Source organism: Chiloscyllium punctatum, chromosome 8 (assembly GCF_047496795.1).
Source record: "Chiloscyllium punctatum isolate Juve2018m chromosome 8, sChiPun1.3, whole genome shotgun sequence".
NCBI classification, from domain to species: Eukaryota; Metazoa; Chordata; class Chondrichthyes; order Orectolobiformes; family Hemiscylliidae; genus Chiloscyllium; species Chiloscyllium punctatum.
This window is the reverse complement of record NC_092746.1, coordinates 86,164,216-87,172,431: the sequence shown is the minus strand read 5'-3', so window position 1 is coordinate 87,172,431 and position 1,008,216 is coordinate 86,164,216. Positions and strand designations below refer to the sequence as shown.

At 42.5% G+C, this 1,008,216-nt stretch overlaps 1 protein-coding gene across 1 annotated transcript; it reads right to left on the bottom strand.

Annotated features, from left to right (window-relative positions):
- Window positions 1–314,236: 314,236 nt before the first annotated feature.
- gpr158a (G protein-coupled receptor 158a) lies at window positions 314,237–984,757 on the bottom strand. Its single transcript, XM_072575980.1, has 11 exons — window positions 983,288–984,757; window positions 861,578–861,683; window positions 620,148–620,250; window positions 530,230–530,444; window positions 512,719–512,787; window positions 435,282–435,391; window positions 418,703–418,941; window positions 387,686–387,824; window positions 348,079–348,184; window positions 326,905–327,051; window positions 314,237–317,278 (listed from the first exon to the last, which is right to left on the bottom strand). Exons 1-11 carry the CDS (start codon window positions 984,163–984,165, stop codon window positions 315,356–315,358), a joined length of 4,035 nt encoding a protein of 1,344 aa, XP_072432081.1. The 5' UTR covers window positions 984,166–984,757; the 3' UTR covers window positions 314,237–315,355.
- Window positions 984,758–1,008,216: the final 23,459 nt, after the last annotated feature.

Sequence of the window (1,008,216 nt, the reverse complement as noted above, 5' to 3'; positions counted from 1 at the left end):
TTAAAAGTCCAGCCTTTTAAATCGTTGGAAAAAATAAGTCTGTAGTGAATGCTATCCCAATGTCTGCTGAGTTATCATTATTACTGGGTTAGTGTTGCGTGATGAATTCTATAGCCACCCATTATCAATGTATTATTACAGTCGAACACTTCATTTTGATTGACAGCTACAAGTGATTTTAGACACGTTACAGTGGAATTATCAATTCCAATGTTATTCTACGTTTGTTATTCGAAGGGATTATGCATTTCAACGAAATACTTTTTTGTTTTAAGGCATTATACCATTAAACAAATGTAAATATAACTTTTATTTTAAAAATATAGTGAGGTTTGTAATAAACACTTAAGAAGGAATTCCCTCTCTAACAGTTGTCCATGTCTACCTTCAGGATCTGGATTGCAGCAATGCCCTTATCCCAAGTGTGAACTGAAACAAAGATCTGAGAGGAGCTAAGTGACAGGGTAAGATTTGTGGTAAAACTACACAAGAAGTCTACTGAGGCCAGCCACATCACTGGGAGCAACTCACCTTTTTATGTATCTCCTGAGTAGTGTATTGAGTTTCTTGATGGCCAGCAGTCAATAATGGGAGAATTATAGCTTGCGAAACAGTTTAATAATGCCACAGCTCACCTTATTAACCATTCAGCTTCTTATATCTTAATAAATGTGCCGAACAAGCTAGATGCCGAGAATTCTCAACACGGAAGTCAAAGCAGATAGGTGATTACTTCAGCTTGTCACTTGCTTCAAAAGGACCTTCATGTTGCATACCGTGGATACAACACCTCAGAGCACACTCCAGGGGCACCACATGTCGTTGGACATTGGCATCTGATGTGCCACCTTCCAAGGGCTGCATTAGCAACTATCATTCTAATGCTGCAGTAAAGACACTGCACTCAGGGGTCATGTGCCCAGGTCGTGGACTGGATCAGGCTGCATGTCCAGCCTGTTCACTTGTTATCATAGCACACACTACAGATGGACTACAATCTGTCAATCTCAGCTTTGAATAATAGTTAGTGACCCAGCCTCGATAGTGCTCAGTGGTAAACAATTCTATAGAATCACTACCTTCCGAGGGAAGAAATTTCTCCCTCTGTCTTAATTGGGTGTCCATTATTCTGAGATTATGCCCTCTGGTCCTAGACTCTCCTGGAAGGGGAACCATCCTGAAGATCTACCCTGTCAAGCTCCCCAAGGATCTTGCATGTTTCAAGAATACTGCCTCTCATTCTTCTCTGGGTCAACCATTCAACCTCTCCACAGCCTCCATACCAGGTATCAGCCTAGTAAACCTTCTCTGGATTGCTTCCAATGCTCGTATATTTTTCCTTAGATAAGGAGAGTAAAATTGTTCACAGTATTCCATCTACAGCCTAACATTTAACCTTGTGATTTAAGTCCGAGGATCCTCAAATCCCTCTGTTCTGCAGCTTTCTGCAATCTTCCTCATTTCTTCTTCTTGCCAAAGTGTATAACCTCACAGTTTCCCACATTACATTCTACTTGCTAAGTTTTTTTGTCCATTCACTTAACCTGTCTATATCACTCTGCAAATTCTTGTCATTCTCACCACTTACCTTTCCATCTGTTTGTGCCATCTACCAATGTGGTGATAGTAAATTCAGTTTCCTCATCCAAATAATAATTACTTACTTTTAAAATTCTGACTCCAGCACAGATCTCTATAATGTTCCACTACTCCTCAAAATGCCTCTATACTTTGTCTTCTGTGAGTTAGACAACTTTCTATCCATGCTAATATACTACTTCCAGTATCATTAGATCTGACTTTATCAATCAGCTTAACATGATTGATAAGAATGCAAGATCTTATCAAACGTCTTCTGGAAATCCAAATCATATTATTTCTATTAGATTCCCATTGATTTATTCTGCTTGTTACTTCGAGAATTTTAATGAAATTCTCAGATATGATTTCCCCTTCATGAAGTCAATGCAAAAACTGAGTATTTTTCTAAATGCACTGCTATTACGTCATTTATAACAGCATCTGTTGTTGGGAAAATGTTAACAATTACTTGCTGGGGAGATTCAAGATGGTGGCAACCCAGCAAGTCTGAGTCTGTAGTGCTCTGCTTAAGACTCGGGCAAAGTGGGCACCCGCCTTCACCTCATCCTTTAAATCATTTAAGATAGCTTTTGCCCAGTATAGTTAGTCATTTTACATTAAACTTGGACAGTTTGGTGTTGTTTTTAAAATGACTAAGGGCAAAAATTCCCGCAGCTTGCAACAGGCAGGGACCCTTCCCCCACACCCTTCCCACAGCAACAGAGATGTCCACGGCCCCCTCAGGGGACTTACCTGCAGAGGCAGGCCTGATCTCTGGGATTAACAAGCTTCAGGAGAGGATCAACGCCTTCATCGAAGAATCCAGGACCAGGTGGGAGTCGTTCTCGGTCATGCTGCAGAAGCATGACTGAGAAATCGAAAAACTTGAACAGAGCATCGGAGGAGCGGAGCAACAGGCTGTGGCCTCGAAGACCGCTGCCGAGTCATCCATGGGTCGGATCCGGGCTCTCGTGCAGCGAATCTGGACGTTGGAGGAGCACATTGACAACCTCACCAACTGGGGCCATTGAAAAAATATTCGGTTTCTGGGCCTTCCCGAACAGGAAGACAAAGACTTTCTCGAGTGATGGCTCCACAAATATTAAAGCTGGAGTTGGGACCAGGCCAGGTGTGGGTGGAATGGGCCCACCAGGTTGCTGTACGCAGGCTCGGGTCAGACCAGTGCCCCTGCCCTGTTCCATTCCTATTCCAATGTTGTAGAGAAAAACAAATACTCCTGGAAGCCTCAAGAGTCCTGGGAAAGGATCCCCAGGCCATGATGCACAGGGGTTCCAGGATAATGTTATTTCAGAACTCCTCTCCAGCTGTGGTCTGCAAGAGGAGGGTATTCGATGAGGCAAAGAAGCATCTAAGAGACCTAAATATTCAATACTCCATGCGTTACCCAGCAATGCTGCACTTCAGCCACAAAGGATCCGTATACAACTTTGGATCACTGGAAAAAGCTAAAGAATTCTTGGACTCTCTTAAATAGACTGCGGGACTTAAATTATATGGATAACAATTTTATTTTGCCTCCCCTTGTTTACTCTCTTTTCCATTATCTTTCCCTGGGGGTGGTGGTGCTGGGGTGGGATTGGGGGGGGTTGGTGTGGGGACTTATTCTTTACTCTCACTTTGGTTTCTTTTTTTTACAAGTCATGCAGCTTAGTCTATTTGTGTGGGAAGGGGGTTTGTTTTGTTCAACCTCTCTTTAGAGCGGGATTTCCTCTTTTGTCATTTTACTTAGTTACCTAATACTTGCTGGGATTGTAACTTTGTAGTTTTATATATTTATATTTTGCATTATGCTAGCTAAACGCACCTACGTGTTGGTGTGGGGTGGGGGGGTGGGGGGTGGGGTGGTGGGGTGGGTCACTCACTTTTACCTCGGCTTTTGAATACTTGAATTTGTCTACTCCATTCTATAATGCCTGGGCCGAGGGCAGGACCCTAGTTAGGAGAGGTTATGGTGGGGTTACTGACAGGTAGTCATGCCCCCGGAAGCATATGTGCTTTGCGTTTTTTTTAAACTTAGGAATAGCTTTTAATTGTGTTGGTGCAATTGTTTTAAAGAATTTTTGCATTTGTGAATTTTCTATGGTTTTTATTCAAGGTATTTTGGGTGGGATTCCTCCTCCTAGGGGGTCTTGGGCTTGCCTTGATGATCATGGCTAGCCATTTGCTTAGATGATGCACCTGGAATGTCAAAGGGAGTAATTCACCAGTCAAAAGGAAAAATATATGATCATGTCTCAAAAAAAAGGGTTGACGTAGCTCTCTTACAGGAGACACATATGCTTGACAAAGAGCTGTAGACTAGATTACTTACAGTGTGGAAACAGGCCCTTCGGCCCAACAAGTCCACACTGCCCTGCCGAAGCGTAACCCACCCATAACCCTACATCTACATCTACCCCTTACCTAACACTACAGGTAATTTAGCATAGCCAATTCACCTGACCTGCACATCTTTGGACTGTGGGAGGAAACCGGAGCACCCGGAGGAAACCCAAGCAGACATGGGGAGAACGTGCAAACTCTACACAGTCAGTCGCCTGAGGCGGGAATTGAACCCGGGTCTCTGGCGCTGTGAGGCAGCAGTGCTAACCACTGTGCCACCATGCCGCCCACTAAAGTCCACACCGACTCTCCGAAGACCCAGACCCATTTCCCTCTGACTAATGCACTGTTGGCAATTTAGCATGGCCAATTCACCTGACCTGCACATCTTTGGACTGTGGGAGGAAACTGGAGCACCTGGAGGGAAACCCACACAGACACGGGGCTGCCACCGTGCTGTAACAGAATGGATTTGATCAGGCTTTTTCTCATCTTTCAGTTCAAAAAGTAGGGGAGTAGTCATTCTCATTCGGAAGAATCTTCCTTTTCAAAGGATAAGCCAGATATAAGGTGAGCCTGGACGGTCCATACTAATCAAAGCCCTAATATATGGAGAGGAATATGGAATTTTGAAACTTCATTGCCCCCCGGCACACACTTTTTAATTTGTAACGGAAGTGTTCTCACAGTTGATAGCTTTTGGGGTCCTCCATACAATTATAGGAGGAGATTTTAACTGTATTTTGGACCCAGAGACAGATAGGTTGCCTAAGAGCATTATGGGCATATCTCTTAGATCTAGACAACTGGCAGATCTGAATAAGGAGCTACGGTTAGTAGATGTGTGGAGGTGCCTTCACCCCCAGGGTAGAGATTTTACTTTCTACTCTAACCCATATACGTGCCATACCAGAATTGATATGTTCTTTGCTCCCCCAACCCTTTTGAATTCCATATTGTCTTGCAAAATAGGTAATATAGCTATTTCTGATCATGCCGCAGAATATATGGAAGTCAAGACTAGGGATGATGGGATAGGCCCCCAATATTGGCATATGGATTCTTTCTTTCTTACTGAAAAAATATTTTTCTCAGGAATTCAAAACCATTTTGGAAATTAATTCAGGTACGGCCAGTATCCCGGCGACGATGTGGGAGACCATTAAGGCTTCTGTGTGAGGTTTGGTCATCTCATATTCTGCGGCCCAGAAAAGACAAAAGGGAGAACAACAGTGCCTGCTCGAGGCTTGCTTGAAAGCAGCTGAGACAGCGTATGCTGATAGGCCCTCTATTACTAAGCTACAAAGGATCACAACCCTTAGGGCAGCCTTGAATACCGCACTTAGCCAAACAGCAAAGAGGGAAGTATCATTTGCAAAGCAAAGACTATATGAATATAGTGACAAGCCTGGCAGATACCTAGCGTATCTTGCTAGGAGAAAAAATGCTCCTCAAGCTATTATGTCCATTAGAGAAAGTGCTGGTAATCTGACTTGTGATCATAAAAAGATCAATTTAGCCTTTAGAAAGTTCTATTTTGAACTGTATAAATTGCAGGACTATGAGGATAGAACTGAGAATATGGAGTCCTTCTTTAAAAACCTGGCCTTTCTGGGCTTAACCTCGGAGCAGGTGTCAATCTTGAATGCCCCCCTGACAATTCGATGCTATTAGACAGCTTCAGAGTGGCAAAGCACCTGGTCCAGACGGATTTTGAAGAAGTAACAAAGAAGATTGAGGGCAGAGTAGTAGATGTGATCTATATGGACTGCAGTAAGGCATTTGACAAGGTTCCCCATGGGAGACTGATTTGATTAGCAAGGTTAGATCTCATGGAATATAGGGAGAACTAGCCATTTGGATACAGAACTGGCTCAAAGGTAGAAGACAGAGGGTGGTGGTGGAGGGTTGTTTTTCAGACTGGAGGCCTGTAACCAGTGGAGTGCCACAAGGATCGGTGCTGGGCCCTCTACTTTTTGTTATTTACATAAATGATTTGGATGTGAGCATAAGAGGTATAGTTAGTACATTTGCAGATGACACCAAAATTGGAGGTATAGTGGACAGCAAAGAGGGTTACCTCAGATTACAACAGGATCCTGATCAGATGGGCCAATGGGCTAAGAAGTGGCAGATGGAGTTTAATTCAGATAAATGCGAGGTGCTGCATTTTGGGAAAGCAAATCTTAGCAGGACTTATACACTTAATGGTAAGATCCTAGGGTTTGTTGCTGAACAAAGAGACCTTAGAGTGCAGGTTAATAGCTCCTTGAAAGTGGAGTCACAGGTAGATAGGATAAATACGAGTTTCATTATGAATTGTTGTAAATCTATTTTGATCATGTACTTAGTTATTTAATTATTCTCTTGTTTATTACTAGTAATGTATGATATCCTATGTTATATTTGGGTTTGTTTGTAGAATAGATGAGTAGCTAGTTGAGTTTTTCTCTTTTTCTTGTTTCGGTTATTATTTATTTGTTCTTTTTTCTTATTTTTTAAAATTTTATATTGGTGTTTAGACTTGTTTATATTACTTTTGTAATTTTGCAATAATGTCTTTAAAAAGTTCCTTTTATCAATAAAAATACCTATTAAAAAATAGTTACTTGCTTTTTGGCTTTTGAATAATATTTTGTCTCCCATTTTGAATGCTACTGTAAGAGTCGCAGACTTGACATCAGAACAAATGAGGCATGGGATTTCTCAATCTCCCCTATCTCCGTTTCTCCATTCACTTTCAGGTAGATCTGAATGATCTAGTACTTGGCTTCTTCTGGGCTGTAAGACCTTTCAGCAAGACAGTGAAGGTCTAAAGAATAAAATGTTACCATGTTCCACAATCTCCCTACTGATCTATATCGGCAACTGGAAGGCTGTTGAGGTCAGCATCTGGTCCCGTGTGTCTTGGGCAAAATCTTTCTCGAAGCTCCAGCCAATCTAGTCTCTGGCCTCCACTTCACTGCTGAGTTTCCCAAACCTTGGGAAACCTGTGCAGTAAGAGTTAAATTCAAGTGGGGCTCCTTAATAGCAATGTATTCATTGCACGCTATTTATACCTTGAATAGGTGTCCCACCATTTCACAGACTCTTAGTTTCTCCCTTTTCATAATGTCATTGTAGCAGTTCGCACACGTAGCCCAAATGGGATTGTATTTCATGCATATACCGGACACCATAACATCCCATTATTGCTCTCCCATTGTCATTGGTTCAGGGAATGGGATCAATACTGTGTTCTTGTTTTTTATTTGCCACTTTGCAATTTAGTTAGTACGAAGAAATCTACACTCGATTAGAAAGTGGCTTAAAAAAATGTACCACCTCCATAACATACATTTAGTGCTATTTTATTTAAAAGTCTTTTAAACACTTCAGTTTGTTCAGATGTGATAAAACGCCTCTGGAACGGGTGGGATTGAACCCAGGCCTCCCAGAATAGAGGTGTGGGTGCTACTATTGCACCACAAATGCTCCTGCAAGAGTTGTCTTAATAACCAAAGAACCAATTAGTCAATTAAGTGGAGAGCCTAATTCAGTCCTGGTGGGTTATTATGTAGTTTCAAAATATGTGTGTCATAAGTCTTAATGTTGCCATGGGACTAAATGCATCAGGCGGGCAGCAGAAAATAATCTAAAATAAAGTACTGGAAGACATATGTTAATAATCCAAAATTAATAGGGGAACATCACGAGTGCTGTACAAACGCAAGTTGATGTGTTCACAGTATTAGAACTGACGGTATCCTTCTGGTATTGATGTCAGAAGCACATTCAATCTGCTTCAGAAACTTTTTTGACCTAATGCCAAGGAGCTTAGTTGAGCACGTGATGTGTAACACCTCCCCCTTGTATTCATTTAAAAAGGGGAGAGCTCTTTCATTATGGTGAAGAGCTTGGTTAAGATTGTCACCTTTAAAACAAGGATGTGAAACAAGGCAAGTACTTTTATAAAAAGTAGTGATAAACAAACAAACAAACAAACAAGGCTTGAAAGAATATAATGTATGGACAGGAAGCATTAATGGATGAACTAAAATAACAGTTGGTGTATTGGTAAAATGATTAGGTTTGTTGTGGCACAACCAACAACAACCTACATTTATATACCTCTTTTAGTGTAATATGTATCCCAAAGGGCTTTAACTTTTTAATTATCTCAAGGGATCAGAAACCTCACGCATTGATACTAATGACCAGTCCAGGCTGATAGATGAAGGGTTTTCCTCTGCATACACTGCTGATAACTCCAGCGAGGCATTCCTGGACCAATGGAAAGGACTGCTCCAAATCAAACCCATGAGTGCACCATAGCTCATACTGAGCACAACATTGGAGTACTGCTTTGACCAGTATGACAGGGTCTGCAATATGTACTCTGAGTATTATTATTAACAGTCATGGTCAGCTGTGTACTGCAACACAACAAAAAAACGTAGTGTGCAAGGAAGAGCAACCTTCTTCAAATAAAAAGGATTTGAAGTAACATAAGGAATAGCCCATGAATCCAAACTAGGTGGAAGTGGGTACTGCAGATGCTGAAGATCAGAGTCAAGATCAGAGTGGTACTGGAAAAGCACAGCAGGTCAGGCAGCATCCGAGAAGCAGGGGAAAAAAAAGTGAAATTTTGGGCAAAAGCCCTTCATCAGGAATGAGGCTGGGAGCCTTGGGGATGGAGAGATAAATGGGAGGGGTGTGGGGCTGGAGAGAAGGTAGCTGAGAGTGCAGTCGGTGGGGGGGGGGGGGGGAAGAGGGGGAGGGTGAAGGGGATAGGTTGGAGAGGAGGGTAGAATGGATAGGCAGGAAGGAAACTTGATAGGTGGGACAGGTCAGGGGGATAGCACTGAGCTGGAAGGTTAGAACTGGGGCAAGGTCAGAGGGAGGGGAAATGAGAAAGTCCACATTGATGCCAGGGGGTTGAAGGGTCCCAAGTCAGAAGATAAGGAGTTCTTCCTCCAGGCATTGGGTGGTGAGGGAGTGGCGATGGAAGAGGCCCAGGACCTGCATGTCCTCGGCAGAGTGGGAAGGGGTGTTGAAATGTAGAGGTATCCTCTACATTGGACACCTTGTAGAGTGCTTCAGAGTCTCTCCACCCCTATCCACTTTCCGCAAAGACTGTTCCCTTCACGACTACCTAGTCAAGTCCACGTCCCCCCCAATAACTCACCATCCCCTACCACCGCAGGAATTGCAAGACCTGCACCCACACCTCCATCCAAAGCCCCAAAAGGAGCCTTCCACATCCAAAGTTTCACCTGCACATCCAATGTCATTTACTGTATCCATTGCGAGAAGGTATCTGGTCTCCCCAGTGTAGAGGAGACCACACCAGGAGCAGAGCACTTCAGGGAACATCTCTGGGATACCTGCATCAATCAATCCCACCACCCCATGGTTGGACATTTCAACTCCCCCTCCCACTCTGCCGAGGACATGCAGGCCCTGGGTCTCCACCAACACTCCCTCACCACTAACACCTGGAGGAAGAACACCTCATCTTCTGCCTTGTGACCCTTCAAGCCTAGAGCATCAATGTGGATTTCACCAGTTTCCTCATCTCTCCTCCCCCTACCTTACCCCAGTTCCAACCTTCCAGCTCAGCATGTCCTCCTGACCTGTCAATCCTCCTTTCCACTCCACACCCCCATCTGTATACACCTACTGCACTCAGCTACCTTCTCCCCAGCTCCACCCCCTCCCCATTTATCTCTCCACCCCCAAGGCTCCCAGCCTCATTCCCAATGTCAGCTCCCTCACCATCTGTTGCAGACCCAGTCTGGCAACAATTTCCTTTTGGACCTGACCAGCTCTATTAGCAAGTATTGTTGCTGAGCCACTTTTGTTGGTGGATGTGGAAGACTCCACCCAGAGTACATGTTGTACCCTTTTCATCCTCCGTGTTCTCCAACATAAAGGAGTACTGAATCATCAGCTGAATGGAAATGGTACATGGTAACCAGCAGGAGGTTTCCTTGCTCCTTTTTGACCTGAAGACATGAGACTTTATGGGGTCTAGAGTTAATGTTGAGGACTCCAAGGTAACTCCCTCCAATGTACATCACTGTGCCCCACCTCTGCTGGGTCGGTTCAGTCATTAGGGCAGGACATATCCAGGGACAGTGATATTAATGGTGTTATAGAGATGTACTGCATGGAAACAGACCCTTTGGTCCAACCCGTCCATGCCGGCCAGATATCCCAACCTACCAGCACCTGGCCCATATCCCTCCAAACCCTTCCTATTCATATACCCATCAAAATGCCTCTTAAAATGTTGCAATTGTACCAGCCTCCACCACATCCTCTGGCAGCTCATTCCATACGCGTACTACCTTCTGCGTGAAAAGTTGTCCCTTAGGTCTCTTTTATATCTTTCCCCTCTCACCATAAACCTCTGCCCTATCGTTCTGGACTCCCCCACCCCAAGGAAAAGACTTTGTCTATTTATCCTATCCATGACCCTCAATTTTATAAACTTCTAAGGTCACCCCTCAGCCTTCAAAGCTCCATGGAAAACAGCCCCAGCCTGTTCAGCCTCTCCCTGTAGCTCAGATCCTCCAACCCTGGTAACATCCTTGTAAATTTTTTCTGAACCCTTTCAAGTTAAACAACATCTTTCTGATAGGAAGGAGACCAGAATTGCACGCAATATTCCAACAGTGGCATAACCAATGTCCTGTACAGCCGCAACATGAACTCCCAAGTCCTGTACTCAATACTCTGATCAATAAAGGAAAGCATACCAAACACCTTCTTCACTATCCTATCTACCTGCGACTCCATTTTCAAGAAACTGTGAACCTGCACTCCAAGGTCTCTTTGTTCAGCAATACTCCCTAGGACCTTACCATTAAGTGTACAACTCCTGCTAAGATTTGCTTTCCCAAAATGCAGCACCTCGCATTTATCTGAATTAAACTCCATCTGCCACTTCTCAGCCCATTGGCCCATCTGGTCACGATCCTGTTGTAACCGGAGGTAACCCTCTTTGCTGTCCACTATACCTCCAATTTTGGTATCATCTGCAAATGTACTAACTATTCCTCTTATGCTCACATCCAAATCATTTATGTAAATGACAAAAAGTAGAGGGCCCAGCACCGATCCTTGTGGCACTCCACTGGTCACAGGCCTTCTGTCTGAAAAACAACCCTCCACCACCACCCTCTGTCTTCTACCTTTGAGCCAGTTCTGTATCCAAATGGCTAGTTCTCCCTATATTCCATGAGATCTAACCTTGCTAATCAAATCAGTCTCCCATGGGGAACCTTGTCGAACGCCTTACTGAAGTCCATATAGATCACATCTACTGCTCTGCCCTCAATCTTCTTTGTTACTTCTTCAAAAAACTCAATCAAGTTTGTCTTGGATATGTCTGCCTGTAAAAGGTATGATTCTGTGATTATGAATATTTTGGGCTGTTGCTTGACTAGACGGAGACAGATCTCCCAATTTTGGCACTAGGTCCAAGATGTTAGCAAAGACGACTTTGCTGGGTTGACAAGGCTGTTGCCTTTCCTCGATCAAATCCCCTCTTAGCCACATTCTTTCCAAAGAATGTCGAAAGATGGACAAAAGAGCAGGTGAGATGAGGAACAGTCCTTGGCATCAAGGTTCCATTTGACCAAGTGTAAGCATCCTAGCAAAACTGGAATCAATGAGTACCGGGTGGAGAAATCCAAACTGTCTGCTGATTAGAGTCATGCTTGAAACAAAGGAAGTTAGCTGTAGTTGATGGGTCTCAGTTATCTCAGCCCCAGGACCCGTCTGCAGGAGTTCTTGCAGGGTAATGTCTTAGGTCCAACCATCTTCAGCTGCTTCATCAATGACCTTCTCTCCATCATAAGTTTAGAACTGGAAATCTTCACTCATGATCACACAAATGGTCAGCACCATTAGTGACTCCTCAGATACCAAAGCAGTACATATTGACATGTAGTAAGATCCGGACAATAAGACTTGGGCTAACAAGTGACAAGTAACATTCAGGCCACACAAATGCCAGTCAGTCAATGACCATCTTCTATAAGAGACAATGCAAGAACAGCCCCTTGGCATTCAATGATGTTACCATTACTGAATCCCCCACTATTAACTTGGTAGGGGTTACCATTGACTAGAAACGCAATCGGACTAACCATAGAAACACAATGAATACAAGAGTAGGTCAGATGCCAGGAACAACCTGACTTCACAAAGCCTGTCCACCATCTACAAGGCACAAAATCAGGAGTGGGATGGAATATTTCTCACTTGCTTGGATGAGTGCAGCTCCAGAAACACTCAAGCTGGACACCATCCAGGACAAAACAGCCCACTTGATTGGCACCACATCCACAAGTATCTACTCCCTCCATCAATGCTCAGTAACAGCAGTTCTAGCCACAAGATGTACTACACACTGCAAACTAGTGTCTACAGAAAAAAAAACAACATATACGGAGCAAATGTTGAACTACAGAAGCAATCATCCCAACATCCACAAACAAAAAAACTGCATTAGAACAGTATTCAATTAGTCACCACACACTGGAGCACGGAGGAACTACGCAGAGCAGAGGAAAATCACCTATACACTGTATTAAAAAAGAATGGACTGTATTCATTGGGTATCCATCGATATCTGAGCAACAATCCAATCAAGCAGACAAAACATGTCCAGAAACTCTAGCCACTCTCCCCCACAAAGACATCTTGGAAGTGACTACCAGACTACTCAGACCCCTTGGCATCATGGTAGCCCACAAACTCACTCCACTAAAACTGCAGCTAATGAACTTGAAAGACCCTATACAGACAACAAGCAAAACTAATGTCATTTACAAAATACCTTGCAAGAACTGTAACAAAACTACATTGAACAAACTGGCAGAAAACCAGCCACCAGGATACATGAACATCAAGTAACCACAAAACATGACCCACTCTATGGATGAGGAAGGATACCACTTTGACTGGGACAACACATTCATCCTAGGACAAGCCAAACAGAGACATGCATGAGAATACTTAGAAGTATGGCATTCCAACCAGAACTCTTTCAACAAACACATCGACTTGGATCCCATTTATCACCCCTGAGAAAAAGAACAGGAAATGACATCAACCCAAGGAAACAAAAATAGAAAGCAGGCTAACCACTAGTGCTTCATTTGGAAGCTCACTGAAGATGTTACCTGGTCTGGTGACGAAACATCTGATAGCAAATGTTTCAGCTCAAACCTTCCATGATATCTACACTTTAAAATTGTAAAATTTAAACTGGTTTGTTGGGCAGCTACCCTTTTAAAACAAAAGAGAATATGGTTTTGGATCATTCCTGCCATTTGCAGCAATGATCTCGAAGAAGCAGAATGGATATTTGTAACATTGGTCTTGAAGGAAACTTGACTAACAATGGATTCTGACTTCAACACTATTGCTACTGACACAGCATTGCCAGTTACCTGACAGGGTCAAGTTCCTTAAAGAGGAAGAGACAATGCTGGGTAACTAGTTTGATGTAACAGGAGAAAGAGCTGAGGAACCACGTATCTAGAATTCTGATATTGGTTGCATCTTGTTCAGCACCCCTCTATGTACATATATAATCTTAAGTAATGATATCCTCACTTTATGGATAAAATAGTGACCTTGTTTTCAACATTTACATGACTCAAATTTTCCCCAAACACCAAAAGTCTTCACCCTTGTTCACTGCTGCAAATTGCCACAGCAATCATGAGTGTCATTTTATGACCTGCAGTGAGAACAAGCATATGAACTCCTGGAATACTATTTCATTTCCATGGCAACCCATCTTTGATTCTGAACCAATTTTATAAAAGTGCTTTAATAACAGCACTTAGACACTTATTGATGCTTTCAGCTGTCTTCTCTTGATGTCCTCCTGTGCAGACATTGCATGGTTGTGCACAAAAAGAAGTCTCAGCACGGCATTCTCAATGTGCAGGTAGGCTCCTGAGAATCTTTGCCAAATTTGTTTCTGTCGAGTGTATAGAATTATTTTACTGTAGACTCTTGCATTCCTGCTCACATCTGAAAATACAAATTGTTTTATCTAAGTCAGTCAACTTAATTCACTTTTTAGGATTACTGAAACTAAATGCAAGCTGTCACTGACAGAGTGCTGATCAGAGAGGGTAGCAGTGACAAAGGATGTAGCAAAGGATTTGCAACGGGATTAACAACTGTCAAACAACAAATGGAATTTAATTCTGATAAACATTCTATGCAGTGCTCAAAAATACACTTGTCAAAAAGTATAATTAATGAAATCGATTTACTTCAGGATGGCTACAGTATAATCCATTCATGTGGAAAACAACATCGAACACGGATGTTCAATTGCACTCCTGTCACTGAATTCCAACATCCTGGGGTTAACATGGACAAGAAACTCTGATTTGCATCAACCATACAAAAGACTATAGATCAAAGTGTAGGACCCCCTAAAATCTGTCCACCATCTTCAAGGTACAAGGAGTGTGCTGGAATACTCCCCACTTACCTGGATGAGTGCAGCTTCAACAATACTCTAGAAGCTTGATACTACCCAAAGCCAAAGCAGCCCATTGATTGGCATCCATCCTGCACCTTGAGCATTCATTCCACTCACCATTGATGTACTGTCACAGCAGTGTGTACCATCTATAAAAGGTGCACTCCAATAACTCAATGCTACTTAACTAGCACCTTCCACATTTGTGATTTCAATCACTCAAAGACAAGGGCAATAAAATGTGTGGGAAGTCCACGATGTGCATATGTTCTCTATGTAAAACACAATCTGACTTGAACTCATTCTTTCTTCACTGTTGCTGGGTCAAAATCTCTCCCTAATAGCACAGTGGGTATACATACACTGGAAGGGCTGCAGCAGTTCAAAAGGCAGCTCATTATCACATTTTCAAGAGATGCAAGGAGGGGCAATCAATATTTATGCTACCCACATCCTATTAGTGACTAAATAAACAAGAGTAGACTTGAATAAACCCTTGCTGTGCTTAAGCAATCCATCATCTAACTGATTTGCTTCATGGGATTTGCCATAGTACTCAGCCAATTAGGGGCAGCAGGAACTTTCCCACTTTTCAAACAAAAAGGTGGAGTAGGACATTTGGCACCTCAAGCTTGTTCTACCATTTAGTAAGATCATGGCTGCTCTGATTGTAACCTCAAATCAATGTTCTTGCTTAACCCTCAATAACCTTGAACACCCTTGCTTACCAAGAATCTTTCTAGTTCTGCCTTAAACCCTGCTTCCATCAAAGGTTCTAGAGGAGACTTCCACGATGCACAAGATAGAAATAAAAACAAACTTTTCATCCTTTTTAGATGGGTCACCCTTATTTTTGAACAATGATCCCTCGTTCTCAATTCTCCCATCAGAAGATGCATCTGCTCCATATCTATCGTATCAAAATTCTTCAAGTTTTTAAGCTTTTAATCAAGTTGTCTCCTCTAAACTCCAGGGGATATGAAGGGCTTTTGCGCGAAACGTCGATTTTTCTGCTCCTTAGATGCTGCCTGACCTGCGTGCTTTTCCAGCACCACTCTAATCTGGGGGATATGAGCCTAGACTGTTGAATCTTTCCTGAAAATAAAACACCACATTTAGTGGTTACTGGTTTCATAAATCCTCTCTGAACTACCTCCAATGCAGGTGCACCCTTCCTTAAATAAGATGATCAATATGGTATACAGTACTCCCAAAAGGTGGTCTCACCAATGGCTTGTATAATGGAGAATAACCTCACTACTTTTGGACTCAGGTTTCCTAGTTATCTGCTGTACCTGCATAATAACCTTTAGAGAGTTATGCACAAGGACACCCAAATTGTTTTGCAGCCGTAGCTCCACAATTTCTTATCATTTAGTTAGTATATTTCTTTTATTTTACCTGTTAAAAATTGATAATTCCACATTTTATTACATTGTACCCTATTTGTCAGATCTTAACCTATCTATATGTGCACTCCTTACATCCTGTTCATAAATTACATTTTATTTCTCTCATTGCATCACCAGCAAAAATCGGCAATCATATCTTTCACCCAAGCCATTTCTACAAATTGTCAACAGTTACTGTCTAAGCACTAATATTGCCAACCTGAAAAAAGACCCATTTATACCTATGCTCTGCTTCCTGTTAGCCAACCAATATGCCCCAACATGAACTTTTATTTTCCATGATATCCTTTAATAAGCCACTTTATCAAATAGGTCTTCTCAAAATCCAGGAATGGAATCTGCAAGTTCCCCTTTATCCAGATCACATATTGCTTCCTTAAAAACAAAACACTAAGAAAATTGGTAAAACATAACTTTTCCCTTCATAAAACCATGTTGACTCTGCATAATTGGCTTGAATGTAAACACCTTACTATAGCTTTTTAAGAACAGTTCCAACATTTTCCTCAAAGGCAGATATAGAAATAAATGGCCTGTACTTTCCTGCTTTCAATCTTCTTCCATTTTAGAAGGAAAAATAAGTTACATTTGCTGTCTTTCAATCAAATGGGACTTTCCAAGTCAAGGGAGTTTTGGAAATTTAAAACAATTTCACTAGTGACTTTTTTTAAATTTCAAAAATATTTTATTCATAAAATACTTTGATGGTCTGTACAACTGGACATGCCATACATATGTAAACATTCCATTTGTTTGCATACTGAAACAGAGTAATCATTCCTATTTACAGGTCTGTACGATTACATTTTTAGCTGAGGCGTCAGCAGAGCCCAAATGACTGCACGGGCCCCCTGTTCTTCTTTAGGCAGGCAGATGTTACACAGTGGTCTTTCCCCACACGCCTTGGCGGCAGCTGCCTCAAGCTTCAGCGCGTCCCTCAACACATAGTCCTGGACCTTGGAATGTGCCAGTCTGCAACATTCAGTCGGGGTTAACTCCTTCAGCTGGAAAATCAACAGGTTTCAGACCACCCAGAGAGCGTCCTTCACCGAGTTGATGATCCTTCAGGCACAGTTGATGTTCGTCTCGGTGTGTGTCCCGGGGAACAGGCCGTAGAGCACGGAGTCCCGCGTCACGGCGCTGCTCGGGACGAACCTCGACAAACACCACTGCCTTCCTCTCCAGACTTCCTCTGCGTAGGCACATTCCAGAAGGTGGTGTGTGACAGTCTCGTCCCCCCGCAGCCGCTTCGAAGGCAGTGTGTGGTGCGGCAGAGAGTCCGGGCGTGCATAAAGGATCTCACAGGCAGAGCCCTTCTCACCACCAGCCAAGCCATATCTTGGTGCTTGTTGGAGAGTTCTGGCGATGAGGCATTCTGCCAAATGGCTTTGACAGTCTGCTCAGGGAACCGCTCGATAGGATCCGCCCTCTCCTTTTCCCGAAGGGTCTCGAGGACACTACGTGCTGACCACTTCCTGATGGACTTGTGTCAAAGGTGTTTTTCTTCATAAACTTCTCCACGAAGGACAGGTGATACGGAACGGTCCAACTACTCGGAGCGTTCCGCGGCAGCAAGGCCAGGCCCATCCTTCGCAACACCGGGGACAGGTAGAACCCCAGTATGTAGTGACACTTGGTGTTTGCGTACCGGGGATCCACGCACAGCTTGATGCAGCTACACACAAAGGTGGCCATCAGGGTGAGGGTGGCATTGGGTGAATGTTTCCCCCCATTGCCCAGATCTTTGTACAGCGAGTCCCTTCGGACCCAGTCTATCTTTGATCTCCATATAAACTGGAAGATGGCCCGGGTGACTGCAGCAGCACAGGTTCTGGGAATAGGCCAGACCTGTGCCACGTATAATAGCAATGACAGTACCTCACAGCTGATGGCCAGGTTTTCTCCCCCCGACAATGGAGAGCGACCGTAGCTTTCATCTGCCCAGTTTCTGCCTCACTTTGCTGATACGCTCCTCCCAAGACCTGCCGCACGCCCCAGCCACCCCCCCGAACCAAATACCCAGCACCTTCAGGTGGTCGGCCCTGACGGTGAAGGGGATCGAAGATTGGTCAGCCCAGTTCCCGAAGAGCATGGCCTTGCTCTTGCCTCAGTTTACCTTGGCCGCCGAGGCCCGTTCGAACTAGTCACATATGCACATGAGTCTGTGCACGGACAGCGGATCTGAGCAGAAAACAGTGACGTCATCCATGTACAGAGAGGCCTTAACCTACAGGCCCCTGCTGCCAGGAATAGTCACCCCTCTCAGGCTCACATCCTTCCTGATGGACTCGGCAAATGGCTCCATGCAGCACACAAACAAGGCAGGAGAGAGAGAGCAGCCCTGCCTGACTCCAAATCTGACTGGGAAGCTGTCTGATTCCCACCCATTGATTGAGATTGCACTGACAATGCTGGTGTAGAGCAGTCTGATCCAATTGCAGATTCCCTCCCCAAAGCCCATTTTGGAGAGAACATCTCTCATTTACCTGTGTGATATCCTGTCAAAGGCTTTCTCCAGGTCCAGGCTGATCAGGCAGGTGTCCAACCCTCTGTCCTGCACGTAGGCGATCGTATCCCTAAGGAGTACAAGACTCTCAGTGATCTTCCTGCCTGGCACAGCACAGGTTTGGTCAGGGTGAATCAACGACCCCAGAGCAGACCTGACCCGGTTGGCGATTACCTTTGACAGAATTTTGTAATCTGCATTCAACAGTGAGATTGGTCTCCAATTTCTGAGTTCCTCCCTCTCCCCCTTCCGCTTGTAGATGAGGGTGATGATGCCTTTCCTCATGGATTCACGCATGCTACCTGCCAGAAGCATACTGACATACACCTCCAGCAGGTCCTAGCCAGTCAAGTCCCACAGAGCCGAATAGAGCTCGACCGGTAAGCCGTCACTTCCGAGAGTTTTATTCTTTTCGAAGGATTCGAAGGCCTTGGTCAGCTCATCCAGAGATAGCGGCTGGTCCAGCCTCTCCCATGTTCTAAGACCTCTGATAGAGGACAGGAATGACTGGGAGGCCGCGCTGTCAGTCGACTTCGCGTCATACAGACTGGCATAGAAGGATTTACTGATCCTCATAATGTCATCTCAGGCTGACGTCATCGAGCCATCTTCTTCCTTCAGGCTGCTGAGCATGGAGCTCTCTTCGTGCACCTTCTGGAAGAAGAAACGTGAGCACGTCTGGTCCTGCTCCACCGAGCGGACCCTGGACCAGAAGATTATCTTGGAGGCCTCCGAGGCAAAGAGCGAGGCTTGCTGGCCCTTCACATCCTAGAGGTCCTCTGTGACATCCACCCCCATCATCTGCAGCAGGAGAAGGTTCTGCATACTTTCTTGGAGTTGGGACAGTTTTCCCCACCTCTCTCTCGCCTCCTGAACACCTTTGAGGATGATGAACCTCTTGATGTTCCCTTTTACTGTTTCCCACCAGTCCGCTGGGGACTCAAAGAGGGGCTTCACGGTTCTCCAACCTGCGTAGTCCCTCTTGAACTTCTCAATGTTTCCCAGGGTCAACAGCTTTGTGTTCAGCTTCCATGTTCCCTTACCAGCCCGCTGCTCGTCCTGTAGGTGACAGTCGGCCAGCAGGAGGCAGTGGTCAGAGAAGAACACTGGCTTGACGTCGGTGGATCTGACAGAGACCTTTTGGGACACAAACAGGTAATCTATCCTTGAGTGGATAGACCCGTCTGCCCGTGACCAGGTGTATCTACGCTGCGCTCCGTCTACAGGGGTGCTGAAGACATCATGCAGCTTGGCATCTTTTACTGTGTCCATCAGGGCTCTGGACATAGCATCCAGTTTACTGTCCCCCCAGCTGGATCGTCCATCTGCATCAATGATACAGTTGAAGTCTCTGGCCAGAATGACCGGCCTGGACGTAGCCAGCAACAGTGGAAGCTGCTGCAGGACGGCCAACTGTTCACTCTTACCCACTGGGGCGTACACATTAATCAGTCTCAGGGGAGCATTCCTGTACATGACGTCGGCAACGAGGTGCCCGCCCACCACCTCCTTAACCGCGGAGATGGTGAAGTTGCCTCCTCGCAACAGGATACCCAGGCCGGAGGCACGGCTATGTTGCCCCCTGACCAAACTGACGGCCCATGGCCCCACAAGCTCGACCATCTTCTGTAGCTGCTGAGGTGCGGTATCCCACACTCCTGCAGAAACAGGATGTCGGCTTTAACATTGGCCAGGAAGGCCATCACAGAAACACATTGGCTATGCAATTTGATGCTCCACACATTGATGCTGGCAATTTTTAACCCCATTTTAACAGTGTCCATTTGCTGCTGGTCTTGCCCCTCTGGGGTAGCTGTGTACATTCCAGTGGTGATGGCAGACTGCTGGACCCTCCCAGGGCTGAGGTAGCTGTCCGGCTTCACGCTGAAGCTATTTCCCCATTCTGGTGTCTTTGGGTCAGGCCCAGGGTCCGCATAGTCTAGTTCTCCATCTGACAGCGGGCTGCTGCTCCCAGTTACCTGGAGCTGTGGGCCGGTGGGTACCTCTTGGTTCTCACCGGGTTAAGGGGGGGGCGGGGGGAGTGGTGGTGTGGAGGCCTTTACCCATCCCCTCAGTGGGATAGTCTTTTCCTGCTTGGGCAGTGCTGCCCTCCTTTTTCCCTGCGGTGCTCTGTTTCTTCCTCTGGTGAAGACCCTCCTTGCACCTGTCCTCACCGTCGGAAGAGCTGCCTGTATTCTCGGTCGCGTGGGTGTCGCTTCCCCCTTCGCTGGGTGGCTTTGGGAGGTTTCCTCTTCCTGCTTTTGACAGTAATCCAATCCTCTGCCTCCTTTGATCCCTTCTCTTCCATTTCCTCCGTCTGTCTTGAAGGAGCTTGGATCGGCTGCTGCACCTCCCCGCTGTCTGCCATCTGCTCTACTACAGCCTGCCCTTCCTTCTGGGTGACCCCAGATACCGTTCCTGTGCTGTTTTGTGGTACCTTGCTGGTCTTAGGCAGCCCACAGCTCGTGTTGCCACCTCCGGCCATCGGTACATAGGTGGCGGCCCCTCGTCTTGGGCAGGCCTTGTACATGTGGCCCGCCTCTCCACACAGATTACAGTTCTTGGCCTCCTTACATTCCTTGGTCATGTGACCTTCCCTCTTGCAGTTTCGGCAGACAGTCACCTTACAATCTGCCGCCATGTGGCCTGACCTCCCACAGGTTCGGCACACTTTTGGCTGCCCTGCATATGTCAGGTAACCTCTGCTTCCTCCGATGGCAAAACTGGAGGGTGGGTGGAGGATGTTCCCACTGCATCGACCCTCAGGGTTACCCTGACCTGCCACTTGATGGTCCAGATCCCGAAAGGATCGACCACATCGGTACTCTCCCTTGACCTGGACGTATCTTCTCAAGAAGGTCAGGACATCTTTATGCAAGAAGCACACCTTTATGCAAGACACACACACACACACACACACACACACACACACACACACACACACACACACACACACACACACCAGGACCGCCGACAAGATGGAGAACAGAGGTTCCCCTTCCTTCTCCCTGAAGACCTTCAGGAGCTGCTCGCAATTCTTCATGTTCCTGAAGGTCACGTCAAAATAGCCTGCCGTAGGGAAATCCAGCAAAATCGTCTTCACGAACACCGTTCGATCGACCGGTGTGTGCTCCTCCACCTTCTTCACAGTCACCCTGACTGTATTGCGAATATGGGCGGCATGGTGGCACAGTGGTTAGCACTGCTGCCTCACAGCGCCAGAGACCTGGGTTCAATTCCCACCTCAGGCGACTGACTGTGTGGAGTTTGCACGTTCTCCCCGTTGTGTGCGTTTCCTCCGGGTGCTCTGGTTTCCTCCCACAGTCCAAAGATGTGCAGGCCAGGTGAATTGGCTATGCTAAATTGTCCGTAGTGTTAGGTAAGGGGTAGATGTTAGGGGTATGGGTGGGTTGCACTTCGGCGGGTCAGTGTGGACTTGTTGGGCCAAAGGGCCTGTTTCTACACTGTAATATAATGTAATCTAATCTGCCCTGGCCTGGGCTGTGAGCAGCTGCTGAGGCCATAGTGAGGTTGGCTGGTACCTGAATTGGTGTTAGGCCAAAGCCAGCATAAAGATCCACCAAGAGCAGGTCAGCACAACCAAACAATCTTTCAACATCCAATCACGATCCAGCAATGGTCTCCAGCAGCTCCGACGACTCACAACACGATCCCCGTGGTTTCTCCCCCACCAGCCCACATCCGCTGCGACGAACCTGCAGCACTCAAGCAGAATCTCTTTCTCTGGTCCTCAGAAACTACACATATTCCAAGCCAAAAGGCAAAGAAGCATTTCACTAGTGACATCTGCAAAAGCTTAGGCCAGAGTCCATCAGGAACCATGCCCTTGTTAGCCCTTAGTTGAAACAATTTGCTCAGTACCCCTTTCCAGGTGAGTGTGATTTTTCACAAGTTCTTCCATCCATTCCATTTTCTAGCTACTGCTGAAATGTTACTTGCACCCTGTATAATCAATGCAAAATATATCTTTTCAATATTTCAGGAATCTCTTCAATATCCATTAGTAATTGGCTCAACTACCTTTCTATGGGATCAATGAAACCTTAGACTACACAAGGATAGGATGGGCTGATCTCAGTGGCAAATGAAATTCTAATCAGGATAACATGAGATGATGCCATTGGGAAGGACAAAAAAGGCAAGGGAATACATAACATTTATTAGAACACTGGAAAGGACCTTGGTGTGAATGTAGATTGGTCCCTCAAGTTACTAGGATGGGTGGATAAAGTGGTTAAGACAGCATATGGCAGGCTTACCATCATTAGTCAAAGCACAGTGATTAAGAGGCTATGTTGGAAGTGTATAACCATTGGTTAGGCCACAGCTAGAGTACTGTGTGCATTTCTGGAATCCACACTATGAGGATACAATAGCACTGGAGAGGGTGCAGAAGAGACTTACCAGGACATTGCCTGTGCTGGAGACATTGACTTATGAAGTTGTATCTCTACTGGACAGATTGATACAATTTTTAAGGGTCATAGATAGGTAGACAGGAAGTAACATTTCTCATTGATGGAGGGATTAATAACCAGGGGCTTAGATTTAAAAAGTCAGGGGCAGAAGGTTTAGAAAAAAAATGGGAGTGAAAGCCTTTTCATCCAGAGGGTGGCGGAAAGCAAACACTTCTGAGAGAGAGATGATGAATCTCTCCATTTATGAGAGGGGAAAAGGATTTTAGAGTCAGAGTCAGAGATGTACAGCACAGAAATAGACCCTTCGGTCCAACCCGTCCATGCCGACCCGATATCCCAACCCAATCTAGTCCTACCTGCCAGCACCCGGCCCATATCCCTCTAAACCCTTCCTATTCACATACCCATCCAGATGCCTTTTAAATGTTGCAATTGTACCAGCCTCCACCACTTCCTCTAGCAGCTCATTCCATACACGTACCGCCCTGTGAGAAAAAAATTGCACCTTAGGTCTCATATCTTGCCCTTCTCACCCTAAATCTATGCCCTCTAGCTCTGGACACCCCACCCCAGGGAAAAGACTTTGTCTATTTATCCTATCCATGCCCCACAATTTTGTAAACCTCTATAAGGTCACTCCTCAGCCTCCTACACTCCAGGGAAAAAACAACCCCAACCTGTTCAGCCTCTCCCTATAGCTCAAATCCTCCAACCCTGGCAACATCCTTGTAAATCTTTTCTGAACCCTTTCAAGTTTCACAACATCTTTCTGATAGGAAGCAGACTAGAACTGCATGCAATATTCCAACAGTGGCCTAACCAACATCCTGTACAGCCTCAACATGACCTCCCAACCCTTGTACTCAATACTTCTGGTGAATCTGTGACATTTGTTGCTGTAGAGGGCTGACAAGGCTGGGTTGTCAAGCATATCAAGGTTGACAGACTGATCTTTTAGTCAGTAAGAGAATCAGGAGGGAAAACAACAAATGTGGAGGTTGAGAGATATTCATTGAGAAGAGGGGGTCACTGGCTAGGCCAGCACGCATTGCATATCCCTAATTGCCCAGAAGACAGTTAAGAGGCAACCACAATGCTGTGGGTCTGGGGTCACTTGTAGGCCAGGATGGCAGTTTCCTTCCCATATTACTGAGCCAGATGGGTTTTTCCTGACAAAAAACAATGGATTCATGGTCATGATTAGACTTTGAATTCCAATTTCTTCTGATCTTATTGAATTCAAACTCCACCTTCTGCCATTGTACCAACTAGTTGTTGGATTAACAGTCTAGTGAGAATACCACTAGGCCATTACGTACCCAAGTGTTAGTGATCTTATAGAATGGCAGAGTAGACTAGATGTGTCAGATGACTTATTTCTGCTCTTACCTTTTAGGGACTTATATTCTAATGGCTACTAGATCATGCATAATTATTTCTTAGTTCACCAGTTTATTTCAAATGTTATGTGCCTTCAGATTTTTCCTTTAATTACTTTGGCAACTTCTGGTCTTCTGTTGGTTTACTCTTAGATTTGTACTCTCTATTCCTACCTATCACAGGATAGGCATTATTTTCTACGTTGATAACTTATTCTTTAGCTTTGCCTCTACACTTTAATTTACAACAACATCATCCCAAATTTGATCGTGATCTCACTATTTAGTTTAATATTCCCTCTAGCTGCCTGGTTATGCAGCTGATAAAAAAAAATCCCAGTCCCAAAGTGGCTCAGATGAAGATTATCTCCTCTGTGAAGATCAGACTTTTCCCCAATGTTGGTGCCAATGCCCCACAAATTGGAATCTGATTCTCTCACACTGATCTGTGGGGCAATGCATTCATCTCTCAAATCTGGTTTTCCCCATGCCAAATTTGCATGTAGCTCCAGCAATATTCAGAGATTTATTGACATGGTCTCACCATTATTTGTCTCATCTACTGCAGCCCCACTTTCACCTTTTCATGAAAAGAACCTCAAACCTATTAAACAATTGCAAAGACTGAAGCTGATCTGTTGCTGTCCTCTAGATCCCACGACCTGGCTCACGCTCAGTCACAAGCTCCTGTTCTTAAGGTCTTGAGTTATGACTGACTCCTGGTACAAATAAGTGAGGCAACATTCCTTTTTTATTCATATATTACAAAGTCAGTAGTGCAGCTTCCAGCTCATAACCTTTGAATTGAAGCAACTCAAACTTCATCACTTGCTGGAGATGTACTTGTCCTAATGGGTGACACGGTGGCACAGTGGTTAGCACTGCTGCCTCACAGCGCCAGAGACCCGGGTTCAATTCCCGCCACAGGCGGCTGACTGTGTGGAGTTTGCACATTCTCCCCGTGTCTGCGTGGGTTTCCTCCGGGTGCTCCGGTTTCCTCCCACAGTCCAAAGATGTGCAGGTCAGGTGAATTGGCTATGCTAAATTGCCTGTAGTGTTAGTTAAGGGGTAGATGTAGGGGTATGGGTGGGTTGCGCTTTGGCAGGGCGGTGTGGACTTGTTGGGCCGAAGGGCCTGTTTCCACACTGTAAGTAATCTGATCCAGAACCTCCCATGTGTTGTCACTGTGGCATATCACAGATCCTACTGTTTTCAATATTTTAATTAACTACTTAATTATTTTGATTATACACATATGTGTGTTTTTAATTATTGTAATAACCTTCACACTTCTTTCTAAACTATTTTGCCACTTAGGAAGAGAATAAACATTTGTTACCTACCAGATACTCAGCAAACAATTAGCTTCTTCTCTGACAGAGTAAGAAGTAATTTTCTGAAATTGGAAAAGTGCAAAAGGAAAGTACCTTTCTTTCCCCATGTCCTTTAATAATCTAACTCCATCTTTTTATTTTAAATAGGAGTCAGTGATAATTCAATACTAATTGGCCTGTTTGACATCCTCTTAACACAAGTGGCCAATCGGACTCAATTACAGAGGAACAGGTTTCAAATACTTGTTTAATTAACTAAGCTTAACTGCTCTTCCAATGGAGCCTTTATTAAAACCCTGCTCATGGCTGGGAACTTGAGAACTAAAATTAAATATTAGTTAAATGATAATGATAAACACAATTATATTTGTACAAGCAAGTTAAAACTTTCTTTGAAACCAATTCCAGAATTCAGTCCTCAGTGTCTGTGTCAAATGAGGGTCAGAAGCATGCTCAGTATGGGAAGCAGTTGCTCAGCAGCATGCTTTTTCCACCAATTAGCCAGTTGGTATCCAGAGAACAGGCTTACCATTTAATTAAGGACAGTGCGATAGTTCCTGAAGCTAGAGCAGCAATAGGAAGCTCTGCAGCACTAAAGAGGCAGTTGGTTCTAGGTAAGAGAAAGAGTGGGCTCCTTAAGATAGATTATCCTCTCTACAGATTTTAACAGTTGAATTTGAAAAGTCCCCTGTGCAGCTGAACTTACACACCGGTGGGAAAACATAGCAGGCTGCAGCCATGGCTGAGACCAGGCAGACATGAAAAGCATCAATGCCTGCTTGGTGTATTGGCTCCTTGACCTGCAGTTGTGAGGCTTCCAACAGGCATCAAGCCTGTTCCTTAACACCTTAGCAAACCCAGAAGCAGATTGAAATATTCCAGGTGACATCTTACAACAGATTTTAATTGGCTTTCAACCAGTGTAAGGTTGCTAACTTGCACTTGCAGGAGGGTTGCCCTGCCATATCATAGAAGCATAGAAGACAGAAGCAGGAGTAGGCCACTTGACCTCTTGACCCTGCCCTGCCATTCAATAAGATCATGGCTGATCATCAAGCTCAATATCCTAATCCTAGCCTCCTGGTTCTGGACTTCCCCATCATTGGAATCACACTTCCTTTATCTTACCTGTTTACTCCTGTTAGTACATTATCGGTTTCTATGAGAGGCCCCTCCTTCCTTGTCATCTCCAGAGAATACAATCCTAATCAACTCAACCTCTCTTCATACATGAGTCCTGCCATCCCAGGAATCAATCTGGTAAGCATTCACCACACTCCCTCTACAGCAACAACACCTTTCCTCAGATAAGGAGACCAAAATTACATGCAATATTCCAGGTGTAGCCTCACCAATGCCCAGTATTATTGCAGCAAGACACCCTTGTTCCTGTACATGAATCTTCTCACTATGAAGGCCAACATACAGTTTGTCTTTTTTACTGCCTGCTGCACCCGCACGTTTACTTTTAGAGATTGCAGCAGGAGGACACCTGGGTCTCATTGAACATCACTCTATCAGCCTTTCAAATAATAATCTGCCTTCCTATTTTTACCACCAAAGTCAATAGCCTCATGTTTATCCACATTATACTGCATCTATTGTGCATTTACCCACTTATTCAGTCCATCCAAATCACACTGCACCATCTCTGCATCGTCCTCACAGCTCACCTTTCCACCAAGCTTAGTGTCATCCGCAAATTGATATATTACATTTAGTTCCCTCATCTCAGTCATATATTGTGACTAGCTGAGATCCTAATACCAATCCCTGTGGCACTCCATTAGTCACTGCCTGCCACTCAGAAAAAGACCACTTTATTCTGACTCTATTTCCTGTCTGCTAACCAGTCTGCTTTCTAACTCAATACACGACCCACAATCCCATGTGCTTTAATTTTATGTATTAGTTGCTTATGTGGGATTTTAGATTAGTTTACCTACAGTATGGAAACAGGCCCTTGAGCCCAGCAAGTCCAAACCGACCCTCAGAGGAGTAACCTATCCAGACGCACTCACCTATATTTATCCATGACTAATGGACCTAAGCTATCAGTAATTTAGCATGGCCAATTCGCCTGACCTGCATTTGTTTGGATTATGTGAGAAAACCCATGCAGACACGGGGAGAACATGCAAACTCCACATGGATGGTGGCCTGAGGCGGGAATCGAACTCAGGTCCCTGGTGCTGTGAGGCGGCAGTGCTAACCACTGAGCCACTGTGCCACCCCTTTTGTCAAAAGCCATCTTAAAGTTCAAATAAACCACATTCATTGGTTCCCCTGATCATTTTACTCACCACATCCTCAAAGAATTCCAGTAGATTTGTCAAACATGATTTCCCTTTTATAAATCCAAACTGACTGTTTCTGATTCTACAACTGAGTGGCCGACTATCAAATCCTTTATAATGGATTCTAGCATCTTCCCACGAACAATGTCGACATCGCTGGTCGATAATTCCCTGTTTACTCTCTACCTGCCTTTTTAAATAGTGGGGTTGCATTAGCTGCTCTCCAATCTGTAGGAACAGTTCAAGAGGCTGAAGAATCTTGGAAGATCACCAATGCATCTACAATGTAATAACTTGAGTACGTCGGATGGATCAGTTTTTGTCCAATGTGTCCAATGGGTTTCCTGACACAATATGCCAAGATCCGACAAGAGGGGTGGGGGCACATTGGATCTGGTGCTTGGTAATGAACCAGGCCTGGTGTTTGATTTAGTTGTAGGTGAGCACTTTGGAGAGAGTGACCATAATTCAATTATGTTTAGTTTAGCGAGGGAAAGGGATAGGTACATGCCACAGGTCAAGAGTTATCGATGTGGCAAGGGCAATTATAATGCAATTAGGGAAGAATTAGGATGCATAGAATGGGGTAGTAAAATACAGGGGATGCAGACAATGGAAATGTGGAGCTGGTTTAAGGAACAGATTTGCGTGTCCCTGATAGATATATCCCTGTCAGGCAAGGAGGAAGTGACAAGGTAAGTGAACCGTGGTTTACAACAGAAATTGCATCTCTTGTCATGAAGAAGAAGGAGGTTTGTGTGTTGATGAGGCAAGATGGTTCAGATGAGGTGATGGAGAGTTACAGATCAGCTAGGAAGGATTTAAAGAGAGAGTTAAGAAGAGCAAAGAGAGGATACGAGCAATCTTTAGCAAATAGACTAAAGGAGAACCCTAAAGCTTTCTATAGGTATGTGAGGAATAAAAGGATGATTAGGGTAAGAATAGAGCCAGTCAAAGACAGAAGTGAGAAGTTGAGTGTGGACTCTGTGGTGATCGGAGAGGTGCTAAACGAACATTTCTCATCTGTTTTCACTCAGGAAAAGGAGAATATTGTAGAGGAGAAGAATGAGGTACGAGATATTAGTCTAGAAAGGATCGAGGTTAGTTATGAACAGGTGTTATCAATTCTAGAAGGCGTGAAAGTAGACAAGTCCCCTCGGCCAGATGGGATGTATCCAAGGTTTCTCTGGGAAGCTAGGAAGGAGATAGCAGAGCCTTTGGCTTTGATATTTGAGTCATCATTGTCTACAGGTTTGGCAATTAGGCAAGAATTCGGATGCATAGAATGGGGTAGCAAAATGCAGGGGATGCAGACAATGGAAATGTGGAGCTAGATTAAGGAACAGATTTTGGAAGATTGCAAATGTTGTGCCCTTGTTCATGAAGGGCAGCAGAGATGACCCAGGTAATTATAGACCAGTGAGCCTTATTTCTGTTCTGGGAAAGGTTTTGGAAAGGATTATAAGAGATGAGATAAGATTTATAATCATCTAGCAAACAACAATTTGATTTCAGATAGTCAACATGGTTTCACCAAGGGCAGGTCGTGTCTCACAAACCTCATTGAGTTTTTTGAGAAGGTGAGCAAGCATATAGATGAGGGTAGGGCAGTTGACGTGGTATACATGGACATCAGTAAAGCCTTTGATAAGGTTCCACATGGTAGGCTGTTGGAGAAAGTGCAGAAGCATGGAATTGAGGGTGATTTAGCAGTTTGGATTAGAAACTGGCTTTCTGAAAGAAGGCAGTGAGTGGTGGCTGATGGAAAATATTCAGCCTGGAGTCCAGTTACTAGTGGTGTGCCACAAGGATATATTTTGGGACCACTGCTGTTTGTCATTTTTATAAATGACTTAGACGCAGGCAAAGGTGGATGGATTAGTAAATGTGCAGATGACATTAAAGTTGGTGGAGTAGTGGACAGTGTGGAAAAATGTTACAGGTTGCAGGGGGATTTGGATAAACTGCAGAATTGGGCTGAGAAGTGGCAAATGGAATTCAATGCAGCTAAATGTGAGGTGATGCACTTTGGGAAGAATAATAATAAGGCAGAGTACTGGGTCAATGGAAAGATTCTTGGCAGTGTGGATGTGCAGAGAGATCTTGAGTCCATGTACATAGATCCCTGAAAGTTGCCACCCAGGTGGATAGTGCTGTTAAGAAGGCATACGGTGTGTTCGGTTTCATTCGTAGAGGGATTGAGTTCCAGAGCCACAATATCATGCTGCAACTATACAAAACGCCGGTGCGGCCACACATGGAATATTGTGTACAGTTCTGGTCCCCATATTTCAAGAAGGATGTGGAAGCACTGGAAAAGGTGCAGAGGAGATTTACCAGAATGTTGCCTGGTCTGGAGGGAAGGTCTTATGAGGAAAGGCTGAGGGACTTGGGTCTGTTCTCATTTGGAAGAAGAAGGTTAAGAGGGGATTTGATAGAGACATACAAGATGATCAGAGGATTAGATAGTGCAGACAGTGAAAGTCTATTTCCTAAGATAATGACATCAGCGTGTACGAAGGGGCATAACTACAAATTGAGGGGTGATAGATTCAAGACAGATGTCAGAGGCAGGTTCTTTACACAGAGAGTGGTAAGGGCGTGGAATGCCCTACCTGCTAATGTAGTCAACTCAGCCACATTAGGGAGATTTAAACAACCCTTAGATAAGCACACGGACGATTTTGGGATAGTGTAGGGAGACGAGCTGAGAATAGTTCACAGGTTGGCGCAACATCGAGAGTTGAAGGGCCTGTTCTGCGCTGTATTGTTCTATGTTCTGTTCTAATATTTCTAGGGCCACTTCCATAAGCAGTCTGGATGTACATTATTGGGCCCTGGGGATTTATCAGCCTTCAATCCCATCAACCTCTCCAATCCCATTTCTCTACTAATACAGACTTGCTTCTGTTCTTCCCTCTCACTGAGCTCTATGTCCTCCTTTGTGAAGACAAAAGCCAAGTATGAATTTGGTTCATCAGGCATTTCTTTGTTCCCCATTACAAATTCTTCTGTTTTTGACTGTAAGGGACCTATATTAATTTGCTCCAATTTTTTTTCTTTTTACATAACTATACAAACATTTACAGTCTGTGCTTATGTTCCCAGCAAGCTTACACTCATGCTCTGTTTCCCCCTCCTTAATTCATCCCTTGGTTAACTTTTGCTGACTTCTCAACTGTTAACAAAGAATAGTACAACACAGGAGGAAGCCCATCTGCCTACCATGTCTGTGACGACCATGTTGTCATTCCAAACTAATCCCATCTGCCTGCATATGGTCTGTATCTCTCTATTCCCTAACTGTTTGTCTGTGTATTTGGATGCCTCTTCAAGGTTGCTATCATATCTGCTTCTACCACCTCTCCTGGCAGCACATTCCAAGCATTACCATCCTCTGTGTAAAAGGAAGTTGCCTTGCACATCTTTAAACTTTCCCTGGTCACCTTAAACCTATGCCCCATAGAATTTGAAATTTTCACTCTGGGGAAAAGTCTCTGACTATCCATTCTATCCATACCCCTCATAATTTAATATACTTCTGTCAGGTCACCCTCCAGCCTCCAACACTCCAGCAAAAACAAACCAAGTTTGTCCAACCTCTCCTTGGGGTTAATATACTCCAATCAGGCATTATCCTGGTAAACCTCTTTTGCACTCTCTCCAAGCCCTGAACATCCAAGAATGATTGGAACTAATCTAGACTAGAACTGTCATAAAACCTCAAATGTGGCCTAGCACAATTTTTATACAGCTGCAACATGACGTGTCAATCATTCTACTCCATGCCCTGATCTATGAAGGCAAGTGTGGCACATGCCTTCTTTATCACCTTATCCAGTGTGTTGCCACTTTCAGGGAGCTATGGACTTGTACCCCAAGATTCCTCTGAATACCAGTCGTCTTAAGAGCCCTGCCATTTACTGTATAACCTCTTCTTGCGTTTGATCTCCCAAAATGCAGCACCTCATATATGTCTGGATTAAACTTCATTTCTCAGCTTAACTTTCCAACTGATACTCAGGCATATTGCTTTATCTTGACATTTTGTCAGCCTCTTTTCTTACAGCTAATACTATTATAACTTCTGTCATTACTGTTGGTCACTGTTCTCTTTGCACTTTTGCGCCAGACAGGAATAAACAAATTTGTAATGCATCCATTTTTGAATGCTTGCTATTGTCTATTCACTATCCTTGTTTTTTGTAACATTTCCCAATCCACTACAGCCAATTCGCACTTCATTTCATTTTTTCAAAAAGTGCAGGGTTGGCACTTCTTCAGTGTGTGAATGGACTAAAGCATGAGGAGCTAAGAGAGAAGGGGAAACAAGAGATGTTTGATTTCATTACCTGTGGCTTGTAAATCAGAATGGAGTGAAGTAAAGGGAGAGTGGAATGTGAGATATAAGCATAAATGAGCAAATTATTATCTTCTATATTTTAGCCACATGGCAGGACACACATTAGGTATAGCCATTCCAATAATGGTGAGCACTGGCTCCTCCATGGGGTTAGGACATAGAGAGTCACCTGTTCCCTGGTGTTTCAGTGCCATTGCATCTGGCTTTGTTTCAATTTGTCCTGCAAAAGAAAGCTGTATGAGTTGGGTGTACAATGTCTTTAGCTGACATTAATGAATAGCTGGCAGCATGTGCAAGCTGTGAAATAAGCTGTTAAATGTATGAAGCTGAGCTGAAGCTATGAAGGTTTTGCATGTGTTGCCATTGACAGAGACTATTGGTGGTTGGCTGATGAGGGTGTAGTACACTGAGCAGTATGTGTACGCTAGTGATACTAATGTGATGCTAGTAGTTGATGAGATTGTATCATTAGAACATAAATTCACTGACCTTGACCTTGTGTGAGATTATTGAACATATTACAGCACTGTATTCAGGTTCTCAGACTAAACTCCTGGCAGTTACAACCAGAGCTATCTGTTCCACAAATTTAGCAGAGTTTGTCTGGAGAATTCCTTGGTTCTCTGTAGTCCTCTCTCCTGCCAAGGCATGAAGCCCAGCATTAGAGAACCTTCAAGTATGGCCCTTAAATGTTATGCTATAATCAGCATGTTTCTTCCTTGTACTTCATTTTATAGCTAGTAGCAGTATCTGCACTTATGCGCAGTTCCTCTTTAAGAGTTGCAAATTGAGTAGTGCAGGCTAAGCTTCAAGTGGAGCTTGTGTCATACAAACTTGAGCCCTGTGCTGTGACATGAATCAACAGTTATTTACTGCTGGCTAAATGCCGTCATTGTGCAAAGTCTACAGGCTGCCTGCATGGGTGTAGGTTAGTTGCACACAGGGCCAGGACAGGGCATACATCAGCCCCTACTAATTGGGACCCAGGTCTTTATAGGTGGGGCTTTCTGTCCTCAGGTTGAGGACTAGAGATGCTTCTATAACGTTAACTCTTCTCTTCATAGATGCTGTTTGACCTGGTGGGAATCTCTAGCATTGTCTGGTTTTGCATAATGCCCCCCAAAATCCAAAATTCGCAGATTGATCTGGTTACATCACTGAAATTAAGCTATGACCAGAATGACATTGTGTCATCTGAATTGATCTTTGCATCTTACCAATAATGATGACAGCTGAAGTTATAAATATTACTGACATGAATTTGAAGTTAACATTGCAGGCAGAAATGTTTCAAATCACATTTTTAAACAAATGCATTAAGATTCTTCCTTGCGTATAGCTTGAAATGCGCATCCCACTTAATGTAGTCAAAAGATTTCAGAAGAATATATATACAATGCATACAAATGCTATACCAGTCATTATTCCAACTTATTACACTTAATTACAATGGTTTTAATAACCCTTTGCATTAGTAAATACTTTCCTATAAACAGAAAATGCTGGAGAAGCTTGGCAGATCTGGCAGCATCTGCAGAGAGAGAGGCAGAGTTAACCTTTCGAGTCCAACAACCATTCATCAGAAGTGAAGATAGCTGAGGAAGGTTAGAATGGATGGCTGGTGAGTGGGGGTGACACAATGCCCAGAAAGAGAGAGAGAGAGACAGAGACAGAGACAGAGACAGAGAGAAAATACTTTTCTATCTAGCTGTCAGCGTGGAACTGAACACCTCATTTGAACAGGAATGGGCTCAATATCGAATAAGACTAGATTATAATTGCAATAAATGTATATCAACTAGTCAAATGCTCAACAACCTATGACTGAAATTCTTAACAGCATCAGTAAAGAAGATATTAACTATAGACTGATCCAGTATCTTTAAGCGGTTAAAATACACAATCCTGCTACGTAGATTACATACATTTTTTAAAACGCTAGCTCAACGCTGATGACGTTTTTTGAGTGCAGGAATACATGGATTTAAAGACTGACTCAGCAGAAGATGCTAACAGAACATGAAACTCACAGTTTGAGCAGATCTTCATATTAACTGCTTGAGCTATTCGTTCACAAAATACTTTGCTATAGTCAAAACAGGGATGTTATTTAGGGATGTCGATGATGGGCCTGATCTGAGCTTATTAAATTATGCATCATTTGAGCCAAATGGTAATCTAATATTATACAATTTGCTGAAATATTTAAACTTGTAATTAGTCTAATGGAGAGATAGGCATTGTGTCAAGACATCAGTGTGAGCCAGGAATTAAGAAAGAACTTTTGTCAGTGCATGATTACACGATCTGTAACACTGGTCCAAGGCATATTATGCTGATCAGTTAATCAAAAATGTTATACACTGCTTGATATTAAAATATGTAAACATAGAGATAAGTGATGAGTTATGGAATAATGAAATATCCTCATGATCAGTTGTTGATCTGCATTAAATCTAAAATAGCACAGGCTTTGTGAGTCTGAAGGCTCTTACAGTCTGCGATAGGCTTCTTTATGTGTTGACAGCTACAGTGTTCTTCACCATCTAAAACACTTAAGCCTTGGCTGCTAGGAGTAAATTATCCTTGACCTTGCTTTAAGAAGATATTTTTAGAAGCGACTGATAAAAGAATCACTGAGGTATTGTCACTCACAATGAAAACAACACATAGAATGTACAATCACATCCAGAAACATGATCAACATCAGGATACTGACATGTTGTCAGGACTATCTATAAATGTGTACATTCTAGCATGAAAATTGAATTAAAATATGAAAGAGATAACATTTTACGCTGTGCTAATATTAACTAAAACCTTTTGTGTTTTCCTGTTGCTTTCTGGCTAGATGGGGTTTAAGCTGAATGCATGCTGCAATGTGACATCTTGCTTGCTTTGGAGGTAAAAGTGGAAAGCTGAAAAAAGAATAAGGGAATAAATATATTTACCTCTACAAAGGAGTCTTGGTACCTGTGGCATTTCAATTCAGCACCTTAACTGAAGTGAATGTTATCGATTCTCCTGCTCCTTGGATGCTGCCTGACCTGTTGCGCTTTTCCAGCAACACATTTTCAGATCAGAGGATTAGATATGGTAGACAATGAAAGTCTTTTTCCTAGGATGATGACTTCAGCGTATACGAAGGGGCATAACTACAAATTGAGGGGTGATAGATTTAAGACAGATGTCAGAGGCAGGTTCTTTATGCAGAGAGTGGTAAGGGCGTGGAATGCCCTACCTGCTAATGTAGTCAACTCAGCCACATTAGGGAGATTTAAACAATCCTTAGATAAGCACATGGATGATTTTGGGATAGTGTAGGGGGACAAGCTGAGAACAGTTCATAGGTCGGTGCAACATCGAGGGCTGAAGTGCCTGTTCTGCGCTGTATTGTTCTATGTTCTATGTTCTATCTATCCTGCCTGTGTCCCTCAGACTCTCTACATTGCAGTCAGACCCTCGGTTTCCAAGAAAGCAATCTCAAACTATTTAATCTCTCTTCACAGCTGACTTGCTCCATGATTCAACAACATAAAATAAGAGCATGATCAAAACACTTGTAAGAAGCAGATTAATACTAAATGAGCAGAGCAAAGCTCACCTTTGTTTGGACAGAGAGTGGTATGCATATGAAATGAGCTGCCAGTAGAAGTGGTTGAGGCAGATAGATTAACAACATTTAAAAGGTATTTGGATAAATACATGGATAGGCATAAGGCCCTAGGGAGTGTTGCTGAACAAAGAGACCTTGAAGTGCAGGTTTATAGATCCTTGAAAGTGGAGTCGCAGGTAGATAGGATAGTGAAGAAGGCATTAGGAATGCTTTCCTTTATTGGTCAGAGTATTGAGCACAGGAGTTGGGAGGTCATGTTGCGGCTGTACAGGACATTGGTTAGGCCATTGTTGGAATATTGCATGCAATACTGGTCTTCTTCCTATCAGAAAGATGTTGTGAAACTTGCAAGGGTTCAGAAAAGATTTACAAGGATGTTGCCAGGATTGGAGGATTTGAGCTATAAGGAGAGGCTGAACAGGCTGGTACTGTTTTCCCTGGAGCGTCGGAGGCTGAGGAGTGACCTTATAGAGGTTTACAAAATTATGAGGAGCATGGATAGGATAAATAGACAAAGTCCTTTCCCTGAGGCCGGGGAGTCCAGAACTAGAAGGCATAGGTTTAGGGTGAGAGGGGAAAGATATAAAAGAGACCTAATAGGCAACTTTTTCACACAGAGGGTGGCACGTGTATGGAATGAGCTGCCAGACGAAGTGGTGGAGACTGGTACAATTGCAACATTTAAGAGGCATTTGGATGAGTCTATGAAGAGGAAGGGTTTAGAGGGATATGGGCCGGGTGCTGGCAGTTCGGACTAGATTGGGTTGGGCTATCTGGTCGGCAAGATGGGTTGGACCGAGGGGTCTGTTTCCATGCTGTACATCTCTATGACTCTATGACTATTAGGGCACATTGTGTGAGCAACAGCAATTGCAGAGAACAAAAGCCATAAAGGATATCCCACCCAATATACTTGTTGCATTCGAATTGTTTAGTCCAAAGGATTTTTCTTTCTCCCATAATAAAGACCCAATTCTGTTTTCAGACCTCAACCTGACTGACCAATTGTACCATTGTAATCAATTACTGGATTAGTGGTGCTGGAAGAGCACAGCAGTTCAGGCAGCATCCAACGAGCAGCGAAATCGACGTTTCGGGCAAAAGCCCGATTCCTGATGCAGGGCTTTTGCCTGAAACGTCGATTTCGCTGCTCGTTGGATGCTGCCTGAACTGCTGTGCTCTTCCAGCACCACTAATCCAGTATTTGCTTTCCAGCATCTGCAGTCATTGTTTTTACCCCATTGTAATCAATGTTTGATCTTCCCCACTTTGCTAACTTTGCTCAAATCATCTGATAATCCTCTGTAATTGAATTGTCTGCTAAACTGTAATAGTCATTAACAAGGGAATCCATGCCTTCCTCAGAACCTTGATTTTTTTTCTGATGAATTTTGTCTTCTAAATTACAATGTTGTGCTCAACCAATAAAACATCAAAGCGCTGATTACATCCTTATAAGTTGTGGTCTTTCTGTTTAGCCCTTACATTGGAAGCACATCACCTGCAATGCTTCTTACTGGGTATATCGAGTTACTGACTTTGATATTTGTTCGTATTTGTAACTAACACTGAGGCATTTCAATAGAAGATGAATCTCTTTCTCAAATTCTGGCATTTTTGTGCCTAGCATGACCAAATGTCTCTCACACCAGCAAGATCTGATCCATGCTCAGGTTTTCACTTGGCACTGTGCTTTTCAATCGTCTAGAGTAATTTTTTTCTGAGCTTTGCCCTGGTCTGCGTGTTCATTAAGAACACGAAATGAGGTTATTCCTGCCATACCAACTCTACCGCTGTTTAATTTTTCACACTGTTTTTGGTCTCTCCACCAATGTTGTTATCAGGTGGAGTTCTGGAGAACATTTGCAGGTTCTTGCTGCGGGTTTTTAAATGGAGTTTACATAATGGAGATTACTTCAATTTGATTCTGCAGATGAAAATATAAGATTCAAATTACACCCTTCCAACTTGGCAGTTTAGATGTTCCTGGCACAACAGAGATATACCAACAAGGTAAGGCTAAAATATTGAGTTGATGAATAATATCAAAGTTTATTGACCTTAAGAAACAACATAAATATTTTAGTGGTTCAATTAATGTATTAAGTACCAAGAAAAAAACACAAATTATGCTTTTCAGAGATACATGACAGATTCCAGATAAAAGGCACTAAAGAAAATCATATCAGATACAAGATAAACTTATGATTCAATTCTGATTTCTATTTGTGGACAGGAAAACCTCTTCTCTCTCTCTCTGAAACACAAAAAAAAACACCAAGTTCCCAAAGACAGAAGTTCCTTACTGTACTATCCTGAAACTTGGTTCCTCAACACCTATGTTTTGATCTTAACAGAAACTTAGACCTGTCTAAATTCTAGATTATCTGAGAAAAAGTTTTCCCACCTTGATTGGACACCCTCTATGTGTTCTTTGTGGAATGTCCTGTCAGTTAAAATAATGTCACTAACCAAGTAAGCACATGGATATCAGTGATTGGGATGGAATGATGTCACTGCAGTTCTGGCATCGCAATGAGAACCTTTTTTGATGGTGTGAGCCAACACAGCCAAAGGCGAAATGATCATATTTGCTGGTGTAGTGTTTGCTTATGTCGATTTTATTTTCTTTGTTGCAGCAAAAATCTTAAACCATGAAATTGTGTCCTTATTAGTAACTGGGAAAGTCTTTAACTTTTAAAAGCTTAATGGCGTCTGTGGGGATTGCAACAAACCGGGGAATCCTGCAGGACCAAATTTCAAGGCTGCAAAATGGGTACAGAGGAATTTTCTAGAGGTTAAGCAAACAAGATTTCACACTTGCTTTTGGCATATTCAGTAAATAATCAACATTGCTGTTTTCAACCTAAAGATGCTTCTCGAGTGAGACAAATTGGAAAGAGACAGATACTGTTTGGCCCTTCCAGCTATCAGGACCCTTCATGATGCAATGTTAGTGTCCTCCAAATGTATGAGAATAGTTCAGTTTTTCTTCACAGCAGCTTTATGCTCTGCACTTTTTAACATTGATAAGTTTTCCATTTATCAAAAACAGTGGAACAAACAGGATTAGAGCCTTTTGACCCCACTCAGAATTGAAATGTTCACCAATTGAGATACATTGGTTAGACAATTGTATGCAATTTTCTTGAAATAAAATAACCAGTGAAGTTCTCTTGCAAGTCTCAAAGGTGTTGATTTATATCTCCGAACATGAGATTATCTCAGTCAGTTTAACCGTGACATCATCACTGCACAATCGCAAGTCACTCAAAAAAACCAGAGAAGTAAATGCTTCTGTTACAAATTTTGAGTTGATTTGTTTTCAATGCAAACAACACCAGCCATATTCAACAGACCTTTTCTTTTACTCGGAAATCTTCAAATCACATGCTGACTAACCATAGATAGTTAACTCTCTTTGAGGGGGAGAAACTGACCTTTATGATCTGTAGTGTGATATACTGTCACAGTCAATAATTTTCTGTGTGTGGACCATTATTTAGAAGGGGTTTATTAATAGATCAATGTCAGGCTTGGATGAGTTTTTGTCTGTGACTTTTGCTGTTAATGCCTATATAGAAGTAGACAGGCAATAAATTCAATATTACGTCGGCTCTATCCCCAAAGCATCCTCTTCATAATTTTATTGACAATCTATTCAATTTCCTGATGACAAGCTCTCCTTACTTGGATATTGTTACTTTAAGAAACTGACTATTTAGCACTTTAAAAACTGCAGGGAATTTGCCAGTGTGGGTTCAGAACCGTCGTGATTTTGTCGACATAACGCTATGGAATTAATTTGAGGTCCAAATTTAAATAGTGTTGTTCTCCTCCAACTCAGCCTTAAATAATTATTGTGACTATATCAATAATTTTACGAGTTTATGTAAGATTTCTAAAGTTACACCAAGAAACTAGTTTGTGTGCTGCTCCTGACTTCTGGTGCTGTTGTGTGTTGGGAATGGCAGAGGAGTTGAGAAAACACTTCGCATCAGTCTTCACAGCAGAGACATAGAAATGTAGAAAATAGGAGCAACTGTAGGCCATGCAGCTCTTCAAGGTGAAAGTGAGGACTGTAGATGCTGGAGATTAGAGTCAAGATTAGAATGGTGCTGGAAATGCACAGCAGGTCAGACTCCCACAGCTACCTGGATTACATCTCTTCCCATCCTACCTCCTGCAAAAATGCCATCCCGTATTCCCAATTCCTCCGCCTCCGCCGTATCTGCTCCCAGAAGGAGCATTTCCACCGCAGAACACACCAGATGGCCTGCTTCTTTAAAGACCGTAATTTCTCCGCCCACGTGGTTGAAGATGCCCTCCAACGCATCTCATCCACATCCCACACCTCCGCCCTCGAACCCCACCCCTCCAACCGTAACAAGGACAGAACACCCCCATCCCTGGTCCTCACATTCCAACCTATCAACCTCTGCATCATCCAGCACATGTTTGCCAGCTACAAACAGATCCCATCACCAGGGATATATTTCCCTCCCCACCCCTATCTGCTTTTCGTAAAGACCATTCCCTCCGTAACTCCCTGGTCAAGTGCACGCCCCCCAACAACCCACCCTCCCCTCCTGGCACTGTCCCCTACCACCACAGGAATTGTAAAATCTGTGGCCACACTGCGCACCCCCCCCAACCCCCACCTCCGTCGAAGGCCCCAAAGGACCTTTCCACCATCAAAGTTTCACCTGCACATCCACACGTCATTTATTGCATCTGATGTGGTATCTCCATGATACCTGCACCAATCAACCCCGGCACCCCGTGGCCAAACATTTCAATTCCTCCTCCCACTCTGCCAAGGACATGCAGGCCCTCAGCTTCCTCCACCACTACTTCCTCACCACCCAACTCCTGGAGGAAGAACGCCTTATCTTCTGCTTCGGGACCCTTCAACCCAAGGGCATCAATGTGGACTTCACCAGATTCCTCATTTCCCCTCCCTCCACCTTACCCCAGTTCCAACTGGCGTCTCATTCCTGTCCCACCTGTCAATCTTCCTTCCCACCGATCCGCTCACCCTCCTCTCCGACCCATCACCTTTACCCCTTCCTCCATCCATCTATTGCACTCCCAGCTATCTTCTCCTCAGCTCCACACCCTCCCATTTATCTCTCCACCCCTGAGGCTTCCAGCCTCATTCCTGATGAAGGGCTCCTGCCCAAAACATCGATTTTCCTGCTCCTCAGATGCTGCCTGACCTGCCGTGCATTTCCAGCACCACACTAATCTTGACACATGCAGCTCTTCAAGCGAGGTCTCCCATTTATTATGATCATGGTTGATTATCCACCTCAATGGACTATTCCCAGCTTTCCCCCATATTTTTGATTCCTTTAGAGATGAGTGAGATCTCAAACTCCTTCTGGAAATTATAAAGTGTATTGGCCTTGACTCCTTTCTGTGGGAGTGAATTCCACAGGCTTAACACTCTCTGGGGGAAGGAAATTCTCGTAATCACAGTCCTCAAAAGTTCACATCTTATTTTTAAGCTATGACCTCTGGTTCTGGGCTCCCCCACCATCAGGAACAAGATTCCTGCATCAAACCTGTCTAGTCCCATTAGACTTTTGTAGGTTTCTATGAGAGCGCCTCTCATCTTCTCAGCTGTAGTGAATACCATCCAAACAGATTCAATCACTCTTCATTCGTTAGTCCCAACATCCCAGGAATCAGTCTTGTCAACCTTTGCTGTACACCCTCCAGAGTTAAAAAGTGTGGTGCTGGAAAAGCACAGCCGGTCAGGCAGCATCTGAGGAGCAGGAGAATCGATGTTTTGAGCATAAGCTTTTCATCAAGAGTGTGGAAAGACCAAAGGGGGCTGGGAGATAAATGGGAGGGGACTGGAGCTGGGGGGAAGGTAGCAGGAAATGCGATAGGTAGATGAAGGTGGGGGGTGATGGTGATAGAGTCATAGAGAGGTACAGCATAGAAACAGACCCTTCAGTCCAACCCGTCCATGCCGACCAGATATCCCAACCCAATCTAATCCCACCTGCCAGCACCCAGCCCATATCCCTCCAAACCCTTCCTATTCATATACCCATCCAAATGCATCTAAAATGTTGCAATTGTACCAGCCTCCACCACATCCTCTGGCAGCTCATTCCATCCACATACCACCCTCTGCGTGAAAATGTTGCCCCTTAGGTCACTTTTATATCTTTCTCCTCTCACCCTAAACCTACACCCTCTAGTTTTGGACTCCCTGATCACAGGGAAAAGACTTTGTCTATTTATCCTATCCATGCCCCTCATAATTTTGTAAACCTCTATAAGGTCTCCCCTCAGCCTCCGACGCTCCAGGGAAAACAGCCCCAGCCTGTTCAGCCTCTCTCTTAGCTCAGATCCTCCAACCCTGGCAACATCCATGTAAATCTTTTCTGAACCCTTGCAAGTTTCACAACATCTTTCCGATAGGAAGGAGACCAGAATTGCACGCATTATTCCAACAGTGGCCTAACCAATGTCCTGTACAGCCGCAACATGACCTCCCAACTCCTGTACTCAATACTCTGACCAATAAACGAAAGCATACCAAACACCTTCTTCATTATCCTATCTACCTGCGACTCCACTTTCAAGGAGCTGTGAACCTGCACTCTAAGGTCTCTTTGTTCAGCAACACTCCCTAGGATCTTACCATTAAGTGTATAAGTCCTGCTAAGATTTGCTTTCCCAAAATGCAGCACCTCGCATTTATCTGAATTAAACTCCATCTACCACTTCTCAGCCCAGTGGCCCATCTGGTCCAGATCCTGTTGTAATCTGAGGTAACCCTCTTCTCTGTCCACTACACCTCCAATTTTGGTGTCATCTGCAAACTTACTAACTGTACCTCTTATGCTCGCATCCAAATCATTTATGTAAATGACAAAAAGTAGAGGGCCCAGCACCAATCCTTGTGGCACTCCACTGGTCACAGGCCTCCAGTCTGAAAAACTACCCTCCACCACCACCCTCTGTCTTCTACCTTTGAGCCAGTTCTGTATCCAAGTGGCTAGTTCTCCCTGTATTCCATGAGATTTAACCTTGCTAATCAGTCTCCCATGGGGAGCCTTGTCGAACGCCTTACTGAAGTCCATATAGATCACATCTACTGCTCTGCCCTCATCAATCTTCTTTGTTACTTCTTCAAAAAACTCAATCCATTTTGTGAGACATGATTTCCCACGCACAAAGCCATGTTGACTATCCCGAATCAGTCCTTGCCTTTTCAAATACATGTACATCCTGTCCCTCAGGATTCCCTCCAACAACCTGCACAGGCTCATCAGTCTATAGTTCCCTGGCTTGTCCTTACCACTCTTCTTAAACAGTGGCACCACGTTTGCCAACCTCCAGTCTTCCGGCACCTCACCTGTGACAATCGATGATACATATTTCTCAGCAAGAGGCCCAGCAATCACTTCTCAAGTTTCCCACAGAGTTCTTGGGTACACCTGATCAGGTCCTGGGGATTAGGTTGGAGCGGAGGATGGAGCAAATAAGTGGGAAGGAAGATGGACAGGTAGGGCTGTTCAAGAGGGCAGTGCCGAGTTGGAGGGTTAGATCTGGAGTAAGTTTAGGGGTGGGTAGATGAGGATACTGGTGAAATCAATATTGTTCCCATGTGGTTGGAAGGTCCCAAGGCGGAAGATGAGGCATTCTTCCTCCAGGTGTTGGGTGGCTAGGATTTGGTGGGGGAGGAGGCCCAGGACTTGCATGTCCTTGGCGGAGTGGGAGGGGGAGTTGAAGTGGTCGGCCATGGGCTGGTGGGGTTGTTTAGTGTATGTGTCCTAGAGATGTTCTTTGAAACATTCCGCAAGTTAGCGTCCTGTCTCCCCAATGTAGAGCAGACCACATCAAGAGCACCGGACACAGTAGATGACATTTGTGGACGTGCACTTTGACATGTGGGAGATGTCACACAAGCCTATAGTTGAGTTTTGTACAAGTTTGGCACTTGGCAATGGTGTTCACTTCATTAGCCAGTGCAGGCACAGTCCGCTCAATACGCACCTTCTGAGCCATAACAATTCTGTGATTCTGTTCTCTTCCTCATTCAGGAACATAGAAGGAACCTGTATCATTGAGCACTTTTGTACACTCCATGCCCTTTATTTACATTAAACTAAAGAATAGAACATGGAACATCCTCCACCAATCACCCATGGCCCCATCTCTGCCACCTCAGGCCCCCTTAACTAATCTCCATTGCCCTTCACAATTCTCTGCCAGGCTATGCACCCTAAATTACCCAGATAGAACAAAGAACAAAAAAGAAGCACAGCACAGAAACAAGCCTTCAGCTCCTACATGGCTACTAATGACCATCTGCCAAGTTATGCCCCTCACAAACTATGGCCACTCATACTCTCCGTACCAGTTTATGTCCCTCTTCTCACCTCATGGCAATTTATTGCCCCTGTACCAACTTAGTACCAATGAATGAGGTAAAAACAATGACTGCAGATGCTGAAAACCAAATACTGGATTAGTGGTGCAGGAAGAGCACAGCAGTTCAGGCAGCATCCAACGAGCAGCGAAATCGACGTTTCGGGCAAAAGCCCTTCCTGATGAAGGGCTTTTGCCCGAAATGTCGATTTCGCTGCTCGTTGGATGCTGCCTGAACTGCTGTGCTCTTCCAGCACCACTAATCTAGTACCAATGAATGTCAACCCATGTTCACCACCTACCAGTCTTTGTCTTTTCATCCAACATGCTAATTCACCTATGGACAGGCCTCAGATGAAACAAAATAAAGTTCTCTGGAATAAAGTATTAAAGGTGGAATATTTCTAATTTTGCATTGTCTAAAAGTGGGAAAGCTTTATGGAGAAAAGCCCACCAGACCTTGCATCAATTAGCTGATTGGCTGCCAATCAGAGATGAGCATCTCCAGAACTTGGCAGCATCACTACGGAGGCCATTACAACTGATGGGCTACCATCACTCAGACTCCCGGTTGTGGGATCAATACTAATAAAGGTAGGTGTTGTTTAATGCGGTGAGGTGCTTTGGGCTTCGGATTACAGACAGATGGAAAGAAGAATAATGAATAATAATAATAATAATAATAACGAAGAAGAAAGAAGAATAAAGATGGAAAGAAGGATAAATCCCATGATACAAATTAGTGCAGGTTGCAGGATGCCCGGCCCAAACTGATAGCCTACCCTCATTGGTTTGCAATTGGTGAGGCCAACTTTATCTCATTCTGCAGAGAACCAAAGTAATTGTAGGACTAACAAGGTGAGGCCTTTAAATTGGCATTAAGTGAATGGCTGGGGCAAGAGAAGGTTGATCACATGTCTTCCTGCCCAGAACTGAATTTCTGAAGTGGTAAGAAGGGGTTGAAGATCTTTCTGGCACCAACCTACCCATCCCATCAGCTTTCCCACTGCCTCTTATGTGGGAAAACCTCTAGAAAAGTGTCTACTGCAGACTTCATTATATTGAAGAAAGAAACTCTTCTTAATAAAGGCCCATTTCTTATATTTATATTTGTTCAACTAAAAGCTTACAGCAACAAATATTTCAATCAAGTGCCATATCCCTTGTAACAAGAATCATTGTAATTCCCAGCCCCAGAAAGACTCTATATAACCACTTGTAACTGCCAATCCAACTGTGAAATGGTAGATACCCTCATGTAATAATGGATGGTTGTGAATACAGAGGTATTCCAATATCAGAAGCTGTAAAGTCCATAGATTGGGCAAGCAAGTATTTGTTTTAACACTCCAAGATATTCTTCCAAAGTTTTGAAGGGCAGGAGCTTTTAAATGGCTTGATAGCTCTCTTTGATAGCAGATACTTTTGACTGCTCATCTTGATGAGGTCCTTAAACAACAGAATTTTACAGAAATAAATTGAGATCATATTTGGGTAATGAGAGGAATCAGTGTCGGAACATTTTCTTTCTCATGGTTAGGACTGTAAGATTTTGATAATGCTACCAATTTTCAGGGTATGATGCAACATTTATTTTAATTTTATTGGTTTGAAGTAACATTTTATGAATTTCCTTAATGTTTTTTTAAATGATTCAATTTGAATTTCTAGTAGTGAAACAATTAACAGGATAACTGTTTGTGAGGAGCTGGTCTTGCTGGCTTAATACAATTAAACATACCAGAGGGACTGGGTTAAGCAATTGTGTTTTTGCATAATTACACTTCATGCAATTCAAGTTCTGTCTATCTGCTTCAAAGAAGTAAGCAAAAAAGTTTGAAATTTGCAGCTTGAATTCCAAAAGGCACTTTATATTTAAACAAGAATCATGTATTTTGTGAAGTTTTAGTTCGCTAACTGACTTGGTTGAATAACTGTAGCTTTAGAACAAAGCATCTAAATTACTATAAAGACGTCCTGATATTCTGCTGGAGACATTAGCTATTAATTCCCTTATAAAAGCTGTAGCAGCAGTAGCAGGGATGGTGACAGCATCAGACAGAAGCAGCATGAATTTATGAAGGAATGTAAGCTTGACTAAGCTGCTGGCGGTTTTTGCGAATGCAGCTAGTAGAATGGATAAGTGGACCCAATGGAATGTGATTTACCTAGACTTTCAGAAGGTTTTCATAAGTTCCCACTAAGATTAGCATTCAAAATTAAAGTGCCTGGGTTGAAGGTTGTATACTAAAATAGATAAATAAAGGGTAGGAATAAACAGATCTTTTTCAGCAGGCAGTGACTGGGGGGGATCCCAGCTATTAACATTATATTCTAATGATTTGGCGAGGGAACTAAATAAAATATCTTCAGGTTTTCAGAAGACACAAGGGTGGTATGCGAGGTATGCTTTGAGGAGGATGCAAAGATGGTTCATTTCAATTTGGACAAGGTAAGGAAATGGGCAAATACATGGCAATTGTAAAACGTGGATAAATGTGAGGTTATCCACTTTTGGTAATGAACTGAGAAAGGTATTGGTGCAAAAAAAACTTGAATATCCTTGTGAAGCTGATGTTGAAAGTGCAGCAGGCGAGGAAAAAGGCAAATTGTATGTTGGCCTTATAGCAAGAGGTCTTTAGCAGAAGAGCAGGCAACAATGCAAGACATTGTTAAATGCAAGTGGAGTATTGTATTCAACGAGATTCTTGGTCTCTGTATCTGAGGAAGGAAATGCTGGGAATTGAGGGAGTATAATAAAGGTTTATCAAACCGATTCCTGAGATGGCGGGACTGATATATGTGGAGCGTTAGGATCAGTAATACCATCAAGACCAAACAAGGAATTAAGAGGGCTAATAGGGGCCATCAAATGTCCTTGTATAATTAAGGAGAATCCCAAGACATTTATACCAGGAGCAAGAGGGTAGCTAGCGAATAGGTAGGTGCAATCAAGGACAAAGGAGGGAATTTTTGTGCGGAGCCAGAAAACGTGGGAGAGGTCTTAGAGTCATAGAGATGTACAGCATTGAAACAGACCCTTCAGTCCAACCCGTCCATGCCGACCAGATATCCCAAACCAATCTAGTCCCACCTGCCAGCACCCGGCCCATATCCCTCCAAACCCTTCCTGTTCATATATCCATCCAAATGCCTCTTAAATGTTGCAATTGTACCAGCCTCCACCACATCCTCTGGCAGCTCATTCCATACATGTACCAACTTCTGAGTGAAAATGTTGCCCCTTAGATCTCTTTTATATCTTTTCTCTCTCACCCTAAACCTAAGCCCTCTAGTTCCAGACTCCCCGACCCCAGGGAAAAGACTTTGTCTATTTATCCTATCCATGCCCCTCATAATTTTGTAAACCTCTATAAGGTCTCCCCTCAGCCTCCGACGCTCCAGGGAAAACAGCCCCAGCCTGTTCAGCCTCTCCCTGTAGCTCAGATCCTCCAACCCTGGCAACATCCTTGTAAACCTTTTCTGAACCCTTTCAAGCTTCACAACATCTTTCCGATAGGAAGGAGACCAGAATTGCATGCAATATTCCAAAAGTGGCCTAACCAATGTCCTGTACAGCCACAACATGACCTCCCAATTCCTGCACTCAATACTCTGACCGATAAAGGAAAGCATACCAAACACCTTCTTCACTATCCTATCTACCTGCGACTCCACTTTCAAGGAGCTGTGAACCTGCACTCCAAGGTATCTTTGTTCAGCAACACTCCTTAGGACCTTACCATTAAGTGGAAAAGTCCTGCTAAGATTTGCTTTCCCAAAATGCAGCACCTCGCATTTATCTGAATTAAACTCCATCTGTCACTTCTCAGCCCATTGGCCCACCTGGTCCAGATCCTGTTGTATTTCACAACTAATCTTGGAGGTCTTTCTTAATGAGTACTTTGCATCAATATTCAGTAAAGACAAGGACATGAATGATGGTAAGGGTAAAGGGTTGATATTTCAGGGCACGTAAATATTAAGGAAGTGACAGGTATATTGAAAAATATTAAAGTAGATAAGTCCACAAGGCTTGATGGGATCTATTCCAGGATACCAAAGGAGGCAAAGGGGGAGATTATTGTGGTTTTAACAGAGAATTTTGTATCCTCATTTGCCACAGGTGATTTCCTCGAAGACTGGAGAATAGTCATTTTGTTCCTTTGTTTAAGAAGGGCAACAGGGATAATCCAAGAAATTATAGGCTTATATCAGTGGTAGGGAAATCATTGGAGAAGATTCTTAGGGACAGGATTTGGAAAAGAAGGACTTACTGGGATAGACAGCATGGTTTTGTGCAATCTCATCTCATGAATTTGACATTTTTGAGGAAATAACAAAGATGATTAATAAGGCTAGGGCGGTGGATGTTGTTCATGTGGATTTTTCTCAAGCATCTGACAAGGTCCCTCATGGTAGGCTGGCCCAGGTGATTAAGTCACATGGGATCCATGGTGAGTTGGCAAAATCAACTTGTTCATAGAAGACAAAGGGTAATTGAAGAAGGGTGTTTTTTGACTGCAAGTCTGTGACCAGTGGCAAAGATCAGTGCTGGGACCTGTGTTGTTTGTAATAAATACAGATATAAATGATCTGGATGAAAATGTAGATGGTCTGATTCGTAAATTTGCAGATGACATGAAAATCGGTGCAATTGAGGATAGTGAGCAAGTTTGCCAAAGGTTACAGCTGGATATACGTCAGTTGGAAAGTTGGGTGGAGAAATAGACGACAGGGTTGAATCTGGACAACTGGGAGATGATGCATTTTGGAAGGTCAAATAGCAGGATCCTTAGGAGTATTGATATACAGAGACTTTGGGGTGCTAGACCATAGCTACCTGAAAATGGCTATACAAGTAGATAAGGTGGTAAAAGGCATACAGCATGCTTGCCTTCACTGGTTGGGAAATCATGTTGCAGCTGTATAAGTCTTTAGCTGGACTGCCTGCCATATTAATGAAGTTTTAAAGTCTCTTGTCCTTTTGAATTGCCCTTGCAATATAGCAGAATCTATTGTGGCAGGGACAGTGAACTGAAAGGATGGCATTGAGTGAGAAAGATGCTGACTATTTGAAAGAGAGTGTTCTTTGTATGGAAATGTTGCAGTTCAGACAAAAAAGATCAGTGAAGCTAAAGTGACAGACAATGTGCACTTGCTTCAAATACTTGACTAACCTTGGTGACTGTTGTGAGGTCATTGAGACTTTGACTGCATTCTATGGGAGATCTTGGACAGTGGAGGATTAGCTCCTTGCTTGCACTACACCTGCCTCACACAGGGCTTATTACCCAAGAACATGCCCTCATTATCCTACTGGAACTCAGTTCTGCCATCAGCATCCTCATAGAAAGTACCCAAATCTGGGAGCCTTTCTCACTGCTGACAATCTGAATCTGCGCAGCTTCTTCTGCCCTTTTGCTAAAAAGTGACTGCCCCATAAGTGGCTGGAATCTTTTTAACTGGTGCATCATAAGCATGTTTTTCTCTTTCCTGGTGGAAGGACAGGCAATAGAATGGCGTTATGGCCTTTAAAACACATAGCATGATGAAGCAGGTTATGGAAAAAATTGAGGAGTGAATGAGGGTCAGATTAAAGATTTAAGAGCAGCTTAACTAAAAACCCACAAAGAGGAGACAATACAGGGGCAGGAAATCTGGCGGCCTTTCTGTCTGGATGCTGTCTTTGGAATGAGATTAAAATTAGAAGCAATTTCAGTCAGTGTTTCTGTGAAGTTCCGATTCCTGGTGATTGGTTCTATCACTTAAAGAGTTGCCAATGCTTTTGCTGGAAATGTGGGACAGCACGGTGGCTCAGTGGTTAACACTGCTGCTTTATACCACCAGGGACCCAGATTTGATTCCATCCTCAGGTGACTGTCCATGTGGAGTTTATACATTTTCCATGAGTTTACTTCAGGATCTCGGGTTTCCTCCCACAGCTGTATGACTCTATTAATAGTAGTTGTCATTTCCTGAGGATGAGGGATTTCAAGACAAGGGGGCACATTTTTAAGGTGAGGGGAAAGAGATTTTTAAAAAATATGACGGGAATTTTTTAACACAGAGGATGGTTTGTGTGTGAAATGAATTTCCAGAAGAAGTGGGAATTATAATTAAAAGGTTTAAAAGACATCTGGATAAGTACATGAATAGGAAAGTTTTGGAGGGATATGGGCCAGGAGTATGCAGGTGGGACTTGTTTGGTTTGGGATTATGGTCAGCATGGACTGGTTGGACTGAAGGATCTGTTTCCGTGCTGTGAGACTCTATGACTCTATGTGCAAGTTAGATGGATTGGCCATATTAAATTTCCCATAGTGTTCAGGGATGTGTAGGCTAGTCAGATTAGCCATGGGATTGGGTCTGGGTGAGACTCTTTTCAGAGAATTGGTATGGACTTGATGGGTCAAATGGCCACAGTCTAGTGATTCTATGATTCAAATGCAATCTCAGGTGACAAAGCAGCATTGGATTTCACAACCAAATGCAAATTTGTATGACATAATTGTTATCTATGTTTACCTATATCAGTGAATGTACTAATTAACGGAGCCAACAAAGGCTATTCATTCCCTCAATGTGCCACTGGTTTCTTTCTTGGCTCATTGAAACACATATTTCTTATTCACCATATTTTGACATAATGTACTTAATGAGATTTTGTATAGCTCCATCGTGTTACTTAGTGTTCAAGTTTCTGACAACATGTAAAAAGTTTCATATACATTCTCCGACATCACATAAAGGTATTGGTCATTTTACGGTGTCATCTAACATATCAAAAAGTCATTAGAAAAGTATTAAAATCAATGCATTCACGATTTCATTTTGACACAATTTTTTTGGAATCAACTCAATAACAAACATTAAATGAGGAAATTAAGTTGTCTGTTTCTTTTGTTCTCTTTCTAAACAGTGTCAAAATGTGTGTTGCTAGAAAATCAAAGCAAGTCAGGCGGCATCCGAGGAGCAGTTTGGGCATAAGCCCTTCATCAGGAATGTCCAGCATATGCAGTCCTCATTTTCTCCTTTTCTTTCTCAACAGTCTATTCAAATTAGAGGTAAAAACAAAGACTGCAGATGCTGAAAACCAAATACTGGATTAGTGGTGCTGGAAGAGCACAGCAGTTCAGGCAGCATCCAACGAGCAGCGAAATCGATGTTTCGGGCAAAAGCCCTTCATCAGGAATAAAGGCAGTGAGCCTGAAGCATGGAGAGATAAACTAGAGGAGGGTGGGGGTGGGGAGAGAGTAGCATAGAGTACAATGGGTGAGTGGGGGAGGAGATGAAGGTGATAGGTCAAGGAGGAGAGGGTGGAGTGGATAGGTGGAAAAGAAGATAGGCAGGGAGGACAAGTCTGGACAAGTCAAGAAGACAGTGCTGAGCTGGAAGTTTGAAACTAGGATGAGGTGGGGGAAGGGGAAATGAGGAAGCTGTTGAAGTCCACATTGATGCCCTGGGGTTGAAGTGTTCCGAGGTGGAAGATGAGGCGTTCTTCCTCCAGGCGTCTGGTGGTGAGGGAGCGGCGGTGAAGGAGGCCCAGAACCGCACCTCCGCCCTCAGACCCCACCCCTCCAACCGTAACAAGGACAGAACGCCCCTGGTGCTCACCTTCCACCCTATAAACCTTCGCATAAACCAAATCATCCACCGACATTTCCGCCACCTCCAAAAAGACCCCACCACCAGGGATATATTTCCCTCCCCACCCCTTTCTGCCTTCCGCAAAGATCATTCCCTCTGTGACTACCTGGTCAGGTCCACACCCCCCTACGACCCACCCTCCCATTCTGGCACTTTCCCCTGCCACCGCAGGAACTGTAAAACCTGTGCCCACACCTCCTCCCTCACCTCTATCCAAGGCCCTAAAGGAGCCTTCCACATCCATCAAAGTTTCACCTGCACATCCACTAATATCATTTATTGTATCCGTTGCTCCCGATGTGGTCTCCTCTACATTGGGGAGACTGGCAGAGCGCTTTAGGGAACATCTCTGAGACACCCGCACCAATCAACCAAACCGCCCCGTGGCCCAACATTTCAACTCCCCCTCCCACTCTGCCGAGGACATGGAGGTCCTGGGCCTCCTTCACCGCCACTCTCTCACCACCAGACGCCTGGAGGAAGAACGCCTCATCTTCCGCCTCGGAACACTTCAACCCCAGGGCATCAATGTGGACTTCAACAGCTTCCTCATTTCCCCTTCCCCCACCTCATCCTAGTTTCAAACTTCCAGCTCAGCACTGTCTTCTTGACTTGTCCGGACTTGTCCGACCTGCCTATCTTCTTTTCCACCTATCCACTCCACCCTCTCCTCCTTGACCTATCACCTTCATCTCCTCCCCTACTCACCCATTGTACTCTATGCTACTCTCTCCCCACCCCCACCCTCCTCTAGCTTATCTCTCCACGCTTCAGGCTCACTGCCTTTATTCCTGATGAAGGGCTTTTGCCCAAAACGTCGATTTCGCTGCTCGTTGGATGCTGCCTGAACTGCTGTGCTCTTCCAGCACCACTAATCCAGTATTTAAATTAGATGCATTCCAGATGACTAAGTCCAATGCTGACTCTGCACACTCTTTCACATGGTGTTTGAAAACTCATCTCTGTTGTTTGAAGATTTATGCCCTCCCTCCATAGACTTCACTTCGAGTCTGTATAATCATGACAAAGTCTCTTGGTGTGTTCAGTCCCTTCCTGAATTCAATGTGGCCGGTTACATGCCAGAATCTCCCATGAGCCACTGGGGACATTTCACCTCTTGAACAGCTTTAAAGATTTTCTCAGCAAGTTGACATGGGAGAGGTTACTTCTATTGGACAACTTTTTAAAATTCGATTTAGTGGATCTTGTCAGGGCATTGCTTCTCCAAAGATGCTTATCCAATTTTTTATGGGGTGCCTGCAGAATGTACCCAAAATATGAAACAATTGAAAGAATCTAAACTCAGCCTTGTCAGGTACAGATTATCACAAGGGGGCTAGCACATCCAAGCAAAATGAAGAAACTTAATAGCGAGTTTGAAGAAACACTGGTGTTAGTGACCCACTTTCTATTTATGTGTTTAGGGTTCCTTGGGTTGGTGATGTCATTTCCTGCATTGGGGATGTTGTTTCCTATTCCTTTTCTCAGAGGGTGGTAAAAGGAGTCCAAATCGTTAAGTTTGGTTGATAGAGTTCTGGATGGAATGCCATGCTTCTAGGAATTCTTGTGCGTGTCTCTGTTTGGCTTGTCCTTGGATGGATGTGTTGTCCCAGTTGAAGTAGAGTCCTTCCTCGTCTGTATGTAAGGATACTAGTGAGAGTGGGTCATGTCTTTTTGTGGCTAGTTGATGTTCATGTGTCCTGGTGGGTAATTTTCTACCTGTTTGTCCAATATAGTGTTTGTTACTGTTATTGCAAGGTATTTTGTAAATGACATTCATTTTGCTTGTTATCTGTATAGGGTCTTTCAAGTTAATTAGCTGCTGTTTCAGTGTGTTTGTGGGTTTGTGGGCTACCATGATGCCAAGAGGCCTAAGTCGTCTGGCAGTCACTTCTGAGATGTATTTGATGTAGGGGAGAGTGGCTCGGGTTTCTGGATGCATTTTGTTTACTTGTTTGGGTTTGTTGCTGAGAAATCAGAGGACTGTTTTCATTGGATACCCATTTTTTTAATACACAGCATAGGTGATTTTCCATTGTTCTTCATAGCTCCTCTGTGCTGCATTGTCATTGATATAATGTTCTAATGCAGCTCTGTTTGTGGGTGTTGGGATGGTTTCTTCTGTAGTTCAGTATTTAGTCCGTATGTGTTGTTTTCTTGTAGAAGCTGGTTTGAAGTTCTCCATCATGTTCACTCTACTGTGACATCAAGGAATGACAATTTGTTGTTGTTTTCCTCCTCTTTTGTGAATTTTATGCCACTAAGGATATTATTGATGGTCTTGAAGGTTTCCTCTAATTTGTTTCATTTAGTGATGACAAAGGTGTCATCCAAGTAGCGGACCCAAAATGAACCTTCCAGCTCAGCGAGCAAACTTACATCCAGAAGAAGCTTATCCTCAAAAGCAGAGAAGTAAACTGTACCCAGGTTGTAGCCCTGAAAGCCTACAGCTGAAGTAATGGCTCTGAGTTCGCTACCTTCCAGATTCCAACCTCAATTCCACACAGAAGCACAGTCAGCAAGCCCTCTGCTTTGACAGGTCTGGTACAAGCACAGAAGTTCATTTGTTATACAACCTATTGAGATAAAGCCTCTTACTCAATGCACTGACCAATAAAGACAAGCATACCGAACACCTTCTTCACTATCCTGTCTATCTGGGAATCAACCTTCAAGGAACTATGAAACTGCACTTCAAGGTCTCTTTGTTCAGCAACACACCCAGGACCTTACCATGAAGTGTATAAGTCCTACCCTGACTTGCCTTTCCAAAATGCAACAGTCAGGTTTATCCAAATGAAACTCCATCTGCCTTGGCCCGTTGACCCATCTGATCAAAGGGCATCTGAGGCTAAGAGGTGATCTTATGGAGGTTTATAAAATCATGAGGATCATGAATAGAGTGGATAGCCAAGGTCTTTTTCCCTGGAGTAGGGGAATCCAAAACAAGAGGGCATGGATTTAAGGTGAGAGGGGAAAGATTTTACAGGGATCTAAAGGGCCATTTTTTCACACAGAGGGCGATGCGTGTATGGAATGAACTGCCAGAGGAAGCAGGGAAGCTGGTACAGTTACAACATTTAAAAAGCATCTGGATGGGTATATGAATAGGAAAGGTTTAGAGCGATATGCGCCAAATGTTGGCAAGTGGGACACGATTAATTTAAGATATCTGGTCAGCATGGACAAGTTAGACCAAAGGATCTATTTTCATGCTGTACAGCTCTATGACTCTTCAAGTGGGAACCCTGATAGAAGGTAAGTGACATATTGATGATATTTCCAACTTATTAATTTCCTACTTAAATACTTTAACCATTTTTTCAAATGTAAGGGCTTTTCCCCTTTGGAAGAGGCCTCAGATTTGTGCATGAATTTTGAATATGTGCATAAAGTTCAAAAGATATGGAAAGCCAGTGCTATGCACCTCAATCCCTTTTCCCTCTGATCCGTGTCTCAGAATCCAAACACACCTTGGGTGATAAGTGGAGGAAAGTTAAGTTCACTGACAGTCGCCTCAGCTTTTTAAATTAATGAATATTTGAGGGGAGGTGTAATTGTGAGACACTCTTACACAGAAGTGTGCTAATAATCTGTTGTTATTCACTCTTGGATATTGCTGTTTCTACCACCACTTCTTATTTTGATGAGAGTTAAATCTTTAAAAGTTAGCTTCTTTTAAAGGTATCAAAAATCACCTTTCAATGTTTGCTAATATCCAATACACTTGTCAGATCAGAAACTACAATTCCAGTTAAACTGTAGTTTATTCATTGAAAGCCACTAGGGAGAAGCTGCAGTATAATTTGATCATAAGACCATATGGTGCTAGAATCCAAGGCATGCCTAGGTTTAACTGAAGGCTTAACATCAGTCTCTTTCATTTCTGTAGCTGCTTGAATAACAGTAAATCCACAGGCAAGCTAGTTGGGGGTAGCACATTGCTGATCAATTTATCAACAAGTCACAACTGGAACAAATCATCTTTCCATGTTCACTATTCTTTTGGACAAATATACAGTCAAAGATTTCTTTATCATTTGTTGCTGTGATCAGGCAATTAGATTAATGTTTCTACTTTCTATTAAACATTTAAAGTAAACAACATCAAACAGATGAAATACAACTAAATAAATTAATATATCCAGATAAAATACAAGTCAATTTTGTGCAATAAACTAATTATACTTTATTATTACTGTTATCTCTACATAGCTACATTGTAAATCGACTCGGAATAATTATTCTTGTTAAGTGAGTCATTTTAATTATGAACTCCTGTAAAGAAAATAGTGATATGACTGAGTAACATACTTTACCACAATAATCTTGAAATGTGAAAATTAAACACACAAACATGTTAAACTAATAATTAATACCTCAAATTTATAAACAATTTGTCAGCTGAGGTAAATTATCAGTTGAACATTTTTAACAACAATCAATACATTGAACTCCCAATAATCAACTCACCAATTCAAGTGAATTGTTAAATAAAATAAAGCAGTCCATTAACTATGTTCAAAAGGCTGCCTAATTTCAAGGATTGTTTGATTAAATAGTGAAACATTACAAAATACCAGAATATTAATAAGTAGAGTACCACTTCATATTTGAAAACATAAAGAAATTGCAGTTCACCCTATACTTAATTTGTACAGTTTCTATAGAATTAACAAATCAACTTGCAGCAGGTATCAGCTGAATTTTATAGGTAGCTGATATGTTGCTGAAGAAGTCCACTCACAAATTGACTTCATTATTCTCTTTCGTAACTTGCATAATTAAATTTGATATATACTTGAAAAGGAAACATTTGCAAATGCTATGGACTAAGAGAAGGGGAGTGAGACAAATTGGATAGCTATTTCAAAGAGCCAGCATAGACATGCTAGCCTAAGTGGCCACCTCCAGTGGTATAAGATTTATGAATATCAGTGACACATACTCCAGACCATTACTTTCCTCTATCATAGCTGAAATGACCGACATCCAATTCCACAAGAAGGCCCTGGCTCCAATCTAATTCGTAACTACAGGTAGTCTGATTCCTTTCATATCTACACAATACTCAAGATTGACAAAAAATACTGTTAAAAATTTCTTGATGGTTGCAACATTAGAAATTTAATACTTACTTATGCACATAGAGATTCATTAATGATAGAGAAATTTGCAAATTCAACCCAAAGTACACAAGCAATCTCTTAAAATTTAAATTTCATTTGAAATTCAGGCATTGTCCTCATCTCAACATGCCTTGAGCCTACGGGTGACTTACTGATTTGGTGATCTTTGACAAATTCCTCCTGGGATGAAGTTACATGATTGCTGGTGACACAGCTTCTTTTCTCCACATCAGGACTATTCTACATCAAGCGATGTGTGCGGGGACCAATTGTTCATATGAAGAATTCTAGCAGAGGAGTGAGCTCCTTTCGTAGATGGCACTGCTGCCATTTCCATGAGCACAAATCTCCCCAGCCCGAGCTGTAAATGCTAGTTGAGTGGATGTGGATGCATTAGTGATAGTAACAATAATGTGAAACATAATGTTGTTGAGTAAGCCGCTTTCAATTAGCCAAGCTGGAAACAATAAAAAGACCCGCCAAGTGACCCTTATTTATTTATGTTTATTTTCTGTACACTCGTGTGGCAAGAGGGTCACTGACTAGCTAGCATTTATCGCCTGTCCCTGGTTGCCCTTGACAAGTTGATGGTGAGCTGCAGTCCACATGCTGTACATAGACCCACAATGCTATTATTCACAGGCAGCAAAGTCAGGTAAATAACAAACTTCATCTTTTGCCTTGTGAAAACCAACAAGTAAACTACTCTTGAACAGGAATATATAATAGAGTGAAGTGTTGATGGAAACCTTGGAAATAGCTAAACAGCTGCCAGCATTTACTTTTTTTGTTGCCTATAACATTTTTACAGGATGTGAAGAAATTAGTCTAAACTGATCTATCGAGGAGAAAGTGAGGACTGCAGATGCTGGAGATCCAAGCTGAAAATGTGTTGCTGGAAAAGCGCAGCAGGTCAGGCAGCATCCAAGGAGCAGGAGAATCGAGGTTTCGGGCATGAGCCCTTCTTCAGAATTCCTGAAGAAGGGCTCATGCCCGAAACGTCGATTCTCCTGTTCCTTGGATGCTGCCTGACCTGCTGCGCTTTTCCAGCAACACATTTTCAGCTCTAAACTGATCTATGCCAGCAACTAAATGGGATCCAAACAAATGGGCAGCCAATTTTCCTCCACAACAGTTTATACATTCCATTGACTTTGAACATATTATCAAAATTTTTAATGTCAAGCCAAGAGAAAGTAAATGAAACTAGGAAACAAGTGACTAAAAAAAGTTTAAACTTCTGTTATGCAAACTTCAGGAGCAAAATATAGTATGATGTAAAACATGTTGGTTAATTTTCCCAAGTCTATGTTATGATGTTGACATAGAATGATGCCATCCCTTTGTCTCCATGTTGTGTAAGTAATGGTTCTGAAGGAGTTATGTTAATGTTGCATTGAGCTGCACCCACACTGTAGGTACATACACAGTCTGTAGGTGGAGACAATGAGTGCTCCACTAGCCTTCATAGGGATCTGGTGCATTCAGTCCAGCTCCTGAGCATCCTATTTATTATGAGTGCTCTTGTAGTCTAGTGGTAGTGCCCCTTACCTCTGAGCTAGAAGGTCCTGATTCAAGTCACACTTATTCCAGAGGTGTGTAATAGCATCTCTGAAAAGGTTGTTTGAAAAAAAGGAGAAACAAGTAGTATTCGTGAATTAAACAGCCATTTCAGAGGGAAGATTGTTTTGGCTGTGGCACTTATAATGTTAAAAAAAAATCTCGAAGAAAATACTTGCTGTCTTAAACTATATAAAGTAGGAAGTCAACCAGTTTCCTTCTGAAATATTGAGCAATCTCCATTTTGGCTGCAGAAATTGGGAATCATGAAAAAGTCAGCTAACCACCATTTTAATCAGTTAAAAAGGCAGCAAAACCCAGAAAAAAGGTGGTAAAATCCAGCAAGCAGTACAGAGATACAATATTGCAAAGAAACAGAATTCTGAATGTTGAAAGCAATAAATCACTACTTGTAGAATTTAATGTTTTGTTGAAAAGATTAATGCAATATTACTGCAAAACAGAATGTATAAAAATTGGCAATACAGGAAATACTTTTACAGAGACTAGTAAACTGTACAGTTATTGAATTTAAACATCATGTTTGAATGCAAGAGTATGAGCTAAGGTACAAAAGATCACAAGTAGTACTAAGATGATACAGAATTAAACCAGCTCTACAAGAATATGAATTAATAGAAGTAGTGAAAAAAAAGATAATGCTTTCACAAAGATTTAAGTTCAGAGAAAGACCATACAGAACACAAGATTGAGGGGCTATAGTTCTTAAGATACACCATTGCCTTGAAAATAAAATCCAAACCCTGAAGCTGAACAGTTAATACATTCCAATATTTAATGGATTCAACTGAAACAATGTTATTAATCAACAGAATATTAGAGAGTACATATGCTAATGTAGATGTCTTCAATTCTAAACAAAAAATATACTTGAAGACCACCATTTAACAGAAGAGTTCAGCTTTTAGGAGAATCTGCCGAAAATTTCATTAGTGACCTTTACCTATTAGTGAGAAACTAAATATGAAGTTTTGAAATCAGAATTCTTAATCCAAAATAGAATAATCCAGTGAGATTACCTATTTTGGCATAAAAGGGCTATTCAATATGCTCAACAAAGTTGTATTATAGTTAATATTCTTTGAAGGATTTCCTTCCCAGTTAATCAGAGGTGGACTGGCCATGTTTCAGGACCTCAGAGCCCTCCATGAATTTGTGATATATAGTGAGAAATTAACTGAACAGGGTGACCAATATCCAAGAGGATGTCTTTGTGCCCTATTTCAGCATTTGAGATTCCTACAGCTCCATACAGTATAGGATTGGCCTTATTGGGAAACAGCTATGCATAAGCTGACTAGTAAATGGGAGTCAGCAATAGACAAAAGCAAAGAACTGCCCACTCTACAACTAGAACTAAATCAGTTAACTGTTCCCTTCCAAACTGAAATAACTGGTCAGAGACTGAAATCCCATCACCATGTCACCCTTTATTTACATGTGCACAGTACACAGGTTGTGACCAGCCAGTGCCAGTCCCTAGATTGAGGAGATCTTCTGAATCTCCTATTTATATCTGTCAGCCAGGGCTCCCTGATTGGCCCAAGTTCACAGCCTCAATCAAGGATCTTGTAGTCAATGGAATCTAATTGGCCATAGTTCCAATCACTGTACAGGCACAAATTGTAATGCAGGGTAAAGCCCATTAAGACAATAAGAAGATTCTTACATGCAGCTGCAAATTCAAATGTAGCAAGTATCTGTTTTACCTATTGGAAATATGCAACGGTTGTGTATTAGGTGTTTCTTCAACAAAGACATGTTTCTCATGACATCCAATAGAGATATTTGTAAGAGCCAGACCCAGTAAAGATCTCATGGTTTGTATCTATTTGGGTATGCATGTCATCGAAACTGAACTCAACTGTACATGTTGCCTTCTTTCTAAGTTCAGCAAATACTGATTCATGAAATGGTGATGTATCCAGATTGGCAAGATGTAGTGTTGCAGTGTAGATGTTTATGGCTTCCTTGAGTGATATGTTTGAGAATAGATTAGCAATGTCAAATGAACATATAGATACTGCATTGATGTTGATATGCTCTTCTTAAGTATAATGTGTAAGTGGAAAACTAGCTCGAAAATGCATATCACAAGTTGCCCAACCAATTGGCCAGTTCAAGTTGTACAAAGCTGGGTCATAGATAATATAGGGCTGAAAAAGACATATTTTTGTGTGAAACAAAACCAGAAATTGCTGGAAAAGCTCAATATGTCTGGTACCATCTGTGGAGAGACATTGAGTAAACCTTTCTGCTTCAGTGACCCTTCCTCAGAATGGCCTGAGTTCTGAGGAAAGGTCACTGAACCTTAAACATTTACCCTGATTTTTTTCTACAGATGCTGCCAGACCAGCTGAGCTTTTGCAGCAATTTCTGTTTCTGTTTCTGATTTCCAGCACCCGCAATTCTTTTGGTTTTTAATTTGATATTTTTGTATGTCTTGTGCAGCCCATACATACTAGGATACAGTGAGCCGTGAGGATAAACTCAATCACATGGGATCATTCAGCAGTCGGTTGACTGACACAAGCCCAACTAATATTTTTTTTTTAGCTTGTTTTCCAGGAAGGTTGTCCAGTCATGCTGAATGGCAGGCCAGATGGATACAAATTTGGACTTGACATCAAGTATGGCATGTATTAGGTATAAAAGTGGGAGAAAGTGAGGACTGCAGATGCTGGAGACCAGAGTTGAAAAATATGTTGCTGGAAAAACACAGCAGGCCAGGCAGCATCCGAGGAGTAGGAGAATCGATGTTTCGGGCATAAGCCCTTCTTAGATATAGTCATGCACATTAAGGATGACTATTCCATTGCCTTTGTCAGAATTATTGGTATGAAAATGCAAGTTGACTTTGAGGCATCATAACAATACTAGACATTCACGCTGCATGTGAAAACTGACAAGTCATTCAGAAAATCCAGCAATAAGCTGGATCTGTGCTAGATCAGTTAGGCACACATTCACGGACTCATCATTTTCAGTGGGCATTGGCTTGTGATGGAATTCCTTGAAGTAGAGGAATTTGTTGTGGGTTGAAGGTACACCAAAATTGAAATGATGTGTAAGGCCAAACTCCTTGGTTTCAGAGAGAACATAGTCAGAGTGGTTTATTACATATTTAGTAATATCATTCATTGTGTGCTAAACTCCTTCCACTTTAGTGAACTTACGGTGTGGGTGTGTTTTGAACAGATTCTGTTTATGATTGAAGCATTGCAGTGGGTCAAGTTGAAAAGTGAAAGAAAATTGCACAGTTCAGATTAACTGTAGTGTGGAGTGGACTAAGCTTTGCACTCTTAACTTGCATAAGCGCCTATTCAATTGTTGGATTCTTTCCCGGTTTTACATTATCAATACATTTCAAAATGAGAACCAGCACAACTTTAGGTTTAATTTCATACGAAGCTTACCTGTTCTTGTCTTATCAACAAGGTGAACTATGACGTTGATATTTCAAATTTGGTTGTTGTACCTCCGTCTCGGGTGTACAAATAGGGGTTTGATTGTACAGAATTAGAGTACTGCTGAAAAAAATACACATTTTTATCTAAGCTTTCATTTTGTGTTCATCAGGACATTTCATAAGAATACCAAAATAAAGGAAAAACCACCATTCATACTGCATGAGTGTTGACTGGTTGACAAGTAGACTCTGATTGGTAGAGGTGTTGCCAGGGCGAATGCACCCATTGTCAGATTTCATGAGAAATATGTCTTCCATTAAATGATAACTAACCTCCAATCTTTCGAATATTCCCAATATATAGACGATTCTTTTGCTATGCTTTCATCTGCAGCTACATGTAAGAATTTCCCTACATTTCTTAATGGGCTCCATCCTGCACTTAAATTCATGCTTGAAATAAATTGGTGAAATGAGCTCCCTTTCTTTGATGTCCCAGTTGAAAAATGGATTCTGTACTACTTCTGATACAAACCTACCTTCAGTGTAAACTTACCTTCACTGGTCAGTATACACACTGGGATTCCTATAGTATCACATCTTGTAAGATTTTTCTTACTGCAGGCCTCATAAATATGCCCGAGCCATTTGTTCACCAGTCTACCCTAGTAAGTTAAGGTACCTATAAGTATGAGCGAGAATTGAAGCTAGCTGTTTCACATTGCTACTATGCAGTAGCAACATCAGTACTATTCGCCATGAACAAGGCGAAACCAAAAAAGACATTCTGCCTATTTTACAAATGAGTGACATAGTATACGTATTTAGAATTCACACAGTGAGGAAGCAGGCCATTCAGCCCAAAAGTCCACATCGATCCTCTGAAGAGTAAACCTGCCAGACCCATCCCCTTATCTTATTACTGTACATTTACCCCTGACTAATCCACCTAACTTACACATCCCTGAACACTATGGGCAATTTAGCACGGCCAATTCACCTATCATGTACATCTTTGGATTGTGGGAGGAAACCGGAGCACCCAGAGGACACCCACACAGACACATGGAGAATGTGCAAACTCCACACAGACAGTTGCCTGAGGATGGGATTAAACCCTGGTCCCTAGTGCTGCGAAGCCGAAGTGCTAACCACTGTGCCGCCCCTTCAACACATAGAATCATAGAGATGTACAGCATGGCAACAGACCCTTCGGTCCAACTCATCCATGCAAACCAGATATCGCAACCTGATCTAGTACCATTTGGCAGCACGTGGCCCACATCCCTCCAAACCCTTCCAATTCATATAGCTATCCAAATGCCTTTAAAATTTTGCAATTGTACCAGCCTCCATCACTTCCTCTGGCAGTTTATTCCATGCACGCACCGCCCTCTATGTGAAAATGTTGCCGCTTTGATCTGTTTTATATCTTTCCCCTCTCACCCTAAACCTATGCACTCTCGTTCTGGACTCCCCCATCCCAGAGAAAAGACCTTGTCTATTTACCCTTTCCATGCCCCTCATGATTTTATAAATCTCTATAAGGTCACCCCTCAGCCTCCGACTCTCCAGGGAAAACAGCCTCAGCCTGTTCAGCCTCTCCCTGTAGCTCAAATCCTCCAATCCTGGCAACATCCTTGTAAATCTTTTCTGAACCCTTTCAAGTTTCACAAGATCCTTCCGATAGGAAGGAGACTAGAATTGCTCATAATATTCCAAAAGTGGCCTAACCAATGTCCTGAACAGCCACAACATGACCTCCCAACTCCTGTACTCAATACTCTGACCAATAAAGGAAAGCATTCCAAACGCCTTCTTCACTATCCTATCTACCTGCGACTCCTCCTTCAAGGAGCTATGAACCTGCACTCCAAGGTCTCTTTGTTCAGCAACACTCCCGATGACCTGACCATTAAATGTATAAGTTTGCTTTCCCAAAATGCAACACCTTACATTTATCTAAATTAAACTCCATCTGTAATCTGAGGTAACCCTCTTCGCTGTCCACTCCACCTCCAATTGTCATCTACAACCTTACTAATTATACCTTCTGTGTTCACATCCAAATCATTTATATAAATGAAGAAAAGCCTTGTGGCACTCCACTGGTCACAGGCCTCCAGTCTGAAAAACAATCCTCCACCACTACCCTTTGTCTTCTACCTTCAACCCAGTTCTATATCCAATTGGCTAGTTCTCCCTGTATTTCATGCAATCTAGCATTGCTAACCAGTCTACCATGGGGAACCTTGTTGAATGCCTTACTGAAGTCCATATAGATCACGTCCATTACTCTGCCCTCATCAATCCTCTTTGTTACTTCTTCAAAAAGCTCAATTAAGTTTGTGAGACATGATTTCCCACACACCAAGCCCTGTAGACGCTCCCTAATCAGTCCTTGCCTTTCCAAATACATGTACATCTTGTCCCTCAGGATTCCCTCCAACAACTTGACCACCACCGACGTCAAGCTCACCGGTCTATAGATCCCTGGTTTTTACTTACCACCTTTCTTAAATAGTCCTTAAAAACCTTTGCTTAACAAAAGTTCTCATATTTAAAATTAACAACTGATGCAGAATCCTCTGCAGTTTGTGGAAGAGAGCTCAAACATCTAACACTCTTGTGCTTCCTAAACAGACTATCCCCAATTCTCAGACCATGCCTCATTCTTCCAGAATCCCAAACAGTGGAAACATTAGATGTGATTCTTCAAATGGACACCATTTGCTAGATAACCTGGAGTGTGCAAATCAATTTTGGATTTTCAGTATGTAGGGCCCTTATTCTCGACCGTCAGAAAGAACATGTATGCAAAGTGCACCCATGTCAACTCCACAAATAGGTGACAGGAATTGGCTGGTTCCTTTAACACAGCTATAACCAGATCAATCAGAGTCAATCTGCCTGGTTTTAAATTTAAACAAAGCCTGGCAGTAGACTGACAATCAGTATTCATGGGTGCATTGTTAATGTAATGCTGCTAACAATCAGAATCCACTTGACAACCACTTCTGGTCAGTGGTGGTGAAGGAGGGCTTCTGAGCCCTGGTCTCATCCCTCTGTCCAAGTTCATTTTTGTTTCTTTTCTTTCTTCTCTCATTTTTTTCTCTCTTTTATTCTATTTGCCTCTTGGTGAAGAGGTCGCTGGTGGTGGCAGCATTGGCGGCAGTGAATGGGCCTAGCAGCACAGATTTGTGGTGGGCGGTGTGGAAGGCATGTTTGGGTCCAGATAGCCTCTGTGTCAAGTGCAGATTCATGGAGGCAGTAGCGGAGGTGGGGTTGGGACCAATATGAGACCCAACGGCATCATCAGCAACAGCATTGTAAGATAGGCTTGAAGCAGAATCATGGCAGCATCAGAGTGGAGTTTGGGATGGTACGATATCCAGTGGCATCGGTGGGGTCTGAATTGGCAAGGTCCAGTGGCGAGGGCATCGGTGGAGACGATGGAGTGGATCCATGCCTGGCCCCTAGCCCCATGGCACCCATCCCCATGCCTAACCCTCAGGCCCATGCCTGGCCCCCATCCTCATGCCTGGCCCCCAGCCCCATGCCTGGCCTCCCAGCCCCATGTCTGGCCCCCAGCCCCATGCCTGGCCCCCAGCCCCATGGCTGGGTCTCCAGCCCCATGCCTGGCCCCCTATCCTCATTCCTGGTCCTTAGCCCCATGGCTAGCCCTCAGCCCCATGCCTGGCCCCTGCTTCCATACCTAGCCCTAAGCCCCAGCCTAGCACTGAGCGCCTTGCCAAGCCCTGAGCCCTATGCCTAGCACTGAGTGCCATGCCTGGCCCCCAGCCCCATCCCTGGCCCACTAGTCCCATGCCAGGCTCCCTCGACCCATGCCTGGTGCCCACCCCCATGCCTAGCTCTTACCCTCACGTGAGGCCCTGAGCACCATGCCTGGCCCTGAGCCCCATGCCTAGCCCTTGGCCCCATGCCTGGCCCTCAGACCATCTGACCCTCCAGCCCCATGTCGAGCCCCCAGTCCCGTGCCTGGCCCCCAGCCCCATGCTTGGCCCTCCAGCCCCATGTCAAACCCCCAGCCCCATGTCTGGCCCCTAGCCCCATGCCGAGCTCCCAGCCCCATGTCTGGCCCTCCAGCCCCATGTCTGGCCCCTAGCCCCATGCCTGGCTCCTAGCCCCATACCTGGCCCCCAGCCCCATGTCTGGCCCTCAGCCCCATACCTGGCCCTCAGCCCCATACCTGGCCCTCAGCCCCATTTCTGGCCCCCAGCCTCATGTCTGGCCCCCAGCCCCATGCCTGGCCCCCAGCCTCAAGTCTGACCCCCAGCCCCATGCCTGGCCCATAGCCCCATGGCTGGCCCCCAGCCCCATTCTTGGCCCCCAGCCCCATGCCCCATAATGGAGCCCTTAAAAAGAATGACTGTGAAGTTTAATACAGTCAATAAACAAATCAAATCAAATCAATTCCTAGCCCCCATTCCTAACCCATTCCTAGCCCCCAGCCCCATGCCTTGTTCCCTCACCCCATGTCTGGCCCCTAGCCCCATGTCTGGCCCTCAGCCCCATGCCTGGCCCCCAGCCCCATGTCTGGCCCCCAGCTCCATGTCTGGCCCCCAGCTCCATGTCTGGCCCTCAGCCCCATGCCTGGCCCTCAGCCCCATGTCTGTCCCCCAGCCTGGCCCCCAGCCCCATGTCTGGCCCCCAGCCCCATACCTGGCCCCCAGCCCCATGCCTGGCCCCCTCGCCCCATGATTGGCCCCCTCACCCCATGACTGGCCCCCAGCACCATGCCTGGCCCCCTCACCCCATGACTGGCCCCCAGCCCCATGCCTGGCCCCCAGCCCCATGCCCCATAATGGAGCCCTTAAAAAGAATGACTGTGAAGTTTAATACAGTCAATAAACAAATCAAATCAAATCAAATCAGTCAGCACTCTTCGTGCATGCAGAGCAAATGCTGGAGTTACCCCAGGGAACAGTTATTCTGCAAATGAAATTCAGGAGATTAAATATTCTCCAGATAAGGCAACGAACAAACAACAGATCTACAGGAAGTGGTGTGGCATCTTATCTTCTGCCCCAGAGTCTGTCACTGGCTGTAAAATCCCTCTTTGAGACGGGTGGTAGGACATTCCTTCTATCGCCAAAGTTCAGGTTTTTCTTGCCACACTTATAGATGCCACTGATCCCTTGTTGAGATCACTGCAAGGATTAGGTTGAGGTTAAGAGTGAGTCTCCACTCAAAGATGCCCAAACTCTCACTGTCAGTGAGGTGAATGGAAAGCACCAGCTCTTACTGCTGATCATGAACATACAGTGTACATTTTGTCCAGCAACATTTTTATGGATTTATGAAGATTTTCTATCTTCATTTCTGAAGTACATCACCCAATGATGTTTTCAATCCTATTGGCACACATATTTGATACGATAGTGTGGTGCTGGAAAAGCACAGCGGGTCAGCCAGCATCCAAGGAGCAGGAGAGTCGACGTTTCGGGCATAAGCCCTTCATCAGGAGTCAGGCCCTTGCCTGAAAAGTCGATTCTCCTGCTCCTCGGACGTTGCCTGACCTGCTGTGCTTTTCCACCATGTGCAGTCTTCACTTTCTCCACACATATTTGATCATCATTCCAGAAAGTAAAAAAAGTTTAAAAGCCCTTGCAGTCAGCAAGTAGTGATGAAACCAAGGGGGACTGAACAGAGATTTCTAGAATATTATGCAAATAAGCAGGAAGGCTGGTTTTTGCAAGCTAGAAGGAATCCTCACCACATGAGAGGTGGCGAGTATGAGCAAAACAGTTTTAACATGTATTCTCTGTTCTCCCAATTGCACAGTAAAAGGAGGGATGGTAGGACTTAGTCAGAGAGCTCGTTGCAATCACCACTAATGAAACAGCACAGCAAGGCTTCGATAAAATATTCAACTCTGTCAAGAAAACCGCCAGGGAGAAAATTGAATTCAGCCGATTGACTATTAAACTCACTGGAAGAGAACCACAGACAGTCAAGGGACTCATAACCACAGAAAAATAAAAAGGCAGAAAAACAGGTGCCAGAGCTGTTTAGCTGAGAAATTGTGAGTGGCTTGATGTCACTGACAATGGAACTCTGACATTCAACAGCATCTTTTCTGTAATATTTTCCCAAAGATAACACGATACCAACAATATTACTCATATCTACTTTGTATGGTACCTCGTCACAAAATATATATCGATGATGCTTTAGTGAATCTATTGTGGTACAGAACTAATCTTCAGCTCCTACAGGATTGTGTGCAACTAATAAATCTTAGTCTAACTTATACAAATAACAAACAGTACTGATCCATGCACCATTACAGATCCTGAGGAACCTGAACTCAGAAATGATTGTGACTCATCACAACACAGACACTCACCTCTCGAGGTTGTCTCTGTTCATTTCTTCAACCCAAATCAAAGAATGTGAAGGGTCAGAACTATTAGAGGGATAGGTGATCAAGAAATCAATTTACCTGCTCCTGATCATGGGAAAACAATGTGCCTCATCCTCCCAGCCTTTGTCACAGCCAGCCACCTGCAATGGTGTCTCTTCATCTGTTGTACTATCTCTTCCAGAGTTCACCAATAATCTATCCTTACCCCTGTACTAATGTGGATATATATTCTGGGCTTCAACAACATCTCCCAAAAAATGGCCAGGGTTCTTCAAGACTGGGCAAGGAAGAGGTGGTGGAACTTGAACCAACTGACTAAGTCTCACACAAGTTGACCATTAGTTGATCATTCTGCAACTGGAGGTAGGACCAGACTTCGGAACATATCACAGAGACAGAAAAAATGTTTAACACACTCGCATGATTAACAGGTGGCCAGAAAGCCAAGGCCCGATCCCAAGGTCTTTCCTCCAGCAAGCCCTAACTGCAATTATCCTCAGAGGAACAATGTCTGTCAGAATCTAAGAGATCAAACATCAGCATCCAGAAGCAAGCAACCGCGTGCTATGCAGGCATCTTCAAGCTCCGTCATCCAGGAGGCATTAGTATCATCCTCCCCTCCCTGTATCCCAGAGACTTTGATCAACCCATTGCTCCAGCGACAATCAGCAACTTCGTCAGCATCTAGTAGTCTTCAATCCCCAGTCCTTTGTGAAGATCCACAACTTCACAGATGTCTTGTCTTCAGCCAATTCAATTCATTCCATATAATAACAAGAAATGGCTGAAGCAACTGCAAAAGCTATGGGCCCTTACAATATTCTTGCTATAGTACAAAAGAATTGTGCTCTCGTCTAGCCAGCTGCTCCAGTACAGTTACAATGCTGGCATCTAAGCAGCAACAGGGAGATTTGTCCAGATGTGTCCTGTCTACAAATGCAGGGCGAATTCAACTCATTCAATTACTGGATTATCAGTCTCCTGACCTCATAACAATCTTTGTTTAAACAAGGCCAAAGGAGCTGAATTCCAGAGGTGAGGTGAAATTGAGTGCCCTTAATACCAAGGTTTAAAAATGTGTTGCTGGAAAAGCGCAGCAGGTCAGGCAGCATCAAAGGAACAGGAGAATCGACGTTTCAGGCATAAGCCCTTCTTCAGGATTCCTGAAGAAGGGCTTATGCCCGAAACGTCGATTCCCCTGTTCCTTTGATGCTGCCTGACCTGCTGCGCTTTTCCAGCAACACATTTTTAAACTCTGATCTCAGCATCTGCAGTCCTCACTTTCTCCTGCCCTTAATACCAAGGCCAGATTTGACTGAGTGTGGCATCAAGGAGCTGTAGCAAAATTGGTGTGAATAGGAAGAGGGAAACCTCTCCATTGGATGGAGTGATAGCTAGCTCTAAAAAGGATGATCATGGTTGTTGGAGGACAATCATCACTGTCTAAGGCCATCACTGCAGAAGTTCCTCATGGTAATGTCTTAGACTTAAGATTTCAGCTATATTATCAATTACTTTTCCTTCCTTAGAGGTCAGAATTGAGCATGTTCACTAATGAATGCACAATGTTCAGTACCATTCACAGCTCCCCAGATACTGAAGCCTTATTAGATTAGATTAGATTAGATTAGATTACTTACAGTGTGGAAACAGGCCCTTCGGCCCAATAAGTCCACACCGCCCCGCCGAAGCGTAACCCACCCATACCCCTACATCTATATCTACCCCTTACCTAACACTACGGGCAATTCAGCATGGCCAATTCACCTGACCTGCACATCTTTGGAGTGTGGGAGGAAACCGGATCACCCGGAGGAAACCCACGCAGACACGGGGAGAACGTGCAAACTCCACACAGTCAGTCGCCTGAGGCGGGAATTGAACCCGGGTCTCTGGCGCTGTGAGGCAGCAGTGCTAACCACTGTGCCACCGTGCCGCCCACATATGTGTGCATATGTGACAGTACGTTACGTTTACTCCACAGAAGTTCAAGTTCCAGCAATGACCATCTCCAACACGAGAAAATCAAACTATTGCCCCTTGAACTTCAGTGGCATTACCATCATTGAATCTCTACTAATAACATCTTGGGGGCTACTGGTGACATGAAACTGAAAAGGATTGGCCACATAAATACTGTGGCTCGAAAAACAGGTCAGAGGCTAGGAATTCTGTAATGATTAACTCACCCCCTCACAGTTCTCAATGCCTGTCCAACATCTGCAAGGCACAAGTCAGGAATATGATATGATTCCAGCTGATGTTATTACATACATGTCAGATGCCAGACTGAAATCTGACTTGATAGATCTTATTTTGTTTCATTTTTATTTAATGTGGTGGTCTTTCACTGAGACACAAGCATGCAATGCTGCAGATTTGGTTTTAACAAAACAGAAAGAATACAAAAGAATACAAACAAAGCTATTTACATATAATAATTTGAAAGATTTCAAAACACTCAATAAAAATCCCATCCCAGCACAATTCCTTTACAGTACTCAATCAGCAGAAAGAATTAATTCTCTTCTCTATCACATCTATTAGTATGAATTAAGTATATCTTTCAGTTCTCGACACTGGCTATAATTTTCCAAATTTTCTTACACACCTGACTGCTGCCAGATGATAAGAAAATTACAAGTGTATACTTTTGGTAAAAAGAGTGTGCAAAGTTCAGCAACGACAAGCAGCATTGCCAGTGAGTATAACCCCTTTACCAGAGAAGCTTTTGGACAGAAGAATTTAGACCACAATCCATAGTCATGTGGGGAAAACATAGGTTTCCAACTTCCACAATCTTTCTTTATAACTGAAGTTCTTCATTGTTGAAGCATTTTCATAAATCCTTTCCATACCCTCTCCAATGACTTCAGGTAATGCACAGTGCCCAATATGCCAAGATTCTTGATCATTAATATATGTCAAAAAAAGCAGGTGTCCTAATGCCATTTGGTGGGGAACTCCACATTAAACCTTCCTTAAATCTAAAAAAACAAACATGCAACCCTTTCTCTACTGCCACTCAGTTAATTTTGAACCATGTTGCTACTGTTCCTTTCATTCCATGAACTCTAACTTTGCTCACAAGTCCATAGTGTAGAATTTCACCAAATGCCTTTTGGAATTCCATGTACACTACATTAACAACATAGCCATCATCATTTTCTCTATTACCACTTCAAAAACCTCCAGCAAGTTAGTTAAACATTGTTGAACCTCAACAAATCTATGCTGGGTCTATTGAATAAACATGTACCATTTTCTCCATGTGACAATGAATTTTGTCCCAAATTCTCCTTTCGAAAGCTTCCTCAGTACCGAGGTCAAACTCTTTGGCCTATAGTTACTGATTGATTTATTGTCACGTGTATCGAAGTACAGTGAAAAGTCTTGTTTATGAGTAGTACAGCCAGATCATAGCCAGCAAGTATGTACAGATCAAAGGTTGTGAAAAGACTTAGACAGAGGCCTACAGGTTACATTGCACAGGGTGTGCGCTACACAAGATTAAAATTCGCAAGGTCAGTATTACTTGAGGCTAGAGAATTCATTCATCAGTCTAATAATGGCCGAGGAGAAGCTGTTCCTGAACCTGCTAGTGCATGTATCTTCTGTATCTTCTGCCTGACGGAAAAGGTTGTAAGAGATCATTGTTGGGGTGAGATGGGTCTTTGATGATATTGGCAGCCTTTCTGCAGCAGCGAACCATCTGAATGGAGTCCATGAATGGAAGGTTGGCTTCTGTGATGGTCTGGACTGTGCACACAACTTCATGTAGTTTCTTATAGTCCTGGGCAGAGCTGTTGCTGTATCAGGCTGTTATGCACCCAGACAGTATGCTTTTGATGGTGTATCTGTAGAAGGTGGTGAGGGTCTTATGGACATGCCAAATTTCCTGAGCCACCTTCAGAAGCAGAGGTGTTGTTGTGTACCTTAGTATCTTCAAATGCAGACAAGTTTTTTGAAACTCTTCAAATGTCTGCATGATCTCCTCTTTCACCATAATCTGTCTAGCATTGTCTTCCTTGAGTTAGATGCAAAATATTTAGTTAATAGCTCATCCACAGCTCTTGCTTCCCTATTGTTGCTCCCTAATTAATTGCAGACCTCCTTTAGCCATCTCTTTAATATTTATGGCAGATCTTTGGGTTCTCCATTACATGCCAGTCACATCTCATATTGTTTCTTTTACTTTTTTTATTTGCTTTTTCAGTTGGAAACATTGCTTCTCAATTGTATTATCCAGCCAACATCTGTCATAAGCACATTTTTCTGCTTTATTCTAATCTCTATCCTTTTGTCATCCAGGGAGCTCTGGATTTGTTTCACTATCTTGTCGTTTCATGGGGATATATTTTAACTTGATTTCAACTGTGTCTTAAAAGACAGTCCATTGTTCAGTTAGAGGTTTACTAGCTAATCTTTGAACCCAATTTATCTTGGCCAGATCCAATCTTGCCTCACTGATGTTGTTTTCCCCCAGTGATTTTTCTTATCCTGGATTGTTTCTTATCCTTTTTCATGGTCTATCTAAACATTATGACATAATATCTTCTAAATATTCCTCAACTGACAATTGATCCACTTCACCTAATGAAGAATCAGCGCTTTGAAGGCTTGTGATTTAAAATAAACCTGTTGAACTATAACCTGGTGTCATGTGACTTCTGACTTTGATCCACTTAAGCCAGTTTATTCCCAAGAACCAGACTGAACTGTGTTTCTCTTCCCATTGGTCTAGATACATAGTGCTGTAGAAAATTCTCTGAACACACTCAAGGAAATCTTTCCCTTCCCTGGTTTAATACTACATTTTAAAAACTTTTTTTGCTCCTTACTTCAAGCCAATGTATAAGTGTATCTGTTATTCTATCTAAAAATATAGTCCACCTACAGGTAACAATTTATAAGTATTTTCTTTTCCTAGCATTTTAAAAAAGTAATCTCCTTTGTTAAAATAGCAGGTGATGTATCATGACTCTGTTAAGCATTTATTCAGTTCTAGTTGCCAACTCTAATTTTCAGCCTATTGTTTTTAAAGCTGAACTAATGGAATGAATTCATTTTATTGGATATTGTCAATCTTACATTTATTGGAGAAAAACCTTGGTGTTAATGTGAAATTCAATATCAAATCTAAGAAGCATAGCTGTTCAATTAAAAAAAAAGCCAAGGACAGTGCTCAAGAAATGTTTATAATGTATCATGCAATTCAGAGATTCATTATATTACTTGTTTATCTAAATTTAATCACATTTTTCAACAAAAGCACCTTTGCTTTATATCAGCCATTGACGAAACAGAAAAGCCTGTGTTCCAAGCCGTTGACCAGGAACTCCCAGATGTGATCCCTAGGCCATGGTGATTTTGCTTCAGTACACCAATGTATTAATGGGGAGGACTGACGGTAGCATTGTGGCAATGTTACTCGACCAGGAATCTAGGGGTTCGGCCTAATGCTCTGGTGTCATAGATTCAAGTCCAGCAGGTGAAAGTTAAATTCAATTATTAAAAAATTCCAGGATTGAAAGATAGTTTCAGTAATGGTGACCACAAAACTATTGTTAATTGTTATAAAAACCCAACCAGGCCCTATTTCATCCCACCTTTGAAGATCCAGTGATCAAAGTAGATCAGTAAAAAAGTCTGGGACTTCAACTGAATTGCCAGACTCTGGGCTGTCACTGATTATTTACGTGGTCAGCTGACCAACATGCTTGGACATGAGAAAGAAAATTGACCTTCGCAAGGGTAAGTCTTGCTGCCTGATGATTCCACAGCTTTTGCTAAACTACTGCATGATTTCTGGGCTATAGCCAAGTTTCAAAGCACGCTGTCAAAAATTCCCCCGACATCAGCATCCTTTTTTCTGTATCTCAACAAGTAACTATTCTTTAGTATCTTTCACATCTTTTTGTTTATTATTTTATGGGATGTTGAAATCCCCATGTTTGTCACCCCACCTTTAATTCCTGAAGAAGGGCTTATGCCCGACACGTCGATTCTCCTGCTCCTTGGATGCTGCCTGACCTGCTGCGCTTTTCCAGCAACACATTTTCAGACCCCACCTTTAATTGCCACAGTCATTTCAGAGTCAACCACATTTCTGGATGTCAGGAGGTGCATGTTGGCCAGACTGAGTAAGGATAGCAGATTTTATTCCATAATGGACGTTAGTGAACTTGGTAGGTTTTTACAACAACCAGTGATGGTTTACATGCCTCCATTATGGCGACCAACTTTATATTCCAGATATATTAACTGAATCCAAATTCTACCAAATGTCACAGGGGGATTTGAATCCATGTCCCCAGGTTCTGTACTTTTGGATTGACAGTGCAGTGACATTGCCACAATCCCATCATCTCCCATAAATGGGCACATTCTTTGCCAGAGAGCAGCTGTGTGCAGTTACTTTATGTTGATGATACTACAATAACATTCCAAACTAAATAAGACCTTGAGCAGCAAACGGACAGAATGGGGAACCCTCCTCTCAGATCCAGAGAATGAGGATGATCCTCCAGTGACAACAGCGCAGAAACCTCTGGAAGTGATCCCACTGGCAACTCCACAACAAGGGCTGCTGTCATCTGCATCAAGAACAGGCTGCCACCATCTCCGCAGCCAAATGTGGGAAGCACTGGGCAGAAAGACTGAGGTCATCATTTTGGGCTAAGCACTGAGTGGGTCAATGAGGCATATTTCCTGGAAAAATGTGCACATTTTCTTTAAAATAGTACAATGTAAATATAGATACATAATATCAGTTGTATGAGCTTCCAATGTTTGATAGCAACATTGGGGGAAAAAAGGATGAGGAGGTGGACAAAAAGCAAGGCTAGTTAAACATTTCAGGCTGCTTCAATGGCAGCTCAGGACCACAGCGGTCTTCTGGGTTAGAAGCACTGGGCTGAAGTGGGCCTGAGTCAGATGATCCCTGAGTTTGACAGTATACAGCTGGCCATCTCCCTATGCAGCCAGGGAACCTCTTGCTGCTTCTTCTCTTGCTGTTCCTTTGGTGACCTGGGTCATTTTAGGGGCTCATGCTCCTGAAGGTACACTCCTCTCTGGAGGACCATGTTACGAAGTGTGCAATGGATCAGTACAATTCAGAAGGCTCTTGCAGGGGTGTACTGCAGGGGGTCAAGTAAACAGTTCAGTCAATCAGAAAGGCATCTTCAGAAGCCAAGTGGTCTGGTCAGTGGTGGTCCTTGTGATGAAATGGTGTCACATCTGGTCCCTCTATGGCTCTGTCCCAGAGTCTTGTATTCCTTCAAGGCATAACCTCTGTTTCCTAGTATCTATCCACAGAGTGGAATGAAGAACTGTGTTGTTTAGGGCTGTTAAAGGATGAAGTAGTATGGGTTGCATTCAGGATAGCACATTGGCTGTGTGGTCAGCACTGTTGCCTCACAGCGCCAGGGAGCCGTGTTCAATTCCACTCTCAGATGACTGTGTGAGATTTGTTCATTCTCCCTGTGTCTGTGAGAGTTTCCACTGGGTACTTCAGTTTTCTCCCAGAATCCAAAGATGTGCAGGTTAGGTGGATTGGCCATGCTAAATTGCCCTGCAGTGTCTAGGGATATGCAGGCTTGGTGGGTTAGCCATGGGGAGTGCAGAGTTACAGGAAAGGGTAGGGGGGTGGATCTAGGTGGGATGCTGTTTGGAGAGTTGAAGTGGGCTGACAGGCCTGCTTCCATGCTGTATGGATTCGATGTATTCTATTCTATTCTAGTATAGCAGCTGCCAGGAAAGAGGGTGAGCACATGTGAGAAACATGTGCTTAGTTGTAAACTAGTTTAATATTGAGGAATGGGAAGCCCTGGGGTTGTTGATGTATCTCACTGGCATGCTACCCAGTACCTTGATGGCCACATCACAGGTGCAATTGATGACGCCCTGTATTTGGCAGCATCCAAGCACATCCATTCACGGCCACGGTAACTAATGGCCATCAGCAGGTTGTATGCTGTTAGGTGTGAGATCTGGATGGACACAGCCTCCTGCAGCAGAGCTAATTCTATCTTCAGCCATGATAACTATCATCAATTGTTGTAAAAGATGACAGAGTGGCTCATTTGTTAGGGAATGAAATCTTCTCTCCTTAGTCAATCTGTCTACTTGTAATCCCAGATCCACAGCTGTGTGTTTGACTCATAACTGTCCTCTGAAATGGCCTTGCAAACCACCCAATTCAAGAGAAATTAGCAATGGACAGCAAATACTAGCCTTACCAGTGATACCCACATCCCATGAAAGAATAAAGAAAAACTAGATTCAATACTGAGGTAATGACTTCCATTGCCTCCTACCTCTCATTCCTCACTGTCATCTTCCTTATCCCTGGCACTCTGTCCTTCCTGAAGAGGATGTTGACATTTTTAACACTGGATCCACTACGCTGCTCAAACAGGTCTAGAACACTTTCTTTTCAACTGGCACACACCCAACAGCACCTGTATGCTAATCACTGAGTGGCTTTTTCAGCCATTCTCCCTTTAATGAGTCCATGTAGGCTGATGGTGTAGTTATGACTGCCTCTTTGCTGCCTTGCCACTTCTGTGTGCCTGATTGGTCCCTGAAACCAAATACAATCTGTTTACTGTGGTAATCATAATGAGGTCAGCCAAGTCAGCCATAGAATATGAGTTCCCTGCTTGGGGCTATTGATCTGGTCCAATCAGGGAGCCCTGACTGACAGAGAAGAACAGGAGTGTCAGAGGTTCTGTACAAAAAAGATAAGAACAGGAGTGTCAGACATCCTGTTCACTCTGAAAGCTGGCTCTGTGGGAGCTGAATCAGTGTCAGGGACACTTCACGTGTAAATAAAGAGAGACTTGGTGAAGGGATACCTGTCTCTCTGAAATCATTTCATTTGCAACAATGGATCCAGGAGTGAGGAACTTTAGCAATGAGAATATATTGAAGTTGGAATTGTTCTTCTTGGAAAGAAGAAGGCTAAGAGGAGATCTGGTATTTGCAAATTCATGAGTGGGCTGTATAGGATAGATACAGAGAAACTGTTTGTGCTTGAAGGAATAAGAGGAGTTGATTTAAAGTATCTGTAAGAGAAGCAAGATTGAAGTGAGAAGAAGCTTCTCCATTCACAGAGTAGTTAGAGTGTGAAAAGCACTGCCTGGTGGTGTGGTGGGGGCAAGTTCAACTGAGTCATTCAAGAGCTCATTGAACAATTATTTGGATAAAAATAATGTGCAAGGGCAAAGAGAAACAATAGGAGATTGGTACTCGGTAATGATGCTCGCTTAAAGAGCTGGTGTAGGCACAATGGGCTGAATGGCCTCCTTCTGGGCTGTAGCCCTTCTGAAATTCTGCCTCTCCACCTGGCCCTCAAAAAGCATGATGCAAAGTAACCGCTGCAGACAACTGGGAAATACATTTAGAAAATTAATGTGTTCCTTGTTTCCATGTTGATAATGGAACATTCAAAAGCTTTATATTTACAATGGTCACCCTAAATTATGATGATAAAACTAACAAGTGGTCATGAGATATCATTTACTTTGGTCAGGGTGGGGTGTGTAAACATTGAGGTCAGCAAACATTAAAAAATCATGCTGGTGTCCTCTGTTGCAGTGCTAGCACCTGACTCTTCTAATTCTTGCACCACTAGTTTATAAATGATTGCAGCAGCTTTTTGCTGTTTAAAGGATTAACAAAGTGAATGGCTTCAAAGGAACACCTAAAACTCTTAATGACCAGTCAGGCAATTTTCCAAGAAAGCACGTCTGTTTGCCAGTGAGTTAGATAAAGATGAGGATCAAAATATTACACTTCACCATCTATCCTCTTAGGAGCAAGCTTTAGTATGAGTGCACAGCAACCAAAGAAAACATATTTTCTTTTCATTGAAAAGCCTAGCAACCTGGCAAAACATTTGGGATCAGGCAGTAATGTCACCGCAAGAATTTATCTGAAATTATCTCGGAGTTACAAAGAGTAAAGCTATCAGCCTTCAGGCCATTGATCCCTAGCTGTTAATCTATATAGAGAATCTGTCAGTACTTGTGTGTCCTATTTCTCAAAGTCTTTCTGCCAAAATAGCAAACTGTGGTCTGTGAGGATCCTCCAGGCCAGGTACAGTGAGCACCTGTTATTAGAGATCAAATAACCTAAGTGATGCCCATGAGCTAATTCCCTTGGTAATACTTCTGCATCAGTGCCACAAACTTGATGAACACTCAGCAGAAACCCAGTCTCCTTTTAAAGGGGCACAAATAACAGCATATGAAATCAATAAAAAATTCAAAGCAAACTTATCAAATTAATACATCGTTTCTTTATCCGTACATACATTCAAGTCCCTACGTTGGCCACTGGTTGTGGGAGGCCCCAACTGCACTGACAGATACTGCAATCTTAGCGCCAAGGTGCAACAGGCATTTCCATCCAACAGCAAACATTAGAACAGCCTGGCAGACAGTGCAGTGGCTTAAAAGACCTGTTTGATGATTCTATTGTGTGCATCCTAAATCCCCAAATCTGCAAGATATTGTGAGCCAGTTTGTTTCTTAAAACTCAAATAAAATCAATGCAAACAGTCCCGATAGGACGCAGTAATGAAACACAAAATGTCAAAGGAAATTTATCAAATTTAAACAAAAGTATCATTTTGCAGGGTGACAATGCCCTGTGGTGCTTACCTGTGATGGAAATCCAATAGTAGGGTCAGTGGGTCAGCCTGTTATTCACTTCCGTAATAGAACTATGTGCAGCTGTTCTCAGAATGAAACAGGTGATATGTAGGGCCCCAAGCATTTCTCCTCCTGTGGCTTTTGAGGGGATGGGTGCTGTATAAACTCTCATCATTGAGACAAAGGCTTACAGCTGGGGAACCAACTGTCTCCAGTACATCGCAGGGGTTAAGTGGGGCCATGAACACCACGTCTTACAGGATAGGGAAACCTGGAAACTGTTTTATGTTAGTGAGTTCCTTGGAGACGGGTTGTCTCTGTAGTAATTTAAAACACAATAGTTAACATTCTAATCCATTAAGAGGTACATGAGTTGCTGATTTGCTGACTTTGACTTCTGAAGATATTTCTGTAAGTTTACTGCCAGTCTCATGATTGTGGCAGCCATTGTTTCTGGGCAGTTAAATGTGTGTTTTATTTTTAAAATACAGTTACTAACTACATCGGAAAATAGAAAAGTCTGTTCCATTTGTGACACCTACAATAAGAAGAGTGTAATGGGACGGTATTTCTGAATGCTTGATGAGCATGGGTAGCCCTGCCACATGGTCAGCCCTTCTGAGAAGGTACATACAAAATGTTGTGCTTCAGGAAGTTTTTCCAGTTAGCAGAATAAGATGGGTGCCAGCCCTTCAGTACACAACATGGTGAGGTGGGCATGTCTATATGATGCAGCTATACAGTGGCAGAATTAGACTGAATGATGGCCATATGACTGTGAAGTGGGAGATCGTCCATTCACTTCCTGTCCAGGATCTCTCAAAACTCCTGCTAGTTTGCTTCATATATAGACAGGGTAGTTCAAAATGTGTTTGGCACACTTGCCTTCATTGCTCAGTCCTTTGAGTACAGGAGTTGAGGTCATGTTGAGGTTGTACAAGACATTGGTGAGGTCTCTTCTGGAGTACTGTGTCCACTTCTGGTCACCTTATTATAGGAAGGACATTATCAAACTGGAGACCATTCAGAAGAGATTTACCAGGATGTTGCCTGGTATGGAAGGTTTGAGTTATAAAGGAGGGCTGGATAGGCTGGGACTCATTTCACTAGAGTGTCAGAGATTGAGAGGCAACATGATAGAAGTGTATAAAATAATGAGAAGTATAGATAGAGTTAATAGTAGTTGACTTTCCCCTAGTACAGGGGATTTCAAGACTAGGGGGCATGTTTTTAAGCTGAGAGGAGAGAGATTAAAAGAGACATGGCAGGCAATTTTTTTTACACAGAGGGTGGTTGGCGTATGGAATGAACTTCCTGAGGAAGTGGTGAATGCAGGTACAATTACAATATTTAAAAGGCATTTGGATAGATACATGAATAGAAAAGGTTTGGGGGTATATGGGCCAGGAGCAGGAAGGTGAGAGTAGTTTAGTTTGGAATTATGTTCGGCATGGACTGGTTAGACTGAAGGGTCTGTTTCTGTGCTGTATGACTTTATGACTCTGCCACTGTATGACTCTGTACAGATGCCTACTCGGAGTGCTGATCTCCAAGCAACTAGACCCACGCTATTTGGCTCTGGGAAGGCTTGTTTTACCTTTCTGATGGGAAGAGGATCTCTTTTCTCACAAAGACAGCTTGGAACAAATCCTCTAACGAGGCATCATTAACTGCAGAGCCATCTAATGATACCAGACAGACATTTTGGGACAGGGGCTGGAGGTTGTATTGAGAGCAATAACCACACCCTGTTCTGGGGTTCCTGGCATGCAGTGAGTGAAGGGGTGCCTGGGGTAATGCGGCAATCTTTGACCCTCAAAGGAGCCAGCAGGATACATTACTTTCTCTTGCTGTCTAAACGTGGTTTGCTGTTTAAGTCACCGGAGAGCCCAGTTGCATATGAAATGAGCTAAAAAGTACCACTCACTCCAGAAAACACATCCCAGTCCATGACAAATGTGACATGACCTAGGACAGACTTTAACTCCAGAATGGAAAATCCCAGTACCGTCTTTTCCAAAGAATTAATACAGGGAGAAAGATGGCAAGCCTCCCTCTTCTTGACCAAATATGGCAGGGTGCCAAATATTGGCCATAACAACAACAACACTTGGCAGATTTGTAACAGCCAGCTCAAATATTCTGGAACTTTCTTTCATTGCATACAACTATGTTGATAGTTCAATACTTCCTGCCAAGCACAGTATGAATAAACACAATTTTATTCCACCAGTCACATACTTACTACATGACAATACAAAACTATGAATCCATTATCAATAAATTCATTGACATGGAATATACTGACATTTGAGAATAAAGATGGAATGGTATTTCCATAAAGATACACTTATTTGATTGACTATTTCACAGACTGTCTGGTAACATTTCTAAATTTGTTCCCTCCAGCCTCATGCCAACTGCTGCAGGTATGAATACTAATGGAGCATAACACTAGCAGATGTCATTAGCTTTCTTCCAGAATGAAGATGAAGACATTGAGGTCATATTCTCTTAGCACGTGCAACTCTCTTAGCAAGTGGCACCTGGCTCACAGCAAGATAAGAGTATGTTGTGCTATTAATTTTTCTTCTGCACATCCTGAGGAACAAAACAAAACAAAACAAGTCTCCCATTAATAAATTGTGACTAAAAGAACATTAATTGGTATCAGTTTATGATGTATGATGCATAAAGGGCACTCATGACAAGAATTCAAAGTATCGCAGGACAGTGTAAGGGAAAGGAAATCACCCAAGTTCTCTGCTTGAAGTTATATCAAAATTGAAACATTAATTCTGTTTCTCACTCCACAGCTGCTGCCAGACCTGCTGGGTTTCTCCATCATTTTCTGATCTTATGCTTCACTCACTTACTTAACAAAAAGATTTGTTTTTATATAACACCTTACTTGAAAGGGTAGATTCATTTTTCTATAACACCTAATTTGACCTCAAAACGCCCTAAAGCAATTTACAGCCGCTGAGGAACCTCTGAAGTGTAAGTAGAGTTGTGGGAAACAGGGCAGCCAATTCATGCTAAGCACGAATCCATAAGCTATTATGTGGTAATGATCATATAATCTGGTTCTTTTAATGAGGTTGATGGAGTGCAAAACACTGGCCATGAAATAGTGCAATGGAATTGTTTGCATTTGCCTCAGAGGGTAAAGAGACACAGACAGCAGTGTAATTGCTCATTGTGGAGGAAAATTTGACATGGTTTGCCTGGAAGCCATTTTCCTATTCCGACTGAGAAACCATTTTGTAAAGCAATAGTAGTTGGTATGTTAGCTGTACATCCCTTACTATGAGATAATGCTAAAAGTAGGCCTTATCTATCCAAGGCCTCTAGCCTGTCGAGTTAGTGTTTTTCCCACTTTGATAGATGGCCAGTCCATGCAACATAGTCAGTCAAGAGAATCAAGACTTGTCAATTAGTCCTGTTCCCCTACGAATTATTACCATTTCACGGTTGCTCAGCTAACTAAGGACATCTCTGCTTTGTGTTAACAGATCTGTGTAAATAGAACACAGGTGATAACATTCATTTTGGTCCACTGTGGAATGTGTTTTGTGGTATTTAGTTTTGACCCATACGGCTGACCCCTAATTCAGTACCATCTTGTAAGCTTCAGTACCGAAGCCTTGTAATTAACGATCAGCTCCTATCGGTTTTCTCTATATAATGCTGTAGTGTTCTGATGTACTTTGGAATAGCACTGAGCCACAGTTAGGACGGTGAATTCCCCATGATATATCGTGTAATAAACTCAATAGTTCTCAACGCCTGTGTCTTAAGAGTTTTTCTTCGACAATTGGTGTATTCGGCTCAGCCTCTAGTTTACAAGGTTCTTGCTGGACCTTCAGTTCCCCTTTATGGACTGGTCTGTCATTGTCTTTTTCCACAAGACAGGAGTTTTAAACTTGTGTTCAATTAGCTGTCAGGGTGTGTGGGACCACTCAAATTTTCTTCAATTGGTAACACACATGATCCTGACCTGACCCTTGGAGGCTGACCCCCTGATGCAAGATGGAATCGGGGAGAGATCACATTAGATTGCTTTGTTTGGCTTAACTTGATCTGAGCTTGCGGGCTGATCCCCTGGGCAAGGCAGAAGACAGGCTGTGGCCCCAGGCACGGCTGCTGGTAGGACCTTGAGGATTGGTTGCAATGCTGCTGTTTGTGTAGTTAGTGTTGTGGGTGTCGGTTGTCTTGCGATTTTTGTTTGTTTGCAGGTGACTGTTCTGTGGGTCCAGGGAGCTGAAGACGGGATTGCGTCAATCTACAGGTCAGACTGAAGCACCTGCCCCGGGACAGGTCAACCTTGTTCTGCTGTGCAGGCTGGACCATATCCTTTTGTCCCCTCAGGGAAGACCATGAAATGCCACAGTAAATACATCCATTGCAAGAGTAAGGTAGGAGACCCTCTCGTTCCCCCAAACTCACCAGTTGGCATTGACTGGAAGGAGACTGGTGACAGCCGGTATGTTATACCCTTCACCTCTGATTTGTATAGATGGTCCCATGGCAATTGGCCTTATGGGGGCTCTTTTCTGTACAATAAGATCGATTACTGGCACGTGGACATAAAGGGTGGGTACTGGGATCCCTCCTGGGATACAGAGTACATGCTTTGGTGTCTGGAGAAGTTTAAGGAAGTTGCTAAAGGCCATCAGTCCCCGAAGGCCAAAAACTGCTATCAGCGTTCCAGTGAAGCTGATGGTGTTTCCACTCCTGCAGACTCCCCTTCCACCGCACCTCAGCCTTATTCTACTCAGTATCCTGAACTTGCCATTCCTAGCTCGGGCCCGGACTCTCAGGTTGGTGAAATTGCTGTTTTTGTGGCCTCTCGGCTGCGCAGGGAGGTTGTGCATGAACGGGATGCTGCTCAGGATTCTGGGGCAGCTGCCCTTCCACAGCACTCAGGTACTGCCTCACATGCTCTGCAGGGTCCTAATGCTTGACCGATAGTCCCAGTGCAAGTACTCCAGGATACAGTTCGGAGATTGCTGTCTCCTCTTTGACTGACAATGCCATTCCTACACAGGGTGGCCATTCTGACATGATTCTCTGTTCCCAAGATGTTGCAAAACATTCTACCCCAGCTCCTCATCTCATGATTGGGCAAGTTCCTGTTGATAAACCCTAGATTCATGCTGAGGTCCGTACTATGCTTCAGGATGCACCTAATCCAATTAAACATCCTGCTTCCTTCTATGGTTGGCTTGTTCAAACCTGTGATATTTACAACTGCCTGCCACAAGATGTTAACACTTTACTGCGTTTGGCATATGTGGCCCGCTAGGCTTCGGTCAAGCGCTCCCTCGTGTTTCCCACAGATCTGTGGGATATTGGGGAGGCGCAGGCAGACTGGCTTAGAGACAAGGTTCAGCCCATCATCTTGGCAGCTGCGAAGCAGCAGACAGACTTCGGTGAACGAGGCAGCAGACAGACTTCGGTGAATGGTACCCAATGTCTGCAGAAGGTTGATGAGCCATTCCCCGATTTTCTTGCCGGCTTCAAGGAGGTTTGAGAATCCTCTGCAGGCCCACTCACAGCCAATGACAAATTGGCCTCCCAACCTCTCATTCATTGCACGCAGCCCCGATATGCCTATGCTTTCAAATCCCTTAACGTTACAGTTAGTAAGTTTGCAGATGACACCAAAATTGGAGGTGTAGTGGACAGCGAAGAGGGTTACCTCAGATTACAACAGGATCTGGACCAGATGGGCCAATGGGCTGAGAAGTGGCAGGTGGGGTTTAATTCAGATAAATGCGAGGTGCTGTATTTTGGGAAAGCAAACCTTAGCAGAACTTATACACTTAATGGTAAGGTCCTAGGGAGTGTTGCTGAACAAAGAGACCTTGGAGTGCAGATTGCAATATTTAAGAGGCATTTGGATGGGTTTTTGAATAAGAAGGGTTTGGAGGGATATGGGCTGGGTGCTGGCAGGTGGGACTAGATTGGGTTGGGATATCTGGTCGGCATGGATGGGTTGGACTGAAGGGTCTGTTTCCATGCTGTACATCTCTATGACTCTATGATTGGCAATCTAAAACTTGGGATCAGCTCCTCACCTCTCTCACTAACATGTATCAGCGGGGTCTTTTTGACTGTCGAAAAGAGAAACAGCCATTTCCCTACTTGACTCAGGCATGGTATCAGGGTGGGGCTAGTGGCCTGAGAAAGTGGGATGGTAGGGGCCGGCAGGGCCGGAAGCAGCAGAGGCGGGAGATTAGTCAGGATCAGTGCTGATCATGTGGGAACTTTGGTCACTGGGCGCAGGACTGCCGTGCTCCACCCCCTCAGCAAGTTCAGCAGCAGCAACCCACTTTCCAATTGCAGTGGCAGCCTTTGCTGGCCACCTACTCTGTCAGCAACCCATTCCCCTCTACCCGACATGCCTAGGGCTGCCACATGAGGGAGGTTTTGCAGGGTGCTTTAATACGGCTCTCCCACTCCCCATCCAAAAACTCCATGTTGGATGTTGCGATGGGGGGGGGGGCTGTGTAGTTTCGGTTCTGGTGGACTCCAGAGCCACCCATTCCTCTGTGCCTCCCTCAGCGGCCCTTCCTGTCTGCTCTGATACTGTTCACTGCATACGTGTCTCTGGAGTACCCCTTGTGGAACCTCTCTCTGATCCTATCCTCACTGGTGTCGATCCGTGCGTGATGCCCGACCAGGCTATAATCTCCCCCGCTTGCCTGGTCGCCCTTCTGGGTCACCAGACATGATGCAAATTTAACGCCTCTATTCACTGTTCCCCGCAGTCGCTCACCTTAGAGCTTCCTGGCTCCAATCTACCCCTTTTGCAGGCCACTATGTTCAATCCATCCTCTCCATCTGACCCCACTCCCTCCTCTTACGCTTGGTTGTCCCCCGACAATCCGGTATGCGTATCTTTTCTCTCCTATCTCCCACCTTTACTGTGCGCTCCACCATCCCCCACAACTTCCTCACTTCACTGGATCCTCCAGACAAGTCATTTTATGCGCAACGTCTACTGTGCTGTGGCGTACTTTGCCTGCCCTGAGTCATCTTATTCCGCTCTTGCGGAACCCTACCTCAGTCTGCCCTCTGCCCTACAATTGACTGGGCTTTATTATGTGGGGAAGTTCTGCCCACTGCTGGTCAGGGGCTGCTGTTCCCCTCTGACCTGGTTTCATTTCCCCACGTCCCGCTCATGGTGAAAGCCCCATCACGTCCGCAGCACCTGGGGCCCATGGTGCGCAAGGTCCAGAGTTTGCCAAGGAAATTTCAGCCCCTAGACCCGTCAGATTCTAACTCCTTACAAACCACTGGTTTAGGATCAGAGGAGTAATGCATTCACTGCCACCCTCTTGTGTGTCTGCAGTCTTTGTCCTACAGACACCACCACCTGCCTTGGCCTATGACAACCCTATACTGCCTGATACTCTGCCTCCATCGTTATGGGCACAACACTCTAATCATGCGGGCCTAGTGATATCAGCCCCACTTCAAACGGTCACTGTGAAACAGGGAGCCACCTTGCCATCTATACGGCAGTACAATTTGTCACCAGCTGCTGCCGAAGGGATTAAACCTGTTATTGATTTCCTTCTGCACCAGAGCATCCTGGTCCCTGCTCTTCGCCCCTGCAACACACCTGTACTTCCTATTCCCAAGCCAGACAAACTGGGCCGATGGAGATTTGTGTAGGACCTGAGGGCGGTTAATGCCATCATTGCCCCCTGCTCCAGTGGTGTCAGATACTAATGCTGTCCTTACAAGCCTACCTGCTACCACTACCTGCTTTTCTGTCAGACCTCTGCCCAGCCTTTTCTCCATTAAATTGTCCCCCTTTTTGCCTTTACTTATGGTGGTTGCCGATATACATGGGCGCGGCTTCCCCAAGGGTACACGGAGAGCCCCACTGTATATGCCTCTGAGGCACCACACCCTGAAAGACCTCTGCCTGCCATGTCACAGTACTTCAATTCAGTATGCCAATGATTTGTTAGTGGCCAAGCTGCACCTGACACTTTTGTGCAGGACACTGTGGCACGACTCCACTGTCTTGCTCAGGATGGACATCAAGTTTCACTGGAAAAGTAGCAGCTGTGCCAGAAGGAAGTACAGTATCTGGGCTATGAGCTTACGCAGAGCACTGTCTCAGGATCACGTTATAGCCATCATGAACCTCTCTCCTCCCACTCCACATACTGAGCTTTTGTCTTTCCTGGGCATGATGAGCTACTGCAGACACTGGATACCAGACTATCGTGTTATTGAGGCGCCTCACCGTGAGGCTTCCTCCTTGAAGCAGCCGGCCCAGGTGACATGGATGCCTGAAATGTCACAGGTCTTTGACACACTTAGACAATGTTTGGCCTCAGCTCCTGGTCTGGGCATACCTAACTATACACTGCCATTTCAGCTTTATGTGCATGAAAAGGAGAGATATGCATTCAGCATTCTGACACAGATGTGTGGGGATTTCCAGCGCCCTCTAGCCTTTTATTCTGTACAATTGCCACCTGTTGTAAGGGGAATGCTGACCTGTTTACGTGCCATGGCGGCTGCCGCTGTAGTGGTAGAAAATTCCACCCCCGTTGTGATGGATTATCCACGCATTATTCTCGTGCCTCATTCGGTTTCCCTGCTGCTAAGTTCAGTGGCTACCCAACATTTTACAGTATCATGGAGAACTGGCTATGAGGTCATCTTACTAACCCATACAAACCTTACACTACAATGTGCGCTCATGCTGAACCCAGCTACCCTTCTCCCAGTCTCCCATGATCCACCCAAGGTGAACCATGACTGCTTGTATGTGATCCAAGAGGTTGTCTGGGGTGGAGGGGGAGGGGGGGGGGTTGTGGTGATTCTCTTTACCAATGGTGCCACTTTTCGGCCCTTGGACCATCAAATGTTAGCTGGATATATGATATGCACACCTTTCCGAACCCTAGAATCAGCTGCATTGCTGGAAGGGACATCTGCACAAGCGGCTGAATAGTTTGCCCTTACCAGAGCCTGTGTTTGAGCTGACAAAAAGTCTGTTAATACTTACACTGACTCCACATATGCTTTTGGAGTGGTACATGATTTTGGAGCCCTGTGGAAACACCGAGAATTCATTTCTTCCTTTGGGTGGCCCTTCCAACATGCTCTGCTCATCAACAACCTCTTGTAGGCTTTATGCTCCCCTCTATTGTGGCTATAATTAAGTGTGCTGCCCATACTGCTGTGGATGAATCAGTCTCCCAAGAGAATGCCTGCATGGACCAGGCAGCTGGACAAGCAGCTGTATATAGAACATAGAACATAGAACATAGAACAATACAGCACAGAACAGGCCCTTCGGCCCACGATGTTGTGCCGAACATTTGTCCGAGCTTAAGCACCCATCCATGTACCTATCCAATTGCCGCTTAAAGGTTGCCAATGATTCTGACTCTGCCACTCCCACGGGCAGCGCATTCCATGCCCCCACCACTCTCTGGGTAAAGAACCTACCCCTGACATCCCCCCTATACCTTCCACCCTTCACCTTAAATTTATGTCCCCTTGTAACACTCTGCTGTACCCGGGGAAAAAGTTTCTGACTGTCTACTGTATCTATTCCTCTGATCATCTTATAAACCTCTATCAAGTCACCCCTCATCCTTCACTGTTCCAATGAAAAAAGGCCTAGCACTCTCAACCTATCCTCGTACGACCTATTCTCCATTCCAGGCAACATCCTGGTAAATTTCCTCTGCACCCTCTCCAAAGCTTCCACATCTTTCCTAAAGTGAGGCGACCAGAACTGCACACAGTACTCCAAATGTTGCCTAATCAAGGTTCTGCACAGCTGCAACATCACTTCACGACTTGAATTCAAACCCTCTGCTAATGAACGCTAATACACCATAGGCCTTCTTACAAGCTCTATCCACCTGAGTGGCAACTTTCAAAGATCTATGAACATAGACCCCAAGATCCCTCTGCTCCTCCACCTGACTAAGAACCCTACCGTTAACCTTGTATTCCGCATTCTTATTTGTTCTTCCAAAATGGACAACCTCACACTTGACAGGGTTGAACTCCATCTGCCACTCCTCAGCCCAGCTCTGCATCATATCTAAGTCCCTTTGCAGCCGACAACAGCCCTCCTCACTATCCACAACTCCACCAATCTTCGTATCATCTGCAAATTTACTGACCCACCCTTCGACTCCCTCTTCCAAGTCATTAATAAAACTTACAAACAGCAGAGGACCCAGAACTGATCTCTGCAGAACTCCACTTGTAACTGGGCTCCAGGCTGAATATTTACCATCGACCACCACTCTCTGACTTCGACCGGTTAGCCAGTTTTCTATCCAACTGGCCAAATTTCCCACTATCCCATGCCTCCTGACTTTCCGCATAAGCCTACCATGGGGAACCTTATCAAATGCCTTACTAAAATCCATGTACACTACATCCACTGCTCTACCCTCATCCACATGCTTGGTCACCTCCTCAAAGAATTCAATAAGACTTGTAAGGCAAGACCTACCCTTCACAAATCCGTGCTGGCTGTCCCTAATCAAGAAGTGTCTTTCCAGATGCTCATAAATCCTATCCCTCAGTACCCTTTTAATTACTTTGCCTACCACCGAAGTAAGACTAACTGGCCTGTAATTCCCGGGGTATATGTCTCATAAGCTCTCAAAGTGGGAAAGTCAGAAAAGATTAGATTTGATTACTTACAATGTGGAAAAAGGCCCTCCGGTCCAACAAGTCCACATCGACCCGCAACCCACCCATTCCCCTACATTTACCCCTTTGCCTAACACTACGGGCAATTTAGCATGGCCAATTCACCTGACGTGCACATCTTTGGACTGTGGGAGGAAACCAGAGCACCCAGACGAAACCCATGCAGACACAGGGAGAATGTGCAAACTCCACACAGTCAGTCGCCTGAGTCGGGAATTGAACCCGGGTCTCTGGCGCTGTGAGGCAGCAGTGCTAACCACTGTGCCACCGTGACGCCCACAAGACTTTAGACCTAGTGGCTGATGGGATACTAGCTGCTCAGCAGGACTCTTCTCAATTTGAGAAAGATAGTTGGGCACATATAGGGGCTAGGGAATCAGGCAGCTTAGGGCTAGTACAACACCCAGATGGTAGAATCGTCTGCCCCCGATCACGTCTGCACGTTTTGGCACTGGCTGCCCATGGAGTTAGCCATGCAGGGAAGTGTGGGATCATACATGCAGTAAAACACAACTGGTATGCTCCCAGCTTGGTGGCAGCAGCTGTCGTGCTAGTATCCTGATGCCTGATATGCCTACAAAATAATAATGCTAAACCGTTGGCCAAGTATGATCACCTGCCTGTCCCTAATGGGCCCTTTCATCACCTGCAGATTGACTTTGTTTATATGCCAACCCAACAGGGCTTTAAATACATGCTAGTTTTAGTGGACATGTTTTCTAAATGAGTAAAACCGTTCCCTACACAAAAAGACGATGCTAAAACAGTGATTAAATGTCTCATGAAGGATGTGATTCCTCAGTTTGATGTCCCAGACAGTGTTAACAGTGACAGAGGCACATATGTCACCACTGAGGTTACTAAAGGTGTCAGTAGAATTCAGGGTATTTCATGAAAATGACATTTTCCATATCAGCCACAGTCTTGGGGGAAGGTGGAGCAGATGAATGGCACCCATAAAACCACCTTAATTAAGGTCACCCAGGACACAGGTTTGCTGTGGCCAGAGGTGTTGCCGCTAGCCCTTTACATTCTCAGAAGGCAAGTAAACCGAACTACGGGACGAACTCCCTTTGAGGTCCTCATGGGTTGCCCGATGCCCACAGGACTCAGACCCCTCAAATTTCCTGCAGACGTGGTGCTGCTCCTCAATCATGAGTCCCTTCTGAACTATGCCAAATCACTGTGCCAGATTATCACACACAATCATGATTTGGTCATGGAGGTCCTTCCCACACCGAGTGATAGCCCCATGCATTCGTTCCACCCAGGGGACTATGTGATGATAAACTCATTTGAAAAGAGTTCCCTTTCTCCTAGGTGGAAAGGCCCATATCTCATCCTCCTGGTGACCCGGACAGCCATCAAGGTCAAAGGCGTACCTGAGTGGACACATACAACTGGTTGCAAGAGGGCAACATCGCCAGAGCAACCTGAGCCGGAGACACCAGAAACACCAGCGTGCCCACCTGCTGCACCATGTGGGGAATGATTGTCCGTCTCTTCACTGTGTCTCTCATGGCCCTGCACACTTTGATAGGGCATGAATGGGACAAAGGGTACAGGGCACGGAACTCTGTTGTTCAGGAATTATATTACTGATACCTTCCTGCACATGACTTACACCAATGCGAAAGATATTAACTGCTCTTGGTGCTGAGTATGCACTCATATTCCCATTCATTCTGAAAGGGGAATCCCCCTCCGACTCATTCCATTCAATGAATCCGACACTGCTGAGTTGTGGTTGGAATGGAATCGGTCCTCTGAAGTGGCCAAGTTGCAACTTCTCAGTGGGTTCGAGCGATTGGGCTTCACCCAAACAGATAACAGTCACCAGTGCTGGAAATCAGCGGGTTATGACTTGAACAAGTACAAGGGCTAGTTCAAACCCTGGTAGAACCTCTTGCATACACCCCCAGCTCAGGTCCTTATGGACACCACGGGCATGGGCACACCTGTGGGAACTATTTGCTTTAGGAGCAGCTCTCCTAGTGGATGGAATGCTGGGTTCAGCAGATGCACCTATTCCCTGCTCCTTACCTCAAATACAATTCAGTCCACAGTGAGGGGAGGTATGCTTAACCTTAAGACTCCCATCAAGACTGCAGGCAACACCACTTTAGAACTTTCCAGACTGGCACCCAGATGGACCGCCTGAGTACCTACATTGACACTTACTTTATTTGCAGCCATAAGGCCTAATCTTGGCTGTCAATCTCCTGGATTGGTAGCTGCTATGTAGGATATGTTGTTCCTTTCATCTACCGCTTCCACTCATCCCCATTTGAGCAGCTCCAGGGCTCGTGCCAAGAGAGATTTAACTGCATTTGAGCAGTTCCTAGCTGTATCCAGCCCCTTTTATGGGACTGCCCATCTGACAATTGAAGCCAGACATCTGGCGTCACTCCTAGAGAAAGTGGCAAACAACACAACCTTAGCTTTTAATGAGCTTAAAGCAGAGGTGGTCACCATTCACATAGTTACCTTCCAGAACAGGATGGCTCTGGATTATATATTGGTTGAAAAAGGGGAAACATGTGCCCTCATTGGCTCTGCCTGTTGCACATATCTCCCTGATGCCAGTGAGAATATCACCAATCTTGCTGACCACATCCAAAAGGCGACCACTAGGCTCCATAATGCCAATTCCCATTGGGATCTTTGGACCTGGATGGTGGGTGGTTCAGGTCTTTGGGGAGCACCATTGTTCAGAATCTTATAGTCCTTGTTGTTGCTCTGGTGATCATCACGCTCCTAATTGTTTTCCTCAAACAGTGTTGCTCATGCTGCAGTTCACTGATACTGCCCTCTGCCCCACCATCTGCCCAGTTGGTCAAAATCCCCCTCCCAATAAGCCCCTGTGCTATCAGTAAGCCTTCAAGTCCAAAACCTATCAAGACTTATGACTCAGATTCCAAGGATTGCCTATCCGATGCGGAGCCTCCCCCTCCAGACTAGCTGTGCACCCCTTACTATGAGGTAATCTAAAAGTAGGCCTTATCTGTCCAAGGCCTCTAGCCTGTTGAGTTAGTGTTTTTCCCACTTTGATGAATGGCCACTGCATATAACATAGTCAGTCAAGCGAATCTAGACTTGTCAATTAGTCCTGTTCCCCTACGAATTATTGCCAAGTCCTCAGCTAACTAAGGACATCTCTGGTTTGTGTTAACAGATCTGTGTAAATAGAACACACGGTGATAACATTCACTTTGGTCCACTTGTGGAATGTGTCATAGTATTTAGTTTTGACCCAAACGACTGACCTCTAATTCATTACCATCTTGTAAGCATGCTGAAGCCTTGTAATTAACGATAAGCTCCTATCGGTATTTTTTCTATATAATGCTGTAGTGTTGTGCTGTATTTTGGAATAGCACCGAGCCACAGTTAGGAAGGAGAATTCCCCATGATATATCGTGTCATAAACTAATCAGTTCTCAACGTCTGTGTCTCAAGAGTTTTTCTTCAACACTCATCCAAAGGATGAATTTGAGGCAACAGTGAGGAATACTAGCTAAGCAGACTAATTAAGGCCATTATTAATAAATGATTTACAGCTTTGCTCCAGAGTTTGCTGTTTCCCATTTATCTTTGTTGTAACTTCCTTCAATAATCCAAGCTCACCTGTGGATTAATGTTTTTCTTTTGTCCTCTGGTGATAAAACACACTTGTTTGAATATTGTTACTTTGTTATTTATTGGAGTATTTTAGTTTTTACTATTCCAGCCACCCACATAAGAACATAAGAAATAGGATCAGAGCAGATATGCCCCTTGATTCTGCTCTGCCATTCAATAAAATTGTGGCTGATCTTCTGCTCAACCCACAAATGTATCTAGGCTGTTATTGATGTAATTTGTTACAGTCAATGCACTTCATCTCACTTTCCTTGTGACAAGGTCAGTGCTGCAGCCTTTGGCAACATAGCTTGGGTCCTTCAGTTGCAGGGAGCTTTAGCTGTATCAAGTACAGACACATCATGTTGACTGTGCCATATCATAACATGGCAAGCTATTTAATGCAACAAACTTCCATTCAATAAATGTCCAAGTCATCTATGATCATGAGTGCCACAATTTAGAGATTGGCACTCAGTCCCTTGGAAGGCATCATGGAACTTATATCCTTGATAACTCTCGGGTTTCTTTTTTGTTTCAAAGGGCAGGGCGGCTGCTGGGAGACAAGCTCTGCAGCCGAGGCTGATGACTCTGCTATGCAACCCCTGCCTGAGGTGGAGCAGAGATAGATTTCCCACCACTGCCTTTGTGGAGCAGACAATCGGCCTCCTATGTTGGATCATTCTGGGATAACTTGTGGTACATTCCAAACATAGTCCCTGCATACTGTGCTCTGCACAACTGGAACAGGCAAAGTGAGGACACCAAAAAACTGGGAGAGCAGCAGTGATCTTCCCAGATGGAAAATGATGACATTGAGCAGGAAAAAAACAACACCTTCAGCACAATAGAACAATGTAGTATCAGACTTAGCAAGCCAGACAGTACCAGCTTCTGAAGTTCTCATAACTGTGGCACTAAGGATGGGGAGTATCTGTAGCTTCATTTATGTTGCAAAGGTTATTTTGACAGTTGATCAGACAAATGATGATTTACAATTGTGATTTTCCATTTGCAATGGAGTTTCATCTCGACATTTATATCCCCTCAGAAGCTTTTCCCTTCCATTTGGTGCACTGTAATGGACTATATCTAGCTGGTATATGACTTGGTGCACAACTGGGTTTAAACATGATGCCATCAATGGAGAGAGTTTTAACCACTAATGAGTACACAATAGTGTGAACACAAAACACTTAGCCAACATTTGGTAAGTTTTAGCACACAGTTTATCTTTCTTTCAGTTATAGCATATATGATATTAAGCAAACCATTCTGTCTTCAGGTCCAATCTTCAAATGAGGAATGCTGCATGAGGGCATTGTTACTGATCATTAACAAGATCAACATACAAAAGTTAGCCTTTTTTCTCATTTTTAACCAGACATTTTTATGTTGCTGGTCAGAAAGATAAATGATATATCTATGGTCTCTGTGGATTTCATATCACTCTTTACTCAGCCTTTACATCAGAAATTATTAAGACTGACAAGTACAGAGGCCAATACTTCTTCAATTCTTGGGAGGTCAGTGAGGGATGGTGAATTTCCATGAAGGAAGAACAGCAAACACCCTAAAGACTTAAACAATGGGCTGCCATAATTGCAAGTTTTCTGTGACCATTCTGCTGGCCTGGCAGGATGCGGGAGAACTTTGAGGAAGACGTACCACTGTGGTGTTTGTAAAAACTACTGTTGAATGTAACAGATACAGGATGGTCAACAGTGTTTGCAACTTAAGGACAACGAGGATGTGAAACATATATTAGTCCTGAAATATAAAGCAAGACTGGCTGCAAAATGGGAACTGTAAAAAATTAGAAGTTTATTTTGCTTTGGAAAACTTTTTGCATTATTACATTGTTACAAATGAATGGCTTACAGATTGACATGAAATTCAAACACACAGTAAACTGCATTTAATAAGTTCCAAAATGCATTTTAAAATTCATTCAATGATAATGGAATGGCAACCTAGTAAATGAAAACAACACAGCTCTCTAATCATTCTGCCATGCTGATGAAAAAGAACAGTAACTGACATTAAATTATGTGACTGCTGAAAAATTAATGCTAAAAGGCCATACTTAGAAGGTTGAATAGTCACTTGCTTTACATAAATACACTTCAGTTCCCTCCATTTGTCTCCTGAAGGAATTTAATCATGCTGGGGTATTGTTCCCTGGATCCTAATGCCCCTCAAGACATCATCACTGTTACTATCCCTCAATTATTTGTTAATCTAGAATTTGACAATTGATGGACATTCAATTGAAGGAACATCATAGCAAAATATAATTCTGATTTTATCCCAAGACCACACATATGCACTTTCCAGTTGGGATCATTAAGAGTGATCAGGATTGGGCATTCTATTGAGAAATATAGGAACACATTAAAAGGGGAACAGAAGTAGGCCTTTGAGCCTGCTTCACCAGTCAATATGATCACAGCTGATCATCCAACTCAGTATCCTGTTCCTGCTTTCTCCCCTTAATGTTAGACATTAGGCCAATAGTTTTTCAATTCTTAGGATTAGTCTAAGAAGTATGTCTCATTTCTTCTTGAAAATATTCAATGTTATGGCCTCAGCCAGTTTCTGTGGTTTGTTGGGTGTTCCCTTCTTTTGCTGGAGATGCTGAGGGCAGTGCAGGCTTCCTATCACTGCGCAATTGAGATTACATTTCTCAGCACTTATCCAAATCAAGTTTATTTTCCAAATTAGAATGGAATGCCTTCATAATGGCAGATTAGTTACCAATTGGATGATCCAATAAAATGATTTAGAGTCAGAGAGATAGAGATGTACAGCATGGAAACAGACCCTTCGGTCCAACTCATCCATACCAACCAGAACTAATCTAGTCCTAAACTAATTTAGTCCCATTTGCCTGCACTTGGCCCATATCTCTCTAAACCATTGCTATTCATATACCCATTCCGATGCCTTTTAAATGCTGTAATTGTACCAGCCTCCACCACTTCCTCTGGCAGCTCATTCCATACACGCTCCACCCTCTGCATGAAAAGGTTGCCCCTTAGGTCTCTTTTATATCTTTCCCCTCTCACCCTAAGCCTATGCCTTCTAGTACTAGACTCCCCCACCCAAGGGTTATGGAGATAAGGCAGGAACAGGATACTGATTAAGGATGATCAGCCATGATCATATTGAATGGTGGTGCTCGAAGGGCAGAATGGCCTATTCCTGCACCTATTATCTACTGTCTATTGTCTAAGACCTTTTCTATTTATCCTATCCATGCTCCTCATGATTTCATAAACCTCTACCTCAGCCTCCAACGCTCCAGGGAAAACAGCCCCAGCCTATTCAACCTCTCCCTATAGCTCCAACCCTGGCAACATCCTTGTAAACCTTTTCACAACCCTTTCAAGTTTCACAACATCCTTCTGATAGAAAGGAGACCAGAATTGCATGCAATATTCCAACAGTGGCCGAACCAATGTCCTGTACAGTCACAATACGACCTCCCAATTCCTATACTCAATACTCTGACCAATAACAGAAAGCATTCCAAATGCCTTCTTCACTATCCTATCTACCTGTGACCCTACTTTCAAGTATCTATGAACCTGCACTCCAACGTCCTTTTTTTCAGCAACACAGCCTCGGACGTTACCATTAAGTGGACAAGTACTGCTCTGATTTGCTTTCCCAAAATGCAGCACCTCACATTTATCTAAATTAAACTCCATCTACCACTCCTCAGCCGATTGGCCCATCTGATCATGATCCCATTGTACTCTGAGGTAAACTTTTTTGTTCTCCACTGCACCTCTAATTTTGGTGTCATCTGCAAACCTATTAACTATACCTCCTATGTTCACATCTAAATCATTTATCTAAATGACAAAAAGTAGTGGACCAAACACCGATCCTTGGGGCACACTACTGGTCATTGGCTTCCAGTCTGAAAAGCAACTCTCCACCACCATCACCCTCTGTCTTCTACCTTTGAGCTAGTTTTCCCTGTATTTCAAGAGATCTAACCTTGCTAACAAATCTACCATGGGGAACCTTATCAAACATCTTACTGAAGTCCATATAGGTCACACCTACCGCTCTGAGGGATTGTGAATGGTGTTGAACATTGTGTACTCAGTATGAACAACCCACATCTGACCTTATAATGGAGGGAAGGTCGTTGATGAATGAGCTGAAAACGTTTGGTCCTAGGATACTACCCTGAGGAAATCCTGCAGTAAATGCCATGGAGCTCAGATTATTGACTTTGAACAACCAGAGTCATGTTTTCTTTAGTGCCAGGTTATGACTCCAACCAGCAGAGAGCTTTTCCCCTCATTCCCATTCACTTCAGTTTGGAAAAGTTCCATGATGCCTTGACATCAAGGGCAGTCACTTTTATCTCACCTCTAATTTTCTTTCCTCTTTTTGTAAAGGTTCACATTTTTGCTGAAGCACAATCTCATATGCATCATCAACCCTTCAGTAACGAATCAAACCTGTCATTTTTCAATTTTTGAACTCCCAGGCATTGGCTTAGATTAGTTACATGATTGTAAATTGGCATCACATCTGAAATTGATCTTCCTCCCAAGGAAGACCCATTGAAAAGCAATAAGGAGCAGACATATTGTTACATGTTGCATTTTTGTGACCTTGTCAGTGAGTTTCCTCATTGAGCCATGTGAGGGGCTTAGGTGCTCTTTATTAATGAGTGACATTTTGCTTTTGTGCACTGATGCCATGTTTGAGATTTCTGAGGCTTTTATATGAAACAAAATGTTTTAAATAACAAGGCACTGATGGGTCTCCATTATTGAGGCATCAACATTGTTGTTGGTTATGCATCAACTAAATATTCTGCCAATGTTATCTGTATTGGGGGAAATGCCATCTTGTGATAAAAGATATACTATCTATTATTATCCTTTAGGATTTGGTTTTTAAGAACAGAGTTAGATGGATTTTGGTGAATTCGTGAAGGTGTTGCTCAGAAAGAAATCATAAAACCATCTCAGCATGCTGAGGGAAAGAAACTGGAAAAGATCAGTTAGAGTTGAAATAGTAATATTTCTGTTGTTTTGAGTATTTATAAATGGATAGCATTGGGAATTAGGTTGAAACTATTTATGCTGTATGTGTTAAGATCTGATGTGTGCTTGTTTCTTTTTTGTAATAAACTTTCACTGTTGAAGAACATCCACAACATCATGTGAATATGGTTCACTGACTGACCACCACAACAATCAAACCCAAACATTAACCTAACATGTCTGATACTACCATGACATTCATGATCACGGCAATCTTAACAATTCTTCCTATGAACAAGGGCATGGAAAAGGCCATTAAGTTCCTCGTCCCTGATCTGTCCTTCAATAAGATCATGGCTGATCCGATGGTTAACTGGGACTTGCTTAGTGCCAGTGGCTTGCATTGGGGTTGGTGGGTGTGTCCAGGACAGTTCTTAGAACAATATGCAAATAGTCAAACTGGGTAATGGCCATTCTAGACCTGGTATTGAGGAATGAATGTGGCCAGGTGATCAAAGTTTCAGAGACAGAACATTTCGGGAACAGTGATCATAATTCTGTAAATTTTAAGTTATTTTTAGATAAGGAGAAAAAAATAGTCCTTGTGTTGGAAGTATTAAATAGGGGAAAGGCTAACTATGACAATATTAGGCAGGAACTGGGGAATGTAGGTTGTGGCAGCTGTTTTTGGCTCAATCCACATCTGGCATCTTTGAAAGGCCAGTTCATTAGAGTTCAGGATGAGCATGTTCCTGTGAAAACAAATGATGCCAAGATTCAGAAACGTTGGATAGCAAGAGAAATTGAGCTTAGTCAAAAAGAGAAAGGAGGGATGCAAAAGATTTAGGAAACTGAAGAAGGAGTCCTTGAGGAATATAAGGATAGCAGGAAAGAACTGAAACAAGAAGTTAGGAGGGCTAAAAGAGGCTGTTAAATGTCTTTGGCAAAAAGGATTAATAAAAATCCCAAGGTGTTTTATACGTATGTAAGGAGCAAGAGGGTAGCTAGGGAAAGGAAAGGTCCACTCAAGGACAAAAGAGGGAATTTATATGTGGAGCTGGAGGAAGTGGGTGAGGTCACACTTTGCATCAGTATTCAGAAAGAAGAAGGAAATTGTGGATAGTGAGTCTCAGGAGGGATATGTTGATATTCTAGAGAATGTCTACATAAAAAAGAGCTGTTGTGTGTGTTTGAAAGTATTAAAGCAACAACTCCCTAAGACCTGATGGGATATATATCCCAGCATACTGAGGGCATTGAGGGAGCAAACTGCTGGGGCCTTGTACAAAATCTTTGTATCCTCTGTAGGGGAGGCCCCAGAGGACTGGAGAATATCCAGATTGCTCCTCGTTTAAGAAAGGCAACAGGGAAAATCCAGGAAATTACATACCAGTGAGTCTTACTTCAGTGGTAGAGAAACTATTGGAGAAGAATATTAGGGACAAGGTTTACTCACATTTGGAAAAATATGGAGTTATTTGCGATAGGCAGCATGAGGTCATGTCTCACAAACTTAATTGAATTTTTTGAAGAAGAAACAAAGGCGACTGTTGAGAGAAGGGCAAGGCATATTGTCTACATGGACTTTACCAAGGTCTTTGACAAGGTCCAGCATGGAAGGCTGATAGAGAAGATGAAGTCACATGGGATCTGTTGTGAGCTTGTAACATGGATATAAAATTGGTTTGGATATAGAAGACTGAGAGTAGCAGTGGGAGGGTGTTTTCTGATTGGAATCTATGAACAAACAACAATGAAAATTTACAACCCAGGAACAGGCCCTTCAGACCTCCAAGCCTGAGCTGATCCAAATCCACTATCTAAACCTGTCACCCAATTCCTAAGCATCTGTATCCCTCTGGTCCCCACCTACTCATACATCTGTCCAGATGTATCATAAATGAATCTACCATGCCTGCCTCTACTATCTCTCCATAAAAAGCAAAACAACTCTTTTCACAGAACCCCTACAGTGTGGAAACACGTCATTCAGCCCAACAAGTCCACAGTGACTCTCCGGAGAGTATCCCACCCAGAGCCATTCCCCTGACTAATGCAACAGGCCTACATACCCCTGAACACTATGGGCAATTTAGCATGGCCAATTCACCCAACCTGCACATCTTTGGACTGTAGGAGGAAACCGGAGCACCCAGAGGAAACCCACACAAAAGGGGGGGGGGGGGGGGAAGATGTGCGTACTTCACACAGATAGTCACCACCAGAGGCTAGAATCAAACCCGGGACCCTGGTGCTGTGAGGCAGCAATGCTAACCACTGAGTCACTGTGCCACTCTTTTATGTTCCTCTCTATTTCACCTGAAACATCTAAATTCTGGAATATTAAACCGCCAGTCTTGTCTCTCTTTCTCAACCAAGTCTCTGTAATGGCTACGACATCATAGTTACATATACAAATTCAAGCTCTAAAATCATCTGTCTTACCTGTCAAAGCCCTCGCTTTAAAACAAATATTATAGCTTTACTGTATATACTACAGGTTCCACTATAGGGCTCCTAAATAATCTACAGGAATTAGAGAAACGAATATGCAGAGAAATTGGGGAGACTTGCAGGAGCAATAGAGTTGTCATAATCGGTGATTTCAATCTTCCTAACATAAATTGGGACTGACAGAGCATTAAGAGCTTAGATGGGGTGGAACTGTTAAGTGCATTCAGGAAAGATTCCTCGAGCAGTATATGGACAGTCCTACTCGGGAAGGGGCTAAGCTTAGGCTACTCTTGGGGAATAGGGCAGGACAGGTGACTGAGGTGACAGTGGGGAAGCACTTTGGGACCAATGACCATAGTTCTATTAATTTTAAAATAGTTATGGAGAGGGACAAAACTGGTCCACAGGGCTCAAGTTCTAAATTTAGGCAAGGTGAATTTTGATGGAATTAGACAGTAGTTTGCAGAGGTTGATTGGAGTTGTTTGTTTGCAGGCAAACGACCCCTGGCAAGTGGGCGTCCTTTAAAAATGAGATTGCTAGAGTTCAAGGTCTCTATGTTCCTGTAAGGGTGAAAGGCAAGGTTGGCAGGAATAAGGAACCCTATATGACAAGAGATATTGTAGTTTTGACCAGAAAAAAGGAGGAGGTATGGCTCGGGTACTGGCACCTGGGATCAAGGGAATCCCTGGAGGTATACAGGGAATACAGGAGTTTAATGAAGAAGGAAATTAGGAGGGCAAAAAGGGGGCACAAGATAGCCTTGGCTGAGAAGATTAGGGTGAATCCAAAGATATTCTTTAAGTATATTAAAAAGAAAAAGAATAACTAGAGAGAGAATCGGACCCCTCAAGGACCAAAGTGGACATGTATAGGTGGAACTGCAGGAGATGGGTGAGGTCCTCAATTAATATTTCCAATATCACATTGGAAGAGGTGTTGGATGTATTAGAATGTATGAAGGTGAATAAGTCTCCTAGCCTTGACCAGATATATCCAAGAGTCAAACACTTTTTGACTCTGATCTCTAGCATCTGCAGTCCTCACTTTTTCCTAGATATATCCAAGACCAGTACAAGAGGCATGAGAAGAAATTGTGGGCGGTGTCTTATATTTTTACATCATTATTAGCCACAGGTAAGGTCCCGGAAGACTGGAGGGTAGCAAATGTTGTGTCCATATTCAAGAAGGACTGCAATGAAAATCCTATAAAATATAGACAAGTAAGCCTAACATCTTTGATAGTTAAGTTATTTGAGAAGATTCTGAGAGATAAGATATACATGCATTTGGAAAGACAGGGTTTGATTAGGAACAGTCAGCATGGCTTTGTGCATGGGAGATTGTGCCTCACAAATTTGTTAGAGTTCTTTGATGAATTGATGAGGATGGTTGACAAGGGCAGGGCAGTAGATGTAGTCTATATGGATTTCAGTAAAGCTTTTGATAAAGTTCAACCTGGTAGGCTGCTCTGAAAGGTCAGATCACATGGAATCCAGGGAGAGCTGGCAAATTGGATACACAATTGGCTTGATGATAGGAAGCAGAGGGAAATACTGGAAGGATGCTTATTGGATTGGGGGCCAATGACTAGTGGAGTGCCTCAGGGGGTCAGTGCTTGGGCCCAATGCTGTATGTTATCTATGTCAATTACTTGGATGAGAATGTACAAGACATGATTAGTAAGTTTGCAGATGGCACTAACATAGGCAGTATCATGGACAGTGAGGAGGATTATCAGAAATTGCAGCAGGAGCTTGATCAGCCGGGGATGTGGGCTGAGAAGTGGAAAACAGAGTTTAATATAAGTAAGTGTGAGGTCTTGCATTTTAGAAAGTCAAATCAAGATAGGAGTTTCATGGTGAATGGTAGGGCCTTAAGGAGTTTAGTGGAACAGGAGGACCTTGGAGTTCAGGTGCACAGTTTTCTGAAAGTGAAGTCACAGGTAGAAAGGGCAGTGAAGAAGGCTTTTGGCACACTGGCCTGCATTAGTCAGGGCATTGAGTATGAAGTTGGGAAGTTATAGTGCAGTTGTACAATAAGTTGGTGAGGCCGCTCTTGGAGTGTTGTGTTCAGTTATGGTCACCTTGCTATAGGAAGGATGGTATTAAATGGAAAAGAATGCAGAAGAAATTTACAAGGATGTTGCCAGGACTCAACAGACTGAGCTATAGGGAGAAGTTGGACAAGCTGGGGCTTTTTTCTTTAGAGCGTAGGAGACTGAGGGAGATCTTTACAGATGTATGTAAGATCATGCGAGGCATGGATAGGGTAAATGCACACAGTCTTTTTCCCAGGATTGGAGATTCAAGAACTCGAGGGCATCAATTTAATGCTTGAGGGGAATGAATAAAAGGGAATGTGAGTGACACCTTTTTTTTGGACAGAGGGTGGTATGCATATGAAATAAGCTGCCAGAAGAAGGGGTTGAGGCAGATACACTAACAACATTTAAAAGGTATTTGGATAAATACATGGATAGGCATAAGGTCCTAGGGAGTGTTGCTGAACAAAGAGATCTTGAAGTTCAAGTTCATAGCTCCTTGAAAGTGGAGTCCCAGGTAGATAGGATAGTGAAGAAGGCATTTGGAATGCTTTCCTTTATTGGTCAGAGTATTGAGTACAGGAGTTAGGGGGGTCATGTTGCGGCTGTACAGGACAATGGTTAGGCCACTGTTGGAATATTGCGTGCAATTCTGGTCTCTTTCCTATCGGAAGGATGTTGTGAAACTTAAAAGGGTTCAGAAAAGATTTACAAGGATGTTGCCAGGGTTGGAGGATTTGAGCTACAGGGAGAGGCTGAACAGGCTGGGGCTGTTTTCCCTGGAGCATTGCAGGCTGAAGGGTGACCTTATAGAGGTTTATAAAATCATGAGGGGCATAGATAGGATAAATACACAAAGTCTTTTCCCTGGGGTGGGGGAGTCCAGAACTAGAGGGCATAGGTTTAGGGTGAGACGGGAAAGATATAAAAAAGACCTATAGGGCAACATTTTCATGCAGAGGGTGTTGCATGTATGGAACGAGCTGCCAGAGGAAGTGGTGGAGGCTGGTACAATTACAACATTTAAAAGGCATTTGGATGGGTATATGAATAGGAAGGGTTTGGAGGGATATGGGCTGGGTGCTGACAGGTGGAACTAGATTGGATTGGGATATCTGGTCAACATGGACGAGTTGGACCGAAGGATCTCCCTGACTCTATGACTCTATAAATGGGGTTAGTGTGAACAGGCATTTTGGTCGGCATGGACCTATTTGGGCCAAAGGGCCTGTCTCCATGATGTAGGACTCTATGATTCTAAATACACCTCAGATCACCAGTCCTGCAGTGTTCGAAACCTCTCGCTGTTTGTTCTTCCTCTTAGCTCTACCAGCTTTCACCTCTGACTCCTCCTCCATTATTTTATTTGCTGACCTGCTGCTCTAATTCTTGCCCCCCACCCCCCCAGTCATATTAGTTTAAGTTCTCCCGAATGACATTAGCAAACCTCCCTGCCAGGATATTGATACACCTCCAGGTTAGGCAACCCACCCTTCCTGGTAAAAACAATGACTGCAGATGCTGGAAACCAGATTGTGGATTAGTGGTGCTGGAAGAGCACAGCAGTTCAGGCAGCACCCAAGGAGCAGCGAAATCGATGTTTCAGGCAAAAGCCCTTCATCAGGAATAAAAGCAGTGAGCCTACAAACCTTCGCATAAACAAAATTATCCACCGATATTTCTGTAACCTCCAAAAAGACCCCACCACCAGGGATATATTTCCCTCCCCACCCCTTTCCACCTTCCGCAAAGACCGTTCCCTCTGCAACTACCTGGTCAAGTCCACGCCCCCCTACAACCCACCCTCCCATCCTGGCACTTTCCCCTGCTACCGCAGGAACTGTAAAACCTGTGCCCACACCTCTTCCCTCACCTCTATCCAAGGCTCTAAAGTAGCCTTCCACATCCATCAAAGTTTTACTTGCACATCCACTAATATCATTTATTGTATCCGCTGCTCCTGATGCGGTCTTCTCTACATTGGGGAGACTGGGTGCCTCCTAGCAGAGCGCTTTAGGGAACATCTCCAGGACACCTGCACCAATCAACCACACTGCCCTGTGGCCCAACATTTCAACTCCCCCTCCCACTCTGCCGAGGACATGGAGGTCCTGGGCCTCCTTCACCGCCGCTCCCTCACCACCAGACGCCTGGAGGAAGAACGCCTCATCTTCCGCCTCGAAACACTTCAACCCCAAGGCATCAATGTGGACTTCAATAGTTTCCTCATTTCCCCTTGCCCCAACCTCACCCTAGTTCCAAACTTCCAGGTCAGCACTATCCCCATGACTTGTCCGGACCTGTCCTACCTGCCGATCTCCTATTCCACCTATCCACTCCACCCTTTCCTCCCTGACCTATCACCTTCATCTCCTCCCCCACTCGCCCATTGTACTCTGTGTTACTCTCTCCCCACCCCCACCCTCCTCTAGCTTATCTCTCCATGCTTCAGGCTCACTGCCTTTATTCCTGATGAATGGCTTTTGCCCGAAACGTCGATTTCGCTGCTCGTTGGATGCTGCTGTGCTCTTCCAGCACCACTAATCCAGAACCCATCCTTCCTGGACAGGTCCCACATGATCAAAATACATGAAGCCCTCCCTCCTAAGCTAGCTCTTTAGCCACATATTTAACTGTACTATTATTCTGTTCCGCAGCTCAATGGCACATGACACAGGCAGCAATCTGAGTAATTACAACTTTAGAGGTCCTTCTTTTCATTTTACTATGGAACTCCCTGAACTCCCTTTGCAGGAGTTACTCATTATTCCTGCCTATATTATTAGCACTGATGTGTACAACAACCTCTGCTAATGGTCCCCCTCCAGAATATCCTGTGTTCACTCAGAGACATTCTTAACTCTCACACCAGGGAGGCAACACACCATCCTGGAATCTCTTTTGTGGTGACAAAAATGCCTATCTGTGCCCCTGAGTATGGAGATCGCTATTACTACTGCTATTCTGTATTTTGACCCTTTGAAAAGAATTGGGAGAAAACCATGGGTTACTCACTCACTATTTTACAGGATGTATTATCTGCAGGAGGCACTCCCCATCAATGGAAGATAGAAACTGGGCTTCTTCATCAAACTCTGTGTTGAACTTAATTTTCTTTTCAATTGTTAGCATGATCCAGATATCCTTCATTCAGGAGAACTGGGCATTTTCCAGTGAGCCTTATCCCTCATTGAAAATGCTTGGGTGATGAAGTGATGCAAGGGTCATTCATGTGAAACAAACAAATCTGTTGCCTTCTCTCTGTGTATTAATGCAGCTTTTTTTAAACAGCTGGCAATAGAGAAACAACGTCATTCTGGAGGCCATTACCAACCTAAGTTAGGCAAATGGATATAATCAGATCCTCTGGGGTGGTAATAGTTATAACAGCCAAATGAAATTACACACATTATCGCCCTTAATATTCTCACATTATAATTTCCTCTGCCTTTGTCAATGACCTACTATGTTGAACAGAGGTGTCTTAGTAAACTGTCTGCAGTGTAATGACTTACATCATTTCCAATGATATGTGGTTCTGATCACCAGTTTAGAAGCTGCATTATCTCCATGACAACAAATAGTTTCATCTATTTTTCCAAATGTCTGACGCTCTAACTGTGGCTGCCTTTGTTAAAATGTAACGCTGAGTTCAGGATACTGCCACAGTTCAGGAATTTTAATGATTTTTTTTCACAAATGAGATGAAGAATGATTTATGTTTAGAGTTTAATGTTTGATAAACATAAACTCATGCTATTTTAAAAAACACAAACTGACATCACTTATAAAAGTGATAAGGAGTAGGTGATAGGTGGGAATAGAGCACAAAGAGAGAGAAGAACTGTTATCCAGACAAAGGAGTAGATAATGATCTGGCTAGGAGGGTGAATAGGTGTGAATGGAGCCTGTTCAACCTGCCCTTGGGAGCAGGAGGTTGGCGCTGGTACAATCATCGATATAGCAGAGGAAAAGGTGGGGAATGGTGCCGGTGCAACTTCGGAAAATGGATTGTTCCACATACCTTGCGAAGAGGCAGTCATAGCTGGGGCCCATGCTGATGCCCATGGTTACCTCTCTGGTCTGATGGAAATGGAAGGATTTGAAGAAGACTTCGTTGAGGATGAGGACCAGTTCTTCCAATTGAATAATTGTGTCAGTGGAGGTTGAATGGTTCATCAACTTCACCAACATGTTCCACCCTGACTTCAAGTTCACCTGGACCATCTCTGACACCACCCTCCCCTTCCTGGACCTCTCCAACTACTGACTCAACGCAGACATCTATTTCAAACCCAATGGCTCCCACAGTGACCTTGACAACACCTCCTCCACCCCACATCCTGTAAAAATGACACCCCTTAGTTCTAATTCCTCCACCTCCGCCATATTTGCTCCCAAGAGGAGCAATTCCACTCCAGGACATCCCAGATGGTCTCCTGTTTCAGGGACCACAATTTCCCCTCCCATGTGATCACCAATGCCCTCCAGCACATCTCGTCCACTTCCTCCACCTCTGCCCTTGAACCCACCCCTCTAACTGCAACAATGATGGAACAATCCTGTCCTCACCTACCACTCCCTGGATACAATGCATTATCCTCCACCATTTCTACAACTAACAAACAGACCCCACCACCAAGAAAATATTTCCCTCCCTACCCCACCTGCATTCAGCAGAGACCATTCCCTCCACAGCTCCCTCATTATATCCAGGTTCCCCACCAACCCACCTTCCACTCCAGGCATCTTCCCTTGCCACCGCAAGAACTGCAAAACCTGCAACTACACCTCCCCCCTCACCTCCATCCAAGGCCCCAAAGGATCCTTCAACATCCGGCAGAGATTTTCCTGCACATCCAAAAACCTCATCTACTATGTCCATTTCTCTCAATGTGGTCTCCTCTACATTGGGGAGACAGGTCGCCAATTCGCAGAAAGTTTCAGGGAATTTCTCAAGGACACACCCATCAAAAAAATCCCATCGTCCTGTGGCTGACCACTTCAACTCCCCCTCCCACTCCACCAAGGACATGCAAGTCCAGGACTTCCTCTACTGCCAAAGCCAAGTCACCCAAAGCCTGGAGGAAGAACGTCTCATCTTCCACCTTGGGACCCTTCAAACACATGGCATCAATATCGACATATAGTTATAAAGTCATAGAGATGTACAGCACGGAAACAGACCCTTCGGTCCAACCCGTCCATGCCGACCAGATATCCCAACCCAATCTAGTCCCAACTGCCAGCACCCGGCCCATATCCCTTCAAACCTTCATGTTCACATACCCATCCAAATGCCTCTTAAATGTTGCCATTGTACCAGCCTCTGCCACTTCCTCTGGCAGCTCATTTCATACATGTACCACCCTCTGCGTGAAGAAGTTGCCCCGTAGGTCTCTTTTATATCTTTCCCCTCTGACTAAACCTATGGCCTTCCTATTCATTCCCCCTATGATTTTATAAATCTCTATAAGGTCACCCCTCAGCCGGCAATGCTCGAGGGAAAACAGCCCCAGTCTGTTCAGCCTCTCCCTATAGCTCAAATCCTCCAACCCTGGCTACATCCTTTTCTGAACCCTTTCAAGTCTCACAACATCTTTCCGATAGGAAGAAGACCAGAATTGCACGCAATATTCTAAAAGTGGCCTAACCAACGTCCTGTACAGCTACAATATGACCTCCCAACTCCTGTACTCAATACTCTGACCAATAAAGGAAAGCATGCCAAACGCCTTCTTCACTATCTTATCTACCTGCGACTCCACTTTCAAGGAGCTATGAACCTGCACTCCAAGGTCTCTTTGTTCAGCAACACTCCCAAGGAACTTACCATTAAGTGTTTAAGTCCTGCTAAGATTTGCTTTCCCAAAATGCAGCACCTCGCATTTATCTGAATTAAACTCCATCTGCCACTTCTCGGCCCAGTGCCCCATCTGATCCAGATCCTGTTGTAATCTGAGGTAACCTTCTTCACTGTCCACTACACCTCCAATTTTGGTGTCATCTGCAAATTTACTAGCTGTACCTCTTCTTCTCACATTCAAATCATTTATATAAATAACAAAAAGTTGTGAACCCAACACCGAAGCTTGTGGCACTCCACTGGTCACAGGCCTCCAGTCTGAAAAACAACCCTCCACCACCACCCTCTGTCTTCTACCTTTGAGCCAGTTCTGTATCCAAATGGCTAGTTCTTCCTGTATTCCGTGAGATCTAACCTTGCTAACCAGTCTTCCTTGTTGAACACCTTACTGAAGTCCATATAGATCACATCTACTGCTCTGCTCTCATCAATCTCTTTGTTACTTCTTCAAAAAACTCAATCAAGTTTGTGAGACATGATTTCCCACGCACAAAGCCATGTTGACTATCCTTAATCAGTCCTTACCTTTCCAAATACATGTACATCCTATCCCTCAGGATTCCCTCCAACAACTTGCCCACCACTGAGGTCAGGCTCACTGGTCTATAGTTCCCTGGCTTGTCCTTACCACCCTTCTTAAACAGTGACACCACAGTTTGCCAACCTCCAGTCTTCCAGCATCTCACCTGTGACTATTGATGATACAAATATCTCAGCAAGTGGCCCAGCAATCACTTCTCTAGCTTCCCACAGAGTACTGGGGTACACCTGATCAGGACTTGACTGTTTTCCAAATCTCCCTTCTCCCTACCTCATCCCAGATTCAACCCTCCAACTTGGCACTGCCCTCTTAAACTGTCCTACCTGTCCATATGCCTTTCCACCTATCCATTCCACCCTCCTCACTGACCTATCACAATTATCCCCCCACCTGCATCCACCTATCGTTTTCCCAGCTACCTTGCAACCCTTCCCTACCCCATCTGTCACTCCCCTAATTCCTCCACATTCCTGATGAAGGGCTTATGCCTGAAATGTTGACTCTCCTGCTCCTTGGACGCTGCCTGACCTGCAGTGGTTTTCTAGTGCCACACGTTTCAACTCTGACTCTCCAGCATCTGCAGTCCACAACTTCTCCTGAAACAATGGGTCAGCCCAGGCAGTCCTGTTTGTGAATTTTCTGAAGGAGGTAGAAGTGAGCTATGTGGGACTGGCGGACTATGAGCACGGTCGCATTGGTGGGGTGGGGGGGGGGCCTTAATAACAAAGTCAGGCTTGGATCTAAGGGAGATCCAAGAGGGAGATAGGTTGGATTGAGTGAGGGGGACACAGAAATTGAGGCAACCAATGTCACATTGACAGTTCTGAATGAACAGATTGAGTGCGGATAAAAGACTAGAGGAAGGGACCAGGTGGATTAGATTAGATTCCCTACAGGTGTGGAAACAGGCCCTTCAGCCCAACCAGTCCACACCGACCCACCAAAGAGTAACCCACCCAGACCCATTTCCCTCTGACTAATGCACCTAACACTATGGGCAATTTAGCATGGCCAATTCACCTGGCCTGCACATCTTTGGACTATGGGAGGAAACCCACACAGACACAGGGAGAATGTGCAAACTCCACACAGATAGTTGCCCGTTGCTAGAATCGAACCTGGGACCCTGGTGCTGTGAGGCAGCAGAGATAACCACTGAGCTACCATGCCGCCCGCTGGGCAAAGGGGTCTGTGGGACTTGGAGAGGACTCTTGTCCAAAGAAATGGGCAGTGAGGCAGAGGCGATGGAAGAAGAGTTCAACGTTGTGCCCGAAATTCATTAAGATGGGGACAAAGATGGATAAAATTGTGACCTCTGCTGAGTACACAATGTTTAACGTTGGAGAGCGGGCAGTTAAGTGGATTATGATTACCCAACAGGAGGTGGGGTTAGAGCTGGGTTGGAGTCAGGGGGAAGGGGAGGGGAGGAAAGTTTCCGAGGGCCATGGATATCTCTGAGTTGTTGCATCTTGTGTTGCTTGATGCCTGAAAGGAAAAGCACATTGAGTTAGTCGAAGGATGAAGTGGAACTGGAGAGCAGTGCAGCTCTGAGCCAGTGTAATGCAGTGCTGTTGGAGAGAGAGGTTGAGTGTGTGCATATGACGTTGCAAGGTCCTGTGTGGGGATCTCCAGATGCGGTGAGAACAGCTGTCTGTGGAACGTTGAACATTGTGGAGATATCTGTGATCCTGGGGGATTGAGGGCACAAGGGATGAAACTTGAGTTGGAATCCACGTGGGGTGAGTCTGAGCTGCAGTCACTGAGGTATGTGATATTGCTGTAGAAATGAGTTTTAGCAAATACTTGGTCAAACACCAGGAGCTACAGTGAAATTAATGTTGGTGGACAAGAAAAAAAGATTTGAACAGAAATTCCATCAGACAGAGGAGTGGAATTTCTTAAAACTGAGCATGCCTTGAAGAGAAGTGGCAGTGAGTAAAATATCACCATGTACCATATCAGAGCAATGAGATGGCTCCAACTGATAAAAATGGGGATACAAGGATAATGATACCGACCAGAAATCATTAACATTGGTTTCCCCAACTAAATCACATCTCTGACCTTTTCCCAATTGGGGAAAGTGCTCTTATAGACTCTATGTAAGCACTTCATCACAATATTTGGAATAAAGATATCTTGCTACAATTGTACAGAGTCTTGTTTTGGACTCAGCTAGAATACTGTGAATAGTTTGCATTCCCTTATATAAGGAAGTATATACTTGCCATCCAGGGAATGCAATGGAGGTTCACCAGATTAATCGTTGGGATGGTGGGATTGTTTTATGAAGAGAGATTAAAGACTGACTCTGCATTTTCTAGGGTTTTATAGAATGAAAAATGACCTAATTGAAACATGCAAAATGCTTACAGGTGTGGCAAAGAGATTGACAGATGTGTTTCCCCATGGCTAGGCAGTCAAAAACCAGGAGACATAATCTCAGGATAAGGAGCAAGCGAAGACGAATTTCTTCACTCAGAGACTGGTGAACCTTTGTAATTTATTACCCAAGAGGGCTATGGAAGTTCAATCATTGAACATGCTGTATACAGAAATTGTTAGGTTTCTGGAAACTAATGGCATTAAGAGATTTGGTGATAGTGTGGGCAAGTGGCTGTGAGGTAGATGATCAGCCATGATGTAATTGAATGGTCTATTCCCGTTTCTGCGTTCCTAGGTTTAAGTTAAAGGTTATCATGTATCAGACATGGGCAAACCACTATCGCGGACATTCAAAGACATATTTCCTGTTCTGTGAATGATCTTTGTCACTGTGGATGTAGGTTCCTCTTCAGCAGCATGCATCCTTCCTATATGTACCACAACTATTTTCCATGCTTGGCAGCAGGAAGGGATAGTTGCATAAATGTGCAGCCTGACTGCAGCAGGCCACCACCAAAGTGGCAGTATTGTATAAAGAAAGAGCTTTGAAAGGGTTAATATTGGATGCTGCATTAAGTTCCACCCAATATGATGATGTCGTGCAAGCTTGGTTTGTAATAAAGCAGAATACCTTCGGATCCTGCCGAGTGCAAAAGTACAGGTCTCCTCATAGTCTCAGTGACAATGTTTCACTGATCAATGTAATTTATATCTGATTGCTAACATGCAATAAACTCCATCTTGCTAAAGATAGGAGTTTTTTCTTATTGAAATAAACTATTGAAGACAATTTCAAAATTTGTAGATTACTTTAAAACTATTATAAACAGTGAAGAGGACTGTGTAAAATTCCAAAAGGACATTAACAAGTTGGTGGAATGTTCCCACCTCAATCACTTCCACTGGCAGCTCATTTCATATGCATACCACTCTCTGTAAACAAGTTGCCCCTCAGGATCCCTTTTATTCTTTCGTCTCTCACCTTAAACTGACGCCCTCGATTCCCCAATCCTGGGAAAACGACTGAGTGCATTCACCCTATCCATGCCCCTCATGATCTTATACACTTCTATAAGAGCCCCCCTCAGTCTCTTACACTCTAAAGAAAAAAGTCCTAGTTTGTCCAACTTCTCCCTGTAACTCAGACCGTTCAGTCCTGGCAACATCCTCATAAATTTCTTCTGCACTCTTTCCGATTTAATAACATCCTTCCTATAGTAAGATGACTAAAACTGAACACAATACTCCAAGTGCGGCCTCACCAATGCGCTGTATGACGACAACATAACTTTCCAACTTCTATATTCAATGCCCTGACTGATGAAGGCCAGTGTGCCAAAAGCTTTCTTCACTGCCCTGTTTACCTGTGACTCCACTTTCAGAGAACCGTGCACCGGAACTCCAAGGTCCCTCTGTTCCACTAGGGAAAAGACCTTTGCTGTTCACCTTATCTGAGCACCTCACAATTTTATAAACGTCTATAGGGTCATCCCTCAATCTCCTACTTTCCAGGGAAAAATGCCCTAGCCTCGCCTTATAACTCAAACCTCTAGTCCTGGCAACATCCTGGTAAATCTTTTCTGAATTCTCTCCAATTTAATAATATCCTTCCTATAGCAGAGCAACCAGAACTGGACACAATACTTGAAAAGTGGCCTCATTGACATTCTGCACAACCTCAGCATGATGGCCCAACTCCTGTGTATTTTGGTAGGAAGACGATAGAAAGACATTAAAGAATAATGGGTACAAGTATAAAGAGGTGCAGGAGCAGAGGTTTCAGGCATGTGTGCACACAGATTATTGAAGATAGCAGGATGGGCAAATAATAAACCACATGGTATCTTCAGCTTTCGGGGGCATGGAGTACATGTTGAACTAATCTAAGACATTTGTTAGACCAAGGCTGGAGAATTGTGTAAAGTTCTGGGTGCTACATTAGAAGAAGGAGTGTAAACATCATGGAAAGTGAGCAGAAGCGATTTACAAGAATGGTTCCAAGGATGAAGAATTTAAGTTATGAGGACAGATTGAAGGAATCGGGACCATTCTCACTCGGGGAAGAAGCCTAAGAGATGATCTGGTCGAGGTTTTTAACAATCATCAATGAACTGAATAGAATATATGGGGAGACATGTATTCACTCATGAAAGGATCAAGAATGTGAGGGCATAGATTTGAAGTGATTTAGAAAGGGAACAAATATAATGAGAAAAAAGATGTTTCCGCATCAATTGGTGAGGATATTGCACTGCCTGGAAATGTGGTGGAAACAAATTCAATTAAGGCATTCAAGAGCATAGTGGATGATTATTTGGATTGAAATAATTCGCAAGAATGTGGGGAGAAAGCAGGAGCTTGGTCATAGGCAGTGATGTATATTTGAAGAGCAAGTGCAAACATGATAGGCTGAATGGCTTCCTTCTGCACTGTGCCATTTCAACATTATATAGAAACAGAGAAGTTAGGAGCATTTAACCTTTCAAGCATGTTCCACCATTCAATATGATCATGGCTGATCACTGAGCTCAAACCCCCCTTCCTGCCCATCCCCATATCTCTTGACCTCTTTAGCCACAAGAGCCAAATCCACCTCCTTTCTGAAAATATAATACTTTGCCCTCAATCACCTTCTATGACAGTGAATTCCACAGTCTCACCACTTTCTGGATGAAAACATTTCTCCTCATCTCAGTCCTAAAAGGTTTAGCGCAGCAGGTCAGGCAGCATCCAAGAAACAGGAGAATAGACGTTTCGGGCATAAGCCCTTCTTCAGGAAGAAGGGCTTATGCCCAAAACGTCGATTCTCCTGTTCCTTGGATGCTGCCTGACGGGCTGCGCTTTTCCAGCAACACATTTTCAGCTCTGATCTCCAGCATCTGCAGTCCTCACTTTCTCCTAAAAGGTTTACCCTTATCCTGAAACTATGACCCTGCCATTGGGAAAATCCTGCCTGTATCTAACCTGTCTAGTCCTGGATCTAACCTGTCTAAGTCCTGTTCAAATTTTATGGATTTCTAGAAGATCCCCCAATTCTTTCTTAAATCAGGTGAACACAATCTTAACCAAATCAACTTTTGCAAATTTCTCAGCCCTGCCATCCCAGAATCTATGTGGTAAACCTTCGCTGCACTCCCTCTACAGCAAGAATATCTTTCTTCAGATAAGAAGACCGAAACTGCACGCAATATTCCAGGAGTGGCCTCTCCAATGTCCTGTATAATTGCAGCAGGACATTCTTGTTCCTGTACACAAATCCTCTCGCTGTGAAGGCCAATATACATTTTGCTTTCTTTCTGGTCTGCTGTACCTGCATACTTACTATCAGAAACTGGTGCATGAGGTCTGGAACTAGGTGTCTCTAAGACCCCGCAGACTCCTCAACCAGTATACACAATATTAATTTACCCAGTTAAAAATCACACAACATCAGGTTATAGTCCAACAGGTTTAACTGGAAGCACACTAGCTTTCGGAGCGTCGCTCCTCCATCAGTTGGTAGTGGAGGGCTCAATCCTAACACACAGAATTTAAAGCAAAACTTTACAGTGTGATGTAACTGAAATTATACATCGAAGAATTGATTGTCTGTTAAGCCTTTCATCTGTTAGAATACCATAATAGTTTCACTTCTTTCATGTGTAAATCACAAAACATTTTTTTAAAAAGTAGCATTCCCGGGTTAGCTGTTAACAATGGCGATAGCTAGACAATATATTGAAGGTGTTGGCCCCCTGTGTTCTCTGTCTATGCCATGATGTTTAGATTGATTACAATCTAAGAAGTGAGATAACGGAGTTTTACATGAACTCATGCAGTTTTTGAACAAAGTACAATGTAACTCTGCAAGTACAAATTCACCCCACAAAATATACCTGTGCATGTGGGTCTTTGTCTGCCTGTGTGTGTGTGTGTGTCTGTCTGTCTGGATTGGGGGTTGTGAGTGTGAGAAAATGTATGTGTGTGTGTAGTGAGTGCAGAGCGTCTTAAGTCTGTGAGGGGGTGCATGTGTGAGTGTGTGTGTCTGTAAGGGTGTGTGTGGGTGTCTGTGTGCGCGTCTGTGTATGTGTGTGTCCATGTGTATGTGTGTATAGGAGTGCCTGTGTGTGTGTGAGAGTGTGTGTGTGTATGAGTATATGTGTGTGTATAGTGCAATGGTGATCACCTGTAATGTGACATGAACCCAAGGCCCCAGTTGAGGCCCTCCCTATGGGTACCGAACTTAGCTATCAGCCTCTGCTGCCTGTCCTGAAGTCCACCTTGGAGGATGGTCACTCCATGGTCTGTGGTTCGAATGTCCTGGACCATCAAAGTGTTCCCCAACTGGGAGAGAACCCTCCTGTCTGTTGATTGTTGTGCGGTGCTCATTCATCCGTTGCCATAGCCTTTGCTCGGTTTCCCCAATGTACCACGCCTCAGGGCATCCTTGCCTGCAACATATAAGATAGACAACGTTGGCTAAGTCACATGAGTACCTGCCACGTACATGGTGGGAGGTGTCCCCACGCGTAATGGTGGTATTCATGTCCACACTCTGACACGTTTTGCAGTGCCTACCTTGACAGGGTTGTATGGAGTTGTCCTGAGGGCAGGCACCTTAGCACAAAAGGACTACACAGCACAAGTCTGCAGTGAGTGAACCAGGTCATAATTTTATTTGAAGACAACAAAGATTAAGATTTAAATTTTACACTTTTAACAACTCTTGCTAACTATCCAATTCTTTAGAAAGTTGAAATACTTCCCAGAAAGTCATAACTTTACTGGTCTGACAAATTATTCAGTCTGTTCTTCTCTTCACAGGTTGACTCTTTGTCTCTCTCTCTCTCTCTAGTCAGAGGACAAACTGCTCCCGTCACTGTGTATCCTGACATGCTTCTCCATAGGCTGGAGAGTGGGGGTCGAAGGTGCAGTCACCTGGGAGAAAGGTGGCAGAGGTCCCCATTTGTAGGGTGAAGGTGGATTGGTGCAGATATGTCATTGTGGGGCCTCTCGTTATCTCCCCAAAGGTAGGATCCAAAGACACACATTGTCCTATTCTGGGTGAAGACCTGGTTCTCTAGGGGCTGTATTTCTTCCTGGCACTTTGAATGCTATATACCAGGGCCAGATGTGCATTGCTCTGTATGCACATTCTTGGACAACCTGTGTGGCTGCTTGGAACTCCCTACATTGTTCTTCCAGCTTGTCAATATATGCTGAGGCTATCCCCTGCATCAATGGCCCTCCTCTCACTAGAATGGGCTCTTTCTAATTATGGCTGCTATTGCTCCATATGCATCAGATTTTCCTGTATTTGGATGTCCCGCTCTTTAACACAAGTTTTAACTTTTCCAACTCATCAGTAGTGATTTCTAATCGCTCCTGCAGCAATCAATTCTCAGCTAGTTGTCTACGAGAGTCTTCTTGGCCACATGCTATTGTTCTTGCTGTGGTTATTGTAGTGGCGTTCTTGCCTAACTTGCTTTGTGTTTCTAGTCCTATGTTTTGGGCCATGGAACCCGTGGTTGCTACAGAATTCTGTCCATTTGGGCCACTTTTTAAGAAAAGGTATTGTCTACGATTGTCCTCCCATATCAGACAAGGGGACACTTGTCCTATTTTGCTCGGAAGCATGTTATTGCTGACTTTTTACTGCATTTCTCTTAAAAGTTAAAGGTTCCTCACTTCTTTGGAACCTAAAGTTCCCTCAGCTGTCTTGAACTCAAAATAAAGTTACTTCAACTCTGAAAAAATGACTTCCCCTCGACTCCGTGCCCACCAAACACTCTTGGGGTAGGGACAACAAGTGGTTGAAATACAGTGTAAACACTCCACTACTCATTCAAACTCAAAGTTAACTAACATTCAAATCTCCCCAGCTCCGGCTCCATCGAACACTCCCAGGGCAGGGACAAGGGTTTTCACTTCATTGTAACTGAAAATAAATAAAGTTCCCCTCACACTGACCCCATCAAACACTTCTGGGACAGGAACAACAGGGGGTTAAAATAAAAGCTGCCTTGGTTTGTTCAAGGAGTCCAAAATATCTCCGGAGTTTCTACACAAGAGATAAACATCTGCCCCCTCTAGGCTGACTTCTTCACAGTTTCTCTATACCCCATGACCTCTTTGCTTGCTCTGGCTGCAGAACACCTGGCTCGTACTATGCCTGTCACAGTTTCAGGCAGTGCTGACCCCGGAATCCGAACGCCCTATTGTTCGAACAAATTGGAATCTGAACAATTATTTTGAGAAAATTTTGCCCTAAAATCCGAACACATTTTCAGAATCCGAACACCACGTACTGTTCAAGTCGCACATTGTTTGTCCAGTTTGTCCAAGGAAGTAGTCATGAAAGCATCTCTTGTGTGCCCATCACTAGTTTACCTCATGTTTTCACCTTGATTTGTGCTTTTTCTTAAATTATCACCCTTGTGCATTCACCATGGCATCCAAGAAGAGCAGTGAAGCAAATAAGAGGAAGAGGAAGTCCGTGAGAATGACAATTGAGTTGAAGAAAGAACTTATCGCTAAGCATGAGAGTGGTATACGTGTGTCTGATCTGGCTGCCATGTTTGAGATGCCGAAATCAACTGTGTGTACGATTCTGGGCTTGGAGGTGAGTGAAGAGGATGTGGAGGAGTTAGTGGAGGATCACAAGAATGAACTCACCACACAAGAACTTCAGCACCTCCACAAGATGCAACAAGAAGAAGTGGCAGAGGAAATTTCTTCAGAGGAGGAAGAGGGAGCAAGTGGGAACATTTCCAGTGCTGAAATTAAGGAACTGTGCTTCCTGTGGTCTAAAACACAGGCCATTGTTGAAAAGTGGCATCCTAACAAGGCAGTGGTCAACAGGAACATAAACATGTTCAATGACAATGTGATTGACCACTTCAGAAAAATTCAGGAAAGTCGCCAACACCAGACAATCTTGGAAAGGTGGTTCTCTAAAGAAAGCCAGCCCAGTGAACCCCAGTCCTCCACAAGTAGTCTGAGTGTTACGGCAATGAAGAGACAAAGGGAGCAAACAGCAGAAGCACAGTTACCTGATGTTATTATGGAAGGTGACTCACCTTCCAAGCAGTAAACCCTGTCCCTCCTTCCTCCTCTCCAGCTTCCACATACACCATTAGCACTCCTCACTAAGGTAAATGAAGTTATTTTCATGTTAGTACATTTATTTCTTGTTTTTATTATTATTATGTCTAGTAAAGAGGAAGAAGGAGGCTTACATAAGGTTGAGGAAACAAGGTTCAGACAGAGCAGTGGAGGGATACAGGATAGCCAGAAGGGACCTGAAGAAAGGGATTAGGAGAGCTAAGAGAGGGCATGAAAAATCCCTGGCGGATAGGATCAAGGATAACCCCAAGGCATTCTATGCATATGTGAGAAACCTGAGAATGACGAGAACGAGGGTAGGTCCGATCAAGGACAGTGGTGGGAGACTGTGTATTGAGTCGGAAGAGATAGGAGAGGTCTTGAACAAGTACTTCTCTTCAGTATTTACGAACGAGAGGGACCGTATTGTTGAAGAGGAGAGTGTGAAACGGACTGATAAGCTAGAAGAGATACCTGTTAGGAAGGAAGATGTGTTGGACATTTTGAACAACTTGAGGATAGACAAGTCCCCCGGGCCTGACGGGATATATCCTAGGATTATGTGGGAAGCAAGAGAGGAAATTGCAGTACCGTTGGCAATGATCTTCTCGTCTTCACTGGCAACTGGGGTGGTACCAGGGGACTGGAGAGTAGCGAATGTTGTGCCCCTGTTCAAAAAAGGGAATAGGGATAACCCCGGGAATTACAGGCCAGTTAGTCTTACTTCTGTGGCAGGCAAAGTAATGGAAAGGGTACTGAGGGATAGGATTTACGAGTATCTGGAAAGACACTGCTTGATTAGGGACAGCCAGCACGGATTTGTGAAGGGTAGGTCTTGCCTTACAAGTCTTATTGAATTCTTCGAGGAGGTGACCAAGCATGTGGATGAGGGTAGAGCAGTGGATGTAGTGTACATGGATTTTAGTAAGGCATTTGATAAGGTTCCCCATGGTAGGGTTATGTGGAAAGTCAGGAGGCATGGGATAGAGGGAAATTTGGCCAATTGGATAGAAAACTGGCTAACCGGTAGAAGTCAGAGAGTGGTGGTAGATGGTAAATATTCAGCATGGAGTCCAGTTACAAGTGGAGTTCCGCAGGGATCAGTTCTGGGTCCTCTGCTGTTTGTAATTTTTATTAATGACTTAGAGGAGGGAGTCGAAGGGTGGGTCAGTAAATTTGCAGATGATACAAAGATAGGTGGAGTTGTGGACAGTGAGGAGGGCTGTTGTCGGCTGCAGAGGGACTTAGATAGGATGCAGAGCTGGGCTGAGGAGTGGCAGATGGAGTTCAACCCTGCCAAGTGTGAGGTTGTCCATTTTGGAAGGACAAATAAGAATGCGGAATACAGGGTTAATGGTAGGGTTCTTGGTCAGGTGGAGGAACAGAGGGATCTTGGGGTCTATGTACATAGATCTTTGAAGGTTGCCACTCAGGTGGATAGAGTTTGTAAGAAGGCCTATGGAGTATTATCGTTCATTAGCAGAGGGATTGAATTCAAGAGTCGTGAGGTGATGTTGCAGCTGTACAGGACTTTGGTTAGGCCACATTTGGAGTACTGTGTGCAGTTCTGGTCGCCTCACTTTAGGAAAGATGTGGAAGCTTTGGAGAGGGTGCAGAGAAGATTTACCAGGATGTTGCCTGGAATGGAGAGTAGGTCGTACGAGGATAGGTTGAGAGTTCTCGGCCTTTTCTCGTTGGAACGGCGAAGGATGAGGGGTGACTTGATCGAGGTTTATAAGATGATCAGAGGAATAGATAGAGTAGACAGTCAGAAACTTTTTCCCCGGGTACAACAGAGTGTTACAAGGGGACATAAATTTAAGGTGAAGGGTGGAAGGTATAGGGGAGATGTCAGGGGTGGGTTCTTTACCCAGAGAGTGGTGGGGGCATGGAATGCGCTGCCCGAGGGAGTGGTAGAGTCAGATTCATTGGCGACCTTTAAGCGGCATTTGGATAGGTACATGGATGGGTGCTTAATCTAGGATAGAAGTTCGGCACAACATCGTGGGCCGAAGGGCCTGTTCTGTGCTGTATTGTTCTATGTTCTATGTTCTATGTTCTATTACTGGATATTTAGGTAATTTACTCATCTTATTTTACCTTAACCATGTGTATTTGCAGTTAAAAGTGTCTTGGAAATGGTTTTTTTTTGGGTCCAGAAATGGATTAATTCACTTTCCATTATTTCTTATGAGGAAAGTAGTTTGGAATCTGAACTTTTTGCAATCGGAATAGCCTCCTGGAACAAATTAAAGTTGGATTCCGAGGCACCACTGTACTTGGTTTATAGCTCAGTTATGGTCAGCGCCAGCATTTCACATGTTCATGGCATGGGGCAGCTACCCTCTTAACAACCAGCTCAGGCTGAACGTGCAAGTTACCAGGCAAGGTTGGCAGTTCAGGTTCGGAGGACCTTAAGGGTCACTGCAAACTGAAGCCTCCGAACAGGGACGTCAAATGTCACCTGCAACAGGATATCTCTAATGGGAAGAAGTCAATGAGGCTGTTAGAGATGTACATGCTGGACACTGAGTGGCAATGGGAGCTGGTTACAATTGGTGATTACAAATAACAATGCCGATACCTGACCCCCACCCCCGACCCACAGCCAAAAGCAGAGCCCATGCACAGAAGCATGGTCAGAATTTTTTTTAGAATTAGAATCCCTACAGCATGGAAACAGATCATTCAGTTCAACAAGTCCACAGTGGCCCTACGAGGAGTATCCCACGCAGACCCATACCCCTATCTCTCTGTCTTTCCCCTGACTAATGCACCAACCTGCACATCCCGGACACTATGGGCAATTTAGCATGACCAATTCACCTAACTTGCACGTCTTTGGACTGTGGGAGGAAACTGGAGCACCCAGAGGAAACCCACGCAGACACAGGGAGAATGTGCAGAATCCACACAGTCATCCAAGCTTGGAATCGAACCTGGGTTCCTGGTGCTGAGAGGCAACAGTGATAACCACTGAGCCACTTGGCCACTTTTATAGCCACCCCTCCCACTTGGAGGAATGAAAGAAGGGGCAGGAGTACACTAAGGAATCCCAGCATACAAGTCCCCTGCCCCCAGAGGTGGGGAACTCCCTCAAATGAACCCAGGACCAGCCATCTCATTCGGGACTTAAAATTCCAATCTGGCACAAGGAAGTTTGGAAAAAGGGGCGAACATCCAGAGTACCATCCTAACAGCACCAGCTGGAATGAAAACAGGCTGTGGCTTATACATTGAGGATGTCAGGGGAAACCCTGTACAGGAAATAACTTTAAAAGCCTCCAGCCACGAGGGCCGAAGCTCCGGTCCACATCCACAGCACATTTATTCAATTGACTCTATTGTTTCTATTTTATAAAAAAAAGGGTGGGGAGTGGCGGTGGTGCCAAGAATGTTTGAAAATTGGAATAATTGGATAATTTTAAAATGTTATATAGAACACAGTGTCAGATATTAGATCAAGATATTCATAGAAATTACTCTTGTGTTTTCTTCAGAAAATGCACCAGAATGGCGACTCCAGGATAGAAATGCAACCACTACAAAGTGTTTATTGTGTATTATGTATCACTGTAATGAGTGTATCCAAAAATGTATTGCAGAACAAAGGTGAACAAAGAACAAAGAAAACTTACAGCCCAGGAACAGGCCCTTTGGCCCTCCAAGCCTGAGCCAATCCAAATCTACTGTCTAAACCTGTCGCCCAATTCCTAAGCATCTTATCCCTCTGCTCTCCACCTACTCATGCATCTGTTCAGACACGTCTTAAATGAATCTGCCATACCTGCCTCTACCACCTCTGCTGGCAACATATTCCAGGCACCCACCACCCTCCGTGTAAAGTACTTTGTGCATCTATCCCCCTTAAACTTTTCACTTCTCACCTTGAAAGCGTGACTTCTCGTTATTGAATCCTTCACCCTGGGAGAAAACTTGTCTCTATCCACCCTGTCTATACCCTTCATGATTTTGTAAACCTCAATCAGGTCCACCTCCCAATCTCCTTTTTTCTAATGAAAACAATCCTAACCTACTCAACCTCTCTTCATAGCTAGGACCTTCCATACCAGGCAACATCCTCCTAAACCTTCTCTGCACCCTCTCCAATGCGTCCACATCCTTTTGGTAATGTGGTGACCAGAACTGTATACAATATTCTAAATGCAACCAAACCAATCTCTTGTACAATTTTAACATGACCTGCTAGCTCTTATACTTAATACCCCGTCCGATGAAGGCAAACATACCATATGCCTTCTTGACCACTCTATCCACCTGTGCAGCAACACAGGGTGCAATGGACCTGCACTCCCAGATCTCTGTGCTCATCAACTTTTCCCATGGCTCTTCCATTCATTGTATAATTCACTCTAGAATTAGATTTGCCTAAATGCATCACCTCACATTTGCCTGGATTGAACTCCATCTGCCACTTTTCCGCCCCTCTCTCCAGTCTATCTATATTCTCCTGGATTCTTTGACAGTCCCTTATGCTTTCTGCTACTCCACCAATCTTCGTGTCATCTGCAAACTTGCTGATCATACCAACAGTGCTCTCTTCCAGATCATTTATGTATATCACAAACAACAGTGACCCCAATACTGACCCCTGTGGAACACCACTGGTCACCTTTCTCCATGTCAAGAAACTCCCTTCAACTACTACTTTCTGTCTCCTGTTGCTCAACCAGTTCTTTATCCACCTAGCTAGAACACCCTCTACACCATGTAACTTCACTTTCTCTATTAGTTTACCATGTGGAAGCTTATCAAACGCCTAACTAAAGTCCATGTATATGACATCAAAAGCCCCTCCCTCATCTATCAACTTGGTCACTTCCTCAAAGAACTCTTTTAAGGTGGTAAGGCATAATCTCCCCTGCACAAAACCATGTTGCCTATCACTTATAAGCCTTTTCTTTTCTAAATATAAATAGATCCTTTCCCTTAGTACCTTCTCCAGCAACTTTCCCATCACTGACGTCAGGCTCACTGTCAGTAGTTACCTGAAATATCCCTACTCCCCTTCTTGTACAGGGGGGCAACATGAGCAACCCTCCAGTCCTCCGGCACCTCACCTGTTTTTAAGGATGCCACAAAGATATCTGTCAGGGCCCCAGCTCTTTCTCTCTTGCCTTCCTCAGCAATCTGGGATAGATCCCATACGGTCCTGGGGATTTGTCCACCTTAATAACCTCTAGCCTACCCAACACATCTTCCCTACTTATGTCAACAATGCAGGCACAAGGGAAAATGATATACCCAGGTACAACCCACTAGATGTCGCAGTATGTTTAGATGGAACCACCTAGCCGTTAATAGGTGAAAGGAAAGGGACTCTTTAATGATCTAGCCACAGCATATGGGGCAGGGGTGCCAGTGGTCAATACCCTTGAAATGGTTAATTTGGAAAATATTTCAGGATCTTGACTCAACAAGTCAAACAAGCCCTAGAAAGACTGAATACATACAATCAACAGGAGACCACCGGATAAGTAGTGCAGAATCCACTTAGTGACCATACTGGAGGGTCATGCCAAGATGATTAACAAGATCATCCAGGACAAAATTCATAAATAATGTTGAGCAGCAAACTGCACCCTGTGCAGCATTTATAGAAATGAGATTATTGAACAGCTGAGGGAGGACCTCAGGCAGACTAGCCAAGTGATGCAGGCTGTATGATTCTATCAGGTAAAAACCATGACTGCAGATGATGGAAACTAGATTCTGGATTAATGGTGCTGGAAGAGCCCAGCAGTTCAGGCAGCATCCAAGGAGCTTCGAAATCGACGTTTCGGACAAAGGCCCTGTATGATTCTATGAACAGCTCAAATATTTGTTCAAGGAGGGAACCCATGCCAATATCTCTAGCTGTCAGTTGCGTGCAGCTCACCAAGGTGTGGTATAATGACAACTGCAAGGACATTCTTGGCGAGGTATTGGGTCTGGTGCTCGGGATTCCAATTATCCCGAGTGACAAAGTTGAGTTGAGGACCTTTGAAGTCAAAAATATTGGAATTATAAAAAATGGTATTTGGATGGGTTACCATTACACCCTTCCATATTCTGTGAAAAGACAGTGGCCATTGATTGGGTCCACTCTAAGTACATGCGAACAAACAGACCATACCATCATCTGCCCCTATTCTGTATATTCTAATGAACATGCTGTCTGTGGTTTTAAAACAAACAGTGATTTAAACTGCACTCTCAAAGCTCAGTCACATGGGTCTCATACAGCAGGAGGGAAATACTGTGTAACAACTTCACTTGATAACAATCATTATGGGCATTCCACCTGCAATATCATAGACACTACTTTTTGTTTCAACCCCCACATTCCTGCATGCATAGGTTTAATAGAGTTAACTGACATGAGACCAGAGACATTCAGCAATACTACTGATGAACTGAGAGACTCTCTCTGGAGATTCTTTGAGAAATATGCCATTGGGATAAACCTCCTACTGGAGGAGCTGGATGAGGTTGAAACATAAGTAGCAAACGTTCACTGGTGTAGTACAGCAAACAAAAAGCTGCAGTATAACATAGACGAGATTAAGTTTACTAATTGGTGAGATGACCTTTGGAACTGGGTCACAAATATACATATCCATCCATGGATTTGTCTCCTCTCTCATCTGGCTATCGTCACAATCATATTGATTCTAGCTAAAAGTCACACAACAGCAGGTTATAGTCCAACAGGTTTATTTGGAAGCACTAGCTTTCAAAGCGCTGCTCCTTCATCAGGTGGTTGTGGAGTACTCCACATGCTCCACAACCACCTGACAAAAGAGCAGCACTCTGAAAACTAGTGCTTCCAAATTAACTTGTTGGACTATAACCTGGTGAGGTGCGATTTTTAACTTTGTACACCCCAGTCCAACACTGGCACCTCCAAATCGTATTTATTCTAGCATACGTCACAGTGATAACTCTTAAGGTCAGGAGTTGGAAAAGCAGATATTTCAACAACTTGACACATTCACCATGGGCAATACACATGACTGGGTTAGAGATTCATAGGACACAGGGAACTGTCAGGTTATTTTATGTTTTCTTTGATATACATATGCTTTACAAATCTATTCCTTCCTGTATTGCTTGGTATTTTTAATTCTAGATTATGTTTACCACAGTGACTTCCCTTATGTATATTGAAATTCAGTCATGTACAGTGTCGCAACAATTTACTGCTGTATGTAACCATGTAACGATAGTGAAGGCGTTTGGTATACTTTCCTTTATTGGTCAGAGTATTGAGTACAGGAGTTGGGAGGTCATATTGCAGCTGTACAGGACGTTGGTTAGACCACTATTGGAATATTGTGTGCAATTCTGGTCTCCTTCCGATCGGAAAGATGTTGTGAAACTTGAAAGGGTTCAGAAAAGATTTACAATGATGTTGCCAAGGTTAGAGGATTTGAGCTATAGGGAGAGGCTGAACAGTCTGGGTCTGTTTTCCCTGGAGCATCAGAGGCTGAGAGTTGACCTTATAGAGGTTTACAAAATCACGAGGGGCATGGATAGGATAAATAGACAAAGTCTTTTCCTTGGGATGGGGTAGTCCAGAACTAGAGAGCGTAGGTTTAGGGTGAGAGGGGAAAGATTTAAAAGAGACCTACGGGGCAACTTTTTCGCACAGAGGGTGGTACGTGTATGGAATGAGCTGCCAGTGGATGTGGTGGAGGCTGGTACAATTGCAACATTTAAGAGGCATTTGGATGGGTATATGAATAGGAAGGGTTTGGAGGGATATGGACTGGGTGCTGGCAGGTGGGACTAGATTGGGTTGGGATATCTGGTTGGCATGGACAGGTTGGACCGAAGGGTCTGTTTCCATGCTGTACAACTCTATGACTCTAATTACTGAAACCTATTCCAGTATCTGCAGGAGAGGAAGAGATAAAAAGCTGGAACATTCAATTTATAATTTAATTTGAAGTCACTTGCTTATTGACTAATGGTGGTGTAGTGTTTAACTAAGGCTACTTCGTGCATTCTCGAGATGTTACCATTCTCATTTCCAGGGAGCTAAGGCTTATAAACCTATTTTATAACTTCACAATAAATGATGATCTTCTAACAACCTCACTACTCTGACTTAAGAATAACTACTGGGTTGAATCAATGTATCTTTAAGATTTGATATAGCAGATGGTGACAAGCTTATTGGTGTAATTTGATTTTTTTTTTCTTCTAGGTAGATTAAGGCTGCTCTCATCTTGACAGATTTTAGGTAAAGTTGTGACTGCCTGTAATGGCAACTGGAAAGAAATACCTCAGACATCAGGTGACATAGTTTGGGACATACATTTCAGTTGATGTGAAATTGGGAAACATTAGTTTCTCTGCTGAGTGTAATAAGGTGGATGTTAATACTGAAACTCCTTACTGTTCCTCCTGCACAGAATATGGGCTGCTCATTGTTGGAAGAGAAAATTGAATATTAAGGAATGTAATCCTATGATTATTCATTGCACTTTATATTCGAAATAATTTTGACCGGTGAAAGTCTCAGGGAGTTGTGCAGGACGAGAGTGATGTTTGAAGTGTTGATTTTTTAGTTCTATCTATTAATTTGGCTTCATTGGAACAAATGTCTGTATTAAAGCTTTTATAAAAGAATACCAACACATATTTCACAATATTATAGCCAATTAATAGGATTTATTACATAGAAACTGAGTAAAAGTAACTATAAATAATAAATGAAGCACAGGTTTAATATTTTGCGAGGTTAGCTACTAACACGAGGATTGCATTAAGTCTTTTTCTGAGGGAATTGAACCATACATTAATCTAAATTATCTCAGTAATATGACAGCATGATTGCTTTCTAATGGTCACTAACAGTTTTGTGCGTGATTTTCCCAGTCATTAACTTCTAAGGATCAGTTCCAAAATATATTCAGAATGCCTCGTGCTTTGAATCAAAAATGTTCATTTTTGATTGAGCTTATTTATTTTCTGTTGTGTTTATATTCTTAGCCTATTTTCGAATATTAATAGGAAAACCAACAGAGGATTGCAATGGATGGAAATAGTGAGGAAATAAATTAGCTTACAAATTACATTGAGTGATCGTATTGTGTGAATAGTAACATTTTCATCTCTCCCCTGTTTTGACTGAGGCATTAACCGGCCTAGTGACCAGTCATATTATAATACTGCTCACAGTCATCTCAAGGTTACCATCACAAAGATTTGAGTAATTATGCCTTCAATGTGGGGAAGATTGGCACACGATGCAAACCCCTGCTCCTTATCTTGCTGCTTCGTGATGCTCATGGGGATAGTGATGAAAGTGTTCGCTGGCATCAGCAACCTGCTTGATCCAAGCATAAACAGCAGAATGCATGATGCTTCTGAAATTCTCTGTGGCACCCTGTAAGGAGCCTGAGACAAAGAAAGGCAGCGCTGCGTGACCTTGATTTGTCATGGGTCGTGCTGTGCTATGTTCCTGCAGAAGAACAAAGCTCTGGTAAAGCCTCTCCCGGGAATCAAACCTATTTCATCAGAGCTGCCAATGTGGGCCTGTAAAATCTATTGGGGTGCAAGGGCTTTTCTAAGTACACATCCTTCAGTTTGCTCTCACCGAATTCTAGCATTGTTTGCTACATATGCTATTGTTCCTCCTCTTGTCATAATGTAATGCCTGGAAGGTATCTCAAGGGGAAGACAGTGAAAAATGAGTTAACAGCTCAGAAATTCCAGCAACAATACAAACACTTTCAAATCAGTTAAGTTGGAAATTCCCATAAAGTAGGACAAAGAAAATAGCTGCAAGCAATCTATTTAGTTTTACGTGAAAACACTCAACAACCTTCTTACATACTGATGGAAATGGCCACCTGTGCTACCTATTATTGGTGGGTGGGAACAGGAATTGAATGAGGAAACATGGGCAGAGAGAAAAGTGACATTATTTAACTGATTTTGATTTTGATTTCCAAATATTTAAAGCTACGTATAAACCTCCTGCATGTTTTGGATCAGTGATAGAGATGGCTAGAGGGCAGGTTGGATGGAGGGCTCACCAAAAATTTGGATGGACATCAACACTGTAATATGTTGGTGCCTTTACCCGTAGAGGAGCTGTAGCAAACAGAAGTCAACTCCATTTCTGCAATAAAAGGAAAAGTTGCAGACTTCATACTGTGTTGGCTGAATGGCAGAGAGTAATAATGAATGATTGTTTTTCAGAATAGAAGAAGTAAATTAGTGGGTTTCCTGGAGTCGGTATTAGAGGTACTGTTTTTCTTGATCTATATTATTAGATTTGGGTCTACAAGGCAGAGTTTCAATTTGTGAACATGAGAGAAATATGAGTGATATCACTGGACTTCAATATAATGTGGACTTTCTGGTGGAATGAGTGGACATGTGGCATATTTGAATTTAATGCAGAGAAGTAGGAAGTAATGCACTATTGTTGAAAGAATGAGAGACAACTTTAACTAATTTCTAAGGAGGGTGCAGTAACAGAGAGATCTGGATAGAGCCAGACAAATCATTTCAGGTGGGAGGACAGATTGAGAAAGTGATTCAAAAGGCATACATTATCCTCGGTGTTTGAAATTAGATTAATTAGATTCCCTAAAGTTTGGAAACAGGCCCTTCGGTCCAACAAGTCCACACTGACCCTCCGATGAGTAACCCACCCAGACTCATTTCCCCCTGACTAATACTATGGGCAAGTTAGCATGGCCAATTCACTTGACTTGCACATCTTTTGGAATGTGGGAGAAAACTGGAGCACCCGGAGAAAACCCACACAGGCACAGTGAGAATGAGCTAAGTCCACATAGACAGTTGCCCAAGGCTGGAATTGAACCTGGGTCCCTGGTGACATGAGGCAGCAGTGCTAACCACTGAGCCACCATGCTGCCCTAAGGGCATAAAATAGAATTGCCTTTGTCCTGAGGTTGCAGGCTTGGTGATAGGGGATGGGGAGAGGGTACCCTTGCCACGTCAGCTCCCTGACACATTTCTGCCACTGGGGAAGGTTATCAGCTGCAGGCTGGAATGGGCATCAGCTACCTGCTGAATCAAGGTGCTATTTCATGGTAATTCCTTCCACTCATGAGCATTGCACTGTCAACAGAGAAGCACCAAAACATCTCCTACCCCACTAGTTTCTTCCACCCACACAACTCCCATACTCACCACATCCCCATCCCCCACCATCTCCTCTCTGTTTGAGTGAATGTGAACTATCTCTAGCTCTATTCACCTCCCCCCAAGGCTCATGTTCTACCACCCTCAAATGGAGATGTCATCTTCCCTCACTCACTCCCGCCAACTCCAATCCTGACAGCACTCACCCTATATACCCTCTGTGGTGCCTACTCACCCATTGAGGATACCTCCCCACCTGCACCAAGGTAACAGCTGTGCCATCCACTTTCATCTCCCTAATAATGAGCGCTCTCTCTCCTCCTTGACCCCAACAGAAGTGAAAGACTCAACACAGCTGGTGGTCTGCCTGACACTGAGCTTCTCACCCCTCATGAGGAACGAACACTGACTCAGACTGCCCTAAGAGACTGACTAACTGTGTCTAAACATCTGGATGGAATTCGGAGGTTGGCCTTGACTTACTGTCAGGGGACCCCCTGAGAGAAGGCTCTCTCCCTTCTCTTGACTGTAGCCTACTGACAACCATGACATGCTTTCTGGCTTATATCTGCACTAAATGACCTGGAATAAATAGAGCTGGCTATCTCTGGCAGAGTGGCAAGGCCCTAAAGGCAAGTCAAAAGACTATAAGAAATAGGAGCAAAATTAGGCCATTCAGCCCATTGAGCCTGCTCTGTCATTAAACCATGGCAGATATACTTCTCAAACCCATTCTCCTGCCTTCTCTTCATAACTCTTGATCCTCTTACCAATCAAGAAACTATCTTGATATACTTGAATATACTCAATGACTTGGCCTCCACAGCTCTCTGCGGCAATGAGTTCCACAGATTCAACACCCTCTAGCTGAAGAAACTCCTCCTCATCTCAATTCTAAAGGGGCACTCCTCTGCTCTGAGTCGTGCCCTCAGGTGCTAATCCCCCTTACAAGTGGAAAAATCTTCTACATGTCCATTCTATCCAGACCTCTTAGTATTGTGTAAGTTTCAATCAGATCCTCCCTCGTCCTTCTAAACTCCATTTAGTACAGACCCCAGAGTTGTCAACCACTCCTCGTGTGACAAGTCCTTCATTCTTGTGAACCTCCTCAGGACTCCCTCCAACAGCAGCACTTCCTTCATTAGATACAGGGCCCATAACAGATCACAAATATTCCAGATGCGGTCTGACCACAATCTCAGACAGTTCAGCAGCACATCTCTGCTGTTCGATTCTAGCCCTCTTGAAATGAATGTGAACATTGCATTTGTCTTCCTAACTGCCAACTGAACATGCATGTTAACCTTAAGAGAAGAAACCTGAACTAGGACTCCCAAGCCCCTTTGTTCTTCAGATTTCCAAAACCTTTCTCCATTTGGAAAACAGTCCACGCCTCTATTCTTCCGAACAAAGTGCATAACCTCACAATTTTATCTACCATTTCTTTGTCCACTCTCCTGGCCTGTTCAAGTCCTTCTACAGCCTTCCTGATTCCTCAACATTTCCTGCCCCTGCACCTATCTTTGTGTCATCTGCAAACTTAGCAACAGTGCCCTCAGTTTCTTGACAGGATTGTTAATGTATAACATGTATGGTTGTGACTTCTGCACTAACACGTGTGGAACTCCATTAGTCACTAGTTGCTATCCTGAAGAAGACCCCTTTATCTGCCTTCTGCCAGTCAGCCAATCCTCTATGTATGCCAGTCCCTTGAATTTGATTCATTGTCATATGTACCAAGATACAGTGAAAAGTATTGTATTGTGTGCTTTACAGGCAGATTATATCATACTAAAGTTCATCTGGGTAGCAGAACAGAGTGCAGAATATATTGTTTCAGCAACAGAGAAGGTGCCGAAAGTGAGATCAAAATTAACATTTGAGAAGTTCATTCAAAAAACCGATACAGCGGGGAAGAAGCTATTATTGAATCTATTCGTAGGTGTATTTGAGCTTTTATAACACCTCCCTGCTGAAAGAGGTAGAAGAGAGAATAACTGGGGTGGGAGGGGTCTTTGATTCTGTTGGTTGCTTTCCTATGGCAGCAAGAAGCATAGATAGAGTCAATGGATGGATAGGGTTATGTTCATGACTCTCTGTAATTTCTTGTGGTCTTGGGAAAACCAGTTGTCATACCACACTGTGATGCTTCCAGATAGAATGCTTTCTATGGTGCATCTATAAAAATTGCTAAGAGTCTTTGTGGACAATCCAAATTTCCATAACCTCCTGAAGAAGTTCAGGTATTGTTGTGCTTTCTTGACCATTGTGTCAGCATGGGTTGACCAGGACAATTTGTTGGTGAACATCACTTGACACTCAACCATCTCTACCTCAGTACCACTGATGTAGACAGGGGCATGTCCTCCACTCTGTTTCCTTAAATTAATGGCCAACTCCTTCATTTTGCTACTTTTGACATGATGGTCTCATCTTATTTAGCAGCCTCCTGTTCAGGACCTTGTCAAAGGCTTTCTGTAAATCTAAATAGATCACATTCAATGCTCTCCCTTGTCTAACTTGCTTGTTACCTCCTTAAAAAATTATAACAAATTTGCACTTGTCGATGCTATGCTTTCTCAGCCCTATTTTATCATGCACTTCCAAGTTCCCCACAATCTTGTCCTCAATAACAGATTCTAAAATCTTACCAACGAGCAAGGTCAGAGTAACTGGCCAATAGCTTTGTAACTTTTGCCTCCCTCCCTCCCTTAGACAGAGGTGATACATTCCAGTCTCTGTAATCCTTCCTGATTCCAGTGATTCCTGAAAGATCACCAACAATACCTCTCAAATCTCCTCAGCTATCTCCTTCAGAACTCTGAGGTGTAGTCCATTTGGTCTGATTGATTTATCCACCTTCACACCTTACAGTTTCGCCAGCATTTTATCCTTAGTGATGGTCACTGCACTCATCTCTATCCACTGACTCTCTTGAAGTTTTGGTATGTTCCTGGTGTCTTCCACTGTGAAAACTCATACAAAGTACCTATTCAGTTCCTCAGCCATTTCTTTGTTCCCCATTAGTACTTCTTCAGCCTTATTTTCCAACAGGCCAATGTCCATTTTTGGCTCTCTCTTACATTTTTGATACCTAAAAATACTCTTGCAAACTTTTTATATTACTAGCCAGTTTACTCTCATATTTTATCTTCTCTCCCCTTATTGCTTTTTTAGTCATCTTCTGCTGTTCTGTAAAGGGTTCCCATTAATCCTCACCATACTGTCCTTTTTCTTTTGCATTTATCCTGTCCCGGACTTCCCTTATCAGCTATGGTCGCCTGGTTCTCCCCTTGGTATGCTTCTTCTTTTGTAGGATGAATTTCTACTGTACCTCCAAAATTACTCCCAAACTCCTGCAATTGCTGCTACACCAACTTCCTTGTTAGGCTCCCTTTCCAATCAAATCTGGCCAACTCCACCGTCAAATACTCTGTAGTTACCTTAACTCAATTATCATATTGTTACATCTGATTCAAGCTTCTCCCTCTCAAACCGCAGGGTGAATTCTGTCATTTTATAATCACTACCTCAAGATAGTGACTACCCCAAGGTAAGCTTCCTAATCAAGTCTGCAGCATTACACAAAACCAAATCCAGAATTGCTGCTCCTTCTTGTGCTCTACCATATGCTGCTCCAAAAATCCATTTCATAGAGATTCCATTAATTCCTTTCCTTGAGGTCTGCTACCAACCTGATTTTCCCAGTCCACCTGTATATTAAAGTCCCCCATGATTATTTTAATAGTGTCTGTCTTACAGGAGACTTGCGATGCAGTGGGTCCAGTCCATGAAGTGGTTGCATATCCCTGAGTATACAGAGTCTTTGCTGCAACATTACAATAATAGTGGCCAGAGTAGCCCAGGATGCAGCACTCAAGTGCAGAAACATTAAAACAAGCCTGAAAGTAAATCAGAGATGTGACATGTGGGTTCTTAGAAGTGTGCACATGGTGTAAGCCAATGTCCAAGGTTGTGATTTGGTGATGCCGGTGTTGGACTAGGGTGTACAAAGTTAAAAAATCACACAACACCAGGTTATAGTCCACCAGGTTTAATTGGAAACACACTAGCTTTCGGAGCGTCGCTCCTTCATCAGGTGATTGTAGAGGCCACAATTGTAAGACACAGAATTTATAGAAAAAGTTTACAGTGTGATGTAACTGAAATTATACATTGAAAAATACCTTAATTGTTTGTTGAGTCTCTCATCTGTTAGAATGACCATGATAGTTTCACTTCTTTCATACGTAAATCACAAAACTTTTTTAAAAAGTTACCTTTTCAGGTTAACTGTAACAATTGGTGTTAGCTAGACAATATGTTGAAGGTGTTAGCCCCCTGTGTTCTTTGTCTATGCCATAATGTTTAGACTGATTCTAATCTAAAAAGTGAGATAACAGAGTCTTACATGAATTCATGCAGTTTTTGAGCAAAGTACAAATTCACCCCACAAACATATATGTATATGTGTGCATCATGTGAGTGTGTGTGTGTCTGTCTGTCTATCTGGGCTCGGGGGTTATGAGTGTGAGAGAGAGTGTATATGTGTGTGTATGTGAGTGTAGAGTGTCTTAAGTCTGTGAGGGGGTGCATGTGTGAGTGTGGGAGTGTGAGTGTCTGTAGGATTGTGTGTGTTTCTGGGGTGGGGGGTTGTGAGTGTCTGTGAGAGAGAGTGTATATGTGTGTGCGTGAGTGTAAGTCTCTGAGAGGATGCATGTGTGAGTGTCGGAATGTGTGTGTCTGTAAGGGTGTGTGTGAGTGTCTGTGTGCGTGACTGTGTATATGTGTGTCCGTGTGTATGTGTGTGTATAGGAGTGCCTCTGTGTGTGTGTATAGGAGTGCCTGTGAGCGTGTGTGTGTGTGTGTGCGTGTGTAGGAGTGTCTGTGTGTGTGTATAGTGCAATGGTGGTCACCTGTAGCGTGACATGAACCCAAAGTCCCGGTTGAGGCCCTCCCTATGGGTACCGAACTTAGCTATCAGCCTCTGCTCAGCCACTTTTCCCTGCTGCCTGTCCTGAAGTCCGCCTTGGAGGATGGTCATTTGATGGTCTGTGGGCGAATGTTCTGGACCGCTGAAGTGTTCCCCAACTGGGAGGGAACCCTCCTGTCTGTTGATTGTTGTGCGGTGCCCATTCATCCGTTGCCATAGCCTTTGCTCGGTTTCCCCAATGTACCACGCCTCAGGACATCCTTGCCTGCAACATATAAGATAGACTACGTTGGCTAAGTCACATGAGTACCTGCCACGTACATGGTGGGAGGTGTCCCCACGCGTAATGGTGGTATTCATGCCCACACTCTGAGATGTCTTGCAGCGTTTACCATGACAGGGTTGTATGGAGTTGTCCTGAAAGTCGGGCACCTTACTACGAACAATGATCTGTTTGAGGTTTGGCAGTTGTTTAAAGGTGTGGGGAAGGTCTTGGCAAGGTGCTCATCCTCATTTATAATGTGTTGCAGGTCACGAAGAACATGGCGTAGTTTTTCAGCTCCTGGGAAATACTGAACAACGAAGGGTACCCTGTCAGTTGCAGCACGTGTCTATCTCCTGAGGAGGTCATTACAGTTCCTTGCTGTGGCACATCGGAACTGGCGATCAATGAGTTGAGCATCTTACCCCGTTCTTATGAGGGCATCCCTGAGTAGTTCCAGGTGCCTGTCACGTTCCTCCTCATCTGAGCAGATCCAGTGTATGCGTAGGGCTTGTCCATAGGGGATGGCTGTTTTAATATGTTTTGGGTGAAATCTGGATAAGTGTAGCATTGTGAGGTTATCTGTGGGTTTGTGGTAGAGTGAGGTGCTGAGGTGTCCATCCTTGATGGAGATGCATGTGTTCAAGAATGAGGCAGATAGTTGAGAGTAGTCCATGGTGAGTTTGATGGTGGGATGAAACTTGTTGATATCACTGTGTGGGGGGGTGCATGTGGTCTGTACCCATAGAATGTGTCTTGAGATGTTGATGCCAGGTATATAACATTATGTAAGTTGGATTCTCCAGGTATCTGCTCTGAGTTTCATGTTGAGAATGATCAATTTTATACATTTCCTGTGCTTGATAATAAGGTAGAAAGCTCTATATTAATGAGAGGAGATATATAGTGAATTAACAAGCAGTAATCTCCCTTAATAAGCAACTAATTGCTGTCTGGCTAGAATCTCATCTCAACATTCAGAACTTAATTAAATCAATGCAATGAATTGCTTTGAACTTTGATAAAGCTCTCACTGGACTTTTCATGTGATTCAACCAGATTTTTCACCAAAATCCATGTTGTACAGGCCCCTAAAAAATTTCAGCCCAGATTTTATTGAAACATAAGATTGTAATTGGAACTAATTTGGAAAAGAATAGCTGAAGGCAGGTCTGAATTATTGGATATGATTTCCCGTTGATATTCTGTGAAGCTGAATGCTCTGATCAGTGGCAAAATTAAGTTGATATGTGTTACATCTTGACCAAGAACCAAAATGAGTGATCTCAGCATTATTGCTTTCTACAAGAAACATGATCAGATGTAATGTATTTTCTCAGCAAGCGGCTTAAACATTGGACAATGAGGAGGTTTTAAAAATTCTATTCAAAACCATGGTCAAACTTATCGGAAGGAAGATCTATTAAATGCTTATGAGGTGTGATCAGACTTCATTAAATTTAAAAGTTTGTTGGTTATTCTTTGGAAGAATTTCTAACAAAATTTAACAATCTATTGTAAATATCCTATTTAAAGATTCCTAACTCAGTGCTTGTTTTTAAATTGTTACACAGTGCTGGGGTGTTGAACATGGATAGACTCCTAGAATTAACTGAAATTTGATTTACAGAAATAAATACATATTTGAAACAAATGACAGAAAGCTTCAAAAAAATTCCTTGGGAAACACTCACTCCCAGCAGCCTCCATGGCTCATATGAGGTTTCCTACAAGCATTAATACAAAGGCAAAGTCATTATTGAAAGGAATGAAAGTAAAGACACTTTAGCACCTTTGGCACATGACAGGAATGGGGGAATTAAAATAGGAGAATGAATTTCAAGAATGTCCAGGTTAAGTTCAACAAGTGTTTCAGATGCAATTCAACATACCATTATGCAATGAGTTGTCCTAAAACAAATTAGCAAAGCTTTTGAACTGATGCATGAAATGGAAGGTTCAAAAGTAGACAGAGAGGCTGATCGTATAGAAAAAAAGCTTTAACCTCATAATGGATGTTCTAGTTGGTTTCACAAAAATTTGCAAGTCTGATGACATGCATAAGAAAGCCAAAACTAAATTTTAATGTGAGGACATGGTATATTACAAAATATGAGGGCAGAAGGAATGGAAACATGCAAGGAAGGTTATAGGTAGCGTGAAAAAAAAAGCAATTTTACAACATGGCATACAAACAGGGTAGTTCATTATTCATTCATAGGATGTGGGTGCTGCAAACTACTCCTCACATTTATTGACCATCCTTATATGCCCTTGAGAAGACAGTGCTGCTGAGCATTGTGCAATCACACTGAAATTTGTTACATTTTCGTCAGCCTTTTCTTTTGCATTGATATGTTGGATTTCTGATCTTTGAGGATGTCCAGTGAGTTGTTTAATTGTCCACCACTCTTCATGACCAGACTTAGTAGGTCTGCAGAGCCTAGATCTGATCTTTTGGTTGTGGGATCTCTCAGCTCTGCCTATTATGTGCTGCTGGGTGCACAGGTAGCCCTGTGTTGTAACAGGATCATTTTTAGGTATGCCTGGTGCTGCACTTGCCATGCCCTTCTACACTTTCCATTGATCCTTGGTCTTGATGGCAATGGTAGAGTCAGGGCTATTCTGGGCCATGAAGTTGCACATTGTGTTGGAGTATAATTAGCTTCTGTTGATGGCCTATAGGTGACCAACCTATTGTTGCTGTATCTGCTTGAAATCTCTCTCTTTCAGTATACTGGTTATAGCATACACCCTGATGGAAGATATCTCGGTGTGGAGGGGGGAAATATTGCATCTACAATAATTCTTTGATAGTCACTACTACAGATATTATCAATGAACAGATGCATCTGCGACATGTAGCTATGTGAGGATGGTTTAGGTACCCTGTTTCCTCTTGTAAGCTCTCTCACTAACTACCACATGCCCAGTTTATCAGCTGTGCCCTTCAGCACTGAGTCAGTTCAAGCAATTGTGGTGTTTTCATGCAACTACTAGTGATGGACATTGAAGACTCCTACTTAGTAGGCATTTCCAACCCTTGCAACCATTGTGCATTAACATGGAAGAGGACTAACTCATCAGCTCAGAGGGTTGGTTGGGGGAGGGTACGGGGCTGGAGAGAAGCAGTAGTAGACAGTGGCTAGGTGGTAATCAGCACGAGGTTTCACCGGATGCCATGAGACTTTATAGGATCCATGAAGAACTCCCAATGCTGCCCCCTCCCACCTGTATATCGCTGTGCCACCACCTTCCAAGGATGACTGTAGTAATTTCGGGGAGTTTGTGACATATGATTCCATGAGTATGACAATGTCAGGCTACCTCATGACTAATCAGTGAGACAGTTCTCTCAAATTTGCCACAAGTGCCAAATGTTAGCAATGTGACAATACTGTGGCTTTAAAAGGTGAATTTTGTCCTTTTTGTTGTGAAGAAAGATTGAGACAGAGGTACCAAACAGTCTGCTTAAAGCCAATAAACAACTTGTGAGGCCTTGAGCTTTTTTTAAAAAAAGTTCGAACAATAGAAGCAGCCTGAATGGGTGGGGTCAAGCTCCCACAAAATCAAGATATTTAGTTTTAGCTTTTTGCAGTTGCTGGGGTCTTGAAGCTATATGCATTATTTTGTTCACCATTTCAATAGTTACGATTAAGCCAATTCTTTTATTTGTATTTTGTCTGTATTTTAATTGTAGTGTAAAAATAAAGTATGTTTTGCATAAAGTTGAGTGGTTTGATGAATTGAATTCCATCTGGAACACAATGCCTTTCAAAGAAGAAAAGGTTGGGGTCTAGGCCTTCTTCTTAATGTATTTTGAGGGTGTTTTGTCTGATCCATAACTGTAAGGAGGATTTTGCAGGATTGGCAGAGCTGTTTTTAATGCTATCATTTCCAGTCCCTGCATCAGTGCCAGGTGTTCCATCTGGTATCATTCCTTTTATAAGGCTTTGAAGCAGGTGGATACAACTGAATGCCTTGTCAGTGTATTTTAGATGACATTTATGAGTGAACCATGTTGTTATGTGGTCTAGACTAGGTGAAGACAGCAGACTTTTTTTCCGTTAAGAACTTTTGTGATCCAAATGATTTTTACAGAAATTGGCACTTGGACTAGCTTTCGTCGTCATTGGACTAGCTTTTAATTCCAGATTTATTAATTGAATTCAAATTTCACCATCTGTCATGTTGGCATTCAAATCCAGGTCCCTTGAGCATTATGAGTCCAGTGACAATATCACTATACCATTGCTTCCAGCCTTGAGTGATCCAGAAAATTTTAAGCTCGTTATCTTTTGCGATGCTTCATATGGCAATTATTAGACCGTGCTTTACCATATGCAAAAACAAAGAACAAAGAAAATTACAGCACAGGAACAGGCCTTTCGACCGTCCAAGTCTACATCGATCCAAATTCTCTATCTAAACCTGTTGACTATTTTCTAAGGCTCTGAATCCCTCTGCTCCCTGCCATTCACATATCTGTCTAGATACATCTTAACTGACGTTATCATGCCTGCCTCCACCACCTCAGCTGACAATGCATTCCAGACACCCACCACCCTCTGCGTTAACAACCCTCCCTGCATATTTTCCTTAAACTTCTCCCCTCTCACCTTGAACTCGTGGCCCCGTGTAATTGAGTCCCAACTCTGGTGAAAAATTTCTTGCTATCCACCCTGTCTATACCTCTCATTATTTGGTAGACCTCAATCATGTCCCCCCCTCAACCTCTGTCTTTCTCATGAAAATAATCTTAATCTACTCAACCTCTCTTCATAGCTAACACCCTCCATACCAGGCAACGTCCTGCTGAACCTCCTCTGCACCCTCTCCAAAGCATCCACAACCTTTTGATAATGTGGCAACTAGAACTGGACACAGTATTCTAAATATGGCCAAACCAAAGTCTTATACAAATGTAACAATTTGGACTCAATACCACGTCTAACCCTTGTACTCAATACCACGTCCGATGGGAAAGCATGCCGTATGCCTTCCTGACCACTTTATCGATCTGCAATGCGACTTTCAGGGTGCAATGGACGTGAACACCCAGATCTCTCTGTACATGAATTTTCTCCAGGGCTTTTCCATTTACTGTATAGTTCACTCTTGAATTGGATCTTCCAAAATGCATCACCTCGCATTTGCCCGGATTGAACTCCATCTGCCATTTCTCCCCCCAACTCTCCAATCTACTGCATTCCCTGATAGTCCCCTTCCCTGTCTGCTACTCCACCAATCTTAGTGTCATCTGCTAATCAGACCACCTATACCTTCCTCCAGATCATTTACGTATATCACAAACAACAGTGATCCCAATACGGATCCACGTGGAACACCACTGGTCACAGTTCTCCATTTTGAAACACTCCCACTACTACGCCCTGTCTTCTGCTACCTAACCAGTTCTCTATCCATCTAGCTAGTACACCCTAGATGCCATGTGACTTCATTTTCTCCTTCAACCTACATGGGGAACCTTATCAAAAACCTTACTGAAGTCCTTGTATGTAATATCTACAGCCCTTCCCTCATCAATCCACTTTGTCACCTCCTCAAAGAATTTTATTAAGTTGGTAAGGCATGACCTTCCCTGCACAACACCATGCTGCCTATCACTGATAAGCCCATTTTCCTCCAAATCTAAATAGATATTATCCCTCAGTATCTCCTCCAGCAGCTTCCCTCCCACTGACGTCAGGCTTATCATTCTATAATTACTTGGATTATCCTTGCTATCTTTTTTAAACAAGGGGATAACATTATCAATTCTCCAGTCCTCCAGGACCTCACCCATGTTTAAGGATGCTGCAAAGATATCTGTTAAGGCCTCAGCTATTTCCTCTCTCACATCCCTCAGTAACCTGGGATAGATCCCATCTGGACCTGGGGACTTGTCCACCTTAATGCCTTTTGGAACACCCGACACTTCCTGCCTCTTTATGCCGACTTGACCGAGAGTAATCAAACATCTAACACTAACCTTAACATCTGTCATGTCCCTATCCTCAGTGAATACTGACACAAAGTATTCATTCAGAATCTTATCCATTTTCTCTGATTCCATGCATAACTTTCCTCCTTTGTCCTTGAGTGGGCCAACCCTTACTTGAGTTGCCCTCTTGTTCTTTACATATGAAGAAAAGGCTTTGGGACTTTCCTTAACCCTATTTGCTCAAGAGCTTTTATGACCCCTTTTAGCCCTCTTAATTCCTTGTTTCAGATTGGTCCTACCTTCCCAATATTCTTCCAAAGCTTCACCTTTTTTCAGTCACCTAGACCTTATGTATGCTTCCTTTTTCCTCTTAGCTAGTCTCACAAATTTCACCTGTCATCCATGGTTCCCTAATCTTGCCCTTTCAGTCTCCCATTTTCACCGGGCATGTTCTCTCCTGAATTCTAATCAACCTCTTTTTAAAAGCCTCCCACATATCGAATGTGGATTTACCTTCAAACAGCTGCTCCCAATTTATATTCCCTAGCTCCTGCCAAATTTTGCTATGGTTGGCCTTCCCCCGATTTGGCACTCTTCCTTTAAGATGACTCGCATCTTTGTTCATGAGTATTCTAAAACTCACAGAATTCTGATCACTATACCCCAAATAATCCCCTGCTGAAACTTTACCCACCTGGCCAGACTCATTTCCCAACACCAGGTCCAGTATGGCCCCTTCCCGAGCTGGACTATTTACATACTGCTCTATGAAACCCTCCTGGATGCTCTTTACAAATTCTGCTCCATCTAAACCTCTAACACTAAGTAAATCCCAGTCAATGTTGGGAAAATTAAAATCTCCTATCACCTTTCCATAATCTGTCTATACATTTGTACCTCTATCTTACACTTTCTGTTGAGAGGCCTGTAATACAGCCCCAACATTGTTACTGCACCCTTCCTATTTCTGAGCTCTGTCCACATTGCCTGATGCTCAAGTCCTCCATAGAGTCCTCCTTCATGGTGGAGAACAATAATAATTATCACCCATTAGCCCAGAATGCTAAGAAAAGTTTAAGAGGAGCATTTCAAAGCATCTTAGTTGCAGAAACATTGGCACTAGTGGAAGCATTAGATATGGGGAGTACTTATCTCACATTCTCAACAAAATCTGATACAAGCTGCAACTTGAGAAAACAATGTCCATAGAATGTTATGTGGATAATTGTTCTCTTTGGGATAATAGTCATTCAACAAAGGATGCTGTAGAAAAAGGATTGATCTTGCTCGTGTGAAAGAAATGTTGGAAAGACAATTGATTTTTAAACAAAAATGTGTTGACACAAGTCACCAATTGTCAGACTCTTTTACAAAGTGAATTACTTGTCCTAAGTAATTGTTACTTGTCCTCAAGGATGGATGCTTTGAGTTACAATAACATTGAAAATTAATTGTTTGAATGTTTCTTTTCATAATTGAGCTTATGATTTCTTTTCTTTAAAGAGAACAGAGTGCATTTTTAAAATTGGCTGAATTAAACTACAAGATATAAAACATGCAAAAAAAATGCTTCTTTTTTCATCAGATTTTATTTTAAGAAAAAGAGAAGAGTGGAATCTTTGATATAATAAATAATTAAAATTACAAAAACAGGATGGCTATTAATTAATAAATTAGTATGTCCTGTAAAGGGGGAACAAGGTAGGTGAGCAGGAGGCTGGAAGGACACAGCAAGCCAGGCAGCATCAGGAGGTGGAGAAGTCAACATTTCAGATGTAACCTTTCTTCAGGTCCAAGCTGGGACTTGCTTGTGAGTCAGTCACTTGTAAATTCATCCTGGGATATGTCTTGTGGTCAATCAGGACAGTCCTGCAAAATCTGTCTGGGATGGGAAGTCAGTCAGGGGAGCAGGCTGCACATAATTCGGGGCATTTCAGGGAGAGTCCATGGTGTTATCAATGCCACAGATAGTTTAAGTCTGGGGATTTGCTTGGTTGCATTTGTTGGCTGAGGAAATGGTCACTGTCATAGGACGCAATTGAATACAAAATGTTGGAATCTGATAAAGTAGGTGAGGGGCAAGTCATACACACTCTGACTTTGATGTGGGGAGAGTGGAGGGTGAAGGATCATTGGGGAAATGGGGATTGTGAAACAGTGTGGGAGCTGGAGATGGGGACAAGAGAGGGCGTGACTGTTGGGGCAGAATCACATGGAGCACATGCTTGGGACATTGGCAAGGTACAGGACGAACCTCTGTGAGAGTTTAATCTGGAGCTTCATGGAATAGGTTTCAGGGCTAAAGTGGCCCTTTATTAAGGCTGCATACGTTCACTTACTGCTCACACAATTCTGCTGAATTTGAAAGATGTATGGCAGAGGTCAATTCTGCAGTTCTTCCTGTGATCATAACACTGCAAAGGGACTGCAGCAGACGACAACAGCAGTAGCTGCCATTGGCTGCCGCACTGCCAGAAAAAGGGGAAGCAGCAGAACAAGAACAACCCATAGAAGAGCTCTTACATGAAACAGAATATACAGGTTGGTGTAGCTATCTGAAGGTGAGTGGGAGCCAGTGCAGAAGATGACTCAGGATGTCCTTGTGGCACATCTATGCCAGCCTGTACCACTCATAGATGCCAACCTCTTTCAAAGGCGCACAGCCCACACATGGATGATGGTTGGACAATGAGAGATGCTCCTACCATGCCCAGATGAGGGTTCCTCTAGGAAACCTCCAACAACCACAACCATGTTCTTATGCATCATGTATGATTCCAATCAGAGGAGTGTTTACCTACTGATACCCATTGACTACAGTTTTGCTACAGGCCCTTGATGCCACATTCGATGGAATGCAGTCTTGATGTCAAGGGGTGAAAAATGTGTTGCTGGAAAAGTGCAGCAGGTCAGGCAGCATCCAAGGAGCAGGAGAATCAACGTTTCGGGCATAAGCTCTTCTTCAGGAATGAGGAAGGTGTGCCAAGTGGGCTAAGATAAAAGGTAGGGAGGAGGGACTTGGGGGAGGAGCGTTGGGAATGCGATAGGTGGAAAGAGGTTAAGGTCAGGGTGATAGGCCGGAGAGGGGGTGGGGGTGGAGAGGTTGGGAAGAAGATTGCAGGTCAAGAAGGCGGTGCTGAGTCCAAGGGTTGGGACTGAGATAAGGTGGGGGGAGGGGAAATGAGGAAGCTGGAGAAATCTGAGTTCATCCCTTATGGTTGGAGGGTTCCCAGGCGGAAGATGAGGCGCTCCTCCTCCAGGCGCGTGTTGCCATAGTCTGGCGATGGAGGAGGCCAAGGACCTGCATGTCCTTGGTGGAGTGGGAGGGGCAGTTAAAGTGTTCAGCCATGGGGCGGTTGGGTTGGTTGATGCGGGTGTCCCAGAGGTGTTCTCTGAAACGTTCTGCAAGTAGGCGGCCTATCTCCCCAATATAGAGGAGGCCACATCAGGTGTAGCGGATGCAGTAAATGATGTGTGTGGAGGTGCAGGTGAATTTGTGATGGATATGGAAGGATCCCTTGGGGCCTTGGAGGGAAGTAAGGGGGGAGGTGTGGGCGCAAGTTTTGCATTTCTTGCGGTTGCAGGGGAAGGTGTCGGGAGTGGAGGTTGGGTTGGTGGGGGGTGTGGACCTGACATGGGAGTCGCAGCGGGAGTGGTCTTTCCAGAATGCTGATAGGGGAGGGGAGGGAAATATATCCTTGGTGGTGGGGTCTGTTTGGAGGTGGTGGAAATGACAAAGGATGATACGATGTATCTGGAGGTTGGTGGGGCAGTAGGTGAGGACCAATGGGGTTCTGTCCTGGTGGCGATTGGAGGGGCGGGGTTCAAGGGCGGAGGAGCGGGAAGTGGAGGAGATGAGGTGGAGAACATCGTCGATCGCGTCTGGGGGGAAATTGCGGTCTTTGAAGAAGGGGGCCATCTGGGTTGTTCGGTATTGGAACTGGTCCTCCTGGGAGCAGATGTGGCAGAGGCGAAGGGATCGGGAATATGGGATGGCATTTTTACAGGGGGCAGGGTGGGAGGAGGTGTAGTCTAGGTAGCTGTGGGAGTCGGTCGGTTTATAGTAAACGTCCGTGTTGAGTCGGTCGCCCGAGATAGAAATGGAGAGGACGAAGAAGGGGAGGGAGGAGTCTGAGACGGTCCAGGTAAATTTGAGGCCGGGGTGGAAAGTTTTGGTAAAGTGGATGAACTGTTCAACCTCCTCATGGGAGCACGAGGCAGCGCTGATACAGCCATCGATGTAGCGGAGGAAAAGGTGGGGGGTAGTGCCAGTGTAGCTGTGGAAGATGGACTGTTCCACATATCCTACGAAGAGGCAGGCATAGCTGGGGCCCATGCGAGTGCCCATGGCTACTGCTTTCATTTGGAGGAAGTGGGAGGATTGGAAAAAGAAGTTGTTCAGAGTGAGGACCAGTTCAGTCAGTCGAAGGAGGGTGTCAGTGGAAGGGTACAGGTTGGGCCGGCGGGAAAGGAAGAAGCGGAGGGCTTTGAGGTCTTTATGATGGGGGATGGAGGTGTATAGGGACTGGATGTCCATGGTGAAGATAAAGCGTTGGGGGGCAGGGAAGCGAAAATCATGGAGGAGGTGGAGGGCGTGGGTGGTGTCCCGAACGTAGGTGGGGAGTTCTTGGACTAAGGGGGACAGGACCGTGTCGAGGTATGCAGAGATGAGTTCGGTGGGGCAGGAGCAGGCTGGGACAATGGGTCGGTCGGGGCAGTCAGGTTTGTGGATTTTGGGCAGGAGGTAGAAAGGGGTGGTGCAGGGTTGTGGGACTATGAGATTGGAGGCGGAGGATGGGAGATCCCCTGAGGTGATGAGGTTATGGATGGTCTGGGAGATGATGGTTTGGTGGTGGGAGGTGGGGTCATGGTCAAGGGGGCAGTAGGAGGAGGTGTCCGCGAGCTGGCATTTAGCCTCAGCAATGTAAAGATCGGTGCACCAAACTACTACCGCATCTCCCTTGTCTGCCGGTTTGATAGTGAGGTTGGGGTTGGAGTGGAGGGAGTGGAGGGCTGCACGTTCCAAGGGTGAGAGGTTGGAGTGGGTAAGAGGGGTGGACAGGTTGAGGCGGTCGATGCCGCGGCAGCAGTTGACTATGAAGCGATCGAGGGTGGGTAAGAGGCCAGCACAGGGTGTCCAGGTGGATGGGGTGTGTTGGAGGTGGGAGAAGGGGTCGTCAGAGGGTGGGCAAGAATCCTGGTTGAAGAAGTAGGCACGGAGACGAAGGTGGCAGAAGAATTTTTCGATGTCTCGCCGCATGTTGAACTCGTTAATCCAGGAACATAGGGGGATTAAGGTGAGGCCTCTGCTGAGGACTGATCTTTCATCCTCAGAGAGGGGGAGGTCTGGAGGGATGGTGAAAATACGGCAGGGCTGAAGAAGGGCATATGCCCGAAACGTTGTTCTCCTGCTCCTTGGATGCTGCCTGACCTGCTGCGCTTTTCCAGCAACACATTTTTCAGCTCTGACCTCCAGCATCTGCAGTCCTCACTTTCTCTGAGTTGATGTCAAGGGCTGTCAATCTCACCTCACTTCTGGAATTCAGCTCTTTTGTCCATGTTTGAGCCAGAGCTATATTGAGATCCGGAGCTGACTGGCCTGGTGGAACCCAAACTCGGTGTCACTGAGCAGGTTATTGCTGAGCAGGTGCTGCTTGATAGCACTATTAATCACATTTTCCATCACTTTACTGATGATGGGGTGGTAATTGGCTGGGTTGGATTTGTCCAGCTTTTTATGTTTAGGACATAACCAGATATTTTCCTTGTTGTTGGGTAGATGCCAGTATTGTAACTGTACTAGAACAGCCTGGCTAGGGGAATGGCAAGTTCTAGAGCACAAGACTTCAGTACTATTGCTGTAATTTTGTCAGGACCCATAGCCTTTGCACTATCCAAGGCCTACAACCAGTTCTTGATATCACATGGAGTGAATCAAATTGGCTGAAGACTGGTATCTCTAATTCAGGGGACCACTGGAGGAGGCCAAGATGGATCACCCATTGGCATGTCTGGCTAAAGATTGCTGCAAAAGCCTTCTGCATCAATGTATTGATCTCTTCTGTCACTGAGGATGGGGGTATTTGTGAATCCTCCTCTAGACTGTGCGGTATTCATTATTATTGATACAGTCATGGACAGATGCATTTGCAATCAGCAGAGAAGTAATGGCGAGGTCATGTATGTTTTTGTTTTAACTTCTGCTGGCTCCCTCACTACCTGCCACAGATCCAGTCCATCAGTCTAACAGTTTTTCATTGCCAGTGTCACCTACAGACAGAAACTACAAGTCTCCAACTCTTAAAGCTTGCAGTTCTTAATGCGACAGTTTCCAAGGGACAAAGCCTTAGTGGCTCAGTGGTTAGCACTGCTGCCTCACAGCACCAGGGTCCCAGGTTCGATTCCAGCCTCGGGCAACTGTCTATGTGGAGTTTGTACATTCTCCTTGTGTCTGTGTGGGTTTCCTTTGGGTGCTCTGGTTTTCTTCCATAGTCCAAAGATGTGCAGGTCAGGTGAATTGGCAAAGCTACATTGCCCCTACTGTTAGGTGCATTAATCAGAGGAAATGGGTCTGGGTGGGTTACTCCTTAGAGGGTTGGTGTGGACTTGTTGGGCCGAAGGGCCTGTTTGCACACTGTAGGGAATCTAATATGTAGCAATAAGGAAGAATAATAGAAAAATAGGGCAGCACAGCTGTCTTACAGTGCCAAGGACCCAGTTCAATCCAGTCTTGGGTGACTGCCTATGCAGTTTGTATCTTCTCCCCATGTCTGTGTGGGTATCTGTCAGGTGCTCCAGTTTCCTTCCACATTCCAAAATGTGCAGATTATGTGATTTGGCCATGCTAAATTTTAGACTCAATGGGCTGAATGATCTCTTTCCACACTGCAGGGATTCTACGTGAAATAACTCCATGGACATCAGTATCCCATCACCAAACCTTGTTTCCACATGCACAATCCATGGACTCTGACTAGCCAGCTCAGGGCCAGTCTGAGAGTAAGGAGATTTTCTGAGACTTCTGTTCATACCTGTCAGCCAGGGCTCCCTGATTGGGTCAGTTAACATGGGCCAATCAGCGAACTCATACTCAATGAGATCCAACTGGCCAACCTCATTCCAATTACTTTATCATGACTCTAAAATGAAGAGAATTATGGTAAAAGAAGAGGGAAACAAAAATAGTAAAATGAATCAACAGTACATTGCCCTCTACTCTCAAAAATAGCAAACAGCTGTTAATAATCAATTAGGAATCCAACAATACCTTTACAGAATTATAAATATTCAAACAGTAGTTACAGTTTTACTTTACAGATCAAACAATAAGCAATTCTGAAGGCATGTCTCTGAAAATGTGTTTGCCATCAGCAAAAAAGGACTTAACAACACAATTAGTATTTCCATGGATGAGCAGGAATGTCCAGAACAGATCTGAAAAGTCCTTGAAGACCAGTTCAAGATATGAGTTAATTTCAGGATATGCTGACTCATATCACCCAGATGCAACCACTACATCTGATGATCAGTTTGTCAGAAGATGCTGCAGCAAAAACCATGAACATTGCTTATCTGAACAGGAATTGCCTTAGGTTAGTCATCACCTCTTCATCAATTAAAGCCTTTACAAAAGTTCTTTTGGAAAAGGAAATTTGCCATGCCACAAACACATTACTTGAGGCTAGGCACAAGTCTGAAGCCACAATGCTAGGCCAATAAAACTGTATGATTTAATAAAGCATATTATTTTCTAAGTGTTGCTATGGTCAGCAAAGCAACCCAAATCAACAAAATCTATATCAGGTGCCATTTGTTGCAAATACTGAAAAACTGTTCAACTTTTCATATCTATAAAGCATAGGGCACCAAAGACACTGAGCATGCATGTGAAAGAAGTTTGACTGCCTGGGCCAAGTCAGATTCTACAACAAAAGACAGGTGACCAACAAAATGGTACAACCTCAAAACATCTCAATCTCTGCAATCTCACCATAAAGGATTGATGACAACAGCACAACGACAAGGATTGCCATTTAACAGCACAAAATGCCAGCTCAACATCAGCTACATAAGCCTCTTTTACACCTTCTGCTCCATCCGTGAAATCCATCCTAATTTGTGGAAAATCAAGGATATTATAAAAAAATGCAATCCTGCAAGGAAAAAAATAGAGTATCAGCAATATTGCTTCAGACTTTTTAAATTTCCACTCGCTGTATAATCCATCTTTGCAGGTATGTTGTCTCCACAGAGAGATTTGCTCCAGAAGGATGTCTGCTTTTTGTTGCAAGGCAATTATCAAAATCCTCTGAAGCAGGTTCCATCAGTAAAACCTTACTTACCGCAATATGACAGCCCCAGGTAAGATATGTTTCTGTGACAGATGCATCACAAAACATGCTGTCTTCTACAAGATGAAACAACATACTGCTTTTTCATGGGTAAACAAATCGTAACAGCAAAAGCATTATGCCAAAGCATTATATCCATGTTTCATGAGAAAAACATGGGTATCAAGCATGCAAGAGTGCTAGCACATGAATTTGTGTCTGACCAGGAATAAACCAAGATGTTCAAAGACTGATGAATACATGTGAGATGTGCCAAACACGGTAAACTCCAAATGAAGTGAGCCTTACACCTATGCTGTGTTCCAACCACTACTTGCATTAAAGTAGCGACAGGCTTAGTTACAGTGTATGAGGAAGATTACATCCTTGTGATTGGTTACTGCTTTATATTTCCCACTGCTTAACTACATAGCAACACAAGAAGCATGATTCTCACTGACAAGTTTTCTCAGTATCTTGTAAGGCATACTGTCTGACAACAGACTGTAGTACACTGACAAACTGTTCAAAGACAAGTGAACCATGTGGGGAGTGACCCTTACTGTACTGTCATCAGACATACAATCACCAAATTAGAATGAGTTGTCAAACCTCCACAAAGTTACCCTGAAGTTTGAATTGTTAGTCTTGTTAGCTCTGTTTTATCTGTTTGCATATTCACCTGTGGAGCAGGTGAATCTGTAGAATTTGAAGAGACATGATCATGGCATTATCACTGTATCATAGTGCAGGACCTAAGGGCATAAAGGTCCCGTAATGCATCTTAACATGGATCACCTGAAGCATGACAGAGTATTGAATGCATGCTGCTCTTCTTATCCGATGTAGTGAATATGACTTTAAACCTTCAAATGCCTGTGAATGTAATGTTTGTAAATAATTGCCAGCTGTAATAAACATCTGTTGGATTAGAGTCATAGAGATGTAGAGCATGGAAACAGACCCTTCGGTTCAACCTGTCCATTCCAACCAAATATCCCAACCTAATCTAGTCCCACCTGCCAGCACCCGGCCCGTATCCCTCCAAACCCTTCCTGTTCATATACCCATCCAAATGCCTCTTAAATCTTGCAATTGTACCAGCCTCCACCATATCCTCTGGCAGCTCATTCCATACATGTACCACCCCTGCGTGAAAAAGTTGCCCCTTAGGACTCTTTTATATCTTTCCCCTCCTACCCTAAACCTATGCCCTCGAGTTCTGGACTCGCCAACCCCATGGAAAAGACTTTGTCTATTTATCCTATCCATGCCCCTCATAATTTTGTAAACCTCTATAAGGTCACCCCTCAGCCTCCGACGCTCCACGGAAAGCAGCACCAGCCTGTTCAGCCTCTCTCTGTAGCTCAAATCCTCCAACCCTGGTAACATCCTTGTAAATCTTTTCTGAACCCTTTCAAGTTTCACAACGTCTTTCCGATAGGAAGGAGACCAGAATTGCATGCAGTATTCCAACAGTGGCCTAACCAATGTCCTGTACAGCCGCAACATGACCTCCCAACACCTGTACTCAATACTCTGACCAATAAACGGAAAGCATACCGAACACCTTCTTCACTATCCTATCTACCTGCAACTCCACTTTCAAGAAGCTATGAACCTACATGTCAAGGTCTCTTTGTTCAGCAACACTCCCTAGGACCTTACCCTGAAGTGTAAAAGTCCTGCTAAGGTTTGCTTTCCCAAAATGCAGCACCTCGCATTTATCTGAATTAAACTCTATCTGTCACTTCTCAGCCCAGTGGCCTATCTGGTCCAGATCCTGTTGTAATCTGAGGTAACCCTCTTCGCTGTCCACTACACCTCCAATTTTGGTGTCATCTGCAAACTTACTAACTATACATCTTATGCTCGCATCCAAATTATTTATGTAAATAACAAAAAGTAGAGGACCCAGCACCGATCCTTGTGGCACTCCACTGGTCACAGGCCTCTAGTCTAAAAAACAACCCTCTACCACCACCCTCTGTCTTCTACCTTTGAGCCAGTTCTGTATCCAAATGGCTAGTTCTCCCTGTATACCATGAGATCTAACCTTGCTAATCAGTCTCTCATGGGGAACCTTGTCGAACGCCTTACTGAAGTCCATATATATCACATTTACTGCCCTGCCCTCATCAATCTTCTTTGTTACTTCTTCTGTTCCTTCAAATTCCATGTTATCCACACTTAATTTCTTATGTTACAAGTGAAAAGAGGATAATTCAACATTATGCAAAATACCCTGCTGAAGACAAGACCCAATTCAGTTTATGAAAGAGCAGAAAATGGTTCTCAGATCAAAAACATGGCAATTATTTGCATATATTCAAGCAGGAATTCAAACAGTATCACTGGCTGTCAGGAGTCATACCTGTCTGAAAATTAGAGTGGACACAAAAAGCAAAAGTGGATGCAGAGAACAAGTTGGTACTTTTTTGTTGCCATGTTACTTTGAGTCAGTCAACAAAATGTGACAAAGAAAGGAAAACAATTGAAGGATTGCAGGGAGTTTGCACTAATTCAAGTTGTTTTCAGGGATTTGTTCCAAACACATTTCATGACATATTAGTGAGGTAATGCAAGGCAGACACTGCAATGTAGAAACTGGAGGGGATATATATCTCTGCATAGAAATTGAAAGAGACACTAGAAAATATGGAATTTCTCATTTCTTTATGGAAAATAAATTAATAAAACTTATGCTGTTACAAGCCACTCTTACCTAAAAAAATCTTTGCAGGTGATATGGCAAAATCACTATCCAGTTATGTTGGATGTAGATTTTTTTGAGTGAAAGAAATAAACTTTCATAAAGATGAAACTCAATTAAATATTTCTCACAAAACACAAAGCTCTGCAACTTATTATATTCAAGATTTAGATTCTGCTGTCTACCTATGAATAATATTTCAATCTTTCCAAAATTTGCCATTGTCTATGTGAATCATTGCTGATTATTCCCACCTCAATAATAATAAATAAAAATGCAACAAGCTCAAGCATTTAGAATTTATTCAAAAAATTAAAGGTTCACTCAATTATTTTAATTTCAATCATTCTCCACTCATTAACTTTCTTCTAATTTGTATCATAATGACCATGAATGTCCTCAGACTCTCTGCTGCTGAACCACCATAAGTTCATGGGAAATCTAATGGGAGCTCTGGGCAGAAAGGAAATTGGCCGCAGTCTTTGTTTTCAAAGCTCCCTCAGAGAAGGTTGTAGGGTACAAACCAAAAGAGAAAATGCTGAAAAATCTCAGCAGGTCTGGCAGCATCTGTAAGGAGAGAAAAAAGCTGACGTTTCGAGTCTAACTGACCCTTTGTCAGTAGGGTACAACTTGTTCTGGTGTTTATCAAATTCTAGTTACTTTCACTATTCCTAAAACATTCCTTGCCCTGTGAGCTTTCACATGTCGTGATTTTTGATTGATGTACAAGTAAGATGAAGAATTTGTGATTTTCACGTCCTAATACTGATCCTATAAAAATCTAGGTGGCTGTAGTCACCTAGATTGCATGTTTACAACTACTGTGCTGGATTTACTCAGCCAAGTGCTACTGTCTCGGGATGCCACAAGCTAAAAGTTCCGGCTTCTCAGACATTAACAAGATTGATTGGAAACATTTAATTATAGAGGGATTATGAAGGGTCCAAAAATACATTGCTATTCCACCAGAAGGTTTGCAATCTCTATTGGGAAACAAACTAACTGGGTCCAGGTTGTATAAAACATGTCTACCACTTTCTGGATAATTTTCACAGGTGAAGATTGGAAAGCATGTGAGAGTAAACCTATGGACAACTGAAGGAGTGAACTTCCAGGAGCTTTCGCACCCCAGCCTCAGGGATCACTCAACAAAGGTGCAGCTCATTTGAAGTTTATTGTCTAGGATTAAGGATGTGCGTTACAGTATTTGATTATGTATTTCATATCTCCCAGATGCAGCAGGTCATTGAGGGCTGGGGGAGAAAAGAAAAAAAAAATCTTCCTCTTTTGTGAAAGACAGGAATCATCCAAAGGAAGAGACAAAGAAAAACTGCAGATGCTGGAATCCAAGGTTGACAAGCAGAGGCTGGAAGAACACAGGAAGCCAGGCAGCATCAGGAGGTGGAGAAGGACTCGTCTGAATCATTGACTTCTCAACCTCTTGATGCTGCCTGGCTTGCTGTGCTCTTCCAGCCTCCTGCTTGTCTATCTGTCATCCAAAGAAAGACATCCATAACTCTATCTGTCCGCAATTCACTAGTCAAGGCCCATCCCTGTGAACATTGGCGATATCAGAGGCAGGGCCTCTGTGTAGTTCCATTGTACAGCCATCTCATTTCCATGTGCTCTCAAAGGCAATTAGGCAGGGGCATCAAAAACTGGATGCCCAGAGATGTCCACATTCCATTACAGAATTTTCTGAAATATCACCAAGTGACTTAGCCTTGAGGAAAATGGTGTACCCAAAGTGGAAGATGAGTATCAATGAGGTGGAGAAGTTATTGACAGTGGGGATGCTTTGACTTGGGATTGGTTGTGGGGAAGTCAGAGGTTACATAACATTAGCATAATGATATCTGTCCATTGCAGCCAATGTCAGGTAAGTGAATAGCCACAGACATCTTTGCGATACCAAGCTCTGTGGTATTTTTCCCGATGAGAATTGCTGGTGCCTTGTGGTAATTGCTCCATCACCTAGTTTGTGGTAATGGATACTGGTTGTCTGAGGTAGTTAGCTGCCATCTGTTGGCCCTGATCTCTCTTGGGCCTATTTGGGAAGGATGTGCCACTGTCAGGCATTTGCAGACAACATGCTATTCTTAGACGGTTTGTAGCATGGCGTTGGTGGGCACAGCTACATTTCATGGGATGTGTTTGTTCAGGGTTGGTGCCTGATCTAGTCTTACACCAACGTGGTTAATTTGTACCTGCCTTCAGAGCAATTTGGCATGGGTAATAAATGCTCGTCTGGCCAGCGACACCCACAGCTGGTGAATAAATTTTAAAAACTGGATCTGTACGCTCATTCCCTCTGTCTTGTCGAACTGCACTCAGCTAAGTAAAGGGCACTATTGCTCTTGCTGTTCCTGTGAGGTCTGCTGCTGCGATTGGTGTTGCTGTTCCTTATCACAGACGCAATGTGTCTTTTTTTTCTGTTTGTTTCCCCTAGCACAGAGTTACCACACTCACTCGGCACTGGTCCCATCTTGTTCCTTGAGTCATTAACATACTCAGCTCTTAAAAACACAACACAAGATAGAACTGCACGAGTTATTCTCATGCTGCAGTGAATGCTGACAGCAATAAAATGCAGATCAATATCAAGAAAGGTCCAAGGTAGCAAAAAGCACCACAAAAGGGTTGGAAATTCGCTCAACTAGTGAAAGCACCATTTCAGGATGAGGAAATGCTTAGGCAGGAAAGCAGCTGCCATTATTTAGCATTCAAAGGCTCTCTGATCTGTCAATGTGCTGACCCTAATAAGCCACCCACCCCACTGCCTTTCTTTGTTGACCCTGGCAACGTTTAGAAAACTTCTCAAGCCCAGTTATTAGCAGGTAAAGCTAGAATGAAGCTAAATCCTCGTTCAATGCTTGTTCTAATCAGCAACTTAGTCATCCCCTCAGGGTTTCCAATGTGCTTCGCAACACTCATTAGTTAAATGCTAAAGTTAGCAGGATTGTATGGATATTTTGAGATGTGGGCACACACTGACATCTTTCCACAACACCTCACACACCCTCATATTGAAGAAACCAAGACATTGCAGAACACCTCCAGTCCAAGGGCAAGTATGACCCCAACTTTCCCATAGCCAGTTATTGTAACACAGCACCCTGCTCACATGCCCACTTGACTGTCCTCAGCATGCTGGAGTGCTCCAGTGAATCATAGCACACACTGGAGGAACAACATCCCATACAGTCATCGAGTCAGAGAGCCGTACAGCATGGAAACAGACCCTTCGATCCAATTTATCCAGGCCAATGAGATATCCTAAATTAATCTCGTCCCATTAGCCAACACATGGCCCATATCCCTGTAAATCCTTCTTGTTCATGTAGCCATCCAGATGCCTTTTAAATGTTGTAATTGTATCAGCCCCCAAAACTTCCTCTGGCAGCTCATTCCATACACACACCAAGCTTTGCATGAAAAGGTTGCCCTTAGGTCCCTTTTAAATCCTTCCCCATTACTCTGTAATTATGGACATCACCACTTCAGAGAAAGACTTTGTCCATTTATCCTATCCACGTCCCTCATGATTTTATAGAGTCGTAGAGATGAAACAGACCCTTCGGTCCAACCCGTCCATGCTGACCAGATATTCCAACCCAATCTAGTCCCACCTGCCAGCACCCAGCCCATATCGCTCCAAACCCTTCCTATTCACATACCCATCTAAATGCCTCTGAAATGTTGCAATTGTACCAGCCTCCAAGTTGCCCATAGGTCTCTTTTATATCTTTGCCCTCTCACCCTAAACCTATGCTCTCTAGTTCTGGACTCCCCCACCCCAGGGAAAAGGCTGTCTATTTAACCTATCCATGCCCCTCATAATTTTGTAGACCTCTATAAGGTCACCCCTCAGCCTCCGATGCTCCAGGGAAAACAGCCCCAGCCTGTTCAGCCTCTCCCTGTAGCTCAAATCCTCCAACCCTGGCAACATCCTTGGAAATCTTTTCTGAACCCTTTCAAGTTTCACATCATCCTTCCAATAGGAGGGAGACCAGAATTGCATGCAATATTCTACTTTCAGGTCAAGCACTTTATAGCTTTCTGCACTTAACATTTAGTTCAGATTTTGAACACACTCCCATTTCTTCCCTTTCTTTTAGCTTTATTTGTTGTATTCTCTGTCACTATATCCTCTCTCCTCCCTTCACTCCAGTGGGACTGTCTGTTATTTCCAATTTGGCAGTTGGACACACCATTGTTCTGCCACTCTCACATTCCAACCACTTAATCTGCACTATCAATGTTCTTTCTCCCCCAGCCGACTACCTCCTCTCTATTTTTGCATAAATGCTGCCCCCTCCACATTTCACGTCATCTCTGATGAAGAGTCACCGAGACTGGAAACATTAGCTTGTTTTCTCTCCATGGATGCTTCCCAACCCGCTGTGATTTCCAGCATTTTCTGTTTTCAGGACTGATTGCAGCATCTCCAGTAACTTACTCCCTCATATTATCCCACCTTGCTCAATTTCCCCACAAGTTAACTACAGCACAGCATTGAAAATGTGAAATAACTGATCTCGTCTGACTGAACTAGGCTGTAATTACTTGGGCCAGATATGGGGAGTTTTCAGAAATGAGATGAATCATGAGCAAAATAAATCTGTTTCTAAGTAAAGCTGAGATAAAGACAAAGGTAACTTTGGAATGGATAAACCTAGATCAGGTCTTTGTATCTTACATTGGATTCTTAACGGTTGGATGGTTATATTTCTCTTCTTTATACTTGTGCGCTCAGATGTTAAAAATATACATAGATCCACATGTAAGGACATATATTTGGTAAAGAAGGATAGATGCAAATTATTTCGACCTTTTGTTGTTGAGCTTAACAAACCCACATTATTGAGCAGCATGTCATCCAATTCAATGAGCAGTACCTCAGGCAATGACTAGTATTGGTCTAATACGTGACTAGTGCTAATTAAAACTGATTGCTGAAATCACAAAGCATGCAACTGACTAATACTGCAGTTCTAGTGACAAACCTGCTGGCTAATAAAAGCCATTATATGATCTGAAATGTATTGAGTATTTGTAGCTAAGGATAAAGACTGCCTCAGGTGAGGAAAAGCTGAAGTAGATTATGATAGATTTTATTTCTATGGGTTTTGTTTTGCAATGGTAAACATTGAGTTAGTTCCCTGAAACCATGGGCAGAATGTTTTGGACCCTTGGGAGCAGACTAAAGAGGTGGGGGTGTAAAATAGTATGCGATGATGGATACTGATACACCCATCATCTTCTAGACTTGGGGAATTTTCCCAGCAGTGGGGAAGTTGGAAATCTACCATCCGAGTCAGAGGCCAATTGAGACCCTTTAGTGGCCAAATAATAAGAAATGCTATTGAGAATTTTTAAGGCGGATAATTGCACAGTCACAGTGCATGGTCCAGGTTCATTTTGATTTCTAAGTTTTGAGATGGCATTGTTCCCTCTTCAATAATACATTTTTAAAAATTGGTCTTTACATTTCTAACCATTATCATTTACGCTTGCCTGAGAGCAGTTAACAATTATTAATAACTAATTGTGAGTTTTTATAATGGGACCCCATGCACATTAATCGAGTGATTGGACTCATAGAGATGTGCAGCACACAAACAAACCCTTCGGTCCAACTTGTTCACACCAACCAGATATCCTAAATTAATCTAGTCCCATTTGCACGCTTTGACCCATATCCCTCTAACTCCTTCCTATTCATGTACCCATCCAGATGTCTTTTAAATGTTGTAATTGTACCAGCCTCCACCACTTCCTCTGGCAGCTCATTCCACACATCCGCCACCCTTTGTGTGAAAAAGTTGCCCCTTAGTTCCCTTACAAATCTTTGCCCCCTTATCTCTCACCCATGCCCTCTAGTTCTAGACTCCTCCACCCCAGGCAAAAGACTTTGTCTAGTTATCCTATCCATGCCCTTCATGATTTTATAAACCTTTGATAAAGTTATCCCTCAGTCTCTGATGCTCCAGGGAAACCAGCCACAGCCTATCTGGATCCTCCTTACAGCTCAAATCCTCCAGTCGTGATAACACCTTGTAAATCTTTTCTGCAACCTTTCAAGTTGACAACATCCTTCCCATGAAAGAGCAACCAGAACTGTATGCAGTATTTCAATAGTGGCCTAACCAATGTTGTTTACAGCCACAACATGACCTCCCAACTCCGATACACAATGCACTGACCATAAAGGAAAGCATACCAAATGCCTTCTTCACTATCCTATCTACCTGCGACTTCACTTTCAAGGAGCTATGAACCTGCACTCCAAGGTCTTTTTGTTCAGCAACACTCCCCAGGACCTTACCATTAAATATATAAGTCCTGCCCTGATTTGCCTTTCCAAAATGCAGCACCTCACATTTATCCAATTTAAACTCCATTTGCCACTCCTTGGCCTATTGGCCCATCTGACCAAGCCCTGAAAGACTGGAGGGTCATGAATTTTGTGCTGTTAATCAAGAAGTGCTGCAAAGAAAAGCCTGGGAACTATAGACCAGTAAGCCTAACATCTGTGTTAGAAAGATATTTGAGAAGATTCTCAGTGATAAGATATACATACATTTGGAAAGGCAGGGTTTGATTAGGAGTCGTTAGCATGGCTTTGTGTATGGGAGATCATGCCTCACAAATTTGTTAAAGTTCTTTAATGAAGTGACCAGGAAGGTTGTCAAAAAGTGTGGTGCTGGAAAAGCACAGCAGGTCAGGCAGCATCCGAGGAGCAGGAGAATCAACATTTCAGGCATAAGCCCTTCATCAGGAACATTGGTGGGAGTGGGGGGGAAGAGGATTGAGAGATAAATAGGAGGGGGATGGGGCAGGTGGAAGGCAGCTTGGAAGATGATATGTAGATGAAGGTGGGGGGTGATGGTGATAGGTCAGAGTGGAATCATCATTCCCCCCCACCTTCATTACCTAATGCCTTCCAGGCTACCTTCACCCGAAGCCCTATCCCATTCCTATTTATATCTAAGCCTCCTTGGGCTAACACCACATTCCTGATGAAAGGCTTGTGTCCAAAACAACGACTCTCCTGCTCCTCGGATGCTGCCTGACTGGCTGTACCTTTCCAGTGCCACACTTTTGACTCTGATCTCCAGCATCTGCAATCCTCACTTTCTCCTGACCAGGAAGGTTGACAAGAGCAGGGCAGTGGATGTAGTTTATATGGATTTTGGTAAGGCCTTTGATAAAGTTCCACACAGTAGGCTGCTCTGGTAGCTTACATTGCATGGAATCCAGGGAGAGCTGGCAAATTGGACAGACAATTGACATGATGGTAGGAAGCAGAGGGCAATAGTGGAAGGATGTTTGTCAGACTAGAGGCCTGTGGCTAAGTGATGCATCCTCAGGGATCATTGCTGGGCCCATTGCTGTTTGTAATCTATATCAATGATTTGGATGAGAATGTACAAGGCATGATTAGCAAGTTTGCAGATGACACTGAAATAGGTGGTATCATGGACAAGGAGGAAGTTTATCAGAAATTGCAGCAAGATGACCTTGATCGGCTAGGGACTTGGACTGGGAACTGGCAAATGGAGTTTAATGTAGATAAGTGTGAGGTGTGGCATTTTGCAAAATCAAATCAAAGTAGGAGTTTTAAGGTGAATGGTAGGGCCTTAAGGAGTGCAGTGGAACAGAAGAATCTTGGAGTACAGGTGCACAATTCTATGAAAGTGGAGTCACAGGTAGACAGGGCAGTAAAGAAGACGTTTGGCATACGAGTCAAGGCACTGAGTATAGAAGTTGGCAAGTTATGTTGCAGTTGTACAGGACGTTGGTAAGGCTGCACTTGGAGTGTTGCATTCAGTTTTGGTCACCTTTTTACAAGAAGGATAGTATTAAAGTGGAAAGCATGCAGAAGAAGCTTACAAGAATGTCGCTAGGACTCAAGGGATTGAGTTATGGTGAGAAGTTGGACAAGCCCAACTTTTTTCTTTAGAGCATAGGAGACTGAGGGGGGATCATATAGAAGTGTATCCTGAGAGGCATGGATAGGGTGAATGCACTTAGACTTTTTTTTTAGATTAGATTAGATTACTTACAGTGTGGAAACAGGCCCTTTGGTCCAACAAGTCCACACCGCCCCGCCGAAGCGCAACCCACCCATACCTCTACATTTACCCCTTACCTAACACTACGGGCAATTTACCATGGCCAATTCACCTGACCTGCACATCTTTGGACTGTGGGAGGAAACCGGAGCACTTTTTTCCAGGGTTGGAGAATCGAGGACTAGAGGACATCTGTGTAAGGCTAGAAGAGAATGAATAAGTGGGAAACTGAGGAGAAACTTCTTTTACACAGACGGTGGTACGCATATGGAATGAGCTGCCAGTGGAAGTGGTTGAGGCGGGTACATTAGCAACATTTAAAAGGCTTTTGGACAAAAACATCCCCTACCGTAACCACCCTATTATTCTTACAGATAATTGAGATCTCCTTTCACATTTGTTTCTCAATTTCCTGCTGACTATTAGGGGGTCTATAGAACAATCCCAATAAGGTGATCATCCCTTTCTTATTTCTCAGTTCTACCCAAATAAATTGCCTGGGCATATTCCCAGGAATATTCTTCCTAAATACAGCTGTAAAGTTATCCCTTATAAAAACGCCACACCCCCTCCTCTCTTGCACCCCCCCCCCCCAATGCTTTCAATCCTTACTATAGCATCTATACCCTAGAATATTAAGCTGCCAGTCCTGTCCATCCCTGAGCCACATCTCTTTGATTGCTATGATATTCCAGTCCTGTGTTTCCAACCAATATCTGACTTCATCTGCCTTACCTGTGAGGCCTCTTGCATTGAAATAAATGCACGTTAATTTATCTATCCTACCTCGTTTTCTACATTGTTCTTGCCTGCCCTGTCTGCTTGACTTACCTTTTTCCCAACTGTACTAGTCTCAAACTGATCTCTTTCCTCACTATCTCCTTGGGTTCCACTCCCCACCCCTTACTAGTTTAAATCCTCCTGAGCAGTTCTAGCAAGTTTCCCCACAGTATAGAAGTCCCCTTCTAAGTCAGGTGCAATCTATCCTTCTTATTCAGGTCACTTCCACCCCAGAAGACATTCCAATCATACAAAAATGTGAACCCTTCTCCCCTGCACCAGCTCCTCAGCCATGCATTCATCTGCTCTATCCTCCTGTACCTACCCTCAAGAGCTCATGGCACTGGGAGTAATCCAAATATTACTACCCTTGAAGATTCCTGACTAACTTATTCTCCTCAGAATCTCCTCCTTTTCTCACCCTATTGTGTTTGTTCCAATGTGTACAATGACCGCTTGCTGGTCCCTCGCCCCTTTGAGAATACTCAGCACCCTCTCCAAGCTACCTTTGATCCTGGCTCCAGGAAGACAACACACCATTTGGATATCTCACTGTCGGCCACAGAATCAACTGCGTGTGCCTCTGATGAGAGAGATCCCTATCACAAATTGATCACTTGGAACCTGGCATTCCCCTCTTTACCTTAGAGCCAGTCTTGGGGTCAGAAAGCTGGTTGTCAGAGCTACATTCCCCTGAGAGTCCACCTCTCCCATACATTTTCCAAAACAGCAAACTTAGAACATAGAACAGTACAGGCCCTTTGGTCCTTGATGTTGTGTCGACCCTTTATCCTACTCTAAGACCAAACTAACCTTCATACCTCACATTTTACTATCATCAATGTGTCTATCCAAGAGTCGCTTAAATGTCCCTAATGTATCTGAATCTACTACCACTGCTGGCAGTGCATTCCACACACCAACCGCTCTCTGCGTAAAGAACCTACCTCTGACATCTCCCTAAACCTTACTCCAATCACCTTAAAATTGTGCCTCCTCGTGATAGCCATTTCCACCCTGGGAAAAAGTCTCTAGCTATCCACTCAATCCATGCCTTTCATCATCTTGTACAAATCAATCAAATCACCTTCTTTGCTCCTATAAGAAATGCTCTAGCTCCCTCAACCTTGCTTCATAAGACATGCCCTCCAATCCAGGCAGCATCTTTGTAAATCTCCTCTGCATACTCTCTAAAGCTTCCACATCCTTCCTATAATGAAGCAATCAGAACTGAACACAATATTCCAAGTGTGGTCTAACCAGGGATTTATAGAGCTATAGCATACCCTCACAGCTCTTAAACTTAATCCCCCTGCTAATTTAAGCCAACACATCATACGGCTTCTTAACAACCCTATTAACTTGGGTGGCAGCTTTGAGGGATCGATGGACGTGAACTCCAAAATTTCTCTGTTCCTCCACACACCAAGAATCCTGTAATCCTGTAATCTGCATTCACATTCAACCTTCCAAAATGAATCACTTCACACTTTTCCAGGTTGAAATCCATCTGTCACTTCTCAGCCCAGCTCCGCATCCTGTCAATGCCCTGTTGCAACCTACAACAGCCCTCCACACTATTCACAACTCCATCAGCCTTTGTGTCATTGACAAACTTATTAATCCACCCTGTCACTTCCTCATCCAAGTCAAAAATCACAAAGAGCAGAGGTCCCAGAACAGATCCCTGCAGAACACCACTGGTCACCGAGCTCCAGCTGAATACATTCCATCTCTTACCACCCTCAGTCTTCCATGGGCCAGTCAAACATGTATCCAGACAGCCACATTTCCCCTGTATCCCATGCCTCCTTACTTTCTGATGGAGACTCCCATAGGGAACCTTACCAAATACCTTGCTAAAATTTATATACACCACATCCACTGCTCTACCTTCATCAATGTGCTTTGTCACATCCTCAAAGCATTCAATAAGGCCTGTGAGGCATGATCTGCCCCTCACAAAGCCATATTGACTGTCTCTAATCAAGCTATGCTTTTCCAAATAATCATGAATCCTGTCTCTCATGAATCCTCTCCAATAATTTACCCACCACAGACGTAAGACTGACTGGTCTCTAATTCCCAGGATTATCCCTATTCACTTTCTAGAACAAGGGAATAACATTTGCCACTCTCCAATCATCTGGTACTACTCCAGTGGACAGTGAGGAGCAAAGATCATCGCCAAAAGCACAGCAATCTCTTCCCTCATTTCCTGTAGAAACCCTTGTCTATATCCCATCTAACACAGGGGACTTATCTATCCTCATGATTTTCAAAGTTCCCAGGCCAACGCCTTCTTAACATCAACCTGTTCAAGCATATCAACCTGTTTCACACTGCCCTCAGAAACGACGAGGTCGCTCTCAGTAGTGAATACTAAAGCAAAGTATTCATTAAGGACCTCCTCTATCTCCTCTGACTCCAGGTACAAGTTCCCTCCACTATCCCTGATTGACCCTACCCACCCTCTGGCCATCCTCTTGTTCCTCACACAAGTATAGAATGCCTTGGGATTTTCCTTAGTCCTATCCATCAAGGCTTTTCCATCCCCCATTTAGCTCTCCTAAGTCCATTCTTCTGTTCTTCCTGGCTACTTTGTAACCCTCTAGAGCCCTGTTTGATTCTTGCCTCCTCAACCTTAGTAAGCTTCCTTCTTCCTCTTAACTAGCTGTTCCACATCTCTTGTCATCCAAGGTTCCCTCACCTTGCCATCCCTTCCTTGCATCAGTGGGACAAACCTATCCAGCACTCGTAGCAAGTGCTCCCTAAACAACCTCCACATTTCTGTAGTGCATTGCCCTGAGAATATCTGTTCCCAATTTATGCTCCACAGTTCCTGCCTAATTGCATTGTAATTCCCTTTCCCAAATTAAGTACTTTCCCATACCATTTGCTCCTATCCCTCTCCATGACTATAGTAAAAGCTGGAGATGGGGATAGCCACAGGAGACTCCTGCTCTACCTACCTCCCTCTCCTACCTTTCTTGGTAGTCACCCATCTACCTGACTGTACCTTTGGTTTACCTCCCTTCCTGCAACTGCCATCCATCACACCCCCAGCTCCTGTAAATTCCTCATTGCCTCTAACTGTCAGTCCAACTGATCAATGCAATCTGATAGGTTTCACAGCCAAGCACACCTTTTGCAGACATAACCATCAGGAACATGGAAACTCTCCCTAATCTCCCACATCCAAAAGGAGGAGCACATTATTCTACTAAAGGCTATATTTGCACCTCAACAATCCACAGACCCTGAAAATAGCACAGACGTTTTGCTCTACAAACACTGTTCCAGACTAGCTTAGTACCTGTGTTTTTGTATTTTTAAAGTTCAATCAAGAGACAGATCTTAATAACAACATATGAAAAAAAAACCTATTCTACTCACTGTTCTAGATTCACAAAAGAAAACCAGTCAGGTTACACTTTAAAAGGCCACTTAGCTGCTCCCCAGCTGGAAGCTCCCATTCACAGGTTTCTCCAAGGTCAGCTATGAATTTTGCTGTTTGTTTGTTTTTCTTGGAATGAATGTCCGTTACCAGAGATACTTGAAAACAGATAGCAAAGGCAGCAGCTATGCAGGTTCCTGCTAGGTCAGACAGCAGTGTATGCTCCTTTCTCATTTGCCCATATGGTCACTGCCCTTTGTCTGTCTTCCCCCTTTTTAAAGTGGATGGCACAGTGGTTAGCACTGCTGCCTCACAGCGCCAGAGACCCGGGTACAATTCCCACCTCAGGTGACTCTCTGTGTGGAGTTTGCACATTCTCCCCGTGTCTGCGTGGGTTTCCTCTGGGTGCTCCGGTTTCCTCCCACAATCTAAAAAATAAAATGTGCAGGTTAGATGAATTGGCCATGCTAAATTGCCTGTAGTGTTAGGTGAAGGGGTAAATGTAGGAGAATGGGTTTGGGTGGGTTACCCTTCGGCGGCTCGGTGTGGACTTGTTGGGCTGAAGGGCCTATTTCCACACTGTAAGTAATCTAATCTAATCTAAAGTGCTATTGCTTTAGTCTTATTTCTCAAAGCTCCAAAACAATGCAACAGCTTATAAAACAGTAATTACTGCTTCTGGAATTAAAAAAAAAGAGCTCCAACACTAAAAATACCTCAAAAAAGGAGCAGCTCTTTCAGCCACAACTTTTCCCTGTCCTCCAACTTGGATTACCCAGAACCCTCCGAGCCCCTTTTACAGAACAGACCTCAAGTTGACAAATCAGCCCCTCTGACAGCTTGACCATGGAAAGCAGCTCACTGGGTCTTATTTTAACTTGAAGACAGATGATTGGTGGAGAGATTTATTCTGATGATATTTTTGGGAACTGTGATATTTTGAGCCCTGATCTCCCCAACAGGTAGATTGTATATGAACTGTCAAACAGCAATCCAGACACTGAATCCATTTTGGCATCTACAAACTGGGTTGGATCTGGACACGGTAGCTCAGTGGTTAATACTACTGCCTCTCAGCATCAGGGACCTGGCTTTGATTCTCCTCAAGTGATATTCGGCCCTTGTCTGTGTAGGCTTCCTTCGGGTGTTCCCGTTTCCTCCCATAGTCTAGAGATCTGCAGGCCAAGTGGACTGGCCTTGGGAAATGTAGGGTAACAGGGAAAGGGTTGGTGGGATGCCCTCCAGAGGGTTAATATGAGCTTGACTGGGGTGGGATGCCCTCCAGAGGGTTAGTATGAACTTGACAGACTGAATGGCCTGCTTCCACACTGTAAGGATTTTATGGTTCATTTGGACATTAAAGAGTGATGACAGTGTTGATAATCAAAAAATACCAGCATAACATCAGGGAAGCCACAATTTCAACTACAGGTTTAGCACATGGTTCACTTCATGGTCTAAGTAATGGATGAGATGTCTTGAGGAATACTTGGAATTGCAAGCAACCCTTCTCCTGATGTTTGGGATTAACATACCCACAGACCAACTAAGTCAAAATTTAATGGGAGAATTAGGACAAACTTCTCTCTCATATAGAACGATACCGCAGATGGCAACAAAGGAGTAGATAATTTTGCAAGACATGCTGAAAAGAAATCAATGTAACAATGTCAAGCCTCCAGTTAGGTAGAGATTTGAGGCAAATCATGTCATCAGTACCATTGGTGCAAGGAAAGTTGATCACCTTTGTGCCCTGGGTCCAATATTGATGTTGTATCACTTATACTTTTATATATTAAGTTTATACTGTAGTCATTGCTTGTAATTGGTAGTAACAATCATCTTTAGATAGGTTAATAAATTTAACGCCATTCCATCCAGTGGCAGAACTCTATTTAATCAATACAGAATGGGCAAGTTTAATTGTACTTGCTTTAAATTAGTTCTAAGTCATTCTGATATATCACAATCCTTATTTCACAAGTTGTCCATTGAGTTCCCTCATTCTAGCATGAATGACTAAACCAATGAATTCTGCTGCACAGTTACTCCCATGCTCTAAAGCAAACAAGTTTGCTTCACTTATTTTATGTGCCCTATTTACACAGCATTTTCTAGTTTGGACAGAGGAATAATGACTATTGTAAAGCTCGTCAGTTTCATGCAAACATTAGATTCTAATGTCCGGCTACTATCCAGTAAGCAGAAGCTTCAGTGATCAACTATTTAATACACAAGAAAAACAAAAACATGGAAGACTAAAGGATAATGTGATCTACCTAACAAACTCTTTCCTCAGGCTACACGAAATAAATCACATCATGAACTTCACTTCACATATCTAGTTATCCAAAGGAAATATTATTCCTAAAAACTATAAGATTTCTAGTCAAGCAAAACTCCAGAATAATTATTTGACCACAATTTCTAATGTTCACTACCTAAAAACTGAAACCAGTCTAAGGTAAATGAAAACATCAGCATTACAATTATGTGATTTATAAGATTTTTGCATTTTGGGATTATAGCTTTAAATTGAGGGTGGGAAATGTTGCGGGTCATGGGACCTGTTTTTCAGCTTACATGACTGTAGGCCTGGATGTTTTGATTGATAGTGATCAGATGAAAACATGGATTGTTTTACTGAGATAAAAGTGTAACGTATTTATGTTTGGAAACTTGAAATGGATCGATATTTGAGTCTTTTGAAATTCCAGAAAGGCATTGGAGATAACGGGTCATGAACAATTACCTATCAACTGCCCATTTACTTCTAAGAGGGAAGAAAGTTGGGTCAAAAAAGTTGATTTCCAGATTCACCTGAAAGCACAGTGCTTCATACTGTGGTTGAGTGAAAGTCATTTTTGAGATCAGTTTACAGGCTTCCCTGCAAATCAATAAAAAATCTTAAATAGAGATTTTGTGTAGGTAGCTCTATAAATTCATCCAACATGATTAAGGGCAAGAACAACCTGACTTAACCACTTTACCCTTGCTGGTGGTCTTAAGAAATTCCCTGAAAACTCTCGAAAGTCTCTGGAAATAGTCACTTACATTTACTACCCAGCATAATGGGAACATGGGCATGTATTTTGGGAGAAAGTAAAGGGATTGTAATTATGTAGACGTGTGGTATGTAATGAATATAAATGATGAGTGTTCCTTTCTGAAGTTTAAACTATAAATTCCTGATATGATAACTTCAAAATCACAGTCTGGTTGAATCATTACAACTAAAGGTGCTTTCTGGAAAGTAATTTAAGGTTTTGGATATCAGCATTTGTGGAAATTCTTATACATGTTAAGGCCTTTCACTATTGGATATTGTCTAATATGCAATAAAGTTTTCTAATTGTCATCTTGTCATTGTCTCTCTTAGAACTTGAATGCATAATCTAGGCTGACAAGTGAATGTGTTGCTGAGCTGTTTTTACCTGTCCATGGGATCCTATTGTACTTTCCAATAGAAAAATATGAAATTCTTCTGCTTACCCAGTCATCCGTCATCCTTGACCAACATCACAACACAGATACGTAATCTTCTTACTGTGCTGTGGGCAGATTGCTCTCATTGTTACCAACATTACAACGGTGATTTCACTCAAAATTAATTCATTACCTGTGACTGTGTCTTGTGGTGTTTGGGGATGATATATAATTGTTTCTACCAATTCAGTCATTTTGCTTTGATCAAAAATCACATAAGACCATAAGACATAGGAGTGGAAGTAAGGCCATTCGGCCCATCGAGTCCACTCCGCCATTCAATCATGGCTGATGGGCATTTCAACCCCACTTACCTGCATTCTCCCCGTAGCCCTTAATTCCTCGAGACCACAAGAATCTATCAATCTCTGCCTTGAAAACATTTAGCGTCCCGGCCTCCACTGCACTCTGCGGCAATGAATTCCACAGGCCCACCACTCTCTGGCTGAAGAAAAGTCTCCGCATTTCTGTTTTGAATTGACCCCCTCTAATTCTAAATCTGTGTCCACGGGTCCTCGTCTCCTCACCTAACGGAAACAATTTCCTAGCGTCCACCCTTTCCAAGCCATGTATTATCTTGTACGTCTCTATGAAGTCTCCCCTTAATCTTCTAAACTCCAATGAATACAATCCCAGGATCCTCAGCCGTTCCTCATATGTTAGACCTACCATTCCAGGGATCATCCGTGTGAATCTCCGCTGGACATGTTCCAGTGCCAGTATGTCCTTCCTGAGGTGTGGGGACCAAAACTGGACACAGTACTCCAAATGGGGCCTAACCAGAGCTTTATAAAGTCTCAGTAGCACAACGGTGCTTTTATATTCCAACCCTCTTGAGATAAGTGACAACATTGCATTCGCTTTCTTAATCATGGACTCAACCTGCATGTTTACCTTTCGAGAATCCTCGACTAGCACTCCCAGATCCCTTTGTACTTTGGCTTTATGAATTTTCTCACCGTTTAGAAAGTAATCAGTGCTTTTATCCTTTTTGCCAAAGTGCAAGACCTCGCATTTGTTCACGTTGAATTCTATCAGCCATTTCTTGGACCACTCTCCCAAACTGTCTAGATCCTTCTGCAGCCTCCCCACTTCCTCAGTACTACCTGCCTACCGCTCGTCACCGGCTGCCATTCTGAAAAAGAACCTTTTATCCCAACTCTCTGTCTTCTGTCAGACAGCCAATCCTCAATCCATCCCAGTAGCTCACCTCGAACACCATGGGCCCTCACCTTGCTCAGCAGCATCCCGTGTGGCACCTTATCAAAGGCGTTTTGGAAGGCTAGATAGACCATATCCACTGGGTTTCCCTGGTCTAACCTACTTGTCACCTCTTCAAAGAATACCAACAGGTTTGTCAGGCATGACCTCCCCTTACTAAATCAATGTTGACTTGTTCTAATCAGACTCTGCTCTTCTAAGAATTTAGAAACGTCATCCTTAATGATGGATTCTAGAATTTTACCAACAACCGAGGTTAGGCTAATTGGCCTATAATTTTCCATCTTTTGTCTTGATCCTTTCTTGAACAATGGGGTTACACAACAATGAAGCAACTTGAATTAAAAAATTAATGAATACAATTGATTGTATTTCATGATTTCAATTTATGTTAAATAATTCAACTTATGTGAATTGAAGGAAATAGATGAATATTGTTTATAATAAATTAACATTTGCAAATGAACATTTAAAATAATTGTTTTACATATTTTTGAAAACAGTGCCTCCACTTCCAAGTATAAAATTGATAAAGCAGATAATGTCATCAAGAACATATTAAAGTAATTTGAACAGCCAGTCTTCACAAATACGTTACTAAAAATTTTGCATCAAACAAGCATTTTTACATTTAAAAGCTTTAACAGTGATACAATCTATAAAGGGTAAACTTTTTGGGGGGTTATTTCAAAATGTGTAATTAGAATAAATATGGCCTTAACTACTAATTAGAATATATTAGCATATAAATAAAATTCAATCTAAAGGCAATATTACTGAGTAAATATATCATAGACACAAACATAATATTTGTTATACAAAAAATCTTTTTTGCAGTACTTTAGTTTGAAAATAACAATACAAAATGATTATAAGTAGCTGGGGTTATGGTAGCATAATGATTAAGTTCCTGGATTGATAACCCATTGATGGAAACAAATGAATCAGGAACTTGTGTCCAAAACCTATGATGGATGGGTTAGTAATTTAAGTTCAATTAAAGGATTAAATAAAACTCGGATTAGTAATGATGCTTACGAAGTTGTTGTAAACTTCCAGCTGACTCACTAAGAACATGTAGGGAAGTAAATCTGCTAGGTTAGTCTACACGAGATTCCAGAAACACACCAATATTGGTAACTTTGAATGACCATCTGAAATAGATGTACTGAAGAGGGTAACACACAAAGAAAGATAAGAAATAAGAGTATCAGTAGGCCCTTTAGCTAGCTCCACCTTTCAATATGACAACAGCTGACCTTTGATCGAGACACCACTTCTCTGCTTAATAGTATATAGAACATAGAACATTACAGCGCAGTACAGGTCCTTCGACCCTCGATACTGCGCCGACCTGTGGAACCAATCTGAAGCCCATCTATCCTACACTATTCCATTTTCATTCATATGTTTATCTAATACCATTTAAATGCCCTTAAAGTCGGTGAGTCTACTACCATTGCAGGCAGTGTGTTCCACGCCCCTACTACTCTCTGAATAAAGAAACTGCCTCTGACATCTGTCCTATATCTATCACCCTTCAATTTAAAGTTAAGTCTCCTCATGCTAGCCACTAGCATCTGAAGAAAAAGACTCTCATTGTCAACCCTATCTAACCCTCTGATTATCTTATATGTCTCAATTAAGCCACCTCTCAACCTTCTTCTCTCTAATGGGCAGCACAGTGGCTCAGTGGTTAGCACTGCTGCCTCACAGCACCACGGACCCAGGTTTGATTCCTGCCCATCAACCAACACCCTCTGTCTTCTTTCAACTAGCTAACTTCTGATCCAATCTGCTAAATCACTCTCAATCTCATGCCTCTGTATTTTGTGCAATAGCCTACCATGGGGAACCTTATCAAATGCCTTACTGAAAACCATATACATCACATCAACTGCTTTACCCTCATCCATCTAATCAAACATCTGATCTGCCTGATCAGTATAACTTATCCTTGAGTATACTGAACAACTGAGCATCTCTGGGAGGGGGGGGGTGTGGAGAATTCTGAAGATTCACAATCCTCAGAGTAAAGAAATTCCTCATTATTTATGATAAATAATTAACCTTCTGCCTGAGACTACGCCCCCTGCTCCTGGCCTCGCTAGGCATGGGAAAAAACTGAATAAAATGCATCAATTCACAGAATACTAGCATAATTTGTTAAATCAATATTTACTGCTTATCCCTAATCATTCTGAGAAAGTGGTGGTGAGAGAGCTGCATGAACCATTGCAGTCCATGGGGTGCAGAACCACCTATTAGGAAGAAAATTTCAGGATTTTGACACAGCCACAGTGAAGGAATGATGATGTAGTTCTAATCAGGATGATTGTGGCCTTGAGAAGAACTTGCAAGTTGTACAATTCCTAAGGTCCTTATGCGATTGTACTTCTCGGGGGATAATCCACTTCTTCATCATTTTCTGACTGGTGTAAATGCTTCAGCCTTTTTTTTGCATATATTTTCCCCAACATTGAGGATGGAGATATTTTCAGAACCTCTACTGCCTGTGAATTATTTAATTCTCAATCACCATCCTTGACTGGTTGTCCAGACTTGCACTGCTTACATCTGATCAACCAGTTGTGGGATAACTTAGCCCTATCTTTTCCACGCTGTCATTTGACATGTAGTCTCATGTTGTAACTTCAGCAGATTGACATCTTGTTTTTCGGTATTCCTGGTGCTTCTGTTGGAACGCCCTCCTGAATTTTTCACTGAATCAGGGGTGATCTCCCAGCCTGATGATAATGGCATATGCCAGGCCATGTGGTGACAGACTGTGGTTGGAATCTCCTGGCCCAAATATCTCATGCCTTAAGTTGCTGGATCTGTTCTATATGTATCCCATTTAGCATGACAGTAGTGCCACACAATATGATGGAGGATAATCTCAATGTGAAGGCAGCATTTTGTTTCCACAAGGATGTATTATGGTCACTCCTACTGATACCATTTTGAATAGATGCATCTGCTGTAGGTAGATTGGTGAGGGCAAGTTGTCATTTATTGTTCCCCTCCTGATGGTTTCTTCACCACCTGGTTCAGACCCAGTTTAGCAACATTGTCCTTCAGAATTCATCCAGCTCAGTCACTAATGCTACTAATGAGCCAAAACTGGGAAAGGATATTGGAAGTCCACCATCCAGAGTACATTCTGCACCATTGACACTCTCACTGCTTCTCCTAATGTTATCACTCTATGTTTACCTAAATGTATAAGACCCCTCCCAACTGCATACTAAACTGCCACCAACTCTGGTGGCCAGAACATTCCTATGGATGGGGAGGGGGACAGGGATGGCAATGTTGGTGTTAAGTCATTATTCGTATGTTATGATGCATTGAGTATGATAATATCCAGCTGTTGCTTGATTAGACTCTACTTTCTCAATTTTATCACAAGCTCCAGCCATTAGTAAGGAGGACTTTGATTGGGCTGGGTGTGCTATTGTCATTTCTGCTGCAAAGGTTAATGCCAAATGGTCATTCATTTCTTTCAAGCTTCTTGGCAGTTTGATAAAACTAAGTAGTAGCTAAGAATCAACCTCTTTGAATTTGAATGATTTATTGTCACATTTACTTTACAGTGAATAGTACAGTAAAATACAGTGAAAAGCTTTAACTGATGCCATTTAGAATAGTTTAAGAATGAAAATAAGGACATACAACTGAAAGAGAGTCCATCTTTGTTCCGCTGCCTTCACCATGATCCCTGAGCCCGATCATCAGTGATATCCACACCACTATCCCTCCTCCACCACCTCACCACCACCTACACCGGACCCACCAATGGACGACTCACCATTTGTTAGGTGCCATCTCTTTGCCACTGGAGCCACCTTGTCAACACCGACACCAATGTCAGGTCCTGTGCTGGACCCATACTCACTCTGCAACCAGGAGCTGCCGACTCCATTGTTGCTGCTACCTTGCTGATAAACGGATTGGAATCAGATGCTGTGCTTGGGAGCAGGACATAGCATGAGGGATTAGGTCAACTGTTCATGGGGATGTTAAGAACTAAGAATCATTCCAGCTGGTCCCAGTGCTCTTAATGGTTTATCTCTCTCTCGTGCTCTTTCACTGTCTCTCTGTCTCCCATCAGGAACAAACCCTGCTGATGGTGTAGCATCACTACTTTGGAATGGCCCGAGGATTCTGGAATCAGACTAAGTGAGCACAACAGGTTTTGTTTTCAAAACGGCATTAACGAATCTGATAAACTTTTATGCCCATTGCTTAGTGTTAACCACTATTTTAACGAGTTCTTCATACTATGATGGGAATTGAAGCCATGTTTCCAGACCATTAATGTGGGCTCCTGGAGTGATATCACTGTGATTCCACCACCTCCCCATCCGATCTGTACTCTAAGAATAAAACTGTTCAATATGACCACTTGCCATTTTTCTAAACTCAACCTCTCATGCTAGAACAATCATCTCATTGAAGGACCCAGGAAACTGAATCTTTGTTGCATCCCACCTGGCCAGGGACAGTCATTTCCCTCATTTCCACACAAAAAAAGAAAGAACTGCAGATACTGGAAATCAGAAACAGAAACAGAAATTGCTGGAAAAGCTCAGCAGGTCTGGCAGCATCTGTTCAGAGAAATCAGAGATAACATTTTGGGTCCAGTGACCCTTCCTCCGAACTGATCGTAGTTAGAAAAAGGTTGATATTTGTGCAGAAGACAGGGTGGAGGAGAGGTCAGAGTAAACAATAGGTGAGCTAGAGTCCAAAGAAATTATAAAAAACAGTTTGACAGCCAAAGGACAGTCTGGGAAAATGAAAAGCTGCTAATGGGGACTATGAGTAACCTGCAATAGGTAGTGTGTGGTAGCAGCCATGGGGTGACATGGCCTGGTGTGTGGGGTTTGGGATAAGGATATGGTTGAAAATGTGTTGCTGGAAAAGCGCAGGTCAGGCAGCATCCAAGGAACAGGAGAATCGGCGTTTCGGGCATTAGCCCTTCTTCAGGAATGCTCTCCTGAAGAAGGGCTTATGCCCAAAACGTTGATTCTCCTGTTCCTTGGATGCTGCCTGACCTGCTGCGCTTTTCCAGCAACACATTTTCAGCTCTGATCTCCAGCATCTGCAGTCCTCACTTTCTCCTTGAAGATAAGGACATGGTCTCAAGCCCTGAAATTGTTGAACTTGAGATTTAGTCCAGAAGGCTGCAGTGTTCCCAAGCAGAAAATAAAATGTTGTCCTTCTAAATTGCTCTGAGCTTTACTGGGGTATTGCAGCAAGCCTGAGACAGAGATTTGGCCAGGGAACAAGATGGCGTATTGAGGTGACAGGCAATCAGAAGCTGTTTTTTTGTGGAGAGAATGTAGTTGTTCTACAAAATGGTCATCAAGTCTACATTTTGTTTCCCCAACGTAGAGGAGACCACATTCTGAGCAGCAAATGCAGTAGACTAGATTAAGTGTAGAACAACCATTGCTCCACCCAGAAGGTGTGTGGGCACTTGGATACTGAGGAGGGAGGAGGTAAATGGGTAGGTATGACACCTTCTGTGATTGCAGGGCAAGGCACCATGAGGCTGTGGGGAAGGGTGGGGGGGCGGGGTTGGAGGGGTTGGGTGGTGAGAGTGAAGGAGGAATGGACCAGGATGTCCCAGAAGGAATGGTGTGTGCAGAAAGCAGACAAGGAAGGGGACGGGTATATGTGTCTGGTGGTGGCATCCGACTAGAGCTGTTGGAAATGGTGGCTAATGATTCTTTGAATGTGGATGCTGGTGGGATAGTGAGAACAAGAGGGATCCTATTACTGTTGCAGGAGGAAAGAGTGGAGATGAAAGCTGAAGTGTGGGAGATGGGTCAGACCAGGCTGACAGCACTGTCAACTACAGTATTGAAAAACCCTCAAATGAGGAAGAAAATGGACATTTCGGAGGCCCCCTTGTTGAAGTTGGAATCATTGGAATGGTTGTGATAGAGGCAGAGGAATAGGCAGAATGGAATAGAGTCTATACAGGAACAAAGGTGTGAGAATAAAGAGTGAAGATAACTGTAGGCATCAATGGGTTTGTAGTGAAAATTGTAGCGGATACACACAAAAAAACCCCACATTTTTGACAATCTTCTCCTGTCTCTGAGATCTATTTTTCAAGTTCTACTTAAAAGTGCATGAGGCGTCAGGATTATTCAGGTGTTGCACTCTTCCATTTGGAAGTCTTTTAGGGTCACAAGAAATGCTACAACACTGATTTCAGACTTAGTTTCTACTTACTGTTTCAGTTACGAATATGACTGATACACATAGCTAGCTGTTCAGAACACGGCAATAATCAATATCTGTCCTGGATGGATTTGCTTTCTTTTCATCAATACCTTTGTGTCAAACTGAATCAAATGGAAAAGGTGCTTGATGGCTATAATTGGTGGTTTGACATGATCACATTAAGCTGGGAAAAGACCAGAAAATAGATAACTTCAATCCCAACAACTAGTAAATCATGATGTTTGCAGAAGGACAGTAATAGCAGATAGTCTCTGTATTGAATGGGTTCTCGGATGCTTTGGAGCACTTGTCTATTTTAACGATATTTGAATAATTTTATATAGTATAACTCCCACCAGTAATCATCTCTACATCCAATTAATTTTTTATAAGCAAAGCCCATTACCAGCAATGCAAACCATCAGAAGTGAGCCCCGGGGGAGGGGGGAGGGAGAGAGGAATGCTATTGAGGAAAGTCACCCTTAATAACTTGGGATTGTCATGGTTTAACCAAGCTAAAGAGCTTATTGTGTCAGTTGTACAATGGGAACTTCCTGTTACTTGGTCAATTGGCAGTCCACCAACTGGAAGTGAGTAGCTATGCCCACTGCCAATCATGCCATCGGGTGTATCCTAAATCAGAGGGACTATCTCTCACCCTTCTCCTGACAACTCCACCATCATTTTACCAGGCCTCCCACCTCCCAGCCAGTCTCTCTATGGCAGGTAAAATACAATCAGTTACCTTCTTAGAAAATTGCCTTCTGAAAAAGGAAACTTTGCAGATCATGAGGAGTGAGCTGAAAAATGGGACTCTGATATCCAGCTCAGTCATGATGAGCCAAATGGTTTAATCTCACACTATAAGAATCTGTAAAAGCTTCATTTTGGAATAAGTGGGCAAAGGGCAGCCAGCCATCAGTCTATACACAACATTACCAGCTAAGTGCAGCAAGCAGCTTTTTGTAAAAATTAGACCCACCATGTTCTTCACATCAGCTGTCAGTCTTTGGAGGGACTAGGTCATTTTCATTGATGCACATTGCACAGATCCTAATTATTTAATGTTCACTGAAAAAGATGGGCAAAGCAACCATCTTCACACCAAATGCCCCCAAGTAGTGCTTCCACGTCCATAAATCACAAGGGTTATCTGCATTTCATTCCTATTATTTGACTTGTTGGGTCAGAGTTGTGTTGTTTTCTTTTCTAATAGCCGTTTTCCTTTTGATAATCGGAGGAATGCAGGAAGTGTTACTTCTGCATCCGATTTCCCCCAAAGGCAGTCGGACTGCACAGGCAACAGCTCCTGTCTCAGAGATAATGATGGCCACATTGAGAAGTTTGGACGTAAACGAATCTGCACAATGCCTCCTGTTTGCCACTGTTCCTGTCTGATTAAAGCTGCCTCCAAATCATAGCAGAAGCCTTTGGTTGTTTTTGTTTCCTCAGTGGCACCTTGATTAGTTTCACAGTTATTAGACTCAGACAAAATGTTGTCGGCATTTTAAACAAAATATTGGATAATGTAATTGGTCAAGAATGAGATTATTGATTGTCACTGTAAATATCGCATGTGAAATGGTAATGATAATAGTGAAAGGAAGATTCTATTATTAGCCAGTGCTGCACATTGCAGTGTACACATTTAAATTGCTGCAATGACTTAAATCTGCATCTCACTGAATAGCAGTTTACCTCATGCAATGTTTTTGAGATGTTTTCCAAGCATGAAGATCAATGGACAACATGCTTCATTTCTCAAAGATTCCTCTCAGATCATAATCTGCTACTTTCAAATTGCTGGACAATTATTTCTTTGGCTCCAAAGTGTGATCAACAGGTGGGAGAAGATGAACCGCGTGCTGATGGAGGCCATCTGTTCACTGCTGATAACAATTTTCTCGGCGTCGCTGTGTTATGTCTTCACCATCGCTGGAATACAAAGCGTCATGTATTCAGTGAAAAGACCCTGAAGCTTGCATTTCTCCCTGATAAGCCTCAGCAGGCAGTGCACACAGGCAGTCAATAGCTTCCCAGCTGTGGCTGAGTCACCTGCCTCACATGCTTTCTTTTTAATTCCTAAAATACAAATTGCTCTTTTCCATTTGAGATGAGCATGACCTAAAGGTCGACTCATATTCCACACAATTCTGTAAAGATGCAAATTACAGAGCAGTCCAATAAAAATGCCAGTACTTTGTCCATTTGACGTTCAAATTGAAAATGACAAAGACATTTGTAACTATGAAATGTATTTCATCCTGATAAATGAAGGTTTATAATCAACATTCATAATATCACGGCAGCCATTTAGACAATGACTATGGAATAACATTTGGAAAATGGTTCAGTTATTTTTATTCAATAGTTGTATTTGATACAGCCTACCTTTACAGAAATAGGGGTCAGTTTTCCCTGAGACCCAGAAGTAGAGGTGCAGATACAATAATCTGCCTGGCTATCTGGAGAGTGAGATCTGAATTTTTAAATATTGCATCTATTTAAATACCCCACTACATTTTGCCAATCAAAGATGCTCAGTATGTCAATACCAGTGTGTAAGTCATTTTTAAAATTCATTCATTAGATAGAGGCTTCTCTGGCTATGCCAGCATTTTATTGCCCATTACTAAATATCCAGAGGGCGGTTAAGAGTCAACACCATATTGCTTTGGGTTTGGAGTCACATGTGGGCCAGATCAGATAAGGATGGCAGTTTCCTTCCCTAAAGGACATTAATGAGCCAATTAAGAATGGTTTCATAGTCATCATTAGGCTCAGCTCCAGACTAGTTGTTGATTTCAAATGCCATGGCAGGATTTGAATCCAGGTCTCCAAATCAGGTGTTTCTGGATTCATTATCTCGCAATAATACCAGTAGGCCATCACCTCCTTGATTATTCACACACTATTTGATTGTTAGAGAATCCCTGAAGCAGCATCATAATGTAATTAATAAACATTCACAGCAAAGTCTGATTCTGCAATCATTGGATTCCTGACCCACTGCTATTCCACCCCCACTGCTTAAGCAGGTCAATCCCATTAAAATTCTTTCCAAAATGGCTATTGGTGTCATTTTAACTCTTACTAGGCACCATTCTAATTGGAATTTAAGCTGATAATTACGGCTAGTGATATGTATGTTCTCCAACATAATCAGAAGTCACACAACACCAGATTATAGTCCACCAAGTTTATTTAAAAACAAAAGCTTTCAGAGCATTGCTCCTTCATTAGGTAAGGTTCAAAACCAATGAGTGGTGAGCATAAACTCCAGAGACCCTAAAGTTCTAGCCTAGCTAGCAGGGAAAGGAAGGTGGGTGATGCCGGGGTATTGGGACCCAATGGGTAGAAATTCTGATTGAGAGTGTAAATGTAAACACTGTTTGTTTTCTGTATGTCCGTAAATAATGTCTAATAGTGGTAATTTCTTCCCAGAGTGTAATTGTAAGTACTAGTGTATTCCTGTGCATTCTTTATAATAACTTATTAGAAGTTACTGAATTTCCAATTTCTTGTGTTATAATTACCTTTTTTTGCTCCTTAAATAAACACAGAGGTTTTTTTGTGCTTAAACACCTGTTTAGTGTCTCTTCATTCACATCCCCATAAATAAGTCCTGTGTCCAGACCAGGGATCTGGGAGCAATTCAAACCACTTAAATATCAGGAAAATAATTGGTGAAAAACCATAATCCTACAATAGTTCATTTAGATGTCTCCTTGTTTTGTCTCCTGTTTGTGTCGTGCCCTGCAAGCTATACAAAACCAGTTGTCCCTGTCTAAAAGATGCCAATGGACTATGACTAGTTACTTATTTTGTCAGAATCTTTAAAAGCTAGATTTCATTCACTCAGGTAAAAAGTGAAACTATGATGTTTTTGTTCACTTCAAAAAACATCGGTAATCCAGAAGGTACTTTTAAAAAGATGTTGACACGGGTCAATTTGAAACTTTCATGACAGAAATCACTCCACTTAATAGATAAGGCTACCAAGAGAGTAAGGAGTAATTTGGGTTGATCAGTAAAGATCAAATTGAATGGTGAAACCTGTTTGAGTTACGATTGGCCAACGCCTGTTATAAATTCATAGTTTTTACTTTAGCTCCATTCTATATTTCTTGTTGCCTCTCACATTGATTTTATTATGATCTTAGATGTTTATGCTACAAGTGCCACACTTTTTCTCCTCAAGAGGACATTAAAATCTAATGTTCAGCATGTAAAATTGTAGCGTCAGAAATTTAAGTTCCCAAGACTTTCTAAAGACCATATCTTTCCAAATTACTATATTTTTGGTTGTGAACAGAAATACAAAATGAGCCATTTTAAAATCCAAGATTTCACATTTTGTAAAAAGAAAATTACCTAACACTTATTGTAAGTGCTGTTTGTTCAAGCACTGGGGTGAGGTTACTGCAGACAAGCTGGAGCTGGGGAGGGGGGTGTACAAAGGGACATTCAGCTTAGAACAAGTAGCTGATTGGTCTGTGGTGTGGTGAATAATTGTCAATGACAAAGGCCTTCTGCCTGGCAACAATTTTGTGATTGGCTCTTGGGTAGCTGAGCGGCTTGTGTGTGTAAATGGTCAGAACCCATCATAACTCCAAAAAGGAAGGATCTATACTTTTCTCTGCAGTAGAAAACACCTCAAGCCTGAAGAAAGCTAGTTAATGCCCCATCATCAGTTGCTGTAACCTGTGGCTCTTAATCAATAAGTCAGAGATTTTATAAATGTGAACCAGTTGTTCTGTGCCTCCTGCAAGCAAATGAAAGTACCTGGAAAGAGAAGACCAAGGTACAGCACGTTCTGAGTGGTCAAAGGGATCAAATCAGTGAACCCTGTTGACATAGACCATCGAACTGCCTTCCTCATTCTTCCCTCTGCCCATTACACCCTGTATGTGATTGTCTAGTCTTTTGTAGAGAAATTTTTATAAGGGTAGTAAATTTAAACTAGTATAAACACATGTTGATGGTTCATAAATGTTCATCTGTAGCTAGAGTCTATTTATTCATGACAAATAGCTATTTGTGTTAAGTATACAAACCTGGCCCATGCATTCCCTCAAGCAGGCTCTAAAACACATATGGCTTGGAGAATACACTGAATGGTAAGGTCCTGGGGGAGTGTTGCTGAAAAAAGAGACCACAGAGTGCAGGTTCATAGTTGCTTGATAGTAGAGCCACAGGTAGATAGGATAGTGAAGAAGGCATTTGGTATGCTTTCCTTTATTGGCTAGAGCATTGGGAGTTGGGAGGTCATGTTGCAGCTGTACAGGACATTGGTTAGGCCACTTTTGGAATTTGCATGCAATTCTGGTCTCCTTCCTATTGGAAGGATGATATGAAACGTGAAAAGGTTCAGGAAAGATTTACAACGACATTGCCAGAGTTGGAGGATTTAAGCTATAGGGAGAGGCTGAATAGGCTGGAGCTGTTTTCCCTGGAGTGTTGGAGGCTGAGAGGTGACTTTATAGAGGTTTATAAAATTGAGGGGCATGGATAGAATAAATAGACAAAGTCTTCTCCCAGGGGTGGGGGAGTCCAGAAGTAGAGGGTATAGGTTTAGGGTGAGAGGAGAAAAATATAAAAGAGACCTACGGGGCAACGTTTTCATGCAGAAGGTGTTGCGTGTATGGAATCAGCTGCCAGAGGAAGTGGTGGAGGCTGGTACAATTGCAGCAGTTAAAAGGCAGCTGGATGGGATTATGAATAGGAAGGGTTTGGAGGGATACGGGCCAAGTGCTGGCAAATGGGACTAGATTAGGTTGGGATATCTGGTTGACATGGACAAGTTGAACTGAAGGGTCTGTTTCTGTGCTGTACATTTCTGTGACTCTGACTCTAAATCTTGTACTTTTGCGATGATTTCAAGAATGACAGGGCTCAATTTCCAGCAAACTACCTCACTGAGGCACAACAACTTCTCAAGAGAAATAATGGGAGATGATTTATCCCTCAGAAAAGAATCCAACCCAACTCTCATTTACTCACTTTCAGTTTTGGTCCCCTTATTTAAGAAAATATATTATTTCATTGGAGTTTAGAGAACATTTACTAGGATGGTTACTGATATGGAGGGAGTATTATGGGAGCAAAGGTTCCACAGTTTTGGACTTTATTCACCGGAAGACTGAAAGATAATCTCATTGAAACATATAGGATTCTTAAGGAGCTTGACAGGGTAAATGCTGAGAGGATGTTTCCCATCATTGGAAAGGCTAGGATCAGATGGCATAGTCTCAGGATAAAGGGGTGCCAATTTAAGATTGAGATGAGGAGGAATTTCTTCAGGGTGATTCATTTGGGGTGAACAACAAGGTAAGGGAACACATCATGAACCGTAGGACCCTGGGAAGCACTGAAGATCAAAGAAACCTTGGTGTGCATGAACACCAATCCCTTAAGGTATCAGGGCAGGTGGATAAAGTGGTTAAGAAGACATATGGTATGCTTGCCTTTATTAATCAATTAAGTCCAGTGAGGTTGTGTTGGATTTATAGGTCAGACCACATCTAGAATATTGTGTGCAGTTGTGGAATCCACACTGTAAGTATGATATGACAGCACTGGAGAGGGTGCAGAGAAGATTTACAACATTGGATGTAAAAATATACGAGCCTTCTGGGGCAAGTGCTGGAAAACAGGATTATAATAGTTAGGTAGCTGTTTCTGACCGACATGGACATAATCAACTGAAGGGCATTTTCAGTGTTGTGGATCTCTATGGTTCTATGACATTAATGTGAGGTTATCTAGTCTGTGGTTTGCTTCCATGTTGAATGCTATTTGAATGAAGTCTTTTTTTCAACATTTCCCCATAGGTTTTGTTGATGGCCACCAATATGGTATTACTAACACTGCCACTGTGGTTTGTGGTCTTGTCTCACATGAATAACAATCAATGTCTCCTCAGGCCTATGAAGTTAGATTAGATTCCCTACAGTGTGAAAACAGGCCCTTCGGCTCAACCAGCCCACACTAACCCTCCGAAGAGTAACCCACCCAGATCAATTTCCCTCTAACTAACCTAACACTATGGGAAATTTAGCATAGCCAATTCACCTGACCTGCACATTTTTGTGACTGTGGGAGGAAACCAGAACACCCGGAGGAAACCCACGCAGACACGGGGAGAATGTGCAAACCCCACACAGACAGTTGCCCGAGGCTGGAATCGAACCTGGGACACTGGTGCTGTGAGGCAGCAGTGATAAACACTGAGCCACCATGCCTGTTCATATCAGGAACCCTTCCCTCTGCTTAAGCGTGACTAATATCTCCAATAGATTTCTTGAAACCTTGACTTAATATACTATAAGACGATCTATATTCTAGGTAAACATATCTCTCTCTAGTACAGACTATTTCTCCATTTTCTCAGACTCTTACATATAGTTGCTAGTGTCATGGATATATCACCATATTGTTATGGAGCAGACCAGAGTGCACCCCTCCACTCTCACCCCCTAAGTATTTTAAGATTGTAAAAAGATTTTGTTCTGTGTTTATATTTTGTATTTTGTATTTATATTTTTCCAGATGTGGTTTGATTGGTTCACCACTTGACTTTATTTAAAATACCCTTTATTTTTCCAACATAATTCAAATACAAAAAAAGGTATAACTTTAAATCTATTGAAATACATTATTTCAACGTATTTCATCAAGTATCATTTAACCACTAATCATCATTTATTCCAATGTAGCAGCATCCCACAAACACACCCTTTGACAAAATGCAATCCAGCAAAACATGTGGTTCTCATGTGCTGGTCTCTCTCCAATCCAGAAGAAAGAAACAATATGCCTCTTCTGATTTTTAAGAGGAAGCCTCTCTGTCTAAGCTTTCATTCCAGCAGCTGGAATTCAAGCTTTTAGCTTGGCAGCCAGCAGAAAGCCTTCTTCTAACTGAAAGCAAAACTAAAAGCTATCCTGGGTCTGTACGAGCCCTGATCCCACTCAAAATTCTTTTGACTTTAAAAAGGAAACATCCAGGGAGAACTCAAAGGCTGTTTATCAATTGCTTGCCTGAAGGAGACATTTTAGCACCACTGTGACAACCACTCACCCTTTGAAAAAAAAAGCAGAGAACGCATCTGTTAAAGGCATAATGCTATCTACTTAAGAGTGACCAATGTTTCCTAAAGATTTCTGTAAAGCTTGTTTTTACTGACTACAGTACATTCTATAATTCTGGTAATTACATCTCTCTCTGTTTCAAACTATGCCTTCTCTCTTCTCAGACTCTTGCACGTAACTGATGGTGTCATGGATGTATCACTGTATAAATCACCATACATTAAGATAGATGTTGGGGTATTGTCAAAAAGACCTTTAAAATGTTATTTTTTAATCTATGGTCATTTGCAACATAATACAGAAATTTGACAATGCACGAACATGATTTTTTTTTCCCAGTTCAGAGAGATTATTCAGAGTAAAAGCAGTGAGCAAGTTTAATGGCTTTACACAGTAAATGAAGGCTGGTATTGGAATATTACTTACATGAACAGAAGGGTCAAGAGTGAATTAATGGCAGAAAAGGGTACAGATCAAGATGATTGCAGAGTTTTTGAATGTTTCATTTTATTTCAGCATTTCTACTGATGGAAAAGTGGAATAAAGAGAAGCAATAAGAGTAGAGCTACATCTGGTAACTTTGTACCTACTATAGTATCATGGAGTTCCATTGAACTACATAAGATATCTCCCATTTTCCCTCATCTAACCACATCAATACAAACTTCTTTTCTTCACAATACACCAAGCTAGGTTCACCCTAACTGCTTCTAAACTATTTAGTCAGTGTTGCTACTATTTATATAAAGAGGTTTCCCCGAGGTCCTTATTTGATTTGTCGGCCGCTCCGTTATAATTCTGGCCTTCGGCTTTTGAAAACTCCTCGAGGAAATTCTTCTCTTTGTGAATGAACACCTTCATTATTTTAAAGATCTCTATCAAGTTACTTGTAAGCCTTCACTTTGCTAGCGAGAAATAATTCGAGCATACTTTAATTTTTTGGTTGCGATCTTTCCAATTCTCATAGCATCCTTTCACATTAAGAAACCAATCGGTGAAAGTCTGGTATCAGACCTGTCCTCTGACACTGAATCACAGCCATTGTACGGTATTTGACAAGTCTGACATTTGGTTAATTAAGGTGGTTGCAAAACAAATTTTAGGTACTATGCATTGTGAATCAAGGTATAACATTAACGGCTGTACACTCCAGTGCCCTTTTATTGCTCACAGAAAGACAAGCAGATCTATTACTGACTGCAGTCATGGATTGAGCCTGCAACCAATTTTTCAAGTACTGACTTTGGAACACAATGATCCCAATGTTAGAGATTCTCTGAGGTGAAAAATTAGTGAACATTATAAGTAATTTAAATTATTAGTTGCTTTAAACTTGTGTTGCAGAGTCCTGTGTTTGTTTTACATATTGGCCTGTGACAAAGAATTATTGTGATGCTTATAGGTTCATTAAATTAGCCATCATCTTTTATTTATACTGAAATAAGAACTTGACTAATGGCATGATAAACATAAACTTAATTGATATTTTATATAAGCCAACTTGCAGTAGTAGCAATTTGAAATCCACAAAAGCAATTATGGGATACTGTTTCTTCCTCTCATTCATCACTTCCTGAAGAATCTTGGCCAGATAGCTATATTTATTATTCATATCTTCAGAATGAGTGAGTCTAAAGGAATGGGCTGAATCATTTCCTGATGCATCTGCAGGTGTGGCAAGTAGCTGGAAATTGCATTCTTGGCTGTCTGCTTTGATGATGTAGGGGAGGTGATGGCCTAGTGTATTATCATTGGACTGCCAATCTGTTAATTTTATTTCAGCATTCCACTGTTAGATCTAAATGAAGAGAAGTGACAACAGTGACACTACATCTGGTCACTTGATGCCTGTCATAATATCATGGATACTATAACAGGTAACGTTCTGAGCACCCAGGTTCAAATCTTGCCATGGCAGATGTTGGAATTAGAATTCAATAAGAACCTGGAATTAAGAGTCTACTGATGACCATAAACCTATCTGGTTCACTAATGCCCTTCAGGAAAGGTAACTGCCATCTTTACCCAGTCTGGACTCCATTTTATTCCAGATCCACAGCAATGTGGTAGACTTTTAACTGTCCCCTGGGGTGGGCAATAAATGCTGGCCTTCAACCCAGGAATTTGGAGTGTCTTTTTTCAGAGTCACTTCAGCACCTGATTAAGGGACCCTGCATTGGGAAGAATGGAGTCTATTGAGTCACCCTCACTGCCTATCCCCACTTCTCCTTCCCTGCAACTCTCACAACACAATGCCCTACCTGCCATCATTCACCTGTACCTCCTCCTTTGCAAGGCTTTGACTGGGTGTTTGACAGACAGGCTGCCGCTTCTTCCCTGATGTTACAGAGAGATCAAGAGAGATCCCCACATTGCCTCCTTTTAGGAAGGTTCATTGCGTCTTGGAGGTAGTGAGGACTGCAGATGCTGAAGATCAAAGTCGAAGAGTGTGGTGCTGGAAAAACACAGTCGGTCAGGCAGCATCTGAGGAGCAGGAGCATCGATGTTGCGAGCATAAGCCTCATTCCTGATTAAAGACTTATGCTCAAAACTTTGATTCTCCTGCTTCCCGGATGCTGCCTGACTGGCTGTGCTTTTCCAGCAACACTCTCATTGCCCCTTGGGCCACTCACATGCCAAATGGGGTCTTGGGTGGTCATGCCACAGCCTAAAGCATTGTGAGGGCAGAAATCCTGACAGCCAAAAACTGCAGTCAGAGGCCAGAAGCTCCTTGATGTTCAACAGTCCCACCTGAGGCCTCACACTGATAGCGGGAAAGATTAGAGTGGGAGATAGAATGGGAGGATTATAGGGGAGGTGATGTAGGGTCAGCAGCAGATGGTTGAAGTTTAGCAGCAAGCCTTTCATAATCAGGCACTGAGTGCCTTTGAATACTGGAGCCCCACAAGCAAACTCTCCATATTCTGCATGGTCATGCCTCCTGCTGGGTGAACCCCTCACCTACCAATGGGTTCATACCAGCAGCAGCTGCAGGAGGAGGCCGTCAGTTCAAGGCTTCAATTGGTGGCCGAGTGGGAGGGCTATCCATGAACCTTCCCACTATTTTCCCTCCAGCCAATCGAAAAATTTCCTGCCACCAAACCCAACACATGGGAAGGCATTTCATTCTGCCTTGCAACTCAGGAAGGCAAATTCACCAAGAAACTTATAGACTCTTAAGGTCTTTGTTTTAACATTTGGGAAGAAGCTTTAGGTATAACAGGAATGCATGTCCAGAACCCAAGGATTTCTTCAAAGGATCTCAGCCAGATTGTGAAGATTTCTTGGGAGTGTCTTTTTCTCCCCTTTCCTCTGGCATCTGTTTCAAAATACCTCAAACCCACCATCACTTCCCAATTGATACGGACTCCAACCACCAGTACGGCTCTGACCTACTGGCCTTAGTGCCATTCCTACAACTTATGGATGGGAGACAGTTGCCAAAATATCAAGATAGGGGCTAACAGTTAAAATTCTCTGAGGTTCATTGCAGTCTTTTCTTCCTGGCACGGATGTGCTCCCCTCCCACCCCTTCCAAACATCAACTACAAAGAGACGAGCCAAAATTTACAAATTAAAATTGATTCTGTTGTCTAACCCATTTCAAACAGGTATGCTGTTTTGGAAAATGTAGAGGGTGATGGATTCTCAGGGGAACATAGCACGAACAGTCAAGTTTCTGGTATTGGGACTGGTTCTAATGCAACAAGGGGTATGTCGGGTTTCAAGAGATCAATTGTGTTAGGGGATTTTCTAGTTTGAGGTACAGACAGATGTTTCTGTGGCCAGCAGCGAAAAGGCAGAATGCTTCCCTAGTGCCAGGATCAAGGATGTCTCATAGAGGGTGCAGAATGTTCTCATGGGGGAGAGGAGCCAGCAAGAGGTCATTGTCCACATTGGAACCAACGACATAGGAAGGGAAAAGGTTGAGATCTGAAGGGAGATTACAGAGAGTTAGGCAGAAATGTAAAGAGGAGGTATTCGAGAGTAGTAATATCTGGATTATTCCCAGTGCTACAAGTTAGTGAGGGCAGGGATAGGAGAATAGAGCAGATGAATTCATGGCTGAGGAGCTGGTGTGTGGGGGGAGAATTCACATTTTTGGATCATTGGAATCTCTTTTGGGGTAGAAGTGACCTGTACAAGAAGGACAGATTGCACCTAAATTGGAAGGGGACTAATATACTGGCAGGGAGATTTGCGAGAGCTGCTCGGGAGGATTTAAACTAGTAAGGTGGGGGGGGTTGGGACCCAGGGAGATAGTGAGGTAAGAGATCGATCTGAGACTGGTACAGTTGAGAACAGAAATGAGTCAAACAGTCAGGGCAGGCAGGGACAAGGTAGGACTAATAAATTAAACTGCATTTATTTCAATGCAAGGGGCCTAACAGGGAAGGCAAATGAACTCCGGGCATGGTTAGGAACATGGGACTGGGATATCATAGCAATTACTGAAACATGGCTCAGGGATGGGCAGGACTGGCAGCTGAATGTTCCAGGATACAAATGCTACAGGAAGGATAGAAAGGGAGGCAAGAGAGGAGGGGGAGTGGCATTTTTGATAAGGCATTACAGCTGTTTTGAGGGAGAATATTCCCGGAAAGATATCCAGGGAAGTTATTTGGGTGGAACTGAGAAATAAAAAAGGGATGATAACCTTATTGAGATTGTATTATAGACCCCCTAATAGTCAGACAGAAATTGAGATGCGAACTTGTAAGGAGATCTCAGCTATCTGTAATAAAAATAGGGTGGTTATGGTTGGGGATTTTAACTTTCCAAACATAGACTGGGACTGCCATAGTGTTAAGGGTTTAGATGGAGAGGAATTTGTTAAGTGTGTACAAGACAATTTTCTGATTCAGTATATGGATATACCTACTAGAGAAGGTGCAAAACTTGACCTACTCTTGGGAAATAAGGCAGGGTAGGTGACTGAGGTGTCAGTGGGGGAGCACTTTGGGGCCAGCAACCATAATTCTATTAGATTTAAAATAGTGATGGAAAAGGATAGACCAGATCTAAAAGTTGAAGTTCTAAACTGGAGAAAGGCCAATTTTGATGATATTAGGCAAGAACGTTCAAAAGCTGATTGGGAGCAGATGTTTGCAGGTAAAGGGATGGCTGGAAAATGGAAGCCTTCAGAAATTAGATAATGAGAATCCAGAGAAAGTATATTCCTGTCAGGGTGAAAGGGAAGGCTGGTAGGTATAGGGAATGCTGGATGACTAAAGAAATTGAGGGTTTAGGGTTTGGTTAAGAAAAAGAAGGAAGCATATGTAAGTTATAGATAGGATAGATCGAGTGAATCCTTAGAAGAGTATAAAGGAAGCAGGATGATACTTAAGAGGGAAATCAGGAGGGCAAAAAGGGGACATGAGATAGCTTTGGCAAGTACAGTCATAGAGTCATAGAGATGTACAGCATGGAAACAGACCCTTCGGTCCAACCTGTCCATGCCGACCAGATGTGCCAACCCAACCTAGTCCCACCTGCCAGCACCCGGCCCATATCCCTCCAAACCCTTTCAAATGCCTCTTAAATGTTGCAATTGTACCAAGGAGAATCCAAATAGTTTTTACAAATATATTAAAGACAAAAGGGTAACTAGGGAGAGAATTGGGCCCCTCAAAGATCAGCAAGGGGGCCTTTGTGTGGAGCCGCAGAAAATGGGGAGATAGTAACTGAGTATTTTGCATCAGTATTTACTGTGGAAAAGGATATGAAAGATATAGACTGTAGGGAAATAGATGGTGACATCTTGCAAAATGTCTATATTACAGAGGAGGAAGTGTTGAATGTCCTGAAATGCATAAAAATGGATAAATCCCCAAGACCTGATCAGGTGTACCCAAGAACTCTGTGGGAAGATAGAGAAGTGATTGCTGGGCCTCTTGCTGAGATATTTGTATCATCGATAGTCACAGATGAGGTGCCAGATGACTGGAGGTTGGCTAACGTGGTGCCACTGTTTAAGAAAGGTGGTAAGAACAAGCCAGGGAACTATAGACCAGTGAGCCTGACCTCGGTGGTGGGCACGTTGTTGGAGGGTATCCTGAGGGACAGGATGTTCATGTATTTGGAAAGGCAAGGACTGGTTAGGGATAGTCAACATGGTTTTGTGCATGGGAAATCATGTCTCACAAACTTGATTGAGTTTTTTTGAGGAAGTAACAAAGAAGATTGAGAGTAGAGCAGTAGATGTGATCTATGTGGACTTCAGTGAGGCGTTCGACAAGGTTCCCCGTGGGAGACTGATTAGCAAGGTTAGACCTCACGGAATACAGGGAGAACTGGCTCCAAAGTAAAAGACAGGGTGGTGGTGGAGGGTTGATTTTCAGACTGGAGGCCTCTGACCAGTGGAGTACCACAAGGATCGGTGCTGGGTCCTCTACTTTTTGTCATTTACATAAATGATTTGGATGTGAGCATAAGAGGTACAGTTAGTAAGTTTGCAGATGACACCAAAGTTAGATGTGTACGGTTACCTCAGATTACAACAGGATCTGGACCAGATGAGGGGCCACTGGGCTGAGAAGTGGCAGATGTGTTTAATTCAGATAAATGCGAGGTACTGCATTTTGGGAAAGCAAACCTTAGCAGGACTTATACACTTAATGGTGAGGTCCTAGGGAGTGTTGCTGAACAAAGAGACCTTGGAGTGCAGGTTCAAAGCTCCTTGAAAGTGGAATCGCAGGTAAATAGGAAGCGAAGGCGGTGTTTGGTATGCTTTCCTTTATTGGTCAGAGTATTGAGTACAAGAGTTGGGAGGTCATGTTGCAGCTGTACAGGACATTGGTTAGGCCAGTGTTGGAATATTGCGTGCAATTCTGGTCCCCTTCCTATCAGAAGGATGTTGTGAAACTTGAAAGGGTTCAGAAAGGATTTACAAGGATGTTGCCAGGGTTGGAGGATTTGAGCTATATGGAGAGGCTGAACAGGCTGGGGCTGCTTTCCCTGGAGCGTCGGAGGCTGAGGGGTGACCTTATCGAGGTTTACAAAAAAAGGGCGTGGAACGGGTAAATTGGCAAAGTCTTTTCCCTGGGGTCGGGCAGTCCAGAACTAGAGGGCATAGGTGTAGGGTAGGAGGGAAAAGATATAAAAGAGACCTAAGGGGCAACTTTTTCAAACAAAGGGTGGTATGTGTATGGAATGAGTTGCCAGAGGATGTGGTGGAGGCTGGTACAATTGCAACATTTAAGAGGCATTTGGATGGGTATATGAATAAGAAGGGTTTGGAGGGATATGGGCCGGGTGCTGACGGGTGGGACTAGATTGGGTTGGGATAGCTGGTTGGCATGGATGGGTTGGACCAAAGGGTCTGTTTCCATGCTGTACATCTCTATGACTCTAAGCCTTGCTGCTTTGAGCCCTGGATAGCATAGCCTTATTTGCAGAACATAATCGTTCTACACTGTTCAGGAAATACATATTGAAATCGTGAGTGTGACTTGGTCCTTTAATTTGCTGCTCAGATTCCACTTTAATAATAACTCCTGTGTGAAGTTGCTTTTGGAAGTTTTGGAATCAGTATCAGTTTTCAAAAGTGCCTAAAGCATTGCAATATGCCATTTACTACATACAATATTGTTAGATTATTTTTTACAATTGCATGCCACAAAATTAAAAAAGTCACACTTTTTTATGTAGGTGCAGAAATGTCAAACCGAAGTCCTGCCCTTGGAATCATTTTGTTTGAAACAGTAATTATTTTCACGAACTGCATCCTCAAGTTGGATCAGCAGTGCTGTGGGAACACAAGCTCATTTTAAAAACATTTCCTCAGGGGAATCTTCCAAACAATATTGTAAATTAGTTCTGCTTTTGAAAGGTTAGAACTAACAGTCTGTGTTCCAATTGGTTTTTGAATCAAGCCGTTAAGAAAAATTGTTCTTATAGTTTCATGGAACATTTCACCCACATTTCAAAAGCAATTTTCTTAATTTTTATTATTAAACTGAGGGATGTTACTGTTGGGCTGACAAATGCAGACATATTTGTTTTTCATCTGCTGTCAAGGATGTTCCCGATCAGGAAGGAACCCATGTTATACAGAGCACTGGCACCAAGGATACAAAGAAAAGGTTAATTACCTTTACTCTGTGAATACTCACTTAGCATGGGCTATAGGAGTCATGTCATTGTAGCATCAGATTGTATGGAATGGGAGCCTTGGTCTATAGGGTTCCAGAAGATGCTCTTTCTTACCAACCTTATTAAAGGTTGTTAATATGCACTAACAAGGCTTTAGATTGTAATAATTGTCTAATTATATTTATAGTAATACCTTTTCATAAAAAGTATGCATTTTCACAACTGCAATGTTTAGAAATAGGATTACCCTGGTGTGGGAGGAGAAGAAAACTCTGTTCCTATCTGGATATAGAAGTTAAAAAGTAATGTGAGTTGACTACACAGCATCCAGCCAGGGGTAATACACTATTTTGGTTTCTCAACTCCAAGAGCGGATCCCAAAAAGTAATGTGGTAAGAGTAGCAGGTACCAATGAATTTCTACATCTGTAATAGTCAATGTTATGGATGGAGCAAAGAAATAGAGACTCCATTAAAAGTATACCAATTCCCCAACACTTCAGGGCATCAAAATGGGACATTCTTCAAAACATGCCCTAGTAGCTTTGTTCCTTGAACCTACAGATGTTTTTCTTTAGAAATGATATAAAGTGTATTATGCCCATCCTGATACAATATTTAATATTTAATGCATATGGACATTTGTATTAAATTCCTATGCTGGAGACTAAGAATACTGTATTATTCTTCAGCATGGAAGAAATTAAACTAGAAGAGTAATCAATTAGGTAAACTCAAACATTGCTCACAAAATAGGTTACATAACAGAAACCACTGGTGTCTCTCCTAGAGGGTGCTGGGTATGCTGCTTTGTGACACGCAGCCAAAGACTGCCATAGTCATTCTCTGCCTGTACCATGTGGGCTTCCACCTAAATTATTCAAAGTAATTTAACCCACCATCTGAGGCATGATATCACTTGTAGCCAGAGCAGAGGGGTCAGTTTCCCTGCTGAGAAAGAAACAGTATGATGGACACGGTGAATAAAGCTGTAGGAGCAGTACGCGTTCCACATGAACTCCCATGCCTGATCCTGCTGATTCTGACTCTGCTCCATTGACCTTAGTATCATTCCTGCTATTCCTGGGTTACATACAGATGCCAAATATAAAAAATGAAGGCCAACACTGAGTTAACTGAGATTCACTACAGTCTCTTCTCTCTTGCATTCCCACCATGCTTAATTATCCTCCAATGCAAGGTGCAAGCCCACTCCAAATTCAAACTATATCTGTATTGTTTCTGCTCCCTCACTTCTCAACAATCTATGCCTTGGAACTTTTGAGCCTTGGATATTGTCTAGCCTTATTTCCACGCTGTAACTGTACTCTGCTACACTGGGCAAGAAGTACAAAAAGTCAAAAGTGAACCAATAAAAAAGCAGCGGAGGATGCAACCATTAATCTTATAATTCATGGTCATCCTTGACCTTTTGTATTTCCTGGCCATTGATCAGGAGTGACATCATCTCCTCTGAATGAATTGAGTTCAATAGAAGGATGGGGGATGGGGGATGGGGGATGGGGGGGTGGGTGGAATCCTACATTGCTGCATTGCTGGAGGTGCTGTCTTTCATGAGATATGAACTTGAGGCTGTGTTTCTCCTCTCAGATCCAGTGGTGCTGTTTGGGGAAGAGTCTTGTCTGAGTATTTTCATTAATGTTTCCTAGACAGTGTGAGGTGGTGGGGGGAAGGATGGCAGTGCAGATACCAAGGATGGTGGGCTGGCTCAGGACTAATGGACTCTCCAAGTTAAATCTTTCTAATTTTTTTTCTTATTCTTAAACTACTCAAAATGTACCGGATCGTGGCGACAGTAGAAAAGATTCTCAATGTATGTTACTGGTTTTCTCACTGTAAAATACATGTGACAACAAAATCATTCATCACTTAACCAAAATCTTTAATAATATAATACCTAGTAATTATTACTTTACTATCTAAAGGGATTTGTTGTGCATAAATTAGTTGTTCTTGTTTCCTATGTTATTCTGGTGATGACACTTCAAATGTACTTCACTCGATGGAGCATGCTGGAACCTGCTAAGGTGTCAAAATAAGCCATCTAAATACGAATTTGTTCTGTCTTTATGATGCTCTGGCCCATTAAACAATACTTTCTTGCCCTCTTTTGAAAGCCTCACCTACCTAGAGACACTGAAAAATGACAGTGATGAGGGAACTATCCACTTGACACCTCCTGAGCCTACTTTGCTTTGGCCACTTTGCTGCGAAGTCATGTTGCCCTGTTGAATTTGTATTCTTTTCAATATTGTATCAGCACTGTATGTTTCTCATTCCCATTGTCAGTAATCCAAGGAAGGGTTTTCTGTATTTCTAAAAGTACTGTGTGGTTAAGAAGATTCTGGAAAGACATTGCAATGGATTAGTAGGTTTTTTTTCACATTACCTTGTACACCCCAACATGAGAGGCCTGTATTTTAAATAACTGTTAAGTCTTTGAAGGTAAAACTGCCAAATAAATGGATAGAATGGCCTGTTTGGGTTTCACTGGATTTCCTGATACAATAATTAATGTAAAAAAAAACATTAGTCGGGATAATATAAACACACCTGGCTGTCAAAAGACTGATTTTGGATTAGTGGTGCTGGAAGAGCACAGCAGTTCAGGCAGCATCCAAGTAGCTTCGAAATCGACGTTTCGGGAAAAAGCCCTTCATCAGGAATAAAGGCAGTGAGCCTGAAGCGTGGAGAGATAAGCTAGAGGAGGGTGGGGGGTGGAGAGAAAGTAGCATAGAGTACAATGTGTGAGTGGGGGAGGGGATGAAGGTGATAGGTCAGGGAGGAGAAGGTGGAGTGGATAGGTGGAAAAGGAGATAGGCAGGTAGGACAAGTCCGGACCCACCTACTCCCACAACTACCTGGATTACACCTCTTCCCACCCTACCTCTTGCAAAAATGCCATCCCGTATTCCCAATTCCTCCGCCTCCGCGGTCTCCTCTACATTGGGGAGACTGGGCGCCTCCTAGCAGAGCGCTTTAGGGAACATCTCCGGGACACCCGCACCAATCAACCACACCGCCCCGCGGCCCAACATTTCAACTCCCCCTCCCACTCTGCCGAGGACATGGAGGTCCTGGGCCTCCTTCACCGCCGCTCCCTCACCACCAGACGCCTGCAGGAAGAACGCCTCATCTTCCGCCTCGGAACACAACCCCAGGGCATCAATGTGGACTTCAACAGTTTCCTAATTTCCCCTTCCCCCACTTCACCCTAGTTCTAAACTTCCAGCTCAGTAACTGTCCCCATGACTTGTCCGGATTTGTCCTACCTGCCTATCTCCTTTTCCACCTATCCACTCCACCTTCTCCTCCCTGATCTATCACCTTCAGCCCCTCCCCCACTCTCACCCATTGTACTCTATGCTACTTTCTCTCCACCCCACCCTCCTCTAGCTTATCTCTCCACGCTTCAGGCTCACTGCCTTTATTCCTGATGAAGGGCTTTTGTCCGAAGCATCGATTTCGATGCTACTTGGATGCTGCCTGAACTGCTGTGCTCTTCCAGCACCACTAATCCAGAATCTGGTTTCCAGCATCTGCAGTTATTGTTTTTCCCTTGTCAAAAGACTTATTTAATACATAATTGAAACTTAATATAGCAACACAGTTCCTGGAATAATTAAGCTGAAATAATAATTCCTTTGAGGCAGAGACATCATTAACCTTTAGGTTTGTTATAAAATAAGGCCATTCCTCAGGGTGAAGTGATAGCGCTGTAGGTGGTGCAGTGGGTCAGTGGCTAGCACTGTTGTTTCAGAGCTTTAAGGACCTGAGCTTGATTCCACCCTTGGCTGACTGTGGAGTTTGCACATTCTCCTGTGTCTGTGTAGGTTTCCTCCAGGTGCTCTGCTTTTGTCCCACAGTCCAAATATGTGCAGGTTAGGTGGATTGGCCATGGGAGATGCAGGGGAAGGTCTGGGTGGGATGCACTTTAGAGGGGCAGTGTGGACTCGATAGGCCGAATGGCCTGCTTCCACACTATAGGGATTCTATGAAGTACATTAACTTGAGTATGTCTATGATTGGCTAAGATGACAATAGTTTAATTAAACTGTTCAGACATGTTGTGGCACATCTCTGGAGTAGGTTGGACTTGAAGCCAGGCCTTCTGGCCCAGAGAAAGAGCACTACCACAGTACCACAAGAACCCAACAAATATTTTTTAATCAACTTGGTTAGAGATGTTACTACACACTTCTGGAGCAAATGGGACTTGAACTGAGCTCTTATGATTTAGAGGCAGGGACACTACCAGTGTGTTACAAGGATCCCATGCTATCAGCATCTTAAACCAGTGGATCTAAGCAACTTGTCAAACAATTAAATACTTAACTAACCGATCCATCAACATTGTTCTTGGAACAGCTAGTGTTATGCATCAACTAAACAATATTATTTTCTAAGGATAGCCAGCTCAGTCAAATGGAAAGTTGGCCTGGCTGCTTAAATCATTGAGTTCCTCACACCAGACTGCTTCCTATGAGCCCATTGTACACCCAAGGTGAAAGTGTGGGCTTTTATTTCTTCATAACATGTGGTTTATAGAGCTCTAAATGTTATACATTTCCAAGCTAAAATGACTAGATCTAAAGTTCAGCAGCAATTTTTGCTAATAAAGAGGTAATGTGAAAAATCTATTTCATGTCGACCAGAGTGGATACAGATATTAAACAGAGAATTTGCATGATGAGAGGTAATTCTTTTTAGAGTTGAGCTGCCAGCATTGTTCTAATATTTTACTGCTGAAAGCAGGAGTAGTGCAATAGAAGTTCAGTAATAATCACAGGTAATGGCAGGACATTCTAGTATAGACTGAATGCATGCCAAAATGATATGCACCTCACCTCAAAATGTCCAAGGTGACATATTCAGAGCAAATCCTGGCATTTAACTCACCAGTTTCTGGAAACTTACAGACATAGTGTTGGAATATCTGGTGAATTTGCAGTTGCTGCTGCTTCAAAAGCAAGTCAATTATTCTGGCCAAACCAGGGGAAGAAGGCTCTTTTGCTTGTTTGTAATATAGACTTTGCATAGAATACTAGCAAGGCAGAATGCTCAGGTTTTCTGATGCCACAATGGAACTTCAGGTAGTCCATCATTCCAAGTCCATATGGAGCTTGCTTGGTCCCTGAGTGAAACCTATGAGCATTGTTAGGCATTGAAGGAAGTATTAACGTTGTAAAACATAAAGTCACAGTTGTACTACCGGGCCATAGAGAGAGGCAACTGGTGGTCATTTTAAATTGAGGGTCGCCATTCCTCAGGCAAGAGGATAGTTTGAGAAGGAGAGTCCTTCACTGTAACCTCAGCCAATTCAAAAAGTGAACCCACACTGCTGGCATCACTCTCCACCACAAGTCAGCTGTCCAAATTTACACACACTGGAGCCTGGCACGGAAACATTTGGCAGCTGACAACAGAACATCATGTCAAAATACAATCACATAGGGTGATGAAAGGTTGGTAAAGTGCACCACTTATCTTAGGCATGTATTGGTCTCGAGTCTTAATAGTAGTTTTATAATTGCTGTAGATAACCTTTCAAAAAGACATTAATTTCCCAGTGTTTAACATAAATTACCAAAGGGCAGGATTTCATGCTTAAGACTTTTTAAAGTAACAAACAATCTAAAAGCAACATATATCAAACACTAGATTAGATTCCCTACAGAGTGGAAACAAGCCCTTCAGCCCAACAAGTCTACACCGACCCTACGAAGAGTAACCCACCCAGACCCATTTCCCTACATTTGCCCCTGACTAATGCGCTTAACACTATGGACAATTTAGCCAATTCACCTGACCTGCACATCCTTGGATTGTGAGAGGACACCGAGCACCCAGAGGAAACCCACGCAGACACAGAGAGAATGTGCAAACCTCACACAGACAGTCGCCCGAGTTTGGAATTGTACCCGTGCCCCTGGCTCACCACTGAGCCACCATGCTGCCCTAAATGGGCAACTAATTCCATCAAACTAGAGAGAGGGTACATTGCTTTGGCTAACTAACATAATTGAGATAAAAGTTACAACTCTTTTGCTGTGCACCTCATTTCAAACAGATATGTTGCATAATTGGAATGGTTTCATTGTACTGATGCGTTCTCCAGCAGCCTTCCTTCTTTCTGCTGCATTAAGTCAAAGCCTCAAGGGTCCTTCAAAAATTGTTTCTCTCAGCCAAAGTCTTTCAGATCCATTTTCACCTGTAAAGTTCACATGAATAACTCACTTTTTACTGTTCCCTGCTTGGTTGTTGACGAAAGGAAACAGTCCTGCCTCTCCACAGCAACATCTGTCTTGTCTCTCTCCCTCACAATATCTTCTTTATCGTTCTGTCTGTCTTTTTTAGTTGCAAAAGACAGCTGTCTTTTTCCTGTGAGTTACTGTACCAATGTGTGAAAACTGATTTCAATGGGCATCTATCTGAGGTTACAAACCGGCTGGTAATCTGATGACATGGACATGTCTTTGAGTTGGGATGCTTCTGGAATTCTTAATTTACTTTGTTATAGGATTATTTTAAAATATAACCATATTGTAAGTCCAACATTTATGACACTCTTGCCTAAAAATGGAAATAATATTACCCTCATAATAATATATTTTTCCTAGCACTTCCAAAATACTACAAATTACAATAGATTGACAATCTTATTTATTACATACAGCATAGGTAACATTCTTTCACTATTGAAGGTGAAGCTTCAGATATGATTCTGCTTGTAAGTAATGTCTAAGACATGTCAATGTGAGGCATTGAATGCCCTTTCCCATTGGTCCTGTCAAATTTACAAATGTAGAAGGTCATCTTCCAATGAACTGATATGATCTTGAGCTTTCTTTGGTGCATATGTAGACCACCATGCTTTCAATTTATTGGAAAGTTGATTAATATATGTCAAGAAGAGTAACATTTCCAGCATAGTTTCCTGAGTCACAACTCTCTTATGAATGAGAAGTCCTTTTACAATTTGTTGTTTCTTTTTTCGATTTTCACAAAACATCATTTCTTTCTTTTGCATAGTCTGTACAGCTTTTTCCATTTCCTTGATTAAAATATTGCCCCTTTGTTTTGTATCTTACATGTTGCTTTTCAAAATCTGTATTACACTGTCTGTACCCCCACACTATTCACACAAATACTATGGCAACAGTAGCATGTCAGGGGCTGCTTAATTCTGTGGTGATTGACTCACCTCTTTGGCCTACAAAGCCTTTCTACCATCTGCAAGGCACGAGTCCTGAGTTTCATGCTGCATCTGCCTGAATAACTGCAGCTCCAAAAACACTCCTTCCATCACTATTGTAACATGGCTGCCTGGTGAGGAACTTCTCATGGTTTCTTCAGCAGCAACTCCCAAATATGTAACATTTACCATCAAGTAGGATGAAGACAGCAGACATGCAGGAACATCTTTCTTTCCATGTTCCCCACCAAGTCCCACTGAATTGAAAATGTAACATAGTTCTTTCATCATTGCTGAATCTAAATCATGGAACTCCCTGCTGAAAAGAATTATAGAGCTTTCATCACACGGACTTTAGTGATCAGAAAGGGCTGCTAAGGATTGTACCCACCAACCTCACTGCCCTGTGGCTGAACACTTCAACTCCTTCCCACTCTGTCAAGAACATGCAGGTCCTGGGCCTCCTCCACCGCCAAGCCGTTACCACCTGACTCCTGGAGGAGTAATGCCTCATAGTCTGCCTTGGGACCCTGCAACCACACAGGATAAATGTGGATTTCAACAGCTTCCTCATCTCCCCTCCCCCCACATTATCCAGTCCCAAGCCTCCAACTTGGCACCATCCTCCGGACCTGTCCATCACTCCCCCTTCTGACCTATCACCTTCTCCCCCACCTTCATCCACCTATCGCTTTCCCAGCTGCCTCCTCCCAACCCCACCCCCTCCCATTTATTTCTCAGCCCCAACCCACAAGCCTCATTTCTGATGAAAGGCTTATGCCCGAAATGTTGATTCTTCTGCTCCCCGGATGCTACCTGACCTGCTGTGCTTTTCCAGCACCACACTCTCGACTGCAAAGGATCAGCACTAACTCTACTAACAGTACCACAACCTGTGAATGAAAATATAACCTAAAACAAAAGATGATAATACGTTTAGTTTGTATAATTATATTCCACAATTTGCAGCTCTGATGAAGCACTTCCAACATCAATTCTCCCACATCCTTTAAAAATAATAGTTGAAGTTATTTAAAATAATCCATCAAACTTACATTTAATTTCATTTAGTTCACTTACTTCTATACTTCATAAAACACTAATTTTAAAAGAAATTATATAGATGCTTTAGAAAATACATTTTTATTGCCTCTTTTAGGTTCAGGATTGCATTGTATAAGATATTGTATAATAATTATAAAGTTATTGTCAATGATGGTGCCTGAGTGAAATTCATCTAAAAATCAATTTCTAATTAAGAACTGAAATATAACAAATTTCATTTATACCTTAGATTAAAGCTACATCAGTTGCTAAATGTCATCTTTAAAAATACATATATGAGTTGGCATTGTGACAAATTCACTTGAATAATTTGTTTTAAATAAATCAATAGAGAAACCATTGGCTAAATTGCATAGAATAAATTGCTGAAAAACAGAGAAATTGCAAAATCTATCTTGCGGTTGAGTTGAGTTTTCTTTTCTTTCTCAGTGCAATTTTACTTTTGGACATCTTTCAAAAATGCCTACTTTCAAATATCAACAATAAAATGATTTTCTATATTTAGTGAGGAGTCCATATCTTGTGATTTATATTTAAAAAGCATAGTCCTTCAGTAACTGAAATGTTATGAGCCAAGTGGCAGTTTGGTGTAAGATCGGTAATATAAACCAGGAAGAGTTAACAATTTTGCTGCTTATCTGCAGTTTGCACCAATTTTCTATTCAAGCAATGTACCTGCAATAAAAAAAACTTGCGAAATTTGAGAATTTATAGTTAAAGTTAATCAAACAGCGATAGTTCCAATGCAAAGATTGGCTGAACATTTTGTCATGATTTGGAGGTGATTTTGGTGAACGAATGGCCACATTTTGTTTTGGAGAGAACTCATTTTCCTTTGTATTCCTAACTCCAAACCATTTGCCTTTAGTCTTTTTGTATAAGGAATCTTGAGTATACAAATCCATCAGTGCTGAGCTTGGTTCCTTATTATGAGTGAGGAGGGGGTGGGTAATTGGATTTCCGAAGGACACCATGTTTCTCTGGTGCTACAGGATTTAGAAGCCAATTACCAGTTTGAGAATTTGAAAATAAAATGCTGAGGTCTGTGGAACATTCTGAAAGCTTTCTGGAACTTATTAATTGTTACTACTAGGTCTTGCATTGGAATGCACTTGTATTTGTAATACGGTGATTAATCCTTGGAATCTGTCCTTTAAAGGGAAGTTGATCCATACATTAAGCAGCACTGCGTGTTTGTTCATGTGGTTACAGTGCTTTTTGTACGTAAAACACAACACTTTGTGATGAAACATGTGTCCAAATGTCCTCTCAGCTGATGATACCTTTTCTACTGTGATTTGAATGGCTCTACCAATAAAAAGAAACCTGGTCTATACACTGAAAAAAAAATTCTAGCCATCTATTCCCTTTACTTCATTGATGGGCATTGTGCTTTGAAATTGAGAACAGCACCTGTTCTTTATATCCCAGTGGAAAGTCTATTGTTTGAACAGATCTGGGTACTTTCATGGCTTTATGACTTGGAGATGTTAGACTGGCGTGTATAAAGTTAAAAATCACATAACACCAGGTTATAGTCCAACAGGTTTAATTGGAAGCACTAGCTTTCAAAGCACCACAACCACCTGATGAAGGAGTGGCACTCCGAGAGCTAGTGCTTCCAATTAAACCTGTTGGACTATAACCTGGTGTTGTGTGAGTTTTTAACTTCATGGCTTTAGTGAGTTTCAAGCATTACAGTATTAGGCTTCAGGGCAGTAGATATCCTATTCATCTGAAAGTGAATGGCTGCTTCAAGAAGGTATAATAACATACTATCTCTTTGTGATTTCTGGTTGTTGATAATAATTGTTAGAATGTTTTCACATGCTGGAATACAATTCTTTTGATCTCTATCAATGATATGGAGCAGTATATTAAATGGCAAGAAACATATTTTCCCCCAAGGAATTATATTGATCTTGCATGGAATTAATATTGATTGGAATCTGTGGACGAGACATATTGCACACTGAGTGTGGCTTTGGAGGTTACATGCAATGTATGAAGATCTGAGGAAGCACTGAGGGTATGTAGGAGCATGAAATGGCTTGGGTTATCTGAGTGGTTGAGAAGGATGTGAGGGGGCATAAGGAGTGGCATAGGTAATCCGACATTCACTGACATGGGCAGTGTGTGCATGGGGAGTGACAGAACTGAGAGGCAAAGTTTTGGGGGCCTTTAAATAGAGTTGGGAGCCGGCGCACTGTGTTGGAGGACTGAGGTTCACCTGCTTTCTGCATTGTCCCTGTACCCATACTCTGCATGCATTGGCTTGCAACTGGCAAACTGTGCAGTAAACCTGATCTGAAAAGACCTGAAAAAAGTTTCAGGTTGTAAGTTTTTCACTGAGCTGGAAGGTTGTAACAAACATTACATCGGACAAACAGACAGAAAACTAGCCACCAAGATAAATTATCACCAACTAGCCACCAAAAGTGATCGTGATGATCATGACCCACTATCGCTAATATCCTTACATACAATCGAGGAAGGACACCATTTTGACTGGGACAACACATTCATTGTAGGACAAGCTAAACAGAGACACACACAGGAATTCCTAGACACCTGGCATTCTAACCGGAACTCCATCAATAAACGCATTGATTTGGATCCCATCTGAGAAAAAGAACCGGAAATAATATCACCCATCTCAAGAAACCAAGACACATAAATGAAAAGCAGGACATTACACCAGCACTTCACCAGAGGCTCACTGATGATGTTACCTCACTTGATGATGAAATGTCTGAAAGCAAACCTTCCAGCTCAGCGAGCAAACTTACAACCTGAACCTCAACCTGAGCTACAAATCTTTTCAAAAATTGCACACAAAAATGATGTGTGAAGTCAGACATGCAGCTACTAGTGCACAGATCAGCTTTTGAGCCCAGAAGAAGATTCATTCCATTGTATCGAACAAAATTTAAAAAGAACACAAACTACTGTTAAATAATAAATTACCTAATTCATCCCATCATATAGCATCAACTTGCATTGATTTAACATTTCATATGTGTTCCAATGTAAACGTGTTGAAAACCCTCATAATTCTGTACTTGGAACGTATTCCTGAAAACTGACAGCAGAGTTTCAGACAAACTGATATGTATGATTGTTCCTTTTGCACAACTCTATTGCCTTGGAAATTCTGGCATAATACATTTTAACTAGGCTTTCTACACTGTTACCTTAACATAATATACTCTGCTGAGAACGTGTATTATTGTGCTGCACCAACTCACACAAAAAAAGCACAAACTATTTATTTATGATTCTTCTGGAGATGAAGATTGGACTCTGGCAGGTTTGTATACCTTTTTAATAGATCAGTCAAAGTGCGTACAGCAAAGCATTTTAATGAGAAAATCACTGGTCTGATTCTAGAATAGCCAGGGGCTTTTTAATTAACAGGTTGATGTACCATTTAGTGTTCCAGCTTCCCTGCCAGTAACCTTACCAGACATCTAGCAAAAGTCACATATATGTCTATGGGCACCACATGTTACAGCAGAAGATTCTCCCAGAAAAATTTGAGTCAATGATTTTTATGCTGTGCTGTCTGGATTATACAAGTTGTTTGAATCATCTACCACTTTATAAGAAAAAACACAATTGTGAATTTTCTGTTTCTAATTTTGTCAAATTTTTTGATTGATTCCCAATTCAATGTTACTTTTTAAAATTTGTTCAAAATTTCATACTCAACATGTCACAGCTGACCACTTTGGAATTGCAAGCAAAAACAACTGTTAAAATGAAACAGAACTGAACCAGTTAAGTAATTCAAGATTTTATTTTTCAACAATGAGAGTTGTGAAAAACACAATGACCTGTTTGAGTTCAGAATTGGGTACAATTTGAGACAATCAAGATTGAAGGCTACAATGTACTGAAGCAAGACATATGTGTGAATATCCTCTGTGCTTCTCTCTTTCCATCTCGAATTAAGAAAGACTTCAGCTGTTTTGATTTTTAAAGCAGCAGATCAAAAGGTCTTCTAAAGACAGCTCCACAATACTAAAGTGATTCTCAAACAAAATACAGGATAAGCAAAAGTGTTTCATATATTTAAAAATAGTCTTACCTATGTTCAGACATTGATAAATGTTGCTATCTTGCTTTGGAAACAGTGTGAAAATAAATAAAAGGGACGCACGCCATCATAACTCACTCCTGTATTGTGCAAACACCATCTTCAGGAACAAGCTTGCGATTTTTCAAGCAGCTGCAACATGAGAAAAAGAGAAGTTTTGTACTACAGTACTGGTCCTTTACCTTCTGGCAGTTTAGACCAGCACAAAGAGCACAGTAAGGGTGAGAAGAGCAAATCTAAGAAGTGCCAACTCAGATCAAGTGAGGATTTTTAATTTCAAAGTAAAAGTTGAGCTTTAGTTCATATTAAGGGTATTTAGAAGAAGTATAAGAAATGAGGTAAGGTCTCTGGTAAATATTCAATGCTCTTTCAACTAGAGAAAATAATCAGAAAGTGAGGAATGTAAGAGTAAGCCATGGTAAGGCAGCTAGGCCCAGTGCAATGCAGCTCCCTTGTGATGTGAGATGTCAGGAACAGTTCCATGCGTCTATGTGTATAGGAAGTGTCTTCAGCCACAGTTATTGAAAACCTGCATTTCAGACCTGGAATGATGACTGGAGTCACTGTGGGGTATCCAAAAGGCTGAGACCTTCATGGAAAACATGTACAGCAAGGTAGACCCACCACCGACAAGAATGCACAGGCAGAAAGAGAATGGGTGACTGTCAGACATAGTCAAAACACCATGTGTGTAATGGAGGGGCCCTGCAGCCATCTCCATCTCTGAGAGAGTTTGCATTTTGGATATTGCCGGGGAAATGCAGTCAGAGGCAAATCCACAGCACCAGGAGTAGCTCACCAGAAGGGGTTGCATTTAGAATAGAGTGTAAGAACAATAATGATAAGAAACTGTATTGCATGGGCAACATAGAGTCATAGAGATGTACAGCATGGAAACAGACCCTTCAATCCAACCTGTCCATGCCAACAAGATATTCCAACCCAATCTAGTCCCACCTGCCAGCACCCGGCCCATATCCCTCCAAACCCTTCCTATTCATATACCCATCCAAATGCCTCTTAAATGTTGCAATTGTACCAGCCTCCACCACATCCTCTGGCAGCTCATTCCATACACGTACCAACCTCTACGTGAAAAAGTTGCCCTGTAGGTCTCTTTTATATCTTTCCCCTCTCACCCTAAACCTATGCCCTCTAGATCTGGACTCCCCGACCCCCAGGAAAAGACTTTGTCTATTTATCCTATCCATGCCCCTCATAATTTTGTAAACCTCTATAAGGTCACCCCCTCAGTCTCCAACATTCCAGGGAAAACAGCCCCAGCTTGTTCAGCCTCTCCCTATAGCTCAAATCCTCCAACCCTGGCAACATCCTTGTAAATCTTTTCTGAACCCTTTCAAGTTTCACAACATCTTTCCGATAGGAAGGAGACCAGAATTGCACGCAATATTCCAACAGTGGCCTAACCAATGCCCTGTACAGCCACAACATGACCTCCCAACTCCTGTACTCATTACTCTAATCAATAAAGAAAAGCATACCAAACACCTTCTTCACTATCCTATCTACCTTCGACTCCACTTTCAAGGAGCTATGAATGTGCACTTCCATGTCTCTTTGGTCAGCAACACTCCCTAGGACCTTACCATTAAGTGTATAAGTCCTGCTAAGATTTGCTTTCCCAAAATGCAGCACCTCTCATTTATCTGAATTAAACTCCATCTGCCACTTCTCAGCCCACTGGCCCATCTGGTCCAGATCCTGTTGTAATCTGAGGTAACCTTCTTCACTGTCCACTACACCTCCAATTTTGGTGTCATCTGCAAACTTACTAACTGATTGATGTTTCTGCATCTGCAGGCATAACACCAGGATGGTATGATGCATCCCTGATGCCAGGATCAAGGGTATCACTGAGCAGCTGCAGGAAAACCAGCCGGGGTTGTGATCTACATTCATTAGGAAAAATCGAGGTCTGCAGATGCTGGAGGTCAGAGTTGAGAGTGTGGTGCTGGAAAAGCACAGCAGGTCAGGCAGCATCCGAGGAGCAGGAGAATCAACGTTTTGGGCTCGAGCCCTTCATGAGGCCCAAAAATATCAACTCTCCTGCTCCTCAGATGCTGCCTGACCTGCTGTACCTTTCCAGATCCACATTCATTGTATCATCATAGACAAAAAGAGGGGTAGGTCCTGCAAGCAGAACATAAAGATATAGGAAATAACTGAAAATTCAGGACCTCAAAGATAGGAATCTCAGAATTATTCCCAGTGCCACAGAGTAATGACATCAGAATAGGACAATAGAGCAATTGCATGTGAAGCTGGAGAAGTGATATGAGGGGGAAGGATTTAGATTCTTGAGTATTGGGATTCATTCTGAAGAAGATGGAACCTGTACAAGTAGAACCTGCACTCAGTAGTCCCACTGCTGCTGGTGCTACATGGGTCCTATTTACCAAAGTGGGGCTGCAGTGGGTGCTGAAGCAAGAGGGTTAAAAAAGAAACTGACAATCTCACTCCCACTACTCTACCTGTTACAGAAGTGTGAATCATGACTGTATTGGAAGGAGTGATCACCACATCGACCTTGTGAAGACCATGTCCCGATTTCATACACAGGATAGTCTCCAGCTTGTTGTGTGGCACAATCCCTGCTCTGAAGGGGAACAGGTTCAGAAGAGATTTAGCAACACAAAACTAGGCATCCATGGCTCATCAGTAACCATCAAATTCTATCTAATCACGTAAAATCAAGCCTTGGAGTCAACCTGGATTCAACGTGGAGCACACCTTAAACTGAACTTGGTGAAGCTACAGCACAGGAGGAGTTGCATTCCAAACAGCTGAAGCAATATGCAGTAAACAGAGCTAAACCGCATCCAACCAATGGATCAAATGAAAGTTCTGCCATAACCAGTTATGAATGGTGGTGGCCAACTAAACAACTCCTTTAGGGGATAAGGCTCTAGGGAGATATCCCCACCTTCAATGGGACCCAATAGTGCAGTGCAAAAGACAACATTGAAGCATTTTCATCTATCTTCATTCAGAAGTGCTGACTGAATGACCCAACTTCGTTATTGACAATGTACATCATGACATTCAGATCAGGAATAAGAGGAGCAGCAATCATTGATATCAACACCAACAACAACAGTAGCTCCAACTGCATTTTTGTCATTGTATGTGAATCCCACAGGACAGGAGGAATGCTCATAGTGAGCTAAATTGAAAGAGCTGACTCTCCATGTACAGTCACAGTGTCTACATGCAAATGGTCAGCTTTATGACAATGGTGAGCACCAGTGACTCAAGAGGCTCAGACTTCCATAGCAGGTTGCTACTGATATATGAAGCTTTCAGGAATAAGACTTCTTTCCAGGTGAACTGAAGGGTCCTGTTGCCAATGCCCAACAGGATGTCTAACACTTGATCTTCCCACCCAATCACTCTGCTCCTTAGTTCTCAGCCTCATCCTGCATTATTGTACTGTCTTCTCCTGCAAGGGAAGAAAATAAAGAGTAGTCCTAGAGTCATACAGAACAGAAACAGACCCTTCTTAGATTAGATTAGATTACTTACAGTGTGGAAACAGGCCCTTCGGCCCAACAAGTCCACACCGCCCCGCCGAAGCATACCCACCCATACCCCTACATCTACATCGACCCCTTACCTAACACTACAGGCAATTTAGCATGGCCAATTCACCTAACCTGCACATCTTTGGACTGTGGGAGGAAACCGGAGCACCCGGAGGAAACCCACGCAGACACGGGGAGAACGTGCAAACTCCACACAGTCAGTCGCCTGAGGCAGGAATTGAACCCGAGTCTCCGGCGCTGTGAGGCAGCAGTACTAACCACTGTGCCACCATGCCGCCCTTCAGCCCAAATCATCCGTGTTGACCAGGTGCCCTAAACTGTACTAGCCCCAATAGTCTGCATTTGGCCCATATCCTTCTAAACCTTTCCTATCCATGTCCCTGTCCAAATGTATTTTAAATCATGTAATTGCACTCACCTCTACCACTTCCTCTGGCAGCATGTTGCATATACACACCACCCTCTGTGTGAAAAAGTTGGCCCTCAGGTTCCTTTTCAATCTTTACCCTCTCACCATAAAACTGTGCCCTTTAGAACAAAAGAACAAAGAACAATACAGCACAGGAACAGACCCTTTGGCCCTCTAAGCCAACGCCGACACATTTTGCCCTTCCATTCTAAAACTGCCTTCACTTACAGGATCCTTATCCCTCCATTCCCTTCCTATTCATGTATTTGTCCATGTGTTTCTCGAATGCTGCTATTGTGTCTGTTTCCACCACCTCCTCTGGCAGCATGTTCCAGGTATTCACCGCCCTTTGTGTGAAAAACTTGCCTCGCACATCTCTTTAAATTTACCCACCCCCACCCCTGCACCTTTAACCTGTGCCTCCTAGTAATTGGCCCCTCCATCCTGGGAAAAAGCCTCATACATTCCATTCTATCTATGTAATTCACAAGCTTATAAACGTCTATCAGGACACCCCCTCAGCCTCTTGCATTCCAGTGAAAACAAACCCAGTCTATCCAACCTTTCTTCATAGCTAAAATTCCTGGTAAACCTTTATCATACACTCTCTAAAGCATCCACTTCCATGATGTTGCAATTTGGTAATGTGTGACCAGAACCAATATTCCAAGTGTGATCTAACAGAAATTCTATAAAACTGTAGCATAACTTGTCTAATCTTATACTCAGTGCCTTTCTCAATGAAGGCAAGCATGCCATAGGCCTTTTTTCCTACCTTATCTACCTGCACTGCCACCTTCAGTGATCTGTCAACTGCATACCCAGATCCCTCTGCATATCAATACCAAAAGGTTCTGCCGTCCACTGTATCATTTCCACCTGTTCCTGACCTTACAAAATGCATTGCCTCACATTTGTCCAGATTAAACTCCATCTGCCATTTTTCTGCCCATGCCTCCAACTGCTCTATAACCTGCTGTATCCGCTGATCCACACCATGGTATCCTCTGACAATCCTCCTCACGATCCGCAACTCCATCAGTCTTCATATTGTCTGCAAACTTACTAATTAGACTAGCTATATTTTCCTCCAAATCATTTATATAGATCATGGACAGCAGAGGTCCCAGCACTGTTATCTGTGGAACACCATTAGTTACAAGTCTCCATTCCAAAAAGCATTCTTCCAGAGCTACCCTCTGTCTCCTGTCTCCTACGGTTAAGTTTAGTGGAATTCCCTACCCTGGGGAAAAGATATTGGCTCGACACCTTATCTGTGCCCCATATGATTTTATAAACCTCTACAAGGTCACCCCTCAGCCTCCTATGCTCCAGCTAAAAAAATGTCCCAGTCTATCCAACCTCTCCACGTAACTCAAACCCTCGAGTCTTGGTAAAATATTTGTAAATATGTTTACACCATTTTCAGTTTAATAACATCCTTCCTATAACAAGGCGATCAGAATTGTATGCAGTCACCAAAATGTGGCCTTACCAGTGTCCTATACAGCTGTAATGCGACTTCCCAACTCCTGTACTACGCAATGCTCTGACCAATGAATGTAAGCATGCCAAACATGTTCTTCATCACCCTGTCTACCTATGATGCCACTTCCAAGGAATTATGTACCTTCACCCCTAGGTCTCTCTGTTCAGCAATACTCTGGGGACCCTACCATTAACTGTGTAATTCCTGCCCCAGTGTGTCTCACCAAAGCTCAACAACTCACATTTATCTTAATTAAAATCAATCTGCCACTCCTCAGCCTACTGGCCCAGTTGATCAAGATCCCATTGTACCCTTGGATAACCTTCAACACCATCAACTATATCACCAAGTTTCTTCAGGGGAGGCGATGGCCTTGTAGAAAATAATCACTGGATTGTTAGTCCAGGGAGCCAGCTATTGTTCCAGGGATCTGGGTTTGTATCCTGCCATGATGTTGCAATTTGAATTCAGTAAAAATCTGGAATTAAAGAGTCAATTGTCAGGAAAACTCCATCTGGTTCACTAATGCCCTTTAGGGAAGGAAACTGCCCTCTCCTTTGTTGGCTTTCGAGATACTGGCTAAAAAAGATCTCCTGGACATAATCTAAGAATTATGTTCCCTCCCTACCTTGCACACTACCTCAGTCAATACATGAGATTTCTTACAGTTTCAGCTCTTTAGATTAAAATGAAAGATTACTACATCAATTGGAGTTTTTAAAATAAATCATCTGCTGGAGTGTTTTGATTAACAGGTCATCCAGTGTAGCCTAGAAAAGACCATGATTACCTCTTCTAAAAGTTCCAATAGATACTTTTGTTGATATTTCTCAAGAGTTCTTGTTACAGCTGAGGTCATCATCAATGCTTAGTTACATTTCAAAACCTACAAAAGCATTCATCTCAGCAGGAGTTTTAGTGTTCACAGTTTGAATATCAACTAATAAGGCTATTAAGAGATTCCTTAACTTCGATGTGGGTACTGAATAGAGTTTTATCAAATATTGTCAAGTGTTCAGTCTATATTTTAAAAAAAACAACTTCAATGGATTTCCTCACTGAGAGTCCTTCCACTAACTTGAATATATGAGAACTGGCATTAGATTGTTCAAAGTTCAATTTTTTTTCATCACATGGCTCCTATGATCTGCTATTGATACCAGTCAATTACTATGGAGGTAGTTAGGTGGCACATGGAATGTTACAGTTTATGAGGGGAAATGGAGGTGAATGATGGGCATGATGAGGTGCTACGGGAATATGTGTGGCATGAGTTTGTGTAAGGGCTTTATTTGGTATGGTAAACCATGCAGCAATTCTGAGCAGGGAGGAATAGAGGACCCAACAGTTTCCAAAGCAACTGGGACTAAGTGTCAGAGAACTGAAGCAGATATACTAATTCACAGAATTCCTACAGTGTGGAAACATGTCATTGGTCTATCGAGTCCCCACTGACCCACTGAAGAGCATCCCACTCAGACCCATCCCCTTCCCTATCCCTGTAATCCTGCATTTCCCATGGCTAATCCACCTAGCCTGCACATGTTTGGAATGTGGGAGGAAACCGGACCACTCAAAGGAAACCTGTGTAGACAGAGGAAGAATGTGCAAACTCCACACAGTCACCCAAGGCGAGAATTGAACCTGGATGTCTAGCACTGTGAAGCAGCAGTGCTGTTATGTCACAGGTTAAACCCCTCTGTTAATTTAAACCTGGACACACAGAGAAGCTCACCTCATGCCATAATCTGTTAAACTTCGAGAGGCAAAGATCTCACTATCTAATGTAAAAATGAACAATTTTATTCTTTAAGTCCAGATGAGAACATTAAAATAACAACAAATATTGGCAACTCCTTTCTATTAAACTTATCTTTTACCTCCCACTCTACAATACTGGTCCAATTAAAAAAAATGTGTTTCAAAACCAGCCAGCTTTATCAATTCTCCTTTGTAGATTTTCCTCTGTATTTTCCTGGGTCGTCTTTTCTTCGATCTTCTGTTGCACAACTTCTCTTCTGGACAGGTACCTTTCAGACAGCTCATTGGCTAGCAATCTGTGTTTGTTGGTGCTCTTTGCTGTTCTCCTCCTAACTGTTCAAAATGTCTGGTTTTATACCCAAAACATTGGATCATGTCATCGGTTTGATGTCATCTCAAACAGTAAAATTCAAATTCGATTGGTGTTTGGTATCTGGGACATAATTTAACCTGATTGGCTGAATTTGAAGTTGTTTTTGTTCCATGGCATTGTAACTCCAGCTGTTTTTTCAACCAAGTTTTACATTTTTAAATTATTCAACACACTGTGCTTTCAGTCAGTCCTTGCTAGCTTCCTCTCTTGTTTAACGGTGCAGTACACACCTACACCTTCATAACATAACCTGTGAGCCATTGTGCCATCCCAGATGAGCCCAGCTCAGCACTTGCCTGCATGCAGAACTACCTACAATCTGCTTCTGAGCTTGACAGGCCAGACTCACCTCCCCAGAGTGAAACATTAGTGTTTTTGGATCCTTTAGAATCATAGAATCCTTACAGTATGGGAGCAGACTATTCGGCCCATTGAGTCCACACCGACCCATTGAAGACCATCCCAACCAACTCCCCCCCCCCCCCCCCCCCCAACCCTTTCCCTATGCATGTAATCCTGTATTTCTCATGAATAGTCCACCTAGCCTGCATATCCCTGGACAGTAGGGGCAATTCAGCATGGACAATCCACTGAATTTCTTTGGACTGTGGAAGGAAACCGGAGCACCCGGAGGAAACACACGCAGACATGGGGAGAATGTGCAAACTCCACACAGACAGTCGCCCGAGGCTGGAATCAAACCCAGGTCCTTGGTTAGGTGAGGCAGCTGTGCTAACCACTGAGCCACCGTGGAAGATCTGTCCAGTCAGGAAATTTCCCAATTCAATTTCCCAATCCAACCACAAGGAAATGTTTGTCCTTGAAGTACCCTCATTTCTTCTGTCCAAGAAGAACAAGTCATATTTTTATTGTAAAATATCCTCAGGCACTTCACAGGAGCATTCTAAAATGCTTTTTCACATTGAGACATTTTAGACTAGCAACAGGAACTTAGTCAGAGATGTAGGTTTTAACAAATGTCTTAAGGGAGAAAGTGAATTTGGGATGTTTAGAGAGGACAGTTCAAAGCTTAGGCAGCTAAAAATAGTGCTACCAGAGGCGAAACATGTAAAACAAGGGATGTACTTACCCTCAGCAACAAATTCAGAAAAGTACCCTCACAATGCCAGCATGATACATCTGTCCATTTTCTGCACAAACTATCCAGTGCCTTAAGGCCATTTGGAATTTGACTGAAACTGCCTGAATACATTTTAAGTGATTGACTTTGAAGAATAAGAATAGGCAATATAAAATGAAGGAAGCAATCATGGGTTGTAGGTAATTGAGGATTATCGGACCAGAAATGATCACGTAAATAATGTAGCAGCCCTGTTTAAAAAGACAGAGGCAGAGGACAGGAACTATAGGCTGGTTAGCCTGATCTTAGTCGTTGTTAAGAATCAGCATGGCTTCATGAATAGGAGGTCATGCCTGATAAATCTGATAGAATTCTTTGAGGAGGTAAAGAGCAAGTTAGACAAAGGATAGCCAGATTTGGACATTTAGATTTCCAGAAGGCCTTTGATAAGATTCTGCAGAGGAGGCTGCTACATAAGATAAACCCATGTGTTTGGGGCAAGGTACTGGCATGGCTATGGGATTTGCTGAATCGACGAAGTCAGAGAGTGGGGATAAAGAGTTTTTTTTCAGGATGACAGCCAATGACTAGTAGAGTGCTGCAGGGGTCAGTACTGGGATTAACTATTCATGTTACACATTAACAATCTGGAAAAAGGAACTGAGGTCACTGTTGTTAAGTTTGCAGATGACATAAAGATAGGTGGAGGGGCAGGTAATGTTGAGGAGGTGGATGGTTTCAGACAACTAGGAGAGTGGGGAAATAATTAGCTGATGGAAGACAATATGGGAAAGTGTGAAGCTATGCACTTTGGTAGGAAGAATAAAGTGAGAAAGTATTTTCTAAATGGGAAAAGGCTTCAGAAATGCGAAGCACAAAGGAACTTAGGAGTCCCATTTCAGGATTCTCTTAAGACAACATGTAAATTCAGTTGGTGGCTAGGAAGACAAATGCAATGCTAACATTCATTTCAAGATGGCTAGAATATAAGAATGAAGGCAGTAATGGACTCAGGGGAACATAGCACGAGCAGGCAAGTTTCTGGTACAGAGACTGGCTCTAACACAATGAGGGGCACATTAGCTTTCAAGCGATTGATTGTCAGGGGCACAGACAGACATTTCTGTGACCGGCAACGAGACTTCAGAATGGTGTGTTGCCTTCCTGGTGCCAGAATCAAGGATGTCTCTGAAAGTGTGTCGCATGTTCTCAAATGGGAGAGAGATCAGCAGGAGGTCGTTGTACACATTGGAACTAACAACATTGGAAGGGAAAAGGATGAAATTCTGAAGGGGGAATGTAGAAAGTTAGGCAGGAATTTAAAAAGGAGGTCCTCGAGGGTAGTTATATCTGGATTTGTCTTGGTGCTCCGAGTGAGTGAGGGTAGGGATAGGAGGATAGAGTTGGAGCCATTGAGCATGGCTGATGAGCTGGTGCAGAGAAGGATTCACATCTTTGGATCATTGGAATCTCCTCTTCTGGGGTAGAAGTGACTTGTATAAGAAGAATGATGGTGTCTGAATTGAAAGGGGACTAATATACTGGCAGGAAGATTTGTGAGAGCTGTTCAGGAGATTGAAACTAGTAAGGTGGGGAGGTGGAACCCACGGAGATAGGAAGGAAAGAGATCAATCTCAGACTGGTACAGTTGGAAAAAGAGCAGGTCAAACAGTCAGGGCAGGCAGGAACAAAGCAGAGAAGAAGGTAGGACTGATAGATTAAACTGCATTTATTTCAATGCAAGCGGCCTAACAGGGAAAGCAGATGAACTCAGAGCATGGTTAGGAACATGGGATTGGGATATCATAGCAATTACAGAAACATGGCTCAGGAATGGACATGACTGGCAGTTTAAGGTTTCAGGATACAAATATTATAAAGGATAGAAATGGGGGGGGGGGGGGGGGCGAGCAAGAGAGGTGGGGGAGTGACGTTTCTGATAAGGGATAACATTATGGCTATATATTCCTGGGAATGCATCAAGGGAAGTTACTTGGGTGGAACTGGGAAATAAGAAAGGGATGCTCACCTTATTGGGATTGTGTTATAGATCACCAATACTTAGCAGGAAATTGAGAAACAAAATTGTAAGGAGATCTCGATTATCTGTAAGAATAATAGGGTGGTATGGTCGGGGAGTTTAACTTTCCAAACATAGACTAGGACTGCCATAGTGTTAAGGGTTTAGATGGAGACAAATTTGTTAGGCGTGTCCAAAAACATTTTCTGATTCAGTATGTGGATGTACCTACTAGAGAAGGTGCAAACATTGACCTACTTTTTGGAAATAAGGCAAGGCAGGTGACTGACAGGTGTCGGTGGAGGAGCACTTTGGGGCCAGCAACCATTATTCTATTAGTTTTAAAATAGTGATGGAAAAGGATAGAATGGATCAAAAAGTTGAAGCATTAAATTGGAGGAAGGCCAATTTTGACGGTATGAGGCAAGAACTTTCAAAAGTTGATTGGGGGCTGATGTTTGCAAGTAAAGGGACAGCTGGAAAATGGTGAGTCTTCAAAAATGAGATAACGAGAGTCCAGAGATTCCTGTTTGGGTGAAAAGCAAGACTGATATGTGTAGGGAATGCTGGGTGACTAGAGGAATTGAGGTTTTGGTCAAGAGAAAGTAGGAAGCATATGTCAGGGGTATAGGTAACAGAGATCAAGTGAATCCTTAGAAGTGTATAAAGGCAGTAGGAGTATACTTAAGAGGGAAATCAGGTCGGTAAAAAGGGGACATGAGATAGCTTTGGCAAATAGGGTTCAGGAGAATCCAAAAGGATTTTACAAATACTCTAAGGACAAAAGGGTAACTAGAGAGAGAATAGCGCCCCTCAAAGATCAGCAAGGCAGCCTATATATGGAAGCACAGGAGGTGGGGGAGATACCAGACAAATATGTTGCATCACTATTGACTATGGAGAAGGATATGGAAGATGTAGATTGTGAGTAAATCAATGGTGACATCTTGAAAAATGTCCATATTACAAAGGAGGAGATGCTGGATGCCTTAAAATGCATAGAAGTGGATAAATCTCCAGAACCTGATCAGGTGTACCCTACAACTCTGTGGGAAGCTAGAGAAGTGACATTTGTATCATCAATAGTCACATGTGAGGTGCTGGAAGACTGGAGGTTGGCTAATGTGGTGCCACTGTTTAAGAAAAGTGGTAAGGAAAAGCCAGGGAACTATAGATCAGTAAGCCTGGCATCAGTGGTGGGCAAGTTGTTGGAGGGAATCCTGAGGGACAGGATTTACATGCACTTGGAAAGGCAAGGACTGATTAGGGATAGTCCACATGGCTTTGTGTGTGGGAAATTGTGTTTCACAAACTTGAGTGGGTTTTTTGAAGAAGTAATGAAGAGGATTGATGAGGGCAGAGTGATGGACATGATCTGTATGGATTTTAGTAAGGTGTTCAATAAATTTCCTCATGGCAGACTGGTTGGCAAGGTTAGAGCACATGAAATATAGGGAAAACTAGTCATTTGGCTAGAGAACTGGCTTGAAGTTGAAGTCAGAAGGTGGTGGTAGAGGGTTGCCTTTCAAACGAGAGGCCTGTGACCAATGGAGTGCCACAAGGATCGTTGCAGGGTCCACTGCTTTTCATCATTTATATAAAACATAGGAGGTATAGTTAGTCAGTTTGCAGATGACACCAAAATTGGAGATGTAGTGGACAACAAAGAAGGTTACCTCAGAGTGCAACGGGATCTTGATCAGATGGGCCAATGGGCTGAGAAGTGGCAGATGGAATTTAATTTAGATAAATATGAGGTGCTGCATTTTGGAAAGGCAAGTCAGGGCAGGACTTACACACTGAATGGTTAAGGTCCTGGGAACTGTTGTTGAACAAAGAGACCTTAGAATGCAGGTTCATATTTCCTTGAGTACAGGAGTTGGGAGGTCATGTTGCGGTTGTACAGGACATTTGTTAGGCCACTGTTGGAATATTGTGTGCAATTCTGGTCTCCTTCCTATCGGAAGGATGTTGTGGAACTTGAAAAGGCTCAGAAAAGATTTACAAGGATGTTGACAGCAATGGAGGATTTGAGCTATAAGGAGAGGCTGAACAGGCTGGGACTATTTTCCCTGGAGCATCGGAGTCTGAGAGATGACCTTATAGAAGTTTATCAGATCATGAAGGTCTTGAATAGGGTAAATAGACAAAGTCATTTCCTTTGGGTGGGGGAATCCAGAACTAGAGGGCACATGTTTAGGGTGAGAGGGGAAAAATTTAAAAGGGACCTAAGGGGCAATGTTTTCATGCAAAGGGTGGTACATGTATGGAATGAGCAGCCAGAGGAAGTGGTGGAGGGTGGTACAATTACAACATTTAATAGGTATCTGGATGGGTATATGAATAGGAAGGATTCAGAAGTGCTGGCAAATAGGACTAGGTTAGTTTAGGATGTCTCGTCTGCATGGACGAGTTGGACTGAAGGCTCTGTTTTCTTGCTGTACGTCTCTATGACTGTGACAAGAGCAAAGATGTCCTGCTGAGGATGTATAAGGCTCTGGTTAGACCACAGCTGGAATATTGTAAGCAGTTCCGGGGCCCCATATCTAAGAGAGTACATGCTAGTGTTGGAGGGGGTCTGGAGAAGACTTATAAGAATGATTACAGGGATAAAGGGTTTGCCATATGAGGAAAACCCTTTTCCCTCAGTGATTGGTTGGGATGTGGAATTTATTGCCTGAGAGGGTGCTGGAGGTCAATCCTGGTGGCTATCAGAAATGGATCATTATTTGAAGAGAAAAGATTTGCAAATTTGCAGGGCAATAAGGAAGCAGGAACACCGATTGTTCTCACAGTGAGCCAGCACACTCCTCTTTGGCCAAACATTCTAAGCTTTCTACAATTTAAGAGAAGGATGTGCAGCATTTGAACCCAGGCCCAAGCTGCCAAGTCTCCACCAAGCTTCCCGGTGGAATTCTATTTAATTCCCCCGAGCATTGGCAGCTTGCACTTTGATGAGTGAGAATTTATCAGGGACCATTTTATCAGGAATGAGCGGAAGGAGAGCACCAACCTCAACAAACACATCGCAGAAACAGCGCTAACATTTCTGGCCCACTCGACAGTGAGTGGGAACCCGGGTACATTCAGGCATGTTTTCCGTCTTTCACACATAACCGCAAAACCGATCCGAGTTAAGTGGCAAGCAAAGTCATTCAAATAATGCTTTATAATTGCCAAAGTACAATTTTTCAAAGCACTGAGCTGTGCTCCTGTGTGAAGATGTGGAACGTTTCAGGCAGAGCAGACAGCTGCCGCTAAACTTGAAATGAGTCAAAGCACTACAAAAAGACTAGCTGCTTGGAGATTAATCATAACCAGCCCACATTTAATCACAGCTTTCAGCACAACCAAGAAATATAATTTAAAGTTGTCTAATTGTCGCACTGGATTCAAGGCACAAAAAAGACACGACGCAATCCGCTTGCCACGTTAGAGTTTAAACCTGCCTGCCCTCGTCACTTTCATGAAACATTCAGCCTCGCCCCAGTTATTAGGGTGAGTCACTGAGCTTCTGAATGATGCAGCTCACCACTGCTCTTGTCAATCACCCATGGATTGGATTAACGATCCATATTTAACATCTCTGCACTATTAATGAAGTGTCCAAGTCAAACTCATTGACATGGAGAGAGATGGGTATGATAAATGAATGAATGCCATTGCATTGACCCCGGTTCCGAGAGAACAATTTGTAAATATTGAGCTTGCAGCTTTGTTCTTCGCCACTAAGTTGCTGCGAGGGACTGACTGGCAACAGGAGCAGAGACAAACCAATGGTTCATCTTCGATGATGCAAAGCGGCAGCAGCGGCAATCATGAGGACTATTTCAGCAGAGGCTGGGATATAATTATGTATTTAATTATTATTTTCTTTCTGGGCAGATGTGACCTAATTTATGGCGATTTTCCCCCTGCACACGCAATGCAATTTAAATTATTTGTTTTTTTGTGTGTGCTGGTAATATGTCTATCTATCTTTATAGTCTGTGCATGCTTATATATACATTACACAAAATTGCATTAACTGTTCTTGCAACATTAAGCATTTCCATTTGAAACATCTCAATTCAAGAAAGAAAAACATTGATAATTGATTCAAAATTGCTATTATGCTTAAATTTGATCAGTACATATTATACCAATGTTGTGGTAACACATTGCATATTTAACACAAAATAAGTTTGATTTACATATTAATAAACTAATCATTACACCATTTTTTTGCTAATAATTTTTCAATAAAATGATGCACATTGAAATCATCCAATTGTGTACAGTATGTAATTATTACATTCATAAAGAGATGGCAGACATTGAGAAAATGTTTCTCTTGGTATTTAGAACAGAATAATTCAGAAGTTGGTCATTTAGGAGAGAAATAAGAAGAAATTTCTTCATTCAAACGATCCTGAATCTCTGGAAATCTGTACCTCAGAGGGCTGTGAATGAAGCAGAGGTTAATAGACGGTTTGGCAATATGCTAAACAAATTAAGGAATCTGGATTAATAACGTTTTATCAATCTGTTCAGAGTGAGGTTATTGCACAGCTCTAGAGCAGGTGAGATATGACCCCAGATCTCAGAGGTAGGGACACTATCACTCTCCCAAAAGAACCTGAAAGAATCTGGATATAGTGCCTGGAGATGTGGTTGGAGTAGAAGACCAGCCTTGAACTTGTCAACAAGAGGGTTCATTTGACCAAAATATCTCCTTTCAGCTACTGTTTCTTATTTTTTTCCCAGCTACCAAAATGCACTACCATAATTCTATAGAATACTGTATTCCTATGCCTTTAGTTACTTTTATCCCAGTCAGTTTCTAAGCCACAACAACAAAATAAGCTGTATTATTTCAAAAACAAAATGCTAAATCATTTGCTATTCCCCATATTTATAGCATTTCATTGCAATTCAGTTTTGGGTAATTCAATTACGGTTTTGTTGACATTATTAAAACTGTTGACCATTATTTTCAGAGAGACTAAAAGCATTAATCTTCATGCAATGTTTATTAAACCATGCAGTTTTGTAGTAAGAATGCTAACCAAGCTCCTTATATAATATTGTTTTAAAAATGACCCTTCGGTGTGTTTATAACAAGGAAATAGCTGATGTTGAATTCCTCCTCCAACCTAGAATTCTCAGCATGTTCTCCTGGCTAATTGATGTATTTGCTGCCATGGAGACAGTAGCTGATTTAGCCTGAATGTGACAACATGTGCATGTCATGGCTGTCACTCTTAACATCTGGCTTTCCAAAAATCTTCAGAGCATTCAATATATTTTCAGTTCTCTGGGCTATCTCTTCTCCTGTGTCATGGTGTGATAGTGGAGGCTGAGTGAAATACAGAAAGAAAGACCTGCATTTTTATAGCATTTTCACAAAATGCATTACAGCCTCTGACAATACTTTTAAAATGTAGTCATTGCTGTAATGTATAATGTGATCATCTGAACCAAATCAGCAAAACATCGCTTTATATTTTCTAGATGAATCAACAAATGCATTCATCTTTTTTTTAGGACAAGGATAAGCATTTTTATATAATAGTCTGTGGCGCTGTGAAAGATTATGTGAATGAAGTAATAGCGTGCCTAGCCCATCAATGCAAAAGGCAAGGCTGAAGCATTTTAAACAATCTTCAGCTGAAGTCTGAATGCATGATCCATCCTGGCCTCCTCTGGAGGTACCAAGATCAAAGCTTTCAGTCTTCAGCTAATTTGATTCACTCCACATTCACCCCAGGAGGCACTGGATAGGCTCTTGGGTGCTGACAATGTTCTGGTGACAGCACTGAAGACTTCTGCTCCAGTCCTTAGGCAACCTATACAAGTTGTGTCTGGTCCAGCACAGCTACAGTAATGGCATTCATCTGGCAATGTGGAACATTGCCCTAGTTATGTGCAGTTACAAAATGTTGGACAAATCCAACCCAGACAATTGTCATCCCATCAGGGTAATCTTGATCATTAGTAAAGTAATGGAGGGTGTTATCAACAGTGCTGTCAAGCTACACTTGCTTAACAATAGCTCACTCATTGACAATCAGTTTGAATCCCACCAGGTCTGCTTAGTAGCTGATCTCGTTACAGCCTTAATAACAATAATATATTTGGATTTCCAGATGATGATTGATAAGGTACAACATGTTAGACTACTTAGTAAGGTAAGAGCCCATGGTGTTGGTACTATTATGTACCCATGGAGTGAACTGGATAACTAATAGAACACAGAAGGTTTGGACAAAGGCAGTATTTGCAGGAAAACAACTTGTGGAGTGCCAGATCAGTGCTGGGGTCACAATTGTTTTTAATATGTATAAATGACATGGATGAGGGAAGTGAATGTACTATAAACAAGTTTCCAGATGACACAAAAGTAGGTGGGAATGTTACTGAGGTTCATTCATTAAAGTTTATTCAAGGTAGAGGTCGACATGTTTTAATCGATAAGGGAATCAAGGCTAATGGGAAAAAGGCAAAAAAATGGTGTTCAGGCTTATCAGATCAGCCACAATCTCATTGAATGGTAAAGCAGACCTGATGGACTGAATGGCCTACTCTTGCTCCAATGTCTTATGGTCTTATGATCTTAGAGTTTAAGTTTGAAAGTCAGGTACACAGTTTGAATTAATAATACGGTGAACTGCACACTCCAAGCTACCCTGAATTAAATAACATATTCCTCCCATATGTCAACTGTCAGTGGGCATGAGCAGACTATACAAAGTATTGGAAAGGATGGAGAAACTAAAATTCAAGTGCAGCAGACCAGGAGGATACAGATTCTGACACTGGAAGAGAACTGAAGATTCTCCAAAAGAGAATTTCTTACTCTGACTCACTGTGGTCTCAGGTCAGATGTTAGTTTTATATTACTTATTATTGAATATTCACAAGCAATTCACTGGATGCCACGTAAGTTTTGTTGAGGTGAAATTACACTGAAGCTTTCACATAAACCTCTTAGCAGAAATCCAAACACGCAGTCCCCATCAATCAGTGTAACCAGTTTGTGACTGGGGCAGGACATTTCCCAATGTCACAAAGGAGGCTTTTGATTGCCAGTATATGAACAATTCATCAACCTTTTCATTCATTCACAGTATGAGGGTGTCGCTGGCTAGGCCAGCATTTATTACCAATCCCAAATTCCTCAGAGAGCAGTTAAGAATCAAACAAATTGTTGTGGGTTTGGAGTCTCAACAAGGCCAGACCAGGTAAGGATGACAGTTTCCTTCCTGAAAGGATGTGAGGGAACCAAATAGATTTTCCCATTGATCAATAATGGGTTCATGGTCATCATTGGACTCTTAATTCCAGATTTTTATTGAATTCCACCATCTGTTGTAGTGGAATTTGAACCCAGCTCCCCAAAACATTACCTGGATCTCTGGCATAAAGTCCACTGGTAATATTACTAGGCCATCACCTCCCCTTAAGCTGACTGATTAGCTGCTATTGCTCTTCTATAATAGCAACCACAACCACAGAGGACACATCTCACATATGCAAACATAGTGTCATTGGCAGTAACATCACTGTCAGCAATACTTCGGAGTGTGGGGCCAAGGTGGAGAACATTGGTGCTCAAATTGTGCATGCGCAGAACATGCGTTTGCTGCATTGTCAGGAATGTAAGAACAGAAGTAGGCCATTCAGCCCATTAGGTTGGTCCACCATTCAATGAGATCATGCTGATTTGTGGCCTCATTCCAGACACCTGCCTTTTGCCCATGTCCCTTATTAGCTTTGCTGAACAAAAAAAATCTATCTCAGATTTGAACTTAACAACGGACCCCACATTGACTGCTGTTTGTGAAAGAAAGTTTCAAATATCTACCTCTTTGTTTATGGAGTATTTTCTAACATCTCTTCTGAACAGTCTGGCCCTAATTTTAACATAATGCCTCCATTTCTAGAATTTACAAGCAGTGGAAATAGTTCTGTTTTATCTACCCTGTTTTTCCTTTTAATATCTTGAAAACTATGATCAGATTATCCTCAACTGCCTAAATTCTAGAGAAAACAGGTCTAATTTGTAGAATCTCTCCTCATAAGTTAACAACTGAAGTGCAGTTATCCTTCTTGTAAACCTATGTTGTACTCCCTCCATAGCCAATGTATCATTCCAAAATTATGATGCCCAGATCTGTTCACAGTACTTCAAGTGGGGTCTAACCAGAATATTTCAAGAACGGCAGCGTACCTTCTGCACCCTTACACTTCCGTTCTCTAGACGACAGAGGGTGGTGGTGGAGGGTTGTATTTCAGACTGGAGGCCTGTGACAAGTGGAGTGTCATAAGGATCAGTGCTGGGTCCACTACTTTTCATCATTTATATAAATCATTTGAATGTGAGCATAAGAGGTATAGTTAGTAAGTTTGCAGATGACACCAAAATCAGAGGTGTAGTGAACAGCGAAGAAGGTTACCTCAGATTACAATGGAATCTTGATCAGATGGGCCAATGGCCTGAGAAGTGGCAGATGGAGTTTAATTTAGATAAATGTGAGGTCCTGCATTTTGGGAAAGCAAATCTTAGCAGGATTTATATACTTAATGGTAAGGTCTTAGGGAGTGTTGCTGAACAAAGAGACCGTGGAGTGCAGGTTCATAGCTCCTTGAAAGTGGAGTCGCAGGTAGTGAAGAATGGTGAAGAATGCGTTTAGTATGCTTTCCTTTATTGATCAGAGTATTGAGTACAGGAGTTGGGAGGTCATGTTGCGGCTGTACAGGACATTGGTCAGGCCACTGTTGGAACATTGCGTACTGTTCTGGTCTCCTTCCTATCGGAAAGATGTTGTGAAACTTGAAAGGGTTCAGAAAAGATTTACAAGGATGTTGCCAGGGCTGCAGTGTTTAAGCTATTGGGAGACTTGAATAGGCTAGGCTGTTTTCCCTGGAGTGTTGAAGGCTGAGGGGTGACCTGGTAGAGGTTTATAAAATCATGAGGGGCATGGATAAGATAAATAGGCAAAGTCTTTTCCCTGGGGTGGGGGAGCCCAGAACTAGAGGGCATAGGTTTAGGGTGAGATGGGAATGATATAAAAGAGATCTGAGGGGTGACATTTTCACACAGAGGGTAGTACATGTATGGAATGAACTGTCAGAGGAAGTGATGGAGGCTGGTACAATTGCAACATTTAAGAGGCAATTGGATGGGTTTTTGAATAGGAAGGGTTTGGAGGGATATGGGCCGGGTACTGGCAGGTGAGACTAGATTGGGTTTGGATATTTGGTCGGCATGGACGAGTTGAATCGAAGGGTCTGTTTCCGTGCTGTCCATCTCTATGACTCTGTGACTCTATAAGGACCAGCATTCCAATTGCTTTATTGATTATTTTCTTCACCAGTTTGTGACATTATAAAGATCTGTGCATTTGTGCCCTCAAAACTCTTCAGATATCCATTGCATTTACCTTTGTACCTTCTTCCCATGCAGAAAAACCTTAATCTATCCTTTTTCATTCCAAAGTAACCTCACCTTTGCTTACATTAAACTCCATCTGCCACAGTTTTGCCCATTCACCTGGTCAACTAATAGGATTGTCACTTTCTGCTCTCATCAATTAAGTGCTTTATGACAGTTCAATATGACACAGCTTCAGTTGGCTTCAATTGCATGGATTTATGAACCAAGAGTGGCCCATGGGTAGAATATTTAGAGTCATAGAGTCATAGAGATATACAGCATGGAAACAAACCTTTCGGTCTAACCCATCCATGCCGACCAGATATCCTAACCCAATCTAGTCCCACCTGCCAGCACCTGGTCCATATCCCTCCAAACCCTTCCTATTCATAAATTTCATATCTCATTAACACTGAATTTAAACCAATATTAATAATGTCACAAACATGTCGTACCAAATTTTCAATGTATCAAAGCAGATAACCCATTGTCAATGGACCAAACCCTAATGGAGTACAATAATGCATTTACAAGTGTGGGATGACTTCCTGGAGCATATCATTCTGGAGTAGGTGAAAGTGTGAGACCAGTTCATGAATTCTGTGGAAAGTTCCAGTTGTGATTATGCATTAATCCAAAGATCTAAATAAAGCTCAGAAGAGATTGTGTGCCAACCATTGAAAGCAGCTACAAGTTTCAAAGACAAAAATCTGCATTACCTACATAAAATAGGTGGTGACTGGCAGTGAAGCTGACGACACTGTTTGGAGATGCAAATAGTTGCCTATGAGGTTTTGCATTTCCACAGATTCAGTGTAGTGTCAATGTAAACAGCATGAGATGGTTCATGATCTTTCCAGAATTGAAGCTGTTGTGGAAGATCTGCTAGTCTATGGATACAGAGACATAATGAAGCTGTAGCTGCAACCAACTTATGTAAAAGCAAATAGGAGAAAGGGAGGACTGCAGATGCTGGAGATCAGAGCCCAGAGTGTGGTGCTGGAGAAACTCAGCAGGTCAGGCAGCATCTGAGGAGCAGGAGAATCGAGGTTTCAGGCATAAGCCCTTTATCAGGAATGAAGCCCTCATTCCTGATGAAGCTCTTATGCCCAAAACATTCCCCTGCTCTTTGGATGCTACCTGACCTGCGGTGCTTTTCCAGCACCACATTCTGGACTCTGATGTAAAAGCAATGCCAAGGTGTGTTGAATTCATCAACTACTTAACAAACCTCTTGTCCAATTTGTCATTGAAGTGTGAACCATTATATCAGCTCAGCACCAAAGGCCTGCAGTGCTATGGTGGATAAAAAGGAAGCAGTATTCACTAAAATCAAGGAATTAGTGATGGCAACACCAGTGCTGAAACACCAGTGCTGAGATACCAGTGCTGAAACACCAGTGCTGAAATACCAGTGCTGAAATACCAGTTCTGAGATAGCAGTGCTGAAATACCAGTTCTGAGATATCAGTGCTGAAACACCAGTGTTGAGATACCAGTGCTGAAGCACCAGTGCTGAGATGCCAGTGCTGAAACACCAATGCTGAAATACCAGTGCTGAAATACCAGTTCTGAGATACCAGTGCTGAAATACCAGTGCTGAAACACCAATGCTGAAACACCAGTGCTGAGATACCAGTGCTGAAATACCAGTGCTAAGACACCAGAGCTGAGATAGATAGAGATACCAGTGCTGAATTACCAGTGCTGAGATATCAGTGCTGAAACACCAGTGCTGAAATACCAGTGCTGAGATACCAGTGCTGAAGCACCAGTGCTGAAATACCAGTGCTGAAATACCAGTGCTGAAACACCAGTACTGAAACACCAGTGATGAAATTCCAGTGTTGAAACACCAGACCTAAGATACCAGTGCTGAAATAATCAGTGCACAACAGACTAAGGAAAAGAACAAAGAACAAAGAACAGAGAAAATTACAGCACAGAAACAGGCCCTTCGGCCTTCCAAGCCTGTTCTGATCCAGATACTCTCAACTTGTCACCTATTTTCTAAGGCTGTGTATCCCTCTGCTCTCTGCCATTCATATATTTGTCAAGATACATCTTAAGTGACGTTATTGTTCCCGCTTCTACCATCTCAGCTGGCAACGCATTCCAGGCACCCACCACCCTCTGCATAAAGAAACTTTCCACACATATTTCCCTTAAGCTTTTTCCCTCTCACCTTGAACTTGTGGCCCCCAGTAATTGAATCCCCCACTCTGGGAAAAAGCTTCTTGCTATCCACCCTATCTATACCTCTCTTGATTTTGTAGACCTCAATCAGGTCCTCCCTCAACCTCTGTCTTTCTCATGAAAATAGTCCTAATCTACTCAACGTCTCTTCATAGCTAGTGCCCTCCATACCAGGCAACATCCTGGTGAACCTCCTTTGCACCCTCTCCAAAGCATCCACATCCTTTTGGTAATGTGGCCAAAACAAAGTCTTATACAACTGTAACATGACCTGCCAATCCCTGTGCTCAATCCCCTTTCCAATGAAGGAAAGCATGCTGTATGCCTTCATGACCTCTCTATCGATCTGTGATGCCACCTTCAGGGTACAATGGACCTGAACACCCAAATCTCTCTGTAGATCAATTTTCCCCAGGACTTTTTCATTTACTGTATAGCTCGCTCTAGAATTGGATCTGGATTTGCTTGGATTGAACTCCATCTGCCATTTCTCTGCCCATCTCTCCAATCTGTCTATATTCTGCTGTATTCTCTGACAGACCCCTTCACTATCTGCTACTCCACCAATCTTAGTGTCATCTACAAACTTGCTAACCAGACCACCTATACCTTCCTCTAAATCATTTATCTATATCACATACAACAGTGCTCACAGCACAGATCCCTGTGGAACACCACTGGTCACAGATCTCCATTCTGAGAAACTCCCTTCTACTACTGCTCTCTGTCTTCTGCTGCCCAGTTAGTTGTATATCCATTGAGCTAGAACACCCTGAACCCCATGTCACTTCATTTTCTCCATCAGCCTATCATGGGGAATCTTATCAAACTCGAAAAGTGTGGCACTGGAAAAGCACAGCCAGTAAGGCGCGGGTAAGTCAACATTTCGAGCATAAGCTCTTCAGTAGGAAGAGCTTCTGTTCCTGCTCCTCGGATGCTGCCTGACCTGCTATGCTTTACCAGCACCACACTTTACGATTCCAATCTCCAGTATCTGCAGTCCTCACTTTCTCACTTTATCAAATGCCTTACTGAAGTCTATGTACATGACATCAACAGACCTTCCCCCATCAATCAACTTTGTCACTTCCTCAAAGAAGTGAACCAAATTGCCATTCCAGGTGCCATTTTATGTACCGACGTACCTAGGTACAAAATCCGAGGTACAAAACAGACAAATAAAGAAATAAGTTAAAGTTCAACATTAGAGTGTATTAAATATAAGGAGATGTTGGACAAATTTGGATTGTTTTTGCTTGAGCATTGGAGGCTGAGGAGTAACCCAATAGACGTATATAAAACTATGAGAGGCATGGATAGGATGGATAGTCAGAGCCTTTTACCCAGGGTGGGGAGTGAGGGAGGCATAGGTTTAAGGTGGGAGGAGGAAGGTTTAAAAAAGCTGTGTAAAACAACTTTTTTTTTACACAGCTCATGCATGGAATGCACTGCTTGAGGAGATGGTTGACGCAGATACGTTAGCAAAGTTGAAGAGGCATTTTGATAGGTACATGAACAGGCAGGGAATAGGGGGATTTAAACGTTATGCAGGCAGATGGGGTTAGTTCAGAACAGGATCATTGTCGGCACAGACTTGGGCCTGTTTCTGTGCTATACTGTTCTATGTTCTAAGTCTATGCTAAATCTCAGTTCTGAAATACAATAACGTAGATGATAATAGTGAAGTCACCCTACAGTGTGATTCCAGTAAGTCAAGATTTGGAACAATCCCAAGGAAGCAAAGGAAATGGTCCCATTTGCAGACAGGCATTAAAACAAAAGGTACAATGCTTTGCTCAGATCAAGAAAGAGTTCCTGGCTATTGTTTTCGATTATAAACATTTTGATCATTTTATATTTGGAAGCAACAAAGTGACAGTTGAATTTGACCACAAACCACTTCAAAACATTTTCCTTAAATAGTTCCTATCTGCAAATAATGTTATTCATGTTACTGTAATACCATCTGGAGATAAGCAAAGGAAACAAATGCCCACTGTGAACATGCTGTAGAGAGCAGGTCTCCCTATGATCCAGAGATACCAGACCCAAGATGAAGCTGCAGACTGACATGTTCTGGAAATCATCAACTCAACAGAGACACTGAATATAACAGATAAACAACTTGCTCATGAGAAGAAGATTATTTTCATAAGAAGCAGCTCTCCAAGGATTGTAAAAGTTAGTGATGAAAGGCTGGTCTGAAAGTAGCATTCACTAACTTGAGCTTTGCAACCTAGAAAGAGATAGAGAGGCAGCCAGAACTGGTCCATGCAGAGTTGGGTAACAGCAGAGGTGCTATTCTTAACAATCTCTGTGCAATTTGGATGAGGGAGTAATCCAGAGGAGAAAGGTCCAGAAGCAAGAGGTTGTGCTGAGGATAAAGATGAAGACCTCTTCCAAGACTGTTGAAAGCATGTGTTTTGTGAGCCCATGTTAAGCAATAAGGAAACTGAGTTAGCAATTCGTTTAAGAAGAGACATTAACTGAAGAAAATAGCAAAAAGTGAATGCACAGAAAGGAACCTGTGCCAAATGAGCACATGGAGATAAGGGTGAATCTTACAAAGAGTAAGTTTTTTTTAACTCATTCACAGGATGTGGACATCATTGGTTAGGCCAGCATTTATTACATACCCCTAATAGCTGAAACAGCAGTCAGGAGTCAACCACATTGCTGTGGGTCTGGGTTTACAGTCAGGCCTGACCAGGAAAATTTGCAGTTTCCTTCCCTAAATGGCATTACTAAATCAGATGGGTTCTTCCTTCAGCATCAGACTCTTTGTTCTTAATTTTTGTTGAAGTTAATATGCACTACCTATCATGGCAGGATTTGAACCTGTACTCTGGATCTCCAGATTAATAGTCTAATGATAATACAAATAAGCTATCGCTGCCCCATATATAGGTGGGATTGAACTTTTGTGCAATAACATTAATGCTATTTTGTTGAAAAGACATTGGTAGCCTTTTGAGAGTATGTTGAGTGACCGACCTTCATGGTAAACAAAAAGAAAAAGTAAACTTATGGTCTATCAAGTCAGGTTCAGGTCTGGGATATGACATGTCCAGTATTACCATCAGCTGGAATGATAAGATTTTGAAACTGCATCCCATCTGACAATAACATATAAATATGAATATAAATCTCCAGCAATCCAATGATTGGATGAATTGGGCCATTATCTTTTACATTATTTCACTGCATTTCACATGTGAAATTGGGTGGAAATTAACAAAGATTCTAGGAACTCAGGTTTAGCATCAGTATTGGGTCTTCAATAACTACCAACATTCCCCAACTCCAGTAGACTTGGACATTAAGATAGCACTTTCCAGGCCTGCTCAACCACTCAGGTGTGCTGAATATGGAACAGATCCATATTACAAGGATTTAAGTGCGGTGATCTCCATACATGCCCTAGAGGCTTAAGCAGATGACTAACAACTGTAGTTTCTTGGGAATAAAAGTCACCATAGTCCAACTGTGTCAGTAGAGAGAGACAGCTGGTGGTGGTTTAACCTGAAGGTCGCTACGTTTCAGGCAAGGAGGGAGGTTAGGACCTTCATGGGCACTTCAGCCACTGTAAGAATTGAAATTATGCGGCTGGCATCACTACGTCACAAACCAGCCTTCCAGTCAATTGAGCTAACAGTTTGGGAATGCTCTCTTAAAGGAATCCTGCATATAGATGAACCCTGAACCTAATGGTACAGTTACAACAACAGCTTGTTTGACCTTTCTGAATGAGCATGGTGTTATTGCAATATATAACATTGTTGATCTTTGAAAGATACTTTGGCAGTTGTCACAACCACATCTGTCAGGATCATATCAAATGAACGTAATGGGGAGTTAAGTTTACGATGGTATATAATGTATACAGCAAAACATATGATTGCCACAAGTCACAAATAACAGTACAGATGAAGCAGGCATGCCTAAACTGCTATTTCTTTCTTTCTTTTTCTACCACTTCTCTTCTTGCGTCGAAATCGTAGAGAAATGTGGAAACATAGAACAAAGGAGCAGGGGTAGGTCATTCAGCTCTGAGCCTGTCGCTATTCAATATGACTATGGCTGGTTATTCAACTGAGTACCCCCATCCTGTTTTATCCCATACCCCTTGATCCCTTTAACCTTGAGAACTATATCTATATCTTACTTTAAAATCTTCAATATTTTGGCCTCAACAGTTTCCTGTGGCAGAGAATTCCACAGGCTCACCACTCCTCCTCTCTGTCCGAACAGGCTTATCCCTTATCCTTAGACTGTGTACCCTGGTCTTGGTCAGTGGGAAAATCTTTCCTGCATTTATCCATCTAATCCTGCTCAAATTTTAAAGGGTTCCAAGAGATACCTCTCATTCTTCTAAACTCCAGTGAATATAGTCCTAACCTATCCAGTCTTTCACCATATTTCAGTCCTTTCATTTCAGCAATCATTCCTGATGAAGGGCTTATGCCCAAAACATCGATTCTCCTGCTCCTCGGATGCTGCCTGACTAGCTGTGCTTTTTCAGCGCCACACGTTTTGACTCTGATCTCCAGTATCTATTTTCTTCACTTTCTCACATTCCAGGAATCAGTCTGGCAAACTTTCTTTGTACTTCCTCAATAACCAGAACATCCTTCTCAGATAAGAAGACCAAAGCTGCACACAATAATCTGGGAGTGGTCTTACCAAGACCCTGTACAATTTGAGCAGGACATCCCTGCTCTTGTATTTGAATTCTCTTGCTATAAAAGCCAATATACCGTCTGCCTTCTTTATTGTTGCTGCTGCATGCTCACTTTCAGTGACTGATATACAAGGACACGCAGATCATTTTTGCACCTTCCCCTTTCCCAATCTATTGCCAGTCAGATAATAATCTGCCTGACTGCTTCTACCTCACACATCTTCACATTAAATACTGCACCTGCCATGTGTTTACTCATTTACTTGTCCAAATCACGCTGAAGCTTTTCTGCATCTTCCTCTCGGTATGCCCTCCCACTCAGCATTGTGTCACTTACAAACTTGAAAATATGTCATGAAGTTTCCTCAACTAAATCATTAATGTCAATGTGAATAGCTGGGGTCCAAGCACTGATCCCCAGTGATCCCTGATTAGTCACAACCTTCCACTCGGCAAAGAAGATGGTTTTTTCCTACTCTTTGTGTCCTGCCTGCTCGCCAGTTCTCAGTCCATTCCAGTACATAATCTGCAGTCTCATGTGCTTGAACTCTGTATGCTCAGCTCTTATTTGGGACCTTATCAAAAGTCTTCTGAAAATCCAAGTAAACCATATCCAATGGCTCCCCCTTATCCACTCAATTAATTACATCCTCACAAACTTGCATCAGATTTCTGAAGCACAACTTCCCCTTAGAAAATCCATGCTGACTCCACCCAATCTTGTCACCATCTTCTAACTGCTTGGCTATTGTATCTTTTATCATGGCCTCCAGCAGTTTTCCCATGTCTGATAGGCAAAAGTGAGGACTGCAGATGCTGGAGTTCAGAGTCTAGATTAGAGTGGTGTTGGAAAAGCACAGCAGGTCAGGCAGCATCTAAGGAGCAGGAAAAAACAATGTTTCAGGAAAAAGCCCTTCATCAGGAATGAAGCAAGGAGCCTCCGGGGTGGAGAGATAACACCATTTTTCCAGGTCCTCGGATGCTGCTTGACCTGCTGTGCTTCCCATGACTGATGTCAAGCTAACTGATCTGTAATTCACTGTTTTCTCTCTGCTTAAATAATAGAGATACATTAGCTGCCCTACAGCCCTTCGGAACTGTCTCTGAGTTTATACTATTTTGGAAGCTGACCACCAATGCAACCATTATTGCTAGGGCCACTTCCTTAAATACTCTGGGATGAAGCTTATCATAATTGTCTCACATCTCATCCCATTGTAATTTCCTATATTTAAATCCGAGTCCCAGAAACAACTATATTACTCTTCATCTTAATGAAGAATTCTATCCTATGGTGGTAACTTTTCCCTAAGGGGCTCACACACAACTAGATTGCCAATTATTTCTTCATACTTACACAATACCCAGGGCGGGATGATGTTTTCTCTCGCTGATTCCTCAATGTATTGATTCATAAAACAATCCCAGATACGTTGCCAGAGTTCTTCCTTTATGGTATTGCTACTGATTTGATTTGTCAATCTTCTTGATTCTCAAAGCTCTTGGAAGTGTTTGAAGGATGTATCCTCTCAGAACTGTTTTCCATTTTCTACAGCACTGAGCACTTCCATATTTCTTACTTTATATCCTTTATTTGGAATGGAGAACTGGATGAAATATTGATGAAGTCTTATGTTCCCATAAAAATTATTTCATTTTGTAAAACTGCATGAAGCATTGTGCACTTTATCAAATCATGCTTTAATTACCATTAGCTTCCTGAGCTTTGGCACTTACCTTCTGAATGTTATCATTCACCCTTACTTCATCCTCTCCTAATCACATCCTCAAGCTGTTCTCCCTGACTGGTATCGTCCTCCCAAGTACCAACCCATCCTGGCATCAAATTAACTCTGGGATAACACCAATAACACATTGCTTTTCAGGGCACACAACTGGCATAGCCTTGCACATTCTTACTCTCAACACTATTTAAGAGATTTTATTTTATTCAATCACAGATAAAGGCATCGCTGACTAGGCCAGTGTTTATTGCCCATTCCTAACAGTTAAGAGTCAAATAGATTGCTATAGGTCTGGAGTCACATGCAGGCCAGATCAGGTAAGGATGGCAGTTTCCTTCCCTAATAGACATTATGATGTTTTTTTTCCTAGCAATTGACAATGGATTCATGGTCATCATCAAACTCTTAATTCCAGACATTTCTTTTCATTGAATTTAAATTCCACCGTCTGCCGTGCCGAGATTCAAACTGCAACTCCAGAACATTGCCTAGATCTCTCGGTTAACTGTTCAGTAATAATACCACTAGGCCATTACCTCCTTAAGTGTAGTTAGCACAGATTGCTAAGGAATGTTACTGATGGTCACAAATTATCATGTGGACATTGATAGAATGGAACTCTGTCTCAGCTGCCTTATGATCTGGGCCTCTCAATGTTATGTTACAGTCTATATACCTTACTCCTCAGGGAAGTCAGCTGTATTGTCAAATCCTACTGAGCCCATCCTGGGAGACATGATGCAACAGTTTATTGGTGAATGGATGAGAGATTCCAGACAGCTCCCCAGTGATTGCTTGGAAGGAACTCGTTGCAGAAAAATTCAAATAAAAGCAAAATACTGCAAACGCTGTAAATCTGAAATAAAAACAGCAAGTGCTGGAGTTACTCAGCAGGTCTGGCAGCATCTCTGGGGGACAAGCAGAGTTAAAGCTTCATGTCCAGTATGACTCTTCTTCTTTGAGAAATCTGAAGAATTAAAATGTTAACTCTGTTTCTCCACAGATACTGCCAGACTTGCTGAAGTTCTCTAATACATTCTGTTTTTATTGCATGAAAGTTCAAGGCAGCTGACACTTTGCTGGCCAAGGGGATAGGATGGCCATTCACCCCTTCAAGGTTGCAGGTTCTGTTCTGGCACCATGCCCCGGCACGCCCGCCATCTGCGACAATACCGTGCCTCACTCATCCAGGAGGAAATGGAATGAGGATGATAGACTCGGGCTCCCCTGTAACTCCTGCCCATCCTAAGGGGTCTTTCAAATGTTAACATTTTCATATGGAAGCTAATCGTAAAGCCTGAGTTTGCTGCTGCATCTGTTCCTCCTCCATTTGCAGGCAGCAACAATGGTGATAACCCTGCTGTGGTTCACCTATCCATCTGGCCTGCAATGATCCTGCATTGGGAACATAAGAAACAGAGCCCGTCCTTTTTAATGTGAGCAGACAGCATTCACATCACTCACTTACTACACTGCTCCATACAGTGGGGCATGGAGCACTCCAAAAAGGAAGACATGAAATTCCTTTCAATGCTGTTTTGATTGCTTTGGCCTGACATTTGGGATGTTGTGAGAGGAGGGGACTACTGACAGTCACCACAACCATGGCCTTGATAGAGAGAGTGTGAATCAGCATAGTGACAGGACTAAACTGTAAAGATGGGAGTCTGGAGGTATGTTTGAGAATTTCAGCAATATCTCCCCAGGTGCTGGGTCAGAACATGTGGCAGATCATTCTGGGTAGTGGCAGGTAGAAAGCAACATGGAGGTTTGTCCCACGGGGGCCTTGAGCCTGCGATGTACTCTTGCACTCTCTTCCTTGCACTGTCATCTCTCACTGTTATATGCTGAATCTCTCCCCTTTTTCATTCGTGACATTGCTGTACCAAGATTTCTGGTTCCAATCCCCAACATTGAGATCCTCCTGTACCTGTCTACACAACCGTCCCCTGGTAAACTTCCTCAAATTTCAGGACTGCTCACAGGGTGGCCCACCTCCCTGACTGACTTGGATGGACAGCTCCAACTAAGGATTGACAATAACTTTGACTGCTCTTTGTGTGGCTCCCTGACTGACAATCCCCTCTTCGCTGCTTATACGAGATTTGCAGGATTGACCCTGGCCCATTCCCCAAATGTAGTGAGATGGAGTTTGACCCCAGGTCCTCCAAGCTCCTGGACTGTGAGCAGTTGATTCCTTCCACTGACTGTACTGGGAGACCCTACTGACAGATGGCAGCCTCTCTTGACTCAAAGGAGCACCATTCCCCTTTGACTTTGAGACATGGTCATTTAGTTGAAGCACCTGCAGAATGCTTGTGATGCAGGCTGCTGGCCAATAATGTGGATGTGGGGTTAATGTAAAACAGTGCTGTACAGTAACATGTCCATCTCCTTGACTGATTAGCGCTGACAATGATGACAAGTTGCTCAGCTTTGTGTTTCCATTATACAGCAAGGCAAGAAAGAAGTCCTTAAGACTTCTGTCCTTAAGATGCTGTCCTTAAGATGCAACTGAGGGGGAAAAGTGGAAACCATCCAGCCAAGGTGAGTCAAGATAGGGATATTTTGAGTAGGTACAATGTGATTGAGTGCCTAGAGAATGAGTAAGCAACCCTGTGATACAAGTTGGTCCAAGCCATGCCTCTGTGCGAAGTATCCTCACAGCAACATTGCAAGGAATGGTGCTCCAAAGTGCAGAGACATTCTGTAAGTGGATTGGAGGTGTGCATAGAGGGTGAAGTGAGGTTGGTATGTGTTGGACACTGAGGTCTGTGGACATAAGGTGTGTGTGAGATCACTGGGCATGGAGTGTTCCTTGAGATGCTGGTCCAGGTGTCCAAGATGGAGGTCTGGAGAAGAAACAATAAATTGGATAACTAGATAACTGCTGACTTTCATGTTGGGAGTTATAGGCATCGTGTTTCCATCCAGCAGGAGGAAGAATTGAAAACTGTTTATTAATAATGCAAGATTAAGTAATAATCAGGCTGTTGAAGAGTGCTAATGTGTGCTAATAGGCCTCTTGCTGCTCCCTATTGAGAATCTTAACTCACCTGGAAGGAAAAAGGGATTGTTTTGCTCTCGACATCAAGAAGGTCCTCACTGAGTATCTTACCTGATTTTTCCAACTTTCTGACCACAGGCCTTTGTCATTCAGGGGCTGGGAAGATTGCACCAATAATAATTCACCAACTTTGTTTTTATGGAAATTAAACTGCGAGAGGTTTTACCAAATAGCTGAGATGCAAGCAGCCTGCAAGACCTCTCATATTTTCTGCTGTATTGTCAGCCTAGACTCACTGGAAGTATAGCAGAAACTTTGGTAAATGCAAGAGAAATTGTAGCCAGTGACTAGATTTTACAAAGTTTGATTGTATATGTCGGGAGAAGCAATAGTTACAACACCAGCTGGCCTTAAGTGATGATGTTCAAAATTGTAGTGGGGTTGGAGATGGGTAGGTAGGCACTGGGAAAAGCACATTTCAGTTTTTGTGCTCATTAAATTGTACGGACTTAATTAGAGGAATATTGTTAGTGTTTGCCAGCAATACCAAAGATGACACTTTGCCAGAGCATAAGCAGGACTGCAAAAGACTTTGGGCAGTCCAGCAGATGACAGATTGAATGTAATGTTTCCAACTGTGGGTTAACACAAATTGGAGCAAAAGTAAGGGTTACAAAAATAAATTCAATGCAAAAGCGTTTGAGGCCATGAAGCAATATGTAGGTCATAATTTGACCTGGTCTGTTACAAATATGACTGAAAAGAATGATGTGGTCAAGTAGTGTACAAATTATTCCAAAACAAAGCCTATGCGTCTGAATGTTTAGAGTAGCATTGTCTTCAAGAATAAAAGTATCAGTGTTTAGTGTTGTTTACATTAAATTATAATTTTACTACTGCCCAGAAACCACCTTATTGCTAGAGTGACACATCATTACAGTTGAAAATGCAGGGATCACAACAAATATACAGTGGAGGACTCCACAAAGTCTTCTGATGGAATGTGCCAAATCCCAATATCTATAATATAAATAGCCAACCATTTGCCATTAAATTTTGCTATTACCACTCTTATTCATAGAGTACTTTACCAGATGTAATTTAGTAGAGATTTGACTTAACAGTCCATAGGAAAATTGCATGGTTAATAAATTGAAGACAAGCTGAGGAGTTAAAATAATCTGAAAATAGTTGTATGTTAGCTTTTGGTAAATAAAGGATGGTTTAAGGACTTGTGTCACATAAATTGAGCAAGTTTTTAATATGTTTGATTTGCAATTAATATTCTGTGTACTTATACTAATATCTTATAATTCATGCTGATGTACAAATCATAGCAGAACTAATCTTTATCTAGCCACTATGGTTGAACAGTTTTGTGTGAGTTAGATTATAGGGTAGTGATTCCCAATATGTGCACAGGCCAGGGAGTGCTTTCACTTCAGAATGGAATAGAGTTTCCAAGGCAACAGAAACGTGCTTTAAAGTTAAAGTGAAATAAAAATGAATTCAGTTTCACGGTGAAAAGCCTGCTCTCATTGAGTGGCAATAACACCATGATAATAAAACTGTATGTTTTGAGCTATTTCATCCTAGAGGTAACAATGTAATGTTTTAGTACTTCTGTACAGCTTTACTTTGTGCGTTATTTTAATCTATTTATGTAACTGATTAAATGGTGACGTATAAATTAATTAAGCAATCGAATGATACCATATATGAAGCAGCTTTATACATCAGTTACCTAAATGTTAAAGGATTTCTGTAAAGGACATAACAACAATGACTTTATTTAGCAACTAAATATTAACATGTAATTTAAACCTTCTGTGTGCTGCTATAATTTGCATTTTGATGCACTGAAGAAGAACATGAGTCTACAAACACGATTCTCAACAAAATGAGCATCACGTCTCCAATCAGATCATTATTTATTGATGAAAAGGGGTGAAAATTAAGGGATAATTCTATGCAATCGTTTAGAAAACTCAGGCACTGTGTCATTAAATCATCTTAACAGGAAGAGCACTGGCATGTGCTGCATTAATTAATCTCATGTGCATTGAGCTTAAGCACCTTTCAGGTAAGGAGTGGAAAGACAAGCAATGTCCTATCCTGCACTACCATCCTTGCAATTTGAATGAGGACACTAATGGTCTCACTAGTCTAATATATTGCTGATGTGCACAGTCCATGTCCATTTGGGTAAGATATTGATAAGGGGCCAGAATCATACTGCATAAAGATGAATTGAGGTCATCAAGGGAGGAGAAAGAAAATGGATGGATGAATTAGACAAAAAAAAGATGCTGGTCTACACCATAGCGCAGTAAATGAAGGTGGTAATCATTCACACTTTAACACTGACTTGTTTCATGGGGGCAGAAATGCAGCTTTGAAGAATTATTCAAGTTGTGACTTCTACTAACTATTTATCAGCATGTGATATAATACCAACATAACTTTGTAATAATTAAACAGAGCAACAAATTCCAAGTTGTACTAAAATCACTTTACAGAATACAGAATTGAGTAAGAAAGGGTCTTCAGTGTTGCACATCAGTTCATTTCATTAGAATATGGAAAAACGTGGAATTTTTTCAATAAAACTTGTTGATCTGTACAATCCATTTCCTCAACAGGCCAGGTCCCACGCTGAAATCCCCATGAACCTGTATAATCTCCTGTGAGAAATACCCAATTCCCTTCTCCTGAAATAATTCCAGTAGTAATCAAACCTCAAAAGCTCAATCACTTCCCAAATGACTCATCAATGATTTCAGCAGCCAGTGGAGTACCAAATTCCTTGGAGAATAATTGAATAACCAAGGCACCTTTAATCATCCATGCCAATGCTTTGAGAGCCCAATCTCATTGACTGAGAAAAGTAAATTCAAACCAGTTCCCCGTTGTATATTATTCTTCTCCACGCTTAGTCTGGATGGTGGCACAGTGGTTAGCACTGCTGCCTCACAGCACCAGAGACCTGGGTTCAATTCCCACCTCAGGCAACTGTCTGTGTGGACTTTGCACATTCTCCCCGTGTCTGCGTGGGTTTCCTCCGGGTGCTCCGGTTTCCTCCCACAGTCCAAAAAATGTGCAGGTTAGGTGAATTGACCACGCCAAATTGCCCCGTAGTGTTAGGTAAGGGGTAAATGTAGGGGAATGGATCTGGGTGGGTTGCTCTTCGGAGGGTCAGTGTGGACTTGTTGGGCCGAAGGGCCTGTTTCCACACTGTAAGCAATCTAATCTAATCTAATCAAACAGAGAAGTCAAGGGATCAAATGTAGGGAGAGAATAAAAATGGGACAAAAATGAAATAGACTAGCATGAAGAGAAGGCACAGAGAGGATGCAATGAGAGGGACATAGCATCATTTTTGTAACCGTGTTTATTATTTCACAATTTCTCAGCTTTTCATTACTTTTACTGATGTTGGCTAGTTTTATACTAATATTGAATGGTTCTGTGATCACTCGCCACATAAATTACCTGCTTTTAGTTTAGCAATAACATGATTCGGGCCCCAATCAATAGCTGCAAATGAGTACAAACAATATTGCACTTGTGTTAGCCCAAAAAGGAAACATTTTCCCCATGTATTTTCAATAATATGCTTTGTTCGTGATCTTGAAGTCTGAGTGATTATTGATAAGATTAATTCAAGAAATAAGAATGAATCCACATGTATTTGGACCCAACAAGTACTTGTATAGTTTAATTTGCAACCTTTTTATTGTGAAGTCTGTGTCTAAGGTTAGTATTTCAAACAAAAATAGGGGCAACTATTGGGATGTGAAAGGTGAGCCTGCTGAAGTGAACTGGGCTACTAGGCTCGCAGAGAGATCAAGAGTGAAGAAGTGACAGACATTTAAGAGGATATTCCAGAACACTCAGAATAAGTTCAATCCAACTACAAAACAAATCTAAGGCAAGGAGCCACCATCAGTGGTTAACTAAAGAGGTTCAGGAAAGCTAAGGAGAAAATGGGCGGCACGGTGGCACAGTGGTTAGCACTGCTGCCTCACAGCGCCTGAGACCCGGGTTCAATTCCCGCCTCAGGCGACTGACTGTGTGGAGTTTGCACGTTCTCCCCGTGTCTGCGTGGGTTTCCTCCGGGTGCTCCGGTTTCCTCCCACAGTCCAAAGATGTGCAGGCCAGCTGAATTGGCCATGCTAAATTGCCCATAGTGTTAGGTAAGGGGTAAATGTAGATGTAGGGGTATGGGTGGGTTACGCTTCGGCGGGGCGGTGTGGACTTGTTGGGCCGAAGGGCCTGTTTCCACACTGTAAGTAATCTAATCTAATCTAAAAAAAAATGTATAATTGTGCAAAGAGGAGTGGCAGTTCAGATGATTGAACAGAGTATAAAGAATGGCAGAGAATGACTAAAAGATTCAGCAGGAGTGTAATTGGAGCACGAGAGTAACAATTTAGAAATGCAAATGCAGATAACAAGAGTTTGTATCTTAAAAAGAAATGCACAACAAGTGAGTGTTTGTCCTCCAGAGGGTGAGAATGAGGGGCTAAAAGCTATTAGAAAGGAAATGACACATGGAACAAACAAATTCCGGTACTTTGCCACAACAATAAAAACAGAAATTGCTGGAAGAACTCAGCATATCTGGCAGCAACTGTGAAGAGAAATCCGAATTAATGTTTCAGTTCGAGTGACCCTTCCTCAGTTCTGCTTTCTCTCCACAGATTCCACCAGGCCTGCTGAGCTTTTCCAGCAATTTCTGTTTTTGTTCCTGATTTACAGCATCCATAGTTCTTTCAGTCTTTATGAAATATTTTGCTCCAATCTTCATGACAAGAAGTACAAAAGCATTCCAGTGATTGCTGTAAATGAAGAAAGTGAGTTTGGTGAAATTCCAATCACTAGGGAAATGGTACTGAACAAACCAATGAAGCTTCTGGTTGACGTGCCCCTAGCTACTGATAGTCTGTATTCTGGGCATTAAAAATATGGTTAATGAGCTAGTAGATACATTGACGCTAATTACACAAAATTTGTTAGATTCAAACCTATGCTCATTCGTAGTGTCCTACTTATTCCCTTTGTTCTCCTTTGCAATTTATTGAGCTTGGTTCACTATTATAATGTGAAGTTTATGTTTGTCATAAATCCACTTTTATGTCTGATTTTCATCTCAGTAATCTAGCTGTGTGTTTCCCCTTTCCTCATATTAATTTCTTTTTGGTGTCAATTCATAGAGATCTCCAGGCATCCAGCAGCAATCGAGTAGTGTAAGCAGCAATTATATTGGAATATTCTCACAGACCACAAACCAGGAAGTAAAATGTATTAACCATCACTCATGTTTGAATAAGATTTGCAGAGAGCAAAACAAAGATTACGACAGCTCCATGAGATTTAGACAAAGGCTGGAAATACCATAAGGAAACTTTAAAAACATTTAATTTTTAAAATTATTTTAATGAGAAAATATCAGGTTACTCAAATATATATAACTAGTTTTTCAGGGATAGAGAGTTGTTGATCAATACTTAATCTGGATATACAGTTAAAAAGCTGAGAAATGTGTTGCTGGAAAAGCACAGCAGGTCAGGTAGCATCCAACGAGCAGGAGAATTGACATTTTGGGCATAAGCCTTTCTTCAGGAATGAGGAAGATGTGCCAAACAGGCTAAGATAAAAGGTAGGGAGGAGGGACTTGGGGGAGGGGCATTGGGAATGCGATAGATGGAAGGAAGTTAAGCTAACGGTGATAGGCTGGAGAGGGGGGGGCGGAGAGGTCAGGAAGAAGATTGCAGGTCAAGAAGGCGGTACTGAGTCCGAGGGTTGGGACTGAGTTCATCCCTTGTGGTTGGAGGGTTCCTAGGCGGAAGATGAGGCGCTCTTCCTCCAGGCACCGTGTTGCCATGGTCTGGCAATGGAGGAGGCCATGGACCTGCATGTCCTTGGTGGAGTGGGAGGGGGAGTTAAAGTGTTCAGCAACAGGGGTGTTGGGTTGGTTGGTGCGATTGTCCCAGAGATGTTCTCTGAAACGTTCTGCAAGTAGGTGGCCTGTCTCCCCAATATAGAGGAGGCCACATCGGGTGCAGCGGATGCAGTAAATGATGTGTGTGGAGGTGCAGGTGAATTTGTGACGGATATTTCTATCTCGGGCGACCGACTCAACGCGGTTGTTCACTATAAACCGACCGACTCCCACAGCTACCTAGATTACACCTCCTCCCACCCTACCCCCTGTAAAAACGCCATCCTATATTCCCAATTCCTTTGCCTCCGCCGCATCTGCTCCCAGGAGGACCAATTCCAATACCGAACAACCCAGATGGCTTCCTTCTTCAAAGACCGCAATTTCCCCTCAGACGTGGTTGACGATGCTCTCCATCGCATCTCCTCCACTTCCCGCTCCTCCGCCCTTGAACCCCGCCTCTCCAATCGCCACCAGGACAGAACCCCACTGGTCCTCACCTACCACCCCACCAATACATCGTATCATCCTTCATCATTTCCGCCACCTCCAAACAGACCCCACCACCAAGGATATGTTTCCCTCCCCTCCCCTATCAGCATTCCGGAAAGACCACTCCCTCCGCGAATCCCTCATCAGGTCCATATCCCCCACCAACCCAACCTCCACTCCCGGCACCTTCCCCTGCAACTGCAAGAAATGCAAAACTTGCATCCACACCTCCTCCCTCACTTCCCTCCAAGGCCCCAAGGGATCCTTTCATATCCATCACAAATTCACCTGCACCTCCACACACATCATTTACTGCATCCGCTGCAACCGATGTGGCCTCCTCTACATTGGGGAGACAGGCAGCCTACTTGCGGAATGTTTCAGAGAACACCTCTGGGACACCCACACCAACCAACCCAACTGCCTCGTAGCTGAACACTTTAACTCCCCCTCCCACTCCACCAAGGACATGCAGGTCCTTGGCCTCCTCCATCGCCAGACCATGGCAACACGATGCCTGGAGGAAGAGCGCCTCATCTTCCGCCTAGGAACCCTCCAACCACAAGGGATGAATGCAGATTTCTCCAGCTTCCTCATTTCCCCTCCCCCCACCTTATCTCAGTCACAACCCTCGGACTCAGCACCACCTTCTTGACCTGCAATCTTCTTCCCGACCTCTCCGACCCCACCCCCTCTCCAGCCTATCACCCTCACCTTAATTTCCTTCCACCTATCACATTCCCAACACCCGTCCCCCAAGTCCCTCCTCCCTACCTTTTATCTTAGCCTGCTTGGCACTCCTTCCTCATTCCTGAAGAAGGGCTTATGCCCGAAACGTCGATCCTCCTGCTCCTTGGAGGCTGCCTGACCTGCTGTGCTTTTCCAGCACCACATTTTTCAGCTCTGATCTCCAGCATCTGCAGTCCTCACTGTCTCCTATACAGTTAAAAACTCATGTACTCAGCAAACAATACATGACTTCAAGCGTTTCAGTGAGACTAGTAGCGTAATGCAGAAATCAGCAATTTTCCCTTTTCTTTACATCCAAAAGTGCTCTTTTCCACAACTGAACATTTTTTTTTCACTCACCAAATTACCCATGATATTTTTAACTCTATTAACTGTCACTAATAAATCACACATGAGAAATCTGCATCTATTCAATGAGTTCTAGTGGATTTCAGTCTATGGGGACATCAGTCGTACATGCTGTGGAGAAACATAGAATCAATGACAACAATGTTTGGATTTCTTCATTTACCTGTACATATGTGAATTTCAGAAATCATCTCACTTTCAGGGAGTGATTGTCAACAGTGCTGACAGTTTCCCATTCATTACTACTGTAAGGTCCGGTCGATATCTTTTTGTATCCAGGGAGCTCCATTTTTGGGTGACCCTTGGTTTTGAGGTGGATCTATTTCTTCTCTGAAGACTTGTATTCTTCGCTCTTTGTTTTTCTTCCCAATCTTAGAATTTTCACTGATCTTAACCCTCCTTCAGTGAAATATTTTTATACTAGTTTATTTCTTTTCTTTGAAACTATTTAAACCTGATAACATTTTGCCTGCTGTTCCCCAAATACTCTCTGACTGAAAAATCCTTAAATTACCCATATCATTCCCCAGAATTGGATCTAGCATTCATTTCAGAAGAAATACAAAGATGAGAAACCTTCCCCTGTAACCATTTGATGAACTCTTACAGTCAAATTCACTTTGTTTCTAAATCATTACAAAATAGACTCTGGTCTTAGCATCTCTGCTACTTCTTCAGTATTTACTCCACCCAATTTCTGTAACCGTTTACATCCCTACCACACCTGAGATCATTGTGCACCAGTTTCCTCATTTCCCCTCCCCCCACCTTACCCCAGTTCCAACCTTCCAGCTCAGCACCGTCCCCATGACCTGTCCTACCTGTCAATCTTCCTTCCCACCTATCCGCTCCACCCTCCTCTCTGACCTGTCACCTCCATCCCCACCCCCATTCACCTATTGTACTCTTTGCTGCCTTCTCCACTCCCACCAACTCCCCCCCCCCCCCCCCCCCCCCATTTATCTCTCCATCCTGGAGGCTCCTTGCATCCATTCCTGATGAAGGGCTTTTGCCCAAGATGCCAATTTTCCTGCTCCTTGGATGCTGCTTGACCTGCTGTGCTTTTTCAGCACCACTCTGATCTAAACTTTGGTTTCCAGCATCTGCTGTCTTCACTTTTACCTTCAAATCTGGCCTTCAATACAGGTCCATTTTATTTGCTGCACCATTGATGAACCATGCTTAGGCCTTAGGCTGTTGAATTCCCTCCCTAACTCTCTGCATTTTGTTCCCTCTTACTGCTTCTTCCAGGCTGTATGAACCATTCCAGAGTCTAAAGAATCTTGACAGAAGAAAACCAATGCATCCACTATTTCTAGGGCAACATCCTTAAGTACTCTGAGTGTAGATTATCAGACCCTGGAGATTTATTTTTTATTCATTCCTGGGTTGTGGGCATTTCTGGCTGGCCAGCATTTATTGCTCATCCCAATTACCTTTGAGAAAGTGGTGATGAGCTGCCTTCATAAACTGCTGCAATCTTCATGTTGTAAGTTGATGCACAATGCTGTTAGAGAGGGAATTCCAGGATTTTGACCCAGTGACAGCGAAGGAATGGCAATATATTTCCAAATCAGGACGATGAGTGGCATAGAGGGAAACACAGTGCTCAGTAAAGCCTACTTCTTTGACTAATTGTTGATCATCTGTTCTATTATCTTTTTTTGTGTCAGTTTTGTTCGCTATGTTGCCCCTTGCAACCTTGTTAATATGTTAAAAATAAAAGCCTTACATGTAAATAGTGCCTTTCATGAACATAGAAACATAGTAACGTGGAAGGTTGGAGTAGGTGTAGGCCATTTGACCCTTCGAGCCTGGTCCACAATTCAATATGATCATGGTTGATCATCAAACTCAAATCCTGCCCACCCCCATGATCCCTTGATCTCTTTAGACACAAGAGGCTTCTTCTTGAAAACACATGTTTCGGCTTTAACCATTTTCTGTGATCGTGAATTATATAGACTCACCACTCTCTGGGTGAAGAAATTTCTCTTCATCTCAGTCCTAAAATGTTTGCTCCTTGTCATTAAACAATGACCCCTGGTTCTGTACCCACCCATCGGGCACATACTTCCTGCATCTAACCTGTCTAGCCCTGTTAGAAAATATCGGTTTCCATGAGACTTCCTCACCCCCCCATTCTTCAGAACTCCAGTGAGTATAAGCAAAACCATCTCAATCTCTCCTCATACATCAGTGCTGCCCACTCACTCAGGGTGGCAACAATTTTGTGAACACTTGCTGCATTCTCTCTACAGCTAAAACATCCTTCCAGCCAAAACTACACACAATATTCCAGGTACGGCCTGTATAATTGTAGCAAGGCAAACTTGCTCCGGTACTCGAATCCTCTCACCATTAAGGCCAAGTTTGCCTTCTTTCCTGGCTGCTGCACCTGCATGCTTACTCTCAATGATTGGTGCATGGGGACACCCAGGGCAGGACTGACATATGAGGAGAGATTGACCAGATTAGGGTTATTTTACTGGAGTTCAGGTGAATGAGAGGGGATCTCATAGAGACTTATAAAATTCTAACAGGGTAGATGTTCCTGATGGTGGGTGTGTCTGGAACCAGGGGTCACAGTCTGAGGATTTGAGGTAACCTGTTTAGGACAAAGTTGAGGAGACATTTCTTCATCCAAAGAATGGTGAGCCTGTGAAATTCATTACCACAGGAAGTAGTTGATGTCAAAACATTGAATGCATTTAAGAGATGGCTAGATATAGCACTTGGAATGAATGGGATCAGAGGTTATGGGGAGAAAGCAGGATTAGGCTATTGAGTTGGACGAACAGAGTCAAGATTAGAGTGGTGCTGGAAATGCACAGCAAGTCAGGCAGCATCCGAGGGCAGGAAAATTGATGTTTCAGGCAGCAGCTCATTCCTGATGAAGGGCTCCTGCTCCTCGGATGCTGCCTGACCTACTGTGCTTTTCCAGCACCACTCTAATCTTGACTCTAACCTCCAGCAACTGCAGTCCTCACTTTCGCCTCGTTGATTTTAACCTTACTGCGAATCATCTTGCAAGGATGCCTACCTTGAAGAAGTTCTCCTCATCTCTGTACAAAGATCTCAGTGAGTTTCTATCTCTCACTGCAACCCCCAGGTCATCTCCTCTGCTCTGAAACTCTTCAACCATGTCCTGAAACAGACTCGCTACCACACCCACATTTGCTTCCTCAGTTCCTGCCTCCACAACCAACTAATATCATTCATGATGAATGGGTCCTGCCCGAAATGTCGATTTCCCTGCTCCTCAGATGCTACCTGACCTGCTGTGCTTTTCCATCGTCACTCTAATCTTGACTCTAATCTCCAGCATCTGCAGTCCTCACTTTCATCTTATTGAGTTGGACGATCAGCCATGATGGTGATGAAAGGCAGGGCAGACTCAAAGGGCCAAGTGGCCTCCTCCTGCTCCTATCGTCTATGTTTCTATGTCTCAATGAACATTCCCCCTCTCAATTACAGCCATTCAAATAACAATTTTCCTTCCTAGTTTTGCTACCAAAATGGATAACCTCACATATATCCTCATTATACTGCATCGACCACGCATTTGGCCGCTCACTCAGTCTGTCCAACACACATTTCTGCAACATTTCTGCATCCTCCTCACAGCTGACCTTTCCACCCAGCTCCTTCTATCATCACTAACATATATTGTGAATAACGGGGGTGCTGGTACTGATCATATGGTACCCCATTTATTTCTATTATTTGTTTCCTGGAATTCCCTCCTTAATGGCATTGTGGTCAAAATGCAGCATGTGGACTTCAGCGGTTCAAGAAGGTAGCTCCACACTGTCTTCTCAAACAACTAGGGACGGGCAATAAATGCTGCGTCAGCTAGTGGCACCCACGTCCCACAAGTGAATAAAAAGAAAATCCTCAGGGCTTGACAATCTACTTAATGCACAGAGGCCTTCAGGAAGGAGATCTAAGAAATGGTAGTCATTTTCCAAGATTCTTTAGACTCAGGAAAAGTTCCTACAGATTTGAAGACAGCTAGTGTAACCCCACTATTTAAATAGGCAGATAGAAGGAAAACAGGAAACTCTAGACCAGTGAGTCAGACATCAGTAGTGGGATGGTGCTCGAGTCCATTACCAAAAATACATCAGCAGAGCACTTAAAAAAAAATTGTGGATTGACAGAGGGAAATTATCCTTGACAGGTCTACTGGAATTCTTATCAGATGTAACTCATAGAATGATCAGGGGAGAAAGTGGATGTGGCTTACTTGGACTTTAAGAATGCTTTCAATGAAGAAATTACTATGTAAAGTTGAAATGCATGGGATTGGGGTTAATGTATTGAGATGGATAGAAGATTGCTTAATAGACAGGCTTTGGAGAGGGAACGGAAAAAGATTTACCAGGATTTTGCCTGGTTTGGAGGATATTAGATATAAACAGAGATCGGACAAACCTGATTGGTCTTCACTTGACTGTCAGAGGCTGAGAGGAGACCTTAAAAGAAGTTTACAGAATTATGAAAGACATGGATAGTCAGAGTCCTTTTCCCAGGAAACAAGTGTCAATTATTAGGGAACAGTTTTAAGGTTAAAGAGGGCAAATTTAAAAAAGGCATGATAGACGAGTTTGTTTTGACAGAAAGGATGGTATGTACCTGGAATCCACTGCTACTGGCGATAATATAAGCAAAGAACAAAGAACATTACAGCACAGGAACAGGCCCTTCAGCCCTCCAAACCTGCACCGATCCAGATCCTCTGCTACCTATTTTCTAAGGATCTGTATCGTTTTGCTCCCTGCTCATTCACATATCTGTCTAGATGCATCTTAAATGGCGCTATCATTCCAGCCCCTACCAACTCTGCTGGCAACACATTCCAGGCACCCACCACCCTCTGCATGAAGAGCTTTCCACACGTATCTCCACTAAACTATTCCCCTCTCACTTTGAACTTGTGACCCCTAATAATTGAGTCCTCCACTCTGGGAAAAAGTTTCTTGCTATCCACCCTGTCCACAACTCTCATGATTTTGTAGGCCTTAATTAGGTCCCCCTGAACCTCCTTCTTTACACTGAAAATAATCCTAATCCAATCAACCTCTCTTCCATATCAGGCAACATCCTGGTGAATCTCCTCTGCACCCTCTCCAAAGCATCCACATCCTTTTGGTAATGCGACAACCAGAAATGTACACATTATTCCAAATGTGGCCAAACAGTATTTTCCAAACACTATTTTCCCAGGCTGCCTTGCTGGTGGGGATCTGGGATTGTTTGGAGGGTGGGGGTGTCAGGTGTCTTTTGAAACTGGTAACTCTGGAGAAGACAATGAATCAAAAGGTGGAGAAACCCTTTGAAAATGTCCAACTTGTTAATGCCTGCCAAGAAGTATCAACATGTGTTAAAATGTGCTTTTATGAGCAAGTCATCATAGAATCCCTACAGTATTTCAAAAAGAATGGAACATAAATGTAGGAAAGTTTACTGTAGTAAACTTATACAATAGCAATGTTTATGAAGCATCTCAACAGGTGCATGAATAGGCAGGGAGTAGAGGTTGCAGACCATGTAGAGGCAAAAAGATTTTAGTTTACAAAGGCATCATGTGTCAGCAAAAGCTCAATGGGCTGAATGGTCTGTTCCTGTCCTGTACTTTTCTTTGTTAAGTGCATCTAAAGCAGAAACTGCTGTTAAGTTCTACTTTGAGATCTTGAAGACAGCTGTAGTTGCATAGGTTTGTGTAAAAGGACAGGTTTTTAATGAGTCATTTGGTTAAGTTGCAAATCAACTGGAAGGATTGATACTGTGAGAAAACCAAATTTGGAGTGATTATAAATCAGTCACAAAAAGCTATTAAATTCTGTGTTCACTAAAACTTTATCAGATTCACTCAGAGGTAAATGATTGAAGGGATTTAGTGTTGTGTTCAACAGGGCTACAAGGACACTGTCTTGACAACTGCATGCTATCTGAACAAAGGAGAAACTAACAGTACCATCCATTATAACAAAATGGTAGTGACAGTGATGAAAATGGGTGCATAGCTGAACTCCTGTTATTTATATAGAGAATCTGGGTTTTCTGTTACTGACAGAAGAACAGGATCCACTCCATCATCAGAGTAAGAACAGTTGACAACCACATATACTATTTTCCCAGGCTGCCTTGCTGGTGGGGATCTGGGATTGTTTGGAGGGTGGGGGTGTCAGGTGTCTTTTGAAACTGGTAACTCTGGAGAAGACAATGAATCAAAAGGTGGAGAAACCCTTTGAAAATGTCCAACTTGTTAATGCCTGCCAAGAAGTATCAACATGTGTTAAAATGTGCTTTTATGAGCAAGTCATCATAGAATCCCTACAGTATTTCAAAAAGAATGGAACATAAATGTAGGAAAGTTTACTGTAGTTGTACAGGGTGTTTAGGAGATCATATATGGAGTACTTTGTATAGTTTTGGTCTCCTTATTTGAAAAAAAATGTGTAATTGCTTTCAAAGCAGTTCACAATGGGTTGACTTAGTTCATTCCTGGAATTAAGCATTAACCTTAGAAAGAAATGCTGAACAGTTTAGGCCTATGTCATTTGGAGCTTAGAATAATGAAATGTAATTTGTTGAAATGAAGATTGCAAAGGACTTAAATCAGGGGATAGGGTCTAAAACTGAGGTGTATAGATGAAGATTGAAAGAGGTCTCTCACAACAGTGATGAAGAGAATTTTATTTTGCTTAGAGGATGGTCAAATTGTGGAATTCTCTTTCCCTTTAAGTTATCTTTATAACTTTATTTCCAGGCTGAGTCAGATAGACTTTGTCAAGGATTATGGGTGTAGAAATGAGATTGCAGATGATACTATAACCAGATGAGTGATGATCTGATTGAATGATGGAGCAACCTCAAAATAACTAATGGAATTCTCCTCACCTTTAGTCTTGTGCTCCTATTACTTTAGCTGCAGTCCAGAAAGCAAGGCAAATTCACTTGATAAAGGTATCTCAATAGCTTACACACAGGAAAATGGTTCTTATAATCTCCATGACATACTATGCAATATGTCTATCTCAATATTGGACAGCAACAAGGTACATTGCAAACCATTGGGCACATACTAACCAAAAGTAATGGGCTGTTAAATCCATTGCACTTTTTCAACTGTCCCCTTGTCTTCTGCCAACGTTACTCCAAGGAACTAATGTTATTCTGGCACATCATATTTCATAGCTCATACTTCGTCTTGCATCAGATCTGATACCGAACCTCTGTTCAATTATATTTGACATTCTGCCGCCTCTCAGCACTTTTCCCTATTACATCTGACATTCTGATCAATCTACAGCAGACTGAGCCAACTTTACATCTCTTAAAAGAAATCTAACCTCTCTGTTCCAGATTTAATATTAATTTTGGCAAAGAATCTCTATTCCTCTCTTCCAGACATCAAGGGACATATTTTTATTTGTTGATTATAGCTCTGTGAAAAGAAGTATTACATGTAAACAATACGTGCCGAGATGTAATATTTTATCCAGCTGCATCCAGTGCTAAATTTGTTCTCATTAAGGCCAAATCATGAACAAATCATGCAAATTACACAACGAGGACTGGTGGGATATAAATGAGAAATGATCAGAATTTCATTTCAGATATTAGTGAGTTTAACTGAAGGAAAGATTTTAACTTTAAAACACAGCTTTAAATGTAAACAAGAGGTCTTTTGGTAAAGTAACAAATATATCAGGAAACAAATTCACCAGCTTATTTTTGAGAACTAGCATGTAAAATGACTTTAGAATTTTATGGTCACTGTGTTGTACGTGAATATATGACCTTTGGTATTCCTTATGTAAAGCAGATGAAGTGTACTTGCCTTGCAGGAGCAACTGTCAAAGCATCATAGCCTGATCTACAAAATCTGTTGGGAGCTTTTCTTCCTCATTTGATAATGCAATGTTTTCTGGCTAACATCTATGATCATTTCAAGTTTACTTTTTTCTGAACAAACCTAGACCAGAATTTCCCCCAACCATGCCCCCTCTCTAAGAGTTGGCTGGGTGGTAGGACATAAACTCAGGTGGGATATGAATATATTGCTGTGACCATTGCCTTCCTGCCTCCACATGTTGGAATTCCTACCGTTACACCCACTATAAGATTGGCCTTATAGTCACCTTGTAAATAGGGCCTGAGTCCTATGTGTAACTGCGCAAACTGAATGCTGAAATATACGAATATCAAAGCCACCTGGCAGGATTCTGGTTACCGTGTTTGGATCATTTCTTACTGTATGTCATGGAAGGTCCCAAGACCATCACTCTTGGTGCATAAGTGCTGAATCAATCTCAGTTTACTCTAAGAGTAAGGTATTTCAAACATATTTGCTCGCTGCTATGATGCAGTACCACCATGTTCACCACTAACAGGATGCTGTCATCAAGCCAAAAAAAATTATTCCTATCACAAAAGTACTACATGAATTTTAATACCTCTACAATACGCAGGTCACACAACCCAAAGACTGGGAGATTGTATCAAACAGCATATCTCTTTAGGCTTCTTGCTACAAGCAATGTTTTGAATGTATTCAACCAGCCTGTGCTTACAAAACTTGCAATACAGTGTCCAAGTTTCAATATAATTCTGCAATTGTACAGCATTTGTTGGATCATCCTGAATGTGTGAGACATTATACTGACAACCAATTTATCATTATCTGTTGGGCTTTCAGTCTAGCCTACATGTCAAGATATTAGTAGTGTAGGAAGAGCACAGCACGTCAAGCAACATCCAAGAGCAGGAAAATTGACATTTCGGGCAAAAGCTCTTCATCACGAGGATGAAGGGCTTTTGCCCAAAACATCAATTTTCCTGCTCCTTGTATGCTGCCTGACCTGCTGTGCTTTTCCAGCACCACTCTGATCTTGACTCTATTCTTCAGCATCTGAAGTACCCACTTCCGCCTAGCCCACTTGTGTCTACTAGAAGATACAATTATGAACATAAAGGGCCCACTTCTGTACTGACAGAAAGATCTGATATATACAGTGCACCTGTGTCAACTCAACAAAATAGATGACAGCAAATCACTGGTTTATTGATGAACAAACAGAATCAATCCATTTGGTTTAAAATTTAAACATAACCCAGCTGTGAACTGTCAATCACAACTAATGGGTATTTTCTCCATAGTAATGCCTCAACTAATCAGGGTCCACTTGTAAAACCAATCAGCACTCTCATCTTATACAATATAAATGTAGATTTTCCCATTGAACTTGTAATCTTGTAAAATGTCCTGATAAGTGCAAGATTAAAAGCTTTGACAAAATTTGTCCTTTTTGGCAAGCACTCAAGTTCTGTACCAAATGACTATTAGTACTTCAGTGTAAAGTGAGTGTAAAACACTTTTGACACATCCAATGGCCTTGGCAGGCACAATGTAGTATGAGTTCATTTTTATTGTGATCCCAGTACAGATGCTGACGGAAATATACATTTAAAGATTGGCACTTCAGTGCTACATCTAATCCCTAATATAAGCTCTTGTTCAGCACCATTTGTTCAACTTAATAAATGTTTTTTATCTGACATTGATATGGTCAACTTTTGAGATAAAAGTTAACAATTTAACAGAATGAAGAATTTTATGATCATAATTTCCAGGGGTTTTGCCAGTCTGTTCAATTTAAGACCCAACAGGGAAAAATTCTTTAAAAAGCCAACCTGAGAATTTTGATTTTGGCCATTTGCTTTTGTGTCTAAATGAATAAGTAAAATACAGATTTCAGGCTTGGTCATTGGCCCATGGTGACAGAAAAGCTAATTTCTGCTTTCTTTGATCAGTAATCAGTGATTAACACTGGAAAGTACAGCCAGTCACATCATTCATATATGTAGCTCTAACCTAGAGGATTAAAGTACACCCCTGATAGCAGGTTAGCTGAACACTGAGAAAGCACCTTGGAGACCGACATGTACAATTCACAGTCCAAATCCTGGAGATGAAGTATTGACTACACTTTGAGTAAACCTTTGGATGCAGTACAAGCAATAATTTGCATTTCCATTGCTGACTTGTGCTCAATTAGAAGTATGGCTCAATTCTGCATCAGTGTTGTGCTCTAACCCGGACCCACACTCCCTTTGAATGTGATCAACTTTTGCAAGCACTGAATCATGGAACTTATCCAGTTTCGTCAAGATAACAAAAAAATCTCCATATCATTCTTAAATAATCTTTACAAGTTTCAATCTATTGTTTTGTAAATTTATATCTGGCATTCTGTAATAGATATTTTGAAATATTATGAAAACTAAGAAATCTGTGTTTAAGGAGAAAGTGAGGACTGCAGATGCTGGAGATCAGAGCTGAAAATGTGTTGCTGGAAAAGCGCAGCAGGTCAGGCAGCATCCAAGGAGCAGGAGAATCGATGTTTCGGGCATAAGCCCTTCATCAGGGCTCCTTCCTGAAGAAGGGCTCATGCCCAAAATGTCGATTCTCCTCCTCCTTGGATGCTGCCTGACCTGCTGCGCTTTTCCAGCAACACATTTTCAGCTCAAATCTGTGTTTAACCAATATATCTACAAAGAGAATTTTTTATCATCATTTTAATTAGGTTAGTGAATAGAACACTCATTTGGTGGTACTGTCTTGGGGAAGAAGGGGAGAATTGGGAACTGCGTAGAAATGAGATGAGATTGATTTTTAATAGCATACAAATGCATGTGCATAAGTTAGTCATCACTCATTAGTGAGGTTCAGAACTCACTGGTTCAGTTATAATAGAAAAAAAGGATCTATTTTTGTCAACACTGAGAATCTGATTTTTCCATTTTCACCATGTTTTCTCAATATTCTCACTGTTCCCCATGCTGCATATGGAGCAGAGAATTCCAGCCCCTTTCCTTGTTTCCTGATTTGGTTTTAATTTTAAAGGTCTGAAATTTCTCCAATCTTCTTACTGATGTTCAAATACGAACTGAGTTCTAACGCTCTGCATTCTTCTTCAATAAGGTTTTAAATTAACTTTCACATATGTCAGACACTACTAACAATTGTCACTTTAAGTGCTGACACCCGACTGAGAGCATACATCACTATAACAACATCTTCAAGCTGTACCTCCAATTCTCACCTTTTTATAATTAACTATTAGACTTTAACTATCAGATTGGGCAGATGTGCCAGTACCGTAGGCTTTTTAAAATCATATTCTACACTAAATGTCCATGAATTGTGGGTTTTATTACATAGTTATCCTTATTCTCTCGTGACTATGAAAAGAGGTTTATTGCAACGACTGATTCCCAAGTGGAGTTGAAGATGATTTTTAAACAATATTTCCACGTCAGGAGGTGAGTTACTCGCTGCATGATTCCCAGCTTCAAGCTAGTTCTTGTAGCCATTGTATATGGTGAGTCCAGTTGAGTTTCTGATTAATGGTAACCCCCCCAGGAAGTTAATAGTGGAGGATTCAGTGGTAGTTATACCATTGAATATTAAGGGGCAGTGGTTAGATTGTCTCTTAATGGAGATGGTCATTGCCCAGCATTTTGTGTGGCACAAATGTTACTTGCCACGTGTCAGCCCAAGCCTGGATATTGTCCGCATCTTACTGCATTTGAACATTGGACTGCTTCAGTATCCAAGAAGTCCAACCAGCAGAGAATTTGCCCCAAACCCCATTGATTCCAGTTTTGCTAGGGCTCTAGATGCCACACTTGGTCAAATGCAGCCTTGATGTCAACAATTGTCACTCTACCTCATTTCTGGAATTCAGCTGTTGTGTCCATGTTTAACCCAAGGCTGTACTGAGGTCAGGAGGTGAAATATGCTGGCAGAACCCAAACTGGGCATCATTGAACAGGCTATTGCTGAGCAGGTGCTGCTTGATAGTGCTGTTGATGACATCACTTTACTGATGTTCGAGAGTAGACTGATGGGGCAGTAATTGGCCCAGGTTGGATTTGTCCTGTTATTTGTGTACAGGACATACCTGGACAATGTTCCACATTGTTGGGTAGATGCCAGTGCTGGAAGAGCATGGCGATGGAAGCTGCAAGTTCTGGAGCACAGGCCTCCATTCCTAATGCTGGAATGTTGTTGGGGCCTATATCCCTGTGTGTGGAGGCATATTAATACGGTTGTACTGCCTTTGGGACCATAAGATGGCTGTCTATTCTAACCTGGTCACTAAATCTTTAAAAATCTTAATAAAGTAGAATCTCATCATAGCACTTTAATAGCAAAACACACTATCCTACCCTGGTCTGCTTGTATTCAAAGGAGCCAATGTCACATATTCATAGAGAAAATTGAGTTGCTTTTGATTTGAAAGTCTCATCAGTCTTATTTAATACAGTGACAACCTGTTTTCTGGATAGTGCTTATCAGAGCTATAATGTATAAAGCATAATGATTTGTGTTGGTAGCATTTATTGGTAACAATGTCAGCTTCTGCTACCTGTCAAACTTGAAAGAATGCCTTGGCCGATTTCTCATCTACTATCAATTTATCACTTTCCTTTTTAACCTTCGTTGCCTGCTGCCAGTAACTGTTAACATGAATTCTCCACCTTCATATCAGAGCTCTCTGTTATTAATTTGGCCATCACTTTTAATTTTTGACATCCATGGTGCATTATATTGAACGAAAAACTGAACATTTAAAATCTGAAACAGAAACAAAAAAGCATACCTCTATATTTCCAATTTGTATTCTATTTCCCACCCTGTATAACCTATTGAGCTATATAAAAGTCAACCTTGTCACGCATAACTACATCTCCTGATGTAAAAACTACACAAGAGCTTATTACTTACTAATTCACCGTAGTAACCAAAGACAATACATCAGAGGCAATATGGAGTAGGAGTTGGGAGTGGAAACCTTGGTCATGGAGTGTGTAACTCCACCATTCAGACTAAGGTGCAGTAGATTGGTGACTGAGGAACCCACTAGATGCAGACCTGAGCTTCAGGTTAGCGTGAATCCGTGGATGATGATGGAAAAAGAATTTTGAATTTTAAATCAGGTCCTTTATGGAAGCTGCCATCATTTTCCTACCAGGTCAAAGCAAAACAACAGCTGTCAGGAGGATGAGTGACCATTCAAAGCAAGCAAATAAGTGGTAGAAGTGATCCTCTGTGTCCCATAAGGATGTATTCTATTAGTCTGGCATTCATCCTTCTTTCCCACGAAACTCTTGTGCCATTACTTACTGGCAAAGAGTTTTCTTTTTTTTAGAATTCCTACAGTGTGGAATCAGGCCCTTTGGCCCAATAAGTCCACACCAACGCTCCAAAGAGTATCCCACCCAAATCCATTCCCCATCATTCTACATTTACCCCTGACTCATGGACCTAACCTACATATCCCTGAACACTATGAGCAATTCTGACAGGCAAATATTAATTTGCATTTGGAGAGGCAAAGATTAATCAAGAATAGTCAGCATGCTTTTATTACAAGAAGGTCATGTCTGATCAACCTGAATGAATTTTTCAAACAGGTAGCAGGGTGTGTTGATGAGGACAACAATTCGATCTTGTGATTGGCATCATATCCACAAGTATCCATTCCCTTTACCACTGATGCTCAGGAGCATCAGTGTGTACAATGTACAAGATGCACTGCAGAATTTCACTTAGACACCACCTGCCAAGCCCACAATCATTTCTATCTGAAAGGAAAAGGGCAGAAGATATCTTGGAACACCACCACCTCCAAGGTCCCCTCCAAGCCACTCATCATGCTAACTTGGAGGGGACCTTCACCTAACTGTTCCTTCACTGACAAAATCTTGGCATTCCCTCCCTAATGGCATTGTGGGTCAATCCACAACAGGTGGACTGCAGCGATTCAAGAGGCAGCTCACCACCACCTTCTCAAGAGCGACAAGGGATGGGCAATAAATGCTGGCCAGCCAGCAATTTCCACATCCCGTAAGTTAATTTTTTTAAAATTCTACTTGGACTTCAGCGAGACCTTATATAAGTTCCTGCATGGCAGTGTGATAGTGAAGGTGAAAGCCAATGGGATCCAAAGAAATTTGTCTAACTGAACCTAGAGTTGGCTGAGTGAGAGGAAGCAGGAGGTGACGGTGAAGGATGTTCTTGTGACTAGAAACTTGTGTCCAATGGGATTCCGCAGTGATGAGTGTTGGGACCCTTGCTGCTTGTGGGATATATAAGACAAAGGAACAAAGAAAATTACAGCACAAGAACAGGCCCTTTGGCCCTCCAACCCTACGCCAATCCAGATCCTCTATCTAAACCTGTCACGTATTTTCTAAGTGTCTGTATCCCTTTGCTCCCTGCCATTCATGTATTTGCCTAGATACATCTTAAATGACAATGTCATGCTCGACTCTACCACCACCAGGCCCGCATCACCCTCTGAGTGAAGAACCTGCCAACCCTTGTACTCAATACCACGTCCGATGAAGGAAAGCATGCTGTATGCCTTCTTGACCACTCTATCGACCTGTGTTGCTACCCTCAGGGTACAATGGACCTGAAAACTCAGATCTCTCTGTACGTCAATTTTCCCCCGGACTTTTCCATTTGGAATATTGCATGCAATTCTGGTCTCCTTCCTATCGGAAATATGTTGTGAAACTTGAAAGGGTTCAGGAAAGATTTACAAGGATGTTGCCAGGTTTGGAGGATTTGAGCTATAGGGAGAGGCTGAACAGGCTGGGGCTGTTTTCCCTGGAGCGTCGGAGGCTGAGGGGTGACCTTATACAGGTTTACAAAATTATAAGGGGCATGGATAGGATAAATAGACAAAGTCGTTTCCCTGGGGTTGGGGAGTCCAGAACCAGAGGGCAAAGGTTAAGGGTGAGAGGGGAAAGATATAAAAGAGACCTAAGGGGTAACCTTTTCACGCAGAGGGTGGTACGTATATGGAATGAGCTGCCAGAGGAAGTGGTGGAGGCTGGGACAATTGCAACATTTAATAGGCATTTGGATGGGTATATGAATAGGAAGGTTTTGGAGGAATATGGACTGGGTGCTGGCAGGTGGGACTAGATTGGGTTGGGATATCTTGTCAGCATGGATGAGTTGGAGCGAAGGGTCTGTTTCCATCCTGTACATGTTTATGACTCTCTGGCTCTATTTACCATATAGTTCGCTCTTGAATTGGATCGTGCAAAATGCATCACCTCACATTTGCCCGGATTGAACATCATCTGCCATTTCTCTGCTCAACTCTCCAATCCATCTATATCCTGCTATATTCTCAGACTGTCACCTTCACTATTTGCTACTCTACCAATCTTTGTGTCATCTGCAAACTTGCTAATCAGACCATCTATACTTTCCTCCAAATCATTTATGTTTATCACAAACAACAGTGGTCCCAGTACAGATCCCTGTGGGACACAACTGGTCATAGTTCTCCATTTTGAGAAACGCCCTTCCTTTACTACTCCCTGTCTCCTGTTGCCCAACCAATTATTTATCCATCTAGCTAGTACACCCTGGACCCCATGCGACTTCACTTTCTCCATCAGCCTATCATGGGGAACCTTATCAAACCTTACTGAAGTTCATCAATATGATATCTGCTGCCCTTCCCTCATCCATCAATTTTGTCAATTCCTCAAAGAATGGAGGGGGTGCATATAAATGGTTTCAACTTGAATGTATGAGAGTTGATCAGTAAGTTTGTGGATGATGACAAAGTTGGAAGATGAATAGTGAAAGAGATATCTTTAGACTACAAGAGAATATAGACAGACTGGTGAGGGGTTGATTAGTGGCAAATGGAATCCAATCCAGATAAGTGTGGGAGGATGCACTTGGGCAGGGCAATCAAGGTGAGGGAACACATGATGAACAGTAGGACCCTGGGAAGAACTGAGGATCAGCAGGATCTTGATGTGCACATACACAAATCCCTTCAGGTACCAGGATATGTAGATAAAATAGTTTAGAAGGTATATAGGTTACTTGCCTTTATTAGCTGAAGCACAGTATTTAAGAGTAGGGAGGTGAGGCTGGAACTGCATAAAATGTTGGTTTGGCGACAGCTAGACTATCTTGTGCAGTTCTGTAATGCACATTATAGGAAGGACATGATTGCACCGGAAAGGATTAGGGGAGATTTGTCAGAATGTTGCCTGAGCTGGAGAGTTTCATTTATGAAGAGGATAGACTGAACTTGTTTTCCTTGGAGCAGAGGAGATGAAGGGGGGGGGGGTCATGATTGAGATGTACAAAATTATGAGGGACATAGACAGGCTAGATAGGAAGAAACTTATTCCTTAATTGAAGACATCAATGTCCAGAGAGGATAGATTTAAAATAAAGGGCAGGCATTGGCAGGGATGTCAGGAAAAACACTGTCATCAGGCAGGGAGTGGAGGGAATCTTGAAGGATGGCAGCAGAAACCCTGATAATGTTTAATATGTATTTTGATGTGCATTTGCAAAGCCAAAACATACAAGGCCATGGTCCGAGTGCTGGCAAGTGGGAGTAGAGTCATAAGATGGTTGTTTTCATCGATAGATTGTTGAATCCCTACAGTGCAGATAGAGGTCATTCAGACCATCAGATCTGGACTGATTTTCTGAAGAGCATCCCACCCTATCCCCATATTTATAATAGTTAACCCACCCATCATGCACACAAAAGGGCAATTTAGCATGGCCAGTCCATCTAATCTGCACATGTTTGGACTATGGGTGGAAACCCACACAGACCCAGGGAGAACATACAAGCTCCAACAAAGACAGTCACCCAAGGCTGGAATCAAACCTGGGTCCCTGCCACTGTGAGGCTGCAGTGCTAACTACTTAGCTACTGTGCTGTCCAATACAGACTCAATGGGCCAAAGACCTTTTTCCTGTGCTATAGATTTCAATGATCCTATGATTTAAACCAACTATCTCTCTTTTCCCATTTGTTTTTATTTCACCATTACATAACTTGATTAGACTCCCCACAGTGTGGAAACTGGCCCTTCAACCCAGCCAGTCCACACTGACCCTCCGAAGAGCAACCCACTGATACCCATTTCCCCTCTGACTAATGCACCTAACACTATGGGCAATTTAGCATTTCACCTGACCTGCACATTTTTGGACTGTGGGAGGAAACCCACGCAGACTCGGGGAGAATGTGCAAACTCCCCACAGACAGTCTCCCGATACTGGAATCGAACCTGAGACCCTGGTGCTGTGAGGCAGCAGTGCTGACCACTGAGCTACCCTGCCGCCCAGATATAAATAAGCATTCTGAAAAGTAAAAAGAAACATGTATGATCAGAAAATCCTCATATAATTGTGGGCTAAACCTCACATAACGTCAAACAAGTAACTATGATAAAAGTTTAAACATTCTCTTCAGGATAGCTGCAGTCATTTTATGGTTCATTTTTCAAGAACTCACTGCTAACAATTCCTAATTCTCCTTTGACACACCAGCATAGTGCGACAGGTATCTTGTTCTTCATTAATTTCATTCCCTTTTCATGATCAGTAAAAGTTGTCATGTTTCCTCTGTTATTCGCATCATTCCTGTGTTACCACAGGTATAAACCAGAATTTAGCAACTATTGATAATTACCATTTCCTACGGTAATCAAGTGGACCTCAGGAACAGAGTATATGCTGTCACATGGATAGCTTAACATACAATACTGAAGGTGCATTTCCATTCTAATTCACTGGCTGTCTGGTTGGCAGTGTGATTTCAGGTAGTCTAGTCTAAATATTAAAGAAATGAACAACACAAGGAATAGGAGCAGGAGTAAGTGATTCAGCTGTTAGAGCTTCTTCCACCATTCAGTAAGATCATGGCTGATTAATGACCTTATCTCCATTTTACTGCTCAATATTGAGCAGTGTTTGAGTTCACAAAAATCTAATTATCTATCCTGGAATATATAGGATAAACAGAAATCAATTTGTGACTCTTTGTTTCATCACCTCTAGTGCAAGAAAAGACTCATAGAGCTGTATGGCACGGAAACAGTCCCCTTGGTCTAACTTGTCCATGCTGACCAGATATTCCAACCTAATCTAGTCCCATTTGTCAGCATTTGGCTTATAGCCCTCTAAACCTTTCCTGTTCACATACCCATCCAGATGCCTTTAAAATGTTGTCATTGTACCAGCCTCCACCACTTCCTCTGGCAGCTGATTCCATGCAAGCACCACCCTCTGTGTGAAAAAGTTGCCCCTTAGGTCCCTTTTAAATCTTTCCCTTCTCACATAAACCTATGTCCTCTAGCTTTGCACTTCCCCTTCCCTGGGGAAAAGACCTTGGCTATTTACCTTATCCATTCCCCTCATCTTTTTATAAATCTCTATGGTCACCCCTCAGCCTTCGACTTTCCCGAGTAAAAAGCTCAGCCTATTGAGCCGAGACAGATCCTGAAACTCTGCACAGTACCCCAGATGTGTTCTCTCCAAAGCTCTGTACAACTGAAGAGAGACTTCTAATATTTGAACTGCAAACCCTCTTTCAATAATGTTCAAAACACCATTTGCCTTTGTTACTGATTGTGCCGCCTGCTCCATTTGTACTTTAAATACAAACAAACCCAAATCTTTGAGCAATAACATCCAATAAATCTCACCATTTAATAGAGTCACAGAGTCATAGAGATGCACAGCATGGAAACAGACCTTTCGGTCCAACCCATCCATGCTGATCAGATATCCCAACCCAATCTAGTCCCACCTGCCAGCATCCGGCCTATATCCCTCCAAACCCTTCCTATTCATATACCCATCCAAATGCCTTTTAAATGTTGCAATTGTACCAGCCTCCACCACATCCTCTGGCAGCTCATTCCATACGCATACCATTCCTTGTGTGAAAAAGTTGCCACTTAAGTCTCTTTTATATACTTTCCCTCACACCCTAAACTTATGCCCTCTAGTTCTGGACTCCCCAACCCCAGGGAAAAGACTTTGCCTATTTATCCTATCCATGCCCCTCATAATTTTGTAAACCTCTATAAGGTCACCCCTCAGCCTCCGACGGTCCAGGAAAAACAGCCCCAGCCTGTTCAGCCTCTCCCGATAGTTCAAATCCTCCAACCCTGGCAACATCCTTGTAAATTCTTTCTGAACCCTATCAAGTTTCATAACATCTTTCTGAAAGGAAGAAGACCAGAATTGCAGGCAATATTCCAACACTGGCCTAACCAATGTCCTGTACAGCCTCAACATGACCTCCCAATTCCTGTACTCAATACTCTGACCGATAAAAGAAAACATACCAAATGCCTTCTTCACTATCCTATCTACCTGTGACTCCACTTTCAAGGAGCTATGAACCTGCACTCCAAGGTCTCCTTGTTCAGCAACACTCCCTAGGACCTTACCATTAAGTGTATAAGTCCTGCTAAGGTTTGCTTTCCCAAAATGCAGCACCTCACATTTATCTGAATTAAACTCCATCTGCCACTTCTCAGCCCATTGGCCCATCTCATCAAGATCCTGTTGTAACCTTCTTTGCTATCCACTACATCTCCAATTTTGGTATCATCTGCAAACTTATTAACTGTACCTCTTTAATACTGTTTCATGATTTTTCCTGTTAAAGTAAATAACTTCACATTTTTTGCATATTCAACTTCATTGCACTTGCCTGCTCGTGTAATCTGTGTATCATTGTAAATCCTGTGTGCTCCTCATGATTTAATTTCCCATCTGGCTTTTTTCTGTCTGTTTGTTCCTTTGTTGTGAGATAGGCCCATCAAATCTAATAAAACTCAATTTAACTGTTAGACATGGTCTAAATCTCAAATGTTGGAATTTAAACACAATTTAAAGATTCCAGTTATCTTTTATCACCAGAATATGAACAGGCTAGGGAGACATCTGCTGTTTGATGCTGGTAATGTTCTCATTTTATTTTATTTGAATTGTTTTGGGATAAGATGCTGCAGCTTTCAAATTCTGATGAATACAGTTACATTGACTCCTGAGACTTTGAATATAAAATTACCTCACTAGTTTGAATCTATACAAACTTACATGAAATATGTTCAGAGATGTCTCTGTAAGTTAATCTGATTTCCATATTTTTGTATCTGTTCATTATTTTGTAAGTAACATTTTGCACTTCTTGGAAAAACCAGCAAAAGATTAACACTCTGAGTTAGACAAAGTGTCTAGGCATCAGAAAATAGTTACAATAAATTGGATTCCAGTTTAAAGTCTACACCTAGGGAGAAAAATGTTTGTCATCGTTATTATAGGTTTCACTGTGTTGTAACAGCTAATTTTAATTCCGCTGGCCAACTTAAGTTAATTCATCCATTTATATAAAAGCCATTTTAGCTTAGTAAGGGTATAAATCACTTTACTCCTTGAAAGACGCACTCATTACATCCCTGTACAATCCCAATCCCAGCCTGTGGTGGCGGTGAAAATTATCCCAAACCCCTGCTTGTCTTCAACACTGAAATTCTCTTTAAAAAACCTTTGATATTTAGATCACTCAGCATACTTGGAAGTTACAAAATACAACACAGTAGATTTGATAGTCATTATAGAATGCAATAGACTCTGGAGTAGATTGAAAAAGATCTCAGAGACAATAATCCCATTGGATTTTGAATATTCGGTTCAATGGAGAGTGCAGCAAGTCATACCAGGAGCAGCACCATAGTGTTATAGATGCCTACAGCACAGAGACAGGCCCTTTGGCCCAAACTGGTCCATGCTGACCAAAATGTCTGTCCATGTTAATCCATGTCCATTTACTTGACCCATATCCTTCTATGTCGAGAGTGTGGTGCTGGAAAAGTACAGCAGATCAGGCAGCATCCGAGAAGCAGGCTAATTGACGTTTCGGGCAAGAGCCCTTAATTAGGAATGAAGGTTTTTGCCAAAAATGTCGATACTAGTCTGAAAATGCCCAATCTTGTCTAATCTCAGAAGCAAAGCAAACTCGGGCCTGGTTAGTAGTTGGATGGAAGACCGCCTGAGAATACCAGGTGCAGTCGGCTTTTTGGGGTGGCATGAAGGCTCAGTAGTTAGCACTGCTGCTTCACAGCACCAGGATCCCAGGTTTGGGCAACTGTCTGTGTGGAGTTTGCACATTCTCCCCGTGTCTGCGTGTTTGTTTCCGTGAATATTTCCTCCGGGTGCTCCGGTTTCCTCCCACAGTCCAAAGATGTGCAGGTTAGGTGAATTAGCCATGCTAAATTGCCCACAGTGTTAGGTGCATTAGTCAGAGGGCGTTGGGTCTGGGTGGGTTACTCTTCGGAGGGTTGGTGTGAACTGGTTGGGCCGAAGGGCCTGTTTCCACACTGTAGGGAGTCTAATCTAATCCTGCTCCTCGGATGCTGCCTGACCTGCTATGCTTTTCCAGCATCCCACTCTCAACTCTGATCTCCAGCATCTGCAATCATCACTTTCTCCATAGCCTTCTAATCCTTTCCTATCCATGAATTTATCCAAATGCCGTTTAAATGTTGTTAATGTACCCACCTCAACCACTTCCGCTGGCAGCTCATTCCATATGCGTGCCACCCTCTGCGTAAAACAGTTGCCCCTCAGTTCCTGGAGGCAGTCGGAGAGGTCACAAGGTCACATAGTTGGGCAATTGCTTTACCCGAAACACTACTTGAGTCGTGTCTCCCACCCATCCTTCTCCTCTGAGCAAAAATAAAGTTCTGTGCATAGGTTGGTAAGGTAACAAGTGTTTTCTTTTGTTATTGCTCTTCAGGGGGAGCATGGCTAAACTAGTGCAGCAGGGGGATGGGAACCTGAATTGTAATTCCATGTACAGGAGGTTAATAGACAATAGACAATAGACAATAGGTGCAGGAGTAGGCCATTCAACCCTTCGAGCCTGCACCTCCATTCAATATGATCATGGCTGATCATTCCTAATCAGTATCCTCTTCCTGCCTTATCTCCATAACCCTTGATTCCACTATCTTTGAGAGCTCTATCCAACTCTTTCTTAAATGAATCCAGAGACTGGGCCTCCACTGCCCTCTGGGGCAGAGCATTCCACACAGCCACCACTCTCTGGGTGAAGAAGTTTCTCCTCATCTCTGTCCTAAATGGTCTACCCCATATTTTTAAGCGATGTCCTCTGGTTCGGCACTCACCCATCAGCGGAAACATGTTTCCTGCTGCCAGAATGTCCAATCCTTTCATAATCATATATGTCTCAATCAGATCCCCTCTCAGTCTTCTAAACTCAAGGGTATACAAGGTTGAGGACAGTGTGGTCAGGGATAGGTTTACAAGGTCATGAGACGGCACACCAGCAATCAGGATGTTGGTTTGAAATGTGTGTACTTTAATGCCAGGACCATCCGGAATAAGGTGGGTGAACTTACAGCATGGGTTGGTACCTCAGATTTCGATGTTGTGGCCATTTCAAGACATGACTAGAGGAGGGACAGGAATGGTTGTTGCAGATTCCGGGATTTAGATGTTTCAGTCAGAACAGAGAAGAAAAGTCGGGGGTTGGGGGAGGAGATGTGGTGGTATTGTTAATTATGGGTAATGTTACAACAGCTGAGATAATGTTTGAGGATTCATCCACTGAGGTAGTTTGGACTGAGGTTAGAAACAGTTCAGGAGATGTCACACTGTTGGGCGTTTTCTATAGGCCTCTGAATTGTTCCAGGGATGTCGAGGAATGGATAGCAAAGGTGATTCTAGATAGGAGCGAGAGTAATGTTATGGGGTAGCTGTTATGGGGACTTTAACTTCCCCCAAATATTGACTGGGAATACTGTACTTCAAGTAGTTTTGATGGGTCAGTTTTTGTTCAATGTTTGCAGGAGGGATTTCTGACACAGTATGTAGACAGGCCAACAAGGGGTGATGCAAAACTGGATTTGGTACTGGGGAATGAACCTGGCCAGGTGTTAGATTTGGAGGTAGGTGGTCACTTTGGCGATAGTGACCACAATTTGGTTATGTTTACAATAGCAATGGGCAGGGATACATATATACTGCAGGGAAAGAGGTATAAGTGGGGGAAAGGCAATTATGACGCAATTAGGCAATATTTAGGATGCATAGGTTGGGAAAGGAAACTGCTGGGATGGACACATTGAAATGTGGAGCTTATTCAAGGAACAGCTACTGCAGGTCCTTGATAAATATATACTATCAGCGAGTTTTGAGAAGATCTGTAGCTCAGGTTGAGGTTCTGCATGTAGGTTTGTTCACTGAGCTGAGGTTCAGTTTCAGACGTTTCATCACCATACTAGGTAACGTCTTCAGTGAGCCTCTGGACAAAGCATTGCTGATGATTCCTGCTTTCTATTTATATGTTTGAGTTTCTTTGGGTTGGTGATGCCATTTCCTGTGGTGATGTCATTTCTTATGGTGATGTCATTTCCTGTCCTTTTTCTCAGGAGGTGGTAAATCGGGTCCATGTCAATGTGTTTATTGATAGAATCCCGGTTGGAATGCCATGCTTCTAGGAATTCTCGTGCGTGTCTCTGTTTGGCTTGTCCTGGGATGGATGTGTTGACCCAGTCGAAAACTAGCCACCAGGATACATGAACATCAACTAGCCACAAAACGACATGACCCTCTCTCAATAATATCCTTACATATAGATGAGGAAGGACACCACTTCGATTGCGACAACACATCCATCCTAGGACAAGCCAAACAAAGACAAGCACAAGAATTCCTAGAAGCATAGCATTCCAACCAGAACTGAGTTGGGCCAAAAGATTTGTTTCCATGCTGTATGATTCCATGACTCTGTACCTGCTATCGGTGGCAGAGAATTCAATTTCAATTACTCTCTGAGTGAAGACCTTTCTTTTCAACAGTTTTAAATAACCACCCTATTTCCTTCAAGTGTGACTCCTGGACACCCTTCTCATCAGGAACATCCTTCCTGCACTTACCCTGTCTAGACTAGATTACTTACAGTGTGGAAACAGGCCCTTCAGCCCAACAAGACCACACCAACCCGCCGAAGTGCAACCCACCCATACCCCTACATTTACCCCTTACCTAACACTACAGGCAATTTAGCATGGCCAATTCACCTGACCTGCACATCTTTGGACTGTGGGAGGAAACCTGAGCACCCGGAGGAAACCCACGCAGATACGGGGAGAACATGCAAACTCCACACAGTCAGTCGCTTGAGGCCTGTTAGAATTTTATAGGTTTCTATAAGCGACTCCCCTCTTCCCATTCTTCTAAACTCCAATGAATATGACCCTAACCGAAGAATTCTTCCTACATTCATCAGTGCTGCCATCCCAGGAATCAGTCTTGTAAGCCCTTATGCAGTCCTTCCATAAGCAGAGCATCCCTCCTCAGGTAAGGAGGCCAAAACTGCACACAATACTCCAGGTCTGGTCTTAACAACTCCCAAAATAATATCAGTGAGATGTTCCTGCTCCTGTACTTGAATCGTCTTGCTATGAAAGTCAACATGCTATATACCTCCTTCACCGCCTACTGCACCTGCACTGCTTACCGACAGTGTCTGGTGTGTGAGGACACCCAGGGCCCGTTACTTCTCCTCCCTTTCCAATCTATCACCATTCAGATAATAAACTGCTTTCCTGTTTTTGCTACCAAAGTGGAAAACCTCACATTTGCCCACATTCTACTTTATTTGCCATTTATTTGCCCACTCAATCAACTTGTCCAAATCACACCTAACCATCATCTCAAAGATCACCCTCCCACCCAGCTTTGTATCACCTGTGAACTTGGAGATGTTATGTTTAGTTCTCTCATATATATCATTCGTATATATTAAGGTCATGTGTGGTCAAAGTACTAACCACCGCAGTACCCATTAGTCACTCTCTGCTACTCAGAAAATGATTCATTTATTCCTACTCTTTGTTTTTTGTCTGCCAACCAGTTCTCTATGTATGTCAGTACACTGCCCCCTATCCCATGAGCTTTAATTTTACATGCTCATTTCTTTTGTGGGACCTTATTAAACACCTTCTGAAAGTCCAAGTAAGCCACATCCGTTTGATTCCACTTATCACCTTATATCCTTGAAAAATTCCAGTAGATTTGTCAAGCATAATTTCCCTTTCATAAATCCACACTGACTCTGTCCGATCCTGTCACTGTTGTCCAAATTCTAGGCTATTGCATCTTCTAGAATAGACTCTAGCATTTTCCTAAACTGATCTATTATCCCCTATTTTCTCTGTACCACTTAATTTTTAATTCATCAGGTTTCATTAGCTATCCTTCAATCCACAGGAACTGTTCCAGTGTCTGTAGAGTCTTGCATCCATTATTTCTTGGGCCACTGTATGAAATATTGACATTCATGCTTCTTATATCTCTTCAAATTGGCAAGTATAAATGCTCACAATGCTGTTAAGAAGTCTACAGAGGGGTATAGACAGGGTTAAGTGAATGAGCAAAATGTCAGCAGATGGAATAAAATGTGGGAAAATGTGACAGGAAGAATAAAGGAGCTGCGTATTACTTAAATGGAAAGAATTCCAATTTAATGACCCAGTAACAGTGAAGAAGCAGCAAAATGTTTGGGTATTTGTTTCAGGATTGTGAGTAGCTTGATGGGGACTTGCAGGTTGAGGTGTTCCCACACAACTCCTTCTCTTGTTTTTCAAGGTGATAAGAGTTTGAAAGTTTGGAAGGGGCTGCCAAAGGAGCTCTGATGAGTTGCTGCATTACATCTTGTAGATGTCTCATACTACTGCTACTACATGTTGGTGGTGAAGGGTTGTTCATAATATTGTAAGTGTGATCTAACTAGTGGTGTTGTCAATTGTCAGAAAAAATCATCTGGTTCACTAATGTCCTTTATGGAAGGGAACTGCCATCCTTATCTAGTCTGACTCCAAACCCACATCAATGTGTGGTTGACTCTTCACTAATTTGGCTGAATTAACTACTTTGGCAGGTAGGGCATTCCACGCCCTTACCACTCTGAGTAAAGAACTTGCCTCTGACATTTGTCTTAAGTCTATCACCCCTCAATTTGTAGTTATGCCCCCTCGTACAAGCTGACGTCATCATCCTCGGAAAAAGGCTTCCACTGTCTACCCTATCTAATCCTCTGATCGTCTTGTAATTGTCTATCAAATCTCCTCTTAGCCTTCTTCTTTGCAATGAGAACAGACACAAATCTCTCAGCCTTTCCTCATAATACCTTCCCTCCAGATCAGGCAATATCCTGGTAAATCTCCTCTGCACCTTTTCCAATGCTTCCACATCCTTTCTGTAATGGGGTGACCAGAATGGTACACAATATTCCAAGTGTGGCCGCACTAACATTTTGTATAGTACTTTTCTCTTATAATAGTTATTGCATTTATTTTTCTTCCTTTTGCTGCTTGGTTTAGTATTTTTGGAATGTCTTCTACTGTGAAGATTAATGCAATATACTTATTGAACTTCTCTCCCATTTCCTGGTTCTGCCTTATATTTCTCCAGCTCCATCTCCAAGTGATCGATGCTCACTTTGCCTCCTCCTTCCTTGTTCAAGATAACTATTGCTTGGCACTTGTGTAATCTGAAGGTTACTTGCCACTGATTAGCCCAAACCTGGAATTGTCCAGGTCTTTCTCCAAATAGACATAGATTGCTTCAGTGTCTGCAGAGTTATGAGCAATGCCAAACATTACACAATCATTGGCAAACATGCCTGACATTAGGGCAGAGGGCAGGAAATAGATGAAGCAGCTGAAGGTAGTTTGGCCTAGGACTGAATTCACTGAGGAATTGCTGCAGTGATGTCCTGGGGCTGAGATGATTGACCTCCAAATACCTTCCTTTCAGAAGGGCAAGTTACTTATGACTTCTCTATTGAATGTTAGAAATAAGTAAATCTTTTAAATATTTTTTTACTAACTCCCAGTTTCATGCCCGTTATGGTTCCACCACCAATGTTAGTACATCAGCTTTTACAAGCAGTCACTGATATCAGAGCCTCTGAACTTGCACACTATGTATTCTGGTTACATTATAACTAATTTACAAGAGTTCACCCTTAGACACCCTTAGGTCCTTCCTGTGCCTGAATGCAGATGCCTAATACTGTATTCTGTAACTGGTTGCAATGTTATTTATTCTGCTGCAATTTAAACATTGTTACCTATCAAATAACATTGGTGATTACATTAAATATTCATGATCTAGAGAACTCACTTCAATGAATGGGGAACAGTTAAGTGGTTAAGATAAAGTTGGCCAAAGTGGAGGCTGACACCTTTTTGATTAACGTGACACAGAACTAACAATTGCATGTCAACTTGCATACTAAATTATTTGGTTTGATCTGTTGTTCCTTAGTGCCATCTAGAGGTGACTAAAGCAATATCTGTAGCCTTGATGCCACAATATTGTCTGATCATTGGTTCAAAAGTGCAAATAGTTTTTTCTATCTGTGTATGGGACATGGTCAGATAAGCCTTTCCCCAGGGGCTTGTGGGCCCTACTATTACTGGAAGAAAGGTTCCTGCAATGTGATGCTTGCCCTGTTTGGCACAATAGCCAAGCACGAGATCTACTCATTTTACAACTAATAGAAAAAGAGATGAGGGGAGTGGGTCAAGGATGGTTACCTTAGCAACTCTGTTTAATGGTGATTCTCTTTTGACACTAGCTTGAGTGCAGTCTGGAATATATCTTTCACAAAAGAAATTGCAATTTAAAAACATGACATATAGATAAAACAAGACTTTCGGATTTACATATGCAAGACTAATGACTAACTCTACACAAATGTTAAGCATATGAATTAAAATATGATTCTTCATTTTAACAGATTAATTTCTCAAGAAGATATCATGACTCAAATCTTCTGGTCTTCGGAACATCTAGTAATTCGGGGATGGATGTTGGGACCCTGCAGATGTCCTGAGAAGAGATAAGAGATTAAGTAATAATGAGGATGATAATGATTGATGACCCATGTTAATAGATCTCTTGTCAGTCATCATTGAATCATATAGCACAGAAACAGACCCTTCAGTCCAACCATTCCATGCCTAACATAATCCTAAACTAAACTAGTCCCAACTGCCTGCTCCTGGTCCTTATCACTCCAAACCTTTCCTGATCATGTACATATCCAAATATCTTTTAAATGTTGTAATTGTACCCATGTCCACCGCTTCTTCAGAAAGTTCATTCCACAAATGAACCACTCTCTGTGTAAAAGATTTGCCTCATATCTTTTTTAAATCACTCTCCTCCCACCTTAAAAATGTGCCTTCTAGTCTTGAAATCCCCCATCCTAGGGAAAAAAAACAACTACCATTGACTTATCTATACCTCATTATTTTATAAATTTCTTCAGGTTGTCTCTCAACCTCCGATGCTCCAATGAAAGAAGTCCCAGCTTTTCTTTATAATTCAGACCTTTCATAGAATCTCTACAATGTGGAAACAGGCCATTTGTCCCAACAAATCTACACCAATCCTCCCATCCAGACCCATTCCCCCTAACCTACACACCCCTGAGCACTATGGGCAATTTAGCACAGCCAATTCACCTAACTTGCACATCTTTGGACTGCAGGAGGAAACCCGTACAGACATGGGGAGAATGTGCAAACCCAGGCAGTCGCCCAAGGCTGGAATCAAATCTGGGTCCCCAGTACTGTGAGGCAACAGTGCAAACCACTGAGCCAACATGCCACCCCATACCAGGCACCATCCTGGTAAATCTTTTCTGAACCCTCTCCACCTTGATAATATCATTCCTATAACAGGTTGACCAGAACTGGTCTCAGGACTCCAGAAGAGGCCTTACCAATGTCCTGTACAACTTCAACATGACTTTCCCAACTCATATACTCAAAGGACTGGGCAGTGAAGGCAACTGTGCCAAATGCCTTTTTAGCCATCTTGTCTATATGTGACACAAACTTCAAAGAATTTTGTATCTGCAATCCTAGGTTTCCCTACATGAAAAATAACAGGGGCGTGCACTTGTCAATGGATCAAGATTTCCAGGTGGCCAAATCAGCAACTACTCCAGAGATCAAAAGACTCTGCACATATTACCAGTTCCAAGTTCCTTACTAACCCAGTAAATTACAATTTACTCGACCTTGCATTTTGCTCTGATCCATTTCTGATGAATAATTAGAAACAGGTAAGTTGAGTAGATTTTGAAAATGTGTCTGCATTCATTGTCAATGACCATGTATTTTGCCAGTGGATGGTGAAACATTAATGCTTTTCATCTTGTTGTATTCACAATGTTGCAAACCTCTATTGAAGTTGAAACCAAAGTAAATGCAAGTAAGTGTGATGTTTGAGAATAATAATTGAGCTGGAAAATAGTGGGTGCACCATGGAATTGTTTGTCTCAATGAAGTGTGCCTTGGTACTGAAAAGGTCTGGAACCACTATGCTCTTGTATGCCTCAACCCTTACTGCATTTCTAAATCCCATTTCATGGAATCCCTCCATGCCAGTTAAAAACTTTGCCCAAAACCTTTGTTACATGATAAGTCCAGTCACTGATCCCAACCTGGTTCAAGTTGAGCCCACCCAATGGATTCACTCTTCCCTACATACTGATGATAGTAGCCCTTGAATCAAAACCACAGCAATTTAAGAGACATTCATTTAATTCTCTGATTGGCAGCCCCATGCCACCTTCCCCAGCCCATAGGTGTGGTGGGGAGTCATGTCAGGACCAACAGTGGGTGGGTGGGCTGCTGAGTCCCTGGAGGAAGGAGGTGTAAGGATCCTGGAAGATACAGGTTATCAGGTCCAGGGCAGACGGATGGTGTCAGGTCAGGGTCTGGGGCAAGATGTAGTTGAGGGTGTAGTTGGCAGGTGGAATAGGCAGCAATCCAACAATGAGTACTTCTGATGCTCTGCATTTTAATTTGGAGCCTCCAACTTAATGGAACATCTTTCTTGATTCTGCCTACGCTATTGGTTTCCATGTCTATCACGACAGCTAGATTCTTCCCCCTTTCACTCCAAGCTCCTGTTAAGCTGCAAGGAACATAAGAATTGGGAGCAGGAGAAGGTAACTCAGACCCCCAAACATGCTCCATTATTTGGTACAATCCTAGCTAATCTCATCTCAGCCTCAACCCCACTTTCACTCCCTATAGTCCTTCAGCCCATTATTAATTCAAGCTGCAAACTAATTAAAATCTCAACAAAACATTTTCTTTTATTCAGGAGTGTAACTGTGCACCTAAAAAAACTTAAAAGTATGAGCAAATCTCTAGAAAATGTAGATACATTCTTGAAACTAAGAGTAGCTCTCAACAAAATGCAAATTTCAGAAAATCAACTTTGTACCAAGAAATCAACAGTACAAGCAAACCACTGGAAAATGCAGGGAACGGCTTCGTTGAAGCAGAGTACGTCTCAGCAAAAGGCATTAATGCAGGCAGAAAAGCAAATTTTCACCTGAAAATCAAAACCTCCGGAAAAAACACTTACCTTCTTGAAATCAAGAGTGCACCATAACAAAATGCATATTTCAGATTGGGAAGCAAATTTACATCAAAGAAACAAAGTTTGAGGAAACCTCTGGAAAATGCGGGTAACCTTCTTAAGTATTAATCAAGAGGACATTGCAACAAAGTGCATAACCTAGTCAGACAGTCAACATTGCACCAAAAAGAAACAATGAGCAAACCGATGGAAAATGCGTGTACACCAACAAAATCAATAGTACATCTCAACATAATGCATAATTCCATCAGACTGCCTTAAACTGACACTAAGCAGGCAACACAATCTCTGGACTCCCTAGTAATGTTTGCACAGAACAGTAGCTATTCCCCACATCTTTCATGTGGACGTTCCTCTCACTCCACTTAAACAGAGTCCTAAGCCATAGCACCACAGGCAATCAACTCATCCAGCTTGTCGTCCTCCTCCTCCTCCTCCTCACTCACACAGGTGACAAACCAATTAGGTAAAGACCGAGACTGATGTTCCTCCATCTTGATTTACTTGTTGCCCAAACCAGTGTTACTCTCATCACATACTCCTGTACCTGACCATAGACCAATTCTTAAGGTTTACTTAATCTTAAGACCGACTGCCTCCTGGAACAAAGTGTCCAAGTCACTCTGTCCCTACCTGAGACCCGGCAATATCAGACACCAGCTCAAAAAAAAGAGCTACAGTTGAAACGCTGTACATGCTTACTGCAGCTACGTTTCTGAGATTGCAATGCCTTTTGCAAATCCTCACATACTGCAGTCAGAGCACATCACCATCCCTGTCAGGTCTGTCTAACCATATTAATTTAATGGGTCATTTAGTGAATAATTTACAAATTAAACTAAGAGCAAGTGTCATTCTCCCAGAACATAGAGCAGTACAGCACAGAAACAGGCCCTTCAGCCCAACATGCTTGTGCCAACCATGATGTCATTCGACCCTAATCCCATCTGCCTGTACATGGTTCATATCCCTTTATTCTGTACCTGCTCATGTATCTATCTAAATGCCTCTTACATTTTGTTATTGTATCTACCACTAAAACCTCCCCTCGTAGTACATTCCAGACACCTACTACGGTCTGTAGAAAAACAATTCCCCCCTTACATTAAATCTATGCTCTCTAGTATTTGACACTTCCACTCTGGGAAAGAGGGTCCAACTATCCCCTATCCATGCCCCTCAATTTTATATACTTCTATCAGGTCGCTCCTCAGTCTCTGATACTCTCGCGAAAGTAATCCAAATTTGTCCAACCACTCCTTATAGCTAATATATTCTAATCTCTACACCCTATCCAAAGCCTTCACATCCTATGGCAATCTGAAACCATGCACAGTACTCTAGATGTGGCCTGAACAAAGTCTCATACAGTTAGAGTATGATTTGCCAACCTTTACACTGAATGCTCTGACCAATCAGACAAGCATGTAGTATGGCTGCTTTACCGACTTATACACTTGTGTTGCCACTTTCAGTGAGCTATGGGCTTGCACACCAAGATCCCTCTGTATATCAATGCTCCTAATGGTCCTGTCACTTCCTATTTACCTTCTTCTTGCATTTGAATTCCCAAAATGCATCATCTCACCCTTGTCCAAATGAAACTCCATCTGCCGTTTCTCTGCCCAACTTTACAGCTGATCTATATCCTGCTGCATCCTTTGATAACCTTCTTCACTATCCACAATTCCACCAAATTTCATATCATCTGCAAAACTATTGATCAGACCACTGACATTTTCATCCAAATCAGGTGTGTAAATTACAAACAGATTTTCTGGCACTGATGCTTGTGGATCACCACTGGTCACAGATCACCAGTTAGAAAAACATCCCTCCACATCTCCCCTCTGTCTTCCATGGCCAAGCAAAATTTCTATCCAATTTGCCAACTCACCAGCATGGATTCAATATGATTTGATCTTCTGGACCTGCATGTTAACATGAAGGGAATCCTGAGCTCAGGCTCCTAAGTCCCTTTGTACTTCAGATTTCCAAAGCCTTTCCCTATTTAGAAAATAGACTACGCCTCTGTTCTTCCTACCATAGTGCATAACTTCACACCTTGCCACATTGCTTTCCATTTCTCACTTCTTTTCCCACTCTGCTAGCCTGTCCAAGTCCTTTCAAAACCTCCCTTATTCCTCAACACTACCTGTCCCTCCACCTATCTTTGTGACATTCATAAATCTAGTAACAATGCCCTCAGTTCCATTGCCCAGATCGTTAACGTATAAGCTGCATAGTTGTTGTCCCAACATTGATTACTGCACTAATCACTAGTGGAACTCCGCTAGTCACTGGCTGCCATCCTGAAAAAGACCCCTTTAACATGTTCTCTGCCTTCTGCCAGTCAGTCAATCTGATATCCATGCCATTACCTTGTCTCTAACAAGATGAGCTCTTATCTCATTTCGCAGCCTCCTGTGTGGCACCTTGCCAAAGGCCTCCTGGAATAGATCATGTCTCTGGCACTACTTTGTCTAACTAGCTTGTTACCTCCTCAAATCATCCTCACAGATTTGTCAGGCACGACCTGCCTCGTTGAAGCTAAGTTGACTAAGCTCTATTTTATCGTGCGCCTGGCATCCACGAGGTGCTGTGGGCCATCGATAGCAGTAAAATTGTATGCCAGCACAATCTGTAATATCATGGGCTGGCATATCCCCTACTCAACCATTAGCATCAAGCCAGGGGATCAACCCTAGTTCAATAAAGAGTGCAGGAATGGATGCCAGGAGCATCCTGAAAATGAGGCGTCAACCTAGTGAAGCCACCAAACAAGACTCCACACAGCATAAGCATTAAGTGATAGACTGAATTAACTCTGCAGTCCTGCCACATCCAGTCGTTGAATGGAGGTGGATGATTAACTAACTCACTGGAGGAGGACGCTTCACAAATATCCCTGTTTTCAATGATGGAAGAGCCTAGCACATCAATGCAAAAGATAAGGCTGAAGCCTTCGCAGCATCTTCAACCAAAAACATTGAATGGATGATCCATCTCAGCTTCCTCCAGTGGTCTCCAGTATCACAGACACCAACCTTCAGCCAATTCGATTCATTCCACGAGAGATCGAGAAATGGTTGGAGGCACTGGATACCGCAAAAGGTTATAGGCTATGACAACATTCCGACAATCGTACTGAAAGCTTGTGCTCTAAAACTTGCTGTTCCCCTAGCTGAGCTGTTCCAGTACATTACAACACTAGTATCTACCCAACAATGTGGGAAATCACCCAAATATGTCCTGCACATAAAATGTAGGAGAAATCCAATCCAGCCAATTACTACTCTCAATCATCAACAGTGCTGTCAAGCACCACCTGATCAGTGACGCCTAGTTTGGGTTCTGCCAGGGCCACTCAGCTCCTGATCTCATTACAAACTTGGTGCAAACATGTACCAAAGAGCTGAACTCCAGAGGTGAGGTGCTAGTGACAACGCTTGACATCAAGGCTACATTCAACTGATTGTGGCATTAAGGAACCTGAGCAAAACTGGAATCAATGGGAATGTGGGGGAACACGCTCCAGTGGTTAGAGTCATACCTGACATATCAGAAGATTATGTGGTTATTGGAGCTCAGTCATCTCAGCTCCACGACATCTTCGCAGGAGTTCCTCATGGTAGTATCTGAGGCCTAACCACCTCCAGCTGCTTCATCAATGACCTTCCCTCTATCATAAAGTCAGAAATGTGATTATTTGCAGATTATTGCACAATGGTCAGCACCATTCACAACTCCTCAGGTTCTGAAGCAGTCCCCATTCAAATGCAACAAGATCTGCACAATATCTAGGTTTGGGCTGACAAGTAACATTTGCGCCACACAAATGTCAGGCTATGACCATCACCAATAAGAGACTATCTAAACACTGCCCTTTGACCTTCAACGATATTACCATCACTGAATCCATCACTGTCAACATCCCGGGAGTAATCATTGACCAGAAACTCAACTGGGCTCACGACATAAATCGTGGTTACAAGAGCAGGTCAGAGGCTAGGAATATTGAGGAAGGTAACTCACTTCCTGACTCCCCAAAGCCTGTCCACCATCTACAAGGCGCAAGTTAGGAGTGTGATGGAATACTCCCTACTTGCTTGGATGAGTGCAGCCCCTACAACACTCAAGAAGCTTGACACCATCCAGGACAAAATAGCCCGCATCCACTCCCTCCACTGACGATCAGTGGCAGGAGTGTGCACTATCTACAAGATGCACTGCAGAAATTCAAGGATCCTTCGATGTACCTGCCCGACCCACAATCATACAGTAAAACAAGGGCAGCAGATACATCGGAACACCACCACCTTCAAGTTCCGCTCCAAACCACTCACTATCCTGAATTGGAAGTACATCATTGTTCCTCCACTGTCACTGGGTTAAAATCCTTGAATTCCCTTCCTAATGGCATTGTGGGTCAACCCACAGCAGGTGAACTGCAGCGGTTCAATAAGGCAGCTCACCACCACCTTCTCAAGGGCACCTTGCTGGCCAGCCAGTAATGCCAATATCCCACAAATGATTTTTAAAAAACTTCCAAGTACTCCACAATCTCATCCTTAAGAATGGACTCTAAAATCATACCAATAGCTGAGGTCAGCCTAACAGTTTTCTATCTTCTGTCTCACTCCCTTCTTAAACATGGGTGTCTTATTAACCATTTTCCAGTCCTTTGGGACCCTTTTGGATTCCAGTGATTCCTGAAAAATCACCCCCAATGCCTGTACAACTTCCTCAGCTATCTCCTTCAGAAATCTGGGGTGTAGTCCATAAAGTCTGAGTCACCAATCCACTTTCAGACCTTATACCTTCTCCAGCACCTTCTCCTTAGTGATGGTCACGAAACTCACCTCTGACCCCGACTCTGTGGAAGTTCTGGTATACTGCTGGTATCGTTCAATGTGAAAACTGATGCAAAATACCTATGCAGTTCCTCTAATATCTCTTTATTCTCTATTACTACTTTATCAGCCTCATTTTCCAGTGGTCCAATGTCCATTCTTGCCCCTTATATATCCAAAACATCTTGCAATCTTCTTTTACATCACCAGCTAACTTACTCTCATATTTCATCTTCTCCACTGAAACAACTCTACAAGGGATGGTATCCAATCACCCTTTACACATGCACTGTGGATGACACTGATCTAGCTACCTCAGCGTCATCTCCTAGACTGAACAGAATCCCCAACACTCCTGTTTATTTTTTTTCCCCCAGCACCCATGTTGTGTGTGTGCAGGTGTGAGACACAGTGAGAGACACAAGGTGTACGAATCTTTATTCAATTTCCACCACCAGGAAGATAGGAAAACACCTGAGTGGCCAGTGACAAGCACTGCCCTTCACAAAAGGCAATGCTGTGTGATCAAACAGTGAAGGGGAGGGTAGGGACTAAATAAAAATAGAGTTGGAGGGGGAGATAATGCACACCACTCCCTGCGGCACCCACCTCTCCCTGAACAACTCCAGGGTGTTGGTGGAGACCGTGTGCTCCTTCTCCAAGGACACCCGGGCCCTAACGTAACCGCGGAAGAGGGGCAGGCAGTCGGCCCTAACGACCCCCTCCACGGCCCGCTGCCTGGACATGTTTATGGCCAATTTGGCCAGGCCTACACTCCTGTTTATATCTGTCAGCCAAGACTCCCTGATTGGACTAGAATAACATCCCTAATCAGGGAACTCATATTCTATGACGGCCACCTGTTTGACCTCATTCCAAACATTAATCTACCTCTATTGATTTTCAATTAGCCTCTGCTGGCTTTTAAAGGGTCCCAATCCTTTGGCTTTCCACTGATCTTCACCACATTGTCGGCTTTTTCTTTCACTTTTATGCTGTTTCTGACTTCCGTTGTTAGCCATGATTGCCTTGCCCTCCCCTTAGTATGTGTCTTTGTCCTTGGGATGCATTTCTGCTGTGCCTCCCCAACAACCCCCACAAACCCCTACCATTCCTGCTCAACCATCTTCCCTGCTCAGCTCCCCTTTCAATCAACTCTGGCCAGCTACTTCCTCATGTCTTTGTCATTACCTTGCTCGGTTATATTGCCATTACATCCAATTCCAACTTCTCCCCCTCAAACTGCAGAGTGAACGCTATCATATTATGATCATTTCCCACTAGGTGCTCCTTCACCTTAAGCTCCCTGATCAAATCTGCTTCATTACACATCAGCAAATCCAAAATTTCTGTTCTCTAGTGATTTCTATCACAGTTGCTCCAACAAAACCCATCTCATTAATATTCCACAAATTCCTTTTCTTGAGACCCACTACCATCCTGATTTTCCCAGTCCACCTGCATTTTGAAGTCCCCCATGATTATTGTAACAGTGCTTTCTTACACGCCTTTTCTATCTCTTGATTTATTTTCTTCCTCACATCCTAAGTATTACTAGGAGGCCTGTACATAACTCCTATCAGGATCTTTTTCCATTTGTGATTCCTTATTCTATGCCTTACCACTCTATATCACTTCTGGCTATTGATTTAATTTCATTTCTTAATAGCAAGGCACCCCGCCACCTTTGCCTATCTGCCTATCCATTCAGTAGAATACGGGTCCTTGCATATTTAGCTGCCAGCCCTGTTTGCCTTGTAGCTACATCAATATAAACATCATAATTATCAATGCCAATCTGTGGTACAAACTCATTTATCTTGTTTCCTGTCCTGTGCGTGTTTAACCCACAGTCCTAGATTGGCTGCCCCCTTTTCATTGTTGTCCTATTATTTGCTGTGCCAACCCTGACCCTTTTGGGGTGGCGTGGTGGCTTATTGGTTAGCACTGCTGTCTCACAGTGCCAGGGACTTGGGTTTGATTTCCTACCTACGGTGACTGTCTGTGTGGAGTTTCCACATTCTCCCTGTGTCTGTGTGGATTTCCTCCGGGTGCTCCGGCTTCCTCCCACAATCAAAAGATGTGCAGGTCAGGTGAATTGATCATGCTAAATTCACCATAGTGTTAGGTGCATTAGTCAGCAGTAAATATAGGGTAGGGGAATGAGTCTGGGTGGGTTACTCTTCAGAGGGTCGGTGTGGACTTGTTGGGCGGAAGGGCCTGTTCCCACACTGTAGGGAATCTAACCTTTCTATACTTTCTGCCTTACTGCTTGTTCTGGAAGTTTTAATAACATCTGCTGAGCCCTCCACACCTTTGCATTTATAACTTATCAACTTAATACAAGTCGCAGTTGTGTACTGGGCTGTGGGGAGGTAGTCTATCCAGGATGCTTCCCAGCCAGGCTGCTCCATTGAACGGGGAAAATTCACTCCATTTGGAGTGTGATTCTGAGGTATTCGGTCTGCGCAGACCATGGCCATCTCATATTTTTTCTCAGTGGTTTTGTCACTCAGCAGCCAAGGCTACTGAGTTTACCAGCAGGGCCAATGAGGAGGCACCACACAAACTATGCGCCAGAAATATGTCAAAACATCATAGTTACTCCCGCTGTGACAATAAATTAAATTCAAATTCAAATTCCAATTCACATTTTAAAGTTTTCCGTAACTTTCCATGCAAATGAACTCATCCCTCTCCTATTTAGTTCAAAGCCCTAGCCACAGCCCTGGTTATGCGATTCATCATGACTCTGGTCCCAGCGTGATCAGGTGGAGTCCACAGCTCCGAGCTTCTCCAGTACTGATGCCAATGTCCCAGGAATTCAAACCTGTTTCTCCCTTTAACAATCTTTGAACCACATGTTTACCTCTTTATTCTGGTTGACCCTATGCCAATTAGCTTGTGGCTCAGATACTAATCCAGAGATAATTACATTTTTGGTTCTGCTTTTTGAATTAAGGCCCGAGCTGCTCTTATTCCCTTAGTAGAACCTCTTTCTACCTGTATTGTTGGTACCTGCATGGACTTTGACAGCTGAATCTTTCCCCTCCCATTCCAAGTTCCCTCACAGCCCCGATCAGATATGCTGAACCCAGGCAACAGACAGGCAATTCAGCATTCAGGGATCTTGATCCTGGCCACAGAGAACAGAGCCTATTACCCTGACTCTACTATTCTTGATTACAGCTATATTTTTCTCCACCCTCTTGAATGGCTCCCTATTTTACGGTGCTAGAGTCAGTTTTCTCATTCCCTCCTCCTGTCCTCTCTCTCTCATTCACACAGGGAGCAAGAATCTCAAACCTGTTAGACAAGCTCAAGGGCTGAGGTTCCTTCAGTAGTGTCTCCTGGATCCCTCTATCTGCATTGCTCATTGTCACACCCTCCTGTCCCTGACCACTAACTAAATTCGAAGTAGTTAATCTAACAGGTGTGACTGCCTCCTGAAACATAGCATCCAGGTAACTCTCCCTGTCCCTGACGTGTCGCAGTATTAAAAGTTCAGAATTCAGCTCAACAATATTTTTACTTGCAAGAATATACTTTATCCATAATTAACCTTTATATACATATGCAGTAATTAAAGCATTTCTGTACAGTCTTTGCAACATGTCGACCAAACAAACATTGACATTTGGCATTCCCTGAACTTCCAAAAAAAAGCTTAAGACATTTCTTACTTATACAGGACTATATTTACATACATTTGAGGTAATGAGAGGATCTGATAACTAAATGGACCCCTATTGTAGTTCACCAGAAAGACCTCAGACTGTTGTCTTTCCCCACTGGACTTTGGCAGCAGCTGCCCCAAGCTTTAGTATGTCTCTCAGGACATAGCCTTGCTTCTTAGATTGTACCAATCGGCAACACTCGGTCAAGGTCAACTACTTGCTCTGGAAAATTAATAGGTTTCGGGCAGACCAAAGGGCATCTTTCACCGGGTTGATGGTCCTCCAGATGCAGTTAATGTTTGTCTTAATGTGCATCCTGGGGAACAGATTGTAGAGTACAGTGTCCTGTGACACAGAGCTACTCGAGATGAACCTCGACAAAAACCAATTCATCTCCCTCTTCTGTGTAAAGACAAATTCCAGAAGGAGATGTCTGACAGTCACTTCCATCCTGCAGCTGCCTTGAGGGCAGCATGCAGTGCTGCACAGAAACTGGGCATACAAGAAGGATCTGAAGGGCAGTGCCCTTCTCACCACCAACCATCTACATCTTGGCACTTCTGGTGATGAGTCCAAATGACTTTTACAGTCTGCTCAGGGAACCGCCCGACAGGATCCACATACTCCTTGTCCCTCAGGATCTCAAAGAAACTATGGTCTGACCACTTCAAGAATATTAGCATTTCACAAAACATAGGCAGAAAGGAATTGGAGGTGGTGTACTGTCATTCATAAAGGGATATATCAGTGTGGTGGGTGAGTGGTGATTTCAGTGCAATACATCCAAGATGTGGAATCAAAAATGAAATCAGAAATTGCTTGAGAAACTCAACAGATCTGACAGTATCTGTGGCAAGAGAAACAGTTAACATTTCAGATCCAGTGACCCTTTTTCAGACTGAAGAGGTCTTCCAGTTTCTCTGGCAATTTCTGTTTTTGTTTTGGATTTCCAGCATCCACAGTTCTTTGTTTGTTCTTATGATGTGTAATCGCTTTGGGTGGAATAGCAGGGGAAATACATCTTGGGTGGGCATTCTCTATAGGTCTCTAAAGAGTTGGCTTACTCTAGGACAAAGTATGCATCAGGAAATAATAAAGGAGTGTAAGAATTGTCAAGGAAGACATTAATATTCACTAGACAAATCGGACGGGCAACAATAACATGGAAGAGAAATGTGTAAAGTGAATCAGGGATTGTTTCTTGGAGCATTACATTTCAGGGATCAGAGTATTTTAGAACTGTGAATAAGGAATCTAGCATCCTCATCTTCATTAGTAAAGGCATGGAGTACAAGAACAGGAATATTATGGTAAGCATAGAGGAACACTGGTTAGCCTCCGCTGGTGTATTGTGTACAGTTCTGAGTGCCAAATTTATGAAAGATGGGAATACACCGGAGACAGTGCTGAAGAGAATTGTGTAAGGAATAACTGGTAAAGATGAGACTGTTTACCTTGGAGACAAAAATGCTAAGATAAAAGGTTTAAAATCATGAGGGATCCGGACAGAATGGATACAAATAAACTTCTCTTGCTTGTCACCAGATTGAAAAATAGAGGGCACAGTTTTAAACTGTTTTGCAAAAGAAGCAACTGTGAGGTAAGAAAAAGCCTTTTTGATACAGTGAGTAGTTGGGATATGGAATACACTGCCTGGAAATGTGGCAGAAACAGTTCCAACAGGGAAATTCGAGGGGTCATTGGATGATTATTTAAACAGAAATAATAAGCAGGATTACTGGGAAAAAGTAAGAGATTTGCATGCAGTTCAGATAGCCAGCATAGACACAGTGAACAAAATGGCCTTCTTCTGTTCCATAACAATTCTCTGAATCTGCATTTCTGGGTTCTATGACTGAATGGATTAACCTTTCAGGTATGTGCCCATTATTTCTGGTTCCTCTGTATTTTTGTGTTGTGAAATTCCTCCCCTTGCAGATGACCCTCCGAGCCAACACAACCCAGATCCCAACAAGATTCCTTCAGCTGGCACTGTGGGCTAAGGAGGACAATACCATCACATCCCTGGCAGACGCCAAACACAGCAGACACTACATGCTCATGTTCCCATCATTGTGGTCAAATTGATAGTTCATATCCTGACTGACACTTGCAGAAAGTACAAAGTTCTTCAACATTTGCTACCCTACGACCAGGTCATAGAGTCATAGAGATGTACAGCACGGAAACAGACCCTTCGGTCCAACCCGTCCATGCCGACTAGATATCCCAACCCAATCTAGTCCCACCTGCCAACACCCGGCCCATATCCCTCCAAACCCTTCCTGTTCATATACCCATCCAAATGCCTCTGAAATGTTGCAATTGTGCCAGCCTCCACCACGTCTTCTGGCAGGTCATTCCATACACTTAGCATCCTCTGCAAGAAAAAGTTGCCCCTTAGGTCTCTTTTATATCTTTCCCCTCTCACCCTAAAACTATGCCCTCTTGTTCTGGACTACCTGACCCCATAGAACAGATTTTGTCTATTTATCATATCCATGTCCCTCATAATTTTGTAAACCTCTATAAGGTCACCCCTCAGCCTCCGATGCTCCAGGGAAAACAGCCCCAGCCTGTTCAGCCTCTCCCTGTAGCTCAGATCCTCCAACCCTGGCAACATCCTTGTAAATCTTTTCTGAACCCTTTCAAGTTTCACAACATCGTTCTGATATAAAGGAGACCAGAATTGCACGCAATATTCCAACAGAGGCCTATCCAATGGCCTGTACAGCTGCAACATGACCTCCCAACTCCTGTACTCAATACTCTGACCAATAAAGGAAAACATTCCAAATGCCACCTTCACTATCCTATCTACCTGTGACTCCACTTTCAAGAAGCTATGAACCTGCACTCCAAGGTCTCTTTGTTCAGCAACACTCCCTAGGATCTTACCATTAAGTGTATAAGTCCTGTTAAGATTTGCTTTCCCAAAATGCAGCACCTCGCATTTATCTGAATTAAACTCCATCTGCCACTTCTCAGCCCATTGACCCATCTGGTCCAGATCCTGTTGTAATCTGAGGTAACTCTCTTTGCTGTCCACTACACCTCCAATTTTGGTGTCATCTGCAAACTTACTAACTGTACCTCTTATGCTCGCATCCAAATCATTTATGTAAATGACAAAAAGTAGAGGGCCCAGCACCAATCCTTATGGCACACCACTGGTCACAGGCCTCCAGTCTGAAAATCAACCCTCCACTACCACCCTCTGTCTTCTACCTTTGAGCCAGTTCTGTATCCAAATGGCTAGTTCTCCCTGTATTCCATGAGATCTAACCTTGCTAATCAGTCTCCCATGGGGAACCTTGTTGAACGCCTTACTGAAGTCCATATAGATCACATCTACTGCTCTGCCCTCATCAATCTTCTTTGTTACTTCTTCAAAAAACTCAATCAAGTTTGTGAGACATGATTTCCCGCTCACAAAGCCATGTTGAGGTTTCACAGATCATCCTACTGGCACTGCCTCTGGGCCTTTCGTTTTCCCAGAATTCCATTCATAATTGGCCATTTAAATTCTGGATGATTTTAGATCCTTGTGGAACAATGGGACCAGGTGGAAGAGGACAAGCTATTTCTACCTCAACACCCTCTTGCATTACATAAAATCTAGGTCAAAGAATCTGCAAAGGAATTGAGATAAGCTACATGGGTGGGCATAAATAGCAGATTAAGTGAAATATGGGAAAACTGTGAGGTTGTTCATTTTGGCAGAAAGAATATTAGTTAAATGGAGAGCGTTTGCTTCATGCTGTAGTACGGTGGGCTCTAGATGTCCTCTAATCACAAAACATTGCCAACTTCTCTCAGAGTGTCATTAATCTTTGAATTCTCTACCTTGGAGACCAGTGGAGACTGGACTATTGAATATATTCCAAGCTCAGTTAGACATATTTTTGATCAATAAGAGAGTCAAGGGTTATGGAGTGCAAACAGGAAAATGGACTTAAAGCCGCAATCAGATTAGTTATGCCTTATTGGCTGATGGAACAGACTCAAGGAGCCAAATGGCATACTCTACTCCTATTTCTTAATTTCTTATTTTCTCAAGCAATCTACATTTGGCTATGGAGTCAACAAACATTACTGCATTTGTTGGCATGCGAATTATCTACTGAATTCACGTATTGTATCAAGAATTCTATGTTTGACCCTGAGCATACAACAGTCATCTAAACATTGGACCATTAAGCATATGCACCAAAAGCATGTGCTCAGTGGTGATGTTAAGCCCAAGAAAACAAAATGATATTAAAGCCAAAAATGTAACAAGCTGTACTTATTCAATTGATGACATTCTCAATCTAGCAGTTTGCATCTTGTGAACCATGCACTTGATGTAATCATAAACCTGTGGTATAATTGGGCACATTGTATATAACTGTGTCTTCTCTGCTCACTCGTTATTTGGCGTTGAGTTATTCATCACTTATTTGACTATTTTTGCCTTAGAGCTGAAAATGTGTTGCTGGAAAAGCGCAGCAGGTCAGGCAGCATCCAAGGAGCAGGAGAATCAACGTTTCGGGCATCAGCCCTTCTTCAGGAATAAGGAAAGTGTGTCCAGCAGGCTAAGATAAAAGGTAGAGAGGAGGGACTTGGGGGAGGGGCGTTGGGAATGCGATAAGTGGAGGGAGGTCAAGGTGAGGGTGATAGGCTGGAGTGGGATGGGGGCAGAGAGGTCAGGAAGAAGATTTTTGCCTTAAACAGGTTTGAGCCTGAATATAATTTATGCACATCATTAATTTTTTGGAGTGTAACTAATAGAAAATGCTTTCCATTGCCTAGCATTGGAACAATTGAAAAAGAAAGAACATATACTAATTGAAAATCTCCATGTTTTAACTATAAATCAGAATCAATAACAAGATAATTTGTCAATTAGAACTTTTCTGAACAAGGCTGCAGTATCCAACATATTCTGACAGAGGGCCCTGTTGTACACTGATTCACACTTCAAACATGACAATGTTTCCTTGCTGAATTATCTATCGGCCGCTTAATGATGTCAAGTTTACTTTGCAAAAGTATTAAGTGAAGGGCTCAAAAATGAAGATGAAAAATGTGTTGCTGGAAAAGCGCAGCAGTTCAGGCAGCATCCAAGGAGCAGGAGAATCGACGTTTCGGGCATAAGCCCTTCTTCAGGATGCTGAAGAAGGGCTTATGCCCGAAACATTGATTCTCCTGCTCCTTGGATGCTGCCTGACCTGCTGTGCTTTTCCAGCAACACACTTTTCAGCTCTGATCTCCAGCATCTGCAGTCCTCACTTTCTCCTCAAAAATGAAGACTAATGTTTTGTTAACTTTGTCCGGTGGATTGCTGACCTTTGCAGAGGCTGGTACTGGGTGGTCAAAATGTTTCGCTGTTCAAGCAGTAGGACCTTCTTGATAAGCCAGTTAAATGAAGTCTTCAAATGATTCTCAAATGCAATTTCAGGATAAGACTAAATAGAACATCAGTTTTGAATTCACTAACCCATTTTACTGGCAATAAATCTGATAGAACCCTGGGGTAAATGTAAAAATATTCGGTGCATCCAGGAGGGACAGGAGTATCTTATATTCAAGCCAATGGCAGTACAGCCAGAAACAAGACCAGAAATTGCTGGAGAAACTGACAGCATCTCTGGAGAGAAATCAGAGATAATGTTTCTGGTTGAGTGATGCTTCCTCAGTACAGCTATGTTAGACTAGTCTGAATCTGGCAAACTGGATCAGGTTTTGCACCTCAGCTCCTATGCTGGTGCCCCAGATAACCTCAGCACCTAAATGGGTTGGTATGCTTTGCTAAATGGTATTAGTAATTACTGATGACTAAAAAGCTCTTTAAAAATGAAAAGCTACAGATGTCGAGTGTTAATTTTAATAAGCAAATGAAGAGACAGCGAGGGAAACCTATCAGCTGGGCAGTTACAGTTGGCAAAAAAAAATGTTGTTGGGAAATACACAGCAAACTATATTAATACAAAAAAGTGCAAACACAGGATAAATTCAATGACTTCAAAGATGAAAGTAGTTTAACACACTAATTATGAACTGGGAATGAAATAGAGAATGCTGATGCTGTTAATTGGGTGTGTCATATTGCATGGTGTGTGCAACTTTAAAGTAACCTTCTAGTTGGCCGTATCTCTGAAGGGAATTTGTGAATGTTGGTGAATCCAAAGCAGTTTTATTTGAAAATCCCAGAGGACAGTTACCTGACCTGAGGACCCCAGCAGGAAACAACACTTGCATACAAAATCAGGAGGATGTCTGTTAAGGAATGAATGGAAGTTTGTGCTGTAAAGGGGAGTTTGTATACGCAGGAGTAAATCTTGTGAGATCACAGATAGGAAGCTTATTTTTTCCATTTTTATACCAACAAGACTATAGTATTGAGCTTTTTAAGCCATTTATTTTTCTACTTCTGTAACTAAGATTTTGTAACTAGGTACTTTGTACCTAAGATGGCGCTGTGTGAGGCAACATTGTACACTTTTTCACTGTAGACTCCCTCCAATGTGGAAACACGCCCTTTGGCCCAACAAGTCCACACCGACCCTCTGAAGAGTAACCCACCCAGACCCATTCCGCCTCCCCTATATATTACCCCTGACTAATGAATCTAACCTGCATGTCCCTGAATACTATGGGCAATTTAGCATGGCCAATTCACCTGACCTGCACATCTTTGGAGTGTGGGAGGAAACCCGAGCACCCAGACGAAACCCGCAAAGACACGAGGAGAATGTGCAAACTCCACACAAAACAGTCACCCAAGTCTAGAATCGAAGCCGGGTCCCTGGCACTGTGAGGCAGCAGTGCTAACCACTGAGCCACCGTGCTGCCCCAATGCATGCAGGTATGTGACAATAAAACCTAAATGTAAAATCTAAGCCGGGGTTCTACTCGACACTTGCAATACATTACCTCCCAGTTCTCTGGAATGAATTCAACAATGGCCCTGGTCATTGGTCATCAGGAATTGCTAGTAGCCTTCACATAGTTGAGCAGGCTGTCTCAGCAGGAATAAACCCCTCAGAGTGTTGTCTTTGCATACACATTGCACAAGTCAAGAGTTGAATTGTCATAAAGTCAGGTTTCAGACATCCAATGCACTACTCTGTCACTTGTTTTGTTCCCTTATCTTTGAAGTTAGACAATCATGTTTGATATTATGGTCTCACTCCAACTGAAATAATTCTCAGAGTCTCGCCTGCGCATCAAAATCATGTCACCCATGGTCCTGTGGTTACATTGTCAGCTCATTTTGTGAGATTGTGTGCTTGAGCTCAGCTGCTGCAGTTTCATTCATGGTGCAACCTCAGCAGTTAAGTATTTTTTATTAAGTTTCTCTCCCATGGTAAAGTGGTTAGAATAGTTCACTTCATATGTTTTATTTATGTTTCCTTTCCTGTGCATCCCCTCCTTCCACTCACTTCCAATACATCCATCACAATATCCAAATGAAATCCTGTCAGTCACTCATTCCCTACAACACATTGTCATGATTGCCCTTTTCCCGTATTCCACACCCCCCCACCCCCAATTCTGATTTTCCTTCTCTTCATAGCCTTTCCTTCATCTTTAAGAACTTGTCTTAAAGCAGAGTATGAAGCAGCCCAAACTTCCAATGGCTTTTCTCTTCTCAGGAATCATTATGCCCATTGGAAAGAACATGGTGGAGAGAGTGCAGAAATATCTTACAAAAACAGCTCCAGGGATCGAGAGCTTCAGTGATCAGGATAGATTGAAGAAGCTGGGACTGTTTTCCATGGAGGCTGAGGGGGTCTGATATATGCCCTTTTTTTATCATGATTGCATTTGAGTAGAATAAATAGGGAGAAACCGCTCCCACAAACAAACAAAAATGAGAGGGAATGGATTTAAATTCATCGGTAAAAAAAGCAAGAGTTAAAATGTGAGGGAAAAGAGTCATTGGGTATAGGCTTCACTGCCTGGACATTTGGGTAAGGAGGTTTAATGGAGGCATTGAAGAGACAATTTGATGATTATTTAAATCAAAATAATTTTCAAGGGCATGGGGACAAGGCAGAAGATAGGCACTAGGTAATGATGCTCATTTAACAATCCAGTGCAGGCACAATGGGCTAAAAGGCCTCTTTCTGTCCCATAACACTTCTGTGATCTAGCTGTGATCATGTCTAATTGCACGTTCAGGTGCATAGATTGTGCCCAATTCCCATTGGTAGCTAAGTGTCACTGTCCAGGACATTATGTCTGGATCTCAGTGCTCAAAATATTAAGTTAAATAAGCTCCAGATTTACTTTGTTGGGCAACATGTAAAAAAAGGAGAACTTTTTTAATATATGGTAACTTTAAATGCAATGAAAGTTCAGAGAACACCATTACCCAGGCTAGAGAATGCATCTAAAATTAGCCTCATAACAATTGGAGAAAAGCTTCTTTTAAATGTATAAAAGGAGCAAAGAGTTCAGTTCCCTAATATGTTATTAATGAAACCTGACTTCAGAAGCTTACCATTTGTTATTTCCAATGAATACACACAATGGCTAGACTAGTTAATTATAATATTATTTAATGAATGCTGCCTGAGAACAAGCCTGGGGTCAGTCTGACAAAGAATGATGTGTATGCTTAATGGTTCCAAGTTTTAGCTTCTTGGAGGCTTCAGAATACTTTTATACATTAAATAGGGCTATGTTATTTTTAGCTCCTTCACATTATATTATGAATATTGTATCCTTGGTAAACAAAATGCGATACACGTCAGCCAGGAATGACTGTTCTCTGGTGGTGGTTCTGAATCTAACAGATTGGACTGGATCTACATCAGTAGCCTGAGGGAATACCTCCATGAGCTGTAGATTTTAACCCTGAACAACTGAAGGCTCTGAAGGCTCAGTTAGGCATCTCTTGTGTAAAAGAGCAAGCTTGGGGGAAACCAGTGATGTAAGGTTATTGGACTTTGCATACTTAAATAATGAAGTAGCTCCCAATTTCACAGCAGTTTACGTGTTCATGGATATTCAAGAACTCTTTTTAAATTCCTATTGGATTTATTGAACAATCTAACTTCTATAGTATTTGAAAAACACCTACAAGTAAGTAAGATATTATTTTGTATTTCACAGAATAAGATCTGCAAATGTCTGCTTCCTTACCCACAGAAGATTACCTCTGTCATGCCATGAATAGAACATTTGTCTTATTGCATGGTATTCATGAAATGGCCAAAGGCATTCTCTTTTTCTTTTGCATTAATGTAGATGCTCACTTATGTGAAATATTCTGCATGATGCAGTTTGACATGCCACTGTAGACCTCAAATAGTGGATTAAATATATCTTCTGCTGAGGTGCACTAGTAGGATACAAATAATAGCATTTTACTACATGTTCAATGAATATTATTCAGTGGTGTGTGTGGTCAGTTTCATGATTTATTCGGGAAAAACAATGACTGCAGACGCTGGAAACCAGATTTTGGATTAGTGGTGCTGGAAGAGCACAGCAGTTCAGGCAGCATCCAAGGGGCAGCAAAATCGACTTTTCGGGCAAAAGCCCTCCTGATGAAGGGCTTTTGCCTGAAACGTCGATTTTGCTGTTCCTCAGATGCTACCTGAACTGCTGTGCTCTTCCAGCACCACTAATCCAAAATTCATGATTTATTCGCCAATTCTCTTCATTCCTCTCTGGAAGCAGTGACCCGTGCAGAGTTAGTCTCCATACTTGTTGGCAGATTTACACAATTTATCCCATTAGTCCCATCACTGTTTGTGATGCTATCTACAAGCTTTTCAGCAATGGAGAGCATTACTGACAAAGCCCAATCTACTGTCACACTGTATCTGAACAAAGTAATTTTTGCAAGTTTATTTTTAACCACCTTTATTAATATCTACACTAATGACATTTCTCACTGTAATATTCTTCAATTGAACTGTTCCTCTGACACCATCCAAAAAGAACACCTTCAGTTCCACATGTACACTGACAATACCCAGTGTTACTTCACCACCACCTCTCTTAGGAGACAGAGAGGTCTGCAGATGCTGGAGATAAGAGTTGAGAGTGTGTTGCTGAAAAAGCACAGCAGGTTAGGCAGCATCCAAGGAGCAGAAAAATCAATGTTTCGGGTCAGAGCACTTCATCGGGATGAAATGTTGATTTTCCTGCTCCTCAGATGCTGCCTGACCTGCTGTGCTTTTCCAGCAGCACACCCACCACCTCTCTCAGTCCAGCTCACACTAAATACTGTATTAGTAGAACAAAACCAAGAATATGACATTTTCCTTGCTGTTACAGAGCCAGTGGCCTTCTTGAGCTCAAGTAATGAGGGTTTACTCTCATTAATGACAGATAGCCGCAATATATCATCAAATACAGACAGACAGATATCCATCTCAGTGTAACTGAGGGTAGTGCTTGATGAAAAAGGCCATTTGCTAAGTCCTGTCAGTGGGCCCTGCTCAATATGTGGATTTTACAAGAGATAGTGCATGAGTTATAGTGGTACTGAGTGTTCCTTTGGTACAGTTACCATTGTGATGAGCAGTTTGTATTTCTGAGACAAATTACCCAAAAGTATCTAATTAACTGAGGTGAAATAATTGTTGATATTATAAACAATGTGTACAATATTCCTGATCTTCACTCTTGGTGAATGTCACTTTCCTGAATGTCAAGATAAAAGGCATACAAACCTAAAGTACTGATCATTTTCCACTCTTAGGTTTCCCTGAAGTTTCTGGAAACTTCTCTGAAGGGACAATGCTCATGTCTGCAATAGACTCAGGCACAGTATCAGGTTGGGCATCAAAGGTCTGATTCCGACCTAACTTCCCCCTGTTCTGTCCAATGGGATGCCAAGACATGGGTTATTCAAGAGGCTGTTGGAATAAACCTTGTCAGGAACCTCCACAAGTCAGAATGTCTGATGGGGATGACATAGTAGGTAAGATTTGATCTGAGTTAAGGAAGTGACTGGGCCATGTTAACATTGCGTTCAATGCCAAACCCATCCATAGGTTAGTTCAATACAGGCAAAGCAGATTTCTGTAGCCTTCTGACAAGAGGACATCAGCAAAATCTGACTGTTCTCAATGGTTCAGTTGAGATTCACCTTCATAAACCTATTTTGATTCCATTAAGATACAAGCTGTTCACAATATGCCGACCAGCAAATAAAGAAAAGTACGATTTAACTTTGCTGAGAAAGTGGCTGAAAAAATTAAATATGTTTGCCATTTTGGGCTGGAATTTTCTGTTTTTGGCCAATTTTAATTAAGAACCGTATTCATGGAGGTGTATAAATATCGGACAATAATTTATTCCATACAATAATAGCGTCAAATTGACCAGCCTGAAGCAGCCATCGTGAACAGCTTTCCCACCAATTGTGGTGATAAAATGCCGTATTTCTATATGAGATATGGTACTGACTGTTGCCATGCCGATAATTTCCCACCAATGCTGTCATCTTCATCCTAAAACATAGCATGCTGTGATCTTGGTTTTGAACTAATAAAACTTCAACAATGAGACGCATGGAATGGTTTACCAAGGTAACTGCTCTGATACTGAAACAGAGTCAGACTGGATCATACATTGTTCAGTTTGGAGCACCATATTCTGAGTCTGTTTTCTCCTGCTTTCATTGAGCTTTATCATGCTAATGGCTGTGTCACAGGGTTTTGCAAATATCTCAATCAAGATGCCTTTGTTTGAGAATGCACAAATTAAAAGTTGATCAGTTATTTATTCAATAAAAGTCGCACCAACATTGATTAACCCAATAAAATCAGAAAGTATTGAGAAACTCTGCAGATCTGGCATCATCTGTGGAGATAGAAACAAAGATAATATTTTGAGTTCAATATCTGAAATGTTAACTCTGTTTCTCTCTCCACAGATGCTGTTGAGTTTCTCCATCAATTTCTAATTTTATTTCAGGTTTCTGGTATGCAGAATATTTTGTGTTTGTATAGACTTACTCAATCCTGCTTCCATGAAGTATGTATATGCTGACTGAGATTTGCCAGAAGTGATTATGCTTCAACCTTAAGAATAGGATGATAATGCTGGTCATTTTATTTTACCCAGTTGGCTTAAAGATAATGGACTGAAGTGCAATGGACCTTCTAATGTTGGCTAACACAGCAAGGATCAGAAATGAAGCACAGCATCTATTTTGCTCGGGGATGGAGTGAGAAGGCACCAAGCAAGGTGGCTGGACCAGTTTATTTTTAAGATTAGATTACCTACGGTGTGGAAACAGGCCCTTTGGCCCAACAAGTCCACACTGACCCTCTGAATAGCAACCCATCCAGACCCATTCCCCTACACCTAACTATAAGCAATTTAGCATGGCCAATTCACCTGACCTGCACATTTTTGGACTGTGGGAGGAAACCGGAGTACCCGGAGGAAACCCACGCAGACACGGGGAGAATGTGCAAACTCCACACAGACAGTTGCCTGAGGCGGGAATTGAATCCGGGTCTCTGGCGCTTTGAGGCAGCGGTACTAACGACCATGCCACCATGAACAGGTAAAAAATTAATCTTTGGGGAAAGAGGTTTTAATGAGAAAAGGATCACATAAAAAAAGTTGCTTCTTTAATTAGATGTAAACTATAGGCTTGATTCCATTGAAATGTTACATTTTCTACAGGCAATCTTAATTTCCCTTCATATTTGTAATATCCCGATGCCAGTGGAATAATGTATTCCTGCTTCATGCCCTTGGGGTTGTCCTTGTGTTTAAATGTCAAGTCATATTTCAATAGGTTAAAAGAAACAATACAGAAAGAAGTGCCTACCAGATTATTTTTGGACCATGGATGCATTAATATTGTTAGCCTCATGTTGGGGCCATTTTCTTCTCAATGTGTATAAATAGTGTGGGTTTGGGTCTGGAAGCAAAATATCCAAATTTGTAAAATTGTAGGTTTGCTTGATACTGAAAATCACTATAACCAATTCAAGAGGTCAGGAATGTAAGTCCATAAAGAGGGCAGCTGGACATTGGATGAAATTGCAAGGTTGCACATTTTGGGATGATACATAAGGAGAGTAAATACACATTAACATTTAAATTGAATTCATGAATATGCTGCTTGTGCCAGTGACATTATTGTGTCCATGGTTGGAGGAATGGGAAATACAGTCACCAACAAGATATTCTGGACAATGATAGATAGGTCAAAGGTTACAGGCTATCTAGCATTACATGAAGAAGACTATGTGCAGATATTCTGACAATTGAGAACATAGAAGTGGTCACATAGAAGTTGCATTATCTCATTCCAGACGTGCTGTGGCTCAGCATCTCTTGAAACAATTACTTTCTGGGCTCAACAAAAAAAGTGAATTTCCATTTATATTGCAACATTCAAAATGTACAATCATCACAAAGCACATTACAGTCATGGTAGTGCCTCAGAGGTGTGGAGACACTGCAGTGTAGGAAAGGGCAGCTAATTTGGACATTATAAGCTCCGAGACAGCAGTGTGGTATTCTGTTCTGATGATGAGGTCTGAGGGATAAATCCTGGTGAAGATAGCAGGGTAAATGGTCCAGCTCTTCCATATATTAGTGTTGTGAGATCTTTTCAGTCTGCCTAGTCATGCCTTGGTTTACTGTCTCAACCAAAAGACAGCCCTTCTAAAAATACAGCATTGCCTCACTGGAATATTGATTATATGCTTGAGCCGTTGAAGTGAAACTTGAATCCACAACCTACAGACAGAGAGGATAGGTTGCTGCCAACTGATCCATAGCTGACAATCCTGAAGCATGAAAAATAAGTAAGGTACCAGAGGGACTCTGACAAGAACAGAATTGCATGCCTCTTTCGGAATAGGACAGGAAAGAAGAGAATCTGCAATTATTTCATGAGAATGTAATAATCATTGGTGACTTCGCACAGTGTGATGTTGAAGCTTTGGAAAAAGTGCCAATAAATCTATTCCAAGGTTAAAGCATCTCAGTTATCAAGATGGTATGAAAGAACTGAGACGACACTTCAGAGAAGCATTGACTTAGGATGGAACTAATTAAGATTTATAAGATGGTGAAGGGAATAAATTGCACTTGAGTTGGCAGTTTGTTCCAAGTAAATAGATTATGGAGTACCAGGAGTCACATCATATAGACAGCAATATATAAGAAAAAGCATGCTGTCACACAGTAATGAGTGGACTCTGCATTGAATAAACCACCCTCAGGGAGCCCTGTACACTTTGCAGAAGCTGTCCTGTTTTGTGTAGTCTGGAGAGTATGGCACAGCCTCACCATGATAAGGGCATGGCCCTTACTAAGAGATATACCATGAGCAGTCAGAAGGGGGAAGGAAAGGGGAAAGGAAAGTCTCAGTGAACTCAACTCCAATTCCACTTATCAACAGGCCCACAGCTTCCCACTCCTGTTTCACTGACCATCACTATCCTGAAACAAGTCATTATAAAACAAACATGCCAAATTAGGAACATAAGTCAAACCAGCTCATATACTTCACTCCTTTTCTTCCATCTACCTTTACCTGGCTCAGTGCTACTCCAGTGATTGCAGTATGGCTGGTGGATGGTGGAACGTTGTTGACTTTCACTGGGGGAAACTGCAGATAGCCTTGCAGGATAACCCCGAGCAGCTCTGGATCTTGAAGGTTCAGCTTTGGAATGTTGGTTGGAAGGCAATAGCAAGAGCATGGTTGGCTGGCAGTGATGGGCATGTCAATATGTGATAGGCTGGCAGGCATGTGCTGTCATCCTGAGCGAGGACAACAGTTTTGTGCTGCACAGATTCACTGCCACATCCCTGGGGTGGTGCCTCAGCACTCCAAGTAATGCGTTCAGGGACAGATTGCTGAGCTGCTGTGAGATCCTGCAAGCCCCTTTGAACACTGGTATCCACAGGCAGCATGGTAGCAATCTAAATTTGCAGAGCAGCTAGCTGAGATTTCAGTCTGAGCTTGGACTGCAGCACCTGAATACCATGTGTCTTCACTTTTGCTGCAATGGATATTGAGACATCAGATAGCACATATCGTTGGGTCCACAAGTTTTCATGGAGTTGACCAGACTTCCAGTCTGCAAAATATGGACTTCAATCTTGTGCCAAATTCAAGTTAAACTTCGCCATGTCTCTTGGCGCTCGGAACTGGCTTTTGGCAGGCATGCTAATATATCAAGCATTTCATTGTAGAAACCCATTAGCTTTATTTATACACCATCCATAATTGGAACCATCACATGTATCCTCTGCAGCAAAACTCATATGTGCTCTCAAGTTAAGACCTCCACAATGCTTTCCCTGTGTTCACCAGCTCGCAGGACATCAGTGGTCAGTGTCTCACTGTACAGAACCTGCCTCTAAGCCACTTTCTAACACATGTATATTGTCTGGATATGAGCTGGTGACTTCAAATGTTAGATTGCTTCATCATCAGTGTCTTCAGTCCCTTCCACTTCTTCCTGCATGACTGTTTGGCTGGGTTCAGTTCCTGGGAACCTATAAAGAGAAAGACACAAGGGTAGAATTAAGCAAATGGTGAGTCAAGGGGCAGAGGTCCATGACAGAAAGATGTAAATCAGGAGAAATTGTGGCATGGATGATGGTGAGAAGAAGGATTAGGTACAAGCATGCATTATCTTTAATACTTAGTCTGATTACTGGCCTGAGTCCTGTGCACTCCAATGATAGTGAGTGCTGATGCCTCCATGAAAGTGAGCATATTCAATTGATCACTTCCCAGCTGTCTATCATTGCCTTTCATGGTCTAGCATCTTGTCCTGCAAGGGAAAGGACGGTGCGCCTGTAAGTGTGTTGCTGTGTGCTTGGCTGATAATCCTGTCGGACTTGAATAGCTCGTAATGTACGCAAAGTATTGAAATATGTGTATGGAGCTAGAGTTCCAAACACTCACAACCTTCTGAAAAATTAAATTGCTCCTCATCTCAGTCTTAAATGGTGCCCTCTGGCCCTGGACTCTCCCTTGAGTCTCACCATTTACCTATTAAACCCCTTAAGAATCCTATGTGCTTCAATGAAGTCAATTCTCACTCTTCTGAACTCCAGTACAGTGCCAACCTGTTTAACCTTTGCTCATAAGACAATTCTTTCATCCAGGGATCATCCTAGTGAACCTTCTTTAGACTACCTCCATTAAAGTGATAACCTTTCTTTATAAGGAGACCAAAACTGTCCAAATAGTAGTTTGGTTGAAATGATATGACAACTGAAACTTTGTACAGTGAACTTGTCCACTTTATGTGAGGCCATTGAGTTTGCTTGGCAATACTTTCCTGGCATTGACTGCAATAGTTGTCAGTTCCCACTCTCTTTGCAATGTCTCAATGGGTAGAGGACCCCTTTCCTCAAGTGTACCTGCAGGACCAAGGCCACCAGAGCAACGTTGGAGAGTTTTGAGTTGGCACTCTGCCCTGTTGTGTCTCTCTGATGAATTTGACCTGGAAATACAATGTTCTACAATGATTTCTAGTACCTGCTCTAAATTCATGCCAGCTCCTAATGATCTTGCATCCCCTACTTGGACATACAACCATTTAAAAGTACATTTAGTGCTGGCGGTATGCTGCCATCATGTGACTGCATAGTCCGTGTGGCATTTCCATATTATTTGCTTTGGAGAAAATGGCACAGCCCCTAATCGCTGGTCAAAACCCTGGACTCCACTCCCTAACGTCTCTGCTGGTGCCCCGGCACTGCATAGATTGCAGTGATTCAAGAAGATGATTTGGCACCGCCTTCTCAATGGCAATTAGAAATCAGCTAGTGACATTGATATCCTTAGAGCAAGTCTTTTGAAAAGAAAACACGTACACGATCCCTGTACTGGCTTTCAGTGGTTATCCAATTTAATACTTGTTGACATTTTCATTAGCAGTCAGAGCAAAATACATTAAAATATTTGGAAGTCATGTTCAAATAAGACTTAGTACAGGATACTGGTAAGACCAGCGTATGATGTGCTGTGCACAGTCTTAGTCACCTTATTTAAGAAAGGGTGAAAATGCATTGGAGGTAGTTCCAGAGGTTTACCAAACTATTATCGGAATGGGTGCTTTCTCTTATAAGGCAAGGTCGAATAGACTAGACTTGAATCCACTGCCATTTAGAAGTGTAAGCAGGAACTTGAATGAAACATATAAAAGCCAGAAGGATTGCCTGTGAAACAGCGATTACATTAATTTTTGTTTCTCTTAGAAGTTCATGAGCCTTTGTAAGGTTCTCTCTGAGAAGGTGATGGAAGTGGAGTCCTTGAACATTGTTAGGACAGAGGTAGATGAATTCTTGTTAAGCAAAGTGATGAGCAATTATTACTGGACCAATATGAATGTGAATGTGTGGTTACAATCCAATCAGCCATGATCTTTTTGAACGAAGGAGCAGGCTAAAGGGGCTGAATGGTCTCCTCCTGATTCATTTGCCTGCATGTTTGTAAGAATTCTTTTAACATACATTGTTTCTTTTAAGAACACATTAGACCTTTGCTCATGTGGCAGCTGAAGATGCAAAGCTTTACTTTTCATAAAGACGTAGAGTCTTGCAGTATGGTAATGGACCACTGGAAGCAATCAGCTCTTCTTTTCTGTTCTTTCTCCATAGTGATGTATTGTTTTTATTTTCAAATATTTATCCAATTCCCTTTTGTAAGTTACTGTTGAATCTACTCACACTATCCTTTCAGGCAGATCACAATAAAGTAGTCTTCATGGGTGGCAATGGTGGTTAGTGCTACTGCCTCACAGTACCGGGACCCAGGTTCAATTCCAGCTGACTGGAACTGGGAACATCAGGGCCACTGTCTGTGTGGAGTTTGCACATTCTCCCTGTGTCTGCGTGGGTTTCCTTTTGGTGGACTGACTTTGTCCCATTGTCCAATGTTATGCAAGTGAGATGTATTGGACTTGGTAAATGCAGGGTTACAGGCACAGGGTGGGGTTGGGCCTGGGTGTGAGGATCAGAGAATGGGTGTGGACTCATTGGGCTAAATGGACACAATAGGGATTTTATGATCTCTTCCATGCCAATCACCTTAAACCTATGCCCTCTGATTACCCATCAGTGAAAATACTCTATCAAAGTGAGCCAGATTTGCCTTAATAATAGTTTCATAATGAGCAGGTAACGTTGGGAAGATGGTTTCAACACAGGCCTCATATGCTTCAACAAAGAAGATACATATCCTTTTCTATTAAGGAATTAGTGCATAGTGCTGCAAAAGCAAATTGACTCAATCAAATGTAGTGTAATAAAATGTTTGAGATTGTAGGCTTAATTTCTTTTCAGGACAGAAAAAAAAGCAGATTTTAAATGTGCCTTCATTAAAAGGAATTAAATTAGCAGCCTTAAAGTTTCCCATATGGAGTATTTGATTTAGTGTTCAGCAAACCACTGGAACTGATTAGCAAACAGTATCTCACTTGGGATCTAGCGATAAGCACACAGTTAGATTTGGTACATACGAAAGAAGAAAGTACAAAGGAAAATTGCAAAGCATTTTAAAAAGGGAGCTTAAGTATTTCCCATTGGAAGCATTTATCTAAAGTAAGAATATTAACAGTATCAATGAGGGGATCAGATAGAAACGGAATGTACAGTTCAAGGAATTCAACCCAAACAATGCTAAGTCCCACAGGTTACGCATGTGAAACATGTGGACAAAAGAAAGATAATTATAACTAAAGCTCAATGTAAGATGATGTTTGGGACCAATAGACAGGCTAATGTTTTCCTTTATTACAGTGTGCCAAAACATTGACTATTTAACTACTTTATAATAGCAACTCATTAAAGAATGGTGGGAACTTACAGACATGTCAGACCCAAAGACCAAAAGCTGTCAGAGCAAAAGTAGGCCATTCCTCCCATTGCATCTGCTCTGACTTTCAGTGAGATCATGGATGATCTCATAATCCTCAACTCCACTTTCCTGCTTTTGCCCCATAACCCTTGGTTCCCTCACTGATTAAAAATCTGTTCGTCACAACCTTAGATATACTCAATAGACCAGCCTTTGCAACACTCCGCTGGTAAAGAATTCCACAGATTCACTACCCTCGGAGAGAAGAAGTTCCTCCTTATTTCTGTCCTGTCTGGGCAACCTCCTACTCTGAGATTATGCCTTCTTGTCCTGAATTCTCCCACAAGGGGAAACAACTTCTCTTCTTCTGCCCAAGAATCTTGTGTGTTTCAATAAAGTTTACCTCCCATTCTTCTCAATTCCAATAAAAACAGTCTAACCTACCCAACCTCTCCTCAAAAATAATCCCTCCATTCGTGAGATTAAATTAGTGAACCTTCTCTGGATTGCTTGCAATGCCAGTATACCCTCCTTAGATAAATGGACCAAAAAGTTTGGAAAATCAAGCTTAATTTGAGATCTTCATACCCCTCAGAATATGAATTAAAGAATGGAAACTCTAATGTTTCCATTAGAGCAACCTATGGTAATATATTGAACAGTGTTTATTGCTCCATATATATATCAGTTAATCCAAATTCCAACAACTGCTTACATTATTGATTTTAACTATAGTGTGGGAAGTTTTTGCATCCAAGTGAATATATGATCGAAAATTGACCTAAATTTTTGACACAGAACATGGAACATTGCAGCGCAGTACAGGCCATTCGGCCCTCGATGTTGCACCGACCTGTGAAATTAATCTGATGCCTATCTAACCTACACCATTCCATTATTATCCATATGTATGTCCAATGCCCATTTAAATGCCCTTAACATTGGCAAGTCTACTACTGTTGCAGGCAGGCCGTTCCATATCCTTACTACTCTCTGAGTAAAAAAACTATCCTTGATATTTGTCCCAAATCTATCACTCCTCAATTTAAAGCTATCTCTTCTCGTGTTAGCATTCACCATCTGAGGAAAAAAGTTCTCACTCTCCATCATATCTAACCCTCTGATTATCTTATACCTCTTGATTAAGTCACCTCTCAATCTTTTTCTCTCCAACTCAAACAGCCTCATTTCTCTCAGCCTTTCCTCGGAAGACCTTCCTTCCATACCAGGCAACATCCTAATAAATCTCCACTCAACCCATTCCAAAGCTTCCACATCCTTCCTAAATGCGGTGACCAGAACTGTACGTAATACTCCAGGTGCGGCCTTTCCAGTGTCTTGTACAGCTGAAGCATGATCTCATGGCTCCAAAACGCAATCCCTCTGCCAATAAATGTCAATACATCATATGCTTTCTTAAGAACCCTATCAACCTGGGTGGTAACTTTCAGGGATCTATGCACCTGGATACCGTGATCTCTCTGTTCATCCACACTGCCAAGAAATGTATCATTAGCCCAGTCCTCTGCATTTCTGTTACTTCTTCTGAAAAGCAGAACCTCACATTATTCTGCATTAAACTCCATTTGCCATTTCTCAGCCCAGCTCTGCACCTTATCTATGTCCCTCTGTAACCCACACATCCTTCAGCATTATCCACAACTCTGTTTACCTTAGTGTCATCTGTAATTTTACTAACCCATCCTTCTATGCCTATGTCTAGATCATTTATAAAAATGACAAACATAAGTGGTCCCAAAACAGATCCTTGCAGCACACTACTGATAACTGAGCTCCAGGATGAACATTTCCCATCAACCACCACCCTCTGTCTTCTTTCACATAGCCAATTTCTGATTCAAACCTCTAAACCACCTTCAATTCTGAAACTCTGTATTTTGTGCAATAGCCTACTATGTGGAATCTTATCAAATGCCTTACTGAAGTCCAGATACACCACACCAACTACTTTATCTTCATCCATCTGTTTTGTTACTTTTGCGAAGAAATCAATAAGATTAGCGAGGCACAACCTCCCCTTCACAAAACCATGCTGATGATCCCTAATCAAATTATTCTTTTCCAGATGATTATAAATCCTATCTCTTATAACCTACTTCAACATCTTACCCACAACCGAAGTAAGGCTTACTGGCCTATAATTACCAGTGTTTTCTCGAACATTTGCTATCCTCCAGTCTTCTGGCACTATTCCTGTAGACAATGATGACATAAAGATCAAAGCTAAAGACTCTGCAAACTCCTCCCCAGCTTCCCAAAGAATCCAAGGGTAAATCCCATCTGGCCCAGGGGTCTTATCTATTTTCAGATCTTCCAAAATTGCTGAAACCTCCTCTTCATCAACTGAAATCCCATCTAATCTAGTAGCCTGTATATCTCTGTATTCTCACTAACATTGCTCTTTTTCAATATGAATACTGATGAAAAGTATTTATTATGTGCTTCCCCATGTCCTCAGATTCCACACACAACTTCCCACTACTATCTTTGATTGACCCTAATCTTACTCTAGTCATTCTTTTATTCCTGATATACTTATCAAGGACCCGAAGTGGCTGCTCCTTGAATAGGCTCCACATTTCAAGTGTGTCCATCCCCTGCAGTTTCCTTCCCCATCCTATGCATCCTAAATCTTCCTAATCATAATTGCCTTTCCCCCAGTTATAACTCTTTCCCTGTGGTATATATACCTATACCTGCCCATTGCTATTGTAAACATAACCAAACTATCGCCAAAGTACACACCTATCTCCAAATCTAGCATCTAGCCAGGTTCATTCCCCAGCACCAAATCCAATATGGCATCGCCTCTTAAGCCAGAAAACCATACTGCACACATTGAACAAAAACTGATCTTCCTAAACTACTTGAACTATAGTATTCCCAGTCAATATTGGGGAAGTTAAAGTCCCCCATAACAATTGCTCTGTTACTCTCGCTCCTATTGAGAATCATCTTTGCTATCTTTTCCTCCATATGCTGGAACAATTCAGAAGTTTATAGAAAACTCCCAACAGGGTGACCTCTCCTTTCCTGTTTCTAACCTCAGCCCATACTACCTCAGTGGATGTGTCCTCATGTGTTATATCAGCTGCTGTAATATTACCCCTGATTAACAATACCGTACCCTCACCCTTTTACCATCTTCTTTGTTCTTACTGAAACATCTAAATCCTGGAATCTGCATCAAGCATTCCTGTCCCTCCTTTAGCCATGTCTCTGAAATGTCCACAACATCAAAATCCCAGGTACCAACCCATGCTGCAAGGTCACCCATTTTATTCCGATGGTCCTGGCATTAAAGTACACACATTTCAAACCAACATCCTGATTGTTGGTGTGCCGTCTCGCGACCTTGTAAACCTATTCCTGACCACACTGGAATGACAATTCAGGTTCCCATCCCCCTGCTGCATTAGTTTAACCACCCCCCCACCCCCGAAGAGCATTAGCAAGTCTCCCTCCTGGAGATTGGGACCCCTCTGGTTCAGGTGAAGACCATCTTGTTTGTAGAGATCCAACTTTCCACAGAAAGACCTCCAATTGTCTAAGAATCCAAAACCCTCCATCCTGCATCATCCCTGCAGCCATGTGTCCAGTTCTGTGCTCTCCTTGTTCCTCACTTCACTAGCATGTGGCACAGGCAACAAGCCAGAGATAACAAATCTGTTTGTTTTCGCTCTAAGCTTCCACCCGAGCTCCCTGAATTTCTGCCTTAGATCCCCACCTTCCTTCCTGTCTATGTTGTTGGTGCCGGTGTGGACCACGACTTGGGGCAGAGAGATCTGGGTGACCTGGTGTATGAATCACAGAAGGTTAGCTTGCTGGAAGAGCATGTAATTGGGAAAGCTAATGATTTATTGCAGGAAGAATTGAATGCAAGAGTTGGGAGGTTTTGCTCCAGCTATATAAGACATTGGTGTGTCTGCATCTAGAGTGCCATCCTGGTCACCATATGTGGGGAGGGATGTTAAAGTGCTGGAATAGTTCAGAGAAGATTTAATGAGTAATACCTGGATTGAGAAGATCGTCTTCACTGGCAACTGGGGTGGTACCAGGGGACTGGAGAGTAGCGAATGTTGTGCCCCTGTTCAAAAAAGGGAATAGGGATAACCCCGGGAATTACAGGCCAGTTAGTCTTACTTCTGTGGTAGGCAAAGTAATGGAAAGGGTACTGAGGGATAGGATTTACGAGTATCTGGAAAGACACTGCTTGATTAGGGACAGCCAGCACGGATTTGTGAAGGGTAGGTCTTGCCTTACAAGTCTTATTGAATTCTTCGAGGAGGTGACCAAGCATGTGGATGAGGGTAGAGCAGTGGATGTAGTGTACATGGATTTTAGTAAGGCATTTGATAAGGTTCCCCATGGTAGGCTTATGCGGAAAGTCAGGAGGCATGGGATAGAGGGAAATTTGGCCAATTGGATAGAAAACTGGCTAACCGGTCGAAGTCAGAGAGTGGTGGTAGATGGTAAATATTCAGCATGGAGTCCAGTTACAAGTGGAGTTCCGCAGGGATCAGTTCTGGGTCCTCTGCTGTTTGTAATTTTTATTAATGACTTAGATGAGGGAGTCGAAGGGTGGGTCAGTAAATTTGCAGATGATACAAAGATAGGTGGAGTTGTGGACAGTGAGGAGGGCTGTTATCGGCTGCAGAGGGACTTAGATATGATGCAGAGCTGGGCTGAGGAGTGGCAGATGGAGTTCAACCCTGCCAAGTGTGAGGTTGTCCATTTTGGAAGGACAAATAAGAATGCGGAATACAGGGTTAATGGTAGGGTTCTTGGTCAGGTGGAGGAACAGAGGGATCTTGGGGTCTATGTACATAGATCTTTGAAGGTTGCCACTCAGGTGGATAGAGTTTGTAAGAAGGCCTATGGAGTATTATCGTTCATTAGCAGAGGGATTGAATTCAAGAGTCGTGAGGTGATGTTGCAGCTGTACAGGACTTTGGTTAGGCCACATTTGGAGTACTGTGTGCAGTTCTGGTCGCCTCACTTTAGGAAAGATGTGGAAGCTTTGGAGAGGGTGCAGAGAAGATTTACCAGGATGTTGCCTGGAATGGAGAGTAGGTCGTACGAGGATAGGTTGAGAGTTCTCGGCCTTTTCTCGTTGGAACGGCGAAGGATGAGGGGTGACTTGATAGAGGTTTATAAGATGATCAGAGGAATAGATAGAGTAGACAGTCAGAAACTTTTTCCCCGGGTACAACAGAGTGTTACAAGGGGACATAAATTTAAGGTGAAGGGTGGAAGGTATAGGGGAGATGTCAGGGGTGGGTTCTTTACCCAGAGAGTGGTGGGGGCATGGAATGCGCTGCCCGTGGGAGTGGTAGAGTCAGATTCATTGGCGACCTTTAAGCGGCATTTGGATAGGTACATGGATGGGTGCTTAATCTAGGATAGAAGTTCGGCACAACATCGTGGGCCGAAGGGCCTGTTCTGTGCTGTATTGTTCTATGTTCTATGTTCTATGTTCTATTGCTTTATGAGGAAAGGCTGGACAGGTCAGGCCTGGATCTTCCGAAGTTCGGAGGAGTCTGAGTTGGCTTAATTGAAACATACAAGATCCTGAGAGGACTTGATCAGGTGGATGTTGAAAGCATATTTCCTCTTGTGGAAGAATCGAGAATTAGGGTTAAAATTTTAAAAATAAGCGGGCATCAATTTAAAACAGATACAAATATGGAAACTTATCTTTAATCTCAGAGGGTTGTGAGCCTTTGGAATCCCCTTCGTGAAAAGGCTGGGGATACAGTATTTATAAGACAGGAAATAGAAAGGTTATCGGGGCTATGCAGGAATGTTGGATTGAGGTTAAAATCAGATTAGCCACAATTGTATTGAATGGTGGAGTTGGCTCAAAGGGCTGAATGGCCTCCTCCTGTTCCTTGTTTATTTGTTCTTTTGTTCATATTATTTCCAAGCATGAGCTCTTACTTTGTGCAGGAGCCTTTCATGTGGCACTTTATCAAATGTCATATGGAAATCCATTGGTTCTACTTAATCCACTTGTTACATCCTCCAAGAATGTGAGTAAATTTGTCAAACATGATTTCCTTTCCACAAAATCATGCTGACTGCCCAATTGTATTATAATTTCCTCATTGCCTCATTTTTAAATTCAGATCAGAAACCTTTACTGAAAACTTTGTGACAACTGGTTTCCAGATACAAGATATTATTAGTTTCAGATACATTTTTAGGTCCATTTAAGTTTGTTCAAGTGAAGTTTATTTCCAAAGGGCCCAACTCTGTGTCTCTACAGGTCCACTTTTGAAAAGACCCTTCATTTTTTGGTAATTTCAGTTTCTCAATGTGCAGATAAAGGATATCAGACCGACAATGGATTTCAGTATTTTCCCTGTTATAGATGTAATGTGAACTGGTCTATAATTTCCTGCTTTCTATCCCCCTCCTCTCTTGAACAGACGTCCATTCTGTTGGGTCCATTCCAGAATCCAGGGAAATTTGGAAGATTGAAACAGTTAAATCTGCAGCCACTTCTAGGAATTTGTAAATTTTTCGTCCCATCAGCTTGTCTAATATTTTTCAGTATTGACAGAGAGTATTTAAGTTCTCACTTTCCTCTGTCCCTCTTTCCCAAACATTAGTAGGATGCTTTCAGTCTTCTATACCCTTCTGTCATATAGGCAGATATAAAATATTAAGGTAAAAACAATGACTGCAGATGCTGAAAACCAAATACTGGATTAGTGGTGCTGGAAGAGCACAGCAGTTTAGGCAGCATCCAACGAGCAGCGAAATCGACGTTTCGGGCAAAAGCCCTTCATCAGGAATACTGAATTCCTGATGAAGGGCTTTTGCCCGAAACGTCGATTTCGCTGCTCGTTGGATGCTGCCTGAACTGCTGTGCTCTTCCAGCACCACTAATCCAGATATAAAATATTGCCACACCTCACCGAGGTAATGTACTGGATATCAAGTCCCACTATTCCCAGTATTGTCGGACAAGTTAAAAATTTTGAAAAGTATGCAGAATTCTCAACTTACATGGCCTTCAGATCTCAATTGACAGAAAGCCAGGACCAGGTTTCTGTACTTAACAAGAACTATTGTTTATTACAAGTAAATCGGCTTTAACTAAGGGTAAGTGAAAGTGAGAACTGCAGATGCTGGAGATCAGAGTCGAGAGTGTGGTGCTGGAAAAACTCTAATCCCCTTATAAATTCCCCATCACACTCATGGACAGAAGGACAGACGACAAGGGCAGTTGATTGGTTGCTCTTCACAGCTTGCTGAGCTGATTGTTATAAATTTTGTGCTAGTCTAAATGTTGCTTTTTGGTCTTCCTTCTCTGGATCATTTCACTGGTTTACAGCAAGTACCGGGGACTAATTTGTATTTATGGAAAGGTCTTTGACTTATCAATTAAAGTCACAACCTACAGCAATGGCTGAAGGAAAAACTCTGACTTTCTTCGGACTTAAAGTAGGTTTTGCAGCAGAGAACAGAGACAGCCTCTGAGTAGGTGGTGACCAACTGACTTCTCTGTGTCTTGGTCTAAGTCTCTGGCTGTTCAACTATCTGAGAACCAATCACATAGTTGTAAGCCCTTTTGTCATCGATAACTGGTCACAAGTCTACAGATCAATTATTTACTTGCTGCCAATCGAAGATCCATTTGGACCCAACCGTTCAGCTCCAGCTCATCTGCAAACTACACATAAGCAACTTGTGGACCAGCAGCTGTGTAAACAGTGAGTCATGTTACTTGATTTCAAAAATATGCAGTGATCCTCCAGTAATCTTTAAAACAGTACGTTCCCAATTCAGTCTACAATTAAAAATATGGAAAAAAAATCTTTATATTATGTGTTCATATTCTTTGTCCTTTCCTAGTTTTCCATTTTTATTTTCACAATTCCATCCAATAAGGAGACAGCATTTACTTTAGCCACTCGCTTCTGTGTTGTATACCAATGAAAGCTCCTTTTTAAAAATCCTTTTTTGCTAGTTTACTGCTTTTATTTATTTCTCCCTTTTAGTATTTTAAAGCATCCTTTGCTGGTTTTGAAAACACAAACTGAACATATATTAATTGAGAATTCTAAAACAAATGTTAAATGTTTGCTCGAGTTTAAGTGCAGTCTTTCTTGTCAAACTATTTTCTATTATATTATTACCGAGTTTTTCGCCGCACCTCAACCAATACTATCCTCCTAACTGTTGAATTGCCTTCGTTTACGATATAGATATTAGTTTTGAATAGAAATAGAAGATCCTTTCATGCCGCATGTACAGTACAGAGCGCATAAGTACAGTGAAATGATTTTACAATGACTACCTTCAAATGGTGGTCTCTGGATTATTGGTGCTGGAAGAGCACAGCAGTTCAGGCAGCATTCAAGGAGCAACAAAATCGACGGTTTGGGCAAAAGCCCCTCGGCATCTTAGTAATAAATAAAAATCTTGGATAAAAAAGCCGATTAAAAGGAAAAGAACTGGCATTATTACGGTGTCTAAAATATAGTTAAAATAAGATAGTTATAACAGAGTTAAAGGATTGATGTTGCAGTCCAGGAAATAGTTTCAAATAATAGCACTTCAGCATCGAGTCGGACTGCCTGCACCTGATCCTCCTCCAACAACATCCTTGTTCCTCCCCCGCCTCCAGTCCGCTATTCACTGCCACTCAGCAGCACAAGGGACGTCCACGCTGCTCTGTGATTCTGGTTACCCCCTCACCCCGCTCCAGTACTCGGGTTAGCCCCCTCACCCCACTCCAGTATTCGGGTTACCCCCACACCCCGCTCCAGTACTCGGGTTACCCCCTCACCCAGCTCCAGTACTCGGGTAACCCCCGCACCCCGCTCCAGTACTCGGGTTACCCCCTCACCACGCTCCAGTACTCGGGTTACCTTCTCACCCCGCTCCAGTACTCGGGTTACCCCCTCACCCTGCCCCAGTACTCGGGTTACCCCCTCACCCTGCTCCAGTACTCGGGTTACCCCCTCACCCCGCTCCAGTACTCGGGTTACCCCCTCACCCCGCTCCAGTACTCGGGTTACCCTCTCACCCCGCTCCAGTACTCGTGTTACCCCCTCACCCCGCTCCAGTACTCGGGTTACCCCCTCACCCCGCTCCAGTACTCGGGTTACCCCCTCACCCCGCTCCAGTACTCGGGTTACCCTCTCACCCCGCTCCAGTTCTCGTGTTACCCCCTCACCCTGCTCCAGTACTCGGGTTACCCCCTCACCCCGCTCCAGTACTCGGGTTACCCCCTCACCCTGCTCCAGTACTCGTGTTACCTCCTCACCCCGCTCCAGTACTCGGGTTACCCCCTCACCCCGCTCCAGTACTCGGGTTACACCCCTCACCCCGCTCCAGTACTCGTGTTACCCCCTCACTCTGCTCCAGTATTCGGGTTAACACCTCACACTGCTCCAGTATTCGGGTTAACCCCTCACCCTGCTCCAGTACTCGGGTTACCCCCTCACCCCGCTCCAGTACTCGTGTTACCCTCTCACCCCGCTCCAGTACTCGGGTTACCCCCTCACCCCGCTTCAGTACTCGGGTTACCCTCTCATCCCACTCCAGTACTCGGGTTAGCCCCCTCACCCCGCTCCAGTACTCAGGTTACCCCCTCACCCTGCTCCAGTACTCGTGTTACCCCCTCACCCCGCTCCAGTACTCGGGTTACCCTCTCATCGCACTCCAGTACTCGGGTTAGCCCCCTCACCCCGCTCCAGTACTCAGGTTACCCCCTCACACTGCTCCAGTACTCGTGTTACCCCCTCACCCTGCTCCAGTACTCGTGTTACCCCCTCACCCCGCTCCAGTACTCGGGTTACCCTCTCACCCTGCTCCAGTACTTGAGTTATCCCCTCACCCTGCTCCAGTACTCGTGTTACCCTTTCACCCTGCTCCAGTACTCGGTTTACCCCCTCACCCTGCTCCAGAATTCGGGTTACCCCCTCACCCCGCTCCAGTACTCAGGTTACCCCCTCACCCCGCTCCAGTACTCGTGTTACCCTCTCACCCCGCTCCAGTACTCGGTTTACCCCCTCACCCCGGTCCAGTAATCAGGTTACCCCCTCACCCTGCTCTAGTACTCGTGTTACCCCCTCACTCTGCTCCAGTACTCTGGTTACCCCCTCACCCCGCTCCAGTACTCGGGTTACCCCCTCACCCCGCCCCAGTACTCGGGTTACCCCCTCACCCCGCTCCAGTACTCGGGTTACCCCCTCACCCTGCTCCAGTACTCGTGTTACCCCCTCACTCTGCTCCAGTACTCGGGTTACCCCCTCACCCCGCCCCAGTACTCGGGTTACCCTCTCACCCCGCTCCAGTACTCGGTTTACCCCCTCACCCCGGTCCAGTAATCAGGTTACCCCCTCACCCTGCTCTAGTACTCGTGTTACCCCCTCACCCCGCTCCAGTACTCGGGTTACCCCCTCACCCTGCTCCAGTACTCGTGTTACCCCCTCACTCTGCTCCAGTACTCGGGTTACCCCCTCACCCCGCTCCAGTACTCGGGTTACCCCCTCACCCTGCTCCAGTACTCGTGTTACCCCCTCACTCTGCTCCAGTACTCGGGTTACCCCCTCACCCCGCCCTAGTACTCGGGTTACCCTCTCACCCTGCTCCAGTACTCGGGTTACCCCCTCACCCCGCCCCAGTACTCGGGTTACCCTCTCACCCCGCTCCAGTACTCGGGTTACCCCCTCACCCTGCTCCAGTACTCGTGTTACCCCCTCACTCTGCTCCAGTACTCGGGTTACCCCCTCACCCTGCTCCAGTACTCGGGTTACCCCCTCACCCCGCTCCAGTACTCGGGTTAGCCCCTCACCCCGCTCCAGTACTCGGGTTAGCCCCTCACCCCGCTCCAGTACTCAGGTTACCCCCTCACCCCGCTCCAGTACTCAGGATACCCCCTCACCCCGCTCCAGTACTCGTGTTACCCTCTCACCCCGCTCTAGTACTCAGGTTACCCCCTCACCCTGCCCCAGTACTCGGGTTACCCCCTCACCCTGCTCTAGTACTCGTGTTACACCCTCACTGTGCTCCAGTACTCGGGTTACCCCCTCACCCCGCTCCAGTACTCGGGTTACCCCCTCACCCCGCCCCAGTACTCGGGTTACCCCCTCACCCCGCTCCAGTACTCGGGTTACCCCCTCTCCCTGCTCCAGTACTCGTGTAACCCCCTCACTCTGCTCCAGTACTCGGGTTACCCCCTCACCCTGCTCCAGTACTCGGGTTACCCCCTCACCCCGCTCCAGTACTCAGGTTACCCCCTCACCCCGCTCCAGTACTCAGGTTACCCCCTCACCCCGCTCCAGTACTCAGGTTACCCCCTCACCCCGCTCCAGTACTCGGGTTAGCCCCTCACCCTGCTCCAGTACTCGGGTTAGCCCCTCACCCTGCTCCAGTACTCGGGTTACCCCCTCACCCCACTCCAGTACTCCGGTGACCTGATCATGCACCGATCTGGTACTTCGGCCTCCCGTACTCGCTGCTCCAGGATTCAGGTTTCCCCCGATGCCCCCAAAAAAGGAAAAAATGGAAAGTAAACAAAAAGAACAGACGAGGCAGAGGAGTTCCAGTTGGAACATCCTACTCTGCCGCCATCTTTCAAACATGGTTTTAAACAAAGTTTCTCACCCCTTCATCACTTCCTTGGAGCATGTTTGACTATAAGGTCATTCATTGATCCTGTCACATTATACATTCCCAGATCTGAAGTGGTCTATTGCATTGTCGGTTCCTAGAGTGATTGGAACAAGACTGGCTTGGTGGATATAATTGAGTATGAGTTCCCTGATTGGGGCTGTTAACTGGACAAATCAGGGAGTCCTGGCTGACAGAAATAACAGGAGTCTCAGGGATTGTCCTCACTCCAGGGACCGGCACTGGGCTAGCAGGTCAGAGTTCATGTACTGTGCCTGCGTAAATAAGGGGTGACTTAGTGATGGGATACTGGCCTCTGTGGAGTTATTTCAGTTCCAAACATAGTTCAGCATCCAAGTAATCTCATTAACAGTGTTGCATTACTGTACATCATATTGACGTAAGACTAAAAAGTATGCAAATACCTATATCTGTTCTGTCACCATTGTTTGCTTGAGTACTGATGGTTTCACAGAAGCTATTTACTAAAAGGAAGAACAATATGCTTGTCATGATCAGTGACAAGGCACAGAGCCACTATTGTGTAACTCAAAGGGAAAAGGTTTACAAATTGTCTTTCCTTGTTGTCTGATTTTGCATATACAGTCTGACAAGACATTTAGACTGACAGCTTTTCATTCTTGTGCATGAAGTGGTTCTCTGAAGTTTCAACCAGACTGTTGCAAGCTTGGTTGGATAAAGTATTTAGGAGTAGGAAATTCAGTATAATTTGTTCTTAATTTTTATTTATATTAATTCTATTTTCACATCAGCACATCTGCATCCATTTAATCGAGCTGGTGTTTATTCCTAATAATATATTCATTATTTATTCACTGTACAGCACTTTGGAATGCTGTTAAGTCATGCAAGACGCTGTCTAAATTAAGTTCCTTGCTTCATCTAAAAGTTATTGGGAAACTCAGGATTTGACTTTCTTAAATGGAAATCCTAACAGCATGACTTTGAAAAGTCAATAATGTATTTATTACTGTTTCCATTACCAATTACTCTCTACCCAATTTCCTTTCTCTTCATCCTCCTCAACCTCTCTTTAGTTCATTGACTCCTTGCTGGAAGAAGTTTCAACAAGGTCACAAACTCAAAGGTGAAAAAAATTGCAAAGCCCTAAATTTCAGTACAGCTTTTGCAGACATCTAGCCATGAATGCAACAGCAGGTCCTGGATACCCTGGAGAAATGGCATAGTCAAAATGTTTCTTTTCACTTTTTTTATCACGGGGTTTTTCAATCCCTTGCATAGGCACAGCAGCAGATGGCAGCAGCTCTCTTGGAGTTGTTACAATCCAGCATTACTTGGTATTAGGGGAATTGGATTGTCACATTAAGGCAGCTTCCCATACCACTCCTGATTAGGCTATGGTCAGGCTTTCAGTACGGGTGTTCTTGGTCAGGGGGCAGTGTCTTTGTAGTCCGGGGAACCAGTCTGGGAAGCAGGGATAGCATGGTCTAGGAGATGTGCAGACATCAGTCAGGGGCCTGGGCATTTCTCATCCAGGGCTGTCAGGTTAGATCGCTCAAATAGGTGGTCAACAATCAGTCCATTGGGCCCACCCACAGAATCCATGGTTGGTGGGGACAAGGGGACAAGGGGAATCACTGGTTCATGAAAGAGACTGAGCAAGTTATTTTTCAGGACTGGGAGCTGCAGATTGGAGGTAAGTAGGTGTGACATTTGTGAAGTGGGGGGCAATCGTTTCTGCAAGGGTACAGTGTTGTGAAACATGGATGGGAAGGGGGTTATGTGGGAAGGGGGGAGTTAAAGATGGTTTTCTTTCCAGAAATCATGAACAAGCACATGTTGAATTTGTACAATATAAATGTAATTTTATTGCAGATAAGGTAACTTTATTTACATGCTGCCACAAACCATAAAAGAGATCTATCAAATATTCCCTGGTGGATGCCAGAGCTTGTCGGTAGATAGAACAAGCACAGAATACAGTGTACAGGATACAGCCTCACTCACGATACAATTCAGTACAGTCCAAATGCTAAAGGTCAGAGGTTTAGCAAGTCGTCAGTCCTACCAGTAATTTTGCATGCAGAACACAGAAGCAAATATATGAGCTTACAGATTTGATCTTTTTTGGGTGCCGAACACTGCAAAGCTAAGGATATTTGAAATCTATGATTCAACACATAATGAGTTGTTGTTCAGAGCTGTAATACCTTTAAATAAATGTGCACAAATAAGTGGATTTAAGAAGTGTGAACTAAGGATTGTCATGTAATACAGCAAATCTTTGTTTTTAAGGATTAAGCAATTGGAAAGAATCAGCTAATATAAAGAAGCTGAAGTTGGTTATATTTCACAAAGCTAGGTAGGACCACCAATTCCATTATTACAGTGGCTATATGTGCACTAGGAATCATCTTTGGAAAAAAAAAGACACAGAAACCTACTGTTTGATATATCAAAAAACTTTCAACAGCTATTAATACCAAACTATAATTCTCAGGGAGTACATAAGAATCTGTAAACACCAGTCAAAACAAATGATCCACAATATAAATCACACTGAATACAGTAGTATTTCAAAAATGTTATGGCTTGCAGGCCAAATTGAAGCTCAACGTTGTCATGTTGGTTAATAAACAGAAATAAAATGGTTTCTATTACTTAGATAGGTGCTTCAGGTTGGTGTAACAGTACATGACCATTGCATAAAATAGAGTGGTTCTGTCACATAAGTGTTTCTAAATACTAGAGCATTCCAGAATGCAAAATCTGACAGAATATGTTCTCATTAGAATTGTATGCACATGAAAGAAAATTGATAAAATGAAGGCCGTCATACAAATTGGAATCTTAACTTGAATCCTGCTTTCACTGTTTCTATGTATTGTTTATATGAATTCTTAGTTTCATGATATGAAAACTTTGACTACTGTCAACTCAGATTGACTAAATTTATTGTCACACATTTTTTCCTGATGTTTGATCATCAAAATCCCAAGGGCAGATTGAAGCCATTTTTGTTGTGTTTACATCTGTGCTCTGCGAACTTTTATTGTCCTTAGTTGCAGCTGTGTTTCTTTCTGCTACTTGTAGAATAGGACTACTTCCCTCAATGTCCCACGGACATATTTCAGCACGTTTTTCTCTTTCTTTTCCTGCTCCATTGTTGTTTATGTTTTTGCTCTTTCCAATTGCAGAACCAGGCACTACTTTGACCTCCTTAGGGCAGCTTTCAGCCATACTGGATTTGTCTACCGGATTTTCATCTTTCATGTCCTTCTCCTTGTACTTTCCCTTCACTTTTACCTTGTTATCTTTCCTTTCTTTTGCTTTCTCTGTCTCTTTCCCTTTCCCTGTGGATACCAATGTTTTCATAGACAGCCCAAACCCTTTCATCACTGATTTTTTCTGGGGAATACTGCTTAATAAAGAGGCTGAGGCAGCTGGTGCTGGGCTCTGCTCTGATTCCGGTGACTCTGATGATTCAAATTCCCAAGGACAAACGTTCGCTCGATGAGCAGAAACTTGCTGTAGGCTACTGCTTGACGTTATATGTTCTGGCATGCTCCCTTTGTCTTTCCCATTTCCCGTCTCTCCTTTCTTCCCATCCCCTTTCGTACTCTGGCTTGTCTCTAATGCCTTGCTTGGCATTTCCTTGAGGTCCCAAGGGTGACTCTCACAAACCTTAGTTATTTGATTTGAATCCACATCTTTCGAAGTGGAAATAGTTTCAGACTGCTGAGTTATAGTTGTGCTACCCTCTGGGAGGCTTCGTTGTGTCTCCTCAAAATCCCAGGGGCACACTTCTGATATTTCAAGACTGCCTTGTGTTGCTTGTTTTTGTTTCACGACATTTTCCCCGGGCTTGTGTTTGTTGGTGTTCTGAGCCTTCACGCTTGAATGTGAACTGTGTATATTTTGTGATTCCATTGGTGCAATAGATACATGTTTTTGGATTCTTGACTCTGAAGGAGTAGGTGGCTGGTCTTGTACCTCCCAGGGACAGACTTCAGCTCTGTCGAATGGATCACTCAGTTGAGAGTTTGTTGTATCAGGGCTAACTGTGGACTGGCTATTAATGTGTTGCTTCATTATTCCAACTTTAGGACCTCTTCTTGCCTCTTCAGAAATGGAAGAGTGGCTCAAAGAGTTTTTTGGTTGAGATGGTTCCATTTCATGGTTATCTGCTGAGGGATAACTTTTGGTCACCTCTTTGCTTCTTTGCTGTGGTTTATAGTGTTTGGTGTGCTCATCCATGCTTTGTGTTTTGCCAGTCATTGCCAAAGTCTTCTCCTTTGCACTCGCGATGACACTGAGGGATTTCTGCAACATTGATGTTCTCGGATGCAAGGGTTTTTTGTCTGCACTTAAGTTATGTGCACTAGCAGATTTGCAAACTAATGGGACAGATTCTGTAGAAATATTGTCTGTCTTCTCAAGTGATTTTTTGGCTAACTTTTTCCCCATGAGTGAATCTAAGAGTCCAGCTTCTGTGTTGGAAACTTCAACTTTATTTGCCACAGAGATGTTGGAATCTTCACCTTGATCTGTCACATGGTCATAGCTACTGAGAGATTTTTGCAGCAGTAAGGCTTTACTTTTCATAAAGTCTTCTTTTGCTTTCACACTTGAGCTGGTGGGATCAAATGGATTCTTCCGAGCGATACTGATGCTGTTCCGGGCTATCGAAAGCTCTGAATGTTCCTTGTCCTCTTTGCTGCACTGTCTACTTACTGTCTCTGGAATTTCAGTGATGCGTCTCATAATTGATCGTCCTAACCCTTTCTTAGAGCTTCTCTTCTTTTGCAGATGTGGGTTATTAGCGGTCATCTTTTTTCTTTTGTAAATCTCCAGCTGTGCATATAGCTTCTTCAGTTCATCCTACAAGCAAACAATGGTGTGTTTATGTTTGAGTGCAATTTCAACAGCAATCTTTTATATCATGCAATAAGTATATGATCTGCACAAATTATACAAATGCTTTTAAATGAGTGACAACTCAGCAATGAAATCCAGGATTATTGAAAACTTAAAACAAACTGTATCCTGTTTTGGGAGTTTATTAATTACTGTTAGAAACTATTGGTATGTTGACTTAGAATGTTGTTTCCTTTCTTTAGCCTTTCTATGAAGTTTCACACAATTTCTTGCAAAGATTAGTCATATTTCAGTATTGTAGTTACTAACTGTGATGTAAGTATCATTTCAGTAAAATTGGAATTCATTAGATAAATAATCTGAAAAATTTGCATTTGTGTTAAATTTATATCAATATAAATGTAGATTAGCAAAAAGAAAATTGTTCTTTTACATTAATTATTCTTATAGTAATTTGTTCAAAGTAGAAATTTAAAAATTAAATGATGAGCAATAGTTAGTTTTACTTTTAAGGGAAGACATTGCTGCTTTGTGTTATATTGATCCCAAGCCAGTTAGTGAAGTATGAGACTAGACATTAGTGCTTTTCATGATAATGGGTTTTATTCACTGAATGCAGTCTTACATACGCTGGCTTGAGACTTGCAAACTCAGTGTAATAAATCACTTAACCCAGATGAAGCCCAATAAAAACAAAGTGAACTAAATGAACAGGTGACAGCCCCATCAAAATGTGCACAGTAACACATTGAAATTTAATCATGAGACCAGTTATAAACTTCAGCTCCTGTGGTGCTCAACTATCATGGGAAATCTAAAAAGTAATAGTGGACATTGCATACTTCTTTACCCAGCATACATGGGAGTGATCGTGACTGAGAAAGAGAAGCAAGCAGTCAGGTATAGTAACTTCTCCATGGCTCACTACCTAAACTTGTACATGCCTTCATCCAGTTCCTCCAAATTGCTCACGTCTTTGTCAATACAGTGTGCCCAAAGATCAGAAGCATGGGCTGAAGTGAAGTGAAATGCTGACCTAGCTAGTGACACCCTCATCACATGGATGAATAAAAAGCAATAATAAATTTGCAGACCAGACCTTTCAAATAATGATAAAAGGTCTGCAACCTTACACACTCAGTATTAATGTGGGATAGGGAGCAGTTTCTCCTGAGAAGGACTCTAAGCACTTAATTAAACAACGTATTTAACTTGTGTATCTTTACACTATAATTAGCATGCAATTACCATTTAGACAGGAGGTTCTATCTATCCTGGAGAACAAATGGGTCTCATCATCAGAAATTGTTCAAGACTCAGTCTGCAGTGAAGGAGCTGTTGAACGTAGACAAGTAATCTGGCCCTTGCTGATAAAATCAAGATATCTATTTGTTATTGGGAAACTCCTCTGAAGTCCATGGATCAATCTCGACCAACCTTTGTGGGATAATATCTTGGACCCAGGGGCATTTTATAGAGGAATTGACATCTAACCAGCCACACTGGAGATGAGGGATAGTCTGGTAGTTGCTTTGGTCTGCCAACAGGAAGCCTTGCCACTCTATGGACAATGTGTCATTGTTGTCAACAAAGAATACAATAATGTTGCAGCATAACTCCCAAATTTTTATTCCTATTTTATTTGATTTTCACATATTTTGCTTCATATATGTCATATTCTGGGACACTAAGATTCACTATATATTATTATTTGGAAATGTATGTGCATAATCGAGGACCATATATAATTGAATTTGATGTATTTGTATTTGTGTGTGGGTTAAGACTTAGTTTTAGCTTTGAGTTCTTTGTGTGTTAAAGGGTGTCTCGAAATATATTTTGCATTTAAATAAGGCTGTAAAAATCCTTAAGGTGAAGAGCTCAATGCTTCAGAAGAATAAGGTTAGAAGAAAGGAAACAATGGGCTGTTGCCGAGCAACAATGTGTCCTATGAGATAGAGTCATTAAGTCAAAGAGATGTACAGAACTGAAACAGACCCTTCAGTCCAACTCGTCCATGCCGACTAGATATCCTAACCTAATCTAGTCCCATTTGCCAGCACTTGGCCCATATACCTCTGAACCCTTCCTATTCATATACCCATCCAGATGCCTTTTAAATGTGGTAATTGTACTAGCCTCCACCACTTCCTCTAGCAGCCCATTCCATACATGTACCACTCTCTGCATGTAAACATTGCCCCTTAAGTCTCTTTATATCTTTCCCGTCTCACCTTAAACCTATGCCCTCTAGTTCTGGACTCCCCCAACCCAGCGAAAAGACCTTGTCTATTTATCCAATCCATGCCCCTCATGGTTTTTTAAACCTCTATAAGGTCACCCCTCAGCCTCCAATGCTCCAGGGAAAGCACCCACAGCCCAGTTAACCTCACCTTATATCTGAAATCTTCCAACCCTGGCAACATCCTTATTAATCTTTTCTGAACCCTTTTCAAGTTTCACAACATCCTTCCTATTGCAGGGAGACCAGAAGTACACGCAGTATTCCAGAAGTAGTCGAACTAATGTCCTGTACAGCCACAACATGACCTCGCAACTCCTCTGCACAATGCTCTGTATATAATGGAAAGCATACCAAATGCCTCCTTCACTATCCTATCTACCTGCAACACTGCTTTCAAGGAACTATGAACCATGAAATCCCAGATTATGGGCGGCACGGTGGCACAGTGGTTAACACTGCTGCCTCACAGCGCCAGAGATCTGGGTTCAATTCCCGCCTCAGGCGACTCTCTGTGTGGAGTTTGCACGTTCTCCCCGTGTCTGCGTGGGTTTCCTCCGGGTGCTCCGGTTTCCTCCCACACTCCAAAGATGTGTAGGTCAGGTGAATTGGCCATGCTAAATTGCCCGTAGTGTTAGGAAAGGGGTAGATGTAGGGGTATGGGTGGGTTGCGCTTCGGCGGGTGCGGTGTGGACTTGTTGGGCCGAAGGGCCTGTTTCCACACTGTAAAGTAATCTAATCTTTGTTCAGCAACACTCCCAGGACCTTACCACTAAGTGTACAAGTTCTGCTCTGATTTGTTTTTCCAAAATGGAGTACTTCACATTTATTTAAATTAAACTCCACCTGCCACTCCTTAGCCCATTGGCCCATCTGACCAAGATCCTATTGTACACTGAGGTAACCTTCTTCGCTGTCCACTACACCTCTAATTTTGGCGTCATCTGCAAACTTACTAACTATACATCCTATGTTCACATCCAAATCATTTATATAAATGTTGAAACGTGGTTGACCCAGCACCGATCCTTGTGGCACCCCACTGGTAACAGGTCTCCAGTCTGAAAAACAACCCTCCACCACCAACCTCTTTCCTCTACCTCTGAGCTAGTTCTATATCCAAATGACTAGTTCTCCCTGTATTCCATGAAATCTGACCTTGCTAACCAGTCTCCCATGAGGAATTTTGTCAAATGCCTTACTGAAGTCCATATAGATCATGTCTACCATTCTGCCCTCATCAATCCTCTTTGCTATTTCTTTAAAAATCTCAATCAGGTTTTGAGACATGATTTCCCATGCACAAAGCCATGTTGACTATCCCTAATCAGTCCTTGCCTTTCCAAATACATGTAAATCCTGTCCCTCAGGGTTCTCTCCAACAACCTGCTCATCACTGATGTCAGGCTCACTGGTCTATAATTCCTTGACTTTTCCTTACCACCTTTATTAAATAGTGGCACCATGTTAGCCACATCTAGTTTGCGGGCACCTCACTTGTGACTATCAATGATACAAATATCTCAGCAAGGGGCCCAGCAATCACTTCCATAGCTTCCCACAGAGTTCTAGGGTACACCTGATCAGGTCTGGGGGAATTATCCACTTTTATGCATTTCAAGACATCCAGCACCACCTCCTCTGTAATATGGACATTTTTCAAGATGTAACCATCTATTTTCCAACATTTTATATCTTCTATGTTCTTCCCCATCGTAAACACTAATGTAAAATACTCGTTTAGTATCTCCCCCATCTCCTGTGGTTCCACACATAGGCTGCTTTGCTGAACTTTAAGGGGACCTATTCTCTCCTAGTTACTCTTTTGTCTTTAATGTATTTATAAAAACCCTTTGGATTCTCTTTAACCCTATTTGCCAAAGTTATGTCATGTCCCCTTTTTGCCGTCGTGATTTCCCTCTTGTGAAAACGTTTAAAAAGAGAGAACCATCCAGAAGGTTTAACAGTGTGCAGGTTTCTGTCAGACAGAACAGGTCAATAGCAGCAATGAGCTATTTGCCCTGCAGTCTTCAAAACTACTTTGACGAAAAAGAAGTCCTGAGTAGTTTAATATCAGTGAGAGAAATCTCCACAAACTGAAACAGAAGGCTATTGAAAATGAGTTTTAGGAATCCATGTTAAGAAATAAGTGAGCTGTGTTCGCAGATTATTTATGGGTCTCATGAAGAAATATTAACGAAAGGAGCTGACAGTCAATGAATGCATATATTTGGGGGAAAAAAAATCAAAATATAACTGTGCCAAGTGAACAAGGAAACTGGAAACTAGGTGACCCATCACTGAGTTTTGGATATCTGTAAGTTGTTGTTGAGGATAAAAGTATTAAATTTTTATTTCTGATATTTGTAACAAGACCATTTCAACTAGTTCTTGTGTAATGTAAAGCTGTTAGTGTTTTTTCCTTCTGTATGTAAAAAGCTTTGATGCAGTTTCGTTAAAATTACTTTGGGAGCCTGTTGTGAATATATTCAGTGACTTATCACCACGGTAATGAAATTATGAAAATAAAACTTATAGTCTATCAAGAACTGGATTTATTCTGGAATCTCTTTATCTTCTGTTTCCATAATTGCTTTCTATCAATTTTCAGTCTTTTTGTGCTGATCTCTTCATCGACTCTGCATGCTGTCTGGAACTTTCTCTTACCAAATAAATTGTTCTGAGGTCAGTTCCAGGAGAAAGTTCCAGGCAGCATGCAGATTCGATGAAGAGGTCAGCGCAAAAAGATGAGAAGTTGATAGGAAGTAAAGGTGGTAGTTACATAAACAGAAGATAAAAAGACTGGAGCAAAGGTTTTCAACTGCAGCAATGCAGCAAGATGCCATGAAATTCTCAGCAGCCCCTCCAATCAGTGTAGTGGCTTCTGATACTCCACATGCTTGGAGATTTGGCACCTGCACGCGAGCTGCACCAAACTCGCTCTGAGAAGAAACTGAGCATGTGCAGTAAAGAGGGGTACAGCTGAGATGGTTTTTGAAGTGGCCTGCCCACCTGGACATATTTCGACATTAGCTTGGATTTTAAAGTGGATGTTCTTGGATTTTTTTTTTAAGTTATTCTGTCTTAGTTAGTCTTAGATTCTAAGAAGAAATGTATACGTTTCTTGTCATATGAGGCCATCCCTCCTCTACTTCAGTTGATGAAACATCTAAACCGAAAGGAACAAAAAAGGAATGTCTGTTCAGAGACAGTGCAATGAGTATATCTGAGTGTCTGGTCTTCAGAGAGAAGTTGATGAGCACTGTAAAGGTATCAATCAAGTTAAGACATGGATGAAACATCCATCTGTTGTGAACAAACACATCTAGCACTTAAAGAACTTGAGCGAACAAAATATCAAGCAGACACAACATCTGATGGACTGTGCATGGGTATTGAATAAAGTTCAAGAGTTAAGTTACCTGGTGGCAAAATCAAAATAACCAAATACCATTGTCAAAAACTTAATCATACTTGCATGTAAAAAATCTCAGTGTGATGTTAGGAGCTGATGCTGCAAACAAGACTGTCAAAATTCCACCCTCTAATAAAACGTTGAATTGATGACATGTCAGCAGAATTGATGACATGGCTACAATATGCTGCTGTAAGAGATGTTCGCTACTCATGGGAAGTTTGCTTTCCGGATTGGTAAGTCCTCCGATATAAGTAGACAATGCCCACTGTTGGCCATCCTTTGGTATGTTGATAGGAACTCCATTTAGGAGTACGTTTTCTTTTGCAAGGAGCTACTGAGCCATGCGACTGGTGAAGAAATATTTTGGGTAAAAGATACCTTCTCAAGGTAAAACATGTGTTGGACATGTGCACTGATGGAGCAGCCTCCATGACAGGGAAGTTGAAGGGTTTGTTAGTAAGGTGAAGGAGTAAAATCCTGACATTCCGATCACCTACTGCATCCTCTACTGTGAAGCTCTTGTAGCCAAAGAATGCCACCGGAGTTAGCTGCAGTACTAAACAAGCTATGATAATTGTGAATTACATAAGAATCACGTGTTCACTATTGTGTATACAGAGATAGAGGCTGAGCATCAGAGTTTACTGTTACACACTGAGGTGTGATAATGATCACTGGGTAAGGTTCTCTCTTGTATTCACGAGCTCAGGAGAGAACTGACAGAGTTGTCAACAACACATGAACTGCCTTATAAAGAGTTACTATCTGGTTATAGTTGGCAGGATAAGCTGGACATGTTCAGCCATCTGAGTGAGATGAATATTAAAATGCAGGAGAAGAATGAGATATACCTTACCATCACAGAAAAACTCCAAGCTTTCAGTTCAGAGGTGCAGAAATCCCATCTACAGTCAAGTAATAGCCAATGACTATGGAGTGTATTTTTAGATGATGGCGTAGCACCACAATAAAATTGCATCCTGTGACTTCTTAAGGCATGATCCACATTAATGATCCTCATCATCATTCTGAGTCAGACCCAGAATATGACATTTACAGTAGATTAAAGGGAGGTGAATACAGCGGTGGAACAAATTGGAAAATAGAAACACCATCATGTGTTGTAAATGTAGTCTCTTTTTCTTAGACAATCCTTTGAGATTAAGAAGAATTATTTTCCCCTCTGGAGCAGTGGATCCTGAGGTGACTAATGGGCAGATACATACATTCTGCTACAACTGGAGCACCTGGTGCTTGTAAAGGTGGGTGCATGTGATGCCCAGGTTTTCACACACTCCTATTCTTTGTGCTTGGTTTTCACCTGGGCGCATTGGATCTGCTCAAGGTGCTTGGCACCTTCACAGATGCATCATTTCTTGTTTGCTTGGTCATTGTCAAGAGATTCTCATGAGTCAATGGGGATGTTATGTGTTCTCATGGAGACTTTGAGGATATCTGACCAATTGGTTACCATTTGATCTGCAGAAGCTCAGAGTATCAAACTCATTTTGCAAATCTTGTGTCCAGCATATGGATTATGTTGCTCGCCAATGTAGCTGATCAACAATAACCAGTGCCTTGATGTAGGATAACATCTTGAGAGAGGACATTAATATTGGAATGCCTATCCAGCCAGTAGATTTGCAGAATTTTGTGGATGGATCAGTGGTGATATATCTCCAGGAATCTAAGGTATCTGATATTGATTGTCCACGTATCTGTTGCCTAAATGGCAGGTAGCACAAATGACCTGTAAACCTTGAGTTTGGTGCTGGGTTTGAGGTCTTTGTCATCAAACACTTGGTTCCTAAGATGATCAGAAGATCAACTGTTGCCATGAAGGCTGCATTTCATCCTTGATGTCTGCTTCATTTTAAAAGGTGCTCCCAAGATATAAGAGTTATCCAACAGTTTGCCTTGGATCAATGGGGGACAGATTGATAGGAGACTCTGTCATCCAGACTTTTTAGCCTATGGCCTAATCTCTTTCTGAATATTTCAAGGATAATTTGGAGCTCAGCCTTTGAGTGTATGCACACAAGAATGTCATCTGCATATAGCAGCTTGATGACAGGTTGGAGTGAACTTGTCTCTGAGCTGCAGTGGTTAGCACTGCTGCCTCACAGCGCCAGAGACCCGGGTTCAATTCCCGCCTCAGGCAACTGTCTGTGTGGAGTTTGCACGTTCTCCCCGTGTCTGCGTGGGTTTCCTCCGGGTGCTCCGGTTTCCTCCCACAGTCCAAAGATGTGCAGCGCAGGTGAATTGGCCATCCTAAATTGCCCGTAGTGTAGGTAAGGGGTAGATGTAGGGGTACGGGTGGGTTGCGCTTTGGCGGGCGGTGTGGACTTGTTGGGCCGAAGGGCCTGTTTCCACACTGTAAGTAATCTAATCTAATCTAAACAGTTTCCTGCTTATCCAATAGAGAGGCTTCACTCTGGCAGTAAGTTTTATGGATGTATAGTGAGGTTTTGCCAGGAGGAAGACACTAAAAAACATTGATATGATAACATAGCATTGTTGGACCCCAATTTTTACATGCACTGGTTCTGTGGTGGATCGATTGATGAGGATCACAGCACACATGTTGTCATGCTACAGGCAGAGAATTGGGACAAACTTCTGCTGATATACAACTTTGAGGAGACTCCACAATCTATCTCAGTTGACATAGTCAATGTTTTTTGTGGCTGAGAAGAAGACCATTCCTCTTGCTGCTCCATGCACAGTTCTTGAAGATTGTATGCAAGTGTCAAGGATTGGAGCAAGCGAATTGCTATAAGGTTTTGTATTTGTCTCTCATGAATTAAGGAGTTTGTAATAACCAGGTCATGGCTTAGGTACAAAGGTGGTGAGGACACAGTTGGGGGCATCAGGAAAGAACAAGGTCGGCTGTGGAGGATATAAAAATGGTAAAGTACAATTTTCACCCTTAAGTGAGCTACCTGACCCATAGAGCATTCTTGTGGGAACTCAAATCATTTGTGAAAAATATCAGAAAATATAATAATGGAATAGGAACACCAAGAAAATGCTCAATTTTGGCTCAAGAAGGAAGGACTTTTAATGTAGTCTATTATGAAATATTCAAATCTGGCTTTTCACAATGATGAGAGCATCTCATTGTAGAAAGAGAGAATAAGGCCAAAATTGGAAGTCCCACTATAGAATGGCATCTACAGTTTTTACAGGGGTGAAATGAGTGAGAATGATAATTTTGCGTGAATTTAGATATTTGTGTTTCATAGTTATGGGATTAAAATTCTTCACAAAAATGATTGTCTAAAACAAGACAATTAGATAAAATTATGAATGAAATTTGCTGAATGCAAGAAATCTCCAAATGTTCAAAGAAATATTTTGTCCTCTAACTTTTCAGTGGAATACACTACTTAGTCCATATGCCTGGAGGGCCAATTTTTCATCTTATTACTTTGTAAAATACTTTCTCATTACCTTTCTTTTTAAAAGTTATTTTTAACTCACTTGCTATTATTCCCTGGTTCGGAACAGCAGCCCAGCTATTATTTATCAATAAGCACTTCAGAGTTCCTAACAGCACAAATTATTAATATTGCTGGCTTGATTGGTTCGGTCCAACAAAAATAAATGAGCATGGTATTCTGTCTTTCATCTTAACTCTGACATTCCCTACGTTTATTCTAACCCGCACCCCTTCCTGAATTAACTGTACTTTCTAAAAACCCATCGCTCTTTTAATTTCTACCAGCTCTGAACAAATGTCATTGACCTAAAGTTTCCACTCTGTTCCTCTCTCTTCAGATGTTGCTAGACCTGCTGGATATTTCCAATGCTTCTATTTCTGTTTCACAATTCCAGTATCTACAGTAACTTGCTTTTGGGTGAGTATAACTTGATGTTTATGTGGAGAAAGTAATCTATCGTTCATGTTGCAATAAAAAGCAGAATTAGTTGCAGAATGTGACAACAAGAAAAGTTCATTGTTTTTACCCTAATGTCATCAGGATCAAGGCTGTGTTCACTCCAGGCTGAGGTGATGCTGCTGTTCAGGTATGACCCTGATCTGCCCATGTCCAACTCATCTTCGTAGGCCTCTGTTGCTATGTCATCTCTGGGATTGATACCTGCTTGAAGGAACTAGAAGGAAAGAAAAAAAAGAGAATTATACTTGAATCTTGTCAAATTGGTTTGGTTGAAAACAGATAGTAGAATCTTTCAAATGCTGGATTTTGTTTCAGCCAATGAATTCTCTTATACTTAAATTGTTAAAGGTCACTTAAATTCCAGTAATGAATGCTCCAAAACCTGCTCCTAATAATTACATATCCTTCCAGCAATTTTCAGGTCGACTTCAAATAATAAAATGTAAACACATTTAGGTAACAAACTGTAGGCTCAGATATCCTTGTAGAATGCCATCAGTATGGAAACAGATTTTTGTATTCATCTCGTGGTGTTATGACTTCAAATGTGATCAGTAATGTCCCATCTTCAGAAAGAGCAGCGGGTCAAGAAAATGTATTTCAACATTGTGTTTCCAGTCTGCTGTAATGTCAATGGAAAGTCTTCAGATTTTACTAGTTTTATCTTCCTTTATGGCCTTTAAAACAAAATCCGGCAGCTTTTCATGGCCTCGCCATTCTCTCTGATTTCAAATACAACCACCATAACTTCTCCATTATAGAAGCTGCCTCTTAGAAACAACTGAGGAGGAATTTTTACCTTCTGCCACCATATGGGAATACTGATCAGAGGGATTAACAGGAAATGAGACATCATTCTGGCCTGGGTTCACTCCATTTACACAAGCCATCACTTCCTCTTCGCTGATTCAAGTCAGGTGAAGCTCCCACTATAAACAACTAGAGAAGGATGGCAGTAAGCAGCCAAATGGTCAGAAGAGGTCAAGATAAATTTGTTTTAAATTTCAGAATTGAATTCTATCTTAAGAAGGGCTTGTCAGTTTTTCAACAGAAGTTTTACAACATAAGTTTTGATCCTATTCTTTAATTTCTGGTAAGTTATAGAAGGAAAGATACAAGAATACTGAAGAAAGTCTGTGACTTTTGTCATCCTTTTCCTTTCTTTATTCTATGTGGTATATTGGAGTTATTTGCAAGGCAAGCGTTTGTTGCACAAACCAAACTGACCTTTTACTGAATGACTCACTCAACCGTTTCAGAGTCAACCACATTGCTGTAGTTCTGAAGTCAGATAGGGACCACACACTAAAGGCCAAAGTGAGGACTGCAGATGCTGGAAATCAGAGTCTAGATCAGTGTGGTGCTGGAAGAGCACAACAGCACAACAGGTAAGGCAGCATCCGAGGAGCAGGGAAACCGACCTTTCGGACAAAAGCCCTTCGTCAGGACTGAAGGCAGGGAGCCTCCAGGGTGGAGAGATAAATCGGAGGGTCGGGGGGTTGGTGTGGGGAGAAGGTAGCAAAGAGTACAATAGGTGGATGGGGGTGGGGATGGAGGTGATAGGTCAGAGAGGAGGGTGGAGCGGATAGGTGGGAAGGGAGATTGGCAGGTAGGACAGGTCATGAGGACAGTGCTGAGCTGGAAGGTTGGAACTGGGGTGAGGTGGGGGGAGGAGAAATGAGGAAACTGGTGAAGTCCATATTGATGCCCTGGGGTTGAAGTGTTCCAAGGCAAAAGATGAGGCGTTCTTCCTCCAGGTGTCGGGTGGTGAGGGAGTGGCAGTGGAGGAGGCCCAGGACCTGCATGTCCTCAGCGGAATGGGAGGGGGAATTGAAACTTTGGGCCACGGTGTGGTGGGGTTGATTGGTGCGGGTGTCCTGGAGATATTCCCTAAAGCGCTCTGCTAGGAGGTGTCCAGTCTCCCCAAAGTAGAGGAGACCACATCAGGAGCAATGGATACAATAAATGACATTGGTGGATGTGCAGGTAAAACTTTGATGGATGTGGAAGGCTCCTTTTGGGCCTTGGATAGAGGTGAGGGAGGAGGTGTGGGCGCAGGTTTTGCGATTCCTATGCTGGCAGAGGAAGGTGCCTTCCCTCAATACACACTAAAGGTTATTAGTGGTCAATCAGTGATGCTTCACAGTCACTAATTTTCAACTGCTGACTTGTTAATTGAACAGGTGGATTTGATATTAGCCTACACTTCTGGATTTCCAGTCCAGTGAGATTCTCACTGTGAACTTTCTGATGAATCCTCCTACATTCAAGTCTAAATCATTTGTACAATACCACAAACAGCAAGAATCCCAACACTGACCCCTATGCGACCCCACTGGACACAGACTTCCAGTCATAAAAAAAACTGTCCTTGACTATCACCCAATGCTTCCTACCAGTCAGTCAATTCTGGGTTTAATGAGCCAAGTTTCATTGAATCCCATGGGCTCTTATGCCAAGGCATACCAGGCTTTGGGTCAAGTGCTGGAAAATGAGATTAGAATTGTTAGGTTTCTTTGATCGGTGCAGACTCGATGGGCTCAAGGGCCTTTTTGTGCGCTATCGAGCTCTATGTTGACCATACCACTACACAATTGCCCCCTAACTATGGTGTGGCCATGAATGCTGTCAACTAAACTATCTATTCTCTACCTTAATGTAATAGCTTCCCTTCAAACATTCCCTGCTGAGTTCACACAATACTGTATAAGGCATTCTAACCAACTTGCTGATGGTCTGCCAGGAATTACCACCAACCCTCTGCTGGCAATCCTGTGGATGGATGCATCAGTGCAGGCTGAAAGGGAAATCGAGTGGTGTGCTATTCCCAGAGTCCCTCTCAATATTAACATGGGATGGGGTGCTCAAAGGGAGTTTAGTTGCCTTCTCTATTGGTGCACGCATTGAAAAGGAGGTGCCGATGGTGGACTGGGGTGGACAAAATCAGAAGACAAATCATACCAGGTTATAGTCCAACAGGTTTATTTGAAATCACAAGCTTTCGGAGCGCTGCCTCTTCATCAGGTGAAGTGGAGATGAGAGCACAGGCACAGAATTTATAAACTTAATGTCAGTGTTAATATGCACAATCTCCTTAGGGATTCTCTCCATGATGTGGAGGTGCCACTATGATAATAGGTCTTGCGCTCTTGATTTTCTGCTAAGAGACACCCTATTTCAGGACCAATCAGTTGCCTTACTGCTGGCAACAACACAATGCAATTTAACAACTGGATACACATTAATGATTTTGGATCTATTTCCACTTATAAATATCCAACTATTCTACCTATAAATATTTCAAGGACAACAGGGATTGTCACACGATTGTACAGTTTGGCTGTGGAAATTATTTTGCTCTCATGCTCTCAGAGGTCCAATTTAAATTGAAAAGTCACAGCTTGATGCGGTTTTGAGTGCAGCAACTTGATTTTAATGGAGACGCAGGGGAGGCTTGAGCTACGTCAAAGTTGCCCAAGGAACCTCAGGGTATTTGTTGGGACGTTAAGGGGAGCAAAGATGCTTCTTCAGCCTGCAGAAGGAAGCTTTCGGCCTCCTCGGGCCTGATCCTCCTGACACCAGCAGCTCTTTGGAAACCCTGCCTCTGGCTGGACCCAAGCAACCAATGCAGAGCTATTTCGGCCTGCTGCCTTGACACTATTCTCACCAGCACTGAGCAGGAGATCAAGTTCAAAAGCAAGCAATAATCAGCTCAACAGTGAAAACTGTGGGACCATAAAACTTTCAGACATCAAGAAGCACATCCATCACAAGACCACTGCACAGAAAACCTGCAGGTATTAAAATCAATCCCAACAATTCTGCTTCTTTAACCATTCAGGACTATCTGGTTATAAATTCTTTTGTTTTGTGTTTTTAAAAACTGAGGACTGAAATGAGAAAGAGCTGTATTGGAACTAGCGTTTGAAAGGGTGGCTGTCTGTTTTGAAAAGCAAAGTAATCTGACACCTATATAATATCAAAATACTATGATCGCTGAAGCTAATCTGAAGCAAACAGACAGAAGGTGTTGGAGAAACTCAGTCAATCTGGCAGTGGCTGTGAGTGAAAGAGAGTTATTGTTTTGAATCCTTCTTCAGAACTGACATGCGGGCAAGCATGGTAAAAAAACAGTTGAACAAATGGTAATTAGACTTTAGGTTTCAGACAATGTGGTGCCAATGCAACTTTTACTGACAACAAGAAGTTGATTGGATGTGGGACAAATCAATGACAAAATTCTTTTTATCTACCAACAACTGTGAGATTGGTTCTCAGGTAACTGAGCAGCTTGGAACTGGGAACCAGTTATAGAGAGAGAAGTATTCAGTTCTCCTCCAGCTCAGCAGTGCTCCCTCTGTTCTCTGCAGTCAAAACTCATTGTAAACCAGAAGAAAACCGGTTTATCTTCCCTGCAAGCAATTGCTATAACTTGTAACTGATGAGTTTTTTATGCATGAACCAGCCACCTTGTGTCTCTCACCAACCAACTGAAGCATCCTGAGAGCAGCAACTGAAGCAGCATGCTGCCCAGCAGGAATGGCAAACAGAACCTGGAACCAACTGATACAGGGAGATGAACATAGAGGGTGTTGATCTCAATTGTTGATGATGGCAGCATCCTGTTCTTAATCAACGTGTGAGCGAATAAAGAACTGCGGATGCTAGAAATCTGAAACCAAAACTGAAATAGCCAGAGAAACTCAGCAGGTCTGGCACCATCTGTTGACAGAAAGCAAAGTCAATGTTTTAGACCCAGTGACCCCTCTCAGGAACCATATGGAGAGAAAGCAGGGTCAACGTTTCAGATCCAGTAACCATGCTTCAGAACCCAAAGGATCACTGGACCCGAAACATTGACTGCTTTCTCTCCACAAATGCTCATGGCCCTGCTGAGATTCTGCAGCATTTGTTTGTGAAGACGCTCTTCACTGAAGCTTTCTTCCCCTCAATTCTAATTCATCTTCAATCTGAATAAGGTGCTGTCTGGTGACAAGCATCACCTGACTGCCCTCTTTCTCTGAGCACTAAAGGCTGACAGTTTATGCTCTGTTAATCATCCATTTGAACCATCCCATCCAATAAATATGGGGCATGTGTTAGTATAGTCACGTCTCTCCTTACCCACCTTCTAGCTCAAGGTCCACTTACATTCTACCAGGAATATCTCCTGGCTCTTTCTACGAGGGCTACAAAAGCTGCCATCCTAGCATCATGGAAAGTCAACCTGGACCACCGACAGAAGTAACCCAGATGTTTCCTATGTCTGATTTTGAAACTGTCCATATTTTTGCAGAGAGAGAGAATCAGTGCTGTAAAGGGTTATTTCTTTACTGTACCGTTTATTAGGTCTGAAAGTTTCATATAGAATAAACAGAAAAAAATACTATTTCACCAGTTGAGGGGTTTATGAAAAGAGGGCATAATAGAAAAATTTGAATTGGACCCATTAGGAGTGAAATTAGGAAACACTAGGGTTGTAAAAGTTTGGAACCTTCTTTTGCTATGCCAATTGATGCTCATTTGATGATCAGTTTATCAATGAGATAAACTGATATTGTGAGCTAAAGACTTGAAGGGATATCGGGAAAAGATGCAGCTACTTGAAGATCAGCCATGATTTCACACTGAACGTCAAAGGAACGTGCTTGATGGCCTAAAGAGCCTGCTCCTGTTTTTAAAATGTCTCCCATAGGTGAGACAGAAGGTCTCAGCTCCTAGATGAAGCAAGAAAGCAAAACCCACAATTTCCTCTTAAGAACTAATGCTGCTCCTTTATTAAAGTGGACTGATCTGAGGACTTCAAGCCAAGCTGGGTATTATCTTTCAATGAAAATTGCATATGCTATGCGGTAAAAGAAAATCAGGCTGTTTCATCACAGAGTGAAGAGGGAGCAAGAAAGTGGACTAAAAAGCAGGATTGATGGATTCACATGACTAAGTATAAAGGGAAAAAGCCTTATGACCTTATGTAATGGCTATTACCAGGTAAAGTCTTCATAACAATTGTGAAGTCTTTACAATTATCTCCATTCTATGTTGCATTATCTTTATTCTTGACCATCTGTCTACAAATCCTCCAGGTTTCCATCATCCCTATTCTCTGTAGATCACTTCTTCTCTCACAGTAAGCATGTCCAATGGTCCACAGTCCTAAGTTAGTAAAAGCATCCTTACTGTATGATCCAATCTCTTTCAGATCAGTCCTGCTTTTCCTGCAGTATCCCCCTACTGGATGTTTGCATCGCAGGGTGGGGAACACTAAATCCAAACCCTCATCCAAATCAGGTACTGTGTTACAAAAATTCAGGTGCATTGTAGTCCAAAATGAGCTGGACATGGAGAAGCAGCAATCGTAAGTTCACACCAAGATTTATGGCCTAGTTATACATTGTAACATCCCATCAGAAAAATAAATGATTACCATCAGTTAACTCCTTTCTATCTCTTTCCTTACAATGTCTTTTTACGGTCTTAGACCTTCAGGCTTGGATTTTGTTGCTGTTGCTGACATTCTAATATGGAAGCATTTTCAGGAACCAGGAAATTGGAGTGTGATGTGAATCAGCACATCAGGTTCACTGCCATGATATCCATTCCATGGTGGACAGGAAACATGATTATGAAGTGGGAGATAGACGTACAAGATAGACGCATCAGCCATCAAAATGGACACAGCCAGAGAGTGCCAGGTCTAAGGTAACAGGCATTCAGATCATTAACCAGTCAGTCCATTATTTGAGATTGCTCTGGGCTATGTGCAAGTCTCTGCAGATCATGCCAGGAGGAACCTTTCATATCTGGAAAGAGGTAAGGGGAAGCAAACAATGGAGGCATAGTTGGAGGTTGCCAGAGTGGTTAGCAGTTGCAAGCTGGTGAGCAGGACATAGCTTCCGAGACTTCCTGAAAGATCTGGCAAACCGAATAACATACATAACTAAGGTGTCAACCAGGAAGGTCTTACAAAGATGGCACGCCCATAAACAGCAAGACTTCAAACCAAATTGAAAAGGAACATCGAGATGTGAGAGAAGGGAACAAAATCATGGAGGTATAAGAGGATGGTCTTGTATAGTTTGGTGAAATGTCAGAAGAATCATATCAGACTATGGATCATTTTGGCCAAACAGGAACTGAAATCTTCATCCTTACATTACAGGAGGAAAGGTCAAATAATGCCTGCAAGAGGTGTCCTTCTGCGATGAACTGGTCAACCTAGCGATATCGATGACCTTGGAGAAGGATGCTCTTGATATCAGAAGGGTGGTTGGAGCAGCTAAAGGTGAGATTGGTATGTGGCAGACAGAAGCTGAAAATGTATTAAATGTTCCATGAATAAGCCTTGGAGCAGCTGTCTGCATTACGTATCCAGGGATTGCCACTTGCTGTGCTGCTTGAGGTCTGATGAAGTAGCTGTTGAGGTGACCTGTCACCTCAACAATCATTGAAATATGCTGTCCCCTGAGCCATCAATGATAGATTGCATAAATTGGCCTCAGTTTACCATGATAGAAACAGCCATCAGCAGTGTATAGCATTGCTGTTCTGACATGCTGAGACCTCCCAGCTCTTCCTGCCCCTCTTGCCCCTCAACCAGCACCACTGCTTTCATGTGAACCTGCTGATCATTTTGGCCAAACAGGAGCTGAAATCTTCATCCTTACATTACAGGAGGAAAGGTCACATAATGCCTGCAAGAGGTCAAAGAGTCATACAGCAGAGAAGAGGCCATTCGGCCCATGCAGACTGTGCCAACCTGCTAATGCTAATCCCATGCTGCAGTTCTTGGCCATAGCTTTGAATGTTATGCCATTTCAAGTGCTTATTCACATACCTTTTAAAGGTTGTGAAGTTTTCCACCTATACTACCTTCCCAGGTGGTGCATTCCAGATTGCCACCACCATCTCAATGAAAAAAATCTTTCCTCAATTCCCTAAAACATCTCCTGCCCTCATTATTGACCATTCAACAAAGGAGACATCTGCTTCCTATCCATCCTGTCCATGGCTCTTCATAAGCTGATACACTTCCATCAGGTTCCCCGTCAACCTTCTCTGCTCCAAGGAAAACAACCTGAACTTATCCAGCCTCTCTCCATCGCTGAAATGCTCCATCTCAGGCAACCTCCTGGCGAACCTCCTCTGCAGCCCCTCCAGTGCAATCACATCCCTCCTGTAAAAAATATTCAGAACTGCACAAAGTACTTCAGCTGTAGGCTAAATATAGCTTTGGAAAGTGCTGTCGAAGTATCTTTGGTGAATTTCCACAGTGCATCTTGTAGATAGTACATACTGCAATGCCTGAGAGTTAATGGTGGAGGGAATGGATGCTTGTGCTTGTGGTGCCAATAAAATGGGCTTCTTTGGCCTGGATGGTATCAAGCCTCAAGCTCCACTCATCCAGGCAATGGGGAGTATCCCATCACAGCCCTGACTTGGCCTTGTAGATGGTGGACAAGCTTTGGGGAGTCAGGAGGTGAGTTACTTGCTGCAGTATTCCTAGCCTCTGCTCTTATAGTCACTGCATATAATGGATGGTCCAATTCAGTTTCTGGTCACCAGGATGTTGATAGTAGGGGATTCAGCAATGGTAATGCCACCGAATGTCAGGGCCTGTGGGTAGATTATCTCTTATTTGGTGGTAATTGCCTGGCATTTGTGTGGTATGAATGTTACTTGCCATTTTTCAGCACAAGTCTGGATACTGTCCAGATATTATTGCAGTTAAACATAGACCTGAGGAGTTGCAAATGGTTCTGAACATTGTGCAATCGTAGGTGAATGAACATCCCCACTTCTGACCTTATGATGGAGCAGCTGAAGATCGATGGGCATAGAATACATCAACCTTATCTGCAAACTAACACAGGGACATACTTTGAAGAATCTTTCAGGATTCAACTGAAGTCTTGAAGTTAGATAGCATGTTTCTCTCATAGATACTTACTGTTCTATGATTGTGCCATGTCTGGGTAGTCCTGTGTAGTTATCACCATATCTACTTTAGAGTCCTATCAACATTAGGTGGTGCTGTTGCTCCTTCATGCATCTCCTCCCTCATCTGCATTTCTTGGTGGCACTGACATAAATGTTGAGGTTTTAATTGAATTTTATTCCCTGGGCCAAATAAAACTACATTTTCAATTCAACAAATCCATCCACCTTCTAAGGCCTTTGGGGATCCTGAGGTGAATGATAATATAGAAATGATGCTAAGGAGATCGATAGAGGAGAGTGAGGAAGGGGACACAGAGATGATAGGAGGTGAGGGTGGTGGTGGTATAGAAGAGGGATGTGAATGAAGGAGAGCAAAAGCTGATGGGAGATGGGGGAAGCAAAAGGTATGGATTGTGTGTTCAGCTGTGACTTAGTTGTTGGTGCTATTATAAGGTGGGGCTGCTTGTGGAGTTACAAGGTTTTGGTTTCTAATCTGTCTCCAGACCTTGAGCTCAGAAATCGAGGTTGATGCTTCAGTGTAATAGCGAAGATTTGCTGCAGTTGGAGGTAATGCAAGGCTGTATAACCGACCCAAGACAATGACTTTAGGGGAATGTGAAGGACTCACATTTCCTATGCTATTGTTGCAGTTAAACATAGACCTGACATCAAGGATATTCAGCTGTTGTGGAAGGACTTTTAAGGCTAACTTGTTGGACAAGGGGGTCTTGCTAGGATTATTTCCCAGGGATGAGATAATCAAGTCACCATTAAAATACATAGACAATCAGCTTATTTGGATACTCTGGCAATTATAATGGAAGGACACATGACATGCCAATCCATTGTACATTTTACATGTGGTGTCTTAACAGAGACCAAGCAGCTGAGAAAGTAAAAAGGATGGCAATCCACTTAATTGGCAATTCAATATCTTTTTTCAAATAAAATTAAGTTCTGTTGCTGTCAAGTAAGGACAGGGTAAAGACTATGCATCACATAGTCAGTAAGAAACATGGTCAATGTAAGTGGAGACTTTGTCTAAGTGAGAAAAAGTCTGAGTGAGTGAAACTCAAAATCTGGTTCACAGTGGGAATTCAATGCAAAGGGAGACAGAAGGTACTTTAACTGGAATTTATTGTAAGAAGTAAATTCTACAAGTAAGAGATGAGTGGGATTGGATAGAAAATGTGATTGAGAGCCTAGTTTGCAGAGATGTCACAAACCACTGTGTGACGTGTTTGCAGGAAAAGCAGCTCAATTGTTTTTATTACTAATCTTTATGATATAAGTAAGGTTTTCAGTTTGTGTTTAAGACTCTAATGTCTTTCTTCTCTCCTCTCATAAAGGAGCTTGTTAAGTATAAGATTGATAATAGTGTTTTTCTCATTAAAAAATTACAACAGATTTTACAGAGAAGGGAACTGAAAATTAAATCAAATATGATAGTGATGGCATGACGTGTGATGTGTTGCTCCTGTAACATGTGGAAGCTGCTGGGAGCCAGTGTGATCCAGAGTGAACATATTTGGAGTAAGTGCTTGCTGCTTGAGAAACTCTGGATCTGAATTGAGGAGCTGGAATCCGAGCTGCAGACATTGACACATCAGAGAAGGGGAAAGTTACTTGGACACTCTGCTCCGGAAGGCAGTGACACCCCTCAGAGTAGGTAACTCAGAGACAGGAAGCTGTGACTGCAGGTGAGGTGGATATGAAGACACTGCATTTGTCTAACAGTTACGAGGTTCTTTCAAGCTGTGCAGATTAAAGTAGCGACTGCATAGAGGACATAGGACCACAGTAGTTATTAGAGAAAGTGTAATTGGGAAGACACATACTGTTCTCTGCAGCTGTGAGCAGAAGTCCTGAAAACTGTATTGCCTGTCCGATGACGGATTAAGGACATCTCTTTGGGGCTGAAGAGAAACTTAGAGCTGGAGGGAGGGATCCAGATGCTGTTGTATAAGTTGGTTTCAGTTAGTACTGGAGTAGAAGGGTGCTATTCTGCTGGGAGGGGCTTCACATGCACTGTGTTGGGATCAATGTTCAGGTGAATTGAAAACCAAGGCCTGCAGAAAGGATAAATCGGGAGATGAAGCCATGTAACCATGGGTGACGTTAACCTTCATATAAATTGGGAAAGGCAGATTTGTAGAAATAACTATGAGCAGGAATTCATAGGTTCTGTTTGGAGCAATTTTGTAGAACAAAATGTTGTGGATCCTATTAGCGTCAGTGCAATTGATGAAAACATAGAATTTCTAATGTGCCTTTGTTCTGGTACATTGCATACTTCAAGTCCCAAATTCTAAATAAATATTAGTCTTTTACATTGCTTATACTGAAAAGTTGCTAAATTTGAATATACCTTTTCCAAAATTATTTTTTATCGTCCATAAAATCAAACTGAAAACTCAGACTGACTAGTAAATTGCCTCATCAATATTCTAGATGAGATCAATGAGTTATGAAGTGCTTCACTTTGTATCATTAGAATGCCCAGTAGGAGAAATACTCCCCTTCTGAGTTGAATTTATGGATTTTTAGCCATTCAACTTGGTTTTACAGCCATTCAGGTCTTTACATTTGCTTTTTTTCTCTCCTTCCTTCATTCTCATAATATTTGCAGATGGGATGGGAACAACTTTAAACAAAAAAGCATTATCATTGGTTAAAAACAGACCCTCAGGCACGCATGCAGTTGATAAGTGCACACACTATCAGCCTCCTAAAGGTCAATAGCTCAGCATGTAGTGACAACCACAGTCAAATATTAATTATCTATTGAGTGAATACATTTTTCATCAGCAGCTGTTAGATGATCTATGGTAATTATGTAAGGCCATTTTTAAGATGAATTCTCTCATTAAACAAATTGATGTGGAATTAAACACAATCTGTGTGTGAATGGAGTTGGGTGGAATCCCTACCAAACTGCACGGATCTATTCTTTCCATTTTAGTCACAATCACTCATTTGGCACAGGAAACATACTTAGAAACCTTGATCTCTGTCTGTCTAAAAACTAAATCTGGCCTCTTGTGGCCTGCTCTTGGTGATGCTAGTAAATTGTTTTGGTAGAAGTGTGTTGATTTGTAACTTAGTTTTCATGTTTCAAGAAAGAGATAAGGAAGTCTAAAGCATTGTATTTGCAATCAAGCCAAAGGATGATGTCCTTATATTGTCTTGCCCTCCCTCTCCTTTTTAAGAGTTGAATAAGCAATATCCTCACAATTCAGAAGTATTCTCCTCTGGAAGAGCCAAATAAGGGGCATGGAATGGTTTGACAAACATTTGACATACATCATTAGTGGTATTCCATGGAATAGGCAAAATCAACTCTCACATTACACAATGAATAACTATTGCTATAAAGTAACTCAATGCCCCTTGTAAGAATGTTAAACTATAATTTGATTCTGGTGGGTGGTGGCGGCATGAGTTTGAATTTGATGGCGCACTGAGATGGGGAGAATGGGGTATGAGTTCAAAAGCATGAGGGAAATCAGTAAGTGATCGCAGTGCTTCAGAACATGTGTCTTCACATCACTAATTGTAATTTTTGATCATAATTTCTCTAACTCCTTTCTCTGTCACTGTCTTCGCACCTTGCATTCACCAGTGAGTTCCAGGAAGCCATGGAAACTGGCATTCCCATATCTCAAGCAAATATCACACAAAACTGAACTATTATTAGACTGAATCAAACACACGAGCTTTCTCAAAGGAGTTGCTCACATAGAGCCTAACATTATAGTTAAATGAGGACATTCACAAGTTTTGCCTGATTTTCAGTTTCAGCACTTGTAACACATACCTCCATCCACTCCCAAGCCTACTCTTGCACATTTTAATTCTGCCCCCCTCCTTGTCATTTATAAACATTGCTTCCTCTAAGTTAAGCTAAGAAAATATTACATTATGGCGATATTCAGCATTGTATATCCTTGAATGAGTGACAGCAGAGTCTGTCCTGTATATCAAGTGAAAAACGATTTATCCCCTTTGTGCTTTAAATAAAACTTGCTCAGCTTGATGACAATTATGACTCAGGCTTGACATGTAACCAGAATACACCTGGACTGGACAGACGCATGTTATTTATAACTTGACCAAAGCCTCAAATGTTAACGCTATCCTCTCTCATTTGATTATTTTCTACAATTAAAAAATTATCAGCAGATAAACCCTGCCCCAATGTCTACAATATGTACAGAATCCTGACAAATGTAGAGTGTTTGTCCACAGGTTGGATTCAATTAATACAAAACTGCTATGCTTAAAAACATAGGTTAAGTCTCTTCATGTTTTGATTTGAAAAATCAAACATTGTCAATTGACAAAAGTACAACACCAGTCTGAAGACCATACGACAATCTGACAAACCACTGTGAGAATCGGGTCTGAAAATGCAGCAGATGGTTGGTGCACCTCATGCATAATTTCATACATGTCTGAAAGAAGTATGCTTCATTATGCTTCAAGCCAATTACAAAGCCACTGATTCACATACAGAAAAAGCACATCATTAAAATATATAGTATTAAAATAGCGCTACAAAAGAAAATGACGCAAGGATAGATTTTCTAGTTCCCGCAGTGGTGGCACTGTTTATGAGCCCATGCTCACCTGACCTTGCTAAATCTAGTGAGATTGACCTGATTAATTTTACACAAGTTGCTTTTGATCCTGATTGGAATTGTTGTCAGCAATTGGCTACCGATGGGATGTAGGATGAGTATGCAGCAGCTGCTGCTGTTTAAAGGAGCTTCATCCTTCTTACTGTGCAGCAAGCTGGAAATGGTGGGCTTATGTTGATGAGAAAACTCTGATTCTTCAAGCACCTTTGCAAGTGTTGCTGCAAAAAGCCCAACAAAGGAGGATCATGCTAAAAGGGACTTCAAACTGTTCTCTGTACAGGATCAGCATATGATTTGCTTGGTGCAAGGGATACATCTTCGTGTGTCAACTATACTGCAGAAATGATACTTCAACACTAACTGGTTAATAACTTTCAAATTTCCAAAGAATTGCATAGAATTTTTGCAGGACTAGAACAAGCCATTAGATCCAACTAGTCTGTACCAACATTTCTGACCCACCAGTCTCTTCCTACCTGCCTTTATCAAGCCCTGCCAGCATAGTCTTTTATCCTTTCACAATCCTGAACATACCTATATTTTCCTTAAATACATCAATGCTATTTGCCTGAACTATTCCATACAGAAGTGAGTTTCACATTGTCACAACTTGGAATCTCATCTGAACTGTCTCTACTACCTTAATATCCTGAATAAATGGAGCATCCAAAAGCAGACAAAACATTCTAAAATAAAAATTACATATTAGCATTTCTACATCTGAAGCCTAGCCTTCCTGCTTATCAGTCCTTTTAAATCAATGAAATGTCTTTTCCGCAAAATAAATCACTTCAAATTGTTCTGCATTAATTTTCATCCAAGTATTTTCTCCATCATTGTTGAAGCTGCTTATATTTTCCTTGACACTCAAGAAATTTCTTTATTTTTGTATCATTTGCAATATTTAATATTCTGTCCCCAAACACAAGTCCAGATCATTTAATGTATGTTAAGGGAAATATGTCCCAACAGCGACCTCTACACCACAACTAACCTTGCAATCTGATAAGGATTCATGTTCTTGTCCAGCTTTCTATTAATTTCTTATCCAGTCGGCTAAGATGGTCTTGAAGATTCTAATGGGTCTGAATTCAAAGAATTTTCAGTTCTATCCAGATTTCTGAAAAACTGTCTCCAGAGGATTATAGTGCATTCGATGGTTACCCAGAATGCAATGTTCATGTCAATGTCATCATGAGCAGAATTCTGGTTTCCAGGAAGTTATCTGTCATTATTTCAAGCAAATTTGCTCAGATTATCTTAAAATGATGAGCACAGGAAATTAAAGAAATGACCCTTATTTCAATATGTAGATCAGAAACTTCAAATGTAGTTCATGATTAGTTAAAAGATTTTAACAATCTGTCTCCTCCAGTTGCTACAATTTTCCCAACAGTTAGAAAATTCTGCAACTTTCTGTTAGTTAACTTTCAAGTTCTTTTTGAAGCTGAATTTCCAACTTATTAAATATATTGGAAAGAATAAGTACATGGGAAAATAAACAAGATAAATTGAGGACTGCTTTCAAAATGGAGTTGCTTAAGGTTCAACATCCTGTTTCTTGATGCAGCGTTGTGAAGTGCAGTCAGACACTTCCCACCAGGTTATGGTGTGAACTACAATGTTTGTGTGATGCACACTATTTCAGTATGTGGGTATTACATGGGTAGAGGAGTCACATAACACTACCTCTACCAAGCAATATAGGTTATCTGAGAAAGTGGTTTAGTGTTTGAGTGGGATTAACCTTATGGCTTATTTGCTTGTGGGTACAGTGCAAGTGTCTGGGAATTGTCACTAGATCTGCACTGTCATGAATGACTGGCTGTATGTATTACCTTAGAGCAAGTGGCAACTCCTCTGGCATTCTACAATGGAGCCCTCCATGGTTGAGGTTTTTGGTGAAGTTGGAGCTTACCTTATGAATGCTCATATTGTTGCCATGCAGCCTAAATCCTAAAGATGCTGCCTCAAGTAGTGAACAAGTAAAATCTTATATAACATTGTTATCTTGCTTGTTTATTTTGTAACACATCGTGGGATTGATTTTAAACTCTCTTTGGCTAATGTCAGCAGGTCAACAAATCCCCAAAAATGGGATCATCAATTACACTCCAGTGGTATATTTGGCTAGTAAAAATAACTTAGCTCGAGCTGTCTAAAAGGTCTGGCTGTTTCAAGATCTAGGTTTCAAATAGGCCTCTGAATGCCATTTGCGATTATAAACAATCTGTAATCAGGTTCACATCAATTCAACAGGGAATTGAACCAAAAAGGTCCATCAAAGGGATTAACAAAATTACAAAGTCACCCAAGTTTTAGTTTCAGCAGATCTGTTGAGGGTGTTCCCTCCACCAGAGATATGCCAGAAATAGTCAGAAATCAGACAACTAACGCTCTAACTAATGCTACATTTGATTATCAAATGTACGAGTACCAGTGCGAGGAGAGGCACAAGAAGTAGGAATGTAGTTCTGATTGTGGCTAATCCAAACAGACACCTCAAGGAAATTTAGGGCTACCAAAGTCTTAAATGAAACCTTATGGACAATTCCTGTATTCATACTTTATGAAAATGAATCACTTAAAAGAAATCGGTCAGGTGTCATTCCTTAGGGAAAAGTACTGTCATATTCCAGTATATTATGAAATTCAAATTTATAGTTAATATTTTGAACACAAACTGTTTCTTAAAATGGCCACTGCAAATCATGTGACCATTAGTCTTGAGTCTCAAGTGATTCTTATTTAATTTTGTATATTCTCAACCTTTTGAGGATTTCACACTCGCCTTTGTTTAAGGATGGACCATAAACCAAATGAACTGTGGCATTCTAATCATTATAGCTTTCTGTTTCATCATCGACAAAAGAAATATTGAAACTCAATACACGATAGAGAAATGTGAATGGATACCATCGATGTAGCATTGCAATATGATTGCCCTAATCAAGTTGGGCTGAGTAAATCTCAAAGTTCAAACAACAATCCCAAAGATGTTTAACCAATGTACCATCACTTTTTGGAAACAGGCTTCAGGACTTGTCCATATGTGTGTTCATACATACGTGCACTCACATAGATATCTCACTGACACACAACGGCAACAGTGTGGACCACCTGAAAAATGTAGTATAACAATTCGCCAAAGGCTCCTTCCAAACATGCAATCTCTCCCATCAAGAAGAACAAGAGCAGCTAATGCATATTCGCCTCCAAGCCACATACTATCCTGACTTGGAATTATGCCATTGCTCCTTCACTGTCATCTACAAGTCACATGAAGAGTAAGCCAATTTGTTGTTGCATTTATTTATTTTTATTCATTCATGGGATCTAGGCATCGCTGGCTAGGCCAGCATTTATTGCCCATTCCCAAAGGCCCAGAGTGTAGTTAAAAGTCTGTAGTTGCGTGTGAGGACAGCAGTTTCTTTCCTTAAAGGACATTGGTAAACCAGGTGGGTTTTGTTTGATAATTGACAATGATTTCATGGCCATCATGAGACTCTTGACTCCAGAATTTTATTGAATTTACTATCCACGCCAGTGGATTTAATCCAAACCATGCCAGTATATTACCTAAGACCCCTCCCACCCCAGTTATAATCTGTTGCAACCTCTTCCATCAGCTGGAAGACACAAAAGCTTAAACACATGCACCAATAGGTTCAAGAACAGCTTCTTCCCCCCTGTTATTAGACTATTGAATTGACCTCTCAAATTTCAAATCTAATGTTGATCTTGCTTCTTGTGCACCTTCTTTGTGGCCATAACTTTGTATTCATCCCTGTGTTCTATCACCCTATGATCTTTGTATGGTCTGATTTGCCTGTACTGCATGCAAAACAAAACTTTTCACTGTATCAAGGTACATGTGGCAATAATAAATCAAATCAAAAAGGTTTCTGGATTAAGAGTTGAGCAATAATTCCATGAGTCTATCACCTCCCCAGAGCAAGAAACTGTTTGCAGAGTCCCATTGAAAGCTATTAAACATGAGTTTTTTTCCAAGCTATTCCAACTAGAAGTTTATAGAAAATCAATCTCCTGGAAGAGAATCCTCTACTTTACAAAGTCTTTTCTTCAATTTAAGCACCTGCTTATTTAAGAAACTACATTTCTGTAATGAAAGAGACTGAGGCAACATTAAACTGTAATTATGCTTTCTTTCCCTTCATCTGGATTTAATCATTGCATGTGTGAGAATAAGAGAGTTGGGTGATTGAGGTATTGCATGTTTCAAATCTCTGGGGCAAGTGTGTGATAATGAGTAATCCTTTTAAAACTCACAAAAATGCTTGCTGCAGGAGTTTTTGAATTTGGAACAATCACTCTGAGGGATAAGACAACACTCAATCAAACACATTCTTCATGGGCAGTAAGAAAACTTTTTTGTTTCTGTGATACTACAAAAAGGATGAAATAAATGAGGTATTTCTGATTTATGGTTCTGAGGCATCTGGAGTGCTACATTAACACCCCAGACATATGTTTGATAATCATTCCTTTTGCAGTGTGCATACGCTGCTTCTGTCTGTGGTTGGCATAAAAGTGGTCATATGCCTTTCTTTCAGAAAGTTGCCAGTATCTTCCAAGAATCATCATTTCATTGTTAGTCCAAATAATGGTGCTGCTGTTATGAATGCGAAGTTTATAAGATGATGTTTTGATATTGTCACTTTAATTTAAGGTAAAAATATCTTCACGTGATCTGTGTTGAATTCTATTTAACAATAAGCCTCGGTAACTTGGTATGCATGGGAACAGAGGGAGTGATGTTGACACTTATTGGGAGCAAGGTTCATGTTGTTTAGACTTGAAAACACAGGCAGAAGCTAACTGTGGATAGCCATTTGGTCTCCAGATGTTTGGACAGAAAAAGAGAGAAAGATTTAATGGAAACCAAGGTTGCAGCCGGTGAGCTCAGCACTGAGGAGAAGGTTACTGGTGCTCTGTGAGTAACCAGGCAGAACGTGGGAGGAAAATAGTCTCTGGCTAAAAGAGATACAACACTTATCAACCTAAAGAGTCAACAGATTTGTTTTGTTGAAGCCAAACTACCAGTTTGGAAAAGCTCCAAAAGCTGAGGTAAGAACCTTTTGATGGTCACTTGACATTACTGTAGTGTGCAATCGTTCCATTGTCTTGTTTTCAGTTATGTGAGTCTATTAACTGATCTATGCTCACTGTGCTTGACTGGTATAGTCTGAACGTGGTTTCAGAGAGTAAAGTAAACAGACACCATAGAAAGGCCTGGAATCCTGAGTTTCAAGAATATATGCAGATAGTTAGTGTTTGCAGAGTATTTAAAAACTTTAGTCGCATCAAGTCCACACCACCTGTCCAAAGACATCCTACCCCATCCCTGTAACCCTGTATTTCCCATGGCTAATCCAATTAGCCCGCACATCCATGGACAACTTAACATGGCCAATCCACCTAACCTGCACAACTTTGGACTGTGGGAAGAAGCCGGAACAAATGCACACAGACATAGAGATAATGTGCAAGCTCTACACAGGCAGTCAACTGAGGCTGGAATTGAACCCAAGTCCCTGCTGCTGTGAGACTGCTAACCACTGAAGCCACCTTCTTTGAGAAGGTGACCAAACAGGTGCATGAGGGTAAAGTGATTGATGTTGTGTATATGCATTTCAGTAAAGCATTTGATAAGGTTCCCCATGGTAGGCTATTGCAGAAAATAAGGAGGCATGGGATTGAGGGTGATTTCGCAGCTTGGATGAGAAATTGGCGAGCTGAAAAAAGACAGAGGGTGATGCTTGATGGGAAATGTTCATCTCGGAGTTCAGTTGCTAGTGGTATACCACAAGGATTTGTTTTGTCATTTTTATAAATGACCTAGACGAGGCCGTAGAAGGATGGGTTAATCAATTTGCAGTTGACACTAAAGTCATTAGAGTTGTGAACAGTGCAGAAGGATATTGCAGGCTACAGAGGGACATGGATAAGCTGCACAGCTGGGCTGAGAAGTAGCAAATAGAATTCAATGCTGAAAAGTGTGAGGTGATTCACTTTGGAAGGAGTAATAGGAATACAGAGTACTGGGCTGATGGTAAAGTTCTTGGTAGAGTGAATGAGCAGAGAGGTCTCGGTGTCCATTTGCATAGAACGCACTGCCTGTAACAGTTGTAAACTCGTCAACTTTAAGGGCATTTAAATGGTCATTGGATAAATATATGGATGAAAATGGAATAGTGTAGGTTAGATGGGCTTCAGATTGGTTTCACAGGTTTTTCAACATCGAGGGCCGAAGGGCCTGTACTGCATTGTAAGTTCTATGTTCTATTCCACTTTCCTGTCTGAATGTTAAGCCTGTATCTGGATATTTTCCTCAAGGAAGTGGTATATCTGTTACAGACTCTATAAATACATTCTACCTGAAATTTCCTTGGTAGGGGTAAATTATTTGCATTGTACATTGATGGGGTCCAACATGCCATCTGACATAATTGGTGGCCCTTTCCTGCACTTCCTGACCCTTCTTTGTCAATTGCAACCTAAAACCTATACAGAGTTCTCACATGTGAGGCACTCAGTTATCTGCTACAATGGGATGAAGAGTCTGGTAATCTGATAAAATTGTGTAAAAGGTGATGCTGGCAACAGGGAGGGTAACAAATGCTGGTCTTACATGACAGAAGAAGAGAAGTATCCTATTATATTTGTTGAATAGTGAAACTGGAATGAAACAAGTTGTCAGTCATATTTCTTTTATCCTGAAAACTATTTTCATCAGTCTAGATTAAATCAATAAAGCTTAATTCATGTTTTATTTTCAGTAAACAGCATAAAAATTCCCATTGTCTTAAAACAACCGAAAGAGCAAAGGTAAAATTGAAGATGAAACGGAAGATTATTAGGCCTGACCTTTAGTGTTGAGCTTCAATGACTTCCAATCTATCCACATCTTGAGTGTGTCAGCAAATGTCTATTGAAAATCACTTTTAAGTTTATCCCATTACAACTTATTTCAGAACCAAATGATTGTAAATAACCCCATATTATAATTTCAGGAACTGTGGTTTACAATCTCAGACATTAGAATATTCAACTTGTCAGATTAGATTACTTACAGTGTGGAAACAGGCCCTTCGGCCCAACAAGTCCACACCGACCCGCATACCACCCAGACCCGTACTCCTACATTTACCCCTTCACCCAACACTACGGACAATTTAGCATGGTCAATTCACCTAAACTGCACATTTTTGGATTGTGGGAGGAAACCAGAGCACCCGGAGGAAACCCACGCAGACACGAGGAGGATGTGCAAACTCCACACAGAGAGTCGCCTGAGGCGGGAATTGAACCAGGGTCTCTGGCGCTGTGAGGCAGCAGTGCTAACCACTGTGCCACCGTGCCGTCATTTGTGTGCTTCTTTTTCTTTGATGTAAGCAAGAACAATGTGAAAATTATTTTGCAACCGTTAGGGCAACATATATTTGATGCAAATGTACATTTGTATTGGTGTGCCTACTGGAGCTGCCATTTCTTTTTGTGTCCAACAATCTAAAACCATCAACTAATCTGATTCTGATTTGATATCTATGACATGATAACTGAACCATGACATTGGTCTGAACCACATAAATGTTATGTTTGAAAAGCTTTCAGTAGCAGTGTTTGAGGAAGACTGACAGTACCTTTGGGATCAGAAGCAAACCCAGAGTGACAGTCACAGTCAAGTGGGTGTGAACAAAGAACAACATGAGCATCCAATCACTGTGGAGACTTGAGGCCAGTGTAAACCTGCAAAGAGAAACACAACATTACAGATAAATCTTTCAGATGAAACATGATTTAACCTGAAGTAGGTTCAATTGCTATTGTATGATTTAATGTAAAGATATATGGCATATAGCTAAACCATTAGACATTGCCTTGCATTTTATCAATTACTCATGGGCAAATATTAAAAACACTGTAAGCAGGCTATTTAACAGGTAGATTTCTATAGGGATAGGGATAGTAATAAAGAGTGAAGTTTTGTGTTGAACAGTTTGTTTTACAACATCTTTTTTTCCTAAATTGCTACTGTCCATGAACATACTGTCTTCTCATGAATACAATACCAAACTTTCCTGCAAATATATTTATGCACTGCTACTAAAATGGTATCCTCCGTGATAATCATTAAAATATGTCCTCTCTTAGTAGGCCTTAGCTTCCACATGTACATGGATAACACCCGGATCCATTTCTCCAGCACCTTATTCAGTACTGCCCCTCCCTCTATGTTGTCAAATAGATTGCCAATGAGTTGGAATATCCAGCAAGAAACTTTAGGAACCTAAACATTCATCCCATCCCACTGTCCAGCCTGTTAGTTGAATGACAATAGGGGAAAGCAGCAATGAATTTCCAAAGAGCAAAGGATCCACTATAGATAACTAACAAAGTAATAAAGTTGGAAACGCACTGCTTTTCATGAGTTGAGTGGTGGTGGAGAAATAGTGACAGGATGGGAGTGCAGATGTTAATTTAAAAATTTGGCTGGATTGGGATGCAGTTTGCAATACCTATCAATCTCTACCATCTCATTTTTGATTTTTTGTAATTATCTCTCTGCCTTAATTAATCGGATCATAGGTCATCCCGTCACTTGCTATTCAGCTGTTGACGCTTTACTCACACCGTCTGACACTTTTGATCACCGAGGAGAAAGTGAGGACTGCAGATGCTGGAGATCAGAGCTTATAAATGTGGTGCTGGAAAAGCACAGCAGGTCAGGCAGCATCAAAGGAACAGGCAAATCGACGTTTCGGGCAAAAGCCCTTCTTCATTCCTGAAGAAGGGCTTATGCCCGAAACGTCGATTCTTCTGTTCCTTTGATGCTGCCTGACCTGCTGCGCTTTTCCAGCAACACATTTTTAAACTTTTGATCACCTGCAAAGACTTGATACAGGGGAACCTCAATTATCCGAATGTGATGGGCGGGCACTATTTCATTCGGATAATTGATTATTCGGTTAATCGATAAAGTGCCTTTGCTCTGGGGCGTGGAGTTTTTAAAGTTTGCTCTCAGTTCAGGAGACTGCAGCAGCACACAGCGCGCGAGCCCCACCCCTCGCCCCAGAACCGCCACCTGCACCCAACCCTGTGCAACACCGTCCCCTGACCCCAACACCGTCCCCTGACCCCAACACCGGTCCCTGCCCCCAACACCGCCCCTGTCCCCAACCCTGTGCAACACCACCTCCCGCCCCAACACCGGCTCCCAGTCCACAACACAACCCCCAACCCCGTGCAACACCGCCCCCTACCCCCCTCAACCCCAACACTGCCCCCACCCCAACACAGGCCCCCAGTCCACAACACAACCCCCAACCCCGTGCAACACCGCCCCCGACCCCAACACCGACCCCCCCCCGACCCCAATCCTGCCCCCGACCCCAACACCGGCCCCTGACCCCATCACCGGACCCCAGTCCACAACACAACCCCCAACCCCATGCAACACTGCCCCCCAACCCCAACACCGACCCCAACCCTGCCCCTGACCCCAACACCGGCCCCCAGTCCACAACACAACCCCCAACCCCGTGCAACACCGCCCCCGACCCCCCCCCAACCCCAACACTGCCCCCCACCCCAACACAGGCCCCCAGTCCACAACACAACCCCCAACCCCGTGCAACACCGCCCCCGACCCCAACACTGACCCACCCGACCCCAACCCTGCCCCCGACCCCAACACCAGCCCCCAACCCCAACACCGGACCCCAGTCCACAACACAACCCCCAACCCCATGCAACACTGCCCCCCAACCCCAACACCGACCCCACCGACCCCAACCCTGCCCCTGACCCCAACACCGGCCCCCAGTCCACAACACAACCCCCAACCCCGTGCAACACCGCCCCCGACCCCCCCCAACCCCAACACTGCCCCCCACCCCAACACAGGCCCCCAGTCCACAACACAACCCCCAACCCCGTGCAACACCGCCCCCGACCCCAACACTGACCCACCCGACCCCAACCCTGCCCCCGACCCCAACACCAGCCCCCAACCCCAACACCGGACCCCAGTCCACAACACAACCCCCAACCCCATGCAACACTGCCTCCCGACCCCAACACCGACCCCCCCCGACCCCAACCCTGCCCCCGACCCCAACCCCGACCACCCCGATCCCAACAACGGCCCCCAGTCCGCAACACCGCCCCCAACCGCAACACCGACCCCCTGACCCCAACACTCCCCCTGACGCCAACACTGCCCCCCAACCCCAACACCAGCCCCCAGTCCACAACACAACCCCTAACCCCGTGCAACATCACCCCCCCCGAGCCCAACAGCGCCTCCCCCGACCCCAACCCTGCCCCCGACCCCAACACTGGCCCCCAGTACACAACACCACCCCCAACTCGTGCAACACCGCCCCTGACCCCAACCCCACCTCGACCACAACACATTCCCCCACCCCCAACACCGCCACCCGACCCCAACACTCGCCCCAGTCCACAACATCGCCCCCCCCCGACCCCAACACAGACCCCCCAACACGTACCACCACCCCAACACTGACCCCGACACCAACACCTCCCCCCACCCCAACACCACCCACCCTGACCCCAACACTGACCCCTGACCCCAACACCTCCACCGAACCTCAACACCGCCCCCAATACCTCCCCCCAACCCCAACACTACCCCCCCGACCCCAACACCACTCCCTGATCCAAACACCTCCCTGCAACCCCAACACCACCCTCCGACCCCAACACCGCGCCCCCCCGACCCCAACACCGCCCCCCCACCCCAACACCGCCTCCGATACCAACACCACCCTCGAACCCCAACATCGCCCTCCGACCCCAACATCTCCCACCGACCCCAACACCACTCCTCTGACCCCAATACGGCTCTCCCAACCCCAACATGCCACACCGACCCCAACACCTCCCCCCGACTCCAACACCTCCCACGACCCCAACACCACCCCCCGACCCCAACACCACCCCCCGACCCCAGCACCGCATCCCCTACCCCAACACCGCGATCCAAACCCCAACACCACCCCCGACACCAACACGGTCCTCCGACCCCAAAACCTCCCCCCTGAACCCAACACCTCCCACCGATCCCAACACCTCACCCCGACCCCAACACGGCTCTCCCGACCCCAACATGCCCCACCGACCCCAACACCTCCCACGACCCCAACACCACCCCCCGACCCCAACACCAACCCCCGACCCCAGCACCGCACCCCCGACCCCAAAACCTCCCCCCTGAACCCAACACCTCCCCCCGACCCCAACACTACCCCCCGACCCCAACACCGCACCCCGACCACAACACCACTCCCCCGACCCCAAAACCGCTCTCCGACCCCAACATCACTCCCCCGACCCCGACACCATTCCCCGATCCCAACACCATTCCCCCGACCCCAACACCTCCCCCCGACCCCAACACTGCTCGCCTACCTCAATCCCGCCCCCGACCCCAACACCTCCCCCCAATGCCAGCATTCCCCACGACCCCAACACTGCTCCCCGACGCCAACACCTCCCTCCGACCCCAACACCGACCCCCCAGACCCCAGTACCGACCCCGCAGACCCCAACACCAACCCTCCCGACCCCAACACTGCCTCCTGACTCCAACACCACCCCCCGACCCCAACACCACCCTCCAACCCCAGCACCGCGCCCCCGACCCCAACACCGCGACCCCGACCCCAACACCGCGACCCCGATCCCAACACCGCGATCCCGACCCCAACACCGCGACCCCGACCCCAACACCACCCCCGACACCAACACCGCCCTCCGACTCCAAAACCTCCCCCCGACCCCAACACCGCCCCCCGACCCCAAAACCGCCTCCCGACCCTAACACCGCACCCCCGACCCCAACACCGCTCTCCGACCCCAACACCCCCCCCGACACCAACATCACTCCCCCGACCCCAACACCATTCCCTTTACCCCAACACCATTCCCCTGACCCCAACACCATTCCCCCGACCCCAACACCATTCCCCCGACCCCAACACCATTCCCCCGACCCCAACACTGCTCGCCTACCTCAATCCCGCCCCTGACCCCAACATCTCCCCCCGATGCCAGCACTGCCCCCGACCCCAACACTGCTCCCTGACGCCAACACCTCCTTCAGACCCCAACACCGACCCCCCAGACCCCAACACCTCCTCCTGACCCCAACACCGCCTCCTGACCCCAACACCACCCCCTGACCCCAACACCACCCCCTGACCCCAGCACCGTGACCCCAACCCCAAAACCGCGACCCCGACCCCAACACCACCCCCGACACCAACACCGCCCTCCGACCCCAAAACCTCCCCCCTGAACCCAACACCTCCCCCCGACCCCGACACCGCCCCCCGACCCCAACACCACCCCCCGACCCCAACACCGCACCCCCGACCCCAACACCGCACCCCCGACCCCAACACCGCACCCCCGACCCCAACACTGCTCGCCTACCTCAATCCTGCCCCTGACCCCAACACCTCCACCCGATGCCAGCACTGCCCCCGACCCCAACACTGCTCCCCGACGCCAACACCTCCCCCGACCCCAACACGGCTCTCCCGACCCCAACATGCCCCACCGACCCCAACACCTCCCCCCGACCCCAACACCTCCCACGACCCCTACACCACCCCCCGACCCCAACACCAAACCCCGACCCCAGCACCGCACCCCCGACCCCAAAACCTCCCCCCTGAACCCAACACCTCCCCCCGACCCCAACACCGCCTCCCGACCCCAACACCGCACCCCTGAACCCAACACGGCCCCCCGACCCCAGCACCGCACCCCCGACCCCAAAACCTCCCCCCTGAACCCAACACCTCCCCCCGACCCCAACACCTCCCCCCGACCCCAACACCGCCCCCCGACCCCAACACCGCACCCACGACCCCAACACCACTCCCCCGACCCCAACACCGCTCTCCGACCCCAACACCCCCCCAACACCAACATCACTCCCCCGACCCCAACACCATTCCCCCGACCCCAACACCATTCCCCCGACCCCAACACTGCTCGCCTACCTCAATCCCGCCCCCGACCCCAACACCTCCCCACGATGCCAGCACTGCCCCCGACCCCAACACTGCTCCCCAACGCCAACACCTCCCTCCGACCCCAACACCGACCCCCCAGACCCCAACACCTCCTCCTGACCCTAACACCGACCCCCCCGACCCCAAATCACCCCCTGACCCCAACACCACCCCCTGACCCCAGCACCGCGACCCCGACCCCAACACCGCAACCCCGACCCCAACACCACCCCAGACACCAACCCCGCCCTCCGACCCCAAAACCTCCCCCCTGAACCCAACACCTCCCCCCGACCCCAACACCGCCCCCTGACCCCAACACCTCCCCCTGAACCCAACACCTCTCCCCGACCCCAACACCTCTCCCCGACCCCAACACCGACCCCCGACCCCAACACCGCCCCCCGACCCCAATACCGCACCCCCGGCCCCAACACCGCTCTCCGAACCCAACACCCCCCCCGACACCAACACCATTCCCCCGACCCCAACACCATTCCCCCGACCCCAACACTGCTCGCCTACCTCAATCCTGCCCCTGACCCCAACACCTCCCCCCGATGCCAGCACTGCCCCCGACCCCAACACTGCTCCCCGACGCCAACACCTCCCTCCGACCCCAACACCGACTCCCCAGACCCCAACACCTCCTCCTGACCCCAACACCGACCCTCCCGACCCCAACACCGCCTCCTGACCCCAACACCACCCCCTGACCCCAACACCACCCCCCGACCCCAGCTCCGCGCCCCTGACCACAACACCGCGACCCAGACCACAACACCACCCCCAACACCAACACCGCCCTCCGACCCCAAAACCTCCCCCCTGAACCCAACACCTCCCCCCGACCCCAACACCGCCCTCCGACCCCAACACCTCCCCCTGACACCAACGCCGCCCCCTGACCCCAATACCTCCCCCCGACCCCAACACCACTCCCCGACCCCAACACCACTCCCCGACCCCAACACCTCCCTCCGACCCCAACACCTCCCTCCGACCCCAACACTGCCCCCCGACCCTAACACCTCCTCCTGACCCCAACACCACTCCCTCGACCCCAACACCTCCCCCCGACCCCAACACCTCCCCCCGACCCCAACACCACTCCCCTGACCCCAACACCACTCACCCGTGCCCAACACCACTCCTGACCCCAACACCGCCCCCTGCCCACAACACCGACCCCCACCCCAACACTGATCCCCGCCCCAACCCCATCCAAAACCACCCCGCTTGCCCCCCCTGTACACACCCGTCCCCTCTCCGGGGCAGCTGGTCTGGACACCAACAAGACTGCTGCTGCTGCTTTTGTCGGGTTAGTCTCCAAAAATGTGCGCGCGACACACACACACACACACTCAGCAAGAGGCCCAAATCCAACACTTCCTCCTCTGTAATCTGGATATCTATATCTTCCATATCCTTTTCCACAGTAAATACTGATGCGAAATATTCATTTAGTATCTCTCCCATTTTCTGCGGCTTCACACAAAGGCCGCCTTGCTGATCTTTGAGGGAGGTCATGTTGCGGCTGTACAGGACATTGGTTAGGCCACTGTTGGAATGTTGCGTGCAATTCTGGTCTCCTTCCTATCGGAAAGATGTTGTGAAACTTGAAAGGGTTCAGAAATGATTTACAAGGATGTTGCCAGAGTTGGAGGATTTGAGCTACAGGGAGAGGCTGAACAGGCTGGGGCTGTTTTCCCTGGAGCATCAGAGGTGACCTTATAGAGGTTTACAAAATTATGAGGGGCATGGATAGGATAAATAGACAAAGTCTGTTCCCTGGGATCGGGGAGCCCAGAACTAGAGGGCATAGGTTTAGGATGAGAGGGGAAAGATATAAAAGAGACCTAAGGGGCAACCTTTTCACGCAAAGGGTGGTACGTGTATGGAATGAGCTGCCAGAGGATGTGGTGGAGGCTGGACAATTGCAACATTCAAGAGGCATTTGGATGGGTATATGAATAGGAAGGGTTTGGAGGGATATGGGCCGGGTGCTGGCAGGTGGGACTAGATTGGGTTGGAATATCTGGTCGGTGTGCACAGGTTGGACCGAAGGGTCTGTTTCCATGCTGTACATCTCTATGACTCTACCTCTTTTGGATATTCGATTTTCGGATAATTGGTATTCGGATAATTGAGGTTCCTCTGTATTCAGCCTGTTGATACTCCACTCACACTATTTATACTATCTTTTGACACTCTTAATTACCTTGAATTATCTTGCCATTGTCTCTCAGCATATAAATTCTGTGCCTGTGCGCTTCCCTCCACTTCACTTGACAAAGGCACAACATTCTGAAAGCTTGTGATTTCAATTAAACCTGTTAGACTATAACCTGGTATTGTGTGAATTCTGACTTCCTTTGTAAAGCTGGTTTTCTTACATTTCAGCCCTGACGAGTGCAAGATAAAAGGTTTCATATTAATGTCTTTTTTAGCAATGTTTAAGGAATACATGCATTAAAAACTAAACATTGGAGCAATGCAGGAACTACTGAAGTTCACTGTGAAAATGAGGCAGGACAAACTCATGAAACAGAATGGCAGGAATTAAAGGAAGGAATGAACAGACTACAGTCTTGTCTCACATGTGAAGGTTTGACAGTAGTTTGAGTGTTACAATCACTGCTGTATGAGCTCCAGAAAACTTAACGCAATTAGAAGTAGAGAGATTCACCTGAAGATGAACATTGCTGCAAATAACTCATTCCCAACAATGTGTGGCCTGGTCATTACTGCTTCATGATTCATCTGGACAAATTCTGTTTCACATTTGTCCTTAATTTTCAGGTCATCATGGAGGAATTGTTCAGGCATCAAGAGGAGGAAGCAAAGGGGTTTCCACAGAAAATCTATGCTCTGTTTCACAACAAGATTATCTGAATGATATGTAAAAGGAACCTGGCATCACAGAAGAAGATAAGTCACAGAGCACTGTCAAGCAATGGTCAGAGATTCACACATAAAGAAATTATGCTACAGAAGGAAATGAACATCCTCCAGAAGATCTGTAAATGCTATCTCACAACAAAAGAGATCTAAAGTATATAAGGGAGTATGTTTGAACGAGTATTTGATGAAGTACTGAAACTAGGAAGAAACATAGAAGCATAGAAAGTAGGAACAGGAGTAGGCCATTCAGCCCTTGGGACCTGCTCCACCATTAAATATGATCTGGCCTAATGCCAGAATAACTGTCGAGGGGAAAATATCTAATGCTAACATTGTACTTTCAATAATATTGCTGAGGAGTTTCCTATAGATTTGAATCTCGATTTAGTTGTCCAAAAGGTCCTTGAATCTTTAAGTTTACTCAATTGTTGGTTGTGGTGAAACCTTATTTCCTGCTGAAATTCCCAAGAAGTCATTGTTTACAGAGAAGTAGGAGCAATAACAGCAGGAGGAGGATGGAATGGCATGAGGACATTAGCAAATGCACAGACAGATGCTCATGATCACTGGGGACAGCCAGATGCTAACAATTCAGTGAGACAGATACACTGCACTCATCTCACAGCCAAATTCTGAACAGACATGGTACCAACCCCGAACAAAGCAGTCCCAAATTCAACAGTTCAGTCCTCTCCATATGATTGACAACCATTGCTTGTCTTTAATTCCTGTTCAAGCAATCTTTAACATAAAAAAAATGATTTGACATGCACAGGCACAAATGGTAAATGTGAGAAAAATGGATCAAACAAAAAATTGAATCAAGTAGAATAATGAAACACCAATTGATCATGTGCATATCCCTGTGCAGTCCGATTTTTTAACTTGTGTTTTTACTTCTTCATGGTGCAATCCCTGTGGCTTCAGTACAGGAAGAGGCAAACTACACAAAACCTGCTCAATTGCTCCAAGGGGTGGTCCTTGGGTTTAAAGCCTGTCTAACTCCTGCCCTTGGCTGCTCTGCCTTTACGTACACAGGAGCAGACTTGGTGCTTAGGATAGGACACAGCATGTGGGATTGATTGAGGAGAGGAAAGTGGAAGAGAAGTGGAAGCACTTTAGAAGATGCCCCTCTTCCATGTCCCATTCTCTAACTTCCCTCCCACCCACGCCTCCCTGCTGTGCAAATGCACCAAAGTCCAAGCCAAGGTAAGATCTTCACTAATCGTGTTGAAGATGGCATTCAGAGTGGGCAAGCCATCGTTGAATGCCAACATGCACTCAGACAGTTGCCACGTCTGATGCTCCTCAGAACATCACTCTTTTTATGGACATAGACGTCAAACCTGGAATATCAAGGTATCCTGGAGAAGCTCATAGGACTTTACACATTTGTGCTTCCTGCTCCAGAAATATAACTTGCAATAATGGCTATGGAGGCCCAATATCCTTTCAATCTGAGCAACGTTTAGACTTTTCCATTTTCCATTACTGTCCGTGTTGCCTCCATTCTTGTTCACTGGTGGCCCAATGTAAAAACCTGAGTTCCTGGTGAGCTGATAGATGTTGTGTCATGGTGGATCACTATCATGAGTGAACCTCCTCAAAGGAGCTATTGTTCTTCTGCTACACCATGTCCTGTAGGATGCCTGTCATAGATGTGAGTCAAGATTTCGAAATGTCAAGTTGCTAAGTAATTTTTCTGCACTTGTTCATTTTTCAATGGTTGTTCACATCAATTATTGGTCAGAACATTGAGTATAGGAGTTGGGAGGTAATGTTGCAGCTCAACAGGTCATTGGTTATGTCTCTTTGGAATATTGTGTGCAATTCTGGTCTCCTTCCTATAGGAAGGATGTTGTGAAACTTGAAAGGGTTCGGAAGGGATTTACAAGGATGTTGCCAGGGTGGAGGGTTTGAGCTTTAGGGAGAGGCTGAATAATCTGGGGCTGTTTTCCCAGAGCGTTGGAGGCTGAGTGGTGACCTTATAGAGGTTTATAAACTCATGAGGGGCATGGATAGGGTAAATAGAAAAGGTCCCTTCCCTGGGTTGGGGGAGTCCAGAACTAGAGGGCATAGGTTTAGGGTGAGAGGGGAAAAATATAAAAGGGATCTAAGGGGCAACTTTTTTCACGCAGGTGGTGGTACGTGTATGGAATGAACTGCCAGAGGAAATTGAGGCTGGTACAATTACAGCACTTAAAAGGCATCTGGATGGGTATATGAATCAGAAGGGTTTAGAGGGATATGGGCCAAGTATTGACAAATGGGAGGAGATTAATTTAGGATATGTGGTCAGCATGGACAAGTTGGACCAAAGGTTCTGTTTTCGTGCTGTACATCTCTTTAACTCTATGACTTTAAGTCAATATGAGTGAGTGTTATATGCCTTGTGGCTGTGTGATACTTGATTCTTTTACCGAGTAGATCAGACTCCCCTCCCTCCACGTTCACTAGGTTTATCTCCAACAGCTTTTCCTCTGCAATTGTCAGGAACAGATATGGCAACCAATTCTGGCTCCTGGGCTTAGATTTCATGTTTCCTTGCCCACAGGTTTGAAGGCAGGTAAGTAGAATCTAGTGGGTGGCCTTCCTGCCACCTAGAGACCTGCCCCCAAGCTAACTGGCTGTGAGTGAGGCATTAGGATGCCTGCTTTTACTTGGGCCTATTGAGGTCCTTAAATGACCAATCAAAAGACACTTAAGGGCCTTATCCTGCCACTATTATTATGTTGTCGGAGTTTGAAGGAGGATGCAAAGAAAGCAGAATCATTTCAAACTTGTCAGCAAAAGAACACAACTTTGTTCATGTGTGACAAATCTACTGGAACTAATTGAGGATGTAATGAGTAGAACAATCGGGGATCTGGGGATGTGGTTTATTTAGGATTTCAGAAGGTTTTCAACATAAGAGTTAATGTGTAAAATTAAGGTGTATGGGATTGGGGGATAGTGTATTGAGATGGATAAGAAATTAGAAGACAGGAAACAATGACTAGGAAGAAATTTGTCTTTTTCTGAATGACAGGCAGTAACTAGTGCGGTACCACAGGGATTGGGACTAGCATGCCTGCTTTATATGTTAATGACTTAGATGAGGGTACCAGGTGAAATATCTTAAAATTTGCAAGTGCCACAGAGCTGGATGGAAAGATGAGCTGTAAATTGAAAGAGGGGAATGGTCAATGAGCCCAGCGTGTCCTCATACACCAATTGCTGATAGTAAGCGGCACGGTGGTACAGTGGTTAGCACTGCTGCCTCACAGCGCCAGAGACCCGGGTTCAATTCCCGCCTCAGGCGACTGACTGTGTGGAGTTTGCACGTTCTCCCCGTGTCTGCGTGGGTTTCCTCCGGGTGCTCCGGTTTCCTCCCACAGTCCAAAGATGTGCAGGTCAGGTGGATTGGCTATGCTAAATTGCCCGTAGTGTTAGGTAAGGGTTAGATGTAGGGGTATGGGTGGGTTGCGCTTCGGAGGGTCGGTGTGGACTTGTTGGGCTGAAGGGCCTGTTTCCACACTGTAAGTAATCTAATCTAATCTAATCTAAGCATGCAGGCGTAGCAGGTGGTAAAGAAGGCAAACTGTGTGTTGGCCTTCATAGTGAAAAGATTTGAATGCAGCAACAAGAATGTCTTGCTGCAATTATACAGGGCATTGGTGCAGCCAGACCAGTTTCAGTCTCCTGATTTGAGGAAGAATGTTCTTGCTTTAGGGGAGTGCAGTGAAGGTTTTTGCACATTGCTTCTTGGGATGGCAGGGCTGATATATGAGGAGAGTTTGAGTTAGTTAGGAATCTATTCATGCGAGGTTAGAAGATTGAGGTGGACCTCATAGAAACCTAAAATTCTTACAAGAATAGATAGGTTGGATGAAGGAAGGATGTTCCTGATGGTCAGTGAGTCCAGAACCAGGCTCATGGTTTAAAAATTAGGGTTAAGCCTTGTAGGACTGAGATGAGGTGAAATTTCTTCACCCAGAGAGTAGTGAGCCTGTGGAATTCACTATCACAGAAAATAGTTGAGACCAAAACATTAAGGTTTCTCAATAAGGAGGTAGACACAGCTCTTGTGGCTAAAGGACCCTAAAGAGGGGAGGGTAGAATTAGGTTATTGAGCTGGAATGACTAGCCGAGATCATACTGAATGGCAGAACAAGCTTGAGGGGTCAAATGGTCTAGTTCTGCTCCTATCTTCAATGTTTCTATGTTTATTTCAGGGCTGATGTTCAGGATAGGCTGTGGGACAGTGAAGATTAGAATGGTGCTGGAAAAGCACAGCAGATCAGGCAGCATCTGAGGGGCAGGAAAATCCATGTTTCGGACAAAAGCCCTTCATCCGGAAAGTCTTCATCAGGAAGGTCTGTGGGAAGGTAAAATCAGAGGGATTGGGGTCTGATGTACACCAGGATGTACACTAGTTCTGAAGAATACAGTGAAATTATAATGTTTTGGTGGAGGCTGCTTATTGCTTGCTATAAAGCTTCCTTTCTTGATGCTGGCAGGCTTTTCTTTAGATACATATTCAAGTATTCTTTTTAGAGAAACAAATTTTGACCACATTAAACCAAATTTAAGTAACATCACCATATTTAAATTGATGTACCAGGACGTAGTTCAAAATTTGAAGGGAACTTTAGAGAGTGGGGTGGCTCAGTGGTTAATACTGCCACCTCACAGCACCAGGGAGCTGGGCTCGATTTTAGCCTTGGGTGACTGTCCGTGTGGAGTTTGCATGTTCTCCCTGTGTCTGCATGGGCATCCTCCAAGTGCTTCAGTTTCCTCCCACAGCCCAAAGATGTGCAGGTTAGGAGTGTTGGCCATGCTAAATTGCCCCAGGGGGTTCAGGCACATACAGGCTCGGTGAATTAGACATGGGATATGCAGGGCCCGAGAGATGAGGTGGTTCTTGCAGGGATGCTCTTCAGAGGGTTGGTGTGCAGGCTGAGTATCCTGTTTCCACATGGTAGGGATTCTATGAATTTTAAACTGAAATGTCTATGGAAGAGGAAACAATGGCATCCTAACATCCCCAATGTCCAATGGTTACAAATAATCTATACACACCTAAGTATATTTAACAAATCAATATCTAAAACCTTGTTCCCTCCAACTGCTAGGGATTCAACATCCATCAACAGAACTTATTAAATATTAACGACATACTTGAGTGTAACATTTATATTTAAGGTTAAACATTGTTAATAAATGTTGTTAGTTGTGGACAATCAAAGTAATATGCATTTCTTGTATCATGCAATGTCTCTGAATGGATGGCATACTCTGATCAAACTTCTATTACTGATAGTTTGAATATTTCAATTAAGAGGGAAAAAAGGAGGATCTTTTACTGAAATATGCAGAAGAAATTAGTAAAACAGGAGCCTTATGAAGGAGCAAGCGAAAAGACAAATAATATCATTGAATACAGGTAAACAAACACAAAGTGAGAACAAAGCACTGGAGAAGTAGAGGGTGAGGGAAAAGGAGAGCATATGTTAAGGGAGTTATCCTGCTGCAGCAAGAGAAATACTGCAGGATATCCACAAGTTAACATAAAATGCCTTATTACATTTGTTACATTGGAATAGGCAACCATTGCTGAAACATGGTCTGAAAACACTTTGCCATCACCCCCATGCTGGTATTCCAATTAATCCCACCATCAACAGCGTCTGATGCTGGCCAAACAAAGTTATTCCTCTTACATGCCATTGTTCATTTTAAAATGCCAATTGGGCTCTTCAGCTGTACATACAACTCTGGCTGCCATTTTAGGGAACAGCTATCCAAATTGTGCATGATTACACTCCTGTGAAGCATCTTAGGATGTATGGCCATTTTAGAAGCACTATATAAATACAGGTTGTTGTTGTTGAATGAAGTGGGCTATCAGATGTAACTGGATTATATTTTTGGGGAGCAAAAGCAGCTTTAGTGGCTTTTTCAGTTCCACAAAAATAATCGTTGCCATCCCAGGCTCACTCCCTTTCACACGCTCAAACCCCCACTTTAATCACTGCACCTATTTTGCTGGCAAGGAGACCACCTGATATTATTATGCCGTTCTATGTTTTGTGTCGGCCTTTCTATCACTTATTACTCAATCCTTTTAGCTGTTCACACTCTATCTGTGTGAAGGCTATGTCTTATTTCTTTGATTTCTTGTCTCATGCTAATGACACTTCTGTCACTTCTCCTGCTTTCCATTTAAATGCCTTTACAAATCATTCTATTTCTTTTCCTTTCTTTATACATGCTGAATGTGTCTTGTCATTCTCAATCCAACTCAACCATTACTAAAGACACCATTTGGCATCTGTCCCAATGCAGCTCTGCTCAAGGAGTGTGGCAGATGGTGTTAGCACAGCTGAATAGAAGGGATATGGAATGTAGAGATGATATTACTTTGATTGTCTGCAATTAATGAGCTAACATGCCATGCATACATTGAACAGGTAACACAGACTTACAAGTGCAGGTTGAGAATAAAGCATCAAACAGTTAATATCCTACATAAAGCAATATGTTTCATTATTGCCGGTAACTGATTACAATAGAATAGTTATAACTGAACCTAATGAGTTATTAAAGTCTGATTTAGATTTATAGACATTCCCTAAATCATAATCAAATTGTGACATGAATTGTAATGTAGAATGAAATTTTGAGACTATATTGCCCAACATCCAGCAAACTGTACTCACAATTATGGTCTCTTTCCTATTGGAAAGATGTTGTGAAACTTGAAAGTGTTCAGAAAAGAATTACAAGGATGTTGCCAGGGTTGGAGGATTTTAGCTATAGGGAGAGGCTGAACAGGCTGGGGCTGTTTTCCCTGGAGCATCAGAGGCTGAGGGGTGACCTTATGGAGGTTTACAAAATCATGAGGGGCATGGATAGGATAAATAGACAAAGTCTTTTCCCTGGGGTCGGGCAGTCCAGAACTAGAGGGCATAGATTTAGGATGAGAGGGGAAAGATATAAAAGAGACCTAAGGGGTAACTTTTTCATACAGAGAGTGGTACGTGTATGGAATGAGCTGCCAGAGGATGTGGTGGAGGCTGGTACAATTGCAATATTTAAAAGGCATTTGGATGGGTATATGAATAGGAAGGGTTTGGAGGAATATGGGCCGGGTGCTGGCAGGTGGGACTAGATTGGGTTGGGATATCTGGTCGGCATGGACGCGTTGGACCGAAGGGCCTGTTTCCATGCTGTACATCTCTATGACTCTAATATACTTAAAATTTTTAATTTGTCATTTTAGGCAGGGTTTGATTTAATCGGCCTGATTCCCAGGCAGGTCAGCATAAATCGGTGTTGGTGCTACTCTTAGGTTAGGTTCGAGGGGTATACAAAAGTTGGAGGTACTATCTGAACAACTGAACTAACTTCTGAATAAGTATGAGTTTGATTGTATTTCTGTACATTTAAAATGTACTTCACCTCTCAACTAAAATAACAAAGGGGGAAAAAAAAGTTGTGGTTAAATTGAGTAGAATTAGGTTGGAAGGCCGAAATAGAAAATGCTGTTCTTTACTCATGACACATGATAGTTAAGACCTTAGAGTGGTGGCAGCAGGATATGCTGCGTTGAGACATATAATGTTATGTCTGTGTTTTAAAAAAAAACGAAAAAAAGTTGCAGCAAAGTTTCTATAACTACCATCTTCCACCTATTGTTAACCATCCAGCCTAATTTACTTACTTGTCCCTACTTTATTTTTGTCCTAGTCTTTTGGCTCCATCCTTTTCTGACTTACTGCTAAGGTACAGTTCCACTCATCTTATAGTGCAACACTCAGATGTACAGCAAACCTGCTCAAGCAAAATGAAATGAATCTGGAAGCAGCAGAAGGCTGTAACCAGAAGTACCATTAAGGTCTGTAGTAGCTTTCATGATAGGCAAGGGTGTAATAACCTCACCGAATTGTTCTTTCTCTCAAATGACAGTGGAAGAGAGCTCCCAAATGGGTTTGTGAAGTAGTTTTCAAGGATCTAATAAATTTCTGTATTAAGCTGTGACTTTATTTTCTCCTTGGTTGATGGCTCAATCATCAGTGATTGTAACCAAGATCTAGGGCTACCTCTAATTTGTGTAAAACAATGAAGATCTACGCTTGCTATGATTGAAAAATATGATTGTAAATCTATCAAAATTCATTGATGAAGTACCACAGTGAGTAAACACTTTGTAAATGATTGGACAATGTACTTCTCTGCATGTAGAACTACAAAGTGGCATTGGTTATAAAAGCCCTAAAGCTTCAATGCAAAAACTGCAGGTCCCCACTGACCTGCTACGCAAGTAATTCCCTATGATGTTGATGCCTGACACTGTTGAACTTAGCAAAGCTACTGCCACCTGCAATTTGTCACAAGCTTCAAAATTTCCAAAGTTCCAAGGTTGGAGCAAGGTATGTGGTGAAACAGTAGCTCTGAAGAATTTTTTAAAAATTCACTCAGTATTTATTGACTGTCCCCTTGATTGTCCCAGTTGCCCTTGAGGAGGTAGTGATGGGCTGCCTTTTTGAACTGCTGCTGTCTACGTGCTGTAGATTGACCTATAATGTTCTTAGCGAGAGAATTCCAGGATTTTGACCCAGCGACAGTGGAGGAATGGTGATATATCTCCAAGTTGAGATAGTGAGTGATCTGGAGGAGGACATGCAGATGGTTGGTGTTCACATTATTCTACAGCTTTTATCCTTCTAGATAGAAGTAGTCTTGGTGTTTGAAACGTGCTGTCTATGGGATCTTTGATGAACTTCATGAGATGCTGCAAAGGAAGGTGGTCTTTGTTTAGAGCAAAAACTCTTACCTCTCTCAAAGCAGCAAGAACAATAAGTTGTATCTGCACAATGCCTTTAACTCAATGAAATGGCTCAGTGTGTTTCACAGGAGTATTACTAAACAAACTTTCACTACATAAGGAAGTTGACATATTAGAGCTGGTGATAAAAAGCTTGGTCAAATAGGCAGACTTTAAGGGGATGTTAAAAGAGGAAAAGCTGGTAGAAAGATGGAGATGTTTAGGACATTGGCAGCAGACAATACAGCAAGTATTGGGGAGTAATTAAAACATCATCATCATCAGCTGCTAGTTTTCTTACATTTGGCACAACATCCTGATATGGGACCATATCACTGACCCTTCACTCTCACGGAGTCAACGTTCTGGAAATCACTTTTTAAGAACACTATGGATGTACCTAGACCACACAGGCCTTTAGGAAAGTGGCTCACCACCACCTCTTCAAGGGTACTTAATGACAGGCAATAAATGCTGGACAGGCAAGAGGCAGCCATATCATGTGAAAGAACTTTTTTTCAATTCCAGATGCTCAAGAAGCCCGAATTGGAAGTATAGGCACCTGAGAGGGTTATAGGATTAAAGGAAGTTACACATAGAGGAGACTAGGATTTTCAAATCACATGGTTGTTTGCTGATCTATTCCCACCAGATGGTTTGTGCACCTTCTTCTTCATTGGCAGTCCCTCATATCCAAGGACGACTTGCTTTCACTTGGGATGAGGGTGCGGGGTCAAGGTCAAGGATTACTTGCTGGTTTTGATGGTTGGGTGGCCTGAGGGGTTGCCCAAGTGTTGTGGCAGGAGCGGGCAGAAACAGAACCTGCCTTTCTGGATTTTGAGTCTGAGGCCCATTCTCTCATACGGCTCACTGAATGCGTCTATGATGGTTTGTAGCTTAGCCTCTAAGAGTGAGCACCTGTAGGATGTGTACTGCAGCTCGATGAAAGAAGCTGGGGTGGTTTTTGGTACTGACCTGGAAGTATTGAAGGTTGAACAGGCTGTTGGTTGCTCCACTTCAGTGGGGAATTTTGTGGTGAATGGCTGGAGTATTACAACAAGGAAGATGGAGAAGAACGTCAGCACCTTTGCTCAAAGACAAATCCTTACCTAAGTCAGCCAGGAGCCTAATGTTACTGTTCAAGGCGTGATGATATATTGTGGATGACTGAACATTTTAGTGATACATTGAGCAGGGTGCACTTGGCAGATATTCCACTCAGTAAAAACCAAGTAAAAAAATAAAGACCACCAAAGTTAAGTTTTTAAATTGACCATTATAGGGTTAGAAGGAAGATGACTTTTTCCTAAGCCCCACAACCAAAGTCTGGACTCCCAAATCCCATCCTTGGAACCTTTCTGAATAACCCCCAGTAATTTAACTGAGCACCAATTTAACAGTTATTTGATTCTGCTTTCCATTTCAGGCTAGTTGCATTCATTTTGAGTGGGTAGGATGTATATAAAGCCTGAGATTAAATATTATCTATGCCAGGGTAATTTTTAAAAAATATTATCTATGCCCCTGAGGCAACTCCAAGCTGGGAGGTCCACCTGACTTTTCATCAGTGAGTTAAAATTCTTCCTCTAATCAACTTATCAAATTCTGCTGAAGGATTACTGGATGAAAAACGTTAATTCTATTTCTCGCTCCAGAGATGCTGCGAGACCTGCTGAGTTTCTCCAGCAATTTCTGCTTTTGTTTCAGATGTCCACCATCCACAGTCCTTTATTTTATATAAAAGATTATTGCTCATCTTGCTCAGCACAGGCCTCACTAAAACCGGCCACAGCTTGGTTAAATATATTTTTTGAAATGTTACCAAGAAGGTTATGTGAATTCCTTCTGATACTTATGATGAATTAATTCTGAAATATGGATTTTAATGGGATCGACAGGATGGGCCATGGACCTTTCTGATTAACATGCCATTATGCTCTTGTTCCTAATAGACTCCATGGTTAATGGGCCTCATGAGTTTTTTTCCTGATATCTTTTATTCAGTTCATTTAACTGGAAATTATGAAGTTAACTTAAATTTAATAGCATTGCTCAATTAACTATTCTTCATTTATTGCTCTAGTTGCCTTTCAAACTAACTAAATGTCATTTCAGATTTATTAAACAACACAAAGTTTGCCTGATATTTAAGTCAGCTGAAAGATTGCCAAGTAATGAGTGCAAGTTTATTTTGCAGAAATCCTTGGATAGGTATGCTGCTGGAATGTGTGCCTGGCGGAAACAATTGATGAAGAATAAATGAAGGACGAAGATTTACTTTGGTTCTAAGTTGATAGAACGAGTGCCTTATTGCAATATTCATATCATAGAATCCCTACAGTGTGAAAGCAAGGCATTTGGCCCATTGTGTCCACACTGACCCTCTGGAGAGCATCCCACCCACTTGCCCTATCTCTGTAACCCTGTGTTTCCCATGGCTAATCCACCCAGCCTGTACATTTTTGGACTGTGGAGGAAACTGGACTACCTGGACGAAACCTAAGCAGACACGGGGACAATATGCAAACTCTACACAGTAGCCTGAAGGTGGAATCAAACCCAGTCCCTGGAGCAGTGAGACAGCATTGTTAACCACTGAGCCATCATGCTCCCATATAGTGTAAATATAACCAGTAAACATAGAGTCATAGAGATGTACAGCACAGAAACAGACCCTTTGGTCCAACCCATCCATGCCGACCAGATATCCCAACCCAATCTAGTCCCACCTGCCAGCACCCAGCCCATAACCCTCCAAACCCTTCCTATTCATATACCCATCCAAATGCCTCTTAAATGTTGCAATTGTACCAGCCTCCACCACTTCCTTTGGCAGCTCATTCCATACACATATCACCCTCTGTGTGAAAAGAATGCCCTAAACCTATGCCCTCTAGTTCTGGACTCCCCCACCCGAGAGAAAAGACTTTGTCTATTTCCCCTATCCATGCCCCTTATAATTTTGTAAACCTCTATATGGTCACCCCTCAGCCTCCGATGCTCCAGGGAAAACAGCCCCAGCCTGTACAGCCTCTCCCTACAACTCAAATCCTCCAACCTTGGCAACATCCTTGTAAATCTTTTCCGAACCCTTTCAAGTTTCACAACATCTTTCCGAAAGGAAGGAGGCCAGAATTGCATACAATATTCCAACAGTGGCCTAACCAATGTCCTGTAACAGCTGCAACATGACCTCCCAACTCCTGTACTCAATACTCTGACCAATAAAGGAAAGCATACCAAACGCCTTCTTCAGTATCCTATCTATCCGCGACTCCACTTTCAAGGAGCTGTGAACCTGCACTCCAAGGTCTCTTTGTTCAGCAACTCTCCCTAGGACTTTACCATTAAGTGTAAAAGTCCTGCTAAGATTGGCTTTCCCAAAATGCAGCACCTTGCATTTATCTGAATTAAACTCCATCTGCCACTTCCCAGTCCATTGGCCCATCTGGTCAAGATCCTGTTGTAATTGGAGGTAACCCTCTTCGCTGTCCACTACACCTCCAATTTTGGTGTCATCTGCAAACTTACTAACTGTACCTCTTATGCTCGCATCCAAATCATATATGTAAATGACAAAAAGTAGAGGACCCAGCACTGATCCTTGTGGCACTCCACTGGTCACAGGCCTCCCCCACTGACACCTCAGTCACCTTCCCTGCCTTATTTCCCAACAGTAAGTCAAGTTTTGCATCTTCTCTAGTAGGTACATCCAAATACTGAATCAGAAAATTGTCTTGTACACACTTAACAAATTCCTTTCCATCTAAACCCTTAACACTATGTTTGGATAGTTAAAATCCCCTCCCATAACCACCATATTATTCTTACAGATAGCTGAGATCTCCTTACAAGTTTGTTTCTCAATTTCCCTCTGACTATTAGGGGGTCCATAATACAATCCCAATAAGGTGATCATCCCTTTCTTATTCCTCAGTTCTACCCAAATAACTTCCCTGGATGTATTTCCAGGAATATCCTCCCTCAGCACAGCTGTAATGCTATCCCTTATCAAAAACACCACTCCACTTCCTCTCTTGCCTCCCTTTCTATCCTTCCTGTAGCATTTGTATCCTGGAACATTAAGCTGCCAGTCCTGCCCATCCCTGAGCCATGTTTCTGTAATTGCTATGATATCCCAATCCCATGTTCCTAACCATGTCCTGAATTCATCTGTCTTCCCTGTTAGGCCCCTTGCATTGAAATAAATGCGGTTTAATTTATTAGTCCTACCTCGTCCCTGCCTGTCCTGACTGTTTGACTCGCTTCTGTTCTCAACTGTACCAGTCTCAGATTGATCTCTTTCCTCACTATCTCCCTGAGTTCCCCCCCCCCCGCACCCCCACCCCTGACCTTAATAGTTTAAATCCTCCCGAGCAGTTCTAGCAAATCTCTCTGCCAGTATATTAGTCCCCTTCCAATTTAAGTGCAATCCGTCCTTCTTGTAAAGGTCACTTCTCCCCCAAAAGAGATTCCAATGATCCAAAAATGTGAATCCTTCCCCTATATACCAGCTCCAAAGCCTCCCATTCATCTGTTCTATTCTCCTATTCATGCCCTCACTAGCTCGTAGCACTGGGAATAATCCAGATCTTACTACTCTCGAGAACCTCCTTTTTAAATTTCTGCCTAACTCTCTGTAATCTCCCTTCAGAATCTTAACCTTTTCCTTTCCTATGTCGTTGGTTCCAATGTGGACAATGACTGACAGTTTCAGTTAAATTCGAGGCTGACCCATCACAGTTCTGTGTAAGAAAAGGGTGATAAGAAAAAGTGCAGTCAGCAAAGGTACATGATCATTGTGAAGAGAGACATTGCCTGTGTGAGATAGAGGCCAAGTGGGTATATCTGGAAATTTGGTTCAAAGTGGCAATTCAGTGCATACCAAGAAGAAGCTCTTTAAGTAAGTAAAGTATGCTGAGTGCAGAGTTTGGTGAAGGTGTAGGGAAGAGGTTTTTTTTAACATCTGTTCTACTTACAGTCTCCAGCATTTGATGTCCAATTTTGAGTAGCAGAAGAAGCAGGCAAATCAACTGTACAGTTATAAACAGTGAAGCTTCATCAGTATAACACTGTTTTGTTTTATTTGTATTTTACTGGCAATGCAATAGCATATTGAGAAGTGTGGGCTGTATTAATTATAGATTAATTCTGAGGAAATCTTTAATTAATGAACACCTATTAGAGATGGCAGGGCAGGTGATGTGCTGCAAATGCAGGTTTTGAATAGCTACAGGATGCTGGTGTGATCCAGGGTAAAATTTTTTAATCAACCTGTTCACAGATGTTACTACACACCTCTGGAGCAGGTGAGACATGAACCCAGTCCTCATGGACCAGAGACAGGGACACTGTAACTGCACTGCAGGAACCCCATTTGATGCAGGAAAAATAGTTAGGTATAAGTGTCTATAGCTGCAGGAGGCTGTCACACCCCATAGAAGAGGGTCTTCTGGTTTGGTTAGTGGTAAAAACAATGACTGCAGATGTTGGAAACCAGATTCTGGAGTAGAGTTGTGCTGGAAAAGCACAGCAGTTCAGGCAGCAACCGAGGAGCAAAAGCCCTTCATCAGGAATACAGGCAGAGTGCCTGAAGGGTGGAGAGATAAATGAGAGGAGGGTGGGGGTGGGGAGAAAATAGCATCGAGTACAATAGGTGAGTGGGGGAGGGGATGAAGGTGATAGGTCAGGGAGGAGGGTGGGGGAAGGTAACAAAGAGTACAATGGGTGGATGGGGGTGGGATGAAGGTGAAAGGTCAGAGAGGAGGGTGGAGCTGATAGGTGGGAAGGGAGATTGGCAGGTAGGACAGGTCATGGGGACGGTGCTGAGCTGGACGTTTGGAACTGGGGTGAGGTGGGGAAAGGGGAAATGAGGAAACTGTTGAAGTCCACATTGATGCCCTGGGGTTGAAGTGTTCCGAGGCAGAAGATGAGGCGTTCTTCCTCCAGGCATCAGGTGGTGAGGGAGCGGCGGTGAAGGAGGCCCAGGACCTCCATGTCCTCGGGTGAGTGGGAGGAGGAGTTGAAATGTTGGGCCACAGGGTGGTGTGGTTGATTGGTGCGGATGTCCCAGAGATGTTCCCTAAAGTGCTCTGCTAGGAGGTGGCCAATCTCCCCAATGTAGAGGAGACTGCATCGGGAGCAACAGATACAATAAATGATATTGATAGATGTGCAGGTAAAACTTTGATGGATGTGGAAGGCTCCTTTAGGGCCTTGGATGGAGGTGAGGGGGGAGGTGTGAGCACAGGTTTTGCAATTCCTGTTGTGGCAGGGGATTTTCCTGCTCCTCGAATGCTGCCTGAACTGCTGTGCTTTTCCAGCACCACTCTACTCCAGAATCTGGTTTAGTCAGTGGTTAGGGACTGTCAACAAAGCAGGTATGGGGAGCCAGAGGGCAAGAGTGCATGAGCCTCAGAATTTGCAATTATCCAAAAGGTTTAAGAATTTTTAAACTTGTTTGAGACAGAATGATATAGGCAGGGTGGGGTTGAATTAATTGACCATGGCACTATGGTACAGGAAGCCATTCACAAAATGGTAGGGAAAAGGAATGTAGTGCTATAGGGAACAGGTGGGTGACACTGTTCTTTAAAGCAAAATGCATGAGTCCAAATAGGCTGTTGTCTGTCCTATGCCAGTATTCAGAACATCTACTTTGGGCTGGAGAAGAATTTGCAGTGAATGGGGTCCAGTGATCGTGGTACACCTTCGTATCAATGATATAAGCAGAACTAGGAAAGAAATTCTGCTGAAAGAGTATGAAAATTAAAATGCTAAATTAAAAAGCATCAAACTGAGGGACAGACCATATAATTGTACAAAGGTGAATAGCAAGACAGATGATAGCTCAGAATATTAAGATTAGTAAACAATGACTAAAAGTTTAAACAAGACAAATAAATTAAAGTATAAGGGTAAGTCAGTGAAAATTGTAAAAACAGATAGCAAGAGTTTCCTTGGTAGACTGGAGGTTGGCTAATGTGGTGCCGCTGTCTAAGAAAGGTGGTACGGAAAAGCCAGGGAACTATAGACTGGTGAGCCTGACATCGGTGGTGGGCAAGTTACTGGAGGAAATCCTGAGGGACAGGATTTACATGTATTTGGAAAAGCAAGGACTAATTAGGGATAGTCAACATGGCTTTGTACATGGGAAATTTTGTATCATTAACTTACTTGAGTTTTTTGAAGAAGTAATGAAGAGGATTGATGAGGGCAGAGCAGTGGATGTAGTCTATATGGATTTCAGTAAGGTGCTCGACAAGTTTCCTCATGGGAGACTGATTAGCAAGGTTAGATCATGTGGCATACAGGGAGAACTAGCCATTTGGATATAGAACTGGCTCAAAGGTAGAAGACAGAGGGTGGTGGTGGGGGGTTGTTTTTCAGACTGGAGGCCTGTGACCAGTGGAGTGCCACAAAGATTGTCACTGGATCCACTGATTTTTGTAATTTATATAAATGATTTGGATGTGAATAAGGAGGTATGGTTAGTAAGTTTGTAGATGACACCAAGATTGGAGGTGTAGTGGACAGTGAAGACGGTTACCTCAGAGTACAATAGAATCTTGATCAGATGGGCCATCAGGCCAAGGAGTGGCAGATGGAGTTTAATTTAGATAAATGTGAGATGCTGCATTTTGGAAAGGCAAATCAGAGCAGGACTTATACACCTAATGGGAAGGGCCTGGGGAGTGTTACTGAACAGAGAGACGTTGGAGTGCAGTTTCATATTTCATTAAAAGTAGAGTCTCAGGTAGAGAGGATTGTGAAGAAAGCATTTGGTACGCTTTCCTTTATTAGTCAGAGTATTAAGTACAGGAGTTGGGATGTTATGTTGCAGCTGTACAGGACATTAGTTCGGCCATTTTTGGAATACTGCGTGTACTTCTGGTCTCCCTGCAATTGGAAGCATCTTGTGAAACTTGAAAACGGTTCAGAAAAGATTAATAAGGATGTTGCTGGGGTTGGAGGATTTGAGCTATAGGGAGAAGCTGAAAAGGCTGGGGCTGCTTTCCCTGGACTGTCGGAGGCTGAGGGATGACCTTATAGAGGTTTATAAAATGATGAGAGGCATGGCTAGGATTAATAGACAAAGTCTTTTCCCTGGGGTGGGGTAGTCCAGAACTAGAGGGCATAGGTTTAGGGTGAAGGGGAAAGATTTAAAAGGAACCTAAGGGACAACCTTTTCACACAAATGGTGGTATGTGTATGGAATGAGCTGCCAGAGGAAGTGGTGGAGGCTGGGATAATTACAGCATTTAAAAGGCATTTGGATGGGTATATGAATCGGAAGGGTTTAGAGGGATATGAGCCAAATGCTGGCAAATAGGACAAGATTTATTTATGATATTTTGTTGGCATGGAAGAGTTGGACCAAGGGGTCTGTGTCCGTGCTGTACATCTCTATGTCTGTCTGAAATGGAAAAGTGTGAGGGCTAGTTCTCAAGAGGATAAAAATGACATTAATAGGAGATAATAAGGAAATAGCAGATGTATTGCTTCTGTCATGACTATACAGGATATAAAGGGCATCTCAGTAAGAGCAGTAAATCTGCAGGTTGAAGAAAGAGGGGAGGTTGGTGAAATTATAATCACTATAGGATCAGTACTGATAGAGCTGATAGAGCTGCAGAATGATAAATCTCTAGGTCCTGAGGAACTTCAGTCTAATGTTTTAAAAGACATGGCAAATGAGCTAGTGTGTCTATGAATAAGGTCATTGAGTCAGAAAGTTATACAGAACAGAAAGAGACCCTTTAGTCCATGCAGCCCAGATATCCTAAACTGGTCTTGTACCATTTGCCAGCATTCGGCCCATATCCCTTTCAACCCATCCAGATACCTTTTAAATGTTGTAGGTGTATCAGCCTCCATCACTTACTCTGGCAGCTGTCGGATTGCCTGTCGGGTCCCTTTTAAATCTTTCCCCTCTCACCTTAAATCTGAGCCCTCTCGTTTTGGACTTGTCTACCTTGGGAAAAAAAGTATTTGGCTATTTGCCTTTCATGATTTAATAAACTTCCATAAAGTCACTCCTCAGCCCCTGATGCTCCAGGGAAAACAAGACCTGGTCTATTCAGTCTCTCCCTATGGCTCAAATCCTCCAATCCCAGCAACATTCTTACAAGTCTTTTCTGAACCCTTTCAAGTTTAACAACATATTTCTGATAACAGGGAGATCAAAATTGAATGCAGTAATCTAAAGGTAGCTGTAACATGACATTCCGACTCCTGTATTCATTGTACGGACCAATGAAGGCAAGCATGCCAAATACTTTCTTCATTACCCTATCTACCTGTGACTCCACTTTCAAGGAACTATGAACCTGCACTCTTACATCCTTTTGTTCAGTAGTACTCCCCGGGACCTATTGTTAACTTTATAGGTCCTGCCTTGATTTGCCTTACCAAAATGCAACACATCACATTTATCTAAATTAAACCCCATCTTCATCTCCTCAGCCCATTGGCCCATTTGATCAAGATCCCATTGTACTCTGAGATAACCTTCTTCACTGTCCATTACACCTCCAATTTTGGTGTCATCTTATTAACTATACCTCCTATATTCACATCCAAATCATTTTGCAAATGATGAAAAGCAGTGGACCCAGCACCGACTCTTGTGACACACTGCTGGTCAGAGGCCTCCAGTCTGAAAAGCAACTCTCTGTTTCCTACCTTCAGACCAATTTTGTATCCAGTTGGCTAGCTCCACTGGATCTAACCTTACTTACCAGTCTACTGTGCGAAACTTTGTCAAATACCTTGCTGAAATCCATATAAATAACGTCTACTGCTCTGCCCTCACCTATCTTCTTGGTCACTTCTTCAAAACTCTCAATCAAGTTCGTAAGGCATGATTTCCCACAGACAAAGTCATGTTCTCTCTCCATAATCTGTCCTTGTCTTTCCAAAAGCATGTGAATCCTGTCCCTCAGAATCCTCTCCAACAATTTACCCAGCACTGATGTCAGGTTCACAGATCTATAGTTTCCTGGCTTTACCGTACCACCTTTTAAAAATAATGACACCAAGTTAGGCAACCTCAATCTTCTGCTACCACACCCGTGGCTATCAATGATACAAATATCTCAACAAGGGGCCCAGCAATCACTTCCTTAGCTTCTCACAGAGTTCTGGGATACACCTGATCAGATCCCAGGGATTTATCTACCTTTATGCATTATAAAACCTCCAGCACTTCCTCTTCAGTAATATGGACACTTTTTAAGATATCACTACTTTCTTCCCCAAGTTCCCTAGCTTCCATATCCTTTTCTACAGTAAATACTGATGCAAAATACACATTTAATATCTCACTCATCTCCTGTGGTTCCACAAACAGACAGCCTTGCTAATCTTAAAGTGTCCTATTATCTCCCTTGTTACTTTTTATCCCTTAACGTATTTGTAGAATCTCTTTGCATTCTCCTTAACTCTATTTGCCAAATATATCTCATGTTCCCTTTTTGCTCTCCTGATTTCCCTCTGAAGCATACTCCTACTGTCCTTATAGTCTTTCAGGGATTCACATGATCCCCACTGTCTCCACCTGATAAATGCCACCTCCTTTTTCTTGACGAGAGTCTCAATGTCTCCATTCATCCAGTGTTCCCTACACCTATCAGCCTTGTCTTTTGTAATAACTGGAACATATTGTCTCTGGACACTCGTTATCTAATGTTTAAAGACTTCCCATTTTCCAACAGTCTCTTCACCTGCCAATAGCCTCACCTAATCAACTTTGGAAAGTTTTTGTCCAGTACCATCAAAATTGGCCTTCCTCCAATTCAGAACTTCAACTTTTAGATCCTGTCTATCCTTTTCCATCACTACTTTAAAACTAATAGAATTATGGACGCTGACCCAAAGTGCACCCCCACTGACAACTCAGTCACTTGCCCTGCCTTATTTCCCAAGAAAGGGTCAAATTTTGCTCCTCCTCCATTAGGTACATCCACACACTGAATAAGAAACTTTTCTTGTTCAATTCATTTCCATCCAAGCCCTCAAAACTATGGCAATCCCACTGTCTGATTGGAAAGTTAAAATCACCTACTATTACATCTCTATTATTCTTACAGATATCCGAGATCTGTTTCCATGTTTGCTCCTCAATTTCCCACTGACTATTGGAGGATCTACAGTGCAATCCCAAAAAAAGGTGACCACCCGTTCCTCATTTCATAGTTCCACACGAATAATTTCCCTGGATGTATTCCCAGGAATATCCTCCCTAAACACAGCTACAAAATTATCCCTAATCGAAAACTCCCCCTCCTCTCTTGCCACCTTTTCTATCCTTCCTATCGAATTTATTACCCTCAAACGTTAAGCTGCCAATCCTGTCTTTTGCTGGGCCACATTAACTGTGATATCCCAGTCTCGTGTTCCCAACCACGCTCTTACTTTATCTGCCTTACCTGTCAGGCCTCTCACATTGAAATAAATGCCTTACCTCGTTCTCTGCCATGCTCTTGCCTGCATTGATTATTTAATTTGATCCTCTTTTGTACTTGCCTCAGACTTATCTAATTTCTCACTATCACTTTGGATATTCCCCTCCTCCTTACTAGTTTAAACCCTCCTAGCAAACCTCCTAGCATTGCTCTAGCAAACCTTCATGCCAGGATGTTGGTACCCTTCCAATTCACGTGCTACCCATGTTTATACAGGTCACTTCTACCCCAGAAGAGATTCCAATGATCCAAAAACATGAAGCCCCTGCCCCAGCTCCTCAGCCACTCTCACTAGCACAGGGCACCAAGAATAATCCTGATTTTACTACCCTCGAGGATTTACATTTTAATCTCCTGTCTAACTTCCTATATTCTTTCTACAGAATCTCATCCCTTTCTTTTCCTATGTCATTGGTGTCTTTGTGCACAACAATCTCTTGCTGGTCCCTCTCTCCTTTGAGAATATTCTGCACACTCTCCAAGAATTCCTTGATCCTGGCATCAGTAAGACAATACCCCATTCTGATGTCTCACTTGTCCCTGACGAGAGAGTCCCCTATCACAATTGGCCATGTGGAACCTGACATACCCCTCACTACAGAACAGCCAGTCTCAGTACCAGAAACCTGGCTGTCAGTGCTATATTCCCCTGAGAAGCCATCATGCCTGACATTATCTAAAACAACATACTTGTTTGAGCTGGGGATACCCACAGGAGACTCCTGCACCAGCTGCCTACGCCTCCCACCTTTCCTAGCAGTAACCCATCTACCTGACTGTATCTACATTTACTTTACCTTCCTGAAACTGCCATCCATCACAACCCTGGCTCTGATAAAATCCTCATGGCCTCTAAAGTGCTGCTCCAACCAATCCACCTGATTCAATAGGATTGGCATCCAAACACACTTGCTGCAGGCATAATCTCCAGGAACATTGAAACTCCCACATCTGACAGAAAGAGCACACCACTCAACTAAAGGCCAGCTCTGCACCTTAAACAATCTACAGACCCAGAATACACCCAACAAAACACAGTACACTTTCTGAAAATCTCAGCATTAGCACAGTCCTACTGCTCAAAAACATTGCTCTAGAATAACTTAATATCTGCCTTTTACATTAAAAATTTAATCAAGAGACAGATCTCAGTAAAACATAAAATAAACCATCGCCCTACATCCTATTATAGACTTACAACAAAAAATTAAGATTTATAAGTTTTAAAATCAAACACTTTGCTGATGAGGATCTGAAATCACTGATCACTCCCACTTGCTGTGTGTAGTTTGGATAATGAGGTCTCCTGAGGTCAGTTGTGAAACTGCACTTCACTGTTTTTCTTTGATTAATCTCTAGAGACATTTGTTATTTCACAGTCAGTCAGCTGTGAAAGTCCAGTGCTTGGTTCTTTTGATGTATTCTTGTTGATTCTCTATAGCCATTCTCTGACCTCTACACATGGTCACTCTGCTGGAACTTCACCTCCTGTTCTCTCTCTCTTTCCTCTTGTTTCAAGTATCATTGTTTTTGATTTTCTTTTTAAGTTCCAAAAAACAATGCAAAACTTACAAAAACAGTAACTACTGTGCAAAGGAGTTGAGCAAATCACCTCCAGCACTGAAAAAAAACTTAAGAAAAGGAGCAGCATTTAGAGCCAGGATCCTTATCCATGCACCATTTGTTTTTTAAGTTTCCAACATTAGTTTGATTCTGAAAAGGTTCCATGAGACTGGGAAGTAGCAAACATAACCTCACTATTCAAGAAGAGTGGGAGGCTGAAAACAGTAAACTATAGGTGAGTTAGCTTGATTGATGTCACGGGGAAAATCTTAGAATTGGTCGTGAAGGAGGTTACAACAGGTCACATGGAAAATCTCAAGGTAATTAGAAAGTGCCAGCGTGGTTTTATAAAAGACTGTCTATTTAAATAGTGGTGAGAGCAGGAGGAATGTTTTATAAAGTCACTACCAGATTCCATGACACACTTTATGTCCAGTCCATCTCAGCTTGCCACTCTCTTAGGCTCTTTTTGTGTTGCCCAGGCCAACTCCCAATCTACCCTGCTCTCCTGAACCAACAATGGGAAGTGTGGGCAGACATTTTAAAAGGTCAGGTCAGTGAAGCTGGATTTTCTCCCTATTCTGTGCACTTGGCCCAGGAAAGAGAATTACAACCTCAGAATCAGCACAGACCCAACAAGACTGATTACTTCCATCTGCCCTGTAAACCTGTATGGTTCTACATCAGTGGTTAAACATTTGAGATTTTGAATTCCAATTGTGATAACATTATATCCAATTATACTGAAAGATGCAGGCACCTAAGTGAATCAGAATCCAAAATAAATACAATGGCAAGTTGTCTTACATGATGGAAAACAACATTTTGTGCTATTCACAAATGTCTAGAAGAGACAAGTGAATGGGCCAAATCTAATATTTACTCAATCTGCTTGAACAGAGCAACTTCAACATGTAGATTTACATAACATTGTATCTATTTTGACAGTTGCCCATTGCAGTACTGTATTGTAAGCAGTTTCCATTCAGATTCACTCTGTTTTATGGGCAAAGCTTACTGAAGAAGCCTGTGGTCACAAATATTTTCTTTTCCCTGCCAGCAAGGTTAATTGGCAGCTATTAATGTGACAATGATAAGTTTAATAAAATCAGCACACCCCATGTTTAGATTGAACTGTACTGACTGCTAATTAACTGCACACATTTGAAGAGCTGTCCTTGGCAGAATACTTGAAGTGCTTCTCTGCATTACAAATATGCAAAATTTGATTCAGTTGACCATTAATGGTAGATTATAGATGTAACACTTCAGGCTGCATTTTTCAATGTGGCTGTTATTCATTCCCAAGTGAGAGGAAAAGGGAAAACGACAGGGAGTATGATGGTAAATAAAAAAGTATGCAGCAGGTTAGCAGGTGTGCAGAAGGGTTTAATTTCAAGGCAGACTATGAAAGAAGCAAAAAAACGAAGGACAACTCAGGAGATATTATTGGAGATGTTGGACATCAAGAGCGCAAGAAAACTAGTGTAAAGGCACATTACCTGAATGCTTGTAACATTCATAACGACGATGAGTTAACGACACAAACCATTATGAATGAATATGATTTGGTAGCCATTACAGAGGCATGGTTACAGGATGGTCATGACTGGGAGTTAAATATCCAGTGTATCAGACTATTTGGAAGGACAGATAGGAAGGTAAGGGAAGTGGTGCAGCTCTGATATTCAAGGACAACATCAGGGCGGTGCTAAGAGATGACATAGGTTCTCTGGAGAATGAGATTGAATCCATTTGGGTGGAAATTAGAAATTCTAAGAGGAAAAAGTCATTGATAGGCATAGTCTGTAACTCACTAAATAATGACATCACACTGGGGTGGGGATTAAACAACAAAATAACAAATGGCTGTAAAAATGGTGTCATAATTATCATGGAGAATTTTAATCTACATGTAGATCGGTCAAACCAGCTCTGTCAGGATAGCCTTGAGGAGGAGTATATTGAGTGTATCTGTGGTAGTTTTCTTGAACAGTATAAAGGAAGTGACGAGAGAGCAAGCTATCCGAGATCTGGCCCTGTTCAATGAGACAGGAATAATTAATAACCTCATAGTTAGGGATCCTCTTGGAAAGTGTGATCACAATATGGTTGAATTTAGAATATAGATGGAGAATGTGTTGATAAAATCCAATAGCAGGGTCCTGTGCTTGAACAAGGGATCTACAATGGAATGAGGGAGGACCTGGCTAAAGTAGACAGAGAACAAAGGTTTTATGGTGGGACTGTTGACAAGCAGTGGAGGACTTTCAAAGCAATTTTTCAAAGTGCTCAGCAAAAGTATATTCCAGTGAAAAGGAAGGACTTGGGTGTCTAAGGAAATAAGGGAGGCTATCAAATTGAAAAAGAAGGCATACAAAGTGCCAAGAACAGCATGAAACTAGAAGATTGGGAAAGCTCTAAAGGTCAACAGAAAGAGCTATAAAAAAAAGGTAGAACATGAGAAAAAACTTGCACAGAATATAAAGACAGATAGCAAACGTTTCTATAAATAAATAAATAGATAGAGAAAAAACAGTGGCTAAAGTAAATGTTGAGAAGTGGAATTTAGTTATGGGATGTGATGAAATGGCCAAGAATTTGAACAAGTATTTTGTATCAGTCTTCACAGTGGAGGACATTGATAAACAGACAAAGGGAGATGAGGAACTGGAAACAATCATTATTATGGAAGAGGTAGTGTTGGGCAAGCTAATGGAGCTAAGGATAGACAAGTCTCCTGGCCCTGATGCATCCCAGGGTGGTAAAAGAGATGGCGGGAGAAATCGCAGGTACACTGGTGGTGGTTTTCCAAAATTTGCTAGACTCTGGGGTAGTTCCAGCAGATTGGAAAACAGCAAATGTGACACCACTGTTTGAAAAGGCAGGTAGACAAAAGATGGGGATTTATGGACCGGTTAGTTTAACCTCTGTAATGGGGAAGATGCTTGAATGTATTATCAAGGGAGGTCTGGCAAGGTATCACAATAGAAATTGTCCCATTGGGCAGGATGGGTTCATTAAGGACAGGTCATGCTTGACAAATCTTTTGGAATTCTATGAGGACATTACGAGCAAAGTGGACAATGGGGACCCAGTGGATGTAGTGTACCTAGATTTCCAAAAGGCCTTCAACAAGGTGTTGCACAAGAGGCTGCTCTATAAGATAGAGATGTATGGTGCTATGGGTAAAGTATTAGAGGATTGGATGACTAACAGGAAACAAAGTGTGGGGATAAATAAGTGCTATTCTGGGTGGTAATCAATAACTAGTGATGTACCTCAGGGATTGCAGTTGGGACTGCAATTATTTACAATTTATATAGATGATTTGGAGTTGGGGACCATGTGTAGAGTGTCAAAGTTTGCAGATGACACTAAGATGAGTGGCAGAGCAAAGTGTGCAGAGGACTGTGAAACCTTGCAGAGGATACATTGAGTAAGTAGACAAAGGTCTGGCAGATGGAATACAATGTTAATAAATGTGAAGTCGTACATTTTGGTAGGAGTAACAGTAAAAAGGACTATTAATTGAATGGTAAAAATTTGCAAAATGCTGCTATGCAGAGAGACCTGGGTGTCCTTATGCATGAATCACAGAGGGTTGGTCTGTAGGTACAACATATAATTAACATGGAGGTCCTGGGCCTCCTTCACCGCCGCTCCCTCACCACCAGACGCCTGGAGGAAGAACGCCTCATCTTCCGCCTCAGAACACTTCAACCCCAAAGCATCAATGTGGACTTCAACAGTTTCCTCATTTCCCCTTCCCCCACCTCACCCTAGTTCTAAACTTCCAGCTCAGTAACTGTCTCCATGACTTGTCCGGACTTGTCCGACCTGCCTATCTTCTTTTCCACCTATCCACTCCACCCTCTCCTCCTTGACCTATCACCTTCATCCCCTCCCCCGCTCACCCATAGTACTCTATGCTACTTTCTCCCCACCCCCACCCTCCTCTAGCTTATCTCTCCACGCTTCAGGCTCACTGCCTTTATTCCTGATGAAGGGCTTTTGCCCGAAATGTCAATTTCGAAGCTATTTGGATGCTGCCTGAACTGCTGTGCTCTTCCAGCACCACTAATCCAGAATCTGGTTTCCAGCATCTGCAGTCATTGTTTTTACCAAATAGAATTTTGTCCTTTATTGCTAAAGGGATTGAGTTTAAAAGCAGAGAGATGATGTTGCAGCTGTACAGGGTGCTGGTGAGGCCACATATGGAGTACTGTGTGCAGTTTTGGTCTCCCTACTTAAGAAAGAATGCACTGGCACTAGAAAGAGTGCAAAGGAGGTTCACTAGGCTGATTCAGGAGTTGAGGGGGTTGGCTTATGAGGAGGCTGTGTAGACTAGGATTGTATTCATTGGAATTCAGAAAAATGAGGGGGGATCTTATAGAAACATATAACATTTTGAAGAGAATAGATAAGATAGAATTGGAGATGATGTTTCCATTAGCAGGTGAAGCCTGGACAAGATGGTGTAGCATCAAGATTAGAGGAAGCAGGTTCAGGACTGAATTGAGAAGGAACTTCTTCACCCAGAGGGTTGTGAATCTATGGAAGTCCCTGCCCAGAAAAGTAGTTGACACTATTTCCGTAAGCATTTTTAAAGCTAAGGTAGTTTTTTTTGAACAATAAAGGAATTAAGGGTTATGGTGAGAGGGCGGGTAAGTGGAGCTGAGTCCACAAAAAGATCAGCCATGATCTAACTGAATGGCGGAGCAAGGCCGAAGGGCCAGATGGCCTACTCTTGTTGCTAGTTCTTATGTTCAAGTGGTTGGAAATGGGTGCAATGCTGCCCCGATGTGAAGTGGGTGAATTACATGCAATACTTGAGTGTCAACACATTATCATAATATTGTATAGCTCCAGCTAAAGACTTAGAGATGTGCTGGGACAACTCTAATGTTGGATGTAAAAAATTGCAATGTAGGTAGAATTATAAGTGCTTGGCTTACTAATATGTTTGCAGCCATCTCACTCTGCTGACTCCTAATCACTCTGTTTTGAAGTTTCACACTGACGGTATCATATATTATAACTGGGAGGTTTTCACAGAAATATCTAGCAGCATCATCAGATACAAGCAAACATATCTAATTTATGTAATTTTTATTCACAGCTTCATTTAGAATGATGGATTTTGCATATACCTTAATGAGAATTAGGGACACTAGCCCTGAAAACCCCAGGGAGAGAGTGAGAGAAGCACAATAGTAGGGATGGGAACCCCAGATATTCCAAGGATTAGATGCAGATGTCCAGCGTAATTTAACAACAGGACCTCCTTATCATTTTCTTCTTCTCTTTCTGGTGAGGTGGTTGGCAGTTATGAGAACGAGGCATAAGTTTTTGTGTAGCAAAACCAATGCACTTTCTTTATTAACAGACTTTTAATTTTATTGTGCACCGCACGTAGAGAACATGTTTTCCTTGTACAGTTAAATAATTGGAATTTGGAAAGCAAATAGGGATAACTTTCACTCGGCCTTATCCTTTGAGTCAGCTGTGTATAGATCAAGTCCTTTGCCCATTTATGAAACATGACAAGCCACTTGTGTTAATTTCTGTGATGCTGTATTGGAGGGGGAGAAATAAATTGGAATTGACTAGTTACATGTGATATGAATATTATATGAGTTCACTGATTGGGAACAGGACAGGAAATCTAATGTTCCTTCTTAAAGGGGAGGGCTTCTGTCCCCTACATCGGAGACATGAAATGATTGAAATCAAGAATTAGACTGTAAAAAGTATGATTACTATGTAAAAGTCATTCCATGTTTCTTGATTATATTATCAATTTTGCTTCTATTGGAAATATAACTTTTGTTAACTTATGCCATGATGTGCTGTTCAACCTATTTTCTGTCTGGTTGACCTGTTGAGAGATGTTATTATACATCTCTGGAGTATTTGGGACTTGAACCCAGGCTTTCCCAGCCCAGGGATTGGGACACTACCACTGTACCATAATGGGGCCCTTACATCCTGCTGCCAATGAAAGTGTGTGGGTTATTTATATTCAAGCTGAGGGGCCGAATACTGAATCCCTGCTCGGAGGATACTGCTAACATTGAAAAGAATGAATAAGATAAGAAAGGTGTGGAAATGGTGATATCGGTGACACAAAGCTTCTTAAAAAGTCAGGATTGTGGAATGAAAAACAATGGAAGGCTGTGGGGTTGGTGAAGGTGGAGTAGTGGAATTACGTTGACAAAAATGAAGGGAAAGAACATTTTAATTGCACATTTCGTGTCCTTAGAAATTGGAGCAGTTCAGGTCCATGATACTAATTTTCCCATTGCCTGGGATACTGTCAGCCAGATCCTATAAACATCCTTCAGTCTGTCATTCCTTCCTTCAAAACCTCGCAAAACCTAAATCTTTTACTAAGCTTTTAGTCACTTTTCATAATCTCCCCTTCTTTGCTTCAGTGTCAATTTTTGTCTGATTACACTCCCACAAGCACCTTGGGATGCTTTTCACATTAGATGTGCAATATAACTGCAAGTTGTGGTTGCCATTCTTGAGTTGCATTCCACAATTTGTCATTTTAACCTTAGATTTAGTTTCAGCTTTAATCATTTCTAAAAGCTTCTGTGCCAGATTCAAAGGAAAATGATGAGTAAAATTAGATTTCTTGCACCAGCTCCTCGCTGGTAGAATTCTGTGGGGGGAAGAACCTTTTTATATATTATATATGTAGTCAGCTGTAAAAGTAATTGCAATTCAGATGAGGCAATGTTATTTAATTCAACTATTAAATTGCACTGACAAAATCCTGAACAGAAAATTTAAACAGCCAGTGAAAACAGATTAACTATATTTGAATAAAGTGGAAAGAATCAATGTCTGCATATGTTTTTATTCCTACAATATTGTAACAGCTCTAATCCTGCAATCTGTCAGGAGCTAAAAGCTTTATATTTGCAACTCTTGGCTTGTTGAACTGAAGAAGCATGTGCAAAATTCATGAATTACACAGCTCACATGCATGTACGGAAAGTGGTATTGGAGCTAATGTACACGTGCTAAGGTGCAACACATACTGTATTATAGCAGCAGGTGATTAGACTTGGATTACCCAAACGTGTAACGGTAATTATCGAACTAGAAAACATGGAAACAGGGATTAAACAGTTTACATTTAGGTATGTGGTTATTTCTGTGTCACACAACTATTTGTTCACATGATGGATTCCAATTATTATTGTCATTTCAGTGTACAACACAGAGAAATTGCGCCTTAAAAATGATAGTGATTCACTGCAGTAGGATGTGCCATGCAGGGTTAAATTTAAGGGAGACAAGTTTATAATAAACCAAAGATTAAAATAGTGCTATCATCGTTCAAAGAAGTGAACAGAATATTCTGCTTGACCAAATGCTCACTCATAATTTCACCCCTAACAAAATTCCAGGGTCATTCAGTTTGAAACCAAAATAAAAGATGATTTTTTTTTGTTTCTCTTCTAAATGTGTTCCTGAAAAGCCCGCAGAAACGAAAGTTGTATTTTCTATAATGAAACAAAGAACTGCATATGCGTTTTATTTTCTGTTAGGGACCTTGAAGCCTTCAGGACTCAATTCTGAGTTCAATAATTTTAGTACCTGAACACCTTCTTCAATGTCCTTTACCCACCCCCATAACTTGTCATGACATAGGCTGCTTTCAGCGTAGCCATTCCATTTTTGCCTATTTATGGTCCCCATTATCAGCTTTTCTTTCTTAGTAGCATCCTATCATCTATCCCTGTGCCTAACTGTTGTTCTCCATTCTGGACTCCATCTCTGCCTACCTGCTTATTCCTTTCCATTCCTCCCATCACCCTTCTTCAGCTATATACCATCTTTTCCTGGCTACATCATCTCCGAAGAAGGGTCACTGACTCAAAATGTTAAGTCTGCTTTCTCTCCACAGATCCTGCCAGACGTGCTGAGTTTCTCCAGCAATTTATGTTTTGGGTAAGCATTTATTTCACTGCTTCAAACAGAGGTTTGATACAACAGGTCTTCTATAACTTGTGGTTAGTCCTGCTGTTATTTTTGCACAATTCTCAATTAGATTGGACAGTTTAGAAAGAACTGAAGAACATCAGAGATTGAAGTGACACCACACTGTGCTAATAATTAAGGCATCAGAACGAAATTCTTCAGTAGATGACTTTGGTAATATGTTTAGAGCAAAGAAAGTAAGCACATTAAAAGCTTCATTAAATTAGTGGATTAAAGGAAGCTTACATTCAAGCATATGTGTTCCTCCCCATAGCACACAGTGTACATTACAGCTTTACTGATGACTACTCTCATAACACTACTGTGGACAATCAACATGGAAAAAACTAACAGTGAGAAAGGAATTGTTCTGGCTACATTTATTGAGTCCTTTTCATGATGTTGCTCTATATAGCTACCAGTGCAATACAAATTCCCTACTGTTATCACCAAAGCAACTAATCATAAGTTATAATTTTAAAAATTAATTAGTTACAAGCAGGGTCATGGTGTCCTAGTGATAATGTCACTAGGTAATCCAGAAGCTGAGTCTAACACCTGGGGATATGGTTCAAATGATGATGTAATTTGAATTTTAAAATGTCTGAAAAAAACAAAACTAACCTGATGATCTTCATGCAACCTCTGTTGTCAAAACAAAGCCCAACTAGTTCCCTAATACACTTTAGGGAAGGAAATCTATCAATCTTAGCAGGTCTGGTTTACATTCCAGACCCACAATATGGTTAAAATATAGAATCTAGGATAGACAATTTGGCACTTTGAGCCTTCTCTTCCATTCAACATGATCATGGCTGATCCTACAATTCAGTGCTGTATTCCTACAATCTCCCTAGACCCTCTGATGCCTTTAATATCCAAAGATTTAGCAATCTCTTTCTTAAATCTTCACTGCCCTCTGGGCAAGTAGGCAATCCATTTTGGCCTTACTAGCAACATTCACTTCCCACAGATGAATTTCAAAATGAAATGAGATGAGGGTGCACATGGTTGCTTGTAATATTTGTGCAGGGAATCTTCATAAAACCAGGCCACATGCCACAAGGGGGTGTTCTGGCTGTGACCAGTGCATGAAATCAGGGTCATCACAGCCTGTGCTGTAAAGTCTCATACTCCTGATCTTCAGTGGCAGTCCTCAAGATATGTTACTGCTAATACCAATAGACCATTGGTTTATTAGTTGACTGCACTACAGCTCAAAGCTACCTTGTGTAAGGAAGGTTAGTCAAAAAAACAGAAGGAACCGGAATGAAAAAGGCATTACAGATAAAGCATTTGTGTGGCATGAATTGGGTAAATACATGAAGCACTTTTGCAAGAATTTTCCTCTCACTCCAAACATTTTGAAAAAAGGAATTAAAAAGTACATCCCCGGTCCTCACCTCCACAACTCCCCATGTAGCTTTTAGAAATTAGCTTTAAGAGCTAGCAGTCTTCTTACCTGATGGTATGGAATACAGCAGATATAATGAGTTCATTATGGACAGCTACAGCCATATAGCGTGGTTCATGAAATGCTGATGGGACTGTCCGTACTGCATAGCAGAGATATACCCCCCAGAGGAGGAATAGAAATTCAGCTGCAGAAGAAAAAGCAGAGAAGGAATGGAGTGACTTTGAACTTCAGGCATAATCTGAAAATAAAGTAGAATAAGCCAAGCTATTTTGCATATAACTCAATATGCAAGATTTCAAAACACAGTAAAAATATAATTCGATCTATCTAATGCATCACAGTCCTCAAACAACAGGAAGAATTAATTCCTTTCTGTATCAAATCTATAGGATTGAGTTTCTTTCAACTCCCAATCTTGAAAGTTTCATTGCCTCTTTCTTCACTAGTCACACAACTGAGCTTAGACTTTCTCAGCTCCAAATAATCCTTTCTGGGTTCCAACCAAACACTTCCGATCTTGAGATTTCACACTAACACCCTCAAAGTGAGATCATCTAATTCCTAACAGTTCTAAAATTTCTCCTTTCTTCAGGAAACAAAATACATTATACTTCTACCAGGAATTAATGATTTTCAAGTTATGGATTTTTTTTACTTTCGCGAATAAAGCCTGACCCTTCAACATGAAAAGCAACCTAATGCTCCTTCATGTTTACAAAAAGGAGCAAAGTAATGATTTTTAATGAAGTTTAAATTTGCATAGGCACTTGGAAAAGAACTGCTTAATAAAATTGAAGGGAAAATAATCACAAATTTGAATTTCAACACATGAAATGATTGTATATCTCTGAGAATGGGTATAATCAAAGGGTCAGTGTCAGTGCAAGTGTTAATGCTGAGCTGGCTCAGAGTTCAGGACACTCTTTCAGTGACATCTTGTATTCTTTTTATTCTTAAACTATTCAAAGTAGCTCCAGATTATGGCGACTGTTGAAGCTTTTCACTGTATTTAACTGTATTAATCATGTAAAACGCAAGTGGCAATAAATACATCTTTCTTTAATTCATTCATTCATGAATGAGGACACAGTCATTGGAACGTCAATTCATATTGCTTGAGGGCAATAGGACAAATTCACTTCCTTGATTCCTGTACTGTGATTTCCTGCTCTCAGATTCACAGGCAGGCTGTAAGTGGAGTTAGCTGTCTCAGTGCAAGAAGAAAGAGGACATTTGGAGGGACAGGAATTACACAGTTCCTTTATATTCATCTGATAGTAATCATGGACTTGAAATAAGCTCATCTCCAAGACAGGACCATTAATTTTCTGTTGGTATGTAGAGTTAGGAAAGTATCTACTCCAATTAAACTCATGCTTATCTGAATTTCTTGCATGAGGGATCATTTAATCATAGTGCTGAGGTGCAGCAGTTTCTTGGAGGGATTTTTGCTGTAGGGCTGAGCAAGAGTTCTATACCGTATTTTACCAAAGTTACCTTATGAACGACATACTCTGCCCCATGCTGTCTCTCTAGTCTGATTTCTGCCCTACCTTACCACATGCCATTCCAGTAACAACTTGCCACTCAGCAGATATTCCAGAATTCACTGGCAGCCGTTGCACTTGCACCATCTTTAAAAATATAATGTGCAACCAGCCAAGCACTGTCAGTGCAGAGCAGTCCTGTACATATCCTGATAATTGCCTGTGACATTACAGACATAAGGAAATTAGTGCTCCAGTCTGCCATCATGTTCCTGAGACTCGAGCTGTAGAGGATGGCGATGATACAAAACCTCCTCCTCCCAGTGAGCCAGCAGTGGAGACACCAGAACATCAAATAATGCCAGCCTGGTCAGAGGCTTGGGTTAAAGCAATTTCAAATTGTCTGCATGAATGCCCAGCACTACAGGAAGCAGGCCAATATCCTTATCCAATCTACCAGGGTCACTTCCAATATCTTCTCTCTGATACCTAAATGCTCATTCAAATTCTGCTATTCTACTCTCCTCCCACCAAAGCTTATGCTCTACCACATTCACTTTTGCTTGCATCAGATTCCTCACATGGTATCACCCATCACAAATCCCAACACTATTAACCATATATGCTCTCTGTGCTAGACAAAAGTGAGTACTGCAGATGCTGGAGGTTAGAGTCAAAAGTGTGGTGCTGGAAAAGCACAGCAGGTCAGGCAGCATCCGAGGAGCAGAAAAATCATCGATTTTCCTGCTCTCTGTGCTGCCCACTCACTCATTTAGGAAACTTCTACACTTGCACCAACAGTAATAGCCGAGCCACTTTCATTTCACATAATATGTATCTCAGTCTCATTTCAGGGGGAAATCAGCCACATAGGTTAGTAAAAGTCTAGACAGGTGATGTTCTGTTCCTCATTTGGCTCCTCACCTCTTATAAAAAGAGCATCCTGACTCTGACTACCTTTAGGAGGGCCCAGACTGGTACCAGAGGCTATCTTTGACTAAGTGCGCCAGGATCCTCTCTGTAAAGGCTTTTTTTGTTTTAACAGAAGCCTTGTAACAACCATGAGAAACTTCCTGGCTTTGTATCTAGACTAAATGGCATGGCAAGATAGCAGTACTGTCAGGCCACAGGATATCATTAAATTTGAGAGGGTTCAGAAAAGATTTATTAGGATGTTGCTGGTACTGGAGGGTTTGAACTATAAGGAGAGGCTGGAAATGCTGGAACCTTTTTCACTGGAGCGATGGAGTTGAAGGATGACCTTACAGAGGTTTTAAAATGATGAGGGGCATAGATAAGGTGAATAACAAAGGTCTTCTCCCTAGGGTAGGGTAGTTCAAAGCTAGGAGGCATTTCTTTAAGGTCAGAGGAGAAAGACTTAAAAGGGACGTGATGGGCAATGCTTTCACACGGGGATGGTTCGTATGTGGGATGAACTGCCAATGGAAGTAGCAAATGCAAGTATAGTATCAACATTTAAAAGACATTTGGACAGGTAGACAAATAAGGAAGACTTAGAGGGATATGGGCGAAACACAGGCAAATGGGATGAGTTTTGCTTTGGGAAACACGGTTGGCATGGATGAGTTGGGCCGAAGGGTCTGTCTCCGTGCTGTATGATTCTGTGACTCTGGGGTGGGATGCTGGGACAATCCAGGTAGGTTCAGATGGAGTGCGTGTGGTGAGAGCAACTGGGCTAATCCACGAGCTGGGTGTGTGTCCCTGAGTACACTGTTTGTATTTTTCTTTCATTTGTGGGATCTGTTTGTCGCTGGCTGGGCCAGTATTATTGCCCATCCCTATTGCTCTTGAGAAGGTGGTGGTGAGCTGCTTTCTTGAACCGAGGCAGTCTACATGCTGGTTATAGGCCCATAATGCCATTAGGGAGGGAATTCCAGGATTCTGTCCCAGTGACATTAAAGATGGGAAGGCAGATTAGCGGTTCAGCTACAATCTCATTGTTTGGCGGAGCAGACTCATTGGGACGACTGGCCTAATTCTACTCCTATGACTTATGATCTTTGACAAATGAAAATTTGTTGACATAGAGCCAAATTGACATCTGTCCTCAGTGTTATGTGATCAGTATATGAACAGACACATTTGGAGCAAGTGGAAAGTGATCAACATTTTGAGTCCGCTCCACCATTCAGTAAGTTTGTGGCCGATCTGATTACTCCTCATATCCCCTTCACTCTCTTACTTACTAAAGAATGTAACTACTTCTGCCTTAAAAATATTCATAGTCTGTTTCCACAACATTTTTGAAAGAGAGTTTCAAAGCCTTGTGAACTTGTTTTAGAACAACTTTCTCCTCATCAGTCTTAAGTAAGTGAGCCCTGATTCTTAAATAGTGACCCCGAGTCAGCGATGCCCAAAACCTCAAAATGAATAAGATAAAATTATATTTTGAAGCTTTAATATGCAAACTATTCAATAAAGTATAAGTAAAAGAATCTGACTTTTATAAATTAGTGAGCGTGTGCTCAGAGGCAAGGTGGAAGTGGGTACTGCAGATGCTGGAGATTAGAATCAGGATTAGAGTGGTGCTGGAAAAGCACAGCAGGTCAGGCAATGTCCGAGGAGCAGGAAAATCGATGTTTCAGGCAAATGCCCTTCATCAGGAAGGGCTGATGAAGGGCTTTTGCCTGAAACATGGTGCCACTGTTGAAGAAGGGCGGTAAGGACAAGCCAGGGAACTATAGACCAGTGAGCCTGACCTCGGTGGTGGGCAAGCTGTTGGAGGGAATCCTGAGGGACAGGATGTACATGATATTTGGAAAGGCAAGGACTGATTCGGGATAGTCAACGTGGCTTTGTGCGTGGGAAATCATGTCTCACAAACTTGATTAAGCTTTTTGAAGAAGTAACAAAGAAGATTGATGAGGGCACAGCAGTAGATGTGATCTATATGGACTTCAGTAAAGCATTTGACAAGGTTTCCCATGGGAGACTGGTTAGCAAGGTTAGATCTCATGGAATACAGGGAGAACTAGCCATTTGGATACAGAACTGGCTCAAAGGTAGAAGACAGAGGGTGGTGGCGGAGAGTTGTTTTTCAGACTGGAGGCCTGTGACCAGTGGAGTGCCACAAGGATCGGTGCTGGGCCCTCTACTTTTTGTAATTTACATAAATGATTTGGATGCTAGCATAAGAGGTACAGTTACTAAGTTTGCAGATGACACCAAAATTGGAGGTGTAGTGGACAGTGAAGAGGGTTACCTCAGATTACAACAGGATCTGGACCAGATGGGCCAATGGGCTGAGAAGTGGAGATGGAGTTTAATTCAGATAAATGTGAGGTGCTGCATTTTGGGAAAGCAAATCTTAGCAGGACTTATCCACTTAATGGTGAGGTCCTAGGGAGTGTTGCTGAACAAAGAGACCTTGGAGTGCAGGTTCATAGCTCCTTCAACGTGGAGTCGCAGGTAGATAGGATACTGAAGAGGGCATTTGGTATGCTTTTCTTTATTGGTCAGAGTATTGAGTACAGGAGTTGGGAGGTGATGTTGCGGCTGTACAGGACATTAGTTAGGCCACTGTTAGAATATTGCATGCAATTCTGGTCTCCTTCCCATTGGAAAGATGTTGTGAAACCTGAAAGGGTTCAGAGAAGATTTACAAGGATGTTGCCAGGGTTGGAGGATCTGAGCTACAGGGAGAGGCTGAACAGGCTGGTGCTGTTTTCCCTGGAGCGTCGGAGGCTGAGGGCTGACCTTATAGAGGTTTACAAATTTATGAGGGGCATGGATAGGATAAATAGACAAAGTCTTTTCCTTGGGGTCGGGGAGTCCAGAACTAGAGGGCATAGGTTTAGGGTGAAAGGGGAAAGATATAAAAGAGACCTAAGGTGCAACTTTTTCATGCAGTGGTTGGTACGTGTATGGAATGAGCTGCCAGAGGATGTGGTGGAGGCTAGTACAATTGCAACATTTAAGAGGCATTTGGATGGGTATATGAATAGGAAGGGTTTGGAGGGATATGGGCCGCGTGCTGGCAGGTGGGACTAGATTGGGTTGGGATATCTGGTCAGCATGAACAGGTTGGACCGAAGAGTCTGTTTCCATGCTGTACATCTCTATGACTCTATGACTCAATAAAGAGGCAGTCAGCTGCTGGAAAAAAACACAAGCATATATTCAATTTCAGCAATCAATTGGCTGATTGCTGTTTGTGACTGTTTTGCGAAATTCTCCTGTTTATGCCTCCAGGCAGACTTTTCATTACCACAGCATTGAGTAGGAAAGCGAATGGGACTTTGAAACAGTTTGCCACCTGGCAGTATAGCACTGCTGGGGGATATGTGAAAAAAATGATCCACTCCTGTTCAGAAGATAAATGAAGCAATTTTGGTCCTGCCCACCTGGTGAAAGCTGGCTGGCAGGCTATCTTAAAATAGGCTGGAAAATACCTCCTCATGTCTGCTCCCTTCAGACAGTATGTAATTTTAATCCACACTTCTGAGCAGGCACAAAAATTCCCATTTGTAAGTTGTGGGGTTCTTTGTAATGTTAAGAATGAACTATGACTACGTCATTGAGTCTTTATTATGATTTTAATTTTCAGACTGGGTGGGGCAGCAGTTATAATTTTACCAACAGATGAGGCTTGTGGGAAGCAGGCTCACAATAGAGGTGTATTTTCTAGGTTTTTTTATCAAACTTGCCTCATGGGACCAGCAGCAGTTTAAGTCCGTGAAAGAAATTTTAGATTTTTCATACGTCAGGTATCTCCCTATTTCTCATCACCTATACCGTCCTCAGCCTCCCTTGTAGTCGTTAGCTGAGACTTTAAGTAGTGGACATGAAACTTTTTAAATCTCTTGTGGGATGTGGGCATCACTGGTTGGGGCTGCATTTATTGTCCATCCCTAGTTACCCTTAGGAAAATCATATTGTAGAATTCCTACAGTGTGGAAATAGGCCAACAAATCCACATCGACCCTCCGAAGAGTAAACCACTCCCTACCCTGTTACTCTACATTTACCCCTGACGAATACACCAAACCTATACATCCCTGAATACTATGGGCAATTTAGCTTGGCCAATCCACCTAACTTTGAACATCTTTGGACTCTGGGAGGAAACTGGAGCACCCGGAGGAAACCCTCACAGATGCAGGGAGAATGTGCAAATTCCACACAGATGGTTGCCCGAGGCTGGTATCGAACCCAGGTCCCTGGCACTGTGAGGCAGCAGTGCTAACCACTGAGCCACCCTGGTCGTCCTGCATTCAATGTGCTGTAGGTTGACCCACGATGCCGTAGGTAGGGAATTCCTGGATTTTGACCCCAGCGACACTGAAGAAACAGTGGTATATTTCCGAGTCAGGATGGTGAGTGGCTTTGAGTGGAACTTCCAGGTCATGGTGTTCCTGTCTATTTGCTTCTCTTGTCCTTCGAAATGGAAGTGGTTGTGGACTTAGAACGTTCTCTCAAAGGATTTTTGGCATATTTCTACAGTGCATCTTGCAGATAGCACACATTACAGCTACTGAGCATCAGTGGTGGAGGGAGTGGATGCTTATGGATGTGGCGCCACTCAAGTGGCCTGCTTTGTCCTGGCTGCTGTCAAGCTTCTTAGATATATTTGGAGCTGCACTCATCCAGGCAAGTGGGGAATGTTCCATCCTGTGGATGAGTGTCATATCAGCAGTGCAGCATCAACCAAGGAAGAGAGAGGATTGATCTAAACAACTGTTAGTTGGCCAGTTTGAATGGTGTACTCTCATTGCTGCAGTTTTGTCACTTGCAGACCTTATTTCTGTCCCTGGGTTAATATTAATCCAACTAAATTCTCAAAGACTATTCAATTACTCTGAAAATTTAAGAGGCAAATGACACCAGAATGGGGATAGAGCAGGGCAATGAATCTAAGTCTGTTAATGTGGCTTTGAAGGGCTAAATGGCCTCCTTTTGTGCTGTCCTGTTCTATATTTTCAGGGTATTGCTTTTAGTGAATAGACTGACAATGAAATTGCATATACTGTCTGTGTTATTTTGAAAGATGGCTAGTCTTAGCAGCTATTCTTAGTATTTTAAGAATTTGAAACAGAAAACATAAACAAAACATTGAAATCCAACTAATCCTTGTCTTCCAGCAAACACTGTGTTCCAGACCATTGGCATGCATGCCAAGTGCAGAAACTCATTAACAATATAAATAGAAATAATACTGCTTGTGAGGCAATTTATTTCTCTCTGCATATACCTTTCTTCACATTATAACCTATAGCAGCTTTATCTAACAAAATTGTTCTTCTATTCTCTTTGCTGGTTCATTTCTAAAGCAAGCAATACCTGTCAAAATGAATTGAGGCTCAGTCTTGATCGGTTATATACTGTTATTATCCATGGAGCTGGAGGCACCACCTTTTTAAAGCATCACCCTTTCCTTGAATCAAGATTACAGTGCAACAGTATAAATTTGATTGTTTCAGTTCTATTGACTAAAGTGGAGAAAAGCATCCATAGATTAAAATAAATGTCACCTAAAATGCTTTGCTGAGGAGATTTAAGGAGCACATTTACTTTTTCAAAAACATGCTTTGTATTTACAACTGCACTAACAATATTTAAAGAATAAACAATCAGCAAATTGCGGTGAAAATTTGCTAATTTGCATAAAGGTCTTCACATTTTGAGCTGAATGGTTTTAATGTATAGTCCAGTTTAGGTTGACATGCAGGTGTATTTAATTCAGATTTTATTTGGTATTTATTTGAGAAGAACTTTTATTACCCTGTGACACAGCATCAGGAATGATAGTTCTTTAGTCAAACCTAACGGTTATGAGACTGTATGTCTTAGGTTATTACAGTTAAGCAAGTGTTTTGGTTGGTTTGTGGCAATTCACTGCGGTGAGCTGTGCTGCTGGAAAGCAGTCTAACGTTTAGTTCAGTGAAACACTTAGCTTTTTATCACACTTTGTTATTATAGCATAATATGTCAAAAAACTATGAAGTGAGGTAAAAGGTCGTTGTGAGGGAGCACTGTTTGGAGTACACAGAGTGTGGGAGTCTGTGGGAGAGATTACGGCCCAGAATTAGTCCTACTGCTTGCACGTTACTTTCAAACTAATTAAAGAGAGACAGTGGGTTAAGACAAATCAAGGTTCAGAAATTTAATGACATAATTCAATGATGCAACAGTAGTAGACTTGCTTAAGGGCATTTAAATGGTCATTGGATAGGCATATGGACGAGAATAGCATAGTGTAGATTAGATGGGCTTCAGATCGGTTCTGCAGGTCGGCGCAACATTGAGGGCCAAAGAGCCTGTACTGCGCTGTAATGTGCTATGTTCTATGTTCTACCTTTGGAGAAGTTCCTGGAGAATGAAGGATGGCAAATGTAATCCCACTAATTAAAAAGGGAGAGAAACACACAGAGACTTACAGGCTAGATAACCTAACATCAGTAGTGGGGAAAATGCCAGAGACTGTTCTTAAAGACACGGGAACAGAACATTTGGAAAGCATTAATGGGATTGGACAGAGCTAGCATGGGTTTATGAAAGACATACTTAACAAATGTATTTGAGTTTGTTGAGGATGTAACTAGTAGAATAGATAAGGGAGAACAAATGGATGTGGTGTATTTGAATTTTTAAAAGGCTTTTGATGAGGTCCCTCATATAAGGCAAAATTAAAGCATATGGAAAAGGCAGTAATGTGTGATTGGATCAAGAATCGGTTAGCATTCAGGAAACAAAGAATAGGAATAAATGGGTCTTTTCTCGAGAGTGGCAGACAGTGACTAGCGAGGTCTGCAGGGTCTGTGCTTAGGCCCAGCTATTCAAAATATTGAAATGATTTGGATGAGGAAACCAAGCACAACATTTCTACGTTTGCTGGTGACAAGAAAACTAGACAGAATTATGAACCGTGAGGAAGATGCAAGGTGACTTAGAAAAATTGATTCAGCGGGGAACACATGGCAGACGCAGTACAATGTGATGAAATGTGAAGTTTTACACTGGTGTGAAAATGTCATTGCCAGCAGCTTTACAACACCCCACCACACCCACTTCCCCATCCCCTCCCCCAACCCCCACTGCCATGAGCATAATTCAAATATAGAGGTTTAGTATTTTCACAAGAGCCACACCAGTGAGTACAATTCTTTATCTCTCCATCTCTCATCAGCATCACCTCTGGCTCCTTCCATGCCCTCCAACATGATTTTCAACTTCTCTCCTCTATCACAGCCTTCAACATATAATTCATGTTGGTACTGTGCACGTTACTGCGCTCGTGATACAGAGGCCCAGGCTGACACAGTCTACATTGCTTCAGGTGGAACTTAGAATCAATTAACAAGAATTTGCATTATTCAGCATATCTCAGTGATGATGAGCATACCAATTTTGTTAAAAATTACAACTATAGGGAGGGAAGTTAATCTTTATTGGGTCTGACCTCCATGTGACTCTAGGCTCATTGTAATATGATTGACTCCTAACTTCCATCTGAAATGGCCTCACAAGCAACTGAGGTAAAGGGCAACTGTAAATGAGAAACAAACATAATCCTGGCCAGAGAGATGAGAGATGCTCCCATCCCAGAGAAATGAAAAAAATGGAGTAGGAATAGGCCATTATACTCTTCATGCCTGCTCTCCCCTGTAATTGTCCTGTTGTTTTCCTTTCTGCACAAATCATTGGCAATGATTTAAATTTGGTCACAATAGGACCTTAAAAATATTGGGATTGTTCAAAAGATAGAAGCGTAGGTTTTATGCCTCCTTACATGCTGACATTGGGGTGGAGGGCATTATCCAAAACTGGGAACTCTACCCCATTTCTGCTCCAGAACTTTTTTCCAACTGCAAGGTAAGGATGTTGGTAGCGGACCCAAATGTTGCATTTGTATATTAATAGTTCTACTACAGGGGTGGGAATTTGAGAGCTGCGCCCCATTGTTTTCAAGAAATTTGGCCCATTTTGTTCTCATTGTTCACTGCACCTCAGAAAACATGCAGCTCGTTGGAGATCTGTACTCTCAGGTCAGAAAAAAGAACAATCACTTTGAAAAACATTGTTCTTCTTACTTCATCAGAAATAGATAATAAAGCACAAGCAGTAGAAGTCCCTCTTAGGAAAATTCAACCAAATTCAATGTACCAACAGAAAACTGGCTAGCCAAATAGCCTTATTATGAATGTTTGGCTGAACTCCAAGAACAAATAATGGACCTTGCCCTGTAGAGATATATTTGCTTCATTGCTAGTTTTGTAAGACTGAAATTTTAATTACTTTGTAATAGCCTACATATGAACATACAAAAAAGGAGTGGTATACTTTTCAGCCTCTCAAGCTTTCTCCGTCACTCTTGGCTAATGTGCTGATGTGGTTGCGCTTTGCATTCCACATTACCATCCAACCTTGATAACATTCACTCTCTTTCCCTTTAAAAGATTTTATGACCATACCTGCAATGCCCACTGAGGCAGACAATTGTTTTAAGAGAAAAAGAAATTCTCATTTCTGTCCAAAAAGGGTGACTCTTAACTTTAAAACAATACCCCCTAGTTCTGGATTCACCACAAGGAGAAACATTACCTCCATGTCTACCTTGTCAAGACCACTTGGCATCTTATCTACTTCAAGCAAGTCACTCTTCTAAAATTCAATGGAACCTGTTCAGCTATTTTCATGAGATAACCCACTCATTCTCATGTTTTTCAATCCAGTAAATGTTCTCCCAACTGCCTTCAATGCATTTATATCCTTCCTTAAATAAGATCAAAATGGCACACAGTATTCACAATATGTTCTCACTAATGCTCTGTATAACTGAAGCATAACATCCTCACTTTTATGTTCAGTTCTCTCTGAATAAAGGATAGTTTCCCATTAGTCTTCTTGATTACATGTTGTACCTGCATACTAGTCTTTTTTTGTGATTCAAGCATCAGGATACATGGATCCTGCTGCATCTTGGAATTCTGCACTTATTCCATTTAAATTATCCTCAGATTCCATTTATTCTTCCTGCAAAAGTGAATAACTTCAAATTTTCCTACATTTTGTTCCATCTGCCAGATCTTTGTCCAGTTGTTCAACCTATTTATATCTAACTGCAATTTCCTTATGCCCCCTTCACAGCACATTTAGCTAACCATGCATTCACTTCCCTTATCTGAGACATTGATGTAACTGGGGAAAAAGTTGAGGCTCCAATATGGACTCCTGTGAGATTATGAACGTCACATCCTGCCAATCAAAGACCCATTTATGTATACTCTCTGTTTTCTGCCAGCCACCCATTCTGCTATTCATATTAATTTTGCTCCCCCATCCATACCATGAGATTTTAGTTTTGCAACAGCCTTTGAATTTGGCATCTTATCAAATACTGTCTGGAAGTCCAAGTATGGTAGACAATCTGCCCTTTACCCATAGTGTATATTACTCCCTCGAAGAACTTCTATAAATTGGTTAAACATGACTCTCCCTTAATAAAACCTGCTGACTTTTCCCGATTATCATGAGTTTTTCTGTATGCAGCCATAATCCATTTAATGATCGATTTGAATATCTTCATCATGTGAGATGCTAAGCTAAGTGGCTTATAGTACCCTCCCTCTCTTCTTGAATAGAGGGGCTTATTTGCTACTTTCCAGTCTGCAGTAACCTTTCCAGTATCTAATGTATTTGGGAAAATCAGCATCAATATGTCCACTAGCTCACTAGCTACTTCTTTTAAGACCCAAGGGTGAAGTCCATTTGGACACTGAGACTTGTCAGCTCACAGCTCCAATGATCTGCTTGAGGTTTGGTGGTTGTTTAAAGACGAGAAGTGGAGGCATGGAAAAGGTCTTGGCGAAGTGCTCATCCTCATTGATAATGTGTTGCAGGCTGTGAAGAACATGGCGTAGTTTATCAGCTCCTGGGAAGTACTGGACAATGAAGGGACCCGGTCAGTTACAGTTCGTGTTTGTCTCCTGAGGACATCATTATGGTCCCTCTCTGTGGCGTCAGAACTGACAGTCGATGAGTTGAGCATAGTACCCCGTTCTTATGAGGGCATACTTGAGTACTCCTAAGTGTGCATCACAGACCTCCTCATCTGTATGCGTAGGGCTTGTCCGTAGCTGATGGTTGTTTTAATATGTTTAGGGTGGAAGCTATGGAAGTGTAGCATTGTGAGGTTATCTGTAGGTTTGCAGTAGAGTGAGGTGCTGAGGTGCTCATCCTTGATGGAGATGCATGTGTCCAAGAATGAGACAGATACTAAAGAGTAGTCCATGGTGAGTTTGATGCTGGGAAGAAACTCGCTGATAGAAAATGTTGTCTATCTATCTGGTGTATCGTGGTGGTTGGAAGTCCTGCATAGAGAAGAAGTCTTGTTCAAACCTGTGCATTGAATGTTGGACTAGTGGTTGGCAGCAAAGTACCCGGCCTTCACCACAACACCATACAATCCTGTCTCGCAGACAATGCAAGACATGTCAGAATGTTGACACAGTTACCACCATTACACGTAGGAACACCACCCATCAGGTTTGCGGCAGGTACTCATTGGACTCAGCCAACGTTGTCTATCTCATATACTGCAACTGAGCAGACGCTACGACAATGGATGAATGGACACCATACAACAATCATCAGGCAGGAGTGTTCCCTCCCACCTGGGGAACCGTTCAGCAGTCCGAGACATTCGGCCTCGGACCTTTGGGCGATCATCCTCCAAGGCGGACTTTGGGACAGGCAACAACGCAAAGTGGCCGAGCAGAGGCTGATAGCCAAGATCAGTACCCATGACTGGCACACCCATCAACTGGCACACACACGCACACACTCCTACAGACCCACACGCTCATGCAGACATCTCTCATACACAAGGTGTCTCTCAATGCTCACATATCCACCCTCCACACTCACCTCCACACATGCACCCTCTCACAGACTTATACCCCATTACACTCACACACATACACACACTCTCTCACAGACATTCACATCCCCCAAAACATGCACACACTCATCCAGTCTCCCCTGCATGCGCATACATATAAGTTTTATGGGGTGAATTTGTACTTGCAGAATTACATTTTATTTTGCTCAAAAACTGCATAAATCTATGTAAGATTCTATAAATCACACTTTAGAAACAGTCAAAAATCACACAATACCAGGTTATAGTCCAACAGGTTTATTTGGAGGCCCTAGATTTTGAAGCATTGCTTCTTCATCAGGTGGTTGTGGAGCCGAATCATAAGACACAGACTTTATAGCAACAGGATTGCAGTGTCATGGAATGTAATATTAAACAAATTTAGCTTAAGTCTTTCATCTTTTAGAATGATCATGTTAGTTTTGGTTCCTTCATATGTAAGTCCCAGAACTTTTTTAAAGTTACATTGTCAAGATAGCTTTAATAATAGGTGTCATCTCAGCTCAGATGATGCATTGAAGGTGTGAAGTTAAAGTCTGTGTCCCAATGTTAGGTCAGACTGACTCTATTTCTAAAGTGGAAGTGAAGGAATTGAAACTAACTAAAAGATGAAAGACATAAGCTAAATTTGTTTAATATTACATTCCATGACACTACAATCCTGCTGCGATAAAGTCTGTGTTCTTCTCCACAATCATCTGATGAAGATGAAAATCACACAACACCAGGTTATAGGTGAACCAACTGATGAAGGAGCAGCACTATAACCTGGTGTTGTGTGATTTTTAACTTTGTCCACCCCAGTCCAACACCTCCACATCATGACCTGATGGAAAAGCAGCACTTCGAAAGCTCATGCTTCCACATAAACCTCTTGAACTATAATCTGGTGTTGTGTGATTTTTAATGTTGTCCACCCCAGTCCAACACTGGCAATTCCAAATCACAGCTCCATCAGAATGCACAGAACCACTTCTCTTGATGCTATAATTTCACTAAATTCCTCTCTCCCTTCCATTTATAGCAATTTTTTTTGTATTTTCTATTGTGAAAGCAGAAGCAAAATATTTGTTCATCCTTATCATCTGCTATTAACTCCCCATTTTTACTCTAAAAGACCAACACTCATTTTACTTACTCTCTTCATTTTTAAAAATGTTTGAAATTCTTGCTCTCCATTTTCACACCCCTAATTAGTTTTTTGTCATTCTGCTTTCTTCTTTCTCCAGACTAACCTGTAGTGTCATGGAATGTAATATTACTCATTCTCTGTTGTTCTTTATTCAAATCAACATAATCATTTTGCGCCTTTATTGCTTTCTCCATTGCTTCTGTGTTTATTAAGAGGTGTGAAGTGATTTGGAGGCTTTCTCTATTGAACCTGTGTTTCTTGTGTCTGGTTATTATGAAAAGTTAAGAAGGGCAAAAAGCACGGCGAATAGCTATTTGTTTTCCTCTTATGTGCATTTCAAAGACACGCTATGGTATTACCTGGCTCAGAGTTTGTGCACATAGTGGGCATGGAATAAATATGATACGGTCATAGGAGATATGAGAGGTACAGGAATAGATCATTGCTTTTGCCCCATTAATTCAAAAATTGCAGCATAAAATGAAAATACCTTTTTCAGTTACCATGATGACCAATAAATTCCTTGCCTATGCCAGATTTAAACAAGAAGATATATTAACCAGGTTTATTCATCAGGATAATTATGAGTTTATGAGTTTATTATCCATACAAAACCTATTCAATAAAGGCGCAATAATTTGTTCACATACACAGTCATTGATATAGAAATATAATTGCTCATCCCTATAAAATGCTCCAAAACACAAGCCACCCACACACCCCACACACACAGAAAAAAGAAAACAAAAGAGATTTTCTACAGAGATTGATTTTCTGGGAAAAAAAAAACTTTGACCAATGGGTCATTCTTGAAGTCAAAAGGAGAAAGCATTGGATGTTTCAGAATCTTTTGTTCTCAGGTTCGGGCATGTGTGGCCTGACCGTTAAGGGTTGGTTGTCTGCATGATTGTCTCTGAAGTTCAGATGTTCTTTTACTCACTATTTCAAAAGAATAAATAGTTTTAAATCCTGAACTGATGTAGGAGGTTCTCAAACTCATAGAGACATTGAGTCATAGAATCATACAGCACAAAAGATTCTTCAGCTCATTAAAGCTGTGCTGACCTATCTACACTAATCCCACTTTCCAGCACTTGGCCAATAGTCCTGCACATTATGAAATTTGAAGTGCTAATCCACATACCTTTTAAAAATTTTGAGGTCCCCCAACTCTACATCTTCCTAGTCAGTGTATTCCAGATTCCTTCCTCCTTCTGGTGAAAACATTTTTCCTCAAGTTTTTTCTACATATCCTGCCCTTCACCTTAAAGTTAGGTCCCCTCAGAACTGTATTTTCAACTAAGGGGAACAGCTGCTTTCTGTCCACCCTGTCTATTTTCCTCATAATCTACTACACCTCAACCAGATTCCCCCTCAATATTCTCTGCTTCTGAGAAGCTAATATCCATGAAGAACCTATTGACTCTCACAGTTACCTTGACTATACATCCTCACACACTGCTTCCTGTAAAGACTCCATTCCATTCCCCCATGCTTTCCATCTCCATCTGTTCCAGTGATGACAACTTCGACAAGGGGGCCTCTGAAATGTCCACCTTTTTCCTTAACTGAGGTGTCCCCAGCATCATCGTTGACAGCACCCTCAGCTATGTTCGACCCACCTCCTGCACTTTGGTCCTCAGCCCTTCTCTTTCCTCCCACAACAGCAATAGGGACCCCTCATCATCATCCTCATCCACTATCCCACTAGCATCTATATCCAAAGGACCATTAGCTGCCAGTTTCATAACCTCCAGTGGGATGCCATCACTAGACACATATTCCCCTTCCCTCTCTTGTCAGCCTTCTGCAGAATCAATTCCCTTTGGTACACCTCCCTCCTCCACCTCCCACATGCCCATGACACCTTCCCATGCAAATGCAAAAGGTGTAATACCTCCCATTTACTTCCTCCCGCTTCAGTATCAAAGACCCCATGCACATCTTACAGGTCATGCAGCAATTCACCTGCACCTCACACATATCCACTACTCACAATGTGATTGCCTCTACATTGGGGAGACAAAGCACAATCTTGTGACCGCTTTACAGAACACCTACACTGTGTCTGCAAAAATGATTCTGAGCTTCTGGCTGGTGGCCATTTCAACATACTTGTTGTGTTCCCTGGCCAATAAACCTGTCTACAGTACTCCAGTGAAGCTCAGTGCAAGCTGGAAGAACAGCATCTCACTATCTCCTTGGGAACCCAGCAACCTTCAGGACTCAGTATTGAGTTAATAATTTTATGGCCTAAGCACCTTCTCCCATGTCTTTCTCCCAACCCTCATTCCCAAGGCCTTGTCATTGCATGGGCTGTTCCCACTTACAAATCATTAACGGCTACTAATGGTCCCCATTAGCAGCTATTCATTCTCCAAAGTTGACCTTGACCCAATCCTTTGTCTGCCTAACCATTTTGCTCATTATCCTAGCTCCATCTCTACCTATCATTTAATCCTTCCCTCTCTCTCCACCCATCTTTAGCATATATATCAAACTTTCCCGAGCCACAATAAATTCTGAAGAAGGGTCACTGGACTCAAAACATTAACTCTGCTTTCTTTCCACAGACGCTGCCAGACCTGCTGAGTTTTTCTAGCAAATTCGCATTTTGTTTCTGAGCATATTCACACACTCTTCATAGCTAAAATGCTCCATCCCAGGCAACATCCTGGTGAATCACCTCCACACCCTCTGCCATGCATCACATCCTTCCCATTGCAGTCGAGCAGAACTGCACACAGTACTCCGGCTTTGGCCTAACCAAAGATTTGTTACAGCTCCAACATAACTCCCCTGCTCTTATAACCCATGCCATGACTGATACATGTGTGTCTAGTATGTCTGTCCTGTTACCTGCAAGATCTGTAAACAAGCATCCCTAGATTCTCTGTTCCTCTGAGCTTCCTAGTGTCTTGTAATTCATTGAGTACTCCATTGTCCCTTATTTTCAGGTTAACTTCCATGTCCCTGATCTGCCCCTCTAACCTCCCCGCCTACATCTGTCTTTTGAGAAACAGGAGAGATCAGCCAGGCAACTTATTCATAGCCAGCCTTCACCAGTCCAACTGGTTATGAGAAGGTTTTTCTATCAAAGAAAGCAGACCAAACATGCAATTTCTCTCAGCCAGTCACTGTTCAAAACAGATCCAGTAGTGTCTACAGCAAAGCAAGCAGCCATTAATCATGTGATTTTTTGGAAGCCTTGTTAAAGATAAAGTGAGAGTGACAGCCCTCGACACCGAGGCGCACTCAACTGAGTGTGGCATCAAAAAGTCCGAGTAAAACTGGAATCAATGGGATGATAGTACACACTGCTGCTACTGAGCTTTGGCAGTGGAGGGAGTGGATGCTTGTGGGCATAGTGCCAATCAAGTGGGCTGCTTTGTCCTGGAGGGTGTCAAACTTCTTGATCGTTTTTACTGCTGCACTCATCAACTAACAGGTATCAAACGGCTAACTCTCCACTGGTTGGAGTCATACTTGGCACATAGGAAGATGGTCATGGTTGTTGGAGTCATCTCAGATCCAGGTTGTCTTTGCAAGAGTTCCTCTGGGTAGTGATCCAGACTCAATCATCTTCATGACTTACCCTCCATCATAGGGTCAAAAGTGGGGATGTTCACCGATGATTGCACAATGTTCAGCACCATTCATGACTCCTCAGATACTGAAGCAGTCCATGTTCAAATGCAACAAGATCTGGACAATGTCCAGGCTTGGGCTGGCAAGTGGCAAGTCACATTGGCACCACAACAATACCAGGCAATGAACATCTCTAATCACCAACAATCTATCCACTGCCGTTTGATATTCAATGTTTTTACCATCACTGAATCCTCTGCGATCAACATCCTGGGGTTACCATTGACTAGAAACTGAAATTGACTTGCCACATCAATATAATGGCTACAAGAGCAGGTCAAAGCCAAGGGCTACTGCAGTAGTCCTCACTCCCCAAAGCCTGTCCATCATCTACAAGGCAAAGGTCAGGAGTGTAATGGAATACTCCCACCTGCCTGGAAGGGTGCAGCTCCAACAACACTCAAGAAGCTTGACAGCATCCAGGACAAAGCAGCCCACTTGATCGGCACATACATCCACAAGCATCATCCACTCCCTGTACCACCAACGCTCATTAGCGGCAGTATGTATTGTCCATAAGATGTGCTGCAGAAATTCATCAAAGATCTTTAGACAGTACCTTCCAAACCCAGGACCACTTCCATCTCGAAGGACAAGGGCAGCAGATATGTGGGAACACCATGTCCTGTGAGCTCACCTCCGAGCCACTCACCATCCTGACTTAGAAATACTTCACTATTTCTTCACAGTCACTGAGCCAAAATCTTGGAATTCCCTCCCTCAGGGCATTGTGGGTCAAATGATAGCATGTGGACAGCAGTGAATCCAGAAGGCAGCTCACTACCTGCTCAAGGGCAACTAAGGTAGGCAATAAAGGCTGGTCAGTCAGTGATGCCTTCGTCTGACGAAAGAATAATAAAAGAATTCTAGTTTCCACAGTGAACTTTCATTGACATCTTTTAAAGAAACAACTCCAGGTGTGACAGAAAACTTGAAATTAATTTGCTTTTTCACAATCCTTCAAAAGTTCTCAAAGTATATAAATTATAGAGCATTTTCTGTAAATTGCTGTTCCCAGCAGGTAACCAATCTAGCTGGATACAGGGTTTCATTTCAATAATGCTCTAAAATTTGATGTGTGTCATACAAAATGTAAACCCTAAAGAGTTCATTGAGTTTTTGAACTTGATAGATTAGAGATACTACTGTGATACATATATAACAAGAATTAGTCTTAACTTACTTGAAGCCAAGGACACCTTAAGTTAAAGCACGGTTAAATTAACTACATAAACCTGCTCTCATTATACATACTGGGAGGTATTGGAAGCTCTGTCAGGCTTAAAAACAGATGAATCCCCTGATCCAAATGAACTTCATCCCAGACTGCTGTGGGAGGCAATGCAGGGATTTGCCAGAGCTCTGACACTAGTTTTTAATTCCTCTATGACCACAGGGAAAGTGACAGAGGACTGGTGGATAGCTTGTTGGGGCAGCACGGTGGTGCAGTGGTTATCACTGCTGCCTCACAGCGCCTGGGACCCGGGTTCGATTCCAGCCACGGGCGATTACCTGTGTGGAGTTTGCATATTCCTCCATGCACTCTGGTTTCCTCCCACAATCCAAAGACGTGTAGTTTAGCTGAATTGGTCATGCTAAACGTGATGTAATTGTGTTCAGGGATGTATAGGTGTGGTGCATTAGTTAGGGATAAATCTGGGATAATAGGTTAGGGAATGGGGCTGGGTGGGTTACTCTTCGGAGGGTTGGTGTGGACTTGTTAGGCCGAAGGGTCTGTTTCCAAGCTGTAGGTATTCTATGATTCTATACTTTTACATATCCTTCCACTCTGTGACTTTTTCAATTTTTTTTCTTTCTTTGATGCATTTTTAATGTAAATTCCAAGATATATTGAATAATGTAATATTATTTATGGACATGGACAATTTACAATTTAAGGCAACAAAAAAGCTTCATTTTGGACCACCAGTTACATCTGACTTTAACTGGTCAGGTGGGGTCAATCATAGGAACACCATGTAATACCGAAAGCTGAGCCTTAGAATATATGCTGAAAATGTGTTGCTGGAAAAGTGCAGCAGGCCAGGCAGCATCCAAGGAGCAGGAGAATCGACACCCTGGGCATGAGCTCTTCCTGAGGAATTCCTGAGGAAGGGCCCATGACCGAGGCGTCGATTCTCCTGGTCCTTGGATGCTGCCTGACCTGCTGCACTTTTCCAGTAACACATTTTCAGCTCTGATCTCCAGCATCTGCAGTCCTCACTTTCTCCTTAGAATATATGCTAAACTCCCAAGTGTCTCAATGGCTTGCGAACGCAAGTTCTAAAATTATACAAATCATGAAGGTTGCAGCTTTAGTCTCTGTTGTGTGTTGAGTTAACAGATTTTAGGGCAGCATTTGGGTTGATTAAACTGGCATCAGTTCTTTTTGTTATTCGACAAAGCAGGTAGAGCTCAACCTCCTGACACCATCCAATAATTCCTGTTGGAAATGAAGGTGATACTGAGTTTGTGAGATATCAGGCTGAACCACATTGCCCACTGTATGTGAATCAGCAGCAAATAATCACTGTCTAAGATTATGCATAAACTAATAGCCACAGGGAAAAGGTATGATCAGCAGGAAGGAAACTGCGTCCTTGAGGGGAACTGTGGAGGAGCCGGTGTTGGACTGGAGTGGACAAAGTTTCTAACTTTGTCCTTGAGGGGAAGCACGGAAAATGGCTGAAAAAACACAGAGAGGGATTTGTCCTTCCTAAACACCTGTTCCCAATTATATAACATGAAAATGTCAACAGAATGTAATGACCTCATGCAAAAATATAAGGTAATGCTTTTAAGGGTTGTTACCTTTTAGTTTAGCTTCATTTGACTTAATTTACTTGATTTGTTTTGTACAAAGAGCCTACCTCTAGACCAGCTGGCCTGGAGACAGGTTCATAACATGTCCAAACAAGTTGATTAAAACAACCCTGTCAAAGTAATACATAGAGCTATGAGATGGGTTATCCAAGGTTCTCTTCAAAAGAAAGCAGATGATGTAAAGGGTGAAATTTTTAAGGGAGTCAGTCATGGTTGGCTTCTAACATTGTTTTCAAAATAAATATGATTTTAAAAAGTTTTCAGGATCTGGATGTAGCCATGCATATGTTGTTTAAGATGGCAGGATGGATTGAGAGAGAGATTAATGAAGCATACAGTATTTACAGACTTTATTAATAGGGGAATAGTGGACAAGAACAAAGAGGCTGAAAAACTTACATAAGAGATTGGTTTGACCTCAACCTGGAGTTGCACCTAGTTTTGGGTATCCCACTCACATAAGACTGAGTTATTAAAACAAATGCAGAAAATATTTGTTCGAAAAATTCCAAGAATTTGGACTCTGCAGATACATTGGAAAAGTGGGACTATTTTCTTTGCAGGAAAATAAAGCTGAGAGATTATCTGATAGGGTCATTCAAGATTGAAGGGTTTAAATAGAGCAGACTGGAAGTATTCCCAATGGTGAAAGGGTCTTGAACAACAAGATTGAAGGGTTTAAATAGAGCAGACTGGAAGTATTCCCAATGGTGAAAGGGTCTTGAACAACAAAGCACAGATTTGAAGTAATTGGTGAAACAAACAATGGAGACACGAGCAGAAACAGTTTCACATAGCGAGTGGTTCAGAGCTGACATGCACAAACTGAGAAATGGATTCTCACCTGAAAAGATAAAATATGCAAGGTTATAAGCAGAAGGTGGGGGAGTGGCAGGAGGTGCACTTCATTTTGGAGAGTTGTTGCAGACAACATGGGCCAATTGGCCACTTGCTATACTGTAAGAGTACTGTGATTGTATGATTAGTGGAGACATTTCAAGTGATTAAAATTGACACTAATTAAATTGGAACTATTGACATCACTTCTTGGTAGTAATGTGAGATTAGGAGAAAGTGAGGACTGCAGATGCTGGAGATCAGAGTCGAGGAGTGTGGTGCTGGAAAAGCACAGCAGGTCAGGCAGCATCCAAGGAACATATGTGCACAAACCACTGAAGGTGGCAGAACAGATGAAGATCGTAAAGCATACATCATCCTTCTCTTTACTAATAAGGACATTGTGTACAGGAACAAGGAAGTGATGTTGAGCTTGTGCAAAACACATGTTAGATTTCAGCGGGAGTGTTGGGTACAATTCTGGGCACCAAATTATAGAAAGGATGGGAGCGTACTAGAGAGAGTTCAGAAACAATTTACAAGAAACGTTCTAAGAATAGGAAAATTCAGTTATGAGGATAGGTTAAAGAAGTTGGGACAGTTTTGCTTGGAAAGAGGAAGGCTAAGAGAAGGTTTGATAGTTTTTCAAAATCACAAGGGGACTCATTGAGTAAATAAGACAAAATGCTCCTACTTGTAAACGGAACGAGAGGGCACAGAATTAAAGAAACATGTCGAGATATGAGAAAAGCTTTCAGAGTACAGGAGCTTTTATAGTACCAGAGGCCAAATGACCCATTGTACCTGTAACAGCACTCCAAATTAGCATCATTTTCTAGAGTAAGGATGAAGGGAAGGGTAAGGGGAAAATACAGGAGATTGCTTTAAGGAAATGATGCTCATATAAAGTGCTGATTCAGATATAATGGGTCATTTGGCCTCCTGCACTATAATGCTTCTGTAATCCTGTCCTACAACTTCTCAAAGCTATTGAACCTGCAAAGTTTTTATGTCAGGTAGTTAATGGCATGCGTTTTCCATGGGGAGGAGAGAATCTGTGTATCAGAGCAATTGTGGGTTCAATGCTTCAACACTAAAGAGGCTTAATATCATGCAGGACAGAGCAGTCTATTGAACTGAAAGCCCTGCTACTATGCTGAAGATCATCTCTTTCACTATCACTTGTCTGCAGCTACATGTGTGCCATGTACAGCTTGTGCTGCTGCAACTCAGTAACAGAACCTTCTTGTCCAGCAATCCCTGCAAACCATGAAGGACAAAGAATTAAAACCATTAGGGCAATTCATAAGCCAACCTAACTTGCACAGATATAATTACTTCTTCATGGTCAGTGAGTCAAAATAAAGGAACATCCTTTGTAAGCGCATCCTGGGAGCATCATCACCCACAGATTGCGCAACAATTCAAGATAAAACCTATTAATGCCTACTCAGAAGGAACAATGGGCATTTATTCAAGCTAATCCATATCCTATTAATATTTTTCCCCATGACCTTTTAAATATTCATGCCCATCATAAACTTTACAATAAAAAGAACAAAGTATTCAAGAAAACTAATGAGCAAAACATTATGTTGAAAAGTCAGAGGAAGCAGTCAATTGACAAATGAACATTTGCTGGTGAAATCTATTAATGCTCTTACAGCTATCATAAAGTTCACTCTTAACTAAAATATGAATCAAAAATCAATCCAAATGAAAAATGTCAGTTGGCAATAAATTGTGTTGGAGATATAGCACTGCGTGTGGAAAACCAATATGTATGGTTTTTCTCATAACTATCTCTGATGCTATTTTTCTGATTCTTTCTCTTTTCTTCCATTTTTATTTTTCCCTTTCTCTTCTCTGCAACTGCTCTTCCCTCAACCCCTCTTGTTTTTGTCTTTGATCTCTTGATTCTCTGTTACTTCCTTTAGGCTTTCAGATGCTGGGACATATGTTAGTATGGGAGATAGAAGAATCACTGAGGTCTGCAGGTGGCATTGTAGTGAATATCTGGGGAAAATGCAATCCTCAGTGGTTCCTTTCCCATTAACTCCCCTAATCATTCATACTTCCTTCCAGTCCATTGCTCACATTGAATTCCCTGTCTTTTCAGTTGGTGAGCAGCTGGTGGAAGTCTGACAGGCATCAGCTTCTCACTGCACCCTCCTTGAGGAACAACATGCCATAGTCCTTGGGTTTTGCAACTATTTTAGTCCAGCCCCATTTAGCACTTTCAATTTAGCCTTAGCTAAATTTTCGACTGTGGTACAGATCCAGGGGTTAGGTCAAGTTAGATTTGATGCGAATAACATGGCACATGAGTCAAGTAAACATGTATATTTGCTAGAGTTGCTTTTTAGCAGAGAAAAAAGAGAATTTGGATATAATTATTTACAAATTATTGTAAGTATCGAATTGTTAGAAAACAGTTTTCTATTGATGATCTGTCAATTTTAAGTTGAAATAAGATACTATAAATTTATTCAGAAGATGATAAACTGACATTAGAGCTCTTGTTGAAATAACAGAGCAAGCAATGTCTGAATATTTTTAAGGCAGTAATGAGTAAAATCTTGGGAAACACCAGGATGGAACATTGATTTGTGGTTACACTCAGATCAGCCATGATCATATTAAATGATGGAGCAAGCTTGAGGGGCCAAATGGACTACAGTTGGAGTATCATGGACACCCCATTTGCAAATGTAAGTCAGATTTATGCTTTTCTTTCATTGAGATTACAGCAATGGAGCATGAGCATCTCTGAGGAAACCTTCTGGCCATTCTGATTAAAATAATCAGTACAAGTATATTGTAGGTATCTGTCAATTAATTTTTTCATAAGTAGCAACTTATTTTAGTCTTTCATGAGATGGTGGTGGTGAACTGCTTTCCTGAATCAGTGCAATCTATGTGGTGCAAGTACACACACAACAGGTACGTGTGTGTGTGGGTAAAGGTGCAAGATAAATATCTGGTGAAGAACATAATTGAAAAGTAGTAACAAAAGGAGGAAATGAGATGATTCCAAGGTTCCTTTATCTTACCCCTTCTTGCCTGTCTCAGAGGAACACATTTATGCATCACTCGCAACAACTGTTCCTTAAATAGTCTCCTCATGTCTATAGTGCCCTTTCCATGGAACAATTGCTCTCAGTCCATGCTTCCCAACTCACGTCTGATAGCATCATAGTTTCCTTTTCCCCAATTAAATATCCTCCCATTGTGCCTGCTTCTCTCCTTCTCCATAGCTATGTAGAATGTGAGGCAGTTGTGGTCACTATCATCAAAATGCTCTCCCACAGCAAGATCTGACACATGCCCCGGCTCATTGCCGAGCACCAAATACAAAATGGCCTCTCCCCTCGTCGGCCTGTCAAATACTGAGTTAAGAAACCCTCCTGAACACACCTTACAAAAACAGCTCCTTCCAAACCATCTGCTCGAAGGAGGTTCCAATCAATATTGGGGAAAGTTAAAGTCACCCATTACAACAACCCTACTACATTCACACTTTTCCAAAATCTGCCGACCTATGCTTTCTTCAATCTCCCTGCTGCTATTGGGGGGCCTGCAGTAAACCCCTAACGAGGTGACTGCTCCATTACTGTTCCTAATTTCCACCCATACTGACTCAGTAGGCAGACCCTCCTCGACAATGGTAACTTCTGTAGCTGTGATACCCTCTCTGATTAGCAGTGCTACACCCCCTCCTCTTTTTCCCCCCTCCCTGTTCTTTTTAAATGTTCTAAACCCTGGAACATCCAGCAACCATTCCTTCCCCCGAGAAACCCACATCTCTGTTATGGCCACAACATCGTAGCACCAGGAGCTTCTCGTCAAAAGAAAGAAGGCAGCTTACGTAAGGTGGAGGAAGCAAGGGTCTTGCTCAGCTCTAGAGGATTACAGGCAGGCGAGGAAGGAGCTCAAAAATGCTCTGAGGAGAGCCAGGAGGGAACACAAAAAAGACTTGGCAGGAAGGAGTAGGGAGAATCCAAAGGTATTTTACACATATGTGACGAATAAGAGAATGATCAAAGAAAGAGTAGGGCCGATCAGGGATAGCATAGGGAACTTGTGTATAGAGTCTGAGAAGGTAGGGGAAACCCTAAACGAGTTTTTTGCTTCTGTCTTTACTAAAGAAAAGGACCTTGTAGTGAATGAAACCATTGAGGAGCAGGTAAGCTTGCTGGAACGGATAGAGATTGAGGAAGCTGATGTGCTGAAAATTTTGACAAACATCAAGATTGACAAGTCGCCAGGGCCAGACCAGATTTGTCTTCGGCTGCTTTGGGAAACGAGAAATGTGATTGCTTCGCCGTTTGTGAAGATCTTTGCATCTTCGCTCTCCACTGAAGTCGTACCTGAGGACTGGAGGGAGGCAAATGTAATTCCTCTCTTCAAGAAAGGAAATAGGGAAATCCCCGGCAATTACAGATCAGTCAGTCTCATGTCTATCATTTGCAAGGTGTTAGAAAGGATTCTGAGGGATAGGATTTATGACGATCTGGAAGAGCATGGCTTGATTAAATGCAGTCAGCACAGTTTTGTGAGGGGCAGGTCATGCCTCACAAATCTTATTGAGTTCTTTGAGGATGTGACTAGATAAGTTGATGAGGGTCAAGTGGTGGTTGTGGTGTATATGGACTTCAGCAAGGCATTTGATAAGGTCCCCATGGTAGGCTCATTCAGACGGTCAGGAGGAATGGGATTCAGGGAAATTTAGCTGTCTGGATACAGAATTGGCTGGTCGACAGAAGACAGCGAGCGGTAGTGGAAGGAAAGAATTCTGCATGGAGGTCAGTGGTGAATGGTGTTTCACAGTGCTCTGTTCTTGGGACTCTACTCCTTGTAATTTTTATTCATGACTTGGATGAGGGGATTGAAGGATGGGTTAGCAAGTTTGCAGATGACACAAAGGTTGGAGGTGTCGTTGACAGTATAGAGGGCTGTTGTAGGCTGCAGCGTGACATTGACAGGATGCAAAGATGGGCTGAGAGGTGGCAGATGGAGTTCAACCTGGATAAATGCGAGGTGATGCATTTTGAAAGGTCGAACTTGAAAATTGAGTACAGGATTAAAGACAGGATTCTTGGCAGTGGGGAGGAACAGAGGGATCTTGGGGTGCAGGTACATAGATCCCTTAAAATGGCCACCCAAGTGGACAGGGTTGTTAAGAAAGCATATGGTGTTTTGGCTTTCATTAACAGGGGGATTGAGTTTAAGAGTCGTGAGATCTTGTTGCAGCTCTATAAAACTTTGCTTAGACTGCACTTGGAATACTGTGGCCAGTTCTGGTCGCCCTATTATAGGAAAGATGTGGATGCTTTGGAGAAGGTTCAGAGGAGGTTTACCAGGATGCTGCCTGGAATGGAGAGCTTATCTTATGAAGAGAGGTTGACTGAGCTTGGACGTTTTTCATTGGAAAAAAGAAGGAAGAGAGGAGACCTAATTGAGGTGTACAAGATAATGAGAGGCATAGATAGAGTTGATAGCCAGAGATTTTTTCCCAGGGCAGAAATTGTTAACATGAGAGGTCATAGTTTTAAGCTGTTTGGTGGAAACTATAGAGGGGATGTCAGAGGCGGGTTATTTATGCAGAGAGTTGTGAGAACATGGAATGCGTTGCCAGCAGCAGTTGTGGAAGCGAGGATATTTAAGAGACTGCTGGACATGCATTCTGGTCACAGAAATTTGAGGGTTTGTACACTAGGTTTACCTTACATGAGGATCAATTGTCGGCACAACATCGTGGGCTGAAGGGCCTGTTCTGTGCTGTACTGTTCTATGTTCTATGTTTTGCTGAATATCGTGGTTCATGTGCTGGTGAAAATATTGATATATCATTGTTACAATTCTGCTGTTCAGAGATGCTAATTGTGGCTTGTCGGATTGGCAAACAGCTTCTGTAGTTAGGTCGAAATTTCAGGCAGATTTATTTTCCCAAAAGGTTACCTGTGGTTGACTGTCTCTCTTAGGAGGTCAAGTGAGTCAACCTTTGGCTAAACAAAAACAAAACAAAGAATTGCAGATGCTGGAAATCAGAAACGAAATCAGAAATTGCTGGAGAAACTAAGCAGGCCGAGAAGCATCTGGAGAGAGAAAGCAGAGTTAATATTTTACGTAAATTGACCCTTCTTCAGATCTGCATGACCTTTTGAGATTTTCCAGCAATATCTGATTTTGTTTCAAACTTTGGCGAAATTGGATCTGGCCTTTTGAGCCACTATAGCTTTTCCTCCATTGCATTTTCTTTAGCTGTTACATTTTGTAACTTCTGAAGTACTGAGATTTTTAAAAAATTGATCCAAGTCTAGAAATCTGACGAAAATTCATTAGTGCTATTAAATTTCCAATAAAATGAATGGGTATTTATTCAGTAGATCATTAAATGATACCGTATAGCAAGCTCATCTTGACTGTGTTGAGTCTTTGATGGAACTATCCAATTAATCTTCCATTTGCTTTTCACAAAACCTTGTAAATTCTTCTTTAAAGTATTTATCCAATTCTCTTTAAAAGTTATGAATGAATTTCCTTCCATTGCCCTTTCAGGCAATGCCTTGTAAATTCTTCTTTAAAGTATTTATCCAATTCTCTTTAAAAGTTATGAATGAATTTCCTTCCATTGCCCTTTCAGGCAATGCATTCCAGATCTCAATAACTTAATGCTCCTCATGTTGCCTCTGCATTTCTGCCAATTATTTTAAGTCTTTGTCCTTCATTACCAATCTTTTGGCCTTTGGTAATCAGTATTTGTTTATTACTTGGTGGAAGTCATTCATTATTTTGAACACCTATAGCATATATTTATGCAGCATAATGAACTTAATGGAACATTTTTAAGAGGCTTCACAGGCACATTATAAAACAAAGTACAAGATGGAGCCACATATTGGGTTAGTCGACCAAATGCTAGGCCAGAGGTTTTACGGAGCATGTTCAAGGAGGAAAGAGGAGTGTAAGAAAGGGATGTGAGTGTAGAGCAGGGAACAGTTTGATCAGAAAGTCCTGAGAAACCCTCAGTTCAGGATCCACACACACACAATGCAGAGGTCTAATCGCAGTTATTGATTATTTCCCTACCCCAAGGCCAGCTCGGGATTGATTGGCTGGTTCAGTCAGGTGGGGAGCGCACCGGTGACGGCCACAGCAGTTAAACCTGCACTAGGGATGAAAGTGTGGGCAGTGGAGAATCTGCATAGAGATGGGAATGTGGCAAATTAGTCTTGAGTTGCAGATTGAAGACATTGTGGTGGAAGAGAGCAATGGAAATCTGCAGAAAGCAAATTAATTTATTATGAATAACTTAGAGTCATACAGCACAGAAGCAGACAATAGTTCAACCAGTCCATGCTGAATATAATCCCAAACTAAACTAGTTTCACCTGCCTGCTCCTGGCCCATGTCCCTCTAAACCCTCCTTTCGTGTACTTATCCAAGTGTCTTTCAAACATTGTAACTATGCTCAAATCCCCAACTTCCTCAGGAAGTTCATTCCACACATGAACCACCCTCTGTAAAAAAAATTGCCCCTCATTTCTTTTTAAAATCTTTCTCCTCTCACCTTAAAAGTATGCATCCAATCTCAAAATCCCCCATCTGAGGGAAAAAAAAACACCTACTGTTAACCCTGTCTATACCCTTCATGATTTTATAAACCTCTATATGGTCACCTTTATATACTTTTGATATACCCTAGCAAAGGAATGATTTATTTCTAGAGTTTTTATATTTATTATAAATAAGATAAAGATTGTATACCCCTAAAGTATTTCTACAATAGGCCTTAAGAACGTCGTGCAGGACCATAACAATAAACAGGTAAGCAGCTGTGAGTTACGTGATATAGTGCAATGCTTCAATGAACACCTTTTTAAACTGCTGGAATCAACCTTCACAAATGAGTTGTATTGATTTCTACCCTGTCATAAGTCTGCGTTTTATGAACTTGATGTTTGAGTTAAAATTTATCAGCACAGTTCGAGAATCCTAGCATTAAAGAAGCCTGTTTCTGCTTGTGTTTCCCGAGCATCCAAAGTTCGTTCAGTAGCTCACATAGTTTTTGTGGTTTCCAGAGTCCTCCAGTTGAGGTATCACCATGTGGCATGGCCCATGGGAATTTCCCTATTCAAAATGTGAAGCTGGAACTGTTTCTCAGCAAGGAGAAACTTTCTGAAACTGTAAACGACAGAGATGCCTCATCACAAGGCCTCCTCAGAAGCATGAGGTTACACATTTTTACGAGCAGGACGTTTCTGCAGCACTGAAGAGATCCCACCTGAAGCATTGTTGGGGCAGTGGAGGAGGTCTTCCCTTCCTCTGGAAGGCCCAGTAAAGAGATCTGGAACATTGGGCTCTGAAAACTCTGTAATTCACTGGAGGGAGGCTGCATTTGTGGTGCTTGTTGCCCTCGTCATATAGTTGAGGGGCCACTCTGCCATTAGAGAAATGAGCTTAAACATTGCCCTAACTGGGAGCTGCCCCCCAACCCCATCCTTCATCCTGCTGTAGCAAGTGGCCAATCCACATCCGACCTACTCCTGAGAAATGATTGCAGCGGCAGGGAAATGTTTCTCAAGGTGGCTGACTGCTATTTTCCCAGTCGTCTCAATCCACTGCAGCCTGGAAGGGTCTGTTTGGTGTCCTATTAATTGGCCTATTCATTGAAACTCAGGCACAGGCCACTAGAAACCAAATAAATTCCTGTCTGTTGTCCAGTTGCAATGAATTCAATTAGTTTTCTTGCTTATTTACAGCAGGCACAAGGTCACTGATGGAATCGTTACTACACTAATGGAAATTTGCATGGCAAGAAAAATATAACTGAAATACAATGAAGACAGATGTACAACAACAAAGTAATTCCATTATGTCTATGATTTTTAAAGTCTTCAGATCACTGTTAAGAATACATTTTTTGGCATTGCTTGTAATTCTTATGCATGCATATGTAAAGTTTTATATACATGCACAATGGGTCAGGCAGCATCCAAGGAGCAGGAGAATCGACGTTTCAGGCATAAGCCCTTCTTCTGCTCCTTGGATACTGCCTGACCTGCTGCGCTTTTCCAGCGACACATTTTTCAGCTCTGATCTCCAGCATCTGCAGTCCTGACTTTCTCCTATACATGCACAATTACACATTATAAAGTGAGCAAACAAGAGTTTGAGTAGTTCTACTACAATTACATATTTTATAAGTGCTTTGTATTCAAATTCAGACCTACCAATGGCCATCATGTAGTCCCAGCGGTCCAGCAGACACATAGTGAACTTTAGGCCATCTGCAGTTTGTCCCTGAACAATTAATGAAACATTCCTGTCCAAATTCTCACACACAGCAGATGTCCATGAGATTAAGAACCAGCAGACGATCAGCAGAATGATTCCTAACATCCTCATCACTCTCCAGCTGGTCATGTAAGGGACTCGTTGTGCAGTCCGTGAGAGGAAAACCTTCAAAACCCTGCAATTTAAGAATGGATAAAATCAGTGCTCATTTTGATTAACATTAGATCACTAGTAACAAAGCCAATTAGCAATGAACTCACATGCATTGAATATGGTGAAAAGAGTGAAAGAAAATCCACTGTGTCAAATTATTTACTTGCAAATCAATGGACTATTCTTCCAATTCTATAGCACCCTTTCCCTTTAGTGTCATTCTGATTCATTTTCTGTTGTTTTGGTCTGTAATGAGCAGAAAATGTCATCCTTTTCTCACACAAATGAAATTGTCACAATTCTTGAAGCACTCAGTATTTGTCTGAATGCTTGGAATTAATTTAATATATTCATTTCAGTTCAGCTCCAAGAGCAGGCGGAATCCCATGCCAGGTTTGGTGATGCTGATGCAAGAGAGGGGTGGGGATCATTTAATTAAGGAGCAGGGTGATGGGCAGGTATCAGCCACCTTCCTGCTTTCACCCTGATTTAGGAAGCTTGCTTGGATGGATCTGTTACCACCAGCAGCCACTAACATCCGAATGGCGCTGCTCTCAAAAGGAGTAAAATAATCATACAACATCAGGTTATAGTCCAACACATTTATGTGGAAGCACTAGATTACAGAGTGCTGCTCCTTATTGCAGAGAATAAGCTCCAACTCAAAAGGAGAGGTCCTTTTCCTGGAGGTAAGTCAACCACTAATTGGTCAAATGTTTAAGTGGAAAAGATGCAGTGAGCACTCCCAAATTCTGGATGCTTTGCTGGCTCTCCAAACGGCGGATCAAGACGCCTGTCTCCTTCATAAGGTTCTGCCCATGTTGCAGCAAACTCTCCCTCTGAAGATAGAGTCTCATAAATTCACCCAGGATTTGTGAAACCATAGAAATATAAAACAATAGAAAGTTACAGCACAGAAGAAACATAAAGTATAAACAGAAAGGTGATCATAGCTGCATGATCTTTTTGTGAATATACAGAATTGTTGGTAATTTTGCACCAAAAACATTTCTCACTCAGTGAATTCCTGTTGTTAATCATTTTGCTGCACTGTGACCCACAGTGGAAACTGACTGCTATCTCATAAATGGGAAAGAGAAATCAGAGAATCATCTACTGCTAAATATAGAGCAGGTTTCATCAGGGCCAGGGAAAGTGTACTTCGATTATTTCTAAGCTCTTTTCCAGATCCACAACACTGTTTCCCTTACTTCACATATTTCTGGTGACCAGAATTGGGAAGCATAGTGGGATAGAATGATTTTACGTAGGTTTAGCAAAACATCAGCTTTAATACTCGATTCCATCTAAAGAGCCAATTGAAACCTCAGATTTTAGTACAATAGACAACCATGGCTTCATTAGATAACTATGCAAGTTGTTCATTCCAGTTATGCAACAAGCTCCACTTCTTTGAACCTGACCCCATGCATTAACTTGCAAAAGCCTTATTGAAAATTTATTCATGGGAAACAGGCATTGCTGTTAGGCCAACATTTATTGCCTATCCCTAATTGCCCAGAGGGCAGTTCAGTATCAACCACATTGCTGTGGGTATGGAGTCACAGGTAGGCCAGACTAGGTACGGATGACAGTTTTCTTCCCTAAAGGACATTAGTGAACCAGATGGATTTTTCCAACAATCGATAATGGATTTATGGTCATGGACAGATTCTTAATTCCATATTTTGTGTTGAATTCAAATTCCATCATCTACCATCATCACAAGCAGCACAAACATAATCCATGTACAAATAAGAATACCTTGAAGTAACAGGGACACATTTTATTGACATATGATTACCGCTTTTGATTCTAAATTAAAAATAACAAACGTTAGATTAAATTACCACCAACAAATTTACCTGCAATTCTGTGCTATTGCTGTTCATACAAGTAGATTTTGTAATCCACAAGACAGGATTCTAAATTTTACCCTGCAGCTGGAATACTTCAACTCCTGTGTAACAAATCTGGAGCCAAAGACCATAAAGATGCCAAATTGCCTTTAAAATACAACTGGCCCACTGCAGTCCTTCAGAGAAGGAAACTTGACAACCTAGATCTATACGTAATTCCAATCCCACACTAATATGGCTGTTTTAACTGCCTTTTTGTGTGGCCTGTGGAAACACAGAATTATACCTTGTTTCAGTAGAAGGCAGACCACTACATGGCCCAATTTCAATAAGTTTCGGTGCAGCAAACCCTTTGAAATTACTTTCCAGACTGTGGATGATTAATAAATTATAGCCTTGCTTTCAATGTCTCTGCAACAAGAATGAATCAATGAGCATGTACTCTGGGCAGCTTTACCTTTCTTCCAACCATAGAAAATTCAACTGAAGACACTCAACTCTTCTCCAAGCATGACCCAAAGAATAAATCAGAAAATACATGCGAGGAAAGCCTTTGCCCTCCTTTGGGTTTTTTGCCTCCTAGTCCTCCTGAATATCTTTTGCTACCAAAAAGAGATATTGTTTCATTCCAGCTCGAGAGAGCATATTCAGGGATGTACAGGAGAAAGATTGGTCATCAGTTTTGTTCTCTGTGTGCCAATCTAAAATTGCATTTCATGCCTTCAGGCACAATTTCTCCTAAATGGTAAGACTGACAGTGCTATATGATCAAACTGCATGAGCAATGTTAGAAATGTTCTCACTGCGATCTGAGAATCTGACAATGGGTTTCCACAGGCTGGGCAGGCAGGAAGGTGATGGCCTAGTCGTATTATCATTCCAGTATTAATCCAGAAATCCAGGTAATGTTCTGGGGAGCCCGGTTTGAATTCCATCATGGCAGATGGTGGAATTTGAATACAGCAAATGTCTGGAATTAAGAGACTAAAGCCATTGAAGGAAAAACTAGTTCATTAATATCCTTTAGGAAGGAAACTTATTTGGTCTGGCCTACATGTGACTCCAGACTCTCAAAAATGTGGCTGACTCTTAACTGCCAATTGGGCAATTAGGGATGGACAATAAATGCTCTTTTAGCCAGTGATATCTGATTCTGTGGATGAGCAAATAAAAAAAGAAGGTTGCTTCTGCTTTTGTGGCATTTGGTTGCTTCTGTGTTCATCAAGTTGTCTCAGCAAGTCCAAACATGCAGAATGAGAATGGAACCTGAGTTCAACACTTGGGTCTGGGACAATAGAGCATCTCCCTGCACATGGAATAAAATGCATAAAATGTCACAAGTTCACCTGCATTGTCTGCCAAGTCCAGGTAAAGCTTTTTCAATTGACCGTGAGGTAAAGTGTACTCTTAAAACATCCCATAAAACCTTTAGTGGACCAGCCCCCGTGCAGTAGCCCTAGCATGCAGCCTTAGAAGGATGTGGAAACATCACCCAGGATGCAACTGGCTGTCAAAATATAAGATCATGTGGACACGGGTGTTCACTTCAAGGGAATCTGATCTTGCGTAATTGAACTTTTTTCCACAGTACAGTGTCCATCATGCACTTGTAAAATTGGGGCCTCTTGGGAGACGGGTAGTGCTGCCCAAGCCTCCCAAACAGAGGGCCCACAGTGATAAGCACCCTCTGCATCTCCCTCTCTTAAGCCCTGGCTTCCACACAGGCCCAGAATCAATGCTCCAGTCTGTTTACTTGTCCAGGAAAGTTAAAGGTGGAAAAGAAGGAACAATTACACAACTCTTGAAAATATCTGAAATCTGAGGAAACAGGAAGTAGCATTACATTTTAAATAGTTACAAAGTCAGAAGAAAAGTTCCAAGTGGAAGCCCAAAATACCACTATGATTAATCTTTTGAACTCACTGTTCTCTTCATGTCATCAGACTGATAGGTGATAATGTTTCAATGCAGTCAGTTCCTTGCCTGACCCATTAATCTTTGGAGCATACAGCCTACATGACGAGCATCACATCAGCACTAGAATCCATTCACCACATCAGTTAATTGTTTGTCAAAGAGAACATCGTTTTAGCTTGATGGCAGTATCCTGCTGGTGGAATACACCACTTCAGAAAGGCAACATGTGTTGGTGCAGGTTTCACGGGCTGAAGGGCCTATCCCTGTGCTGTACTGTTCTTTGTTCTTTGTGTTACTGCTGCATTGCAGCAATATGAAACAGCTAGTTTCAACTGTTGTTCTATGCCCCACCCATTTCATCTGTCTACATGCCTTTATAGATTCATTGTATTCTCCTTACAACATGCTTTCACACTTAACATTCTACTGTCAAAATATCTGGCTACAACATACTTCATCCCTCAATTAATACGACTTGTAAATGCTTGTGGTACCAGTCCTGATTCCTGGGACATTCCACTAGTGAGTTTTCCAACATGAAAATAAGCAATTTATTTTAACTTTCGAGGGAGGACAGTTCCAATGAAGAGTCAGTAGCGATGTAATTTGTCTGAAGTTGTGAATATATTTCACACTTATATGTGTGAACTTTAACAAACTTCATTTGCAAGGTGTGGTAAGAGAGATCAAGCATCTGCAACCTTCGAGGCACAGGGTTCAGTTCTAAGGGAACCAATAGTGCAGTGATATAGTTTTTTTTACATATACTCTGTAGCTAGTCTTGGAGTAAATATGTAAATAACTCCTACTTTATGCCCTGCAGCCATTGAATATTCAGTGGCTTAAAGCAAGACTTCCATCTCCATATGCGGAGAAAGTCCAGTTTTGAAGAGCTCTCAACCAATCGGATATTGCGGCATAGTCCCGGCAGCTTCAGATTCGAGCAGTGTCTGGGTCCACTGCTAGGCCCCCATGAGAAGGAGCTAATGGAGGCTGAACTGAAGGTACTGGTGGAGCACTGGCTGACAGGACCCATTGAGGAGCGTGAAGAGTCTGGGGAAATATGGATTTGAGAGGGTGAAGAGGGAGAGTTAAAGGGGATGATGACCTTGGGTGGGTATGGTGTGCCTTCGATTGACACAATTAACTCTCCTCCAACACCAGTATAACAGCTAAAGCAAATGCTAATGATACCAGGTTTCCTACATGGTGTGGCCTCCCACTATCACAGATAAAGTAGTAACAGGGGCAGGGTGACCATTAATGAGACCATAAGAAATAGGAACAAGAATAAGCTGCTCCCACAGCTCTTTGTAGACAGGCATGAGGCTGAAAGAACACAGCAAGCCAGGCAACTTCAGGAGATGGAGAAGTCGACGTTTCGGGTCTAACCCTTCTTCAGGACTAGAGGTGGCTATGGGGGGAGCTGCACATAAAGGGGATGGCAGGGGGCAGGGTGGTGAAGTGGGGATAGGTGAAGACAGGTAGAGGGTGTGACCTGGTTGGTCAATGGGAGGAATGAATACGCTTGGTGGCAGGGAGAATGAATGGGATGGGGAGGGACTGGGAAGGGAGTCAGGGATGGGGAGGGAGATTATTTGAAATTGAAGAACTCAATGTTGAGCCCTCTGGTCTGTAGGCTGCCCAGGAAGAAGGTGAGGACAAGGGGGACTCTGGCTTTATTGCATGAGGGACGGTTGAGAGCAGTGGAACGGGGAATGGAGGGCTGTCTGAATAACAAAGGGGGGAGAACCACGTTGTACAAAATAGGTGCATATTTGGGATGCTCGCAGGTGGAATGTCTCCTTGTCCGAGCAGATGCGGCAGAGGTGGAGGAATTGGGATAATGGGATGGAGTTCTTGCAGGATACTGGATAGAAGGAGGTGTAGTTCAGGTAGATATGGGAGTCTGTAGGTTTATAGTAAACATCCGTCTGATGACTGTCACAAGAAATGGAAATGGTGAGGTCAAGAAAGGGGAGGGAGGTGTCCAAGATAAACCCACAATTTGTTGTGGCAAGGAGTTCCAAAGACTGACAAACCTCTGAGATAAGAAATTTCTCCTCATTTCAGTATACGTTGGCACCCCTTTGTGACTAATGTGAAACATTTGAGATTAATGTCTCCAAGTAACCATTAATAAGTCCAAGGGTGGGTGAGCAGGTGAGCTACCCAGGCTTCCTTCACCACTGCAAATGTGAGATTATTTATAGGTGAACAGCTAGGTGGCAGACAGGCCATGTTCTTCCAAGCTCCATGTTATGGTCACTGTTTCCTACAGGATCCTTTGTAGTAAGATCGTTAATTGATGTGATCTCATTACACATTACCAGATCTAATTCTGGATTAGTGGTGCTGGAAGAGCACAGCAGTTCAGGCAGCATCCAACGAGCAGCGAAATCAACGTTTCGGGCAAAAGCCCTTCATCAGGAATGAAGGGCTTTTGCCCGAAACGTCGATTTCGCTGCTCGTTGGATGCTGCCTGAACTGCTGTGCTCTTCCAGCACCACTAATCCAGAATTTGGTTTCCAGTTATTGTTATTATCAGATCTAAGGCAGCCTATTATTTAGATGGTTCCACCACGTCCTGCACTATTGAAGTAAATCTCATTAATGCACAGACAAAGTCATCTATATTTTGTAAAAATACAAGTGAATACACATTTCTGGAAGGCTCTTTGTCAAAATCTCGTAACTCAATATCTATTGCTCAGAAAAATGGCCATGTAATCCTGATCCAATAGAAATGTTTCATTAGAAATGTGTGCTGTGCACTAAAGAAAGCAGATGCCTAGCATTCAGGGTCTGCACTTGCTGCTCTGTTCTGCACACCCTGTGAGCCAGTATACATCATGTTACAGATCAGAAGATTGTCTCTTTATGGTTTAATACCTCTCTAAGATGTCATGAAATACAAGCAATACAATTTCTATGAAAACAAAAGCAAAACATTAGGCGAGAGACCTTTTAAGAAAACAATAGTGCAGCTTATTGCGATGCAAAGAGGTTGCCACTGGTTTTCTTGCTGCCACACTGCCATGAATTACATGGATTTTGGAGGCATAAGGTTGGTAAAAGGTACATTGCAAGAGAATTTTCAGGGTTAAACCAGATGATCGAGGAGTTTATGTGAATTACTGGGTTCAGTTTTACAATGCATTGTGCGTATTGGGTTCCCAAGCTTTCAAAAGCCCATCATCTTGATAGTTGTCTCAACACACATAATCACACATACAGCCTGATGGGTCCGAGAAATGATTGAACCATTGCAAACAGAATCTGAAGACTCTTTGAGTGTCTCATTTTGATTGACAGTTCTGTGGTTGAAACCTCTCTGATGTGTTTTATCAGGGCCAGCTATTCTTCCATGGTGACTTTTGCTATATTTGATATGACAGAGATAACAGAGGACTTCATGAGTCTGACTCAGTTAGAAGTTTTCCATCAATGGTGGAAGTTATTTAAGTAGCTGCAGAAACCAGTTCAAAGTTTCCTGAATTTCACAGCGTGAAATTGGCTTCAAATAGCTGAGATTTTAAAACTCGACGGCTTTTATTTACTTTGTGTATAAAGCAGTATCTGAAAGGATTAGCTGACATCAGGATAAAAGCTGGTCTTATCAGGATCTAAAAGACTGTTCTGGAAGCTACTAATTAGAGTGCTATAACATTTCTGGAATTGTAATCAGTTCAGGATGAGAGTGCCTCAGTAGCAGTAAGGTGAAAAGCTATAATTTTTCCACAGGATGTTTTGAGTCTTAGAGACTTAGAGATATACAGCACAGAAACAGACCCTTTGGTCCAACTTGTCCATGCCGGCCTAATATCCCAACCTAATCTAGTCCCATTTGCCAGCATTTGTCCCTTATCCATTCCTAACTGCTCTTGAGAACTATGGGTGTAGGGAACCCTCAGGGCTATCAGGAAGAGAGTTTGAGGATTTTTACCCAGCAATGGTGAAGAAACAGCGATATAGTTTTAAGCCAGGAATGTGAATGTATTGGAGGGGATCTTGTAGATGGTGGAATTTATATGCATCTGCTGCTCCTGTCCTTCCTGTTGGTAGAAGTTGCAGGTTTGGAATATGCTGTTAAAGCTTGAGTGACTGCAACAAACTTGTAGATATTACACACGGTTACAACTATGAGGTCATAAAGGGTCAAGGTTAGAGTGGTGCTGAATTCCTGATGAAGGGCTTTTGCCTGAAACATCGATTTTCCTGCTCCTCAGATGCCGCCTGAGCTGCTGTGCTTTTTCAGCACCACTCTTATCTTGACTCCAATCTCCAGCATCTGCAGTACCACTTTCGCCGAGGTCATAAAGGGTGTTAATGTTAGGGTGTTAGATGGAGTTCCAAATAAGTGGAATACTTTGTTCTGGGTGGTATTAAGCTTCTGAGGTTCGGGAATTGCACCATCTTGGATCGTAAGACCCTAAAACGGATAGTGAGGACAGCTCAGAAGATCATCGGGGATCTCTCTTCCCTTCCCTACAGACGTTTACACCACACACTGCATCTGAAAGGCTAACAGCATCGTGGAAGACCCCATGCACCCCTCACTTAAACTCTTCTTCTTCCTGCTATCTGGTAGAAGATACTGGAGCATTTGGTCTCTTATGGCCAGACTGTGCAACAGTTTCTTCCCCCAGGCCATCAGGCTCTGTAACACCGTATGATCAGACTCTATTCCATCTGAAAATCTTTGCACGACTTTGAATTGCTGCTAGAACAATATTCTTTTATTACACTGTAATTTGTACACTACTGTGTCTATTGTCTTGATGTGACAGGAATTACTGTGCTGTCTTGCTTTTTTTGCACTTCTAATACACTTTATGCACTCTGCGTATGATCGTGTAGTTTGTGCTGTCCGTGGAGCAAATTGATCCTGGAGGAATGCTGCCTCATTTTTACTGTATCAGTTGTATATGTTAGAAATGACAAATAAAGCTACTCTTGACTCTTGACTTGTAGTGTTGAGATACTTGGAGAGTATTCCATCACACTCTTGACTTGTGTCTTGTAAATAGTGGACAGGCTTTGAAGAGGTGAGTTTCCCACCACAGAAGTCACAGCATCTGACCTGCTCTTGCAGTTAGAATATTGATATGACTGATTAAGTTCAGTTTCTGATTAATTATACCTAAGAGGATGTTGATAGTGAGGGATTCAGCAAAAGTAATATCAGAAGCTGATGGTCAGATTTCTGTTGTTGGAAATGATTATTTCATTACACTTGTGTGGTATGGATGTTGCTTGGAGAGGAACTTGCAGGTGGTGGTATTCCTAAGTGACTGCTGCCCATGTCCTTTTAGATGAAAGCAGTTATGGGTTTGGAAGGTGCTATCTAAGAAGCCTGTTTCTTTCTCCACAGATACTGCCAGACCTGCTGAGTTTCTCAGGCACTTTCTACTTTTATTTCAGATCCTTGAGACTATTCTGTAATTCAATGAGATCATGGCTGATCTGGTAATCATCAACTTCACTTTCCTGCCTTACCTTAGAACAAAGAACATAGAAAACTTTGGCTCAGAACAGGCCCTTTGGCCCACGATGCTATGCTGAGATTTAATCCTAATGTAAAATATAGTAACAACCTATGCACTCCTCAATTCACTGCTATGCATGTGCATGTCCAGCTGTCGCTTAAATGTCCCCAGTGACTCTGCTTCCATCACCACCACTGGTAACGCATTCCATGCATTCACGACTCTCTGTGTAAAAATCTACATCTGACATCTCCTTTATAGCTTCCTCCTAATATCTTCAAACTATGACTTCTCGTACCAGTCAATCCTGCCCTGGGAAAAAGTCTCTGGCTATTGACTCTATCTATTCCTCTCATTATTTTGTATACCTCAATCAGGTCTCCTCTCTTCCTCCTTCTCTCCATAGAGAAAAGTCAGCGCTTATTCAACCTTTCTTCATTAGGCAAGCCCTCCTGTCCAGGCAGCGTCCTGGTAAACCTTCATTACAGTCTCTCCAAAGCCTCTGTATTTTTCCTATAGTAGGGTGGCCAGAACTGGACACAAGATTCCAAGTGTGACCTCACCAGGGACTTGTAGCAAAACCTCACGGCTCTTAAACTCTATCCTCCTGTTAATGAAAGCCAAAACACCATAAGCTTTCTTAGCAACCCTATCCACTTGGCTGGCAACTTTGACGGATCTATATACTTGCATACCCAGATTTCCGTTCCTCCACACTGCCAAAAATCCTGTCTTTAATCCTATATTCAGTATTCAAGTTTGACCTCAGTGGTGGGAAAAATGCTGGAGTCAATTATAAAGGACGAAATTATGACACATCTGGATAGCAGTAACAGGATAGGTCAGAGTCAGCATGGATTTATGAAGGGGAAATCATGCTTGATTAATCTTCTGGAATTTTTTGAGGATGTAACTCTAAAGATGGGCAAGGGAGATCCAGTGGATGTAGTATACCTGGACTTTCAGAAAGCCTTTGATAAAGTCCCACATTAGAAGTTAGTGAGCAAAATTAGGGCAAATGGTATTAGGGGCAAAATACTAATATGGATTGAAAATTGGTTGGCTGGCAGGAAACAAAGAGTAGTGATAAATGGGCCCCTTTCGGAATGGCAGGCGGTGACCAGTGGTGTACCGTAGGGATCAGTGCTGGGACCGCAGCTTTTTACAATGTACATTAATGATATAGATGAAGGTATTAAAAGTAATATTAGCAAATTTGCTGATGACACAAAGCTGGGTGGCAGGGTGAAATGTGAGGAGGATGTTGGGAGAATACAGGGTGACCTGGACAGGCTAGGTGAGTGGATTGATGCATGGCAGTTTAATGTGGATAAATGTGTGGTTATCCACTTTGGTGGCAAGAACAGGAAGGCAGATTACTACCTAAATGGAGTGAAGTTAGGTAAAGGGGCAGTACAACGAGATTGAGGTGTTCTTGTACATCAGTCAATGAAAGCAAGCATACAGGTACAGCAGGTAGTGAAGAAAGCTAATAGAATGCTGGCCTTCATAACAAGAGGGATTGAGTATAGAAGCAAAGTGGTCCTTCTGCAGCTGTACAGGGCCTGGTGAGACCGCACCTGGAATATTGTGTGCAGTTCTGGTCTCCAAATTTGAGGAAAGACATTCTGGCTATTGAGGGAGTGCAGCGTAGGTTCATGAGGTCAATTCCTGGAATGGCTGGACTATCTTACGCTGAAAGATTGGAGCGACTGGGCTTGTATACGCTTGAGTTTAGAAGGCTGAGAGGGGATCTGATTGAGACGTATAAGATTATTAAAGGATTGGACACTCTGGAGGCAGGAAGCATGTTTTCGCTGATGGGTGAGTCCCAAACCAGAGGACACAGTTTAAAAATAAGGGGTAGGCCACTTAGAACAGAGTTGAGGAGAAACTTCTTCACCCAGAGAGTGGTGGGTGTATGGAATGCTCTGCCCCAGAAGGCAGTGGAGGCCAAGTCTCTGGATACTTTCAAGAAAGAGATAGATAGAGCTCTTAAGGATAGTGGAATCAAGGGTTATGGGGATAAGGCAGGAACACGATACTGACTGAGGATGATCAGCCATGATCATAACGAATGGTGGTGCTGGCTCAAAGGGCAGAATGGCCTACTCCTACACCTATTGTCTATTGTCTACTGACCTTCAAAAATGTATCACTTTGCATTTATCCAGGTTGAAGTCCATCTGCCATTTCTCAGCCCAGCTCTGCATCCTGTCTATGTCACACTGCAGCCTGCAGTAGCCCTCTATACTATCGACAACACCTCCAACCTTTGTGTCATCTGCAAATTTACTAACCCACCCCTCAACCTCCTCATCCAATTCATTTATAAAAACTACAAAGAACAGAGGCCCAAGAACAGAACCCTGCGGGACCCCACTCAACACTTCTCCACTCTTCCATCTACAACCACTCTCTGCCTTCTGTCAGTCAGCCAATTCTGAATCCAGATAGCCAAATCTCCCTGTATCCCATACTTCCTGACTTTAAGAATGAGCCTACCATGGAGAACCCTATCAAATGCCTTGCTGAAATCCATATACACCACATCCACTGCTCGACCATCATCGACCTGTCTTCTCACCTCCTCAAAGAACTCAATAAAATTTGTGAGGCATGACCTGCCCCTCACAAAACCATGCTGACTGCCATTAATCACACTATGCTTTGCCAATTAGTCATAAATCCTATCCCTCAGAATTCTTTCCAAAACTTTGCTGACCACAGGCATAAGACTGACTGGTCTGTAATTGCCAGCAATTTCCCTATTACCCTTCTTGAAAACAGGAACAATATTCACCTGCTTCCAATCCTCCGGTATGACTCCCATTGAGAGTGAGGACGCAAATATCCTCGCCACCAGTTTAACAACCTCCTTTCATGCTTCCTGGACCAGCCTAGGATAAATCTGGTCTGGCCCTGGGGACTTATCAATCTTCATGTTTTCCAAAATTTCCAGCACATCAACTTCATCAATCTTGATCTGGTCAAGACTGTATCCCAGCTCCTCAAAGCTCGCATTTATAACAAGTACCCTTTCCTTGGTGAAAACTGAAGCAAAAAACTCATTTAGGGCTTCCCCTATCTGCTCAGACTCCACACACAAGTTCCCTCCACTATCCCTGATCAGCCCTACCTTCTCCCTGATCATTCTTATATTCCTCACGTATGAGTAAAACACCTTTGGGTTCTCCCTAATCCTTCTTGCCAAGCCTTTATCGTGCCCCCTCATGGCTCTCCTCAGTCCATTTCTGAGCTCCTTTCTAGCAAGCCTGTAATCTTCTAAAGATGTGCTAGATCATCACTTCCTCCACCTTACATAAGCTGCCTTCTTCCTTTTGACAAGAAGTTCCTCTGTTCTCGTCATCCAAGGTTCCTTAATCTTACCTCTTCTTACCTGCCTCAGAGGAACAAATTTGTGCATCACTCGCAACAACTGCTTCTTAAATTGTCTCCACATGTCTGCTGTGCCCTTTCTGTGGAACAATTGCTCCCAGTCTATACTTCCCAACTCCTGTCTGATAGCATCATAATTTCCTTTTCCCCAAGGGAAATTGATTCCTTTACTGATTAAAAATCTGTCTCTCTCAGCCTTGAATACACTTAACAACCGAGTCTCGATAATGCTCTATGGTAAAAGAATGCCACAAATTTGCTACCCCTCTGAGAGAAGAAATTCCTCCTTCTTTCTATCTGAAACGGTTGAATATTTACTCTGAAATTTAGCTCTCAGGTTCTATACTCTCGCACAAGGGAAAACAACCTGCCAGCCCCTACCCTGTCAAGGACCCTAAGAATCTTACAAGTTTCAATAGGGTTTCTATCTGCTGATTATTTTAAACTCCAACCCCCTGGATGAACCCTCCAAGTTGTCCTCTCTTAGTACAGCTGTGACATTCTTGTTAATCAGTAATGCAACCCTTCCACCCCTTTTACATCCCTGCAATCTTTCTCCATTTAAATTGTGTTCAAAGTGGATGGACTCACATTAACCCACAGTATATTCCATCTGATGAGTTTTCACCCACTCAGGCATGACTCTCGCCATCAGATTCCTTCGATTCACATTGACTCTAGTTTTGCTCGGATTCCCTAATGCTGCACGTAATCAAATGCAACCTATTCTCACAAAGGATATTCAAAACACTTCCCGTCTTGAGTTCAGCTCTTTTATCCATGTTTGGACCAAAGTTGTGATGAGAAATAGGCTCTGAGTAGATCTGGTACAAGCCAAATTGAGTCAGTGAGCAGATAAATTGTTGAGTATGTGCCACTTGACCGCACTGTTGATGAAACCTTCCATCACTGATAGTGTGATTATTGGTTGGATTGAACTTATCCTTTTTTTTGGCAAGGTCAGAGGTCACACAACACCATGTTATAGTCCAACAGGTTTATTTTAAATCACAAGCTCTTGGAGCACTGCTCCTTTGTCAGGTGAAGGTGAAGTAGGGGAACACCTCAGCGATCAAGGACATTTAGACTCCAATCTTCAGGTAAGCATCCTCTAAGGCAGCCTTCAAGATACACAACAATGCCAGATCGTCGAGCAGAAGCTGATAGCCAAGTTCCATATCCACAAAGACAGCCTCAACCGTGATCTTGGGTTCATGTCACACTCCCTGTAACCCCACCATACTGTTCTTTATTTGTAAAATCTTCCTTATTATGTTATTTTGACACCATCACGTTGATAACTTGAAATGATCTCTCTACCTTAAATAACTTATACCGCTTTGGGTTACTTGTTACTTTGGTTAGACCCTCGACATGCAACTCTTATACCTATCATGTTATTCCAGCTATTTGATTTGGCTCTAGTACCATTTATTTTAATTTTTTTGTAATTTTTCTCTGCATCTATTAGTCAGATCATAGGTCATCCTTTCACTTGCTATTCAGCTGTTGACATTTTACTCACACTGCCTGACATTCTTGATCACCTGTAAAGACTTGTTATTCAGCCTGTTAACTCTCCATTCATACATTTGTGTTATCTTTTGATCTCTCTGCCTACAAATTTTGTGGCTGTGTGCTTCCCTTCACTTCACCTAATGAAGGAGCAGCGCTCCAAGAGCTTGTGATTTCAAATATACCTATTGGACTACAACCTGGTGTCGTGTGACTTCTGACCTTGTCTATCCCAGTCCAACACTGGCACCTCCACATCATGACATTTTGTTTGAGTACAGGACATACATGAGCAACTTTCCACATTTTTGGGTAGATATCAGTGTGACAATAATACTGGAATAGCTTGGCAATGGGCATGGCTATTTCTGGAGTACAAGTTACTGTTAATTATACCCATGATCTTACAAGACATAATCATGTAAAATCATGAAATATCTGGTCTCATGTGTAGAGCCCTGCTGCTTATCCTATCCTGCCTCCTCAAAAATCCGATTCCAGTCCTGATAGGAGCTAAAGGTCAAGCTCCATGTCTCAGATTCTTTAAAAGCAGGCTTTCGCTCAGAAGAAGCATAGGTGTGCCTGTGGAACAATCCATTCTCCAAGGCACAAGTGAAACAACATTGTGAATCCATAAATTGTGACCATGTCCTTGGTATTCAGCTCTGATTGAACTGCACTGTGTTTCTTATATCAGCAGCATAACGTTTCAAAATGCAGAGCATGTTTCAGCATAAAAATACTCTGTCAAGTATGATTGTTAAATTGTGTAGCTACACTTTGTACAAAATGTACAGCATAGCCTCTATTGTCTGGATTAATCATGTGGTCCTTTTTCAAAGACCAGCCCCCTGGTTTCTGCTAAATTTGCTTCCCTGCTGTAAACAGTGCTCTCTTTCAGTCTTACATTGCTTGACTGAGTCCCTCTGAACCCCAGTTCTGCTCCTTCCTGCTGATCACACCAGACTCCAGCCGGATGACCTGATCTGCTGTCTGCTTTGGAACCAAATCCTCTGTCACCACTGAGCTACAACAAAGTCAAGACTGTCTTTAAAAAAATGAGTTGCACAACAGTTGTATCAAGCTTTGAAATGTCGGTACGAAAAATAAGATTTAAAAATTGTAAAATGAGTATACTAGTGCAGATTTGGGATTTTCTTCATGAGCAAATACCACAAGACATCAGTTTAATTGGGTGATTGGTGTAAAATAGGTGAAATCTACTTTGTCACTTGCCATCGATCTCTGATTTTCATGTGTATTGAAGTTCATGAAAGTGGAACTTGTGAATTATCCACAATTAGATTGATATTGTTCTATGCTTAACAATCTTCTGGATGAAGTCAAATCCAGACTCGGTATAAAATGGTTAGAGGGGATAGGGTATTGAGAAGGCTGCCACACACTGTCAGAGTGAGTCTGAAGAACAGCTTGGATATTCAAGGGGGAATTGAGGAGGAATTCTCTTGTTTTGACAGTAGGATAAGAGTGTGCAAAGACAGGCTGAAGCAAGAAGTGTACAACACTTATTTGTTAGGATATGAACTTATGTGTTGATCCTTGTTTTATTTCCCTGCCTACCAACAAATTTTCATAACTAGTTTCCTGTAATATCTCTGTACTTACATATAGAGTTAAGTTTTAAGTACACTTCAAACAAAATGATATTGTAGGCATGGCTGAAACATATATATTGATATTTAAGGAGAATATTATACTGTGAACTCCTCATTGCAGAGTCTCAGCTACTAGGCACACATCCTGTAAGTTTGCCTAAACCAACCATAATTTCCTGCCATCAATATTAATGTGTGGAAAGTCTTGGACTTCAAAAGGGAAGTTTTCCCAAATATCCTTATTGTTGGTGAGGTCTTACACCAGGACCATGACAATGTAAAAACATATCATGTGGCAGTATCCCTACCTATTTGCCGGGAGACCTCGGTTTAAGTCCCACCTGCTCCAAAGGTGTGTAACGACATTTTTGAACAGTTTCATCAGAAAACATTGATAATGCACGACAGTTTTGCTTCTTAACTGGAAGTATTTTAATCTTTATAAAGGGTTAAGGTATTGAACAAAAGTAATATCTTAACCTGTACACTTATACAATCATCTGTACATTAGTAAACAACAAATAAAAGTCCAGTTTCGAAAGATATAGGATAGCAAGAAAACAATACCTGTACAGCTTGAGAGTTACAGTTCCATAAACAATTGCAAAGCCTAGAAGACGAACCCATCGAAGAAGAATACATCTGAATATACTTGGCTCAAAGTACAGGATAACAACCTGCAGGAAGAAAACAGAATTTAAGCTCATAAAGATGATGGTATTAGTTGTGCAGATTGTACCACTCTGTAAATGCAGTGTTCGAATAAAGCACTCTTTTGTAACTTTGTTCCTCTAATGTCAGTTCATTTAAAGGAAATCCTTTAGAGCTTAGAATTAGAATCCCTACAGTATGGAAACAGGCCCTTCAGCCCAGCAATTTCAGACCGACCTTCCAAAGAGTAACCTACCCCTTTATTTCTCTACATTTTCCCTGACTAATGCACCTAATATTATGGGCAATTTAGCACGGCCAATCCACCTAATCTGCACAGCTTTGGATTGTGGGAGGAAACCCACATAGACACAGGGAGAACATGCAAACTCCACACAGACAGTTGCCTGAGACTGGAATCAAACCTGGGTCCCTGATGCTATGAGGCTGCAGTGCTTATCACTGAGCCACTGTGCCACATACATAGAAAAGAGTTGATGTTTAATGTTGAAGTGAGGGATACAACATCCATTTACCTCCTTTTCTTCATAATTTGGAAATTATGTTGATGTTCTTTTATCAAGACATACATAAATATTAAACATTTGTACATATCTAAAAATTATGACTTATAAAAGTCAAAGAAAATGTGTAATGAGCAGATAAATATATTTCATACTATTCTATTTTGTGTACACCACAAATGTTAGTGACAGGTGAAGGTTATATATTGGTACAAATTGTCATTAGTCCAATTTTGGGTTTACAATCTCTATCTTCCATGTAATGGGCCTGGTTTCTTGAAAAGAGTTGATATTTAATGTTGAAGTGATGGATTCTCAGCAGGCTGTGAAATTTCTGCCCAAGAATTTCTTGGAGATTTCTTAGCACGTGAAGTTTACTTGGAACAGACTGGGGGAATCCTTGTCTCTATTGAGATTTCCCCATTTTCAAAATACTGTTTTTACTTAACTTGGCTGCTTGCAGTCAGTTTGTGGCTTTTCATCAAATTCACTGCAAAACAACTTCTAACTAATTGTAAAAGTGGGTAAAAACATGGCTGCCTCATGATATGATTTTTAAATGTTCCAAGTAAAGGTGGTATGTATATTGACTCCAACATCCTGTAATGTTTTCAATACCTTGAGAGTTTGAGAGTCAGTGCCTGTGCCCTTAAATGATCCTTTCAGTTTGATAGTAATATCCTTTGAAATAGTTTTGAGGAAAGGGGCATTGATACACATCAGTCTGCAACGTTCCTTTGTTCATTCTTCAGACTGAGGTGTGTTTTAACTCCACAAAAATAGTCACACAACTTTCTTTGACAAACATGTGTCCAGTTTTAAAATATAAAAATTAGTTTGATATTCAGAATATACTTGGAAAACCTCCAAAGCCTGGGAAAAAAATTGAATTTCGATTAATTTTTTAAAATATGGCTTCCCTGTTAGGCAAAAATAATACGTGCTCTTCACATGTATTCAAAGGTTCACAAAACAGTTTTGGATTGCTACAGTTATCTGTTATATCCCATTCTCTCAAAATCTCCATTTACATGTCATTTGGTGAATATTCATCACGACTGGTGCATAAGATTTTGGGAGCGTTAAAATCAAGATACTTAGCAGTTGGGGTAAAGTTGAACTCCATGATGATTTCTGGGGAGGAGTCATCATTTAATAGGCTTGGATTTTCATGTCAGTGGAAAGCCTCTGTGTTATGGTAAACAAATAGTGGAGGATCACAGAAGTTCCAGCCTCAACCTCTTACCTACCATTTCTGCTGGAGTTGGGGCCAGGCTGTGTTTTGCGTATGTGTGTTTTACAGAGGCAGCTACATTTCCTAATCAACAGCTGCATCAACTCATGCCTATATTTGTTGTCATAGATGCTCAAAATGCAATGCACGCAGAGTTGACCAAGTAGAAGCAAGTCCAAACTTTTTGGATTTGTTTGTATAACCCAGGTATCATTTTTTGGAAAAGAAAGATACCCCCTTAGGTATGGATCTGGGGCACTTTTGGGACAGGCAAGATTCTCTTTGGGTGAGGTAAGGTGTCCTCTGAGATTCTTAAAAGTAGGTTTGAATGTGTGTAAAAAGTACATGAACTCATTAAACTCTCATCTGAGTTGCAAAGAGAACTGCTAAAATGATCAAAAGGGCTGGTCTAAGGGAATTGTCAGAAGTGTCAAGGCATTTGAAACCTTTGAATCTTTAAAATATTGTCAAAGTATTAGCAGTTCTTAAAAAACCATTCTTGCTATTTCACTTTGTCTGTTTGCATGTGGTTGAGGGCTTCTATTGTTGGGTTATTCTGTATGGCTTATTTCAAAACCTTACATTTTCACAGACAGGTGCCTGCCATTTCATAATTTGATTCATTTATGAACAATTTGAAGTAGAATATGAATTCCAATGTTTATGTTAAAATATGGAATTATTCACTTAACCTGTTAACCAAAAGCATTTAATGTATTACATAGGTGAAGGAAGTTAGCAGCAGCAAATATCTTTTTATGAATGAAGGTGTTTCTTTTAACAAAAATGATCTGCAACAGAGACTTTGAACTTCAGACTATTTAATATCAATGGGAGTAGAGATGAGGGAAGGAGTGGTGTGTGGTGGGCACAGGTTGGCAATAAGTTGGCCTGGGAGTGGTGAGTGATGAGAGCTACTTCATGTTTTATTCCTTTTTTAAAAAATTTACGAATGCATCAAGACAGGCCTTTCACACAGCACACTTTTGTGGGCAACATCCAACACATCATTCTGGAAATGGCTGGCTGCAGACCCAGGGAATACTCCACTAAAGTCTTTCAGCCATGATGACTACACGTATGGCATTTGAAACCCCATCGTTTTTGAACTCTTGAAACAGTACTACTTTTCTTTTAACTCTTGTAGGCGTGGTCATTTTTTTCAGGCTTGGACCCAGCAGTCAAATGCTAGCTGTTTAGTTATCTGAGATTGCAGTGAAGTCTGTGTGAGCTTTTGACTGAAATTCCAGAACAATCAATAGCATGACTTCATGTACAGATTCACAAGCACTGAGAACAGAGACCTTTGACTGTTCATAACTTGCAGGAATCTCCAATAAACCTTGTGGATATTCCCTACTAGCAGGAGCATACCAGGCTTTACAAGTCATTTTAACTGAACAGCCAGTTTCTCATAAGATGTGAATCAAATTTCCACATCAATTTCTGGCAATGTGAGAATGTATCAGGAGTACTTCAGGAAGGTGAAGCTTGTTTCTGAGCTAAACATGCTTAAATTATCACTAGGTGAAGTCAAGCTCTCCCAGCAGCCTTGATGTGACTCAGTTCCCTGTCTTTCTGTGGCTGTAATTCTCTTTCAAACTGTTCTAGCTGTTAAGCTCTTTCTCTTTCTGCCTCATTTCTCCTTTTGGGATTCACTTTTCTCCTTTTCCTTTCTTCTTGGTAACTCCTACCCCAGTCTCCGATCATCCCAGCAAATTTGGTGAAGATAACCTGGTCTGTTCCCTGTTCCAAAACTTCTATTCCTTCAGATTCTCAGGTGTGATCAAGATACTTAGCCAGTTGCTTTAGTACCTCAGGTTGCCGTGCTTTACTAAGTATATTCAGTTCAACTGGGTTAGTTTGGGCTTTTAGATATTCTTTGTTTAAGATGTTAATTTTAGCTGAGTTAAACCCAAATGTTTCCTACGTGCTTTCACATCAAAATCATCTCACTTCCTATTGTTAGCTTTCATAAAGCTTACTGCAACAATCTCTTTTGTTTTCATTCCAATAATCTTAGCCATGCTACTTAGAATCTTCCTTCAAAGTCAGCTTTGGCTCATTTGCAATGCATTTTATCCTGGAAAGAGTCTCAATTCTGCCATGAATAGAATTTACATTTTCCCCTTCCTGTCTGTGATCTACTTGTTTTGTCTGCAGTGTGGATTTTTTTTTATCTTTGGAGTAAGATCTCCAACTAAATTAATCAGCAGCAAGCAATTTTGTGTTTAAAAGAAAGGTTATTTAATTCTCAAGCACTCAACCCAATATTAAAATGCATCACACATACTCATTCCTATGCGTACACTCACCCTCAGGTATAGGTATAACATTTTTTATAAATAATGGGAAACTCAGTCTCTATTTTATTCCTTATAGATGGTGGACAGACTTTGGAAAGTCAGGAGGTGAGTTACTCACTATAGGATTCTGAGCCTCTGACCTGCCCTTGTTGCTACAGTATATGTATATCTGGTCCAGTTCAGTTTCTGGTCAATGGTAATCCCTAGGATATTGGTTGTGTAAAAGTAAGGTGAAGTCACAATCAAGCTGCTGTTTCATTGGATGAAAATGATCGGTGGCAACTTAACCTGAGGATCACCATTCCTCAGACAAGGGGCAAGATCACAAAGGTGGGATGTTCATGATAACCTCAGCTGGTGCAGGAATTAATGCATCACTCTGGATTACTCTCCAGCCAGCTGAGTGAAGTGATCACCTTGATTCAATGATGGTAATTCATAGAATCCCTACAGAGTGAAAACAGGCCATTGGACCAACAAGTCCACACCAATCCTCTGAAGACTAACTCACCCAGACCCATTCCCCTATCCTATTATTCCACATTTCCCCTGACTAATGCACCAAATCTACACATTCCTGAACATTATGGGTAATTTAGCACGGCCAATTCACCTAACCTGCAATTCTTTAGACTGTGGGAGGAAACCGGAGCACCCAGAGGAAACACATGCTGACACGGGGAGAATGTGAAAACTTCACACAGAGAGTCTGCCCGAGACTGGAATCGAATCCGGGTCCCTGTTGCTGTGAGGCAGCAGTGCTAACCACTGAGTCCCCATACCACACTTCAAAGGAAGATTGTTAGATTCTCTGTTGTTGAGGATGATCATTGCCTGGTGCTTGAGTGGTACAAATATGACTTACTACAAATTGCTTATAACTTGAGAAGTACAAATGGTAATGAATATTGTCCTATCAGCAGAGAATATCCCCACTTCTGATCTCATGATGTAGGGATGGTTATTGATGATGCAGCTAAAAATGGTTGGGCCTTCGAGACTACCTTGTGCAGCCAGACTCTTGTGGCATAGTGGTACCATCTCTGAGGCAAAGGGCATGGACTCAAGTCCCACCTGCTTCAGAGGGGACTTGAACAGGTTGATTCGGAAAAATATCTATCATTTGGAACCCCTGCAGTGATTTCCTGGGACAGGCCAATTCTGATGAAGGGTGACTGGACCCAAAATATTAACTCTGTCCACAGATTCTGCCAGACCTGCTGAGGTTTTCCACCAGTTTCTATTTTTGAAAGCAAAGGTCTTTTTCCTCGGGTCGGGTGACTCCAAACCAGGGGGCATATTTATAAGGTGAGAGGAGAAGGAATTAAAAGGACCAGAGGAGCAACTTTTTCACACAGAGGGTGGTTCGAATGTGGAATAATCTGCTTAAGAAAGTGGTAGATACAGGTACAGTCACAACATTTAAAAGACATTTGGATAGGTACATGAATAGGAAAGATTTAGAGGGATATGGGCCAAAAGCAGGCAAGTGGGACTAGTTTAGTTTGGGAAACTTGGTCAATATAGATGAGTTGGGCCATGCTGTATGACTCTGAGACTCTATGAGTCTATACCTGAGATGATTGAATTTAACAATGACAATCATCTGCCAAGTATGATTCCAACTAGAGAAATACAAAAACACTTGATCCCAACTGAAACTAAAATCAGATGAGGGAAAAAAACCCTCAATTTTTGACTTACTTAAGGGAATATTAAGTGTATAATGTTCCAGCGTATCTCTCTTAGCATGATAAAAGATACTTGATTCTAAAGTACCCCTATTTCTTCCATCTTCCTCAGTGCCTCTTGGCAAGTCAAACTAAAATTCTTTTTTTAAATCTCAAACCTACTTTATCCCTTACTACAGCCTTGCTTCACAATACCTTTGCATAATTAAAGGAAAAAAATCCCCTTTCTTAAATGGAGTCTTAAATGGATTCTCAAATGGAGATTTTTAACGATGCTCACAGAGACAAAAAAAAAATTAATGTAAATTAAACTGCATAAGTCTGTACCAACAAAGGAGTTCTTGCCAACTGGAGAAAATAAACCATCAAGGACACAACCATGAGGTGACTTGTTCGAGGGGATAAATGTATCCTGCCTTATTTAGGTCTATATGAGATGCTTTGCCAATGAAGACTTGAAAAGCTAGGGAGTAAGTAACCTGCATCTCGGTGCTACCGCTTCATTAGTTTATGAATCTGGTATGTGAGGTGATTGCTACCAAAAGGGATGAATCCTTCTAATATATTTGTAAACAGTAATAAGGTAAGTTTCTTTGGTAATAAAAGATGATACAAGATTCTGATTTTGACATTAAACTCCTCATTATCCACGAAGTTATTCATTTTATTCTTGTAAGAAAGTGTAGGAGTTCTTTGTCTCATACATTTAGAAGGCCATCTCTCTTAAAAACATCTCCAATGTGAAGAGTAGGAAATTATCCAAACTAATGTTATATCCTTCCACCAACCAGGTACTGGATTTGTCAATCAGATTTGTAAATTTTCCATGGGAAATATAAGTTTGCTTGTCTGGAAGCAGCTACAAGAGTGGAGGCAAATTTACTCACAACGGAGTGATTCAAGAATACATTGTCCCTACTGAGACAAAGGTTCATTGACTGGATATCTCTGGAGGTTAACTGTGTTTTCCCAGCAGGAGGAGAAACAATCAATTCATCCACACCAACTCATAATGATGAGGTTGTCTAAATTATGGGGAAAATTGTTCTGTACAAGCATATGAACTTCAATCTATTCAACAAGCTGGCAGTCCAAGGCTATTATCATTAGTTGTGTAAGGATCTAATCCTAAATTAATCTTGCTAAGTTAGATTTATCTCAGGTACTGACCACAACTTCAACTTTGGAATGAACAAGTAATTAAAGCTAACTGGCTGTGACATAACTGAATGGTTTTCGTAAATATTATTAATTGACCTGTTCAGATATTATGTGAAATAACTCCACCAGGGCCAATATCCCATCACCAAGTCACCCTTTATTTACATGTGCATAGTACATGGCATTGATCCCACCAGCTTGGAGCTGGCTCCTAGAGTGACCAGAACCCTGATACTCCTGTTCATTTTTAATTTTTTTTTGAATTCCTCTAAACATTATATCATTAACCTATCTTTCCTAGTCAAGCTGTTCAGAGATGTTAATACACATCTCCAGAAACTGTTGGACTTGTACATGGGTCTCTCGGTCTAGGGGCAGGGACACTACCACCAGACTACAGGAAGCTCCGATACTTCTGTTTATATGTCAGCTAGGACACCCTGCTTGGACCCAGTTAAAAGCCCCAATTAGGAAACTCATGTTTTATGAGGTGCACCTGGCTGAACTCAATTCAATCACTACATTACACATTTCTGCAGCAGATAAGACTTGAATCTGGGCCTCCTAGCTCGAGAGGTGGGAACATTACACTGTGCCATGAATGGCCTTTTAGGAAATTTCTAATCAACCTGGTCTGAGATGTTATTACACACTCAGATTAGGTAGGACTTGAAGTCAAGCCTTCTGTCCCAGACCTATATTTTTATTTTTCAGACATGTTTTGACACATCTCAGGACAGGTAGGACCAGAACCTGAACCATCTAGAGCATGGATCACCAGGAGAACATGACCACTGAACCAAAATACTCTCTAAAAGAGATATGAGTCAGGTGTTATTTCACCAGCCTACTTGTTCAAGTTATGACACATCACTGGGGCAAATGGTACTTGAACTCAGACTTCTTGGGTCAGAGGTAGGGACCTTACCACTGCAACATAAGAATCTCTCTGAATGCCACTTTGTAACCTCTTACTTATTTTTCCAATTAATTGATTATTTGTACACTCATTTAAATTAAATTACTGTGAAGTACAGAGATGAAATTCAACTTCAATGAGGGTACAAAATGGTAGATGGGCCAAGCATAATGGCAAACATTTTGTGCCTTTACCAAACTCAAGTTCCATTCCTATCATTTTAATGGCAATACTAATCAGCCAATTCACGACTTTGTCTCTGAGCTCCTCAATATTTGCTATGAAAAGAACATGTTCCCACACTAGGTGTGGGAGTAGGTCATTTGGCTCCTTGAGCCTGCATCACCATTTAATATGATCATGTCTGGTCACACAATCTCAGTATCCCATTCCCGCTTTCTCTCCATAACCCTTGATCCTTTTAGCCACAAGCATCATGTCCAGCTCCCTCTTGAATATATCAAATGAACTGGCCCCAACAGCTTCCAGTGGGAGAGAATTCCACAGGTTGACAACTCTGAGTGAAGAAATTCTTCCTCATCTCAGTCCTTAATGGCTTATCCCTTATTTTCTGACTGTGACCCCTAGTACTAGACTTCCCCAACATCAGGAATATTCTTTCTACAACTAGCCTGTTCAAACCCATCAGAATTTTAATGTTTCAAAGAGATACCCCTCATTCTTTGAAATTCCAGTGAAGACAAGTCCACTCGAACCAGTCTTTCCTCATATGTCAGTCCTGCTAACCCGGGAATCAGTTTGGTGAACCTTCGCTGGACTCCCTCAATAGCAAGAATGTCCTTCCTCACACTGGGAGACAAACACATAATACCCAAGGTGTGGCCTCACCAAGGCCATGTTTAACTGCAGTAAGACATCCTCACTCTGATACACAAATCCTCTCGCTATGGTTAGCATACCATTATATTCAGCACTTGCTGCACCTGAATACCAACCTTCAGTGACTGTTCCACCAATGACACCCAGATCTCATTCCACCTCACATTTTCCTAAACTGCCACCATTCAGATAATAATCTGCCTTCCTGTTTTTGCCACCAAAGTGGATAACCTCACATTTATCCACATTATATTACATTTGCCAAGTGTTTGTCCACTCAGCCAGCCTGTCCAAATCACCCTGCAGCCTCTTAGTATCCTCCTCACAGTACACACCCAGCTTAGTCTCATCTACAAACTTAGAGATACAGGATTCAATTCAACTTTGCATGCAAATTGTTGATGTATATTGTGAACAACTGGGGTCCCAACACCGATCCCACTCATCACTGTCCGCCACTCTGAAACATTTATTGCAACTTTCTGCTTCCTGTCTGCCTGTTCTCTATCCATTTCAATACATTACCACCAATACCATGAGCTTTAATTTTCCTTACTAATCTCTTGTGTTTTTATGTACACAAGTATCCATCTACTTGTTGAATAAAAGCCACATTGTATCAGCAAGTGCAAGATATAGCATATTAGTATGACTTCTTACTCATTATTTTTCTGTGCTGTAACCTTCTGTTATTATATATGAAAATGATATGTTATGATAGGAACTATCTCATTCATAATTTTGCTGCCAATCTGACAATATTGCCATTGGTAATTTTACTCATCCCCAAACATTGGACTTGATTATCATTCTTGGATCAGTAATTGCATGCTTTCTTCTGAGTCTGAATGTGGGAGTTCAAGTCCTATTCCAGCACTTGAAAGCAAAAATCTAATCTGACACTCTCGTATAGTACTAAGAAGAGTGGCTTTGTCAGTGGTGTCAGGTTTCAGATGATGTTAAATCAAGACCCTGTTTGATCTCTTAGGCATAAGTAAAAACTTCTATGACTATTCTGAAGAAGTGCACTGTCTTGGCCATTTCTATCTCTCCATCAGTATCACAAAAGTCTCATTACCTAGCTAATATTGCTTTGCTGTTTGTGGGCCATTTCTGTGAGGAGATTTGCTGTCACTTTTTTTTTGTCTTGTTCATGGGATGGGGGCATTGCTGGCTGGGACAATATTTACTGGCCATCCTTAACTTTCCATGAGCTGAATGGATTGCTAGGATTTTCAGAGAGTGATGAAGAGTCAACCGCATTGCTATGGATCTGGAGTCAGATGGGGACCAAACAAGGGAAGGGTAGCAGATTTCCTTTGAGAAAGGATATCAATGAACTAGACAGGTATTTATGATCATCAACTGTGGTTACATAATTGGCATTAGGCTAGCTTAAATGGTCAACCCAGTGAATACTTTTGTAGGGATGCAACTGCAATCAAAATCATTTGCCCAAGGCTGTAAAGTATTACCTGGCCAATCAAAATCGGGCATAACTTTACCAAAACAGTCTAGACAATTTCACAAGGAGGCCTGATGTCAAGAGCGAAGACATTCTGTGATCAACCCAATCACTGCTCTGTAGAGATACAAAGTCACCAACTTGGTGATCACCTCATTGAATGGAATCTTTCCAGGCCTGAAGCACATGAGCTATAGTGAGTATTTTGGAAAAATTGTGTGAGAAGTCAAGTGATCTCTCAACATTAAGAGCGATGAGCCACATTTTCCAACTAGGCTCCAAATGTTGAAATGAGATTCTCGCCGTGGAGTTGTGAAAGGTCTATCAACAGGAATTAACACCCAGTATCACCCTTCATCCTACCTCATTATTCTACCACTCACCAGATAGAAACTAAACAGCTACAGTTAAGGCACAACTTCTGTCATTGCACTTGGCCGTCTATCATTGTGAAAATACGCTGGGCATTCACATTCACCACATATGATCATGATGACAATTGCCCTACACAAGTCACAAGATGCCATGAGGGCTTTTGTTGAGAGCATTTAAAGATTGTACCCTGAATGCCTCTCCAATGCTTAGGTCGGGAAATAGCTTGGCAAGTTTATCAAAGAAAGACTTCTATATGGATGTTTCACCTTGATTATGTCACTTACATCTGCTATTGCTGCTAATTTCAATAGTTAGTTTGCTACTAGAAAGTAATTTGGATGCAGTGTAGCATTAGCTTTTGGACTGAATGATTTTCCTTTGGTAGGTGTGTTCCTCCATTCTGGATTTGCCCTATACAAATCAGTGCAGGTGTAGCTTGATTTCTTTACTATCCCTTTGGCTATTTTCATTGACACTTCGAATGGGGATACTTGAGTGGGGATAGTGTGGAAATTATGTATAGTGTGAAATATCTCAATTCTTTATGAAGTGGTTGAATTCTTAATTCATCAGTGGGTGAAATGCTATTTGAATATGCTTCCAGGCATTCTATAGTCTCAATGATCATTGTTGGCATGAGCTGGTATAATTCCCAGTAATCAGAATAATAGTCCTTCCAAAACCAGAATCACTTTTATCTCAAAGCAGACAAGTAGGAATACCATCGTCTGACTTGGAAATATATCACCATTTCTTCACTCTCACTGGGTCAAAATCCTGGAAATCCCTCCCTAAGGGCATTATCAATTAACCTAAAGCATGTGGACTGCATTGGTTCAAGCAGACATCTCACCACCTCCTTCTCAAGGGCAACTAAGGATGGGCAATAAATGCTGTCCAGCCAGAGATACTGTATGTATGTTATATATATAGTATGTCCCGCAAATGAATAAAAAAAGATAATAGGTCCTGTGAGAGTGAAGAGGCCTACTCCAAGGTTCATCCATTATCTGTCTGAAATGTCATGAGCCACAAATGGCTCTTTAGCTTGCTTAGCTTAGTGTTTGACACAATCACTGCATCGGTTAATGTTGTCTTTAACCGCCTTGCTCATGTTTGACTAGGCTGGAACTTTTCTTGTCTTCATCAGACTAGACTCAGTTCCTTGATAGTATGCATGGTGAGCATCAACATTCCTTTTCTCAACTCCTTAGCAATAATAGCTTTATTTCATTTGTATAGGTTGCCATTTTGAGCTATGACCTCATCTCGGAATGTGCAAAACTTTCTTATAACAACAGGTACATACTAGATGTCTTCAGGTTATCTTTTCATTACTACTACCTGCAGAACTTGGTGAGTCAAGTTGATGCTTCTTTGCTTTGAGGAAGATGTTTGCCTTTAATTTTGGTATTTCTGCTGATTTGATGAATTTTAGAGCGTGTCAAGCTGCTGTTTCCCTTTGAATGTGCAAGATATCACACTCTGTCTTAGCATCATCAACTTCCTTATTGGGAGTGCTGCTCTGGACAGTATGTCAGCAATGTATATTTGTTTTCCTTGCTTGCATGGTACATGTATATAACCTCTGCAAATGAAGTAACATAATTTGCCAATGCTTTAAAACAGGAAGAAATGGCTTGAGGAAAATGTTTTTAAATGGCCTCTAAATGGTTTTTAAATGATATAACTGTCACTTTGCTTCTTCCAAAACAAGTATTGATTAAATGCTCACAAGCAAAGAAATAACCATGTATTCTCTCCCTATTGGAGCATAACAGCATTCAGTTTGCATTAAGGTCTTTGATGGAAATGCAATTGGTTTTCCTTGCTGCATGTAAGTGGCTTCAAGTCCTTTCTCACTGGACTCACACTGTAAGGTGACTTCATCATTAATATCACAATAACACAGCACTGATGTCATCAACAATAATTGAAAGTTGTGTCTTGTCTTGTGCCTCAATACCACTGCATGTCTTTGACAGTGAGTTTGCACATAGGTTCAGACTTTGAAGACAAATTAGGCAAGAACTTTGCTAGTTTATGAATCCAACAAATCATTGCACTGTTTTCACATCTTTTAATTTTCATATTTCTGATACAGCTCTCACCTTGCCAGGATCTGGGTGAAATCCTTTGGCTGTCAGTACATGAGCTCTATTCTTGACTTCAGATATCTTGAATTGTATCTTTTTCTTTGCTTAAGTTAAGAATCATCTGGCGAGCTGTCCCGAGCAATCGCATGAGATTGTCATCTTGATTTGCTATGGCTTCTTCCATTGTATCTCATATCCATAGAGTAGGAAAGGATGCACAATAGATTCCACTCCACAAAGATCATTGACTATCTCATACTGTCTGCAATAGTACTTTTCCAGAGCAGTAGAAATGACAAATGGTATGTACCACCATCTGTATCTCCTGAATGGCATCCAGAAAGTAGTTAGAAAACTGCTGTTTGCATCCAGCTTCACTCACCAGAAACTAACCTGCACATGGATAATAGCAACGATATTTACCTTGGCAAGTTGTGGTAACATTTCTTCAATGGATGGCATGGTGTAGTGAGATCTCATCAAAGTTTTTTTATTGCAATGCTCCTTTGATCTATGCATATATTCAGCTATCTTGTTTATTTTTCACTGATACTATACTGTTAATCCAGACTATTAGAAGAGTCACTTTCTTTAATACATCCATTTTTTCCAGTTCTTCTGTCTTGTCTCTCAGGCTGAACATGAGAACAGCTGGGAGTCTCCTTGGCAGATGTTATTTTCAGCTCTCACTGTCATCTACTTCTTGATGATATTCACCAGGCGGACATCCAGTTAGTGCCTTAATGGCCTGAAAATTACTGCAAAACTCTTTTGGGACCTCTAGGGTTATCAGTCAATGGTTTAGACTTGCTTTAGCTGTGATGAATGGAGTTGCTGAATGTTGGTTATCTGGAACTGTGGATGTTCATTCTCACACTGGGCTGTCAGCTTAATTTGTCTTTTATGTGTTGATATCATCCCACCATGCTGCCTTAGCACTTCCCTATGAGGGCTTAGATTTTGTGTCAAAATCTTGAGCCACTATTCCAATCTGTGAAACTCATGATGTTGCACAAAGCACCAGTGTCTATCTAACACCTTAAGTTCACTTGACACTCTCTTCCTGAAGTTATCATTCCAACAGTCACAAACTATTATCACCTTTAGACTTGACAGCACAAACTCTGTATGGCATGAAAATATTTGTCAGAATCACAGGCTGATTTCTCTCCAGCAGCCACCTTTATTGGCCTGTTTGATTTCTTTCTAATGAAACACTTACATATAACACCATTCAGCTGCTGGCAGACAGAGCTTTCCCCACACAGAACATGCTCCTTTTACTTTGGTGTGATGGCTTCCTTTCTTATATCCTTTCTTATAGCCTTGAATTTTCTGATGGCTATTCTGCAAATACTCCTCCTTTTTCCTAGTCTGTTGTTCTCAATTACCCTGAAATCTCTCTCAGGGTAACACAAACCCTTGTATATTCTCTCATTAACATGTTCTCACTATGGCTGAGTAATAATCTCAGAGTTTCTGTATGTCACAGCATCAAAGATTATTACAGAGCTGAAGGAGGCCATTCAGTCCAATGTGCCTGATTCTACTTCCAAGCAACAATCGCCGTCCTTTTCTGCAAATCCTTGCACGCTATTTCTTTTTTATAAAAGAACACCCTATGCACTCTCAAATGCTTCAACTGAACCTGCCTTCATGATATTTCTAGGCAGTGCATTCCACACCCTAACTATTCACTGCCTTCTTCATTTGCACATCAATTCTATGCTCTCTCATTCTTGTTTCCTTAACAAGCAGCAACAGCTTCACCCTATCTACTCAGTCTAGCCAGCTCATTATTTTGAAAACCTCAATCTCCTCTCAGTCCACTTCTCTCCTTGAGAACAATCCCAACTTCAATCTATTTTCATCGTTAGAACTATTTATGTAAATCATTTTTGCACTCTCTCTATTGCATTCCCACCTTTCCTATAATTGGTGCCATTTTGATACATGTTGATACTTTCTTTAGAGCAAGTTTCTCCTCTCAGCAAATGTCATCTCAAAGCAGGATCCCTTATGCATAAGATATCTCCGATAAGATCATCTTCCAACTAAGCAAACTTGCCGTTTTCAGCTAGATGCTTCACTGCATCAAGTACCAATCAGTAGATTTTCTTTACCTTTGAACACTGATGGTAAATTAGAAATTCAATATCAAAATTAATATGGGGTTAAAGTGCAAGGTCTCTCCTGTTTAGTTTTACTGCTTCTCAGTAAGGTCTAGACTGCAATATAGAATGTAACACTCTTTCCCCAGCCCTGATAGCAGGGTTACTAATCTCATCTGTTAATTAAGCTGTTCTAAAAAAAATTAACTGTATAGCCATTTATTGTTTCATCAGTGAGAGTGAAAATAATTCTAAATCTGTCTCATATCTCCTTTTATTTCCACACTCTGTGGAAAATGCACAGCCACTTAGTTGCAGGCTGCTTTTTTTTTCATTTCTTCCTCGCTGTTTCTTCCAGTAGCTGGCTCTTTTGCAGCTCTCAAAATCTACACAAATGATCTCTGCTTAATAGCCAACTCTGGCTGCACACAGCATAGGTAGAGGTCACATGACTAAGGCAAGCTCACTGGTACACAACCCACAATAGCATTTCTCTAAACAGTGTCTGCCTCACTGAAAAGAAACATTTCAGCATACCCCACTGATGACATAAAACCTTGAAAACAATAATAATCAACAGGAAGAAAACAGAAAAGCAACAGCTAGATCAGCTTACTGATTATATTCAACAATAACCTGACCATCTACAATGTTAATGAAGGCAACTTTTACTCACAGCTATTGATCCTATGTTTGAATACTAAAATGTTGAGAATTAATTGAATTCAGAAACAAAGGAGGAAGATTTTCAAAAGACATGGGGGCACTTCTTTTACACAGAGGTTGGTTTGCATGTGGAATGAACTTCCTGAGGAAGTGGTGGATATGAGCACAGTTACAACATTTAAAAGACATGATAAGTACATGGATAGGAAAGATTTGGAGGGATATGGGCCAGGAACAGACAGGTGGGACTAGTTTACTTTGGGATTATGTTTGGCATGGACTGGTTGGACTGAAGGGTCTGTTTCTGTGCTGTATGACTCTCTATCTAGAACCAGTCAACTTTGTAATCCTACAGTAAAATGAATTGTAAAAGAATTGGGCCTAACTTCTAACAGACTTTGCGGATCTTGGTGGAGAGTTGACAGAATGATATTTACTCTATCAGTTAGATGAGCCAAATATAGGCATCATTAACTCTTTGAAAGAGATTTATAGAAGCCCAGGACAAGTTACTACCTTTCCCTGCTGCTTCTATTTAAAACTAATTAGATTCTATTATTATTTCAGGCTGTTAGTTCCTGATTTTCATTAATACCCAACATTGAATCAGCAGTCTCTATAAAGCAGACGCTGGCATTAATCCTAGCAGGCAGATGCTTCACATTGTGAAAATTCGACAAAGGTCTTCCAGGTTTCATCAGCAGCTCCCAGCTTTTTAACTTAAGATAATTTCAGGCATCATTAAGGGATGAAGACATCTGTGCTTCCCTGAAGATGAAGAACCAACCCTAACTTCACCAACTATTGCTGCTTACCATGTTGATGTGTCCTTAGATCAGGTATGTTACTTTTAAGTTGCTCAGCTGATTGATTGCTTGTGTTAAGAAAACCATAATGATCCCCTTACACAGCATTACAACAGTAGCTTAATTTAAAATCTCATGACATTACTGCCATTCCCAGAGGCAAAAGATTCAGTTTTTTAACCCAACAAATTATAACATTGCCATCCTGATGTATGGTATCAAAATAAAATCCAAATTAGTGTTAGATGTAATTTCTATTTCAATCAAAATATCCCAGAATATATACTTCCAAAATATTTTGTTATATCCAATTACAGATTGGTATGTGTGATAATTAAACCATTTTGTACAGTGTATTGAAATTCCGACTCTGCAAACACCTGTTGTCCATAGACTGCTTACGGTATTCTGCACTGAAAACGTAAAAGAAAATGTACTGTACAAAGCCCTGAGCAGACCAAGCAACTGTGTGTCTCCTGAAGTAACCAGACTAACCAGGAAGTATCAGTTAGAATATATACTTCAATGTCAATCAATTTGGGAAAGCAAGTAAAAAAGAAAGTGAAGAACAAACTATATTCAGACATAGGAATACTTCAATCACAAACAATAATTAACATCTGAAAGAATTAGACTTCACATATATACAAGTTAACTTACACTGCTGAACAGCATGGTAGGTATAGGGAATGCTGGATGACTAAAGAAATGGAGGGTTTGGTTAAGAAAAAGAAGGAAGCATATGTAAGGTTTAGACAGAATAGATCGAGTGAATCCTTAGAAGAGTATAAAGGCAGCAGGAGTATACTTAAGAGGGAAATCAGGAGGGCAAAAAGGGGACATGAGATAGCTTTGGCAAATAGAATTAAGGAGAATCCAAAGGGTTTTACAAATACATTAAGGACAAAAGGATAACTAGGGAGAGAATAGGGCCCCTCAAAGATCAGCAAGGTGTCCTATGTGTGGAGCCGCAGAAAATGGGGGAGATACTAAACAAGTATTTTGCATCAGTATTTACTGTGGAGAAGGACGTGGAACATATAGACGGTAGGGAAATAGATGGTGACACCTTGCAAAATGTCTACATTACAGAGGAGGAAGTGTTGGATGTCTTGAAATGCATAAAGGTGGATAAATCCCTAGAACCTGATCAGGTGTACCCTAGAACTCTGTGGGAAGCTAGAGAAGTGATTGCTGAACCTCTTGCTGAGGTATTTGTATCATTGATAGTCACAGGTGAGGTGCCGGAAGACTAGAGGTTGGCTATTGTGGTGCCACTCTTTAAGAAAGGTAGTAAGGACAAGCCAGGGAACTATCGACCAGTAAGCCTGATGTTGGTAGTGGGCAAGTTGTTGGAGGGTATCCTGAGGGACAGGATGTACATGTATTTGGAAAGACAAGGACTGATTCGGGATAGTCAACATGGCTTTGTGTGTGGGAAATCATGTCTCACAAACTTGATTGAGTTTTTTGAAGAAGTAACAAAGAGGATTGATGAGGGCAGAGTGGGAGATGTCATCTATATGGACTTCAGTAAGGCGTTCGACAAGGTTCCCCATGGGAGACTGATTAGCAAGGTTAGATCTCGTGGGCGGCACGGTGGCACAGTGGTTAGCATTGCTGCCTCACAGCGCCAGAGACCCAGGTTCAGTTCCCGCCTCAGGCGACTGACTGTGTGGAGTTTGCACGTTCTCCCCGTGTCTACGTGGGTTTCCTCCGGGTGCTCCGGTTTCCTCCCACACTCCAAAGATGTGCAGGTCAGGTGAATTGGCCATGCTAAAATTGCCCGTAGTGTTAGGTAAGGGGTAGATGTAGGGGTATGGGTGGGTTGCGCTTCGGCGGGGCGGTGTGGACTTGTTGGGCCGAAGGGCCTGTTTCCACACTGTAAGTAATCTATTCTAATCTAATCTCGTGGAATACAGGGAGAACTAGCCACTTGGATACAGAACTGGCTCAAAGGTAGAAGACAGAGGGTAGTGGTGGAGGGTTATTTTTCAGACTGGAAGCTTGTGACCAGTGGAGTGCCACAAGGGTCGGAGCTGGGCCCTGTACTTTTTGTCATTTACATAAATGATTTGGATGAGAGCATAAGAGGTACAGTTAGTAAGTTTGCACATGACACCAAAATTGGAGGTGTAGTGGACAGCGAAGAAGGTTACCTCAGATTACAAGAGGATCTTGACCAGATGGGCCAATGGGCTGAGAAGTGACAGATGGAGTTTAATTCAGATAAATGCAAGGTGCTGCATTTTGGGAAAGCAAATCTTAGCAGGACTTATACACTTAACGGTCAGGTCCTAGAGAGTGTTGCTGAACAAAGAGAGGATGGAGTGCAGGTTAATAGCTCCTTGAAAGTGGAGTCAGGTAGATAGGATAGTGAAGAAGGCGTTTGGTATGCTTTCTTTTATTGGTCAGAATATTAAGTACAGGAGTTGGGCGGTCATGTTGCGGCTGTACAGGACATTGGTTAAGCCACTGTTGGAATATTGCATGCAATTCTGGTCTCCTTCCCATCGGAAAGACGTTGTGAAACTTGAAAGCATTCAGAAAACATTTATAAGGATGTTGCCAGGGTTGGAGGATTTGAGCTATGGGAGAGGCTGAACAGGCTAGGGCTATTTTCCCTGGAGTGTCGGAGGCTGAGGGGTGACCTTATAGAGGTTTACAAAATTATGAGGGGCATGGTTAAGAAAAAGAGACAAAGTCTTTTCCCTGGGGTCGGGGAGTCCAGAACTAGAGGGCATAGGTTTAGGGGGAGAGGGGAAAGATATAAAAGGGACCTAAGGGGCAACTTTCATGCAGAGGGTAGTACATGTATGGAATGAGCTGCCGGTGGATGTGGTGGAGGCTGGTACAATTGCAACATTTAAAATGCATTTGAATAGGTATATGAATAGGAAGGGTTTGGAGGGATATGGGCCGGGTGCTGGCAGGTGGGACTAGATTGGGTTGGGATATCTGGTCGGCATGGACAGGTTGGACTGACAGGTCTGTTTCTGTGCTGTACATCTCTATGACTCTATGACTCTAAATGAAGAGGTACTTGAGATTGCAAGAGAAAAAAGAGCTGTAAAAAGTAACATTCAGAAAAGAAAATGTCAGTATTTGATCAAAACGGAGAAGCCACTGAGACCTCTTCCAGACAATAAAGTGGAGGGCCGCAGAAAGATAGTTCAACCTAATCATTGTTGAATGACAGATGCCATCAAGTTACAATGATACTTGAGAACAGCACAAGATCATGACATACCATGACAGTAGATTGCACAGTAGGATCAGGAACAAGCAGGACAAGGCAGAAGGTACTATTTATAACTGCTTCTAAATAACCTGTACTCTGTAAAAGAATTCCAGGACTTGATGACGACATTCAATGTTAAGCCATTTCCTTAGTTTAATGCATCAGGTTTAAAAGTGATCAATAAAGGAAGTATTAGCAAGATTGTCTCATTGATACAAAAATGATTTGTACTGGAAAATAAGCCTCAGTCTTCTTACTTCAATTGATTACACACTGATAAAATTATTTGTGATCAATGTTCTCCATTTCACAAGTGTGATCATGGACTTAAAAAGTGGAAGGCTTTGCTGGAGACAGCAGGACTACAGAGTCAAGGGGTACAGCCTTATAATGTTGTGTATGTATTTGATAACTCATCAGCATTAGGCATCATTTTAAGGGAACAGTTCAATTTAAAGTGATAGAATGGGGGATGGTAGGGGAAGGCAAGGGGATCAAGATTAAATTAAAATACCTCACTTTGCATTTTTTTCTATAGTTCTAAATTCTTTTGGTAGGCTATTGTAGAAATTTCTTGCTGCTTAACACTTAATGTTGCATAGGAACTTTTCATTCAAAGATTTCTTCCATTACATTAATAAAACTATAGTTACCAAAAAGCCAACATCTTTAAATTATCTCCTTTTCCTAAGTATGTTCTACTTCTCGTGGAGGTTAAGTCTCGAACAGAATCAACAGACTAAAATAATGAAACATAGGAAAGTAGGAACGTAGGAATAGGAGTAGGCCAATCAACCCTCAAACCTGTTCCAGCACTCAATTAGATCATGGCTGAGCTGCAGCATATCACCCAATAACTTTGCAGAACAAAAAATTTCTATCAATAGATTTTAAAATTAACTAAACCTACATCCCATGGTCATTTGTTCCAAATCTGTACCACCCCTTGAGAATAGAAGTACTTCTTTAACATCACTCCTGAGTAGTCTTGCCCTAATTCTCAGACTACGCCCCCTAGGTCTAGAATATTCAAACAGTGCAAACAGTTATCTTTATTTACTCTGTCTGTTATTGTTAATATCTTGGAGATTTCAATCCGACTTGCCATTAACCTTCCAAATTCTAGAGAACCCATGTCAAATTTGTATAATCTCTCCTCTGAACAACTGAAGATCACATATCATTCTTGTAAACCTACATTGTACTCCTTCCACGGCCAATATATCCTTCTTAAGGTGTGGGGCCACTTTAGTGACCACATTAATGACAATAATTTTAGAAGATTTAGAAAAGTAACAATATTAATATCGCATCCTTAACATTGAAAAATGTCTCAAGGGGCTTTACAATATAGAGTATAACAGAGTCGCAGTCAATAATGTCAGGATAATAATGGAGGATTTGAGCTATAGGGAGAGGCTGAATAAGCTGGGGCTGTTTTTCCTGGAGCGTCGAAGGCTGAGGGGTGACCTCATAGAGGTTTATAAAATCATGAGGGGCATGGATAGGATAAAGAGACAAAGTCTTTTCCCTGGGGTGGGAGAGTGCAGCACTTGCAGGGGTAGGTTTAGTGTGAGAAGGAAAAGGTATAAAAGGGACTTAAGGGGCAACCTTTTCATGCAGAGGGTGATGTGTGTATGGAATGAGCTGCCAGAGGAAGTGGTGGATGGTGGTATAATTGCAACATTTAAAAGACATTTGGATGGGTACATGAATAGGAAGGGTTTGGAGGGATATGGGCCAAGTGCTGGCAAATGGGACTAGATTAGGTTGGGATATCTGGTCAGCATGGACGAGTTGGACTGAAGGGTCTGTTTGCATGCTGTTCATCTCTATGACTCTAAATGACAAAAATCTTAGCCAAACAAGTTGGTGTTGAAGGAAAATCTTAAATGAGGAAAGAAATGTAAAGACCTTGGGGTGGTTTATAAAAGTATTCAGTGTAAGACAGCTGAAGGCACAGCCATCGATGGAGAATCAATTAAAAGTGGGGAAGCACAAGAGGCCAGAATTGGAAGACAGCAAAGATTTTGAAAGTCTGCAAGCTTGGAGGAAGCTTCAGAGATAAGAAAGGATTCATAGTCATGGAGTCATACTACACAAAAAACAGATCCTTTAGCCCAACTCATCTACACTGACCAGACTTCCTAAACTCAATTTACCCCACCTGCCTGTGTTTGGCCCACATCCCTGTAAACTATTTCTTTCCACGTACCTGTCCAAATGTCTTTTAAATGTCTCCACCACTTCCGCTGCTACTCATTCCATATACATTTCCACTGTGTGAAAAAGTTGCCGCTCAGGTTCTTTTTTAAATCTTTCCTGTCTCATTTTAAACTTGAAGACAACGATGAGAATTTAAAAATTATGGTAGTGCAAGATATGGAGCCAATGTCAATCAGCAAGCACAATAGGGACCGTATAAATGGGACTTGTTGTGAGTTAAGCATAAAGACTACATCTTTTTTTTTGCATTTTTGATTGTGGACTGAAATGGGAAAGGACCATTACTTAAAAAAACGGGTTGTGGAAAGGATTGGTTACTATACTTTTTGAAAGCAGATTACCAGAAACTCATGGTAAGTGTTGTTCACACTGCTGTTTGTTCAAGCACTAGGGGAAGTTTAGCCACACAGGAGCTGGAACGAGGAGTGCCGACAAAAGTTGGCCAGCAACAAGTAGCTGATTGGTCTATGGAATGGTGACCAATTGTTGATGACAAAGGCCTGATGCCTTCTAACAACTGTGATTGGCTCCCAGATAGCTGAACAGCTTGTACTTGTGAATGTTTGTTCAGAAACTATCAGATGTCTAGAACAAAAGAAGGTGGGGACCTTTCCTCTGCAGTTTAAAAAAAAACACCTCAAGCCCGAATAAAGCCAGTTAATTTCCCTTAGTCAGTTTGCTGTAAGCTGTTGTATCCAATATTCAGAGCATTTATGGTTGTGACCTAGTCATTCTGAGTCTTCTGCAAATAAGTGTAAATACCTGGAGAAGGAATAGTGAGGAGCACTAGGTTCTGATAAACGACAAAGGTAATCTTATCTAACCCTGTGGAGAGGGACCATTGAACTAACTTCCCAGTCTTTCCATCCAACCATTTTCTATCTGTGTGTGTTTGTTAATTTTATACAGCGGTTAGAATTTTATCTAGTAGGGTTATATGTTAATGGTTCATAATTGTTTACCTTTTAGAATCTATTTATTTGGAATAAGTAGTCATTCTTTTTAAGTACAGGAATGTGGTTTGTTATTTCTTCAACTTAGGTCTAAAACACAGGTAGATTGGAGAACTTTGCATCATTTTATAAAATGGTTAATATTCATGACAATTCAGGGAAAATCGCTGCTTAATTCCAGTGCTTTTCCCAAGTGGGGTATAACATAAAGCAGTACTTCAGGTACAGTTCCATCTTTGAAGCAAATTATTAATTTGTGTGCTGCATAGTATAATACTCATGAAATTATTATCATCAACATATTTTCACAGCAATAGTATTGCTGTGTGCAATACTATTGGTAATCACCTGTGTCTGATATATGCAGTCAATTGTTTAAGAATATTCAAATTCAGCCTTCGCTCATAATTCAAAATGTTTAAGCTGTTTTAGCAGTGAACAATGTCCTTAGCGTGGTTTATTACAATATTGAAGAACAACTTTCTTTCTTCCAGTATTCCTATACATCCTCTCTTGGAAGTACAATATTGTTATGCTCTGTGGTTCATCTGGATGCCTTTAATACTTGGACTAAATGATGACTCTTTATAAGTGAATCTTGACATGGAGGCCATTCATGTGGAAAACTTGACATGACCACACAATAGCTCAAACTTTAACGCTGAAAAATCACAACAGGCTATCATTACATAAGTTTTCTTTCACAGAGTATGACCATGCCCATAGGCACATGATTTAAAACCAATTGCCTTTGAAACATTTTCTTTCTGATTGAGCACTGTAACTGTGATAAATCATGTTTTATTGACATCTGCTAAAGGAATACACAGAAAGCTAGATTTTACAGCTACTGGCATTGGCCATCATTATTCTACTGAAGCAGACAATCATTTTTGGAGTTTGTATGCATGTAGAATAACAAGAAATCCAAAATTCACTGTCAGTGACTTTAGTTGTCTCTCGAGGGTGTGTTGTTGAAAACACTGCAAACTGCAAACAAATAGAAATCACTGAACTGACAAGAACCTGCTTTGAAAATAAATTACCCTGTAGTTAAAAATCTTTAAAAAGTTAACCCTTTGAATGAAATTGAACTAGGTTTTAAACAGCATAAAAACACTTACTACACTTACACGAACATTAATTCATGTTCTTGGCACTAACTCACCTCACAAACGGAAATAAGAATACTAAGGGATGTAACAGCACTCATCATTTTTCTACTATTGTGTTCTATTAAACCATTAGCTTCCTGAGGTAGGCACTGCATTCTATTCAACATAATGTGAACCAGGCTATTGTTGAGAGTTCACTCTACAGTGCATGTACTTTTACAAATATTTGAAATACAGTTATTTGTTGTGGTCTGATTCATATGCATTCTTAACCTAAATCAACATCAGGATATCAATATGGGAGTAATTATGATTTTTGCACAAGAGTTGGAGTAGGGCATCACTTATTTGTTCATAGTATTAATATTGAGCTAAAGTTAACAGAAATAAAGTGACAAGAAAAGTTTCACTACCTTAATGCTTGTTGCAAGGGAAGCTACATTACAAGATAATGTAGCTAAATAAGAATAGCTTTGATCAATAACTTATTGGCTGATTATTTAAACTTCTGCAGGCAGCTAGGGGGAACAGAGGATGCACTTATGATATTGGATTTGGGTCTGAGTATTGTCTCTGGATTGATCTTTGTGTTCACAAGTGGAGATAATGAGGCATTAGAAGCAGAAAGAACACCTATCACTATTGAATAAAAACATAAATCCAGCTGTTGTCAGCCAAGTACCTAGGCCCATTATTTGTCAGTATTAAGAGTGGTCGGTATCTAACTTCCTCTCCCCTACTTCTCACACAATCCAACTTCAGTTTGGTGAAACTTCAGCCCACGAGTTCAGGGTGTGTAAATTCAATATTTAATGCAGTATACACACACGAATAGAAAGTAAGACAAAGAGAGGAAAGGAATGATGTTGGGACGAGTGGAGTTTCACTGAGATCAGCATTGGGACCACACTATTCACGTTATATATTAACGATCTGGATGAAGAAACTGAGGGCATTGTTGTTAAGTTTGCAGATGATATAAAGATTGGTGGAGGGGCAGGTAATGTTGAAGAAGCGGTGCGGCCGCAGAAGGACTTGGACAGGCTTGGAGAGTGGGCATAGAAATGGTAGATGAAATGTAATATATGAGTTTATGCACTTTGATAGGCAGAATAATGGTGTAGGCTATTTTCTAAATGGGAAAGGCTCCGGAATCCTGAAACACAAAGGGACTTAAGAATCCTTGTTCAGGCTTTTCTTAAGGTTAACATGCAGGTTCAGTTGGCAGTGAGGCAGGCAAATGCAATGTTAGCATTCATTTTGGGAGGGTTTGGGTGTAAGAGCAGGGATGTACTGCTGAGGCTGTATAGGGCTCTGACTTTATTTGGATTATTGTGAGCAGTCTAGGGTCCTGTACCTAAGGAAGGATGTGCTGGCATTAGAAAGGATCCAGAGGAGGTTTACAAGAATGAACCCAGGGAAGGAGAGCTTGTCATATGAAGAGTGGTTGAGGACTGTTCAGCTGTAACCAATGGAGTTTCGAAGGAAATACTTTTAGAGTCATACAGCACAGAAACAGACCTTTTGGTCCAACATGTCCATTCAGATCAGGTCTTCTAAGCTCAACTAGTCCCATTTGCCTGCACATGGCCTACATGCCTCTAAACCTTTCCTATTCATGTACCTGTTGAAATGTTGTAACTGTACCTGCATCTACTATTTCCTCTGGCAATTCATTCCATGCATGCAACAACCTCTGTGTGAAACATTTGCCCCTCAGGTCCCTTTTCAATCTTTTCTCTCTCATCTTAAACCTATGGTCTCTAGTTTTGAACTCCCCTACCCTAGGGAAAAGACCTTTGTAATTTACCTTATCTAAGCCCCACATGATTTTATTAACCTGTACAAGGTCATCTCTCAACCTCCTATGTTCCCAGGAAAAAGTTCCAGCCTCTCTTGATAACTTAAACCCTCTGGTCCTGGTGACATCCTGGTAAATCTTTTCTGCACCCTTTCCAATTTAATTATATCCTCTCTATAAAAGGACACCAAAAGCGGCCTCGCTAATGTCCCAATTCCTATATTCAATGCTCTGACCAATGAAGGCAAGCATACTAAATACTTCCTTGACCACCCTGTCTACTTCTGATGAACTTTCAAGAAACTATGTACCTGCATCCCTAGTCTCTTTGTTTGACAAAACTACCCCGGCTGTACCATTAACTGTATAAGTCCTGCCCTGGTTTGTCTTTCCAAAATACAACACATCACATTTATCTAAATTAAAGTCCATCTGCCATTCCTCGGCCCATTGGCCCATCTGATCCCATTTTACTCTGAAATAACCTTCTTCACTGTCCACCACACCACAAATTTTGGTGTCATCCACAAACTTATTAACCATGCCTCCTAAATTCTCATCCAAATTGTTTATGTAAATGACAAACAACAGTGAACTCAGTGGATGTTGGGGATCTTGTTGAAACTTACAGAAATCTGAGAGGTATGGATAGAGTGAACGTGTTTCTACTAGTTGGACAGGCTAGGACCTGAGGTCACTGGGTCAGAGTAATGTGATGGCCTTTAAGAACTGAGATGAGAAGGAATTTCTAAACCCTGAGGGTGGTGAATGTGGAACTCATTGCCGCAAAAGATTGTAGAGGCTAAGTTGTTGAGTGTCTTTAAGACAGAGATAGATAGATTTTAATTAATAAGGGGATCAAGGATTATTGAAGAAAGCAGGAGAATGGGATGCAGTAACATGTCAGCCATGAGCAAACCCAATGGGCTGAATGGCCAAATTCTACTCCTATATTTTATGGTTTTACATTGAAAGGGAGATCAATAAACAAAAAATAAATATTGAAACTATGTTAATTTTTAGTAATCTCCAACTAATGTATCAGTGGCTAATGAGTTAAAAGAGTTAAAACTGAGAAGTGCCATAAATACTGCTCATGATAATGATGATGATGACATCATGAGGATTTATGGAGACATATTTTCTAAAATAATCTTCAAAACAGCAGGCAAGAGTGGGGTGCCATCACTTGAGAATACTCTTTGCCCATGGAGTGGACACCTCAGGTGTTAGTTCTCCACTATCTCCCTGCTCTGATGTACTTTACAACACATTGCTCAAATCAATCCTCCCCGACACCTTGGCTCCCTGCACCAAAAAATGCCAGAACCATCCTTGCCCCAATGCTTCGATTTTCCTGGGCACCCTTTCAGGGCCTGCCTGGATTTACAGCATCACCCACTGTGGAACACTGGCACTGCTGGGACTTTTGAGCTACCTATTAATCAGATTGGCTGACAGTTCCAGAGTGTGAAAGTACCTGACACTGACGTGCAGTAGTCCCATTGTTATGGAACAGGTTTGTTTTGCACAGGTCAGCTCATCTCCAAGTTTTCCTCTGGGGTGGCCACTCTGTCCATTACATGCTTATCCTCTCCTATAATTTCTATTCAATGCCTATCACATCAGTATAACCTGTAACTAGATGCTAACAGGCATCTTCAATATGAAAGCATCTTTTAGTTAGATGAGTTGGTGGCTTTCCTCTATCACACTAAATCAAGCAGGCCCTGTCAATCCCTACAGTTAAAGAGCACGGTGACAGCAAACCTAGCCCATAGTGAGCACAAACTCACTTGGAGGTATTGTTGATGACCTCATAGCTCAGCAAAGTGCAAAGGAAGCAACAGATATTTTTGAAGAAATACTGAAAGCTTCTCACAATTATTTTAGAAGGCTTCATAGGGTTCCCTAGACTCATTGCGGAACCTAAACAGAAAGGAGAATCCATTGAGATTAGCTACGCTGGATTAAGGCATACATTTCATATTGTCAGCAAAATAGAGATCTGTGGCCATAATGGAGATAACCAATGAACAGTACACACCATTTGAAGCAATTGACGAATCTATTCCTCATGTAACTTGGACTGCAACACAGCTTACTGTGTTAACCATGATAGATTCAGGTCTGACATTCGATTATGAGATGTCTGGGAAGAGGCAAATTCAAGCAAAATATTTTACTTCCTTATCTTCCCATGAAGAATCCTCAGTCACTGTGATGGAGACCATACCAGAAGTAATCCTCAAATAGCAGAGAAAAAAGAATTACTCAACCCATTCAGAGATGTTGCTACATACCACTGGAGCAGGTGTGACTTGTACCCTGTCCTCCCAGTCTCTAGGTAGGGACAGTACCACTGGATTAAAATGTACACACAAGATGGTTGATAAGACTACTTAAAAAACAACAGTTTTATTTTATGAGAAAAGAGAAAGCTGAGATGTGACCTGGCAGAGGTCTTCAAAATCAAGGGATTCACCTGGCAAGAATCCATGAATATAACACTGTCAATAATAAATCCCATACAAGCTAGCACAGACACATTTAAAGTGTCTGTAAGTATTCAATCAGAAGTGAATAGAAACACATGACGACAAGAGATAGAAAGAAGTTCACGTGAATTGTAAATATGGAGTAGATCTATCGGTTTGAATGCCTTGTTTCCATGCTGTAAATTTTATGTAATACCTGTAACAATTAAAATCTGAAGGCTTGAATTTAAAAATGTTAATTATCTGTCAGTGAGATTGCTTGGCAGTAATTAAAACGTATTGTATTGTCTTAAAAATTCAGTTACAATTCAAAGGGCAAGTTCTAACTTTTTCTGGCATGTTCATTGAGAAACTAGTGGTTTAGTTCTGCAACATCATGCCCTCACATATACTACAATGTGGAGTCTATCAACAATGTACTGGTGTAGTGAAGCTTGTGGATGTGCACGCTAAATCTGTCAGCAACTGCTGATTGTGGCATTTAATTGTGCCCATTGAGACTTCAGATGTTGCTGCCTGACTTATTCCAAAATAACAGTATGTGCGGTTAGCTTCATTGCAATTCATATCAAAGAGTCTGGCCCAGGGAACTTTTCTTCAAATTTAAGTAGCGATGCTGGCAATCAGGAAAGAGGACTCTGAAAAAGGATCAAAGACTAATTGTTAGAGAGGTGGCAAATCCACTGATGATACTGGCACTAAGTCCCAGACACCACACGTCACAGACAACTTAAGACAGTTTTTAGAAATTTTACTAAAAGTTTAAGAAAAAGGAATGTTGGGGATTCTTCTGGATTCAAGAGTCATAAAACAAGAAGAACCTGAATTCTGACCTATCCTCAAAATCAATTAAAAAGATTAACAGTTATATTTAGGTGAATAATTTTATGAAGTATAATGATACAGAAAGTATAATAGATTTTCTAGGTTAATTTATAAACTTCCTGTGAAGATAGTCTGCACTCAGATTATGGAAGGCAAACTGAGGAAGCAGTTCATGATTGCAAAAGCTAAACCTTGACAAGCAAGCACTGACTTCTGCAATACAGTGTTGGTAGCCACTCACCAGATGCAGCTTGATTGATGAAGCCTCTTTTTGTTTCTGTAAAACATTCTGTCTGAGATGCAAGCTCCTAAATGGTGATATACAGTTCATCAGAGACAAAATAAAACTGCAGATGCTGGAATCCGAAGTAGACAAGCAGGAGGCTGGAAGAACACAGCAAGCCAGGCAGCATCAGGAGGTGGGGTAGTCAATGTTTCATGTATAACCCTTCTTCAGGACGGATGTACAGTTCATCAGCATCAGATTTTGGCCACTGAAGCAGGTAAATTGATTTGGAAAATTTCCCATACAATTTTTGCTCTGGGGGTGGAGTGCAGGGGTGCAGATTGAAATCAGACCTGCTATCCTTGGGAGCAGCTGCTCGGAGGACATGGGGGTAAGCAGGTGCCATGGGTGAGCCAGTTAGCTGGTTCAGTTTGACTTGGCCAACTGAAATTTAGTCCTGGTTGATTTTAGAAGATTTTAGGCCATCCACCCATCTACACAAGCCCCCATGATCCCAATGCCAACTCACCACATCCACCATGGGAAAACCTCAGGTGAAGAATGGAAATGAAAAGAAAATCTTATACAAATAAAATACAACTCGCTATATACAGACTTGGTAATGAAGAAAATTCCCATTCAAGTCAGCATCAAAACTTCTAAATCTTCTCGAATGGTTAACCTTTCGCAAAGTCAAACAAATTCTGTTCTTCCCCTAATGCATTGTAATTCCCTTTGTAATTTAAACTTTTGGAACTCAGCCAAGTATTCATAATGAATAGGCTTAGACCAATGTCAAGGAAGAATTGTATTGAACCAGTACAGATAGAGATGCTACACACATTTGCTTCTCAAACAAATCAGTCCAACAGAGGCTGACATGTATCAATCACTTTGAGCTGCATTTGTTTTATTTTTATAGTTTAAAGGAATGTGATTTTTGAAAGAGATTAAGATCATGACACTTAAACAGACCCTATATTCCTTTCAAGAGGCTTTATGTCTTCTCCCTAATTTGAGACCCCTGCATATGCATTAATCTGTGTGCAATCAACTCAAATGGTCTTGTTGAGTTTGCATTTCCCTCTTTTGCGAATCGTGCCCCAAATCCTTTCTTCTATTAGGTAAAATGGGATTTGTTGAAAACATGGGCAGGACCTCATGTGAGCACTGCTGCCTGAAAGCACGAGGGACCCAGGTTCAATTCCACCCTCGGGCAACAGTCTGCGTGGAGTTTGCACATTGTCCGGATTTTCTCTGGGTGCTCTCATTTCCTTACACAGTTTAAAGACATGCAGGTTAGGTGGATTGGTCATGCTAAATTGCCCATGGTATCCAGGGATGTGTAGACTAGGTGAGTTAGACGTGGGAAATATAGGATTACAGGGACAGGGTAAGGGGGGTGGGTCTGGATGGGATGCTCTTTGGAGAGTCATGCAGACACAATGGGCCGAATAGCCTGCTGCCACACTGTCAACATTCTATGACTCTATGATCAGCATGCAATTTTTAAAGGTCCACTGGGTCTTCTCAATTCCTTGAGGATCCAGGTCACAGTTAGTGGTTTTAGGCTTGGAAATCCAATAGAGTAATTGAACAGAGCAATAATTGCACCACACGCAATAACTAGGAAAGACGATGAAATTTCTGGATCTACTGAATAAAAAGCAGTGAAGCGTTTGATACACTTAAGAATAGGAAATTGGCTCGCTTTGTTAATGCCCCCTGGGCTGATCTAGAAGCAGATGGAGCCATAAAAATTGAAGGTTGTGATTCGCTTGATGGCAGTGCTGTCACAATGAACAATGTTGAGTGCAGGCCTTAATTGCTAAGATAGTCAGCAGTCAGTAACAGGCTTTTTGTTAAATACCTTGTGAGAGGTGTGCAGCTGCTACTGAGAGGAGGTGAGACAGGCAGAAGGGAGAAGACATTACGCAGTTTGGCTTTCCACTAAGGATCTGGCTAGTTGGAATTGAAGATCTGCACTGTGATTTTGCAATCACTCCCTTCAATTTGCTTCCTGTATGAACTCTATTTTAGTCATGTAATTAGGTGAGAATTAGACAATGTGGCAAGAGATGATTTTGCTGAGGTACTTGATCTGATTAGTGAATCAAAGGCTGTTTAAAAATAGACCCGTGATCGATAGAAATCACAGATATTAAATAATATAATCCTTTTCAGCTTCCCATACTGTTGCAAGTATACAAATAACATTTTCAACAAAATTAATGCAAGTTATACCTTTTTGAGAGAGAATGAATGCAGTTCTTACTGACAATGAATTAACTAACAGACTGTTCCATAAGACTAGATGGAGGACAATTTCTTGGGAAAGTTAGTCAGGTTCTGATTTTAAGTCCAGGTAGGCTTTGAGGAGCTAGTTGGTAGAGCAAGTCAAAAAGTTAACCTCTACTGTAAACATTGAGCCTGCTTACTTTCACTTTCATACGTTGTTAGAGTTTTGCCAGTCCAATTCCTGCTCACTGTGGACAGAAAGCAGTAGAAATTGTAAATTGGACATGTTCCAGGAGTCTTGCAAGGGTGTCATGTTCACAAAAGAAGGTGACTGAGGCTGGGAAGATCTAAGCTTATCCTGTGGGACCACAGAAGCACAAAAGAAAGATAAACACCTCCCTTTTTCAGCTCCTTCTTGACCCTGTTACTTCAGCGGGAAGGCAGCTGAGGCGTTATGCCCACAAGACAGTTAAAATATTGGCCTGCTACTGGCATCAGAGTAAGGTGTCTGTTTTGCCAAGGGGAAGTTGTATTTTTAAGGTAAATATGATTGAATAAATGCAAAGAGAATGTTTCTATCTGTGGAAAAATAAAATGAGAGGCTAACAATAGAAGACAGTCACCATTAAATCAAATGTAGAACCTCCTACCACAGAGAATAATATCAGTATAGTTCAAGGGAGACAAAATAACTGTATCAGGAAGAAGGGAATAGAGAAAGTGTTAAATGAAGAAAGAAAGATGGCACAGTCTCAAGTGAAGCTGTTTGAGCCAGCTTTCTTTTTTAATATTGACCTATTCAGGTGAGTTATGATGTACCTATGAAGCAGGTGGGACTTAAACCTGGGCCTTCTAGCTCAAAGGTAGGGACACTATCACTACATCAGAACAGTCCTAATGTCTGCTGTGCTTGATATTCTCAGGTAAGTGTCCCAACCAAGTACTAACAAGTCCTGAATTTGCTTAGCTTCCAAGAGCAGGCATTTTCAGACTGGTATGGCCACAGACCAAGAGCAGTGTGTCCATTCGCCGATATTTGAGCTTTAATAATGTTTCTGTGTGGTTTCACATTGAGGCAAATGGGCTGACGATTACACTACAGAAACACAGCCATGAAAGAAAACTGAAACAGCAGGTGAGTGCTTTTGTGCTGGATGTTCTATGTAATCAGTCAACCAATGCAATCAAGCAGCATAATCAATTATAATTCATTTCTGACTAGAAATAGGTCATTGTCCAGCATCACAAAATGGAGTGCCAAATGGGCCATTCTTCAGTTGACTGATTTAATGCACTTGGCCTTACTGTTTAATTAGTTTTAATTGATTGTTTTGATTGTCCCTTGGTACATAAGACCTATGATCAGGAGTCAATTGAAGCTACAAAAGTGTTTAATTTAATGTACTGAATTACACTAATTTAAACGGACTTTTAAGTAATATAAGGGAAAGTGAGGACTGCAGACGCTGGAGATCAGAGCTGAAAATTTGTTGCTGGAAAAGCGCAGCAGGTCAGGCAGCATCCAAGGAGCAGGAGAATCGACGTTTCGGGCATGAGCCCTTCTTCAAGGTTCCTGAAGAAGGGCTCATGCCCGAAACGTCGATTCTCCTGCTCCTTGGATGCTGCCTGACCTGCTGCGCTTTTCCAGCAGCACATTTTCAGCTTTTAAGTAATATTAGGTAAGCACAGAATAACAGAAGAGAACAGGATCACACTTCCTCTGGTTGCTGGTCACTGAAGGTACAACTCCAGCAGTGCTCGTGATCATGAGAGCCTGTGCACCTGAGAAGTTGATTGCCATGCCAACCCTAACATGCATCTTTTCATCTTCATTCACTGGAATCATCCTTCAAAAAAACATTTCCAGGGTGTTTGAATTCAGGACTTTATTTTGAAAATATTTTCCTTGAATGATAGAGCTGTCATCAGTAGATTTGCCAAATTTAAGTGCATTTAAGTCATCATTGGACAGGCATATGGACGTACATGGAATAGTGTAGGTGGGATGGGCTTCAGATTAGATTGACAGGGGGGTGCAACATCAAGGGCCGAAGGGTCTGTACTGAGCTGTAATGTTCTATGTTCTATGTCCTGCCTGGATTTATTTCCATTATGTTAGCCCTTTTAATTGCTATTCTTGTTTTGTGGTATCTCTAACAGATACACAAAAATAAAAGAAGTTTATGATCCCAAGTTGTTCAGAGGATTACAAAACACCAAGGTGCTCACACTCCCTTTTTGTAGCTTCTACTCTGTGTATTTTAAGCTTTTACTGCATCCTTTCATTCATCAGGATCTGTTATGTTTGCATTTCTGGATGTTTCTAATTTTATTTTTATGTTGTCTCTTACCTCATAAATTGTCCACAGCTGTCTTTTTTATAAGTTGGGCTTTGGCCTCTGAGGGGTATAAACTGTTTCACCACCACATTATATTCTTTTAGAGCACATCTCATTGATCTAGCTTTCTAACCATTGACAGATTTGCTGGTTTACTGTAAACAATTTCTGTCTTGCCTCTAAAGGGATCAAAGGTTTACCTGGGAGACAAAAATCAGCATATCTACCATGTTCCACAAATGTTTGAAATGAGTTTTGTGCTGGCCTTTCCTCTCCACTGATGTAAGTCTCATAGAGGCCTAATCCTGCATGTTGTAAGTGTTAGCTGGCTGCTCCATGGTTGTTTCCAATTTCTGAACTCCTTAACTCAAAGTGTAGGATCGTATTGAGTCATTGGATAGTGACTTTTAACTCTTTGTGAAGCTGAGACCTGTCTGCAAGAGATGTTCTTGTGTTCTCATAAAATCAAGGAGCTAAAATATCAGAAGGCATGAATTTAGCGGAGTAGTGCCTAGCTGCCATTTGAATCTCTGTACACACTGAGAAGGCAGAGATAAAACTGGAGCTCTGTTTTTAGAGGAGTTATGATTAAAGATTGGAAATACTAGAAGTCACTACCCTTGAAAGGAAATATATGAACAATAACCTTGGCTTACATTTCAGGCAGCATATAAAATAGAAGAGTTTCAACCAGAGCATTATTTTGAATTAAACTAGAGGGAGTATAGATATATGCAATTTCAGGACTACATACAGAAGAATTTCTTCAGTGCTTATAGCTTGGAATGGAGCTCCAACCAGCGAGGGAGTAAAACTGAATTATAGAATCCCTACAGTGAGGAAGGAGGCCATCCAACTCATTGCACTGACCCTCCAAGGAGCCTCCCACCTAGACCGAACACCATATCCCATAACCCCACATTTACTCTGGCTAATCCACCTAGCCGCCACACTCCTGAACACTATGGACAACTGCGGTATGGCCAAACCATATAACCTGCATGTGGGAGGAAACCAGAGCGCCCAGAAGAAACCCATGCAGACACGGTGAGAATGTGCAAATTCTACACAGTCACCCGAGTATGTAATTGAACCCAGGTCCCAAGTGCTATGAGGCAGCAGTGCTAATTACTGAGCCACCATGCAACTCTGCAATTGGAAAAGTTGAAGGAACATGGAGTCAAAGGGGGAAAAGTAAGTGAAAGTACAGATCAGCATGACCACATTAAATGGCAGAATAGGTTTGAGGGGCTGAATGGCCTTTCACAGTTCCTGTGACACAGTGATCACTGGATATGACCAGCTGCCTCTCATTAACTGTACTTTGGCTCAAGAACATACGGCGTATCTTCTAGCTACAATGTACATCACAATACATCTTTATAATAAAACACTATTAGCTCAAGTTTTTAAAGTTGTGGGTCTTTTTAAAAGGGTAGGTTTAAAAAGCAACATGGCCTCATTATCCACCCAGAAATGTACAAAAGTAGCCAAAAAAGTATGATGAATAATTATTGTTTTAACAACTGGAGTACAAATTCACACCACCATTCTGCTTTAGACAGATTGTATAATGTGTACTAATAACATCTTTGAGACATTTTCACAAAGTCACTTTAAAGTTAATTGGAACCAAATCCCAGATTAAATTGTTTTTATAAGATTATCTTTGTTTATACAAAGAGTTCTCTTTCTGAACATATATCGAAACAGCATGAAACAAGATTATAGTTCATGTCTGTGTCTAATCATACAAGCTTAAAGATTTAACACTACTTGATCTCTTATGTAACTTACAGACAAAACATAGCAAATATTTTCTGTGTTCTGGTAAATCCACCTTTCCAAATTTTTTTTTAGCTTTATCCTTTTACAGGATGTGGGTGTTACTGGCAACAGCAGCACTTATTGTACATGCCTTGAACTGAGTGGCTTACAAAACAAAAAAAACAAAAGAACTGTGGATGCTATAAATATGAAACAAAAACAGAAGGTGCTGGAAAAACTCAGCAAGCCTTGCAGCATCTGAGGAGAGAAATCAGACTTAACATTTCGGATTCATGTTCTAAAGCATGAAAAAACCTCTAAAGTGCAGGAGGTGATTTGGCCCATCAATTCCACACCAACTTCCCAAACAGCATCTCAACCAGACCCAGACCCCTACCACATTCTATAACCTCACATTTCCCATTGTTAATCCAACTAGCCTACACATCACTGAACACTACGGACAATTTCAATATGGCCAATCCACATTACCTGAAAATCATTAGTCTGCATGGGAAAACTGGATTACTCAGAGGAAACTCACATAGACACAGGGAGACAGACAGTCGCCTGAGGCTGGAATCAAACCCAGGACTCGGATGCTGTGAGGCAGCAGTGCCAACCACTGAGTCGCCGTGCCACCCATAAAAATAAAACAAATGAATTAAAGATAAAACAAATAAATTAAAGATATGGTAAATTAACAGTGAGAGACATTATATTGTTGTAACAAGTAACAGAAAGCCTGAAAATTGTCTTGAAACTAGCCAACAGTCACCAAAGTTTAGTCATAAATAAGAAAAGGCAGGAATATAAAAACAGAATGCAAACATTGTTTTAAAGTATATAAAAATGAGGAGAGTAGCTAAAGTAAATATTGCTCTCAGCCATTTGGAAAGGTAAATGATCATGGAGAGTAAGGAAATTTCAAAGGAATTAAACAAATATTTTGTTGCTGCACAGTAGAAGACACAAAAGATGAATTCCATAATTAATTGGCAGTCAAAGGTAGAAAGAAAGAAGATTAAGGAAACTGAAGAGGCTCAGGTTCAACAAATCCTCAGTAAGGATTTACTCATCCAGTGCAGTAAGACACATTCTGAAAGCCCAAGGATAGGGCAAAGGATGTTTGGTAAACATAATGAGATCATCAGAAGACCGAGGGTTGTCCATGGAGTTGTCCATCATTGATCTTGCATTCACAGGATTGGATATGTAAGTTAAAGGGGATGTGGCTAACACTGATGTCAGTGTTGTATATAATAATTGTAATATGGAATGTATAAGTATCCTGTACTTTATTGGGAGAAGGGGAGTGTCTTGGAGTTTGCGGGATTGAGGGTGATTTAGCGGTTTGGATCAGAAATTGGCTAGTTGAAAGAAGACAGAGGGTGGTGGTTGATGGGAAATGTTCATCCTGGATTCCACTTACTCGTGGTGTATGGCAAGGATCTATTTTGGATCTACTGCTGTTTGTCATTTTTGTAAATGACCTGGATGAGGGCGTAGAAGGATAGGTTAGTAAATTTGCAGATGACATGAACGTCGGTGGAGTTGTGGATAGTGCTGAAGGATGTTGCAAGTTACAGAGGGACATAAATAAGCTGCAGAGCTGGGCTGAGAGGTGGCAAATGGAGTTTAATGCGGACAAGTGTGAGGTGATTCACTTTGGAAGGAGCAACAGGAATGCAGAGTACTGGTCTAATGGTAAGATTCTTGGTAGTATAGATGAGCAGAGATATCTCCAGTGTCCATGTACATATATTCTTTAATATTGTCACTCAAATTAATAGGGTTGTTAACATATGGTGTGTTAGCATTTATTGGTAAAGGGATTGAGTTTCAGAACCACAAGGTCATGCTGCAGCTGTACAAAACTCTGGTGCGGCCACACTTGGAGTATTGCATGCAGTTCTGGTCACCACATTACAGGAAGGATGTGGAAGCTTTGGAAAGAGTTCAGAGGAGATTTACTAGCATGTTGCCTGGTATGGAGGGTAGGTCTTACGAGGAAAGGCTGAGGGACTTGAAGCTGTTTTCGTTAGAGAGAAGAAGATTGAGAGGTGACTTAATTGAGACATAGAAGATATCAGAGGGTTAGATAGGGTGGACAGTGAGAGCTTTTTCCTCAGATGGTGATGGCTAGCACAAGGGGACATAGTTTTAAATTGAGGGGTGATAGATATGGAACAGATGTCAGAGGTAGTTACTTTACTCAGAAAAGAGTAGGGGCATGGAATGCACTGCCTGCAACAGCAGTAGACTTGCCAACTTTCAGGGCATTTAAATGGTCATTGAATAAACATATGAATGAAAATGGATTAGTGTAGGATAGAAAGGCGTCAGATTGCTTCCACAGGTTGGCGCAAAATTGAGGGGTGAAGGGCCTGTACTGCACTGTAATATTCTATGTTCTATCTCCAAGAGGCCTCTCCCATGCCGCACTGGTAAGAAGCTCCTATTAACGATCAAATTGTGCTGCCGACTCAAACCTGCTCTCTAAAATCTCTCTCCAACAAGAGGTGCCATACCAAAAAGATGCTGCTGTAGCAGACTCCAGACAAGTCCGGAGAGTGGGTGCAGTAGTTAAAGTTCTTACATAAATCCCCTTGAAACTTCCTGCTCCCTGGTTACTATCCCCCACGAAAGTTTCTGCCTTTCTATCCTATCTATGGCTTCATAATAATGTATACTTCAATTGTGTCCCACCTTAGCTTTCTCTGTTCTATCAAAAACAACCCCAGCATTTCTAATCCTTTCACACCTGAATTGCTCCATCCCAAGCAACATCCCGGTGAATCTCTACTTCGAATCCACTCTACGGCAATCACATCGTTGCTACAGTGTGGTGAGCAAAACCGCACAAAATACTCCAATTGTAGCCCAAATGTCTTATACATTTCCATCATTACTTCCCTACTCTTGTGTTCAATGCCTCATCTAGGTCTCGCATATGGCTTCATAACCATCTGCTGGTTATGGCTTCATAACCATCTGCAGCATGTTCTGCTGCCTTCAAGGGCTGGTGGACATGTACAGCAAGGTCTTGCTGATTCTTTGTATTTCCTCGGGTCCATTAACTCCCTTGCCTTATTAGTCCTACTAGAATGTATCACCTCACACTTTGCTGGATTAAATTCCAATTGCCAGTATTCAGCCCTCTGACCAGTCTGTCTGTATTGTCCTGTCATTTAAGGATTTCCTCCTCGCTATTTACAAATAAACATCACCAATTTTCATGTTATCTGCGAACTTACTGATCAAACCTCTTACATTTGCATCCAGATTATTAATGTGAATTACAAACAGCAAAGATCCCAGCACCTAACTCAGCAGCATACCAAAGGACACAAGCTGCCAGTCACAAAATCAACCTCCTCCTGCTGATTTCCCTTAAAAAGGCAGGTTTCATTCTATTTAGGTAAAGTCCTTAACGAATTTCTGAAGGAAAAAATAATGATAAATGTATTGATGAAACCTTAGCAAAATATCCAAGAAAGTCTCTCAATAAATCTCAGAAATCCTTTTCAAATGCATTTTAATCAGTCTATCTACAGAAGCAAATGAAGAGAAATAGCCAATTGTGACTTCCAGCCATTTTTGTAATTTTCAGAAATGACTTAATTATTTGTGTTCAGCTGACCACTGTTAGAAGAAGTCGTCAATTATACTTCTAACCAGAAACTGACATACAGCCTCATTAGTGAGTGTTGGCAGGAAACTTAATTATCACTCAGAGCCTTAATGATCCTCATGGCAGTTATTCTAGTGTCTCTTTCAGCTGCTGATCAAAGATGGTGTCTTGCACTAAATACAAGCCCAGCCAGTAATGTAGCTCAAGATTACATTTTCACCACCCTGGTAATCCTTTGGTGTCTGATTAAAATTGCTCACTCATTTTTCTGTTGTTCACTGTAGTTTAGATGTACTGGTCCCTTCCAGAAGATTTACACCTGGGGAGAGGTGGGGGTGACATTGAAATGTGGCAAAACGGTGTGGACACATGCCCACCACATGCAAGTGGTAGGAGAGGCCCATACAAAGCCCCCAGCTCAGCAGCCGTCACTGCCCAGGCAGGTAGTGGGCAAGAAGGTGTGCAGGATATGTAGTGAATCCTTAACAGGCCATAAGATGAGATACTTGTTGGGAAGGAAGATGTGTTGGGCATTTTGAAAAACTTGAGGATAGACAAGTCCCCTGGGCCTGACGGGATATATCCCAGGATTATGTTGGAAGCAAGAGAGGAAATTGCAGAGCCGTTGGCAATGATCTTTTCGTCTTCACTGTCAACAGGGGTGGTACCAGGGCACTGGAGAGTGGCGAATGTTGTGCCCCTGTTCATAAAAAGGGAATAGGGATAACCCCGGGAATTACAGGCCAGTTAGTCTTACTTCGGTGGTAGGCAAAGTAATGGAAAGGCTACTGAGGGATAGGATTTATGAGTATCTGGAAAGACACTGCTTGATTAGGGACAGCCAGCACGGATTTGTGAGGGGTAGGTCTTGCCTTACAAGTCTTATTGAATTCTTTGAGGAGGTGACCAAGCATGTGAATGAGGGTAGAGCAGTGGATGTAGTGTACATGATTTTAGTAAGGCATTTGATAAGGTTCCCCATGGTAGGCTTATGCGGAAAGTCAGGAGGCATAGGATAGTGGGAAATTTGGCCAATTGGATAGAAAACTGGCTAACCGGTCGAAGTCAGAGAGTGGTGGTAGATGGTAAATATTCAGCCTGGAGCCCAGTTACAAGTGGAGTTCCGCAGGGATCAGTTCTGGGTCCTCTGCTGTTTGTAATTTTTATTAATGACTTGGAAGAGGGAGTCAAAGGGTGGTTCAGTAAATTTGCAGATGATACGAAGATTGGTGGAGTTGTGGATAGTGAGGAGGGCTGTTGTCGGCTGCAAAGGGACTTAGATATGATGCAGAGCTGGGCTGAGGAGTGGCAGATGGAGTTCAAAGTTAAAAATCACACAACACCAGGTTATAGTCCAACAGGTTTAATCGGAAGCACACTAGCTTTCGGAGCGACGCTCCTTCATCAGGTGTGCTTCCAATTAAACCTGTTGGACTATAACCTGGTGTTGTGTGATTTTTAACTTTGTACACCCCAGTCCAACACCAGCATCTCTGAATCAGATGGAGTTCAACCCTGTCAAGTGTGAGGTTGTCCATTTTGGAAGGACAAATAAGAATGCGGAATACAGGGTTAACGGTAGGGTTCTTAGTAAGGTGGAGGAGCAGAGGGATCTTGAGGTCTATGTTCATAGGTCTTTGAAAGTTGCCACTAAGGTGGATAGAGCTTGTAAGAAAGCTTGTGTATTAGTGTTCATTAGCAGAGGGATTAAATTCAAGAGTCGTGAGGTGATGTTGCAGCTGTACATGACCTTGGTAAGGCCACATTTGGAGTACTGTGTGCAGTTCTGGTCGCCTCACTTTAGGAAAGATGTGGAAGCTTTGGAGAGGGTGCAGAGGAGATTTACCAGGATGTTGCCTGGAATGGAGAATAGGTTGTACGAGGATAGGTAGAGAGTGTTAGGCCTTTTCTCATTGGAACGGCGAAGGATGAGGGGTGACTTGATAGAGGTTTATAAGATGATCAGGGGAATAGATAGAGTAGACAGTCAGAGACTTTTTCCCCGGGTACAACAGAGTGTTACAAGGGGACATAAATTGAAGGTGAAGGGTGGAAGGTATAGGGGGGATGTCAGGGGTAGGTTCTTTACCCAGAGAGTGGTGGGGGCATGGAATGCGCTGCCTGTGGGAGTGGCAGAGTCAGAATCATTGGTGACCTTTAAGCGGAAATTGGATAGGTAAATGGATAGGTGCTTAAGAGAGGATAAATGTTCGGCACAACATTGTGGGCCGAAGGGCCTGTTCTGTGCTGTATTGTTCTATGTAAGACAGCTCCATCCCGGCTTCCCTTTCCTCCTGGCCTGTCTATTTCACTTACCCCCTTCACTGGGACCTCCCATTCTGGCTCCTGTAAACATTTTTGCCACCATCTTGAAAGCATTCACATTCTTGGCAAAGGGAACAACTCCAGTTGAGGAAACTTCAATGAGTATGATTGAGTAGGCTGTGGGATTACTGAACTGGCAGCACAAAACACACCCTTGTCATCATCGACAGCCAGTGACCATTTTTGGTTGGAAGTGAGACTTTAGCCCCTCACTTGGGAGGATATTCTGCCTCAGAGAACTGCTGGCCAGTCAAACTGGTTGGCATCTCTACTCACAGTCATGCCACACCTGAACCATTGTGTTCCCAGAGTTTAAGGCCCAGATGTTCATCGGAACGGAGATGCTTTCTGCCAAAAATAGCAGATGAGATCACAAATCAGAAATCCCAACCCCAAGAAAGTACCTCACATTTTCACCAAGGTAGGAATGGGACCTGGTCAGGATTTCTGCATGTGCAGTTCATAGAGAGAACTCACCATTGAGATTATCTGCTGCTACAACTGAAGGGGGATTTTTGTGGCCTGTGAGTTTGAAATCCCAAGCATATACAGCACACCAGGTAAGAGCAAGACTGAACTTTGTGCACTTCTTTAGATGGCCAGAATACTCCTTTGGTGAGGTGATGTACTCTTTGGACCTGGCAGTTTGTAACTGGGCTTGAGTTTCTGTGGGCTGCAACTCTGTAGATTGTGTCATGGGCAGCATGGGACCAGGATTTGTCCTTAGTGATCAGAAAAACTAACTTATCAAATGGTAGCTTTGAGGTCACTAAAGCTATGAAATAAATAGCGTATATTTCAGCTCCAAGTGAAATGAATGTGAAGGGTACTCCCTCACCTGAAACCTGCTACTGAGAGGGCAATACTTTTCCAAGGAGGATAGTCTGGAGGTATCCTAGAACCTAGAGAAGCTGTCACTTGCTTTATTAATGACTGTAACAAACAGAAAACTTCCCTGGTGCTAACTAAAATGAGAACTGCAAGCTCCAGATCATGGTGGTCACATTCTGTCAATTTCAAAGGTGAAGTTTGGTGTTATAAAGATGTTACATCTTCAAACATCCATATTCACATGAAATCTGCTAATCATTGCCATGGGCAAAATTCTGTTTGGTTTCCACTGGGAAGGTGGTCCCTCCTCAAACAGTATCTCCATGTGTGATTCTCTTGGGCTCTGACTGATTGATCGCCAGTGACACAATCTCATTCTCCAGTGTGTGACATGGATCAATGCAGGAGAAATTTGGTGAGTGAAGCCTCCAGGCTCAGAGGAGCTGGACCTTTTGAATTTCCATGCAGGCTATGTGATTTATCCAGGGGGAAAGTTTCCTCTGGAGATATTTCTAGCAATTAGAAAAGAGCCATGCATTTTTCTGTAAACAGTAAACAAAGGAGACTTTTCCATCAGTGAATACTAGCAGGAATATAGTTTGCAATTCTAAACAGAAGTTATGACAAACAAATGCTGGTTGAAGCAGATGATCTTTTCTCTTTTTGGACTTTCTTATGACTGTCATGTCCAAAGGAAAGGAAACTGAAATACAATTACAAAAATTGGATTTGAAAAATAAATCTAGTATCTTCCCTACATAGTCTTTTCTCCATTGGATCATCTTTCTGATCCTGATATAAAATATCTGAAGTGGACAGGCAGGAAGCTGGAAGCACACCGCAAGCCAAGCAGCATCAAGAGGTGCAGAAGTTTACGTTTCAGGTATAACCCTTCTTCAGGACTGCTTCTTCAGGAAAGGTTCTGCACCTCCTGAAGCCGCCTGGCTTGCTGTGTTCTGCCAGCCTGCTGCCTGTCTACTTTGGATTCCAGCAGCTTCAGTGTTTTTTGTCTCTAATGAAATATTTGAAGGCTGTGATTAACAGACTGCAGTAGGATCAAACTGTAAGCAAAGTGTGATGGTTTTCAATTATTTCTCAAGCCATTTTTAATATTATATATTTTAATTCTCTTTCTTGGAAGCTATGAAATTTTGGTATTATAAATTTCAAGGAAACATAAGAATGTTGGTGGAGTTGAGGTAATGAGGGTACATGCAACTTCAAGGAAGGCACATGCTTAAGCTCCACAATCCAAGTCACTGCAAAATTCTGGAACCACACATCTTCAGTTCGATCCCTGCCGGAGGTCCCCAGCATCACAGATACCAGTCTTCTGACAGTTCAAATCACTCCACAAGATATCAAGAAAAGGTTGGAGACATTTGATACTGTAAAGGTTATAGGTTCTGGCAACATTTCAGGAATAGTACTGAAGGTGTGTGGTACCTGAATTTGCCGCACCCTTAACCAAGTTGTTCCAGTAAAGCTACAACAACTGGCACCTACTCAACAATGTGGAAAATTGCTCAGAGATGCCCTGTACACAAACAAGGATAAATTCAACTGGCCAATTATCGGTCCCCATCAGTCTACTCTCAATCATCAGTAAAGTGATGCAAAGAGTGGTCAATGATGCTGTCCAGCAGAATCTATTTAGTGATAACCTGGTCACTGATGCCCAGTTTGGGTCCCAACAGGGTGACTGACCTCATTACAACCTTGATTTAAACACGGACAAAAGAGCTGGAATCCTGGGTGAGGTGAGAGTGACTGCCCTTGTCATCAATGCCATATTTGACTAAATTTGACATCAAGGAGCCACAGAAAAACTGACAAAGTGGTTGAGTTTAATCATCAGGGGCATAGATAAGATGAAAACAAAGGTCTGTTCCATACAGTATGGGAGTTCAAAAGTATAGAGCATAATTTGAAGTTGAGAGGAGAAAGGTTTAACAGTGACCTGAGAGCCAACCGTTTCACACAGAGGGTGGTTTGATATGTGGAATGAACTGCCAGAGGAAATGGTAGATGTAGGTACAGTTATGACATTTAAAAGACATTTGGACAGGTACATAGATAGGAAAGATTTAAAGGAATAAGAGCAAAATGCAGGCAAATTTAGATTAGATTACTTACAGTGTGGAAACAGGCCCTTCGGCCCAACAAGTCCACACCGACCCGCCGAAGCGTAACCCACCCATTCCCGTACAATTGGGCTAGTTTAGTTTGGGAAACTTGGTTGACATAGACAAGTTAGACTGAAAGGTTTGTATCCCTGTTGTATGACTCTATGACACATGACTAAGGGGTTAAATATAGTTCTTATGGCTAAAGGGATTAAAGGGTATGGGGAAATATAGGAGCAGGGTACTGAGTTAGAAGATCAGTTGTGGTCATATTGAATTGTGAGCAAGCTCCAAGGGCTGAATGGCTTCCTCCTGCTCCTGTGCATCTGCTGCACCCAATGTGGCCTCCTCTATATTGGGGAGACAGGCCGCCTACTTGCGGAACGTTTCAGAGAACACCTCTGGGACACCTGGACCAACCAACCCAACCACCCCATAGCTCAACACTTCAACTCCCCCTCCCACTCCACCAAGGACATGCAGGTCCTTGGACTCCTCCATCGCCATACCATAGCAACACGACGGTTGGAGGAAGAGCACCTCATCTTCCGCCTAGGAACCCTCCAACCACAAGGGATGAACTCAGATTTCTCCAGTTTCCTCATTTCCCCTCCCTCCACCTTGTCTCAGTCTAATCCCTCGAACTCAGCACCACCTTCCTAACCTGCAATCTTCTTCCTGACCTCTCCGCCCCCACTCCCACTCCGGCTTATCACCCTCACCTTGACCTCCTTCCACCTATCGCATTTCCAATGCCCCTCCCCCAAGTCCCTCCTCCCTACCTTTTAGTTTAGCCTGCTGGACACACTTTCCTCATTCCTGAAGAAGGGCTTATGCCCGAAACGTCGATTCTCCTGTTCCTTGGATGCTGCCTGACCTGCACTTTTCCTGCAACACATTTTCAGCTTTCTCCTGCTCCTATTGTCTATGTTTCTGGAGTCAATGGCAACCAGGGGAAAGTCTCTCTCTGTGGTGAAATCATACCAAGCACAAAGAAAGGTGGTTGCGGGTGTTGGAGATCAATCTTCTCAACTCCAGGATGTCACTGGAATTCCTCAGGAAAATGTCCTTGGCCCAACCTTCGTCAATGACCTCCCCTCCATCATAAGATCAGAAGTGGAGATGTTTGCCAATGATGGCACAATGTTCAGCACTATTTGAGGCTCCTCAGTTACTGAAGCAGTTCATGCCCAAATGCAGCAAGACCTGGACAACATCCAGACTTGGGTCAACAAGTGTCTAGCAGCTTTTGAACCATCCAAGTGCCAATGATCAACTTCAAAAAGAGAGAATTTAGTCAATAACCCTTGGTATCTGTGATATTATTTTCACTGAATCACCCGCTACTGACATCCTGGAGTTTACACTGACCAGAAACTGAACTGGAATAAACGTGTATACATTGTGGACACAAGAGCAGGTCAGAGACATGGGTTATGGTGAGGAATCTGTGAAAATCATGTTCGAAGTTGAGTGAGGCATTTTCTGATGCTGAGAACAACTTGAACGTTAAGACAAGTTTCTCGCAGGGGAGTGGCGAGTTGATACCTAGTGCAGTTTCTTGCTCATTTTCTACAAATTTCACCTCCTTGTGAGTGGTAGAATCAAGTTAGATTTTTTTCGTTTTTTTTCTTTTTTTCTTCTTTTTCCCTCTGTACCCTCACACTGCCGACTAACAGCGGTAGTGCTTATATCTCCCCTACACTCATGTCAACACAGTGAAAAAAACAAGTGCAGAAAACATTATTTATATTCCACCACCAGGAAGAAAGGAAACACTCGAGTGGCCAGTGATAAGCTATGCCCTTCTCAACAAAGGAGAATCAGGTTAGTATTGGATGGGAGGGGTGCCATGGGGTGGAGTAGGTAGTTAATGAAGCAGGTTTAAGGTGATTGGCACGAGAGAACAAGGTAAAGCTCCTCATTAGGAGAGAAACCCTCCGCAAGGCTGGAAGAAAACGACAAATAACCTAAGTATCAGAAAATTCAGCCCTAAGACTTTATTTCCTTTCCCTTGTAACTAAATGTTTAAGCAATAAGTTGCTGAATCCCAAACTTTTACCTAACAACCTCCATTATTCTTTGACAATCACTTCACATTGAGGTGTGACAATAAGGAAATGCAGTGATACATATTTCAGGCTCTCAGATGGACATAAAAGATCCCAAGACACCACTTCAAAGAAGGAGAAATGAGTTCTTCCAGTTTATACTTATCCTTCAACAGAAACAGATTACCTGGTCATTATCACATTGCTGGTTCTGGGACTGTGCTGTACTGAAATTGCCTACCATGTTTCCAACACTGCAATTGTGACAACATTACAAAAGTATTTAATTGGTTGGAAAGCAATTTGGGAATTCATGAAGTCCCAGAAGGCATTGTATTAATTCAAATCTTTCTTTATTAATTGATTAATTGATTGATTGATTTATTGTTGTCACATTAATGGGATAAGTGAACATTTTGTTTTGTGTGCTATACAGGTAGATTGTACCATACAAAGTGGCTCAGGGTGACAAAACAGAGTGCAGAATAGTGTTACAGCCACAGAGAAGGTGCAGAGAGAGAGAGTGTGTGTTCAGAATTAACATTTGAGGGGTCTGTTCAAAAGTCTGATAACAGCAGGGAAGAAGCTGTTATTGAATCCGTTTGTACGTGTATTCAAACTTTTATATCTTCTGCCTGTTAGAAGAGAGTGGAAGAGAATGTAACTGGGTGGGAGGGGTGTTTGATTATGTTAAGGCTGGTTTGTGTGATGGCCTGGGCTGTGTTCACGGCTCTCTGTAGTTTCATGTGGTCTTGGGAAGAGTAGTTGCCACACCATGCTGTAATGCATCCAGATAGAATGCTTTCTATGGTGCACCGAAAAAAATTGGTAAGAGTCCTAGTGATATGCTGAATTTACTTAGCCTCCTGAGGAAGTAGAGATGTTGTTGTGCTTTCTTGAACATCATGTTAACGTGGGTAGATGAGGCCAGATTGTTGGTGATCATCACTCCCAGGAATGTGATGCTTTCAACCATCTTCACCTCAGCACCACTGATGCAGACAGGGTCGTGCCCTCCTCTCTGCTTCCTGAAGTTAAGAATGGGCTCCTTCATTTTGCTGATGTTAATAGAGATTGTTGTCTTTACACCATGTCACTCAGCATTCAATGTCTTTCCTGTATTCCCTGCCTCTTTGAGACAACAATAGAAATTGTAACAAATAGACTCAGTATTGCTGTTGAAAATATCAGCAGGATAATGCTTAATGGATCTGTATGGTATCTTTTGCCCATATTTCAACATAAGTAGCAATCCATATGTGTTCTGTTATGATCAATGCATGAGACCAATTTTACCTTCTGTTGCTGTAACAAAAATGCAGTTGACCAGCATGAACACGGCTTGATTATCAACAACAGATTGACACAAATAACTGGCATGAAGGTCACATCCTCTGCCCTTCTCAAATATCATTTAATCTATCATTAAAAGAAGATTTTGTTATCTTCATTTGCATTTTGCACCTCACCATGGTTGTAAACAACTCACTCATGGCTGCCAAATACCCTCCTGCCTTTGTTTAACAGGGAATTTAATTTGTCTCCAAGAGGAAAGATAGAGATGAGGCTGATGGATGCCATGGTTTGCTTCTGTCTTTATTGCAAATGAATACAGCTCATACCCCACCAGTGAACTTATGAAATCCTGCTCAGGAAGCAAAGCTGTCAGTCCTTTACATTTGACTGAACATGTCAGTCTCCCTGATCTAAAGTTAGAAGCTCTCATGAAGAAGGTATTGGTGACCTGAATGGTGCAGCTGCAGGGTGCACAGCTCAAAGTGAGTTGTTTACAACCATGGTGAGGTGCAAAATGCAAATGAAGATAACAAAATCTTCTTTTAATGATAGATTAAATGATATTTGAGAAGGGCAGAGGATGTGACCTTCATCTCAGTTATCTGTGTCAATCTGTTGTTGATAGTCAAGCTGTGTTCATGCTGGTCAACTGCATTTTTGTAACAACAACACAAGCGGATCTTTGGAAGAAGGTGGATTTGAAATAACTGAAGGCTGTGGTCACCTTGACAACCATGGGCAAAGGGTAACCACCAGTTCCTACTGGGTAGAGATCTTCCTTCAAGAAGCTTCAGGGGTCTGCAAACACACTTTACAAGAGCCGGTGCCTTCAGAAATATTGCTGCTCACTGTGCAGCAACTCTTCTGTCGAAGACTGACCCTGTACATCCAGTCATTAATCAATCAGAGCAAGTCAACCTCCTTCTAATGAGCAATCAATACACCTCTTTATTTGACATGGATTAACGTGAATCACTTTCCTCACTGATTGAAGAGTCTCAGCAAAAGTCACTTACTTTTCGGTGGGTGATGATTTGGAGCAGAGTTATCCTCGTGCACAGATGCTTTATTTCTTCCTTAAACCATCCTCTAGCAACCCAAGTCCCTACCTAACCTCAATCTCCTGAATTTTCTCTCATCCTTTCCTCCAATTGATCCTGGCCCTCAATTCTGTTGGTACAAACCCTACACTGTCTTGGATGGGGGAAGAAATCTGGAGACATAGAAGAGAAAGCAAACAAGAAAACTGAGGGAGAATTTAAAACATGAAAGATAATCTTGACGTGAGTGGGATTTCCAAGAAGGATAGTGAAGGCAGAAGAGGAGTGCTAGTATTAGAATTCAGACGTCCGGATTTCTCTACACAGTGTGAAAATGTTGACTCCACAGCTTGTGATCTTGTTTCCAGCAGGTTTCTTCACCAGTAACAAGTTGCAGTTCAGGAGAAGATGGAAAGCCTACAGCTGGATCTGCAGTAACTGGTGGGGTACCAAATCACGTGGGGAAGGCAAGGAAAGTGCTCTGGTTTTAGGGAAGGGATGGAAAGGTGGCTGGAGGCCAGCCCTAAAAGCGGGCTTATTGTTCACCTTTGCTAAACTAGGACTGGGTGTGTGGCAGGGTTGAGATTTGTTTACATTTGTTTGAGATTGTGGTTACACCTGACACAAACATACCCACTTTTACTGTGGGAGGGGAAGCTGGGGCTATAACTCCTATCGAAGTGATGCAACTACCACAGTAGGAAAATGTAAATGAGATTGAAAGAAGAGCAAGACAAGAAACATTGTATGTTGGAGAGAAGAACAGAGGAAAAAAAATGAAACAATATGAAAAGAACTGGAATGCTATTGGAACAAGACAGAAAACTATTTTTTTTGTGTCATCTGTGAGTAACTATGGGAAAAAAATTAGTTGGATAATTTAATGTTTCTCCTGTTCATCATTTGGATAGAGACTGAATCAGTTAGGTCCATATTCACTGGAGCCTAGAAGAATGAAAAAGGATCCCTATAATAACTCGGAGAGTTTTGTTTTCGTTATGAGAAAATCTTTATAATTATCTTGTATTACGTTACGCATATACATATGCAAATAACCTTTAAGCCGCACACATAATTACTATGTTATTGCTAATGGCATAATAATTAAATCCTCCAATTTTATCAAATAGTACTTACTTCTTTTAGTTATAAGAGAATGACTGTTTTGCAATTAAGATAATTATATAAGCAGATGAAGTACATAATTAGATCAGGTTTATTCATAATTACACGATATACTCACTTATTCTAATAACTGTAGATAAATTACTGTTACATAATATGAAGACTAAATATCACTATTTTACTTCAGTTTTCACAGGTACACTGACAAAATCCAGCTTTTTCATCTCTGCTAACTCCCTCAACTCTTCAGTTGTTTCTAAATGGCCATACTACCTGTTTTACATCCAACAGACCCTGGGGTTGTGCTTAGGTGGTACATGTACTTTAAGAAACATAGAATTATAGAAAAAAGCATTTTCTAAACCCACAATATCTTCCATTTACAAAGCCAAGGACAACTCATTTTTGAAAATATCCAATGTTTTGCCCTCAATGTTTTGGCTTTCTGTGGCAGTGAATTCTACAGACTCAACACTTTCTTGGGGAAGAAAGTTCTCCTCATCTCAGTTCTAAATGGTCTACCCTATATCGTTAGACTGTAATCCCTGGTCATTGGAATCATCCTTTTTCTTTGTTTACATTGCCTAGCCCTGTCTATACAATATTATAGAGATCTTTTTTAATTCTTCTAAGCTCCAGTGAATATGGACCTAACTGATTCAGTCTCTATTCATATGTCAGTCCTGCCATCTGGTAAACCTTACCATATACCTTAACCAGTGGATGTCTCACAATGAACAACAAATCACCAATTCTATACTTTGGCAGGATCACATAGCAGTCTAATACTGAAGCTCATTGTAACTTCCTGAAATCTTCTACCTGGTAGATACCTGTAACCATGCAGTCGTGGGACTGCCAGTATACACAGAACATGGATTCAAATCATACCATTGTAAAGAATACACCACACATGACATAATCAAATCCATCAATGATCTCTGCAGATATGACTCTAAAGAACTTTTACACCAAGTACCAGGATAAATATGTGTAATACGCTGAGCACATTAGCCAAACCGCAAAAAGTCAAAAGTCACACAACACCAGGTTATAGCCCAACAAGTTTATTTGGAATTACAAAGTTTCAGAGCATTGTCCTGGAGCTGCACTCCAAAGGTTTGTGATTGGACTGTAACCTGGTATTGTGTGACTTTTCACTTTGAACATCCCAGTCCATCATTGGCACCTCCACATCAAAACCACACAAAGACAAAGATATTCCATTTTATCTACACATTAATGCTCTAGACTAAGAAGTTAAAGATTAATCTGTTACACAATGGCCAAAGCCAATGTGACAACTGAGAATGACTGAAGATGACTAGTTGCAAAATTGCAAATCATCTTTATCCAGAGTGGTATTAACTAAGCTTCTGAGAACATAAGCATTTGGCCACACAGGGATGAAATTGATATATGCAACAATTTATTTTCAAGTGCAAAGAAATCCTAATGTCAAAGGAATCATGCCAAGATATAATGTCCACGTTACACATGTCAGCCATTCTTGATCACCTGCAGAGACATATTATTCAGCTTGTCGATACTCCACTCACAGCACTTGTATGATCTTTTGATCTGTCTGATTATAAAGTCTGTGCCTGGGTGCTGCCTTCACTTCACCTGACAAAAGGGCAGAGCTATGAAAGCTTGTGATATCAAATGAACCTGTCGGACCAGAACCTGATGTCATGTGACTTTTGACCTTATCCACCCCAGTCCAACACCGGCACCTCCACAAGATGATTGTCCAGTGGTGCTGAATGACAGTAATCTGTATCGTGACAAGAAGTTGCCAAATGGGCACAACAGAGATTAGCATGCATTTCTCCAGACGAGTGTACAATCAACAAACTAGAATGAGTTATTAAGTAGCTAAAATGTTACATCAACCTTTGAAATGTAAACTCTGTTTAAACTTTTCATATAAGTATTGATTAACAACATGTGCCTATTTTCAATTACATATGTCTGTTTGGTTTTTAGGTTTGATTATCTTTGGTATAAGGGGGGATGTTGTATCATGGTTGGTATATCAATATACCTTGAAAAAAACATTCTCACGATATCATCACTGCATCATAGCACATGACCTGTGGGTATAAAGATCTCATACTCCAACTTACCTTGGAATCACTTGCAACAAGACATTCAACTGAAAACATGATGTTGTATGTAACTTATTGACTTAATGTGAAAAATTGTAGGAGATGAGAAATGTAATATTAGTAATATAATGAAGAGCTGTAACAAATGTCTAATGAATTCTTCAACACCACAAGATCCACATCCAGTTTCTTTCAGACCATAAGATATAGGAGCAGAAATAGGCCATTCAGCCCATCAAGTCAGCTCCGCCATTCAATCATGGCTCATATGTTTCTCAACCCCATCTTCCCACCTTCTCCTCTTTGATTGTCTTACCAACCTACCTACCTCTGCCTTAAATACACTCAATGACCTTGTACCTAAGAAGTGACTGTTTACAGTTTTTACTGTACTCCTGTATCCATGGACTTGATTACATGTGACAATAAAATCTAATTCTAATTCTAATTCTCTGGCTGAAGAAATTCTTCTAATCTCAGTTCTAAAGGTGGTCCACAACCACCTGATGAAGGAGCAGCGATCCGAAAGCTAGTGCTTCCATCTGGACTATAACCTGGTGTTGTGTGATTTTAAAATTATTACATTTGTCTTCCTAACTGCCAACTAAATCTGCATGTTAACCTTAAGAAAACCCTGAACCAGGACTCCCAAGTCCCTTTGTGCTTCAGATTTCCAAATTAGAAAATAACCTATGTCTCTATTCTTCCTCCAAAGTGCATAGCCTCACATTTTCAAGAGTGAAAGCTTCAAGTTTCTACGCGCAACAATAAACAACAATCTGTCCTGGACCACCAATGTAAATGCGATGGTCATGAAGGCACAACAACGCCTTTTCTTCCTTCGGAGGCGAAGGAAATTTGTCATGTCAAAAGTCATAGAGGTGTACAGCATGGAAACAGACCCTTCGGTCCAACCCGCCCATGCTGACCAGATATCCCAACCCAATCTAGTCCCACCTGCCAGTATCCGGCCCATATCCCTCCAAACCCTTCCTATCATTTACCCATCCAAATGCCTCTTAAATGTTGCAATTGTACTGGCCTCCACTACTTCCTCTGGCAGCTCATTCCATACACATACCACCCTCTGCGTGAAAAAGTTGCCCCTGAGGTCTTTTTTAAATATCTTTCCCCTCTCACCCTAAACCTATGCCCTCGAGTGCTGGACTCTCCGACCCAGGGAAAAGACTTTGCCTATTTGCCCTATCCATGCCCCTCATAGTTTTGTAAACCTCTATAGGGTCACCATAAGGATTCTCACCAACTTTTATAGATGCACCGAGAAAGCATTCTATCTGGTTGCATCACAACTTGGTAAGGCAACTGCTCTGCCCAGGACCATAAAAACCGACAGAAAGTTGTGAACACAGCCCAGACTATCACACAAGTCAACCTTCCATCCATGGACTCCATCTACACTTCTCATTGCCACGGAAAGCCATCATTATCAAAGTCTCCTCCCACCCCGGTTATAGTCTCTTTCAAACTCTTCCGACAGGCAGGCGATACAAAAGCTTAAACACTCGTACCAACAGGTTCAAGAACAGTTTCCTCCGCCTTATTATTAGACTGTTGAATAGACCTTTCAAGTTTCAAATCTAATGTTGATCTTGCTTTTGTACACCTTTTATGTCTTGCTCTGTTCAATCATGATCTATATGTCCTCGAATGTTATGATCTGTCCGTACTGCACTCAAACCGAAATTTCTCACTGCACTTAGGTACATGTGACAACAATAAATCGAATCAAATCACATCAAATCAACTTTCTCACGTTGCATTCCATCTGCAACTTCTTTGCCCAATCTCCTGGTCTAGGCTTGGGCTGAAAATTGGCAAGTATAACTGTACTGTACAAATGTATGGCAGTGACCATCTAACCATTATCCCTTGATATTGTGTTGAATATTGGGGTTTCTAAAGAACAAAATTTCCCATTATTTATTTTGTAACATGAAATTTCATTAAAAAGCTTTTCTAGCCATATGTAACTTGCCAAAATTCTAGCATTTGAAAACAAAGGCAAGAATTGCAAAAAACAGAGAGGTCACAGTGCCCAAGACTAGCATCAACAATTCAACTGACACCAAACTAATGCTATTATCAGTGTAATTTTTAATAAGAAGGATTTGTCCTTAGGAAGAATGGTAAACTAATCCAGAGAGGAGGGTTGGCAAGGGGATGAAGATCATCAAACATCATGAATGGCTGTCTCATAGCCAATGACCAAAAGGGTTCAGAAAATTAATTAACACAGAGAAAATAACCTGCCCCTACAATTCTGACAGAACAACAAGTGCCAAACACAGGATAGGAGGCAGCCAGGGATGTCTGCAGGGAATAGGCCAATTCTGCATGGGGCCAAGGAGGCTACAGAAGCCACATCCGAGATGGAAAAGCCACACAGGTCAGGAGAGTTCAGGCGCCAGATTCTACGCTGCAGTACAAATCAGTGAGGCTAGTACACATCGGTGCTGGAGGACCCACACTGGGACCAAAAACAGAGTGGACTCAGGGCAGGTAAGAGTTTTCCCATAATCAGTTCTCAATCAAGCAGACCTTATAGGCAGCAGTCTTCATCGAGTAGTCTTCACCAAGCAGATGGAAGACAGACCAGGAGAGGAGGAGGACCAAGGGAAGAATTCCCTAACACCTTGATTTGAAAGCAGGATGTTGTCCCCATCACTTCAACGAGGCTGAAATATTCTGTACTGACAGCTTGTTTGCCCTTAGTTATCAGTGATCATCCTCAATTGTCACTGTTGTATACTTTCTTTATCTAATATTGTATCTAAACTGCTGCTTCTTAACAAGCCTAATAAACTTTCAGAAAATTGCAATAAATCATTGATTACCAACATGAGGTAAATGTGATCACAAACCCTTAAAATCAACATTTAAGTGATATTCCTCTCACTGAATCATCCACGATCGACATCCTGGGGGTTACCATTGACCAGGAACTGAACTGGACTAGTCAAATAAATACTGTGGCTGCAAGAACTGGTCAGAGGCATGTAACTCACTTCATGACACCCCAAAGCCTGTCCACCACCTACTTGGCACAAGTCAGGAGTATGATGGAATATGCACTATTTGTCTCGACGAGTCCAAATCAAACAGCACTCTGTAAGCTAGTAAAGGAAAAGTATATTGTCATTGGAGGAAATGCACATGTGATTGATACCAGGACTGTTGTGAAGTTAGGTAGAGTAGTTTGAGCATGCACTCCTTAGAATTTAAAAAAATGAGTGATGACCTGATTGAAACATGTGAGATTCTTAGGCAACTTGAAAGGGTAGATGCAGAAAGACTGTTTCTCCTTGTAGCAAAGTCTGCAACCAGAGGGTATAATTTCAGAATAAGGGGTCACCCAGTTAAGACTGAGATGCAGAGGAATTTCTTCACTCAGAATATGGTGAATCTGTGGAATCCTTTACTGCAGATGGCTGTTGAGGTTGGGTTATTAAGTCTCTTCATGGGTGAGATGGGCAGATTTTTAATCAGTAAGGGAATCAAGGTTTGTGGGGAAAAGGCAGGAAAGTGGAGGTGACGATGATCTCAACAAATGGCAGGCAGACTTGAGGGACTGAATGGCCTACTTCTGCTTTGAATTGCAAGGTCAATCTCTTCCTATAAGAAGTGAATAAGTTCAGCAAGAAATGATCTCTTAGGAATTTATCAGCACTTCCTCCTCAGCTGGGGCCTTCCCCAGAGCAGGACAGCATTCCTGCCCAAGTACAGCTGACTTCAATCCCCAGGGAACCCATCAGTGTGAGTTGAATAAGGTTCTCAAGGTAAAGGGTAACTCCTGCAAACACAACTGCAGAATTGTCCAAGAGGTTGAGGGGGTGGAGACTTTGTGTTTATCTAATATATCTAACCAGCAGGGAGAAGGTACAGAAGCCTGAACACGTGCACCAGCTGATTTCGAAACAGTTTCTACCCTACTGTTGTTAGAATACTGAATGGACTCACAGACTCTTAACATTCACCTGTACCTCTGTTTTTGTTTTTACTGCTGTTTACTTATTATTTACTTATCTATGCTACTTAACTCTGTGATCTGCTTGCATTGCTCACAAGACAAAACTTTTCACTGTGCCTCAGTACACATGACTATAATACTGGATTAGTGGTGCTGGAAGAGCACAGCAGTTCAGGCAGCATCCAACGAGCAGCGAAATCGACGTTTTGGGCAAAAGCCCTTCATCAGGAATAAAGGCAGTGAGCCTGAAGCGTGGAGAGATAAGCTAGAGGAGGGTGGGGGTGGGGAGAGAGTAGCATAGAGTACAATGGGTGAGTGGGGGAGGGGATGAAGGTGATAGGTCAAGGAGGAGAGGGTGGAGTGGATAGGTGGAAAAGAAGATAGGCAGGTTGGACAAGTCCGGACAAGTCAAGGAGATAGTGCTGAGCTGGAAGTTTGAAACTAGGATGAGGTGGGGGAAGGGGAAATGAGGACATGACTATAAGTCCAATTCAATTCAATTCAATTCAGTGTAACTTAATGAGAACAGGTACAGAGTGGAAAACCATTGCATCTGGATTTCCCTCTGAATGATCCTTGGAAAGCCTCAATGGCTTTTGCTACTGCTTTTGCTGGCCCAACAAAATTTATTTAAAATGTACCTCCTTGTCTCTTCTTCAACTCGACCACTAGTTGATGCTAAGTGTGCCTTAAAATGATTGTTGAAGATTCCAATGGGCTTCTTAAATAGATCTACTACTGAATCACGTCAGTCTAGGGTAGCCTGGTTGGACCATGGGGTCCACAATAGTGGCGGAATAATATACTTCAACCAGAGCTCACTTGCTCCATCCATTTCTTTTTTCTTTTTCTTTTTTTCTCTCTTTCTTTTCTCTTTTGTGATTTTTTTCCTTCTCATTTCTTTCTTAAGACTCCCTACATTAGTGCAGGCTCAGACTCTCGGCCTTGGACACCTGGCTTTGGACTCTGGGCTTTAGCACAGACTCTGCAAGCATCTTCCTGTCCTGGCATGGCGGCCTCCTGGCCTAGCGAGGCAGTCTCCCAGTCAGGCGTAGCAATATCCTGGCCTGGTATGGAGGTCTCCCAGCCTAGCAAGGTGCCCCCTCGATCCGACGTGGTGGTCTCTCGGTCTGGCTTGGTGGTCTTTCAGGCCTGCGTGGTGGTCTTTCAGCCCAAGATGATGGTCTTTTAACTGGTGTGGCCTCAGCAAGAATGTCTCGTCTCAACGTGATTCCAGAGTGGTCACCCGGACTTGAAAACCTTGAGGTGAAGCCTGGCACAGTCTGGAGGATAGGTACTAGCATGGACTGGATTGGAAGGACTGTCGTTCTGAATTTCTTATTTCTCTATTTTCCAGTTTATTCCTATAATCTATAATGCTGGGCTTTTTATTTCTTCATTTTCTAATTTATTTTTGCTCAGAACTTGTAACGAAGAATCTGTACCTTGGTACTTCTCTCCCTAAGATGGTGCCATAAGTGACATCTTGTAAACTTTTCACTGACGTGTTTTAATAAGGCTAGTTCAATTCAATTCAATTCAGTTGAAAATTCAACGCACCTACAGCATCATACCATCTATTGCATTATTCCATTCTTCCAATTTTGTTTAAATTAACTTGATCAATGAGGTAACTGCAACAGCTACGCTGTGTGTAAATTAGCCCCACTGACCCAATCTAGTTAAGTGATCATAAAGGTTATGATTTCTCAAAGAAGAAAACTTACTGAGTGAGCAGAGCCTTTTAACACAACTAGCAAAATCGGAGAAAATTGTGTCCAAAATCAGAATCACAACTCAATACAATATTTGCAAAAGCAAAATCAGTTTCATTACTGAGCAGTGATTAATAGTGCACTATCAGCTCTCTAACCACATCTCACTGCAATATTTAAAACATTGAAAGTCTCCTCAACATTTTCATTGAAAGAATAGAGGAACTGATAGATAGTCTTCCTGGAAAACTGAGACAGACGGCAAATTCAAAGGCCATCAAGCTATAACATAACATAACATTAAACAATACGTACAGAAGGCATTCTAGAAATACTTTTAAAAGGTTCAAATCTAATGAAAATATTTATTGAAGTGTTATTTTAATTAGCTGCAACTTCTTGTTAGATTCAACACTTGAACTGCATAATTACAACAGTACATGAATAAACCTATTGAATACTCAATGTGGCATAATGTTCGTGCTAATTAACTTTTTAAGACATTATCTGAAATTAATTACCAAAGTTTTACTTCATTTACACTTGCATTGTTAAGACTTTTAATTTGTATTGGCAGTTACAGAGGGGAGATGATTAAGTAGTGGTACCAATTCAGAAATGTGCTGTGGTGACATGAGATTATTTCAATTATTTAATATCAATCTGAAACTAAGAAAAAGCTAGCATTGATGAGTATGAAATGATAATCAATTGTTGTAAAAACCTCTCTGGTTCACTAGTGTCCTTTAAAGAAGGAAATCTGGTCTCTACATGCATTGTCCAATACATCGTTAAAAGCACATCCAGCCCTGACAACTTTGCTAAGTCTGGGATGTCCCACAAACTATTCAAGTAATGGCTTGATAATGTCATACTCTACCAAGCAACAGACCAGGTATCACCATCCCTGATTATGTCTTGTCTCAGCAGCAAGACAGGCAGAACAGAGATAGTGACATAGTGGTATACAGGCAGAAGGAAGTAATCATAAGAGTCCTTAATATTGATCCCGGAACCTGTTAAATGTCATGGCATAAGAGAAAGTAAAGAACTGTGGACATTGGCGATCTGAAACTGAAATAGAAAATGCTGATGAGCTTCATGGTATCAGATCAAACAAGTATAACAAAATAGCAGTCTGTTTTTGTTTTCTCATTCTTCACATTTGGATGCCATTGGCTGGCTTAATTGCTTATCCCTAATTGCCCTTGAATTGAGTGGCTTGTTAGGCCATTTCAGAGGTAGCAAAGGTATTAAAGGATATGGGTCAAAGACAAGAATATGGAGGTAGGCCACAGATTAGCCATGGTCTCGTTGAGAGGTGGAACTGGCCCGAGGAGCTGAGTGGTCTACTCCTGCTCTTCTGAAAAACTGTCAGAAGCAACTTCATTTGTGTTGGATGTAAAGAACTATCTGAATACCAATTATCCGAAAATCGGATTATCTGAAGGAGATCTCAAGGTCCTGATAGAAACATTACATCAAAGACATGTTTCCAGCACTGATCGCACCCTCTCCAAATGACTGACCACCCGCCCTCTCTCTCTCCCCACACTTTCCCTGGAGTCCTATAGAGGGGTGTACCCTAACCCCCCACTCCCCTTTCCCAGGAATAGTCTCTCCAACATTGTCCTGTACAGGGCAAATATTGAACCTGTCAAAAATTTACAGTAAAAAGTTGTGTGTGTGGCTGCAACTGTGTCTGTGTGCTTATTGGAGATTTACCCCACAGCTGAAGCAGCAGCAGTCTTGTTGTTGATGTGCAGTCCGGATGCCCCGGAGAGAGGCCCGGGGTGGCAGGAGGCTGTGTTGAGGATGGGGCTCGAGCACTTTGTGCTGGGGCGGGGGCGGGGTTGGACGGGGTGGAGGCGGGTTTGAACTGGGTTGGGAGGCGGGGGTGGGTTTGGATGAGGTTGGGGGTCGGGGGGCAGGTTTGGATGAGATTGGGGGGCGGGGGACAGGTTTGGACCTGGTTGGGGCTGGGGTGCGGGTTTGGACCGGATTGGGGGCGCGGGAGTGGATTTGGACCAGATCGGGGGCGGGGTTGGACTGACGTTGGGGGCGGGGGGTGGCATTGGATGGGCAAGTGGGTGGGGGCGGTGTTGGGGGCGATGTGTCGCGCAATGTGTGTTGCTGCAGTCTCCTGAACGGGGAGCAGACTTTAAAACAGTGAGCTCCAGAGGAAAAGCATTTAATCGATTTTCCGAATAATTGATTATCTGAACAAAATAGTGCCCGCCTATCTCATTCAGATTATCGAGTTTCCACTGTACATATTTAATTTCACAAATGAGTGGTCTCCTTGTTTGCCATGTTCAGCCACATATAAAGAATCCAGTTTGGTTTCTTTAATCATTTTATTTGTCTGCAGGTGGTTTTCTAAATTCATTATGAGCATCAAACATTCTAAATTGTTTGTAAACAGAGTTGGTAATGAAGTTTCATTAAATTGGTATATTGTGACGGAATTTATTATGTCTTAATAGCAGATTAATGACCTAATCCAAATATGTAAGCCTGTATATTCTGAGTGAAAAAAAACACAAGAAGGCAAAAACATATTGTGGTGAAGAGAAATAGGTATAATGCAAAATGCAGCTACTTGTAAAGAACTTGAGAGGATCCCTGGTTCTGTAGGCAATGTAGTTTCAATAGCAAACCTCGGAGATGAAATAATATATATCTCCTCAGTTAAAAACATTTCACACGGTGCCTTAGCTAAGTTACTTACCATACAATACAGGTCATCAATTAAACTAAATTAAGATCTAAAATTGCACAGTAGGAATGGCTAGAGGGCCTGTTTCGCTGAAAAGCCATTTTGACTGTGGTGCTGCACAGTAGGTGATAGTGTACTAGCAGCTCATTTACATCTCGCCAATTTTTCAGTTATTCACCTCAAAATTGAGAGAAATGGAGTACCAACATGTTATTGCTCATTTTATACTAACTCCAGTATCTTGAAAACCAGTTTTAAATTGACAAATACTATTTGGGCAGAATGGAAAGCTGTTACGTTTGGAGAGCAACAATCAAGTGCTTTTAGCTCTAATGAAAGGTAAGTTATATCAAAGTAACTTCACTGATGGTGCTTGGGAGTGCCTGGAAGACCGTCAACTTTGGTTTGCCTGAAACATGTTGGTCTTCCAAAACAAGGTGTTGACCCTGATTGAGTGTTACAGACTGGCACATTCTAAGGTCCAGGACTATGTGCTGAAGCTCACACTAAAGCTCAGGGCAGCTGCTGCAAAGGCACGGTGAGGAGAGATCACTGTCTAAAGTCTTTCTGCTGAAGTTAAAGGGAGGTCTGTTCACTATCTGACTCTTCATGTACTTCAATTCTACGTAAATATCATCTTGCACAAGTAAGGGATGCTTTTGGTATAGATGCTATAGGGAGGATATAAGAGGGGCAAGAGAGGAGGGGGAGTGGCATTTTTGATTAGGGATACTATTACGGCTGTACTTAGGGAGGATATTCCTGTTAATACGTCCAGGGAAGTTATTTGGCTTGAGCTGAGAAATTAGAAAGAGATGATCACCTCACTGGGATTCTCCTGTAGACCCCACAATAGTCGGTGGGAAATTAACAAGCAAATTTGTAAGGAGATCTCAGTTATCTGTAAGAATAACAGGATGGTAATGGTAGGGGATTTTAACTTTCCAAACATAGACTGGGATTGCCATAGTATGAAGGGCATGAGTGAACAGGAAGTTGTTAAGTGTGTATGAGAAAAGTTTATGATTTAGTATGTGGATATACCTACTGGAGAAGGTATAAAACTTGACCTACTCTTGGGAAATAAGGCAGGGCAGGTGACTGAGGTGTCAGTGGGGGAGCAATTTGGGGCCAGCACCATAATTCTATTAGTTTTAAAATAATGATGCAAAAGGATAGACTGGATCTAAAATTTAAAGTCCTAAATTGGAGGAAGACCAATTTTGACGGTATGAAGCAAGACCTTTCAAAAGTTGATTGAGGATGGATATTCACAGGTAAAGGTACGGCTGGAAAATGGAAAGCCTCCAAAAATGAGATAATGAGAGTGCAGAGACAGTATGTTCCTTTTAGAGTGAAAGACAAGGATAGTAGGTGTAGGGAATGCTGGGACTATAGAAATTGAGGTTTTGGTTATGAAGAAGAAAGAAACATATGTCAGGTACAGACAGCAGGGATTGAGTGAATCCATAGACAAGTATAAAGGCATTAGGTGTACACTTAGAACATAGAAAAATAGAACATAGAACAGTACAGCACAGTACAGGCCCTTCAGCCCCCAGTGTTGTTCCAATCTTTTATCCTACTCTAAGATCAAACTTACCTACATACCCTACATTTTACTATTGCCCCTGCACCTATCCAAGAGTTGCTTAAATGTCCCTAATGTATCTGATTCGACTATCACTGCTGGCAGTGCATTCCACGCTCCCACCACTCTCTGTGTGAAGAACCAACCTCTGACATCTCCCCTAAACCTTCCTGTAATCACTTTAAACTTATGCCCCCTTGTGATAGCCATTTCCGCTCTGGGAAAAAAGTCTCTGGCTATCCATTTTATCTATGCCCGTCATCACTTAAGAGGGAAATCAGGCGGCCAAAAAGAGGACATGGGATAGTTTTGGCAAATAGGATAAAGGAAAATCCAAGGGGATTCTGCAAATGCACTAATGACAAAAGAGTAACTGGGGAGAGAATTGGGCCCTTTATAGATCAGTAAGGCTGCCTATGTGTGGAACTGCAGCTGATGGGGGAGATACTAAGTGAATATTTTGCATCAGTGTTTACTGTGGAGAAGGATGTGGAAGATAGAAAGCATGGAGAAATAAATAGTGACATCTTGAAAATGCCATATTACAGAGGAGGGAGTACTGGACATCTTAAAATGCAAAAAGATGTATAAATTCCTGGGATTTGATCAGGTGTAACCTAGAACTCTGTGAGAAGCTAGGACAGTGATTACTGAGCCTTTTGATGACATATTTGTACAATCAATAACCACGAGTGATGTACTGGAAGAATGGAAGCTGGCTTATATGGTGCCACTACTTAAGAAAGGTGGTAAGGAAAAGCCAGGGAACCTAGACCAGTCAGCTTGACATCAGTGGTGAGCAAGTTGCTGGATAGAATCCTGAGGAACAGGATTTACATATATTTGCAAAGACAAAGACTGGTTAGGGATAGTTAATATGGGTTTGTGCATGGGAAATTGTATCTCACTAAATTGAGTTTTTTGAAGAAGCAACGAAGCGGATTGATTAGGGTAGAGTGGTGGACGTGATCTATATGGACTTCAGTGAGGTGTTTGACAATGATCCTCATGGTAGATTATTTAGCAAGGTTAGATCACGACATATAGAGGGAGAACTAGCCATTTGGATACAGACCTAACTCAAAGGTAAAAGACCAAGGTTGGTAGTCAAGGTTGCTTTTCAGTCTGGAGGCCTGTGACCAGTGGTGCACCACAAGGATCGGTGCTGGGTCCACTGCTTTTCATCATTTACAGAAATGGTTTGGATGTGAAGGTATGGTCAGTAAGTTTGCAAATGACACGAAAATTGCAGGTGTAGTGGACAGCGAAGAAGGTTACCTCAGAGTACTATGGAACCTTGACCAGATGGGCCAATGGGCCGAGGAGTGGCAGATGGAGTTTAATTTAGATAAATGTGAGGTGCTGCATTTTAGAAAGGCAAATCAGTGCAGAAGTTATACAATTAATGGTAAGGTCCTGGGGAGTATTGCTGAATAAAGAGACCTTGGCGTGTGTTCCTTGAAAGTGAGTCCCAGGTAGACAGGAGAGTCACAAAGGTGTTTGGTATGCTTGGTATGTCTTTATTGGTCAGAGCTATGAATTAGGAGGTCATGTTGCTGCTGTACAGGACATTGGTTAGGTCATTTTTTGGAATATCCTGTGCATTTCCGGTCTCCCTGCGGTAGAAATGAAGTTGTGAAACTTGAAAGGGTTCCGAAAGGATTTACAAGGATGTTGCCAAGGTTCAAGGGCTTGTGGTACAGGGAGAGGCTGAATAGGCTGAAATATTTTCCCCGGAGGGTCAGAGCCTGAGGGATGACCTCATACAGGTTTATAAAGTTTTGAGGGGCATGTATATGGTGAATAATCAAGGCCTTTTCTCTGGGATGGGGCAGTCCAAACTGGGCATAGGTTTAAGGTGGATGTGGAAAGATTTAAAAGGGTACTAAGGGGCAACCTTTTCATGCAGAGGATGGTACGTGATTGGAATAATCTGCCACAGGAGGTGGTGGAGACCGATAGAATTACAAAATTTAAAAGGCACCTGGTTGGGTATATGAATAGGAAGGGTAGGGGCATATGGACTAAATGCTGGCAAATGGGACTAGATTATTTCAGGATATCTGGTGAGCATGGATGAGTTAGAATGAAGGGTCTTTTCCCATGCTGTTCAGCTCTATGACTTAATGACTCTGTGCTTGTTGGATAGAGTTAAACTCCAATGTTAATTTGTTTTCTTGATATGCTACTGTACAGAACTGAACTGTGATTGTAACCGTGTACATATAAAGATATATTTTATGAATAAAGTATATTTTTGATGTAGAAAAGAAGGCTGGGCTATCAGATGGCTTTGGAATCAGTATAGTCAGTCAGAATACTATCCCCAAGCAAGGAAGACTACCCACTACTTCCTGCATTGACTCAATGGGTTAAGTGGCCTCCTTCATTGCTATAATGACCCCATGCCTACATATTCCAGAGATTAACTTGATTCTATTTGAGATTGGGGATTTTAGATGCACAATATTTTGACAAGGGTCACTGTATCTGTTTCTCAAGATTGAATGGATGGACAAAGTTGTGGTCTGCAGTCGAAGTGGGCCTCACCCTCCATGCTTCCTTGTTTTCTGACCAGCTTGATCCCAATGTTCTCACTGATATGCACCACAATGGTGCAATTTGATCTGATTCATGGAATATATTCTGCAAACACAAACTGACATAGTTTGCCAAACAATTTTGTCATTGACACATCGTTAAAGAAAATGACTGAAACCTTTACAGAAGATTTATAGTGGCATCTTATAAACAGAGTATAAACAAGTATTAGCATGTTTGGAAGAAAACAATTCTCTGCATGCATGGTCTACATCTACAATCTGAGGTTGTATAGAGAGAACAAATAGTTCACTAACAATTAATAGTAGGCCACATTCTAGTAAAAATAATGCTTGACTAATATCAACGAATTGACCCTGGGATCAGACAATGATCATTAGAGGGGAATTAATAGATTCCGAAGTAGTTCAATTCATGACCTGCTGTCAAGCAGCGTCACACCAAGCAGGGAGGCCCCAGCTTCAAATCCTGGAGCATACTGACTCAGCTAATCTGTTAGCATTGGTCTCAGCAATTCTGGACCAGGAAGGGGAAAATTCGCAATTCCTGCTTACTGCCCAAGTGATTCCTGTTAAAAGACCATGTTACATTAAGATAAAGATGGTTTTCATGGCACAATGCTAGTGTCCCTATCTCTCAGCCAGAAGGCTCAATTTCATGTCCTCCTGCTCCACAGATGTGTCATGCACCTCTGAACTGACTGATTTGAAAATAACTAGAAGAGGGTAGAAGCTAGCACTGCGAACTGTCTAATTCTCGGATAAAGGGGTCTTGTACATTGGTAGTGTCCTTCTTCTATGCCAGAAGGTCTATGTTCAAGTCTACTTGCTCCAGAGGTGTGAAATGACATCTCTGAGCACACTGCTTAGAAACAATTACAAAATAGAAAAGACATCCTCTTTGAAGGAGGCACCAACAATATATTGGATGAAGATAGAGTCATATTGACATTGGGCAAATAGTCTAACTAAGTTCATGATGAATATTGTTGTGCTTTTGGGCATGAAGCATGTGTCACTGTATCCCAAGCTGAGTCTTCTGAAGGCAGAAAAGAAAACAGCTGAGCAGTAGGGCAATACTAACTGAAACAGTATTGACAACTGTATTGATTACATGGCATTAAACGGAATCATTCAGGGTCCAATCCCAATTAGTTCCTAACATTGCAACAAATTGCTAATGATCATTTTGAAACTGCCATTCTCTGAAAAGGACTCTAGCAAACAAGGCTTATTATTTTAGATGTGCTTTTAAATATTGATCTGCAACATTCAGTCACAAATGTATTAAAGAGTTCACTGTTAGAATATTTCAATGCTGTAGTTTCACAGCAGCAGTGCTGGAATAAATTATACAACTTAAACTGACTTTCATAGCTCCCAGTACGAAAATTATCAGCTGAGGAATTCCTTTATAATTTAATGGTGAACATATAACACCACTTTTGTATTTTCTGTCTTTAAAATCAATAAGAAAAACGATCACAGGAACAATTTTCCCAACATTGCATTTCCAACAAAAGAAGAGAGTTTCTATTGGAAATTCAGCCCTGTAGGACCTCAACCTTTTGGCTGGAGCTCCATGTACATTATGTACCAGGATTTCTGCTATGACCTTTTCATGTGCAAAGTCAACTATGCAAAGATCAAAAATATCCTTTACATTGAGTTATGTTATAAAGAGTCATGGGACTTGAAACTACAACTCTGTTTCTCTTCTGACAGCTGCTGTCAGCCTTGCCCACTCTCCTAGCTTTATCCAATTCTCCTGCAGCCTCTCCACCTCCTTAACACTAATCACCACTTGATACATCTTTTTTTCATCTGCAAAACTAGCAACCATCCCCTCAGTTCCTTCATCCAGATCATTAATGTATAACAGATGTGATCCCAAAATGAACCCATGACAGCCATCCTGATAAAAGACCCCTTCACCCCTACCCTCTGCCTCTGTCAGTCAGCCAATTTCCCAGTACCTGAGTTTTTTTGTGTCTCTAACTAAATTCTTTATCCATGCAACTACCTTGCCCCTAATAGGAGAAAGTGAGGACTGCAGATGCTGGAGATCAGAGTCCAGAGTGTGGTGCTGGAAAAGCACAGCAGGTCAGGCAACATCCAAGGAGCAGGAGAATTGACATTTCGGGCATTCGTTCTTGATCAGGAATTTATCAAAGTCCTGATGAAGGGCTTATGCCTGAAATGTAGATCCTCCTGCTCCTCGGATGCTGCCTGACCGGCTGTGTTTTTCCAGCAGCACACTCTTGACCCTTGCCCCAAATACCATGGGCTCTTGTTTAACAGCTTCTTTTGTGGCACATTATTAAAGAACTTTGGAAAATCCAAATAGATCACTTTTGCTGGCTCTCTTTTGTTGAACTTGCTCATTACTTTCTCAAAGAGATCTAGCAGATTTGTCAGACATGACCTCCCTTTGACATAGTTGTGCTGACTCAGTTAAAGTACTCCGCGATCTCATCCTTAATAATGGACCCTAAAGTTTTATCAGCACCCAAGGACAGACTAACCAGCCTGTAATTTCCTGTCTTCTGCCTCCTTTCCTTCTTAAACAGAGGTGTTATGTTAATCATTCTCCAGTCCTCTGGGACCCTTCCCTGACTCCAGTGATGCCTGAAGCATTACCGCCAATGCTTCTACAATTTCCTCAGCTATCTCCTTCAGAACTCTGGGGTATAGTCCATCTGGTGCAGGTGATCTATCCACCTTCAGACTTTTCAGCATCACCAACACTTCTCCTTAGAGATGACCACTACAGTCGCCTCTGCCTCCTGACGCTCTTGAAGTTCTGGGCAGAAGTGAGTACTGCAGATGCTGGACATTAGAGTCAAGATTAGAGTGGTGCTGGAAAAGCACAGCAGGTCAGACAGCATCCGAAGACCAGGAAAATCCATGTTTCGGGCAAAAGCCCTTCATCAGGAATGAGGTTCTCTTGAGGTTCTGGCATGCTACTAGTGTCTTCCACCGAAATGACATGTTTTGATGGGAAGAGCTTATCTTGTGATGTCCGTTAGCCTTTTCAGGTAGTAACAGCCTTCTCAAACTGTCTGCACTGGGACACAGTATCATGGTCTCTGTCAGTGAGGCAGTGGAAAGCAGTCAAAGGATGGTCTCAGAATACCTGCTCCATATTTTATGAAATTGGATAGCTCTTTCAAAGAGCCAGCGTAGGCAGAATGATCTCCCTCTATGCTGTAAGATCTGCAAAAGAATTACAGCACTCCTTTTTGAGCACATCAACAGCAGCTTAATCAGGTGACTGATAGAATATGGTAAGGGTGTCCCCTGCTGCCACATTATGGCTTTACACAACTTAATACAAGCACAAAGATCATTACTTGAAGTTAAAAAGGGGATCTGTCTGAACTGCCGATTGATTTTCATATCGTGGGCTGTGGCATTAACCTGGACTGAGGTCTTTGCAAAGAACGCACAGTCTCACTTGATCTTCTTACATGGCAACAAAATCCTCATAAATTTTAGGCATGGCATTTCTCCTTCATGTTTCAGAGTTATGGAAGATATATCTGCAAGCTAAAATGTGAATGCATTGTGGAAGTGAAATAGTTGCAGAAAGGAAGGCCTCCAGCCTCACTCTGGCCTTTAATGAGGGCCATGGTGGTTTCATGGTGGGTATCCATTTATCAGTTCCCCTCAGATAACAACCTAAGATATCCTCTTGGCACTGCAGAGTCTGTTAAGTGACACTGGATGCCCAGAACATCAAGGTGGCTTATATATTCTTGGCATTAATTTTTTTTATGAAGCTCTGAAACGTAGTCATATTTTCCACAAATCAACATTAAAACACAATTTATAAATTATAATAGTTAATTGCTTGAAAAAGAAGAATAAGAAAAACACCAAACTGGGAGTCTCCTGCAGAGAAAAACATCATTGCAGATTTGATGAACTAAATGACCTCTGGCTGTGCTGTAATATTTTATGATTCTGTTTGTTCGGCTGTTTGTGTTTACCCACACTTGCTACTTGTAGGAGCAGGTATGCCCAGCTTAACATGCAGCAGTGAGACTTGTGTTGCTGCTTGTTAATGCTTTCTACTGCACTGACAGTCTGGGCGCCACACTTGAGTAAGGTTATAAAGCATTGGAGAGTTTGCAGGAAAGATTTCTAAGAAGTGTTCCAAGGATGAGAAGCTTCAGTCAGATGGACAGACTGGAGAAGTTGGAACTGCCCTCCTTGAAGGAGAGAAGCTTGAGAGGGATTTTGATGGAGCTATTCAAAATCATCAGGTAACTGTGCAGGAAATTACAAAATCACAGAACAGAGATAAGCCATTTGGCCAACTGTCCTCGAACCAGGAAATAGGGAGAAACTATCCCCATTGGTGGAAGGATCAAGAATCAGAGCATTTTAAGGCATTTTGAAGACATTATTTTGAATCATTCAAATTGATGATAGGATGTGATCACCACTGGCTAGGACAAGATTTATTGCATATCCTAATTGCTCTGGAGAAGATGGTGAGCCACCTTCTTGAACCTTTAAGGATGTAAGCTGACTGGCAAAAGGAGAATGAGGAAAACAAAAATGTTCAAGCAGTGTGTGATTAGGATATATAATGCACTGCTTGAGAGTTTGGTAGAGGCAGATTCAATCAAATCATTTGGGAGGGAATTAGTTATTATCTGAAAAGGAAGAAATTGCAGAATTATTAGGAGAAGAATGGAGAATGATATTAGATGTATTGTTTCTTCAGAGAGTCAGCACAGACACAGTAGGCTGAAGAGCTTCATTCTGTGCTGTAACCATTCTATAACTCTATGATTCACTTCATAATTCTAATGAAAGGAATATGTTTGCCTTATATCCTCCCTGTATTCTAGCAAGTGCATCGAAGTGAAAAATCTGTACTTGTAAGTGGAAAACAGGTGCATGCAAGTGCACTGTACTGACATTATTGCAGCTCAGGGGACCTCTGTCCAAAACATACTGGCTTGTCAGCACCAACTTCTGCTGCATTAACAGATGGGTCTCTCCCTTAACACCACTGAATAAAGCTCAGGAGGTGTCAATTGTTGAGTTCCTACTATGTGACTGTGGTAATTACTCGGGATGCTTGTGAATAATGATGTTTAGTATCCTTCAGCAAGCTGCTAACTTTATTCCATGAGAAATAATGAATGGTACATAGCCATTAGACAGTATCAAAGACCACTCACCAACTCACATGTTTCTTCTTCAGTAAATGGTTTCTAAGAGTTGAGCACAGTTTTCATCCATATATAGATGTAACTCTTATGTGAGTTTTGTGAGACTGTATTGTCAATGTTGTTTGATAGGAATGCAGACTGGAGCATCAGGCAGATTAATGGTTGTGAAGTTATGAGTGCCATAATCAGAAATGACGACTTTCACATCTTGTCATCCAAACTGTTCTCCCGAGGAGGATATATTCAAAATATGTTTATGGTACTTCGGATAGAACCTATGATTTAGTGCAATGCATATTAAAGAATTGATACAGAAACTCCATTTCCTCGAGCCACACACCTCGAGACCAAAGAGCTGCACCATTTCTGCTCCACCATCCTTCCTTCTCATCTCTCTCGACTCATTCCAGATTGCCCCAAGGCAGAAATGTAAAAGGAAAAAGCACCAGGTTAATTGGACATACAGGAAGTAATATTTAAAGAAGCTGTTCCCTTAGCAAAAGAGATCAGGAAATCACAGGTGCATTGCTAGCTACTTTTTAAAGTGTTGTGTCAGTAGGTGAAGTGCCCACTGCCCACACAAATCAAACTTCCTGTCACAGCATTTTAGTTTAACCCATATAGAGTTAGTTATTCATTTCTTCCAATTCAAGTTTAGAAAAGCAAGAATTATTTCAATTTTCATTATTTACATTCTTCTATAAATTCCACTATTGTAACTGGGTTAAATCTGTTTTAAAATTGAAGTATCGCCGATTTTCAAATATACCAATAATCTAGAAATTCCTGTGATTGGAAAGGACAGTTTAACAACAAAATGTTTTTGCAAGAATGAGGAACAGTTAGTGTTGGGAGGGAGAGGTTAATGTTGGGAGGGATTCTGATCTGGCAGTGTTCTGTTCTTTTCTGAGGCTGTTGCAAATTGTTCTCCTTCCTGGAGTGGTTCAATAATATGGTCATCAGTTTAACAGGACAGCCCTGAAATCCTGGCATTCAGCATAAGATTGACGATGCAGAAGAGAGTGCTCTGGAATTCACAGGCTTCTTTTACACCTTAATTAATTATAATGCAAGGATTGTCAGAAGGAGCCTGGGCACATTTTGCAGAAACATCTTTTTTAACCAATTTTTCCAAGCAACACAGCTCACGTTTGTCCAACAAAGCGGTAGCTTGGCCGAGCGGTCTAAACCACTGGATTTAGGCTCCAGTCTCTTCAGAGGGGTGGGTTTGAATCCCACCGCTGCCAGCCAGCATTTTCTTTCCTTTATTGGTCAGAGCATTGAGTACAGGAGTTGGAAGGTCATGTTGCGGCTGTACAGGACATTGGTTAGGCCACTTTTGGAATATTGCATGCATCTCTGGTCTCCCTTCTATCAGAAGGATGTTGTGAAACTTGAAAGGGTTCAGAAAGATTTACAAGGATGTTGCCAGGGTTGGAGGATGGAACATCGGAGGCTGAGGGGTGACCTTATAGAGGTTTATAAAATCATGAGGGGCATGGATAGGATAAACAGACAAAAGTCTTTTCCCTCAGTCCAGAACCAGAGGGCATAGGTTTAGGGTGAGAGGGGAAAGATATAAAAAAGACCTAAGGGGCAACTTTTTCACGCAGAGGGTGGTATGTGTTTGGAATGAGCTGCCAGAGGATGTGGGGAGGCTGGTACAATTGCAACATTTAAAGGTTACCTGGATGGGTATATGAATAGGAAGGATTTGGAAGGATATGGCTTGCAAGTGGGACTAGATTGGGTTGGAATATCTGGTCAGTATGGACAAAATAGACGGAAGGGTCCGCTTCCATGCTGTACATCTCTATGATTCTAATGTGATGCACCAAGCAGCTTCTGCACACTTCAAACAAGGCTCCATGTTATGCCAGCAATTGTATCAGTATTGACTTGATGAGAAATTGGTTTAGCTCAATTGGCTGGATTGTTGGTTTACAGAGCAGTGTGACGCCAATGGCATGGGTTCAATTCCTATCACTGGTTTGAGGTTGCCATGAAGGACTCTTCTTACCAGACAGAATATAGCTAAGGTTACTACTGAAGTGAGGGAAGAGATTGCTGCACTTTTGGCGAGGATCTTTGTGTCCTCACTGTCCACTGGAGTAGTACAAGATGATTGAAGGGTGGCAAATGTTATTCCCTTGTTCAAGAAAGGGAACAGGGATAACCCTGAAAATTACAGACCAGTCAGTCTTATGTCTGTGGCGGGGAAATTATTGGAGAGGATTCTGAGAGACAGGTTTAATGATTATTTGAAAATGTATAGCTAGATTTAGAGATAGTCAGCATGGGTTTGAGAGCCTTATTGAATTATTTGAGGATGTGACAAAACTCATTGAAGGTAGACCAGTGGATGTGGTGTATGTGGATTTCAGTAAGACATTTGATAAGGTTCCCCATGGTGGGCTCATTCAGAAAGTAAGGAGGCATAGGATACAGGGAAATCTAGCTGTCTGGATACAGAATTTGCTGGCCAAAGAAGACAGAGGGTGGTGGTTAATGGAAAGTAATCAACCTGGAACTCAATAACCAGTGGCGTTCCACAGGGATCTGTTCTTGGACCTCTGCTCTGTGATTTTTATAAATGTCTTGGATGAGGAAATGAATGGATGAGTAACTAAGTTTGCCGATGACATGAAGTTTGATGGAGTTGTGCATAGTATGGAGGTCTGTTGTAGGTTGAAACAGGACATTGACAGGATGCAAAACTGTGCTGAGAAGTGGCAGATGGACTCCAACCTGGAAAAGTGTGAAGTGATTCATTTGCAAGGTCGAATTTGAATGCAGAATACAGGGTTAAAGGCAGGATTCTTGGCAGTGTGGAGGTAAAGAGGGATCTTGGGGTCCACATCCATAGATCCTTCAAAGTTGCCACCTAAAGTTGATAGAGTTGTTAACAAGGTGTATGGTGTGTTGACTCTTATTAGCAGAGGGATGGAGTTTAAAAGCCATGAGGTTATACTGTAGTTCTATAAGCCTTTGGTAGAGCACACTTGGAATATTTAGTTCAGGTTGCCTCATTATAGGAAAGATGTGGAAGCTTTAGACAGGGTGTGGAGGAGATTTACCAGGATGCTGCCTGCATTGGAGGGCATGTCTTATGAAGAAAGGTTGAGGAATTTAGGGCTTTTCTCATTGGAGCAAAGAAGGATGAGAGGTGATTTGATAGAGGTGCACAAGATGATGAGAGGCATAGATAGTGTGGATAGCCAGAGACTTTTTCCTGGGACGGAGATGGCTATTGTGAGGGGACATAATTTTAAGGTGATTGGTGGAACCTTTAGAGGAGATGTCAGAGGTAGGTTCTTTACACAGAGAGTGGTTGGAGCATAAAATGCACTACCAGCAGTGGTAGTAAAGTCAGATACATTAGGGACATTTAAGCAACTCTTGGGTAGGTACATTGATGCCAGTGAAATGAAGGGTATGTAGGTTAGTTTGATCTTAGAGTAGGATAAAAGGTTGGCACAACATCAAGGACTGTTCTATGTTCTATCATCTCAACCTCTTCCATCACCTGAGGTCTGGTGGCCCTCAGGTTAAATCACTACCAGTCGCTTCTCTCTAATGAGAGAGCAGCCCCTATGGTCTGGTAAGACTATGGCGACATATCATCAAAAATTGACTTGATACATTGAATAGCCTGAATTCAGGATTTCCAATGGGAACAAATTCATTCATAAGACTAAAGGAAAAGTAGAAATTTTGCTTTTCCCTCCATCCACCACATCAAAGCAGTTCTCAGGTTTTCAGGTCCTATACTAAACAAAAAAAAGCAAAGGAATTGCAGACGCTGTAAGTCAGAAACGAAAACAAAAACAGAAATTGCTGGAAAACTCAGCAGGTCAGGTCAGAAGGACAGTTCTGAAGAAGGGTCACTGGACCCAAACTTTAACTTGGCTTTCTGTCCATAGATGCATGAGTTTTTCCAGCAATTTCTGTTTTTTGTTCAGAGCCTATGTTGCATTTGATAAAATAAATCATTTGAAACTGTAAACTCTACAGCCAAGAAATTATTTTAAAACAGTGAGAATTTCCTCCCATACTTGAGCTCATCAGAACAGTTTCTGGTCTACCTCCCAGGACTGCACATGATGGAACCAGTGTCCACTCTCCTGGTGCACACTTTCCCAGCTCTCTGAGCTGTTGTGTAATTTAGTGGATGACAGTCTGGCACTCCAACAGACTTCCTATCAGAAAATTAAGGTTCTGGTCACTGGTGTGCATGCTGTTTTTTACTTTGCCTCACAAGTACATATGAACATGTAAATTAGGAGCAGGAGTAGGTCAGTTGACACCTCGAGCCTGCACCTCCATTTAATAGGATCACAGTTGATCCAATTGTAACTTTGACACTGTCTTCCTATCTACCCCTCTTAATCTTGCATTTTTTTGCTACCCAAGAATCTATCCACTTCTCCCTTGAAAATATTCAAAGTTTCTGCTTCCAGTGCAGTTGGAAGAGTTCCAAAGACTCATGACCCCTTGAAGAAAATATCTTCATTTTAAGTGGATGACTCCTTATTATTTAACAGTGATCACTAATTCTAGGTTCTTTCACAAAAGAAAACTTCGTCTCCTTATTTGCCCTGTCAAAGCCCTTTAAAATTTTATATGTTTCAACTAAGTCATCTCTTACTCTTCGGAACTTGAATGGATACTAGTCCAACCTTTCCAGATAACACTTGTATTTCAGGTATTCATCCAATAACCATTTTTGAATTATTTCCAATGCATTTACATCCTTCCTTAAATATGGAACCAGTACTGTACAAAGCACTCTTCAAAGATTTCTCCCAGCACAGTTGAATGTAGAAAGATCCCTCTTATAACACATTTCTGTTACCATGCAACAATGATGGAGGAAGTGAATGTTTGTGGATGTGGTGCAAATCAAGATTTTGATGGTGATAAACATCCTGAGGGTGATTGGAGCTGCACCCATCCAGGCACATTCCCGAATCATACTAACAGCATTTAAAGATACAATTTCACTGGATCAGGTGAGCAAAACATTTACATTTGAATATGTCATGATTTGTTCGGTTACTTCAACAACTAGAAATGAACTTAAGAAATGAAACAAAAGCTGGAAAGACAAGCAAAAAGATTTTTTTAGACTAAATCTCCAAAAGTGCTTTTCTAACTTCTGAAATGAGGAGAAAGCACCTGCTTGTGAACAAATCAATCCAATGAGAAGACACTGACAAACTGACATAAGAATTGAAAAAAATAGGACAGACAAAGTTGAAAATACCAAGGAACAAAACAAAGGAGTATTTTAAATAGTTGCATAGAAATTTGTTTGTGTTGCCATGGAGTCCCCTCTCCTATGAAATGTTGTTGTACAAATGACTAATCGATAGCACAGAAATATTCTCATATATCCTCTCAGCTCCAGAACATCTCTGCATGAGTTTCTCAGGGTAGAGTCCTTGGCAAAACCCTCTGCATCAATGACCTTCCCTCCATCATAAGGTCAAAAATGGCAATATTCACTGGTGATTGTACAAATGTTCAGTACCATTTGGAACTTTTCAGATACTGAAGCAATCATTGTCTAAATGGAGCAAGACTGAACATTCCAGATTGGCTTATAAGTGATGAGTAAGATTTGAACGACACAAGTGCCAGGCAATAACCATTTCCAGCAAGACAGAATCTAATCATCACCCCTTGACAATGAATGTCATTGCTGAATCCTCCATTATCATGATCTCGGGGCTTACCATTGAACAGGAACTGAACCCCAGAGATGAGAGCTGAAAATGTGTTGCTGGAAAAGCGCAGCAGGTCAGGCAGCATCCAAGGAACAGGAGAATCGACGTTTCGGGCATAAGCCCTTCTTTGGGAATGAGGAAAGTGTGTCCAGCAGGCTAAGATGCTGGACATACTTTCTTCATTCCTGAAGAAGGGCTTATGCCTGAAACGTCGATTCTCCTGTTCCTTGGATGCTGCCTGACCTGCTGCGCTTTTCCAGCAACACATTTTCAGCTCTGATCTGCAGTCCTCACTTTCTCCCCAGAGATGAGAGGCTTATCTTATGAAAAGCAATTGAGCTGTTTAAGTCCATACTCATTGGAACTTAGAAGAATGAGAGGAGATCTAATTGAGATTCATTAGATGCTCAAGCGAATTGACAAAATGTTTGGTCTTGTGGGAAAATCTAGAATGAGAAGTCAGAGTTTGCAGATCAGAGGTAGTAGATTTAAAACAAAGATAAGGAGAACTAACTTCTCTGAAAGGGTCCTGCATTTGTTGAATTCACTACCACAGAGTGCAATCAATACTGGGACATTGAGTAAATTTAAAGATGAGATAGATTTTTAATCACTAATGGGTTGAAGGGTTATGGAATGCAGGCAGGAGAGTGGAGTAGAGGCTGAGCTGAGATCATTCATGATCATATCAAATGGTGGAGCAGACTGTAGGGACTGAATCGCCTACTCCTGCTCCTAGTTCTTCTGTTCTTAAGTTCTTATGACTGAACTAGTCATATATATACTGTGGCAAAAGGAGCAAATCATAGCCTGGGAATTCTACAGCAAGTAACTCACTGTCTTACTCCCCAAATCCTATTCATCATCTATATGGCACAAGTCAGGAGTGTGATGGAGTAACCTCCATTTGCCTGGACGAGTGCAGCTCCAATCACCCTCAAGATATTTAACACCATCAAAAGCTTGAATTGCACCACATCCACAGCATTCACTTCCTCTAACACTGATGCATGGTAACAACAATGTATCTACAAGGTGCACTTACAAAAATTTACCCAATTCTCCTTTGACAGCACATCCAAAATTTATAAACATACCATCTGGAAGGACAAAGGCAAGGAAATACCACCACCAGCAAGCTCCACACCAAATCACTCACTCTCCTGCTTTGGAAATGTATCACCGTCCCTTCATGATTGTTGGGTGAAAATCCTGGACCTCCCATCCTAACAGCATTGTGCATGTACCAGCACAACATGGACTGCAGTAGATCACCATCATCTTCTCGAGGGAATTAAAGATCAATGATGTATGCCACTCAGCGTGCTGACGCATTGGTTTATGCTTCCGAAAGCTGCAAGCACACATGGACCTTAGAGGTCTGAACAGTGGAAAGGAATATTAGAGGGAATGTTATGATAGGGATGGGCAATAAACACTGACCTAAATTTGGATGACCACATCACACGAATGAGTAAAAAACAGAGAAGTCCAAGTTGTAACAACTTACCAGGTTGGGAAATAAACAAGAAAGACACAGACAAGCAGAGCAAACAGCAACTGAGTATGACTGATTGGAAGTTTTAGTCAGTTGCATTAGTTGTCTTTGCACGCATCTATGGTATATTAACTTTGCAATACTTTATAATGGAAAGTGATGCAATGTGGCAAATGTCTTTTGTTAAAACAGCTCTAAGACAAATGTAAATGAGATTGCCCATTTACGTTTTGCATCATCTCAACACTTAGGCAGCTTGCCACATATTAGATAAGTACTGACAGTGAAAATGGCTCCAGGCAGACTATTTCATTCGTTATATTTGTATGCCTATCTGTCCACAGATCAAAACCTTTCTTGGACTGAACCATTGATTTAAGCATAAATCATTAAACACTTACAGGAAAGTACAGAAGCAAAGCTCCAAAAAGAATTGTCTCCAGCAACACCAGTCCTGATGCTCGGATACTCTGAAAGATGAAAAAAAGATTTCACATTGTTGTTTGACATCAATTATGAACAATTTAACAAAGAAAACTGACACTTAATGCAAAATGACAACTTACTGAAAAAAACTACTGCTCCTACGAGGAAAGATCACTTATCCACATTCAAGACTGTGTTTACTTTAGCTTAAGAACCATAGTACAAAAGAAGGTTGAATGGAGAATAAAATGCTGTGCAGCACCAACAAATTGCCTCTGTCATGTCAATATTTTAAAATTAATTAACTCTCACTGGAATTTCTCAAAAATATATATGATTAATTTCTTTTAGATTTTCTATCGATTTCTGTTACCAGTACCATTGTTATTTATAAGTATTTAACATTTTGTGTGGTTCCGGTTGTTGGAGGTCAGTCACCTCAGCTTCAGGGTTTATATCAAGGCCTTCACATCTTGTTATCCAAACTGTGTTCACAAGAAAGGGAGGACTGCAGATGTTGGAGATCAGAGCTGAAAATGTGGTGCTGGAAAAGCGCAGCAGGTCAGGCAGCATCCAAGGAACAGGGGAATCGACGTTTCGGGCATGAGCCCTTCCTGATCTGCTGCGCTTTTCCAGCAACACATTTTCAGCTGTGTTCACAAGAAGTCACACCACACACCAGGAGGACAGACTCAAAATATACTTTATAGTACTTAGGATAGATAATATGATTTAGTGCAATGCATATCAAACAATGTGTAGTATTTGCTCAGGATAGTGTCATAGGCCCATCCATTTCCAGCAGCTTCGTCAGCGACTTTCCCTCCATCATAAGGTCAGAAGTGGGGATGTTTACTGCTGATTACACAATGCTCAGCCCCGTTGGCAATTTCTGAAATACTGGAGCAGTCCTGATTCCAATGCAGCAAGACCTTGACAATATCCAGGATTGGGCTGAGGAGTAGCAAGTAACATTCGCACCACACAAATGCCAGGCAATGGCCAACTCCAATAAGAGACAATCTAACAACTGCACCTTGACATTCAACGTTAATCCCCACTATCAACATTCTGGGGCTTACTATTGACAACAAACTTAACAAAATTTGCTACATAAACACAGTGGCTACAAGAACAGGTCAGAGACTAGGAATACTGCTGCAGGTAACTCATCTCTTGACTCCCCAAAGCCTGTACACCATCTGCATTGCATAAGTCAGGGGCACGATTGAAAACTCCCCACTTCCCTGGGGAAGCTTAACATCATCCAGGAAAAAAACAGCCTCCTGGATTGAGACTACCTCCATCAGCATTCACTTTCTCCACCAGTAAACACTCAGTAGCTGCAGTGCTTGCTCCCTACAAGATGCATTGCAGAAATTCACCAAAGCTACTTAGACTGCACATTCCAAAGCCCAGAACACTTCCATCTAGGAGGACAAGGTCAATACATACATGGGAACAGCACCACCTACAAGTTCCCCTCCAAGCTACTCATCATCCTGCCTTGGAAACACATCACTGTTCCTTCTCTGTTATTAGGCGAAAGTCCTGGAATTTCCTCCATTGGGACATTATGGATCAACCTACAGTGTGTGGACTGCAGCGATTCAAGAAGGCAGCTCACCACCATCTTCTCAAGGCCAATTAGGGGGAAGCAATAAATGCTGGTGAGCTAGTGATACCCATATTCCAAAAGAGAACAATAAAAAGGAGGATAAGGCCCAAAAGCAGATGTGGGAATTGCAATGTGTGACTAACCCAAGCCTTCTCTTTGCATTTCAGACAAAAAACAGACTTCATTCCAAGTTCCCGTTTACATGATTGCATCATGCAACCAGCTGCTGGGTGGCTACAGACTTGAGCCAGGGGCAGAAAATCATTCGAAAATTCAAGCCAGTCTACTCTACATAGTTTAAACTCTGAAAGGTGAAGTGCATTTGTTTGGGAGAAAGTGTGTTAAAATTATTGCAAAAAATCCTTTGGGCTATGGCCAAACATAGAAGTGGCAGAAAATAACAGAGAATGCAGTTTCCAATGTTCTCTGACACAAAATGAAGGTCTTGATGGACAGAAGGAGAGTTGTTCTTTATTGTTAGGGAGCCAAAAGATCCTTCAGGCAAACTTGGAGAAGACAATGGGAACAGAAAGCAATTGCAATGAATTCTTGGAATGCAGTCCCAATGAACCGAATGCAGTGCCAAAAGTGGTTCAAAGATCTCACACAAGTAATTCAAACCTAATAATGGCATTTTCAAATGGCATATCAAGTCACACCACAATTAGCCTCCAACTGCAATGTTCCACAGTGTCATCATTCAATTAAAAACAATCTCTATCAATCAGGATGTACCCTTGACATTCAATGCTTCACCTCAGCTTCACAGACTTACTGTGCTTTAAGAAAAGTAGAATAGAACATGAGAAAAAAAACTAGCTCAGAATAAAAAGACAGATAAAAAAAGTTTCTATAAATATATAAAATGAAAAAGAGTGGCTAAGGTAAACATTGGTCCTTTAGAGGATCAGGAAGGGCATTTAATTATGCGATATGAGGAAATGGCCGAGGCATTGAATAGGAATTTCGTGTCGGTCTTCACAGTGGAGGACAAGAATAACATGCCAGTAATTGACAAAGAGACAAAGGGAGGTGAAGACCTGGAAGAGGTAGTGTTGGGAAAGCTAATGGAGCTAAGGATAGACAAGTCTCCTGGCCCTGATGGAATGCATTCCAGGGTATTAAAAGAGATAGCGGGAGAAATAGCAAGTGCACTTGTGGTAATTTTCCAAAATTTGCTGGACTCTGAGGTAGTTCCAGCAGATTGGAAAACAGCAAATGTGATGCCACTGTTTAAAAAGGGCATGATTTGGAGATGCCGGTGTTGTACTGGGGTGTACAAAGTTAAAAATCACACAACACCAGGTTGTAGTCCAAGAGGTTTATTTGGAAGCACTAGCTTTCGGAGTGTCGCTCCTTCATCCGAAAGCTAGTGCTTCCAATTAAACCTGTTGGACTATAACCTGGTGTTGTGTGATTTTTAACTTTAAAAAGGGTGATAGACAAAAGATGGGGAATTATAGACCAGTTAGCTTAACCTCTGTAGTAGGGAAGATGTTTCAGTCTGTTATCAAGTAAGGAATAGAAAGGCATCAAGATAGAAAATGTCCCATTGGGCAGACACAGCATGGGTTCGTGAAGGGCAGGTCACGCTTAACTAATCTTTTGGAATTCAATGAAGACATCGCAACCACAGTGGACAAGTGGGACCCAATGGATGTGGTGTACCTAGATTTCCAAAAAGGCTTTGACAAGTTGTCGCACAAGAGGCTGCTGCATAAAATGGCATTACGTGTAAAGTATTGACATGCATAGAGGATTGGTTGACTAACAGGAAGCAAAGATTGGGGATAAATGAATGCTATTCTGGTTGGCGATCAGTGACTAGTGATGTGCCTCAGGGATCAGTGTTGGGACCTCAATTATTCACAATTCACAGTTTGCCGATGATATTAAGATGAGTGGCAGAGCAAAGTGTGCAGAGGACTGTGAAACCTTGCAGAGGAACATAGATACTTTAGGTGAGTTGGCAAAGGTCTAGCAGATGGAATACAGTGTTAATAAATGTGAAGTTATCCATTTTGGTAGGAGTAACAGTGCAAAATTACTATTACTTGAATGGTAAAACGTTGCAGCGTGCTGCTGTGCAGAGGGACTGAGTGTCCTTGTGCATGAATTATAGAAGGTTGGTCTGCAGGTACAATAGGTAACGAGGAAGGCAAATAGAATTTTGTCCTTCACTGCTGAAGGGATTGAATTTAAGTGCAGGGAAGTCATGTTGCAGCTGTATAGGGTGCTGGTGAGGCCACATCTGGAGTACTGCGTGCACCTTTGGTCTCATTACTTGAGAAAGGATATACTGGCACTGAAGGGGGTGCAGAGGAGGTTCACTAGGTTGATTCTGGAGTTAAGAGGGTTGGCTTATGAGGAGAGACTGAGGAGACTGGGATTAGATTCATTGGAATTTAGTAGAATGAGGGCGGATCTTATAGAAACATATAAATTATGACAGGAATAGATAAGATAGACGTAGAGAGGATGTTTCAACTGGCAGGTAAAACTAGAACAAGAGGGCATTCCCTCAAAATCAGGGGAAGCAGATTTCGGACCGAATTGAGAAGGAACTTCTTCACCCAGAGGGTTGTGAATCTATGGAATTCCCTGCCCAGTGAAGTAGTTGATGTTACTTCAGTAAATATTCTTAAGGCTAAGGTAGACTTTTTTTTGAACAATAAAGGAATTAAGGGATACGGTGAGAGCGTGGGTAAGGGCAGCTGAGGCACTTGTGACACTCCACGGGTCACAGGACCCCAGTCTGAAAAACAACCCTCTACCACCACCCTCTGTCTTCTACCTTTGAGCCAGTTCTGCATCCCAATGGCTAGTTCTCCCTGTATTCCATGAGATCTAACCTTGCTAATCAGTCTCCCATGGGAAACCTTGTTGAACACCTTATAGAAGTCCATATAGATCACATCTACTGCTCTGCCCTCATCAATCTTCTTTGTTACTTCTTCAAAAAACTCAATCATGGTTTCCCACGCACAAACCATGCTAACTATCCCTAAGCAATCCTTGCCTTTCCAAATGCATGCACATCTTGTCCCTCAGTATTCCCTCCAACAACTTGCCTACTATCGATGTCAGGATTCCCAGTCTTTAGTTTCCTGGCTTGTCCTTACCACCTTTCTTAAACAGTGGCACCATGTTAGTCAATCTCCAGTCTTCCGGCACCTCACCTGTGACTATCGATGATACAAATATCTCAGTAAGAGGTCCAGTAATCACTTCCCTAGTTTCCCATAGAGTTCAAGGTTACACCTGATCAGTTCCTGTGGATTTATCCACTTTTATGCATTTCAAGACATCCAGCACTTCCTCCTCGGTAATGTGGACATTTTTCAAGATGTTACCATCTATTTCCCTACATTCTATATCTTCCATGTCCTTCTGCATAGTATAACACAAATGAAAAATACTCAGTTAGTGTCTCCCCCATCTCCTGTGGCTCCACACATGGGGTGCCTTGCTGATCTTAAGGGCCGTATTCTCTCCCTAGTTACCTTTATGTCCTTAATGCATTTATAAAATGTCTTCCTGTAGCATTTGTATCCTGGAACATTAAGCTGCCAGTCCTGTTCATTCCTGATCCTCGTTTCTGTAATTGCTCTGATATCCCAGTCCCATGTTCCTAACCATGCCCTGAGTTTATCTGCCTTCCCTTTTAGGCCTCTTACATTGAAGTAAATGCAGTTTAATTTATCAGTCCTACCTTGCTCTCTGCTTTGTCCCTGCCTGTCCTGACTGTCTGACTCAGTCTTTTTCCCAACTGTACCAGTCTCAGATTGATCTCCTTCCTTACTGTCTCCCTGGGTCCCGCCCCCCCTACCCATCTCCCCCACCCATCTCCCCCCCCCCCCCCCCCCCCCCCCCCCCACCTTACTAGTTTAAATCCTCCCAATCAGCTCGAGCAAATCCCCCTGCCAGTATATTCGCCCCCCTTCCAATTCAGGTACAATCCATCCTTCTTATACAGGTCACTTCTATCCCAGAAGAGATGCCAATGATCCAAAAATATGAACCCTTCTCCTCGGCACCAGCAGCTCAGCCACTCATTCATCTGCTCTATCCTCCTATTCCTGCCCTCACTAGCTCATAGCATTAGGAGTAATCCAGATATCACAACCCTCAAGAACCTCCTTTTTAAATTCCTGCCTAACTTCCTGCATTCTCCCTTCAGAATCTCATCCTTTTTCCTTCCTATGTTTTTAGTTCCAATGCGTACAATGACTTCCTGCTGGTCCCATTCCTCTTTGAGAATGTTCTGCACTCTCTCCATGATATCCTTGCTCTGACTGTAAAGGGAATATGATGATTGCTTCTTCTCTTCCTCCACTTCCCTCTTTTCAGCTGGTATTATATACCTGTTGGCAAGGTCTGCAACCTCAGGGTGCCCACCTGTGTTTGGACTGTGCCTGGGAGTAATGAGGCAATTGTCAGTGGATATTCCTTATCACTCAGCAGGCACTGTTTGGACATGGTGGCTCAAATATTAATAATATACTAATCTGGTGCAGGACCAAAGCATCATTTTGAATGGGAATTCACCTGCACAATTTGCATGCACACAAACCATGGATGACGAAGGGCTTTTTCCTGAAATGTCGATTTTCCTGCTCCTTGGATGCTGCCTGACCTACTGTGCTTTTCCAGCACCACTGTAATCTAGACATTGGTTTCCAGCATCTGCAGTCCTCACTTTTGCCTAGTTAACACTCTATGATTGTGGTAATCTCTGTATTTAGATATGGCACGTTCAAAGCTACCCGTGCTCTGCGTCACCAAATACCAGACTAATGCCATTTACAAGTTCACTGAGGACACCACCATAGCCGGTCAAATCTCCGATGGCAGTGAAACAGACTACTGACGGGAGGTGGAAGACCTCAAAAATGGTGCACTGAGAACAACCCAGCTCTCAATGCCAGCAAAACCAAGGAACTCATTGACTTTCGGTGGGATGGTACTTATGCCCCCCCCCCCAACATTAACAGCACAGAGGTAGAATGAGTGGAGGGTATCAAGCTCCTGGGAGTGGTCATCCAACACAAGCCTTCTTCGACTCTTCATGTGGACACACTGGTTACAAAGGCCCAACAACGTCTCTTCTTCCTCAGGCAGCTGAGGAAATTTGGCATGACGGCGAATACCCTTGCCAATTTTTAGGTGCGCCATCGCGAGCATTCTGTCTGGATGTATTACTATCTGGTATGGCAACTGTACCATTCAAGATCACAGACGGTTACAGAGAGAGAGGTGAACCCAGCCCAGACAATCACAAAGGCCAACTTCCCATCGATAGAATCCATCTACCAGGCCTGCTGTCAAGGAAAGGCTGCCAGCATTCGCAAAGATCCACCCCACCCTGGCAATGTTTTTCTACAACCTCTACCATCGGGGAGAAGGTACAGAAGCCTGAACACACACAGCAGCCGGTTTTGTAACACTTTCTACCCTACTGTTGTTAGAATCTTCGGCTAAGCTTCCTCCAAGGTGGACTTCATGGTACATAACAATGCAGAATTGCCGAGCTGAAACTGATAGCCAAGTTCCATACCCACGAGGACAACCTCAACTGTGATCTTGGGTTCATGTCACCCTACCTGTAACCCCAACAACTGTTCTGTGTTTGTAAAATCTTCGTTATTATTCTGTTTTGACACCATTACTTGTGATTATCTCTCTACCTTAATTAGTTTGTACAGTATTTGATTACTTGTTACTTTGGTTAGACCCTCGTCATGAAACTCTGATACTTACTCATGTTATTCCAACCATTTGGTTTGTCTCTAACACCATCTCATTTTTGAATATTTGTAATTATCGCTCTCTGTTTTAATCAACCGGTTCACTGGTCATCCAATTTCTTGTTATTCAGCTGTCGTCACTTAACTCATACCATTTGTACTTAACTGTTGACACTCTTAACTACCTGGAATTATTATGCCATTATCTTTCCACCTATATACATTGAATGGCTGAGGATTCTGGGATTGTATTCATTAGAGTTTAGAAGGTTGAGGGTAGATCTAAAAGAAACTTACAAGATAATGCATGGCTTAGAAAATATGGACGCTGGGAATTGTTTCCATCAGGTGGGATATTAGGACCCATGGGCACGGCCTTAGAATTAGACGGGGTCAATTTAAAACGGAAATGAGGAGACATTTCTTCAGCCAGAGAGTGGTTGGCCTGTGGACCTCATTGCCACTGAGCGCAGTGGAGGCCAGGATGTTAAATGTCTTCAAGGCAGAGATAGATAAATTCTTAATCTATCAAGGAATTAAGGGATGGGGGAGAGTGCGGGTGAGTGGCGTTGAAATGTCCATCAGCCATGATTGAATGGCAGAGTGGACTCGATGGGCCGAATGGCCTTACTTTCACTCTTATGTCTTATGGTCTTATATTCTGTGCCTGTGTGCCTCCCTCCATTTCACCTGATGAAGAAGCAGCACTCCCAAAGCTTGTGATTTCAAATAAACCTGTTGGACTATAACCTGGTGCTGTGTGACTTCTGACTTTGTCCACTCCAGTCCAACAGCAGCATCTCCACACCATGGCTACCAAAATGTTCATGGTCATGGATACATTGACAGCCAGTGAACTGTTATCATCATTCAGTTCTGAGGTGACAGACTTTGTTCTTTACAGAGGTAGGAGAATTGTTTCCTGAAGCAAATGGATGCCCTCCTGCTGAGAACATTGCTCCTCACCCTTAATTCTTATCTGATTGTGTACTGCCTCTACTTATTCGCCCTACTGAAATGTAGAGCAAAGGGATAGCAATTACTGGGATCAAGTGTAAAGCCTTTACAGACCTTCGTTACATGCTACACTACTCCCTATAGACTTTAGCAATTTGAAATGTTACTGGAAACATCATGATTAGATTAGATTAGATTAGATTAGATTACTTACAGTGTGGAAACATGCCCTTTGGCCCAACAAGTCCACACCGACCCTCTGAAGAGCAACCCACCCACACTCATTCCCCTACATTTACCCCTTCACCTAACACTACAGGCAATTTAGCAAGGCCAATTCACCTAACCTGCACATTGTTGGACTGTGGGAGGAAACCGAAGCACCCAGAGGAAACCCACACAGACACGGGGAGAATGTGCAAACTCCACACAGACAGTTGCCTGAGGCGGGAATGAACCCGGGTCTCTGGCGCTGTGAGGCAGCAGTGCTAACCACTATGCCACCCAAATGATGTCTCTAGAAATGCAGTCTCGGCCAGTAGTGAGCCATAACTAACCTGAAAGTAGCTGATGATTTTGTTTTAAATAGTACTGGGGGAGTGTTTTCCCTACTGCAAAGTTAAAAGGTAACAATAGTTGGAATATTGATGTTGAAAATGGAACCAATAGTGAAATCAGCATTATACACAGATTAGCATCATAACATATTCTTCCAGTGAAGAACATATTCTTGCATCTTTCCAGTGCAGTCTCCGAACACCCTTGCCAACAACCTCATCACAAAGGTGCCTGGCGTTACCTGCACTGCAAGGTACACGTGCATGCAACAGACACCATTTTACACCCAAAATTATACCCATTGAGCTAAAGCTATAAACCAAGTCTCCTTGCCATTCATCTTAATATAAGTTAGATTCAGTTACATTTTTTAAAGAAGTATGTTGCCAAGAGAAATTGAATGAAGAAACTATCATGATATATGTCTAAAAATCACAGCACAGTTAACATACATTCAGGGAGATGGTGGAATAATGAGTTCTCATCCTTAGGGTTAAATTAACCTTTGGTGGAAACACAAAATTACAAAACTGAATCGGCAGCAAGTTTTACAAAACTCCCAAAGGCTTTTCCATTTAAGTCAAAAATGATCAGCTGGAGTGGAAAACAAGTCTAAAAGAAATGGGTGAAAACAGAGCAAGAACTTAATTTTGAAAATGTGCACACAGTGAAACTGTAGATTGCTACAAGCGTATAAATTTGCACCATGAGTAGTATTATCCAGGTTCTTTCAAAATATCACTTAAAGGAACAGCTCGAACAGACAGGCAGAAAGTCGATGGCACATCAAAACCTTTGCTTCAGTCATCCTTTTAGAATGCAAACAGAGTGCGATGTCTAATTCAAGCCTCCATGGTTTTGAGTAACTCAGATTAGAATTGAATAAATGCAAGTCATTTCCTTCAATGCCATTTTAATGCATCAGTTCTTAGGTTCTCATTCTCTAAAGTATGAGAATTGTTAATGGTTAATAGTTTTGAAAAGTTTAGCAGCTCCAAGTTTCTGACCGCACGTACAGATAAGTCAGTTGTGTCCCTGTCTTTATCACTATCAAGATTGAAAGAATAAAGAATATGTTTTGGAAAAAGAATATACCTTTCCTTGCTGCCAATCTGAATGTATTCACTTTAGAAGCAGTTTCTGCAGAAACAAATTTCACTTATGGTTTAAGACTTAAACATTCATTCTGCATTGACAGAAAATGAGGCATTTATTTTTATGCATGTGCAATGTGCAAGTCAAGAATGAGATTGAATACTCTCTACTTTCCTGAATGAGTGCAGTTCCTACAATACTCGAGAGCTCATACCTATATGTCACAAAGCAGTCCACTTGATTGGCAGCTCATTCACAAACCAAAACATTCACTTTCTCCACCATCTGCATACAGTAGCAACAGAGCAAACCATTCACAAGATGCACTGTAACACACCCGCAAGACTCCTTCGATAATATCTTTCAAACCTTTAACCACTAATATCCAGAACAGGAAGAGCAGCAGCTCATTAGGCTCCATGCCACGCAGTATTCTTTTTAGAACCATATTGCTGTTCCTTCATTGTCAGTGAGGCAAAATTTTGGAACCCTGTTCCTCACAGCACCGTGGGCATACATATACAGCAAGGATGGCAGTAGTTCAAGAAGGTGGCAAATCACTATCTTCTCAAGGGCAATTAAGGATGATGCATAAATGCCAGTCTTGCCAACAGTGCTGACATTGCGCAAATATATTTTAAAAAGTGCCAAAACAAAGTGATGAAAATCTGTGGCCTTTTCATGCAGTCCTGATATAAGTCTGGCCCGAAATGTCGATTTCGCTGCTCGTTGGATGCTGCCTGAACTGCTGTGCTCTTCCAGCACCACTAATCCAGTATATTCATGCTGTAGCCTTGTGCTTGATTTCCCTGGCAAAGGAGCTAACAGTCTGAACATTCCTTTACAAGCATGAAAACGTCCTGTTTGATTGGCTGCATTGTACCTCAGGACACTGAGCATACCAACCAGAATTGAGAGGAATTGGATTCCTATGGCCCAATGTTGGGAAAAGGCATGACCTCCAAATGATCTGAAGAAGGGTCACTTGATCCTAAACACTGAATCTGCTTTCTCTCTACAGATGCTGCCAGACCTGCTGAGCTTTTCCTGCAATTTCTGATTTTGTTTCTGAACTCCAGATGATCATTGATTGATAGTTTCTCCTAAAACACCATAAAGCTTTAATATGGTGGGGGAGATTGGGAAGTGTAGAGAGGGTCTAGTTGTGAGCTGGTGGAATTGAAGAGCCCTGCAACTACTCTTGAACTGATACATTCTGCCAGACTTCTCAACTTGCTGGTCAAGGTAGACAAGGTAAGACTGAACAATCAGCATTGCCTCACCATTGAACTTTAATCCCTCCCCAATCAGCAACACACCCTCCCCCTTCACCATAGTTCCCCCTCTAATAATCTCCACATTTAAGATGGTCCTTTCACCTGTATTGATGCTTTTCAACCCAATAAACATAAAAGTCAACAATTTTTAAAGTGTTCAATGTCTTTCTTAATTGATCTGTGTTTCATTATGCTAGTCAGATCTTTGATCTTTGTAACTGTACTTGACTGGTCAAGCTAGTGTGTAGAGTATAGAATTAATTGAACTGAGAAGTTCCTGGAGAAGAATTCGGCTCTGGCTGATGCCATCTGTGTGTTTACAAAATTCTGTAATTTCTGAGATTCTTTTGAAAAGCTCAAAAATAAATTATATATCTACGATTAGAGTAAACAAGCACATACATAACCAAAATGATGTTGTAGATGGCTTATAAAAAAATAACTTTACCAGCTCCAGAACCATTTATTTCAGCCCTGCTTATTCACTAAAGAACCGTACAGTCTGGTGTGGCAGCAATCTATAGGAAAGTCATACTTGCACAATGGCTTAATGAATATCTAAGCCACTCACAGAAGAGGCGATTACATTTGATATTGAAGTACATGCCCTCAAAAAGTACTTCAAGTCAAAAAAAGGTGCGATGATCAAATGATATGCATCTCATCAGAGATGCCATTGAAATGGTGAGCCCATCAAACAAGACATGACAGAACTGTGACAATTAGCTTTTACGTGTAGTCTACCAGCCAATGAACTAAATTGTGTCAAATCAATTGAAAATACTTTAAATCCATAAATTACAGAATGACTCCTTAAGCTGATGTTTTCATCTTGTTAAAAGCCATGACTTCAGTGATCCAAATTGAATTTGCCAAGCTAAATTCCTTCCACTTTTAGAATGATCACAGTTCCAATGCGTTACAAAGACATCAGGGTAATAGGTTCATTTTCTACGTAACTAAAGGCAGAAGTCTAATGGGGCTAAACATTTTGATAGGCTTGGATTTAAACTTGAAGTTCCCAAAGGAGTACAAAGATGATAGAGGTCAGCATCCAATCTTTTTACTGGATTTGGGGAGATTAAGGAATACTGTCAAGCTTCTCACATTGACACACTGATTCCACCAGTTCAATGAAACTGGTTGTTGCCATTTATAATTCGTGGTCAAGAGACACGGGAGTTGCAATGACTACATCATTGAGCGAATCGACTCATCGCCATGGATTTCAAACCTAGACATTGGACAATGGAACAAAATGGCAAAATGCCAAGTTGGTGTTTTTGGAGAGATGCATGTAGCACCCTAGGAATCAACTTTTTCTGCTTGCTGATCATTGCTAACATTGCAAATAGCCATACATGATTGCAACAAACTCTGTAACAATCACTTCAGAGTCATGAAATTCTAAGCAAGTTATTCACAAAGTAGGGTTAACCAAACACTATCACTAAAGAAAATGGGCTACTGTTTATTTCAAATCAGTTCAGAGAGCTTGAAGCAAATTATAGAATTCATAACCAAATGACAACACACAAATTAAACGATAGTGTTGAACCATACAACTGCACAATAAAGAACACTCTATAAGAGCTTATGTATTAGACAGGAAAACATTTGATAATTCATTCACCTCCTATTTTGTAAAAATCAATGCACCCACACATTCTGGCTAGAAGGACACCAACCAAACAAATGACAGGTCTTAGCTTCCGTGTGCTACTGACCATTCTGAAGACATCTGCACCAGTTAATTGAGGTTCAACCAAGTGATTTCTAATGTGTACTGAGTCTTTGTTTTCACCTGAGCTTGTTTCTTCATGCCTAAACAACAAGAACATGTCTGGCTAAGCTTTATACCCTGGTGTATCTCCACAGATTTTCATGAATTCCATAAGTAATCATATTGACCTTCCTCTAAGTGTGAGAAAATGGTGAGGGGGGATCCAATTGAGATGTACAAAGGTATGAGATGTATAGACAGGGTAAATTGTCAAAGGAATTATGGGTAGAATTCCCTGCAAAGACTAAGAAGGCAAAGATAATTGAAATACTAGCACAGCAGTTGGATTTGTAGAAGTTTGATAGATGCTAGCTATTGCAAATAGTGAGTCATTGATAGTTGAATTTAAATGCTTTGAACAGGAAAAAGAGACAAAGCAGTTAGAAATGAAATTTCAAAAGGGCAGGAAAAATAAAACATGGTACTTTGTAATTGAAAAGGATGGAAAAAGAATTGAAAATTAAATAAAAACCAGACAAAAAAGAACTGATGCAGCAAGACTTAGAATTAGTAACTTGGACGCGAATGCAGAAGGTATAATTAGTAAGTTTGGCAATAACACAAAAATTGGTGATGTTGTTGATAATGAGCAGGATGGTCTAAGGCTACATTCTGTCATTGATCAACTGGTAAACTGGACAGTGTAACAGCAGATGAAGCTAATGCTGAAAAGTGTGAGATGATGAATTTTGGGAGGTCTAATAAGGGAAGCTTTTATTCAACGAATGGCAGAGTCCCTAGGGAGTACTAAGCAACAAAGGGACCATAGTCCACAAGTCCAGAGATCCCTGCCTTCAACAATCTCAGCTCGATACACTGAATCTACTTCCCTAACCATCTCCACCTCTCCTCCTATTTGAGCAATGCATAATGATCTGTTCTAACATCTCCTAATGTGGCCCTGCATGAAATTTTATTTGAAAACACTCTTGTTAATTGCCTTAAAATTATTATTGTATTTAAAGCACCATACAACTGGAGGTCATTGATGCAATGCAATCCACATACTTGCATGTAGAATTGTAACTTTCTTATGACCAAGCACAACATTATTCATGGTTCTATCGTTCAGAATCTTTAGTGAACATAAATGACATTTGGACTCCCAAGGTTTATTTTAATTCACCTTTTTATGGCATGCTGCCAGAATATGTTTCAAACTAATAAACCACTATCTAGGGGCAGACTTAATATTAGCAAGAAAAGGTAATTGTGCTCCTGCTTAAAAAAAAACATTACTTAGAAGTGCATTGTAAATTAAACATAATGTAAAATTGTGACTGTTAAATGCATTTGAAGGCAATTTTTAACATGCCTGACCAAGCGTACCATTCTTATCACAAACGAAAGGAATGATGAAATAAAATCTGTCGGAGCAAAGTTGTTGCTTTGGGCCATGAGACAACTTTCATCATTTCCATGGAAGTACAACCTGCATTACATTGCAATCACCCTTGTCAAAGGAATTGCCCAAAATTGTCACATTGCCAATGTTGTTTCAACTACTACATATTGTCCTGACTTCTCACAGCCAGTAATGTGTCTAGCTGCAAATGATCAGTTGATCACACATTGTAAAATGAGATCTGCTCTCTGTCCACATTTGCTAGTGCTTCCAGTAAGCTGTAGGTTTGCCAAGCTGTTCCAGTACAGCTACATCACTAACATCTACCAGACAATGTGAAAAATTGCTCAGGTACATCCAGTACACAAAAAAAGTCAGATAAATCCAAACCTGGCCAATTACCCCCGCTTCAGTCTACTCTCGATCAACAGTAAAATGATGGAACAATGCTATTCAGCAGCACCTGCTCAGCAATAACCTGCTAGTGATGCCCAGTTTAGGTTCCATCAGGGACGCTTGGTTCCTGTCATCATTACAGCCTTGTTCAAACATGGTCAAAAGAGCTGAACTACAAAGCTGAGATGCAAGTGATACCAAGGCAGCATTTGACTGAATGTGGTATTACTGAGCTGGAGCAGAGTGAGAGTCAAAGGTAATCAGGAGAGAAACACCACACTGGTTGGAGTCAAAATAACCCTGTAGGAAGACTGCTGGAGGTCTATCATCTCAGCTGCGGGACATCTCTGCAGGAGTTCCTCAGGGTCGTGACCTAGGCTCAACCATCTTCAGCTGCTTCATCATGATAATCCCCCAATCATAAGGTCAGGAGTGGAGATAGTCGCTGATGATTGTATAATATTCAGCACCATTTGTGACTCCCAAAATACTGAAGCAGTGTATGTCCAAATGCATCAAGACCTGAACAATTTCCAGGCTTAGACTGACAAGCGACATTGACACCACTCAGGTACCAGGCAATGACAATCTCCAACATCAGAGAGTCCAAACATCATAGTTTGATATTTCATGGCTTACCATCTCCAAATTTCCCACCATCAATGTTCTGGTGGTTATGATTGACCAGAAACTGAATTAGATTAGCCATACAAATATTACAAGAGAAGTTCAGAGGCTAGGAATTCTGAAGTAAGTAACTCACCTCCTGACTCCCCCAAATCCGTCCACAACCTGCAGGTGGATTTCCAACAAAATTCAAAATCCAGCCTGCTAGATTGGCACCACATCCACAAACACTCACCCCCTCCATCACTGATGACCAGTAGTAGCAGTGTGCACCATTTGTAAGATACACTGCAGAAATTCACCAAGACTCCTTAGACAGCACCTTCTAAATCCATGAAAAAACTCACCACCACCTTCTCAAGAGCAATTAGAAATGTGCATTAAATATTGTTCTGGCCTGAAAATACTGTATCCCTCATTGAACAAATAAAAATTTGGAACTAGCTGCTGGCTGGCCTTGTGGGTAGATTTCATTTTTAACACACAATAAGAATTGGGAGCAGAATGAAGTCTTGGGAGCAATGATAGAGAAGTCACAGCAGCATAAACCTAGACATTCCTTGCAGAAATCCTCTTGGTACTATACAGAAAAGAATAATGACTTTATAATTAGAAATCTGGTCTCACTCAACTTGGCAGATGGGTGGTCAACACAAAGCTTGATGATTATACAGTAACTGGTGTTCAATGCATATCACAGGGCACCAATTTTCATAGGGTCATATAACACAGAAAATGTATTTTAAATGTGGTAACTGTACACGCATTTGCTACTTCCTCTGGAAGTTCATTCCACACACAAACCACTCTCTGTGTAAAAAAGTTACCCCTCATGTCCTTTTTAAATCTTTTTCCTTTGATCTTAAAAATATGTCTCCCTGTCTTGAATATCCCCACCACAGGGAAAAGACACCTGCCAATCACCTCATCTATACCTCTCATGATTTGTGCAGAAACTTGACCTGCTCCATTTTAATTCTCATAATCTCCAATGTCTGTTTTGCCATGTGAATTCAAAAGCCCCATTTTAATCAATGCTTATCTCCTTACGTACTCACTGAGTTATTCTTTCATAGAAAAGTCCAAAATTCAGCACCTCAGTGTAACACAATGCGGTCTGCATTACTATGGGCATTTATATTTTATGGGCTATATAGCATCGACCATTGCAGAGTGCATTCCACTTTCATTTTTTCAAGTGCCAAGAGAAGGAGCCACTTGAACCAAATGTAAAGAGTTCAGCTAGGCAAGTTACAGCATTCTGCATCTCCCACTCTTACAGTTGTGTGCATTTGAAAGATAGCATCGCTGACAATGCTGCACACTTCCAGTCGTGAATTGAATTACCAGCTGACAGAATGTATGCATCGTTCTTGGAATGTGGTTTGAGCCACAAAACCTCTGACTGAAAAGCAAAAATGACACCACACAAGCATGGCTGGCATTTGGATAAACTGTGAAAAGTGCTCATAACATCAGGGGACTTTGCAAACCCTGGTTTTTCTCAGTTTCCACCTTTTTCAAGGCAGTTGCATGACTAACAAGAAAAGGTACAAAAACTGTAGGAAATCTATTTCTAGAATTTGCCAAGTTACTTCTTAACTTTCTTTCCTTGATTTATTTAATGATGAAGTACTTGGTTTCAGCCTGCTCCCTTCATTCTGTCAACATGACATGAAATATAATGACTGGTCTGAACCCTTTTCCTGTTACTCTGTGGCGCAGTATTGACCCCATACTATCAAGTGCCACTGTTGTTAAAGTACCTGGTCTAACACTGGATTGGGCATGGTTTCTGAAATTATAACTTGTTTTTGTAATCTGCCTGTTCAGACATGTCATTACACACCAGTGGAGCAGGTAGAACTTGAATGCAGGCCTCTTGATCCCAGGGGTAGGTACACTATCATTGATCCACAGGAGGCTCCTAATCTGGGCCCTCTGAAGTTCAGCATAGTCATGGAAACAATATTTCTGATAGAATTGTCCCCCTGATTTTCTTACCTCACTGCAATTTGAAATACAGACTTTTGTTAATGCCTTCATTACAGCTTCAATATAATTAAAGAGACTTAATATTTACCTTACATCTGCGGAAATGGTAGACCACTAGCATTGCAATGAAATCCAACAGCATACAGAAAGCTTGGAATGCAACGATGGCAACGCGCAGATGCTTGTCCTCCTCTGCATGACAGGGACTGTCATCTTGACATGAGCTGCATCCATTCCTGCAGGGAAGGCACTCATATTCACTTCCATGGTAACCCTGGGAAATGGCATGCTGCTTAACCTTCCCTGCAAAATACCACAAGGTAATGGCTTTTAGGCTTCTATGAGCAGACAATGTATGAACCAGACAATTGTATTTTCAACACAGAGCTCAAAAGATTTCTAGATATTAAAAGACATCAAGGTCTGTGGGGATACAGTGGGAAAGTGTTGTTGAGGTTAAAGACCAGTTGTGATACCAATTGAATGATGGAGGGGACTCCTGCTCCTCTCTCATCTGTTTCTAATCCCAAGGTGTGGATTAACTCTATGCCTAATTTCAACTATAATTTGGTCCATAATTAGATGAGTTAAATGAGTTCAGAATACTTCTTGTATTGGCCTGAATGTATAGATGGATATGATGTTTCTGCTATATGCTTTAATATCTACCGAGAATCCCAATCCAATATGGGTGCGTACTTTCTATACAGAATGAGTGTGCATATGCTGTCTGCCATATTATGTCCTCCAGTGTAAAATGGGCAGGGTGTGAATCGAATTTTGATACCAGGCTGCATTGCCTGACAGAAACATCTATAGTGAGTGGAAAATGATATTGAGATGAGTACTGCTAGCCAATTGAAAGCAGGCCCAAAATATAATTTGGTTAGGGTAGCATGGCTGCCATTGACTGGTAATTTAAGATTTGCAAATTATAACATGGTATTTTTATAAAATACAGAGACTAGTAATTGTGATGTGTAATTTGAAATAAATTATACAAGGTTTTTGACAAAGAAACACCTCCACCATCTTAAGAGAACTTATATGACACCATCAGGGACATCAATGTACAAGAAAATCCAGACTTTCCTGTTGACTATAATCCTGCAACTTTATATACTACTAATTGATTCGCTAATTATGCATGAAAGAGGTTTGTAGTCAGACAACAATCCAATTCGGATAAGAAACGTACGTGTTGCCAAGAGATTGCAACACATCTGATGTTGTCAGTTGTAATTTTAAGTTGTTAAGTAGTAAAGCCTCCAGAGCCATGTCCAGATAATTGTCTCATTCATTCACATACTGATACCTTTGCAAAAAATGATGTCAAGTAAAAAAAATGTCAATTAGTTTGACACGATGAGACATGATGCCACTTCTGACTTGGATCAGCATTGTCAGTTCATAACTGTCAAACACAGCTTTCTCCCATAACCATACTGAATTTTATACATTAACTTCTTGCCCAATACTCATGACACATCCTCACAAAGAACTATTGAAAGTTAAGAAAATACTGTCAGCTGTCAGCTTTGTCAAGTTCTTTCGCACATATAAAAGGAAAGGGTCAACGATTCTGTTACACAGAAATTTGTTAATGTGTTGGCTTCGAGTGAGCTATATTAATGGACTAATTTCCAGTCCAGCTGCATCAATCAACATAACACTTGTGACATTAACTAGACATTGTCACATTAAGAGAATTTCCAATTTTTTTTTATACATGCCAACCCACAGGATATCATAGCGCGCTCAAATATGTGATGAAAATAGTGTGTTATCGTTGGTGAATTTTATGATGCATCAAGTATCAAAACTGCATTAGGCTGATGGACAGAATTGGGAAGGTATTACAGTAGTACAGGCTCTCCATCAGCTACAATTTGAGCACATCTGCAGTGACTAGCACTTTGACATTTACAGCATAGACTGACCTCAATGCTTCCTGGAATTAAAACTGTCCACAAATTTCACATGTCTGATCACATCACCATTGAACCAGTCTCCTGAGGATTAAAAGTAAAACTATAAAACTTTCCTGCAGGATTTGATGGAATTGGCTGGAAAAGACTACAAAGGTAAATTTAATCATTAAGTTATAGAAAAAATATCAAACGAGATTGGCACTGTGATTGATAAGGCCAGCCAAACATGTTGATTTTACTGCAGACATCTGAATTTTCTTTTCAGCTCCCAAATTTTTTAACCTAAATCAGTACTTTCAATGGTAGAATGAGACTATAAATACTGTGCCCAATATTTGAGGAACCATTTTCTTCAGAACAGAGGTCAAGTGGGGTTACATGCCCATTTGATCTTCTGTACCAGCAGCCCCTACCCAGTTTCCAGGCCTCATATCATTTTTTTTCCATATTTTCATGGGCAGTGGGCATTTCTGGCAAAGCCAGCATTTAGTACCATCCCTAACTGACCTTGAACTGAGTGCCTTACTGGGCCATAGCAGAGGACAATTAAGAATACACCATATTGCTGTAGGCCAGACCTGGTAAGGATTGCAGTTTTCTTCCATAAAGGAAATTAATAAACCAGATGTGATTTTTGCAATAACTGATGATGATTTTATGCTTGCTATTATTGAAGTTAATGGTAGAATTTTATCATATACAGACTAAATCCAAAAGTGGGAACAATTGGTAAAGAAATCCGCAACTAACCTCATTCAGAAAGCAGCCTGACTAATATATAATCTGGCAGGCTGAGTAACTGCTGGCATAATTTCTGCAATAATTCGGAAGCCAGTGCAGGGAGTCCTACCTGCTGCCAACATTGCCAGAACTTGGGCAGCACCACTGCAGACGAGTGGATACTTTCTGTTTGATCCTCAGAAGGAGGATCGGAGGAAAGAATGGTAGCTATTGCCTGGAATAGTTTCTGGGCTTAGGGATCACACGGAAATGACAGCAGGGACTGCAGTGATTGTAATGAGGTCAGCCAGGCGGACCTCATGGAACATTAGTTCCCTGATTGGGGCTGTTAATCTGGTCTAATCAGGGAGCCATGGCTAACAGATAAGAACAGGAGTGTCAAAGATGCTGACACTCTGACAGCTGACTCTAAACAGGCAGTACTCGAGCCAAGGACTGCTCATGTATAAATAAAGGGCAACTTGATGACAGGATACTGGACTCTATTGACTTATTTCAGTGGCAACGAGAGTGAAGCATGTTCCTGAAGAAACTCTCGCAACAGTTATGTTTGAGTTGGGGTAAGCGTTTCTGACATCATGCTTTTGTTTGGGAATCTTGACTTGTTTAATCCTGCTATTGAGTACTGGGCCCAGTATGTGGAAACAATGTGTTTTTTTTCCAAGCAAACAACATTGTGGCAGATGAAAAGCGAAGAGTAATTCTCCTGGTAAAGTTGCAGCTTTTTTCAGTTATTAGGAGCCTAACTTTCCCTGAGGCACCAGTTACTAAAACTGTTCAAGAGTTGATGGATTTATTTCACGAATATTACAACCCCAAGCCTCCTCTAGTACTGAGACATTTTCACTTTTACTCAGCAAATCAAGAACCAGGGAAATTTGTATTGGGGTTCTTGACTAGGTTAAGATGACAGGCAGAAGGGTGTGACTTTGGTTTAACTCTGAATGAGATGCTGAGAGACCATTTGGTATGTGAGATTAATGATGTAACTATGCAAAAGCACCCACTAGCTAAAGGCTAACTAGATTTCAAACAGCACTCCAACTGGCTTTATCATTGGAAAATGCAGCAAGTGAAGCAAATGGGTCACAAGGTATTGCAATGGAAGTAAACACCCTTGCCAGTCTCATTGAGTTTGGGGAGCATCACTTGAGTACAGGAAAGTGTATAGCCTCACTCAGTTCATATCCTAAACAGAGGGATTTTAGGTCAGCCCACAGCAAAATCCCAAAGCAAAGCCAAGCCTCAACTAAACAGTTAAAATTTTCTTTAAGATCCTGACTTGCAAGCCATTGTAGTTGCTGCCAGAATGCAGACTTGAGACAGCTAAAGCATTCGATTGGACCTAAACTGAGTAAGATCACTTATAATATTCAGGAGGGTGCATACTCTGGGAAGTTCACCTACGTCTGGTTTGGAAGAGCTAAATTGCTTAGCAACATCGAAACCTGAACCAATCAAAACAAACATCTGGTTAAATGATCACCCAGTTCTAATGGAGGTTGATACTGGCACGGTGGTATCAGTGATTGCAGTTTTTAACAAAATTCACTCTGGACTGCAAGCCTTAAATTTGCAGAAAATGTCAGTTACACTGATAATCCATATCAGAGACACTTTACAGATTAAATGTACAACTTCAGTTCCGGTCTCTTCTGAAAAGCAGCTGGTTCAGTTATCTGTGATTGTAGTTAAAGTTCAGGCCCAAGCTTGATGGGACAAAATTGGTTGTGAGAGATTTACTTAGATTGGCTCAAATGTTTTCACTTAGAAAGTGACTGAGTGAAGTCCTAGTTGAATACCCAGAAGTCTTCCAGTAAGTCTAGGGACTATCAGAGGAGCCAAGACAACCTTCCATGTTGATCAGGAAGCAATTTCTCAATCCTGTAAGGCTCACCCAGTGGCAGTTGCCTTACTCGCAAAAGTAGAGGCAGAAATCAGAAGGATTGTTGGTCATATTTGGAGCCAGAAAGTTCCTTTATGGATGAAAATTTATGACAATAATGTTCTACAAACCCCTACTTGGTCTGTTTAACGAGGACAAAGCAGTGCTACCCTTAGCTTCGGACCGCACTCTGGTGGGCTCTAATACTTGATACTGCCTAAGTTTCTGCACTGTAGAGCAAGGCCTGTCTCACAACATACTTGGAGATGCTTCCTTTTAGTTTCTGTGATTTTTTTAATTGCATAACACTCATCTGCTGAGATGACATAAGCAAGGCCTCAGTAAATTTGTTCACTGATTTATTTGAGCATATGCAAAGGGGATACATCACATTTATCCAAGTATCACGCATAAGCTCCCTTAAACCAGTTAGATTTTGTTACTGTTATACATGTCCGATGGTGTAGTTCATTTCAATCTTCCAATCAACATTGGTTAAGGTCATCCAATAGAATTGAAACATCCTTATAGTAATTATGCTCTTTTGTCACAACCGAGTATGTCCTTTGTGGGTTAGGAATTCACTCTCAATCAAAAAAAACGATACTGTGTCTGTCATTGCACACATAATAAAGGATTGTTTTCACAAATGACCTTCTTACAGTTTGCCAATAAAAACCACTCTTGCTTGTTCTGCATTTTCTGATGATAGCTCCACTCTAGTTTTAATTACATGGCTGAGTCATAGTTTCTGTCTCTTTGTCTATTCCCTCTTCACTCTCCAATGCCAACCTGTCCAATTACCTGCCCTTCCAGCCACTTTCTCCATCACAAATTGGGTGGGGAAAATCCTGCCCTCATTTTCAATTCCAAATTTGATTTACTGAATTTCAATTTCACCAGCTATCATTGAAATTTGAACCCAGAGGATTAGCCTCATCCTCTGGATTAATAGTCCAGTGACAAGTAATATGAATGGTGGACATCAAGGAGTGTTCTAGTTTGGCAGTGAGGCAACATTGACACTGCTGCAATATCAGAGGATGTGATGAGGGACCTTAAAGGGGAGAGAACCAATGTATGGACTTCCAGTGTCAGCAAGAGAAGAGGATCAGAGTGAAGGTTCGGAAGAATTGAGTAGTTTTAAAGTTCTAACTTGAGTGGTGACAGAAGATGAAGTATGAAAACTAAGCAATGAATTGTGTCAAGTTGGGCTCATTAGAAAAACAGCAGATGAGTGTTACGTGATGAAAAGGTATCACAGAAACTAAAAGGAAGCATCTCCAAGCAGGTTGTGAGACAGGTCTTGCTCTACAGTGCAGAAACTTAGGCAATATTAAGAAGAAAAGAAGGATGTCTTGGCCCTACAAGCTGCAGTTGCTGAGAAGAGTCACTGGAATAATGTGAAAGGTCAAAATCAGCAACCAGTGTATCATAGAGTACATGAGGAAACATGATAGAAAGGAGCTGAGAAAAAATAAAATGACATGGTCAACGATTATAGAGCAAGAGTGGAAGCGTGGTGAGACAAATGATGGAGGTGGGACTGTCAAAGAAGAGATAGATCTAAGTCTAGATGGAAAGATATGGTCCAAGGGACTAAAACACAGTGAGATTGGAAAAGGAATGGGTAACTGACATAGAGAAGATGAATCAACCAGAATTTCAGCAACTCCCAAATAAACAGTGAGGAGATGAAAGAAAAAGAGGCATATTGGAAAGAAGTGCTGTGTGGATCTGCAGCATCTCTTCTGGAAATGAACTTAGGGTTGGATCAAATAACCTTTATCAGAAAGCTAAGTCACGTTAATTGGCTCAAAACGTTTCTATACAAAGTTGGGTCAATCATAGATAATTTTCAGCAAGTCTGTCCTGTAGTAGTTTGTCTTCATATGTGGTTCAAATGAACTGCATTGTCCAAAAGCTACTTGTGTGATAAGATAACCTAAGGTTGCAAAGATGTTACTTCCTTGTTACCAAGATCATATATTCGTTTTTGTGAAGGATACTTGTTCCATTTTTTGGTGGTTCTAAGTGACACCAAAACTGTTAGTGTTGACTGCCATTATAACTGTGAAACTGAAAGCAACATCTAGATTTCTGCATTTAACTGCACATATGGTAATGCAAGAAGTAAATCCAAAAGTTGTTGTCTTCCACACAGGATACTATTCTAACAGAAGAAAACCTTAAAATCACACCATTTAATATTAATTTCTATTCCAGACACTGAGTCTTGTTGGAAAAACTTCTGAAAAGTTATGCCTCCATGAATGAGGTATATTTAATGGAACAATAAAAAGTTACAACTTTTCTGGGCCATGAAAACTTAATTTTATATTTGTGAAATATTAGCTATCTCCATTATATCAAAAAAACTTTAAAACAGGTTTATGACATTTGTTCTATTACCTTAATCCTATGCATATTTCCTGACCTTTATTTTGTTTACTAAAATGCTTCAAAAGCGAAAGATGATCAGTAGGTTTTATTGCCTGGTTTGCTATCTGTCAATTTTTCAATATAATTGGTTACTTGGTATGCTTGGTATCGACAACATTACTGGACTCACAATATCCTGCCGTACTTCTTACACTGGAATGAAACTAATTAAGAAAGGTGAGATCCACACCACAAAGATTGCCAGATCTTTGGAGGCAGCTTTCTTTGTAGTTAGTAGTGGGAGTGATCACTTCAGCACTGACGACAACTGGCTTGGGAAAATGTTATGAATTGATGAGCTGACTGATGTGTGTCAATAAGTTCATTGTAAGGCAAACATGCAGAGTGGCAGTCATGATCACACACATTTCATTCAAACGTTATGCCTCAGCTTTGATACGAAAATGGTAACAAGTAAATAGAACATGGCATGCCTCCTGACAGCTGTGGTAAGTAAATAAAACAAAGGGAATGCTGGTTTTACAACATTTTGAACCATATTCTCAGGCAAAGCTGTCAATCTTTTCTTTTAAATCAAGTTACACAGAAAATAGCTTATTTCCAAATAAAAGCCTCTGCCACACAATTTCCTCTTTAATTTTCTTTACTAAAAGATCAAATATTGCAACACAATTGACGAGAGATTCTTTGCTAAGAAAATACAAGCAAATTACTTTGTCATTTATATAAATGATTTATATGAGAATATAGAAGGCATGGTTAGTGAGTTTGCAGATGACACCAAGATTGCTGGTATAGTGTACAGTGAAGAAAGTTACCTAAGATTACAAAGGGAATCAAGGACTAGAGGGCATCAGTTTAAGGTTAGAGGAAAAAAGATAAAAAGGAACCTTGAGAGCAACACTTTTACATAGAGAGTGGTACGCATATGTCAATAGAAGTGGTTGAGGTGGGTACATAAACAATATTTAAAAGTCATTTGGACAAATGCATGGATAGGAAAGGATGAGAAGAATATGGGCCAAGGGCAGGGAAATAGGGTTAGCATGCATGGAGATTTTGGTCGGCATGGACCAGTTTAGGCTGAAGGGCCTGTCTCCATGCTATAGGACTCTAAGATGGCCAGTGAAAGAAACTGCATTCTCATTGACTTACTTTTAACTGACAGTGATGACACAGTTTGGGATAATTTGACCATTTACGAAATTTGAGTTATTTTTAAATTTTGGGTAAGTAAGAGCATCAGATTGGGACTCCTTGCGTTGGCGATGCAGTGGCGACAGCATCGGTACACCCACTCAGAAACTCCTGGCATCATTGAGGCGGCAGCGAAGCCAGGGAATCCTGGTTTTGGATGTGGTGGGCCTGGAGCAAGGACTTCTGGTTATCAGCGAGGCAGTGACAGCAGCTGGTTGTGGGGTGAGTATGGGTTCAGCATGGGACTTGGTGGCAGCACCAGCAAGGTTGACCCAGCGGCGAGGAGATGATGTCTCTAAAGAATGAAGCCTCCTGCCATGGTGGGTGCAATACAGACAGCAGTGAGCTGGTGGAGGAGGGGTGGCAGCACTGGTGTCCTATTACTGGTGAACTGACTCAGGACTCATGGTGGGAAGGCAGCGGAATGAAGGTGGACGCTGTTACAGTTATATCTTTTTACTGTTTTTACGCTTAAACTATTCAAAATGGTGCCATATTGTGGTAACACCTGAAGCTTTTCACTGTATTTTACTGTATCATTCACTGTAAAATGTAAGTAACAATATATTCAAATTCAGGTATTGAGATAAGTTAAAAACAGATTGCAAGAATTGCTCCTGAGATATTAAGGAGCCATTTTTTTTAATGTCTTTCCCCAAAAGATAATAAACAAGTAGAGTCATACAGGACAAACAGATCCTTCCGTCCAACGAGTCCATGGCTACCATAATCCCAAACCAACTAGTCCCACCTGTCTGCACTTGGCCCTTATGCCACCAAACATTTCCTATTCATGTACTTACCTAAATATCTTTTAAATGCTGTCCCTGTACCAGCATTGACCACTTCCTCTGGAAGTACATTTAACATGCAAACCACTCTCTGTTTAAAAAAAAAATCTCTCATCTCTTTTTAAATCTTTCTCCTTTCACCTGAAAAGTACACCCACTAATCTTGAAATGCCCCACCATCGCGAAAAGACACCCACCATTCACTTTATCTATACCCTCATGACTTTGTAAACGTCTATAAGATGACCCTTCAACCTCCTATGCTCCAGTGAAAAATATCCCAGTCTACCCAACCTCTCCCCACAACTCAAATACCCCATTCCCAGGAAAATCTTAGCAAATCTCTCCTGAACCCCCTAGAGTTTAATTATATCCTCCTTATAACAGGGTGACCAGAACTGGCCACCAGAAGATGCCTCACCAATGTCCTGTGCAACCTCAAAGTGACATCCCAACTCCTATGTAGTATTCAACGGCCTGAGCAATGAAGGCAAGTGTGCTAAATGCCTTCTTAACCACCCTAACTGTATGTAATTCAAATTCAAAACTTTATGCACCTGAAACCCTCTCTGTTTCCATGCTTTATGACTCTATGGGTCTGTCTGGATATACTGGGGGGCCATCTCAGACCAGTGCAAGCAATGGGACTGCGTCTTCAGCAGCCTTATCATCTGTTCCATCATGGCTGTGCTTAAAACCTGGGGGACATTATATCTGTGCTCCTCATGAACCAGGGGATTGCAGTGTGGTGTTATCAACCTTGGTTGCAATGGATAGCCTTTCTCCCTCAGCAACCAGCTTTGCAAGTCTGGTAGACCCTGAAATGCACCAGATACACATGTGCTCCTGGAGTAAAAGTGGTGTCAGCTGCCAGAGAATAGGGCACAGATCTCCAGGATACAGTAAAAATATGATTTCATGCACCTTAATCGAATGGAAACCCTTTCTGTTGATGAATTCTGCAGCATTGTAAAATGGCCTTTTTAGTGTGGCATGTGTGTAGTCAATGGCATCCTTCACTGAGGGGAAGCCAGCTACATTTCTAAGTCCCCTCACCTTAGCAAGTCTGTAGCAAAGACCATACCACAGAAAACAAATGCTAGGAATGATCAACAACGTCAGGAATTGCTGTAATTGCCACAGACTCCTGACCGACTTTGACAAGCCTCTCCTCGATATGACTGATTAAAACTCTACCCACTGTGTTTGCAGCTCTCCCACTGACTACATACACAACTCTCCTACCTGCTGGTGCTGGCCCTCCAAGGGCTATCATTCACATGCCAGACTGTAGTTACACAGCCTGACTATGAGCAGTTCAAGTGGATGACTGTCTGTGGACTGTGAGTGGACTGTGCCATGACTGATGGTACTGGGACCCCCCGACAGCAAACATTCTCCCTACTTCTTGTCTGGACTGCAAACTTTCTCCCACCCTGTTTCTGACATAGCCATTTGATTGAATGAACATATAGTATGTTTACAGGGCAGACAGCTGGCACAGGCCATAAATGTTAGATTGATATCTCATGATGACATAAGATATCCCTTTCCCATTTCCAGACAGATCTCTATTGACAAACATGACAAACAGCCTGGTTGTGTAATTGCATTGAAGAACATGTCAATACAGTGATATTAATAGCTTCTGGCAAGGCAGGGATGCTGCAAGCATTTAGGTGGTGCTAAGTGAGTGAGTATTAAGAGTAAATGAACAGCCCCGAGATGATGTCTGGTCCAGTCTACAAGCTGGTGCCTACCCCACAAGCAAAGTGTCTCTGTTTAAGCCCTTCAATGCAAGTTGCTGATATAACATGTGGATTTGTGTTTTTTATGGGGCCTACAGCCAGATAGGGAGGTGTCATGGCTTCAGTGAGGACTGGTAAATATTGGATGCCAGTGACTATGTATGAGGCTGGTGCCCTGAGAAACTGCTTCGTGCGGAAGGTGCTTGCAGCCAGTAGCAAGCTGAAGTTGCTAGGTACCCATTGTGACTTCCATGTCAAGCATTCCTCATGTCTAGTTTGCTTGATAGATTAGGTAAAATGGGAAGCTGAACCTTACTGAGGTGAACCATGATGTTAATAACAGGTTAGCGACAAAAAACTGCAGATGCCGGAATTCATGGCAGACAAGCAGGAGGCTGGAAGAACATAGTAAGCCAGGCAGCATCAGGAGGTGGAGGAGTTAATGTTTTGAGTGTAACTCTTCTTCAGGACTGCCTGTCCTGCAGAAGGGTGACACCCAAAACATTGACTCCTCCACTTCCTGATACTGCCTGGCATGATGTTAATAAGGTATTTAGGAAGCTATAACCTCCTTTAATTGGCAACACACCATTGCCCATCAAGAAATTGGCCTCATCAGCTGGCAATGCATAGTAGATACAGCTAGGTGTTCCTGATGTTGAGACAGGTATCATCAGACTCCTCTCTGATCCTGCCTTAAATCCCACTATTGCTCACGTCATTCAGACCTCTATCAAGTATTTTGTCAAATCATTCAAGACACCTTACTAAAAGTAACAATATAAAGGGAATACAGTACTTATATTGTTTGAGAGGAGAGAGCTGATTGAATGGTAAATGGATCTAACTGATCAAGGAACTGATATGGTCAATGCATGAGCTCATGACAGTTTTTTAAGGTCATGTGGGTGGCACTGGCTGGCCAGCATTTCTTGCCTGTCCCTAGTTGCCCCTCAATAGGTGGTGGTGAGTTACATCCTTGAACCATGCAGTCCATGTGCAGTACGTTGACCCACAATGCTATTTGGGAGGGAATTCCAGAATTTTGACCCAGAGACAGCGAAGGAATGCCAATATATTTCCAAGTCAGGATGATGAGTGACTTGGAGGGTATCTTGCAGGTGGTGATGTTCCTATGTATCTGCAACCTTGTCCATATAAATGGAAGTAGTTGTGAGATGGGAAGGTGTTGTTTCAAGATATTTGGTGACTTTCTGCAGTGCATCTTGGAGATAGCACACTGACTATATTCAGAGTATCCTTGTCATTCTGTCCTCTTATCTAGGGATGCACAGGACTGATGCTTTCAACAATATAGTTGAAGACGGTCCTCACATCAGGGCTTATCTGAACAACCTGATCAGAAATCATGTCCAGTGATGTGGCAGCCAGAAGACTACAAGATTAAATTCCCTTCAGTATGGAAACAGGCCCTTCAGCCCAACAAGTCCACACTGATCCTCTGAAAAGTAACCCACCCAGACCCATTCTCCGACCTCATCTTTACCCCTGACTAATGCCTCTAACACTATGAGCAATTTAGCATGGACAATTCACCTAACCTGCACATCTTTGGGTTGTGGGAGGAAACCGGAGCACCCAGAGGAAACCCACACAGACCCAAGGAGAATTTGCAAACTCCACACAGACAGTCGCCTGAGGTGGGAATCGAACCGGTCCCTGTCGCTGTGAGATAACAGTACTAACTACTGAGCCACCATGCCACCTTGTCTGAATTCCCAAAACAGCTTAGAATTGGTATTCTGTCCAAGGATTCAATATATTACCTCTTAGCACTCAATTCAATTGACTCCTAGACTCCTTCAAACAAACAGTGAAAACATTTTTAAAAACTTGTCGGACAATCCATTAATGGCATCAACAACCTGCTTAATTGTTTCCCTCTCTTCAAAACAGGGCCAAGAGATCTGGCTCCCTGACTTTAACAAATGTAGAGGAAGATGGGAGAAGCCTCTCATGTATCATACCCTTCCCCTTCCTTCATTTGCTTTGATTCACCCTTGTTCTGTAACTCATTGCCCATGCTCTCCTCCTGCTGTCTATCTATGTTTTGGACCTGGTGAATATAGAGATTAAAGCACTGACAGTGATCTGTTATTTGAAGGAAAAGTTATCAGGAGGAGCTGGCTCAGGAGGCCTTTACCATAAGACCATAAGACATAGGAGCAGAAGTAAGGTCATTCGGTCCATCGAGTCCACTCCGCCATTCAATCATGGCTGATGGGCATTTCAACTCCACTTACCCACATTCTCCCTGTAGCCCTTAATTCCTTGTGACATCAAAAATTTATCAATCTCTGCCTTGAAGACATTTAGTGTCCCAGCCTCCACTGCACTCTGTGGCAATGAATTCCACAGGCCCACCACTCTCTGGCTGAAGAAATGTCTCCGCATTTCTGTTCTGAATTTACCCCTCTAATTCTAAGGCTGTGTCCACGGGTCCTAGTCTCCTCGCCTAACGGAAACAATTTCCTAGCGTCCACCCTCTCCAAGCCATGTATTATCTTGTAAGTTTCTATTAGATCTCCCCTTAATCTTCTAAACTCCAATGAATACAATCCCAGGATCCTCAGCCGTTCCTCATATGTTAGACCAACCATTCCAGGGATCATCCATGTGAATCTCCGCTGGACACGTTCCAGTGCCAGTATGTCCTTCCTGAGGTGTGGGGACCAAAACTGGACACAGTATTCCAAATGGGGCTTAACCAGAGCTTTATAAAGTCTCAGTAGCACAACGGTGCTTTTATATTCCAACCCTCTTGAGATAAATGACAACATTGCATTCGCTTTCTTAATCACGGACTCAACCTGCATGTTTACCTTTAGAGAATCCTCGACTAGCACTCCCAGATCCCTTTGTACTTTGGCTTTACGAATTTTCTCACCGTTTAGAAAGTAGTCCATGCTTGTATTCTTTTTTCCAAAGTGCAAGACCTCACATTTGCTCACATTGAATTCCATCAGCCATTTCCTGGACCACTCTCCCAAACTGTCTTGATCCTTCTGCAGTCTCCCCACTTCCTCAGTACTACCTGCCTGTCCACCTAACTTCGTATCATCGGCAAACTTCGCTAGAATGCCCCCAATCCCTTCATCCAGGTCATTAATATATAATGTGAACAGCTGCGGCCCCAACACTGAACCCTGCGGGACACCGCTTGTCACCGGCTGCCATTCCGAAAAAGAACCTTTTATCCCAACTCTGTCTTCTGCCAGACAGCCAATTCTCAATCCATACCAGTAGCTCACCTCGAACACCATGGGCCCTCACCTTGCTCAGCAGCCTCCCGTGTGGCACCTTATCAAAGGCCTTTTGGAAGTCTAGGTAGACCACATCCACTGGGTTTCCCTGGTCTAACCTTGTCACGTCTTCAAAGAATTCCAACAGGTTTGTCAAGCATGACCTCCCCTTACTAAATTCATGTTGACTTGTTCTAATCCGACCCTGCTCTTCCAAGAATTTAGAAACCTCATCCTTAATGATAGATTCTAGAATTTTACCAACAACCAAGGTTAGGCTAATTGGCCTATAATTTACCATCTTTTGTCTTGATCCTTTCTTGAACAAGGGGGTTACAACAGCAATCTTCCAATCATCCGGGACTTTCCCTGACTCCAGTGACTTTTGAAAGATCTCAACCAATGCCTCTGCTATTTCCTCAGCCACCTCCCTCAGAACTCTAGGATGTAGCCCATCGGGGCCAGGAGAGTTATCAATTTTAAGACTTTTTAGCTTTTCTAACACTTTCTCTTTTGTAATGGCAACCATACTCAACTCAGCCCCCTGACTCCCTTTAATTGTTGGGATATTACTCATGTCTTCCACTGTGAAGACTGATGCAAAGTACTTATTAAGTTCTCCTGCTATTTCCTTATCTCCCATCACTAGGCTTCCAGCATCAGTTTGAAGTGGCCCAATGTCTACTTTTGCCTGTCATTTGTTTCTTATGTATTGAAAGAAACTTTTACTATCATTCCTAATATTACTAGCTAGCCTACCTTCATATTTGATACTCTCCTTCCTTATTTCTCTCTTTGTTATCCTCTGTTTGTTTTTGTAGCCTTCCCAATCTTCTGATTTCCCAGTGGTCTTGGCCACTTTATAGGATCTCTCTTTTTCCTTGATAGATTTCCTGACTTCCTTTGTCAGCCATGGCTGTCTAATCCCTCCCCGGATAAACTTTCTTTTCTTGGGGATGAACCTCTGTACAGTGTCCTCAATTATATCCACAAACTCCTGCCATTTTTGCTCTACTGTCTTCCCCGCTAGGCTCTGCTTCCAGTCTATTTTTATCAATTCCTCTCTCATGCCCTCATAATTACCTTTATTTAACTGTAACACTATTACATCCGATTTTGCCTTCTCTTTCAAACTGCAGACTGAACTCTACCATATTATGATCGCTGCTTCCTAAGTGTTCCCTTACTTTATGATTTTTTTATAAAGTCTGGTTCATTACATAGCACTAGGCTCAATCGCCTGACAATAGCCTGCTCCCTTGTGGGCTCCATGACAAGCTGTTCCAAAAAGCCATCCTGTAAGCATTCCATGAATTCCCTTTCTTTGGATCCACTGGCAACATTATTTACCCAGTCCACCTGCATATTGAAGTCTCCCATGATCACTCTGACCTTGCCTTTCTGACATGCTTTCTCTATTTCCCGGTACATGTTGCGCCCCTGGTCCTGACCACTGTTAGGAGGTCTGTACATAAGTCCCACTATGTTTTTTTTGGCCTTTGTGGTTCCTCAATTCCACCCACACAGACTCCACATCATCCGACGCTATGTCATTCAGTGCCATAGATTTAATTTTGTTCTTAACTAACAAGGCAACCCCACCCCCTCTGCCCACCTCCCTGTCTTTTCAATAAGTTGAAAAACCCTTGGAGTTTAACTGCCAGTCCTGACCCTCCTGTAACCACATCTCTGTGATGCCTACCACATCAGAATCATTCATGATGATCTTTGCCATTAGTTCATCTGCTTTGTTACGAATGTTACGAGCATTCGGATAAAGTGCCTTAATGCTAACTTTCTTATCATTAGAGATATTGGAAGTCATAAGATGTCCTAAGTTATCCTTCCTTTTTGCTGCATTCCCAGTCTGTCTCAAGTTTAAATCCACCTGCACATATGCTATCCTGCTGCTTATCTTTCCATTTAACTCCATACTCCCTGTCTCTTTCACTTTCCCTTCCCCCAACTAAGAAGTTTAAAGTCCTACTGACCACCCTATTTATCCTCTTCGCTAGAACATTGGTATCTGATCGGTTCAGGTGGAGACCGTCCCAACAGTACAGATCCCCCCGGTTCCAAAACTGATGCCAATGCCCCATGAAGTGGAATCCCTCTTTCCCACACCAATCCCTTAGCCACGTGTTTACTTCCCTAATTTTCTTATCCCTGAAAATCAGAAGAATGACAGTGTCGAGACAGCTACAATGATAACACAATCAAGGCTTTGGATAATGTTTCATATGCTTCATAGTGCTTCATTTGCAAAAGTTGCTTTTGGGATTTTGATAACGTGTTATGTTACAGTTTTCTGGAAAAAGAAACACTCAAACACTTACCACTATCTAAGACTTGATCACCTACTTCTCCAGTTCTCACAACCTCAATGATTTGCTTTATTGAGACAGCCTGCTCCTTGAAGCGGGTGTATGTTCCTTCAGGATTCTTCCTGAACTGACATTGTCAAATGCTTCCTCTGGCCACTTTCCACTCGTCACCCATGGAATTACAGTGACCCAGAGTTTACCCTGACCATCTAAGTTGTGGGGACAACAAGTTGGAAATTTACAATTGAAACCTCAAAATGAAAATAAAGTGAAAAATAAAAGATTTTTGTCAGCATATAATAATTTATGTAGTTCAATATGTTCATTGAGATTTGGGCATAATTTGGAATGATTTCTGTTCGTGCTACTGAGAAAGTGCATTGAGCCCCGACTTTGGTCAGGAGCTCCAGGTTTAAATCCCATGCCAGCACTTATTACCAAGGGAATGAGTATTCATGATGTGATTCAATTTAATAATAGTCAGTCTGGGAATCCTTCCACCCCCTCCCCACTACTCCCCAGTGAGAATAAAGTGTACATGAAGAAGCACTTGTATTTAAAAAAGAAATTAAAAGAGCCTCTCTTTGTGTTGGAATTGGCAATAAATTGTCCTTTGATAAGGAGCTCAGATTAGTTTGTTCATGTCTTATCAGTTAGTTTCATGAGAGAGATAGCTAAAGGTCAAGTGTTCAAGGTACTGCCACTGAGACCGAGTGCTGTGTTTCATAAAGTCAATATTCTCCAAGTACTTCAATCCCACTCTAAGAAATAAAGAGTGAAAAATACATATATATTTACATTCATTCATGTGATTTGGGCATCCATGGCTAGGTCAGCATTATAATGCATCCAGAATTGCCCAGAAGGCAGTGAAGAGTCAATTGTATTAATGTGGGTCTGAAGTCACAAGTAAGTCAGAGCAGGGTAAGGATGGCACTTTCCTTCCATAAGGGCCATGAGGGAACCAGCTGAGTTTTTCTGGACAATCATTGATGGTATTATGGTCATCACTAGACACTTCATTCCAGATTTCTATCAGATTGAAATTTCACTATCTGCCATGGTGGGATTCAAACCTGGATCTCCCAGAATATTACCTGGGTCTCTGGATGATAATCTAACAATGATGCCATAAGGCCCTCACCTCCCTTATATATCTGTAAATCATAGTAAAAGCTAAGAATGAATACTTTGGGCAATAGGTGCAAACTGGATAATTTACTTTAGAGGGAGTGAGGACTCCAGATGCTGAAGATCACAATCAAAAAGTGTGACGCTGGAAAGGCACAGCAGGTCAGGCAGCATCCGAGGAGCAGGAGAATCGATGTTTCAGGCATGAGCCCTTCATCAGGAATGTGGGAGACGCTGGTGAGGGGGGATAAGGGGACTGAGAGATAAATAGGAGGATGGGAGTGGGGCTGGGGGGAAGGTAGCTGGGAAAATGATGGATGGCTGCAGGTGGAAGGTGATTGTGATAGGTCAGTGGGGAGGGTGGAGCGGTTAGGTGGGAAGGAAGATGGACAGGTGGGACAGGTCATGAGACCAGTGCCAAATTAGAAGGTTGGATCTGGAATAAGGTGGGGGAGGAGAGATTAGGATACTTATGAAGTCAGTAGTTGATGCTGTGTAGTTGAAGGGTCCTAAGGCAGAAGATAAAGTGGCTAGGATTTGGTGGTGGAGGAGGCCCAGGACTTGCATGTCATTGGCTGAGTGGGAGGGGGAGTTGAAGTGATCGGCCACAGGACGGTGGGGTTGTTTGGTGCGTGCGTACCAGAAATTTTCCCTGAAATGTTCCACAAGTTGGCATCCTGTCTCTCCGATGTAGAGGAGACCACGTCGAGAGCAATGGACATAGTGGATGAAGTGTTTGAATGTGCAGGAAAATCTCTGCTGGATGTGAAAATAATGTACTTTTTGACCTTCCAAATGAGTTAAATGGGCACCTGCTGCTTCATAGAAAAATGATGATAGCATATATCTTTGAAAGAACAAATTGACAATTATGTTAACAGCAAAAAAATCAATTTTCAAGCAGTTCTTTCAGAAAACGGAAATCCCTACATTGAAAAACTGACTCCATGATTTTTACAGATCATTTCTATTTTTCACTGACTTTTGAAATGAAGTGGTTGACAGCTTTACTTTGACAGACTGGCCTTTCTTTTGTGTCTCTCCCACTAGAAACTGACATTTGGAAAGCTGCAATCCTTCTGGAATGTTATTTATAAGATTTCTCAAGGGTGTGAAGGCATTTGCAGCCCCTGATAAACCCACCCTTGTTTGATATCTCCTTTGTAAAGTGAATAATGTGCACATTGTATGTTACAGCATTTTTTTGATGCACTGTTAAACGTTATCATTTTCTGAATTTCTGGACAAAAAAAACAAAAAAAAACCATTCTGATTCCAAGCTGGTTTCAAAATAAAAACGCAGAGAAAATTTACAGGGCCACGTGGAAGCACAGAAGGGAATGCTACATGACAGGATTGGTAAGAGAACTTCACACTTCACAGCTCAATCCATTCTTGGCTGATGCAACTAACCTGCAATAACTGAAGGTAACAATTCAACATGGCTGGAAGAGAGGTAATAAACCATTGGGAAGCCTAGCTGCTGGTATGTCTCTCACAAGAGCACAAATAATACAATAAATTAATGAGAGTGGATAAACCAATTATCCAGAAAGGAAGATATCCTGAAAATAACATGTTTTCAATATCTTAAAATCCATTAGCAGGCTGTTAAGCACTTTAGCTACTTCTGGATAAAAGTAAGCAGCATATTTATGCTCTTGCCTGCTCTTCTCTCTTTTGTTTGGTGGTGAGTTTTAGGTGATGACATTCTTACATATGTGCTGCCCTTGGCCTCCTGGATGGTAGTGGTTGTGGATTTGGAAGGTGCTGTCTCAGAAAACTTGGTGAAGTTTTCACTGCATCATGTAGATGGTTCACACTGCTAGTATTGAGCATTGGTGGTGGAGAGAATAGAGATTTGAACTGAATTTATTGTCAGGTGGACCGAGGCACAGTGAAAAGCTTTGTCTTGCGAGCAATACAGGCAGATCACATAGTTAAGTAGCATAGATAGTAAATAACAGGTAAACTGCGGCAAAAACAGGTATAGGCGAATGTTAAGAATTTGTGAGTCCATTCAGTATTCTAACATCAGTAGGGTAGAAACTTGCGAAAACGGCTGGTGAGTGAGTTCAGGCTTCTATACCTTCTCTTCAATGATAGAGGTTGTACAAGAGATTGCCAGAGTGGGATGGATCTTTGAGAATGCTGGCGGCCTTTCCTTGTCAGTGGGCCTGGTAGATGGATTCTATAGATGTGAGGTTGGCCTTTGTGATTGTCTGGGCCAATTTCACCACTCTCTGTAGCCATCTCCGATCTTGAATGGTACAGTTGCCATACCAGGGGGTATACATCCAGACAGAGTGCTCGCGATGGCACACCTATAAAAGTTGGCCTGGGTATTCACTGTCATGCCAAATTTTCTCAGCTGCCTGAGGAAGAAGAGACGTTGTTGGGCCATTGTAACCAGTGCATCCACATGAAGAGTCGAAGAAAGCTTGTTGTGGATAACTACTCCCAGGAGCTTGACACTGTCCACTCATTCAACCTCTGTGCTGTTAATGTGTAGGGAAGTAACGTCCTGCCAAAAGTCAACGATGAGTTCTTTAGTTTTGCCGGCATTGAGAGCTAGGTTGTTCCCAGCGCACCATTTTTCCAGGTCTTCCACCTCCCGTCTGTAGTCTGTTTCGTCGCCATCTGAGATTAGACTGACTATGGTGGCGTCATCGGCGAACTTGTAAATGGCATCAGTCTGGTATTTGGCGATGTTGTCATGGGTATACAGTGAGTATAGTAGGGGAGTGAGTACGGTCCCATGGGGTCCTCCAGGGTTGAGTGTTACTGAGGATTTAGTGAGTTCTGAGAAGATTTGTAGCTCAGGTTGAGGTTCTGGATGTAGGTTTGCTCACTGAGCTGGAAGGTTCTTTCCAGACGTTTCATCACCCTGCTAGGTAACATCTTCAAGACCATCAATAATACCCTTACTGGCGTAAATTCACTAAAGAGGAGGAAAACAACAACAAACTGCCATTGGACAAACAGGCAGAAAACTAACCTCCAGGATACATAAATATCAACTAGCCACAGAATGACATGATCCTCTCTCACTAGTGTCCTTACATACAGCGGAGGAAGGACACCACTTTGGCTGGGACAACACATCCATTCTAGGACAAGCCAAACAGAGACACGCATGAGAATTCCTCGAAGCATGGCATTCCAACCGGAACTCTATCAACAAACACATTGAGTTAGAGCCTATCTACTCCCCCCCTGAAAAAAAAGCAATAAATGACATCGCCACAGGAAATGATATCACCAACCCAAAGAAACCCAAACATATAAATAGAAAGCAGGAGTTATTAGCAGTGCTTCGCCCAGAGGCCCACTGAAGATGTTACCTAGTAGGGTATTGAAATGTCTGGAAATGAACCTTCCAGCTCAGCAAGCAAACCTACATCCTGATAGTGGGTATGAAATATTGTCCCCAATCTTCAGTGATTGTGGCCTGTGGGTCAAGAAACAGAGTGGGGTTTAGTCTGAGATCACTAAGTTTAGTAATCAGTCTCAAGGGGATAATAGTGTTCAAGGCTGAACTGTAATCAATGAGTTGGATTCTTACATAGCTGTTCTTGATGTCAAAATGTTCGAGGGAGGAGTGAAGGGTAAGTGATATGGCATCTAATGTGGATCTGTTGGTCCAATAGGCAAATTGGAGTGGGTCAAGAGTAATGGGAAGGCTAGAGTTAATTAATGCCATGACCAGCCTTTCAAAGCCGATCATGACAACCGAAGTTAGGGCCACTGGGCGGTAGTCATTGAGACATGCTGCACAGGGATGATGTTGGTCCTCTTGAAACAGGCAAGGACAGTGACCTGCCGCAGGGAGAGGTTGAAGATGTCCGAGAAAACTTCTGTCAGTCGATCTGCACATGCTCTGAGTGCACGGCCTGGTACTTCACCTGGTCTCATCACTTTCTTTGGATTCATACAAAGAGAAGCTGATCTGATGCAGTGACTGTTAGGCTAGGTTCATCAGAACTTGTTGGGATAGGTGTTATGTCTCCGCCAAAATTCTGCTCAAAGCAGCATAGAGGGCATTGAGACGATCTGGGAGGAATGTGTCATTATCTGCTATCTTGCACTGTCTCTTTGTAGAAACTGTGATGTTATTCAGTCCTTGCCATAGTCGCCGGGTGTTTGTTTGGGTCTCTGATTTAGATCGGTATTGGTCCTTGGCTGTCTTAATGGTTCAGCGAAGGTCATACTTGGATTCCTTATATTTGAGTGGGTCTCCGATCTGAAGGCCTCACGCCTGGTTTTTAGCAGGTTTGGTCTCAGACACTTCCCTGTGGAAATTCTGCAGAGATCTCCTGGAACTAAGATAACAGACCTCCAACAATCACAGCCATCATTCTATTTGCTGGATAATACTGCAACTTGCAGAGGGATTTCTCCAAATTCTACTGCGTCCAATTTTGCTCAGACTCCTTAATGTCACAGTTGGACATGGATACCACCATTACGCGTGGGGACACCTCCCACCATGCACGTGGTAGGTACTCATGTGACTCAGCCAACATTGTCTATCTCACATGCTACATGCTACAGGCAAGTACATTGAGGCATAGTACATTGGTGAAACTGAGCAGAGGCTACGGCAACAGATGAAAGGGCACTACACAACAATCAACAGACAGGAGTGTTCCTTTCCAGTTAGAGAACACCTCAGTGGTCCAGGACGTTCAACCTTGGACCTTTGGGTGACCATCCTCCAAGGCGAACTTTGGGACAGGCAACAGCGAAAGGTGGCCGAGCAGAAGCTGATAGCTAAGTTCGGTACCCATAGGGAGGGCCTCAACCGGGACCTTGATTTAATGTCACATTACAAGTGATCCATTGCACTATACACACACACAGACACTCCTACACAAACACGCATGCGCGCACACACACGCACACACACACACAAACACACATATGTTTGTGGGGTGAATTTGTACTTGCAGAGTTACATTGTACTTTGCTCAAAAACTGCATGAATCCATGTAAGACTCTGTTAATCATTTTTTAAGATTAGAACCAGTCTAAACATTATGGCACAGTCAACAGCACACAGCGGGCTAACACCTTCAACACATTATCTGGGCTGTCACCAATTGTTAAAGTTCACCTGAGAATGTAACTTTTAAAAAATGTTTTGTGATTTACATATGAAAGAAGTGAAACTGACATGGTCATTCTAACAGATGAGAGATTTAACAAACAATCAAGGTATTTTTCAATATATAATTTCAGTTACATCACACTGTAACTTTTGCTATAAATTCTGAGTCTTACAACTGTGTACTCCACAACCAACTGATGAAGGAGCAGCGCTCAAAAAGCTAGTGCTTCCAGCTAAACCTGTTGAACTATAACCTGCTGTTGTGTGATTTTTAACTTCGTACACCTCAGTCCAACACCGGCATCTCCAAATGTGGCCTTGATGTCAATAACACTGACTCTCACCTCACCTCTGGAGATATGATGCAAAAAAGACCAATTTGCTATCACCCTTTTTTCACTAGAGCTTAAGACCAATCACATCCCGACAGCAACTCACCTATACAGCACAGTTATGAGATATTTTAATGTTGATTGAAGCTAAATCGTGTATGAATGGATAAGATGATACACCTAACGATTCGCTCCCTCTGATGGATATTGGTATAATGGATAAACATCACATTCAGCACTTCTAATGAAATTTATCCGGGGATGATGATATCCGTAAATTAAGAAAAACCAAACTGTTCAAGGGAATTCATGCGTACTGATGTGATTTTCATTTGGGACAGTGTTTACCTGATGCAGCAAAGCTAACACTATCTCCTGTTAACGTGAGAAACTGGATGTGGGTATAATGGTATTGAAGAATCTTCCTCCTCCTCCTCCTGGGAAACTCAGGGAAAACTGATGGAGTGCTTACACATAGAAGGCACCTTGGCCACTTCAATTAGTCTCTGTGGTGTTAGTCAGATATTTAGAAACATACAAACTGGGAACTGAAGGCTATTCAGCCTGTCACACCTGCTCTGCCATTCAATAAGATCATAGCTAATCTGTTTGTATTAAGAATTCCACATACTCAAGTCCTCCCAATAATCTTTGATTCCTCTCCCTAACAAAAATCTTTCTACCTTGATTTATTGTATAGGTATCTGTAATCGTGAATTGATTCTGGGCGGCATGGTGGCACAGTGGTTAGCACTGCTGCCTCACAGCACTAGAGATCCGGGTTCAGTTCCCGCCTCAGACGACTGACTGTGTGGAGTTTGCACGTTCTCCCCGTGTCTGCATGGGTTTCCTCCGGGTGCTCCGGTTTCCTCCCACAGTCCAAAGATGTGCAGGTCAGGTGAATTGGCCATGCTAAATTGCCCGTAGTGTTAAGTAAGGGGTAAATGTAGGGGTATGGGTGGGTTGCGCTTTGGCGGGGCGGTGTGGACTTGTTGGGCCGAAGGGCCTGTTTCCACACTAAGTAAGCTATTCTAATAAAATAAATACATAAAGTCTAACTTCCAATGGTTTTCATTGCTCATTCATTTAAATGGGGCAATTGATTGTACAACTTTAAAGACTAAGGCCTGATTCTGTGCAATAGTGGTGAGGATCTCCATTCATTGAAAAAATGGCTCTAAAGGCCAGAAACAAGAGATCCTGCCCCTAACACAGCACCTCTCATTTTCAAGAATTCAAAATTACGCATCCATGGTTCATAGAGTCAGCTGCCTCCAAATGGGATTTTCATGAGCCAGGAGTGGGAAGCTCAAGTTGTGAAGGTGAAAACTGGTGAGATAGGGTTTACATTTCACACAGCATCTAGAATAGTGAAGTATTCTTTCAGACATTGTCGCTGTACACCTTTGGAAGAGGTAAAGTGCTCTTACATGAATTTACATAGAAAGTACTTAAACTCATTGGACCTGTCAACAGAACTGTCAAAAGGAATTATCAAAGGCATTTAAGGCATTTAAAACTCACTCTAATACTTGGAACATCTGTTTTAAATGCCTTCAAATCATTGCTTGCTATTTCACTCTACTTGTTTAAATAAACCTGAGAATTATCATCATGTGATTAATGCTGCATGACTGATTTTATAATCTTTCAATGACATATTGAACTGCTAATTAGTTCACAGGACCAAGTGGTTAGAGATGAATTTCAAAGAGATTAAATGAAATTAAATGCAATTAATAGCCTTTTTAATCAATGAGAGTTTATTTTAAAATAGTGAATTTGTTAATAGATATAATTTAATTTTGTCACATTTTATTATGGGTCTTAAGCTTAGTCCATGGTAGGTGCTTGGTGAGTTAGCATTGAAAGTGTAAGGCAGTAGATTGGTTACATGAATTGGTATTGAAAACAGCTGGGTACAGTGATATAGGTTGGCATGAAGGGCATAAGATGTCATGGGGGTGAGCATAGGGGCACATAGATTGGCATGGAGGTTATGAGGGGTTGGGTTTGGATATGGGGCAAAGATTGAGGTGAATGGAGGGCTTTAGTTGCTAAGAGTAAGCATGAATAGAACATTGAAATTGTATGGGGGTGTGAGGAAATGGGGGTGAGGAGAGGTTTGATTTGTGTTTTATTACCTTATAAAAAATGTTTGACAAGTGCTGATGCAGCAAGGTAGACCTTGCACCTTGCCCACCTCAGCACACTTTCCTCCTCCTCTTTTGTGTCAGCTTGCAATGGCTTGGCTGTCACTGTCCGTCTGAACACCCTTGACTCTCAGCCCTCTCTGACACAAGCATTCTGACATGTCCAGATGGCTATACCTAACCTGGTGCAGCCTGTGCTCTGGGAATGTGTCCTACTTCCTGTTATGCATCCTCATGCTCTGCTTCCTGATGTCTGGGCATTCTTGAAGGTTAAGAGCTGAAGACAGCTGCGAATTGTTGCTGTCACACAGATTCGGGAGATTAAAAAGGGGAGTATAGAATGTGGCCTGCACACTGGGGTGCTAAAAGAAGTGGCAGCAGAGATAATGGTTGCATTAGTTATGATATTCCAAAATTCACTGAGTTATGGAAAGGCACCAATGAACTGGAAGCATGCTAATGTGACATCCTTATTCAACAAAAGGAGATAGACAAAAAATGGGAAACTATAAACCAGTTAGTTTGACCTCTGTAGTGGGGACGTTGCTGAAGTCAATCATAAAGGAAGAGATAAATAACACGTGGAAAAACAAAGCTCAGTTCACCTGTGTCAGTACAACTTGATGAAGGGCAAGTTGTGCCTGACAAACTTGCTGGAATTCTTTAGGGATGCAACCAGCAAGGTAGATATTAGGGATCCAGTGGATGTGGTATATCTCAACTTTCACAAGGCATTTGACAAGGTCCCCTATAAAAGACTGATCCAGAAGGTTAGATTCCAGGGGCTTAAGGGTAGAGTATTGGCTTAGACAGGACATTCCTGACTGTCAGAAAGCAGAGGGTCAAGATAAATGGGTCCTTCTTTGGATGGTGACATGAAACTAGTGGGGTTCTGCAGGGTGCAATTCTCAAACCTCAGCTTTTTATTATCAATATAGATGTTATGCAAGCAAGGACAGAGTGTAACACAGCAAAGTTTGCAGATGATACTAAAACAGGTTGGAAAGCAGCCAGTGATGAGAAGGTGAAGATTTTACAGTTGGATATTGATAGGCTAGGAGATTGAGCCAGAATCTGGCAGATGGTGTCCATTTTGGCCAGGAAAACAGGAAGGCAAATTATTGTTTAAATGGGAAGCAGGTTCAAAGTGCATCAGTGCAGAGGGATCTGGGCGTCTTTGTGCATAAATCACTGTAAGTGCAAGTGCAACATATAATAAGAAAGGCAAATGGAATCCTGGCATTATTGCAAAAGGACTGGATTATAAAGGTAAAGAAGTGTTGTTGCAATTATAGAAAGCTTTGGTGAGATCGCATCTGGAATATTGTGTCCAGTTTTGATTTCTTTACTTGAGGAATAACGTAGTGACATTGCAGGCAGTTCAGAGAAGGTTCCCCAAGGTTGATTCCAGGCATGAAAGGGCTGTCATATGAGGAGTGGTTGAATAATTTGGGCCAGTACCCTCTGGATATTCAGAAGAATGAGGAGGGATCTGATTGAGGTATATAAAATGCTAAAAGAGGATCAATAAGGTGGGAGTTGAACAAATGATCCCCCTTATGGGGCAGTCTCAAACACGAGATCATAAATATAGAGTGAGAGATGGTTGGTTCAAAACTGAGATAAGGAAAAACTAGTTTGCTCAGACACCTGTAAATCTATGGAACTCATTGTCCCAGAGTGCAGTGGAGGCAGAATCAATCAACGGATTCAATAAAGAAATAGATACATTTCTGATGAAAAAAGGGCTAAAGGGCTATGCCGGAAAGGAGGCAGGAATATGGAATTGTGACCAGGATAAGATCACCACGATCGTGTTAAATGGTGGGGCAAAGCTCGAAATTGCCTACTCCCGCTCCTATTTCCTATGTTCCTACAGATCAATATCAAAATCAAAACATATATCTCATCTGCATCTCTCTATCATCTTCGTTATTATGTTTAATTAATCAATGTAACTTGCACCTACTGTTAGTACACAATAAATTACATCATACTATGCCAAGTGCCTGTTCGCATTAAGACTCATTTGATGTATATCCTCTGCTACAAGCCAAATAGACCCTTAGGCTAAGTGCAGAAAAGAAAGCTGATCTTAGCACTTCCCCAAACATTAACCAATCGTGGTTGGTTCAGCAGCGCATTTACGATGAGCAATGAACACCATAGTTTAAACACCATGAGGTAACAACAATCCGTCACACTTCGGAGAAAACATTTCAGAAGGTGGATGAACTTACTGCTTCAAACTTTACTACTCAAAGAATATACAGTTAAAAATCACACAACACCATGTTATAGTCCATACAAAGAATACACAGTCTTCAGCAGCTGCAGGTGCTTGAACAAACAAGCAGTCAGCAGAACAGATTAAAGGAAGAACAAGGCAGAGCAGCATTCCAGGTTAAAAGTTAGACCCAGTAAGGAGTGCAAGAGTAGCAGTGTGAGTTAGTGAGAAAATAAAAGTCTACCCACACTTGGCACTTACAGAGTCTTCAGAGAAAAGGGATCTGTAGGCACAGCCCTGAGTTCAGGTTTTGCTGGAAAGCAACTATTACAGAGCTCCATGAGTAAAGTTAAAAATCTTTGTTAAGCAAAGGAAAGAAATTAAATGCATGACATAAAGGATGAGGCTGGGAAAAATAAAAGCTAGGAATGGAGCATCAGTGTCATAATAAGCATAAACCACAAGACACAGCTACAGTAATGAAGTCAATGCCCAGGAATTTAATTCACACCAAGATTGAAGCAGTGAGAACATCACAGGGCATACTTAGTGTAACAAAACAGCAATTTCAAAGATAAATAAGCCTGATTTGTGCAGGAGAATATAGCTATAAGAATTTTATGGCTGTGATAAGATTGGGAGTTAAACAATTTAATTGGCAATTTTAGCAGGAAGAATTATTAAGAGCATATTAATAGGTCATAGAGAGTTTTATTTGGAAAATTGTGAAAGGAATTTGTATGGTGTCCAGGCCTTGAAGGTTGTGAAAGTGTTGCCTACAAAAAGTTAAAAATTTCATCTTAGTTGGAAAAAACAGGAAAGCCTCCATTTCACCTATAGTAGGGATTAAACTACATTTTAACCATAAAAGGAAAGCTAGACCCTCAGTAAGCAGTAGAAAGATACAGCATTTTTTATTTGACATAATTGAATACTTTAAAAGGTTGCAAAACAAAGTAAAAAGTAATCAGCATTGGTTTGCTGTAATACTAAAAGCTTTAAATCCAGAAACATAACAGCATTTAGTTTCTGAAGAATTTAAAGCAGTTTTCAAGGAAGAAGAATAACTATTTGTATTAGGAAGATATGAAAGAAAAAAAATAATATTGTCACCTGAGCGTGGACATGGAAAAAACAGTTCTTAAGCTTTATAATTGCTTAGAAGTTAATAATAAATCTCAAGCTGGACAAGTAAACACTCAATTGTATTAATGGGTTTTGAAAAGATTTGTAGCTCAGGTTGAGGATCTGGACGTAAGTTTGCTCACTGAGGGGGAAGGTTCATTTTCCGATGTTTCATCACAATACTAGATAACATCTGCAGTGAGCCTTCAGATGAAGCACTTGTGATGTAGCTCACTTTCTATGTTGGTTTCCTTGGATTGGTGATGTCATTTCCTGCAGTGATGTCATTTCCTGTTCTTTTTCTCATGGGGTGGTAAATGGGATCATTGGGTACCTTTCTTTTTTAATACACTGTATAGGTGATTTTCCTCTACTCTGTGTAGTTCCTCTGTACTACAGTGTGTGGTGGCTCATTGAAATAATGTTCTAATGCTGCTTTGTTTATGGATGAAGAAAGTCTGCCGATTTCTCAGCAACAAACCCAAACAAGCAGACAAAACATGTCCAAAAACCATCGCCACTCTCCCCTATATCAAAGGCATCTCTGAAATGACTGGCAGACTACTGAGACCCCTTGGCATCATGGAAGCCCACAGGCCCACCAACACACTAAAACTGCAGCTAATGAACTTGAAAGATGCCATACAGACAACAAGCAAAACCAGTGTCATTTATAAAATACCTTGCAAGAACTGAAACAAACACTACATTGGACAAACCGGCAGAAAACTAGCCACCAGGATACATGAACACCAACTAGCCACAAAAAGACATGACCCACTTTCACCAGTATCCTTACATATGGATGAGGAAGGATACCACTTTGACTGGGACAACACATTCATCCTAGGACAAGCCAAACAGAGACATGCATGGGAATTCCTAGAAGCATGGCATTCCAACTAGAACTCTATCAACAAATACATTGACTTTGATCCCATTTACCACCCTGTGAGAAAAAAGAACAGGAAATGCTATCACCATAGGAAATGGCATCACCAAAGGAAATGACATCACCAACCCAAGGAAACCCAAACATATAAATAGAAAGCGGGCTACACCATCAGCACTTCATCTGGAGGCTCACTGAAGATGTTATCTAGTATGGTGATGAAACATCTGAAAATGAATCTTCCAGCTCAGCAAGCAAACCTACATCCAGAACTCAATTGTATTCAATAGAACCTACAGCTGACAACATTGTAAATGGTCAAAGTATAACAGAAGGCATAAATGCTTTTTTAACAAAGTTCTTGCAGATTTTGACAATTACTTAATTCTAACAATAAATAAACTTTTGAGAGATAAGATTTTACAGACAAGTGCAGCATTCAGAGGAACCTAATAAATAATATCAACAGAATAGTGGAAAACTATGACTATGAATCTTTGTGATCAGAATTCATTACTAACAAAGACCAATGAACATCTCATTGATTTTAAGCTTGCCATGGGAGTTTGAGCTATAGGGAGAGGAGAGGCTCAACAGGCTGGGCTATTTTCCCTGGAGTGATGGAGACTGAGGGGAGACCTTAAAGAAGTTTGTAAAATCATGAGGGACATGGGTAGGGTGAATAGTCAAGGTTTCTTTTCCCCCCAGGGTAGGGGAGTCCAAAACTAGAGGGCACTGCTTTAAGGCGAGAGGGGAAAGATTTAAAAGGGACCTGAGGGGCAATGTTTTCACACAGAGAGTGGTGTGTGCATGGAATGAACTTCCAGAGGAAGTGGTAGATGTGTGTACAATTACAACATTTAGAAAGCATCTGAATGAGTATATGAATAGGAAGGGATTAGAGAGATCTGGGGCCAAGTGCTGGCAAATGGGACTAGACTAATTTAGGATAACTGGTCAGCACAGACAAGTTGGACCAAAGTGTCTGTGTCTGTGCTGTACATCTCTATGACGCTATGAAGTGCCACTGTCCGGTCAATTCAGATATCATTGTTGGTAAAACAAAAGGAGCAACTTCCAAATGTGAAGCTACATAATACAAATTGAATAACTTTCAACAGTATAGATTGGTACAAGTGACATTACAATATAAAGTGTGTCAGGGAGTAGAGTATTTTTAAATAATTAATAATCAGGAAGGCATATTTTGCCATGAGCCTTATTCAAAAGGTCAAAAAATGTGAGTAACTCAAGAGTAAACATTCTTTTGAGATCGTCTACCCTGAATATTTACATAATTAGGAAAACTCAAAACAGCATCAGACTAAGGAAGGGTGCAAAGCCATTTTGACCCTATATACCCAAGACGAGTCCGCATCTCTAAATGACTCACGTTTAGCAGTGACTTGAGGAAATGACCAGAATGGGCATAATTTCTCTGGTGACAAAATCAACTGAATGGTGTTCAGATTTGGTATTGTGACCAAATCCTGTGCGTCCATCATAGCACCTGGTAGACTAATACAACTCAACAAAGTTAAAGAAATCCACCTTATTTCCAGATGCCTTTGACAAGGTGTCTCACAGGAGGCTGCTAAATAAGATAAAAGCCATGGTGCTGGGGGCAAAGTACTGGCATGGATAGAGGATGGGCTGACTGGCACAAGCAGAGAGTAAGGATCAAAGGGTCTTTTTCAGGATGGAAACCAGTGACTAGTGGAGGTCCACAGGAGTCAGTATTGGGACCATAGCCATACATGCTATACATTAACGATCTACACAAAGGAACTATTTTCTAAATGGGGAATGGCTTCAGAAATCTGAAGCACAAAAGAACTTGGATGTCCTAGTTCAGGATTCTCTGAAGGTTAACATGCAGATTTAGTTGATGGTTAGGAAGGCAAATGCAATGTTAACATTTATTTCAAGAGGGCTAGAATGCATTAGCAGAGATTTATTGCTGAGGATGTCTAAGTCTCTGCTCAGACTGCATTTGGAATATTGTGAGCAGTTTTGGGCCCAGTATCTAAGGGAAGCTGTGCTGGTATTGGAGGAGGTACAGAGGAGGTTTACAAGAATAATTCTGGAGATGAAGTGCTTGTCATATCAAGAGTAGTTGAGGGTCCATACTTGATGGAGTTTAACAGGCATATCTGTTTGAAACTGACAAAATATTAAGAGGCTTGGAATACAGTGGAGGTGGAGAAGGTTGTTTCCACTAATAGGAGAAACTGGGACCTGAGGGCACAGCCTCAGAATGAAGTGATGACCCTTTCGGTCTAAGATGAGGAGGAACTTTCTCAGCCAAAAAATGGTGAATCCGTGGAACTCATTGCCGCAGAAGGTGGTGGAGGCCAAGTCATTGAGTGTATGTAAGACAGAGATAGATAGGTTTTTGATTAGTAAGAGAATAAAGGTTATGGGAGAATATAGGAGAATGGGGGTGAGAAACTTATCACCCATGAACAAATGACTGAGCAGACTCGATGGGCTGAATGGCCTAATTCTACTCCAATATCTTACGCTGTTAGATCTAGCATTGATGAGAATTTAGCCAAGTTGTCTAAGAGTACAGCTTTCATGAAAGTCTATGACTACAATAGGTTCTTACTATTGGATGGACAATCAAAACTACTCACTACCTTTATCTCTTCCTTTGGGTAGATTTTTCTTCAACGCACTGCTGTCTATGTTTGCTTCAACCTAACATTTTTCCACAGATGGCATCTGATATTTTTCACAGCTGAGAAAGTGTCATGTCACACAGATGATGTAGTGATACACGGGGAGACGATGAATACCATGGCCAAATGGTCCATGCAATTTTAAAATGCTTACATGTTGCAAAATGTACTCCCAAGAAATAGTCTGCATTTTCCAAAGAATCTGTTCACATCTTGGGACATATTGTTAACAATTAAGAAATAGGGTCAGACTCACAGAAAAACATAGAACATAGAACATAGAAAAATACAGCGCAGTACAGGCCCTTCAGCCCTCGATGTTGCGCTGACCGAAGCCTACCTAATTTACACCAGCCCAATAACCTCCATATGCTTGTCCAATGCCCGCTTAAATGACCATAAAGAGGGAGAGTCCACCACTGCTACTGGCAGGGCATTCCATGAACTCACAACCCGCTGAGTAAAAAATCTACCCCTAACATCTGTCCTATACCTACCACCCCTTAATTTAAAGCTGTGTCCCCTGCTGACAGCTGACTCCATACGCGGAAAAAGGTTCTCACTGTCAACCCTATCTAAACCCCTAATCATCTTGTACACCTCTATCAAATCTCCCCTAAACCTTCTTTTCTCCAATGAGAAAAGTCCCAAGTGCCTCAGCCTTTCCTCATATGATCTTCGTACCATGCCAGGCAACATCCTGGTAAACCTCCTCTGCACTCGTTCCAATGCCTCCACATCCTTCCTGTAGTATGGCGACCAAAACTGCACACAATACTCCAGATGAGGCCGCACCAGAGTCTTATACAACTGCAACATGACCTCAGGACTCCGGAACTCAATTCCTCTACCAATAAAGCCCAGTACACCATATGCCTTCTTCACAGCACTATTTACCTGGGTGGCAACTTTCAAAGATCTGTGTACATGGACACCAAGATCCCTCTGCTCATCCACACTACCAAGTAGTCTACCATTAGCCCAGTAATCCATCTTCTTGTTACTCCTACCAAAGTGAATGACTTCACACTTAGCTACATTGAATTCCATTTGCCACCTTACTGCCCAGCTCTGCAACTTATCTATATCGCGCTGTAACCTGCCACATCCTTCTTCGCTGTCCACAACTCCACCGACTTTTGTGTCATCCGCAAACTTGCTCACCCAGCCTTCAAGCCCCTCCTCCAGGTCATTTATAAAAATGACAAACAGCAATGGTCCCAAAACAGATCCTTGTGGAACACCGCTAGTAACTGCGCTCCAAGATGAACCTATACCATCAACTACTAACCTCTGTCTCCTTCCAGCCAGCCAATTCCTAATCCAAACCTCTAATGCACCCTCAATGCCATACCTCTGTAGTTTTTGCATGAGCTTGCCATGGGGTACCTTATCGAACGCCCTGCTAAAATCCATGTACACCACATCAACTGCTTTACTCTCGTCCACTTCCTTGGTCACCTTCTCAAAGAATTCAATAAGGTTTGTGAGGCACGACCTGCCCTTCACAAAACCATGCTGACTATCCTTGATCACATTATTCCTATCCAGATGTTCACATTATTCCTTGATCACATTATTCCTATCCCTTACAATTCTCTCTAAGACTTTGCCCACAACAGAAGTGAGACTCACTGGCCTATAGTTATTCGGGCTATCCCTGCCCCCCTTCTTGAACAAGGGGACCACATTCACTATCCTCCAGTCTTCTGGCACTATTCCCGAAGACAACGACAACCTAAAAATCAAGGCCAATGGCTCCGCTATCTCCTCCCTAGCTTCCCAGAGGATTCTAGGATAAATGCCATCAGGCCCAGGGGACTTATCTATTTTCATCCTTTCCAGTATTCCCCGGACCTCTTCCCTACATACCTCAAGGCCATCCATTCTAATCACTTGTGACTCAATATTCACATCAGCAACAGTGTCCTGTTCCTGAGTGAATACTGACAAAAAGTATTGATTTAGTGTCTCACCAATCTCCTCCGCCTCCACACACAACTTCCCACTACTATCCTTGACTGGACCGATACCTACCCTAGTCATCCTTTTATTCCTGACATACCTATAGAAAACCTTTGGGTTTTCCCTAATCCTACCAACTAAGGACTTTTCATGTCCCTTTCTCGCTGCTCTTAGCTCTCTCTTTAGATCCTTCCTGGCTACCTTATAACTCTCAATCGCCCCAACTGAACCTTCACGCCTCATCTTTACATAGGCCGCCCTCTTCCCTTTCACAAGGGATTCCAATTCCTTATTAAACCACGGCTCCCTCACAAGACCCTTTACTCCCTGCCTGACTGGTACATACTTATCAAGGACACCCAACAGCTGCCCCTTGAACAATCTCCACATATCATTTGTGTTCTTCCCTTGAAGCCTATTTTTCCAATCCACGCATCCTAAGTCATGCCTCACCGCATCATAATTTCCCTGCCCCCAGCTATAACTGTTGCCCTGCAGTGCACACTTATCCCTCTCCATCACTAGAGTAAAAGTCACCGAGTTGTGGTCACTGCCCCTGAAGTGCTCACCTACCTCCAAGTCTAACACCTGGCCTGGTTCATTACCTAGAACCAAATCCAGTATGGCCTCACCTCTTGTTGGCCTATCTACATATTGTGTCAGGAAACCCTCCTGCACACATTGGACAAACACCGACCCATCTAACGAACTCGAGCTATAGCTTTCCCAGTCAATATCTGGGAAGTTAAAGTCCCCCATAACAACCATCCTGCTACTTTCACTCTTCTCCTGAATCATCCTTGCAAAACTTTCCTCTACTTCTCTCGGACTATTAGGAGGCCTGTAAAAGACTCCTAACAGGGTGACCTCACCTTTCCTATTTCTAACCTCTGCCCACACTACCTCAGCTGGCAAGTCTTCCTCCATCACCCTCACCAGAACAAAGGACCCGATACCCAACATCAGCAAAACCAATGTAGTGTACAAAATCCCATGCAAGGACTGCACAAAACACTACATCGGACAAACAGGAAGACAGTTAACGATCCGTATACACGAACACCAACTAGCCACGAAACGACACGACCAGTTATCCTTAGTAGCCACACACATAGACGACAAGCAACATGAATTTGACTGGGACAACACTACCATTATAGGGCAAGCCAAACAGAGAACAGCTAGGGAATTCCTAGAGGCATGGCACTCATCCACAGATTCAATCAACAAACACATCGACCTGGACCCAATATACCGGCCACTGCAGCGGACAGCTGGAACTGACAACCGGAAGCGGCAGAGACAGGCCACTATAAATACCGGAGAAAACAGCACAGAAGCGCTTCACAGGAGGCTCCCAAGCACTGAGGATGTCACCTAGACAGGGGACGAAACGTTTGCAAGACAAATTCCCAGCTCGGCGAACAGAACCACAACAACGAGCACCCGAGCTACAAATCTTCTACCAAACTTTGAGCTGTAATACTATCCTTGACAAGCAATGCCACACCTCCCCCTCTTTTACCCCCATCTCTGACCCTAATAAAACATTTAAACCCTGGAACCTGCAACAGCCATTCCTGTCCCTGTTCTACCCACGTTTCTGTAATGGCCACAACATCGAAGTCCCAGGTACCAACCCATGCTGCAAGCTCACCTACCTTATTTCTTATACTTCTGGCATTGAAGTATACACACTTCAAGCCACCTTCCTGTTTACAGGCACCCTCCTTTGAGATCGATGCCATGTTCCTAACCTCCCTACACTCAAGGTCCTGTACCCTAAAGCTACAGTCCGGGTTCCCATGCCCCTGCAGAGTTAGTTTAAACCCTCCCAAAGAGCACTAGCAAACCTCCCCCCAAGGATACTGGTGCCCCTCAGGTTCAGGTGTAGACCATCCTGTTTATAGAGGTCCCACCTTCCCCAGAAAGAACCCCAGTTGTCCAGAAACCGGAATCCCTCCCTCCTGCACCATCCCTGTAGCCACGCATTTAACTCTTCTCTCTCCCTATTCCTCGACTCTCTATCACGTGGCACGGGTAACAAACCAGAGACAACGATTCTTTTCGTTCTAGCTCTGAGCTTCCAACCTAGCTCCCTGAAAGCCTGCCTAACATCCTCACCCCTCTTCCTACCTATGTCGTTGGTGCCAACGTGGACCACGATCTGGGGCTGCTCCTCCTTCCCCTTGAGGACCCGGAAAACATGATCAGAGACATCACGTACCCTTGCACCTGGGAGGCAAAATACCAATCGTGAGTCTCTGTCGCCCCCGCAAAACCGCCTATCTGTGCCCCTCACTATTGAGTCCCCAATAACTATCGCTCTACCTTTCTCCACCCTTCCCTTCTGAGCAACGGGGACAGGCTCCGTGCCAGAGGCCTGAACCTCGTTGCTTACCCCTGGTAAGTCATCCCCCCCACAAGTATCCAAAACGGTATACTTGTTATTGAGGGGAATGACCGCAGGAGGTCCCTGCACTGGCTGCTTCCTCCCACTCCCCCTCACTGTCACCCATCTCTCTATAACTTTCGGAGTAACTACTTCCCTAAAGCTCTGATCTATGACCCCCTCTGCCTCCCGAATGATCCGCAGTTCATCCAACCCCAGCTCCAGTTCCCTAACACGGTCTTGGAGGAGCTGGAGATGGGTGCACTTCTTGCAAGTGCAATCAGGAGGGACGCTAATGGCTTCCCTCACCTCATACATGTTGCAAGAGGAACATTGCACTGCCTTCGCTGCCATCCCTCTAAAAGGTAAACTTTAAAAACTAGATCTAAAGAAACAAACAAGCAAAATGCAGCACTTACCTGCTTGTCACAATGGGTCTTATTATTAGGTTAGAGGAGGAGGGCGGGTGGGAGGCTTTACCCCTGTAGTGCCTCGGGTTCCTCGCCTGCGCGCTTTTATAAGAAAAAAACCTTCCCAGGTAAGCTAGCGCGACACCAGCTTATGGGTCCGCTAGGCGCTTAAAAAAAACTTTAAATTTTAGCCGTTAAAAAAGCAATAACTGGACTATACCGTGACTTAAAAAAACACCATCAGACAGCCATTACCTGCTCCTCTGAGAGAGTGACTCTCATTCAGGAAAATCATTCAGGAGTTCAGAGAAACCTTGATTATCCGGCATTCGATTATCCGAATATCGGATTATCTGGCAAGATTGCAAGGTCCTGATGTTTGACTAAACTATGTTATCTGGCATTCGATTATCTGGAATTCAATTAACCGATCAAAATACTCCCTGACCTTCAGATAATCAAGACTCCTCTGTATTCTGAAATAGGCCATGGTCTGCAGAGATTTCTTGGTGTGGTAAATCAATTTATGAAGGTTTACTTCACTTAACTAGGACTACTGAAGCCTTGAGGCAACTGCTGAAGAAGTTACATAGATGGTGCTGTGACCTGGCCCAGAACGATGCTTTATAAAAGATCACAGAAATACTGATGTCCACAGGTGTACTAGCATTCAACAGGATCATAGTTGATCCGACGTTCCTGCGTTTTTGCAATATACCCGATTCTATGCTGATCAAGAATCTATCTCAGCCTTAAACATACAGAAGGACTCTACTCCATGCTCTCTTTGCCAAAGGCTCACTACTCTCTGACAGAAGAAATCTTTCCTCACTTCAGTCTTAAATTGGCCCCTCTTTATTCTGAGATTATACCCTCTACTCTTAGGCTCTCCCATGAGAAGACACAGCTTCACAGCATTTACTCTGCCAAGCCCTTGAAGAGTCAAGATTAGGGTGGTGCTAGAAAAACACAGCAGGTCAGGCAGCAACCGAGGAGCATGAAAATCGATGTTCAGGGCAAAAGCCCTTTGTCAGAAATTAGGTTGGGAGCCTCGGCGGGGGGGAAGAGATAAATGGGATGGGGCTGGGGTTGGGGAGAATGTAGCTGAGAGGGCATTAGGTGGATGGAGGTAGGGGTAAAGGTGATAGGTCAGAGAGGAGGATGAAGTGGGACAAGTCATGAGGACAGTGCTGAGCATGAAGGTTGGAACTGGGGCTGGGTAGGGGGAGGGGAAAGCCCCTTAAGAATCATCCATGCTTAAATGAATTCAGCTGTCATTTTTCTAAACTCCAATGAATGGAGTCCCACCTGTTTAATCTTTGCTCATAAGACAATACAAGAGATCATCCGAGAGAACCATGTCCAAACTGCCTCCAATGAAACATCTTTCCTTAAATAAGGGGACCAAAACTGCTCACAATACTCCAGATGCTGTCTCACCAGCACCTTGAACAAGTGTGATAAGACTTCCCTACTCTATACTCCTAAGTCCTTGAAATATAAGCCAACATTCCATTAGCCTTCCTGATTACTTGCTGTACCTTTGTGCTAGCTTTTTGTATTTCATGCACAAATAGCCCTTGTTGTTTGGTGTTGCAGCTTTCTGCAGTTTATGTCCACTAAAATAATATTCTGTTCTTCTGTTCTCCCTTCCAAAACGAACGTCACATTTTCCCACATTATAATCCAACGGCCAATTTGTTGCACAATTACTTAACTTATCAATTTCTTTCTGGATATTGTTTGTCTCCCTCTCTGAACCTTCCTTTCCACCTATTACTATATTGCTGCAAATTTGGCTCCAGTACATTCACTTCCTTCCTCCAAGTCAATAATACATAGTGTAAACGGTTGTGGTCCTAGCACTGATCCTTATGGAACCCCACTGGTCTCAGGTCACCAACCGGAAAAAGAAAGAAAAATCCTTTATCCCACTCGCTGTTCCCTGTCCATGAACCAATTCTTTATTCATGCCAATACCTCAGCACCATGGCCTCTGACCGTATGACTCACCTTTTGTGAGGTACCTTGTTGAATGTCTTCTGGAAGTACAAATACAACACATCTACAACACATCTATCCACGCTGGTTGAGATTTCCTCAAAAAAACTCTAATAAATTAGTCAAACACAATTTTCTTTTCTTGAAGCCATGCTGACTCTGCTTGATTAGAATATAATTTTCCAAATATTCTGTAATTACTTTCTTAATAACTGATTCCAATACTTTTTGAATAAATTCCACCTTTGTATTCTGTCACCATTTTTTAATCAGCCTGTTCCAAATGGGATCACAGAGCAAGAAAGTTGTCGTGAACATTTGTTCAACACTGGTTTCACCTCAAGAGTACTGTTTCCGAATCTGAGCATCACATTTTTGGAAGAATGCGAGCAATTATCGAGGATGCAAAAGGATTTATTAAAACATTTCAAGCATGAGGAACTTCAGTTATATGGATAGGTTAGAGAAGCAAGGTCCTCAGAGGAGAAATGGTTGGGACGAAGTTTATTAAAGGTGCTTAAAACCTTGAAGTGTCTATACAGTGTAGATAGGAGAAATATTGCTCCCATTGGCAGAGGTTTTGAGAAGCAGGGGACAGTATTTTCAGGTGAATGAAAAATGAATCAAATAACACACCAGGGAAAACTTGCAAAAAAGTGATTATATGATTTGGAATGCAGATTATGGAAGAGGCAGATTCAACTGTGGTCTTCAAAAGCAAATTAGATTATTATCTGAAGAGAAAAGATTTTCAGGATCATGTAGAAAGGCCAAGGGAGTGGGACTAGCAGAGTTACTCTTGCTGAGAGCCTGCATGCTGGACTGAATAAGTTCCTTCTGTGCTGTACTCATCCTATGACTATATTTTTGTTCCTTTGTGGAGTCAGACTTTGAATGCCCATCTTATATCAACATATTCCTTATGCGTTTGTTTTTATGCCTTTCCTTCTGGATTGGTTTGCAGTCAGGGAATTCTCATTTACACTGAAAAAGAGTCATGTTCAACTAGAAATGATAACTCTGTTTCTTCCTCCACAGAAGCTGCCAGACCTTCCACCTGTTGCGCTTCTTATTTTTAATCCACATTTGCTGATTGACTGAAGCCTCAGTAGCTCTTGAGTGACATGGCAGCTTCTCATGCACTTCCAACAGTGCCTGCTTTCAGAATTTTCAATCATCTGAAGACTGCAAACTGTCTTTTTTGATGCACTTGCAAATGTTATTGCTTCTTTATTGGCTTTTGGATATCATAATGTCATTTTCTTTTGACAATAAAACAAGATTTCCTAGCGTTGTGATAACACAGAATTCATAAATAATGGATCATTATCTGTCTTGACATCACCCAAATTCAATGAAATGCAAGATTCTATCTGGATACGATGTTATGAATCAGATAGATTTCAAATTTGAATTTTGGAAATCTTCAGTCATTATCTGTGATCACACCTTCATAGCCAGCCAGACGAGTTCAAACAAAAAGAAATAAATCCTTTATTTCATCCAAATTCTCTATGACGGATAGTGGTTGAGGTAAAATGAATGTTTTCAATAAAAAGTCACATATATTTCTTAGGGCTAAAAGAATCAAAGAGTAATGAGGAGAAAGCGAGAACAGCAAACAGTGTGGCTGATCAGCTATGATCATATTGAATGGTGGAGCAGGCTGGCAGAGCTGAATGGCCTACTCCTGCACACATTTTCTATGTTTCGATGTATCTTAGGATGACAGTGACACTGAAAATACATTGGCAAGTTTGTCAACATTTGGAAAGAGAATAAAATTTATTGGTTCCACTGTGTATATGTTTTATCAGAACAAGTACATATCAAATATGTATATGCTCTTCATAAATAGTAACTATTCCACTCTACATTCAAACAGTTTTGTTTGTCTTTTCTATGTCACATATTTACAACCTATATCTATTTGCTGCTGATACTAGTTGTTCCTTTCTGGAGTACAGGCATGGTCATTCCTTATTTCAAATGGTATTCCTTAGTATTTAAGATCAAGTTGAAAAGGAATTCCATCTCTTGGAGGATTGCTTATCTTTAGAATCCTCAGGCACAGAGAGGAGTGGAGATGAGGGCATTGAATATATTTAAGATTGAATTGGAAACATTTCGATTGAGGAGAGTCAGGCTTTATGGGGTCAGGCCAGGGCCTAGGGTGTTCACATTAGGGGCAGGAACACAATGCTCACATGAGGGGCACAGTGTTCGCGTTGGGGGACAGGAGCACAGTGTTCCAGCTGGGGGCAGGAGCACAGTGTTCAGGTTGGGGGACAGGAGCAGGGTATTCAGGTTGGGAACAGGAGTACAGTGTTTGGGTTGGGGGACAGGAGTACGGTGTTCGGGTTGGGGACAGGAGCACAGTGTTTGGGTTGGGGGGCAGGAGTACAGTGTCCGGGTTGGGGGACAGGAGTACAGTGCTCGGGTTGGGGCCAGGAGCACAGTGTTCGGGTTGGGGACAGGAGCACAGTGTTCGGGTTGGGGACAGGAGCAGTGTTCGGGTTGGGGACAGGAGCACAGTGTTCGGGTTGGGGACAGGAGCAGTGTTCGGGTTGGGGACAGGCGCAGTGTTCGGGTTGAGGAAAGGATAGACCAGATCTAAAAGTTGAAGTTCTAAATTGGAGAAAGGCCAATTTTGACGGAATTAGGCAAGAACTTTCAAAAGCTGATTGGAGGCAGATGTTCGCAGGTAAAGGGACGGCTGGAAAATGGGAAGTCTTCAGAAATGAGATAGCAAGAATCCAGAGAAAGTATATTCCTGCCAGGGTGAAAGGGAAGGCTGGATGACTAAAGATATTGAGTTGAAAATGTGTTGCTGGAAAAGTGCAGCAGGTCAGGCAGCATCCAAGGAAAAGGAGAATTGACGTTTCGGGCATAAGCCCTTCTTCAGGAATGAGGAAAGTGTGTCCAGCAGCCTAAGTTAAAAGGTAGGGAGTGTTTGGTTAAGAAAAAGAAGGAAGCATATGTCAGGTATAGACAGGATAGATCGAGTGAATCCTTAGAAGAGTATAAAGAAAGTAGGAGTTTACTTAAGAGGGAAATCAGGAGGGCAAAATGGGGACATGAGATAGCTTTGGCAAATAGAATTAAAGAGAATCCAAAGGGTTTTTACAAATATATTAAGGACAAAAGGGTAACTTGGGAGAGAATAGGGCCCCTCAAAGATCAGCAAGACGGCCTTTGTGTGGAGCCACAGAAAATGGGAGAGATACTAAGTGTATATTTTGCATCAGTATTTACTGTGGAAAAAGATATGGAAGATATAGACTGTAGGGAAATAGATGGTGACATCTTGCAAAATGTCCAGATTATAGAGGAGGAAGTGCTGGATGTTTTGAAACGCATAAAGGTGGATAAATCCCCAGGACCTGATCAGGTGTACCCGAGAACTCTGTGGGAAGCTAGAGAAGTGATTGCTGGGCCCCTTGCTGAGATATTTGTATCATCGATAGTCACAGGTGAAGTGCCGGAAGACTGGAGGTTGGCAAACGTAGTGCCACTGTTTAAGAAGGGTGGTAAGCCAAGCCAGGGAACTACAGACCAGTGAATCTGACCTCAGTGGTAGGCAAGTTGTTGGAGGGAGTCCTGAGGGACAGGATGTACTTGCATTTGGAAAGGCAAGGACTGATTCGGGATAGTCAACATGGTTTTGTGCATGGGAAATCATGATTGAGTTTTTTGATGAAGTAACAAAGAAGATTGATGAGGGCAAAGCAGTAGATGTGATCTAATATGGACTTCAGTAAGCGTTCGACAAGGTTCCCTATGGGAGACTGATTCGCAAGGTTAGATCTCATGGAACACAGGGAGAACTAGCCATTTGGATACAGAACTAGCTCAAAGGTAGAAGACAGAGGGTGGTGATGGAGGATTGTTTTTCAGACTGGAGGCCTGTGACTAATGGAGTGCCACAAGGACCGGTGCATTTTTGGCATTTACATAAACGATTTGGATGCGAGCATAAGAGATACAGTTAGTAAGTTTGCAGATGACACCAAAATTGGAGGTGTAGTGGACAGCGAAGAGGGTTACCTCAGATTACAACAGATGGGCCAATGGGCTGAGAAGTGGCAGATCGTCTTTAATTCAGATAAATGCGAGGTACGGCATTTTGGGAAAGCAAATCTTAGCAGTTAATGTTAAGATCCTAAGGAGTGTTGCTGAACAAAGAGACCTTGGAGTGCAGGTTCATAGCTCCTTGAAAGCGGAGTTGCAGGTAGATAGGATAGTGAAGAAGGTGTTTGAACATAGAACATAGAACAGTACAGCACAGAACAGGCCCTTCAGCCCATGATGTTGTGCCGACCACTGATCCTCATGTACGAACCCTCAAATTTCTGTGACCATATGCATGTCCAGCAGTCTCTTAAATGTCCCCAACGACCTTGCTTCCACAACTGCTGCTGGCAACGCATTTCCATGCTCTCACAGTTCTCTGTGTAAAGAACCCGCCTCTGACATCCCCTCTATACTTTCCTCTAACCAGCTTAAAACTATGACCCCTCGTGTTAGTCATTTCTGCCCTGGGAAATAGTCTCTGGCTATCGACTCTATCTATGCCTCTCATTATCTTGTATACCTCAATTAGGTCCCCTCTCCTCCTTCTTTTCTCCAATGAAAAAAGTCCGAGCTCAGTCAGCCTCTCTTTATAAGATAAGCCCTCCAGTCCAGGCAGCATCCTGGTAAACCTCCTCTGAACCCTCTCCAAAGCATCCACATCTTTCCTATAGTAGGGTGACCAGAACTGTACACAGTATTCCAAGTGCGGTCTAACCAAAGTTTTATAAAGCCGCAAAAAGATCTCATGACTCTTAAACTCAATCCCCCTGTTAATGAAAGCCAAAACACCATATGCTTTTTTAACAACCCTGTCCACTTGGGTGGCCATTTTAAGGGATCTATGTACCTGCACACCAAGATCCCTCTGTTCCTCCACACTGCCAAGAATCCTATCCTTAATCCTGTACTCAACTTTCAAATTCAACCTTCCAAAATGCATCACCTCGCATCTATCCAGGTTGAACTCCATCTGCCACCTCTCAGCCCATATCTGCATCCTGTTAATGTCCCGCTGCGGCTTACAACAGCCCTCTATACTGTCAAAGACACCTCCAACCTTTGTGTCGTCTACAAACTTGCTGACCCATCCTTTAATCCCCTCATCCAAGTCATTAATAAAAATTACAAACAGTAGAGGCCCAAGGACTGAGCCCTGTGGAACACCACTCACCACAGACTTCCAGGCAGAATATTTTCCTTCTACTACCACTCACTGTCTTCTGTTGGCCAGCCAATTCTGTATCCAGACAGCTAAGTTCCCCTGTATCCCATTCCTCCTGACCTTCTGAATGAGCCTACCATAGGGAACCTTATCAGCCTTGCTGAAGTCCATATACACCACATCCACCACTTGACCCTCATCAACTTTTCTAGTCACATCCTCAAAGAATTCGATAAGGTTTGTGAGGCATGACCTGCCCCTCACAAAGCCGTGTTGACTGCATTTAATCAAGCCATGCTCTTCCAGATGGTCATAAATCCTATCCCTCAGAATCCTTTCTAACACCTTGCAGATGACAGACGTGAGACTTACTGAAAATTTTGTGCTGAAAAATGTGCTGAAAATTTTGTCAAACATTAAGATTGACAAGTTGCCCGGCCCGGACCAGATTTGTCCTCGGCTGCTTTGGGAAGCGAGAAATGCAATTGCTTCGCCACTTGCGAAGATCTTTGCATCCTCGCTCTCCACTGGAGTCGGACCTGAGGACTGGAGAGAGACAAATGTAATTCCTCTCTTCAAGAAAGCAAAGAGGGAAATTCCCGGCAACTACAGACCATCCAAGGTTCCTTGATCTTACCCCTTCTTGCCTGTCTCAGAGGGACATATTTATTCATCACTTGCAACAACTGTTCCTTAACCAGTCTCCATATGTCGATAGTGCCTTTACCATGGAACAATTGCTCCCAATCCATGCTTCCTAACTCATGTCTAATCGCATCATAGTTTCCTCTTCCCCAATTAAATATCCTCCCATTTTGCCTAATCCTCTCCTTCTCCATAGCTGTGTAGAATGAGAGGCAGTTGTGGTCACTATCACCAAAATACTCTCCCACCACAAGATCTGATACCTGCCCCGGCTCGTTTCCGAGCACCAAATCTAGAATGGCCTCTCCCCTCGTCGGCCTGTCAACGTACTGAGTTAGGAAACCCTCCTGAACACACCTTACAAAAACAGCTCCATTCAAAACTTCTGCTCGAAGGAGGTTCCAATCAATATTGGGAAAGTTTGGTATGCTTTCCTTTATTGGTCAGAGTATTCAGTACAGGAGTTGGGAGGGCATGTTGCGGCTGTACAGGACACTGGGTAAGCTACTGTTGGAATATTGCGTGCAATTCTGGTCTCCCTCCTATCAGAAAAATGTTGTGAAACTTGAAAGGGTTCAGAAAAGACTTACAAGGATGTTGCCAGGGTTGGAGGATCTGAGCTACAGGGAGAGGCTGAACAGGCTGGGGCTGTTTTCCCTGGAGCGTCAGAGGCTGAGGGGTGACTTTATAGAGGTTTACAAAATTATGAGGGGCATGGATAGGATAAATAGGCAAAAAATTTATCTGGGGTTGGGGTGTCCAGAACTAGAGGGCATAGGTATAGGGTGAGGGGAAAGATATAAAAGAGACCTAAGGGGCAACATTTTCACGCAGAGGGTGGTACGTGTATGGAATGAACTGGCAGAGGATGTGGTGGAGGCTGGTACAATTGCAACATTTAAGAGGCATTTGGATGGGTATATGAATAGGAAGGGTTTGGAGGGATATGGGCCCAGTGCTGGCAGGTGGGACTAGATTGGGTTGGGATATCTGGTCGGCATGGACGGGTTGGACCGAAGGGTATGTTTCCATGTGAAACATCTCTATATCTATGACTATGATTAGGAGCACAGTGTTTGGGTTGGGAACAGGAGCAAGGTGTTCGGGTTGGGGGACAGGAGCATAGTGTTCGGGTTGGGGGACAGGAGCACAGTGTTCGGGATGGGGACAGGAGCACAATGATCGGGTTGGGTTCAGAAGCACGGTGTTCGGGATGGGGACAGGAGCACAGTGTTCGGTTTGGGGGACAGGAGCACAGTGTTCGGGTTGGGGGACAGGAGCACAGTGTTCGGGATGGGGACAAGAGCAAAGTGTTCAGGTTGGGTTCAGAGGCACAGTGTTCGGGATGGGGAAGTGGAGTACAGTGTTCGGGTTGGGGACAGGAGTACGGTGTTCGGGTTGGGGGACAGGAGCACAGTGTTCGGGTTGGGGGACAGGAAAACAGTGTTCGGGTTGGGGAAAGCAGCACAGTGTCCGGGTTGAGGACAGGAGTACAGTGTTCGGGTTGGGGGAGTGGAGTACAGTGTTCGGGTTGGGGACAGGAGTACAGTGTTCGGGTTGGGGGATAGGAGGACAGTGTTCGGGTTGGGGGACAGGAGGACAGTGCTCGTGTTGGGGGACAGGAGCATAGTGTTCGGGTTGGGGACGGGGGTACAGTGTTCGGGTTGGGGACAGGAGTACAGTGCTCGTGTTGGGGGACAGGAGTACAGTGTTCGGGTTGGGGGACAGGAGAACACTGTTTGAGTTGGGGACAGGAGCACAGTGTTCAGGTTTGGGGACAGGAGCACAGTGATCGGGTTGGGGACAGGCGCACAGTGTTCAGGTTGGGGGACAGGAGCTCAGTGATCGGGTTTGGGACAGGAGCACAGTGTTCAGGTTGGGGACAGGAGCACAGTGTACGGGTTCGGGACTGGAGCACAGTGTTCGGGTTGGGGACAGGGCACAGTGTTCGGGTTGGGGGATAGGAGCACAGTGTTCGGTTTGGGAGACAGTAGAACAGTGTTCAGGTTGCAGACAGGAGCACAGTGTCTGGTTTGGGGTCAGGAGCACAGTGTTCGGGTTGAGGACGGGAGCACAGTGTTCGGGTTGGAGGACTGGAGCACATTGTTCGGATTGGGGGACAGGAGCACAGTGTTCGGGTTGGGGGCCAGTAGCACAGTGTTCGAGTTGTGGACAGGAGTACAGAGTTCGAGTTGGGGGACAGGAGCACAGTGTTTGGGATGGGGACAGGCGCACAGTGTTCGGGTTGGGGGACAGGAGCACTGTGATCGGGTTGGGGACAGGAGCACACTGTTCAGGTTGGGGGACAGGAGCACAGTGCTCGGGTTGGGGGACAGGAGCACAGTGTTCGGGTTGGGGACAGGAGAACAGTGATCGCGTTGGGGACAGGAGCACAGTGTTTGGGTTTGGGACAGCAGCACAGTATTCGGGTTGGGGAAGAGGAGCACAGTGTTCGGTTTGGGGGAGAGGAGCACAGTGTTCGTGTTGGGGACAGGAGCACAGTGTTCGGGTTGGGGGACAGGAGCACAGTGTTCAGGTTGGGGGACAGGAACACAGTGTTCGGTTTGGGGGACAGGAGCACAGTGGTCGGGTTGTGGACTGGCGGACAGTGCTCGGGTTGGGGACAGGAGTACAGAGTTTGGTTTGGGGACAGGAGCACAGTGTTCGGGTTGGGGGACAGGAACACAGTGTTCGGTTTGGGAGACAGGAGCATAGTGTTTGGGTTGGGGACAGGTGCACAGTGTTCGGGCCGTGAGCAGGAGCACAGTGCTCGGGTTGAGGACAGGTGTACAGTGTTCGGGTTGGGTACAGGAGCACAGTGTTAGGTTGGGGGACAGGAGTATAGTGATCGGGTTGGGTACAGGAGCACAGTGTTAGGTTGGGGGACAGGAGTATAGTGATCGGGTTGGGGGACAGGAGCACAATGATCGGGTTGGGGACAGGAGCACAGTGTTCTGGTTGAGTAAAAGGTGCCCAGTGTTCATGCTGGGGACAGGAGCACAGTGTTCGGGTTGGGGACAGGGCACAGTGTTCAGGTTGGGAGACAGGAATACAGTGTGGAGGTTGGGGGAAAGGAGCACAGTGTTCAGGTTGGGGGAAAGGAGCACAGTGTTCAGGTTTGCGGACAGGAGCACATTGTTCGGGTTGGGGGACAGGAGCACAGTGTTCAGGTTGAGGATGGGAGCACATGTTCGGGCTGGGGGACAGGAGCACAGTGTTCGGGTTGGGGGACAGGAGCACAGTGTTCGGTTTGGGAGACAGGAGCACAGTCTTCGGGTTGAGGACAGAGGCACAGTGTTTGGGTTGGGGGATTGGAGCACAGTGTTCAGGTTGGGAGACAGGAACACAGTGTGGAGGTTGGGGACAGGGGCAAAGTGTTCGGCTTGCGGGAAAGGATAACAGTGTTCGCGTTGGAGACAGTAGCTCAGTGATTGAGTTGGGTGACAGGAGCACAGTGTTCGGGTTGGGGACAGGAGAACAGTGTTCGGCTAGGGGGACAGGAGCACAGTGTTCGGGTTGGTGGACAGGAGCACAGTGTTTGGGTGAGGGACAGGAGAACAGTGTTCGGGTTGGGGACAGGGTTGCAGTGTTCGGGTTGGGGACAGGAGCACAGGTTTCGGATAGGGGGACAGGAGCACAGTGTTCGGGTTGGTGGACAGGAGCACAGTGTTTGGGTGAGGGACAGGAGCACAGTGTTCGGGTTGGGGACAGGAGCACAGTGTTCGGGATGGGGACAGGAGTATCGTTTCGGGAGGGGGCCAGGAGCACAGTGATCAGTTGGCGACAGGAGCGCAGTGTTCGGGTTGTGGACAGCAGCACAGTGATCGGGTTGGCGACAGGGGCACAGTGTTCGGGTTGGGGGACAGGAGCACAGTGTTCGTGTTGGGGGACAGGAGCACAGTATTCGGGTTGGGGAACAGGAGCACAATGTTCGGGTTGGGGGACAGGGGCACAGTGTTCGGGTTGGGGGACATGAGCACAGTGTTTGGGATGGGGGACAGGACCACAGTGTTCGGGTTGGGGGACAGGAGCACAGTGTTTGTGTTGGGGGACAGGAGCACAGTATTCGGGTTGGGGAACAGGAGCACACTGTTCGGATAGGGGGACAGGAGCACAGTGTTCGGGCTGGGGGATATGAGCACAGTGTTTGGGATGGGGGACAGGAGCACAGTGTTCGGGCTGGAGGACAGGAGCACAGTGTTCGGGTAGGGGGACAGGAGCACAGTGATCGGGTTGGGGACAGGGTTACAGTGTTCGGGTGAGGGACAGGAGCACAGTGTTCGGGTTGGGGACAGGGTTACAGTGTTCGGGTTGGGGACAGGAGCACAGGTTTCGGATAGGGGGACAGGAGCACAGCGTTCGGGTTGGGGTCAGTAGCTCATTGATTGGGTTGGGTGACAGGAGTACAGTGTTCAGGTTGTGGACAGCAGCACAGTGATCGGGTTGGGGACAGGAGCACAGTGTTCAGGTAAGGGACAGGAGCACAGTGTTCTGGTTGGGGACAGGAGCACACTATGCGGGTTGGGGGACAGGAGCATAGCGTTCGGATTGGGGAACAGGAGCACAGTGTCCGGGTTGGGGACAGGAGGACAGTGTTCGGTTTGGTGGACAGGAGCACAGTGTTCAGGTTGGAAACTGGAGCACAGTGTTCAGGTTGGGGAACAGGACCACAGTGTTCAGGTAGGGGGACAGGAGCACAGTGATCGGGTTGGGGACAGGACCACAGTGTTCGGGTTGGGGACAGTAGCTCAGTGGTCGGGTTGGTGGACAGGAGCAGAGTGTTTGTGTTGGGGACAGGGGCACAGTGTTCGAGTTGGGGGCAGGAGGACAGTGTTCGGGTAGGGGGACAGGAGCACAGTGTTCGGGTTGGGGTACGGGGGCACAGGGTTCGGGTTGGGAGACAGGCTCATTGTTCGGTTTGGGGGACAGGGGCACAGTGTTCGCTTTGGGGACAGGAGCACAGTGATCGGGTTGGGGACAGCAGCATAGCGTTCATGTTGGGGACAGGTGCACAGTGTTTGGGTTGGGGGAGAGGAGTACAGTGTTTGGGTTGGGGACAAGAGCATAGTGTTCATGTTGGGGGACAGGTGAACAGTGTTCGGGTTGGGGGACAGGAGCACAGTGTTCGTGTTGGGGAAAGGGCACATTGTTCGGGTTGGGAACAGGAGCACAGTGTTCGGGCTGGGGAATTGGAGCACAGTGTTCGGGCTGGGGAATCGGAGCACAATGTTCGGGTTGGGGGACAGGAGCACAGTGTTCGGGTAGGGGGACAGGAGCACAGTGATCGGGTTGGGGACAGAAGCACAGTGTTCGGGTTGGGGACAGTAGCTCAGTGATTGGGTTGGGTGACAGGAGCACAGTGTTCAGGTTGGGGACAGAAGTACAGTGTTCAGGTTGGGGTCAGGAGCACAGTGTTCGGGTTGGGAACGGGGTTGCAGTGTTCGGGTTGGCGACAGGATCACAGGTTTCGGATAGGGGGACAGGAGCACAGTGTACGGGTTGGGGGACAGGAGTACAGTGTTCGGGTTGGGGACAGGAGCACAGTCTTTGGGTTGAGGACAGGAGCACAGTGTTCGGGATGGGGACAGGAGCACAGTGTTCCGGTTGGGGACAGGAGCACAGTGTTCGGGTTGGGGGACAGGAGCACAGTGTTCGGGTGAGGGACTGTTGCACAGTGTTCGGGTGAGGGACAGGGTTACAGTGTTCGGGTTGGGGACAGGAGCACAGGTTTCGGATAGGGGGACAGGAGCACAGTGTTCGGGTTGGGGGACAGGAGCACATTGTTCGGGTTGGGGACAGGAGCACAGTCTTCGGGTTGAGGACAGGAGCACAGTGCTCGGGTTGGGGGACAGGAGCATAGCGTTCGGATTGGGGGACAGGCGCACAGTGTCCGGGTTGGGGACAGGAGGACAGTGTTCTGTTTGGTGGACTGGAGCACAGTATTCAGGTTGGAGACAGGAGCACAGTGTTCAGGTTGGGGGACAGGAGAACAGTGTTCGGCTAGGGGGACAGGAGCACAGTGATCGGGTTGGCGACAGAAGCACAGTGTTCGGGTTGGGGACAGTAGCTCAGTGATCGGGTTGGGGGTCAGGAGCAGAGTGTTTGTGTTGGGGACAGGAGCACAGTGTTCGGGTTGGGGGACAGGGGCACAGTGTTCGTGTTGGGGGACAGGGGCACAGTGTTCGAGTTGGGGGCAGGAGGACAGTGTTCGGGTAGGGGGACAGGATCACAGTGTTCAGGTAGGGGGACAGGAGCACAGTGTTCATGTTGGGGACAGGAGCATCGTGCTCGGGTTGGGGGACAGGAGTACAGTGTTCGGGTTGAGGACAGGAGCACAGTGTTCGGGTCGGGGGACAGGAGCACACTATTCGGGTTGGGGGACAGGAGTACAGTGTTCAGGTTGTGGACAGGAGCACAGTGTTCGGGTGATGGACAGGAGCACAGTGTTCGGGTTGGGGACAGGGTTACAGTGTTCGGGTTGGGGACAGGAGCACAGTGTTCGGGTTGTGGACAGGAGCACAGTATTTGGTTTGGGGGACAGGAGCACAGTGTTCGGGTTGGGGGACAGGAGCACAGTGTTCGGGTTGATGGACAGGAGCACAGTGTTCGGGTGAGGGACAGGAGCACAGTGTTCAGGTTGGGGACAGGGTAACAGTGTTCGGGTTGGGGACAGGAGCACAGGTTTCGGATAGGGGGACAGGCGCACAGTGTCCAGGTTGGGGACAGGAGGACAGTGTTCGGTTTGGTGGACAGGAGCACAGTGTTCAGGTTGGAGACAGGAGCACAGTGTTCAGGTTGGGGGACAGGACCACAGTGTTCGGGTTGGGGACAGAAGCACAGTGTTCGGGTTGGGGACAGTAGCTCATTGATCGGTGTGGGAGACAGGAGCAGAGTGTTTGTGTTGGGGACTGGACCACAGAGTTCGGGTTGGGGAACAGGGGCACAGTGTTCGTGTTGGGGGCCAGGGGCACAGTGTTCGAGTTGGGGGCAGGAGGACAGTGTTCGGGTAGGGGGACAGGAGCACAGTGTTCGGGTTGGGGTACAGGGGCACAGGGTTCGGGTTGGGAGACAGGCTCATTGTTCGGTTTGGGGGACAGGGGCACAGTGTTCGCTTTGGGGACAGGAACACAGTGATCGAGTTGGGGACAGCAGCATAGCATTCATGTAGGGGACAGGTGCACAATGTTCGGGTTGGGGGAGAGGAGTACAGTGTCTGGGTTGGGGACAAGAGCACACAGTTCATGTTGGGGGACAGGTGAACAGTGTTCGGGTTGGGGGACAGGAGCACAGTGTTCGTGTTGGGGAAAGGGCACATTGTTCGGATTGGGAACAGGAGCACAGTGTTCGGCTGGGGAATCGGAGCACAGTGTTCGGGCTGGGGAATCGGAGCACAGTGTTCGGGCTGGGGAATCGGAGCACAATGTTCGGGTTGGGGGACAGGAGAACAGTGATCGGGTTGGGGACAGAAGCACAGTGTTCGGGTTGGGGACTGTAGCTCTGTGATTGGGTTGGGTGACAGGAGCACAGTGTTCAGGTTGGGGACAGGAGTACAGTGTTCGTGTTGGGGGACAGGGGCACAGTGTTCGAGTTGGGGGCAGGAGGACAGTGTTCGGGTAGGGGGACAGGAGCACAGTGTTCGGGTTGGGGTACAGGGGCACAGGGTTCGGGTTGGGAGACAGGCTCATTGTTCGGTTTGGGGGACAGGGGCACAGTGTTCGCTTTGGGGACAGGAGCACAGTAATCGGGTTGTGGACAGCAACATAGCGTTCATGTTGGGGACAGGTGCACAGTGTTCGGGTTGGGGACAGGAGCACAGGTTTCGGATAGGGGGACAGGAGCACAGTGTTCGGGTAGGGGGACAGGAGCACACTGATCGGGTTGGGGACAGAAGCACAGTGTTCGGGTTGGGGTCAGTAGCTCAGTGATTGGGTTGCGTGACAGGAGCACAGTGTTGAGGTTGGGGACAGGAGTACAGTGTTCAGGTTGGGGAAAGGGGCACAGTGTTCGGGTTCGGGTACAGGAGCACAGTGTCCATGTTGGTGAAAGGGCACATTGTTCGGGTTGGGAACAGGAGCACAGTGTTCGGGCTGGGGAATCGGAGCACAGTGTTCGGGCTGGGGAATCGGAGCACAATGTTCGGGTTGGGGGACAGGAGCACAGTGTTCGGGTAGGGGGACAGGAGCACAGTGATCGGGTTGGGGACAGAAGCACAGTGTTCGGGTTGGGGACAGTAGCTCAGTGATTGGGTTGGGTGACAGGAGCACAGAGTTCAGGTTGGGGACAGGTGTACAGTGTTCAGGTTGGGGTCAGGAGCACAGGTGTCGGATGGGGGACAGGAGCACAGTGTTCGGGTTGGGGGACAGGAGCACAGTGTTCGGGTTGGGGACAGGAGCACAGTCTTCGGGTTGAGGACAGGAGCACAGTGTTCAGGTTCGGGGACAGGAGCACAGTGTTCCGGTTGGGGACAGGAGCACAGTGTTCGGGTTGGGGGACAGGAGCACAGTGTTCGGGTGAGGGACAGGAGCACAATGTTCGGGTTGGGGACAGGGTTACAGTGTTCGGGTTGGGGACAGGAGCACAGGTTTCGGATTGGGGGACAGGAGCACAGTGTTCAGGTTGGGGGACAGGACCACAGTGTTCGGGTAGGGGGACAGGAGCACAGTGATCGGGTTGGGGACAGAAGCACAGTGTTCGGGTGGGGGACAGTAGCTCAGTGATCGGGTTGGTGGACAGGAGCAGAGTGTTCGTGTTGGGGACAGGAGTACAGTGTTCGGGTTGGGGGACAGGGGCACAGTGTTCGTGTTGGGGGACACGGGCACAGTGTTCGAGTGGTGGGCAGGAGGACAGTGTTCGGGTAGGGGGACAGGAGCACAGTGTTCGGGTTGGGGTACAGGGGCACAGGGTTCGGGTTGGGAGACAGGCTCATTGTTCGGTTTGGGGGACAGGGGCACAGTGTTCGCTTTGGGGACAGAAGCACAGTGATCGGGTTGGGGACAGCAGCATAGCGTTCATGTTGGGGACAGGTGCACAGTGTTCGGGTTGGGGGAGAGGAGTACAGTGTTTGGGTTGGGGACAAGAGCACAGTGTTCATGTTGGGGGACAGGTGAACAGTGTTCGGGTTGGGGGACAGGAGCACAGTGTTCGTGTTGGGGAAAGGGCACATTGTTCGGGCTGGGGAATCAGAGCACAGTGTTCGGGCTGGGGAATCGGAGCACAGTGTTCGGGCTGGGGAATCGGAGCACAGTGTTCGGGCTGGGGAATCGGAGCACAGTGTTCGGGCTGGGGAATCGGAGCACAGTGTTCGGGCTGGGGAATCGGAGCACAATGTTCGGGTTGGGGGACTGGAGCACAGTGTTCGGGTAGGGGGACAGGAGCACAGTGATTGGGTTGGGGACAGAAGCACAGTGTTCGGGTTGGGGTCAGGAGCACAGTGTTCGGGTTGGTGGACAGGAGCACAGTGTTCGGGTGAGGGACAGGAGCACAGTGTTCGGGTTGGGGACAGGGTTACAGTGTTCGGGTTGGGGACAGGAGCACAGGTTTCGGATAGGGGGACAGGAGCACAGTGTTCGGGTTGGGGGACAGAAGCACAGTGTTCAGGTTGGAGACAGGAGTACACTGTTCAGGTTGGGGTCAGGAGCATAGTGATCGGGTTGGTGGACAGGAGCACAGTGTTCGGGTGAGGGACAGGAGCATAGTATTCGGGTTGGGGACAGGGTTACAGTGTTCGGGTTGGGGACAGGAGCACAGGTTTCGGATAGGGGGACAGGAGCACAGTGTTCGGGTAGGGGGACAGGAGCACAGTGTTCGGGTTGGGGACAGGAGTACAGTGTTCAGGTTGGGGTCAGGAGCACAGTGTTCGGGTTGGGGAACAGGGGCACAGTGTTCGTGTTGGGGGACAGGGGCACAGTGTTCGAGTTGGGGGCAGGTGGACAGTGTTTGGGTAGGGGGACAGGAGCACAGTGTTCGGGTTGGGGTACAGGGGCACAGGGTTCGGCTTGGGAGACAGGCTCATTGTTCGGTTTGGGGGACAGGGGCACAGTGTTCGCTTTGGGGACAGGAACACAGTGATCGAGTTGGGGACAGCAGCATAGCGTTCATGTAGGGGACAGGTGCACAATGTTCGGGTTGGGGGAGAGGAGTACAGTGTCTGGGTTGGGGACAAGAGCACAGTGTTCATGTTGGGGGACAGGTGAACAGTGTTCGGGTTGGGGGACAGGAGCACAGTGTTCGTGTTGGGGAAAGGGCACATTGTTCGGGTTGGGAACAGGAGCACAGTGTTCGGGCTGGGGAATTGGAGCACAGTGTTCGGGCTGGGGAATCGGAGCACAGTGTTCGGCTGGGGAATCGGAGCACAGTGTTCGGGCTGGGGAATCGGAGCACAGTGTTCGGGCTGGGGAATCGGAGCACAATGTTCGGGTTGGGGGACAGGAGCACAGTGATCGGGTTGGGGGCAGAAGCACAGTGTTCGGGTTGGGGACTGTAGCTCAGTGATTGGGTTGGGTGACAGGAGCACAGTGTTCAGGTTGGGGACAGGAGTACAGTGTTCGTGTTGGGGGACAGGGGCACAGTGTTCGAGTTGGGGGCAGGAGGACAGTGTTCGGGTAGGGGGACAGGAGCACAGTGTTCGGGTTGGGGTACAGGGGCACAGGGTTCGGTTTGGGGGACAGGGGCACAGTGTTCGCTTTGGGGACAGGAGCACAGTAATCGGGTTGTGGACAGCAACATAGCGTTCATGTTGGGGACAGGTGCACAGTGTTCGGGTTGGGGACAGGAGCACAGGTTTCGGATAGGGGGACAGGAGCACAGTGTTCGGGTAGGGGGACAGGAGCACAGTGTTCGGGTAGGGGGACAGGAGCACACTGATCGGGTTGGGGACAGAAGCACAGTGTTCGGGTTGGGGTCAGTAGCTCAGTGATTGGGTTGCGTGACAGGAGCACAGTGTTGAGGTTGGGGACAGGAGTACAGTGTTCAGGTTGGGGAAAGGGGCACAGTGTTCGGGTTCGGGTACAGGAGCACAGTGTCCATGTTGGTGAAAGGGCACATTGTTCGGGTTGGGAACAGGAGCACAGTGTTCGGGCTGGGGAATCGGAGCACAGTGTTCGGGCTGGGGAATCGGAGCACAATGTTCGGGTTGGGGGACAGGAGCACAGTGTTCGGGTAGGGGGACAGGAGCACAGTGATCGGGTTGGGGACAGAAGCACAGTGTTCGGGTTGGGGACAGTAGCTCAGTGATTGGGTTGGGTGACAGGAGCACAGAGTTCAGGTTGGGGACAGGAGTACAGTGTTCAGGTTGGGGTCAGGAGCACAGTGTTCGGGTTGGTGGACAGGAGCACAGTGTTCGGGTGAGGGACAGGAGCACAGTGTTCGGGTTGGGGACAGGGTTACAGTGTTCGGGTTGGGGACAGGAGCACAGGTGTCGGATGGGGGACAGGCGCACAGTGTTCGGGGAGGGGGACAGGAGCACAGTGTTCGGGTTGGGGACAGGAGCACAGTCTTCGGGTTGAGGACAGGAGCACAGTGTTCAGGTTGGGGGACAGGAGCACAGTGTTCCGGTTGGGGACAGGAGCACAGTGTTCGGGTTGGGGGACAGGAGCACAGTGTTCGGGTGAGGGACAGGAGCACAATGTTCGGGTTGGGGACAGGGTTACAGTGTTCGGGTTGGGGACAGGAGCACAGGTTTCGGATCGGGGGACAGGAGCACAGTGTTCGGGTTGGGGGACAGGAGCACAGTGTTCAGGTTGGGGACAGGAGCACAGTCTTCGGGTTGAGGACAGGAGCACAGTGTTCGGGTTGGGGGACAGGAGCACAGTGTCCGGGTTGGGGACAGGAGGACAGTGTCCGGGTTGGGGACAGGAGGACAGTGTTCGGTTTGGTGGACAGGAGCACAGTGTTCAGGTTGGAGACAGGAGCACAGTGTTCAGGTTGGGGGACAGGAGCACAGTGTTCGGGTTGGGGACAGGTGTACAGTGTTCAGGTTGGTGTCAGGAGCACAGTGTTCGGGTTGGTGGACAGGAGCACAGTGTTCGGGTGAGGGACAGGAGCACAGTGTTCGGGTTGGGGACAGGGTTACAGTGTTCGGGTTGGGGACAGGAGCACAGGTGTCGGATGGGGGACAGGCGCACAGTGTTCGGGTTGGGGGACAGGAGCACAGTGTTCGGGTTGGGGACAGGAGCACAGTCTTCGGGTTGAGGACAGGAGCACAGTGTTCAGGTTGGGGGACAGGAGCACAGTGTTCCGGTTGGGGACAGGAGCACAGTGTTCGGGTTGGGGGACAGGGGCACAGTGTTCGAGTTGGGGGCAGGAGGACAGTGTTCGGGTAGGGGGACAGGAGCACAGTGTTCGGGTTGGGGTACAGGGGCACAGGGTTCGGGTTGGGAGACAGGCTCATTGTTCGGTTTGGGGGACAGGGGCACAGTGTTCGCTTTGGGGACAGGAGCACAGTAATCGGGTTGTGGACAGCAACATAGCGTTCATGTTGGGGACAGGTGCACAGTGTTCGGGTTGGGGACAGGAGCACAGGTTTCGGATAGGGGGACAGGAGCACAGTGTTCGGGTAGGGGGACAGGAGTACAGTGATCGGGTTGGGGACAGAAGCACAGTGTTCGGGTTGGGGACAGTAGCTCAGTGATTGGGTTGGGTGACAGGAGCACAGAGTTCAGGTTGGGGACAGGAGTACAGTGTTCAGGTTGGGGTCAGGAGCACAGTGTTCGGGTTGGTGGACAGGAGCACAGTGTTCGGGTGAGGGACAGGAGCACAGTGTTCGGGTTGGGGACAGGGTTACAGTGTTCGGGTTGGGGACAGGAGCACAGGTGTCGGATGGGGGACAGGCGCACAGTGTTCGGGTTGGGGGAAAGGAGCACAGTGTTCGGGTTGGGGACAGGAGCACAGTCTTCGGGTTGAGGACAGGAGCACAGTGTTCAGGTTGGGGGACAGGAGCACAGTGTTCCGGTTGGGGACAGGAGCACAGTGTTCGGGTTGGGGGACAGGAGCACAGTGTTCGGGTGAGGGACAGGAGCACAATGTTCGGGTTGGGGACAGGGTTACAGTGTTCGGGTTGGGGACAGGAGCACAGGTTTCGGATCGGGGGACAGGAGCACAGTGTTCGGGTTGGGGGACAGGAGCACAGTGTTCGGGTTGGGGACAGGAGCACAGTCTTCGGGTTGAGGACAGGAGCACAGTGTTCGGGTTGGGGGACAGGAGCACAGTGTCCGGGTTGGGGACAGGAGGACAGTGTCCGGGTTGGGGACAGGAGGACAGTGTTCGGTTTGGTGGACAGGAGCACAGTGTTCAGGTTGGAGACAGGAGCACAGTTTTAAGGTTGGGGGACAGGACCACAGTGTTCGGGTAGGGGGACAGGAGCACAGTGATCCGGTTGGGGACAGAAGCACAGTGTTCGGGTTGGGGACAGTAGCTCAGTGATCGGGTTGGTGGACAGGAGCAGAGTGTTTGTGTTGGGGACAGGAGTACAGTGTTCGGGTTGGGGACCTGGGCACAGTGTTCGTGTTGGGGGACACGGGCACAGTGTTCGAGTTGGGGGCAGGAGGACAGTGTTCGGGTAGGGGGACAGGAGCACAGTGTTCGGGTTGGGGTACAGGGGCACAGGGTTCAGGTTGTGAGACAGGCTCATTGTACGGTTTGGGGGACAGGGGCACAGTGTTCGCTTTGGGGACAGGAGCACAGTGATCGGGTTGGGGACAGCAGCATAGCGTTCATGTTGGGGACAGGTGCACAGTGTTCGGGTTGGGGGAGAGGAGTACAGTGTTTGGGTTGGGGACAAGAGCACAGTGTTCATGTTGGGGGACAGGTGAACAGTGTTCGGGTTGGGGGACAGGAGCACAGTGTTCGTGTTGGGGAAAGGGCACATTGTTCGGGTTGGGAACAGGAGCACAGTGTTCGGGCTGGGGAATCGGAGCACAGTGTTCGGGCTGGGGAATCGGAGCACAGCGTTCGGGCTAGGGAATCGGAGCACAGTGTTCGGGCTGGGGAATCGGAGCACAATGTCGGGTAGGGGGACAGGAGCACAGTGATCGGATTGGGGACAGAAGCACAGTGTTCGGGTTGGGGACAGGAGTACAGTGTTCAGGTTGGGGTCAGGAGCACAGTGTTCGGGTTGGTGGACAGGAGCACAGTGTTCGGGTTGGGGACAGGAGCACAGTCTTCGGGTTGGGGACAGGAGCACAGTGTTCGGGTTGGGGACAGGAGCACAGGTTTCGGATAGGGGGACAGGAGCACAGTGTTCGGGTTGGGGGACAGGAGCACAGTGTTCGGGTTGGGGACAGGAGCACAGTCTTCGGGTTGAGGACAGGAGCACAGTGTTCGGGTTGGGGGACAGGAGCACAGTGTCCGGGTTGGGGACAGGAGGACAGTGTCCGGGTTGGGGACAGGAGGACAGTGTTCGGTTTGGTGGACAGGAGCACAGTGTTCAGGTTGGAGACAGGAGCACAGTGTTCAGGTTGGGGGACAGGACCACAGTGTTCGGGTTGGGGACAGGAGCACAGGTTTCGGATAGGGGGACAGGAGCACAGAGTTTGGGCTGGGGGACTTGAGCACAGTGTTTGGGGTTGGGGGACAGTAGCACAGTGTTTGGGTTGGGGACAGGGGCAAGTGTCCGAGTTGGGGGACAGGAGCACAGGGTTTGGGTCGGGGTAAGGAGCACAAGTGTTTGGGCTAGGGACACAAGTACAGTGTTCGGGTTGGGGGACGGGAGCACAGAGTTCGGGTTAAGGACAGGAGCACAGTGTTCGGGTTGGGGGACAGGAGCACAGCATTCGGGTTGGGGAAAGGGGCACAGGGTTCGGGTTCGGGTACAGGAGCACAGTGTTCATGTTGGGGACAGGAGCATTGCGCTCGGGTTGGGGGACAGGAGCACAGTGTTCGGGTTTGGCACAGGAGCACAGTGTTCGGGTTGGGGGACAGGAGCACATTATTCGGGTTGGGGATAGGAGTACAGTGTTCAGGTTGTGGACAGGAGCACAGTGATCGGGTTGGGGGACAGGAGCACAGTGTTCGGGCTGGGGGACAAGAGTACAGTGTTCGGGTTGTGGACTGGCGTACAGTGTTCGGGTGAGGGACAGGAGCACAGTTTTCTGGTTGAGGACAGGAGCACAGTGTTCGGGTTGGGGGACAGGAGCACAGTGTTCGTGTTGGGGAAAGGGCACATTGTTCGGGTTGGGAACAGGAGCATAGTGTTCGGGCTGGGGAATCGGAGCACAGTGTTCGGGCTGGGGAATCGGAGCACAATGTTCGGGTTGGGGGACAGGAGCACAGTGTTCGGGTAGGGGGACAGGAGCACAGTGATCGGGTTGGGGACAGAAGCACAGTGTTCGGGTTGGGGACAGTAGCTCAGTGATTGGGTTGGGTGACAGGAGCACAGTGTTCAGGTTGGGGTCAGGAGCACAGTGTTCGGGTTGGTGGACAGGAGCACAGTGTTCGGGTGAGGGACAAGAGCACAGTTTTGGGTTGGGGACAGGGTTACAGTGTTCGGGTTGGGGACAGGAGCACAGGTTTCGGATAGGGGGACAGGAGCACAGTGTTCGGGTTGGGGTATAGGAGCACAGTGTTCGGCTTGGGGACAGGAGCACAGACTTCAGGTTGAGGACAGGAGCACAGTGTTCGGGTTGGGGGACAGGAGCACAGTGTTCGAGTTGGGGACAGGAGCACAGTGTTCGGTTTGGTGGACAGGAGCACAGTGTTCAGGTTGGAGACAGGAGCACAGTGTTCAGGTTGGGGGACAGGAGCACAGTGTTCGGGTTGGGGGACAGGAGCACAGTGTTCGGGCTGGGGGACAGGAGCACAGTGATCGGGTGAGGGACAGGAGAACAGTGTTTGGGTTGGGGACAGGGTTACAGTTTTCGGGTTGGGGACAGGAGCACAGTGTTCGGGTTGGAGACAGGAGCACAGGTTTCGGATAGGGGGACAGGGGCACAGTGTTCGGGTTGGGGGACAGGAGCACAGTGTTCGGGCTGGGGGACAGGACCACAGTGTTCGGGTTGGCGACAGAAGCACAGTGTTCGGGTTGGGGACAGGAGCACAGTGATCGGGTTGGGGACAGAAGCACAGTGTTCGGGTTGGGGACAGTAGCTCAGTGATCGGGTTGGGGGACAGGAGCACAGTGTTCGAGTTGGGGACAGGAGTACAGTGTTCAGGTTGGGGCACAGTAGCACAGTGTTCAGGGTGGGGGACAGGAGCATCGTGTTCGGTTTGGGTGAAAGGGGCATGTGTTCTGGTTGGTGACAGGAGCAAGGTGTTCGGGTTGGGGACAGGAGCACAGTCTTCGGGTTGGGGGATAGGAGCACAGTGTTTGGGTTGGGGGACTGGAGCACTGTGTTCCAGTTGGGGACAGGAGCACAGTGTTCGGGTTGGGGGACAGTAGCATCGCGTTCGGATTGGGGGACAGGAGCACAGTGTCCGGGTTGGGGACAAGAGGGCAGTGTTCGGTTTGGTGGACAGGAGCACAGTATTCAGGTTGGAGACAGGAGCACAGTGTTCGGGTTGGGGGACAGGAGCACAGTGTTCGGGCTGGGGGACAGGAGCACAGTGTTCGGGTAGGGGGACAGGAGCACAGTGATCGGGTTGGCGACAGAAGCACAGTGTTCGGGTTGGGGGACAGGAGCAGAGTGTTTGTGTTGGGGACAGGACCACAGTGTTCGGGTTGGGGGACCTGGGCACAGTGTTCGGGTTGGGATACAGGGGCACAGGGTTCGGGTTAGGAGACAGGCTCATTGTTCGGTTTGGGGGACAGGGGCACAGTGTTCGCTTTGGGGACAGGAGCACAGTAATCGGGTTGTGGACAGCAACATAGCGTTCATGTTGGGGACAGGTGCACAGTGTTCGGGTTGGGGACAGGAGCACAGGTTTCGGATAGGGGGACAGGAGCACAGTGTTCGGGTAGGGGGACAGGAGCACAGTGTTCGGGTAGGGGGACAGGAGCACACTGATCGGGTTGGGGACAGAAGCACAGTGTTCGGGTTGGGGTCAGTAGCTCAGTGATTGGGTTGCGTGACAGGAGCACAGTGTTGAGGTTGGGGACAGGAGTACAGTGTTCAGGTTGGGGAAAGGGGCACAGTGTTCGGGTTCGGGTACAGGAGCACAGTGTCCATGTTGGTGAAAGGGCACATTGTTCGGGTTGGGAACAGGAGCACAGTGTTCGGGCTGGGGAATCGGAGCACAGTGTTCGGGCTGGGGAATCGGAGCACAATGTTCGGGTTGGGGGACAGGAGCACAATGTTCGGGTTGGGGGACTGGAGCACAGTGTTCGGGTAGGGGGACAGGAGCACAGTGATCGGGTTGGGGACAGAAGCACAGTGTTCGGGTTGGGGTCAGGAGCACAGTGTTCGGGTTGGTGGACAGGAGCACAGTGTTCGGGTGAGGGACAGGAGCACAGTGTTCGGGTTGGGGACAGGGTTACAGTGTTCGGGTTGGGGACAGGAGCACAGGTTTCGGATAGGGGGACAGGAGCACAGTGTTCGGGTTGGGGGACAGAAGCACAGTGTTCAGGTTGGAGACAGGAGTACACTGTTCAGGTTGGGGTCAGGAGCATAGTGATCGGGTTGGTGGACAGGAGCACAGTGTTCGGGTGAGGGACAGGAGCATAGTATTCGGGTTGGGGACAGGGTTACAGTGTTCGGGTTGGGGACAGGAGCACAGGTTTCGGATAGGGGGACAGGAGCACAGTGTTCGGGTAGGGGGACAGGAGCACAGTGTTCGGGTTGGGGACAGGAGTACAGTGTTCAGGTTGGGGTCAGGAGCACAGTGTTCGGGTTGGGGAACAGGGGCACAGTGTTCGTGTTGGGGGACAGGGGCACAGTGTTCGAGTTGGGGGCAGGTGGACAGTGTTTGGGTAGGGGGACAGGAGCACAGTGTTCGGGTTGGGGTACAGGGGCACAGGGTTCGGCTTGGGAGACAGGCTCATTGTTCGGTTTGGGGGACAGGGGCACAGTGTTCGCTTTGGGGACAGGAACACAGTGATCGAGTTGGGGACAGCAGCATAGCGTTCATGTAGGGGACAGGTGCACAATGTTCGGGTTGGGGGAGAGGAGTACAGTGTCTGGGTTGGGGACAAGAGCACAGTGTTCATGTTGGGGGACAGGTGAACAGTGTTCGGGTTGGGGGACAGGAGCACAGTGTTCGTGTTGGGGAAAGGGCACATTGTTCGGGTTGGGAACAGGAGCACAGTGTTCGGGCTGGGGAATTGGAGCACAGTGTTCGGGCTGGGGAATCGGAGCACAGTGTTCGGCTGGGGAATCGGAGCACAGTGTTCGGGCTGGGGAATCGGAGCACAGTGTTCGGGCTGGGGAATCGGAGCACAATGTTCGGGTTGGGGGACAGGAGCACAGTGATCGGGTTGGGGGCAGAAGCACAGTGTTCGGGTTGGGGACTGTAGCTCAGTGATTGGGTTGGGTGACAGGAGCACAGTGTTCAGGTTGGGGACAGGAGTACAGTGTTCGTGTTGGGGGACAGGGGCACAGTGTTCGAGTTGGGGGCAGGAGGACAGTGTTCGGGTAGGGGGACAGGAGCACAGTGTTCGGGTTGGGGTACAGGGGCACAGGGTTCGGGTTGGGAGACAGGCTCATTGTTCGGTTTGGGGGACAGGGGCACAGTGTTCGCTTTGGGGACAGGAGCACAGTAATCGGGTTGTGGACAGCAACATAGCGTTCATGTTGGGGACAGGTGCACAGTGTTCGGGTTGGGGACAGGAGCACAGGTTTCGGATAGGGGGACAGGAGCACAGTGTTCGGGTAGGGGGACAGGAGCACAGTGTTCGGGTAGGGGGACAGGAGCACACTGATCGGGTTGGGGACAGAAGCACAGTGTTCGGGTTGGGGTCAGTAGCTCAGTGATTGGGTTGCGTGACAGGAGCACAGTGTTGAGGTTGGGGACAGGAGTACAGTGTTCAGGTTGGGGAAAGGGGCACAGTGTTCGGGTTCGGGTACAGGAGCACAGTGTCCATGTTGGTGAAAGGGCACATTGTTCGGGTTGGGAACAGGAGCACAGTGTTCGGGCTGGGGAATCGGAGCACAGTGTTCGGGCTGGGGAATCGGAGCACAATGTTCGGGTTGGGGGACAGGAGCACAGTGTTCGGGTAGGGGGACAGGAGCACAGTGATCGGGTTGGGGACAGAAGCACAGTGTTCGGGTTGGGGACAGTAGCTCAGTGATTGGGTTGGGTGACAGGAGCACAGAGTTCAGGTTGGGGACAGGAGTACAGTGTTCAGGTTGGGGTCAGGAGCACAGTGTTCGGGTTGGTGGACAGGAGCACAGTGTTCGGGTGAGGGACAGGAGCACAGTGTTCGGGTTGGGGACAGGGTTACAGTGTTCGGGTTGGGGACAGGAGCACAGGTGTCGGATGGGGGACAGGCGCACAGTGTTCGGGGAGGGGGACAGGAGCACAGTGTTCGGGTTGGGGACAGGAGCACAGTCTTCGGGTTGAGGACAGGAGCACAGTGTTCAGGTTGGGGGACAGGAGCACAGTGTTCCGGTTGGGGACAGGAGCACAGTGTTCGGGTTGGGGGACAGGAGCACAGTGTTCGGGTGAGGGACAGGAGCACAATGTTCGGGTTGGGGACAGGGTTACAGTGTTCGGGTTGGGGACAGGAGCACAGGTTTCGGATCGGGGGACAGGAGCACAGTGTTCGGGTTGGGGGACAGGAGCACAGTGTTCAGGTTGGGGACAGGAGCACAGTCTTCGGGTTGAGGACAGGAGCACAGTGTTCGGGTTGGGGGACAGGAGCACAGTGTCCGGGTTGGGGACAGGAGGACAGTGTCCGGGTTGGGGACAGGAGGACAGTGTTCGGTTTGGTGGACAGGAGCACAGTGTTCAGGTTGGAGACAGGAGCACAGTGTTCAGGTTGGGGGACAGGAGCACAGTGTTCGGGTTGGGGACAGGTGTACAGTGTTCAGGTTGGTGTCAGGAGCACAGTGTTCGGGTTGGTGGACAGGAGCACAGTGTTCGGGTGAGGGACAGGAGCACAGTGTTCGGGTTGGGGACAGGGTTACAGTGTTCGGGTTGGGGACAGGAGCACAGGTGTCGGATGGGGGACAGGCGCACAGTGTTCGGGTTGGGGGACAGGAGCACAGTGTTCGGGTTGGGGACAGGAGCACAGTCTTCGGGTTGAGGACAGGAGCACAGTGTTCAGGTTGGGGGACAGGAGCACAGTGTTCCGGTTGGGGACAGGAGCACAGTGTTCGGGTTGGGGGACAGGGGCACAGTGTTCGAGTTGGGGGCAGGAGGACAGTGTTCGGGTAGGGGGACAGGAGCACAGTGTTCGGGTTGGGGTACAGGGGCACAGGGTTCGGGTTGGGAGACAGGCTCATTGTTCGGTTTGGGGGACAGGGGCACAGTGTTCGCTTTGGGGACAGGAGCACAGTAATCGGGTTGTGGACAGCAACATAGCGTTCATGTTGGGGACAGGTGCACAGTGTTCGGGTTGGGGACAGGAGCACAGGTTTCGGATAGGGGGACAGGAGCACAGTGTTCGGGTAGGGGGACAGGAGCACACTGATCGGGTTGGGGACAGAAGCACAGTGTTCGGGTTGGGGTCAGTAGCTCAGTGATTGGGTTGCGTGACAGGAGCACAGTGTTGAGGTTGGGGACAGGAGTACAGTGTTCAGGTTGGGGAAAGGGGCACAGTGTTCGGGTTCGGGTACAGGAGCACAGTGTCCATGTTGGTGAAAGGGCACATTGTTCGGGTTGGGAACAGGAGCACAGTGTTCGGGCTGGGGAATCGGAGCACAGTGTTCGGGCTGGGGAATCGGAGCACAATGTTCGGGTTGGGGGACAGGAGCACAGTGTTCGGGTAGGGGGACAGGAGTACAGTGATCGGGTTGGGGACAGAAGCACAGTGTTCGGGTTGGGGACAGTAGCTCAGTGATTGGGTTGGGTGACAGGAGCACAGAGTTCAGGTTGGGGACAGGAGTACAGTGTTCAGGTTGGGGTCAGGAGCACAGTGTTCGGGTTGGTGGACAGGAGCACAGTGTTCGGGTGAGGGACAGGAGCACAGTGTTCGGGTTGGGGACAGGGTTACAGTGTTCGGGTTGGGGACAGGAGCACAGGTGTCGGATGGGGGACAGGCGCACAGTGTTCGGGTTGGGGGAAAGGAGCACAGTGTTCGGGTTGGGGACAGGAGCACAGTCTTCGGGTTGAGGACAGGAGCACAGTGTTCAGGTTGGGGGACAGGAGCACAGTGTTCCGGTTGGGGACAGGAGCACAGTGTTCGGGTTGGGGGACAGGAGCACAGTGTTCGGGTGAGGGACAGGAGCACAATGTTCGGGTTGGGGACAGGGTTACAGTGTTCGGGTTGGGGACAGGAGCACAGGTTTCGGATCGGGGGACAGGAGCACAGTGTTCGGGTTGGGGGACAGGAGCACAGTGTTCGGGTTGGGGACAGGAGCACAGTCTTCGGGTTGAGGACAGGAGCACAGTGTTCGGGTTGGGGGACAGGAGCACAGTGTCCGGGTTGGGGACAGGAGGACAGTGTCCGGGTTGGGGACAGGAGGACAGTGTTCGGTTTGGTGGACAGGAGCACAGTGTTCAGGTTGGAGACAGGAGCACAGTTTTAAGGTTGGGGGACAGGACCACAGTGTTCGGGTAGGGGGACAGGAGCACAGTGATCCGGTTGGGGACAGAAGCACAGTGTTCGGGTTGGGGACAGTAGCTCAGTGATCGGGTTGGTGGACAGGAGCAGAGTGTTTGTGTTGGGGACAGGAGTACAGTGTTCGGGTTGGGGACCTGGGCACAGTGTTCGTGTTGGGGGACACGGGCACAGTGTTCGAGTTGGGGGCAGGAGGACAGTGTTCGGGTAGGGGGACAGGAGCACAGTGTTCGGGTTGGGGTACAGGGGCACAGGGTTCAGGTTGTGAGACAGGCTCATTGTACGGTTTGGGGGACAGGGGCACAGTGTTCGCTTTGGGGACAGGAGCACAGTGATCGGGTTGGGGACAGCAGCATAGCGTTCATGTTGGGGACAGGTGCACAGTGTTCGGGTTGGGGGAGAGGAGTACAGTGTTTGGGTTGGGGACAAGAGCACAGTGTTCATGTTGGGGGACAGGTGAACAGTGTTCGGGTTGGGGGACAGGAGCACAGTGTTCGTGTTGGGGAAAGGGCACATTGTTCGGGTTGGGAACAGGAGCACAGTGTTCGGGCTGGGGAATCGGAGCACAGTGTTCGGGCTGGGGAATCGGAGCACAGCGTTCGGGCTAGGGAATCGGAGCACAGTGTTCGGGCTGGGGAATCGGAGCACAATGTCGGGTAGGGGGACAGGAGCACAGTGATCGGATTGGGGACAGAAGCACAGTGTTCGGGTTGGGGACAGGAGTACAGTGTTCAGGTTGGGGTCAGGAGCACAGTGTTCGGGTTGGTGGACAGGAGCACAGTGTTCGGGTTGGGGACAGGAGCACAGTCTTCGGGTTGGGGACAGGAGCACAGTGTTCGGGTTGGGGACAGGAGCACAGGTTTCGGATAGGGGGACAGGAGCACAGTGTTCGGGTTGGGGGACAGGAGCACAGTGTTCGGGTTGGGGACAGGAGCACAGTCTTCGGGTTGAGGACAGGAGCACAGTGTTCGGGTTGGGGGACAGGAGCACAGTGTCCGGGTTGGGGACAGGAGGACAGTGTCCGGGTTGGGGACAGGAGGACAGTGTTCGGTTTGGTGGACAGGAGCACAGTGTTCAGGTTGGAGACAGGAGCACAGTGTTCAGGTTGGGGGACAGGACCACAGTGTTCGGGTTGGGGACAGGAGCACAGGTTTCGGATAGGGGGACAGGAGCACAGAGTTTGGGCTGGGGGACTTGAGCACAGTGTTTGGGGTTGGGGGACAGTAGCACAGTGTTTGGGTTGGGGACAGGGGCAAGTGTCCGAGTTGGGGGACAGGAGCACAGGGTTTGGGTCGGGGTAAGGAGCACAAGTGTTTGGGCTAGGGACACAAGTACAGTGTTCGGGTTGGGGGACGGGAGCACAGAGTTCGGGTTAAGGACAGGAGCACAGTGTTCGGGTTGGGGGACAGGAGCACAGCATTCGGGTTGGGGAAAGGGGCACAGGGTTCGGGTTCGGGTACAGGAGCACAGTGTTCATGTTGGGGACAGGAGCATTGCGCTCGGGTTGGGGGACAGGAGCACAGTGTTCGGGTTTGGCACAGGAGCACAGTGTTCGGGTTGGGGGACAGGAGCACATTATTCGGGTTGGGGATAGGAGTACAGTGTTCAGGTTGTGGACAGGAGCACAGTGATCGGGTTGGGGGACAGGAGCACAGTGTTCGGGCTGGGGGACAAGAGTACAGTGTTCGGGTTGTGGACTGGCGTACAGTGTTCGGGTGAGGGACAGGAGCACAGTTTTCTGGTTGAGGACAGGAGCACAGTGTTCGGGTTGGGGGACAGGAGCACATTATTCGGGTTGGGGATAGGAGTACAGTGTTCAGGTTGTGGACAGGAGCACAGTGATCGGGTTGGGGGACAGGAGCACAGTGTTCGGGCTGGGGGACAAGAGTACAGTGTTCGGGTTGTGGACTGGCGTACAGTGTTCGGGTGAGGGACAGGAGCACAGTTTTCTGGTTGAGGACAGGAGCACAGTGTTCGGGTTGGGGGACAGGAGCACAGTGTTCGTGTTGGGGAAAGGGCACATTGTTCGGGTTGGGAACAGGAGCATAGTGTTCGGGCTGGGGAATCGGAGCACAGTGTTCGGGCTGGGGAATCGGAGCACAATGTTCGGGTTGGGGGACAGGAGCACAGTGTTCGGGTAGGGGGACAGGAGCACAGTGATCGGGTTGGGGACAGAAGCACAGTGTTCGGGTTGGGGACAGTAGCTCAGTGATTGGGTTGGGTGACAGGAGCACAGTGTTCAGGTTGGGGTCAGGAGCACAGTGTTCGGGTTGGTGGACAGGAGCACAGTGTTCGGGTGAGGGACAAGAGCACAGTTTTGGGTTGGGGACAGGGTTACAGTGTTCGGGTTGGGGACAGGAGCACAGGTTTCGGATAGGGGGACAGGAGCACAGTGTTCGGGTTGGGGTATAGGAGCACAGTGTTCGGCTTGGGGACAGGAGCACAGACTTCAGGTTGAGGACAGGAGCACAGTGTTCGGGTTGGGGGACAGGAGCACAGTGTTCGAGTTGGGGACAGGAGCACAGTGTTCGGTTTGGTGGACAGGAGCACAGTGTTCAGGTTGGAGACAGGAGCACAGTGTTCAGGTTGGGGGACAGGAGCACAGTGTTCGGGTTGGGGGACAGGAGCACAGTGTTCGGGCTGGGGGACAGGAGCACAGTGATCGGGTGAGGGACAGGAGAACAGTGTTTGGGTTGGGGACAGGGTTACAGTTTTCGGGTTGGGGACAGGAGCACAGTGTTCGGGTTGGAGACAGGAGCACAGGTTTCGGATAGGGGGACAGGGGCACAGTGTTCGGGTTGGGGGACAGGAGCACAGTGTTCGGGCTGGGGGACAGGACCACAGTGTTCGGGTTGGCGACAGAAGCACAGTGTTCGGGTTGGGGACAGGAGCACAGTGATCGGGTTGGGGACAGAAGCACAGTGTTCGGGTTGGGGACAGTAGCTCAGTGATCGGGTTGGGGGACAGGAGCACAGTGTTCGAGTTGGGGACAGGAGTACAGTGTTCAGGTTGGGGCACAGTAGCACAGTGTTCAGGGTGGGGGACAGGAGCATCGTGTTCGGTTTGGGTGAAAGGGGCATGTGTTCTGGTTGGTGACAGGAGCAAGGTGTTCGGGTTGGGGACAGGAGCACAGTCTTCGGGTTGGGGGATAGGAGCACAGTGTTTGGGTTGGGGGACTGGAGCACTGTGTTCCAGTTGGGGACAGGAGCACAGTGTTCGGGTTGGGGGACAGTAGCATCGCGTTCGGATTGGGGGACAGGAGCACAGTGTCCGGGTTGGGGACAAGAGGGCAGTGTTCGGTTTGGTGGACAGGAGCACAGTATTCAGGTTGGAGACAGGAGCACAGTGTTCGGGTTGGGGGACAGGAGCACAGTGTTCGGGCTGGGGGACAGGAGCACAGTGTTCGGGTAGGGGGACAGGAGCACAGTGATCGGGTTGGCGACAGAAGCACAGTGTTCGGGTTGGGGGACAGGAGCAGAGTGTTTGTGTTGGGGACAGGACCACAGTGTTCGGGTTGGGGGACCTGGGCACAGTGTTCGGGTTGGGATACAGGGGCACAGGGTTCGGGTTAGGAGACAGGCTCATTGTTCGGTTTGGGGGACAGGGGCACAGTGTTCGCTTTGGGGACAGGAGCACAGTAATCGGGTTGTGGACAGCAACATAGCGTTCATGTTGGGGACAGGTGCACAGTGTTCGGGTTGGGGACAGGAGCACAGGTTTCGGATAGGGGGACAGGAGCACAGTGTTCGGGTAGGGGGACAGGAGCACACTGATCGGGTTGGGGACAGAAGCACAGTGTTCGGGTTGGGGTCAGTAGCTCAGTGATTGGGTTGCGTGACAGGAGCACAGTGTTGAGGTTGGGGACAGGAGTACAGTGTTCAGGTTGGGGAAAGGGGCACAGTGTTCGGGTTCGGGTACAGGAGCACAGTGTCCATGTTGGTGAAAGGGCACATTGTTCGGGTTGGGAACAGGAGCACAGTGTTCGGGCTGGGGAATCGGAGCACAGTGTTCGGGCTGGGGAATCGGAGCACAATGTTCGGGTTGGGGGACAGGAGCACAGTGTTCGGGTAGGGGGACAGGAGTACAGTGATCGGGTTGGGGACAGAAGCACAGTGTTCGGGTTGGGGACAGTAGCTCAGTGATTGGGTTGGGTGACAGGAGCACAGAGTTCAGGTTGGGGACAGGAGTACAGTGTTCAGGTTGGGGTCAGGAGCACAGTGTTCGGGTTGGTGGACAGGAGCACAGTGTTCGGGTGAGGGACAGGAGCACAGTGTTCGGGTTGGGGACAGGGTTACAGTGTTCGGGTTGGGGACAGGAGCACAGGTGTCGGATGGGGGACAGGCGCACAGTGTTCGGGTTGGGGGAAAGGAGCACAGTGTTCGGGTTGGGGACAGGAGCACAGTCTTCGGGTTGAGGACAGGAGCACAGTGTTCAGGTTGGGGGACAGGAGCACAGTGTTCCGGTTGGGGACAGGAGCACAGTGTTCGGGTTGGGGGACAGGAGCACAGTGTTCGGGTGAGGGACAGGAGCACAATGTTCGGGTTGGGGACAGGGTTACAGTGTTCGGGTTGGGGACAGGAGCACAGGTTTCGGATCGGGGGACAGGAGCACAGTGTTCGGGTTGGGGGACAGGAGCACAGTGTTCGGGTTGGGGACAGGAGCACAGTCTTCGGGTTGAGGACAGGAGCACAGTGTTCGGGTTGGGGGACAGGAGCACAGTGTCCGGGTTGGGGACAGGAGGACAGTGTCCGGGTTGGGGACAGGAGGACAGTGTTCGGTTTGGTGGACAGGAGCACAGTGTTCAGGTTGGAGACAGGAGCACAGTTTTAAGGTTGGGGGACAGGACCACAGTGTTCGGGTAGGGGGACAGGAGCACAGTGATCCGGTTGGGGACAGAAGCACAGTGTTTGGGTTGGGGACAGTAGCTCAGTGATCGGGTTGGTGGACAGGAGCAGAGTGTTTGTGTTGGGGACAGGAGTACAGTGTTCGGGTTGGGGACCTGGGCACAGTGTTCGTGTTGGGGGACACGGGCACAGTGTTCGAGTTGGGGGCAGGAGGACAGTGTTCGGGTAGGGGGACAGGAGCACAGTGTTCGGGTTGGGGTACAGGGGCACAGGGTTCAGGTTGTGAGACAGGCTCATTGTACGGTTTGGGGGACAGGGGCACAGTGTTCGCTTTGGGGACAGGAGCACAGTGATCGGGTTGGGGACAGCAGCATAGCGTTCATGTTGGGGACAGGTGCACAGTGTTCGGGTTGGGGGAGAGGAGTACAGTGTTTGGGTTGGGGACAAGAGCACAGTGTTCATGTTGGGGGACAGGTGAACAGTGTTCGGGTTGGGGGACAGGAGCACAGTGTTCGTGTTGGGGAAAGGGCACATTGTTCGGGTTGGGAACAGGAGCACAGTGTTCGGGCTGGGGAATCGGAGCACAGTGTTCGGGCTGGGGAATCGGAGCACAGCGTTCGGGCTAGGGAATCGGAGCACAGTGTTCGGGCTGGGGAATCGGAGCACAATGTCGGGTAGGGGGACAGGAGCACAGTGATCGGATTGGGGACAGAAGCACAGTGTTCGGGTTGGGGACAGGAGTACAGTGTTCAGGTTGGGGTCAGGAGCACAGTGTTCGGGTTGGTGGACAGGAGCACAGTGTTCGGGTTGGGGACAGGAGCACAGTCTTCAGGTTGGGGACAGGAGCACAGTGTTCGGGTTGGGGACAGGAGCACAGGTTTCGGATAGGGGGACAGGAGCACAGTGTTCGGGTTGGGGGACAGGAGCACAGTGTTCGGGTTGGGGACAGGAGCACAGTCTTCGGGTTGAGGACAGGAGCACAGTGTTCGGGTTGGGGGACAGGAGCACAGTGTCCGGGTTGGGGACAGGAGGACAGTGTCCGGGTTGGGGACAGGAGGACAGTGTTCGGTTTGGTGGACAGGAGCACAGTGTTCAGGTTGGAGACAGGAGCACAGTGTTCAGGTTGGGGGACAGGACCACAGTGTTCGGGTTGGGGACAGGAGCACAGGTTTCGGATAGGGGGACAGGAGCACAGAGTTTGGGCTGGGGGACTTGAGCACAGTGTTTGGGGTTGGGGGACAGTAGCACAGTGTTTGGGTTGGGGACAGGGGCAAGTGTCCGAGTTGGGGGACAGGAGCACAGGGTTTGGGTCGGGGTAAGGAGCACAAGTGTTTGGGCTAGGGACACAAGTACAGTGTTCGGGTTGGGGGACGGGAGCACAGAGTTCGGGTTAAGGACAGGAGCACAGTGTTCGGGTTGGGGGACAGGAGCACAGCATTCGGGTTGGGGAAAGGGGCACAGGGTTCGGGTTCGGGTACAGGAGCACAGTGTTCATGTTGGGGACAGGAGCATTGCGCTCGGGTTGGGGGACAGGAGCACAGTGTTCGGGTTTGGCACAGGAGCACAGTGTTCGGGTTGGGGGACAGGAGCACATTATTCGGGTTGGGGATAGGAGTACAGTGTTCAGGTTGTGGACAGGAGCACAGTGATCGGGTTGGGGGACAGGAGCACAGTGTTCGGGCTGGGGGACAAGAGTACAGTGTTCGGGTTGTGGACTGGCGTACAGTGTTCGGGTGAGGGACAGGAGCACAGTTTTCTGGTTGAGGACAGGAGCACAGTGTTCGGGTTGGGGGACAGGAGCACAGTGTTCGTGTTGGGGAAAGGGCACATTGTTCGGGTTGGGAACAGGAGCATAGTGTTCGGGCTGGGGAATCGGAGCACAGTGTTCGGGCTGGGGAATCGGAGCACAATGTTCGGGTTGGGGGACAGGAGCACAGTGTTCGGGTAGGGGGACAGGAGCACAGTGATCGGGTTGGGGACAGAAGCACAGTGTTCGGGTTGGGGACAGTAGCTCAGTGATTGGGTTGGGTGACAGGAGCACAGTGTTCAGGTTGGGGTCAGGAGCACAGTGTTCGGGTTGGTGGACAGGAGCACAGTGTTCGGGTGAGGGACAAGAGCACAGTTTTGGGTTGGGGACAGGGTTACAGTGTTCGGGTTGGGGACAGGAGCACAGGTTTCGGATAGGGGGACAGGAGCACAGTGTTCGGGTTGGGGTATAGGAGCACAGTGTTCGGCTTGGGGACAGGAGCACAGACTTCAGGTTGAGGACAGGAGCACAGTGTTCGGGTTGGGGGACAGGAGCACAGTGTTCGAGTTGGGGACAGGAGCACAGTGTTCGGTTTGGTGGACAGGAGCACAGTGTTCAGGTTGGAGACAGGAGCACAGTGTTCAGGTTGGGGGACAGGAGCACAGTGTTCGGGTTGGGGGACAGGAGCACAGTGTTCGGGCTGGGGGACAGGAGCACAGTGATCGGGTGAGGGACAGGAGAACAGTGTTTGGGTTGGGGACAGGGTTACAGTTTTCGGGTTGGGGACAGGAGCACAGTGTTCGGGTTGGAGACAGGAGCACAGGTTTCGGATAGGGGGACAGGGGCACAGTGTTCGGGTTGGGGGACAGGAGCACAGTGTTCGGGCTGGGGGACAGGACCACAGTGTTCGGGTTGGCGACAGAAGCACAGTGTTCGGGTTGGGGACAGGAGCACAGTGATCGGGTTGGGGACAGAAGCACAGTGTTCGGGTTGGGGACAGTAGCTCAGTGATCGGGTTGGGGGACAGGAGCACAGTGTTCGAGTTGGGGACAGGAGTACAGTGTTCAGGTTGGGGCACAGTAGCACAGTGTTCAGGGTGGGGGACAGGAGCATCGTGTTCGGTTTGGGTGAAAGGGGCATGTGTTCTGGTTGGTGACAGGAGCAAGGTGTTCGGGTTGGGGACAGGAGCACAGTCTTCGGGTTGGGGGATAGGAGCACAGTGTTTGGGTTGGGGGACTGGAGCACTGTGTTCCAGTTGGGGACAGGAGCACAGTGTTCGGGTTGGGGGACAGTAGCATCGCGTTCGGATTGGGGGACAGGAGCACAGTGTCCGGGTTGGGGACAAGAGGGCAGTGTTCGGTTTGGTGGACAGGAGCACAGTATTCAGGTTGGAGACAGGAGCACAGTGTTCGGGTTGGGGGACAGGAGCACAGTGTTCGGGCTGGGGGACAGGAGCACAGTGTTCGGGTAGGGGGACAGGAGCACAGTGATCGGGTTGGCGACAGAAGCACAGTGTTCGGGTTGGGGGACAGGAGCAGAGTGTTTGTGTTGGGGACAGGACCACAGTGTTCGGGTTGGGGGACCTGGGCACAGTGTTCGGGTTGGGATACAGGGGCACAGGGTTCGGGTTAGGAGACAGGCTCATTGTTCGGTTTGGGGGACAGGGGCACAGTGTTCGCTTTGGGGACAGGAGCACAGTAATCGTGTTGGGGACAGCAGCATAGCGTTCATGTTGGGGGACAGGTGAACAGTGTTCGGGTCGGGGGACAGGAGCACAGTGTTCATGTTGGGGAAAGGGCACAGTGTTCGGGCTGGGGAATCGGAGCACAGTGTTCGGGCTGGGGAATCGGAGCACAGTGTTCGGGCTGGGAATCAGAGCAGAATGTTCGTGTGGTGGGACAGGAGCACAGTGTTCGGGTAGGGGGAGAGGAGCACAGTGATCGGGTTGGGGACAGAAGCACAGTGTTCGGGTTGGGACAGTAGCTCAGTGATTGGGTTGGGTGACAGGAGTACAGTGTTCAGGTTGGGGTTAGGAGCACAGTGTTCGGGTTGGTGGACAGGAGCAGAGTGTTTGTGTTGGGGACAGGACCACAGTGTTCGGGTTGGGGGACCTGGGCACAGTGTTCGGGTTGGGGACAGGGTTACAGTGTTCGGGTGAGGGACAGGAGCACAGTGTTCGGTTGGGGACAGGGCTACAGTGTTCGGGTTGGGGACAGGAGCACAGTGTTTGGGTTGGGGACAGGGTTACAGTGTTCGGGTTGGGGACAGGAGCACAGTGTTCGGGTTGGGGACAGGAGCACAGGTTTCGGATAGGGGGACAGGGGCACAGGGTTTGGGCTGGGGGACATGAGCACAGTGTTTGGCGTGGGGGACAGGAGCACAGTGTTTGGGTTGGGGACAGGGGCAACTGTCCGAGTTGGGGGACAGGAGCACAGGGTTCGGGTCGGTGTAAGGAGCACAAGTGTTTGGGTTGGGGACACAAGTACAGTGTTCGCGTGAGGGACAGGAGCACAGAGTTCCGTTTGAGGACAGGAGCACAGTGTTCGGGTTGGGGGACAGGAGCACAGAGTTCCGGTTGAGGACAGGAGCACAGTGTTCGGGTTGGGGGACAGGAGCACCGTATTCGGGTTGGGGAAAGGGTCACAGGGTTCGGGTTCGGGTACAGGAGCACAGTGTTCATGTTGGGGACAGGAGCATTGCGCTCAGGTTGGGGGACAGGAGCACAGTGTTTGGGTTTGGCACAGGAGCACAGTGTTCGGGTTGGGGGACAGGAACACACTATTCGGGTTGGGGATAGGAGTACAGTGTTCAGGTTGTGGACAGGAGCACAGTGATCGGGTTGGGGGACAGGAGCACAGTGTTCGGGCTGGGGGACAGGAGCACAGAGTTCGGGTTGTGGACTGGCGTACAGTGTTCGGGTTGAGGACAGGAGCACAGTGTTCGGGTTGAGGGACAGGAGCACAGAGTTCGGTTTGGGGGACAGGGGCACAGTGTTCGCTTTGGGGACAGGAGCACAGTAATCGGGTTGGGGACAGCAGCATAGCGTTCATGTTGGGGGACAGGTGAACAGTGTTCGGGTCGGGGGACAGGAGCACAGTGTTCATGTTGGGGAAAGGGCACATTGTTCGGGTTGGAAACAGGAGCACAGTGTTCGGGCTGGGGAATCGGAGCACAGTGTTCGGGCTGGGGAATCGGAGCACAGTGTTCGGGCTGGGGAATCGGAGCACAGTGTTCGGGCTGGGGAATCGGAGCACAGTGTTCGGGCTGGGAATCGGAGCAGAATGTTCGGGTTGTGGGACAGGAGCACAGTTTTCGGGTAGGGGGAGAGGAGCACAGTGATCGGGTTGGGGACAGAAGCACAGTGTTCGGGTTGGGGACAGTAGCTCAGTGATTGGGTTGGGTGACAGGAGTACAGTGTTCAGGTTGGGGTTAGGAGCACAGTGTTCGGGTTGGTAGACAGGTGCACAGTGTTCGGGTGAGGGACAGGAGCACAGTGTTCGGATTGGGGACAGGGTTACAGTGTTCGGGTTGGGGACAGGAGCACAGTGTTCGGGTTGGGGACAGGGTTACAGTGTTCGGGATGGGGACAGGAGCACAGTGTTCGGGTTGGGGACAGGAGCACAGGTTTTGGATAGGGGGACGGGGCACAGAGTTTGGGCTGGGGGACATGAGCACAGTGTTTGGCGTGGGGGACAGGAGCACAGTGTTTGGGTTGGGGACAGGGGCAAGTGTCCGAGTTGGGGGACATGAGCACAGGGTTCGGGTCGGTGTAAGGAGCACAAGTGTTTGGGTTGGGGACACAAGTACAGTGTTCGCGTGAGGGACAGGAGCACAGAGTTCCGGTTGAGGACAGGAGCACAGTGTTCGGGTTGGGGGACAGGAGCACAGAGTTCCGGTTGAGGACAGGAACACAGTGTTCGGGTTGGGGGACAGGAGCACCGTATTCGGGTTGGGGAAAGGGTCACAGGGTTCGGGATCGGGTACAGGAGCACAGTGTTCATGTTGGGGACAGGAGCATTGCGCTCGGGTTGGGGGACAGGAGCACAGTGTTTGGGTTTGGCACAGGAGCACAGTGTTCGGGTTGGGGGACAGGAACACACTATTCGGGTTGGGGATAGGAGTACAGTGTTCAGGTTGTGGACAGGAGCACAGTGATCGGGTTGGGGGACAGGAGCACAGTGTTCGGGCTGGGGGACAGGAGCACAGTGTTCGGGTTGTGGACAGGAGCACAGTATTTGGTTTGGGGGACAGGAGCACAGTGTTCGGGTTGTGGACTGGCATACAGTGTTCGGGTTGAGGACAGGAGCACAGTGTTCGGGTTGGGGGACAGGAGCACAGAGTTCGGGTTGGGGAAAGGGGCACAGTGTTGGGGTTCCGGTACAGGAGCACAGTGTTCATGTTGGGGATAGGAGCATAGTTTTCGGGTTGGGGGACAGGAGTACAGTGTTCGGGTTGAGGACAGGAGCACAGTGTTCGGGTGAGGGACAGGAGCACAGTTTTGGGTTCGGGACAGGGTTACAGTGTTCGGGTTGGGGACAGGAGCACAGGTTTCGGATAGGGGGATAGGAGCAGAGTGTTCGGGTTGGGGGACAGGAGCACAGTGTTCGGCTTGGGGACAGGAGCACAGTCTTCGGGTTGAGGACAGGAGCACAGTGTTCGGCTTGGGGACAGGAGCACAGTCTTCGGGTTGAGGACAGGAGCACAGTGTTCGGGTTGGGGGACTGGAGCACAGTGTTCCGGTTGGGGACAGGAGCACAGTGTTCGGTTTGGTGGACAGGAGCACAGTATTCAGGTTGGAGACAGGAGCACAGTGTTCAGGTTGGGGGACAGGAGCACAGTGTTCGGGTTGGGGGACAGGAGCACAGTGTTCGGGCTGGGGGACAGGACCACAGTGTTCGGGTAGGGGGACAGGAGCACAGTGATCGGGTTGGCGACAGAAGCACAGTGTTCGGGTTGGGGACAGTCGCTCAGTGATCGGGTTGGGGGACAGGAGCAGAGTGTTTGTGTTGGGGACAGGACCACAGTGTTCGGGTTGGGGGACCTGGGCACAGTGTTCGTGTTGGGGGACAGGGGCACAGTGTTCGGGTTGGGGACAGGGGCACAGTGTTCGTGTTGGGGACAGGGGCACAGTGTTCGTGTTGGGGGACAGGGGCACAGTGTTCGAATTGGGGGCAGGAGGACAGTGTTCGGGTAGGGGGACAGGAGCACAGTGTTCGGGTTGGGGTACAGGGGCACAGGGTTCGGGTTAGGAGACAGGCTCATTGTTCGGTTTGGGGGACAGGGGCACAGTGTTCGCTTTGGGGACAGGAGCACAGTAATCGGGTTGGGCATAGCGTTCATGTTGGGGACAGGTGCACAGTGTTCGGGTTGGGGGAGAGGAGTACAGTGTTTGGGTTGGGGACAAGAGCACAGTGTTCATGTTGGGGGACAGGTGAACAGTGTTCGGGTCGGGGGACAGGAGCACAGTGTTCATGTTGGGGAAAGGGCACATTGTTCGGGTTGGGAACAGGAGCACAGTGTTCGGGCTGGGGAATCGGAGCACAGTGTTCGGGTTGTGGGACAGGAGCACAGTGTTCGGGTAGTGGGAGAGGAGCACAGTGATCGGGTTGGGGACAGAAGCACAGTGTTCGGATAGGGGGACAGGGGCACAGAGTTTGGGCTGGGGGACATGAGCACAGTGTTTGGCGTGGGGGACAGGAGCACAATGTTTGGGTTGGGGACAGGGGCAAGTGTCCGAGTTGGGGGACAGGAGCACAGGGTTCGGGTCGGTGTAAGGAGCACAAGTGTTTGGGTTGGGGACACAAGTACAGTGTTCGGGTTGGGGGACAGGAGCACAGAGTTCCGGTTGAGGACAGGAGCACAGTGTTCGGGTTGGGGGACAGGAGCACCGTATTCGGGTTGGGGAAAGGGTCACAGGGTTCGGGTTCGGGTACAGGAGCACAGTGTTCATGTTGGGGACAGGAGCATTGCGCTCGGGTTGGGGGACAGGAGCACAGTGTTTGGGTTTGGCACAGGAGCACAGTGTTCGGGTTGGGGGACAGGAACACACTATTCGGGTTGGGGATAGGAGTACAGTGTTTGGGTTGGGGACAGGAGCACAGTGATCGGGTTGGGGGACAGGAGCACAGTGTTCGGGCTGGGGGACAGGAGCACAGAGTTCGGGTTGTGGACAGGAGCACAGTATTTGGTTTGGGGGACAGGATCACAGTGTTCGGGTTGTGGACTGGCGTACAGTGTTCTGGTTGAGGACAGGAGCACAGTGTTCGGGTTGGGGGACAGGAGCACAGAATTCGGGTTGGGGAAAGGGGCACAGTGTTCAGGTTCCGGTACAGGAGCACAGTGTTCATGTTGGGGACAGGAGCATAGTTTTCGGGTTGGGGGACAGGAGTACAGTGTTCGGGTTGAGGACACGAGCACAATGTTCGGGTTGTGGACTGGCGTACAGTGTTCGGATTTGGAGACAGGAGCATAGTATTTGGTTTGTGGACTGGTGTACAGTGTTCAGGTTAGGGACAGGAGCAGAGTGTTCGGGTTGTGGGACAGGAGCACAGTGTTCGGGTTGGGGACAGGAGCACAGTTCTCGGGTAGGGGGACAGGAGCACAGTGATCGGGTTGGGGACAGAAGCACAGTGTTCGGGTTGGGGACAGTAGCTCAGTGATCGGGTCGGGGGACAGGAGCACAGTGTTCGAGTTGGGGACAGGAGTACAGTGTTCAGGTTGGGGCACAGTAGCACAGTGTTCAGGTTGGGGGACAGGAGCATCGTGTCCGGTTGGGTGACAGGGGCATGTGTTTGGGTTGGTGACAGGAGCAAGGTGTTCGGGTTGGGGACATGAGCACAGTGTTCGGGTTGGGGGATAGGAGCACAGTGTTTGGGTTGGGGGACAGGTGCACAGTGATTGGGTTGGGGACAGGAGCACAGTGTTCGGGCTGGGGCATATGAGCACACTGTTTGGATTGGGGGATAGGAGCACAGTGTTCGGGTTCGGTGACAGGGGCACGTGTTCAGGTTAGAGATAGGAGCACAGTGTTCGGGTTGGGAGACAGGAATACAGTGTTCGTGTTGGGGAACACGAGCACAGTGTTCGGGTTGGGGGACAGGAGCACAGTTTTCGGGTTGGGAACAGTATCACAGTGTTTGCGTTGTGGGTAAGAGCACAGTGTTGGGTTTGGGGAGAGGAGCACAGAATACTTTGGGATCAGTTGAGGACTGGGGCTTGAGCTGCACATGGCCCCAAGTTTTTTGTCCCCTTCGCTGGGTCAGGGGATAATGTACAGTTTCGGCCTGTCAGTTGAGCTCTGATGTTAATGGGTGGCAAAGCATGGTTTGTGGCCTGAATGACCAATTTATGCTTTATTTTCTTCTGCTTTAATGTACCAGTGATGCATCATATCCATGTTCTGGACCACATTTTCACAAAAAAGTTGAAGTGAAGTTTGTTTTCACAATTCCCATTTCTGTTTTTCAGCAGCAGCTGCTCAAAGAGTGGCTGCTTGGACCAGGGGCCTGTCGGGGCGGGGGCGGGGGGCAGGGGGTGAGTCGCTGATTTGAGCTTTTCCATTTGACATCGGAGAGCAGAGGTTGCTGGGAAATGAGCGACTTTTTTTAAATTTCCCTCCAGCTATACACGTGAGTGTTTTCTAAACCCGAGACCCTACATTTGTCGGGCCTCTCACCCAAACACCTCCTCTGACCTTAAACACCAGGGACACATCAGGTAAGCATCTCTTCTTTTTTACTTTGTGATAAAGGGGCTAGCAGGGATGGCACTGTAGGGAGAGGAATGTTCCTCCTGCATTATGTTTGAGGTGAGGGACGCCATTAGAGTCCCATCCAAGTACATCTGCAGGACTTGCACCCAACTCTCACTCCTCCACGACCGCATTAGGCAACTGGAGCAGGAGGTGGAGGCTGTGATAGATAAGACTTACAAGTTAGTTACTCTTAGGCACAAAGAAAGCTAGGTAACTGTTAGAAGGGAGTAAAACAGTTAGTGGAGAGATCACCTGTGGTCGTTTCCCTGAAAAGCAAGTATACCGTTTTGGATAATGTTTGGGGGACGACTTACCAGGGGCACGCAGTGGAGTGTAGGTGTCTGGCACAGAGCCTGTCCCTGTTGCACAGAAAGGAAGGAGGGAAAGGAGGAGAGTGTTAGTGTTAGTTGGGAACTCAATAGTTAGAGGCTCAGATAGAAGATTTGTTGGGAACAAATGAGACTCATGGTTGGTGTGTTGCCTCCCAGGTGCAAGGGTCCGTGATGTCTCGGATCATGCCTTTGGGGTCCTGAAGGGAGAGGCTGACCAGCCCTAAGTCGTTATCCATGTAGGTACCAACAACATAGGTAGAAAGAGGGATAGGGATGTAAGGCAAGGATTTCAGGGAGCTAGGGTGGAAGCTGAGAGCTTGAACAAACAGAGTTGTTATCTCTGGTTTGTTACCCGTGCCACTTGATAGGGAGGCAAGGAATAGGGAGAGATATCAACTGAACACGTGGTTGCAGGGATGGTGCGGGAGGGAGAGTTTCAGGTTCTTGGATAATAGAGGCTCATTCTGGGGAAGGTGGGACCTCTACAAACAGGACGGTCTTCAATTGAACCAGAGGGGTACTAATATCCTGGGTGGAAAATTCGTTCGTACTATTCAAGCAGGTTTAAACTAGCTCAGCAGGAAGATGGGAATCTGAGGTGTAGTTCCAGGGTGCAGGAGGATGTGAGTAGGGAGGACATGGACAGGATTTCACAGTCACAGGCATGTGCTGGCAGACAGCAAGTTGTTTTGAAGTGTGTCTACTTCAATGCCCAAAGTGTCCGAAATCAGGTAGGTGAGCTTGCAACATGGATAGGTAACTGGGACTTCGATGTTGTGGCCATTTCGGAGACATGGATAGAGTAGGGTGAGAAATGGATGTTGCAGATTCCAGGATTTCGAGCTTTCATTAAGAACAGGCAAGGGGGTAAAAGAGGGGGAGTTGTGGCTTTGTTAGTCAAAGATTGCATAATGATGGCCGGAAGAAATGTTGATGAAGACTCATCTACTGAGGTAGTATGGGCTGAGGTTAGAAACAGGAGAGGAGAAGTCACACGGTTTGGAGGTTTTTATAGGCCTCCGCAGAGTTCCATGGAGGTGGAGGAGAGGATTGGCAAAATAATTCTGCACAGGATTGAAAGGAACGGGGTGGTCATTATGGGGGACCTTAACTTCCTCAACATTGACTGGAAATGCTATAACGTTGGATGGATGATCAATTTTTGGCCAATGTGTACAGGAGGGTTTCCTGACACAGTATGTCGAAGGGCCGACAAGAGGGGAGGCCACGCTGGATCTGGTGCTTGGTAATGAACCAGACCAGGTGTTTGATTTAGTTGTAGGTGAGCACTTTGGAGAGAGTGACCATAATTCAGTTACGTTTAGTTTAGCGATGGAAAGGGATAGGTACATGCCACAGGTCAAGAGGTATCGATGGGACAAGGGCAATTATAATGCGATTAGGCAAAACCTAGGATGCATAGAATGGAGTCGCAAAATGCAGGGGATGGGGACAATCGAAATGTGGAGCTGGTGTAAGGAACAGATATTGCGTGTCCTTGATAGGTATATCCCTGTTAGGCAGGGAGGAAGTGATAAGGTAGTGGAACCATGGTTTACTAAAGAAATTGCATCTCTTGTTAAGCGGAAGAAGGAGGCTAAGATGGCGATGAAACAAGTTGGTTCAGATGAGGTAATGGAAAATGATAAATTAGCGAGGAAGGATTTTAAGAGAGAGTTAAGAAGAGCAAAGAGAGGACATGATCAGTCTTTAGCAAATAGAATAAAGGAGCACTCTAAAGCTTTCAATAGGTATGTGAGGAATAAAAGGATGATTAGGGTAGGAATAGGGCCAATCAAAGACAGAAGTGTGAAGTTGTGTGTGGACCCTGTGGAGATTAGAAGAGCTGCTAAACAAGTACTACTCATTGGTTTTCACTCAGGAAAAGGAGAATATTGTAGAGGAGAAGAATGAGGTACAAGATTTTAGACTAGAAAGGATCGAGGTTAGTAACGAACAGGTGTTATCAATTCTAGAAGGAGTGAAAGTAGACAAGTCCCCTGGGCCAGATGGGATTTATCTGAGGTTTCTCTGGGAAGTGAGGGAGGTAGTGTTGGAGCTTTTGGCTTTGATCTTTGAGTCGTCATTGTCTACAGGTTTAATACCACAGGACTGGAGGATTGCAAATGTTGTGCCCTTGTTAAAGAAGGGCAGTAGAGATGACCCAGATAATTATAGACCAGTGAGCCTTACTTCTGTTGTAGCAAAATGTTTTGAGAAGATTATGAAAGATAGGATTTATAATCATCCAGCAAGCAACTGTTTGATTGCAGATAATCAACATGGTTTCGTCAAGGGCAGGTCATATCTCACAAACCTCATTGAGTTTTTTGAGAAGGTGACCAAGCATGTGCATGAGGCAGTTGACGTGGTGTACATGGACTTCAATAAAGCCTTTGATAAGGTTCCACATGGTAGGCCGTTGAAGAAAATGCAGATGCATTGAATTGACTGTGATTTAGCAGTTTGGATTAGAAACTGGCTTTCTATAGGAAGGCAACGAGTGGTGGTTGATGGAAAATATTCAACCTGGAGTCCAGTTATTAGTGGTATGCCACAGGATCTGGTTTGGGACCATTGCTGTTTGTCATTTTTATAAATGACTTGGACGCAGACATAGTGGATGGGTTAGTAAGTTTGCAGATGATACTAAAGTCGGTGGAATAGTTGACAGTGTGGAAGAATGTTACAGGTTGCAGGGGACTTGGATAAACTGCAGAACTGGGCTGAGAGGTGGCAAATGGAGTTCAATGCAGCTAAATGTGCAGTGATTCACTTTGGGAAGAATAACAGGAAGGCAGAGTACTGGGTTAATGGATAGATTATTGGTAGTGTAGAGGGAGCTTGGTGTCCATGTACCTGAACATAGATCCGTGAAAGTTGCCACCCAGGTTGATAGTGCTGTTAAGAAGGCATACGGTGTGTTAGGTTTCATTGGTAAAGTATTGAATTGTGGAGCCGCAATGTCATGCTGCAACTATACAAAACACTAGTGTGGCCACACTTGGAATATTGTGTACAGTTCTGGTCGCCCCCATTACAGGAAGGATGTGGAAGCATTCGAAAAGGTGCAAAGGAGATTTACCAGGATGTCGCCTGGTCTTCTGAGGAAAGGCTGAAGACTTGGGTCTGTTCTCATTTGAAAGAAGAAGGCTAAGAAGGGATTTGATAGAGATATACAAGATAATCAGAGGACAGGTAGAGTAGACAGTGAAAGCCTTTTTCCTAGGATTAATGATGTCAGCACTTACAAGGGGGCATAACTACAAAGTGAGGGGTGATCGATTTTAGATAGATGTCAGAGGCAGGTTCTTTACTCGGAGAGTGGTAAGGGCATGGAATGCCCTGCCTGCCAATGTAATTAACTCAGCCACATTAGGGAGATTTAAACAATCCTTAGATAAGCACATGGATAATGATGGGATAGTGTAGGGGGATGAGTTTAGATTAGTTCACAGGTCAGCGCAGCATTGAGGGCCCAAGGACCTGTTCTGCGCTGCATTGTTCTATGTTCTAACTCCCTGGTGACCACACTATTTGTCAGGTTCAAATCTGATGACTTTGCAACATTTCAGGTATCTCCACTCTGTCTCTTTGAAGTCCAAATTAATCTTCAATTATTGTTCATCATTTTGTCAGGTTAGATGATGTTTCAAACTTCTAGTTTCATGGAACAATCTTGTTCTAATCTGGAAAGTGATGCTTTTTTTTTGTTTCCTCTCTATATTTATGAAATGTGAGTGCCTTTAGAGTTGAATTGTGGATGAAATTAATAAATTCTTTAGCCAATTTTACAGAATGGTTCCTGTTGAAGCTTAGATTTGGAATGTGTGACATTTATCTGCTGGCATTTCTATTCTTGTCTGATAGCGTTTTCTCAGTAACAATTCAAATTTCACATCTGAGCCCAGACAAGATAACACATGCTTGAATTCCCATAGATAAATCAGTGGAGTCAATGGTATGAAATAACACTGAATAGGGGTCCATGGCACCACATGGAGAAACACTGTTCATTCACAGCATAATCTGATAGTAATGTTGTTTTGCAGGACAAGGAAAACGCCTTGCATAATTGACAATTTTCTGTTCATGGCCATCAATCTATGTGTAGCTCTAAAACATACCACATCTGCATCCTCAAATCATTCTGAGCTTTTGAAGTACTGAAGGATGGACAATGGTGTCACCATTAAACAAATAATTTCCTGCAATGCTCTGGCATATTCAACAATAGCTTCACTGAGATGTTACATCTTTACACAGTAACTTTCACAATGGCTCCGCGTTTGCGTGGTTGAGTTGAGCACCAATCACATATTATCATCCTCAGTACTCCTCTCATATCAAAACTGAACTAACCTTAGAAATTGTTCTTCCTGAAATATATGAAGCATTTGGCTCTTACTGAGTTTCAGTTTACTTGCTGCAGGCAATTTGTAAATGCTGTTTAGTTGCTTTACTCTCACGAGAACTGGCAAGAGTTCTAGTTTATGTTTGTCCTTCTCTAATGTACAGTAAATATTAATTTCTTATTGGATCTCTTCCAGCTCAAACTCTTTCTATTTAGAATATCATTTTAAGCTCTACCACTCATACATTTGTTAGTCATGCAAAGTGACTGAACCTTGAGAGAGAAATATTTATCTTTGTACAGGTTTTCTATTTATAGATCTGAGAGTGGCTTTCATTGCTTCTGCTCAATTTCTAGATGTTGTATTTGTCTAAAGGACTTTCAGACCTGGAGTGTTTGGCTGGAAATCTGCTAGGTAGTATCTGAAAAAATCTTAAGTTCTCTGCTTTGCAAGTATTTACCTTAGTAGATGCCACAATTCACAGGACAGTATTGAGGCAGAATCAGTTTGGTTGAATTTAAGAATTATCTGTGGAGGTATAATTTCTCTGGATATGAATCTCTGCATGCTGGTGGTACTGGGAAATATAATGAAACCTTGCTTTACTAAAGTGGTTTAAGAGTTTTCTAACTGTGTTCTATATCTAGATAGCTTGTTCTTTGTTGGTTTTGTCTTTCGTGTAATCAATTTCTGTTCTGTTGTTAAAGAAACTCTGCGGCCTCATGTAACTATGTTTCTTTGAATGAATATCATGTTAATTTTTTTATTTTAAAAATGTGATTTATCAGGCTAGGTTTCATTCTAGGGTTTGACATGTCCAGTCAAATTTGACTTGTCTCAGGCACATAAATAAAAACGATTGCATGCAGTATGTTCTTGTGACTTGCACTTCCTGTAAACATTAATCTTCCTTTTAATGTCATCTTTTTTTATAATGGAACCCTGCATGTGTTGTCACACTGAGAAACTTCCTCAGCTAACTTTTTTTTAAGGGAATTCTGCACGTCAAATGTTCACCATCATGCTTTGTTGGGGAGTCATTCAGATAATTTGGAATGATTTTACATCGAAATAACCATAGGATTTTTCAATCAGCAGTTGACATTTCTGAAATGAAATAAGCACATTCGTTTTTTTACCAAAACAAAATATTTAGGAATTTACACATTCTAAATAAAGCTCAGACAATGGATCGCAACCTTGTAAATCTTCTCTACACTGCCTCCAAAGCTTGAATGATTTGGAGGTGCCAGTGTTGGACGAGGGTGTACAAAATTAAAAATCACATAACACCAGATTATAGTCCAACACTTGCTTTCAGAGTGCCACTCCTTCATCAGGTATTTGTGGAGTATAAAACTGTAAGACACAGAATTTACAGAAAAAGTTTACAGTGTGATGCAACTGAAATTATATATTGAAAAGGATGTGGATTGTTTGTTAAGTCTCTCATCTTTTAGAATGAACATGTTGGTTTCAGTTCTTTCATGTGTAAATCCCAGAATTTTTTTTAAAGCAGTTACATTCTCAAGTGAACTTTAACAATAAGTGCCATGCCAGCTCAGATAATGCATTGAAGGCGTGAGGTGCTCTGTATGAGGCTGTCTATTTGTTAAAAAAGGGACTTACAGAATCTTACATGGACTCATGCAATTTTTGAGCAAAATAAAATATAATTCACCCCACAAACTTATAATGAGTTTGTTTGCATGTGTAATGTGTGTGTGCATGTCTGTGTGGGGGAGTATGAGAGTATGTGTATGTGTGTGAGTTTGAGCGTAAAGGGGAATACATCTGTGAGAGGCTGCGTGTGTGGGTGTGAGTGTGGGTGCGAATTTGTGAGCATATGGGAGAGAGCTTGTGTATGAGAGAGGGTCTGCGTAAGTGTATGGGTCTGTAGGAGTGTGTGTGTGTCAGTGTGCTTTTGTGTGCGTGTGTGTGAGAGTGTGTGCAGTGCAGTGGGGTCACCTGTAGTGTGACATGAACCCAAGGTCCTGGTTGAGGCCATCCCTATTGGTACTGAACAGCCTCTGCTCGGCCACACTTCATTGCTGCCTGTGCCAAAGTCCGTCTTGGAGGATGGTCACCCGAAGGTCTGAGGTCAAATGTCCTGGACCATTGAAGTGCTCTCCAACTGTGAGGGAACATTCCTGTCTGTTGCTTGTTGTGTGGTGTCCATTTATCTGTTGCCGTAGCCTCTACTTGGTCTCACCAATGTACCATGCCTCAAGGCATCCTTGCCTGCAGCATATGAGATAGATATCATTGGCTCATTGGCAAAGTCACACGAGTACCTGCTGCGTACATGGTGGGTGGTGTCCCACGTGTAATGGTGGTATCTGGGTCAACATTCTGACATGTCTTGCAGTGTCCACCGTGACAGGATTGTGTGGTGTTATCCTGAAAGCCAGGCAGTTTGCTACGATCTGTTTGAGGTTTGATGGTTGTTTAAAGATGAGAAGTGGAGGTGTGAGGAAAGTCTTCACAAGGTGCTCATTCTCATTGATAATGTGTTGCAGGCTGCGAAGAACATGGTGTAGTTTATCAGCTCCTGGGAAGGATTGACAATAAAGGGTACTCTGTCGGTTGCAGTTCGTGTCTGTCTCCTGAGGAAGTCATTATGGTTCCTCGCTGTGGCATGTCGGAACTGATGATCGATGAGCCGACATGCAACAAGCAAAACTAATGTCATTTACAAAATACCGTGCAAGGACTGTAACAAACACTACATTAGATGAACAGGCAGAAAACTAGCCACCAGAACACATGGACATCAACTAACCACAAAATGACATGACCCACTCTCACTAGTATCCTTACATATGGATGAGGAAGGACACTAATTCGATTGGGACAACACATTCATTCTAGGACAAGCCAAACAGAGACACATGCGAGAATTCCTAGAAACATGGCACTCCAACTGGAATCCAATCAACAAAGACATTGACTTGGATCCCATTTACCATCCCCTAAGAAAAAGAACAGGAAATGACATCACCATGGGAAATGACTTCTACAACCCAAGGAAACCTAAACACATAAATAAAAAGTGGGCCATGTGCCCGGTGCTTCATCTGGAGGCTCACTGATGATGTTACGCAGTATGGTGATGAAACATCTGAAACTGAACCTTCCAGCTCAGCGAGTAAGCATACATCCAGTACCTCAACCTGAGCTACAAATCTTCTCAAAACTCGCTAATATAATTTCAGTTGCATCACACTGTAAACTTTTGTGTTAATTTCTGTGTCTTACAAACTTATTCTTCACAACCACCTGATGAAGGAGCAGTGCACTAAAAGCTAGTGCTTCCAAATAAACTTGTTGGACTATAACCTGGTGTTGTGTGATTTTTAATTCCAATGCTTCAAACTTTCCATTGGGTTGGATTTTACATTCCCCACTCACCGGTGTGAAAATCGGAGGGAGTTTAATCTAGTGGGTGACCTACGCTCTACCTGTCTACCTCCTGTCCCTACTGCAATTATACTAGAAGAAGGGGTGGAGTTGAGTCGACCAATTGAGCCTTTCAGTAAAAGGCCTCATCCTGCTGGTGCTAGGCTTTCAGCAGCTGAAAGAAAACTTCATGACAAGTGGCCAGCACAACAGGTTTTTCTGCGCGTATTGTGGTGGAAGCATTACTGTGGCTTGCCTCTCCAGCTTGTCTTCCTGCAATAGGGGAGGCAACGGCCCAGTGGTACTATCGCTGGACTTTTAACCCAGAGACCCTGGTCATGGCAGATGGTGGAATTTGAATTCAATAAATATCTGCAATTAAGAGTCTAATGAAGACCATGAGTCCATTGCTAATTATCAAGAAAAACCCATCTGGATCACGAACATCCTTTCAGAAGGGAAACTGCCATCCTTACCTGGTCTGGCCTGCACATGGTTCCAGACCCACAGCAATGTGGTTGACTCTTAACTGTCCTCTGAGCAATTGGGAGTGGGCAATAAATCCTGACCTAGCCAGCGACACACTCATTCTATGAATGAATTTTTTAAAAGTTGCCTATCAAACACCAATACCTCAATCCCAACATACCTGGGAGAAGGAGAAAAGGAAGAATGCTTATTTGTAGGGTGGAGGGCTGTTTAGCTCTTACTTAGTGTAAGAAATTACAAAATTTCCTGATTTCACACAGAGAAGGATGAGATAAAAAGGTTGAGAAGCAGTAAAAATGTGATCATACATGTTACTCAGCTGATCTTGTATGTCTCCTGCATTTGTTTTGTAATCCTTCCATACTGTCTTGGCTGAGAAACATTTATCACCCTTAAGTGTATCAAAGGAGCTTCTATTTGTATCTCTTATGAACACAGTGATATGGTTTGAATCCAATAGCTTTTTAAATTTTTTTCGAACATATGTATGGGTCATGTATAGGTATCTCAGGGTAAACAATAATGGTTAGACATTTTCCTGCAGCCTTCAGCTCAGAATTTATTGGAAGCAACATTTTAATCACTCCAAGTTGTGCTAGAATACTATCACGTCTAAATATACAAATAAACTGACTGTGATCTAATAGCAGCATTGTTTACAGTACGAGGTTGCACATTAGCATGATGTAGGAGTTTATTCCAATTTGTTTTAAATCAAACATCTTGCCGGCATTTTAACCTGACCTTTGGGTGAATTACAGATTACAGGGTGCAAAGGATATCAGTTTTAATTGATGATGTAAATCCAGCATCTAAGCCCTTCAGGAATTAAGTGCATGCCCCTGACAAGATTAAAAAAAAGATGCTGCATTATTAATCAGGTCCATTTCTTGCCAGGCAGGAGGCACTTACCATCAAAGCTTTTCAGTGAGACACTGCTGGGACGATAGAATCCAGATTTACAAGAACAGTCATACGCTCCCAGCATGAATCCTCGGCCTTTAGGTGAAACGCACTGGAAAGGGGAAACAAAAGACAAAATCACTTGAAGTAGCAAGTTGCCAGAGAGAAAAAAAAAAGCTGCATGTTACATCCTGGTTGTATGGACACAGATGGTAAACCTAAATGGCTGGGAACAATTGAAGGTTGTGGCTGGAACGTGAAATGCAAAATGGTGAATTGTCAATCCTGCTCCTGACCAATCCTGTAATGTATTGAGTAACTGCAATGGAAGGCAACTCAGGAAGTCCATTAGGTTCAGAACCTGGCTTCACTTACAAAGGCCAATAAAGTCACTACAACAATGGAATAGAGATGTAAGCATTTGGAACTCAGAACAGCTTTCCATGAAGCACTCATTAGCCTTGCTGCTCACAATGAATACAGAAGGACTGAGAGCTCTGCAAAATCTGCAAACAGAATCTGAAACATTGGATCACATCCTCGCATTACTGCATTCAGTTGTGGCTAAAATTAATCCCAAACACAATCAATAAGAGGAAGACAATCGAGTGAGCAGAGAGCCCACTGTTAATATGGAGTGATTCTGATTCCTGTTCTGTTTCTGACAGTTCATATTTTTTATGTAATAGCTTTGGTGTCTCTGAGGCACTAGCCCAGATTTGTTATCACTGTTTACTAAGTTCTGTAATGCCGTGGATACTTCAGGTGGGCCTAAATGGAGAAACTCTTCTGGTTTATTCACTCGGCAGAAATGTGTTTCTAAACAGCGGAGAAGAAGGCCTCCATGATAAAGCTGAAGCACTCATCTGTGGGGATACCTGAAACAGTCGTGATCTTCTAGTCCCATATAGAAAACTGGGGATTTCCTTGAACCTGTCTTTTTCCACACAGTCACAAGACCTTGCTAAACACTGTCATCATGAGTTTGCATTCTGGTACACCTTCTTGTAGTGCTGATGGGAAGCTGCCTATTGCCTGAACTTTCGAGGCCACCCATTCAGCAGCTGCTGATTTCTATCCATTTCAGACTCAGCGTGTCATCTACTTTTGATGCCACTTCCTGTGATATCTCCAAACTTCTTGGTGGCATTAATCTCCAGAAACTTACCAATTTTTGACTTGAGTATGCTCGGTGATTGAGGTTTCATAGTCCTCTATAATACATCATTTTGAAGATTCACTATCTTTTGACAGAAGAAATTCCTCTTTACCTCAGTCTGAAATGGTCTACCTCTTATCCAGAGATTATATCTCCTCATTGTTGAGTCACCTACCTATCTACAATTGACCCTGTCTTACTCCTGTAAGAATTTGGCAAATTTCAATGAGACCACCACTCATTCCTGAAAGGTCGAAAGAATATATGCCCAATTCTGTCAATCTCTCTGAAAAGACAAATCCCAGGGATCAGTCTGGGGAACTCTCCTTCTATGGCAAAGATATGTTTCCTTAAGTAAGGAGGACAACACTGTCGGTATAATCTCAGCGGAGCTCTATACAAATGCAGCAATGCATGTTTCCTCCTGCACTAAAATCCCCTTGTGATGGAAGCCAATCAACACGTTGCCTTTCTTATTGAGTGTTACACCTAGCTCTCATAGAAGGACATGCAAATCCCTTTGGACATCAACATATCACATCCCTCACTATTTAAAAAACAATATGTTCTTCTGGCTTTTCTATGGCCATGAACCAAAGGGATTTCTGAATTGATTTCCTTTTACTCTTCCATAACCCGTACACTACAGAGATAATTTTAAATTTACTTTGTTATTTTTTCTTTTCATTTTTAAAAATAGGTAAATCGGTGTTTCCACAAACCCCGCTTGTCAAGTCCAACTTAAAATTGCTCACAACAAATTCTTTAGAATTAAAACAACCCGAATTTGTTACTGCTTTTATTAGTGATTAAATTACTTTTATTGCTGATTTTATTACTGCTTTCAAATTCAGGGGAATGACTTGCAACACACATTCTCTCATGCTTCAAAGGAAGAACAAAAAGATTTCTAGCATCCATAGCATTTTGCTCTTAATTTAAGAAACAACGAGTACTTCTGAGATAGGCTCAGTGATAATAATGGCAGATTTTCATCTACATATAGATTGGAAAAGATAGAAGGCAAAAGGAGCTAGATTAGTAGTTCATAAAATATTTTAGAGATAGTTTCTTAAAACAGTATATTCTGGAGTCAACCAGACAGCAGGTTATCCAAGAATAAAACAAAGAGGAGTGAAACAAATACTGAAATTGCAGAAGAAACTCAGCAGATCTGGATGCATCTGTGGAGAGAAAGCAGGGTTAATGTTCTGAAGAAGGGTTACTGGACTTGTAACATTAGCTCTGCTTTCTCTCCACTGATGCTGTCAGAGCTGATGAGTTTCTCCAACAATTTCTGATTTTGTGGTAGGTTATACTAGACCTGGTATTGTGTAAATAAATAGGAATAAATAATCATCTCATAGTGAAGATGCCCCTAGGAAGTACCGAGTTAATATAATTGAATTTGACATTTCTTTTAAGGGAGAGAGGAGTAGATTCAAGGTTACTTTCATTTTAAACTTAAATAAAGGCAAAAATTAGGATATAAAAGCAGAGCTAGATAAAGTGAATTGGAAAATAAGGTTGAAGGAGAGGTCATCAGAGATGCAGCAGCCTTAAAGGGGATATTACAGAATACACAGAATTGCAACAAGTAAGAAAAATTCTAAAACTCAGAGCCACAATACCTGATAGAAGTGAAAGAGTAACAAACTAAAAGAATAAAATGTAATTGTACAAGGACAGGTGGCAGGTCAGAAGATTGGAGAGAACTTATTTAAACTAACAGTAAAGAAATATTAAAAATTAAGAAGAGGGAAATTGCAATATGAGAGAAAACAGACAGGCACAGAGGTTCTTAAACATTTTTAAAAAGCAGGAGTTATCAATGTAAGCATTGGTCATATAGAAATCAAGATTTAATAATTAGCAATGGAAAATAAGAAGCTGTCAGATGAATTGAACATGTACTTTATATCAGTCTTTACCAATTGTTAAAGTTCACTTGAGAATGTAACTTTTAAAAAAAAGTTTTGAGATTTGCATATGAAAGAAGTGAAACTAACATGGTCATTCTAAAAGATGAGAGACTTAACAAACAATTAAGGTATTTTTCAATGTGTAATTTCAGTTACATCAGACTGTAAACTTTTGCTATAAATTCTGTGTCTTACAATCTTATACTCCACAACCACCTGATGAAGGAGCAGCGCTCTGAAAGCTAATGCTTCCAAATAAACCTGTTGGACTATAACCGGATGGAGTGTGATTTTTAACTTCACTATAGAAGTACAAGTAACACCTCAGAGGGAAATACACATCAGGAAATGGAAGGGAGGGAGGAATTCAGGAAAAAATCTATCGCAAAGAAATCGCACAGAGTAAATTGTTAGAACTGTTGGATGACAAGTGCTTGGGTCCTGATGCATTCCATCCTACGGTCTTAAATGAAGTGGCTAATGAGATAGATGATGGTTTGATTTTAATTTTCCAAAACCTCCAAGATTTGGAGTAAGTCCCATTTGATTGAAAGATTGCAAACGTAATTCCTTTATTTAAAAAAGGAAGGACACAAAAAGCAGAAAACTATAGTCCAGTTAGCTTAGCACCTGTCATAGAGAAATTGTTACAAGCTATTATGAAAAAAGTGAGAGCAGGATACTTAGCTAAGTCTGAGGTAATCAAGCAGAGTAAATATTGTTTTGTGCAAGGAAAATCATGTTTAACCAATCTATTCAAGTTCTTTGATGAAGTAATGTGTTGCAAATAAAGGGAAACTGGTGAATATACTGTATTTACACTTGCAGAAGGCATTTGATTGAAGTTTTTGTGGTAAACAAAGGTTTCTGGTGTACAAGGTAAGGTATTGGCATGGGAAACAGGAAGCAGAGAGCAGGCATAAGTGGCTCTTTATCAGGTTGGCAAGATGTAATCAGTGGCGTCTCATTGGGCTTAGTGCTGTGATCTCAAAATTTTACAATTTATGTAAATGATTTAGATGAAGGTACCAAAAACATGGTGGCTACATTTTCTGACTGCAGCAAGATAATTGGGAAAATAAGCTGTGAAGGGGAAATAAAGAGGCAATAGACAAATATAGATAGGTTAAATGAGTGGGTAAAAAATCTGACAAATGGAGTACAATGTGAGAGAATGTGGAATTGTCCATGTTTGCAGAAAGAATAAGCACATTCTCTAAATGGTGAAAGATTGCAGAGCTCCACAATGCAAAGGGATTTTGGTGTTCTACTTCTTGAATCACAAAAATGCTGGTATTCAGGTACAGCATCTAATTAAGAAAGCTAATCATATTTGATCATTTATTGCAAAGGGAATTGGAGGCAAACATCGGGAGGTTATGCTTTGTTATGTAGGGCACTAACGATATCACATCTGGAGGACTGTGTACAGTATTCGTCAGCTTATATAAGGAAGGATATAAATGCATTGGAAACATTTCAGAGCAGGTTTATCAGACCAATATTTGAAATAAATGGGTTATAGTAAGAAGAGAGGTTAGATAAGCTAATCTTGTATCTGCTGGAGCTTAGGTCAGTAAGAGGTGACTTGACTGAGTAGATGTGGAGAGGATGATTCATTTTACGGGATGATCCCGAACTATAGGGGTTACTGATTTAAAACTGAGTTGATGCAACACTTTTCCTCACTGAGGCTGGTGAGCTTTTGAACTCACTTTCTGAAAAGGTGGTGGAAGCTGCGTCTTTGAATACCTTCAAGGTAGATGGACAGATTCTTGGTAAGCAATTGGAGCGAAAGGCTATTGGGAGTGGGTCAAAATGTGGATTTGAAGTTGCAATCAGATCAGCCCAATATAATTAAATGGCTAAGCATGCTAAAGAGGCTAAATGGCCTTCTCCTGCTCCTAGTTAGTATGTTCATGTGTTACATTGCAGCAGTAATGAAGATGGTCTTTCGTTAGATCTGACACTCACACCTACCAGCTCAGAAATTAGCACTTTGCATACTTTAGCAGTTAATGTCGAATGAGAAGCAGCAGATGGAGTATCTCCAAACATGACTGGTTTCCACCCAGACCAGGGCAAACAATAACTTATATGCCAGCTCCCTAAAGATGAAGTTGTGGACGAGTTCTGCTACAAGAGATTCTAATGAGTCCTTCACTGGAGAAGTCTACAGAAGAATACTAATGAAGTATTATAAGGAGATGCTGGGTACAATGGCTGGTTTACCCAAACAGCTTCCTAAGGCTCTCAAGGAAGATACATGAGTTCAAATTCAACTTGATTTCTTTCCACATTGAGCAAGGAACTTTCAGGGTCCACTCTCTAAAGAGAATGGTAGACAGTGGTCAGAGTTGTCAATGCAAGGGGTCTGGCCTTAAGACCTACCAGAAGTACCTTAATCTGTGAAATGACCTCACATGATTGGTCAAGGTCAATGAGTGTATCTAAGTTGTACACCTACCCATAAAGCTACTGCCATGCCCCCTCATCCAGCTGAACACATGCTCCTCAATGAGTGCCAAGCTGATATCTTGGGCACAATCCTATGCTACTCCTGGTAATAGGAACCAAGGCAGGTAGAGCAACTTTGTTGGGCAAGAGGTCAAAAATCAGATTCCGAAGATAAAAGCAAAACTTCCAAATGAGTTCTCATAACTTTCTAAAGGGACATCAAGTTTGTCAATGGCAAATGCAGGAAACTCTGTTGCACACATCATCTTGCATGTTCATGAAGAGGCCAGTTCACTAGACTTTAGTCATCCTTACCAGTTACATTCTCTCGAGCAAGCAATCACTGCCTTCATATGCACAATTGTAGGGAAGGAGCATGTAACAGGTGAGAGAGTCATTCTTTGTTCTCTTTGGGAGCAATGCTGTTGCTTCATTTGAACCATGCTGGAACTAGAGTCCTGATTAATCAAATAACTAGGGCTGTAGAGAGACAGCTGTATTTGGGTTCTGGTTTGGGGGGGGGGGGGGGGGGGGGGGGAGATGTGCAGAGGGGATGTAGGCTTTCACAACAAGAAGAAATGACCGAAAAAATGGGGAGCTACCCAGAGTACAACAGGAAAATACAGAGTGTACAAACACAGATAAACAACAGTAAATACAGTCTAAGGAAAAAACATTTTAAAAAATTTAAATGTCATAGTATTCAGAAGAAATAAATGAATTAACAACATAAATACATGTTAATGGGTCACAAAAGTCACAAATCACTGAATACTTAGTTTCCAGGTTTGATTTCCTTATAACCATTACAGAGACATGGTGATAAGGGGATCAAACCTGGGAACTAAATATTCAGGCTCGAAAGGACAGCAAGGAAGGAGATGGTGTTGGGGTTGTATTGTTAGTAAAGGATGGAATAGGTATAATAGCAAGAAATAATGTTGGATCAGAAGATGTAGAATCCATATGGATGGAAGCAAGAAATAAAATGGGAAACGAGACACTCCAGCAATCGTCTTTGACCCAACAACTGTAGCTATATAGTAGGACACAGAATCAATTGGGGCATGTAACAAGGGCAGGAGATTTATCATGGATCAATTTAATCTTCATGTAGATTGTGCTAGCCAGATTGGCAAATATTAGATTAGATTACTTACAGTGTGGAAACAGGCCCTTCGGCCCAACAAGTCCACACCGCCCCGCCGAAGCGTAACCCACCCATACCCCTACCCCTACATCTATATCTACCCCTTACCTAACACTACGGGCAATTTAGCATGGCCAATTCACCTGACCTGCACATCTTTGGACTGTGGGAGGAAACCGGAGCACCCGGAGGAAACCCACGCAGACACGGGGAGAACGTGCAAACTCCACACAGTCAGTCGCCTGAGGCGGGAATTGAACCCGGGTCTCTGGCACTGTGAGGCAGCAGTGCTAACCACTGTGCCACTGTGCCGCCCGTAAAGGATTGCCTCAAGGAAGAGGTTATAGAGTTGTCGTGGAGCCTAAAAGGGATCAGTCTATTTTGGATTTGGTGATGTATAATGAGGCAGGTTCAATCAGTGAGGTCAGAGTAAAAGATATAACAGGGACCACAATATGGTAGAATTCAGTTTCATAGAGAGGAATCTGCTTAAATAAGGCTGTTATCATGGATTGGGGCAAAGCAAGGAGGTGTGATCTGGGAAAGGAGCTTGGCAGAAAACATGGTTGAGGAACAATGGCAAGTGTTTAAGAAAATACTTCATGGCTCACAACAAAGATATATGCTAGTGAGGAAGAAGGATTCTTGACAGGAAATCTACCAGCCATGATTAACCAGAAAGGGTGAAGAATAGCATCAAACTGCAAGCCTGAGGATTGGGAAAGTTTTAAAACCCCAACAGAAGTTTTAAAACCTCATATGCTTCTCTCCAGCCCTTTCAAAAAATAACAGAGAAAAAGATAAACTTGGAGCATAAACGTACAAGTAATATCAAGATGGACCGAAAGAGTTTCTTTAAATACATAAAAAGGAAGACAGTGGTCAAAGTTAACATGGGTCCCTGGAGAATGAGGCTGGGGTAAAAATGGGACTCCAGGGTATGGCAGAGGAGCTGAATTAATACTTTGTGTCAGTCCTCTCAAGAAAAGATATTAATATCATTTTAAAAATGTTTAACAAACATGACAAAAGAAAGAGAGGAAATAAAGACACTAACTATCACTTGAGAAAAAGTCCTAGGAAAACAAATTGGGCTAAAGATCTATAAATCCCTTGGAGCTGATGGAATGTATTATTAAAAGAAGTAGCTAAAGAAATAGTGGATGAATGGAAAGTAATCTTCCAAGAATCATTAAATTCTAAAAAGGTCTCAAAGGGTTGGAAAACTGCCAATGTAACACCTTTAATTTTAAAAGGAAAGAAGACACAAAGGCAATTATAGGTGAGTTAGCTTAATGTCTGCTATTGGGAAAATATTCTGTTTATTATAAAGAGTATAATAGCAGTTCATTTAGAAATACATAATATGATCAAATAGAGTCAATCTGGAGGGGATCCAAGATAGCGGTGATCTGATAGGTCTGCTGTGCTGGGCTCTGCACCATAACCCAAGTGAAGTGGTACTTTTACCACCACCGCTCCCCACACCTCCCCCCACTAGCCATCTATAAGAAAAATCAGGAAAATAAAGTAAAACAAAACTCCTAGATCCTTTTAAATACGGATTCTAACATTTTGGGAAGAAGATGAAGACAAATAAAGGAAAGGGAGCGTGAGGATCGCAGCATGCAGGGCACACCTGTACAGTGCCAAGCACACCTGCAGCCCAGCCCTGACTCCCATGGCAGCGCCCTTGAGCCCATTGGGTCAACAGAACTCAGTCTCAGATTTTGTAAAACTCCAAGAAAAAATCGAATCGGCGTTGGATCCGATCTCTGCCTTGCTATAAAGGCATAAGCAGGAGATCCAAATGCTTGATTGATGCATCGAGGCAGTCAAAAAAAGGACCGCGGTGTCAGAGACCACAACGGAGAATTTGGTGGGGAGGATCCGAACGCTGGAAAGCCAGGTCCAGGTCCACCGAGAATTGAGGTCCACCGAAAAACTTACAGTAATCGGGCTCCCGGAACGTGAAGAAGGTGAGAACCTGGTTAGCCTCCTAGAGCAGTGGCTCCTGCAGTTCCTGGGGCTGGGAGTTGAGTCGGGCTGGGTACGTGTGGAGTGGGCCCACTGAATCACAATGCGCAGGTCCAGGTTGGATCAACGCCTCCGCCTGGTCCTAGTGTGACTGCAGTGTTACAAGGAGAAGCAAACAATAATAGAAGCCTCCAGAAGGCTAGGAAAAGACTCACAGGCCCTGGTGTAGATGGGTCAAAAATTATGTTTTTTCAAGACTTCTCTGGGGCTGTAATCAAGAAAAGGAAATTTTTGATGAAGTCAGGAAATGGTTGAGAGACCTAAGTATCCAATACTCTGTGGGGCACCTAGCAGTACTGCGCTTCAACCATGGAGGGTCTGTTTACAACTTTGACTCAGCAGAGAAAGCAAGGGACTTCCGAGGCTTTTTGAAATAGATGGTCTGGATCAGAAAAAAATTATGGACAATGGTATATCCTTTGCTCTCTTGGTTGTTGGTTTTATATGCTTGTCATTGATTTGATGTAAAAATCCCTTTTTTTAACTAATTCTTGTTATTCCCTTGTTTCCTCTGGGTGTAGGGTGGTTATTTCTTTTATTAAAGACAAATGGCATGGATGAGTTGGACGTTCACTTTTAGTTTTCATGTGTGCAAATAATAGGTTTTCTTTATCTCTGTACTGCTTGGGTTTGGGAAGAAGCTTCAGCTGGAAGGAACCATGATGGGATGAGTACCTCCTTTGGGTGAGGGGGAAAACCCCAGTCATTTGTTGTTTGTATGTTTGTTTGTTAAATCAATTTAAGAGCAGTGGTTACTTTTTTTTTAGTTTTTGTACTATCTGCAGCAGAAGTTTTAAGATTTTATAAATCCTGTTTTTTTCTCTACTCAACCCACCATGAGTAAGCTTCGTCCCCTCAGGGGGCTGCAGGCCACTTTGGACGGTTATGGCTAGTGGTCCGTTTAGATGGTGCACCTGAAACATAAATGGGAGTCATTCCACGATCAAAAGAAAGAAGGTGCTCTCAAACCTCGGAAAGGAGAGGGTTGACGTCACCCTGCTACAAGAAACACACTTGAATGACAAGGAACACCGTTGCTATTCACCTTAGTAATCGAACCACTGGCAGGACTCTGAAACAGTTGCCCCAAAGTCAGGAATGGGAGAGCACAAAATCACTTTCTACGCTGATGATGTTCTTCTCTTTTTGGCTAACCTGGAAAAGCATGTACCCCAGTTAATACAACAGATTTATTTATTCAGCATGTTCTCAGGGTACAAAATTAATTTTACAAAATCAGAAGCCATGCCCATGGGGGGCTTGGCGGGAGTGCCTGATCTAGAGGATGGAACACACTTACACTCCAGTGGTCACAAAAAGGTTTTCTTTATTTGGGTTTTTTTTTTATTACCCCACTTTCCACCAGCTGTGCAAAACTAACTTTGTGCAATAAAATAGGATCTTCAGCATTGGGAGTGGTTACCAATATCATGATTAGGCTGAATAGCCTTGAATAAAACATTTTTCCTCGGCTATTATACCCATGAGAATGTTCCCATTTATGTTGCCTAGACAAGTGCTGCCAAGGCTCAATGGGTGGCACAGTGGTTAATACTGCTGCCTCACAGCACCGCCTCAGGTGACTGACTGTGTGGAGTTTGCACATTCTCTCCGTGTCTGTGTGAGTTTTGTCTGGGTGCTCCGGTTTCCTCCCACAGTCCAAAACTGTGCAGATTAGGTGAATTGGCCATGCTAAATTGCCCGTAGTGTTAGGTGCAGGGGTTAATGTAGGGGAATGGGTCTGGGTGGGTTGCGCTTCGACGGGTCGGTGTGGACTTGTTGGGCCAAAGGGCCTGTTTCCACACTGTAAGTAACCTAATCTAATGGCTGGATTGGATCCTTCATTTGGTGTTGTAGGCACCCTCTTATTAAATTCACCAAGCTGCAACTCCCACAGGGTGTTGGGGATAGATTTCCCAGACTTTAAGCGATACCAAATAAGCGCCTTATTGTCCTGTCTGAGTAACTGGGTGTGGAAGGATCCGAGGCCAATATGGCTTCATATCGAGGCCTCTCAGGCATGGTGTCCCTTCCTTAATTTGCTGTTTATGGATTGGATGAAATCTGTTGCTGATCATTGTAGAAGCCCGATTATTATAAACATGGTCAAAGCATGGAGGTTGATGTGGAGGACGAGGACAACCTGCATAAGACCCCACCATTTACCAATTAGTTGGAGCTGCAGGATTCAGGCCAGAGTCAACAGATTCCAGCTTTAAAGCTTGGGTGGTCAAAGGAGTCTCCTGTTTGGGAAACCTATTTGAGGGAGAGGTCCTGATGTCTTTTGATCAGCTCAGTCACAAATATGGGCTACCTAGTAGGGACCTCTTCTGTAATTTTCGGATTAGGGATTATATACAGAGAAGGACCACGCTTTTAGCTCAGCCCTACAAGTCTGACATGAAAAGAAGAGTGCTCCGGTGCACGGGCATTCTCTCGGTCAGTATCTATGCCAGTTACAGAGAGAGGGCATCTTGAAAGATTTGGAAAGACCTTATGGAGTCTGGAGTTGGGAACTGGGGTAGAAATTTCATCTGAAACATAGGAGGACATATGGGAGAATGTGAAAAAGATCTTGATATGCAATAAAGAGCAGGCTCTGCAATTGAAGATTCTCTACAGAGCCTATTTGGTACCGGAACGAACAGGAAATTTCAAGAAAGGAGCATCTCCAGGATGCCCTAAATGTTAAACAAGCACCGGCAACCTGACACATTGTCTATGTCATAGGATCCGTAGGTACTGGGGTGCCATAGTGAAGGAGGTGGAGGAGATCCTGGGAATTGGAGATAAGGTAGATCCGGTATCCCACCTTTTGGGACTGTTGGACGTGCCTTCACTAGATGAACACGGGAAGAGATTATTCAACATTCTCACATATTGTGCAAGGAAGAACATTTTAATGAGCTGGACTTCAGAAAACCTCTTAGGTTTCATGGTGTGACATAGATTAGTGATGGAGCACATTCCCCTGGATTTTCTTACGAATGCGGTGAACCAAAAAATGGAATTATTCCATAAAACGTGGCTGCCCTTTTTAAATTACATAGACACAGACTTGACCAGGGCCTTCATATAGCCATGAAGGCCGGATTGAGGGTTCTGGGGGCTTGGGGGGAGGACATTTGAATAAATACAGGTAAGATAACTGATGCCCCCCTGGATTGGAGCCTCGAGAGGGGTGGTGTTATTTAACTTAATTTAATTTAATTAAGATGATTTTATCTCATTCAAACTAATCTAAGTTAGGTTAGGTTAGTCTAGGATAATTTAAACTAATTCAAACTAATTAGCTGAGCTTAATTATTTATTGAATTGTAACATGGAAAGATTGTTCCATACCTTTGTGATAGTTTTGGTTTGATTTGTAGGGTAGTAGGTAGTTGATTTTTAATGTTTTTGTAACATAAGACTGTTATACTACTTTTTGTACGTTTATAATGTTGCAAAAAACAAAAAACATTTTCAATTAAAAAAATGAGTGAACATGACTTCACGAAGCAAAAATTATGCTCAATGTGTTTATAGAATCATAAAGTCAGAGATGTACAGCATGTAAACAGACCCATCGGTCCAACCTGTCCATGCTGACCAGATATCCCAATCCAATCTAGTCCCACCTGCCAGCACCCAGCCCAAACCCTTCCTATTCATATACCCATCCAAATGCCTTTTAAATGCTGCAATTGTACCAGCCCCACCACATCCTCTGGCAGCTCATTCCATACACGTACCACCCTCTGTGTGAAAAAGTTGCCCCTTAGGTCTCTTTTATATCTTTCCCCTCTCACCCTAAACCTATGCCCTCTAATTCTGGACTCCCCGATCCCAGGGAAAAGACTTTGCCTATTTATCCTATCCATGCCCCTCATAATTTTGTTAACCTCTATAAAGGTCACCCCTCAGCCTCCAACGCTCCAGGGAAAACAGCCCCAGCCTGTTCAGCCTCTCCCTATAGCTCAAATCCTCCAACGCTGGCAACATCCTTGTAAATCTTTTTTGAACCCTTTCAAGTTTCACAATATCTTTCCGATAGGAAGGAGACCAGAATTGCACACAATATTCCAACAGTGGCCTAACCAATGTCCTGTACAACCACAACATGACCTCCCAACTCTATACTCAATACTCTGACCAATAAAGGAAAGCATACCAAACACCTTCTTCACTATCCTATCTACCTGCGAGTCCACTTTCAAGGAGCTATGAACCTGCACTCCAAGGTCTCTTTGTTCAGCAACACTCTATAGGACCTTACCATTAAGTGTATAAGTCCTGCTAAGATTTGCTTTCCCAAAATGCAGCACCTCACATTTATCTGAATTAAACTCCATCTGCCACTTCTCAGCCCATTGGCCCATCTGGTCAAGATCATGTTGTAATCTGAGGTAACCTTCTTCGCTGTCCACTACACCTCCAATTTTGGTGTCATTTGCAAACTTACTAACTGTACCTCTTATGCTCGCATCCAAATCATTTATGTAAATGACAAAATGTAGTGGACCCAGCTCCAATCCTTGTGGCCTCCAGTCTGAAAAACAACCCTCCACCACCACCCTCTGTCTTCTACCTTTGAGCCAGTTCTGTATCCAAATGGCTAGTTATCCCTGTATTCCATGAGATCTAACTTTGCTAATCAGTCTCCCATGGGGAACCTTGTCGAACGCCTTACTGAAGTCCATATAGATCACATCTACTGCTCTGCCCTCATCAATCTTCTTTGTTACTTCTTCAAAAAACTCAATCAAGTTTGTTAGACATGATTTCCCACGCAAAAGCCATGTTGACTATCCCTAATCAGTCCTTGCCTTGCCAAATACATGTACATCCTGTCCCTCAGGATTCCCTCCAACAACTTGCCCACCACTGAGGTCAGGCTCACTGGTCTATAGTTCCCTGGCTTGTCCTTACCACCCTTCTTAAACAGTGGCACTACATTTGCTAACCTCCAATCTTCCGGCACCTCACCTGTGAATATCGATGATACAAATATCTCAGCAAGAGGCCCAGCAATCACTTCTCTATCTTCCCACAGAGTTCTTGGGTACACCTGATCAGGTCTTGGGGATTTATCCATTTTTATGCGTTTCAGGATATTCAACACTTCCTCCTCTGTAATCTGGACATTTTGCAAGATGTCACCATCTATTTCCCTACAGTCTATATCTTCCATATCCTTTTCCACAGTAAATACTGATGCAAAATATTCATTTAGTATCTCCCCCATTTTCTGTGGCTCCACACAAAGGCCGCCTTGTTGGTCTTTGAGGGGCCCTATTCTCTCCCGAGTTACCCTTTTGTCCTTAATATATTTGTAAAAACCCTTTGGATTCTCCTTAATTCTATTTGCCAAAGCTAGCTCATGTCCCCATTTTGCCCTCCTGATTTCCCTCGTAAGTATACTCCTACTGCCTTTATACTCTTCTAAGGATTCCCTCGATCTATCCTGTCTATACCTGACATATGCTTCCTTCTTTTTCTTATCCAAACCCTCAATTTCTTTAGTCATCCAGCATTCCCTATAAACTACCAGCCTTCCCTTTCACCCTGACAGGAATATACTTTCTCTGGATTCGCGTTATCTCATTTCGAAGGCTTCCCATTTTCCAGCCGTCCCTTTACCTGCGAACATCTGCCTCCAATCAGCTTTCAAAAGTTCTTGCCTAATACAGTCAAAATTGGCCTTTCTCCAATTTAGAACTTCAACTTTTAGATCTGGTCTATCCTTTGCCATCACTATTGTAATACAAATAAAATTATGGTCGCTGGCCCCAAAGTGCTCCCCCACTGACACCTCAGTCATCTGCCCTGCCTTATTTCCCAAGAGTAGGTCAAGTTTTGCACCTTCTCTATTAAGTACATCCACATACTGAATCAGAAAATTGTCTTGTATGCACTTAAGAAATTCCTCTCCATCTAAACCTTTAACACTATGGCAGCCCCAGTCGATGTTTGGAAAGTTAAAATCCCCGACCATATCTATTGGAATTCTTTGAGGTACCTAAAGGGGAAGCAGTGGATGCAATATAATAGTATTTTCAGAAGGCATTTGATAAGGTATCACATGTTAGGTTACTTGATAAAATCCCATGGTATATTAACATGGAAAGAGGGTCTGCGTGGGTTTCCTCTGGGTGCTCCGGTTTCCTCCCACAGTCCAAAGATGTGCAGGGCAGGTGAATTGGCCATGCTAAATTGTCCGTAGTGTTAGGTCAGGGGTAGATGTAGGCGAATGGGTGGGTGCGCTTCGGCGGGGCTGTGTGGACTTGTTGGGCCGAAGGGCCTGTTTCCACACTGTAAGTAATCTAATCTAATCTAATCTAACTAATAGAAGACAGAGAAATAAGATAAGGAGGGCATTTTCAAGATGGCGACATATAACTTGTGGTGTTCCACAGGGATCAGTACTGGGGCCAAAACTATTTATAATATATCTTGTTTACTTTGATGAGGGAGGTGAATGTACTACAGCCAAAATCAGGTAGGAAAGCAAATAGTGAGGGTCACACAAAGAGCTTGCAGAGATATACAGACAGGTGAAGCAACTGGGCAAAACCTTGGAACATGGAATATAATGTGGCAAAATGGAATGGATTTGTGGAATTCTTCACCACAAAGGACATGTAGAATTGGTGTCATTAAGTTCAAGGCTGAGATTTTTAATCAGTAAGGGAATCAAGGATTCCCACCATTCTCTGGGTGAAAATGTCTTTCCTAACATCTAAACTTTCTGGCCCTTACTTTAAATCTATGCCCCTGATTATTCATCCCTCCATGAAAGGGAAAAATCTCTACCCTATCGTATGTCTCAATCATGTCCCCTCTCAATCTGCCCTGCTCTAAGGAAAACAATCGCACATTGTCCAATTTCTCTTTGCAATGGCAACTCTCCAGGCCAGGCAACATCCTCAGAAATCTCCTCTGCACCCTCTCCAGGGCAATTACATCCTCCTATCATGTGGATTTCAGAATTGCACTAGCTATGGGATGATCAACATCTTATACAGGTCCAGCATAATCTCTTTCTCTTCAACTCTTTGCCTTCGCTCATGAAAGCAAGTATACCATATGCCATTCCATGTACTTTATCCAACTATCCTGATACCCTCAGGGACCAGAGTTCAATGTCCCAGCAAACATTATCCTTGGATATATCCTGTCCCACTAGCAGGACACATCCAGTAGAGGCAGCACACTTGTGAGGGAAAGACCATTTCCAACAAGACAGAATCTAATTACTGTCTTTCAACATTCAATGTCATTATCAACACCTTCAATAACAGCATCTTGGAAGTTACCATTGATCAGAAACTGATCTAGACTAGACATAAAAATGCTGTAGCTATAAAAGGAGGTCAGAGGTTGGGAATCTTGGAGCAAGTAGCTCACATTCTGACTCCCCAAAGTCTGTCACCATCAACAAGGCATAAGTTAGGAGTGTGATGGAATACTCCCATTTCCCTAGGTGGGTGCAGCTCCAACAATATTCAAGAAACTTCACACCTTCCAGCACAAAGTGGCCTGCTTGACTGGTACCACAACCTCAAACATTCACCAACATACATTATAAGCTGTGAGTATCATCTGTAAGGTACACTGTTGAAATTCACCAACACTCCTTCGACAGCACGTTCCAAACCCACAACCATTGCCATTTAGAAGGACAAGGATGGCAGATTCATGGAAAGACCATCACCTGCAATTTTCCCTCCAAGCCACACATTTGCAAGTATATTGCAGTTCCTTTACAATCACTGAGCCAAAATCCTGAAACTCCCTCTCCACCAATGTTGCGGCAGTATCTACATCAAAGGGACTGCAGTGGTTCAAGAAAGTAGCTCACCACCAACTTCTCACAGGCAATTAGTAATGGGCAGTAAATGCTGGCATAGCCAGCGACCCCCACATTCCACAAAACGATAAAAATAAATGGTTCAAGGAGGCCGAGTGAGGGTGGAAGTCTATTTGGGAAGGTGAGACAGGCAGACTGGAAAAATGTGGAAGGACACAGAAGTCCATTCTAAGAACCCAAGAGATGTGACTGGCTTGCAGAGAATGAATGGCTGTAAATATGGCTCGAGGACCTTTGACCCCTAAGGTAACAATGGGGCATGGACTTCCTGCCTGTCTCTCCACAAGATTAGCTATGTTCCTCAAGTGGAGATATGTAATGGGCTGACTACCATTTAATGATCAATAAGACCAACTCACCCCTGAGCAGAAGTGATGCTTATCTCTCTCTCCCACCCCTCCACTCCCCAACGAAATTGTGCTTCAGAACAGAATATTCTGTTCATTAAAAGAGACTGTGTTACACGTTAACAAACTGGGCATGAGCCAAAAGGAGAGAGTCGTATCATGACAGGGCCATGTGGGAGCCTCCCAGTTCATCAGCACAAAAATCCTTCCACACACAGGGTGTGAAGGAACAGCACCAAAACACAGCTGGATAAGCTATCCCTCAACTCGAAAGCCTCCAGATTTTACTGCATCATCTCGCGTTGATGCCGCAAACCTGACTCCACAATCTCATGCTGCCCTCCCTCTTATTCTTCAGAGATTGCCCAACATCACTAATAAAACAATAAATGAATAAATAGAACCCGAAAGACTGGTAGAAATAGGTCAGACAAGATTACAGATCTCTAGCCATTTCAAATACACATCGATTGGTGACTATTATGCATTCTAGAATTGTCTGCACTACTTTATGAAGAATACATTTCATGCCCATGGCTGTAAATTGACAAATTGATTTGCTACTTCATTTCTGTGTTTAACACTGCATTTCAAAACAATTGCCTGTGCGTTCAATACTAATGATTTCATCAAGAGCGGCAATCACAAAATTAAGAAGTGATAAGGAAAGCAGCAAAAGGAAGGGATTAAAAAATGTAACACATATTCCCTCTCATGTGAGAGCCTCATAACATCATGGAGTTTGGGAGTGATTCACCTTATCTCCTTCTCAGACTACCACCAACCAAAATACTCCACTGTGGATAGTGAAATGTTGATTTTATGAATGGTTGGGAATAAAGGAATGCCTGGAGGATAACACATTAAGTACGCACACTCAAGGTGTCCATATAAATGACAGCAGGACAATGATTTCTGACATCACGCAACTAAATACCACAAAGGAAATTCAGTGTTGTAGTCAGCAAACACACAAGGACTAAATATTAACGAAGGAGGTAGGGGAAGGGTGAGGCGGCAGAGTTATGGTGGGAGTTATAGCTAACATTGAAGAAGAATACAATATACCAGTATGGACAATAGGTTGAATCACTTGTTTCTGTATTCTCACCAATTTACTTACTCCAGTCTGGCTAATAGTAGCTACTGGGGACACAACTCATGGGATTTCAAGGTTGTTGCTGCAACGTGCTAACTCGATCGAAAAAAAACATCAAAATTACATGAAAAAGGTCTAATAAAATTAATGTTGTATAATAGAATAATTATAAGTGTTGGGAAAAAAATACAATGCTTCTCTGTAGTAAGAATAATATTGTTCATGGAGCTTCCAACATACCCATTCCAGTTGAGCAGACAAATGAAAATCATGTCTGGCAGTTAGCACATCGACAAATTCCAACTGGCATTTAGTATTTGAAAGGGTTAATCTAGGGAACTTCATTCCAGTAATGTGTGCCAGTGACAAAACACTTTGGGTGATGTTTTTGCAATTCACTGTTGTTGAGATCGGTTTATTTAGCACATTTGTCTTTTTGTGAATTTGATCGTCGATTAGCAAACCAAGGTTAATTCCCACATTGTATTTGATAATTAATTAAATATTTTTTGCATTAAATCTGAATATTTATTGAGGTTAACACATTAACTTGGAACGAACTAGTCTAGTGGGCATAAGAAAGCAGTGTAGATCAGTAAAGGAAGGATTTGTGTTTATTCAGCACCTTTCATGATTTGAGGATGGCCCTAAGTGCTTTAGCACCACTGAATAGCTTTTTACTGTTGTAGTGTATGAAAAATAACACCCAATTAGAACACAGGAAAACCTCACACACAACAATGGAGAAATTACCAGAAAATCTATTTTGCGCTGTTAGCTGATGGATAGACATTGGCAATGACACCAGGGCAACATCCCACTCTTCTTGCGAATTGTAGGAGCTTCAAATTTTTCCATCTAGGTCAGCAAACAAAATCTCAATTTAAAATGTGAAATTAAAGCTGGCACCCTCAACAGTGCACCATTCCCTCAGTATCACACTGGAGTGTCAACCTGGTCTAAGTCCTGGGCAGACTTTGCTGCTCACTCTGGCGGGGTATTTGGAGGTGGGAAATGTATTTAAAGAGGCAGGATGGTGGCACTCCTAACCCTAAAACCAACCTTCGTTAAAATTCAGTCATGGGAGAGAAATTCTGAGGTCCTTGGGTACCAATTAATGACCACATCAGGACCTCATCCCATGGCTTCTGGAAGTAGGCCACCTACAGGCAGGCCAGTCACTATACAGCATGACTGGCAACCAAAATATCCAGTTACATCTATGGCTTGTCCCTTGATTAAAGGTGCTCAATGTCTGCTCAAGGGGCTGAACATTCAAACCGCGGTGATTTATGATTTATTGACAGGTTTATTTTTCCGTGAGAAAAACAGTAAAAATAAAGTGAAAAGTGTTTCCACAGTTGCCACAATCTTGCACCATCTTGAATTGTTTTAAGAATACGAAAAAAATAGATCAGTCTTGAGCCACTGCATCACCCAATGGTGCCTGTGCCACTATCCATTCTCTGCTGCCTGCCTTGACCCAATCAACATTGAAGTCACCATCTTCAGGCGCCATCTTTTGCCTCTGGATCTGCATCACCAATGTCACCACCTCCGCCACCACTTCGCTGCCAAACGACGATTAAGTGGTTGATCCTTCGGTACTTTCTTTCACCATTGGGCCTGCCTTGATTACATCTGACGTAATGGTTTCTGATTCCAATACCAGGTCCCGTGCTCACTCCGGAGAAGTAAATAGGGGGCTCATTCGCTGCCACCATGAGATCTACACTGGGATTCCTTACCGCCACCGGAAGTAAAAGGAAATAGGTAAGTCAAGAAAAAAACAAGAAAACATCAAGAAGAGAGAACAAGAAAAGAGAAAAAAAAGTGGTCAGAGCAGATGAGCCATGGCAGTGGTGCCCTACTCTGCCGCCATCTTGCTTGTGGACTTACTAAGAGCCAATCCCTTGCTCTTGCTGCTGAACTCCTCCCTGCCCTTTTCCTGCAATCCCCACCTCAGGAATTTTCCGCCAGATTACTTACCTGTGGCCTGGGTCACTCCATGATTCTGAAACCATACTGCCCGTCGAACCAGAAACAACCACGGCCTCACCAGTGGAGCTGTTAAGCAAGAAAGTTGTTGATCTTTGATTGGAATCTTGATTACAGGGGAAAGCCGATTGCTAGCCTCATCACCAGCCTGATTGGTTTGTGGTTTGTCCAGCCTTCTTGAAAAGAGGAAACAAGCTCTTTTGCAGGCTCTGCAAACAGCAAGCAGGTTCCTGGACACCGCAACAAAATTCTGCCCCAAAAGTACTTGACCGATAACCTTCTAACTGAGATGTGAGAGAGCTACCAAATGAATCATTACAAACATGCAAAAAGATTGTTTGATTGATTGATGTATTGTCACATGTTCTGAAGTACAGTGAAAAGCTTTGTTTACAAGCAGTACAGGCAGATCATAGTCAGCAAAGGATGTACAGATCAGTGTTTGCAAAAAGACTTAGAGGCATACAGGTTACATTGCACACAGCGTACACTGGCGAGAGCAACGTTAACAAGATCACCATTATTTGAGGCTGGAAAGTTCATTCATCAGTCTAGTAGCATCTGAAAAGGAACCATTCCTGAACCTGCTATTGCACGTGTCACTATCCTTCCATCCTGCCTGATGGAAGAGGTTGTTGGCTATCATTACCATGGTGCGATGAGTCATTGAATGATGTTCTCACTGTGGCAGATAACCATTGCTGTTGCTGTATCTGATAGTGGAATTATGGTCAGTGCCAGTGCTAGTACCAGAGCTGTTGACATTGCTGTTGCTAGGGTTACTGCTGATGTTGATGCTGGAGTAATTGTCAGGGTTGGTGCTGAGGTTGGTGCCAGAGTATTGCTTGTGCCAGTGCTGGTGTTGGTACTGGAGCTGTCACTGATGCTGGTGTAGTGGAATTATCATGAGTGCTGATGTTTGAGCTGTTGGCAGTGGCAGTGTTGCAAGATCAGTTCCTATAGCCAGCTTTAAATAATTGGACAGTTGAGAATTAGCTTCATTGGTAACAGGAAAACATCTCCAAAAACAAGTCTCAGTCTCCATTGCTGTCAATGCAAGTCTAAACTGATTTACTCCATACAAAATTAGAATGATTTTGGTACAGCTTATTTTTGTTTTAATCATTCTAGTGATACAGTTCAAATACAATATCTTTATTAATTGATGCATTGGGTAATAAATCAATTTATTTCTACAACATCAGCATTGCCATCTGCAATAGAATAAAATTCATGTGCAATGACATCTTGCTAAATAACATATCATACTTTTTATTATAGGAATTGTTTATATTTTAGAAGCAACTCACAATGTGGAATGCCTTTTGTCATCGGATATCTTGAATTAAATAGTGTGAGGGTCTGGGCTCAGTTTCATGGAAAATTATAAAATCAAAGTTAAAGGAAAAGGCAGGATTGCAGGTTAATCAAGGGGTTGATCATCACCAGGAAACAAAAGGAATGGACAGAATGTGTGAATATCATATTGTACCAAGGAACCATACAAAGTGCAGGGAAATTCAATTTGGAATAACGAAGGCAAACTGATGGCGTAGGTTGAGGTAAACGAATACGGTCTCATCGCCATTACGGAAGGTTATAAGGAGAACAAAACAGGTGGCAGGGCGGGTGATGTAGAGGAAGTAGGGAGGCTGCAGAGGGACTTAGATATGATAGGAGAGTGCAAAGAAGTGGCAGATGGAATATAATGCGAGAAACCATGAGGTTATGCACTTTTGTTGGAAGAACAGAGGCATAAAGTATTTTCTAAATGGGGAAAGGCTTCAGAAATATGAAACACAAAGGGATTTGGGAATGCTAGTTCAGGATTATTTTAATATTAGCGTATGGTTCATTGGCAGTTAGGAAGGCAAATGCAATGTTAGTATTTATTTCAAGAGGGCTGGAATACAAGATCAGGGAGCAATGATCTGGTGGCAAATTTGCTGATGAAACAAAACCCAGTCAAAGAATAATTTGTGAAGAGAATGTAAGGAAGTTACAAAGATATACAGATAGTTTAAGTGATTGGGCAAAAGACCTAATGTGGGAAAATGTGAAATTGTCTATTTTGGCAATAAGAATTCTAAGAAAGCAGTTGTCAAAAAGGTGAAAGATTGCAAACATGTGATATGCAGAAGGATCTGGGTGTCCTAATAATGAATAGCAATATGTTAGCATGAAGGTACAGCAAGTAATTAGGACAGCTAATAGAATGTTATCATTTATTGAAAGGGAATTATGCTTCAGTTATTGTGGGCATTTGTGACACCATAACAGAAGTACTGAGTACAATATATTTCCTTATTTAAGGAGGAATGTAATTGTGTTGGAAGCTGTTCAGAGAAGGCTTACCAGACTAATCCCATGTGGGACAGTCTAAAACAAGAGGTCATAAATATAGAGTGAGAGTAGCTAAGTTTAAAACTAAGATGCGGTGAAATTACTTCTCTTAGAGGGTTGTGAATCTGTGGAGCTCACTGCTCCAGAGTGCAGAGGAGGCAGAATCATCAACCGATTCAAGAAATATGTTTCTGATGAAGGATAAAGGGCTCAGGGTTAGGAAAGTGGAGATGATACCAGGATAAGATCAGCCATGATCAAGTTAAATGGCAAAGGGGGTTCAAAGGATTGAATTATCTATTCCCGCTCTTAATTTCTAAGTTCCTATGTTCTTAATACCTGATTTGAGTTGGTTGCTTATGAGGAAAGGTTAGATAGGTTAGGCCTGTGTTCACTGAAAACAGTAGGAGGTGACTTGATTGAAATTTGAAACATATAGGCTCTGAAGGGTTTTGACAGGTTGGATGTGGAAAAGATGCTTCCTTGTGTGACAGATTCAACAACAAATGTTACTGTTTCAAAATAAGGGGGCACTGATTTAACTATAAGACCTCAAGAAATAGGAGCAGAAGCATATCATTCAGCCCATGAAGTTAATCTACACTCAATGAGATCAAGACTGATCTGATAATCCTCCTTTCTTTACTTCAGCCTTTACCCCTTAGCTCTTGCTTCTCTTACTGATGAACACTCTGTTTAACTCAGCCTTGAATATACTTGACAACCCAGCCTCGATGTTCCTCTGAGGTAATGAATTCCGCAGATTTATTATCTCCTGAGAAAAAAAGGTGCCTTCTCACCCATGTCTTAAGCATATGATCCTCTATTCCCTTGGGTCCCATAAAGATAAACAACTTTTCCACAGCTACCCTGTCAAATCTCATAAGAATCTTGTATGCTTCAATAAGGCCCCCTTTCATTCTTCTGAACTCCACTGAGTACATGCTTAATCTATTCAACCTCTCCTTATAGGACAATCCCTCCATACTAGATCAGTCTAGTGCACCTTCTCTGACTGCCTCCAATCCCAGTCTAACCTTCGTTAGATGCAGGAGGCAGAGATATGGAGAAATTGTTTCTCGCAATCACAGGTCTCTGTAACTCTCTTCTTGTAAAGGTAGTAGAAGCAGGGTTTAGGAATCTTATAGAGTTCTGAATGATGTGAGCTATGGTGAGATTTGTAATCGAAGTATGAAAGGTATCCATAGAAGCCAATCATGAAGCAAGGACCATCTGACTGCAACTTTTCTGCATTTGCTGAGTGGTGAGGTAGGCAGCATTGAGTTGCCAATTAAGGGGGAGCATTGCCTTCTAAACAGCACAACTCATTTCATTAATATGAATTTTCCTATCTTACCGAACATGTCAAACAAGATAAATGTTGAAAATTCTTGTCATGGAAATCAGAGCTTCCATGTGGCAACTCTAGCCAACTGTTTGTTCCAAAAGATCTCCATGTTGGACACTGTGCACCAATATCTCAGGACATGCTCCATGGGCACCAGCCATGTACAACCCACATTCATGGACATCAGCAACATTGGCATCCTACATGTACTGGCCTTTAAGAACTGCCCTCTCAACCCACTTACACAATGTTTCTGCACTTCAGTGTTGCACTTCAGCTGCACTGGCAACTATCATTGTAATGCTGCTGCAAGCAGCCTGCGTGCTCAGGGACAACATCCACCTCATTGACTAAAAGAGAGGGAGACGATAATGTAAGGCCTGGCTTTGGTTCATCAGGAGGAGTGCTCGGAGCAAGTGAGTAGGCAGCACATGCAGGATTAGTGTTGTCGAGGGTTTGCGATGAGTAAAGGCAAGTGGGGAAGATGTTACAGGCTACAGTGAGGTGGTTGAGCATGAGTCATTTTAGGAGTTGGGTGCAGTCATGGAAATAGACTGAATGTGAGGAATCAGACAGAAGGTGGTGATACCTTCAGTGGGGAGGTAGAGGAGGTATTTTTTCCTGCATTGCTGTGCAATCCTCCCGATAACAGAGGTTGTTTTAAACTGGGTGACAAGTTTGGACCAAGTTGGTGTGGTTTGGTTTTGTGGTCTCCAGTGCCAGTAAAGGGCGGGAGGGGAGGGGTCTAGAAGATACCCTGCTTCTGCACCACCTCATCCAGCAGTACCTCCATGTCCTTGCTTGTAAACAGTGACATTAATTTCCTCTTGTCCGTCATGTCTGGGGCAAATGTCAGGAACTGAGCGGGGGATGGACAGCACTTTTCTGGGCACACAATGGTCTTTTAAAGATGGCGTGGGTGCAAGGGTTGCTACTCTTTCAGCGGATATCTGCTAAGTGGTGACTTGTTCTACGAACGGCATGTGGATAACATCAGGTATGAGTAATGCCAGGGGGCTAGGCTTGGTAATTAATGAGGTGAATTTGGCAATTTATGGCAAGGGATCTCACTGTCTTTTGGACAAGAATCTCTCAAAAAAATTCAACACAACTCACAAAGAAGTGAGATTCAGATAAAAAAAGTTTGAACATTTTGAAGGCAGATGTAGATGAATTCTTGATAAGCAATGGGGTGAAAGGTTATCAAGAGTAAATGAGAATCAAATCAGTCATGACATCAATGAACAGGCCTGAGGGGGCTGAGTGACCTACTCCAACCCTTAATTCAGATGTATGTTCATCTGCAAAGTGTGATGGAAGTTTGGAATTTTTCCAGTAACAGTGAGTGATGCTAGACCAACAATGGAGATTTTTCTTAATCAAAGATGTTAAGGAGTAGGGCCATTTGTCCAGAGGTAAATCACAAATCAGCCATCTACCCATGAAATAGTCTACTCCTGTTACTATGTTACCAAGAACCAAAAAACTGCAGTAAAACATTCTATTTGTAGCAGTATAAAGGGCAGGGAACATGCTATTACTCATCTTAAATATTGCCACTTCAAGAACACAGAATATTGATTTATTGGAGGTAATGCCTTGTTTTTGTCACAATCTATCTCAACCAAGAATGAAAACAAACCTGAAATTGTACCACAGTTTTCATTGGTTTAGATTGTCTCCAAACAGTTTCTTAAATGTTTCATTTTTTGTAGGCAATCTTATAAACAAAGTGTGTGCATACCAACCATCCACAACAGCAAGAAAGACAACTGAGCAGATAATCTTTGGCAGTTTTGATTAAAAGATCAGAGCTGACTGAGGCAATGCTTTATCTGCTGAGAATAACTTAACAGGGTGAGGAGATAGATTAAAATCACACACAAAAGAGCTAAACAGTATCACCATAGCCAATAGTTATGACCAGATATTAGTCTCTTGTTAATACGAGATTTGTTTAAGTATATTCAGATATCAAACACAAACAGAAATTGCTTGGAAAACTCAGAAGGTCTGGAAGCATCTGTGGAGAGAAGTCAGAATTAACATTTCAAGTCAGTTCTGATGAAGAGTCACTGGACTCAAAACATTAGCTCTGTTTTCTCTCCAAAGATGCTCCTAACCTGCTGAGTTTCTCCAGCATCTGCAGTTCTATGTTTTATTTTAGTGCAATAGTATTTATTATGAACGGAGTGTGTAAATGTCGTACAGATTGGTATATTTATGCACTTCACTATCTAATTATGTTTTAAAGAATACAATTACATGGTGATTGCACAGTGGAGTGTTCAAAGTTCTTCCTGCCGCACAATTTTGTAATTCCCCTTTGGATGTCATATTCCCCGGGTAATGAAGTGCCAGGCCAATATACCCAGCCTGAGTTTCTCTGTCTGAGACGCAAGTGTGCTTCCATATCAAGCAAACTGACACTGATGCATTAGGATTGGGTGTATACACAAACCAATCTATTTCACTAGGAACAAGCTCAAAGTCATAAATCAAATTCAAAAAGTCAATTATAAAATTAATGATTTATATTTTTTTTTAAATTGAGAGGGCCAAAACCACTCAGAGGAAGAGTTATTTTTAAATTACATCAATTTTAAATGATTTTAAAGAACAGCTTTTAAAATAGCTGAACATTTATACAACCATATCCTACAAATTCCAAAGCCATTAGAATAGAATCAGCCTATCTAGAGGTAACCCACCAGAGACAATCATTTGTGAAGAGTGCGAATGAGCCAGCTCCTGAACCATTCACAAATTACAAGAGTTAAGAAGAATAAGAGACAACGGTATTGAAATGTGCGATATCCTGAGGGACCTTGGCACGAGGATGGGATGTTTCATCTTGTGAGAGAGTTAGAACTAGGAGATAACTTTAAAAATAAGAGGTCACCCATTTAAAGCTAAGATGAGGCAGAATTCTTTCTCATGGACTGTACTGAGTCTCTGGAACACTCTTCCTTCAGAGGCAATGATCTTTGACATCATGCCTTATCAAATACATTAATCAAAGCAGTCTTTATTTTTTTTAACAGAGAAGAAGATAAATTCCTGATCAGCAAAAGGTTTTGGGGAATGAAGGAATGTGGTACAAGCCGATCAGCCAAGCTTATTGCTGTGGGACAGCACTGAACGTGGCTGATCTGATAGGAGTGGCCAAAGACACTAGAAGAAACTGTGCAGAAGCAGAAAGTGTAGCCTTTGCATGATATACTTTAGCTATTGTCAAACAGATGAGAATTGCTGATGATCAGCAATGAACCCATTAAATGGCAGAGCAAGCTGTAAGGGCTGAGTGCCTTAATTCTACTCTTAATTGGCAAAATGCATCTGGTCTTCCCACTATTTAATTATATGAAATTTTTGCTCATCCAGAATTGAACATCAGACAAGCTGCTTGATATTTTAGGAGAAGTGGTGTAATTGAGAAAGGTGGTGGTGAATTAGAGCTCGGTATTGTCAGCATGCCTGGGAAAATGAATGTATGAAATGATGGTGCCAAGAAGCGATCTTTGGCGGACAGTAAGGAAAGAATGCAGGAGCAGGATCAGTAGCCATTACATGCAACATCCTGGATGTGATTAGACAGATAAGCATCACTGGCACAGCAAGCAATTACTGCATGTCATTAAATGTCCTTGAAGAGTTGGGCTGCTACAATAGATTGACATGTTCAGGCCACTTTAGTTCTGAGTCAACCACATTTGTGTATTTTAGCAGTCATATATAAACCAGGTTTGCTTCACTGAGTGGTATTAGTAACTCTATGATTTTAAAACAGCCACATATTTGAAACATAATCAAGGGGAAAAAAACATGAATAGTTTAGAGGTTTCAGTTAATTCCAGACAGCTAGCAGGATTTGTATAAGGCAGAACCATATTTGATTAATTTAATTGAGCCTTTTGGTGAGATAGCAGAGATAGTAGTGGATGTTCTCCATATGGATTTTAAGGAAGTGTTTGATAAAATACCAGATCGAAATTTAGTTAAAAAAAACTGAAGCTTCTGGAATAGGAGAGGAATTAGTTAGCCGTTGAAGCCATATTGACTCTTTAACTGCCTCTCTGACAGTGAATCAGAAATCTAAAACCTTTCCTCCTGCACTGTATCTTACACCATGCATTCATCTGGTCTGTTTTCCCATGTTACATTCCCTAGTAAGTAGTACTGGGAGTAATCCAGGGATTACTGCATTTGAGATACTGGTCAATAATCTTTTTCCAACACTAAACTCTATCTGCAGGATCTGCTCCTTTTTTTAACCATTGCACTTTGTGAGATGGAATTTTAACCATTGCTGTTCACCCTACCCACTCACAGTGTTTTGCAGGTGCTTGGCGCCATTCTGAACCCTTGCTCCAGGGAGGCATTACATTTCCAAGAAGCACATTAGCAGGTGCAGGAACATTGCCTGATACCTAACTATAGAGTCCACTGTCATTTTAGCTTATAGAGAGGGCAGAGCTGATTGGAAATAGCCATGAACAATATGAGCTAGCATGGGGATCAGAAGGAGAAGTTGGATGGCCTGGAGTTTATTGGGAACAGGATGAAAGAACCAGGAGTAAGTCTCATGGACAGGATGTGCTGGGAGAGGACATGGGAGGAGATGGGAGAGAAAGTAGATAAAGATATGTTCAGAACTAATGCAAAAAGAAATTTTAGAGAAAGCATATTCTGGTGGGCCAGTAGAGGAAGGGAGCTAACAGAAACAGCTGATCAAATGACCTTGACATTAATGACAAAGAATCTCAACTAATATGCTCAATGAGACAAGCTTCTCAATGCAGCTTACTTGCCTTTTCCCAGAGTATTCTCTTCACATGTAAAGGTTTTAGCTGCATATTGTGCTGATCACTTAGTGTATTATCCCAGTTCTACATGTGAAGTTTCAAAGTGTCACAGATTAATTGGTTTAGCTTGCAATAAATTGGAAAGCTGATTGTGGATGTTTGCCTTTATCAAGTTGCAATAACTTGATGTTCACAAAACTTAACGAGGGTTGACATGCTCTGCATAGTCTCTGTGGTTATCTAGATTTAACCCAATCAACTCATAGTGAGTGAGTGGTATTTTCTGTTTTTATTTTGAACACAAGGTTAAAACAAGGTGGCTGGAGGAAGAAATAGTTTCTTGATGCAAAGCTTTGAAAGTCCACATCTGCACAGCACAACTTATAAATTTTTCATTATTTGGTTTGAAAATAATGCAGTTGCACTGAATCTTGATTCAGTAGATTAGATTGCTACATTTTTGTTGGAAGTCTGGCATCAAGTCCAAAGCAATTTATCCTCACATATCCAACTAGGGTTTGTTTCCAAGTGATATCTTGAAAGTGAAGTTAAACTGTCTCATTTCTGTCTAATGCATGAACTGTTAGGAAATGCTCAATTTTATCCAAAGCAGGAATAGTGTGGGGTTCCTCTGATATGGAATAAAGATCTCATTGTTACTCAAAAAATCTGGAGCTTCTGACAGTTGTACTATTTAGACTTGGTATCAGACTCGACTCACTGCAAAGAGAATAATACTTTCCACGTTGAGATTCAGCATGAGGTCATGTTTTATTGCTGTATAATCCAGTTCCAAATTTTGGTCAAAGTTACAAATAAAATTAAGTTAAAATACAGTTGCTCCACACCACTAGTTAATAACTATAAAGATTAATGAGTTGGTCAATGTATTGGTATTCTTTTTCTAAAATTCCCTCAATTTCCATCAGTGTGATGGAAAGTTTTCATATCACACTAGCAAGATAACAAACATAATTCCTTATTCACAAAGGGAGAGAGGCAGGAAATATAGACCAATTAGCTTGACATCTGTCACAGGGAAAATCGACCATTAAAACTGCATATTTAAAAGAAATTCAAGATAATCTTAAAATGTTAGCATAGTTTTGTCAATGGGGAAATCATGCTTAACCAAGTTATTGCAGTTCTTTGAAGGAGTGACATGCCCTATGTATAAACAGGATCCTGTAACTGTACTGTGCTTGGATTTCAGAAGGTTTTGTAAGGTGCCACACCAAAACTTATTGCAGAAAATAAAACCTCATGGTGCAGGGGAAAACATGTTAGGATGAATACAAGATTGACTGGCTATCAGCAAACAGTATCCATGAAGAAGGCTGTGTATGACTGGCAGGATATGATAAGCAGACTTCTGCTGGGATTAATTGAGGGCTTTAACATTTAAAATTTACATTAATGACTCAGATGAGGAAAGTAAAGGAGTGATAGCTAAACTCACAGAAGCCACTAAGTTAGGTAGGAAATTAGATTGTGAAGAAGATGTAAGGAAGTTGTCGACAGATATAAAGATAACACGGAGAATGCTGGAGAAACTCAGAAGGTCTGTGGAGAGAGAAACAAAATCAACATTTCAAGTCCTGTTCTGAAGAACTTATATCAGACTCAAAATGTTAATTCTCTCTCCACAGATGCAGCCAGATCTGCTGAGTTTCTCCAGCTTTCTCCATGTTCCTTTCATATTTTCACCATCAACTGTACTTTATGTAGACAGATATAGATAGGTTCAGTGAGTGGGCAAAAACCTTGCAGATCGAGCATAATGTGGGAAAATATGAAGTTGTTCACTATGGTAGGATGAATTTAAGAAAGGAATGCATTACTTAAAAGTGGAATGACTGCAGAATTCCAAGATGCAGAGTGATTTTTGTATTCTGGTGCATTAGTCACAAAATAGAAAATAGACAATAGACAATAGGTGCAGGAGTAGGCCATTCAGCCCTTCGAGCCTGCACTGCCATTCAATATGATCATGGCTGATCATTCCTAATCAGTATCCTGTTCCAGCCTTATCTCCATACCCCTTGACTCCACTATCTTTGAGAGCTCTATCCAACTCTTTCTTAAATGAATCCAGAGACTGGGCCTCCACTGCCCTCTGGGGCAGAGCATTCCACACAGCCACCACTCGCTGGGTGAAGACGTTTCTCCTCATCTCTGTCCTAAATGGTCCACCCCGTATTTTTAAGTTGTGTCCTCTGGTTCGGCACTCACCCATCAGCAGAAACATGTTTCCTGCTGCCAGAGTGTCCAATCCATTCATAATCTTATATGTCTCAATCAGATCCCCTCTCAGTCTTCTAAACTCAAGGGTATACAAGCCCAGTCGCTTCAGTCTTTCAGTGAATGTTAGCATCCTGATACAGTACATAATCAAAAAGGCTAATAGGATGCTATAAATGATTCCAAGAGAAAGTGACTATAAAAGGAAACATATTGCAATTCAGTTATACAGACCACCATTGAGACCACATCTCAAATATAACGAGCAGTTTCAGTCTCCTTATTTAAGGAAGGTTGCAAACGCATTGGAGGTAGTTTGGAAAAGATTTGCTAGACTGATGCCCAAAATGGATAGGTTGTCTTGTGAGATTAGTTTGGATAGGTTGGGGATGTTTTCAATGGGGTTTAGAAAAGTGAGGGTGACTTGATTGAAGTGTATAAGATAGTAAACGGTCACAATGAGGTAAACATGGAAAGGAATTACCTTTTTAGGACTGAGATGAGAATTTATTTTTCTCAACATTTTGCAATGTTCTACTCAAGAAGGCAATGGAGATGGGGTCAGTAAATATTTTGATGATAGAGGTTGTCACACATCATTGGGGTTGCACACTGGAAATCAAGCCCTGCTGTTCCACCAAAGTTAAAGATATTTGATAAGTACACAGATTCCCCATTTACCTGATTTTTAGATGCAAGTTGATAGAAAGTATGGACCAGGTTTCTGTATTTAATAAGAATTACTATTTATTACAGGTAACTAGACTCTAGCTACAGGTAAACAATTATGAACCTTCAGCATAAAACTACTAATTAAAACACAAATCCTGTTAAAACTCCTTCACACACACAGACACACACATCCACATACATATATACACACACACAAAAATAAACATGCATGTTATGGATAGAGGGTAATACTGGGAAAGAATAGAGTCGAAGAGCATGGAAACAGACTCTTCGGCTCAACCTGTCCATGCTAACCATAATTCCAAACTAAACTAATCCCACCTGCCTGCACTTAGCCCATATCACTCCAAAATGTTCTTATTCATGAACTTATCCAAATGTCTTTTAATATTGTAATTGTATATCTTCACAAGAGTTGCTGAGATGGTTATTATGATACTCGTACTTGTTGGAATATTGTTACTCAGTCATTCTTCTCAAGACCTTTTCACTGATTTGCAAGAGGCACAGGGTGTCTGGTTCACTTATAAAAGATCTCCAGCGTATTTCTTAAAGGTCACAGTTTATAACAGCTGCTGAAAAGATGATAAACCGTTTTCCTCAGGCTTAAAGTGGCTTTTACAATAGAGAATAGAGTGAGTTCCTAAGCTGGCACTGATCCGAAGGTTTGTCTGTATCTTGTTCACAGCCCCAAGCTGTTCAACTAATGGAAACTAATCACATTGACATCAAAAGTAGGTGGTCGTTATCATTGAAAAATGGTCACCGGTCGACAGATCAATCAGTTACTTATACCAACTAAAGCTCCATCTGTTCACAACCCTTCAGCTCAAAGCCATCAGAAACCACACTTTAACCATTGAATAGGCAGCTGTGTAAATGATGCTTGCAATGTTACTTTCTTTCAAAATATGCAGTAATCCTCTAGCCAGCCTTAGTTTATAAAACAGTTCCTTTCTCATTTCAGTTCAGAATTGGAAGTACAGAAAGATAAAGTCATGGTCCGTACAGGGTAGAAAGATTCTCATTCATCAAGGGAACCCAGGACTATCTGGGAGAAATGGAAATGTGAAATTCAAAACACAAATAGATCAGCCACTATCTTATTGAAAGTGGAAGACTGCTCCTATTTTGTTTCATCATCTGACCTTATTCATATAGGCCAATTGTTTCTCAGCAGGTGCCTTAGAGGTTAATGCTAACAACAAAGCTCCTCTGGCCTAGGTGCAATGCAAAATGAATTTTAATGATCTTTCCAGGTAAGATTCCTCTGCATATCATTCTTGTTTTTTGTTAGAGCAGTGCAGCACCAGACTATAGCTCCATTTCTAGCAATCATTCCCTCACTGCTTGACATTCCGGAACTTCCCGTCGCTGTACCCCCTTCTGCTGTCACATCTGCTTACACAACTGTTCAAGCAAGATAATGTTTAACCTCTGGTGTTCACAACTTCTTAGAATATGACTACTATAACCATGAAGTCCTTTCATAATTCTCTTCGGTCATTCCACAATTACATTGGTCAAATCTTTCTGAATGCCATTATTATTATGTAAATTGATGAACAAATGCAAGATATTATGAGGTAATTGAAACTCCAGAACTCAATAGTGGTTTTACTGCCACATGCTTCATACTTATAGCACCATATCTTTAGCTTCCTGACTATTTACAACGGGTTGCCAGATTTTCATTTTGAGCAAAATTTTAAATTGATATTTTACCAGTGCTGGTGGTAGTCTCAGCTAACCAGTTTGCTTATGCCCAAAACATGGATTCCCCTGCTCCTCGGTTGCTGCCTGACTTGCTATGCTATTCCAACACCACACTCTCGACTCTGATCTCCAGCATCTTCAGTCTTCACTTTCTCCTCAGGCCAAGTGAGGCCTTTAAGTGGCCGCTTAATGGCTATTTAATGACACCCTGCCATTTCATCAGCAAAGCTAGAGGGGATGATTCCCTCATGGGTATTATCCCTGGGATATTAATCTAGAGGCCCAAGTAATGTCTGGGGACCTGGGTTCAAATCCTGCCATGGTGGATTGCAATAATGATCTGAAAATAAGAGCTTAATAGTGGCCATGAATCCACTGTTAGGAAAAACCTATCTAATTCACTGATGTCCTTTAGGAAAGCTAACTGCCATCCTTACCTTATCTGGCCTACATGTAAATCCAGAGCCACAACAATGTGGTTGGCTCTTAAATGCCCTCTGGGCAATGAATGCTGATCTAGCCAGAAAACAAAACACTATGAAAACAGCTATTTTCATTGAATTTCATCGCATTTGCCCTGTAGCCTCACCATATGGACCAAATGGTGAAGCTGCCAGGCCTCTTTCCTGGTTAAGGGGGAACCTCTTAGGCATGTATAATATTATGAGATGTATGCACAGGACGACCAGAAAGTAGCCGTTTCCCATAGTTGAAGGGTCAATAATTTTAAAGTGAGAGGATTTGAGGAAACTCTTTTTCACCCGGGGGAGGTGTGCTTTCGGAATTCTGCACCTAAGAAAGTTGAGACAGGAAACCTCACAACCTTTTAAAAAATATTTGGATGAGCATTTGAAGTGCCATAAAATTCAAGGATATGGGCCTAGTGCAGTAAAAGGGGATTAGAGTAGGTAATAGCATATTTTTGGCAGTAAAGACCTAGTGGTCTGAAGGGCCTCTTCTGTACTGTATGATTCCATGAAGCTTTCCAATTTTTCCTGACCTTTCTCTTTATGTCTCTGCTCTAACTCTTAATCCATTTTTTAAGTTCTTGTGTTAATTTTATGTACCTGCTTTGACTCTAATTCATCCATTCTAATTCACCATCTTTCTCAAAGTTACACTGTTTCATTCTCAATCTTTAGGTCTCATTCCTTAAAGAGACACAGGGATTAATCTTGCTTTTTTGGCTAAGTCTGAGGTACATTGGGTTTTGTGGAAAGATTTTCATCATGGGGCTTAGCAAGTTTTTTGCTGTCTCTTACCAAACTCACCTCATTAATTATCTACAACATCCTTACAAGTCTCTCATATCGACTTCCACTCCACCTTACAGCTAGCCATTCCCAGAGCAACTCGATACTCAGCGGATTTCCACTGAAACTTCGGCATTCCTTGTATTTGCATCCAGACAAGTACTGATGATCTGGAGATAACCTGCATAGTTCCTGAAATTTCACCCGGATATGGCAGGGAAATCTGTGCTCTGATGAATGATGTGGTGCCAACGCAGGATTTTTCCTGCCCCAGGTTCAGCAGTGGAGGCCATGGCACCAGGCCGTGCCAGCCTTGCCTGAGGTTGATATGCAGTCACCTGGGGGAATGTCTGGCATTGTTGTAAAAGGCCCTTTTTCACTTGCCAGGATAAGTGCGACCATCTTGCTCCTAAGAGCTCACTCTATCAGTGTGCCCACATTCCACCAAAGTTCATGTCATATCACTCTCACAATTGCTTTCAACATCTTCCCCATGCACTCTCTTCCACCCCAATCCCAGCACCACAGACACTGTATGTACTTTGGACTGCCTAGTCGCTCACTTGGGATATCTCCCTGTCGGTGCCACCCATTTAATCTCCCATAATATCTGACTTTCTGTAATGCTAGGAGGAAGAGAGAGTCGAATCAGGACAGAAAGAGTCAAGTGGGTGGTATTCTGCCCATCATTTGGCTCCTCACCCCTTATGACTCACCTCCTGACTCTGATTACCCTGAGCAGACCCTGTACTGGTATCACAGGCTGTCCTTGACTTACTGAGCCAGGAATTCCTGAGCATAGTCTATCCTCAGACTTGACTGAAGCCTGTTGACAATCATGACAAGTTTCCTTGTGAAACCTGACATCAAGTGACAGTCAAACAGTGAAACTCTGGAATGCAGCCATACCTTAATAGTGGCCATGAATCCATTGTTAGGAAAAACCTATCTAATTCACTGATGTCCTTTAGGAAAGCTAACTGCCATCCTTACCTGATCTGGCCGACACGTAAATCCAGAGCCACAACAATGTGGTTGGCTCTTAAATGCCCTCTGGGCAATGAATGCTGATCTAGCCAGAAAACAAAACACTATGAAAACAGCTATTTTCATTGAATTTCATCGCATTTGCCCTGTAGCCTCACCATATGGACCAAATGGTGAAGCTGCCAGGCCTCTTTCCTGGTTAAGGGGGAACCTGGCATTGTTAGGTAAATCGGCCATGCTAAATTGCCCATAGTGCTAGGTGAAGGGGTAAATGTAGGGGAATGGGTCTGGGTGGGTTGCGCTTTGGTAGGTCGGTGTGGACTTGTTGGGCCGAAGGGCCTGTTTCCACACTGTAAGTAATCTAATCTAATCTAATCTAACCTTTCCTGCTCAGTTCCATTGCCGTTAACATAAGATAAACATAATATTCTTTGTTTCTTTATTTTTAAATTCGTCAAAATAGTGCAATATTGTGGTAACAAATGAAAGCTTTTCACCATATTTTACTGTATTCTTACTGTAAAATGCATAGTTAAAAATCACACAATACCAGGTTACAGTCCAATAGGTTTATTTGGAAGCTCTAGTTTTCGGAGCGCTGGTCCTTCATTCAGGTAGCTTCACAGCCACCTGATGAAGAAGCAGTGGTCTGAAAGCTCATGCTTCCAAATAAACCTGTTCGACTTTAACCTGGTGTTGTGTGATTTTTAACTTTGTCCACCCCAGTCCAACACCAGCACCTCCACATCATGTAAAATACATGTGGGAATAAAATCAAAATCAAATCAAGATATACATCTCTATGACTCTACATGACTCTATGTGAGAGCACAAAGGTGGCATGAGTGCTTTTTACAATTAGATTTCAATTGCAAATATTCCATGACACATTGGCTTTATTTAGGTGGGAATCATTGTTACTTGTTGAGCCGAGTTTAACATTAAATACAAATTAAGCATAATGGTATATCACATGGTGGTCAATCATTGATAATTACAGGAGACTTAGGGGCACTTCATTTATTCTGGAGGAAGCAACATTTTTTTTGTTCATTCTTTATTCAGTGTTCATGTTAACAGCCAGCGTTGTACTTGGTACACTGGAACATGGCTGAACTTGCTCAGCTGATGTTGCCTTCTATTCATGTTAAAAGACATTGTCCAAGATCACTCTCCACCACTTACATTCTGGTTAAATTCAAAGCTCTATAATGAATTCGCTAGCCAATACCCTGAGGTGGATACATATTTCAATCGGACTGGCACCACCCTTTAGGTTATTGCTTTTCTAACACTGACTGACACCACTATCCTCACAAACATTCACATGCCATGTTCTTCCCACCACAATCCTCTGTTCTCTCTGCCACACCCTTCATCCCCCCAGATCCCTCTTTTACTCCTTTATGCCTATGACTCCATTTCACAAATGCCCGTTACCTCATACTCAGCCTTGCAAAACTGGAATTTCCACTCTCCTGCTTCCCTCCCTTGTGCTGCAGAGTTAAACAAGAAAAAACACAACTGCACAAAGCCAACCGGTGCATGCCATCTTTAAACAGGCATAAAATGGGTGCTATGGAATTGTTCTGCATCACTGAGTTTATCCATCACTGAGTTGAGCATGATGCTCAACAAGTTGCAAAGACACTTGTTTGCTTTATCTCTGCATCTCAACTTACCCCCAGGAAATTGAAACTTTCCATTGCACCTGATTAGTTAACACCCCAGGCAGATTTCCTGCTTCTGAGAAGGCCATTAAAAAACTTTTACTCTTACCACATTGTCCTATTGCCACGGCAATGCTATTATCACTTTGCACTTGCAGTAAAATGAAGAGATAAACTGAAATGTCGAAAGAATATATCTAACTTAGAAGGCAACTGTAGAATAATCCAATGCATCAAGATCTAGCCCTTTATTTAAAGATGAGTTTGAAAATAGCTATCTGAAAATACAGCTATTTACACTCATTCAAAATATGCAACACTAACCTTGCTGATCCCAGTCCTTACTGGTCTCCAGCCTCCTACAAGCCCTTTTTCTCAACTTATTGACATTGAAGGGTGCTTACAGCTTTATTATTAACTTCTCCATGTGGTCAACTCCAATGTTCACTTTATCAAATTCTTGAGGTACCCAGTGCCTAGTTATATTCTCGAGAATTTTGGAGAAAGTGACACATCTTTTGCCTTAAAAGTATTCCTGATAAATGTGTTTGTTACAGCATCCACTGTAAACAATGGGGACTGAATGCGTTTCCTTCAATGTTAAAAATTTAGATGACAAGGAAAGGCTAGAGGATCATAATAAATATCAGTGCAATATACATAATCAGTGTCCTTTTTAGCTTTATCAGTTACATTGTGTCCTAGTGAAGCTGCAACATGTATTTTCATGTACTCATTTAAGTGGAAATAATTCAATAAAATAAGCGGATATAATTTCCTAACTATACAGCAAGTAATTAGTAATTACTGTGGAAGCCTGCTAAGGGGACATTGTGCTACTGCAAGCTGTAAGATAAACATTTTAGATTTTTCAAGGTTACTGAAGCAATAAAAGATTTGCAAAGCCTGCTATTTACTTGACAAACAGTTTTGAAATTTCTCACAGAACTGTTTGTCCCTTCAGTCCTCAATAAAAGATCTTGCTGTATCTTTGTCTGTCATTTAAAGTAATCTTCAGTATCACTATCACAGCAATGTGGATATTCTATAATATTGTTCCCTCACATTGTATCCCTATAATATTGAACAGAAGGCAATCTAACAGGTATGTCATAATATTTACTATCACTGCAGTGAACATATCATGTGGAAATTGTATGTAAGCAATTGCAATATTCATAATTTTGAATAATGTGGCTCCAAAACAGATCTAGAAATCCACTATGTTTTGTGAAGAAAACAGAGTACACTCAATATCCTAGCATTGAGTCTCCAGATATTGTACTGCTGATAGAAACATCTTGTGGTATTTTTCAGTCGAAAGAAAGTGAGGACTGCAGATGCTGGAGATCAGAGCTGAAAAATGTGTTGCTGGAAAAGCGCAGCAGGTCAGGCAGCATAAAAGGAGCAGGAGCAGGAGTAGGGCTTATGCCCGAAACGTCGATTCTCCTGCTCCTTTGATGCTGCCTGACCTGCTGCACTTTTCCAGCAACACATTTTTCAGCTTTTTCAGTAGAAAGCCAATATTTCTGGGGTAGGTTTCTCGACACTAATGTGTGCTCTCTGAACAGAGGTCGATGAAAATAAAGGAGATTGCAGTCATGTAGGTGCTGCATGAACTCAGTCTTTTGTTCCTTCTCTCTGACAAACCATTTTTGTCCCCACATGTTTTGTCTCAAAATCGCAAGATTGCAGTGAATAAAAATGGCAAACTGTCTGATTGCACTCAATTTTGGCTATTCCTGCTTTTTGTTAAATAAGAAACCAAAATCTATTCCTCACAAAATGTGAGCAGGCTGCCAGCACAAATGGCAGCCCATATAAATGAATTAAATATTCAGTTTAAAAAAAAGTGAAATAAATTGACTTATGGTGGGCATTCCTTAAATATTTCAGCAGCTCAACAAGTTCATATCACTTCAGAGTCTATTTTCATTCAAGCAAAATATAGCTTATGGCATCAGAAGTAGAAAGGCATTGTCACATTATGTCTCAGTCTGTCAAAAATGACTAGATATACATTGTTACATCTAATAAATACTGGAATGAATTATACTTAATATGGTTTATTTTCCATTAGGCTGAATCTTTTGTTGTTTGATTAAGTGTGAGTTGTGTCAGGTTTTTAGGATGGTTATTCACCATGTGACCTGGTAAGGCTTCTTGCCATATCTTACCAAACTCACCTTATTCTTTACCCACCCCATCTCTCTTGCCCAAAACTAGATACAGCTTGCTATGTCATGGAGTGGCACAGTGGCTCAGTGGTTAGCACTGGCGTCTCACAGCACCAGGTACCCAGGTTCAATTCCACCCTTAGGCAACTGTCTGAGTGAGGTTTGCACATTCTTCCCGTGTCTGCATGGATTTCCTCCAATGCTCTGGTTTCTTCCCTCAGTCCAAAATGTGCAGATTGGCCATGCTGACTTGCCCATAGTGTCCAGGGATGTGCAGGTTAGCTGGATTAACCATGGGAAATAGAAGGTTATAGGGATAGGGTAGGGGGATGGGTCTGAGTAGGATGGTTTTCAGAGGGTTGGTTTGGACTTGATGGGCTGAATGGACTGTTTCCACACTGTAGGAATTCTATGATTCACAGAGCCTGAAATCCAGATATCTGTCAAAGGACCAGCACTGTTAGGATCCATGCCATCGTTAAAAAGCCATTTTGCAGCCAGACAAATTTTGGCAATTTGCATTGCCTGCCATCAACAATGTAATGGCACACCAGCCATAAAGCTATACTGCTCCCAAGCACTCAGCAAGCATAGCTGACACTTCCTCCCACATGCAGCCCCATTCCACACCCTAGATGCTGTTTAACCATCAAGCCACACAGTTTACCTGTCCTTAGCTACATTCTGACTAACTGCCCTCTCTATGTCACCACTATTCTGTCTCCAATGCCAAATGGAGGCCTGCAGTTTATCATTATCCTGTAGAATAGAGGGCTGCTGAAGATGCCTAGTGGCTGCAGTATGCATCATCTGCAACAAGAAGTAAAGTAACTCAATAACGCCCTCAAAGAGCATCTTCCAAACTCTACTACTTTGATGGTAAGGGCAGCAGAAGCATGAGAACACCACCAATTGCAAACTCAAATCTAAGGCACATACCATTCAGAACTGAAAGTATAATTGTTATTCTCCTTACTGTTGCTGGTCAAAATCCTGGTACTCCCTTCCTAACAGCATTGTGGATGCTTCTGCACCACAAGGATTGCAATGATTCAAGAGGGCAGTTCACCATCACATTAGGTGGGTAATTAGGGATGGGCAATAACTGCTGGGAAAGCCAACGATAGCCACAACTTACGAATTAATACACGTAAAGAAATTAGGAATTTGACAGCTTATTTTTCTTGGACCAAATACTCGTTAGTGGAGAGAAGTGCAATATCATCCTTTGTTTGAATAAATGGAAGTATGCTACAAGATCATTAGCTTGCCAAACCATATCAAAAATTTTGTTCTACACTGTGTCTTATAGATTGGTTGTATTTTTGTTGTATTTGCAGAGTAGATGCTGAACCATAATGGGCTGAAGTGCACTGGTATTGCGATGGCTATTGTTTCTTTTCTTCTGACTGTATTGGGAGAGTAACCTCGTTAAGATATAAGATGACCACAGTACATATCAAAAATAGAAAACAACTGGAATTTTGCTCCTCTTTCTTTTGTTTCTCACCTCTTCCGGAAAAACATAATGGTGGAATGAAATGATAATTCAATGGAGGGGAATTTTTTAAAGTAGTGAGAACACTTCTAACAATCCAAGTGGGTCTCAGGCTGATCTTTCAGAAATTGAGATTAATCCCTCCATACTTGCTTCATAAGTCTTTGGGCAAACTCTAGATTTGACATCTGCAGCCAGATTTTCATGGAGGAGATGGGAAGGTCAAGTCAGGAATTTGCAGCTCTGTCTCTCTTAAACACACCTGCTGCAGGAGGCAAGTCTGAGGCAGCAATGAAGACTAGAACACCAGCCTCTATTGATTAATGTCGGGCCCCAAAACCTTACCTCCACACACCCAACTCATCACCCATATTTCAGGCACTCACCCGCATCCCACGCCAACCATCATTCTCCCTCCATGTCCCTCAAACCTTAATGCTCCCTGCATATCTAAAACTCTTCCATTTTCCCTAAGCCCCAGCATACATCCTCCACTGCCATTTACTCAGTAACCATTATGGGAAGACCTTGTTCTTCAATGAACATTAAAGATGTAAACTTCTAACTATCTAATACCACGGTCATTCAAGCACATTTCCTTGTGAAATGAAACTCACATTCAAAAAAGCCATTCGGTCATGATAACCTAATGCAAAAATAATAAACATCTGTTCAGAATCCAATTCAACGGCAAATGGATTATTCAATAATCTTTAAAAAGCTGCCATTCAAATTGTGAGTTCAGGTCCATGATGAAATATGTAGTTTGGAACCTTTTGAAACACATCCAAATATTCATAATGGGCCCAAATGCCATAATAAACACTCACAGCTTACAATCAATAAGGCCCTATTGAAAATAATCAAAAGGCTGTTTCTTTTCGAAACTATATCAGATGACCTGTCATTCAATGTTCTCTTGTGGCTGATAGCCACTTTGTTCCAAGGGAAAACTGAAGAGCAGTTTTGTCTCTAAGGGTAAATTTCTGTGAATATTTACACACCTACAGATTATGAAACTTGAGAGTTCTCAAGTCATGTTTTCTTCTGCTACAAATGCACTTTTCAAATTAGAACAGCAATTTTGATAACATGAAGTCTGATAAGCAATTATTGCAATTAAAGTACCCCATCTATTGAAACTGCAAGAACAGATTTTTCAATATATATTTCAAAGGCTGTCAATGAATGAATTCCAAGAGCAAATGGCTTACTTTTTGGTTTCCCCTCTCTTCTAAAATGGCATAAACCAGGAATTCTAACCAAAGGGTTAGAAAGGTGTCACAGTTTCTTTTACGGGAGAAGAGTGTGTCTGTGTGAGGTTGACCTGCCCACTGCTGTAATAGAACCAGCAAAGATGGGATTGCTTTTGTAAATTTGTGTAAATAAGAACCGAGAACGGTAATCCTAGCACTAAGTCCTGCCACTATTTTTATCGTGCTCCCGTGCTGGTTCAATTTAGTAAAATCTGGCCCATAATTAAAGCAATGAGATAGTTTAGGATTACAAGCAGATAATGCTTAATGTCAGCAAAATGTCATAAAGAAAGCTACTTTAATTATACTATGCTTGCAATCACACAATCATAGTCCTCCCCATGGATTTAATTAATTCCATCTTCATACCTGTGGGGATTTTCAACAAGACAAAAATCTTAATTAGGGACTTAACAAGAGCAGCTCTTAGTTTGTGGGCAAAGTACAATTTACAAATTAACATTAAATACTGTACTGACTCAGTCAAAATCTTCAGACAAAGTCAAGCTTCTGACACTGTCGTAATTAGTTTCCAACCTAAGCTTTGGCAAAAAGATATAGAAATATGAAATTGCATATCCTCAAAGTCAATTCCATTAACAATGTGAATCAGCTTTATCAAATATCTCATCAAGTCTATCACACTGTCAGCAGTGACTACTCAATGACTCACACCACAGTCCATGATGCAAGTGTACAATAAGTAAACAGGATCTATTGTCAGGTATACCAGCAATCCCAGCTGCAGGACAGGAAGGATTAAGCTTTGGAGCCATTCAGACAAGAGTCAGAGCTTAATCCATTTTATTTTTTGAAATAAATGAACAATTCTTTATTTCATAAAATAAAGTAAAAGTGAAATACTGCAAACCCTGGTGTTCTGGAATAAATACAGAAAGTGCTAGAGAAAATCAGCAGGGCTCACAACATCTGTGGTAAGAGAAACACAGTTAATGCTTCAAGTCCAATGACTTGTCCTTTGTTCATCTTGACAAATGGTGGGCCAAAGGGCCTGTTTCTATGCTGTATGATTCAAGACAATCAAGAAAAGACTCATTCTTTCCTAACCTCCCTGATTACATTACATCCAGATGTACGTACACTGCAAATGGGGAGGTTTCCTGACGAAATCTTGCGAGTTAATTTTAATGAGCCGCTCCATAACCCTGTCACCATCTACTGGTTTTGCAGAAGCCAGTCTCAGGGTATATAAAACAAGGCTTCGTGCCTATATGGGCCGATATGATCTATTTCAATCACCATTAACTAAATCATTGAAACCTGTTTCTGAGTTTAAAATAGTGCTTTCAGATAATCGAAGCCAAGGAAATGCAGTCCTTATTGCTTATTGTGGTATGCTGGTGCTAATATGATTAACCAAATGTACTTATTGCAAAGTTTCCACACAGAGCTGTGATTACCCTACAATGCTGGTCATGGTGCGTCTCATGTATCTAACCATCAGACAACAACTCACCAGGACGAAGGACCCGATACCCAGCATGAGTAAAACCAATGTAATGTACAAAATCCCAAGCAAGGACTGCACAAAACACTACATAGGACAAACAGGAAGACAGCTAACGATTCGTATCCATGAACACCAACTAGCCACGAAACGATACGACCAGCTATCCTTAGTAGCCACACACGCAGATGACAGGCAACATGAGTTCGACTGGGACAACACTACTATTATAGGACAAGCCAAACAGAGAACAGCCAGGGAATTCCTAGAGGCATGGCACTCATCCACAGATTCTATCAACAAACACATCGACCTGGACCCAATATACCGGCCACTGCAGCAGACAGCTGGAACTGACAACCGGAAGCAGCAGAGACAAACCACTATAAATGGTGGAGGAAACAACACAGAGGCGCTTTGCAGGAGCCTCCCAAGCACTGAGAATGTCACCTAGACAGGGGACGAAATGTCTGCAACACAAATTCCCAGCTCAGCGGACAGAACCCACAACAACGAGCACCCGAGCTGCAAATCTTCTCACAAACTTTGAACCATGTTGCCCATGGTATTGATAACCGTTCCACCTCCTGTCTGATGTTGTATTTAATGTTCTGCTCTGGGCTTGACAATATTATTCTTCAGACTGAGAAATATTTGACACCGTTTGTTTAAATCACTCATGGGATTGTTGAATATTGGAGTTCCTTAAAAATTGAATTTTTCTAGTATTTACTGCGTAGCATGAGATATTATTTTAAAACTATAACAACAGAGGTCACAATATTCGTTGAACGAGCATCAATAATTCATCTGGTGCCAAAGACACCTATTATCAATGTGTTGTTTTTGAAAATAAGTGCAGAAAGAATAGTAAACTAACCTTCAGATGAGGGTGGGCAAGGGGCTGATACTCATGCAATTTTATGAGCGGTTGTCCCATAGCCAATGGGCAAAACAGTTCAGGCAATTGATTGACACGGAGAAAATAACCTGCCCCTAGAAATATGATCCACGTGCTGGAAAAGCCACACAGGGACCAAGGGAGATCAAGAGCCAGATTCGTCATTGGAGTAACCGTGCTGGGGCTAAGACAAATCAACACTAGAGGATCCATGGAGGGATCAAGAATAAAACAGACTCAGGGCAGATGGAAGTTGGTAAAAACAATGACTGCAGATGCTAGAAACCAGAGTCTAGATTAGAGTGGTGCTGGAAAAGCACAGCAGCTCAGGCAGCATCCGAAGAGCAGTAAAATGGACATTTCGGGCAAAAGCCCTTCATCAGGAATACAGGCAGAGAGCCTGAAGGGTGGAGAGATAAATGAGAGGGTGGGGGTGGGGAGAAAGTAGCATAGAGTACAATAGGTGAGTGGGGGGGGATGAAGGTGATAGGTCAGGGAGGAGAGGGGAGTGGATAGGTGGAAAAGAAGATAAGCAGGTAGTACAAGATGGAAGTTGTCCTAGGGAGCAGTTCTCAATCCCACAGACCTTGCAGGCAGTAGTCTTCATTGAGCAGTCTTCACCAAGCAGATGGAAAACAGACCAGGAGACCATGGGAAGAGTTCCCTAACACCTCCGCTGGAAAGCAGGATGCAGTCCCACCACTTTAATGAGACTGAAACATTTGCAACGAGAGGCTGTGTCTCCCCTGGTATCAGTGACCATCCCCAATTGTCACAGTTGTATACTTTCTTTAACTAAGCTACTGCTTCTTAACAAACTTAATAAACGTATAGAAAATGTTCGTACTGTGATCATGACCACTATCAACACTATTATCCCCTCGAGCCTGATTACTAAACTTAGTGATCTCCGACTAAGCGCCACTTCTCTGCAACTGGATCTTCAGTTTTCTGACCTACAGGCCACAATCAGTGAAGATTGGGGACAATATTCCATCCTCAGTAACACTCAACACTGGAGCCCCCCAAGGGGTGCGTACTGTACTCACTGTGTACCCATGACTGCATCGCCAAATACCAGACTAAAGCCTTTTACAAGTTTGCTGATGTCACCACCATAGTAGGTCCAATCTCAGATGGCGATGAAACAGACTACAGACGGGAGGTGGAAGACCTGGAAAATGGTGCACTGAGAACAACCTAGCTCTCAATGCTGGCAAAATTAAGGAATACACTATTGACTTTCAGCGGGATGTTACTTATGCCCCCCTACACATTAACAGCATAGAGGTGGAACGAGTGGAGAGTGTCAGGCTCCTGGGAGTGGTCATCCACAACAAGCTTTCTTGGACTCTTCATGTGGACGCACTGGTTACAAAGGCCCAACAACGTTTCTTCTTCCTCAGGCAGCTGAGGAAATTTGGCTTGACGGTCAATACCCTTGGAGAAAGTGAGGACTGCAGACGCTGGAGATCAGAGCTGAAAAATGTGTTGCTGGAAAAGCGCAGCAGGTCAGGCAGCATCCAAGGAGTAGGAGAATCAACGTTTCGGGCATAAGCTCTTCTTCAGGAATGAGGAGGGTGTGCCAAGCAAGCTAAGATAAAAGGTAGGGAGGAGGGACTTGGGGGAAGGTCATTGGGAATACAATAGGTGGAAGGAGGTTAAGGTGAGGGTGATAGGCCAGAGAGGGGGTGGGGGCGGAGAAGTCGGGAAGAAGATTGCAGGTCAAGAAGGCGGTCCTGAGTCCGAGGATTGGGACTGAGATAAGGTGGGGGGAGGGGAAATGAGGAAGCTGGAGAAATCTGCATTCAAATACCCTTGCCAACTTTTATAGGTGCGCCATCGAGAGCATTCTATCTGGATGTATCATTACCTGGTATGGCAACTATACCATTCAAGATTGGAGATGGTTACAGAGAGTGGTGAACTCAGCCCTGACAGTCACAAAGGCCAACGTCCCATTTATAGAATCAATTTACCAGGCCCGCTGTCAAGGCCGCCAGCATTCTCAAAGATCCATCCCACCCTGGCAATGTTTTTCTACAACCTCTACCATCGGGGAGAAGGTACAGAACCCTGAACACATGCACCAGCTGCTTTCGAAACAGTTTCTACTCTACTGTTAGAGTACTGAATGGACTCACAAACTCTTAACATTCACCTGTACCTATGTTTTTGTTTTTACTGCTGTTTACCTGTCATTTACTTATCTATGCTACTTAACTATGTGATCTGCCTGTATTGCTCGCAAGACAAAGCTTTTCACTGTGCCTCGGTGTATGTGACAATAAATTCAATTCACTTCAATTCAACACCCTAAAAACAACGGGATGTAGGTATCAGTGGACTTCTCACTCAATTTTCCAAGGTTTTTGCCATAGCCACATAGTTCATGCCCCTATAAGATTCTACCATAGTTTTCGTTTTACTTTTGATCTCTGAGAGCGATACTGGGTTTTCTGGAGGTTTGTTTACATGTAGTTAAGTGAGGTTCTTCAAACCCCTGAGTTCAGTAATTCAGTGCATTTGAAACAAGAGTATAAGGAAAGTTGAGATTTAGGATACATTTTTATACAGGGGTTAGGGACAGAAACAAGTTCATTTCGAAAGGCAGTATGTGGGTTTGTTTCATTCAGAAAGGAAAGGCTTGTGGCAGCAACAGTGCTGCTTATCAGTCTGCTAAATAGTCAGGGCAGAAGAAAAGAAGTCGTGAATCTCTGAGAAGTGAATAAGAAGAAAGTTTCAAAAACAAATTAAAGTTTAACAAAGAACATAAAAGTGGAGAAGGAGTTACTCTTCATTACGGTTTAAGTATCAATAAGATTGTAGTTGAGAGTAAAACTGTTAAATCATTATTTCTTATATTTGTAATAAGACAATTTCAAATAGTTCTTATATATTGTAATGCAGTTAATGTTTTTTTTTCCATTCATCTGTAATAAACCTTTATGTTCTTTCATTAAATGTACAAACCTCTTGCAAACATGTTCAATGAATGATCGCCACAATAAGTAAATAGCAAGAAAATTTATGGTCTATCAATTAAGTTTCACTCTTGGATTTGACTTGTCAAATATTACCATCGGTTGGGACAATAGCACACTAAAATAAAATCAGCATCTGCTGGAAATGTTTAGTCATTTTTTCAGTATTTGTGGAGGGAAAGAAGTGTTTATGGTGCAGGTGTGACTTATTCATCACATCACTTTTCAGTTCACATGGAAGTCACATGCCTGACATGTTTATTCCATTTTTCTTTTAATAGCTGCTAATTGAGCTTCTGAGTATTTCGAGAATTTTATTTTCAATTTATAGCAACTGCAATATTTTTCAGTTGCAATGGTTAACACTGCCTGAGTTAACTAATTGTCTAATTTGCATTTAAGCAGTTTAATTGTCATGAACTATGGCCAAATGAGAGTTCCCTTTTGAAAATATAGGAGGGATATTTATATTGAATATTTAACTCACCTTTAATAGACCAATGAAACCTACAAATCTTATCACCTCGAAGGACAAGGGCATCAATTACATGGGAACACAACCACCTCAAAGTTCCCCTCCAAGCCACACACCATCTTGATTTGGAAGGATGTCACTGTTCCTTCATTGTCATTGTGTCAATGTCTTGGAACTGTCTTCCTTACAGTATGATTATGCAATAAATCTTCTTGTTTTCCAAGAATACTGCATCATTTGTAGATATTCTATGATAGTGTAACTTCTACCACTGATAAGTGGGTAGGCTTAAGACAAAGGAGATTGATGACAGTGAACTATACCAAACAACCCTTACCTTTACAGCAAACTGGTAGAAGTTGCAAATAGCACAAAGTGAAGGAACAGTTATCTGGAATAATACCCATGGTTGCAAAGGTAGATTGGATACACACCAGCAGGAGGAGAAATGGGCGGCACGGTGGCCCAGTAGTTAGCACTGCTGCCTCACAGTGCCAGAGACCTGGGTTCAATTCCCGCCTCAGGCGACTCTCTGTGTGGAGTTTGCACATTCTCCCCGTGTCTGCGTGGGTTTCCTCCGGGTGCTCCGGTTTCCTTCCACAATCCAAAAATGTGCAGGTTAGGTGAATTGACCATGCTAAATTGTCCGTCATGTTGGGTGAAGGGGTAAACGTAGGAGTATGGGTCTGGGTGGTATACACTTCGGTGGGTCGGTGTGGACTTGTTTCCACACTGTAACTAATCTAATCTAATCTAAATCCAGAAGATTCAGAAGGAAAGAATAATAAACAAGTAACTGAGCATTCCACTTTAAAAATGTTATATATTTAAGAAGACACAACAGGAACCAAAGAAGCAGCAAGCTCAGCACTCCAAGTCAAAACTTCGTTCAGAAGCTGGTAAAAGGCAATGGAACAAAACCGTGGTGTGAGAAAAAGAGAGAAATGCAAGTCATTCTTAGAGGCCTTAGAGAAGGAGGCTCTGTGATGAGTAATGGAAGACTCCATGGAGTAATGTTAGCGATTCCTAAAGAAAAGAAAAGCTTTAGGAAAACCAAAATACAAAGTCTGAAAAGGAAAGGCAAAAGTGTGTAAGAGCGCCCTCACTTCTCACACCGTCACTCGGCTCCATGAGGCAAAGGTGCAAGGAATTTAGACAGAAAATGAACACATTGAAAGAAATCTTTCAGAAGGGCCCAGCAAAAAAGGAAATGTCAGTAAAAATTAAAGACCTGAAAGAACCATGGTTGAATCCTGGGATTTTGCTGGGAAGTCTCTAAAGGCTGTAGAGAGAGAACTTTATTTAAAAATTTAGTTGCAAGAATGTAATTTGTGTTTTCAGGCATGAAAGATGAGAAAACACCCATTTTGCTTGGGGAGATACAAGAAGATTCCATCTTGGCTACAGAAGATAGGAAAACCTTGGAAAGATAAGGAACTACTACTTTCATCATTGAAATGTGGGGAGAAAAAACAAGGAAAAGGCAGGAAAACTCAGTAAGCAATCCAGGAATACAGTATTATAAAAGTTAGTTTAAAAATACTTAGAAGCATTCAGTCAATATTGAACTACCAGAAATACAATTTAAAGCTTTCTTTAAGAATTCAACAGAAATACAGTAATGCTGGTTTGAAGAAGAATGGCAAAAAAAGGGAATGCTGCATAGAGTCTAACAAGCTCTACAGTATTTCAATTCAAAGTAGCAATCTGGAATACAAGAACACAAGCTTAAGGACAGTAAAATTCAAGTAAATGGGGATAATGCTGTGTAAAATTACTCATAAAATAATGAGATTAATCAGTGTTTGATAACCAATGGAGAAACAATATTCTAGCAGATCCAGATGGACAATACAGAACATAAGATCGGACTTCGTGGAAGCAACAGTTCTTAAGATACATCATTGCCTGAAAAGCAAATATAGGATGCAAAAATAGGACATCATTAAAGAGCTTCAGAAAATGAGAAGCTCATGCACACAGATACCTGAATATGATACAGCAATCTACTTTAGGAAAGAGAACCTAGGACTTCATATGGAAAACATACGATCCAAACAGATTGGGTTTTATAGTTCTTGGTTTTGTCAATGGATGTGCTGTTAAATTTAAGCTTGATACAAGTGCTGAGGTCACTGTTCTAATAGATTGAAAGGAGATTGATGGCAGTGAACTATACCAAACAACCCTTACCTTTACAGCAAATTGGTAGAAGTTGCAAATAGCACAAAATGAAGGAATAGTTATCTGGAATAATACCCATGGTTGCAAAGGTAGATTGGATACACACCAACAGGAGGAGAAATCCAGAAGATTCAGAAGGAAAGCAAAAAAAAACAAGCAACTGAGCATTCCACTTTAAGTGTTATATATTTAAGAAGACACAACAGAGAGAGACACAACAGCAGCCAAAGAAGCAGCAAGCTCAGCACTCCAAGTCAAAACTTTGTTCAGAAGCTGGTAAAAGGCAATGGAAGAAAACCGTGGTGTGAGAAAAAGAGAGAAATGCTGTAGATCAGATGAAGAAGCAGAAGCTACAGTCTACAGAGATTAAACAACATGGCATAGATGTAACAATTGTAAAGAGCTGCAAGAGACATATCAACACAAGTACTCTCAGACAGCTTGAGAATGTGTGTACAGAAATCCAATCAACACACCTCACTTTTGAGCCAGAATGCATATCTGAATGGCGACTTCCTTAAGAGGTTAGTAGGAATCCCACTATTTCCCAGACAGCAACTGGTGCACAAATAAACAGTTGATGAATCACTGGTAATCGGTATGTGGAGAAACCAGTAGAAGATTTCATAAGGCTTCCTAGATTCCGGACAGAACCCAAAAGGAAGAAAGAATCTGTTGAGATTAGCTATGATGGCTAATCATAAAATAAATGTTTCGTATGGTCGAGAAGAAACAGTGCACAGGAAACCAGTGGCACGGAAAATGAACAGATTTATGCCGGTTACTCCAAACGTCATGTATGACAATCTATATAAGATGTTATATGTTGTATCTTCAATGCACAATTCTTTAAAAAGACATTTCAAGCTATGTAATGATGTTCCCTCATAAAAGCCAAAGTAGTATGATATTTCTCAACATTGGATACTGCCACAGAACGAAACAGTGCATAAATTACTCAGTTTACTTAATCACTGATACCTAATTTTATCCTTATAACTTTCAATCCCATTTCTTGCTAGATAATTGTCCAACTTCTTTTGAAAGGAGATCAATTAACTCTGGTGAAAGTCTAATGCACACATCAATTTATTTGAGAAAAAGGTATTCCTATGAACCTGTAAGTTTTAATCCTTTAATCACGTAACCACAATTCAAGGTTACGAGAAATCTAGTTAAGTCTATCCATCAGAGTAATTGTGTTAAATATTTGAATCCCACCACCTCTCAATCTTCGAGCATTTGGTCTAAATAAATTTGTGTGTAAGTAATTTTTGGAATGCTGCACCTCCTTTAAAAAAAAAGGGTGTTTTGTGAGCCTGGGTCAATTCTGAGATACTGTGATAGTATAAAATGGGTGAAATGACTATCCTTTTTTTCATCTCTTCCTATTTTTATTTCTGTATCATAAAATGAACTAAAAAGTGGGAGAGATTTAAACCAGCCCAGCCATTTGAGGCATTCAAGAGCTTATTAGATGATTATTTAGATAGAAATAATCCCCAAGAATATGGGCTAAAAGCTGGAAATTGGTAGGAGGTAATGCTGTTCATTTGAAGTGCCAGTGCAGACTTGAAGGACCAAATGGCCTCCTTCTACACTTTAACATTTCGGTGATTCTGTGACTTGCTATTACTCATTTAAATTACTTGATAAAGTAACCTCATGTGCATGGTTCATACAATGGAAGTGCTTTTTCAGAATCCCTTTAGTGAGCTGCACAATGCTCAACTGATGCTTTAGACCTCATTAGATTTGCATGCATCTGCTGTTCAAAAGTTCCCAAGTAATGACATCAGATGGAAACGGATGTTTGAACTCCCAAAAGCCATTTTTAAAAATTCTCCTCAGCTCCTAAAATAAGTGCATTCAACTGCAGTGGAATAAAAGCATTATTGGAGTTCCCTAAATAAAAGATGTTAATGTTAAAGTTGTATATGTGAGAGTCAAATAAGAGCCAGATATTTATGAAGTCTTCCATTTCAAGTTTACATCAAGATTGACAGACTGAATAGCAGTCATCTGTAACACCCCGGAATATTGGGAAAACAAACCAACATTCCATCTCCTACAACTCACTTCCCCTTTCCAGTCATTACAGATTGGTTTAGTTCTCCGAGATCACCTGCAATTGTCTGAGGTTCCCGCAGGATAGAAATATGATCCCATTGTGACCTTAATTACCAGGATCAATCCGTGTAGCTATCTGTAAGTCAGCCTTTAGCAAATTACACAGCTCATCACTGTCTTCATAGTGAATGAAAAACACTCAACTACGCTTCAACAACAACAAATTGCATTTATATTAACACCTTTAATATAATATACTCTACCAAAGCTCTTTACGGGAACATTATCAAATAGCCAAATTACTCAAGGAGGTAGTAAAGCAAATTACCAAAAGTTTGGCAAAAAAAATATTTTTAAGACACATCTTAAAGAAGTTGAGAAATATGGTTGTACAGAAGGATAGAGTGAGTTGGAAAGAACACTAGGCAATTAAGAAGTTCTAAAGATGGAGGAAAAGATTGTTAACAACTATCATTTAAAGAAGACAAGGCATGAGAAATTAATGAAGGAGGTAATTAAATGAACATATGAACAGATGTAGATAGGATCATGGCAAACGCTAAGACTTCTTTATATGTAAATTAAGAATAAGAGGATTACCAGGCAAAGAGTAAGACCTATTGAGAGACCAAAGGGGCAATCTGTGCATAGAGCCTGGGGACATGAGTGAGGTCTCAAATTAATATTTCTCATCTATATGGGTGAGGTGCCAGAAGACTGGAGGTTGGCTAACGTGGTGCCACTATTTAAGAAAGATGGTAAGGGTAAGCCAGGGAATTATAGACCAGTGATCCTGACGTCAGTGTTGCGTAAGTTGTTGGAGGGAATCCTGAGGGACAGGATGTATATGTATTTGGAAAGGCAAGGACTGATTCAGGATAGTCAAAATGGCTTTGTCCATGGGAAATCATGTCTCACAAACTTGATTGAGTTTGTTAAAGAAGTAACAAAGAAGATTAATTGAGGGCAGAGCAGTAGACATGATAAGGCGTTCAACAAGGTTCCCCATGGGAGACTGATTAGCAAGGTTAGGTCTCATGGAATACAGGCAAAACTAGCCATTTGGATACAGAATTGGCTCAAAGGTAGAATTCAGAGCGTGGTGGTGGAGGGTTGTTTTTCAGACTGGAGGCCTGTGACCAGTGGAGTGCCACAAGGATTGGTGCTGGGTTCACTACTTTTCGTCATTTACATAAATGATTTGGATGTGACCTGAAGAGGTATAGTTAGTAAGTTCACAGATGACACCAAAATTGGAGGTGTAGTGGACAACAAAGAAGGTTACCTCAGATTTCAATGGAATCTTGATCAGATGGGCCAATGGGCTGAGGAGTGGCAGATGGAGTTCAATTTAGATAAATGTGAGGTGCTGCTGGGGCCCTTGCTGATCGTAATATACATAAACAACTTGTATGTAAATGTTGAAATTATAATTAGTAAGTTTTCAGATGACATGAAAATTGAGAGTGTTGATGTCAGTGAGGAGGATGGTCTTGGCTGCAGTCTGATATTGATCAGCTGATTAATTGGCAGAAATTAATTCTGGTAAGTGTGAAGTGATGCATTTTAGAAGGTCTAATAAAGGAAGTATATAACAATTAATGGAAGGATGTTAGGGAGTACTGAGGGACAAAGGAACCTTAGTGCACAAGTCCATAGATCCATGAAGGTATCAACACACATAGACAGGATGGTGAGGAAGATAGATGGGATGCTTGCCTCCATTAGCCAGGGTGTAGAATGTTGGAGTAAGGAAATTCTGTTATAACTTTACAAAACATTGGTTAGGACACAGATAGAGTACTGTATACAGTTCTGCATACACTATCAGAAGGATATGATTGTACTGGGGAGAGTGCAGAGGAGATTCATCAGAATGTTGCCTGGAATGGAAAGTCTCAGTTATGAGGAGAGACTGGATAGTCTGGATTTGGTTTCCTGAAGCAGAAGAGGCTGAGGGGGAACCTTACTGAGGTATACAGAATTATGAGAGGCATAAGCATAGTAAACTGTAAGAACTTTTTTTCCCCCATGATACATGTGTCTAAGACCAGAGGACACAATTTTAAGGTAGAAAGTAGTTTAGAGGAGATCTCAAAAAAAAGTAATCCAGGGGATGGCAGAAATATCGAACATGCTACCTGAGAGGGTGGTAGAGACAGGCAGTCTCTCAACAGTTAAGATGTTGGACAAGCACTTAAAATGCCAGAGCCTAGTAGGCTATGGACCAAGTGCAGATAAATGGCATTAGTCTAGTTTGATGGTTGTTGGTTGGCATAGACATGGTGGGCTGAAGGGCCTGTTTCTATGATGTATGACTGAATCAGGAGCTGCAGTAGGCCATTCAGCTCCACAATTCAAAAAGTCATTGCTGATCTGATTGTAACTTGAAATCTATATTTTGGCTTACTCTGATAACCTTTCGATCCCTTGTTTAACAAGAATCTTTGTGTTTTGATCTTAGAAATATTCAAGCACTCTGTTTCCACACCTTTTTCAGGAAGAGAGATCCAAAAATTCACAACCCTCTGAGAGAAAATATTTTACCTAATCTCTACTTTGAATGAGTCAGTTCTAACTTTTAAATAATGACCCCACATTCTCGATTGTTCCATAAGAGGAAACACCCTCTCCACACCCACCCTGTCAAGACCCCTCAAAATATATACAAGCTCAGTTTATACAATCTTTCCTCATATAAGTCCAGGTAATAGTCCAGTAAATTTTCTCTGGGTTACCTCTAACATATTTATATCCTTCCTTAAACAAAATGACTAATAAAGTGCACCATGCTCCACTGCAGTCTCACCAGTGTCCTGATTAAGGACAAGCATACCATCTCTATTTTTGTATTCTATTCCCCCTCTCAATAAAAAATATTATTTTATTAGCTTTCCAATTATTTGTTGTACTTACATACTAACCTTCTATAATCCATGCATGAGGATATCCAGGTCCCTCTGCATTTCAGTACTCTGCAATCTCTCACCATTTACATTAATTTTTTTTTCATTTTTCTTCCTGCCAAAATTGAAAATTTCACATTTTGGTCAAGAGTGTGGTACTGGAAAAGCACAGCAGGTCAGGCAACATCCGAGGAGCAGGAGAATTGACATTCCAGACATAAGCCCTTCCTGTTGAAGCACCACACTCTCGACTCTGACCTCCAGCATCTGCAGTCCTCACAGTCTCCTAATTTCACATTTTGCCATGTTATACTCCATTTGCTACATTTTGGGCCACTCACTTTCAATATCTTCTGTAAACTAATGTCCTCTTCACAACTTAATTTTCTGTCTACCTTTATGTCATGAGAAAAATTGGTAATCATACCAACCATCCCTCCATTTTAGTAATTCCATGTGTTTCAAAACTATTGAGGTCTAGCACCAATCCCTGTGACAGACCACTTGTTACATCTTCCCAACCTAAAAGAGACCCATTTACACCAAACCTTTGTTTCCTGTTGGCCAGCCAATTGTCTATCCATGTTAATACACCACCCCTAACACCATGAGCTTTTATTTTCTGCAATATCCTTTGATTTGGCACCTTATCAGATGCCTTCTGGAAATCTAAGTACAATATGCCTAAAGGAACCCCTGTATCTACAGCATGTGTTACCCCTTCATAGAACTCCAATAGATTGGTCCAATACAACGGCTCTCTCACAATGTGGGGTTACAGGGATAGGGTGGGGTCTGGATGGAATGCTTTTCAGAGGGTTGGTGTGAATTTAATGGACCAAGTGGCCTTCCATACTGTAGAGATTCTATGATTATCCAACTCTCTGTTCTAACTTCTTTTTATTAATAGTTTCTGAGATTTTCTCTATGACAAATGTTAAGCTATATGACCTGTTGTTTTACCCTTTCGTATCATTCCATTTTCAAATAAGGAAATACCATTGCTATCTTCCAATCTAATGTAACATTGTGTGAATGAAGAGAATGCTAGAAAATTAAAATGCAACCCCTTGATGATGCAGCACATATTTTAAGATCTAACTAAGCTTGTCATCCTGCAGCTCCAACAATGTACTTTGTACCCCTTCCCTCATGATTGTGATTTCCTGAGATACTCCCTTCCTAATCCTGATTTATTGTTGCTTCTGGAATGTAACTTCTATCCTATATAGAAAGATACAATGCAGAATAGCTGTTTAATTAATCTGAAATCTTTATTTTCCATTAATAATTCTTCAGACTGAGTTTCTATGGGACCAATACTAACCGTGTTAATTCTTCTTCTTTGTATATTTATAGGAACTTTTACTGTTTCGCATAGAACACAGAACTCTACAGCGTAGTACAGGCCCTTCGGCCCTCATGTTACGCCACCCTGTGAAACTAATCTGAAGCCCATCTATCCTACACGTTTCCATTTTCATCCTTATGTCTATCCAATGACCATTTAAATGTCCGTCAAGTTGGCGAGTCAACAACTGTCGCAGGCAGTGCGTTCTACGCCCCTATTACTCTCCAAATAAAGAAACTACCTCTGACATCTGTCCTATATATATGACCCCTCAATTTGAAGCTATGTCCCCTCGTGCTAGTCCATCACTATCCTCGGAAAAAGGCTCTCACTGTCCACCTGATTTAACCCTCTGATTTTCTTATACGTCTGAATTAAGTCACCTCTCAACATTTTTCTAACGAAAACAGCCTCAAGTCCCTCAACCTTTCCTCGTAAGATGTTCCTTCCATACCAAGCAACATCCTAGTAAATCTTTTCTAAACCCTTTCCAAAGCTTCTACATCTTTCCTATAATGTGGTGACCAGAACTGCACGCAGTACTCCAAGTGCAGCCAAACCAGAGTTTTGTACAGTTGCAGCATGACCTCATGGTTCCGAAACTCAATCCCTCTACTAATGGAAGCTAACACGCTGTATGCCTTCTTAACAACCCTATCAACCTGGGTGGCAACTTTGAGGAATCTATGTACATGGACACTGAGATCTCTCTGCTTATCCACACCAAGAATCTTACCATTCGCCCAGTACTCTGCATTCCTGTTACTCCTTCCAAAGTGAATCACCTCACACTTTTTCATATTAAACTCCATTTGCCTCCTCTCAGCCCAGCTCTGCAGCTTATCTATGTCCCTCTGTAACTTACAAGATCCTTCGGCACTATCCACAACTGTACCGACCTTAATGTCATTTGTAAATTTACTAATACATCCTTCTATGCCCTCAGCCAGGTCGCTTGTAAAAATGACAAACTGCAGTGGATCTAAAACAGATCCTTGCAGTACACCATGAGTAACTGAACTCCAGGATGAACATTTCCCATCAACCACCACCCTCTGTCTTCTTTCAGCTAGCCAATTTCTGATCCAAACTGCTAAATTGCCCTCAATCCCATGCTTCTGTATTTTGTGCAATACACTACCATGGGGAACCTAATCGAACACCTTACTGAAATCCACACAAACTACATCAATGGTTTTATCCTTATCCACTGTTTGGTCGCCTTCTCAAAGAACTCAATAAGGTTTGTGAGGCACAACCTACCCTTCATGAAACCATATTGACTATCCCTAATCAACTTATTTCTTTCTAGTCATGATTTGGAGGTGCCGGTGTTGGACCGGGGTGTACAAAGTTAAAAATCACACAACACAAAAGTGGCCGAGCAGAGGCTGAAAGCTAAGTTCGGTACCCATAGGGAGGGCCTCAACCGGGACCTTAGGTTCATGTCACATTACAGGTGATCACTATTGCACTACACACACACACACACACACAGATATTCCTACACACACACACTCTCACATACACACGGACACAGGTACACACAGATGTGCACACAGACACCCACACACACCCTTATAGACACACACACTCCCACACTCACACATGCACCCCCTCACAGACTTAAGACACTCTGCACTCACTACACATACACACATACACTTTCTCACACTCACAACCCCCACCCCAGACAGACACACACACAGACAGACAAAGACCCACATGCACACATATATTTTGTGGGGTGAATTTGTACTTGCAGAGTTACATTGTACTTTGCTCAAAAACTGCATGCATTCATGTAAAACTCTATTATCTCACTTTTTAGATTTGAATCAATCCAAACATCATGGCATAGACAGAGAACACAGGGGGCCAACACCTTCAACATATTGTCTAGCTAACACCATTGTTAACAGCTAACCTGAAAATGCAATTTTTAACAAAAAGGTTTTGTGATTTACACATGAAAGAAGTGAAACTATCACTGTATTCTAACAGATGAAAGGCTTAACAGACAATCAATTTTTCAATGTATAATTTCAGTTACATCACACTGTAAATTTTTGCTATAAATTCTGTGTTACGATCGAGCCTTCCACTATCACCTGACGAAGGAGCGTCGCTCCGAAAGCTAGTGTGCTTCCAATTAAACCTGTTGGACTATAACCTGGTGTCGTGTGATTTTTAACTTTATTTCTTTCTAGATGATTATAAATCCTATCTCTTATAACCTTTTCCAACACTTTACCCACAATTGATGTAAGGCCCACTGGTCTATAATTACCAGGGTTGTCTCTACTCCCCTTCTTCAAGAATGGGACAACATTTGCGATCCTTCAGTCTTCTGGTACTATTTCTGCAGACAATGACAACATAAAGATCAAAGCCAAAGTCTCAGCAATCTCCTCCCTGGCTTCCCAGAGAATCCTAGGATAAATCCCATCTAGCCCAGGGGATTTATCTATTTTCATACTTTCCAGAATTTCTAACCTCAATCCCATCCAGTCGAGTAGCCTGTTTCTCAGTATTCTAATCGACATCATTGTCTTTTTCCGAAGTTTATGAGCAGATTTGTAGCTCGGGTGCTCGTTGTTGTGGTTCTGTTCGCCGAGCTAGGAATTTGTGTTGCAGACGTTTCTTCCCCTGTCTAGATGACATCCTCAGTGCTTGGGAGCCTCCTGTGAAGCCCTTCTGTGATGTTTCCTCCAGCATTTATAGTGATTTGTACCTGCCGCTTCCGGTTGTCAGTTCCAGCTGTCCACTGCAGTGGTCGGTATATTGGGTCCAGGTCGATGTGCTTATTGATTGAATCTGTGGATGAGTGGCATGCCTCTAGGGATTCCCTGGCTGTTCTCTGTTTGGCTTGTCCTATAATAGTAGTGTTGTCCCAGTCAAACTCATGTTGCTTGTCATCTGAGTGTGTGGCTACTAAGGATAGCTGGTCGTATCGTTTCGTGGCTCGTTGGTGTTCATGGATGCGGACCATTAGCTGTCTTCCTGTTTGTCCTATGTAGTGTTTTGTGCAGTCTTTGCATGGGATTTTGTACACTACATTGGTTTTGCTCATGCTGGGTATCGGGTCCTTCGTCCTGGTGAGTTGTTGTCTGAGAGTGGCTGTTGGTTTGTGTGCTATTATGAGTTCTAGTGGTCGCAGTAGTTTGGCTGTCAGTTCAGAAATGTTTTTGATGCATGGTAGTGTGGCTTGTCCTTTGGGTTGTGGCATGTCCTCGTTCCATTGTCTTTCCCTTAGGCATCTGTTGGTGAAATTGCGGGGGCATCCGTTTTTGGCGAATACATTGTATTGGTGTTCTTCTTCCTCTGTTTGCAGTTCTGGTGTACTGCAGTGTGTTGTGGCCCTTTTGAACCATATCTTGATGCAACTTCTTTTGTGTGTGTTGGGGTGGTTGCTTTTGTAGTTTAGGACTTGGTCTGTGTGTGTGGCTTTCCTGTAAACCTTTGTGGTGAATTCTCCGTTCGGTGTTCTCTGTACTATCACGTCTAGGAATGGGAGTTGGTTGTCCTTTTCTTCCTCTCTAGTGAATCGGATTCCTGTGAGTGTGGCGTTGATGATCCGGTGTGTGTTCTCTATTTCTGTGTTTTTAATGATTACAAAGGTATCATCTACATATCTGACCCAGAGTTTGGGTTGAATTTGCGGTAAGACTGTTTGTTGCAATCTTTGCATTACCGCTTCTGCTATGAGTCCAGAGATGGGTGAGCCCATGGGTGTGTCGTTGATTTGTTCATATATTTGGTTGTTGAATGTGAAGTGTGTTGTGAGGCACAGGTCCAGTAGTTTGAGTATGCCGTCTTTGTTGATAGGTTCCCCGTCTTGTTGCCTGTTCTGTATGTCCAGCAGGTTGGCTATGGTTTCTCCGGCTAGGGTTTTGTCGATAGAGGTGAACACAGCCGTTACATCGAATGAGACCATAGTTTCTTCCTTGTCTATGTGTATATTTCTGATGATGTCCAAGAATTCTTGTATTGACTGTATAGATTGTCTGGATCCGCTGATCAGGTGTTTCAGTTTCTGCTGTAGCTCTTCAGCCAGTTTGTGTGATGGTGTCCCTGGTAGTGATACAATGGATCTGAGTGGGATGTTTGGTTTGTGCACTTTAGGTAGTCCATAGAATCTGGGGGTGTTGTTGCTTTCAGGGTTCATTCTCTGTCGGTCAAACCTGGTTATCTGTCCTTTTTTTGTAGGTTCCTCAGCGTGTTGTTTATCCTATTGGTGAGCTGTGGGGTGGGGTCAAACTCCCAATTTTGGTAGGTGTTGGTATCTGCAAATAGTTGTTGCGTCTTTTTCCAGTGTGAATACTGATGATAAACATTCATTAAGTGCTTTCCCTATCTCCTCTGATTCCACGCACAACTTCCCGCTACTGTCCTTGATTGGCCCTATCTGTTGCACATTTCTGGCTAGCATTTTCTTATCCTCTAGTTTTTGGTCTCTATTAATTATTTTATATTCTGCCCATTCTCCTGACCTGCCACCTGTCTAGATGACCATTAGTCCATAATGTAAGCCATTTGGCCCACTGAGTTTTTTCCACCATTCAATGAGGTAATAGTTGCCCTGATAATCTTAGCTCCACTTTCCTGTCTTTTCCACATAATCCCTGATTCCTTTACTGATTAAAAATGTCTATCTCTGCCTTGAATGTATTTAATTTCCAGCCTCAACAGCCCTTTGCAGTAAAACATTACTCACTACCCTCAGAGAAAAGGAATTCTTCCTCATTTCTGTCTTAAAGAGGTGATCCTTTAACATTATGTTTTCTGGTCTTAGATTTTCCCATGACAGGAAATAAGCTCTCCACATCTGCCATGTCCAGCCCCCTAAGGATCACGTACGTTTGAATAAGGTGCCTTTCCATTCTTCGAGACTCCAATGAGCACAACTCTAACCCACTCAACTTCTCCTCATAAGAAAATCCCTCCATGTCTGGAATAAACTTAGTGACCAACAGTCTCTGGACTGCCTACATTTACCCTTGATAAAAGAACCAAAATAGTTCACAGTTCTTGATGTGGTTTGACTAGTGCCTTACTTAGCTTTAGCGAGACCTCCTGAATTTTATATGCGATTCTTTTTGAAATAATAGTCGAACCTTAATCCTTTTGAAACAAAAGCCAACAGTTCAACCTTCCCTGTTGTCTGTTGAACTTGGATGGATCTAGCCTTTTGTAACTTGTGTACAAAGATCCACAATTCCTCTATCCTGTAACTGTTTGCAGTTTTTCTTCATTTAAATAATATTCAGCTCCTCAATTCTTCCTACCAAAGTGAATAGCTTACATTTCCACATCATATTCCATCTACCAAGTATTTAATCCAGTCAAATGCAGTCAACACGGCTTTGTGAGGGGCAGGTCATGCCTCACAAACCTTATTGAGTTCTTTGAGGATGTGACTAGAAACGTTGATGAGGGTCGAGCTGTAGATGTGGTGTATATGGACTTCAGCAAGGTATTTGATAAGGTTCCCCATGGTAGGCTCATTCAGAAGGTCTGGAGGAATGGGATACAGGGGAACTTAGCTGTCTGGATACAGAATTGGCTGATCAACAGAAGACAGCGAGTGGTAGTAGAAGGAAAATATTCTGCCTGGAAGTCTGTGGTGAGTGGTGTTCCACAGGGCTCTGTCCTTGGGCCTCTACTGTTTGTAATTTTTATTAATGACTTGGATGAGGGGATTGAAGGATGGGTCAGCAAGTTTGCAGACGACACAAAGGTTGGAGATGTTGTTGACAGTCTAGAGGGCTGTTGTAGGCTGCTGCGGGACATTGACAGGATGCAGAGATGGGCTGGGAGGTGGCAGATGGAGTTCAACCTGGATAAATGTGAAGTGATGCATTTTGGAAGGTTGAATTTGAAAGTTGAGTACAGGATTAAGGATAGGATTCTTGGCAGTGTGGAGAAACAGAGGGATCTTGGTGTGCAGGTACATAGATCCCTTAAAATGGCCACCCAAATGGACAGGGTTGTTAAGAAAGCATATGGTGTTTTGGCTTTCATTAACAGGGGAATTGAGTTTAAGAGTCATGAGATCTTGTTGCAGATCTATAAAACTTTGGTTAGATCGCCTTTGGAATATCGCGTCCAGTTCTGGTCGTGCTATTATAGGAAAGATGTGGATGCTTTGGAGAGGGTTCAGAGGAGCTTTACCAGGATGCTGCCTGGACTGGAGGGCTTATCTTATGAAGAGAGGTTGACTGAGCTCAGACTTTTTTCATTGGAGAAAAGGAGGAGGAGAGGGGACCTAATTGAGGTATACAAGATAATGAGAGGCATAGATAGAGTCAATAGCCAGAGCCTATTTCCCAGGGCAGAAATGGCTAACACGAGGGGTCATAGTTTTAAGCTGGTTGGAGGAAAGTATAGAGGGGATGTCAGAGGCGGGTTCTTTACACAGAGAGTTGTAAGAGCATGGAATGCATTGTCAGCAGCAGTTGTGGAAGCAAGGTCATTGGGGATATTTAAGAGACTATTGGACATGCATATGGTCACAGAAATTTGAGGGTGCATACATGAGGATCAGTGGTCGGCACAACATCATGGGCCGAAGGGCCTGTTCTGTGCTGTACTGTTCTATGTTCTATGTTCTAATCCATTTACTTAACCTGCCTTTTTGTCATCCTTTATCCATTACTAACATATATTGGAAATTATTGCGGCCCCAGTCTTCATGCAAATGGTGCTTCACTGATTACAGTTTGCCTTCTTGGAAATGCCTATTTATCCTAACTGTGTCTTCTCATAGTTAGCAAATCCTCCATTCATACTCATATACAACCCCCGAACACCATGGGGTCTTATCTTATTAACAAGCCTTGTATGAAATGTCTTACTGAGCCCCTTTTGGAATCCTAAATATACTACATCCACTGGTTCTCCTTTATCTATCCTGCTTGTTAGCTTCTCAAAGAATTCTAATAAATTTGTCACACAGTATATGCCCTTCAAGAAGTCATGCTAACTTTTCTTGGTTATACAATATATTTTGAAATGCTGTCATATTACACCCTTTATCGCAAACCCTAACATTTCCCCAGTCTCAGTTGTTCAGCTAATTGGCCTATAGTTCTCTTATTTTTGTCTCCCTCTATTTTTGAATAAGGGTGTTACATTTGCAGTTTTTCAATCCTCCAAAACTTTTCCAGGATTGAAATGTATTTTGGAAGATTACAGTCGATTTTGATATAACACAACAGTTCCATTCTTGTGCGATCTCACGTTATAAGAAAATCGCGCAACAGCTATGCCATTTAAAGTAATAGGCCCAGAATCACGTTATTGCCAATACAGGTAAGGAAAGTTCGTGTTCTGCAAATAATGGTCTAAATTCTTCAATCATGTTAAAGCCAATTCATGTCAAAGGAACAGCATTTTTGCAGAACCGACTGTACGATCAGTGCATCCATTACGTCTGGAGCTGCTTCTTTTAAAATCAAGTACAGGGACTTATCAACTTTTAGCCCCATTATTTACTTAGTACCTTTTCTCTAGTAATAGCTTTTGTGTTTACTTCATCCTCTCTTTATTATCTGATTACTTGGTAATTTTTGAATGATATTAGTGCCGTCTTCAATGAAGACTATTTAGTCCCAAAGTATTTATTTAACTCCACTGTCATTTCCCAGTGCCCTGTTAGTATTTGCTGAGTCTTGTTCTTGAAGAGGCTTATAGTCTTTTTGGTCTCTCTCTACATTTTGATTGATCTGAAAAAGCCTTTCTGGTTCATTTCTACATTACTTGCTAGTTTGCCATGATAGTTCATTGTCTCCCTCGCTTCTCTTTTCCATCATCTTCTGTTGGCTTTTAAATCTTGCCTAATTAGCTTGTTTAACATTAATCTTTGCTACATTGTATGTTTATCTTTCAATGTAATACTATCCTTAACTTCCTTGCTTAATCATGCTTGGTTATTTCCCTTCTAGGATCCTCCTTTATTAAGATATAAACATGTAAACTTTGTTTTAACCAGCACCTAATGAACTGGCACTCGATAAACTGCCAAAAATATATATACCTGGAATTTTGGACGTTTAGTGATCTCTGCAATATCTGAGTGGTCAGATGAGGGTGTGAGTGAGATGGCTCTCCGCTGGAATGTTTTAGTTAGGTTACTATTTAAGTGATTTATGCTGTAAATAAAGCACAGCAGTTATATATATATCCCACTGTGTTATGTTTCTATTGCTTGGTGTGTGTTTTTACATTGATATTTTCCTTTATTGGTCAGTATATTGAGTACAGGAGGTCATGTTGAGGCTGTATAGGACATTGTTAGACCACTGTTGGAATATTGCATGCAAATCTGGTCTCCTTCCTATCAGAAAGATGTTGTGAAACTTGAAAGGGTTCAGAAAAGATTTACAAGGATGTTGCCAGGGTTGGAGGATTTGAGCTATAGGGAGAGGCTGAACAGGCTGGGTCTGTTTTCCCTGGTGCGTCGGAGGCTAAGGGGTGACCTTATGAGGGGCATGGATAGGATAAATAGACAAAGTCTTTTCCCTGGGGTGAGGTCGGCATGGACAGGTTGGACCGAAGTGTCTGTTTCCATGCTGTACATCTCTATGACTCTATCTAGAACATTTGATCAACTGGTACACTCTTGGTCCCATAGCTGCCTGTTATTAAAATGTTTGCTGTATTTTCTTGAATGTATGTCATTCCATCTCTTGGAAATTTTTCTTACTCAGTTGAATTTATCTATTCTGTACATTCTGAAATATCCTTGCCTTTCTCAGAAACTCACATTAGTTTTCCCCAGGTGCCCCTCCCTACTGTGTAATTACTGTTAGGCAGGCTGAATACCAGTACCACAACTGATTTCCTACTTTCATCATTTCTCATTTCCACTCTAGCTCTTTCTACATCTTGATTTCCTGAATTTAAGTCATCTCTCTCTATTGTTCTAATACCAGCATTAACTAATAGGGCCACCCCTCCACCTTGCCCTATGTTTCTGTCATTCCGAAATATTCTGCACCCTTCACAATTCATGTCACAATCCATTTCTCCTACAGCAAAGCTTTATAATGGTAACCAGGTCCTACTATTAATTTCTGTTTCCACTCACAGTTTATCCATTTGATTTCCAATGTTACTTGCATTCAAATTCACAAACATTAACTTTACCTTTTTACCCTATTGTAAATCTGAATCTCATCTGTTGGTCGACTCTTGTATTCAAATTCTCTATTGCACTCTGTCATGATATGTTTACAATTTCCTGCATTAATATCTTTCTATTTGACCTTCTGTCATAGAATCATAGAATCCCTGCAGTGAGGAAACAGGCAATTTGGTCCAACAAGACCACACTGACCCTCCAACGAGTATCCCAGCCAGACCCATTCCCATACTCTATTACTCTCCACCTAACCTACACATTCCAGAACACGATGGGCAATTTAGCATAGCCTGTTCACCTAACCTGCAGAGTGGGAGGAAAGTGGAGCACCCAGAGGAAACCCGCACTTCCACTGGGGGAATCTGCAAACTTAACACAGGCAGTCACCTGAGACTAGAATCGAACACAACTCCCTGGCACTGTGAGGCAGCAGTGTTAACCACTGATCCACCATGCCACACTCAACCCACAGATTTATCACATCTTCCCACGTATAGAGTCATGGAGATGTACAACACAGAAATAGACCTTTCAGTCCAACTCGTCCATGCCGACGAGGTATCCTAACCTAATCTAGTCCCATTTTCCAGCGCTTGGCCATATCCCTTTAAACCCTTCCTATTCATGCACCTATCCAGATGCCTTTTAAAGACTTTAATTGTACTAGCCTCCACCACTTCCTCTGACAGCTCATTCCATATACATACCACCCCCTGCGTGAAAAGGTTGCCCCTTTTATATCTTTCCCCTCTCACCTGAAACCTATGTCCTCTAGTTCTGGACTCCCCCACCTCAGGGAAAAGACCTTGTCTATTTACCCCATCCATTACCCCTCATGATTTTACAAACCTCTATAAGGTCACCCCTCAGCCTCCAATGCTCCAGCGAAAATAGCCCCAGCCTATTCAGCCTCTTCCTATACCTCAAATCCTCCAATTGTGGCAACATCCTTGCAAATCTTTCAAGTTTCACAACATCCTTTCAATAGGAAGGAGACCAGAATTGCATACAATATTCCAAAAGTGGCCTCAGCAATATTCTGTACAGCTGCAACATGACCTCCCAACTCCTGTACTCAATACTCTGACCAATAAAGGAAAGCATATTTAATGCCTTCTTCACTATCCTATCTATCTGAGACTCCACTTTCAAGGAACTATGAACCTGCACTCTAAGGTCTCTTTGTTCAGCAACACTCCCCAGGATTTTACCATTAAGTGTATAAACTCCTGCTCTGATTTGCGTTTCCAAAATGCAGCAGCTCACATTTATCTAAATTAAACTCCATCTGCCGCTCCTCAGCCTATTGGCCCGCCTGATCAAGATCCCATTGTGCTCCTTCACTGTCCACTACACCTCCAATTTTGGTGTCATCTTCAAACTTACTGACTATATCTCCTATGTTCACATCCAAATCATTTATATAAACGATGAAAAGCAGTGAACCCAGCACTGATCCTTGTGGCACTCCACTGGTCACAGGCCTTCAATCTGAAAAGCAACCCTCCACCACCACCCTCTGTCTCCTACCTTTGAGCCAGTTCTGTATTCAAATAGCCAGTTTTGCTGTACTCCATGAGATCTAACCTTGCTAACCAATTTCCCATGAGGAACCTTGTTGGTCGCCTTACTGAAGTCCATATAGATCATGTCCACCATTCTGCCCTCATCAATCTTCTTTGTTACTTCTTCAAAAAACTCAATCGAGCTGGTGAGACATGATTTCCCACGCACAAGTTGACTATTCCTAATCAGCCCTTGCATTTCCAAATACATGTAAATGCTGCCTGTCAGGATTCCCTCCAACAACTTACCCACCACTGATATCAGGGTCACTGGTCTGTAGTTCCCTAGCTTTTCCTTACCACTTTTCTTAAATAGTTACACCACGTTAGCCAATCTCCAGTCTTCTGACATATGATCTGTTGCCTCCACTAGTTCGTTAAAAGCTTTCTACTTTTCTCGTTATATAGTTGGCAAGAACACCCACCACAGCAAGAGACTGTTCCATCAAAATAGATCACACTTTCCCTAGTACCAACCAAGGAGGATTATATGGATGTAGACTAAGAGTGAGAAAGAAAATAATGATGTGAGGTAACTTGAAGTGGAAAGTGGAAGGCTTCCATGGCCAAATAGCAAGATCACGGGCATGGAGAAGTGAGCAGACAGCCTTTCTTGGGGAGAACATTACTTCTGAAAGAAGGGGAGAGAGATATAGTTAGGCAGCAAGGTTTAGGGCGGGAAATCTACAATTTGGTGCCTTGACAGCTGAAGACACAAGTTTACAAACTGTTTAAACCTCTTCCTGATGCATATTTATCATAAGGACTTATTGTCCTTTATCCAATTCCTGCAGCACAATTGGAGCGGCCAAATGGATTTCTATCCTCAAAGTGTGAACCAGTATTTGTAATGCAGAGGAAAATGAAGAATGCAGAATTTTTGGCAGTGGCAAAGTCAATTTTGTAATAATGCAGACATTGAAAACCCAACAGAGATATGCTGAAATGCTGGAGGATCTTCTGTTTTTATTTCAAACTTCAAGCATTTGAGCAAATGGTGTGCTGGGAGATAAAGCTTGCCAAATGCTTAGAAAATCTGACAGGGGAACAACTTAACATAATTATTCCACTTAAGTTCTGTCCGCACTTTCTTGAAGCACAGTCTGTTTTTACCAAAGCCTCAGATCACAAATTCCATCCAGAGAGGACCAGTCTCTTGTCTCATTTCACATCCTATTCCTGTTTATAGCAACAATTTGATTTGCCAGTTAGCCTCACAAAATCAGCCCTGAGGTACTTTAAATTTTGGAATCCCAGCCATTCTTCTTTCTCTCTTTTACAAAGTGTTCATGTTTTTTTTGAAGGAAAGTTAAACAAAAAGGGACAAAATGTTCCAAGTGTGATCTCATCAGTGAATAATGAAGATATCACGTCCTGGTCAGGTACAGTTTGAGTAAGATTGCTGCAAGGTTAGCTCTGTGTTACAGGCCTGGCAGGACAACAGTCAGCTTTTGTATAATTTACTTAACCTGATAAAGTCAGCTATATAGATCCAGCTTTTTGTGTGGTGACAGGGGTGGGGTGCTAGTCATTTGTGTTTGAAATGTAGGAATTTAATAGCTAGTTCCAGCAGGTTATGAGACTGTAATTACTAAATTCAATGTATTGTTGAATTTGTTAAACCTGAGTAGGTGCACAATTCAATTTTAAAATATTATATTCTATTTCTTTTCATTTTAGTCATCAGAAATTGCCCAAATTTTCCAGTTTCCAACTATCTGGAGTTAGAGTCAGAGTCTTTGGAGGGTTATGACATACTTACCTTAATAGCTAATCAAGAAAATTGAGAGAAATTAAAACTCAACATAACTTCAGCTAACTTTAAAACTGACCCTGTAATTACTCCCATTGACACATCCCATTACCCACCTTGCCTTGGACTTCCAACCCCCTCATCATCAAGGACACTTGATCAAGTACCCTTCCCACACTCCCACAGACAACCTCACCAACTACAGACACATGACCCTTGACCCTCCTCTCCTTATACATACCATTCCCATCAACCTTCGCCACAGCCAACTAATCAAAACCCTGCTCACCTCAAACATCCAGTTGAATAGTCCAGAAACCCATCCTAAAATCCCTCTGACACTTCACCCCATCTATACTCTAGCTCACACGTCTGCCACCTAGACCTCCCACCCACCTAGTACCTACATCCCCCACCTATGTGGCACCCTGCACACGTTCTCCCCATCCTCCTGCCATGCTACAACCGTACATGCTTACACACCTTTTCTTAGGAAATGTCAAAATATTTCTGAAATTTTCAAACGTAGAATAAGGTTTCAGCGACAATCCAATCCACTATTGCTTGCATGGCTTGACTAGACTGCTTCTGTTAGGAAGACCCATGCATCACCAGTCCAGCTGGAAATTTCCTCTAAATAGAAGTGGGCAACATTTTAAAACTCAGTTGGATGACTTAGATTTGGGCCAATATGTTCAATTGCTTTGTGCAATAGTAAACATCTTCTCAGTGTCACATAGTTAAAAAGGAAGGAATTTACCTTTAGATAGCATATTTCATTAGTAAAAAATTCCCAAAGTGTTTCACAGCCAGTGAACTACTTTGGAAATATAATCACTTCTGTTTAGCACGTAAGCATAAGCAAAACAGAGATAAACGACCAACTAATCCATTTTGGCATTGAAGGATAAATGCTGGCTTAAGGATGTTAACATTGACATTATCATGTCAATAGACAGTGGAATTGTATTATCCCTTGACCTAAATAGCCACCAGATATGTTTTTGTTGTGTTGGATTGTAACAACTGCATTTATATAGTAGCTTAGAATAGAAAAATGTCTCAAGAAACTCTATGGGAACAGAAGAAAGAATAATTACGTGGAAGACATCTATTCATGGCACTTACACAAACCACTTTGTCTGCATCTTAACTTGGACTGGAAGACTTGACTTATGTTTAAGTTATTGTTTTATATTTAACTCCAATTCAGGATACTACGATGTCATTCAGGCAAAGCCAGATTAGTGTGTTCTGTTGCATAAGGAAAAAAATAATTACAGGGCTGAGGGGATGAAGAGAAGAATAAGCTTATTTAGATAGCTATGTCGAAGTGCCAGCCCAGGAATGAGAGCCTGAATAGCATTCTTCAGTGCTGTATTATTCTGAGATTATCAATATCTCACATCCATCATGGTGAATAAATCAAGGGCACACAGATCTTCGGGGTGCTCTGCATAGAGTGAGTAGAGTCCCTTACTCTAAACCATAAGTTTCAGGTTCGAATCTCAATCCCACAACACAGTGGTTTAGGATAGTTACATTCAGAACATGGCTAACAAGCCAAATTACTTCTACAGTATCCCAATGGTACTGCAGTTCATGGACTAAATAAAACAGTGACAATGTTTGGTAGATAAAAAACAAAATATTACAGGTGATCTAAAATAAAATGTTCCAAAGAAGAGTCATTGAACTCGAAATATTAACTATGTTTCTCGCTCCCCAGATTCTGCCCGACCTGCTAAGCTTTCTACATGAGACCAAAAAGAGCACGCTACTCCTTCGATCTCCACAAAGACACTGAGGTTGAACAGGCTTGGTGAAGAAATCCTTGGTGCATTTGACAGCTAAGTCTGCAGCAGCCTGTTACATCAATAGTCCTTCAGTAAAACAGACCTTAAGTGCTTACTGTAATAGTTAAATCTGTTACCCGATGGCTGCATGGAGCAATTCTCTCTCTTGCCTTCAAACTCCTAGAAATGAAACCCAAAAGAGGGCAGGGTGATAGCAGGATCTCAAATTGATGTCAGTTTCAGGATATTTAATATCCTGAGAGACCACTGGAACCTTATTACCATATTTAAATACAGTCTCTGCCCATTGTAGATTATCAGCATGTCTGCCTAAAGGACCCCTTGTCAAACTGGCAGCCCGCTGAACTCCCAAGAAGATTAGGTGCAGGACTTTTCATTGTTAAACTTACCATTGTTGCATCCAATTTAAACTCTTAATTGGGCAGAATTACATTAAATGCTGAGAAAAAGAAAGGTCTGTATTTGTATAACACCGTTCTTGGTCATCAGGCATTTCAAAGACCTTTAAAGGCAATGAATACATTTGAAGTGTATAACCATTGCAATGCAGGAAAATCAGCAACCAATGCTCACACAGCAAACCCCCACAAACGTGAATGTGATAATGGTCAGCTAATCTGTTTACTTAAATTGTTTACTGCAGAATAAATATTAGCTAGGACACCAGGAATAAATTCCAGTCTCATCTTCTATATAGTGCCATGGAATTGTTTATATCCATCAGAAAAGACAGATGGAATCTTGGTTTAATGAACGTTGTCCCTGGAAGGTCAGAGGCTGAGGGGTGACATTATAGAGGTTTATAAAATCAAAAGGAGCGTGGAGAGGTAAATAAATAAGATCTTTTCACTGGGGTAAGAGAGTCCAAAACTAGAGGACATAGTTTTAAGATGAGAAGGGAAAGATTTAAAAGGGACCTCAGGGGCACTTTTTTTTCACATAGAGGGTGGTGCGTGTATGGAATGAGCTGCTAGAGGAAGTAGTGGAGATGATATAATTGCACCATTTAAAAGGTATCTGGATGGGTTCATGAATAGGAAGGGTTTAGAAGGATGTAGGCCATGTGCTAGCAAATGGGACTAGATTAATTTAGGGTATCTGGTCAGCATGGATAAGTTGGACTGAAGGGTCTGTTTTTGTGCTGTACATCTCTATGACTCTATGACTTCTGCTTGTAATTGTCTAGACCTTAGGTAAGTTTCCTTTTTTTTTGACTAAGCTGACAATTTCCACTGTCATACAAGGTTCCCAAATCCTACCATTCTTGTCCTTCATTTTGATAAAACATGTCTGTCCTACACTCTAATCAACTGGTCTTTAAAAGACTCCTTACAGCCATTCTCAATCTACATTCTTCAATTTTGGCCTAATTCTGTTCCAATTGACTTTCCCCCACTCTTGTCCTTACCCATAAGTATCTGAAACCTTAGGTATTTATGGACACTATTCCCAAAATGCTCCGCCACTGAAACTTTGATCACTTGGCCGGGTTCATTACCGAATGCCAGGTCCAGTATAGCTCCCTCCCTCATTGACCTATCCATATACTGCTTCAAAAAACCATCCTGCACACACCTAACAAATTACTTCCCATCCAAACCCCCATCACTAAGGGAGTCCCAGTCAATATGGATGGGAAGTTAAAATCACCCACCACAATACCCCTGTTATTTTCATATCTTTCCAGAATGTGACCATATATCTCTTCCTCTATCTCCTACTGACAACTGGGAGGTCTGTAGTACAATCCCAGCAATCAGATTGCACCCTTCCTATTCCTGAGATCTACCCATAATGCCTTGCTGCAAGACCCCTTCAGGGTGTCCTCCCTCAATACAGCTGTGATATGCTGCCTAAACAGTAATGCAACTCACCCACCTCTTTTGCTCCCCCCACTGTCTCATATAAAACAACAATATCTGGAACATTAAGCTGCCAATCCTGTCCCTGTTTCAACCATGTCTCTGTGAAAGCAGTAACATCATCATTGCATGCATTAGTTGAGGCTCTAAGTTCATCTGTCTTATTTGCTATCCCTCTTGCATGGAAGAAAATACATTCCAAGCCCCCAGTTCTGCTGAGCTCAGCAACTTCTCCCTGACTACTCTTCCTCTTAGCTACATTTGCCTTAGTCAGTCTCTATTCTTACTGACATGCTGCTCTGGTTGCCACCCCCCTGCCACACTAGATTAACCCTCTTGATTGTACTACAGACCTCCCAGTTGTCAGTAGGAGATAGAGGAAGAGATATATGGCCAGATTCTGGAAGGATGTGAAAATAACAGGGGTATTGTGGTGGGTGACTTTAACTTCCCACCCATATTGACTGGGACTCCCTTAGTAATTTATCCTCCCTGTCAGGATTTTGGTGTCCCTCCAGTTTAGAGTGGCCCATCCTTCTTGCACAGCTCCCACCTTCCCTGGAAAACATCTCAAAGATCCAGATATCTGAACTCCAGCCCCCACACCAGCTCTTTTGGAACATGATCAATTGTACTCTGTCTCTGTTCATAGCCTCAGTAGCACATGATACAGGGAGTAATCCTGAGATTACTACCCTAGAGTTCCTGCTTTTTGGTTTACTACCAAACTCCTTGAACTGCCATTGAAGGACTTTGTCATTCTTCCTGTAAAGTTGGTGTTTTGAGTCTGGTAACTCTTGATCAGAACTGACTCGAAGCGTTAACTCTGATGTATCTCCACAGATGCTGCCAGACTTGCTGAGCTTCTCCAGCATTTCGGTTTGTGTGATATTTCACTCCACTGTACTTAAATAAATCTCCTATCAACAAGAGACTAATATCTGGTCATGACTATTGGCTATGGCGATACTGTTGAGGACTTTTGTGTGTGACTTCTCACCCTGGTAAGTCATTCTCAGCAGATAAAGCATTGCCTCAGTTAGCATATATCCTTCAAACAAAACTACCAAAGACTATCTGCTCAGTTGTCTTTCTTGCCATTGTGGATGGTTGTTACATACACTTTGTTTATAAGGTTGCCTAATGAAACATTTAGTAAACAGTTTGGACACAATCTGGTTACATGACACTTCGATTTTTACAATAAATTCTGTGTCCTACGATCCTGTAGCGCTCTGAAAGTTTGTACTTCCAAATAAACCTGTTGGATGATAACCTGGTGTTGTGTGATTTTTAAATTAAACCAGTGCAAACTGTGGTACAATTTCAAGTTTGGTTTCATTCTTAGTTGAGATTGTGTGTAACAAAAACAAGGCATTACCTCCAATAAATCAATATTCTGTGTTCTTGAAGTGGCAATATTTAAGATGAGTAATAGCACACTCCCTGCCCTTCACATTGATATAAATAGAATGCTTTACTGCAGTCTTTTGGTTCTTGATAACATAGTAACAGGAGTAGACTTAACCCCTTGAGCATGTACTGCCATTTCATGGGTTGAGGGCTGATTTGTGACCTACCTCTGGACACATGGCCCTACTGCTTGTCCCTTAATATCTTTGATTAAGAAAAATTTCTGTTGTTGATCCAACTTAAGTCATTGTTACTGGGAGAATTCTAAACTTCCATCACACTTTGCAGATGAACATACACCTGAATTAAGAGTTGGAGTAAGCCACTTAGCCCCCTCAGGCCTGTTCATTGAGGTCATGACTGATTTGATTCACATTTACTCCTGGTCACCTTTCACCCCATTGCTTATCAAGAATTCATCTACATCTGCCTTCAAAATACTCAAACTTTTTAAATCTGAATCTCACTTTTTTTGTGAGATGTATTGAGTTTTGTTTGAGGGATTCTTGCCCTGAAACATAGTGAGATCTCTTGCCATAAATTGCCAAACTCATCTCATTAATTACCAAGTCTGGCCCCTTGGCGTCACTCATTCCTGATGCTGTCCATGTGCCATTCCTGGAACACGTCACCCTTCAGCAGATATCCACCAAAAGAGCAGCAACTCTTGCACCCACATTCTGGAGCATTGGAGGCTCAGGGGTGCAATCATAGTGGTTTTTAAATCATGAGGGTCATGGAAAAGGTGAATAGGCAAGATTGTATTCCCAGGGTAGGAGATTTCCAGGGATCATGTTGCATTAACCGGTGAGAGTGGTAGAGCACGAGCCTTGCTGGGTGCAGTGGCAGAGACACAGACAGTGAGGCAGCAGAGAGAAGATGGTGGCACTTACATTGCCTGAGCAATGAAGATCATTGGCCTTTTTCCAACACTGCTGGGCATTGCTGCAGCCTGCCAAGACTGTACTGACCTGGGTGACAGCCTCAGATAAGGCTGGCACGGTCTAGGGTTGTGGCTTTGACTGTTAGTGCTGAGCACAGAGCTCTACCCTTTACACCAAACTATCCAGATATGCTTATTGAATGGGCAAAAGTAAGAAGTTAGAAGAATGTAGGATTGTTCACATAGGTAGGAGTAATACATGTGTAGAGTATTTCTTAAATGGTGAGATGTTGGAAAGTGCAGATGTACAAAATAACCTAAGTTTACTTGTACGAGTCACTGAAGGCTACCATCCAATTGCAGCATGCCATTAGGAAGGCTAATGGAACTTCAACATTTATTGCAAGAGGTTTAAGTGCAGAAATAATGACATCTTGCTTCAAGTGTACAGGAATTGGTTAGATTTTACCTGAGGCACTGTGTGCTGTTTTGGTCTTTTTACCTCAGGAAGGACATTAGTATCTGAAGGATAGTTCAATGAAGGTTCACCAGATTTGTTCCTAGACTGGTGGCACTATCCTACAAAGACAGTTGGGCAAACTCGGTCTGTATTCTCTAAAGTTATGAGAGGTCACCAAACTAGAAAATTACGAAATGCTTAAAGGGATAGACAGAATAGATACAGATAAGATGTTTCTACTGGTTGGTAAGACAGGAACTAGGAGGCACGATTTAAAAATTAGGGGATCCACTTAGGTTGAAGATGAGGAGAAATCTTTTTACTCAGAGGATTGTAAACCTTTGGAATTCTCTATTACAGAGGTCTTTGGAAGCTTAGTCTTTAAGCATGTTTAGAGATTGAGAGATTTTTGATTACCAATGGTATACAAGGCTGTGGGGCTAAGATGGTAAAGGCATTGAAGTGTTTGATCAGTCATGATTGTATTAAATAGCACAGTAGACTCGATGGGCTGAATGGCCTGTACTAGTGGGATTATACTCCAGAACAAAATGGAAAGAAGGCATTTTAATTATCTACTTTCTGTCAGTTATTACACAAATAATAAAGTATTTTCAATTATTTTACATTTCCTGGGATCCACCAAGGTCATGAGACTCAACTATGCAAAATCATTTTTATTACTGCCTGATTCTGAAAAATTAACCAAATGACCAAAGAGATTCGCTTTTCCAATCCCTTTCCATCTGTCATTTAGCAATTACTTATTTAGACCATCTGGATGCCATGAGATTCTTTTCCTAAATAAATTGGTCAGTAATACAATTAGACATTAATTATTCTTGTGGAAAGTCCTTGCAGCATTAGGCTTTTTTTTCTGGTTGGAGTAAGTGAACAGAGCAACTGTTTATATATTAAAAAATCAGGTGTGATCAAATAGCCAATTCAATACAAATTAGTTCCAAATGTCAACTCATCTATAATACTCAAACATGCTTAAAACCTACTGTCATTTATGTCAGCAGTAGTCCAGTAAACAGTAGAATCTTGTGGCATGGTGGTAGTGTCCCCATTTCTGAATAAGGAGGTCTGAGTTTAAGTCTCAACTGCTCCACAAGTGCAATAACACTTTCGGACAGGTTGACTAAAACATATCTGGACTACTAAACATATCAAGCTGGTATTGGTATTCTTTTATCTTTTATCTTATTGCAGCTACCAAACATATTTATTACAAATTGGTAATACCTTCAATAAAAAAAAACAGAGACAGGTATATTGTAGAAACATGTTCAGCAGTAATCTGCTAAAAGCCTCTAAAGTCACATTTGACTTTAGGATCGTATGGTATCATGGTAGTGTTTTTAATACTAGTCCTAGAAGGTCCAGGTTCAAATCCCACCTTCCCAGGAGGTCATAACATGTCTGAACATTGATGCGATTAAGATCTTCAGTGTCAACAATTAACAGCCAAATTCTTTCCAGTGCAGATGGACCCAGTCATCACATGTCAATTAAATGCTAGGGTTCAAGGCCCACCTGCTCCAGAGGTGTGGAATGAGAGGTTGATTCAAAAATATGTGGAAACAACTATATGGATCTATTGAACTAAACCATATTTAAAATCAAACTAAATTTCAGCTCAGTTAATGGAGTGTAGTTAAGAAAAAAATACTTAGTCATTGCAGAATTTAATCATGTAAATTCGTATTATGCATGTGTAACAGATATTAATGGGCTGGATTCTGCGGCAGTGGAAGAGAAAGTGTTGATGACAAACCTTCAGGTCATACCAATACCACTCCAAACTTCAGGATGTCAGTTGTTTAGGTAAGCACCCACCACATCTTAAAACCAGCAACCATAGAGTAGAAGAATCCCTACATTGTGGAAACAGGCTATTTGTCCATACCAACCCTCCAAAGAATAACCCACCCAGACCCATTCTCCTAGTCTATTACCCTACATTTACCCCTGACAAACACATCCTTGAAGGCAATTTAGCATGGCCAATTCACCTAACCTGCACAGCTTTGGACTGTGAGAGGAAACCGGAGCACTTGGAGGGAACCCATGCAGCCACAGGGAGAATGTGCAAACTCCACACAGTCACCCAAGAATGGAAACAAACCTGGGTCCCTGGTGCTGTGAGGCAGCAGTGTTAACCACTGAGCCACCATGCCCCTTTGGGATCAGTGAGAATGTCAACATTGCCATTCCTGCATCAGTGCTCAAGATATCTTAAGAAGTTAAATTTGGTCCAATTAGGTGCAACTGGTTTTTAATAAGACCGAAAGAACTGCAGATGCTGTAAATCAGAGACGTTAATTCTGATTTCTCTCCACAGATGCTGCCAGACTTTCTGAGCTTTTCCAGCTATTTATATTTTTGCAACTGTGATTAATAGCATTTCATAAGCAAAGGAACTAACCCTGAAAATATACTTTTATATTCATAGTACACTGTTAAATGATTAGTTGATGGATCTTTTTAAAACAGAAGTTCTTCCAGAATATTTTAGCATTTTCCTTCACCCTATGTGCAATGCCCCAATCTTTAATGCTGCAGTCTGTAACAACCAAGCGTTCACATTTCAGTAAACCATGGCAAAATTTACCACAGGGCAAGCTGGATATATGTATCAAAACCATGAATCACATTTAAAGAGTACACTGACAATTTAATTACACAAAATGCAAAAAGAGAATATTGCTAGGTATTCAAATTGTCAGATGTGGGTATGAAACACAAACCATTATTGGCTATTGTTTCACTTAAGAGTATCTTTTAATGGAATATAATCACACTGTTCTTTGTTTTATTTGTGTATTTAAGTGAACAATGCTGTAAGTAAGTCAGTGCTATAGGAATCAGTGTAGGCCATTCAGTTCATTGAGCCTTCTTCACCACATTTAGATCATGGCTGTTCATCTCATCAATGACAGTTTTCTGCACTGTCTCCCTATCCCTTAACATCATTAGTGCAAAGAAATCTATCGATATCTGTCTTGAACATACTCAATGATTAAGCTTCTACAGCCCTAAGGGTAGAGAATTCCAAAGTTTTGCCACCCTCTTGGGTGAAGAAATTATTCCTGAGCTCATTCTTAAATGGCACATTCTCTGTTCTGATTCATCAGTCGGGGAAGATTTTATCAATATTCATCTTGTCATGCCTTGCGAGAATTTTGTGTGTTTCAATGAGGTTACCCATCATTCTTAGAAACTCAGAGCAATAAAGACCTAGTTTTGTCAATTTTTCTCATAAACCAATCCCATTATCTCAGGAATTAATCTGGTGAATCTCTGTTTCACTGCCTCATTTAAAGGCACTTAGTCAATATTCTTATTAAGGAACTTGGCAGCAAGTGGGCTATCAAGAGCCAGCCCACTTATTCTTCTAACAACCTTACCACTCCTCTAAACAACAAACCATAACATAGTAAGATTTAAGGTTATATGGAAAAGGACAAAGACGCTCCAGAAATAAAGGTTCTGAATTCGGGGAAGGCTACCATTAATGAGATAAAGACAGGATTTGGTCAAAGCAGAATGGAAGCAGCAACATGAAGGAAAACCCACATCAGAGCAGTGGGAGACATTCATAAGGTGAGAATGCAGGGACAACATATTCCTATAATGGTGGGGGTAAGAGATATGCTGGGGATCGATGAGCCACCAGCTCTCAGGAATGGAATGAAACTTATAACCACACTATTGGTGGTGGTGGTGGTGGTGGTGGGTGGGGTGTGGGAGCAGGGGGCAACACATGTCTTGCCTCAAGCCAATTAGCCAAATAACATTTGTGCCGCACGAATGCCAGGCAATGACCTTGTCCAATAAGAGACAAGCTAATCACCATCTTCTGACATTCAGTGACGTTACTTTCACTGAATCATTTATTACCAATATCCTATGGATTACAATGACCAGAAGCTCAACTGGACTCACCAAATAAATGCAGTGGCTACAAGAGCAGGTCTGAGGCTAGGCATACTGTGGTGAGTAACTCAACTCCTGTCCCTCCTGTCCACAATCTACAAGGCACAAGTCAGGAGTGTGATGTGGAATACTCCCCACTTGCCTGTATAGGTGCAGCCACAACAACATTCAAAAAGCTAGAAACCATCCAGGGCAAAACAGCCAGCTTGACTGACATTACATCCACCACCAATGCTCAGTAGCACCAATGTGTACCATCTAAAAGATGCACTGTGGAAATTTAAAAAAGATCCTGAGACAGCATTTTCCAAACCTATGACCACTTCTATCCAGAAGAACAAGTGCAACAGACACATGGGAACACCACCACCTGCAAGTTCCCCTCCAAGCCACTCACCATGCTGACTTGGAAATATATCATGTTCCTTCACTGTCACTGGATCAAAATCCTGGAAATCCCTCCCTAATATCATTATGGGTCAATCCACAGCAGATGGACTGCAGCGGTTCAAGAACCACCTTCTCAAGGGCAACAATGGAAGAAGATTGGACCTTGGCTTGCTGGAGACACCCACATCCCATGAGTGAATAACAAAAATGTAAAATCGAGCCCAAACAAAGAATACTGGAGACACTTAGCAGATTGGGCAGCATCTGTGAAAAGAGAAACAGAGATAACATTTCGAGTTTGGTATGACTTGTACAGAATTTCAGAAATTCAACCCAGTATGTTGTGTGCTGGATGAAATTCCTTTTTCTCTTTACATATTTCTTATGTCCCATGAGAAAAAGTAAAGGAAGGAAAAAAAATGTGCTTGAACTAAGAGACTTTTAATAACACTTTAAAAGCAAGAAGACAGTTATCCTGTACCATATTTACAGTATTTGACTTTGTGGATCTGCTAGAACATAAGGGAGTAGTTCCGAAATGATCGAGGAAATGCCACTGCCCACCTGACTGCTAAGCTCGTTACTCATCCTGAGTTACACTATTACCACTGCCAGCCAAAGCTGCATAAATTGAGCACAGTCTGTAATTCTTCATCATATCAACAGGAGGAATTGTCATTCATTTATTGTGACACATTCATTTTCTGTTTGACTGGTTGTCAGTGAAGTTGCAGGAGTTTGTGGCAGACTGATGGCTTTTATCTGGAAGAGTTTATCACAATGTCACAGGCATCCCAGGCACCAGAGAAATAGCATATTTACAGCTGTGCCTGGCACAGCAGGATTGGGCTATAGAATTAATGGCAAATCAGCCTGCCTCACAAATGGTTTGAGAACTCAAGAAATGCTGCATCTTTACATGCTGTTTCAATTAAGGGACAAATGACAGAATATTACCAGGCAGCTCAAGGTAATTTCATTTCAGGCATTTAATAAAGCTATTGTCTATCTAAAATTTAGCATAAGATTTCCACATACAGGGTTTTAAAATGTTATTACCATTTGACCTTCTTTCTCTGCAAGTTACCACATGTAGTTGCTGCTGGCAGATTAACTCTAAATCGAACCATATAGGGAAGAGCGTCATTATGTTCTGAATTGAGCTGTTGAATTTCTATTATTACTCTTCCTTGATCTCAAAAACAAATGTGTAGCATTTTTCATTGAGGTCGTATATGTAACATTCCAAGGACGGGGACTTGCCTGGATAAGTGCAGATCCATCACCACTCAAGAAGTTCAAACCAAACCAATTCAAGGCAGCCCACCTGATTTGCATCCCATCCACCAGCATCAAAATGCACTCCGGGCATCAGTGGCAGAAATGTGTATAATCTTCAAGATGCACTGTAATAATGCACCACTGCTCATTCAGCAGCACCTTCCAAACCTGTGACCTCTACCACCTAGAAAGACAACGAGAGCAGATATATGGAAACACCACCATCCGCAAGTTCCCCTCTGAGCAACTCACCATCCTGATGTAGAAATATATCACTGTTCCTTCACTGTCAGTGGGTCAGCATCATGGAATCTCTGTCCTTGTAGCTACACCACATGGAGTGCAGCAGTCCAAAAATATCAGTACATAATCTTCTCAAGGACCACTAGGGATGGGTAACAAATTGTCGACCTGCAAGCAATGCTCACATCCAGTGAACAGGGCCCAAGACAGGGTCTTTACATTAGGCCTCAAGGTGTGTCAGTAGGCAGGGCAGCTGTGCTTGGTTCAGGAGTGCGGAGGTACTGACCTCAGGCTTGCAGCAGTAGCAGCACACGGGCTGCCTAGTGTTTAAATGATGTGGGAATTAGTGACAACGTTGGGAGAATCAGTTAAGATTACTAGTGAAGACCTTTTTGCCTTCAGGAGCAGAGAAGTCCCATTTTCCAACCAAGCAGTAAACAGGTGAGATTCTCACTGGTGAGCATGAAAAACCCTATTCACAAGCATTTGAATCCTCAGTATTACTTAGTCTCACCTCATTGATTGCAATTTCCATTCACTCATCCACCAGATAGAAACCAGAGAGCAAAACTTCCTAGGATAAAAATGAGAATGGTTGCCTGGTGACTGCAGCTCACCGCATGCTCTTCCAGGTCTCTACCAGTCACCAAATTCTCAGGGCACACCATGGACAGCAACCACATGGACCCCTCTAGGAGGACCTCCAGGTGTTGGTAAAACAGGATGCCAGCCACCCTCCATCTGGGCAAATGAAACAGGGCAGCTGTGAGGCTGCCAACATTTGACTGGTTTGCGCAGATGTGCTTTACAGATGGTGCTGGTGTCAGGAATGCCAACTTTAGCCAATATCACTACCTGTTGTGAGTGGGAGAAGCAACACACAGGACACTATGGGGGCATGCAAAGGGAATGAGGTGGGTTTGGAAAGATAAGCTTGGGAAAATCTGCCAGGGCTCGCAGAAAGAAACCCACCCTGAAGTTCATCAAAATTGACGCTTTTACAATTCCTGGTAAGATTCAGTCCACCCTTTTTAAAGCAAGGCTTCCCAAAGTGTGGGCTGAGACTCCAAGTGGAGTGAAGAGCTGAAATTGTAGGTTTGTGGGAACCAAAGCAGTAATGTCCATTTTGGGGCTCTGACCAAGTTATAACAACTGCACACTGCCTCCCACACTACCACGTAGACCCCCACTTAGGCCAGAGCTTGCTCGCTTCTTACAGGTCACCCTTTCCCCCTCACAGTTCTTATTTCACCGTAAACAACAACTTCCTTCCCTCACAATAGAATCATAATTTGGAAGAGTTTGGAAAGAACTAAAATTTGAAGTCTGCCTTAATGGAGGAAACGAGTGTGAGACTTAGGGAGGAAATTCCAGAGCTAAGAGCCGTTATGTCTAAAACACAGTTGCCACTGGTGAGCAGGAGGAAGTCAGGTGTGGATAAGAGATCATAATTTTAAGGAATTTCTGAGCCTGTCATATAAATATATTGCCAAGAAAGGTATTAGGCCAGTAGCAGGAGCACACAAACATGTTTTGCTCCATCGGAGCTCAGCTGTGTTGTACAGAGATTAGCCTTTGCGAAAGCACAGTTAATACTGATTTTTGTCCTTCAAAATAAAAACAAATGTCAAACTGGGCAAATAAAAACTCACACAACCCAAGACAAGACAAGCCAAAATATCTACTGGTTATCAATTTAGCAACTACAGTATGTCTCCATAGGAACTATAGAAATGATACAACACAAAAGGGACCCATTCGGCCCATCTTGTCCATACCAACCCAAAGACAGCCAGATGGCCTTTCTAATTCCATCTTCCTGCATATAGCCCATACCCCATAGCCATGTAATTTACTGCATTTAAGGTGCAGATTCTTTTAGGGTCTCTGCCACCACTACCACCAACTCTCGCAGCAAACTCCAGACACCCACCAATCTCTACATAAGAAAGCTTTTCCTAACATCCCCTCTAATCCTTCTGCCACTTCGCTTGAAACTATGACCCCTGATTTCTGAAATTTCTGCAATAAGAAAACAGATTTCTGCTGTCTACTCTATCTCTACCCCTTAACATTTTGTATACCTCAATAATGTCGTGCCCACACCCCCCAAAGCTTTCTCTGTTACAAGGAAAACAACCCCAACCCAACCTCTCCAATCTAGTCTCATAGCTACAAATCTCCAGCCCTGGCAATATTCTAGTTTCCCTTGCACTTTACCTCATCAATATTTAATCTGAGAAGTGAATGAAGATTCACCTAAGGATGGGTCAGTTCTGTCCAAATACTTCCTGCTGTAATATCTGTTGCTTGTCCTTGCTGATGATGCATTAATTAACTGAACCATCAGGAAACTATATATTTGTATTAATTGGAAACCACCTCCAGTTTAACTTTATACCTGAGAAAAGTTTCTGATAAAAATAACATCTCTTTGCTGGATTAGCAGATGGTAAGGAGGTTTGAAATCAAACAGCAGTGACATTCCCTGTGTTTCTTTAGAAGTGAAAATCTCCCTTAACACTTATAAAGGTTCAATGGTAAAAGCTTGGGTTGTTAGTCTAAAGATTATCTGTCATTTTGCATATTAAGTGGGATGACTTTGGAATGGTGCAGAGCTTCAACCCACCTGCTCAGCAGGAACTAGACAGCTATGCAATGATGATCATTTCCAAGAACTTACAGGTTGATGCCCACTTACCACCTCTTTCAGATTTAGTTTGGCCAAAAAGTGAGAAAAAAACCCACAAAACATGTGCATTGTTATTAAGACTAGCTTGCTTAAAGCTCTGGGTTGACTGCATGAATCTGACCTGTAAGAAATTCTGGTTTATGTGATCAGTACACTGCTGGATCTCTCAGACAGCCCAGATCACCCACCAGGTCCTTGGTCTTGGTACTGGACTTAACCTTGTAAACGTGGATAAAACAGGGGACCGGTATCGCAGGGGCAAAGAATCTCTGCATTTATTAAAACACAAATTTGAATATTTACAGAAAATGACAGAATGGTGAATATATCACAAAGAAACAAAAGAAAAGGAGGCAAATTACGAGCAGTGGAATTGACATTGTCAAGTACAGAGGCAAGGACTTAAATATACTATTAGTCTAACACAAGCTATTTAATGTTACATGCACAGAACAGTAATATAGTCTCAAGTGCCTGATGAAAGAGACCTTCCTGACCTTGGGATGCCCTGCACCATTGCCAACCCACCTCCCCCTTCCTGCTAACTAGTTGGATTTTAGGGTCTCAATGAAATTGAGCTCACCACTGGAACAACATGATTTTGAAGTACAGGTGGCTGTTCCCGCTTGTTGTAGCTCGTCCTCTGCTGAGGACTTTGGACACTGTAGGACTTCAGCCTGGGCTGTGTCCGCTGATACAGTAAGATGTGCTTGGATCTGTCAGATGAGTACCTTAACTGTTTTTTATTTCTGGTAGCTCTTGCAAGCGGGTCTTCATCTTAGAATGTGTCCGAGATCGGGGTGTTGATCAGGTTGGTGCCAGTGCCCTTGAGTGTCTTCAGTTGTCAGGTTTGTGGTTTGTGGTCAGGTGATGGAGGTTAGAGATGGCTGTGAGGATTATTCCTGCTGTGGTGGTCTTCTCCTGGTGGTAGTTGCAGAAGATCTTTCCCTCTTAATGCTCAACCCCTTCTGACTTCTTTCTCAACTGGGATCAGGGCCTGCAATTATACAAAATTGCAGGCCTCTTACTTCCCTGCTGTATATGATTTCCAACAATAGTCTCTTTGTTGTTTCTTCCAAAATGAATTGGTCTTCCTGATGATCAGATAGGGGACAAATGTCTTTTCCACCAGGTCGCAGAGGCTTCCTGATTGTATGGAATGTCTTGTGTTTATTTGATTGAATATCCATTGAAGTTGGAGGTTTTGGAATATGTGCAGACTCCATGTTGTCTGAATTTGGTTTGTCATAGAGTCATAGAGATGTACAGCATGGAAACAGACCCTTCGGTCCAACCTGTCCATGTCATCCAGATATCCCAACCCAATCTAGTCCCACCTGCCAGCACCCGGCCCATATCCCTCCAAACCCTTCCTATTCATATACCCATCCAAATGCCTTTTAAATGTTGCAATTATACCAGCCTCCACCACATCATCTGGCAGCTCATTCCATACACGTACCACCATCTGCGTGAAAAAGTTGCCCCTTGGGTCTCTTTTATATCTTTCCCCTCTCACTCTAAACCTATGCCCTCTAATTCTGGACTCCCCAACCCCAGGGAAAAACTTTGCCTACTTATCCTATTCATGCCTCTCATTATTTTGTAAACTTCTATAAGGTCACCTCTCAGCTCCAGGGAAAACAGCCCCAGCCTGTTCAGCCTCTCCCTGTAGCTCAAATCCTCCAACCCTGGCAACATCCTTGTAAATCTTTTCTGAACCCTTTCAAGTTTCACAACATCTTTCCGATAGGAAGGAAACCAGAATAGCACGCAATATTCCAACAGTGGCCTAACCAATGTCCTGTACAGCCGCAACATGACCTCCCAACTCCTATACTCAATACTCTGACCAATAAAGGAAAGCATACCAAACGCCTTCTTCACTATCCTATCTACCTGCGACTCCACTTTCAAGGGGCTATGAACCTGCACTCCAAGGTCTTTGTTCAGCAACACTCCCGAGGACCTTACCATTAAGTGTATGAGTCCTGCTATGACTTGCTTTCCCAAAATGCAGCACCTCGCATTTATCTGAATTAAACTCCATCTGCCACTTCACAGCCCATTGGCCCATCTGGTCAAGATCCTGTTGTAATCTGAGGTAACCTTCTTCGCTGTCCACTACACCTCCAATTTTGTTGTCATTGCAAACTTACTAACTGTACCTCCTACGCTCGCATCCAAATCATTTATGTAAATGACGAAATGTAGTAGACCCAGCACTGATCCTTGTGGCACTCCACTGGTCACCAGACTCCAGTCTGAAAAACAACCCTCCACCACCACCCTCTGTCTTCTACCTTTGAGCCAGTTCTGTATCCAAATGGCTAGTTCTCCCTGTATTCCAGGAGAGCTAACCTTGCTAATCAGTCTTCCATGGGGAACCTTGTCGAATGCCTTACTGAAGTCCATATAGATCACATCTCCTGCTCTGCCCTCATCAATCCTGTTTGTTACTTCTTCAACAAACTCAATCAAGTTTGTGAGACATGATTTCCCATGCACAAAGCCATGTTGACTATCCCTAATCTGTCCTTTACATGTACATCCTGTCCCTCAGGATTCCCTCCAACAACTTGCCCACTACCGATGTCAGGTTCACTGGTCTACAGTTCTCTGGCTTGTCTTTACCGCCCTTCTTAAACAGTGGCACCAAGTTTGCCAACCTCCAATCTTCCGGCACCTCACCTTTGAATATCGATGATACAAATATCTCAGCTAGGGGCACAGCAATCACTTCTCTTGCTTCCCACAGAGTCGTAAAGGTTACTTCATTGATCTTGTGGGGTTGAGGTGTCAATCGGTTTCCCCAGCTTCCAGACAAACTGTCTCTAGGACTGCATATTCCAGCATAGCTCAGCTGCTGGGGTTTTCTTTGTTAAGTTTAATTTTTTAAAAACTCTAAGATTCTGGTACACGTCCAGTAATTTTAGATAGTAGGGAATCTTCTCAAAATGGCTCAGATTTTTGATCAACCCTACAAGCCTTAATCCATGATCACCATAACTTCAATTTACCTGAAATTTAAGTCAGACATGTGCCAGTTTAGCACTCAAGTACTGATTAGACACACTTTTCAGGGAGTAAACATACATGAGCTCCTCGTACCCACTTGTACTGATGATGCAGACTGATCTGACTGCCACACGATAGTGGAAAATGAATTCATCTCCACCTCCCTTCCCTCCTTCTCTGCAGCAGTCAGTGCGGCTCCGCTGGCCTCCCCATTGTCTCCTCATCAAGACCAAGATACTCCGAAATAAAATACTTGTTATCAAGCATTTCCTTTTGCCAGGTGACTCCTGTGAGGTGATGCTGTTTGTACCTGCAAACTAATCTTCTGCGATTCATGTGCTGGGACCCCCAGACCTCTCGTATCTTACAATTCTTTCTGTCAAAATTTGACATTTTCACACATTCCCATGTTTTTCTCCATTTGCCAGATTTTTTTCCCACTTATTTAAGGTATCTATATCCTTTTGTAGGTTTCTTGTGTCCTAGTCACAAGTCATTTTCCTGCTTATATCCCTCTGTGGCCTTCTTCTGTCATTTTCACCAGTTGCCCCTCTCCCTGAAGGGTAACACCCGAAACATCGACTTCTCCATCTCCTGATGCTGCCTGGCTTTTCTTCCAGCCTCCTTCCTGACTATTTTGGATTCCAGCATCTGCAGTGATTTTTGTCCCTATTTTTATGTCATTCATAAATCTGGTGATAAGTATATCCATTTCCCTTAAAGTCATTAACATATATTGTTAATAATTGTGGCTCTAACACTGTGGCATTCTACTCTTTAGAGATTCCCATCCTGAAAATAGCCCCTTTATCCAATGCTCCATCTTCTAGTAATTAACCAATCCTCAATCCATGCTAATATTCAAGCCCCAATACCATAGGCTCCTACCTCATCAAGTAGCTTAATGTGTGCTACCATATCAAATAACTCCTGGCAATCCAAATATATAACATCTGCTTGATCCTCTTTTCTATCCTGTTTGTCACTTCCTCAAAAAATTCCTGGCATGGTTTTCCTTCATGAATCCATACTGCTTCCACAAGTCTGTTTTGTGCAATTCTAAATGCTCTGTTTAATCATACTCAAATGTTTTCCCAAATGACAAATGGCCTATAGTTACCCATTTTTGATTCATTCCATTTTTGAGAAAGTGAGTGACATTGGCAGTTTTCCAATCCCTGGGATTTTCCAGAATCTAAAAATGATGGGGGTCTGGAACACATTACCTGAATCATTAAAAAACACTCATTTTTTATTAAAATACTTTAATGTGAAAATGAAATACTGCAACTTATTCATCTATGCCTCAAGGTCTGGAAAATGGAATTGGTCTTCCAGCTCATTTGCAATTACTATAAACACAATGAGCCAAACAGTAAGATGTTACCCTTTGTTCATGGTCATGGATAACAAGGTCCACTTTGACTGAGAAAGCAAGTCTATTTTCAGAGGGGTAAAAACAGTGACTGCAGACGCTGGAAACTAGATTCTGGATTAGTGGTGCTGGAAGAGCACAGCAGTTCAGGCAGCATCCAAGTAGCTTCAAAATCGACATTTCGGGCAAAAGCAAGAACAAAGGCAGTGAGCCTGAAGCGTGGAGAGATAAGCTAGAGGAGAGTGGGGGTGGGGAGAAAATAGCATAAGAGTACAATGGGTGAGTGGGGGAGGGGATGAAGGTGATAGGTCAGGGAGCAGAGGGTGGAGTGGATAGATGGAAAAGGAGATAGGCAGGTAGGACAAGTCCGGACAAGTCATGGGGACAGTACTGAGCTGGAAGTTTAGAACTAGGGTGAGGTGGGGGAAGGGGAAATGAGGAAACTGTTGAAGTCCACATTGATGCCCTGGGGTTGAAGTGTTCCGAGGTGGAAGATGAGGCGTTCTTCCTCCAGGCGTCTGGTGGTGAGGGAGCAGCGGTGAAGGAGGCCCAGGACCTCCATGTCCTCGGCAGAGTGGGATGGGGAGTTGAAATGTTGGGCCATGGGGCGGTGTGGTTGATTGATGCGGGTGTCTCGGAGATGTTCCCTAAAGCGCTCTGCTAGGAGGCGCCCAGTCTCCCCAATGTAGTGGAGACTGCATCGGGAGCAACGGATACAATAAATGATATTAGTGGATGTGCAAGTAAAACTTTGATGGATGTGGAAGGCTCCTTTAGGGCCTTGAGTAGAGGTGAGGGAGGAGGTGTGGGCGCAGGTTTTACAGTTCCTGCAGTGGCAGGGGAAAGTGCCAGGATTGGAGGGTGGGTTGTAGGGGGGTGTGGACCTGACCAGGTAGTCACGGAGGGAACGGTCTTTGCGGAAGGCGGAAAGGGGTGGGGAGGGAAATATATCCCTGGTGGTGGGGTCTGTTTGGAGGTGGCGGAAATGTCGGCGGATGATTTGGTTTATGCGAAGGTTTGTAGGGTGGAAGGTGAGCACCAGGGGCGTTCTGTCCTTGTTACGGTTGCCCTCCCCACTCACCCATTGTATTCTATGCTACTTTCTCCGCACCCCCACCCTCCTCTAGCTTATCTCTCCACGCTTCAGGCTCACTGTCTTTATTCCTGATGAAGGGCTTTTGCCCGAAACGTCGATTTCAAAGCTACTTGGATGCTGCCTGAACTGTTGTGCTCTTCCAGCACCACTAATCCAGAGGTCTATTTTCAGTCTATTGATACTACAGCCGTACTCTGAAAACAGCCAGCAGGTGGTGTGCAAGAGCAACTTAGGTAATTTCCCTCCAATTTTCTCCGTTTGTGGGAAAACATCCAGAAACTTCCCATCAAAACACTATGGGCCAATGTATTTTGATAGGGTTTTGCAAATGTATGTATATGAGCTCACGACACAGCTACACTGTTGCAAATACTTTATCGGATTGTAATATATACAAATGAACATTGAACTTCGTCCTACCATTGAATAACATAGACAGCATTTAATTCTTTAGTAGGATCTCCTACAAAGTCAGACCTGTCCTCAACTTGTGCCTCAGTTGTATTATTAGCATTCATTACTCAAACTGGGAATGCCCCAATGTCACTGGTTTATCATTTATGAATGCATTGAGAATTTACCAGCATGTGAGCAAGGTATCTTAACCACCTCCACAACAACACAGTTAGCACATTTCAAGGGTGTGAAATAACACATTCTTAACTGCCAATATTTACGAATTAAGATTACACAGGTTTTCCATATTTAATCAATCACCATACAACCTGTTGCCCAAACAATACATTTTGAGGACATTATTTGGTGCTAAAATTTCTAAGAACAAGCTATGAATGAAAAGCTTTTATGAAAATGAGGAATTAATTTTAAGCTTAAATTCAAGACATGAAAGAACAGTAAGACTTTATTCAGGATTTGTGACTTATTTGTGACTCCTGTAATCTTTCAGATTGATACTATTCAACTGCCTGTGGTTCTACAGTACTCCTCACATAGAGGAAGACACCCTCAATAAAAAGTGTTGGAATAACTATGGATACAACACTGGGAACAAGTGTGAAATGTTGGGTTAAGTTGAAACTTGAAGAGATTTATGAATGCCAGAAATGTTAATGCCAAGCCTGAAGTATTTTGGGAGAAATGTTTGAGAAGGTAGGTACTGTTGATTGCAGGACTACCAACATCTCATAGGAATGTTTCATTGAACAATCTTTATGGGATAAAATGGATTTTAAATTAGGTTGAATCTGTCTGGTTGATATACTTTTAATTTCTATATTTATGGAGATAGTGGTGATGTCAATGTCATAATACACAATACCATGTTATAGTCCAATGGGTTCATTTGGAAGTACAAGATTTTGGAGCGCTTCTCCTTCATCAGGTAGCTAATGGGGAAGGATCATAGGACACAGAAGGCTAAAGTGTCATACAATTGATGTGATATATTGAACAAACCTAGATTGCTGATAAGTCCTTAATTACTTAGAATGGACTGCTGGTTTTGATACATTTATATTAAATCTCAGAACTTCTTTCAAGTCACATACCTGAGATGACTTAAGGTTTTATAAAAAAGGCACCTCCACATTAATGTAATAATAATCTGAGGTTAAGGCTAACCTGTGGGATACTGGTGGGACTTAGATTCAATGAGTAAACCTGGGCTATAAAGCTTGTCTCAGTCACGGTGATCATGGGAACTATCATGAATTATTGTAAAAGCCCATCCAAGTCACTACAGACCTTGAGAGTGGAAATCTGCAATACTTACCCTTTCTGGCTTACATGTGACTCCAGTGTCATAACAACATGCTTCACTCTTAGTTGTCCCTGAAATGTTCAAACAAGTCACTCAGGTCAAAGATATGATTTGGAGATGTCAGTGTTGGACTGGGGTGTACAAAGTTAAAAATCACACAACACCAGGTTATAGTCCAACAGGTTTAAGTGGAAGCACACCTGATGAAGGAGCGTCACTCTGAAAGCTAGTGTGCTTCCGATTAAACCTGTTGGACTATAACCTGGTGTTGTGTGATTTTTAACCAAGGTCAAAGATATTTATGGATGGACAAGTGCTGCCCTCGCATAAGAAAGTGTATGGTATACTTGCTTTCATCAGTCGTGACTTTGAGTATAAGAGCAAGGAAGTAGTGTTGGAGTTGGACAGAGCTGGAATATTGTGTGCAGTTCTGTTACTTCACTACAAGAAGGATGTTATAGCACTAGAGGGGGTAGAGAGGAGGTTCACCAAGATGTTGCCTGGGATGGAGAAATTGAGCTATGAAGAGAGACCAGATAGGCTTAGATTGTTTTCTTTTGAGCAGAAAAGACTGAGGTGGGACATGCCTCAGGTGTGTAAGATTATAAGGGGTATGGACACGGTGAATAGAGAGCAGCTGTTCCCCTTGGTTGAGGGATCAATCACAAGAGGGCATAGTTTTAGGGTAATGGGCAGGAGGTTCAGTGGGCACTTGGGAATTTAAAAAAAATTCATTCAGAGGGTGTTGGGAATCTGGAATGCACTGCCTGGGAAGGTAGTGGAGGCTGGAACCCTTACAGCCTTTAAAGGGTACTTGGATGAGTTTTTCAAATATCATAAATTTCAAGGATATAGGACAAGTGCAGAAAATTGGGGTTAGTGTACTTTTAGTGGTAGTTATGTTGATGTTGACTCATTGGGCCTTTTCTGCACACATCCCACTAATGAATAAAGGAAAGGAAGTTATCAAGGTTCCTTCCTGTCTGTTTCTAAAGCCAACTGCTATCATCCTTACACCTCTGATCAAACATTTTCTCCAACTCATGGTTCTTATATTTAAAGTTTATAGTTCTTTCTAGGTTATTATTTTCTAGCTCTGTTGCCAATTCAACTCATCAAAGCACCATTTCCAAAGACAACAAATTCTAGCCAGATTCAAGACAACAGAAAATGACCAAAACTATTTTTTTTCACATACTAAGATAGGTTTTGAAATTATTTATTTAGTACACACATTCAGAGTACACTGGCTCAACGGTCGCTAGTGATAGACATAAAATCAATTATGTTTTTACTCATTTTGGCTTAATTAAAAGGGAAACATCCAGGGCATCCACAATTGAGTGTGAAAATAGACAAGACCCCTGGGCCGGATGGGATCTATCCTAGGATCCTCTGGGAAGCAAGGAAAAAGATTGATGAGCTTTTGGCATTGATCTTCAAATCATCATTGTCTACAGAAATAGTGCCTGAGGACTGAAGGATAACAAATGTGGTCCCCTTGTTCAAAAAGGGTAGTAGAGACAACCTTGGTAATTACAGACCAGTGAGTCTCACTTCAGTTGTTGGTAAAGTGTTGGAAAAGGTTATAAGAGATAGGATTTATAGTCATCTAGAAAAGAATAATCTGATCAGGGACAGTCAGCACGGTTTTGTGAAGGGTAGGTCGTGCCTAACGAATCTCATTGACTTTTTTGACAAAGTGACCAAATAGGTAGATGAGAGTAAACCAGTTGATGTGGTGTATATGGATTTCAGCAAGGCGCTCGATAAGGTTCGAACAGTAGACTATTATACAAAATGCGGAGGAATGGGATTGTGGGAGACATAGCAGTTTGGATCAGTAATTGGCTTGCTGAAAGAAAACAGAGGGCTGTAGTTGATGGAACATGTTCATCTTGGCGTCCAGTTACTAGCAGCGTACCGCAAGGGTCGGTGTTGGGTCCACTGCTGTTCGTCATTTTTACAAATGACCTGTTTGAGGGCTTAGAAGGGTGGGTTAGTAAATTTGCGGATGACACTAAGGTCGGTGGAGTTGTGGATAGTGATGAAGGATGTAGTAGGTTGCAGAGAGACATAGATAGGATGCAGAGCTGGGCTGAGAGGTGGCAAATGGAGTTTAATGTGGACAAGTGTGAGGTGATACACTTTTTTGGACGGAGTAATCGGAGTGCAAAGTACTGAGCTAATGGTAAGATTCTTGGGAGTGCAGATGAGCAGAGAGATCTCGGTGTCCGTGTACACAGATCCCTGAAAGTTGCCACCCAGATTGTCAGGGTTGTTAAGAAGGCATACAGTGCTTTGGCCTTTATTAATAGAGGGATTGAGTTCTGGAACCAAGAGGTTATGCTGCAGCTGTACTAAGCTCTGGTACGGCCACACTTGGAGTATTGTGTACAGTTCTGGTCACCGCATTATAAGAAGGATGTGGAAGCTTTGGAAAGGGTGCAGAGGAGATTTGCTAGGATGTTGCCTGGTATGGAAGAAATGTTTTACGAGGAAAGGCTGAGGGCCTTGAGGCTGTTCTCATTAGAGAGAAGAAGGTTGAGAGGTGAGTTAATAGAGACATACAAAATAATCAGAGGGTTAGATAGGGTGGACAGGGAGACCCTTTTTCCAAGTATGGGGACGGCAAACACGAGGGGACACAACTTTAAAGTGAGGGGAGATAGGTATAAGATAGATGTCAGAGGTAGTTTCTTTACTCAGAGAGTAGTAAGGGTATGGAATGCTTTGCCTGCATCGGTTGAAGATTCACCAAGTTTAATTGCATTTAAGGCGTCATTGGATAGGCAAATGGACGTACATGGAATAGTGTAGGTGGGATGGGCTTCAAATTGGTATGACAGGGTGGCGCAACATCGAGGGCCGAAGGGCCTGTACTGCATTGTAATGTTCTATGTTCTATGATAGGGGAGTCCAAAACTAGCAGGCAGAGGTGTAATGTGAGAAGGGAAAAATTTAAAAGGGATCTGACAGGCAACTTTTTCACACAGAGGATGTTGTGTGTATGGAACGAGCTGCCAGAGGAAGTGGTGGAGGCAGGTGCAATTACAACACTTAAACGGCATCTGGATGGGTACATAAGCAGGAAGGGTTTTGGGATATGGGCCAAATGCTAGATGTTGGGACTAATTGGTTTAGGATATCTTGTCTGCATGGACGAATTGGACGAAAGGGTCTGTTTCTGTGCTAATAATATTATGTAACACTAGTTAATAATTGCTCAGTCATAATAAGTGGATATTTACAAATCAACTTGCTGACCAGGTTATTGCACATCCCTGGAGCAGATGGAACACTAACCCAGACCTCCTAGCTCAGAGGTAGGAACACTATCAGAGTGCCATAAAAACCCATCAGTCATAATAAATACTGTATCTATCAAATCTGGTTAGAGTATATGAGATAAGTTCTAATTAAGGAGGGTAGCCTTTCAGATTGGAGGCCTGTGACCAGTGGTATGCCACAAGGATTGGTGCTGGGTCCACTGCTTTTCGCCAATTATTTAACTGATTGGAATGTGAACATAGGAGGTATGGTTAGTAAGTTTACAGATAACATCAAAATTGGATGTGTAGTGGACAGTGAAGATAGTTAGCTCAGAGTATAATGGAATCTTGATCAGATGGGCCAATGGCCCGAGGAGTGGCAGATGGAGTTTAATTTAGATAAATGTGAGGTACTGAATTTTGGAAAGGCAAATCAGGGCAGAACTTGTGCACTTCGAGGTAAGGTCCTGGGTAGTGTTGCTGAACAAAGAGATCTTGGAGTGCAGGTTCATAGTTCCTTGAAAGTGGAGTCACAGGTAGATAGGATAGTGAAGAAAGCATTTGGTATGCTTTTCTTTATTGGTCAGAGCATCAGGAATAGGAGTTGGGAGGTCATGTTGTGGCTGGACAGGGCATTAATTAGGCCAATTTGGAATATTGCGTGCAATTCTGGTCTCCCTCCTATCAGAAGGATATTGTGAAACATGAAAGGATTCAGAAAAGATTTACAAAAATGTTGCCAGGGTTGGTGGGTTTGAGCTATAAGGAGAGGTTGAATAGGCTGGAGCTGTTTTCCCTGGAGCATCGGAGACTGAGTAGTGACCTTATAGAGGTTTATAAAATCACGAGGGGCATGGTACGGTAAATATGTAAGATCTTTTCCCTGGGGTAGAGGAGTCCAGAACTAGAAGGCATAAGTTTAGGGTGAGAGGGAAAGATTTAAAAGGGACCTAAGTGGCAACTTTTTCACACTGAGAGTGTTGCGTGTATGGAATGAGCTGTCAGAGAAAATGGTGGAGGCTGGTACAATTACAGCATTTAAAAGGCATCTGGATGAGTATATGAATAGGAAGTGTTTAGAGGGATATGAGCCAAGTGCTGGCAAATGAGACTAGATTAGGTTAGGGTATCTGGTCGGCATGGATGAGTTGGATCAAAGCGACTGTTTCCATGCTGTACATCTCTATCACTCTAAATACCTTATCTTCGATCCACAATAAACTATTGCCCTAGGTAGCACGGGGGCTCAATGGTTAACACCATGGATCTGGGTTTGATTCCAATCTTGGCTAACTAACTGTGTGGAGATTGCACATTCTCCCTATTTCTGTGTGGGTTTCCATCGAGTGCTCCAGTTTCCTCTCACAGTCTAAAGGTGTGCGGAATACATGGATTCACCTTGTTAAATACAGTGTTACAGGATAGGGTAGGGGGCTGGGTCTGTATGGGATGCTCTTCCGAGGGTTGGTGCAGTCTTAATGGGCTGAATGGCCTCTTTCCACACCGTAGGGGTCCTGTGATTCTATATTTTAGAGGACTAAATGTCCCAAAGTAGATTGATTTCCACTGCAAAGAGGTTTTAAAATAATCATATTTTTCAAATTCTGGGTCCCAAGATATGAGGCCATGGTGAAACTACGCATCACAGCATGCTCATACTGAAATCTTTTCTATTCAACCTGTTCAGACATATTATTATATATCTCTGCAGCAGGTGGGACTTGAGCCTGAGCCTCCTGGATTAGAGATAGGAACAGTACCATTGTGACACAACGACACTAAAATTCATCACTAATAATGAAATACCGTGCCGTTTGAGTACGCAGCTCTGCATTCTCTAGGTAGGTACATGGGTAGCTGAAACTAAGTGAGGAAAGACTCAGGCCAATTTATGAGAACCGGTTTGCATTGGGGAAGCATTGCCACCTGACTTCAGATAGTTTAGTTCAGATGGAATCCACTGTATTCCCCATGACCAAGCATAACCAAACCTCAGGTTCTCCTCACTGCCAGGCAGCTACCTTATTGAATCCAACACCTTCCCAACCCCACTTTAAGACCCTGTTCACTTCAGTTTCTCCACAAATGACTGGAAGCCCTGACAGCACAGGACAGAGATGAAGGAGTAACAAAACAGTTTAAGAGAATCAGAGGCGTATTAATAAGTGAAGACTAAAACAGGAAATCAAAGCAGGGAGAGCAACATAAGACAATGGCGTAAAGTGAAAGGGAACAGGGATGGATTTACCCAATTCCCCACAGAACAATAAGGAGAAGAGAGAGTTTTAAATTCTCAGGAGTTTTTTTTATGCATGTAGTTCTAAGTTTATAGGATGCAATGCTACTGTAAAATAGTGTTAATTACAAAACCGTAAGGTTCAGCATTTCCAAAAGAAACCGAGTTAAATGTCAAAACAATATCCAATTAGTATTTTAAAAATTGTCAGAAGAAATGTATATCTCATTTAAAGTAGATAATAATAACTAGATTTTGCCACCTCTACATTTCAGAGTTGTTAAGTCAGCAAGATTCATAGAGAACTTTAAATAAACGCTCTTAATCTTACAAACTGTAATAAGTACAGTATATTCTAAATTAGCACTAGCACTGAGCTATGGAACAGCAGGGCATGAATTAAATGGTGAATATACATTCCTTGTTCCAGTAATGAATAACAAAAACGACATGAATAATGCACAACAGTCTCCAATTACTATGTTTCTGTGAACTTTCCTGGATGAGGATTTATGACATCTCTAATTCACAACCAATGAATGTATCTACCATGTTACACTTGCTTTTCTACAGTCAAGCCCATACAAGTATATAGAAACATAAAAAGAAAGCCTGCTTTCATTTAAATGGCATCTTTCACAACCACCAAGTGTTCAAAATATTTTATTGCAAATAAAGTCCCTTGCAGTACTCTTATTATATAGGAAATGTACCCACAAATTTGTACACAGCATGCTCACACAAACGTTATAGATACAGAAGATTCAGGAGCAGGAGTTGGCCAACCTGATAATGACCAGACAAGTTATTTTAGTGGTGTTGATTTAGTCATAAATAGTATCCAGGTAATGGCAAACCTATACTTCTCTTTCGGGTGAGAGGGGAAAAATTTAATAAGGACCTAAGAGGCAACTTTTTCACGCAGAGGGTGGTGCTTGCATGGCATGAGTTGCCAGAGGAAGTGGTGGAGGCTGGTACAATTACAACTTTCAAAAGGCATCTGGATAGGTATATAAACAGGAAGGGTTTAGAGGGAAATAGGCCAAGCGCTGGCAAATGGGACTAGATTAGTTTAGGATATCTGGTCAGCATGGATGAGTTGGACCGAAAGAACTGTTTTCGTGCTGTACACCTCAATGACACTTTGACTCTAAAATAGCATTATGGGATCTTTTATAACCAACTGGGAAGGCAGATGGGATCTCAGCTTAAATATCACCAAAGGATGGCATCTTCATGGTGTAGTCCTCTATTAGGGCTGCACCGGAGTGTCTGCTTTGACTTTTGAGCTTAAATCCTCAAATTGGAAGACAACATGAGTAAAGGATCTTGTTTTATCTAAGATTCTACTATCCTGTCTCATCCAAAAAGTGATTACCATTTGACTAAAAAAATGTACATCTGACATGTTTTTAATTTTATTTGACTAATTTAAATTTATGTTGCCTTGGCTTGGCAAAGTTTACATGTGCCACTTCTCATTACCATTATGTACATTATTTGATATATATTGGTATGGAATGAGGTTGTCATTTAATCTTCTTCAGCTTTTCTAGTATCTCCTGAGGACATGTCAGCTGTAGACATGAAATCATTCCTATTTGTCTTATTGCATGCTATTAAATTTAAATTGTGAAGCCTTAAAGAGTGCAAAAATGTGTTTAAAAAAGGGGCACTCCATCCTGAATTCCTGTTGACTATCAATCTACATCATGGTATTGTTCCCTATTTCATATGCAATTCATTGGCTTTTTTTAAAAAAAAATTAGGCAACAAATGTACCCATTTCCATTCTTGTAGGAGCTTTTTTACCAAACAGATAATCATTTGTTGTGATAACTAGCACTTGCCAAGTTGTTTCATTTTAAGCACCCATCAACACCCAGCATATTATTCTGGGAATCAGAGCTAGTATTCGGTCCTTTACATATATCACAACCTAGAAACTCAATGACATCTACCCTACTTTTGGGGTGAAATACAAATCCAGGAGAAGGCAAAATTATATGTTTCATGTGTGTAATCAGTTATCACTAGACGTTTGCATGGCAAAATGTTAGGATGGTCTGTAATTGTTTGGGAAATGCCAAAAACAGAACGAGACTTACAGCTCATGCAAACTGCTGACATAATGCCATTTTCAAACAATTCTTACAATTTGGTGAGTAACTGGCACAAGGTCTGGTTAGTTTCCTTGGATGCTCCAAAGTGAACAAGCAATCCTCAAAAGAAATATGAATCTCCCTCCAAAGCAGGAAGAACATAACTTGATATCTCCCTGAACATTGAAGCCAGATGAAGACAGAGTGTTACTAAATATACTGCTAAGAAAAACAAATCTCAAAATAAGCCTTTGGCCACTTCCATGTGCATCAAGACACTTTGACATTCAGGTAGAATCCCTTTTCTAAGCTAAAGTTTTCTCTCCTTCTAAGTTTCAACTGGTTTTATAACATTAATTGAACCACAATAATTAAATAGAAACCTTGCACTTCCTTCCCAGATGAACATTTCTAAAAAAAGACAACCTCTAATTATCTCAGCTATATTCCCTTCATTTATACAGACACTTCTTTCTTTTAAAGATTTAATTTACTCCCGAGCCATTTCATTGCTAGTATGATATTGGAGAGTTATTTCATTTTTTCACTGGAGTGTGTTTGCTATTTTGTTCCCGAGTGTATTTTTGCAGCCTAATATTTTTAACATTTGTTATGATCCCAGCTGATAGTGTGTCTGGGCAAGTTAGATCCCAAAATGAAATCAGTCCTGACAGATTATATTTCTTTTCTTTTAGTTAACTAGGTGATCGTTCACTGAAACATAGTCTCAAGAGGCAGCAGAGCTTCTTTAATGACAAAATAGAAGTTTATTACATAAAAGATAAAAACAAAAAAGAAGCAAGTTCTCTAGGTACAGAACATAGTTAGAAAAATCTTAAAATACCTGGTAAAACATGTTTTCATCATATTCTCTCATCCTGTTCTATCACTTTACAGAGATTCAAACCTAGAGAAATGATATATCTCTGTCAAATGTTTAAGTTCACCTTAATTGATTCTCCTCAGATTCTATCCTGTGAACTATGACATCTTCCTGCATGAATACTCACAAAACAGAGAGTTTAGACCTTCTCAGCTTCTGATAATACTCAGACTTCTAATCAAACCTTCTGGTCTCGAAGGCACACACACTAACCTTTTCTAATGAGGTAACCTATTCCCTTGACTACCCTAAAAATACTGGATTAGTGGTGCTGGAAGAGCATAGCAGTTCAGGCAGCATCCAACGAGCAGCGAAATCGACGGAAGGGCTTTTGCCCGAAACGTCGATTTCGCTGCTCGTTGGATGCTGCCTGAACTGCTGTGCTCTTCCAGCACCACTAATCCAGTATTTGGTTTTCAGCATCTGCAGTCATTGTTTTTACCCTAAAAATACCTTGTCTTGCAGAGACACTATATTTGTTTCTGATTTTCCAGTCAGACCTCCTCTGAACTGCCCTAAAAAAATTATCAATCTCTGGGTTTTCTAAACCAGAAATCAATCTTTGATTATAATGAACCAAAACAAAGTTTACTTCACATGTTATAAACCACCTCAGTAAAACCACCCCAGCGGTTCCCTGCTTTCTGACAGAAATTGAATTAAGTTACTGTTCCAGAAGAACTATCTGACCCAGTGTTCAAATTGTTTTTAAAACCCTTCTCAAAAGTCACTAACAATCAAATGCCACTATTTCAAAATCCAAACTCTAGAAATAATAATGTATATAAATCACATACTTTCTGATATTCTTTCCTACCTTCTTTCCCTCAACTTTTCCTGTAGGTTTTAATTGGCTTTTTTTTTTAGCTTCCATTTTCAATTCTTTACCCTTCCACATTGAAGAACTTTTTTTCCCCATTTATATCGATTTTTCTTTGATATATACAAGTTTTCCACTTGAACAAACTTCCATTTTTACCTCAATTTATCTTATTCATGGTTATGCACTCGACTTAGTAAATGTAAATTCTTTAAATACTAGGAGATGTCCTTTCTTCAGTCACTTGTTTTTCTCCTGGTTTTTGCTGGTCCTGAGTGACAGATAATCTAAATTATATTATACTCATTTATCTGCAGATCGATTTGCTTATGTGAATGGTATCCTGCTTACGTGCAAAACCCAAAGCTGATAACACGTACAACCCATTCGGATTGAAATCCATGCCTATCCCTGCCAAAGATTAAATAATTACATAAAATTCCTCGTCAGGCTGAGCTCCTGTTTTGTACATTGTCCACGGGAAGGTTTACACACAGATCTAGAATGTTACAGGATAACGTTAACTGATTTATGCATCTAGATTAAATACGCTCTTGGAATCAGTAATACTAATCTCATTTCTAAATGGAACTCATGTTCCTCATGATCTGGATAATATGCTTACCATCTGATGCCCAGATAAATAATAACATTATTCAGTAATCTGCATAACATGCCCCCTTATTGGAGAGAAATCAGAGTTAAAGATTCGAGTCCAGTGACCCTTCCTCAGAAATCTTCCTCTGTTCTGAAGAAGGGTCACTGGACCAGAAACGTTAACTCTGATTTCTCTCCACAGATGCTGCCTGACCTGTTGAGCTTTTCCAGCAATTTCTGTTTTGTTTCTGATTTCCAGCATCTACAATTCTTTCGGTTTTTGTGACCCCTTATTGTCTGCACTCGCACATCAGTATGTGGTTGAATACTTCTTCAAAAGTTTAACATAAAGTACAATCGTAAAGTGAGCCTGATGTTGGATCAGCAAACCAATTTACTTACATGATGTATGCAAAAAAATGGATTACAGGCAAACTTTAGATGCATCCTCTCCCACCACTGGTAATATAGCGAAAGGTAAGATAATGAAAGGAAAGGCAGAGCTGTAGTAGCACAGGGAAAAGTCAGTATATCCAACCTGAAATACATAGCTTCATTTAAATATCCAATGAAGATTCTCAGCCTGAAGCCAGTCATATTGATGGCTGACAGCTTATAATACAGACAAGTGATAGGAGGTCAGAGACCTGCAGGAAAGTATAAATGCATGCTTCAGAACTGTCATCAGGAAGATAATTACCCTGTAGAAGGTGTTGGCGAGCTGATTTAGTTATAGAGATGTACAGCATAGAAACAGACCCTTCAGTCCAACCCATCCATGCTGACCAGATTTTAAACCAACTTGTCGTGTTGGAACTTAAATACAACAGCTCTTGACACTGAATTTTAACATGCAACACTGGAACAGGACCATTAGGCAGCAATGGGAGTCGAATCCATACCTCTGCAACCTGAATCCAGTGGTGCAGACCGCTCAGCCAACGCATCAGACACATAGAATCCCTACAGTGTGGAAACTCTTGAACTACTGTAGTTTTGTAGTGTAGAAACGCTCACAGAGCTGTTAGAAAGAGTTCCAGGATCTTGATCCAATGACAGCAAGGGAACAGTGGTATTATTCCAAGTCAGGATGGTCTGTGGCTTGGAGCAGCATTGCAGGGGGTGATCTTCCCATGCTTCTGCTGCATTTGCCCTTCAGAATGGTAAAGGCTGTGGCTTTGGAAGAAGAAGAAGTCCTGGTAAGTTTCGATTATATTAGATCAGATTCCCTACAGTGTGGAAACAGGCCCTTTGACCCAACAAGTGCACACCAACCCTCCGAAGAAGCATCCACCCAGTCCCATTTCCCTCTGGCTAATGCATCTAACACGATGGGCAACTTAGCATGGCCAATTCACCTGACCTGCACATCTTTGGTCTTGTGGGAGGAAACCGGAGCACCCGGAGGGAGCCCATGCAGACACAGTGTGAATGTGCAAACTCCAAACAGACAGCCACCTATGGCTTGAATCGAACCTGGGACCTTGGTGCTGTGGGGCAGCAGTGCTAACCACTGAGCCACTGTGCCGCCCTGTTACTGAAATGTGTCTTGTAGATGCTATACACTGCTGCCACTGTGCGCTGGTGGTGAAGTGAATATACACTGAAGGTTGGAGATGGACAGTGCCACTACCACTCCTGCTCCTCGGATGCTGCCTGACCTGCTGTGCTTTTCCAGCACCACACTCTCGACTCTGATCTCCAGCATCTGCAGTCCTCACTTTCTCCTAGTTGTATTGTGTCATAAGAGAAGATTTAGGCTGGGAATTCTGCAGCAAGTAAATCAACTCCTATTTCCCCAAAAACTGTCCATCTGATGGGATATTCCCTACTTGTTTGAGTGAGTGTAACTCCAACAACACTCAAAAAGCTTGATGTTATTCAGGACAAAGCAGTCCACAAACATCAACCCCACTCCAATTTGGGTATCAAGTAACAATAATGTGTACCACCTATATCATTCACAGTAAAAGTTCTGCACAGCTTCTTGGATGGTATCCTTCAAACCCCTGTCACCTCTATCTACAAGGATAAGGACAACAGATACAATGAAAACACTACCTCCTGAAAGTTCCTCTCCAAGCTACTCATGATCTTGACTCAGAAATATATCACTGTTTCGTTAGTGTCTTTGGGTCAAAATCCTAGAGTTGCCTCCCTAATGGCATTGTGGATCTACCGACAGCCATGGTCTGCAACAGTTCAACAGGCAGCTCTCCATCACCTTCATTAATGTAACTAAGGGCAGGCAATAAATGGTGGTTCACGCAATCACCCCCCCAACACAATGAATGAAAGAAAACTGTTTGAATTTCGAGCAGTTTTGACTCAGTTTTTCAGCTGATTACAGACACAGCAAGGCATCAAGGAGGGGAAGAAGTTTGGAAATGTTGTTCTAGGAAGCAGGCACATCCCCTAGGACAGCAATGATTTGGTCAGTGTTCATGGAAAGGAGTGTGTAATCCGGACAGCTACAATGTCTACCCAATGTTAGGGTTCAGGACATTTGCGCAGGGCTGGACAGGATTGTGCATTGGCAGGGGGAGGATCAGTTTTAATGATCCATGTCGGTACCCTGTGTTGGGTACAAACAACACAGGCAGGACATGGAACAAGGTTCTGCATTGACTGTATGAGGAGTTCAGCACCACATTGAAGAGCAGAATCTCCTGATTATTTCCTGAACTACATACCAATTGATAGAGGGCACATAAAATTAGTGAAATGAATAGGTGACTGAAAGAATGGTGAGGGAGAAGTGGGTTCCAGTTTGTTGGAAGCAAAACAGTAACATGGAGAATGAAAGTCAGAGAATGATAAGAAGGGCCAGAATGATAAAGTGGGTCTAAGACTAGTATCATAAACTGAAATAAGGACAACTATGATTTGGCATTTTCGGCTCAGGGACAGATCAAAGAATAGCAGTGGCAGATATTTAAGTAGATATTTCAGAATATACAGAATAAGTATATTCCTGCAGTAATGAAAACTCTAGGGGGAGGACCCACCGTCCACAGTTAACTACAGAAGTTAAGGAAAGAGTGAAACTTGAATAATAAGCATAAAATTGCAAAAGGTGGCAGGCCAAATCATTCAACAGAATATAAAGAGAGGTAAGCAAAGGCTACAGGATGAAGGTGAGGAAGAAATTAGAGTATGAAAGGAAGCCAGTAAGAAATGTAAAAATGATAACAAGATTTTATACAGATATGTAAAAGGAGAAAGAGTAAGTAAACTTCATGTTGACCCTCTAAGAGAGCAAGAATGAAGAATTAAAATTTGGTAACAAGGAAATGGCGGATGAAATGAACAAATGTTTTCCTTCTGTCTTCATTATAAAGAACACAGAAAAAAATCCAGTTATAATTGTAAGTTAGGAGGTGGAATGGTGGAAGGAAATTGCTGAAATTCCAATCACTAGGGAAATGCTGGACTGACCATCTGGTCCTAATGGACAAAACCCTGGAATATTAAAAGAGGTTAGGAAGGTCATGAATGGGTTGCTGTTAATTTTTGAATGTTTACAAGTTTCTGAAAAGGTTTCATCAAATGGGAAAGTAGCAAATATAAATGGTAGAGAGGCAGAAAATAGGAATTTATAGACCAGTTAACTTGACGTCTATTGTGGGGAAGGTTTTAAATTCAATAATTTAGGAGGTCAAAGCCAGGCAGTTGTAAGAATTCAAAGTAATCGGGTAGAGTCAGCATGATTTTGTGAAAGGGAAATTATGTTTAACCAATTTACTGGCTTTCCTATGTAATATACACTGTGGATAAAGAGAGCCTGTAGGCATACTGAACTTGGGTTTCTTAAGGCATTCGATAAGGTGCCACAACATGTAGGGTAATGCATTAACGTGGATAGAGGATTAGCCAGCTGGTGACAAACAAACAGGTCTTTGTCTATTGGAGAGTGCAGAACCTCAGGGCTCTATGATGAAACCTCAGCTTTTAGACTTTATTCCCATAACCTATTAAAAGGAAGTGAAGATCTGGTAGCTAAATCTGCAGATGACACACAGATAGGCAGGACTGTATGTAGTGAAGAGGACATAAGGAGGATGGAGATGGATCTAAAAAGGTTGAGTAAGTGAGCAAAAATCTAGTAAGTAGAATATAATATGGTAAAATATGAGGTTGTTTAGTTTTGCAGGATAAAGTTTTTAAAAATTGCCTAAATGTAGAATGACTCCAGAATTCCAAGATGTGGAGGGATTTAGCTATTCCACTCCAGAAGTCATAAAATGTTGGCATGTAGTACTGCAAGCAGTCAAAGAAGCTAAGGGACTATAATCCTCTATCGTGAGAGGAACTGACCATAAAAGTCAGGATGTTATGCTTCAATTATATTGGACATTGGTGAGACCAGAGAGAGTCACAGAGTACAGTTTTGGTCTTCACATTTAAGAAAGGATATTAAGGTGTTTCAGAAAAGATCTCTTAGATTGATACCTGGCATAAAAGAATTGCCTTATGAGGAAATAGTGGGCAGACCAGCTTTGATTTTGCTGGAGATTAGAAGAGTGAGGATTGACTTGATTGAAGTATGTGAGATCCTAGAACCTCATAAGGTAGACACGGAAAGGATATGTTCTCTGTGGAGAAATCCAGAACGAGAGGAATTTAAAAGTTAAGATACACCCTTCTGAACAAGATAATCAGAATGTTTTTATCTCAGTATTCTGCAACTTTGGATGTCACTGCCTCAGAGAGCAGCGGAGGCAGAATCACTGAATATTTTTAACTTTGAAGTAGATACTCATAGGTGTTTACATATCAGAAGGAGGCCATTCAGCCCTTTGTGTCTGCATAACTCAACAAAAATCTTCACTAATCCCATTTTTCAGGTCGAAGGCAATGCAAGTGAATACCTAAATACTCCTTATACATAGAAGTTTCCTGCACAACCATCCTATCAGGAAGTGAGTTTCAGTCTCCCTCCACCCTGAGTGAAAAATATTCTCCCCAACTCTCCTCCTATGCGTTCTTGTATACAGTACTATGCCTCAGCTAATAAAGGCAAGTATCCCACATATTTTCTTAACCACTTTTGCTGCCTGCCTGTTACCTTCAGGGATCTGTGGATATGCTGATTAAGGTACTGCTATCTCTAGTGCCTTCCAGAGTCCTACAATTCATAGTGTAATCCTTTGCATTATTGCCCCTTCCCAACTGCATTACCTCACACTCTTCCGGGTAGAATTCCATTTTCCACTGTTCAGATTTATCTATAATCTCATCAAGCGCAAATATGGGCGGCACGGTGGCACAGTGGTTAGCACTGTTGCCTCACAGCGCCTGAGACCCGGGTTCAATTCCCGCCTCAGGCGACTGACTGTGTGGAGTTTGCACGTTCTCCCCGTGTCTGCGTGGGTTTCCTCCGGGTGCTCCGGTTTCCTCCCACAGTCCAAAGATGTGCAGGCCAGGTGAATTGGCCGTGCTAAATTGCCCATAGTGTTAGGTAAGGGGTAAATGTAGATGTAGGGGTATGGGTGGGTTACGCTTCGGCGGGGCGGTGTGGACTTGTTGGGCCGAAGGGCCTGTTTCCACACTGTAAGTAATCTAATCTAATCTAAAATATATTCTGTTCCTCAGAATTCTTTCTAATAACTTCTCCAACACTCAGGTTAGACTGATTGGACTGATTTCCTGGTCTATCCTTTCCTCACTTTTTTAATACATTATTCTTATCTGAGGGAATTAAAGATGATGAAGCATAGATGGGGATGTGAAATTCAAAACAGAATTAGACATCCATAAACACATTAAATGACAGAGCAATCTCAGGGGATAAACAACCACCTTAATGAAGTTGCTGGATGGTTAGTGTGACCAGTAATTAGTGCAGTAACTATTCAGGTGAGTACATTTGTACATCTTGAAGGAACTGTAAGCAAGCGATTTCAGAAGATTGGATCTTACTATCCCAGCTCACACTATATAAACACTTTCACAAAACTGATTTAGCCATTTTTTTTCCATACTAGGTCAGTAGAAGTCACCTATTATAATATCTGAAATTACTAGAAAAGCTCAGCAGATCAGGCAGCATCCATGGAGAGAAAGTTGTGATTGTGGTGCTGGAAAAGCGCAGCAGGTCAGGCAGCATCCGAGGAGCAGGAGAATCGACGTTTTGGGCAAAAGCCCTTCATCAGGAATTTTGCCTGAAATATCGACTTTCCTACTTCTCGGACCAGCACCACACTCTCGACTCAATCTCCAGCAACTGCAGTCATCATTCTCGTCTCCATGGAGAGAACGCAGAGTGACCCTTCTTCAGAACAATAATACTATTTTTGATTTAAATCTCAACAAATAAAATCTTATTGTGTCCTTTACCTGCCATGAGGGTTTGTTCCAATCCTTTTCCTCGGTGTGTCAATCCATCTGAATGTTCATTTCATCTTTTCATTCTAAATTTTCACTCTCTTTTTCTCTTAGCTCTGCCTTACACACCACTGTGAATTGTAATCACTCCTATTTTGTGGTATGTCTAAAGAAAGCAATGAGATTTACAAGGCCATTGTTGCTCCATTCAAAATGGCTAATTTGTTGACATTAGAATGTCAACAAAGCAGTCCTCAGAAGTAGCATGAAACCACTTCATTCTGATTTGACATTTGCTTAAAATCACCTCAATGACAATTTCAGACGCTGGATGCTAATTTTACAAGGTCTATTTGTTTAATTACAGGGACAGAAAAATGCTTGTGTATTTTGGTTGAGCCTGTCAGGTACCTTGATGACAAGGATATTTCTGCTCATGTGGATTGTAACACAGTGCCTCTGAAGTCTAGAACTCTCTCTATTTCCAGCTCTCAAATGTAATTGTTTGCACAGAAGCAAAAAAAAGTGTTGCTGCTGGCTTCAACTGATACAAGCAATTTTCTTTTTCATTAGCAAAAGCTTTCAGACGCAAAGCAAGACTGATGGCTAGGCAGACAACAGCTCACTAAAGTGAGATGCTGAGCAGGGATAACAATTCTGATGAAGTCAATCAAGCTCCAAATTTGGGATTCTAGCACTCATTTAGTAGACTTGAACCCCCTCCTGCAACTTCCCCCACAGCATTATTATTTCAAATATGCTTTGAATATTGAATTAAGTTTAAATTGGGAGCAGTCATTCTATCTTTTGAAGAAGTTTGAATTTCTGCTTTCTTTAAGGAACTGCACTTGCACAAAGTTGTACATGCTTTGTAATGGACAGAAGTGTCCAAACAATATAAGGGGGATCAGTACAAACACTGAGGTGACCAGTTAAGTTCCTATGGTGATGAGGGAGGGCATGTTATGAGCAGCCTGGTGATGCAGCTGGTAGCTCTTGGATGTAGAGCTGAAATCAGAGTGCTGGGATAACCAAACAGTACTGATCAATGTGAACCATACAGTCATCGAGATGTACAACACGGAACCAGACCCTTCAGTCCAACTCGTCCATGCCGAACAGATATCCCAAACCAATCTAGTCACACCTGTCAACTCCTGCCAGGACCAGTGAGGAGAGTGATAGATGGAGCAATGTAAATTAAGGTGGGTGTGTCTTCGTTGTACCTTTATTATTTGTATTAAATATCATCTTGATTTCATTAAGTGAAACATTTTAAAAACTGAAACTGAATTTTCATTTTCTATCATTTATTGGAAGCCATCATAATCAGCAACACTTAGGATGCGTTTGTCCACTATAGAATGTAATTGTCCTTATGCTTTATATCATCATCTCTAAACCTTTTTATTCTTACCTATATGATTACTATATATATTTTTATCGCAAATGTCATTCTCATTTAACCAGATTATATTCCATCTGTGATCCTCTTCTCCACTCATTCAACCTGTCAAAATCCCTTTGAAGCCTCTTTAAATACTCCTCACAATTTACATTCCCTCAACTTGTTTTCCAAGTCAGGATAGTGAGTGAACAAATTTTGTGTCAGCTGTAAACTTGAAAATATTTCAATGTATATTCTTCTATTGTAATATACCTTCCTCTTTGGCACAAATGTTCACTGGGAAAGATGAAGCAATAACAGGTAGCAAAAGCAGATTGCATGAAAGCAAGTGGCTGACAAGGATATCAGAAAGAAAGCCTGAGGACAGGGAGCAATTTAGAAATCAGCAAATGATGACCAAGAAATTAATAAAGAAGGTTAAAAAAGAACATAAGTACAATGTAACGAGAAACTCAAAGTGGATCTGTAAGAGATTATTTAAGTACTTGAAAAGAAATAGAGTAACTGGAATAAAACAAAATTCTTGTGAGACAGCAGTGAGATGCCTTTTTAGGGGGATTATTGTTTTTTTATTTGTCTAATTCAATGCAGATCTCACCTCATAATTGTGCAGCATCCTATCCTACCCTGTGGGGCAACTATACACTTGTCTTAGTGGTTACCTCCTCTGGAGCTCGAACACCTTGCAACAGTATCTCAAGCCATAGTGTTATGGACCAGGTCAGCGCCCCCTCCCCCCCCCCCAAAAACATTTCAAGAAGGTAGCCCAGACCCTAACTTTTCTCGTTGTTTTAAGCAGATGCAAGGTGGATATTCCAGGAGCGATGCAGCTGGTCAAACCACTCAGTTTTAAACAAAAGAGAATTTATTTACAGAATGCCAAATGAAACAAAAGCAAAAGAAAACAGAATATGGAATAACTTAACCTATCTGAAAGCCCAAGCAACTCTAAGACAACTTAGTGATGTTGTTCCAATTTCCGGCAACATCCCAATAAGCACCTCCCTGACAAAAAAAGGTAAATTCAAACACAGGTTCTTACAGGAAAGATGTCAGAAAGAGAGTCAGCCAGAATACCTCTTTTGAATCAGAGAACCTTTTTCCTCAGCAACTTTCTTTCACAAGCAGCTTCACACTAAACCAAACTAGAAAAAAAACCTGAGCTGGAATAAATGGCCACTCTCTTTTCATTATACAAGTGTTCCCAAAAAAAACACAAACCTAAAAGCCTATTTGTTGCCTTTGGCAGTATCGCTTCACCATTATTAAAGTAGCTAGTTCAGACATATTGGCACCTCTGCCTTTAAGAACCCTCTCTAAAAGAAACCAAGGGTAAAATAACCTCATTAAAGGGGTGTAGGTTTGCTCACCGAGCTGTAGGTTTGATATCCAGATGTTTCATTACCTGGCTAGGTAACATCATCAGTGGCGACCTCCAAGTGAATTGAAGCTGTTGTCTCCTGCTTTCTATTTATATCTTTCACCTGGATGGGGTTCCTGGGGTTTGTGGTGATGTCATTTCCTGTCAATTTTCTGATGGCATCTAGATCTATGTGTTTGTTTATGGCATTGTGGTTGGAGTGCCAGGCCCCTAGAAATTCTCTGGCATGCATTTGCTTCAGGATTCATAGCAGAAGCAGTAATGCAAAGACTAGAATAAAACAGCCCTACCAACCATCAAACCAAAAATCTGGGTCCGCTACGTAAATGACACATTTGTCATCACAAAACGAAACAAGATAGAAGAGACATTTAACATCATCAACAACACCCTCACAGGCATAAAGTTCACCAAGAAGGAAGAAACCGACAACAAACTCGCATTCCTGGACGTCACAGTCGAAAGAAAGGACAACGGAGAACTATAAACCTGCATATACAGAAAACCGACAAACACTGACCAAATACTTAACTACACCAGCAACCGTCCCAACACACACAAACAAAGCTGTATCAGAACACTATTCCAACGAGCCACCACACACTGTAGCACAGACGAACTTCGGAAAACAGAGGAGAACCACCTATACGACGTATTCAAGAAGAACGGATACTCCGAAAACACAGTCCGCAGATTCCTCAGGAACAAACCATGACAAGCAGACCAAACACAGCCAGAAACCCTAACCACCTTACCATACATCAAAGAAGTTTCAGAAATGACAGCCAGACTACTAAGACCCCTCAGAATCCTAGTAGCACACAAACCAACCAACACTCTCAAACAAAAACGAACAAACTTAAAAGACCCAGTACATCTACAAAACTCCATGCAAGGACTGCCACAAACACTACATAGGACAAACAGGAAGAAAGTTAGCACCAGGATACACGAACACCAGCTAGCCACAAAAAGACACGACCCTCTTTCCCTCATAGCCCTACACACAGATGAAAAAAAAGCCACTATTTCGACTGGGACAACACATCTATCCTGGGACAGGCTAAGCAAAGACATGCCAGAGAATTCCTAGGAGGTCTGGCACTCTAACCACAACGCCATAAACAAACACATAGATCTAGATACCATCTATCAACCCCTCAGAAAATGAACAGGAAGTGACATCACCACAAACCCCAGGAACCCCATCCAGGAGAAAGATATAAATAGAAAGCAGGAGACAACAGCTTCGCTTCACTTGGAGGTCGCCACTGATGATGTTACCTAGAGAGGTAATGAAACGTCTGGGTATCAAACCTACAGCTCAGCGAGCAAACCTACACCCTAAACCTCAACCTGAGCTACAAGCCTTCACAAACTTTGCAAAAACCTAGTTAAAGGGGCAGTATCATCACAATAGGCAGTAAATGCACACAACACATGTACATTGGCACCTTGGCACCATGGCCTATCTCCGATCCACTTTAAAGAAGGCTTGTCATGGTTGTTAGCAGTGCTCAATCAAGTCAAGGCAGACAATCTTAAATCAGGTGGTCCTGGCTTAATAGGTCAAGGGCAGCCTCCTTTCCTGGTCTAGGGGATGTGACATGATCAATCAGCTACCTGGGGTGGTCAGAATCAGTATCATTTCGAAATAGGATACGAAGAGCTGAATGTTGGGCAGCTCATTACCTGTCTCGACTCCTTTTGCTTTAATGTGGGCCATTTCCTCCTGCAATGAGACAAAGGGAGTTAAGAATATACATGGAAGTGACTAGCACAGCTGTCAATGCTGGTGCAAGTAGGAGAAATGTGGGGAGAGCAACTGAGCAGACAACACAGAGGACATGAGCGGTTAGTCGTGTGGGCTGTTGGACTGGGTGAGAGCAAGTGAAAGTCATGAACCACCCAGAGTAGCTCCAGGCTCTCTGTGCTTGTCTGGGTGCACAACACCCTTTTTAAAGATGGTGCCAGTGAATGGGATGCCGGGCCATTCTGGCAAGTTCTTTCAACTGTGACAAGTGGTAGAATCAGGTTAGGCACAGGGGAAGGATCAATCGTTAATGAGACGAGTTTGGGATGATGGAGTGAAAAAACTCACTCGTTGTCTCAGAGACAACTTTTCCATGAAACTTGATAAAAGTGACGCTAGCCAAAAATGTAAGATTGAAGATTCTGTCATCTGTGCCTGTTTTCATAGAAGAAGGTACAGATAATCTCCCTAGGCAACCAAAATACTTGTTAAATCACAGAACTACAAGTCACTAATGTGCATAAAGAGGTAGCACTTGAAAAGTTGACTGGATTGCTGGTTGATAAATCCCCTGTATTGGTGTTTATCTTCCAAAATGTTATATATTAAGAGAATTCCCTGCACACTAGGAAGTAACATGGATCAACCTTCAATTTAAGAAGAGAGGGGGAATAGTGAATTATTGTTTGAAATTAGTATTAGGAAATATGTTAGAATCTATAACTAAAGGTATGATAACTGGACGCAGTGCTAAAATTGAATGGATTTATGAAATGGAAATCATATTTAACAAATCTGTTGGAATTTTTTTTGATGATGTTAAATTTTACCATAAGTAAAGGAGAACCAGTGGATTTAGTATACTTAAATTTCCAAAAGGCTTATGATAAGTTCCCATGCAGTATATTAGAGTACACGGAATTGGGTGTAATATACTCATACGAACTGAGAGTTACTGAAAAGTCAGGAAACAGAGAATAGGAAAAAATTGGGTCATTCTCAGAATGGGTGGCAGTTACCAGTAAGTTTCAGCAAGAATTAGCACTAGTGGTATTGCTGTTCATAATCAATATAAATGACGTGGAGTTGAAATATTTCCAAGTCTTTTGATGGCACTAAATTAGGTGGGAAGATGAGTAATGAGAAGGATGTAATGAAGCTTCAAGTGGATTTAGATCGGCTAAGTGAATTGACAAGAGCATACAAAATGGAATATAACGTGAATAAGTGTGAAGTTGTAGAAAAAAAGAAAATAATGAGAGGTTTGAAAGTGCTGATGACCAAAGGATGTGTCCTTCTCAAGTCGCTAAAAGTTAATATGCAGGGACTGCGAACAATAAACAAGGCAAATAGTATATTGGCCTTCACTGCAAGATTTCAGCAAAGTATTAAACATGCCTTGCTAAAATTGTATAGCCTTGGTGAGACCACACTGGCGAACTACAAATATAAAGTCAAAAAGTGTGATACTGGAAAAGTACAGCTGGTCAGGCAACATCCGAGGAGCAGGAGAGTCGACGTTTTCATTATAAACTCTTCAGCAAGAATGTCATTGTGCTTTTCCAGCACCACACACTTTGACTCTGATCTCCAGCATCTACAGTCCTCTCTTTCTCCCAGTGAACGATCAATAAATTGGCCAAAACTAAGGAAGGGTATATTTGCTATAGAGGGAGCATAACAGATTCACCAGACTAATAATAATTTTATTTGCCGTGCTCTGGAAACTTGGTTTGCATTCTCTAAGAATGAGAGGATACCTCACTGAAATATACAATTTTTTTTACTGGGTTAAACAGGGGTGGATGTGGATAAGACATTTCCCTTTGCTGGTGAGTCTCGAATTTAAGACATAATCTTAGGATAAGGGGTAGGCCATTTAAAATGTCATGAGAAGGAATTTCATCACTCAGAGGATGGTTAATGTCTAGAATTCTTGACCTTAGGGAGTTGTGGATTGTCAATCATGGATTATATTTAAGATAGAAATGGATATTTTCTGAGAGCAAGAGATATGGAGTGAGTGTGGGAAAATGGCATTAAGGTAAGCTGACCCACCGTGATTTAACAGAACAGTGAAACAAATTAAACATGAAGAATGACCTACTCCTGCTCCTATGTTTACATCTTCCCATGTTCCTAATGTCACACTCTTTTAACTTCTTTCTAAGGTCATTGTTATTGCATGCATGATTTCCTCTGACCAATTCCCTGTGAAGTAAATATCTTTGCACAGCCTAGTAAACATTGATGTTGCTTTCTCCCCCATGTTTTTTTAATCAGCTCGGCGCGTATTTCATTTATTTCAGCCACTTTTCCAATTTTTATCTCATTTATTGCTGCTGTTATCTCATTCTCTCACATTTCTGGTCTAATGAAATTGAGGCCAATATTATTCACTTTGCGCTTAATCATTTCAAGTTTTTCATTTATTGCATCTAGCTCTTCAATATGCTCCTTCTATCTTTTTCATAACTTCAGCAGAGTTTGTTAATAAAACACCTTCTCTTGTCAGCAAGAGAACTAGGAAAGAGAAGAAGAGAATTTTCCTGACTCAGAGTTGTTCGGATTTGGAATTTGCCTGGGAGAGTAGTGAAGGCGGATTCTGCAGTATGTGACAACATGAAGACAGACAGCCAAAACAAATCAGACTTTTCTACCTCTGTATTTGCAACGCAGTAACATTAAACCATCAAAGACCCCCAATTGTCACATCGATGGTTCCTAAACAGACTTTTGAATAGCCAACCCCAGAGTTTGCAAATAATTAATTTCCAGACACCAGTTTTGGGTCTTAAACAAAAGCTTTTACAATTAATTAATATACAAAGACTTTAGCAGAAAGAAAGTTAAACAACATGGTAATCTACTTAATGTGTATGCTTTAAACCCAAAACATTTATTTTCAGCTTCCATTCACACAAAAGGCAGATAAATAAACACAGTTGAAGGATAAACAAGAGGAATAACAAAACTGGTCAAATTACCAGTTCTGAGGAAGGGTCACCAGACCCAAATTGTTAACTTTGATTTCTCTTTACCGATGCTGCCTGACCTGCTGAGCTTTTCCAGCAACCTCTGTTTTTGTGGCCAAATTAATTAAATGGCTTTCTTGATGCATTTCACAGGCACCGATGTGGACTCCTTGGTTAGTTTTGTGGAACCACCAATTATGGTCACCTTCTCAGTTGATCAGGGCAAAGGCAAAAATACTTTCAACTCAGCTTCCTACTCTTTAGGCTTCTGGAAGCTGGTGTGGGAGATTAGGCAGGGAGCTTGCAAATATTCAAACTGTGTTGTCAGAAGCCAAGCTCATCTCCTCAGTTCAAAAAACATAGTTCAAAAAACATAGTTCAAAAACTTCATCTCTGGTTCTGCCCTAATAGACTTTTTCCCAAGACCTCAATTACCATTCAGCATCTCTTCCAAATTTGCCGGAACCAATTCCGAGGTACAGACTTCATTTATAGCCAACTTCTGCTATCTTTTATACACAATGTGCTTCTCAAGATCGGTGTGTCAGTTAAAACCCTTTTAATCAAAGAATCAGTGTGCAATTAACCTCCAGGCCTGGCCCCACAAACAAACAAAGGATTGTTTGGTCAATTCTTTTTCCTTTCACGACAGGCTGTCCCAAAGTCCACAAGTCACTTCCAGCTCACAATTCACAGCTCACATTTATAAAAGAATAAACATTGAAAAATCAGTGACGGTTCTAGTAAGTGTATGTTGTGGATGGTATGCACAGCTGCTATTGAATGTCAATTGTGAATGGAGTGGATCTGGTGCCAATCAAGCAGGCTGCTTTCTTCTGGATGGTGTTAAGCTTCTTGGAGTGTTGTTAGAGTGACACCTATTCAAGCAACTGAAGTATATTCTATCACAGTCCCGACCTGTGCCTTGCTGGCAGTGGACAGGCTCTCTGAGTCAGGAAGTACTGCTGACCTGATTTTCTAGTCGGAACATATAAGTGGCTAATCCAGTTTAGTTCCTGGTTAACGGTAATCCCAGAATGTTGATAGTGGGAAATCTAGTGACGGCAATGCCACAGAATGTCAAGGGACAATTCTTTCCTGTTGGAGATAGACATTGCCTAGCACTTGTGTAGTGCAAATGTTATTTGCCACGTTTCAGCCCAAGCATGGAGATTGTCCAGGTCTTGTTGCATTTAAACATGGACTGCTTCAATATCTGAGGAGTCGTGAATGGTGCTGAACAATTTGCAATAAATCCCCACTTCTATAAGACCATTAAACATAAGAGCAGAACTAGCCATTCAGTCCTTTGAGTTGGCTTCACCATTCAATTGGATCATTGATGAAGTAGCTGACGATGGTTGGGTGTAGGTCTCCAACCTGAAGAACTCCTACAGAGATGTCTTGGGCTGCCCTAGGACTCACCTATCCCATTGTAAACCCAGTGGTATGTTGAGTTTTGTGCCAATGAGCTAAGGGGTACTGGGAAGCAGGATTGGATGCAGGATGGAGTAGAGATGGTGCAAGGTTGTACATTCGAGGTACAGGGAAAGTAGAGGAGGTCAGTGATGACAACAAATCAGGAATTTGTGAAACAGTGGATTAATATATCAGCGATGACCACAGTGATATCAACTAAAAGAAATAAGTGAGAAGTGGTTGGGAATTAGAATGGAAATATCTAAGAAAAGCCATGCCAAGGCAAAGAATAATGAAACTTAGAAAATAAAATTTTGAGATGTGTAAATTAATTAAAATGACAGATAGAGGGAGGAATAAGTATATACAGCTTTTAAAAATCAAATTGATACAAATATTTAAGGGAAGAAGGGAAAGATGCAACAGGAGAAAGGTCCAGCAGAATAAATGCAAGAATTGATATAAAGTTGTTTTTTAAAAAAGCAAGCAGAATAATTGAAAATATATTGGACAGACAGCCAGCCATTGTTTTAAATAGTTGCACAAATGGAAGGTAGCGGCGATGATAAGGGAGTTTAGGAGCTTGAAAACAAATCATTCCACCCACTGTAATCAATCTGAAAGACATGGAAACACTCATTCTCCTGATCATCAAAAACAATGTGGGATGTACATCATGCGGCGAGCAAGTTACAGTACTGATAAGAACAGCTACAGAGACAGCCACTGTCTTGTTTCCCAGCCAACACTATACTCAAAAACTGTGCATTTTGTTCTGGCTATTCAACTCAATTTTTATTCTAATTGATGGCGTTGTTCAGAGTGGGGATTAAAATTAGGAACAAAACTCCATCTGGTCTCTTCATTGGATGTAAGAGATACCATACCAGGAGTTATCCCAATAAGCTGAGGCAATATTTATTCATCCAAATATATCAGAAGTATTTTAGAACTTCAGTTTCTCCTAAGTTTGTCGTTCTTTTTTAAAAATGAGTTGCCTCGAAAATTATGGAAGCTTGTTACTAGTGATAAACTCTTGATTTAGAATAAGCAGTGCATTTTCTATCTCGTGCTCACATTATCCAAAATGGCTCTGTTGTACTGAGGGGTATATCAGGTTCCACTTGATTGATTATAATAGACTACTCTCTAGTTTGGGAAAGGGTGCAGAATATTTTGAAAGAGGAGATTGACAAGTAGGAGGCCATTGTGTACAATAACACTAATGACAAAGTTAAGGAAAAGGATGAGGTTCTGCAGACAGAATACAGAAAAATAGGCAGGAGGTTAAAAACTGGGTCCTCAAGGGTGATAATATCTGGACTACTACTGATGTCACATGCTGGTGAGGGTAGGAATAGGAGGATAGAGCAGATGAATGCATGGCTGAGGAGCTGCTGCAAAGGGCAAGGTTTCACTTTTTGGACCATTGGGATCTCCCCTGGGTTAGAAATGACCTGTTTAAGAGAGACGGGTCCCACCTGAATTGGAAGGTATCAATAACCTTGTGGGGAAAGTTGCTCATGCTACGCAGGAGATTTTAAACAAGTAAGATGGCAGTGGGGAGGTTTGGGATCCACAGTGATCATGAAAACAGAGAAAAAGCTGAGGACGGTACAATAGGTAAGGGGAGCAAGTCAAATAGTTAAGGCAGACAAGAGATTGGAGGAGAACAAGGTAAAACTGAAAAATTAAACTGTATTTATTTCAATGCAAGAGGTCTGGCAGGTAAAGCAGATGAACATGGAACATGATGAGGGGCATGGGCCTGGAATATCATAACTATTACAGAAATGTGCCTCAGGGCTAGACAGGACTGGCAGCTTAGTTTTCTGGGGGGTAGATACAATAGGAAGGATAGAAAGAGAGGCAAGAGTAAGAGGGAATGACATTTTTGGTTAAGGATAATATTACAGCTGGACTTAGGGAGGATATTCTTGGAAGATGGTCCAGCAAAGTTATTTGACTGGAACTTAAAAATAAGAAATGGATGATCACCTTGTTGGGATTGTATTATAAGCCTCCCCCAAGAGTTATTGGGAAATTGAGAAGCAAATATGTAAGGAGATCTCAGATATCTGTAAGAATAATAGCGTAATGGAAGGGGCTTTTAACTTTCCAGACTTGGAATACAACTGTCATAGTAGTAAGGAATTTGTTAGGTGTGTACAAGAAAATCTGCTTATTTAATATATGGATGTACCTACTAGAGAAGGGCCAATTCTTGACCTTCTCTTGGGGGAAAAAGGCAGAACAAGAAACTGAGGTTCAGTGGGGAGCACTTTGTGGCAAGTGATCATAATTCTATTACTTTTTAAATAGTTATGGAAAAGGATAGAACTGATCAAAAAGTTAATATTCTGAATTGGAGTAGGGCCAATTTTGACAGTATTAGACAGGAACTTTCAAAAGATCATTGGAGGAGACTATTCACAGGACGGTTAAGAAGTGAGATACCTTTAAGAATGAGATATGAGTTCAGAGACAGTTTGTTCCTGTTAGTGTGCAGGGCAAGGCTGGTAGGTGTAGGGAATGTTGGATGACTAGATAAATTGAGTCTCTGGTCAAGAAAAAGAAGGAGGCATACGTCAGGTATAGACAGCTGTGATCAAGTGAATTCCTCAAGGAGTACAAGGGTAGTAGGAATATACTTAAGAGGGAAATCAGGAGGGCAAAAAGGGGATATGATAACACTATGCTGTATAATGCCATCCAGACTGCTATTGACAAACAATTACCTAAAGAATAACATAATGGAATAGCTTTAATACAATTTTCAATAATTTAAGGAGAGATCATTTGCGATGTTACAGAAAAAAACCTAGGGAGTTGGACTAGCTGAGTTGGCCCCATAGAGAACTACATAGTCATGGTCAGCTGAATGGCTTCTTTGTTGCTGTAACTGTTCTATGGTTGTATGATGTACATTTTATGGCTGGCTAATTTTTCATACTCTAGTGCTGAGTCATAGAGGCATACAACATGGAAACAGACGCTTTGGTCCAACTCATTTACAATGATCAAACATCCCAATCTGGCCTCATCCCATTTTCTAGTATTTGGCCCATGTCCTATTCATATACCCAGCCAGATGCCTTTTAAATGTTGTAATTAAACACAACTTCACCACTTCCTCTGGCAAATCATTTCATACATGCACCACCCTCTGCATGAATATGTTACTTCACAGGTCTTTTTTTAAATCTCTCACCTTAAATCTATACCCTCTAAGTTTTAACAGGATAATGTTCTTCCTTGTATTCAATACATTTGGTGGAATCTATGATTTGACAACTGGAAAAGTAATTTCTATGATTATAGTTTGGTGGGGTTATTTTAATGTTCTTATCCTATCCATATTGATTTTTAAATGTTTGTTTCTAAAGCAACTGGAACCATGGGCCTTTTGGCAGATTTGGCTTTGCAACATTGGCATTCTAAATGGTAAGCCAGGCTTCAGTATGTCACCTATAGTTTACTGCTCAGCAATCTCTTTATCTCGACAGTAAAACTGGGACACAAACCACATGAAAGGCATTACAGAAATGCAAATGGTTGTTGTTTTGGGCTGGCTTCCCATGTAACAGGTATGATGTGGAGGTGCCAATGTTGGACTGGGTTGGACAAAGTTAAAAATTACACAATACCAGGTTATATTCATCAAGTAGCTAGTGACACTGAATTTATAGTAAAAGACCAAATTGTCATACAACTGAATGCGACGTATTGAACAAATCTAGATTGCTGTTAAGTCTTTAATCACTTAGAATGGGAATTCGGGCTTTGGTTGGTCAATATGCAAATCCCAACATTCTTTCAAATCAGAGTCCCGAGATAATTTAAGGTTTTATCAGTTTTTTTAAGAAAGATGACACGTCAGCTCAGACAATGCATTAAAGGTGTGAGGTTAGAATTTGTTTCTATCCCAATCTTGAATCAGGATGGTTCTGTTTTCAAAGTTGGAATTTATAAAATGTCACATTGACTGACTGCCGGCAGATAGTGTGATTTTTAAACAAAATAGAATGTATGTGCAAATACAAGTCTGCAAATTTGAGTGTGATGGACTATATGCCTGTGACAGGGTGTGTATGTGAGTGTGAGGGAGTGTGTGTGTATGTGAGAGTGCATAGTGTGGTTGAGTCACATAGAGCATGACATGAACCCAAGATCCTAGTTGAGGCCATCCTTATGGGTACCGAACTTGGCTATCAGCCTCTGCTCGGCAACTCTGTTGTTGCGAATCCCAAAGTCCACATTAGAGGCTGGTCACCCGAAGATCCGAGATTGAATGTCCTTGACTGCTGAAGTGATCCCCCCACTGGGAACTGCATTGCCTGAGCTGAGATGTCAACATTTCTTTTTACATATACTGAAAAAACCTTTAGGTATCCCAGGGCAGTGACTTGAAAGAAATTCTGGGATTTACATATTAATCAATCAAAACCTGCATCCCCATTCTAAGTGATTAAAGACTTAATAGCAATAGGTTTGTTCAATACATCGCATCAGTTGTATGACACTTTGATCTTTGACTATAAATTCTGTATCTTATGATCCTGCCCCATTAGCTACCGACAAAGGATCAGCACTCCGAAAGCTGTACTTTCAAATAAACCTGTTGGACTATAAACTGGTGTTGTGCGATTTTTAACCATGTGACAGGTAAGCGAGAAGTAAAATCCAGCAAAAAGGGAAACAAAACCAAAGCTGCAATAAGATTTACATTCTGCGTTTATACTGATGCCATAGGGGTGGTTTCAGCAATAGTAATAGTTGACAAAAGTACAGACACTGAAGAAAAGCAAAATAGAAAGGCAAGTTTGTTGATTTTCACATATGTCCCAAGAGACAAGACGTCTGGTCATAATGGAACAAGGATGTTGCTGCATGGAAGCGAGAGAGGGAGCAATATCTTTGCGGGGCAATTCCCTTCATCAGTCAATTATAGGAGCTAAAAAATGTGCAGCCTTCACAATCTCACTCTGTTTGTGATGTTTACTGGAAACAGTGGGAAACTAATCAGAAAAATCTAAGAAAAATGCCCAATTGTTCTGAAGCCTTTTTGCAAAGTACATGTTCAATGAGATGTGAACAAAATACCAATTAAAGACTAGCATCACACACTGATGATGCCGCTACTCAGCAAACAAACTGACAACAACATTAACCAGACTAATGGTAACATTGTTTATTGATCTTAATTGACAAGTTTGGATCTCTTCATAAGACTCAAAATGACATGACACATGGTAGTTATCAGTTACTTTTCAGATTTCTTTATTTTCTCAATATTCAGACTTGTTATTTGTAAACTTGTAGTGAAATTATAATCTAGTACTTTTAAAAGGAAGTTATGATAACTTATCTACCTTTGTGCCTAACATATTTGAATATTGGAGGTAGAATCATTTGTGATATTATTTAACAAAGTATGGATAGAATCAAATAAATATACTTCGAAGCCGATTTATTTTGCTATTTAAATATGTATCAAAACTCAAAAGAGACACCAAGAAGAACTTAAACCACGAAAAAAGACAGAATTTGCCCAAGCAATCATTCCTTGTGTTTTAAATAATCACAACATACTTACTGGTTATGGTTAGCTGAAAAGGAACAGACAGTGCCATATGAATTACCACATGGTTAGCTTTAAATGAGGCTTTCTCCCTCACTTTAGCACAGCTGATTCAGACATTTTAAAAGGAGGCTGCTGAAGTTGTTAACAGCCTCTACCATTGCAAGAACTGCTGCACAGCTCAAGATGAAGTTTAATGATCCTACAAGGGTGGCCAAGGTCAGTCAGGACATTGTTCCCATTGCATCACTGACACAGCCTTCACTCACGTCTGCAGCTTTGGTGCTGCTTCTACATCAATCCAGGGAAACTTACTTATGGTGGAAAAAAAAACTTCTAGAAGCAGAAAAGCACTGATTCATGTCTATTTTTTGAACTTGTTTTAATGCCACAAGGGTATCTAGCCTTGATGTACAGTTGATTTCAAGAGGCTATGCATCTACAGATTTCATCCTGGTGGGATATATATTCAAATTGTGCAAAAGAACTGCTCTTGCCACTCTTTTCCCACAAAGGAAAAAATCTACAATGATCAACAAAATGCCAGCAGAAAAGTATCACCGAGATTCAAAACCTAGGCCTCAATTCTAAGAGAAACAGGAGGGTGATAGCAATGTCACAAAGATCACAAAGAAATACTTAGCATCTTATTCCTGCTCACTATTGGGACCAATGCAAACTGCTCAGGAAAATATTTAATTCAAATTCAGTTAGGGACCAGGAGGAATATGAATTATCTGGCTCACTATTGTCCCATTAGTCTCCCCCACTCAGTGCAGAGGAGGCTTCAGTATTCACTGTTCCCTCACAGTCATTGGATCACAATCCTGGAATTCCCTCCCTAAGGGTGCTATGGGCCTACCTACTGCATGTGGACTGCAATGGTTCACTACTACCTTGTCAAGGTAAACTGGGGTGGTCAATAAATGCTGGCCAGCCAGTGAAGCCCACATACCATGAGTAAATACAGAAAAGGCTAATATGGACTGCCACCATTGTCAACTCATGGGAAATTTCCCCTGATAATATGCCAAAAACACTCTGTACTAGTCCATTTTTCTAAGTCTTTGTTGCTGGTATACTCCAATATGGCATGCACATAGCAACAACAAAACACATCTTGGAAAGCGGGAAGTCCAATTAAACCAAATTTACTGGCTGCCCCTTATTAATCCTACTAGCTACATCATCAAAAATTTCCAGTAGCTTTATCATGCATGATTTCTCTTTTGTAAACCCATTCTGAGTTTGTTTGATCCACTGCTCTCCAATAAATCTTTTATAATGAATGCCAGCATTTTCCCCACTGCTGATGCGCTAACTGGTCTGTAATTCCCTGTTTTCTCTCTTTCTCCTTTTATAAGTAGTGGGATTATATTAGCTACCCTCCAATCTTTAGGAACTGTTTGTTATATGGTTGCAACTTTAAAAAGGCCCGTTTTAACATATTATATCCTACACCATGAACTCTTATCTTGTGTAGTAAGCTTTGATGTGGCACCTTGGATTTCCAGAAAGCATTTGATAAGTGACCACATCCACAGGTTCATTTTTATCTACGTTATTGTTACTTGCTCAAAGAATTTGAGTAAATTAGTCAAACACAACTTTCATAAAACTATACTGACAGTGCCTGATCGCATGGTGATTTTCTAACTGCCCATCTTTAATCTCCTTAATAGTAAGTTCCAGCATTTCCCCTACCAGGTAGTGAGTTAAGCTAACTGACCTCTGGTTTTCTACTTTCTATCTCCCTCCTTTCTTGAATACAGGAGTTACATTCATTATTTATTAAACTGATGTGACATTTTCAGAATCTAGGGAATTCTAGAAAATTAAAATTAATGAGTCTTCTCTTTCAGCAGCCACTTCTTTTAATACATGAGAATGAAGTCAATCAGGACCTAGAGAATTATCAACGTTTAGTTAGAAAAACGTTCTCTTTCCCTTTTCCCTGGTGACTGTAATTGATTTTAAGATTCTCCCTCCTTTTCAATTTTTATTTCACACTTATTTGTGGAATCTTATTTTTATTTTCTACAGTGAAGACATATATAAGATATCAGTTCAACTTATATGCCATTTCTTTATTTGTCATTATTAATTCCCTGACATAGGGAGTAGTGGGAATGTCATTTGACGATTCACCTAGTGGACCAGACTAATGCTCTGGGACATGGGTTCAAACTGCAACATGGCAGCTGGAGGAATTTAAATTCAATGAAGAAAATCTAGAATACAGAGCCAGTATCAGTCACTTAGACCACAACAACCAAAATTCATAGATTCATACAATGCAGAAAAGGCCCTTTGGCTCATTAAGGCTGTACTGATATACTGTATGGTCAAAACGTGCGGTGATGGAAAAGCACAACAGGTCAGGTAGCATCCGAGGAGCAGGAGAGTTGACGTTTCGAGCACATGCCCTTCATCAAGGCTGCACGAACATTTAATTATTCATGAGGGACATGGATAGGATAAATAGACAAGGTCTTTCCCCTGGATTGGGTGAGTCCAAAACTCGAAGACATAGATTTAGGGTGAGAGGGAAAAGATATAAAAGGGACCTAAGGGGCAACGTTTTCACACAGAGTGTGGTGCGTGTATGGAATGAGCTGCCAGAGGAAGTGATGGAGGCTGGTACAATTGCAGCATTTAAAAGACACCTGGACAGATATATGTATAGAAAGGGTTTAGAAGCAATTGGGCCAAGTGCTGGCAAATGGGACAAGAATAGATTAGGATATCTCGTCAGTGTGGATGAGTTGGACCAAAAGGTCTGTTTCTGTGCTGTACATCTCTGTGACGCTACGATTCTATGATTCACTAGTAACTTTTATGTAGGGAAGTCTGTCATCCTTATTTGGTTTGACTACCTGTGACTTCAGATCCATATCAATGCGGTTGACTCTTTCAACTGCTCTCTGAGAGAACCTCTGTACATTTACATTTAGAAAACCATATGATCTGGCAATCAAACCTACAGCTCAGCGAGCAAACCTACACCCTAAACCTCAACCTGAGCTACAAACCTTCACAAACCTTGCGACCATATGATCTTTTCATTGGCATTTGGACACTATTGGACCATCTAGGGGATAATTTAATATATTCAATTATTATTCTCCTGATACTTTCTCTTTGTTTTGTTTTAGGATCCTCCCCAATGTGCCCTTGTACGAAGGGAATGCCAAGTCATTTTGGAATTAGATGACACACAAGAACTGTCTGGCAAAGCCTGTCCACCTATTTTCAGTTTCCCTCTAAAAGGCCATTCCCAATCTACACATTGTGGGGGAAAAAAAGCCCACTTATACAAAGTAGAAGTGGACTGTATTTATATAAATAGCACAGCACATCATTTATACATTCATAATATGACTAAATGAAATGGCAATGCTGCATATGCTATGCAAATAAATCTCATTACCTGGCAGCTAATACAATATTAACATTAACTGCTGCAAAATATGTGTTAACGGTATCATTACATCGGGAGTTTTCAGCTAAGTGTTAATTTTTTAGCATTTTAATACTTTTTCCATTTTAAACTGACATTTAAATCTAATTATGCATAACCTCCAAACAATGGACACGAATTGCAATAGTCTCACCAGTGGATCATTCTATCAAGCAATACATTAAACTATCAACAATCTAATTATGCCACTTTGAGCAGTTCCTCCTTGATGTTGATTGGAGGTCAGTTATTCCATTAATTTGTAAAGGTCAGTGGTTGAAATAAGTCAAACTCCAGAAACCGCCTGCAACACTAGACTAGTTTTATTGACCCTGAACTTGCTGGAAAAATAATTGCAAGTTTAATGTGCACGCTGTCATTATGTTAAATTATTCATCAACTTGTGATGAGGAAGTAATATGCACTGAATTGTGAAATGGCACATATTGCTCGGTCATTTATGCTACTTTGCTATTAGCTTTGCAAAAATGGCAGCTTGGCATCAACCTCCCCATGGATTTCAAAAGATTAATGCATTTCCATAGTAAATATGAAGTAAAACTGCTGCAGAATCTTGGCACTGGCACTTGCCCTGGCACGTTAAAGCATAAAGCACCTTTTCAACAAAGAGGCTTGTGTTTGTATGATGCCATTTGACTTCTTTCGCCAAAGCAAACATCTGTAAATATGCAGTCACATTCCTTATGTAGCAAATCATTACTTTGAGCTTCTACAATTCTTTTATTTTCCTTATGCTTTTCCTTTCCTGTGCAGTTTGACTCTCACTCTTCAACCAAGCTGAGTCCTGTTGTGGTTCAGCCTTTCCAAACAATATAATCCTGATGTAAATCTACAATTTCTCCTTTTAAATCACGTACAATCATTGCAATTCTGTTGTGCTTTGCATTGCAAGCACTTTTAATATACTTAGCTTTAATAATAAATAAAAGGTTTAATATTTCATATTTCAAACAGCTGGCATTTGTCCCCCACTCTGAAAAATCAATGCAGACACATCTACTGACAGTATTACTGAAAGCACAAGAATTTACAGAGTGGTTTGGCACTGGGGACGAGACCACTTCTGGAAGGGAGTCAGGGAAGACATTTTGTTCACAGTTTGACTTCAGCCATGACCCTGAGCGAGGTTTGTGGCTAGAGAGAGAGAGGGGTGGGGAGAGAGTAAAAATGTGTGAGAGAGATGGTCAGCATGTTTATCTTTCTTTCATTTAATTAATTCCTCCTGCCACAATCCTCACAGTGACCTTCATCTGTTGCATTTTCCTTCATAAGTGTCATGAGGTGGCAATGCAGTAGAAAGTGGCTGCAATGTGGTGATGGTTAAAAGGGAGCCAACAGCATTCGCAGCTACATTCTGGATTATAAGTAGTAGAATGTTAGTGGGCAGTTTTAGCAGAAAATAATTCACGTTCAGCCTCACCATTCTATATTCTATTCATTATGATATATAATATATACTATATTCTCCTAAAGCACATGGACTGCAGAGGTTCAAGAAGGCAGCTCATCACCACCTTCTCAAGAGCAACAGGGATGGGCAACAAATGTTGGCCAGCATATGTCCCACGAGTGAATTTAAAAAACTGTAAACTATTAAAGAGACCTTAGACTTCTTATATTCATCTCCAAAAATGGCAAAAAGTGAAAAGGAGTTACTTGATGCATTATCTGACATATTTATGGACAAATATAATTGCACTTTCTGATCAGGAAAACACACAAATACAGAGACACACAGGGTGGAATATTCTTTGCATCACAGGGGCCCCACCTTCCATCGCTTTACGACACACACATCCACTTTACGACACTCACATCCACTTTACGACACTCACATCCATTTGAAAGACTTGAAGGGTTTGAAACTGTTCAGTCTCAGTGGTACCAAAGGGAATGATGCCTTTGTGAGAACTACACGTAGCACAGAAGATGCCAAGGGGACCAATAAATTGAGTCTGGGCTCGCCATAGGGAAGCAGTGGCTGGTGAGGACTGGGAGATAGCCATTGCCACTGGTGACCTCTATTCGGGTAACAAATGCCCAGTACGGAGACAGCCTCCACCAAGCATGTGAGGTTTATCCACTACTTCTGTTAGATTGCCAGTAGGCAAAGGCTCTTAATTATCCATAAGTGGCTCCATTTACCATCCTCCACTTTCTTTGCCATGGATAAAATATTATAGTACTGAGAAGGCAACTTGCTGTGTCATTTTAATGGGGATCCTCCCCTATTTTCCACTGAAATCCATCCCATTATTACTCACTTTTATCTTTCACATTGTTTTTCAATCATAAACATGCATGTTCACTATCCCATATTTGCTGACATTCAGCAGTTTATTTGCAATATTTTCTCAATCCTTAGGCTGCTGGAATAATCAGTTTGTACTTTCCAAATGGAAAATCTGTAGACACCATCCGGCTTTAGCTTTATCTCAGCTCTGCCGTCAGTGGAAATTTAAAAACTTTTTGCTTATCTCTAGATTGAATTTCTCAAATATATCCCTGGTCTCCTCTTTCCTTCACTAGTGTTAAAGCTCATCCATTATATTTTATCCCTCACTGCTGAAAATGTATTGCTGGAAAAGCACAGCAGGTCAGGCAGCATCCAAGGAGCAGAAGAATCGACGTTTCGGGCATGATCCCTTCTTCAGGAATCCTACATTTCCTGAAGAAAGGCTCATGCCTGAAACGTCGATTCTCCTGTTCCTTTGATGCTGCCTGACCTGCTGCGCTTTTCCAGCAAAACATTTTCAGCTCTGATCTCCAGCATCTGCAGTCCGCACTTTCTCCTATTTTATCCCTCAGTCCTGCTCACATATCAACCCTCTCCTTCACAAGTTACTAAGACTCCTTGCCCTCAACATTTTGAATTTAAATCTTCATCCTCAGTTTGAAATTACTTCATACCCTCGACCTACTGGAGTGTTGTGTGTAGTTCTGGAAGCCACACTAGAGGAAGCATGTGAATGCATTGGAGGGAGTGTAGAAGAGGTTTACAGTAATGGTTCCAGGGAGGAGACACTTTAGTCATGAGAAAACATTGGGAGAAAATAGGGCTGAGTTGGATGCAAAGAGATCTGTTGAAGTCTTCAAAATCATGAGGGACTGGATGAGTAGATAGGGAGAAATTGTTCCCACTTGGATTGAGAACAAGGACGATCAAATTCAAAGAGTTTTGCAAAAGAAGCAAAATCAAAACGAGAGAAAACTTTCCTCATACAGCAGATAGAATTTGGAATGTAGAAGGGTGTCAGAAGGGTGGGAGGAAAATTTTCAATTGAGGCATTCAAGAGGGTTTGGATGATTATTTAAATAGAAACAATGTGCAGTGTTACAGGGAAAAGGCAGGAAATTAACACTCGGTTAAAATTCCCAGAAAGCCAGTGCAGACAAAATGGACAAATGACCCCAATCTGCAGTGTCATAATTCTGTGATCTCTGCAATTTCTTTGAATCCTCTTATAACCTTGAGGCTTCTGCGTTTGGCCCTTGCTGCACTTTGTCCTTCCTTTGCCTCATGGTTAATGAAAGAGGCTTCAGTTAACTTGCTTAATATCCTGAACTCCTAAAAACCCACCACATCTTAATTTCACACCCACTTTGTATAGCATTTTGAAATTGTGTCCTTTATAAACACATTTTCTGTTGTTTTGCCTCCCACCATCATGGAGTCTCTGCTCCCTTGTTTATTTTATTGTATTTTCTTTTTCCTTCTATATAATGCCGCAGGATATTTACAATTTTGAAAGTGCTATACATTGTTGTTGAAGTCAAATTTCATTTGGTAAGCTCTGGAAGACTTGGTCAGAAAACCAGATATAACTCCCAAATGTTAGATTAGTGGAGGCTTTATTTAAAACATTAGAAAGTTCTGTAAGAAAAATCAAACACTTAACCTTTAGTATGTTGAAAAAACATTTAATAAAATCAAAAAACAAATAAATTAAGGCAAAAATTTACTGATTCATTAGTATGACTATGTACTTGACAGGTTTAATCATTGGAATTCTAGATTGCATAGATATTAATGAAAAAATGAAACATGATATCCCCATTTCTCCTTCTTCCTGCACCACAAACAAATGAAAAATAAATACACACAACTCACCGTGTTATTCATGCTAAGTGATAATTTACAATCCATCACTTCACTTGCTGATTTAATAAGGTGTTCTAGTGTTAAGTTATAAATCATTGTTGTTTATATGGGACAGGTGCAGTACAACATGGATATGAGTCTCATATTGCAGAATGTTACTGGTTCATTTAGTTAGTTAGTTCATTTCATTCACTGTCCTTTTCAAATTAAGAACTGGCCCCTTAGCAGTAAGAAAGGAGAAACTGCTCAAAGTGATTACAAAAGGCTGAATAGCAGACTAAGAAATGTCTTTAAAATTATGACAAGGTTTTAATGAATAGACAATAGGGTGGGGGGAACCAAATCTAAGGCTCATAAATACCATGGGATACTTTCCACCTTAGCTGTAAGAAAGATCTTGTGCCAAACATGTGCTCAAAAGTGCACTGGCAAGATAATTGCCAACAACATTCATTGCTAAAATTCATTTTTACAAAGGTTATAGGAAGAATACTTAAATCATAATGGGATTACACAGAGTCAATGTGGTTTTTGAATAAGAAATTATGTTTAGGTAATTTCTTAGAGTGCTTTGAAGAAGTAACAAGCAAGGTGGATGAAAGGGAAGTGTTACCTCCCAGCAGTAGATATCGACATTCAATGTATAACCCAGCTTTCTCCCTTGGTCTGCCATGACCCAACCTTCCTCTAGGAGAAAGCTGAAAATGTGTTACTGGAAAAGTGCAGCAGGTCAGGCAGCATCCAAGGAGCAGGAGAATCGACGTTTCGGGCGTGAGCCCTTCTTCAGTGACTCCTGAAGAAGGGCTCATGCCCGAAACGTCAATTCTCCTGCTCCTTGGATGCTGCCTGACCTTCTGCACTTTTCCAGCAACACATTTTCAGCCCACCCTTCCTCTCTCAACCATTTCCTGAATCCCCTTGCTTGGCCATTGTTGCCCCTTGCACAGCCAAAAATCACCCCTGCCGCCACAGTCAGCCATGCCCCAATTCCTCATGCACTACCACCACCCAATCTCAATGCATCAATGCATTGAGATTACCTTTCCTGTTAGGTCACAAAACAAAGCTATTCCTAACCAATCAAAATCCACCTTATTCAGTGAGTGGGAAACACATGCCTGGTGACTGGTTAAAGGTTGGGTGCAGATTTAATTGCAAAAGTATATTTAATCTGGTGAAATTGTGTTTTAATGATCATTTATGATAAGCTATTACATTAAAAATATGTCCTGCAGTCTGCCTTCGAGAAATTGAATTCACCTTTAATCTGCCTCAATATTCATTCCCTAATTTCATCCTATCAATAATTTGACATTTCTCCTCCTGCTTATCTCAATTCCTACTGTTGCCTGAACTCTTGAGTCTACATGCAATTTTTTGCTCCTTGTTGAAAGAGGGATATACATTACTTTTGTTGGAGGCAACTCAAAGAAGGTTCATTTAGATTGATTCCTAAAATGACGGACTTATCTCATGAGGAAATATTGAACAAATTACACCTGTACTCATTGGAATTTAAAAGATGAGATACAACTTTATGGAAATATAAATCTCGAGAGGGTGAGTATGACAGGTAGATGCTGGCAAAATGTTTCATCCAATAGGAGATCCAGAATAAACAGTTTTAGAGGAAGGGGTATCTAATTAAAATAGAAATAAAAGGATGTTTTCTCTTAAAATGGTATTAAACATTATATACAGGTGCTAGAAATCTGAAATAAGAGCAACAAATATTGTAAAAGCTAATCAGGTCTGACAGCACGTGTGGAGATTCCAGACCTACTATGCTTTTCCAGCATTCTCTTTTCATTAAACTTTGGAATACTTTGCCCGAACAGGCAGTGGAAGCTGGATCATTGAACATATCCAAGGGAGGCAAAAGTTAGGGAGAGTGTTGAGGCTATGAAAAGATCAGCCGTGATCTTATGAAATGGCCAAGTAGGAATTGGCTGTTGAAAGACCTACACTCAGAATCAGAGAGTCATAGAGATGGACAACACGGAAATAGACCCTTCGGTCCAACTCATCCATGCCGACAAGATAGCCCAACCTCATCCAGTCCCATATCGCTCTAAAACCTTCCTATTCATATACCCATCCGGATGCCTTTTAAATAATGCAATTGTACCAGCCTCCACCACTTCCTCTAGCAGCTCATTCCATACGCGCACCACCCTCTGAATGAAAACGTTGCCCCTTAGGTCTCTTTTATATCTTTCTCCTCTCACCCTAAACCTATGCTGTCTAGCTTTGGACTCCCCAACCCCAGGGAAAATACATTGTCTATTTATCCTATTCATGTCCCTCATGATTTTATACACGTCTACAAGGTCACCCTTCAACCTCCAACGCTCCAGGGAAAACAGCCCCAGCCTGTTCAGCCTCTCCCTGTAGCTCAAACACTCCAACCCTGGCAACATTCTTGTATATCTTTTCTGAATCCTTTCAAGTTTCACAACCTCTCCGTTTGGAAGGAGACCAGAATTGCAAGCAATATTCCAAAAGTAGGCCTAACCAACATCCTGTACAGCCATAACATGACCTCCTACCTCCTATACTCAATGGTCTGACCAATAAAGGAAAGCATATCAAATGCCTTCTTCACTATCTACCTACCTTCACTATCCTACCTACTTTCAAGGAGCTATGTATCTGAACTCCAAAGTCTCTTTGTTCAGCAACATACCCTAAGACCTTACAAGTGTATAAGTCTTGCTAAGGTTTGCTTTCCCAAAATGCAGCATCTCGTATTTATCTAAATTGAACTCCATCTGCCATTTCTCAGCCCATTGGCTCATCTGATCAAGATCCCGTTGTAATCTGAGATAAGCTTTTTCGCTGTCCACTACACCTCCAATTTTGGTGCCATCTGCAAATTTACTAACTGTACCTCTTATGCTTGCATCCAAATCATTTATGTAAATGACAAAAAGTAGAGGGCCCAGCACCAATCCTTGTGGCACTCCACTGGGCACAGGCCTCCAGTCTGAAAAACAACCCTCCACCACCACCTGTCTTCTACCTTTAAGCCAGTTCTGTATCCAAATGGTTGGTTCTCCCTTTATTCCGTGAGATCTAACCTTGTTAACCAATCTCCAACGGGGAACATTATTGAACGCCTTACTGAGGTCCATACAGATCACGTCAACTGTTCTGTCTTCATCAATCCGCTTTGTTAGTTTCTCAAAAAACTTCATCAAGTTCGAGAGATATGATTTCACTGTACCTCCAAATCATTATTGGGGGTGGTTTTGTTATCATTAATATAAAATCTACCTGGATGCAAAGTTTCAAAAGCCTTGTCATTGTAAGTATTTCTGTTTTTAATACAGTAGCGCCTCGACATATGAACGACCCTGTTCACAAACAAATCGGTTTACGAACAGGATTGTATGTAAAATTTTGCTTCAACGTACATACGAAATTCAAGGTACGAATGCAAAAAGCCCGTGTACGACCACGTGGTTTCATTGTTCCTGCTTTGCTATGCACTTGTTGAACGCAAAAGCTCTCGGATCCCACGTGATCTCATTCAGTTCGTCTTTGGCGCGTGCGCTGTGAGCAGCTTTTCGGTTTGCGAACCGGGTCCCGGAACGGATTAAGTTCATAAGTCGAGGTGCTACTGTACTTAAATCAGAATTTTAATTTGAAGTGTGCTGCTGTAGGTCACTCTAAGAATTAGTAATTAAATTAATTTAGAAAAATAGTGATTTCTTTATTCAGAACCGTATCAAATGCAAAAGTAGCTTCAGAGTAGGTTCAACTATTTCTGAAAGTGTGCAATAGGATGTGACTATACTCAGCACAAATCATGGAATTGAGAGTGTCAATCCCTAGATGATTTGTTGCTGCTTTTGATGGCTTGTACTGACATTGTTTGCTCAGGTTATAAGTGGAGCTGTTTGTAGTTGTCACTAATAACACATGAACACTCAGAGGACGTGCAGTAATCCAGGCTCACTGAATTAGTGGATATTGGATTAATGAGGTTGCCCTAGTTGTGCTACATGTAACCACAGCTCCACTCCTAATTCTTAGTTCTGTTTTCCCTTTTACTACCTGTTTCTATAAAAAAACAAGGGCTTTATTTTCTCTTCAAAATACAATGTTAGATTGTGTTGCTACAAGTGCTATGGTTTCATAGTCATAGAGTCACAGAGATGTACAGCATGGAAACAGACCCTTCGGTCCAACCCGTCCATGCCAACCAGATATGCCAACACAATCTAATCCCACCTGCCAGCACCCAGCACATATCCCTCAAAACCCTTCCTATTCATATACCCATCCAAATGCCTTTCAAATGTTGCAATTGCACCAGCGTCCACCAATTCCCCTGGCAGCTCATTCCATACAAATGCCACCCTCTGTGTGAAAAAGTTGACCCTAAGGTCTCTTTTATATCTTTCCTCTCTCACCCTGAACCTATGCCCTCTAGTTCTGGACTCCACGACCCCAGGGAAAAGACTTTGTCTATTTACCCTATCCATGCCCCTCTCATAACTTTGTAAACCTCTATAAGGTCACCCCTCAGCCTCTGACGCTCCAGGGGAAAAAGTTCCAGCCTGTTCAGCCTCTCCCGATAGCTCAAATCCTCCAACCCTGGCAACATCCTTGTAAATCTTTTCGGAACATTTTCAAGTTTCACAACATCTTTCCAATAGGAAGGAGACCAGAATTGCATGCAGTATTCCAACAGTGGTCTAACCAATGTCCTGTACAGCCGCAACATGACCTCCCAACTCCTGTACTCAAAATTCTGACCAATAAAAGAAAGCATACCAAATGCCTTCTTCATGATCCTATCGACCTGCGATAGGATCCACTTTCAAGGAGCTATAAACCTGCACTCCAAGGTCTCTTTGTTAAGCAACACTCTCTAGGACCTTACCATTAAGTGTATAAGTCCTGCTAAGATTTGCTTCCCCAAAATGCAGCATCTCGCATTTATCTAAATTAAACTCCATCTGCCACTTCTTAGCCCATTGGCCCATCTGATCAAGATCCTGTTGTAATCTGAGGTAACCTTCTTCGCTGTCCACTACACTTCCAATTTTGGTGTCATCTGCAAATTTACTAATCATACCTCTTATGCTCACATCCAGATCATTTATATAAATGAAAAAAAGTAGTGAACCCAGCACCAATCCTTGTGGCGCTCCACTTGTCACAGGCCTCCAGTCTGAAAAACAACCCTCCACCACCACCCTCTGTCTTCTATCTTTGAGCCAGTTCTGTATCCAAATGGTTGGTTCTCCCTTTATTCTGGTGAGATCTAACCTTGTTAACCAGTCTCCCATGGGGAACCTTGTCGAACACCTTACTGAAGACGATATAGATCACCCTCATCAATCCTCTTTGTTACTTCATCAAAAAATTCAAGTTTGTGAGACATGATTTCCCACGCACAAAGCCATGTTGACTATCCCTAATCAGTCCTTGCCTTTCCAAATACATGTACATCCTGTCCCTCAGGATTTCCTCAAGCAACTTGCCAACCACTGATGTCAGGCTCACTGGTCTATAGTTCCCTGACTTCTCCTTACCACCCTTCTTAAACAGTGGCACCACATTAGCCAACCTCCAGTTTTCTGGCACCTCACCGATAATTATCAATGATACAAATATATCAGCAAGAGGCCCGGCAATCACTTCCCTCGCTTCCCACAAAGTTCTAGGGTACACCTGATCAGGTCCTGAGGATTTATCCACGTTTATGCGTTTCAAGACATGCAGCACTTCCTCCTCTGTAATGTGGACATTTTGCAAGGTGTCACCATCTATTTTCCTACATTCTATATCTTCTATATCCTTTTCCACAGTAAATACTGATGTAAAATACTCTTTTAGTATCTACCCCATTTTCCGTGCCTCCGCAAAAAGGCTGCCCTGTTGATCTTTGAGGGGCCCTATTCTCTCCCAGTTACACTTTGGTCCTTAATGTGTTTGTAAAACCCTTCAGATTCTCCTTAATTCTATTTGCTGAAGCTATCACATTCCCCTTTTTGCCCTCCTGATTTCCCTCTTAAGTATACTCCTACTGCCTTTATACTCTTCTAAGGATTCACTCAATTTATCCTTTACAGTGTGAAGGTCGAAGAGGAATGTAGTACAGGCGAAGCATCAGAGGGTCTGGTGTCCAATGTCATGAGGGGTACATCGGATTCCAAGCGATCAATTGTGTTAGGGGATTTTCTAGTCAGGGGCACCGACTGACGTTTCTGCAGCCAGCAGCAAAAAATCAGAATGGTGTCTTGCCTCGCTGGTACCAAGATCAAGGATGTCTCAGAGAGGGTGCAAAAGTTTTTCTAAGGGGAGAGGCACCAGCAGGAGGTCATTGTACACATTGATATCAATGACTTTGGAAGGGAAAAGGATGAGATTCTGAAGGGATAATATAGGAAGGTCGGCAGGAATTTTAAAAGGAGGTCCTCGAGGGTAGTAAGATCTGGATTACTCCCTCTGCTATGAGCTAGTGAGGGTAGGAATGGGAGGATAGAACAGATAAATGTGTGGCTGAGGAGCTGGTGTATGGGCAAAGGATTCATATTTTTGGATCATTGGAAGCTCTTTTGGGGTAGAAGAGACCCGTACAAGAAGAATGGATTGCACCTGCATTGGAAGGGGACTAATGTAACGGCAGGGAGACTTGATCGAGCTGCTCGGGAGTATTTAAACTAGTAAGGAGGGCAGGTGAGACCCAGGGAGATACTGAGGCAAGAAGTCAATCTGAGACTGGCACAGCTGAGAAAACAAATGAGTCAAACAGTCAGGGCAGGCAGGGACAAAGCAGAGAACAAGGTAGGACTGATATATTAAACTGCATTTATATCAATGCAAGCGGCCTAACAGGGAAGGCAGATGATGAACTCAGGAACATGGGACTGGGATATCATAGCAATTACAGAACCATGGTTCAGGGATGGGCAGGACTGGCAGCTTAATGTTCCAGGATACAAATGCTGTAGGAAGGATAGAAAGGGAGGCAAGAGAGGAGGGGGAGTGGCGTTTTTGATAAGGGATAGCATTACAGCTGAGCTGAGGGAGGATATTCCCGGAAATACATCCATGGAAGTTATTTGGGTGGAACTGAGAAATATGAAAGGGATGATCACCTGATTGGGATTGTGTTATAGACCCCCTAATAGTCAGAAGGAAATTAACAAATAAATTTGTTATGAGATTTCAGTTATCTGTAAGAATAACAGGGTGGTTATGTAGGGGATTTTAACTTTCCAAACATAGACTGGAACTGCCATAGTGCTAAGGGTTTAGATGGAGAGGAATTTGTTAAGAGTGTACAAGAAAATTTTCTGATTCAGTATGTGGATGTACCTACTAGAGAAGGTACAAAACTTGACCTACTCTTGGGAAATAAGGCAGGGCAGGTGACTGAGGTGTCAGTGGGGGAGCACTTTGAAGCCAGCGACCATAATTCGATTAGTTTCAAAATAGTGATGGAAAAGGATAGACTAGATCTAACAGTTGAAGTTTTAAATTGGAGAAAGGCTAATTTTGATGGTATTAGGCAAGAACTTTTATAAGCTGATTGGGTGCAGATGTTCGCAGGTAAAGGGACAACTGGAAAATGGGAAGCCTTTAGAAATGAGATAACAAGAGTCCAGAGAAAGTATATTCCTGTCAGGGTGAAAGGAAAGGCTGGTAGGTGTAGGGAATGCTGGATGACTAAAGAAATTGAGGGTTTGGTTAAGAAAAAGAAGGAAGCATATGCCAGGTATAAACAAGAGAAATTGAGTGAATCCTTAGAAGAGTATGAAGGAAGTAGGAGTATACTTAAGAAGTAAATCAGGAGGGCAAAAAGGGGACATGAGATAGCTTTGGCAAATAGGGTTCAGGAGATTCCAAAGAGTTTTTACAAATACATTAAGGACAAAAGGGTAACTCGAGAGCAAATAGGGCCCCTCAAAGATCAGTAAGGCAGCCTTTGTGTGGACCCGCAGGAGACGGGGGAGATACTAAATGAATATGTTGCATCAGTGTTTACTGTGGAGAAGGCCGTGGAAGATATAGAATGTGGGGAAATAGATGGTGACACCTTGCAAAATGTCCATATTACAGAGGAGGAAGTGCTGGACATCTTGAAACACATAAACGTGGATATATCCTCAGGACCTGATCAGGTGTACCCTAGAACTCTGTGGGAAGCGAGTGAAGTGTTTGCTGGGCCTCTTGCTGAGATATTTGTGTCATCGATAATCACAGGAGAGGTGCCAAAAGACTGGAGGTTGGCTAATGCGGTACCATTATTTAAGAAAGGTGGTAAGGACATGCCAGGCAACTATAAACCAGTGAGCCTGACATCGATGGTGGGCAAGATTTTGGAGGGAATCCTGAGGGACAGGATTTACACATATTTGGAAAGGCAAGGACTGATTAGGGATAGTCAACATGGCTTTGTACATGGGAAATATTCCTTTAGTCAAACAAAGCACACAGAGATGATTCTTTTGCAAAATAATTCCAGCTCAGGGATCATTTTTCAACTTCTGCACAATTATTCATGCACATCAGGAAAATCTGTACCCTGAATTGCTTCACCAAACCTTCCAATGCTTCCCCTGTACTACATTCCTCTTCGATTGTCACACTGTAAACCATAGTGCTTGTAGCATTACAATCTAACATTGTTTTTTGAAGGAAAAATAAAGCCCTCGTTTTTTATAGAAATAGGTAGTAAAAGGGAAAACAGAACTAAGAATTAGGAGTGGAGCTGTGGTTACATGTAGCACAACTAGGGCAACCTCATTAATCCAATATCCACTAATTCAGTGAGCCTGGATTACTGCACGTCCTCTGAGTGTTCATGTGTTATTAGTGACAACTACAAACAGCTCCACTTATAACCTGAGCAAACAATGTCAGTACAAGCCATCAAAAGCAGCAACAAATCATCTAGGGATTGACACTCTCAATTCCATGATTTGTGCTGAGTATAGTCACATCCTATTGCACACTTTCAGAAATAGCTGAACCTTCCCTGAAGCTACTCTTGCATTTGATACGGTTCTGAATAAAGAAATCACTATTTTTCTAAATGAATTTAACTGCTAATTCCGAGAGTGACCTACAGCAGCACATTTCAAAATAAAATTCTGATTTATGTATTAAAAACAGAAATAATTACAATGACAAGGCTTTTGAAACTTTGTATTAAGGTCGATTTTATATTATTGATTACAAAACCACCCCATAAATGCTTTGGAGGTGCCGGTATTGGACTGGAATGTACAAAGTTAAAAATCACACATCACCATCTTGGTTATAGTCCAAGATGTTTATTTGGAAACACTAGCTTTCAGAGTGCTGCTCCTTCATCAGGTGGGAACCCAATAAGGTGTACGTTTCTCACCTTACCTTCAGATCTCCACAATCACGCATTTCAAAACATGATCCTGGCATTTTTCCCACTGCCAAGAATTCATCTATTTTCAAAGCAACTTTGAACCACATCCTCTCCAGAAACTCTCAAAATATGATTTTATTTCTAGTGGAGATATTTTGCAAGAGTTAAAGAGACAATATAGCTGCATTGAGGGGTTCTTGGACCAGGTTCAAAGAACAGCAAGAATGAGCGTGGTGTGTCAGTCAGCCCTCCAACTGCAGCCTTTGCAAGTTCCCAAGGCAACTCTCTTACTGCTTTTCACACTGAACTGCAGATGGGTGAGGCCTTACAACTAAAAAGAATTCACTTCCAAAACAATGTGAAGTAATCGTCGCTCTCTGCCCTGAGGGTAAAGAGCTATCAAACATGGAGGCCAGGTTTCCGTTCATTGTGCCAGCTTGTGAAAGTAAGATTCTGTTACACCAACATCTTCATTCTCTCTCATGATGACGAGTCCCAACACAAAAGGTGTGTGCACACTAATCATATTTTCAATTATATCCTTTGGTGCAAAAAAACAAGGAAGATCAACTCTTTGTGCTTTTAAGCCTTTTTAAGGCTGCAGTAACATTAAAGATCATCTGTTAATCAAATGCAACATTGAAATTCATTTACACAAGAAATAGATGTTAGTGTCATGCTGCATCTGTCAACTGACAGCTGATGTTAAATATTGATGTGACTGAAAAGTGTCAGGGTGCACGTTGCCAAGAGGTTGGGCTGGAATGTGGATTGACATTGCATTCAGTAAGTGACAGTACACAAGATCAGGTTGAGGATCAGACTGAGAGGAATTCAGGTCTTGGTGCAAGCAAACAAAAGGCAAGCTGACAGGAAGTAGGATTCAATTGGATAGTAGACTGACAGGATGAAGTGTCAGGCAGGAGCAGTAATACTGGTGAGGAGAGGAGAGAATGTCAATCAAAAGTTCAGAACACCCCATGGAATGACAGAAGATTGTGTTGATGTTCCTACAAAGCAGGAAAGTATTGACAGATTGGGAATCTCTTTTCTTGAAGATAAAAGGGCTTAGAGTAGATTACTTACAGTGTGGAAACAGGCCCTTCAGCCCGACAAGTCCACACCGACCCACCTGAAGCGCAACCCACTCCCCTACATTTACCCCTTCACCTAACACTACGAGCAATTTAGCATGGCGAATTCACCTAACCTGCACATTTTTGGACTGTGGGAGGAAACCGGAGCACCCGGAGGAAACCCACGCAGACAATGTGCAAACTCCACACTGTCAGTCGCCTGAGGTGGGAATTGAACCCAGGTCTCTGGCGCTGTGAGGCAGCAGTGCTAACCACTGTGCCACCGTGATCCACTAAATTGAGGAAGGATTGCATAAAGTACAGGGAAGATATAAAAAGATACAAAAAAGATGTTTCCTGTCACGGCAAAGGGCAAAACTAGAGGCTATCAATATCAAGTTGTCACCAAAAAAAATTAACAACGAATTAAGAAAGGACCTCTTTACCAAAAAGGGTAGTAAGAATGTGAAACACACTATCACAGCAATATATTTCATGGTTGGATTCATATACTTTATCACCAACATAAACTCTTAAATAGCATATTACTGGCATAATAAGTCCCATTATTGAAGAAAAGTACACATTCTCCAGTTCACTAACATAATGAATTCAAAAAGTAATACTGTGTAGAGAAAAAGGACAGAAAATAAAAGATATGCTTTTTAAAAACTTGACCTTTTTATGATCTCTGAAAGTTTTTAAAACCTGAAGGAATGAGAGTCTACAGTTCGATATTCAATTTTCGGCACTAATGTGGTTGATTGACAGTCATTAATATTCTCAAAGTATTAGCAAGATATTCATACTTGCGATGGCCAGGCTTAGCTTTCACTCACATGAGGTTAGTTTATCACATAATTGCAGGAACTTCATACTATTCAATTCGTATAATTGGTGAGGCCAACATGAGCTGTTTTCACAAAGATAATGTTGGAGCAGGACAAGTCAGACAGCAATGTTTGGATATTTGCATTTATCTTCATATCTGCCTGCACCTGAAGTTGCTGTACTATTGACCCTTAAGTAACAGCAAGCACCATTAGCATCATCATTGATTTGACAACAAAAGCTGGGCCCATTGACACAAAGGATTACTTTCTGAATTACTATTTGAAAGCATTTTTTGCAGGATGATGTTTCCAACATAGCAAGATAATATGAATCTTTATCAGTGCAATCTGAGTAAATGTATCTTGAGCTATACTGTACCTGCATATCTTGCACACCACCATTCTAAGTGGCATTTTTTGTAAATCTAGAAGGCAGCATGAACTTGACAGTCCCACCCCCAGTTATAAATATAAAAACACATGTGTGGGCTTTTAATTTAAATTTGCAGGGAGATGACAGCTGCTCAGAATTAAAATGCACTAAAAGCTCATTAGTTCAATTCTAAGACAACCCAACATACACATTCTCCCTTGAAGAACAGGATTCATTCATGTAACTCTTCGATGTCAACTGAAGTCAATCTGCATTCCCTATTCTGCACCCTCATTGAAGTTTCTGGAAACTGCGAGGCATGTTAATAGATGCCTGATGTCTTATTTTGCTTCTGGTAAATTTATGCTTCATGTAAATGTATCTTGAGCTTTCCAAAGAAAACCCCAGAGTCAAAATGACATTTCTGAACATGACACTAGTTATTATCTCTGTCAGTGTTCATAACTACAATGTTTTGAATAGTTTCAAAAATGCAGTCAGGATGACATCTTTGAAATTGTTGAAAGACACATGGGGTGGGGAGGAGGGGGGTGTTGGTGAGGGGAGTTTTTGGTTTGAGTTTATTTCCAGACTTCACAGTGCAATAGCAGACACACAAACTCTCGATCCTTTGGCTCCACAAACTGTTTGCTTTATAAACCAAATTACGGTTTATAGCAGCTCAGGAGGGAAAACCAGTAAAACTGTCGAATGAGATATACCGGTCCAACTCATCGTGTCTATTTAAAATGGAGCTCCAGTGAATCTAGTTCCAAGTATTACCAATTCTTTCCCTCTGGGAGCCACTGAAGGTCTGCTCCACAATAAGGAAAAATTAAATGCAGGACACTGGAAATTAAATGCAGGTACTTAACTGCCTGCATCTCTTGCTGCCTTGAAGTTGTCAGGCCTGGAAGTAAAATTGCAGACCAGGCCCTGATGACAACACCCCTTACTTTGCTGCAATAAGTTGGAATTGTGGGTAGTTAACAGCAGCAAAGTGGCAAAGTGACTGCCTTCATTTTAACTGCCCAGTTTCTACTAGCCAAGAGAAGCTAAAATCAGGGCCAAAATTTAATTGCAAAGCAGGGCATTGGGAACTGCTCCCGCTCACTTTACAGGAGTCAAATTACAGCAACTATGTGCAAATATTGCTGTTAAATAGGAGAGATTCCTGTCCTATGCTGGTACCACACTTGATTTTGTTTTCAATATTCTTCAATTAAGTAACTGGATGATATTTAATGAAGATAATGTGTGAGTCTCTCCTACTCTTTATAGAGCCTCCCCAATCTCTCTTTAAGGGAAGCCTAGTATGTTGAGTGCCACTCAGGTTCTTAACTCAGCAGTGATGCATCTTTCCAAGGGCGATGTGCAACCTGATAAAAAAGGCCAGCAACTCTACTGAAGGGCAGCACCACAGGGGGAGGTGTTGGATGCTGCTGATTCAATACCCACCTGTGATTTATGATCATTTTTGGATCCCAGGCCAAGGGTGAGTGGCTATTCAAAAGGAGTCATGGTGGGCATTGTGGGAGAGGAGGTTAGCCGCAAAGGATAAAGGCACTGGCATTCAGCACACTTCCATCCAGCTCCACTCTGCCAGTTTTCTTAATTAAGCAAGTGATTAAGAGTACATTTGAATGAGGGACACTCTCCCCTCAGCACCCTACAAACAAATGTCAGGATTTCTTTGTCATTCTGCTTTCAGCATTGTGAGCACCCCTACCTCCCATTTGCCAGTGGATTATTACGAGCAGCAATGAAGTGAGACCCAGTCGGCACCACTTGCTTCCCCCAAGAACTCAAGTGACAGTGGAGTGGGAAAGCCACCCATCAATTTTCTGACATGAACTTAATGGAGTGGATGTGGGAATGTGTCCGAATCCTGGCGCACAACCATCCCACCCAATTAAATATCCCCGACAGGCAAAATTGGCATATGGAATGAGAACTAGTGAGGGTTTTTAAAAAACTATTTTATAACGTCATGTCTTTTTACAGAAAAATAATAGCAATTCTCTCTCAAACTGGTCAAAAATAGAGAATTCCATCGCCCTAACAGTGTGACTATAGCTTCCAATGCCACATTTGCACATCTACAAGATCTAATTCTCCAATGATTCTGTTTTAAAACTTCAAGAAATAAATTACAGTAGTCTAATTATAATTGTGTTTTTTTGTAGCTAATATTGATGTAAAATAATCACAAACCACAATGGCTTGTATTATTACTGAATAAGATGCTGCTGAGCTTGCATGCACTGAACTACGGGTGAGTTGAATCAAATGTGTACTCGGGTTCGAACACTTTGGAAATGTTTCACTTACTCTGTGTAATGGAAATTTTGAAAGCCACTGTATAACAAGTAGAAGGGAAAACGGTCATTGCAGTTGATGAAATGGAGCTCTATGGATTTCAAACAACATCCCACGATGTCAGCATAAGTGATTCATTATTAGCGTTGTGCATTTCAAGGCAGTCTCTCCAAATCAACCTGACTGCATGAATGCAATGAACCCTTGCAATTTGCCTGCAGTTCAACATTACACAGATTATGACATTGAGCATATTTCCAGATGCAAGCTAGGAAGAGCTGTCCAAATAACTCTCATAATTTGCTAGTAACTAAAATGACATCTAAAAATGCATTCATGCAGTGCTAATGAATATAGCAGCTTAAGAACAGACAAACAATTTGAAAGACATGCAAGCTTCAGATAATGAGCAACAAGCCTTTAGATATTCTTTGACTCCGTTCTTGGAAGGACAGTCAACCATGTACAAAATAAAGGAACATTACTTCTGATCTTAACTGGTGACGGCATTGAATTGTAAACAAGCTGGCTTTAATGAAAGCTTTATTTCGATGTGAAATCTGGCACCTCAAATAATATTTAATCCCCCCACTAACTCTGCTCACACAGCCTGATGTAAAGCAAATAACCATTTGGATAAAAAGGCCCAGATTCAAATCCCAGAGGGTGCTGAGTTCATTTGTCTCAGTTGCAGAGGCAATTCAGTGCCGATTATTGGCCTCAGTGTAAGGAATGATAACTTCCAGCACAATTCAGTAACCACCTCCACAGAGTGATGTATTGTGGTCATAAGTGAGAATAGGTCTGATTTTGTTTGGTTTTGAATGTCAAGCAGTCTGACAAGATTCACTGTCTAGAATCATTCCAAAAAACACTGCCTGGCATTCTACAGTGACCTGGCCTGGCAATCAGCACGTTGTACAGCATCTCACATTTCACCAGCAGCTTCAAGATGAGGGAAGAAAGCTCATGAGTTAATTTTAACAAAGAAATCCCCAAGTAAACACCTATCATAAAACAGGGGAAGAAAAGGTCAAGCACTGTGAGGCAATATGTGGAAGCTCTGACTTTTACTCCAACATCCAGCGTAGATTGGAAAATACTCATCTGTAATGATCATTCAAGGAAAGAGTGACTGTAGTCAATCAAAGCAAATCATTAATTTTCAAAAGCCCACAGTTAGTCAAAACATTTAAGTGTTCTGATATACCACAAGGTATAACCAGCACAAAGATACAGTCTTCCAGAATAAGAACATAAGGTAACATCTTAAAAGGGTCTGAGCAATGTGGGCTGCAGAGAAATGTCTGACCAAATCAGATGAGAAATTTGATGAGGCCCATTGTGACACCGATATCATCCCATGTCATTATTATGCTTTTCACATGCAGCATGGCAACGGCAAAATGCCAATTGGGAGAGAATAGCACAACTTTCTGATTCAGTATGTGGATGTACCTACTAGAGAAGGTGCAAAACTTGACCTACTCTTGGGAAATAAGGCAGGCCGGGTGACTGAGGTGTCAGTGGGGGAGCACTTTGGGGCCAGCAACCATAATTCTATTAGATTTAAAATAATGATGGAAAAGGATAGACCAGATCAAAAAGTTGAAGTTCGAAATTGGAGCAAGGCCAATATTGACGGTATTTGGCAAGAACTTTCAAAAGCTGATTGGGGGCAGACGTTCACAGGTAAAGGGACGGCTGGAAAATGGGAAGCCTTCAGAAACGAGATGATGAGAATCCAGAGAAAGTATATTCCTGTCAGGGTGAAAGGAAAGACTGCTAGGAATAGAGAATGCTGGGTGACTAACGAAAGTGAGGGTTTGGTTAAGAAAAAGAAGCAAGCATATATCAGGTATAGACAGGATAGATCGAGTGAATCCTTAGAAGAGCATAAAGGCAGAAGAGTATAAAGGCAATAAAAGGGAAATCAGGAGGGCAACAAGGGGACATGAGATAGCTTTGGCAAATAGAATTAAGGAGAATCCAAAGGGTTTTTACAAATACATTAAGGACAAAAGGGAGAGAATAGGGCCCCTCAAAGATCAGCAAGGCGGCCTTTGTGTGGAGCCACAGAAAATGAGGGAGATACGAAATGAGGATTTTGCATCAGTATTTACTGTGGAAAAGGATATGGAAGATAGAGACTGTAGGGAAATAGATGGAGACATCTTGCAAAATGTCTAGATTACAGAGGAGGAAGTGCTGGATGTCTTGAAACGGTTAAAGGAGGATAAATCCCCAGAACCTGATCAGGTGTACCCTAGAACTCTGTGGGAAGCAAGAGAAGTGATTGCTGGGCCTCTTGCTGAGATATTTGTATCATCGATAGTCACAGGTGAGGTGCCACTGTTGGCTAACGTGGTGCCACTGTTTAAGAAGGATGATAAGGACAAGCCAGGAACTATAGCCCAGTGAGCCTCACCTCAGTGGTGGGCAAGTTGTTGTAGGGAATCCTGAGGGACAGGATGTACATGTATTTAGAAAGGCAAGGACTGATTCGGGATAGTCAACGTGGCTTTGTGCATGGGAAATCATGCCTCAAAAACTTGATTGAATTTTTTGAGGAAGTAACGAAGAGGATTGATGAGGGCAGAGCGGTAGATGTTATCTATATGGACATCAGTAAGGCATTTGTCAAGGTTCCTCATGGGAGACTGATTAGCAAGGTTAGATCTCACGGAATAAAGGGAGAACCAACCATTTGGATACAGAACTGGCTCAAAAGTAGAAGACAGAGGGTGGTGGTGGAGGGTTGTTGTTCAGACTGGAGGTCTGTGACCAGTGGAGTGCCACAAGGATCAGTGCTGGGTCCTCTACTTTTTGTCATTTACATAAATGATTTGGATGCGAGCATAAGAGGTACAGTTAGTAAGTTTGCAAAAAACCAAAACTGAAGGTGTAGTGGACAGCAAAGAGGGTTACCTCAGATTACAACAGGATCTTGACCAGAGGGGCCAATGGGCTGAGAAGCGGCAGATGGAATTGAATTCAGATAAATGCACGGTGCTGCATTTTGGGGAAGCAAATCTTAGGAGGACTTATACACTTAATGGTAAGGTCCGAGAGAGTGTTGCTGAACAAAGAGACCTTGGAGTGCAGGTTCATAGCTCTTTGAAAGTGGAGTTGCAGGTAGATAGGACAGTGATGAAGGTGTTTGGTATGCTTTCCTTTATTGGAAGGCCCTTCCCTTCCCACGTGGTTAAAGATGCCCTACAATGCATCTCGTCTGCATCCCGCACCTCCGCCCTCAGACCCCACCCCTCCAACCGTAGCAAGGACAGAACGCCCCGGTGTTCACCTTCCACCCTACCAACCTTCGCATAAACCAAATCATCCGCCGACATTTCCGCCACCTCCAAACAGACCCCACTACCAGGGATATATTTCCCTCCCCACCCCTTTCCGCCTTCCGCAAAGACTATTCCCTCCGTGACTACCTGGTCAGGTCCACGCCCCCAAACAACCCACCCTCCAATCCTGGCACTTCCTCCTGCCACCGCAGGAACTGTAATACCTGCGCCCACACCTCCTCCCTCACCTCTATCCAAGGCCCTAAAGGAGCCTTCCACATCCATCAAAGTTTTACTTGCACATCCACTAATATCATTTATTTTATCCGTTGCTCCCGATGCGGTCTCCTCTACATTGGGGAGACTGGACGCCTCCTAGCAGAGCGCTTTAGGGAACATCTCCGGGACACCCGCACCAATCAACCACACCACCCCGTGGCCCAACATTTCAACTCCCCCTCCCACTCTGCCGAGGACATCGAGGTCCTGGGCCTCCTTCACTGCCGTTCCCTCACCACCAGACGCCTGGAGGAAGAACGCCTCATCTTCCGCCTCGGAACACTTCAACCCCAGAGCATCAATGTGGACTTCAACAGTTTCCTCATTTCCCCTTCCCCCACCTCACCCTAGTTCTAAACTTCCAGCTCAGTAACTGTCCCAGTGACTTGTCCGGACTTGTCCTACCTGCCTATCTTCTTTTCCACCTATCCACTCCACCCTCTCCTCCTTGACCTATCACCTTCATCCCCTCCCCCACTCACCCATTGTACTCTATGCTACTTTCTCCCCACCCCCACCCTCCTCTAGCTTATCTCTCCACGCTTCAGGCTCACTGCCTTTATTCCTGATGAAGGGCTTTTGCCCGAAACATCGATTTCAAAGCTACTTGGATGCTGCCTGAACTGCTGTGCTCTTCCAGCACCACTAATCCAGAATCTGGTTTCCAGCATCTGCAGTCATTGTTTTCACCTCAGGGCTGTTTGTCTGCTCACTTAGTGCTGACCTCCACACTTGCACCATACATGCCTTACCTTGCCTTTCGTTTTAACCACCCAGAGCCAAAGGGATTCACCACTACTATTTTGGAAAGCTCTTTAACACAGATGAACCGATAGGTCCATGTTAGGCTGATCAGTAGGGATCTGTCCTCGGCTGAGGCAGGAAACATCTTGGGGAATGGCATACTGAGACGTCAATTCAACAGCTACAGCACATGCCAGGTGCCTGTTGTAAATGAAGTTCAATGGTGAGTCTCCATCTTGGAAGGCTGAGTTGAAATGGGCTGTCAGGAGGTTTTTAAATAATAGTGAACGTGTAGGCTCTAAGGGAATAATAATGATCTGGTGGGACCTGATATTGATGAGATCCCTAGTATCAGTTTCTCTTGTCTAAAATCCTTGTGCTAAAAGAAAACAGTTTGGACAACACCCAGGGTGCGCTGTGTAAGTGTCAGGGCCAAAATGTGGGATCCACTTTTGATGGATGCTGCAAAGTTATAGTAATAAAATCATGAAGACTCATTTGCAATATTTAATCACCCATTTGCTATGCATACATAGTATTGATGCTTGATTTATTTATGGATTTATCCACTTATTTATTGTTATGTATATTTGTTACAACAGCAAAAAGTATTCCATAATGTCTCTCCGCTCACCCGCAACATCATAAAACACATAGATAAACCAGTCACAGAGTATAAAGGCACAAAAATTAAGAAATTAAGTTAAAAGATGAAATTACAGATTTTCCTAAGTGCTCAGCCGTGGGCCTGGCTCTTCCACCCTGATGCTGAGACCATCACCAGCTCTCAAGTCCGTTGCCCTCACCAATGCTGTTGGAACTGTGTCACTAACCTTCAGTGCCATCTTGCCTCCACCAAAGTTACCATCACCATGAGACGCTGCTGAGGATACTGGGCACAATCTCACCTCTCTCCACTGCCGTAGGGAACACAACCTCACCTCTCTCCACTGCCGTAGGGAACACAACCTCACCTCCCTCCACTGCCGTAGGGAGCACAATCTCACCTCCCCCCCCTTTGTCGTAGGGAGCACAATCTCACCTCCCTCCTCTGCCACAGGGAACACAATCTCACCTCCCTCCACTGTCGTAGGGAACACAATCTCACCTCCCTCCACTGTCGTAGGGAACACAATCTCACCTCCCTCCTCTGCCGTAAGGAACACAATCTCACCTCCCTCCTCTGCCACAGGGAACACAATCTCACCTCCCTCCACTGCCGTAGGGAACACAATCTCACCTCCCTCCTCTATCACAGGGAACACAATCTCACCTCCCTCCTCTGCCTTAGGGAACACAACCTCACCTCCTTCCTCTGCCGTAGGGAACACAATCTCACCTCCCTCCTCTGCCGTAGGGAACACAATCTCACCTCACTCCACTGCCATAGGGAACACAACCTCACCTCCCTCCTCTGCCATAGGGAACACAATCTCAACTCCCTCCTCTGCCTTAGGGAACACAACCTCACCTCCCTCCTCTGCCGTAGGGAACACAATCTCACTTCCCTCCTCTGCCACAGGGAACACAATCTCACCTCACTCCACTGCCATAGGGAACACAATCTCACCTCCCTCCTCTGCCGTAGGGAACACAATCTCACCTCCCTCCTCTATCACAGGGAACACAACCTCACCTCCCTTCACTGCCGTAGGGAACACAATCTCACCTCCCTCCTCTGCCACAGGGAACACAATCTCACGTCCCACTTTTGCGACAGGGAACACTATCTCACCTCCCTCCTCTGCCACAGGGAACACAATCTCACCCCCTCCTCTTCCGTATGGAACACAATCTCACCTCCCTCTTCTGCCGTAAAGAACACAATCTCACCCCTTCCTCTGCCATAGGGAACACAATCTCACCTCCCTCCACTGCCGTAGGGAACACAATCTCACCTTCCTCCTCTGCCACAGGGAACACAATCTCACGTCCCTCCTCTATCACAGGGAACACAATCTCACCTCCCTCCTCTGCCACAGGGAACACAATCTCACCCCCTCCTCTTCCATATGGAACACAATCTCACCTCCCTCTTCTGCCGTAAAGAACACAATCTCACCCCTTCCTCTGCCATAGGGAACACAATCTCACCTCCCTCCACTGCCGTAGGGAACACAATCTCACCTTCCTCCTCTGCCACAGGGAACACAATCTCACCTCCCTCCTCTATCACAGGGAACACAATCTCACCTCCCTCCTCTGCCACAGGGAACACAATCTCACCCCCTCCTCTTCCGTATGGAACACAATCTCACCTCCCTCTTCTGCCGTAAAGAACACAATCTCACCCCTTCCTCTGCCATAGGGAACACAATCTCACCTCCCTCCACTGCCGTAGGGAACACAATCTCACCTTCCTCCTCTGCCACAGGGAACACAATCTCACCTCCCTCCTCTATCACAGGGAACACAATCTCACCTCCCTCCTCTATCATAGGGAACACAATCTCACCTCCCCCCTCTGCCATAGGGAACTCAATCTCACCCCCATCCTCTGCCACCAGGTACATACCTTGCCTGTGACATACTGGACATCTCAATGTTGTCCGAGCTCACTACAATAACATGCAAAAGCTTCAAGCAACAAAAAAGCCAAGATAGAAGAAAAGAAAGGTCATGTGATGCAAATCTGGTTGATATTGTGGGGACAGTTTTTAGCCTCTGTTGATTTCATTTTTTTTTCTCTTGTCCATTTGTACAGGTGTACGAGATGTACCAGGAATAGTGAGTGATAGGATAAGACAGAAGCCAGAAATGAGATCTGCCATGACAACAGGGTCGGGAATTAATGAGGCAAGTTTGGCGAGGTAGGGCTCGGCCTTGTGGCAAATAACACTCCAAACAACTCGACACAACTTGGACTTAGTCAAAAGAAATTAAGGTCCAGCCCAATGTTCCCAATGCTTGCAGCAAATCTCGCCCTAAGTAATGATGCCATGCCAGCTGAACAGCAAGGAAGCATCTGTGTGAAAATCATCTCGGGTGAGTGAAGAATCATTGAAGATGCAATTATCTGCAGTGTTACTGGCGTACCGTATCTGAGTACATTGGGAAGCAATTAGTTTTGGTTTAAAATGTTCTTCAAAATAGCAACTCATTAATGCAATCATATTCTGAGCCATCACAAAAAAAACCTTCCATTCCCCTGTTTCCTTACTATATATTCAATTAGAAAGAAAATGAGCACTGTCCTGTTTTCCTTTTTAAAAAGACAAAAGGAATTTCAGAGCATCTGAAGGTCATTGTCCCTATTGTTGTTTTCACTGCATTTTTAAGTGGGCACAAAATAATGGAGGGCTTGCTTATATTCTTCAGGAGATTATTAAGAAAGTGGCTGGAGGATTTTTTTTTGTTTTAGAAATATTTTACTATCCATCTGAAATAACAGAAGGTGGAATTTGTTTACTGGGCTGCTGGATAGTATGTAAACTTCTTTTTGCGGTCCATGTGGCTGGTAAACTGTAAAGAGCTAGAAAAGCTCATCTCTTTATCCTCACTTCTCATTCGACTGCACACTGGGTTTCATACAAAAAAAACCCAAATCTTATCTCGTGTTTAACACTAGAAAATTGAATTTGAAAAAAAAAACTTGACTCGTTCATGCAAATACATCCCAGATTTGACACATGAACACACACATAACTTACATGGTGGATGATAGACCAAATAGTTTAAAAGTACAGTAAAGATCAGTCGTCTACCAATCTTGTAGATTAATTGGTTTGGATGGCTTCACACTAGACTCATAAGAGCATAAAAACATAAGAATTATGAGCAGGAGTAGACAATTCAGTCTCTCGAGCCTGCTCCACCATTTGATGCAATCATGGCTGACCAGCCTCAACTCCATGTCTGTGCCTGCTCTCTATAACCCTTCAATCTATTACTAATTAAAAATTTGTTTGTCTTCTCCTTACATTTATTCAATGTCCCAGTTTCTGCCATGGATTCATGTCCCTTTGAGAGAAAGTAATTTCTCCTCATCTCTTATCCTCATTCTCGAATGCCTGACATGAGGAATAATCTTCTCTACGTTTACTTTGTCAATCTCTTCAGTATTTTATGTACCTCAATTCAATTTCCTCTCATCCTTCTAAACTCCAGATGGCATAGGCTTAAACTGCTCCATTCTCTTCATAAGGTAAACCCTTCACCTTTGTACTCAATCTAATGAACTTCCTCCAATTGCAGCTACATCCTTCTTCAAGTCATAGGAACAAAACTGAACTCAATATTCCTGGTGCGATCTCACTTATGTCTTGTTTGGTTGCTGCAACAAATTCCTTCATTTTATTCTCTATTTCTTCAGCAATACATTGTAAAATTCAATTTGCCTTACTTATTACCAGCTACACCTGCATACTAATTTTGTACAATTCATGCACAAGGACACCCAGATTCCTCTGCACCAAAGCAGCCTGAAGCTATCTGAATATTTAGATAGGTTGCCTTTCTATTCCTCTGACCAAAAAGGATAGCCTCACACTTATCAAATGTTAAACTTTATCTGCCAGATATCAGCCCACATACCTTAAGTATCCATAACCATTTGTAAATTTCTGTTTTCTTCAATGCATCTTATGTTTCCACCTATTTTAGTGTCCTAATCATCAATAGTCTTTTTGGAATCTGCATTGAATTAATTTAAAGAGTTTGATTTATAATTTATAACTGTTCTTCTGGAGACAGCAGCTAATGGCTTGATTCTTAAAACATTGCTAGTGACTGGTCAAACAACAGGCAGAGCTTAAGCTTACAGGGCAGAGGAAGACATCAAGAGTGTATCTGCTGAGTCCTGTTTTTTTTTAATGGCACTTTTCCTGTGTCTTGGAGACAAAGCAGTTTCTTAAAACATGCAAAGAGAGTTCGCCAGTACGCAAACGACCTCCTCTTGCCAACTGACAAATTAAACACACAATGTCATAGCAAATTGACTCCAGGTCTACAGCTTAGGCCTGATTAAATTGTGGCTGGAAGAAATCTCTTCACAGTCAGAGTCCATTGTCTAAAATGATTGCGTCTAATGGCTCATTCCACACCAAGTTTAGTACATACACAAAATATCTAGGCAACCCTACGTATCAGTCAGGAGATGGTCAATTTACATTCCTCACAGAATCACAGAACCACAGAATTCTTATGGCACAGAAGAATGAGGCCATTCACCCAATCTTGCCTGAAGTTCTATTCCCTGATTTCAAACTGCTGCCTTTTTCCCAGATCATCATTTCACATCATTTCTTTACAAATCATCATCCAATGCCCTCATGACTACCAAAACCGAGGCTAAGTCCATTAGACGTCCAAGTCATATATTCCATGCCCTAACTACTCATTGTGAAAAAGTCTTTAATTCTCACGTCATCCTTGCTTTTTTTGCATATAATTTTAAATTGCATACCATTTCTATAGGATGATTGACTCTCATGGGTTCATCATGCTATCTAGCTTGATTTCTATGATTTTGTAATTTGCAGGACACAGGTACATTAATGTTCAGCCACCCCAGAAGTTAGAACATAGAACATAGAACAATACAGCACAGAACAGGCCCTTCAGCCCTCGATATTGCGCCATCCTGTGAACTATTCTTAGCTCGTCCCACTGCACTATCCCATCATCATCCATGTGCTTATCTAAGGATTGTTTAAATCTCCCTAATGTGGCTGAGTTGACTACATTAGCATGTAGGGCATTCCACGCTCTCGTAATGAACCTGCCCCTGACATCTGTCTTAAATCTATCACCCCTCAATTTGTAGCCATGGCCCCTTCGTACACGCTGACATCATCATCCTAGGAAAAAGACTTTCACTGGCTACCCTATCTAATCCTCTGATCATCTTGTATGTCTCTATCAAATCCCCTCTTATTCTTCTCCATTCCAATGAGAACAGACCTAAGTCTCTCAGCCTTATCTCATAAGATCTTCCCTCCAGACCATGCGACATCCTGGTAAATCTCCTCTGCACCTTTTCCAATGCTTCCACATCCTTCCTGAAATATGGGGACCAGAACTGTACACAATATCCCAAGTGTGGCCACACCAGAGTTTTGTATATTTGCAGCATGATATTGCAGCTCCGGAACTCAATCCCTCTACGAATGAAACCTAACTCACTGTATGCAACTTTCAGGGATCTATGTACATGGACTCCAAAATCCCTCTGCACATCCACACTACCAAGAATCTTTCCTCTGCCTTCCTGTTATGCTTAGTGCATCACCTCACATTTAGCTGCATTGAACTCCATTTGCCACCGCTCAGCCCAATTCTGCAGTTTATCCAAGTCCCCCTGAAACCTGTAGCATTCTTCCAAACTGTCCATTACTCCACCGACTTTAGTGTCGTCTGCAAATTTACTAATCCATCCACCTATGCCTGTGTCTAAGTCTTTTTTAAAACTGACAAACAGCAGTAGTCCCAAAACAGATCCTTGTGACACACCACTAGTAACCGGGATCCTTGTTTTAACCTGTTTTGAGTCACTGAAATACCTTTGTTAATTCTGGACACTTGAATTACCTGTTTGGTAGAATTGAGAGTATGGTGCTGGAAAGCACAGCAGTCAGGCAGCATTTGAGGAACTGAGAGTCGACATATCGGACAAACGCCCTCCATCAGGAAGGGAATCCCTGATGAAGGGCTTTTGCCTGAAACATCGATTCTCTTGCTCCTCAGATGCTGCCTGACCTGCTGTGCTTTTCCAGCACCACATTCTTGACTCTGATCTTCAGCATCTACACTCCTCACTTTCTCCCCGTTTAGAATTGTCTTGCACTTTCTTCTCAACATCAGCTCTACAGGCAATTTCATATCATCTTGGAGAAGTGCAGACTGACATGACAATAAGTCAATGTTTCGATCTTTCCCTGTCCTTGTTGGTAATATGGTGATTAGGGAGATGTTAAACTCACACTGCAACAAATCCCATAAATTCTCTGGAGAGGAATTGGGTCCTGTCATCACATATTGCTCTTTCAGGAATCCTTTGCTCAACAAACCAAACTCATACTGGAGGAACTGTCTTTGGAGCTTGACAACCACCTGATGAAGGAGCAGCACTCCAAAAGCTAGCACTTCCAAATAAACCTGTTGGACTATAACCTAGTGTTGTGTGATTTTTAACTTCAAATCTTTCAGCTTTCAGATAAAGGGATTGCCAAGTAGTATTCTGAAACATTGAAATACCGTACTTGGTTGTATGCATAAATTGGCACTCACAGTATGCCATGGCATGGGTGGTACTTCAGTAGCTATTATCTCTTGGCATTGCACATTTCTGCAATATTTTGCGTGTAGACACCATAATTTTAATGTCTTTTTAGATGTCTGTTCAATGCATGCGTAATCTGGTTCTAAACTATTCTCATCAACCATCAAATACCTTCCCAAGGAGTTCTTTCTGCATCACTTGAGTATAATTACTTTGATAATGGATTAGTGGTGCTGGAAGAGCACAACAGTTCAGGCAGCATCCAACGAGCAGCGAAATCAACGTTTCGGGCAAAAGCCCTTCATCAGGAATAAAGGCAGTGAGCCTGAAGCATGGAGAGATAAGCTAGAGGAGGGTGGGGGTGGGGAGAGAGTAGCATAGAGTATAATGGGTGAGTGGGGGAGGAGATGAAGGTGATAGGTCAAGGAGGAGAGGGTGGAGTGGATAGGTGGAAAAGAAGATAGGCAGGTCGGACAAGTCAAGGAGACAGTAACTGAGCTGGAAGTTTGAAACTAGGATGAGGTGGGGGAAGGGGAAATGAGGAAGCTGTTGAAGTCCACATTGATGCCCTGGGGTTGAAGTGTTCCGAGGCGGAAGATGAGGCGTTCTTCCTCCAGGCGTCTGGTGGTGAGGGAGCGGCGGTGAAGGAGGCCCAGGACCTCCATGTCCTCGGCAGAGTGGGAGGGGGAGTTGAAATGTTGGGCCACGGGGCGGTTTGGTTGATTGGTGCGGGTGTCTCGGAGATGTTCCCTAAAGCACTCTGCTAGGAGGCGCCCAGTCTCCCCAATGTAGAGGAGACCACATCGGGAGCAACGGATACAATAAATGATATTGGTGGATGTGCAGGTGAAACTTTGATGGATGTGGAAGGCTCCTTTAGGGCCTTGGATAGAGGTGAGGGAGGAGGTGTGGGCACAGGTTTTACAGTTCCTGCGGTGGCAGGGGAAAGTGCCAGAATGGGAGGGTGGGTCGGAGGGGGTTGTGGACCTGACCAGGTAGTCACGGAGGGAACGGTCTTTGCGGAAGGCGGAAAGGGGTGGGGAGGGAAATATATCCCTGGTGGTGGGGTCTTTTTGGAGGTGGCGGAAATGTCGGTGGATGATTTGGTTGATGCGAAGGTTTGTAGGGTGGAAGGTGAGCACCAGGGGCGTTCTGTCCTTGTTACGGTTGGAGGGGTGGGGTCTGAGGGCGGAGGTGCGGGATGTGGACGAGATGCGTTGGAGGGCATCTTTAACCACGTGGGAAAGGAAATTGCGGTCTCTAAAGAAGGAGGCCATCTGGTGTGTCCTATGGTGGAACTTGTCCTCCTGGGAGCAGATACGGCGGAGGCGGAGAAATTGGGAATACGGGATGGCATTTTTGCAAGAGATAGGGTGGGAAGAGGTTATTTTGAGTCAAGAGTGTGGTACTGATGTAATACTCATTCCTGACAAAGGGCTTATGCACAAAACGTCGATTCTCCTGCTCCTCAGATGCTGCCTGACCTGCTGTGTTTTTCCAGCACCACTCTCAACTCTGATCTCCAGCATCTGCACTCCTCACTTTCTCCTGTAATTATTCTGAACTCAGAAAGAAGATAACAATCTCTTCATGAGATGATACATCAGATCAAAAAGGCCATATTGAAGGCCGTACTTGTGCATCTTATCAGGTATTATGGACTGAATGATGTTGGTTAATATCCCCTTTTGACCTACCTCTTGATTGATGTATTTTAGGAAGAGTTTTAGCCACTTAAGTGTTGCGACTTTACAGAACCAACATAAAACAGGCTTTTCTGCACATTTAAATCAATACAAAGGATAAACACTCATTTGCACAGCATCTGAATGCAATTGTAACAAACACCCACTCCTCATCCACACACAAACACGAAGACACACAGAAATTATGTCTCTAATGTTTAATATGGACTTAAGTTTGGACTTCAATCAGGGTTTCGATAAGGTTCGTCATGGTTGACTGTTTAGCAAGGTTAGATCACATGGAATACAGGGAGAATTAGCCATTTGGAGACAGAACTGGTTTGAAGGTAGAAGACAGAGGGTGGTGATGGAGGGTTGCTTTTCAAACTGAAGGTCTGTACAAGGTGGGGTGCCACAAGGATTGGTGATGAATCCACTGCTTTTCATCATTTACATAAATGATTTGGATGTGAACATAAAAGAGGTATAGTTAGTAAGTTTGCAGATGACACCAAAATTGGAGGCGTAGTGGACAGCGAAGAAAGTTAGCTCAGGGTACAACGGGATCTTGATTATATGGGCCAATGGGCTGAGGAGTGGCAGTTGGAGTCTAGGTAAATGTGAGGTGCTGTATTTTGGAAAGGCAAATCAAAGCAGGACTTGTGCACTTAATGATAAGTGCTGGGGAGTGTTTCTGAACAAAGAGACCTTAGAGTGAAGGTTCATAGTTCATTGAAAGTGGAGTCGCAGGTAGATAGGAGAGTGAAGAATGCGTCTGGTACACTTTCCTTTGTTAGAGAGCATTAAGTATTGGAGTTGGGAGGTCATGTTGCCATTGCATATGACATTGGTCGGGCAACTATTGGAATATTGTATGCAATTCTGGTCTCCCTGCTATCAGAAGGATTTGTGAAACTTGAAAGAGTTCAGAAAAGATTTACAAGGATCTATCAGCAGAGACTGAACAGGCTAGGGCTGTTTTCTCTGGAGAGTCAGAGGCTAAGGGATGACATTATAGAGGTTTATAAAACCATAAGGGGCATGGATAGGATAAATAAACAACATATTTTCCCTGGGGAGGGGGAGTCCAGAACTAGAGGGCATAGGTTTCAGGTGAGAAGGGAAAGACATAAAAAAGGAACCTGAGGGGCAACGTTTTCTTGCAGAGGGTGATGCATGTATGAAATGAGCTACCAGAAGAAATGGTTGAGGCTGGTACAATTACACAGTTAAAAGGCTGCTGGATGTATATATGAATAGGAAGAGTTTAGAGGGGTATGGGCCAATTGCAGGCAAATAGGACAAGATTAATTTAGAATTTTTGGTCAGCATGGATGAATTGGACCAAAGGGTCTGTTTTCTTGCTGTGCATCTCTGTGACTCTATGACTCTAAGTCCTGAGAGTCACGAGTACTCTATTTCTCCAAGGAAGAAGTCAGAAATTTTGCACTTCTAAAAACTTATTTTCAGTTCACTGACGGAACAATGGTTGAAGATATCCAATGATAAATTCACAACTGTATTCCAACAATTGGCAAGTGGCTGGCTTTTCTAGTGAAAGCTTTCTCTCTAGGGAAAAATATATCCTTCCTGGTATTTTTTAATAAAAGTTCATTTTTTTTTAGCCTGCGGTGACTTTCTGAGGCAGGGTGCTTTCTCTTTCTGGGCAGGATGTCATCGATCTAAGCTCTTTGTCCTAGATTGCCTTCTCAGGACTCTTTGCAGCACACTAAGTTCTGAACTCCAGCCTATTATACGACCACAGAAATCAATACTTCCCTTATCCACACAAATGATTTGATGCTACAAGTCATTGCCACACAATGGTGAATGGATGTTGGTTATTTGCATGTTCTTTTGATAAATTGGCTTCTTCACATCCCTCTTTGGTATGCTCAATCTTGGATTCTAACAAAGATGGGACTACCATAGTATTTGACTTCTGTAATTATCAAGATAACTTATGGAATCAACAGTTATCATTATCTGTTGAGTGTTGACAGCTTTTCAATGGAAGGTTCTCCTGAAAGAGACATATTTTAATGTCTTTTTAGAACCACATTCAAAGATGTTAGTCCCTGCCTGGATAGAAACCACAAAAGACGAAACCTGATTCTTTGGAGTCCATTTTGAGAACCTGTCTTCTTCCATGCAATTTTAAAAGTCCAATTTTAAGAGTCCATTGTCCGAAGGTTTTTTTTATTGATGGGATGTGGACATCACTGGACAGTCAGTGTTTATTGCCCATCCCTAGTTGTCCTTGAAGAGGAATTCCAGGATTTTGAGCCCATCGCCCAGAGTTTTATGGCCATAAGACAGGAGCATAACGCAAGCCCAACACAAGATTCAAATAGTTTCCTCCATGGAATTAAATATATGATGTGGTTGTTCTTTTCTTATTCAAAAACTCACTCCTTTTTGTCTCTTCTTGCCACATGCCATCCCAGTAAAAAGGGCAGCACATACCACCTCCAACAGGGTGCCAGATTGTGATTGAACTGCCCCAGGTTTTCTCCAAAGGATCAGATGGATCATTAGAGAAGTTCCTAACTTTCCTAGTCTATTAAGGCAGAAACAAGATTGGAAATCACCAGGCACGACATGGCAGGAGCAGTTTTGATAATATTTACATTAATTGCTTGCAAAGACAACTAGACCATGAGAAAGTTTACACTGAAAACAGACAACATTGATGTGTTTATATTGGCTGAGGTCATTGAGTTCACAAAAGGCACTGGATGAAAATAAACTTGCTTTATTTTATGTTTTCTTTTTACACTTCATCCACAAGTGATAGTTTCCTCCTATCCACATTGATGTAGCTTGTGCCTAGAACAACCTTAAAAATTCTTAAGATTCAGCAAGTAACCTCTACCTACTATCAATGTACCTGAACATAGGCTGCCCTTCGGTAAGAAATAAACAACAAAAGGCCTGAAGTTTGGAATCAATTTTCCATATTTTGGCTAAGGGTCAATTTTAGGGAGGGTTTCCCTTCAGGAATCCAGATGACTTTTCTCACACAATCTCCGCTGGCCACCCCGTTTATTGTATCCTGCCTCCTCGGCAGCACTCTTACACAATCTTGTGCTCAGCTGTGGTGGCAGAGCTTGCTGGTGCCAGGACCTTACAGTGTTCACAGCACAGATGCCATTCTTAAAACCTGCCTGCACATTTGCCAGTCTGGTGTGAAGTTGCCTCCCCAAATCTCTGCTACGTTACACCAATTCTAGCTCTGCTATTGCACACAGCTCCCACCAAGTCTCATGGCTTCCACTCTCATGATTGCCCGCAGCATTGTCCCTGAATGGCTATCACCTTCCCTATTCTCCTAACTCAGTAAGCTTCCTTCCTCTCTGCTCTTCCAAATTATGCAGTCAGGATACGCCACCACCTTTCCAACACTAGCCACTTTCATCTCCCTCAGTCCCTCGGTTTGTTTCATTACAGGAGAAAATGGCCCATAATAGAGTCACAACAGCAAGGATGGCCAGCAGGAAGTAGCTAATATTTGTACAACAAGAGTCTTCAATGAGCTGGAGAAAATCAAGTCCGTTCATTTGGAGTGCGAGATGCCATATGCTGACAGAAAGGTCAAAGTCATTGTGGTTTGCAGCTTTGTGAATGTTTTCTTAAGATGCTCATGCCTCCACCCCATTGAGCAACACATTCCATGTCCTGTCTTGTCCAGGCACCAGTAACATCCACTCCGCCGCCATCTGCAAAAGACCAGCTCCTTTGGCCACCAGCTCTTCACCCATCTCTCAGCGACCAGGTGTCTGTTCAGTCTCAGATTGGAGAGGGCACCATGGTGCCAGCTATTAATGTCTTTATTAAACTGTTCAAACAGATTTGTCAGAGACACTCAGTCAACTGATTCAAAGTTTGGAAGAATCCACTAATGTTATCGGTACACTGCTGGCTTCAGCATGTGTGCTTCTGACTAACATCATGTGCAGGTTGGTGGCTGCAATGGAAAGCCATATTCAGCAGAACAGTGTAGCTGCCTGAGATGCATTCACCACACTCGATCACTTTAGCCAAGGGTGCTCAGCAGTAAACTCCACACTTGACTTCCTCGAATTCTCCATCACAGCACTTCCCCCTGATAATGCCTCCTGATATTCAGTGCAAATCCTCAGGACTAACATGGTTCACATAACTCACCCTCAGACTGACTTGGAAAGATGGATCCAACTGATGAGAGACCAGACTGACAGATTTCTGTCCAGCTCTCCAAGTGCCATAGTGTTAGAAGTCAGATTCTGTGTGGGTAGAGTTGAGGAATCCGAAAGAAAAGACCCTGATGGGAGTTCTCTACAGGCTTCTGAGCAATAGTCAGGATGTGGGAAGAAAATAGATCGAGATAGAAAAGGTCCATAAGAAAGGCACTATTAAAATAATCCTGGAAGACTTCAACATGAAAGAGAACTGAATCTCAAGAATAGAAATTTGTGAAATGTCTACGAGATGATTTTTTTTGGGATCAATTGGTGGTACAGCCCAGTAGGCAACAGGCAACTCTGGATTTGGTGACATGTAATGAGGCAGACTTGATTAGGGAGCTTAGGGTGAAAGAACTCCAAGGGGCAGCGACCATAATATGTTTAGATTTCCCTACAGTGTGAAACAGGCCCTTCGGCCCAACAAGTCCACACTGACCCTCTGAACAGTAAACCACCCAGTTGCATTTCCCTCTGACTAATGCAACCTAATTTGGCATGGCCAATTCACCTGACCTGCACAACTTTGGACCGTGGGAGGAAACCAGAGAACCCAGAGGAAACCCACGCAGACATGGGGAGAATATGCAAACTCCACGCTTACAGTTGCCTGAGGCTGGAATCAAACCCGGGTCTCTGGTGCTGTGAAGCAGCAGTGCTAACCACTGAGCCACCATGCCAACCATGATAGAATTCACCTTGCAGTTTGAGAGGGAGAATATGGAATCATATGTAGCACTATTACAATTCAGTAAAGGTAGCTACAGAAACTTGGAGGAGCTGGCCAGAGCTGATTGGAAGGGGACCCTGGCAGGGAAAACAGTGGAGCACCAATGGCAAGAGTTTCTGAGAGTAATTCAGGAGACACAGCAAAAATACATCCCAAGGAAGAAGAAACATACTCAGGGGAGGATGAAATAACCATGGCTGAAAGCATTTAAAAAAGGCAAACTATGTGGTGATGATTAGTGGGAAGCTAGAGGATTGGGAAGACTTAAAAAAAACAGCTGAGGACAACTGAAAAAACAATAAAAGAACAAACAATAATATATTCCAGGTACTTGAAAACACAGTAAAATACAACCCCGACCATCTCAACAGCATCCCTTTACAGTACTCAAACAACAGAGGTATTAATTCCCATTAACACCTTTCTCTAGGAGAAACATACATCTAACTTCAATCAGGACTTTTGTAAACTGTAAACAAAAGCTCTTCAACCAATGGGGTTCTCTTTCCCAAAAACAGTTCCTCATCTTTCAAAATTGAAAGTAAGCTAAAGCTCCTCAGTGATTACTCTGCCCACATAAAAAGCTCCCAATGCAAAACTAAACCCTATTATCACCCAAGGGACTCCTTCACTCATATGGGCTTAAAACAATCTCAGCTCAAAAAATACTCACAAGTTAACCATTAAACGGTCTCAAAAGGTCATTTTCTTCCACCTCCTCACCACCAATCTTCACAGTGTTTCCTCCTCTGTGTCACCTCTGTTCATTCTCCTGGTCAGGCCCATTCTCTTATGCAGGCTAAGACAATTGGAAACTAATGCAACCACAAGTGGAAGCTAGTGCTCCTAGCCAGGTTGTTCCAGTACAGCTACAGCATTGGCATCTACCCAACAATGTGGTAAATTCCCCAGGTATGTCACGTGCATGAATATCAGGACAAGCCCAAGCCCAGCCAATTAGCAAACTATCAGGAGCAAAATCAGAAATTATTGGAAAAACTCAGCAGGTCTGAAAGTATCTGAGGAGGGAAAGTAGGGTTAATTTTGAGTCCAGTGACCCCTCTTCAGAGCAGACCCTTCTTCTAACATCTGATCAGTTTACTCACAATCATCAGCAAAACGATGTAAGGGGTTGTCAACATTATCAGCATGTGGCACTTGCAAAGAAATAACCTGCCCATAAAGGCCCTATTTAGAAGCCACTGGCTCCCGACATCATTACCATATCGTTACTCCAAAAGCGAAGGGATAGTGACTACATTTGACATCAATGCATCATTTAACAGAGTACCACATTAAAGAGGAGAAAGTGAGGACTGCAGATGCTGGGGATCAGAGCTTTAAAAGGTGTTGCTGGAAAAGCGCAGCAGGTCAGGCAGCATCAAAGGAGAAGGGGAATCAACATTTCGGGCATAAAGAGCCTAGCAAAACTGAAGTTAATGGGAATCACAGAAAACGCCATTGGAAGGAGTCAGATCTATCAAAATGAAAGAATGAGGTTGTTAGAGGTCAATTATTTCTGTCCTAGGATATCACGACAGGAGTTCTTCAAAAGAGTGTCTAAGGCCTAAAAATATTCTGTTGCTTCACCAATGACCATCCCTCCAATATGATGTTCAGAGGTCTAGATATCTGCTGATGTTTGTACAATGTTCCACACCATTCATAATTCATCAGTTACTGAAGCAGTCATGCCCATGTGTAGCAAGAAATGGACAGTATCCAAGGCTGAGCAATAAGCGGCAAGTAACGTTTACAACACCTAAATGCCAGGTAATGAAAATCTCCAACTAGAGAAATTTAACCTCCATCTCTTGGCATGTGATGTTTTTACTATCGCTGAATCTCTTCTATCAACATTCAGGGGATTACCGTTGTTCCACATCGTTGGGATTAGGCAGGAAATCAAGTCCCATTATTCCCAGAGTTGTCACAAAAGTTAAAAATTTTGTAAAAATTTACAAACTTATCTAATTTCCTGTCTTTTGATAGGAAGTGTGGACTTTCTGTACTGATTACAAATAGATTATTACTGGTTAAAACTTTAACCATCTTACATGCACATACAGACATACACAAACAAAAAATGGGTTTCATGGGCAGAGAGAAACAATGTCTCCTCCACACAGTTTGCTGAAAAGATCTTTTTGGCTTGTGACATCCGGTTACTCTTATATCTTCCTTCTCCATGTTCTTTTACTTCCTTCCAGATTTCTCAGACCCCTTGGTATCATGGTAGCCTACAAGCCTACCAACACACTTAAACAGCGACTAATGAACCTAAAGGATCCATTACATACTATTAGCCAAACCAACATTTACAAAATACCATGTAAGAACTGTAAAATACATTGCAGGAAACAAGCAAGGAAACTTGCCACCAGGATACATGAACACCAACTAGCCGCCAATAGACTCAACCCACTATCACGAGTTTCCATACTTACAAACAAGGAAGGACACCACTTTGACTTAGACAATACACACGTCCTAGGACAGGCGAAACAAAGACATGCACGAGAATTCTTGGAGGCATGACACTCTAACCAGAACTCCATCAATAAACATATTGACTTAGATCCATCTACCTTCTCTTGAAAAAAAAAAGAACCAGAAATGACATTACCCACTTTAAGAAACCAAGACCTATAAATAGAGAGGTGGGACATACCACTAGCACTTTACTGGAGACTCTCAATATGATGTTACCCTAGTCATGGTGACAAAACTTCTGAAAACAAATCCTCCAGCTCAGCGAGCTAACCTACATACTTATCAACCTGAGCTTCAAGTCTTCTCAAAAATTTCTAACTTTTACTTACTTGCAGAAGGCACAGGGCGACTGATTCACATTTATGAAGTATCTGACTTACTTGTTAATAAGAACAGGCATAGAGTAACTGATTGAGGGAGGCAGGAGAATACATTCATCAGGATTGAGGGTAAATTCTCCAGCCTCTTGAGTGTAAAATCTTTGATTCAAAGCTCCCAAAATGGAGCTGATGCTCTAAGGACCATTAATCAGAGAAAAGGTTTTAGATCACCATCTGTTGATTCTCTGACCCTGTTCCTTTTGGGATCGGCTCCATACTAGCTATGTAAAGGTGATACGCTTCAGTTTTGATCTCTTGCAAATGTTAAGTTACAGACTCAGAGTCTTAGAGCTGTACAGCATGGAAACAGACACTTCAGTCCAACTCATCCATGCCAAACAGATATCCGAAATTAATCTGGTCCCATTTGCCAGCATTTGACCCATTTCCCTCAAAACCCCTCCTATTCACATACCCATCCAGATGCCTTTTAAATGTTGTAATTGCACCAGCCTTCACCACTTCTCTGGCAGCTCATTCCATACCCACATCACCCTCAGTGTGAAAAGGTCGCCCCTTACAACCCTTTTAAATCTTTCTCCTCTCACCTTAAACCTATGCCCTCTACCTTTGGACTGCCCTATCCTGGGAAAAAGTCCTTGTCTATTTACCCTATCCCCGCCCCCCATGATTTTATAAACTTCTATAAAGCCACCCATCAGCCTCCAACGCTTCAGGGAAAATAGCCCCAGCCTATTCAGCCTCTCCCTGGAAGCACCTGCAAAAGACTAAAGTTGAAAGTCATCAATACAACCCTCCACCAAAACTGAACCCGTGATGGAAGCAACCCAGATGTCACACCTTAAACTATGTTTGAAGATGCATTTTATTTTTGCTGATTTCAGCAACAGTCACGACAATACTGCCACTGCACAAAGCTTAAGGCGGCGTGGTGGTTCAGTGGTTAGCACTGCTGCCTCATAGCACCAGGGTCCCAAGTTCGATTCCAGCCTCGGGTAACTGTCTGCGTGGAGTTTGCAAATTCTCCCTGTATCTACATGGGTTTCCTCATGGTGCTCTAGTTTCCCCCCACAATTCAGGTGAATTGGCCATGCTAAATTGCCCATAGTGTTAGGTGCTTTAGTCAGAGGGAAATGGGTCTGGCTAGGTTATTTTCTGGAGGGTTGGTGTGGACTTGTTGGGCTGAAAGGGCCTGTTTCCACACTATAGGGAATCTAATCAAAGCAGTCAGGAAAAACTAAAGCCAAATGTTGGTCATTTCTTGTTAGACTCTTTAAAATTCAACTTATTTCACTATCATTTATGGGCTTCAAATAGAGCACATTTAAGAACTTTTAATCAGAAAATTTCTAATTATGTATAAAAATGCAATTCAAGAAAACAGAAAATAGAGCAGGTCTCAGCAAGGAAAATTTAGAAAGGCTCAAAAAGTTAAAAACCAGAAAAACTATTATTTCTTGTTGTTCATGGAAATCCAGTTGGAATGTTGACAGACACTCCACCAAATAAGAAAAACTGGAGAATAGTTACATTCGAGTGTTGTGTGGGTGGATAGAAAGACAAATGTACAAGGTTAAAGCAACATGGGCTTACCCATGTGTGGCTCAGCTACAGTCACTTAAGCCTCCATGAATTTTAAAGCTACACAATTGTTTGTGTCAGATTATGGGTATATCTGAGTGTAAATGTGGAGGAGCTACAGGACCAGATGAATGATGGCCATCAAATTTCTTGGCCAGAACTCAAACTGTTTCATTGTGCTTGAAAGGAAACTCCACAGTGTTTGCCTCTGTTTAATTATGAAGTATTGTTCTATCCATCACTCGAAACAGCTGTCTGAAATGGTCCAAATCTCATCTTGCATTGTCTTAGACAGAAATCTCAGCACATATAAAGGCTCAGTACAAATACTCGATGCCTTTGGTTTTGCTCCATCCTAGCCTCTTCATTCTAACTCTAACAGCTTGGGTTTCTTTTCCTTTCTTATTTTGTGTAGTTGTCTGGCTTCCCCCTAAATGCATCCATATTATCCATCTCTATTACTGCTCAAAGTTGAATTCTCCATTCACATTACTCTCTGGTATTCCCCATTGGATTTATTACTGACTCCCACGCAAGCTATCCAAACACATCCTTTATTCAATACAAAATTTTGAAGGCAGAGAAACATGGACATCAAATTCTACAATAGGTCTTTAAAACAAATCTTCACTAAACTTCAATCAATCTCACCAAAATTATACAGTAGTGCAGAGAAGAGATTTTATCACTCTCTTTCATTGGACTCATAGATAAAAGGACACCTATTGAAACCTGTTAAACCTTCATGAAATTGAAACCTTCATGAGAAGTTGAAAGCAATGTGGCTCTGGCTGTAAATATCCTCAACAAATTGTCTCCTTAGTGATCAGACTGCTGACCTACAAAGGTTAATAAATGAGCAAAAATGAAATGGGTTGACCACTTATTTTGCTGCACTTAGAAGCCATCAGATTAATTTGCTCTAATTCTTGGTGTTTCAGCACAGAAAAGATTCTGGATGTCATCAGGGAATTCTGTACTAAAGCACTGACTTATAATTAATTCATCAAAAAGTAAGCAGCCTAATACCACTAACTAGAATACATCATGCTTACACCATTGAGTGTCATCTTCTAGATCACCACTCAATATTTTAGTGAGCGCAGGACTCAGCTATGAATTACTGTCTCATTATGTCAATTGTATCTGTTACTATTTAGACTGTATACTTCAGCACAACACTTCTCAAATTGAATGATTTGCTTATCACAAGTAAATTTAGACCATTCTGTAACCCACTTGTCTCCTGTGCATAAAATTGACCTTAAAATAAGCTTCTCAATTTAGTGAATTAAACAATCTGTAACCTGACTCTTGGAACAGTGGCAAGATATATTTAGGTAAAAGGAGGTCCAGAAGCCCTATTGTTAAAATTTGCCTGACTCCAAAATTAATTACATCTCGATCAGATTATCAGAATTTGTATTTGCATTAACATGACTATTTCCCTAAATAATAGAAGTTGAAGCTATCAGACATATTGGCCACATCCTACGTCAGGTGTGAAAATCAGGTACCAGCCACAATAATGGGGAACATGCAAGCAGCACTTTTCAATGACTTGGGATTGTCTACCTCATGCTGTTTCCTTTTCAATATTAACTGCTTTACTGTTAAACCATCAAGACAGCCATCACATCAAACCTGGTGGTTGAGTAGGAACTTGAAAGGTTTTAAAAAAGACTAAAATCCCTATAGTATGGAAACAGGCCATTTGGCCCAACAAGTCCACACTGACCCTCTGAAGAGTAACCCACCCAGACCCATTTCCCCAACCCTATTACTCTACATTTCCCCTGACTAATCCACCTAACATAAACATCCCTGAAAACTATGGGCAATTTAACATGGCCAACTTACCTGGCCTGAACATCTTTGGATTATGGGAGGAAACTGGTGCACCCGGAGGAAACCCACGCAGACACGGGGAGAACATGCAAACTTGACACAGACAGTTGCCTGAGGTTAGAATTGAACCCAGGTCCATGGCACTGTGAGACAGCAGTGCTAACTACTTAGCCACCACGCTGCCCACAATAAACATGGTTTAATATACATTTGACGTTTCATGTGTAAAGTAGAAACTCACAAAGATAGATTATATTATCTATCCAAAAACATCCAGCTAAGCTCAGAACACACAGGACAGTTGGTAGTCAAACACCTAGAGAGACCAGATTTGATTTCTTTGGCTCTACAAGAAGCCAAGTTGTATGAATCCTTGTTATATTTGTAATAGTTATTACATGTTTGGTGTCTTGAGTAATACATTTGCATTTAGACAGCACACTCATCCTTAATTACGAGCAATTATTTCACGGTGTTTAAAAGATTTCCTAACATCTGCTACATTACTTTGGTAGAAATTAGCCTTGGCCTATTTCCACTTGAGCAAATGTGTTAACAAAGACTTAGACCTGACTGCCACATGGCTACCTCTTTGGATCTATACTATCCTTGTTACCCCTGGAATGCCTCAGATCTTGTCTCTTAGGCCAGCCTCAATCTGTCCTAAACTACAAATTATTGAAGATGTCTTGAGTCCTAAATAAACTTTTGTTAACCGGTTTGAAGCATTACTCATAGTATAAAATTTGAATATTGCTGAGAAAGACACATTTTGTCCAAGATTGATGTCTTGCACTCATCAGGACACTGTGCAAGAGATGCCAATGTCAAGGAAAAACAACCTTTGAACATTTTGAGAAGGAAATGTTAATTGAATATAAGAACATATGAAATAAGAACAACCCCTTGAAGCTGCTCCACCATTGATCATGACTACTCTCAGTTCGGCTTCAACTCTATTTTCCTACTCACTCTCCATTGCCCTTCAACCCATTACTATTTAGTAAATTTAAGAAAGAGATAGACAATTTATTAAGTGCTCCAGTATCTACCACATTTTGGGGCAGTGAATTCCATAGAATCATAACCCTATGAGAGAAGTAGTTTCTCCTCATTGCTGTTTTAAACCTGTTACCCCTTATCCTAAAATTAGATTAGATTCCCTACAGTGTGGAAACAGGCTAATTTGCCCAAGAAGTGCACACCAATCCTCCAAAAGGTAATCCACACAAACCCATTTCCCTGCAGCTAATGCACCTAATACAATAGGCAATTTAGCATGGCCAATCCATCTGACCCACGCATTTTTGGATTGTGGGAGGAAACCTGCACAGACATAGGGAGAATGTGCAAACTCCACACAGACAGTCACCTGAGGCTGGCATCAAACCCAGGTCTCTAGCACTGTGAGGCTGCAGTGCTAACCACTGAGCCACCGTGCCACCCATAAAACTATGATCTCTTGTTCTGGATTATCCACATTAGGAAATATCCTATGTTTATTTCGTCAGTCTTCTTTAGCATCTTATATACCTCAGTTAGATTTCCTCTTATTCTTCTAAACTCAGGAGTATAGACCTAAATAGCTCAAATCTCTCTTCGTGAGACAAATCCCTCATAGAACATAGAACATAGAAGAATACAGCGCAGTACAGGCCCTTTGGCCCTCGATGTTGCGCCGATCCAAGCCCACCTAACCTATACTAGCCCACTATCCTCCATATGCCTATCCAATGCCCGTTTAAATGCCCATAAAAAGGGAAAGTCCACCACTGCTACTGGCAGGGCATTCCATGAACTCACGACTCGCTGAGTAAAGAATCTACCCCTAACATCTGTCCTATACCTACCACCCCTTAATTTAAAGCTATGCCCCCTTGTAATAGCTATGGAATTAATCTAGTGAACTGCTTCTGAACTGCCACCAATACAACTACATCTGTCCTCAAGTAAAGAGTCCTAAATTGACTATGATAAGAGAACTAGGCAATTCTGTCTCTTGTGTTAACAAATCCTCAGTCCAAGGTAATACATTACCCCCAATAGCCGGAGTTTATATTTGGTGAAATAACCTTTTATGTGACACTTCATCAAATGCCTTGTGGAAATCCAAATACACTACATCTACCAGTTCCCCTTTATCAATTCTCAAACTCTAGCAAATTTTGCCAAATATGTTTCCCTTTCATAAAAGTTAGATTTATTTGATTGCACTAAACTTTTTTAAACAAGTTGCTATTTCTTCCATAACAATAGACTCTAGCAATGTTAATCAATTAGCTTGTGATTTCTTTCCTCTGTCTCCTACCCTTCTTGAGTAGGTGTATCATATGAACAGTTTTCTAATTTGCTGAAGTCTCCGGGAATCCAGTGGAGTGCCTCCACTATCTCCACTTCCTTTAAAATGCTAGGAATTGCCATCAAATCCAGGCAATTTGTAATACTTTGTCCCTTGTGACAGATATAATTACAAGGCCTTACCTCGCATTAACACCTTGCTGATCTTATGTCTTTGGGATGTTTACAATGTCGGTCCACCATGAAGACTGATGGAAAATATTGGGTTAAATTATCTTGCCATTTCCTTGTTCCCAATTAGCAAATACCAAGTCACATCCTTCAAAGATCTTTCATTCTGTTTAGCCACTATTATTTATTTACCTGGAGAAGCTTTTGCTGTTTGTTTTTATGTTTCTTACCTATTTACTTCACTAAATCAACTTTTTCCCTTGATTATTTGTGTAGTTGTCTGCTGCTGTTTCCTAAAATGTTCCCATCTTTTGGCTAGTTTTTGCCACTTTATATGCCTTTGTTTATGATTGGATACTCTCCTTGACCACCTTTATTCACCATTGTTGGTTCGTCCTTTTCATCAAGTCCTTCTTTTCGACCAGAATAAATTCTTCCTGAGTATTATGGAGCATCTCCTTTTATTGTCCCAAACTCCTTTAAAGAATTTGTTCTTCATATTTTTGTAATCGCCTTTATTTAAGTAAAGAGCTGAAAATGTGTTGCTGGGAAAGCACAGCAGGTCAGGCAGCATCCAAGGAGCAGGAGAATTGAACCTCATATCCTCAAACCTCATTTACTGCATCCATTGCTCTCAATGTGGTCTCCTCTACCTTGAAGAGACGGAGCACAATCTCATGGAATGGTGAAGGGAACATCTCTGGTTCTTACACGCCAACTAACCCCACCTTCCTGTGGCCAAGTATTCCAACTTCCCGTCTCACTGCCCATTCTGGGTCTCCACTGCCTGACCAAGGCCACCTGCAAACTGGAGGAGGAACACCTCATTTTCATCTCAGGACCCTACAACCACATGGCCTCAACGCTGAATTCACCAATTTCCAAATCTCCCCTCCCCCCACCCCATCCCAGATCCAACCTTTCCACTCAGCACCGCTCCTTTACCTGTCCAATTTCCTTCCCGCCTATCTGGTCCATCCGTCCCACTGACCTAGCACCATCACCTCTTATCTACATCCATTTATTGCCATCAAACCTACCTTTTCCCCAGACCCAACTCCCACTGCACCCTCTCCCCCACCCCCCCCCCCCCCCCACCCCCGGCCCCCTGACTTATTTCTCAGCACCCTTCTCCCTCCCCAGACATGGTGAAGGGGTCCTGCCCGAAATGTCGACACTCCTCCTCGGATGCTGCCTGACTGGCTGTGCAGCTTCCAGTGCCACACTTTATTGATTCTGACTCTCCAGCATCTGCAGTCCTCACTTTTTCCTTGATGTGAGCCATGACTAGCCTCTCGAAGCACTTCATAATTATAGAGGTGAGAGCTGGAGTCTGACCTGCGGACACTGTGCCAAGTAAGGGAGGGAAAAGTTACGTGGACATAGTATTGCAGACCAAAGCACTATAGTACAGAGGGCTGTTCAAGTGAGAGGGAATAAAGAGAAATGTAGTGCTAATAGGGGATAGCATAGTTAGGGGAATAGAATCTATTCTTTGTGATTATGAGCAACTTGGAGCTAAACACATTGAGAGCAATGGATGCAGTAAATCTTGGGATTATTAACTTATCAAGTTGGTATATGGCAAATAAGACTAAAGAAGTTAATGTTGGACTCAAAGATTGGTGTGGGGGAAATGGGTGCTGATTCAAGGGGCATTGGGATCAGTGCTGGGAAAAGAGAAAGATGTTCCTTTGGAATGAACTTCATTTGAACCATGCTAGGACCAGTGCCTGGTGAATCATTATAACTAAGATTGTGGATTGGATTTTAAACTAATTAGTGAGAGAAGGCTTCAACTGAAGGAAAGTTTAAAAATGAAAGAAATGAGAGAGCAGAGTTTCATGGTAGTGAGACAGTGAATGATCATCGAAGTGTCACAGGAATGGGCAGAAAATATAGAAGAGAGAAGCAGAAATTAGAACAATAATCTGTATTCATGGTAACAATATCTGAATGGATGCAGCATTTCTAACAAGATAAATGAGTTGATGGCAGAAAGAGAATTAAGTGACCATGGCTTATAGAGAAGAGACAAAGACATGGCTGCAGGATGACCAAGGCTGGTAAATCAACATTACAAGGTGTTTAGTGCAACAGATCATAAGGCGGACTCTGTATGGGTGGAACTAAGGAAAAGCAAAGGAAAGAAATCATTGTGGGAATTGTGTACCAGTCCCCAGATTTACCTCACTGTAAGGTGAAATAAAAGTCAGGAAATAATGGAAGCATGTAAATGAGGCACTGAAATAGTCATGGTTGACTTTGTTCTGCAAGTTGACAGGAAATATAATAATAGGCAAGCATGCCATGGAAGATGAATTTGTAGAAAGCATCAGGACTTGTTTCTTAAAGCAGTATGTTGCAAACCCTAGTAATATGCAACCTGATCGGACTTAAATTATCTCATAGTTAAGGATCCTTAAGATTATAGTAATCACAACCTGGTGGAATTTCAAATTCAGTTTGAAGGAGAGCAACTTGGGTCTCAAGCTAATCTACTCAAGTTTACTTAAATAAATCTTCTAGGAGAAAGTGAGGACTGCAGATGCTGGAGATCAGAGCTGAAAATGTGTTGCTGGAAAAGCGCAGCAGGTCAGGCAGCATCCAAGGAGCAGGAGGATCGATGTTTCGGGCATGAGCCCTTCTTCAGGAATGAGGAAAGTGTGCCAAGCAGGCTAAGATAAAAGGTAGGGAGGGGGGACTTGGGGGAGGGGCGTTGGAAATGTAATAGGTGGAAGGAGGTGAAGGTGAGGGTGATAAGGTGAGGGTGATAGGCCGGAGTGGGGGTGGGGGCGGGGGCGGAGAGGTCAGGAAGAAGATTGCCGGTTAGGAAGGTGGTGCTGAGTTCGAGGGTTGGGACTGAGACAAGGTGGGGGGAGGGGAAATGAGGAAACTGGAGAAATCTAAGTACATCCCTTGTGGTTGGAGGGTTCCTAGGCAGAACCGGTTGGATCTGGGATAGGGTGGGGAGAGGGGAGATTTGGAAATTGGTGAATTCAGTGTTGAGGTCATGTGGTTGTAGGCTCCCGAGATGAAAATGAGATGTTCTTCCTCCAGTTTGCAGGTGGCCTTGGTCAGGCAGTGGAGACCCAGAATGGGCAGTGAGACGGGTAGTTGGAATATTTGGTCACAGGAAGGTGGGGTTAGTTGGCGTGTAAGAACCAGAGATGTTCCCTTCACCATTCCATGAGATTGCGCTCCGTCTCTTCAAGGTAGAGGAGACCACATTGAGAGCAATGGATGCAGTAAATGAGGTTTGAAGATATGCAAGTAAATCTCTGCTGGATTTGGAAAGTCCCTTTGGGGCCTTGGACGGAGGTGAGGGAGGAGGCTTGGGTGCAGGTTTTGCACTTCTTGCGGCGATTGGGGAAGGTACCTAAAGGGAAGGTGTGGAGAGGGAGTTGGTGGGAGTGTGGACCTGAAGAGAGAGACACGGAGGGACCGGTCCATACAGAGGGCAGATAGGGATGGGAAGGGAAATATGGTTTTGGTAGTGGGGTCTGACTGTAGGTGACAAACATGGCAGAAGATAACATGCTTTGGTAGTGGGGTCTGACTGTAGGTGACAAACATGGCAGAAGATAACATGCTGGATTTAGAGATTGGTGGGGTGGAATGTGAAGACCAGGGGGATTCTATCCTCGTTGTGATTGAGGGCATGGGGTTGGAGGGCAGAGGTGTGGGAAATGGAGGAGATGTGATTGAGAGTATTATTGATAACGGAGGAGGATTCACATCAACTCCAGCCTGCCAAATTGCCTTATCCTTTGCAGTTCACCTACTGGCACAGCAGGTAGGCACCATCTCCCTGGCCCTACACCCATTCCTGAAACATCTGGATAAGAAGGATACCTAAGTCAGGCTTCCACTTATTAACTACAGCTCTGCTTTTAACACCATAATTCCAAACAAACTCACCTCCAAACTCAGACTTAGGTCTCAGCTCCCCGCTCTGTAACTGGATCCTCAACATCCTGACCCATAGACTGCAATGAGTAAGAATAGGCAACAACAACACCTCCACAATAATCCTCAACACCGGTGCCCCACAAGGTTGCGTACACAGACCCGTACTATACTTCTAATACACTCTTTTAGCTGTGTGGCCACATTCCACCCCAACCCTGTCTAAAGGTTTGCTGACAACACCACCGTGTAGGTCAGAACTCAAACAACAGCGATACAGAGTACAGGAAAGAGATTGAGAGCTTAGAGGCAATGGTGTAAAGTCAACAATCTCTCCACCGATGTCGGAAAAATAAAGGAGCTGGACATTAACTACAGGAAGCAGAGTGGAGGGCACGTTCTGTTTGCAACAATGGCGCTGAGGTGTAGATGATTGAGAGTATCACGTTCCTGCGAGTGGTGACCACCAACAATCTGTCCTGGTCCACTCATGTTGACCCAACAGTCAAGAAAGCACAACAATGCCTCAACACCTCAGGAGGCTAAGGAAATTAAGCTTGTTGACAGACGCTAACCAATTTTTATAGATGCACCAGAGAAAGTATCCTATCTGAATGCATCACAGAGTGGTACGGCAACTGCTCTACTGAAAATCACAATAAACTACAGACAATCACACAAACTGGCCTTCCATTCATTGACTCCATTTATACTTCCACTGACTCTGGAAAGCAACCAACATAATCAAAGACCCTTCCCATCGCTGTTTTACTCTCTTCATCAGACAGAGGACATAAAAGTTTGAATACACATATGAACAGATGCAAGAACAGCTTCTTCCTCACCGTTACCAGACTTTTGAAAGGGCCTCTCAACTGGTAATGTTGATCTCTCTCTCTGCATCTTCTGTGCGGTTGGAACAGTATATTCTGCACTCTGTTCTGCTACCCTGTTGCACCTTGTATGGTACAATCTGTCTCTACAGTACACAAAGAACACTTTTCACTGTATCATGGTACATGTCACAACAATAAATCAATTCAAATCAAGTCAACTTAAATCAAATCAAATCATCAACTCTAAGCTGAAGCTCCTAGGACATGTGCAGAATGTTGGTGAGGCCACTTCTGGAGTACTGTGTACAGTTCTGGTCACTCTGCTATACAAAGAAAATTGTTAAATCGGAAAGGATGCAGAAAACATTTAGCAGGATGTGCCGGGACTGGAGGGTTTCAGTTACCAAGGAGAGGATTTACAGGCTGGAGAGGCTAAGACTCCTCACTGGAGAGTAAGAGATTGAGTGGTGACCTAAAAGAGGTTATAAAATCATGAGGGGCATAGATAAGGTGAATAGTAAAGGTCTTTCACCTGGGATGTGGGAGTTCAAAACCAGTAGGTATACTTTTAAAGGTGAGAGGAGAACGATTTAAAATGCACCTGGGGGGCAAGGTCTTCACAGAGAGTGGTTCGGATATGAAATGAACTGCAAGGGGACGTGGTAGATGCAGATACAGTTAGAATTTTTCAAAGACAATTGGACAAGTACATAAGTAGGAAGGGTTGAGAGGGACATGGGTCAAATGTAGGCAAATGGGATTAGTTTAGCTTGGGAAACTTAGTAGGCATGGACAAGTTAGACCTTAGGGTCTGTTTCCATGCTATTTGACTCTGACTTGCTGCAGATATGGTCACTATAGAGTGCACTCGCATCCTCTAATTTCCGCATTCTACAACTGCAACACCTCAAGCCATCCCGATAGATTTAAAAGATAGGTTTGGATGTTAAGTAGCTTAAAAGTGAGTTTCTGAACAACACTCATCAGTTATGACAATACCATCTGATTTAAAACACGCAGCCAATCAAAACTGACATTGAAGAAATACCCATTGGTTAACTACTTGTTTTCCTATGATATTACATTCCAGCTCTGACAAGCAGAAACATGCGGAAGGAACTCTGCCACTATTTTTTTTAATCAACAGCTTCTGATGCCCTCTCACACAGCGCCCTATTCCCAGTCTGTTTCACAGTGATACTGACCTGCTGTACACTCCTCCCAGGAGAAAAAGTGAGGACTGCAGATGCTGGAGTACCAGAGTTGAAAAATGTGGTGCTGGAGAAACTGCAGGCCAGGCAGCATCCGAGCAGCAGGAAAATCAATGTTTCGGTCATAGGCACTTCTTCACTCCTGAAGAAGGGCTTATGCCCGAAACGTCGATGCTCCTGCTTCTCGGATGCTGCCTGGCCTGCTGTGTTTTTCCAGCACCACATTTTTCAACTCAGTACACTCCTCCCAGTCTGTTTCACACTGATATTGACCTGCTGTACATTCCTCCTAGTCTCCTTCACAGAGATATTGACCTGCTGTACACTCCTCCCAGTCTGTTACACGGTGATACTGACCTGATGTACACTCCTCCCAGTCTGTTTCACAGTGATACTGACCTTCTGTACACTCCTGCCTATCTGTGTCACAGTGATACTGACATGCTGTACACTCCTCCCAGTCTGTTTCACAGTGATACTGACCTGCTATAAACCCCTGCCAGTCTCCATCAGTGATACTGACCTGCTGTATACCCCTCCCAGTCTGTTTCACAGTGATGCTGACCTGCTATACACTCCTCCCAGTCTGTTTCACAGTGATGCTGACCTGCCGTGCACTTCTCCCAGTCTGTTTCACAATGATACTGACCTGCTGTACACTCCTCCCAGTCTGTTTCACAGTGATACTGACCTGCTGTACACTCCTCCCAGTCTGTTTCACAGTGATACTGACCTGCCGTACACTCCTCCCAGTCTGTTTCACAGTGATACTGACCTTCTGTACACTCCTCCCAGTCTGTTTCACAGTGATACTGACCTGCCGTACACTCCTCCCAGTCTGTTACACAGTGATACTGACCTGCCGTACACTCCTCCCAGTCTGTTACACAGTGATACTGACCTGCCGTACACTCCTCCCAGTCTGTTACACAGTGATACTGACCTGCTATACACTCCTCCCAGTCTGTTACACAGTGATACTGACCTGCCGTACACTCCTCCCAGTCTGTTACACAGTGATACTGACCTGCTATACACTCCTCCCAGTCTGTTACACAGTGATACTGACCTGCCGTACACTCCTCCCAGTCTGTTACACAGTGATACTGACCTGCCGTACACTCCTCCCAGTCTGTTACACAGTGATACTGACCTGCCGTGCACTCCTCCCAGTCTGTTTCACAGTGATACTGACCTGCCGTACACTCCTCCCAGTCTGTTTCACAGTGATACTGACCTGCTGCATACTTCCCTGTCTATTTCACCATGATATTGACCTGCGACATACTCTTCCTACTGTACTGAGTAGTCTTGATTGTGCTCAGAATTACACTGACAACTGACTTCAGATTGGCATTCAGGTTTGTAGTGCCGTTACCGTTGTACATGTTGGAAGTTGCACATGTTATTAGACAGAGCACCTTTCTTTGTGGACAGAAAGAACGTGTACTCACATTGTGCCTGTTGCATCTCTAAGCAGGTGACAACCATTCTCTGCTTCATTTTCCCAGACAATGCCTTCACCTGGTTAAAAGGCAGTTAACTCTCAACCATCATTTCAATGATGCATTCTCCATGGCAAACCCAAATCGATCAATTACAACAAACAGTGCATTTATGTAGCATCTTTAAAGGAGTGAAACATCCCAACACAGTTCACAATGATGTAATCAAACAGGAAAAATCAGAATTCCAGAGATTAAGATGTAATGAAATGGATGAAACAAGAGGTCAAAATTGTAAGAGTACGGAGATTTCACTTGTAAAAAAATTATTTTCAAAATGAGAAGGAAGAAAACTCACATTCGATGCATTTCTGTAATTCACCACCAAAATCTTTTAAACTGGCTCAAGAGGAAAAGAGCAATTGAGAGATTGCATCCCCAAGAACTGGGCTCATAAATTGTAAATAATGCTTAAATACGCACATTGTTTCTGATCTCTCTAAGGAACATCAATCTGACTGGTACTGACTGATTTCTTCTCTGAGGCTTCAAACTGATTCTGTTCATGGGAGTTACCAAGTCCCTGAGGTTTAGCAAACTTTTTTTTATATCCTGGGAGTAACCATGACTTCTGCAATTCGAATTCTGAACCAATCAAAGTCAAAAATGAACTCTCAGATTAAATAAATTAAACCATTATAGCAACGGTCTTGTATTTTTATGTAGAATCTTTGATGTAGCAAAAATCATTTTCAAAGGAACACCATCCAACAACATTTGGCAGCAAGTCGCATAGGAAAATGTCAAAAGCTTTGCTTTGAGGAGCATCCTAAAGTAGGAGAATTAAGAAGAAAGAGGATGAAAGATTCCGGGAAGGAAGTTCAGAGCTAAGGGCCCCTGCTGCTGAAGGTGGGGCCACCAATATGGAAAGATAAAACTGCGGAAGTTCAAGATGCCAAGAGTGGAGGAGCACATACATCTCAGAGGTTTGTAGGATTGGGTTAGATTATATCCATAGGGAGAGATTAAGCCAAGGATGGATTTGAAAATATTTACAATAATTTTTAAACTGATTCACTGCCTACCCACAAACCGATGTAGGTCGATGAACAACAGGGGTGAATGTGTTGAGAGCATGGTGCTAGAAACGCACAGCAGGTCAGGCAGCATCCAAGGAGTAGGAAAATCTATGTTTCACGGCTTTTGCCCGAAATGTCAATTTTCCCACTCCTCGGATGCCGCCTGACCTGCTGTGCTTTTCCAGCATCACACTCTTGACTCTAATCTTCAGCACCTGCAGCCCTCACTTTTGTCTACAAGGGTGAATGTGTCTTATTATCCTCAAGTTTAAAGAGGCTCGAAAACGGGAAAGCAGGGAATTTGTGAAGACTAGAGCAAACAAAACTGTAGTGATTTTACGGAGGTCAACCAGATGGATCTCATAGAATATGAGGTCTCTGACTGAGGCTACAAATTCAGTCCAATGATGGAGCCCTGGCTGACATAAAAGGAGAATGTATGACTGGTGAGAGGGAGTACTATTATCAAAGACAATGGATTTGTAAATGAAGGGTGATTGGTGATGGAATGCTGGCCTTTGAAGAATTATTTCAAAAACTATGAATGAAATAATTGATTTCAACATTGAGGACAGGCTCTATAGCCTTCATAAATTGCAGGGGCAAGCTCCTTTACTTAGATGGCCAACCCAGCTTTAGCTTCGTGGGTATTTGCCCTTTGAAATAGAATGAGGTAGGACCACCGCCTATCTCCAGGTGGATGTCCCAGTCAGAGGCCAGCAGCACTGCGGGCCAGCAATGCCAAGCAAGCCTGGTGACCTCTGCTGGTGCTACAGATAGCTCAAAGAGATGGCATTTAGTGAGAGATCTGTACCCATATGTCACACCACCCCCTGTGGATCTCGTCAAATTTAAGTAGCAATAAAAAAAAGCAACTTTACAAACTAGCAATTAACAGAAGACAACAAGCTTGCAAGTAGTTGCTTGTTTCTTTAGTTGGAGGCCCTTCCTATTGCTGAATGCAGGTTCAGCCATGTAAGGTTAAGAAACCCAGTAATTGAAGCAATTACATTAAAACTGATGTCACAAGCATCAAATCATCATTACATGTGAAAATGCTGGCACATGCAAATAATTTTTGCAGCCATTTTCCCTTACTGTATTTGTGTTTTTGCTCATGCCCTTTAATGTTACTATTCAACTGATGACCAAACCTCTTTTTCTACCAATGCCATTACCTCTGTGTCCAAATCTATTTGCAGTACAGTATTCCATATTCTAATATAATATTCCACATGTGACCAAAGGAAATGGTCACAATGAATTCTGAAACGCTTCAAATTATGTTTTAATGTATGTCCTTGTTCTTACATAATGCTGTATAAATTCAGTAAATCAATTGCCTTTTTATGGCATTTTCTATTTTCACTTCAAGCTTTGAAGGCCTGCATTTCATGTTGCTTAGCTGTGGAAAATCTTACCATAAATACATATGCCTTTCATAATTTTTCTTTTTGAAATTTCACATTTGAACTGCATCAACCATCTATCTTCTTATGACACTAACCTATTCAATTTATCTTGCAATCTCTTATGTTCTTCTTCACTGTTCATCATGCCCTTTAATTGGATAATGTTGACCAACTTCAATATAATTTTTCCTGTGCCTAAACTAAATCACTTATACAATGAAAAAGAGAAAAAGCTCTAACATAGATCCCTGAAGTGCACAATAAATCACCTCCTGTCTGTCTGAAACACATCCCTGTACCCCTCCTCCATGATTTCTGTTACTTGTTGTCTGAAGAAAAAGATTCTTATTTGTTAATTTTTCAAATGCTTTTGAAAAATCCATATGCCAAATACGAGCTGCATCTCTTTTTATCGATACGATTGATGATTTCCTTAAAATATTCCATATGGTCGTCCATATCATTGCTGATTAGCTCATGTTTTCTTACAGGTTGGCTAGCTTCCTCCAGTTATGAGAGAGTCTACGAATGTTTTGTGCTTGCATCAGGGAACACTCGTCTTTAGGGAAGTAGGCACACTGATCACCTTTGCTGAATCTCCAGCCCTTTAACATTTTAATTGGACTTTTCCAAGAGGAAATTTGTTGAAGCTGTAAATAAACAGAGGCAGACCAAACGTTCCCGTTTAACATAGAGAGGTTTTGTTTTAAATTCATTCATGGGACATGAGCATTACTGGCCATGCCAGAATTTATTGCCCGTCTCTAATTACCAAGAGGACAATCAACCACATTGCTGTGTTTGGAGTCACATGTAGGCCAGACCAAGTAAGGATGACAGTTGCCTTCGCTAAAGGATAGTGGTAAGACAAATTAGTTTTTTTTTTGGACATTCAGTAATGGTTTCATGAACATCTTTAGATGCTGGATTCAAAATTCCAGCAATAGTACTGAAGACCTGTGCTCCAGAATTTGTTTCTCCCCTAACCAAGCTCTTCCAGTCCAGTTACAACACTGCGACAGTGTGGAAAACTGTCCAGGTACATCTTGTACACAAAAAGCAGGAAAAATCCAACCCAGCTAATTAATGCATCAGTCAACTCCCAATCATCAGTCAAGTGATGGTAAGTGTCATCACCTGCTCAGTGACATCCAGTTTGGGTTCCGCCAGGGCCACTCAGCTCTTGACCTCTTTATAGCCTTGGCTCAAACATGGAGAGTAGAGAATGTGGTGCTAGAAAAGCACAGCAGGTCAGGGAGCATCTGAGGAGCAGGAGAATCGACGTTTCGGGCAAGGGCTTTTCATCAGGAATAAGGCGTGTGAGCCAAGGGGGAAGAGAGATAAATCGGCGGGGTGGGAGGGGAATGGATGGCAAGGTAGCTGAGAGTATGATAGATAGATGGAGGTGCAGTTAATGGTGAACAGTCAGAGAGGAGGGTGGAGCAGATACGTGAGAAGGAAGATGGACAGGTAGCTTGGGAGATTGGATCTGGGATAAGGTGGGAGAGGGGATATAAGGAAACTACTGAAGTCCACATTGATGCCGTGGGGTTGGAGGGTCCCAAGGTGGAAGTTGAGGCATTCTTCCTCCTGGCGTTGGGTGGTAAGAGAGAGGCTATGGAGGAGGGCCAGGACTTGCATGTCCATGGCGGAGTGGAAGAGGGAGTTGAAGTGTTTGGCCACATGGTGGTGGGGTTGGTTGGTGTGGGTGTCCGGAAATGTTCTCTGAAGCACTCTGCGAGGAGGCATTCAGTCTTCCCAGTGTAGAGGAGACCGCATTGGGAGCAACGGATACAGTAATTGACATGTGGAAGTGCAGATGAAACTTTAATGGATGTGGAAGGCTCCTTTGGGACCTTGAACAGAGGTGAGGGGAGAGGTGTGGGCACAGGTTTTGCAATTCCTGCAGTGGCAGGGGAAGGTGCCAGGAGGGGAGGGTGGATTGGTGTGGGGCATGGACCTGACAAGGGAGTCGCGGAGGGGATGGTCTTTATGGAAAGCAGATAGGGGTGGGGAGGGAACTATAACTCTGGTGGTGGGATCCGTTTGAGTCAGTCACCGTTGACGGAGATGGAGTGGTCCAGGAAGGGGAGGGAGATGTCTGAGATGGTCCAGGTGAACCTAAAGTCGGGGAATGTGTTGGTGAAGTTGACAAACTGTTCAACCTCCTTGTAGGAGCACAAGTTGGCACTGATACAGTCATCATTATGGTGGAGGAAAATGTGGGGAATAGTGTCAGTGTAACTGCACAGATGGACTGTTCCACATAACTGACAAAGAGACAGGCATAACTGGGGCCCATGCGGGTGTCCATGGCTGCTCCCTCTGTCTGGAGGAAGTGGAAGGATTTAAAGGAGAAATTATTGAGAATGAGGACCAATTCAGCCAAGCGAATAAGAGTGTCAGTGGAAGGGTACTGGTGGGGATGTCAGGAAAGGAAGAAACAGAGGGCTTGAAGGCCTTTGTCATAGTGGATAGAGGTGTATAGGGACTGGATGTCCATGGTGAAGATGAGGCATTGGGGGCCAGGGAAACAAAAGTCTTGGAAGAGGTGGAGGGCATGGGTGGTGTCCTGAACATATGTGGGGAGTTCCTGGGCTGGGGGATAGGACAGTATCAAGGTATGTGGAGATGAGTTCTGAAACATGGAGAGACAATCTAACCACCATCCCTTGAAATTCGATGGTTTTGCCATCACTGAAATCCCCAATATCCATATTCTTGGGGTTACCGTTGATCAAAAGCTTAACTGGACTCACCATGTAAATATAGTTGCTACAACAGCAAGTCATAAGCTCAGAATACGACAGTGAGTAACTCATCTTCTGACTCCCCAAAATCTGTCCAGCATTTATAATACACAAGTTTGGAATGTGATAGAGTGCTCTCCACTTGTCTGGATGGGTGCAGCTTCAACAGCATGACACCAGACAGGACAAAGTAGGCTGCTTGATTGAAGCTACGTCAACAAGTATCCACTCCCTCCATTGCCAACATCCTACAGCACTATATACTATCTACAACATGCACGGAAATTCACTATAGACCCTTAGAAAGCATCTTTCAAATCCATGACCACTTCCATCTGGAAGGACAAGCAGATATTTGGTAAAACCACCACGTTCAAGTTCCTCTCCAATCCACTCACCGTCCTGACTTCGAAATTTATTATCGTTACTTCACTGTCGCTCGACCAACATCCTGAAAATCCCTAAGGCCATTGTGGGTCAACCTACAGCACATGGACTGCAGTGGTTCAAGAAGGCAGCTCACCACCACCTTCTCAAAGCAATTAGAGATGGGAAACAAATGCTGGCCGACCAGCGACTCCCATGAACCGACAGTGAATAAAAAAAAATCTTAAATTTAAACTTCAACATCTGCCTTGTTGGAATTCAAACTCAGGTTCCCAGAATATTGCCTGGGGCCTTGGATTAACTGATGAGTGATAATACCATTATCCATCACCTCGTGTTTTACTTCCATTCATTTTTCCTTCGGTTTGCCACAAAGGTGGCCAAAGAGAGGAGGAGGGCCTGATCTGGTAAAGGAGCATCATGAATGTAGTGAGAGCGAAATTGTATTTTAACTTGCAAACTGCTGAAATGGATGGATGTCTTCTTCCTGAGCTTGCTGTGTCAATCAGAGGCCCCTCCCCCTTTCAGGTTTCACCTCCCCAGGTCCACCTGTCTCTTTGCCCTGTAAGGCTTGAAATGTTTCATGGAATTTTAATTGCAAGGCTTCAGTCAATTACAATTATAGACTGAGTTGAATGAGCCAATCTAATAGGTCTTCTAATTGCGACTAGTTACAAGACCACATCAAGGGTCCAAGTATGTTTTCATAATTTTCACAGAGTTTGTTAGGTTTATTACAATAAGTACAAAAAAGTACTTAATGCAGGCAGTTGATTAGACTGTCCGTATTGGGAAACTAGGTCACAACCTTTGCCTGACAGTGTGCCTGTTTCTGGTTCTGTTCTTGTTGGTTTGAGTTCTTTTTTGCTTTATCTTCTTTACAACTATTCAGAAATCTGTTAGACATCATTCCAGTGCGCTGTGGCTCACCAAAGCATGAATAGCCTCAGACTGAATCAACAACATGGGCTCGGGATCATCCGACCGATCCCAGAAGGAAAAATCTGGTCCGATGTATCCTGTATACTTCAAAATAGAATACCAGCATGACCAGTATGTTTTTGTTTTTTTTAAACTGGTGTGTACTTCTGGAATGTTGCTTTTTGTTTTCTCCGGATCGGTTCTCCAAGGCGTCAGTCACTTATTGGATCATCCCTTTCTTTCCAATGCTCCCCTGCTGGTTTACTAAATTTATAGCTTTCTCCAAAGAGGATCAGACCCCGCAAAATAATAATTTGTATCATCACTTCTGTCAAATTGATGCAAGTATATGTTTTGGAGAGTTCCAGAACTTATTAGAAGAGCCATTTGTTACTGAGGGATTTCACAATGACTCTCGTACCTGAAGCAAGTTGACTATAATGCAACTTTGTTTGATCACCAAAGAAATAAGGTTAAAGGAATTCTTATTAGACCATATCATATTACCAGGAATCAGACCTGATCACTTCACTAAATCTGTAGAACCCCGGTTGACGGAGAAGAAATCAAAATATAAAACAATTACAGAAGTTGATTCCATCATTATGTATGCATATATAGGCCTATTACGTACTTTTAAAAATACTATTTCTCCTGAAAGTATTTTAAGTTACAAACAAGGACATAGTACTGTGTGGCTTCACCTAAGGCTATTTCACTTCAAAATAGTTTAAAAGTTCATGTTAGCCTGGAGCCATAAAAACAATAATAAAACCATAAACTTTACGTTTGGCCTGGTCCAAAAGTGAGAATATAGCTATTCTCACTTATAACACAAAGTGTCTTACATTGACCACAATTAAATAGCATATAATATTAATACATCACTTAGTATTTCACATAATCCGTGATATAGAATATAGAACAATACAGCACAGTACTGTCCCTTCTGCCCTCAATGTTGTGTTGATCTTTAACCCGACTCTTAAAATTAAACTAACCTACATACTCTTCATTTCACTATCACCCATATGCCTATCCAAGAATAGCTTAAATGTCCCTAATGTAACTGACTCTACTACCACTGCTAGCAGTACATTCCACACACCCACCACCCTCTGTGTGAAGAACCTACCTCTGACGTCTTCCCTAAACATTCCTCCAATCACGTTAAAATTATGCCCCCTCATGATAGCCATTTCTGCTCTGAGAGAAAGTCTCTGGGTATCCATGCTATCTATGCCTCTCATCATCTTGTACACATCTATCACGTCCTCTCTCATCCTTCTCTCCAATGAAAAAAGCTCTAGCTCACTTAACCTTTCTTCATAAGACATGCCCTCCAAATCAGGCTGCATCCTGGTAAATCTCCTCTGCATCCTCTCTAAAGTTTCCATGTCCTTCCTATAATGAGGCAACCAGAACTAAACACAATATTCTAAGTGTGGTCTAATCAGGGCTTTATAGAGATGCAGCATAACCTCACAGCTCTTAAACTCACTCCTCCTGCTAATGAAAGCCAATACACCATCCGCCTTCTTAACAACCCCATCAAACTGGGTGGCAACTTTGAGGGAATATGGATCCCAAGATCACTCTGTTCCTCCACACTGCCAAGAATCCTGCCTTTAACCCTATTTTCTGCATTTAAATTCAACCTTCCAAAATGAATCATTTGACATCTTTTTAGGTTATACTCCATCTGCCACTTATCAGCCCAGTTCTCCATCCTGTTAATTCCCACTGCAACTTACGACAGCCCTCCATATTATCTACAACTCCACCAATCTTTGTGTCAGGGGCAAACATACTAACCCACCCTTCCATTTCCTCATCCAAGTCTTTTATAAAAATCACAAAAAACAGAGGTCTCAGAACTGATCCCTGCAGAATACCACTGCTCACCAAGCTCCAGGCTGAATACATTCCATCTACTACCACCCTCTGTCTTCTAAGCACCAGACAGTTCTGTATCCAGACAGCCAAATTTCCCTATATCCCATGCCTCTTTACTTTCTGAATGTGCCTGCCATGGGAAACCTCATCAAAAGCCTTGCTAAAATCCATATACACAGCATCCACTGCTCTACCTTCATCAATGTGCTTTGACACATCCTCAAAGAATTCAATAAGGCTTGTGAGGCATGACCTGCCCCTCATGAAGCCTTCTGACCATCTCTAATCAAGCTATGCTTTTCCAAATAATCATAAATCCTGTCTCTCAGAATTCTCTCCAATAATTTGCCCACGACAGACTTAAGATTGACTGGTCTGTAATTCCCTGGGTTATCCCTATTCCCTTTCTTGAACAAGAGAGTAATATTTGCCCCCCTCCAATCAGCTGATATTACTCCAATGGACAGTGAGGACACAAAGATCATCACCAAAGGCAAATCAATCTCTTCCCTCAGTTCTCATAGTAACATCGGGTCCATCCAATCTGGCCCAGAGGACTGAGCTAAGCTCATGTTCTTCAAAATTTCCAGCACATCTTTCTTCTTAACATCAACCTGTTTGAGTGTACCAGCCTGTTTCACACTGTGTTCACAAACAACAAGGTTCCTCTCATGAGTGAACACTAAGGGGAAGCATTGTTAAGGACCTCCTCTACTTCCTCTGAAGCCAGGCACACGTTCCCTCCACTATCCCTGATTGGCCCAACCCTCACTCTGGCCACCCTCTTGCTTCTCACATACGTGTAGAACACCTTAGGGTTTTTCTTAATCCTACCCACTAAAGCTTTCTCATGTCCCCTTCTTGCTCTCAGTTCCTTCCTGGCTACCTTGTAACCCTCTACAGCCCTGTCTGATCTTTGCTTCCTCAACCGTAAGTAAGCTTCCTCCTTCCTCTTGATGAGATATTCCACACGTCTTGTCATCCAAGGTTCCTTCACCCTACCATCCCTTCCATGCCTCAATGGGACAAACCAATCCAGCACTCGCAGCAAGCGCTCCCTAAACAACCTCCACATTTCTGCCATGCATTTCCCTGAGAGTATCTGCCCCCAATTTATGCTCCACAGTTCCTGCCTAATAGCACTGTAATTATCCCTCCCCCAATTAAATACTTTCCCATACCGTCTGCTCCTATGCCTTTCTATGACCACAATAAAGGTCAGGGAGTTGGTGATCACTATCACCGAAATGCTCTCCAACCGAGAGATCTGCCACCTGACTTGGTTTGTAGCCAAGCACCAGATCCAATATGGCCTCCTCTAGTTGGCCTATCTACATAATGAGTCAGGAATCTTTCCTGGACACACCTGACAAAATTTGGTCCATCTAACCTATTTGAACTAAGGAAGTTCCAATCAATATTAGGGAAGTTGAAACCACCCATGACAACAACCCTGCTATTTCTGCACTTTTCCAAAATCTACCTCCCAATCTACTCCTCAATGCCTCTGTTACTATTGGGGGGTCTATAGAAAACTCTTAATAAAATGACTGCTCCTTTCCTGTTTCTGACTTCCACCCATACTGACTCAGTAGACAGGCCCTCCTCGACAACCTCCCTTTCTGCAGCTATGATACTATCCCTGATTAGCAATGCCACTCCCCCACCTCTTTTACCTCCCTCCATATTCCTTTTGAAACATATAAACCCCAGAACCATTCCTGCCCCTGCGATATCCAAATCTCCACAATGGCCACAACATTATAGTTCCACATACTGATCCATGCTCTAAGTTCATCACCCTTATTCCTGACACTTCTTGCATTAAAATAGACACACTCAACTCATCACACTGACTGCAACTTTGCCCTATCAACTGTCTATCTTTCCTCACAGACTCTCTACATGCTGTATCTGCCTGTTCACCAGCTACCCCATCCTCTGATCAGTAGCTCCAATTCCCATTCCTCTGTCAAACTAGTTTAAACCCTCCCGAACAGCTCTAGCAAAGCTTCCGCCCAGGATATTGGTGCCCGTCCAGTGCAGATACAATTTGTCCTCCTTGTACAGGTCCCACCTTCCCCAGAATGTATCCCAATGGTGCACATATCTGAAGCCCTCCCTCCTACACCAGCTCTGCAGCCACATGTTCAGCTGTACTCACTCTCTGTCCCTAGCCTCACTCGCTCATGGCACTGGTAGCAATCCTGGAATTACTGCTCTGCTTATCCTGCCTTTTAGCTTCCAACCTAACTCCCTGTATTCACTTTTCAGGTCCTCATTCCTTTCCTTACCTACAAGATTGATACTAATGTGTACCATGACTTCTGGCTGCTCACCCTTCCCCTTAAGAATCCTGTAGACTCGATCTGAGACATCCCTGACTCTGGCACTCGAGAGGCAACATACCATCCAGGAGTCTCACTGGCGACCACTGACTCTCCTGCCTGTTCCTCTCACAATTAATCTCCTATCACTATCACTCTCCTATTCTCCCCCCTTTCCTTCTGAACCACAGAGCCAGCTTCAGTGCCAGAGACCTGACCACTGTGGCTTCCCCTTGGTAGGTGACCCCCCCCCTCCCCCCCCTTTGGGAACAGTATCCAAAACTGTACATTTATGATTGAGGGGAATGGCTTCAGGGGATCCCTGCACTGACTGCCGATTCTCTTTCCCTCTCCTGATGGTTATCCAGCTACCTTTATTCTGTGACTATCTCTCTATAATTCCTCTCCCTTACCCTCCAAGCCTCCTGAATGATCCAAAGTTCATCCAGCTCTTGTTCCTTAACACAGTCTGTGAGGAGCTGGGGTTGGGTGCACTCCTCATGGGTGACGTCAGCAGGGACATCAGTGGTAACCCTTACCTCCCACATCCCGCAAGAGGAGCATACAACTGCCCTAGACTCCATCCCCTCTGTTCCAAATTGCCAAAAGAGATTTTAAAAATCCTTACCTTACCAACAGTCTCTTTTTTTAGTTAGAGGAGGAGGATGGGTGGGAGACACTACATGTGTAGTGTTTTGGATTTAGCCACTGCCTGAATACATTAGTTCACTTACCCAGCAGTCCCTGTGTCCACTTCCACTCCTGTTCAGCCTTCATTCCATCGATTCACAAGGAAAGTTGTAATTTAATCCTCTTACTAAGACGGCTTTTTCAGTGTCTGTTAAGGTCGGTCAGATAAGATTTTATTCATGCTTCTGTGCTGTCAGTGTTGTTTTTTTTGTAAGTTTGTCTAGTTTTTTCTGCAGGTCTAATTTTTTTCCATTTTTCTGGCGTTTGTCGCTGTTTAATGTCTATGGCTTGTTGTACTGTTTCTGTCCATTCATGGTGTGTAACTGTAACAAACACTACATTGAACAATCATGCAGACAAATAGCCACCAGGATACATGAACATCAAGTAGCCACAAAAAGACATTACCCACTCTCACTAGTATCCTTAAACACAGATATGGAAGGGCGCCACTTCAACTGGGACAACACATCCATCCTAGGACAAGCCAAACAGAGACATGCATGAGAATTCCTAGAAGCATGGTATTCTAACTGGAAGTCTATCAACAAACGCATTGACTTTGATCGCATTTACCAGCCCCTGAGAAACAGAACAGGAAATGACATCACCATAGGAAATGATGTCACCAACCCAAGGAAATCTAAACACATAAATAAAAATAGGAATGAAGCAAAGATGAAGGATAACTTAGGACATATTGCTAGAGGTGTTGGAAATCATGAGGACAAGAAAGTTAGCATTAAGGCGCTTTACCTGAATGCTTGTAGTATTCATAACAAAGTAGATGAATTAACGGCACAAATCATTGTGAATGTTTATGATGTGGTAGGTATCACATGGATTGGTTGCAGGGGATTCAGGACTGGCAGTTAAACATCCAAGGATTTACAATTTATCAAAAAGACAGAGAGGTGGGCAGAGGGGGTGGGGTTGCCTTGTTAGTTAACAATGAAATTAAATCTATGATAATAAGTATATGCAAATTAAGTTATTAGCATAGTTACAAATAAATAGACACGTAGCTGTGTCAGTTAATCAACACTACAGCCATATTTACAATAGTGTATGCATCAATTCAAAGACGTATTTAGTGCAGAATTATTTTAACATGAATAAGCCCATGGTTATTAAGTATATTCTAGAGATTTTGAGGTTCCGTGAATTGAAAAAAATGTAGCTGAACATAGACCATATCTTAGCTACAGAACTTAGCCCTGCTAAGTGTGAGGTGATGCACATTGGAAGAAGTAACAAGACAAGGGAGTACTTGATGAATGGCAAGACATTAGGAAGCTCATAGGACTTTGGGTGCTTGTCCACATATATCTGGATGGCTGTACTTAGGGAGGATATTCCTGGGAGATCGTGCATTGAAGCTATGTTGGTGGAACATAAAAATAAGATATATGTTGATCATCTTGTTGGGATTATTATAGGCCAGCAGGAAATTGAGAAGTAAAAATGTAGGCGAGATCTCAGATATCACAAAGAAAAACAGGATTGTAATGGTAAGGGATTTTAACTTTGTAAACATATATTGGGACTGTCGTAGTGTTAAGGGCTTGGATGGGGAGAAATTTGTTAAGTGTGTACAAAAATCTCTCTTATTCACTATGTGGATGTACCTACTAGAAAAGGAACAAAACTTGACCTTGTCTTGGGAAATAAACAGGGCAAGTGACTGAGGTGTCAGTGGAGGAGTACATTTGGGCAAGTGATCATTATTCTGTTAGTTTTTGACATAGTTATGGAAAAGGATAGAACTGATCAGAAAGTTAGAGTTCTAAATTGGAGTAAGGCCAATTTTGATGGGATTAGACAGAAACTTTCAAAAGTTGATTGGGGGAAGCTATTCACAGGTAAAGGGAGAGCTGAGAAGTAAGACACCTTTAAGAATAAGATAAAGAGAGCTCAGAGACAGTATGTTCCTGTTAGTGTGAAGGGCAAGGTTGGTGGGTGTAGGGATCACTGGATGACTACAGAAATTGAGTCTCTGATCAAGAAAAAGAAGGAGGCATCTATCAGGTGGAGGCAGCTGGGATTGAGTGAATCACTGGAAGAGTTTAAGGACAGTAGGAGTATACTTAAGAGGGAAATCAAGAGGACAAAAAGGGGACATGAGATAGTTTTGGCAAATAGAGTTATGGAGAATCGAAAGAGACCTATAAATACATTAATGGCAAAAGAGTAACTTGGGAGAGAATTGGCCCCCTTAAAGATCAACAGGAGCATTTATGTGTGGAACTAGAGGAGACAGGTAAGATATAAATGAGTATTTTGCGTGAGTTTTTACTACAGAGCAGGGAATGGAAGCCAGAAGATGAGGTACTGGCGGTCTAAAAATGCAGGAAGGGCAATAAATTCCTGGGACCTGATCAGGTGTTTCCAAGAACTTTGTGGGAAGCTAGGGAAATGATTGCTAGGCCCCTTGGTGAGATATTTGTACCATCAATAGCCAAGGATGAGATGCCGGAATACAGGAGGTTGGCTAATGTGGTGCCATTATTTAAGAAAGGCTGGAAGGAAAAGCCAGGGAACTATAGACCTGTGAGCCTTACATCAGTGGTAGGTAAGTTGTTGAAGGGCATTCTGAGGGACAGGATTTACATACATTTGGGAAGGAAAGGACTGATAGGGATAGTCAGCATGGCTTTGTGTGTGGAAAATCATGTCTCATGGAGCATTTCATCTCTGAAAAGAGACTGAATAAGTTCAGGTTATTTACGTTCGAGCAGAGATAAGGGAGCCTGATCGAGATGTATAAGATTATAAGGGAATTTGAGAAAGAGTTTTTTTTCACCAAGAGGATGGTTGCAATCTGGAATGCATTGCCTGCAAGGGTTGCTGAGGAGGGAATCCTCAAATCATTGAGCTTTTTCAAGAGGTGACAAAGAAGATTGATAAAGGCAGAGCTGTATACATTGTCTTATATGGACTTCAGTAAAGTGTTTGACAAGATTCCTCATGGTGGACTGGTTAGCAAGATTAGATCATATGGGATCCCTGGGAGCTAGCCAATTGGGTACAAAAATTGGTTTGAAGGTAAAGACAGAGGGTGGTGGTGGTGGAATGTTGTTTGGACTGAAGGCCTACGATCAGCTGTATGTCAGAGGATCATCGCTGGGTCCACTTCTTTTCCTCATTTACATAAATGATTTGGATGTGAATATAGGACATATGGTTAGTAAGTTTGCAGATGACACCAAAATAGTGGACAGTGAAGAAGGTTATCTCAGAGTACAATAGGACTTGGTCAGATGGGCCAGTGGACCAAGGAGTTACAGATGGAAAATAATTTAGATAAATGTGAGTATTTGCATTTGGTAAGGCAAACCAGGGCAGGACTTATACATTAGCTAGTCAGGCCCTGGGGACCTAGGGATGCAGGTCATAGTTCCTTGAAACTGGAGTCGCTAGTAGACAGGTGTTCGAGAAGGCATTTGACATGTTTGCCTTCATTGGTCACAACACTGAGTTTAGAGTGGTGTGTGTCTGGAATGAGCTGCCAAAAGAAGTGGTGGAGGCAAGCACAATTACAACATTTAAAAGGCATCTGGATGGGTATATGAATATAAAGGGTTTAAGAGGGATATTGGCCAAATGCTGGCAAATGAGACTCGGTCAGATTAGGATGTCAGGTTGACACGTGTGAATTGGACTGAAGAGTCTGTTTCCATGCTGTACAAACTCTGTGAATCTATATCTCTGAAGGCAGAAGACAGGTTAACAAAGGGCTAAGAAGGCAAATAGGACACTTGCCTTCTAGAGTCTTGACACAGATTATAAAACAAGGAAAGTTACGGGAGAACTGTGCAGGACTTTGTTTAGGCCATATTTAGAGTCCTGTATGCAATTCTGGGTCAGCACACTACAGGAAGGATGTGATTCCACTAGAAAGGTTACAGAAGAGACGCACCAGAATATTACCTGGGATGGAGCATTTCAGCTCTGAAAAGAGACTGAATAATTTCAGGTTATTTACTTTCGAGCAGAGATAAGGGAACCTGATTGAGATGTATAAGATTATAAGGAACATGGAGAGGGTAGATGAAAAGCAACTGTTCCCTTTAGTTGAAGAGGCAATAAAATGGGGGCATAACTTTAAGGTGAAAGACAGGAGGTTTGGGGGGAATTTGAGGAAAAGTTTTTTTCACCGAGTGGATGGTTGAAATTTGGAATGCATTGCCTGCAAGGGTTGCTGAGGAGGGAATCCTGAAAACCTATAATAAGTAAATGAATGAGTCATAACATTCAAGGTTATGGACCAAGAGGCGCTAGTGTAGGTTTAGTCAGAAACTCAAGGGGTTACTTGGCTTCCTCTGTACTTGATGATTTTATGGTTCTATGCAGGCTGTCCTCACCTGGTCCTCATGTGCTCCTACTTTTATCTTGCTCTGTAAAAACTGATGTATAATTCTTATTCCTCATTTCTGTTAATCCTTCAAACGCTGACTTTGTTTTTAAGGGTATAATCTTGCAGGCCCACATGAAACCAGGAAGTTGGAAGGAGGCCTGGAAAATTAGAAAATTAATTGCTTTCTTTGCCAGATACCTGACACTTACCAACCTCCACTCAAGTTGCAGTTGACAAAGCCTGTGGGTGGCCTTGCTGCTCTGTCTCTACTAATGGCTCTTGAGTAGTCAATTTAGGACCTCCTAAAGGCCTATTCTCCACAGGCTACAATCTTTACAGCTCCAGGTGGGATAAGTAACAGCAGGTAAAGCTATGCAGCTGGATAACAACTAAAGTGGGAAAGATCTCGATCTACAACATCTTCTGCATGAATAAAGGCATGGACATGAGTTAGGAGGTTGGCTGTTGACATGGCCCGGTGCCCTTGCACCTCACCCCCATATACCCCTTTCCTTGGTTCCACCCCTTGAAGTTCCCCCACCAACATCCCCACCACCCTCTCCCATCACCCCATTTCAAAGAGCACCTCACTTTGTCTCTAATTGCTGTTTCATCTGGGGAATCCAGCCTGGTGTTGTACAAGCAGGAGCCCAGAGCCAGCGGTTCCAGGCCGTTGGAACTTTGTATCCTGGAATACTTCATCAAGGTCAATGCCCAAAACGTCGATTCTCCTGCTCCTCGGATGCTGCCTGGCCTGCTGTGTTTTTCCAGCACCACATTTTTCAATACTTCATCAAGAGGAATGCCTTGGCACTGCAAGTATACTTCTAAATACTTCTTAAGTTTTATGAGGGATTCCGCCTCCACCATATTTACAGGCAGTAAGTTTCATATTCCCACCACACCCTGAGCTAGATTTTGTTTCATATTCAAGAGTGTGGTGCTGGAAAAACACAGCAGGTCAGACAGCATCCGAGGAGCAGGAAAAATCGACATTTCGGGCAAAAGCTCTTCATCAGGAATTCATCATCCCTGATGAAGGGCTTTTGCCCGAAATGTCGATTTTCCTGCTTCTCAGATTCTGCCTGACCTGCTGTGCTTTTCCAGCAACACACTCTTGACACTAATCTCCAGCGTCTGCAGTACTCATTTTCACCTTGTTTTATATTTACTCAGCCTTGCTATTTTTTGCAATGTACAATGGACTTCAAACTATACCCCAGTGGCCGCTGCAATGCTTCTTATAAATTTGTTTTTTTTCTAAATTTCATTTTGCACAAAACACATTGATCCATACAATCTTATGTTTTGATACATCCCCTTTACTTCACACCTAAATGTTTTTTGAGCTACACTTGATCGATTTCATAGTTTAATATCCTTTATTCCAACCTATTATTTAATTCATATTCCCCCAGCTAGGCTCCCTTCTTTACCATGGAGTATTGCCATTTCCTAATCCTTGGAATAGGGCATATTCCAACTCATGTTTTTTCCTTTATCTAGTTTCAATGTGCAAAAGTTTGGATCAGCTGTCTATGGCTCTGAAAAATACATATATATCCCATTATACCAGCATGCAGCTGTGTACCAGGAGATATCTTGGCTATTCTCTACAAAGTCAGGAAATGTTATCAGAATTTCAGAGTTTCAAAAACACAGTTTTATTTGATTTCTGTTCCATTTACTTCAATGTCTGCACTTACATTAAAACATTTGATTGAGGATTCATTTATAACAGACTTAACACTAATTGAAAACAACAGCTGGAAATAGATTTACAGAACACAAAGTTAGCTGTTCGCTCTATGATAATTCTACATTGGTTATCAAGTATTAAAATGCTGATTTAAAATCCATCTTATCCTCGGTTTGATAGCTTTGTATTTATAGTATGGGACTGCGAACCTAGAAGACTGAATTCAATTAATTTGGAAATTTATTGTCTAGTAATAAATATTGCACATTAAAACTACTGAACTGTTATGAAAATCTAACTGGTTCACTAATCTCCTTCATAAAAGGAATAATGCCACCCTATCTGGTGTGGTATAATGCTGAATCCAGTCATGCAGTGTATGTACTGAAAGCACTTGGAAGGGTATCCCTTGCTGGTTTGCAGATAAGCTTAATGTGTCTTAGGTTTGACTATCTGCAACTGCTTCATCAATGACTTTCCCTCCATCATAAAGTCAGAGTTCAGATGTTCATCGATGATTGCACCACTTGAATACTACTTGCCAATTAACAGCCTAAGCCTGGATGCAAAACATAATTTGCTGCATTTGGACATGGATTGCTTCAGTGCTTGTGGAGTAGCAAATGGCATTGACCATTGTGCAAATCATTCACAAACATCCCCACTTCTGACCTCATAACAGTGTAGAAGTGTTGTGGACCAGACAAACACCCCTAAAATATATTGAAAAGATAGCTTAGACACTAACTTTTTCTTATTTTAAAGGTAAGTGTAAGACGTTGCATTCCAGATGCAATTTGATTGGTCAAACTACTCAATTTTAAGCAAAACACACTTTATTTTCACACTGCAGTTAAAATACAGACAAATTAAAAATAAAAGAATTGGCTTAACTGTAATTCTATCGAAATGCTTAACAAAATCATATATGTTATTACTACTGCAAATTAACTTTTCCAATATACTAACATCCATAAACTCACACTTAGCACAGGCAAATTTAGTAAAATAGATTGTCTCACATGTCTCTAGCAGCAGAAAGATAACCCCAGCTTTTAGCTAAAACAGAGTGAGAAATAAGAGCTTCTACATTTAGCTTCAAAAACCCGGCAAATTCAGAAAACTAAGTCTAAAAATCCTGGTTCTGTGGGAGCTTGACCCCACCCATTCATGCTGCTTCTATTGTTCCAACTTTAAAGAAAAAAAAAGGCCTCATAAGCTATTTACCATATCGTTTTGAGCAGACTGCTTAGCACCTCTGTTTCAGCCTGTCTTCATAAAAAAAAGGACAAAAAAAGCCACAGTATCATCACACACTGATGAACCAACTGAAGTTTCATCAGGGATGCAACCTCAAAAATTTCCTACTGGAAATCCTTGAACTGACCTCTAACAACTACCACCATCTTTTTTTGTGCTTGGTGTGACTCCAACCAATGGAGAGTCCACCTCATGTCTCCACCTCCAGAGGTAACTGTATCACTATCCCATTCTATCAAGGTGAGTCTGCTGAGTCAAAAAAATTTCCCAACTTGAACTATTTGTTTTTGTTGTTGATATCTATTCACTAGCCATATGCCCCACTTTGAGCATTCTCGTTGTTTTTCTCCTGTGGGTACCCTGGCCATTTTGAGAGCTCTTTCTCCATGGCTATTTCTCTCCATTCCAAACAGGTGTGCAAGCAAACCCCAAAACCAGCAACTACCTGTCAAAGTGCTGTTGCCTTTATATGAAATTCAGCCTTAATGAGATTAAGGTTTGAAATGGTTCCAACATCCCAGCATGCAAGATGCAACCGACTGTTGAATTAAAACCAGGTCGGGAACAGTCATTGCAAGTTTTCTAACCTCTGCTGCTGTCACATTACCTGTCTGTACGATGAAATATCTGAAACAAAATACGTGATCACAGTTTCAAAATGTACAATTTCACAGAGCAGTATGTGGCAGGGGCCTTTTCATTAGAACTGTTGAAGTGACCCAATGAAAGGCACTGCGATATTTTGTTATTGATGACAATTTCTTGTAAGTAGCCTCATGTTGTACAACAATCACTTACCCTCTAGCAAAGCCTGGGAATCACTGGTGACAACAATGTGCAAGCATTTGGTTCAGCTGTCTATGGCTCTGAAAAATACATAAATATCCCATTACACCAGCATGCAGCTGTGTACCAGGAGATATACTGGCTATCCTCAAATTTCTAAACATTTCTGAAATCAAATTTTAATAGGTTAATGTCTGCATGAAAATAATAGGCAGGAGAATGTAATACAAATATCTGTCATTGATCCAGAGGCCCTGCAGGCTCATATTCTGGGGATACAGGTTCAAATCCCACCATGGAGCTTGGTGGAACCTAAATTTAAATCAATAAAATCTCGAGCTAAAAGCTAGTCTAAGTAATAATGACCTTGAAACTATCATCAATTATCATAAAAAACATCCAATTCATGAATATCTTTTAAATAATTAAATCTGCTGTCCTTAACTGGTCTGGTCTGCACATGACAATAAACCTATTATAACAAGATTGCTTTTAAACTGCCCTTAAACAGGCTAAGAAGCCACTCAATTCAAAGGAAATTAGGAATGGGAAACATTCTGCCTGCATTGCACACATCTGGTGCATGCTCATAATGCTGATGCAAACATTGTCAAGATGTTACTTGGTGAGGGTGATGCCTCAAGTGAGTGAAAATGGGGTTAGAAGCACAAAAACAACCGGCAACAGTGTCACTTATTGTGACTTTTATTTTATATGGATTACATAATCAATTCAACCACTAATGTCAAATCCAAGAAATATTTCTAATTTAGCAACTAATGTAGCAACTTTGGTGACAGGATGTGTCTTTAAAATGTGAAGCCAGCCTCCTGTCACAAAATCCTTTGTTACGGAAACTAATGTGCAGGAATCGAAGCCTGTATTTAAGGATATAAACTGAAATCTTCTGAGCTGAGGATTACAGGCAAATTGCAATGTTCCTTACTGCATGATGCCTCTGAATCTCATTGACAAAGTAACACAGTAGTTTTAATTACCTCTGAAGGACAGTTTGACATGTTCTGTCAAATAACTTTAAACCATGTGCAATTGATTCTACATCTTGTAATCAAACAAAGAATTTCACTCATAGATCAAATAGTTAATTATTCTTTTATTGGGTTGTTGATAGTGATCCAGCAACTGCTACCATTAAGCCAATAGCCATGTGTTGTGTTTGTATGGAACAAGCTACTTCTGTTGTAATTATAATTCTTCCAAAGGATGCCTTCGTATCATTTCCTCTGATGTTACAGTGATGCAACAATAGCCTGTCACAATGTTTTCTCTCTATGGGGAAATCTAATTTTCTGTTGTTCCACTCAAAACTCTCTGAAGGAAGCAATGAACATATGAGTCACACTCAGTAATTTAACACAACATCCAAGGGTTTGCCCCATCAATCACATAACAACTGCAGATGCATTAGCTGTAAAATTACCACAGATCTCCTCCAAACAAATCGTTGGATAACTTCCACATCCCTTGATTCCATGTAAATAAAAATTTACAAATTTAAATCTTTATTTTAAATATTAAATACAATTCCCAAAGCAATCGGGAATGGATCCTCTCCTTTCATTCTTGAAGCCCCTGCAGAGGTGTATGGTGGACCCAAATAGTAAAGTCACTTTTCTTTATTTGACTCTGCAAAAAGGAATGCAAACAAATTCCAGAGAATAGAGTGGAAATGCAATTTATGTTTTTTTGCATGAAGGTGGGAGGGCAGCAAAGGAATTGGTCAGGCTGAGTGGCCTGTGTCAACGTTGTAGTTTCAATTTATTTCAATGAAAATACTCTAATGGTACACTCGACTCTCTTACAAATAGGCTAATACTACATATAGATCAGTTCCTTTTGTAATGGTCAAAATAATCAATATATACATTTGCAATTAAATGGTCAAATGAAACTAAAAATAACTTAGCAACACTATTTTGCTAAAACTTTGAACATAATCGTCATGACTAATGTCAATAATTAGCTAATTGTAATGTTCAATGATTTCAACACGAATGTATGCTATAATTTGTTAAACAGACACCGTGATTGCTTGAGAGGTGAACACAACTGCAATACCTTCCCATGCCACTGGGACTATAAATGTGCCAACTGGATTGGAAATGTGATGCACCTACGTTCTGATGGTATGTCCTCTCCAGACTCTGTCCTGACGCCATGCATTGTCTGTGTGCAACAAATATTCAAATACCAGGTAGTTCAGAGTACAGATTGTAACTGAGTGTATTCAATATTCCATTTATTTAAGTTAATTTTCCAATTTTCACTGCATTGACATAGTCCAATGCAAATAAGCACAGACCTTAGACAATAAGCTCTATGAATACTCCCATCTAACCAAATCCCAAAATTCAAAGTGATTTGGCGATCTGAACATTTTTATAACTTGTGGCTTATTTTCTTAGTCATAATTCCTCAGACAGAATTTTGGATGAGTTATGTTGTTTGTTTGGTATAATGCTTTTTAATGCTTGCAAATCCTGACCACATCAGCCAACATTTAGCAATTCTGTAACTCATTAAAGCAATTTAGAATGCATCGATATGGAAACAAAATACAGTCATAAGACGGTTACATCTTCAGATTGATTTAACTCAAGACATCCTGTAATTCACTTTTCCGAGCTTTCCAGAATGCAATTTGGTAGTTTCTCACAAAAGTCATCAATATCATCCATTGTTCCTAACAACTCCTTTGTTGTTGTTCATCATGTTTTATTTAAGGAGTTACTTCCTCAGGCAAATTCTATATTTTTCAGCTGGTTAGGTACTTCAGTTGGGAGGTAAATATGTCATCGTAAATCAATCAGCAGGGCAGGAAACAACTAATAATTCTGATAAGGACTTCAGGAGAAACCTCTTTACTCAGCAAATAATTAGGTTGTGGAACAAGCACTGGTTCAGGTGAAAAGCAATGATGCATTTAAGGAAAACCTAGATAAGTACATACAGGACAAAGTGATGGTATTACATAAAGAGAGACTCTGTGGAACATAAACATCAGCATGTATTCATTATAAATCCAATGAGCTGTTTCTGTGTTGCAAATACTTTTCAATACTTTACAACATAAATGGTACAAGAACAATAAATAAGAACAATATAATAACTGCATAATGTAGAATGCAGAAAAGGGAAAGCTACTAGGAGATGTTTTAGTTTCATAGAAGTGTGCGATCATGGGAATGGCAGAGTTAAGAAGCTGAGATCAAACAACTGGTGAGGCTAACTGTAAGTAAAAAAAAACTGGAACCCAAGTTGAAAAAGCATCATTCCTCATGGTTTCTAATCTATAATCAAGAGTGAAATTGAAGGGGTTGAATGTACACATTCAAATGGTTGTATGTGGAAGGTGTATCAATTCTGTTCAAAAAAGAGATTACATTGTTAAACCTAGATTAGTAGTGGATCAGCTTCCAAAGGTGATTTCTGAGGAGAAAATTAGAATTAATAATCATTTAGAATGACCCATATTAATCCATTATGGGTACAGGTAGTTCTTCTATCACATGTGTTTCATCAGCATGAATTGGCTATAATGTGATTGATGAATTGTGGACATTGTTTGCATAACATAAACTTTCTGCTGAATGGGTATATCCGGTTTTCCATAGCGTGACCTTCTACAGCTCAATTTCTCCAGCGGTTTCCCATAGCGCGATTTTCTATAGCATGAGATTGCAGAAGAACACAACTGTCACATTATAACAAAATGACCTCTATTTAAAAGGCAAATCAGGCCTGATAAATATAATAGATTTTTCTGAGGAAATATAGAGCACATTAATAAAGCAAATACAGCGAATGCTGTTGTTTGGATTTTCAAAAGTAATTTAAAAATATTGGATAGGAGGCTTGATGACAACAATTAGACATTGGTCTGAAGGGATGGAAGTTCTATCTTTTGGATGAGCTGTTAAATTAAGATTCTGTCTGCCCTCTCAGTGGATGTGAAGGGTTATATGTGCTATTTGAAGTAGTGTATAGGGAGCCCTCCCAAAGTTCTGCATATTTGCCATCCCTAAAAACAGGATATTTGGCAATTCATCTCATTTCCAGTTAAACACTGTGTGCAAAGTTCTGCACTATAACAGTGGCAACAATACAAAAGCACTTAATTAGAGTCATAGAGATGCACAGCAGGGAAACAGACCCTTCAGTCCAACCCGTCCATACCGACCAGATATCCCAACACAACCTAGTCCCACCTGCCAGAACTATTAATTTAACGCAGGGCAGTGTTTTGTAGAGGAATAAGACAGTGTTATTTTCTGGGTCTGCAAATTGTGATGGAGCAAAAATGGCCTTTATTAAAGTGCGCTTCTTGTCAGATGTTGGAGTTTAAGGAGAGTTTACGGGTTACTGCAGATTATATCTGCAATAAATGCTGTTGGTTGCGAATCCTATCAAATCCAATTATTTACAAAATACTTTGACACGCCTTGAGATTGTGAAATGCACAATGTCAAATTTAAATTCTTTCATTCTTCTCAGTAAATAAATAGTTTAAAATGGAATTGAGGGGAACAACTTAAATTTATGCAAAGAACTCAAAAATCTTTTCCATGGTTAACTTTGAAGAATGCAAAATTGATCTCAGTGGGCCGGGTTAGCTGCTTAGATTGAGATTCAGTTGAAATTTAACACGGGAAAATGTTAAATGATGTGCTTCAGGAAAAATAAACAGAAACATAGAAAATAAGAGCTGGAGTAAGAGCAGGCCATTCAGCCCTTAGAGCCTGCTCAACTATTCAGGATGATCACGGCTCATCAGCTAATTGAGTATCCTGGTCCTGCTTTCTCCCCATAACCCTTTGATCCCTTTCATCCTAAGAACTATATCTTGAAACTCCTTTGTTTCAGCTTGCCCAAATCACACTGAAATATATCTGCATCCTTGTCACAGCTCATTCTCCCATCCAGCTTTCTGTCATCTGCAACCCTAGGGATATTATGTTCAATTCCCTTACCTAAATTGTTAATATATGTTGTGAATAGCTGGGAACAAAACACTGATCCCTGTGGTACCTCACTAGTCACTGCCCACCACTCAGTAAAAGATCAGTTTATTCTGAGTTTTTGTTTCCTGTCTACCAACCAGTTCTCTATCTATGCCATTACACTGCCCCAATCTAAGTCTATTAATTTTCCTTGGAGGACCTTACTTTTATGTGGGACCTTATTGAAAGACTTCTGAAAGCCCAGGTAAACTACATCCATTGGCTCCTCCTTATCAACTCTACTCAATACATCTTTAAAGAATGCAAATAGATTTGTTAAATATGATTTACCTTTCATGAATCAGTGTTTACTCTGTCTGATCCTGTCACTGTTTTGCAAGGACCCTGTTATTACATCTTAATAATTGACTCTAACATTTTCCCCACTATCAATATCAAACTAATTGATCTAGGTAGGAGCAAATTATGGCAGGTGCTGGAATCTATACGGAAAACAGCAACTTTAGGAGATCATGGTGGGTCAGGCAGCATCCATGGAGACAGAACAAGCTAACGTATTGAGTCTAGATGAATATTCATCAGAGCTGACATGAAGTGTTGAGGGGACAGCATTTGCTATAGTTGTGGGGGGTGGAGTGTAGAGTGCTAGGGGAGAAACAATGTTCATAGTTCATCTTAAGTGATCAGATTATGTGAATCACAGTGCAAACTGGAGGAACAACATCTCATTTTCAGACCAGATACTTTACAAACCTCTGGACTTAATATTGAGTTCAACACCTTTAAATTGTGAACCAGCTCCCATTCCTTCCCTTTCTTTTAGCTTTATTTGTTACGTTCTTTGTCACCATGTCCTCTCTATCTTCCCCTCACCCCAGTGAGACTGTCTGTTCTTTCAAGTCTGACAGTTCGACACACCATTGTTCTGCCATCCTCACATTCCGCTCACTTCAACTGATCAACAGCCTTTCTCCCCCAGCATTCTACACTCCACCTCCTCCATCCACTATACCATAAATGCTGTCCCTTCCACACCACATCAACTCTGATGAAGAGTCATCGAGACTCAAACGTTAGCTTGTTCTTTCTCCATGGATGCTGCCTGACCCAGCATTTGTTGTTTTCAGTAACTCATCTGTAATTTCTGGTTTTCTCTCTACTTTGTTTAATGGTGGGATTACATTAAGAACCCTCCAATCCATAGGAACTGTTCCAGACTCTATAGAATCTTGACAGTTGACCATCAATACACATAATATTTCGAGGGTCACTTCCCTCAATACTCTGGAATATACATTATCGAGCCCTGGAGAATTATTGGCATTTAATCCTATCTGTTTCCCAAAACCATTTCTTTACAAATGCCCTATTGATGCTACACCTATACAAATCATTGGTAAGAGCACATTTGAAGTATCATATTCGGTTCTGGGCACCTTATTTAAGGAAGGATATTAAAGCCTTGAAGAGAGTCAAAGGAGATTTACTAGATCGATACCAGGAATGAGGGATTTTACATACAACGAAAGATAAGAGAAATTGGGTTGATTCTCGTCAGAGCAGTGAAAATCAAGAGGTGACCTTTTTGAGGTGTTCAAAATTATGACCAAGTTTGAAAGCGTAAGGAAGGATATTCTGTTTTCATTAGTTGGTATGTTAGTAACAAGGTGTTACAATTTCAAGATTGTTAGGAAGAAAGCCAGGAGTGAGATGAGGAGAAACTTCTTTACTCAGAGAGTTGATAGGATTTGGAATGCATTGCCTGGGAGAGTGGTGGAGATGGATTCCATAGGAGGTTTCAAAAGACTGTTGGACATGCATTTGAAAGTGATGAATTTAGAAGACTACAGAAATTGGGCTAGAAAATGGAACTAGCTGGGTAGCTCTTTTGGGAGCCAGTATAGACATGATGGGTTGAATGGCCTCCTTCAGTACTGTAAAAGTCTATGATTTTATGAATGATGATTTCCTAATTCTCCAACATTTTTGGGACATGTATTTGTCCTCCTTTATAAAGACAGATCTGCCATCATTTTGTTCATTATAACTTCCCCTGGTTTTGATTGTAAAGGACATCTATTTGTCTTCACTATTTTTTTCTCTTCACACACCTGTAGAAGCTTTTCCTATCAGTTTGTGTGTTCCCTGCAACCTTACTCTCATACTCCATTTTATTCCTCACAATTAATCACTTTGTCCTCCTTTGCTGAAATCTAACTGTTCCAAATCCTTGGGTCTGCTGCTTTTGTTTAGTTAATTCATATACCCCTTCCTTAGATCTATGAGGAGTGCCCAATTAATGTATGTCTAACCTAAGAATGCATACAATTACAACGCAATCTCATACAAGAATGTAATTTTAAAGACCTGACATCTGAACATTTCCTCTACTTACAATAGCTCCTTTACATTGACCTGAATTGTGCTCTAACTTGCATACAAATTGATTTGCAAACAGATTCGAGCATGGAACCCGTTCGCTACCTAGGGACTGTCTGTTATTCCTAGCCATAGTTGGGTCACCTTTCTCAGGAATGAACAATTGTACAGTTTATCCATGCACTCTTTAAATATTTCCCATTGTCAATCCATCATCATCCTTTTCAGTAACATTTTCCAATTTATCAGAGCCCAGCTTGCACCTCATGCCTTTATTTAGATTCAGGACCGTTGTCTCATCAGCAACCTTCAGTCCAACCTATCCATGTCGATCAGACATCTCAACCCAATCTAGTCCCACCTGCCAGCACCTGGCACATATCCCTCCAAACCCTTCCTATTCATATACCCATCCAGATGCCTTTTAAATGTTGCAATTATACCAGCCCCTACCACTTCCTCTGGCAGCTCATTCCCCACACGCACCACCCTCTCCGTGAAAATTTTGCCCCTTGGGTCTCTTTTATCACTCCATCTTAATGAAGAATTCTATCATATTATGGTCACTCTTCCCCTAAGTAGCAAAGGTTTTGAAGGGAGGAATGGGATGAAATATAGGATGATAGGTAACGACAAGGCAGGTACAGTTTGCATGGAAAAATTAAGCTTTAGTGTGGAATCAAGATCTCTTGATTGAATGGCCTGACCAGATGCTTCTGATGCACAGAGCTGTTATTTAGATTAGATTCCCTACTGTATGGAAACACGCCCTTCAGCCCAACAAGTCTACACCGACCCTCCAAAGAGCAACCCACCCAGACCAATACCCTATATTTACCTCTGACTAATGCACCTAACACCATGGGCAATTTAACATGGCCAATTCAGCTGACCTACACATCTTTGGATTGTGGGAGGAAACCCACGCAGACATGGGGAGAATGTGCAAACTCCACACAGATAGTTGCCCAAGGCAAACCCGGGTCCCTAGCACTGTGAGGCACTGTTGAGTGCTAATTGCTGAGCCACCATGCTGCCCTAAAATACTTAATTTTCACATCTCTGGACTGTGAGAGGAAACCCACACAGACACAGGGAGAATGTGCAAATTCCACACACACATCCAAGGTTGGAATTGAACCTGCACCCTTATGCTGTGAGGTAGCAGTGCTAACCACTGAGCCACCCTGCTTGCCCTAAACAATGGAAATGATTGCCTTTCTGTGATTTGGGTGCTTAGCATCATGTTCCTCTCTTTACTCTTAAAATGTTCAGTATACAGTTCAACTATTCCAGAGGGTTTCAGCTTCTTAGTTCTCAGCTCCTATAAAGACTGCCTAGTGTCTCAATTTTGTTAATATCAAATATCTGAGGCACATGTTTGACCTCAAAATGGTGCAGGTGGAACATTTCTTATGATTATTTCAAATTCTAGGCAATATATATTTGAAACAACCTAGTTACTCTGCATTAATGAATCTTGAGATTTATGTGTGTACCAGGTATGCAAAAATTGTAAAGAAAGCAGAAGTCTAAAGTTATGAGTAAGGGTCACCGGACCCAAAATGTTAACTCCGATTTCTCTTCATAGATGCTACCAGGCCTGTTCAGCTTTTCCAGCAATTTCTGTTTTTGTCTCGAGGTTAAAGCAGATGTTATTATATACATATTACAGTGCAGTTCTCAACATCCTGACTACAAATTAAGTGATGTGAATCGGAAAATTTGGACTGAACAAACTTTGTCTATATATGTACTAAATACACATTCATTAGTTAAGACACTATCAGGATTTTTTTTCTTTCTGACCTTGGATCAGATGGAACCAGAAACCTGTAATCACAGTTTTAACAGTGCCTGCCTAAACCAATAAATTAACAACACAGCTGACAAAAACTAATTGCTTTGTATCTGAGCCAGTGGTCGTCAGCTTGAAGAAGCTCAAGGGCAGAGGAGATTGTTAGTTTCATAAATGTATCAAGTAAACTACTTCTAAACCTCAAACCATAAAGGAACGGGAAAAGTGCAAGTTTGGTTAGAATCTGTTCGTCAATAAGGAAAATGTTCCGTAAGATCAGTTACTCTAAATTATCATCAACATCAAAACTGAAACATCTCAAATTTTCACACATATTTGTTTCTAGTAAATTATTGCTCAAGTAAAAGCCCTTTCTCCCATTGCCTGGGATCAGTTCTTTATGAGCTAAGATCCAGATTCTGAGATTCCCGATATCCACCTGATTGGCATCTCTGCTGCTGATTCCAATTAGACTTACAGGATTTTTTGGAGATATTTCAGCAGCATTGGGCACCATTGACACGTTGGGTTTCAAAACTCCAGTGCCTAATCTCCTAAACTCAGGTGAGACTTCTCTAAGTTATCTTGCAATTTTGTGTAAATTATGACTAGTAGATGGGGTGGGAAAACTATGCATCTCATTTGCTGAGAGTATGAGTATGCTAATATTACATTGTCATTGAGGACAACAAAATTCAAGTTTTATTAAAAAGCAGAGGTCCAATCAGTTAAAACTTATTTGCTTAAAGAAACATAGGAAAATCTCTCATCCAAGCTAATTTGCAAAAATCCCTCAAGATGCAAACAGCTTGCAGTTAATATGAGTAAAGAATTAATATATATTCTAGCTTTTACATTCCTAACATTTTGGAGTCTGAGGTACTGCAGGTTCGATCATTACTTTTTATATTTAATAAATGTCCTGTTTTATAAAACTTCTTGTAACATGACTCACACATAGCTTGGTTACAATTAACTAACTTAGCCTTTCCTTATAAGGATGCTACAAGTAAATAATAGATGTTATAACAATTTTCAGAGGTTCTTCCAGGAACTCGACAAAACTGGGGGGGGGGGAGAGGTGTAATACTTTTGGGGGTTTGGGGATATAGGCTGATATTTAATAAGGGACCAATTAGCGAATCAGCATGTGTGTGCAGAGGCTGCATCCTTATGTGGAGCTTGGCTAAAAGGTAGGGGTGAACATAATAATGTCTTTACAAAGCATTTAGAAACACAGATTTTCATATGTAGATGATACAAATATGTTGATCTATAATATTCAAACATTAGAAATTATATAGCGAAGGCCTGTTTTGTTTTCATTGGCATCTGGAGTGTTGTTCATTTTCGCATGTTAAAAAAGGATCAGGTTGGAGAATAGCTTGGGAAACACTTACTTCTAATGTAGCACTTGTAATGGGTGGCATGATGGCACTGTGGTTGGCACTGCTGGGGTTCTGGGTTCAATGCCAACCTTGGATGATTGTCTGTTTTGAGTTTGCTTTTTCTCCCAATGTCTCTGTGGGTTTCTTCTGGGGGTTCAAGTTTCCTCCCACAGTCTGTGATGTGTAGATTTGGTGGACTGGCCATGCTAAATTGTCCCATAGTGACCAGGGATATACAGGGTAGGCCAATCAGCCATGGGAAATGCAAGACTACAGGGATAGGGTGGGATGGTCTTCAGAGGGTTGGTGCTGAATAGCCTCTGTCTACACTGTAGAGACTCTGGTACAAAATGAAACATTCTATTGTCTGTCTTTGTAATTCTCACTGCTTTACTCTCTCTCACTCATCTGCTGTCACTCCCACTCCCTGTAAGGCTGATTTTTAACTGTCCCTGTCAAGTAGGGAATGGGTGGCAAAGCAAAATATTGCTGGAAAATCTGAAATGAGAACAGAACATACTGAAAAAATTCAGCAGGTCCGGCACCATCTGTGGAAAGAAACAGAGATAGCGGCTGGAAACATCCAGTCTTGGAGGCAGGAAGGCAATTTAATCAGGGAGGATTCAAGCATCCTAAATCCTGTCACATTCATTTCTTTAAGTAACATAAGTTCTGGGCAATACAGTCCAACTTGCTGCACAGTCACCGATCAATGCCCTAAAGTGGTCTTTTATTCACTTGTGGGATGTGGGCATTGCTGGCTGGCCAACATTTATTACCCTTTGAGAAGATGGTGGTGAGCTGTCTTCTTGAACCATTGCAGTCCATGTGCCATGGGTTGATCCGCACTGTCCTTAGGGAGGGAATCCCAGGATTTTTGACTCAGCAACAGTGAAGAAATGGTGATACATTTTCAAATCAGGATGGTGAGTGCTTGAAGGGGAACTTGAAAATGGTGGTATTCCTATATATTTGTTGCTTTTGTCCTCCTAAATGGAACTGGCCATAGGTTTTGAAGGTACTTTCTTTGGTGACTTAAAGGAGCTTTGGTGAATTTGTGCAGTGCATCTTGTAAACAGTACACTCTGCTACTACAGAATGTTGGTGGTGGAGGGAGAGAATGCTTGTGGATATGGTGCCCTGGATGGTGTCAAGTTTATAGATAGAACATAGAACATTACAGGCCCTTCGGCCCTCGATGTTGCGCCGATCAAAGCACACCTAACCTACACTAAGCCACTATCCTCCATATACCTATCCAATGCCCGCTTAAATACCCATAAAGAGGGAGAGTCCACTACTGCTACTGGCAGGGCATTCCATGAACTTACGACTCGCTGAGTGAAGAACCTACCCCTAACATCAGTCCTATATCTACCCCCCCTTAATTTAAAGCTATGCCCCCTTGTAATAGCTGACTCCATACGTGGAAAAAGGTTCTCACTGTCAACCCTATCTAACCCCCCAAATCATCTTGTACACCTCTATCAAATCGCCCCTAAACCTTCTTTTCTCCAATGAAAACAACCCCAAGTGCCTCAGCCTTTCCTCATAGGATCTTCCTACCATACCAGGCAACATCCTGGTAAACTTCCTCTGCACCCGTTCCAGTGCCTCCACATCCTTCCTATAGTATGGCGACCAAAACTGCACACAATATTCCAGATGCGGCCGCACCAGAGTCTTATACAACTGCAGCATGACCTCAGGACTCCGGAACTCAATTCCTCTACCAATAAAAGCCAGTACGCCATATGCCTTCTTCACTGCACTATTTACCTGGGTGGCAACTTTCAGAGATCTGTGTACATGGACACCAAGATCCCTCTGCTCTTCCACACTACCAAGTATCCGACCATTAGCCCAGTACCCCATCTTTTTATTACTCTTACCAAAGTGAATCACCTCACACTTAGCTACATTGAACTCCATTTGCCACCTTTCTGCCCAGCTCTGCAGCTTCTCTATATCCCGCTGTAACCTGCCACATCCTTCCTCACTGTCTACAACTCCTCCGACTTTCGTATCATCTGCAAACTTGCTCACCCAACCTTCTAACCCTTCCTCCAGGTCATTTATAAAAATGACAAACAGCAATGGTCCCAAAACAGATCCTTGCGGAACACCGCTAGTGACGGCACTCCAAGATGAACCTTTGCCATCAACTACTACCCTCTGTCTTCTTCCAGCCAGCCAATTCCTAATCCAAACCTCCAACTCACCCTCAATGCCATATCTCTGTATTTTCTGCAGTAGCCTACCATGGGGGACCTTATCAAACGCCTTACTAAAATCCATATATACCACATCTACCGCTTTCCCCTCATCTACCTCCTTCGTCACCTTCTCAAAGAATTCAATAAGGTTTGTGAGGCACGACCTGCCCTTCACAAAACCATGCTGACTATCCTTGATCACATTATTCTTATCCAGATGTGCATAAATCCTATCCCTTACAATTCTCTCTAAGACTTTGCCCACAACAGAAGTGAGTTTCTTGAGTGTTGTTGGAGCTGGACTTATGCAGGCAAATAGAGAATATTCCATCACACTCCTGGCTTGTGCATTGAAGATTGTGAACAGGTTTTGGGGAGTCAGGATGTGAGTTACTCATAGCAATATTCATAACCTCTAACCTCCTCTTGTAACCACTGTATTTATATGGCTAGTCCAGTTCAGTGTCTGGTAAATAGTAAAGCCCAGGTGTTTGTTGTGGAGAGTTCAGAGATTATAACACTATTGAAGGTCAAGGGGTGACAGTTAGATCTTCTCTTCTTGGAAAAGGTCATTGCCTGCCATTTGTGTGACAAGAATGTTGCTTGCCTCTTGTCAGCTCAAGCCTTTATATGCTCAAGATCTTGCTACATTTGAACATCGCCTGAGGAATCGCGAATGGTGCTAAACAATGTGCAGTCATCAGTGAAAATCCCTGCTTCTGAGCTTACGATGGATTGAAGGTCGATGACGAAGCAGCTGAAGGTAGTTGGGCCGATGACACTACCCTGAGGAACTTCTGCAGAGATGTCCTGGAGCTGAGATGACTGACATCTGACAACTATAACCATCTTCCTATGTTTGCCCTGACAACCATCCTTTCCAGTTTTGTTAGCGCTCCTAGATGCCATACTCAGTCAAATGTGACCTTGATGGGCTGGCAGTTTCGCCTCACTTCTGGAATTCAGTTCTTTTGTTCAAGTTTGAAGCAAGGCTGTAACGAGGTGTAATGTGGCGTAATCTAAACTGTGTGTCACTGAGTAGATGCTGCTTGACCTTCTGTCATTTTACTGATAACTGAGAGTAGACTTATGGGACTGTAATTGGCTGGTTTGGATTTATCCTGTTTTTTGTCATAGGACATCCCTAGGCATTTTTCCACACTGTCAGTGATGAAGGGTAATGTGAAGACGGGACTTCGTCTCTACTAAGACTGTGCAGTGGTCACTCTTACTGATATTCATAGAATCCCTACAGTGAGGAAGCAGGCCATTCAGCCCATCAAGTCGACAACATCCCTCTGAAGAGCATCACATCCAGAACTACCTCACCACCCTGTGTAACCCTGTAATCCCCATGAATGATCCACCTAGCTTGCACATCCCTAGACAAAATGGGCAATTTAGCATAACTAATCCACCGAACCTGCAAATCTTTGGACTGTGGAAGGAACCTGAAGACCGAGAGGAAACCCATGGGAGAATGTGTAAACGCCTCATAGGCGGTGGCCCAAGTCTGGAATCAGTCCCAGGTCCCTGGCACTGTGATGCAGCGGTGCTAACCACTGAGCCACCATGCCATACTGCTCAATGTTTCAGAACTAACTTTGCCTTCATTCAGGAAATGGGTCACAGAGTCAATACAAAATAAAGCTATTGGGTATAAAATAGTGTTCCTATCAAAATATACATCAAACTTGTTGATGTGTTTGCAAGGCGTTTGCAAAAGCAAAAACATGTATAGATCTTGTTGTTACCTAATGAAAGGCATGCTTTGGAACATTATAAACAATTACCCAGGAGATTCATGATGGTGGATTGCTTCGTATTACATACATCCAAATTGTTTCCTACTTGGAACTACTTTCTCAATTTCTTCATCTGACACAATGCTGCACAAGTTAATTATACCAGTAAATTCAATCACACTTCGCTTTGAATGGTTAGGCAGGAATTTAGTTCCTGTTTCCAGTCCCACCATCAGGATAAAATATTGCTCAGGAACCCACAATTGCCAAAGGCAGCACACAGACAACATGTTTGGAGAAAGTGGCTGTTTAAGTGCTACTTCTGAAATTTTCATCCAATTAACGACCATGGGCAGACTCCTAAGTCTGAAGAGCCAATAGTGGCCATACACATCATCAGAATCTGATGCCACTGAAGTAATTCGGCAAAAGTGAGGAAGCCTCCATTCCTTAGTATAACATATGCAATCATAGAATCCCCACAGTTTGGAAACAAGCCATTCAACCCAACAAGTCTGCACAGACCTTCCGAAGGACATCCCACCCAGACACATTCCCCAACCCTATCCTTGCATTTCCCATGGCTATTGAACCTAACCTACACATTCCTGGACACTATGGACGATTTAGCATGCCCAATCCACCTAATCTACACATCTTTGAACTGTGGGAGGAAGTAGAGCACACGGCGGAAACCCATACAAACACAGAGAGAATATGCAAACTCCACACAGACAGTCACCTGAGACTGGAATCAAACCTACACTCCTGGTGCTGTGAGGCAACATGGTAACCAGTGAGTCATCCTGCCACCTTCATGGATGAACATAAGGGCAAGAAGGCTTGGGACTGTAAGACATGAAGGAGAAAACTCCTCACGATTTTGGTGATCGGAATATGGAGTAGACTCTTCAACATGGGATTAAGCCTCTGACCTCAATGGGGCAGCATGGTGGCTCAGTGGTTAGCACTGCAGCCTTGCAGCACCAGGGACCCTGGTTCAATTCTAGCCTTGGGCAACTATCTGTGTGGAGTTTGCACATTCTCCCCATGTCTGGTGCGGGCCTCCTCCGGGTGCTCCAGTTTCCTCCTACAATCCAAAGAGGTGCAGGTTAGGTAGATTGGCCATGCTAAATTGCCCATGGTGTTAGGTGCATTAGTCAGAGGAAATGTAGAGGTGGGCTACCCTTTGGAGGGTCAGTGTGGACTTGCTGCACCAAAGGCCTGTTTCCACACTGTAGGGATTCTAAGTCCTTGCCTGTCAACGGTCAGCTGCCACAATTTCAAGGAGAGTCTTTGGACTCAGAAGGTACCCCACTGGAAATCCCAGTCAACATAAGGACTGTCTTTAATGTAGCTAGACAGGTAACAAATAATGCAATCATCTGGATTCCTGCATAACTATGTCATGGATCTGGCCCAATAGGCTTCCCCTCTGTTTTCAAATTACACTATCTCCAAATCCATCTCAAGGAGCCATTGACAATTTAGCAGCCTATGTGAAGATCCACTGATGATCAAAAGATGTTACATAGATATTCTGAAAATTTAGGAATCAAGACATTGGAGCAGAAGTAGGCCATTTGGCCCATCCAGTCTTTCCCACTATTCAATGAGATCATGGCCGATCGGATAAACCTCAACTCCACTTTCCTGACTTTTCTTCATAATCCTTGATTCCCTCGTAGATTGGAAATCTGTCTATCACAGCCAGGAATACTTAAACACCCCAGCCTCAACAGCCCTCTGCACTAAAGAATCCCATACATTTGCCACCCTCAAAAGAAGAAATTCCTCATCTTTGTTGTAACTAAGCCGCCCCTCACTCTGAAAGTATACCTCTGGTCCTAGTCTCTCCCACAAGGGGATACAAAGTCTTAACAGCTGTCCTGTCAACCATCTAAGAATTTTTTGTCAATATGGTCACCTCTTAATTTCAAAACTCCAATGAGTTACAACAGACGTGAGGAATTTGTCCAGTGAGTAGAGGCCCAACCTATGCAATCTCCACACCTAAGAAAATCCCACCATCCTCAGGATTAATCTAGTAACTGTTCTCTGGACTGCTTCCAACACCAGCACATTTTCGCTTAGATAGTAGAACTAAAATTATTCACAGATGTGTGGTATAACATGTGCTGTAGTTTCAGCAAAGATTTCCTTATTTTTACATTCCATACACATTGAAATAAAAACCAATATTACCTGCTGCATTTGGATGCTAATATTTTGTAATTCATGTATGAGGATGTCCAAATCTCTGTCTACTGTAACTTGCTGTAATCATTCTCCATTTACATAATATTCAACTCCTCTATACTTTGTCAAAGTGCATAACCTCACATTTCCCCACATTACATTTCATCTGCCAAATTTTTTTCCCATTTCCTTAACCTCCTGTATCCCTGTCTGGATCATCCTCACCCCTTCCCTTACCACCTATTTTCCTGTGTCAGCCACAACATTGGTGGAAGTATATTCACTTACTTTACAATGTCATTCATGTATATTGTAAAATCATTCCATAGACTCCACATTCCAGCCCCCAGCAATGGCTTGCCATGCACAGCCCTCTACAGCCATGATCATATCATCTTCCAATATAAGAATGGATACAAAACCTTATCCACAATTGCTAGACCCCACATGCACCCTCTAATCCATCACTTTGGCCAATCAACTTTCTGTGTAAATCGAGCATTAACAAGGTAGAAGTTAAAAACAGTGAGTATGTAGGTAAAGGAATCTATAATAAAGAAAAGGTTGTGAATGTATATACGTTCTCATTTCGTACCCAAACTATACTCCTTTCCTAATGCCCCAAGAGGTATCTGCTAAGAATATAGGGACATAGATTCTCCAGCTCAGAGAACCTTTTCTAAGTGTCCATCTTATCAAGCCTATTCACAGTCTTGTATGTTTTAATGACTTTTTTTTCCTCATTCTTTTGAGCTCCAGAGAGTAATGGCACAACCTAATCAGCCTCTTAGCAAGGAACAATCATCTTATCCAGGCACCAGTCTACTGACCCTTATGTGTACTGTCTCCAATGCAGGACATGAAGACAAAACAGTTCCCCAGGTGAGATCTCACAAAAGCCAAATAAAATTGTGGCAAAACATCTTTATTCACATACTTCATCCCCCTTGCAATAAAGGCTGGTATATCACTTTCTTTCCTAATTGCTTACAATACTGGTACACTCATTACTGCTTTCTTTGGATATCCTTTATTCTTTCAAGAATGTGGACATCTCTAGCTGGTCCAGTATTAGTTGCTCATCCCTAAATGCCCTTGAACTAAGGGGCTTCCGAGGCCAATTTAGATGGAAGTTCATTGCTGTGAGTCTGAAGTCCCAAGGATAGTAGATCTTTCAAAGTTGGTGGATTTGCTTCTCTAAAGGACATTAGTGAACTAGATAAGTTTTTACAGCAGTGATACAAGCCACAGTCACAATTATGAACACTAGCCTTAAAATTCCAGATTTATAAATGGAATTGAAATTCCACCAGCTGTCATAGTGGGATTTGAACTCATGTCATAGAGTCATACAGTATGGAAACAGACCCTTCAGTCCAACCTGTCCATGCCAACCAGGTTTCCCAAATTAAACTCTCTTCAAATCTCTCTGACAATCAATATTTAGATGGTATCTGCTTTTTAAAGCAGTGATTTTGTATTCTTATGGCCCACTTGCACTTCTGTTCCCCACTGTATCATCACCAAACATAGATTTGTCTCTATTACTTTGGCATATCATGGACAGAGATTAAAAACAGCTGAAAGCCCAACTCTGATCCTTGTGGCACTCCACCAGTTACAGCCTGCCAACCTGAAAATGTTCCATTTATCCCTAATTTCTGCTTCCTATTCTTTAATCGATTCTCTATCCATGCTGTGATATTATCCCAACTCCATAAGCCCCTAGCTAACACTGTGTGTCTATTGGGAAATCCAACTTTAGTAAATCTACTTATTAGTTACATCCTCAAAAAACCTTTAATAAATGTATTAAACAGTCTCACATTTATACAATCACATTGACTTTATCTGACTTGCTGAATATACATTGCTAAAAAGAAACAAAGTCAAAGCTTTTTGTCTTCCACTCATCTGGACTGACACACAAGAAACAACACTTGGAAAGGGAATACCAATTTGTAAGAGAAGGTGGTGCTAATTAGTTGGATCATGGTTGGCATGGAGAAGCAATTGGAATAGTTAACTGTCAATCTTAGCTGAAAAATACAGACCAGACAAGGAGACTCTGAATGGTCATTCTGTTTCCATTGAAAATGTAGACTCCTGAATGAAAAGGTGCAATATATGGATACATTTCCTTTGGTTACATAGAACAGGGTCTAGTGTGTGAGTATATGTGACTTTGAGTACTCACAAGTGCTTCACACTGCAAGCCTGACTAATAATCTTAAGGTGGAATTTAGTGCAATTTTTCAGTGCAAGTCAGGGTTATTTAGCAAATATTGTCTATTAGCAGAATCAAATCTAATTGGATATGGTGTTCTAAGGTGTCGTGATTATATCAGTCAGCTGGACATCATCGAATTTGAGTTCCCTGATTGGGGCTGTTAATCTGATTAGACCAAATGGCCATCTCTTTACTAGTTATTCTATAATTCTACGGTTAAAATTAGCACAAATCAACAGTGACCTAATTGAATAGGGGAACAGACTTATGGAACTAAATGGCCTAAACCTAGTGTTGTATAATGAGACCGGATCAATTAATTATTAGAGTCGATAAAGTGTGGAGCTGGATAAAGCACGGCAGCTCAAGCAGCATCTGAGGAGCATGGAAGTCGACATTTCAGATCGAAACTTTTCATCAGGACTGATGTTGCCTGACCTGCTGTGCTTTTTGCAGCACCACACTTTATTGACTCTGACTTTCCAGTATCTGCAGTCCTCACTATTTGCAAGTGGATTAATTATTGCTTTTATGATAAAAGGCTTTCTGGGAAGTGCTATGGCTGACAAATAAATAGGAGTGTATCAGAGATACTGACACTGATACTTGGCTAATGAGGCAGTACTAAAATCAAGGACTATTCATCTGCAATTAAAACGGGACTTGGTAATGGGATACTGGCCTCTGTGAAGTTATTTCATAAGATTTGCATGAGTTGGTTGAGGACAGTTAGCCTGCTACCCACTCAAATGGTACAAAGGTCATGCTGTTTGATACTGCCTGCCAGTCATTAAGACATACATCCTAAATTCATGGTATTGTATCAGCCACATTTGAACAAGTGAAACTTGCTATCTCACATTGCTACTTTGTAGTTAACATGCAATTAAATGGTTTTCTGCAGTCCTACCATCAAGCGAAAAAACATTTTGGCAACCATACAAATGAGTAATGTTTTCTTCCCAGAAAGCCTTTTATCATAAAAGTCTTAATCAATCCAGCTTCATTACACAATAGTAAATCTAAAGTGAATTCTCTAACTATACATTTACGAGAGAGAGGGTGAGGCATAAGTAACATAGGGTGATAGCAGCAGGTGCAGGTCATTCAGCTCCATGACAATCTGTTCTCCTATTCAATTAGATCCCTGCTTATTTATGCTAATTTCAATCAAAGAATTATAGAATAACAAGTACAGAGGTGGCCATTTTGGTCTAATGAATCCCAATGTAAGGGCAACCCAGTTAATCGCACATCCTACTTTTATCCATAGCCTGCAAATTGTTTCTCTTTAGACAATTATCCAATCCCTCTTGAAAGTCACTTTTGACTCCTTTGCTATTGCACCCTCAGGCAATGCATTCCAGATCTGAACTACTCACTGCGTAAAAATGTTTCTAACCACATCACCTGCACTTCTTTTACCAATTACATTGTGAGAAACAAAGCTCACACACTTCAATAATTGCAGTCCGAGACAAAATCTGAATCAGTAGTGTCCTTTATTTTACTCTTGCAAGAGGGTGTGATGTCCAGTGTCTATAAGGCAGGGGACATACACACCCCAAATTCAATTCATACACAACAATTATATAATTTGGTTTCTTTTGTTTTACATTGCTCCTCCCCTGTTTACATCTTCCACTTCCCTAAGACCGGCACCCATTACTCCTGTTTATCTCTTGCCTTATCCAGCCTTGTCTGTGACAAAATGCTTATTTCTGGCCTCACAAGGCCGTTTGACCTCATCCCGCTGTAGGTCATTGTTAGGCATATTCTTTCTTCACCATTATCTACTCCCTCCATCTGTACCTTCCCCTGATCCTTATGACCCTTTTAATTGGGGTTTGTTCCTGTGTTTCTGTAAAGGTGGGAAACAGATGTTTATACCTACTGTTTGTACAGGCGTATCTAGCTTAACTTCCTCCCCTTACAGCATCTTATCTATTCGCCTGTAATCTCTACCATTGTTTTGCAGTCACGTTTCATTCTGGCATACAATTCTAGCTAATACAAAAACAATTATGTATTTCCTCCACATAGTTTCCATTCTTGTTGACTCAGCTCTTGGCTAAAACAATTACACACTGGTGTGAGTTCATTTACTTTGTATAAGTAAATGGAATTGCAGAAGTAATACTATTTTTCCCACATCCCACAACATAAATTGGAGTCCACTAGTTCTCAGCCCTTCTGTCAATTTTAATTTTTTTAATTCACTTGTAGGACGTGGGCCAGCAACTTATTTCCCATCCCTAGTTGCCCTTGAGATGGTGGGGAGCCACCTTTATGACCCACAATGTCCTTAGGGAGGGGAATTCTAGGATTTTGACTCAACGGAAACAGTTTTCCCCTATCCATCCTGCCCAGACCTCACATCAACTCCATTCATCTCCATATTTCCCAGGACCTTTCGAATATCAAGTCATCTCAGTCTTGAAAATGTGAATCGATCTGGCATCTACACAGTTTGAGGGGGCAACTTCCTTACTTTCACCAAACTTTGTGTGAAAATCTGCTTTCTGATTTCATTCCTAAATAGTCTCCTCCAGTTTTTGAATCTAAACTCTTGTCTTAGATTCTGCAACTGAGGAAACAGATTTTCTCCCTCTAGCCAATTGAATTCCTTCATCATTTGACCATTTCAACTAGATAACTCTCAACCTCCCAAACACAAGTCAATACAAATTTAGTTTATCCAAACTGTCCTTAATCTAACCCTTTCAGCCTAAGCAGCATTCTGGTGAATCTGTATGCCAACACATCATTCCTGAGGTACAGTAATGCAATACTCAAGAAAAAGCTTGACCAAGCTGCAGATCAATCTATCTTGCATTCCAATTTTCACAAAAAATGTTAATAAACATTTTGGTTGTCTTTTTGTACCTGTTCATTTACTTATATAGATATTTATGTGCCTTGACATCTGAATTCTTTTGCTTTTCCTTAATGCAATGAAGAAATTATTTTGGCTTATTTTTCATAGATCTAAATATATTAGAGGACAATTATGCTTTATACCATTTCTGTGAGTTGACCTTTTTTGATGTTATCATATACAGTACTGAATTATTGAATCCCTGAAGAGTGAAATTTTGGCCCTATAGGGATTTGATTTAGAACATGTTATTGTAATATATATCATTACTAAAATAAAGTGTTTTGAATATGCCAAAAATCACAATGCCAAATGTAGGAATTTCAGCACCATCAATAGTTAATACTAAAAGTTATGCCTTAGAAGCCTTTGTTTAACCACTGAAGGATTGCAGAGGATCTTGAGTTTATCAACATAAATATATTTCATCTCATATATTGGAAGATTATATCATGCAAAAATATAATGTACATTTAACAGCCTACAGAGGGAACAACCTATGGAAGAGATGAGATATGGTTAATCATTAGAATCTCTCTGCATTCCAATATTTGGGAGTTAGCCAAATTGTCCATTATAGGTGTGGTGTGCAGTATCATACTGATAGTTCTATTACTTTCCTGTACAAGTTTCAGTAGATAGCATTTATGCACAAAAATCAATAAAATTTATTTATTTATGTACATTTTTCCATTTAGTCTGTCATTACTGCCTCCTGCTACCACACTTATTTGACTGGGAAGAAGTTGAGTGTATGCTAAGTCTCATCTGCCTCCAAAGCTGCTCCATAAAGGGACAGACTGATTTTACCGATTTTAACTCTCTCACTTTGGCTTGGATTTTCACAAATCCAGGAGTCCATTTGTAATACCTGCATATTTACATTTCTGAATTTGAATGTTAAATGGCACTTAGGGTTTTGAACTCATTTTTTTGATTACAATTACTTCATGATCGGACCATAAATCACCAGTCATCTATGTTTGCACAATTAATATACTTATAGAAGTTGGTCCTGATCCACTTATATGTCCACACCCAGCAGCTTTCTAACAGAACATGCTATAGTCATCAGGTCACAAACTGCTGTAAACTTGCTTTGCGGGATTTGTTAACATTGTGCATGTGACAGAATGGCAAGTGGCTTGGTGGTTAGCACTGCTGCCTCACAGTGCCAGAAACCCAGGTTTGATTTCACCCTTGGCAACTATCTGTGTGGAGTTTGCACATTCTCCCTGTGTCAGTATAGGTTTCATTCCACAGTTCAGTGATGTGCAGTTTAGGTGGAATGGCCATGCTACATTGCCCATAGTGTCCAGGGATGTGCAGGTTAGATGTATTAATCGCGGAAAATGTAGGATTATAGAGCAAGGGTGTGGGTCAGAGTTGAATGCTTAGCAGAGGGTTGGTATGGGCTGAATGGCCTGTTTCTACACGGTAGGGATTCACAGTTAAAAATCACACAATACCAGTTAATAGTCCAACAGGTTTATTTGGGAGCACTAGTTTTTGGAGCGCTGCTCCTTCATCTGGTGGAGCATAAGGTTGTAAGACACAGAAGTTATTGCAAAAGTTTACAGTGTGATGCAACCGAAATTATATTTTGAAAAAGACATGGATTGTTTGTTAAGTCTCTCATCTTTTAGAATGAGCATGTTGGTTTCAGTTCTTTCATATGTTAATCCCAGAACTATTTTTTTAAGGATTCAGTAATTCTATTGCTCCTTCACAAGTACTTGCACACTTGAATAAAGCAGATTTCGGACCATTTGCCTTGCTGGGGGTGGACCAAGGATAAATCTTGGTTGGGGCTCTGACTTGGAAACGGGTGATACACTTTTCTCCACCTACATCACAAGAACATTTAAATAATGTTATTTTGAAAGAATTCTTAGCTTTCGATGGCAATGATGCTTAGCTCACACAGAAATTACCAGACGGGTTCTTAACTAGGCATGAGGCCCCTTGTTACAAATTTTAGGCAGCTACATGGGATGCCTAAGATATAGCACTGATAAACGGCCTAAAACATAATCCCTCCATGTATTTGAATTGGCAGCATTGCATTCATTTTACACTTTTTTTAACTTTTGCCAATAATAACCATAATCTTTTACAATTTTTGAAATGCATACTTGGCCATTCAAGTATGTCTTCCTTCTTTTTCACTGTCATATGTTAACATGTTCCCTTCATGTCAAAAATAGTCAAGTGGGACTATAAATAGTTGGTTCATTGGCTGACACATAACTGTTGAAATATTTCTTTCTGACCTACACAAAGAGGGGGAGAATGAAATATCTGAGAGGATATATCCCTATCCTCCTCTCACTTAACTGGAATCAATGAGATGACAATGGGAAGTGGACAGTGAGCGAGTCAGCGAATGATGTAAGGGATAAAGAAAATCAAGACACAGTGGTGAGATACAATATTTACAAGAAAGCAAAGTAGGCTGGAAATGTGTTTTGCTGATGCATTTATGAATTGTCCTAGATTTGCAAGTAAGGCTATTCAGGTCAAGCAAAAGGTAACAATCTTCTTAACAGTTCTGCTGACTGCAATACCCCTCACTGCACTTTAATATGATGTAACTGAATGCAATGCACACAATTACCCTTTAAAATCAGTTATTCAGCTGTAACCAGAATTCTCCTCCTCCTCATTACCTACATATCTTCCAGGATTGACAACGCTGTAGAAAAACAGCCAGTGTTAGAGCTTAGACAAACACATCATTGTGTGTGACATTCAGCAAGTCCTTGGGGAACAAATGCTTTTGACCATTTAGCATGAAGCTACACAGTCTTCAAACACCAAGCAATCCTGACACAGTTGCATTTAGGAGTTAAAAACCGATCTCGATCCACAATGTAAGGTCATCTAATTTACATATTTAGATATGACTGACAGGGCAGGAGGCTGGAACAACACAGCAAACCAGGCAGCATCAGGAGCTGGAGAAGTCAACTTTTCAGGTGTAATCCTTCTTCAGAGAAGATCACATGGCATTCTGGGAGCAAATCAAGTTGCAATGACCAGGATTTCCATTGACCACAGGTTTTCATCAACTGACTGGCTGACTAGCTGAAGTGGAGGTGATTTTTGGCTAACAAATGGTTCAGGATAGGATGGCTTCTTTCAGGCATTAGATTGAGAGATCTTGTTGCAGAAGATACCACAGGTTGCCTCACATTTGGCTTTCATTATGAGATCCCTCATTTAAATGAACTTTTTATCAGCCCTCCTATATGTGCTGACACCTACAACATATTAACATTTTACACTTCCGGGTTTTTTCACAGATTGTTAGCCATTTTTGTTCATTCCCAGGATGTGGTTGCAGGCTAGACCCTAAAGGATATTCGTGAATCAAATGAGTGTTTCCTGTCAATTAATAACAGTTTCATGATCACGAGACTCTTAATTCTAATTTTTTTAAGTCAAATTCCACCACCTGCCTTGGCAGAATTTGAACCCAGGTTTCCAGAACAACAAAAGTCTGGACTAATCATCTAGCAATAATATTCTGAGCCATAAATTCCCCACAAAATCTTTTCAATTCCAGGCTTAGCACTAAAACAGTGCTCAGAGTAAAGCATTCGTATAATAGGACCCAGTCAATTTTTTAAAAAGTGAAGAACAGTTTGGCAATGAAACTACATTTACTTCATTTAAAGTGGATGCCCCACACATGAAAATACAAATTAGGAGGAGGGGTAGGCCATGTGGTTCCTCTAGCCTGCTCCGCCATTGAATAAGATCATAGTTGAGCTGATTATGATCTCAATTCTATCTTACTGACTACCTTTGATAATCTTAGATTCGTGTCTAACAAGGGATCCAATCTACCTTTGCCAAAAGGTTTTCAATGGTTCTACCTTCACTAATCTCTGAAGATTTGCTATTCTCTGAAAAAAATCCTTTTCATTTCCATTTTAAATTGGAGATCCCTCATTGTTAGATCGTATCTCCTAATTGTCACCTCTGCCACAAGCATCCACCCTGTCAAGTTCCTGAGAGGCTTTAAACGTTTCAATAACATGCTTCTGCACTGCAATGGATACAGGCCCAGCCCATCTAACCTGTTCTTCTAAGATAACCAATCCCATCATGGATATTGGGTAAGAGAACCTTCTCTGAACAGCTTCAAACACATTTATTTCCTTTCGCAAATACGGAGAAAACAAACTGTACTCAGTACTTCAGATGTGGTTTCACAAATGTTCTAAATAACTGTTGTAAAATATTCCTTATTTTATATTCCACTGTGATACCTGCACCCAAATTTTGGGAACAAGGGGGATGGGCAGGCTTGATTTGGAAAAAAAATACTCCTGCTCCCATTGGCATGATAGGAGCTTCTAAATGAACAGGCCTTTCATTACAGAAGCAGAGGAACAGACACACCTTGCTCTGCACCTTTTTAATTCCACGCACATTTATTTCCTTGACTTTATTCTCACCCACAATATTCTTTCTTCACATCCTCACTCTTCCCAGCAATCCTTCTTCACTTTATAATGTACATCTTTGACTTTAAGACTATAAACGGTGGTGGCAGATGGAGACTATTCAGTTCATCTGGTTTGCTCCACCATTTAATGAAATCATGGCTGATCCGATAATTTTCTGCACAAGTTTCTTGCCTTTTACCAGAATATTTGATCCCTTTACTGATTAAAAATCTGTTTATCTCAGCCTTGAATGTTTGTAATAACATAGCCTCGCTAGCCCTCTCGGTAAAGAATTTCACAGATTCACAATCCTCTGAAAAAAGAGATTCCTTCTCATCTTGGTTTTAACTGGGCAACCTCTTACTCTGAGCTTGTGTCTTTTTTCCTGGGCTCAAAGGGAAACAACCTTGCAGTATTTCCACTGTCAAGTCCTCAAAAAATTGTATATGATTCAATAAACTCATCTCTCACTCTTCTAAGCTCCATGAGTACATATCCAGCCTAATTAAGAATCTAAATCGCTCCATGGTACACCCTTTCTCCAGTCATACATTCATCTGACCGATCCTCTTATTCCTGCTGTTCCTAGCATGGGGCACTGAACATAATCCTCAGATTACCACATTTGAGGTCCTGCACTTTAATTTATCTCCTAATTTCCAATATTCAGCTTTCAGGGCCTCATCCCTTTGTTTACCTATGTTAATGTTCACCATGACCACCGGCTGTTTACCGTACCACTCCCATAATGTCCTGCAGCCGTTCTATGACAGTCCTGACCCTGGCCCCATGGTGGCAACATACCATCCAGGATTCATGTCTGCAGGTGCAGAACCACCTGTCTGTACCCCTCACTATTGAATTCCATATTATTATAGCCCAGCCACTTATTTTCCTCACCTTCTGTTCAGCAGTCATATGTTCCGCCATGAACTTGGCTGATGCTGCTTTCTCCCCACAACAACATCCAGGTGGTATTTGTTTAAGAGGGGGATGACCATAGGGACTACTGCACTTCCTTCCTGAGCCTTTTACTTTGTCTGTTGGCCACCCAATCCCTTCCTACCTGTGTAATCCTCACCTGCAGTCTGACCATCTTGCTAAATGTGCTATCCATGACATTGTCAGCATTGCAGATGCCCCACAGCGAGTCCACTGCAGCTCCAACTCTGAAAAGCGATTAGCTTGTAGCTGCAGCTGGACACACTTTGTGTATACATAAAGCGTCCCTTATTTCCCACATCATGCAAAAGGAACACACTATGGGTCCAAGGTCTCCTCTCATGACTTCTCTCTAGATACTTGGGTCTAATGTTTGGGGGATGATAGATTGCCATGGAATAAATGTGCAATGACAATAACATTGGTATCTTGCAGCTTTTTGCACTGACAAATGCTGCTTGCTAGTGCCCAGATGGACACATGCATTTAGTCAATGATGCCTGGGTGTGAGGGTGGCCAGCCACATCTTCAAATCCCTGAGCTCTCACACATTGACTGTTTAGGTCAATTTGTTCTCATGTAATAGGTACGCTGATGACCTATGTAATGTAGTGATGTACTTCAGATTGGGAGATATGGTGGATATTCTCTGCTGCAGCCTTGAAAGGCCAAATCACAAAGACACTAAAAGCTGCAGTGACTTGGCGAGCTATTGATAAAGCTTGACACCTTGGTGCAACAGGTTTCTGCCTGTTTGCAGGATGTGTACGAGGAAGATCCTTAACTCGCTCTTAACTCGAACTCCTGAGGTTCAATCCTGATTTGTTTGGAATCACCTCACGGCCTAGCCAGACGGCGGATGTTACAAATAGCTTCAACATCTCTGGTGTTGGGAAGAAAATATCAGCTGATTTTCCACTTATGATTTGTAATAAGTGATTTCAGGTAAGGCGCGTTTACTGAGAATGATAAGGAGGGTCAGGATAGACTCAGCCTTCTTTCCCTGGAGCTTAAGAGGTTGAGTGATAATCTTATCGAGGTTTATAAAATCACGAGGGCCATGGATAAAGTGAATAGCAAAGGTCTCTTTCCCAGCGTAGGGGTGTTCAAAACTAGAGGACACAGGTTTAGGGTGAGAGCAGAAATATTTAAAATGGACCTGAGTGGCATCATTTTCACACATAGTTTGCTGCATATATAGAATGAACTGTCAGAGGAAATGGTTCATGCAGGTACAGCGACAACATTTAAAAGACATTTGGAGAGGGACATGAATAGTAAAGGTTTCAAGAGACAGAGGCAAAACACAGGCAAATGATATTAGTTTAATTTGGGAAACCTGGGTGGCATGGACAAGTTGGACTGAAGGGTCTGTAAAACTCTATGACTAATTGAATTCTCTGCAGATATTCATCTTCTCAGGTCAAACATGTAGAAGAACCATTTGGGCAAGACAGCAGGATACAACCAGCAAGTGTCGAAATAAATACTGGAAGTATAGGTAGTGAGCACGTTCAAGTTTGAAAGATGGAAACTTGTAAAGAAACAAAATGAAAATAGCAGCTGTCTGAAATTCCAACCTCTGCCTACTTTGTATAACACAATACAAGCTAGTCAGTTCCATGGCATTGACTGCAGTGTAAATTTTGGACATAATCAATTCAAAGAGACTGAAGTTTGGAAATGATGTTAAAATATCTAAAATACCTACAAAAATGGTGGAGAAATACAGGCCCATAGGCTCAAATTAACCAGAACTGCATAGAAGAAGGAGTCAGAAAATGCCCGGTAGAGGAACAGAAACGAAGGCAATGGGATGATGGTGAAGAAGGTTTGCTGTTGGAAGAGAAGGGATTGTTGAATATGTAGGAACAAGGTTTAAATATGTTGTAACAGCCTGGTAGGAACAGAAAGAGGCACCCTTACTGCATGTCCTCATCATGGATGTATAGATTGGTTATTTTGCACTGGAAAATTGAAGATATAGAAGTTCCCATGCTCACTATGAAAGAGGATGATTGTGGTAATAATTGATTGTTAGCGCTTTGAACTGCAGCACTTATTTGCAGTGCAGGAAGAAGTTTAATGACCTCATCATAGCAACAAAATATAACTGAGAGGTATTTTACAGTATCTGTTCTTGGTTGCAGAAAGAACATTCAGAACCTGTGAACTCTCTTGTTTGGCACTTCATGGTAACCTTGCTGTTGCCCTTTAGGTCAGGTGTAATCGTACTATAAATAATGAAATTATAGCTTCCATCTTCATATTCTTGACACTGATGGCACCCATCACTTGGCACCCATCACAACTGCTGCCAGAATCCAATCCTAACAAAATTTAGTGTGTATTTTAGAACTGGCATATCTGACTTTTGTCCCAAATTCATAGCCTCTAAACAAAAATCACAGCGCATTTTGCAGGAAAAGTAAAACCAGTATGTCATGCCCAGAATCTCTTTTAAACAGATGACATAATGATTAAATATTTATAAACTTGATTGTATTCATTTCCCAAAAGATCCATCAAAGCCAAGGCATCCACACAAAGACTGGTATAAAGGCCTGGAATTCCTTTCAGTGCTACTACTGAGACACTCGGATAACTTTTAGTAAACCTCTGTTTCTGTGAATAAACTTTGTTTCTGCTAAAGTGTAAAGACAGAGTAGGCAAATTCTGTAAGAAATTCCTAGGAAACTGCCTTACATTCGTTGGGACTGATTGATATCATGTTAGCACAATGTCTCTCTTCTCTGGTGAAGTGTAACACTTTGTGCTAACATGATGACAACATCAGAAAAACAAGAACCAAAGCTCTAATTTTATTTTGTTTTGATTCAGGTTTTGTGTAGCGATCATTAAGACATCCAGGATTTATAATTAAGGCAATGGCTCCTCCCTGAGAAACTGGAATAAAGACTTATCATTTAACAAATAATTCATTATATCATGCAGGCACAATCCAAGAAGCACAATGGAATGGAAACATAAATGAAAGTTACAACTTTATTCCTATTTCCTGTTCTATTTCCTATTTCCTTCCATTCCTTTTTGTCTTCATGACAACGTAGCGCTATAGTTGAGTTAGAAAGTGAGTGACCTACAGAAACGTATGAATCACAAGCAGGAGGAGATTGCTCAGCCCTTTGAGCCTGCTCCACCATTCAATAAGATCATGGCTGATCTGACTGTGGCGTCAATTCCACATTCCAGCCTAACACCAATAGCAATAGATTTTTGACTGTCAACCTATTTCTACCTTAAAAGTATTCAGTAACCCTACCTCCGACATGCTCTGGAGAAGAGATTAAAAAAACCTTTCTACTGACTTAAAAGGAGACCCCCTATTTTGAAACATAAGATTCTCAGGGGCTTGACAGGGTAGATGCAGAGAGGATGATCCCCCTTTTGGGAGTATCCAGGGCTAGAGGGTATAATGTCAGATTAAATGGCCATCCATTTAAGACAGAAATGAGAAGGAATGTCTTACATCAGAGGATGGTGAACCATTGGAATTCTTTATCACAGACAGCTGTACAAGCTGGGTTGTTAAGAATGTTCAAAACTAAGATAGATTCCACACTAGGGGAATCAAGGGTCATTGGGAAAAAACCTGAACATGGAATCGGGGATTATCAGATCCCTTATAATCACATTGAATGCCAAAGCAAAGGACCCACTTCTGTTCCTGCGTCTTATTGTCTTTTAAATGGTGCCACTTGGATCTAGGCACTTCCATAAGGAGAAACATCCTTTTAATATCTATCCTGTCATGTCCCCTCAGGTTTTTGTATGTCTTAATAAGATGTTTGGAAGGACACAGCATGCCAGGCAGCATCAGGAGCTGGAGAAGTCAACATTTCGGGTGTGACCCTTCTTCAGTCCTGAAGAAGGTTAACAACTGAAACGCCAACTTCTCCACCTCCTGATGCTGCCTGACATGCTGTATTTTTCCAGCCTCCTGCCTGTCTACTTTGCATTCCAGCATCTGCAGTTTTTTTTGTCTCTTAATAAGATGTTTGACAAGCACCATATTCACTGCTCTTCTGACCTTCTGATTCCTTCTGTTCCCCTTTCCTACTCACCCATTTGCATTTACGTGCCTAATGAAATTGACACCTTAAGATGCATGTAAAGCATATAATCTGCTGAATAACACTATAATAGAGTCTGTTTTATATTGTCAGGTATCAAACAATCTGAGCAGGACTCTTGACTCCATGCTCAGGCACTTGCTCTCGAAAATAGAGTCTTTGAAAACTAACTATATGTGCTACTGTACAAACGGACATCATGAAGTCCAAGATCCAGAAAACAGTGCAGTAATGATTATTGTGAATATCTAATTTAATAATCAACATACTTTAGATATTACTTTTAGTGCATTAATTTAAGTAAAAATGTTTGATTGTAAAACTGACATCAACAATCAACGTAAATGCAATTCAAACACACCTGGGGCAATTGTACATTTAAATAAATCTGTATTTGCTTGAGATTAGTTAGTTGGGAGAAAATACAAACAATAGGTGACCCAACTTTGAGCTTTTGGAGAAGTAAATGTATTGTCAAAATCTCAACAAGTAATGAAACTCTTGGATGGAATTAGGGATTAGCAAGATGAACCAGATGCATGCTTTTAAATCTTAACAAACTGCAGTGTTCAGTTAGTAGTTAATTTACTTTGTTTAGCATTGAAAATCGTAGAAGTAAAGGTCAGCTTCCACTCATCTGGATTGACACACGAGAAACAAAACCAGATGCTGGGTGGTCTGTCTGGTTTCATTTCCTCCATGAGACTTCATAATGACATAGTGGCTTGCTCTGCCATTTCAGAAAGCTGTCTAGAGTCAGTCACATTGCATTGGGCTTGGAGTCACATGGTGACTAGACCAGGTAAGGCCAGCAGGTCTCCTTCCCTGAATGTGATTAATGAGCCAGATCTTTTTCCGACAATTGACTGTGGTTTCATGTTCATCATTACACTCTTAATTTCAGATATTTATTGAATTAAAATTTTGGCATGGCAAGATTAAACCCAGGTGTGCAGAACATTACCCAGGTTTTTTTGAATGAACAGTCCAGCAATAATCCCACTAGTCCACCAACTTCCCATACTATTGGATGCAGAGCAGGGGGCTGGTATACAGCAAGGTAAAAACAATGACTGCAGATGCTGAAAACCAAATACTGGATTAGTGGTGCTGGAAGAGCACAGCAGTTCAGGCAGCATCCAACGAGCAGCGAAATCGACGTTTCAGGCAAAAGCCCTTCTGATGAAGGGCTTTTGACCGAAACGTCGATTTCGCTGCTCGTTCGATGCTGCCTGAACTGCTGTGCTCTTCCAGCACCACTAATCCAGTAAGTGGCTGGTATACAGCAGCCATTCTCTGCTTTTGCTTCCAAACATTTAGCTTCCTCTCCCACTGCCCCTGACTTGCCAACTTGCCAGCGAGACACTCACTGTAAAGGGAAGATGCTGCTCAATGTTTCAGGTCAATGACCTTCTTCAGAATTAACTTGGCCTTCATTCAGGAAATGCGTCACAGTGTCAATACAAAATAAAGCTGTCGGGTATAAAATGGTATTCTTATTAAAATATACTTCAAATTTTATTTGTTGATGTGTTCGAAAGTCATTGCATAAACAAACACATGGATATTTCTTCTTGTTACCTTAGGAAAGACACATTTGGGATATTATGAACAATTAGCCAGGAGATTTATGCTGGTGGATTGCATCATCGTACATACATCCAAATTGTTTCCTGCTGGGAACTACTTTCTTAATTCTCTTCATCTGACACAATGCTACACAAGGTAATTATATCAGTAAACTGAACAACACTTAGAATTCAATGGCAAGGCATTCCTGGTTCCAGTCTGACCATCAGGATAACATAATGTTCAGGGACCCACAAGTGCCAGAGGCAGCACCCAGGCAACACCTTTGGAGGAAGTGGCCATTTAAGTGTCACTTCTGAAATTTCCACCCAATTAGCAACCGTGGACAGACTCCCAAGTCTGAAGAGCCACTAGTAACCGTACACATCATCATAGACTGGTACCACTAAAGAAAATTGGAAAGAGTGAGAGCCTCCATTAGTGGCTATAAATTGAGTGAATATAAGGGCAAGAAGGCTTAGGGTTGTTAAACATGAAGGAGAGAGCTCCTCAAGGTGTTGGTGATTGGGATGTGGAGTAGATTGTTCAACACGAGATAAAGCCTCTGACTTTAATGTGTTCCTTGCCTGCCATTGGTCAGCTGCCACCACTTGAAGGCAAGCCTCTGGACTCAGAAGGTACACCATTTGGAAATCCCCATCAACATTAAGACTGTCTTTAATGAAGCTAGACAGGTAATAATTAACGCAGTTATTTGGATTCCTGCATTACTATGTCATGGATATGGCCCAATAGATTTCCCCTCTGTTTTCAAATCCCACTGTCTCCAAATCCATCTCAAGGAGCCATTGACTATTTAGCAGCCTATGTGAAGATCCACTGATGATCAAAAGATGTTAGATATGTATTCTGAAAATTTAGGAATCAAGACATCAGAGCAGAAGTAGGCCATTAGGCCCATCCAGTCTTCCCCACTATTCAATAAGATTATGATCCACTTTCCTGCCATGGTTATCTATTTATCTCAGCCATGAATACACTTTTTTTGGATTGGTGGTGCTGGAAGAGCACAGCAGTTCAGGCAGCAGCCAAGGAGCAGCAAAATCGACGTTTCGGGCAAAAGCCCTTCATCAGGAATAAAGGCAGAGAGCCTGAAGCATGGAGAGATAAGCTGGGGGCAGGGGTTGGGGGGGGGGGGGGGGGGGAGGAGAAAGTAGCATGGAGTACAATAGTAGAGTGGGGGAGGGGATGAAGGTGATAGGTCAAGGAGGAGAGGGTGGAGTGGATAGGTGGAAAAGAAGATAGGCAGGTAGGACAAGCCATGGGGACAGTGCTGAGCTAGAAGTTTGGAACTAGGATGAGGTGGGGGAAGGGCAAATGAGGAAACTGTTGAAGTCCACATTGATGCCCTGGGGTTGAAGTGTTCCGAGGCAGAAGATGAGGCGTTCTTCCTCCAGGCATCTGGTGGTAAGGGAGCGGCGGTGAAGGAGGCCCAGGACCTCCATGTCCTCGGCAGAGTGGGAGGGGGAGTTGAAATATTGGGCCACAGGGCGGTGTGGTTGATTGGTGCGGGTGTCTCGGAGATGTTCCCTAAAGCGCTCTGCTAGGAGGCGCCCAGTCTCCCCAATGTAGAGGAGACCGCATCGGGAGCAACGGATGCAATAAATGATATTAGTGGATGTGCAGGTAAAACTTTGATGGATGTGGAAGGCTTCTTTAGGGCCTTGGATGGAGGTGAGGGAGGAGGTGTGGGCGCAGGTTTTGCAGCTCCTGCGGTGGCAGGGGAAGGTGCCAGGATGGGAGGGTGGGTTGTAGGGGGGCGTGGACCTGACCAGGTAGTCACAGAGGGAACGGTCTTTGTGGAATATACTTAACAACCCAGCCTTAACAGCCCTCTGCAGTAAAGAATTCCACAAATTTACCACTCTCTGTAAGAGGAAATTCCTCATCACCGTCATAACTGGGCAATGCCTTACTCTGGAAGTATGCCTTCTAGTCCTGGACTCTCCCACAAGGGGACACAAACTCTTTGCAGCTATTCTGTCAAGCTCCCTAAGAATTTTATTTGTTTCAGTATGGTCACCTCTCATTCTTTAAACTCCAGGGAGGACAGGCCCAACCTACTCAACCTCCCTTCATAAGAAATTCCCACCATCCCCAGGATTATTGTAGTGAATGCTTTTTGGACTGCCTCCAATCCAGCATGTTTTTCCTTAGATAAGAGAACTAAAATTGTTCACAATATTCCAAGTGATCGGACATCACCCCTTCAAATGCTTTTTAACCAATCAGAACATTGCTACTTCCTTATACTTGCCTTTGTCCCACATCCCTTCAAACCTTATGGCTGCCAAAAATCTATTAACCCCAGTTTTAAAATTAGCAATTGCTTTAGCATCAATTGTAGTTTGCAGAAAAGATTTCCAAACTTTCAAAAATATCTGTGTCTAATTTCCATATTTTGAGGCTTACGTGATCTAGGGTATGCATGGGTGCTATATTTGTAATACATAGAAATGATTTGGATGAAAATGTAGGTGGTCTGCTTTGTAAGGTGGAGTTGTGTATTGTGAGGAAGTCTTAACTATTTCAGAACCCTTCAGGCACACATGCAACATGAGCCGTCAAGTTTTTCTCTGTTAACAACTGATGTCATGCATTCGTTCATATAGTTAAACTTTCATTACCCATCTCCCCAAGTCTCTGACTTCATAAATTTGGATGGTCTAGAGCTTTGATTATTCTCCCAAAATGTGTTATTTTCAGACTTGGAAGAATGATAGTCTGTTGCGTAGAAAATATTTGTCTTGGACTATCTTCCTCACTGTTTAATATCTGCTTCTGAATGGGAAGACCTTTAATTTGGCATTGCCTTTATGGAAGACATTCTCCCTTCCAGAATGGGCACATGAATTTTTTTAAATTAACCAATTTTTCTAATCAACCCACGCAGAAATGTTATTACACGCCTCTGGGAATTGAACCTGGGCCTCCCAGTTCAGGGGTGGGGGCACTACCACTACACCTCCTTACAGTAATTGAACCATTCGACTTTTCTCATCTTGTTACAATGCTGTCGTCCATGTAATTAGTGGACCATTGTTCACAATTTGCCTGTAGATTAATTGCTGAAGAAGCTAGACTTTAATTTCAATTTGTTGATTGATTTGGATTTCATATTTTCCCTCAGCACTGAATTATTGGTATTCTCCTTTCTTTCTGAGTCAATGATCAGTTCTTTAGTTTTGCTGATGTTGAGAGAGAGGTTGTCTTCAATGCACCACGTCACGAAGCCCTCTATCTCTTTTCTTTATTCTCACTCATCGCTGTTCGATATCCATCCTATCATGGTGGTGTCGTCAGCAAACCTTTTTAATGAAGTGCAGGTGATATGCTTCATCTGGAAGGTTTGTTTGGGTCTTTGGATACTGATGAGGGAGGAAGTAAATGCACAGCTGTTACACCTCCTGTGGTGTGTAGGAGAAGGTGCCATAGGGCTGTAGGGGGTTGTTGGGTGTGAAGGATGAGTGCAACAGAATATCCTGGAGGGCATGATTCTTGTAGAAGGCTGACAAGTGGGGGGAGGAGAAAATGTGTCTGGTGGTGACATCCCTCTGGGGGCAGCGGCAATGGTGGCTGATGATCCTCTGGATGTGCTTGCTGGTGGGATGGTAGGTAAGGACAAGAGGGACACTAAAGCTTGTTTTCCTTGAAATCATCAGAGTTACCAGCACAATTGCCTCATTGAGAGTAATGCTTCTAAATTAAATCTATAATTTGTATACTAATCACCATGCATTGTATGCTGTCATCTGTAAATTTTAAGAGAGAGAAAGTATGTGTGTGTGTGTACACCTCTGATCTAACAAGAAGTATCTTGTAGTGTAAACGAGATTTGGTTGTTTCTACATTGTTACAGAGACTGTTGGGAGGACCTAGGTCCTGGTCTTCTCTTTGTCACCCATGAAATCCTACTTTACTCTCTCACCAAGTCCTCATGACATCATCATAGTGGGTATTGCTAATTTAACCAAGTATTTGCCCATATCCACTAGGAGATCAATTTTCATGCATAACGACACCTCAACAGTCATATTTACAAACAAATATATTCTATGTTCTATGTAAAGAGCAAAGCATCTACACACAATTCCTTTTGTGACTAATAAGAAGAAAATGGAAAATTGTCTTTCTTTATTGTGGAATTATAGTCTTAAACACTATTCACTAGCTTTAAAGATCATTTGGAAAATCAAACTGATTTAGTTCCTTGTTAGCAACCCAGGAAAGATGCAACCTTTTTTTATTATTCTGTTATCTTTGCCAAAAAAACAATTTCCATTTTGTTTCTTTGGCAGACGTCTGTTAACAGCTATTGAACAACTACTGAGATGGTCGGCCTCATGAGATGTACACAAAACACCTCAGGTAGTAACTAATTACGCAGTTTGTCCAAATTCCAAGGGCCATGTGTCTTGTTATTCAAGAAGACACACAATCTCATGAATAATTCAACCTGCAATACTGTTGTTACAAACATTCATTGAATAGGAATCAAATTCACAGAGAGTTATTGAAACAACACATTCCCTCAGACTGCAAGAAAAGAATTTGAAAAATGTGGAATTCCAACAGGAATTGCTTTGAATTACTAGGCTTAGGTCTAGTTGCAAGCTTGGTTAAATAATGTAGGGACCTTTTTTTCTCCTGTGTATTAATGTTTAAAGATGAATAGATGAGGAAATTATTAGCAAGCTCACTTAAAAGCAGTAGTAGACTTCTCTACTTCCACCACCCTTACAGGTTTTCTCCCATATCTAAAACCTTTAATATCAAAGCTTTAAGTTTCCTACTGTTCCATATTTACACAATTTTCTGACTATTTCTTTTTTGTTATTGATGAGAACATAACAGAATTCAGAGTGAGAAAAAAAACCAGTTGCCTTATCAAGCCTATTCCATTCAAAGTCTGGTGTCTTTCACAACCCAGACTTAAATACATCTGACCTTGTGTGTCTCCGCAATATTGGAGAAACGAGATACCAACTTGCAGAATGTTTCAGGGAACATCTCTGGGACACATACAATAAACAACCCCACCTCCCTGTGGCCATCCACTTCAACTCCCCCTCCTGCTCAGCCAAGGACATGCAAGTCCTGGGCCTCCTTCACCACCAAATCCAAGCCATGACTAGAGGAAGAAAGCCTCATCTTCCACCTTAAACCACATGACATCAATGTCAACTTCACCAGTTTCCTTATCTCCCCTCCCCCCCATGTCATCCCAGACGCAACCCTTCAACTCAGCACCACCCTCTTGAACTATCCTACCTGTTCATCTTTCTTCACACCTATCTGCTACACCCTCCCCTCTGAACTATCACAATTAATCCCCACCTGCATTTACCTATCGCCATCCCAGCTACCTTCCTCCCATCCTCCTATTTATCTCTCAGCCCACTTTCTGCTCCCTTCAAATTCCTGATGAAGGCCTTATGCCTGAAATGTCGATTCTCCTGCTCCTTGGATGCTGCCTGACCTGTTGTGATTTTTCAACGCCACACTTTACGATTTATGAGTCCTTAATGCCAATCTAAGACAAAGTGTTAGCTTTAAAAATTCATGATACTGGATGCCCTGCCAAGCCTTTACAACAGTGGACCAGAACAGTGATGTGTTCTTGCATAAAATGCAGATTTGTGATTGGCTAACATTCCAGTCCAATGGTCCACATTTTTATTAAATCTGATTTATTGTAGTCACATGTACCCAAGTACAATGAAAAGCTTTGTTTTGCGAGCAGTGCAGGCAGGTCATAGCAAACAGGACATACAGATCACAGGATGCTTAGACAGAGTGAGATATACAAGGTTACGGCTGCACATGAGGTGCACAAATATAAGAATAAAATTAGCAAGATTGACATTATTTGAAGTGAGAGAGATCCATTCATCAGTCTAATAACAGCAGAGAAGAAGCTGTCCTTGAAGCTTTTGATACATGTGTTCAAGCTACTGTATCTTCTGCCTAATGGAAAAGGTTTTCAAAGATGTTCTTAATATGTCATTTCCTGATCAGTAAAATCTAATTTCTTAACTTTTAATCATGATACTTCACAACTTTCATAGCTGAATAAAAAATAACCATACTTGTTTAGTGACCATTTTAACCATGAAATGAGTACTGATATATTTGCATCGTAATTCGTCAGAATTTTTCCTTTCTGCTGATAAATGTTGAGACCGAAAGTTAACCGATGAACAATGCATAGCCACAATTTTGATTTACATCTTTCAAAACTGATATACAATAAAAACTAATCCTTAATCCTAAAAAGTGACTCTCCTATTTTTTCTATTCTGAAAGTAGGTGTTTTTTTTATCTGAATAAGCAGTGAATTGAAGAAAAAAAAGATTTGTGAAAGTCTAGAATTTCTGCTTCACCCTTTTATTCCTTTTGAGACATCTTCAGTGATCATTCCTCAGAAACAACTTCTTTTTACATTAATTTCAATTTTTGCAACACAGACATGTTGAAAAGTATATATGAACATTTGGATTTCATAACACTGTATCATTAGGAAACAAAAAGGGGGTGAGAACTTAGATTGTTTTTGGCCAACACGCTGATCAGCTTCACTGATGTTTCTTGGTATATTTCAGTTTCCATTTCACTTGTTTTATCCGTATAATTGCAAGGTAAGTTGTGTCCTTTCCTCATTAGACTTTCTCTTCATACCAGGCAACACCTTAGTAAATCTCCTCTGAACCCTTTCCAAAGCTTCCAAATCCTTCCTATAATACGGTGGCCAGAACTGTACGCAATACTCAAAGTGCGAACGCCCCAGAGTTTTGTACAGCTGCAGCATGACCTCATGGCTCCGAAAGTCAATCTCCTACCAATAAAAGATAACACACTGTATGCCTTCTTAACAACCCTATCAATCTGAGTGGCAACTTTCAGGGATCTATGTACATGGACACCAAGATCTCTCTGCTCATCCACACTATCAAGATTCTTTATTCCTCTTTATTCTTTTTACTCCTTCCAAAGTGAATCACCTCACACTTTTCCTCATTAAACACCATTTGCCAGCTCTGCAGCTTATCTATGTCCCTCTGTAACCTGCAACATCATTTAGCATTATCCACAACTCCACCGACCTTAATGTCATCCACAAATTTACTAACCCTTCCTTCTATGCCCTCATCCAGGTCATTTATAAAAATGACAAACAGTAGTGACCCAAAACAGATCCTTGTGGTACACCATGAGTAACTGAACTGCAGGATGAACATTTCCCATCAACCACCACTCTCTGTCTTCTTTCAGCTAACCAATTTCTCATCCAAACCGCTAAATCATCCTCAATCCCATGCCTCTGTATTTTGTACAATAGCTTAATGTGGAGAACCTTATCAAACACCTTACTCAAATTCATATACACCAACATCAACCGCTTTACCCTCATCCACCTGTTTGGTCACCTTCTTGAAGAACTCAATAAGGTTTGTGAGGCACAACCTACCGTTCACAAAACTGTATTGACTATCCCTCATCAACTTATTCCTTTCTTGAACAAAGGCACAACACTTGCTATCCTCCAGTCTTCTGGCACTATTCCTGTAGACAATGACGACATAAAGATCAAAGCCAAAAGCCCTACAATCTCCTCCCTGGCTTCCCAGAGAATCGTAGGATAAATTCCATCCCGCCCAGGGGATTTCTCTATTTTCACATTTTCCAGAATTGTTAACACCTCCTCCTTGTGAACGTCAATCCCGTCTAGTCGAATAGCCTGTATCTCAGTATTCTCTTCGACAGCATTGTCTTTTTCCAGCATAAATACTGAAAAATATTCATTTCACACTTTCGCTATCTCCTCTGACTCCATGCAGAACTTTTTACTACTATCCTTGATTAACCCTAATTTTACTATAATCATTCTTTTATTCCTGATATATCTATAGAAATCCTTAGGGTTTTCCTTGATCCTATCTGCCAACATCTTCTCATGTCTCCTCCTGGCTCTTTTTAACTCTCTCTTTAGGTCTTTTCTGGCTAATTTGTAACTCTCAAGCGCCCTAACTGAGCCTTCACGTCTCATTCTAACATAAGCCTTCTTTTTCCTCTTGACAACAGCTTCAACTTCTTTAGTAAACCACAGCTCCCTCGCTTGACCACTTCCTCCCAGCCTGACAGGTACATACTTATCAAGGACGCACAGTAGCTATTCCTTGAATATGCTCCACATTTCAATTGCTTCTCCAGCAATTTCTGGTTTTGTTTCAGATTTTCAGTATCTGCATTTCTTTGCTTTTGTTTCGTGCTTAACACACTGCACATGTCTTGAAGAGTGTCCACATTACAGAAGAGGAGGTGCTGGAAATCTTAAAATGCATTAAGGCAGATAAATTCCCAGGGCCTGATCAAGTGTATTCCAGGATATTGTGGGAGGCTAGGGAAGAAGTCATGGGGTCCCTAGCGGAGATATTTGTATCATTGACAGTCATGGGTGAAGTGTCTGAAGATTGGAGGATGGTTAATGTTGTGTCATTGTTAAAGAAAGGCTGCAGGGAAATGCCTGGGAATTACAGACCAGTGAGCCTTATGTCTGTGGTGGGTAAGTTATTAAATGGGATTCTGAGAGACAATGTCTACAGGCATTTGGAGAGGCAAGGACTCATTTGGGATAGTCAGTATTGCTTTGTGCGAGGGAAATCATGTCTCACAAATTTTGAAGCATGACCAAGAAAGTAGATGACAGCAGTGTGGCAGACGTTGTTTACATAGACTTCAGAAAGGCATTTGACAAGGCACCCTATGATAGGTTGTTGAATAAGGTTAAATCTCACAGAATACAGGGACAGCTAGCCAATTGGACATAAAACTGGCTTGAGGTATAAAAGAGAGGGTGGTGGTAGAAGGTTGTTTTGCAGACTGGAGGCTGTGATCAGCGGTGTGCCACAGGGATTGGTGGTAGGTCCACAATTATTCATGAATTATATAAATGATTTGGATGAGAATTTAGGAAGTATGGTTAGTCAGTGTGTGGATGACACCAAGATTGGTGGTGCAGTGGACAGTGAAGAAGGTTACCTGGAAGTGCAGCGAGATCTTGATCAACTGGACCAGTGGCTAAGGAATGACAGATGGAGTTCAATTTAGATAAATGTAAGGTGTTACATTTTCATAAGGCAAACCAGGACAAGTCATATACAGTCAATGGGAGGGCCCTGGGAGTAATTTAGAACAAAGGAGTCTAGGGGTACTGGTTCATAGCTCCTTGGAATCACAGGCAGTGAATAACACTTGCAGCATACTAGCTTTCATTGGCTAGAGTATTGTGTATAGGAGTTGGAATGTCTTATTGCATTTGTACATGAAGTTGGTGAGACCACATTTGGAGTACTACGTATATTTCTGGTCACCCTACTATAGAAAGGCAATTATTAAACTAGAAAGTGTGCAGAAAACATTTACTAGGAGGCTACTTAGACTGGAAGGCTTGTGTTATAAAGAGACGTTGGATAGGCTGGGACTCTTTTCCCTGGACCATAGGAGACTGAAGGGTGACCTTATGGAGGTATAGAAAATCATGAGAGACGATAAGGTAGATAGCCGACAGTTTTTCCCCCTAGTAGAGATATATAAAACTACAGGGCATAGGTTTAAGGAGAGAGGGGAAAGATAGAAAATGGCCCAGTGGGACAATTTTTTCAACTAGAGGATGATAGGCATCTGGAAAGGGCTGCTAGAGGTAGTGGTGGAAGTGAGTACAATTTTGTCATTTAAAAAACATATAGACAGGCATGTGAATGGGATAAATATGGACCAAATGCAGGCATATGGGACTAGTTTAAATTGTGAAAACTGAGCGGCATGGGCAAGTTGGGCCAAGGGTCTGTTTTTTGCTGTAGACCTCTATGAATTAGAAGGGGACTAATATACTGGCAGGGAGATTTGCTAGAGCTGCTCAGGAGGATTTAAACTAGTAAGGTGGGGGGGTTGGGGAGGGGTGGGGGGGGGGGGGGCGGTGAGATGGGACCCAGAGCGATAGTGAGGAAAGAGATCAATCTGAGACAAGTACAGTTGATAAAGTAAGCGATTACACTACAGGGCATTGATTGGGCCACTTTTGGAATATAACATGCAATTCTGGTCTCCTTCCTATCAGAAGGATGTTGTGTAACTTGAAAGGGTTCAGAAAAGATTTACAAGGATGTTGCCAGGGTTGGAGGATTTGAGCTATAGGGAGAGGCTGAACAGGCTGGGGCTGTTTTCCCTGGAGTGTCGGAGGCTGAGGGGTGACCTTATAGAGGTTTATAAAATCAGGAGGGGCATGGATAGGATTAATAAGCGAAGTCTCTTCCCTGGGGTGGGGGTCGCCAGAAATAGAGGGCATAGGCTTAGGGTGAGAGGGGAAAGATATAAAAGAGATCTAAGGGGCAACTTTTTCATGCAGAGGATGGTATGTGTATGGAATGCCAGAGGAAGGAGTGGAGGCTGGTACAATTGCAACATTTAAAAGGCCTCTGGATGGGTATATGAATAGAAAGGGTTTGGAGGGATATGGGCCGGGTGCTGTTAGGTGGGACTAGATTGGGTTGGGATATCTGGTCAGCATAGACGAGTTGGACTGAGGGGATTGTTTCTGTGCTGTACATCTCTATGACTCTATGACTCTAGCCTTTCATGTGGCCCACCTTCAAGAAGGTTTGCTTCTCTCTCTGATAGGATTCCTGATCTAATCTTGTTCACCATCATTATTTTCATTGTCGTTCTTAGTGTTTGACAAGATATTTGTCAAAGACTTACTTTTGCAGTCACATCACATTCCTCAGTGCATGCCTCTGGCTTAGACTTATCACACATAGATTCTGACTGAAGCTTCATTGTTAGTGTTTAGAATCAACCCCAAATCACAAGGTCTCTCCATGATGTACAACATTCCTCTGACAACTGTTCTTACCACATCCTCAGATACAAACTCAGTCCCATGCACTGCCATATGCACACTCTTGACCTCTCTCTCCATCAATAACACATAAGAGTTCTGAATAAGGGTCCCTGGATCCAAAACATCAACTCTGCTTTCTCTGCACCAATGCTGCCAGACCTGCTGTGTTTCTCCAGCAGTCTCTGTTTTTGTTTGTGGTAGATTTGATGTTTAGTCCCAACATAAGAACCACTTATGCACTCCATCTGATGTCCAGTGAAACCTCTATGAGTCTTGATAGTATGTCATTTATTAGACAGGTCAACTGTAATGGTGCTTTTAACATTGGCAGCAACATTTGAACAAAGAATATCAATAGTTTTCAGTCCTTATTGTTTATCTAAAACAGTCTATGACTGTGCCAATAAATCCTCTAGCTTGCCTGTCGAAGGGAGACACATTTCAACAAGTAAATTTGGTTTTACCTTAGTGCTGTTAAGCCTGCATTTGTGTGTTCCTCCAAACCATCCTTCAGTTGAACACTGGTCAATGTCCACATTTTGTAGATTTATGTCAACTCTAACAACACCCCTAGAAGAAAAATAAAATTATTAATCATCATAAATAGATGGGAAGGGTTACATTCATCCTATAACTGACCAATCAATTTGTACACAAATAGTGACCTGAATGGGTAATTATTTTACAAGATTTGAACCACATCATTTCCTTGAAACGATTTCTAAGGTTAACCTGATATTTTAAACTCATGAACTGTGTTACTGAAGTCATTAATATGATAATTCATCAAGATCTTCCTGCCTTTATACAACTATAATACCAGATTGCTGTGGTGAGGTAGCATGAAATGTCAGAAGCGGGATCAGAGTTAAAAATTTCTCAAACAGGGCCCACAAAAATTATAAGATGAAGATAGTTTTGAGCTATTTTCTGAGTCACTGACAATAATCCCTTTGAAGACTACAGTTTATGTTGCTGGACTGTATATGGCATTTGCTCCAAAGCTTGTACGTCATAATTAAATTTGGAGGTTCCATTAATGCAGTTGGACCCTGGATTTCATGTTAAAACTCATCCTCTGCCTGAAAAGTTGGGGATTTCTGACTGTCCACCCAAGGGTCCCTACCAAGATGTTGACAATAAATCATCAGTAGCCAGCATAAATTAGCTGATAAGTTACCCAATGGCATTTTCTTGTTGCTACCACAAATGTGTTTCAAACAGCTGGCACCCAGCCACTGATCTAGAACGAATAGGGTAGAACTTGCAGGACTGTGCTGCGCATTTCAAGATGTGACCTTCTCACCCTTTCCTCCAAGGGGTGGTAGGTAATGTGGGATGCTTAGTGTTAATTCCAATGCCGAGTTTCTGGGTCTGTTGGATTCAGCAGGAAAGGATCAGAGAATAAATAGCAACTTAATTTCAGTTATGAGTAAAATCTTCCTGACACATTTGTAGTTATTAGTAATGGATTATGAGCATTTTCCATTCACTAAAAGAGGTTATTTGTTCCAACATGACTCTGTCTCCTCTACAATTAAATTTCATGTCCATGTCATTTTTGGTCATTCATTGCAACCACAGTCTGAATCCGTTTTATCCCTGTCAGGGGCAGTTAGACCCTGCACCTGAAAGTTATTCATCCATATCAAGATATAAATAGATAATACTCAAGAACAAACTCATGAATACAAAAGTGTGAGTAAAAGACATCAAATAATTCCTGATTTTTTCAGGTATGCAGTGATGTGCTAATTTCAGATCCCACTAACATGGAGTCAATTGCATACCTGATAGCTTACTGCCTTATACCTAAACTCAATAGCCTGTCTACCACCATCAGAGGTACTAACACACAATTCTAAACCAGGTCTGCATCAATACTCAATCAGACATGATTGTCTATAATAGTCAACTGTTAAATGCATAAATTTGATGAATCCTAACTCATACATGTTGAGATTAGTTATGTTTTTCACAAGTAAAATATCTAATAATTATTGGCATTAGTTGTTTGATATTCTGACTGTAAATGGAGAAAATCTTCTCATAATTAACCAGAAAAATAAGTTGGTGATCTGGGCCCCCAAGCCACAAATCCAATAAACCTTCAAGTCCTGTGTCATAAAATTGATGCACTCTCCGATCCTGCTTTGCACAGCATGTTCAAATGGAAGCACTGCACCATACCGATAAAAAAGAACAGTCAAAAGAATTTACAACTGTGTTTATAATGAGAACAATAATATATAGATCACAGGAGGCTTACTGGAGTAATCTTATTGCAATGTTCAAATGACAGCCAGGGTTGATGTTTTCATGTACCATGACATATGGCTTCATGTTCAATGTCACACTGAACTCCTTCATCTGATATAAGTTCTAATATATAGCCATGCAACTGTATTGATTTTAAAAATATAAAATATTGCTACAAATCTACATTTAACATATATTAACAATTAGAAGTGATACAACGAAGACTAATTTAATCTCCAGGTTCTGGTGAGAATGATGAACTGTCCTTACTTTACAGTTATGATATTTAACAATAATAGCTACTAAGTCTGATTTGCAGCCTCACAACTCACTGTAACCTATTTTACTCTTTATATGGATTTCCTGTGTCTATGCCAGAAGAAGTCATTTGTTTTTGATGCCATATGCCTGGAAATGCTTTTACAGTTCTCTGTGCTCAAGATTATATCAGTGTTAATTGTATTGTATTATATGTCTATTATAGTTAAGCAAAACATGACTTCAGAAAGAAATCTTACCAGTAACAGGAAGCAACTCATTAGGTGGCCACAAAGTGGGAGTTTTTTATTTGAGAAATGGTCCCTTTTTGTATTCACCACAAGCAAAGGTTTATGAGGAGAAGGACATACTAAATGCTCCTCAGACAGTCTGTCAGTATAACGAAATTGGCACTGAAGGTCATAAAAGATCATAATCGCATAACACTTACTGCTAATGCATGCTTCCTGCTGAAATAAACTCTTCCATTCAGATCATCTCAAAAACCATTTCCTAATTTTGTTCTAAGAAGGGTCACTGGACTCGAAGTTTTAACTCTGATTTCTATCTAAGATGCTGCCAGATATACCAAGTTTCTCCAGCAATTTCTGTTTTCGTTCCTTATCTCACGTCTTGTTTCAATGTATGTACCTGATCCTTTACAATATTTTGGCAATTTTTCTGGCTATTTCTGCATTGTCACTTTTTAACAGCCCAGTCATAGTCTTATGAGAAAATTTAGGAAAAATCAGCTTTTTATGAAATAGTTACACCTGCTAATATGACAAATTTTATACTCTATTCTGAACAGGCAGATGGGTACATCCACAAAAAGATGTTCTTAATACTGTTGTAATTATACAATGTTGTAATTATTACATGAAAGGACAACAAAAAATACATTTTATAACATGGCAGTTGTTGCACTGAATTAGTTACAAAGGTGTGTACAGGATGAACTGGCTAAACATGTTGATGATGTTTGTCAGCTGCGTGAATTTGAATTAGTCCTGTGAACATTCCTGCATGTACCAAAGAAGGCACAATCAAAGTTACTTTTCTGTACTGGCTATTTGCTTCATTGTATAAGAGAGAGATTATACAATGGAGTTTCGTTCTGAGGTTTTGGACTTCACCTTAGACCGGGTCATGAATGGTGCCAGGAACACCTTCAGACCAGCCATCGATGGAGGAGTTACTAATGTTCAGGAGGGTGTGAGGCTCATTGCTTTCTTTTCCAACAGCTTTAATTAGAAGCACTAGCCTCCGGAGTGCTGCTCCTTCATCAGGCGGTTGTGTGATTTTTGACTTTGTACACACCCTGTCCAACACCGGCATCTCTAAAACATGCTTTCTTTTCCTTCCTTTTCCATCTTCATTTATTACTGAATAAATTTTCATAGTTCAGTCTTTTATTTTTACTTCTTTTTCCATATTTTGTTATTACCAAATAAATGTTCATATTTAAGCAAATATGCTGTTGTCGAGTCTTCTCTCAACCACATTTAACTGAAGCTGAAAAGAACTGCTTGGAGACACCCTGTGTTCCAAGTCAAGGTGTCATATATGGTCTTGCTGTTTCAAGCAAGTATGTTAGTATTGATATGGTTTACCCACTACAACAAGTATACAGTAAAATGAGTTGTGCTCTGCAAATATCATCAGAGATTCAAAATACCCTCCAAATCACCAGTACAAAAACTAAATCAATGTATACATTCATTTGTAAACCAGATTTAAAACATACCTGTTCAAAAAAAGGGAATTTTGTTTTATTTTGCACAGGAAGAAATAAAGCACATTTCAAACCACTGTAAACTCAGCTGTCATTTTATTGAATGACAAGCCTTCAAAGCATTTACTTAATCTATTATTCACTGATTCACACTGAGGCTATCCTAAACTACTTTAGGATAATAATTCTACATTTCTGTCAAAGAGTTTATATGTTCAGAGCTAAACAGTGTCATTCAATCCTCGCTAGAAAACAATAATTACTCACAAAGCAAACCCTTTTTGATGAAAGTTTCTATTTATCAAAGTATGTTTTATTAGATTCCAATTCCCCAATTTTGATGGATTAGGACATTGGGAGAGTTAGGGACCAGCATTCCCTTTAATGTTCTTAGCGGCTGGGTGGGTCTCCGAGGCTTGTGTGCAGCAGTAATTTCCAGAAGTGAAGTCAATACTGTGATTGTCATGCTGACGCCGATTATGGTGCATGGAATACTGGAGTGGCTGCACGTGCTCAAAGCCTTGCAACCTCCAGAGGGCATAAACTCAGGGTAAGGGGTCTACCAGTTAAGATAGAGTTGAGAAGAAATTTCTTCTCCTAGAAGGCAGTGAATCCATGGACTTCTTTAATACAGAGGACTACAGAGACTGGGTCATTAAGTAATCATGGCTGAGATCAACAGATTCTTAATTAGTAATGAAATCAAGGGTTATGGGCAAAGGCCAGGAAAATGAAGATGAGGATTATCAGATTAGCCATGAATTCATTGAAAGTCAGAACAAACTCGAGAGTGGCTTACTTCTATGTCTTATGGTCCCACAATCAATTGCACAGTGAACGCAAGTCAGTCTGACACTGACCTGCACAATTCCATTTCAAACATTTTGTACTGAAACTTGCAGTAAGTATAAACTGAAAACAATGTGGTAAGGGATCGAGATATCTGAGATCTTAGTGAATAATGACACCAAATGTCTATTTCCTTAATCATTAAGATTTACGGATGACGAAAGAAATAGAAGCGATGGAGAAGGCTAAAAATGCAGTCAAGTCAGCTAATGATGGACAGTAAATGGTGGAAAAGAATGGTAAGACTGAATTAAAATTATATTCATATTACAAACCAATACATCATACCTACAACACTGAAAGTACTTAATTGAGGATCGGAACCATGAAATGAATTGGGCATCACCTGCACCTTCTAAGGTTGAATTTAGTCAAGCCTACATCATAGTACTCAAGTTTGCAGAGTTGTTGTACTGAGTGCATTATAAGGAAAGAAGAGGGATATCTCAATTGCTTACTTTAAAATGTATTGAATATTCTGATTACATATTGTGATACAGAAATAAGTGATAGATCAAGAAAGAACAGGGCAGTCAGTCTGACCTCAATAGTAGGTTAACTATTGCAACATTTTCAGAGGGACAAAATTAATCTGTGCTTGGGACAGGCAGGGATTAACCAAAAAGAGCCAGCAATATTTCATTAAGAGCAGCTCAAGTCTGACTAACTTGATTGAATTTTCAAAGACGTGACCAGGTGTGTAGATGAGGACAATATATTCGATGTAGTCTACTTGGACATCAGCAACACCTTTGATAAAGTCCTGCATGGGAGAATGATCATAAAGGTAAGAGCCTAAGGGATCCAAGGAAATTTGGCTAATTAGATCCTTTGGCTGAGTGGCAGGAAGCAGTGGCTGATATTTGAAGGGTAATTTTGTGACATTAAGTCTGTGTCCAGTGGGGTTCCATAAGGGTCAGTATTGGGCCCCTCTGTTGCATATATAAACATTTTTAGGAATAGGAGGGTGGATCTTTAAATTCATGCATAGTATGAAAATTGATGTGGAGGTGAATAGTGAGGAGAATACCCTTACATTACAGCGATACTGGGATCCTTGCCTTTATTAGCCAAGGCATGGTGTTTAACAGCAGGAATGTTATGCTGGAACTGTATAAAATGCTGGTTATGGCCACAGCTATTGTGTGCAGTTCTGGAATCTGTGTAATAGAAGAGAAGTGACAGCATTGGAGAGAGTTGAGAGGAAGTTTACCAGGATGTTACCTGGGCTGGAGAGTTTCCATTATGAAGAGAGATTGGATAGACTGGAGTTGTTTGCTTTGGAACAGAGGAGACTGACAGAGGACATGACCGAGATATATAAAATCATGACGGACATGGATAGGGTATACAGGAAGGAACTAATCCCCTTGGTGGACAGATTAATGACGAGGGGCATAGATTTAAGGTAAGCGATAGCAGGTTTAGAGGGAATGTGAACATTTCCTTTTCCACTCAGAAGACGTTTGGAATATGGAACTCATTGCCTGAAAAGGTGTTGAAGGCAGAAACTCTAGTAACATTTAAGAAGTACTGAGATGTACACTAGCAATGCCAAGGCATATAAGGCTATGACCCAAGTGCTGGAAAATGGGATTAGAATAGTTAGGTAGCTGTTTGTAGCTGTTTGCACCAGTGTTAATTTAATGAGCTGAAGGGCCTTTGTCTGTGCTTTAGGCTTTGAGAATACGAAGAAGACCATGAAACTGACGGCAGGATGGTCAGGAACTCACTTACTAAAGAAAGCAGATTCAAATCCCATAAGGGTGCGTCATTGAACCAGTGTTCAGTATAATTAAGATTGGTCTCAGTGCCTGGGCAGTGTCCTTCTATATACTCTCGCAAATCTCTTGAGTAATTGTAGTGCACTGTGTTCTAAACAACATTGTGCAGAAGTGAGGCATGCTGAAGCACTGAGCACACATTGGCTGCAGAGGAAGCAGAGGAGAAGTAAGAAGAGCAAGAGAAACAGCAAGGAGAGAAAGATTATTATCTTTTTGACTATAAAGTTCAATTAGCCACTAACTTTAGACGAATGTAACAAGCACATCCAATTGCCATTCTCTATGGCAATCAACACATTGCAAATTCCATTAGCCCAAACCAAATGATTACCAAACAATCTGGTGTCTTCAAATCACAAGCGACACTGCTTCAGGGAAGCAGAAAGCTAGAACAACGAGGATGCAACCCAGTGTCAGCCATGACCAAACGGAGCCTTACACTCACTCACACCAAACAACTACTTATTGCACATTCCCTTGCCAATTCAGACCATCCTATCAGCAGCTGAGAATCTTATTTGCCACCTGACAATGAAAAATGGGCAACATAGGAAGTGATGCAAAGTGATAAACTGATGAAATTTTACTAAAACACAAAAGGTTTGTTTTGTCAAACACCAATGGGCATATCCCTATGTAACTACAAAGTTTTACTTGGTATTTTTTTTCCCACGCCTCCTACTGAATGCAAGAGTCACTGTTTCAGCAGAGGAACAGGCAGGCTGCTGACATCTCTACTTTTACCATCATGATGATTTTGGCTGATATCATCTGAATTTGGAGCATGTGAGGGGGTCCCATCAAAAAGCTGTTGCACCTGGACCTAAAAAGGTGAGCAGCAGGTTAGTGGGTGTGCAGGAGGGTTTAACAAAAAGGCAGATTATGAAAGAAGTAAAAAGGAAGGATAACTCAGGCAATATTATCAGAGATGTTGGAAGTCATGAGGGTATGAAAACTAGCATAAGGGCTCTTTACCTGAATGCTCGTAGCATTTATAACAAGATTGATGAGTTAGCAGCACAAATCATCGTGTATGAATATGATTTAATAGCCATTACAGAGACATGGTTACAAGATGGTCATGATTGGGAGTTAAATATCCAGGTGTATCAGACAGGAAGGTAAGGGAGATGGTGTTGCTCTGATGTTCAAGGACAACATCAGGGTAGTGCTAAGAGATGATATATATCCCATGGAGAATACATTTGAATCCATTTGGGTGGAAATTAGAAATTCTAAGAAGAAAAAGTCACTGACAGGCACAGTCTAAAGGCGCCCATCTAACAACATCACATTGGGGTGGCCAATAAACAAAGAAATAACTAATGCCTGTAAAAATGGTATGGCAATTATCATGGGGATTTTAATCTCTATGTAGATTGGTCGAACCAGGTCAGTCAGGTAGCCTTGAGGAGGGGATCGTTGAGTGTATCCGCGACAGTTTTCTTGAACAATATGTAATGGAACCAATGAGTCCTAGATCTGGCCCTGTGTAATGAGACAGGAATAATTCATTACCTCAAGTTAGAGATCCTCTTGGAAGGAGCAATCACCATATGATTGAATTTAGAATACAGATGGAGAGTGTGAAGATAAAATTCAATAGCAGGGTCCTGTGCTTAAATAAAGGAGACTACAATAGACTGGGAGAGGACTTGGCTAAAGTAGACTGCATACAAAGACTTCATTTTGTGACAATGGAGGACTTTCAAAGTAATTTTTCAAAGTGCTCAGCAAATGATAATTGTAGTGAAAGGTAAGAAAAGTGGTAATCTGCCATGGATGCCTAAGGAAACAAGGGAGGCTATCAAATTGAAAGAGGAGGCATACAAAGTGGCCAAGATTAATGGGAAACTAGAAGACTGGGAAAGCTTTACAGGTCAACAGAAAGCCACAAAAAGAGCTATAATGAAAAGTAAGATAGAACATGGGAAGAAACTAGCACAGAATATAAAGACAGATAGCAAAAGTCTCTATAAATATATAATTTAAAAAAGAATGGCTAAAGTAAGGGAGGGTCATTTAATCATGGGATATGATTAAATGGCTGAGGCATTGAATAGGTATTTTGTGTTGGTCTTCACAGTGGACGACGTGAATAACATGCCAGTAATTGACAAAGAGACGAAGGTAGGTCATCAGGGAAGAGGTAGTGTTGGGCAAGCTAATGGAGCTAAGGATAGTCAAGTCTCCTGGCCCTGATCGAATGCATCCCAGGTTACTAAAAGGGACGGCAAGAAAGATAGCAAGTGCATTGGCGGTAACTTTCCCAAATTCGCTGGACTCTGGGGCAGAGTGGAAAAAAGCAATTGTTGTGCCACTATTTAAAAAGGGTGGTAGACAAAAGATGGGGAATTATAGATTGGTTAGCTTAACCTCTGCAGTAGGGAAGATGCTTGAATCTATTATCATGGAAGAAATAAAATGGCATCCAGTTTGAAATTGTTCTATTGGGCAGACGCATCATGGGTTCATGAAGGGAAGTTCATGCTTAACTAATCTTTTGGAATTCTATGAAGACATTACGAGCACAGTGGACAACGGGGACCCAGTGGATTAGGTGTACCTGGATTTTCAAAAGGCCTTCGACAAAGTGCCACACAAGAGGCTGCTGCATATGATAAAGATGCATAGCGTTATGGGTAAAGTATTAACATGGATAGAGGATTGTTGACTAACAGGAAGCAAAGAGTAGGGATAAATGAGTACTATTCTGGTTGGCAATCAGTAACAAGTGGTGTGCCTCAGGGATCAGTGGTGGGACCTCAATTATTTACAATATACATAGATAATTTGGAGTTCGGGACCACGTGTGGTGTGTCAAAGTTTGCAGATAACACTAAGATGAGTGGCAGAGCAAAGTGTGCAGAGGACTGTGAAACTTTGCAGAGGAATGTAGATACTTTAAGTAAGTGGGCAAAGATCTGTCAGATGGAATACAGTGTTAATAAATGTAAAGTCACTCATTTTGGTAAGAATAACAAGTGAAAAGGACTGTTACTTGAATGGTAAAATGTTGCAGCATGCTGCTCGGCAGAGGGACCTGGGTATCCTTGTGCATGAATCACGGAAGGTTGGTTTGCAGATACAACAGGTAATTAGGAAGGCAAATGGAATTTTGTCCTTCATTGCTAAAGGGATTGAGTTTAAAAGTAAGGAGGTCATGTTGCAGCTGTAAAGGGTACTGGTGATGCCACACCTGGAGTACCGCGTGCAGTTTTGGTCTCCTTACTTGAAAAAGGATGTACTGGGACTGAAGTGGATGCAGAGGAGGTTCACTTGGTGGATTCCAAAGGTGAGGGATTTGGTTTATGAGGAGACACTGAGTAGACTGGGATTAGATTCATTGGAATTTAGAAGAATGAGGGGGGATCTTACAGAAACATGTAAAATTATGAAGGGAAGAGTGCATAATATCAAAATTAGGTGGAGCAGATTTAGGACTGAATTGAGAAGGAACTTCTTCACGGTTGTGAGTCTATGGAATTCCCTGCCCAGTGAAGTAGTTGACGCAAATTCAGTAAATGGTTTTAAAGCTAAGGTAGACTTTTTTTGAACAATGAAGGAATTATGGGTTATGGTGAGAGGGCAGGTAAGTGGAGCTGAGGTTACAAAAGGATCTGCCATGATCTTATTGAATGGGAGAGCAGGCTCGAGGGGCCAAACGGCCTACTCCTGCGAGGTAAAAACAATGACTGCGGATGCTGGAAACCAGATTCTGGATTAGTGGTGCTGGAAGAGCACAGCAGTTCAGGCAGCATCCAAGGAGCAGCTTTCTTATGTTCTTCCCAACTGAAAGAAGTGGGACGTGAGGGCATTTTGTTGGGAGCCCCCAGTTCCAGTCTTCTTTCACCATTATCTTTTTATGGCCTAATCACACTTCACTTCTTTCCATCTGCTGGAGAGCTGCTACTGCAGCGACACTATAAGGCTTATTATTCTGCCAAATAGTCATCAGACTTGAAATGTCAACTCTGCTTCTCTCTCCAAGAATGCTGCCAGACGTGCTGAGTTTCTCCAGCACTTTCTGTTTGTGTTTAAGATAACAATTATGTTGCCATCCATGAGTTTGCAAGACCATTACCAAAGCCTGTGTAGACTAATTTGATTGCCATGAATGATTGTCATGGTGTTGACCATTCTGGCCATGGAAGAGGACATACTTGCAATGCCCTGTGATATTAACTCACTCGCCTTGAGCTGGTTACTTATTGTTCATATAAGGTCAAATGACCTTTGGAAAAGAAGAACCATTTAGAGAGAGAGAGAGAGATAAGATTGAATTGTCAATTTTCCTCAGCAACAGCTTTTGGTCTGTTAGGTTCTGGTTTTCCACTGACTGCAGGCTGCAATAGAAAAGAAACTTCTAAGAAACTGCAGCAAACACAGTTCTCTCTTTCTCCTGTAAAAGAATTCATATGATTATGGAGGTTTACAAGGAAGCAGTGCTCTCCCTGGCTCTACCACTCTCTCTGAGTAAAAGACAATGCTTAATGACTCTAAGAATTGAATTGTGAACTCTGGTCTAACCGATTAGTTTCCTGGTCAGGTGATTGGAACTGGGGCAATTTCATAATTCTGGGGCTAAAAGTAATGTGAGCTCATTAATGGAAACTGAAAAAATTGTGAGAAAATTACCTCACTACACCTTTGTCTTTTAAACTGACATTACACATGATTTTCTTTTTGTTTCCTTTTTTTTCTCATCCATAGTATGTCTGCAGAGGTGTATGTCCCATTGTATCCTGTCTCTATATGAGTGTTTGTATGTGGCAGATTAAAAGGGGCTTTCATTTAAATTCGCAAATATAGTAGTAGTTTTTTTATTCTTGTTCAAGTCTAAGTTTGTTCACAATAAATATGTTCCTATGTTTATGGATGAAATCTGGTAGGAATCTTTTCTGGCCTAGGTAATAAGATAGTAATTTAACGGCCTTGGTGATTCGATTGGACATTTATTCTTTTGGACATCTCATGGAGTTGTAGGGCTTGGTTACCAGCACACTCCTCCTGTTATAGTACAACAGTACAAGCAAACACCCAGACAGAGAAAAGAAACAAATTTATATTGGCACAATGAGAACTACTGAGAGGGGATTAGGAGATTATCATATTTTACTCGCTGCTGAAATCAAGTCACCTGCCTGAGTGTTGGATGACATGAGGGTCATGATATATTTGACTGTCACTAAGTAGTTGCAGGATTCTCATTTCTCAGATGACCTGGTGAGTTACTAATGCCACTGACATTCTACACTTGCTTTTCTATGATTTCCATATTTGATACCAGTGCAGGATCAGCTCCGGTTCTTACCATTTCCTTCATATTTTGTGCGTGTTTCTCTTGCAACGAGGGAAAGTGCAGATTTATGAGTGACTGTAACACCGTGTGTGCAGCTCAAAGTGAGAATGCATATGGTGAAGGTGACAGGAAGAGGTCACTCCAATTGCATGAGTGACAGGATGGATGGACAAATGGGCATGTGAGAAAATGTAGAGAAAGAGAAGCATAGATTCACTTGAAAGATAAATGGGTTTGAGGTGTGTTGTGATGGAGTAGGTGTGACAAGATAGAATGAAGTGGAGCATGATCAGAGTAGGGGGATGTTCATAATTGGCAGTAGATGGAAGTGCAACTGTATTCACCTCTCCTGGACTGTTTGTCATGTCCTGCACAGAATCCAGCATCATATCACAACACACTGATGCTGGCTTCCAAAGCTATTTCTGACCATGACCTTCTGTGGCAGGAGCAGGTTTCTTCCTCCTTCCATCTCCTCAAAGTCACCAGTGCTGTAGCACGAGAGGAACAATTAAAGTGGGGTGCAGCATTTGAGTATGTTGAGTCCATCTTCTACAGTGATTATCTCTTCCAATTTTCAACACTCTCCTAATCCATCTTTGCTTTGATCCTTTTAAATACTCCAGTAAAAATTGCGTAATGCTCTTGCACATCTCATATGTAAAAACCCAAAGAACTGTAGATGCTGTAAATCAGAAACAAAAACAGAAGTTGCTGGAAAACCTCAGCAGGTTTGGCAGCATCTACAAAGAGATATCAAAGTTAACATTTCAGGTCCAGTGACCCTTCCTCAGAACTGACGGTAGTTAGAAAAATGTCCGTCTATATGCAGACAATAGGGTGTGTGGAGGGGGTAAGGAGTAAACAATAGGTGGGGATAAAGGCCAAGGAGAGGGAAGAACAGTCGAATAGAAAAATGAGTCAATAATGATCTGGCTAGAAGAGTGAATAGCTGCTAATGGAGAGTATTAGTGGCTAACAATAAGTAGTGTGTAATGGCAGATGATGTGATAACAAAGCCTGGTGTGTGTGGGTGGTAAAGGGCTGGGACAAGGATTACACTACTTACAGTGTGGAAACAGGCCCTTTGGTCCAACAAGTCAACACTGACCCACCACCCACCCAGATTCCCCTACATTTCACCCCTTCACTACGGGCAATTTAGCTTGTCCAATTCACCTAACCTGCACATTTTTGGACTGTGGGAGGAAACCAGAGCACCCGGAGGAAACCCACGCAGACACGGGGAGAACGTGCAAACTCCACACAGTCAGTCGCCTGAGCGGGAATTGAACCCAGGTCTCTGGCAGTGTGAGGCAACAGTGCTAACCACTGTGCCACCGTGCTGCCAATGAGTTCAGGCCCTAAAATTATTGAACTCAATAGTGAGTCCAGAAGCAGATAATGAGGTTGCATTGGGCTTTGCTGGAGCACTGCAACAAGCCTGAGTCTGAGCTGTTGGTCAGGGAACAAGATGGTGTGTTAAAGTAGCAGGCAACTGAAAGCTCAAGATCCAAGAGAGAAAATGCTGGAAAATCTCAGCAGGTCTGGCAGCATCTGTAAGGAGAGAAAAGCGCTGACGCTTCAAGTCTAACTGACCCTTTGTCAAAGCTCAGGGTCTTTTTTGTGAGCAGAGCATGGATGTTCTGCAAAGCAGTCACTCAGTCTATGCTTTGTTTCCCCAATGTAGAGGAGACCACATTGTGAGCAGCGAATGCAGTAGACTAGATTGTGAGAACTGCAGATAAATTGCTACTTCACCTGGAAGATATGTTTGGACCTTGGGATACTGAGGAGGGAGGAGGTAAATGGGCAGGTGTTACATCTTCGGCAGTTGCAGGGAAAGGTACCGTGGGGCTGTTGAGGAGTGCTGGGAGTGAAGGGAGAGTGCACCATGGTGTCCCGGAAGGAACGGTCCCTGCAGAAGGCGAACACAGGAGGCGAGTGGAATATGTATCTGGTAGCATCTCGCCGGAGGTAGCAAAAATGGCAGCGGATGACTTTCTGGATGTGGATGTGGTGGGATGATAGATAAGGTCAAGAGGGACCCTATCGCTGTTGCGAGAGGGAAAAGAGGGGGTGAGGGCCAAAGTGCAGGAGATGGGTCAGACTCAGCTGAGAGCCCTGTCGACAATGGTGTTGGGGAATCCTCGGATGAGGAAGAAGATGGACATTTCGGAGACTCCCTTATCGAAGTTGGCATCACAAGAATATATGCGATGGATACGGAGGAACTGGGAGAATGCAATGGAGTCTTTACACAAAACAAGGTACAAGGATCTACAGGATAAAGTGAAGACTGCAGATGCTGGAGATCAGTTATCAACTAGGAGAAAGTACCCCTCATTCCTGATGAAGGGCTTATGCCCAAAATTTCAATTCTGCTGCTCCACAGATGCTGCCTGACTTGCTGTGCTTTTCCAGCACCACACTCTCAATTACAAGGATATATAGTCCAGATAGCTGTGGGAGTCAGTGGGTTTATAATAGATATTAGTGACCAATCTATCCTCAGAAATGGAAACAAAGGTGTCGAGGAAGGGAAGGGAGGAGTCAGAGATAGACCAGGTGAAAGTGAGGGTGGGGTGCACATACAATGCTAAACTTGGTAGTAACTTTATAGTTGAGTAACAACAGTAAAATGCTTCTGAGAATACAGGCAACTTTAGACCCCCCCATTCTGCTCCCCCCCCCACCCCCCACTACCAAGATCAACCCAGTAAATTTGCCTCAGAATTAATATGGCTGAGGTCGGGTATAGAATACACAACAAAAATCTCACACCAAAGTTTGAAGTTTTGTTCCCAAATCAGGACTTGCAGAGTTGAGAAAGTTTCCATCTCTGCGAATCTGACTTGGGAGGCAGGATTGGACTTTCATTCTGGGGAGATGAGAGGAACTGAAGTTGGGTCTAAAACCAAATAACATATAACTAATACCTGAAATTGTTCCTAAAATCTATGAGATGATAACGCTGTTGTGCACAAACAGTGAAGAGAATGAGTTCTCTAGAATTTAAAAGGTTAGGGGGTGATCTGATCAAAGTCTTCAAGATATTAACATTAAAAAAAAGTAGATAAACTATTTATCGTGGTTAGGAATTTTAGAACTAGGGGGCATAGTCAGAGAATTAGGAACTGAGCATTCAGAAGAGATGTTAGGAAGCACTTCTACACAGAAAGGGTGGTAAATGTTTAAAACACTCTTAAAAAATGACAGTTGATGCAGGATCTGTTGCTAACTTTTAAATCAGAGGTAGATACATTTTTGGTAAGCAAAGGTATTATTAAAGGATATAGGCCAAAGGCAGGTACATGGAATTAGGCCACAGATCAGCCATGATCTCATTAAATGCTGGAACAAGCTGCAAGGTTGGAATGGCCTCCTCTTGTTCGTTGCTGTCGCCAAAAGGAGTTCAGTGCTGCCGGATGCCAAAATAGGCTATGGAAAGGCTCACCTTAGTGCTTTCCGACCACTAAAGAAATGAAACAAAACTAGCCCTCACTCCCCCATATACTATCCATGTCACATGCACACTGGCCAAACTAACCACATGCTGCCCAATTTTCTATGGACCACCATACCTTCCATGCCAACCTATCCTACCCCAACTACCACCCTTTGCTCATAAGGTCTCCATTCAACATTGGGTGTCCTCAGGACCTGTATTGAGATGAAATTGAATAGAGTTCCAAATATATTTTATTGTATTTACTTATTTTTAAAAAAGGCGCTCATTGATTAAAAACCAATCCAAAACATTGAACTTCTTTCGACTGCTTAATCCCAACATTTATATTCATTCCTGATGAAGGGCTTATGACCGAAGCGTCGATTCCTCTGCTCCTCAGATTCTGCCTGACCGGCTGGGCTTTTCCAGCACCACACTCTCAATTCCGATCTCCAGCATCTGCAGTCCTCACTTTCTCCCATTTATATTCACAGAAGGTTGGCTAACGTGATGCTACTGTTTAAGAAGGATGGTAAGGAGAAGCCAGGGAACTATAGACCAGTGAGCCTGACCTCAGTGGTGGGCAAGTTGTTGGAGGGAATCCTGAGGGACAGGATGTACATGTATTTGGAAAGGCAAGGACTGATTAGGGATAGTCAACATGGCTTTATGCGTGGGAAATCATGTCTCTCAAACTTGATTGAGTTTTTTGAAGAAGTAACAAAGAAGATTGATGAGGGCAGAGCGGTAGATGTGATTTATATGGACTTCAGTAAGGCGTTCAACAAGGTTCCCCATTGGAGACTGATTAGCTAGGTTGGATCTCACGGAATACAGGGAGAACTAGCCATTTGGATACAGAACTGGCTGAAAGGTAGAAGACAGAGGGTGGTGGTGGAGGATGGTTTTTCAGACTGGAGGCCTGTGACCAGTAGTGTGCCACAAGGATCGGTGCTGGGTCCTCTACTTTTTGTCATTTACATAAATGATTTGGATGCGAGCGTATGAGGTACAGTTAGTAAGTTTGCAAATGACACCAAAATTGAAGGTGTAGTGGACAGCAAAAAGGGTTACATCAGATTACAACAGGATCTGGACCAGATGGGCCAATGAGCTGAGAAGTGGTAGATGGAGTTTAATTCAGATAAATGTGAGGTGCTGCATTTTGGAAAAGCAAATCTTAGCAGGACTTATACACTTAATGGTAAGATCCTAGGGAGTGTTGCTGAACAAAGAAACCTTGGAGTGCAGGTTCACAGCTCCTTGAAAGTGGAGTCACAGCTAGATAGGATAGTGAAGAAGGCGTTTGGTATGCTTTCCTTTATTGGTCAGTGTATTGAGTACAGGAGTTGGGAGGTCATGTTGCAGCTGTATAGGACATTGGTTAGGCCACTGTTGGAATATTTCGTGCAATTCTGGTCTCCTTCCTAACAAAAAGATGTTGTGAAACCTGAAAGGGTTCAGAAAAGCTTTACAAGGATGTTGCCTGGGTTGGAGGATTTGAGCTATAGGGAGAGGCTGAACAGGCTGGGACTGTTTCCCTGGAGTGTCGGACGCTGAGGGGTGACCTTATAGAGGTTTATAAAATTATGAGGGGCATGGATAGGATAAATAGGCAAAGTCTTTTCCCTGGTGTTGGGGAGTCCAGAACTAGAGGGCATAGGTTTAGGGTGAGAGGGGAAAGGTATAAAAGAGACCTATGGGGCAACTTTTTCACGCAGAGGGTGGTACGTGTATAGAATGTGCTGCCAGAGGATGTGGTGGAGGCTGGTACAATTGCAACATTTAGGAGGCAGTTGGATGGGTATATGAATAGGAAGGGTTTGGAGGGATAGGGGCCGGGTGCTGGCAGGTGGGACTAGATTGGGTTGGGATATCTGGTCAGCATGGACAAGTTGGGCTGAAGGGTCTGTTTCCATGCTGTATATCTCTATGACTCTATGACACTTGGAGCTCTCAAAGTGCAAGCTGATCGGCATCCCATTGTAATAATAGATTGTGAAATCATCATGCAGAACAAACCCATTGGTAATAGTCCTCAGGTTAATGTCAAAAGACAGCGTGGAATAGCAGGATCTTTGAAACTGCAATTTTCTTACAAAGTTAAAGGAAAAGGGATTGAAATAACTGGACTGTTTCAGTTCCAATGAGCTTGCAAGTTTCAGTTAGTTTATCCACTTATTATGCACATTTGTGTCTATTTTTAACAATCTCAAAAACCCTTGGATTCCCTCAAAGGGCACTTTCCTTCACCCAAACAACACAGAACATGCTGGAGAATCCAGCAGGTCTGACAGCAACTCCAGACAAGAAAGTAGAGTTCGTCTTTCAAGTCCAGTGACCGTTCATCAGAACTTCAAAGGATCACTGGACTCAAAACAATAACTCTCTATGGATGCTGTTAGATCTGCTGAGTTTCTCCAACACTTTTGGCTGTAGTTTCAGATTTCCAACATCTATAGTTCTTTGTTTTAGTTTTGTGTTACCTCTCCCAAAGCTCACTTCATCTCTACCAAATGGCAGCTGATCCCTCCCAGAAATGCACCTGGACCTATCCATAAGGGTATCTAACCTCTTCTAAGAACTCCAGTCGCTTTAGACCTTCTCCTGAATCATCCCAGGGGTGAAAATTGGATGTTGATGAAACCCCTTGAGTTTTATCATGTGCAATTGCCTTCATGAAGCTCATACAAACAGCTTCTGATTCTCTCAATTGTTACAACATGAGGTAAACCCTTCTGCTTAATTTAACTCAGCAACACAGAAAAGATTTATCTTATTCAGTAATCTGTGAAAAGTTGATAGGCCAAGAACTAGTTAAAGTAAAAGTAACAACTTTAGTCCTTACAATATAAGAGAGAATAATTAACTAACAACTATCTACAACTCCTCTCTAACCTATCTTTTGCCTTCCCTTCTATAATACTAGTTTGAGAAAACTCCCGATTATGATTTACAAAACTAAACTTCTTATCACAAAACCAGGCAGCTTTCAGTTTTCTCTGTGTTCCGGTTATCTTCTCTTCTTCTTGGGGATTCTGTTTCACAGGTTACTAATCAACAAAGATACCTTTAAAGAGAGCTATTTTTTCAGACAGTCTTTGCATGTTGGTAGCCTGGCAGTTCTCTCAATTGTTCAATTCTCCCTAGTCTCATAACCCCCAAAGCATTGGATTGTGTCATTGGCTTTTAAGATTGTTAGAGTCAGAGATGTACAGCACGGAAACAAACCCTGCAGTCCAACTCGTCCATACCAACCAGATATCCCAACCTAATCTAGTCTCATTTTCCAGCAGTTGCCCAATATCCCTCAAAACCCTTCCTATTCATATAGCCATCCAGATGCCTTTTAAACATTGTGATTGTACCAACCTCCGCCACTCCTTCTGGCAGCTCATTCCAGTCATGCACCACCCTCTATGTGAAACATTTGCCCCTTAGGTCTCTTTTATGTCTTTCCCCTCTCACCCTAACACTATGCCCTCTAGTTCTGAACTTCCCCACCCCAGGGAAAAGACCTTGTCTATTTATTCAGTTCATGCCCCTCATGACTTCATAAACCTCTATAAGGTAACCTCTCAGCCTTCAACACTCCAGGAAAACAGCCCCAGCCTATTCAGCCTCTCCCTGTAGCTCAAATCCTCCAACCCAGGCCACATCCTTGTAAATCGTTTCTGAACCTTTTCAGGTTTCACAACACCCTTCCTAGAGGAGAGAGACGAGAATTGCACACAATATTCCAAAAGTGGCCTAACCAATGTCCTGTGCAGTTGCAACATGACCTCCCAACTCCTATACTCAATGAATGCTCTGACCAATAATGGAAAGTATGCCAAACACCTTCTTCACTATCCTATCTACTTACAACTCTACTTTCAAGGAACTATTAATCGTGGGTGACATGGTGGCACAGTGGTTAGCACTGCTGCCTCACCAGTGCCTGAGAACCGGGTTCAATTCCCACCTCAGGTGATTGACTGTGTGGAGTTTGCACGTTCTCCCCGTGTCTGCATGGGTTTCCTCCGGGTGCTCTGGTTTCCTCCCACAATCCAAAGATGTGCAGGTTAGGTGAATTGGCCATGCTAAATTGCCCGTAGTGTTAGGTAAGGGGTAAATGTAGGGGTATGGGTGGGTTGCGCTTCGGTGGGTCAATGTGGACTTGTTGGGCCGAAGGGCCTGTTTCCACTCTGTAATGTAATCTACATTCCAAGGTCTGTTCTAAACTCAAATTATACAATAGCAATTATAATCACAATGCAAGTCCAACTGTGCAACAAGAGGAGGAAAAATGCAGGATTGAATTGGCCAGATCAATGTTATAAGATTACAATTCCTAAAAGTACAGCTAAATACTGTTATATACTGTTTTACAAGCAACAAATCCATTACCTTTAAAAAGGTGAAATTTTGTGAAATCCAGTTGAACAATCATTTCTCATAGCAATTCATCTTTCCAATCAGAATCTTTTAGAATAGCTTTTAACTTCATAAATCTCATTTCTTTTTCAGAGTACAAAAACAATTACGTTGTGCTCAACTTTTATAAATCACTGGTTTGAACTCAACCGAAGTATGCTGTCCAATTTTATGCACCACAATGTAGTGTGATGGAAAGGCACATAGTGAATGCAGAGGTATGTCACAAATATAACAGGATGAGAGCCATCAGTTATAAGGAAAAACATGGGGAGAATTCTCACTAAATCAGTAAAGGTTACAGCTTACATTAAGCAAACTGCTCATGATTATGAGGGTTTAAAATGCAATAAATAAAGTTGAACTGTTCCGAATGGCAGAAGGACTAGTAACCAGAAGTCACAGGTTCCAGATAATTGGCAAAGTAAAAGGACCAGAGGAAATAGGGGAAGATTATTTTTAAACATAGTGAAATATGACGGCTTGGATGTCTTTAATGCATCATTGGTGTCGTCTTTAGATCACATTGGCAAATTGGAAATTTAAGGGTAGCAGGAGACAAAGATCATCAAGTCAACTTAGAAAAGATAACTTTGCATCAGCGCACCCACCAAATGAAGCCAGAATCAAACAGGAATGATTCTGAGGAGATAGAAAACCCAATTGTCGAGGTAGAAAAGATACTTGTCAGACTTTTAGGGCTGAACACAAAAGTAACTCACTAGCCTGCAAGCAATATGTACATTTAATCACTGCACGTCCAGTAGATTAACTTGAGTTTTGAAACGAGAACTAGGTCACAATATAAAAAATAAATAGGAAGAGACTGCATTAGTCTGTTTTCTAGTTCTGTCATTCAACACAATCATGACTGATCATGGATTTCATCTCTACTTTCCCAACCTCACCACATGTCCAGCAATTCCCTGAGTCAAAGATCTGTGTTTCAACCTTGAATATATTCAACTGTAGCACATTTAATATCCTCTGGGGTACAGAATTCCAAATATACACAATCCTTAAATTAAGGATCTCCATTGATTTCCAGTCCAAATGATTGTTCGCCAGAGTCTATACTCCTATGAAACTAAATTCCCCAGCAGGAGAAGCACACTCTAACTATCTACCCTGTCGGGGTACCTATTGAGATGTTGTATATTTCAATAAGCTCACCTCTAATTCTTCCGTGAGAGGACAGACCCAATTTACTCAGTTTCACACCATAGGCCAACTCTCTCATCCCAGTGACCAATCTAGTGCATGTTAACTGTAATGTCTCTCATGCAGTTATCCTAACTCATTTTAAGGTGTTGTCCCACGAGAGCCTTGGACAAGAATCACAAGGCTTCTTTACTGATGCACACTAATCCCTTCACAAGAGAGACCAACATGCTCCATTTTCCTCCTATTGAAATACTGCACCTGCATATTAATTCAATATTCTAAATTCAAATTGGATTGGAGTTCGGTATTTTTCAGGGTATAATTCAAACTATTTGGACTAATTCAAATCAGTTTTATACTTTCCAGGCAACCAGCCACCCTAGCTACTTCAGTAGCTGGAGCACATATTACACTGTATCTTTTTTTCAAAACACTTGGTTCTGTCAGGTAGTTCTGTTGCTTTTAACTCTCTTGAAGGTACAGTACACCTACATCTTCATAACACCTTCCCCCTTAAGAAAAAATGAACCATCATAATGAAAAGATGGCTTCATTTTGTTCTTTTTTTTCTTAACACATTACCCTAACATACAGATAACTTTAACATAAGTTCACTAAACCTGACTTTGAAGGGATCTCCTATCACTGGTAACAGTCCTGACATGTCATCTCCTCGGGAAAATATCCGAGTCTCTGAGATTTTATCTGCCACCTACTTCATTCTATACTGTGTCCTGTTTAGGTGCTGTTTAGCTAATTTACCTAAGCAATTTAGTCTCTCCTTCACCTCCAACACATGATCTAAGTGTGAGATCTCCGACTTTAGTCCTGTCAATTTTTCTTTAATTAATTTTAAAAGGACTCTCACTTCATGGCCGAGTATTAACTTGAAGAGAGTGAACTGAGGACATTCACTTGGGGCATCTCTAATGGCAAAAAAACCTCAACTCCTTCGTCTTTCTCTTTATTTTTCGTTTCATGCTGTGACTTGTAATAGTGGAATTTGATTACTTGATAGTCTGGGAAAATACCGGGATATTTTTGTTTTAACTCCTCAGTTTCTTAGTCTTCCTTGGGCTTCTCCACAACAAGGAGTGTCACGCCCACATTGGATCCTATCAAATCATTCCCAAAAACAAACTGAATTCCTGGGACTGACACTCTGTCAATCACTGTCACTGTAACTTCCCCATTCTTGAGTTTGCATTCCGACTTGATCTTACATAGCTAAATTTCTGTCCATCTATCCCACAAGTCACCACACTCTCGGGTAACAAATCAGAAAGAGTGCATATTCTCTCATCTCTTACTATCAGCGATTGGTTAGATCCTGTATCTCTCTAAATTAAAATTTCTTGTCCTTCTCCCCCTGTTCTTTCTGAGTAAATGGGTGGCATGGTGGCACAGTGGTTAGCACTGCTAGTAGACCTAGGTTCAATTCCCACCTCAGGCAACTGTCTGTGTGGAGTTTGCACATTCTCCCCGTGTCTGCGTGGGTTTCCTCCGGGTGCTCTGGTTTCCTCCCATAGTCCAAAAATGTGCAGGTTAGGTGAATTGGCCATGCTAAATTGCCTGTAGTATTAGGTGAAGAGGTAAATGTAGGGGACTGGGTCTGGGTAGGTTTCTCTTCGCAGGGTCAGTGTGGACTTGTTGGGCCGAAGGGCCTGTTTCTACACTGTAAGTAATCTAATCTAAACTTTACCCAGAGTGGCAAATTCTTTGTGGAGATCTGGTACTAACTCCTGCCTAGGCTGTGCACTCTCCTGCAACTCCTCGGCTCTTCTTGGGGTCTTTTTTACTATCCTCACAAATGCCACTGGTTTAGCTTCTTTTACCACGTCTTTTCCCACAGTGCCTTTCTTTAACAACCAGCACTATGTGTCCCACTTTACCACAGTGGAAACACCTGAGGCCTTTCACCTCCTTTCCACCTTCTTGGGCATCTTTTTTAGCATCTGGTAAATTCTTACCAGTGTTCTGTACTCTTGGTTTTGTAGCGTAGAATCTCCCCTTCTCCCAACTTCTATCCCTCACAGGACGAAATTTTGGTGGAAGCTCACCTTATGCACCAACACGTATTTGTCTGCTAATCATGCTGAACTTCCTGGACTTTCTGTTCCTCCACATAAATTCTTACCATCCCTGGAAGTGAGTTTTAAAACTCTTCCAACAGAATAATTTCTCTTAAAGCCACAAAGGTCCTATCTACCTTTAAAGCACGCACCCATCTATCAAAATCACTATATTTAGTTTTTTTGAACTCAGCACAAGTCTGACCTGGTTCCTTCTTTATGTTTCTGAACCCCTGTCTATATGCTTCTAGTATTAATTCATAAGCATTTAAAATAGCCTGTTTAACCTCTTCATAATTTCATGACCCCTCATCTGACAGTGCAGCAAATACCTTACTTGCTCTGCCTACCAGGTTAGTCTGAATTAGCATTACCCATAAATCCTCGGACCATTCCATTCCATCTGCCTAGCCAATTTTTTAAATGAAATAAAGAAGGCTTCAACATCTTTCTCATCGAAATGTGGCAGAGGTTTGACATATTTATATATATCATGACCTTCTCTTTTAATCTCCATCCTGTTAACTTGGCTTTGCTGACTAAGTCGCAACTTCTCAAGTTCAAATTCTCTCTCTTCATGTCTCTCCCTTTCTTCTCTCTCTCTTTGCTCAGCTAAGAACCGTCTCAATTTCTCTTTTTCCTCTCTCTCTCTTCTCTTTCTCTTTCTCTCTGAAATTCTTTCTCTCTATTTTTCTCTTTCTCTTTCCTTCTCTCTTTCCTCTATCTTTGTTTATCTTATAATTCCATTTTCCTCAACTGTAATTTAAGTTTTTCTTCCTCTACTGCACTTGTCTGTTTCTGTGACCCACCTAAGTGTTTAAGTAACTGAACTGTTACAATTTCAGCTTTACTTTTGCCCTTGGTTAAATCCAAATTAAATTTATTTGTTAATTCTAAAAGTATGGCCCTTTTATTTCCTTCTAAACCTTCTTGTCAAATTTGAGAATCACCTTCAAATCTCAGAATGTCTTCAGCAATTTTAAGAGCCATTTCTCTCTCACTTTTAATTTACTCAACCACAAGTCACTGAAAGTAAACAAATTGCTTCAACTACGTTTTATTTAAAGATCTCAGACACTAACCTGCAAGTGTTTAAATCTGTTGGAATTTTTCATACCCCCAAATCTATTCAAATCTGTCTAAAACTGTTCAAATCACAGACATGAGCCCCAAAACTGTTACAACATGGGGTAAACCCTCCTGCTTAATTTAACTCAGCAACACAGAAAAGATTTATCCTATTCAGTAATCTGTGAAAATCAGAAAGGCCAAGATCCAGTTAAAGTAGAAGTAACAACTTTATTTCTTAAAGTGTAACAGAGAATGATTAACTAACAAATATTTATAACTCCTCTCTAACCTTTCCTTTACCTTTCCTTCTATTATACCAGTCCAATAAAACTCCCGATTATGATTTACAAAACTAAACTTCTTATCACAAAACCAGGCAGCTTTCAGCTTTCTCTGTATTCTGGTTGTCTTTTCTTCTTCTTGGGAATTCTGTTTCATGTAAAGGTCCTTTTTAAGAGAGTTACTTTTTCAGACAGTCTTTACATGCTGGTAGCTTGGCACTTCTCCTATCAACTGTTCCATTTTCCCTGGTCTTACATCCCCAAAGCATCGGGTTGTGTCACTGGCTTTTAAGGTTGTCAGTATATTAAATTCAAACTGGATTGGAGTTTGGTATTTGTCAGGGTATAATTTAAATTGATTGGCCTGAATCAAATCTGTTTTGTTGTTTCCAGGCAACCAGCTACCCTAGTTACTCCAATAGCTGGAGCAAATGTTACACTTTATTTTATTTGCAGAACACTTGGTGCTGTCAGGTAGTTTTTGCTAACTTTTAACCCTCTTAAAGCTACAGTAAACCTACATCTTCAGAACACTATCGACTGCTTTTTCCCATCATCACCTGATGAGAATGTCGAGTCCCGGATTCAGAGAAGGACTTTCAAAATGTGGTCTTCGATGCTGTTTGTCGCAACCAGAGACCTCCTCTGCCTTCAAAAAAGCTCAGGCCAGAGTGTTATTCCATGTTTGTAAAATAAAAACAAAATAGTACAGATGTTAGAAATTTAAAATCAGAAAAAGTACTGTAGAATCTTAGAGGGTCTGACAGCATCTGTGGAGAAGAAACAAAGTCAAGTTTTCAAGTTCAATTTCTGAATTAGAGTCATATTGGAATCAAAATGGTAATTTTGTTTCTCTCTCCTCAGACACTATCAGACTTGCTGTGTTTTTCCAACACTTACTGCTTTTGTTTCACCAGTTCCCTGAAATACAATCATGAACATCCTTTAAATGGAATTATACAATGAGGTATTAACACACAAACATGCATCATGTTGGACATGTATGTACTCTGCACAATAAGTTCACAATCACTCTTAATTTCTGTGGGTCCACTTTTATCTTGCAGATGAGAAAACTACCAAGCAGTAAGAAAATGACTTATTAGGTAGGGAGGCTGTAGAACATCAAGGAATAATAAGAACTGGAACTTTCTATTAAAATGAATGCATCAGATGACCAACTCATTTGGAATACTTACATTTTGGTATGCTCGCTTTTTCAAAAGTCAAAATAAGTTACCAAAATAAGAGATGATGCTCAATCAGAAGGGACACATGGGTGATGCATAGCCCATCACCTCCCCAGATGGGCAGATGCCATGTCAGTGACAAGGGAGTTACTTACAACTTTGAGCAATAGCATAAATCAGATGATATTGAATTTATCTCCCATTACACATTCCATGCAACATTCCTTGAATAAAGTCAACCAGATGACGGTATAATGGAAAACTAATCGGATAATTTCCATGTTACACTGTCTGTCACAAGAAGTCATCAATTTAAAATTGTCCTTGAGAGGGTATGAATAGAACTTCAGAGAAATTTCTGCATGCAGAGGCTTGATGGGACAAAGGAGATTGGGATGTAGGAACTAATGATATAGATAGAAACAAGAAAGATGTTCTGCAGAAGAAATCTTTACCCAGAGAGTGGTGGGGGCATGGAATGCGCTGCCTGTGGGAGTGGCAGAGTCAGAATCGTTGGTGACCTTTAAGCAGCAATTGGATAGGTACATGGATAGATGCTTAAGCTAGGACAAATGTTTGGCACAACATCGCGGGCTGAAGGGCCTGTTCTGTGCTTAAGCTAGGACAAATGTTCGGCACAACATCGCGGGCCGAAGGGCCTGTTCTGTGCTGTATTGTTCTATGTTCTATGTTCTATAAATATGAATGGCTCCAGGCTAAATTAAAAAGCAGAACCAAAAAAGTAATAATCTCTGGATTACTACGTGAGCCATAAGCAAATTGGCACAGGATCAATAAGAGGTAATTGCGTGGCTCAAAGATTGATGTGGGAGAAATTAGTTCAAATTCATGGGGCATTGACACCAGTACTAGAGAAGGAGGGAGCTGTTCTGAGGGAATGTGCTCTGCATGAATCATGTTGAGATCAGAGTCCTGGTGAATCACAAACTAGGGCTGTGACTAGGGCTTTAAACTGAATTGTGAGGGTGGTGGGTTCAGCTGCAGGGAAAATTATGGAACAAATTAAAGGGGGAGAGGACTCCGCAGATATTATTACAGTTTCCAGAACAAGCAATAGGACAGAGAGGATGGAAAGGGTCAGGAATCTAACTTCAGGCATAGCAAATAATGGGACAACAATAAAGACAGGGCACTCAGCTCAGGACAGAGGTAAGTGTAGTTAAATGTATTCTGTGCATGAAATAAGGTAAATGAGTTTGTAGCACAGATTAAAGTTAACAGTTACAATGAAGTAGGTATCACAGAGAAGTGGCTGCAAAGGGACCAGGGCTGAAAACTAAATATCCAAGGATATCCATCCTATCAAAAAGGTGGACAGATAAGAAGAGGCAGCAAGGTTGTCTTTTTAGTAAGAAATACAATTAAATTGATAGCAAGTGAGGATAAAAGGTCAGAAGGCATAGAGTCTGTGGGTAGAGTTTGGAAATCACAAAGCAAAAAGACTCTGATGGGAATTGTGTACAGGCCTTCTAGCAGTTGTCAGGATATGAGGAAGAAAATAAATCAGGAGATAGAAAAGGAATATAAGAAAAGCACTATTACAATAATCTGGGGGATTTCAATATGCAGGTGGACTAGGAATATCAGGTTGGTAGCGGATATCAAGAAAAGTAATTCAGAGAATATCTCCAAGGTGTTATTTTTTGGAGCAGTTTATAGATTAGATTACTTACAGTGTGGAAACAGGCCCTTTGGCCTAACAAGTCCACACCACCCCTCTAAAGAGCAACCCACCCAGACCCATTCCCCTACACCTAACGCTACTGGCAATTTAGCATGGCCAATTCACCTAACCTGCACATTTTTGGACTGTGGGAGGAAACCGGAGCAAACCCACACAGATACGGGTAGAATGTGCAAACTCCACACAGACAGTTGCCTGAGGCAGGAATTGAACCCAGGTCTCTGGCGCTGTGAGGTAGCAGTGCTAACCACTGTGCCACATAGAGCATATGTGGGAACAGGCATTTCTGGATTTGGTGATGCGTAATGAGGCAGACTTGGTCAAGGAGTTTAAGGTGAAGGAACCCTGAGAGGACAGTGATCATATGATGATAGGATTCATCCTGCAGTTTGAAGGAATAGAAGTTGGAATCTGATGTAACAGTATTACAACTGAGTAAAGGTAACTACAAAGACATGACAGAGGAGCTGGCCAGAGTTGATTGGAAGGGGCGTTGACTAGAGTGGAGCAGCGATGGCAGGTGTTCCTGGGGATAATTCAGGAGGCACAATTCATCCCAAGGAAGAAGAAACATTCTCAGGAGAGGACAGGGTAACCGTGGCTAACAAAGGAAGTCAGGAAGCATTCAAAAGCAAAAGAAGAAGTATACTGTTTGTTGAAGATTGGTGGGAAGCAAGAGAACAGATGAAAAAGACTAGCAAATGATAACTAAAACAGCGACCAGGGGTGGAAGATGAAGTATGAGAGTAAGCTAGCTGGTAATATAAATGATTTGGAGATGCCGGTGTTGGATTGGGGTGTACAATGTTAAAAATCACACAATACCAGGTTATCGTCCAACAAGTTTATTTAGAAGCACTAGCTTTTTCCAAATAAACCTGCTGAATTATAACCTGGTGTGTGATTTTTAACTTAGTGATACAAAAGAAGACTGCAAGTGTTTTTTTTAAATTTCTAAAAGATAAGAGAGGGAAGAGTGGACATTGGACTGCTGAAAATGAGGCTGAAAAAGTAGTGGGAAATGGGGAGCAAAGAAATGGCAGAGGAACCGAAGAGGTATTTTGTAACAGTCTTCACAGTGGAAGACTAGCACGTACCAGAACTGACAAAGAATTGGGGGCAGAGATGTGTTTAGTAGTCATCACTAAGGATACGTTGCCGGGGAGCTGAAAAATCTGAATTTGGAGAAATCACCCAGACCAGATGGACTACACCTCAGACTTCTTAAAAAAAAAACAGCTGAGAAGTTTGGAGAAGAGGTCAGAGAGGGGCCCATAGGACTGGACAATGGCTAATGTAACACGCCTGTTTTAGTAAGGGAGCGAGGCAGAAAACAGGAAACTATAGACCTGTTAGCCTGATCTTAGTTGTTGGTAAGATTTTACAATCCATTATTCAGGATGAGAAATTCAGGATGGATTACTCGGAAATGCATGGTAAAATAGGGCTGAGTCAGCATGGTGTTTCATCAAGAGGAGGTCATGCCTGACAAATCCATTAGAATTCTTGGAGATATGAGAAAATTAGACAAAGGTGAGCCAGTGGACGTGATCTATTTGGATTTTCAGAAGGATTTGACAATGTACCACACAGGAGACTGCTAAATACGATAAGAGCCAATGGTGTTAGGGGCAAGGCACTGGTACGGATAGAGGAATTAATGACTGGCAGAAGACAAAAGAGGAGGGATAAAGTGATCTTTTTCAGAATGGCAGCTGTTGACCAGTGGAGTTCCGCAGGGGTCAGTGTTCTAACCCTTCATGTTATACATTAATGATCTGGACAAAGGAACTGAGGGCATTGTAGCTAGGTTTTCAGATTACATAAACTTCGGTGGAGAGACAGGTCATATTGAGGAAGTGGAGAGGCTGTCCAAGGAATTTATCAATCTAGGAGAGAGAGGGCAAAATAGTAGCAAATGGAATACAATGTTGGAAAGAATAAAGCCATGCACTTTGGTTAGAAGAATAGAACTGTAGACTACTTTCTAAATGGGGAAATGGTTAAAAATTCTGAAACACAAAGGGACTTGGAAGTCCTAGTTCAGGATTCTCTTAAGGTTAACATGCAGGTTGAAGTTGGTAGCTATTAAGGCAAATGTAATGTAAGCATTCATTTAAAGAGAGCTAGGTTATAAGGGATTACTGCTGAGGCTGTATAAGGCTCTGGTCAGACCACAATTGGAATATTGTGAGCAGTTTGGGCCCCATAGATGAGGCAGGATGTGCTGGCATTGGAAGGAGTCCACAGGAGTTTTACAAAAATGATCCCAGGGATAGAGGGCTTGTCATACAAGGAGCAGTTAAAGATTCTGAGTCTCGAATCAATGAAGTTGAGGGGGGATCTGATTGAAACTTACAGAATACTGAAAGACATGGAGAGAGTGGATGTGAGAAGGTGTTTCCACGAGTAGGAAGAGATTAGGACCAGAGGGCACAGCCTTTAGAACTGAGATGAGGAGAAATTCCTCCAGGCAGAGGGTGATAAATCTGTGGAAAGCCGGAGAGCGCTGTGAAGGCCAAGTCATTGAGTGTATTTAAGACAGAGACAGATGGGTTATTTAAAGATCTTGGAAATATTATGTGGCACGGTGGCTCACAGCACCAGGGTCCCAAGGTTCGATTCCAGCCTCAGGTGACTGCGTGGAGTTTGCACATTCTCCCCATGTCTGCATGTGTTTTTTCCCACAGTCCAAAGATGTGCAGGTCAGGTGAACTGGCCATGTTATGTCGCCCATAACGTTAGTTGCATTAGTCAGAGGGAAATGGGTCTGGGTGGGTTACTCTTCGGAGGGTCAGTGTGGACTTGTTGGGCTGAACAGCCTGTTTCCACATTGTAGGGAATCTACTCTATAGCTTGGGTTGTGTTTGGAGTTGTTGGTTGGTTTGGAAAGCCAGTGGATTTTTTTGAAAATGTTTCATCTCCTTCCTGGGTGACATCTTCAGTGCTATGTAACCCCTGGAGGCTGAAGATATCACTCAGGACAGAGACAAAACTTTTGCAAAACATGCAACTAGCTCGACGAGCCAACCAACAACTCCAGATACGTTATTGAATGGTAAGGGGATCAAGGGTTAGAGGGAGAATGCTGGGGAAAGGGGTTGAGAAACGTATCTGCTTGATTTAACGGTGAAGGAGACTCGATGGGTCAAACGGCCTAATTCAACTCCTACAGTCTTATAGGATACTTGGTTGTGGAAATGGCTAATTAGTATTTTTAAAAGAATTTTAAAGAGATAATTGGACAAATATCTGAAACAAAGGAAACTAAGGGCTACTGGAAGTGAGCAATGAAGTGGAATTAGCTTTGGGCTGCTTTACATAGAAATAGTGCAGGCACAGTGTGTTTTAGAGGCTTTCGTCCTGGAATTGTCCAGGGTTCTGCTCGTTCACAGTGAGAAAGTGTTGCTGAGGAAGAGTATAGAAACAGATTTAGCCCACAGAGCTTGATCTGTCATTCATTACCTCAAGTTTAATCTATACTTCAGCTACAGTGATCAACCTTTCTGCATTCTCCAGACTCTAAATAATTCTATCAATTTTAAGCAATGACTGGTTTTTGACAGAGATTTTTTAAATTTCTAATACTCTATGTGAAAAACTGATTCCCAATTTCAACTGTGTTTTACTAACTATTGATGACCAAGATTTGTTTATTAACATCTATAATATAAGCACTATTCTTACCCATCCTGAATAGATTAAGTATTTGTGAAACTCAGGTTTCATAGGTTCATGGCATTGCCTCCTACCGTATAGGGAGTTGGTTAGCTTTGTTGGTTGGACAGCTGATGCAGAGTTATGCCAAAAGCATAAGTTCAATTCCCACACAAGCTGAGGCCACCATGAAGGTTCTGCCTTCTCACCCTTGCTCCTTGCCTGAGGTACGGCAACTCTCAAATTAAACTTGCCACGAGTCATCTCTCTCTGATGACAAAGCAGCTCCTTTGGGACTGTGGTGGTGACTCCTACCAGACAAGGTAATGGATTCTCAATTAGCTGATTATATATTCAAATTAATTGCTTCTGGTTAAATTGAACACAAAAATGTCATTTTATCAGCTAATCCAAGCAGCAACCCCAATTTCTGAATGCTTTATTAAGGCATTCAATTAATTTCTTCAGTGTTTATTCATTTGAGAAAACTATGTAAGAAGTTAACTCCAGCATCCATCTGAAGGAGCAAATCCTGTGACTGGATTCCTTGTAGAGTCTGTGTCAGTGTAGAAAAAATGCACTAATGTATATTCCCCAACATTTTGTTTCTTCATTTTCCTCAATTTTTTCCTGAAAATTTGTGCTTAAGTATCTGTACCTAGGCACATTCCTACCTAAGATGGCGCCATAAGCGACAACTTGTAAACTTTGCACTGTATTCATGTGAGTGCATTTGACAATAAAGTTAATTCTAATTCAATATCTGGAGCAACACAAAAGGAAAAGATATACATTATTTTAGAAAAGCAAAAACCATCACTAAATGCTTTGGCAGCCAAAAAAGCTGTTGCTACATCCTGCTGAAAGGTGGTTGTATGACTGCACATTGAAACTGCTGACAGAAGTTAAAAAGAGAGTATTACCATAGCAACCATCTGCAGTGGAAGGAGTGTGAACTTCCTCTGTTGCTTTAGATGTCTACATCAGGACTGGTGTGAAAATAGGACTGGGAATTAATGTCACAGCTTCCTGCAGAATTGTTCATGTCCCAGATACGCTGGGGTGAGCCACCAAGGCTGTTGACGCCCAATTATAAATATCGTATAATCATACTTAAGTACTTGAAGTGCTACTCCACTAGCCAGCAGGCAGTACTATAAAATTACATTAAGTTCCAATAGTACCTAAACTTTGTCAGATTGTGAATCAAAAGTCCCCTGAAACAGTACATGGATTGCTATAATGGTTAAAACTCATGTCTTATTGCAGCCATTGATCTGAAATTTCATAGATTTCTTCTACTTTTATTCATTCATCAGATGTTAACATTGCTGATGGACCTCATGGTTACTGTCATTTATTGTCTCTTAGAAGCTGGTGGTGAGCTACCTTCTTAATCTGCAGCAGTCCATCTAGTATATATATACTCAATGCACATAGGGAAGTTTGAGGATTGTGACCCAGTGACAATGAATGATCTTTGAATATGTTCCAAGGATGGTATATGGCTTGCAGTGGAACTTGCAGGTGGTGGTGTTCTCAAGTATCTACTGTCCTTGTCATCTTGGTGGTAAGGGTCACAGATTTGGAAAGTGAAGTCAGTGGAGATTTTGAGTAGTGGAAGTAGATTTTGTAGATGTACACACAGTTGTCACTTGTTAAACACCAGAGATTAAAAGGATACTTTAGACACGACTCAGGCAAATATTTTTCTGGTCAAAGTTTTACTTCAGTTTAGAAGAGTAAACCAACATTATTACAATAATTTTGTTACACAAAACAAAGAGAACAGAAGCACTGTGCACTCAAGGGTGGACTCAACATGTTTGTGCCATCTAGACACAAACGTTCCCATCCAGATTTCCAAGGCCAACAGGCACCACTGTACAGCAGACTCAGCTGTAGTCCAGGGACTCCACTCAGACGTAGTGGGAGGGAGAAAGAAGACCTTTTGAGCATCTTGATGGCATGGGTGACACTTGTTTGTGAATAAAGTCCCATGTTTGTAAATATATGGTCACTTCTGACTGTTATCTGTTGGTCTGAATCTGTGTAGCCAAAAATGCAAACTTGAAGGTACTGAAGCCACCAATCCTTATCCCTAGACCATGTTCCCTGGACCAAAGTATGAAATGAGCAGCTTATGCATGAGTTGGTGATGGGTCATGTGCAGAGATCTGTGACCTTGGCAACTCAGTTCCATACCTTCAGGGGCACAGACATTGCTATCACATGCAGACATTAGAGATCAAAGTGTTAACCTGTTTGATGTGGTCAGGAGCAAATACCTGAGATCCACTCTGTCAAATGGCTTTTTTGATGAGAGGAGAGATAGATGTATACCAGACTTGTTTTATGAGAATCATGGATCACATCCAGACCCATAGGGCAGCACGATGACTCAATGGTTACCTTCTGCCTCACAGCGCCAGGGACCCAGGTTTGATTCCAACCTTGGTTTACTGTCTGTGTGGAGTTTGCATATTCTCCCCATGTCTGTTTGGGTTTCCTCCGGGTAATTCAGTTTCCTCCAATATCCAAAGGTATGCAGGTTAGGTGGACTGGCCATGCTAAATTGTCCATAGCATCCAGGGATTAGTCATGGGAAATAACAGGGATAGGCAGGAGGTTGGGTCTGGAGCGGATGCTCTTCAGAGGATTCATGCAAACTCAATGGGCCAAATAGACTCTTTCTGCACTGTAAGTATTCTATGACCAGGTGGATAGTAACATGAATGCTCCAGTCCAGGACCATGTAGAACTGGTCTGGGTGTTCTATAATTAATCTCACAACCCATTCATTAAAAAGATAAATGGAGGAAAATTTGATGAAACAGATTTGTAGTAAATCGGCAATCTATTGAAATACACGGAAAAGTAAACCAAGAGGCATGTAGGCACTGTAACAATTATTTTTACCGCCTTCCTTTATGTTTGTTCTAAGGTGTTGGCTCAAACCTATGCAAGAAATGTTTGGAAACAATATCTGCTGTCAGTTAGAGCTTGGTAATTTTTAAAACAGAAAACAGAAACAGAAATTGTCCAGGTTGTGCTCTGATTCCATCCTTGACATTCACGAACTGAATCACACTACTTTTCATTCATTCACATGGAGCTGATTGGATTTTTGATTGGTGGCTTAACAGATAAGAATCCATTTCAATCAATCCTGTGCCTTTGCATTATAAATGTGTAACACTCAGATGTGTAGCAAAATTGAATGGTGTGATGCAGAAGACAAACGTTTGATTAAATCAATGATCGAGATGAGAGTAAACAAAATGTGCAAGGTTATCGATAAAAACAAACTGAAATCAAAGGAACTACTGGATAGCTTAAATAGAATCAAAATAGTTAAAAATATTCTATTCTCCAACAGAGAGAAATCCTCTTCCATCTCATTTCCACAATCTGCCAATGGGACCACCGTAGGAGATCGATTGTTTCAGAATGGAGATGAAGAGAAACTTCTTCAACCAGAGAGTGGTGAATCTATGGAATTCATTGCCAAAGAAGGCTGTGGAGGCCAGGTCATTGGGTATATTTAAGACGGAGATAGATAGGTTTCTGGGGAGAAAGTGGGAGAATGGGATTGGGAGACTTATCAGCCATGATTTAATGGCAGGAGACAAAAAAGCGTAGATGCTGGAATCCGAGGTTGACAAGCAGGGTTACACCCAAAACCTTGACTTCTCCACCTCCTGATGCTGCCTGGCTTGCTATGTTCTTCCAGCCATGATTGAATTGTGGAGCAAACTCGATGGGCTGAATGGCTTAATTTCTGCTCCTATGGCTTATCATCTTATGTAAGCAAGAAGCAGATCAGGCTATCATTGGGAGTTGCGATGTCTGTTCTGGTTGAACAGGAAGTTGGTGAGGGCACTTTTGGAGTACTATCTACAGTTCTAGTTGCCTTGTCTTATTGTGCGAGATAAGTGGCTATGCAGCCCCATCTACGGCACTTTTTATTTCCCTTCCCAGGAACAAAGACACGGAGGAGTCTGTCCAAAACTTTTTCATTCAACTTTGCAAAGTCGGGTGCTGTTCCCAAAGGTACACACACACAAGCATAGTAATCTCCACACATTATATACATGTATATGTGGGCTGGGTCTACCACTGCTGCCTTGACCAACGAGTGCTCGGATTCCCCACTGTTTTCCTTATTTGGGTTCTGGTGCCTGCGATTATTTTGTTATTCCCTTGGCCAATCAGTGTTTGAGCTTCCCGTTCTTCCCTTATATGGATGATGTTGTACAACTGTGGTTAAGGGCGGCCTCTCAACTATCGAGGAAAGCTGTTACAACTGTTTCATTCATATAAACGTGGGGGAGGTCCGGCAACAGTTTCGAGTGTCTGCTTGTGTTCACTATGAGGTAGAAAAGACTAAAAGGCAGCTAACCGTTTAAAAATTACACTACCCCCTACATTATGAAGGATGTATTAATTTGGAAAGGGTTCAGAAAAGATTTACCAGAATGTTGCCAGAATTAGAGGGTTTGAGTTATAAAGAGAGGCTGGAACTTTTTCCAGTGGAGCACAGGAGGTTGAGGGGTGTCCTTATAGTGGTTTATAAAATCATGAAGGGCATAGATAAGGTGAATAGCAAAGTTCTTTTCCCTTGGGTCGATGAGTTCAAGACTAGGAGGCATATTTTTAAGGTGAGAGGAGAAAGATTTGAAAGGGATCTGAGGGGCAACATTTTCACATTGTGGGTGGTTCATAAGTGGAATGACCCACCAGAGGAAATGGGAGATGCAGGTACAGTTAAACAATTAAAAGAAATTTGAATAGTACATGAATAGGAAAGGGTTGGAGGGATATGGGCCAAGCACAGGCAAGTTGGACAAGTTTATTTTGGGAAACTCGTTGTGCATGGGTGAGCTGGACTGAAGGGTCTGTTTCCATGCTGTATGACTCTGTGTGTATGTATTCAGCCCCTCAAGCCCATCTCCAACTTAAAAAGATCATGGCTGATTTGATTATAACCTCAAATCTTTGCTTAAGTAGAATCTACCTACTTCTGTCTTAAAAATATTCAAAGATTATTTTCACTGTCTTTTTATCAAGAGACAGTGGACAGGATCTAGGGAGTCAGAATGTGAGCTAGTTGTGACAGGATTCCTAGCCTCTGATCTGCTCTTGTAGCCACTGTATTTATATAGCCAGTTATTCAGTCCAAACTAGTTTCAGTCATTCGTTGCTGTTTTGAATGTTCTGTCCAATCTTCTGATGTGCTAACTCCATTGGACAAATGACAGCTTTTACTCTAAGTTTATTCTATCCTTAACTATTCTAACTGGATGGTAGGTCCATCCTTTTGAATTTTTCTTAGTCATTGGAATATTAGTATTCTGAAATATCTCAGTGGAGTCTGCTATTATATATCTGTTGACCTATCCTTTAACTTAATTTGCCAAATAATTTTAGCCATTGTACTACCATGCCTTCATAATTGCACTGAAAAAATAATCTCTGAGTCATGCTTCTCTCTCACCAACTGTAGCTAAAATTCAATCATATTATGGTCACCTCTACCTTGGGGTGTCTTTACAATGAAGCCAATACAATGGACAAGCACAATGGCTCATAGTGCTAGAGACCCGGGTTCGATTCCAGCCTCGGGTGACTGTCTGTGTGGAGTTTGCACATTCTCCCCGTGTCTGTGTGGGTTTTCTCCAGCTGCTCTGCTTTCCTCCCACAGTCCAAAGATGTGCAGGTTAGGTGGATTAGCCATGCTAAATTGCCCATAGTGTTCAGGGATGTGTAGGTTAGGTGCATTAATTAAGGTGATAATAGGGTAAAGAGAATGGGTCTGGGTGGGTTACTCTTCAGGGGGTTGGTTTGGACTTGTGAGCCGAAGGTAGTTTCGACACGAAGTCCTGTCTCATTGCACAATACCAGGTCTATTATATTCTGCTGATCCCAGATAATGTTCTAGTAAACTACCCAGAAAACATGCTGTGAACTCCTCATCTAGGCTACCTTTACACATCTGACTTTCTAATCAATATGTAGTTTAAAATCTCCAGTGATTATTGTTGAGACTTGCTGAAAAGTTCCTATCATTTCTTCCTTTATACTTCCCCATATTGCATGGTGACTATTAGAAGGCCTTTCCTGCCCTTCCTGTCATGGTCATACTGTCATAGATTCATAGAGACCTACAGCACTAAGACAGGCCCTTTGGCCCAAACTGGTCCATGCCGGTCAAAATATCAATCCCCGCTAGCCCCATTACCATCCACTTGGCCGATATCCTTCTACACTTTTCCTATCCATGTATTTGTTCAAATGCCTTTTAAATGTTTTTTTTTAATGTACCTGCCTCAACCACTTCCCCGGGCAACTCATTCCATATGCGTACCACCTCTGTGTAAAAAAGGTTACCCCTCAGGTTCCCTTTTATTCATTTCCCCTGAGCCTCAAAATGATGCCCTCTATTCCTTGATTTTCCAACCCTGGGAAAAAGACCGAGTGAATTCACCCTATCCATGTTTCTCATGACCTTATACACTTCTATAAGATACCCCTCAGTCTCTGATGCTCTAAGGAAAAAAGTCCTAGCTTATCCAACCTCTCCCTATAGCTCAGACCGTTGAAGAAATTGTAAATTTCTTCTGCACTCTTTCCAGTTTAATAACATTTTTCCTATAGTAAGGTGACAAAAACTGAACACAATACTCCAAGAGCGGCCTCACCAACATCCTATACAATTGCTCTATAACTTCCCAACTTCATACTCAATGCCCTGACTGATGAAGGCCAGTGTGCCAAAAGCTTTCTTCACTGCCCTGTTTACCTGTGACTCCACTTTCAGAGAACCGTGCACCTGAACTCCAAGGTCCCTCCATTCCACTACCTCCTTAAGGCCCTAACATTCAGCATGAAACTCCTACCGTGATTTGACTTGCCAAAATGCAAGACCTTACACTTATCTATATTAAATTCCATTTGCAATTTCTCAGCCCACTTTCCTAGCTTATCAATGTCCTGCTGCAATTTCTGAGAACCTTCCTCACTGTCCACGATAGCAGCTATTTTAGTGTCATCAGCAAACTTACTAATCATGCTTTGTACATTTTAATCCAAATCATTAATATTGACAACAAACAGCAACGGGCCCAAGCACTGACCCCTGAGGCACTCCACTAGTCACAGGCCTCCACTCCGACAAGTATCCTATTTCCCTCTGCTTCCTATCATCAATCCAATTGTGCATCCAATTTTCCAGCTTGCCCTGGATTCCATGTGATCTAACTTTCCAAAGCAGCCTACCCTGTGGAACCTTAACAAAGGCCTTACTGAAATGCCTATAGACTACATCTACTGCCCTACTCTCATCAACCTTCCTGGCCACTTCACCAAAGAACTCTAACAAATTTGTAAGGCATGATCTCCCATGCACAAAGCTATGCTGACTATCCCTAATCAAACCCTGTCTTTCCAAATGCATGTATATCTTATCTCGCAGAATCTTCTCAAGGAATTTACCAATCACAAATTTTCGGCTTGCTGGTCCATAATTCACAGGTTTTTCTTTGCAGCCCTTCTTGAATAAGGGCACAACATTTGCTACCCTCCAGTCTTCCGGGACCTCACCCGTGGATAATGATGATTCAAGAATATCAGCCAGGGCTCCTGCAATTTTTTCTCTAGCCTCTTGCAGCATTCTTCGACATATCTGGTCAGGACCAGGAGATTTATCCACCTTCATACAATTCTAATACATCCAATACCTCCTCTATTGTAGTATGGACTATCCCCAAGATATGACCACTAACTTCCCTAAGTATCCAAGGCTTCATGTCTTTCTCCACGATAAACATAGAGGAGAAATATTCACTGAGGACTTTGCCTATCATACATGTCCACTTTTTAATGTACCTGCCTCAACCACTTCCCCGGGCAGCTCATTCCATATGCGTACCACCTCTGTGTAAAAAAGGTTGCCTCTCAGGGCATACATGTTCACTTTGGTCCTTAAGGAGTCCTATTCTCTCTCTAATTATTATTTTTCCTTTAATATACTTAAAGAGCCTCTTTGGATTCACCCTAATCTTCTCATCCAAGGCTAACTTGGGCCCCCTTTTTGCCCTCCTTGTTTTCATCTTCAATAAACTCCTGTATTCCCATTGTACCTCCAGGAATTCCCTTGATCCCAGCTGCCTGTACCTGAGCCATACCTCCTCCTTTTTTTCTGGTCAAAGCCTCAATATCTCTTATCATCCAGGATTCCCTATTCCTAATAAACTTATCCTTCACCCTCACAGGAACATATAGACCTTGAATTCTAGCTATCTCATTTTTAAAAGCCTCCCACTTGTCAGAGGTCCCTTTGCCTGCAAACAAACTAGTCTAATCAAGCTCCTGTCTAATTCCATCAAAATTCACCTTGCCCCAGTTTAGAACTTGAAGCTGTGGACCAGTTTAGTCCCTCTCCATAACTATTTTAAAATTAATAGAACTATGGTCACTGGTCCCAAAGTGCTCCCCCACTGTCACCTCAGTCACATGTCCTGTCCTATTTCCCATGAGTACGTTGGATTTTGCCCCTTCCTGAGTAGGACACTCTATATACTGCTCGAGGAAATTTTCCTGAATGTACTTAATATATTCCACCATAAACACTTAATGCTCTGGCAGTCCCAGTCTACGTTAGGAAAATTAAATCTCTTACTATGACAACTTTATTGTTCTTGCAAGTCTCCCCAGTCTCTCTGTATACTTGTTTCTCTATTTCCTGTTGACTATTTGGGGGTCTATAGTACAACCCCCAATAACGTCACCATCCCCTTCTTATTTCTTAGCTCCACCCACAAAGCCTTACTAAATGATCTTTTTGTTCTTTCATCTCCGATTGCTGCTTTGATACTCACATTAATCAAAAATGCAACACCCCCTCACCTCTTTCCACCTCCCCTGTCCTGCCTAAAGCACCATACCCTGGCACATTAAGCTGCCAGTCCTGTCCCTCCCTTAGCCATGTTTCTGTAAAGGTTATATCAGACCAATCCCACATACTTATCCACACCCTGAGTTCATTGGCCTTATCCGTCAACCTTTTGCATTGAAATAGATGCAATTTAATCCAACAGCATTCCTTGCTCTGTTATGTTCCAGCTTAATCTGTCTCTTCACTTTACTATTTCTGATTACTGTATCTCTTTCCAGCCTCGCATACCTCTCTGCTTTGTAGATTCCACCTTTCCTGCCAATCCAGTTTAAACCTTCCATTGTAGCATTAGCAAACCTGGCCACCAGGATATTGGTCTCCCTCCAGTTCAGATGCAACCCATCCCTCTTGAACAGGTCACCTCGGCTCGAGAAAAGATTGCAATGACTTAAAAATCTGCATCCCTGCCCCCTGCACCAATTCTTTAGCCACGCATTCATCAGCCATATCCTCCTGTCCTTACCTTGACCAGCACGTGGCATTGGAAGTAATCTGAAGATTATCACCGACAAGGTCCTTGTTTTTAACTTTTTTCCTTTCTCTCTATAATCACACTGAAGGATAACATGCCTATTTCTACCTGTGTCATTTGTGCCAATGTGCACAATGATGTCTGGCTGCTCACCCTTCCCCTTGAGAATGTTCTGCAGCCATTCTGAGACATCCTTGCGCTGGCATCTGGGAGGCAACACACCATCCTGGATTCCCATTTGCGACCAGTGAATCTCCTATCTGACCCCCTAACTATCGAGTCTTCTATCATGCCGTCCTGTTTACTGTTACTCTTTCCTGCTGTGCCCCAGAGCCAGTCATAGCACGACGAACCTGTCTACTGCTGCTTTCCCCTGAATGGTCAACCCCACCCCCCCAACATTATTCAAAATATATCCTTGTTTTCAAGGGGAATGGTTTCATGGGTTTCCCAGACTCTCTGCCTACTCTCCTTGCCTTTCTTTGTAGTCACCCAGCTACTCTCTGCCTGCATTTTCGATGTGACTAACTCACAAAAACTCTTACTTATGAAGCGCTCAGCATCTTGGATGATCCTGAGTGCATCCAGTTCCAGTTTCCAGTTTCCTAACATGGTCTCCCAGGAGCTGCAGCTGGGTGCACTTCACCCAGGTGTTGTCATCAAGGATAATGGAAGTGCCCCTGAGTTCCCACATCCTGCAGGAGGAACATGCAACCAGCCTAACTGCCATCTCAACTGTTGTAAAACTAAAACGGAAAGTTAAAAGGAGCTTACCTGAGCTTACAGATACCTTTTGCTGAGCCACTGTTCTCTAAAGCCTCTCAAGCCAAAGCCTTACTTCTTACTCTGCCACCAACAAATTTTGCATTAGTATGTCTTTCTACACCCACCCACCACCCCATCCTTTCTTGGGTTAGAGGAGGTGGGAAGGAGGGAAACACTACTGTGATGTTACATTTGGGCTTCAAGCACTCCTTCATACCAGGTCCACAATGATCTGCTCTTCAGTGCAGCTGACTACTTCCAGGCTGTAATGTGTGCACCAAAGTGATTCCTCACCCTCTTGGTCTATTTATCATTTCCCTTGTTAATACCTTTCTCTTTTGCCCTGTCTCTACTATTTGATTTACCACATCTTCCTAAAATTTGCCTCACTACTTAGTGTAAAATCGTCCCTGTTAAGCAGCTCACAAAAACATGTTCCCTCATATAACTTTTGAGGCTCTGCATCTTTGATGCCTAGCTCCTCCTACCGATTACACAGAATCTCAGTGCTTCTCTGTCTGTGTCATCATTACCTACCCCATGAACCATAATAAGTGGATCCTCCCCCTCCATCTGTAAGATCTTCTCCAGTCCAGAGCAGATGTTCCAAGCACCAGCACAGGGCAGGCAACACAGACATAGAACACAGAACAGGAACAGGTGCTTCAGCCCACCATGTCTGCGCAGACTATGATACCGTTCTAAAATAATCCCATCCATTTGCACATGACCTGTTTCCCTTTATTCCTTGCTTCTTTATAAGTCCATATAAGTGCCTCTTAAACACTGCCATCGTATCTGCTTCTACCACCTCCCCTGACAGTGTCCCAGGCAACAACCACACACTGTGTTAAAAAAAACCTGCCTCACACATTTCCTTTAAACTTGCCCCTTCTCACCTTAAACCTATGCCTTACAGTATTTAACATTTATAAGCTGGGAAAAAGACTCTGACGATCTACCCTATCCATGCTTCTCATAATTTTACATACTTCTATCAGGTCACCCCTCAGGCTCCAATGTCTCATCAAAACAGTCCAAAGTTGTCCAACCCCTCCTTATAGCTAATACACTCCAATCCAGGTAACATCCTGGGAAACCTCTTTTGCACCCTCTCCAAAATATCCACATCATTCCCATAGTGTGGCCACCAGAACTGCACACAATATTCCAAATGTGACCCAACTGAGTTTTATACAGCTTCTAAATGACTTGCCAACTTTTATACTCAATGCCCTGACTGATGAAGGCAAGCATGCCATACATCTCTTTTATGAGCTTATTAACATAGCTCCACTTTCAGGGAGCTATGAACTTGCACACCAAGATCCCTCTGTACATCAATACCATAGGGTTCCTGCCATTCATGGTACATTTCCCTCTTGCATTTACCCTCACAAAATGCATCACCATACAATTGTCCAGACTGACCTCCAAATGCAATTTCTCCACCAAACTTTCCAACTTATCTATATCAAAAGCTGTATCTTTTGACATCTTTCATACTATCCACAACTCCATCAAATTTCTTGTTGTCTGCAATCAGACCACCTACATTTTCATCCAAATCATTTGTTTATGTTACAAACAGTACAGGTCCCAGCATGATCCTTGGAGAACTCCACCAATCACAGACCTCCATTCTGAAAAACATTCACCCTCAACTATCATATGTCTTCTTATATCCAACTTACCAACTCAGCATGGATGCCTTGCGAGTTATTCTTCTGGATCAGCCTACCATGAGGGACCTTGTCAAACACTTCACAAACAGTCTATATTGACAATATAAACTGCCCTACCCTCAACAGTCATCTTCATTACCTCCTCAAAAACCGCAATCAAATTTGAGAGTCAAGACCTCCCGTGCTCTCTTTTGCAAAGCAAGTAAATCCTGTCCCTGAGAATTGTTTCCAATAATTTCCCTCCCGTTACTGTGACCCCTGGTTCTGGTCTCCCTAGTCATCATGAAAATTCTTCCTGCAGTTACCCTTTCTCATCTTGTTAGAATTTTATAGGTTTCAATGATATCCCTCATTTTTATAAACTCCAGTGAATATCTCTGGATAAAGAAATTTCTCTCATCTCAGTATCAAATTACCAGTCTGGCATCCCTAAATCATAGACATCTTTTCATCTTGTACAATATAGTTCATTATTTTTCATTTCTTCATTTAGCAAGTATTCAATTTCTTCTCTTAAAAGTAAACTGGCAGCCATTTTTGCGTATGTTCAATAACTGACTCCTTGATAACAAAAAAATGAAATTAGGATCAAACAAGTCAAACTTCACTCAGGGATCTGACTTGTCTAGTACTATCAGCAGCTGAAATCATAAAAGCTGTCAGTAAACCTTTTCTAGCACAGCATTTCCACTACTGGAATACTCGAACTGATACTTGCTTAGAATTCTCAATCATTTATTCTCAGTATTAATGACTTGTTTTCTTTGTCCTCTGTTCATAGTGCTTACACCAGTCCTTGAAAGTATCCGGATCCTAATCATTTCATAATTGCCTGAAATTTCCCTATAATACACTGAAATTTCCTCGTTTATACATGTGGATGTTTCAATAATTGCCAGAAGAGAAACCATTAATTATATTAGGTGGTGAGTTAATCAACCCTGGGATTCTGAAACACTAATAGGAATTTTACATTCAAATGAACTCTGCAGACCATGTGTTTTCAATATTCAAGTATTAATACATAGGTTTAGAAGTAAAATGGAAGTGATTATGTTCAGCTGAATGTATAACCATTAATAAAAGAGGAAACAAATTCATTCATGGCCACAAATCTTTGTTGTTCTAAAACACGTGTTGTCTTAAGGGATTAAGCACTCAAGTCAAATGTTTGTTTGCACAAGATTTCAGCATAGAGACATAGAGAAGTACAGCATGGAAACAGACAATTTGGTCCAACTCATCCATGCCGACTAGATATCCTAGCCTAATCCAGTCCCATTTGCCAGCACTTGGCCTATATCCCTCTAAACCCTTCCTATTCACATACCCATCCAAATGCCTTTTAAATGCTGCAATTGTACCAGCCTCCACCACTTCCTCTGGCAGCTCATTCCACAAATACACCACCCTCTGTGTGAAAAAGTTGCCCCTTAGGTCCCTTTTATATCTTTCCCCTCTGACCATAATCCTATGCCCTCTAGTTCTGGACTCCCCCACCCCAGGGAAAAGACCTTGTCTATTTATCCTATTGATGTCCCTCATGATTTTATAAACCTCTATAAGGTCACCCTGCAGCCTCTGATGCTCCAAGGAAAACAGTCCCAACCTTTTCAGTCTCTCCCTGTAGCTAAAATCCTCCAACCCTGGCAACATCCTTGTAAATCTTCTCTGAACCCTTTCAAGTTCCACAACATCCTTCCAATAGGATGGAGACCAGAATTACATGCAATATTCCAAACGTGGCCTAACCAACGTCCTGTACAGCTGCAACATGACTTCCCAACTCCTATACTCAATGCTCTGAGGGAAGCATACCAAACACCTTCTTCACTATCCCATTTGCCTACAACTCTACTTTCAAGGAATTATGAACCTGCACTCCAAGATCTCTTTGTTCAGCAACACTCCCCAAGACATTAACATTAAGTGTATAAGTCTTGCTCTGATTTGCTTTCTCAAACTGCAGCACCTCGCATTTATCTAAATTAAACTCTATCTGCCACTTCTCAGTCCATTGGCCCATCTGGTCAAGATCCCATTGAACTCTGAGGTAACCTTCTTCGCTGTCCACTCCACTTCCAATTTTGGTGTCATCTGCAAACTTATTAACTATTCCTCTTATGCTCGCATCCAAATCATTTATATAAATGACAAAAGGTAGAGGTCCCAGCACCGATCCTTGTGGCACTCCACTGGTCACGGGCCTCCAGTCTGAAAAACAACCCTTCACCACCATCCTCTGTTTTCTACCTTTGAGCCAGTTCTGTATCCAAATGGCTAGCTCTCCCTGGACTTGTGAAGTATTTATGAACTAAAGTTATTGAACAATCGAGTGAAAGGTTTATTTTAAAAAGGGATTCATAGGAGCGATTTAAATATATTTTTGCATGAATTAACGTTTTCACAACATGATACCATAAAGAGACTGATAATAATTTTATCGCCTGTCGGGCTGCCACTTGAGTTATGTCTATGCTGGATAACAGGTGTATTGAAATGAAGAAGGAATGGCAAAGTGTAGGGATGGGCAGTATCAGTTGACGCTAAGTTGGCAGAGTGTCTATAAAAGGTAATGGTTATAAGCAGCAAAGGCTAGAGGCAGTGTATAGATGTGCATAGGATGGCATGGGAGGGCTATGAAACGCAGTCACAGGTGAGTGCAGGGGAACAGTTTGCTGCAGTGGGTATGAGTCATCATGGAGGGATGCAGAGGTTGACATAGATGGGACAGTAGGGGGGGATGTTATATGCTTTATTCTTTATTTTTAAAGTTTTGACATTGTTCTTCTTGAGCCCCAAACTTTCCTCCCAGCCTACCTCCGCAATCAGCAGACTCTTAAGCTCTTTGCTGGTCACCTGAACCAGCCCCAAAGCCAGCTCACTTGCCAGACTGAAATTCTGAAGGAAAAACCCAATACAGGAAGGGTCACTGGACCCAAAATATTAGTTTTGATTTCTCTTCACAGATAGTGCCAGACCTGCTGAGCTTTTCCAGCAACTTCTGATTTTGTTTCTAACTTACAGCATCTGCAGTTCTGTCAGCATCTGCAGTTGTGGGTGGCACGGTGGCACAGTGGTTAGCACTGCAGCCTCACAGCACCAGAGACCCGGGTTCAATTCCCACCTCAGGCGACTGTGTGTGTGGAGTTTGCACATTCTCCCCGTGTCTGCGTGGGTTTCCTCCAGGTGCTCCAGTTTCCTCCCACAATCCAAAAATGTGCAGGTTAGGTGAATTGGCCATGGTAAATTGCCCATAGTGTGAGGTGAAGGGGTAAATGTAGGGGAATGGGTCTGGGTGGGTTGCGCTTCGGCGGGTCGGTGTGGACTTGTTGGGCCGAAGGGCCTGTTTACACACTGTAACCTAATCTAATCTAGTCAGTTGAAAATCTGACGGGTAGGTAGCTATGTTTAAAGGTCATGTTTGTGGAGCTAAGATTTCTTTCAATTCTGCACACATAACCCAAAAATGAAAATCAAGGTCGATGTTTGAATTTGTGTGGTATTGTCAGAGCAGGAAGGAACACAATTGTCTTTTGAACAACTGTAATAGGTACAAATGTAAAATTATTATTACATAAGTGTTGCTTGAATACAAAATAAGCAGTTCAATGACTTCAGTAACCCACTTGAGATTCAATCTCATAATTTATCATGTCACTGTAACCTCCTCAATAAGTTATTGCCTTACACAGGTATCAATTAACACATCATTTATTTTGTTTCACCACTCCCAAGTAACAACAGGTCTGTGTTAGTGCTTACTGTGAGATGAGTGTAGCTGTACTCTATGTGATATTGAAAAGTCTTTCAATACTTTCTAATACTTTGCTTAATGCAGTTTTGTTGAGTGCCATCTAGTTGAATATTATTTCCCACCTTGTAATGAATATTGTTGAATTTTACTGTGCAGATAAACGACTCCACTGACCACAATATGCTTTCCTCGCCTGTTTTGACATAAAATCACTGAGAAATGCAAACCTTTGCTTCTTTACATTTTAACCCTGTAAGTGTAAACTAACCCTTCTAAACCTCCTGGTGAGAATACATAAATCAGAACTATTGAGAGTACCTAGGGCGAAAACTGTGAAAAGCCTTTTTTGTGAAGCGCAGTCATGCCACAAACTTGGATATATTTTCACACAAGCTTTTAGTTGCTGTGTGTATCTACTGTCACTGAATCAGGATCTACTTAAGTGATACAGATGCAAAAGACATGACGGTGCATAGCTCAGATGACAGGGCAATGAGAAAACCAGTGTCGAGAGTGTGGTGCTGGAAAAGTACAGCAGGTCAGGCAGCATCTGAGGAGCAGGAGAATCAACATTTCGGGCAATGAGAAAACTAGACAACTTCCAGTGATCCTTCTCTGCAATGCTAAACTCCCCCTAGTTCTCCCTCTCCTTCACAGTTACTAAGTAATAATCTCCCTCTGTTGAATGGTGTAAAATTCCTCAAATCTCATTTTCACTGTTGTCACTGAGCTTTCTCTGGATTCCTCTCTCTCTTTCACACTGAGTCAAGCATCTGGAGTCCAACAGTACATCATTCTTAACTCAAAGCAAACATTGTGCTGTAGTTTTTCTACTGTAAGATAGCTGATGGAATTTTGGGATGTGCTGAAGTAGTAATAAATAGTGCATCAAGTCCCTTAGTTCAGTGCAGTTGAGGGACAAGCAAGATCTAGGGCTGGAGGAGGGGAAAAGCACAAACCAATATCAGATTTTCAAAGTCAGTCACTTATGCAGAAAAATTTCAATCTTATTTTATTGATGCAGTTTACAAGAAGATCACAACTACTTGAAAGGAAAATTGAGCCTATGTCCGAGATTTGTTCATAGTTTTCTCCAAACAAAATACTTTTGGCTTTCATAGCACAATTTCATGATATATTTGCTAATGTCTCCTGGTGTAAATCTGAATTATGTTCTGATGGAGATTCCAAGATCGCAGCCTAAAATTGCTGGTGAATAGAAGTCCATTTTTAAGTTGATCAGGAAAAAAGTAAGGCACTTAACAAAAATGAGGCTATAGGCACATTGGAGCAGAAGTAGGTCATTCAGCCAATCAAACCTGTTCCATCATTCAAAGGGCAGTACAATTAGATTAGATTCTCTACAGTGTGGAAACAGGTCCTTCAGCCCAACAAGTCCACACCGACCCTCCGAAGAGTAACCCACCCAGACCCATTTTCCCTCTGACTAATGCATTAAACACTGTGGGCAATTTAGATTAGATTACTTACAGTGTGGAAACAGGCCCTTTGGCCCAACAAGTTCATACCGCCCCGCCGAAGCGCAACCCACCCATACCCCTACATTTACCCCTTACCTAACACTACGGGCAATTTAGCATGGCCAATTCACCTGACCTGCACATCTTTGGACTGTGGGAGGAAACCGGAGCACCCGGAGGAAACCCACGCAGACACGGGGAGAATGTGCAAACTCCACACAGACAGTCGCCCGAGGCTGGAATCGAACCTGGGACCCTGGCGCTGTGAGGCAACAGTGCTAACCATTGAGCCACCATGCCGCTCAAAGAGACCATTGGGCCCATTGAGTCTGCACTGACTTTCCAAAGAGCATCCCACTTAAACCCAGACCCCACTCTATCTGCTCATTTATGTAATCCACCGAGCTGCAATTCCCTGGACACCGTGGACCAATCAACCTAATCTGCACATCGTTGGACAGTGGAAGGAAACTGGAGCACCGGGAGGACTACACACAGAAAACATGGAGAGAATGTGTAAACTCCACACATATAGTTGCCCAAGGCTGGAATCAAACCTGGTTCCCTGGCACTGACAGGCAGCAGTGCTAATCACTGTGCCACCGTAATTTTTTTTGTCAGATTTAAAAAGTATTGAAGGTCAATAAAATGGTAACATACGCAGAGGTTCATTCAAATTAGGTTAAAGATGGAGGTAATTATCTTATGAGGAAAGGACAGAAAACCTGAGACTGTATTTACTAAGGCATAGAAGAATGAGAGGTGATCTTTTTGAAAATGTATAAAATCCTGATAGGACTTGACAAAGTAAATGCTGAAATGATAGTCATACCCATTACCTGTGTTCACCTACCACCACCTCATCAGTCCATCCCTCTCCTCACTCAAACCACCCCCCCCCCACCTTTATCTGCAGCTCCCTCAACCCCCACCTCCATTCCTGAAGAAGGATTATACCCAAAAAGTTGACTTCTCCTCCTCCTGATGCTCCCTGGCTTGCTGTGTTCTTCCAGCCTCCTGTTTGTCTATGAAAGGATATTTCCCTTTGTGGGAGAGGTTAGAAAAATGAAATAACATTTCAAAATCCGAGATCTCCTAATGAGAGTTGAGATGAGGTGGAACCTTACTCTCAGAGGGTTTTTTGGTCTGTGGAGTTTACTTCCCCAGAGAGATGTGAAGATAGGAGTCATTGAATATTGTTAAGGCAGTATTGGATAGACTCTCAACAAACATGGGGGTCAAAGGTTGTTGGGCATAGGGAGAAAAGTTCAATTAAAAGTTTATTGAAGTGCAAACAGTCTAAAGAGCTGAATGGCCGACTTCTGCTCTTAGTTCATACATTTATAGGTTAATACAGATGAACCTCGATTATCCGAATATCAATTGTCCAAATTTCGGATTACCTGAAGAAGATTTCAAGGTCTTACAAAAATGTTACATCAAAGAGGTAAGTGTATTTGATTTACCTGTACTGTAGAACATGTGAAAACACTGGCAAAGACTAAGAAACACAAGCAGCTCAACCATCAGCGACTGGATACTTTTTAGGTAAGGGTGGTTACACAGCCCTTTGCAGAACTAAGTGTTTTACAAGGTATTCCCGTCACTTTACCGGGCCATTCATGAAAAAAAAGGCTGAGAACGTAAACGCATGTGCAAGGAGGTGCTTCTGCCTTTCTGTCACGACACTGAGTTCCCAGAAACTGACAAATGCTCTTACAATTGTAGAAGATGTTCGGGACCCTGTTTACAGGTAATGGTGTCTTCACCAATCCTTGCCAAATGCTAACTACTGCTGCATTTTTAAAACATTTTCTTGTGTTATCATTGTTTTATTTTGTTCATCATGTGAAATCTGTGACCTCTTGCGCTCAATACATTACAATTATATATTTAAACAAATTCTCCTGTAGAGCACAATGTTATATCAGCATGGCTTCCCTTGTTTAAGGTAAAATCAATTGTCCGAATAATCAATTATCTGAACAAAATAGTACCACCCATCTTGTTCAGATAATAGAGTTTCCTCTGTTTATAAATACTGTATGTGAATTACATGATCAATCTGATGTTCTTTCAAGAAAAGGCTATTTATATACTTTTAAAGAAAGGCATTTCAGTATGATATTGGTGGGCAGATGAGGAAGTAGTTTTCAAAGGTTTGCTATCTCAGGCAGGACATATTCCAGATGTCATCACATGACCTTGGTCTGCCCTTCCCCATAATCCTGCCATTGGTCACCCAATAAATCAATAATCTTAGTGCCCCATCTGCCCACCATCTGGGCTTTTCAATGTGTCCTAGTTTTGACGTTTGAACATCTAGTCACCCTATTTATTCAGTAACTTGGAGAAAGTGAGGACTGCAGATAGAGTCATGGAAATGTACAGCATGGAAACAGACCCTTTGGTCCAACTGTCCATGCCGACCAGATATCCCAACCCAATCTAGTCCCACCTGCGAGCACCCGTCCCATATCCCTCCAAACCCTTCCTATTCATATACCCATCCAAATGCCTCTTAATTGTTGCAATTGTACCAGTCTCCACCACATCCTCTGGCAGCTCATTCCATACACATACAATCCTCTGCGTGAAAAAGTTGCTCCTTAGGTCTCTTTTATATATTTCCCCTCTCATCTTAAACTATGCCCTCTAGTTCTGGATTCCCCAACCCCAGCGAAAAGACTTTATCTATTTATCCTATCCATGCCCCTCATAATTTTGTAAACCTCTTTAAGGTCACCCCTCAGCCTCCAATGCTCCAGGGAAAACAGCCCCAGCCTGTTCAGCCCCTCCCTGTAGCTCAGATCCTCCAACCCTGGCAACATCCTTGTAAATCTTTTTTGAACCCTTTCAAGTTTCACAAAAACTTGCCGATAGGAAGGAGACTAGAATTGCACACAATATTCCAACAATGGCCTAACCAATGTCCTGTATAGCCGCAATATGACCTCCCAACCCCTGTACTCAATACTCTGACCAATAAAGGAAAGCATACCAAAGTCTTCTTCACTATCCTATCCACCTGCAACTCCACTTTCAAGGAGCTGTGAACCTGCACTCCAAGGTCTCTTTGTTCAGCAACACTCTCTAGGACCTTACCATTAAGTGTATAAGTCCTGCTAAGATTTGCTTTCCCAAAATGCAGCACCTCGCATTTATCTAAATTAAATTCCATCTGCCACTTCTCAGCCCATTGGCCCATCTGGTCCAGATCCTGTTGTAATCTGAGGTAACCCTCTTCTCTGTCCACTACACCTCCAATTTTGGTGTCATCTGCAAACTTACTAACTGTACCTCTTGTGCTCACATCCAAATCATTCACGTAAATGACAAAAGTAGAGGGCCCAGCACTGACCCTTGTGGCACTCCACTGGTCACAGGACTCCAGTCTGAAAAATAACCCTCCACCAACACCCTCTATTTTCTACCTTTGAGCCAGTTCTGTATCCAAATGGCTAGTTTTCCCTGTATTCCATGAGATCTAACCTTGCTAATCAGTCTCCCATGGGGAACCTTGTCGAACGCCTTACTGAAGTCCATATAGATCACATCTACTGCTCTGCCCTCATCAATCTTCTTTGTTACTTCTTCAAAAAACTCAATCAAGTTTGTGAGACATGATTTCCCATGCACAAAGCCATGTTGACTATCCCGAATCAGTCCTTGCCTTTCCAAATACATGTACATCCTGTCCCTTAGGATTCCCTACAACAACTTGCCCACCACCGAGGTCAGGCTCACCGGTCTATAGTTCCCTGGCTTGCCTTTACCGCCCTCCTTAAACAGTGGCACCACATTTGCCAACCTCCAGTCGTCCGGCAACTCACCTGTGACTATCGATGATACAAATATCTCAGCAAGAGGCCCAGTACTCACTTCTCTAGCTTCCCACAGAGTCCTCAGGTACACCTGATCAGGTCCTGGGGATTTATCCAACTTTTCCCTTTTCAGGACATTCAACACTTCCTCCTCTGTAATCTGGACATTTTGCAAGATGTCACCATCTATTTCCCTACAGTCTATATCTTCCATATCCTTTTCCACAGTAAATACTGAAGCAAAATATTCATTTAGTCTCTCCCCCATTTTCTGCGGCTCCACACAAAGGCCGCCTTGCTGATCTTTGAGGGGCCCTATTCTCTCCCTAGTTAACCTTTTTTCCTTAATACATTTGTAAAAACCCTTTGGATTCTCCTTAATTCTATTTGCCAAAGCTATCTCATGTCCCTGTTTTGCCCTCCTGATTTCCCTCTTAAGTGTACTCCTACTTCCTTTATACTGTTCTAAGGATTCACTCGATCTGTCCTGTCTATACCTGATATATGCTTCCTTCTTTTTCTTAACCAAACCCTCAATTTCTTTCGTCATCCCTAAATTTACCAGCCTTCCCTTTCACCCTGACAGGAATATACTTTCTCTGGATTCTTGTTATCTCATTTCTGAAGGCTTCCCATTTTCCAGCTGTCCCTTTACCTGCGAAGATCTGCCCCCAATCAGCTTTTGAAAGTTCTTGCCTAATACCATCAAAATTGACCTTACTCCAATTTAGAAATTCAACTTTTAGATTAGATTAGATTAGATTACTTACAGTGTGAAAACTGTAAGATATGTTCTATCCTTTTCCATCACTATTTTAAAACGAATAGAATTATGGTCGCTGGCCCCAAAGTGCTCCCCCACTGACACCTCAGTCACCTGCCCTGCCTTATTTCCCAAGAGTAGGTCAAGTTTTGCACCTTCTCTGGTCGGTACATCCACATACTGAATCAGAAAATTGTCTTGTACACACTTCAGAAATTCTTCTCCATCTAAACCTTTAACACTATGGCAGTCCCAGTCGATGTTTGGAAAGTTAAAATCCCCTACCGTAACTACCCTATTATTCTTACAGATAGCTGAGATCTCCTTATCAGTTTGCTTCTCAATTTCCCTGTGACTATTGGGGGGTCTATAATACAATCCTAATAAGGTGATCATCCCTTTCTTATTTCTCAGTTCCACCCAAATAACTTCCCTGGATGTATTTCTGGGAATATCCTCCCTCAGCACAACTGTAATGCTATCCCTTATCAAAAATGCCACCAGCTCTGCTCTTTTGCCTCCCTTTCTATCTTTCCTGTAGCATTTGTATCCTGGAACATTAAGCTGCCAGTCCTGCCCATCCGTGAGCCATGTTTCCGTAATTGTTATGATATTGCAGTCCCATGTTCCTAACCATGCCCTGAGTTCATCTGCCTTCCCTGTTAGGTCCCTTGCATTGAAATAAATGCAGTTTAATTTATTAGTCCTACCTTGTCCCTGCCTGCCCTGACTGTTTGACTCACTTCTGTTCTCAGCTGTACCCATCTCAGATCGATCTCTTTCCTCACTATCTCCCTGGGTCCCATCCCCCTTACTAGTTTAAATCCTCCAAGTTCTAGCAAATCTCCCTGCCAATATATTGGTCCCCTTCCAATTTAGGTGTAATCCGTCTTTCTTGTACAGGTCACTTCTACCCCAAAAGAGATTCCAATGATCCAAAAATGTGAATCCTTCTCCCCTACACCAGCTCCTCAGCCATGCATTCATCTGCTCTATCCTCCTATTCCTGCCCTCACTAGCTCATAGCTCTGGAGTAATTCAGATATTACTATCCTTTTTAAATTTCTACCTAACTCTCTGTAATCTCCCTTCAGAGTCTCAACCTTTTCCCTTCCAATGCCGTTGGTTCCAACGTGGACAATGACCTCCTGCTGGCCCCTCTCCCGTGTGAGACATCCTGCACCCCCTCTGAGACATCCTTGATCCTGGCACCAGGGAAACAACACACCGTTCTGCTTTTTCTCTGCTGGCCACAGAAACGTCTGTCTGTTCCTCTGACTACAGAATCCCCTAACACAATTGATCCCTTGGAAGCCAACGTACCCCTCGTTGCATTAGAGCCAGTCTCAATACCAAAAACTTGGCTGTTCGTGCTACGTTACCCTGAGAATCCATCACCCCCTACATTTTCCAAAACAACATACCTGTTTAAAATGGGTATATCCACAAAAGACTCCTGCTCTAGCTGCCTACCTCTCTTACCCTTCCTGGAGTTAACTCATCTATGTGACTGTATCTGAGACTTTGCCCCCTTTCAATCACTGCCATTCATCACATACTGTTGCTGCTGAACATCAGAGTCAAAACGTGTGTCGCTGGAAAAGCACAGCCAGTCAGGCAGCATTTGAAGAGCAGGAGAGTTGACGATTTGGGCATAAGCTTGTAATCAAGAATGAGGCTTGTGGGCCAATGCGGCTGAGAGATAAATGGGAGGGGGTGGGGCTGGGGCAAGGTAGCTGAGAATGTAATAGATAGATGAAGGTAGTGGTGAAGGTGCTAGGTCTGCCCACCAATACCATACTGAAATGCCTTTCTTTAAAAGTATGCAAATAGCCTTTTCTCGAAAGAACATCAAATCGATCATTTAATTCACATACAGTATTTATATACAGAGGATACTCTATTATACGAATGAGATGGGCAGGTACTATTTCATTCAGATAATTGATTATTCGGATAATCGATTTTACCCTAAACAAGGGAAGCCATGCTGATCTAACGCTGTGTTCTACCGGAGAATTTATTTAAATCTATACTTCTAATGCCGAAGAGGAGGGTGGAGTGGATAGGTGGGAAGGAAGATGGACAGGTAGGACAATTCAAGAGGGTGGTGCCGAGTTGGAGAGTTGGATCTGGGATGAGGTAGAGGGAGGGGAGATGAGGAAACTGGTGAAATCGACATTAATGCCATGTGGTTGGATGGTCTCAAGGCAGAGGATGAGGCGTTCCTCCTCCAGGCATTGGGTGGCTTGGATTTGGCAGTGGAGGAAGCCTAGGACTTGCACGCCCTTGGTGGAGTTGCGGGGGGGGGTTGAAGTGGTCAACCACAGGGAAGTGGGGTGGTTTGGTGCGTGTGTCCCAAAGATGTTCCCTGAAACGATCCGCAAGTTTGCCTCCTGTCTCCCGAATGTAGAGGAGACCACATTGAGAGCAACAGACAGTATCCTGTCTCTAATTTGAGCTGCCTTTTCACTTGAGCAATCAGCCTTTTTGGGGGGCTATGTTGTCTTCTTCAAAGTTATTCATTCATTTTTTCAATTCTTGAGGTATGGGAGACATGCTTTTGGCGTTGATCATCTTCTGATAGTGTACTGCATTGATCTCCTTTTGGCCTAATGACATCAGATTCAAACAGAGCTCTTTTCTCCATCTCTGTAGCACTCAAACCAATTGTTGTCCTTGCCAAGTGCTCAGACACTACTGGACAGTAAACTTTATCATTCACTGCAAAATCATCTTGAGTGGTTGTGACTTAAAGGTGATATAACATCCTGGTGGTCTCCACGCTCCCTGTCTCAAAAAAAGGCCCATTTGAAATCAGAAGTATTCTTAATGCTCCAATGTGCTAAAGCATTAATGGAGCTGAGCTCCACTCCTGTGAAGTTCACTATTATGCCCTACTTCTGCTCAGGATTAAATCCTAGTTTAAAATCTCAGCATGCATTTTCTGAAGAGAACTTAAGGCAACATAAGGCACTGTGAAACTCCTTTCATCTTCTAATTCCAGACATTAATGAAACACTATTTAGTTGGAGCCCTCTGCAGATTACTGACAATACTTCATTTACTCCTAATCTATATTTATTCAATATGTCCAAATTGCTAACAATTAATACATATAAAGCATCTAACTTATTTGTATGTAGCAGTTGTAATGGGATCTCTGTCGTTTGCAGAGTTTAAACCTTCCATTTGGGAGGCTTTCATTTGCTGCAGGAATGCAACAGGAATGGGTGGGATGGTGGCTCGTGCTGCCTCACAGCACCAAGGTCCCAGGTTCAATTCCAGTCTCGGGTGACTGTCTGTGTGGAGATTGCACATTCTCCCAGTACCTGCCTGAGTTTCCTCCCACAGTTCAAAGATGTGCAGTTCAGGTGAACTGGCCATGTTAAGTTGCCCATAGTGTTAGATGCATTAGTCAGAGGGAAATGGGTCTGGGTGGGTTACTCTTCGGAGTGTCGGTGTGGATTTGTTGGGCCAAAGGGCCTGTTTCCACACTGTAGGGAATCTAATCTAACCGTTGCTATGTTTTAGGCCTTAGGGTAATTCATATTTTGTAGATGGTTTCATCAGTTTTTACTGGGGGTTTAAAGTAAAAATGGAGGAGAGGAGTCAATGAGTAGCACACCCGGAGACTCAGTACATGGTAGCATGGTAGTCTGTCTGCTGCCTTGGAAAATAGCCAAAAGAGAATAATATTTTAAAATCTACCAAAGGCTATGCAATCAATCATTTTTGACAGACTGCCGAGTCTTTTTTGCTGATTCAAATTTTAAAGGACTCCCTCACTACCCATAGCAACAATTGCCATCATGTGCAGACAGATATCCCATCTCCCCAGTGTTGTGCCGTTTCAAATGATGGAAAGTATTTGAGCAAATATATTTATGTCATTTCTTTTGCATTGCATCTATCTACAAATAAGTAAACAATTGTGCATTCTGCATTACGTCAGGGGAAAAGGTGCTCGTGTAGCTCCTGTAAAATTGTATGCTTCCAGCAAAAGACTTAAGCCTGCAATTTGCTCATTATCTGGTCAATAAAAGTCTTCAAACTATAAATTATGATCAAAAAGATACATGACTATTTCTATAAGGCTTTAATCAGAAACTAAACTTGACTTTGCAATGTATTTTATCCCTACTTAAACGTTTTCTCTTGAACTATAAACTGAGTTAGGTCATTTCCTCTGTTTGCAACCAATTACACTTTTGTGAGCACATACCAATCACTTCCTATCACATCATAAACAACATTCCGTATGGCTTCATCATAATACTCCAAAGCCCTTCTCTCTGTATGTGGCTGCAAGATGGTTACTCCAGAAAAGATCAAAGGAATGTCCACAATCACTTCCTTTATATATTAAAAAAAAGTAAGTTAATATAACCATATTAATAAAATGCACTCCACGGGGTGAGAGTAACAAAAATGATTTATAGCTCCACTAACAGCCTAACCTATTAACGCTTAAAAAATTGCCTTGAGCCAGTATTCCAGTTGGTCAATGTGAGAATACAAACTAAATGGCTCTGGGCTACAAACGAAAGAGAGTGGAGGAAATCTGTGAGCGTTGATGACTGAAACCAACAGCAGTGTCTAATCATTCGAGAAATGTATAGCCAGAAGGATAGAAGCAGAGTACAAATCCCAGGAGGTGATAAAGAATCTGTGCAAAGCACACAATAATGCTTCACGTATAGCATACAATAAATACTATGCTACAGCAAAGATGTGCAGCAGAGTGCAACCAAAGATGCACCTAGTTCAAGGTAATATGAGAATTTGAAGAGCCTGGGAATATTTAATGGTGAAAGTGAGAACGCTTAGGTAAGATATGCTATGGCCAACTTGCTCTCTCTCCTGTCTTACTGCTTTACAGAAATTGTTAAGCAAAGTGAGGTAAAGACCACCTATTTCAATTGTTCCTATCCTGCTAATCACATAATACAACATTAGTCATGTTCAACCATTCCAATTGATTTCCAGACAATGGTTGAAGATAGGTGTGGGAAGGAAACTCCTCAGTGGTGGAAGGCTTTGGGAACCATTGATCCAAAGCTACTTTGTAGAAGAATAAAAATTTGACCATAAAGGAATCTAATTGGTTTATGCATTAAAGCAAATAAAACCTTTGTTTTCAGCCCCATTCATATAAAAGACAGAAAAATACATGCAGTTAAGGGATTATGAGAAAATAACAAAACTGGTCTGATTATTTAAGTAATTTCATGATGCATAGTTCCACAGACATACATAATGGTTTTTCTGGCTGATTTCCTGAAGATGTCAACCAGGGCCACCTTTACAGTTCCCTCAGATAAAGGCAGTAATACTTAAGGACATAGTTTTCGATTCTCTGAGATTCAAAGAGCTGCTGATGGGAGCTTAGCTTTCAAATCTTCATGCTGTAGCATCGATTCCTTTTTCAGTAGAAAACACAGCCTAAAACCCAATTCATACTCTAACCATTCCCTGACAGACTGCCCAACTCTTCCACAAGGTCCCATTGGACATGCAAATCTGCCATCTGCTTGTGCATAAGATCTTTTTCCAGACTTGCTGGAACCAATTCCCAGGTATTAATCTCAATCAGAACTAATTTCTGCTATCTGTTTAAACATAGTGCTCTTCATTGGTGATGAAGCGTTGGCAGAATCAATTGATCAGGAAACAACCTGCAATGAATTTCCAAGTCTGGCTTCAAAAATAAGCAAAAGCTTGTTTGGTTTGTTTCCTTTTAACACAAGCTGTTACCCACAGTCCCAAAGTCATCTTTAGCCCGCAGTTCCCAGTTTACAACTCCAAACCAAAAGAATGAAATAAAAGGTAATGGAATATCAGTGAGGGTTGAAAGTTATTTATTATCACATACTTAGCCCCGGTGTTTAAAATGCAAGTTCTCACTTGCTAATTTCACATACACCTAAAGATTAGTTAAGATAAAGGTAAAACAATATTAATAATTCTCTCAGTTTCTTCTGTAGCAGATCTGTAGTTTTGTAGTTGAGTTAATGCTTCAGTTGAAGTGAAACTCTTATAAAGCAAAAGATTCTCACTTCTGCAAAGCTCTAATAGTCAAAATTCTAGGGGGTTAGGTCTCAGGTGATCATTGGAACAGATTGGAATGTGTCATTCTCCAATTTTTTTTGTTAACGTTGGTTGATAAGGCAAAAACTTTTTTTCTCACCATGTCAGTGGTAGGGAAACTATTGAAGAAAATTTTGAAGGAGGGAATTAATCTTCACTTGGAGAGAAAGGTCTAATCAGGGAAGATCACCATGGTTTCAGAATATCAATCTGGTTGAGTTTTTCAAAGAGATGATCAAGTGGGTAGATGAGGGTAATGCAGTTGATGTAGTTTATATGGATTTCAGTAAAACTTTTGACAAGGTCCTGCATGTGAGACTCATAAAGAAAATAAATGCACATGAAAATGAAGTTGGATCCAAAATTGGATTAGAGGGAGAAGATAGATTGGTGGTAGAAGGCTGTTTGTGTGACTGGAGGCCAGTTTCCTGTGGCATATCACAGGGATAGGTTCTGGGAGCTTATTATTTCTGACATATATAAATAATATGGAAGAAAGTGTATAGGAAGATTATAAGTTTGTGGATGACACAATAATTGGCCAGGTGATTGACAGTGAAGAAGAAAGTCTTAGGCTACAGAAAAGTATTGGAATTTATCCCTGATAAGGGTGACGTGATACACTTTGGAAGAAGTATCAAGACAAGAGAGTACTAAATGACTGGTAGGTCAAAAGGAAGTTCAGAGGAACAGGGGAATCTTGGGATACTTGTCCACAGATCAGTAAAGTTGGCTGGACAAGTTAATAGAGTAGCTAAGAAAGCAGACAGGACATTTGGCTTTATCAGTCAAGGGAGATTATGTTGAAGCTGTACAAAACTTTATTTAGGCCACAACTGGAGCAGTGTGTACAGTTTTGGTCACCACACTTTAGAAAGGATGTGATTGCACTGTAGGGGTTGCAGGGGAGATTCACCAGGATGTTATCTGGAATTGAGCATATCAGCGATGAAGAGAGGCTGAATAAGTTGTTTTCCTTACAGCAGAAAAGACTGAAAGGTGACTTGATTAAAGTGAAGAAGATTATTTTGGGCTTTGGATTGTTGGTTAGAAAGCAACTATTTCTCTAATTAGAAGGGGCCAATAAGAAGGGGGCAAAATTTTAAGGTGAAAGACAAGAGATTTAAAGGAAAAGATTTGAGGAAAAGCCTTTTCATCCAGAGGGTGGTGGGAATCTGGAATGCACTGCCTGAGAGGATAATTGAGGCAAGAAACCTCTCAACCTTTAAAAGATATGTGGATGAGCAGTTGAAATGTCATAATATTCAAGGTGAAGTGCTGGAAAGTGGGATTTGTATGGATTTGAAGTAGTTTTGTTGGTGAAGACTTGATGGGCTAAAGGGCCTCTTTCTTTCTGTTTATTAATGTGCACTTTGTGTTAGTTCAAAGTACTTTTCACAAAAATAGAGCGATGTCTGGATTATATATCTTATGCTGCAGTTCCGTTGACACCCTGCAATACATCCAGTCTAACTTAAGACTGTCTCTGGTGAGGCCAACATTCATTGTCTATCACTAACTGCTCTTTTTGAAGATGGTGATAAGCTGCTTTCTTAAACAAATCTAGTCCATGTGGTGTAGGTGCACCTACAGTGCTGTTAGGAAGGCAGTTCCAGAATTTTGATCCAGTGATGATGAAGGTCAAAGAACAGAGAACAATGCTGCACAAGAACAGGCCTTATGTCCCACCAAGTCTGCATTGACAAATGACATCTTTACAAACTAAAATCCCTTTTGTCTCTATGAGGCCTTAACCCATGAAACTGTCAAGATGCCTCTTAAACGTTGTAGCCCTCCAGTCCAGTCATCTCTCTCTCTCTCTCTCTCTAATGAGAGAGTAGCCCTACAGTCTGGTAAGACAATGGTGACACAAAACCACCTCATCTGACAGCACATTCCAGGTACTTACCACCGTCTGTGAAAAACACTTGCCTCTCACATCTCCTTTAAACTGACTGCCTTGTACCTTTAACCTTTACTCATCTAGTAAATGACATTTCTATCCTAGGAAAAACATTCCAACTATCCATGGCCCCTACTGAAACTTTCCCTAGTAACTGATCCATTATCGCCCCTTTCCAAGTTGGACTATTTACACTTGCTTCAAAAAGTGCTCCTGGACACAGCTAACCAGTTCCTCCCCATCCAAGCTCCTTGCACAAAGGGGGCCCCAGTCAGTATAGCAGAAGTTAAAATCACCCACCACAACAACACTGTTGTATTTATATTTTTCCATAATCTGTCCACATATCTGTTCCTCTATCTCTTGCTGGTTATGGGAGGCCTGTAGTATAACTCCATCAAAGTGATTGCATCCTTTATATTCCTGACCTCTACCCAAATTGCCTCACTGGATGAGCCTTCCAAGATGCCCTCCCATAGGACAGCTGAGGGCATAGGAACGGTGACATGATTTTATGTCAGAAAGGTGTGTGACTTGGAAGCAACCCTGGTTGGTGTTGCCATGCATCTTCTCCCCTTCTTCTAAATGGTAAAGGTTTGGACCGTGCTGTCAGAGCTTGATGGGATCCATTCACTTTTGTCTAGTATGTCCTAATATTTCAATGTTTCTTTTACCCATGCTGAAACAGAAGGACAGACCAACTGGAATGTTTTGGTTCGCTTGCTAATGGCCAATTCCTAAGTAAAAGGGGATGTGAATTTCCTGGATGCCTGTGTATGTCCCAGTTAGTCAGGTAACTGGGAACTTGGGACTAGAGGGAGCTGAGATGGCTAAAGGCTTTCATGGTCATTCCAAGTCTGATGTGCTCAAAACTTTGAAGTATTGAGTGAAAACTCAATATACTCGACAATTGCTGAGTAAAAAGGCAGCATAATGGACTAGATGGCCTCTAATTGAAATTAAACCTAGAAAATGGAGGTAGAAAGACTGCCAGTGTAAGTGCCACCCTTATGCTGCATGTTTGTTGTATGGCTCCTGGCAGAAGCAAATGCAATCCAAGTATAATTTAAACAAATGATCTCTGTCATTTATTTTTGACAATGTTGAGTATGTGTTTGTTCCTGACTCATGCTCTGTGGGTCTTCATTCTTTGTATATGTTATTATTGGCTGTGTAGTTGTAGATTCCTACTGAGACCATAAGACTGAGGATCTGGGTATGCAACTAATCTAGCTGCTGAATTGATTTTAACAAAAAAAACAGGATAGTCCTGTTTCTTTAGAGGATGCTAGTTTCTGTTCGTACAAAGTATAATCATGGTGGTTGTAGTCTCAATGTATCCTCTCAAAACTGTCACTTATTCACAACTTCTCTTTCCTTTCCAATGTGGGCAGGTTGCTATCAGTGTTTCTGGTTAAAAGTTGGGTCTGTTCAAAGTCATTTACTGTGACATTTGGTGTTAGTCGATAAGAAAAGAGGGAGAAATAAGGCTCATTGCCTATGGCCCAACAAATGTTGGCACGTGGCAAAAAAGCATTCTGTGATGTAGAATGCTAGTTCAGCAGGACTCAGGTGAAAATCTTCATTCTTTCTCAAAGAGTCCTTAATGGCATTAACTTCTGTGTTGGCATCACCATTGGCTTGAAAGTACCTCAGTAAACTTGTGACACTGACAAATCCACGTGACTTTGCAAAGGATGGGAAACACTTGCTAATTTCTCAAACAATATCCTTTAGAATATTCTTATTTTGAACAAAAAATGGGTGGGGAGAAAACCAAATTATACTGAGAACATGACACAAAAGAAAGAAAAAGAATTATTTCTTAAAAGCCATAAAAATTGAATTTTAGTGAAAAAAGCCTTTACCTTTCTTTAATATGGGTTAGTACATTCAGTTTTCCTTTGTACCTACTCCAGATAATGTACTGCATGACCAGCCTAAAGTCATTCTAAGTGAATAAGAAATCACACCACAGGCTGTTAATTAGCACGAGCATTTTCTTTTTTTTAACTGAGAGTCTGAAACAGTTTCATATGAGATCACTTAGGTTGGACTGAAACGGCAGTTATGATATCTAATGCTGTGATCACTGGGCAGAAATCCAACAAAATTGATTATTGCCAGATTTGCCGACATGGCAAGCATTAACTTATTGGCCAGAAAATGTATTTTTGATGGGCTTGAAGGTAATGAGATAAATGAGTCTCACCAGAAATCATTGCACACTGGAAATCAAGTCCACTATTCTTGGAATCATACAAAAGTTAAAAATTTTATCAAATTACATAAATCCTCAATTTACTTGTCAGATGGACCTAAACATGGGTGTTTTCTGCTCTTAACAAGAACTACAAAAACATTTTTGCAAATAAATAGATTGTAACCACAGGTAAATAATTATGGACTGTTGGCATATAACTCGGCCAGTTACAAGTTTAATTTCCTCTAAATTTCCATTTACATAGAGACAGACAAAACAAAAGCAATGGATGGAAGTCGACAAAAAGGGAAAGCAGTTCAAAGGCCCCAGACCGCAGCAGTCACTGAGATGATGCTTTTGCTTACAGAGTCAGAGAATCATATTGTACAGAAACAGACCCTTTGGCCCAACTCTCCACACCAACCAAGTTTCCCAAACTGAATTAATCCCACTTGTCTGCATTTAGCCCATATCTCTCTAAATCTTTCTGTTCATGTACCTATCCAAATGTCTTTTAAATGTTGTAACTGAACCTGCTTCCACCACTTTTTTTGGCTGTTCATTCCACACACGTACCACTCTCTGTGTAAACATGTTGTCCCTCGTATCCTTTTCAAAACTTTCTCTTCTCAGCTTAAAACTATGACCCCAGTTTTTGAACTCACCAACCCTAGGGAAAAGACCTTTGCTATTCACTTTATCACCTTATGCCTGTCATGACTTTATAAACGTCTATAAAGTTACACCTCAATCTCCTACACTCCAGTGAAAACAGTCCCATCCTATCCAGCCTCTCCTTCTAACTCAAACCCTCCAGACCCTGGTAAATTTTTTCTGAACCCTCTCAAAATTAATAAGATCCTTCCTATAGCAGGGTGATCAGAACTGTACACAGTCCTCCAAAAGAGGCTTCACCAATGTCCTGTAAAACCTCAACATGACTTCTTTACTTAATGGTCTGAGTAAATGAAGGCAAGCATGCGAAATAACTTCTTAACCACTCTATCTATTCTAGGTCTCTCTGTTTGACAACAATACACAGGGCTCTACCTTTGACTATATAAGTCCTGTCCTTATTTGTTTTACTAAAATTTAATATCTTGTATTTATTCAGATTGAAGTCCAATTGCCACTCATCAGCCCCTTTGCCTAATTGACTCGCAGCCTTTCAATGCTCCTTCTCTAATTCATTTCAATCTCAGATTTTTGGTACATTGATTGCATTGACTACATATTGGTAAAATTTACTAACAGCAAATTGTGAGAGAAAACAAAGTAGCTTTCTTCAGGCGTTAGATATTTTACTGCAAAGAAAGACAAATCACATGTCCTTTGGAAGTCCAAAGGCTTCTACTAGTATTGTTCAAACCCACAAGCTGTTCAGCTACTCAAAAGCTAACCAGATATTTGTTGTCACGCTGCTTGCCTTTGTCATCCACAACTGATCACAACTTTGCAAACTAATTGTCTACTTGTTACTTTACACATACCCTCTAGGGCCAGCCTATCTGTAAGCAGTTTCCCTTACTGCACAAATATGACTTAGTGAACTTCAGTAACTTGCTTTTAAAATACGCAGCAATTCTTTCCACAGCCCTTGGTTTTAGAATGTTGATTTTCCACTTTAGTCCACTATCAAAGATACAGAAAAATAAAAAGTTATGGTCTTTACATGCCTTACTTATAAGATGAAACACAATTTCAAAGTTATATTTCATCACAACATGTGATATACAACAACATCTGATGATATCTCTCTAACATTCTCTGTGTTTGCAGATGATACCTGTTACTTCAATAGTTTTATACCAGAGCCAGTAATGTTCTCCTGAAAAACTTTCAACATGAATTGAGAACCATAATCAGATTACATCTCAGTTCATACACCAATAACGTGCTTTTTAAAATTTGAGTTGATTTTTCCACTCGTAACATTGTTGTAATGGCCCTTAAATGAATAGCATCTGGGAATTGGGTTGTCATATCGACAACTGGAAGGATATACTGATGACATGCTTTCAGTTTTGGTAATACTCATACACAATCTACAAACACTTGACTGAATGATTCTCCAAAACCTCAAGAGTATCAAAGCTGCTGGTTTAATTCCATATGTTCGAGACACCACCCACGCCCTCCACCTCCTCCAAGACTTCAGTTTCCCCAGCTCTCAATGCCTCATCTTCACCATGGATATCCAATCCCTCTACAACTCCATCCGCCATGACCAGGGCCTTCAAGCCCTCCGTTTTTTCGTCTCCCGACGTCCCCAACAGTACCCTTCCACTGACACTCTCATTCATTTGGCCAAACTGGTCCTCACCCTTAACAATTTCTCCTTTGAATCCTCCCACTTCCTCCAGACCAAAGGGGTAGCCATGGGCACACGTATGGGCCCCAGCTATGCCTGTCACTTTGTTGGCTACGTAGAACAGTCGATCTTCCGTAATTACACCGGCACCACTCCCCACCTCTTCCTCCACTACATTGATGACTGCATTGGCGCCACCTCGTGCTCCCGCGAGGAGGTTGAACAATTCATCAACTTCAGCAACACATTCCACCTTGACCTTAAATTTGCCTGGACCATCTCTGACACCTCCCTCCCCTTCCTGGACCTCTCCATCTCCATTAATGACAACTGACTTGACACTGACATTTTTTACAAACCCACCGACTCCCACAGCTACCTGGATTACACCTCTTCCCACCCTACCTCTTGCAAAAATGCCATCCCGTATTCCCAATTTCTCCACCTCCACCGTATCTGCTCCCAGAAGGACCACCACAGAACACACCAGATGGACTCCTTCTTTAGAGACCGCACTTTCCCTTCCCACGTGGTTAAAGATGCCCTCCAACGCATCTCGTCTACATCCCGCACCTCCGCCCTCAGACCCCACCCCTCCAACCGTAACAAGGACAGAACGCCCCTGGTGCTTACCTTCCACCCTACAAACCTTTGCATAAACCAAATCATCTGCCGACATTTCTGCCACCTCCAAAAAGACCCCACCACTAGGGATGTATTTCCCTCCCCATCCCTTTCCGCCTTCCGCAAAGACCGTTCCCTCTGTGGCTACCTGGTCAGGTCCACGCTCCCCTACAACCCACCCTTCCATCCTGGCACCTTCCCCTGCCACTGCAGGAACTGTAAAACCTGCGCCCACACCTCCTCCCTCACCTCCATCCAAGGCCCTAAAGGAGCCTTCCACATCCATCAAAGTTTTACCTGCACATCCACTAATATAATTTATTGTATCCGTTGCTCCCGATACGATCTCCTCTACATTGGGGAGACTGGACGCCTCCTAGCAGAGCGCTTTAGGGAACATCTCCGGGACACCTGCACCAATCAACCACACCGCCCCGTGGCCCAACATTTCAACTCTCCGTCCCACTCTGCCGAGGACATGGAGGTCCTGGGCCTCCTTCACCACCGCTCCCTCACCACCAGACGCCTGGAGGAAGAACGCCTCATCTTCTGCCTCAGAACACTTCAACCCCAGGGCATCAATGTGGACTTCAACAGTTTCCTCATTTCCCCTTCCCCCACCTCACCCTAGTTCCAAACTGCCAGCTCAGCACTGTCCCCATGGCTTGTCCTACCTGCCTATCTTCTTTTCCACCTATCCACTCCACCCTCCTCCCTGACCTATCACCTTCATCTCCTCCCCCACTCACCTATTGTACTCTATGCTACTCTCTCCCCACCCCACCCTCCTCGAGCTTATCTCTCCACGCTTCAGGCTCTCTGCCATTATTCCTGAAGAAGGGCTTTTGCTCAAAACATCGATTTTACTCCTCCTCAGATGCTGCCTGAACTGCTGTGCTCTTCCAGCACCACTAATCCAGAATCTGGTTTCCAGCATCTGCAGTCATTGTTTTTACCTGGTTTAATTCCATGTTGAGGTGTTTCTGCTAACTGACATGTGTGACATAATTTACAGAATTGTACTATGTTGTTATGAAATCTTGGCTGTGTAAAATACCTGTGTATGGATGCCTGCAGATTCTGTATTCCTACACATGCTGATGCCAGAATTTCATGTGTTATTCACATAATGTCCTGAGGAACAACCACCCATTCCTCGTCTGCAGATCTGCGAGCCTATGTCCACCTCCTCATCATGTCTTAACACAAAAGAACTCAGGAACTCCTTGAGTCTTAACTTCAATGTGAGATGTTTGTACCAACTACTTTAACTTTTGATCTGTCTCCAGTGCTAAATTAATAAAAACACATTAAACACTTCACTTCACAGTTTTGTCTACCCTAACACTAGCTTGCAGTATCATCTTGACCTCTGGTAATGGACTTCGTTTAGCCATTGGTCTGGTCGCTACATACGATGGAACAATACTCGAAACCTATTCTTGCAAATGTTCTGTCCCTTTGGTCTCAACTTTGGACTTTTATGGTTATAGGAGAAGTTAAACTTTCATTCTTACAAAATCATTCCCCACAAGTAAATTCACTCCATCCACGGGTGATTTCTTTCTTGCCCCATCTACCATTTGTCCAGACAAGTCACATGTTATTTGCACTTTGTACAATGAATAGACATGTTCTCCACTTACCCATTTACGAACACTTGGTACAATCTGTACAAACTTCAACATTTCCTTGCTAGACTTTAAGTTATGACTCAGGGAGCACTCTACAGATCAAGCCCTGCTATTCACAGAGTCATTAAAACAGATAAAAATGTTATCAAGTACACACAATTCCCTATTTACCTGTCAAACAGACTTACACTGACAGAAAACACAGGTTCAGTTTCAACAAGAACTACTATTTATTACAAATAAATATATTTGTACCAAAGGTAAGCAATTGTTGACATATAATTCTACCATTTAAAACTGAAACCCATTCTAAAACTCTCCTACACAGATACAGACAGAGACAAACAGAAAAGCACTGGTGACATGGATGGATGGTAAAAAAAAAAGGCACGTATTTCAATAGCTCCAGTGCACAGGGTTCACTGAGATAATGCTTCTGTTCATCAGAGCTTGCTGTTCTTCAATCTCTCTTCTCCAGATCCTTTACAGGAGGCACAGGCAGTTGATACATAAAGTGCAAAGTCTCTTACTTACTGTTTGAAAGCCACAGCTTATAGCTTCATACCCCTATAATGGGTTTTTAAAAAATGAGTTGATTTTTCCACTCCTACCATAGTTGTAATGGCCCTTAAATGAATAGCTTCTGAGAATTGATTGTCATATCGACAACTATAAGGATATACTGATGACTAATGAGGGAAACTAAATAGGCTTTTTCAGGCTTCAGATATTTTACTGGCATGAAAGACAAACCACATGCCCTTCTGGGGTCCAAAGGCTTTTGCTTATTTTGTTCACACCCACAAGCTGTTGAGTTACTCAGCAGCCAATAAGATAGCTATTGTCAGGTTGATAGCCTTTGTCACCAAAAAACTGGTCACAGCTTCAAAAACCAATCAGCTACTTGTTGCAAGCCAAAATCTCACTTTGTACACATTCTCTGATGTTTGTCCATCTCCGGTCTTCCATATTGTTTGAACAAAGCAGCAATGTAACTCAACTTAGTGAGTTTCAGTAACTTACCTTTAAAAAGTGAAGCAATCTGCCCATAATTCTTGGTTTTAGAAAAGTTATTTTCTCATTTCAGTTCACAATCAATAATACAGAACACAATAAAGATCTAAACATCAGTTAAGTATCAGTTTTATCAAACTTCATTAAAGGACTTTTCTCCATGAGGCTTAGTAAGTTTTCTCATGCAATAATCCCGAAGGCAACCCATTAACTAGTTACCACACCACTGTGACAACCCCTCTCATCTGATTCTCACATTTGCTGTTGACAGGAGCACTTACCACAAACGGGATATCCTGGGACCAGGAACGTCATGCCCAATTTTGAACATGATTCATGCACCTTGTCAGGCACTGGCGGTCTGGAGTTACCCATCACTGTTAATATAATGGCACAGCAGCCACAAACCAATACCTCTCACTGCATGTAGGTAGCACTGCTGCTACTTTATTGTGCACATATACTTGCACAATATGACTTCAATTACTGCTTAAGCACCAAGCCATCTTGTCACATTCCCTCTTAAAGTAAAAGGTAAGACTATAGTCATACCAAACCTCAAGGCTGCTCTTTCATTTGAGATGACTGATGAGTGGTGTAACCTGAGGGTCACCGTGCCTTAGACAAGACATGAGGTTGAGAAGGAGAGACCTTCATGATATCTCTCAACTGGTGTGGGAATTGAACTCACGATGTTGGCGACATCCCTCTAACCCTCTGCTCGTCTTTCTCCAATGCCCACCATAGTCTAGCATCTTATCATTGTTCAATGTGCGACCATCATACAGGAAAGACTTTAAATGATTCCAAACATTTCAAACATTTACTAACACCAAAAACAAACAGAGGAACAGAAGCAAACTTACATATTGAGCAACTGTCAGTAAATGATCATTACATCCAGCTCTCATCTCCATTGGAACCCAATGTCAATTAAGCCCTGTCTGGCTTATAGGACCTGACACTAATACATTCTATCATGCAGAAGAATATGTTATTCCTGCTTAATATTCTCATCCTCAGAAATCTGCTCCTGTTCTCCCAGCTCTTTAGCACCCATCAGATCTCCTCTTTGCCTGCTCAACTTCTGCAGAGCACAGCAAGCTGGGATAAGGTGGTACAACACAGTGCAATTGAACTGCAACACCTTCCACACCAAATGCAGCAGCAGAACTTCATTTTCAGGAGGAGTATTCCTTGATTAACTGCATTGTTGACTACATTGTATCTATGCTTACCCTCAGACAGGGAGTTGCATCATGAAGTTATCAACCATAGTCACTGAACATAGCCCTTAACTTCCAATAAGTCATCCTTGCAAGGTATCTGACCCCTTAAATATAGCGGGAGCTAGAAAGTTCTCATAGATATATGCATCATGGCAGGTAGGGTACAGTGTGCAAATGTCTAAGAAGTGGTACCAATGATCACAATGATCACTTGCACATTGATGGAAAAGCACCCTATTTCTAATGATGATCTCAACTGTGTTAAGATATGGGCCTCTCAATGTAATGTGTTTACAGCCTACCACATCGTGAACACGGGGAAGCCAGCCAGCTTGTCAAATCCCACTGTCTGGACAACAGTACTGACTTCACCATGGAAAAACAAGATGAAGCAGTGTGGTCTGATACAAATGGAATTGATAATAGTCTTAATACATTTATGGGTAGATGATCAAGTGATTTCACACAGGTTTCCAGCCAATTTGCATGGTAGTTTAACCCAGCTATCACCAAATGGCCACTGGGATAGGATGACCCATTCACCCCTTCAGTTCACAGATCCCTCTCCAGCAGCTGGCATAGTTTCATGACAAAGATCCAGGATATCCTCAGTCTGTGCCAACACATTTTTAAAAGTATTTAGTCATGGGACTTGGGCGAAGCTAACTGGGCAATATTTATTGCCCATCTCTAACTACCCTTGAGAAGGTGGTATGTTGCCTTCTTGCAGTTCATGTGCTGTAAGTAGACCTAGAACCCTAAACCTCAATGTCATTAGGAAGGGAATTCCAGAATTTTGACCCAGTGACACTGAAGGAATAATGGCAATAGAGATCCAAGTCAGGATGGTTATTAGGGGGGAATTTGCAGGTTTGTCTGTATTTCTCCTTTTTTCACACTTCCAGCCTGAGCGTCGCTCATCCAGAGGACATGGCTTTGAAGACATCACATTATGGCTGTCCTGCATATCCTGAGGGTTCGGGCAGGGTAACCTTGAACATCGACTCCTTCATGAGCAGACTGCTCAGCATCCCTTGCAGGATCTTAGTCTCCTCCATTTTATTGTGCTTTTGCCGCACGGCAGCAACAGCAACAACAACCCCTGTTGCTGGCTCCATCAGGCAACATTTCCAATGAACCTGAGTATAGATACATAAGGAACAGAATAGGTCTTTAGTAAAGTAAGCAGTCAGCATTCACATCAGTCACAAATGGCAGCTTTGCATACTGCTCCATGTAATAGTACATGGAGCACTCCAACAAAGAGGGCCATGTAATGACTCTGCATTGAACTCAATGAAATTGTTACCAGTCATGTAAGAGACAGTAGGACATTGTAAGTGTATCATGTATACTGAATCATTCTTATCCCAGCTGCCCATCACCCACGAAAGGCATCATTGCATCAAATAGCATGGTGCAGTATATTTATAGTTCAAGCTGAGAGGCCATCAGCTCTGTCTCCTTGTGCAGCCTACAAGATCTTGCATTAGTTTTGTGCTTTGTCGTCCACATGAGCCTCTTTTAAAGTCACTAGGGATTAGTTTTGCTTTACAGCAATTTGTATCTCCAATGTGCAAAGATCAATGACAAGATTGCTTGTAACCAGCATTTGTACCCCATATGTTTATACATTGCGTGCACTTCCCATGTATGATGATATGACTACAGATGTCTGCAACATGCACTCTACAAGTGCATGATTGATGTAATTGGCTCTTGGAGGGCTTCCCATTGTTCACTAATGGGGCCCATGTTTTAGCCCAAAACAAAGCCACATGGACTCTGTCCAGGCCAGGTGTGATCACTACTGTTTTCCACTTCTAGGTCACATTGAGGAATCAAGAGATCATGGAAGGCCACGTAGGTCACAGTCAGCACCAAAGTCACTGCTTCAGCCTGGTCAGCAAGTGTTTTCCCATCCCCTCCAGCAAACCTCCTTTCGAATTGACACTCTCTAGATTGTCCATTAGTATCGACTGCTGACATCTCCCACGCATTACCTGGTATTGCGACTGTAACCCCCTGAACCCCATCACTACAATTTCATCAGGCCCATCACTGTGATTCACACTACATTTTTTGAGATCATAATGATGGTAAGTGGTGATAAACCACCCCATCTCACAGCATTCTATATCCTCACATGAACTACCAGATTGCTACCTCCACTGTATGTTGAGAATTTCTCTTCACTGTCCTTTTCCCTGAGGAATCCCAAGTTGCTGCCTCCAGTCTCCAGCTACTTCTTTACCAAAACAGTATCCCTTGATACCTTCCCATACACCCACCTCCCAATCCTAAAGATCATTGAGCTGATCCCCAGGGCTAACTATGCCCTGACCAACTTTGATGGATAACCTTGATTGAACCCTGAACACTCTTCTTACAGATCCTAGACTGGTGACACACAAGTCCCATCTTTGCTCAGATTGGGCCTGCCAGACTGACAGCAGACCACTCATCGGACCAAAGTGATCCAGAGCCCCTGACCTTGATCGCCCCAAACAAATAACTGATTGTACCCAAGCCTCTGGTCTGATAATGGATGTTTTCCTTGACCGTTGTACTGGGAGCCCCCTGACTGATGACCACACTACCTTTTGTCTTGACTGAGGCTACTGCCCTTAGACTTTGGAGACATGGCTGTTTAGTTGATGTACATGCACTGCAATTGATACATAGGCCGCTGGCACATGCTGTAGGTGTGCAACATAGCAAACCCCTTGACTGATGATTGCTTAACCTGACAAACTGGACTGGTTTTATGTCTGCCTGAGGGACATAGTGCAAAAAGGCAATGCAAGACAAGGAAAGGCATGGATGCTGTAAGCATCAAACTGAGTGTGCACTGAAGGAGAGAGAAAGCAGCCAATTTCTAAGCTTGTCCTGGCACACAGACTGTAGTTGCAGCAGAATTGCAATGAGAGGCACTGGTGCACTCCAAAGTGAAGCTCTGATGTTCTGGAGTATACAGTAAGTGAATTTGAGCTGAGCCATGATGATGCAGTGAGCCTGCTATGAGTGGAATGCATGTGGCCACTGCCCATGGAACCTACCCTGAAATGCTGGTGTTGGGTGTCCTCAGATGGATGTCTGGAGGAGTAAACAGAGAGATGTAATTGCCAAGTACCTGCTCAGTCACATGTCAGGAATTCTCAGTGTCTAGTTTCTATCTGTCAGTTGGGAGAAATGGAGCCTGCATATTAGTGAGGCAAGCGTAGGTAGTAATGAAGGTGATAATGTGCAATAATATATCTTGAATAAGTTTTGTGCCGCTCACTTGTCTCGATGTCTGCGGCTTAGTTGGAAAATGTGATTGTTTCGGTCTCTGTTGAGAAGGGCTTCACTGGACATCTCACTCGATTTTCCCAGTTTTCTTACCATGGTCAACAGCATCAGGGCCTGCAAAGATTCACCCCATTTTATTTCCATTAGTTTTCATTACTTTATCGGTCTTTTATTTAATAATTTCAGTGTAGTGCATCCAAATGAACATTCTTCAATCTTGACTTGTATAATTTATTTGTCTCTTTATTTTTAAACCTGAAGCTTGATTCTGGAGTACAGTGATAGCAACATGATGAAGTCGAGTAATGTGCTGTAGCTTGTAATTAGTTGAAAGCATTCTGGTTAAAAAGTATGCATGACATATACATTGAAAAGTGTTAAATCGCTCCAATCCTTTATACATGAGTAGACTTGACTGTATGTCTCTAAGTCTTGGTTAATGGTGTAATTTTATAACAGTTCTATATTAGTCTGGAAGTCATAAAAAATACATCTTATGTTTATGTCAAATTATATTAAGTATTAACATAGTGCTTTCCATTTTTACCCATCTCTTAATTCTATTTTATTTCAAAGACATAACTGGAGTATGTCAAAAGGGCCATTGTTTTTCACAGCCTCAGTTACAACTGAAGAAACTGCACGATAGGCAAAGGATCTTTTAGTGGCATCTCCAATTAATTTACCAACTGCAAAGTACAATAATTTGAATTTAAGATGATCATTGTACTTAACTTATCATTTTAAGTTACTTCCATAACATTTGGTATGAATAGAGTATATGATACACAAATATCTGGAATGGTCTCAATTCATTTAATTTGTCAATGAATATAATTCACCACTGGAGGGTGAATGAGAACTTTGCCACAGCCAATCATGTAACCTCTTTATTCCTTAAATATTTTTTTGAGAGGAACTGCTTTCACGAAACCCTGTGGTTTATGTTTATCGTCACATTCTTCTGGGTGGTAAACAGAAAATAATAATAGTGCACAGTTGTTAACAGACAGACTGACTGTTCACAGGAATATTCATTTGGGGAGACTGGCCGTACATTAGTTTATTCATATGTGGTTCACTTAATCCAAAAGTCTGTTGATTTATCACAATAAGTCAGGATTCAGTTCTTACCCATGAATTTTAATCAGAATTGCAATTCATCCATAATCCAATTGGCAGTATTACAGTCAAGCCCTGAAATTAAGCCATGGTGATGGCAGTGCACAAACTACATCTTTATGACTTTTTCATCTGCTAAGTGTTAATTTATTTAAAAGAATTTAAGTGGATGAAGATGACAGAATAAGTATTTTAGTTGTTACAAACAGAAACTAAATTGGGCATTGGAGTCAATTTGTGTAACCGAACTTTTAGTCTCACAACAAACGAGTTTAATTCCTAAAGCCAATTCTATATTGGATACATGATGTAACAACAATGTGCTGTTATTGATTAGCAGAAGGTAAACAATAAATAATTGACAAGGTGTTTAAGAAAGATTGAGTTTTCTTTACATAGCACACAATATAGAGATCCAACATGCCAACAGTCTTACATTTTCTGGCCCACTTGTGTCACCAATGAAATTACTTGTGGTTTCCACACAGAATTACCATAACTGCATTCCATCATCAATATATGACTTGTGGTATTATCACTGCACTGTTAATCCAGAGGCCCAGATAACATTCTGGGGAACTGGATTCAAATCCCGCCACAGCAGATGTTGGAATTTGAATTCAATTAAAAAAATCTGGGATTAAGAGTCTAATGATGACCATGAAACCAGTTGATTATTGGAAAAACCCATCTAGTTCACTCATTTCTTTTAAGGCAGGAAGTCTGCCATCCTTTCATGGTCTGATCTACATATGACTCCAGATACACAGCAATGTCATTAACTCTTAACTGCCCTCTAGGAATGGCAATAAATTCTGGCCTAGCCAGCAATTCCCTCATCCCATAAATGATTTTTAAAAGGACCAATGCAAGGGATGCATGTCCCATTACATTCACTAAACTTTGCTGTTGTGAATTATATAATTGACTTCCAACAATCCACGTACATATTCTGCAGGATTCTGAATTGTGGAGTGCTTGCGCTGAGTCCTCTATTGACTTTGGTCTTGAGTGCATGCTTGTTATTATTAATGTTAATAATTGCAAAAACTTCTCACTCATTCACATTGGGGAAACTTTGTTTTACTTTTAGTTGATGTATCTTCCATTCTGAACCTTCACCAGGGTTGGTCAGTTTTGTTGTTAATTTCATGTCCATGCTTGCTTTTAAAAAGGTCTCTGACACACTCTGTTATTGTTTCCAACATCATATATGTTCATTTTGTTTGGTTATGCCCAATTGTAGCCCATGGTTCTGACTCCAGAACTGACTTCTTGTATAGGTAAGCCCATTTGTTTTGCGCTACATCACTTGCAAATTAAACATACTTTATCTCCACAGTGGTCAAAACAAATTGCACTTTCCAAACAGCCTATTTGCTTTCTGTATCCTTGTTACTACACCAATACTAGTAACTGCAACCTGGGGTTTCTTGATGTTGTAGTCTGGCTACTATGGCTTCACATTTTCTGACATCTTTTAGCAACACATTTGTGTTTTGATCTTTGTTTTTTGTCCAAGACATCTCTTTTGGAAAGCTCCAACTGGCACCGAAGCCATAATGAGCTCCATTGTCCATGTAGATAGCTCAGCCTCTGAAAAATTATAGTCCTCACCTTTGTCAAGCCACTTACTGACAAATCAATCGATTGATTTTTAGTCACTGTTACTTGTATGACATCAGTTCTAGATGACGAATTCTAAGTTCTACTGTCACATGAAACTGATTTTCCAGCATTGCCCTTAACTTAGCAGAATTTCTCTAGTCCTCTGGAGGCAGGTCTGAAGTGTTGACTTTGTGCAATATCTTGTTTTTAGTAGCTATCTTTACTTGCATAACTGGCTGATGCGGTTTTGTAACAACTAAATCTAAATGCATAGCTCTACAATTTGTTTAAAAATGTTTGCTCAATTTTTGTTTGGATGCTTATGATCTTCTCATGCCAGGCAATTTGGTAGTCATCATTCTGGTGCTACATCTTTTGCAATGACTATTGATGTCTAAAGATTGTTCGTATTTAAACCCTGCAGCCTATGCTGTTTTAAGCTGCAGCTCAAATCTTTTTTCTTACAAATTAAGCATGCATTTTTCCTGAAGTATCTTTTTTTTAACTGGAGCCTGGTGTAGATGTCACTTCTGCAATGTTTTAAGTCTTGCCTGAGGCCTTCTCCTGTTGAAGCTTGCACTACTACTTATTATATTTTGAAAATCATTAGCACTGTTCACTGTGTCATGTCTTCTTGTGTTGTCAGTAATTAACACAGACTGACTAGCAATTTCTCAAGACACTTGAAAAGTTCAAACAGGTTTAAGAACAGCTGAATCAACAACTTGCAGTGACAAATAACAATGCAACACACCATTTTGCAACAATGCTTTTTGTTGGACTGCAGACGACAGTTAGTCACATCGTTTACATCTTAGTCCCCGGCACATAGTTTACATCTTGGTCATTAGCACATCAAGGTCTTCGAGAAACACAGTTCTTAAATCACTAATGCATGTGTAGATTTCTACATTTTATTTCATTGCAACTTGACTCGATCCATGCAGGGTATTTAGTGAATTGATATGGAGAGTATAAAAGCAAAATGTGGTGGGTAAATTGGCACGAGACATGACAGGTTGTTCTGCTTTCACGCACAACTCATCAGCGTGAATTGGCTATAATGTGATTGACAAATTGTGGAAGTTGTTTGGATAACGTGAACTTTCCAATGAATGGGTATAACGAATTTCTATTAGCGAACTTCTACAACGTGATTTTCTTTCGCAGTTTTCCATAGTACAATTTTCTACAGTGTGAGGTTGAAGAGGAACGTAACTGTCGCATTATAGCGTTAATTGATATTAAGTTTGCAATGAGCTGTGGAGGGCTATAGGTGGCATCATTTGCTATTAAATTTGCATAGGGGTTAAGAGGCTACAGAGGTGACTGGGTACACAAGTTGGATTGTGTACAAGGAGTGGGTAGGGTTGAGGGAGTGTTAGGGAGGAGAATGAAAGGGCCTAATATTAAGCAAACAACTGGGACAAAGTCTTAGTGAATTGAAGCGAACTGAGCCTGCTTTGGAATTTAGGTGTCCTTGGCATGTGTGCAGGGAGTGATAGGCCTAACTCATTAGCAAACCAACCCCCCTCCTTACAGCAAAGATCCCAGCATTCAGGTGAGTTTCTCTAAGATGGTCAGTCAAGTGATTTTCTCATTTCTGTAGCTGATTTAAAAACCCAGCTCCAAGAGTCAGGAATCCAGACCACAACTGAACAAAGCTTTGGTGAGGTCACATCTGGAATGCTCTGTATAGTGTTAGCCTCAATACTGAAGGAAGGATGTAGTGAGAGGGTGTATTGAAAGCTCATTGGATTGATTGTAACAGGAGAACTCTGCTATGAATAAATATGAATAAAAAACAAGTGGAATGGATCAATATTCTCTGAAGTTTGAAAGCATGAGAGAATATAGCATTGGATTCTGAAAGGGCTTGACAGGAAAAAATGCAATACTTTGGTTTTTTGCAGCGGCGGGTGAATCTAAAACAAGGAGGCAGAATCCCAGGAAAAGAGGATCACCATTTTGGATTGTTGTGGATATTAGATTGCTTCATATATTCAAGGCTGAGGTAGATAGATGGATTTTCAAATACCTGAGGAACCAAAGGATTTGAGAGTGCAACAGGAAATCAGAGTTGGCCTTAGTGAGTAGCAGAGAAGGCTTGAGGGGCCTACTCCTGTTCCAATTTGCTCCATTCTCATCAGCCCCAAAGTTTTCAGCATGGTCATTCCATTGTTATTCATATCACTGATGTTTTGTTCAGCTCCTGAATATTTTGTATATTCAATGTCTTCAAGTCTTCCATTATACGTGACTACTTCTGACAAGATGCAACTTCTCTGAAGTTACATTCACAGCTATCTAATTTTCCCTCTAACAAACTCCTTGCATTTTGTAAATTGATGACTCGATCTCTGACTCATTTTCAATTAACTTAAGGCACATACAGAGCTTTGTTGTCTTGCCCATGCTGGTGCCTTTTTGTATAAATGACCTTGTGAATTCAGACATTGTTTATCCAATCCTAATTATATACTTTTGGAAATAAACCTGCATGGCATTCATCAGTTTCCTACAGTCCACATACAGTCCTCCAGTATTTTTACAACTTAATGTCTGAAACACTGGCCATCACTGGATTGCCACAGAGGTCATATTTTTTACATTAGTACTTAACTTCACACTCCTTGCCAGGAATTCCAATCCCAGCTGCTTCAGAAATGCAGATCAGAGTTTGAAATCATCAACACAGCTCCCCTACAGTGCAGAACAGTCAGGGGAGTGAAATCATGCCCTCTTTTATAGCAGGCAGTTGGCCCTGTTAAGAAATTTAAAAGTCCAGTAGCATAGCCAGGCACACAGATAGCTGCTGTGAAAGGGCAAGCATTTTGAAGAAATATTGTGTAGGGTGGCTGTTGGCTAAAGAATCAGGGTATCAGGTGGGTAGCATTCCATGGTGTCAGGAAGGTAGATTGCTGGATGAGTAGAATGCCAGGTAAGTAATGTTCCAAGAGGATAGGGCACCAGGTAGATAAGAGTGACAAATACGTAGGGTGCCAAAGTGCTGAGTGAATGATGCAGTGCTGTGGGTAGGTTCGGGTGATTGGTGTGCTGGGGTCAGCAGCTGCAGGAAGGTATGGGGGGGGGGGGGGGGGGGGTTGTTGATATGTCAACACTAGCAGGCAAGGGACGTGTGGGTGAGGAGAATGTCAGGACCACCTAGGGGAGGTGTGAAGGTAGCTGAGTGAAGAGAGGGGGTCTATTATCAGCGCAGATAAGGGATTTCAGTATTAGTGGCAGGTGGGTAAGAGGGTTCCAATGTGTTGGTTGTCAGGCAATGGAGACAGCCAGTAGGTGGGGTGGTGTCAGAGGGAATATTTGTGTTTATGTATCTACTTGGGGGTTGGGCTAATTGGCAGTTTGAGTCACAAGCTAGGGGGGATTAGTTTAATGATTACCAAGAAGTTAGACTCAATTTTTAATCATCTGACCTTTCTTGGATATTAGTCAACAGGAGCAGAACCAACCAAATCCTCCACTAAGGGTTTTCTCAGATGGTTGGAGGCACAGGAATTTCCCACTGGAATGTTCAATGTCCTGGGGGCAACTCCCATAGAGTTGCATCTGGGATTCTGGACATGTAACTGTACAGTTCTATGACTCTCTCAACATTGCAATAACCAAGCTATTATATCTTTGCCTCCATGTTCAATGAGATGTATTTTAATCCAAGTTTCTACAAGTCACTCAAAGTTAGTTAGCAATTTGACTTTAAGGACTTCACTATAAATATTATCTTATCTGTCTTGGGTCAATTTTTTTGTCTTATCTCCTGTGACTTCAAATAAAACATCCCTCAATTTTATCATTAGTATGACTGTTGTGAGAAAAATAATGAAAAAGCATCCAAGCATCAAACCAATCCACATTCTGGTAATGTGTAATGTTATGAAGATATGGGTGTACTGTATCTTTAAGAAAGTTAAAAGCAACAGAACTATCTGACTGATCTAAGTGTTCTGAAAAAAAAACGTAACATTTGGTCAAACAACTCGATTAGCTGGTTACCTGGAAACAACAAAACAGATTTGGTGAGGCCAATCAGTTCAAATTATACTCTGAAAAATACCGAACTCCAATCCAGTTTGAATTTAGTATAGTGACAATGTTAAGAGCCAATAACACGATCCAATGCTTTGGGCATATAAGACCGGGTAAAACTGAACAGTTGAGGAGAACTGACAAGCTAACAGCATGTAAAAAGACTACCCGAAAAATAGCTCTCTTAAAGATACCTTTATCGATCAGTAACCTGTGAAGCAGAATACCCAAGAAGAAAAGAAGACCTAAAAACAGAGAAGAACCCAAAAGCTGCCTGATTTTGAGATAAGAAGTTTTATTTTGTAAATCACAATTGGGAGTTTTATCGAACTAGTATTATAGAAGGGAATGTAAAAGATAGATGAGGTGAAGGAGCTAAGGTTCAGTTAGCGGATACCCTGTTTGATGTAATGGTGAAGAAAAAACCTGAACAGGCATAGGGTCAGACAAAAGGGTTTACTCCTGAAAGTCTAATGGACTTGCAACAACAAGACATGATGATAAAAGATACATATGTGGATGCGTACTCCGAAAGAAAGCAGAGAATATTCCGGAGGGTTATTATCTGAAAGATAAACTCCTAGGATGGACATGGAGACCACAGCAGGTTAGTGCAGAGGAGAAATGGGCCAAAGTACACCAGATTGTGTTGTCGGTAGCATACAGACAGGAAGTGTTATGGGTAGCATATAAACTACCTATAGGAGGTAACCTAGGGGTAAGAAAGACTCAGGCTAAGGTACAAAATCATTTTTATTGGCCTGGAATGCACAAGGATGTGGTGAACTTTTGCCGTACGTGTCATTCATGCCAAATGGTAGGTAAGCCACAGGCGGTAATAAAACCAGCACCTTTGTTGCCAATTCCCACATTTGAAGAACCTTTCACATGGGTTATAATTGATTGTGTAGGTCCCCTCCTAAGAACTAAGAGTGGGAACCAGTACTTGTTGACCATAATCAATGCGTCTACCAGATCTCTGGAGGCAATTCCATTACAGAGTATCGAGGCAAAAAAGGTAGTAGAGGAGTTAGTAGCTTTCTTCACATGGTATGGGCTACCTAGAGAGATTCAGTCTGACCAAGGGTCAAATTTACAGCTAGGCTGTTTATGGAAATTATGGTTAGCTTAGGTATACAGCACTTTAAATCCAGTGCATATCATCCTGAATCCCAGAGAGCTTTAGAAAGGTGGCATCAGACCTTGAAGACTATGTTCAGAGCATACTGTCAGGATTACCCGAATGACTGGGTAATCCCATTCATATTGTTTGCCATTCGAGATGCCCCAAATGAATCTATTTAGTTCACTCCCTTTGAGTTAATATTCCATCATGAAGTGAGAGGCCCTTTGAAATTAATTAAAGAAAAATTGACAGGATCAAAGTCGGAGATCTCACAGTTAGATTATGTATCAGAGGTGAGGGAGAGATTAAATAGAGTAGATGAGTTAGATAAACATCATCTAAATTGGGCACATTGTAGAATGAAGCAGGTGGCGGATAAAAGCTCTGAGACTCGGACATTTTCCCAAAGGGATGATGTGTTAGTACTGTTACCAGTGATAGGAGATCCCTTCAAAGCCAGGTTTAGTGGTCCCTATCAAACTGAGAAAAAGTTGAGTCAGGTGAACTATCTAGTAAAGATGACAGATAGAAAAGAAAGGTATCTGATATGTTACGTGAACATGTTGAAGCGTATTATACTGGAGAGAAAGAACTGGAGAAACAGGTGTTAGTTACTGCTCTGCAGAGTGAGGAATCAAATGCAGATGAGATAGATTTTGATGTGCCTCAAAATAGATAAAAGAATGAAGAAGTCCTTGAGGAGTAGGATTGGTTAGTAAGCTATCTATCTCAGGAGCACAGAATGCAGTTGAAAGATTTGTTACTGCAGTATAAGGACAACTGTAAGAATCAGATGGGGACGACTAATGTTATTATACATCAAGTAGACATAGGGAGTACTGCTCCAATAAATAAACTGCCCTGTCGGCTTAATCCTTTCAAAGTCAGATAGGTCCAGAAGGGGGTGGAGGCCATGCTTGAGAGGACGTCATTGAACCAAACCAGAGCAAGTGGAGTTCACTGATTGTCTTAGTTCCCAAACCGGATGAAACTCAACGATTCTGCTTAGATTATCCGAAGGTCAACATCGTTACAAAATTGGGCTCATATCCAATTTCTAGATTGGAGGATTGTACAGTGAAAGTCAAACAAGCCAGTTACATCACCAAGTTGAACTTAATGCATGGTTACTGACAGGTACCTTTATCAGAGTCGGCAAAATAAATTTCTGCATTTGTAACCCCAAATGGGCTATATCAGTTTAATGTGGTGCCCTTTGGAATGAAGAATGCAGCCGCCACATTCCAAAGACTTATGAACAGAGTTGTGGCTGGGTTAACAAAATGTGCAGTCTTTTTGGGTGATGTAGTGGTCTTTAGTAAGTCCTGGAAAGATCACGTGGTACAGTTGGCAGAGCTCTTTGAACGACTATGAGAAACAAAACTGACGATAAACTTAAATTGAATTGAATTTGTGAAAGCAAAAGTGACATTCCGCATTAGTCGGGGGAAATGAGTCTGGGTGTGTTACTCTTCAGACGGTCGGGGGCATGGACTTGTTGGGCAGAAGGGTCTGTTTCCACATGTAGGGAATCTAATCTAATAACATCGGTCATGGAAGGTTGACCTTATAGAATGCAAAGACGAAGGCCATCGAGGAATTTCCAAGACCAACCTCGAAGAAAGAGGTGCTTTGATTCTTAGGACTCGGCGGATTCTATCGGAAGTTTGTTCCAAACTTCAGCAGTGTGGTGGCACCGTTAACCGATTTGCTGAAGAAGTACACAAAGTTTTGGTGGACAGAACAATGCCAGAAGGCATTCAACAATTTGAAAGCTATATTAACCCCCAAACCAGTTTTAGCTACACCAAACTTTTCAAAACCTTTTAAAGACACTATCGATGATAGTGACATGGAGTTGGAGCTGCACTCCTACAGGAAAATGAGGATGGGATTGAACTGCCAGTTGATTACTTTTTGAAGAAGATCAACATCCCCCAGAGGTAATGCTCCACAATTGAAAAGGAACTATTGAGTTTGGTACTGGCCTTACAACATTATAATGTGTATGTCACGAACAATATGTCAGAGAGGATTGTGTACATTGATTACGATCCGTTTACAATGTTATAACACTTTAAAGAGAAGAATATGAGACTATTTAGTTAGAGTCTTATGTCACAGACTTTTAATTTAAAAATCATAATTGTTGCGGGCCGTAAGAATGTAATTGCAGCTGCATTATCACAGATTTAACTGATAGAGTTCAGATGAGATTTGTATTTATTTAATGTTTTATATATATGGGAAGAAGTTAAGGTGAAATTATATTCAAGTTATCTGATGATTCGGATAATGTGTCTAAAAAGTAGAAAAAAAATGAAGCCATCTTTTCATTGTGATGCTTCATTTTTTTCTTAAGCGGAGAGGTGTTATGAAGATGTGGGTGTACTGTACCTTTAAGGGAGTTAAACACAAGAGAATTACCTGACAGCACTAAGAGTGCTGAAAAAAAAGTAACATTTCATTGAATAACTCAATTAGCTGGTTGCCTGTAAAAGACATAACAGATTTGACTTAGGCCAATCAGTTTTGATTATACCCCAAAAAATGCCAAACTCCAATCCCGTTTGAATTTAGTATATTGACAATGTTAAGAGCAAATGACACAATCCGACGCTTTGGGTGTATAAGACGGGGGAAAATTGTACAGTTGAGAGGAGAACTGTCAAGCTACCAGCATGTAAAAAGACTACTCGAAAAATAGCTCTCTTAAAGGTACCTTTATCAATCAGTAATCTACGAAGCAGAATCCCCAAGAAGAAGAAAAGAAGACCAAAATACAGAGAAGAACTGGGCGGCAGAGAAGAAGTGGGCGGCACGGTGGCACAGTGGTTAGCACTGCTGCCTCACAGCGCCAGAGACCCGGGTTCAATTCCCGCCTCAGGCGACTCTCTGTGTGGAGTTTGCACATTCTCCCCGTGTCTGCGTGGGTTTCCTCCGGGTGCTCCGGTTTCCTCCCACAATCCAAAAATGCACAGGTTAGGTGAATTGACCATGCTAAATTGTCCGTAGTGTTAGGTGAAGGGGTGAATGTAGGAGTATGGGTCTGGGTGGTATACGCTTCGGCGGGTCGGTGTGGACTTGTTGGGCTGAAGGGCCTGTTTCCACACTGTAAGTGATCTGATCTGATCTGATCTAAACTGAAAGCTGCCCGGTTTTGACATAAGATGTTTTGTTTTGTAAATCGTAATTGGGAGTTTTATCAGACTAGTATTCTCGAAGGGAAGGTAAATGATAGGTTAGAGGAAGGAGTTATAAATACTTGTTAGTTAATTATCCTCTGTTATACTTTCAGAAATAAAGTTGGCAACTTTTACTTTAAATGGTTCTTGGCCTCTTGAATTTTCATGGATTACTGCACGGGATAAATCTTGTCTGTGTTGCTGGCTTACATTAAGCAGGAAAGTTTACCCCGTGTCATAATAGTAACTGTTGTGCCTTAAGCTCCCCAATTGAAATGAATTCTGAAATAGTCATTAGCCAGTTCCTCCACATTTAGATTTGATTTGCTTTGATTTTATTGCTGTCATACATACCGAAGTATAGTTAAAAGTGCTGTCTTACGTGCTTTACAGGCATATCACACTATAGAAGTGCATCCGGGGAAACAGAACAGAGTGCAGGATACAATGTTACAGCTGCTGACAAGTTGTAGAGATCAACATTAGCATTAAAGAAGTCCATTCAGAAGTCTGATGACAATGGGGAAGAAGCTGTTCTTGAATCTGTTTGTACGTGTATACAAACTTTTATATCTTTTGCCCAATAGAAGAGGGTGAAAGAGAATATAACTGGAGTGGGAGGTGCCTTTGATTATGTTGGTTCCTTTCCCAATGCAACAGAAAGTATAGATGAAGCCAAGATTAGAATGGTACTGGAAAAGCACAGCAGGTCAGGCAGCAACCAAGGAGCAGGATGCTGCATGACCTGCTGTGCTTTTCCAGCACCGTTCTAATCTTGACTCTGATCTCCAGCATCCGCAGTCCTCACTTATGCCTGGAAGTATAGATGAAGTCAATGGATGGAAGGCTGGTTTGCATGATGGACTGGGCTGTGTTCACAACTCTTTTGGTCTTGGGAAGAGCAGTCCACCATACCACACTATGAAGTATCCAGGTATGATATTATCTATGGGGAATCTGTAAAAATTTGGAAGAGTCTTTATGGACATGCTGAATTTCCTTCGCCACCTGAGGAAGTAACGGGGTTGCTATGCTTTCTTGACTGTAGTGGATGAACCAGAACAGATTGTTGGTGATCAATGGAAATATTCCTTCCATTATTAAAAAATATCCAAGTTTTTAATGATGTTCACAACTATCAATTAGTTAAATATTAATAAAACTGGATGGATTGCCTGGCATCGATCTAAGCACCAGAAATGACAAGGCCACATGCAATCCAGTTGACTCTATAAAATCCTCCTCATTAACTTGGGCAAAAACTGGAAGAGCTATCTGGGAGTTTATTTAAGTAACAGCCTGACATGATCAAACTCACTGAATCACATCTTCCAGTAACTCTCCCAGATTCTTTCACCACCATCACTGGTCTGACATTGCCCATTGTCAAGATATCCTCAAAAATAGTTGCACGGTTGGAGCAAGAAGCCCTCGGAGCTGTAGCATCGATTTTAATTCACCATGGACAAGAATAAGAAAGTCTCTGACTGACTACCAACTACCATCCTCCCTCAGCTGATGAGACAGTGATCCTGCATTGTGAATATGCTTGAAAGAAGCAACAAGGCAAGCAATTATCCAAAATAAACTCTGAGGCAAGAGGGGTGGCTTCAATGTTCATCCTTAAAATTGGTTTAGATTAGATTAGATTACTTACAGTGTGGAAACAGGCCCTTCGGCCCAGCAAGTCCACACCGCCCCGCCGAAGTGCAACCCACCCATACCCCTACATCTGCCCCTTACCTAACACTACGGACAATTTAGCATAGCCAATTCACCTGCCCTGCACATCTTTGGACTGTGGGAGGAAACCGGAGCACCCGGAGGAAACCCGGTTTAGCAGCCCCACTGCTGATTGAATAGCCAACTCTAATTGATCTTAACCTCCAGTCTCGGTATACAGTAGGTAATGTGAGAACTAATGCAAGGAAGCAGTCTACCTAACTTAACAGTATTCCAATAATGGTGTTAGCACCTTCCTCCAGTCAATTCCTTACATTGCTGGCAAGAAGTAATGGATGATCTTTCTTACTGGGTCTGAAATTAAAGTCTGATCCATCACCATTCTGAACAATAGATGAAAACATGCCTGCCTTTGAATTTGGCTATCAAATTAGCAATATAACTTTGTATGTCAAATGCTACAAAAAGATAACATTTGATGTTCTAATTTAACACATTCTTGGAAGGCAACCTGATCCTTTTAAGAAATGTAACTGGCAACAAATTGAGTTTTAATGTAAGGCAGGACCGCCAATGAAAGCCCTTCATTCCTTCCATCATGTGGTCTATAGAGATTATCTGGTGTTAATTAGAGATAGGCGTGAAGGAGTAACACAAGATTTGTATAGGTGCAGTGGATAAGGAGAGCCTGAGAACTGGTTGTTGTTCAGGAAATTAATATAGCCCTAGTGAAAATCAAGAGCTTTGGACAATGAGGTAGAACGTTTGAGTGACAAAGCAGTCACCCATAAAGTTGGTGAATCAGTCACTGACCTGTCAGTGTATAGAGACTGTTGGAATTAAGTCTGATGTTATATTGCCTGGTGAGATAGGAAGGAAAAAGTATGTAATTAAAATGTTGACAAGTCAGATTATTTGATATTTTGTTACTGGTGTGAGAGATTTGAATCAAAACCATCATTTAAACTATTAAAAGTAAATTATGGGGCTTATGATGCTTTTTGTATCATTATTAAAAGTACAAAATATATAAAATTAGATAAAATATATATAAATCAAATTGAAGTGACCCAATAATGCAGAGAAATGGTAACAAAGTTTGTCTCCACAGATGAACACAAAATTATTATTTTTATTTTAAATATAAAGGGCAGAGCTATTAAAAAATGTAAACATAACCAAATGGCAACAAAATGGATGAGTAATCATTCAGTATACTTTGTTAGATGGATAAACTGGCACATTTTAATGCATCGAGTTGGTGAAAGATTATCAAGGAGATGAAATAACAAAAAAGTAAAATGGTTTAACTAGTCCTATCCATTAGGAATGTGTGAAGATTCCACATAATGCGAAAAAAACTCATTAGAAAAAACAGATTTGCACCATTTCAATTGCTGAAGTAGACTGATTGAACAACCTAAAAGTCTGCAGATCAATACAATATGTTGGTGGAATGCATTTTTTTTAAAACTGCAAAGTGAAAATATACCAGGGTTGATTGCTTGACTATCTTCTGAAGAAATTCAACTTCACCATGATAATTGGATAAGACAGGTCTGGCCTACAGACAGATTGGAAAATTAATCTATTGCTCTCAACTTTATTCCTAATAGAAAACACGAAAGGGCTGTCCTCAAGGACTTGTGTTTTTTTGTTTGTCTCTAGTGACTTAGCAAGGTGCAGTTGGAGACAATTGTAACAAGAACAAAATCATTTGAAAAATTAAACTGGGATATCAAGACACAAGTCAGAAATATCTCAGTCTAACTAATGTTGAAGCAGCTCTGATTTAGCAATTGATGCTTAATGTTGCAATCAAACATGTGCATAGAAGCTTTGAATTCCAAACCACAATACCAAGAGAGAATTCTAAGGATAGTTTTGAAATGAAAAAGCTGTTTCTGGACACATCTTTTGAATTGAATTGAATTGAATTTATTGTCACGTGTACCAAGGCACAGTGAAAAGCTTTGTCTTGCGAGCAATAAGGCAGATCACAGAATTAAGTAGCATAGATAGTAAATAATAAGTAAACAGCAGCAAAAACAAAAATATCGGTACAGGCAAATGTTAAGGGTTTGTGAGTCCATTCAGTATTCTAACAACAGTAGGGTAGAAACTGTTGCAGAACCAACTGGTGCATGTGTTCAGGTTTCTGTACTTTCTCCCCGATGGTAGAGGTTATCGAAAAACATTGCCAGAGTGGGATGGATCTTTGAGAATGCTGGCGGCCTTTCCTTGACAGTGGGCCTGGTAGATGGATTCTATAGATGGGAGATTGGCCCTTGTGATTGGCTGGGCCGAGTTCACCAGTCTCTGTAACCATTTCTGATCTTGAATAGTACAATTGCCATACCAGGTAGTGATACATCAGACAGAATGCTCTCAATGGTGCACCTATAAAAGTTGGCAAGGGCATTTGCCATGATGCCAAATTTCCTCAGCTGCCTGAGGAAGAAGAGACGTTGTTGGGCCTTTGTAACCAGTGTGTCCACCTGAAGAGTCCAAGAAAGCTTGTTGTGGATGACCACTCCCAGGAGCCTGACACTCTCTACTCGTTCCACCTCTGTGCTGTTAATGTGTAGGGGGGGCATGAGTAAGATCCTGCCAAAAGTGAATAATGAGTTCCCTGGTTTTGCTGGCATTGAGAGCTAGGTTGTTCTCAGTGCACTATTTTTCCAGGTCTTCCACCTCCCGTCTGTAGTCTGTTTCTTCGCCATCTGAGATTCAACCGACTATAGCAGTGTCATCAGTGAACTTGCAAATGGCATTAGTCTGGTATTTGGCGACAGTCATGGGTATACAGTGAGTACAGTAGGGGGGACTCCAGTGTTGAGTGTTAGTGAGGATGAAATATTGTCCTCAATATTCACTGATTGTGGTCTGTGGGTCAGGAAACTGAGGATCCAGTTGCAGAGAGTGGGGCTTAGTCTGACATCACTAGATTTAGTAATCAGTCTCGAAGGGATAAAAGTAGATTAGATTCCCTACAGTGTGGAAACAGACCCTTCAGCCCAACAAGTCCACACCAACCCACCCAGACCCATTCCCCAACATCTAACACTACGGGCAATTTAGCATGGCCAATTTTCCTAACCTGTACATCCTTGGATTGTGGGAGGACACCAGAGAACCCGGCCGAAACCCACACAGACACGGGGAGAATGGGCAAACTCCACACAGACAGCTGCCCAAGGCGGGAATTGAACCTGGGACCCTGGTGCTGTGAGGCAGCAGTGCTAACCACTGAGCCACCGTGCCGAGTTGAAAGCTAAGCTGTAGTCAATGAGTAGGATTCTTATGTAGCTGTTCTTGATGTCAAGATGTTCTAGGGAGGAGTGAAGGGCAAGTGATATGGCATCTGACGTGGATCTATTGCTTTGATAAGCAAATTGGAGTGGGTCAAGAGTAGTGGGGAGATTGGAGTTGATTAATGCCAGGACCAGCCTTTCAAAGCACTTCATGACTACCGAAGTTAGGACAGGGATGATGTTAGCCCTCGTGAAACAGGCATGACTGAAGCAAGTCATAAGATGGTTTGTTTTCCAATTAAGTTTGTTACCCTGCATACAATGGATTTATTTTTCACCTTCAAGATGAATAGAAAATAATTTTCAGAAGGCAAGAACGTAGCCATGAAGAATATCATTTCATTTTTGTACGGGGATTCTGAAACTAATAAATAACATATGGTCCAACACTTTCCCAACAATTCCAGTGTGACAGCAAAAGGGAAGTAACGGGAAGGCAGCATGTGTGCAAAAATCTGAAAGTCAAGAGCTCAGTTCTGTGATCCCTCCTCAAACTTGGGATTTCAAACTTTTTTCACTTACTGTTTTCAGGTTTCCGGCACCTGCAGTAATTTACTTTTTGTTATTGGGGAAATAGCTGGAATTGTTTTGTGCAACTTAGTAGTTCAATGTGCTGACACAGAAAGAGCTAATTCCTCCTCCAAAGATAGACAGGTTCTTAATTTAGAGGAGATAGTGAGGACTGCAGATGCAGGAAGGTCAGAGTTGATAAAGCGTGGAGCTGGAAAAAGCAAAGCAGGTAAAGCAGAATCCGAAGAGCAGGACAGTCAATGTTTCAGGCAGGACCCTTCATCAGGTCTGGAGAGGGGGAAGGGAGCTGAGAAAATATTTCCTCTCCACCCCTGATGAAGGTCCTACCCGAAACATAGATTCTCCTGCTCTGCTAATGCTGCTTGACCTCCTTTGCTTTCTCCAGCTCCACATTTTTATGACTCTTAATTTAGAGGCACACATTAAGTTGTTTTCTGCCCTGTGTTACATCAGCACTGACTGACAGCTCAATGTAAGTTGCAAGAGCATTAACTACCTCTAATTTAATACAATTAATTTCTATCATGACTGTGCATTATTTGCTCCAGCCATTTAAAAAAACTTGGTAAAGCAGGATAATATGATTGAATAGTGATCTAAAAATTAAACATAATAAGAAATGCCATCAATTCCAGAGACAGGTTAAGCTCTGGGTTGTTCAAGGGGAGATGGCTGAGTTCACTCACTACGTCCTTGAGGACAGTCTATCTGGAATGAACAATTTGCTCTCCTTTAGTTATCCCAGCCTTTATTTTAATGCAGTTAAAGAACAAAGAAAATTACAGCACAGGAATAGGCCCTTCGGCCCTCCAAGCCTATGCCAATCCAGATCCTCGATCTGACCTGCCACCTATTTTCTAAGGATCTGTATCCCTTTGCTCCCTGCCCACTCATGTATCTGTCGAGATACATCATAAATGACGTTATCATTCCCGCCCGTACCACCTCCGCTGGCAACACATTCTAAGTACCCACCAATCTCTGCGTGAAGAACTTTCCACACTTACCTCCCCTAAATCTTTCCCCTCTCAATTTGAACTCATGAGTCCTCCCTCTGGAAAAAAAAGCTTCTTCCTATCCACCCTGTCTACACGTCTCATGATGTTGTAGGCCTCAACCAGGTTCCCCCTCAATCATCTTCTTTCCAATGAAAATAACCCTAATCTACTCAACCTCTCCTCATAGCTAACACCCCCCATACCAGGCAACTTCCTGCTGAACCTCATCTGCACCCTCTCCAAAGTATCCACATCCTTTTGGTAATGTGACGACCAGAACTGTACACAGTATTCCAAATGTGGCCGAATCAAAGTTTTATACAACTTTAATGTTACTTGCCAACTCTTACACACAATATCCTATCCAATGAAGGAAAGCATACCATATGCTTTCTTGACCACTCAACTGACCTACGTTGCCACCTTCTGGGAACAATGGACCTGAACACCCAGATCTCTCTGTGCATCAATTTTCCCCAGGACTTTTCCATTTACTGTATAGATCGCTCTTGAATTGGATCTTCCAAAATGCATCACCTCGCATTTCTCTGGTTTGAACTCTATCTGCCATTTCTCTGCCCAACTCTCCAATCTATCTATATTCTGCTGTATTCTCGGACAGTCCCCTTCACTATCTGCAACTCCCCAATCTTAGTATCATCCACAAACTTGCTAATGAAGCAACCTACACCTTCCTCCAAATCATTTATGTATATCACAAACAACAGTGGTCCCAGCACAGATTCCAGTGGGACACCACTGGTCACAGGTCTCCATTTTGAGAAGACTGCTTCTACAACTACCCCTGTCTCCTGTGGTCCAACAAGTTCTTTATCCATCTAGCTAGAACATCCTGGACCCCTGCAACTTCACCTTCTTCATTAGCCTACCATGGGGAACCTTATTAAACGTCTTACTAAAGTCCATGTACATGACATCTACATCCCTTTCCTCATCAATCAACTTTGTCACCTCTTCAAAACATTCTATTACGTTTGTAAGACATGACCTTCCCTGCACAAAACCATGCTGCCTATCACTGATAAGCCCATTTTCTTCCAAATGGGTATATATCCTATCCCTCAGCATCTTCTCCAGTAGCTTCCCTGCAACTGACATCAGGCTCACAGGTCTGTAATTACCTGGATTACTCCTGCTACCCTTCTTAAACAAGGGGACATTAACCATTCTCCAGTCCTCTGTGTTTAAGGATGCTGCAAAGATAACTGTTATAGCCCCAACTATTTCCTCTCTCTTACTTCCCTCATCAACCTGGGTTAGATCCCATCCAGACCTGGGGACTTGCCCATCTGAATGCCTTTTAGAATACCCAACACTTCCTCCCTCCTTGTGTCAACTTGACCTAGAGTAATCAAAGATCTATCCCTAACCTCAACATCTGCCATGTCCCTCTCCTCGGTGAATACCAATGCAAAGCACTCATTAAGAATCTCACCCATTTTCCCTGACTCCATGCATATCTTTCCTCCTTTGTTCTTGAGTGGGACAACCCTTTCCCTCGTTACCCTCTTGCTCCTTATATATGGATAAAAGGCTTTGGGGCTTTCCTTAACCCTGCTTGCTAATGATACCTTATGAACCCTTTTAGCCCTCTTAATTCCTCATTTCAAGTTGGTCCTAAATTCCCAATATTCTTCCAAAGCTTTGTCTGCCTTCAGCCACCTAGATCTGGTGTACGCATTCTTTTTCCTCTTAGCTGGTTTCACAATTTCACCTGTCATCCATGGTTCTCTAATCTTGCCATATATATCCCTAATTTTCACAGGAACATATCTCTCCTGAAGTCTAATCAACCTCTCTTTAAAAGCCTCCCACATTGTGAATGTGGATTTCCCTTCAAATAGCTGCTCCCAATCTACATTCCCTAGCTCCGGCCGAATTTTGGTGTAGTTGGCCTTCCCCCAAATTAGCACTCTTCCTTTCGGACTACTCTCATCTTTGTCCATGTGTATTCTAAAACTTGGGGAATTGTGATCACTATTCCCAAAGTAATCCCTTACTGAACCTTCAACCACCTGGCCGGGCTCATTTCCCAATACCAGCTCCAGTATGGCCCCTTCCTGAGTTGGACTATTTAAATACTGCTCTAGAAAAACCTCCTCGATGCTCCTTACAAATTCTGTTCCTTCCAGACCTCTAACACAAGGTGAATCCCAGTCAATGTTGAGAAAATTAAAATCTCCTATCACCACCATCTTGTTGCTCCTACATCCTTCTATGATTTCTCTATATATTTGTACCTCTATCTCATGCTCACTGTTGGGAGGCCTGTAGTGCAGCCCCAACATTATTATTGCACCCTTCCTATGTCTGAGCTCTGCCCATATTGCCTCACTGATTGAGTCCTCCATAATGCCTTCCTTCTGCACAGCTGTGATATCTTCTTTGACCAGCAATGCAGCTCCTCCACCCTTTTTACCTCCCTCTCTATCCCACCTGATGCATCAATATCCTGGGATATTTAATTGCCAATCATGCCCTTCCCTCAACCAAGTCTCAGTAATAGCAATAACATCCCAGGTACTAATCCAATCCCTAACTTCATCTGCCTTACCTACTATACTTCTTGCATTAAAACAAATGCACCTCAGACCACCAGTCCCTCTGCCTGCATCTTCCACTTCCTGCCTTCTCTTCCCCCTAGTCACGCTGACTTCATTATCTAGTTCCTAGTTACAACAACAACAAAAAGAACCTGCATATATATAACATATTTAATACATTAGTGCTTTTTCAAAGCATTATCAAACACAATTTGACAGCATGCCACGTAAAGCAATTTTACATCAGGTTAACTAAACCTTGGCGAGAGGAATAAGATTAATGATTGTCTTAAAAGACAAATGTGGAAAGATTTAGAAAGGAATTCCAGAAAGGATATAGCCACCAACATATAACAATGATGGAGGTTAGAATCAGAGGGTTGCAGAGATCAAGAGCGCCCTGGAATTGGAGGGGGTTACAGCAATCAGGCCAAATTCAGTTTTCTACAGCAAGAATAAGAGCTTAAAAGTCAAGATATTGCCAGACTGGGAGGCAATGTAAGTCAGCAAACAGAGGGCTGATACACAAACAGAAGTTGATACTTAGTGAGATATAGGCTAAAGAGTCATAGAGATGTACAGCAAGGAAACAAACCCTTCAGTCCAACCCGTCCATGCTGACCAGATATCCCAACCCAATCTAGTTCCACCTGCCACCACCTAGCCATATCCCTCCAAACCCTTCCTATTCACAGACCCATTCAGATGCCTTTTAAATGCTGCAATTGTACCAGCCTCCACCACTTCCACTAGCAGCTCATTCCATACACGCACCACCCTCTGCGTGAAAAAAGTTGCCTCTTAGGTCTCTTTCTCCTCTCACCCTAAACCTATGCCCTCCAATTCTGGATTCACCCACCCCAGGGAAAAGACTTTGTCTATTTATCTAATCCATGCCCCTCGTGATTTTATGAACCTCTATAAGGTTACCCCTCAGCCTCCAACACTCCAGGGAAAACAGCCCCAGCCTGTTCAGCCTCTCCCCATTGTTTAAATCCTCCAACCCTGGCAACATCCTTGTAAATCTTTTCTGAACCTTTTCAGGTTTCACAACATCTTTCCAATAGAAAAGAGACCCAGAATTGCACATAATATTCCAACAGCGGCCTTAACAATGTCCTGTACAACCTCAATATGACCTCCCAACTCCTGTACTCAATACTCTGACCAATAAATGAAAGCATACTAAACGACTTCTTCACTATCCTATCTGTCTGCAACTCCACTTTCAAGGAGTGCACTCCAAGGTCTCTTTGTCCAGCAACACTCCCTAGGACTTTACCATTAAGTGTGTAAGTCCTGCTAAGATTTGCTTTCCCAAAATGAAGCACCTCGCATTTATCTAAATTAAACTCCATCTGCCATTCCTCAGTCCACTGGCCCATCTGATCAAAATCCCATTGTAATCTGAGGTAACCTACTTCGTTGTCCACTACACCTCCAATTTTGGTGTAATTTGCAAACTTGCTAACTGTACCTCTTATGCTCACATCCAAATCATTTATATAAATGAAGAAAATTAGAGGACCCAGCACCGATTGTTGTGGCACTCCACTGGTCACAGGCCTCCAGTCTGAAAAACAACCCTCCACCACCACCCTCTGCCTTCTACCTTTGAGCCAGTGCTGGATCCAAATGGCGAGTTCTCCCTGTATTCCATGAGATCTAAATTATAGCGAGAAGAAGTGCTTTGAAACATTAAAATATAAACACACAGATTGTTGAGGAGAAAGTGGAGATATTTGTCTCAAGGACATCCACATTTAGGCTGAAAACCCAGATTTCAGAATTGTTTCCACTTTCGTCAATGGACAAAGACAGACTTTATGGATGGATAACTTTATGGCTGAATGAGTTCACTGCAGTGAAATGACATTGTCCATTTTAGATCTGAGAATAACCACTCAGATAACTTTCTTAAATGCGATGTATGTACCAGTGTCTCATGATTTGAGTATACAAATTAACTTAAAAGGTTAATGAATGCTGATTCTTGTCACAAGGATTTCAAAGTAAGAAAGTAATCTTAAGTTTAGAGACAGGCCATTTAAGGATGATATCAGGATGTTTACTACTTTTTCCATTAAAACTACTTCCCAAAAAATGATGTGGATTGTAGGTCAATTGAAAGTTCCAGCAAGAAACTGATTACAGGCAGTTCTTCTATAATGCAATGGTTGTCTTCTTGTGTGACCCTGAGCTACATAAAAAAAATCACTCAATAAAAATAGCATTTAAAGTGTGGCATTATAGCCAACATGTCTTAAAAGATCATGCTTTAGAAACTGCATCCCCTACTCGTTAATTGTGTTACAACTAATTTGCGTTGACAAAACGTGCGTTATAGCAGAATGACCTGTATTTTTGTTGGGCAAGGGTAAACAGGAATGTGGAATAGCGGGTAACTGAAAGTGAACTACCTCTAATCGTGATCTAACAGCATGGAAGTGGAGAACTGAAAGTCTTAAAAATCTGGTTCTGTTCTTAGGATCAAGGCACATTTAAGTAACACATAGATATTGTTCTGATAGCTATAATCTTATATGGGACAAATTTGTCAAGGGCTAGATTTAAGACTAGAACTTCAAATTGGAACAAAAATAAGGCTTAGAGTTACACAGACATACAGCACAACATTAGGTAGGAATTTGCTCATCTTCCCAGATACTAGGAATCATAACATGATGACCGGTGCACTGCACATTAGTTGCAGTGGTAAGTCATTGGAATTCATACCAGCATCCAGTATATTACTCATGTGTGGACGCCATGTTTAAATCTCAGTTGTACACAATGTCAATATCAAACACTGTTAGCTTGGTCTGAAGTAGCCACCCAGGTTAGTGGGGAGTCCACTGAACAGAGGAACATGCAGCAATGCCTCTAAACACCTTTCTCACTATGCAACTTCACAACCACATCCAACGAAGGCTCACTCTCAATATTGCATGCAACATCTTCCCCCAATAGCTCACATCCACCAAGTTACAGATTAACTAAATTCATAGAAGATGTGGGTTGTATAACTCCTTAACCTGTCAACAAAGCATTTCTCCTTCTTCGTCATTCAAGTGGTGGAGTAAAAGAAAAACGTAGTAGTTGGCCTAGTGGTATTATCACTGGACTGTTAATCTAGGAACCCAGGAAATACTCTGTGGACCTGGGTTCAAATCCTGTATGGTAGATAATGGAATCTGAATTCAATAAAAATCTGAAATATATATTATAACAATGGCCACGAATCTATTGTCAGCAGAAAACGCCATCTGGTTCACTAATGTCGTTTAGGGAAGCAAACTGCCATCCTTACCTGGTCTGGCCAACATGTGCCTCCAGATCCACAGCAATGTGGCTGACTCTTATCTGCCCTCTGGACAATTAGGGATAGGCAATAAATGCTGATCTACCATCCTGTGAATTAACAATAAAGAAGAGGAGATAACATAGTTCAGGAAATAGATACTGTTCTCTGCAGTAAAGGTGGAGAATCCCATAGGCTGTGTTGCCTATCTGGCACCAGATTTCAGGATATCTCCTCTGGGCATGACTGTAGAAGAACTTGGAGCAGGAGGAAAAGGATTCAGTTCTAGTCATACACGTGGGTACCAAAGACCTGGGTAGAAGCATGAAAGAGGTTCTGCTGAGAGGTCATGAGCAGCTCAGGGATCAGTTAAAAAGGAGAACCTCAGAGGTAAAAATCTCAAGATTAGAATAGAATAGTAATTTATTGTCACTTATTAGCCTGATTACTACATGAGCCATGTGCAAAGTGGCATGGGGTAAATAAGATAAGAGAAGTAAATGCATGGCTCAAACATTTACGTGGGCAAAATGAGTTCAATTCATGTGACACTGGCAACAGTACTGGAGAAAAAAAGAAAGTTGTTCCATCCAAATGAGTTTCATTTGAATCATGCTGGGACCAGTGTCCTAGTGGACCACTGAAATAGAATTGTAGTTAGGGCTTTAAGTGAACTAGTGAGGTTTCATTTGAAGGGAATGTTTAAAAATCAACAAGAAATAAGAAGGCAGGGTGGTAAAGAGGCAAATGATAACCAGTGATTCCTGTGGCAGGAAAGGTAGCAAATATACATAGAGAGTGCAGGAGAAATTAGAACCAGAGTGAGTGCAGTGAGTAGCAGTGGTTAAAAAAGTCAAACTTTACAGATCTTTGTCTCAACATTTGTAACAAGATAGATCAGTTGATGGAACAAATTTAAATAAATGAATATGACTTAACAGCTATCATGGAGATGTGGTTGCAGGGAACACCATTTTGTGCAAGTTTCCCTCCAAACCACTCACCACCCTGACTTGGAAACAGCTTCACTGTTGCTGGGTTACACTGGGTTGTGGAATTCCCTCCCTCAAGGCACTGTGTGTCAATCTATAGTTTGTGGACTGCAGCATGTTCACCACCACCTTCTTAAGGGCAACTAGGAAAGGGCAATAAAATGCTGGCCAGCCTGCGACTCCCATGTGACTCCCAGCCTGCGACTCCCATGTGACTCCCAGCCTGCGACTCCCATGTGACTCCCAGCCTGCGGCTCCCATGTGACTCCCAGCCTGCGACTCCCATGTGACTCCCAGCCTGCGACTCCCATGTGACTCCCAGCCTGCGACTCCCAGCCTGCGGCTCCCATGTCCCACGAGTGAATTAAAAAAAAGTTTGATCACCAATAAATGCATGAATACATAAAAGAAGTTGGGGACCAATCTTAAAATGAATAAGAATCTTTTGTATCATCTTTGGTAGGGAAACAGCCTGAAGTAAAGCGATCCTTCATTAAAGATTAATTTATTCTATAAGTACTGGTTTTGTGAGAGAAAGTACAAGCCACACGTGTTTGCACATAAACAACTAATTCATTATGGCATAAAACTGTCACTTAAGATGTCTTGAGCACTTGATGAACTTAAATTCTCCTCAGGATCCTTCATGGTTCTTACTGTTTCCCTGACATCTGTTCTATTTAAATATATTAAAATAAATGAGAAAATTCAATGGTTTCAACAGTTCTGATCACTTAAAACAGTGTCAGGAACCAAGTATTATATTATCGCAGCAGCCCCAGTAATTACCTTCAGAGAATGATGCTGATACAAAATCTTATCTTTGTTAAAATATAAGAGACCATACACCAGATTTATTTCCTACCCAGTCCAGCCTGTGTCCAAATCTGAGAGGAATTTAACAAATTCTCATGGTGAAGGTCTGAAATTCAGAATTGAGTTACAATGGAGTAAATAAAGTGATGCAAAGGACAATAACCACTTAGCTGTCCAAGCTTCATCAACTTCAAAGCTATTCCTTATCCTACATAATGAAAAGTTAAAGCATCACTTGACAGGCATTACTTAGAAACCAAAGAGTCAGAATTAGATTTGTATTTCCTATAATGAGAGGTCATTGAAACTTACTAAATACTTACAGTGAAAGGCAGAGTAGATATAGTTAAGATGCTTAGATTTCGGGACAGGCAGCAGAGAAAAATGGCCGAGCAGAGGCTGATAGCTAAGTTCGGTACCCAACCGGGACCTTGGGTTCATGTCACATTACAGGTGACCACTATTGCACTATACACACACACACTGTCTCACACACACACACACACAGGCGCTCCTATACACACATACACATGGACACACATATACACAGACGCGCACACACACCCTTACAGACACACACACTCCCACCCTCACACATGCACCCCCTCATAGACTTAAGACGCTCTGCACTCACTACACATACACACATACACTTTCTCACACTCACAACCCCCAACCCAGACAGACACACACACACACACACAGACAAAGACCCACATGCACACATATATGTTATGGGGTGAATTTGTACTTTCAGGGTTACATTGTACTTTGCTCAAAAACTGCATGAATTCATGTAAAACTCCGTTATCTCACTTTTTAGATTAGAATCAATCTAAACATCATGGCATAGACAGAGAAAACGGGGGCCAACACCTTCAACATATTGTCTAGCTATCACCATTGTTAACAGCTAACCCGAGAATGCAACGTTTTAAAAAAAAGGTTTTGTGATTTACACATGAAAGAAGTGAAACTATCACGGTATTCTAACAGATGAAATACTTAACAGACAATCAATTTTTCAATGTATAATTTCAGTTACATCACACTATAAATTTTTGCTATAAATTCTGTGTGTTAGGATTGAGCCCTCCACTACCAACTGATGAAGGAGCGTCGCTCCGAAAGCTAGTGTGCTTCCAATTAAATCTGTTGGACTAGAACCTGGTGTTGTGTGATTTTTAACTTTGTACACCCCAGTCCAATACCGGCATCTCCAAATCATTCCCTAGTTGGAGCATCTAGAACAATGGGACACCATTTAAAAATAAGATGAATGCCACTTAGGTCAGAGATAAGGAGAAAGCATTTTACTTAGAAGGTTGTTATCTACCACAGAGAACCATGGAAGCTCCATTTAAGAATGAGATTAGTAAGTTTCTAATTCCAGTGGTGTACAGCTTGATGGAGACAGAATGGGTAAAAAGCACTGAAGAGTTCAATCAGCCATGAGTACATTGAATAGTGGGGCAGGTGTTACAGTCTGATTGGTATACTCCTGTTCTTAGAGTCATAGAGATGTACAGCATGGAAACAGATCCTTCAGTCCAACCCGTCCATGCTGACACAATGCCAGCTCCCAGCCCATATCCCTCCAAACCCTTCCTATTCATATACCCATCCAAATGCCTCTTGAATGTTGCAATTGTACCAGCCTCCACCATTCCTCTGGCAGCTCATTCTATACACGTACCACCCTCTGTGTGAAAACGTTGCCCCTTAGGTTTCTTTTATATCTTTCTCCTCTCACCCTAAACCTATGCCCTCTAGTTCTGGACTCCCAACCCCAGGGAAAAGACTTTGCCTATTTACCCTATCCATGCCCCTTATAATTTTGTAAACCTCTATAAGGTCACCCCTCAACCTCTGACGCTCCAGGGAAAACGGTCCCAGCCTGTTCAGCCTCTCCCTATAGCTCAAATCCTCCAACCCTGGCAACATCCTTGTAAATCTCTTCTGAACCCTTTCAAATTTCACAACATCTTTCCGATAGGAAAAAGACCAGAATTGCACGCAACATTCCAACAGTGGCCTAACCAATGTCCTCTAAGGCTGCAACATGACCTCCCAACTCCTGTACTCAATACTCTAACCAATACCAAAAGCATACCAAACGCCTTCTTCACTATCCTATCTACCTGAAACTCCACTTTCAAGGAGCTATGAACCTGCACTCCAAGGTCTCTTTGTTCAGCAACACTCCCTAGGACCTTACCATTAAGTGTATAGGTCCTGCTAAGATTTGCTTTCCCAAAATGCAGCATCTCGCATTTATCTGAATTAAACTCCATCTGCCACTCCTCAGCCCATTGGCCCATCTGGTCCAGATCCTGTTGTAATCTGAGGTAACCCTCTTCGTTGTCCACTACACCTCCAATTTTGGTGTCATCTGCAAACTTACTAACTGTACCTCTTATGCTCGCATCCAAATCATTTATATAAATGACAAAAAGTAGAGGACCCAGCACCGATCCTTGTGGCACTCCACTGGCACAGACCTCCAGTCTGAAAAACAACCCTCCACCACCACCTTTGAGCCAGTTCTGTATCCAAATGACTAGTTCTCCCTGTATTCTGTGAGATCGAACCTTGCTAATCAGTCTCCCATGGGGAACCTTGTCGAACACCATACTGAAGTCCACATAGATCACATCTACCGCTCTGCCCTCATCAATTCTCCTTGTTACTTCCTGAAAAAACTCAATCAAGTTTGTGAGACATGATTTCCCACGCAAAAAGGATGTGCACATCAGGCGTTCAGACCACACAGTCAGAGATTTGTGGCCCAGAATGTTACGGAAAAGGAGATCCCACCATTGAGAATGAAAGTAGATCACAAACCCACATGTGCAGATGGCAGGACCCAGTGAGGGATTTTATGTTAATGGTCAGTCAAATGGCAACTATTGGGACTGTCATCCAGTTAAGGATAGTGGCTTGAATATCAGGGCTGCCAGTAAAATCAGACAGACAGCAGTTCAGCTGCGCCACTGACAGCTTTGTCAATGCTGAAGCTGCAGACAGGAAAAAAACAGATATCTTCATTTTTAGGAACCCTCAAAAGCAATATAACAATTATTTTCAATTGTTGGGGGACAAAGAGGTAGGCTCTGGCAAACAGAAGAGTGAAACCTTCACGAATGTTGTAGAACCATGGGAGGGTAAATTGAAAAGCAAAACCAAAATGGTAATTATCTCTGGATTACTACCTCACTCAAGAGAAATTGGCATAGGGTAAACCAGATTAAAGAAATAAATGGATGCCTCAAAGATTGGTGTGGGAGAAACGGGTTCAAACTCATAAGACATCGGCACCAGTACTGGGGAAGGAGGGAGCTATTCTGATGGAATGGTCTCCACCTGAATCATGCTGGGACCAGAGTCACTGGGAGAATTTCATGACTAGGGCTATGGAGAGGGCTTTAGATAAGGTTCAGTTGCATGGAAAGTTGTGGAAAGAGTTCGGGGAGTAATGGTACTCAACAGAGTTTATTAAAGTTTCCACAACAAGTAATAGGACAGAAAGTATGGAAAGGGTCAAGAATTTAACTTCAGACACAGCAAACAAGCGGATAACTATGAGAATGGAACAGTCAAAACAGGACTGAGGATGTTGAATTTAAATGTACGCTGCATAAGAAATAAGGTAAATGAGATTGTTAAGCAGATTGGAATGAGAAGGGAAATGTTGTGGGTATCACAGAGATGTGGCTGCAAAAGCATCAGGGCTGGGAACTAAATACCAAAGGACACATCTCCTATCAAAAGGACAGGCATATGGGTAGAGGGGGAAGGGTAGATCTTGTTTGCAAGAAATGAAATTATATTAACAGTAAAAAATAGGCATAGCATCTGTGTGGGTAGAGTTGAGGAACTGCAAAGGAAAAAAGACCTTGATGGGAGTTGTGTGCAGGCTTCCCAGCAGTAGTCAAGATCTGGATGTAGGTTTGCTCACTTCGTCCAGAGGCTCACTGAAGGTATTACCTAGTATGGTGACGAAACATCTGAAAATGTACCTTCCAGCTCAGTGAGCAAACTTACATCCAGAACCTCAACATGAGCTACAAATCTTCTCAAAACTTGCTAGTAGTCAAGATGTGGGGGAGAAAATAAATCGGGAGATAGAAAAGGCACGTAAAAAAGGTACTATTGCAAAAATCACAGGAGTATTCAATATGCAGGTGCACTCGTAGTGGATCTCACGAAAAGGAATTTGTAGAATATTTGCAAGATGGCCATTTGGAGCAGCTTGTGGGACAGATTACAAGAGAACAGACAATTCTGGATTTGGTGATGTGTCATGAGGCAGACTTGATTAGGGAGTTTAAGGTTAAAGAACTCTGAGGAGGCAGTGATCATGATATGATAGAATTCACCCTGCAGTTTGAGAGGAAGAAGCTGGAATCAGATGTAATGGATTTACAACTGAGAAAAGGTAACTGCAAAGACATGAGGGATAAGTTGGCCTGAGTTGATTGGAAGGGGAGCCTAGCAGGGAAGACAGTCGAACAGCAATGGCAGGAGTTTCTGGAGGTAATTCAGGAGGCACAGCAGAAATTCATCCCAAGGAAGAAGACACCTAACTCAGGGGATGACTTGGCAGTCATGGCTGACAAGGGAAGGCAGTAACAGCAGAAAATCAAAAGAAAAAGCATGCAATGTGGTGAAGATTAGTGAGAAACTAGAGAATTGGGAAGCCTTTAATAGTGAACAGAGGAGTAAATAGCCAAGCAATAAGGAGGTAGAAGATTAAATTTGAGAGTGGGATAGCTAATAATATAAAAGAAGACTTTAATAGATTTAAAAAAATATATTAATACTGAGAGGGACCAGAGTGAACATTGGACCACTGGAAAATGAGGCTGAGATGTACTAACGGTGAACAAGTAAATCATGGAGAAACAGAATAGGTACTTTGCATCAGTTTTCACAGTGGAAGACACCACCAGTATACCAGGACTTCAAGACAGGGGACAGAAGTGTATGTACTGACTATTGCTTAAGAGAAGGTGCTAGGGATACTAAAAGATCTGAAGGTGGATAAATCACCCGGGCCAGAGTTCTGAAGAAGATAACTGAAGAGATTGTGGCAGCATCACTGGAGTCAGGGAGGGGCTCAGATGACTGGAAATTGGCTAATGTAACATCCCTATTCAAGAAGGGAGAGAGGAAGAAGACAGGCTGGTCAGCCTGATCTTGGTTATTAATAAGAGTTTAGAGTCCATTATTAAGAATGAGAATGTAGATATTTGGAAGTGCATGGTAAAAAGAAATGTTGAGTCAGCATGGCATCATCAAGGTGAGATAATGCCTGACAAATCTGTTGAATTCTTTGAGGTGGAAATTAGCAAGTAAGACAAAGGAGAGCCATCAGATGTGATCAGTTTAGATTTCTAGAAGGCCTTTGACCAGGAGAAGTGTAGCAGATTGCTAAGTAAGAAAAGAGCAAATGGTATTAGGGGCATGGTACTAGCACAGATAGAGGATTGGCTGACTGACAACAGGCAGAGACGAGTGATAAAAGGGTCTTTTTCAGAATGGCAGCTAGTGATTAGTAGAATTTCACAGGGGCCTGCAATGGGACCACAATTATTCATCTTATACATTAACAAGCTGGATGAAGGAACTGGGTACATTGTTGCTAAGTTTCAGATCACCCAAAGATAGGTGGTGGGACTTGTAGTGTTGAGGAAGTGGGGAAGTGTAGAAGGACTAGGAGAGTGGGCAAAGAAGTGGCAAATGGAATATAATGTAGGAAAGTGTGAGGCCATGCACTTTGGTTGGAAGAGTGGAGGCATTGACTTTTTTCTAAATGGGAAAAGTCTTCAGAAATCTGAAGTACAAAGGGAGCCCTAGTTCAGGATTCTCTTAAGGAAACATGCAGGTTTGGTTAACAGGAAGCAAAATGTAACAATACTATTCATTTCAAGAGGTTAAAATGTAAGAGCAGAAATGTACTGCTGAGGGCATATAAGGTTCTGGTCAGACCTCATTTGGAATATTGTGAACAGTTTTGGGTCCCTTATCTAAGGAAGGATGTGCTAGCATTGGAGGGAGTCCAGAGGATGTTTACAAGAATGATTCCAGGGACGCAGAGCTTGTCATATGACAAGCAGTGGTGGACTCTGCGCCTGTACTTGATGGAGTTTAGAAGGATGAGGGGGGGATCTGATTGAAGCTTACAGAGAAGCAATGGATAGAGTAAATGTGGAGAAGATGTTTCCACGCGTAGGAGAGGTTAGGACCTGAGTGCACAAGCTCAGATTGAAGGCGTGACCTTTTAGATTGAGATGAGGAGGAATTTCTTCAGCCAGAGGGTGGTGAATCCATGGAACTCATTGCCACGGAAGGCTGTTGGTGCCAAGTCATTGAGTATATTTAGGTGCTTGATTAGTAAAGGAATCAAGGTTTACAGGGTAAAGGCATGAGAATGGGGTTGAGAAACACAGCAGCCATAATCAAATTGCAGAATGGACCAAATGGTATAATTCTGCTCCTGCATCTTATGGCCTGATGTTGCAACATATACACCTTGTGCTAAGTAAACATACAAAGATAGGACTGCAGTGAAGATACAAATAAGGAATGGATTTATTACCATATAATCCCTAGGGTATCACATTCAGAACAAGCAGCAAAGTTGAAATTCCACATGTTTCAAGAAATTTGTGCATATCTTGGCAAATCATGGCATTCAATTAATCACAGTCTGATAAATAAATGGAGCATGCTGGCAAGATGATGGAAACCATGTTATCACTGCATGTGAGAGTTGGAAATATAACAAGAAGATATGCTTCCTGACAGGATACATATCAGCTGTTCAGCTGCTCACATATCAACGTGGTTTATCCTTTCATTACTAAAAAATTTGAGATGATAATATTCCCAAAAGATACAATGGGGAACAATTAGTCATGTAATAACATATTTCTAGATATGCAAACACTGCAGATAAAGTAGAAGTGCACCTTTCTGAAATGGTCAGAATGAACAGAGAGTGAGCTGCTGAGAACCAGCAGATTATGAGAAACATTGAGAATGACTCTGACCTCATTTTGTTTCAAAGGAAGAATTGTTCTAAATATTGGAAGTTCAGACGTCCATCCAAGCAATTTGTAAAATGGCAAATGAATGCTTCCTAAGGCATATAATATATTTCAGTTATGGGTCTGAAATTTGTTGTTCAAAAGAACATTTTAAAATTACTTGTGACCAGACTCTAGATCATTAAGCAGGCAAATAAACTTGCAAAACCAAACAATTACCAGATCATTTCTCAATTGGAAGCTGAGTGGAGAAATGAATCTGGCATCCCAACCAAAAGAAAAACTTACCATTTCATCATCACCGGTGCCAGGTTAGAAACAACCAGTTTCAAAGAGAGGGATGAATTTAAGCCTATACAATTTTCAGATATAAGAATGTTTACATTTTGTACAAATTAGTATAACCATTCAGAACTAATCACAAAATTACAGATTTGGTTAACTGCACTTTTGTAGGATGTGAAGAAGCATTAAGTTCAAAGGAATAGAAAGTGTAGAGCACTACAATGAAATGTATAACATATCTACATTTCCTTCTGGTTTGTCAACATTCTCAAGAAATCACAGCAGAAAATCATTTTCAAGTTTTGGATCACATCCTGAGCCATTGGCAGAATCAAACTTATTGTGTCATCAGGAGGGAGAAACACATAAAGCCATTACTGGGTTCTTGTGCATGTGCACGAGCGTGACAGTTATTCAATAAAAGTGCAACTTTGCAATCTTCAGGCATTCCTTCTTTTCAAATGTTCCTCACACTAGGCATAAAAACATGATGAAACCAATGTAAAAATGTCTGTGTCCACCGAAGTATTACTTTGGGCTTTGAAATCAACAGCAAAATGAATTATGTCTTTGAAACATCTTGTGGTTTGGCATATTTTCCATTAATGGTCAATTTCACTTCATGCATTCTCACTACATTTGCACACTAAAGCATGGTTACATGGTCCTTATTTTCCTTAAAACTTTTTCATCAGCACCGCCTAAGGTTGTGCTTGGAAGGCATTGTCACATTAACCCCGACTCGACAGTACTATAAATTTGCTCAGCAGTCAGGTCATGTTAAACCACAAGTTTATTAAATGTTGCATAAATATCTGCAGGAGAAAGTGAGGACTGCAGAAGCTGGAGATCAGAGCTGAAAAATGTGTTGCTGGAAAAGTGCAGCAGGTCAGGCAGCATCCAAGCAGCAGGAGAATCGACGTTTCAGGCATAAGCCCTTCTTCAGGAATCATATCTGCAGTCTATTTCAAATCTGTAGATTTCTGTTCATCTGATACATCAACCTTTTGGATATCATACATACCACACCGTATCTTAAAGCAAATGAGCCATTCTTCACCTTTTCCACTAGCATTGGTCCAGATATACTTGCACCTCCCAATTTCTTTGACAAAAACCATTTAGACAATGTATGATTCTAGTCTTCAAGTGTACAATGTCATTCTATGGTTTCAGCACTTTCAGATTTCATAGAGAACTCTCTAAGTTTTCTACTTTGAACTTTAATGTCATAGATCATTGATGAAGCATCATTGAATTCCTAAATACACACTTGCAATTTTCACCTTTTTCCAATCTTTCACTATATTTTCATATTATGTTTCAAAGTCAAAATATCACAATTTGACTTTAGTCCTTGAGTGGGAGTCTTCTCAGTTTATGTTGCAGGGTGATAGGTGGAAGATTTCAGATGTAGTACAATAACAATAATGGTGGTGAAGGAGGTCGACAAGGCAAGTTGGTCTGCCAAGTTCAAATGGACATTTTTGAACAAACTTCATAAAAATGGAAATTTTTCTTGGATTTTTTTTTGCTGGTTATATGAGAATTCCAGAAAATGGGGAGTTTACTGAACTACAATTTATAATGATGGTGCAACCAAAATAAGTTGATGTTGAGAACCAGAGAGAAGGATGGGAATTAGAGACAGTATTGCTAATGTAAAACTGAAAGCAAAGCTGCATGCTAAAATAAAGTCAACAAATTTGTACAACATTTTCAGCAGTACAGACTCTCAATTAATGGTACAAGAAACTTTAATGACATAGATCATTGATGAAGCATCATTGAATTCCTAAATACACGCTTTGCAATTTTCACCTTTTTCCAATCTTTCACATATTTTCATATTATGTTTCAAAGTCAAAACATCACAATTTGACCAGGGCAACTTTTTAACCAGGGCAACCACTCCATTATTTCTCGGAATCGAGACAGTGCCATGTGACAGAAATAAAAGTGCTAAGGATAAAATTCCAAGAAAGACAAGAGAATCTAGATGCATGCTCAGATTTTCTCACATTTCAAAGGGATGCCACAAAACAAAAGCACCTAAATACAATTGCCTAATATCTGTGTGTTGTGGTAGTTAGTGCTCAATGTGCTGTAGGGAATCTTCCTGAAAATGTCTGAGATATTATCATATTCCTTTGTATCTAAAATATACTAATCACACCCACAGTCACCAATACACAAGGGACAGTGTTCAGTAAGCAACTAATATGGGTCAGTCTCAGTTTCTATCTCCTCCATTGCTTTTAAATTTCCCTTGCTAATTCAATTCAGACAAGAGTATAATTGTACCTATTTAGCGTGTAAGGGTGATTCTTATCATACTTCAGTTCATAGTTATTGTCAAGAGTGAAATTAACCTATGTAGCTCAAACCACAGAGGAATTAATATAGAGAAATATATTTCTAAAACCTACAGAGGATATTGAGGTGAATTAACTGAATATACTCTCAACTCAAGCCTCACTGAACCGGAGGAGAGAGAGATAATCACTGCTAATGTGCTGTCGCCCTAACTGTGATCTGTATTCAGTTGAAACACATATTTTCCCCTAGAATTGTCATGCTTAATTGTTTTCTCTGTTCCTTTAGATATGTTCAAACCCTAGCTTTTTGAGTGTAGACTACCATTCAGTGCAAGTACTGGCATTAATATTCTTCGCTTTTCTAGTCATATTGCACCTCACTGCTTCCTGCAGACCATTTGTTAAAATTACATTATGAGTTTGTTAGTTTACTGACAGTCACCAATTTCTTCTCAAGGTGGTGATGCAGAAAACTGTTTTGAATGTGACAATCTTGAGCTATTTGATGCTATCTGTCAGGAGAAGGTAGCATAAAATTTACAGCATGCTATTCTCTCCTCATTCAGTAAGGGTGATTTTCTAACTTCTTTATTCAGATATTGCCCTGGGCTTAATTGTACCCATTGGTAATACTTCACACTGTTGTTGATTGTTACTTGTGAATATTACTGGCAGGGATCAGTTAGCAAAATTAATAAAATGGCAAATCAACTATGAGTTGCCTCTCTCTATTTTAATTAAAATCATCTTCATGTGGCAATACAAGGCTTAACATAATTTGTGATGATTGGAAACTGAGTATAGTGTATTGTAAAGCATTCATATTACTTTTGTAGTCATCCATAAATCATTGTTACATCTTTCCCTATATTCTTCCATGTTCCTTTGGTTCCTGAATCAAAGTGATATATTCAGTAACCCAGATCAAGCAGCCTTGTGCCCAAATTGGTAAGTATTTTGATATCTAATCCAAAGGCTGTCACCTCGTTTACTATGCATATGATAAAGACTTTTTGGTTGAATTGCAATCAAAATCCTGATTTCTAGATGTTGCAAACTGTCATTGCATGTACAATCAGACTTCACCTTAGCATAGTTGACCATGCAACTAATTCAGAGCTCCTGCCTTTTATTAAGTTAATCCTAATGTAAAATGTAGTAACTTGACCTACACACCCCTCAGCTCACTGCTATTCATGTGTGTGTCCAGCAGTTGCTTAACTGTCCCTAATGACTCTGCTTCCACCACCACAGCTGGCAAAGCATTCCATGCATTCACAACTCTCTGCGTAAAGAATCTACCACTGACATCTCCTTTATACCTTCCTCCTAATATCTTCAAACTATGACTCCTCGTACCAGTCAATCCTGCCCTGGGGAAAAGTCTCTGGCTATTGACTCTATCTATTCCACTCATTATCTTGTATACCTCAATCAGGTCTCCTCTCTTCCTCCTTCTCTCCAGAGAGAAAAGTCAGACCTTATTCAACCTTTCTTCATAAGGCAAGCCCTCCAGTCCAGGCAGCATCCCGGTAAACCTTCTTTGCACCCTCTCCAAAGCCTCTGTATCTTTCCTATAGTAGGGCGACCAGAACTGGACACAAGTGCGGTCTCACCAGGGAGTTGTAGAGCTTTAGCAAAACCTCACAGCTCTTAAACTCGATCCCCCTGTTAATGAAAGCCAAAACACCATAAGCTTTCTTAACAACCCTATCCACTTGGGTGGCAACTTTGAGGGATCTATGTACTTGCACACCCAGATCCCTCTGTTCTTCCACACTGCCAAGAATCCTGTCTTTAATCCTATAGTCAGCATTCAAGTTCGACCTTCCAAAATGCATCACTTTGCAGGTTGACCTCCATCTGCCATTGCTCAGCCCAGCTCTGCATCCTGTCTATGTCGCACTGCAGCCTGCTGTAGCCCTCTATACTATCGACAACACCTCCAATCTTTGTGTCATCTGCAAATTTACTAACCCACCTCTCAACCTCCTCATCCAAGTCATTTATAAAAACTACAAAGAACGTAGGCCCAAGAACAGACCCCTGCGGGACCCCACTCAACACTGACCTCCAGATACTTTTCATCTCCAACCACACTGTGCCTTTTTCTAAGTAAATAAAATTAGAATGAGGAAAAGGACACTTGTTGATCTGACTCTTCTTATTTCATCTCATTTATTAGCACCTGGAATTTCTGCCTCACAATTTCAAACAATCAGTGTATATATCTCTTCTGTCAAAAAAAGGTAAATAGCACCTTCAAAATTCAACTAATATTTTTACATTTTATGTTGAGCTAACATTAACAAGCAAAACCTTTTTTTCTCACATTTAAGGTCTTCTTCAATGAATAGGCATGCTAGCAATAAAATATTATTTTCCTCTAAACATTACATAAACAAGGAGGTCTGGGTTTTGGTAAGATGAAGGTCAGTTAGAAGACATGCAAGCAGCAACATTTATGCAGCAGAGCAGTGTGCTGATTGCTTAACGTGTTGCTGTCTCCTCACAATCTTTCCAGCTCAACATCTTGTTGAGAACGGACATCTACCCAGTGGCAGGCAAGCAATTAGTGTGATGAAACAGGCGGTACTTGAGAGGTCATTTGAGACAGCATTTCAATTTTCTCAGAGGCACACAGGCCTCACGCTGTGTCAGCTACTCGTCCAAGTAGATGAGATGGCGACACAGCAGGAGCCTCTTAACTGAAGTGACAGATATTAAATCCTCTGTACAAAAGGGGGAATAGCATACATGAGCTCAGGCACAGTCACTGACCTGCCATAGTGCAAGGACAGCTTTAGGATTAGTGCAGAATTTAGTATGCTTCAGAGGATCAACTTCTTCAGTGTGTCAGAGCAGCAGTATCGACACCAGCAGCTGTATCTACTGAGGTAGGTGGTCACTCAGTTGTGTGCACTCCTGGACAACGATCTCATCCCTCAAGGCCAATGCCAGTAGTTGTCAAGCTGACAGTGACATTGACCCTTTTACAATCTGACCTGTGTAATCTTGCAATGGGTTACCTACTGTTGCATACCTCAGGTGACAGCAATATTTTCTGAGAGCAGCATAGATCTGTAGCAAGTTGCACAGCAATGGGATTTGCATCAATGGAAGGACATATGAACATATGAATCAGGAGCAGGAGCAGGCCATTCAGCCCCTCAAGCCTGATCTGCCATTCAATAAGATCATGGTTGATCTGACAGTAACCGCAAATCCACATTCCTGCCTCCGCCTGAGAACCTTTCAACCCTTTGCTGAAATGAATTTACTTTAAAATATTCAAGGACTATGCTCCAACCACCCTTTCAGGTAGAGCTTAAAAGACTCATGACACATTGAAAGAAAAATCTCTGTTTTAAATAGCTGCTCCCTAATTTTTAAATAGTGATGCCTAGTTCTAGATTCTTCTGTAAAAGGAAACATCCTTTGCCAATCTAAACTGTCAAGACTCCTCAGGATTTTATATAGTTCAAACATCTCTTACTCTTCTAAACTCAACTGATAATAAGCCTAGCCTGTCCAACCTTCCCTCATCAGACAACACATTCATTCTAGTTATTGGGCTAGTAAACCTTCTCTGAACTACTTCCAATGCATTTACACCCTTCTTGAAATAATAGAACTACTGTGCACAATACTCAGATATGGTCTCACCAGTGCCTTGTATAACTGAAGCAAAAGTTTTTGTATTTAATTCGCCTCACGATAAAAGTCATCCATATTGCTAGGTTGACAAGTTCACCCCAGAAGGACTCCACTTGCAGGCATTGTGTGACCTTTGCTCTTGTAAAGTAAGGATGAGGATTTCAGCTACAGTTAGCTTTCTCATTTGGTAATAATGATCCACAGTCTGATGTGAGGCTCCTGACATTTCACCAGAAAGGGTGCACAAGATCATCCTCTTAAATCTCCACAGCTTTGTTGCCTTCCTTTGGGTGAGGATGGGTACTGGGCAAGGGTGGGTACTGGGCACACATATCCTAGATATTCCTCTGCACTGCCCTTATGCTCAGGGCAGTCCTTTTAAAACCCTCTTGGCTGACAGTTTGCCTCTGTATGTTACTCATTTTGCCATATCCCTTGGAGGGTCTTATTTCACACTGTGCAGCTGCTGACTTTGATAGCAACCACCAGGCATGTCTTCGCAGTTTATCTTTATCTGCCAATGACCAGAGGAAAAAGAAAATTCCCTTGACTCTCGCTGCCTTTAAGACAACACTTATGTGTAGTGCCAATCATGACACATAGTCAGGTTACCATGTTCCTTTGGGGCTGACATTCTCAGGCTAATAGGCCTTGAAGGCTAATAGGTGGCCTTTAAAAAGAGTTCAGAACATCAATCTCCCACCTCCTAATTATGCCACTTATCCGTTACTGAGTGGATATCATGGAGCAACCCACAGTTTAGGTGTCTGTAGCAAAACACTGACAGGCATCAGCATGTTGGGACCTGAATATGGTCCCAACATCGGGGTGGAAATGATCTCAACAAACATCCACCCAGACTGTATTTACAATAAAGCAATCAATTACCTTGATTTTTTTTAAAATCACAAGCACATATTCCCAGAGTATGTAAACACTGATTTTATCAATACAACATTTTACAACATTATTTAGATAAAAAGTGCATTGTATATATACTCATAGTTTGCACAAATATGAAAGAAACAGATTTTTGGAAGAGTGCTGAAGCCTTCAGGTTTTTAAGAAAGCCATCAAAAGGCATGAACATTGATTCAGCTGATAAATATAATGGTGCAATAGAAACACAGGAAATAGGTGCAGATGTACAATGTTCAACCTCCCAAGCTTACTCCACAATTCCAGGTTGTGGCTGGCAAATGGGACTAGATTATGTTAGGACATCTGGTTGGCATGGACGAGTTGGACTGAATGGTCTGTTTCCATGCTGAACATCTCTATGACTCTGTGACTTTATTACACGAACACAGTGGTTACAAGAGCAGGTCAGTAGCTAAGAATACTGTGGTGAGTGAGTCACATGTGACTCCCCACAGCCTGTCCACCATCTACAAGGCACAACCTGGAGTGTGATGGAATACTCCCCAGTTGCCTGAATGAGTTCAGCCCCAACAACACTCAAGACACTCGACACACTGATGACACCACCATAGTCGGTCGAATCTCAGATGGCGACGAAACATACTACAGAGGGAGGTGGAAGACCTGGAAAAATTGTGCACTGAGAACAACCTAAATCTCAATGCCAGCAAAACCAAGGAACTCATTATTGACTTTTGCAGGATGTTACTCATGCACGCCCCTACACATTAACAGCACAGGGGGAACGAGTGGACAGTGTCAAGTTCCTGGAAGTGGTCATCAACAACAAGCTTTCTTGGACTCTTCATGTGGATGCACTGGTTATAAAGGTCCAACGACTCTTCTTCATCAGGCAGCTGAGGAAATTTGGCATGACAGTGATTACCCTTGCCAACTTTCATAGGTGCACCATCGAGAGCATTCTATCTGGATGTATCACTACCTGGTATGGCAACTGTACCATTCAAGATCAGAAACGGTTACAGAGAGTGATGAACAATCACAAAGGCCAATCTCCCATCTATTGAATCCATCTACCAGGCCCGCTGTCAAGGAAAGGCCGCCAGCATTCTCAAAGATCCATCCCACCCTGGCAATGCTTTTCTACAACCTCTACCATTGGGGAGAAGGTACAGAAGCCTGAACACATGCGCCAGCCGGTTTCGCAACAGTTTCTACCCTACTGTTGTTAGAGTACTGAATGGACCCACAAACTCTGAGCATTCACCTGTACCTGTGTTTTTGTTTTGCTGCTGCTTCCCTATTATTTACTTATCTACGCTACTATATCTGTGATCTGCCTCTATTGCTCACAAGACAATGCTTTTCACTGTGCCTCGGTACATGGGACAATAAATTCAATTCGATTCAATTCACCATCCAGGACAAAGGAGCCTATCTAATGGACACCACATCCACAAGCATCCACTCCCTCCACCACTGACGCTCAGTAGCAGCAGTGTGTATTACTACAAGATGCACTGCAGAAAATCACCAAAGACCCTCAGATAGCACCTTCCAAACCTACGACCACTTCCATGTAGAAGGATAAGGGCAGCAGATAAATGGGAACATTACCATACTCAAGTTCCCCTCCAAGTTACTCACCAACCTGACTTGGAAATATATTGCTTTTCCAGCACTGTCACTAGGTCAAAATCTTGGAATCTCCTCACTAATGGCACTGGAAGTGAACTGCAGTGGTTCAAGAAGGCAGCTCACCACCACCTTCTCAAGGGCAACTAGGGACGAGCAATAAATGCTGGCCAGCCAGCGACCCACATCCCACAAAATGCATCACGAGAAAAACAAAGGCAAGACTTACAATAGTTAAGAGTAGGGTAGTGTTGTGCAACAGGGAGACCTAGTGGTTCAGATACATAGTTCATTGGAAGTTGCATCACAGTTGGATAGGATGATTAAGAAGGTGTTTAGAATGTTTGCCTTCATTGCTGATACCATTGAGTATGGGCATTGGGACATCATGTTGAGGTTGCACAGGTTGATGGTGAGGACACTGGAATATTGTTTACAGTTCTCGTCACCCTGCTATAAAAAGGATATTATTAAATTTGACAGGATTCACAAAAGATCTCCAGGATGTTGCTGTGACTGGAGGGTTTGAATTATAAGGAAAAGCTGGATCCTTTTTCACTGGAGAGTAGGCATTTGAGGGATGGCCTTATAAAGTTAAAAATCACATAACACCAGGTTATAGTCCAACAGGGTTATTTGGAATCACTAGCGTTCAGAGCACTGTTCCTAACCACCTGATGAAGGAGCAGCACTCCAAAGGCTCGCACTTCCAAATAAACCTGTTGGACTATAACCTGGCATTGTGTGATTTTTAACTTTGTACACCCCAGTCCAACACTGGTACCTCCAAATCATAATGAGCTTTTCGAGATTTCTGTAATCATGAGGGGCATAAATAAGATGAATAGCGAAGGTCTTTTCCCCAGAGTGGATGAGTTCAAAACTAGGGACATATTTTTAAGGTGGGAGGAGAAGGATTTAGAAAAGGAACCTGGGGGCAACTTTCACACACACAGGGTGGTTTATGTGTACAATGAACAGCCAGAGGAAGTGGTTGCTGCAGATACAGTACAACATTTAAAAGACATTTGGATAGGTTCATGAAAAGGAAAAATTTGGAGGAGTATGGGCCAAATGCAGGCAAGTGGGACTAGCTGATTTTGGGAAACTTGATTGGCATGGAGGAATTGGACTGAAGTGTCTTCTTTTGATGCTGTATGACTGCATGACTCTAGCTATGTTAAAATGGAAAGCACTAGCTTCATATACCATAATGCCATGCTTGTTTACAAATGTGAAACCCTTATTTTGAAAAAGAAAACTGAAATCTACATCATTTGCAACTACTCTGAGTTCAGGAATTCACTCATACTCCATCAACAGGATTTTCCCTTTCACACTCGTAATTTTCTACAGTTCACTGAGGACTTTCAGCATCTTGCTCCAGTGGAGAGAGACAGAAAGACACAGAGAACTGTGTTAGAGAACTGGGTTATATACAGCTTGATATGCACCACTCTATAAACCTGGGAAAAAGTTGAGAATTTGGGCTTCCAGAAACCACCACAGGCAGTATGAGAAATTCAACATGCACTGTTACCGCATCAAATTCCAGCCACCCAGCCAACAGAGTTAAACAATCCTTACTTTTAGGCTGGTGACCTTAAAGGAACAAATTAGGTGAAGAACGATATGCCACAACTGTAATTGTACAAAACCATGAAGATAATGTTAGTGTAACATAATACAAACACCAAATTTCGTCTTGCATTATATTATACCTTGCATCAGCCTGGGAAATAGATATCCATCTTTGCCAGTAAAAATTAATATGCTGCTCATAATGTTAACATATATCCCTGGTTAACAGTTATCTCCCACCCACTGCTGTAGTATCCTTTTAGGGATGTAGGAAATGTACAACTCAAATCTTAATCAGCAAAATTTCTGAAAGTGTTTTCACTTGCTCAAGGTCTGGAATTCTCCGGCTCAAATTTTTATATCTCTTTCTTTACTATAAGGCTCTGAATATGGCGCTTACTACAATGAATTTGAACATTAGCTTGATAGAGAAGTCAGTAGAGATGCAGTGGAAAAGATATTTCATCAGATTTAGTCCAAGACTTCAGGATAAGTTGTGTCATTTTGACTAACTAAGGGAGGTAGCTAAGGAAGTTAAATACAACATAAACTGAAAGAAAAGGTGTACATTTCCAGGAATTTTAGAGGCAGGTCAGAAGATTGGACTGAATCTCAACAACAGCAAAGGATGACTACAAATAGATCAACAGAGAAATTAAAGTATAACAGAAAGCTAGCTAGCTAGAAATATAAAAACAGATAATAAGTGTTTTTACAGGTAATTAAAAAGAAACAGGATGACTAAAGTGAGTATTGGTTTTCTGGAGACTGACACAGGTAATTAATCTGGAAAATAAGAAACTGGTGGATGCATTGAACAAAGATTTATCGTCAGTAGAGAAGGCACAAAAACATTCCAAAACGTAAATTGTAAATCAAGAAGTGAAAAGGCGAGAGGAATTTAAAATAATCACAAATCCAGCGAAAAGTACTGATTAATTATTAGAATGAAACACAGACGAGTCCTCAGGACCAAATGGATATCATTCTAAGATCAATGGTTACTGAGATGGTAGAAGAATTGGTTTTAATTTTCTAAAATTCCCTCACTTCTGAAACAAACCATCAGTTTGAAAAATGTCAGAAGTAACTCTTCCATTCAAGAAAGAAGTGAGACAAAAAGCAAAACTTATAGACCAGTTAGCTAAACATTTATTTAAGAAAATTGCTGGAATTGATTATTAAGGAGATTAAAGCAGGGCACTGAGAAATGTTTAATGTAATCAGGCAGAGGTAATATATTCTGTGAAAGGTGTATCATGTTTGTCTAATTAATCACATTTTTCTTTGAGGAAATAACAAGTAACATGGATCAAGGGTAACCTATGGATGTGGTGTGCTTGGATTTCCAGAAGATATTTACCAAGGTGTCACATTAAAGACTATGACACAAGATAAGTGTCCTTTGTATAAAGATAACTTATTGAAATGTATAGAGGATTGCTTAGCTGATAGGAAACACAGAATATAGATAGATTGAAACAAAGAACTTTAGATGCTGGAAATCTGAAAAAAAACCTAGAAATTGCTTGAGAATTCAACAGGAAGACTGGAGGTTGGCAAACGTGGTGCCACTGTTTAAGGAGGGCAGTAAAGACAAGCCAGGGAACTATAGACCGGTGGGCCTGACATCGGTGGTGGGCAAGTTGTTGGAGGGAATCCTGAGGGACAGGATGTACATGTATTTGGAAAGGCAAGGACTGATTCGGGATAGTCAACATGGCTTTGTGCGTGGGAAATCATGTCTCACAAACTTGATTGAGTTTTTTGAAGAAGTAATAAAGAAGATTGATGAGGGCAGAGCAGTAGATGTGAGCTGTATGGACTTCAGTAAGGCATTCGACAAGGTTCCCCATGGGAGACTGATTAGCAAGGTTAGATCTCATGGAATCCAGGGAGAACTAGCCATTTGGATACAGAACTGGCTCAAAGGTAGAAGACAGAGGGTGGTGGTGGAGGGTTGTTTTTCAGACTGGAGTCCTGTGACCAGTGGAGTGCCACAAGGATCAGTGCTGGGCCCTCTATTTTTTGTCATTTACATAAATGATTTGGATGCGAGCACAAGAGGTACAATTAGTAAGTTTGCAGATGACAACAAAATTGGAGGTGTAGTGGACAGCGAAGAGGGTTAGAGCTGAAAATGTGTTACTGGAAAAGCGCAGCAGGTCAGGCAGCATCCAAGGAGCAAGAGAATCGATGTTTCAGGCATGAGCCCTTCTTCAGGAATGAAGGGCTCATGCCCAAAACGTCGATTCTCCTGCTCCTTGGATGCTGCCTGACCTACTGCGCTTTTCCAGCAACACATTTTCAGCTCTGATCTCCAGCATCTGCAGTCCTCACTTTCTCCCAGTGAAGGGGGTTATCTCAGGTTACAACAGGATCTGGACCAGATGGGCTGAGAAGTGGCAGATGGAGTTTAATTCAGATAAATGCGAGGTGCTGCATTTTGGGAAAGCAAATTTTAGCAGGACTTATACACTTAATGGTAAGGTCCTAGGGAGTGTTGCTGAACAAAGAGACCTTGGAGTGCAGGTTCATAGCTCCTTGAAAGTGGTGTCACAGGTAGATAGGATAGTGAAGAAGGCATTTGGCATGCTTTCCTTTATTGGTCAGAGTATTGAGTACAGGAGTTGGGAGGTCATGTTGTGGCTGTACAAGACATTGGTTAGGCCACTGTTGGAATATTGCATGCAATTCTGGTCTCCTTCCTATCGGAAAGATGTTGTGAAACTTGAAAGGGTTCAGAAAAGATTTACAAGGATGTTGCCAGGGTTGGAGGATTTGAGCTATAGGGAGAGGCTGAACAGGCTGGGGCTGTTTTCCCTGGAGCGTCAGAGGTTGAGGGGTGACCTTATAGAGGTTTACAAAATTATAAGGGGCATGGATAGGATAAATAGACAAAGTCTTTTCCCTGGTGTTGGGAGCTGAGATCTAGAGGGCATAGGTTTAGAGTGAGAGGGGAAAGATATAAAAGAGACCTAAGGGGCAATGTTTTCACACAGAGGGTGGTACATGTATGGAATGAGCTGCCAGAGGATGTGGTGGAGGCTGGTACAATTGCAACATTTAAGAGGCATTTAGATGGGTACATGAATAGGAAGGGTTTGGAGGGATATGGGCCAGGTGCTGGCAGGTTGGGACATCTGGTTGGCATGAACGGGTTGGACCAAAGGTTCTGTTTCTATGCTGTACATCTCTATGACTTTAGGTGTGGCAGCATCTGTGGAGAGAAAGCAGAGTTAATGCTTTGGATGCAGTAAGAGGATCCCCAGACCCAAAACATTAATTCTGCTTTCTCTCAATAGATACTGCCAGACCTGCTGAGTTCTTCCAGAAATTTCCGGTTTTGCTTGATCTGGATAAATTGATCATTTTTGGATTTCCAAGATGCAATGAGTGGACTGCCAGAATAATCAGTTCTGGAGCCTCAATTATTTACAATCTGTATCAATGACTTTGATGAAGGGACCAAATGTACGGTTGCAAAATTTGCTAAATTCACATGGATTGGGAGTAAGTTGAAAAGAGGACAAAAGGCGATGTAGATAAATTAGGTGAGTGAGCAAAAATTTGGAGATGTGGTTCAATATGGGAAGATATAAACTTCTTCACTTTGTCAGGAAAGATAAAAGAGGCTATCTTATTGATGTATAGAAGATCAAAAGGGAAATTGGCAAGCTGGAAGCTGACAGGAGGCTTCACCAAGAGGAAGACTAGACCCAAGAGACAACATTTAAAAATAAAGGGACTTCCATTTAAGACAAAAATAGGGAGAGTTTTTTTTGCTTCCAGAGTTCATTAGTGGAATTCTCTTCTCCAGACAGGGGTGGAAGGTGGGTCTTTGAATATTTGACCATTTTGAATAGATTTAGGTTAGATAGATCCTTGCTGACAAGGAAATCAAAGGGAAAGGGTGTGGGGTAATCTAGGGCAATGAGATCTGTTTGATTTTATCTGATGGAGGAGCATGTTTATGAGGCTGGATGCCCTACTCCTGCATCTATTTCTTATTTTCTTAAGACACTTCTGAATGACATTCCTTGAGCAAGCATTTGGTCACCTTCTCTGACAGCTCTTGGCTTGTTTCAAATTTAATTAGATAAAAGTCCATTTCAGCGTTTTCACCAGGTTCAAGGCCCTATTTAATTGCAAGGTCTTGTTGAATTAAAACACAAAATCCAACTAGTTTACATTCAAATATGCAAGAATAAAAGTGGTTGGATAATCATAGCAACCAATCTCTGACAGTCCACAAGAAACGCAAATGGCGCAGCGCAAAATTCCTGCAAGTGTTTCTGAGTGAAGAAGCCGCATTTGTAGCAGGCCTCTCGATTCTTTTTTTGTTGTCAACGGCTTCTTCCATGAAATCGCTTCTTTCGAATTCGTTGTACAGCGAAACACTGGATCTTAACTTCAGAGTAAGTTGGTAAAGAGTACTAGATTAGAGTGGTGCTGGAAAAGCACAGCAGGTCAGGCAGCTTCCGAGGAGCAGGAAAATCGACGTTTCGGGCAAAAGCCCTTCATCAGAAAGAGTACTTCCTATTAAACTACTCAAACCGAGACTGTCTTTTCATATACAGTATGTCAGTCAGGTATGTGATTTATTTTGAGGTAGGGGGCACGAGGATTTTCGACCACGATAAACATTCGCAGTACCTGAGGCCTCTAAAACCTCAAAAATAATTTCCCAATGAAAAACAAATACATTTGTTCCTCTATTCCACACAATTAGAGCAATTCGCTAACTAAGAGGAGAAATGTAACCTCATTGACAGGCACCGTGCTCGCGAGCAGATCAACTTCCGGCCTCTCTCATTGCCATCCTCTGGTTACAGTGACCTCTCGGTATATGCCCAAATGCTGAACGCCCTCTTCGCGAATGGGGGTAAATATCACTATAAATTGCATTGACAATTAATGGTGACAATTTAACTTCAAAATATTGTGAAAATGCAAATACAGCGCTGCCAAATTAGCTCAAAAGAAGCTCTCGATCAGTGGATCACTCAAGCGACACAAGCACCACTTTCACAGGCAAGTTCTTGGTCTCAGTTGCCCTGCGGCTGTCCCATATAATTTTAGCAATTTCGAGCTACTTTCAGAATGAATCTCTCGTTTGACTTCAACGGCCTGTTGCAAAGCACATTAATGTCTGCGTTTAAAAGGCTCGGGAGTTGAATTGGGGTGGGGAGGGGGAGCGGGAAGAGGCGTGGTATCAATTCTTTCTTAACAAAAAATAAAATGTTTTCTTCGGAGATGCCATAACCGACTCCTGGGGCGCTTTACAATCTGGTGAGCGCGTCAAGGTGAAAATGAATCAGTTGTGTTGATCAGAACACGTTACATTACAGGGGGAAAACACAATTTCATCGCAGTGAGGGGTAAACACGGGAACTCACTGGCCGGCACCTTGCAAGGAACTTAACAATGCAATAATGAACCGAGCTTGAGCTCTCCCCAAGTCCGATCCCAGTCCGCCCCAGCAGCCTGCTCCAGGACATTGAGCCACTGATACACATCACACAGAGACTGGGACTCAGCGGCTAATGGTTTCAACCGAGTTGACGTCATGTGAAGGAACCCATTCATATCTGGGAAATATAGCAATAGTAAACAGTCTACCAAAGCGTGCGAGTTCAACATTAGCCGCGTTATTACAACGGGACCAAACGATCCTGTGAAATTCAGCGTCTACCGTCTCGCCAAACGCTGGATTCCCTCTCCTTCCAGGAGATAAACTACGCGTTTTTAGTTTAAAAATGCACAGGAAGGACATGTCATGATCCCCGCAAGGTTTCCCGCCGAGTCTCTCAGACAGTATTTACAGTATCTTCCCTGAGACACGTGTCCGAGTTCCTCTGTGGGACATTACTCTGTGAGCTGTCTTCATAGAGGAGAGTCTCCTCACACCGCTGGCCGTCTGCCTGGAGAGGAGCTCGCTTCGAGAACACTTTCCGAAACATTTTTTTTGTTTCGATTTCCAAAAACTGCTTACAATGACCAACATGAATGTCACTGTCACTCCCATCACCACCCAACAACCCAGCTCAACCACGGTGCAGACCATCAATCAGATCAAACACCTATTCACATTCTTATATCAGAGAGAAATATGTAGCCTCGCAAACATGAATACAGTATTTCATTGGCGAAAAGCGTATTACATTAACCAACTTGTTTACACCAGTGAGAAGATTTGGGGATTAGTACAGCATGGGCAGGGAACTCACAAAATCTTGCTCCGAAATGACCGTGAGCTCGGACAGAGAGGCGGTGCTCACCTGAACTCGGGCTGAAAATCCGGCTTCAGGCCGTAGAAGGAGGTGGAGAGGGTCAGCAGCCACAGCGGGTTGTACTTGCCATGTTCACACTCCAGGTAGGGCGTCGACCACTTGATGTGAGTTTTATCTACCAGGTACCTGGTGCCTCTCCTCCGGTGGCTGGACCTCAGCTCGTCTCTCAGCAGCTTCCTGTGAAGGGAAGCCTCGGCTGTAGGCTGCTGCTTCAGGCGGTGAAACCAGTCCGTCTCCACCGTGTGGTTTGCCAGGTGGCGAGCGCTGGCCGAGAGATCCTGGAGGAAGATTTGGTTGTCTATCCGGGTGGCCTGCAGGAAGAGCTGAGGAGGGGAAGTGAACGGCTGGACATCGAAAGTCACCACAGCCCGATGGACTTTGGGATCAGCCTCCAGAATACTTCTGACAAGGGCGTGATACCATTCGATGTCCTCCTTGACGGTGAGCTCCCGAAGCCCGTTCGTTTGTAAGATCATGTTTAAGAAATTGCTGGCATGAACGACCGTGTCCATAGCACTGTGCAGTGACGGGTGGATGTGCATGGCATGAGAGGCCTCTTTCAGGTTTGACAATTGGTACCTCTTCGTGCAGTTAGCGTAGCCCAGTTTGGAGGGATCCCCGGTGTGCAGGAAAGCCCACACCGGAATGGGCAGGCTCTCGTGTTGGGCGAGATGCGAGCCGCCGCCGCCGCTCTCGGCTGGCTCCGGGAACCGGTGTCTCTTGTAAATGGCTCGCTGCTGCTCCTCGTAGGTACCCACTTTGTCCCCCCTCTCCGGCGCCGAGCGTCCGCCGCCCCAGCCGGGGCTCGGACCAGCCATGACTCCGAGCTGGAGTTGGAGGATCAGAGGCAGCCAGAAGCCGGCCATCTCGCCCGCTCTGAGTTTCCCCTCCCCAGCCCTTCACTTCCCCCTCCCTCCCTCCAAACGCCGACCTTTCAGGTCAGCCTGTGGCAGCAGAAACAGGAACGTGGAAGCGGGGCACCAGGGATCAGGTCATCCCGCCGGTGACAGTCCCAGGGAAAGGCATCGCGGGCTACGCTGAGATGTCAGCCCCGGGGCTCTCTCTCTCTGTCTCTGTGTGTGTGTGTCTCTCTCTCTGGATCCGCAGCCCCGGCTCACTCACTGATCTGCTGACCCCTCCTCTTACTTCTCCATGCCAACCCACCGCACCGCCGCCGCTTTTCACCGAAGCGTCTCCTTCAGCCTCGCAGGATCTCCGCCACCGGCAGTGACTCGGGCCAGAGGTGCTCTCGGTGCTGGTGACTTTTCCCCGTGCCCATCGCCCGCCGAACGGTCTCTCGCAGCCACTTTTGCAGCAGGAGGGTGGGTGGGGGAGGTGAAAGCAGCCAGCAGGCGGCGGGGACACTGTGGGGTGAGTGGGTGCAGGGTTATCACCAGGACGCGGTATTCAGTGCAACACTTTCCCCGCCTTGTGCCCAGTGCCCAGGGAGTCTGCCCGCCCGCCGCCGGCCCGAACACGGAGCCCCGCCCCGCCCCGCCCCTCCAGACAGGACACCGCCCCCCGACCCGCCTCGCTCTCCGATTGGTAGTTTGTCTTACGGCCCGCTACGTCATCGGCGTCCTGTCCGCCTTTGGATGGTGCGCAGGTCTGTCAATAATGGAGGGTGGCGGAGGCACCTGCCACACATAGGACAAAGGGAAGTGCGGGGCGGGGCGCAACACTGAAGGGGCGTGTCCTGGTGCGGACGGGGCGGGGTGGGCGCGGTGGCTCGCCTTCCCCTTTAACCCCGCCCCCCACCGTTCGCCCACACAAGACGGTGTGAGTGTCCTAAGTGTGCAGGAGGGGTCAGGCTGGGGGTGGCGGGTGTCAGGCTGGGGGTGGGGGGACAGGCAGCAATCCCGGGGAACACGGCTCCCTCTGGGCCGGTTCCCTGAATCTCGCTTCGTCTGCAATCTCCTGTGTGCGATGCTGATTGCAGCTTCCATTTCAGTTTCAACTCTTGATACTGTACAATGCCAGACCCTGCAATGTCCTTTTTGACCAGTTACTCCATTGTCCCGAACACTTCAAGCACGAAGTTGCTCTTTTCGAATGAGCTGCGGAAGCAAAGGGAACTTCTCTCGGTTGGTGCTGAAAGAACAGCGCCTTGAGTGCGCTCCGTAGCATGCAACAGTAACCTCGGAGGCCAGTGTTGAAGCAAGCGTCCTGAATGCAGACCTTCTTCGCAAAAGTGAACGACCCGACGCTGTTCATTTCTTATCGCACCAAGAAGCACTCTGTACTGAGAGATGGAAAATATCGACCATAAGCCGTCATTCAAATTCATCAGGTTGCCCAAGAAATGCAACTTTCTCTTCCTACGTGATAAGAAATCAGTCGTGACAATATGTCTTTTAACTTGATGAAATGTTTTAGCTAAATCATCTTCGAACGCTAAGCGACGATCATTGAAAACTAGTCACAGGAACAAGACAATTTGAGACTATTAAAGCAGCATAGTTTGCTCACGTAGTTTAAATAAGAACGTATTGATTTAATGCTACATGCAGTAATGGTTATTTATTAAAACCAATTGGCTTAATGTAAACTCAAGTCTACATCAGTTCATTCACGTTATGTATAGCAGAAGATGCGATTGAATGTGAGTTGCAAAACAACATTGTTTTTTTTCTTTCAACATGCGCAGTCAGAAAGATAATAATTTTTTTATGTACTCTGCTCTATGTTAAGCAATTTAAACACCATTCAGTAAAACAACAGCTCAAAGCATAAGAAAACCAAACACTTCAAACTAATTGTGATTCTCATTCAAAAACTCATGGAAGGGTCGGGGGAGAAGATTTAGCAGGTTATATGACGCTCCCCAGACGCTGGAGGTGAAACAAGCATGTTCCATGCACAAGGAATCTGATCCTGCATGTCTCTCTGTCTGGAAAGAACAGATTATAAAACTAGATGTAGATGATGCAAATGATATCATCACGACATCCGGGAAGCACGATCACTTTGACCTTCAATGCTATTGCTATTGTTCCATCGGCCTCAACAACAACGTCCTGGCTGTCACACTCCACCATTGGACTAGCTACATAAATTGTGTGGCAACATGAAGAAGTCAGAAACTGGATATTCTGAGTTGAGTACCTCAGTTCCTGACAACCCCAAAACCTTTCCACCACTCACAATCTTCTTGCCTGCAACAGCATCAGTCAGACACCATCTCAGACAAAAGAGCCGATTTGACCAGCATTCATTCCCTTAATAACATGGCAGCAGTGTGTACCATCTACAAGGTGCACTGCAGAGCTCACCAAGGCTCCTTCAACCCGCTAAAGGCACAGCATCTGGCACACACAATGACAAAGGCAGCAGGCACATGTGAATACTCACTTCCATGTTTTCCTTCAAGTAACCCTATCTGTACATGGAACATTGCCTAGCTGCTGGCTCAAAGTACAGAAATGCAGACTGCAGTTATTGAAGAAAACAGTCCACCACTGGCTTCTGATTGGTAATTAGGAATGGCAATCATACTGTTCTTGCCAGTGATGCCTACATCCACAAAAGAAGAAAAAAAAATGTCTAGCTGCACATCTAGCTGCTGCTGTTTACCTTCATCCTGTCTAACTGGAAATAGTATTTAAACAAGATCACAAATTTTGTTAGCTTCTGGGGTCTCCTTTTTGAAAAAAAGTTTGCAATTGAACAGATTTATTTCTAAAAGATCTAAATTATCAAGTGTTCTGATACAGCATATTTGTTCAGGGAAGCACTAATTTGAAGACACATTCAATTTCATGGATATTGTCTACAACATTATTGAATAAATGCTTCACTAGGATCCTTACAGGATCTTCCTTGCAATCGTGAGAAAGCTTATTACTTGGTTGTTGCTCAAACATTTATGTATCCTTTTCACTTCAAGGTGCTGACACCCTCAAGGTCATCTAGAATATTTTCCTGAATCTAGACACTTCTGAAGATGACTACATTTGTTAAGCATTGTACAGTAACAAATTTAAATTGCAGCTGGAATACTATTTGAGCCAGTGGTTTTGACTTCTTTGACTAATCAGTTTGGCATTTATCAACCCTTCAAGAGGAGATCAACATCCTTAGGCTGACTGTGGGACAGTTAATAGGATATTTTCAGCATGACAACTCAATATAATGTGCAAAAAGCAATACCAGAATCAACAAATATTGTTCAGTCTTAACCAAAGGTTTTGACATTGTGAGTTGACTTATTCTATGGCATTTCCTCTCTATGCTAATGTCTAAACAACTTTGTCAACATCCTATTCCTGCTGTATGATGTCATAGTTCCACAACTCTTCAATCTTTTCCTTGCTGCAAAACTTAAGCAGACATGTTAGAAAGCATCAACAATTGATTCTATTTAATGTAAATGGAACTCCTATAGTGTGGACCCAGGCCATTTGACCCATCAAGTCGACATTAACCCTCCGAAGAGCATCCCACCTAGATCCTCTCCCTGTAACCCTGTATTTCACATGAGTAATCCACCTAGCCTTCACATTCCTAGACACTATGGACAATTTAGCATGGCCAATCCACCCAACCTGCACACCTTTGGACTGAGAGAGGAAACTGGATGACCTAGCAGAGACCCATGCAAACTTGGGCAGAATGTGCAAACTCCACACAGACAGTCACCCAAGGCTGGAATCAAACATGGGTCCCTGTTGGTGTGGGGGCAGCAGTGCCAACCATTGAGCCACTGTGTTGCCCCTTCAGGAGAAGGATATAACAGCAGAGCATTTAGAATTACATCATATGATCAAGGAGAGTCAGCATGGCTTCATGAGGGGGAAATTATGCCTGACATTTACTAGAATTCTTTGATGAGCTGACAAGTAGGATAGGTAAAGGGAAAGCAATGGATACAGTCAATTCTACTATAAAGCGCATTTCTTCAATGCAAATTGGCTGTAATGCAATTGAAGAACTTAGACCATTATTGTAGAATGCAAACTTTCCTTAGCTGTATTGGTTATAGCATGATTCCAGCCCCCAATGATTTTAATGGTGCTGCTATCAGACAATTTTCTTATCACATGGGGTTGCATGGGAATGGAACTATTGGGTTATATCAGAACCAACTGTATAATAGATTTAGATTTTCAGAAGGCATTTGATAAGGTACCACATGTTAGGCTACTTAATAGTATAAGACTCCCTGGTGTTAGAAATAGTTTATTAACATGGATAGGTGATTGGCTAACTAATGGAAGACAGTAGTCAGATTAAGAAAGGTATTTTCAGGATAGTAATGTGGAATTTGTGCAGTGCTACTAGGATCAGTGAGGAATAATTATTTACAATATTTTAGATGATTTGGATGAGGAAAGTGAGTGTACTATACCCAAATTTGTAAATGATACAAAGCAAGTGGGCAAAAACCTGGCAGATGGAATTGTAAAGTGGGAAAATCTGAGGTTATGCACTTTGGCAGGAAGAGCAAAGGAGGTGAATATTATTAAATGGAGAAAGGCTGCAGAAAGCTAGAGCACAGAAACCATGAAACACAAAAAGCTAACATCTAAATTCAGCAAATTAAGATGCATTTAGCTTTAGATATGTTCAAACAATGAGGAACTAGCAGCATTGCATTACAAAGAAGTTTTGTTTTGAAAATAATGATGCATTTGAAAGCTTTAAGTCCTAAAGCTTAAACACTTTATCCTAGATGTTGCACACTTATTTTTTTTTTAGATTACTTACAGTGTGGAAACAGGCCCTTCGATCCAACAGGTCCACACCGACCCACCGAAGTACGACTCACCGAAGTGCAACTCACCCAGACCCATTCCCCTACATTTTACCCCTTCACCTAACACTATGGGCAATTTGCCATGGCCAATCCACCTAACCTGCACATTTCTGGTCTGTGGGAGGAAACTGGAGCACCCAGAGGAAACCCACGCAGACACAGGGAGAATGTGCAAACTCCACACAGTCAGTCACCTGAGGCAGGAATTGAACCCAGGTCTCTGGCGCTGTGAGGCAACAGTGCGAACCACTGTGCCACCGTGCCACCCATAAGTTGTGATATATTCAATGAATTGATAATATACTATCAGACAGATTGGCTCAGCTTCTCCTGTGGCAGGGCATCTAAAGATGTCATTAGTTAGTTTCCTTTGACATTATGAGTTTTATAAAATATTGCGTGCAAAGTTCCTTAAAGAGTTGAACATGTTGCAGTGAGAAAGAGGGTGGGAATGTCTGAGATCTGAGTAAATGAGACCAGCAACTGTACATCTCCTTGACCAATCAGATTGAGGAACTCCACATAAACAGTGCAAGGATTGAGCAGCAAATATTCTTGGAAAAATGCATGAGCTAAATATCAAATCAAATACAAAATGACAAATAGAGACAAAAGAGGACTCAGAAAGATCTATTTCTTCAACAATTTCAAAATGTCAACATGAATTAATGCCTGAAAGACCGAAACTATATAATATAATTGTTAACTTTCAGTGTCATAGTGTCAAAGAGTTTGGTGGGCATTAACATTTGTCACATAATCAAAAGGTAAGTTAGACATGAGATGATTTGATTCATGTTGCAGCTGTACAGAACATTAGTTAGGTCACTTTTAGAATACTGTATTCAATTCTGGTCTCTGCTATAGGAAGGATGTTGCGAAACTTGCAAGGGTTCAGAAAATATTTACAGGCAAGTTGCCAGGGTTGGAGGGTTTGAGCCAAAGGGAGAAGCTGAATAGGCTGGGGCTGTTTTCTCTGGAGCATCCGAGGTTGAGGGGGTGACCTTATAGAAGTTTATAAAAATCATGAGGGGCATAGAAAGGGTGAACAGCCCCCAGGGACGAGGAGACCAAAACTAGATGGCATAGGTTTAACGTGAGAGGGGAAAGATATAAAAGGGACTAGAGGAGTAATGTGTTCTCACAGGTGGTGGTGTGTGTATGAAACAAGCTACCAGAGGAAGTGATTGGTACAATAACAATATTTAAGAGGCATCTGGATAGGTATATGAATAGGAAGGGTTGAGAGGGATATGGGTCATATGCTGGAAAAGGGACTAGATTAATTTAGGATATCTGGTCAGCATGAATGAGTTGGACTAAGGAGTCAGTTCCCATGCTGTACAGCTCTATGACCCTATATGTTTAATTCATAATCTGCCATCCAAATTCAACAGATTCATGCTATTCAATGTATTTCAGTAGTGAGACAGTCATTTAGATACCATTTGTGTGATTCTAATGGTGGACTGGCACAGCCACATATGAATGTCCACGCACAACACTTGTTGAAGTCATGCATAAAATAAGCACAACCACTATTAATGTAATTTGTGAGCAAAGTCTGGTCCATTATGTTTCTTTCTTTGTAAGATATCTGAACTGGCTCCACTTAATGCTATAATAATCATGACAAATATTGCCAATAAGTATCATGACAACAAAGTAAATGTACCATTTCATGCTACAGAGTATTAGGGTTTCTTCTAAGCATCACTGACCTCAATTTAAAAGATAACAGGATCAGAATAAATAAAGGATAAACCCATTTAAAAATTATGATAAATAAATGCATATAGTTTGCCTTCTCTCTTAATCGAAATAAAATGTTTTCTGAGACTTCTGTATTGTTATAAAAATCTTTGCAAGAAGGAGTAGTCAGGAAACCCTGAACAAAACCAAGAATAGCAAGGACTGTGTATTTGCTGGAAAAAGCATAGAATATTGTCTCAGTTCCCTCAAACTTTCATTTTTCAACTGAACAAAGAAAAACTAAGGAGCTAAACAAAATCTGAAGAAATATTTATATCATTTGAATGAAATACGCAGTGTAACCTCAAGTTGAGAATGTTTTATATATTGCTTTGAACTCCTGTCTTCAGTAAGTAAATGACTATTATATGGTGTTGGTTTTAAGTTTGCTAGCTCTATTTTGCCACTGCCATCACTATCATTAATATTTTGTCCTGCTTCTCTTTTATAATGATGGTCATAGCTCCATGATTCCTGACAATGATTGGCAATCCAGTCAATTGAGAGAACTGTAGAAAGCAAAAGAAAGGTCATGAAGAAAGTATTCAAACGTAGAAATAAATAATATTGAAAAACTTGAAAAGAATATCAAAACACGGGCAGCACGGTGGCATAGTGGTTAGCACTGCTGCCTCACAGCGCCAGAGAGCGGGGTTCAATTTCCACCTCAGGCAACTGTCTGTGTGGGTTTCCTTCAGGTGTTCCAGTTTCCTCCCACAGTGCAAAAATGTGCAGGTTAGGTGAATTGGCCGTGCTAAATTGCCCATAGTGTTAGGTGAAGGGGTAAATGTAGGGGAATGGGTCTGGTTGGGTTGCTCTTCAGAGGGTCGGTGTGGACTTGTTGGGCTGAAGGGCCTGTTCCCACACTGTAAGAAATCTAATCTAATCTAATCCAGTAACCTAAAGAGCAAAAAATGTTAGAAATATATTTGGAAGTATGAAAATAGGAATGGGGGAGGTAAATCATAGATTCAGCCAAATATAATGGAGAATAAAGAAATTACATGAATGTTCAATGAGTACTTGTAAATTGAATAAAAAGGGCAAAATATTAGTGATTCATGGCAAAATAGCACCTTTATTCCATACAGTATAAAAATTGGCTTTTCCCTTAAATTGATGTTCTTGCAAATTGTCTGATGAATGCAAGATAAAATGCTGCAAGAAAATATCTTCTTTTCGGCAATACACAAGTTCCATACTACAAAAAAATTCTAATTAGTAAGAAAATGGAGAAAACAATAGACTGAAGAGGAAAACCTCCAGAACGAGATGGTTTCCACCCCTGTCTGTTAAAATGAAACAGAAAATTCCATTGGTTCACAATCTGCCAAATGTTTCTAGATTCAGGAATAGTACCTTTAATGTATAAATTTAGAAATGTTAGTTCATAAAGAAGGATTAGAAGAAGAGATTTGGCCACGGCAGACCTGTTAGTTTAATGTCAGTGTTGGGGAGTTACTGGAAACTACCGTCAGAGACATTTCGTGAACTTTTAGACAAGTGATCAACAATATTAAGAAGGAACTTCTGAAGAAGAGTTTATAACAAACTCACCACTGTTCAATATTACAGTACTTGAGTTCATAAAAATCTAAATATCTATCATGACCAACCTCTTCAGTATACAGGATAAGCAGAAATCAATTTGTGACTCTTTATTGCATCACCTCTAGTGCAAGTATAGAATCATAGAGCTGCACAGCATGGAAACAGACCATTCCACCCAACTTGTCCATGCTGACCAGATATCCTAAATTAATCTAGTCCCATTTGCCAGCATTTGGCCCATATCCCTCTAAACCCTTCCTATTCATATGCCTATCCAGATGCCTTTCCAGCCTCCACCACTTCATCTGGCAGCTCATTCCATACATGACCGTCTGTGTGAAAATGTTGCTCCTTAGGTCCCTTTTAAACCTTTCCCCTCTCACCTTAAACCTATATCCTCTAGTTTTGGACTCCCCCACTCCAGGGAAAAGACTATTTGATTATTCATCCTATCCATGCCTGTCATGAATTTATAAACCTCTATAAGGTCACCTCTCAACCTTTGACACTCCAGTGAAAACAGCCCTAGCCTATTCAGCATCTCCCTGTAGCTCAAACCATCCAACCCTGGCAACATCCTTGTAAATCTTTTCTGAACCCTTTCAAGTTTCACAACATCCTTCCTATAGCTGGGAGACCAGAATTGCATGTAGTATTCCAAAAGCAACCTAACCAATATCCTGCAACATGACCTCCCAACTCCTATATTCAATGCACTGACCAATGAAGGTAAGCATATCAAACTCCTTCCTCACTATCCCATCCACCTGTGACTCTACCTTCAAGGAACTATGAACTTGCGCTCCAGACTGGAGGAGATCAAGATTCAAATGCACAGCTTCTTTGTATGGAGAGAGTATGTTTTTAAGTTCTTTCAAGAATGCCACTAGCTGGCTAGTGTTTATTCCTCATCCCTCGTTGCCCTTCAGAAGGCAGTGGTGAGCTGCATTTTTGAACCATTCCAGTCCAGGTGTTGTCAGTTAACACACAATGCCCTTAGGGAGGGAATTCCAAGATTTTGACTCAGGAACACTGAAGCAACTTCAATATCTTTCCAAGTCAGGGTGGTAGTAAATGGTTTGGAGGGAAATTTGCAGGCAGTCATGTTCCCAAGTATCTGGTGCCCTTGTCCTTCTAGATGGAAGTGGTCATAGGCCTGGAAGGTGCTGTCTAAGGATCTTTGGTGAACTTCTGCAGTGTATCTTGTAAATTGCACATAGCATTGCTGCTGAACATTAGTGGTGGAGGGAATGTTGTGGATGTGGTGCCAATCAAGCATGCTGTTTTGTCCTGGATGGTGTTAAGCTTCTGAAGTGTTGTTAGAGCTACACTCATCCAGTCAAATGAGGAGTATTCAATGACACACTTGTCTTATGCCTTGTAGACAATAGACTGGCTTTGGGGAGTGAGGAGGTGAGTTACTCACCACAGCATTCCTAGCCTTTGACCTGCTTTTTGTAGCCACTATTTTCTGTGAAATCTCACATATGATTGCATCCTTCATTTTAAGTAGAAAATATGTAATATTCTGGAAAATGCTTGCTATTGGAAAAGTGGAAAATCATAGAATCTTTACAGTATGGAAGCAGGCCATTCAGCCATGGAGTCTACACTGACTGTCCAAAGAGCATCCCACGCAGACTCAACCCCTACCCTATCTCTGTAACCCTGAATTTCCCATAGCTAGTCCATCTAGCCTACAGATCCCTGGACATCACAGAGCAATTTAGCATGACCAACCTACCTTTACCTGCATATCCCTGAACATTACAGACAATTTAACAAATCCAATCCACTTAACCTGCACATCTTTGGACTGATAAACTCGATAAAGTATACCCTTTTGTAAATTTATTAAATTTAGCTTTTGTGTGGCTTTGTAAGTATGAAATATTTTAAAATGATTCCAAATAAATATATTCAATGCTAAAAGATTGAATGTAGAAGCAAAACTGGGGGCTATGCCACAAACTAACAAACATACAAACTTTGCTTATTGGTTATTCATAATTGAGAATCAGGGCTCAAATGCTTCGCTGACAGAAGGGACATGGGCTACAAAACTAACCTAATGTTCACCAAAAGGTCTGCTATGGCCCAAATCCTCCAAAACTATTTCAAGAACTTTACACATTTTAATAGCTCCACTGTTCATTCGTTTGAATACAAAACAAAATCTGGCAGATGTTAGAAGTCTAAAATAAAAACATAAAGTGCTAGAAATAGACTGTAGGTCAGGCAGAATCTATGGTGTGAAAAAAATCAGGTCTATTACCTACTCCTTCACTGCATTATATTTCCATCTCGTTTTTGACATGATATCTACTAAAACTCACTTTCGCAACCACATCTTCCCGATCACTGTCTCTAACTCTAGCTTATTCCATGCGCATTCCAACTGAAATTTGACCCTTCAACTTTCAGATCCATCCATGATTACAGATGTCTTCCAGACATTCAGAATTCCACAAACTGCTGGTCTTTTCACACGCTAATCTTGCGGTCAAATCCCACACCATGCATGGTTGACAGGCAGCATATTTTACAATATTTAAATGGAACAGTAGTAGTTAATAACATTGACTAGGAAGCATAAAAAATCTACAACACAGAAACAGGCCATTTGGCTCACTGGCCCAAAAAAGCTAACCAGTCTAATCTCATTTTCCAGTTTCTGCTCTGTAGCCTGCCAGATTGCAATTAATTATTTGAATTAACTTTATCATTGTACATCTTCAGTGTATTCTTTCATAAATCAATGGTTATACCTTTGTTCCAATCCTTCTGAGGATCAGATAACTAAAATAAACAAAGTAGAAGAATTTAACAGATGAAATTTCACAACTTGTAATTTTATTTTAACAAGAATTAGAATCAGAATTAAATATCAATTAACAGGTAAATCACTGTCAATATAAATTATAAATTGCATGTGGAATAGCAGATGCAATTAAGATCTTCAAGGAGATAGCAAGCTGGTCAATCCACCTGCGTGATCATAGCTTTAGTCACATGGCTCTTCAAACCGAAATTCCAGACTCTGATTCATGTATTTAGCTGATTCTCCACAGGCAGCAGTTTCCATTAGATATTTTTAATCAACCTGTTCATTCACACATATGGAGTAGGTTAGGCTTGAACTTGGGGCTTCAGATCCAGAGGTAGGATCACTGCACCATAAAAACACAACAGTTTCCATATCAACAGTGTTCTGTCCATGGAATCTTTCCTATGTGGTGCACTTTTTTGTCAGAACCCTCTCAACTCAAGCTGATATTGCTGATCACCTTCTCACTCCTCTTTGACTGAAAGCTCATGCCAATTAATGGAGTCCAAACAAGCACTTAGCTGTTAGGAGGTGGACGTTAGTTGGAGCCACATCTCTCGAATACAGATTTGCAAGTAATATTGAACCTCAACCTATTGGCAAGACAGAGAAAGTACAAAGAGCAAAGTTTGGAACTGTACATCAGCATTTACCATGTCATCTTGCTGCAGGAAGCTGGATTTATTTTTTGAATGAAATGCCTGAAAGATAAAACTAGACAATGTTGCCAACCCAAGTATTCCCTTGCAGACAAAATTACCAGAACCAGCTCAAAACAAACATTACAATCTCAATTTTATCAAATTACTGGATGATCAACATACAAACCAGGTTCAGTCCATCTTCCTCTGCTCTTATCCGACTTGTTCCAGAAGACTCCAGCCCTGAAAAACATTCTTCAAGCACACGACTGCCTCATCAGCCCCTCTGCTCTCAACTTCTGCCAACGTGTGCCTCCAGGAACTCTTCATCTGTACTGGCTAGCTCATGCTGGCAGTGGGACTAGATTGGATTGGGATATCTGGACGGGTTGGACCGAAGGGTCTGTTTCCATGCCGTACATCTCTATGACTATAAGTCTATGACTATAGCTGCCACACAGCCTCTATATTTCAATTTGTTCCTGTTGGTACTGCATCCAGGTCAAGATCACTAAGCTATATGTCCATGACTCAGACATTGCCCAGTTAAAACAGATTAAGCATTACTCTTGTTTCTGTCAGAGGATGGCGAGTCTTCAGTACTCTCTTCTTAAAAAGGTGGTAAGGCAGAGTCCTTGAATATTTTAAAGGTCGACAAAAATGGATTCTTCTTAAGCAAGGGTTAAAGGTTTTCAGCGATGAACAAGAATGTGGATTTGAGGTTACAATCAAATTAGCCATGATTTTAAGCACAGGCATCACAGGGTGCCTGATAAGTGATCTGTCTGATTGACAGCTCTAAGAGATTTGTAGAATTTTAAAAAGTCTCTTCATCACAGAATAACTAAATAAAGCATTTGTTTTCATAATTGACTCATCAAAAAATTTAAATACTTTGAATTTTTTTATCCAATGATTGTGATTGGGTATAATGACACTGTCAATAGACATATGACTGTATTACATATCAGCATGGTTCCTGACATTTTTTAATCATATAAATACAGTGGACTCATATAAATACAGTGGCTACAAAAGCAGGCCAGGGACTAGGAGTCCTGCAATGAGTAACTTACCTCCTGACTCCCCAAAGCCTGTCAATGATCTATAAAGCACAAGTCAGAAGTTTAATCGAATATCCCCCACTTGTATAGACAAGTGTAGCTCAAATAACACTCAAGAAGCTTCACATCATCCAGGACAAAACAGTTCACGATAAAACTGAAAAGAAAAACTGTGGATACTGTAAATCAGAAACAAAGACAGAAATTGTTGGAAAAGTTCAGCAGGTCTGGCAGCGTCTGTGTAGAGAAATCAGAGTTAACATTTTGGGTCCAGTGACCCTTCCTCGGCCCACTTGATTGGTAACACATCCACAAACATCCATTTCCTTCCACACCAATGCTCAGTAGCAGCAGTGTGTACTATCTCCAAATGCACTGCAGAAATTCACCAAAGATCCTGAGGCAGCACCTTCTAAGTCTACAACCATGACTATCTAGAAGGGCAGGGCACCAAATACATTGGAACACTACCACCATATGTTCCTCTCCAAGACATTCACCATCCTGACTTGGAAATATATTGCCATTTCTTCACTGCCACTTAGTCAAAATCCTGGAATTCCCTTCCCTAGGGCATTCTGGGTCAACCTGCAGGGTGTGGATTGCAACTCGCCACCATCTTCTGTAGCTAGGGATACAACTACTCCCCCCTCCACACTATGTGCATCTCTTACCCATCACATGCTTTCACCATCCCCCCCCTTTAATCTCCTCAAGACCCCCCAAAAGACCCACCCCGAGCCTTGCCACCTATTCAACATTCCCCCAGACCTCAAACTCTCTTGGGCCGTATGGTCAGTCCTCAGTGAAGGGCTCACATTCGTGCCCCTCCACCCCCACCTTAACCAGCTCCATACCCACCATGACATGGAGCTCTTCTTTCACCGCCTCTGCTTCCGTGCCTTATTCTTTGACAAAACTCACAAACCCCTTTTGACAACCCCTTCTCCCACCTCCAACCTCCCTCCTCCAATTGGACACTCCGACCTGGCCTCTTACCCACCCTGGACCTCTTTATTGCTGACTGCCGATGCAATGTCAGCCACCTCGATTTCGCCACACTCTCACCCAGTCCAACCTCACCCTTTCCAAACGTGCAGCACTCCATTCCGTCCACACCAATCCTCATCTCACTATCAAACTCACTAACAAGGGTGGCACGGTGGTAGTCTGGAGGATGAACTTCTATGTCACAGAGGCCGAATGCCAGCTTTCTGACAACCCCCTTGACCACAACCCCATCAGGCCATTATCACCCACACTGTCCGTGACCTCATCGTTTCCGGTGATCTCCCCTCCACCATCTCCATCCTCATAGTTCCCCAGCCCCACACTGCATGGTTCTGCCTGCTCTCCAAGATCCACAATGCCAACTACCCCAGCCAATCCATCATCTCCACATGCTCCTGCTCCACCAAACTTATTTCTTTCTACCTCAACTCCATTTTGTTCCCCTTTATCCAAGCACTTTCCACCTTCATATGGGACAACAACCACACCCTCCACCTCTTTAGAAACCTATAGTTCTCCAGCCCCCAGTGCTTCATCTTCACTATGGATGGCCCTCTGGCCCTCAGTTCTCTCCTCACCAATAGACCCATCCAGTCCCTCTCTACCAATACCCCCCTCTGCATCACCAAATTAGCCCTCACTCTCAATAGTTTTTCCTTCAACTCTTCTCATTTCCTCCAAATGTAGGGCTGACCATGAGCACTCGCATGAGTCCAAACCACACCTGTCTCTTTCACAGCTACTTTGCACAGTCCCTCTTCAATACTTAGCCAGGTACTGTTCCCCAACTCATCTGTCATTACATTGATGACTGCACCAGTGCTGTGTCCTGTACCCAGGCTGAGCTGAAGCAGTTCATTGACTGCCAACAACTTCTACCCTGCCCTTAAATTCACTCGGTCTATCTCGGATACCTCCCTCCCCTTTCTTGACGTTTCCATTTCCATCTCTGGCAAGAGTTTATGGACTGACATTTACTATAAACCCACAGACTCCCATAACTACCTAGACTACACTTCCTACCACCTCATATCCTGAAAAAACTCTATCTCTTTTTCCCAATTCCTTAATTTCCTGAACGAGGAGACATTCCACTCACAAGCAATCTATTCCTGAAGAAGGTTATATCTGAAACATCAGCTTCTCCACCTCCTGATGCTGCCTGGCTAGCTGTGTCCTTCCAGCCTCCTGCTTGTCTACTATAGACTGTGACATGGCAGTTGTAATAGCAAGGCAATGGGAGTGGGTTAATTTCAACCATTGCAAAAATATTGCTTATGCAAAACCAACCCCTGATCTTTTTGACAAAACAAAATCCTGCTTCTAAACTTGTCTTTTATATAAAGTATACACAATCGTAGAAGCTGCATTTGAGTTCTTTTCAGTTGTTGTTTTTAAGTAATCGCTCAACCTCAAAGGAAATAAAATCTTGCACAGTGAAATATCAATGGCCTTGTTCCTGCATCATTGAGCAAGCTACATTTAAGGCATTTTATGCAGAAGACAGTTCATAAAGCATCAGAAAAGATTTTGTGATCTGGTTGATTGTCATAATTTTGAACTTCAGCTGTCTTGGTGTCCACACCAGTTACCTTGCAACATTTGGAAGCAAAACTCCATTTTTTACATGGTTCAGTACACTTCACTTTCCTGTCATGAAGCATCACATTGTCAGCCACTTATGTAAGTTTCTTTCTCTTCTTGTACCAGAGCAGATATTTCTGCTTTATTACCTTCAAACCAGTTTTGATGTTTTCATTTATTGAAACATTTGATTTTAACCGCCAAAGAATAGATGCAGCTACTGAAGACAGAGCAATATTTGTTGGCATCAGTTATGAAAGCTTCCACTGAGTCAATGCTGTTTTTCAGGTTTTTTCTTGTCAAGATTTTATTTTACAGATTTCAATATGTTTCATATATCACATAAGAAAGTAAACTGGAACTAAGTAGAGCTCAGAATTAGAGATGGAACATTTGAAAACACGGTAGTCAACACGTGTAAGAAGATTTCTGAAATTTCCTTTCAAATTGATGAAGGGAACACACTTAAAATATAATTTGGATGGCGATAAAAAATGATAATAAATGGATAGGTACCTCTTTGACACTTACTTACTAGTAAGTAAAACAAACTTCAGGGTTAAAACCATCACTGTTAATAGAAGCAATTTAGAGGATGGAAAAATGTCCAAAAAGTGTATATTTGTTGATGATAACAAATTGGAAGTGATAGTGGCAAACCATGATTAATGTCCATAAGCACAAAGTTATCTTGACGAGTTTGACCACAGGCAAGAGAAATGGGAACTTCAGTTCAAGACATGGAAATTTATATCTTTGAAATTGAAGAATGAAGGCTAGTTTCAAATATGTGCTAAATGTATGTGGCACCTTAGGTTTTGAAGCAGAAGACAAAGTATGAAATTTTAGTGGACAAGGCCAATAAGATGATTAGTGCAGAAGATCAGAACCTAGGCTGCTGGAAAAGCAAATAGGATTTTAGGGTGCACAGCAATACAAATAATTAATACATTCTGAGGTCATTTTAAAACTGTACTTTGCATCATATTTGGAGAACTATATGCAATTATTCTCTAAACAGAAAAAGGACATTCAATTACTGGAGGGAGTAGAGGTTGACATAAGCAGAGACATTGGATACCATAATGGAGTCTTACAGTGGTCTAACTGATTTAACTACGGAGAGACATTGCAGAATTGCATAAGATGTCCAGCAAGGCCAATCGCAACTTTGGGAACAAATCACGGCATCTTTTAATTGAATTCTGGCTGCCGAGGTGAGATTCTCATGAGGGAATGGAGAGTTGACTCCTAAAGGGAATTATTGCTTCTTAATGACTGCACATCTTGCCTTATTAGTCTACAGTTTCCTATCTTATCACCTATTATGAGAAAACTAGATGCCAAGAATTCTTATTATGGAAGCCACTGCAGGTACCAGTGATATCAGTTCACATGGTTGACCAAGGGGCACCAATATCTTTGGGAACGTTCCATGGGCACACACACCCAAAGTTCATAGACATTGGCATCCAACATGTGCCAGCTGTAAGTGTACACATGACACATCTCCAATCCAGTATGTTTCTTCACTTCAAACTTGTACCTAAGGATGAAATGGCAACTATTATTATGATGATCCCCCCCCAAGGACAGTTTGTGCTCTGGAACAGGCCCAAGCTTATTGACTGGACCAGACTGCATCTCTGGGCTGTTAGCTTGCTGTGAGAGCACTCACTCACTCTGAGTCTCCCTGAGGCCACAGTCCTATATATTGCATTATCCTTGTGAGATTTACCTTACAGTCAAAGATAGAGGGCTGACAGTATTGTTGTATTGCCATGCTATTTAGTGCAGATACAAAGCCAGGAGGATTGTCATGGCTGTCAGCAGCCCTCAGTCAGGGCAAGGAGGATAGCCTTCAGTCAGGGGGTCCTCCCAGAGGAAGGCATCAATAGGGCAGTCCAGGATTTGGACATGGTCAGTCACCTGTTTAGATGGTCAGAATCAGGATCCCCATAAGGGATGAGGAACAAACATCCAGCAGCATAACATCAACCCTGGCTCTTATTGAATTACTGTGGGCATTTTTCCCTCCTAGAAGAGAGGGAGGCAGATATTAAAGGCGGTGGAAATAGGTAAGTGGTGTCACTGCTGATACAAATGGGAGAGGTGTCCGAAGTGAGTGAGTATACAGAGCAGACATCATGCAGGGTTAGTTCTGTCAGGGTTTGGAAGAGTGACAGCGTGTGATGTAAGATTTTGCAGGAAATAACGGGAATGATGGAGCATGAGCCAGCACTATTCACTTTGGCAGATCAGTTCCTTTCTCATAGAGAGACATTTTTAATGAAAAGAAAATTAGCAAGTTAACATAAAGTGACGCTATAACTATAGCCAAAATTCTATCACCGAAAGAAGAAATAAGGAGAGACTACATCAAAATATCAAGGAAGGGGCAATAATGCACCCCAGTCCCCAAGGTGCCCATCTATCCTGAAAGGCTCAAAGGTTAAAAATAAAGATTTGAGCTTTCCCAGCACCAAATGAACTATGGGATGGCATGGTAGCTCAGTGGTTTAGCACTGCTGCATCACAGTGCCAAGGACCCGGCTTCAATTCTAGCCTCAGGTGACTGTGTGGAGTTTGCACATTCTCCCCGTGTCTGCATGGGTTTCCTTCGGATGCTCCGGTTTCCTCCCACAATTCAAAGATGTACAGGTTAGATGAATTGGCCATGCTAAACTGCCCATAGTGTTCAGGAATGTGTAGGTTAGGTTCATTAGTCAGGGGTAAATATAGGGTAGGGGGAATGGGTCTGGGTGAGTTACTCGTCAAAGGGTTTGTTGTGGACCTGTAGGGCCAACAAGCCTGTTCCCACACTGTAGGGATTCTATGATTTAAAACAATTAAACAGTAATGATTAGGAGGCACTGTCCACTAGGGACTGTACAACAATGACAATAATAAAAATGGAGAAATAAAGGCAAGACGATATAAAAATCAAATTGAAGGGGGCATAAAGTACTCCCCCTCAGCATTGCCCACCTATCTCTGAGAACCTCGAGGTTATTGACGGACACCATGTTCATCATCTTTAAGAACTCATGGGCACGAATGTAACTGTAAAAGATGGGCATGCAATTGCTGGGAAACAGGTCTTTTTAAAATCCCCACTAATTTGATCAACCAATTTATTAAACAAATTACAAAAAACAAAGCACTGCTGACAAGAGGCAGTGCAACAACATCTAAAATGGAAGGTGGGCAAGAGAGACAGAGTTCAATCAAAATAGAGATTGAGGGGAAATAATGCATTCCAACCCCTGCCATACCCATCTTTCTCTGAATGCTTTGAGATTGTTGGTGAACACTGCATGCTCCTTCTCCAAGGATACCTGGGTCTGAAGGTAGTTTTAGGAGGCAGGTTGAACAGTTGTGAGGAAACAGATTCTTCTTGTTTTCTTTTTAAAATCACAATCAAATCATCCATGTCTCTCATTAAATGAATAACTTACCAGAATTGGAAACTGGTTCTTGAAATTTTTATCAGCCTGTTCAGAGATATTATTGGGGGCCTCTTGTGGTGCAGTGGTAATGTTGTTACACCTGGACCAGCAGGCCTGTGTACAAGCCCTAACTGTCCAGAGGTGTGTAATAATATCTCTGAACAGGTTGATTAGAAAAATAGATTCAGTGGTATCGTTACACATGCAGAAGGTGGGACTTGAACCAAGGCCTCCTGTTCCACGGTAGAGACCCTACCACAGCACCACATGGGCCCCTTGACACTTCCTCAGAGCATGCTCTTATCTATACTCCACAAGTTCAGCATTTGCAACAGTAGCATCAGCCTCCCTGATTCCTCACAATGTCTGCACTTTCTTCTTCAGTTCAACTCTGCAACTATAGGAACTTACTGGAGATTGTGCTGTGGTCCATGAACTCACAATGCTGCAGTATGGTGCACCACCTTACTACAATCCCTCTATATCCTTGTTTTGCATATTTAGTTATTTAGAGTTTATTACCTTAATCAACTTTGCTTGTTTTTTTAACCCTCAACTAATTATTTGAACTAGTTGAAATTAAGGTAGATTAAATATTTACTTGGAACTTAGCTCCTTCCATTATGTTTCCTTGTGTTGTGACCTTACTTTGTAACTTCCTTCCATGCTGAAGAGTCTCCTCTCTGTTTTTAAATTGTTGCTGCTCACAATACCTGCTGTTTCTAATTTGACTCAATCTGACTGGGCAGAGTAGGCTTGGTGTAAACTCTGCCTAGTTGCCTTTCAATCAAAATATTGTCATTCAGTTGGAAACGTTGACCAGAAGAAGGCCCCAGTTAATATGACACTGGAGCAAGAACAGGACAAATATTTCACTGCATTGCTATTAGCTGTGCTCCTTTCCCCACAGCTTTCTGATAGACTGAGTTCAATTTGGTCATGTATGCATTACACAGAGATACACCGAGAATGGCTATAACATTAATATTCCACATTAAGATCTGTGGGAATTAACTTTGCACTATATCATTTTGAATTCAGAAGGTTACAAAAATGGTGGGGTGGTAAATATTGAGTGGATGTCCTTAGATTAGGACAATATTAAATGGGCTGGTCAGATGGGCTGATCAGTCCAAATGAAATTCAGTCTGGATAAAAAGGATGTTGCCAGGGTTGGAGGAGTTGATCTAGAGGAAGTGGTTGAATAGGCTGATGTTGTTTTCCCTGAAGCGTAGAGGCTGAAGGGTGACCTTAAAGAGGTTTATAAAATCATGAGGGGCATGGATAGGATAAATATACAAAGTCTCTCCCCTGGTGTGGGGGAGTACAGAACTAGAGGGCATAGGTTTAGGGTGAGAGGGGAAAGATATAAAAAACGACCTAAGGGGCAAATTTTTCACATGTGTGGTACATGCATGGAATGAGCTGCCAGAGGAAGTCGTGGAGGCTGGTACAATTGCAACATTTAAAAGGCACCTGGATGGGAATATGAATAGGAAGGGTTTGGAGGGATATGGGCCGGGTGCTGGCAGGTGGGACTAGTTTGGGTTGGGATATCTGGTCAGACTGAAGGGTCTGTTTCCATGCTGTACATCTCTATGACTATGACTCTGTGTGTGAAAACAAAAGTCTTCTATTTAAAGCCATGGAAGGTCTTGTTACTAATTAGCAAGTACTGCAACTTGAAATTATTGTTATGAGTTAGCACAGTGATACCATACTGTGCACCAAATGTTAGTGTGCCAAGCTACTTCCCTGAAGAGGATTTGGATTAGGTTCAATAAGATTACTGTAAAAGTAACATAGAACAATGTGACCTTCTAACAAATCTTGAAGAGCTACCATTGCCATCAGATCTCCTTTACAACATTACACATCAATAAAATATATTGTAGATTGTAACATTCTTCACATTGATTTTTAAATTGGAGTATGCATTTAATGAGAACTGATAAAATGACAAATAGTTTAGAGTCGTATCACTGTTAATTTGAATCTTGTGTTTTTTGGAATATTCTATAACACTGTTTTGTCTTATTACTGAAACATTCAAATGCCTGTTTTACATCCAAGTGATGAGCACAAAAACACTGAAATTATGTCAAAATCATTCAGACCTCTTTTGCACAATGGCCCATCATCACTTTGACTTGCCAGGAAACTGAAATTTTACCTCCTCCCCAAGTCAACTGCCCCACCCACCCTACTAAGAGTTCAAGGCAGACACAGAATGTTGGGCTATACATTCCATAGAACATAGAACATTCCAGCACAATACAGGCTCTTCAGCCCTTGATGTAGCGCTGACCTGTGGAACCAGTTGAAGTCTATCTGTCCTACATTATTCCATTTTAATCCAAATGTTTATCCAATGACCATTTAAATGCCCTTAAAGTTGGTGAGTCTACTACTGTTGCAGGCCGTGCATTCCACGCCCCTACCACTCCCTGAGTAAAGAAACTACCTCTAACATCTGTCCTATATCTATCACCCCTCAATTTAAAGCTTTACCCCTTCGTGCTAATCATCATCATCTGAGGAAAAAGGCTCTCACTGTCCACTCTATCTAACCCTCTGATTATCTCATATGTCTCAATTAAGTCACCTCTCAATCTTCTTGGCTCTAACAAAAACAGCTTCAAGTCCCTCAGCCTTTTCTCATAAGACCTTCCCTCCATACCAGGCAACATTCTAGTAAATCTCCTTGGAACCCTTTCAAAAGTTTCCACACCCTTCCTATAATGCAGTGACCAGAACTGTACACAATACTCCAAGTGTGGCCATACCAGAGTTTGTACAGCTGCAGCATGACCTTGTGGCTCCAAAACTCAATCCTTCTACTAATAAAACTAACACAGCGTAGGCCTTCTTAACAAACCTATCAACTTGGGTGGCAACTTTCAGTGATCTATGTCCATAGACACCGAGATCTCTCTGCTCATCTACACTATCAAGAATTTTACCATTAGCCCAGTACTCTGCATTCCTGTTGCTCCTTCCAAAGTGAATCACCTCACACTTTTTCACATTAAACTCCATTTGTCACCTCTCAGCCCAGCTCTGCAGCTTATCCATGTCCCTCTGTAACCTACCACATTATTCAGCACTATCCACAACTCCACTGACCTTAGTGTCATCCACAAATTTACTAACCCATCCTTCTATGCCCTCACCCAGGTCATTTACAAAAATGACAAATAGCAGTGGCCCAAAAACAGATCCTTGCGGTACACCGCTAGTAACTGAACTCCAGGATGAACATTTCCCATCAACCACCACTCTCTGTCTTCTTTCAGCTAGCCAACTTCTAATCCAAACCACTAAATCACCCTCAATCCCATGCCTCCATATGTTGTGCAATAGCCTACCATGGGGAACCTTAGCAAAGACCTTACTGAAATCCATATTCACCACATCAACCGTTTTGTCCTCATCCACCTGTTTGGCCACCATCTCAAAGAACTCAATAGGTTTGTGAGGCATGACCTACCCTTCACAAAACTGTGTTGACTATCCTTAATCAACTTATTCCTCTCTAGATGATTATAAATCCTATCTCTTATAACCTTTTCCAAGACTTTACCCACAACTGAATTAAGGCTGACAGGTCTATAATTACCAGGGTTGCAGGGTTGTCTCTACTTCTCTTCTTGAACAAGGGGACAACATTTGCTATCCTCCAATCTTCTGGCACTATTCCTGTAGACAATGGCGACATAAAGATCAAAGTAAAAGGCTCTGAAATCTCCTCCCTGGTTTCCAAAAGAATCCTAGATTAGATCCCATCTGGCCCAGAGGACTTCTCTATTTTCCAGAATTGCTAACACCTCCTCCTTGTGAACCTCAATCCCATCTAGTCTAGTCGCTTGTATTCTGCTCGACAACATTGCCTTTTTTCAGTGTGAATACTGATGAAAAATATTCATTTAACGCTTCCCCTATCTTCTCTGACTCCATGCACAACTTCCCACAACTATTCTTGATTGGCCCTAATCTTACTCTTATCCTTCTTTTATCCCTGATACACCCATAAAAAGCCTTTGGGTTTTCCTTGATCCTATCTGCCAATGTCTTCTCATGTCCCCACCTGGCTAATTTGTAACTCTCAAGCCTCCTAAGCCTCTCTTAGCCTTCTTCTTCCACTTGACAAGAGATTTAACTTCTTTAGTAAACCACGGCTCCCTTATTCGACCACTTCCCCCCTACCTGACAGGTACATACTTATCAAGGACATGCAGTCCCTGCAGTATATACCTAACCCTTTCCATCACTAAAGTAAATGTAACTGAATTGTGGTCACGGTTGCCAAAATGCTCACCTACCTCCAAATCTAATACCTGGCCAGGTCCATTACCCAGTACCAAATCCAATTTGACCTTGCCCCTTGTTGGCCCTTGCAGGAAATCTCCTGCACACATTGGACAAAAACTGACACAACTAAAGTACTCGAACTATAGTATTTCCAGTCAATATTTGGAAAGTTAAAGTCCCCCATAACAACTACCCTTGTTATTCTCGCTCCTATCCAGAATTATCTTTGTTATATTTTCCCCTCTATATCTCTGGAACTATTTGGAAGCCTGTTTCCTCTCCTTTCCTGTTTCTAACTTCAGCCCCTACTACCTCAGTGGATGAGGTAGTCCTTTCTGCCACCTTAATACTGTCCTTGACTAACAATGCCACACTTCCCTCTCTTTAACCATTTTCATTGTTCTTACTGAAATATCTAAATCCCAGAACCTGCAACAACCATTCCTGTCCCTGCTCTATCCATGTTTCCGAAATGGCCACACATCGAAGTTCCAGGTACCAACCCACCTTATTCCGGATGCTACTGGTGTTGAAGTAGACACACTGTAAACCACTTTCCTTCGTGCCGGTGAACTCTTGCAACCTTGAAACCTCATTTCTGACCTCACTACTCTTAACCTCCTGGACACTGGAACTACAATTTAGGTTCCCATCCACCTGCTGAATTAGATTAAACCCTCCCGAAGAGCATTAGCAAATTTCCCCTCTGGCTCAGGTGTGGAGCATCCTGTTTGAAGAGGTTCCACCTACCCAAGAATGAGCCCCAATTATCCAGGTATCCGAAACAATCCCTCCTGCACGATCCCTGTAGCTACATGTTCAATTCCTCTCTCTTCCTATTCCTCGCCTTGCTGGCACGTGGCATGGGCAACAAACCAGAGATAACAACTCTGTTTGTTTGAGCACTAAGCTTCCACCCTAGCTCCCTGGATTTCTGCCTTAAATTCCCATCCTTTTTCCTACCTATGTTGT

Bases quoted from the DNA above. Each gene is read 5' to 3' on its own strand.
- gpr158a (XM_072575980.1), bottom strand. From the start codon at position 984,165: ATGGCCGGCTTCTGGCTGCCTCTGATCCTCCAACTCCAGCTCGGAGTC. The intron at 620,251-861,577 runs GTAAAACCAAAT...TCCCCTTTCCAG, and splicing joins GCAGGCTTAACAGCACTAAG to TGCGTTTCACCTAAAGGCCG. The intron at 435,392-512,718 runs GTAAGTGTTTAA...TTCTTCCTGCAG, and splicing joins CTTTGCTTCTGTACTTTCCT to GTTGTTATCCTGTACTTTGA.